We start from the raw sequence: 1,149,937 nt of genomic DNA on the forward strand, positions 1-1,149,937 counted from the left end.
CTGGCTGTAATTGTTATTTTGTTTCCATAACAAAACGTGTTGAATGCTTTGGGAAAACTTTATGAAGATTAGCTATTTAAATATATTTACATAGACAGAGAGTTAGCTACATAGATGTAGAGATAGAGATACGGACTTAGGTGAGGCGATGCAGTTGTAAAAGAAGTGGCAGGGAGAAGAAAATCTAGAATTCTGCCTTCATCCTTATTCACAAGTGTCTCTAAGCTGTTACTCCAGGCTGAAGATCCTGAACCTAGAATTTGCACGTGATACACCCTGGGTGTGGTTTACGCAAGGAAGACCATGCTGAACTCCACTCAGCAAACCTACGCACACAGAAAAAGACACTAAGATTGGTGAGTAAATGTACATTTAGCCATTTTAAGTTAAATTACAATACAGTATAGAAGCATTATTTTTAGTAATTCTCCACTTTCATTGATTTTTTAAATTAATTATTCAGTGATTGGTTTCATTCTTCACATCAGTAAGAGAGCTACAAACCAGCACAAATTATGCTTTATCATCATTATTTTGTATAACAAATTTTTTAAAATGTTAACATGCACAAATATTCCAGTATTTGCTTTTTTATTCTGATAAAAGGTATATAACATAAATTAACCATTATTAAGGGTGCAGTTCAGTGGCATTAAGCAGATTCGTGTTGCTGTACACGACCACCACCATCCGCCCCCAGCACACCGTCACCTTCCCAAACTGAAACTCTGCATCCACTCAACACGCGCTCCCCAATTCCTTCTCTCCCCGCTCCTGGCAACCACCATGCTCCTGTCTGTCTCCATGAATCTGCCTATTCTAAGCACCTCATATAAGTGTAATCAGACAGCATCTGTCCTTTTGTGTCTGGCTTATTTCACTGAGCATAATGGCCTCAAGGCTGTAGAATGTGTCAGAATCCCTTCCTCATTCTAAATAATCTCCCATTATGTGTATACATCACTTCTTGCTTCCATTCATCCTTCAGCGGACACTGGGGTTGTTTCCGCTGCTCGGCTGTTGTGAATAACGCTGCTATACTGGTGGGCCGTGGTCTGAGTCTCTACTTACAGTTCTTTTGGGTGTATACCCAGAAGTGGAATTTCTGGGTCATATGAGAATTCTTTAATTTTTTGAGGCATGCCATACTTCAGTATTTGTTTTAATAAGATTTTATAATTTCAGGGAATCTGTATAGTCCCATCCCACAGGCTCCAGTCACATATACCGTACTGTTTCTTGAGCTCCTTAGAAATTAGTTTTGGATCATTGAGCAACCTGATGCCATGCCGGAAGGGATCCTGGAGGCCGTCTAGGCTGGCCCCCTCATCCCGTGGAGATGAGCAGGGCAGCGCAGAGAGGCGGTGTGACTTGTCTACGCCTCTTGGGAAGACAGCCAGGGCAGAGCCTGGGCCACAGAAGGGGCACCTGAGGAAGCAGGTGTCCAGACCTCTCTAACCACAAGGGACATGCGGCCCCCAAAGAAGGAAGTGTTCTGGACTGAGTCTGCCTCGCCAGCCTGGCTGCAAGGCTAAGGGCCTGCTCCCGGGCACAAGCCAGCTTCCCCGAGGCCTGGCTGCAGGTGCTCTGCTGGCCCCTCAGGCGCCACACCCGCGGCCACCCTCGGATGCCCAGTACCTGTCACCAGTCCACCCCAGGAGGCCAGGCCCAGCACACAACCTGTTTCCTTGCTTCCTCTGGGGAGTCTCCCGCCCTGCCTGCCGGTCTGTGTTACTCTCGTCAGAGGCCCATCCTCTCGCTGAGTCTGAAGTACGCACGCAGGAGCTGGTGGAGGGTTGCTGTTTCCTCATGCCCCGGCTCAGTGGTGGCTGAGCTGGCTCCTGGCAAAACGGGGTGAACTGGAGTTGGCCGGCATTTCCCTTTTAGTTTTCTCCCCTCCCCGCTCAGGCTCTGCAGGTTCCCACGACGGGTCGGAGCCGCAGGACAGGAGGAGCTCGCCGCCGCAGCGCCCGACCTCCGCGGGGCCTCCACGGGCAGCGCCGTCCTCCCCCAAACCCTGCCCCTGGCTGCCGGCGCGCTGCGGTCCCGGGGGGGGGGGGGGCGGGCCCACACGTCTCTTCCAGCAGCAGTGATGGCACTGTCTCGCACGCTGCCAAGTGCGCTTTGCTGTACAAAAGTCAACTTCTCGTCTGCTGTCTCCAGGCATCCCAACCACAATCCTGTAGAAATATGTGGGGAAAAGATGAAAGTCTGCCTTGGTTTGATGAGAACGCTGCTCCTCAGGAGGGTGAGTGCTGTGCCCAGGGGCACACCAGCAGGAGCCCAGCCCTCAGGGGACGTTCCCGCTGTGCCACCGGCTCTAGAAGGGGCAGTGCCAGGCAAGCGGTGAATGGGTGAGTCCTCAAAGGGTGTAAGCATTTCAACACAGGGCTCTTGGGGCTGTGATGATTTGGCAAAGGAGTGACTCTCAAAGCTGGGAGCATGAGGGACTTGAGAAGACTAGTGGGAGCCAAATCCCACCGAGATGGCAGCTGCCTAGGACTCAAGGAGTCAGAGCCCTGCTCCGGGAAAACAGCGTCTCATGGAAGGACTGGGCCCTGAGCAGGTGGACTGCAGGCCCCTGTAACACCTAGACGAGGCGCCCAGGTTGAGGAAGACACAAGACTGCAGGTGCAGAGCCGACCCTCTTGGGCTGAGCGTGTTCCTGCAGGGTGCAGGGCTGTGTGCCTCCCAGCTCGGGGACAGTCCCCTCACCCTGGCCCCCAGTTCCCTCTATGAATGTGCAAAGCACTGGAGGCGAGGCATCGGGTGAGCTGCAAGACCTGGGACAGCTGCACGTCTCAGCAGGAGGGGCCGGTTATCAGAAAGGCACGGCGATGCCCTGGGGAAGGACAGGCAGGGCTTCAGCTTAAAGCTCGGCTCTGCATCTCCCTGGCCGGACGGATCAGAACAAGGACAGCTCTCCCAAAGAACACAGTCAGGGCTGATGGAAGCAGGGCACTGGGGACCTTCCAGAAACACGTCTTTAAGGAGGTTGTTGAGAAGGCTGCCTGATGCCTCGCCTCCATCTCTGTGTTCTGCCGTATCGGGGAGAGGACTTCCTGAGCTGGCGGAGGAGCTGTGACCCTGCCCCTTCGCACTTCCTCGTGGCCACTTCTCCCCTCCACGGTTAACTTCTGACCTAAGGGCTGGGCCATGTACCCGGTCAGTGAATTCTAATGACATTTCAAGCTCCTGGGACAACATTTCCCAAAATGTGTTCATTGGAGTACCAGTTTCAGGAAATTTCAATAGCTGTCTGTTGTGGGTTGAACTGTGTTCCCCAGAAAGATCTGTTGACATCTGTACCCCCGATAACTGTGAATGTGACTATATCTGGAAAGGGAAACTTTGCAGATGTGGTCAAGATGAGGTCCTATTCAGTCAGGGTGGTCAGAACCCAGTCTGACTGGTGTCTGTGCAGCTGTCCTGGGAGAGGAGAGGCCCAGACACACCCCGGGAGACCCCGTGGTGACAGGCGCGGAGGCTGGGTGATGTGCCCACGGGCTGGGGGCGAGGCGTGGACAGACTCAGCCCAGAGCCCTCAGCGGACACGCGGCCCTGCCAGCACCTTGATCTTGAGCTCCCAGCCTCCAGTACCACGAAAACACTAAGTTCTGTTGTTTTTAAGCCGCCCGATTTGTGGCACTTTGTTACAGTTCTGAAAGACTGATACAGTGTCCTTACAAAAAACGATTTGAGGTCAAAAAGGCTGGGAACCCATGAGCACTGTCCCCCTTTTGGAGGTGTTCAGTGCACCCGGGACTAGCAGAGGTTCTGAAGAAGGTGTGCAGAAGAGTACTGGTTCAACCTAGCACGCCCTCCAGTTTACTTAGCGAGAAGACCAGTTTATTTGTGGCACAGCTAAACAATGATGCTTAGTGGAATGCTGAGTGTCCCAGGGGCACAAAAACAACGATCATATGTATCAAGGGGCTGAAAGCCACACAGGGAAGAGTTGAGGAGCATGCCTCCACCAGCCGCAGGATCCCAGCAGCGCAGAACGGACGGACGCTGTAGGGACGAGTTCGCTCAGTCACTCCGTTTTGCACGTAAGGCACCTGAGGCTTTTCGCCAAAATGCAGAAGACGCAGCCCTCTTGTCTGCAGAACTGGGAGGCAAACTTCCTGCCAAATGCTGAAATCTTTCAGCTGGGTACCGTGGGGCCTCCTTCTGAACAAGCCTGTCCCACAGAAAGGCCGGCTCCTACCTCCCTGTCAGCTTGACCGAAGCCCCACTCAGGGAGACGGTATTCAGACTATGCACCGGGCCCGCCAGAGGAGGTACCTGAGGCCACCCATGCTCCAGCATGGAGGAACCCCGAACAGTGACCCTACAGGGGACGTGCAGCGGCCTCCTGGCAGGTAGGCCCTTGGCCTGTGCGCAGGGAGGGCAGCTGAGAGCCCAGCGGTGTGAGAGGCTGTCTGGGAAGTCCTGGGCTCTGGGTGCTTTGCGATGTGACCAGGTGGGCACAGTGTTAAAGGTCAGAGCCTGGGGCCCTTGTTCCAAGCAGTGACTGGTCCAGGGAGCGCCCTTAGGAGAGCTTGGGAGGAAGGGAGGGAGACTAGGAGAAAAAGGGGACAGGTCGGCCCTGAGACCTAAGCTCTGCTCGTGCGTTCGTCCAACTCTAGGGTTTAAGCCACCAAATCACGCTGCGGTCACGCCGTCTGGGCTCGGGAGAGATTATCAAACATCTAGAAGCTTTGCAAACCGGTTATTAAACTACTGGCCACAGTGGGAGTATTTTTACACCACGGCCATCAGCAGATGTGACAAATCAGAGTTGTTCTGCAGCCTTCCCAGAGAGCTGGCCTCCCAGCGCTGCTCGCAGGCGTACAGAAGTCCCTGCTTCCCTCCAGCGGGCGCTGCGCAGCCGGAGCCGGGACTGCGGCCGCTGCCCGGCCGGCTTGCTAACTTTAGCTCGCCGGGTCTGTAATCTTGCTGTGGGAATTCGGGCTCTTTGGCCTGAGCTCTGCCCACGTCGGGGGCAAAGGGAAAACAGAGCCAGAGAAAAGGACAGCGAGACCTTCTGGATGCAGAGCCTTCAAAACACGGCTCCTCCAAAGCCATTTTTGGGCTCCGTGGCTTCGTGCCCTGTCTCAAAAGCACCGTGTAACCAGAAAGGCAGGCTCAGAAAGCCGCCCACTGCTCCCCACCGACGAGGAGGCCGGCGGCGCTGCGCCTGCAGCGCGGCCGCGGCCCCTCTGCCAGCCTGGCCCCGCTGGGAGCCCTTCCACCCCGGGTGGGAGCGTCCTGGTTTCGCTCCAGATGGTGGGAAGCCGGGCCAGGGGTGTGAGTTTGCAGCTTCCGCGGAGCAGGAAGGATGAATGGCTCTAATGTGTGTCTCTTCAGCCACTCGACTCACTGCCCCTTCCTCCATTCCTGACACCCAGCCAAGACACCCTCCTCATTTCCTAATCGTCCCCCTGCAACAGCCTTGGAAATCAGCTGTCTCCCACTCACCAGGACACATGCGAACGGACGCCAGATGAATGGAAAAGAACACTGCCTGAATTCCCTTTCCAGGCAAGATGAGCAGGAACAAGGGGCCGGTCAGACCTGTTGAAATTCTTGCGTGCTGGTCACTTGTGAGTCATCTGTACGTGACCCTGAATCGCCTGGTCCGGGTTTAATTGCAGTTTGGCCGGCTGCCTCTACGGTTGGCTCCGTTTGGTTATGGAGGCCACGAAAATAATGATCTGCTGCCTCGGCAGCTCAGAGAAAGGGGCAGCAGAGTGGAGAGGGAAGCAACCGGCCAAACTGGCCAACAACGCAGCCCCTTTGACGCTACCCGGGAAACGCCGCCTGCAGAAATGTGGGGAGGTTGATTCCTTTGAGACAGGAAATTGTTGATATCTGACTGCTTCAAGCTTTTTTAAAATGGAAGTTTTATATAGTTCAGCCTAATAGGTATCTGCCCTTGATTTTCAAGTAAACACGAATGTGACATCTCAGGACTGCCTGGGTTGGGAGTAGGGGAAGCCCTTCCAGTTAGTAGGAGAAAGAAATTGCCTCTTCACCTCTTGCTAGGGTTTTTACACGTTCTTCTTCTCAAGTATAGTTTAATGGGAAAAGCTCTGGTTTAGGAGTCGGGAGACCCATATTTCAGCCCCCGCTGACTTCCCACATGGCCGCGGACAAGCCATTTCTTCTGTAAGCCTCGTTCTCCCCAACGGAAGCAATACCATAAACATTCTCCTGATGCCCAGATGAGCTGATGGATGGGAACACGGTTTTTTAAAGTGAAAATTACTGCATCAATCCCTTACAAAGGCTGCACACATTAACCTATTGCTACGTGAGCATGTGGACACTCCCTCCAGAGGGAATACATTTTGAATGCAATCCTAACTGATGCCCCTCTGTCCCTGCGTCACTTCTGATCGGAAACAATGTCCAAACAGTAACAAACTGCTGTCGTGTTTTCCATTAGTCACCAGCGTGTAAAGGTTTGATAAATAGCGAGAAAACACGTTGGCTCTTCAGGGTGGGAAATCTGTGTTATTGACAGTAGCAAATTGCATTTCTTTGAAAAAGATGGTGTCACGGTTCTTAGAGATTATTTGCTTGACTGCCGAGACACAAGGAAACTCCAAGGAGCTTCTGAAGGTCTGTGAGACGGACAGCCTGGTGCTCCCACCCAGTCCGCCTGGTTCCCCCACCCAGTCCGCCTGGTTCCAGCATTTGTGCGACACGGCTAGGCAGCTGCCTAGGATGAAAACATTTCCTCCGAGCTCCCTGACCCACCTGGGGGCCTGTGCTGGGGGTGGGGGGGCAGGCGAGGACGTGGAGGGTGGGCTTTTCGAAAGCCGTGCCCCATCCTTGTCTTCGCTTCTCTGCAGCTGCCTCCTGCCCTCCGGCTCCGCGACAGCCCGGGCAGACGTCTCCCTCCGGAGTGGCTGCCAGCCCCACTCCACCGGCAGCTGTTGCCGCAGCCCCGGGGAGCAGCGTGACCACGGGCACATCTGCAGAGCGTCCCCTGCCCCTGGCTCCAGGCCCGCGGGCTCAGCTCCCTGCCGTACACGAGGTTTCCAGCTGGCACCACTTAACATGACCCCTCTTCCTTCACCAGGGAGGCCCTCGGTCCATTTGATTTTTCGCCTCTGAGACGTCCCACTCTGCTACGAGCAATACGGTGTTTTCCAGATACACATTTGTATTTAAAACGTCCAGGCTTAGAGAATCTTTTTAAAATTCTATTGATGATTTTTTCGGAGTTTAAATGGGTTAACCCTTGGATGTTAGGAGGAAATATTATTTTAAAGGTAGAATAAAAGAATACCAATCTTTGAGGACATCATGCTAAGTGAAACAAGCCAGTCACAAAAAGACAACTGCAGTGCGATCCCATCCATTTGAGGCCCCCAGACCCGTCAGACTCGTGGAGACAGAAAGCGGAACGGCGTCTGCAGGGGCTGGGGGGGGGGGCGTGGGGAGTTTCTGCTTTGCAAGAAGTAAGAGTTCTGGAAACTGGTTGCACGGCAAGGTGAGTATAATTGACACTACTGACGCACACACTTAGACATGGTTAATAAGGTCAATTTCACGTGATGCATAATTTGCCACAACAAAATTTTTTTGAAGTTTTAAAGAATACCAAACCTAGAAGTAATGAAGTTCAGAGGCACCTACATCAGAGCGGCTGGAAGTCAGGAGGATTAAAAAGAAAAAAATCCTTCAAATAGACATGTTCACGATCATCCAAAGCAAACAGCCCCATGTTTCACTACCTGGAAGTTCTCTCTAGGAAACCTGCTATTTCTAGTTGCATTTATAAAAACGATTCCAAACACATGAAGTCAGATAGCAGGTAGAGGCTATGGTCCAAACGCTTGTGCTGCCCCAAGGTTCTTGTTGAAATCCCAACCCTCCGAGGTGATGGTGCTGGAAGTGGGGCCTTTGGGAGGTGATGAGGTCATGAGGGTGAAGGCTTCATGGTGGGATCAGTGCCCTTACACAGCAGACCCCACGGGACCCCACTGCCCCTGCACCATGTGAGGACACGAGGGGAGGTCTGTGACCCAGAAGAGGCCCCTCACCGACCCGCTGACGTCCTGGTCTCAGACTGCCAGCCTCCAGGACCGTGAGAAGTGAGCTTCTGATGTGGTGTTCTGTTAGCGCAGCCCAAACAGACTGAGCCTGCAGACTAGCAGGGTTACTGGAACTCCCTAATGGGGAAAGGCAGCCCCTCTCCAGGGCCGCTTCTCCTCCCTCCCAAGGCTCAGACTGACAGATGAGACCCCAACCAGGAGTCTGACTCACAACAGTTGTTCAGTTTGTACCAGGATGTGCCTCCTCGTTCACAGGATGGATGAAAGGGGGACCCTCGCTTTTCATCTGGCTCTGCCTCCCTCCGGATCAAAATGATGGTTCTCCTCACTGCTGGGCCGAGTCCTTTCATCTCCTGTTTTGACCAAAATGGAAACCAGGATCACGAGGATTCCTCGGGGCTAGGGTTGAAAGGAATTTCCCCTGTTCTTGCCAGAGTCTTGGGGGTGGGGTGGGGGGTGGGGCATGCTTCCCTCGGTGAGTAATCGCAGTTCCATGTGGCAGACAAAACAGCATCTCCTTGAAAACAAAACCAAACCAAATCATGGAAGGAACACAACTGAAGAAAGCTGAGCTGAAAGCCAGGCTGGCCTCAGCACCCGCGATGCTGCGCTCGACACCCGGAGCGCCCTCAGAAGCCACTCCAGGGCCAGATTCCCGCGGACGGTAGCAGGTCTCCTTTGGATCCACACTGCAGGAAGTCACCTAAGCAAGACAAACGAAGGCAGACTAAACCCAGCCGAGTGCCAGACCTGCCCCGGCTTCCGCTGGGAACGCACCACCAGGCTAACGTGGGAGCGGGGCAGGGCGAGCCTGGGCCTCGGCGGCTCTACTTGACTGGGCCCCGAGGCTGCCTCTGTGTTCACGGGTTCTTGGTGGGGTGGTCACTTCTCTGCCCCGCTTCTGCTCGTCAGCACCCCTGCAAGTCCCCCTGCACCTCCGTGTTCCTCACTCACCAGCCAACCTCTGGTCCACTGCCAGCGCTGCGCCCTGACTGTGCCTGTCTGTGGAACTGGACAGCCAGACCTCCATGCTGCTCCAGACTCAGTCCTCTCCAGCCCTCCTTTAAGTCCCAGCCGTGCTGGGAAGGACTTGGTCCCAGTTCGACAGACACTAACTTTGAAAAGATGACCACTGCTCATGGTTTCATGTTGCAGAGAGACAAGAAAAGTGGAGCGAGTGGAGCGAGACAGGGGCGCTATGACCACATTTGTCCCAAACTCATAGTTGAGCTAGAAGGTTCTACATGCAAACACAGACACAGGGGTCAACCGAGTAGCTCCAGAGAATGAGCATCAGCAACTAACCGCGCCCACTCGTGCTGCCCCCGCGGGAAGTATCACCCTCTGGGTTCTCAAAGAACACTGCGCATCACCTCGCCCCGCCACTGTCCCACAGTCGCTGGTCTGTGGTATGACTCTGCAGTCCTTCAGAACGAGCACCGTCTGTCGGCATGTCCCAGCACCTCCACAGGAGGTGACACGGAAGAGCCACTACTCATCCACTGGTGCCGTGGGGGACCACGGGCCCAGGACCACCAGTGCCCAGCCACTTCCGTCAAAGCAAGGCCTGCGGAGTCCTGTCTTCCCAGACCACGAGGCACAGGCCTCCAGCAGGTCTCCATGGCTGTCACTTCCCAGGAAATGGACTGAGTGCTCACTTCCCCTGCCCCTCCTCCAATCTTACCCACCCCTCACCCCCAGGAGAGCAGTCATGCCGTGTGTACACCGTGCTAAATAAAGTGGGCCGCTGGTAAAGCTGGATGATTGTCCGAGCACAGAAGCAGATTCCTGGGCATGTTACTGTGACGAGTGTAGTTCATGAAATGCTCTTTGGGCCAAACTGTCCAATGAAAGGAGACCCTCAGCTGCCAGACCGGGCTGTTCAGACCCCGAACAGATGCTCCTCACTCAGCCCCAGATAGAGAGCCGCGCTGCTGGAGGGCCTCCGCGGAAGGAGGCCGCCAGAGCGCGGCCTGGGGTGGTAAGAAGTGTGGGGCCAAGGGACCCTTTCAACTTCCCTGTTCTTTCGATTGTTAACACTTGTTTTAGGAAGTTCTGTTCATCCAGATGGGCCTTTTGGAGGCGGCGTGCCCCGCCGTCCACTTCAGAGCCTCTTACAGAGGACTGAGCGCTCTGGAAGGACTGCTCTGGGGCAGGAGGCTCAGATGCTGCCACGGGAGGAAAACGCTCCCCGTCCTTCGGAAGGAGCTGCCGGGGGAAGAGGGCTCGGAAAAGGAGCCTTGACCTCCTCGTGCCAACACCTGCAGGTCGGCACTCCAGAGGGCAGGGAGAGGACACAGAGCCCTTCACAGCAAGCACTTGGAGGAGCCTGTGTGTGAGCTTCAGCAGCATTTGCAGTGGCCCTGAGACCCTCCCGCGATGCGGCGCACGAATCTGTCAGCACGGCAGTAAATATGGCCTCACCATCCAAGCTCGTTCTGCAGACTCGTCGCCTAAGTGAGGCAACCAGCTAGAACACACTGCTGCAGCACAAGCGTCCATTCCAAACCTCCGCACGGCGTTGCTCACGGGGAGATCCAACTGTGAGTCAGAAAGACGCGTGCGCTCCAAGGACCTGGGGCTGGCGGCGCCTCTGTCGTCCCGGAGTGGAGCTGGCTGCCCAGAGGACAGCAGTGCAGCAAGCGCTCGGCCCACAGCTGGGCCGGAGAGCCGCCCTTCCTGCGTGACGTCTTGGCATGACCTCAAGTTCCCCTCACCTTCTTCCCCCTTCACCCAAACCATGGCCAAACAGCATTCTCATTTTTCCTGTGGCTGCTCCTGGAATTCTGATGCTCGAATCCAAGGAGAGTGAGGCAGCTGCCGGGCAGACCTCACCCCATGACTGCAGCCTTTCCATGTTCTCCCAGAGCTGGTCTGTCTGGGGGACCTCCTCCCACCTACTAACCCCTTGTCGGCACATCTTCTCAGCAATGTGCTCTTCTGCCCGGGCATCCCCAGAAAGCTAACCCTACCCTCAGCGTGGGATCGGAGAACCCAGAGCCAGACAGCTCCACATTCAAATTCTGGCTCTGTTCTGGTGTGACTTTGGGCAACTTAACGCACCTCCCTGACCCCTCCTGATCCCTCTGTGATCCCTGACAGGCACCTCCCAATGGCGTCCAGCCCAGTATCTGCTCGTCACGGCCATGCTGGTCACCTGCCGTCTGCTCCCAGCTGCATCCACGTGCTTTCTCTCCTTTTCTCTTCTTGGGCTGTCTTGTGAGTGGCTTCCCGGGAGTCTGGGCCAGAAAAGGGCTCTAGGGATGAAGAGGGGCCAGGGTCCTTCTCCCTCTTGCCTCAGGAGAGACTCCATCTCCCACCAGGAGCCCCTCCCTCCACCATCCCAGCTCCCACTCACCAGGCCTGGACTGGTTCCCACCTCCACCCTGTGCCCCAGCTTCTGGGCTCTCAAGTGAACACACCTGATGCCACGGCTGGTAGAAGCTTCTCACTCTGTTAACATTTAACTTGCCTCACCATCTCCTGTGTGGCTTCTCAGCTCTTCTCATGTAATAAATTCTTTGCATTAAATTCTCTCTGTTGAAAACTCTGTTTGGATGCCTTTTTTTTCTGACTGGACCATGAGTGATGGAGTGGTCCCCTCCCTTCACCCCCATCTATGAATCCAGCTCACTGGATGCTCCCAACCTCTGAGAACACTTCGCACCTGAGTGTGATCCCCACCGTATCTTCCTTCTGCTGTTCCAGACCCCCACCCCCTTCCACATATCCAGTTCCCCTCTCCCCATGATAAACACTACCCCTGTACAGCTGCCTGGCTCCCCACCAGCCCCTCTCAGCCTTCCCTGGCTAAGGAAGCCTTAAACATTTTCCCACCAGGGGAGAACAGCCAACTCTGGCAATGTAGGCAAACACAGCTGCCATCGCGCTAAATCTTCAAAAGTAAACAGCCACGTGCACTCCCTGTTGGCAGGGGCTCGGTGGGTTGGATGTCATGGCAGCTCAGAATTCTGGCTGGAAAGGGGTCAGGACAGAGAACTAACCACCCAGATCTGAGCTGATGCTCTTTCCTTGGATAAGGAAGCATCACCCATCCTGGAGAATCCGAGTTTCACAGGGCAAACTCCTTCCACCCCACAGCTTCAGTCCACCTGACAATATAACTCTCATTGAGACAAGGGCAAGCTAACAGCAGTGACCCCAGCAAAGCCGGGGGTTTCCAGGAGATGCATAAGAAGGATGTGTTCTTCCCTAATCAGCCCAGCCGCCTGTTCCACCTCCGTGCCTACACTTCCCTTGTCAAGGGGCCTGGTACCAGCCTAACTAGTTGCTTGAAACTGTCTTCAGTACACACTCCATAATATTTGCAAGGATTGGAATGGCTCCGTACCTGGTCTGGCCACATTATTTCTCCATGCACCTCTCCTTTAGAAATATCCTTTTTCATCAAAGAAAGAAACAATGTCTTAAACTCAGCTCTAACCATGACAAAATCCTGTTAAGGGGCAGCCGGAGACATAAGCCTACAGAAAGCCTCTCCTACATCTGTGGCATGATGCGTTTCCAACTCTGCTCCAGCCGTCTCCAGAGAGGTCCTCACTGGTTGGATACAGACAGATGGTGGGCAGACTGAAGCCTGCCCTGGCCACTGGGGACTGGGGCATTTGGGTGGTGGCTTTCCTGACTGCAGGCTGGACTGAGACGGGGGGGGGGGCAAGCCTAAACTATCTTGGCACTGTCAACAAGAGGGCACCGCAGGGGAGCTCAGGGACAAACACTCAGGAAGCCACCACATGCAAATGCTTGTTTTTAAGAGGATATCCTGCAGGTCACAGCAGGTGTCCAGCAACGTGTAGCCCGAAGCCCAGTCGCGCAGGGGGGTTCTGAGCTGTGGTTGTTGGTTCCACGGCTTTAAGGAGTGGCACTGCGGAGACACCAAGCCTCGCTGACATTTTGACCATGAAAGTCTAATTCTGTGATATTTCCCCCTGTATCTTAGAATTTTCTGGAAATGGAGTCCTCACTTGATTGACACAGGGATGAAGACAGTCTTCAGGGAGGGCCGTTCTGTGTGCAGAAAGCATCAAATAGTGCTGAAATCCCTATCAATCTGCTGAGGCCCCATGACAAAGCACCACAGATTGGGCGGCGTAAACAAGAGAGACGTCATCGACTCACAGTTCTGGAGGCTCGAAGTCTGGATCAAGGTGCTGGCAGCAGTGCTTTCTCCTGAGGGCTGCAGGGGAAGATCTGCTCTGTGCCTCTCTGCTAGCTCCCAGGGCTGCTGGCAGCCTTCGGCATTCCGTGGTCTGTAGACACATCCCTGCAGCCTCCCCGCATCTTCACGTGGTGCTCGCTGTGTGTGTCTGCGTCCAAACTCCTCCCTTTTATAGGAGCACGTCATGTTGGATTAGCGCCCACCCTGCTCCAGGATGAACTCGTCTTAACTGATTCTATCTGCAACGACTCTGTTTCCAAACAAGGTCACATTCTAAGGCTCCAGGGGTTAGGACTTCATCATATGAATTTGGAAGAGACACAACCAACAGTCTACCCTCTGGACTGTCAGTGCACGTCCTTCTCACGTGCAAAATATATTCACTTCATTCCAACATCCCCAACATCCCAGCATCAACCGTAAGTCCAAACTCTCACCCCAGTCCCATCTAAATCAGGTACGGGTGAGCCTTGGGGTATGATTCATCCTGGAGCAAGGTTCGTCTTCATCTGTCAACCTATGAAACGAGGCAAGGCACCTACTTCCAGAACACAGCAGTGAGACAGGCACAGGGTAGACACTCCCACTCCGCAAGGGGAAACTGGAAAGGAAAAGCAGACCATGGGTCCCAAGGAAGTCTAAAACCTAGCAGGGTAAATTCCATTCAGTTTTAAGGCTTGAGTATAATCCCCTTTGGCTCGATACTCTGTGGCTGATCCCCGTACTGGCAAGGCCAGTTCCCCAGTGACACGCTCTGTTAAACCCATCAGGAAAAGCACGGATTTTCCAAGCATCTATGGATCCTTCACCGGCCACGCTTCAGGGTCTCAACATACAGCCAATGTTTTCAGTGCCCGTCCAGAGACACTCTTTCTTTCACCTCCAGAACAGGGCGGGAAACGCAGCCCTTTGGAGGAAGCAGGTTACTATTCTGAACAGTGTGGAGAAGACCTGTGCTCAGCTTCTTAAATCCACATGCAAAGATTTCAGGGCCTCTTTGGGATGAGATGGACGCATTTCCTCTGCCACAACAGACAAAAAGGAAGCATCGAGCCAGCCCGATAATGGCAATTCAAGAGCAGCTGAACGTCCCGACCACACAGGGGCAAGAGGACGAGGCAAGCAAGCAGCCCGCACTGGGACAGGGCAGCTCAGCACAGGGACCCTCCAGGCACGTTCTACAAACCACCTGCAGCGGACTCACCTGAGTGGAATTTGGAAAACGCCTATTCCTGCCCCCGACCCCCAGACCTATTAAAGCAGAATCTCTAGTTAGTGCCCATTTTGAACTAGCCCCAGTGACGGGTGAGCCTTAGAGGTAACTAAGCTTGAGAACTGGTCTTTTAAGAGTCCAGCCTTTGGTACCAAACCAACTAAGGCCACAGAATCAGCTCTGCCTGTAACGAACTATTAGAGAAAATATTTAACATCTCTGAGCTTCAAGTATTTTTTTCAGCTGAAAAGCAGGAATGATGATATACTGCTCAGCATACTTGAGACAGTTAAGTCAGATAATGCAGGCGAATGATCAAGAAAACAGATGTAAGGGCATCCGGGATTCATCAGACAAGTTTTCACAGACTCTCTGTCGTAGGCCTGTTCCCAGCAAAGGAGAAGGCATGTGAAGAGCTCTCTGGTTGGAAGGATGGAGTCACGGAGAGCCCATCTCGGAGGACTATTCTGAGAAGCGAGTGAGACACAGGGGGTGCAGAGCCCTCTTGGCACAACACACTCAGGCGTCAACCCACGTCAGCCGGCAGTCCTCCAGCCACCAGCGCTGAGACGCCGCGGGGCGCAGCCAGCGGTGCGCGCCGTGGGAGGCGGCGGCAGGCCCAGAGCGGGGGGCGGCCTTGGGTCCCAGGCTAGGCTCTGTCACTCATCGTGAGTGTGCTAGCCATCCACTGACGTTTTCTGGGCATGAAATGAGATTAATCCAGCAGGAGTTGGGGGGAGGATTATATGAGGGAAAACCCAGAGGCAGAAGAGCTAGGTTAGGAGATGGCTGTATGAGCCAGAAAAAAATCTGAACTAAGCAGGAGTCAGTCAAGGCACAGCTGGCCCACAAGGCACCCACGTATGAACCAGAAAAAGACGCCCCTCCAGGTGACACCGTCCACACGGGGCACAGGACTTGGGGAGCAGAGCAGAGACAAGCGCCTGCCCACTTGCCCCACCAGCCAGGACCCCAGCGCAGTGAGCAGCAAACACGACCAGACGCAGCGGTTTCGATGTCAGTCGGAACAGAAAGGCTAAAACGTTTGTCTTCGTGCTAGTACATAAGCCATCCACTCTCATATTACCTGGGGCTATCACATTGTCTTAAGTCTCATCTTTGGCTCCAGCACGTTGACATTCAAACCCTGATATTTTAAATAACCGGACATTGTCCTCTGGGCAAATATGCACGTACTAACTCCTTCTCAAGGAGCTTGACACACTGCGGGGACACTTCCTTAGCTTAAGGTGAAGTTAGCCAGTCTACAAACACTGTATGTCCCCCATATTAAGTAACCCTCAGTTACAGCATGCACCAGGAAATATAAGTGAAGCTTCACCATGGATTTCGTGCTCCAGTCCCTAGAAATTCACTGCGGGTGGGAGGGGGCAGCCCGTGAACAGAAGCACCAGGAAGCGCAGAAGCGCAGGAGGCAGGCAGGCCTCCGGGAGGAGAGGCGCCGCCGGCAGCGGCAGCAGAGACAGCACAGCCGGCCGTCAGAGCCAAAGACGTTCACTCCCGGGCCCCTGACAGGAAAAGTCTGCCCTCCCTGATTTCTCCAAGTCAGTTTTCTTGGAGAAAGTTGGTAACTAATTGGCCATCTCTCTTCCACGTGCTTTCTAGGTAGACAAGAAACTTAGCCAGAGGAACAGTCAGGAAAGTTGACTTTTTAAAAATGAGTTTGTGAAAGCAAAACGCAGTGTACGCACACAATGGAATATTATTCATCCCTAAGAAGGAAGGGAATCTCGTCACACGCTACAGCATGGATGGACTTGGAGGACATTAAGCTGAGTGAAGTAAGTCGATCACAAAAAGATACATGTTGTCCGAGTCCAATTATCTGCAGTGCCTAAAACGGTCAACTTCACAGAGACAGGAAGCAAAACGGGGGTCCCCGGGGGCTGGGGGCGGGGAACACCGGGGGCTGTTTGATGGGAATAGTTTCGGTTTTGCAAGACGAGCAAGCTCGGGAGATCTGCTGCACAACACGTGAATGTACTTACTGATGTACACTTAAAACGGCTAAGATGCTCATCTGTTTCAAATTATTTCAGCAAGACCAAAATCAGGTATGATGATGTAGCAAAAAAAAAAAAAAAAAAGGCAGTGGACTGTAGACTGATCAAGGGATTCTGTTTCTAGTCTTGGCTTTGCCACTTATTTGCTGGAAATGAGGGTGGTCTGCTGAGGTCTGGGACTACACCAGGGGTAGGACTGGGGCAACTGACCTCGTTAGATCACATGAGCACCTCCCTTTCTCACCTCTCCTGGGCTGTATCGTGCAGAGTCAGGGAAGTCAGTGCTACCACTCTCCAGAATATCTGATCAGTGAGGCCCCCGTGAGAACCATCCCTACATCAGTTATCGACCTTGTTTCAGGATGGGTTCTTCCCTGTTGCCATCTCCACAGCAGCTGAGCAAAGTTGTGGTCAGCTGCCTGGTAGATAAATGTTAGGGTATGTGTTTTTTTAACCACAATTTAAAAATCTTTTTAAATTTAAATAAACTTCTGGAACCTGGAGATATGATACTAAAACACTTAGGTTTGTTTACTGTTTCATATGAAGTGTCAAGCTGAGTTTGACAGTTTCTAATCTTTCTGGATAATTTATCATGAAAATTGGATTGAGAAACAGTAATTCGATCTCTCTGTGCTCTTGCCAGAGATGTGCACAGTTTCCACAAAGCTGCATTAGCAATCATGATCTTCATTAGCAAACAACCGCTTGGTGTGACAAGCTCACAGTGGAGCAGACCAGCAGCACACTTCCCAGACCTCTCCCCAGAGGACTCCCCTCTGAAGCGCCCACCTCCCGTCCTGGGCCCCCGTGACTGCTGCTTCCTCAGTTCCACCTGCTGCTTCAGCAGGGCGCTCTCAGCCTCCTTTCATCATTTGTGGTTCTCAAACCCGGACATTAGCTGAGTGGACTCCTGAGACTCCTGGTCGACCCCAGACCACTCCTCCTCCCAGGCTCTCCTCTCTCCCTCTGGACAGTCTCCTCCACTCACAGCTTTCCTCATTCCTACATTGTAAGAATTCTCAAACTCATACCTCTTTTCCGGACTTTTCCTCTGAACCCCAGGTTCATGCATCCAAATGCCTACCTGACATCTCCCCTTGGACACTGTATGAGGGGAGACACAGACCCCAAAATGCAACACCTTCACAGAGGTAGAAGTGTGGCTCCCTCTCAAGTCAGTCTAGCAATAAGCAGGCTTGGCCTGATAGAGGGTCTGCCATCCTCCGTATGGGGCCCCCAGCTCTGGGTCCAGGATAGTCATTCCATCCCCATCAGCACATCTACACTCCCATCGCCACATCTGCTTCCCCATCACCACATCTGCATCCCCATCACATCTGCACCCCCATCGCCACATCTGCACCATCGCCACATCTGCACCCCCATCGCCACATCTGCATCCCCATTGCCACATCTGCATCTCCATCACATCTGCATCCCCATCACCACATCTGCACCCCCATCACCACATCTGCATCCCAGGCAGCAGGAGGGGGAGAAGGGGAGGGGAGCACAAGTGGACTCCTCTTAAGGGCATGATTGTACACATCACTTCCACTGGCCAGAAGCTAGATTTATGGATACACCTAGGTGCAAGGAGGGTTGGGAAATATCTTCTCTACTGGGGCAGCCCTTTGCCCAGTGAAATTCCGGAGGGCTTCTTATTAAAAGAATAAGGGGGAAATGGCTGTGGGCAGAGTATTAGCCGTTTCTGGTACAGGTTTCTCAAAAGTACTTCAAGCTTGACGTATCCAAAACCAAGTCACCATCACCTGCCTCCCCAGTCTGGACGTCTGACGGCGTGTCACCGGGGTGAACAGCACTGCCATCCACCCTGCTATGCTCCCCAGAAACCTCAGCACCTGTTTCTCTCACCCCTGGATGCAGCGCATCACGAAGCCATGCTGCTTCTTAATTACGAATCCTCCCTTTGCCCATCTTTCCTGCCATCCTAACACGAGGGACCACGACCTCTCACCCAGGTGCCACGCAGCCTCCTGACAGGGCTCCTCACGCTCAGCCTGGTGGCCTCCCCTCCACTGCTGATGCTGCCGCCGGGGTGGTCTCCCTGGTGCCAGTCAGTGTTCCAGTCTCCCCATTAAAACTACCCACCAATATCAGTGTTCTTAACACAACCCGCAAAGCCCTGCACGTGGGCCTCACCCCGTGATGCACCCCCTCCACCTCCCCGCCTCGTCTCTCTCTGCTCTGAGTCACTCTCAACTTCTTTCCACTCTGACTGTGGCCTGTTTCTTCCAGCACAGTCCCTCTGGCTGGAATCCATCCCCATTGTCGCTAGTTAACTCCCAGCCTCCCTCAGCCCACAGCGCAGCGATCACTCTGAGGGAAGCCTTCCCTCGCCTTCCCAGTTGGGCCAACTTCCTCTGCGAGGTTCTTGTCAAGCCGCATGGCCGTTCATTCGCTGTGGCATTTACCCTGTGGCAGGTTTGTGCTTTGCTATGGTCCTTTGATGCCTGTCACCCCCACAGGACTTTTAGCCACATGAGACCAGGCACTGTCTTTCTCTCTCTCTTTTTTTCTTACCATTATATCCCCATACACGCAGCACCGTACTTTGCAAAAACATATGTTTTCAAAAATACTGGATGAATGAATGCAGGAATTCAGAACAACGGGAAGAAAGTGAGTCTGAGTAACGTAACCTGAATGGACAGCATCATATGTGTGCGAAGAACCACACGCATCTCATTTGATGACACAGGGCTGGGTGCACCTTCTTCTCTGTGCTCAGCGTCACTACAACCCCGAAGACGAGGAGTGGGACAGAAAGGATGTAAGACACGGTCCCTGTCCCTGCCAGCTCCAGATACACGTAGCACAAAGGCTAGTGAAGTCCAGGCGCAAGAAAGGTCAGCCCAGCCCAGAGGCTCTGGAGAGGTCTGTGATCAAGGTCCCACCTGCACCAGACCGTGAGGGGCAGGGAGAGACGGCCCGGTGTGAGGGAGCAGGAGGCCCTCGGCGGGAGCAGGTCGGGCACACCTGGGAGAGGACAGCGGCCTTCGCCTGCAAGGGCACAGTGGGAGCTGGGCTGGGTACCAGGATAAAAAGTCCCTGGAAGTGCATTTGCACTTCATCCAGAGGATAGTAGGAAACTGCTAACAGCTTGGGAGGGAGGTGGCTTAAGAGAAAGAGGTTTAGAAAGATTGGTCTGGAAGGGTGTGCAGAGCGGACTGGAGGTTGTCGCCCATGGTTCATAGCTGAGAGCTACCACCCCAGCATGGAGGCCTTGTGCCAGGCTGGCCCCCTTCGCCGGGCCGTGTATCCAGGGGCAGGGAGACTGCAGACGCTACGCTAGGACCCGCTCCCTGGCCGCGGAGGGAGGGGGCCTGTCTCCCCATGGAGGGAGGGGTTGTGCATGCTGCACCTGTCTGGCTTCCGAGTGCTGAACCGGGCAGCTGAGCCTGGGCACCAGGACCTGAGGCTGCCTGGGCGGACAGTCAAGGGACAGGGAGAGACCTCCCCTCCTTCTCCCAAGGACAGGGCTGTGGGGCCTAATCCTGGGAGCGCTCAACGCACAAAACATTCCAAACTCCAGCCCTTCCATCTTCCAGTCTTGGGACGCAGCTGCACCTCACTGGGATTTTTACAGGTGGACAGTTCTGGAGAAAGAAGCTGCCCGGTTCTGTAATGAGCTGGAGTAGTTTTCGTGAAGAAATTGCCCCTATTGATGAAGCTTCAGGGGCCTGCCACTCTCCAGCTCAAACATGGAAAAGGATAAACTGGGGTTTGGAGTTACAGAAGCACAAGAAGTGTTTGGTATAAATAACTGAGACTTTAGTCCGTTGCTAATGAACAGGGTGTCTTCCCAGGCACGCAGGAGTGACACTGATCCAGCACTAGGGGCACGTGGTAATGTCCTCTCAGCTTTTCATTTCTAAAAGAAGCCAACAAACTATACTTAAGCCACTACACTACTGAATACAACTGCATTTGATTTTTTTATAACCATGTTTGTGTATTTTCATCTTTAGGCGAAGGCATATCTGAATCATCAGAAGTTTCTGTAAAGTCAAAAAGTGAGAACTTCTATTTGGATGACTCTACAGTTTATAGATTTCCATGGGACTTTACTTACAAAGGGTGCTAGGCCTCAGCGGTTATTTCAGAGAAGTTCATTTAGTGACTACCCTGTGTTCCTTAAATTATCAGAAAGACGAAAAAGGTGACAAAAATAGTTTTCCAATAACCAAATAAGCAATACACAAAAACTATGATAAGGCATTTGATACGATAATTAAATATTTAAAGAGAAAACCAAAATTAAATATTTAAAGAGAAAAATAACCCTATAGAAAATTTGGCAAAGGATGTGAATAGGCAGTTTACAGAAGATAAAACTTCAGTATCCCTTGAGAAAGAACAGAGCTGGAGGAATCACGGTCCCTGACTTCAGACTACAGTACGAAGCTACAGTCATCAAAACAGTGTGGTACTGGCACAAAATTTAGTTTATTTGAAAACGAAAAATAAACAAAGAAAAGGATGGTCATCACCTATATTACCAAGAGAAATGCAAGGTAAAATGAGATACAATTTTTCACTGCACACATGGCAAAATGAGTGACAATATTCAGAGCTGGTGATGATGCAGTAAATAGGTGTTCTCACCCACTGCTGGCAAAAGCATCTCTCCGTTAGAGAAAGTACTTGACAATATCTATGAAAACTGTAAATGCCCCTAGCCCCTTAAACCAGCAGTGCCGACTTCGAAAACTCACCCTTTCAGAAATTAAAGCCCTCGAGTGTAAGAACAGACACAGAAAGACGTTTACAGGCACCACATTTGTCAAGAAGAAAAAAGGAAACATTCTAAATGTCCATCAAAAAGAACTTACCCAGATCGTGAAATATTATGCATTTTTTAAAAACGGGCTAGATCTCTGTGTATTGACCCAGAGCAATGTCCATGATACATTGTTAAGCGAAAAAGAAAAAAAGCAGGATCACATGTGTAGCATGCTCTCATTCACACACACACGTGCACGCGCGCACACACACACAGAGTTTATTATCTTTAAAGTCCTAAGGACATATGTGTTATTTCTAAACACGTTTTTTGCACACTTGCCATGGGCAGGCAGCTGGCTCCTGGGCCAGGCACACCGTACTGGGCACTGGGGTGTAGAGATGGACCTGGCATGACCGGTCCTTAGGGACACACTGAACTGGGGAGAGAGGCTGGAACGCATCACAGTCTGCTTGAGCTGCAGTAAGGAAGTACCGCAGACCGGGTGGCTTAAAAAACAATCCAGTTCTCACAGTTCTGGAGCCTGGGGAGTCCGGAATGAAGGTGCGGACAATTCTGTTCTCAGTGAGGGTCCACTTCCTGTCTTGCAGATGGCCCCCTGCCCATGCATCCTCTCACGGCGGACAGAGGGTGAGAGGAAGCTCTGGGGTCTCTTCCTCTGCACAAGGGCACCAGTTCCATCACGGGGGCTCTGCCCTCATGACCTCATCCAACCCTAGTTACCGCCTAAAGGCCTCGTCTCCTAATACTATCATGCTGGGGGTTAGGGCTCCAACACACGGATTTGAGGGGGACCCAAAAATTCGGTCCACGATCAGCTGTAATCACTAGTTAATGAATGGATACAGGTGGTCCAGAGAACTCAGATAAATTGTTTGTATTTACAGAGCACTTCTCAAATACTCAAGCGTGCTTGGAAATAGTTTCCTTAATTATTTCAGCACTCTTCCCAGGCCTTATTTACTCTATTAATTTATTTCACAAACCCTTTCTTAGCAAATAACGCAAACAAATCCAGTGGGACTGAGCAAGAATAAGTGGAGTCTAAATTAAAGTGAGCTTCCTGCATTGATTTTTATTTCCACTTTTTCAGATGAGGCAACAGAGTCATCCGGCTGCAAGTGTGTCTGTGAGTACAGAACAACTCAGGAGCTAACTATCCCTGACTGTCTCGAAAAAAATTATGGAAATGTCTCCAGTTGTGGAGAATAAGTTAGGATCCTCAGAAGAAAAAAATCAACAAGAAAATTAACACTGATCGTGGGTTTAATACGTGCCAGACGCTATGCTAAGATAGGCTTCATACATTATCTCATTTAATCATCACAAAATCCCTGAGGTTTTATTACACGGCCCACTTTACATATGAGGACACCAAGGCTCAGAGAGGTTAAGTAACTTGCCCAAGGTCACCCAGCTAATAAATGGAAGAGTAAAGACTGGAACTCAGGTCTGCCCTACATGAAAGCTCATGCACTTAACTGAATAAATCAAGAATAAGAATATAAACATAACTATCACTTATTGAGTGCTTACTGTATGCCAGGAGCTATGCTAAGAATCTCTTAACACACAAGTCATATTCTTCAAAGTTCTCTGACATTAACTCACCTGAGCTTCTCAATCAAATCTGAGGAAGACAGCATAAGAGAGTGAGTGTATGAGAACAAGGAAAATGTGTAGAAATAGATCATTGATTTGATTTGGTTACAGGACCCGGGGTAATTCTTGTCTGAGTTGTTATTTTAATTATGCACCTTTCCATTAAGCCACATTATGTTACAGGAAAGAGTAGGAGTTTCATCCCACAAACCATTAGATGAATGATCGTGACAAAAAGCCCCTGCCCTCTCTGAGCCTCAGCTTCCTCCTCTGTAAAATGGAACAACAGACACACCGCTGCCACCTCCCTCTCGGAGGTATTGTAAAAATCAAGTCAGATGATGTCTGCAAAAGCACTTTATACGTTTATTTTGAAAACCATATGTTTAGGCCTAAGGCCAAAACTGGCTTACTGGTCCTGTGACATTTACGTGAGTTTGATCATTCAGACGCTGTAAACATCATGTAAAAGACGAGGCATCAGTAATGGAAACGGCTCAGTGCCGGCACGTGGACCACAGACGGAGGACAAGAGGGACTAGAAACCCATGTGTGGGAATCTGGTGTCCGATGGAGCGGAATTTCAAATCACAGGGGGCATGAGATATCTCAGAGTACTTCAGAACAACTGGGCAGCCAAATGGAAAAACTCCTAAGTTTGATGCCTACTTTATCACTTATCCCAACAAAATCTCCAGATGTTTCAAAGATTCAAACACAAAAATCATCAAACTGTAAATTCCTAGGAGATAACACAAGAGAATTTATTTATTTATTTTTAGAAATGAACAGTTTTTCAAATGAGACACACAGGCACAAAAAAAAACCATAAAAGAAAAGATTCCTGAATTTGACTATATAAAAGTTAAAAACTCCTGCAAGGGGAAAAAAAAATACCACAAAGTCAAAAGGCAAATGACAATCTGGAAGAGAATTCAGCGACACACATGACAGACAGGTGACTAAATCCCTTAGTAATTAATTAATTAACTGACAAATATTTAATGAGAAACTATTACGTGCCAAGCACCAGTCTAAGATTTTGGGGATTCAAACCAATTAAAATTCCTGCCTCTTGGCGCTCATACTCTGTTGGGAAGGCCATAAAGGGACCTTGGCTGTTAGTAGAAAAACAATAAAAAATGAGCAAAGGACATAAACAGTTTGCACAGCTGATGACACAAATGGTGCTTAAACGCATGGAAAAGTGTTCGCTCTTCCTCATAACAAATGAAATGCCAGTTAAATTTCAAAAGGATACCATTGCCATCCATCAACTTTTCCTAGCATCAGAAGTGTGATAATAAACCACGTTGACAAAGGTATAGAGAAACAGGCACTCTCTTGCATTTTAGGTGGGAGTGTAGATTGACCCAAGTTCTCTGAAAAGCCATTTGTCATCATCGATCACAGTTACAAAGGCACGCATCTTCAGCCCAACCATTCTGCTTCTCAGAATTTAGGCTACAGACGCGTATATATATGCACGTGATGGCATGTACATGCGAATGTTCACTGACGCATTGCTTCTAATCAGGAGAGGCTTACCACCAGCAGAGACCCCCATCAGTGGGACAGTGGCTAAACAATCACGGAACGCATCCAAAACAGTTCACGTTGTTGAAAAGAACATAGTTCCCGAAAAGAACAAGGAGGCTGCAGATTCTTCAAAACACACTGTGAATAAAAGTAAGGTTCTGAACAGGTATGTGCAACGCTGAGCTGACGAACTGTAATTGTTAACAAAAACCTGTAAGTATGTGTTTATCACACAACCTAATTCTCAATTTTACTAATACAAAGGGTTATAATGCATATTTGCAAATAATAAAATACACAATATTGTTCATTGTAAATTCTGTCCTATAACATCAGGTGTGACTTGCTATTTCCTACAAAATCCAGCGTGAGTTTTATAATTCTATCACCAACAATCATGTCACAAAATCGGACCATGAATAAAGCCTGATTACTATTCAGTCAGCAAAGAAGTCACTCACATCACTGATGATGAGTGTGTTCAAACATGAAGATCGACTGACTGTCCATTTTTATTCGTGAGTAAAATGGATGGGAGACAAGTATGCACGTTGGAACGTCACTGTTTATCAGTGACGGGGCTGCTGAACCCCATCGGGCCGTGGGATTTTGAATACTGAGGAATCTTCCCTCACCTGTCTGTGCTCTTCACAACGTAACGGAGTCAGACACAACACTCCTATGTTGAATCTGTGTTATTACCATTTCCCCCACCACTTTCTTAAGTCTAGAACAGGAGTCAGCAAACGGCAGCCCCTGAGCCAGCTCTGGCCAGCCGTCGGGTTTGTAAATGCAGTCTGGGGCACAGTCACGTCCATTCGTCTACGGATTATCTGGGGCTGCTCTGTGCTCCGACGGCAGGACTGAGTAGTCCTAACAGAGGCTGCCGAGTGGCAGACCCTCAGATGTTCACTGTCTGGCCCTTTACAGAGAAAGTCTGCAGACCCCTGGTCTAGCTAATCAGCAGAACGATAAATCACACTCTGATCTGCAGTGTCTGCTCATTTCTAAGATGTCAATATTCCCACCACGACCAGCCCCAAGCCACCACCTCATCCTCACCGAACTCAGAGCTGGGAGGGAAGCAAACAGCACAGCCTCGCAGGACACAGAGAATGGCCACTCTACAGATGCGACAGGTGCAAACCACCTCAGGCGCATGGACGACTGTTACATGCACTGAAATAATTAGGAAGCCGTGAGGTTTCAGTATTTGTTTTAATATAATTTATTTAATTATAAGGTCATATAATTTAACTTTTAATAACGGCCGTGTTTAACAACCAGCTCACCAAATTCCTGACAACTGAACAGTGGTCTCCTATGAGCCGGCAGGCCGGTTCCAGCACAGCACCGGACAGGGTGTACTGCCAAACATGTGAAGACTTGCAAACAAGGGCACGGCCTCACCTCCATATACGCTTCTGAGTGCATGGAAGTATCTCTGAAGAGGCATGAGAAACTGGGGACAGTCACTGGGGGACAACTGGTCTAGGCGCTGGGATGAGATGGAGATTTATTTGTTACCATACCATTTTTTGTACAGAGTTTGAATTTTTTATCGTATGTCTGTAACACTTAAAAACCCAATTTATCATTGTTTTTAGGTGGGCTCTGAAATCACTCTTTCCTGAGTCTCCCTTTCGCTCTGGAGAGTCTGGCACAGCCCCACCCCTGGCTGGCCCAGGAGGGCACACCTCCTGAGGTCCAAGCACATCAGGGAGAGGAGACCCGGAGGCTGAGTGACAGCCTGTGAACCAGCACTCCTCCCAGATGACTCCTCTGGCCAGAAAGCAACCCCACGGGCTCGGACCCCACTGCAGTGCCTGGACTTCTCTTCCTTCCTCCGTCTCTGTTTGTTAATCTCTCCTGGAAAAGTTAAGCAAGCTTTTCCGCCTCACCACTTTCCCTGGCGTTTTGCAGGGCAGGCCACGCACCCTGCCAGCCAGCTGCTTCCCACACGCCAGGTCAGCCTGAGTATGTTTACCTCGGTGCTCCAGCGCTCACAGGCCAGCCAGTGAAGGGGCTGCCAGCCCAGGTCCAGGCTCCTGGCTGGCAACCCCAGGCATCTGTGCCATGACGACCGGCCTGGTGCGGTGGGGCCACCGCCACAGGGACCACCTAGAAGACGCAAGCTGAGAAGAGGTGCTGCCTCCCCCAGCAAGGCCTCCGGGGCGCACAAGGGCCCCGTGTGCTCTGTCTGCCCAGTCGGCTTCATCAGTTCCTGACTGTCCACCTTGGGCTGTCCCCTGGCAGGGGTTCCTGGTTCTTCTCTGATCTGTAGGTTTATGACCTTCTTTCTGCCCTCGCCTGGTCCTGACCTGGACACCAGCCTCGTGATAGCACCCGTGCCACACGTCCACTCTGGACTGACCATTCCCAGCCCGGTGCCCAGCTCAGCGTTCACCATCCCCTGCCCTGTCCTCTCTTATCAGTCCCAGCTCCTCTCTCCCCCTTGAATCTGTAACCTGATATGCTCACGCCCTCACCACAGACTCCAACTTACTGACTCACGTCCGGGTTCCAACGGCCGAGGATGCACCCAGCATTTGTCTTCTAGGGAACACGTCCTCAGTGACGACGTGGTGTGTCTACGCTGTCCCTCCAAGTTCCTGATGACCCCGTTTCCCAGCCCCAGCTTCCAGGCTAGGTGAGGTGACGGCGTGTCTCAGGCAAGGTTCCCCTGAAGCAGCTCTTGAGACACAAATTAGTATGAAAGGGGTTTAGCGGGATGTGTTCCCCAGAGATACTGGTAGGAGAACAGGAAAGGAAGGAACCCAGGCAAGGATGCAATACTTAGCATTCAGGTTCCCGTTGCTGCGTGACAAGCCGTCCCAACTTAGGGCATAAAGCAACTGCCATTTTCATTATATCCACAGAGTCCATGGCTCAGGGCTTCAGAGAGAGCAAATGGGACGGCCTGTTCTGTCCCATCATGTCTGGGGCCTCAGCTGAACACTCAAAGGCCAGACAGCTCAACGGACAGGGACTGGAACTATCTAGAAGCTTCTTCACATGCAAGGAGAACTGGGCTGGGACAACTCAAAGCTGGGACTGTCAACCACTGGCCTACCAGCGGCCTTCCCTGTGGCTTTGGGCATCAGAGTTCTCACTGATTCCCATTCTTGCCAATACTTGGCATTGTCAGGCTTCCTGAATCATGTGAAATGGCACCTTCCATGGCTCTGTTTAGCGTTCCCTAAATCACCAACAAGGTTGAGGATCTTTTCATTTGTTTTTGAAATGCTTTTTCATTTCTTTTGTCCACTTATCCATGGAGTCGTTAATTTTTTCCACGTTGATTTGTCAAAGCTCTTCCCATGTTGGTCTTGCACACATTTTCCACCAGCCACAGCTTGTCTTTTTGCTTTCTCTTGCCAAATTGCGTAAGTCTTGACTCTTCTTTCGTCCACCTCTTGTTTGTTTCTCTTAGGTCCTGTTCTCTTCTTGTTCTACATACAATCCTTAGTTGATCAGGCCAATGAATAAATTTTTCACCTACAAATGCTCCTGAACCCTGAACTATATTTTCAAAACAGCTCTGCCGAACGTCTTCAAGTTGACTAGACACTCCGTGCTTGTGAGCATCCGCACGTGCTGCCACTCTTGGTGGAATAACATCTCCACCACCCCTTCCTCTTCCCCATACACTTTTTATCACTAATTCCTACAAACTTCAGATCCAGACAGAACTGTTCATGGTCCCCTAAGATTTCATCAAGGACCTCTGTCCCTCCCCAACCTTGACCAAACACGCTGCATCTCCTCTGGAGAGAAACGGGAACTAGGAAGAACTGTCCAACCTGGCCACACCTGGGAAGGTGGGAGCTCTTGACACACCCAAGGAGAAACTAAACAAATCACAAGGATGACAACGCTTCCTGGCCACGTTTCAATGGTGTGTTTTCCCTGAAGTCATTCGCCTGGCATTGCAAACATCCGTAGTGGCAGAAAAGGGTTGCCAATAGGACATTCTGAACGAACAAGCTGAACTCTTCCTTTTACTCCATTCTCTGGTCAAAATGTTGTCAGTGGAACAGATGTGTTGTTTTGTTTTTCTTTCCTCGGAGATAAATCTTTCCAAGCAGCCCTCTCTTAACTGGGTGTTAACCAGCCACTTCTAATTTCCTCTAGTGCAAGGGTTCTCAACCTCAGCACTATTAACATCCTAGTCCAGGTAATTCTTTGTTGTGGAGAGACTGCCCTGTGTCTTGCAGGATGTTTAGCACACGTCCCTGGCCTCTACCCACCAGATGACCTTAGTACCCCCTAAACTGTGACAACCGAAAGTATCTCCAGACCTCGTCTCTGGGAACTAGAATTTGCAGAGATCTTTTGATTTCCTGCCAGTGGCTAAGGCTGCCTTGTCTTTAGCTCCCTTTTCATGTAAGTGGTTAATCAATCAATAAATAATTTTAATAAAGATGAGGCATGAAGCTGTTGTGTTCAATGTTTGGAAATGATTCTCTTCTCACAAATCGAGCCTTGGTTCACACTTATCATTTTACACCCCTACTCTAAGTGGGGAGTGAGTCCCATTCACAGAAAGTTCACATTCCGAAGCCATACATTCAAGGACCCCCCCCCCCCCCACACACACACACAACCTGGATTTGAAAATTTAAAAAGAATTATGCTAAATGGAGAAAGAGGCTGGACTTTCTAGGAGAGAGGAATGGTGATTGGCAAAGGTGGCGATGAAAAGGGGAAAGAAGTTTCCACAGGTGCAAAGACCACTGTGGCTGGAGGAGAGAATTTCTACAATGGAGTGTCCAAAGATACACTTTACCGTGGATCAGCTCACACCACTTTGGGGAACCTTCCTTGATCTCACCGACCCGTGTGATTATGTCTGCCTCTGAATTCCTGCCAACTTGCGTTTCCATGTCCTAATAACTGTAGTTAATTTACACTGCTAATCATTTTTGTATTATGTTCATAATGTATTGTCCCAATCCAACAGTGAATTCCTGAAGGACAGTAACAGTACCTAGGGCAGAAGTGTACACAGAGCAGGTGCTTCAGAAGAATGAATTACACAACTGATTCCTTGGAAAACAGAGAGGGGCTGCCCAAATTAAATATTTGGGTTATGATCACCTCTGGAATGAAAAATCTGCTTCAACTTAGTTGGAAATCACTTTTGCTGATTAACAGTAGAGGAAATAATACAGAGGTTTATCAGCATTGCTCAAAATTTAATTTAAAAACCATTCCATCAATCCAATTATTTTTACAGTCTGGAGTATTTTTCACACTAAGTGAAAAAAAAGTTCTTTTTCCTGTGTAGAAGATAAGACCAGACAAATGCTTGCATGTGGTCGCAATGGGTACCACTGTCTTAATCTAGACCCAGCTCTGGATTGAAACCAGCATCACTTTCTCCAAGTCCCACTCAGTCATCTTCCCACGTCTAACAGCACACGTCTGGACTCGTGATTTTGCAATCTTGCAACGACCTCTGAAATCACCTCTTTGTTATTCGATGACGACTGCTGCGGAGTAAGGAAAGCAGACTGTCAATGCCACATTCAGGGGCACAGGCCAAGTTCATCTTCACCAAAGATCTACCATATTGTTAACAAACATGAAATAACATGTCGCTGCAGGTTGACATTCGAAAGCCAGGAGTGCACCTAAACCCACATCCGTGCAGCACGGCAGGAGGTCCATGAGAGAGGCTCTACCCCACATTAGTAACCCAGGGAATGAATTTATTCCTGCTCCTTTTTCTGAACTCATGACGGCCCTCTCTGGTCTCATCATCTCCGGGTTGAACACCTCCACCTAGAACGTCTCTCTACACGATGAGGGCGCCTCACGACATGTGAAAGTGAGCCAGCCTCCCTTTAGAACATATTAGTGCTTTTTAAAAATAAATGAATATCACTGTTTGCTTTTTCAAACAATTAACCAAAAGTGGCAAAGGTGGGTGAATGAATTTGGATAGAAATAAAGAATGAACAGCGTTTTAAAGAAAACCCAGTGAAAACTTAAGATGGACATTAACTTATTTTTATGCCAAAAAGAGATTTAAGGCATTTTACAATAAATGATATGTGAACTATAAAAATATTAAAAGAAGGTAAATTAAAGAGCAAGACATGAGGCACGAAAAGGGAGTAAAAACTCTACTAAAAAACCTACATAAAAGGAAGTGATCTTAGTCCGTCCGGGTTGCTAAAGCAGAATACCACAGACTGAGTGAAAATTATTTCTCACAGTCCCGGAGGCTGGAAGTCCAAGCTCACGGCACCTGCAGATTCAGCGTCTGCTGAGAAGCCCACGTCCTTCTCACTGTGTCCTCGCCTGGTGCATGGGGCGACAGAGCTATGCGGGGTCTCTTTTATAAGGACACTAGTCCCAACCATGGGGCTCCACCCTCATGGCCTAATCACCTCGCGAAGGCCCTCCTCCTGAAACCACCACACTGGGCGTTAGGAGTCAACATATGAATTGGGGGTGGGGGGGCCACGGACACTCAGTCCACAGCAGGCAGCTACCACTGAGCACAAATCTTCGCTCCATGATGCTGAACAATCAGGGCACACAGGGAAGGCTGAAGAGCCCCATCAGAGGACCCTGACCCTGGCAGTGCCCCGGATTCACAGAGGGAGGGAGCGCTTTAAAAGCAGTTATCTGACCCTATCCAAACTCACCGAATCAGTCTCCAGGCCTTAAGCCCAGATGTCTGTCTAATAAAAAGAAACATCAAGAGAGAGAACTTTATTCTTAGCTCTGAAACAAACTCATGACACACGGTGTCTATAAAGGCCGCCGGACAACACAACGCACCGTATTCCCTAACGATGCTCGCCACACGGTTGCGGTGTTTCTCACGCTGCCCTGCAGCAGAGGCTGAGGACCCAAGCCTGCCTCCCAGCCGGTGAGAGGCTTCTGCTCTGGGGGCAGCCCTGGCGTCTCAGCCCGCCCGGCCGGGCGCCGGGGCGAAGCGCGCCCCGCAGGTGGCGGCGGCCGTGCACACAGCAGGCGCCCGGCGAGTGTCCGCGCTGGGACCACCGCTATTCAGGGATCGCTGTTCCTCCTGGACTCGGGCAGGGGCTGTAGATCCATAGGCCTAACAAGCTACAACAAAAACCACCCCGCTGCCACTGCACCCGCCATGGCGCAGTCACCAGGGGCCCATTAACAGTTCCCAGGAAATGAAAAAAATAGAGCCTAACCTTTTCTCTCCTCCTCCTCCACCTCCATGCTCGCTGCAGCCTCACCGGCTCAGGGGTGCAGAGGCCTCACACCCGGCCCATCGGCCCATCAGCCCGCAGCTCCTGCGGCAAAGTGGCGGTGCCGCGTCTCCGCTCCGTGTGCAGAAGCCCCGCCCACCACACGCAATCCAAGATGGCGCCGCGCTGGGCCGTGTGCAGAGACAGGCGGGAGCCCCGCCCCCTCAGCCCCGCGCAGGGAGCCCCCGCGCTCCAGAGCCCGAGCTCGCGCCTCGCCGCCTCCGACCAGAGAGCACGCTTTCCTTTCCTTCTGACCTGAACTCGGTCTCGTGCCATTGGCTCGAACAACACCAGGCAGGAAAATAGGTGTTGGGGTCTGACCCAGGAGGGTTTGGCACCCCGGACAAATTCTGGAGCCCGCTACACAACGGACTATGGCCTGCTCCCCTGCACCCGCCAGCAGGGTGCGGGGTCAGCCCAGCGGCCGCAGGAGGTCCACGTGAGGGTCGCTGCCGGGGCCAGTTCACGCTGCCCGGCAGAACCACCCAGGCTCCGGGGGAATTCAGAGCAACTCTGCCCAGCAACCCCATAGCCGGGTGTGGTGGGCACACAGCCCGGCTCCTAGAGTCATCTGGACTGGCCCCCTTGAGGGGATACTACTGTCGCACCGCTGGGGATCAGAGACGGATCAGAGACTCCTGTGTGTCTGCCCGCCACCTCTTGGCGGGCTTCCTGCAGTGCTGGGCGCCGAGGACGTGGGGCCCCATGGAAGAGGGGCAGCCACGCAGCCTTGTCTGCTGTCTCGCCAGCAGTGAGGTCCTCTTGACCCCCTACAAGGCAGCAGCGGTCACACCAGGGCCTTCTGCCCTCCTCGCTGACCTCTAGGGGTCAACAGTAGCATCCTCTATGATCACTTTCAGTTTGGTAAAGGACAGTGGCCAGCCCTGTGGCCAAGACTAAGACCAGGAAAAGAACGGGCATTCACAGAGACATTCGGATGTAAAATGAACACTCACTCACACATTCCTTCCTGTGGATCCCGAACGCCCTGCCAGGAAGAGCTATCTTACAAAAATTGGGAGCTGCTATCCACCTAACAGGAGACAAGCTAGAGATGGGATCCCCTTAGACCGAGACCTCCAGATGATCGTATTAATGACTGAGGAGAAACCTCCCTGGACAGAGCAAGTCGACTGGAGTAAATCCTGAGGTCTGGGCCCAGGGACAGGTGGGATGAGCTGTAGGAGCCAGACCCAGGATAGTTCATCTAAAACCGGGCTGTACGTGGCCCAGTGGAGGACAGTCCCCTCTCTGTCAGGAGGTCTCGTTGAGCACTGCCCCGTTAACAGGGCCTAACTGACCAACATCTTACTGGACCAGACCAATCAGCCTGTGATACTCCAATTCTCCCCTTAAAGAAACCCAGTGGGGAAGACCAGATGGTACACGACCTCAGGGCAGCCAACAAAGCCACCGAGGATACACGTCAGTGGCCCCTAATCCCTACACCCTGCTGGCCACTCTCCCATCACCAGGACCTGGGATCTGTAACAGGTTTAAAAGATGCTGTTTTCTTTATTCTATTAGCCCCAAAGTCACAAGAAATTTTTGCTTTTGAATGGCAGGACCCAGACATACAACAAAAACAGCAACACTGCTGGACAGTCCTGCCCCAAGGGTTCAAATATTCCCCTGCTATCGTTGGGGAAACTTTAGCCAAAGACCTAAAAGATCTACATGTGTAGAATAGGACCCTCTCCCAGGATGCAGACAGTATTCTGATCACCAGCCCTACGAAGGAGGCCTCTGGCAAAAGCAGTGTAACCACTCTGAATCATCCAGCCTGTAAAAGATATAAGGTGTCCAAGAAAGAGGCTCAAATGCCACCAACTAGGGTGACCTCCCTGGGCTTCATTCTCACAGAAGGTCAGAGACGCCCACCGCAGGAGAGGGAAGCAGTGCAGCCTCACTGCTCCTAGAAGACAGCTTAGGGGCTCCTGGGTGTGGCTGGGTTTTGCCGCCTCAGAGCCCTAACTATGGTCTAACAGCTCGGCCTCCATATGAAAAGTTGAAAAGGAAGGACGATGAGGCTTTTGAATGGAACTCAGAATGTGAAGGGGCCTTTCAAGAACTGAAAAAACCGTCTAGGCCCCCTGCCCGCACCCACCCCACCAGAGGTAACTAAACCCTTCGACCTTTGCGTTCAGGAGAGAAGGGGAGTCGCCCTGGGGCATTAGCTCAGGAACGGGGACCCTGTACTCAGGTGGTTGCTTATTTCTCTAAACAGTCAGACCAAACTGCTAAGGGACAGCCTCCTCACCCGTGGGCAGCGGCAGCTGCTACAACCCTGCTGAAGGAGGTCAGCCAGTCACTGTATGGTCCCCACTGCAGGTTCTGGCTTTGGTCAGTTCTCAGGGAACAGAATGGCTGTCCCCCAGAAGATCAACTCAAGTTTAGGCTATGCTTTTAGAAAACCCAGTGGCCACCATAAAAACCTGTCACATGCTAAATCCTGCCACAGAAGTGCGGCCCCGGAGCCTGGCTGTACAGAAACCACAGACACAGTCTAGTCCAGGCGCCCAGATCCTGGGAAGTGAGCCTCTCCTAAACCCTGAAGAGGAGTGGTTCACAGACAGGAGCAGTTTTATGAGAGAGAGAAGAAGGCTGACGGGAAACTCAGTGACCGCCCAGACCCGAGTCATAGAAACAAGAAGCCTGCTACCTGCCAGGACTTCAACCCAAAGGCAGAGCTAATAGCCCCCACCTGAGTCTTGAGCGCAGGACCGGGCAGATCTTAAACGTGTACACAGACTCCCAGCACGAATACACACATGGGGCTATTCGGAAGGAAAGAGGGTTGCTTAGAGCAGGGAATAAAGAGGTGAAACACGGATAAGGAGACGAAGCTCTTAGAAGCAGTACAGCTGCCCAAAAAGGTGGCAGTGATTCACTGTAGGGGTCACCAAAAGGGGACACAGAGGTAGTAAGGGGAACAACAAGGTGGTCACAACTGCCAAAGGGTGGCCCTAGAACCAGCAACTTGGCAACACGCTCTTGCCTCGAGGGCCAGATGCATCTACACAAAGGAAGAATTAGAGCTTGAAAATGGGGCTTCAGCAGAGATCTAGGAGGCCTTGGGTGGCTGGTTGATGAACACAGGCCATACTTCTTCCCCGAGACTGCACCTTGTCCAGCCATCAGGGAGGCACACCAAGGAACTCACTGGAGGAGGGAAGCCCTGCATAACTGGTTAGTTGGTCATGGCAACTCCTGGCAAGCCAAGTATAATCAGTCAGAGAGTTGAGACATGCCCTACCTGCACAATGAACACCCCCACCTCAGACCCCCAGAGGCCCCGGGATAAAGCCCACTCAGACCAGAGGGACGTGTCCTGGGAAAGACTGGCAGATTAATTTTTCCATCGTGCCAAGAGTACAGGCAATTTCAGGTACGTCTTGGTGCTAGTGGACACGTTTTCTGGGGGGATAGAAGGCTTCCCTGCTAGAACCAACATGGCAGCCGAAGTGGCTCAGGGCTGCTAGGAGACCCCTAGGTTTGGGCTCCCAGGATCCCTACAAAGTGAGCATGGTCCAGCATTCATGTCTCAAGTGATGAAGAGGATAACTTGTGCTCTGGACATAAAATGGACCTTGCACTCAGCCTGGAGACCCCATCATCAGAGAAAGTAGACAGCTCCAATCAGACCTTCAAACCAGTCTTGATCAAGCTAGTTCAGGACACTCAAGGAAACTGGATTAAGTTGCTTCTAATTGCCCTGCTCTGTATGTTCAGTTAAGAGCATTTGAACTTCTGGATGGACCTACTCCCCAAACCCCAGAGAAGGGACACTTTCGCCGCCTCAAAATCGAACAACCCAAGTGTGCCCTCCAGGTGGGAGATACCAGGAAGGCTCTCATGGAGGTTGGTGACCGCGCGGCCTGCCCCGTCCATCTGGCCCTGCACCCCTTCCGCCCAGAGCCCAGGCACTGAAAACCCTGGGGAACTGGGACCTGCAGGCCTAGCTCCCTCCTAAGAGGATGGACCCCACTCGGCGACCCTCACCTCCCGCTCCGCCCGGAAGCCGCAGGGGTCACTCCAGCGGGATGTCGCTCTGGAAGGAAGAGGCCCCTCTAGCCCCAATCTCTGCACAGACAACCTGGCAACGGCCCCAAACACTCATGGGGGCCTCTCTGACCTGAAGCTCCTTTTCCAAGAAACAACCGGAGAGTGAGCAGGGCATCCAGGCCCAGCAGCCAGCCTCACATCAGGGCGCACTCGCCTCCAGGCCCAAGACCTCCAGACCTGCATTTTCAGGAAAAACTTGACATGTGACCGTGATTCAATTGCTATTACTGAGCCGTGGATCTTAAATTGTCCGGTGTCTTTGGTCTCCAAGAGGTTAGCCAAGTTGGGGACACTCAGGGAGGTCGACGATCAGGGCTGAGGCCTAGTGGCCGACCACACACACCTAGCGGGGCCGCCGAAGGGCAGCTGCGCTCTCCGCTCGTACTCAACAGGAGGGGTCGCAGCAGCTGGACGCGCCCTCAGCGCCCTGGACCGGAGGCGCAGGACAGAAGGCAGAGGAGGGACCCATCACCCGCAAAGCTCGTTAACAATTCCGAGTAAAAACAGAATCTGGCAATAAAGCCTAACCTTTTTTTTCCTTTTCCTTTGTGCTTCATCTAGCTTCACTGGGCACAGGGGCTGCGCGCAGAGGTATCGCACAGCGCCCTTCAGATCACGGGTCCTGGTGAGAAATGGCCAGGGGCGGACACCGTAGGTCCAGCCGCAGGCCATGTGCAGAGACCCCGCCCCCTGCGATCTGCAGCTTGAGCAGCGTGGCCACGCCCACCCCACCAGAGCCCTGCCCCCTGCCCAGACCCTATAAAGCAGCCCCTGCCCCACCCTGGCGGGAGAGCCTTGTGTCCTGGAGACGGTCAGCAAGCTGTCTCTGATCAGAAAAGAGCGCTTTCCTCTGCTTCTGAAGGCAACTGGGTCTCATTCTGTTGGTGCCAGCAGCACAGAAGGATCGTGTTGGGAACCAACTTGGGAGGGTAGGTAACAGTACCACTCACAGCACAGAAGGAGGTCTCCAATGCTCAATAGACCCGATTCCACTCAACTTCACAACTACTTTGTGGGAGGTACCATTATTACACCCACTTCATAGATGGGAAGACTGAGGAACCAACAGGTTACTGTCATCAGTGGCATAAGGCAGACGGAATGTCCACCTCCAGGCTGTCTGGCTCCAGATAATATGCTCTTACTGAGCCGGCTTCACGCCTCTGCCCGCTGGTAAGGACTCAGGCTGCTGGTTCAGAAGATGAGCATATGCTCCAGGTCCCTGGAGGGAGATGGCCAAGTGACAGCTTTGTTATAAAGATTAAAGTGTTAGTCACATCACATCTCATCACCAGAGTCCCTGTACATGGGGGCCACCCTTCTCAAAAGCAACTATGAATGGGGTCAAATGCCAAACACACACACACACACACACACACACACACACACACACACACACACGACTTACTCTGATCTTGCCCTGGAAGATTTTGGGAACAGGATTGTCACCATGCACATCTATAAGGCATAACCCATCAGGAACACTCAGCTAATCCCCCAGAATCTGAGTCATCGGATAATCCCATCAACTTTCCCTTTGTTCAAAACGAGGCCAGTGACATCCTCTTTGGAACTTTTCTCAACTCTTTCAAAAGGAGGGTCATCCCAGAAGTCACTTCTTTTAGTTTCACATTCACGCCAGGATAAAGGTTGAGAATGAAATACTGTGTGGATGTTGTAAACTTGAATCCAGACAGTAAGTGTTCATAAGCTCCCGGTGACACCAGCTCCCAGAGGGGATCAGCGCTTGGCCCCCAGAGCACAGCCATCTCCTGGTCTTTCCTGAACCACCAAACGCCAAACACGCGCGCAAGGGGCGGTGGTGTTGCTGTAAGGAGCGAGTCACCTTGAGAGGAGCGGGTGCCTAGATCACTTTCATTTACATTCGCAAGGGCCAGTCAGTTACAGAGGGAGCATCCAGACAGAGCTGACATTCCCTAGACATCCTCCCGGATAGAGAGCCTGTCAACTTGGAGAACTGAGGACATTTTGAAGACCGTAATAAAGTGAGATCCGAAAGCATCTGAAACTCTGGGACCCCCCTGGCAGCTGCTGGACTCCAAACGCAGAGCGCCCTCGGAAGAAGCAAGCAGCCCGGGACGAAGGAAGCAAGCTGCTCCTGCAGCTGTCGACGCCAAAGCCGGCCTCTCCCCACCCCCTCTCAGCTCCGGGAAGAAGCAGGAGCTCCGGAAAGAACGGGAACCGGGAAAACGTGGCGAGACGGAGCTGAGGAAGGGAGCCGCGGATAGACCGGGGTGGGCCAGCAAGGGACAGAAAGGTTAAAATTGAGTGCAGCGTGGGTTTCAGAAATAGCTTTAGCAGTAATTGAAGAGCAAAGCTCAAATGCCATCTTGGGGTGTGAGATAACAGCCCGGGTCCCTTTGAATTTCTATGTATAAATACGTTTAATTAAGCCAGTTTTGACACAATAATGTCCTCAGGAGGCTGTATTCGTGGCTGGAAAGACTAGCAGCGAAATCTCTCCTTTAAAATGAGCACATTTTCTCTTACCCTAAAATGTTTTGACTCCCAGGCCTGGGGAGAACCAAGGAACACACCAGCTATATGGAAACCAGATGCAAATTCTAAGGCACAAGTTGTTCGCTGGTTCTTACGGAATTTCCAGAACTAGACACCTCTCAGCTGATGTCAACCGTGACGGAGGTTTCAGAGCATTTAGGAAGAATGGTCGTGAGGAGCCACCATGGGGAGCACGCCATGTCAAACTTTTCTGATTTTTTTTTAAGTTAAAAAAAAATTTTTTTCATATAATTATTTTAAAATTATACTCTTTTTCAGATGATAAAAGTAGTATCTTCTCATTATTTTTTTAAAGCACTAAACATGTAAATAAATGGGTGAATGTCTCCCACCACCATCCCAGACCTCAGAGATGACCATCATGAACTGTCTGATTTATCCACATTATTCTCCGTATTTATCCTATTTTACAAAGACAGAATTTACACAGGTGTAGCCTGATTCTCAGGGACTCACATGACTGGAAAGATGATCTCCAAAAGAAAATTCATTTTTAAAGTGGTTTCAGTTTAACTTTGAATGCATGCTTCATTCTTTGAAACTGAGCAGTCCACTAGGAAAACTTAATGTCGTCATTTTGATAGTGAGTCAATACTGCTGTTCTCATATACGAGAAGGTGGAAAGCATGAATCACTAAATGATCTCTCAGTTATTTGAATCGTTAACACAAATAATCATGCTACTAAGTAATTGAGTCCATCCAAACATCCGGGTGCTGTCATAAGCATTTTATATATGTTACCTCTGAAGAACAGCCCCATGGAGAAGGTAGTACTATTCTGTTTCAGGTGGAGAAAATGAGGCTCAGATAAATTAATGTTCCCAAGCTCATGCAGCAAGTAATTGTGATACCTTCTATATTCAAACCGAAGACAGGACCTGTGCTATCCCGGTGCCTACCATTCAAGTAACCAGGTTATGGTTGTGAATATTTGCAGCTAAATAGATCAACATGCTTAAATTGTTTTGTGATGCGATCAGGCATACTATGGAATTATTAGCAGAAGTGGTGAGTTTGGAATCCACCCTCTGACACTTATCACCAGTGTGACCTTGAGCAAATGTTTCATCCTGAACTTAGTGAATCCTACTAAGTGAAGATCCTATCCTTGGTACCACTGGGCTTGTAGGGCTAGCAGGCACATTGAATACAGCAGCGCAGACGGAAATTCTCTTTGTAGGCTGTCAAGAACTATAATACTATTATGTCACGAATATACTGACTGGCACACACAAGTTAGATCACGATAGGTTTTATAACTCCACCTTTATAACAATTCCATCAGAATAGAAGCAAATGCAGAATTTTTTCTTAACTAAATGGAAGTCAAAGGCATCTTTTATCCATATGCAAAGCCGGGGGCATACCCCCTGAGGACAGGTCCCTAGACTCACTCACTCTTTTCTCCCCTCCACCTAGGATGCCGCCATCAAGAGCAGTGACCTCTCCAACCTTGTTATTTCCCAGCCATGTTTTTTCCTGCTCTGATATTAACATAATAAATCAATTTTTATTTTATCAATATAATACATGTATATGTTTTAGAAGTCAGACTCAACTTAAAAGAAAAAAAAAACTTCCTATGAGAAATGCCAGTCTCCTAACTCCCCAGTTTCATTTCCTGAATACTACCATTTTCAACTCCTTTCGCTCTTTCTTCCTATATTTACTCTCACATTTCAAAATGAGAGTATTCAAACATAGGAATAAAATGAACCAAGGAAATGAAAGATTTATATACCAAAAACTGTAGGACATTGAGGAAATTGAAGAAGACACAAATAAATGAATAAATGCTTATTTTGCAATTTGTTGATTAATTTGTTTTAGTTTATTATAAAGTTCCTGTTATAAAGATTAAAATACAGTTTCATAAACTATCTTTCTTTCTCCACTTTCTTCATCTTCCAAATAGGGCTACATAAAAAATTTTAGGAGCTTGTTTTTGAGTCAGTATCAACATTATTATGACTATTTAATATTTTGCCCTGCTGAGACAAAGGGTAAACTATGACTACTATTTCTCTCTTGTGAAAAGAAATAGAAATGGAAAATAATAGAGAAAACCAATGAAACCAAAAGGTGGTTCTTTGAGAAGATCAATGAAATGAATAAGGCTCTAACTAGACTAACCAAGAAATCACAAATTACCAATATCAGGAATGAAAGGAAACAGCACCATAGATTCTACAAATATTAAACGAATAATAAGGAAAAAGTATGAACAAGTTTATGTCAATAAATTTAACAAGTTAGATAAATAGTCACATTCTTAAAAGATATAGATTACTAAACTAGCATGAGAAAAAATAAAAAAGTATGAATAGGCCTTTCCATTGAAGAAATGAAATTGTAATTAAAAACCTTCGCACAAATAAATATCCAGGTCTAGAGGGCTTCTCTGACAAATTCTATCAAATATATAGAGAAGAAATAATACAAATCCTACGTAAATACTTTCAGAAAATGGAGGAGGAGGGAAATTTCCAACTCATTTTATGAGGTCAGCATTACCCTGGTACCAAACTAAATAAAGTGAAATAAAATTATGGCTAATATTCTTCATGAACTTAAAGGCAAAAATTCTTAACAAAATATTGACAAAACAAAACAAAAATTTAAAGTGTAATTTTAAGTGTAATTCATCATGTTCTAGTGAGATTTACATAGGAATTAAAAGTTAGTTTGATATTTGAAAATCAATCAGTGTAATTCACCACACTAACCAAATAAAAGATAAACCATATGATCATCTCAATAGATACAAAAAAAAATTTGACAAAATTTAACATTCATGATAAAAAAAAAAAAAGTCTCAGCAAGAGAGAAATTCTTCAATCTGATAAAGATTATCTACAAAAACTTAAGAGTTAACATCATACTTCATAGTGAAAGAGTGTTTTCCCTCTAAGATCAGGAACACAGAAAGGATATTCACTGTTTTTCAACATTGAACTAGAAGCCATAACCAATGCAGTAAGGCAAATATATATATATATATCTCATACAGATTAGAAAAGAAGAAAAAGTTAATTTGCAGACATGATTGATTAGCTAGAAAATCCTAAGGAAAATATGAAAAAACTACTAGAGTTATAAGTTGCAAAGTTGCAGAACACAGAGTCAGTATTTAAAAATCAATAGTATTACTAACAGTGACCTATCTGAAATCTATTGTATCTATCAAATACAATAAAATGCTTAGGGATAAACTTAACTGAGAAAGTGAAATATCTCTATGCCAAAAACTATAAGACATTGAGGGAAAGAAATGGAAGAAGACACAAATGTATGGCAAGATACCCCATGTTCATAAATTGAAAAAGTTAATATTAGTAAAAATATCCATGCTACCCAAGGCCATCTAGATTTAGTATACACTAGATTTAGTATAATCCCTGTAAAAATTCCAAAAGCAATTTTTTCACAGAAATAGAAAAAAAAATCCTAAAATGTATATGGAACACCAAAAGATCACAAGTGGATAAAGTAATCTTGAGAAAGAATAAAGCTGGAGGCCTCTTACTTCCTGATTTTAAACTGTATTACAAAGCTACAGTAATCAAAACAGCATGGCACTGGCATAAAAACAGACATATAGACATATGGAACAGAATAGAGAGCCCAGAAATGAACCAGAACTAAACACATGTTTTATAATATTTTGCAAAGATTTGGTCTAATATTTGACAGGGGAGCCAAGAATACTCACTGGGGAAAGGAGGGTCTATTCAATAAATGGTGCTGGGAGAACTGAATATCCATGCAAAGAATGAAATTGGACACCTATCCAGCACTATTCACAAAAATTAACTTGAAATGGTTAAGAATTTAAACATAAGACCTAAAACCATAAAACTCCTAGAAGAAAACATAGGGGGAAAGCTCCTTGACAGTGATTTTTTTGATGACACCAAAAGCAAATATCCACAAATGGGACTACTTCAAACTCAAATGCGTCTACACAGCAAAAGAAACAGCCAGCAAAATAAAAAAGCAACCTACAGAATGGAAAAAATATTTTCAGACTGTATATCTGATAAGATTATATATTTGGGTAAATTAATATCCAAAACATATAAGGAAGTTAAACAACTCAAAAGTAGAAAAGAAAAAGTCCTATTTGAAAATGGGCAGAGGACTTGAATAGACATTTTTCCAAAGAAGAGATACAAATGGTCAATAGGTACAGGAAAAGATGCTCAACATCACTAATCATCAGGGAAATGCAAATCGAAATCACAGTGAGACATTACCTCACACCTTTTAGGATGGCTATTTTAAAGAGACAAGAGGAGAAAAAAATGCTAACATTTGGATGTGGAGGAAAGGGAACCCTGGTGCACTGTTGGTGGGAATGTAAATTCATACAGGCACTATGGAAAACAGGATGGAGGTTCCTTCAAAAAGTGAAAATAGAACTACTGTATGATCCAGCAATTCCACACCTGGGTACATATCGAAGAAGAGGAAATCACTATCTCAAAGAGATATCTACACTTCCATGTTCATTGCAGCATTATTTAAAATAGCCAAGACATGGAAACAATTTAAGTGTCCACTGATGGATGAATGGATGAAGAACATGTGAGATGTATTTACACATATAATATACACACATATACAATGGAATATTATTTAACCATAAAAAAGAAGGAAATCTTGCCATTTGCAGCAACATGGATGGGCAGATCTGAGGGCATTGTGCTGAGTGAAGTAAGTCAGAGAAAAACAAACACAGCATGATCTATGTGGAATCTAAAAACATCCTAGAAATAGAGAGCAGAATGGTAGTTGTCAGGGGCTGTTCTGCGCATTCCTGGATGTTTAGCAGAATCCCTGGCCTCCGTCTCACTTGGTGTCAGTAGCACTCCCCCCATCCCTCAAGTGGTAACAAACAAAGATGTCTTCAGACATTGCCAAATATCTCCTGGAGGATAAAACTGTCTCTGGTTGAGAACCACTAGTCAAAACTCACTAAATAGTCAAGTTAAAATTAGCAAATTCTGTTGTACATAAATTACAACTCAATAAAGCAGATTTTAAAAATGTGGGAGGCAGTTTGGGACTACATGCCTTACATTCAGGAGGTAGGATTTCACATCTATTTTACACATCCTTCAGTATAATCATCTGAGCTCTACATTTACTGAAATAATTTTTCTGCAGATTTTTGAATTATAATTCTATTTTTATCTAATATTCAATATTGCTACTGAAAAATCAGATGCGATCTTATTCCTGATCCTTTGTGACCTTTTCTATCGCTCTAAAAATTTTTACCCACTGTTTTTCAGTTATTATGCTAGATACTTATGGGCATATTCAAATTGGAAAATTATGCCCTTCAGTTCTAGGAATTTTTCTAGCAGGATGTATTTTTAAATCCCTTCAGGCTCCTTTCTCTATTTGCTTTTCGTAGAACTCCAGGGAGATGGACTTCCCAAGCACAGCCTTTGATTTTTCCATCTTTTCTCCCAGTGGTTCATCTTTTTGTTTTTTTATTACTTTCTAAGAGATTCTCTTTCTCTTGCAAATCCCACTGGAAATTTTGTCTCAGTTTTCATATTTTTTAATTGCAAAGAGATCCTTCCTGTTCTCAGACTGTTCCTCTGTTCTGACGACATCATTGTAGTTCAGCTCAGCTTTCATCTGATCTTTGCATGTGTGTCCCCTCTAGAGACAGCGCTCCACTGGTTTCAGTCCCTCATAGTAAAGGCTGTCCTCAAAGGTGCGGTGACCCTTAGCTGTGGGTCCATAGTCACTGGAAACAGAAGTCTTAAAACTGAGCATTCGCTCTGTGTGCAAGTGTGGCGCTTGTTACTGGTAGACTTCAGGAAGTAATCAAGCAGTAGAAAGCTGACTTTTCTTTTCAGAAAATGTCAATGTCTGAAGATACATTCTCTGGGGACTAGAAGGGTGAACTTCCTTACCCAAGGGTAGAAGAAACATCCTTGGCTTCCAATATTCTAGGCAGAGGGCAAGGGAAGTAGGCTGATGGGGGTCTCATGAGCACTTTTTCAAACACTCATTTAATGTTCCTATTTTAAGCCCGAATCTCATCACTGGCTTCCACTGTGTCCTGTTTGTCTGAGTCTGAAACCCCTCAAATCCACATTCTGAAGAAAACGGTTCTTCCTCTGAAACAGAATAATGGGAATGAGATTGCCCCCTGAGTGAGCAGAGTGGAGACAGGCATTGGGGGGAGGGGTTCTGTCAAATTCTCTTTACAGATGAATCATTCTGTTCCCCAGTCCCCTTTATCTCTGTCTTCTGTTGAGTAGAAATTTGGGTCAAGTTGGGATAAATCAGATAAAGAATTGCTGTGATTTGGGAAAAACTCCCTAAGATAAGTGAGTTGAGTGAAATGTGATTTTCCAGGATAAAGGAAAAGCTAAGGCTGAACAAACAGATAAACGAAAATAAGTGGAGCCAAGCAAGGGGAAAGCCCAAAGCTTAGAGCCCGAAGGTGCAGGGCGGAGGCCCTTAGAAGGCCAGCTGAGCCAGAACGAGGTGCACGAGGCAGAACACGGGCAGCATTCGACACAGGGAAAGCGGCTCATGCTCATGCGATGGGCATCAGGAGCCCGTCAGCTCAGATACAGGCTCTTTCCACCAACGTAAGCCCAGAATCACCGCAGGACACGTGCCGAGGCCCTGGGACGAACAGAGGTGCTCTATGCGCTTGTGTGTCTGGAGGAGAAGGTGGCTTTTGCTTGGAGCAAGAACAGCTGTAAAAAGATAAAACGGAAAAGGAGCGGTAGGGGCTCTTCTCCTGCCCCCAAACTCCGGTCCATTTGTCCTCAGGAGTAAAATCAGGCCTTGCAGAAGTTCACTATGGGCGAGGAGCTGAAAGTATCCATAGCTCGAGGCTAAAAATCCTCAGACAGTTGCTTCCTCATCCCCCCTCCTCCGGTCGCCCCCCCCCCCCCCCCCCGGGGCTGAGGATCATGGTTTAGAGCATCTCCCCCTAGTGCTGCTGCTCTCTGGAGGCAACAGCAAAGCCCTGGCTTCAGGATTGTTTTTCAGAGTGAGGAGCTCTGCCCCTCAGGGCACATTCCCCGCTTTTTCCCTGAGCTCCCGGGAACTGACACAGGCTGGCTCTGTTTCATCCCTGGAGGAAAAACTGACACCCTCTGGGAAAACGCTCTCAGAGGCCAAGTCCACAAGACAACAGAAGAACACAACCTTGTCAAGAGATAAACAACACTCAGGGTTAGAGATTCCACCAGATAAGGACACAGAGGCAAGAATTTAACCTAATATGCACACCTATTTAAAAAGATAAAAAACACTAGCAACATGAAACAGAAAAGAAAGCACACAAAAGCATCAGAATATAAATAATAGGTGAAACAAAAGAAGCCTCTAGGTAACGCAGAAAGCAAAACAGAAACAGCCAAGGAACAAAGCAACAACTCATAAGACCAAGTTGACCAATTCTCACAGGAGGAAGGAGGAAGAAGGAAAGTCACAAAAAAACAGAAAATATAGGAGAAAAGTGAGATGATATGGAAGTTAGAAGTAGAAATGATAACATACAAATAATAAAAATCCCAGAAGTAAAAAATAATAAAAATGGAGAGGAGAAATAACTTCAAAAAATAATAGACTAAATTCCCTCAAATTGAAAAAGATTAAAAGCCTGAAATTTAAAGACCTCTGAGCTGGCCAAAAAACAATTTTTAAGATATAAGGTAAAACCCACACCCAGACCTGTTACTATAAAAAGTAAGAATTCCAAAAAGATGCTTTTAAATATTTCCAGGGAAAAAAAGAAGAGCAGATTCAGATTGAAACCGTATTTTCCAACAAGAACGATGCATGCAATAACTCAACAGAATTATGTTTTTCAAGTATTGAAGGAAAAGAATTTTAAATCTGAAATTTTGTAACCAACTGAACTGCCATCCAAACAGACAGGCATGATTTTTTTTTTTTAATTTTTCAGGCATACAAGCCCTCAGTATTTCACCACAAGACTCATCAAAATGGTTTTACATAAAATCCTTGAAAAAGAAGAAAGGTACATGCAAGTGATGGTGCAAGAGTTCTCTAAGGCAGAAGGGACTGAGCAACTCGGAAGAGCCTACGTTGTCTTAAACAGCTAAGACTAAAGAAAAAGAGAGAAAAAACAGTAATAGCACAGATTAAGAGTATAGGTAATAACTGCATGATAGGGGTTGGCAGAGGTGGGGAGAGACCAAGGAAGAAAGTTCTCATCTCACTGGGAGGGACGTTAATATAACTTTTTTTCAAAAGCAAGAAAAGATTTAGCAGAAATATAGAGAACTTGAGACAAAGATGGTAGAACTGGGTCCAAATACATCAATAATAAAAATAAACATATTTGGATGAAACTCACCACCACTCACATTGTTAAAAGACTGAATATTTTAAACGTAAGTATGTGTTATTTGTAAGAGACACTCATTAAGTATAAGGACACGCAAAGTTTGTACATTTTTTTTAAAGGATGGAAAATGGCAGGTTAGGCAAATATGAACCGAAAGAAAGCTATGTGGAATACCAGCATCATTGCACTAGACCCGAAGACAACAAGCACTGTAAGGGGTTGAGAGGCTTACCGCAAAATAATAAAAGTTTTAATTCACCAAGCAGAGAGCAACTTTAAATATAAATGCACATAAAATAGCCTCAAATACATTAGGTAAAATTTTATAGAACAAGGGTGAATTTAGCAAGCCTTTCTCAGTTACTGACAGATCGAAGTGAAAAAAAAATCAGCAAGGATATAGAGAACATGCACCACTCAGTTGCAGGTTATGGCCCACTTAAATAACATCCAACTTGGAATTCCTCCAAATAATAGAGAATATGCATTTTTCTCAAGCACACCTGGAATCTATGCAAAAATTTGGTTATGTACTAGGCCGTTAAGAAAGTCTCAATGAATTTCAAACTTAAGTATAAAGCAGACTAGGAACTCTGACCACAATGAAATTGAATCAGAAGTTAAAAATATAAATTAAAAATGCCCATATATTTAGCAGTGCTGCTAAATAACTCATGGATTAAAGCGAAAATATCAAAATAAAAATTTTTTTTAAATTTAAATATCTGAAACTGAATGGCAATAAAAACACCGTGTATTAAAACTTCTAGGATGCAACCAATGTGTACTTTGAGGGAAATTTATAGCTAAGTACTTATATTAGAATGGAAGAAAATCTCAAAATTAGTGAGCTAAGTGTTCTTAAGAGACTCAGGGGAAAAAAACAAAACAAACTCAAAGACATTAGAATAAGTCAGAAGATAAAAATAGGAGCAGAAATCAACAAAATAAAAAATAAAAATGCAACAGAGAAGAACAAAAAGGCTAAGGTTGGTTCTTTGCTAAAACTAACAATACAGATAAATTTCTCAGGATTTATCAACATACTCAGATAAAAGTTAAAATAAGCAATATTTTGAATGGAAGGGAGCTATATAACCACACATAAAGTGTATGTAATAAATAATAAGAGAATATACCAAAAAATGATGGGCCAACAATTTTGAAAAATTAGACAAATTCTTACAAAAATATAACTTATTAAAACTGATTCAAACAAAAACGTTTTGAGTAGCAGCTGTAATTATTAAAGAAACTGGCACACGGGTTAAAATTATTCCCCCCACACAAAATAAGCACCTGGCCCAGACAGATTTACAAATGGGGTCAAACTTTCAAGGAACAAGTTGACACAAATTCTTCCAGACAACAGAAAAAGGGAGATTTCTCCCCAGCTCGTTTTACAAGGGGAGATGCTGGAGGAGAATGAGCGATGAGTAAAAGGATGGAAAAGCCCTGCTCTCATGGAACTTACTTTCTATGGTGGGCGTGGGGGGAACACACAATAAATGGGTCAAATCTGCAGTATGTTGGATGGTGTTAACTGCTGAAGAGGAAAACACAACATGGAAGGCCAGCCGGAAATGGCTTGCACTGTTTTCAGTGGGGCAGTCGGGTAGGCCTCCTGTGTGAGGAAGGCCTGAAGGAGGAAAGAGGAAGAGATCCGTGGCTGATGGGGGAGGCACAGGGCCATCAGAAGATGTGCAAAGGCCCTGCGGTGGGAGCACATTGGCTGTGCTCAAGAAATGGATGGAAGACTGCGGCCAGGACTGGGTGGCCAAGGGGGTGGAGAAGAGAAAATGAGGGGCCAACCTAGACTTTGACTCAGAGTGCTGCGGGGGAGAGAGGCAGAGGGGGAGTGAGAGAGAGAGTCTGCCACACCCCTCTTATTAAAGCAGGCTTCACCACCATCCCAAAGTCAGCCATGAGGCAAGCCCGGGTGGCAGCTGGAGGTGACACAGAAGCAGCGCTGCTCAGATGGAATGATGCAGAGACAGGAGACCAGTTTGCAGAAAGCACAGCAGAGGTTGTGCACATAACCAGAAAGAAAGGAAGCAGAGTTTACAGCATCTCTGTTCTGACATTGCTTACAAAGGTGGACTTACAGCACCTCAATGAGGCTGGCCGTGCAGGGATGATCAGGCTAACTTACAGATGGGAAAAATGAGGCTCAGAGAGGTTACGTGACTGGCCCGAGCTCACACAGCTGGTAAGTGACAGAGCTGGGACAAAGCCCAGACCTTCTGACCCCGCGGCCAGGGCTGCACCCACTCCGCTGTGCTTCCTGGCTCAGAGTCTGTGGGACGCAGCCCTCAGACCACACCTTATTTCTTCCTGTAAGTCATTATTCTCCCTCCTTTTTTTGTTTTTCCTCTTTGCATTTGTTCTCATCAGCCACTTGTTTCAAGGCTGCTTCTGCCAGCAGCCTGAGGTAACCTCCACAGCTATGATTTCATTGACAATAAAACAGCTTTACTTCATGGGTCTCTTTCAGCTCTGTGAACATATCTCCGTTCAAAATAACGTCTTCAGCACATGGGGAAAAAAAGCAAACTCCACTCCCGCCCCAACCCCCACCCCACTCAATCCTCCTAACACGAAATAAACCACAGCCACCAATTACCGATTACCGTGGTATGTGAGAGTCAGCTTTTAGGACTGGCTGTCTCTCCTGGCAGCAATGCGGGCGGCGAGCCCTGCCCGGCATCCTGAGGCTTCCCTCCCCAGGGCCCTGGGGCCGCATCCTGGGAGGAAGGGAGCCCCCACGAACTGAAAGCTCTGTGCCAACTTTATAAATAGCCCTTCAGAGAAACAGGCTCTCAGATTAAGTGCCTGCCAACTCCCTCTTGGTGGCCTTATTTTATTTTATTTTATTTTTTTAGTCTATATATAATGTTTTATTACTTTTTTTGAATTGAAATATATACATAGTCAGTTACAAAGTGTCAGTTTCCGGTGCACAGCATAATGTCTCAGTCATGCATGTACATACATATGTTCATTTTCATATTCCTTTTCATTAAAGGTTATTACAAGATATTGAATATAGTTCCCTGTGCTAAACAGAAGAAATTTGTTTTTTATCTATTTTTATATATAGTGGTTAACATTTGCAAATCCAAACAACCAAATTTATCCCTTCCCACCCCCTTTCCCCTGGTAACCATAAGATTGCTTACTATGTCTGTGAGTCTGTTTCTGTTTTGTAGATGAGTTCATTAGTGTCCTCTTTTTCCTTTTTTTTTTTTTTTTTTTTTGATTCCACATATGAGTGATATCGTATGGTATTTTTCTTTCTCTTTCTGGGTTACTTCCTTTAGAATGACAATCGCCAGGTCCATCCATGTTGCTACAAACGGCCACCTTGCAGCAACCCCACCCCACCAAAACACACACACACACACACACACACACAAAACCTGTGTGGGAGTCACAGCCCTGCAGCCCGCCTGCCATCCACCCCCAGGCACTCCCCATCTTTACTCAGGTGAGAACTGGTTGAAGGGCCTCTCTGGGAGGAACGGGGATGCTGACCCAAGAGAGTCAGGAGGAAGGCCCTTGCAGGGGGTACGTGGAGGCGGCGCCCAGCCCCTCCAGTCCTCCTTTCTCCCCTCTCCAAGCAGCTCAGCCTCAACAGGCAGGACCTGATCTCCTCCCCACCCCACACCCAACACCTGCTCTTAGAAGAGGAGGGAATGTGATTTCTACAAGTAAAAGTAACTCCCACGTTGTAATCCTCACACTTATACAGCACTGTGCAGCTTCCACGGGGAGCCTCCTGCACCCCTGGGACAAGCCAGGTGGCCATACCCGGCTCACCAGGGCCCCTGCAGGTCAGTCTTCCTCCCAAACTTTGGCCAGACCCCCACCAAGACGTCTTGTGATGGACCCCACTGCAGCCCAATTCATCTGCAGACAGCTCTTGCTGCCAGGAAGTTCTTTCTGCAAAGCTGAATCCTACCTCCTCAGACCACAGCTGGACCCCACCAGGGACTTCTGCCCGAGCCTGAAGCTCCCCAGCCCGGCCCTGGCCACCTCCGGGTATCAGAGGAGGACCGGCAGGCACGCAGTTTGCACCACCCACTCCACCTGTGTCCGGTTCTGAGCCTCGCACTGCACGCTCGCAGCTCTCTCATGGCTGCTTGGCACAGAGTGAGATCCCTTCTGATCAGTCCCATCACCAGCCCCAGCCCATGGGTGTCTCCTGTGCAGGACACTGAGCTTGTGCTTGCCAGGTTCACCTGCACAGGTGAGGGGCTCCGCACCTTCCCAGCCAGCCGCGGAGGTGGAGGAAGCGTCAAAGAGAGCCAGGCAGCCTGACTGCAGAGCCAGCGCCCGGCACCAAGAAAGTGCTGAGGACGTGAAATGCTTCTGGCAGGGCGGGCAAGTGCCAGCAGATACAAAAGAGGAACCCCGAGCTCCAAGTTCATAACTGGTTGAGGCTGTCAAAGAGAGGACGGCAAGGAGCACCACCGGAGGCAGATTAAAGGATGCCTTGGATTCCAAGTGGGTCAGACGGGTTGGGGAAGAGAGGTGTTCCAGAAAAAGGAAACAGAACAAGCTAAGGCACGTGGGGTGTGACCTGGGAAGATCGGCCATTTGGACAAAAATGCAGGAAAAGGAAAAACTGGGAGACTGGGCTGGACGGAGGGTCCCTTAACACATCCCTGCAGAAGTCTTGCTGGTTCCTCCCAGGGGCAGCTGGAGAAAGAAGGCCAGCGAGCAGACCACAGCTGCTTCCACGTGGACTCGCCCATCCTTCCTCCCCACCCCTCTGAGCTTGGCTTCTGGGGGAGGATGTGGTGCTGGCAGCCTGGAGGGGGGTCTCCCGCCCCAGCCTACTCCCCTGGGAACTGAGCTGGGAGCAGCCCAGCCTACTGCCCTGGAGGGCGCTGCTTGGGCACCAGTTCATACCTTTTATTTGCTCCTTCTCGCTTCTGCTCAGATTGATTCCAATAAAATCTCAGCCATGAATGGAATAGATACACACAAACGTTTTTACTGTTAGAACAACGTCTTGCTTATATTAACATTCATCACTGAGGGTCAAACAGAAGCAATAAGCCGACTGGAAGCACCGTCCCTGGTTGACTTGTTGACAAAATAATTCGCAGACAGTCAGTCCTTAGGGCCCTCGACCAAGGAGCGGTAAACTAGCTTCCAGTTGCCGGATGAACCATAGCAGACACCAAATGAAGCTGCTCATCTTGAATCATCTTGGGACCCTGGAGGGCCATCTAAGCACCAAGGTTCAAATGGTCACGTGCTGGCGCAAAACGCCGACCCTCAAACACCGCCTCCAGGCTCTGCTTACTCCTGTGCTTTCTCAGGGAGGTGTCCAGGCACACCATCTGACTGAGCACCTTGGAATGCCGGTGGGTGTGTTGGGTCCACCAGGGCCCCAGGAAATGTCTCCAGCCAGCTCTGCTGTGGTGTGACAAGTCCCCAAGTTCCTCTCTCTTGCTTTGTGTGTGACCAAGTGACCACAGCGAATCCACCCCATCCCCGACCAGCAGTAACCAGCGGGTCCTATTATGTCCCCGGGACCCTTCCCTGGAACTTCTGGAAGAATGTCACCATCTAGCACTTCAGCCGGTCGATCACAGAACACACATCCTGATCTGGGACGGCAGAACCTACAGTTTCTGTAGGTTTAGAGTGAGCAAAAACACCTCTGTGTTCACCCTGCCCCACACAAGTTTGCAGCCTGCAGCTAGGAAGGACAGAGGAACGTGTGTAACTGTTAGAACTTGAACGCGAGCAGGAGATGGAGTGATGGGGTCTGAGGCAGACTGCAAAAGGAGGGAAGCGTTGCATCTCCGAAGGGCTCCATGGAAGAGGCGGCCTGTCCCTGTAGCTGGCAGCATGAGTGGGACTCCAAGGAGTAGGGAGGGGCTGGGAGAAGAGTGTTCTTGCTGGAGAGGGAGACGGGAACGTGCAAGGCACAGGCGAGGAACAGTAGGTAATGCACCCTGGGCCTCGCAGTGGGGTCAGACTCCGGGCAGACGGGACGGGGAAAGTGGGCTGGGTCCGATGCTGAGAGTTCTCCATTGCCCTGACCTGAGACTGGCCACGTTTCTCCTTCCCGCGGCGGCTCAGCTAGACTGCATTCCCCAGCCTTTCTCAATGCTGTGGCCCGCCCCATGACTCAGCTCCAGCCGACAGAACGTGGTAGCAGTGAGGTCCTGTGCACGCGTCCAGGCCTGGCCTGAGTCCCACCTCTCCAGGCCGCATCTGGGCCTCCATCCAGGGGCTCGTGCTCGCTCTGCTGGTTTGGGCGGCGGCACCCACGGCCAGCATGGAGCCTCACCATGGACACGGCTGGACCTGTGCCACTGCCCCCGATGGGCTGTGGGACGCAGAGCACGGCACCCCTCCCACCTCCTGCTGCCAAAGGGGCTTCCCCCGAGCGAGCGGTTCACACGTGCAGTGCTGGCCACCGAGCCCACTGTGTGAGCTCTGCCGTCAGCATCTCTCCAGCTAAGGCGCCAGGCCCAGGGCTGCGCGCTCTTCCTTGGGCCCCCAGGAGCCGTGCTTTGGGAAGGTAAGCTGGTGGCATGTGTGGACGCTGGTGTGGACATGGGAAGAAGACAGTGGCAGACGCTTGATCGAAACTACTGAGAGGCTCGTGAGGGAGGAGGTGTGAGCAACGGCAGTGTCCGTGGGAGGAGGGACGCCTCGTCGTCTGTCCACTCACTCATTCCTGTTCAACACTTATGCCCCATTTATTGACACAAATTTCTCTGCCGTCACCACTGAGGTCCTCGTGTCCATTCAGGATTCTTGCTTCACTCGCACTTGGCACTGTTAACCCTCACTGTCCGCCCCTGCTAACTGCCCCTCTCCGCCTCCCCAGGCCCCCACCTCAGAACCCTCTTTCTCTCTCTCTACCTGCCCACTCTTCTTTTTCCACCAGGCCCTCAACATCAGTCCCCCTGAAGCTTCTGGCTTGGAACCTACTCTTCTCTTTTTAGCTGCGTGGACTCCCCAGGGGTCTCATTCCCCATCGGGTCACAGCCTTCCTAATCACGACCCCAGAGCTGCTTCACCAGGCCTGGCTTCTCTCCTGAGCTCGGGATCAAAAGGTTCCAGTCGCCATCTGAGCAGCCCTGCCCCGCGGCCCTGCGGGCACCTCGATGCCCCCTGCCCCAGACAGAGCCCACTCTCTGTGACTGCCCTCTCTCCCCTCGCCACCCTCCAGGCAGCGCTCCTCCTCCGTCTCCAGTCGTCTGAGACCAGAGGTGCGGCGGCCAGCACGTCACGAGAAGCATGGACATCTCTCCAAAATCAAGGCATGGACCCCTCCCCCCGAAGGGTCTAAGCCTGCCACCTGGAATCCCAACAGCACCTGGAGAAGCTGACCTGACACTTGCGTCACCCTGATCCCTGCTAGAGCATGTCAGCCTGCGTGTGCTGTGTCACGGGCTGTAGGGCGAGGGCTGCCTTGGGTCCAGAAGGCACCCTTCCCTTGCTGGTGAGTTGATTCACACAGGTGCTGGGTGTAACAGGTTGAAGCAAAGTCACTGGGTGGCCTTAAATTATTTTTGCCTGTGAAAATCATTAATAAAGCCTGAGAGCTGGCAGGCCTCTGGGTGCCTGGGGTGGCGGCTCCGACGGAGGCACGGGAGGGAGCAGCCGCGTGATGTCCGGAGGAGCGGCCCATCCAGCCCGGCTCCGGCTCCTCCACTGACCAGACAGTGACGCTGGGCAAGACGCCAGGCTGCCCGGCCTCAGTGTCTTTATCTCTGAAATGGGGATAATTCTGTCTGCCGTGCACAGTTCTCATCAGGATCAAAGAGAATGTTTATGAAGTGTCTTCTGCCACGGAGGGGACAGCGATGACCCTCGGAAAGCAAGTCATTGAGACTTGATTTGTTGAGAGTTTGGGATTTGCAGACACTAACTACTATATATAAAACAGATAAACAACAAGTTTCTACTGTCTAGCACCGGGAACTGTATTCAATACCTTGGAGTAACCTGTAATGAAAATGAATATGAACACAAATATATGTCTGTACATGTATGACTGAAACGTGATGCTGTGCAGCAGAAGCTGACACACATTGTAAACTGACTGCTTCAATTAAAACAAAAAAAAGACCAGATTTGTAAATTATTTTCTGTCAAAGGGCTCGTGCAGGTGACGGGCCTCTCCCCCGTAGAGGTCGGGCACTGGGGGAGGACGCTAAGAAGGAGCCGCTGGCGAGGCGGCAGGAAGACCAGAAGAGTGGAATGGAATGGGCACTCAGAGAAATGCTTCCGCAAGGAAGACGTGGTCAGCCTTGCCTGATGCATAAAGACGCAGAACAAGGAGGCCAGCCATGGACACAGGTCTCTGCCAACCATGGTGACAACAGTCCCAGCGGTACAGCGGGGCTGGAAGCCCGGCTCTGGAGAGAAGGAAAGACGGACAAGTGAAGACAGTGTGGTGCCCTCTTCCCGGGAAGGAGAGCAGAGGCACGAATGGATAACGAGACCTGCGGGGAGATCGAAGAGGAGTCAAGGACGTTTCAGCGTGCCCTGGGGGAGGGGGAAGGAAGACACCGATGGTTCTGGACAGAAAGGTCATCTTTGTCTAAGTCCTCATTTTGTTAATTCTGTGCGTGCGTGTGTGTGCGCGCGCGCATGTGTTTATTTATACTGTTTGTTTCATTTAAGGATTATTTTTTAGCTTAGGGGGACTTTATTTCTCTGGTTACTAACACAGTACCAGAGATACATTAAACAGTTACACTTTTTAATAGGAAGAATATCTAATCCACCATTTGTGAGAATTTGCCCCAAAGGACTGGTTTAATTGGATATATGAGATCCTTACACATGGAAATTCCCACAGCCTTAAAATGACTCACGTCCGATGCTCCCTGCGCTCGGCAGGTAACACGGTCACTTATGACCCAGCTCCCAACACACTGGTTACGCACAGCTCCCCAGGGGCCGCCTCGTTCCAGGCTGCTGTACCTCGTGCCCTCCCCGCCCCCCACGGCGTGTCTACCCCGGGAACCCCCTCCTCTCACGCTCCCGAAGCAGCTCCTCCCCACGGGTCTGCACTAACCTCCATAGGCCTCTTCTGCTTGTTTTTCTTTTTGTGACAGTAACCTGGGTCCCAAGAGAGAGTGGTGAACCAAGAGTTGCAATTAAGCCAACGCCACGAAGCAGAGGTCCATTTATTGAAAGCAACAAGAATGATTTTTCAAAAAGGAATACTGTGTCTGCTTGTAAAACCACAGCAAGGAATCAGGAAGAAACAAAGATTCAACTAAGATCACACCCTCAGAAACAGCCACCACGACCGTCTTGCTCAGTGTCCTCCGGACCCCGTAAGCCTGCATTTTCCTGCATGGAAGAGGCCTGTCCCAGGGCAGCAGAAAGGCTCCTGTGCAGATCCGTCCCGGGCTTCCTGACGGGGCTACCACACGGGGCTCGCCCCAGTTTCTTTCCTATTCCCAGGGCTTAGCGCAAACCCCGGCACTGCAGAGCACACACACACGTGTGTGGAACTCATGAGTAAGAGCATATCCAGCTGCAAAACAGCAGCAGCGAGAAGCATGCAGTTCCCTGGCACCACTGACGGCTGAAGAAGTGAGAGAAATCTCAACTCACCTGTGCCGAAGGGGGAGCATGGGGTACTGAAAGGCTCGTGGTCTGTGCTCTGAAACAGATCCAAGCAAAAGGGGCGTTTCAAATCAATGTGGAAGATCCATTTTAGATAAATACTGCTGAGATAATTGGTAAATAATACAAGGAAAAAAACTAAAGTTAGAGCCTTTTTCATGCCTTATGGAGCCATGTAAGAGCTAGAAGACCATGAAGGTAAGCACAGCCTGGGGGTAGGAGCAGAAAAACAAAGACATAGATTTAAAGGAAACAATCAACTGCTTAACAGCACAACATAAAAAAGACCTTCAGAAACTGAAAGGCAAATGGAAAATTATTCTGAAGTACTGTTCTTCGACATAAGTGCTCACGCTCACAAGCATGTCACAACCCTTTGAGGCAGGGAAGCATACAAGACTCGCCCTGCTTAACCGACGAGGAATGCGTCCCAGAGATGTAAGCCGCCAGCCCAAGAGCTCTCAGCTACGAGATGCTGGGCAGAGAGCTCAGACATGTCTCTGACCCCAAGCGAGCGCTGGTCTCTCCACGAAGCTGGTGGCCTCCGGCATCCATAGAAACCCAAGGACCCAACCTGACACCAGCTCTTCAGAGAACAGGAGGAAGAGGCTTCGCAGACCCAGTGAATGAGCTATTGCAAGCCTGGGATAAAAACTCAGGCAGGGACAGTACTGGAGAGGAAAACTGGAGATCCACCCCATTCACAAACATGAAAGCAAAAATCCTGAGCAAAAATGTTAGCAAACTGAATCCAGAAATTTTTAAAAATGAAAAGTTATAGCCAAGTTGGGTTTATTCCAGGGATAGAAGGTTGGGTCAACATTAGAACACGTATCAATGCAACTTACACCGTTAGTAGCGTAAAAACTATCTTGTGATCTGATAAGGGATAAGCGTCTGATAAAATTCGAAAGACAATTCATAAGACAAAAAGCAAAAGCAAAAAAGAAAAGGTGTTTAATTCCTTTACAACCTAGGAAGAAAAGGGAACGTCCTTAGTATGATAAAGGGTGTCTTCAAACTAATAAGAGCAAATCTGGTTCTCAGTTTTGAAATAGTAACGTGTGCTCTTCAAAATCAGGGATCATAACAGGTTACACACCATCCCCACGTCTGCACAGCACTGCGCTGGACTCCTAGCCTGTGTGCAAAGGCAAGAGCAAGTTAAGAAATACGGATTCAAAAAAAGGAGAAAACCATCGGCCATTATTGCAGGTGTTTGTTCTCCATAGAAAACGTCCAATCATCTACAGACTATTAGAATTAACAAGAGTTTAGTAACTTTTCTAGGCAGAACATCAACATATGAGTCAGCTGCACTTCTACACACAACAACAAAAAAGAAGTTAGGGGAATGCAGTCGGTAGCTGTATCATTTGCAGTATCAACAACAAAAAAAGGTGCCAGGGAATAAGTCTAACAAAATATATACAAGACATTTTTGGGGAACATTGTAAAACTTTGGTGAGAGATATTAAATAAGACCAAAGTTAACAGAATGACCAAGTTTTTCTACGCATAGGAAGATGGAATATCTTAAAGATCTCATTTATCTCCAAACTGTTCTATAGATTCAATGACATTCTGGTAAAAATCCCAAGAAGATATTTTGTGGAAATTTGCAACCTAATGCTAAAAATGGTATAGAACAGCCAAGGGCCAAGAACAGCTGACACGGGGGAAAGCTTCAGCCATCAGGTTTGTGTGTTCCCAATGCAAGGATGAAAAACAGACCAACGGAAAAAAAAGAGCTCAGAAACTGATCCGTGGCTAAATCAAAACACGATACTTGATCGACCTGAAATTGTCATACTAAGTGAAGTAAGCCAGAAAAAGAAAGAAAAATGCCATACAATATCACTTATATGTGGAAACTTTAAAAAAAAAATCACAAATGAACTTACTTACAAAACAGAAACAGACTCACAGATATAAAAAACGAACTTACAGTTGCCCCGGGGGAAAGGGAAAGGGGGAGGGATAAATTAGGAGCTTGGGATTTCAGATGCTAACTACTATATATAAAATAAAGAACAAGTCCTCCTGTACAGCACAGGGAACTATATTCAATACCCTGTAATAGCCTGTAATGAAAAGGAATATACACATGTATATGTGACTCACTATGCTGTACACCAGAAACTAACGCAACACTGTAAACCAACTATAGTTTAATCTAATCAAGCCTTTAGTTCTAATTTCCAGATACAGGAAATATAGGGGACAGAGGAACCGGCTGAGCAGGACCATAAGGAAACCATCAGAGAAACCCAGGCCACGGACATTCTTAAGAGAAGTGGTCCAATCACTTCAGCAAGTCAGTATACTTGGGAGAAGGGGAGGAGAAGGAACAATTGTCCTAGGGAAAGAGGGATGTTCTTGATTGGATCCTGTTCTGAGTAAACCAGATATACAAGATACTTGGGCGACAACTGAGGAAATTTAAGTGTAGGCTGTGGAATCGTTAGCTTGGTTCCGTGTGATGTTGGTGTTGTGGTTATTATGTAAGAGGACGCCGTTTTACGAGAGGTGCCCTGAAACTCACAGACACAGAACATGAACATGTGGTTGCCAAGGGGGAAGGGTGGGAAGGGACAGGCTGGGAGTTCAAAATTTGTAGATACTGACAGGCATAATGTAGAGCAGATAAACAAGATTATACTGTACAGCACAGGGAAATACATACAAGATCTGGTGGTAGCTCACAGCAAAAAGTATGCAACAAGGAATATATGTATGTTCATGTATAACTGAAAAATTGTGCTCTACGCTGGAATTTGACACCACATTGTAAACTGACTATAACCTAATTAAAAAAAAAGAGAGGTGTGCTGAATGAAGTATTTCGAGGTGAAGCTTCCGGGTGTATGTAATTTAACTTTTAAATGGTTTAGAAACATATATATATGTGCCTATATAATGATTACATATAAAACAAATATGGCAAAATGTTAAAAATTGTTCAAGCTAGGTGTATATTATGTGTGCTCATTGTGCTCTTTCTGTATTTGAAAATTTTTGTAGTAAAAAGGTAAAATAAAGGAAGGATAAGAATCCAAAAAAATAATAAAAGTGCTAAATATTATCCTTGTTCAACATAATACAGTTGTAACAATATTACAATTGTTCAGTTTAGCAAATATTTGACACATACATGTATACAATTTTTTCCACGTGTCCTGGAAAGAAGGTTCTTTGCATAGATGTAGGCACTAAGAAAAGAAAGAAAAAAAGACCAAGGCATCGATAGTTAGAAAGTGCCATCAACCCTGAACACACCTGTGTTCATGTTCCTGTCACCAAAGCAACTCACTCGGAGTCCCTCCTTTCAAGCCCCCCTAGGTCTCTCGGGGGGACCGACCAGATTCTGAGCTCCCTGGAGGTCTTCCTTCTCTTGCCAACAAGCAAACTTCAAAAGAGGTGGTACTTTGAAGGCACCTGTTAAAAGGTTCAGAAGGGAATTCCTCCCAGAGATTTAGCAATGAAGGGTTCTGAACCTCAACTACATGAAAAGGTTGAAAAATCTCTTCTTCGAGGTAAATTTTTACCTCCCCCCAAAAAAAGGAGTTAAATCTCTCCTTTGAAAGACTTCAACCCTCAGAATCACCCATAATGATCAGTGTTTCTGGGTTTAATTCATCTTAGCTGAGTAATTAGATTCCTTCAAAAATCCTATTTCCTTTATAAAACAAGAGTAAGAATGTGGTCAGGAGGCTTAAAGATGGAAATTATCTCTATGGAGTCCCTGGAGGGAAAAGGTTGGAAACCACTGCTCTGGACCGAATATTCCCCAGATCAGCTCAGCCCGAGGGAGTGCTTGCCCCCAAGGCTGGTCCCCAAGGCCTGTCTTGGGCTGGGTTTGTTGTGAAGCCGTCAGCCTCTTGAAGGCTCTGCACATGCTGCAGAGGTGTGGAGAGGATGTGGACGTTACATCACAGAGGGGGCCTTTTATGAGCCCGCATACCTGCCTGATGCGGAGACAGCCAGGGAGGGGCAGAATAGAGGCCCCGCGGAGGCACACGTGCCCTGGGCCCAGTGAGCCACTTGTTCCTTGAGGACACCTGTTTCTACCTAGGAGCGTTCCTGGAAGGCGATGAATTTCAAGCAACTGTCTGGAGAGACTCCTCATCTCACGGGGCGAAGCAGGTAGGGGCGGGAAGGACACGGTGAGCGGAGAGAGGGCAGCAGTCCCCGTCCCCGCTTCCACCCAAGCTCCGCTTTTACACGCTTTACTTGCACGGTCGCCATGTTTTGTCTTCTGTTGTTGTTGTGTTGTGATTTTTTTTAATGGAGACTGGGGATGGAGATTGGACCCAGGACTTCGTGCCTGCTAAAAGTGCAAAATACTCCACCACTGAGCTACACCTGCTCCTCTCCGAGGTGCCATGCTTCTGGACAGAAGATTCCACTGGAACAAGGGTTCTGTAACTTTAAAAGAGTTTTAAAATTACTATTATAGGGGAGCAGAGAGTGACAAAGTAGATGGAAGACAGAGTGCAGAAGGCCTTGATTCCAAACCCAGGAGTTCAGCTGTCCACTTCAGGCCGATGGGGAATCACCGCAAGCTTCTGCAGAAGGAAGAGCGTGACGCACGTGCTGTGCGCTGCCTCATAGACACTAACGCTTTGTTACAGTGCCCCGAACGGGGACCAGAACCGGGAGGTAGGGTTTGAGCGTCAGTCCCCAGGTGTTATACGTAGCAGTGGCCTGCACTAGAATACAAAGAAAGGGAAAGATGCAAGAAACATTGCAAAAGGAGAAAATTCTAGACTTTGTGACTAATTAGATTTGGGGACAGAAGAAAAGTAGAAGTCCAAAATTGTGTCCAGGTTTTCCATCAAGGGGCTGGAAAATCACTGTCATGGCAGACCAGCACAGACCGGGCGGCTTGAGCAGCAGACGTTCATTTCTCACGGCTCTGGAGGCTGGAACCCTGAGGTTGAGGCGCTGGCAGATTTGGTGTCCGGTGTGAGCTCACCTGCTGGCTCACAGGCCGCGTCCTCCCACGGTGGCAGGCCTGCGGGAGGTCCCTGGGGTCGCTCGCTCTCTTTTTTTTTCAATTGATGTATATTTGATTTACAATGTTGTGTTAGTTCCAGATGTGCAGCACAGTGACGCAGCTCTGCGTGCACAAACTCTTTTCATTCTGTGTTATTAGAGGGTATTGAATACAGCTCCCCGTGCTGTACGGTAGGGCCTTGTTGTTATTTTGTATGTAGTAGTTAGTGTCTGTTAATCCCAAGCCCCTGATTTATCCATCCTCGCCCTTTCCCCTCCCTGGTGTCTCTTTTATAAGGGCATTAACCCCATTCATGAGGGCTCCACCTCATGAACTAATGGCCTCCCAAAGACCCCACCGCCTAACCCCACCACACTGGGCAGTGGGTTTCAACATATGGACTCGGGGGGACACACACATTCATCTCTAGGAAGCCAGAGACAAGGCGAGGCCTTCCATTTCAGGCCTCCAGTCTGTGGAGCTGAGCCCACCCCAGGGCACAAGGGCCACCATCTGCAGGCAGTCTGTCCTGACTTCCATCGTCATTTCTTCTTTTTTACTGACGTGTAGTTGATTTACAGTGTTGTGTTCGTTTCTGGTGTCCAGCACGGTGATTCAGTTATGCATACACACATATATATATTCTTTTTCATCATAGGTTGTTACGAGCTGTTGAATAGAGTTCCCTGTGCTGTGTAGTAGGGCCTTGTTGCTTATCTAGCTGATATACTGCAGTTGCTATCTGCACTTCACCATTTCTATCTCATCACCGAGGACCCTCTGATCTGCTTCCTCAGTCTGTGGTTGGTCTCCATCTTCTGTGCATCACAGAGACCAAGCCACTGCCTTGCTCACCTGAACTCCTGCCAGAGGTCCTCTGGGCCTTCTCCAACCTTGTCTTCACACAGCAGTCACAGGATCTTTTCCAAATGAAAATCTGGTTGAATTCACCTCCTTCTGTATTTGTATGAAGAAGGCGCTCTAGACTAGGAGGTGGCTGTGGGTCCCCGACCAGAAGGTCCAACAGGGAAGGTAAAGCCGGCCAGCTCTTCCCCAGCCACTGCCCCCAAGGAGCACTGTGCTGACCTGTACCCCCGGGCAACCAGGAGCCCCTAAACGTTCCTGAACTGCGCCCCCAGCACCCCCACGGGGTCAGCCAGGAGACAGGGACAGAGGCCACAGGAAGCACTTTCTCCAGAAAGGGCCCCTTAACCCAGCCCACCCCTCCTGCAGGCAAGGAAGCGAGGCAACAGGAAGATGAGGTGACTCAGAGCAGGCGGCACCCCTGGGAACCGCAGAGCAGACTGAAAGGGCCCGAGTCTGCTGAGCCCCCAGCCCTCGCCCTCTGGGTGCCGAATCGTGGCGGGCTGTTCTGCTCTCTCCTCTGATTTCCCCCGAAGTCACCTCCCTGACTTGGCTTTGTGAGCTGCGTCCTTCTAGGTGACAGGTTACTCCTTGGTATATTTGGTGACAGAGCCCAGAGAACAGCCCAGAATCACAGCACTCAGGGTGATCCAGACACGGGCTATTTTCTGAAAATGCTCCCTGAATGATCACTCTTTGTGTGGATGCAAGCTTGTCTGCTGGGTTGGATGGAGGAAGCCCACGTCCGAATTGGCCAGTGAGAGGCTTTAACTGAGGCTGCAGGGAGGCTGGCCATCCCTGCATTATGAAAATAATCATGATCATCACAAGAGACGTTGAGTAGGAGCAGGCCCTACCGCCACCACCTTGGGGGATCCAGGCGCAGAGATCATGCCACGAGAGTCAGAATGCCACAGTCGTGACCCTGTTACCCCAAGTCGTCGGCAGACACTGAAGTAACTTCCATCCCTGCGGGGTGGGCGCATGCCAGAAATGCCCCTGGGTGTCTTCCTGGGGAAGGTCGTGGGCAGGGTCTCCAGTGAAGGTAGACGTGGAGACACTGACGCGGGGAATGAAGGAGACAGAAAGGGTGGCTGCTGTCCCCACGCCCAGCAGTTGGTGGCTTTGATTAGAGGCCCAGGACAGCCGTGGGCGGGTGGGCCACCCTCTCGGGCACAGCTGCAGGGCACTTGTGACCGGGACAGCTGCCGACAGTGACCGGGACAGCTGCCGACAGTGGGTTCTCTCAGGCCTTGTGTCCCATCACTCCGGGAGCCTCCAAGTCAGGGCGGAAAGAGGCTTTTCTCCCTCCGTTCAGACACGTATCCATGCCGGGGGCAGCTCTGCTCGCCCCCAGAGGGAGGAGACTCGCAGCAGTGGAAACAGAGAATCTGGGAGTTTAAAACAGCTCCTGTTTATGAGAAACTGGATGAGAGAGCAAAGAAATGCACTCCCAGCGGGTGTGCTACAGACATCCACGCCGCAGGGACCAGGGCGGGGGTCCTTCCAGCCTCAGCCCCACCGCTTCCTCACGACCTGCCCTTGGGCAGCTCCCCCAGGTGGGTGTGGTGCGTCCCGTCCACGGCTCTCCGGGGGTGGGGGGGTTGAGGGAAAGAGCCCCTGAAAACGGCCTGATGATCCCGTTGACAAAAATCATCAATAAACAATCAATCATAAGAATAGAAAAGAGTTTTATTTAAGCCAAACTGAGGACCAGCCCCGAAGCCGCTTCCCGGATGACTCTGAGAAACTGCTCCGGAAAAGCAGGGCTTCCAGCACAGTTTAATGTCCTGTCAGAACAAAGAATGTTAACGAGTCAGGGGCACACTTCTTCAAGGTCTCAAAAAAACAGACCAGCATGTCCAGCACGTCCAGCACGTGGACGTCCAGCACGCCCAGTGTGGCCTTGGCACCTGGGAAGGGGGTCTTGTCAGCAGACGAGGACCAGCACGGGCGTCCCAGGAAGAGGGGCGTTTAATCTTTATTTTTAACATGGACACTCTTCACTTCTGGCCAGTGCACCCTTTTCTCTAATAATTAAAGCAGATGCACAATGTATATTTGATGGACCACAGGCTGTGCTGGTGAGCATCAAACTCAAGTTAACTTATATATAATCCAGAATGACTTCCCCAGACCTCAGTGCGTGAACATTTGTTATATCAATTCTCTAGCTTCGAACCCTTGTTTACAATCAGGAAGTGAGGGCTGGAACCCGCCTCTTCAACCCTGGTGCTTCCCTGTCCACCAGGCACCTCCATTCCCAGCCGTGCTTGTAACAGGAAGAGCCAAGGCAAGATCCTTGAACTGTGAGGTCAGAGGAAAACCAGCTCCCAAGACAGTGGCCTGCATGACATCACTGCTTGATGCCAAGACGGGACCTCTCCGCCCCTGTACAGAATGGACAGTGAGTCGGATTCCACCCTGTGGATGATTAAAGGCAACTCGACTATCTGTATTATTTGAGCTTCTTACAATGAAGTAGGTTTTTGCACATTACTTAATTAAAAAATGAGTGCAGATTCTTAAAAAGTCGACCATTAGATTCATTTCTGTTGGCTGACGTACTGTTTGGTGAAACACAAACCTCCCAGGGTGGAGAAGGCACACGAAGCTCCTTGCGGAGAACAGCCACGGCTCACGTTTGCGGGGAGCGCACCCCGAGCCAGGGCGGCTGTGTGCATATCCGTTCACTCTACACTTAGGCCCATCGCTGAGGTCTGTGCGGGCGTTGGCAGCATCTTACAGATGTAGACCCTGAAGGCGGGAGAGTTAGGGCATCTGTCTGGCCGCACGGGGAAGGTGTGGATGGGTCAGTGCCCGAACTCCAGTCAGACTGACCCCACGGTCCCCGTCCCTAACGCCTACCCAACACGGCCTCTCCGGGAATGTCTGTGCCTGATCTCCAGACATCTCTACGGTCTTTTCTGATACCAGGTTTCCCCAGAGGAAGGAAGATAAGAGAGTCCCTGGGTTCAAGTCCCAGCCTCAGCGCCCACAGAGTTACTTCAGGGACGTTAACTTCTGTGAACTTCCGGCCTCATCTATTGAACAAGAATTATAGATTCTGGCCCACAGATTAAACTAGAGCACACAGGCACCATGTTCAGTGTGATGCCCGGTGCAAAACGAACTCCCAATAAATGTAAGACGTTGCCATGATGGTTCAGGAGGTCAAGGACCAACCTGGCCCCTTGACCGCGTTGCTGCTGGTCAGCCCCCGGCTAGCGTGGTCGGGCTCTCCCAGCCACTAACTTCTCCCTTGTCAGTGGCCCTGAACCTCCCCTGCCTTAAAGCAGAAAAGCAGCTTCCAAAAAGGGCACATTTGGTCTCAAATTAAACGATGACATTAAAGATCGGCCACCACTCCTTTGAAGCCCAGGGAGGACGCGTGGACGAGTTGCGGGTGGTATCAGCCCTCTGGGGGCTCCCACGTTCCCCAGCAACCCTCCATGCCCGGCAGGAGCGCGGGCAGGGCTGACTCCTGCCAAAGGCCACGCGTGTCCTGATGGGTTTCGAGAGACCTCGGTCGTCCCGGTGCCCCGTGTTGGCCGCAGGGGCTGGGGGTACCCTCTGAGCTAGGGTTCTGCTTAGCAGCATAGGACATGAGTTAAAACAGTTTTCAAGATAAATATCTTGAAACCCAAGGGGAATGACCTCAATTATTTTCTTTCTGATTTATCCAAAAACAAATTCCAAAAGGGATAGATAGCTTTTCCGGCATCATCGCTGACTGTGTTTCTGTAAACCCTCTGCCATCCACGCCCCGCACGGAAGACACACCGCGCGCGCCACACCTCCGCGCCTCCGCTGCTGCTCCCCCGGCCTCGGAGTGAGCCCTCCCTTGTCTCCATCTGAACATCTCGCCACGGCTTCCTCGCTGTCAGGGCTTTTGTATGAGACGTTACGCGTGTGTCTCTACTAGAGTGTAGGTCACTTGAGAACAAGGACTATCTCCTTGTCATCTCGACGTGTCCCGGTCTATTATTAGAAAACAAAGAGAGGAGTGGAGATGGTCCTGAAGGCTCGACGCAGGCACACTCTCACGATCACACATGGCAGCGTCCGCCCTCCTGATGAAGATGGGCCCCTGGCTCGCTTACTCCTTAATCTATCATAAGACGACGTTGCATGTTGCAGGTCAGCTGTTGTGGAGAAGGAGAGCAGGTTTGACAACTTTAAAAATTGTCCTTTAGTGGGGAGGGTACAGAGGCTCTCAGTGGTAGAGCGTGTGCTTAGCATGGCTTCAGTCCCCAGGACCTTCATTAAAAAATAAAGAAACAAATAAATAAACCTAACTACTTCCCCCAACCAAAATAAATATATACATAAATTATCTTGTATTCTTTATGATCTAGAATGCGACGCTCCCTGTGATGCAGTGTTCAGTGGTGTTTGTTGCTTCCTCTGCACAAGCTGAGCCCTGGCTCCCTGTCGAACGCCATCCAGACCCTGGGGAAGTGGTTAAATACCATGAGACTTCATTTTTCCATTTACTTTAGTAAATTTGTAATTGCAGGTGGTGATCAGAGAGCACAGAGACCCCAGAAGAGTTTTACGGCACGGCAGACAGGACACAGCCCAGCCTGGAAGAAGAGCAGGAATCAGACCTGGCAATACAGGGAGGGGCGTCGGGGAGCGACTTCTGAGGAGAGACAATGGTAAGACCTTCGTGGAGCGGAACTGGTCCTGATGCAGGAGGGCAGATGCCTTTTATTTGAAAGCGATGATTTTACTGGTCTGAGTTCAGACGTTGTTCAACCAGAGCGTTCTGGTGCCCACGGTCGGCATTCGGCACCTGTCCGACAGCACCTTCTCTCTCGCAAGCTCTCCTCTCCTTCTGTTCTCTTTACATCTTCTCCCACCTGGCATCTCTAAATACTTTTGTAGCCAGAGCTTGCATTGTATTGCAGTGGTTACTTTCGTGTCTCTTATTGCTGTCTTTAATAACCTTTAACGACCTAAGAAACAGTTGTCTGGGTTCCACTTTCCAGTTCCCCCAAGTCAAGTGACGGTACCTCCCACATCCTGTGTGTACAGGTAACAGAGACGGCAGCACTGGTTCCTCCTGCCTTACCTTCACTACGGCATGCCGGGACTCTTGACAGGGCAGCACAGAATGGAAAAGTGGTGTTCTCCACCGCTGAGAAATAACAAGCAAGTTCAGATGTTGTGAGAGCTCGTGACCTACAGAAGTCATCTGTCCGTTCTTTTATTTATTTCCTGTGTGTATTTTTGGGTACCTCCCATAAGAGAAGCGTGGGGCTAGGTGCCCCAGGGTGAGAGCCATGAGTAAGATGAAGACACTACCTCAAGGAGATTTCATTCTGCAAGGGGACAGGTGCTCAGATCAGTACGACACGCAGGTAGCAGGAGGCAGGAAGCGCCATGGAAGATCAAATGAGGGAGAGATTGCATCCCATCAGGAAAGACGTGCCGGAGGTCCCCGTCAGCTCTGGGCAGGATGAGTCTGAAGTCAGCGGAGCACTCAAGGGCAAGCCACGGCAGACACAGGGATGTGGGCCAGGAATCAGGGAGAGAGGGGCGGCTGGGAATAAAGAGCCCAACACCGCGTCTGAAAGAGCTGTTCTCAGTTCCCCAGCTTCTGGTTTGAGCCCTGGGATGCCTTCCCTGCCACAGCTTCCAGGGCTGATGTGCCGCTGGGGCTGTTAACCTCCTGGGGCTGAGGGATCGAGGACTTCTGCTTAAGCAAAGGTGCATTTCAGCTTTTAAAATGCAAGGTTTTTTTGTGTATTCTTCCTTTTTTTTTTCCCCTAATTTGTAAGGTCATATCTGCACAGTTTCTTTTTAATCTTAAAAGTATGAAATTTCTTTTAAAAAGCCATCTATATTCCCACTACCCTGAGATAATATAGTTCATAGGACCAAACTTCTCTATTTAATTGATGCGATTAATTCAAATTAATATTTGCATATTGATTTTTTACTTGCATATTAAAAAACAATTGGACAGTGGTAGACATAACTTTTGGTATTTTTTCTCTTTAATTAAATAATACATCATGGTCTCCTTTGACATACACATCTACATCGTCATTTTGGTTTTCTGTAGAGTATTCCATGCCATTACTGACAGATACTCAGGTTATTTCCACTTTTATACTGCTTTTAGATAATACTGTGATAAACATCTTTGTATGTACACCCTTATGTGTGTATCTGGGTGTTTTTCTTCAATATAAATTTTTAGAAGTGGAATTACAGGGTCCAACAGAACATAGGTCTGTTTCATCTGTATCAAACAGATGTGTTTAATACAATTAAACACACCCTTAACTATGGGAATTAAAACAATTAAGGGAATTAAATGTATTAATATACACTGTCCTTAGATAGAATTTAACATCAAGTGGTTTAGACTTTGGCCTCATCTTACCTCCCTTTTAAATACTTCTCACCCATCAGGTGGTACCCGCCGCCCCATCCACACACCTGTCTTGATGCCTGTTCTTGCAAGCCTAGCTGACTATTGGCTAATCTCTTTAATCAAGGCATTCACTTTTCATAGCTTTTTAGGGACTCATTTTCATGAACGTTAACATGACTTCTGGAGCCACGGGAAAAAAGCCATAATGGAGAAAACAGTGAGAGGAACTGTGTTTGTGATCCGTGACTGCCAAACCTCAAAGCAGCCCGTCACTACCCAGGATGGAGCATTCTGAGTTAAGATCATCCATCTGCCACGCGAAACTTTCTTGATCTTTCATCAGCACCATCTCTTGCCTGTATCGGTCACCAGAGTTTTCATTTTGAAGATCTCTCACCACTTGCCCCAGGAAACCTCCTGTTGCCATTGCAGAGAAGAACACGGTCTGTGCCACCAAAGGAAACAGATTTGGATCAAATTCTGCCCACTGCGTTCAACCAAGTCACAGGTCCTGTGGCCTCGGTGTTCCCTTCTGTAGTTCATTTCAATGGTTATAGCAACTCAGGACTGTGACCCTCAAATTACTAAATTCGTTAAACTTAAACTCTTACATTATCAGCCACAAATATCACATACTAACCGAGGAAAGTCCGTCTGCGGGTGAGCTGCAGAAGTCGGGGGGGATTTACTCTGGGATCCCGGGACCTTATTTCATGGCCTCGCAGTTTACCGAAGGGGAAAAAAATGTTACTTTCAAACATTGAGTCAAATTCTTACAAATTTCACGAGGGTACAAAAGAAAAGGGGACTTTAGTCTTGAAAATTCAGTCTAAAAAGAATATATGTGAATATATGTAATTTTTTAAAACCTAACCAAAATGAGTGAATACTGAATTTTTTTTCTTTCCAATGGTTTATGCTTGAATTAGTACCTTCCCAGTGGGAAATCTGATTTTCTATTATCCTCTTATACATAGTAGGTGTTCAATAAATGTTTATTACAGTGAAGTAAATTTAATACACTTAGGTCAATATCTTTCATACATTCCTTATAATAGTTTATAGTTGGAAAACAATATTAACAAGGACCATTTCAGGGTAGAGATAATACCGAAGGGAGCTATCCTGAGATACCGGAAGTGAGTTATTAAATTCTAATTTTACCACAATCAGTATTACCAATTTGTTTTAAATAACCTGTCCACCTCTTAGAAGGCAACAATGATTTGGCAGCAGAAGTAGATCAAGAAAATTGATATTAAGTGGAGGAGTAAAGAGATACATATTTGAAATTCTGGCTTCCTACCGCGAACAGTCAAAAGCTCTCCTACCACAAAATAGTATCTTGAATGGAGAAGCATTCGGACCATAGTAAATTTCTAACTCAGTTAAGTTCCCTCTCCCCAGGCAGCCTATTTACTAGAACAGTGTGATAGCTGTTAATACTGTCAGCTAATAAACATATCTCTCATGGAGAAAGATGAAATAAACTGGAGTCCAAGATGTAAATAAAGATTTCTTCTCAAAATGTTAGCTTTGTTTGCAGTTGCTGCATTTTTTTTCCCCGCAACTGATCTGTTAGGAATTAAAATACACCAATAAATAGAACTAGTAATACAAAGAAATAAAGTACGCTCTTCATAACATGTAAATACCTTCCTATGTTCTCAGGATAACAGCACATTGGAAGGACAGGGGAACAAGAAACCATCAATTCAAATGCCTGAAAGTGTCTTTTAAATCAGGAACCACATTCAAGCAGCCCTGATTTTCCCTGTGGTGCACATGGACACTCTGTTCGTTCCAAGCTTCCTCAGGGGCACTTATACCCCCTCCCCTCTCCTTGATGTCTTCCTAGTTTGTGGGGTGACTTCCCCTGGAGAGTGACCGGACTTAAACAGACAAAATACAATCATCTATGTTCACATTACAACAATTTGCCTTTAAGAAAAGCGTTTCAGACAGATTTTCTCACAAGTGGGAAATCTATTATTATTTAGTAAAACAACTTTAGCTTAGCCACGCTCATAGAGATCTTTTGAAAGATAAGGTGATGTTCCTCAAAAACCATTTAAAAATTTTTAAGAGTGCATGCTACAGTGACCACCTCATCTGGTTTGCCCAGAACTGTCCCAATGTGAAAACGGAAAGGGTCCCACATCCTGGGAACGCCCCTCAGGCCCAAACAAACAGGGACAACTGGTCACCCTGCTCTCAGCAGTCTTTGAATGACAGTGTCAGGAAAGTCAGATCACTCCAGTTTAATTAAATCAAACGTTCTTTACTGAATACCCTGCTATGTATGAAGCGGGGCGCTGAATAGGAATCAGTCAGGGCCCAGGCAGGAGACAGATGGCGCAGCCAAACTGGGGAATTTGAGGAGAGTTTCATTAAAAGGCTGTCTGCGAAGGTGCGAGCAGAGTCAGGGAGACCACGGAGAGGCTGCGGAGCGTCCTGGACCAGCAGCACCAGGGGAGGGAGCGATGCTACGACCTGGAGAAGGCAGCTGGCCAGTGAGGGCTACCACTGCCCCGCAGGTGGGGAGCCCACACCTCTCTCCTCCCACCCTCGCGTGGGTTGACCCTGCAGTGTCCGTGCCTCCCATTGGCTGGATCCAACTAGAAGGCAGAGAAAGGGGGCTGTGGAGGGGATCAGCACCCTGGGCCCCAGAGCAGAGTGGAGAGTGGGTCTGGAGGGGCCCACAGAGGCTTAGCAATTTAAAAAATAGGAGAAATTTTAAAGCATTATTTTAGGCACATACATAACCTTTCCCTGAGACAACTTGTCAGTGCCCTAGACTAAGCGTTCAGCTCCAATTAGTCCTTGCAGAAGTGCAGAGAATCAAGTCATGCGTTCTTCGTGCTTCTTGACCTGGTTACCTTTAGTTAACTTACACTGAAGGCACCAGTTTCATGATTGACCCTTAGTTTGACCCTGCATCTGTTCGCTCCCTTTATAATTCCAGCAGAACAACTTGAGGGCATTTTGGGGAGGCAAGAAGGTGTTGTGTTGTTGGGTTCACCCTGCGGTGTTCTGCTCTTCCTCAAGGTGGGCCTCTTCACGATTTTCCAAAGCGTGTCCATCCTTGTCAAAGTGAAAAACAAAGGCACGAATCGCCCAGCGATGCAAGTAACTGTCTTTATGTCCTGTTTACAACTTCCTGATTGACTGAGCGGCAACTTACGTTTACAGAAGAAACATTACAAAAAATCACCACCTGTGTGATTCCCCAAAATAGTTCCCTCGGGTTGTCCCCTGCCACCGCGAGTCCAGTCTAAGAGGCTAACACCCCAATGAATGTGTCACAGAGTTAGGTTTCATTCCGATAGCATTCACAGTGCCGGAATTCCTCTCCCAGTCACGGCACCATAGGCAGCTAACGTCTGCTGAAAAGATCCCAAGTTTTCATATGAAAGTGATTTTTTTAAAGTTAATTTATTGTATTTTTTAGTCAAAGTGCAGGAGAAAGTGATTTTGAATGAGTTACCCTGAGGCTGCCTTCCTGCCTTTGTAAAATGAGGGAAAGGATGGATAACTCGTTGATTGTTATAAGTTATGTAATCAAACTATGCGATTCAAAAAGCACTCACCTGGCACCAAGCCCTAAATGAATGTTGTTTTCCAGCCACGTACTTGCTACCTCACCACTGTGTACGTACACTTAGAGACAGTTGTTTTAGCAACTTATGTCACGGAATCTCCAAATGTGTCTGCTCATCTCTGCTCCTTGACACTGAGTCGCCTTCTGCAAACACGTGGGCGGAGATGAGACAAAGACGGCACCCTCTCAACAGAGGATCTCCAGAGAAGAGGATGATCCGCTGTCTCAAAGTCTAGCGTCTCTTCGCTCCTTCCCTCGCTCCACTCCACCCTTCTCCCCCAACCCCACCAAAAGAAATTAAACTTTTCGAGTGCCTCCATTGGATATCGTGTTTAACGGGAGCCCTGAGTGGTCACGGATTCTCTCGCTTGAATTTTCACTGACAAACTGCTTCCAGCTGCCCTCGGGGGTGGGACGCCACCACAATCAAATGCAGTGTTTGCTGAGGATTTGAGCTGCCACCTGGGGCTCAGGGTTCTCAATGAAGGCTATTTAGCGAGGCTGGTGGTGAAATGGTGACAAATGGTATGTCGGCTTTTTTCTGGGGGCTGTGGTTTAGAGCTAGTTGGTTTCCGTCTTGCTGACTCTCTCTTTCTGTGTTAGCAATCTTTTCCACATTTAAAGTCGGTGACTGCCCCTCCTACAGGGTTCTGGCAACCAGCTTTGTGCTGTTGACAGAAGCCATTTGTTGGTTAGAAGGTTCATGTTTTAGACAACCGGCAAGTACTGATTTTTATCTTAGTCCGTGTTTCAGAATCTCTGTGTATTTCTTTAAGTATTTTTTTCAACTAGCAAAATAATTTGTCTTCGTTATGTTGTTGTTATCACTTCACTCACACGAAAGGACCTAGACAGTTGCTTCCTTTATCTTTCGTCACACCCGGTCATATGAGGCTTGTTTGCATATGATTAGCCAGAGGCTGGTCCTCATCTGAGCCACGTTTATTCTCCCAACATCCCCGCTGGCTTCCGTGGGAGGGGGACTTAGCCTCAGGCTCGGCTGCTAACAGTGACCGTCCCACCCCCCACCCCATCCCCATCACTTCCCAGCAGCCCTCAGCTCTGAGCACCCCTCTCTCTTCCTCTCCCTGCACATCCTTCCTCTTCCACCCCTCTTGGTTCTAGAACACTTCCAGTCACCTCCTGAGCTGATTATTGGCTGAACTAAAAATGGACTAGTGAGGGGAGCTGGGCAGAGAGGCCATTTACCTAAGCTGTCCAAAGGTCCTGAGAAAGGACAGTCGCCCCTCCGCTCCTGAGGGGGGTCTTGGACTCTTGCTTATTAACAGGGAAGGAGGGAAAGGCCACTGGAGACTTGTCAAGGAATTCTAGCAAGCCCTGGGACGGAAGGCTGCGGGGCTGGGGTCGCTTTCCACTCCCAGCCGTGGGGAGATCTGAGCGCGTTTCTCCCAAAAGCTGTCGTGGGTTCGGGGCCCTTTCCGTGCACCTGGGTCTGGTCCACATCAGTACAACAAGGGCAGGTATAAGCAACAGGCAGCTTTAACTATTTGCACAGTTCCGCGCTTTTCCATCCACTTAGTACAAACGCACACACTCAGGCCGTGACCCCGTCTCAGCTCTGTTCCCCAAGCCCGGTCCCAGCAGCGTGCCTCCTTTCCCCCGAGGGCCCGGTCTCCCTCTTACTATCAGATCAACTCACAGTAAACTTTGTCGGATGTCTGTGGTGCGGCGCCTCAGTCCGGCACGGCAGTCAGCCTGCGCGCTCTTACGGCCCAGAGTGATCAGGACCGCCGGAGAAGCGGGGCCAAGTGCCCTCTTTTCCAAACACGTGAACCCCACCTCTCTCACTTTTTCACCCCTGGAATCTCTCCAAACCAGACTCTCCTGCTGGCACACAGCCTAGACCTCAGGCCAAAAAGCCCCTGCTGCCTCTTCTTGCTTGGGCCTCCAAGTCTTGTTTGAATCTACTTCCTCTGAAACCTCACTTTGCACACACACGCACGCACGCACGCACGCACGCACACACGCACGCGCTAGCCTCAGTGAGCCATGCCCAGGCTACAGAACCCACATCCAGACCTTTTACCCGCTCAGACCTCTTGTATGTCTAAAGCCCAGGCAGGGGCAATCACATTACAGTATATAAATGTGTCAAATCAACACATAGCACACCTTAACTTTACAGTGTTGTATGTCAAATACTTTTCAATTAAAAAATAAAAATGAAGCCCAGACGACCTGGGGTTACCGTCAAGTTGTTCACTGTCTCAGGGGAGGAAACAGTTGCCACACCTGCTGTGGGTCTGACAAGAGTGCTCTCACGTCTACGTGCAAAAGGCTCAGTCCTCACGTAACTAGGAATCATCGAGAAAAGTGAGCGACCCAATCACCTTTGACTGTTAGAATCACAGGGTAGAGACAGTGAAACATCAAAAATCTGCAAGCTTTTCTGTTCTGAAAGCATCAGGCTACTTTTTTCCAATAAATATACTTTTCTGATGTTGTCTAATTGAGATGTTATTAGAGCAAGTGTCCACAACCCCAATGAGTCTGGAAAAAGGTCAGTGTGGATCTGGGTGACAAAGGGAAGCCCACCCGAGAGTAAACGCGTCTGGTGGAGGTAAACTGCAGAACTGACCGCGCAGACCTGAGACCCTGGGACCAGATAATGTAAATCGGATGCTCTCTGGTGAGGGAAGGGAATTCTCAGGGAGACAAAACTTAATGGCTTCAGTACCGGCACCAAATGTCTTCTCGCTCAGCAAGTCAGTTTTGGAGTCTTGCTCGTGAGCTGAGCTGGACTGGCAAAAAAGTGAGGCATCAGGGAGACACGTGGGTTATGTTTCCTACAGGCAGTCGTCAGCCGTCGTGCTTTTCCAGGCTGTCTGTCCTGAGACAGCAGGAAAAAGCAGCTCGGGCTCTCTGACCTCAAGGAGCTTCATGTGTAGCAGGTGTGTCGATCCAGCACCTTCACTAAAGACAGACGTTCAGAAGAGGGCAGAGGAAGAGGGATCAGCTGAGCCAGAAGACTCCGGCAAGGAAGGCACCACAGAGGCGGCAGCAGGTGAATTCAATGTTGAAGAATGAAAAAAAAAAAACTCACTAGAGATAAAAGGCGAGGGAGGTCTTCTAGCCACAGAGCACTGTAAGCGCCAAGAACCAGGGAGCTCCCGCTCTCGGGGCGGGAGCAAAGCGGGCTCTGAGACTGGGCCCCTGTGTGCTTGAGGTGTCACTGTCGCTGAATCCAGGCTGGCTGAAATCGGACTCCAGGTCAAGCAGGACTTTTAACGCCAGGCTAAGAAGTGTGATTGTCATCCTGAAGACGGTGAAGCCAATGCCTGGGTTTTAGGAGGACAGGATGTGGTTCAGTCTGTGCTTCAGGAGGACCCTGGTGACCCTGTTTGGATGGACGGGGATGGTAGGAGCCCACGCAGGAAACTGGAAAACCCAGTGAGTGTCAGCACACAGCTCCTTCCGGCGTCCGCTCTGCTGGCCCCCCGCTCCCCACCCCCTGCAGACCCCACACGGTCTTCTCTGGAAGCGCCCTGGAGCTGGGCTCCCCAACCTGAAAGCCCTGCCTACTGCTGAAGGCAAGCCCCTCACTCCCCGCCCCATCCCGGTCGCCTTCCTCTGTGCACACTCTGCGTTGCCCCCCTTTTAATTTTTAGCTCCTAGTTGGCAAACATACTGGAAGGGTATTTCCCCCAAAACGTGACGTGACTGCGTGGAACGGTGCAACTACCAGCGACAGCATCGTTTTCTTCTCCATTGTGTTTCCCAGGCGTGGGCATGGACCACGTGTGCCTTTGGTCATCTCATCAGGATGCTTGACGTGGCTCAAGCGTGGGAACAGCATTGCTGGTGTCACCTGTGTTTGGACCATGACCCTTCTGGGCAGCCAGTCTAATTGTGCTCCATCTTGTCCAAAGGCACTTAACGCTTTTGGCTTCCAAAAATCTTGTAGTTAACTAAAGCTCCCAGGTCTTTTTACACGAAGTGTTACCAAAGCATGCCTCGCCCTTCCTAGCATCATCTTTATGAGTAGTTAAGATATAAATCCTTCCTGCAGGAGTGAAGCATGCCCGCAGGGGAGGTGAGCGCACCTTGGAAAGGGAGCGTTATGGTCTAATTCAGATGGTGAGAACCCAGGGACTTGGGCCTCGGTCTAAGGTTCACGATTTGTGAACACAAACGGCATTTTGGGTTTTCTTGGTTGTCTGTTGAAGTACAGTTGATTTATGATATTGTATTAGTTTCAGGTGTACAGCAAAATGATTCAGTTACACATACGCTTTTTCAGATTTTATTATAAGGAATTGAATATTGTTCCCTGTGTTATATAGTGAATCCTCGTTGCTTATCTATTGTATATACAGTCGTGTGTATCTGTTAATCTTACACTCCTAATTTATCCCTCCCTCTCCCTTTCCCCTTGAGTAACCATAAGTTTGTTTTCTGTCTGTGAGTCTATTTGTTTTGTATGTAGATTTATTTGTTTTGTTTTTTAGATTCCACATATAAGTGATATCATATATTTGTCTTTCTCTGATTTACTTCATTAAGTACAATATTGTCCAGGTCCTTCCATATTCCTGCAAATGGCAATATTTCATTCATTTTTATGGCTGAGTAGTATTCCATTGTATATATCACATCTTCTTTTTTTTTTTTTTTTTTTTTTTTTTTTTGGTACAGAAACCCGGGATCAAATATACCACATCTTCTTAATTCAATCATCTGTTGATGGGCACTTGAGTGGTTTCCGTATCTTGGCTATTGTTAATTTGTGCTGCTATGAATGTTGGGGTGCAAGTATCTTTTGAATTAGAGGTTTTTGTCTTTTCCAGAAACAAGCTCAGGAGTGGGATCACTGGAAATGGTAGCTCTATTCTAGTTTTATGAGGAAATGCCATACAGTTTCCCATAGCAGCTGTATCAAGTTACATTCCCACCAACAATGAGGAGGGTTCCCAGGAGGGGCCTTTTGAATGTGGCTCCCTCTACCTCCCTCCCTTCCATCACAGATCCACAAAATATTCCTTGGACTATCACCTCCTGCAAAAATTAATTCAAAGTAGTGATAACCTGTGACTGAGGCAGGAGGGCGATGGTGATGCCTGTTTCTTTGGGGTATCAAATACAAGAGGGTCATCTTATTTCCTATCCTCTAGTATATATGAAGTACTACATGATAAAAATTTTAAACATGTAATAATTTAAAAAGTAATATGTAAGGTTGGTTTAAAGTGGGAAGAAAATTCTCAGTATCCCCTGAGTTCTGAGTAAACAAACAAAAAAAGGTAAAGGAGAAAAATGCAGAGAGGGGAGGCATTAAGAAAGCAAAAGGAAAGGATAGAAAGAAGATTTCAGAGAGAAGGAAAATGAAAGAAGAATGAAAGCGAGTCTACATGTTTAAAAAAAAAAAAAGAATGAAAGTAAGAAAAAAGATACAGGCTGGGAACAGAGGAGCTGGATGGAGGGTTTAGCCAACGGGGGAGCCCCGAGGGGGCTGGAGCCTGGGCCTGTGAGGGCGGTGAGGCCCCCAGCCCTGCAGGGCAGGGGGAGATGATGGGGGGGGCAGCCTCACACCCCCCGAAAGTCTCAGCAGATTCCCTTGCTTGGCCATTGGCCTCAGCCTTCTAGGAGAACCCCTCCCGCCATTGTCCAGACCAGGGCTTGTGGCCAGGAGGTCCCGCCAGACCTTCACTTGCAGCTCCAGTAAGAGTCTCCACGAACATTGGGTGTCCCCTGTGACTCAGCCCCCTGTCCCCCTTCCTCCCCCAGGGCCTCAGCAGCAGCCTGCCTAGCTGTGACCCACATGAGCCCGCCGAGCCTCCGAAGGAAAGGAGACACCTCCCCGAGGACTCCTGTGAGGTAGGTGTGCGGTGACTGTCCAGGCCTTTCCTGGCCACACTGGGACTTCTGACTTTCGGGGAAAGGTGATGCTGGCCGTGCTCTGCCCCCGGCTCCGCCAGACACACACACACACACACACACACACACACACACACACACACACAGTATGGCAAATTTCTCTCGTGTTAATGAGTGACTTTTTTTTTTTAATTCAAGTATAGTTGATTTACAATATTGTGTTAGTTTCTGGTGTACAGAAAAATGACTCAGTTATACACATAGATATATATTTTTTCATATTCTTTTTCATTATAGGCTATTATAAGCTATTGAATATAGTTCCCTGTGCTGTACAGTAGGACCTTTTTGTTTATTTTAAATTAGGAGTTTGGGATTAGCAGATATGAACTACTATATATAAAAGAGTGACATGTTTTTAAAAATTAAATGGTAAAAATATATGTGACTCAGATAAGGAAAGTTAAAAATATGAGTTTGTTTGTTTTTTTAAAGAGCAAATAGATAAACAAATACAGAAGGCCGGAACAATGGGCAGTCTAAATGGGTGGCTTTATAAAAGAAAAGGCTTTTTTTTCCCAACCTCTGCCTTCAAATCTTCCTTTCCAATCTCTTCTCAACTCCTTGGGCTGAGCATACAGCTCTCCCGTCCCTCAGTTTTAAGAGCAGCCTCATTTTGGTCATTAAGATTCTAATTCAGGTGCCAAAACGTCAGGCCAGGCTGAGTCAAAGGTTAATTTCATGTCCATTCAAAGACGGTTCCCCTCTGTCCATCTCAGGTGGGGCTTGTGGTCCAAGCGTCCATCTAGGGAGGAGCACGTGTTACTTCTGCGTGGTGCTCCTCCCCCAACACGACCCCTCCGCGCTTCTAACCCTTGGGGCTTTGGGGAAAGGAGGGTGAAAGAACACAACAAAGGCCTTTTGCTTAAGTCCCTCAGCATCTTTCTTTGTGCCTTTGTGCCTGGAGGGCCCACGTGAGGGGGTTCCTCCGGAGACCTGCCGGGGTGTCACTGCTGCACTGGCATCTCACCCAGGAGATGCACTGGGGTGATCTCTTCTCACAGCCCCGCCCCAGCTCACAGCCCCGCCTGCCTATGCCCAGCACAGCCTGAGGGTCGGGCCTGGGGGTTCCTCGCCCACCAGCCACCGTGGGTGGGCACCAGCCAGCTGGCAAGACTCTACTTAAGATAACCTTGGAGCCCCTTACGTGGCTGTGAGGGGCCAGTGGGTTAAGCACCCCAAACCACACACTCCTTCCTGAGAGCTGTCCTGTGCGTGGACCCCTCTGGCAGTCCAGTGAAGCCTCTGCACCCCTTCTCAGAATAATGTTTATAACTAAGTCAAGTAGGTGGTGTGGCAAAACATTTTAAAACCTTGCTCTCTGATACGTGTGCCACTGTATTAACACCTTATACAACAAGTTCTAGCTGAAATGGCATCGTAGTGCTGGGTCTAAATGACGTTTTGAGGTCTCTGCAACAACCGTGCGTGATATGGAAAGACCTGCGGTTTCTGTTGGTGACAAAGTTACAGTTGTCACTAATACTACCATGGTTTGCTGTCCACATTCACAATGAAAGGAAGTGCGAAGTTTCTGCTGGAAGGTAGTAAAACAAAGATGGGTTGCATGCACATTCATGGATCCCCTGAATTCCACCCCCAAACCCCTGAGGGCTCTGGATCAAGAACTCTTGCCCTAGACGGAGAACTCCTTGCTCCAGGGAACCCTCCTCCCTCAGCCTTCCTGCCTCTTATACAGGTCAGCGAAGGAAGAGGGAGGTGGCTGCCTGGCCGGTTTGGTGGCCTCTTAATGAAGCTTGCAGCTTCCTTAAGACTGGAGCAAACTAAAACCAACAGTCCTCAGCTTGGGCCGCACAACTCTGAGATGACAGAAAAAGTCCTGCAGCCTCGGATTCATTTTCTCTTCTACATTCATGAAGATACACTGAAATTGACACTCAAGAAACTGCTACCGGCGACTGTGTCTGGGGAGTGAAGATGGAGGCTGGGGACAGGGGAGGGGAATTACTATTCATGTGAAAATGAGTTTGTACTATCTGAAAAAAATTAACAAGAAAATATTTTGTCTATATAATGAAAATAAATTTTAAAGAAAAGTCTGAAAGATTTTCTAAAGGAAACTGTGATTTGAACTGACCTAAGGTGAGCAAGGGCTTTCTAAGCATAAAGAGAATCTAAGAAATGATGAGGAAGATTGATTGATTCAGTTACACAAAAAATTATGTGAAAGCATTGTATCACAGACAAAACTAACAGAGAAAAATAACAAACACAAAGAAATATTTGCAACAAAAGTTACAGAAAAGGAGCTAACAGTCCTCTGTTATGAAGCAACCGTATAAATCACTGAGGCAAACAGTAACATGCTTCAAACGGCTGATTTGGACTCTTCAGTCCCCCTTTCTTCTTTCTGCCCTCCTTCCACCATGTCCACCTCCAGACAACAACTGGGCAGCAAAGGAGAGAGGGAGACAGAATCCTAAATACACAGATGGAATCCCAGGAATCGGGGATGGCGGAGGCCACTTCCACTTCATTTTTATTCCCAGTTCAGTCCAAGGTTTGGTTACTGACCATTGGTGCTTCTGGCCAGATAAGGCTTAGAGGATCTTGAGCCAAAATGGACCAGAACTTCTACATTGGAAGGAAAATGAGTTAACCTCAGAATCTCCATTCTAGGATATCCTTGGTGATGGGTGATACCCTCACAGTGAGGACATAAGAAATGTTCTTGAAAAATAAAATAGTAGGCTCATTTGCACCTGGCCTTCTGGAACAGCATCAGGCCACACAGGAAACAGCACTGACTTTGGAGACCAGACAAGCTTGCATTCAAGTTCTGGCTCTGCTGCCTTTAACTGTCTGTGAAACTTGGGCAAATCACTAATCTAAATCTTGGTTTTTCAATCTGTAAAATGGGACTCATGCCTACCTCACAAAGTTGTCATGAGGTTAAGAGATATCACATGAGATCCTTACCTCACACCATACACACAAAAAGACTCCAAGAGTTTCCAAAAAATAAAAAATATATAAACGTTTAAATAAAACACTAAAACTTTCAGAAATATAGGATAATATCTTTATGATCTTGGATAGGAAAGGATTTCTTAAGGCCCAAAAGGGACAAAAGATAAAAGAAAAAATTTATAAATTAGACTACATCAAAGTTTAAAACTTCAACACCATAACAGACATCTTAACAAAGCAAAGACAAAAACCAAGAAGGAGATATTTGTAACATATAAAATAAATGAAGCATTACTATGGAACACACTAAAATTCTTTAACATATTTTAGTGAAAACCCAATAGAAACACAAGCCAAGGATGTGAACAACAATTCACAGAAGAAACCACTGTAGCCAACAAACAGAACAAGACAGGCAGCTTCACCAAAAACGTGGAAATGCAAATAAATCCAGGGCGAGGTATTTCACTCCCATAAGATTAACTTTAAAATTTCAGTTAAACCAAGTACTGGAGAGGATCGTGGGGAGTCAGAGATTCTCACGCACGGCTCATGGGAATGTACATTTATTCAGTCACTTTGGAGAACAATTTGGCATCATCCAGGGAAGTTAAAAACAGGCACGGATTCTGATCCAGCAATGCTACTTGCGAGGAAGTCCTCGCGTGTGGGTGCAGAGAGACATGCAGAGACGCTTACTGTAGCATCACTTCATAAGAGGGGCTGACCGGAGCCAGCCCAACGTGAGTCCGCAGAAGAATGGATAAATAAAAGCAAAGCCCGTTTATACAATAAGCATCCCACACAAATCAAAACAAATGAGCCAGGTTTTTATGTTGCAACAGGGAGAAATCACCAAAATACATAATTTTGAGTAAAAAAACAAATGTAGCAGATACCTTCATACAATAGGGCACCGTTTATGTAACGACCCTTAAGCACCCAAAGCAACCGCTGCGTGTCGTTTCCAGACTCATGTCTTTGTAGTAACGGTACAGCGTCGAGGCCTGGATACGCACGAAGGCCTGAAGGGAAGGGACATAGGAGAACCGTCACTGTACTTTCAGGTACTTTCCAAACCTTTCCCGAACAGTAGTCGCTGTGCAGGGCTAAGGAGCGTAGGGAGCGGGCGCGGCCTTCACCGGGTCCCGGTTAAATTACAGCTGCCGTCCAAGCGTTCCGTCACGTGCACGGAAGTAAAGCGTGTTTCAGTCCTGCACAGCGCGTCGGTTCACTGCAGGCTCTGTATGTAGTAAAACAACATGAAATCAGGGTTGGACATCGTGTGAGGAGGCCAAGGGGTCCTGTAACTGGGGGACGACTTTGATCCCCAGGGGACACTTGCCAACATCTGGAGACGGCTGTCACCGCTGGAGTCGGGGGCACTGCAGTAAGTGTGGGGGCCGAGCCAAGGCTGCTGCCGACTGCCCCACGGCGCACAGGGCAGCGCCACGGCAGAGAGTGATCTGGCAGAAACTGTCCGCAGTGCGGAGGCTGAGAGACCGTGTGTGAAGCCCACAGAAAGCGAGTTATCATCGAGCTGAACTTAATACATTGAATTTGGCTACTTTCTAATGAGTCCTTCTTCTGAACCACCAGACATGTGAAGCCACCTGTTCTGGCTAAATGCTGGACACCGGGGCTGGATCAAAGAGTTCTCCCCTCCGTCTCCGCAGCAGGCAGGATGCCATCTGCCAGGCGGGGCGCACACTCTGTAATCACTTTAATCAGGCAAAACACGATGCAGTTTTTTCCAGTCCTGAAAATGCATCAGGCTTGCATCCTAATTCAGGCTAACCCCGACTGTTTCCAGAGCTAAAGGAAGCAACCCAGGTAATTCTTTTCAACCTCCCGTTAAATCATTCAGCTGATCGGTGGAGCTGACTTCAAATCCACACCAATAAGTCAACAGCTCCACTTTCTTAAAGTTCAGTTGGCCAGATCACACAGTCTATCAACTGCTATTAGATTCAGCTTCCTACCACAAAACCCCCAAATGCCATGGCTTAAATTAGGCAGAACTTTATTTCTGTCTCAGTTCAAAGAAATCCAGAGGTGGGCGAGCCAGGGCAGACCCGTGACACCATCATGCCTCCTGGGCTCGCTGTGGCCCTCGTTCTCAGGGTCCAAGATGGTGACAGAGGTTCCAACCAGAACATCCATGTTCAAATCAGCAGGATGGAAGTTTCCCTTTAAAGGAAACTTCCAGGAAGTTCCTTGCAACACCACTGCTTTTTAATCTCATTGGCCAGTACTTAATTACCTGGTCATACCTAAATTTCAAGGGAGGCAGGGAAATAAAATTTCTCGCTGGGCATCAATGCACCTGGTTAAAAAAATCAGGATGCTTTCATTAAAGAGGAAGAGAAGAGTGGGTGTTGGAAGTCAGCTAGCACTTCCTGCTCTAGTCTGCCCTGGGGGCTCCCCAAATATCCAAGGATATGCTTTCCCTCCTACGTAGACCCATGCGTTTTCCTCTGCAAGGAGATGACCCCAAAGTGTCACCCAATCATTGCATCTTACTCAAAGTCCAGGATCTCTAGATGATGGGACGTCATCTCCATTACATTCGGATGTAGCTCCTCACAGTCTGGTAATCAAAAGAAAAAAAAAAAGTTCCCTGCAGTCACATGCAACATAAATGCTGAAGTAGGAACAGAGTAACCATGATTAAAAAACAAAACAATAAAAACTCTTGTCAATGGGAGGAAAGGGAAATCTGCAGGTATGGTCAACAGCGCTGACCAAGTCCTGCAGGAGTATGGGAGGGGCAGACTCCCTTCCCTGGCAGGGGGTACATTCCTTGACTGGCCCTCTGGCAGCTGCTGCCTTGGGGGAACTCCCTCGTCCACGGCTCCCTTGACCTTTGGCTTTGCCCTCTAGAAGTCTCTTCCTTGTCCGTGTTCCTCCGTGGCTGTGTCTGGGCGCTGGAGGATGCCGTCCTCTTTGGAGCTGTGGTTTCCACAGCCGACTACACGCTTGTGCAGGTGCAGAGACCCAGGGAGCCACTTGAGAGCTAAATAATCATAAGGTTTTGCAGGCCAAGCTGGAGCTTTCCATCCAAATATGGAGGCCACCGACCTACCTGCTTCTAGTCAGTTCCCAGCGTGAGTTACCTCAGCCTAAAACGATGTCTAGAAATGTTCTTTAGGCCTGAAGTCTCTGATCTTTTATTTTATTTAGAGCTCTGTATGCTCTGCCCATCCTTCCTTCTCGAGTTGATGCTGGTTCTCCTTAAGACCATTTGAAAAGGAGAAAGAAGAAGCTGAGTGGGATGGAGACACCTTTGATTTGCAGGGCTGGGCTTGTTTCCACTGTCTGGCAGTGAACGCTGAACACCCACGCGGAAGACCCCTGAGCGGGGCTTGGGGCCGCCGTCTCACTTCCTGCCAGGCTGAGTGGGCTCGCCGCCTTTTACTCCTGCTTCAGTCTGGGCAAAGAAGCACTGTTAGCCCTTCGTATCCGCAGGTTCCAAATCATGGATTCAACCAACATCGGATGGAAAATATATATATTTTTAAATTCCAGAAAGTAAAGCCACACTCGGGCAACTATTTACATAGTATTTACATTGTATTGATTGTCGTGAGTAATTTGGAGTTGATTCAAAGTGTACGGGAGGACATGTGTAGGTTACATGCAAATACTACCATGTTATACAAGGAACTTGCGCATCTGCAGGTTTTGGTGTCTGTAGAGGAGCCTGGAACCAGAACCTGCGAGGGCACCTAGGGACAATGTGGTTGGATTTCTCACTCTTGCAAGACTCCCAGCAATAGGACTCAGTCAATTTAGGTCACAAGACAGAGACCTCCCTCAGCAGAGGTGTCTTCCCATCCATCTGTGCCGGCGGGAGGGATGGCTCCAGCCCAAATTCACAACCTGGCTAAAAGTCACAAGCAGCAACTAATACAAACCAAAATTTTACATGTGCTATCTCTTCTCCTGGCTGCTCCCTCAGATGGCACGTTTCCTTCGCCTGCTTCAGCAGGTGACAGTAGGATTAAATGTTTTGTAACTTCCCAAAGAAGAACACCTGTTTCATCACTCATCAGTTCCCAGCTTTCTCCACTAAGGCAGTATCACTCTTGGGTTTTATTGCCTGTATCACTCAACTCCCAGGTGTCAAATTTCCTATTGATTAGGGTGAGGTTTAGCAGCATAGAATATGAACACACAAAATAATAATGGTTTAAATGTGGAGCAAGGTGTGAAACCCAAAGACGTGACCAGTCAGATACAGACTGTGATAAGAAGCACACACGTGTTCATCAGTTACAACGGTTCCTGGTAATAACATAAACCTGGGAGTTTGTGACTTAGAACACCCAGGAGCGACTGCGATAACAGCGCCTTTTCTCGTATAAGACTTTTCTCAAGTCGGAACAGGAGCTCAGGTGATATTTCTCATGAGAAGAACTCCAAGGTCTCATGATCATGTGGACTGATTCCTGAATCAGGGGAACTTCAGAAGAATTAAATTCTTAATGACCCCGTAGTGTCACCACTTTACAGATAAGGCAACTAAGGCTTTAAAAGGTCAGATAATTTTTCCAAGGTCACAGCAAACGGAAGCGCTGAGGCCTGAACTCAGGTCAGGCCTCTCAGAGACCAAAGCTCATGTCTTAACCACTGTGGTGTATTGTGTGTGGCGACAGGTTCCTGGCTTCTGTTTCTCCCCCAGAGGAGGAGTGCTCAGTGCTAGACAAGCGTCTGGTTCATTGGGGAAAAGTCACTCCCGCGCTAAGTCATTCACTGGTGTTTTTAAACCACGTATGATGGTGTTATTGCTCAGAAAGGGGGCGGGGGAGAGGAGGAGGTTAGCGTTTGGGAAAACGAGTCAGTAGAACAAGTATGATCTGAAGGCCTTTCATCCTCCTCTCAGAAACCCCTTTCCTTCCCTCGCTCCCGCCTTCATCTAACACGGAGCGTCGGCTCTGCGCCGGTCACTGCACTTAGGACTGGAGGACACGCAGGACCCCGGCCAGCCCTGCACGGTCAGGGCGCTGCTGCTGGTGGGGTCAGGCCAGTGCTGTGGGAGGCATGTCACACCCCGCCTGGTGGGGACACGTGCGGACAGAAGGCTCCCTTTAGCGGAGGCCGAGAAGGATCCACAGAAGTTAGCCAAGCGCAGGCCGGCGGGAAGGCCGCGCAGCGGAGGACGCAGCTCGGGCAGGAGCGCGGAAACGAGAGCAAGCGTCCTTTCGGGGCGCTGCTGGGTGGAGCTAGCAGCGGGGGGCAGGGGTAGGGGGTGACGAGAGCCGGTCTGAAGGCTCGGTTCAAACCCTGAAGGTCCCGGTGTCACACCTTAAGCAGTCTGGAGTTCATCCTGAGGCTGATTCAGAGGGACGCCTCGGATCTGTGCCTGGAGAGCGCGCCCGGCTCCAGGGCGGAGCTGGCTGCGAGGCTGGCTCTCCCCTCTAATTAGGCAGTTCCCGATCAACCTTCTGAAAAGTAGCAAGCATGAATAATAAGTATTAAACGGCTGCGAAAAGTGTGTGTAAATGATAAAGGCTAGAGAAGTCATTTTAAAAACATTCTGTACACGCTTTAAGTTCTAAGAGATGAGTTTGCTATCTTACACACACACACAGACATTTCTTTCTAGAGTTTTTAATTAACTTAATTAATTTGGCTTTGAGCAAAATGCCCCTCTTAATGATCTGATGAGGGTAATCTAGAATTTATTTTTAAATGATAGAAATGTTGCAGGGACCAGAAGTATCAGCATCTCCTGAGAACGTGTTACACGTGCGGACTCTCGGGCCCCCCTGCGGACCCACAGGTCAGAACCCGCCTGCTCACGAGGCCCTCGGGTGGTTGGTGGGCACAGGAAAGTTTGGGGAGCACCGTTCCCTACCACGTTAAATCTTCCAAAAGAGTAACATTTATTTAAACTCTTAAAAAGTACATTTATATACGTTTCCTATTTAGCTTCTTCTCCCCTTTGTAAAATGTATTCGAAGCACGCTTCCTTTTGCTTTTAAGCCCTTTCAGTGTCTAGAACTTTAACTATGACAATGAAGACGACTGTTGTTTACAAAGAGATCAGTAAAAATGGGGATGGACACCCCCACCCCATTCCCACAAACGCACTCTCCACTCCCAGGTAAGGAGAGAAAATAAACTCAAATTCACATGCTAAGCGGCTCCTTTCTGGTAGAGACCAGCTCTAGCCAACCAATTTTGGTTTTAAAACTTCTCCCAGCGGGAGAAAAGAAAATGATAGAAGAAATCACACTTGGAAATGCAAACTAATCCAGGAACTCCACTTTCACTCCTTGTAAACGCTGAACAAAAGGCTTTATCTCTTAGGAGTTGAAGGATTGTTAACATGCGTTGGGGGGAGAGGGGGTGCCCTTCTCAGCTCTCCTGAGGCGACGGTATTGCTGACACAAATTTGGTAACACCAGGCAAGGCCACAGCCGCAAGCCGGCCCCACCTGGCACCTCCTTTTCTACGGCCATGAAATAGCTTCTCCAGGCTTCAGCACGTGTCGCTGCCCATGTGACCCGACAAATCCTCTGCAGCATGAAGCACATAATGTGCGGGACCATTAGCACGGGGCCCCTCGTGTTAATATTCGCGTTGTATCCTGGGCAGGGGGGCCCCCTGAGAATTCCACTGACGCCCCATCGCTGCCCCTGAGGCTGGGAACCGCGAGGACAGACATCCACTAACGTCACCCTTCCCGAGGTGAACGTCGTGACCAGCCATGCGTGGTTGCTGGTACCTCCAAACGCAGGTCTTCGCGGCTCTTTAGGTCCGTAAGTCATTCAGTCGGTCTCTTTTGCCCGCTGGTACGACAACTTCAAAAATTTACTTTTCTGAGCAAGAGGCTTTCACCCTAACCTGGGGGAGGAAGCATCAGAAGCAGGCAGGTTTGAGTGTGATCTGCGGGCTGAGATCAGGATAACACAACGAAGCATCTTCGTGGTGCTCTGGGAGCAGACCTGGCAACCCTGCCTCCTACGAGTTCCTGTTTCGAGACGCACAGGTGACAATCGAAGCTGTGATCCTGAAAGACCAGAGAGATGAGGTGTTTCATAGTGCAAATCGTGGAATCTTAGCGCTCAGAGAGCCCTGAAGGCGTGCCCTCTTCCTTGTTTGGCTGTTGTCTGTGAAATGAGGGTTATACTTGCCCTGTCTCGTCATGTTGCAGTGAGGACCAGGTCAGACAAGGTGAGAGACTGTATTTGAAACCCGTTACCTGCCTGCAAACCAAAAGAATGTATATTTTAATGACCTTTATTATTTCAAATGGAGGAACCAGGTTCAGTGGAGTCAGATGGTGACTTGTGCAGGGTCACTAGACCGCGAGCCCCCTCAGCCGTGCTGCCCGCGTGTGAGCTCCGCTGGACTTGATCACCTACACAGGACAACCTGGTCCTTCCCATTGGTCTGCCCATGGCCTCCTGACTCACCGGAGAACCCAACCTTGAACGCTCTGCCGTCCAGTCCCCTAGCAAATACTGATCTTTTGAGAAATGTTTGTGAGAATGCCCTAAAGGGTGTGTGAATTATCCATTCTGCTGAGCATCCTAAAATTTACCCTTGGATCAAATCTGGACATCAGAGCACTGTGTGTTTAGGCCACAGGCATTTGCCTCCTTGTAGAAGGGACTTGACTAAGTTGTACCTGCAGAGAGGGTGCTGTGAGACCCCACCCTAGGAAACGGCACGATATTCAACTTAGGGGATTTATGGATAGCCCAATCTGCTGTGCGGCTGCATGCCTCTTTATGAGGACCCACGGGAGAATTTCCCCTGGGGTTGCAGGAGAACCGTGGCTTTCACTAAACCACCTTTTGATCTTCTGAACAACGGCGCGCACTTCCTAACGGGGAGGGCTTTCCTCTTTGCTCTTGCCGCTAGGACACCTGAGCCAAATTTGTTTGGCCAACACAATCTATTACTCCAGGATAATAATCCAATCCTTGCTTTATTTTTTTACGCACTTTCCCCTCTGACAATTCCTTCTATCTCTTTGCATTGCCTATATCTTGTAAACCAACTCGTTTTTACAAACCAATTACAGTAACTTCATAAATTTCAGTTGAATTGAACGGAGTCATTCTTTGCTGGTTGAGCCTCTACCCAAAGGCTTTATGTCAAGTACTTGCGGTAGCTGGGCCGGGGGGCACTCAGCTAAGATTTTTCGGAGACATGTAAGTCATGAATGTAAACCCAACATATTTCCAAGTCCATGAAGCTGGCCAATTTTCATTTCAGAAGGTGTATTTAGCTCCATAAGATCTCTTAAATTTATAGACAGATATCGAAGGGTAGAGGAGGCACTCGATCCTTGACATTTAGTTCTTGGACTCATCAGCCTGCAAAATAGTAAAATCTCAATCAGTCAAACTGTATCAGTTGACATTTGTGACAATTCGGATAAAGAATGGTTGGGTGGGTGAGAGTGTAGCTCAGTGGTAGAAAGCATGCTTAGCACACATGAGGTCCTGGCTTCAACCCCTAGTCCCTCCATTAAAAAAAAAAAAAAAAAAGAATGGTTGAAGTTTACTCTTTATTCTCTGGGTATATTAAACAAATGAAGAGTGTACTTTGTAAGGAAGAGAAGTTGAATGTAAAAGAGCCATTTCCCAACAATTTGTATTCTTACGTGTACATTAAAATGTCATTAGGTTATCTTCATACACAGCACTGCTCTGGCTAGTTCTTTAATACACTGACTATAAACCCTTCCTATTGGTTAAATCCATATTTGATTACTCTATTTAGAAAGTCTACCCTTGAAGGTGATAAGTATGTACTCTTGAAAAATGTCCAATCAGTCAAATCACTTGCAACATGTATGCTCTTGACAGTGAAGCCGATTCTGGAAATTGCTCTAGAATTTAAGAAACACCTGGTACTGGCCTTTTCTGCCACACTTGGAAATGCTCGCTCCTCCTTTGTTGAGGTCACTGCTCTCTTGAATTCTGCGACACTGCATCCTCTTTCTTCTCTTGCTCCCCGTCTGATTAAGCTTCTGTCTTGCCAAACGTTCTCTCTCCCTCCTCACAGCCTCTGACTCGGGCATTTCCCGAGTTCAGCACTCAGCCTGGCCACTTCTGCTTTCATGCTTGCTAGAATAACGAATCCTTCTTAAAGCATCAACTAGCTCTTTTTCGGATGACTCTCCAGTCTGGATACGCATTTAGTTCCAACCTCTCCGCTCAGGTTAGCTACTGGATACTTCCACTGACACATCAAATTCATCGTGTCAGCCATTAATAATTACCGTCAACTTTATTTGTTGGGACTATAATAAGGCTTAGCAATAACTTAAAAAAAAAAAAAAGTCATCGTATTGATTGTATACACCCCGTGCTACACCAGGCGCTTTGACAGCAAATCTCCGTCAGCCCTCTGGGCCAGCCTGGAGGGGGCTTCCATCGCCTTCGCTTCGCCTGTTAGGAAACTGGGAATGAGAGGCACGGAAACTTGCCCTGATTTCAGGAGGGTTTTTCCAACATGACGAAAATAAAATTTGAACTCACGTCTGTCATCTTAAGCTGCCTCTCCAAACTTATACCTAAAATTAAATTTCCTTTATTTTCTCCCAAACTTCTGCTCTGTCTCTATTTTTGCCTATGGTACCATAATTCTCCTACTAAATATGGAAGCTTAAAGCTCTGGGCTCTTATTTGGTCCATCCTCTTCCTTATTACCCCCATGAAATCCATCAACAGGTCCTGCAACGTCGCTTCCTTCTAATTTCCCTTTCTTCCTTTCTCCCTTCCTCAAGTGCACGCGCTCACATGCTGGTGTCTCCAGTAAACTCCCTGCCTCCAGCTCCTGCGCACGCCCTCCTCGCCTGAGTCTCCGCCGGCGCACCTTCCAGAGGGCACCAGCTGCCCTGTTGTTTAGCTGATCAGAAGCCTTCAGCTGGCGCCGTGTCCTCAGGTCCTGAGCCCAACAGTCTAGGCTCTCACGGTTTGAGCCCAACCTCTGTTCCATCGGCCACTGCAGCCCAGCACTCTTCTGCTCTTTCTGTGTTCCCTGGAAGAGGCATCTTATCCTCCTTCTGAACTTTGGCTCAGTCTTTCCTTGCTTGAAATAAACATTCTTCTCTCACCTCCTGCCCTCGAAAAGCCCAACTCAAGCTTCTGATTTGGTTCTGTGACTTTTACCTTCTTCCGAAGTTCGCCTACTGTATTTATTATTTGTGTTACTCATTCAGCACAATGTATGTTGCATTTGTAAGGAAAATTCCCGTGTGTGTGTGTGTGTGTGTGTGTGTGTATGTCTTGCCTTCTTGACCAGATTTGAATTCCTAGAGGGCAAGGATGGATGTCAAACATCTCCTATATCCCTCAGAGGTTTGGAATGAGTTGTTACTAAATCATCTACAAACAATATAATAGTCAAAGAAAGCAAATTACTTTGATAGAGGAAATGAGAAGAACGTGGATTTTGGAATTAAGAGTACCTGGTTTCCAGTCCAATCAACTGTGCGAATTCACTTTCAAAGTCTTCCATCACATGGAGTTACTTTCGTCTGCCTCACAGCTCATTGCGCTTGGCAGTGAAGTATAGAGCATGTAGGCCAACTTGCGGCATCAGTGGGTCCTGAAAATTAAAACCACGACGCTTATGTGATCACTGAAGAGAGTCGCCATCTTTGTAAACTCTACATGAGCATAAATGACTGGTTTGGACCAGCGTGGTATGCGTGACTGAGCGACACGAATAAACGTATTGACTATCGGCTCAGGCTATTTCAGTGTGTCACGTATTCCTATATATAGAATCACACAGTCTGAGAGTTGAAATGGTCCTCATCTAAACCAAAGACTCCCAAACACGGCTCTGCAAGAAAATGAGAAAAACGTTTTTATAACAATTTTTTGTAAAACTAAATAGTACAAGGTAAAGAATTACCCTCTATTTTGCAATTCTGACTGACTTTGTGTGTATGTTAAAATTCAGCTGTTTTATGAAGCGATGATGATAATATGTGGCAGAGGATAGTGGTTGTGGGTTTTGCTGTTGCTCTAGTCACAACGTAATAAAACAGAAGGGTGACAAACCGATATCGATTTCCACAACATTTTTGAAAATGTTACAGGACCGTGTTACCCCAAATGCTTGGAAACCCTAACCCAGCTCAAGTTCTTTGTTTCTGAATTGAAAATTATTTGACTTACAGAAGTTAAATTACTTGTCCAAAGTCACATGACTACTGCAGACCCACCAGGAGAACTCAATCCTCTTAACTCTCAGAATATGCCTCATTCATTAAGTAAAAAATTATCTTTTCTATTAATGGAAAGAGGAATCTATTTTCCATATGGCTTTTGAAGAAAAAGTATTGTATATAAATTTTATTCGTTTATAATAAACTTATTAAAATCCTCCCAAAGGATGATTTTTATCTCTAAGCAGAAAAAAGTTTGATTATATATAAGCTGTAAATCTTTAAAGGATTTTTAAAATAGGTTTTCTACAAGTACAATTTTCCTATTTTCCATTTATTTTCGAATAAAATTTATTTTCATTAAAAATAACCTTGCTGACTTACATAAAAACTCTGGAAAATACAGAAATAAAAACTGCACAACTCCAGAGATCATCATATCGATATTTTAGCCTAGTTCCTGCTGGGTATTTCTCTGTGTCTGTGTTTGCATAGTTGAAGTTCTACTGCATATACTGAAGTTTGTATGTCCTGGTTCTTCATTCTATTTATTTATTTAAATTTTTAAGAAAAAAGCAACATATTCACGTAATTTAAAGCTCAGAAGGTACAAATGGACATAGAATGAAGAGTCTTCTCTGATCTCTGTTCACCCAGTTCTCCTCCCTAACAAAAATTAATATTTCCAGTTTTAAAAATCTTTAATGTGTATATACTTGCAGGGATATTTTATGCATTATGTTCAGATTCTTTTGCTTAATATTAAGACAGATGCATTTCCCCATCTTTTTAAAACCCTTATTTTTAAGGGCTACATAATATTTTATTATGTAGATATACTGCAACTTCATCAGGCTTATGTGTTAGACATTAAAATTGTTTTAAATTTTCTATTGTTAGTAACTTTGCATGTCCTAGTGCTTAAGCTGTAAGAATCCACTGACCTTTTTCTTTCAGAAAGTGTAAACCTGTGACAATAACTTTCCTTGAACAGGTTAGTTTCATTTTACTTCTTTTCCCAAAAGCAAGTCTGTTGTTTCTTTTGCTGAAGCTAGTCAGCCTGGGGTTGAAAGAATCTTTTATCCGTATGAACTGACCTCCACTGGATAGTCATAGCCTCTATACTCCAGAAAGAACACCCCTGCTCAGTGCTCCATAGAAATTTATTGTAAGAGCGCACTGGTGGGACAAACCTTCCACTGTAAGATGAGTAAGATATGTGCAGATCTAACGTGAAACATGGGGACTGTAGTTCCTAACTCTGCATTCTGTGGTCGAAATTGATAAGACAGTAGAACTCAACAGGGTCTCACCAAAAGAAGAAGAACAAGAAGAAAGATATGTGAAGGGATGGCTATGTTAATTAACTAAGAGAATGGAATCCTTTCATAGTGTATATGTATACTGAATCACCATGATGTATACTTTAAATATCTTACAATTTTATTTGTCAATTATACCTCAGTAAAGCTGCAATTAAAAAAAAAAAAAAAAAAACGGAGAAAGAATGTACTAGTAGAGTTGACGGCATTTTGACCTCACCATCATCTCTGAACCCTCTGCGCTAGGAGCCCGTGGGTTCACGGCGCTGTCAGCTACAACTCCTTTTGGAGCTCTCTCTCTAAAGCAGAGAGGGGAGATGCATCACACATGCACAAGGACAAAGACAGAAAAAAAATAAAGCAGCATGGCAATGAAAAGAGAAAAGATGACGATCCAAGTAGTAAACACACCCAAGAATAAATGTTTATGTGGCTTTTGGAGGACTGCGCAGTGTTGGTGGGCTTAGTGCTAAATGTGACAGTATTGGTTCCTTATGAGTTGGTCAGAAAAAAACTTCTTTCATTTAGAGGAACATTCATGGATTTGGCAATTAACTGAGAAAGGAGAGGAAGCCTCAGCGAAGCAGGGGACAGGCCTCCTCTTTCCAGCATAGAGGAAGGTATATGTGAAACTGGGCTGTTCACAGTGAGAAATTTGAACCTAAAGGGACCAAGAAGAAGCCTGGCAGGAAAGGAAAACACTTGGTTGAAGGATTTATAGTAAAGAGGAAGAAACATGGGCTCAATGTAGATGGAACTGTCAAATATATAAGCCTAACTTTTAGAGAAACAGATAAATCAGTGAGGCTTCGTATTATGATTTTTCCATAATTCTCTCCTAACCAACCCAACTCCCAGCCCCGTCCTACCCCTAATAAATAAAGCCCTTTGGCTGTGCCCCATATTCCTCGATACGGAAATTTAAAATGTTGTCAACTCGGTGCAAAGAGTTAGGCAGTGGCAGGGGCTAGCCCACCATGCTGGCTAAATGCTCGCTATAACACTAAGCTTAAACTCTCTTTTATGGAGACGTTAAAAGTTACCTTAGGAAAAATGGTAATTCAGACGTGATCGCACCCAGAAGCTCCGCCGCCGCCGAGCTGCAGCTCGGGTGCGAACTGGCTCAATCCATGAAACCTGGTTTTAAGCGACCGTTGAGTGTTTAAGCACCTAAGTGGCTGGCAGAAGCAAACATAAATCTTCTTGGGAGAAAAGATAGCGTTATCCCAGACTTCAAACATTTCTACAATTTTGCACATAAAATATCTGGCAAATAATAAAAAATAATTATAGACACATAAGGAGTAAAATAACATGAACCAAATTCAATAGAAATAGCAGACAAGAGAGACAGACCCCCAGAGGCTACAAATATTAGTTTGAGATACCAACTTCAAAATAACTGTATTATTAAGGTCAAAGAGATTTTTGAAAACCAAACAAGATTGAGGATTTCCACCAAGAACAAAGAAACTAATAAATCAAATGGATAGTCTGGATTCAGTAACACAACCAAGTTTAAGAGCAGATCAGACACAACTGAAGAGACTTAGTAAATGAAAAGGTAAGTCAGAAGGACGTGCCTAGAATGAAATGAAAAAACAAAAGAATAGACGAATTGGAAAAAAATAACAGGACAAGTAGAACCACAGTGAAAAGCTCTAACATATGTTCATTGGCTCTCAAGAAAAGAAGAGGAGACTGGGGCAGCAGGAACATTAAGAGATAATGATGTAGAAAATTTCCCAAACTGGTGGAAGATATCAATGCGTAGATTCAGCAAGTCCTGTGAACCCCAAGCAAGATAAATATATGAACACTTAGACATACTGTGGTAAAGCTGCTAAAAACCAGAGACAAAGACAAAATCTTAAAAATAGCAAGAGAAGACAGATTACCCTCAAATGAGCAAAAAATACAGCAGGATTTTCAATGGAAACAGTTAAATCAAAAGATAGTAAATATGTTTTAAAACTACCTAGAGGAAATAAGAAAAACAACCCCTCAAACAACCAGTCCGGGAAGCCTCGTGGTTTCACAGCATTTGTCAGAAGAGTCAGAATCTGGACTGCCAGGCCGCTGGCTTTTGACCCACACTTCTAACTCAGGAACAACCAGAAAAAAACATGCTCCCAAACCTATCTCCTAAGGTGCCCTGCTTCTTGTTAGCCTGTTTCCAGCGTCCCCATGCCAGCAACCTCCAATCTGAGCACATCTGACTGCTTCTCTTCTCTCTATAAGCTTTCACAGTCTTATCACTGCCTTTGAGTCTCTTTCCAACACAAGTGGTTGTGACTGACACCCTTGCTATAGCAAGCTCTGAAGTGCTCTCATTTGTGGGGTCTTTCAATTTATTCACATACTTCTAAAAAGAAAGCCCCCAAACAGCCTGAGGGTTTTTTTGTTAATTGGGATCCAATTAATCAAGTTCTTACTATAATACATCCTTTAGTCACTCAAAAGGAACCATTTAAGACAATTGATATACTAATTACACATTCTAATATGTCCAATAAATTAGGTCTCCTAAAGAGCTCAATATATAACAATAGTTACACCAGTTTATGTTTGTATATTCTTAGTACTGAATACACATGAATTACAGTCATTAGGCTTATACATGCCTCATACATGTGATTTATGAACCTCATCTATTACTGGCCAAATGTTTGTACTCTTTTCAAACAAAACTGGGACTTCACCAGAACAAATTAATCTTAATGACTTAAACTTCCAGTAATAAGATGAGTAAGTTCTGGGGATCTAATATACGTCATGGTGAGTATAGTTAACAGTGCTTTTATTACTATATACCTTAAAGTTGCTAGATATAGATCTTAAAAGTTCTAATCACAAAAAAATTTGCATTTATAAGAGGTGATGGAGGTGTCAACTAACCTTATGGGGGTAATCACTTTGCGATATGTATGTATCAAATCATCATGTGTGCACCTTACTTCTACACAGAGTCATATGTCAATTACATCTTAATAAATGTAAGGGGGGGAAGCTTGATGATTTAATTTTTTAGAAAGAAAAAGAAACTAGCTAACCTAGAATTCTATACCAAGTGACAAAGCCTTCCATAAAAGGGTAAAATAGACATTTCGGACAAACAAAAACAAGAGAATTCATCATCAGCAATCTGCCATAAGGTAAATATTAGCTTTTCTTCAAGCAGAAGGAAAATGACTCCAGACAGAAGATTGGAAATGTAGTGAAAAAAAAAAAAAAAGGTAATAAAAAGAGTTAAATACATGAATGAATCTAAATAAATATTGGCTATATATAAACCAATAATTATACTGGCTTTTGGCTTTTAAAACAGAGAATTAAGATACAGAACAACAATAAGGATGGACAGGGATTAAGCAATATTGGGACATGGCTCAGTAGGTCATGGAATAAATGGTAAAGTGTTCTTAGGTTACTGTGTTGTGCAAAAAAAGGATAAAAGTATTAATGTTATACTTAGTTATACGAAAGAAGTGGGTTATAATTTCTAGGGTTATCACTATATAAATTGCAAAAGAACATATGACTTTCAAGATAAGAAGGAGAAAAAGATGGAATAATTATATTTAAAGTTCTGAAACTGAAACAAATTGATGAAGAAAAAAAGAAACAGAACATGCAGGATAAATAGAAAAACTAAATAATATGGTAGAATCAAAACTATACACATCAGTAATTATCTTAAATGTAAGTGGACTAAATATCCCCCATTGAAAGACAAAGATTGTTTAAAGATTGGATTTCAAAACAAAATTGCTGTTTATAAGGGACATATCTAAAACATAAAGATCCAGAAAGTTTAAAAAGACAAAAATGGAGAAAGATATATTTATCACACAAACATAAATCAAAAGAAAGTTGGTTACATGTATCTTAATATCAGACAATGTAGACTTAAAGTCAAAAGCATTATTAGTGCCTTTATAATGACAAGATGCTTCATTTAGCAGGTAGATGTAACAGTTTAAACTTGTATGAACCTAATAAATAGCTTCAAAATATACAAAGCAAAAAATAACTGGCCTAAAAAGACATAGATTCAAAATCATACTGGGAGATTTTAACATACCTGTCTTGAGGATTTGAACAACATAGACAGTGAACTTGAATATATATGAATATATATCATATATAAAAGTATGTTATATTTAATATGTATTCACATATAAATATGTTATTACAACATACATTAATATATTCAAATTTATTATTTATGATTAATAAGTCATATAATATAAATTCATGTATAAATAACTGCATATAACTGCAAAATACACAATCTTCTGAAGTGCCATATAGAATATTTATAAAATTTGAGCATATTTGGGGCATAAGTCTCAACAAATTTCGAAGGGCTGAAATTGTACAGATTATGTTCTTTGACTACAATGCCATTTAACCAGAAATCAAACAACAAGAAGCTATAAAATGTCTATATTTTGGGATTGAAAAACATACTTCTAATAATCTGCAAGTCAGAGAAGAAACCACAATGGAAATGAAAATCTATTTGGAACTAACTGATAGTGAAAATGTAAAATGCCAAGACCTGGGGGATGCAGAGGAATGTGTAGGTTTAAATATATACATTTGAAAAGAAAGACTAAAAGTCAGTGAACAAAGTCATTCAAATAAATCAGAAAAGTAACCACAAATTAAGCCGAAAGTAAAAAGCGGTCAGACCATAATGAAACAGAACAGACATGTCCAAACAGAGAATCAAAAAATTCCAAAATTGGTATTTTCAAAAGATTAACAAATTAATAAATCACTGGCAAGAGTGATAAAAGGAAAGAAATCACACAAAATTTGAAAATTGAAAAATGATACATTCCTATAGCCCTTACTAGTATTAAAATTTTCTGAATGATTTTATACCATTGTATTTGAAAATTTAGATAAAATGGGTAAATTGACATTGGAAGAAATAGAAAACCTGAATATTCCTTCATTAATAAGCTTGAAACTATAATTTAAAATCTTCCAATAATAAAGCCTTCCAGTAGTCATCTGCTCCAGGATCAGATGACTTTACAATCAAATGCATACAGACAATAAAGGAACAAATAATGGCATTTATACACAAACTAGAAACTGGAAAAGAGGTAGTGTATGCCAACTCCTTTTATGAGACTTGCGTAACTCTGGTATCAAAACTAGGGGAAATGTATAGGTCAGTGATAGAGTGTGTGCTTAGCATGCATGAGGTCATGGGTTCAATCCCCAGTACCTCTCCATTAAAAAAAAACCTAACTAGTAATAAATAAATAAATAGACTTAATTAATTCTCCCCAAACAACCCACTAAGGACATATGAAAGGACAATTTCAGGCCAATGTTCCTCATGAACATAGATTCAAAATCCTAAACACATTATTAGCATAACAAATTTAGCAATTTATAAAAAGCGTAATGCACGAGAACCAAAATTTTGGGTTATTCCAGAAAGAGAAAATTGATTTAAAATTAAAAATAACGTAAGCCAACTTGTTTGCAAAATGAAGGAATAAAATCATACCATTTCAATAGATGACAGAATTCAATATTCGTTCCTAATTTAATTTTTAAAACTTAGAAAATTGGTATTAGAAAGAAACTTCCTTAATCTGATTAAAGATGCCTACAAAATTTCTCTAGCAAATATTATCCTTAATAGTGGAAGTTTTTCCCTTTGTAATTAAACTCAAGAAAAGATCTCGGCTCCCAGCACTTCTATTCAGTGCTGCATTGGAGGGCCTATAGGTGCCATCCGTCACCTCATGGGCATGCTCATTATGTGCTTGGCATCAGCAAGGCAGTCACCACAAATTTATGTCAAGTAATTTGATATCTAAAAAATAAGCATCAAAGTTAATGCAATAATTCCCTAACTACACTGCCCCAACCACCTTTCTAAAAATACAGGTCAGATTATTGCTCAAGAACCCAGGGTGTTGTCATGACCCACCAGACTTGCCTGTCTCCTGATCCCATTTGATGTCGCTATTCCTGCCTCTGCATTCCAGCCCCACCAAGCTCCTTTCAGAGTCTCGAAGATGTGCTCCTTCCTCATCTAGGCCTCTGCACAGGTTCTTCCCTCAGCCTGGGACCATCTCCACCACCCTCTTACCTAGTTCACCCTTGAGACTTTAGCTCACTGGTTTAGGGATGACCTAATCAGAAACCAAAGATGTCCCAGCAGCCACGAGCACATCCAGCACTCAGCCCTTGCTCTCTAAGTGATTCTTCAGTAAGAGGAAGCAGAGCTACTTGGAGAAACGGCTGGTTCTAGAACTGGGGCCAAACACATAGAGGTGAGCCTGGAGCGTCTAATAGTGTGGGGAAGTCCAGCAGTGCTCACACACACAGAACGCCCACAGCGCTCGGGGATGTCAAAGTGTGGAGGAGCCAAAGCTGGAACAGAGTAACACAATAAGTAGAGAAGTATGGATTATAATCCAAAGGATACGGTAAGTACCTGTGAGTTCACGTTAATACAAAGGATTGAATAGGTTAATAAGTATGGAAGAAGAGACAGATCTGTGCAGAATTACCAATGAGTTTTGTAGGTACTCTGTCCTCAAGGAGGAGGGGGCTAGGTCCCCACTCCATAAGTGTGTTTGGCCCACTGTAACTCCTTCCCAAACAGTATAGAACAGAGAGGGGGGTGTGGGGAGGGAAACTCTACGGTGCAGAAGCCGGCCAGGCCCTGCTTTAGCCAGGCGGTCGAGGTCAACACCAGCAGTGATGCCATGTGGACAGCACGTACCTTTGATGCGATGTGGTGAGGAAGGCATTTTCCCTCTGTGGTCTTCCTCCCCAAAACACACACCCTCGGTCTAACTGTGAGAAACCATCAGACAAACCCCATTTGAGGGACATCCTTCAAAACACTCAACCAACACTCTTCAAAACTGCCAAGGTCATCAAAAACAAGGAAAATCTGAGAAACTGTCACAACCGGGAGAAGCTTAGGGGGATACAATTACTAAACATAATGCAATGTCCTGAATGAGATCCTGGAACAGAAGATGGACGTTAGGGAAAAACTAAGGAAATCTAAACTAAGGACTTCAGTTAGTGATAATGTGTCATTGTTAGCTCATTAATTGTGACGAATGTACCATGCTGATGCAAGGTATTGATGACAGAGGAAGTGCTGTGGGGGGCATATGGGAATCTCTATACTATCTTTGCAAATTTTCTGTAACTCTAAATTCATTATAAACATTATTTAAAAAAAAAAACAACAACTAAATAAGCCTTAAATATTAACAGAATATGTTATACTCCCCGCCTTCCATAGATTATTCCAAAGTCTTTAAGTACGGGCTAGAACACGGAAATATTCTTAAGCTGGGGAGCGAGTACACAGGTTTTTGTTTTATTATTCTTTATGTCATTTAAAATGTCTAATATTTCATTTTTAAGTGTAAACTATAAAGCAATTGCATGGAAGTCAAAATGTTGATTTCTCCCGTGATGGCTACTCTGATGCTTTATTTTTTTAGGTATCAAATTATTTGAAAATAATTTTTCAATAATCCTACTCTGCTGGTGCCCAAGTGTGTCTAGAGTGTCTGTGGGTGATGGACACTGTCTCTGGGGAAGCGACCAGACTCGTGGCCAGGTCATATGGGCTCACAGCTGCCTACAGCTTTCCTTGATTTACAATCATGGCTGTTTCCCTGGCAATTTAATGCCTGTCTATTGCAAAAGAGTATTAGCTGCCTGAGAGCAGGGATGATTGTGTATACATTGATTAGCAAGGGGCCTGGAACACCATATGTGGTCAATGAATATTTATTGAATGAATGAATGAAGGACTGTAACTTAGTGGTTCAGAGCTCAGACCCTACAGTTACCTGGACTTGAGTATAAATTTTTTTGCTTCCCCACTTACTAAAAATGGAGACAATCATTCTTTTATTCCAAAAGGTGACCTATGGGTAGATGGGCTTACTTAGGGTTCTGTGTAAATGTTAGCTATTATTTTTATTAGGTGCTGTTGAATTAGAGAGGTCAGTAATTGTAAAGTGCTTACAACAGTTCCCGGCACTGGGCAAGCGTTTCTTGTTTGTGTTTGTTTTTTTTTAATGTTGCTGTTTATCAAATTAAAATGCATTCACTTCACGCAGTCTGTTAGGGATACTCTTTGGAAATGCTTTTACATTCTTTGGAAAGAAAAGGCCTAAAATATATACTATAAATCCTCATTAGTTCAAAATATATTACTTCAGAATGTGTGGTAATTCAGAAAGGAGCCTGGTCTGAACACCTTTGTAGCATTTATGGAGAAATAATTTGTACCGCAAAAAAGGAATCATTAAGCTATTTAAGAAAATGGGTTTTAAAACACTTTGGCGATACCATTCAAATATAATTAGAAATCCAACTTCACAGGGGTTTGCTACCCATCTCCCAAACAGTGCTGTTCAGATTTTTTTGGTCCTGACCAAAACGTAGGAAACGCCTTTTACATTATGACCTAATATATATAAAAGTGTGTGTATTTCATGGAAACAATAGTCCCACCCCAATGGAGTGATGCATGCACTCTGATTCTTTTCCCAAGTCCGTTCCATTCTATTCATTCTATCCTGTCTCACTTAAAAAATGCTACTCAAGATCTACTAAAATAACCCAAAGATCTGCTACTGGTTTGAAATCTGTAGCTTGATAAAAACAAACAAACAAACAAACCAACCACAAAGAAACAAAACCGCTGCTTCTCAAACTTCAGCAGGCAGCAGAATCACCTGGAGAATGTATTAAGCAGATTACTGGGTGCCAGCAGGTGGGTGGAGGCAATAGAGAATTTGTACTTCTGATAAGTTTCAAGGTGAATCTGTTGCTACTGGTCTGGGGACCACAGTTTGAGCTCTGCCCAAGGCAATACTAGTGATTCAAAAACAAAAAACAAAAAACAACAAAAAAAAACCAAGCGCCAGTACAAGTTTCCATGTGCTACTGTGGCCCCAGCTTTGTGTTCAAACATATTTACTCTTTGCTTTAGATTTCAACCCCCGCCTGCGCTGGTCCTGGGCACATCCCCGGTTCCACCGCTTCTGGTGCGTCTGGTGTTCCAGTTTTCCCTACCGGCCGGAATGTCTCCCCTCATCTCCTGCCTACTTGCTGTCTGATTGATAATCTCTTTCTCTCTAGAAAAGGTCAGAAGGTAAATGAGGTTACTGGGATGGTCTTGCTTGGGTGACAAACATAATGACCATCACAATAATTCAAGGGATGTTTACATTTGATGTTTTTTTCAGGAATCCAAAATGAATTAGTAACCGCCCTGGTATAAAGTCCACCGGAATGTCATGGCAGTGCCTCTAGGCTGTTCACTCTTTACGAATTCTGGGTATTTTCTCCTTCCGAAAGGGGGAACAATGTGTAAAGGTATGAATGAAAAACTTCGTCAGTCTTTATCAATTACGTCAATCAAAAGAAGGTTCAACAAACACATATTACAAAGATTCTTTTGGTGGAATCACCATTAGCTAAAGAGAAAAAGGAATTGAAGTTAAACACTAAATCTAGTTGAGAAAGAAGACAATCCTTGATTGTAAACTGATGAGACTTGGTCAATGGTGGAACCTTGGTCTAAGAGGAAATTGGTGAAATCAGTCACAGGACTCACACCTCTAGGGGCAAAGAGATTAAACAGTCCTGGCGCTGGCCAGCAAACAGCAGTGTGGCAGCTGGGTTAGGCACTCACGTCCATACAGAATAGAGAAAAATGCCTGGGACCTGGACGGATGCAGGCAGGGGGAGGTGGCCAGGTGAGATGGGGAAACTGATGACTTGGCCAGGGAAGGCAGCAGCCGCTGAAACCAGGAACCAGAGGTTACTGGTTATCTAGCAAAGAAAGGGCAGTGGTACCCAATTCAACCTTTCAGGGGAGGAAGAGCTGCTTGGCTCCCAGTCCAGAGAAGGGCCTAGCATCTGAATTCATTTTATGATTGGCTTTCTGTGCTGCTCTCCTTGGCTTTGTCAGGCCTGAAATGTTACTTTCTTTTGGGTAAGTGATTGAGACAGGAATTTCCCCACGTTTTATGGAGTGGGTTCTGTATAACAAGAATGGTATTTAACTTCTCTTTGGTCACAGTGTGCACAATTAATTTTAGGTCACTTCTTGATTTAAAAAACCTGCAGTTAAATTTTAGGTTTCGGTGGAGGTAGCCAAGACAGGTTATACTTCTGGGGTGAAAAACTGACGAAGGGGATCATTATTCGCCCTCTTCCACAGCCACCAACCTTAAAATGCCTTTGGCTCTTAGAATAGAAGTTGCTAGATTTTGGTTTCTTTTGTCTTTCCCCTCCCCTCCCCCATCTCCTCTTGGGAGCCTGGGGATTCAAATGTAGATGAAATGTAGATTATTGGGAGAATTGAAGACGGTGATCTGTTGGGCTGTTGAGTAGGAAAAGGGAAGAACGAAAGAACCTCTAATTTAAGATATTAGTCATTGTTCTGCCGGGACGGGGAATGGCTTTGACTCCAGATCTGAAGAGTCTTATCTTGAGCGGTACTGATGGTCGATTACCAATCGTTCGGATAAATGTGGAAAAGGAGTAAACTGGTTTACGTCGGTCTCCACTACGAACTCACATCAGGTAAGAACTGAAGCTTAGAACCAGTAGAGGTGTATTTTAATCACACGTGCACCTCATCTTGCTTCTTGACCATTTCTATAATCTTTAGGACTTGTATGTTTCACTAGTGCACACTGTTGTGCTGCATGTATTTTTGGTACCTTGCAGATATCTTCCTTGATGTGTTTATGGGATGTGACGCACTTTTATTCTCAATTCACCGAGAAAGTACTTTCACAGCACCCACACACGTGGTCATGGTAACTACTGCAAAACTTCACTATTTCATAAAAGGTAGTATAAATTCAAAGCTGTTAAATGATCTCCGACATACCTGCTTCTGTTATGAGTACTGATAAAACGTCTATATTTTTAAAAAGTGCAAGAGGAGAGTAGATTTGCTTAAAAGTAAGACAAATTGACATAATGAGGTGAAATACATCCATAAGCAAAACAGCATTCAGTAAACCAGTGGGTGTTTTAGGTGGAGAGAGGAATGAGAGGAACAAAGTGGACAGCTGACCTCAATTTCTCAGACCCTGGTTGGGTACTTTAGTACCGATCTCCTCTGCCAGGTTCTTAATTAAGATGGAAACTGACCAGTCGTTGGAGGAGAGAGGTACCTGGGGCTGAGCTTAGGAGACTGGCTTACTCTTGTTTAGTTACAGAGGTGCCTTCTAACCCCTGGTTACTGCACGTTGATGACTAATCACAACAGCACAAATAATCCAGGTCACCAGGATTAAAGGTCTGTGTACATCAACTTTTTGGAGTTACCTTTTTTTTTTTTTTTAACGCCACAATCCACCCCACCTTTTTCCTCATGAGGGAGGTCTCCTTACGCTAGGATTGTATATATACCATATGTAACTAGCTCAGTATCTGTGTATGGTTGTGGTGGATGTCTTTAGACCCTCCTGTCTTCCTCCCCTGGGTAATAACGGTGGTATGGGGGACTTCAGAGACCACATATTTAATACTTCAGACCATTAAGCATGTGGTGGAACAACTTGTGAATGGGATAGCAAGTTCTGTTCTGGTGGTGGCGATAATTCGGGTGATGGCCATGAGTAAAAGAGGTGTTTACATGTATATCGGTCTATGATTGTACGTAGGTTTCTAGGTGAGGTGTGTCTGTTCAATTTACACAGAGAATCCCTTTTTTGGACAATTCATGTTTTATTGTGCTTGTGTGATTTTGAACCACCTCCTGCAAGTCCGTGAGCACTTGCAGTGCTGAGCAATCATTGCTCAGACTTTGAGGATATGCAGTTTTAGTCCTCGCCTTCAAGGGGCGTACAACTTAGGGGGACGAGTTTGAGTGCCTAGAGAGACCATAAGCAAGTGCGGCAAATACTGTGTTACGTGAGAGGAAAGAGGCGCTAATGTTTGGAGGAGGGAGAGAGAATTGGCTGGGCCGTCTGGGAGAGCGCCTGGACGGGGAGAGGAGGTGAGGACTTTAATTTGTGATTCTGTTGTCAAAGCATTTGGTAGCGGACATTGGGATTCCAATTTGCTGAATTTAAAACCTTATTTTGTACGTAGAGAATGGTGCGAGGGGCTGGAAAGTCAAGTTTGAAGATGAGATCTGGGAGAAGGTCATCGCTACAAACAGGGGGGCGGGGAGAAGGAAGAGTGGGCAGAAGAGAGTACACGGAGGGAGGCGCCGCCATGGAGCACGCTTGAGTGGCTGGGGAGGGAGTGACTCATTTTGCCCTGGAAGTCAGAAGGCTTTGCTTTGGAGGTGACGTCGGAGCAGGAGTTTCAGGTTGAAAGGGGGCATTCCAGGCAGAGGGAATTGCAGGCAGAAGCGTCGGCGTGAAAAGAATGGTGGTTCGACTTGAAGTGACTTAAGGGCAAGCGTTGCGCTTGTTTGTGGGCGTGAGGGCAGGAAACTCAGCGGGGCCAGTGAAAAGCCTTGTGGTTGCTCAGCTGTGTACACGGGGCACAATCGAATTGGGTTTGGGGAAGAAAACTGGTGGGAGGGGCCTGGTCTCTAAGAGGTCGGTTGGGAACTGGAGCTAGATAGAGCACCAGGAACGCGGTGGCAGGAGAGGATGCACTGGAAGAAATGAAAATTTGGTGGTGGCTTCCAGGCGTAGGGGGTGGGGGACAACATGACACAGTGTCTGTGCAGCGCCCCGTGGAGAAGTTCCGCTCCGTTCGCAGGAAGGTTGGGAGTTGCCAGCTATTTGAGGCAGTCGGGCCAAGCAGCCCCTTCCTCTTCCCACACGGATGGGGAAATGTCCAGTGTCCCGGCAGGTGTGCCCTGGGAGCTAGCCATGCGGGCCGGCACCACTTTGCCCCTCTCCCCTGCACAGGGGAGGAAGGGCCAGCCCATCGCTGGGGTCCCGGAGGGCTGGTCGCCTAATTGTCCACGCCGTTGCCCCCAGGAGAACCACCACTGGCAACTTCGTTCGATTGGAACCCAGACCTCCCCGGAGCCCAGATTCCGGCCCCTCCTCCCAGCTCCCCTTCGGAGGAGGCGGACGCTCCAAGAGGAACAGGGAGGCCCGGCGTGGGGGAAGCTGCGGGCCGAGCGGAGGCGGCCGCGCCCTCGCGCCGCCCTCGACTGCGCCGGGCTCCCGCCCCGGCCCCCACCCCGGGCCTGGCGCCCGGCGAGCGTGCCGGGCGCGCCGGGCCCCACGAGGGCGCGCGCTCCGGCTCCGGGTCTTGGCGGCGGCCGCGGGGGAGGCGGGCACGTGTTGGGGCGGGGGCTCCACCTGGCCACGCCGCGGGCCCTCAGTGGGCTGGCCCGGCCCGGATGGGCTACGCGACGGGCGCCCGGGGCGTGGGCCCCGCGCACGCTCCGGAGGAAGGCGGTGCGTTGCTGCCGTCGGGGCGGCGGGCTCCAGACACGGGCCGGCTTGCCCCCGCGGCTCCCTGCCCAACTTCGGGCCCGCCGGTGCCTGCCCCCGTGCGCGCGACCGCCCTCCGCCCGCCTGCCCCGGGCCCGGCTCCCACGTCGAGGTGGGCGGGCGGAGGGCGGCGCTGCGGCCCGGGCCGACCTCCGCGAGGGCACTTGGGCGAGTCGGGCCCCGCCCCCGCCTCGCCGCGGCCCCGCCCCCCGCCCAGGCTCCTCCCCTTCCTGCCGGCCGGCTCCCCGCGGCCGCCCGCCCGCCCGGCGCGCCCGAAGCGAAGCCCGCTGCTCCCCTTGGCCGCCCCGCCCCGCCGGCCGCCCCGCCCCTCCCGCGCGGGCGGCCCGAAAACCCGGAGCGCGGGAGCGCGGCTCGGCCGGGCCGGGCGGCCGCACTGGGCATGCTCAGTAGCCGGGGCAGGTTTTTTGGTCGCAAGTAGGAAGCTTTTTGCACTACACCGGAGAGGGGGAGCCGCGGAGCAGCGCGCCGCCGTGCACCGCCGCCGCGCCCGCCCCAGCCCGGCCCGGCCCCGCGGCGGCGCGATGAGCCCGACCCCGAGCCGGCCCGCCGGGGAGTGAGCGCGGCGCGGAGGGCGCGTTGCGCAGCTGCTCCTGCGCACAACCCGGCCGGCGGCCCGCACCGGCAGGAGTGAGCGGCCGGTCCGCGCTGCGCCCGGCGCCGGAGCCGAGCGGGAGCAGGAAGCGCAGGCCACGCAGGGACCCAACTGAAACAAAGTGTCGGCCGCCGGCGGCGCGGCGCCTCGCCCGGCCCGGCCCCGCGCCCCCCGCCCCGCCGCCCACCATGGCCTCCGAGGAGCTGTACGAGGTACCTCCCCTCCCCCCGGCCCGCGCCCCGCGCGGCCCCCGCCCGACGGCCGGCCCGCCGCCCCCTCCCCCGCGGGCCGCAGTTTGCTGGACGGAAGCGCGTGCGCCCGGGCCCGGCGGCGGGCGCCCGAGTTGTGGGGCCGGGGGTCCCGGCCGCGGGGAAGGAGCGCGGGCGCCGGCGACTTGCTCGGACGGCGCCCGAAGTGCCCGCGGCGAGGCGGTGGGTGCGGAGCCCCCGGCACCGCCCGGCGGGGGCTGTGGGCGGCGCGGGGGTGCTGCCCTGGCCGTTCGGCGGAGCGCTCTGGGCAGGGTTTGCCTCCGGTTCTGGGGGGCCGAGAGGAAGAGTGCAACTGTCTCCCGACTCCGCTGCGGGCCGAAGCGAGGCAGGATATCGCCCCGAAAAGGCTGCGCGCTGACCACATGCTTTAATTAGGTTAGCCTTGTGGCCAGAGCCAGGAAATTTAAATTGAACGCTGATACACCGTCATTCATTTGCGCCGCGGCCGTGCGAGTGAGAAAGGGCACGATCAGGACTATAAGTTGTGGGCGATGGGCTTGCCAGCTTCGGCTTCAAGTTGTGCACTTACCAGTTTGGATCTTGAGACATATTTCGTACGCCTCGATGTAACTTCTTGACGTATTGCAAAGTAGACTTCCTGGGAGTACGGAAGCGTGGAAGGCTTTCTGTTCTCTTGGATAAGTGAGTCTTCGGTTGCACGTGCATACTGACACATCCATCTTCTTAGGAGACTGAAAACTTCTGGATACTCTCCGGATCCACCTCTTTGACGCGTTTAGGAACCTGGGCCTTTAGGGACTTAAGGAAGCCTCTGTAGCAAGTAGAGCCCCTTGGCCCTCGTGAACCCTTCGTAGGTTCCCAGTGAGCCTTCCTGAGGCGTCTTCTCTTGTGGGCGTGTTATGCCGCTGGCACAGAATGGAGCTCTGCTGCCAACAACGATAGCCTTCTAGCAACTTTCTGTTGCTTTTTGAAAGCAAGTGTTTGCAGAAGTTCAGAAGGAGGCTGCCTTCTGTAGATTTAATGGCGAGGTGGTGGCCTCCCCGTACGTTGTACGTGATCAGTGTGCCTTAGCTGGCACTGAAAATGTTCCGTTCTGTCCATTTCACACATTAGCTGTGCCCTACTGTAGTCAAGGTACGATCTTGGGTCCTCTGGGGATGTAAAGAGAAAAAAAATCTCCCTGTTCTCAAGAAGCTTTCCTTCTAGGAAGGCCAGTTTTGTTTGGGGAAGGCCCAGACATGGGGGTTAAGAACTGCAGTTGGGAAAGTACATTGCATGAGGGTGTGAGGAATTTTGGTTTCTACATTTTTTTTTTTTTTTTTGATAGTTCAAGCTTGAGTATTCACTCTTCACTCATTTTTGTGATTATAAATACACAGTCAGTTAACCCATTCCATTAGTGTTTCGGTGAGGGTAGCACCTTATACATAAGTTGTACCTTACATGTATAGGTATTTTTTGAAGCAGCACATTTACCGCTAGTGCGTTATGAACTAAATTTAGTTTTTTCTTTGCTTATTAGCTTCAGGTTTCCTTCGCACTGCTTTCCTGGCAGAATTCATTTAGAAGTTCCATTTTGTACAGAGGTTGCGTTCATTCAGCACGTTTGTTGAATGCTTGCCCTGCAGAGGGTCAGGAACGGGTGAAGGATGAAAACGGGTCCTTCCCTCAAAGGGCATCTGTTGGGGAAGAAATTAGTACGTTGCAAAGAAGTGACCCAGCTATGCAGCTGAACTTTTGACTCTGAGTTTTAGTTTTGGAAAAAAGTGTTACAGGTGTGTAGTTAGTTGAGGTGATAGTAAAGAAGGTAGTGGGTATCTTTGATGGTAAATTTCCTAAGCTCTCCTTCCAGAAGTTCAGAAGGAGGCTGCCTTCTGTAGATTTAATGGTGAGGTGGTTGACTATGTTATGATTGGAAGTTGATCTTTGAAAGTTCTGCTGAGTGGTTGAGAGCCTGGACCTGGAGTCAGAAATCCTGGTTGTTGAAATCCAGCCCTGTCACCTTGAGTAAATTAACCTTGAAAGCTCAGTGTCCTCATCTGTAAAATTGGGATCAAAGCTTACCTCAGAGCTGTGAGGTTTAAGTGAAAAAATATGTAAGCATACCCGCATTCCCAGGGAGAGCGCTCGGTAAGTGATGGTTATTGTTGTGTTTTAACTGATCTGACGTGCCTCCCCGAGGCCTGGTTTTGTTTCTAAAGCTGTAGCATTGGACTGTTTTAATCAAGGCAGTATTACTTGTGAGGCAGAAATGGTAGCAGTTGTCAGGAAGCAACTGACTGGCTGTTGGATGGGCTGGGGAGAGCGCCAAGATGTCTTAGTGGCCAGGTCCTGGGGCATCGCCTGCCGCGTTTTCTCCAGTTCTGCTGCCCAAATCGAAGTACAAGTTTCATGTTTGGCCTCCAGCTCCACAATTCTACAGGGATATAGTCACCGAGGAGGAAGTTCAGAGTCTTGCTTTTTGCGGTAAATTCGTGTGGTGAGAGCAGGGATCTTCACCCCCAGTCCCTGAATGTGGAGGGTGGTACCTGATTGCCCAGCCTTGGTTTTATCACCGACCCTGAGCATGGTTCCCGGGAGGTGGTGGTAGGTCCTTGGTGAATATTTAAGTGGTTACTGTAACTATGCCTTGTGAATAAAAAATAAGGAAACAGAACCGAGACAAGATGGGATGGAAGGGTCAGCCTTCCTGAGCTGGAGGAGCTACTGTTAGTTGAAGGACAGAGTTCATTTACCCTCTGTATCTCCAGCAGCTCCAATCGGGGAAGAGCCTAGAGGTTTTTTATTTACTCATGCTACGAACTTTATAGTTTTCAGAAAAAAGGCAAGCGTTCTTTAGACCAGGGTCCGTGAAGTTAATGTAAAGGACCAGAGGGCTGTTAAAACTTTAGCCCCCGCAGGCTGCGCGGTCTGATGCAACAGCCACGGACCAGGCCTGCAGGAGTGAGCGCTGAGCGCCAAGAAAACTGTCCATGGACAGCAAAATTCACATTTCATAGAGTTTTTACATGTCGTGCAGTGTTCTTTCTTTCTTTTGTTGTTGTTGTTGTTGTTTTTAATCACTTAAAAATGTACAAAGCAGTCAGCCCGTGGGTTCTACAGAAACTGGCCGTAGGCGGGATTTGTCCTGCAGGTCTCAGTTTGCTCACCTCTGCTTTAGGTGAGGAGCTGTTCTGGAGCCGAGGTCTAGCCTGGGGTTGGGGTGGATGGAGGGTGGGATGCCCAGTGATGAAGGGCTTTCGAGCTCCAATCCCAGCTCTAGACTTGGAGCCAGCAGCTCTGGGCTCCACTCCTCCCTTCTCTGTAGGAAAGGGAACGGCTGAGTTCCTCCCTCTCCTGAACGTCCACATCTGTGAAATGGGAGTGATGATAACTGCTCCAAAGAATTACGAACACTAAATAACGTTAGCACCTAAAAGCAATTCCGACTTGATAAAATGCTGTACCCCAGGGGCCAGTGGTTCCAGTGTCTTACGAAACATCTTTATCTTCTTCCATTCTTAAACAGAAACAAAACCTCCCAACACTCAAACCCTGAAACCAAGCCTTTTTTTCCTTGGAGCTTTCAGAGTGTCAGGTAAATTGATTATATCACCAAAGAAAACTGTGAGATCCAGAGGGTCTTAATTTATCTAGTGGTCAAATAATCACCATAAGATTTGGTTCACATGGGACTGAGTAAGGAATCCAGTCTAATATAATGGAAGCAGCTGTTTTGTTTGTGTGTCTTAGTCATTCCTTTTTCTCAGTGGATGTGGGGTTTTTTTCCCTGAGAACTACTGTAATAGCGAATTTAAATTTCAGTATGATCTTAGCAATCTAGTCTCGGCCTTCTGAGAAAAATATTTATCCAACACGTGCATGTTTCAAGTGTGGAAGTAAGCTTTTAAGAATGAAATTATACTTGGCTTATAAAACATGTCTTAAAGTTGATTAGTTTCGAAGAATACTCAGGATTTGGGGGAAAGTCGGGTCTTTTGAGTCTCTCCTTACTTTGGGATAAGATTGCTCCTTTCTCCTGTACACCACAAGAATTTTGTGTGCACTGACCAAAAGCACAGTTATAAATAAAATCTGCAGGTGTGGTTCAAATGGAGGTCACAGAGGTCAAGAGATCTTCCATGGATTTTGGTCAAGACAAACCAGCATCTGTTGTGTGCAGTTAGCTGGCTCTTAAGATCGAGATCCCCAAAATAGGAAAAGAGAAAGTGACTTGACTGCTGGACTTGATCGTGGGGTAGCGGGGGCGAACGTGTGTGTGTTTTGAAAATTAACACACTCTCTTAAGTGAATTGCTGCGGATATTTATGTGTTTGTCTCAACAGGAGTGTGGAGGCATCTCAGGTGCTTTTCCTTTGAATTTTCTTCCAGTTCCCGTGTACTCGAATAAGTTTTCCTGTGACCCTTAAGAATCGTTGATTTTTTCCCCCTTATGCTCTATTATGATTTTAACCATCGAACATATTTCCACGGTTTATAGGAACTACTTTATTTTCAGTGTTCTGATTCCCAGCTTTGAGTATCTTGAACTGCACAAAGCCAGTCTGAGTCAAGTTTTTGTGAACAAGGAGTCAGCATTTTTATATTGTGTGTGTCTGTAGGTGCAACAGCCTCATCGAGGGTCCTGTTAAGATACAGATTCTTGGGCCCTAACTATGAGATTATAGTTTTCAGTGTTTGGATGGAGACAGGAATCTGTTTCCAAAAGCTTCCTTCTGGGAGGCAGGTGGAGTTAGAGCCTGTGGCTTGCACTGGCCTGTTTCCGACTCAGGCTACAAGCTGAGGTTAGGGAAGTGGGGCTGGGGTCTGCCTTTGTGGAAGTCTGGCTCCAGATGGACCAGATGAGTCCTTTTTGCAGGGTCTTTAACCATTACGGGTGGTTAACTGAATCATTCCAGGAAGGGAGCATTAAAAACACTCGGTAGGTAGGTAGGGGCGGATTCTGGAATGTCTGTTTTTTGTCCTCCTTGTGCAGCATGCTTGTCCACCAGATTGTCAGGTTGGTGTGCACAGTCCTTAAAACTAGGAATTTCTTTCTGGTCGTTATTTCCCACGGTTCAGATTCTGCAGTGGTTGCATACTTGCTGAATTACACTTCAGCGAGAAGGGGTGAGTTACAGGAACGACCCTATCTCCGGATTCCCTCTCCCCAAAACGGTATGCCCCCTTCTGTTCCTTTCACCCTTAGTTCCTCATCTGAATCTGCTTTTAACTCTAGAATGGGGAGAACTTCTGACTTTGCTGTTTCCCACACAGACTTCATTCTCTCCAGCTTAAGCTGGGGAAGGTCTTCTGCACTGGTCTGAAAATCCATTCAAGTACATGAGAGCGTTTTTCTGGGGGAGAGGATTGACAGTTTTCATCTGTTTCTATGCCCTCCCGGAAGTATTGAAATTGTTCTTGAGACCTTTGAGTTCAGACCTTTGAGTTTCACTGCCCTTCATCGACTGTTTTGACATTATTTTCGCCAGACCCAGCTCTGCCGCAGCCGTGTCCATATTCAGCTTCACGTGGAGCCACAGAGCTGATGTGAAACCCTGTTAAAACCTCACTGACTGGGTTTGGAAGTTGTATGCTATTTCCAGGCTTGAAGTGGCTGTTCTTAAAACTATACCTACATAAAACCTAAAGTTAACCACAGTTTTAGTTCCACTTCTGACAGCAGGGACTTTAGAATCCTTTACCTCTGATCCACCCCCGAACTTACATGCTGTTATTTTCCAGTGTTAATTACTGTCCATGAAAAAAAAAAAAAAAAAAAAAGCCCAGGAAGTAGAGCATGATGACTGCGCACGGACGGTCCTGGCATAGTTTTACTGGTGCCTTTACCAGATCCTTTGACCATCAGTCTTCTATCTCAGAACTGTCTTCTGGGATTTTTTTCCCCCTTGTCTCAAATACATCCTTTAGAGATTTCTTTAGTGAAGGGTTATTGGTGTAAAGTCTTAAGTCTTTTGATCACCTGGAAATGTCTTTATTTTCCCTTCATTTTTGAAAGATAGAATTGATTCTGGATAAGCCGGTTAATGGGTTCTTTTCTCTCCGCGTTTTGAAGCTCTTCTCCCATCGTCCTCTGGCCGCTGTTGTCCTTGAGGTGGTGGGTCTGGACGGTTCCCTCGCAGGATGTCTGTCTGCTGCCTCTGGCTGCTCTGGGATCCTCTCTTTGACTTTGGTGTCCTTACTCTTGACAGTGTAGCCCCCTGTGACTTTCCTTTTGTTAATCTCAGTAGATGTGCTTCTTCGTGGACTTGCCGCTCGCTCGCTCTGGAAGGTTGCTGGCCGTCTTACCAGGTGCTGCTGCCTTAGGTGCCCTTCTCTGGAGTCCAGGGAGGCACTTGTTACATCTTCTGTCTCCTCCCTCTCCCTTCCAGCTCCTTGTTTTTGTGTCATTTGCATTCTGGGTACATTTCCTTGAGTCTGACTTTCCTTGAGTCTAAACAGGAGCTGAGTCTAATCTGCTATTTAACTCATCTATTGAGTTTTAATCTTCAACAATTACATTTTTCACTTCTAAATACTCTGGGCACCCCCCAGTCTGTCGGTGTGTGGCTAGCTGGCTTCATCTTTGGTGGGTCTCTTCTTGCCTGATTGACTCGTTCTTTGTGGTTGGGTTGGAGGGTGTTACTGGGCACGTGCATGTTTCCCTTGTGTCCTGCAGGGTCAGTGAAGTAGTAAGAGTTACATTTTCTGAAGATCTAGCTGTTTGTAGTGAGAGTGCCCTTTGGAACCTTGTTCGCTTTTTTTTTGCCAGAAACCATATCGATTTGGAATTTGTGGGATCGTGAATAGGGAGGGAGGGTTTAAGCCAACACTTGAGATCTTCCTAAAGATACTGAGCATGCAAATAAAGTATCAGCTAGATTTCAAGGGCACGGTTCCTGAAAATGGAGATCACAGTTACAGCAAATGCTTCTGAAGCAAAATGTTCAGCATCTTTGTTCTGCCTGCTTTGGTTTGTAAGCATATCTTGTCTAACTTTCCTTTACCTGAGGTTGGCTGTTGAGCTGGTCTGAGCCCAAGAAGCCATGGTTGTTGGCTCCCTGGGTCCACACCTGCACACCCCAGCCCTTCCCCGTACCTCTGTGTTGCCATGTCTTCAGTAAGTGGTGGGTCCCCCGCTCGCCAGCCCTCGTGGAAGTCCTTACGCAGGAGCAGGAAGCCTCCCTTTCGAATTCCGTGTGACTAATTCACCTTTTGTTTTGCTCTGTTAATAATTTGTACTTGCTTATGCGTTACTTCCTCTGGGTATTAAGCTCTGTTTTCTCCCGGAGAGGCCAGCTACCTGTCTCTCTTTTGGTTTCTTGCTACTCCTGATCTGAGGATGTGAGTGTGAGTCAGTCATTGCTGACTTTTAGCTAAAATACAAATATTACAGTGACTGGAATTGCATTATTTGAAATTATACCATATATGTGAGAGTTGTGCATTTAGGTACCTTGTTTGAAAAGCCATATGGTGTTTTGGAGGAAAGTTATTTCTAAACTTGATACAAATAATTTAGAGGAAAATTATGTTCCTGGAAAGTCTGTTTGAAATGTTGGCCACAGCATTTATATTTACCCCCCCCACACTGAAAATGGGGGGGCTGTCTAACAATAGTGCTCCCTAGTTGGAGAAGTTAGCTGCAGTGTATTTAGGAAATGTCCTTGCTCTTTGTCTCCTTCCATTTGTAATGGTCTCTGTCTTATGTTTTCAAGACGTTGGTAGTTGCCAGTGTTTGCTGATGCAACCCCACAGTGTTGATTGCAGGTCATGAGTATCTTTGGTTAAAATGTTAAAATTTTTCATCAGTAGTTGACTGTTTAGGGTTGCAGAGCATCACAGAGCTGCGTGCAGAAGCATTTCTTATCTTAGCCTGTAACTGATCTGGAAGCCTCAGCTGTTCAGAATATGTGAGAACCAAGACAGAAAAAGGCCTCTTGGCTGTAAAAAGTTGTCGCACCCCGTACACATTGAACACTCTGGGTCTCTCCTTTATTTTCAGCATGGCATGCTTGGACTTAGCTGGCTTCCTTAGCACGTTAGAACCAGATCATTGGTAAGGGAAGGGAGCTGCCAGAGGCAGGTGCGTTGACATGAGTAAGTTTACTCGTGAGGTGCTTGAGGTGGGTCGGGCGCCTCCAGGTCATGGATCACAGGACTCCTGAACCCCATGGAGCAGGTGGGGAGCACATCACAGAGTGAAAAGCCATGTGTTGGAAAGAGCTATCAAAGGTGATTTTTAGAAAGTTTGGGGATATAAGTGACAAAGCAAAGTTTAACTTCATGGTATGTTTTCCAGAGTTTGCACCCAAGTAGTCCTAATGGTGGGAGATAGAGAGCAGGTGTCCTCGTAGGGGTGGAGTGGGGGTGGAGGAGTGCCGGCTGGCCTGTTGTTGAATTCTCATTCTCCTGTTGTCCTGAACCTGACAGTGTGTGCTGCACGGAGTGGCTGGGGCTTGACATCATGCGCTTTAAGGGTAACTGCCATTAGCTCTTCTCCGTAAATCTTTGGGTCGGGTTGATGCTTCAGGAAGATGAGCTGTGAGTTGGTGACTTTGACTCTGTATCCCCTGCTGTGTACACGTGTGTCCCTCCGCCCCCCGGGGTGTGAGCAGGGAACTGCCGGGCCATCCTCCATGATGACACTTGGTAAAGGAAGAATCAGCTGATGTGGTGAGGTGTAGACGAGAGCACGTGATTGAGTTATCGGTAAAAGGTTAAAAAAAAATCTTGTTTCTGAATAGTTTTTACCGTTGAAGTTTAAAGAGATTTGTCCTTTATCTGAAGTTGTGTTACTGCCGGGTGCTCAGGTCTGCCTGCTGATTCTCCGCTTGGAGGAGCAATGGTGCCATTCTTTGGAGTGTCCTGGGAGCATCTGTGGGGTCCCCGCCCGCTTTGTAATTCCTCCCCACCCCCGGGCTGGGCCAGAGCCCCCTTAGAAAACTGTCTTCTCAGGCGTCTCTGTCCGTCATCCCTCTCTCCCTCCTGGATTTTCTTGCCCCGTGTCCAGCTCTGGAACCTGCAACCTGATTTCCATCCCCCAGCCAGGTCCCCTTTGACTCGAGGCTTCATTCATCCTGTGTGGACCATGGACATGGCTTCTGCACTTGCTTGTTGCCCGGGGAAGTACCTTGCTTTCTATCCGTGCAGTTCAGGGAGCAGCCCCCACCAGCCTTACGCCTCAGGCCCCTCCTAGATGCAGATGCGCTTTTGAGCTTAAAGCAACAGGTAGATGATTACTTCAGTATCCTTTTCAGGGACGGAGAGGGGTGTGTGTGTAGTGGTGGGGGTGCTCCCGGGAAAAGGATCTGTAGGGCTCTTTCCTTGGCACATACGGGTGAGAGGAATTTCCCCCGGAATCATTTTACATGCCATTATTCGACACCACTAGCTTCAGCTCATACACGAGCTTTTTGAAAATGTGTTGATTAAATTGACAGGTACAGAGCTAAAAGGGTTCTCCCAGGGGAAGCAGTCTGTCCTGACTAGGTCCAGGCCGGAACTGATAAAAGTGATGGAATTGCAGTGATGACGTAGAAAGAGTGCAGAGGATTGCAGGCATGCGATCCTGCTGAAGCGCGTGTGCCCCTGGGCGGGAGAAGCGTGGAGGCCAGGCGCGCCCTGCTGACCCAGGAACCTGGTTCAGGTCCACAGATGAGAGACTGTGGTCCTGAGTGGGCAGTGCCACCCGGCGCCACACCGCAGCTCTGCCAAGAAGGTGGTCTTGGAGAGGAAAAGGCCAAAACCACCTAGTGAAGGGGGGCAGGGTTGCTCTGAATCCCAGGTTCTTGCTGGCATCATCCCACCAAAAGGAGAACTGACCCCTCGGGCCTTTCTCTTGCCTGGTTTCTGCTGCAGTCGAGGGGCCTGCCCCAGAGTCTGGTGAATGACTTAAGAAGCTTTTTCTTAAGTGGAGCTCCCTTTGGGGAAGAGGGCTCCCTTGAGCGTTTGAGGAGGAAGCCCTGGTGGAGAGAGCTGGGAAGTCCGAGGGGCCCTGAGAACTGCCGCCCGGCTCAGGCCAAAGACCAAACATCCTTGAACCCCTTGCCCTCCTGGGTGGTGCTGGGGAACCAGGCCTGAGATGGAAGTTCCCGTCCCTCCCATGTTTCCACCCCCTCCTGCCTCTCTGGGATTTGGAACCGTCCCACGCCCGCCTCAGGGGACCACAGCCCAGGGCCACGCTCCACTGAGTCTGGAGAACCTGCCCCCCGCCGGGCACCATGCCCCCCTCCCCGGGGACCGGAGGCCAGCTCCAGCCCTGGGTGCTCTCTGAAGCTGGCAGGGGGCCCAGCAGAGGTGAGGGCTGCCTTCTCTCCTGTTCCTGATGCAGCGGGCATCACTGCTTGTCAGAAGCTCTTGGTTTTCAGTGAGGCTTCTGTGCTTCGTAGCATCACCCATCGGGGCGGATGCAGGAGTCAGACCTGGCCGGGCCCGTGGTCGGCCCTCCCTGCAGCCTGTGCGTGCTTCCCGGACCTGGCAAGCCCCCGGCCCCCCTGCACCTCTGAATTCCTGTGGGCAGGGTCCCCAGAGACTCGCACTAACACACCTGCTGCCAGGGAGGAGGGACTGGAAAGCCGCACGAGGGCTGCTTGGGGGACCTGTGCAGCCCGGGCCCCTGGGCCTGCAGATCGCTGCGGGGTCTGTTACTGGACTAAGACTCTGGGCGGGGGGGTTTCCTCAGCTCTCTTGCATTTTTGGTGGTTTCTCACTCTGGGTGGAGGGCAATGAGGTAAGGTGTTGCTGGCCTGTCCGCCCGCGTGCTGGCCTCCCCGCCTCTCCTCCCAGCCAGTGGGCGAGCCCGACCCCCTCCCCCATCACATAACATGGACTTGAACTGTTTACAGAAGTTTAATGAAAAAACCCAGCGAACAATAGTACCCTTCCATCTTCCCCAAACAAATCAACCTTCAGACTAAACGAAGCTACCCTTGTATTTGTGCTCCGTCTCGTTTTCCCTGTAGCTGGTTTGTCCTTAGTAGAAAACGGGTTTCTCACTCCTGCTGGACGTCATTATCCATTCAGGACCCGTCATCCGGGCAGGTTTTTGCTGGTCTGTTACGTGTGAGACGTTAGAATGATGCAAAGAGCAGCAGATGTGGAGGGGACTGACCGCTCCCTCCGTCTCTTTGGGACACATGTGAGCAGCAGTTAGCAGGAGCTGTTTAGTAAACATCCTTAAATGATTTGTGTGTTTTTTAAAAATGGCGTTTGAAAATGTTCTTGAAGAGACTTTATGACGATACCCTTTAAATGTGAAGATTGCTTAAATCTTAAAGTTTTGATGTGCAGTTAACACTGACTTGACGATGCTGTGTTTACGCGTACGCGGGCGATCTTCCGCGTGCTTTATGAAAGTTTCTCAGAGTTTGAGAGGTAGTGCCTTGGTGGTTTAGGGTTTACGTTGAGGTATTTGGAGATACTGTTGTTCTGGCACATAGTAACATCTTAACCAAAAAAAGAAAAGGAAAGAAAAAAAAACAACCCACTCATTGTTCTTGCTATGAGGACTGGAGTTATAAGGGTTTCTTAAACTCTTTGTAGTACCAGAGTTAACAGAGGATGGTACTTCAGTCACAAAAAACAAACAGGATCTTAACGTCCTAATCTGCCTTTTCTTCCGTGTTCACCACACGGGGATCACTCAGCAGATGTAGAGAAGAGGTGACTAAAACAATGACATTTGCTAGTGTAGCTTGTGGAAGCTCACAATAATTACCTGTAATTTTAAGGTAGCCAGTAGGTTTCCTGTGCACAGCAGCATGGAAAGCTTTTGTATGGACCTAAAAAGGAGTGACTAATTATAGGGTAGAAAATGAATAAGCTTTGTACAAGATGAAGCAGATTTGCAAGGAGCATGAACTTAACACACCAACGTGGGTGACAGCCTTTGACTGTCACCCAAGAGTTTGAGTTCAGCAGGTGTCTATAACGAAGCACAGAACATCAGTGGAAACGGAGGCAAGGCCAGAGATTCCACTTCTCCAGAAATTGGTCCGAAAGATCATTTGAAAGTTTCTACAAAGATGATGAATGAACATGATGATTTGACGTTTACTATCACTTTTAGTTTGTTCTCTTTCTTTAAAAGAAAAAAAAGACGTGTTTGGAGACCACATGAAAGGAGAAGACAGGCCAGTAGAGACCTTAAAGGGCTCCTGCGCAGCCACAGGCAGTCACACCCTCAAGAACCAGGAAGCTCCAATGTCCGAGAAACCAGCATGTGATTTTTGTCACCAGTAGCGTCATTCCTGGTACAGCCGAGTCCTCGGAGTCAAGTAGATTTAGCAAGTGGGAAATCAGACGTTTGAGACCCGGTGGGACGCAGCGGGGGCAGGCCTGAGGCCGTGGGGGCCCTTTACCGGGACACTTCGCTGTGTCTGTGGGAAGCCGCGTCACATTTACAGCGCGTCGTCACCTCAGCTCACCAGCCTTCCTGGTTTTGAGTTACTCTGGTTCATTCCCAGATTCATTTCTGTGGATTTTGGGCACCACGGGGGACATTCCAGAGACGGCGTCCGAGGGCAGCCCTGGACGGGGAGACAGCTCTGAGACTTCTGTGTCACCAGCAGCCTCTTTGAAATAAGAGTTCGCCCCGTTAAGGTCGCTCCTTGAACCGGCTGACACGCACTTGGCAGGCAGGTGCTTTGCATTTCGTAGTCACGCCACCTTGCTCGCGGTTTGTACGTAGAGGCCCCGTGCGTGTTTATTGAGAAAAGAAAGTGGAAATGAAAAAAGAAAAAAGTCGCCCCCGGCTCCGGCACCCAGACTGAGCACCGCAGCCGGTAGAGGACCTCGTTCAGGACGGCTCCGTGCGGGCGGCGACGGAGAGGGGGCGGAAGGTCACCGTGAGCGCGAGAACGGAGCTGTATCCGTGCTGTCTCACAGACGCGCCACTAGGCGCTACTGCTGCAGGAATTGTGGGACGTCCTGTGGAAACCTTTCAATGTTACCGGTCCGTTCTTCTTTTGCGTTTTTCTTGATTTCCTGGAGTTCTTTGTAATCGATGCTCATCTTTGTTATTTATGGTGCAAGTATCTTCTCATCTGTGCTGTGTCTTCCCTCTTCGTTAAAGGCTTTTAAACCTGAAACATAATTAACATATTTCACCCACCAAATTGATGCGATTTTATATTTCGGTGCAGTCAGATCTGTGTTTCTCATGTTGTTTCTTGTTTAGGGAGTCCTTCCTCCCCCAGGATCATTGTGTTCTATCTTTCTGTCCAAAAGTTTTGCTTCTCACAGTAGCAAACGCCCGCAGTTTTATGTTTTATGGAAGTACAGTTGGTTTGCATGCAGGTTGTTTTCTGGACGGTATGAAGTTGGGATCTGATTTGGTTTTAACTGTGGGTAATCCGTTGTCTCTGTTTATTGAATGAGTCCATCTCTCCCCCACTGACTTGCCCCCTCCACCGTATATGAGGTCTCGTTTATGTGTGGGTCCCTTCCTCCTGTTCACCTGGCGATTTTTCTTGGTGACACCAGACCATTGTAATTAATGTGGATTTGTAGTGAGTCTTGGAAACTTGCCCTCCTGGATATCTTCATCTTGTTCTCTTTCTGAAAAGCATCTCAGGCGCTTCTTGGATGCGTTTGTCCGCTTCCATGGTGGGATCGTCTTGGTGACACAGGAAACCACGCAGGGCTGGGGTGGGCTTGATGCTGCGTTGTGCCTTCGGGTCCCTGCAGCACTGGAGAGACAGCAGTGGACCCGACAGATCAGTCCTGTCAAGGAGCTGACATGCTAGTGGTGGCCGCAGGTTCAGTGGGATGCGGCTGGTGGCTTGGGGTGTGGGTTAGTTTTATGCAGATTGTCAGAGAAAGCCTCATTGATAAGGTGACTTCGGGGACTTGAAAGCCAAGGAATGCCCCCTGAGGCTAGCGTGTTCTTGGCCAGTTTAAGTAGCAGCAAGGAGGCCTTTGTGTCTGGAGGCTGAGAGGGATGGTATGTGAGGTCAGGGGGCTGGTGGGATCCAGGTGGGCCCTTGGTAGATGCGCTGAATACTTTGTTTTATTTTTACTGAGAAGGAAAGCCCCTGGAGGAGTGAGGTAATCAAATTAGAAATAGTAAATGGTCATGTTGGATGCCAGACAGAGACCAAACCGTAGTAGGACTAGGAGGGACTCAGGGAGGCTGATCAGGAGGCTGGCAGAGAATTCAGGCAGAAGATGACGGTGTGTGGAAGCCGAGTGGCAGGCTGAAAGTGATGAAATGGGAAGAGTGGGAAGAACTCAGGCTTCTCAGGCTTGAGCAGCTGGAAGCGTGGGCTCGGCCAGTTCCTCAGGCAAGTGTCCCTGCCTAGGGCTTGGCTGGGGTGTTGCCGCGCGAGGGCTGATAGGTGATAAGCAGGAGGTGGGTTTTAGGCTGTTGAGCTCAGGATGGCCTTTGTACATCCGGGCGTAGGTGTGGGCAGCAACAGGCTCTGCAAGTTGAGAGCTCAGGGCATGTGCTCAGGCAGGGGATCATTTGGAAGATGTCAGTGTATGCATGTGGGTTTTTAACCCATAGAGGGACCGAATCATCCAGGGAGTAAATGTTGGGAGAGAAGAGATGTGAAGGTTGGGTCTTGGAGACTTTGTTATCTAGAGTTTGGGGGCAGCTAGAGATGCAGTGAAGGATGGAGAAGAAAGTGGCCAGGAAAGCAGGAGAAAAGAGCAGAGCCCCGGAAGCCAGGTGGAGACAGCTCCCAGAAGGAGGGGATGGCCCACTGTGTTTTGCGCTGCTGAGGAGCTAGACGGGACTGTTAGATTGGGCACCGGCTGTTCTAGGGAGCCCAGGGACATAGACCTGGCATGGGCTCATGAGAAAACCGGAAAAGAGGAATTGGAGGTGATGATTATAGGCAGTTCTCAGGACCAGTTTTTCAAAAAGGGAACTGGGCGGCAAGGTAGGCTCCAGAGTTTGTTTGCTTTGAGATAGAGAAGTGATCGGATGTTGTGTGATGCTGGGAAAGAGCTAATAGAGGGGACATTAAGGGATCAGGGAGGGAGGGCGAGCAGTAGCTTTACCTGGGTTGGCAAGAGGAACCTCACTTGCTCTCCTCTTCCCACCTTTTTGTCCTCCAGTAACGTTTTGTTACGCACTTTTAAAAAGTTTTGCACACCTTTTCTTAGCTTCATTCCTAAAAACTATAGTTTTTGTTGCTCTTATTAGTGGGACCTCTTTAAAGTTGCATTTTCTAACTAGTTAGTACTTGTGCATAAGAAGGCTGTTTATGCCTGATCTTTAAATCTAGTCCTTGTTGAACTTAATAGATTCTTTTGGATTTATATGTAGATAATCGTGTCTTGTGCAAATAGGGATGGTTGTATTTCTTTCTCTTCAAACTCATACCTGTTACTTTTTATTTTATTTCTTTGGCTGGGACCATTTGGTACAATGTTGAATATAAGTTGTAACAACAAGCATTTGTGTTTTATTTCTAATTCTGAAAATTCTGTAAAAACTTTATTATTAAGTAAAAGCTGTAGATGGTTGCTAGATGCCTTTTTAAAGTCTGGTTAAAGTTCTCTTATTTCTAGCATGTGAGGAGTTCTTAATCACGAATGGTTAATAAGTTGCATGGACTGTGCTTTCTGCATTTATTAGAAATTGTCATTTTACCCCCTCTTTCCTGTTAATATTTTAATGTTGTGTATTAATATATTTGGTGTTAAGCCATCCTTGCATTTCTGGGATAAACCTTGCTTAGTCAGTGTATTATTTTATATACCTTATTAAATTCTTTTCATAATCAGTGTTAATAATAGTCACTTAAAGGAAAGGAAACCGACTTGATATTTTTTTCTATTCTGAAACAGCTGCAGAATCCTTGGATCTTCTGGGGGTTTTTTTATTTTCTGTTTTTGAAGATTTTGTTTTACCTGCATTTAAAATCATCTGGACCTCTGTTTCCTTTTAAGATAGGAGAGGGACTGTTTGTTCATTGGAGTTATCTTGTATTGATTTATTGGTGCTTTCTATTTCTTAACTCAGTTGTGGCCTAAAGCTTTTTATATTAGAATATTTTAGGATATTTAAAAATCTATACTGGATTATATGCCTTTATATGATTATATACCTTATATGATTATATACCTCTATGATTATATACCTTTAGCATGCCTTATTTTTTTATGCCTTTTTCCTTACAGATATTTTTGTCTTATTTGATTCTTTTTAAGAATTAAGTTTTTTATCTTATTGATTCGTTCTATTGTTCTTTCTTTCTTGCTCTTTATTTTCTTCTGCCTTCTTTAAGTTATCTGGTTCTTTTACTGGCTTACTGAGTTGAACATTTTGCTCATCTTGTTCTTTCATGAAGGCTATAAGATTACCTTGTAAATACAGCCTTAGCCGCATCATACAAGTTTGGTTATTTTCATACAAGTTTGATTTATTTTTTAAATCTCAAGTATCTTTAGCATTTTCTTTGTTTATTTAAAACAAATTCACTTACTTTTTTATTAAGATATTTATTCATATGTTTTAAAATTCAAAAAGTATAAAAAATTTACAACCACAAGGACTTTGTTTTTGAGTACTTACATGTACTTAAATTTAGATATTTTTAAAGTGAAAATCTTTTTCTTTACTAGCTGTTTTCTAACTGAATTACATCATGGTCAGAGAATGGTCTTTATGATCCTTATTTCATGGGAGTTTCCTTTTTTGATCTTGTAAAATGGTTTATTTGGGGATTAGAGTTCAAGATTTGTTTGGTTTAGAGTTCAGATATATACATAGGCATCAAATAGATATTTATGGAATAGTGACTGTACTTTCAATATGTAGGGCTCCTGTTAATGAAATTTTCCCTTAAAATTTGTTTTCATATGTTGCTACACTAACTTATTTTGGGTATTATTTGCTAGTCATATCTTTTTCCTTTTTAATTTAAAAAAGTCTGTGGTTTTATTTAGAAGTGTCTATTGCAAGCAACATATAGTGAGATTCGCAGGCTTCAGTGTGATGTCTTTTATGAGTTTAATGTATTATGCTTTCTGAAATATCTGAAATATTTGGACTTACTAATGTTTGGTGTTATCCTTCTTTCCTTTTTTTTAGTTGTCTGTTGGTTTGAGAGATTTTTCTCTGTGGGTTGAGTATTCTTTTGCTAGTCGGAAGATACAGATTCTTTGCCTGACCTTGTGGTTTCCCATTAATTTCTTTAGATTCTGCTTAACTGTTAAACTGAATGATCAAATTGTTCAGTGATTTCTACTAAAATGTGACATAGTTTTTTTTTTTTTACCTTTTGAGTGTATCTGCTCTCCCTGTCTTATGCTCATTGAGAATGTTTCTATTTTTAATATAATGAGATATGCATTTAATAGTTAATTTTTATCTGTCTTCCTTGAGGACACAGCAAGGGCACAGCTCACTAGTAACTCTTCATTGAAATCTCCAACCTCACCTCCACTAGATTAAGATTATTGTCTAGTACATGTTCTATCTTTTAAAAATAAACCAACAATTTTTTAAAAATCACAGGTTATTTAAAATTTCTAGCTTTACATTTGAATGCTTGCTTCATTTATCCCTTCTTTTCTGTCTGGACTGACTTTTGTTCCTGAATTGCACCTTACTTACTTTCTTTTTCTGTTTCTTTTTCTTTTTTAAGATATAATTTGGATACCATAGAATTCCTCCTTTTAAAGCATACAGTTCAGTGGTTTTTCGTATATTCACAAAGTTGTACTTACACCGTTACCTGATTTCAGAACATTTCGTCACTTCAGAAAGGAACTCCGTACCCATCAGCTGTCGGTCCCTACCCCACACCCCTGCACCCCTGGGGAGCACTAGTCCACTTTCTGTCTCTGAATTTGTCTGTAGTGGACATTTCATATATATGGAGTCATACAATATGTGGGCTTTTGTGTCTGACTTTTATAGTATGCTAATAATTTAACACCTGTTTTCATGAATCATTCATGTCGTAGGATATATCAGTTCATTATTTCTCTTATGGCTGAATAATATTCCATTTGAGGGCTAGACCACATTTTGATTATTCATTCACCAATTCATGGATATTTGGAGTTGTGTCTATGTTATGAGTAATGCTGTAATGAACATTTATGCAGAGGTTTTTATGTGGAACATTTATGTAGAGGTTTTTCACTTCTCTTCAGCATATATTGAGGAGTAGACTGAATTTACATCTTTTGGTGATTATTTTGGTAAAGATTTGGGATAGTAAATTCTTGATATTTGTACATCTAAAGATAATATTACTATTATGTAATGGCTTTCTAGCTGGGTATAAATTTTATAGGTTGACAATTAAGATTTATTAGCTTTGCAGCTGATGAAACATCTCCCCCTCTTTCCTTTGTAAGCATCTGAGTCTCTGGTAGTTCACGATTGCTTACCCTTGAGAGTTCTGCAGTTTTATTACTGTGGGTCTAAGAGTGGATATGACATACTTTTGATCTGAATATGAATGCGTCTGAGGATGTTTGGTCCTTCTGATCTGTGTTAATGCCTTAAGGAATTGTTGTGTCTGTGTTCATAAAGTTTATGGGTCTGTAATTTTCTCTCCTTGTTTCATGTCAAAGTTACGCTGGTCTCGTAAAGAAAGTTAAGGAGCATTCCCTTATTTTCTGAAATCGGTTGTGTTGTTCTCTGAAATTGGTTTTAATTCTTTCATGAATATTTACTAGAATTCACCAGTGCAGCCATCTGGTACTGAAATTTTCATTGTGGTACATTAAATTATGAATGCTATCTTTAATAAATATAAAGCTACTCAGAACTTGTATTTCTTCTTGAGTTTTAGTGTTATGTCTTTAAAGGAATTTACTTTATCTAAAAGTATTGGTGAGGAGGTTATAGCTCAGTGGCAGAGTGCCTGCTTAGTATTAACAAGGTCCTGGGTTCAATCCCCACTACTGCCATGAAAATAAGTAAGGAAGTAATGCTAATGACCCCACCAGTACCAGAAAAAGAAAAGTAAAAGTATTGGATTCACTGGCAGATAATTGCTTCTCTATTACTCATCTTTCACTTTTGGTTTAATTTGGTTTTCTTTTCAGTTTTATAAGGTGGAAGTTTAGGTCATTGGTTTAAGGGGTTTCTCGTTTTCTAATATGAACATTTAACGCTGTAAGTTTCCTTCAAGCCCTGCTGTAGTGTGTCTTGCAGAATTTGATGTGCTTTCATTTTAGTCTAGTTCAAAACAGGTTCTAATTTCCCTTGTGATTTCTTTGACCCATGGGTTGTTTAGAGTTAGGTTGCTTAATTTTCATATTCTGGTTTTGATTTTTTTAAAAATTCCATTGTAGTCAGAACATTTTCTCTTAAGATTTTTAATTTTTTTGTAATCTATTTTGGCTTGTTTTATGGCACAGTATTTGACTGTTCTGTGTGCGCTTAACAAGGTTATATAACTCTTCGGTTATCAGTGGAGTGTTTCATAAATATCATGTAAATTAAGGTTGATGCTGTTATTTGGATCTCCTATATCTGTACCATTTTTTAAAAATTGGTTTTATCAATTTTTGACAAGTGCGTTAGAATCTCCAACTATGAAAATGCATTTGTCTCCTTTTACTTCTGTTTTTGCTTCGCATATTTTGATGCTCTGTCATTACATATGTATATGTTTATAATATTGGTATGAGTATACCAATGTACTATTCTGTTGACCTTTTAAAATCATTATGAAATGACCTTTTTTGTCTGTACTAATACTTAAAGTCTATTTTGTTTTATATTAATAAAGCCATTCTAGCTTTGATATATATTTGTTCAGCCTTTTAGTTTGTTTCTGTCTTTATAAAGTGCTTCTTTTGAAGCTAGAATGTAATTGGTTCTTACTTTTAAAGAAATCTACCAATCTGCCTTTTGATGAGAACATTTAGTCCATTTACATTTAAAGTAATTATTGGTATGGCTGTATTTCAGGCCTACCATTTTCTACTTTTTTAGGGAAAGATTTTTGTCTGTCTTATGCCTGCTCTTTTGGTTTTTGTGTTAGTCAAAGTTAAATTTCTTTTTAATTTTTTTCTGTTGGTTTTTTAGCCATATTTCTTTGCTTGAGTTGTGGTGGCGGCAGGGAGGGGGGCACGTGTTTGCTCTCTAGGGATTACAAGATGCATTTTAGCTTTATCCCAGTCTGCTTAGCATTGGTATTGAATCTCCTCGGGTAAAATGCAGAAATTCTTCAATAATATATTTCAATTTTTCCCTTCTTAGTAATTATTGTTATATATATATTACATCTAAATACTTTGTCCTATAATGTATTTCTACTTCCTCCTCTTACTCTCAGTGTTGTCATGTGTTACATTTATATGCCTTGTAAACTCGCCAGTAGTATTGTAATTTTTGCTTTAAGCTGTCATCTTTTATAGAAACTAAGGTAAGAAATTTATACATTTCATATTCAGTCGTCCCTCAGTATCCACAGAGCACTGGTTCCAGGGCCCCCCTGTGGATACCAAAATCTGCATATGCTCAAGTTTCTTAACGTAAAATGGTGTAGTACTTAACATATAACCTGAGCACATCCTCTCATATACTTTAAATCATCTCTAGATTACTCATAATATGTAATACAATGTAAATATTATCTAAATAGTTGTCAGTGTGGCAAATTCAAGTTTTGCTATTTGGAACTTTCTGGAATTTTTTTCCTCCAAATATTTTCAATCCACGATTGGTTGAATCCATGGATGTGGGACCCACAGATACAAAGGGCCTACCACACACAAGTAATCACTGTTTCTGGTGTTCTTTATTTTTCCCTGTACATTTTAAGTTGCCGTCTAGTGTGATTTCCGTTCAGACCAGAGAACTTTATTTAGCATCTCTTGTAGTGCAGATCTGCTGGTGATAAATTGTTTTCTACTTGAAAATGTCTTTGTTTCACCTTCACTTTTAAAGGATAGTTTTGCTGGATAAAGAATTCTTGGTTGACAGATTTTTTTTCCCCCTTCATCAGCAATTTGAACGTTTGGTCCCAGTGTCTTCAGACTTTCTACTTTCTTAATGAGAAACCAGTTTATGTTCTTACTGTCTTTGTTTTCGTGTATAAAGATGTCATTTTTCTTTGGCCGATTTCAAGATTTTATCTTTGGCTTTCAGCAGGATGACTGAGGTACGTCTTAGTGGTTTTATTTGTCTTGATTCTGCGTGAGGTGTGCTGAGCTTTGGGGAGATTTTTCAGATGTTATGTCTTCAGAAAATTATTTTCCTTTCTCTTGTGGGATTCCAGTTAACATGCTGCTTCCTGTTGTCACACGTGTCTTTGAAGTCTGCGCATTTTTTGTCCATCTCTTTTTCTTTTCTTCCAATTCTTCTCTATTCAGCTTTATTACAGATGTTAGATGAAAGCATCCATTTGTTTAGCGAATCTGCTGAGTTTGTTTTACTCATTGTTTTGTTCATTGTTTCTGTGTTGATATTGCTCTATCTGTTCACTCATTGATAGCATATTTTCCTTCAATTCTTTGAGCATATTTTCCAAATTCTTTGACCTGTTTGTTAGCTGCTTTGAAGTCTGTTAAATCCAACATCTGGGCTCACCTGGAGTCAGCTTCTTCTGACTGTCTTTTTACTTGCATGCGGGTCACAATTTTCTGTGTTGTTTTGCTTTTCTAGTTGAAAATTGGATGTGTGGTGACCCTGGGCTCTTGTGTTCTCCTGAGGATCACTGGGGTTTTGCTGTAGCAGTTAAATTGCTTGGGGTCAAACTGAGTTTTGTTTTTCCTGGGACGGGTGCTTCCTTATACCCCTGCTCTGTTCTTCTGTCTTTCCACTGGTGTTTTTTTTGCTCTAGGGCCCCTTGCCTCTCCCTGGTGCCTGCAGGGCCTGGAAGCTGGCTTAGCATCGGGTAGAAGTGGGCTTGCTCTGAGGGCCCCCGGGTTCCAGCTGCCGTGCCAGCATGGCTTTGTGTTCTGAGGTTCCAAGCCTTTCGCAGCCCGAGCTGAGCACAGTTGAGAAAGAGCATCGCATTCACAGGTTTGGGTCCACATTACCCTTTCAGAAGATTTCTTCCTGGTCCCTGACTGCTTTTTCCCGAGGCCACTCCTGGTTTCCTTTGAGCATCCACAGTTCGGCCGTCAGCCCGGGATTTCAGCATTTGATGCTCTGAATTTGAGTGTCACCCCTTCTGTAGTTCTTGTGCTTTCTGAAAGCTCTGAATTTCTAGCTGCTTCCCCAGCTCTGAACTCTGCTGCCTGGCACCTTTAGCTGGTCCGCCTCTGTCTTTCCCAGCCCCTGTCTCTGCAGCCCTCACTTTGTGGGTTGGGCAGTGCCCTCAAGCCAAGAAGCCACGTACTCTCAGTTCTTACCCCGTAAGTTTGTAGTTTTTGAGATTTAACCCTCTCACTGCCTGGTAAACACCATTTTTAGGTAGGTTTTTTCTTCCCATTCATTTTTTAATAAATGTTATCTGTGTGTGTTCTCTTGACCTCTTTGGTCTTCCTGCTGTTACAGAGAATTGACTCTTGGTTTGTTTTGAAACATTAGGGGACAGTTTATCTGTTTCGAGAACAATGTCTTCCTGCGTGCTTTCATTGTTTATAGGGTCATTTTGTTCATTCTTTTTTTCTTGTCATATGTTTGAATAAGATTCAACCAGCCTTCTTTTTCTATTGTTCATTTTTATTTGAGATTAGTCTCTGCGTTTTAGGAAAGGGGGCAGGTCAGGACAGGTTTTCTGAAGTCACAGCTCCAGAGCTCCCTCTTCTGTCACTTTGAAAATGTGGCCTGGTCCCTCCTGAGTCCTGGCTCTGTTCTGCCATCCTCACCCGTCACCCAGACCTCCTCTGACCAAACCTGTAGTCCCTGACACCTGCCTCCTCCTCTCCCAGGGTGAAATGACAGCTCAAGCTGTTGGGTGTGCTCCGATTTTTAGTTAAACGGTTTCTCCATGATTAAATTAGCAATACTCTCTCCCCACCCCTTTGAACAGCATAACAGCCCTCCCTCTGGTCTTTCTCTAGCATGTGTCTCAGACTTGACTAACACAGAAGTGGCTGTTAAGGGGTAAACTCTTTTGCTAAACACATTCCCCACCCACACCACTTAGACATTGCTAGTCCTTTGAGGAGACATCTCTCAGTGACAAATTAACCTTGAAGAAGAGTAATTAGACTTAATGTTTGGGTTTTTTTTTTTTTAGTTCATCACTTAAATGAGAACATAAAATCAGAAGATTCTGTAGACCTATCGGCCCGTTCAGCGTAAGTGTCTGTCACATTTCTGTGCCTTTATCTCACGTGTTCCAGGTTTCTCTTCCTACTGGTGTTTTTTCTACTTTTTTTCCTTGTTTCCTTTTAGGAAGGAGATTATACAGAGATTTCCCTCGACTATTCTGCAGTTAGTTTTTGCACATCTGACATGGTTTTGCACATTGAGTTTAGTTACGTTTGTTTTGAATGTGATAAAAGGAGGAGAAACTGTTCATAGTAGCTCCATGGTGTTAACAGTGATTTTAGCTAGAATGAAGGTTTCAATTAAATTTTCAAACTAGATAAAAAATTAGACAAAACTGGACGGTGCTTTTGAGTGGGAATAATCCATATGAGCCCAGGTCTAACTCAGGACACTAAACCTATTACTGTGCTAATCACTAAGTGAATTAGCTTTTCTCTCTAAACTTATGCATAAATTTTGCTTTACTTTTAGAGGTTTCCAAGACGAATATGGTAACTCCTGTTAGTCTAGCCCTCTTGGCAGTGAAGATGGGTGGTTGGTTACGGAAGAGGATTGGGATCGGTGTAAACAGCAGGAAGGTGGTGCCAGGACTCGCCTCGGGCTCCGTCCGTCCACAGGCGACAGCACCGCTGGTTAAGGGGGCACCTCACGTCCAGGGTTATTAGGCTGCAGGAGCCGGCGAGACTGGCGCACACAGAAGCGGCAGCTGCAGAAGGCTTGTCGCGCCCCGGCGGCTGGGCAGGGGGCTGCGCGGCCTCGCACACCGCCTGCCGGGGACCCGCCGGGCCGCTGCGGGAGGGGCGCCCCGGGCGCCGGCCCCCCGCACCCTCTGCGGGCGGAGGGGGCCGCGGCGTCAGCTCCAGGGCCACCAGCAGGGCGAGAGGGTTCGTTTGTAACTGAGAGACTGTCTGTGTTGTGCCCAGGGTGAGCTTTCTAAAATTTAAAACTGCCCAGACAGGGAGGGTACAGCTGGCAGTGGGTACAGCTCAGGGTGGGTACAGCCCGGCAGTGGGTACAGCTCAGGGTGGGTACAGCCTAGCGGTGGGCACAGCCCTGGGAGGGTACAGCCCGGTGGGTGGGTACAGCCCGGCGGGTGGGTACAGCCCAGGGTGGGTACAGCCCGGTGGTGAGTACAGCTCAGGGTGGGTACAGCCTGGCAGTGTGTACAGCTCAGGGTGGGTACAGCCCGGCAGTGGGTACAGCTCCTAGTCAGAGAGTTTGGGCTCTTTCCAACACCCTCATTTTAACTTAATTACTCTTTAAAGGCCTTCTTCCCAGGTAGTTACTTTCTGAGATGTTGGGGGTTAGCACTTTGAGTTTTGGGGGACACAGTTTGGCCCATAACACCTTCACGCATCACACCAGGAGGAGGAAGGGTACTTGACATTGTCTCACTGCTGCTGGTCCTAACCTCAGTCGCTTGGGTAAGGTGGTGTCTGCCATGCTCCCCACCTTGTGGTTAACACATGTCTCGGGGGAGGGAACTCTGAGACTCGCAGATCCATTCTTTCTCCCTGAACTTTTCCCGGTCCCTTTAGCGTTCCGTTGGCGAGTCTTGTCTGCAGTAGGCACATCTGTGGGGTTTACCTGCTGCTGACTTTCTATTTCCCTTGCTTCTCCTTTCTTTTCCATTTATTAATTGGAGTTTTTCTGTAAAGGAGGAGCTGTCTCTTCTCTGTATATTCATTCATTCAGTGATTTATATCTTTATGGAATCACGGTTTTTGAAAACTCAATGAGTATAACCCGATGCCCTTACTTTGCTAGTCAGATGGCTCTAGTTCTGGCCCCTGGAAGCTCCCGTGGCCTTTTGGCAGCTCCCGCCCTCTCCTTTCTGGAGCCCGTCCTCATTTTCAGCCATGCCAGATGCTTGGGGCTCACCTTGAAATTTCCTTGCACAGCCCTGGAATTAGCCACCTCCTCAAAGAGCCCTGCTGGTGTCATTGGAGAACGGCATTTAGAAACCCCGATCTGGCCACGGGCTGTGCTCGCTGCCACTGAGGTGTCATTGCATCTGGACCCTCCCCATGGGTGGAGCTGTGGAAACGTCCGTGTGTCCGTATCCGTGCCCACACAAACCTGCACATCTTCGTTGGTTCTGCGTCTGTACTGACACCACCAGGGTTCAGGCTGTGACCACCTCCGTTTCCAACCCAGCAGCACAGTATTCTTGCTAATAATTCTCCTTACCTTATTTGCAGCTTCTTTCTCCACCAGTGAGAAGTCTGGTCACTGTTCAGTATATGTTTGCTCAAGTCTCGTCTGCACATATGAGCAGTTTCAGAATTGCTAACTGGGACCTTGTGAGAAATAGCCTTCCTCACGAGACCAGGCGTCAGTGGACTGTGGCCCGTGGACAAGCCTAGTCCACCTCCTGTTTTTGTAAATGAAGTTTTACTGGAATGCACCTGCCCGTTTGTTTCTGTTGTCTGGGGCCCCTCCTCACTCCAGTGGCAGAGTCCAGTCATTGTAATGAGGCGGGAAGCCCCATAAAAAAGACCGGCAGGACCCAGGAGCAGGGTCACTACTCTCCTGCCAGCACCATCCGGTTCCCTGGCCCAGAGGCTCTATCTCACTTTTTGCCTCTGAAACGGCTTACTTGCCCCTAAAATTCTATTGGTTCCCTAAGCTCACTTCTGATTGGTTATTTCCTTCACTCCTGATTGGGTATTACTTCCACTTCTGATTGGTCCATTTGTAGTACTTTATTTGCATGGAGCTCACTCCTGATTGGTTATTTCTCTCACTCCTGATTGGTCCATTTCTACAAAGCTTGTTCCTGGTTGCTCAACTTCTGTTATACTCTATTTGCATATGATGTTGCAAAGTAAAACTGGCAGCCTATAAAAGCCTGTGTAAACCTACAGCTGGGGTCCGGAGCTTGGAGTGTTAAGTTCTCTGAGCCAGCTGGTGTAATAAACCTGAGTTCTTCTATTCTCCAACTGCTGCTTGGTCTCTTGCCGGGATCCAGGTTACTGTCACAACTGAGCTGTTACACCGAGCTGTAACACGTTTTTCGCAACGTTTTCAGAGACCAGGCTGCAGAGCGAAGCTACTTACTGTCTGGCTGTTTATGAGGAAGTTTGCTGCCTCCTGAACTCCGGAGTGTGTGTTTTGTGTTCAGTTCTTGTCTTCCGACCCGGGGCCTGCCTGCGCCTCCCCGTGGGTGCCCAGTGTGTCTTTCATGTGTGGTTCCTTCACAAACCAGATGCCTATGCGCTTTCTTGCATCTTCTTTCTTCCAACAGAAGTAGCGTGTTCTCCACGCTGTTCTGTGCTTTGCTTTGCGTTTTTCACTTCGCCGTCAGTCTAGGGACTAGAGAGTCAGTCCAAATCAGTGTATGCAGATCATCCCCATCTTAAAAATAGCCGCATAGGAATTGCATTTATAAAGTATAAACCAGAATTTGTAAAACCACTCCCTTGTGCATGGCATAACTGGTATTTCGCAGTTGTAGACAGTGTTGCAGTGAATAACCTTCTGCACATGTAGTTATATGATGCTGGGAGGGTCTGTCTTCAGTATAGGTTCCTCCAGGTGGGGATGCTGGGTCCGAAGGTACGTGCAGGTGTGGTTTTGTGAGCTCTGGCCCAGTTCTCCACAAGACCTCGTCCCAGCTTGTATCCCCAGGATCACTGTGAGAGTATGCGTTCTCCACATCCTCGCCAGCAGAATGGACGTGTTGTCATACTTTGCCCTGGCTTGAAAGGTGCTCAGTGTTTTTGACTTGAATTTCTCTAATTGTGAGTCTCAATATTTCTTCATATGTTATGTATTTTTTTGTGACATTTTAATATGTACATTAATATTTTTATATCTTTTTAATTGCTTGTTCACATGTTTTCCCCATTCTTCTATCAGATTTTGGCTCTGTGTCCTTCAAGTTTTAAGAGTGTGAGTGTATGGTAGGGATGTCATCCGTTGGTGCTATCTGTTGCCTGCCCCACCGCATTGGCCTTTGACTTTGATTGTGGCGTCTGTTTCTGCCTTCGTGACTCCCTCTGGTCCCTGGGGTGAAGCCCTCATTCTTAAACACACACACACACACACACACACAGCTCACCCTTTGCTGTGCTGTTTGTAGTGAACACTTCCCAGCACTGCTCAGCAAGACTCAACTCAGGGGTCAGTTCCCAGCTGATTTCTCAGGAAGGTATCTTCGGCCTTTCGGAGGGTGCTGGGCTTTTTAAAGTGGTTTGAGCCTCGTAGTGCCTTTAGTGACTGTGATTATGTGAAGAGGACCGCTTGACTAAGCCAGAGTTCCTTTCAGATTTCATCATCACCATGTCTGTGTGGAATGATTCACCACTAGAGTCGAGACCTTTTCCCCAGTTAATTGTCTAGGATTTCACGAGTGCATTTCCACCAGGATCTCTGCCCTAGGATAGGATGAAACGTATGAGTCCCAGTGTTAGCCTGAGTGGCCATTTCTGTACATCTGGTTACTGCAGAGGACTCCTTCAGCGAATAGTGGGACATCTGCCCAGCACACAGTGGGACATCCACTCAGCACATAGTGGGACATCTGCCCGGCACACAGTGGGACATCTGCCCAGCACACAGTGCGATGGCTGCAAGGCACCCGGACTTAGTGGGGCTTCAGGTTCAGGCCCCCTCACTTGTAAGGGCCGGGCCTGGAGACTTTCTACTAGTTGTCATTAAAGAAGGGACCTTTCTGTGTACTCATTAATTCTTCCGTCATTAAGAAGAATTTCCTCTGGAAGGATTAAATAGCAGGAGTATTACGCAGAGATGAAGCCTAGTGGGCCATGTGAAAAACTCTGGAATTATGTTGCACAGGTATTACTCCCGATAGAAATAACCGTTATTTATTTTCAATAAACTTAACTAGACTTAAAAAGATTTCAATAAAAATAGAACACCTAACTTAAAATAGTGCTTGTAAAAGTACCTGTGCCGTGGTGATGACGGGCTGGCACCACTGCTACCGACAGACTTTCTCCCCTGCTTCCTCTTCCGGCCAGTTACTGAGCAGTATTGAGGAGCAGAGCCAGCCCATGCTACTTGACCCTCCCGGTGTCCCTGCTGCTGTGAGATTCCTGCAGTTCAGTAACTGTGCACTCAGAAAGGGTCTGGGTGGGTTTTTAAAAAACTGGCTCTTAATTGCATGGTACTTAACTACATTGTTCTTATGAAATAAATGAAGACATTGTAAGTCAGGCTGAAGCCTCCTTTTACTCCTGGGACCCTCACCCCCTTCCCACCTCAGTCACCCGGGCACCAGTCTCCTCAGGAGCCTTTAGAGCAACTGTGGTCCTCGCCCCACCCGGGGGTCCCTCTCGTGGAGGCGGGGGTGGAGGTGGTTAGAAGCGCAGAGGCCTGGCACGCTGTAGACCGACTGAGCCAGAAGCTGCCTTTCAGCAGGACCCTTAGGTTTTCATACCACGTGATTTTGTTTACATCTAACGACGTGTAGAAAACGCTGCCAGTGTGTGTTTAAAATTCGCACAAATGGTCTGGTGCTGTAACTTTTCCCCATCGACAAGAGGCCCTAGAAGCTTCTGCAGGTCTCCCCACGCTGGTGTCCGCTGGGCCTGTCTCTTTCCTTGCTGCTCCCCCGCCTGCCCTCCCTCTGCTCCGTTGGGAGACCCGTCATTTTGTCATTTCCCCATCGAAGGATGGCCAGCGTGTTTGCCACCCTTTGTTTTTCCTAGACATCAGCGTTGCAGTGAACTCTCCGGGGTCCTGTATCTTGTGTGCGTGCACCAGGGAAATAACTCGGCTTTAATTTAAAATGAACCCTCCAAAGGGGCTGTATCAGTTTGACCCTCATTTTGTTTTGGTGACCACTTTGCATGTTCCTCATTCTTAATGGCATTGTTTGAATTACTGCAACTTTTATGTCTTCTTGTCAGGTTTCATATCAAGACCCGTCTTTCGTGTAATTCAGAATTATAATGGCTTTTAAAGAAATTTCACATTTGTCTTCTGTAGGAAATTTAAAGTAAGCTCACCAAGTTCTGTGAAACATTTCATGGCGGGAAACTGCACTGAATTTCTAGATGAATTTGAATGAGAAGGTGGAGCCTTCTGGTAGGCGCTGCTGGGCGTGGTGTTTCTGTTTATTTCAGCCTGAGTGGACAGTGAAGCTTCGTAGTTGGTGGTGGGTGTGTACATGCATCTGTGTCTCTGTGGGTTGTGTAATGTAGTTTTGTTTACGCTCTGCGAGATTTATTCTTAGGTGATCTCTCTAGGTATTGTGAAGGGGATTTCTTAAAAGATCAGTTTTTAATTGATGGCCAGCCAGCAGGAAAATCACAGGGGTTCTTTCGTATGTTAATCTTGTCCCTGGTTCTTTTGCTAGACACTAATAGATTTAATTATCAGTTAGATCACCATGGTTTTCTGAGTAATTATGTCTTAGACTTTTCCGTTAGTATTTATACATCGATTTCATTCTCTCATCTAACATGGGCTGAGTGCTTCCTGCGTAGAACTAGCACGACAGATAACATTGCTATCGCCCTCGGCTCCTGGGGAGTGCTTCTAATGTGTCACCGTTAGCGTGTGACAGTTTCTGAAAACATCTCTCACAGAGCTCTTCTTCTGTGCAGATGTTTTGGCTAAGAGGGCTTCAAGACTTGTTTAAGTCGCGAGTGGCTTTAAGTCGCTGGTCTGCTTTTCCAGCATCTGCCGACACTGTTCCGCGTCTCCTGCACCGGATGGCAGTGACCGTGGCCTTGTGCGGACTTCTGCTGATCCTGGGTCTCACCCCACCGGGTCACCATTTTTTTTTTTTTTTTTTTTTTTTTTGCCCCAGTGGAGTCAGTTTGCTCACTTATTTGTTCAGGAAGTTTAATTCTGCTCTAAGTCAGGTTGTCCCCACGTTGTTCTTCCTTTGTGCTGTTCTAGTTTGGTTTGGGTAGTCAGCTGTTGTTAGAATGTACTTACTTGTTTCTTGATGTTTTCGTGGAATTTGTCTTAAAGTTTCCACCTCAGACTCGTAAACAGAATGATTGGCGCTGTGATGTGTTTTTTATTTCTAACAATGAGCAGGAACCTCTGGCAGGTCTGTGCGGTGCTCATAATATTTTCATTTCCACTTTTAGTTAAAATTATTCTTAGCAAACTTTGTGGGACAAAACATATTTTCTGAAAATGTTAGAGCAGTAAGTTTTCTTAAACTTTGTGTAAACTGCTCTTTTTATGTTTAGTAAATTACTTGAGTCAAAATTATGAGGGAAGAGAACCTGTAAGTAAAGACTTGCACCTTCTAGGAAATGAAACTGAGCAGAGAGTTTACCATTCTTGTGCGCAGCCAACGGGGGAAGTCAGAGGAGCTCAGAATTCAAGGAGGCTCTGCTTCAGGTGACTGAGGATTTACAGCAGTAAGAGCAGAGCTGACGACAATTTTGGGGTTGCAAGTCCATCCTACGAGTCGGCCCTGTAGGACTACTGTCCACTTGCGGGGCTGTTGACATGAATGCATTTGGGGAAGAGACCCAGCCAGAGTGAGATGACATCGCAGGGCCAGCCAGTCTCCGCCCCACGCGTCACAGACATCCCCAGTGTTCCCTGTCCGGGACGGTTACTTTGTCCTCCCTCCAGTCTCAGAGTCAGATTTGTAACCTCTCGGTAGGAACGCGGGCTTTAACAGTGCATGCTGAGATCCCAGTAAAAACAAGTAACTGCAGGTGGAAAGGGCGGGCAGTGGGCTTTCTCAGCCTCCCCCCTCACCTTCCAGAGCATGCACGTGTGTCTGTATACTGGAGAGAGAGGACTTTTAAAATATTCGCTAGAAGTTCATATAAATACAGCTGTGTGGCTTTTTCTTCTTGAATTTCATAATGCTTTACATTACAAAACAGGAACAGACTCACAGACAGAAAACAAACTTACTGTTATGGCAGTGGGGAGAAGGGGATGGAAAAGAAATTGGGAGTTTGAGATTTGCATATACTAACTAATATACATAAAGTAAACAACAAGTTTATACTGTATAGCACAAGGAACTATATTCAATATCTTGTAGTAACTTATGGTGAAAAATATGAAAATGAATATATGTATATTCATGTATGACTGAAGCACTGTGCTGTGCCCCAGAAATAGACACAATATTGTAAACTGACTACACTTCAATAAAAAAAATCAAAATAATAATAATAACAATAACAATAACAATGTTTTATGTCTGGTTACATGGTCATTTGGTACACAGCCACTTGCCCTGCCTCTTTTGAGAGCCTTGTGGATTTTATTCCCTTACTGTGGATATACTATAATTTATTAAGCCATTTCTTTGTTGACATTTAGATTATTTACAGTTTTTCAAGTAGACTCCTGAGTCAAAAAGTTTACACATTTAAATATTCTGTGTCACTAGATGGCCTTCCAAATAGTCTGCTTGTTCACATTTGAATGGAATGTCTTTTCCTGTTTTTGTATCACCTTTGTTTATCAGCGGCATTTACGTTTTGCTAATCGAATGGACAGAGATGGGTATATGAATGTCCTAATAGTGAGAGTTAAGGTATTTTTCTTTGGTCATTTTAATTAGTTTTCTTTTCCAAGGCATGCTCGCGTTAATGTTCCTATCAGTCCGTAGGCACTCTTCATGCTGTAAATAACAGTCCTGTGCTGACGGTGCTGTTCCTAGTCTGCCGCTGGTCCTAACTTTTCAAAATGCATGTCTTTTGCTCTACAGAATGTTTTTATTTTGATAGTCAGCCCTGTCTTTTTCTCGGTGCTGCTGACTTCTGTGTCTTGGAGACAGCATAGATTTGCGATGGACCGTCCGTGGTTCAGCCTCACTCCCGCCGTGCACACGCCCACTTCACGTACGCCCGTAGTTAATGTGGTTGACATTACAGATTTGTGTCCTGCTTTTTACAAATCATGAGCATAGTGCTACATGAAAAAATGTCACATATGAGTTATGAAGCATAACAATAGTAGGAGTCCCTGGGAACCACCTAATTTCAAGCCTTTTTTAAAAAATTGAAGTGTAGTTGATTTATGATACTGTGTTAGTTTCAGCTGTACTGCAAAGTGATTCAGTTACATAAATATATTTTTGTGTATATCTGTATTCTCCTTTTTTTCAGTTTTTTTTTTTTTCCATTACAGGTTATTATTACAAGATAGGAGCCTTTCTGATACCCAAGCATGGAACTCTGGGTTCTTTCTCTAAAGACATTCAGTTACTGTTACACATTTATGGTAATACCGTGGCCCACTCTGATCACCCGGCCCCTATTAAGAGGGTGTTTGAAATTGTTTAAATCTGGTGAAAAGACTGGATCAGAAGCCATAATGTTTAGCTTTTTTTTTTTTTTTTTGAAGCCAAATGTTCACTCTCACTGGGGTCATCCCAGTGGTCCCTTCCCTGAATTGGAATCACAGATAAATAAAAAAAAGTAGCTCACTGATAGAAAAGAGTTATCTTTTCATTTGCATTTCTTAGCTAAGTGGCTCAGAAATATTAGCCCTTTTGTAGTTAGATTTTTTTAAAAGTCACTCTTTTTTAAGCTTTTTATATTAAAGATATTCACTCTTTGTGGCAAATATATTTTCTCAGTTTATTTTCTTTGTACTTCTGTGCTTTTTTATTCATCTGAGTTTTACCTTTTAATACGTTGGCACGTCCATTGGTCTTTCTCTTTACAATTCGAACTTGAATAGTGCATTCCCAAGTGCAAAGTTAGTATCTTTATCCTTTGAAACCTTTAAATGTATAATTTATCCATCAAGAATTATTTTGCCCTGTGTTTTTTCCTGACAGGCTGAATCTCACAATCAGCTAGGCGGTATTTCCAGCATCGTTTATGACTCATCACGCCCATTTCCTGAAGTTTAAACTTCTGTGTCTTGGGGTCTCTTTTGGACTGGTGTGCAGATCCAAGTGTGGAATTTATCCACATCGTCCCATTTCTTGGGACAAAGCTTTCCTCCAAAGGACCTTTGAAAGAATACCTTTTTTTTGCATATTAAAAATGTTTATTTCAGTATTGGTAGCTCAGAGGCTACGCACAACGTTCCGTTTTCTCAGCCTTGTAGTTTAGTAGCTAACGAGTGACGAACGTTTAAAATAGAAAACACCAAGGACAGGAGTGGGTGATGAGAATGATCTCAAGAAACCCTTCCTGGGGAGGGTGGTTTGTTCCTAGCACTGGAGGGATTTCTGAAGCCTTTGAAGGAGGCGTGGAGTATTCAGACGTGGAGGGGGTTCCGCTAGCCTCTCACTGCTGCCGTCTGGTGCGGGCAGTGAAGCCCTTGCTTCACACCTTTCGGGGTCTCTTGATAATGTACGGAGTATTTCCAGTGAATCCTTTAAATGCTGTCTGCATCATGCACATAACAAAAGGACTCCCATATACGTGACCAATGTGTAGCCCCAAAGCTCCACTTTTGTGCTCAGGAGGGAGTTTGTTTCATCCTGCGTGTGGAACATTACACGACAAGGATAAATCTGGGTGGCTTGCACTGCGCCAGCGCCTTTGCAGGATTCGGAGACTCATGAAGCTATTGCGGACTGTGCCTTTGCCCCTGGATGTCTCTGTTCATGTGGTCGGAAGCACTTCCTGCAGGGAGTGTGACAGCCTAGGCTTTGGAGTTTCAGGGTTAAGTGGCAGTTGGGATCTTGCCCCATCTCTGCAGACGGTGGGGACAGGACGATTCAGCATCGTTCCTTAATAAAGGTTAACATTTTGAGTTTGCCTCTCTGTAAACAGGGAGTAGATTTCATAGGTTCCCACTAGTGTTCGTATCTCTGTGATGACCTTTACCTTAAGACTCTTAATCGCACAATCTTTCCATGGTAGGTTTAACAGAAAGAACAAATATTCAGAGAACAGTCCCAATTCCATTTCCCAATTATGTACCTGTACATAGTGCATGTAATAAAATACTGCCAGATTCTGGGGTAACCTTTGGTCTGTCACTGCTGAGGACGTGTGGGTACTTCAGGGATCCCGTGTTCAGGAATCTTGATTGGACTTTGGGCGTCATACCCAATCTGTCTGTACTTTTCCCCTTTATACTGATAAAATGTATAGAACATAAAATTTGCTATTATAGTCATTTTAAGTGTGCAGCTCAGCAGGATTGATTCGGTGTTGTGAAACCATCACCACTATCTGTTCCCAGAACTTTCCATTCCCCCACACAGAAACTCTGTGACTGTTAAGTAGTAACTGCATTGTCTTCTTCCCCTGGCCCCAGGAAACCTCTGTGCTACCATTTGTCTCCGTGAATTTGCCCATTCTGGGTATTTTACGTAAGTGGAATCATAATGTTTGTCCTTTGTGTCTGACTTCCTTCGCTTAGCATACTATTTGCAAGGTTTATCCACATTGTAGCATGCATAAACACTGTGTTCCTTTTTATGGCTGAATAATATTCCACTGTTTATGTGTATATACACACCACATTTCATTCATCCATTCATTTGTTAGGGGACTTGGGGGTGGTTATTTCCACATTCAGACTTTTGTAAATAATGCCGCAGTGAACATTAACATACAAGTATCTGTTTGTGTCCCTGGTTTCAATTATTAGGGATTTACAGCTATTCTCCCACTTTTCAGAGTTTGCTTTACATTACTCTTCACTTTTAGAAAAGACCTACATCAGTACCTATTTTCACTAACAGTGCAGAATCGGAAGAGGATTTTTGCTTTCCTGAAGAAGGCTGAAAAGCAGAAGTAATGAACAGCGTGGGGTTTGCAGCGAGCCGGCGCAGAGGCCGCGGGCGGCCCGGCGATGAGAGGGCGCCACCAGGCTCCTTCCCCGGGAACTGCGTGCGGCGCTCAGCGTTAAGCCGCCATGGCGGTGAGCCGTGTCTGTGAGCATCTGTGCTTTATCTCTGTTCATTTTGTGTGCCTGTTAGCAGGGCAGTTGCTTCTTCACATCTCACCATTTTGGATTATGAAAGGTTTCCTGGAAACACTCTAGTTTCAGATGGCGGGAGCAACCTGTGTGCTAGGGTTGGGCCCCACGGGCTGTCGGGTGAATCGTTGCTGGGTCACGTGCTCATTCTGTGTTTCACTTTTCAAGGAACCACCAAGCTGTTTTATAGAGCAGTTGCTCCATTTGACGTTCCCATTGGCTACAAACACCAGCACTCAATTTCCCCTTTTGGGGGGACAGTCGTCCTAGTAGGTGGGAAGTGGTATCTCGTGGTTTCGATTTACATTTTCCTAGTGACTAATGGTGCTGAGCACCTTGTCGTGTATTTGTCTGTCTTTGCCCAGTTCTTTTCGCTGGGTGGCCTGTGTTGGTGAGCTGTCGGAGGTCTTCGTGGATTCTGGGCATTAAGCCCTTCTCATACATGTGGTTTGCAGGTATTCTCTCCTGTTCTGTAGGCTGTTTTTTCATTTTCTTGATAATGTCCTTTGAAACACGGACGTTTTAAAGTTGAAGTCCAGTTTATCTATTTTTTCTTTTGTTGTGTGTGCTTTTGGTGTCATAGCTAAGAATCCATTGCTGACTTCAGTGTCATGAAGATTTGTTCCTAGGTTTCCTTTTAAAAGTTTTATGATTTTTTTGCTCTTATATTAGTATTGATATTAAAATCCATTTTGAGTTGAGTTTTGCATATGGTGTGAGGTGGGGTTCCAACTGCATTCTTTTACCTGTGAATGTCTTGTTGTCCCAGAACCATTTGTTCGAGAGACTTTTCTTTCCCACTGAGTCGACTTTGGCATCTGTGTTTGTCTTGTGTCCTGAAACTTTGTTGAATGTGTTTGCTTTAGTGGCTTTTTAATGAATTCTTCATGTGTAATTTCAATATACAAGATTACGTCATCTGTGAATAGTGACAGCTTTACTAATTCCACTTTAACTTGAGTGCTTTTTATTTTTCTTGCGTAATTGCTCTGGCTAGAACTTGCAGCACGCTGTTGAGTAGCAGTGGTGAGTGTGGGGCATCCCTGTCTTGTTCCTGAAAGCTCCACTTCAGTCGTTCACCCCTGAGCATGATGTTCGCTGGGGCTTCTTCATAAATGCTTTTTATCATGTTGAGGAAGTTCTCCTCTGTTCTTGGTTTGCTGAAAGTTTATCGTGAAAGGGTGTTGGATTTTGGCAGTGACTTTTCTGCATTGGTTGAGATGGTCTTGTGTTTTCTCTTTGTTTTACAAGTATGACATATTACATTGGTTTTCTTACGTTGAACCACCCTTGCATTTCTGGGGCAAATCACATCTGGTCTTGATCCGTAATCCCCTTAATACGCTGTTGGCTTCAGTTTGGTAATACAGCTGATCCTCGTTTGTGGATTCCATATGTGTGAATTCTCCTACATGCTAAAATTCATTTGTAGCCCCCAGATGAATAGTGTGGTGCTTTCATGGTTACTCGGGGCATGCACAGAGTGCTGAAAAACTGAAATCGCGTGACACGCACCTCCCCAGCTGAAGGTGACCGGAGAGATACTAAGCTTTCTTGGTTCAGCTCTCACGCAGAGGTGACCAGAGGATGCGGACAGTAGGGGGCAGTGCAACACAGCGCAAGAAGCTGTGGCTCTGGGGCCAGCTGACCAAGTTGGATGCGCAGCTCTGGTGTTTGTGGTGGGGGGCAGTCTCGGGAAAGTCACTTACCACTTCTGAACCTCACTTTCTGTTTTATGATGTAAAGAAGAACAAGTCCATCGGGGTAAGTCGTTCTTAGGATTGAAGATGGTGATCTACGCAAGGGGTGTGTGTGTACACATGTACTTCACAGTAGGCGCAGCGGTCCAACGTTCACTAATTCAGTATTTATGGCAGCTTTACAAGACATAACTACTGTGAGTATTGCGAAGCCACTGTATTCTGTTAAGGATTTTTGCTTCTGTATTCATAAGTATGCATAGTTTGGTTTTCTTGTGACCTCTTTATCTGGCTTTGATAGAAGATAACGCAGGCCTCATAGGATGAATTAGGAAGTATTCCTCTTCTGCTTGGGGAAGAATTTGAGAAGGCTGATGATGTTGATGGAATTCACCAGTGGGAAGGGTCTGGAGAGTAGGTGGTTTGCTGCTGGTTGGCTTTCGGATTTAACCACAGGTTAAAACAAGAACTCTGTTCACTACACGTGTGTCTTGCACACGACTAGTGAGACCATGGCAGAAGCAAGACACACAAAGCAGAGGCTGGAGAAGCTGCTGCTGGCTTCTTGTAGTGTGAGGGCAAACCGCAGGGCTTACTTAAAAATGAAGAAGGACACGTGTGAGGCCAGGTGGACACTGAGGCAGCAGGTGTAAGTCAGGGCTGTCCTAGGCCAACCAGCACATGCGGTGGTTCTTCTAAGTCCGTGAAGCTAGCTTTCCGGGACTCCCTTTCCATTTCCCAGCTTGGAGCCAGAGCAGCTTCCCAGGGGGTTTCAGCCACGGCCTCACATCCACTGGGCTGCTCTCCTCACCTCCAGTGCACTCGCTGCTTTTACACGCCCTGCCTTGCTGGCTGTAAGACCCAAGTCTGATCACGTCCACCCCACGCCTGAACCCAGCACCGACCACCTGAGAACCACTGATGGTCCCCCAGTGACCACGTGCACCAGTGTCCTCGGGGTGTGAGGGCAGTGGCAGGTTTCTGGTTCCCGGCCCAGAGTGGAGGCACGTGGAAATGGCTGTCTCATTAGTCCTTTACCTCCCCCGATCCCCCGACCCCAGTGTCACAGTGGGATGCCACCCAGCTGTGGCAGTCCCCAGCGTCCTGCCGAGTGGACCCGGATGTCTTTTTTCCACATACTTCCATCAGCCAAGGGGCTGTTACCGCCGGAGCATCTCGAGATAGAGCGGTCTAGGTCTCCGATCACTTCTGTTCTGCGCCTGGCGCCGGAAGCTCACGGCGACAGCCCGGTGGTGCTCACAGGGCGGACGTTCACGGTAAGGCTCCTTCTTCGTGCTGTTGCTCTTGTCCCGAACTGGAGACGCTGAATGAGGGCGGGGCTTGTGCGGTCACTCCCTGAGGCTCGTTCTGCCGGTGGCTGGCTAAGACTGACCGGGGCTTGTGGCTTAGCCTTCGGGCCGCAGGCACTGTCCCCTCACTGACTCAAACAGATGCAGCTGTTCTGTGGGGAGGTCGCTTGGTGGGGACAGTGACGACACCCACTTTGGTGGGCGCGGCTCCTCCAGGGTGACTCATTCACATGGAAGCAGAGGGCGTCCTGCCTGGTGGAGGGCGACTTGGGTCCACGCCCAGCGAGCTCTGTTGCTAATTCCGTAACCTTGGGCAGGCCACTCAGTTCTGGGCACCTTTGGTTTTCTCACCTGTAAAGGGGTGTCCCAGGATCCTGGGGCTCCTGTGAGGCGATTCGTGAAGATCCCGCCCAGCGCTTGGCACGCTGACGGCTGAAGTGCTTGGTCCCAGTTAGCTGTCCTCACTGTGAGCTCACTGAAGTGTCCCAGGTCTCATCTCACCTAAATCCCCAGTCCTGCAGGCGTCCCTGCTCTCGGGAGGTCTGGTTCTCCCAAGACCTCCAGTGCTGTGGGCGCAGGGAGCAGAGTCTGGGGTCGTCTGTGGTTGCAGGTCTTTGAGATGGGAGAAGCACGCGTGCACGTGCACACACCAGGACCGAGCAGGGAACAGTGAGTCCATGTGTCTCTTCCCTGTCTTCACAGATTCGTGCACCCCGTGTCTTGGTAAAAGTCCCCCTGGGCGGTCACTGATCTCCACGGGCCCCGGCATGTGGCTTCTCAGCCTTGTCTCGGTGCAAGCATGTCGCTCACTCTTCATTCTTCACCGCGAGAGCCAAACCATCAGGTCAGGGGCTAACCTGCTTCCGGGCAGACGGCCCCAGACTACCAGCCAGCAGCTGGAGGGAGGTCAGACGTCAGCAGTGGCGATGAGGACGCTGGTGAACACCACGTGCCGTGTGATTCCCTGTCCTGGAAAGCCTCCTGCTTTACTCATCTTACTTTGATTTTTTGAAGTGGCTGGGCCGGTCTCTTGTTGTTTCCTTGCCCCTCCTGGGAGTTGGAAGTTTGGGCTGAAGGCCGGCTGCTCGGTCTCACACCCCCTCCCCGGGCCCGGGGTCAGGTGGTCCCGCTGGTGGGAGCTGAGCGGGGCGGGGCGCCTTCCCTCCTCTTAGGAGGGCACCCGGGGGCAGCGCTCGAACCCGGGCGGGAATCCCGTTTCCACCCATGTTTCGTCGTGTGAATCTAGCATCCACTGGTGGTCCGCGCTGAGTCTTGGCTGGTGTTGCAGGGTGGTGATTTCTGTCATTTCTTCCGGGTTGAGGAAGCAGAATTATGCTGTAAAGAAGGGCCTGCTTGTTGTCATCAGCAAGGGAGAACTGCCTTTCCCCCAGAAACGCAGGCGTAATGCTTTTTACCAGTTTTAACAGTTGTGGTTTGGTATAAAAGTCACTCTCATTGATAAGTGAGGGTTTTACATTTGTGTGTGTGTCATCGGGCTTTTGATTTTTCCTCAACAATTCCAGTGCAGTCATTCTTTTTGTTTGCATTGTCCAAGTTTTAGCCCGCGGGAGCGTTTTCTCGTGGGCTCCTTTGTTCTTCTCACATCTGCCTACACCCCTGTCAGACGTCGTGCGCTCTGCGTTTGGGCTCAGCGAGGTGGCCCAGGCCCGCCCCCGCCCCCCGTGCAGCTGACGATGTAACGGGTGGGTGGGCAGGCCTGCGCGCCCCCTGGATGTCAGGCTCCGGCTCGCACTTCTGAAGTGTTCACATCATCCTGTGTGTGCGAATTCCCACAGTTTGACGCTCAGTGCTGACCCGCCAGGTCTCAGTGTGAACGTGCCCCTGGTGAGCTGTGTTGGCGGATGCAGCAGTGGAGGGGGTGCCCTCCACCCGCTGGACTTGCCTGCAGGCGCTGTCATTTTAGGAGGAGTGTCTGTGGAGACAGGACACGCATCTCCTAACGTGGTCAGGGTTCTCCGCTGGTGAGAGGCCAGGCTGCGGGGACACAGTGCCACCCAGTCTCGTGGCCATTTGTGAAGAGAAGCGTGGTTCCAAGGCCGGCAGGTGGGAGCTGGTCCCCTTCGGTGTTTACAGACGGGAGTTCTGCCCTGTCGGTGGCGGCATGAGGAAGACTCGGTTCCAGGCGGCTGGCAGCCTCCAAGTCCACGTCCCTGGGGTGTCGGTCACGGGGAGGTCTCTGTGCCTGAAGCTCCCCTGCACTGACTCACATCTGGCCTATACTCTCCTGGGCACTTGTGCTCAAAGCTGGCGAAGGTTAAGGGAAGGGCAGGTCCAGCGCGGCCGAGAGTCCGAGCCTGGGTGTCGGGACAGGTTGGAATTTGACCAGATCTGGTTGCAGTCATGAAATATGCAGGGAGAGTAAACAAGAGCTTATTTACCGAATGCTGGGATCCTGGGCCTGCTGTGTGTCCAGATAGGGTTGGTTTAGGAGTAAATGAAAGGAAATAATTATTTCACGCGTGGCAGCTTTAGGATTTCAGATCGACGCTACAGCTAGATGGAAGAATGGTTTATTTACATTAGTTGATTCATGACGGATCCCCTAGGAAGCGCCCGTGAAAGCACAGTATCTAACCCTGTAAGTGAAGGAGAACTGGCCTTTTCCTCTGCTCATCCCCTCTTATCGCAGCGATTTTTAACCTCTGTGAGCCCCAGATCCCTCCGGAATCTGCCAAAAAGCCACAGACTGTCCAGCGAGAGAATTACGCACGCAGCACCCCAGAATTTCTCCTCGTAGCTTCTCCCCTTGGGGAGTAGGGCCAGGGGAGTCACAGATCCTTCTGACAGTTCTTTGTGGCCCCTTTTCCTCAGAACTTTTCTTGACCGTAACCCACAGTTAGAAATACATTTTATATCACAGCCTCCTTACCATATGTAAGTGTATGAAGTGTAAAGGTTCACAGGACATCACCCTGCCGTACGCAGCATCCTCTGCTCTGCTTCATTTTATTAAAGGTCATCCATGGAATTGATTTTATGACAACAGCAATGAGCCTCCACCTGCACTGATTTCTTCTGTATCTCAGTAAAATCTGTCCTTGGATTCGGGAACCTTCTTTCTTTCAGCCTGCTTCTCAGAAGGTCCTGTTGAACTGAGGCTTGTCCCGCCCTTTCCTCTGACTTCGCGGGGGTCTGATGCTTGCTGCTTCTCCTCCAGCTCTCTCGGGGGGACTCAGCCGGCTTCTGCTGGGATTTCCTTCCCACCCTGCCCGTTGAGAAGAAAGACCACGCCTCGTGTTCGGATGCAGATCTGTATCCCTGCCCTGGAGGCTCGGCTCCTTCATGAGTTGCTTGTCCTCGTGCGCTGCACCAGCTCAGGGTCCCTGCGTCCTTCCCTGTCTCTCCGGCCCGTCTAAGCTGTGCTGATTCTTAATGCAGACTTTCAGTTAGGACCCTCACTCAGTCACTCTCTTCCCTGACTCCTGTTATCTCAAAATATGCTTCTGATCCCAGGGGAGACCTTACTCCTCCCGCCCTCCAACAAGAACAGCTTTGATTTTTGTATGTGGGAGACTTAGTTACACAGGAGATTCACGCAGCCAGTAAGTCACATCAGGGACGGGGGAGCGCGGGGGGGGGGGTCTGACATCAGACCCAGAGCACTGGCACGCCCCCCACCCTTCTTCCTGGTCTCGCCTCCTGTTCTGTGTAGTAGCAGGAATCTGGTCTCAGTAGGTGGCGGCCCTGGCGTGCTTTCCCCAGGTGCATCAGCTCCCTCCCACAGCCGCCATCTGGGGCAGGTGCCCCCGTGACCCACGGCCCCGCAGAGAACGGGGCGTGGAGCCTGAGGCCTGGGGGCGAGCACCTCCGTCTGGGGCCCCCCTCCTTTGCTGGGGTGTGTCGGCGTCGTAAATGCCTTCCTGTGGCCTGCCCTTTTTTTTTTTTTTTAATTCAAGGACAGATTAGAATTACAGGCTTAAAACTTAACAGCCGTCAGCATGAAGGTGGAGGGTTTAGACCCCAGAATCAGGCTGTCTGGGTTTGAGCTGGGACTGCGTACTTTTCTGTCAAAAGGGGCGCTAGACTCGGTTTACCTTGTAGGGTTCGGGAAGAATTAAATGAAAGCACGTAAATGGCGCAGAAGCACTGGGCAGACGCTGGAAGCCAGACGGGCTCTGCTGATGGTGTGTGCAGTGCAGTTACCTCCTGTGCCCCCGGGTCACTCCCGGCGTGTTTGCCAGTCATCTGTCGGAGGGCCTTCAGAGCGGTCCCGGAGCTCAAGTTCCCCTGGGCACACGTCGCAGATAGACTGTTTTTCTAAGGGTTGTTCATGGTCAGGTTTTTGGTTTGGTGGCTGGGCTGTGCCTTCTTATGCTTTCCTTGATGATTTCTATTTTGTGATGTTTTCAGAAAGACACACAACCAAAGTCCTCGTAGAAATGTGTTCAGTGGAATAAACCTGTTCTTGTTTTTTTAATTGAAGGATAGTCAGTTTACAGTGTTGCACCCATTTCTGGTGGACAGCACACTGTCTCAGTCATACACATACCCATTTTCATATTGTCTTGCATTATAGCTTACTGCAAGATATTGAATACAGTTCCTTGTTGCTGCAAATGGCACTTTCTTTGTGTGGCTGAGTAGCTTTCCATTGTGTGCATACGCCGCAGCTCCTGTATGAGGTCATCTGCCGTTGGGCAGTTAGGTTGTTCCCCCGTCTTGGCTGCTGTGCACAGTGCTGCTGCGAACACTGGGCAGCAAACCCGTTCCTGGGTTAGGATGTCAGAGTAGTGTCACTGCGGTTGGGAGCTCGGCCCTATGAGCCGGGTGCTTCTCCTGTAGCCCTTGCCGTCGTGTGCGGCGGGCCTGCGGGCTCTGGGAGCCTCGCTCGGTGCGTTTGGCCTCGGCCCCTCGGGCGCGTTGCACACGAGGACCCGGTGGGGCCGCGCGCCCGCCGTGGTCCTGCCCCCAGCTCATGCTCTTTGTGAGGGAAGCTTGGCTTGATGGTGGCGGCCTTTTCGGGGGCTATTATTACATAAAAGGACATTTCTGCTGTCAACTTTGCTCTTGGAGAATCAGATGGCTTTGACGAGCGCTAGTTCTGCAGGCCTGTGTTTTAGGGCCCCTCCGCCTTGTTTAGGGGAGAGTTCTGTTCGCTGCCCCCACTTACAGAGAGCTTTTAAAAATGTGAGCTGGGTGTGTGCTGAATGAAGGGGTTTGTGTTTGCCGGCACCACCTCTTCTTTCTCCTGGCCTCCCGGCTTCCCGCTTCCCCTCAGCGCCTCCCGCTCCGACTGCAGGGGGCAAACTGGCGGTCCGGGTGGCTGGCTCGGGGCCAGGCTGGCACGAGAACGCCTGCGGATGCAGATACAACGTACGAGAAGCTTAGGAACAAGTTCAGGCTTCTGTGTTTTCTTCTGAACCACAGGCTTCGTGTTTTATTACACACGTGTGATGTCCGGGATGTTACGGATCATCAGGAGGGTGCAGAGAGGGGCTAATTCATTAGCAGCAGTTGCTCGCTTCTCTAGCACAGAGCACTGAAAACACAAGACAAAGCGTGTGGGTGCCGGTGGGACATGCGGCGCAACAAGCAGAACGTTCTGGTACCACGTGCGTGTTCCTTCTAGTTCTGTTTGCGGCTCATCCAGTGATGCTTTGATCCTCACCGGCCCGAGGGGCAGAGGGGCAGAGGGGTTGGCCTGCTGTCGTCGCCTCAGGGCCAGGCCGGATGGCACTGTCTGCGTAGGAACCACAGAAACCATGAGTTCAGTTAAGGTTGAACACAAGACAAACAAGTAATCAACTGTGTTCCTGTAGGCAGAGTACCAAGTTGCTTATATACTTTTACAAGATTTACGATAGCAAAAACACTATAACCACAAACCTGTAAATCAAATAAAATACGCAGAAAGCATTGTAAAGCTTTACTGAAGGAAATTAAAGAACCGAATGGAGCGGTTTCATGCTCGTGGACGGGGAAGGCTTGTTTCTGTAATGTCTGTTTCTCCCGAGTAAACCATCAAGTCGGAATTTTCTCTATAAGTCCCCAAATAAAGTGTGTATTCGTTTTCATTTTGCCTACCCCCCACCGCCCCTGTTGAGTTATTGTTACACGACACACGTTGACCTTGTAACACGTTGGGAAATGTTGTGCCAAGAGTAGCCAAGATAGTTTGTAAACAGAACAGGGTGCTTATTATGTGGCATTACGGACAGCGTGGTGCTGATGTTGGGAGCAAACAGAACAGAAGGGTGAGTCGTGGGTAGACGCTTGGTAAGTGACAAAGATGAGGTTACAGACTAGTATGGAAAGGACTGTCTCTTCAGGCCATGGTGCTGGGATATTCCACCATCCGTGTGAGAAAGAAACAAAATTAGATCCCCTATATATATGGCCGAGTCGGCAAAGTGTGAACAGGGACTCACGGGGAAGGAAATCAGGATGGGAAATAAAGTTTTGTAAGAATTCTCTTCTCGTCCATTGTCAGGAAAGTGCAAAAACAGAAGCTACCACTGCACACCAACCGAACTTTTAAGATGTTACTGTGTTGACGAGGCTGTGAAGAAATTGCTGCTGATTGAAGTGTAAACAGTTAATCTAACCTCTTCTGGCAGCAGTTTGGTAATAGTCTGGTTACGTTCTGGGCGCTTGTACCACCAAGTTTAGGAGTTTTTCTCCCAGGTGCATGTACCTTACGGAAGTAGCCATGTGCATGAGGAGTTGTTGACAAGGATACCTGCAGCATTATTGTTTGCAGTAGACAAAAACGGGAAGCAACTCAAACGTCCATCAGCATGAGGATGGGTAAATGGATGGGTGTATTGCTCACACTGTGGAATACTACGCAGCCTTTAAGATGAGTGAGCTAGGTCTGCATGTATGAAAATGGATTAATTTCAGAAACACTGGTGAGAATTAGAGAAGTAGATAGAGTTTAAAACCATGTGAAGTGCTACTTACTGTGTGTTAGATACACACACGTAAGTAGTACACTTTTCCAGAGACATGTGAGAGTGATAAACATCACGTTCGGAACAGTAGTTACCCCCGAGGAGCTGGGGTGCTCAGCGGGTTACAACTGTATCATACTGTGTTTTTATTTTGAAACACCCGAATCAGTTATCGCAGAGTGTTAGGGTTGATTAGTTAGGTGGGCAATCAGGATATAGATAATTCTCTTCCCCCCACTTTCTTATATTATCAGAATGTTTCTTTTGGGGAGACCCGAGGAAAGCATTGCTGTCACATGAAGTAAGGGTAATCTGTCTGGTAGGAAGTTCTCCTCATGAAATACAGGCTTAAAAACATTATTAAAAAGCAGGCGCTGGGAGATTGAGCAAGCAGAGTGTTAGTTACGTCGGCACATCCTTGGCACTAGAGCCAGGGGGGCGGTCAAGGTGAAGCAGGGTTCCGTGTCAGGAACTGTTCCGGGACACAAGCAGCAGTGAAGGTGCTCATGCTTCCTTGTCGCCCCCCACACAGTATACTCCCTGGGCTGCTCATTAGAGCAAGAGCCAGTGTTAGGATGTGGTTGGCTTTGGTCCTGCAGATGGGCAAAAACTAAGCAGAATCAGATGAATTCGCCTCAAAGAGGAAGTTTAAGGCTGATGAATGGACCAGTCTTGGGCCTGCGTCAACATGCTGGTTTTATAAATTCAGATGATGTTATTCTCTGGGTTTAATGCCAGACTTGTATGGTTAAGGCCATTAGTGCTGATGGCGGGTGTTCCTCTGCCCCAGAGTGTCACGGCGGCTGTGATCCACGAGAAGAGAGCTGGAAACCAAGGGTCTGAAGAAATGTGTCAGGGACACAGAGCACTGTGGCTGCTTCTCCAGAATCAGCAACGCTGCTTTTAGTGGCTGGTCACAAATCCCAAGCACCATCACGACCCCGTACCACACTGTACGTGCAGATAAAGCATTCGCGAGTCTTCCATTTCACCCTGGTCCTCAACCTCCAGCTCCTCTCCCAGCTTCCACTCTGTGAAGGCACCCTGAGTACTGGCTGCCGGGCACGGTGGGGCCCACCACTGTACAGAGCATTTATTTAGATCATCTTTAATTTCTTCCAGTAACATTTTGAAGTTCTCGGAGTCAAATTCTTGAACTTTTATTAAACTGATTCTTAAGTATTTTATCCTTTTCAATATATTGAATGGGATTGCTTTCATATTTTCACTTCTGGATCATCCTTTGCTGTAATATAGAAATACAGCAAATATGGAAAAGCAGTTGACTTTTACACATTGATCTTGTAGCCTTCAGCCTGTTAGTTCTCATAGTTACTTTGTAGATTCCTCAGGTTTTTTCGCCTGCATACCAGATCATGTCCTTTGCAAGTATAGATAATTTTACTTCTTTCTTTCCATTCTACTTGTGTTTGCCTTTTGGGCTGCATAGAACCCATAGCGTGAGGGTCAGCAGGAGCGCTGAGAACTCACATCTTGCTTGTAGTTTCTAGGATGTTTAGGGGAATATCTTCAGCCTTTCACGTTAAGTTCACAATATTAGCTGTAGAGTTTTTGTGGCGTTCCTTATCCAGTTGAGAAAGTTTCTGTTTCTAGTTTGTTAAGAGTTTTGGTCATGAATTTTTATTTCGTCAGATGCTTTACCGGTGCCCATTGAGATGATCGTGTAGCTTTTACCCTATATTCTGTTAATACAGTGTATGACATTAGTTGATTTCAGATGTGAAATTGACCTTGTATTTTGGGGATAAATCCTACTTGGGCATGGTGTGTAATCCTGTTTCTGTGTTGGTGAATTTGGTTTGGGATTTTTGTGTCTGTGTTTTTTGGAAATAGTATTCTGTAGGGGTTTTTGTTTGTTTTTATTGAGTTTTGCTTTTGTGATGTCCTCGTTTGGCTTTGCTGTCAGGGTAATACTGGCCTTAGAGAACGAGATGGGACGTGGTCTTTCCTGTCCTCTGACTGTTTGTATGGGATTTTTTTTCTTCATTAGATATTTTGTACAGTTCACAGACGAAGACATGTGAGCCCGCACTTTGTGGGAAGACTTTAAATTACTAACTGTATATTCGTTCACTTGTAAATCTGTATAGATTCTGTTTCTTTCAGGGTCTGTTGTGCTAATTTATATTTTCCTAGGCATTTCTGCATTTCACCAAAGTCGCCTCATTTGTCAGCACAGAGTCACATTACGTGCTGTTTCCTTGTGGTCCTTTAAATTCCTGCCACGTAGATAGTGATGTCCCCTCTTCCATGTCTGCTATTGGTAATTTGTGTTCTCTTCTTTTTTAGGTCATTCTAGGTAAAGCTGTATCAGTTTTGTTGATCTTGTCAAAGAACCAGCTTTGGGCTTTAATATTTTTCTAGGTGGTGGTTTTTGCTGTTACACTGATTTCTGCTCAGATGTGTATCACCTGCTACCTCCCCCTTGCTGTAGACTTCATTTGCTCTTCTGTTCCTGTTTCCCCAGGTGGAAAGCTTAGATGATTGATTTTTAAACTTTTGTCCTTCTTTTCTGAATAGGTGTTTTAAAGCTATACAGTTCCCTCTAAGCACTGAAGTTATGCTGTTTTCATTTACTTCCAAATGCCTTCTCACTTCCCCTGTACTTTTTTCTGGAAAATTTCCAAAACTGTTGGTTTCTAATTTAATTCCTTGTGGTCAGTGAACAAGATTTTCTCTTTGTCTTTAGCTTCTGATAGTTTCGGGGTGGTGTGTCTAGGTCAGGGTCTCTGTCTTGAATCCTCTGAAGTTTATTGAAATTTGTTTTAGGGCCTAGAACATGGTCTGTTGTGGTACATGTTCGGTGTACACTTGAAAAGAGTGCGTATTCTGCTGTTACGGGACGGCGTGTTCTGTAAGTGTCAAGCAGAGTGAGGTGATAGATAGCATTCAGGTTTTCTGTATCATTACTGACTTTCTGTTTTATTCTGTCAGTTGTTGATAAGTAGGATATTGAAGTCTTCAACTCTAAATGTAGAGTTGTCTGTTTCTTTCATTTCTGTTAGGTTTTTCTTCCTATAACTCTTTTAGGTATATGCATGCATTCATGGTCATTTTACCTTCCTGAAATGCTGACCTTTTTTTATCATGATGATCATGAAGTGTTCCTCTCTGTCTCTAGGAGTATTTCTTGGCTAAAAGTCTGTTTTGTCTAATGTGAATATAATCACCCTCAAATGGCTACTCTGAGCACAGCATATCTTTCTGTCCTTTTACTTTATTTTTACTTCTGAATCTAAAGTCGAGTCTTTTGTGGAGCACATAGTTGCTTTGTTCAATCTGTCAACCTCTGCTCTTTGTTGAGAGTCTTTAGTTTTCCTATTTCATGTAATTATTGGAACGATTAGATTTAGTGTGTCACTGTGCTAGTTTCCTATTTATGTCATTGTTTCTTCTTTCCTGCTTTCTTTTATGTTAAACACTTTTTGCCTTCACCATATTAATTTCTGTGATTTTTTAAAAAATGATATATTTGAATTATTTTCTTAGTGATTGCTCTGAGGATTATAATATGCATTTTATTACAGTCTACTTCAGGTTCATACTACCTTAATTCCAGTCAGTATATCATCCTAACTCAAACACGTCTCCCATTTCCCCGCTCCCTTTGCGCTGTTACATACATTATACCACGTAAAGTTACATACACTACAGCCAGTGTATCAGGTGTGTACAGTGTTGTAATGTTTGCTTTATACAGTCTGGCCTCATTTAAGAAATTGACTAGAAGGAAGACACAGTATTCAGCCAGTCTTGTGTATTCCCCCACCTGTTTGCTGTCCCCCGCCGCTTCCTGTCTTCCCCTGCCTTTGCATTACTGTCTGCAGTCTTTCTCTTTTAACCTGTAGAACTTCCTTTGGTGTTTTTTGTCGGGCAGCTCTGCTGGTGGTGGCTTTTCTCAGTGTCACTTATTTGGGAATGTCTTTATTTTGCCTTCATTTGGAAGGGTAGTTAAGCTGAATATAGAATTCTTGGGGCCTTTTTTTGTGTGTGTGTGTGTGCTTTGAATACGTCATTGCCCTGGTTTCTGCTTGTCCATTGTTTCTGATGAAAAGTCAAGCATTAATTGTATTGTTGTTCCCTTATGCATGTTACCTTGTTATTTTCCCACTGGTTTTAAGATTTTTCTCTGTCTTAGCTTCCAGAGTTTCAACAACTGTATCTCTAAGGGTCTCCTTGTATTGACATTAGTTGGGCTTTATCAAGCTTCTTAAATGTATAAATAATTACTTTTCATCTTACTTGGAATGTTTTCAGCCATTATTTCTTAAACATCTCTTTTTTTTCCCTCCCCCTCTCTCTTTCCTCTTAATCTTTTTGCTCTGTTCTTCACTTTGGATAAAGTCTGTTGATCTCCCAAAAATTCACTGATTCTTTCTTCTCCCCTCTCAAATCTGCTGTTGTTCACCTAGTGAATTTTTCGTTTCACTTTGTTTTGCAGCTCTAGAGTGTTTGCTCTATGTTGGTAGGCTCTATTTCTTTGTTATTCCCCATTCTAATTGGCATCATGTTTTCCTTGAGTTCTTTAAACATGTTTTTTAAATGTACTTATAAAGGTTGATTTGAAGTCTTTTTCTGCTACATCCAAATTATGAGTGAACTGAGAGATGGTTTTCATTGACTATTTTAATTCCTGAGTGTGACTCATACTTTCTGGGTGTGTGTGTGTGTTTCAGAATTTTAATTTTTTCCCTGAATTTATTGAGGTTGTTTTGCGAGTGTGTGTGTGTATGTTTTAAGTCACTTGCCTGAATGCCATCCAGGGAACTATGGCCACGGATTTCTCTGCTCAGCTCCCTCCATCCCAGTTCTTACCTTGATTTGTGGCCTGACTTTCTAGGGGTCACTCTTGCGTCTGCATAGATTGTGAGTCCGGTTTTGGTCAGAGGCTGTGGTCAGATGCCTCGAGCCCGTAGGCTTCCACCCTCTGCACTGGGTTTGGGTTGGGTTGGGAGTGCACTCAGAGCTCAGGCGGCCCCCAGGCCTGCCGGGTTTCACTCTGTGCCGGCCCCCTCGAGGGCCTCCTGGACACGTGGCAGGTGGGCTGCTCCTCAGGCCCCGGGGGCCGCCTCACTTCCAGGCTCCCCCTTCACATCTCTGCCTGTCCCGCCATTGTCGCTCGCTGCTGCTGGACTTCAGCCCGGGCCGGAGGGCCGCCGCCTCTTCTGCCTTCTGCTTCACGTCGTGCCAGTCCCCCTGCCCGCTAAGCTTCAGGCTTTCCAGGCCAGCCCCGCGCTGGGGGGGCCCCTCGCTGCCGGAGCTGGGGGGCAGCAGGCGCGGGCAGCACGGCCACCGGCCTCCGCCGGGGGCACTCAGCTCAGCGGTTCTCATGAGTACCTGCTTCTCAACCTGATGGTTGCCTCTGGATTCCTAGGGCCCTGAGATAGCTGTTTTGGACAACTTTGCCAAGTTTTATGGTTGTTTTTTCAGTGGAAAGGGTTTGTCAATCTCTTCTTTCCCCTCTTGTGGGCCTGATTTCTTCTACTGAGGTCATCAGACGTGACTGACTGACCCCGCTTCAAAACACTTGGCTTCTGGACCCACGTCTTAGTCCCCCTCCAGTGCCGCTCCTCGCTCTTCCTGCAAGTCCCTGCCGGCTTCTCCTGTCCGGTCTGCCTTCTGCGTGGCTGAGTGTCTCAGGGCCTGGTCCTGGAACTCCTTTCCATCCTCACCCACACTTCGCTCCCTGCCTGGTCTCACGGGTTTAATGACTTGTGATGCCTGCGAATCGCAGGCTTCTGTCTCTAGCCCGCAGTCCCCATGTCTGAGTCAAATGACCTCCTCCCTATCTCCACTTCACGTGTTTAAAACTGAGTTCTTGTATCTCCTCGCATCCCAGTGAACGTCAGCTCTGTCCTTCCAGTTACTCAGGCCAAGTGTCTTGCTTGGCCAGCGTTCTTCACTTTCCCGCACAGCTTGTATTCGGCCCATCGGGGGGTCTTATTAACACTTCTTTGAAAGTAGATCCCAGATCCAGCTGCTGCTCACCGTCTCTCTTCCATCACTGCTGAGTCCAAGTACCACTTCTCTCTCTAGGATGATCACGGCACCTGCTGGTCCTCGTTAATTCCACAAAGTGGCTGGTGTTGTAATTCTGAAATTACTTGCTTCTGCCCAGGACCTTTCTGTGGCTTCCATCTTGCCGAGAGCAAACCCCAAGCAGAGCTGGGCTGCAGGGCACTGAATGGAGCCCTCCCCCTGCCCCCAGCCTCCCTGGCCTGGTCGACCCCATTTTCCCCGTTACCCCCACCCACCTGAGCCTCTGTGGCCTTCTCGCTGCTCCTCACACACTCCAGGCACACCCTGCCTTGTGTGGGGTTCACGTCGGCGTCCCCCGGCTGCATGTTCTCGGTGACCACTGGCTCACCCCCTCCTGAGCCACCTCTCCATCTCCCTGTCCTCTCCCTGTGGTTTTTTCATCTAAACGATTATATGTACTTAATGCAGTTCCCATTTATTAATGTGCCTGACCCCTTTCACTTGCATGTAACTGCCAAGATAGAAGGCAAGACCGTTTTTGTTTCCTACTGTATCCTCGGTAAAAGCAGGGTTGTAGGGACTTTGTACCTGTTGGTGGACTTGGTGGTTGGATTGACTCCAGGCAGCAGAACTGGACTTTAAAACCCATCGGGTGCCAGGGCCTCCCGCCAGGCCAGCAGCACCTCGAGACCAGAACCTCTTCCTTGGCAGACTCCGAGTCTCCCATCCCACGATCACCTCTAGGTTGTTGGGTTTTGTGTAAACATTGTATGTGCCCCCTCCACCCCAGCAGTCTCCCTAAATGGGCTTTGGGGGAAACAGAAAGGGACCCTTCCCCACAAAAACTGCTCATCACCCCTGGTCCAGGACACACCGTCCCTGATACTCATGTTACTGGGGAAGAAACTAGACTTTCAGTCCCTCTTCTGCGCCAACCCCTAGTGTCCCTCCCTGGCGTTACATCAGATGTGGCGTCACAAGGCGGCTTCCGTAATAACATCAGGCTGGGATCTCTGTGAAGGAGTCGAGACTTGGGTTTCTGGCCAGAGCAATTATGTTCTGGCTCCTAAATGATGCACTTGTTTGCTGCTGGTCTGTGTGCAGGTGTATCCGTGTGTGGTGTTGCAGTCTCCCCTGAGCTGCCTTCGTCCCGGAGCGGGCTTTTCCCTCTGGTGGGTGTGCTCATTCCTGTTAGTGGGGCACTTGGGAGGTTTCCAGCGCAGAGCTGTCCTCTCTGTGAGTCAGCTGGTCATTCCTGAGAAAAGTTTTCACCAAACTGCATCCGTGAAATCAGTCACAAACGTTACCTCTGCTGAGCACTAAGTGTGCGCCTGGGGTCTTCGTACTTGACCTCATCTTGCTGTGTCTTGGCATTTAGGCTTGGCTTTCTTTGTAGCACATTTAGATTTTAAAATGAGTACTTTGGCAAAGTTTTTTATAGTTTAAGATATATGGATGTTTGCCTGTAGGGCTGTAGTTTCTAACTTTGCTATTTTGTTATGAGAATATAATGAAAGAGGAAAGTCTCCAACTCAGAAATCCTTGCTTATCTGTTCTCACTTCCTGAACAGTTTGGTCTTTGTCTCTATCCGTTTAATAAAGCCAGACAGCAAAGCACAGATCCCAGCATTCCGACTCAGGACAGGAATTTCTTTATTATTAATCAAGCTCTCTATTTAAAATAGCTTTTTTGGTTTGTGTTGTCAGTGAAAAATAACAAATGCTTTATTCTATTTTGAGGTATCTGAAGAATGATACAGTTGCTATGAAATATGCTTTTGTAGGTTTTCAGTTGTAGCAGCTGTGGGGGAAGTTGTGATTCACCCTTGTTTACACAAGAGACACACATAGATTCAATCCACTTGGTGGTTTGTTTGTCAAGTGTGCCAGAAGCAAGTGGCTTCATTTGTACCAGACACCGTCCCACTCTTACTCAGAACAAAATGCCAGAACTGTGACTTACTGGTAAAATTTCTAAATGGCTTAACCTTAAAAAAAAAAAAAACAAACAAACCCTGAATCCATTTTCACTTGTGTAAGGCATGTAAGTAAAAGCGGATAGACACGGTGGGAGGAGGACGCAGGTCCCTGAGGGCCTGTCTGCCGGGAGCATTTCTTTCACTCCGGGTTCCTCCAGCCTGAGAGCTGCTGGGCGTTTTCCCGTTAAGTTTGTTAAGTGAGGAGTGACCGGTTCGGTAGGTACCTGGATCGCAAGTGTGCGGTGGTTCTGACAGATGTCGCACGCGTGTGACCGCCGTCCTGACGGAGGAAGAACGTGCCCCGCTCTGCTCCCCCAGCCACGGACACCCCCGCTGCGATCCTCACCACGGGCGGCCGTGCCTCCCGCGGGCCCTCGAGCAGGTGGAGTCACGCACGTGTGCGCCCCGTGTCTCGCTTCAAGGACTCAGCGTGACGGGGCTGGACTCCCCCGCGTTGGTGCCGGGTCGGCGGTGCAGCGGTCGTGCTGCGGGCCGCGTGCGCGGTGGGTGCGCTTTCGTTCTGCCCATCCCTCCGCCGTCCAGTTGATGGTCCCTGGGCCGGCTCCGTCTCTGGCTGCTGGATGAAGCTGCCGGGAACGTTCTCCTGCAGGCCTTTGTGTGGACGTGTGTTCCCGAGTCTCTTGGGCAGATGCCTGGGAGTGGAGGGGCTCGGGTGCGTGTGTGTCCCAGGATCCGCCGCGCGACTTTCCACGCTCACCCGTGCTGACGTGAAAAGAAGCCGACCGCCAGGTGTCGTCCAGCAGAGCCCGGCTTATTTGGGATCAGCAAAGCAGCGCATTTCAGGGTCTCCGCCAGACAGGCCGCGGGTGAGTCCCCGCCTGCGACGGAAGGAGAAGCTTTTATAGAGGAGACGGGGGTGGGCGGGCTCAGCATACAGCCCCTGGCTTCTCATTGGCCGAGTCCTCCCGGGAAAGAAGAGTCTTCTCCTGTTGGCTCCGCTGTCGTCACAGGGGTAAGAGCTCCCCCTGCTGGTCTCCCGACCCTATTAACAGAGCTTTCTGGTGATTAATGTTTCTTACCAGCGGTGAATGAGAGTTCCAGTTGTCCTGCGTCCTCATCAGCATTTACAATTGTCGTCTTAATTTAGCCATTATAGCAAGTCTTAAATTTAGGTAACACAGCCCTCCAACTTTGTGCTTCTTTCAAGGTTGTTTTGTCTTTTCTACATTCCTACCTTTGACATATAAAATTTTAGACTTTTGTCAACTTACGTTAAAAACCTCTAGGATTTTTGATCAGGATTTTGTTGCATCTCTGTATCAATTTAAGAAAAATTGGCAACTAAATAATATTGAGACTCTCAATTTATAAACGTAGTGTATCTTTCAGTTTATGGGTATTCTTTAATATCTCTAAGCTATGTTTTGTCGTTTTCAGCAGACATTTTAGACATTTTTATTTATTCCTGATATTTTGCTCTTTGATTATATTGTAAATGGAGAGTTAAAACTTTTCATTTTTAGTTGTTTAATACCACTATTTATAAAAAAACACTTGACTTCCTAAAAATTTTGACATTCACTCAATTTTTCAAAATTTAACCCTGTGGCTTAATTGAGCTTGCTTATTTTTCCTAGTAATTATTGTAGATTCCTTTGTTTCTGAGTTCTTAAAATCCGGAATGAATATTGACTTTCCTCAACGATTCTTTAGTTATTAAGAAAATTAAAACAGTTCACCTGCCCACTACACAGCCTTTGGTGAACGTTGTTCGGCTTGCCACCCTGCTGTCCGTCCATCAGTCCATCTTATTTGTTGACACGTTTTAAAGTACGTGCTGACATCCATGCATTTCCCCCTAAAGAACTTCGTTTAGCACACATTTCATTAACCTGAATTCCGTATTTGTAGTTTTTTCTTGTGATGTAAAATTTCCTAGTAGTGCAGGGCACTTAAATACTGTATGAGTCGCTGAGCTTAACAAAGGCGTCTGCCAGTGCCCCCCAAGGCTGGAGTCAGGGAGCCGTCTCCCCGGAAGGTTCGTGGCTCCCCTGTCCTAGTCAGCTCCCTACCAACCTTTGTTTTTGCTTTTTTTCAGTAATAGTTGTTTGGGGGTTTTGTTTTTGTTTTGGGGGGCTTGTTTAAGACTTTTCACTTAAGTAGAAGCATACAGTGAGTATTCTTTTGAGTAAGGGTTTTGGTTCAGCATAATATTTTGAGACCCACTCAAGTGTCTGCACGTCTCACTAGTTAAGTTCTTGCTGAGATTATTGTACTGGCATATAACAGGTGGTCCAGTTATGTGGACTGTTTCTAGTTTGGGTCCATCGTGAACAGAGTTGCTATAAATAGTTTTTGTGCAAGTCTTTCTGGAGATGTATGCTTTCATTCCTTTTGGGTAGGTAATTAAGATTGGAACTGCTTCCTGGGTCATAGGGCAGGTATTTGTTTAGCTTTATAAAATGCTGTCAGGCCTTTTTCCAGAATGGCTGGACCGTTTTTAAATCCTGCCATCGGCGTATGAATGTGCCAGCTGCATGTCCCTGGTGTTTTTCCATTGTAGCCACTCTGATGGGTATTTTGTAGCATCTCTTTGTCTTTTTAACTTGCATTTCCTCACAGATGATGACATTCATCACTTTTTAATGTGTTTACTGGTCATGCACGAATCTGTTGGTCGGCGTGTCAGCAGCCTCCCTCCCAAGAGCCCCGGTGTGGTGTCACCACCAGCACGGGCGGCCAGTTCACCCCAACAAACCGAGGGGCCTTCTTGCCGTGGAAAGGTTTGCAGGACTGTGTGGGCAGTAGCTTCTGTCTGTTCAGCCCCAACAGGAAAAAGGAGGCCCGGCCCCTTCCTGGGCTCTGGGGACTGGCGGCGGTCTGGCCTCACTTGGGCGTTGTCCTCCTCAGCCCTTGAGCCAGGCCGACTCCCACATCTGTGTCCTTTGAGGCCAGACCTAGCAGACTGGGGTCGGGTCAGTCCCGGGTGCTGTTGATGCACACTGGAGCGGGCAGCCCCTTCTGAAAAGTGGCTGCTGTTGGTTGGCTGTTGCTGCCAGGCCCTCTTCCGCCTGTCCCAGGGAGGTCTGTGACTCTCAGACCTGGCGCCCCCTTTACAGACCGGTCAGTTTGAAATCGGTTCCTAACACAACAGGAAGGGCCCAGTGCACTCGGTTGTTAAGTGGAGACGCCGCGTTGAAAACTAGACACTTCGGCATCTTGGCTTCATGTGAAAAGCTTCAGGAATCCATATCTCCCACTCTTCCCTAAATAAGCACAGCCACTGACTCGGGGGGACCGCTGACCCCCAGGATTCCCCCAACGTGCCCGGGGCTGGTTCTCCATGGTTCAGGGAAGCCGGGGCCCGATGCTCTCTGCTCAGATGCTCCGCTCGTTGGGCAGAGCCCCTGGAGTCTTCCTCGGGGATGGCAAAGCCCTGTTTAATTACATGTTGGATGAAACAGGTTGAAGTGACGTCTTCGCAGGGGACTAAAATGTCACTCTGGGACCTGCCAAGCAGCGCGGGGTGGCTCCAGCTCCCGCACCTGCCACACAGAACATCTGTTAACGCCCCCCTCCCCACAGCTGTTACCGTCATTCCGCAGTGCAGACGAATGCCACCGGGCTGGCTGGGTGGGCGCACTGGATGGGCTGGACTGCCTGCTGTCAGGCACTGCCTCCAAAAACAAGGGCAAGGCCGCTACTGGGACTGTGCCAGCCGGAGAGCCGCGGTCGAGCGCCCGCGTGGGGGCCTGGCCGCCGTGATCAAGGCGTTCCCACGCCGGCATGCGCGCCGCGGGACTGAGCTCGCAGGTGGGATGCATGTCCCTCCCGCAGACACGGTGACCCGGAGACCTTGACGTGTTCCAGGAAAGTCAAGCAGTAGGTCCCGCCGCCCTCCGAAGACTGGGGTTCTCTCCAGAGTGAGGCTGCGCCGGGTTACTCAGGGCGGGTCCCTGGACGGCTGCTGGGCTTACTGTGTGTGCCTCCCGCAGGCCAGAGCAGAGAAAACGTGGTAGGAAGTTTGTCCCCGTGAAGACACGTCAGCCCTGGAGGGGTCCCCGCCGCGGGCCAGGACAGATCCACGCCGTCACTGATGCGTCCTGCGTGCCTGAGTGCGTGCCCGGAGCAAGAGGGAAAATGAGTTCAGGAGCTGAGGAGCCGCCTGGTTCCCTGAGATGGCCCTGGTGGCTTGTGGGGTTTGCTCAGCCCGCTGCTGCAGGGCCTGGGAGGACCGCTGAAGGACAGGGTTGCAGTGCTTCTCCCTGATGGTAGAGTCACGCTGGTAGTCGCTTTACTTACGAGCTGAATGATACAGGTTGGATGGACGTGGTCCCAGCCTGGGCTGGTCGGAGTGGCTGACGGAGTGGTATACACAGAGGGCAATTTCCCAGAAGCCACGCAGTGTGGAAACCAGGGGTGGACACTGTCGGGAGACAGTTCTCGAGGGATCCCTTGCATCTCTGTGTGTCTTGGGAGCCGAGACTCTGACCGCATTTGCTCTGGACTTGGTATCTGTGTAGCAAACAGTTGGAGACAAAGCTGGTGTCTCCCTTCAGGCCTCCGCCTAGGTTTGCCTACAGCTCTGGGTGGCAGAGAGAGGACAGGCGTGCTCACCGGCCATTGGGAAGTTTCTGGTTCCTCTCCTGTAACCCCCCGCACGAGCTGCTGTCTGCCTCCTGGCCCTCCTTCTGTTGCCCTGCAGAAATGGGGCCCAGGTAGCTGGTACAAGCGGAGGCTGATACTCTGACAGTTGCTCTTGCTGTGAGTAATTTTTTTTTTCTCTCTGATGAGGAGTCTTCTAAAAACCAGCATCCATGAAAATGTCAGCTTGCAATAGCTAACTTGCTAGATGGCAAATAGGTGAAATTTCAGACCCTTCATGGCTCTTGAAGGTCGGCTGCCGGAACTTCCTTCAGCTCTTGTTCCTCTAAAAATATCTTTATTTCATCTCTGCCTTTCTTTAAACAGCTTTTTTTTTTTTAAAAGAAAAGATGAATGCACATACCAGACAGATCACCCATTTAAATTGCTCAGTTCAGTGGCTGTTTATACAGCATTGCATCCGTCAGCACAGTCAGTTTTAGAACAATTTCATCACCTCAGAAAGGCATCCAAATCCATTAACTCTCACCCGCCTCTTCTGCCTTCCCTCCCCACCAGTACCCTGCCCCCAGCCCTAAGCAACCACTGATTTGTTTTCTGTCTCTAAAATCACCTGTTCTGGGCGTTTCTTACAGATGGAATCCTGTGTGGACTTTTGTGACTGGCTTCTTTTGCTTAGCATAATGTTTTCAAGGTTCATCCACGTCGTAGTAACTGTCAGTACTTCGTTCCTTTTCATGGCCGAATAATATTCCCTCACAGAGCCGTGCTATTTTGTTTACCTGTTCATTGGCTAATAGACATTTGGATTGTTTCCACTTTTTGACTGTTACGAATAATGCTGATATAAACATTCATATACAAGTTTTGGTGAGGACACAAGTTTTCTTTCTCTTGAGAAGACTCCTAAAAGTGAACTTGCTGGGCCATGGGGTAACTACCTGTAACTGTTGGAGGGGCTGCCGCACGGGTTTCAGAAGCGGCTGCGCCATTTTACATCCTCACCAGCAGCGTGTGAGGGTTCCAGTTCCTCCACATACTTGTCAGCACTTACCTGTCTTACTTTAGCCATCCTGCTGATTTCTTCTTTGGCCCATTGATTATTTAATATGGGTTGTCTAGTTTCCACATTTGTGAATCTCTCAAATTTTTCTATAAATAGTTTTCAATTTCACCCAGTTTTATTGAAGGTAAGACTTTGTATGATTTCAATGTCTTTAAATTTATCAAGGTTTGTTGTGTGAGATAGCATGTGGTGTGGTCTCTGCTGGGGAACAGTCCATGTGCGCTTGGAAGGAGCGTGTTCTGCTGTTGTTGGGTGGACGGCCCATGGATGTCTGAGGTCTGGTTTGGGTTTGGTCTTATTCGGGTCTTCTGTTTCCTTGTTCGTCGTCTGTTTGCTCTGTCCACTACTGAACGTGGGCCTTGAAGTCTTCAACTATTATTGTTGAATTGTCATTTCCCCCGTTGCTTTGATCGGTTTTAGTTTCACGTGTTCTGTGTACACACGCTTATCACTGTTTTATGTTACATTTCTGTATGTTAGAGATCCAGCAGTAAAGTCACATACATACTATTTTATACAGTTGCTTGTTAAATAAGAAGAATGCAGAAAAACAGGCATTTTAAACTTTTAGAATTACATAAGTCCCTTTACTAGTCTTGATTTTTGTTTTTTTGTGTGAATTCTGATTGGCCAGCTTCCAGCCTGAATATCCTTAGTATTTCTTGTAAACAGTTCTGCCAACAACAAATTCTGTTTTCGTTTATCTGAGAATGTCTATGCTGTGTTCTCATTTTGAGGGGCAGGGGTCGTCTGCAGGCTTTTTAGAGCAGTTTTACGACTCACAGCTAGTGGAGCAGAGAGTTCCCCTCTGCTCCCTGTCCGCCCGCACGTGAACAGCCTCTCCCACCATCAGCACCCCAACCACAGTAAGACACTGGTTGCTAGGATCGGTGAACCTACGTTGACAAGTCAGTATTGCACACAGTCCATAGTTCACATTAGGGTTCACCCCTGATGTTGTACACTCTGTGGGTTCTGACACATCCATAATGACATAGATCCACAGTCGCACAGAATAGTTCCACTGCCCTAAAAATCCTGTGCTGTACGTACTCGTCCCCTCTCGCATCCCAGCCTTGATGAACACTGATGTTTTCACTGTCTGCATGATTTTTCCTTTTTCAGAATGTCATAGTTGGAACCATACAGTAGATAGTCTTTCCTGTTTCCATTTTTTGAAAGATAGGATTGCTGGATATAAGATTCTTAACTGACAGTTTTTTGGTTTTAATACTTTGAATATGTCATCCCACTGCCTTCCGCCTGCACTGTTTCTGATGAGAAGTTAGCCATTCATCTTCCTAGAATTTCCTTGTACGCGAGGGGCTGTCTTCCTCTTGCTGCTTCCAGATTGTCTCTTTCCTGGTGACTTTCAGTAGTTTGACTGTGCTGTGTGTTTGTGGCTCTCTCTCTGAATGTGTCCTCTTTGGTTTGTTGAGTTTCCTAGACGTGTAGATTATTGTTTTCGAGTAAACATGGAAAGTGTTTATGTCAATAAATGCGGAAGCCATTATTTTTTGGGTCTTTCTCGGCTCCTTCCTCTCCCGTCCTCCTTGTACTCCCACTACACGTATATTGCTCTGCTTGAAGGTGTCTCCCATTTTTCTTCGGTTCTGTTTATTTTCGTTCTATTTTCTTTCGTTTGTTTGGATTGCATAATCTCTACCCACCCTTTTTTTCCAGGTTGATTGGTTTTTCTGCCAATTCAGATCTACTGTTGAGAACCTCTAATTCGTTTTTCCTTTTAGTTGTCCATTTCAACTCCAGAATTTCCATTCGGTTCTTTTTGCAATTTCTGTCTCATTAATGATATTCTTTGTTTAATGTGATACTGTATTTACACCTTTCTTTAATTCTTTGACTTATTTGAAGTCTTGTTTCCACTACTGTGTGAAGCCTTGATGTGCCCCCCAGGGGTCACGGCCGTGGACAGCACGTGGCCGCCCGGGAGGGACAGCAGTTCCATCTCTGACTCTCCCCCTGGTCTCTCTAAGCTGCTGCTTTGTTTGGTGTCACACCTGGCCTGTTGGCCTCCCCTGATCACTGGCTGGTCACTGGGCTATTTTCGACACACCCAGGTGCGTAATTGCTCGTCAGTCTGATTCAGTAGATTGGGGCAGGGTGGCATTGAGGCCAGTCTTTGAGGTTGGTTTTTACCCCAGGCACGCTCTTCGCCATCTCTCTTTCTGATTCTCCATGGTGAACTAGGTGAGCGGTGGTTTAGCTTGTTGCTCTTAATTTATCATTTTCAAGAGCATCCTTAGGTTTAAAACTTCCCACGCTCTGTCTCAAACAAAGTTCTTGTAGGGAGCAGCTCTCTTGTCTTACAGGTTTTCTCCCCAGGCAGTCTCTGAGCCACTCTTCTGGGTGCTGGGTGTGGTGTAGCCGCTGGTCTTCTCGGCTTGCCTCTCCCAGCATGGAACCTGTACCCCAGTATGACTTGGGGCAAGAGCTGTCAGAGTTCCTGCATCCTGGCCCTGCTACCACGGGGGAAGGGCCTCTAATGGGTCCCGGGCCAGGCAGAGAAAGGAGCTCCTGGTCCCCGCGGCAAGCCTGGCTTGGGGGCAGAGCGGCGGGGGTGCCTGTGTTCTTGGCCGAGCCCACCCCAGGTGAGCCCCTGCCACACTGAGCTGGGGCGGGGGGAGGGAGGAAGTGGGTCGGGACTCAAATGTCAAGACTTTCTCTGTGCTTGTCGACTGTTAGTAAACTTTCTTGAGTAATGTTTCTTCATTTGCTCTGTGGCCTTAGGGCCATTTTCAGACGCTTAGGCTGGTGTGGTTTTGAGGGGACGGGGTCTGTTTCAGTTGGTTGTGGGGTGTCTGCAGAGCTCCTGATGACACCGACCTGGAGGTGGGGTCTGCCTTGCTCTTGAAGCCTGGTTTCCCCTGGAATTCTGAGCTGACAGTCCCTTCCTTCGGTGGAGGTGCGTTTCCTTGTCTCCTGGCCTCCGTGGTTGTGGCCCTGTGTGTGTCTTTTCACAGCCTCACTCCACCAGCCGGTTTGTGTTTTTCTTATCTTGGTTTTTTTAGGCTTGACTGTGATGTTATTAGCGTGATTTATGCTGACCACCTGCTTTCCTTCTAAAACTCTGGGGTTTTGATACATGCTGGGCCGAGAGGGTGTGAGCAGCCTCCAGTGCAATCCTGGGTGCTGAGGCTCTGAGGAGATTGTCTGGTGACAGCTCGCTGCTGGAGGAACAAAGCGTGTCCTGGGTGTCCTGGGTGACCCCCCTGGCGGCTTGCGCTTGGCTCCCCCGGACCTCACCCCACACCCTTTCCCTTTGCTGGTTTCCTCTGGGGCCATCCTCCCGCAGTGAATCACAGCCACAGGCGGGACTGTGTGCTGGGGCCTGGGGCGGGCTCGGTGCCTCCAGCACGCCAGCTGCTGCGTTCCCGGCCTGCTGCCATTCCTGGCCTGCTCAGCTTTCGAAGGGGTTGTCTGTTGTTTCAGGGGCTTTCCCTTCCATGCGGCCCTCATGCCCGGGGTCCCCTCCCCTCCACTCCTGCTTCCATCCCCTGAGCCCGTAACACTGTGCTTTCTGCCGAGTTCTAGGGGTGCAGGAACCACTGGGTCCCCTCGTTTCAGGGGCCCACCTCCACCCCCGGTTTCCATAGGCCTTTGGTTTCTTTCCAGTGTCGTCAGATAGCTAGGTGAATATCATTCCTGTTTCTTGAAGTGGGAGGATGTATCTGCCTGTGCTTTTCAATAGTTAACAACTGCTGTTAGTAGCGACGGCAACTTGTCCTTTTAGGCGTCAACACAACCTTCTCATGGCTGGTGGGAGCCTCTTCCTCATCTAAAGGGCTGTTGCTTTTCCGGGGCCCACCAGCATTCTCTGACGTGAGCAGGGTTCTTACTGGTTCTTTTTTCCCTAGTGACGCTCTGTTGTTCCCGGTTAACTGGGCACTGGCGTCAGACTTAAACCTGAGAAAAGCTTTCTGTGTTGCCTCTGTTTCAGAGTCATCCTGGGAGCTGCACCCTCTGTTCTGGGAGGGACCAGAGCACGGCCGGTTACCGATGACGGTGCAGGCGTCAGGCTTCGCCTCTTGCAGCTCCTTTGCAACTTTGGTCTTTTTCTTGTGAGCGTGTATATTTGCATGCCTTGCCCTGATCTAACTTCTCAGGCCGTTTGGTATTTTAACTGCAGCAATAGCTTTGTCCCTCGTCTTCCTGAGCTCTTTAACCAGGGTGGGGTTCTCTGCGGGGCTTTGCTCATAGGGTAGTGACCTGCATCCATCCTTTTCTGTGTCCTGTGCAGCCCCCAGCACATCCCAGCCCACCCCTGCGCCCCGAGACTGCAGGGCGGGGGGGCGTTCAGAACGAACCTTTCGGATTCATCTCACTGCTCCGTAAACCTTCAGAGGACTTCATACTGTTACAGAAGCCTGGTTCTGCTGCTTTGACATTGCAATTTTTTTTTTAGATTGAGTTTTAGAAGGAAATCCTAACAAAAAGAACTTTTGTCTGCAATTCTGTGCTTTCATGAAGAATTTGTTTTATAAAATTCTTTGCATTGAAATTCTGTAATTAGAAGTGGATGCCTGCATACACATTGAGAAAGAGTTCATGGTTACTGGTTTTCAGAACCATGTTATTAGTGGGGCGGGGCAGGGGTGGTGCTGGAACCGAAGGGGGAGGAGCTGAAGACCCACGGAGAGATTTACTTATGTGTTGTCTTGTGAGCAAAGCTTCCTCTCGCACCATCCACAGAAGTGCTCTGGAAGTCGTTTTCTGCTTAATACTCTAGTAAAACCTTGTTGAATCCAGGTGATGTGCCTCTTTGTGGGAGATGAATTTATTTTAGCCACACGGACTAGGAATCAGCACGGCTTCACTTTTAAGCTTTCACAGTGGGGAGGACATTTGTCCTTGAATTGGGGAGGGGGTCCCCGTTTAGTGTGAAGTTGGTACAAGGGGCCTGTGGTGGTTGTGGCCTGAACCTCTCGCCCCGTGTCCAGTGCCTGGCATGGCTCTTGTAGACCAGCCACTTCATGTGTGTGTCCGTGGGTTCAGCCATCTGTGTTGTCAGATTGAAGCCACGTCCCCCCGCAGGGCGGCCGAGCAGCATAGGGGGCCCCGAGTGCCCAATGTTCCTCCCCCGTCCAGCACTGGGGCCCACAGGCCGAGTCCAGGAGTGGTTGCCACAGTTTTCAAGTAGTTGAAGAAAGTCAGAAGTATAATATTTTCAGACATGTGAAAATGACGGAATCCTGACTTTAGTGTGCATAGATGGTTGTTTTCAGTGCCATCTCGTTTACGTGGCATCTGTGGCTGCCGTGGCAGGGTGGTGTGGTTGGGGGACCACGTGGTCCCTTACATAACATTTGTCACGCCACAGGCTCCCATGTGCCTCTTCCTGCCACCGAGGACACACAAAGCCCGTGTACGCCCCACGGCAGCTGCAGGGCCTTCCTGGGGGTGAGGCAGGGCCGTGGGGGGCTGGCCAGGGGTGGTTCTGGGGGAACACGGGCCTGGAGAGAGCACACAGACACAAGGAGAGGCGGGGAGGAACCTGTCCTCCCTGACCAGACCCTTGCTCCCGCTTCAGGGAAACTCATTCAAGCCAACTTAACGCTTCTGCGGTGGAAATTTATTTAGAAAGAAAATACGTATTTAAACAACACGGTTTGCTCTTAAGAGATAATCTCTTTACCCCTTGCATTTAGAACTTTCCAGTTATTTCTGCTGTGGAATTGATTTGCGTGGAATTTCCCAGAAATATGTGTCTTACTTAAATTGAAGTGCTCACGCCCCTAAACGTAACTCGTCACAAGCGGAGGAGTGAGGGGATCACTTCCAGAGCTCCCCGAGCTGCACGGGGGACCATGTGGCCCCCAGTGCAGGTCTGACGCCAGTGTCCCCCCTCGAGACCTGCTGGGCGTGAGGCCCGCCTCCTGCTGAAACAAGGCCTTTCTTTGCCTTTGACCCTTTTTGCACTGAAGCAGTAACGTGTATTTGACTGGAGACTTTCCTGGAGTTAAGGGCTTAAATTCTGTATACCCCAGGTGGATGTATTGGAGAGTTTAAGGAGGGTTTTGAGAGCAGGGGAAATGTTGGGGTGGGGTGGCGTGTATCTCCCATTATAAGCGTCTGCAGCTGGACTCGGTGGGCCTCTGCTGTTTTGCAATGTTGGAGAACTCGATACGTCGTCGTGTCACCTGACCTCACCTGTAACTTTGCCAGAGCTGTGTTGATGACCTTGACAACGGATGGACTTAGACCTTGCATCCTTAATTGAAGAGCTGCTTGCCGTGTGGCTGCAGGCTGCCACCTGCAAGGTGCGAGGCACGTGCTGCCTCCCGGGAACCAGGCTGTGGGTTTTGTGTTGCCTGGAGGGGTGCCAGCAGATTCCAAGTGTTTGTCCAGTAACGTGGGGGGCAGTATGTCAATATACTTTGTTCACACGAGTCATAGGCGATCTCCATTTACGCTTAGGATGTCGAGGTAGTAGAATTTGTCACAGTAATAACTGTGTCATGACAAGTCTGTGTGAATTCATAAAGGTGGTGTGGGGCGTGTTGATCATCAGATTCAAAGATTAACAGCATCTCCCTTTAAAGAGGACAGCGTAAAACTAGTTAAAACCTAGGTTTGAAGGTAAATAACCTGACTGATCTGTACCATTTTAGTACCAGTAGAGCAGTAAGTCCTCTGCTGAGCTTTTTAAGTTTAACCGAGTGCTTCTAAGTGACACTTGCAGTACGGACCACGTTTCCTGGGTGGGCGGGTCCGGGTCCCCCGCTCAGAGCTCTGCAGGCACCAGTGGCCGCGCTGTTTCTTGCGTGCTTGCTGTCGGTAGTCCTGAGGACGACCGGGCAGAAGGCTGGAGATCGACTGGTTCTGTTCCAGTTGCAACTGTGAAAACCAGCTCAGACTGTCAGTGTTCAGTGTAAAAGATAAAAGCCCCCTTTGAAGCACCTAAAAAAATAAGCTACCTAACGCACACCCATATATTCCGAGGATTTTGTTTGACCAAATTTCAAGGAAACTGCTGGAATCCCAAACACCGCGTTCCTCTTCTGTTTTCAGGCTTTCATGTCTGGGAGGCGGTCACCGTTGGCATCGCCTGTTGTGGTTTTTATGGTTTCTGCTGCTCCGCTGGCACTTTCTTCCCCAGATGACTTGTTTACACGCTTCTCTTCTCCTCTGCACACAGGTGGAAAGGATCGTCGACAAGAGGAAAAACAAGAAGGGGAAGACGGAGTACCTGGTTCGGTGGAAAGGCTACGGCAGCGAGGACGACACGTGGGAGCCGGAGCAGCACCTGGAGAACTGCGAGGAGTACATCCGCGACTTCCAGCGGCGCCACAGCGAGAGGCAGAGGGAGGGCGCGCTGCCCAGGGCCCCCCGGACCTCGCCCAACAGCGCGCGGAAGCAGGTCTCCAGGTCCACCAACAGCAGCTTCTCCAAGGCCTCCCCGAAGCCCCTCGTGATCGGCAAGGACCCCGAGTCCAGAAGCAGCGCCTTGTTTGCGGCCAGCCAGAAGTTCAGGAAGAACACGGCCCCGTCCCTGTCCACCCGCAAGAACATGGACCTCGCCAAGTCAGGGATAAAGATCCTGGTGCCCAAGAGCCCCATCAAGAGCAGGACCACGGTGGACGGCTTTCAGAGCGAGAGCCCCGAGAAACTGGACCCGGTCGAGCAGGCTCAGGAGGACACGGTGGCGCCGGAGGCGGCGGCCGAGAAGCCAGTGGGAGCTCTGCTGGGCCCCGGCGCCGAGCGGGCGCGGATGGGGAGCCGGCCCCGGATACACCCGCTGGTGCCTCCAGGGTCCGGCCCCGTGACTGCGGCCATGGCCTCGGGCTTAGCCGTGAACGGGAAAGGTGAGTGCCGGGGCAGCTCGAGGCCCGCCCGGGGATGCTCCCGGGTGGGGGCGCCCCCCCCCCCCCGGGGGCTGCTGCGGGCTCTGCTCTCGGCAGGTGCCGTCCACGGGGGCCTGGGGGCTTTCGCCAGCCTGCCCCTTCTTTACTTGGAGGCTTCGGCCTTGGCCTCTGAAGTCAGCCTGGGCTGTCTGTCTCATAACCGTCCACCCCTGCACCAGCACGTTGACTTGATTTAAACAGTGTCTCACTCTCAGTCATTTACGGGTTTTTTTACCGCTGGTTTCGTTCTGAAGCCACCTACATCAAGGCGTCTCTCAGGCCCCGGCTCTCATGCTCGGAGCCCGTCTGGCTTTTCTGAGTGTGACCAGTATTGATCATAGTCACGATCCTTGTTTTGCTGACCCCTCTCGATGACCAGAAATGCCTTTCACTGAGGGTCTCGTTGCTGAATGCAGCCTCGGGGACCTGGGCTTGTCTCTGAAACAGTCGACTGTTGGGATCTCTTTTTCAGAGGAGTCCATCAGCATGTTGGTGTTTTCTGTTTTATTTTCCCTGTTCCTGCCCCTGGGGGTCTGGTGGCCTCCCTGACCCTGAGACAGCACAGCTGGGACCAGCACGGGCGGCCTCCCTCCCTGCGCTTTGCTTTCCCCGTGCCGGGCTAGCCCCCCTGATTCTAGAAATCTGTCACACTGTCTCATGTGAACCATCCACAGCTTTCTAATTGGTCTCCCTGCTTCCTGCCTTTTGACAGTTCCATCCATTTTCTGTAATTCTTGGCCAGGAGGGGGGGTCCCCAGTCACCAGGCTGGTTGTACCACCATCCCCTTGGTCAGCAGCTGTGCCCAGCCCTGCCCTGCCCGCCCAGCTCCCTCTCCCCACGTCAGTGCCCCCTCCCCTCCGCCAGGACCTCTGTCCCCCTCCCTCCCTCACCTCGGGAGCTCCGCTGCTTCCTTCTGGTTCAAGGCCATCTGCTCTGTGTCCTCAGTCTCCCGGGCCCCGCCCTCCGCACTGCAGGGCTGTGGTCCTCTGCACCTGTGTGCATCTCCCTCAGCCCCCACTTAGCAGGATAATAGGAGGCAAGGCTGGGTGATGTCGGCTTGTGGGGGCTCTCTTCCTCCAGTGAGATGTGCCCCTGAGACGCCGCTCTGGCTCTCCTGCTGTGCTGCCTCCACAGACTTGGTCTTGGGCCCGTGTCGCACTGAGGGGGATGGTTCCTGAAGTTTGGGTTTCCCTTTGCACGGCCCTGGCCCCCCTGCCAATGTCCCCAGTTGTCACTTTGCCCGGACACTGCTGTTCATCGCGGCTCCTGGCCTTCACCTGCAGCTCATGCGAGCAGACTTAGCACGTGGCCCACCTGCTCTGGGCACAGCTCCCTCTGACCTTATCCCAGGAAGGCCCATGGAGGCTCAGGAGAGACTTGACCGTCGTCTAATAGCAGGCTCTGTTTCACAGCCAGGGAAGTTGAGTGCAGGGAGGCCGTGATGTTTCTCACTTCTCACTGTTGCTGGCCGCCTCCAGTAGGTAGAGAAATACCTTCTTTAGGGATAACTGCGGGCCAGGCCCCTGGGGGCCCTGGTGCTGCAAACAGACTGCAGCCCGCAGGCCAACCCTGTGTGGCCTGTTTCCAAGTGGCCCGTAAGCTAAGGATGGTTTGCACGTTTCCGAAGTTTGAAAAAAATCAAGAGGGGTACTACTCCGTGACACGTGGAAATATAAGACATTCAGATTTCTGTTCCGTAAAGAAAGTGTTATTGGAACCCGGTCTCCTTTGTTGGTTCACGTACGGCCTGTGGCTGCTTTCCAGCCGCTGGGACAGAGTTGGGTCACCGTGACAGAGGGCTGTAGCCTGCAGAGCTGAAGATTGACAGTTGGCTCTTAGCAGAAAAAGTTTGCCAACCCCTGCTCTAGGAAGCCACAGTCCTGGGGCAGGACTGGAGGGGGCGGTAAGGGGTACAGAAGGCCCTGTGGTTCCCCTCTGTCCACAAAGCTTGTCGGTGCTCATGATCTTCAAAACTCTGACCCGTGAGTTTCCACGTCTGCACTTAGCACAGCTCCGCAGGGCTGGCTGCCCTCGGCAAAAGCCTTCCGTTTTATATATAAGGAAGGTCAAGGCTTCTATTTAAATAAGGAGTTGGTGACTTTCTTTTTTATGACTCTTACCATTTCAAAAAGTCTTTGGTGTCTCTAAGGGTGACTGTGGGGAGGACCACGAGGGACATTAAGGGTAAAGTCTTTAATGATTCTCTCTCGTTCTGTGGACTTCAGTGGGCTAGGGTGGCGGTAACAGATTTCCAGCCCCTGTGACCGCCCTTCTCTCCTGGCCCCGAGTCCAGGGTTGAGAATCTGCTCCCCACTCAGATGAGGGGACGACCGGCAGCCCCCAGGAGTGTTTTTAGGGCAGTGGTGGGGACATCCCCACGGCTTGCAGATTAAGAGAAGAACCAGCACGTCCTCTCTGAACGCAGGGCCGTGGCGGACGCAGTGGTGCCCGGACAGCTCGGCACCGCAGACGCCCAGCCAGATCAGCGGGCACCTTTGCTTCCCTCCCCCACCCTGTAGAGGACGCTTTTGTTCTTCCCCCACTGGAGTGTGGTCTTGCGGCGCCCGGAGCAGGGCCTTTGTGTGGCGGGGGCTCCGAGGCTGCTGGTGCTGGGATGCAGGTACACGGATGCTCGATGCTCGGTGCTCGCTGGAGAGGAGGCCGTAACGCACCCTCTGTGGCCTGCTCACTGGGCCACACTACATGGGCAGGAAGGGGCAGGAAGGGGCAGGGCTTGCTACTGAACTGACAGCGCACAAGGGCCACAGGAATGCTCCAGGAAGCCCCCTGGTCACCCTCAGCCTTCTCCTCCTGAGCAGAGCGGGGCTGAGGCCCTGCTGGCTGGTCGGTCCAGGTGCATTTCTGCCTCTCACGTTCACTTTAGAGCCACACGGATTTGTTTTTCTAAAATGAATTGAAGCAGCTCCTTGGGGCGTCACCGGGAAATGAACCGTCATCTCCTGTTCAAAACATTAATCGTGTTGGGATATTTTTGCCACCAAGTGCAACAAATATTTAATGTCTGTTACCCAGAAGAGTGAATGTTTCTGGAGAATTTTCTCGCGCGCGCGCGCACGCACGCACGCACGCACGCACACACACACAGTGACTTTTACAGAATAACCATATGTGTGTGTTGGTGTTTAACTGTTTTCAGTAGGAAACAGAGATTGGAAAAATGACTATATGTTCAGAAATATTAAAAATTTTAAATTCAGGCAATGCAGCTGCCTGCTCTTTTTATTAATAAGTAAATGATAATGTTTTCGTGCTCTTTTAATCGCCTGATAAATTAATCCCACCAAAGAAGCAATTGCTTTTAAAAGTTGAATTATCATTACTTTGTTCTTTCCTGAATTCAAATATATAATTGATCACCATTCCACACGTATGACATTTGAGAAAATGCTATTAGCGAACTTTTTCCTTTTTCTTTTTTTTTTGAAGTGTGGTTGATTTATAGTATGTTTCTGGTGTACAGCATAATGATTCAGTTATGTGTGTACATGTATATTCCTTTTCCTTATAGGTTATTATAAGATATTGGATCTTTAATCCACAACTAAATTGTATTTGTTATTTTTTTAGGTTCTTATCGTTAAATAGATTTAGTTCCTATGCTTTCCTGACATTTTGATTTAAAATTGTCTTTAGGCATCTGTAAATTATTTTTAATAAATATTATAATTAAAAATTTTAAATCACCAGAAACATAAAATAATTAAAACATCTCGAAGGAAAAAGGAAGAATAAAAGCCCCCACCCCGCCCCACCTCCTCTGCTAACAGCTTTTTCCTTCCAGAAGTTGTAACAAACATGCGCATCTTCTGAATATGTCGGTGGGCTCGCAGTTGTCGTGTGGTCCCACCACTTAGGTCTCTGGTCTTATTTGGGAGTACTTTCGCATCCACAGGAATGGCCCCGCTCTGTTTAACAGGTGCGGCTGGCGTCTCACCCCACCTGCTGCTGGTGATTCCGTGTCAGTGCTTCTCAGCAGGGGCGCCGTGGCGTTTGGGCCTGACGCGCCCCTGGTTTGGCATCCCGGGCCCCGCCCTCAGGGTGCTAGAGTGGCCTCAGGCTGGCGACCTGTCACAGCGTCTCTGGTTCCCGTCCGCCTGCACACCCGCGTCTCTGCAGGCGCCCGGGTCTGAGAGCATCCTTTGGGTGAGCACCGCAGCTGCAGACAGTGTGAGTATTTTCCTTGTAAATGAATATGTTTCACTGATGTTAACGGAAGTAATAATGTGCCTCCTGTCGTAAGCACAAGTAATCTGTAAATACTGTGAGTTTCTACACAGGTAATTTAGAAGTACGTTGAGCAAAATAGGGAAGGTGACCATTACCTCCTCCCCTCGGTACTGTTTACGTCCCCAGACGGGACATGAATGGTCTGTCATTGCAGGCTTCTTTCTGTGTGTTCATACTCTTCGATACGGGACCATACCACATAAATCTTCTTGGATTTGTCTTTTCATTTGACATCAGATCCTGGAGAACTTTCTAAGACTCTCCCATCTCTGCCTCACTCCTTTGGAAGCTGTAAGCTTGATTTTTGTATTTTTGACAATGATTTCAGACGTACGGAGAAGTTGAAAGACCAGAACAAGAAACCCCTACATCCACTTCTCCCACGTCCACCGATTATCTGTATTTTTCCCCATTTACTGCCCCCCGCCCTCCCTCCCCCGCGTGTGGGACCACACTCGTCTCTGGGTGTCTGAGCTCCTGTGAGCGCACGTGCGAAGCCCTCGCCGATTCCTGGTTCTCCTGGCCCCCGCGCAGGGGCTGGGACTTCCATGCCACGGGTTAGAGTGAAGGGGCTGTCTGGTCTCTGCCTTAAGGGGTTTTACAACAGTGTAATGAGAAAGCCTCAAATTAATTTCCATCAATTTTATGGTCCCTGCTCAGTTTTGAAACAAAGTGTATTATTAACTTGGAGTTTTATAATTTAAAAAGAACGCAGGTTCCTTAGGTCATATGTTAGAAAAGCATCTTTCCGACTACAGCTCCTGCTCCTCCTGCACTTTGTAACTGACTGGTACCAGGGCCGAAGAGGAAGCATCACATGTGCAGGTGAAATCCTTCTGTAAAGTGTTCGCTCTTGTCAGTGCCAACCGGTGGGAGCAGAACACCTGTCACGCGTCCCCCTCATCTTCTGCATCCCCTGTTTGTTGCTGTCACCTGCGGCAGGGTACCAGTCTTCCAGAATATTCCTCCAGGGACATCCTGGACCTCAGGGATGAGAGCAGCTCTGTATGGACAGAGCACAGCCATCCAGGCTCACCTCCAAGCCTGCTGTCACGTTGTCTCTTCTGTCCCGAGTTCTCCGAGGTGCTCCTTCCTCCGTCAGGGCCTGCGTGTGTTAAGGGCGAGGCTGGTTGTGAAGGGAAGGCGATTTGGTGAAAGCCACTCAGCAGACCTGGGGGGACAGTCGGGTCCACATTAGAACCTACTCGTGACTCCTGTTTAGTTCTTCCGTGTCCCACTCTATTGAAAATTAATAGAAAATTGTTGTATCTGCAAAACCGAGCTAAAGAATGCATTCGGCATCGGCAGACAGGCGGCGGTGACAGCGCTCCCTGCAGAGGTGCTGGGCGCGGCGGGAGAAGCCTCCGGGTCCTGTCCCCCTGGGAGGCGGTTCGGGGGCTGGGCTCGCCTTGCCTCGCCTCGCCCGTTCTCTGTGGCTGGGCCCCCAGACCTGGAGCCGGGTGTGCTGGGGTCACTGCCCTTGGCTTCGGGCACGGTGTTTGGCTCCTGATGATCTGTCCTTGGTGACCTCTGAGTTTCTGAAGTGGATTTTCCTCTGGTCTGAAGGCATGTTGTAAACCGTGCCTTTAGTTTCTGATTGAATACATTCCCTGCTGACGGTCAGCTGCCGCCGCTCAGGAGAGACGGAAGCTCGGTGCCTCCTCGTCACGTGCCCAGTGAGCACCTCCTGTGTGCCAGGCTCCGTGCTGGGAGCTGAGAACTCGGAGCTGGATGACACACAGCCCGAGACTGCTGGGCGCCGGGGAGGAGCTCTCTTGTCTGACCCCAGGGCCCCGGTGAGTGGTTGGCCGGGTCCAGGGTGTGTGGAGCCAGACCGCGGCGCGGGGCTCAGCCCTGGGCTCCCAGGCCGCGCTCCCTACGGCGGGCGCCGTCTGCCAGACCATCAAGGAGGTTACAATCAACTCGTCCTTGTGCAGACTCACTCTCGCTGGAATGATGGCTTCTAATGAGAGAAACTCATAAAACATACAATTCTCATACAGTAAGTACCCGCCTCGCCTAGTGATAAGAATCTGACTTGATCGCCTCTCAGTCCCGGACCGTGAATGGAATCTGCCGAGACATGCAGAAGAAGAAATGCGAAGAAAGCAGTTAACGTCTCAACCTCCAACGAACCTTCTCTTCTGGGTGTTTTCCGAGCGCCGCGCTGGCTCCTCAGGGCGGTGGGTTTGCTGCTTGCGCTTCATTCACCAGGCCGCCACCACCCGCCTCTGGGCAGAGGGCGCTCTGTAGTCAGGTTTGTTCATGGTAACACCTGGTCTGCCCTCCCTGCTTCATTATTTAAGAGTTGTTTGTGCTTAAAAATGCTTTTTCAGTGGGAACATACTAAGTTCTCAAAACGATGGAAGACTGCCCCCTTCCCGCCCGGTCATCTCAATCCCGGTCACCTCTAACTCCTGTCCGCAGGAGCGGTTTACTTAGGAGCGGTTAGCAGGCGGAGAGGCATGTGCGGTCAGGAGGAAGGACGGGAATGACTTAGTGTCTCCTCACACGGCTGCAGGTGGTACCTAGGACCGTCCCGGCCACTGGGGATGCAGCCGTGGGCTCGGTGTGGCTCCCCCCGCCTGCCCGCCCCATAGTCCACACGGTAGAATAGAGACATTTTGTCACCAGCAGACCACCTCAGTCCCCGTGTCATTGACGGCACCACGGCATCAGTGCTCCTGTCCTCGGGTGCAGCCTTTGGGGTAACCACCATCCTCGCCAGACCAAGATGTACCCCACCTACCCCCAGTGCTACCTGGAGGGCGGTTCCAGAAATGACTGTGCACCCCAGTCTTACTGGCGCTGAGTTTACGTGAGTTTGTGTGGTGGGTTCTGTCCTCTCCAGCCCCGACGCTGGGTGAGGAATGTTAAGCCCACCGAGGAGTCCTGGCTGATCGAAGGCACTGTCCCCCGTGGCGAGGTCAGTCCCAGCTGAGTACTCGGGATCCAGTGTGAGTGTGGGTGCTGCCTCTCCCCAGCCCCTAAGACAGGCCTGGTTTGCCCCCAAGGAGGGTAGTGTCTCAGTGCCTCTTCTGCGGTGACGTGCTTGGTCCTGGGGACGGGTGTGGTTGGGGGCAGTCTGTATGGGGGTGAATCCCTGCATTACTTGTAGGTAATCACAGGGAGTTATACCGTTTGCTTTTGAGAACTGAATCAGTGACGCCTTCGGCTCCGTCTGGGTGGGGAGTGACGGCTGTGGAGCCCTGAGCCTCGTTTCACGTCCGCAGGCCCCTCACTTCCCCAGGGCTGGCTTCTGAGGTGCTGGACACCTAATGGTGGAGAACTTGCATCAGCTCACGGGGCCATTTCTAGTGTTAACTGCCATTGTCACAATTCCTGTGACTCTACAAGGATTAGAGCTTTTAAAAAAAAAAAAAAAATTGCTGGTTCTAGTTAAATCGTAAGTCACACAGTGAGATGCGGTGCGTGGGGAGGTGTGCCCCGTCTTCACTGAGCTGCGTGTCGGTCCTGGAGGGCGGCTTTGCATCTCACCCAGTAAGTGCCACACAGGTGTGCGACGTGACTGGTACTAACTGTGACGCACGTTGTTACCTGGAGCCCTGAGTGGACAGGGGTGATTCTTCATCTTGCTGATCCGGTTGTAAATTGCGTATCCCTCTTAGCCCCTTATTGTCGCGTTTTCTTCCTTGGATGACGCTCTCAGCCGAGCCTGGCGGCTTTTTCCTGTACTACTGAGAGTTAAATGGCCCTGGCTTTGTGGGAACACTGTGCAGCATACGTGAACGTTGTCAGCGTTATTTCGGAAGCTCGTGCTGTTTCATTACCGTGTCGCCGGAGCTGTGACCAGGCCGTCCGCACACCACCTCCGGTCTCACAGGCCGCAGCACAGGTGTGGGGCCATGGGTCGCAGGACCGGCCTTGGAACGTGGGATGTCTTATCCGGAGTGTGACTTCAGCTGCAGCATTTCCAGGGCCTGGCATTCAGGCTGTCTTAGGGGCTTGAGAGGGAGAAAGGGAAGCAATCTCCCTTTCCGTCAGAAGTTTGATCCTGTGCTGTGGCCTTGCAGACTAACCTCACTCAATGGGGTAAAACGTCTCGGTCTGCTTTCTGCTTTGTTTCGCCTTGTGTGGGGAATGGGGTTGTGCTTGCAAATTTCCCACCTGTGATGAAGCAGCCTGCTTTTCCCGGGGGGTTTCTCGTGTGTGTTGGGTGAGCAGGTTGACCTTGGGGTTCTTGCGTCCACACCCGCCTGGGGAGGGGCCACTGCTGTCTGCAGAGCTGCATTCGTCATCACGGATCAGATCCACGTTAGAAACTGGGGCTGAGTGGTCGGGTCATCCCTGAGCGCTGGGATGTCACCACGGTGTGCTGCTCCAGAGTGGGCCGTCGGAGCAGGCAGGAAGCGCCACGGCAGCCGTGTCTGTGACCCTGATTTGTCGGCGAGCTGGAAGAAGAGCCCCCATACAGCTCTGCTCTCACTGCTCAAACCGGATTTTAAAATCACTGTTACTTTTCACGTGGTATTTAGGTCCCTTAGCAAGTGTGGCTTTCGAGGTTTTGCTTTACATTTTGAGGGTCCGTGCCGAGGTCCATTTTCTGTCTCAGCCTCTGAGCAGCTCTTGTCCTCATCTGTGAAATGACGTGTTGGATTAAATGCTCTCTTTCTTCAGCATGTGATTCTGGTCTTTGTGAGGTGGGCGGCAGGTCTGTGGACGGCAGGTCTGTGGACGGCTCTGCCCTGAGCTCTGTGCTCCCCGCCCCTCCCCGGTGTCCGTGGTGGACAGGCGCGCCCCGCCCGCACGCGGGGAGCACCGTGAGCAGACGCTGCCGCGAGTCCCGCGGGTCTCAGCCCCGCCGCACGCTGTGCACACCTGGGCCCTGGCAGAGGGGGGCGCGGGCCTGCCTCATGATCGTGTGGAAACCAGTTCAGAATCGCAGCCTCGGGGGATCCTTGGTGACAGCCTGACTCTGCCCAGTGGGAAGGGGCACGCCACCGGCCCTGTGGGTGGTCACAGGGTGAAAGCAGACATTTCCCCTTGCCTCTCCCCTCACAGACTGCATAGTGCGGCCTTGGGCCCCAGTTTGAGAAACACTCGTCCGGACCAAAGCTGGATGCTCGTGTCAGCAGTCGGCTCTGGGGGACGCGGTTTGCTCAGCCTGCCACTCTGCAGACCAAGCTGGCTGCCCAGCAACGGCAGACCGGCCCCGGGCTCCCAGCCGCTGTCCCCGTGTGGCCCAGCTCCGCCTGGTTTCAGGGCATCTCTCCCTGAGGTGGCCTGTGAACAGCAGGCTGGAGGGACGGGTCAGCTGGCCTCCGGCCTTGCCTCTCCAAGGACCTGGGCCCAGTGTTCTTAAGCTTAAAACCTTCTGCTGCTTTGAAGTCCTATAAGGACAGTGCCCGGCCTGTGAGGTTGCCCCTGTCTGTCTTTTTCTCCCCTCCATCCTTGAAAGAATGAAACTTTAATTCCCATCGGGGCCGCCAGGTGGTCCTTAGACGTCTTGAGTCACTAAACCCTCCGGCAGGCAGCGTTTCACACCCACATGGAGGTGTGCTGTGCGCCCTTAACTACCCCGGCGACGCGTACTCACTGGGGGGTCACCCTTCCTTTCCTTTCTTTCTTTTCAGCACTGACATTGTGTGGTAATGTGCCCCCTACACCTGCCTTCCCGAGGAGGGAAGCCCACCCCCGCACTTAACTGTAGGTGCCTGGATTTTCAGGCCAGCACGCACAGTGCCAGCCCCGCCCTCTGAGGAGCTCGTGCTATATTTTAACCCTCCTGGCACTGGCATTCACGAGATCGTGAAGGAGCAGTGACGGGGGAAGCGGGTGGGAGTGAGGTGCACCTTTATTTTCCTGTCTCCAAGCTCTTAGCACCATACCTGACTCCTCTCACCGCAGAGAATTAAGCGCTGTGTGTCAGACCTGACAATGACATAGATACAAACACGCATCTCAGCGTTGTTGATGTGTACTTTCACTTACAGTTGACCCTTGAACACCACGGGGGCAGGAGCACCAGCCCTCTGCATGGCTGGAAATCCATGTAGGACTTACGCTCGGCCCTGGGTCCCCGGTTCCTCCACGTCGCATTTACTGCTGAGAAAATCTGCGTCTTAGTGGCCCAGAGCAGCTCAGACCGTGTTGTTCAAGGGTCAGCTCTATTTACTTTTTAGTTTAAATTTATTGAATTTAATAATTTAATACGATCTCTGTACAATACTCGGCTCCCCTGTTGAGCCTGGAAGTTGTCGCCGACAGTAGGGAACAGTGTAGCTGGGTCCAATCTGGATTTGGTCCATGGTCGCTGGTTTGCAGACCCCTGGACTAGCCTGTTGGCTGGTCATCATGTTCTCTCCTTCCATGTCCTCCCCACCCCTGCACCTTTGGGGGCACAATTTGGCGTCCCAGAGTGAGGGCCCTGACCTCTGACCTTGGAAGTGCCCTAGACTCCCCTTCACTGCAGTCCCCTGCCTGCACAAACAAGCCGTGCTGATACTCCAGGGGCGGCTTCTCAGTGATCTGAGATACTCTCTCTGTGTTCTGAGCCCCCAGGCCCTGCGTACTCTGTGCACTGTCCTCGGTGCCATCTCTTTGTTGGGGGTGTTGTACGGGCCTTTCCCAGCCTGTGGTTGATTTTTTATTCTCTGACGGTCTTCTGGTGAACACAAGTTCTTCATTTAATGTACTCCAACGGATCCATATTTTCCTTCTTTTGCTTTTTGGGCCCTTTAAGCGAATTTCTTAAATCTCCAAAGTGCTCTCGCACGTTCCCTCCTAGAAGCTCTCCCACGAACATCTCTCGTTTGCCTTGGCCAGTGCGTAACCGGCAAGTTTTATACCACTTGGGCGCTGCTGCCCACCTGCGGTGTAAACCCGGGGGGAGGACGTCCCCCACCAGTCAAGCCTTCAAGATACTGCAGTTAAGACAGCGTGGGACCCGCAGGCCAGGATGTGGAAGCAACCCGAGTGCCCCTCAGCAGACGACTGGACAGAGCCGACAAGAGGTACACTCACGCATGTGCACACGCACATGCACGCACACGCACGCACACTGGAGTACTAAGCCAGAGAAAAGAACCAAGTCTCGCCCCTTGAGGCGGCATGAGTAGACCTGGGGGGTATTGTGCTAAGTGAAGTAAGTCAGACGGAGAAAGACAAATACTGTATGATTTTACTCATTTATGAAATATTTAAAAATATATAAACTAATGGACAAAACAGAAACACACAGTGAAAACAGATTGGGGGGTTCCCAGAGGGCAGGGGGTGGGGGGGTAAAGGGGGGTAACTGTGGTCACAGATGGAGGCTGTGGACCTTGGTGGCGAGCACGCTGCCGTGTGTGCAGAAGTCACACTGATGCTGCACTCGTGAGACTTACATAACATCATAAACTAATGTTACCTCAATTTAAAAAAATACCTTAGGGCTCTTTTTAAATTACTCTTTGTTTCTAATTCTAGAGTTATAAATGATAGACGTATTTGTTCCTGAAACTCTGTCTTTTTAAACATCCCCCTTCAGCGATGATGTCCGGTGAGGCGCATTCTCGTGCTTTGCTTTAGTTCTTCTGACATTCTTTCCTTTAATTCTTGACCATGTTTGAACCAGCCGGTCACAGTCCGCGGTGCAGTCCAGCGTCTGGCCCCTCGGTGACGGTTCGTGTTGATGGCTCTTTCCCCGCATCGGGGGGTTGTTCCTTCTTGTGTCTTTGTGTGTCCTCTGAGTTGTTGTTGAAAACGAGACTTTTAAAATAATGTGGCAACTCTGGAAATCAGATTCTCCCCTCTCCCAGGGGTTTGTTGCTGTTTCTAGCTTGAACAGTTGACTTTTCTTACAGTTTCTGGTCTTTGCTGCAGACCCTGTCACGTGCACCGCGGTTACTGTGATGTCCCTGCGTGCAAGGACGGCTGTTGGGTCGTCTCCGAGTCTGGTTCTGCTGCTGGCCTTGTTTCTTGACAATGAGTTGTACCTTTTCCTCGATCTTGGTGTGTTTCATAATGACTGGGTGGTGTTCCACCGTGTACACACACCACAGCTTCTTTATCCAGCCATCTACACACGGACACTGAGCTTGCTTCCGTGTCTTGGCTGTTGTAAATAGTGCTGCTGTGAACATTGGGGTGCAGGTGTCTTTCCGAATTAGAACTCCCTCCGGATATATGCCCAGGGTCGGGATTGCTGGACCACAGGGTAACTCCATTTTTAGTTTTTAAAGGAATCTCCATACTGAAAAACTGGTTGGTTCTTAAAGTCAAGATAAACATGAAGAAAAGTACTGAGAGAATTCAGTCCTGTGTCAAATAAGATAGAGTCACTTCTGCAGGAAATAAAGCCTTTGTAGATATGATTACATAGCAAGTTCCACCGCTGAAGGAGCATGCCCCGCGGGGGTTACTGGTAGCCTTCTGTTCTTGTTTTTCTGGTTAATCCATCCTAGTCTCGGCACTAAAGGAGGGTGTGAGTCTGATTATTTTCTGTTCCTTTTTTGGATGACCTAGGCTGAAGATTTTTGCTGTTGTTTTCCTTACCAATATTCAAAGCTACTGATAAGGGAGATAAAAGGCACTGAATTTGAACTTCCACCTGTCTTGCTGGATTTACTTTAGGAACTTACCCTGTTGAGACTGATAGGATTTTTGATGCTAGTGATTTCTTTAAGTTTGTCATAAGTAAAACTAAACTTAATAGCTTGAATTTGTATCTATAATGAAAGCGATCGTGCTTGAATAAAGTTTCCCATTAACTTCGTGAAATAATACACTTCGTTTGTAAGGATTTCCATTTCCTCGGCATTCTTGACTTTCCTTCTGAAATGCTGGTGCCAGTAGCTTTGTAACTGCGTTTCTGCCATTCGTGTTGAAGAACTGAGTCCTTTGGCCCCCCAGGGACCCGTGCTTCTCGGGGTCTAGGAATCCAGCTTCCCTCGGGGATGGTGCTCTGTGAGGAGCCAGCTCAGCTCAAAGTGGAGACTGAAGCTGACAGAGGCTCTAACACGTACAGCAGGGCTGCAGAGGACTGACCTCTATGCCCGGAAACTCCAGAACCCAGCCAAGGACTCCTGATGGTCTCTGGTCGCGCCCTGAACTGACGGTAGCTGTTTGTGTAGTTGACAGTGACATTGCTAATCAGAGTGCTTTTATTTCAAGAGAACAAAAATCCTCAGTTCTTTTTACTCTCCTCTTGTCAAAAATGTCATTCAGCAGACTCGCTGAGCGTCCTTAAAAGCAAAGCTGGTGCTCAGGACCAAAGGCACGAGCGCAGCAGGACGGGGTCCTCCCCTCCGGGAAACGTGCGCACCGCTGGCCGGGAGAGCGAGATTCCTGGCCGTAAAGAGAGAAACAGATCTTGTATTTTGAGGCTTTTGCCTCTAGACTAAGAGCCTCAGAATTGGCTACAAGTCTTTGTGTGATTTTCCTTTGGTTGTATTAACCCCTCTCCAGCAGTTAAATAAAGCATTTTCCATCCTTGTCTCCTCTGCTTCCCCGTCCCAAGAAAACCAAAGAAATTTAGCAAAGAGATGGAAGTGACCACGGTCCACCCCGTGATTTGGATCTTCTCCAAGAATTTGATTGTAATTGCTAATTAGACACCTTCTAGCTAGTTTAAGAAAATATTAAATATAACTTTTTAAAAAATCAAACATAGAATTACCATATGTTCCACTTCCGTATCAACAGATAGAGACATTTCTGTATAATCTGTGTAATTACCAGTCCCACTTCCAGGTATGCATCCAGGGAACTCAAAGTGGGGATTCGGGTATTTGTACACGCGTGTGAGTACGTGTGCACGTGTGGCATCATTCACAAAAGCCGAAGGTGGAAACTGCCCAAAGTCCACTGATGAATGAACGGATAAACAAAATGTGGTCTTTGGGAAATACTGGAGAGGAATATTATTCAGCCTTAGAGAAGAATGAGTTCTGACGCCCGCTGCGTGGGCGCACCTCGGAGATGGGGCGCGACCTGAGACGAGCTAGGCACGGCAGGACGGGTGTCGTGTGCTGCTGCTACTGTGAGGGACCTAGAACACTCAGATTCACAGACACAGAGTAGAGTGATGGATGCCAGGAGAATGAGGAGTCAGTGTTCGGTGGGTTCAGAGCTGCAGCTGGGGAGGTGGGACGTTTTGGAGACGGTGGTGGTGGTGGTTGCACAACCGTGTGAGTGTACCTAGTGTCACTGAACTGTACACTTAAAGATGGTTAAAATGGTAAATTTTATGTGTATTTTACCACTGTTTCAAAATTATGTTTGCTAATACCCTCTTTAGGGCTTTTGCGAAAAAAAAAAAAGTATGTACCATGTATAGACACTCATTGTTACATACGCGTGCGTGCATACGAAGCCAGGGTTGCCTGTGAGGTGCGGGAGCGCCCTTCCCCGCGCCGGGCTGGGTGGCAGGAGTTACCGGCGGCGAGGATGGTGTGGTATCGTGACGCCACGAGTCATGAGTCACGTCTTGTGTGGTTCTGATTTGTGTCGTCTGTGTCAAGTTCTGACGTCAGAGTTAAGTTATCTTCACGAAGTGGATTTGGGTAGATTTCCCTCTTTTCTGGGTGCTCTGAGACCGTTAACTTCTATTGCTAGCCTAGCCCCAGGATGGTTTTCAGAGGTAATTTTTAGTAACTTTATTTCTGTCTTTCCTTGGTCATTTTTCTTTTTGTTTCTACTGTGTCAGGGGGGTCAGTCTTGAGAATTGATATTTTTCTAGAAAGTTGTCCGTTTCTTGATATTCTGGTGTATTTGCATGGTGCGCACAAAGTGGTGGTTGTCCGTGCTGTCAGGATGGTTGGAAAGCAAGGGAGGGGTTTTTCTGTGGTCCGGCCCCTCGGCTGATACTTCCCACCTCCCGTTAAGCTCCACGTGCAGCCCGCGCGGCGCGTTCCGCTCACGTTCCCCCGCCTTCCTCTGTGCGCATCCAGGCTGCTGCCCGACGGGTTCTGGCTCAGGGGCCCCCTTTAGCGTTTCGTCCAGTGCAGGCCTGCTGGCCGCAGACTCGCTCAGCTCTTGTGTGGGGAGGTTCTTATTTCTCCTTTGTTCCCGAAGGACATTTTTGCTGCGTGTTTGCTGTGTCCGAGCTGACTTTTTCCCCTCGGTCTATGCACTGTAAAGGTGCCTTTCCTTTCCTTCTGTCTTGTGTACTTTGAAAGATAAACATACGGTGTTCTCACGTTGTTCCGTCTGTTGTCTTTTCTCTCTCCCCTTCCCTGCTTTTGAAGATCTTCGTGTGTCGCCAGCTTGCAGCGGATGGTGATGGTGTGCCTTGGTTTGGTTTTCTGTGTTTACCCTGAGAGGTGCTTGTAAGCTTTGGTCTGCAGGCTTCGGATTCTCATCAGATACAGAAAACATCCAGCCTCTGTTTCTGCAGGTGTTTTTCACACACACACACACACCCCTTCTCGGACTCAGATCAGCCGTGTGCCCGACACGCCCCCTCCCTGCCTCGGCTCCCTCCTCTCTGCTTCATTTGGCATCTCCTGCTGTGTCTCCAAGTCCTCTGATCTTCCCTGTGTCGCACCTAATCTGTGAAACACATCCAGTGACATCCTTACCTCTAACCTCCCATTTCCTCGTACGTTCCTGTTGTCCCTTAAGTAAACCCTCGAGCACCTCGGGGTGATGTGTAACAGCTTTGGGAAACGTCCTTTTCTATTAATTCCGCCACCTCTCACTTTTAGATCTCTGTTAACTGATGTGATCTTGACCGCGGGTCCCGTTTTCCTACATCTGTGTGCATCTGGTGATTTGGGGTCCCTGCACCTTGTGACGTGTACATTTTGGGGCGGGGCACTGGGTTCCGTTGTCTGCTTTCTGCAAGCGCTGCGTTTGTTCTGACAACCCGTTGTTACTAACACGTGAGTCTGAGCCTTTCCAGGCTTACTTTTAAGCTTTGTCGGTGAGTTCTCGAGGATCCTTTGCTCTAGAGCTAAATTCGTTCCACTCTAGGTACGTGCCTGTTCTGGGCTCTCTACCCAGGGCCCGGGAGCTCAGGGAAGTCTCCCCACCAGCTGGTGCGGACCCCCAGCCTAAGGTGAACTCTGGCGGCCCACTCAGCTCGCAGGTCATCGCACTTTGCCCAGAAGTTGCTCTCTGCCCAGCCTCATGGATTTCGCCCTGCACGTGCCCAGAGTGGTGTTCAGCAGGGACTCAGAGGCTCCCTGGGCAGTCCTGGAACTTTCTCTGTAGCTCTCTCCTTTCCGCTACCTGCCCCACCAACCACAGCCTCCTGGGCCTCCTCGCCTCCAGTCTCTGTTCCTCCCCAGGTCAGCATTTTGCCCGCTGTGTCTGGTTCCCCTCCCTGCGCCCATAGCAAGGAAGCCGCCGCCTCCAGGCAGGAGGCCAGGTGGGTCTTTGGGCTCACGCTGTCTGCCCCCTTCACCATGGTGACGTGGTCCTGCGCTGCCTTGCTGTCCGGTGTCTGAAACGGCCGTGCAGGTCGTGCAGAGCCAGTGCAGAAATCCAGACCCTGTTCCTCTCTCATGCTTGGAAGCAGAAGGCATGTTTTGTTTTGGGGACATGCTTTCTGAACAGTGAATTTTAACAGGTGAACACAACCGAGGGTATCTTTTTTGCTCTCAGCATGTTTTAAAAGAAAACTGTTTTCAGGAAAGACACTAAAACGGGTTTTCTCCTAGCTGAGTTCTACGCCAGCACCCCCGGAAAGGCACGCAATTGTCCCGGCGCCCGCCTCCTGTGTTCAGGAGCCATCAGCTCACAAGGCAGCGTTTGCTCCTGTGTTTCCATCAGAGCTGCTGGCCTGAGTCACACTGAGTGCCACGTGCCTTCCGTCCGGGAGATGCTTTCTCCTGAATGTCAGTGTTAACCTTTCACTTGAGTCGTTAGCGGTTGCTTCTTCTCTGAAATGCAGCGGTCCTGCCCCTGACCAGCACGAGGCTGGGCTGAAGGCGCCTCAGGGTCCGCTCCCTTCATCTGTTTAGTCAGGGGTTGGTGGCTGAGTGTTCCGAGCACCAGGATGCGTTCGTGACGAGACAGACAGGGACCCTGCTCTCAGGAGCTCGGTGGCGTTGGTGCAGCTCAGTCTGAGGTGGCACTGGAGCTGCCGTTCAGATGAGCAGAGACCAGCCGTTGGAAGCTCCAGGTCAAGGACGATGAGGCAGAGGGAGGGGACGGGACAGAGGCCCCAGGGGAGGCAGACCTGCGGCAGGAGAGCGTCGTGAGGAGGGACGAGCCCAGTGCTGGCCCCGTGAGTCCAGGCTCAGTCCTGTTGTGCGCACTTCTGCAGCTAAGTAGGGCACAGTCAGGTGTCACGAGGCCCCTGAGGTGGGCCCCAGAGGGTCCTTCGGGGGTGGGGGTAGTGGTTGAGCCACTACAAGATTACAGGGTCTGCAGTCAGCAGGAGCCGTGATAGCACCAGAGAGCCAGTGAAGCTGGACAGGGAGACAAAAGCCAGATTCCACCGTCCTGGTCAGCACGAGCCGCCGAGAATCCATGTCTAAGTTTGCAGAACCACGGAGAGCTCCAGAGGACCTGCTCCCTCAGAGATGCTGCGCTTTTTCCGAAGGCCCCGTGGACCTCAGCCTAGAGATCCTGCTTTTGTGGAAGGAAGGCTCGAGGAGAAGTCTCGGGAGCTGAGGAGCATGTGACTTTAAATAGGGAGCGAAGAGTCACGGAGAAGCGGGAGCCGCTCAGGGTGGGAGGGCTGCCCCGAGGCCAGGGGGCTCTGTCCAGCGGACAGCAGGCACCTAGCACCCTCGGGCCTCCCCGTGTCGCCAGGGCCCTTCTCACCGCTCTGGCCCCGCACCAGCTGACAGCTCAGGCCAGGGCTGGTAACCCTGAGACCCAAGCAGCTCTCGATGTTAGCTCACTGGCAGGTGCCGCCCACTGTGACCCAGCATCTGGAGAGAGCCAGAGCCTCCGGCCCACGCCCACTGGCCCTGTTACCCGGGGTCATGTGGCAGGAGAGAGCGCCATCTTCAGCTGTCTGACAGTGTAGTAGAATTAGGACCGGTGGACAGAGGTTATAAGTAGCCAGGGCCCAGGCATCAGAGGGAGGACCCCCCCGGAGTCTGGAGCAGCCGGGGAGGGGGCTCTGCAGCCATGGCCCCCAGACTGCACCGTGTGTCTGCCGAGTGGGTCTTCACTCCAAGGAGTACACCTCGGCTCGATGGCAGGCAGCCTCAGCTCTCATAATGAAGCAGTAAGATGGTGATTTCTTTGAAACTCGGTGTCCTTTTTTCTTTCCACTTCTCGAGCCTGGGATGGCACCCTCCATGAGACCCATTCTCTTTCAATTCCAGTCTTCAATTATTGCAATTTTTATTGCAAATAGGAAGAAGCAAAATATTGTCGCTTCTTTTGGGCCAGTTCTTGTCCGTCTTTATCTTACGAGGCAAGATCAGCACGAGGGCGAGTCCATTGTCAGACTCGGAAGGAAACCAGATGCCTTTAAAAGCTGACCTTCCCAGGGTTCTGCTTCTAAACGCGCCTGCCTGAGCACCCCAAACCCTGGCTCCGTAACTCAAAGGCGACCCTGGGGAGCGAGTCAGTAGCGGGGAACTCTCAGACCTCTGTGGTTTCCACTCCCGCAGGTACCTCTCCGTTCATGGATGCGCTGACAGCCAACGGGACGACCAGCATCCAGGCGTCGGTCACAGGGCGTGACAGCCGGGAAGAGGAAGTTCATTGACGACCGGAGAGACCAGCCTTTCGACAAGCGGCTGCGGTTCAGCGTGAGGCAGACGGAGAGCGCCTACAGATACAGAGACATCGTCGTCAGGAAGCAGGACGGCTTCACCCACATCTTGTTGTCCACCAAGTCGTCAGAGAATAACTCACTGAATCCGGAGGTGAGCGCTGTTTCTCGGGCTGGTTTGTGCCTCCCCCGTGCCCGGCCCTCGCTGGGTCTCCCTGGGACTCGTGTGGATGGTCTGCGTGTGGACACCCAGCCACCTTCTCCAGGGTGTGGGCTGCGAATGGGGGCTGGCAGGGGTTCCTCTGTGCTCACCTCCAGGGCAGGAGCCTCGGGCCCCCTGGAGCCACCTACCAAGTGTGTGCACCTGCTGTCCCTCAGCTGTCACCAGACTTTGTTCAGACGAGACTCAGGTGCCCCGAGTTCCGCCCCACGGGGTATTTTACCACCATCCCCGGCCCGAGTTCAGTGTTACCTGGGGAGGAACTCACGGTGACAGTGGTTTCAGCATGCCCGTTGCTGATCAAACCTGGTAAATGTCGCTTCCAGGGATCTCGCGAGGCTGGTGCTTGCAGAGGTGTGAAAACTTAGTTCTCTGAAGTATCAAAAATCAGAAGTATCTGAACCTCACTCTATCATGTGTAGAATTTTAAGTTCTGGTAGTTGTTTTCCACGTGTGAACACCTGGGTCAGGCTTTTTCCAGACAAGAAAACCAAACTGCAGGAGGCTGGTGTGTCAGGTCAGGGTCACGGGACAGAGCAGTTCAGGGCTGGTCCCAGAACCTTGTTGGACTGCAGGGTCCCTTCCCTTCATTTAATTATCTAAGTGCTTTACGTCCTTTAAAATGACCCCACGCTGGTGTGCTTGTTCTTCACGTATGCACCAAACTTGGGGTTTCTGTCCCAAGCATGGTATGCTGATGTCAAAAAAAAGGGCAAAACAAGGAACCGAGAGCGTCTCTGAGCTGTCTGCCTGTGCCACCTGCCGCCCAGCCTGCAGAAATGCCCGGTAGGTGTCCTTGGGGCTCCCCTCCCGGGGCCTCAAGGACTGGCCACTGAGGTGCCTTAGTTGCTCCCCATCCATAGTTGCTCAGCTGATGCTCCTCTGTCCCCATTATTCCCAGTGTCTGGTCTCAGAAAATAAGAAATCTGTGAATTAATTTTTTTTAACTTTTTTTCCCTTAATGGAGGCACTGGGGATCGAACCCAGGACCCCGTGCATCCTAAGCACACGCTCTGCCCGTGAGCTGCTCCCTCCCCCTGCGGATTTCCCTGTCCCTGGTGGCAGATACAGGGAACAGCTGCGGGCTGCAGATGCACTTTCTCCAGATCCAGATGATCCGCTAGAGAAGTGCTTCTGGGACGCTCTTTAGGGAAGACCCTGTGCCCCCCGTAACTCCTGGTGACTTGCAGGTGATGAAGGAGGTGCAGAGCGCGCTGAGCACGGCTGCAGCCGATGACAGCAAGCTGGTGCTGCTCAGCGCCGTGGGCAGCGTCTTCTGCTGCGGCCTGGACTTCATCTACTTCATTCGGCGCTTAACCGACGACAGGAAGCGGGAGAGCACGAAGATGGCCGAGGCCATCAGGTACGCACGCCTGTCCGCCGTGGGCCGGGGTTTGACCCAGGCCCTGAGAGGCCAGGCCTGAGCAACCGGTGAATGAAGTGTACGTCTCCCCACTGAGACCTGGTAGCAGAATGAATCAAACCCTCTGTCTCCTCTGAGCCAGCAGAGAGTCCCACTGGCCTTGAGCAAATAACTAATTTCAAGGCCAGTGCGTGTGCAGACGTGCCCTGGTGGTCCGAGCACGCAGCGCACGCGGCCGCAGCCCCAGCCCCAGCCCTTGTGCTGCGCGTGGGTCCTGGCCTCAGCCCTTGAGTAAAGATGCATTCTCTTTCACGTAGTAACTCACCATTTGCTCAACCCTGAAGTAAGCTGGCTAGGCTTCACGACAACATAGTTCCATAACGTCCCGTGAGAAGGGTTTTTAGTACCAGCAGGACAGTCAGGTTCATCCCGAGTCCCAGCCACACGGAAAGCCGTCTAGTACAGGTGAAAGCTAAAAGTTCCCTTTCCCTCACCCCCAAGGCATCCACTGCTCATTTGTATGTCCTGAACCTTTTTTGAGCATTTTCAGAAGAGTATTGCACACACACACACACACACACACACACACACACACACAACACACATGTCTTTTAGTTCTGTCAAATAAGTGGAATCACACTTTTTTTGTTTTGCAACTTCTTCCATTTAGCAGAGTGACTGTGGATGTTTGTCTCTCCTGTCGTGGGAGCCGCCTCTCTGTGTCGTAATGTGGCACAGCCTTCCCTGGAAGCCCGTGACGCTGCACCAGCACGTGCGGGTCTGTGCTTAGTTACGTCCCGCGCCGCTCATGCCCGTCGCTGTGCGTGTAATGAAAAAGTCTGATTGCTCAGAGGCTACTTTTATTGAAGTGACTGAAACCCGGTCACCAGCCAGACTGACTGTTGTACTGCCCGCCCCCCACACCACCTCCCTAAACTGTCGTGTCTCTAAGTGACGCTGAAGAACCCTCGTGTGTCTTTGTAGTTTACAGGATGGACACGTTTGGAGAGACGCAGGCCTCCAGAGTGGCAGTAAAGTTGGCTGGATCTCCTCCAAAATCCACAGATTTCTGGAGAGCTGAAGTTGGGCTGCTTTTGCTAGTTACTGGGCCCCAAGTGGCTGAGACTCCAAGCACTGATGTTGGAGGCACTGGGCTTCCTGGTCCCCTAAACTGCTTGAGGGGTGCCCATCAGGAGGGTGGAACCCTTTTCCTGCCTCGGTTTGGAGCGGACGGGGCATCACTCTCGGACATCTCTCCAGGTGTTCTGACGGGCACGGGTCCAGACAGCCCATCAGAGGAGCCCTGAAGCCACCCATCTTGGGGCTACGGGCGTTGCCTCGGCCTTTATAACATTTTCAGTGATTCTCAAAGTTAGTACGTTTTCCCACGCTGCAAGCACACGCGTGTGCGGTTAGTTCCTTCTTTTCGAACGTTGCCGTTGCTTAGCCTTTCGTACAGTCGCTCTTCTTTCAAATATAGTTTGAAATTTAAAAATCTGATTTCACTAAGCATTGTTTCTGGCCCCCTAAATAATTTCAAAGTGGCAGTGTCCTAAATAGGACCACCTGGTTACTCAGTTTCAAACTGAACTGCTTGATCAGGGCAGGGAGTTCCTTGACAAACCATCAGTAACTTGAGGGCAGCTGGTAGACGCTCCTCATTATTAACCCATCCCTTCCTTCCAGGGGGAGTTACAGTAACTGAATTTTCTGTATTTAATTGAAGTATCGTTGACTTTCAGTGTTGTGTTTCTGGCGCGCAGCACAGTGACTCAGCTATACACACACAATCTTTTTCATATTCTTTTTCATTATAGGTAACTACTACGTACTGAATGTCATCCCCTGTGCTCTGCAGTAGGACCTGGTTTATTTTATATATAGTAGTTAGTATCTGCAAATCCCAGATTCCTAATTCATCCCTCCCAGGAATTTAATTTTCATTTTTTAAATACAGACTCGAAAGCCTCAGAGGGTGGTGACTGTATTTTCCATAAGGTCGCACTGACTTTCCACGCACTCGTGTGACCTGGGGGCTCTGCTGGATAAGGAAAGAGGATTTGTCCACCTCGGTTCTGGCCCCCGAGGGCCCCCTGAGCCCCTCTGCTGACCTTCACTGTGCTCCAACCCCAGTCCAGCCCTCTCTCCTCCAGGGTGGAGTTGCCCGGGACCGCAGCAAAGGCTGGTGCTGTCGGGGTCAGGACAGACAGGCGGGGAGAGCTCCTCTGTCGAGCTCTGGGTGGCTTCCAGTGTGTAGTTTCTTGAGCTGCCCGCTCCATTCCTGGAACTCCAGACTCTCCTCCCTCCCCGCGAAAATCTGAATCGGCATTCTAGGGAAAAGCCAAATTCTGCTCTAGGAAAAGTCCTCTTGGTTCTTCTTTAAATGAATATATTTTTGGCAGGAATCCAAAAAAAGAGTCGGTTACACCAGATTCCCTGAACCTTCCCTCTGGCTCACTTGCATCGAAGTTCATTTTTACGTGACTGTGGTTGGCTTATCCACCTAAAGCTATGAGTATGTGTATTCTTTGTTTCTGTGTGTCTTGTCTTGAATTCTATACACCTTTGGGGCAAAGAATGTCATCGCACTGAGTTTTCTAAGCAAAGTGGGAACAGGAAGGTCAGACTTAAACATTAGATCATCACGTGTCTGTGGCGGCTTATCCGTGGTTGGGACTGGTGGTGGTGACCAGTCTGCAGGTCAGTTGCCGTAAGACAATCCCGCACATTCGTGATGGAAACAGAGTCATCACAAGTCAGCTTACAACGTGAGGCTTTGAAGTCGGAGAAACCAGCAGCTGACACTTCGTGTCTGAAGGACCAGGAGCCTCCCCTCCCAGAGGGGCTGTGGAGCGAGTGGAGCCGGCGAGGCGGCGGCCCCCGGGCTAGACCTGCTCCCGGTCAGTCCTGCCCCAGAGGTCTGGTGCCGGGACAGCGCGGCTGGGAGGTGGCGGTGAGCTGGCCATTAGTGCGTCAGACCCTGGTGGCCTCGTTTCCCCAAATAATTCCTAGGCTCTCATTTTAGGAGATTTTCTGGCTTCTTGGTGATGTCTGTAGAGTAGTAAATGTTCTTCAAAAGAATGGGAAGAATTTCGATTTTGTTTAATTTTAAGTCCTTTTTAACTAATTTTGTGGCAAGTATCATCCTTCCTTCCCTGCTGTTCCCAACACGGCCTTTCACTCAGTTCACAGGTAATTCAGAGGAAACTGACATTTATGCTCAGTACATTGCACTGAGCACATTTGAACATTCATGTGTTTTAAGTTTTAAAATGCACTTGCTTGCAGCCACATGGCTCAGCCTCTGTGACTCTGGGAGGTCTCTGCTGAACTGGAAAGCAGTGCTGGGGACTTCTCTGTTGGTTTCTGGGGAGCGTTGTGAGTTTTAACACAAAAGGAATTTCTCCGGCCCACATCCACTTTGGTGTCTCAGAGCTCAGCAGACTGGCCCGGCAGCGTCCACTCAGAAGCGGAGACGGTCCTCGCCCCCGAGTGAGCTGGCTAGTTCACTCTCCTCCTGGAAACAGCCTCGGGCTTTAGATTAAGTGATCGTTCCAAGCAAAAATAAAAATAAAATCATCTTCTTAGGAGGAAAATTCTCAGTTCCAAACAGGTTTTTCTCCAGCCTGTTAAAATGCAGGCTTTGATTCTGCAATACTATTTTGGAAGCAGATTTTTTTTTCCGCTTATACAAACATGTAACATGAGAAGGAACGGCGCTACGTGGAATAATTAATTCCTTTTACCATTTCTCTGTAGAGCCCCTTTGTTGCTACCCTGTCTTGATCAACTCTTTCATTTTAATCTGCCCTGCCGTCCGTGGTTTCCAGATGTCGGCCCTGGAACAGCTTCTCCTTTGCCCCTGTTCACGAGCTACTCTGGGGAGAACGTCTGCTTTAAATCATGGAGACAAGTCAGCCGTTACCTTCCTCAGACTCGTCGGTAACTGAGCATAGAAAACGCATTTTCATCATGAGTCATTGACCCCAGGTCCTCAAAATGTAGCAGAGCTGAAGTAGCTTCATGTAGATGGTCCAGGGTTACTTCAGGGACCTGTCTGGCAGGCTGTCTGGTTTTCTGTGTCGTTAAAGCCCAGTGTGGTCTTATGATGGGGCCTCGGGCCCATTGAGAAGGTCTCTGCCACTTGTTCATTTCAGAGAGTTAATTCTTCTCATAAGTGCCCCCAAGCCTTCGGGGACCCTGGGTGGGCTGAGGTCTGCACTGCCTGCAGGGGCCTTCGAGAACAGTCCCCAAAGGCTTGCAGGCTGCCAGACTCAGGGGTTCCCCCCTCTCTGTTCACACACACTGCCCTCCACGCCCCCCCAATCCTGCCATCCAAAAAATATATGACCCCTCGTGGTGGCATCTGGGGAGAAGGAGAGATTATCTGAGATGCTAAGTCCTGATTTTCAGAGACGATTTGAACAGATTTGCTCGACTGTTAAACTGCGGAATTGTAGGGCACTTCCAGACTGTTGTTTTGGGTACTGAAGATGGGGGTGGGGTTTAGAATTGGAATTCTGTGCTTAGATCTAGAACTTGGACTAGCTTAAAGGACTTGTCCTGTATTCATTCTGGGTGTGTTTTTCCTTTTCTTCCCCGTGTTAAGTCTTCACAAGAAGCAACCTCTGAACACAGAATGAGCTTCCAGTGGCGAGAAGGAGGGCACAGCCCCAGTGTGGTGCGGCACCTGCTGGCCCTAACTAGGAAGTGCCCACCTTTCCGCCTGTTCCTAAAACAGCTCCCAAGATGGCGTTGGACGGGCCGTGAGCGAACCCACGGCCTCCGTGGAGGCAGCCCTGGCCTGGCCTCGCTGTCCTGAGGGCTGCTCGGCTCTTGCCCAGCGCTCGGGGGGAGACTCTGTGCGGGCGAGCGTCCCAGGGTGATGATGGTCTTGGTGGGCCTTGCATCTGAAACCAGCCCGTGAGCCTCTTGTCTCTACGTCCCCCAAATCGTTCCGTCTGGTTCTGTATAAACTCAGAAAATACCAGTTTTCCAAATAACCAGTGAGCTGTCTGCTGAACTCACACAGCCAAGTCCAACCCCAGTGCACTTGTCTCTGCTGAACAGCAGGGGGCCCCAGTCGCCCCGTGACACGTCCCTCCGGGACACCTGCTACACTGGTCCTCTGAAGCCCAGAGCGTTTACTGGGCTCCTCATGTCTTCAGGGGAAGGTGCGCTGGGGAGAAGTGTGTGCTGGTCCTGCAGCCCGAGCCCAGCGCGGCCCTCGGCGGTGCCGTGCCCCCGTCTTCGCACGGGTCCTGTGGCAGCAGCCGCCCCGGCCCAGCCCCCAGGGCGCCGGGGGGCCTCAGCAGCACACGGTGGGTGGACCCAAGGCCCTGGGAGGACGCCTTCAGCGTACCTCAGCCCGTGGGGAGGTGCACAGAGCTCACCTGCTGGTGTAACTGCTACTTGAATTCCTCAGGAGTAGTCGATTCTGTCTTGCACTGTCTCCAGCCTGCACTGTCTTGAGTAATCTGTCCCATTTATTTTTCATTTTAGAAACTTTGTGAATACTTTCATTCAGTTTAAGAAGCCGATCATTGTAGCTGTGAACGGCCCAGCCATCGGCCTGGGCGCGTCCATTCTGCCGCTCTGTGACGTGGTCTGGGCCAACGAGAAGGCCTGGTTTCAGACGCCCTACACCACCTTCGGACAGAGCCCCGATGGCTGCTCCACCGTCATGTTCCCCAAGATCATGGGAGGAGCATCTGTGAGTACCTCTTTTTAAATAATTCTGGAAAACTTCCTGAAGTCTAGTTTGGTTACTGGTTTTCTCAGTGTATACAAGGTGTCATTCTTTGAGGACGTTCCGTCAAATGCACTTGTAATTCAGCCCTAGTTCATAAAGTGAACTACTTAATTCATGAAATCCGGGGAGGTTTTCCTGTTTGGGTTCATGGAATGTTGACTGATGCTGTTGAAGTTTCGCCAGGGAAGGCCCTCACCCCCGAGGAGCCCCTGGGTGATGAACGCTGCTCTCACGACAGAGTGGTACACACCCGCTCTGTAACCAGACACCAGAGCTTGCAGTCGGAAGGTTCTTGACCTAATAACCTAAAGCTGCGCTTTTAAGGAAAAGCGTGAGGAACAGAGTTGCTTGGGATCAGGGGGGTTTCCCCACAGAATTGTGGGGTTTTGCTCGTCTAGCCATTTCATCCACCCATAACAGGAGTTTGTGCTGTAGCTTGAGATTTATTCAGGTTACATGTGTCGCATCCGTGTTTCCTGCGAGGGCAGAGGCGGTGTCACAGGTTGGAGTGCAGGAGCAGATGCTCAGGAGAGTGACAGGTGGGAGAAATCTTGGCCCGTACGGAAGGGACAGGGCGGGCCCGGCTGGACCCAGAGAGGTGGTGCTGTGAGGCGGGCCCCCCAAAGCCTCCCCAGCTCTTGGGGCATGAGGAGCTGAGGGGCATGTGTGGCCTGTCACAGAGTCCAGGGAGGGAGGGAGCACGGTGCCCCCGTGGGTCCTCCGGGCGGATGGCTGCGGCCCTGCCTGCCTCCACCCCTCCTTCCCAGGCCTCGGTACCACACCCTCACAGGGCTCGCTGCATGCGGGGCTCCTCCGGTGCTGGGCCCAGCTGGCAGCCCCTCACGTGTTGGGTGGGACTTGGCCACGGAACCCTGTGGCCCGAGCTGGGCAGGGACCTGTTCTGGTGCCACCTGCAGACCTGCAGGCAGGAAGCCGTCCCAGGCCCCACCGTGTGGCAACCGGCTAGTCTCCTCAGGCCTCGCGCCAGGCAGGATCTGGAAGCCGGCCGCTCAGCATCACAGTGGCTGAGCATGGTGGACGTCACATGTCCACCCGCCTCTCCCCCGACTTCCTGGTCCCCAACCCTCCAGGCCCTGACCGGCCAGCCTGGCCATCACCCTTGCCCTGGGTCACTGCCTTCCCACCTCCATCCACTTCACACAGGCGGGTGACCCAGAGTATCCCCCTCACCACTGTCTTTTTGAGCCCCTGCTGGGAGCAGCTCCAGGGGCTGCTGTCCGCATGTCGCTGACTCAGGGGAGCCCCATTCAGCTGTGGTTGGCAGCAGAGGCCAGGTGCTGGGGCGGGGGGAGCAGGCGGCCTGTGCCCTCTGGTGTCCTGTGTTGCATTTTAGGGTAAATTTGGAAATGCCCATAGTTGCTCTGCACATCCAGCCATCTGGAGTGGGAGAGACTCTGCTGTGACAGCAGGTGTGGGGTTGGCCCAGCTCCGAGGGAGAAAGGCCAGCGGCCAGAACAGCTTGAGACTGGAGGGGAGGGGAGTCCTGCCTGGCTCTCAGCCCGCCTGCCACCCCAAGGCCTGAGAGTCCAGAAGAGGGAAGGAGACAGGATAGAGGTGAGCGGTGGTCAGGCTGTAACTGACCTCCACGTGGCAAAAAATGACATTCAGGGAAGTGACCAGGAAGGACAGAGATGGCCTGAGGGAGGGGCCAAAGGATGCGTGCCCCTCATCCACCACCCCCTAGACAGCACAGGGCCCGGCCACATCTGCGTCCATCACTTGAGCCACAACCCTGTGGTTCAAGTTGGTCTTTTTTTTTTTTTTTTTTTTTTTTTGAGTTATAGTCAGTTTATGATGTGTCAGTTTCTGGTGTACAGCACAATGCTTCAGTCATACATGAATATGCATATATTCATTTTCATACTCTTTTTCACCATAAGCTTATAAGATACTGAATTTATTTCTGTGCTATACAGTATAAACTTATCTATTTTATATATACCAGTCAGTATCTGCAAATCTCGAACTCCCAGTTTATCTCTTCCCCCCTGGCAACCACCAGTCTGTATTGTCTGAGTCTGTTTCTGTTTTATATATTTTTTTTAAGATTCCACATATGAGTGATATCATATGGTATTTTTCTTTCTCTTTCTGGCTTACTTCACTTAGAATGACATTCTCCAGGTCCATCCATGTTGCTGCAAATAGCATTATTTTATCATTTTTTATGGCTAAGTAGTTTTCCATTGTATAAATATACCACAGCTTCTTTATCCAGTCATCTGTTGATGGACAGTTAAGTTGTTTCCATGTCTTGGCTGTTGTAAATAGTGCTGCTATGAATATTAGGGTGCAGGTGTCTTTTTGAATTAAGGTTCCCTCTGGATATATGCCCAGGAGCAGGATTAGTGGGTCATATGGTAAGCTTGTTTAGTCTTTTGAGGAATCTCCATAGTGTTTTCCACAGTGGCTGCACCAAACTGCATTCCCACCGGCAGTGTAGGAGGGTTCCCTTTTCTCCACAACCTCTCCAGCGTTTCTCTTTGTGGACCTTTGAATGATGGCCATTCTGACTGGTGTGAGGTGATACTTCATTGTAGTTTTGATTTGCATTTCTCTGATAATTAGTGATATTGAGCATTTTTTCATGTGCCTATTGGCCATTCAAATGTCTTCATTGGAGAATTGCTTGTTTAGGACTTCTGCCCATTTTTGGATTGGGTTGTTTTTTTCTTTAAGTCATATGAGCTATTTATATATTCTGGAAATCAAGCCCTTGTCTCAGCTTTTGCAACTATTTTCTCCCATTCTATAGGTTGTCATTTTGTTTTGCTTATGGTTTCCTTTGCTGTGCAAAAGCTTGTAAGTTTAATTAGGTCCCATTTGTTTATTTTTGCTTTATTTCTATTGCTTGGGTAGACTGCCCTAGGAGAATGTTGCCAAATGTATGTGAGATAATGTTTTGCCTGTTTTCTTCTAGGAGATTTATTGTGTCTTATGTTTAAGTCTTTGATCCATTTTGAGTTTATTTTTGTGTATGGTGTAAGGGAGTGTTCCAGCTTCATTGTTTTACATGCTGCTGTCCAGTTTTCCCAGCACAATTTGCTGAGGAGACTGTCTTTATTCCATTGTATATTCTTGCCTCCTTTGTTGAAGATGAGTTCACCAAAAGTTTGTGGGTTCATTTCTGGGCTCTCTATTCTGTTGCATTGATCCATATGTCTGTTTTTGTACCAATACCATGCTGTCTTGATGACTGTAGCTCTGTAGTATTGTCTGAATTCTGGGAGAGTTATTCCTCCAGCCTCTTTCTTTTTCTTCAGTAATGCTTTGGCAATTCTAGGTCTTTGATGGTTCCATATAAATTTTATTATGATTTGTTCTAGTTCTGTGAAATATGTCCTGGGTAATTTGATAGGGTTTGCATTAAGTCTGTAGATTGCCAATCCAGGAGCGTGGGATATCCATTTTTTTTAAGTCTTCTTTAATTTCCTTCATCAGTGTTTTATAGTTTCCAGTGTATAAGTCTTTCACCTCCTTGGTTAGATTTATTCCCAGGTATTTTATTACTTTAGATGCTATTTTAAAAGGGATTGTTTCTTTCCTTTCTTTTCCTGTTGATTCATTGTTAGTATAAAAAAAATGCAACTGATTTTTGTACATTAATCTTGTATCCTGCTACCTTGCTGAATTCTTTGATTAGTTCTAGTAGTTTCTGTGTGGAGCTTTTAGGGTTTTCTATATATAGTATCACGTCATCAGCATATAATGACAGTTTTATCTCCTTTTCCAATTTGGATCCCTTTTATTTCTCCCTCTTGCCTGATTGCTGTGGCCAGGACTTCCAAGACCATGTTGAATAGGAGTGGTGATAGTGGGCAGCCTCGTCTTGTCCCAGATCTTAGTGGGAAGCTTTTCAGTTTTCCACCATTGAGTCCTATGCTGGCTGTAGGTCTGTCATATATAGCTTTTATTATGTTGAGATATGTTCCCTCTATACCCACTTTGGCGAGAGTTTTTATCGTAATGGGTGTTGAATTTTATCAGACGCTTTTTCTGCATCTATTGAGATGATCATGTGGTTTTTGTCCTTTCTCTCGTTGATGTGATGTATTACATTGATTTGCGTATGTTGAACCAGCCTTGTGTCCCTGGGATGAACCCAACTTGATGATGGTGTATAATCTTTATGTGCTGTTGGAGTCTGTTTGTTTGCTAATATTTTGTTGAGGATTTTGCATCTATGTTCATCAGTGATACTGGTCTGTCATTTTCTTTTTTGGTGGTGTCTTTGTCTGGCTTTGGTGTCAGTGATGGTGGCTTCATGGAATGAGTTTGGGGGTACTCCCTCCTTTTCAATCTTCTGGAAGAGTTTGAGAAGGACCGTTATGAGTTCTCTGTACCTTTGGTAGAATTCCCCAGCCATCGGGTCCTGGACTTTGGTTTGTAAGGAAGTTTTTTTTTTTTTTATTGCTAATTCAATTTCATTTCTAGTGATTGATGTGCTCAAGTGGTCAGTTTCTTCTTGACTCAGTCTTGGTGGGCTGTATGTTTCTAGAAGCGTGTCCATTTCTTCTAGGTTGTCCACTTTGTTTCCATATACTTGTTCCAAGTTGGTCTTGAGAACACACTTCAGCCCTTAGCGATGGGGTAACGGTCTTGTCTCACTGCATGTTGGGAGTGAGAGGAACACAAGCTAGGAGAGGAGAGCTCTGGTCCCCCGGGGCACTTCCCCCTCCCCCGGTCATTCTGTCCCCCTTTCTCGCCACGTTTGACTCTAAGTCCATCGTTGGTTTTAGACCTCCCTTTGCTGAGCAGCACTTCGTAGAACGCCTCTAGACTCAACGCTCACACCTCTGCCCAAGCCTGAGCTCAGACGGCAGGCTCCACCTGGGGTGGGAATTGAGACGCTGGCGAGTCCTCCTCGCGGGGACCGGGGACCAGTGCCCGGCCGGCACCTGCTCTCCCGTTCCCTGTGGCTCCCCGAAGTGCACAGGTGTGGCGGCTGAGAGACGGCTCAGCGACCGCGGGGCCTTTCATGACAAGGACTTTACCTCTTGGAAAAAAGTGTGTCTTACCTGAACCCCAGAAGCTCATGCAGGTCTTCTTCACGACCATCAGTCTTCAGGTGGGTTAACCTGCAGGACAGAGTACAGGGAGGAAATGGTCACAGCACAGCAGTTTGTTTGTTTTAACATATACAAACGTGAGCTTCCATCGAGTCACCGAAGTAACTGTGCAGACGAACAGTGGTCACCCAGGGCCTGGCTAGTTTTATTTTCACATCCCAGCAGTGAAGCGTGGCTTCCGGTGACCCTGCGGCAGACACATCACTGCCCAGAGAGCGTCGCGTCGGCCTCTCTGACAGAACATCGTGTAGCAGCTCTGTGCCCCGTGCACATCCCCGAAATCAGAAATTGCTGTGAGCCTTCCTGACGGCTCAGCTGCCCAGGAAACTGGCTTGTGTCCTGAGTCCACATGTGGAAGCTGACACTGGTGGGGAGGCAGGCAGGGCGGGACACACCAGCGACTTCAGGTCTACAGCAAACAGACCTTTCCTGACTGAGTTCTTGGTTACATCGCCCTCTATAGTCTCCTTGAAACATCGCCGGCCGGTTTGTCACCCCCTCTGCCTCGTCGATGTGCCTCCCGGGCTGGCCCTTGGCGGGGTGAGTTTTCGGGCGGGTCTCCCCCACCTCTCATGCCGCCGTCCCCTCTTCTTCCCTCCAGGCCAACGAGATGCTGCTGAGCGGGCGGAAGCTGACGGCGCAGGAGGCGTGCGGCAAAGGCCTGGTCTCCCAGGTGTTCTGGCCCGGGACCTTCACCCAGGAGGTCATGGTTCGCATTAAGGAGCTCGCCTCCTGTAACCCGGTTGTACGTCCAGTTCCTTCTTCCTTTTTTTTTTTTCCAACCATGACATCTCCCTGCAGGGAGCTCACAGCAGTGAAGGCATCTCCTGCATCCTGCACGAGCCTCTGCTCACCCGGCCCTCCCCTTGCAAACACCCCAGAGCCAAGAGAATGCATTTGAAGCTGAGATTAGTAACCTAAAAATGCTCTGTGAAAGTATACAAAAAAGCAACATTTCTAAAGCTCTTGAGGGTTTCCAAAGCCCTTTCATGGGTAACCAGACTTTTTTTTCACCCCTCAGTGGACACAGTTTTTTGTTTCATGAACATACAGGGTAATTAGTCCTCTGACAGAACTGCAGGTGGCCAATGACAGGATGAAATGTTGTTTAATATTAATGGACCCAACGCCTATCTAAGCTCTCCTAGGCGTCTGAACTGCTCAGTACCGAAATTAAATTGAGGCTAGAAAACCCCTCGGCAGGCACTCCCAGTCCCTGGTGAGCGTCACCAGCGTGCGGGTGGGGGTGGGGGGCCTGGATGCGGGGCAGGACCAGGGCGGGGAGGGCACTGCTCTTGGGAACAGCTTAGCAGCCGAGTGAAATGGAGCGTGTGTCCGACCTCCGCCTGCCGGGCCTGGGGAGGAGGGCCAGGTGGGCCTCGGGTCGATGGTGCCCCCATCACTAACCTGCTGCCTGTGGCCTGGCCAGGTGCTCGAGGAGTCCAAGGCCCTGGTGCGCTGCAACATGAAGGCGGAGCTGGAGCAGGCCAACGAGAGGGAGTGCGAGGTGCTGAAGCGCATCTGGGGCTCAGCCCAGGGCATGGACTCCATGCTCAAGTACCTGCAGAGAAAGATCGACGAGTTCTGACGCCGGGCGCCCCCCGACCCCGGACCCCGGAGCGCGGCGCGGACGGCGGGGCTGGGTGCCCTCCCGGCCGACACACGGTCACCGGAGCTCACGCTTGGGACTGGAAACATCCAAGCTATTTATTACCAAGGAGTTTTTAAGTACTGTAACTTTAAAATAAATAACTACAAAGCTCCTTTGTCCCAACGTCATTATTTTATGCTGAATATACACTCAAGTGTAAACATATAACGGTGAGCTCCGACGTTCATGACCTTTGGCTAGTGCCGTATACAACATGTGCTTCCCTGGTTTGGGTGGCAGAACAAGTCCGGAATAATGTTTTCCTTATCTCTTCCTTCTAGAAAACAGAATCTAAAGAGGTGTTAGCCAGCCTCACCTCCCCTGCCCCAAATAGAAACATGGAAAGATCTGAGGCGTGGCCTTGACTCCAAGAAGGTACAAACCCTCAGAGCTGGAAAATTCTAAATCGTTACTTATCTTTTAGGATAAGTATTTCTGATGACCGTAACCTCTAAGCTAAAACACGCTTAGGATTCATGCTGAGAAATCAGTTGATTCTTCTTTCTTAAATGTGTCCAATTCTTACCCAGTTAACATGAAGAAACCACTCTCTCTCTGGGGGAAAAGCTTGTTTTGCAGTATTAGTGAATCACTGACTAGCTTAAGTATGATATCTAAGTTCTAAGTTAATCTTAGTGGGTTTATAATTAGTTTTTCAGACCCTTTTGAAAAAATAACTACATACGTGCTTCTTGTTGCTGGGTGAGAAATACTACTTTATATACAGTTTTGGGTTTCTATTTGCAGGTATGATTGATGTATTACACCAAAAATAAAAGTATTTTTATGTTTATAAAGTGTAATTTTTAGGTTCACTTAGAATATATTTTATTTAATAAGTTAAAATTCTTTTGGCACACTATTAAATGCAGAAAAACTCCTTTTTAAGAGAAAGAACTGCCTTCTATTCGACGTTTAATGTTCTTGGCCTCTGCTCTCGTGGCTACACAATACACCAAGTGCAGGATGCGGTCCGAGAGTGCCCTGTGTAAATAGCCGCCCCCCGCCCGCCGGGAGGGGGGACCGACTCCTGATTCCAGACGCCTGTCATTAGGTAGGCTTCTGAGCTTGCAATCATATTGAATGTATGAAGAATGAAATAAAATCAAAACCTTATTTTTGTACAGTTTTGAAGTTTATACTTAGAACCGACCGCCTCCCGGCCTTGGGGAGAGCTGTACAGCGTGTAAATTGGCCTTTACCTTGGATTGGTTGGTGCAGTATTTTTGCATCTGTGGGACCTACTTTTTCGTTCAGTAGTTTGAACTATATATAAACTGTACAATCTGTAAAGTTTTTATAGAATAAATATTCAGCTGTGAAAACTGGTTAAATAAAACTAATATTTCTTAACACATTTGAAACGTTCCTCTGATCATTCTTCTGCAGTTTCTCATGGGATACTCACTCTTTCTGGGAAACATACACACGGGCGTCCACGATTGTGCGCTTTACGGGAAATCCACGCCCACGATGTAGACAGAAGGGCGGGGAGAGTAGCTGGCTAGGCCTCCGCACTGTTCGTCTTGGTCACAGGGTGACGAGGGTGAAGCCTGTGGGCGGACCAGGGGCCAGGGGCTGCCTCCTCTGACTGCATCACAGACACTCCAGCCCGCTCGTTCATGACTTCCCTTACACCAGTGCAAACAAACATCTACATCTACATAACATGTACAACCAGTGCAAAGGAAGGAAGCTCTGTGTTACAGGAGAACTGGCATCTACCAGATAGTGACATGCGTCACAAGAGGGACAGCCAGGGCACAGGGCTCTGTCTGCTGGGTCTGTCGCTGCCCTCAGGGAAGCTCAGTCTCATCCAGTCAGCCCCTCTGGTGGCCTCTGATCACTGACCTTTCCATCCCTCCAATGGGCAGCTTTCCCAGCCACACCCTTCCTGTCCCCGAGTGTTCTGGGGGCCTCCAGAACATGCCAGGGCAGCCCTGCCCCTCCACAGGCAGGGAGAGACCCCGGGCAGCTGAAACAGTCCTCCGAGTAGGCCCTAGAGTAGAGCCCAGAACATGAGTGACATGGTGAATCTGACCTTCCACACACCTGTTTAGCTTTACACACGAGGAAGCTGAGGTCCAGAGGATCAGGGGATCCGCTTATCACCCTCAGCCTGTACGTGGCCTGGCGTCCAGGAGTAGCCAGTGCTCCCCACTCCTCCGCGGGCCTGCCTTCCTCAACACCTTTACCTGCCACAATCAAATGGAGATGAAAACGCGATGGCTAGTGTGGAGCAGAGGTTGCCCAACTTCAGTGCCTCTTTGGAGCACCTGGAGAGCTTTGACAACTCACGATGCCCTGGCCGCCCACGAAACCAATTAAACCACCACCTCTAGGCTGAGAGCCAAGCATCTGGGGTACCTGGCCCAGGGCAAGTAGCGTGGCTTGTCTGTGTCTGGAGTGGGGAGGGGCAGGAGAGGGGGCTGGGGAATCCAACCCACTCTGGCATCCTGCAGTCTGGGAGAGGAAGTGGTGGACGGCGAGGGTTTTATGAAGATGCTTGGTGGCTCAGGATTTAGGGCTTTCTCACATGGAGGCTGGACTTGCCCCAGAAATTTGACGGTCTGCAAACTATCCTACCTCTGGAGGAGCTGGACCAGTCTACCAGTACTAACTTAGAAATGAGCAGCCTCATGGAGCTCACCCAGGACGGCAGAGTAGGAAGACCCCAAGCTCGCCGCCTCTTGGGGGCGCCGCAACCACAACCGTCTGCAGGAACACCATCAGTGAAAGAGACTGGAACTTACCGATAACATCTACAACCAAGGATACAAAAAGGAAACGGCCCCAGTGAGAGGGGCAGAGTCAACACACAGTCAAGTCCCACACCGCAGCCCACAGACAGGAGGATGGTGACAACTGGCAGAGTTCTCCCACAGGAGCGAGGGGTCGGCCCCACGTCAGGCTCCCCAGTCCAGGTGTCCTATGCCAGGAAGACGAGCCCCAGAACACTTGAAGGGCTTATCTTTCAGAGTCCCAGAGGGCTGGGGGAGATGGCAACTCCAGTAGTAAAGGACGTACACAAAATCTCACACACTCCGGGACCCTGGTCAGAAGCGGTCATTTGAAAAGAATCTGGATCGGACCTACGTTCTGGCCCTGGAGAGCCTCTGGGAGAGGCAGGAGGCAACTGGGGCTCACCCTGGGGACACAGACACTGGCTGCAGCCGTTTGGGGAGCTCATTGTACCACGTGGACACTGGTGGCCGACAAATGCCATTCTGACATATTCCCTCCGGCCCATCGGCATCAGGACCCAGCCCCTCTCCTGCCCACCAACCTCTAGTCCCCAGTACTGGGGCTCCTCAGGCCACACAACTAACTGGTGAGGGGGCAGCCCCACCCACCAGCACACATGTGCCTTAAGACCCCCTGAGCGCACAGCCACCCCTGGACACAGCCCTGCCCACTAGAGCCCACACACCCGTGCCCAGACCGGAGACCCAGGACCCCCAGGGCCCTGCAGCCAGAGACCCCAAGACCCATCTCCACCCACCAGCGGGCAGAGAGCAGCCACAGGGCATCCGCAGCTCCGCAGCCTGTGGGCCCAGCCCGCTCACCAACAGGCCAGTACCTCTCCTGGGAACCAGCTAGGCCCTGGTGCCACGCATGAGCAGGCCAACACAGACTCCACCGCCAGCTGGATCAGGAGCCAGCCTCCCCTCCAGCAGTCTGCCACGAGCCCTGCAGCCAGACCCAGACCCCAGGACTTGGCTTCACCCACCAGTGGGCAGGCACCAAGCTCCAGGGTCTCCTGGACCCCAACTTCACCCACCAGCAAGCCAGCTGTAGCTCCAGGGCCCCCTGGGGACTCTGCAACCAGCCACCTCATGACCCAGCCCCAACTACTGGTGGCCAGCAGCCTCCACCCAAGGCCGGGCCTGACCACCACCAAGACCAGGGCCGGCAAAGCCTATCAGGCCGCCCACACAGTGAGCCCACCACAGCGGAAGGACCCGCACAGCCCACGCTGGGGGCACCCCTGGAGCATACAGCTCTGGTGATGAGAGGGGAGAGCACTGCTGGGGCGCAGAGAACGTCCCCTACAGAAAGCCACTTCTCAGAACATGATGCTGTGCACCAGAAATTAACACAACGTTGTAAACTGGCTATACTTCAATAATTTTAAAAAAGCCACTTCTCCAAGGTCAGGAAATGTAATCAACCTACCAGACATATAGAAATAAACACAGCAAACTAGGCAAAATGAGGAGACAGAGGAGCACGTTCCAAACAAAGGAACAAGACAAAACTCCCGAACAACTAAGTGGAGTGGAGACAGGCAACCTACCCGACAGGGTCAGAGTAACTCGGAGAACCGGCTCCTTGAAAAGAAACAAAGTTGATGAACCTTTAACCAGACTCACCAAGAAAAAAGTGACAAGGCCTCAAAAACCAATAAAATCAGAAATGAAAAAGGAGAAGTTACAACTGACACCATAGAAATATAAAGGAACCTAGGAGGCTACTGTGAACAACTAATGCCAATAAAATGGACAACCTAGAAGTGGACAGTTTCTTAGGAAGATGCAAGCTCCCACGACTGAAGGAAGAGAAGGAAAATATGAGCAGACCAACTGCCAGGAATGTAATTGAATCAGTAATTTTAAAAGTCCTAACAAACAAAAGTCCAGAACCAGATGGTTTCACAGATGAATTCTACCAAACATTTAGGGAAGAGTTAACACCTATCCTTCTGAAATTATTCCAAAAAAACAAAACTCAGAGGAAGGAACACTGCCAAACTCACTCTATGAGTCCAGCATCACCCTGTTACCGAAACCAGACAGAGATATTACAGACCAGTATCACTGATGAACGCAGATGCAAAAACCTAGCAAACCGAATTCAACAATACATTAGAAGGATCACACACCACGATCAAGTGGGATTCATCCTGGGGATGCAAGCACTTTTCAGTATCTGTAAATCCGTGTGATGCACCACATTCACAAATTAAAGAATAAAAACCATATGAACATCTCAGTAGATGCAGAAAAAGCTTTTGACAAAATTCAACATCCATTTATGATTTAAAAAAAAAAAAAAAAAAAAACTCCAGAAAGTGGGCACAGAGGGAACACACCTCAACAAAGTAAAGGCCATACATGACAAACCCACAGCTCACACCACACTCAGTAGTGGAAAGCTGAGAGCACTTCCTCTAAGGTCAGGATCAAGACAAGGATGCCCACTCTTGCCATTGTTATTCACTATAGTTTTGGAAGTCCCAGCCACAGCAATCAGGGAAAAAAATCAAAGGAATCCAAACTGGAAAAGAAGTAAAACCATCACTGTTTGCAGATGACATGATACTAGACACAGAATATCCTAAAGATGCCACCAGAGAACTGCTAAAGCTCAATGAACTTGGTAAAGTTGCAAGATATAAAATATACAGAAATCTGCTGCATTTCTATGCACTAACAACAAACTATCAGAAGGAGAAATTAAGAAAACAATCCCATTTACATCCAAAAAACATAATACTTAGGAGTAAACCTACCTGAGGAAGTTAAAGACTTGCACTCAGAAAACTATAAAGCAGAAAACTAAAAAAACACTGATAAAGAATCTGAAGACAACACAGATGGAAATACATTCTGTGTTCATAGATTCGAAGATAGGGTTTTAAATTACCATGTTACCCAAGGCAAACTACAGATTAAATGCAATCCCTATTAAAATACAAATGGCATTTTTCACAGAACTAGAACAAATAATTTTAAAATCTGTATGGAAGCACAAAGGACCCTCAATAGCCAAAACAAACTTGAGAAAGAACAGAGCTGGAGGAATCACACGCCTTGATTTCAGACTATACTGCAAAGCTACAGAAATCAAAACAATATGGTACTGGCACCAAAAAAGGCACATAGCTCAATGGAACAGGATAGAAAGCCCAGAAATACACCTACACATTTATGGCCAATTCATCTGTGACACAGGAGGCAAGAACAGACAATGGAGAAGAGACAGTCTCTTCAATAAGTGGTACTGGGAAACTGGACAGCTACCTGTAAAAGGCAGAAATCAGAAAATTTCCTAACACCATAAACAAACTCAAAATGGAGTAAAGACCTAAATGTAAGACTAGAGACCATAAAACTCTTAAAAGAAAATATAGGCAGAACATTCAGACAGAAATCTTCTCAGTACTTTTTTGGGGATCTGTCTCCTAAGGCAAAAGAAACAAAAGCAAAAATAAACAGATGGGACCTACGTAAACTTAAAAGCTTTTGCACAGCAAAGGAAACCACAGTCGAGATGAAAAGGCAGGCAACCTAAAAAGATGAAAGAATGGGAGAAACATTTGCAAGCGATACAACCAATAAGGGGATTACAGCCAGAATAAACAGTTCCCACAACTCAGCATCAAAAAAAACAAAACCAAAAAACTGAGTAAATAATGGGCAGAAGAACTGAATAGACATTTTTCCAAAGAAGATATACAGCTGGCCAATAGGCACATTGAAACAATGCTCAACATTGCTAATCAGAAAAATGCAAATCGAAACCCCAGTGAGATATCACCTCACGCCTGTCAGAATAGCCATCATCAAAAAGACCACAAATAACAAATGTTGGTGAGGACGTGGAGAAAAGGGAACCCTTGTACACTGCTGGCAGGACCGTAAATTGGTGCAGCCACTGTGGGAAAAAATTATGGAGGTTCCTCAAAAAACTAAAAATAGAACCGCCATATGATCCAGTAATTCCACTCCTGGGTATATAGCCAAAGAAAACGAAAACGCTAATTTGAAAAGATACCTGCACCCCCAACGTTCATAGCAGCATTGTTTACAATAGCCTAGATATGGAAGCAACCTGAGTGTCCTTCAGCAGATGACTGGACAAAGAAGTTGTGGTATCTATATACCGTGGAATACTACTCAGCCATAAAAAAGGAAACATTGCCATTTACAACAACATGGATGGACTTGAAGGCTATTAAGCTTGGTGAAACGAGTCAGACAAGAAAGACGGATACTGTAGGATATTACTTATATGTGGAATCTAAAAAATAAAACAAACTAGTGAATATAGCAAAAAAAAAAAACAAAAACAGATTTAGAGATACAGAGAACAAACTAGTAGTTACCACTGGGGAGAGGGAAGTCGAGAGGGGCAAGATATGGGTAGAGGATTAAGAGGTACAAACTACTATGTATAAAATAAGTATCACAAGGATATACTGCACAGCACAGGGAATACAGTCATATTTTATAATAACTATAAATGGAGTATAACCTTTAAAATTTGTGAATCACTATGTTGTACACCTAAAACTTATATAATACTGTGAATTTACTATACTTCAAACAAAAAATAAAAATGAGTAAAAATAGTACCCTTCTGTAAAAAAAAAAATAATAATAAATAAAAATAAACAGCCTCACTGCTTGGCAACAGGGGAAAGGCTGACAATATTCCAGGAAACTCCTCCCTGTCCCTGAGGAACATTACAATGGTGTCTCTGAAGATGCTGACAAATACCTGCTTGGTGACAATAGCACTGCACAATTTTAACACTGGTTTAAAAGTTACTTTTTTGGTGGGAGAGAAAACTTTGGTATTTCAAAGGTAAAAGTTGAATTTATGATCTTAGAGCCATACTATGTCCTTAGGTGACTAATAGATTGGTTAGCACAGGCATTTTGTAAACATAAAGGCTAAGGTCTAATGATTTTTAACATTAATTTATATTTTCCTAAATTTTATGTGGTATTCTAAAACTGAATTTAAAAAGACTAAAATCATACAATCTATGTCCTTCAACCACAATGGAGTAAAATTAGGTATTAACAAATTTAAGACATTAAAAATGCGTGGAAAGTAAAGATCACATTCCTAAACAGAGACAAAACTCCTATAAGAGAGATTAGAAGATATCTGGAGATAAGTGAAAATGAAAACGAAAACATGAGTATTTGAATAAATTATACAATAACAAAACACCTATATTAAAAAGTAGAAAAGAAAACAGATATTAAGTCAATAACATTCCACCTTAAGTAACTAGAAAAAAGAGCAAACTTAACACACAGCAAGCAGAACGAAGGAAATAAGATTAGAGCAAAAGTAAGTAAAACGACGAATATAGAAATGGGAGAGAAAAATCAAGGAAACCCAAAGTTAGTTCTGTGAAAAAAATTAGACTGATTTAGGAAAAAAGCATATTCAAAGTACTAATCTCAGGAGTGAGAGAGGAGACGTACCACCAACCCTATAGAAATAAAAAGAATTAAGGGAACGCTATAAGCACCTGTATGCTGACAAATTAGGTAAGCAACACGAGATGGGCTAATTCCTAGAAAGAAACAGACAACTGTGAATACACCTGTAACAGGAGACTGAATCAGTAACCAAAAATCTTCCCACAAAGAAAAGCCCAGGACCAAATGGTTTCACTCATCAATCCTATCAAATGTTTACGAAGGAATCAGTACCAATCCTTCATAAATGTTTCCAAAAGATAGACAGAACGCTTTCTAACTTCTTCTATGAGGCCAGTATTGCCCTAATATCAAAACCACACAAAGATGTCACAAGAATATTGTAGATCAATATTCCTCAGAAATGCAAAAATTCTTAACAAAATAATCTGGCACCATATAAAAATTATACACCATGACCAAGTGGGATTTATGGCAAGAATGCAAGGTTGATTCAGCACACAAAAGAAATCAATGTAATAACAATATTGTTAAAATAAAGGATAGGACCATATGATCTCAATAAATGCAGGAAAAGCACCTGAAAAATCTGAGCCATCATAATAGACACACTCCACCAGTCTAGGAACAGAAAGGACTTCCTCAACTTGCTAAAGGGCGTCTATGAAAAACCCACAACTAACATGATACTTAATAGTGTGAAAACTTTCACTTTAAAATCAGAAACAAGAGAAAGATGTTTGCTCTTGGCACTTCTATTCAGCATTGTGTTGAAGGGTGTGACAATTACACAAGGAAAAGAAATAAATAATCAAATATTAAAAACCACTAATTTGAAAAGATAATGCACCCCAATGTTCACAGCAGCACTATTTACAATAGCCAAGCTACGGAATCAACCTAGGTGTCCGTTGGCAGATGACTGGATAAAGACGACGTGGTGTCCATATACAACGGACTACTACCTAGCCGTGAAAAATAATGAAATCTTGCCGTTTGTGACAACACGGAGAGACCTTGGGAGCGTTATGCTAAGTGAGGTAAGTCAGAAAGAGACAAACACCATATGATCTCATTATATGTGGAATTCAAAACAAGAACACCAAGCTCACAGACACAGAAGACAGACTGGTGGCTGTCAGAGGTAGGGGTGGGACGGGTGGGTGAAATGGATGACGGGGGCCAAGATGCATAAACTTGCGGTTATAAAATGAGTCAGTCATGAGGCTGTGATGTACAGCACAGCAACTATAGTTAATACTGTGTATGTGAAAACTGCTCAGAGAGTAGGTATTAAAAGTTCCCATTACAAGGAAAAAAAATTGTAACTGTGTGCTGACAGATATTTACTAGACTTACTGTAGTGATGATTTTGCAATACACACAAATACTGAATCACTATGTTGTACACCTGAAACTAATATACCATTATGTCAATTATACTTCAATTTAAAAAAAGAAATAGAAGGCTTCCAGACTGTAAAGGTAAAAATATCTATCTATAGACACGATCTTATACAGAGAGAATGCTAAAGAATCCACACATCAAAAACAAGAAAACCCCCCAAACCCAACCTGTTAGAACTAGTAAGTTCAATAAGTTTGTACAATACACAAAAACCAATTGTATTTCTAAACACTAGCAATAAACAATCTGAAAATGAAATCAAGTAAGCAGTTTCATTGATAGTAGAATCAAAAAGAATAAAATTCTTGGGAATAAATTAACCAAAGAAGTGCAAGACTTGTGTACTGGAAACTACAAAACATTGCTGAAAGAAATTAAAGACGACCTAAATAAATGGAAAGATACTCACATGGATTGGAGGACTTAACATCATGAAACTGGCAAAATTTGCCTACAGATTCAACGAGGTCGCTATTAAAATTCCAACTGTCTTTCTTGCAGAAATGGACAAATGAGTCCTAAAATTCATCTGAAAACGCAAGAGGTCCAGAATAGCCAGTTCAATTCTGAGAAAGGGAAGACAAAGTTGGAGGTCTCACACGTCCCAATTTCAAAACTTACTACAGAGCCATAGCAAGCAAGGCAGTGTGTGCTGGCGAGGAGAGACATACAGATTGATGGACTAGAACTGAGAGTCCAGAAATAAACCCTTTCTTCTATAAGCAACTGAGTTTGAACAAGGACGCCAAAACCATTCAATGATGAAAGAACAGTCTTTTTAACAAATGGTTCCTGGACAGCTGGACATCCACCTGTGAAAGCACCAAGTTGGACTCACCAAAAACCAAACTCAAAACGGATCAAAACCTAAATCGAAGAACTAAAAACATAACACTTTCAGAAGAAATCACAGGTGTAACTCTTTGTGATCTTGGATTAGGCAATGATTTTCTTTTTAGATATAACACTAAAAGCACAACCAAAGGAAAAAATAAACTGAACTTCATCAAGTAACATTTTTTAAACTTGTACTTCAAAGAACACCCAAGAAAGTTAAAAGCCAACTCACCGAATGGAGAAGGTATCTTCAAATTATGTATGTGATAAGGGTCTACTGTCCAGAATATATAAAGAACTCTTAATTCAACAAGAGGCGACCCAATTTAAAAACAGGCAAAGGATCTGAGTAGACATTTCTCCAAAGATACACAAACGGCCAATAAACACATGAAAAGATGTTCAATATATCATTAATCATTAGGGAAATGCACATCACAGCCATAATGACAGATCACTTGACAACACTAGGATGGCTATAATGAAAAAAGTGGAAAATAACACATGTTGATGAAAATGTGAAAAAACTGGAAGTCTTCTACACTGTCAGTAGGAATATAAATTGGTACAACCATAGTGGAAAACAGCTTGGCACGTCCACAAAATGTTAAACACAGAGTTACTACATGATTCTGCATTTCCATTCCTAAGAGAACTGAAAACAAGTACTCAAATGCTTGTACACAAATGTTCACAGCGTCATTGCTCACCACAGAGGATAAATAGCCCTGATGTCCATCAATGGATGACAAATATCATTTGTTCTTATATGTGGACTATTAAAAAAAAAGCTACAAATTTTATTTACAAACAAGAAATAGACTCACATAGAAAACAAACTGTGGTTACCCAGGGGGAAAGGGGGTGGATAGATGAGGAGTTTGGGATTAACAGACACACACTACTATATATAAAATATATAAACAACAAGGATCTGCTGTACAGCACAGGGAACTATATTCAATTTCTTGTAATGAGCCATAATGGGAAAGAAACTGAAAAAAATATATATGTATATAACTGAATTGCACCTGGAACTAACATTGTAAATTGACTACACTTCAATAAAATTTTTTTAACTTTTTAAAGTGTTCTGGAATGAGTGGTGATTTTGCACAGCTTTGGAAATATACTAAAACCCACTGAATATTACACTTTAAAGGTTAATTTTACAGTATTTGGACTAGCTCTTAATTTTTAAGCATGTATATATGCTCTCAACTAACACAGGGAAGAAGTGGGAAAAATACGTAATTGATTCAGAACAAGGGATGAAAAATTTTAGCAAATAGAATCCAACAACACATAAAAAAGATTATACATCATGACCAAGTGGGGTTCATCCCAGGGACACAAGGCTGGTTCAACATACACAAGTCAATCGATGTAATACATCACATCAACAAGAGAAAGGACAAAAACCACATGATCATCTCAATAGATGCAGAAAAAGCATTTGATAAAATTCAACACTCATTTATGATAAAAACTCTCGCCAAAGTGGGTATAGAGGGAACATATCTCAACATAATAAAAGCTATATATGACAAACCTACAGCCAGCATAGCACTCAACGGTGAAAAACTCAAAAGCTTCCCACTAAAATCTGGGACAAGACAAGGCTGCCCACTATCACCACTCCTATTCAACATAGTCCTGGAAGTCCTAGCCACAGCAATCAGGCAAGAGAAAGAAATAAAAGGGATCCAAATTGGAAAAGAAGAGGTAAAAGTGTCACTATATGCTGACGACATGTTACTATATATAGAAAACCCTAAAAGGTCCACACAAAAGCTACTAGAGCTGATTGAAGAATTCAGCAAGGTAGCAGGTTACAAAATTAACGTTCAAAAATCAGTTGCATTTCTTTACACTAACGATGAATCAACAGAAAAAGAAAGTAAAGAAACAATCCCCTCTAAAATAGCACCCAAAGTAATAAAATATCTGGGAATAAATCTAACCAAGGAGGTGAAAGAATTATACACAGAAAACTATAAAGCATTGATGAAGGAAATTAAAGAAGACTTTAAAACATGGAAAGATATTCCATGCTCTTGGATTGGAAGAATTAATATTGTTAAAATGGTCACACTGCCCAAGGCAATCTACAGATTTAATGCAATCCCTATCAAATTACCCAGGACATATTTCACAGAACTAGAACAAATCATAACAAAATTTATATGGAACCATCAAAGACTTAGAATTGCCAAAGCATTACTGAAGAGAAAGAAAGAGGCTGGAGGAATAACTCTCCCAGACTTCAGACAATACTATAGAGCTACAGTCATCAAGACAGCATGGTATTGGTACCAAAACAGACATATAGACCAATGGAACAGAATAGAGAGCCCAGAAATGAACCCATAAGCTTTTGGTCAACTAATCTTCGACAAAGGAGGCAAGAATACACATGGAATAAAGACAGTCTCTTCAGCAAATGGTGTTGGGAAAACTGGACAGCAGCATGTAAAACAATGAAGCTAGAACACTCCCTTACACCATATACAAAAATCAACTCAAAATGGATCGAAGACTTAAACATAAGACAAGATACAATAAACCTCCTAGAGGAAAACATAGGCAAAACATTATCTGACATACATTTCAAAAATTTTCTCCTAGAAGAAATAAAAGCAAGAATAAACAAATGGGACCTAATGAAACTTATAAGCGTCTGCACAGCAAAGGAAACCAGAAGCAAAACAAGAAGAAAACCTACGGAATGGGAGAAAATTTTTGCAAGTGAAACCGACAAAGGCTTGATCTCCAGAATATATAAGCAGCTCATACAACTCAATAAGAAAAAAATAAACAACCCAATCCAAAAATGGGCAGAAGACCTAAACAAGCAATTCTCCAAGGAAGACACACAAATGATCAAAAGGCACATGAAAAAAAGCTCAATATCACTAATTATCAGAGAAATGCAAATGAAAACTACTATGAGGTATCACCTCACACCAGTCAGAATGGCCGTCATTCAAAAATCCACAAATGACGAATGCTGGAGAGGCTGTGGAGAAAGGGGAACCCTCCTACACTGCTGGTGGGAATGCAGTTTAGTGCAGCCACTGTGGAAAACAGTGTGGAGAGTCCTCAAAAGACTAGGAATAGACTTACCATATGACCCAGGAATCCCACTCCTGGGCTTGTATCCAGAAGGAACTCTACTTCAGGATGACACCTGCGCCCCAATGTTCATAGCAGCACTATTTACAATAGCCAAAACATGGAAACAGCCTAAATGTCCATCAACAGGTGACTGGATAAAGAAGATGTGGTATATTTATACAATGGAATACTACTCAGCCATAAAAACCGACAACATAATGCCATTTGCAGCAACATGGATGCTCCTGGAGAATGTCATTCTAAGTGAAGTAAGCCAGAAAGAGAAAGAAAAATACCATATGAGATCGCTCATATGTGGAATCTAAAAAACAAAAACAAAAACAAAGCGTAAATACAGGACAGAAATAGACTCATAGACAGAGAATACAGACTTGTGGTTGCCAGGGGGGTGGAGGGTGGGAAGGGATAGACTGGGATTTCAAAATTGTAGAATAGATAAACAAGATTACACTGTATAGCACAGGGAAATATACACAAAATGTTATGATAACTCACAGAGAAAAAAATGTGACAATGAGTGTGTATATGTCCATGAATGACTGAAAAATTGTGCCGAACACTGGAATTTGACACAACATTGTAAAGTGATTATAAATCAATAAAAAATGTTAAAAAAAAAAAAAAAAAGAACAAGGGACGAAAAAGGACAAATGGCAAACACATAGCTGACACGGATTTTAGCTCAAAGTATTAATACGTTAAGTGAAAACTGACTACACGCTTGTGTGAGAGTATCTAGCTATACATGTATGCTTACAAAAAAAAAAACACATCTAAAACTAAAAACTTTAAAGTGAAAGGTAGAAGATATGAGTTATACAAATACGAACAACAAAAAACTGGCGTAGCCATATCAGCATCAAAGTATCTATTAAAGCAAAAAGAATGTTAGAAAAAACTTCATCATGACAGCAGAAAGAGTTCTACTGAAAGATAAAGACAATTCCAAACTCACGTGTGCCTAATCGCTTACCCTCAAAACACATGAAGCGGAAGTTGATGTCGCGGCTATAGCAAATACAGAAAAGTGCAAAACCGTTAAAAGGGGGCTTTGGGCCCAAGGCAGTAAGTGACAGCATCTGACCTCTTACACCCTCAACAGCAATGGGATGTTCAAGAGTCATGTAATTGGTTTTGTGTTTTACTTTTGCACGTTTCCAAGTGAGTACAGAGGCTCCTAAATTTCCTCCCAATGACCCCACCTCCGGGGATTCGCACATGGTGTAATCCCCTCCTCTCCGTGGGGCCTGGGCCCAGCGACTTGTTTAAAACAGACAGAAAATGGCCAGAGTGATGGGCTGTCACTGCTGAGCTCAGGCTGTGGGCCTGTGACACTTGCTCCTTCTGCCTCGTCCTGCTCCCTCTGGGGAAGCCAGCTGCCCCCCTGTGGGCACCTAAGGAGGCACCAGGGGCCAAGGAACTGGGGGCCGTTTCCATCAGAGCCAGAGAGGAACTGAGGCCCTCAGGCCAACCACCCATGAGGAGCTGAGTCCTGCCAGGGCACCCCCGGAGGAAACCCCCCTACCAGAGGACCCAGAGAAGCTACAGCTGGAGTTGTGGTCCACCAGCTAGGAGAGAACTGATGTCGTAAGATGACCCGTCTCCCAGGGCACTCTGGTACTTGACAGATACACAGGTGTCTGCATGTAAGGCGGGAGATGATAATTTTGGCTGAGACCCTATCTCGTTTTGCTTTTTAAACATCCTGTTCATTCTTTGCATTTAAGCATTGCTTTATAAGGGACTGGACACATACATGAGTTTATGTCTGTACAATGGATTCCTGTGCGACTCTTAAGGATGTGTTATCAATGATGTATATGTTCATATAATGAATATGTTCATATAATGAATGTTTACTGCCCTGAGTGTAATTCTAGTGAGATAATTGCTAATCTACTGCAACTTTCAGGTGAGAAGACAAATTCAGGGAGGTTACATAATTTCCCTAAGGCCACCCCCGGTAAAGGGTTGGAACAAGTATTTGACAGCAATCAAATCACATCCTGGAACAGCGTTCTGTCCCGCCTTGTGCCCAGGGCTCCACAGACCCCCGGGGCCCAGGGAAGGAGCCCAAGCGCCCGGTCGTTCACAGCCTCTGCAAGGGAGCAGCGGAGCCCAGACTGGACTCACGTAGAAACGGGAGCGAACACGCCGCCGATCGCCTCTTGCAGTTAAGCCTCTGTACACCTGTGACATGCATGTCGCTACAGGTACCCTTGCTCTCTAAGCTCTTACTATCGGGCTTAAGAGTCAAATGAAGTCAGTTTTTAGATCTGTTCTGGGAACTCTTGCTACTACTTTAAACTCAGGAACCGAACTCCGCGGGACTTGTATCGGCCCCCCGACTCAAGCTTGCTGTCTGACTTCCATCACCCAACCCAGGAACCAGACAGATCCGGGAGGTGAGGGATAGTTACAAATACACAGAAAATACAAACTTCTGGCTTGGCAGTCACTGGTTATTTTGAGTGGGTGCCAATATGAGAAACTTAGTTTTCAAGTATATCAGTGCTAAGTGGTCTTAATTTTTACAAGAATATTTACATAATTTTTAAAAAGAAAATACACCTGTCGGTGGAATGCCCCTTTTGGGGAACCCTGCCCATCTCGAGAACCCTCACCCAGATTCCCAGAGGGGGCCTCACCCGAATATTTGGAAGCCGACGCCCTCGGGGATACGAGGGCCAGCCTCGTCCCCGCTCAGGGATCTCGGCCCCAGCGGGTCCTTCCGCAGCGTGGCCTCCGGGCTGCTACGCTGGACGCCCCTGTGTTGAAGCAGCAGCCACTCACGTACCACGTGAGCGTCCCAGATATACTGCAAAGCAAGCAGTTCACCCCTCGAGCCCTTGCCACCCAGGGCCCATGGCTGGGACTGCGGGGGTGACGGGAAACCTTTCTGGCGTCTTGGGGCTCAGCAAGCTCTCTCCTTCTGCCCTGGAGCTGCCGCTCAGATGGCTGAGGGCTGTGCTAACAAGGGGTGAGTCTTGGCCTGGGGACCTGTCTGCCAGCCTCTGATCCTTTTCCCAAGACCTGGGCTGGCTGCCTGGTGGCAACTCTTAATCAAAAGGCCAAGAGAGCAGCTTAAATGACCATGGCCACCTCGGGGCTCCTGGGGAGGCTGTGAACCCTCCCCCCACCCCCCGGCAGCAGGGCAACATGTCCATAATCCTCCAAAGTGCCTCTTCCTAGACCTGCACCTCTTCCTGAACCCAAGGCACTGCTTGGGTAAAATGAAAAACCGGTTGACTTACACCTTACTTATACCTTGCCTATAAATTTGTAGCAGCAGCCTGCCAGCTGTGACAGTTCCCACTTTCGCTTCCTTTGTTATCCGAAAGCGTTATTGCCTGATTACTTTTTACCAGCCTCCTGGGGGAAGAAATGGCCCAGCAGCCCCGTGCTTGGAGAGGAATGACCTGAGAGTCTCGCTCACGCCTGGTGTGTGGTCGTCAGGACAGCACCAGCCCTCAGCTGCGTTTCGTCCTCAGCTGCGTTTCACACCCAACCTGCCTTCTCAATTTCCAGCTGCCCCACGAAGGAGGAGGGAGAGACACACAGCACCCCCCCCACCTCCCCGCCGCAGCCCGTCACCTGTGGGAGGACAGGGACGCCTGCCGAGTGCCCTGCAGAGGTGAAAGTTCAGCTCACCGGCAGGCTGCAGCATGTGCAGCAGTCACGGGGACTAGCAGATTGGGGACTTGGGCCCTTCCCACCCCGTCCGCCCAGCAGGTCCTCTCCTCGGCTTGGACGTCCCTTCACGGGATCCTGGGACATGGAGAGTCGTGTCAGCAGCCACAGTGATGCCCCCGGAACCAGCCTCTCAGTGCTGGGCTCTCCTGTGACCAGGACACTTAGAAGAACCGTGGCTCCTGTCAGTGACCAGGTTTGGAGAGAGACGCGTGCACCCAAGTGATCAGAGCGTAACCCGAACCACTTCACTGCCAACCATACGTGTGTGTGTGTTAAGCATCCTAACAGCTTCATCAGCCGGTGACAGACATGCTGTAACTGCACACATTTAAAGGACGCGACTTGATTCGTGTTGACGTGTGTACGCTGGCATAAGCAGAGAGAACACTTGCATCACCCCAGCCTCCTTGAGCCTCCTTGTGATCCCTCCTGCCCTCCCCCAAGCAGCCACTGGTCTGCTTTTTGTCACAAATAAGCAGATTTGCAACTACTTATCACACCAGCTCAGGGCCCAGCAGGCAAACACGCACTTTCTTTCTGTAGGTTGAGCCTTTTGTTGTGCGTTTAAAAGTCTCAATTCCCAGAGAGCCAGAGAAACAGACACAGATGAAAGGCTGGTCTCGGGCCTCCTCCCGGGAGTCCTGCCCGAACAACAGCCTTGCCTGCTGGGAGGCAACCCTCACCACCCTTCCCAGCAGGCTCAGGACGGCATGAGACTCCTGGCCAGTTCTGGACCCGAACAAGGAAACCCAGAAAGAGGACACAGGAAGCCAGCCGCTGCCACCTGGCCCCTCAGCCCACGCCACCCAGCTGCTCAGTGGAGCAACCTCCAGGCCTCCCTCCTTCCCTGGAGCACTACCCTTTCAGCTCTTTCCTCCGCCTGCTTCTGTCACTGAACCAGGTCCGTTTTGCAGGATGCCCAGCAAACCAGAAAGCTGAGACGCCGGGTCCACAGCAAAGACGGGCAGCCCAGCCAGGAGATGGCTGAACAAACCTCAACGCCACCCCTGGAGAGCAAGGGGCTGGGGTATTTACGGGATGAGGACTAAGACGCAGGGCGATCAGAGGCGCAGGCGCATGGGGAGAGGTGATGGGGAAAAGGTGCGTGATCGCCGTTCTGCGCAGGCGTTAACTAAGCTACCGGCCTCTGAACCCTGGAAAGTCACGGAGCGCACGCTGGCGCATGCCCACCTGGAGGGTCATGGTCCCATCCAGCCTTAACCAGCTCAGCTCGACCTGGACGCAGGTGTCTCCAAGTTTTGGAAAACAACTTGGGGCCAACATCTTATTAGTTTGGGCTCCGTGCCGCGTGGAGGACAGGCAAGTCTTCAAACCACCTCGATTAGCGAAGGCAGGTGAAATGGATTCGACTCAGCACCACGTGTCACTCCCTTCCCCCTCCCCGCAGCCCCCGCGGCCCCAGGTCAAAGTCAACAGCTTCTTCTCTACCCTCAACCTGTTTGCAGAATGAGGCCTCCGACTCGGCTCCGCCCCGAGGACATCGTGCCTTCTCCCACAGGGCCCCACACCGACGGGATGCAAGTGCAGCTGGAAACGGGCGCCCGCCTGGCTCCCGCAGCCGTGTCCAGGCTCACCCTCTTACCACAGAGGAAGGATGTCCAGGCGTTGTGTAGCCCTGGAAATCGTCCAGCTTACAACGTTCTGTCCCGGTTTGAACAAACGATGATGAAGATACTGTTTTCCCACAAAACAGGCAGTCACACCTGTGAAAGTGCCTAGTTCATTTCTGACAAAACAAGCATCAGAAAAGTAGGGTTTAGTAGGGATGTGTGGATTTTAAAAACTCCTTCGGGGACAGGTAAGGATCTCTTCAACAGGACACAAAAAGGACTAACCCAAAAGGAAAAGATCAATACACTGGGCAACAGTAAAATTAAGAATTTCTTGGGGGTGGGGACTAGAGCTCAGTGGTAGAGCACGTGGTTGGCACGCATGAGGTCCTGGGTTCAATCCCCAGTGCCTCCACTAAGGGGGAAAGAGAGAAAAACTAATTTCTTTTTTCTCTCAGTTTTGTTGAGATATGATTGAGATTGTGTAAGCATAAGGGGTACAACATAATGACTTGATACATGCATACACTGGGACATGATCACCACCTTAAGTTCAGTTAACAACCATTGCCACACAGTTACAACTTTTTTCCTTGTGATGAGAATTTTAAAGATCTACTCTCTTAGCAACTTTCAAATATGCGATGCAGTGTTGTTAACTACAGTCACTGTGCTTATGTCACATCCCCAGGACTTGTTTATTTTATGCTGGAAACTTACACCTTCTAACCCCCTTTACCCATTTTGGCCAACTCCCGCAACCACCAATCTGTTCTTCGTAACTATGAGCTTAGTTTTGTTTTTGTTTAGATTCCACATATAAATGAGATCATACAGTGTCTGTCTTTCTTAGTCTGACTTATTTCACTTAGCATAACGCCTTCAAGGTCAGACACAGGTTGTTTCCATAGCTTGGCAATTGTAAATAATGCTGCGAGGAACACGGGGGTGCAGATGGATTTTCCAGCTAGTGTTTTTAAGAAGAATTCCTGGATCATATGGTAATTCTGTTTTTAATTTTCTGAGGAACCTCCATACTGTTTTCCATAGTGTCTGCACCAATTTACATTCCCACCAACAGTTCATAAGTTCCCTTTTCTCCACACCCTCACCCACACTTGTTATCTCTTGTCTTTTGAGAATAGCGTCCTAACAGTGTGACGGGTGGCTCACTGCGGGTTTCAATTTGCATTTCCTGACGAGGATGAACTCCACCCCCCACAGCCGGCGGCACTGGGGGTTGAACCCGGGACCTCAGTGCAGGCTAGCACGGGATCCACCGCTGTGTATCTTCTTTGAAAAAAATACCTGTTCAGATTCTCTGCCCATTTTTTAATAGAATTATTTATTTCTTTTACTGCTGAGTTGTATGAGCTCCTTACATATTTTGGATATTAACGCCTTATCAGATGTGTGGTTTGCAAATATTTTCTCCCATTCCACAGGCTGCCTTTTCATTTTGTTGATCATTCCTTTTGCTGTGCAGAAACGTTTTAATTGGGAAATTAGGAATTCTTTTCATCCATCCCCTGAAGAGACCCTCCTGACTCTCCCTTGGTGCCTGGGGTGTCCTTCCAATCTAGGCAAGCAGACCCGGCTCCCCGATATCCTCACCTCAGAGGTCCCAGTGCCCTTCCAGCCTGAAGACAAAAAACACAAACCGACTGGCGGCTGCCCCTGGAATTCCAGAAGACTCTGAATGAAAACAGCAGTCACAAAAGGGAATGGCTTTGCAAACTGCAGCTGATTATTCATGGCCTGTCCTGGGTTTTAGCAGGACTGAAATATGCTGCCCAAGGATGCAAAGGGAGCCTTAGAAAGTGAAGGGGAAGCCCTGGGGACAAGTGGCTGGACCACCCCCACCCCACCGCACCCCTGCTCTCGGGCGCCGCACCCCCAACCCCCTCTGGGCCCTATTTGGCTGCGGAGGAAGCTCGGGCCCCAAAGCAGGGGTCGAGGAGGTGAGGGGGAGGAAAGCGGCTCCAGTTTCAGCTGAACTTGGCTGAACATCACCCTGGGACCAGACCGGGACCCTGATGTCTCATCTTCCCAGCCAGCTTCGCCTTTGGCTCTGGGGTCCTGGGGAGCCCAGGTGTCCTCTCAGGCACCAGAAATGGCTGTGTGATTTCTCAGATGGGTCAGCAGGCTGTTGTGAGCGCCAGGCCTTCGATGGAATGGATTTTGGACGCCAGTCAAATATTTAAATGGGTGTTTTCCCTCTCTGGCAGGGCCCTTCCAGCCAGGGTCCTGTGATTCATGCTCCTTTAAATGTGCATTTTTTTTTTCCTTCTTGAAAGTGCCTGAGGCGGGCCCCAGGCTGCGGGCCAGGCCCTGGGGGAGGCGGGGAGCAGGCCCCTCAGCTCAGCCAGCAGCTGAAAGGAAGCACACCTGTGAAGACGCCAGCCCCCTGGCCTGCTGGCTCCCGGGTCTACGCTGCCAGTCACAGGACTGACGGTTTATGGCAAGAGGCAGCTTGCTGTCTGCTATCTTCCAGGGAGGAACGAGCAGAGCGAGTCAACCCCCTTCCGTCCCTTTTTCAGTTTCCTGGGCGAAATGAACTCCAGGAGGAGTCTGCGAACTTCAAAGTAGGGTAACAGCGCCCACCGCGGGGTAGCAGCCACTCTGCTCCCTCTCCCAAAACAGCGTCTTGTCACAGAAAACAAACTCATGGTTGGGGGGCTGGGTATACATTGGGAGTTCGAGGTTTGCAGAGACTAACACTATATATAAAATAGATAAACAACAAGGTCCTACCGTAGAGCACAGGGAACTATATTCACTACCTTGTAGTCACCTATAATGAAAAACTGTATGAAGAATAGACACGTATAACTGAACCACTACGCTGTTCACCAGAGACTAACACAACATTATAACCAACTATATGTCAACTAAAACAAAGGTAAAAAAAAAACCCCACAGCGTCTTGTGAAATAAATTTTTAGCCGTAAACCCACCTCAGGTATCTTCAGTATTTCAGACGGCTCCCCTCCCGCCCCCACTTCACTCACAGTGGGTCGAGAAGTGTGAAGCCGCTTCCTCCCGCAGCCCGCCCGGGCACCTGGGCCCGGACCACGCCCCCGCATCAGGAAGGCAGCACCGAGGTGCACCCCTGCCCGGTGAGCAAGAGGGCCTGGGAATGAAACTAGAGACTCTCCATGATGCACAGACTTGCTGAACCGGGCCCCATTCCTGCCCCTACTCGTGGGGTTGCTGGGGACCAAGGGAGCGATGCCCGCAGGTGCTCGGCGCTGCTGGCCGGTGACCCACTGGTCTTAAATCTCCTTCCCTGCAGGCACTGGTCAGAACTCCATCCTTAGGTATCACATGTGGACCCGTGCAAAAGTGACGCCATGTTGGGTCTTGCAGCCGACTCCGCGACAGGGGAAACGGAAGGCCTCCTGGACAGCGGGCGGCGTCATGAGAAGTTACCCACTGTTGTTATTTGAAGCCACTAGGTTTGGGGGGTGATATGTTACCTCACAATGGATACCTGAAACAATTCCTTTTTTGTCCTCCTAATTTCAAAGATGGATAAAAGGGAGCTTGTTTAAAATCTCCAGCTGCCCAAACTTAATTTGTAATTTTGATTTCACTGCTTCGTGGCCTTGGGAAGATAAATTACCTCTAGCCTTATTTGCAAAACATGAGTGACACCTGCTTCCAGCGTTACGGAGTGGATCCTGGACGCTCAGGCCGCCTGAACACACAGGTGGTGCTTCGGGAACGACGGCCATTGTGATGGAATCAACTATATTGCCCGGCACTTTTATTCTGAGAACTTTGAATGGATTCAAAATGAAACCGGGGCCGCGTTCACCGGGCGAGGCCCAGAGACAAGTTTGGGAAGCTGAGACGGCATTTTGTGCCCACGACTTTCCCGCGGGAGCAAAGAGGCTGAGGCCCGGCCGCGGCGAGCAGCAGCAGGACCGATTCTGCCTGCGGGGCCGGGGGCCGCCCCGCGTTCTCCGGGTCTTCGCCGGGTCTCTCGCCCGCAGACGCCCCGTCAGGCCGTTCGGCCTGGAAGCGAGGGACCCGCCAAGGCTTACACAGCGCGCTGCCTGGAGACTGGCCCGTCACCTGAGGGAGGCCGGTGTGAGCGCCCCATAACCGACAGGGAAGGCTCCGACTTACCTCGTTAGTTGAGGGAAACAAAGAAAGCCTGCGGGAATACACGCTTTCTCGGTGCCAGCTTTTCCCTCAGGGAGAGCTCACAGACGCCAACAGGGTGGCAGCCTCTCGCCGAGGCCCCCCTGCTGACGGCGCTCCGGTGAAGGCGCGGGATTCGCACAGCTCCCGACACCCAGCTGGCCGCTGTTAAACCAGCAAGAGGAAATCAGGTAAGCAGCAACGTCCTGCTGTAGAGCAGGGAGCTACGCTCGATGGCTTGTGATAACCTGTAAAGGAAAAGAACGCATACGTGCAAGCTGACCCAGTCGGGGAGCGTGTAGCTCAGGGGCAGAGCACGTGCTTAGCACGCACGAGGTCCTGGGTTCAGTCCCCAGCCCCTCCATTAAAATAAATAACTAACTAAATAAACCTAATTACCTCCCCTCCCCCCCCAAAAAAGTAAAAACAAAACCAGCAATGTATAATTGTATCACTACACTGTATGCCAGAACACATTATGAATCAACTATCCTTCAATTAAAAAAGTAAATATATAATTTTCTTTTTTAAAAAAAGGGAAAGAAAAACCGGTCCTACCCAGGTCTAGCCACCTTGTCCCGGGAGTCTTCCACGTCCTGCAGTGAGAGTCGCTCTACCGAAGCAACGCACGGACTGCTGTTCTGTACGTGGGGCTCAGGGCTCTGTTTATGAAAATGGTTGTTTCTACGCAGTAAGGCCTCCTCCTGAGAAACGTTTCCTCTCACCGTTAGAGAAAAAAGGCGCGTATGGAGTTCTTCCCAACGAGAGCTGCTGGCCTGACGGGCAGTGGCTGCCCGAACTGGCCAGTGGGGGCCCAGCAGGTGAGGGAGAGAGCAGCTTGTTTATTGAAAAAAAAACCCTGCACAACGTAAAAGTTGAGAAGTATGTTTTATTTGGCGGACTTTCTGAGGACTCAAGCCCGGGGGTTAACCCTTCTCTGACAGCTCTGCGGGACTGCTCCAAAGAGGTAGGGGAGGAGCCAGGACTTTTGCAATAAAAAAACCAGAGTCAGAACATCAAAAGAGCACTGTTAATTAAAGAAGTCCAGACATCTCACATTAGTGAATTCAGCACTTTATTATACACGGGGAGACGGAAGAGTCTGGGCTCACTGAATCCTTCCTTTGATGGGCACCGGAGCCATCTAGAGCCAGCGTCCTGTCCTTTCCAGTCCTGAGTCCCCACGGGGGCACCACTTGGGGCACCGCTGGGGTCGCCGGGGTAGCTGAGGGCTGGTCTCCATCCTGAGCTCCCTCGGGGCTCACCACAGGGGCGTGGCAGTGGCTGAGGGCTGAGGCCCGCAGCATCCTCCGCTCGCTGACATGGTAGGTGACATTCTTCATTCTCAAACTCCAACACCTGGATGTTCCTAGCAGGCTTTCCTCCCAGGGGAAGGTCCTGGCCGACCCCAGCCTCCCTCCCCTCAGGACCCTCATCCAGCCCGTGGGCTGTAACCGTTACCACATCAGCTCGAGCCGACCGCTAGGGAGGTTAGGGCAGACCCAGCCCCCGACACGTCTTTTCCTCTGAAGGAGGCGTGTCATCAGTTTGCTCTGTTCTCACGGCCCCACCGGTGAGTTAAAGCAGGAGCTGTTGACATTACAGCAGACTCATGAGGGAGAGTGACGGCCAATTTTACGTGCCAGCTAGGCTGGACCACAGGGGATCCAGACACTTGACTCACTAATATTTCGGGGAGAGTCTGGGAGGCGGTTTCTGGATGAGATCAGCCCTCGTCAGTGGACCCAGCAGGGCCCCCGTCAGTGTGGGTGGGCTCATCTGGCCCTCGAGGGCCCGAGCAGAACAGAAAGGCTGAGAAAGGAACAAGTCACACTCGCCACCTGGCCGTGGAGCTGGGACCTCGGATGGGACTGACACCATCGGGTCTCCTGGGCCTCGGGAACCTTGGGTGGAATGCCACCGGCTCTCCTGGGTCTACAGCTTCTAGGCGGAAGATTTCGCAGCACTTCTCAGCCTCCGTAATTTCATAAGCCTCTTCGTCATGGTAAGCGAAGATGGTCCCCCTGATGGTCTGACTTAGGATTTTCAACTTCACAGCGGCGTGGAAGCGGTGCACATTTGGTAGAAACCGTACTTTGAATTTTGATCTTTTCCAGGGCTAGTGAGTGACGTGCAGTAGGGTACCACCACCCTGCGGCGCTGGGCGGTCCCCCTCAGACAGGCCGCCACCAGGTGAACAGCTGACACTCTGACAGCCGTTCTGGACCCAGCTGGCCATCCTGTTTCCCAATTTCAGTACAAGAGTCAGTAAGTTACCCAAGATTCTCAACACTTAATTATAAAATAGGCTTTGTATTAGATGATTTTGCCCAACTGTAGGCTTATAAGTGTCCTAAGCACGTTTAAGGTGGGCTAGGCCAAGCTATGTTTGGCAGGTGTTATTAAATGCATTTTCAACTTGACATATTTTCAAATTATAAGGGGTTTATCAGGCTGTAACCCATCGTTAAGTCAAGAAGATCTGTATTTATAATATATATGATGGATATATTTATTATATGTATAAAATAAATATATTCATTGTATATAATATACATATTTATACATTATACAATAAATACTATACATGAATATATACCCATATATGCATCTTATACACACATATGTATATCTATCTTCGATTGGTTCTGTCTCTCTGGAGGATCCAGGGAGCTTTGTAGTGAAAATGGCAGGTGGAAGGGGGAGGGAACAGCTCAGTGGTAGAGCGTGTGCTTAGCACACACTAGGTCCTGGGTTCAGTCCCCAGTACCTCCACTAAAAATAAATAAACCTAATTACCCCCATCTCCTCCAAATTGGCACATGGGTTTAGAGGCAACATGCCAGGAGGAAGAAAACCCCAACCTTGGGAAACAGGAAAACGAGGCAAATAGTTCAATTATGAGAGAGAAAAATAATAATCTTTCATGTCTGGTCATTTCTTCTGAAATGGGTGTCACACCTGGCTTCCTGCTAACTAATCTAGTTTGATTTATTAAGATGAATATAGCAGTAACTTTGCACCCAAAGGGTAACACTTTCTCCTACTCTAGATTCTGAAGAACACGCCTGCAGTGGTCCTTCCGGCCCCCAAGTCCCAGCAAACTACACTGAAAGGGTCTGAGCACAATCTCAGCTCCTTAAAAGAGATGCTTCTGGCACAGCCGTTTTGGCCGTGTTACCATTTCCCCTGCTTCTAACTTAAGAAAACTGCCTTGGTAATCTAAGGTAGGTCTTTCTCGTTTTCCAGGAACCTCCTGACAATCGTTCCTTAAAGTCTAATTTCCTATTCATATAAATTCCTCGACTCAGTCTTTTAAAATTCCTCCTGTAGACCAGATTTTAATTTTAATTTTACATGGAACATAGTTGAACATAGTATTAACCAGCAGCTGTAATTTGAAAAAACTAGTCAACCCTGGATTATGCCAAAGAATGAACAGCAATAAATCTGACTCCCAACTTCAACCGGCACCTCCTAACTAAGTTTCTCATTACAAACACTTCCTCTCAGCCGTCAGGCCCCTTTACAGACAGATCACAAGGAGGACTTTCTTTTTTTTGGTCCAACTATTTTATCTTACTTACTTGGTTTTTTGTTTTTTTTTTTTTTTTTTTTTTTGAGGGGCAGGTAATTAGGTTGGTTGGTTGGTTTAAATGAAGGTACTGGGGATTGAACCCAGGACCTCGTGCATGCTAAGCAGGCACTCCACCACTGAGCTGCACCCTCCCCTCATAAGGAGGACATTCTGAAAAACACCTCCTGACGTCCTGCTGGGGCTGGGTGGACACCATGTCCAGGGACAAAGAACGGAGCAGCTGGTGGCTTTCGGTGCTCTCTCGTCAAGTTCTGCAGCAGCCCAGGAGCCTACCCCAGGCCCTCTGCACGTCCACAAACACTTGAGAATCAGCTTACGTGCACACATACAGAAAACAGCTACTGGGATTACACTGAATGCACAGCAAACCTGTACTTTGGAATGACAGCTTAACAACACTGAGTCTCCTGACCATGAACAATATCCCTGTCTATTTAGGTCTTCTTTAATAGTTTTCAGTGTACAGGTCTTTCACATTTTTTGCCATTTATTCCCAACTATATTTTGATGCTGTTGTAAACACTGATTTTTATTTCAATTTCTAATTGTTCATGGCTAGCATATAGAAGTACAGTTGATTTTCTGCACATTGTTTTATATCCTGCAATCTCGAAAAACTCACTTTTTAGTTCTAACATCTTGTTTGTAGGTTCCACTGAATTTCCTACATAGATGATCACGTCATCTATGGGAAAAAAAAAAAAAGACAATTTATTTTTCTCCATTTGGGATGTTCTTGATTCCCTGCCTGATCGCACAGTCTAGAATTGCAAGGACAATGAACAGACATCCCTGTGCTCCTGACGTCAGGGGGAACGTAGTCAGCCTTCCACAACTAAGTCTGATGTCAGCAGGCAGGGTTTTGCAGATACCGTTTAATCAGGCTGAGTAAGTTCCCTTTATTCCTAGTTTGCCTGGGTTTTTATCAGAAATAGATGGTGGACTTTGTCAAATGCATTTCCAGTGTTAACTGAAATGCCTGTGTGAATGCTAACTCCACCCTGCACCCCCAGGATAGACCCCAGACCATATGTTACCTGTTTATTATACCATAGGTTTCAACTGACTAAATTTTTGCTTAGAATTTTTGCACCTGAGTTCATGAGAAATATTGTTTTGTCGTTTTCTCATAATGTCTGGCTAAGACACCTGGGTAATTTCGGTACTGGGGTTAACGTTGACCCCCTAGAATGAGTGGGGAAGTATTCCCTCCTGTTTTGAGTTTCTGGGTGAATTTGCGTAGAATTGGCAGTATTTCCTCAGTTTGGTAAAACTCACCACTGAAGCCATCTGGATCGTAGGAAGGCTTTACCCGCTTCTTCTTGAGTGAGCTCTGGTACTTGTGTATTTCAAGGAACTTATCTCTGTTCTTGAATTTATTGGCATAAATGTGTTCCTAACATTCCCTATTGTTTTAGTACGTGTAGGATCTTTAGTGATGGTACCTCTTATTCCTTACACTGGTGATCCATCTTCTTCCCTCACCAATCTGGCTGGAGATTTATCAATTTTATTGATTTTTCCCAAAGGACAAACTTTTGGATTACTTTTTCTGTTTTTGTTTTTTGTTTCACTGATTGCCACTCTGACCTTTATTATTCCTTTTCTTCTGCCTGCTTCAAATTTAATTTGCTCGTTTTTCTAGTTTCTTCAAGCGGAAACAGGTGACCAATTTGAGCCCTTTCTTCCTTTCTAATACAGATCTTTAAAGCTTCACTTTCCCTCAAAGTACTGCTTTGGCAGCAACTCACATATCCCAGGTTTGGTTTTTTTTTTTCCATTCATTTCAAATTACTTTCTGATTTCTCTTGAGACTTGCTCTTTGACTTGTGAATTATATTTCCAAATGTTTGGGGATTTTCAAGGGTCTTTGTTACTGATTTCTAATTCAGTCCCATGTTGCCAAATAAAAATTTATTTAAGCTGCTCAGAATTCTTATGGTTCACTGAGACATTAAAAAAAAAAAAAAAAAAGGTTCTTGATAGGTATTCCAGAAGTTTTAGCTGTTTTTTACCTGGTCCTTATCAGCCATGCTGCTGGCAAAAAAAGTATTCAACTTGTTCCTTAACAACATACAGTATCCAGAAGCCCCTGGTGACCCAGGAGCAGCCGGTGAGCACACACACTCAGGAGCCAGCTGGCCGGGATCCAGTCTCAGACCCATAAGCAGCGTGACCTTGGGGGCTCATGTAGGCTCCCCGCCTGTTCCCTCCCAGGACTGACGTGAGGATTAAACAGCACCAACCGCAGGAACTGGCTCTGGTAAGTATGATGTGAGGACTTCTTTCTACTATTGTGTGAAAGGTTGTAATCATGTGCCTGAGTCACAGCACACATCTTACCAGTGGTCCCACAACCCCTGGTCCCCGGCTATCCCGGCCCAGGGCACCACACAGTGACTCCCTCCCCTGGGCTCATACTGACAAGGAGGAATCAACTATGAGCTTCCACTGGACGGCGGGCCCAGGTGCAGTCACAGGATGGGCCCGAGGCCAGAGCAGATGCCAACGGATGCTGATCTAAGAAATGTCATCACCATCCAGGTTGCAGTGAACACAGTCCTTCTACTGACGAGAAGTCTGAAAACTGGCATAAACATAAACAAATGTGACTTTAATCCTGCGCGTGTCATGGCGGACAGTCATCACATGTCCTGCACGTATCACAGCAGACAGTCATCACCTGTCCTGCGTGTGTCACGGGGGGCAGTCATCATCTGCCCCGACAGCCATCTGAAGCCAGTAGTCCTGATTACTAAAAATCACAAAGTTGTATAAATGCTCTCCTCCTTTTCCAAAACTGTGCTCGTTTTCTCTCCAGGAAACAGGGCTGTCTGCGAAGCCTTGAACCGACAAGGTCACCCACGAGGCCAGCTTTGGTTCGTCAAAGTAGTGACTGGAAAAGAAAGGTAACTCTTAACCAACACGGGAGAGCTAGGAACGGTCACATTTCTTTCTTTACTTATTCAGGATGAGAGGTATTTCTGATGTTCCCATGAAGCTTAGGCCTTAGTTTTATTTCTAAGAATTAGGAGATGCAAATTAAATCCCTGGTGCTATACTGGGAAGTCAGTAAAGGTTCACCAGTATACACGCACAGGAAAACTTTAGCTGTTCCCACCCTTACTGTGGAAGACCATGTAAGACTGAAAGAACAAAAGTGTATGAGCATCGTCCCCCTCCCTGGGGCAGGGCTGCTTCTGGGGTCTCTGTAAACTGAACACTGCAGAATAATTTGTCCAATTCATTTCTTTTAACTGAGTGAATCTTTAAAACTTCAATCTTCTTATTGAGGAAAATCAAAGTACTAAGCTAATGATGTTGGGTTTAAAAAGGAAAACCCTGCACCCTTAAATCTTCACTTTCAAAGTGAAGACGGAGTAGGCACTGTGCTCCCTTGACAGTCCTGTCAGCGTGGGACTCGAGTCTCCTGCCACTGACCCAGGACCTCCCAGAGTGAACAGCCCAACACTGCCTGTCAGCATCCTCGGCCCGGCACCAATACCCAGTGGACGTCAGAGCTGGAACAGATCTCAGAGCTCATCTGGACTGAGTCGGTCAACTCCTCCCCGCCCATGTCAGAATGAAGTGTTCTGCGGGGCTCCAATATTTACAACCGATTAGCCTGTGCTCCGCAGAGCATTGCTGGTTTCTGAGGCGATATTATCACTTCAACGGCACCACAACGCTCTTGGGGAGCAGAACAAGAAAAGTGAGCCATTTGTTCCGAAGACGCAGTTAAGCTCTGCTCTTTGTCTTTTTTTTCCCTTTCAGTGCAGCTGATTTGCAGTGTTGTGTTAGTTTCAGGTGTACAGCACAGTGATTCAGTTATACATAGACACACATACAAATATATATATATACTCTTTTTCATTATAGGTTATTACAAGTTACTGAATACAGTTCCCTGTGCTGTACAGTAGGTCCTTGCTGTTCATCTGTTTTATATGTAGTGATGTGTGCCTGTTAATCCCAAACTCCTAATTTATCCCTCCCCCACTCTGTCTTTTCATAAGGACAAGTATGTGACAGTATCACCAAGGATAATTACGTCACTTAAGATGGTCATGTTACTGAACACGAGCCCAAGCAAGGAAGGGGACACAGCGTGAGAGGACCCTGGAATGCGGACCATGAGCGCTAGCCCCTAACACATCAGAGCAGGACGTGAAAGGCAGAGAGCGTTCTCACCGCAGCTGCTCCAACAGGAGGTGTATCTTCTCCGGAAGTATGAAGCCCGTGATGGTGCACAGGTAGGCTTTTGCCACCACTGTGCTTGGCTGGGGACAGCAGTAGGTGGATATGAAATTATTTGGCTCATTATTTCTGTAACAGAAAAATAAAAAGAAAACATCCTTCTATCTAGCACACGATCACTTCCAAGTACCAAGCCCCTGTGAAAACCGGAGGCCAGCCCGAGACCCCCAGCCCGCATACGCACAGCTCGGCGTGGCTGAAGACGGCGCCCAGCCAGTCCAGTAGCTCCCGGGCGCCGCACGCCGCCCCAGGCTCGCCCCCGAGCTGGCCGCTCTGCAGCACCGGGCACCGCAGCTCCGCCACCATGCCCAGCACCACGTCAGGCTGACGCTCCTGAATTCCGTAATCGGAAAAGTGTGACATCATCGCCGATTCTTCTGCACCTGGAGACACACCAAATAAGGCCACCTGAGGCGTGCAGATGAATCCACCCCTTCCCACTGCAGAGCTCCGGGCAGCAGGCAGGACAGCGGTGAGACCAAAGGGAGTTGTACGAAACCTTATTCAAATCAAGTCAAAATCATTGACGTTGGCTTCTGTGCCCTGCGCCAAGTTCTGTAAACATTCCGATCTTCTGTTACGTCTCTCAGAAACTCATCATACGTTCAGATCTGACCCATACTTGTTTCATCATTTGCTCTAAGAAACTTTTGATTTAATAAAACCCAAAGCATTATCTATGTTTAAATAAAATTAGGGACCACTACAGAGAAAGGACCGTATCTGCACATGCTCTAAAAAGGAAACAGAAGAGGAATGGAAAGACAGAATCTCAGTCAGGCTTGTTTTTAAAACTGAGCGAGATCCAGTGTATCCTGAAGGATTTTCTAACAGCCTTGGACCTTTCACAGGTCTTGACGAGCCCTTAAATTCCTAAGAAGTCTTAGGAACATGGAGCTCTCCAGAACCCAACGCATAGGAGGTCCTCAACAAAGACTTCGTGCAACTGAGATGTCGGCCTGTGTCTGTCCTCACACAGAGGAAGCACTGAAGTGTGACAGACCCAGGGCTCATGTGAGCAACCCTGCAGCGTCCAGGGACCAGGAACTCCCCAGGGGCAGCAGACAAATGGGACCATTTCCCAAATGGACCCCTGTGCTTCCCGATTCTCCAAACAAGAGAACCACACCACTGTAACTGTGACGATCTGATTCATTATAACCTTGTTTGGGGCCAGAGGTACACTTCTAAAAGGAGCGAGGCACACAGCCTTTGCAAGCAGATTAAAATGTTCGGCGAATGTCAAACTTGGAACTAAACGTTCTAATCAATTAAAAGTTTCAACAGATTAAGTCTGACACTTAATGACATGCCCGATTATCACCCTACAGTGATGAACAAGCAGTTTGTATGGATCACTGTAACGGGTGGTCATTTTAAGACAGTCCAGTCAAGGCTGTGGGAGGTAAGCTGGAGGAAGGAAGGGAAGAAACAGGTGAAGGTCAGCTGCTCTGAGACCACTCTTGGGAGTTCTGGACATAAAACCCAAGGAGATGGAGGCGGACGGCTGCACACCTCGCTGATCCTGGCCGCGCTCTTGGGGTGTCAGAGGGGCCACAGCAGCTTCCTTAATAATGTTTGCAGGTCGCTCCCGCCATCCGAAAGCAAAGCGTTCCTACGAAGCCCCTCGTTAAGTTGAAATGGCGAAAGCTAAGAAGCGATTACCTTAGGACGCATCTTGCTGACAGACGCGCAAAGTAAATTGAGGTCAAGCACAGATGCTCACGGACACAGATCAAAGCTCTGCCAGCTAGAGGCTGAGATGCTGGGGGTGGTCCTGGGGGAGGCAGCTTAGCGGTGCCTCTCACTGCTGGGGCGTGCACTGCCTCTGTAACACCTCGCTGCAAAACTCACGCTGAACACTATCTTCACTTCCCTCTCTTTTTGTAAAAGTAAAGTAGCATTAAGAGAACTTTTGACAAGCGGGGGGTACCTGTATCCATCCAGGTACACGATATTCCCTGACTGCTGGGATGGATCGCCCTTCCACCCTCCATGACTCCCCTTCACTTAACACTGAGATTTCAAAATCACTGTAGCATTACCTGTTTGATGCCAAGCCAAAAGGAAATCAAATTTCAATGGCTTCTTTTCTTTGAAGGACCAAGATACTCTTCCATATTTCTTAGAGTCCAGGTTAGAGGCTAAATCCATCAAGTCAATGGAAACAACTTAAAAAATGGAAAGAGGGATAAACAGTTTATTAGCATGTACAGAGCTTGCACTGTGCGAAACGTAATGGGTTAAAAACATCTGAAGTTTCAGAAGCTTTATGGATTAAAGAAAGTTATTTTGTCCTTCTTGCCTCCCTTTGGTTCACCAAATCAAAACTCTGCCTTTCATGGGCATTTGTGGCACCAAGAGCTAATCACAACAGACCTTTTCAGCCCACACTCTTCCTAGTCGAGACCAAGGGCAGAGGCCCTGGAAGGTCACCTCTTACCCCGCCTGTGGAGGAGGCGGCCTGAACCACCGATGTCCAAGCCGGGTATTACGAGCAGAACTGCAGCTCTTCACTCGCGGCTGAACGTCTACCATCACAGAGCTTGGGAAAATTAAAGGAAACTCCTTATTAAGAATAAGTTGGGTTCATCACTTTGAAATCTGGACCCAAAACCTATGTATCTATCGGACCACAACCAAGTCTGTGATCTTTGTGAGACGCAGCCGACAGCCGCAGACAGACAGGAGCAACAGCAGTATCTCATCCTCCTTCCGGGCCAAGGGGCCCTGGAATCAGAAGTTTTAAAGGCAAGAAAAAGCCATCCTTTTTCGGAACAAAGAGAACAGAGGCGATTCAAACATTTACATTTAAATTGCTACAAAGACCACTGCCTTGTTAGAAACTGACAGAGCGAGTGTAACACTTACTAAATTTCATGACTTTCCTGCCGGAATACTGGGATGGACGGCCCTGAAGTCCAGTTTCTTCATAAGTGTCTTTATCCAGTGATAAAATTAGCTTCCCTACAAATCAAATCATAATTCCCATAAAAGAGATGTTAAAAATGTTAAATGTTCTCAGACTAAGAGAAAGCAAGGCAAATTGAGCAGTTAAGTATCAGTGCATACAGGGACCTGATTTACAACACAAGGGTGTCAATCAGATGACATACATCGTATTTCTAATACAAGGGTATTATTTATATATTATACATACAAAGATTATTTATTATAGTGAAACTAGAAATCATCTAAATTTCTACTAAAGAAGGAATAAAATTATGGTACTCTTGTTTTTTTTTTGAAGGGGATGTAATTAGGTTTTTATTTATTTATTTAAATGGAGATACTGGGGATTGAACCCAGGACCTCATGCATGCTAAGCACACGCTCTACCACCGAGCTATACCCACCCCCATGGTACACCTCTTCTTCAAAATGTTTTCAAGACATTAAAAACAGTAAGTTAGAACTATAGGAACTGATATGGAAAGATGTCTATAATACTTAGCTTGGGAAAAAAGCCAATTGAGAAAAAATGGAATATATGTTTTATAAAAAAAAGAACCTGTATGTGTGTTTATAAACTCACAGAAAATGTCTAGAAGAATAAACACCTGCCTGCTCACAACAGTTCCTTCTAAGAACGGCAGGGAGTCTGGAGAGACGGGGATGAAAGGGGAGACTTTCACTTTATATACATCTGTATAATTCGACGTTTCCTTTTTTACAGTATGTATTTCCTTTATACTTAAAGAAAAAAAGCACGTGGTTACCATTTGGCAGCAGTGCGACCGTATTATCCTCATCGATATTTGTGTTGTACGTCAGCGCGTAGCATGAACCTGTAAGAGGAAGAAGCCCAGAGAAGTGAAGACAAGAAAAAAAAAATCACACCTGCAGAAAGTCAGTGGATTATTTTCACATGATAAATCTCCGAGGTCACTGCTCCCGCTCACTCAGCAACCCCAAAACCTGCGCAGGCTCAGCTGGAGGACACGGGAGGCCGAGCACAGCCAGTTCCTGGCCCCGCCCAGGGCCTGTTGTGCAAGCCGACTACTGTCCAGCAGAAAATGGACTCAGGATGGAGCGTGTGCCTTCGGGGAGGCCGGCCGAGATCCCAAAGTGGAAGACTAGGTTAAGTGTACACACATGAGAGGCAGAATTCCAGGTTAAGATTCAAAATGTGCCAAGAACTTGTGTGAAGTCAAAAAAGCCATGCAATTTCTCTGAGCCTCAATTTCCTCCTACAATTTCCCCAACTGTGAAGTGGGGATCAAGGGCTTATTTCATAGTTTTGTTGCAAAGGTTAAATCAGGTAAGCTATGTGAAAGTGCCAGCATCCACACCGTTAACAAAACATCAAACTTCAAAATAGACAAAAGGAGTAATGTCAAAGGCAAGATGTAAGTGGCTCTTGTGCAGTGACTTATGTAGTGAGGGTGGAATCCCCAAAGACACTCTGAAATCATTGCATACAAGTGGCTCCCAGGAAGCAACTGGAACAATCAACCCATGGGAATGGGGTGGGCGGAGGAGGGCGAGAGCCTCAAGTCTAAGCGGAAGACGCCGAACGACAGTCAGCACCTGGCTCCATGGACAGCTGCAGCGGCCGCATCAGGGCACCGACCTTCAGTCTGCCATGGGGGCTGCGGGGAGCACAGAGGTGTCTGCAGCCACATCCCTGATGGCAGTGCACCTGAACACAGCGATCCAAGGGCTTCCCCCCGCCCCCCCGTTAACCCTCACGGCACAACAGCCCCACGCAACGCCTGTGCAAGTGTAACTAGAAACCACCACCCAACGTGGGCACAGAGAGTAGGACGAGGGACGGAGGGACGGAGGGAGTGACACATGACTTGAGCACACAGACTATCTCCACAAGCCCTCTTCAAACCCGGGGAAGAACCCTAGTATAGGGATGTGAGCGACCTCTGCCTCCTCATCTCACCGCGTTCACAGACATGACGCGGGTTTTCTTACCTTTCTTTACGAAAGTATTGATGAATTCGTGAGTGATTAACTCATGGAGAGGTAAATCCTTCACAAAGTAATAGGGTCCAGTTTTCATGACCAGTTCTTTCAGTTCTTTTGATAGTATCCCACATTCAGGAATCAGAAGTGAAACCTATTGGAACGTGTAATACAAACAAGCCTTACTTCCATGTAGATCAACCCCAGGCTTTCAGGGATGATGCAACATCATGAAGGCTGCTGACTGTTCCTCCACGGGTTTCAAGAGGACTCTTAAATTTACTTACCAAACTCAGGAAAAGAGAAATTTGACAATTCAAGCTTTTCATTTCTGAATTCAAGTGTAAAGCTGAATGAGCAAAACAATTTTAACGGAAAGCACTTGCATTTTATCTTTTGCAAATGAGCAATGTGTTTTCTGTCCTATTCCTTTTACTACTTCAATTAACTTTTAGAGAAATACAGCGCAACTGAATATCCCTAGATCTGTTTATCCTGGTATCATGCTGGTCCCTTAGGGCGTAAGGAATTTAGAGGAACCAATTAAGAGGTTACATGGACGCAGAAGTCTGCTGGAGGATTCCACTTTGCAGATAGAAAAACTCTACAGATCAGACCGGGGGTGATAAGGCACACATCCCTGACTGCTCTCTGTGATGCGCTTTCCATCCAAAGCAGAGATATTAAAGGTGACAGGTTTCAAATGTCGCCCAAGTGCTCCCCACCTTGAAAATCCATTCTCCCAAAGCAGGAACACCAGCCTGTTCCACTTGTGTCTGAGAAAACTGGCCAGTCCGGCCTGAGCTGAGGTTAGGCTGATCCGTTTAAACTGTAAAAGGCTTAAATCATTTTCATTTTAAGGTTTTTTCTGAAGCTCTCTCGACTTCCATGGGTGGGTGAAACCGGCCCACCAGACACCTGCCTGGAAATTGGGGATGTTCTCTTCTACCCTCAGCAGATCCTGGAGAAACCGGTAACTAACCTCACTGACGCCGCAACCGCCACGCCCGCGAAAAAGGCGCCCCGTGAGGGTGACATTTTCACGAAGCAACAGCGAATGTTGCTCTAACGTTGTGCCTGCGGCCAGGGCCACCTGGCGAATTTCCGCCAGACGCTGCGAAGTGGTGACTCCGACTGGACAACGCAGACGGAGCAAGCAAGGAGGGAAGTTCCTCAGATTTCAAACCAGAGCCCGAGAGCGCTTCAGAAGAGCAAGAGGCCTCCTGGGCCGGCTGGGCACGCCGCTCAGGAAAGACCGGCGGGCGGGCGCGCAGGGCCTCGCCTCACACCTCCCCATCGCCCCTCCCGGGCGGCTCCCGACCTGGGGCGGGGCGGGGCGGGGCGGGGCGGGGCGGGCCCGGCGGGAGAAAGCGGCCAGGCGCACACCTCCCAGCCCTCCCTCTGACGGCAGGACTCCGCCCCGCGCCAGCGCACCCTGGGAGTTGTAGTCCCGCAGTGCCGCGGGCTGCCAGCCCAGAGCGGCTGAGAGACTACAACTCCCAGCATGCCTGGCGAGGGCCCCGCCGCCCGCGCGCTCCCGAGGAGCTGAGCGCGGCTTTCCCTGAGCCTCTTCCGCACGCGGGATGGAGCGTAGTCCTCGAGCCCAGGGCGGGACTCACCCTGTAATTGTGATAGTGCGTCTCCACGAGATGCCGGTGGCGCGACTTGTCGTGGCCGAAGTTGGACTTCTCGCACACCAGCAAGTGCCTGGGCACCTCCCGCAGCCTGCGCAGCGTGGCCATGCTCTCCCCGCGCAGGCGCTGCCGGGGCTCGGCTCGCCCCGCCCCTTCCCCGCCCCGCGGGCATGCGCAATGTCAGCAGGCCGCACGTGTTGTGGCAGCCCGGGGTGGGGGTGGGGGGTGGGGGCGGACCAAGACGTCTTCGGAGCCGGTGCAGGCTCGCTAATGGGTGCCTGGAGGGTGTGCTGCCTGGAGTGAACTCTCCTACCTGAATCTTTCCTCTAGGGCCCGGGTTGCTCATCCCAAAATGTTAAAGAAGTTTGTGTCGGAAGGAAATGCACAATTTTTGCTTTTCGCCCTACAGTAAGACTCCTTAGGACTCTTTTAGAACCACTTTTAAGGTCTCTTTTTAAATATCCTTTGGAACCGCTTTTAATGATTTGTTGCTATGGGAGGTTATAGTGCTAATTAATTTTCCATTTGATTTTTCTTACCAACTCCAAGTACTATACTAGTACACCCTTCTCAAACGAGCACGCACAGCCCCAGTGCTATGCAGAGGGGATGCAAAACAGAATGTTTGTGGTGCAACTCTCTGGAGCACCAATTTCACTATGATATTTGGAAGAAGAGAAGTTAAGTAATTTAGAAGGTAAGTATTTACAAATCCAAAACTAAGACTGGAAAGTCCTCTCCCATTAATAAGCAATCTGTCCCTGAAATCTTAGATTATCTCTGAGAATACTCTAAGGAAAACCTATTTTTCATATTTTAAATAGGAAAAATTCTGAGGAAAGGCAAGTCAACCGAAAAACTACCAATCACAATTTGGCTCCTAGATGTAACTTATAACTATCGCATTCCAATGTAAAATGCGTAAAGGAGAGGACTTGAATCTCCGAAGTTCTCCCAGTCAGGGCTCAGGGCCAGACTGCTCCATCCCCTCTCTCTGCGGCTGGTCTCCCTCTGACAGGTTGGAAATAGGGGAAGAACACAAACATTAAAAATGGCAACTATGTGGGGGATATGTGAAATGTGTCAATATGTGGACCTGTACAAATGAAGGAGTATTTTAAAATCAGAACACTACACAGTGCTGTCTGTTACATCTCAGCAAAGCTGGGGAAAAAGCCGAACCCAAATGTCCCAGTCTAGGTGGGAGCGTGTAGCTCGGTGGTAGAGCACATACTTAGCGTGCACAAGGTCCCAGGTTCATTCCCCAGTCCCTACGTTAAATAAATAAATAAAATAAAACTACTTGCCCCCCTCTCCCCCCCAAATTTTTAAAAAATATATAAAACTTTTTAAGAAACGTTACAGTCTGATTTACAGGCTTATAAACAAATTTGGCAGAGTATTTGGAAATGGTTGAAATTTTTTATAACACTCATTTTTAGTTGGCTTAAACTTAAAAATATGTTTAGAAGTAAATTGGTATGTAAAAAATTTAAATCGTAGCTGTCAAGAAACTTCAAATATCTAGGAGGCATTTCTGCATAACTTGGATTTTACCAGTTTGAAAACTGTTCATCCATAATGCAGTTGATGAAATCATACATTCACAGAAAAAGGGGTCGCTATGATACTGATGCAATTATTAATAATTATGTAATGATACTGTGTGTAGTATTACATGTCACATTGACACCGATGATGAATAAGGCGTTGCACTAGACATGTTATATTCATCACCCACGAGATTCCTCTCTGAGGTAGGTTTTAGTGTCTTCAACTTAGAGGCTAATTAGTGAACAATACATGGCAAATAAACTCTGAAATGAGAACGGCTCTCAAAAAATACAATGTTGAATGAGAATCCGAGTTACATAGGTAGACATAGCACATACATTTATAGAAAGTTTAAAAACTTAGACAAAGTTAAACAATATATTATTCAGAGAGACACACCTAGTAACTGTAATGAAAGTCAAATGAACATTTTTTAAAACTGCAGATGAAGGTTTCTTCTGGGAGGGGGGCAAAGTATTGTGTTTGGGGAGGGCCATGTAGATGGCTTCCAAGGTGGTGGCATAGTTTTATTCACTAAGCAGAGGACAGGTAAGGGCTGTTAATTTTATCTTTCTGTATACCATATATTATTTTGAATGTATAAAATAGTGCATCATAATTTTTAAAGTTTTTAAACAGTTTCATTCAGATACAATTCATATACCATACAACTCACTCATGTAAAGTGTACAACTGAATGGTTTTTAGTACATTCACAGATATGTGCAACCAACACCATGGTCAATGTTAGAACATTTTCATCACTTCAGAAAGAAACACCCTTTGGCTATCACCCTCCTGTCTTCCTCGCCCTTCTCCCTCGGCCCTAAGCAGCCACTAATCTACTTTCTGTCTCTATAGATTTCTTTTCTGCATGGTTCATATAAATGGAATCATATAATACTTTGACTTTGATGACTGACTTCTTTTACTCGGCATGTTTTTAAGGTTCATCCAAGTTGTAGCATGGCTTAGTCCTTCATTCCTTTTTATGGCTGGCATAATAATTTAAATTTTTTTTTTAATCTTGAATGTTGATATTTGAGGGGAAATAGCTTAATTAGAAGGAAATGAAAAATATTAAGTACATATTAGTCTCTGAAGGTGGTGAGGTAAGAACACCAGGTGAGCTAAATCCCTGAATTCTCCAGAAGCTGGAGCGGGGAGCTAGCTCCCAGGCAGGGGTGGGTGGACAGGTGGCGCCAAGTACATCCATCCACAGAGCACGCGTGGAACCTCCGTGTACTTCACCTTCATGCCCATTGGAAGGATTCATTTATTCAATCAATAACCTCTTAAGTGCCTGTTATATGTTTAATTTATTTCTTAATTGAAGTATAGTTGATTTACACCAGAAATTAACACAATATTGTAAACCGATTATACTTCAATTAAAAGAGAGAGAAAGAAGAATCACTGCTGTTTGTGCAATCAGTATCATGATGCTTTCTCTTGAAGATGAGTTCGTATAACTGTTCCAAGTCCAGTAACTTGTCCAAAGCCCCATAGCTACTTAGCGGCTGGGCTGAGACTCAGAATCAGCTCTGCCTGCCGTCGGAGCCACCCGCCACCTCCCTGGTCATCCCACGTTCTGGAGCCACTTCTGCAGCAGGAGCAGCCTCCTTCGAGGCTTCAGTCTGTCTAATACTCCTCACCATTGGAAACAATCCCCTTGAGAGAATGCTGAAGTCTCCTGGAAAGACTTGAAATAACTTGGGGAGATGGCTGAGTTGAGGAAATCAAGCCTCCAGCAGTAGAATTTTCATTTCTAATCACAGGAGGAATTTGAAAACATACATAACGCACTCCACGTTTGCAAATTCTTTTCCTCTTTTTTTGGTACTTGTAGGCTACGTATGATTTTCAGCACGGACTAAACCAAACTACCGCATCTGAAACAGCCCCTTAGTCTGAAAGCAAGTGACATAAAGGTGGGGTCTGCTGAGAAGACATTTCCCCCTGCTGCAGTTTAGCCAAACGGCTGTGCAAGAAGTTATCCTTTGCTTTTAACAAGGCAAAGCTGTTCCTGGAGACCCCGTGGCGCACACAGAAGTCACTTGCAGCCAGTCCCTGGGCCAGTGGTTCTCCCCACTGGCTACACATTACAATCACTGGATGGGGGGCCTTTTAAAAATTCTCTTAAGTTGTGAATTGCAACAGACCAATTAAATCAGAATCCCTGGAGTGGGGCCCAGGCATCGGTATTTCTGATGGCTCTCCAGGTGACTACAGTGCCCAGCCAAGGCTGAAAACCATCACTTTAAACCAACGTCTTTTGGTGAACGAGTTGCAAACGGTTTATCAAGCAGATGTCAGAGCGTTGGCTGCTGGGTCTTAGCCTTTCAGCCTCTCCTGCGCTGCCTCCTTGCCATCCTGGGCACGAACGGACCCTTTCTCCCGATTCAACCCAGTTCTGCGGGTTCTGAGTGCACGCTGTGCACAGGGCGCTGTGCTACGAGCTGTGGTCCTGGTGTGTGCACCACATGGGGAAGACGTTTCTGGAGAAAGTATCGCATCATTAAAAAATAAAAACCACGCCACCTACCAAATTAAAGCAAAAATTGAAAAGGTCTAAGGGGTTAGGACGCTAATACTTTGGAATTTTAAAATCCATCTGATGATACAATGAATGAACCTGTCCCACGTCAAAAGAAAACAAAACAAAATTCTGCTGTTACATATTGAGTCAGGATTTTTGTGTAAATATTGTAACATTTAAATTTTTATTGACGTATATATAACATGCATACAGAAATACATGCTGGAATCACTCAGGATGTATTACTGCGGAGCGAACACACCTGTGTAGCCAAGAGCTACACCAGCTTCGTGTGGGCCACCCCACCCCCCCAGACATCACTTTCTTCCTGCATCCTCCACAAGGCAACCAGCATCTCTCTGGCTGACACTGTGGACCAAGTTTGTCTTTTCATAAAAGCATTTTATTACAGAAAATCGTAAGCATTTACAAAATAACAAAATGCTATCACAGGTCTGTCACCCAGCTTCTGGGACTACTAACTATCTGCCATTTTTGTTTCACTGATACTGCCAGCGACGACCCACCCCTCGCTTTTCTTTTTCAGTTTTTTTTTTTTTTTCAGGTTATTGGTACACACATTGAAAGGCACCAAGGCTGTGAGAAGTACACACACCCGTGCGTACCTCGCCCCTTTGAAGAACAGAGTGTGTCCATCACCTCCAGAACATCCCCCCAGGCTCATTCCCAGGCAGTTCCCTCCTCCCCCACCGGCCACCGTTCCTGTGCGTCCTCCAGCCCGGCTTCGAGGCGCCGGTCGTCCCGCCTCACTGGGCGGCGCGGGCGTGAGGTCCACCCGGGACGCGGGCGCCCGCAGTGCGCGCCTCTGTATTCCGGCTTGTGTTCTGTTGCATAAATACGCCACCGTTTGTTCATCCATTTTCCTATCGACAGATATTTGAGTTATTTTCTGGTTTTGGCTGCTCTGGCTAACGGGGTCTATGAACTTCTTACACAAATACTTTTTGTGTTCCGTTCAATCCCTTTATCAGCATTTAAGCCACACCTCTTTGCCTTGTTTGAGCGGTCACTCCAGGGATTACAGTGAGCACCGATCACGTGCCTAGGTCTGCTTGGGGCTGAGAGCAGACTCTCTGAGTACATGTGCACAACAAGCACCTTGTTACAGAGCAGCCCCATTGCCCTCTTTCTATCCTGTGAGCTACTGTCATCACACATCTTACATCTCCATGCTATAAACCCTGCAAAACAATGTTAACATTTTTGCTTGAAATACTCAGAAATCTTTAATGAAAAAGAATATGAAGATGAATATATGTATATATATGCATGACTGGGACATTTTGCTGTACACTGACACATTGTAACTGATTATACTTCAATAAAAATTACAAAAAAATACTCATAGGTCTGTCAAAGTAAGAGAAACAAGTTATTAATAAGTATTTGAAGGGAGATAGTTGAGGCTATGCAATATATTGTGTCTCCTTTAAGTTTCACTCACAGTTTTTGCATTTAGAACTGAATCTTGCCTACGGTGATTCTCACTGGAGCGCCCTATGATGATTCTATCCTCTGGGTAATAATCCAGGGCTATCACTACTTACTTTGTTGCTCGCATTCTTCCAGCTTGAGCCCTGGGAGCTCTTTCAGATCAGCTCTTTCTGATGTGGTCCATACTTTTTTGTTTTTAAAGCACGTTTTTTCTTTCTGGCACTATGAGATACCCCAGGCTCACCCTGTGCCTTCCACCTCAGCCCCAGAATTAGCCTTTTCTCAAAAAAGCCCTGGCTCCTTTTCTTGGAGAATGGTACAGCAGTCCCCCCTTAGCTGAGGTTTCCCCTTCTGCGGTTTCAGTTACCCGTGGCAAACCTATGGCCCAAAAATAGTAAATGAAAAATCCCAGAAATAGCAAATTCATAAGTTTTAAACTGTGGGCCACTCTGGGTAACGTGATGAAATCTCCCCTGTCCTGCTCTGTCCCGCTGGGTCCCCCAAATGTCAACATTGTCTACTCCTGACATCCAGCCATCGACTTCACCGTGGGTGACAATCTGCGGTCACCCAGGCAGGTGGTCCTCCTTCCAGCATCTGCTCAGAAGGTCTGTAGTAGCCCAATGCCACATCACAATGCCTACGTCACTCACCTGTCATCTCATCACACAGACACTGTATCATCCCACATCATCATAAGACGAAGGGTGAGTGCAGTACGATAAAATATGTTGAGAGAGTCCACAGCCACGTAATTTATTATAGTCTATTGTTATAATTGTTCTATTTTATTGTTATTGTTGTTAATCTATTACTGTGCCACATTTAAAAATTGAACTTTATCATAGGTATGTATGTATAGGAAAAAGCACAGTATATACAGGGTTCAGTACTGTCTGCAGTTTCAGGCCAGCTCAGAGCTGCAGCACAGTGGTGCAGGTTGTGCACTGCAAACACTATGAGCAGACTTTATAATCAGCATGACTCTTCCTGTGTGTTCTCATCACCAGCCAACTACACAAACCAGATTTTCATATTAAATAATAGACAAAAAAGCGAACCGACTGCAGGACCAGCACAGTGCCTGGTAGATGAAAGGCAGTAAAGAAATGGTGGTTTCCTTTCCTTCCTTGATTTTCCAGGGTGGGTTAGAAAGGCACAGTTTCCCTAGAGAGTGACTGAGATTTCGCTCCAGCACAAGAAACCGGGGCTGAGGAGCAGCTCCTGGTGGCTGCCATTGTGACAGCTTGAGCTGGTTTACTGTTATGTTTTTACATAGAATAGTGCAGTGTGGCTGCACCTAATAGCTGAATTCCTAGGAGAGTATTTGGAGTGAGCTGTCAGAGGCAGATATGTAAATCAATGCAAAGTATGTAAATAAGTTTCCTCTTCCAAATGCTGCCTCTTGAAAACACACTCCACACCGCAATCCTTGGGCGCTGCCCACGCTCACCATTCACCACTCTGAGCACCTGACGGCGCTGCCTGTGGAGACACAGTCACGGCAACAGAGCAGACACCGCCACCAGGGGGCACACACGGGGTCTCCTACGTGGCCCAGGTTCCTAAAGGGAGTTGGGTGACAGGCTGCCATCCCTGGAACTCAAAGCTTTAACACAGGTGGTAAAGGAGTGAGAACAGGAGGACCCTGGCTGTGTCCTCACGGCCCCAGGCCCAGCCGGTCTCTAGCCCCCGCTGGTGCCAGCAGGGTGGGGAAACAGGACTGTCCTGGGTAAGGACCTGCAGCAGGACCTCAAAGCCCATTTGAGCCCCGGGGAGGGAGCCACGCATGCGAGGCTTCATCTGCAGGGTTGCCGGGACGACCCTGTGCAGATGCTCACGATTTGATGGACAGGAATGAACAGTGTTCCTCCTGACAACGTGTCAGTGTCCCTGCTCTAAGATCTGTGATTGTTCTGTCCAGAACAAATGTCCTCTCAGTCACCAGCACAGTAACTTGGGCTTCCCCTGGGGCTAAGTGTAAACCCTGAGTCCAGTGAGTTACAGCTCAGAGGGACCGGGCAGAGCAAGCTCCCCACTGATGGCCACAGGAACTAAATGCTGCCATGCTGAGCCATCCTGGACGAAACTCCTGTCATGTCAAAAAAGCGTGTGTCTTCTAAGCTGTCACGATATATTGGCAAGTAGCCCTACAAAAATATACCTGTGAATATTTCCACTGATGGTAAGAAGGCACATTTCCAGCCTTCCCTGATGCTAAGTGTTCTGAGTTTTTTCATCTCTGCCAATCTGATGCTTTAAAAGGTATGCTTTTATATGTATTTCTTATTAGTGATGTTCAAAATCTTTTCATATTTTAATTAGATTTTAAAATTTCTTTTTTAAAAAAAAATGACTATTCTTGATATATTCATATTAGAGTATTGATTGTTCTCTTACCAATTTGTCCATCACACATATTGCAAATATTGGAAATATCTGGTCACTTCTCTTTTCACCCTTGCTCATAGTGCTCGATAATCAAGAAAGGCAATCATTTAAAAAAATTTATCACAAAGCATAAATCATGGCACCTTCCTAAGCAAGTGGACGTTTTTTTATGATTATAGTCTAAAAATGTATGCAAAACAGTTCTCCCTGACACTAAATTGTTTCTTAGAACCTGTTTCTTGAGCTGTAAGGAGGTCCCTCTCCTACGATAAGTCAGCAGAGATGCTTGTGGCTCCTGCTCTTCAGCAGCTGAGTGCTCCTTGTGCTCCTGGAGCTGGGAGCGTGGACACAGCAGAGAGCAGCCCCTGCCGGGGAGGTAGGCAGAGCAGCTGAGGGTCCCGCAAGTCCCCAGGAGACCCTGTGTCCTGCTGGACAGCGAAGGAGGCAGCACTTGGCAGACCCAGCAGGGGCACTTGGTATCAGGGGGCAAAATTAACAACGCTTCATTCTGGCAATTGCCTTAGTTGAGGTATTAAAGCTGGAAGCAGATTTGCTTCAAGTGCTCTGGCACACAGAATGTCAGCAATTCCTCTGCCCTTTGACGGAGGGGAAAAAAAAAAAAACAGATTTTAAAACATTTACCAGAGAGGGTGGCCAAGATGGCTGAGTAGGAAGACCCTGAACTCACCTCCTCCATGGACACACCCAAATTTCACCTGCTTACAGAGCAACTGTCTGTGAGAATGACCTGAAAGCTAACAGACGAGATCTTCCACAACTAATGAACCACGGTCAGATGGATAGTAGGAGTGGAGACACAGTATAGTCAGCCCCATGCCCGCAGTTCAGTGACCCACAAATGGGAGGCTAATCATGACTGTAGAGAGTTTCCCCAAGGAGTGAGGGGTCCAAGGCCCATATCAGGATTCCCAGCCTGGGGTTCCTACATGGGGAAGATGATCCCCCAGAACATCTGGTCTTGATAACCAGTGGGGCTTATGTTCAGGAGAGTGAGCTGGCTGTAGGAAACAGAGACCCCCCTCTTAAAGAGTATGTGCAAAATCTTACATGCTCCAAATCCTAGTGCAGAGGCAGTAATCTGAAAGCAGCGTGGGTCAGACTCACTTGCCTTCTTGGAGAGCCCCCTGGAGAGGCAGGAGGCAACTGGGATTCCCCCAGGGAGCAGACTCCTCCTAAAGCTGTAACCCCAGGGGCCCACGTGTGTGCCCAAGGCCTGCAAGGCACCTTCCCTCAGGCTGAACAGCCCACTTCCATCCACGCCCAGCATTTCCAGCACTCTGGACAGCTCCATCTTTCTTTCATGTCTTCGAGGTAGAATTGTGCTCAGGACTGTGTCCTGCTTGCACAGAGGATTTCAGGGGGCTGCAGACAAGTTAATTCACAAGCAGCTCGGAAAAGTCCTGCACAATGTGGCCAGTTGTCTCATCTCTCCCACGACTGAACGGTCCACTTAAGAGACACAGAGTCACAAACTCAAACCAGGACTCCTGAGGCCACAGACCTGAGCCTCAGGAGGCTGCAGAGCTGAGGTTTAGAGCACAAGCTCACGGGATGGGGCAGGACCGGAGCTGAGGGTGGGGTCGGCCGAGGGCAGGGGCTTCGCGGTGACGGTGCAGCCCTCCCGCTGGGCTGTCCCGTGGCCCGGGAGCCCACGGGTGGCCATCACTTCGTCATGTGATGACCCATCAGCGAGTCCTGGACATCTTGCCACTTGCAGCCCAAGCACAGCACTGTCTCAGTCCACCAGGTGCTTGTGGTCGGGGGGTGTCTCCATGTAAGGTCTCCCCTCAGACCCCCCTGTTTATCCACGGGTCCCTGTGATTTCCTCTAACGTGCCTCTCTCACTGGGGTGCAGGGTCAGGAAGTTTTTAATGTTATTTTTTTAAATTTCGTCTTTATTGAGGTATAATGAACATAAAAAGTTGTAAGAGATTTAAAGTGTACAGTGTGATGATTTGATAGATGCACACATTGTAAAAGGACTCCCCCATCTAGTTAATACATCCGTCACAGGAATTTCTCAAGTAGGTTTTTCACATTCCACAGGCAGATAAATGGGAATACGGCCTGTTCTTCTCAGTATCCACTGTCGCAGCCTTTGAAGTTTTGTCCATTACAAGGCAGGGACCCGCTGACCACTGTATAGAGGGGGGCACCTTCACACATCCCTCATGGGGTCACCCGACTTTTGGCTCTGGACTGGTCAGGCAGCACAGGGGGGCTGCCATAGAAGGTGTCTAGCCGGTTGCCATAGTGAACCCATGTCTGAAACCAGAGTCTGCAACCTTGACATTCCGGTCAACATCCTAAAGCAGGTCCTCTGGCTTTAGGTCCTGTGGACAACGCCCTCCTGGTGGCTGCACACCCGTCCTGCACAGCAGATGCCACCTGGAGGAATCTGCCAAAGCTTCCTTCTCTTCCAGATGGCTGTGGTCCAGCAGGCAGTCAGACATCTCTCCTGCACTGGCATATTCCACGACCAGGAAGAGCATTTCCTGGGTCTCAGTCACCTTGAATAGTTTCAGGATATTGGCGTGATTCAAGGCCTCATGCTCTGAACTTCAAGGCATAGCCTCTGGAGACTGGAGGATCTCTGCTGATCTTGTTAATGACCTTCACGGCCACCTGTCCCATCAGGACGTGCTGGGCCAACTATGCCTCTGTGAAGCTGCCCTGGCCAATAGTCGGGGGAGCTAGTCATTGTCAATATGGGTCTCCTGGTCAGCAGAGTGGCCATGAGGCCCTGCAGCATGGTGACCTGCTAACTACATGGACAATACTAATAATGCTAAGTGATGATACTAATAATAAGAAGAAACAATACTAACTATTCTAACAGGTTAAAAAAGGAAAAATGAGAAGAAGAAAAAGGAAAATAAAAAGTGAGGCAAAGAGGGTATATTGTACAACACAGGGAATATAGCCAACATTTTATAATAAATATAAATGGAACATAAACTTTACAAATTGTAAATCATTATGTTGTACAGCTGAAACCTATGTAGTATTGTACATCAACTATACTTCAATTAAAAAAAGAGACAAAGAATAAAAAAAGATTGGGGAATTTAAAAATTGAGAAAAACACACAAAAAAGAAAAATGAGATAATGAAAATAAAAGGATAGCTTACACACAGAGAATTATAAAACACTGATTAAGGAAATTAAGGATGATGTAAAGAAATGGAAAGATATCCCATGCTCTTGGATGACAAGAGTTAATAAATTAAAACAGCTATACTACACAAAGCAACCTGCTGATGTAATGCAATGCCTAACAAAAATAAAGGAATAAAGAAAAAATAAGTAGAACAAAGGAAAATGAGAAAGATAAAAAGAAAGAAGGAATAAACTCCAAAAATTTCAAAAAAGAGAATAAGAAAAAAGTAGAGGAGAAAAAAACAAGAAACACAATAGACAAAAGCCAAAGGGGAAAGACGGACGCTAACTGTGGCCCAAGTCCCTCGGGTCACCATCAGCTTCCTGGGTTAAAGGGCCAAGAGCCCAGGTCCAGCCAGGGGCTCACACAGGTGCCTGGTCCCTCCCAGCGGCTCCTGATGAGGTCACAGCAGGAGAGCACCGATCACGGCTGGGGATAACCCACAGTCTCCTCACTTTTTGGTCTCAAGAAGCCTTTATTCTTTCTCTTTAAAGGGAGGGGGACCCCAAAGGGGCTTTGCTTGTGTGGGTGATAGCAATCAATATTTCCCTTACTAAAAGTTAAAACATACAGGAGTGGTCAGTGGGCTTTTCATTTCTAGTTTAAAAAGCTATAATTTGGAGCTTTTAAAGAATTCAATGTCTACCCAATGTATTGAATTCTTTCTTCTTGAAGCTCTGAGTGATTGGTCTCAAAATGATGCCACAACTTAATGGCCAGAGGATTATGTAAGAAAATGTTCTGTTGGGTAAGTCACAATTAGTCACAGTTACTTAAGCCCATAAAGCCGAGGGGGAGGCGGCCTTCACAATATTTTCATTTCTTCATGTATTTTTTTTTGAGTTATAGTCAGTTTACAATGTAGTGTCAGTTTCCAGTTGTAGAACACAATTTTTCTGTTATACATAAACATACATATGTTCATTGTTGCATACTTTTTCACCGTGAGCTACCACAAGATCTTGTATATATTTCCCTGTGCTGTACAGTATAATCTTGTTTATCTATTCTATATATACCTGTCAGTATCTACAAATTTTGAACTCCTAGTCTGCCCTTCCCACCCGCCTCCCCCCTTGGCAACCACAAGTTTGTATTCTATGTCTATGGGTCTGTTTCTGTTTTGTATTTATGTTCATTTTTTCTTTTTTTAGATTCCATATATGAGCGATCTCATATGGTATTTTTCTTTCTCTTTCTGGCTTACTTCACTTAGAATGACATTCTCCAGGGACTTCCATGTTGCTGCAAATGGCGTTATGTTGTTGTTTTTTATGGCTGTATTTTCATTTCTTATTTGCAGTTTTTCCCCGAGTCTTTGGAGGAGACTCCTCCCTTCCAGGAGCCAGAGAACTCGCCCTGTCCGTCCCAGTTACATTTCAACGCAGAGGCTGCAGCTGGGGGCTGAGAAAGCGACTCTTCCTTTTCTGAGCCAGCATCGCAGTTCTTCTTGTCTGCTGTTCAGCGTGGGTGGGGGCATGGGTGCTGGGCGTGGTGACAGCCCTCAGGGGAGGGAGCGGGGAAGCCCCTCCGTCTACTCCGCCTCCCATATGCCTCCAATCTCCATGTAGATCCCAGTCTCTGACCTGCATCACCTTCTCTTAAGAGCTTTTAACACTTCCATCCGGGCAGTTGTGCTGCTGACAAACCCCCTCCCTCAATTTTTGTCTAAGAGTCTATTTCTCTTTCACTTTTAAAGAGTACTTTCGCTGGATACAGAATTCTAGGTTGGTGAGCTTTTCTTTCTGGCTCAGGTGATTACTAAGAAATCAGATGGGGTTCTATCCTTGTCTCTCCACAGCTAAGGTATTTTCTCCTCTGGCTTTCTTCACAATTTTCTCTGTCTTTGGCTTTTCTGTCATTACAATATGATACGTCTTATGGTAGATTCTCTTGGTATTTGCCTGCATAGTGTTCTCTGAGCTTCCTGGATTTGTGGTTTGGTGTTTATCATTAATTTTCGGAAATTCTCAGCCATTATTACCTCAAATATTTCTTCTGTTCCTTTAATTTCTTTCTTCTCCTTCTGGTACTCCCATTATGTATATGTTACATCTTTTTAAATTGCCTCACAATTCACAGTCTGTTCTGTTTCTTTCATTCTTCTTTCTCTTTGATTTTCAATCTGTGACTTTGCTGTTGACATTTCTTCAGGCTCATTGATTCTCTCCTCAGCCATTTAGGCTATGATGAATCCATCAAAGGCATTCTTCATTTCTGTTACACTGTTTTTGATTTCTAGCATTTCCTTTGGATTCGTTCTTAGCTATACTTACATTACCCATCTGCTCTTTTATGTTATCTACCTTTTCCATTAAATCCATTAGCATATTAATCCTAGGCACTTTAAATTCCTGGTACCATAATTCCAAAATTTCTGCCACATTCAAGTGTTGTTCTGATGCTTGCCTTGTCTCTTCAAGTTGTGTGTTTTTGCCTTGTCGCATGCTTTGTAACTTTTTGTTGAAAGATGGACATGATGTTCTGGGTAGAAGTAAAGGTGCCTTCAGTGTGAGGTTTTGCTTATCTGGCTAGGAGTTGGGAGGTGTTTGCTCTGCTGTTGCAGTGGGTGTTAGAGGCAAAAATCTCCTCTGTGTCCTTGGTTTTTTTCCTCCCCTGTGCTCTCTGGGTTTTCCGGGAGTCCTCTTCAAAACAGTCTGAGGCTTGCATTTCCTTCTGTTGTGAACTTATTTTATGGTACAGGAGCCCTTCTGTGTGGTAATGAGGTGTCTACAAGACCTTGTTTTTTAATGAGCAGGTGCCTGGGGCTGTGACCTTCACAAGTGTCTCTCAAACAACCACCTCACTCCCTGTCCCCACTTAGGTGACACAGGAGGGCTAGAGGGGGCAGGAGTTGGGTATTTCCCACCCCTCAGGGCCGTGAGGTTTGGTAAATCCCAAAGGGGTTAGGCTCTGGTGAAGCAGTTTCCTGGAGGACAGGCTTTTGTTAAGAACAGGATGCTCTGGGCATATTTCAGAGGGGCTACTTCTCCCCTTCCCTATGGAAAGCAGGTGAGTTTTTCTCCCATGTTAACCCTGAGTACCCAGTGGAGCTCCCAGAGGCTGGCTCACAAAAGTGTGAAGCCCCTTAGGTAAGACTGGGCCCTCCTCAATTTTTCCTACGCAAGCTTGTGCACACTGAGCCTCCAGCAATTTGCCAGCTCAAATTTTCTCCCCCATGACTGCCTCTGGTGGTGGCTTCTGCTCCAGGGAAGCTGTGATTCCTGGTAGTCACCTGTCTCTCCAATTTTAGAGGGAGTGGTTTGCCCTGAACTTCAGTTCTCTGAGGAATCTAAGAAAAATGATTGGTTTTCAGCTTGTTTGGCTCCTTTCCTTGTTAGGAGGACAAGAGTGACAGTTCAGCCTGGAAACCAGAAGTCTCATTTCGTTGTTTGTTTTTTTTTCCTATGGCAAATGATGCTGCTACATTGTTACACGTGTCTTCTGAGGGACATGTGCTGCATTTCTGTTACCCCAGGAAGGGAAGCACCTGGTCCTGGGAGGCGCTGACTTTTAAATCTGCTCTAGGGTGCCACGCACAGCAGACCCCTCCAGCTGTCAGTGAGACTCCCGTCACTCCGCAGTCTCACCGACACTCACCGTTGCCAGTCTAACAGTAGCTATTCTGGAAGATGTGTATAAAATCTCAGTGTGAGTTTAATTTGAATTTGCATGGTGATCAAGGAAGTTGAAGACCATTCGGATAGCTTCTTTTGTAAGTGACACAGTCAGGTCTTCTACCCATTTTCCTATTTTTAAGTTTTTAAAATTGAAGTATTAGTAGATTTACAAAGCCGTGTTAGTTTCTGGTGTACAGCATAGTGACTCATTTATACATATATATTTCTTTCATATTCTTTTCCATTATAGGCCATTACAAGGTATTGAATATAGTTCCCTGAGCTACACAGCAGGACCTTGTTGTTCATCCATTTTTCTTTTACTTATTGAGTTATGAGCGTTCATTACATGTTCTGGACGGGAGTCTTTTGTCAGTTACACGTGTTGCCTCTATACACTCCCACTTGGTGACTGCCTCCTCACTCTCTTAATGGTATCTTTTAATAAGACAAATTCTTAATAAGACAAATTCTTAATTTGAATGTAGTCTAATTTCCCATTCTATTCCCAGATAGCTGCTGGGTTTTGTGACCTAAGAATTCTTTCCCTACTTCAAGATCATAAAAATGATTGATACTATCTTATAAAAGTTTATTTTTTAACATTCATATTTCAAGCTACATTCTTTCTGGAATTGATTTTTGTTGATAAGATCGGTTTCAAGACTGGCTTTTTTAGTCCATAAATGATAAGTGCTGGAGAGTCTGTGGAGAAAAGGGAACCCTTCGACATTGTTAGGGGGAATGCTGTTTGGTGCAGCCATTGTGGACAACAGTATGGAGATTCCTCAAAAGATTGAAAACAGACTTACATATGACCCAGCAATCCCACTCCTGGGCATATATCCAGAGGGAATCCTAATTCAAAAAGACACCTGCACCCCAATGTTCATAGCAGCACTATTTACAATAGCCAAGACATGGAAACAACCTAAATGTCCATCGACAGCTGACTGGATAAAGAAGCTGTGGTATATTTATACACTGGAATACTACTCAGCCATAAAAATTATAAAATAATGCCATTTGCAGCAACATGGATGGCCCTGGAGAACGTCATTCTAAGTGAAGTAATCCAGAAGGAGAAAGAAAAATATCATATAATATCACTCATATGTGGAATCTAAAAAAAAAAAAGAAAAGACAAATGAACATCTATAAAACAGAAACAGACTCACAGACATAGAATACAGACTTGTGGTTGCCAGGGGGAGGCGGGGTGGGAAAGGATAAATTTGTGAGTTTGAGATTTGCAAATGTTAGCCACTACATATAAAAATAGATAAGAAACAAATTTCTTCTGTAGAGCATGGGGAGCTATATTCAATATCTTGTAATAACCTTTAATGCAAAATAATATAAAAATGAATATGTATGTATATACATGAGTGGGACACCGGAAATTGACACATTGTAACTGACTATACGTCAATTAAAAAAAATAAAAAGCAGAGCAAATAAAAAGTTTAGCTGTTTAAACTAATGAGTAATTATTTTCTAAGTTATTTTGCATACAAAGATCCAAGGGACAGAACTATTTGAAGATTTGGAACTTGATCCTCCTTACAGCTTGGAGGAAACCACGATGCCTCCTCCTGTCTTGCTTTGCGTCACCATGAAACAGGAATACCATCTTCCAAGACCGCTTGTTCATGGCTCATGAATATATGTGAAATTCTTGATTCAAAGGATTAAACACTTGAGTAATATTGTCTGGTGACTGTTATCTAACAACATTTATAAATAACAGCACGTTTACAGTCGAGTTGGAGTGACAAATTAGAGCCCATTTGAAAGTATATACAAATCTATGTGTGTATATACCAGTAGGGGGAAAAGCCACAATTATCAGTGAGTAAAGAGAGAACGTATCTTTTTCACTTAAGAGTATTTTGATTGATCAATATAATAAAAAATTTTTGCAACTGATCTATTTCACTTGATCGTTTAATGTCATTTGGGCTCTGCCTAGCTCATATAAAATTGAATAGGATGTAAACAGCAGGAAATTATAACCACAGCTGGCTTTTTTCTAGCAACAAAGAGAACCAAATGATGAAACTGCCCTGAAGATGAGCCATGGCACTTATCCAAAAGCCACTTCTGCTTCAGGAATCCAGGAGCATGCAGTGACAGAGCTTCACATTTCTGGAGTCAACTCTAAGTCACATATATATAAAAGATACATTCTATTATATAGTATTATACATTATAATATTATATGTAATTATACATTGTATTATTATATATTCATATTACATATTGTATACATTATATATTACACAAGTATAAGTCACATATATTGTACACATACTGTAAGTCGCTCTAGGTCAGGCTTCTCAGCCTCAGCACTACTGAGATTTGGGGCAGCTGGATCCTTCTTTGCTGTGGGTACAGCCCCGTGCCCTGTAGGATGCTTGCAGCATCCCTGGCCTCTGCTCACTGGAAGACAGTAGCACCCCCTCCCCCGATCTGCAACAACAAAAGCGTCTCTACACGCTACCAAACGCCCCCTGGGGTGAGCCACTCCCACAGCAGCATTTCTGGGCTAGGGCAGGCCCACTTTTACACGTCCTGGGGACACAGGTCCACACACCTGTGCCTAAGACACAAAGGACCAAACAGATGGCAGTCCAGGTGAGTTCCATGACTCCCTGGCTTCAGTTCCACTCACCTGCTACCAGCACCCAGATCGACATCTCAGGGCGGATGCTGTCCCTGCCCAATGGCCCCCCGACTCAGAAGTCCCACCTCAAGGCAGCACGTCCAGTGGGTCCTTTCTGCACATGCACCCTCTTCCACCAGACAGCTCCCATTCAATCTGCTTCTTATTCTCTATACCCGCCTTGCTCGATGGAAATCCTGTCCACACAGGCTAACCCTTCTGGGGTCCTAAGAACCAGCCTCCCCTCCTCTGTCTCTCATACCCAAGAGTCAACCTGTCAGCAAACTCTATTCTTTTTCTTTTCTGCTTTGTAGCAGGGGGGCTGATCCCTGAGAGTGTGGCTCCAGTGTCAGGACTGGGAGAGATTTACCCTCAGTCTGGAGAAATGTTTCTTCAAGCCAATTAAGAGGGAGGGTTGCAACAGCAGAGACTAGGAAGGTTTGGGTTCCATTAGGGGTCTTTGTTTGCTGGCGTTGTAGATTAAGAGTTTTGGCGGTCTTCCTTTAAGGCGACTCATTAGACTGGGGGAGAGCTCGTTTGCCAGATTAACTAAATCTGGGTGGATGCAGTTTCCCATTCCATGCTGGTACTTATTTACTAGAAGGAAAAGATCCTGGCCATTAATAGAGTTAAAAGCAACACAGGTGGAATCAGCCTCTGAAGACCAGACTTTTCTTTTAAAGTAATTGGAAGTTATTACAATAGTCACGAACCAGTTCATCAGATTGTTCTGTACAAGCCTGAATTGTGTTCCAACCAACAGGGTCTGGAAAAGCCCTGGGAACTGCCTGATGCAGTCGCTGAGTGACTGTCTAAGGCTGACCACACAGTAAGTTAGCAGGCTGGTCTCCTGGCTGGAACTCTAGCGACCTTTCAGGGATTTCCCCAGTTAGTGGTTTTCATCCGATGCCGGGCCTGGCTTCACTGACAAGCATATGAACTCGCTGATAGAAGCGTAGGAACCCAGTTGAGAGGTTTCAATGACCGTGTTAAATTCCTCAGCAAAGCTGTGAGGAGCTTCAGTTACTTTGGGAAAAACTTTGACTGTGGCTCACAGTTCAGCTTTAGTCCAGGGCGTTTAAGAAATTAAAGGTTTGGCCTCTGGATTCTCAGCAGTTTAATTTTAAAGGGGCAGGTTCTGAAAAGTTTAGAGGGAAAGGGAGTATGGAGTTTCAGATAAAAAGAAAAGTTGGCAAGAGAATGAGTGTGGGGGAAGCTGAGAGTGTGTGAAGGGAAGGAAGAAGGGGGCACCTCAAAATGTTTAACAGGGAGCCCATTTCTCAGAGGTATTTTGTCTGTTTGCTTGGGTTTTGTATTGGTGGTGGGGGAAGTCAGCTCAAACAGCTCAAACAGCCTGCAGGCTTAATGTCAGCCAGTTCTAAGGGGGCAGGCTGGTCCCAGAGGAGCCAGGCGAAGGCTGCTCAGCCTGGATCCCTAGAACAGACCCTGTTCCAAAGAACAGCCCAGAGGTGAGCCAGCTCCCACCCGAACAGCTTGACTTCAAATCAGACCGAAGTGCCAAACAAGTACCCGCGTACAGAACAAGGCCTTCACCAGAAAGAACAAAACTAAAACACCTCCTGAATGAAGCCTGGAGAGTTTCAAAACAAAGAAGCTGCGGCCCAGGAGAAAGACGTACCTTCAAAGCCCAGGGTCGGCAGGAAAAGCAGGGAGCGCCATGAGCTCAGTGTGGGTGCCGCCTGTTTGCTCACCAGCCCGGAGCCGTCGGGGGTCTTCTCTGGTCCCCGGATGGGCCACCAGCATGTCGGCCTAAAGCAAAAAGACTGCCAGGTACTTCTCCGCAGAGACTCTCAATCATTGCGGGCCACGGGCAAGTCCCGGCCCGTAGGCCTGGAGAAGCTTTTTATAGAGGGGAGAGGACGGTGGGCGGGCTCAGCAGACAGCCCTTGGCTTTTCATTGGCTGAGTCCTCGGAAAAGAAGACTAGGCTTTCTTCTTCCTGTTGGGCTGGCCTGGGTGAGAGCTCCTCCTGCTGGTCTCCGATTCTAATAACTGCAGTTTCTAAGGATTACTTTTTACCACATGGATTGTCCCTTATTTCCTATATCCATTGGTCTGTTGGTGGACATTCGTGTTGTTTCCACTTTTTGGCTGCTATGAAGAGTGCTGCTGTGGACATTCCTGAGCAGGTTTTTGTGTGAACACGAGGTTTCACTTCTGGGTATCCTGTCACCTCTCAATACATAAACTAGTGAATAAACTAAGAAATTTGTAGTTTTCCCTGCCATCAGGCTTATCTGCTCAATCCACTCTCCAACCTAATGCTAGAGTCTCATAAACACATAAATCTTTTAAGTGTGTAAATCAGATCATGCATTTGCAATCTTTTAATAACTTTCTATCCCACTGGAGAAAAAATGCAAAACCCTTATTAACACGGCCTAGCTCTTTGACTGCATGGCCCAGAGTGGGCCGGTGTGGTTGCAAAAGCCCATCTGTTTTCTCAACTCAATTTGAGGTAAAGTGAGGTTACAGGTTCTGGGCCACCAAGTCGCCACTGGTGCGTATATTTGTCCCTAACGCTCTGCCCCAGGCCCTCAGACAACCTGGAGGGGAGAGGCTGTCCCAGGGTAGAGCCTCCCTCCTCTCCTGGGGTCCCTCCTGAAAAGCCCAGCCAGAAGACCCCTGACTGTTTGAGCTGAAAGGAGCCTCAAGGAGAGTCCAGTCTGGTGATTTCTGAGCTGTGCTCTGCAGAGCCCCCAGGGAGAGGGGGTCAGCTGGGGATGGAGGTGTGAAGCTGAGTGGACAGGGCTCTGTAGGGTGTGTTTCCTGCCAGTTTTTGCTTGAAAAAAAAAAACCGCTGGAAGAAAAAAGGAGTTTGAGAACAAACAGATTGAATCCAACCTTCTTCACTTCACAGACAAGGAAACCCAGGCTAAGGCAAGCCCAGCTCTTACTTCGTGCAGCCGGAGTCAGGAAGTTGCTCCCACAGTGAGTGGCCCCAGGGTCCCTGCTTCCTCCCCCAAGGACACCTGGCGTCAGCCTGGTCATCAGCATACTCAACAAACACCGAGGCAGAAAGGGAGCCCTTAAAGAACAGAATGACAGATGCTCCAGAGAAAGTAAGACACACGCTTTCCATCAAAGGGAACAGTGGAAGAGGGCCGCCTGGGGGGCCACCGGGGGGGGGGGCAGGAAGAGGCGTCTCTCCCTGAGGAACTCCCCCCCACCCAGGCACAGGCAGGGAATGCTGCCTCCAGAAATGTCAGCAGGGAGGATGAGACGAGGCTCTGTCACATGACCAGGCTTTGAGGAAGGTTTGGGGGAGGGGGTCCCAGAAACAAACTCGAGGGGGAGGGAACAGAAAGGCGATGCGAGAGTAACCCGAGGGCTCTGGCCGGCCAAGCTGTCATCCTCCTCCCCGCTCCTGAGCCAGACCGAGAGCAGCAGCTGCTGGGATCCAGCTGCCATTTTTCAAACCAATTAAGGAGCCAGGTTGCAGCCCGGGGTTGGGGTGGGGGTGTCTCCCCCTCCTGCGTCAGCAGCTCAGCCCTGCGACCTCTGGGGACCCGGTCTGCAGGCCCCCCTCAGAGTTAAGAATAAAAAATAGCGAGCGGCCACTCTTATGATTTTGCACTGCTGCAGGGGCGTGTCTCTCCACAGAGGCTTTCCATCAGAGGTGCCCAGAGGGGGCCGCCGGCCTCGCCATTTCGGCGGCAGCACATTTTTCTTTTCCTTTGCTCCGTCTCCTGCACGGGCCTCCTGCCCTGGAGTCATCAATTCGCCGTCCCCTTTGCCAGGACTAGGTGACATTTGGCGTGACACGCTTGCTTTCCAAAACAAAGAAGCCCTAATCGCCCCAGCTGGGAAAAAGCTGCAGAGCCTCGGGGCTCCGGCTTCGGTCCGAAACTAGTCACCCAGTTAAGTCAACCGAGGGAAGAGAAAACTGGGGAATAACACAGAGAGGGGGGCCAAACCATCCCTCTGGTCAGTCTGCAGTCCGCGGACCAAACTGCCCTTCTGTTGACTGTTTACTTTTCCTCTGGTTTTTTGTTTTGGCACTGTGTAGACGGTTCCTCAGAAGGAAATCCTGATTTACCTCTGAGAAAGCCTGAGGTCGGAGTCGGGAGGTGGGGAAGTTGAGATCACAGCGTCCCTGGCCTCAGGAGCCAAGCCCAGACTTCTCCCTCTCCCAGAACATGAGAGCCAGGAACACTTTTTCTGCTTTTCTATAAAAATCGGACAGCAGCAATATCATCACTGAACAATTCAGTGCAAGCCATATAAACACGGACCCCACTGTGGCCCAGGCCTGGCATGGTGGCATCTTCCAAGAAATAACAGTCTGACATAAAAGTAGGGCTGAAAGCAATCCAAACCTGGAGGGCAATTTAAAGAGGAAGCTCTTTTTTTCTTAAAACACAGTAAGCCATCTATAAAAGATTACACAGGGAACCATAGTCAGTGTCTTGTAGTAACCTATAATGAAAAAGAATATGAAAACAAACATATGTATGTAGATGCAGGAGTGAACTGTCAGACTGTACACAAGAAACTGACACAATACTGTAAACTGATTATATTTCAATACAGAAACATTATATTTCTTCATCTCTCCCCTCAACCCCCATAGCTCTCATCAGAGCCTCCCAAAGACCTTACCTCTGATTTGCTCAACCATGGGATACCCAACCCACAGGCCCCCGGTCCCCACGTTCTGTTGGCTCCTCTCTGCCTCTCCTGTGGACAGTGGTGATGGTTGCCCAACAGTGTGAATATACTTAATGCCACTGAACTGCACACTTAAAATGGCATTAAGATGGTAAATTTAATGTAAGTTTCATTTACCCACTTTTTTTAAGAAAACATTTTGAACACGTTTATGTAAATAAATGCTACCTCAATAAAAAATTTTAAACAAAAAAGCACTGATGAAAAGTGAACAGAGCCTAAGGGACGTGTGGGACACCAACAAGTGGACAATATACACATTGTGGGAGTCCCAGAAGGAGGAGAGAGAGAGAAAGGCGTGGAGAGATTATTTGAAGAAATAATAAAACACATGAAAATAATCATCCAAGAAGCTTGATGAACTCCAAGTAAGGAAAATTCAAAAGACACCTACACTAAGGCACATTAGAATCAAAGTGTCAAAGACAAAGAGAGAATCTTGAAAAAGTCCAAGAAAAAAAGTGTCTCATCACACATAAGAGGGGTCACCAATGAGATTACACGCAGATTTTAAATCAGAAATCTTGGCGGCAAGAAGGCAGTGGTTTGATATATTCAGAGCACAGAAGGAAAATAAAAAAACCAAACCTGTCAACCAAGAATCCTATTGGCATAACTGTCCTGCAAAACTGAGGAAGAATCAAGACCTTACCAGATAAACAAAAGCTGAGGGATTTTGTTTGCACTAGCTCTGCCCTGGAAGAAATTCTGCAGGGAGTCCTCCAGGTGGAAATGTGAGGACACCAGATGGCAACTCGAAGCCACAGGAAGAAATAAAGAACTCTGGAAAAGGTAAATATGTGGACAGTTATAAAATAGTACCCCTGTAACTCTGGTTTGTAATTCCACTTTTTGTTTTCTACATAATTTGAGACTAATGTGTAAAAACAATTATTATTCTATATTTTTGTCTCCTGTGCATAAAATGTAATTTTGTGGCATCAATAATTGAAAGGAATGGACCTAGGGATGATCAAATTAAGTGAAGTAAGTCAGAGAAAGACAAATATCATAGAACATCACTTATATATGTGGAAAATCTTTTAAAAAATGATACAAATGGACATATTTACAAACTTAAAATAGACTCACAGACATAGAAAACAAACCATGGTTACCAAAGGGGAAAAGGTGTTGGGGAGGGATAAATCAGGAGTTCGGGATTAGCGGATACACATTACTATATATAAAATAGATGAACAACAAGGTCCTGCTGTAGAGCGCAGGGAACTGCATTCAATGCCTTGCAGCAGCCTGTCATGAAAAAGAACATGGAAAGGAATACATAGGCACGTATAACTGAATCACTGCTGCACTCCAGAAGCTAACAGAACGTTGTACGCCAACTAGACTTCAATAAAAATAACTAACTAAATAAAAATCATTGAAAGGAGGTAGTGAGGGCGCTTTAAGGAGCCGAATCTCTGTATGCTCTTGAAGTTAAGCTGGCATAAATTCAAATCGTGGTGTTGTAACTTTAGAACATTCAGTTTTGCAGGATGAAAAAACATTCTGGAGATGGATGGAGGTGAGAGCTCACAGCAATGTGAATGTACTTACTGTCACTGGACTGTACACTTAACATGGCAAAAATGGTGAATTTTATGTTATGTTTTAAAATTTTCAAAAAGACATAATATTTTTAAATTAAAAGAAATGCATAGAGGCGTCCTGTGTTCTCCAAGAAGCTTTTTCCCACCTCCTCTCTCTCTCCTCTCTCCTGCCCTACCTCACTGCTGGGAAGGAGAGTGTCCATTCGTTTTTGGACTTGCTCCCATCAGCTGCTTCCTCTCAGTAGAAAGGAGTGCTTTCCCCCTTTCTCTCTGTCATCTCTAGTGAAGAGACACTCTGCCAGCTGCTGCCTCTTGACCTGACAGAGCCAGGTGAACTGAGAGCCACTTTATGATTATGTGCCCTGCACAGACGGCGAGGTGCGTCTGTTACTTGGTGCTTACAGAGTCCTCGCTGTTTGGGATGTGATGTGGGTAAGCAGGCATCTTTTGGAGCCACTGCAGAGCACAGGGGTGGGCAGGTTTTCAGGGTATGAAACAGGAAATATCAGGAGGACCCTGTTTCTGACAGAACACGTTCCCCTTTTCAGCTCCTACCCCAAATCAGGAATTTTTTTTTTTTTTACTACCAAAGAGTGAGTTAGATAAACGATTTCCTCCAAGGCACCCAGTATGGGTTCCACAGCGCAGGGGATAAGGACACCGGAGCAGCTGGTTACAGGGTAAAGCCCCGGACTTCAGCCTCAGGGCCAGTAATGCAGAGGAGGGGCATGAGGGGCGAGGGATGGAAGGACAGAGAGAGACGGAGACAGAGGGAGTGGAGAAGAGAGAGAGAGAGAGAGAGAGGAGGGGAGAGGAGTGGACAGAGGGAGGGAGGGAGGGAAGGAGTGAGAAGAGAGACTGAGGCAGAAAGCAAGGAGAGCGAGCCACTCACTGAGGAATAAGTAGCAACAGACCTTCAGCAGAAACAGAAGCAGCAGATTTCTCTAGAACATTGCGGGTGAGGACTCTGTTCTTAAATCAGGGGCAGTCACCTACGCAGAGCCGGGAGCTTCCTGCAAACCTTGGGAAGTGCTCTGACACAATAAAGCAGCATTCATTAAGAAATCAGATATCCATTGATAGATGACTGGATAAAGCTGTGGTATATTTATACAATGGAATACTATTCAGCCATGAAAAAGAATAAAATAATGTCATTTGCAGCAACACAGATGGACCTGGAGATCATTATTCTAAGTGAAGTAAGCCAGAAAGAAAGAAAAATACCCTATGGTATCACTCATATGTGGAATCTAAAAAAAAAGACAAACTTATTTACAAAACAGAAAGGGACTCATAAACATAGAAAACAAACTTATGGTTATCAGGAGGGGAAGTGGGTGGGAAGGGATAAATTGAGAGTTTGAGAGTTTGAGATTTACAGATACTAACTACTATATATAAAATAGACAAACAACAAGTTTATACTGTATAGCACAGGGAACTATATTCAATATCTTGTAGCAACTTATGGTGAAAAAGAATATGAAAATGGATATATGTATGTTCCTATATGACTGTAGTATTGCACTATATGCCAGAAATTGACACAACATTGTAAACTGATTATATTCAATTAAAAAAAAAAAGAAATCAGACACTGAAACCAGAATCCCTGGGAAGTATAATCAGAAACCTCCTGTGTCAGTTACTTCTCAACTTAAATGAGGGACTTCAGGTAAATTATAGCTCTAGTATTTTTCAAGTAATAACCCTTTTTTCTTTTAAAAAAGTTGACATATAGTTGAGTTACACTATTGTGTTAGTTTCATGTATACAGCAAAGTGATTCAGTTATAAATACATATATATACATTCTTTTTTCAGATTCTTTTCCATTATAGGTTATTAAAAGATATTGAATATAGTTCCCTGTGCTGTACAGTCAATCCTTGTTTATCTGTTTTATATACAGTGGCCCAGACATGATTTTGTAACATGATATCTTGGTTGTTTGGGAAACATAGATCTGTTGAGAAATGCAGATCTTCCAGCTGCTGCTACCTTTCATCATCCACTGTCTAAAATCACATTTGCTTCATCGCTGGTCTCATCGGAGAAGTCTGTGAGTGCTGGGAGGCTGTCAATCCCATGGTAGATGCTAGTATTTCAAATTACAATTTTTCCTTTAAAGTTCAGATTTCAGAATTGGCAACACGTGCTCTCTGTTGTTTTCCTTGAAGTCAGAGACTCGCATCAGTGATTTGCAAGAACAGGTCGACTGCATGCCCCAGTATGGATGCTCATGGCTTACCCGTCACTCTTTTAAGTAAAGCTGGCTTTTCATGAATACAAGCAGGTGGTCCAACTCATACCAGTCCCCCAAGTGCTCCTCCCCGGGGCCGTCATCACACTTCGGGAGGAGAAGTGTTTCAGGCTTCTTTCCCATTCTGCCACTTAGAACATTGAAAGCCAGGTACTCAGTGTTGAGATTGAATACAGTCCATAATTTTTACTGGTTTATCTAGGATGACGCTGGCCTGGTTTTACCCATCACTGCTTTTGTGTAGCACAGATGTCTGCAAAGTGGAAAAGGCAAGTACTGCCTTAATATTGCTATGAAAATAGTTTTGACTTCACCCCTCCACCCATTCCCCCTGGCGTCTCAGAATCCACCCCCCCACCTTGGTCGGGGACACTGCTGTCCAGCCGGCCCCGCAGTAACTGAGAGGCTGGCACGTGCTTTCACCTAAAGGGGGCGCTCAAGACCTTCCCAGGCTCCCCCCACCCCCCTCAGGACTATAGGGGGCCGTGTGGGAGACCCAGGGGCTCTAGCTGTAGACTCCACGCCCTCCCTCACTTCGTGATTTTGGGGGGACTCAATCCTCCACATTAGGCTCCAATGCAGTTACGGCTCCCTTATAACGGCTCCCTTATTACCGTTCCAATCCCCCACGATGCATTTCTTTCTATTTTCCTTTTTTCGGGGGGTGGCAGGGAAGATAATCAGGTTTATTTATTTTAATGGAGGTACCGAGGATTGAGCTCAGGACCTCGTGCATGCTAGGGACGCGATCTGCCACTGAGCTACACCATTCCCTAGAATTCTTATATTTTTTACATGGAAGTACTGGGGATTGAACCTAGGACTTCGCGCATCCGAGGCACACGCTCTGCCCCTGAGCTACGCCCTCCCCCTGCGAGACCTGGGTCTGCGCGAGTGGCGCCCCCCTCCACCTGGAAAGAGGAGAAGGCGGGAGTCCAGCGAGACCCCGGGGGCCACACGGGCTCCCTGCTGAAACAGGTCCCGCACGCGGGACTGTGGACGCTGCCAGCTCTCTGCCCAGACGGCGACCCGCGACCTGCCCAGGCCCCCTCTCCCCGTGGGACGGGCTCTGGGGCCGCGCGGCCTTCAGTGCACACGCTGCACTCGGCCGCCCTCCCAGCCTCGGTGCCGGCCCGGGGAGCGCGGGCCCGGGGAGCCGCGCCCAGCCTGACGCCCTCCGGCCTCGCGCCCTTTTCTGTTTCCCGGCCTCCCCTCGCTCTGTGCGGCTCGGCCTCAGGCATCCTGGGGGGGGGGGGGCTAGTGGGCACCCCGTGTCCTCGCTGCGGGCTTCGCAGGGGACCGTGCGCCTCGGCGGCCTCTGGCTGGTACCTCTTCCCTCACCGTCCTGGTCCCTGTCCTGGTCCCTGCTGTTACTCCTGGCTCATCAGGGTCACATTTGGTTTTACAGCCCCGTATCTCCACGCTATTTGAGATTATCAAATCGCTTTCATGTCTGCTGTTTGCTTTCTATTTTTTCTACTTTAATTCCCTTTACAGTTAAGGTAAAAATTTCCTGCTTCCATCTTGTTTTCCTTGATTTTTAAATTAACTGCTTTTAACTGGGAAAGTAATAAAAGCCCATGATGAAAATGGACCGTGATAAGAGGGTGTGCAATGACTCTGGTCTCCGAACCCCTGTGTGCAGAGGAAACGGCATTACCTGCCTCTTGCGTTTCCTTCTAGAAACCGTCTGTGCATGTAGCCAGCATGCTCCTCCCCTTTCACTGAACCAAGAGAAGCTTGCTGTTCACACAGTTCTGGTCTTGTTTGTTTTCTTCTTAACCCTATTTCTTGGAGCTTGTTTCATCTGAGTGCTGAAGGAGCTATCTGAGTGGTGGGGGAGCGTCTAGCTCAGTGGTAGAGCGTGTGCTTAGCATGCACGAGGTCCTGGGGATCCTCCCTTAAAAAATAAATGAATAATAAATAAACCTAATTACCTCCTCCCCCAAAAGATAAAAAAACAAAAACAAGAAATAAATGAGGAATTTCAGATTAATAGATACACATTACTGTATATAAAATAGATAATCAACAGGGCCCTGCTGTACAGCACAGGGAACTACATTCAGGTTCTTGTAATGAGCTATAATGGAAAAGAATCTGAAAAAATATGTATGTGTGTGTATGTATAACTGAACCACTTTGCTGTACACATGAAACTAACATTGTAAATCAACTACACTTCAATAAAAAAAAGAATTAAAAACAAAAACAAACATGCACCCTTAACCAATCACAGAAGACATCCTGCCCCTATTGGCTCCCCTGCAACTTCATGCTAACAGCCTCCCATTGGGACACACACGCCTGAGATCTTCCCTTAAAAATAAAAGAGCTACCCCAAATTTGTAAGGGCTGCACCGATTATGTAACTTGTGGATATACGTAATTTATTGTATGTTGAATCTGTGCCCTTTTCTACAACACGTAAGACATTTCTGGCCTTCTCCTACCACAGACGGCACTTCAGCAAAATACGCATGTACACATGAGAGTTTGGGATCAAGTTCCAGGGGTAGAACCATGAGGTTCCAGACAAAACTTATGCATCTGTGGACATTTATATATTTGTATTATATTTACATAACATTTACGTACATAGAATGCATTAACTATTTGCTGTGTAAGAAAATTACTTCGAATTTAGTACTGTAAACATGATTTTACACTTTGAGTGCGGGGAACGGGGCAGTGGTTTTGTTAGGTGGTCCTGACTTATGTCTCATGAGGTTGCCAGGGCCACAGTCATCTGAAGGCTTAGACCCACGTGACTGGTGAGCGGATGCTGTTTGCTCCGCAAGGCTGCTTGTGTTCTCATGACATGGCAACTGGCTTCCCGAAGCAAGTGATTCAGGAGAGAGCAAGGGGAATGCTCAATGTCTTTTTTGTTGTTGTTGTTAGTGGAAGTACTGGGGATTGAACCCAGGACCTCAGGGCCTTGTGCATGCTAAGCATGCGCTCTACCACTGAGCTATTTACCCAACCCTCCTCAGCGTCTTATGGAGACAGGAGGGAAGGGAGCAGGGCATAACCATTAAAAGAATGGCACAGCCATTGAGGATACAACATGAACTGGTTAGAACCAACCTGGCCCAAGATGGCAGAAGGTTTGACTTCCAGTAGACCTTGGGCCTCATTATACGCTCACTGTAATACATTAGCTGCTGAGTGACAGTCCCACAGGCGCCATGACAACTCCCTGGCTGAGTAAAAAAATTAGCATATGAAATTACTCAGCCCAGAAGGACTCAGCATCTCTGCACCCTGAGGCAGCTCTCCCTCCTGAGAGAGATGACCACTTTCTGTCTGTGGAGTGTGTCTCTCTCTCAATAAACTCGCTTTCACCTGACTATGGCGCTCGCTTGAATTCTTTCCCGAGCGCGACAAGAACCTGTTCTGTGGCAACGCTGTGAGCGAGACTCGGAAGTCACACATTGTCACCTCCACAGCCTCCTGTTGGAGGAGGTCGTGGGGGGGCTGTGAACACCAGGAGGCAGGGGTCACTGGGGACTGTTTTGGAGCCTGACTTCTGTATAGAGCAACTTGTGGATCTGTCTTGTGGAAAAAGGAAACATTACACATTTGAATCAGTTTAAGGTACACTGAGACACACAAAGGAAACAGTATTTATACAAATTCAGTGCCAGTTTGCAGCCAATGATTTGTGTCGAGGAACTTCAACCACCAAAATAGTGGAATAATATCCTTAAATATTAATAAATAGTATGAAGGTTTAACATTTATTTGAATGAATATGTCAACGCTTGGCTATGGGAGGATTGCTGGAACAAATCAACTTTGGCATGTGTGACATCTCCCAAGAACCCTACACTGATCGTGGTGCAAGTTAACGCTCTAAGTTTCCTTTTTCCCTTTAAGAAAGATCCCAGGTCCCCACACTCTGATTTGCTCTAGGCGTGGGCTCACATTCTGACCCCAGGCCTTTGGTCTCCTGCTTATAGACAAGCAGGTGTCTGTTGGCCCCACACTGCGGGAGGTCCCGGTTGTGGCTGTAGGACATCGGAGGGAGCAGAGGAAAGGTAAACACGCGGAAGTTCCTGCAGCCCAAACATGGAGACAGGCACACAGGGACATAAACACTCTCCAGCCAGGGCCTCGTGACCCCTCACCCCACGCAGCTCCCAGCCCGCTGTTTACTGTCCTGACTTCACAGAGCAGCGACAATCGATCAATCTGGGAGGAGCACAAACGTAGGAGAACAACAGTGTGGTCATTGGAGAGAAAAGCACGTCAAAACACCTGCTGGTGTCTCCCGATGTCGCAGGTCAGATGTCGCATGACCTCTGGGCTCTGTTCTTGGGGCGGCCGCCCCCTCTGATCATATGTCCGGGGCCACTGCATGACGTCTACACCGCCCATCCTGAGAGCTTAGGTCCCACATGATTCAATCACATTGGAAAGGAGCTCTTGGGACAGAGAGAAAGTGGGGGATGGGAGGGTAAGCAAAGGAAAACGACTCAGTCAACACGTCTACCAGGTCCCCACCAATACATCCGTACCTGCCACGTGCAAAGCTCTACACTGCCCACGGCAGGTATGATGATCAGGGATGCTGTATGTTCTACAGATGTGTTTGTGTGTTGCTTGCATCCCACCCAGACACTAGGATGTGAGCTCCTGGAAGGCAAGGACTTGCATTTTGTTGATGGCAGTGTCCCCAGCACCTAGGAGAGTGGCTGGCACATGGCAGGCCTGTGATAAATACATGGTGAATTAATGGTTGAAGGCACTGTGCTAGTAGGTAATAAACGAAAACAATTTCTGTGCACCCACATGGTGAGCTCTGTGCAAAGCATTTTGCAAGGGTTTTCCTCTTTACGTGGGCATGCACATGGTCCCATTTTACAGATGAGGAAACTGAAGCTCAGAGAGGTCACATCCCAGTAGAGATGGGGGCACTGAGGCTTCAACTCAGCTATTCTATCTACTGGGTCTTCAGTTCAGACCAAGCCTCCTATCCCACACTCTGGGAAAGTAACAAAGACCAGTTAGACAAGAGTCCCTGTTCTTCAAGCAGAGATAAGCCAATTGGAGATAAGATTTAGAAACAAGCCAGAACTGCCCAGGGCAGTAATGCTATGGGCATTACATTAAAGCAGGCAATAATGCTACGAGTTTGCAGAAGCGAGAACTGGGCAGCTAGGAAGAGATACTTAACTAACAAGATGATTATTGCTGGGTGATGGAATCATGAATGGTTTCACTTTCACACCTTATCGTATTGTCGAATTTTCCCATGATGAGTAAGTATTGCTTTTGTAATAAGAAAAAATATATGTATTTTTCTTAAGAAATTTTCCCTTAAAAATTTAAAAATATATGTTCTAAGGCAAGTTTCTAAGGCAAGCTTCCTGCCTGTCACTCCCTTTGCCCTCCCCCAAAGCATATTCTATTATTAGTTTTTAAAATAGCTTTTCAAATATACTCTGTGCATATATAAGCATATGCTATATATATATATATATTTTTTTTTTCAAAACCACATTAAGTGTGGGGGTTAGTATAGCTCAGTGGCAGAGTGCATGCTCAGCACCCATGGAGGTCCTGGGTTCAATCCCCAGTACCTTTGCTTAAAAACAGAAAACTACACTAAGTTAAATTTTAACCCAAGGAGTCAGGAGGGGCTGCGGAGGAAGAAAGTGTATCTCAGCTCACTCATCAAATATGTGCACTAAACAGTGCCGGGAGACCGCAGGGGCGAGTGAGGCACCTGCTTCAGACACAAATTTAAAGGGCATCAAACACCTGAGCAATCAAGATAAGTCATATTTTTTCAGTGCAGCCACTATGGAAAACAGTATGGAGGTTCCTTAAAAAACTGAAAATAGAGTGACCCTATGATCCAGCAGTCCCACTCCTGGGCATAGATCTGGAAGAAACTCTAATTCAGAAAGACACATGCACCCCAATGTTCATAGCAGCACTATTTACAGCGGCGAAGACATGGAAACAGCCTAAGTGTCCATTGACAGATGACTGGATAAAGAAGCTGTGGTGTACACACACACACACACACACACACACTGGAATATTACTCAGCGGTAAAAAAAAGAATGAAATAATGCCATTTGCAGCAACATGATGGACCTGGAGATGATCATACTAAGTGAAGTAAGTCAAAGACAAATATCATGATATCCACTTATATGTGGAATCTAAAAAAAAAGTCACAAATGAACTTACTGACAAACCAGAAACAGACTCACAGACAGAGAAAACGAACTTATAATTACTAAAGGGTAAGGGGGACGGGGAGGGATAAATCCGGAGTTTGGGATTTGCAGGTACTAATTTCTATACATAAAATAAATAAACACCAGGGTCCTACTGTATAGCACAGGGAACTGTATTCAATATCCTGTAAAAACCTGTTATGAAAAAGAATATATATGTATAACTGAATCACTATGCTGGATACCAGAGACTAACACAACATTGTAAACTGACAATACTCCAATAAAAAAGATAAATGTTGTAATTCAATATTTAAAGAATCTAAATTAATGCAAGGAATCCATGAGAAACAAAACGTCAAAATTTTGAATGAAAATAGAACCAGAAGGAAAAGAAGGGCAGATCCTGCTTCTCTACGACTGAAACTTACACAGCTGTGGAGTAGGGAGGAAGGAGGCTTCTTTAAGAAAAAGACAGCAAAATGACAGGTAAACATTAGGCAAGAAAATTAATGCTCAGAATGAGGAAATAAATAACAGCAAAGCATACATTTTAAAACCCTGACCTACACCATAGACACACCAACTCCAGAGGACATCAGCTTCCTATTAACTGCCTGAAATGCTTTGGTGATGCCTTTCCCCCTATATTTTTGTAGGAACATTTTGGAAAGTCCCCATCAAAGTTCTTTCATATAGCAGCTGTAAAACATGTGCTACAGGTTTCTGCTCGCAAACACGGGAATCTGATCGATTCTGTTTCCCATGGAAACCAAATGTTGCTTTCCGCACCAGCCTTTCCACCAGCCTCTCACAAGGCTTCTTCAGCGTCAGCAAGAGACCTAATCACATCCTGGCAGGATTCAGGAGGAAGGGGTTCCTGGGCCCTGCCCACGGTCGAGGGGGGGAGGTACTCCGAATGCGGAAGGGCATCAGAATAAACCACCGCAAAATATGCCACTTTGGCATAAGGGTTCTGAGCTGAGGAACATTAGGAATCAGTAGTCAGAGCAATGGGTGGAGCGGAGGGTGGAGCCCAGTGGTAGAACGTCTGCTCAGCACAGACAAGGTCCCAGGTTCACTCCCCAGGACCTCCATTGAAATAAATAAATAAACCTAATTACACTCCCCACCGCCAAAGAAACAACTCTTGGACTCAGCCACTGGAGGTGAAGCTAGGCTCTTCTCAGCCCAGAGGAATCTCCCTAACAAACCTCACAAGACAGCTCTTACCTTCCCTGAGTTTCCCCCGCATAGTTACTTCCCCAAGTTTACCACTCCTCAAACTGTATACCTCCTTTCCTTGTCTTGTCTCTTCTCTACAAATGTATTGTTCTTTGTTAAGATGGTACTGTCGACAAAAACATTAATTAATACTCAATCTAATAAAGAAATGGAAAACTTTATTCAAGGCCAACCTGAGGACTATAACCTGGGAGACAGTCTTTCAGAAAGCTCTGACAACTGTCAAAGCAGGATTATGTGAGTTTTTGAGACAGAGAGTTATTATGTCAAATGACGTGTTATTGACAGTTCATACAACCCAGATTTGTAGTGTGTCGCCCTGACTCTACAAGATTAAGAAGGAAGGTGCCCTCCTAAGGAAGTTGGGTCAATGCAGATGCATGACACCCTCTAAAGGGGAGGGAGGAGGCCCCAAATAAGCAGAGAAAATTTTTGTTTAAATTTTGTCTTGCCATAAAATAGGAATTTTATTTTTATCACATGACTATGTGAACACATCAGAAGGGGTCCAGGAACAACACTTCAGTTTCACCATAAATCTGCCTCTGAGCAAAAGTCATCATTACTAACTGGGTGGTCCCAGGTCACAAAGGAGGTAAAATTTGGAAATTGCCTTAAAGACCAGGTAATTTCAGCAAGTGGAGGTGGGGTCACTCCAGGCAATGAAGGGGGGGGGCACAAGTACTTTTAAGGGGAGAGTTTGGAGGAGGGCTCTCCTGAGCACTGGTTTACACGATGGGGAGGAGGACGATGGTGATGCTGATTTGCTGTGGATTTCTTTGTTCAAACAAAATCGTGGGGAGTCCCAACGGTGGAACAGGTGACATGGCCGTTTCTCAGGTAGGTTCGGGGCCCTGCTGCCTCACTCACGCCAGCCCAGGGGGCTTGGAGGGGAGCTGGGCAGAAAGTGACATCTGAAGGGGAGCAGAGAGAGAGGAGGGTGCAGAAGTGGTGGGAGTCAGATGATGTCAGGGTGGAGTCTGGACCAGACCTGGCAGACGGATAAAGCTGGTGCCGAAGCAGGGCAAGAGTCCTCCGTCAGGACTGTGCACAAGACGAAGAATTCAAACAGCACGAAGGGCTCTCGCGGGAGAAGGAAGTTTCCCGCCCACCTCTCACCCGCAGCCCCGCAGCTCGGCTCCCCAGAGGCACTCCTCTGTCAACAGGACCTTTCCAGAAATACCCCACGCATAGACAACCAGAAACGTGTTTTGTGCATATCAAGGGCTTTGCATATCAAGGGTTTCTTCCACATACGTATCCTGTCCTTTGTTTTTTGTTTGTTCATTTTTCCCCCCACAGAACAAACCAACTAGGTTTGTTTTTATGGGGGAAGTTGGTGGGAAGGAGAAAACTCCAAACAGTGAAGTTCAGAGTCGCCTCCGTGTGACCGGAGGGAGAGCAGGCGGGGAGGAGGCGCGGGAGCTCCCCCTGAACGGGACCGCTTGCCCACCTCCTCTTGGGGAGCCCTGGACTCATCCCTCTGGGAGGCTCAGCTGATTCCTCCTTTCAGAATTATCGTAATGCTGCCTTCCTGTTAGGAAACCGGTCTGCAAGCAGCAGAAAGCTCAATCGTGCTGACTGAACCAGAAAGCTGTATTTATTTTTTTCAGCCCTCTTGGTAGGAGGTCCAAAGACTGAGCTCCATGGTTCTCCTACCACCCCCTTAGCTGGGATGTTTGCAAACGGGGGTAGGGGGTCCTCAGTCGTCAGGATTCCTGGGGCTGCTAGCAGCATCTTGAGGGGAGGGCTCTCAGACGTTAAAGATCTTAGAAATGTTTGCTGCAGGCGGTCACAACAGGGAGTTATCCTGCTCCAAAGGGCAGTAGACTTCACACTGAGAAACATCACCTCAGCTGCTCGAGCCCATGTCACCTTGAGGGCCCTCCATCTCCCACGCTCAGGAATCGCGTCACCTCTGACACAGCAAGGTGGCTGTGACTGTCTTGGGCGCTACAGTAACGCGGCATCTTCTCATGGGAAAAAGGGAGCTCCCCGTGTCACCTCACTGGCTGGGTCACTTGCTCGGTCCTGAACTCCCTGGGCAGGGAGGGGGTTCCTCCTCCATTGGATGGAAGCTGTGCTGGAGGAGAGTGGGGTTGGCCTGCTCTGAGACGGAGGCTGCTAGGGGGGAGGCGTGGGACACCAGTGACAAAGGGAGAAGGGAACCCGTGTGCTGGCCCGGCTAGCCCCAGGCCAACTACAATAGTCAGAGGCTGCCTTAGGGATCATGGAAGGAGGTGCCACGTGCTCCCCACACTTGCACGCCCCTCCACCTCCCCAAGACCTCTGTGTGGCGGAAACGTTCCTCCCGGCAGCCCCACAGTTAACTCCCACTCCTTCCCAGAGGCTTTCCCGGCCTCCTCGACCAGGCTGGAGCTGCCTTCTTGGCACCTGCCTCAGGAGCTGACTGTCTTGTACGGCTCTCTGGTTAATCTTGGTCTCCTCCAACATATTTCGCGTGCCACGGGGGTGGGGACTTCTAACGATTCCATCAAAGAGAAGAGAGTGGAACAGCGCTGGGCCCACGCCACCACAGGACCTGCTCCCTGGGCCCGTCTCCGCCCTGGAGTGGACACAGGTCCTCATAAGGCTGGAGCCCAGGAGGTCATCACGACCTCAAAACCTTTGTGAAATCCTATTTTATATTTAAAGTAGTTTGCAAATTTTGGATTTCACTCCATAATATGTCACTATTTACTTAACTGTAAAGTGTCTCCTTCCCCCAAATCTTGGAGTTGTTCCAAGAGGAAGACAGGCCAGGTGTGTCTGGTGCCTCCTTACAAGTCCGCAAGTTGAGATGCAATTACGGCGTTCCTCACTGGCCTGGGGAGGGCCCGAAAGACCCCAGGCGGTAGATCCAGCATCAGCAGGCCCTTGCTACAAATACTTCGGGCCGCACCCCAGACCTACTGAGTCCGAAACTCCGGGGTGGGGCCCAGCACTGAGTGAGCACAGCCTCTCCAAGGGACGCTGACGCGCGCTGAAGTTGAAGAACCTCCGACTTAGAGGCGGGCACAGTTAGCCTTCAAAACGAAACAAAACAAAAACATCCAGAAAGCACTTTCAGCCGCCCCCCCCCCCCCAGTCCCCCGGTTCGCATCCCCGGGAGGGCCGGGGGCGAGCGGCGGGTCCCAGCTCCCGGGGCGGGTGCGCGCGGGCCCCTGTGCGGCGGCCGGGGCTCCGAGCGCGGCGGGCGGGACGAGGGGAGGAGCGGGGACGTGCTCCCGGGCCCCGCGCGAATGGCCTCCGGCCGCGCTCGGCTCGCGGCGGTGCCCGGGCTCCGCGCCCCCACCGGAGCCCACCCTGCGCCGCCCCTGCGCGGGTCGGGACCGCCGCTCGGGCTCGCGGCCTTGGGAAGCGCCAGGGGGCGAGGGCGCCGGCTCGGGGCCCGTTTCCGAGGGCCCTGAATTTGAGGAGGAAGGAAGAGAGGGTCCGCGCGGCCCGCCGCCTCCCCGCAGGCGAGTTTTCCGCACTTACCTGCCCGCTCCGGGACCTCCTTGGCCGACGCCACAGACGGGAGGAGCCCGCTCTGCGACCCTCCGGAGGGCAGGCCCGTCGGGACCCACAGAGCCAACTAAATGGGCAGGAGGACGACGGAAGCTGAGCGCGAGTTCACCCCTGAGCTCCGGAGGCGGGACGGGCGCGGGCCTGCTGGGCAGGAGAGGGTGAACTGGAGCCTCGACTTCCAACGCCGGCTCTGCGCTCCGCGGGGCACTCGGACCCCGCCCGCCCGGGCCCCGCGCCGCTCCCGCAGCCGCGCCTCCCGGCGCCGGGCCCTCCCCCGCTGCGAGAAGGCTCATCTCCGAGCGGCCGCGCCAGGCCCGCCCGACACGGCCCGCATCCTCCTCCCACTCCGACCCGGGCAGCCCGGCTAAAACCCGAAGCCTCCCAAGTGGAACTGTCTTCTCTCGATCCCCGGGCAGGCGCTGCGCGCTTTCTACCACCCAAGGCGGTCAGTCTCCAGAGGGTAAGTCCCGGGGCCAGACGGCGTCATGGAACCCCAGGGGGCGCAGCTTCTAAGTTTGGAGCCGCCGGGACCGGCACCCCTTGAAGATCCCCCAGCAGCCGAGGAGCCGCCTGCCCCAGAGGTCAACTGCACTGAGAGTGGCGCGGACGGCGGCGGCACGTCGGAGGCCTCGAGCCCGGACGCCGAGCCTCTGTCCACCCAGGAAGGGGCTGCCCTCCGGCAGCAAGAGGAGCTGCTGGAAAGTCGCCGCCGCCGCCGCGCGCGCTCCTTCTCCCTGCCCGCCGACCCGATCCTGCGGGCGGCCAAGTTCCTGCAGCAGTGGCCGCTGCCTGCCGCCGGGCCGGGCGCAGAGGGCGGCGAGGGCGCGCCGCACAGCCCCGGCGACTGCTGCGCCAAGTGCAAGAAGCGGGTGCAGTTCGCGGACGCGCTGGGGCTGAGCCTGGCCAGCGTGAAGCACTTCAGCGAGGCCGAGGAGCCGCAGGTGCCGCCCGCCGTGCTCTCCCGCCTCCGCAGCTTCCCGGCGAGCGCCGAGGACCTGGAGCAGCTGCCGGGCCTGCTGGCCGCGGCGGCCGCACCCCTCCCCGCGCCGCCTTCCCGGCTGCGGCCTCTCTTTGAGCTCCCCGGGCCGAGCGCCGCGGCCGAGCGCCTGCGACGGCAGCGCGTGTGCCTGGAGCGCGTGCAGTGCTCGGCGCCCTGGGGCGGGGAGGTGACCGGCTCCGGTCGGGTGCTGGGCTGCCCCGGGCCGCGGGCCGTGGCCGTGCGCTACACCTTCACGGAGTGGCGCTCCTTCCTGGACGTGCCGGCCGAGCTGTGCCCCGAGCCTGGGGCGCCGTCGGGGGACCCCGGGCCCGGATCGACCCAAGAGGAACCCGGCGCCGAGCGCTTCTACTTCGCGCTGTGCCTGCCCCCGGGCCTGCAGCCCCAGGAAGGGGAGAACGCGGACGCGCCTGGCGTCGCCGTCCACTTCGCCGTCTGCTACCGCTGCGCCCAGGGCGAGTACTGGGACAACAACGCGGGGGCCAACTACACGCTGCGCTACATGCGTCCGGCCGACGCGCTCTGAGCCCGCCGCCCGCGCCCCGCAGCGCTCCCCGGGACCGCGGGAAGGGGCCGACAGGCGCGCGGAGCTCGGGCAGCCGCGACGCTTTGCCCAGAGTCGTCCCCTGGAGAGAGGCAGGCGCTCACCGCAAGCTCGCACCCCACACAGACCCCGCCAGCAAGCAGGGCCCGTGCGAAGCACCCACCCTTTCCAACCGCTTTCCCGTCGCTTAGGCCCCCGGAATTCTCGCCCCGCGTTGGGATGGAAAGACATCCTCAAGACCCCCGCCGTAGCTTTCTCCAAGAAGGCTCCTGACTCCTGAGCGAGGCTGCAAAGCCTTGGGATTTTTGCTTTCAACTGTAGACGTCGTGTTCCAGCCCTTGCAGCCTGCAGGAGAGCCCTCGGCTCGCAGGGAGAGGCCTCGAGCCGCTTCGCGCCGAGGGGAGGCGTGGAAGCCTTCACACTGTGGCCCGTTTCTCGAGAAAACCAGGGCCCAGGCTGTCCTTTCTTCTTCAGCTGGGATCTGGGAATTGTTTGCCCAGAATCGTGCGTTTGCTGACAAATGTCCTTTAGAAAAGGGAAGGCCACGTGTGCGTCGCTTACTTTGTATCTCAGCTCCCGGCAGTTGGCAAGGCCCCGGCCGGCGGGCCATCGTCCTCAGCGGATGCTGCTGCACCTGACAGTAATCAAGCAACAGTATTTTCACATTTCCCTTCTTCCATCCCTCCTTTCGGATTGTGGAAAGGCCCAGATTTCCCATCGTGGGCTGGAGTGTTATAAAAAATGTTTTCTAGAAGTCGTTCTTACCCCCGGCAAAGTAAGATGCTTGGTGAGCTGAAATGCCAGAGTGATCGGTTGATTTTGGCTGTGAGCCTCCGGAGCGGGTCCCCAGCCCCGGGCCCCCTTTGTGGAGGCAAAGCACGTCATAGACTTCTGGGCCGTTAGCAGTCAGAGAAGCTGGACCCTGGGTGGCTGGACTCCAAGCCAGGAGATGAGGCATGGAAAGGTGGCTTTTTGTCTCTCTTGGAGCCACAGTAGGGAGTGGTGTCTTGAATGTTGAAGCACGCTGAGCAAATCAATCCTGCTCCAGACCCACTGGGCACCCTGCACAGGCCGGGACTGTGGGCACCAGTCAGGTTGGCCTTCTTCGTCCAGTGCTGATGGCTGTGGATGCCAGGACAAGGGGCCGTGCGTGCCCGGGGCCCGTGAGCCTCCTGAGGACGTGAGCCCTTCACACCGTGGGCATCCCACGGCGATCTGTCTTTCCTTGATTTTCATATGATCAAGCACATGGCTAGTGCAATTGATTCACATTGTAATGGTAATCTTTAAGGAGGGGATGGCCTCACTGTGGCTGAGCAGGAATCAGGTCTGTGTCCTACAGCCTGCAGGGCCAAATTCAGCCTGAAGCCTGTTCTTGCAGGGCCTGAGAACTAACAAGATTTTGTTTTTTTTTTTATGTTTTTAAATAGTTTTAAAAAATTCAAAAGAAGAGTACTTTTTTTGTGACACATGAGAACTATATGAAATTCAAATTTCAGTGTCCATATATAAAGTTTTATAGGAACACAGACATGCACATTCATTTACATACTAATCAGGACTGCCTCCCTGCTACAAGAGCAGGGCTGAGTAGATGCAACAGAGACCAGATGGCAAAGCTGAAAATATTTACTATCTGGCCCTTTACAGAAAGTCTGCCAACCCCTACTCTAGGGAAGTAGTATTTTTTTAAACTGTATGTTGAGAGTTACACTTAATAAAGCAGTTACACTTATAGTAAAATTTGCCACTTGAAATAAACCTCCTTTGGGTAAAGGTAAAACTGGTTACATTAGTCTCAGCAACCTTGGTTACAATAAACCCTAAGACACTAAGTGTGCAATTATTACTGTACTGGGGGAGCGGAACCCACCTGCTGCCTTCTTACATCTAAGAAGTAATACAAAGTCAGGGCAACTGAGATACAGCGCCCACCTGAATTAACATCAGGCTACCAAAAACTACCAGATATTTCTATGCCTCAAAATGGGGTGGCTTAAGCTATAGAAACATTTAGTTTGAACTCTGGTTTGCAGACATCCTTTTGGACTACAGCAGTGTTTGCCAAAGGTAATTTGATCATGGAAAAAATGTTAAATACTAATATATTATTGGAAAGCCATCAGAAGTCAATGAATTATAATTTTCACTTGGAGTAGGGCAGACTAAAAAGATGGTCATGTCGATGAAACACGTGTTCTTATAAAAAACTTTGTGACAACAACAGGTAATTCTTAGAATTACATAACTTTTCTGCTACTGGACTATCACTTCCTTTTTAAAAGTGCCTTATTGCATAATTACAACACCTAGATAAATACTTTTTATATTTTTCTTATGTATTTGTGAATACATTTTAGTTGAGAAGTATTGATAGTGTATATGGCCTATAATTCAGCTTGAAATGCTAAGTTATATGATAGAAATGCATTATTTTGGATTGTTTAAAATTAAATTAGGAGCACAACATAATGATAAAAATAGAGACCCTCTTGTCTGGTGTCTTTTAAAATGGTAACCCAGTAAATGTAAACCAAAATATGTAAGAAATGGATTTTTAAGAAGTATGTACAGCAAAATTTTAATTTTTATGAAAACTATGATTTTCAAAAGTATACTTTGGAATCCAAACAATTAATTTTAAAAGTACTTATTTCATAGTATAAGAACTTCAAATATGCTTGTTAGGAAAGAAAATCTGGCTTTGCTCTCCCATAAATTTTGGAGAATAGCTCGTCTAAGGTTCAGAAATGTGTAAAATATTGTGAACAGCCCAGTCTTTCTGCACGTGGTTTTAGCCTTTCAAGGTCTTAGAACTGGCAATCTTCTCAATGTCAATTTTATTTTATAAAGTGCCAACTTTTCATTGTAGACTGAAAGCAAACACTTTGTAAAGAAACATAAGGACGTTAAAATAGGCCTTCTGTTTTTGAAACGTTAGTTGCAAAGGAAGGGGCCAGTGCTGACGAGAGTGGGGAAGTACTTCAGAGAGTATTTCCTGAATGGAATGAACACACACACACTCATCCCAAAAGCAAAGTGCTCACAGTGCAACTGTGGCTTTTTGGAGTCATATTTATCACAACTTGGTAAGTGAGGGTCTTCTGCTTGCAAATGGAACAGCCGCAACATGTCGCCCAACTTTAGCGATCAAAACCTCAGCTCTGCTCAGCCCCATTAATGACCTTGACCTCCACCAGAGACACTGGTTTCTTCCCTACAGGCCAGTGGGTCCGTGAATCACTGGGCCGGGGACGTTGAATCTAGTGTGTCCCTATCTAAAGAGTGTCAGAAGTGGTGGCTGGAAATGTCGCCTTCTGTATGGAACAAATGTCCCCTGAAAAACCCCAGGTTTATGAAGCAAGGTGACCAGTTGGTCCCAAGACCTAACTGGGGAGGGAGGCCAGGATCCTACCCCAGGGCATAGGCACTGGACCCTGGGAGCCGGCTGAGCTCTGGGGTACCAAGCATCTCTGTCCACAGGTGGCAGGGCCACAGCCATCCTGCAGCTCTGAGGATGGGCAGCTGTCGTCTAGAACCTGGGCTGTAACGGGAGGGTAGCTGTCTCCCGTCAGGTGCATGGTTTTCCGGCTGGCTGGCCCTCACCCGTGGGGCCCCTCCTGCTGCCCTGACCAGGAGGTGGGCTTCCCGGTGATGCTGTGGTTCTTGAGCAAAGCAGAGCCTTCTGCTTATTTCACTTTTGGAGATCTGTGTTGGAATCTTGCTGCATCATTTTACGAGTTTTCCATATTTCTGCTTTCCAGCACCGCAGTTTTTGTATATTTCTGTGTGCTGAGTTTTCTCCTTTCCTGACTCAGACGCTCGTTTCTTAGGAGCGTGGGGCTCAGGGCCACTTGGGATATTGTGATGTGTCTCGTGTACTGTGCCAGCAGTGCAAGGAACAGTGCTCGGGAGGCGGCAGGAGGTTTTGCTCTTGTGTGATGTCATGGAACTGACAAACGCGCACCTTTGGCTCACACCACAGGACATGGGTTTGCAGGTTAAAAGAGGGCACTGTGGCACGTGGCCGCCCTGACAAACAGTCCAGCTCTGCTGGGCCAGTGTCGTGATGCCAGGCCTGGACGGTCTTCCCGGGATGGGGACGTGCTTCTTGCAGTCAGAGAAGCAAGGGGCCGGGAGCAGGGCAGAACCTGACAACCGGCCCAGGCCCGTGACCCCGCCTTTCTTCCCACAGGGCCAGCCTGGCCTTATCGTCGACAAGGGGGCCGGTGCCTAGAAGCCCCCTGGAGAGGCTGGCCGTGGCTTCTCCTCAGGACTAGCGATGGACACGTCCCACTAGGTGACCAGCTATGTTTCCACATTCCTCTCGGGACTCCCTTCTGCTGATTGGGGAGTCCTTGGGGCCGCAGCTCTAAACGGCCCTTTAACCCTCCAAGGACTGGTTGCTGGAGTCCTAAACACTATGACTTCAGGCTCATTAAGACTTAAACACCTTCGAGTCATTTTGGTAGGTGCTATATTTGCATCTCGTGGAGTTTGAGTCTTTGGCTCTGCCGTCTGTGAGCAGACACATTTTGGCAAGGAAAGAACTGAGTCACATTTGGGCTGAATGGAGATTTTTGAGCTGGTGAAGATCAAGGGCTTGCTTTTTAGATGTGTTAGTGAGATCTGCCTGGCGAATCTAATAGAATAGCAGAAGTCTACTTAAGTCATGAGTTCAGAGCCAATTCAACCCAGAAATCTTTAGACACATAAACATCTCTGGTAAAGCCAAGATATTTTAGAGACGCTTACAGACATTTAAAGAAATGAGACCAGTAGAATTACTCACCCCATTCAAACCGGGGGCATTGTTCGGGTTCTTTGAAACTTGTCCACCCAAGTCTCGGCCAAGGAGAGCCGACAGCATCCTAATGTATCCCAACATGGGAAACTCGGTCTGGAAATCTGAACTGAATGAAGACCGAAAGCAGGTGGGTTTTGTGAACTCAGCTTGAAACATTTAATCTCCAAGCTGAAACGTTCCTGAGCACATCCTGCAGAAGGCCTTTCTACAAACAGCCACGTGCATGTGTCGAGGAAGTATCAGCTCCAGTGGATGAGAAGTTTATGGACCTGGGAAACTTGTGGTCAGGCTCTCTAGAGAGTCTGTGTTTCCAGCACCTCCCCTGACAGCTTTGGGCGAAGAACCCTTGTTATCAGGAGGCTGTTCTATCGCAGTTAAAGTGGCATCTTTTATACCCTGAGTCGGAGAAAGAGGTTACTGTTTCTCGGAGGGAGTTAGGTTTTGTCTAATTTTTACATTATTTAAAAAGAAGTGTGAATTTATATCCAGAACCACTTTCAATGGTCTAGAAAATTCCATTTCAGTCTGGTTAAGGAGAAGTTGGGTTTTTATGCACAGACTTCAGGCTTGTGGTTTATAAAATTATATTCGTTCAGCCAGAAAACCCCAAAGCCTGTGTGTCATTCATGTCACAATGAAGTGCAGACCCCCAAATTAGTGAGGACTGTTTGTTTTATTAAGATTGTAAGTGTGTAAACTGAATTGAGTTTGAAGGTCCCTGGGATAGCTAAAAATGGATATTAAATGGATAATTGCAGATATAAATGGATACTAAGTTGCAGGCACGTGCTTACAAGGAAATACACAATATGTTATTTTGGGGGAAAAAAATAACAGTCCACATTTAGAACCGGTCTGTGAGCCCCCCGCCCAGTTCCCCGCCCCCATAAATCTGAGCTGGAGGATTGCTTCTGTTACCAGATGCTGAGTGATTTGGAATTTTGCTGTTTACCAGAAAGTCAGTAAAAATGAATTTGCGTGTTGGTGCGACTGCCCTGAAACACTAGTTTTTCTGGACCCATCAGCACCACCTCTGCAGGTGCTGGCCCAGGGGCCCTGCAGAGCCTGGCATGAGTGACCCCGGTGCACGTCACAGTGGAGGCTGCAGCCGTGGGGCAGCGAGACCCAGCCTCCACGCAGGGGCTCCCTCTGTGAGTGGCTGTCTGACTCTGGCGGGTGAGCCCAGAGCCCGGTGTTGCCGAGGCTGAGGGCCACTGCGGTGTCACTAAACACCCACGTCATTCCTCAGGGGTCTGAAAATGCAACACAGCTTACCCACATGTGTGTCCGGAACCCCTGAGCTCTCCAGAGACTGCCTGTCACGGCTCTGACGTGACAGAGGATGTCGCTGAGACCCCCAGCCCTGGTCAGAGATGACCACGGACTGTGGGTGGCAGGGTCTGCCTTCCCGAGCAGGGGGCCCAGGGCTCCTGCATCAGCCATGCAGCAGCGGCGAGAGTGGGCTGCTCTTCAGACAGGATATTTTTATGTGATGCTGTGGATTCTGTACGGTTTCTTGTGATAATGTGAGTGAAAACAACCTCAGTGACCTCCGTTTTAAGATTTGCCTGAGAAATGTGCCCGGTGGAGTGTCTGGCATGAGTAACAGGTTTCTGTGAATGTGATTTTTGATACCATTTATGGAAACTGAGAACTACTGTAGTAAAAACCCTGCCCTCGTGTTTCTCCTCAATTTTTAAAAGGACAGTTACATCTTTGTGGTTTGAAAAATGTCTTTTCCATGCTAAGGATTTTGGAGGAAACTCTGTTTGCTGCTCTGTGATATGGTGATTTTTCTGTGTGTATTACACCTAAAAAATGCTGAACCCAAAGTCCTAATCTGAATAAAGAATGTAAAGCAATTTGGGGCTCTGAAAGCTATCACTGAGTCTGCGATCACATTTGGCGGTCACACCTTGGGTGGGGAGGCCTCCGGCACCTCGTGGGTAGAGACTGGGATGCTGCTAAAATCCTCCAGCACCCAGGACGGCCCTCAGCAAAGAATCGTCTGGCCTGAAGCCTCAGTGAAGAGGCTGCAAAACCCTGAATCAATAGTGTTGTCCCAGCTCTGATCTCCTGGTTTGGACAACGTATTAAGTTTGCAGAAGACATCATCACAGGGGAAAGCTATGCGGCGAGGTGTACGCGGAACGCTCTGTGCTGTTTCTGCGACTTCTTGTGAATTTCAAATCATTTCAAATAAAATGTTACAATAATAATAAAAATAACAACATTAAATTAAGACTTAAAAAAAAAAAAACCACCTGCCATCGAGGCGCGCACACAGCGTCGTCGGGCTCTGTGCTGGTGGGGAAGGACACTGAGCAGCTGGGGAGGTGGCCCCCGTGGCTCCGGGTGAGCCGGGCCCGCAGCGGACACTGCTGGGCCTGGACTGGCCGTGTGCTTTCAAACAAGCCCTACTGAGTGTGAGTTTTCACATTTCCCAGAAGGGGCCAATGATTCTTGCCTAACTGGATGGTCGTGAGCAAATCATTTGTGAAGTGCCAGGCACACACTCGGTCCTCAACGTCGCCCTCTCCCCGCGCTGGCCCCTGCCAGCTGCTTTCTGGTGATTCCACTCCGAGGATAAACACTGTCTGACTTCATCTGGACGTGGGAAGAATGAGTGAATCTTCTAACTTGGGGGACAGTTACAGCGCCCCCCAAACGTGTGAAGCCGACAGACTTCCTGTCCCCTGCCGCTGGTTCCTGCTGCTCACAGGACGCGTGTCTGTCACCTGCACCTGTTGCCGGGACTAACACACACAACGTCTGTGTGCTCTTCCGACTTGGTTACATCTTTGCATCTCCCTGCGACGCTTCTTCAGAGACTTTCCGCCCTGTGGTGAGAAGCCGCGCTTGGGGGCCTCCTGTGTTTTGACTGCACTTTGATACCGGTGAACACCCATTCCCTGCGGCCTGTTTGGTTCTGTGACCCCCTCTCCTGGCTCGCTCCCTTCCCCGAAAGCTGCTCCTTGTCAGCCTCTAGCAGGGGTGATTTTCCTCTGTCTGTCACCCTGTCCTCCAGAAAAATCTCTCAACTCTCCATTCTCATATAAAGACGCTGCACATTCCATGGGGTGGGGCAGGGGCAGGGAGGAGACTGTGTCTAATTCCTTTTGCACCCCTGGCAGCTCATGGGAATAACCGAGTGTCAGTGGAGCACCGCCCTCGTGGCAGGCACGGCTTTGGCTCTGGGACATGTGGGGATTAAGATGGTCGGGGGCGTGGCCGTCACAGAGTTAGCATCTAGGACGGTCAGACTTTACGTGGAAAACTCCAGAGCTGCATCTGTACTCACGCTTCCCCCTTCCTTCCTTCTCCAGACCCCAGTCAACTGGCTCCACACATGTAAGGAAATGGCACTTTCCCGATAAAGCTGACACTCGGCAGCCCTGGGGCTGGCACCACGGGAATCTCTGCTGCGGGAAGGCTCGCAGTGGCGGGCTCTGCCTCTGCGTCCCTCAGACGGGCGTCCTCGTGTGCAGGGCGGGGGGGCGTCCCCTCCAGCCTCTGTCCCACGGCAGAGAGCCTTCTCAGCCTAGAGCCTGGTCTGTCCATCCACTGCGTTACATCAGGCCCGTTGCACGTGCACATGCGCCTCGAGGTCCACGGAGCGGGGCTGTCACACTGAAGCATGCTGGGCAGCAACCCCCGAAGCTGACCACACACAAAGCCCCCTGACCGGAGATTCCACAGGCCTAGCGGCCGCCAGGCCACTCTCGCAGGATCAAAGCATCTGAGTCACTTTGCTTCACTCCCATGTTTCACTCTGTGTCTCCAGCCTTTCACCGAGTCTGTCGTCTGGAAACACCTCCTGCATTCACTCTCTCCTCCACATCCAGTCCACGCCGCCGCCGCCCTCCGCCAGGCCACAGCCCCCCGCGTCTCCGTTCCCACGGCAGTGTCCCGCGGGCCCCGCTCACGGCTTTCTCCGCATCACTGCCCGGGGACTCTGCCGCACAGCCCCGTCCCCCCGCTTCACCGCTCCCTTTTCCACCAGAGGAGACTCTGACTGCTCAGCCTAGAACTTAGGCTCAGGCAGAAGCAAGTTCCCCTTCTTCTGTATCTCACCCACTACCCGCTTCTAGCCTGACCGTGTCTGTGACTCTCCCAGGTAACTTATCCCTAGACCGTTAAGCTACTTACACGCGCGTCTTCAGTGCTGCGCTAAGTGTGCTGTACAGAAGGGGAGAATCCACATCTGGTCCACACCCCCCCCCCCCAAGGTGTCTGATGCAGTTTCTAAATGAACGATGAAGCAGCTAAGTTACCGCTGGCTTACTCTGTATCAAACAAGGCAGAAGACCTTCATGTGCGTTACCCGCAGTTACGGTCCTTACAGTGTCCCTGTGAGGCAGGGGTGTGGTGAGCTCCGTCTCACAGAGGAGGAAACAAGCTGAGAGAAGCCATCAGGAGGAGGCAGAGGTGGGAGATGAAGGAACGGCTTTCTGGGATGTCTCGAGCTTTCCCTGCTTTGAACAAGCTTCTGTTTACAGGTCCAGCAGGACCTGTCCCAACTTTCCCCACAGGAAGCTCTGAGAAAGCAGGATCTGCTCCGTGGTCCAGAGCTCCCTGCCTCCCACAGTGCTCCCACGGACACGCCCTCCATCCTCCTGCCCCAGCACCCCAGCCCCCCTGAGGCTTCTTGCAGCCCGGGGAGCTCTGTGAGCTCTCTCCAGTCCACACTGCTCTCTCGCTCTCACAGCCAGGCCAGTACTTGGTCATCTTCTGGTCGTTCTACACAAGTTTAGCCGGGCTCCCCAACGATGAAGTCAGATTCTCGGGGGCAGGAAGACCTGGCCCACACTGGCCCACGACGTGCCTCCCCCCCAAGCTGCTCACGCGTCTCTGAGTGCATCCAGAACGTTCTTTGTGGACCGTGTGTCTGTCGGGAAGGCAGGCAAGGGAGAAGTCGCTGCTGGGTGAGCAGGAGGTGGAGGGCCCTCTCCAGCGGGGCCCCAGTTCTGCTTTTGAAACTGCAGAAGCCAGGGAGAGAGCATGTCCAGCTCAGAAAAAGCTAGAAACACACTTGTTGGGTCTGACACTGGACTGGGGCCTGGTGAGGATTCTGAGGGGCCGAGGGCCCCTCCATGAGTTCTCTGTCCCTTTGCAGAGGGCCCAGGCAATCCCCAGTCCAGATTCTCACTGCCCCTGGGCTCCGGCCCACCCCAGGCAGCACCAAGACGGGTGGGGATGGGTCTTGAAGATTTCCCGCTGACTGTGCCCCAAACTCACATTCAGATGGTCTCAAGGAGGGTTTCTTTCCTTTTGATTCAACTGGAATTGCAGGCATTTAGAGCTAGAAAGTTCGCTGGGGTCTGGGATCTGTCTACCCACGCTGCCCAGAAGGAGCAGGGGCCCCGAGCTGGGGGACTCGGGCGGCATCCTGGGCAGTTACGGCCCGGCCGGCACCGGAGCCGGAGCCCTCGAGAAGAAAGAGACCCCAGGTCTCGGGCTGCCCCGCCCCGGCGGCGGCTTTGTGTCCACCACCCGCATGCCTCACACCAGTCTTGCCTTCCAATCTGTTTTAAAAGAAATGTTTATTTTTGCATTCTGAGATACTGGTATATCGTTTCCCCTCTTTAAACAAGCCTCTGTTTATAGGGTCCCACAAGGAAGTGTAAGGTTGTGTTTTTAAAGTGAAAGTACATGCTAAAATTTGGCAGATTAAGAATCCTAAATGTGTCACATGTTGGAAGCATGAGTGGAAGAGGATATTTGGCAAATCTTGTCGAGACACTTAGCACGAATAGCGCGGTCCTTGATCATATACCCTATACATGCTGGGTGTATCACATGCACGCGCCTCAATGAGATACTCCTTTAAAAACTCAGAACCAGGTAGACTGCTATTAAACTGTCTCTGTATTAAGACAGATGAAGTCACATGAATTCACTTAGTAACGGATGGGAAGCTGCACTGAAGCACTTTAACAATGGTTGACATTTAGGTGATGCTCTCCAAGTAAATAAAATAACTTTCCTGCTGATGAGAGGAAAAGCTTTCTACTTCATGCCATTGAACTTTCTAAGGAATCATCACTTTAGTAGGAAAAGGATGCAGATCATTTACAGGAAGCCGTTATCCTGCTGAGCCAGCTGGTCCCTGGAAGTCCAGCCCCTCCGGGAGGGGCGGCCAGCACGACTAGTGACTGACAAGCCCTCCGGTCATGCAGTTCCAGCTCCACTGGTGTCCTCACTTGCTTGTGGTCGAATTTCAAGACAACAGACACCAACTTTGATCGCTGTCACCATTGTGGTGTCAGTGGTCCCTCCAGGTGGAGACACAGTCAGATTCATCTCTGAGCATCCACTGGGTTCTCTCTTCAGAGTCTTTGGACTTAAAGCTTTGCCCTTGAGCAAAAACATCTGTCTTTCTCCCCAAACAGATCTCAACCTGAGAAGCCTTCTTCATGGATGGCTTCTCAGTCTGCTGCAGACAACCATGCGGACAGTTTGGAGAACATTTTAAAAGCTCTGCCTGTTCAGTTGTGCAGTGGCCACTGTGTGTCTCAGAAGCCATGGGAAGTGGCCCCACCATCTGCGTCAGGGGGATGGACACGGCTGTGAGGTCAGCAGACAAAGGCAGGGACCCTCTGCTGATGCCCCTTCTTACGAGCGAAGGGGACGGCCCACAAGGACTGACCCCCAGTTCTCTGTAGAACAAAAACCCTCCTCTCTAGCTGACCTAAGAAGGGCCGCAGACAAACTGGAAAGGGGAGATCCCATTTGTTCTCAGAGGTGAGGTGAGCCACTGTCCACAGAGATCCTGGGCAAACAGTCGGAGAAAAAGTCGGCTGTATCTTAAGTTTGCTTTCTCTAGCAAGTTCCAGCTTTGTTCCAGATCCTCCTGTAACACGGCAAACCCGAGATGAGCTCCCGGGATGTGTGGAGCACAAGTCCTCGTGGGCTGTTCCCTTCGCCCCGGGGTCCCGGCCTCCCTGCCCATCCCTGTCGCCAGCCACCCTGGGCTTCCTTTGGTGCCTTGCGTTTTTTCCCCAGTTCAGGGCTTGACATGCGCTGTTCCTCCTGCCTGCAGAGCTCCCCTCCCTGCCCTCTGCCCAGACTGTTCCCTGTTTAATCCTAAATCTCCCTTCCTAGGGAGGTGGCCCCTGACCCGCCCCCTCCGCTCCTAGCGTGCCTGTTTCACCCTCTGTCACACTCAGCAGATCTGTCACTTTCTCATCTTTTCTTCCTTCGAGATGTCAGGCTGTGAAGGCAGGGCTGGGCCCTGCTCACCGAACAAATGAGGAGATGAGTGATGGGTGGAGGGGAGGGGCCTGCACCTGCAGACGCCCGGAGAGGCTCAGGGTCTGTCTTCACACCTGCAGATTCGAGGGTGGGAGCAGGCGAGCTCCACAGACCCCCGGCTCTGACACTTTGCCATCTTTGTGACTCCTGCCCAGCCCCCCCGCCCCCTTTGCTCCTGGATGTCGGGCTGCACACTGTTTGTGTTCAGGGACTGAGATGCTGGTGAGGCTACAGATGAAGGGAGGTGAACGTGACTGCTGCTCGGTGGCAGCGGAATAGAGGAAAAGCAGGCTACGTCAGCTGCACGACGGTCATCCAGTTCCAGCCCGAGAAAAACAGCCACACACTTGGCCATACAAGGTCTCCTGGGATTAAAGCCTCACAGCCAGACCGGCCGAATGTCATCTCTGAAGGTCTAGAAAACCGCTATGCTGGGTTTCGTCTCAGGAGAAGTGAACTTACAGTGTGGTGTTTCTCATTTTCTCAGTGTCGACACTGCAAAGCAATGTCTAGACCTCGGCCTGAACCCCGCCCTTGGAACAGTCACGTGCGAGTCTGTGAGGCTGGCCGACGGGGGGACATCTCCTCGTGGGCTTCCTCGTGGGCTCCCTCGTCCCAAGTCCCTCGGCTGGGCCTCGTCAGGCACGTGGAATGCTTTCCGACAGACCACAAGCCACCGCCCCCAGGCACATCACTTCTGTCAACGCTCTGGAGTCACCTTTGGGTCCTCTGAAGTGGGGACACCCCTGCAAGGCTCTGCCTGCCGAATGCCCTGGGAATTTGGGGACCTGCTCGTGGCTTTTACGTCACAGAATTCCCCTTCATGACTTTCCAGATTCCAAATGCATCATTAATTTTATCCAAGTTGCAAAAATTAGCTGTTTATTAAGGCTTTGGGCATGTTCAGACCCATCCACGTGGTTTAATGAACATAAAAGCCGCCCGCTGTCTAAGGCCTGCAGAACGAGGTCAGGATGCCCGCTCCTCTGCCTCTGTGACTAAAACCTGGAGGGAGAGCCCCCCGTGGAGCTGTTAGTCTGCTGGCGATGCGACACTTTGCAGGAAGAGGGTTGACTCTGGACTGCAGCTTCCGAGTAGCAGCTGCTGTAGTAATTAAGTACAAATCAGAGGTGAGGCCCACTGGCTGGTACCGTTGTCAGGCGTAGCAGCTCCAGAAGGACCACATGCCATACTGAGGTTAGTGGGACGCACCCCAGAGCCGCACACCTGGGCTGAGACGCTGCCCGTGAGTCAGCTGGGGGGCATCCGCTCACCCGCTCACCGTCTGCTGAACCGTATCCTCACACTGCAGCCCTGACCTACGCAAGGACCAGGGGTGACAGATCTGGACCCACCAACAAACCACACCAGCCTCACAGGCACTCAAGACTGTGTCTACGGGCACCAGCATCCTGAGTCGCGACGTGAACCACTACGAGTTTCGCCTGTTCTGGACGCACTGTCACAACAAAGTCTACAATCTGTGGAGGGATGGGCAGACGTGGTCTTAACACGGGAGTGAGGACGAGGACCCGGGCCCTCACGCTCAGTCACATGACTGTGAGAATTAAAGTGACGGGGGAGAGGTTCAGCGGCAGGGCGGTGACAGTCACAGCTATTTTCGGACCCGTAACTATGTATGTGAGTCTGCTCCCAACCCAACACGGGAGCATGAATTCACGCGGTATTGTTTATGAAGGTAAACAAGAAATCGCCCAGTGTGTGGGTCCCTCACATGGTCCCCAGAGGCCACGCCAGCTATTTAACACCTTCCTCCCATGTTTTGCACTGATGTGTTTCCGAGGATAAATGCACACAAATATCCTTTTTGACTTGCAGCATACTCAAAGTTCAGAGCTTCCCAAACTGGCTAAATGTTAAAAAAGAAACATCAGGAGAGCTTTACAAACGCATTTATGAATCATCACGCCACGCTTCTCACCACGTCAGGATGCGCAGCGCTGAGCAAGGTCTTTCTAAAAACGCTCAAACTCTCCAGGTGGCTGCGACTCAGTGAGTGAGCCTGGGGAAGCACTTCTCAAAGCTCGGTGTGCACTGGAGTCAGCTGGGGGAAGATTCTGATTCAACAGGTTTGGGGAGGGGCCCAAGATTCTGCATTTCCAACAAGCTCCCCAGTGGAGCGGAGGCTGCTGATCCTGAGACCGCGCTCAGCAGCAGGTGATAGGCACCTGCCCCCAGGTGTGCGCCCACACGCGGCCACCTCTGTGGCTGCATGGTGCCCAGGCCTCCACCGCAGGGCGCGCCCTCTACCTCTTCAGTCCTGCCCTACTCCCTGCTGCCCCCAAATCTCTACAGGTGCCTGGACCTGCCTTTGCAAAACGGGTTGGACCGTCCCTGCCGGCCCCCCCCACCGCCCTGTCCTGGCCCAGCAGCAGCAGGAAATGAAAGTGCATTTATCACACCGAATGTGTCTGGCGTAGAAGGCTTTTCAGGAGATAATTCTGTTTATTGTCAAGGACCAAGAAACAAGGTCTGGAAACGCTCTCTACAAGGGCTGAGGAGCTGCGAGAGGGGCGGGTGGAGGAGACACAATCATACACAGCGTTCTTCTGAGGAGCCCAGCTCTTCCTCTCGACACTGGACCCATGGAGAGACGGCTGCCCCTTGCACTCTGGCTGTGGAAGAATGGAAGCCTCGCTCAGTCTGTCAGATCCCAGAGGGCGGGCAGAGCCAGGGGCTATTTAGAGCTGATGCAGGAGGCCACATGTGGTCTGCGCGGAGCCCCCGAGCCAAGCAGGATGGATGCTGAAGGGTGGTCCACGGCGGCGGGTCCCACTCCCTAGGTCCTGGGCTTCTCTTGATTCTCAATGATAAGCTTGTCAGTTGAATACAGTTGGCCAATGTGGACCTGGAGGCAAAGAGAAGACACGGATCAGGAACCAGGGACTCCGTCAGCTGCAAAAGCTCAGCAAGCCACTTCCAGCATCTCGGTGTGGACGGGCGCTGCTGCAGGCCATCCTGGGAACTGCACCGAGGGGCAGGGTGCAGACGCCAGACTGCGCTGGCTAATTCCCGGCACCATCTACCCCACTCTCCTCGCTGTGAGGACAGGGGAGATGCCCACTCACTCCTGTTCGCCGTCCTGAGCTGGTGAGACTGCCCACCAGGTCCCCGAGCCACCCAGATGTGTGCACAGCCACCCTTCCCCCAGCAGGATGTCCCGCCTTAAGGGCCGTTTCTTCCGTCAGGACGGGCTCTCACCATGAGGCATCAACGAGCTCTGCCCCCTTGTGGGCGGGAGAGGCATCGCACCACGGGCTACACAAGCAGCCCCGTGGACGGCACTGTTCACTCCCTCCCCGCCCCTCTCCCCCACCCTTTCCTTTCTCAGGGTCCTTCTTGAGGACGTCTGTGTCAGCGCCCAAAAGTTCTCCCACTGTCCTGGGGGATGCTGGAGCCACAACCTGGCCCCTCCTTTGCAACAAAGGGTCCTCTGTCATAATTTTTCCTCCAAACGCACTTCCTGGGTGACACTTTCTTAGGACCAGGAAGAAGAGGTGAAGAAAGCATTTCAGAGCAGTTGGCCACTCACTATGGGTAATTTGGGGTGACTGTTCTTTAAGCAAACGAGGGAATCGCCCAGAGGCTAGAGAAGCCACCCAGCATGGCTGGGGGTCAGCGTCGAGACCCTCGCTGGTTCTCCCTCCTGCCTTGATGCTCTGCTTTAGACTGGCGGCCTGGGAAAGGGGGTTATGTCGACACCACCAAGGTCCCGGGACACTCTTTCACTGACAGCCCCAGGAGGCCATCCCTGTGCCGTTTGCTGGGTCTCCCGGGTCCCACCTGCAGCGAGTGCCCTGGTGGCCGGGAGCACCGGTAACTCACAAGCACTGAGGTGGGGCCGGGGGGAGGGGAGAGGTGGGAGCAGACGCGTCATCTAGAAAGGAAGCGGACAGACAGAGTGGAGATGAGGGGAGTGAGGAGGTTCACGCAGGTACTGTTAACTGCAAGTGAATCCCTTAATTAAAGAGATGAAAAGCCCCAGCACCATTCATTCCTACAAGAGTTGGAGCCACGAGCTTTGCTCCCGTGACCTCGGTCTTCCTTCCTCCCACCAGCGTAAGAACACACGTGGCTTCTGATACACGTGGACGGGGTGGGCGTGGATGCTGTGCACCACACTGAATAGTCGCAAACCGCCTCCAGCTTACGGATGGGGCCTCTAAGGGCCCGTGACAATTACGAGGGGCAAGCACAGGGGCTCGTCAGCCTGACGACCTGAGAAGCTGCTGGGTGCGCTGAGGCCGAGACTACTGACCACGGAGAAGAGGACGGTGAGCGGTGTCCTCCACGCTGGGTATCACGTGGCGTTATTGTCACATACCGACTCCACAGACAAATGGACCACTGTCACTGACTTTCAGGTTAAAATACCAACGATTTTAAAAGAAAAAGGAATCATTATTTTGATTTTTTTTAAAACAATGCTATGGATCTCATTTATTTAAAACTGTATTTCTCACCCTCATATTAAAGTAGTTAATAAAGATAATTTTATATAACAGCTCAAATGGTCAGTTCCCTGATGGGAGCTGGTTTTATATTTAACTGGTCTCGGAGGTTCATCAGGAACCGCTCTCAGAAGTGTCTGAAATTCCATGTTCTGGGAGGGCCCGCCTGGGTTCATCGTTTTCTCCTGGCTCCGGGGGCAAGTGGGGGGTCAGGAGGGCTCCGGGCTGTTCAGAGATGGATGGGAAAGCTGTGAGGAGAGGCAGTGCGGGTGGGGACAGAGGTGGGGCCAGACGGGCTCCTTCCAAAGCTCAGCTTCTGGGACTAAGACGCTTGTCCTGGACGTAGGACCCGCCCAGTCTCCGACAGCTCTGGTCCCAGCCGTGTCCCTGAATGGCCCAGCGTCGACCCATGTGTTCCTTATGTTCTGACACGTGGGAAGAGAAGGTGGTGCCCTGAAAGGGCCCAGTGTGGGAGGCAGGACCCCCTGGCTGTAGCCCTGGCTCTGCCGCTCACCCGTGACACCGCCCACCCCCCCACCTGGCCTCAGCGCCCTCACCTGGAGCACAAGCGCCCTGGCTGCTCCTAGCTGGGCTTCACGGTCCCTTGCTGCTCCAACGGTCTTTGGACCCTCAACAAAGTTGGCAGACGTCAGAAGAAAGACGCGTGAGGTCCCTGAGCCAGTGTGGCACCTACGTGGGACAAGAGGCAGCTGGGGAACCCGGCCAGGGGACATCACTGCGGACAGAGCCAAGAATGGATGTGCCGCAGTGATGGGAGATATAACGGGCTTCCTGACGCCTCCAGGGGGGCCAGCTCCCTTCCTCCTAATGTGTCCTGCCAGCTCCCAGCAGCCGGGAGGGATCTCGTGAAGCCGGCCGTCCCCTCTCCCTGCAACCTGCCTGGACCACCTGGGTGGTCTGTGCAAGGGGCCTGTGGGAGGTGATGTGCTCAATTCGTGTCTGCCTGTCCCATCTCTGTCCCTCTGCTCTGGGAGACCCTCAACAGCAGGGCAGGCGACCCACGCACACTGTTTCCCTGGGTCCCACAGTCCTGGCTGACAGCAGATCTGCTGTCAGGTGGACGAGAGAAGGAATCGGAGCAAAGAGAGCGGAGAGGAAAGGCCTCTCCCCACTTTTCCTCCTTTCTGCCTGGAATATACACCTGAAGGATGGCTGGAACGTCAGCAGCCATCTAGCACTGCGAGGTTAAGTTTGATGTGGGAGCCACACACTGAGGATGAGAGGCAGGAAGGAGGTGCCTGGGTTCTGGATGACCATGGGGCCACCATACGGGCCAAACGGCTAGCTTACTGCCAACTTTCTTTTTTTTTTTTTTTTTACATGAGAGAAAAGTAAACCTCCACGTTTTTAAAGCTACAGTCATTTGGGTTTCTTGTTATACACAACGAAACCAAACCCTGACTGATATGAATGCATGTTGTGAATTTTAATTGTAGACTATATGACTCACGATGAAAAGGTCACTGCAGACAAGGAGGTGAGCTGTGTCCTAGGATCAGTGGAAACAATGTTCCTATCACCTGGGGAGGTGCCACTGACAGATAGTCTGGAAGTTTCTAAAGTTTAAACAAAACTACAGGGGACTTACAAAGATCTCTCCCTCAATGTTTGCTGTAGAGTATGGGGCTACTAATCTTTCAGCATTTTTTTTCCTGTCTAGTCTTTTAATTCACTTACAGATTTAAAATGTATGTGTGTATATAGACAAACAGAATATTTAAATTTGGAATCATATCATAACTTGCTTTTTTTTAAACTTAACTTTATATCCTTATGACATTAAATACTCCTTGAAAGGATATTTTTAATTACTGCATAAAGTTCCATTGTATAGAGGTACCATAATTTACTTAATCATTCTCATATAATGAACATTTACAGAATTTCCACGTATGGTAATGCGATTACCATTCTTACGTGTAAGTCTTTTATAGCATCTCTGATCTTTTTTTCTCATAAAAGGCTTCTAGACATGGAATTCTTGGGTACACAGGTATGAATATTTTTATCGTTCTTGATCTTGCAAAACTACTTTCCAAAAATGTGCATTTCCCTGACAACCAACACTGCCTTTGATGGGCTGCTGGAAGGCTCGGCAGTGTGTTCACCACGCCGCAGAAGGAACGCATGTCCTCCCCTCACTCAGCAGGGACACTGAGTCACAGGGCACTCTACTGCCACCCCATGCCTGTGTCTGGCTCCTCAGCATGAACGTCAGTGACCGACGGGGAGCAGGAGGAAGGAGGGTCCACGTTCTGTCCGGCTCGGCTGCCTTCACGGACCGGGCGCAGTGAGAACCCGACAACTAGAAATACCAGCGTCTGCTACCCCTGGTTATGAGGCTCCACTAGTTCTAACCCCTGACCTCCAAGTGACCACGCGGCGCTTTGGGGGTGAGCTACGGGTGGAGATGTGCGACTGATGAAGGCAGGTCAGTAAAGAAAGCGAGAAGACCACTGGCTGCAACAGGAACGCTCGCTCATGGATAAGCAAAATCAAGTGACTTAAATTCAGCCCAGCAGAGGGTTTAAAGCTATAACCCAAGGGCTATAAGGGATCACCCCTGAGCAATTACAGAAGAGGTAAGGGCAATATTCAGTTCACACAGGGAGGAAATATTAAAAAGTTATCTCGAGGGCTATTGAGATGAGGCCATGAATGTTTGTGTAACAGTTCTGTCGCATTTATTTGGGCTGTAAAATTGTCAGCTGACCTCGGAGGGCTGGCCTGGGACGGACGCTGCGATGCTAATGGCAGAACCGTCACTCTAAGCTGCAGGTGGAGGACGTGGTCAGGGGAGGTAAGGAACTGCAATTAGTGGCTTCAGTTTACAGTCGCTCTGGGGCCCCGAACTGGCCACACCAGAAAATGACCATGAGTAAATTGGCCATTAAAGCTGGCCACACTTTCACCCTATCAACTTTGGGAGTTGGCATCAGATTCCATTAGAAAAATACACAGATTACTCAACTGCAAGTATACAGGATGACTGGATGGCTCAGAGACACTGACGAGCTCTGGGACTCATTAGACAAAAATCCTGCTGGGGAGGAAGGAGCAGAGTGGGACGCAGGGAAATGAAACGTGGCCCCAGTTTCAGGTCTTCGCTGCTGCCCTCATCTGAAGCGACGCACGTCTCCTCGGAACGCATCTCAGCCTGACTCAGACGCAGCGCATCTGGGCGCAGTCGCCAGGGTGTGGGCGGTGGGGAGGCAGCGGTGGGGCTGCATCCTGACCGTTACATGGTGGCGCTGTGGGAATCAGCTGAGATACGAGACTTGAAGAAAAAGTACCGACTGCCCCAGATACTTCCTAGGGCCCAAATCTTTCAGCCGTCTTCACGCTGCTGGGAGGATTCAATGAGAATAGTACTTGGCATGCGGGCAGAGCTCGTTAAATGTGACTCACGTGCGCGGCCCATCTGCTGTCAAGTTCAATGCCACAGGTCTCAGATCCTGACCTCGAGGTCTTGAAGGCCCCTCACCCTCAGCTGTAAGCAGCGACGATTCTTTAGTTATTAAACCCACGCACACTGTGGAGAGGGTGCCAGGGGTGCCTGAGACCTCCAGCTGCTGCTGAGCTTAGCTTTCTGGGCAGGACTCGGGCGCTCTCGGGTGCAGAGAGCCCTGCTTCCGTCCAGGGGGCCCGTGATGCTGCCAGCAGCTCAGAGCAGCCTGGAGCCAGAAGGATGTGCCCCGGGCACTGGAAAGTTGCGGACAGACGGGGACAGATGGGGACATCCGGCTTCGCTGGTGAAGCCGAGGGGTGGACTGTCCCTGCTCTCTTCCCTGAGGACGGCAAACCCCCAAGGCAGGGAGGAGTCCCTGCCCGAAGGGGGACAGCGGCTATCCATGCCTCTGCCACTGTGGTGATCATGCTGATACTCGTAATCATGATAACGCTATGACTACTAAACATCGATGATCATGATGAAAGCAACAGGGACATGTAATGAGCACCTGCTGTATACCAGGTGCTCTTCTAAGCACCCAACCAATTAAATCAATTAACTGGAAGTATTTAATTCTTTTACTCTCACAACAACCTTGTGAAGAAGATAAGATCAGCATTAGTTCTCTGGCTTTCACAGGTGCTTCATTTCTGTATTTGGAAGGGCTGTAATTGCTCAAATGGACGTGCCCTTCCATTTCACAGGTAAGAGGCCAGCATCTCAGTGGATCACACTGGAAATGTAACAAGAAGACAGTAACAATGGTCACAACAACAAAAATAACACGCCTGCTATAACCTTAATAGGGAATGCGTGTGATTTTTAAAAAGACTGCAAAACTTAGAAATACAAAATAAGTTTGAATAAAATGATATATATATACCCTGTTCATGGAAAGACTGAGTCATATAAAAATGTCAGTCTTTTGCCAAATTATATTTAACACAATGATAATAAAAATCCCAACAGGATTTTTTGGAGATACTTGAGAAAATGACTTTAATGCTTATTTAACTGAATATGAAGTCAAGAATAAGAAAGAACATATAGAGAAAAGGAAGATATTAAAGCATTTTGGGGATACAATTAAAAGAGAGAAATGAACAGAATAGAAGAGAGTTAGAAACCAGGCTCTGCTGTCCAGAAGCAGTGTTTCCTTCACAAACTCATGCCCGTGGGGCTGGGGCTTAGCCCGGGGCTGCCGTGACTGGAACACCTCTTTGCAGTCTCCTGCTGATCCTCATGTAACTGACGTATTCTGCTCTATAACATATTTTTTTTACGCTCATTTTAGTATAAAAATGTTTCCTCAAGTTGCCCAGTGACTCAGGCCCTTCAGGAAGATACACGGTATTTGTCCTGGGCCTTAGGGTGCCGCCCAACGCCCCAGCTTGTGAGGCATGCCTTAGCGTTATCACTCTTCCCTGGACGGCCACACCTGACAGGCCACCAGGGCGGTGAAGCTTTGTCCCCTGCAGGTTCTGCCCCTGCCACATGCCTGCCTGTGCCGTGGAAGGTGAGCAGGATCGTCTGTGCCCCTCCTCCGCCCTGCAATGGCTACAGCAACGTCAGACAACGTCCCACACTGCCTGCCACCCACACGGTAACGCCTCTGCTGAGATCCCAGAGCCGAGTCCCTGTCACAGCCCAGCCATAGGCCAGTCACTTGCCATGACCAACACTTTTCAGACAGACCATTTTTACCACACTTCACGTGTCCTAATAATTTTTAAAGAAGCAAAGTGAGAAAGAGATTCATGAAATTATATATAATTTCCCCCAGTTTTTCTGTTTGGCAACAAGCTATAGTATGAAACCCAAACTTAACGAGACAGGTCACATGGTCTTCCTCTAAAAATAGCTCTCGAGGCACATGCGTCTTTCCTTTGTTGGCTTCAGAGCCTGAGCTGTTCTTCACAATGTTCACGTGTAGTAACGTAACAGTGCTCCTTGTAATTCTGCCATCATTTTGTGCAAGGGGAGAATGCCCGAGGCACTCAGATGGGATTTGTGGAAACAGTCCACGGCTAAAAAGGTCAGTTTAAGAACCCAGGGAAGGGTCTCTTTGTGCTCCCCTGCCCGCGTGCCCCATCTCCACTCAGCTCTGTGAGCCCTGAATTCCAGACACTGGCTATTCCCGGTGTGGACGGCGGTTGGGGGGTGGGGGCTGACCTCTGTCTCCCCTGTGATGCTCCTGGCAGAGTGAAGAACAAATTCAGATGGCCCCCTAAATCTTGCGTCCCCGTGAACAGTCACTGTGTTCCATCCTCGCCTGTAGGGACGGGGAGAAGCCGGGTGCAAGCGTGTGTGCTCTCATCGGCGAGACCACACGTGCAGCTCCCGCCCCGGGTCCCAGCGTGACTGCTAACAGGGCCTCCTCTCCTCAAGGTCCCGGTTCAGATGATGAATTACATGGTTGCCCTTTTATCCACCGTTGTCAGATTTCTGGACCATTCCGTAGTTTTTCTGCATGCCTGAAGTTTGGTTAAAAAAAAAAGCCCATAATGTGATGGCTTCTTTCTTTCATTTCCCAGGCCATGAGAGTAAAGGAAATGGAATTTCAATGGCCCTCAGAGAGCTGTGGGCCCCTCTGCCCCACACACGTGGCAACGGCCCGCAGCACAGGGCCCGCTTCCTGGACACACGTGGCCCGGCCCCCCGGACCCTCTCACTAGGGACGTGGGGGGACGTGGGGTGACATCCTCACTCTCCTGCCTCTGCTTCCCTGATCTCAGGGGGTTCAGGGAGGGTGTTTATTATTACTATTAAACAGCTGTCAGTTTTTCCCCCAGGGAGTGAATACTTCTCCCGGAACAGAACCCAGGGCTAATGCCTTCCACCTGGACAGAGCCCTTCCCGAAGGCAGAGCAGGGACTGGACGACCAGGTGGGGAGGGGGCATCGCCACGCCTTACAGCGCTGCTCTGAATGCCACACTGCTACCGCAGGCCAGCATGTGTCCTCCTGTCCCCGCACACCTATTCTCTGGAGGTGAGGGTGCTCGTGGATGACTTCTGCCTGCTGGTTTGGATGCTGCTCGGGGGAGCAGTGGGTCAGCCATCAGGAGACAGGTGCTAGCTGTCCCCCCGCCACACTCACCCATTGCCCTCCTCCCTGGGGATGGGCGCAGAGCTGGCCACATTGGGGCCTTGGGCACAGAGTCTGCCAGCCGGTGGCCTGAATCCCCGGGGTTGGTGGTAAAAACTGCGTAAACAAGGCCCTGTGAGATGACAGCGACCACGTGGCAGGTCAGCACCAGCAACTCAGGACCCAAGCCCTTCCTGGACCCAGGCGTCACGTCAGAGTCAAACCTGGCACATCCCCGGGGCCTTGACAACAAGAGCCCAAGCAGACCGCCGGGGAGCATGTCCGTCAAAGGTCACGCTCCTGCCGGGGCTCAGCTGCCCCTCAGCCCTGCCCGTGGTGCTTTGGGTCCCCACAGCCCGGGGCCAGGCTGGGGCCCCGGCACCGCTGTGATCAGCTCCATGTGAGGCCTCGGCCAAGGCTGCACATCCTCGGGTGCTGCCGTGACCAGCAAGTTCCTGACCATGTGCCACCTGCTCGGGGACTGTTGCTGACAGACCTCACGTGATCAGGCTGCTTTGTGCTGGTTGTCCCTTCAAGGACACTTTCTTCAGGGTCGGAGTGAACTAGCTCTGATTTAAATAGCTGCTTTAGGCAAAGGTAACTGAGAAGGTAAACGCAGCAAAAAAGCTCCGAGGAGGAGACGGGTGCTGCGTTAGGTGACCCACTGCTTCGGACAGCTTGCTTCTGGAGACCTGCGGGTTGATGGTCCTTTGCTGGGTTTTGCTTCGTCGCTCATCGGAGGATGAGTGACAGCACAGAGCGCGGTCACCACGCTGCTGTTTGATTTGACATGTTCCTGTCTCTGTGGAGTTCAAGGTGGGAGGAGCCTTAGCTCAGACGGCCGTCACTGTAACAGATCCACAATCTCCAGAGCAGCGGACCCAGCAGACCCTGAGTTGGGGTCCCAGCACCAAAGAGGTGACACCCAACACTGAAGCGTTTCCAGAGTGTGAACCAGGAGACGCACTTGTAATTTTGTAAAACTCAGGCCTGTGAAATGTGATTTACCGGTCTCTTTAAAAACCTCCCAGGCTGAGTCTGACACTTTCTGGTGTGAAGTCTAGAAGGAGCAAGTGCCCCCAGGGGAAGCAAGCAGCTTCCCGCTCCGCCCGCCCCCCACCCCCCACCCCCGTCCACGGCCCCGGGACCCGGGCACTCCAGAACACTCTCCCCAGCCGCCCCCCGCCCCGCAGCTTCCGGCTGGCGCCGCACCTGGGGGCGGCCGCGTGCACGACGTCGGGGCAGACGACAGAAACACACACACGGGAAGCCAGCGCACACACTCCCCCACAAGCTGCTTTTGCAAGCCCAGCGCCTTCCCACGCCAGGCCACGCAGGGCCACTTCTCACTTTCGCACGGCCGCCTGGGGTGCCTTTGCTCCCACCCCGATGCGACCTGAGGACAGACGGCTGGCAGCACGTCACCTTCCCAGGGCGTGGGAGCCCTCTGGAGATGACCAGCAACCTTAAACAATGGCAGGGTCAACGGACACCAGCACGTCTGATCCCCGGGCCCCCTTCTGCCTCCCCACGCTGAAGGCACATTGGAAAGAGCACCAAGGCGGACACCGAGAGAAAACCACCACCACAAACCAGAGCGCCTGGCGGGGCCTCGGAGGGGGAGGCGCGCCCAGGCGCTGGGGAGCTCTGCTGTGCACCCAGGGGAGGCTCCAACTCGGAAAGACACATGCCCCCCGATGTTCACAGCAGCGCTACTTACAACAGCCAAGACGTGGAAGCACCCTAAATGTCACTGACAGGTGACTGGACGAAGAAGATGCGGTATATTTATACAAAGGAATACTACTTGGACATAAAAAAGAATGAAATAATGCCACTTGCAGCAACGTGGATGGACCTGGAGATCGTCATTCTAAGTGAAGTAAGCCAGAGAAAGAAAAATTTCACATGATATCACTTATATGTGGAATCTAAAAAAAGGACACAAACAAACGTATTTATAGAACAGAAACAGACTCACAGACATAGAAAACAAACTTATGGTTGCCGGGGGGAAAGGGCGCGAGGGATAAATGAGGAGTTTGGGATTAGCAGGTACACACCACTATATACAAAACAGATAAATATCTAAGTCCTGCTGTACAGCACAGGGAACTATATTCAATACCTTATAACAACCTGTAATGAAAAAGAGTATGAAAACGAATGTACACATATAAATGTGTAACTGAATCATGGTGCTGTACACCAGAAACTAATACCACATTGTAAACTGACTAGACTTAAAAGAAAAAAAATGGAGCTCTACCCTACCCTGAGAAGCCCAGGAGCTCCTGGAGGGCGTCTGAAGAGCTGGCCGCGCAGGTGGGAGGGAGTTGGGGCAACGGACTGAGCAGTGTCAGGCAGTAAGGTCATGCCCCTGCTCAACGTGAGTCCCCGCCACATCTCCTAATCCTGACCCCCCCACAGGCTCCCAAGCTGGAAGGGCCTAGGAGACACCTGAGGATCTGTGTAAGGACTCTTGGGGATTCTCAGGAATGTCTGGCCAGAGGACAGGGTAAGGCTGACGATCAGCCGGTAGGTGCCACACTTGTCCAGCGTGGCACTCCTTCCACACTTGGTAAACCACCGGTGCTCCCACCCTCCCCCCTTCCCCTTTGCCACGCTGCCTCCTCCTCCAGGAGGCCTGGGCCCACCCAGGGGTCCTCATCTGCGTTGGTGGGCTGTGGTCCTGCTCCAGCTCAGCCAGCTTTTGCTCTGATCGGTCGTGCCCACGCCACATTGGTGGTTAAACACTTGAATATCGCTCTGGGGTAGGGACTTCGGGGAGTGAGTGTGGGCTATGCTGACGAGGGCGGCAGTTTGCAGGGACAGGCTCACGTTTTCTTATTTCTTTCCAGGATTCTGCAGAGGACATGGGAGGACAGCTGGACAGAGTGGCCCGCACTTCCGGTCTGAGGAGACAATCAGCGGGGCTGGCTCTCCCGGGGGCCAGCTCAGTGTGGCGGCTGCGGTGCTCCTCAGTGCTCACAGGGTCAGGGAGCCCTCTGCCCAGACCCTGCGCTCTTGTAGGACGTGACGGTTCACCGTACGCAGCCTCAGCGCTGTCCCTGGAGCCCAGTTACTGAACACACCCTCCAATCGACACCCAGAAAGCAAAGGCCTGAAGCCAGAGGACAGCTGGCTGCTCTGTCCGCTACTGGTCTCCACCACATAATGGACAGCACAGACCTTTGAGACCCGCCACGAGGTGGACGCTGCCCTGGCGGGTGGAGTAACTGGTCCTTAACCTGCTGTGGGCATTGGCATCGGGAAGCCAAGTGCCAACTGGCTCCAAGACAGGGGACGGAACCAGGCCTCGGAGTCACAAGTGGCAGACGCCCCGCCAGCTCGGCAGTGGCTAGGACACGTGGCCCTCCGCCCCTGGGCCTGCTTCCTCTTGCCCTGCAGCAGGACAGGCAGCAGCAGTGGGTGACACGTGCCTGGCAGGTAACCTGGGGACGTCTGTACGGGACCACCGTTCGTCTACCTCTGAGGCCCTCCTGGCTCCCCAGGGAGGAGGAAGCCCGGAGGAGCTCGTGCAGCAGCGGCAGCCTCCTGCCACCCCCTCAAGGAAATGGCCACTCTCGCAGGCGCCACGTGCAAATTACGGCTTTTCTCTGAAGCACAGGGACCGTCTTTAAATGCGCGCATCTTAACTGTGAAGGGGAAAGTGAAGGAAGTGAGTCTTCCTGCCCCCGCTTTCTGCCACGGCTGATTTCACAAAGAGCCCATGACCATTCTGCTCTGTTACAGGCACCCGCAGTCCAGCAGATGGGCCGTCTTCACTACACTGCTTCCGTGAGATCGGACTACGGTCATTTCACTAAGACTAGGACAACTTCATACTTCCATGTGTGATAATGATAACTAAAGTCTGCCTAGCATTTACAGGTTACAGGGTTTTGTGCACTTTATTGGAGCACCCGATTCTGACAAGGAACACAGGGCAGGTACCACAGTCATTGTGTCTGTCTGACAGTTAGAGACATCAGGGTCTAGGAGGTAAAGTTAATTTATCCAATAGCACAGGGTTAATGCTTACTGCTCTGACTTGAAGCAAATCTCTAAATTCTAATCCTTTCAGTCTCAGCTAATTCTGTGAATACAGGGTGGTTTTTAAACCCAGCATTAAAATAAATTAAAAAAAAAAAACCACCATAATCTCACCACCCTAAATCAACTTTATCTCTGCGTCCTAATTCGGTGACGCTTAGACGTGAAAAGCTAGAAGCCACTGCTTACAAACAGTCATGTGCATTACTGCTCGGTGTTCCTAACCCAGAATCCTTGTACCACACACACTTCCCTGGCAAACTTTCCCATGGAGCGTATCCTAAACATGCAATCATTAAAAATGCTGTAGAAGAATATTTAATGACCTGGAAAATATAATTTAAGAAGAAAAGAAAAAGCAGGACACAAGTCATAGTTGAGGGGGCAATCGTCACCTGCCTGGATCTCATAGCTCCGCCCCCACCTTACATCCCTTAAGCCCCGCCGCTCTGGGACGCAGGCTGAGGGCCAAGCGCTTCACCTGCTCACGGGGCGGGGACCAGGCTGGCAGCTTCACTACCTAGTTTCTCACTTAATTTTTCCAAATATCCTGTCAAATACATAATACATACATCTTACACATGAACAAACAGAATCTGAGAAGCTCCGTGCCCTGTCTACATTTTGACAACTGGCACACGGATTATGGGCTGGCGTAACCCATTCCAGGTCTCCTGACTCCAAGATTCATCACGTTTCCAAGAACCATATACACATAGCCACAAGCACGCTCTGCTAGTTGATCAGAGCTCAGCAAGCGCTTCGGGTCAGGGCTCAGACTGCAGGACACAGCAGCTCCTGGGCTGCAGTCGGACCGACAAAGGTCGTTGGGGAGGGAACCTGGGGGAGACCAAAGCCTGCCATCTTTTTACTACAACACACTTCCTCTGAACAAGTGTTTCTCCTCTTCCTAATTAATATTTTAAGTGGAAACCCTACATTATTCAAATGGAAGAGTCCTCTGGCCACTTAGGCTGGGCTGCAAGAACTGAGGAAGGTGGAGCGGTGACTCCAGAGTTGAATCCACAACTTGGCCACAGGCACCTTCAGACACGGGAGTTTGGGACATTAAGTGGTCAGTGCTGAGCAGAGAGAACGGCGGGCGCCCGCCCTGGGTCTGCTGCCCGCCCTGGGTCTCGTGGAGAACTCTGCTTTGTGAGGTGCCGCGGCTGTGAGTCTATTCAGATTTTGCCAGAAGAGGAAGCCAGCTGAGCGGAGGGGACTGAACTCCCCACTCACATTTCAGCCACTTGTGCCTCTGCCAAGGACGCTGCGATCCGAGCCCGGGGGAGGGGATCCTGCTAAGGAAACGGCATTTTCCTTCCTGAAAACAGGAAGCAAGCAGGCCTGCCGAGCCTCCGCAGGACTGAGGGCAGCACGAGCCACCAGGCCAAGGAAGGTCCCTTCCCACCCCGAGGGTCAGTCCGGAGCGCGAGGTGGCCCTGGCCCCAGGTTTTCTGGAGGAGTGGCCGGGACACAGCCGGGCTCTGGCAGGGCCGTGCGCACGCGCGTGCACACGTGGGAGGGCCTGACGGGCCACCCGTCCCCCGGCTGCCACCTCACAGGCTGTGCTGCTGCTCCACGCACCTGGATGGCAGTTAGCAACGGAGGCCCTTTCGTCTCACGTTAAAGCCACAATCAGGTCAGTGCAAGACGACCTTCTCCAGCTTTCTAGAATGTTGTCTTCAGAGATGAGAGAGAACCCCCGGTGTGACTCGAGGCAGCTGATTGCTGGCAGCATCTGTCAGACGGGAGCTGAGAAACACGGCTCTTCCCCAGAGCAGAGGCCGGCCGGCCCCAGGTAAGTGCCACCAGCAGCACCGCCCAGAAGGGAGCCCCGAGACCCCGGCTCCGTCCAGCACCCCGAGTCCTGGTGCTGCTGGCATCGCCGGGACACGGACGCGCGGGTCCTGCCTCCCCTGAGAGGCTGTGGTCTACTTGGTCGTGTGCTTACTTGTCACAGTTTGTGGTAAAACCCAGCACGTGAACTTCCCACTTAGACCACTTTAAAGTGTCCGCGATCCAGCGGCATTAAGGACACTTAGCGCTGTAGTACTGTGACATCACCACAGGCTGGCTCCAGGGCTCCTCAGCCCCCGAGAGGAAACCCGCGCTCACTCACCATCCTCCCCGGCCCCTGGCCACCTCTCACCCACTTCACGTCTCTCTGCACGTCCCCATTCTGGTCGTTTCCTATAAATGCAGCCGTGTGGTACGTGGCCTCTGTGCTGGGGGCTCCCTTCACTTAGCGTCATGTTTTCAAGGCTCATCGGGCTAAAGTGTGTATTGGGAATTCTTTTATTTTAAGGCTGAATTCCATTGCGTATTCTTCAGGGAAGGACATCTTGGTTTCTGTACCTTTGGTTACTGTGAATAGTGCTGCTATGGACGCAGTGTACAAGTTTTTGTTTAAACACCTGTGTCTATTTTTTTGGAGGGGATTTGCTGGGTGATAAGATAATTTTATGTTTAAGTTACTTAGAAACTGTGAAACTGTTTCCACACACATCAGGGTTTTAAAGCTCCCCAGGGCAGTCTAACAGCCAGCCAAGCGTAAGATCCCAGCTGGTGAAGACCCCACTATCAATTCTCACACAAGGTAAGTGACAGAATCAGGATGAAACCAGCAAAATCCAGACGCAAGAGCTTACTTCTTCAGCAAATGAATTACAAGTTAAAACAAGAGTGAGGGGGGAGATAAGGGTGAAGCCACAGGTTAAAAGAAACCTAGGAGGCGTATCATGCAGAGCCTTATTTGGATCCTAAGCCAAACACATAGACACACAGAGTTAAAAAAATTGTATTTGTGAGATAATTTGAAATTTAAACCCTGTACACTTGATATTATGGAATTACTGTTAATTTGTTAGTTATAATAATGGTGTTGCAGTTATATTTTTAAAAAAGAATCGATCTTTTCAAGTATGTACTCGTTTTATGTAAACAATAAACTTGCTCCAACAGTACAGGAGGGCCTGGGTGGGCCCAGAGGGAAACGCCACTGGCCACGAATATGCAGTTATGACCGGGGGTGGGGCTGACGGACGCGGGGGGGGGGGGGGGGGGGGGAGGTAGGGGCTGACGGACGGGGGGGGGAGGTAGGGGCTGACGGACGCGGGGGGGGGGAGGTAGGGGCTGACGGACGCGGGGGGGGGGGAGGTAGGGGCTGACGGACGCCACTTTCACGTCTGTTCCTGTTTTTCCAGAATAAAGCTAAAAGATAAATCGGTGCAGGTATTGTGAAGATCAGTATGGAGGCTCCAAAAAGTTAAAAATAGAACTACTGTATGACCCAGCAGCCCACTTCTGGGTGTATATTCAAAGGAAATGAACCAGTACCATGTTCAGTGCGGCATTACTCGTGAGAGCCCAGGTACAGAGCCACCGCGGTGTCTGCCCGCAGGTGAACGGATAAAGACAAGTTACGTATACACGTGTGTGCGTGCGCACGCACACACGCACACACAGGAACACCATTCAACCGCAAAGAGAAGGAAATCCCGCCACTTGTGAACACGTGGATGACCCGGGAGGTCATTACGCTAAGTGAAACAAGCCAGACATAAAAGACGAATATTGCATGGTTCACTTACATGTAGAATTAAAAAAAACCCCAAACTCATAGTAATAGAGCAGAATGAATGGTTGTTGCCAGGTAGAGGAGGGAGGTGGATGTCGATCAAACGGCACAAACTATGACTGAAAAGATAAGTAAGTTCTGAGCCTGAAGGTGCTCCATCTAATGGTGACTACAGTTCCTAATAGTATATGGTTTACCTGAAATTTGCTGAGAGTGACCCTTAAGGGTTCTCCCCACACACACGAAGGTGACTGTAAGAGGGTGGGCATTTCAATCAGCGTGACTGTGAATGGATAAAGACAACGTTATGTACACACGTGCGTGTGTATCAGCGCACAGGGCACATGTATATCGAAACACCATGTTGCGCACTTCAATATACACAATTTTTATTTGCAAATCAAACCTCAGTAAAGCTGGGGGTGGGGGGGAGTCAAAAAACAAAAAGTCACAGCCATGGCCAACGAACACAGAGGGAAGATGAAAGCAGATGTCTGTCTGTCTGAGAAACCTCAGCCCACCCCCTCCCCGGGCTAGCAGCCCTCCGCGGGGCTGTGAACGGGCACAGAGGGACTAGGGCGCTCCTCACCACGCTGCAGTCAGCTCCCTACGTGGCGTTCACGCTGGATGCCTCGGGCCTTGTCTCCTTCAAAGACAAGGGTTTTCTTTTAAGTTTTCCTGCTGAATCCATTCAGAAAAGCTCCCAGCTCTAGAATTGGAAAGGAAGCCATGCTGTTTTTTTTTTTTTTTTCTTTTAGGGGAAGAGAGAACTAGGTTTATTTGTCTACTTATTTTTTAAGCTGAGGCACTGGGGACTGACCCCGAACCTTGTGCCTGCTACGCAGGCACTCTTACCACTGAGCTCTCTCTTCACCCTGTTTTTTTTAATGTGGTTAAATATACACAACATAAAATTTGCCATTTGAGCCACTTTTAAGTGTCCACTTCTGTGGATTAAATACAGTCACACTTCTATGCAACCATCACCACCACCCACCTCAACGTTTTCATCTTCCCAAAGTGAAACTCTGTCCCCACTAAACACTAGCTCCTCACTCCCCCCCCCCCCCCAAGCCCCAGGCAACCACCACACTGCTTTCTGCCTGTGGACTTGGCCACTCTGGGAACGCCACACAAGCGGGACCATTCAGTGCTCACCCGCCTGTGACCCGCTTATGTCACTGACATCATGTCGAGGTCATCCATGTTGGGGCATGTGTCAGAATTTCCTTCCTTTTTAAGGCTGAACAGCACTCCACTGTATGTATGGACTGCATTTTGTTTGTCCACGGACACTTCGCTGTTGTGAATAATGCTATGGATGCTGTATCTGTGTGAGAGGCTGCTTTCAGTCCTGCTGGGTATACACCCAGAAAGCATACGGTAATTCTAGTCAATACTTTTTAAACCAAGTCTTCCAGAGTGGCTGGGCTGGGAGTGGAGAAGTGGGAAGGCAGGACAATCTACCTGGGCCTCGTCCGAGGACACACCTGGCTCTGCCATTCGCCAGCTCTGACAGCTCCACCTCTTACTTCCAGAGTTTGGAACTCCGCCGCCTAAAAAGCGCACGGCCGTCTGCAATCGCGGCCCAGCTCCTGCCCTGCACGCCGCGGTGCTGGCCTGCAGCCTTGCGCCACCCCAGCCACCTGGCGGCTGCATTCCAGATGTTTTCTGTCCACCATCCGTGAAACTTCACAGAGCTTCAGAGTTTTTGAAACGCGTGTTGTTTCAGAGCTGGTGAGGCCTCTGGACCACAGGTGGGCTCACAGGGGACACTGACAGCTCACCTGAGAAGGTCAAGTGAGTCTGCCGATGCTCCAAACCAGGGCTGCACAGAGCATCCTCACCCTGGGGCTTTGTTGGCGCACCTGGTCATTCAGGGACCACAGCCATTTTGACTTGACATCAAAAAGTTTCCCAGTAATTTTCAACTACGTCTTATGCAGGTGATGAAATGACTCCCCTGGGGGAAGGTTTCTCTCCTGGAAACCATGTGAGCTCATGCAGATTTCTGGGCAGGTTTTACTGGTGACACTAATTCCTATTTCTTTGATGCATGGTTTGGTGACCGTGACGCAGGCAGTGACAAGTGGGCAGCTATGATAACAGGACCATGTTATTCTAGAGAACTGAGCACTGAGCACCGAGTCCTCGGCCTGGAGACGCGGCCAGCTCAGGCCTGGTTTGAGGGCCTGGAGATGCACACAGACCTGCTAAAGGCCAAGTGAAGAAACCGGCTTTGCCATCTGTGTCCGTCCTGCTTGCTCTGTCCCGACAGGCTGCTCAAGGTGCGACTCTTCTCTTTCGCAGTCCTCAGACACAGGCTTTTCAGTCTGGTGGGGCAAATGTGCACCTAGGAAAACCTGAGTGCCAAAGGATACACAGGCGAGACTAACAGTGTAATAAAACATTCCACCAGCAGGTGGCAACAGAGGACTTTGCAGCAGTTCTGGCAGCCGGTTCAGAAATGCTGGAAGGTAGCTTTTAACGACTATTGTACAAGTGATTTATGTGTTTGGATTCCGCTCAATGTTATATATGCATTGCTGAATAAAACATCCACAGCGTATTTTCCATCAGCAGCTGAGCTCCAGTTCCAAGCTTCTAATTCCCAAGGTTCCCAGGAGCCCCTGACATTAAATTTCTTTCCTCCCAGAACAGCCGTTTCAGACTCCAGGAAAGAAAGTACTTAGAAGGGGGTGAGAGGTCTGGCTAACCAGATGCCTGTCCTGCGGGCAGACTGGCCGGGGCCTCCTGGGCCGCGCCTGGGTCGCTGCTTCTCCTGTCTCACGCTGCCCAACCTTTCGTATCCTGGGCCCTGCAGTCTGTCCCCTAAAATAACCCCTTCCCCACCTGCCCCTTACACACCTCACTCACTGCCCCATCCCAGAGAAGACGTCTGTGACTGGTGTCCCTGGTCACCCTCTCAGGCAGAAGTCCTCAGCAGCATCCACTGCTGCTATGACACACTCATCTGTGGCCTGTCGACGGTCTGCCCCCAGACTGGGTGCCCCCGAGAGCAGGCCCCGCCGTCTGTGCCGTTCACCCCTCGTGCCTCACGCTACGCTGAGCTGGCGCGGAGGAGACGCCAAGGCCTCTGCAAGCGCAAGGCCCTCAGACACCTGCAGCTCAGCAGGGGTGGCGTCCCAGCGCTGTCCGAGCCCGAGTTAGGGCTGACTTCAACCCTGCCTCACTCACAGGTGAGAGCGGCCCTGACAGGTCCCTGTGCCGGCTGAGCGTTCTCAAGTACAAAAGGGGGATGAAAGAAAAGGAGAACTAATTAGTTTTAGAGAGAAAAATTTTCACATTAGCTGACAGGTAAGAGCCTTTACCCAGTGGGGAGATAGACAAGCACACATTCACGTGCGCGCACACACACACAGGTACGCACACACGTACACTCATTCTCACACACGTGCACTCACAGGCACGCACACTCACATACACTCACACACACACACTCTTTACAGCAACCAGGAAATCAAGTCTCCCAACAATCATTACTGAAAATGACAGCCTCTTATTTGAAATCATTTTCCATTATATGGAAGTATATTATGAAATCACTGCTAATTAAACCTGTACATATAAAGATTATCTGCTCATTTATAACATGCTTCCAACTATAAAATTAAATGTGAGTTTTGGATTTTTTTTTCAGAGCTCAAGTTTCTTGTTTTTTTATCATCTAGGATAGCTCCTTTAACAAAATTTCATTTTTTGACACAATGCTTGCTTGGTACAACGAAACTGTACTTGAAGCTTGAAATTTTGTATTATTACACTTTTTAGAGGCGCAGGATGACACTGTATTTCAGATACACAATCAGGTGAGTACTTATGTGGCCAGTTTAGCTTTCTGTTGGATGTACAGCCCTGAGTGCTCATTAACAATTCAGTGAAGCTTCATTAACATGCATGATATTTTTAGGTTTTCAAAAGTGTAAAAGAAACAGGTACTAACATGGTGATGTTAAAGGCACATATCAAATGAGGACTTGAAAGAAACTGGACTGTGTGGGAACACCACGCTCACAGAGCAGCACTCGACTGCAAGCTTTCCCACAAGAGGCCCTTCAGCCCAAGACTCCCACAGCATCTCACGGCCACCAGCTCACTAATTCTCCCAGGCCCCGAGGACACAGGGATCAGCACAGTGTGTGGCTCGTCATCTCAGACACGGAAACGGAGGCGAGCGAACATCAGGTCCTAACCGAGGTCACACAGATGTCACAACAGCTTTCTTAGATGCTGGGTTCCAAGTCATAGCTCAAACCACTGGCTGGTCCTTGTTGCCTTCCTGGACATTCTCCAAATGTTCTTCGTGGCGGCAGGGAGGAAAGAGCCAGAAACCGCAAAGTAACCCTCGGCTGCCCCTCATCTCTTGGCTATTGAATATGCTGGGATTAGAAGACACACTAAGGTTGGTGGGAAGAGTAGTCTAAAGCTCTTAATGTGTTTTATGGGAAGAAAATGTTGCCTCAAATCTTTCCTTGCTGGAGAGATCAGGGTATCAAAGGGCTTCTTGTATCTTAAAATAAGTCTGGGTGAGTGGTCAGAGCTTCAAACAAGCTTCTCCCTGAGCTATGACTGAAATAATGAAACTATGGGATAATCGCAACTTTGGAGCCAATGTTCCCCTAAAATTCAACATAAATATTTGTAAATGTAAAAACTGGATAAATCATACACGTGCATGTGCGAGCATTTGCACGTGTACACGTAACACACACAGCGTACAGCTCATTTCAAGGGTATCTCACAGCTCATCACAGGACTGGTCACTCCTGTAAATGACATTCTACAGGTACCACGTTCATCACTTAAAAATAACGCCAACAACTCTACGATAAATGTGAAATAGAGCAAACCGGTTCCCCAGTTCCCCGCCCACCCCGCCCGCACAGAGCCTCCCTGGGTCCCTGCGGACTCAGACTCTGGGCCTTCCCGGCTGCGGCAGGACACGCACGAGGGGCAGGGCTGTGCCGAGCCCGCCTGTGCCCCCAGCGCGGCCGGAAGAGCTCCGCGGGCACGAGGCGCGGGTGTCGCTGACGGCGTGGGCCCGCACGCCCCGGCCGTCCCCACTCTCCACTTTTCTCTCCGCATTTCTCCGTGAGGCGAACAGCGCACAGAGCCATCAGCCACACCCGCCCTCCTGGCAGCTGACTTGGAGCCTGATGCTCCCTGACAGCTGCACTTCTTTCTCTCCTGTTTAACGCGTCAGGGGATCTGAAGGCCATCGGACCTGGGCCCAGCGCTGCCACCTCCTAGCTGGTCCAGTGGCTGCCTCCGCTCGGCCCGTGGGCAAGGCGGAGATGACGGTGACACCCCCCCCCCCCCCCCCCGCGTAGGAGCGTGAAGCCCGAGCGCAGCCCTGGTCCCAGCCAGCACGCCGTACCCGACAGCGCAGGCAGGGAGAGCCCTGCTCTGCCGTCCCTCCCTCGGCATCGCCCAGAGCCCTGAGCTGCCAGAGGCGCCGGCGCTCTGTGCACCACGCAGACGGCTCGCCCCGACTCCCAGCGCCCCCCGCCCCCCACCCCAAGCACGACTCCGGCGCGCCTGGCCTCTGGGACCCCCGCGAAAGGAATCCGCGCGGCCTAGCTGCACCGAGATCCGCATCTCTCCAGCCAGTTCCTCTTCTTGGTTTGGCTCTCGATAACACGACCTTGGTGAGAAGGCGCAGCCGTCTCTGCAGGCCCCCCTCCCCTCCCCATTTTGACCTTACATTTAAGGCTGTCTGCCTCCTTCCCGCAATCCTGCAGCAGCTCCTCAGCCCACGCGTGCCCACCGCCAGCCGGATGTGACTCTGCTTATCTAAGCTCCCACCCAGATCCTGGGTGACTCCAAAACGCTTTTCAACAACTCTTGAACTTCCGCCTGGGCCGCCGGCCTTTTTAACCTGGTCCCCCACCTCTCCTTCGGCGGGGCTGCTCCTGGGCAGAGAGCGCATGAGCGCCCCCCCCCCCCCCGCCGCCTTCTCCCTGCAGTGTCCTTGCTGCAGACATTCTCCCGAGATCACACGGGCCGATTCCACCCATTTTTAAGTCCTTGAGCAAATGACGCTGCCACTAGAAAGTGCTTCTCTTGCCCCAAGTGGCACAAACCATCTCCTGTTAATAATTCTCGCAGCACTGGACCAGGGAGCAGCGTGATCTAACAGGGAAAGGCGCATGCTCTGCAATCAGGAAGGCTTGTGCCTAAGTCCTGGCCCAGTATTCCAGCTGCACAACGCCCCACCCTTCATCTATAAAACGGGGCAGTAACGCCCACCTTACAGGACTGTGGTGACGGTGAACCTAAACGTACACAAAGCACAAGCAGAGCCCCCAGGGCACACAGAGGGGCCGAGTGACACGGGCTCACTTCCCCTTGGCCTTCTCAACTGGCATTTCCTCTCCCTTTCTGGGAGAGTTAACAGCCCGGCTGTCTCCTCTCCCTGGCGGGGCGGGGGGCTCAGCCCCTGGACTCAGAAAGCGCTACACGCGCGTCTGATGACTGAATAGAGTCTGATTATGACATTCTTGCCAACAGCAATCACTGGACTCACCGAGTATGAGAATTATAGAGGACCCGAGAAATAAACCACCAACTCAGCTTCATTTTATAGACGAGGCCCCAGACCCCGGGGGAGGCAGTGACTGCCCGTGGTCAGCACGCAAGTGAACACGGACTCGCCCAGCCACGTGCCGCCCCCGCTCCACCTCACTGCTTCTCTGACCGACGGGGCCTTGCTGGGAGGTACAGGGCCAAAAGCATTTCTTCCAAAACTGTTACTGCCCGCACATACATCTTACGCCTCTCGGGAAACAGACACAGGAGATGAACGACTCATCATTTGACAACACGTCGGTGGAATCTCAGTGCCTGGCCTGACAGACTGAATTAGACAAGGAACTGGAGTGCTTTCAAACATCTTTCATCCTTCTAATCTAGAAAAAGTATATCCCACTGTATCCTCTTTGGTGAAAAGAAATAGAGATGCAAAAGGAAGACGCTGATAACACAAAAGGAAACAGAGAGCTCGCCCCGGAGGAGAGCCTCCCAGACAGAGATGCTGGGCTCCCACCTCCGCAGGGCCTGACAGCGCCCATCCGGGGCCGCAGGGGACACTCTGCCTCCAAACTGCTGCCTCGCCCTTAGATCACGCACAGAAAACTACCTGGTAACTGTTATCATAAATGCTGGGCTATAATTTTTACCTAAGTCCTAGAATAATCCATGAAAAAAATCCTGTAAATTAGGTATTCTAAGTCTTCAAGCCACTAATTTTAATCAATATCAGTCTGGAATTGTTAAACGATTCTCTGCTGTACTTTCCCACCCCCACCAAGTAATTATCAGAAATATTGATTTCACTCCATACATTCAATCTTACAGGTTCATAAAATATTAGCCTATTAAGTTAACATAAAAAATGCAGTTGAGTGGAATTAGCCAGCAGAGGGACTTTCATATAACACCCGCAAGCTGGGGCTATGTGAGGAAGAATTTTAATATATCCTGACCCCCTCCCCAGCCCCCCAGCCCTGGCTGGATGGGAAAGGAGGTTACAAAGGGGGTGGCATAGCAGAGAGTGGTGTCTAGGACCTAAGATCATGCAGCACGTAGATGAGACACTAGAAAACAAAGCCCCAGCACCTCATTCTACAGATTTAAGAAATCTGACTCACAAATGTACAGTAACTTAACCCAAAGTACATACTGAGTGTCAAGGTATCATGATTCAGGTCCCTTCACCCCAGGTCGGGGACTTTTCACAGACAACGTCACTCTAAGAGGATGGTCGGCTGAGTGGCTGAACGGATGGTTGGAAAGAATAAGGATACAGAAGCCCCTCCTTCTGTCCAGATACACGGAACCCCCCAGCACTGCCCGTTGCTAGACTGACTGCTAACAGGACTAGAGAAACACCGGACAGGTTTTCAGACCCGTCTTTATTAGGCTAATAATTAATTTCTTGGCTACCAAGACCACATACACAGAAGAAATTGTTGATGCTGGTGAATTCTGTCATTTCTAATAACTCAGTTTCCACTGCTCTGTGTGTGTGTGTGTGCTGTTGGGGAGCCACACACACACATATCGTTTAGTGATCAGCAACGTTTGTATCAGGATGTTTGGAATCTCCCAGGAAATGGGAATTCCAATACTGGTTTGGCCATGACCTTGCTGTGCAGTGCTAGGCCTGTTTTCTCAGCAGCAAAAGCTAAGTAATGGCCTCTCCTCGCCACGCTGAGATTAAAATGATAACGCACGGGGAGCACTTAGAAAAGCGGAAGCGTTAAGCAAAGATCTTTGTTTTGGGGTAGCTCTCGGACGTGTGTGTCCCAGGTATCAGCAGCTGACTTCCGTGGCCGGGAGAAGGGCAGAGAGGGAAGTCATGAGAGGTCTCTGGAGTCAGGCTGGGCCAACCGGACGTTCTCTGGAGGCAGCCACAGAGATTCTAATCTTGGTCACGCAACAGTGAAGTCTTCCGCGGGACTGTACCGTCTCTCTCCTAGAGTGCCTGCCAAAATGGAGGCAAAGGTGGACAGCAAATAGCCCTGTTCACTCCAAGGTAACAAGGCACACGGCTACCAGCTCTGAAGAGGACGATGGTCTCAGAGGTGCAGCCTCATTTCGAGAGGAAATGCAGCTGACCACAAGCCGAGGCCCGGGCGGAGCTGGGCACCTGGGACAAGTGCCCAGAGCCCAGGCGCCTGCTAACTGCGGGGCCAGGAGCAGGAACCCTGCCCATGGGGGCGGGCGGGGGCGTCCCAAACTGAAGGAATCTAAGCAATGATCTGAAACAGAGAGTCAGTTAGCCCACTGTTGGCAGAAAGATTAAGCGGGGGGACATCAAGGAGATGGGAAAGGGGAACTAGGGAGGGGTCGCTACATCCTAAAAGGCTTCCAGTCTCGGTGAGGCCAGGACCCGCGGGGTGCTCAGGGCTGGGACGCCCTATCCCAGATCTGTTCCATGCAACCCAGCCTCTGAACCTCTTCCTACCTGTTTCACGCACACAGAAAGGGCTCAACACAAGGAGGCATTCGGGCCCCCTCGGGGAGAGAAATCTTGACAGCTGAAGCAGCCCTGACTTCCCTGAAGCAGTCTGCAAACCTGTGTCTCAAATCACAGCAAACATCACAGTAATATCACAAGACTTCTCCCCAACCTCCCATCCAGCCTGACTGCATCTTTTTGAAAGAAAGGGGAAAAAAAAAGCACCCTTCCAGCATTTTGAATTTTGCGTGATTAATAAAAGTAAGGCAATGCTAAGTACACCTTCAGAACTTTCCCCTTAAACTCCGATAAATAGCACAGAACTACAGGTTCAGAGTCTGTGACCCTCACAAAACAGAGAAGGCATTCCTCCATCCTCCTAAAATCATATGGATATTTGCTCATTTATAAACAAAACGCTGAACAAAAATCTACAACATGGGTATTTCCCCATGAATCATCAAGAATAAACGAGTGTGGCCAAAGTTACCATTTAACGCCTACATTTTATTTTATGGCTGATAGTTCCACTTAAAAACAAGTATCTGAGTGAACAAGCACTTAGGGGCCTGCTCGGGCCGGCGGGGCAGCGCCCTGGTCACGGGCGCTTTGTCGCCACAGGCCGCGCTGTCTCTGCCTGGCGCAGGTAGACCCGCGGCGGCTATTTCTCGCTCCATTAGACACTCACAGCCAGCTGACATTATGAAGCGTTCTTGGTATGAGCTCTGCAAACAGCAAGCGACTAAACAGTGTTTATAGGTTTTTACAAAAGGAATCCTGAAGTTTTAGATTTACGACCGTGTGCTTTAACTACAGAAGAAACCCTGCAGGTAACTTTAGGACAGAAACAACACAGCCGAATTCCCAGAGGTGGCGCTGGTGGTGAGACTGGCTTTTCATCCCCCGGCTCTCTAATGAAAACACAAGGGAGGGCCCCCCCTGCCCCCCGTTTGCTCCAAGGTCAACATATTAATCCATTTAAACAAATGCCACAGGAGGCTGTGCCTACTTTTCTTTAGAAGAGAGATTTGGTTTGTTCTTGTTTAAAATTGAACGCATCTCTCCATTTTAACAGTGCTCGAGCCAGAGTAGGGTAATGTGAGCTGGATTATTTTAAATCAAGCCTGTGGGCAAAGGCGGCAGTGAGAGCCTCCGAGTCGGCAGGCCCGCTGCCGCCCGTGACGTCTGATGAAAACGGGGTGCAGGTCTTTGAAAAGGGGGTCAGCTCTAAACTCCAAGTCAGCCACCACACAGGGCAGGCCCCACTCTGTCTATTACTGGGACAGACTCAGAGAGAAAGGGAAAAGGGAAGGAATAAAAATCAGTCTCCACCCCCCCCAAGTTTCTATGTTGTATCTGTCCACCTATCCATCAATCTGTGTGTATGCATGCATGCACACGTGCGTATTTACGCATGTACATACGCACACGCATGTGCATGTGTTCAGATGGAAGATTAACTGATCAGTATTTCAGCGTGTGTCAAGAAGCCAAGGCACTCTGGCCACGCACACTTAGCCTGAACATAACGTCACAAGCCAGTACCAGTAACTGTTCTTTTCCGGAGCCCTTGCCAGAGTGCGATCAACTGGCTGAATGCAGCTTCTCTTGTCTTGTCTTTGAGACGAGCACACAGTCTCCGTTACTGCCTCTGCCAGGTTGGCTGAGGGTCAAGTCTGGAAGGAAGGAAGATTTCTGGAGGCAGCATGTCCATCGGCTGGGGTGGTGGTTAGTGAGATGTGGGTGGGAAGACGACCCCAGCATCTCCCCGGGCTGGCAGATTGGGAATGGGACCTGGGGAGGTGGGGGCAGAGGAGTTCTGAGGCCACCGCACGGGGAGTCACGGTGCCCGCGTCTGGGCGGGGGACGACGGGCATCTCTCACGGGCGGAGGCAGCAGTATGAAGGCAGGTCGGTGCGGGCTGGAGGGGGCGCGGGCGGGAGGGCGGGCAGAGGCCCAGGCTGTGGGGATGCGGACCAGGGGACAGCGGAGAAAGGAGCCCACAATGGGGACCAGGAATGGTGAACTGGGCCAGGAAAGGGAGGCCATCTTAAAAACCACAGCAAGAGTTTTCAGGAAAAATAGGTCAACATGCAGTCAAAAGCCGAGTGAGATCGTGTGAGGTAAGGGGTGGAAATTATTTATTATTTTACTCTAATTTAGTCTTTGTATTTATAGTGAAGACGTCGCTGGGGACGTTGGTGGGGGAGCCTTGGAAACAGGACCCTTCTGCGGTTCTCCACCGCCCACCACCCAAACCGCCCTGAGGCCTCTCTGGAGCAGAGGCGGCCCGCGCCATCAGCAGGCCCGCGTGCCATCTCCTCTGACGCCCTGCTCAAGGATGTTCCTTAGATTTTTACCCTCTGTACACCCACCTCAAAGCTTCCTCTGCTGGGAAGCTCCACGGGCCCCCGGGTGCACAGCTCTACTTCCCCCGCACTTACTCCCTGGCCCGGGGCCCTCTGGGACACAGCCCCGCTTGGCCGGCACGGGCGCACGTCTTGGAATCTCCTTCTCCCCGGCTCCTCTGCTCCCCACATCCTCGCTCCCCTCCTCTGCGGCCCTCGTTCCAAGCCATCCTCTCTTCCTGGAATCTTTTGTTTTCCTTTTCTTCCTCCTGAAATCCCCTCTCTCTTTGAACTCCAGGTTTGGCCGATCTTTTCAAGGAAGCAGCAGTCCTGCTGAGCAGCCGCCAGGGCGCTGGCTTTGTCCCTGGGCTCCCTCAGCTGAGTGATGCTGCTTCTGCAGCTCACAGCCGTTAGCGGCACTTTAACTTCAGGTGTGTCCATCTGTGCGTGTGACTCTCTCCTTCCCAGCCAGCTTCTCGGCTCCTGGAGAAGCAGCAGCCTGTAGGAATCTCAGTGTCTGACAGACCTGGGGTCCGCTCTCCTGGACCCGGCACCAGCTTCTCTGAAGCTCCATTTTCTCGGCTGAAAATTGGAAGCCAGAATGTGACTTTGCAGCGGGTGGCTCCTAACCAAGCTGAGGGATGAGTGGCATCCGCGTGATGCTCGCCTATCAGACACTTTCCTTCTCTCCTCCCTTTCCTTCCTCTGCCTCCACACCACCTGGGTCAGACATTCAGAGATGAAAACCCTCCAAAAGCAGAGAGCATTTAGAGATTTAGATCAGAAAACGGCATTCCAGCAATGGCTGTGTCCTGTGTTTACAACACAGAAGAGGCACAGAAAGTCTGACCTCGCCGGACTCCAGGTTTTCCGTCCAGCACACACAGAGGGGGCGTTACGGCTGGCCTGACCCGCTCTGCTGGGAGTGGTGGGAATCTGCACGGGGCAGCACACAGTCTGTCTAAAGCCAGAAGAAATCACTGACTCACGGAGTAACCAGAACATTTCAAATTATGGTTAACGGTATATAAATTCAGATCTTTTATTAAATAATGGTATTTTGCTCTAGTGAGTGAAAAACTATGTTAAGATAAGAATGAGGCTAGGGACTGTAGATTAAAATTTATTTCCCATTTTCCTTTGGTTGGCAAAAGAGACGAGTGAAAGAACAGAAGAAATATAAGGTATGAAAAAATCCATTAGCTACATGATCAATCAGTAGGATTTACCTTTAAAAGTTTTCCTTTATTTGCTCTTATTTAGAGTTTCCTATGGCATTATCTTCAAACTGTTGTATATAACCTTCCCCCCCAACATATAATAACCTTAAATAGATTATTAGAAGAGCCTAAGATAACCTTAGTGGTCAGCATTTGGAGTAACTTAAGAAATTAAAGCAGTATAAACATACTAAAACAGAGCTCATCAGTTATTTTCAGTTACCGAAGAGGAAAGTCAGTAAGATACTAGTCACTGCAGAAAGCAGTTACAAAAGGCTGCCTGAGTAATGCAGAAACTGCAGTGATGCATTTTCATTAGAGGACTGTTGTCTTCACCACGGGATTTTAGAAATAAAAATTGAGAGAGCCACCAGCACTGTGCTTCTCTTCGGAGGAAGCAGCCAGGGCTTCGAGCTTTGGCAGCACCGACAGCTCCGCTACCACCACGACCCCTTCAGCAGTGTGATGGGGGCGGGGAGGACGGCCGGGCGCTCCGACGCAGGAGCAACCAGGCCCTTCTCGCCAACAGCTTCTCTGCTGAGTGAGCTCTGCTCACGGGGTAATTAGGGAGGGAGGGAAATCCTTCTCTTTAGAAAATCTGTGAGCACCTTCTTGAAAAGATAGGTTTACCACCCCCTGTTGGTCATTCCCAGGACTCACAGTCCCTGGAGAGGAATGGCAGAAAGAATAATTTACCCCCCTCCCCAGTCCAGCCAAAACCCAGTCAAGGAAGTTCAGTCAGTTTAAGGGCCCTGACCCAAGTGCCGGCAGGGACCCAGCCTCGCCTGCACCCACGGAGCTTCCGGGACCCCAGGCCGCACTGGACCCCAGGGGTCAGCAAGTCTGTGGAGCTCTCCAGATGATTCTAACTCACCAGCATGGATTAGAGCAGAATGCTGTAACTTGGTCTTGGATCAAGGTCAAACCTATTTCCTTTACCTAAAGAACAAACTGTTAAATCTTCAGCTTTAAACAGTTTCCAAGCAGAACACACAACAGGCTCCTACTTCATCCACGCTGCCTTTTATTTCATTATTTCCCTGAAGATGACAGGAGTGACCAGCAACCACGAGCCTGCTGCAGCTCCAGGTAGGGGATGAGATGCCACAGCGCAGAGACTGGAGGGGGAGAGAGAGAGAGAGAGAGAGGGAGAGAGAGAGAGAGAGCGAGCGAGCGAGCTAGCGGGTGTGTGTGTGCGTGTGTGCGTGTGTGCGTGTGTGCGTGGTGGGGCGAGGGTGAGAGGGTGAGAGCTGGAGCAGGCGGCTGGGCGATCTGTTTGCTCACATTTCATGCTAACAGAAAAGCTAATTTTTCTTCAGGGTCATAAGCACGTGTGAGGCCGTCTGGTGTCTCCTGCTGTTGCATCCTTTAGATGCTGCGTGTTTGTATGTCCACGACATCAAACCACCGTGGGCCTAGAACGGCAATCCTTAAAGGGCATTGTGCTCTAGTGTAACCACACACGTTACTGATGTCTCATAAGCACACTGCTGTAGACTGCCAGTGGTAAAGAAATATCTGAATATGTGAACGACACACATATTCTCTTACTAAAAGTAGAGAGAACCCCCCACCCACAAAGAGGAATCTTCTCATGTTAACAGGCCGTTTGGATTCTCACCTTTCATGAAGTGAATGTTCAAATTTTTTACCCATTTTTAAAAGTCAGTTTAAGTCTTTTCAGCAACTGATTTGTAGTTCTTTACATATTCTGCAAGCAAATCTTTTTTCAGGTATTTTGTCCCATTCTGCTGTTTTAGTCTCTTAATGCTGCTTCTGATGCCATAATTTTAATATAGTCCAATGTATTTTTTTCTTAATTTATGGTTAACACTTTTTGTGTCCTGTTTAAGAACTCTTTGCCTACTCCAAAGCAATAAAGATGTTTTCTTTTGTTTTCCTCTGTTAAAAACAAAACAGGCCCAAAATGGAGTCACTTATGCAAAGCCACACATCACCAGACTGCAACTTAATTATAGTTTCGGCCTTTCCCAGAGACGGAACCCTAAACTAGCCAGTCAGGAATCACCAACCAGCACTCACTGGGCCGTCTGTCCGACACACCCCTTGGTCCCCTGGAGGGATGTGACCGCGCCTTTCTATCTGCGACACTGCTGCCTGATTCGCGAGTTGTACGATAAACGCAACGAGATCTTTAACACTTACTCAGTTGCATTTTGTTTTTTAACACCTCTAAACTACCTTTTCCCTTTCTCATTTAAACCTACAGCACATTTTATGTACGGAATGAGAAAGCACAACTTGCTTTCCCCTCCAAACAGCTACTCAAGACGGAACAGCATTTACTGAAAAGGCCGCCCCTTTCCCCGGGCACTGTGGTCACATCTGTGTCACCATCAGGGGACTGTACAGAAGAGGGTCTCCTCCCGGACTCTGCTGCACTTGCACTGACGCCACACGACCTTAATTAAGAGAGCTGCAGGAGAGGTTTTCTATGTGGCAGTGGAAATAGTCCAGCCATCTTCTTTTTCTTTATGTATGCCTTGTCCTTGGTCTTTTGCATTTCCATGTGAGTTTTTTCAAATGAACTTCTCAGTTTCTGCAAAGAAACACTGCTAGCAGTACGACTGGGGCTGCGTCACCTCTACACCTGCATCTGGAGAGCACTGACAGTGCTGCGTATTCTGATCTGTAACGTGAAACACCCTTCCCTGGGCAAATCCACGAGGAAGTGCTCATCTCCACGAGTCATCAGAGAAATTAAAGCTAAACCCACCATATCCAGTAGACTACTTAAAATGAAAAAACACAAAATACCAAGTACTGGGTGGAATGACCACTGGAATACACATTGCTGACTGACGGGGACGCCATGTGGTGCATCCACTGTGGATGCCTGACAGTATCTCCCGACGCTGAGCACACGCAGAACCGATGACCCAGCAGTTCCATTCCTAGTGACTGTTCACTGACAGACAAGTCCCAGAACGTTCATAACAGCACTATTCAAAACAGCCCCAAACTGCAAACTACCCAAGTGCCCATCAGCGGTAGAAAGAATAAATACATTCTGTGGTGTCTTCACAAATGAAAAAATATACAGCCCTGAGGGGGACCATCCACACCAGAATGCAATAACATGAACGAGTCTCAAACAATATTGAGCAAGAGCAGCTAGACTGCGTTATAGAAAGGATACCAACAGGAAAGCCAGCCCACGTGAGGAGTCAGGATAGCGGTTGTCCTCGGGGGGACACGGGGCCTGCAAGGAAACATGAGGGGCTTCTGAAGTGCTGATAACATTCTCTTTGTTGACTTGGGCTCTGAGTACGCAATGTCTTCCGCTGATAAAAAAACAATGAGCTGTACTCTTATGATATTGCACTGTTCGTACATATATATACACATATACAAATTTTAGCAAAAATTATGTCATTTATTTATTTTATCTGGGAGGAGGTAATCAGGTTTTTATTTATCTTTTTAATGGAGGCACTGGGGATTGAAGCCAGGACCTCGTGCATGCTAGGCACGCACTCTATCACTGAGCTATACCCTGCCCCCTCAAAAGTTATTTTTAAAGGAACACATAACTGGGCTTTCCATTTAAAAACTGAGTCACTTTCAAATCATTCCCTCTCCCTGTTTGCCCCTCCCCCCTCCCAGGGCGTTTATATGACCAATGACCTAAAGGAAGTTCCTTTTTAGCTGAAATCCAGCTCACATGCGGCACTGTGCTAGTTTCAGGTGTGCTGCTCAGTCATTCCACACTTGTGTGCGTTGTGAAATGATCTCCATGGTAAGTCTAGTAGCCATCTGTCCCCAAACAAAGTTATTAAAAATTATTCAGCATATTCCTTACGCTGTGTATCATATCCCATGGCTTATTTATTTTATAACTGGACGTTTGTACCTCTTAATCCCCTTCACCTGAAAAGAAATACACTAGAACAAAAGAGTGGAAACTGAAACTGTATGCTCCACAGAAGCTTTTAAAACTGGAAAGTTTAAATGAAGTACTTTTGGGCATTTTTAATCTTTCGACCAAGCATACTGAACTCTTTGTAAGCATCTAGTTAGAAGCACTTTCTTTACCTTTGTTTCAGATGACAAAATGGAGAAATGAAAGACACGAGATGAGGCATTACCTGTTTCAACGAGTTTGTCTTAACTTCCCACTCAAATCATCCTTATTAGTGCCATCTGATTCGGCAACAGCTTTACCACAGACACAAGTGTATGTCTGTTTATTTTTCAAAGAAATGTAATATCATGAAAATGAACAGCGTCTTTAAGGATCCTTTTAGCCGTCACTTTACAGATTACTTATGTTAACATCTGGTTGTCCTCACTTGTTTTTCTCTAGTTTTGTGTCAATACCAAACTAATCAGTGGACGCAAGTACAGAATTCCAGGAGCTTTGTTTTTAGATGCGAAATAATAAAATTTCCTAAAAACTTGCAACAAATGCTAGCTTGTTTCCTTCCAGTCTGTTCTATCCAGAAAATACGCTACTGTGATTGAGGCTCACATTTCGACAACCCACTAAAGGGAAATTTAAAATGAAACTGAGAATTATGGGAAAGGCTGAGATTGCCTAACAACAGGAGGAAGCTGAAAGGCTAGAGGGATAATTTTAGTTTTTTTAATTATAAAATTATAGTACAATTACAATTCAAGTTTCAGGAAAAATAACAACATTCCTCGTAGTGGAAGTGAATTCCCACACGCTAGAGTCTCAGTCAAGTGCTGTGAAAAAGCCACCGAGGAGCATTTTGTCCACCTTTGGTCACACGATAAAAAACAGAATTTTAAGGGGATACACCACAACCACCGTCGCCACGCAGAGGTCTGTGATAATGCTGAAAACTGTCTGTGGAGAAAACTTTTAAGCCACATTAAATATTTCAAGATTTCATTTACAAGCACAGAAGTTCCTCAGTCTAATCAAACTGTGATCTAAGCAGCATGGGGCTGAGACAGGTCACAGTTTTTTTTTTCTTTTTCTAATATATATATATATATTTTAATTGAAGTCTAGTCAGTTTACAATGTTGTGTTAATTTCTGGTGTACAGCACAACGGTCGGTCACACGTGAACATAAGTCACAGTTTTTAAAAAAAGCCGTGTCGTGATTTTCTGGCCCAGTTTTTAAGCTGAACTTATCATGCGGTTATCCCTCATTTTTCCCCAAGGCGTTCTATTGCCTCTGTTGATTTTGGGGCGGGGTAGGTAGCGGGGCAGAGAATGCTATTCCTAAGCCATTTTCTATTTGCCTTCTCTGTTCCAGGGTGTCTGCCAGACAGAAGCAGGGAGAAAGCCAAGTTCTTTTACCCAGAAATAACCCCTGGTGGGGCCCCCGCCAGCACCACGTCTGAAGCACAGGTAAAGCAAGTGCTGGCTGAGTTTCACAGCTTATTTTAGGACACAGGAGGAAACTGACAAATAAGTAGCTTAAAATGAGGGGAAATAGAATATTCATTTTAAAACCTCACTTGGATGAATGAATTATTGAAAACTGGGACCATTTGCATTTGAGTGAACAGAAGTCAGATTTATTTTGAGAGTGTGATAACGTTTCTCGGATATAATGTGTTATATGCAAGGGAGGCAAAAACAACAACAAAAAGCAGAAACCCACAAAACCCCCCAAACCCATCCAAACCAAACCAAGTCAAAAATGCCTGTAGCTGGACACTGTTGGGGAGGAGGGCAGGGGTCATGCATTTGCAGAGCCTCCTACACACAGGCCCCTCTCTGGTCTTACTTGTGCATAAAAGACCACAGTGCAGTCTGAGGAATGAGTGGACTCGATCGCTGAAAGCAGCCCAGTGTGTAAGCACAAAACCGATTAACCCCCAAACTTCACTCCACTGCGGCATCCTGTCCCCAGATGCTACACCACTGGAATTTACCAAGAGGCACCATTTACCCCGGGGAAGTGGTTATTTCAAGAAGGTGCCATAAGAAGACATATGATCGTTGGCATTTAAACCTTTGTGTTAATTTAAAAAAATGGTGGTGGTAAAGCCAGAGAAGCCACGGTTTGAGGAATGCAATTTCAGAAATGGTTGATCAAAACAAATTGTTCAGAGTCCATAAACATGCAGGGACATGTGACTTATTCAAAAGAGATCACAATGATTCCACTTTAAAAAATATAAATCCAAATGCATTTTTAAAAAAGTAGAAATAATGAAGATTGATTTAAAAAAACCATATAGTGACTCTTTCTTGAATAAAGGCAAGGAAGCCTTTGGTGTGTGCGCAAATTATTTTCCATTGCGTTCATCCTCTTAAAGCATGTCCCCTCTCACGGCCTTCCAGGAGTCCACCATCGTCTGGAAGACTGACTCAGACTCTACTCACTACCCGTGCCGGGGCTTGGGGAGTCTTATTCAGCTGCTGGAGCCCCCGCCTTCCCATCAATTCAAACATTTCTAATATGAAAACCCTTAAGTTTGTCTTTCTATCGTAAGGGTGATATGAGCACAGACGGGCATAAAACGAAGGGTCTCATTTCCTCCTCCCTCGCCCTCCCGGCCCCTCCCCACAGGGAATCAGTTAGCAGCTCCTCGGGTCAGAAGCACCTGCACCCGGCCCGGCCGCAGTAACAGAAACAGCCATCCCCTCAGGGGCCCCTCACTCTGCACTCCTTCGGACAGACTCCCCTAGATTCTGCCCCTCGCTGCCTTTCCCCTGTTCATTCCTGTGACGTTGATACGTACACTGTCGGGTACTGGCTTGTTTCTCTCTCTCAACCAGTCTCACCTCCTTTGACGTGGACAGGAGCGCTAGCGTGGTGCTGGCACACAGCGGACCCCGCGAGGCCGCTGCGGGTGGGTGTTCCACGCCTGAGTTCTAAGGACAACTCACCCGCCCTTCTCTGCTGCCTTAGAAAGGGCTTTGGACACACAAACGATGCCGAGTCAGATACTTCTTAATGGCCTTCTCTTCCCTGAGAGGAAGTGCCTGTGTATCTGGGTTATTAGCAGCTGGGCTTTGATCCAGAATCCATTTCTGGAGAAATACATCGCATTTTATTTTTAGCTATGAATGGGGCATACATTTTTTTCTTTGCTTTTTAACAGTAGTTGGCTCTCCTGATAAAACAGACCTGCGGAGAGAAGATAATAGATAATTGTGTCATAGTATTGGGAAGAAACGAAGAAAGAACCTCCTTGTGTCAGAGAGCAAGGCAGCACTCAGAGACTAACAGGGTCCCATTGGAGGGACGAGGACCTGGGTGGAAAGGGCTCTCGATGGCAAGTGTGGGACAATGTGAGCATCCACAGGAGCAGTGATGGCAATGGATTACAATGGTTAGAATAAAAAAGGATAAAACTACAGGGACACCCAGAAGAGTAGGGGAGAAGAGGGAAGGAGGGGGAAAGAGAAAGTGCGTCTTTGTAGGACGCCAGCCAGTCGGAAAATCACCTGGGCAACCACTCACGCGATACTCAGATCAGGCAGGGTCCCACCTGGGAAGGCTAAAGCCCAGACGAAAAGTTGCTACGGAACAGGAAACCACCCCCTGGGCCCCAAACACCCCTTCCTAATTACAAGGAGAAGGGCACATCTCAGCTGGCGATCAGACCGAGCCCCCCAGCAGCAGGACAAGCCCACAGCGTGTGCCTCCCAAGGTGGATGTGAAAGCACACAGCATAGCTCAGTGGTCCTCTTGCCAGAAACGACTCCCTTGAACCCAAGCAAGAGGACAGGGAGACAAGTCCAGATTGCAGGACATGATCCAAGACAACTGGGTTGGCTTCTTCAAAATGGAAATGTCACAGAAGCCAAAAAAGAAAAAAAAAAAAAAAAAAAAAAGACTGGGGAGAGGGCAAGGGGTGATAGGGTCCAGATTGAAGGAGACAAAGAAACTGGGTGGACAGGAGGTGGAGCCTGGACTGGATCCTGGATGGGAGGGGAGGAAGGAGCACGAGGAGGGAGCACGGAGAAACCTGTGTGGGGCTGTATTCACGCCAATGGGTGACATCACTGCATCTCTGATAAATGGCTTGGATGCGATGGTGGCACCGAGCATACGGAGGAGAATGTGCTCAGTCTTAGGAGACAAATTCTGAAAAATGTAGGGGCAAAGCGTCACTGTGTGTGCCGCATACTTTCAAATGGTTTAGGAAAAAATACACAGAGAGCGACAGTAACAGTCCCGGGGGGGGGGGGGGCGTGCAAGAGTGGGAACGAGCACCGCGCGCTGTGACAAGTGGTCAACCCCGGGGAAGGCGCGGGCGTCTTCACTATGCTATCTTATCACATTCTCTCGGTATTAAACTTTTTTTCCAGGTAAAAGCCAACATCATATCCTCTTCATGTGAAACCAAGAGTTTCCATTTGCTCCTCTGGAAAGCCTGATGTTGAAATAGCACACAGACCCACAACAAGGCGGAACAGCAGAGTCGAACCACCGACTTCTTCGCTTTCAGCCGGAGTCCCACCAGCCGTGGCGCTGACACACACCGGGTCTCACAGCGCTCCCGGAACTGGAGGCGTGCAGCTGCGGGCGGCGGCCAGGGGCTCTGCGCTCGCAGTTCCCGGACTGGCACCCAGCCGCTGCTGTGCAATACTGTAGCCCTGGGCTGGTTTCCCCATCACAGTGGGAATGGAACAGTATCTGCCTTATAGAAAGGTAATTTCTATAAACACAGTTATTTATGTTAATTAAAAAACGATGTAAGTAAGGTAAATTATATACAGGCCAGAATATTACCTGGTATACGGCAAACAATAAATGCTACTTTATAATCAACAACAACAGATGTTTTGATTAATAAAAGTGGCAAAGCAGCTGGCGTGGTCCTCTCAGAACCTGGGATTCACTGGAGAAAGTAGTAGGACGGGTCCTGGTGGGAGAACTACCTGGTAGCGGCAAGGGCACCAGCTGGGAGCTCACCGAGACAGCCCTGCATGCAGACCAGACTCTGCACTCGGCAGGCGGAGCTGCAGGTGGGAAGAAGGGGAGAGGTACGGACACCAGGTGGGAAAACCAAGCAGGGCTTGGGGACCAATTAAGGAGGAGGAATGTTGCGTGTGACGGTTAATTTTACGTGTCTATTTGATTGTGCAACAGGATGTCCGTATATCTGGTCAGATAGTATTCTGGGCGTCTCTGTGAGGGTGTCTTTGGATGACATTAACATTTTTTTTTTTAAAGAATTTGTTTTTCCCTGTGGTGAGAACTCTTAGGCTCTACTCCCTTAACAACTGTCCTAAGTGTCCTACGGCAGGGTTAGCTGTAGCTGCCATGCTGTACGTTACAGCCCTCGTTCCTGCTTATCTCGGCGCTGGAAGTGTGTACCTTTTGTCCACTTTCCTCCAATTCTCCCTCCCCCACTTCTGGAAACCGCAAATCTGATTTATCTATCTACGAGTTTGTCTTATAAAGCAGCAGATTCTGCATGTAAGTGGGAGAGATCATGTAGAATTTCTCTCTCTCTGCCTGACTTACTTCACTTAGTGTAATGCCCAGCGGGTCCATCCATGTTGTTGCAGATGGCATTACTCCCTCATTTTTTATGGCTAAATTATGTATTCATCCACCCCACATTTTCTTTACCCAGTCAAGTGTCAACGGACACTTAGGCTGTTTCCGGGTCTTGGCTGTTGTAAATGATGGTGCTATGAACATGGGGGTGCAGCTCTCTTTCCGAGTTAGTGTTTCTGTTTCCTTTGGATATATTCCTGGAAGTGAAACTGCTGGATCATATGGTAGTTCTATTTTTAATTTTTTGAAGATTGTTAATTTTAATTTTTGAGTAGCATTGGTTTTCCTACTTTTGTGAAAAATGCCACTGGAATCTTGATAGGGATCACACTGACTCTACAGATGGCTTTCGGTAGTACTGACACTTACAACAATGTTAATTCTTCTAGTCCATGAACATGAGATACCTTTCTACTTATTTCTGTCTTCTTTGATTTCTTTTATGTGTCTTGTAGTTTTCAGAGTAGAGATCTTTCACCTCCTTGGTTAATTTTATTCCTAAGTATTTTATAATTTTTTTGATGCTATTACAAATGGGATCATTGTAATTTTTTTCAGATAACTTGTTGTTGGTGTTTAGAAATGCTACTTACTGAGTTTTACATGTTGATTTTGCATCCTGCAACTTTGCTGAATTCACTGATCAGATCTAACAGCTCTTTGGTGGAGTCCACAGGATGTTCCATATATAAAATCTGGAGATTTTATTTCTTCCTTTCCAATTGTGATGCCTTTTGTTTTTTTCTTGTCTGATTGCAGTGGCAAAGACTTCCACCACTTTGTTGAATAGAAGTGCTGAGAGTGGCCATCCTTGTCTTGCTCCTGATCGTAGAGGAGAAACTTTCAAACTTTCACCACTGAGTATGATTGATGTTAGCTGTGAGCTTACCATATATGGCTTTTATTATGTTGAAGTATGTTCATTCTATACCTAATTTGTTAAAACTTTATCATGAACAGATGCAGAATTTTGTCAAGTGCTTTTTCTGCATCTTTTGAAATGATCATATGATTTTGTCTTTCATTCTATTAAAGTCATGTACCACATTGACTGACTTCCGTACGTGAAGCCATCCTTGCATCTCAGGTATAAACCGCTTGACCGTGGTGAAGGAGCCTTTAACGTGCTGCTGAATTCAGTGTGCTAGTGTTCTACTGAGAATTCCTGCCTTTATATTCGTCAGGGATATGGGTCTGTAGTTTTCTTTTCCCTTTTTATAATATCCTCATCTGGCTTCAGTATCAGGGTGATACTGGTCTTATAAAATGAGTTTGCAAGTGTTCTGTCTTCTTCAATTTTGGGGAAGAGTTTGAGAAGGACTGGTGTTAATTCTTCTTTAAATGTTTGGTAAAATTCACCAGAAAAGCCATCTGTCCTGAGCTTTTCTTCGTTGGGAGGTTGTTTTTTTTTTTTTTTTTGATAACTGTATTTATTTGACATCTGGATTCAATCTCACATATATTTACATGAGTAATTAAAATTTATCTCTAATGATTAACTGTTCACAGCTGAATGGAAGTTACGCTGACTGCACTTTCATTCTTCACTTAGAACACCACGCTCACTCTGCTGCAGCGACAGAAAGAAGAAAGCTACGGGTCCTTCCCCTGCAGTGACCTGGGGATCTGTGCACAGAGCGAGCGTCGGGCAGGCTCTCCTGACGTCGTCATTTGCATGGCGACATTTGGCTTGGTAAACAGAAAGAAAAGGCTGAGAACACAGAAGAGGGCTTCATCATAAAAGGAATGTGACTACACTGCATTGCCCTACGGGGTTTAAGCTGCCGAGTCAAGTAACCTTGTGTGTCGCCTGCCTGCTAGCTGCCTAGTGTCAGTGTCTAGGATCTGAGTGTGAGGGCCAACCTCAGGCACTGCTGGTCCAGCCTCTTCCATCTGCAACGAAGGTCCAGGTTGTAACTATGATGAGGGCAATTTTGATCCGCCACCCGACTGAAGCCTGGCATGCTCACTTCAGGAGTTGAGTCTGGGGTGAGTATGTCAGCAGGGCTTCATGAATTGTCATTTATTTTTCATGTCACTTCTCTTTTCACCTACAGCTTACACAACTACCTGTTTTCAAATTTATTAGGTCAATGACTCTTGATTTATTTTTAAGAGATTATACCAAAGATAGCATAAGGCCAGAGTGAAATGGTGCGGTTCTAACAAGTCAATCTGGAAGGAACTTTTTTCCCATATTATATAGAGAAATCTATTATTAATAGACACTTAGAAGTAGGCTTTGGTGTTAAGCATTTAAAAATGGGCAGAAGAAGGTTAATGTGCTGGTCACCAAGGAGCTTCAACAGCTTCCTCAGCTTCAAAATTAAAAACAATTTTCTCGGATAAATGGAAAGATTAATACCATAAGAATAATCCGTGCTGAATATTTCACATTAGCTTGCCAACTGAACACAATGGAGCTTATTTACTTTCTTAAAAATAATGATTCCCCATTTCCCCCCACCCCCACTGTAAAACTGAGATCTGTCATTTATAATGTTACCTGGATTTCCTAAACATTAACATTTTTAAAACCAGTGGGTTTTCCATGGAGAGGTTTAGAATTCTGTAAACTAAGGCGAACCGTCCTTACTGAGCAGTAAGTCATGGCTAACGAGGCAGAGGCCCAGCTGCGACTGCTGGCTGATGGGCCAGTTCTGATGAGACAACAGTCTGTTTACAGTCACACCGCCAGATCCACCGCAGGTATTGGAAGTACTGACCCGTGTTCCAAAACCTGATTTGTAAGGTTCCACTTTAGGCCGGCTGTATCCTGATTGCAAGGCTGTCCAACAGAAATACTGCCACACCAATCACCTTCCCTTCCAGTGTCTACATGAAATTTGTGCTTTCCTGGTTGGAGCAGGTAGACGAGAGATTCCTGCTGGATTATAATAACCGGCAAAGGAATGATGTGAGTTGTTTGGGACAAAGTGCTCGCAGATGCCACAATCTGCTCTAACGCCCAGCAAGTCCTCCCCTGCCACAATCACAGCTGCCTGTAGGTCTTCTGTCTTCTTTGGGAGCACGTCAGGGAACCTGCTAAAGTCAGTACGTCTTGATCTGCAGCTGAAATAAGCTCGCATTCCTTTACAGTGCAGTACTCTCTACTTTCAGGCCTAACAGAATCAAAGCCTCCAATTACGAGTTCAAGGAAAAAGCTTTCCGTCTCTCCTCAGCGAACATCATATAAGCAGTTGGTACCTCTGTCAGCACAGGCTCTTAAAGAGCTTTACTCCACAGATGAAGACATTTGTCCAGAGGCTGACTCAGAATCACAAGGTGGTACTGCAGATTCCCAGTGCGAAGCAGAGGTTCCAGCGGCATCAAGGCCCACTCCAGGTGGGCCTACTGGTCTACACTGAAGGGCGGAGCCACCAGCCAGTGAAGCACAGGCTGGGGGAGCAAGGGCAATGGACCTAACAGGGTCTAACCTTGACTATGTATTTAACACGACCAGTGAGTTTTACACTGCCTGCTTATGTTTTTATGATGTTGACTAGTGTCCATTTATTTCCAAAGAACTCCCTTCAGTATTTCTTGTGAGGCAGGTCTAGTGATGATGAATCCCCTTAGATTTCTTTGTTTGGGAAGGTCTCTAACCCTCCATTTCTGGAGGACAGCTTCACTGGGTAAAGTATTCTCAGTTGATCCTTTTTTTTTTTCTTTCAATATTTTGAGTATGTCACCCATTCTCCTCTAGCCTTAAGTTTCTGTTGAGAAATCCACCGACAGTCGTGGGGGTCCCCATGTATATAACTTCTCTTTTGTCCTCTTCCTGCCTTAAAGTTCTTTCTGTCTTTGCTTTCTGACAATTTAATGGTAACATGTCTCCGAGTAGCCCCACTTGGGTGAGACTTACTTGGGGTCCTTTGGTCTGCCTGGATCTGGATGTCTGTTTCCGCCCCCAGGTTTGAGAAGTTTTTAGCTATGATTGCTTTAAATATACTTTCTGTCCTTTTCTTTTTCTCTTCTCTTCCTAGAATTCTCATAATGTGAATATTGTTTCTTTTCACCATGTCCCATAAGTCCTGTAGGCTTTCTTTACTCTTTTCTGATCTTTTTACTTTTTACTCCTCTGGCTGGATAATTTCTGTTACCTTATCCTCCAGGTCATTGATTCTGCATGATCAAGTCTGGTTCTGAAGTGCTCTGTTAAATTCTTCAGTTATGATATTTTTCAGCTCTAGGATTTCTGTTTGTGTGTGTTTTAGATGTTTTGTTTCTTTATGAAAATTTTCCTTTTGTTTATATATTGTTTTCCCAATTGTGTTTAGTTGTCTATGTGTTCCTGTAGTTTACTAACTTGATTTAAGAGAATCACCCTGAGTTCTCTGTCTGGCAGTTCAGCGGAGGCCACAGGTCTTGCCCTGTGGACAGGGCGCGCCGTGGGCTGCGCCCTGTTTCCAGGCCGCCGTGAAAGTGGTACTTGTCAGACGGGCTGTGCAGTTTCCCCTGCACCCTGGCCAGGCTCCCCAGGTGGGAGGGTGGGAGCCTGTATTCTGCAATGAGTGGGGCTACAGACCAGTTGTCCAGCCTCGGCACAGTGGGAAAAGCAGCTCCAAGGCCACTGAGGTGCTTTGATTGTGGTCTTGACTCAAGCCGAGCAGGATTATCCATGTAATAATAAAAGGAATACTTCCCATGAACCAACCCTCCCAATGCCAACAAAACCCCTAATCATTCATCAACATCACACCCTTCTCTAGCTCCTACCCTCTCTCCTTGTCCAGCAAAACACTCAAATGCTGCTTCTCCCCTGCCCCATCCCCTGTGCTTTTATCAAACGTGGCCAATTTATACAGCATGTTTACATTATTTAATAATAATAATTTTTAGATTAAAGGGATAAGAGTTATGAATGGGGGGAAACCTACTCAGAAGTGCCCCGCTTCTAGTCCAGGACACATAAATCACCACTCCACTGGAACAGAGTCCACAAGTCTACCCGCGAGGCCCACCCACCCGTGCAGGGATGTCAGCACCGCTGTGTGCCTTTGTTGCGTGCTGCAGAAAAAGCACTCCTGGTCCACACACCGTGAGCTCAGCTGCATGAAGGAGCCCTTGCCCACTCCCCAGAGGGGCTCTGGAGACCCACCAACTACGTGGTTACAGGCCTACCTGGAAGCCGTAGGCTGGCAGCTGAGATAAAAGGAGACAAGTGAGAATGTGTGCTGCAAACCCAGGCCCTCCCTCGCGCCGGGAGAGCACGCTGGAGCTTGGGCTGCTCCCGCGCCGAAGAGCGGGGTCTGGAGGACGGCGGACAGCAGGAAGCCCGGGCAAAGGGAGGCCAAGGGGGGAGCGTCTGCAGACACTCTGAGCGAGAGGAGGCCCGCGACTCTCAGGAACAATGATTCCAGCTCCATGAACACCTCCGTTCCTTTGACTTCGCTGCTGGACTTGTTCCTCTGCCCCATCCTGTTCTGCAATGGGAGACGCCCTAAGGGGAGCATCATCCCGCAGACACTGATCATCTTGTGACGCTGACACCCTGGACCTGCAGGGCTGCAGGTTCCGCTCTGCAGAGTGGGGACCGCACCATGGCTGTACCTGGCCTAAAGGGCTCCCCGCCGCCTTACAGATATGCTGTATGTGACTCAGACATGACACAGACCCCAAAATCATTCTCACGCTCACAAGGTCAAATGCTGACGTTTGTGTTCATCTTAAAGGACATGTTTAAGCATTGGGAGGTTCAAATTATCCATTCATAGTTCACACATTGGTTAGTTATCTCTGGCTTTCAAAATGGGCTTTTGATGATTTTCAGAAATAAAAATTCGACCTGTTCCCTGTCTCCGCAGAATATACCACTGAAACAATCTGGTGCGTCTCAGTGCCCTTCAGGGCCAGCCCTGGGACGTTCCGCTCCTTGGTGTGAGCGGACGAAACAATCACCTCCCCGAGGACGTGGAGCTGAGCTGCACAGCAGCTCCTTTACTGCCGATAAATCTGTTTTCTAATTACATAAGAAGACATGTTTGTCTCTGGCCCTGATGACATTAAAAATACCAGAAGCATCATTGCTTTAATGTGCATTACAGAAACATGACTCCCCAAGTGAATCTGATCCATTAATAACATCTCTTTAACTACCGTCTAATGATTTTTGCAGACATGTCAGAGAATATTTTATGGCTGTTTTCAACCATCTGTTCTTTCTTTCAACATGAATTTGCCAGAGATGTAATGAAATTTCTCGTGCTGTGTGCCATCACACGTTTTTAATACCGACACAGCAATTAGACATATCAACACTGTCACACACTCCACGCGCTGCTCAAGGAACTGGAACCTTCTGTCTGCAAGACCCTCCCTGCACTGACCCAAGGCTCTAACCTGGCAGCAGCACGTTCAGGAAGGTACCTGAGATGTGTACGGCTGAAGCATCGTGCGTCTGAACCAGTCACAGAGCAAGGAGTAGCTGCACTTCACAGAGTTACATGTGATGTTTAAAACTGCTGTCCTTCCCTTCAATAATGTGTCATGTCATATTTTAAGCGTTTTTCATTTATAAATTACTCTTTACTGAGTGCCTGTTATGGTCTAGTCACCCTCTATGGCCAATTTTTCTGAGTGGAGGGCTCATGTTGAAACACGTACACAAAAGAGAAGTTCATTTGGGAGAGTTGTATCTTTAAGCAAGGAAACAGCTTTTAAGGCACAGTGACCTGCTTCCAGAGTGCGTTCCACACGGAGTTGTCCTAGGGGGGCGGGCAGGTTCCTGGCAGGCCAGCTGCTGTGAGGTAAGGAGTCCCGGGAGGGGATACAAGCAGCTGTAGACTGAAGGCTCTACTCCGAGGTCGGGGTCAGGGGGGTCAAGGAGGAAGGCTCTGGTGGCCCCGTCCAGGGCCCTGTGACTCAGACGCAACCTGCAGGAAGGGCCTCCTCTGCCGCTCTCTATTGTCAGACTTGATGTTTTCCACCGCAGATTCTCTAGAAATTTTCCTGATTTCTCTTTTTTTTTCTTTAATAAAAGATAGGGTAAAGGAGGAATAAAATCTCCCAAAAGCAGTGGCCTGCGTTTAGACCTCACAATGCGTTTTTACGTTGATCCATGAAACGAACAACAAAAGCTCTACAGAGCATTGAAAAAATCATTAGAATTTCACCACCCAGAGAAAAACAACTAATCTCACTCTGTCTGAGGCATAAGCCGTGGTGCTAAGGCCAGTGTCACCTCTGCAATCAACTGTGGTTAAAACGAGGTGGATATCCGTCCCTCCCCACTCCTGGCTCCCCCAGAGGCGATAATGAATAGAACTCGAGGGATGGACACCGCGCTGGGAAGTCTGCACCAAGACCTAAGCTACAACAAAGAAAATGAAGCTTATTCAGTGCGCTCCATCCCATCTGGGGTCACGAGGACATTTCTTCTCAGTGGGAGGGAGTCATTTATAAACTCAGTGATTAGTTCGAGGAGGGCGGGAAGAAAAACAAAGCTTAGATTCCTTAAGTCTTTTCCTGGTCTTTCTGTTTTCCTATACTTTTTTTGTCTTTATAGTTATAATTGGTAATTTTAAGTCCCAAATACTAAATTGAGGTACATATATATTTTTCCTCCCTCTATTTCAAACAGACATATGCTTAGGACAAGTTTAAATTTTAATAAACACTGAGAGGAGTTGAGAATATAAAATATAAGCCAATCCTTCTTCAGTTTCATCTGGCTAATCATTAAAGGTCTGCTCCTTGGCCAGTGGGCTTTTTATCCATCACCCACATAATTAACGCACTAAGATGCTACCACTTCCTGCTGACTGTAGAGGGAGGAAGGATGCCTTCCACTTACTGAGAAGAACCTCGATTCTCAGCTAGAGTTTTTGCAACTATTATTTAAAGTATGCAGTATTTGAAGGAGGGGCATTCCAGATCCCAGTGTGGAGACTTCTGTGTGTAACTGTGAATGTGCAGTCTTAAATGTTGCCTTGTTCAATGAGTTTTGGGCCTTTACGAGAGGGGTTCGGAGCCAGCGCACAGACGGCAGCATAAGCCCAGACCCCAGGAGGATCCAGAGGTCGAAAACGAGGTGCAGCCAGCAAGTGTGTTTGGCTGGCTCACAACAAGTGCTTAATAAAACAACGCAGGCCAACGCTTGAAAATCCACTTTCACATTAAAATGGGAAGATCTGAAAACACAGACTTCATTCCCACCTTCAGTGGGAAATAAGCGCTGTGCCTTAGATGCACAAGCTTTCAGTCAAGCCACGGCCACCTGAGTGTTCACATTCGCCCTGGTCTCCCTCTCCCTCCTGCCTGACCTGGTGATCTGAGAGGAAATGAGATGTAGGTGGAGCCCCGGGGGCCTTGCTTCTTGAACTGGATGGCAGGGAACACAGTGAGAGAACATAATTAGAGTACAGTAAGAGAATTGTAATAGGATTCTTCTGAAAATTCCAGGACAAACGGCTGTTGCAATACTAAGGTGAAGCGGCCTGTGGCTGTTTTAGAATACGATCACCAATTCTGTGCCACCCTCCACTGAGAACCGGGGGGGTTCTGGGATCCCACCCCTCAAATCTGAACTTGTGACTCCTCTGACCAATGGAATCTGGTGGCAGCGATGCCATGTGACTTTCAAGGTGAGGTCCTGAGAAGCCACGCTGCTGTGTCCCATGCTCTGGGAGCGTCCCCTGCAGCTCTGAGAGCAGCCTGTGAAGATGAGTCTGTGACGGTATCGGGGAGCCCTGGCCATGTGAAGAGGCCACATGCAGACATTCTGTCCAACGGTCGTGGCTTGTCCCTGCCCAGGCACCAGACCTGCTGGGAGGAAGCCTCTGGGTGACTCTAACTCCAGCCAATGGTGTCAACCCCCGCAGCTGTCTTCCCAGTCTAGACTGACACCACGGCTCACACAAGCCACTTCCAGGGCACACCACCAGGAGTCCTGGTGCACAGGGTGCAGGCGCATAATCACAAGGGTGGTTGTCCTGCACTGTGACGTTCTGGTGGTAGGAGCAGACGGCCGGAACGGGGCCTGTGGATACTAAGAAAATCTCTGAAATGGCTTCTTCCGTGCGACAAATGCTCCTGTCTGCTAGCCCCTGCTGGGTTCTAAGCCTTCTCCAAGATTTTCAAATTGAATACTCAGCAGTCTGCAGTCTGCTCCTCTCCTCCTCAGGAACCGACGGAAGGAGGTGACCTGGGCAGTTTTCACAGCCTCCACTCCAAGCGGTGCGGCTGAGGAATCCTTCTTGGCTGTTCTGTGCCTGTGGGCTAAAGCACCAGAAGTTTGCTGATGTTCTGATCTGACGATCTTCCTTTGGAAACGCGTTTTCCATCTTCATCTTGAAAACGAGGATGGTGACAGCTGATTACCTGTTTCACAGGGGTTCAAGGTTTTGGTGAATATGGACCTCAGATTGCTCAGAGTGGGAGAATACGATTTTACCCACGGCGGCGCGGAGTCAGGACAACGTCTAACCCCCCAGCACGTGGTCACACACAAGCAGCGCCGCGCACAGGAATGTGCCTCTTCACCGCTGCAAGCGGCTCATCTTGGCAGCGCTCATTTTGTTTAGGGTTGCTGGCTCTTTGAAAATATCTTAAACACCCCCTGCTGTGTAAATGCTGTGAATGTGTGTCACACTCGTGAACGGCAAGAGGAAGGAGAGACATGGACAAGTGCTAATTCAGTAACTGAAGGAGGACCCCCAAGATCTCCATTTCTTTGTGTGTTTAAGAGAGCTGGGCTCTGGACAGGTGTGACCACTAAAGAAATGTTTATTTCATTTCATTTCATTTCATTGTATGTATGTATGTATGTATGTATGTATGTATGTATGTAAAGGTAGATTTATTTAGAGAGATACATACTGCATAGGTGTAAGGCAAGAGAAAGGCAAGGAAAGCGCTGTGGGAGTTGGGTGATCAGGTTAAGGTAGAAGTAGGTACACACTCCACAGACAGAGTGTGGGCCGTCTCCAAAGGGGAGGGAGCGAAAAGGGCCTGGAAATGTTCCTTAGAGCAGAAAAAAAAAATCACAGATGATTTAAGCAAATTTTAGCTTTACATTTCTCTGCGGGTTAATACACTCTCTGATGGCTTCCCTTATATGGCACAGGTGATGTATTCTTAAGGAGCTCAGGGAGAAGTTTTCCTAGTAAAGCATGTCTTTACTTGGAACTAAATCACCTCCAAAAACCTCTTGCCTTCTTCTCCAGGGTGATTTCTTTTCAAGCACCGCCTGCCGCTTTAAGAGCGTGATGCAGGGAGACCCGAGCTCTCTGGTGCCAACACAGTCGCCATCCGAGCGGAGGAGGCCCGTCTGACTGCCCTCCGGATCCAGCTCCCACACTGTCGTGCTACGACCTGCTGTCCCTGTCCTGCTCTTCTGACTCGAGGAATATTTTATTTAAGCCTTTTCTTCAATCATTTTGGCCATGGCTGTCAAATATGTCCTTACGGCACTATGGTTATTTCAACGACTAACAAAAATACAAAATCCAACGGGAGCCAAAGATGCTGTAATTTATCTTGACTAGTCTGTGGGGCTGAGGGACAGGCGGTCACACCACAGCGGTGTCTTTTCCTGGTACTGCAAGCAGGCCAGGTTGACTGTATTTGTAGAGAGACGAGGGATTTGTGGGAAATGAAGACAGTTTTCAAGACATACACTAGACCTCACACTCACTCTGGGAGACGACAATGCCTGCTGGGATGGTGTCTCTGTTCAAAACGTTCCCGAGAACCACTCCGCACCCTGGGCCTCGGCTGCACCCACACTGCCACCACTGTTCACTGCGCATTTCACTGCGAGAATGTCTGTCTTCCCCTAAGATTCCCAGCAGCTTAACAGTGAGGACTGAAACTGTTTACTCATCTTACATCCCTAGTGTCTAGCAGAATACTTGGCAACAGGAGATGCTCAATATTTATTGAATGAATAACTCTACACTCTTTTGCATGTTGTCTGTGTCAGCAAAGTTTCATCCTTCGAGGGCAGATTTACCTTTTAGAAACAGTTAAAAGTGATTCAGAGTCAAGTATAAAGAAGGGCCAAGATATTACTCAATTTTTGTATGTGCATTGGACACTCAAACTGAACGCAATTCTGAAAAGGAAGCTTATTGGCGCGAACAGGCCCCTCAAGGTGAATAATTTGAAAAGCAACACTTGGATGTAGAAATCCTCATGTGGTTCTTTAAAAACTCACTGTCGTGATTCCTAAGCATGACTTCTTAAAATAAAAAATAAAGCCTCTAAATGTAAATTCTTTGTTTCCTGCAGTGTGTGGGGGCATAAAAAATACAAAAATTATTTCTATGGATGTTTCTTAAACAGACATTTAAATGTGGACAGATTTGGTATTTCAGCAATCCATGGTGTTGTAAAAGGGACTGGAAATACTTAGCTTTTCCATCTTGGCTTCCTGTTTCACAGCCCTGCTACTTCCCTGCACCTCAGTCTGATGCAAAGCACCAGCGTGGGCAATGCAAGAAGGACACAACCTTGCTCTTTGCCTGGCTCACGTCTTCCTGTCGCAGTAATCATGGGTACTGGTGCAAAGCGTCTTTTCCCCAATGCCTAGAGGATGCAGGACTGGGAGAAATGTAGCGATGGGACAGCATTAGAGACAACCTGAATCAGGGAGGAAAGGAGCAGTGCTGGCCCAGGGCCGGGCGTCAGAGGTGCCGGGACAGGCACCGCTGTGAGTGAGCCGGGAGCAGATCGCCGGGCCTTGTGGGGAGCCCGGAGTCCCCTCAGAGCTGCAGCCTGGCCTTCCTCCCACAGCCAGCATCCTTTACTGAATGTGCTACATTTAACTGATTTCAATGCTAACTTTTAATCCAAAGCTGGCCTACCGGGAATTCTTTCTTTTTTAAAAACCTGATGTGTAACAGTCACAGGAAAGTACACATGTCATTAGTGACTCAAATTATCTCCGTAATGGCTGGAATGAATTAATTCCCTTCTCTGACGATTTCCAAAGGGGAAGAAGTAAATGAATGAATTCACTATCCACATTACTATTCATCGCTTCAGAATGAGAAGAAAAACCTAAACAAATGTAACCCCCAACGTTATTTTCAGTAAAGTCCAAACAAACTGAAAATAGGAAAAAAAGTTGTTTTTTTTTTTTTTAAAGGTCATGTACAGGAGATATTTTATGTAGCTCCTGTGAAATGACAGAGATGGAAAAAATCAACACTGGGCTTCCCAACACAAGCTGCATTCCACATTCAGTCACGTGGTCCTGCCCGTGAACTCCACGGCCCATCTGGGCACCAGGTCTGCCTCTGCCTCTTCACTGCCACAGACACTCTCAGTCCACGGGGCTGCTTCTCAACAAGATACCTGTTTCTCATGGTTCTGGAGGCTGGAAGCCCGAGGCCAGGGGCCAGCAGAGCGGGGTTCTGGTGAGACCCCGCTCTGTGTCCTGACTCTGTCGTGGGACTCCTATAAGGGCACTAATCACACTCACGAGGGCTCCACCCACACACCTCATCTAATCCTAATCACCTCCAAAGACCCCACCTAATATTGTCATACAGGCGTTAGGGTTTCCATATATGAATTTGGGGGGGCACAAGCATTCAGCCCACAGTAGACATGGAGTACCATTTACACTCCCATGAGGACAGTCAGCGATCCGCTCCAGGGTCTAACGGCACCAAAGAGGCTACAGACATCATCTGCACTCAGACTTCCTGCTGCAGGCAGACGCCCTGCCCAGGGCCGCCTGTCTCCTGCGCCCTCAGCACCTGCACTTCTGCTTCCTCGGCTTTCGCTGATGGTGCCCACGTGACCCTCCTGGAACACAGAGGCTCTGGCACATTCTGTTAGGACGCGTGCATCAGATACACACGAAAGTTTGTCCCTGTGCCCTCAGGGGCGCACGTTTTCTGAAAGCTGGGCTGGAATTCTCTCCCTTCCTACAGCACACAACCCAAACATCCCCAGACAAGTAAATCAGGGCTTGCTGCATGTGACCCTTCAACCGACTGCAGATTCAGCTGAAATTTAGACCAATAACTGCTTCCTTCCACCCCTCACCTTTCCCTGGAATGCTGAGTGCAACATGAAGTAGTAACACATGTTGCTGTCACTCAGGAAACGTGGCCAAGACTCTAACAGAGGAGTAGACAGGTTACAGAGGGGACCAAATGTGCACGCAGGCAGGGCTGGGGAAACAGGTGGTTTGGGTGGCAGAGAGGAGCCCTGGGTCCGCCAGCCCATCACGCCTACTTCACGGCCCCCAAAGGAAAAGCCTCTCCCTGGACCGTGCAGTGTTGTGGCAAAGCGACAAGAGAAGCGGAGGCGGGGAGCTAAGTCTCTGCAGAGTCCTGAGGGAGGCGCCAAAGCCTGGCGGCCCTGTTCCCAGGACACAGAGGGATGCGGCTCTGACCCCAGCGACACAGGGAGTCTAAGATCCAGAGCAGGAAAAGGGGAAAAGGTTATCAAAGTGGTTAACAGGTGACAGTTTAAACGAAGATTTCCTTTTCAAAGTTTTTTCCTGAATAGTGGGAAGGATGAGGGTCCTGTGTCACCATCTAGGGGGCGTCAGGCCTGGATGCGGAGGGGAGGCTGGAGGCGGGCGCCCACCCTTTGGTGCTTTTCATTTACAGAGAGCGTCACGGCTTTGAAAGACTTTCACACACACTACCTTTTCTGACCCAGAGAAAAAAGGAGAAGAAACGAATAAAATGGGTGGGATTGAAAGCGTTTTCTCTGGCTTCCCTCCCTGCTGCAAAAGGGTTAAAGTAAGGCAAGTTCCTTTTAAGGAAGGGTGCTTACTAGCAGCTCTGATTGGCCTTTCGGAAGCAGGAGAAAGCATGCATTTACCTTTATGGACACACATGTGTGTGTATCGTCATAAACTCCTGTAAAGATTAGAAAATGATACAGAGATCTTGCTTTTCTTGATCTTTTTCTCACTGAGGATTAAACGCACAATTGAAAACAGAAAAGGAGGAAAAATCCCTCACTAACCTGAAGTCAGAGTCAAAGCTGGTTTTCCCCTCATTGCAATAAAACATACGTAAAATAAAATGCATCACTGACACCATTTGTTTAGAATTTATTATATTTTTATAAAATTGTCTTATGCATAAAATTTATCACTTAAACACTAAGTGTACAGTTCAGTGGCATTATGCACCCTCACGGTGTGGTGCAACCATCACCCCATATGTCCCCAGAACCCTTCCCGTCCTCCCAAATTGAAACAGCAACTCCCCACTCTCCTAGCAAACATCACTGTACCTTTTGTGTCTACAAGTGTGACTACTCTAGATGTGTCATATAAGTGGAATCATAAGAGAGTTGTTGTCCTTTTGTGACTGGCTTATTTTATTCAGAGAATGTCTTCAAGGTTCACCTTGTGCCAGTACGCATCAGAATGTCATTCCTTTCGAAAGCTGAATACTTTTCCACTGCATACACCACATTTGTTTATCCGTTTATCCATCCGTCGACATTTAGGTTGTTTCCACCTTTTGGCTGTTGTGAATAACGCTGCTATGAACACAGGTGCCCAGATACCTCCCTGAGACTCTGCTTTCCATTCTTCCGGGCATCCAATGAGAAGCGGCACTGCCGGGTCATATGGTGGTTCTATGTTTCAATTTTGCGAAGACTCGCCCTACAGGCTGAATTCTGTAAGACCTTGCCCTACCGGGCTCACAAGACGCTCTGGCTACGGCCCTGCTGGCCGCGAGTGTCTGGCTGTGCTTAATCACTGAAGATGTGACTACGCCAGGTGGAGTCTCATTATAGCAGCCACACAGGCTAATGAGGCATCTTTGCCACTGGCCACACATCAGGTTCTTGGGTAGAAACAAACAAGCAAAGTGTCAACACAAAACCACAAGTGATGATTTAGCTCAGTAAGCACATTTGCTCACTGGGCTGAGCTGAGAGCCAGTGTCTTCCAGGAGGCGGTTCTGATGAGCCGGAAGGGCCCGGAACCCCAGAGGCCCCTGTGGAAACTCAGATCTGTCTAAAGTTCACCCCGCCGGCTCACTCCACCTCCATGTGGCCCCCGTGGGTGGCGGAGCAGCTGTACACGGTGGCTGTCCTGACTTCCCAAACTTGTAGCTGCTGTGTGCCGATGGCCTTCCTTTGCTGTCGGTGGACCCAGCTCAGTCTTCCTGTCCACTCATTCCTCTGGCAGCAACTGGAGGGTTTCCGGCATCTGTGCTGATGGACTTTTCACACCCGCTGGCTCATCCACATCATCCTCATATCTAGCGACGCACTGTCTCCCTGCCCCTAGGACCTCACTTACGTATCCAAGCCCCAGACCCAGATCTCCATCCTTCCGCTCTTCCCAGCCTGTTGGCCCTGAGCTTGCTTCTCCTCCTCATGCAGGCTATCGTCCAGCTGTCCCTCCCACTCTCCAAGCCCAGCTGCCCCTCCCGCTTCAGGGCTGCTCTGCCCAGATGGAGCCTGGTGACCAGTCATGGCAGGGATGCTGGCGTGGGTACCCTGCTCCACCTGACTTCCACGCTGCATTCTCCTCGCCAAGCCCGGCCTGGGAATGACGGCACCAACCTCTTTCCCTTTCTGCTCCTGAAGTACATTATTTGCCTTTAAACTTGCCGTCTCTGGTGCACGGAGATGGCCGTGCCCACGTGGGACGAGGCCTCAGCTCTCCACAGCCGCGGCTGCAGGGCCCTGCCAGCGTCCTCAGACACCCGCGGCCTCTCAGACCTGTGAGCCAAGCTGTGTGCAGGGAGTTTTGCTCTGTAGATTTCTTGAAAGAACTGGATGAATTCTCATGATGAACGATGAATGAATTTTCATGTCAAGAAATATAAAATTATAAAAAATTGTTGATATATGTCATTACATAACTAAGTTTTTTATAGCCCCAAACACAAACCAGGTTGAAAGATGAATGACCAAGTGGGAAAAGAGAAAGGTGAGCTTCTTCAGCAGCCCCTCCGTCGTCTCAGGACGGTCCTGACGTCTTTTCATCTACTGTCCCCCCGCCCACCCCCAACAGCACCTGAGGCTCCTTTAGGAAAACGCACTTTCCCTATCTGCTCGCAGAGGCTGCTCCGTTAAGCTCTCCCTCCTCTTCAGCGTGTGTTCAGTGACTCCTTCTGCGCTGGCTCCTTCTTCTTAGTGAACAAACATAAGGAAACCTTCATACCCTTACAAAAACAAAACGGCCCAATGCACACGCCTACCTGGCCCCCGATTCTCCAACAGCTGCCTGTTCTCTCCTGCTCGTTACCGCCCACCTTCTCTTCTGCGTTCGGTGCCTGTGCCTCTGGGCCCCGAGCTTGCTCTGTGGAGTCTGTTCTCTCCAGCAAAGTTGCTCTGGGATTACGAGCGGCCCCCGCCCACCTCCTCCAGAAGGCTTTCTGCTGAGCTCCAAGTCCCGGGACACAGGCATCTTCTAGCCTCTCTTCTCTCTGCCCCCTCCCTCCAGGCAACTCGGCCCAGTCTCAGGGTTTCATCTCTTATCAGAAGACTTCCAAACTCAGGCCTGCTGCCCTAAGGAGCCTCTGAACTCCAGGTCTGCATTTTCACCCATCTGCTGGACGTGCCTAGAAGATACGATGCTGGAGTGTCAAGAGAACATTTCTTTCTTCATGTGAGTCCTCCTTGCTCCCTGCTGATAACAGCATTCCTACTGAACAAAGCAACACACACAAAGTTGCACTGACACAACAGGTGAACTTCGCCCACAGCAAGGCAGCTCAGGTTAGTGGCCAGTGCCCTGACCGGGAGTCAGGTCCTGTAACCAACCTCGGGTATACTTTTCATTATTAAAACTGGGACAAGTATTAATCAATTAATGTGACAGTTCTGAACCCCTAGGATGCTGTGTAGAAATAACAAAGACGAATTAAACCAAAAGCATTGACGAGGTTTAGAATAGGTTTATGTGTGAGTGCTGTAATTGGTTTTGTAATGACTATTTTTGTGTTATTTTAGCTATTTTCTAAGGTGTCTGGAGAGCTTAAAAGCAGCAGCTATATGAGTTGAGGAACTGCTTTTTACATTGGTTAAGAAAATATAATTTAGCTTTTAACCAATGCTTACATGTTTAGCAAAAATCCATTTTCAAGCTTTATTTACTGGATGTGTAAGCTGGATACAGTGATTATTAAATTGAGAATAAACTTAGCCACGGCCATCAGCCCCTGGATACGAAAAGGCAGCCAAGGCCGCAGAGGCACGCCGCGTGCGTCTCCTTTGTCGTCAGCGGTCTGGGGTCACGGCTCTGCCAGGAGCCTCTGGGTGCTCAGGACGACAAGCCTGAGCACGTGCGTCTGAGATGTGACCTCGGCTTTGGCTCTTCTTTCGGTCGGTGTGCAGAGGACAGTAACCTGTGTGGCCGCGTAGCACCTTAAATCACCAGCCAGACTGGACCTTGTTTGGCGCTGATGGCGTTGAGGGACCTTCTATGTTCTTTAGTTGAAATGTATCCATTTTTAAGGCGGCCATAACCCACGAGGGGGGAATATTTTATGTTATACAGAGATTTTATTGTCAAAAGACTTAGTCTGCACGTATGTTTTATTTTTATAATTAGCATTTGCCACACACAGTTGTAGAAACTGCCATGAAAATGTAAATCTTAGAGCTGAAGGGTGAGTGCCTGGGACGCACGTTAGCTCAATACTGAAGGCTTCTCTCCCTTTCTGCCTTCCTCCTCGGCTCAGTCTCCGCGTGGAGAAAGATAACCTACAGCCCGTGCGCAGATTTAGAAGGGCATCTGGGAACTGGGTCTCTGGCTGGTAATCCAGGGCTAATGGCTCCAGGAAGGAAGAAATGAACTCCGCTGCCCTGCGGTCCCCGCCCTTTCCTGTGATGCATGAACCAGAGGCTGCCTGTGCTTCCCGCCCCCCGCACGGGTCCTCATCTCCGCTGGGCACTGACCTAGACTCGCGTGAGGGGGCTGCATCACTCCTTTCCAACCTCAGTCAGGGAAAGCAGGCGATCCTGTGCCTGGCACATAAGAAACAGAACACGTGGGCGCCATTCTTATTGTTGTTGTTGTTTTTGTAATTATTATTACATTTGGAACTGTTATATAGCAAAGAAAGGCTTCCCATCAAAAGGGATCAACGTGTACTAATATGAAAATTCTAAGCGACCCCGGAGGTTGCAGTTTCTGGAGCGCACGCCTGCCTCTGCAGCGCTGCGCAGCCAGCACAACGCCCTGCTCCGAGTTTCCCACCAGACCGCACTTCTCTCTCCTCCCGCGCCCTCCCTCCCTGTTCAGAGTCGCTACATCAAGTCTGTGGGTGGAAGTGGTCATCTCTCTTCTTCTGACTGTGCGAGAGGAAAGGAATAAAACAGGCAGAAAGACGAATCTGACAACTAAATAAGAAAGCCTGGATCTCATTTAAAGCTCCGCTTGAATGTTAAGAATAATAAGAACCAGAAGTCTTACTTCCTTTTCTTGTGCATCAGAAGCTTTTCTAGAAGGGACTAAGGGGGTAATCTAGTCCACCTTCTTGTTTTCAGACTGGCCCGAATTGAAGATGTATGATTTTTCATGTATGTTCTTAAATGTCCACATTGTAGGTGCTGAGTATTAAACAAATTCCAAAAATCCAAGCAGGATACAAGTGGGGACCAGCGTGGCATTTCACAGTAAAGGGGTCAAATTATAACGGGATTGTCTCCCCTCTTTCCTCTTCTCTTTAAAGGAAGAAATAATTTTATTTTTATTTTTCCCGTTTAAAAGGCAATAGGTATTAAACAAGCTAGTGTTTATGCTTCTGTGAAAGCTTGATTTTACTCTGTGGAGAAGCTGTAAAAACCCTACAAAAACAAAAAGGACTTGCTTATATTTTATAAAGATCAAACTTATTAACATTTTAATAAACTAATTCAAGCCATCTGGTGTTTGGAAAATGGATTGGGTTCCCTAAAGAAAATGAACAAGATATAAATAACTCCAGTTCATGCTTTTTTTTCCGAAGGACAAGGAGAAGGACTAGGACTTTGCTCACAGTCCCTGCGTCCCAACCTGCCGGGCGTCCGCAGGGACCAGGCCCGGCTGAAGCTCCCGTGGGGAAGGAACAGACAATGACCGTGGATTCAGCAGAAGGGCGGGGCATCACGCGAGCACCGCTGAAGACCTATGATGCTGTCCCAGCCCCAGTGAGAGCCCCCAGGGCTCCCTCAGGACACGGCCCGGGGCGCACTGCGACTTCACACGGGCCTCGGGCGCGGGCTCACCTGGAGCACGTCTCTGCCCTCAGCATCGGCACCCCTGCCTTCACCTGGCAGCTCTTTCTTGCTCCTTGGCTGGTGCTTCTGGAAGCCCTGCCTCAAAATGCCCCTCTCCTGCCCTCCGTCACTACCCCTCAACATGTCCTGGCCAGGTGCTTATTCTGCCTCATGACCAGTCTCCTCCCCTGGCTCCCAGAGGGCTGAGTCTGTCTCTTCACCTGAGTTCCCAAGGCTGCGGTGAGAGTCTGGTATGAAGCGTGAGTGCTGTCTGGTGACCAGATGACAGGGTGACAGAGTGAAGGAGGAAGAGGCACTGCATCCGCTTGGTGCTCGGGGTGGGGGCGTGGAGCCGGCCCGCTGTGGGGAAAGGCACTGACAAGGGCTGCACACGGGGGGGGGGGGTCCTCCTAGAACACAGCCTGCCTTCCAGGCAGTCTAAGCCTCTAGAGACCGGCCAACACACACTGGGAAGGCATGGGTTTTGGCTTCAAATAGCTCTTGGCCAAAATAAAAAGTGAACACAAGCACACAGCACTTTGTCAGAGATAAGCGATATAAAGTCCGCCATACAACACCAGGCACAGAGGGAGCCCGCGGCAAGGCAAAGTCCAAGCTAACACAGAAACAGAACGTGACTATATAAGAATTAAACCTTCTGTATAAAAACTGGTAAACAAGGCCAAAAAGTAAATGACAAATGGGGAAAATGTGTTTGTGACAAATATGACAAGAAACAATGAAACAATGATTAGTACAGAAAACAAACACATGGCTAATATGCATAAAATATCTTTAACTTGAGCCATAACTAAACAGATAGCATCTTTGACATGGAAACAACCTAAGTGTCCACCAGCAGGTGAGTGGATAAAGAGGACATGGTGTCTATATACAACGGCACACTACGCAGCCATAAAATAGAATGAAATTCTGCCGTTTGCAGCACCATGGATGGACATGGAGGGCATTATGCTAAGTGAAATAAGTCAGACAGAGAAAGATAAATACTGTATTATATCGTTTATATGTGGAATCTAAAAAACCCAACAAACCAGTGAATATAACATAAAAGCAGCCGACTCACAGATATGGAGGTTACTGGTGTGCGGGAGGGAAGGGGAGATACAGGGGTGGGGGAGGGGAGCACAAACTGCTGGGTGTAAGACAGGCTCAAGGATGTACGTACAGCACGAGGAATACAGTCAATACTTTGTAATAACTATATATGGAAAGTAACCTTTAAAAATTGCACGAAAATAAAAGATACCATTTTCACAAACTGGAATGATAAAGAGGAAAATGTTTGATATTCTCAGGGCTGAAGGGAGTGGGTGAAGTCAGGACTGCTGGGACACTGAGCTGCCGGGCAGTGTGGGGATGTCCACCTACATTTTCAGTGTCCACACCATCTGACTCAGTTCTGTGCATTTATCCTAAACAAGACACAGGAGTCAGCATGTCTACTCCTGCGTGCCTCATGATGGCAAAGGGCTGAGGTCCACGGAGATGCCCACCATTAAGGGATCAGTTAGTTAAATCGCAACATATCCATACCGTGGAATACTAGTCAGTTGCTCAAAAGAAAAATACCTTCTGACTTATGAGAATGTATAAGGCATACTGTGTTAGGTGGGAAAAAAGAGACTATAAAAGAGTGTTTATAAGTCTATTTCTGTTTTGTATTTATGCTTTGTTTGTTTGGTTTTTTTTTTTAGATTCCATATATGAGCGATCTCATACGGTATTTTTCTTTCTCTTTCTGGCTTACTTCACTTAGAATGGCATTCTCCAGGAGCATCCATGTTGTTGCAAATGGTGTTATGCTGTCGGTTTTTATGGCTGAGTAGTATAGAATACAAACTTGTGGTTGCCAAGGGGGCGGAGGGTGGGAAGGAACAGACTGGGATTTCAAAATGTAGAACAGATAAACAAGATTATACTGTACAGCACAGGGAAATATACACAAGATCTTATGGCAGCTCACAGAGCAAAAAATGTGACCATGAATATACATATATGTTCATGTATAACTGAAAAATTGTGCTCTACACTGGAATTTGACACATTGTAAAATGATTATAAATCAATAAAAAATGTTTAAAAAAAAGAGTACTTATAGTGTAATGGCAGTCCACATACATCCATATACTATCTCCAGCTGCACTGGAAATTTCTGGAAGGATACATAAGAATCTTAATCTGGAAAGTGAGATTTAGAGTCAGGAGAGGAGGGTGAGTACAACTTTCTTCTTGCCTTTTAAGTCTTTTATCTTGAGAATGTATTATCTTGATAAAAAAATTACAAGCAAATAAACGTAAATTAAAAAAATCAAGTTATCTAACTCGTAAGTCACAGGGGGTTCTTGGTTGTGTTTTCCGACCCCCTTCATTTTAACACACGATAACGATATCATATCAAGTGACGCTTAAGGGCTGGGCTCTCAGCCGATGTGCATCCTGCCCCTCTCACTTACTAGGGTGACAGTGGGTTAGTTCACTGCTCTAAACTTTAGTTTCCTCATCTCACAGTATTGGTTGTAAGATTAAATGAGATGGTGCATGTCAGTCATTTAGCACAGAGCTTGGTGCAACGCGAGGGCTCACTAAACGTGGTTTATTACCACTGTCAGAACTCTTTCATGCCAATTTTCCGTGCCCTGTTACCTGGAATTATCACTTGACTCTTGCTTTTAGATCATAAAACATTATTATCCTATCTTAGTCTCAACAGCCCCATTTTTACTGAGTTTCAGAGAAATTAAGTTAAAATTAATTTCAGAGAAATTAGCTTAAGATCACAACCTAGGATCTGAAAGCAGATCTGATATGAAGAGTCTCTCCCTATCTACCATGGCTGTGCAAGGACCAACGAGTCTCTATATTCTGACATCGATTCATGTCGACTGCGAACCCCTAGGCATTAGGTAGCACGGAGCGCTACATTACTCCGTATGGTACCTCGGACAGAGCAAACCAAAGCGCTGCTTATAACTCAACTCTGTTGATGATCACCGCTTTCCTTAAAAAGACTTTAAATTTGTCTACAACTGTTAGTGGTTATAGCATAAAGAGCTCAAAAAGTACAAAAATGAAAAGAACCATAAAAGTGGCTAAATCACCTAAGACATCAATACATGCTTCACTTAATCTATGAATCTAATCACTGTTGTCCCCAAATTGAGACATTTTCATTAGACTGCTACTGTGCTGAATAATTCTTTACACAGCAGAAGTTTACTTGACCCAAAGAATGTTCTTCCTGGGCTAGAAAAGTAGACTGATGTTGGCATTGCCACTTACTAGACAGAAGCAAAGAGTTCACAAAATTTTCCCAAGGTCCTTGGTGAGTTAATGGCAGAACCAGATGTGAGTTCAGGCTCCTGCTTTCTAACTTGCCTCAGATTCCACACAGAGGGGTCACACTCTTCCTTGCTTTAACTTTTTCAGAGGATTTTCCTGGAATCAGTTCTGAGTTTACACTGGAATTAGGAGCAATACACTAAAGCACACGGAGTAAGCAGTACTGGAGTTGAGGTAAATTCCTTAATAAACACTGAGTAATTGATTTCCTTGAGTTTAAAAAAAAATAATTTGGCTCAAACTAAGACTGCTCAACATTTTAAATTAACTGTCACTTTAAATGCTTTCCTTACACATAGATGTATTTTAGCACAATGTAACTCTGCTTAAGAAAAGTTCATTTGGAAGAAAATTCAATTGGTATCTGTAGTAGCTCCATCTCTGTTCGGATCTTTTTTTTTTTTTTTAAGTTGATATACAATGTGGCGTTAGTTTCTGGTGTGCAGCACAGTGATTCAGATATATATATATATATATTCTTTTTTCATATTCGATTGCATGATAGGTTATTAGAATACACTGAATATAGTTTCCTGTGCTACTAAATATAACAGATACACAACAAGGTCCTTCTGAACTATTTTAATGAACAATCAGTTGCATGGGATGGCTCTCACAGTCTCTGACACTGAAAATTTAATAGAATGTTATTTATTTAATTAAAGTCACCCCACCCCCCCAATATACACATGCAAACATACGCATGCACCTACTCATAGTATGATCACTTGACAACCTCTCATTTGACTGAAAACGTCTAATTCCAGAAAACATCATTTTATGTCAGTCACCTTCCTCTGACATCTTTGGAAGCAGTTTGGGTCAGACTCTACCCTAGGACATAATGCAGTAAAAAAAAAAGTCCCTCTGCCATGTCTCAGCTTCCCCAAAATGAGTACTTGGAGGAAATGACGCAGACGGTGAAAGGTAAAACTCTTGTGTCTTAATGGTGAGGCAAAAGGACAGCTGTTGATTTAAGTGACCTCAAAATCCCAATCTTTCCTCAGTAAAGGCTCCTAAGAATTTACTGGCAATTCATCCCAGCTGAAAGAAAGGTTAAAAGAAAAAATGTCTGGGTTGCCATCCTCACTGTGGGATGCTCCTGGGTTGGAGTCCCAAGAGTAACATCTAGGGTCCCTTGTCAAGGTATAAATGGAAAAGAGATGTCAGAGCCGTGGCTTGTTCAGTCACAGGTTCTAAAATCAGTTCTCCAAATTACAAATAAGTTAAATTAGAGCAACTGAATCTCTGACCAGGGAAAATTCAAACCCCAAATGCAATTCTAAAATCGGCCATGACCCTACAGTTACTAGCGTTTTATTTCTGGAGCACAAACGTGAATTATGGTTACGAGAGGTGAAGGGTTCACTGTGTACTGAGACACACAAGAGAAGTTCTAGGAGCTGATTATAAGTGCAAAATAAAAATATTCCAACGCTAGTTCTTGAGAAATGAAAATCTAAGATGCAATCATAAACATTTCTATCAACAAACAATGGAAGAGCTCCTAATACTCTCACAACTGCTTACTAGAATTAAAGCTGTGTCTGAAACTGCAGACGGGGGTGATCAGGGTAAGCCTGAGAATGCTGTTTCGAGCATGTGGTCTTGGATAATTTTCAGATTTCAATTTTGCAAACTGAAGTTTCTGAACCTGAGTCCATGGCTTCATGAAACCCAGATACCTTAAGTAAAACTGTGTGTACAGGTAGACACATTTCTGGGGAGAGAGTGCTATCAGATATAAGGCATTGTGTTAAAACTTGCCTCATACACTTAAAAAACAATCATATTCTTTGACCCAGTAATTCTAATTTTAGGAATTTGTCTGAAGAAAATAGGAATGTACATGTCTGTAATAGGAGAGAAAAAAAAGGAAACCAAGTAATTTTCAACATCTGGGGATAAAATAAATAATTCATGGTAAGCTCTAAAATCAAATAATGGAAGCCATAAAAAAAATCATGAGGCACCAGAGAACTGAGCCACATGAGAAATGGTCACCATGCACTGAGCGAAGAGAGGCTCCAAGCCCAGGGGGAGGCTGCTGTCCCCAATGTAGCTACAAAGGGGAACCGGAGCCTCCATTTCACTCGTGCCGATGGTCCAGGGAGGGGGAATGACTGTTGACAGGCAGTTCACAGAAGCACTCTGAGTCCTTCTGGTATCAGACTGACCCCCAAGCCTCTACTGGAAACAGCAGAGCCCAGCGACACTGGGTAGGACATAACTCTGTGATAAAAACCTCAGAGCGGGGAGCAGGGGATATTCTCACTGAGTGCCGGGCTAAGATTACGAGTTTGTTAAACTGGGAGAACTAGGACAGATGAGCAAGAAATGTACCTGACTGTAATTCAGGGTTATCGTCATTAAAAAGGGCCCCGAATGACGTGTAGAAGCCGACAAGGTGATAAGAGAATTAGAAAAAGCAGCATTTTGCAGCCACCACGTAGGTGACTGATCCAGGCAAGGTGCGTCACTGTGTCTGAAAACCATGGGGTGAAAGGCCGCAGGTGGACAGATTATTTATTAATCACAGAGAGAAATGAGGTGTTTGGAATAGAAATGCCACTCCTCCACTTCAACAAAGGACTAAACTGGGCACAAACTAATAAAGCAAAATCGACATCACTGACTAGTGATGAGACACAAAGGAGGACACCTGACTCCCCAGGCAGGGGTCCTGCTGCCGGGTCTCCTCTGAGTGTGGCAACAGAGACGCGCTCCGACAGCTTCAGACTGGGGAACCGTCTACACTACGTCAGTATCACGGAAGTCAAACAGAAAGGCAGAGGAACTCTTCTACGGTAAAGGAGACTTAATAAGAGACATGACTGCGAAATTCAGCGCTTGATCTTGGCCCCGTGGGCTCTGGATTAGAAACAATTAGTGAAGGTGGGGTAGCTGGAGCGCGTGAACGGGGGCCACGTGTTGCATAGCAGGCACTGATGCTCGGTTCTGAGCGGGGAGAACGGCACTGTGACAAGGCAGAAGCATGTCACTGTTCTGAGAAGCCATCCCCTGACGTCTACAGAGGCGGTGTTACGCCTGCAACTTAATGTCAACGTTGGTGAAATCAAGTAAAGTGTTGATATTCATCCTTTCACAAAAGCTGCTTAAGTTCGAGTGAGATAATTGTTTAAAAGGAGAAAATCATCCGCAGCAGGATAGGCTACTTTTAATTCAGACAGAACATGCCTGGACGACCAGCCGTGACGTCGGCCCCTGAGCTGTCTCGGGCTCCTATCAAGGCGCCGAGTGGAGCACACATTTAGACGGGCGAATAACGAACTTCTTCAAAGTGAAACTGCAAACCTCACCAATACTGTCAGTAAACATCACGGGCGACAGGAAACGAAGATGAGATTTACACGCAGAAAAGTGTTGGTGTCCCCCACAACGCTAATAAACCAAGAAATCACTTCAGTCAAAATGCAGAGCTAACGGAAGCCTGAGATTTACCAAGGCGACACACGAGCTTACAATCCACCTCTTCAGAGGCATGAGGTCTATTTCCTTTGCTGAGCATCTTGGGGTTTGCCTCCTATAGGCCTTTAAATGAGTGACATGTCAAGAGCTGTCACTTCTACCTGAAAATGACTAGGGTTGGGTGGAGCCCACGCAGGGAGGGAGCCCCAAGGGCTGTGTCTGGCCCTTCGGATGATCACATTCTCAGGCATTTTGTAACACTTACGGTGGTAGACCTTAAGCGCTCTAAACTGTTTACCTCATTAGCAAAATATGTTTATATTTATTTGTAAATTATCCACATGTGCTCCTGTGTTACCAAATTATGCAATTATGAAATATATACAAAAGTATATATTTTAAAAGATGAGATAAAAAAATGTAAGCAGAAGCTCTGTCCCTTTCTCTTGTACCTCACAGGGTTGGCCTGCATAATTCCCGAGGGACACCCAGCTCACCCGGGCCAGCCAGAGGATGACGGATAGTATTACAGTAGAGCGATGTTCATGTCGGTGTTTTAATCACCGGTTGCTTTAAGTTACCCTTCTTTTGCAGAGGGGCTGGGAACACTCTAAGAGCCACCGTAGGAAGCCCCTCGCACAAGGACCTCAGTCAGCCTCCGCCTGGACACCTTCAATGACATCAGGGAAAGGGCTGGGGGCTCATAATCCCAGAAGTGGCTTGTTTACATGCTGAACGGCTGTTTTATGGATTCACATGGTAGTTTTAGAGTCTAGAACAGTGCCTGGCCCATAAAGACGGCAGAAATATTTGCAGAAATCACGGGCAAAAGCTGAATGACTCTTTAGAGGACGCTCGCTCACACCTGGTCTGACTTTGCGCTGAGATGGCAGCAAGTCCCTGGTGTCACACTCACTCTGCATCAGGCACTGTCACGAGCACTTTTTGTACATTAACTCACTGACTCCTCTTGACGACCTTGGGAGGTAGGTGCTGCCAACACTCCCATCTTCGCTGAGGAAACTGGGACAGGCAGTGGCCAAGCGACTTGCCCAGGGACGGCAGCGAGTGAGTGGCTGAGCCAGGATCTGCTGGGGACGGAGTGGCTCCTGGGTCCACGCCTGTAACTGCTCCACCATGCAGCCTCTCGCCAGCTCAGAGGACTGGCCTCACCTCTGCCATCTGGATGCACAGACACCGTGTGTAACCCCCCTTCACCTGAGAGGAGGTCAGAGCTGGGAGCCTTCTACATTCATCTCTTCCAAGCCAGACATTCTAGACCCACCCACTGCTTAACACACAATGTGGACTCAGCCCTTTGACACCTGGGTCTCCCTCTCTTTGCGTCTGGTCAAGTTTGTTCCTGAAAGGTGAAGAGTCCAGCCATGGACTCCAGCAGCCCTGGGTTTGACCCAGCCTTGCAAGCTTACTGTTTGACTTGAACAAGTTTCCTCTTCTGAAAAATGAGTTGCTAACAGTTCCTTCTCTATCGGAATGTTTGCTCTCCTTTGGTCCAAGGAGTCCCGGCCCAGCACACCACTCTCAGGGGAGACCCATTAGCATCCATTTGGACAGTGACGCTGGACTTTATGGGAATGAACTGCACCGGCCTGGGAAATAGCTTTCTTCTATTTTCACTGGAATGATTTGGCTCTATAACTTAATTTTATATGGTGACACTGACTCAATTCTGCCGCATAGGAAAAAAAAAATCCTCATAAAGACAATTTATAGCACATCAAAATATTGACAGAACCTTAAGCCCTAATGTCTGAAGGTATCTGTGGCCATGATTTACGACAGAAGCTCCACTGTTATAACCTGGAAGTATTGATAAACGCAGACAACGTTATTGATGTCAATTAAGGAAGCACAAGATTGATGAGCCTCCAAGGTGCAAAGACACAGGCAGCTAGAGTCACGCCAGGCGAGTCACATCTCACCAGCACAGCGCCGAGGGAAACCAGGCTGCCAGGAAACAAAGGGCGCTTCCGCATTCAAAGGGAGACTATTTAAACAGATGGGCATCTGGTCAGGAATATCTAACAGAACCTCAGGTAAAGTCCTACAGAAAAAAGATGCCAACTGCTGTTTCATGAGAAGGTAGGCAAGGGACGTATCCGGGAGGAGCCAGAGGACAGACGCACTGACTTAGCTCAAGGGTGGGCCAGCGCCGGCTGGGCTGGGCCTGACTGTGTAAGTGAGCAGTGTACGCCAAGCCAGAGCCCTCAGGGAGAGGCAAGTTTTAGGGCAGTATGAGATTTGCAAATGTTAGCCACCATATATATAAAAACTGATTAAAAAACCCAAATTTCTTCTGTATAGCACAGAAACTATGTTCAATATCTTGTAATAACCTTTAGTAGAAAAGAATATGAAAATGAATATATGTATGTATATGTATGACTGGGGCATTATGCTGTGCACCAGAAATTGACACATTGTAACTAACTATAGTTCAATCAAAAAAAATTAAAATTTAAAAAATAGAATATATTTTAACACTCCCAGGTATCCTGTTTTGCAGGACCTGAGAGAGTCTTGGGTTTATTCTCAGTGGATGACATAAACAATCAAGGTTTCGTTCTCTCTGCACAGGGCAGAGAGAGCACCTGAGCCTGAGCTTACTGAGAGAATGGAGGCACTGGGAACCGGTGAGGAAAATCAGTTTAAGAGGAAGAGAGAACTAGTCAAGGTTTGGTCGTGATGGGTTTTAAGTGCTGGTAAGACACCAAATGCAAACACCTACTAGGCACAGAGGCCAAGAGTCTGAAGGAGAAGGGAGGACCAAATACAAAGTCTCAAGGAGGAGGTAGGGTGGACCGCCTCCGAGAAAGAATCAGGATATAAAAGAGACTGACTTAGTGGTAAGGAGGGCTATGCTTCTGAGACAGCAGTTGCATTTTTTGAAGGGAAAAAGAGTTAGAAAAAAGCAATAAACCGTCACCAACGGTGCAAGGACACGACGGGGCCCTAGTAAGGGAACACACCACCCTCGACCATCTGGGAAGCTCGTTCTCTTCAGCCCAAGCCTGGGAGGCCACGAGGAGCACCGAACGACAGGGATTCTCACCCCGAGCTTTGGATCATCTGAATCACGCCTGGCTACTCAAATCACACCACAACACCAAACCCACCTCTTCTAAGCACCGTAGAGTCAGTGAGGGCTTAAACTGTCCTCAATCCACTGAGAACTGGAGTTCAGTTAGAGAGGACTGGCCTGAGGTTCATGTGCACGAAATTAATAAATGAAAAATGTTAAAAGTCTTAACCTTCCTTAGAATATTCCAAAAGCAACTAGGTCAAAGTTAGCCTTCCAACTGAAATCTAGTTGTTTTTATATACAAAAGATACACAGTATAGCACTTCCCACCCACTGGGCTAGCCATCATCAAAACAGCAAATAAGAACAAGTGTTTATAAGAATGTGACAAAATTAGAAGCTTCTACGCTGCTGGTGGTGATCAACAATGGGGCAGCCCCACTGGAAAACAGGTAAACATCCGGTTCCTCAAAAAGTTGAACACAGAGGTACCCTCTGGCTCAGGAGTCCACTCCTAGGCATACACTCAAGAGAAATGAAAACATTTATGTCCACATAAAAACGTGTACATGAACGTTCATAGCAGCATCACTCATAACAGCAAAAAATTGGAAACAACCCAAATGTTCATCTGATGAACGGATAAATACAGTATGTATATCCATACAACAGGGTATCATTTGGCATTGAAAAGAATGGAGTGTCAGTACGTGCTACAACATGAATGAAACCTGCAAACATTACGCTAAATGAAGGAAGGCAGTCCCAGTCACACATTCCACTTATGTGAGTGTCCGAGTAGGTAGATCCAGAGACAAAAAGGAGACTGGGGGTGCCAAGGGGTAGGGGGAGTGGGTTGGGAGAAGTGGTAACAATTATGCAGGCTGAATTTCCCTTTTGCCCCCAGTTCTTTTTGGCGGATATACTTTCATTGGCACGTGAAAAATACTTCATAAAGAGACTGCCTCTTGGAATTCAGCCTTCGTGGTTCTACTCGAGCCACTGAGAAGTGTTTGGGAGGGTCTGGTCTGTGTCACAACGAGTTGCACAGGCCAAAAGCAAAGGCTTTGGGTTCAGCACGGGGTGGCTGGACAACAGAGCTGCCTCGGGAGTGGACCAGCTATCGCCCCTCCTGCCATCCGGGGTCTGAAGCCAAACTGGACCCGACCCCGCTGTTCTGGTGCCAGAGATTTTTGTCTCCCATGGGCCGGACACTGCGCTGTGTGCTTTGCACACTTTCGCTTGGTCTTCTCACCCCAAACAGAGGGGGACACTTGCGCCTATTTGACAGCACAGTTCATAAGCTGAGGAGGCGGCCACCAGGACCTGACAGCTCTCCCGCCTGACCCCCTGCCCCGGCCTCGCATATCCCCCAGGGCAGGGTGAGAAAGAACGAGGGAGAGTTCAACAGCCTCCGTCTCCAACTGCCTCTTGCCTTCAGCATCTTCTGGGGGAGCCAGCACATTCACTTCCAGAAGGGGCTCCCGGCCGCCTCCTGCTAAGGGACCTTGGCTGGGGGGCTGGTCAGCGAGGGCTCTGTCCTCATGGGTGAGTGGTGCCCGCACAGCCGTGCTCCCTCCCTCTGTACCCGAGAGGCTAAGAGGTTCCGGGGCGGGGGTCCTGACCACCCCAGGACTTCTCAGAGAGGCTGGGCCTGCTGCTCATGCTGCTGGGCAGGGGCAGAGGCCGGGCAGGAATCAGGCCTCCTGAGTCAGCTTAAAACTCTGCCTTCCGTTTCTGCCTCCCAGCTCTCTGGTCTTGGCTAAGCATCCACGGAGCACTGACTACTCCGCAGGCCCCAGGGGCACCGTGGTGAACACAAGGCCACTGCTGGCCTGCAGACCGGAAGGGCCGGCCCTCGAGCATCCTGCCCTCCCCCAACGAGGCTGAGCTGCCTCCAGCCACGAAGCCACCATGAGGCTGCAGAGGCCAGAAGTGAAGATGCCTGTGAGGCACAGACACACACCGCGAGGGGCCACGCCGCTTCCGAACTGCCTTCCTGACTTCACTCCATGGCCCAGGACCGAAAAAGGGCGGTCACTGTCCTGAAGGAAAAAAATGGGCTCCGCTTGAAAAATATTTCCAGTAAGAAAAACACTTAATATTATGAAAAACAAGGACAGCTATTCAGCCAGCTGCACACTTTAAATAAGAGCTGAGAGTCACTGAGAAAACAAAGCGCTCAGTTTGGCCTGGCTAAGACAGAACCTAGCTCAAAGCAAGAGGAAAATTTACTTCTGCTCTTTCTTCCAGTCCCCCTTTCCTCACCCTACTCCATGGGAGGTCTGCTAAGTCCTAGTAAAGCAAACCTCACTGGTAACGAGGCATCCACGACCTGCCACCTGCGTGAAAGGGCGGCTTCTGTCACAGTTCACAGGTCCTCCGAAGCCGCCGTGATCCACGCCACAGCCCTGCCATCGCTGGGTGTTAAAGGCTTTTACAAAGTGTAGCTGAGGGCTTTTCTGGAATTGGCCCCGGCTGAGGCTGACAGCGGAGAGCCAGCATTACATAATTCAGTGTTACGTAACCCAGTCACTCCCCAGGCTCAACAAAACATACTGTCTGTGCGAGCCCGGCAGACACGCTTTTCTTTTCCAGTCATTTCAGTAAATACAGAGGGTCAGTGACACAGCTCACCCTTGGTCAAAACCCAACATTCAGAGGTATGCTTCTGGGATCTAACAATCATTATCAATTATTTTCAGCATCAGATAATGCCAGGTGTGAGAGGGGCCTCAGAGAGCCATGGGGCGCCCCCTCCCATCCACAGAGGAAGCTGGCGTACGTGACCGCCTGCCAGTGCTCAGCGACAGGGTGTGCGCCGGGCTCCTGCGGCGCGCCCACGGCTGCGCGGCGGATCTGGACTGCACTCATCAGCTGGATCGAGGAACCTGATGAAAGAAGCCCCAGATCCAACCTCAACCAGGCAGGTAAACAGCTTTGCTAAATGTAGCAGACTCACAAAAAGAATTCTTGCGCTATTAGGCTCTTGGAAAGCAACACACCCAATTCCTTACTTTTTACGGATGCAGCCTGTCGGGTCATGGACGAAATTTCTGAGGATGCTATCTTGAATATATGATGGACTGTGATGGGGAGTCCATGTGACCTCAGGTTGGCGCTGCGTTTACATTAAGGAGGTAAGACTGGGGAGTGGGGAGAGAAGTACTTGTTAGGCTGTGTGACGCGGAAAGGCCTGAAGAAAAGGAGTATGTGGAAACTACTGATTTAATTGTGCACCGGCACGACTTAATAAGGCTAAGATTGTTACAGTACCACATCTTTGAGAATTTTTAGGGCCTTTTGATTATTTATAACCAACCAATCGATGAAATGACAGCCTTAATTATCAGACTGGGAAAGAGAGAACATTTCTGACACATCATTTGGCTCTGGTATTTCAACAACGGAGCAAGTACTACAGTAGCCTTAACTTATGAATGGCATTCCTTCGGCTTCAGCAGACAAACCGAATGATGACAATGTTTGAAGAGAGACTGAATATCATGACCAAGGATACAGTTACCAAATAAGGCTTAGGATTTAAATTTAGGTGTTTCTTGCTCAAAGCCTCTTCTCTTCCCTACCGCTCCTCTACTCCCTAGTACACCTCTGAATAAAACCAGAGCAGTTTTTCAGACACACAGATCAGGAAAAACCTTTCCGACGGGCCACACGGTGACACCGCCCTTCATGTATGTGCAGGAAGAACCCGTCAAATTTGAAAAGCTCCAACAGCAGAGATCCAGGGCTCAGGAACAGAGTGCGAGTTCTCACACACACCGGGGCTGGGGCTCAGCACCTCCCCGCCCCCTCTGAGGACCTGGGACAGAAACACAAACAGACATAAACGGGGGACCCCTTCTGCTGCCCCTCCCAGAAGACGTGGCCTGTTTCTCTGTCAGCCTGGGAGGAGGCCTTTCTGCACAAGCAGAGCTGGAACGGACTCTGATTACTGGGAAGGACACGCGGGCGGGTGGCAGGGAAAGGTCTCCAGCGACGGGCACTGCCAGGACCGCCTGGTGGTGGGAGCACGGTCAGCACTGCGGCCTCAGATCCACAGGGAAACCGGAGCCAGCACTTCTTAAATAAGGTGACTGAACTCGACCATTTTCAGACTGTGGCCTTTGTAGTTTGTTTTCCTTTGAAGGCAGAGAGGGTGAGAGAATTTCTGAGGAATGATAACGGAGCCCAGGTCCTGGGGGTAAACTATTTATGAGCCTACAGAGGGGACCCACGACCTTCTAATGAGTCTGAAATGACAACTAGGAAGAGGAACACACATTGCGCCCTCTTCTCTCATCACCAGCATGTGACCTTTGGTGGAGATAAGGCCACGGGGTGGGACCCCTTCTCTGAGAACTGGCTAAAGAGCGGGAACAGGTGTGGGCCCATCGCCCTCCCAGATGTGCGTCCTTGAGAGAACTATTCAAACACGCCGGGTCTGAATCTCCTCATCTAACCGTGAGGACAAAAGCGCCCTCCTCACAAGGCTGCTGGGAGAAGCTGCTGGGAGAGAAGGCGTTCAAAGCGCTCGTGCAGGACACAGTGCCGGTGCGCAGAGAGGGCGCGACAACCAACACTGATGACCAGCTCCCCACCCCCCACCATCATAAAATCACCCCTTGACCGCCGTGGTGAATAAGGCAAACACGCACCCTGCCCAAGACCACACAGTAAGCTCCCGTGGCAGCGGAGATCAGGACGGCTCTCGAGCTGGCGACGTCACTGGACTCAGCTGTTCATGTCTGCTCCCACTTCAGGTGCTTCACAAAGGAAGAGCTCTTCAAGGAATTCAAGACAGAACAGCTCTGGGAGACTGCACTAGTAGACTGATCTCCTAGACTAGATGTGAGAAGGGCAGACAACACCACAAAAATTCCCAAATGCAACTCAGGAAAAGCTTTCTAGAAGCAGCAATTCTGTGTAAGCTCTTCTGAACACAAGAGCACACAGAAGAACTATTATTGCGTATGAAATGTGCGGAGGGAGACGGGCTTCTTCTGGAAAGGAAGTGGAGTCTTGTTTGGTCATGTCAGTCTTGGGGGATGAAGCAAGGTTACTGGGCGAGCTCCAGCTGAGGGGCGTTCCTTCCATAAGAACGCCAGCTGGGGCATGACCACTGCACCAGACTGGGGGAAATAGTAGGGTTTCTAGAAAAAGCAGAGAGGGAGGAAGTCAGTTTAAATCTTGTATGAAGAAGTCTTTTTAGAGCTGCAGAGGAACTACGTATTGAGCAGGCTGAAAAAGATAACTCACCCGTAGGCCAAGCTATAAACCTAAACCATCCTTCTCCTTGTCCTGCTTTCTTACACTTTCTCAGGAGGCTGGAGAGATTTTTATTGCTGCTGAAAGAATTCATATATCCCAAAGACAGAGGGTTCACTTAGGGGGCAATTCTAGTCATTGCACATAAATGGATGTTGACTTCCCGAGGATGTTTATTCAACTCCAATACAGAGAGCATAAATCTCCTTTGCCTCTGACTGCATTATTCTTATTTTTAAAATATGTAGATTGATCCTTTGATCTAATCTTAGTTAATCTATATAAGCAGAGGGGAAAGTAGGGCTGGGATATGCTTTCAAACTGTACGTTTCTGTTCCATTAAAGGTGGGAACAGATGGGCTCCAGAACGGGGAGCACGGCTTTGTCTCCAAAAGAGTCAGAGTGAGAAGGGACTTCTGTGAGGTTCTGATGGACCGCTTAATTCCATCCCAACTCTGCCTCCAGAAGGCTTATAAAATCAATTCATAATTATACGGCATAGAGCGGGTGCTCGATAAATGGCTAGGGAAAGAAGCTGTAGGTGTGGCACTGCAAAACACACCGTGCGTACGACTTCTCCCACAGATCGTGTTTGACGTCGCTCGGAAGTCAGTCAGGGAGCAAGGAGAAGTCAAATCAAATAAAAACCGGTATTAACATGAAGGTGGAGCCTGGGAAAGCATTTCAGCCCTACTTTCCCCATCAGTCATCACATTATTGCTCTTCAAATCCTATTTCACTTTCTGGGAAAGAAAATGTCCTGCTCAGAGCTATGCTTTAGTTCTGGTGACGTCTCTTCTACCAGAAAGGAAGGCTCATGGCAGAGATGCCAGCAACATTACTAAAAGAGCTGTTCAGTTTTTCCTTTTAGCAGAGAGGTCAGACCAAGAGAAGTTTTCGGAATTTACGACGGCATAAATACATGGCTGGCTTACAGCTTTGCTCACGTACAGCCTAAACTCTGGAGAGTTAAGATCTTGGTGAAAAACGGTCAAGTCAAGGTGAGCATAGAGTAATTTACTCTGGAATGTATCAGCGGTTTCTGCAGATATTCAAGCAGGGGACAGATGTTTTCGTGAAATGCGGAAGCACAGCATTTCAGAACTGGAAGCAGCCTCAGGAACTACCATACAATCCTTGGATTTTACAGGCAGGAAACCGAAGGCTCATAGTCCAAAGCACTCGTTCAAGTTTCCTGCCTTCAAATACCAGTCAGTGTCTGAAGCATTTAATTTTATTTTTCCTAATTAAGAAAAAAAATTGATGACTAGCTATACAATTCTTTTTGGAGGGGGAGGAAGAAATTTTTTTGTGTGTGTGAAAAACAACTCACAAAAAGTTACCATCTTAACCATTTTTAGGCATATAGTTCTGGAGTGTTAAGTACTTCACAATGTTGTAAGACGGATCTCTAGAACTTTTCACCCTGAAAAACTGAAACTGTACCCACGAGACATGAACTCCCCTCCCCTCTCCCCAACACCTGGCAGCAAACCTACCACTTTCCATCTCTGTGAGTCTGACTCCTTTAGGTACTTGGTGTAGGCGGCGTCATTCGGTACTGGTCCTCTTGTGTCTGGCTTAGTTCACTGAGCATAAAGTCCTCTAGGTCTGTCCATGTTGTAGCACGTGTGAGAATTCCCTTCCTCGTGAGGGCTGAGTAATATCCCATTGTACATAAATGCCACCTTTTGTTTATCCATTCATGTCGGTGGAAATTTGGGATGCCGCCACCTCTTGGATACTGTGAATAACGTCTAATTCTTCTCATGGATTTTAAATGCCCCCAGTGGAGGGACTGACTTTCTTTTACTCCATCAAAACAACTGCCAAGGAGAGAGTCCCTGAAATTGGCAAGACTGTTCTTCAGCTGACAGTGTACGTGAGGACAGGCAGAGCACTGTCACTCCCCCACAAGACCTAAAGATGGGACACTGTCACCTTTCCACGGCTGCCCCGAAGGATGACCTCACTTCAGCTCATCTGACTGCCACGTGGGCGCCAGCACAGCCGCTGCAGGGACTGTAAAGGGGGAGCCTGTCAATGGCCACTAGCTTCTCAGCTCACGACAGGCACATTCGAAAGTTAGCAGGGGACATTTCCTTTGAACGGTCATTTAAACACTAAACCATCAAACAGCAAATGAAAATAAAAAATTTGGTTTCAGAGACTCTCATTTGTTACCACTCTAAATGCCAATAAATTGGACAAACTACTTTGCTTTTAGTATTCTACAAAAATGATAATTAAGTGTAAGCTAAACACTGCAAACGCTTCATCTTACACACACACTCAGGTTAACAAAAAGTCGGCTCCCCGTGATAGCTACCCCTTTGTAGTACCTTTAGGGGTTGTCCATTGTGTGCTCTTAATGGCTTACAACAGCAGCTTCACAGTCCTGGGTCTGACACAGCCACTATTTGAACTGCTTCATTGAGAAAAAAAAAAAAAAAAGCAACAGACTAGCTTAGGGACAATCAATGTGGTATGGAATCTTGTCACCACTAAAGAGCTGCTGGTAAAACTGGCACAACTATCACTCTAGCACCTTGCTGTTACCCAGGATTAGAGGATGTAATGCCCAGTTTATCTTCTCACTGTGTAATTACAGCTACAGCAACGATGTATTTCTTCATCCAGATAACTTAGCTACAGGTGACCTTGTTTTGCTGGATGCAGTCCTTTGACACGGGTATACTCCATCACTGGCAGAGTAAACACACATTATTTGGATGTAAATTTAGTGCTCAAAGCATTAGCCTACATAAATCCGTGGCGGGGAACTGTTACCCAGGTTTGCTGCTTTGTGAGAACCAAGAAGAGGATGCACAGTAACGAACACTGACAGCACCACGCAGCTGTAAACCTACCCAAACTTCGCACAGGTATTTCAGTCTTCACCAGGCTTAAAGAAAAAGCTGCTACCCCATTTAAGATTCAGCTGAATATTCCTGAAGTCAGAATCTTAATTCATGTATTCAAGGAGCTCTTCTCACAGTATAGAAACACAGGCCTGAAACTGCTCTGTTCCTGCAGCTGTAGAGTGTTCCGTCCCCACCATCTCTTCCATTTCTCCCTCTCCCCCAGACACGTGGCTGTTAGGCTCGGTATGTAACTCTGTTTCTGAATGATTAGAACTGTATTTCAAAGTGCTTGGGAAGTGTCTTCTCTGATGAACACAATCTCTGGGCGACCCGTGGCTCCAGAGCCTGAGTCTGTTTTGTGTGGATTCACCAGGGATGTTTGATGAGAGCCAGTCTATCCCCTGACCCCCCCCCTTTTTTTTTAGCATTTCAAACCAAGAAGGGACACAGACAATTACATAACAGGAGAAATGGCGGCACAGATTACTTCCAGGTCCCTTTTCTAAGCTGTTTCTACTCTAAGCAACTTTACACTAAAAGATAAAACCAGTCTGTTTTGGAGGTGCCTGCCAGCGTCTGCATGGGAAAGTGCCAAAGAATTGACTCTTTCTGAGTTTATGCAAAATAAGGACGCAGGCTGCTTGTTTTCCCAAGTCCCAGTGCTAAAGGAGCCCATAAAATTCAACCACTGATGCCTGGAAAATGCCATCATTCTGGAGGTTTTAAAATGGCAACTCATTTATCCGCCACCATCAACACATATATGCAAATGTGCAGACCAGTTTCTTTTTCTAACTATCCTATTATTATCTTTTCATGCTCTTAGTTAAGACCATTTCCTAGGCTTGTCTGAATGTGGTAAAGCTATTCCACTGCTAGATAACTCAAGGAGGCTGACCAGTCTGAAATGTTATTCTGGAAGGGACTGTTTCATGATGTAGGCAAAATAACAAGACTGCCAACCTCGACGTAAAAGGAAAGCTCGTTTTTAATATTACTTCTTTTTTAAATTGTTTGGAGTGAAGCATGAAGAAGGGGTCAGGGGTATAAACGTACATCCGGGACACACAGGTCACACATTCTGACACGACACAGTGACAGCCATGCTGGCGTCTGCCGACGACGCTGAAGGAGCCCTTTCCAGAAGCCTGGCGGACTCAGGACAGCGGCAGGGTTCCCTCCGCGCCTCCCAGCCCTGCTCCAAGTCAGAGAGGAAAATGAATGGAGACAGAAATGGAGCTTATGCTGTGACTGTTGCTAAATCAAAGAAAAACAGTGAAAAGGAAGGTTTTTCAGAGGGTGGAAATCAGCCGACAGCAGGCTCCGCGGCCCGTGGCTCTGCTCAGCTGTGCGGAGCCCGCGCGCCCCACACCGCCCACGAGGCCGCGCCGAGCGCGCGCAGGGGGGCACAAGCCGCGGCGGGCCCGGGGCGCCGGAACCCCAGCAGCGGCGCTCCCCCACCCGCGCCTCAGACACACCTGCCGCGCGGCAACAGAACTCAGGCTCATCACCAAGAACCGCGTCTTCAAGAAAAGGGTAACGTTACCTTGAATTATGATTTGAAAACACCAAGAAAAGCAGAATGTACTTACATTCTTTGACATACGTCCACACGTCAGTGTGTAATCTAACAAGGGACAACAGTTTTTGAAAGTTTTCCATACTTAAAGCATCAACGTCTAGTAAACTGTGGGAACTCGGCCTCCCGGAAGGATGCATTCCCTGGGAATTCTGGAGAGCTGGAATTTCCTTTATGTACTCTTTGATTCAGTAATATAACAGGTCATCTTTCTTTGTCTACTTGAATAAGAGGAAGAGAGTTTCATGTTCCTGTGGTGTAAATCATAAACACCAGAAGCCACGCTGTCCAGTCAAGGGGGACATGTCAAAGCTTACAGCTCTTAATGAAAACAGCGTATCACCGAAGCAGCTTACCTGTCGGCGGATTATCTCAAGGTCTCTTTTGGCTTTATTCACTAGGGCTTGGATTTCTACAGGATCCTTTACATTCTTATTTTCTCTGAAGGCATCTCTTATCCTCCTGATGGCGTAGGTTCTAAACGAATTCAGGGGGAGAAAAAGGTGTCAGTGTCTGAAGCGATGCTGAATAAACTCGAACACGTTTCCTGAGGAATCGACTGTCTGCTACCCCCCTGTGGATAATCAACCCCGCTCCTGGCTCTTGAGACAGGCCCATCCACTACTAGCCTGGGGTGGCCAAGCAAACAGGTCTGGGGAAATAAACCTACTCCCAGCAAGACACACGTAAATGGCAAAGCGCTACTGAAACGCTGCTTAGATTCCTGGTTCTTCAGAGTTACTCTCGGGCTGGTTTCCCCCAGTTACCACGATAACTGCACCGTCAACGCAGAGACAAAGCGACCAGCGGGAGGGCAGCGAAGCACCACACGTGCAGGCACCGAGGCATGACCAAGGCCACATTCGGTCAGGTCTCCCACCAGACCGTCCTCGGCCCCTCTTGTGTAACACGACACGCAGGGATCCCACCACAGATGAGAGTGGAGATCACACCAAGATGCTGCGCCCCATCTTTAAAGTGCACACCTGTGCAGGTGCATAACACCCCCCCCTCCAGCATACAGTACATGTGGTTCAGGATGGCGGCTTATGAGGGTGCCTTCCAAATCAGACGGACCTGGGTTTGAACTCACTTTCCAGGTCCTGCTGTTTGTGAGAACTTGGGTGGCCTTCTTAACACAAGCCTGCTTCCTCCTCTGTCAAACAGGCATCATAACACCCACCTTTCAGGGCTGGGGGAGGAGAAAGCTTCACACGCGCGTCTGGAGTCTGGTGCGGAAGTGGTCTGTCTGGGGAGAAACTCACACCTGACAGCCACGTGCTCTCCTTGCTGATCTCCTAATGCAGTGAGCACGCCCCTCCCTCACGTCACAGACCCCTCCTGCGGCCTGCACCCCCAGGGTCACACACACCTGTGTGAAGTGTGGATAAGCCGACACAGCAGACGGTTCAGAAGTCCGTAACCTACGCACTCCCAGACTCGGAGAGGGGTGGCCTTAAGCCCCACGCCCCCCGCCCCCCGCATCTTCACCAGATTCAAGCAAGGACTAAGGAGACACCGTTCAAGTCAGACACACTGTGGTGATCTGCAGTCTTTTTATGATCTCAGATCGCTCTGCATTTTCCTTTAAATACCAGCTGAAGAATCCATGGGAAACTATTAGGTAGTTCCATTTAGAAACAGGAGAATGGAAAGAGAAGCAAAGAAATGCGGGGAGGAGAGGGCCATTTCCTTGGGAGTTGGGGGAGGCGGGGACATCTCACTGAGAAATCTTACCTTAGGGGGCTAACTCTGCTTTAGATAAGCCTTTCTAAAGTAAAAAGAAAATTTTAATTCGAAATTCAAATATCAGGTCCCTTTGCATTGAAAAGCAAGAGTGAAATGGAATCTTGTAACATGAAGAACCAGAAAGGAGGGAAGAAGACAGCTGGGGCAGCTGCACGTGCAGGATGTAAGCTGTGGGGGAGACCCTCATCCTGACCCCGCGGGGACCAACCGCAGCATCTAGATGTGCAGTATCTACTCAGGGCCACGACGCTTGGACATGAACACATATGCAGATTTACACAGGTTTTCCTCACGTGCAGCTGCTACCCTGACGAGAGCTCAGGCAGCGTCTGACGCACGTCCCTGCACGGCGAGCCCGCTTTTCACGCGGCACAGCATCACAGCTCTTCCTCACACCCACACACTCCTCCAGCAGTCTCTCTTTTCGGTGGTGATGGGAACAGAGAAGGGAACAAAATAACTTAACTCTAATAGTTTGCTCCATTTGTGGAATTGCTTTTCTAACAGGAATTTGCCTCAGGGAATCATCCGTTGTTTTAATTCTTCATTCGGGATGCTGCATGGACTTTTTGGAAAAGTCAAATGGGCCACAGCAGTCATTACTGAATTCCTTTTTCTGAAAGCTAGCAACCAGCCTAGAATAGCTTGGAAAAAAGGAAGTATGTCTTAGACTGCAGAGACCCAAGTTCTCCCAAAGTGCAAGGAAATCAGAAACAGCTGCAGACGCTCGACAGCTCACATCAGCTGAGCTCAAGGTCAGGGTTCCAGATGTTCTGCTGTGCACTCGTCTCCCCAGATGTCCGAAGTCTATGCCTAAATGAATGAAGCACTCCACCTTCCAGGTAAATGAGTCAACAGCAACCAGAAGCTGTCAGTCAGATGCCGGCTGCACCGTGGACGTGAGCGACGCAACGCTCCCCGCCTCCCCTGCTTGCTCGTCCTCCTCCTCCACCGTCTAGAACACAAGGTGCTTCCCTTGCCCCAAGAGACGACAGCATCCGGGCGCAGAGCAACAAACTGCTACTGCATGAACAGTTTTCAGTTACATGATGCTTGTTCCAGCTGATCATAATTTTGTGAAGGTCATCACAAATTGGGCTGAATCTGCACATTTTGTAAGAAAGGGCTAACCACCAATGATTTCAGTCCTGCCTGTCCTGGCTTTTACCATTTGCATTTTTTTCACCGCTGCCAAGGTAAACCATTTATCCTCCAACACATTCTTGCTATCAGCCTCTTGACTGTATCACTGAGTAAGAACATTTCAGAGAAAAATGAGCAGGTGCTGCCAGGAGGATGCAGCCAGCTGCTCCCCAAGGCCTCAGATGAGTCAGATGTGTTTGAAATATGACAAAACATTAACACATCAAGGGCAGCAGAACTGCAACAGGTCCCGCCGATGAGAAAAGCCGGCGTCCGCAGAGATAGGCGGCGATGCTGCTCCCACAGCCCCTGCCCACTCTGCCCTCCTGAAGCTCTGCGGTTTTGCAGTGCTTCTGTGTGCGGGAGAGCCGTGCGGCTTCTCTTCTCCGCCCCGCCTTTGCCCTCCAGTCCACCAACAGACCTCCAGGGGACACAGCTCTCCTACTGGCTCTCCTCTCACCACTGCAAAGACCAAACTCCTTTGCGAGATTCTTCCAGCCATTCCGGTGCCCCTGGTGCAAAGCAGGAAAGCTCCGTGGTACCTGAGGTCCTCCTTCACCTTCCTTCTTCCCAGAACCACTGTCAGCCAAATGCAGGCCGGAAAGGTCACAGCCGCCCAGCACCTGGAGGCTCACGTGGGCTCTGCTGTGCACAAGGCGTGACCCCGACACCGGCTGAGGTGATACCCCTCACTGCTGCCATCCTTCATCACCACCCCACGTGCTGGTTCCTCTGCTTACACATCCTCTAAAACACCTGTGCTTCCTCCTCCTTCCCCCCATCCCAAGTCAAGTGTCCCAACAGCAAAACACTCAGCCTGCTCTGCTGGCCTTTTAGGGCCACCTCCTTCAACTGCTGGGAAGGATGTCCTCCGTCTACTCAGAGCTGCCTGCCCCGGAAGACGTGCTTCCTTTGCAGCCTTTAGGAGGAAGCTGCCTCGTTCTGCCTCCAGGTTTCTCAGGGCCGAGGGGAGCGTGTCCTGGGGTCCTGTTCTGCACCATCTGTTCACCCTTACGCATCTTTGAGGCCCTGCGACCTAATGGAACCATGTCACGTGCCTCCAAGACCCTGCTCACTTCTTGCGGTCAAGTCTCAAGATTCATCAAGCCTTAACATATAAAGGGCACTCTGCACACAAGGCCACCACCTTTAGGTAACAACAAATTATCATAATTTTTAGTAAAATAAGATCTTTGAAGTCCATAATTTTTATAATGAGGTGATGACCATGTTTGCAAACTTTTGCTGCGGTATCCACATTTGCTTCAGGGGTGCCGAGTTCTGCAGCTGGCTGGTTTCTCCTTATTCTTTAGATCTCCTAACCACTTCTTCCTCATCTTCCTCGTGGGCTTGTCTTACTCTGCCACCTCTTATCGCTTATGTTCTCTCGGGCTCCTTATCGGACCTCTTTCCTTTTTAATAAAGTGTCCCCCAATAACTGCATCTGGCTCAAGGTTTCAACTATGATATACATACAGACAGACACACAAACACACACACACACACACACACACACACACACACACACACACACACACACACACACACACACACACACATATGCCATTGGCTCCCAAACCTTTCTCTAGCTCTCACCTCCTTTCTGAGTTCCGAATCCATATAACCCAACTGCCTTTCAGACTTGCCAACAAAAGGCACCCCATGTACCCACTACAGATTCTCCCGCCAAACACTTTCAAATCTGAAGTTACCATCTCTCCTTCCCTTCCCCTCCACGGCCAGTACTTTCTTCCCAGGTAGGAGCCTCCTCAGACAGCCAACTGCCAGACACAGGGGGATTCATCCCAAATTCTGTCCTTTCCTGTAATTCCTTCTATTCAAACAAGCACAAAGTCTTAGTCTTTCAACCTTCCACGTCCTTCTGAATCATCTTCCGCTTTTTCAAACCCTCAGCCCCAATCTTGTCCAGGGTCTTATCTCAGACTAACGCAAGAGCCTTGGGCCCGTGGTGGGTGTTGGCGTGCAGTGTATAATAAAGTGGATAGGAACACCAAAGGAGAAGCAGCTCAAGGACCACTTGAAGGTCAGAAGGACTCTGGGTAGACGGAGTGAGGAACAGCAGAGAGCTTCCTTCTTAGGAAGGTAAGCTCCCACTAGAATGGAAGCCCAGCACTGGAAGGGCTTCCACCTTTCCAGTTTGCCACTGGATCTGAAGTGCCTGGCTCACAGAGGAGCTCAACAAACACTTTCTGACTAAATGAATTTATCAAAATACACCAGAGACCTTCCAGAAAAGGAAAACATAACAGAGTGAGACACTGAGAAAGACATAGAATGGAAAGGGTTTGCAGCACAAAGACTGAATTAACCTCCAAAAGGGAATGACTACAAATTCACAGTAAGAATTCACTGAAGAAATATGCATGGAGTATCGGTCACCTAAGCACAGTGCAAGGTGGAGGTCCGCAAGGTGACTGGCCTCGGGGGCCGCTGGAGGACGAAGCTGCACCTGAAGAGGCGGGAGGGGAAGCAGAAGACCAATGAGAAGGGAATGGAGTGAGGAGGTAAAGTTACTGTCCGAACACCCACTCTGGAAACCAAAGCATCTCAGTTTTGGGGGCGGCGGTACATAAAACCTATTACATGCTTCCCTGCTGAAAATTCCTAGTGGTTTTCTGTTATCTTCAGGATAAGGTCAAAGGCATCAGCATGGATGGTTGGTTACTCCTGTTCATCATCCCACCCAGTCAAGCACCACTTCCAGCAGGAACTACCAGCTCCAGCCCTGCGGGCAGACTTGGGAGTTCTCCTACAGGCAGGCCTGCTATTTCTCCACACGTGGGGGTCCTTCTCCAGCCTGGTTTCCTGGGTAACTCCTACTCGTCCTTAAAGCCCCAACCCAGTTAGAAACAAATATGACAAAAGATTAATATCCTTAGCATATAAAGCAGGCAGAAGGACACAAGGACCACAGCAAACAGATGAGCAAGAGGCAGGGGCCAATAATGACAAGCGAGCACAGAGTGCCCACATGTGGAAAGACAGGTGGTATAAATGTACGACTGTTCAGCCTCAGTCATAGTCCAAGAAGTGTGTACGTAACCAGGTATAATTTTCTGTCCATCAAATTAGTAGGGTTTCTAAAAAGTAAAGGGCACGAACAGCCTGCTGGTGGGATAGAAAATGTACTTTCTGTGGGGAAAGTACCATCATAATGTATAATAATGTTCACAATCTTTCATTCACTAATTCTATTTAGTGACCCTATAAGAACAACCTAAAATATGTACTTAGATGTATTCAGAAAGATATTCGTTACAGATTGTTTATAAGCATTAAAAATAGAACCTTAAATGCTCAACAATGGAGGAGTGGCTAAGTAAATTACGACATTATGCAGCTTTTAAGAGAGATGCTTCAAAAACCTCAGAGGTCGCAGGTCCTAAAGTCAGAGGTATAGACTGCAAGGAGAACTACCGGTCTCCTTCCCGCTCCAGACCCTCTGCTCTCTCGATCCAGCCTGCAGTTGGCACTTCCCTGGGTAGCCTCCCAGAGATACAAGGTTCACATTAAAATGTTATGCACGTACTTCTCAAGTCCCGAGTTCTGAACACACTGTGCACCTCTGAGTCTTGAATTAAAATACAGCTAAGCAGTCATTTCCCGTCAGTACAAATGACCTGACCCACGGCTGTGCGGTGTCCCACCAAACTGCACAAATTAGAGTCCTTTCAGTGGGTCCCTTATTAGTGGGTATTTAGGTTGTTTCCAATCTTGCTGTTACAACCAATATCCTTGTTTACCGTAGCCTCACGTGCATGTGTGTCCGTGGGATCAGTGCGTAGAAGCAGAACTGGTGGGGCAAAGGATATGTGTACTTGTGCTTTTGGTAAAATACTGCCTGAGTTCTCTCTGCAGAGGGACCAGTCTACACTTCCACCAGCAACATATAAGTTGCTTGTGTTCAACACCACTGCTAACACGTGTCATCAAACTTCCTGGTCTTTGCAAAACTGACAGATGCAAAACAGCCTCTCATTTCACTTTTTTTTTTTTTACATTTTTAAATTCAGTAATAGTCATTTTACAATGTTGTATCAAATTCTAGTGTAGAGCACAATTTTTCAGTTATACATGAACATATATATATTCATTGTCACATTTTTTTTTTTGCTATGAGCTACCACAAGATCTTGTATATATTTCCCTGTGCTATATACAGTATAATCTTGTTTATCTATTCTGCATTTTAAACTCCCAGTCTGTCCTTTCCCACCCCCCGGGGCCCCCTTGGCAACCACAAGTTTGTATTCTAAGTCTATGAGTCTGTTTCTGTTTTGTATTTATTTATTTATTTATTTTAGATTCTTCATATGAGCGATCTCATATGGTATTTTTCTTTCTCTTTCTGGCTTACTTCACTTAGAATGACATTCTCCAGGAACATCCATGTTGCTGCAAATGGCGTTGTTGTCGGTTTTTGTGGCTGAATAGTAATCCATTGTATAAATACACCACATCATCTTTATTCAGTCATCTGTTGATGGACATTTAGGATGTTTCCATGTCTTGGCTATTGTAAATAGTGCGGCTATGAACATTGGGGTGCAGGTGTCATTTTGAAGTAGGGTTCCTTCTGGATATATGCCCAGGAGCGGGATTCCTGGGTCATATGGTAAGTCTATTCCTAGTCTTTTGAGGAATCTCTATACTGCTTTCCACAGTGGCTTTCCTTGCTTCCCTCTCCCACACTTAATGATTTAGATGTCTTCTTTTACAATTTTGTGTTTATTCTTTTTGTAATTTATGAGTTATCTCCTTTCCAGTTATGAGTTTCTCATTTTTGTAGCATCCTGCTTCTTTTCTATTTAGAGTAGACCTGTCAATATATCTTTTAGCATGGGTTCAGTGTTGCTAAACTCTTTTAGTTTTTGCTTGTCTGTGAAGTTCTTTATCTCTCCTTCTATTCTAAAGGATAGCCTTACTGGATAGAGTATCCTAGGCTGTATCTTTTTTTTCATTCAGGACTTTGAATATATCTTGCCACTCCCTTCTGGCCTGTAGTGTTTGTGTAGAGAAATCAGCTGAGAGCGTTATGGGGGTTCCCTTGTAACTCACTCTTTGTTTTTCTCTTGCTGTCTTTAGGATCATTTCTTTATCCTTGACTCTGGCCATCTTGATTATGATATGTCTTGGTGTGGGTCTGTTTGGGTTCTTCCTGTTTGGGACCCTCTGAGCCTCCTGTACTTGGATATCTGATTCCTTTAGGTTTGGGAAGTTTTCAGTCATGATTTCTTCCAATATCTTTTCAGTCCCCTTTGTTCTTTCGTCCCTTTCTAGAACCCCTATTATGCATAGATTGGCACACTTTATATTATCCCATAGGTCCCTTAGATTGTTTTGTTTTTTATTTGTTTTTCTCTCAGCTGTTCTGATTGGGTGCTTTCTGTTGTCCTGTCTTCTAGGTCACTTATTTCGTTCCTCTGCATTATCTAGCCTGCTTTGTACAGCCTTTAAGTCAGCTCTCATCTCAGCAAATGAGTTTACTAATTCTACTTGGTTCTTATTTATAGCTTCTATTTCATTTTTGACATATTTTATATCTCTAAACACTGTTTCTTCTAGTTCCTTCAGTACTTTGATCACTCCTTTTTTGAAATCTTGATCTAGTAGGCCATCAATGTCTATGTCCTTGATCATGCTTTCAGGGGATTTCTCTCGATCTTTTAACTGGGAGTGGTTCCTCTGCTCCTTCATCTTGCTCATATCTCTCTGGCACTGTGGCTTAAGGAGTATCAGTTATCTAGTTCTCCTGGAGATGGTGTGCTCTTAATGATTTTATCAAGGTCTTTGTGTCTTCACCCTATTTCGCAAACTCAGCTTGCTGTTTCCAGAGGCCCTCCATTGGCGCCCTCGTCTGTGCTGCTCCCAGTGGCTGTTGGCTAGCAGATGGCGCCCCCTCCCAACACTGGGTCAGGTGCTGAGCTCTTACTGGGTGGGTCAGTCCCCCTCCTGATGCTGCAGTCAGATGCTGCGCTCTGGCGAGGCAGGTGGGCGGATCGAGCCCCGTCTCAGCACTATGTTTGTCTTGGCACCAAGGCAGAAAGATCCTGTCTGCTTCGGTCTGTAAACAAGTCTCAGTCCTGCCCAGGAGGCCGTGGAGCCCCCGTGCAGATTCAGGGCTCGGCCTCGCCCCCGCCCCGGCGCTGCCCACAGGAGGAGATGGCAGCTGTGGCCGCGCCCCGCCTCTCTTCTCGCGAGAAGCGCCAGTAATGGCAGCGCGGGTCTGAGGAGACAAAGGCTATGGCGTCACTCCCCACAGGGCACACCAGCCGTGTTGCTTTGCTTTTTTCGCAATTTATAGGGGACCGAGGTTGTTCTGCTCTGTATACCTTCCCAGCCACGGCGCGCCGCCCCCTGCAGTCCCCCTGGGCCGCCTCAGTGCAGCCACCCCCGCCCTCCGCCCGGCTCAGGTGGCCTGCGCCGGCCCCAGCTGCCGGCTCGCGTCTCCGGCTGGGTGTCGTGGGGACCCTCTGTGCCCGTTTAACTCAATCTGTCGGTCAGGGGGTGCTCGGGGCAGATCTGAGCCTCGGAGGCTCCCCCTCCGTCCCGCTGGCCTCTCCGTTGGAGGGGGGAGACCCAGTGAACGAGCGCCAGTCCTCCTTTGCTGCTCCCTCCCTGAGGGATCGGTTCCGCACTGTTTTGCCTTTTCTTCTTCTTTTTTCCTTTTCTCCTACCAGATTTTTGGCGTCTTTGTCTTTCGAAGAGGGCGATGTTCTGTTGGAGTTCGGCAGGTGCTCTGGTTGGCTGAGTGGGTCCGCAGATGTCAGTTTTGGTGTATTTGTGGGAGAGGGTGAGCTTCAAGCGTCCTTCTACTCCGCCATCTTGCTTCTCTCCTCTCATTTCACTTTTAATTACAGTTCTCTTGTTATGAGTGCTGCTGACCACCTTTTCACAAGTTTAAAGCCACCTGTGTCTCTGTTAATACCCTCTGCCATTTCTTAATTGAGTGATCTGTCTTTTTGATTGATTTCCCCAAGACCTATTTAAGAAGGTGTTGAGGAAATCATCCCTTTGGGATGAGTTGCAGTGTTCCCCCTGGATTGTCATTTGACTTTATGATGTTTGTGTGTTTTGTCACGTGGAGATGTTCAGTTTTTTTATGCAGTCCAGTGTATCACTTTATGTTATGGCTTCTGGTTATATATCATATGTATGAAAGTCTTCTCTACTGTGAGATCACAAAAAATATTCACCCATATGTATTCCTGAGAACTTCTGTGATTTATCTTTTTATGTTTAGCTCTTTGATCTTTCTGGAATTAATTTTAGTTGAAGGTGTTTAATATGAATTTAACTTTATTCTCTAATGTTGTTTTCTGAAATGAAGGATATAACTATATTCAGGATGATCTCAATTATGTAAAACATAAGCACAGAAAAACTACAAGGAAATAGCATGTTAACAATATGTACTTTTGATTATTGGCATTTATGCTTTCTAAATTATTACAAGTCATTATTAATAATTTTAAAGTGCCCAGTGACACAATAAACTCATTTACTATAATAAAGGAAAACCAACAGCAGGGAAGGTTCCATCTGTGGGAGAAGAGATCAGGGGAGAAAATATACATACAGCCCGGAGAGACGGCCAATAGTGGTTAAATTACAGCAATGCCCTGGGGAGAAAGGAGGGGACGGACTGAGAAATATTTGGTAGCAACAGGTTCTGCAAGTTTATTCTGAGGCAATAATAGGATAACAAGGTAGATATGTCTAGCTGGCTACCAGAAACATGGTTCTGGATTTTCGGTGAGAAGGTCCCAGCTGGCAATAAACCTGACACTCACCGACAAGGGAGAATGAGGCAAAAACATGGGGGTGGATGAGTTTGCTCCGAGGAAAGAAGCAGAAGGGGAGAGAGCTGGCCCGGCAGAGCCCTGGAGCCCTGGAGAGCACAGCCAGTATTTAAGAGCAGGCAGAGGAGCAGAGGCAGGAAAGACAGAAGACGAAGAGGAGGCACACTTTACAAGCAGAGCGGACACAAGAGTGTCACGGGACCCAGAAAGGCTAAGACAGAGGCTGAGAAGAGCCCCACGGAATCGGCAGCTGGAACGCCATTAGCAACTCCGGCAAGATCAACATGGGCATGCACTTCATGACCACAATGCAGTAAATGTATAAAGAAAAAACTCCCAAGTTCTTGGAAATACACTCATAAATGAAAATTGGGCACAGGAAAAAAATTCATTACATAATAAGGAAATATTTTAAAACAATGAAAAAGATAATGCACAAAATCTTTGGAATGCACAAAATCTTGGAACGTAGTCAAAGTCATACTTAGATGAAAATTAATGGCTTCATGGCTTTGTCAGTAATAAAATAAAAGCAGAGTTTAATAAATTAGAAGTACTTCTTAACATTTTAGAAAGGCAATAGTATCCCGAAAGAAAATAAGAAACAAAGTATTTTAAAAATGTGTCAAATTAAAAAAGAAAAAAAAATTAGTGGAATTAGCTAAGACAGTAACTGAGTTTGTTCTTTTACGTTATGGCTTCTGGGGTATACATCAAAAAACAAAATTATAAGGAAAATAAGAGTGACAAGGATTGGAAATTTGAGAAGAAGGGTTTAAAACAATTATTTCAGAAACAAAGAGCATACTCCAGAACTTGCCACGCAGTGAGAAGGGCCAGTTGAGGCTGGGAACAATCAGTGTGGCACCTATTTGCCAAATTGGGTGATTTTTCTCCAGCTGTGTTCAGTTGCCCAGGTGTAGTTACGGAAAAGACAGCTGTCAGAGTAAACCCACAGGTGCAGTTTTGACAATGAGTGTAAGAGAAGGGCAAAGAGAAAATTTCCTTTGCACCTTCCCAGGGTGCAAAGGAGGTGGTGCTACAGGAATCCTTCCCTCACGGCCATGAACTTCTGAAAGCCCCACTCCTCAGAACCTGGGCCAACCCCGTACTCTGCCCCCTTTGTGGGACGCGAATCCTAATCTAAATGTCCAGTAAAAACAGTTAAAGAAATTATGGTAAATTAATGGTCTGTATGTATTAAAATAATAAATATGGAAATTATGTGTACACAAGAAAAAGTATATTCAGAACACTATGACCTAAAAACCAATTTCATATAACTGCTAATTTTAGGTACAGTTCTATGCGGATTTTTAAAAAGTTACAGTCTCTTAAAAGAAAACAAACTAATAAAACAATGGAAAGAAAGAAAAGTAGCGCCATCTTGCAGTGGACGCTCCACTCAGGCCCCAGAGGAAGCGCCTGGTGCTTACACACATTTAAGACTTTTAGCCTAGAATTCATCACAATTAAACTTCTAATTACCACTTGGATCTATCCTCATTGCCACTGACATTTTGTTGCAAACAAGATTTTTCAAAATGTAAACCAATTTATCAAAGTAAAGGCCACCAACAAAGCGCTGTCCGGCTCTGCGGCGGTGAGACGCACGGGCCAAGCGGTAGTCAGCTCCCGGCTCCTGTGTCTTGGTCTTCGTTCCGTGGCTGTTCAGACGCCGCCGTGCCCTGCATAGCCTCTTCTTATGGAATTGGCCACGTTTCTTTTAAAGTATCACCGTGACATACAGGCTCCATGCTCAGGGAAGGGATTTTCTGGCTCCTCCCCCCACCCCGCCCCCATCTACCAGAAATGAGCTTGATCTAGTACCAAAAAGCAAGTTCAAGCTTTCATCAGGTAATAAGGGTTAGAAGTTACACTATAGAACATAATTCTTAAAATTTTATTTTAAAATTATAGTGTGAACCTTGCCAATGAAGACATGACTTTTACTTCATTTTGTTCCTTTGGGGAGGAAGTAATTAGGTTTATTTATTTATTATTGTTTTTTAATTTAACAGAGGTACTGGGGACTGAACCCATGACCACGTGCATGCTAAGCACACACACGCTCTACCACTGAGCTATACTCTCCCCGTTATGACCTTTAAAAATGCTTTAAATTTTAAGGAGAATATCTATGGTAGAGCAGTCAATTAATTCTGGACTTTCCACATTATGGGGGAAAATAAAACATGAACAATAGACAATCCTCTTGGTTATTAAACTCAAATGTCTTCATTAAAACTTCCTATCAGTGCTGCTAAAAAGAAGCCAAATAAAACTCCTTTAAAAAAAAATCCTCTGCTCCTGCCATTAGTCACCAGCAAGAATAAATGAGCTGGAAGGAAAGAGAACGGGGGACACAGATAAGTCACCTCACTTGTGCTCAGCACATTATCGAGGGTAAGTCACATAGAGAAAACATGCAGAGCGGGTCTCCCCCCTTTCCTGGAACGGGGGAAGCAGCAGAACACTTGCTGGATTATTCAGAAGGAAAAAAATCTACCTCAAAATATTTCAGGTACATGGTAACCTTATCTGCAAGAAAATCAGAAACCAGGAGGTAAATGAAAAAAGTCTCAGGACCCAGAACTCATGGCTGCGAAGGAAGGTCAAATTCTTGGTGAGGTTCCCTGAGAAGCCTGGCTCTGGAAGCACAGCCGGGGACCAGCCGGGTCTCTGCCCCCTCACCCCTGCATACTGGACTGGATCCCACGTAAGGGAGGCCCAGAGCTAACTTGAGTTTGTCTGCTTAGAGTTAAAGGGCTCTGACCTCTATCTATAAATTTATGCAAAGGAGCACTTTAATCATATCCCTCTATTTACTGACAAAACCTGGTAGCCCCTACCCCCTTTGGAGGGCTTTAATTTTGCTTTTCATAGAGAAGAGGCATCTCTAACATCTTGTCTGGTCTAAAATTCTATGAATTAAAAAATGCAATTAACCTCTGAATCTCCTGGGACGTCACAGGCTGTGAGACGTGGAAAACCCTGCACTGTAATACAGGGATGGTTCTTCTGACGTGGGTGCAGGCCTGCTGCGACACAGCTTGCTGGCCCGGCCACCGGGAATACCAATACCTTGCTATTGCGTCTTTCTTCCAAGTAGGTCACAATATTTCCATGAGTTACGTAATTTATTTCCGTAACATCTCTGTGCATCATGCAGTAGGTGTTTGTGTGTTAAGATTTAATTTTGTTTTAAAGAACTTGAAGACAGAAGAAAACTGAGCAAACATTTGCATTTACAAATTGTTCCTGTTTATTATACTACTTTTTCATATTAATGCTAATATTAGAATGAGGCTTGGTATATATCTACCAAAACAAACAAACAAAAAACTATACATAATTGGTCAAACCAAAATTGCAGATGAAAAATAAGCCCTGACAATGAATATAAACCTAACCCTCCTCGTTCTGCCCTGGAGTGAGGGGAGTCCTCCCCTGCAGGCACACTCACCACTGCTCTCCTTCAGGCCATGGTGTGGCTGAAGGGCCCTGGCCACGGGCTGTCCCTGTAACTGACCAGGGCTGAGGTCACTTCCTAGAGCTCCTGTGCCAAAAGTGTCCACTTGACCAGAGAGCTGAGCCTTTGGAAATTCTCTTGGGATACAGATGATTCTCCAAGGTGGTGACTCTTTTTGGACACTTAAGAGCATCCTTGGTTAGGAGACATGGAAGAAAGAAACACAAGCAATGCTGGAGACGAAGGTGCTGCACTGCTGATAAACCCTTCACTGTATCTCACTGGGTTTTTTCCTCCAACATTCCATACTCTGATTCTAACTGCATAGGTCCAAGGTCCCGGCAACTATTGCTCTCTGGATGCTGACCGCAACTGTGCAGATACCAGGTTTAACTGGTAAAATACAAAGGGTCTGCTCGCACCACTGAGATTTCAGCCTTAAGAACCTCAGGGACCAGAAATCTGCAACACACTCATTTTGAGTTGGATGAAACTTTTATCACTCGGCTTAAATCCAAGGCCAACTTTTCAATGTACACAGACACTCAGAGCAAGAAGATATTTGGCCTCATAATTGTCTGTAATTCCTCAATCCAACAGCCCCATTCAGAATCAACAAACAGCATGCTCTCTGTGGGTATTTGGCAAGCATTTTAATGTAAGGCAGGCTAAGTTAAATGAGTTCTACCTTCTTTAACCACCTACTAAAAATTTAAAATTGTCCACCTTGCATTAAAAGCCACACAAGTGCAATAAACTGCATTTACCAAAATACTTAAAGGAACTGTTGTCGATGGATCAACACAAAGAGCCCCATCCTCTCCGCCCACATTCAGTACACTGAGGTGCAGTCGGGAAGCTCTCCTCGCTGCCTTCTTTTGCAGAATGTATGTTTTCTAGAAATAAGGGGGTCTCATGAGAATGATCAACAACGGCAGCAGGAAATGGGTGACGTGGCAGATTTGGGGAGGCCCTCCAACTGCCTAGGTGTGTGAATTTCAAGAGCCTAAAGCAGGTGAAAGTCAGACTTGACACACGGACCAGCATTTCCAACAAGCACTAAGTGCAAGTACCAGTAATCTCTCAGGAAGAGCCTCAAAGAGTATTTGCACATCAAAGCAGTGAGGAGACCTGGAAACATGAGGAGGCAAAGTTAGGCACCTGGATTCCCTCACAGAACCTCTTTCCACCTCCAGTAACACCCATTACATTTTGGGAAATGCTGATCTGGACAAAACTTCTGCCCAGGCAACTCCTTCAAGGTTCAGAGCCTGGAGGCTGAAAGGGCAGGTCCCAGGGGCTGTGACAACAGCTCCCACAGGCAAGTCCTGCTCATTCCGTAAAGGCTGTTTGCAGACCCCTCCTCTCCCAGCAGCCACCGGATCCAGGAGGCCTGGCGCTCACCAGCGCGGCTGTACCTGAGTCTCCTCCCCCTCTGACCTTTCAACAACACAGTCTAAGGGGCACATCAGTTGACCTCAGGTGTGTGAGTTCCACTAGTTACAGCAGAGGTCGTCAATATATTCCCTGCCCCTTCTCCCCAAAGGTCCCTGCCGTACAGATCCCACAGCCAAGCCCAAAGTCAAATCATGATAAGGAAGGGGATCAGAACATCCCATACCCCAAATATGCTGCTCTGGCATTTGGCCATTTCAAGCTGAAGCAGCAGCAGCTGCAGGAAGGGCTCTCTGCCCTCCTCCTTTCCGCCAAAAGCAGGGCATAAATTTTCCATGGGAATGGTGTCTTCCCGGTACCAGGAAGGAGAGGACACTCTTATCTCCAGATACGGGGAGTCCAGGCTGAGATGAGTGCACAAATCGTACTGAAATAACCCTTGTCTTCCCTTAGTTTCCCCGTAACACTGCCCAGTCAATCCCCAACAATACCCCTCCCCTTGGTCTGGTTGCTGCTCTGCAGCTTATCGCCTTTTGTTAAATGGTATATAAGCCTCCAGTCTGACTGACCTTCAGGGTTTTCACTTTTCTATGAAGTGCTTTCCACACCATGTAAAAATATTAACATGAAATAAAATTCGTACATGTTCTCTCCTGTTAATCTTTTGACAGCTTAATTTGCAGGCTCCAGGCATAGTGCACAAGGGAGTAGAGTAAGCTTCCCCTCTCCTACAGTGGTCTCAGCCTTCGTGCTCAGGCTTGTGGGCAGTTCTGGCTCTGAGAAATGCTGGCCTGTGGATGTGGAACCTAGTTGTACCCAAGAGTCCTGTGTCAGGCTGCTTTCTGCAGATCCTTCCTCAGCTTGTCCCTTCACTCCACTGCCATAACTCACCATCTTACTTTGCATAAAGAAGGGTGGTCAAAAATTTCACTCTAATTTCAAGCCATACTTCTTAAAATAGCCTGTACCATATATTTTCTATCATGATATTAAAAAAAAGAACCCCTCAAAAAGAAACTCTCATTATTTAAGAAGACTAAATTAGGCTGCTCTATATTTGAAATGTTAATTTTGAGGGAATCGTCACCATTATTTAAAAATGTTCTTTCTGTTTGTATCGAATATCCCTGAGATGCAGAGAAAGGAACACTTGTGCGAGATGCACTTACTGCTCAGAGGAAGGCCTTTGCTTGTGAGCTCAACACTCATCCGTGAGGCACCAGATGCAGCGTGAAGTGCTAAGATGCAAGCGGAGACCAGCCACGGTTTCACATAGCTCCTGGACTGGGACACACTGCCTCACTGCACGTGCAGTGCTCCGAGAACAGTGAGGAAGGGGGCGAAACAGCCTGGGCCCTGGAGAGTCTTTCTAGGGAGGCTGACATCTTTGAAGGTTGAAAAGAATTTCACCAGAGTGAACCATCTGCAAAGGGAGGCCAATGATAAAATTTGAATTCAAAGTCCTGTCTTTCTGATGACTGGGAAGACATATAGGAAAGGAAAGAAAAACAGAAGAAGAAATACAGAGTTTTGGAGGAAGGAGCGAGGCAAAGGGGAAGACTACTTTCTTTAAAACATGAGGATCTCAACACAGGATGGAATTCTCTGGTAACATTTAGTCGCAAGATTAAGGAGGAAGGAAACTATTCAGGGTGAGGTTGCAGTGTTAGCATCACAGCCTGCGAGCAGAACTTACTTCTCATGTCTTGTGCGCACCACCCCACCCCACCCCCGCCCCCGCCCCCGCCCCCGCCCCAGGCCATCCCCCTCCCTGAGGCGCTTTGCGGTGCTGGGGCCCCGCCCCCAGCCACCGTGCTGCCTGGGACACAGCGACTCACAGCGCGTCTCTGGGTTCTTCATCCACCCCCTCCCCTGACAGAGCCCAGACCCCAGTCCATTGCTGCGTTCCCCACAGACCATACTACGCTTTGCACAGTAGGTGCTGTATAACTACTGAATTGAAAATTTTGACTTAGTTAGAAAACAAGGAATAATAAACTCCCACAAGAACCCGTGACCCAGTGATAGATATAAGATTTCTCTTCCAACAGGAAAAAGAATTCCATTAAATTTAGCCAGAGAGTGATCCAAACAGACTGAAGTGACAGTTGTGAATTGTTTTAGTCTAACAAGCAATTTTAGATATGATTTTAATCCTTCACCTACTAACTACATGTTTATGTCCTTTCTTTACTATTCATTTAATAAACACAATGGCAGATTATTAATACTAGACCAGAAATAATTTACACATATCTCCAGTTACTAGCCTTATGCATGTCGACGTTTGCTATATTAGGCAGGTTAAGTGTTTGAATACACAATTGATCATGACAATTACACTCCTTTGGACACTAAATACATGCAGGTAACTTACTTTTGAATACTTTAGACAGAAAAATAATCTGGTTGTGTTAGTCTTACAGACGCAGGTCAAGGCCTAGTCTTTTGCCTCTGTGTCTAAGCTTACTGGGTTGCAAAGCAGTTTGATCAGAAAGAATTATGTTTACTGACAGACTGCCACAGAAAAAACCTGAACATGTAAAATGTTCTCACTAGCTCTGAGATTACGCATATATGTATGTTTGCTCGGAATGAGGAGAAATGGTATCACTATGCTCAATGCTAAACTCTTCCTTCCTGGGGGAGACTGTGTCACCAAAACTACGACCATTCGAGAAGAGCAAAGTGTAGTGGAATCTCTCTGAGCAGAGGGAAAGTCACTGCACACGGACATCAAGGTTTTAACAAACAAGAGTGGTCTTAACTGATAACAGCTCTGAGCTCAAGATATCATTTGAAAATTAGCTTTGGATAAAAATGTTCTGAAACCAAAGTCTTAATTTTGAGCACATGTTAAGGGGCTCATAGCTCAAAGTGACCCTACAGAAAAAACCAATTTAGTTACATAGAGATTCATTTTACAACTAATTTACTTGAGTGTCTCATCTGAAAGTTACTCTGTTTAAACAGATCGTCCATCATTAATAGTCCTTTAAAAAACCTGTAAGGTACAGACCTGGAGGGTTCTGAACTGGAGTGGGTCCAGGGTTCTCAGGGACCTCTGGCTCTGGCCATGGTGCATCTCTCAAGGGAGAGGCAAAGCTTTCGCTTTCTGCTCGGTCTAGGTCTCACCTGGGAGCACAGCTTCACGTGCGCTGCTGTTCAAAATAGATCAAAACCTGGAGGTAAATATTGTGGATGCAGGATGTGCTCCTCTGGATACTCTCCACCAGGGACCTGCGACCTAGGTCCCTTGCAGCGCTGCTCTAGTCACTGTGGGCTTGTGCAATTAGCCAACGTTATGTGATGCCAGAAGAAACTGCCCTTTGAAATTGGTTTTATGAAATTTATGCCAAGAATGTGGCCATTCGTACAAAGAGCCACGAGACACACTTCTTGGGTTTTAGTACCAGGAAGACTTGTACTTCTAAGCATGTGGCTGCTTTTATACCAGGATACTGTGACTCAGTAACTCTCGGGATCCCTTTTGCATAGGCTACTGGGAAGCTCGGCACACCTGAAGTTGTATGCCTGGCTGCCAAATGTTCAGTCTTCCAAGCACTCACTTTGCTTGCTAACCTCATTCCAGGTCTCATTTTGGTTTTCATATCCTTATTTTCCTAATTTTATCACTTAAAACACATATGTAATCCTGATTCATTAAGAACATTAAAATGAATTAAGAATAAAATTCAATGTAGCTTGTTTAAAGTTTGAGAAAGGATGGGGTTCCAAAATATCTTATTTATTGACTGAGAATTTGGAACAACAATGCTAAAAGATGGTAAGGTCCCCAGGCCAATTAAATGAAATTTAATTTAACTACAATAGCAAAATGATAGTGTTAAGAGAAGCTACTGTTATTCAAGACAAGCTCTGTAGGGTAATTCCATATTCATATTAAAAAAGAAATTTTTCTTACTAGAGGATCTGTATGTAAAAAGACATCATTGATTACCCAAACTTACGCAGGCATAAGATACATAAGTCAGCCAACACATTCATATGCCTTTAAATAAGATAAAGTCCAAGAGCCTTGTAAATGATCCATATTTTATTCAGTCAAGTTGACTTGCTCTTTTTTCCTTATATAAACAAATAACTAAAGGTAATTTATTCAGTGAGAGTAGCGAGGTGAGAACAGACCTCTGAAGAACAACAGAATGCTAATTTTATGATCCTATTTATTTTGCTAAAGCTTCAACAAGATAGGAAGCAAATGCAAATTTTGACTCGGGGTCAATTCTTAATATTTCCAGCAGCAGAAAACTAATCTATTTGAATACCGGAATTTTACAAGCAAATTTAACATATTTCATGCAGAGAAACATAATAATGTCCTGGACATAGTTATTCATAGTCCTAGAGTGTGGCTTATATTTACCTGGCTCTTGTTCAGCATTTATTCATTTGAGTTCTACTTAGTCAAAATTTCTGGACAGATCTGCTTCTAAAGGGAGAATTCTGCTTCTGTTAACCTTTTGCGCTACTTTTAAACACATGACGTCAGAGAGTGTTGCAATCACATTTGCAATTTAGAAAAACATTCCAAGGCAAAATGCAGGCTGCCTGGCAAAACTAGGAACAGGAGGCAGAGACCAGGAGAAGGCTGTTATAAAACCCAACAAAAGCCGAGGACGGCAGCAAAGGCCACCACTATGGGGAGGGCGGCTTCCGGCTTGAGAGCTGAGCATCCAGAGGATGGGAGGGAGTGTGGGTGGCCGGGCCTGCCGGGAGGGCCCGGATCAGTCAGGGCGGGATGCCGATTTATAGTTTAGACCCACTTGGTTTGGTAGCACAGCCAGGGAATGAAGGAGGCCCTGGGGAAGAAGGGTTTGCAGGAGGAAAGGAGGAACCGAGAGGCAGATCATCAGAGCTCAGGGGTTGAAGCGACGAATGATGGGCGTGTCTAGGGGGTGTGAGCAGGTAGGGATGCACACAGGGGCCTCTCGTCTGGAAGGAAGACAGAGGCAGTGTCAGCAAATGGGGGGACACCAGGGGTAGGGGGGTCCAGCAGGCCAGGAAGGGAAAGGGGGGAGAAGACGATCATGGCAAATGCTGAACACATGCCAATGGGACAGAGCTGGCAAACCAGACAGGGAGGACTGAGGGGCAAGCTGGAGCAGGCAGTGGAGAGGGTGGGGACCGTTCCTGCCATGAGCAGGCTGTCGGGGACCCGGCACACCCCAAACAGCACGAACAAGCGGTCTCTTCTCCAGGGTCACAGGCTTCTGCCCGTGGAAGTGATTTCTGGTGAGAACAACATTGCTCTCGGGGATCAGGTGTAGGGGAGGGAAAATTATACAGGGAAAGCGTGTGTGCTTATTCTCAAAACGTGGGCAGGCAGAAAGAAATATATGAAGGCACTCAATGAATAATTATGCTACAGAGTAATATTTGCAATTACGATAAATTGATCATATAAGCAACTTTGAATAAACTAAGACAAAAGGGGAGTGGTATTAAATCGACTCAAGAAACTACCCAGGAACAAAAGAATAAATATAAAGCTATTAATTATGCATTAATGACATCCAATGAGAGTAGTAGCCAACTAGTAAATAAAACAAGTAATTACTCTGAGAACAGATACAGTCAACTCACTGAACACTGATGATTAACTGACAAATTAATAACAGTAATAGATGAAGGATACATACACCAAACCCTGCAGATTGAGATGCTTCCCAATCGAGCCTGAAATGCCCAGATCCTCTGTGAAGTGACATCACTGCACCAGAGGTGCCCACGGAGGTCTTCCTCACACCCGGAAGCACTGTCCCTGCCATGCGATGTTTCATGTGGAACGACTTCTTCTTCCAACTATATTCTCCTGACCCAAGGTCAGGTCATTTCCTCTAATCCAACGTACTCAACCGACCTCTAAGACCGGCTCATTCTCTTTCTCAGTGGATCTCAGAGCCACCCCTTCCCTCCACTGCCATGACCACTCCTGCAGCCAGGCCTTCACCATCATTTTGATAAACCCAACTAGTGCAATCAACTCGAACTGGCCTTCATGTCTTTAGTCTCTTCTCTGCGTGAGGTGATCTGGCTAAAAGGAATTATCCATAGTCTTGCTTAAAATGCTCACGAGGCTTCCCACTGCGGAGACCACGTCTGGCACTTGGGCACGGCACACAAGGCTGTCTCTGTGGCCCCACCTACCTCATCCCTCACCCTCACCTGCTCCCATCGTCCCACAGCAGGGAAACCAAACTGCTGGTAGCTCCTTACACAAAACACCAACTACACTGTTTTTTGCACCTGTCCCTCTGCCTCCGGTTACCAGGAAATCTCTACTGAAACTTTACAGGTCAGCCACCACCGCTTTCTTAGCCCAATTCCCTTCCAGGGCAGGCTGGGCTGCCCCTCCCATCTGCTCCCACAAGACGTTGTTCAATTCATGGCCCCCGGGTCTCTGTAAAACCCTCAGTGAGAGTATTAGTCTGTGCACTGAACCACAAACCTCTCTTGGGAAAAGATCATGTTGTTTGTCTGTTTCCAGCAAGGAGCACACGGCAAGTACCTAGTCAATGTTTGCTGAGTGAAGACTCAAACCAACCTCATCTATCAAAACCACATCTTACAGTGACAGAGTTCTTTGGATCGCTAATAAACACCTGGTACAGAATGTGGTTCAACAAGTGTAACCAAGTCGATTAAATGACTACTAGCTTCTACGAATTTCAAAGATTTGGCACTTGGTCTACCAGCATAAGAGATAACTGTGTTCTAAGTAATTTCCCTGTATCTGTGGAGGGGATCTTGGAGTACCAGAAAGTTCTGCAACTCTAGCATTGTCTGTTTACGGATGATGTACCAGGAGTAAATGCACCAGGGTCACAGAGCTGACAGCTGGCTGACCTCAAACTTGGACCAAGGTTTCCTGATTCAAAGGCCAGGAATCTTTCCTAATCAAGATCGCCTGGCTGACGCTTCTCGTTCATAATACTGAAAACAACACTTAAAGCAATTCCTTCAGGGATTACACCGGCAGGGAAAGAAATAAGGGGGAAAAGAAAACAAGGGGCAGGTTCTAGCATCAGGTCATGTGACTTTCTTTTATCCATTATTTGTCAAGAAAGATCATTTCTGTGAGCTGTCTGCTTTTAATCCCTAAATATCTGAGGTAAAAAAAAGCATTATTCTTCCCAATATAACGCCAGTAAATGAGTTGCTATGAAGCCAAAGAGATAATCAAAATGTCACAGTGATATATTATTATGTCTCAATGTTGACAATTTAAAATCTGCTTCTTAAAAACAGGGGTGGCAGAGATCAGGTGAAGGAACCCTATTCAACGCATTCCTCTCATTAATCCAGACAAAAGACAAGAGGACCCACCTTAATTTAGCTGACTCTTGCTAAATCTGGGAATTCACATCTTGGTTCACGTAATTTATCTAATTTTATCACAATTTGGTTTCTAAAGGTTAGAATTTTCCTCAATTGGCTAGGTACGAGTTAACTGAGAAAATTAATGCCAAGACACCTGTAAAAGTCTACCACCTGATGAAGTGGGATTCGGAGTGTCAGGAAAGGGGTCATAGAGGAGAAGTAACAGGATGTGAAGGACCTTTCATCCACAACAAAGCAGGCACACAGCTACTGATGTGAAACCGTAAGAGGCAGTCAATTTCCTATAATGCTCATTACAGCAATTTCCTAACAATGTTTTCTAAGTACATTTCGCATTAAAAAAAAAAGTATTACCCGACCGCAATACAGAATAATTTAAAGCTACTTTAAGGAAACCCTACTGGCTCGTAATTACATTTTGTGCTCTAACTTTACTCCTCGCTTTGTTATATTCTCTACCTTTATTTTCCCTTTGCCCTGATTCTCTCATTTATTATTTTTAAATTATAACAATTATTTCATTTTATTGCATTTTATTGTATGCGTTCTTATAAGTTTTAAAAATGCTGTAGGGGCCAAAGTGAAGTATCAACAGAATAAGTGCAGTTTGGAAACACTACAAAGGAAACTCAATAAATCAGTAATGACATTGATCTAGTACTTTTTCTAACAATTTAAACTTAGGCTGCTGAATATCTTATGTGATCTTCTCTAAGTTAATCATACAATTTTTACTTGTTTTTCAAAACCATTATCACTCAACATGGCAGAACTTAGCAACCATAAGAGGAAAAATAACTGAGGGGGTAGGGAATTCCCAGCATAATGAATGATATGAACAACCCATCTTTCAGCAGTCTAAGAAACTTTTTCTTCAGCACAAGTGAACTGCCTCCAGTTGTGGGGCCTGCAGAAGGGAGGGGTCAGGCAACAGCGGTCCTCTGACAGTCCCACAGGCCATCTGTGAGCCCCCTGGTATAAATGCAGAGCGTATTTAAGACTTAAATTGGGAAGAACTTAGAAAATTTAACAGTCATCCTTTTCTATTCCTCCCCTCCTTCTCTGTGTTCTTGCATGGCCTGTAATAGAAAAGTTAAAACAGTTTTCACGGAGAGGTATGATTTGTTCCACATTTCATCATGGGCAAATCTCTTATTTGGTTTCTTATTATAGAATTTTATGGTTTCTCTGTATCCCTACAATGTATATAGGCAATTCATGACTTAAAAAGAGGAAGAACTTTTCACTGGGGGAAAAAATCCTAATCATCTTGTTGTGAATGCTAGGGAGCAGAACGCAACATTTTATGCTCACCAGCCTGACAGCTGTTCCAGGTGACACGTATGCGCAGCTCGGAATTGAGTCAAGGGATAAAAGGTGAGAAAGAACAAGAGGATGGAATGTCTCACACATCAGCAACTTCTGATTAAAGGCAGGTTTTAGTCTGGGAACAAAGCAAAGATTTTCCTGGTAGGGAGGCTGGAGTTACATTTATTAAAGTGAAGAACATATTTAAGGATTTTAAGTTTCTAAAGGAAAAGAGATGTAAAAAGTTAAAACTGAAGTGGAAGTTAGGCCTAGAGGAAGGAAACCATCATCACCATGTCACTTCTGTAAGATCTCCGCGATACTACATGTGACTGACAAATCATGACAAGTGTCTCTCCTGCCATGACATTCGACAAATCCGCAGTGTTTGGCATCACGTCAACCCACATGTTTCCTCTGTGAGTTTCAGCAGCTGAGCTCGTATGAACATTTCACGCGCCCAGTCACACGGGTCTTACAGCAGCAGGGCCGTCTCCCACCTGGGTTCCGCCGACCCAGGCCCTAGTGCAGTGACACACTTGCTCTCGGTTTTCAAGAAACAGCAGGCACAGACTGATCGTTTGTTTGTTCTAGGTGAAGCAATGCTCGGCACTTAGGTGTCCAGTGCAGCTGTCCTGTTCTAGAAAGGGGAGGGGGCTTGGCATTAACACTGTCCACACTGGGCTGGACTATTCACCTGAGCATTCTTAAATCAATCAGGGGCACACGGGGCAAAAGAGGGAGCCAACGTGAAAAGATCTGCAACAGCAAACACAGAAATATGTGAAGGAAACACTCCATCCAGGTCCTGAATCCTCCTCAAGCTCATGGTTCCATGTCCTCAGCTTCCAGTTCAGAAAGAGAACAGACTTCTAAATGGAGCCGCTGTTCAGTCCATTCATTAGGCAGCAATCAGAGACTCCAACAGGGCTGCGCTCAGCTGTGCAGTGCCCAGGAACTCAGAGCCGACAGCTATCAACAGTCAGGAATTTTACCCGCCATGAAACCAGGGAGACTTCATTGGACTTAATAGGCTGCTGCAGCCAGAAAAAAAAAAAAAAAAAGAAGAAGAAGAAAACTGTGGAAATAAATATCTCGGCGTTGATGTTTGTAAAACCTCTGGAGCCCAAGCCAGACGATGCATGTGGTGGAAGAAGTTTCTACCGAAGCGTGTGGAGCTGTGGAAAAGCTTTCTAGTTCCCACCGCCGCCGCCGGCCGGTTGTGAGGCCTTGGTCCTCCGCGCACCCTTTCTACGCGTCACCTCTCGGGCCCGTCTGACTGCCAGCTGGCTGTTTCGCCCCGCACGAGCGAGGTCATCGGGGACGGAGCTCCAACCCAAGGCTCTGCCACAGTTTCCTGCTCTGGTTCCCACGTCCCCAGGGCCTTGCGGTGTGCACCTCCACGCGCGTCAGACGCCAAGTGCTGGCTGACCCAGCAGTCTTTCCGGGGCTTTTCTCTTTGTCACCCTCCCTGCAGAGGCTGGGTGAGCCACACCCTAACTCCCCAGCCCTGGCTCAGCTGGTGGCAGACATGTAACAGCTTCCCGACCACGCGCGCTGTGACCAGCGGTCTGCATGAAAGCTTCCAGGCGAGCGCCGTACCCTGTCCCCAGGAAAAGAAGGCCCACCCGGCCCGGCTGGGGCTGCTCTTCTTTTCCTGACCTTGAATAAGGGCATGATATTTGGAGCTTTAACAGCGTTTGCGGCCATCAGGCATAGGTACCCCAACGTCACCTAGCTGCTTCGTGCCTCTGGGCCTTTTCCCTGAGAGAAGAATGACCCCTACACTTAGGCCCCCTGTGCAGGTTTCCTGTTCCTTGTAGCCAAAAGCATTCCTAAGGAGATCCACCCTCAAGGCAGCTCGGGAGGCCAGCGCCGCCTGCAGCCCTCCCCCCCTGCACTTGGCGCACCACTGCGGTGGGGCTCCCCACTCTGCAGTGAGGTCGGCTCCTTCTGATCTGCAGCTCCCAATACAACGCTCAGTGGACAACAAGTGTCATAAAGACTCAACCATCTAATGAGGAATTAAGGAGTTCTGACACTCAATTGGGTAAATATTTGGGCATTATTTTTGCCTTTTATCCCATTTTATGACAATATATTTTTAATCAGTAGGCGGGAATGGCTGACAAAAATTACCTCTGAATTCAGTTTCTTTATGCTTTTCAACAACAAATACTTCTAAGCATGTAGTAGGCAGGTTCTGTGCTAAGCACTAGGAATGCAGATAAAGACAGAATGTCCACCTTCAAGGACCAAAAGGCAGAGACACAAGTAAACCAACAACTAACAGTGTGAGTCGTGCAATAAACACAAAAACACTCAACGTTCTCTTCTCTCCCACGTTATCCAGAAACAGACAGTCAGGCATCGCCAGTCTCCTGGCCTTCCTCTTCCGTCTTACACATTCCAACTCGTCTTCACCTCCTTCACTGATGGGGAGGGGCGTGTCCTCCCCCCGTGGCGACCAAGCCGACAAGCAGTGCTCACAGCGCAGGGTTCTCACTCCTCCCCTGCCCTGCTCCGGGGTACCCACAGTTCCGTCTGTCACCCAGACTCTTCAGCTAATTCCTCTTCAGCGAATTCCTCAAAATTTGATATTCTTTAGGGGAGTGTCCTAGGCTCACTAACTTTCTCACCATAAACTAGGATTTCTCAGTCCCGGCATGACTGACATTTTGGCCAGTTGGTCCTTTCTATGGGGGACCGTCCTGGGCTTTGCACTCTCCCTGGCCTCTAATTTCTAGATGCCAGTGGCATCCTCCCCTCCAAGTTGTGGCAACCAAAAATGTCTCCAGACTTTGTCAGATAAAATTGCCCATGGCTGAGAACCACTGCCCTAAATACTTTTCTTGGAAATTTTACCTAATATTAAGATTTTAACTCCTCTTATGATAATAATTCTACTTACCTGAGTGCCTACTCTGCCAGGCACAATTCTAAGCACTTGATATGTATTAACTCACTTAAACCTCATTACTGTGAGATAAATCACTACCTCCATTTTATACATTAAGGAACTGAAGAACAGAGAGGTGAAGTGACTTGCCCAGGGTCACGCGGCAAGTGTGGTGATGACAGTTCCACCCTGAACACTCCCCTGAGCTTCAGATTCCTTGAATAACTGCCTTTGCCGGGGCTCCCAGGTGACATTCATTCAAGATGCTCCAAAAATGAACTCAAAAGTCTTCTCTCCATAAGCTGAGCTATTTCTCTATTTCTTAAGTCAGTTAATGGTACAACTTTTACACTTGACCTCTGTGCCTCGTTTACCTATTAACCTGGATGTCATTCTAAACTCTGCTTGGATTCTCATTTTCTTTATTCCTGAACCCAATTATTTGTCAAGGTCTGGCAATTTTACCTTCTAGTTAGTAATCAAATATACCTTTTTTCTCTGTCTTCCACTATTCCTGCCCTAATGTCTCCTCAGCATTGTTGTAACCAGCTCTGCATCTGGTGTCCTTGTATCCAGACCTCACCATCACCTTCCACATCACTTGTTGCCAGACTGATCTCCCTAAAATGCAAATCTGGCCATGCCACTCAATGGCTTAAAGCTCTTTATTGGCTGCCCATCAGCTAAGAATAAAGTCCAGGTTCCTTAGCACGGCCTTAGGTGGCCCTTTCCAATCTCATCTTGCTTTCTGTCCCCCTGAGCCACAATGAACTCTCCAGCAGGACTGTACCCCTTGGCGTGACCTGAGCAGACTGCTCTGCTTCATGCCTTTGGTCCAGTGCACACCCTATGCCTGCCGGGCCCAGCTCTTTCACAGTGTGTGAAAACGATTTCCATAACTGTGTCCCACATAAGTCTGTAAAAACCCACTGATTGCAGATGCCTCGCTGAGCCCAAAGCTCTCATCTTTCTGTGGGCAGGGTCTGCTATGGCACTGGGCACAGAGGTTTGGGAAGCACTGGAGAAAAACAACACACAGTAGTAACAGGACCTTCTGCATGGGGGTGGGGACGCAAAATGAAGAGAATCAGGAACACCTTCTTCCCAAAGTCAGACTGAGATGAATCTCAAAGGAAGCAGAGAAACTCAAGACAAGGGTGATTAAAGGGCATGCCAGAGAGAGAGGTTCCGGGGTGTGTGTGTGGGGGGTGTGGGTATCTTTGAAGTCCACATGACATAGCCTGGATAAAAAGGACATATTTTACAACAAGTTTATTACCTATTTTAGGAGAGAATACTAGTGGGAATCTCAGGCTTTAGGTCCATGATTTCAGGAAACAGTGTACAATGATTACTTGATTACTTTGGATAACGTATTTGTGTGTGCGAAGTAAATCTAGCTCAGAAGGATTACTCAAAGTATAATATAAACCATTATTTTCTAAGTATGTTGCCATGTAATTTCCACTTCCTGCCAACTAGGTACAGCCCCGAGTGGCTTTCCTGCAGTCTACCACTGCCTCTGGCCCCCAATAACCCCCCGGCCCCTTGGGAGGTTTAGTGTCTGACAATCAACCTAGCAATGGATCTACCACCCTATGGCCTGCCAGCTCATTCACCCAGTGTGGAGGCAGCTACCCAACCAGCTCTATTCCATGGTAACAGACTGCTCCCAGGAAACTCAATCCACAGGCTGGTCAATCATGGAAGGTGAGACCTGGTGTAGAGATGATCTGGCCTTTTCAGATTCTTGCTTTGGGAATATGGCTCAAACTCAGAGGATTCGGTAGCTAGTAGAAGACACCAAATCTACAAGGATGCAGAGAGAAAAATCATAAGGCACATAATTCATGAGCAGAAATTATACAGAAGCAGAAAAGAAAGCAGCCGCTCCGAAGTAGGCAAAAGATACATAGAGTAGGAATAACGGACTCAGCAAACAGGAGAAGGGGGCAGGCCTGGAAAAGCTGGTGCCACATTAAGGATGTGAAAGTTTAGACTCTCATTCTCCTGCTGCTAAGATAATAAAAGCGGGATTCCCATCTGGTGAGGCCAGGATAAACGTCTCAGCTCCTGGAAACTTGCGGGACCGTTTCACCTTTACCGCTACCCGAGTGTCCTCCTCACAAACCCCGCCCCATCGCCAATGCCCCGGGGAGAACGGATCTTTGCAACCAAGGAAGCTGATGAAGACACCTTGGCAATGAAAGGGACGGACAGGGCCTTCAGTCGTGGAGAAGTGCTCCCGACCGGTCACCTCCACTGTCAAATCCTCCAGTTCTCCGGGAAAAAGTTCTTATTATTATGTGAAACAAACCGGTCCTGGCCAGAGCGCCTGCAACCTTCACGTCTAACCGAAAGACAGCACTGACCGCGCTCGCCGAGCCGAGTGTCCGACCGCGGGAAACGTCACCGGACCCGACGTCTCCTCCCACCCGGCGAAGGGCGAGCCCCCCAGCCAGCCCCCCGGCCGACCCTCGAGCCGCGCGCGGGCCACGCCGGCCGGGACCTTCCGCTCAGGGCGCCCAGGAGGCTCCCGCACCCCGACCACGCCCGCAGCCCGCGCCCCCACCTCCCGGGCCCGCCGGCCGGTCACCTGTAGTTGTAGGCGCTGAAGTGCTTGCTCTCCCTCAGCATCGCCCGGTACAGGTCCAGCACCTGTGCGCGGCTGGAGGCTGCCATCTTGGAACGAAAAAAACCCAGTGGGTCCTCTTCGCCGAGGGCCCGCGTTTAACTCAACCCGCGAAACTTCAGCCTCCGCGGGAAGCGCGAGCCAGACGAACGCGGGGCGCCGCCCAGATAGCGGCCTGCGCCCGGGCCCAAGCCAGGGGGGCTCCGGCCCGGGTGGGCTGCGCCTCAGGTGAGCTGCAGCCGCGCGCGGCGGCGCAGGCGGGCTGCGGGCAGCTAAGGGGGCGGCGCCGGCGGGAGGCGTGCTCGCCGGCCGCCACGCTGCGGAAGCCCCGCGGGCAGCAGCCGTCGGCGCGAGCGGGGCCGCCTCGGGCCGGGTCGCGGGCTGGGAGTCTGGGCTTCCTCCGGGCGGAGGGCGGCGGCGTCGCGGGTCGCGTGGCCGGGCCGGGGCGAAGGGTCTGGGGCGCCGGGTCGCACCGCGTTGCCAGGTTACCGAGCGCGCGCCTCCGCTTCCGCCTCTCCGCTTGGGCTGCCCTCGGCGCCGCCTGAACGGCCTTGCGGGCTGCTCCGGGCGCCGGTTCCGCCGTCGTCCCGGCCGTGGTCTGCCTGCGGGAGGCTCGCCTCGTGGGGACGGGGCGCGGGGGCGCGGGGGCGCGGGGGCGCGGGGGCGCGGGGCGCGGGCCTGGGTCTCCCCGGCGCTCCGGCTCCTCTCAGGGCGACCGCCGAGGGTCCTTCGGCGCGAGGCCCTCTTTCTGGTCAAGATGGCCCCGCCCGTGCGGCTCTGAGGGCATCGCCGAGTTGGGCTGAGCGCCGCGCTCAGGATTGGAACTCCGGGCTGGTCTCCGGTGTCCCGGGCGAGCGGTTGGTGAGTGCGGCGCGGCCGCGCGTCCTGGGCCGTCGGGCCCCATCGTGGGGTCGTTGTCTCTTTGTACCTTTGAGCCGTGCGTGCCGCAGACTTGTGACGGGGCTTCAGAGGCTGGGGTGGCCTGGGCTGGAGGCGAGGGTGATTGATCTGGGGAACTTTAGGATTTAAGGACTCTGGTGGCATCTTTTCAGACCCCAGGCAAAACATTGGAAAGTTTTCTCCTCAAGTTCTTCCTGGCTGCGTTTTCTTCCCTGGCCCTCCTCTGAAGACGCCTGCTTTTCAGAACCCCTTGTTACCGGCGTAGGTAAAGTTGGTGGTTCTGGTCCTGGGACGTGGGACCCAGGCGCGGGGAATCCTAAACTAATTCTAGTTACTGTGTTTGCAAAGCACTTGCCTGGTTTGGGGAATGTTTGTGTATATAACCAACATTAGGAAGAGCCACAGCTTCCACGGTTTTTTTTCTCGAACACAGGAGGGCTAACTTTATACGTAAGAAACAAGTTTGCCTTCACATCCGTCTTTCTCCAGCCACTGAGTTCTGGTTGTGTTTCATTTAAGTTCATCTCGTTTTTAAATGATAACTTGCTTTATATTGAAGCAGCCTCGTATTCTTCAGGAACTTTAAGGGCTGGAGACGCTTCTCTGACCTTACTGCATGTTAGTGTTCTTGTAACCTGGGGTCCTTGTATCCACATACACTAGTTATACTTGTTATGTTACCCGTTATAATGCAATGACATTTTTAGAAAGTCTTGGAAGAGAAAATGCTTTTATTAAAATCCTTGTACGCTTCCTTTTCGATTTGTGTTAATGTCTCATACATATGTGAGTCTCAAAATAAGGCTTTTTAGAGAGCAGCCATACTTCTGTTACTCTTGCAGAGCCATTAGGTCATTGGGCAAATTTTGCTTCAGGTTTATTGAAAATGCTTTTAATGTTTTGAATTTATCTTTTGGCAGTAGTCAAAGGATTCAAGACCAAGGGACTTTTGCATTATGATAGAAAAAGAGCCAGAGCTGTTTTCTCTTAATGTGATACACTGTTGAGTGCTGATGGTATAGATTAGGTGTGTGGCACTCGGGAAAACTACAGCATTAATGCAAATTATAGACAGAGAAAGCTGTCAAAGCTAGAAGGAAAAACATGAATGTTATTTTGGCTTGTTTAAAAACAGCGGGGACCGCATTATTTTATTGTATCTTGCTTTTATCTAGAAAATGAAGTTGGAATAATTATTACGCTATACAGTTTTGTCTAATTATCAAGCATTTTAATCATTGATATATACAATTAACATACCTAAATGATTTTAACTTTGTTGTAATCAAATAAAACTTTCCGAGTAAATAAATAAAGTGTAGCGTATGTAGGTAGCCTCGTCGCCTGTTGGTACAAGGAGCAGCTGGAGTAGGTCAGTGTTAGCTTCCCAGTTGATTCTGAGTCCTCACAAAAAATACTTGTATTATTTTATTTGAAATAATTTACCACTGGGTTGGATATCATTGCCTTAAAAGACAAATAAAATCACATTCCAAAGCTTAATCTCCGCTTTGGTACCCCTTCTTTGTAGCAATGACTGTTTTTAATAAAAGCTCTATTTGAGGGTGAAACTGGAATTGGGCCAGAGCTGAGGATGGACCTTGCTCATAGGTCCTTCAATAAGCGTTCTCTTCTGGGCAGAGTATTCTCCTAGGTAATGACTATAAGTTAGGGGGTACCCACCTATCACAATTTAGGCCTCAAAATGCAAAAATTTCTTTAATAGTCATCTATCCATAGTTATGAAGTTCCCACAGTTCTTTATATAAAATCATGCATTACCATGTATTAAAATTAGGATTGCTAATGAGCACTTAATGCTTTTTGGAGAGATTTCTTCAACCATAACAAGCAGTATAACAGCAATTTATTGTCTTTAGGCTTAAATATTAGAATTCTGTGTAAAGAAAATCTTGCATAAATGAGCAACTTGTGATGTTACAGTTTAGAAGTTATTCTCCAAATGTGGACCTAAGTTGTTGTTATACATAGTTGTCATTTGTTTTTATCCACTCTTCACACTGACAGAATATGAAGCTGGAAGAGACCTTGGACATTAGCTCACTCATTTTCACAGATGAACAAACTGAAGACCTTTTCCTCATTCATTCATTCATTCATTCAGCACTCGCTGAACACTTCCTAAGTGCCGTACAGTATGCAGCATGATGGAGTTACAATGATAGGAGTGAGCTAGATAAACAAAGTACTGATTTATCTTTTTTTAAAATTTTAAAAGATTTATTTATTTTATTGAAGTGTAATTGATTTACAGTGTTGTGTTACAGCATCGAAGTAATGATTTATTTTTGGCAGGTGCTGTGATAGGGCTGATATTACCAAGTGTTAGGGAAGCCTAGAAGAGGGACATTGAACTAGGACTTTGACCTTCAGGGGAAGCTTTTCATCATAGAAGCTATTTCCACAATGAGTAGTAAGAGCCAGATGGAGAACGTGGTGAGTTAGAGGTAGTAGCGTGCATTCAAGGCATGGGGGCTGGAGGGAGCGCTGTCTGTCCAGGGAACCCTGAGTGGGGAGGGAGGGACCATCTATGAGACACAGACATGATTAGCCCTGTGCCTGCTTTATTTTAATGATGTTTCCTCTATTTTGGGGATAAGTCATATTTTCTTTGATACATTCATATAAGTTCATGTAAGTCAAGTGGAACTGAACATCTGAGCTACAGACATGCCAGTTTTTCAGGTTTGGTAGACTTTTGTTTCAAACCATATTTTTGGATGCTCTACTTTAGGAGTACTGGAATCCTATTTCTTTGCCTCTGCATTCAACAAATAGTTGACCAGCCTTACTAGTTGAAGTCCCAGTTCTTGTGATGACTTGAGGGCTACACATCAAATACTGATCCTGTTCCAAGAGTTAGTAGTTTAAATACAGTTTGTCTGTCATTAAAATATACACCAAAAAGGACAGAATGCTGCAGGGAAGTTCGGATGATGGGCCCAAGGGTCTCAGCTCGAAGAGGTCTCTTCTGTGGCTGAGGCCTGGGCCGCACCTCGCAGAGCCAGCCTGGCTGAGACCCAGCCTCCAGGGAATGAAAAAACAAGTTCCTCAGGTGATTGGATGCAGCCAGGGTAGAGAAAGAGTGATCTGTGGGAGGCAGGGGCTTATGGAGGAGGCAGGGACTGTGTTGGGCTTGAGAGGATTTAGGTTTGAGCTGGGCCCTGAAGGGGAGACAGAATTGGGATGTGTGGGTGTGGTGGTCACTGCAGGAGGAGGGCTTGCCGTCGTGGAGGGTAAAGGGGAGAGCGCCTGAGTGAGGTCAAGGGAAAGCAGTCACTGCCTGGAGAAGACGTGGGGGGCCTTGTCTAGAGGGGAGAGGGTGCGTGGGGTGAGGAGGGCAGAGACGGCAGGGAAGGTCACCTCTCCGCTCTCCTGGAAGGGAGGAACCAGCCGAGCCCTCTGAGATCTCTCAGTCCTTTGGACACCTGATGAGACAGCTGTTACGCAGCTGAGGAAGGGGGCTGAGAGGCTGGGTGATGCAGCCGGGTCGCACAGCTGGGGAGTGGCGGGCCAGCGTCAGAACATGCTCTGTCCCGCGGGGAGGCCGGCTGTGGTCGGCACTGCTGCACAGAAGGTCTCCAGAGCCTGCTCCAGGAATTGAAAGTTTATTAGCTTTTCTTGGATAACATGGCTAAATTGTAGTCACATTTGAATTTTAATTTAGTTGGGTTCTCACTTATTTGCAAAGCTAACAACTTTATATGAGAAATATTACAAATATTCAGACACTCAAATGTTGATTTTCATACGAGCTTTTTAGCATTTTAAGATAAATTTACATTTTTTTTTCTATTAGCATCTCTTGGAAAAGACTTAGTGCCTTTTTTAGGTTGTCTATTCATGCATGTGTGAGAGACGTTACCCTTTGGGGAATTTTCTGAGACTCACATTTCTGTAGAAGCTCTTTTCAGATATACTTAAAATCTGTTCTCTTGAGAATTTTGGAAAGCAACCAGGTAGTCTAGCTTCATTCATTGGAGACTAAGCTTTGCCTTACTTGTGGGCAGCAACTGTAAAACTGACAATCGATTTAGTATAAAGTGTATCATGTCACTTGTAGAGGAATCTGTTTTTAAAGATTTTCTCATCACCACAGTCATCTTGCTTTCTTTTATAAAATTCAAATTAGAAGTTGTTTGGTTTTTCTTGGTGGGGGGGCAGGTAATAAGGTTTATTTATTATTTAAATGGTGGTACTGGGGATTGAACCCAGGACCTTGTGCACACACTCTACCACTGAGCTATGCCTTTTTTTTGTTTTTAACAGACTAATTCTTTGCCTTCTAAAGGAAACAAACCACCTTTCCTACGACAAATCCTACAAAATGCCCTGTGAAACATGGGAATTCTCTGGTAGTGTAATTTATGGTAATACTCTGTGACAGATCACCTTCATTCTGTTTCTTACCAGTTATGAGGGATAACTTTCAGGAATGAAGCTGTCGTGTTGTCTGGATGTTTTAGGATGATCTGTTGAACTAGCTTCATGGAGTGATAGTGAGAGCTCTTGTTTATTTGGAGTTTATTTACTTTTCCAGGAGCTTTGCTGGGCACTTGACAAACATCTCATTTCAGTAATTCTCCTAAAGACAAATTTGAAGTTCCAACTGACTTCTTTGAATGGGGAGTTAGAGCTGCCATCTCTTGTTTGTCCAGATCAGTGGGTTGCTTATAGAAAACACAGGATTTGCAATGTGATATGATGTCTGTCTGAAGCCTTGAGAAACTAAAACATAATTTACATTGAGTTCTTATTTTCTGTAATTAGCATTGCAAGTTACTGGTTTCATGTTGGTTTCTCCCACCGGAAGTCAGTTCCACCAGGGAGGGACCCTGTCAGTTCTGTTCATCGTTGTGGGCGAAGTGCCTACTTACTGGGTGCTCCTTAAACGTTTGTCGGGTGACTGAGTGAAAAACAACAAGACTGAACTCCTCTTCCGTCTTCCTGCCCTGTCACCATCAACAGTTTTAGGTAACATGAGATGTTCAGCCACGGCACAGAGTCTGTTTCATTTGTTCAGATGACATGTTCCCTGCTGGTCAGAGTCGAGGTTTAGATTTTACGAGGGGGATGGAAGTAGTGTGGCCCCTTAACATACTGAGCAAATATCTTGTCAGCCTCTTGAGAAGAGTGGTGTATGTTTTGGACACTTTTCTTGTTTTATGATTTACTTTCCCAGAATTTTGCATTATCTTGGAACAAGCTTCACTGGCGCTTTTTTTCTCATTTGAAGTGAAGACCCTCTGGTAGATGTTTTTATTTTATGTTCTGAATAACCCCGGAAGCAGGGAAGTCATCCTCACTCCAGCAGATTGCTGTGCTTGGTTACTAGGCACGTTATTTAAAGTCATGTTTAGAATCTATATTCTCTTTCTGAAAGAGTAGTCTCAGGAGAGGCCATATGAATTACTGACACAAGTTACTGACTTACAGTGGGGATGCTTTTAAATAAAATTTTTTAGTTTCAGCAGGCTGTAATCGTAGACTGTTGGTAATAGTTTTTACTGTTTAGGGAGATTTATTGCATTTCTGAAATGACTGTGAACGCTGCATGGGTGTGATAGGAAGGAAGACGTCTGGACTAGGATTTTGTTGATTTGGTTACGTTTCCCACTTGTCTCAGAGCGTTTCCATATGATTTTAGGTAAGTCACTAACATCTGGATAATCATGTGATCTATTTCCTCGATCAGGACGCTTGAGATCAGTGAAAGTGGGTGCTGTTAAGTAATGACGGTGGACAGCAGATGTAGCCCTGATGTGTGGGCAGCCTGCTTGGTGCTAGTCTGAGATGTCGGTGTCAAAGTGCACACTCTTGTGTCTGAGGCCCTTCCAAAATCGGGAGTCCTTCCTCTCTCCGGACAAGACCATAGACTGTGTTGTTTACAAAGAGATAGAAACTGCAAGAACCAAGCTTCTCATCAAAGGCCTGGCCTCCCTTTTATTCCCTACTTGGTCCCTGCGTCCTGCCGCCCCCTGCCCGGAGGTGGGGTTCTTCTGTTGTCTGGGTTGTTCTGATTCCAAGTCTGCCGTGGCTCCGTCGCAGTGGGAGGTGGGGGGGTGGCGCTGTGGCAGAAGGGTTTGCTGTGCTTCAGGGCTGAATCTGCAGGGCCAGTTGGCTGCAGGGAGGTGTGGGAGGAAGGGAAGTGCTCTACTTGCTTTTTCTGTCGCACTTAGTACGTGAAACTGGGCTCATGGTCATGTCTTATTTTATGTTGTTTGAGCTTCTGAAAGCAAGCTTCTGAGTATTAGTAGGAACGTGAGGATGCAGCCGGGGTCCAGAGCAGGAGGTTGGCAGGCTGCTCGGGCAGCTTCCCTGTTGCAGCTCCACAGCCCGTCCTTTGGGTGGGGCCGCAGCCTGCAGGACCTGGGTCAGGACAGCCATGGTCTGGTCCCTCGGCTTGCCCCCCACCCCCGCCCCAGACGGAAGAACGACCCCCTGTCGGGGGGTGCGGCGCTGAGCCTTGTGTGACAGGTGCTCCTGAGGGTCACAGGCAGCACTGAGGGGCCTCTTCCTTTCCAGGTGTCTTCTAATCCGTGGTCAGGCGCTGCGAGACGTATGTCTTATGTTCTTTCTTGGTCCTCACACTAACTGAGTGAAGTCAACATTATTACCCAGGTTTTACCCCAAACAGAACAAAACCCCTGCAACTAGAGAACTTGAACAAGTGGTCCTGGTTCACGTGGCAGATGGATGTTTGAACTGAGGGCCACTTGTTTCCAAAATGCTTGTATTTTCCAGATTTCATGGTGCCTTGTTTGATTTGGTGATATGATGTCTGTCTGAAGCCTTGAGAAACTAAAGCATAATTTACATGGAGTTCTTATTTTCTGTAACTAGCATCCTCTCACAGTGAACCTCGTTTACTCTTGGTAAGCATTCTTTTCAAGCCCAGGTTTTTTTTTTGTTTTTTGGCCCATCAATGACAGTGGTTTGTAAATTGATCCCACATGTCAGCTTTTGTATCATTTACTTGCAAACGTGTTTAAGACAGATTTCCTGCTTGAATCTCGTGATTGGCGAGACTTGTCGCTGCTTTATCGGCTTGTGTGTCATCGTGCTTCCCTTTGAGGCCTGGTCAGGTGGTGGCAACCCTGGGATCTGAAAGGCTGCTACAGCACACTAGACAGGAGAGAGTGCGAAGTACGTCTGCGCCCTGGCAGTTCTCCCTCTTTTCCCTCAGTATGTTTGTAATAGTTTTGAGGTTTAGACGTTGAGAATATCGCATAGGATTTGAAGTCAGTATTCAGAGAAAACAGATAATCTGCACCTCAATCCACATCCTGCCCTCTTCTTCTCTAGGAGAACTGGAAAGTTCTACCACTTCCAGAAAGAACCACTATCCAGACGATTCCTTCCTGGTGTCTTTCAGTTGGGATGTCTGTGAGTTTCTCCACTGGGTTTGAGAGTCGTTTGATTCATAAAGAGGAAGTATTTCAGAGGCATAATTTATCAGACGCTTTATGACCAGAGAGCAGAACATAGGCCGGGCAAGGGGAATGAAACCTGACGTGCTGAACGTGCACGTTGTGCTCTGCACCTGACCGCCCGCATCCCCACTTTAGTTTCCTCGAGAACTTCCAGAAAGGTGGCACTGCCCCCATCCGAGAGGTGAAGGGACTGAAGCGCGGAGGGTGTGACTTCTGGAAGCAGTGAGACAGGAATCTGCACCTGAGCCGTGGGCCTCTGAAAGCTGCAGGTGTGTGTGTGCTCGGGTCTGGATTCCTTCTTTGCCCTCTGCTGAGCGACGATCTTCCCGGCAGGCGGGGCTGAAGCTGTGAGCTCTTCTTCCCTCACATTCAGATTCGTCAGTTCTGTCTTTGTTAGAGTGAGGCATGGCTGGCAGCTGTGTTTCACAGCTAAGCCATGATTTTCTCCACAAGCTGGCCGTAAGAGACTTTTGTTACTGGCCTCGGAAAGAGGGAGGTTGTCACGCAGCTACGGGACTTGGAGAAATCATGTATCAGCTGTGTCCTGCGTGTGCAGAGGTGTGTTCCTTTGTACCGCCTGTGGCTTGGCGGACCCCCAGGCTGACACAGCTCTCAGTCTTGATTACCTGCTGGACTGGTGGCTTTATGTCTCATTCATATTAATCTTGGTAGAACCCTGACGAGGTAAAGTTTTATACCTGGGGAAGCTGAGGCTGCAGAAACTCTCACAAGGGGGCCAAGGACACACAGCTGGTTGGCGGTGAACAGGGACGTGAACTCTCACCTGCCTGTCTGGAAGCTGGAGCTCTTCTCTCCCCCGCAGCCCTCCCTCCCTCCTAGCTCTGCGTAGGAGAGGGCCAGGCTCAGACGTCCTGTCTGCGTCCATCTGAACTTGCGTCCCTGTAGCTGTTGCCAGGTTGTGGTAGCTGGCAGATGGGAGGGTTTGGTTTCCGTAGCCTGCTGGTTCTCTACCCTGGCCTCACATCACACACCAGAGAACCTTTCAGAAATACCTGTATTCCAGTTCTGCCCACATCTAGGTAGTCATGGGCTCTGGTCCTGGGGCCCATGGTGATGTCTTTGAAAAGCATCAGGGGCTTCATGGCGCCACCAGGACGGAGGCCCACTGCCGTCGGCCCACGTCTGATGGGCCCCTCCACGTTTCGGTGCCCATGCAGGTGGCCCATTGCCAGTTCGTACCCGCACTGCCGTGGGGAAGCCCTGAATTAGCACGGTGATGCAAATACCTTGAGGAAGAATGGTTGTCCCTTCCCGTCCCCACGTCCCAGATCCTGGACCACCTCAGATGACTCTGGGCGGGTGTGTTCAGAGGTCCCTTCGCCAGCCCCTTTACAGGAGGGAGAACCTAGTCTTAAGTGAGAATAAATCCTGTACTTGAACTTTTCCTACCTGAAGCAAGTTTTGGAACTGATCCTGTCCATAATCTTGAAATACAAGGCAGCTAATGTCACAGTAAGATGTCTCGCTGCCCCATCTAACCTTTCTACTTGAGACACGTGTGCCTTATTCTTTCAGACTCTAACAGCTAACATCTAATTTTGCATATATAAAGGCCTGAATTCATGTCTTATCAGAACTGGTCTTAGCAGAACTTTGTGTGGGAGGTGTGAAGATAAAATTTCAGGAGTCTTTGAAAACGGTATTTCTTCTTTTTTTTTTCAAAATAATATTTTTATTAAATAACATTTTGAATGATGATTTTGAATAAAAAATAACACTTTGTACTTAAGAAGGAGATGTTCATAAGAAGAAGTATTTGTAATAAAAGTGATGTTGGGGAGGAAATCGAGATCATTTTTAAAATGATCACTTAAAGGTGCTTATAGCTTCCCCTGGGTTAGTGCCGGGTGAAGTTCTGATGACACGAGTCGTCTTTTGGAGCATAAGCCAAAAAAAAAAAAAAAGGTAAAGAAAAAAACACGGGTAGACACTAGCGATTTCGTGAAATTCGAGGCCCAGTTCAACAACCCTGGCAGTTGGAGAAGCGGTTTGAGAACTCGGCGTCAGCAGGGCAGGAATTTGTGAGCTGTCAGTCCAGAGCAGAGGCTCTCCATCCAGGCTGAACGTCAGACTCATGACCCATGTCAGGGTACCCCGCACAGCGGTCAGATAAAACCATCTGAGGAGCTTCCCAGGTAATTGTAACGTTCAGCCAAGGTTGAGAACCACTGGCCTCTCAGCTGCCACCAGGGTGAGTGACTGATACGGGGGCAGATGTGCCCATCAGTCATTTTGGAGTCCCGCAAGGCTGGCCTTCTGCGGTCCTGGAGGGCAGAGGCTGGCTCTGACCCTTTTCTGTCCCCCAGCACCTCTGCCAGGTGCACAGTGAGCATTTGCAAGTCAGTTTCATTTCTTTTAAAGTATTCCAGAACTGAAGCTGCTCCTCAGATCAAACTGGTTTTATCCCCCAGATGAGCACAGTCCTAGGCACGCAGGCAGTAAAGCGAAGGCACACGGGAAACAGGACAGGCTGTTTTCCAGAGTGTGGAGCAGGGCAGGCAGGCCCAGCGTGGCGGGAGTGACTTTGTAAAGGTGGAGGGGAAAGCATTTCTGATCAGCAGGAGGAGGGATCCGTTTGTCTGGAAGCCCTGTGGGACAGGGAGCGCCCAGAAGCATTTCTCTGCCTGTTCTGTCTGGATCTTCCAGCAGCCCAGGAACAAAGGCATGTTATTGTTGTACCTTCAAATGAAGTTACCCCTGCTTCCCAGGTGCAGGCTCAGGGTCCTCCCGAGTCCCCTTCGGATGCCGTGGGGAAAGGACAGAGCCGGGAGCCTGGGCTTTTCAGTTACATTTTTGAGGAAAAGAACTAAATACCAATTTCAAATGGGCGGCTCTAAGTACTGTTTAGTTACAACAAAAATGATTTTATTTACCAGAAAGGAACTAGCTGAGAAGCAAAGAAAATGCAGTGAAACTTGCTAAAGTTAAGGAACACCGTCTTCCACACGCTTTCAACGTGTGTTCTTGAAGTCAGATAATTTCCCTGATAATCTCTTTAGGGTGTGAAGGCTGCTGGCAATACTGATGCTAACATTTTTTTTCCATAATGGCATATTATCAGAAATTCCATGTTTAGAAATGAATGTGTTTAAGATTTGAAAGATTATGGACTTCTAAAAATTAAATCATTTTCATAATTTATTCATAATATGGAAGAACATTGGTGTTTCCCCCTTGCTCAGCATTATTTAAATATTTTTTTCAGTAACACCCCGGCATCGCATTGTCAGTTTTCTCTCCTCGTTTCACAGCCTTCTGTGCCTCTGTGCGCATCATGAACGAGGAAGTCGACAGAGCGGGTCCTTGTGAGCTGACATCTTGTATCTGCTCTGTTTGGACTAGAACCCTAATCTTCAAAAGCATTTTCTCCCTGAAGTTATACTTTATCTGTAATTAATCTAAATTTTAACTTAAAATAAGGCAGCCATCTATTATTGACATTTTTTAAACTGTTAAACCCTCTGATCCTGAAATGGGTGAAGTAGAGAACGTAGCATTGGAAGCTCAGAGTTCAGTGGGGCTCTGCCCCAGGTGTGTGACCTGCGACCAGGTGACCTTTTCCGACGTAACTCCCCTTTTCAGTCCCAAATGGAGCTGGAATAAGCTGTGCTCTCCTTACCTCTGGAGACATTGCCAAGATTAAGAACATGTTCTCATTACTTTGTGCCGTACCCTGAGTGGTTGTGGCTCACCCCCCATCTCCCACGCCCCCAGCTCTAGTAACTGTGTTGAGATCCTGACCTCCCATGTGATGGTATTGGAAGGTGGGCCTTTGGAAAGTGATGAGGTCATGAGAGGGAGCCCAGTGACGGGATTAGTGCCCTTATCAACGAGACCCCAGGGAGCTCCCTCGCCCCCCATCATGTGAGGATGCAGCCTGCCATCCTGGTGCCTTATCTGGCACCAGGTCTGCTGGCGCCGTGATCTCAGACTTCCCGGCCTCCAGAACTGCAAGATAAGTGTTTGTTGCTTGTAAGCGACCAGGTTTGTGGTGTTTTTCTTATGGCAGCTCGAACTGGGACAATCTGCCCTGGTTTTCTGAAAAAAGAGGCTCTGCAGGGCGGGGTGGTGGTGTTGCCGTGAGTAACTGGGTCTGACAGGTACGGAGGTCACAGTGGTTTTGCTTTTGTTCCCTTTTGTGTGTGAGATTCACGAGGTGCTGTAACATCAGAAGCTTATGCTTTCTACAAAAGTTAGTAAAATCAAGTGTTTGTACAAGGTTTTACCCACAGTGATAATGGAATGCTTTATTTGAAAGAAGCTTAATTTTAAATACGGAAATGTGTTGGGGCCTGAGTTTCTCTGCCCACGTGTTATGGCGTGTGTGGATTCCTTAACACTGTCTTCAGTGACCTTTGACCTCACTGGGTTTTTCTGTTTAGTTAGCATTGGGCTTTTCTTCGTTAAGACTGAAAAATCAAGACCTGGGTGATAGGTGTAATTTCCACATTTGCCTCCTAATTAACTGGGTACGAGAAGGCAGCCTTTTTTCTGACAGCTGCCTCACGTGGAAACTGCCTGCCCTGTGATGGCAATGCCTCCCCTGCCTGTGTTACTCGCGGCAAGAAGAGCCCGGCTGGTTAAGATTCACAGTGACTCAGAAACCTCACTTAAGCCCATGTGTCTGCTGCTAAGAAGTAACAAAATTAATTGCTCTCTCTGTACCTGTCTGCTCAGAAGTTGGTCCTTCAGGAAATGAGATGACAGAAAGGCAGGTGATTGAGAGGGAGCAGGGGGCCGAGGATGACGTGTGGACTGTTGTCCAGTAGATTTGGGTGTCAGGGAAGGGCTTTGCTCGGTGTTTCAGGTTTAATGAGACAGCTGCAGAATGTCTCGTCAGTTTCTGGAACAGGCTGAGCCCTTCCCACCTGATCACGTGGGTGCTCCCTTCCCTCTGTTTGGAAACGGTTCCTGTCCTTTTGAATGGCTTGTCTTTCTCATCTTGGCTTAAATGTTACTTCCTCAGACCAGCCTTCCTGGACTGCTCTTCTTTATCTAAAAATCAGGTCTGCTTTCCTATTTTATAGGTTTCTATTTCTCTCCTACCTAAATTCTCCGCATTACTCACTGACTCAGCAGATGTGTTGAGTGAATGAAGAAAATGCTGGATCGCGTCAGGAAAGGGGCATGAGGTACCAGGAGCAGCTCTGCCCAGGATGCTCTCTGGGCTGATGGTGGTGTCGACACCCGCTTTGTCCAGTGTGGCAGCCACCACCCCACCCCGTCTTGAGCACTTGAAATGTGGCTTGTGCAACTGAGAAACTGAACTTTTTACTCTGTTTAATTAATTCAAATTTAAGTAGCCACAAGTGACTAGTGGCTACTGTATTAGACAGCACAGATCTAGAGGATGTGAGTTTGTTAGCTTCCAACATTTAAAAATATTACCATAAGAGGGGATGGTATAGCTCAGTGGTAGAGTGCATGCTTAGCATACACAAGGTCCTGGGTTCAATCCCCAGTACCTCTGAAAATAAACAAACATAATTACCTCCCCCACCAAAAAAAAAATTAAAAAAAAATTAAAGTATTACCATAGAGTACGAAACCCATTAATCACAGGTAATTTCTGTGGCCGAAAAGGCCTTCTAGAAGCAGTACCACATGTACAGCTCATGTTACAGCGTGTGACAGGTGTGTGACGGTCTCCTTGAGAAGCAGAGGAAGGTCCTACGTCCTCAGTGACATTCTGTGATTTAGGATTGTCATTGCATTTTCCTTCCATTCTTTATTTTTTACTTTTTTATTATTTTAATTGCATTAGCTCAATAGGCTGGAGCCCTGCTGGATTTTCGTTTGCGGGAGGAAGCATCCGGGAGCAAAGGCTGGGCTTCTCTGCATCCCAGCCGCCTGCAGGCTCCTGTGCTCTGCTGCCCACAGTCAGCGGGTCCCGACGCGGTGGCTGCCTTGTGACTGCCCTGTGTGGATCTGATTTTGGAGGCCAGAAGCTTTTCAAGTGAAGAATAAGATTAAAAAGAAGAAGAATTAGCAGATTAAACTTTAATAATATGTTAGTACTTTCTAAGTGAAGGTAGGATTAAGAAAAGAATGATCAGGATAAGCTTTAGTAATGACTGTATTAGAGCCATCAGATTTAAACTGCTGACGTCTTGTCTATGTTGTCTTAGTCAGGTGTTAAAATTAGAAATAAAAAGAACCAGTAGTTGCATCTTTTACTGTATTAAAAGTAAAATGTTTAAAAGTCACGTTTTGAACATGAGAGTTTTAAAAATTGTGTTAAAATATATATAATACAATTGACCGTTTTAACCACTTGAGAGTGTGAGGCTCGGTGGCATTCGTGCAATTACATCATTGCATCGCTGCCGCCGTCCCATCCCTTCTCTAGAGCTTCTCCATCTTCCAGACTCGCTCACTGAACACTGCTCCCCACCTCCCCACCGACCGGCCCCTGTAACCACCATCTCTGTGAATTTGATGATGAATTTTAAAATTCTTTTATGTATTCATTGTCCAGGGTAGTATGTAATACTGGTATCTATGTGCCTACAGGAATCGTCTCTTTTAAAATGACCCTGACCTAACTAAATGCATGATTGCCTTTCTTTGGGAAGCGTAGACACGTCTCGTTAAGGACCGGAAATCATCCGATTTAGTCGCTGCTCCCAGCCATCGCTAACCTTCCACACTCACCCTGAGAAAGATCGTTTCTCTCATTTTAAAAGACAATAACTCTAGAAAATCACTTATAAGTGCCAGGTGCTAAGATGGCATTTGTGTGTGTGTTATATGCTTGGGATTCCAGTCTTTTTACCAGTCTCCGTGGGGAAAGGCAAAACGAATCAGAAACAGTCACTTAATGTTCTTAATCCCAAACTAGTAAGTTGGACTTCCATGGAATGCTTATAGTGGTTCCTCAAGTCCTGCTTCTGGAGTTTTGGTGGACATGTAGGGTCATGTTAAGACAACAGTCATCTATTCCTATTTTAAGAATTTGTGTTGATGAAGAAGGAACGGTGAATTTTGTCAGACGTCTTCAGAGCCGCTGGGGGGCTGATCATGGTTGCTTCTTCTCTGATCGGGGGTCCGTTAGAGGACCGGGCCTCCTCCCGTGATTCATCCTTGCGTTCTCCACGTGGCCTTGGGGTGGTCTTCCCTCAGTGGTTTCGCGGTCCTGTTTGTCATGTTTTACTTGCAATTCTTGCAGATAGTTGTAAGTATGCGTCTTATTCATCACAGAAACAGCTTCTCAAAGATCGAGAACTTTTTAGTGATTGTTACCCATCAGCTCATTTGCAGTTTTGAATCCTCTTCAGTTGAGCTGTGGCATCTCACCTCCTGACCAGTGTTTTCACTCTCCTTCTTGAAATGCTGCTCTTTCTCAGCTTCTGTGATGCTTGGAGCTGAGCTCCCCGCTCCCTGATGGGTTCTTTCCTCGTGGGGCCTCTGTCTGTCTCCCTGGAGCCTCCCTCCTTGACCTGTTCCTCCCTAGTGTGACATCAGTGCGGAGGCCGTCGCCGAGGACGTCCATCCACACCTCCCGGCAGCATGGGCAACACAGTGCGTCTAAGAGAATCTCAGTCCTCACCCCCACCCTGAGTCAGCGCCTCCCCTGCGTGTGCCTGCTCTGACGCTTCCCTGCTGATCCCGGCTGCACCCTGCGTTGAGCACCTGCTGCGTGCCAGGCCCGGAGCAGCCAGGTACCAAGGAGGGCGAGTGGGGGCAAGGAAGGCAGGCAGCAAGAGCAGATGCCCTTTTCCAGAGGGAGAGATGGGCACCAGTGCAAGAAGGAGTGAATGTGTCGTAGGAAGGAGGTGGGAGAGTTGCAGGGTTATTACTTGGACATTACATCTCTGCATGAAGAAGAGTTATTTAAAAGCAAAAGCGAGCCATGTGATTTTTGTAACAGAGAGACCAGATTCACTGCATCGGAACTTGGATGATTTATAAGTCTTTAAACCCCGGCGGAGGAAGAGTTATTACTTAATAATATCATAGATACTCACTTTTATTTAAAGAATCTTGGGAGAAGATGAATTAGAAACTTCAGGTACTGTGTTTTCTTCTGCCAGAGGGTTTGGTCAGATTACATTTCTGTCATTGGCGTTTTGAAGCTGAGGACAACAGAACTGTTAGAACATGAATTTTTAGAGCCAATTTTGGCCACGGTGGAGTGACTGAGGCTGAAGGTCAACAGTGTGATTGATCGGCTGATTAGAATTCCTTTTAAAACAAATTGGAGGTGGCAGATGTGCCCCCGGCAAAAAGTCCTGCGAGGAAATGAATCTCATCAGCATAGAAAACTTCTTGGATCATCAGAAAACGGTTTAATGTTTAAAATATAAATGCGCGCACACAGAGACGTGACCTGCATGGGAATTCCTGTTTGTGCTATTTTACAATGTAGTGTCTAGTCTGATCTTCCTGTTAAATTATACACAGGCACTAGGTTGGGTATGTGTTTTATTTCTGCTTTAGTGGCTGGTACCCTAAACGTTAAATGTATTTATCAGTTCGATTTGTCCACTTTCTGTATTTCTCTGTATTATATTTGGGGTCTTCTCGGTGATTTGGATTTGTGATGAGTGAGGTGTTTGTGTTTGGGATCCCTGGCTTAGAGGGAGGCAGAGGGGCCAGGGAGGAAGCAGGGACCAGTGTTTAGGAAGGGAAGGGAGGAGTAAGGCACAAACAATGGAGAAGGATGTGTATATGTTTGGGGGGGATTGGGGAGCATCTGTTGTCCTGGAAAGAAGGGCGAGGCGGTGGTCCATGGAGAACTAAAATTTCTCAGGAACTTAATACATGTCAGACACCAAGCTATGCACTTTTGTGTGTATTACATCCTCATGATGACCTTGGCATGGTAGATACTGAAATTATTCGTAGTTTCAGAGGAAAAAAGGAAAGCAGGTGAGAAGATACCCAAAAAGAACTTCTGAAAGAAAAGAAAAGAAAAGTTGTGGTGACGATGGTGACGGTTGTGAGAAGCGAGATTGCTTCAACGTGGCTGCGTGTTTTTATTCCAGTGTTTTGCGGGGAGGATGTTGGGTCTTAGGTAAGAGTCACAGGTTAAAGCTGGTTATTAAGCTGGGGACATGGGGGCTAGTTGAATCTCTACTTTTGTGTATGCTTAGAAATTTTCATAAAAAGAGGATTTTTAAATGACAAAGCAAAGAAGTAAAATAGTCTTGGTTGTGCTAAAAGGTGAAAGACTGTTTATGGACAGCGGGGGACTTTCCTGTCTCCCCACCATCAGGCCGATGGAACAGCATTACCCTAGGAACCTGTTTTTGAGGTAGATTTACTAACAAACCATTTATGATTGTAAATCAACTATACTTCTGTAAACACACACACATACACAAAATCCAAAGCATTTAGAACGTAGGCAATGTAAATTTTTTTTTTTAATGTGGTCTCAGTTTGTGTGTGAAGACTGCAGAAATTAGCTGGTTTCTTCATCTGCATCCAGTTGCAGTGAATTGCAGTGGAAGTTTTGTCCCAATAAAAGAACGCTGATGCTAGAAGGAAGCCCAGGGCTGGAACCATCTCACTGCAGGAGGTATACAACTCCGAAAGGGACCAGCATCTAGTCAGTGAACATCTGTTTCTGCAGAGCATGGTAGTGGGGTCCGGAGGGAGGGCCAGAGGCAGGCAGCTAAGATAGTAGCTGGCATGTACGTGGAGGGTGTTCGCTGTGCCGGGCACTCTGAACACTTCGCATGTATTCAGTCCTACAGCAGCCCTAGGAGGCAGGGGCTGTTCTTTCTTTTTTTTAATTTTTTTATTGTGATAAAATGCACAAGACATTAAAGTTGCTGACTAAACCATTTTTAATCGTGCAGCTCAGTGACATTAAGTACATTCACATTGTTGTGGAAGCCATCACTACCACCCATCTTCCCAGACTGAAACTCTGTCCCCAGTAAACATGCCACACCCCCCCTGCCCCCAGCCCCTGGTGCCCACCTCGCTCTCTGTCTCTGGGTCTGAGTACCTCACATACATGAAAGCACACAGAATTTTCTTTTCATAACTGGCGTATTTCATTTGACAAAGTATCTTCAAGGTTCATCTACGTTGTGTTGTGTGACAGAATTTCCTTGCTTTTTAAGCCTGACTCAGATTTCATTGTCTGGTTGTTCCACATTTTATTCGTTGTTCTTTGGGTGGACACTTGGGTGGCCTCCACCTTTCGGCTGTTGTGAATATGTTGCCATGAACATGAGTGTGCAAATGTCTCTTCTAGGGTTTATTCTCAGTTCTTTGAGGTTTATTCCCAGAGTGGAACTGCTGGATCTCATGGTAACTCTGTTTAATACTTTTAGGAGCCGCCAGACAGTTTTCTACAGCACCTGCTTCATTTTACGTTCCCATCGGCCGTGCACCAGGGTTCCAGTTTCTCCAGACTGGAGGTAGGTCCTGTTCTTGTTTCAGTGTCACTGAGGAAGGAGGTGCAGGGAGGTGAAATGAGCTCAGCGCTCATGTGCAGACTTGAATTTGAGGCCCGCAGTCCGACTGCAGAACCTCTGAGGCTCAGAGAGGCTCAGAGACAAGGTTAGGGCACTGTCCGTGGGCTCAAATCCAGCCGCCTGTCTTCAGAGTTCACGTTGTTACGCATCCGATTCAGTGGTTGGTTTTTCTTTTTTCTTTCTTTTTTGGACAAAAGTGCCCTTTATGAATATTCCAAATTTTGTAGAAAGGTATTATATTTTGGATATACATGTTTTTTCCCTGCCTTTCTAAATTTATGCTTTAAAATGTTCTGTTATTTGAAATACCTTTTAAGATGTATGCAATATGTTTGATTTTCCTTTTATTTAAATGTTTGGTTCAAATTTTACCTTTAAATGTTTTGAATAAATATGAATTGATTTCTGCTGGAGTTTTGTATATATCTCTACTCTACCTGTTTCTGCCAAAATTTTGCTTTTGAGTAAAACCAAGCAAAACTGTCTGAGCCAGATTTAAATTGGGGGAAACTTGGAGGGTGTCAGCCATAAACTTTGTGGACCTTTCTCTGTTCAGATGGAGTGAATTTTCCGTCTTATCAGTAGAGGAGCAGCACCTAGGAAGTGTGGCATCTTTCACCCCGTGTGTGTTTTGCCCACAGGGTTTGCATTCTCCCTCGGAGAGTGGGCGTGGGGGACTTGGTGGTGTTCTGAAAATTGTGCCACCCCCAGTGGCTCAGCTGGGCCCAGGTGTCAGCTCGTGTCACAGCCTGTCTCCAGAGCCCCTCCCATTGCTGCCAGGGAAGTGCCCCCCTGTGAATGCAGACTGAGGGTCTCCTTGACCCTGCTCATCTGGGCAGGCCCTCTGGGTGGGTGACCTCTGCTGCATTTTAAGGATTGGTGAGGGGGGTGCCTGTGTGTCGTGGCCCCGAGCCCCTCCCAGGTTGGGGGTGAGTGGTTTGTACGTATGCGATCATAGCTGGGTGTGAGGTTTGGACAAAGGTCCCAGCGTATCCAGGACCCACAGTCATGTTCAGGTGGGCTCTCTGAGCTGGACGGTATCTTCAGAAGACTCTCTGATTCAGTGGTTCCCAGCCTTGACCATGCGCTGCCTCCACCTGCCGAGATTCTGAGGTAAGTGGCCTGGTGTGTGCACTGGCCGGTGGGAGTTTTAAAAAGCTTCACAGAGGGTTCTCAATGCATGGTCTAGGTCTGGGATAGTTGCTCTAATTCCTCTTGAATACCTTATTCTTCGGCCTCTAGTTAAGATCTTTTGCACTGCAAAAGATCCAGAAATCTCTTTTCTCAGGGTGTCCTTTCTAACAGGGATTGCTGGAAAATATTCCTCACACACACAGAGACTCTCTTCTATTTTGTTTATTTGTGTTGGAAGGTGATTTTCATATCCTTACGGCCACGTCTGTGCATTCAGCGCTGGTCACCGTAGAGAACGGGTCTCGCTCCCTCTGCGGGGCCTTGAGCCCAGGACTGTGGGGCAGGGACAGCACTCTGTGGGCCTGGATTTCACTGCCAGTTCCTGGCACTGCGTTCTGAGGGCGCTTACAGCCCATAAACTGAAGATTGTGCTGGGTTTGGGCCGACGCTTCTGCAGTTCCTGAAGGTTCTCATTCCGAGCCTCCCTGCCTCTGCGTTTAAGCACTCAGCATGCCACCACTGCGGGAGCCCTGGCCGTGTCTCTGAGTGAACCGCGTGCGCACCGGGGTTCCCACCGGGGGTCCCTCAGGTTAGCGGGATGCTTTGTCTTAGACTCTCCTGGGCCCTCAGGGTTTGTTTAAAAAGACAGAGACGGGCCTGGCATCATCCTCCCTGCGTGACTGCAGCTTTAAGAGTATTTGGTTGAAAGTTCATTGAAATTTAGAGATGAGGTTTGGGGTTTGGGGTTTGGGGAAACAAATGTTCTCCTTGCTCTGGTTTTGTCTGAAAAATGAGTGTTTAGATGTAAAATTTGAACACTGTCATTGTTTGCATTCTGTGTTTCTGTGTGAGCTCTGTCAGCAGTTGCAGCGGAAAGGCCGTGTGGTCCACTGCAGCTTCTCTGCTGTGTTTCTTAGAGACTCACCCAAGAGCAGAAGGTGACGGGCTTAACCCCACTTGTTGAGGACAAGGACCTCCTTACCCATCCCAGACCCTTTTCAGATACAGGCAGAGCAGAGACGTGCATGCCTGTGTGTGCGCGTGTCCACGTATGCAGTGTCGGCGTGAGCAGGCGGCCCTCTGTTTGTAGGCGTATTAGCTGCTGCTTGAGCCTGGCGGCACAGCAGTTCTCTTAGAGACCTGCCTGTTGGGCCTCCTTGTGTTTTTGAAGAGAGCACATTTGGGTTTGACATGACTTCACCTGTAGGTAATTTCAGGATAGTTGTGGGCACTGGAGTGGGAAGGTAGCTTTTTTCTCATGTTTGTGTGAATTTCTCTCATTAGTCATTTGCCTTGGCGACAGGCGTGCGTGGAGGTGGGCAATGGAGCGAGGGTCCTGCTGGACGAGGGGGACTGATTGCTTAGATCAGAAGCGAGGGCATCTGGTCATTTCTGTTGTCTTGGAAAATGGAGGCGGGACTGATGAACACAGAAGAGTCTGCGGCTGAGAAGGCCGGGGCGCAGGGAGCTCACTGGAAGTTCTGAGAGGGCAGGGCTGTGTGTTACTCACCCGGGTTTTTCCAACAGAGGATGCCTGGCAAAAACGAGGAGATTCACTGTAATCGTCTGTCTCCTGTTCAACAAAACTGGAATAACACTTGTTAGTTTTAGAAAAACATACCTGTTTCACAGTTGTATTAGTAGCCCCTCCAGCTCTCCACCCTAATAGAGTATTTGATTCTACACGTCCTGAATGAAGGTGACACAAACTGTCACTAATAGAAGGGAACCATTTCTAAATTTTTTTTCTCTCAGAGATGATGCTGGCTTTGAAAGACCCAGGAGGTGGGGGGTGAGGGCAGGGTGAGTGTGGAGGAGGGGCTGACAGAACTTCCTACAAAACAGGGGGCTACAGCTTTAAAGAGAAATTGCCAGTACCTTGCTGACTTCTTTATGTCAAACATCCAGCACATTAAAAACTAAGGTAAGGCAACAGAAGAGTAAGCTACCCATTGCCGTAACCCCTGACCTTTTCTTAGTGATACGTGGCTCTCATCAGTCCCTGGAGGTCAACAACCAGGGGCTCGTCAGAGGGAAGGAAGTCGCAGGGAGAACAGATGGGAGGAGAGACCAGAAAAACCATCCCAACTGCCCTGCATGTCCTTCCCTCCCGGGCGGGGCGGGTGGAGCCCAGGTGTGTGATTCAGCGGCAGGAGGGCTTAGCAGAGGTGTGGGTCCTGCCGTCCCCGGGCTCAGGGGACAGGATTAGAGGAGGAAGGAGACAGGCAGGGTGCCAGTGGCTGAGGAACAGGAGGGCACATGGAGCAGACGTTGACTAATAAGCACCGCAAAGCATCAGATACTGGGGTTTATGCCCCTTATCTTACTTTCTTTTAATCGATGTACAGTCAGCTTGCAATGTTGTGTCAGTTTCTGGTGCACAGCGTCATGTTTCAGTCATGCACATGCATATATATTCCTTTTCATGTTCTTTTTCATTATAGGATACTGCAAGATATTGCATATAGTTCCCTGTGCTGTGCAGTGGGACCTTGTTGTTTGTTTATTTTACATATAATAGTTAGTATCTGCTACAGCTCTTATTTCATTTAAACCTTACAGCGACATTATGGCGGGTACAGATTTTATAAGAAGCTGAGGTTTAGCCAGATTAAGAAATTTTCCCAAGGTCAACAGAGAGGAGAGTAGCGTAATTTGAATTTGAGTCCGTTTTGTTGGATTCCAAGTCTGTTTCGGAGACTTCTTTGCTGAATCCCTGGGCAGGGAGACTGGACATGGAGCGATGAGAGCTTTGGCCGCAAGGATGAGCATAAGAACACGGGAACAGCAAAGCAGAGACCCTGCAAGACCCGCACCGCGCTGGCCATTTAAAAGCGGCCTGGAGCTCCCTACACCTCCCTGCGAGGGTTGGCCCCAGCTTGCCCCTCGGTGAATGTGCCTGTGGGGTGAGGTGGCCCCACGTTGAAATCAGTGTCCTCCTGATGGTGAGTGTTTGTTGCACAGGCGTGCTCTCCCTGACCTGTGTCCTCCGTCAGCCCTGCAGAGGCCAGTCCCACCTCCCCTGGACGCCTGGGTCTTGTACACGTGTGTGCACACCACCGAAGGGGCCACGTCCCCTGCTTCACCAGAAGTGACAGGTGGTTTGACAGATATATGTGTTGAAAACTTTAAAACTCTCAGGGATATGATAAAAGAGTTAAGAAATGGGAAAAGGAGGGATTTGGGATGGAAGTCTCAATATTGGAAGGGGTCAATTCTCTATAAATTAGCCTTCACAGTTCAAAGAGCAACCGGAGTCTTCTTGTTGCTGAGGGAGGGACTAGTAAAGCTGTAAGAAAGCACTAGTGGTTTGCTTGTAGTTCTGGATGGTGAAGCCCTTTCTCTAAGCAGCACGTAAATCTCAAAAATCATAGTCAATGATTGATTTCATTATATAAAATTTGTTTCTTTACATAACAGCAAACCCTACAAAGGTACCCACAAACTGGTGATCATTTGTGATACACACGACCAAGAAAGGGCTGCCAGTAACAATCTTAATTTTAGAAGAATTTGTGGATGTAAGTAATGAAAAAACTACCCAGTAATTTCTGTGTATGAGACAGTTGACAACTTAAGAAAAATTATACAAATTCTGCTAAAAAAGTAAATGAAAGTGTACAGTCTTATTGACCATCAATGGAAGGTATGTCCATGAGATATTATTTTGGGCCAGTTTGGCAAAAAAAATTTTCTCAGAGCTCATGAGGGTTTGTGCAAACAGAAACATTCACCACTAAAACAGAACGTCCACAGACAATATCAAAATAGAATGCACATGTCCTTTCCCCTAGAAGTCCCACCCGCCTGTACTTAACAGAGGTTTGCTAAAATATGTGGGCAAGGATCTTATTTCAGCATCATCTAACCTGGGGGCAAAGCGCCCGAGTGAGGCACTGGTTAAATAAACCCTGGCACATCCAAACTGTAGTGTGATTTGTAGCCGTCCAAAGAGTGAGGAGGATGCATCTGGGCCGACGGAGAAATAATTCTAATGCATGTTGTCATTAAATGAAAGCAAGATGTGGTATTTGACCCTGTTGGTGGAAAGAATCAAAAAGAATATGTGTTATAGATTGAGTGAGTGCTAAGGGGCCCCCCACGCGTTCGGAAGGGCACAGCAAACGTTAACTGTTGCGGGGAGCAGAGTGGCCCAGGCGGGGCTCCGGGAGGGGCCCTGTTTGAATCTGTGTGTGTATGTGGTCTGTCTATTATTATTTCTACCACCGCAGGGGTTTTCTGTATGCGAGACTGCTGGGCTTTCTTTCTGTTTTAACTTCTCCGTGTTAACACTTACACACATCCATGCAACTCTGATAAATGTTACTAAGAAAAAAAAACTTAAGAGTTTTCTTTATTTGTACATTGTTGTATTGGACTCAGATCAACTTACCCTATTTATCCCGTCCTCTTCAGGCCTATGAAACTCTCAGATTGAGACCTCTCCAGGTTTTGCCCTTGGTGGCTTAATTTGCTGAGACCGTGAGCCTCTTTTTTATGCCTGGAGGGTGAGTGAGAGCTTCAGGGTTTGGAGGTGATGGGCTCACGGGGCTTGTGGTGGAATCTAGCTGTTTGAGAAGGAGAGAGCCACCACAGGCGCTTTCTCCCTTGACTGCAGGGCGTGTCTGATCCGTCTTGACATCATACATCCACGGTGGCTCTGGGTGATTTACCCACTGTAGATTTGTTTGGGGTAAAAGTTAGTTTAAATAACTTTCCATGCCTTATAGGATCTTCTGAAAGTTTATGGGTTTTATGCAGTACACATAAATATTCGTCCACAAACCAAATTTAGGTATTTAAAACTCTTTGACTTGTAATGAGCTTTTTAGATGTGTGCGGTGTCTGAAACTTGTAGACAATTCAGAAGCAAGCAAATGGCTTGGAATGATCTCCTGGAAGCATTTCAGATCGTGAGCGAAGCCGCAGTCCTTCCACGTGTGCCGTTCGAGTGAAAACACAGCAGTTTCGTTCTGAGTATTCATTTACCCCGGAAAGCAAAGTATAAGACTTTCCATACGTATTTCTTCTGGGCTTCTGCTTCCTATTAATCTACAATAAGCCTCATAACTTAACTTTGTGTAGTAGTTATGTGTGTGTGTGTGTTTCAGAAGACTTTTTAAACACATTCTCGCTTAGGTTCCTTGCCGGCCCTGGGAAGCAGTAGACTGGGGGTGGTCTTTATTGTCTGAGGACTTACTGTTGGACGTTTGAGGACAGTGGTGCCACCTTACAGGAGATGTCAACAGTGGTGCAGAACACTGGAGGGGACAGCAGGAAGGAAGGACCAAGGGGACATGAGGACTTAAAGGTGGAGCGCATATCTGTAGCTGCTGGGGATGTGCTCGCTGCGGAGGGTTTTGAAGAGTAGGGTTAATCCCATGATGTGCGGGAAGGTGTGGGGCTCTTTCTTCAGCACCTGCCCTGGGCTCTTGCTTCCCGAAGAGCCATCTCTTGGAGTTTCAAGAGCACAGGGCCACCTACTGACTTGTCAAATTTTAAGCAGTCCAACCTGGACTTGGAGAAAAAATTGAGTGCCCAGTAAGTGCTGGAAACCAGGGTGGGACAGTGAAATCACGGCCCCTTTCCTTAGGAGCTGTCTGCCGGGGCTGCATGGTCACCAAGGAGGACACGTCCCTGCTCCCAGAGCCTTGGTGTTTAGCGGGGGAAACCGAAGGTCAGTAGCAGACCCAACCCCTGGTCTTCAGGGCTGTAGCAGGGGAAGTACCAGCTGCCCGGGTTACGGCCGCTCACCCAGACGTGAGGACTCTGGGTGGGAGAGTGTGAGTGTGAGTATCACGTGGAAGGTGGTGAAAGTGCAAAGTTACCAGCAAAATACAAACAACCAACACCCCGAAAACAAACCTCAGATGATGGTTTATTAAAGATCATTGGATTCCGTGTTGGAAGTTGACCCTCCTACTGTCTGGACAAGACAGATCCCTGGCTGGAATATGCCCTAGGGTCCTTCGCTCAGGTCCCAGGTTGCCTGTCTGCCGAGAGCTGCCTGCAGGTTAGACCTTCATAGCTGTGCACACCCAGAGACTTCCGTCTGCTCCTTCTGCTTCCCCAGTCACTTCCTAAATTACTGCTAGTTCTATACTTCCCTTTTAGGCAGAGTATAAAAATTTATTGGCTAAAGGCCAATCTTGATCATCTTGGCCAGTTCCCAGCTGCACATCACACAACGATTACGGCACAACTCTGCACGCACCTTGTGTAATAGGTGTTTTCCTGGTTGGTGACTGATTGGGTGGCCCTTGGGAGGTAACTTCTGTTAGAGGAGTCTTTAGGAACTCTGCTGTAAGTCACAGCGAGCTCTTTTCTGGGAAGAGATGTGCACAAGCCTTAGGTTGGGGAAGAGTGTTCAGAGGAACAGCCTCCGCCAAGCCCCAGATGCAAGAAAGCTGAGAAGGTGCTGACCACCCAGAACATGGTTCCGGCAGGCTGGTTCATGACCTGGAGTCGGGAGTGGTGAGAGGTGAGTTGAAAGAGGTGAGCAGCGGCTGGTTCAGTGTTCCCAGAACTTTGCTAGCTTTGGAATCACCTGGGAGTTAAAAAATTTAAATATATGGATGACTGGCTCTTACCCCAGACATTGTAACTCCATTGGTACGAGATGTGCTGGAGCATTGGGAATTGTAAAGCTTCCCAGAGTCCAACGTACAGCAAAACTTGGCAGCTTCTAGGTCTTATAATTGCGTGGAGGAACATGGATTTTATGTTTTTGCTGTTTGAGAGCCACTGAATGACTTTAACTAGTAGAGTGACTTGATAGGACCTATAAATTGCAAAGATGGTGCTGCTGGTTTGGGGAGGATGGGTTGGGAAGGCTAAGACTGGGGCAGTGGAACCAGCTAAGGGGCTCCTGTAGATGGGGCTGGCCTGCTGGAGGGAGTGGCAGCAGAGACGGGAAGAGGTAGATGGATCCCTGAGATGCTGAAGAGGTGGGTTCAGCAGGACTTGTGACGGGTGGGGTGGGGGGTGTGGGGCGGAGGATAGAGACCGGCTGGCCTAGCGGGGTGGGAGTGGGGAGAGGGGGAGCGATGTGGGGAAGGGTGGGCTGTCTCCACGTTTCAGCGGGGATCACCAGCCCTGCTGGTTTCTCCCTCTAAGAAGTAGCTCAGGAAGTCCGTCAGCGCTCTGCTGAGCGCTGGCTGCATCTAGTGAATGGCCTGTAGTCTGATTTCTCCTCCGGTGGAGCCTGTCTCTTGGTCCACCTTGGTCTGAGCGGCAGATGCTTTGTCTCTCGTGATCACTCCTCTTGCACATCTCATTTGCATGAGGGAGCCGTTTCAGGGGTTCTCCCCGCACTTGTGTCCCTGGGAGTCCTGGTGGCTCCGGGCTCACCCGTGGCTCGGTGGCACCTGAAGATCTGCAGCTCCCTCTTGTCGAGAACGAGAGAGAGTTGGGGAGGTAGTCACTGCTCTTTCATATCGTTGAGCTGCAGATTCATATTACTTTTATCTGAAAAGTTTTTGAACAATTTGGAAATTTTGTATAGCAATTTGGAGTTTTTTGAGAAAGAAATAAAATCTATGTAACGAAAGTTCAGTTGTGCTTTATTTTAAGAAAACCCAGTACACAAAAGTCTTAAGGGACAAAAGGCACATTCTGGGTAGAGATAATTGGTGGTCGATGATTTTGTGTGAAGTTGTTCCATCTCTTTCCTTGTATGCAGCACCTACAGAACCCCATGGTGAGGTCACTGTGTGTGACATTTTGGCCTGTTGACATAAATATGATTCTAAAGTCATAAATCATATGTAATGAAATAGATTTATCTGGGTCAAAGTGTAAGTGTTGAAGCCAAAAATCACAGAGTTAGATGGGAAAGTCATTTGAGTGACACAAAGGGACAAAGAGACATGATCAAAATACAATCTGAAAAAAGAACCCACATCCGAAAAATACTAAGACCTTCACATTAAGTGTTTGCAGTGAAGTAATATCTCTCCCCAGTCTTTGAAAGGAAGAATAATCTACCAGCAATAAAACATGTATTTTCCAAAGCATCAGTATCTTCTGTCGGCTACATGTTATTTTGAAATGAATTTGTTTGTTTTATTTCTGAAGAGTAAACTGGTTTTTAAAGAAGAGGGGAACCGAGGGCAGCAGAACACTTAACACGTTTGTGATGGATGGTTACATAGCACGTTCAGAGGAAGTGACTGTAATAAACTGCCGTGCAGGAACCTGCTTCATTTAAATGAAGTCATTTGCCCCCTGCCACCTCGCATGGCATCAACAGATGAGTCGTGCCCAAAAAGCAATGCAGCATGACTGGCGGAGCTCGCTCTCATCTCGCGAGGGCTTCGCTGTGGAGAGGGATGCTGGATGCTGGCGGCTGCAGACGCCCACCTGGCAGCCGTAACCGACTAATGGAGCCGTCGTCTTGTTGGCTGACATCTGCTTTTAGAAGTTGTTTAGAAGGAAAAGATCACTGTAATCAAAACAGCCGGAGGTATTTTCAGGTGTGCTAGGGAGAACGGCAGTGTGGGAGGTTTTAGCGCCTTCTCTAAACGCTTGTGTGTGCTGAGTCTGTGATTCCCATGGGTAAATAGTACTTTTGAATAGCATGTTAAAGGCAAAATGTCTGAAACACACATAGACTTCTGAAGTTTTGAATATTGTAAATATTACTATGAAACTACCAAAACAACACATTGAGACCCAAAAAAGTTGATAGGACAACACGTGAAAAGAGTAGAAGTCCACACTCCTCTCCTTGCAGTAAGAAAAGCAAGCTCAACAGACTGAAAGTCAACAGCTCTTCTCAGGTCTGTCAGAGAATGGAAGTCATGGGGTAAACGGCTGCCCTGAGGAATGGAGAAGTGGGTACCAAGAATCACAGTTTACCAGAAGCAGAAGTCCAAGAGCAGAACCCTTACTCCCTGCCCAACGCCCCAGGGCTGGTAGGAACAGTTAAACCATGACAGGTGAATGGCTGGCGGCTTGGTGTGCCCAAACTTGAGAGTTAAAGACTCCTAGAGCCCAGAACTGGGTGGGGCCGGGGTTGAGGGTAGGGGGATTCTGTGCTTTCATGAATTAAGAAAAAAAAGAAAAAAAGAAACCAGTTATGGGGATGGGGGAGGGTGTAGCTCATTGGTAGAGCGTGTGCCTAGCATGCACAAGGTCCTAGGTTCAATCCGCAGTACCTCCATCAAGGATAAACCGAATCCCCCCCCCAAATAGATTAAAAAATTAAAAAATCAGTAGCTTCCACTGTTACTATGTGCAGAGCACTGTCCCTACCTCGATTTGTTAGGACGGTCAATAATGAGATTTCTTGCTACTGTGAGGCTTCAGTGTGTGTGGACAAACATACAAATAAATCGATGGGGGAAGAAAAAACCTCCTAGGGCCCAGAACTAGGTGGGGCCAGGGTTGGTAGGGGTGCTCTGTGCCCACCAAAATCTCAGAAAAGTCCTCTTCTGTTTCTGGCAGTGGGAAGGGAAAAGTAACTATTCTGAAATATGTCCAGAGCATTCTGTTCTCCTTAACAAAAGGCTGTCTTGGAAAGAAATTGTTTTACCAAAGCTTAACAGGCTGTGGTTTACTAGCACCTAACTGATTTGGGGGGTGGGAAATAGACAGTTCCATTCCCTTCTAGACTTTTGGTCTTACCTAATGGGGTGGTGGGAGCCCCTTGTAAAAGTCGTGTTCCGGTGGGGCACAGGCTCAGGAAAGACAGATCTGATCAGAGCATCCCGTGGGGCTTCCCCGCCCCCAGCACCTTTCTACTCTGTCAACCAGGCTTCTTGATCGTAACAAGGAATTGCAGCTAAAAGAGCAGCAAGGCTCCCCTGTTTAAGGGGAAGCCGAAGGCAACAGGGAAGACAGAAACAAGGACACTGGAGGAACGCTTTGTCTCTGACACCTGCAGCCACAGCCAGCAGTAAACCCAGCCCGTCCTAGCCGGATAAACAAAAGCTCACACTGAAGGCCTGTTTGCCTCAGTTCCTTTACACCATAAACACATCCTGTCTGGCTTTCAGCAAAAAATTATAAGGTATGCTAAAAGGCAAAACACAGTTTGAAGAGCCAAAGAGAGTCAGAGTCAGATATTGTAACTGACCTGGGCCCTTGGCTCATTATTTTTCAATAGTAATTGATAAGAGGCCAGGTGAGAAATTCAGGCAAGGCGTTACTGGGGCTCCCGCTGCAGCTTAAGGGAGTGAAAACAAGAAACAGGTGCCCTTGCTTGCTTCCTGGATTGTGGGAGAGGTCAAGCCATTCCCTTAAATGTGGTGAGGGCAGGGGCGGATCCATGGGTCAGGCAGAAGGCGTGTAGCTTGGGTGATCTGCCCACCCCCTCGGTGGTGCCGTGTGCGGGGATCACAGGCAGTACCTGCTTTTGCTCCCAGCATGTCAGAAATGGCATTTGGTTTGAGGCCTTTTTATATCCTGTTGTTAATAATTGCCACCACTGCACATGCATGCAGTTATTTTTAATCACTCATAGTTTCTTCGTATTTAGTTGCTCAAGGAGTTAGTTCAGATGCAGGCACCGCAGGAGAGGGTCGCAGATCCCCAGCTTGTCTCAGCATGGCGGAGAATTTTGAGTTACCAGACTAGGAATTTAAATAGATTTGGTTAATATGCTAAGGGCTCTAATGGAAAAGGTGGACAAAATTCAAGAACAGATGGGTGTAAGCAGAGACAGAAACTCTGGAAATGCTAGCAATCACAAACCAGTACAGAAATGAAGAATGCCTTTTGGCTTATTACTAGACTGATCTGGGCCAAGGAAGCAGTCTGTGAACTTGCAGATACATCAGTAGAAACTTCCCAAAATGTAAAGTAAAGGAAAAAAGGAATAACAAATACCAGAACAGAATACCTGTGAACTGGGGGACATTTACAAAAGATGTAGCTCATGTGTGATGGGAATCAAAAGGAGAAGAAAGAGGAAAAGAAGAAACATTTGCAGTAATAATGCCTGAAAAGTTTCCCAGAATTGATGACAGACATCCAACCACCAATCTGGGAAGCTCAAAGAACATCAATGCAGGCAAATTCCAGAAAATCTACACTTAGACCTATTATAGTTAAACTGCAGAAAATCAAGACAGAAAATCTTGAGGAAAGCTGGAGGAAATAAACACCTCACCTGTAGAGGGACAGGGCTAAAAACTGAATCTGGTTTCTCATGAATCATAAAAGCAAGAAGGAAAAAACTCATGAACCTAGAATTGTGTATCTAGTGAAACTATTCTTCAAAAGTGAAGGAGAAATAGATTTGCAACAAAAATTGAGGGAGGGGATTTGTCAGCAGCACAACTGCCTGGATGGAAGTGTTAAACGCTCTTAAGAGAAAATGTTGCAGGTCAGACTGGGATGTACATGAAGAGTGGAGGCGTGTGGGAGGAGGAATAGACGGAGGGGCTTCCCCGCTCCCTCCCCTGAGGGCTGTCACCACTCCCAGCACCCATGCCCCCACCCACGCTGAACAGCAGACACGAAGAACTGCGATGCTGGCTCAGAAAAGGAAGAGTCGCTTTCTCAGCCCCCAGCTGCAGCCTCTGCGTTGAAATGTAACTGGGACGGACAGGGCAGTTCTCTGGCTCGTGGAAGGGAGGAATCTCCAAAGACTGGGAAAAAAATTGCAAGTGAGAAATGAAAATATTGTGAAGGCCGCCTCCCCCTCGGCTTTATGGGCTTAAGAAATTGTGACTAATTGTGACTTACCCAACAGAACATTTTCTTACATAATCCTCTGGCCATTAAGTTGTGGTATCATTTTGAGACCAATCACTCAGAGCTTCAAGAAGAAAGAATTCAATACATTGGGTAGACATTGAATTCTTTAAAAGCTCCAAATTATAGCTTTTTAAACTAGAAATGAAAAGCCCACTGACCACTCCTGTATGTTTTAACTTTTAGTAAGGGAAATATTGATTGCTATCACCCACACAAGCAAAGCCCCTTTGGGGTCCCCCTCCCTTTAAAAAGAAAGAATAAAGGCTTCTTGAGACCAAAAAGTGAGGAGACTGTGGATTATCCCCAGCCGTGATCGGTGCTCTCCTGCTGTGACCTCATCAGGAGCCGCTGGGAGGGACCAGGCACCTGTGTGAGCCCCTGGCTGGACCTGGGCTCTTGGCCCTTTAACCCAGGAAGCTGTTGGTGACCCGAGAGACTTGGGCCACAGTTAACGTCCATCTTTCCTCTTTGGCTTTTTGTCTGTTTTTTCCTCCTTTGTTTTTTTTTTTTTTTTCTCTTTACCTCTTCAAAATTTTTCCCTTTTTCTTCATTTTTTAACTTTTTAATTAACAAGAGTCCACAGAGCTCCTCCTGCCTCGAGAGACTATTCCTGAAAGTCCAGACCCTGAGACCTTGAATCACCCCAATACCCTCTTTCTGGTCATGGGGTACATTACTGGAGGGGAGATGTCCAACTGCCTGCTGGACCACAGCCACCTGGAAGAGAAAGAAGCTTTCACAAATTCGTCCAGGTGGCGTCCTCTGTGCAGGACGGGTGTGCAGCCACCAGGAGGGCGTTGTCCACGGGACCTAAAGCCAGAGGACCTGCTTTAGGATGTTGACCCGAATAATAAGTGTGGCAGACTGTGGCTTCAGCAACGCGTTCCCCTCTTCAGCAAGCTGAATACCTTCTTTTCTCTTTATTCCAGGTATATTCTTTTTTGTACAACATGAACAAAACCACATTTTCAGTTTTCTCTTCATGCTCTGTTAATTCTGCAGCATTTCTAACCAGAGATGACAATGACTGTTTTCCTAATAGGATCAGAGATACAAGACATAGAAAACAGACATAGAAAACAAACTTAGGGTTTCCAGGGGGAAAAGTGGGGGTGGAGGGATAAATCAGGAGTTTGGGATTAGCAGATACACACTGCTTTATATAAAATAGATGAACAGCAAGTTTCTGCTATATTCAATATCTTATAATAACCTATAATGAAAAAGCATATGAAAAGGAATATGTGTATATGGATGACTGAAACGTTACGCTGTGCACCAGAAATTGACACAGCACTGCAAATTGACTATACTTTAATAAAAGAAAATTTTTGAAAAAGAAAGTAATAAAAACATACTACTGGGAAGGATCTTAGAGAGTCCTCCTTTTTATAGACTCACAGAAGTTACATTACTTGCCCAAAGCCACAGCTAGTTGGTGAAGGAATTGGGATTCAGTCTTGAGGCAAGCTGAGCGCCCTCTGTGGCTTCCTTTTACTGTTCCTGGAGCCCCTCCGAAGACACAGTTATGATGACCCCTCAGTGGGAGTGTGCAGCCTTGGTGTCATCTTTTTTATGATAGTCACCTGGTCCCAGCCTTTTGAGGGAAGGAATTCAAAGGGCTGCATGAGCAAGTATTGGGTGGAATGACTTTTTTCTTTGTATTCATAGAGAATGAAAACCTGCTTAATACATTTCAGACCCTGAACCCCAGCGAGGGGCACATTAGAGGAAATCTAGAGGGACCTGCCAATAGATGGGCTCTGAGACTGGGGCTGAAACTTTTCAGGGAGACCCCCCCCAACCCAACTATGAGGACCCCAGCAGACTGAGTCAGTGCTGTGCTTGGGCTGCAAGTGGGAAGATGTCCAGGACTCGCTGATGGGTCATCACATGACGAAGTGATGGCCACCTGTGGGCTCCCGGGCTACGGGACAGCCCAGCATGAGGGCTGCACCATCACCACGAAACCCCTGCCCTCTGCCGACCCTACCCCAATCTGCAGTCCTGCCCCATCCTGTGAGCTTGTGCTTTAAACCTGGGCTCTGCAGCCTCCCGGGGCTCAGGTGTGTGGCTCTGGAATCCTAGTTTGAGTTTGGTGACACTGTGCCTCTTAAGTGGACAGTTCAGTCGTGGGAGAGATGAGACAACCAACCACGTTGTGCAGGACTTTTCCGAGCTCCTTGTGAATTAACTTGCCTGCAGCCCCCTAAAGTCCTCTGCATAAGCAAGACAGTCCTGAGCACAATTCTACTTGGAAGACATGAAAGAAAAATGGAGCTGTCCAGAGTGCTGGAAATGCTGAGCATGGATGGAACCCGTGTTCAGCCTGAGGGAAGGTTCCTTGCAGGCCTTGGGCACACATGTGGGCCCCAGGGTGGTTACAGCTTTTGGAGAGCCTGGTCCAGATCTAAACAGGAGGGCAGTGGCTCACGGTGGCCTCCCTGCTCCCCTCCTTTCCTTACAAGCTAGAGAGCGTATGTGGAGTGATGCCTTCCAGGCGGAACATCTGCTGTGTATTTAAAATTCACTTGTTAAATTGGAAGAGCCCCTTTCCCCTGGCCAATCCTTTCCCATTTTGCACAAATTAATTTATCCAAGTAGTTAATATTTTGACTCCCGAGGAGATGTTGGGAGCTGAGTATGTATCCAGTATGGATAATAAGTATTTGTCAAGCAGACCTATCTATTGGGCAGCTACTATGAGCCTGAATAGTGCTAGAGTTAGACAGGTGAGCAAAGTATATATACTACTTGTCCTCCAGGAGCAATCACTGGTTGGAGATTCATTCACAAGTATTTATTACGTGCCCAGCACCCAGGAAGTAATGAAGAAGGATGTCTTTACTTTAGTTGCTGAATGGTGCAGACAGGTATCAAGATGGAGCACTGAGCCCAGCCTGGGGAGGAGGGAGTGGGGCAGGTGAGGCTTCCTAAAGGAGGAGGAGTGAGTGGGTAGATGGGTGGGAGTGAGCTGACTGGAGAAGGTGGTGGCAGCATGGGCCTTCAGAGCCCTGCCCTGACAGAACAGAACGTCCATTTCAGAAGTGCCTTTAGCAGTGAGCCATTTGTGTAGTGAAACAGCATTCTTTTCACCTGGAGAGGCTGGATTTCGGAAGAGGTAAGTTCTGGGCTGCTGGCGGCTGGCAGAGGCAGACAACTCGCTCCACCTGCTTTCCTGGGTTGCCCGGATCATAGACACTAATTGAGAAGATTTCAGATGCACAAAGTCAATGCTTTCCAGAAGATGTTCTGTAGGACACAGGGTACTTGGATATTAATAAATGCTGCATGATAAATAGGTCCCAGGGTCAAACTGGTTCAGAAAATATAGGAGATCAGAGTCCACTCTGTACCCCATTGTCTGTGCTTGTCCGAGCAAATATATATTTACCAAACATGTGCTTTTCTATCTGCACATCAATTACCTGTCTCCTCTTTGAAGTCCCAAACCACTAACCCCACATCGTCTTTTGTCTTTGTCTGAAGGTGGTGTTTAAGGGGAGGGCTTCAGCCATTAGGGGAGTCACTCAGTTTCCCTGCGTCTCTCCCGTGGTACGTGTCATTAAACTTCTGTTTGATTTTTTTCCCCTGTTAATCTATTTCACGTCTATTTAATTTTTATACTGGCCACGAGAACCTAGAAGGGTAGAGGAAAATTTCTTCACAGCACGGATATAATTAGAATTTAACAGTGACCAAAACAAGCAAAAGGGTTTGCAATCTGGTGAGTCACATAACTGTTCATCAAATAATTATGTAAATAGATATAAATTTAATTGGAATGTGAATTGTTAAAAAGTTAAAGATAAACATCAAACGTTTTTCTCTGCCTCTTTGGGCCTTCTCCCTCCCGTCTAGCACACACTTGCATCTGCATCACCCATTAACCAGACCCTTGGCCCCTAGGGGAGAAATGCCTGCTCAACCATAAAGATAAGCTTTTTTTTGTGCCAGCCATGCAATTCCTTAGAAGATGATGTTCCTTCCTCAGTCCTGCAAGGGATCCCCAGGAGTCACACTCATCTTGGATGAGCAGATGCCTTTGGTGAGCTTGCTGTACCGTGCCCTTGAATGTATCATTTCCCTTCACAATAGCAATTGGTACAGCACGCCCGGCTCAGCCTGCCTGGGATGTACTGGGCAGCGCCTAATGGAAGTTCTTAGCTTTAAAAACTTGCTTGTGATCTTATTAGTGTCATTAGTCGTGTTACTTGTATTCTGCTGATTTTGCAAGATTATTGCTCTTTTTAAAAATCTATTTTTGTTTATTTTGGGGGGGAAGATAATTAGATTTATTTGTTTATTTTTAATGGAGGGACTGGGGATTGAACCCTGGACTTGGTTCATGCCAAGCACACGCTCTACCACTGAGCTGGGCCCTCCCTCACAAGATTATTGCTTTCTGCATTATCAGATGTGTGTCTTTGTCTCCCATAAAAATAATGGTCCCTAGGTGACTTGAAACAACTCGCCAAACATACGTAGTTCTGTAAGATCAGTGACTGTGCTCGTGTGGCTCTAGCAATGGGAAGAAGCAACCGTTTCTTGGACCGTGACAGACGAGTAAGACAGGCGGTCCGGAGGCCTGTGGCTGCTGATCACAGGGCTCGTCAGTAACAGCACACGGAGGGGCCTGTGGGCGAAATCCTCGCCTGACCCGGGAGGGAGCATTCCTAGCCCTGTCCGACAGATTGCTCGTGAAACACTTCCATCATGGCTGAATAAACCCCAAAGGGAGGGGAATGTAAAAAAGTGTTCCCCACCATCCAGTTCTACAAGAGTGAAGTCATTAGCCACTGCAGTCGCTGGCCCACACTGCACCTGAAAGGAAGTCGGGTAGACCAGGATGAGACATTTTGTGCTCTGGAAAGCTGGCAGATCCAGACCTCGGATAGTTAGGTATTTTTAGGAGAACATTTTATGAACCCAGTTTCCTGCATCTTCTATGTATCAGACAGGCACTAAAACCACGAAGTAAGATACCTGTTCCTGGCAAATAGCAACAGCCTCCTACCAAGATGTGTGCTTGATTGCAGGTACCCTTCCCCAAATCACATCTACACTGGCCTCCCGGCTGACCTCTTCCGAGCAGTCCTCAGGGCTTTCTGAAAGACTACCTCCCGGGTTACAGTCCTCAGGTTGGCTCAAATAAAGTTCTCTATTTGTTTCTGAGAGTGACTGTTAATTAATTTTTCATCAATAGACCTAAATGTTCAGTAAAATTGGGGAAATGAATTGTGACATGTTCTTTTGATTTAATATGTATGCCATTAAACTTGTTTAAAAAATTCTCAAATGATTGTAGTAACACTGGGTATGCTAAAGAGGGCGTGTGAAAGCATAGATTGTAATCTCTGTTTTATGAGAACAAATGCGTGGTTCCCTCTGCACAGGAAGGTTGGTCGCAGCACCCTGGGCCGCGCTCCTCCCTGGTGAGGAGGCTGTGAAGCTCACGCTGTGTTCTCGTTAAAGATGCTGGTTTGGCCAGGAGGCAAGAACACTGGCTTTTCCTTTGTTTGCATTTACAGTTAGCTGCCTTGCGTGCTTTAAATGAGGAACTACAGCCTTAACCTGTATTCTGTCTTTCTCGGTCTTCTCCTTTGTGTTTTGATGGGGAGGGAAGTGAGCTAAACGTCCCCCAGGCCTCTCCTCGCCGAGCGGGGCCCTGGCGGTCTGGTGGAAGCCCGCATCCATGGGCTTCTACAGATGTGGCCGTGGGCGCCCGTCCCCTCTCAGTGCTGCCCGAGCAGTTCTTCCTCCTTTGCTCTTTGTGTGGGTTGGTTCTTCCTTGTCTGCTGGTTTTGAAGAGGACAGCTCGTGTCCAGAGGGCAAGTTACAGACGGGCTTCCAGGGACACTGATGGGACACTGATAACTGAGTGAGCCTCCCTGGGCATCCGATTGAACTCCTTTGTTATTAATCAGCATTTGGATTGTGCTGGGTTAGTTCCATCCTTCAGAGGGATAGCCCCCATTTCCTACCCTCCTGACCGAAAGTGAGTGTTTTGTTTGAAAGCTTTTCCTCTCGGAAGCCACTGCAGTGTTACTATTTTTTTTAGCTGAAGACAACAGTAATTCTGTATTTCCAAGAGCTTTTTTTTTTTCCTGTCCTTTTTGGAGATGGAAATTGAAAGTACAGTTGGCCATCTTTATCCACCAGTTTTGCATCCATGGATTCCACCAACAGTGGATTAGGAAAAAAATATATTCCAGAAAGTTCCCCAAAGCAAAACTTGAATTTGCTAAGGGCTGGTAACCATCTATATAGGATTTATGTTGTATTTATCACTATTTGCTTAGCCTTTATGTTGTATTATGTATTATAAGAAATCTAGAGTTGATTTAAAGTGTAGGTTAGGATGTGCTTAGGTTAAATGCAAATACTATGCCATTTTATATGAGACTGGAGCATCTGAGGGTTTTGATACCCATGGGGGTCCTGGAACCCATCCCCAGCAGATACTGAAGGACGACATTATTTACTATGGAGGTACCTATGAGATACCTAGAAGGACAGAATAGGGCATATAATTGTCATAAGATATGAAAGTCCTAGAAGTTTTTCCTCCTAGCTGTAATATTTTCCCTCTCAAGAAAGATTTTTTCCCTTTAAGTCCTATTACTTATTTAAAGACCCACTGGGTGATTTAAATGGATCCAGTTCTCACAGACAGGATGATGTTGGAATTGCCTTGCTTTGCACAAGAGACACCAAGGTTTGGCCTTATGAAGATGGGGCTGTTTTTCCACTATTATTTAAGATGCTCAAAAGGCTGCCTGCTGCTTTCCCTGTACCTCAGATTATACAAGTAGCAAGTTATACTTTTGAATCATATATTTCTTATCATAAGTTTGTTATCATATGAATATCTAGGGTAGAAAGAGCTGTCATCCAGAATCTGACCGGGGTTTCCTGCCAGCCACCTGGGAGGAAGGAGCAGGATGGCCAGGTGGGTGAGGGCCTTAGGGAAGAGCTGGAGGAAGCTGGCCTCACCAAGGGCTTCCCACGGCTGCCCTGGTTCTGCAGTGACAGCAGCTCCTATTGAACAGGGCTGCAAATTAACGCAGAAGAGGGCGAGGATTATGCTGGAAACTGGTTGGCAGTTTACCTCTGGGATTTATTTTCTCTACCAATTAACTTATAGTCTGTTCTACCTTTCTTTCCCTTACCTGCCACTCACTGCACTTTTCAGGGATAATTGCAGGAAAGTGACTGTGATTTTCTACCAAGGTGTGTGTTACAATTCCATTCTATTACGTGAACACGTGGGTCCTCCCACCTCTCAGCCCTCATCACCTCTCTTTCAGTTCTTGTTCTGCTTCTTGTAAGTTTTTTGAACATGTCAGTGAGTGAAGGAGCACCTCAAATCACTTTGGTGCAATGAATTTCCATTTGCCAGCATTTGAAGAGCATACATTCCTGGACCCAAAACATAGCTATGTGGTCATCTGTGTACAAACAGTGGTCAAGAAAGTATAGCTGTTTACTTAACACTTGGATGGAATGAGTGACGGAGTCTAGGCTTCCCTCTGCCTTCCGGGGCTTGGCTGGCAGGCCCCTGAGATGCGGCTCCCTGTCTGGGAAGATGTGCATCATGGTTACTGTGCTCAGTTGAAGGAGCGTCAGGCCAGCTCCACCAAGAACGCATCACCTGTTCCCTTGTCACGTCCCTGCCTCCTTAGCTCGTGTGTTGAGAGTCAGGCTGTCTTGCTGCAGGAAGGTGTCTGTTAGCAAGCACCGTAGACACCAGGTCCTCGTCTTTCCCGTGCAGCTCCCGGGTGCAGAGCTCCGGAAGTTCGAGCATTTACCAAGGGTGGCTTGCACCTTTCATAATACCCTTTTTAGTTTGGTTATTCTTTTTAGATTAATAAAGAATGTTTCTGGGTTGTTTGGCTGCTTCTTAGATCCATTAGCATGTCAGGTCATCCCCAGGTAACCTGGCAGCCCTGGTGGATGTTTTAAAAATCTGATTTTTTTCCCTCTATCAAAAGGAAGAAGAATTGCTGACATTCTCTGTGCCGGAGCCCGTGAAGCAAATCTACTCCAGCTTTAATACTGCAGCTAAGGAAACTGCCATACAAACTGCTGGGTACAGAGCAGATAAACAACAATGTCCTGGTGTGGAGCACAGGCTACAGTTCAGTGTATTCAATGGCTTGTCATGACCTGCAATGGAAAAGAATATGTGTATATATGTGTGTATGTATAACTGAGTCACTGTGCTGTACACCAGAAACTAATACAACATTGTAAATCAACTATACTTCAATTTAAAAAAGTAGGAAAAAAAAGATTTGAAGGAGACCATGTGAATCTCCTAGTATACTAACTTATCTATTGAAAGATTCAATTAACATTTTCTTTTGACAATTTCTCCTTAATTAAATGATATAAAGAAATCTGGAAAAAAAAAAAAAAGAGTAAATTGCCAGATTGATGTGTTGTTAATTTTGCTCCCTGATGCTAAGTGCCTCTGGCGGGTCTGCTGTCCAGCAGGGCACAGGGACTCGAAGGACCCCCACTGCTCTGCCTGCGTCCCCAGCAGGGGCTGCTCTCAGCTGTGTCCATGCTCCCAGCTCCAGGAGCACAAGGAGCACTCGGCTGCTGAAGAGCAGGAGCCATAAGCATCTCTGCTGATTTACCTTAGGAGAGGGACCTACCTACAGCTCAAGGAACAGGTTCTGAACAAGCATCAGGTGGAACTATTTTGCACACATTTTCAGGTGAACTATGAAAAAAGTCTTGTTTAGGAAGGTGCCTATCATGATTGATGCTTTGTGATAAAATACTCCACATGATTATTCTTCTTATAAGCACCGTGAGAAAGTTGAAAGGCAGATGACCAGGCATTTCTAATATATGCGATATATGTGATGGACGAATTGGGAAGAAAACAATCAATAGCCCAACACAAAGCAAGAACAGGCAGTTTTTAAAAAGATACATGGAATAAGAATTTTAAACATCACTAATAAGAAATGAATATAAAAGGATACATTTTAAGTCATCAGGTTGGCAGAGATGAAAACACAGTATTCAGTGTCAAGCAGGAACTGGAAATGTGACTTCTGTCTCACCATAGGTGGGAGCATTCATTGACATGTTTTTGTAAGTGTTGGTGGTTTGCTGGTGTATTGTGACAAGTTAGAGACGGCAAGCACTTTTTTGACACGACAGTTGCCCTCGTCCAGCATGGCTGGTACAGCAGTATTTCATGTGGCCATCATGTAACTCACATTCAGGGCTTACACTTAGCCCCAGGGGAAGCTCGGGTTACTGTGCTGGTGACTGAGAGGACACTTCCTCTGGACAGTGATCGCGGACCCTAGAGCAGGCGCCCTGACCTGTTGCCCCGAGGATCACTTTCCGTTTCCCTCCATCACATCACGAGCATTTGCCCGGGGCCATCCCGACAAACCAACCCGGAAACAAGCTGACAGAATGTAATTCCTTCGTAATTAAACCACCTGGTGCAATACCAGTTTCCAAAGTCAGTCACGTACTGTATCTTACTCAGTTTGTCCCAACATTAGAGTGATGTTTCAAGATTATGGCTATGAGTGAAGTCTTGAATGAACTCACCAGTGTCTCTTAATTGACTATACTGTCGTCCTGCCATGGTTGAGGTGCCTCTTAGCTGTCTTGACTCGTAACATTTTTGATACCAAATGCGTTTGTTTGTTTGTTTTTTCTTCCAAATCTCTGGACACCAGCTGGGTGTCCTGCAGTTAAGTTGTGTACTGACTATCCAGAGTTATCTCAAACCCCGTAGGTAAGGGGCTTGGTCCCCCCAGCCTTTCCCTTACTTCAGATGCTAGTCACCATCCCAGGTCTCCCCGTGTACTTTTCACCAACCACCTATAAATCTTTGGTTTCTGTCACCCCCTCCTCGGGTTCAATAATTTGCCAAATTGGCTCATGGAACTCAGAAAGTACGTTGCTTAGTATTACAGGTTTTATGATAAAAGATGTAACTTAGGAACAGCCAAGTGGAGGAGCTGCATAGGAGAACGAGTGGGGAGGAGGCAGGACGACGGGGCGGGGCCTCTCAGGACGCGCCACTCTCCCTGCACCGCGACACGTTCACCACCTGAACACTCTCTGAACCCCATCGTTTAGGGACCTTCGTGGAGGTTTTACTATGTGGGCATGCTCACAAGTACAGGGGTATTGCGGATTAGAAGGAAAATTCAGAAATGTGGGCATCAAGGAAATGTCATGTTCATTAACACACCCCTTTGGATTATGCCTGCAGGCTCCCCCAGAAGTGTATTCATTCGTTTATTGTGATGGCTTGTTGGCTTTGAGTCGTAAGAACATGTGAGCACATGAACACACATGCTCTGTAACTTCTAAAAGATTGCACAGATGTTAGCGTTATTAGAGCAGACGTTAGGTCAGTGCTTGGTGGTGGATAGTCTTGTTAAAGACTGTCAGATATTTTTTGGATCATCATTTCTTATGGACTGTGAAGCTTTCAGGTAGTCTTTGGATGAAGGGTTTAATTCTTTCTCTTTTATTGTTTGGTTGAATGAATCATGGTCTTCATTCAAAGTGTGCTTATTAGACTGATGAGTTGTGGTTTTAAAGTGCTTTCTGTTTAGATGCTCATAGTGAGAAATTAACCAGCACCGTGTTTCACATCTGGGAGCGTTTAAACGTCCCTGTTTCCCCCAGGTCCAGCCTGCCCTGTTGTCCCTGTTTGACACCTTAGGATTCCTGAGCCACAGAGAAAGGCTCAAAAAATAGCGTTCTGTTGGTGGCTGGGGTCTCCTCTTTTCTGACCCTGAAGATGAACTTTATCGACATTGCTGTCTGTGTTACTTTGGAATGTTAGGACCTGCAGTGGAATGCCAGAGGTCAGAGACAAGGACATGTATAAGGCAGAGCTGGGGGTTAGTGGGCCTAGAACTCACATTAGTTGTGACTGGGTCATAGTGGGGTTGGGTCTAAAGGAAGTGTGAGGTCAATACTGGATCACAAAAAAAGCTGTGGGGAATATTCCAGAATGGTCCAGGTGAATTCCAGAGAACATTTGCTGCTTCTCGGCCTGGTACTGCCCCAGTCTGTTTACTGGTCTTAAGAGGGGATTACTGGGAACCCACTGTCTTACTTTACCTGTATGAGTGATGGTCCCAGAGCTTGTGTGAGGATGTGTGCGTGGTTCAGAGAAAACCGTCTACACTTTTTTCAGCCCTCAGGTGCCAGCCACTCTGCTAATGACTTTAAATATGTTGTTTCTCTAGTTTTCATGAAATCTCTGTGAATTGGGTATTCTTTATCCCCATTTTTCAGAAAGAAACTAAAGTCCTGAGACGTGACGTGATTCGTCAGATTAGACATGGACCGTACTGGAGCCAATAGTCAAACCCAAGACTGTGGCCCTCTGGGGATGGGGACAGACCCTGAGCACCTCCTGCCTGGTGGGCCCTGGAAAGGCACCAAAAAACTAAACTACCCCCACCTCCAGGCAGGTGGCACGTCATCCTCATTGGAATGCTGAGGAGGTTCCAGAATGACTTAATTAAAAGCGCTGCATAAATGCATGACATTCTCTTAGGCTGGCAGTGGTTTCCTGCCAATGTATGAAGTGCTGAGAATCAATAGGAAGAAGTATATGGTTATAAAACAAGTCAGCAGAGCAGAGAAAGTCTAATTGAAAGCAGTAGAATGTTAGAAACGTGCAGATTTATTTATGTGAATTTGGGAAGATGCTACTCCAGCAGTTTCTGGCTGCTGTGGATGATTGATGATACCTAAGATACCTAAGGCGGCTGAATCCTCGGCTTAACTCACGGTGCTGTATTGACAAGCTCGCTGTCACAGAGAACCTTACTTTCAGGGCACCTGAAGGCGTACACCTGTGTTTCATTGGGTGTAAAAAGCTCTAGATCAGAGAGGAAATGGAAGAAAACCCAGGCACTGTTACGTGGTTTCAGCACTATTTGTCAGTGTCCTGCCTGAGGGATGGTGCCCAGGCTCCTGGGATAAAGTGTGAAGGGCGGGGAGGGTCAGTGCGTACGTGGAAAGAGGGTTGCAATCAGGACCAGGGCTGAAGAACGCGGTGGCTCTGCATTGAGGACTATGGGAGAGCAGACACTGGAAATTTGCTTTTATTCAGCAACATGAGTTCCTCTAAGTTGACTCAGTCCTTAGGTTTGTAGATCAAATCAAGAATGTTATACTAAATGAGTACACGTGTGTACATGCCTGACTGGGATGTTGTGCTGTACGCAAGAAATTGACACGTTGTAACTGACAGTAGTTCAATAAAATTTTTTTTTTTTTTTAAAAAGAAAAGAATGTCATACTGGCCCTCGCTCCCTCGTCTTCCAAGATGGCCTGCACTATCTATGGATGATCAATCTCTCTGAATGAATCTTTTACTCAAAAAAAAAAAAAAAAAGACTGTTATACTAATATTGAGTTCCTTATATGATTTCCTGAATTGAATCCAAAATTCTTGTTTTTTATTGGTAACTTCTAAAATATACCATCCTACTTTTTGAATCGTCAAGGCGTTTTCTTTCACCAAGTGCTTTTTTTGGACTGTCCTGGTGGACTTCTGTCAGCCAAATGAGAGAGAACTGAACGATGTTCTTGGGAACAGTCAATGTTTAAGTGATTCTGTGCATTTGGATTCGACTTGAGCTAGGTGGGGAGGGAGGAGAAAGCAGTTTCCGTGTGGAACTGACCCACTGTGTGCCAGGCACCCTCCCAGGTGCCTTGTATGTGTGTATATGTATGTAAAACGTTATCTCGTTTCCCGTGCATACCGTTCGTAACCATTTTGCAGAGAAGGAAGCTGTGGTTTCAAGAGATTAAATGACTTACTAGTTTAGATGCTTGTTTAGATGGGTTTAGAATTTGAATCCAGGACCTTTTCTTTCAAAGCCCTTGTTTTTCTTGGTGTTTGCTGCTATCTCCGGTTTGTAAAGACCTAATTACAGTTATTGGCAAGATGACAGAACCCAGAGTGGTGAAGTTATAGTGGGTTTTGATCTACTTATTTTGAGCACCACAATCATAGTAGATTAGGAAGATGTTTTCAAGAGAGTCCTAGAGTGAGCGTAGAAAATGTGTGAGGAGAATCCTGCCTGGCTAGGTTTTGAGCCTTTTAAAAAGGATATCATCACCTAAAGCAGAGGAGGGTGCCTTTCTGAGTCACCAGTCTCTGCTTGTAATTGATTTTTAGAAATTTTTATTGGCAGCTGTTACTTGTGAAACTGCCATTTGGTGGCTGTTTTGTTTCACTATCTGGCCTCTTGGTATTTTGAGAGGCATAAATGTAGTTGAACCGTTAATTTCCAGGTTTTTTTTCCTATTGTGTTTTATTTTTATTGCCAACTAAAAATTGTCGCTTGCCATCTGGCTCTGTAAGAATAAAGTCACCAGCCACTGCAGTCACTGATTTTCAGCACACCCTGAAAGGAGGTCAAGGTGGAGACCAGGAGTGAGGTGCTCTGTGCTCGGGAAAAAACGGCAGGACAGGCCTTTGGGTAGTTAGGTATCTGCAGGAGACTTTATGAGCCTAACTTCTTGCATCTTCTCATATCTAGAAAAGCACTAAAGTCATTAAATGAGACACCTGCCCCTCGTGACTAGAAGTAACCTTCTCGTGATTAGCAGCAAGCCTCCGCCAAAATGTGTGCCTCACTGCACGTACCCCCTGCACCAAAATCACATACATACTCGCCTCCCCCCTTACCTCTTCAGAGCAGCTCCTCAGAGCTGAGAGGCTGTTTCCCAGGCTCTAGTCCTCATTTTGCCCCAAATAAAACTTTGCACAACTCTCACATTATGCTTTTTTTTTTTCCAGTCAGGTTGTTTTTTGGTAAGAAAGCTTGCAGTGGAGGAAAAAAAAAAATCAGTTCTAAATGTATGATTCTGGAGATAAAATACGATGGGTTCTTTATCTGGAAGAACAAAGACTTGGCAGTCTGATGGTTTTTAAAAGTCTCAGAGACTTTATTTCATACCCATGTAAGTGGAAGCTGGGAGTCTTTTCAAAGTGTTTCTAAAACCAAAGATATTTCTTCACATATATGGCATCATAAATCTGTGGGTAAATAAAGTATTTTCAAAAGCCCAGATTTGTTTTTGAAATAAAATAGATGCTTGTGTTTCCCACTTCTGTCTTTAAAATGATGCGAAGAACTATTTATATGGTGTTGGATGTTGAAAAGACCATCAGCATTTCAAAGAGCTGGCATTCTGTCCCAGAGCTCAAGTAAACAGTGACGGACTCTGTCATTCAGTGCAGACATTTTTCCCAATTTCTTTTTTAACCTTTCAAATTTTTTGATGTTTGTAAACATCAAAAGTCTTAAATTTTTATGGAGTCATGTATATGTATCTTCTATTTATTTTATTTACTTGTTAAATAGTCATTCCTCACCCCAGGTGAGTTGAAGAATTACCCATATATGTATTTTTTCTTCTCTTACTTTTAAACATAACAGAACTAGCTACAGTCCATGTTGGCACGTGGGATGAAGTGAAGATCAGATTGTTCTTCTCCCAAATACTTAGTTTCTTAACACTGTTCCTTACATTAGCTATTTTTACATTCTTTAATGAGAGCATCTCAGAATCCATTCGCTGTGTCACACAGTGGGAACTTGTTTTTTCTCACAGCGTTTCTATCGATGTTATGTTGATGCTTCTGGTCCTGGGACTACACTTTGAGAACCACCGTCCTGCATGACATTATTTTAAGTGTTGTTTAAAATAGTAAGTTTAAATTTCCTGTAAACATTTACTTACATGTAAAGCTCATGGCTTACTACATAATTCTTTCCAGAATATCTTCATTTTGTATCGTCCTCCGCGTCACCCCCTCCTTTGCTGGGAAGTGAGAGACTAAGGTCACGGGACTGTTCTGCTTTCAAATGCATGATTGTCTGTGCCGTCCCCTCTTCTGAGAGTCTGCTGTCGGGTTCTTCAGTGCAGAGAAACTCCAAATATTTGTGACTTTTCCAGTTTTGAATTCATTTGTTTCTACTTTTATTCTTCCTTATTCTTAATTTTATTTGGTTAATTTTTTTTTTTTACTATTGGAACCCAAAACTTATTTTTACCATTTTTAAGATTATTAATATAATTTTTTTAGATTATTAATATACTCAGTGCTGTTTTCTCTGAGCATAGGTCATAAACTTCTGTGTCACGCACACACTGCAGAATTCAAAAGGCTATAGTGTTATATAGAAAGAAACCTAGTTTCTCCCCTCCCCCGTCTCCCTGCAGCCGCCCAGGTCCTGGCCTTGGAGGCATCTGCTGTTAGTCGTCCCTTGACATACATGCAATCTCTGCCATTCACCGATTTTGTATTTGTGAATTTGCCTAATTGCTAAAGCTTATTTACAGCCTCAAAGTCAGTGCTCCCAGGGCTTCCGTGGTCATTTGTGGACATGCGCAGAGCCATCAGCAGAGGTGCTTCCCCGACCTGCCCGTTCCCGCTGAGGTTGGACCGGGAGATGCTCTGCCTTCTCCTTTCAGCTTCTACTGTAAACAGGTGTCTGTTCTCACCATCTATTCAGTGCCATGCGTTTTGTGCTTTTTGTGCTTTGTGTGGGTGACTTCGCTGTTCACATGGCCCCCACGTTGTAGTGCTGAAGTGCCGTCCAGTGTCCCTACGAGCAGGAAGGCTGGGACGTGCCTTATGGGGAAGGGACGCATGTGAGATGAGCTTCATCCAGGCGTGGGCTGCCGTGCGGTCAGCTGTGAGTTCAGTGCTGATGAATCAACTGTACATATGACCGAAGGTGTCTTTAAAGAGAAAGGCGCGTGAAACAAGGTTACGTGGTGTCGATTAGTTGACAAAAATGCGACCGGAGGCTCGCAAGAAACTGACTCTGCATCTTCCCGAGGGCAGTGGTTCAGTATTTACTGACTCGGCGTTCTCAGACGTTCCAGCTCATGACTACCACGGGCGATGAGAACCGACTGCGTGTATTATTTTCAATGCCTGTGTATTTTGTAATTTCAATTAAATACTTTCATGTGCTAGCTAATCCTTAAAGCTTACAAAGCTTGTAGGGACATGCAGAACTGTATTTCTCTGCAGGGGAATTTTAGCAGAGAGCTCAATGTAGGCAGGACTGGCTGGGGCCGATCACGGCTGATGGGATTGTGGGCTTAAATTGCACTCTTCTGCTGTCTTGCCACTGTGTTCTGAAGGTGATTTAGCAAGGACATGGCAGCCTTCTCTGAATTAAAGATTAAAGAGTGTTATTTGATTTCCATCCTTCTTTTTAAAAATTAAAAAAATTTTTTATCCCCACCCCCCTGACTTCCATCCTTGTGAACGACTTGCTCCGTGAACGTCAGTGCTGTTTTGGTTTTTCAACTGGTAGTTTATCATTATTTCTGCTGTGGGGAGAGGATGGAGCAGTTGAAATGTCACTGTGAGTTAAATGAATAGTGTCCTTTCTCAGTGAAACACTGGTGCAGAAATTGATAACGTGGATATTCTTAAGGGGACTATTGCTTTTGACTTGGGAACCATTCTTTTTTAAGGACAAAAACCTTGTCCCTGTCCTCCGGTAGCTCAAGATCTAACAGGTGGACTGATTACGGTTCAGCGAGCGTTTCATGTGCTTTTGGGGGAGAAAGAAGAGACAGCTCAGTTCTACCTGAGGAGGGTATGAAGGATGAGACCTGGGTTCATAGAGGTAAAACATCTCTGGAATTACCTGTTACGTGAATGGTAAGATACGTTTTGGTTTAAAAAGAAAATTCACGAGGAACTTATCAGAATGGTACCTATTGAGAAAAGCAAAGCCAACTGGTGTTTATCAAGAGAGGATGAGCAATGGAAGTGGCAGGGGACCAGCAGGAAGTAGACGGCCTGGACTTGAACCCTGATGCTGCCTTCAGTACCTCCAGTCGCTGGCGTCACTCTTAGATTATGTCTGTCACAGTGTTGTCAAGAGGAGTGGATGAAAGAAATAAGAAGAATAAAGGAAAGGCGTCAGAGAGAAGGCGATGCCACATCACCGTTTGCAGGTAGAGAAACGTTTCAGGCTGTTGGCATCTGCTTGATAATTACGGAGGTGAGGGCGGCCAGAGCCGTTGTGCTAGAATTACTCTTTCCTCCACTGTGGTTGAGACTCTGGGGTTTATACGCAGCGACTTTATTCGGAGGATTTTACATCAAGTCAGTTTATTTAGAATATTTAGGAGAGAAGAATTTTTAACCTGGAGGCTATTTCTTCTGTGTAGCAGTAATATTTGTAATTGCCTAAAATAGTTTTTAATATGCAGTTTAGTGAGTTGATTTAGAACAAGTTTTAATTTTACTTGCCGTGGTCATTCTGCTTGCTAAATTATTTCTGGGTGAACACTTTATTCTTTTTCATTAGCTAAATACTTTTTGTTTTAAGACTGTTGCATGCACGTACATTAGGAGAATTACTATACATTATTTTGTAATGCTGAATTTACTGGGTAATTAATTATGCTGTTATTTTCCAAATGTGCAGCGTGTAGAGCTACAGTAAATACCTTTCGCTGAAACCAAAAGTAAATGATGACTAGTAAGCTGATCTAAGTTAAGATTAACTAGCAATTCTGATGCCTCACTTGACTTTGATGAGATGCTCGAGTACTAAGGGTGAGGCTGTGTATTTGTTTTATAGTCTGTGTGTGTGTGATTTTTTATGCATTGAGAGGAATTTTTTCCCTGGCATATTTAGCAAAGTATGCATTCATACTAATGGTTATGGGTACATGAACTTGATTTTAACTGATGATATATATATAAATTTTTGAAGTGGTAGTTGATTTATGATATTACTTTCAGGTGTACAGCAAAGCAATTCAGTTATACATATATGTACATATATTTTTTTTTCAGATTCTTTTCCACTATATGTTATTACAAGAAATTGAATATGGTTCCCTGTGCTGTACAGTAGGTCCTTGTTGTTTATCTACTTTCTGTATAGTAATGTGTGTTTGTTAATCCCAAACTCCTAATTTATGCCTCCCCTAACCTTTCCCCTTCGGTAATCAGTTTGTTTTCTATGTCTGTGAATCTGTTTTTGGTTTGTAAATAACATTTGTATGATGGCATTTCTCTTAAGTGAAAAATTGTGAAAGAATGGTTGGGAGTCCAACCATAATTCCAAATATGGTGGCATCTTTAGATACTTATTAACCAGCCTTCAAATTAATTTTGCAAGGTCTTTGATCTACAGTCATTCCCTCATGCATTATTTAATTACAGGTTTTAACCTTTTGACAGCAAAAATGATTTCTCTTGGAACTGAGTGCACTGATTTGTGTTTTCAAAAACCTTTAAAAAGTTGTATTTTTCCATTTGTTTTTGTCTCCAGCACAAGATACTTTTTTTGATTACTCCTCTATTCTTGAATAATTAAGAAGTTTTCAGCGTGTCAAAATACTTTGAAGTCTCTCACTCTTGAAAACATGGCATTTGTTAGCAAAAATGGTATTAGAGTCATTTTTCAGCTGAATTATACTGATGAAAAGACATCTCTCCTAAATGGGAGCATGGCATTGTATGCTCAGATAATGATCGTGTTTAGAATTGCTTTCTCTGCTCCTTTTTCCCCCTCAGACTTAATTTTAATAAAAGGTTTTATCTACACGAGAGGTGCTTATTACCACAGCGACCGCAGTGCCCAGGGGTTTCTCGGCCTGTGTGACGCTTGCTCTGGCTCTGGCTCCCGTCGGGCCTGCCCTCTGCGCGGAGCTGCCAGGTTCTTGTGTAACTGTCTTGACAGGCGGCGTGCTCATTAATACAGCAGCTGGGCCTCTGCCCGCTGGTGGAAGCCATGTGCCCCAGGCAGCAAGGTCCAGTGCTAGGTTCTTGCTGGTGGCTTTAGGCCATGCCTTGAATACGTTGTTGAAACCAGTGGTGAACAGTCACTTGAGGTAAGAATTGCGTTCATCCATTCAAGCCGGGTCGGAGCTTCGCGAGTGGTCGGGCTGCAGTGTTCTGAGCTGAGACCCCTTCGTGTACGGGGGCCCCGACTCTCTGCCTGGGGGCTTCCCTCTGTCACTTCTATGCTTGGAAACCAATCAGAACCTCACAGGTTGGTTGGTAAATCCAGGAGGAAAGAGTTTATTCACTTTATTCTATTTGGTGCTGTTCAAGGACCCAAAGTAGACAGGCAAGATTGTTGTTCTCAGTGCCTACAAGCGTATCTAGGACTTAGGCACATCAGATGCTGTGAAAAGTAAGAAGTGTATCTGGATGGACAAAGCTCAAGGGAAGAGCGTGGGGCGCTGCCGTCCAGCTGTGTGTTGAACGTTCTCCGAGGCATTTCACGTTACTGCAGGTTCATGATTTCAAAACACAGTGTCCATGCGACCCTATGTTGGTTACTTTCTAGTGGGAGAGATGTACCCGCCCACAGAGAATTACTGCCGGCTTCATTTGGCGTGAAAAGTGTGAACATGTCTGTTTTAAACATCTGGGCTATTTATACTGGTTTCAGCCAAGCCAGCAGGAGGTAAGTTTTCCTGGTGCTTGGTTAGCGCCAGAATTTGTAGCAACAGTATCTTCTGATCTTTCTGCACACCCACGCTGGACTCTCGGTGGTCTTACTCTTTGCGTGTTGCACAAAGCCCCTCCCAGAGCAACCCCCTGGGTATTCTCCAGGGTGGAGCTGTCCAGGTACCGTGTGGCCTTGTCTCTGATGACTGACTTCCTCTGCCTGTGGCCTTTTTCCTCACAGTCCCACTCTCAGGAGGACAGAACTCTGGCGGGGTCGCCAGGACCAGACCTGGACTTGTAAGACCTTTGCCCTCTTTGTACAGGTTTCAGCTGTGTTCTTGGCTCCTCAGACTCCCTTGGCTTAGGTAAACATTCTGTAGCCGAATCCTTTTTCTCTACAATTTTGATACAGATTTTCTTGAATTCAGAGCAGGCTTCTACTAACATATTTTACTTCTCCAATATATTAAATTACACTTCCCTTCTGATTAATGAGTTAGGAGTGGGGAAAACACTTTAATTGAACCCAATTAATGTTTTGCCTTCTAATTAAAATTCCAGTTAGCCTATTAATATGCCTAAATTAATATATCAGAATGGAAGAAAATGCTGTTTATGGAAGGACTCAAAATCCTAGGGTCATTCCCTAACACGTAGGTGCCTGAGAAGTGAACCATGGGGTGTGTTCTGGGAAGGAAGCCAAGGGGAGGCAGGCGGGGTGGCTGGGGACTGGGCTGTGAAGTAATCTGGACTTACTGTTGTGTAGTGCTCAGGGTTTTCCAGCAGGGCCCGGCACGGTCACATCCGTACTTGAGAGGGGCCTCCTTGGATGCCCAGTGTGGTTGGTTGGAGGGGAAGCTAGGAAAGCTGAGGGAGGGGGCCAGGTTGGGGGCCAGCTGAGGCGAAATGGTAGAATTAGGACCAAGTGAAAGCTGGGCCCACAGTCTCTTGTTTGCAATTCTAAAAGCTGAAAAAACTGAAAGCTAACCGTTTGAAGGTCTGTCTGTGAAACCTCTTACACACGTGGGACCCCACCATGTATAACCGAAAGAACCAGAAAGGCGAGGTGTGGACTTCTGAGAGGGACCTTGATGACCAAGGACTGGAGACACGTATGAGAACATTACATGGCCAAAAACGTGCAGATATGGACTGTGCATTAATAGACAGGATTGAACAGCAAAGAACTGAAAGCGTGGCTTATTGGTTAGGAAGTAACTTAGAATATACTGTAGAAAGCTGACTGTCAGAGGTGAGTATAAATATTCAGAGACTGGCTGCAGACATTTTAGAAAGTTCACGGTGTGAAGTGTGGAAAGCTTTGCTCATTGGGAGCTAGTCTGAAAATCACACCGATGGATTTTCTAAGAGAACAGTCGCTGAAAGCCTTAGTCCTGAGTAGACTTGCGGTGTCGGTGACACAGAGTCGTACTGGGACTGGGTTCCTAGAAGCCATTCAGGATGACCAGTGCGAAAGCACCAGCTGGCTTCAGATGCTAACCACTGGGGGGCTCCTCTTGGATATGCGGGTCCCGCAGACACACAGGATTGTGTTGGTAGAGAATGGGGAAAAAAAACAAACCTACTCAAGGTGTTTGAAAGGTACACTCGGTTTATTTACACTCATAAGAAGGCAGAGGTAGCCAGAGAAACATTTTCTGACCAGTTGATTGCTACTTTGTTCCAGCAGCACAAATTCAGTAAAGCTAAGCTGGACAGCAAGAAAAGCAGATTTTTGTTGTTCCCAGACAACTGTTCCACGCAGCCTTACTTGTCAATGTCCTGTGAAAAGTAGTGTTTTTGGCTTTTGCCGACCCAAGAATATGTCCCCTGAAGACCAGCTGTGTAGTCATTACACAGTACAGCAAACCCGCTTGCTGGAGTTAACAGATTCCTCAGGTTCTGAGACCTGAAAGAACTCAGCCTTCAAAATGCTATTTCTGCAGTGGCCAGTGTTTGGAATGAAGCTGGTAAGTCAACACCAAGAAATGCTTGGCGCTGCCTCTGAACCACAGTGTTTGACAGTGAACCTGTGGAGAAGGCATTGAAGGCTTCCGTGTCGCTAATGCAGAGATGCCCCCACGTTTCTCCTCTTCCAGAAGTTGATCAGCCAGCACAGTGATTAAGTTGAACAGATGCTGAATTTGATACTCACACCTCTCGTGCATTCCTTGAACGATGGGGAAATTGCTGAATGGTGTTCAATTCAGACAGGCTTGAGGAGAGCAGGGATGATGATGACGTGACGTCATGAACGCAGGTGTGATAATGCAACTTATAGTGAGAAATATGTTTGGTCTTCTTCCTTGTTCCTAGCACATGGCCCCTAAAACCCTTCTGATTGTAATTTGTCACCGCGGGGGAAATCTTTTGTTACAATACTCAGGTTTGTTCTCAGTTCTTTAAAGAGCTCCAGGGCCACGGAGGTGAAATGGGTGTCTATTTGTTATTCATAGAACAAGCCCTTTTCCACCACACCTGAGTTTGTGTTAGTGAGCTGTTTCTGGCAAGCCCCTAGGTAACCTGAGGATGGGGGCTGATTGCCAGGGAGACCAGCCAGACCTCTGGGGAGGTGGGTTTGTGTGGGACATAGATCTCAGTGCTTATGACAGTGGCCAGTGATTTTGTGAGTCATGCTTTGGTACTGAAGCCTCCCTAAAACCCCAGAAGGATGTGGTTCAGAGAGCTTCTGGGCTGGTGGCCATGCAGAGGTTCTGGGAGGGTGGTGTGCCTGCAGGGCGTGGAAACTCTGTGACCTTTCCCCTGCACCTGGCCCTGTGCGTTTCTCCCATCTAGCTGCTCCTGAGTCATGTCTTTTTATAATAAACTACTAATATAGTAGTCAGCTCTTTCCCTGAGTTCTGGGAGCCACCCCATCAAAGTAATTGAACCCAAGGAGGGGAACCTCTGACTTGCAGTCTGCTTGATCTCCTGGACTTGAGCTTGGCATCTTAAGTGGGGAGAGACAGCAGTCATGTGGGACCTTCACCCGTGGGATCTAATGCTACGTCTAGGTAGATACTGTCAGAATTGAGTTAAATTGTAGGACACCCAGCTGGTGTCTGCAGACAGTCGGAGAATTGCCTGGTGTTGGAACACACACATCAGAGTGGGTGAACAGTCCCCATAAGCAGTAGTGCAGGATGGGTCATCAGTTAACCCCTGGCCTTGAACAGTGAGTGCGCAGTGATAGCGATGAGCGAGGGGGCTCAGCTGAGGGGAGCCTGCTTGGGTAGAAGCCCACGTGAAAGCGGCAGGAGGCTGGGACCGGCCATGTGTCAGGGCTGGCCCATCATTTGAGAATGACATTGCCGGTCCACCATCAGAAGTCCAGTTGAGGCTTACAGTTGCCAGTGAGAGCAACACGGAGAGCCCCAGACAGTAATACAGCCTAGGTGTTAGCCTAGTTTGAACTACGTTTTAGTGAATATTTTCCGTAGAAATTAGAAGTATTTTTTCTTACTAAAATACATCATTTTAGCTTTAACATGTATTACAGACTTCGTTAATGGGTATATTTGAGAAACATTTCCTTGGTATAAGAGCCCCATATTACCAATTTCTTAGGAAATCTGAGTGTCTTGGGAAAAATGGCATTGAGTGCTTGGCGTTGTGCTTAGTGACAGTTGATTTGTAGCTAGGGGAAGAAGTTTGGAAAGGCAGAGAAGGGTTTTACGTGCCAAGCGTTTCATCTGTGTAACACGAAGCATGCGTGTTGTCCACATCCTGTTCTGCAAGAATCACGTCACGAGCGCCCGCAGCTGCTGACCTGCAGTAACTCTGAAAGGAACTCGGGGTGGGGATCAGGATGAGACGCTCAGTGTGGTGGAAAACAGGCAAGAGGCCTTTAGGTTGTTGGAAGTATTTTAGGAGAAATTTCTTATGAGCTGTATTCTTGCATCTCGGCATGCTTAGGAAAGCACCAGAATCATTAACTGAGGTATCTGTTCCTTGTGGCTCACGGTAACCTAGTGAGACGTGTGCTTGACTGCACGTACCCCTTCTCCAAAGTCACATGTGTACTACACTGGCCTCTCCCTCTGCCTCTTACAAGCAGTTTCTCAGAGCGATGTAACAGGCCGTCTCCTGGACTATAGTCCTCAGTAAGTCCCCAAATAAAGCTGAAACTCACAGCTCTCATGTTGGGCGTGTTTATTCCAAGTCAACACCTGTGTTGTTATAAAAACTAATCTCTTAGCTGGTCACTGAATGCAATTAATCCACCTATGGCAGTGTTATGTTTATACTGGCATTTATTCTTTTTTTTTAATTAAAAAAATTAAAAAAATTTTTATTTTGGGGGGAGTTATTTTAATTAATTAATTAATTAATAGGTACGGGGGTTTGAAGCCGGGACCTTGTATATGCTAATTAAGCATGTGCTCTACAACTAAGCTATACCCTCCCCCCATACTGGCATTTATTCTTCATATAATTATAAGTGGGCTTAATACAGCCTGTTAAAATGGCCAGAGCTCAACTTGCCATATTTTTAAATAACTTTTTTCTTACAAGTCGATTATTTCCAAATAACAGTTTTAATAAAAATGTAATAGATGTCTATTTAGAAAGTTTAGAAATATGAAAATAGAAAATAAGGACCAGGGATAATAGCTATTGGATCTTCCATGGTTTCTAAATATAATATGCATGTATTTATAGATACATATATACAGAGTTAAGATCACATTATACATACAATTTTATATCCTGTTTATCCCTTTATAAGTATGTAGTTAAGCCATTGACTACATACTTTACAACTGTTATAATTTAAGATTGCACAATGTTTCACTGTGTAGTTCTATTATAATTTACTTAATCACTCGCTCTGGGGGAACTTTATGTTGTTTGTAATTTTTTCCTATTATAAATCATACTGTTATGAAAATTCTTTGTGTTTCATGTGTGCCTTCGTTTACATTATTTCTTGTGATAAATTCCTAGAAGGGTAATTACCCTGTCAAAGGGTGTGAACAGTTTTCAGTCTCTGGGTGGAGCTGAACTGCTCCCCAGAAAGGCTGCACCAGTAACACTCCCACCAGTAATATAGGGAACTGCCTTTTTACAGACATTTTCTTTGTATTTAAACTACTCAGCAGGAACAGAAACATACTCCTGCCTTGCACTTTTATGAGTAAAAGTTGGTGGAAGTTGGCCATTTCCCCAGCATTACTTAGTGGGGTAAAATGTGTAAACTGTACATTGACTGAGGCAAGCTTTGTTTTTCTGGGTAGACGCTGTCAAAGCCCTGGGTCTGCAGGTGAATGGAATGTGCCTGATGTCTTTGTGTGGCTGTGACCAGAGGTGGTCGTGCCTGCTCACCGCGGCCCTTTCCACTAAGCTCATTGTGCTTCAGAGAAATTACAGTCCGGGAGATTCCCTGCACTGCTTAGTCTCCCCTTTACGCACGAGACTGAGGGCGATTGAAAGACTGTGTAAACAGCTACAAATCCATCCTTTCTAACAACAGACGTTTGTGTGTTTTACTGCTTCTTGACGCTGCTGGACTCATCGTGGTAAAGAAAGTTTACAGCGTTCTCAGCGTGGCCTTTTGGACACCCAGGAGAAGCCAGGTGTAATCCATTAACAGGTAATAGGATGCCTCAGATACCTTTATGTTTTTATTGATTCATTAATTTACTTAATTTAGCTTAATTTTTAAATAAAAATGTATACATGTAAAGTAAACAAGATGATGATTTGACACATGTGCACCTAATGAAATGATTTCCACAGTCAAGCTAACATTATCATCTTGTCCGGTAGAGTTACCCTTCTTTTGTGTCTAATAAGAGAGCCTGAGATCCATCCCCTTAGTGCATTTCCAGGCTTCCGTGCAGCACGGTTAACTCTAGTCTTCCTGCTGTACATTGATTGGCTCTCACAACGTCTTCATCCCGCAGACTGCAACTTTGTGCCCTTTGACGCACTCCTGCCCACTTCCCCCACCTCCCACCCCTGGTAACCACCTTGCTACTCTTTGCTTCTGTGTATTCCAATGTTTTGGATTCCACGTTGAAGTGAGATCTTAACTGGAATTAACCAGTAGACTGAACGTTTACCTGGGAATCAGGCCGCTGGTTCTGTTATCACCTCCGACTACTTGATTGGCTGCAGATGGAGGAGTACAGCCAGTCTGTGACTTGTTTTCCTTTTTTACAAAATGTGAGCTCTGGACTCAGTAACCTACTCAGTGACCTCTGTAGGCCTTCCTAGTTTCTAATTTTTAAAAAATGTGTTCTGCTCGAGAGTGAATATCTCCTTCTATTTACATAAAACTGAAATCCACTGATTATTTTGGAAGCTAGTTTGTATATTAAGATACAGCCTCAGGGATCAGTTCTCATTCTCTTGGGTATAGAATTCCCATTTTTCTTACGTGAGGGTCCAGATCTGCTCTAATATGGTAGCTACCCGTCACAGGTGGCAATTTAAATTAAAATTAAGTAAAATTAAATAAAATTAAAAATTGAGTCCCTCAGGTGCCACATGTGGTTGGTGTCCCCTGTATTTAATGGTGCAGATATGGACGTTTCCATCGCTGCAGAAAGGTCTTCAGGGCGATGTTCAGAACGAGCTCCGTGTTAGTAAGAGTAACATTTGCAACGGAAGAGGCTGGGGAGGGGGCCTGGTGTGAAGTGTGCTGCTGAGACACCTTGTTGCCCGCATTCAATTCCGCTGCCAGTTCTTCAGGAAGCCTTTTCTGTCCTAGTTGGGACATAGAACTAAGTACATGGCTTTTGACACTTTTAGAAAGTGGACTTGAACTTCAACCTCGCTTACATGAGGATTTCACAGTGTTAAAACTTCACTGTAGAATTTTGCTTTTAAAACTGTTTGCCTGGAGTTTCAGTTGGGGATGATAAAGAGAGGTCCAGAGACGGGCGGTGGTGACGTTGTACAGTATCGTGAAAGTGATAATAAAGGACACTGAGCTGTGCACTTAAAAATGATGAATTGTATGTTATGTCTGTTTTAACCACACACACACACACACACACACACACACACACACACACACACACACACACACACACACACACACACACACACACACACACACACACACACACTGTCCTGATCAGTGGGAAGAAGAGCGTCAGGGTGGCAGTGAAGCTGTGTTTTAGGAGGAAGAACAGAGCACCCTGCTCTGTCGCAGTCTCAGGAGGCCAATTCCGGGATGAAGATCAGCTCTCAGGGCACTTCTTAACTGTGTGGTGTTGAACTTGGCAGTGGGACGGGCAGGTGGGCAGAGGGAGGCACAGCGCTGCAGCAGTCCCAGTGAAGGTCCCGGCCGGCTGCCTGGGGCCCCTCCGCCACCTTGTCCCGGATGGTTCCCCCGCAGTGGTGACGGATACAGGCTGCCGGGAAGCAGGCAGGGTTTTGGAGAAGGCACTTTTCTTCTGGTGAGGCTGTCCTCCAAGGAGGCTGAGAGGACCAGCCCTGGGCGAGTGAGCCGTCCATCCCCGAGGGCATGTTTGGGCGGTACACGTCAGTTACCCACACCCGTGATCTGTCTCCAGTGTGTTTTCCAATAACCCGCATTCCTGAGCTGTGTGAACAGAGGACCAGAAAAGTGGGAGAAACAGGGCTTTCTCTCGTGGGGTCAGCTGATTCCAACAGCTACTAACGCGAACGTGAGAAAGAGCAGGCTCCTTTCAGGTTTTTTGTTATTTTTCAGGTTATTTATTTGTAATTCTTTATCTTTTCCTGTAAATGTGAAGTTACATAATAACCATCAGTAAAATGCCGTCTAGAGTGCAGTAATAATTTATATCCTCTGACCTTTAATTAGTCAGAGTCATTTAAAATGCTGTCTGTTGGCATAATTTGGAAGAAGAAGGAAGGAAGATGTCAGGGAGTGAATCAGCCCACAGTGTACAGACCGAGAAACTACTCCTGTGTTCCCTGTTTTCGTCAACAACCGGCAACCGCAGTGAGCACTTTTTATGGAGCTCCAAGACCCGCACTCTGAGAGCCTGGAGGATGAGTTTGCCTCCTTCAGACTTTTATGGGAAAATATACTGAGAAAAAAGGTCAGCATGAATTTACCTAAGTAGCCTTTTAAAAAGTTTTGACCCACCGCGACCTCTCAAGATGTCCTTGTAAATTATAAGGAAGAGAGGTTCCTCACGTGTTTCGGTACTGCCGACTCTATCCAGCATATTATTCTTAAGTCCTGATGGAGTGAGAGGTACGGAGTTCCTTGTATGCTTAATGCACGACATTTTTATATTCGTTTTATAGGACTAACACATTCTACCAACGACTAGCGGGACGCTTGCTTATACCTTTGTTTTCATGCTTTTATTGACTCTGTCTTTCTTTTTTTTTTTTTCAGAGGTTTAGAGCAAAGATCATGGGATTTTAAGGTTAGGAGATTAGGATCTGAGCCCCATAGTCACTGCTTTTATCCATGGGAATTGAGTTATGTTGTTTATGAACCAGTATTCTTTATCTGCGAATTGTGACTAATAAATCGTGTGTACCTCAGGAGGTATTACGGGCATCAGCAAGTAGCAAAGTACATGTGAATTTGTTTGATAAAACATAGAGCATTCTTGTTATTACGACTGTTCTTCAAAAGCTGCCGTTAACTTCTTGATCAGGAGCTGTACTGTTTTCTTCCTGTAGGAAGAACTGACTTGGAGACGATTGGTTGATCTAAAGATGGGCCTAGCATCCAGTGAAGACGGCTCTGTTAGGCAAAAATTGAGGGTGGGCGGGGAAGGTAGACTGTCTGGTACTAAAGAGAAGTGGTCAGAGCAATACACTTATCTCACAGCCACCAGAACCCTTGGTTGGTGACTTCTTGGATTCCTCCCAGAATGTGTAGTAACTTTTATTTTTTCTTTTTAATCACTGTCCTTCGAGTTTATCTAGAAAAGTTTCCAAGTGACTGTTCTCTGCTCTTACTTCCTTACTGAATGACAAAATTATATTTACTTGGTAAACGTTGAGATTATCCAGATTCTTTTTCTTCATGAATATAAAGATTTCCTTGGGAGACCAGGGCCATCTATAGGATGTTCCCTAAACTTTCCTTCCTTTGGTTCCAGAAGCTTTTAATACGTGTATCCACTCTCGGATTGGTACCCTCCTTCATTTTTACATGGTCCATTCATGTGACCCCATTGTGACCCAACTTCTGTCCTCACCCAGCCATCAGTCATTTTGTCAAATAGCTCTTTTCTTTGCCCCCTGCCTAAGCTCTGCGCTGCAGTGGATCCTGTTGACCAATTTTCCTTCCATCCTTTTCTGTTTCTCCTCTTTCCCTTCCTCCTTCCTCCTGCACCCGGCTTCAGGTGTAATGCTGGACTCCGGATATGCAAACATTTACGTAAGAGAGGCTGTGTGTGTTCTGTTATCAGGAACCATGTAATCTAACAGGGAGACAGACAAATAGCAATAATACGGCATGTTAAGAATTACATACAGTGGTGTTTGGTTCAGAAATAACAGAGGTTTCCTTCTGGAGCCTCTGTGCCCCAGGCTTCTGTGAGAACCCTTGGGTTCTCTTACTCTTTCCATCCCTTCCCTTAAATAGGATAATTTCCCAGGGCTCTGTCTTTTGCCCAGTTCTGTTTTCACTCTCACCTTCCCACGGGTTCTTACTCGTCTTTACAACATTAATTCTTACCTCTACGTGAGTAACCGCCAAGGCCTGCCTTGCTAGCACAGATCTCTTACCGTATTTCCATGCCCTCGCCTCAGGCTGAGTCCCAGGAATGATCGGATGGCCGTCTCACCCAGACTGAACTCAGCAGGTTGTTCCCTCCCCACCACAAACACCCATGTGAAAAGCATTTGAACAGACACAAAAGTCATCATGTGTTCTCCATCTGCTTCAGCGAATGACTGTCCTGCTCTGTTACTGGACCTAGAAGCCTCTGGACCACTTTTAACTTTTAAGTTGACTTATCCTGTGTGTTTGATACCGGGGGCAATGAGTTAAGTACATTATGAACAGGACGTAGCTTAATCCCTTCCGTATGAGGTAGGTCTTGCCTTCTGCATCTTCTGCACAGGAGCTTGAGGGCCGATAAGGTCAAGGACTGTGTCCAAGGCTGATACACAGAGGGCCTATGTGGCCCACCTGGGGTCCCCCCCATGGGTGTCTCTGCTCAGTGTGGCCTTTCGCCCGGGGTGTCGCCCTGACCCTCCCCACCATTGGTCTCTTCTGTTCCCGGGTTAGCGCGTTTAATGCTCACATCTGTACTCTTGTTACTTTCAGTGGCTCTGTCACCTATGTTTATTTGTGACTAGGAAGATATTCTGAGTAGTGTGGAAGAACTTCTCAGTGAGTTAAGCTGGAACTTCTCCTGTAAAGGACAAGGTAATGAGTATTTTAGGCCTGGCGGGCTGCACGGTCTGCGTGGGAGCTCCTCAGCTCTGCCTTTGGAGTGGAAGAGCCACCACGATGGGAAACAAGTGGGCGTCGCGGGGTATCCTCAAACACCATTTGCAAAAACAGGAGCTGGGCACGTCTGGTCCTCAGATCCTGAGCTGAGTGGCATTTCTTTTCCACCATGGAAGCTGCTGTGTTTTCTTTGATTCATTCATCCCTGTATTTAAAATGCACTGAGGTTTAATCTAAATTGGTCAGATAAGATAGAAGTTAAGATCAGTAACTAAAGAGATGTCATTTGAATGTAACAGTCTTGGTTTGATTGAGAAGTACTTGAATTGCTCAGAGTTCTGAACTTTGTCTGGGGGTAGACGCATGAGTTTTTGCAAGTTGCACAATCTCTTTGAAGCCTAGTTTCTTTGTAAAATAATGAGCATCGCCCTTGCCTCCCCGAGTTGCTGGAAGGAGGAAGCCCACTGTACCACAGAGGTGGGACTGGCGCCGACTTGGTCTTCCTGGGTTCCTGTTTTTTCCAGATGAATTCCTTCGCATTAGAGAAACTTGACGGGGGAGAAAGGCACTTACTTCTCAGATGGGAGTGGGAAGTCTGGCATAGTCACGCTCCCTCTGTAAGAGATGGTAATAGAAAAAAACAACAAACAAATTGTTTTGGGTGGGGAGAGGTGACAGATGGGGCGGAGCAGATAGAGAGAAAGTCTGAAAGCAAGGGCAGGAAAACCTTTCCTTAGCAAGCCCGGGGTGGCGTGAGGATGCGGCGTCTCTGTAGCATCAGAGCCTAGAAGTGGGTCTGGGGTCTGGGGAGCTGGGAACCGAGGGGCGAGGAGGGTGAGCGACCCGTGAATTGCAGCCTCAGAAGCACCTTCCCCAGGAGAGTCCTGAGCCCGGTGACAGCACTCGCCTCCGGCAGGAGAGGTGCTTTCTCGTGTCTGGCCAAGGGCGCTAGGACCTGGCGCTGGCAGCCTCCCAGCGTGACTGCGCTGTGATGCGGAAGGCGGCCTGTGAGTATTTAAAGTCTGCATCTACCGCAGTGACAGCAGCGAACGCTGCGGAGGGAAGACTGATTTCTGCTGAAAGTCAGCCAGAAACGCTTTTCACTACAACTCTGCCAAAACGGTGCCACACGTGCATAAATCCAGTGCCTCTGAGAACTTCTCAGACAGACGAGCTCCACACAGGCTTCTCACGAGCGGTGTCACCCGCGCGGTCATCCCACTCGGAGCGGGTTCTCAGCTCCACGCTCCGGGTGACCCGTGCTGGCTGGGGGCGTTCTCGCTATGCTTTTGATGGTCGCTCGGAGCAGTTTAACTCCCCCGATGCAACATCATATCGCAAAGTCACGTGTTTTCTCACTGTGATTGTAGGGTCCTTGAAGTAAAGCAGCCACAGGGTCCTATACCTTAAAGTGCCCCAGTGGGTAGAAACGGAAAGTTTTAGAAGATGGACTTGGCTCCTTTAAGGTCATGGTAAATTTTTTATGAACATAGGAGTATGACATCTAAAGGTGTTCGTTGCTAAGCTCCTTGAGTCAACTTAAACTTGCTTCTGGGCCGGGGCAGAGAGCCCTCGTCAGTGGTCCAGAATCCTCCATTGCTACCTCAGCTCTCCCAGTGCTTGGGGTTCGGTCAGCTGTGCCTGGTCTTGGTCACCTCATTTCTGACGTGAACAGCCAGTGCTTGGTGACTACCGCAGCGACTTTCAGCTGGGAAGTCCAGTGTTGTTCTTATTAAATTCTGGGTATTAAAAAAAAAAGTCTGGTCAGTACTCTGACTCTGGCTGCTCTGAATCACTTCCCAAGTCACTGTTCCTGGCTTCCTGTGGGTGCGTAGTAGAGAGTTGCCTGTTTACAAAACCAGCATGTCATTGATGGGATTCTGCAATGGTATTCTGTTTCAGTGACATGACCAGATGTGAGGATAAAAAAGGTTTGCATCTGTGAGAATAATTTCTGCTGTCCGTTGGTATAGTCTCTCACTCAGTGTCAGCTTTCCTTAAATTTTTTATTTTTATTTTTAAAAGTCTAACATAGAAAAAGCACTCCTGAAAGTGGTGTATTTTATTGGAAACATCCAACAAAAAACCCCCAACGTGTTGTTCATGTCATTTTGTAAGATGGTCAATGAATCCAGACGTCACGCGTGGTCAGAAGTGGGCAGAACTTTGTGGCTGTGAGGACGAGAGGTGGAAATGGGCGCACGTTGCTCACACTCTCCTTCCACCCTTCAGAGGCCGGCACGTCACCACGTGCTTCCTTTAACTGGTGAGACTCTGCTGGGGTCCAGCCAGCTCCTGCTTTAGGTGATTCCTCTCAGGCTTTTGGTTCTGGAATGTAGTCAGAATGAAAGGAAGGTGTCACATTTAAGGTTTTATTCAGTGTGAGGGGTTCAGGACATGACATGATAAAGGAAATTTTCTTTGAACTCATGGATATAAATGTTAAGAAAGGACAGCTAGAGGTAGGGGATCTAAAGCGACAGTCCTGATTCTTCTGATTCAGAGCCTCTGCTGGCAGATTCCCTCAACTGGACCTTCTGTCTGTGTGGAGGCGGGGGTGGGGAAGACACAGCTGTCAGGACGGCGGTGGGGGGCTGGCAGGAGACAGAGGACATGCTCATTTGCCACAGAGTGCAATGTAACTGGTGCTTCGCGTGTGTGCTCTTTCCAGAACCCGTGAGAGAAGCTGCTACCATGGTTTGCTCGGCTCTCAGGAGGCTCGTCCAGGTGCACGTCTCCCTGGCGAGGAAGGCCAGTGGTGTCTGTCGGGGCCACGAGCATCGGCCTGCCGCCCCAGGGGCCCCGGGTGGCGTGGTGGAGCTGCTGGGGAAGTCTTACCCGCAGGACGGCTATAGCAACCTGTCCCGGAAGGTGCTGTCCAAGGTGGGCCGGAACCTGCACAACCAGCAGCATCACCCCCTCTGGCTGGTCAAGGAGAGGGTGAAGGCGCACTTCTACCAGCGCTTCAGGGGCCGCTCGGGGACGCCGCTGTTCTCCGTCTACGACGACCTGTCCCCGGTGGTCACCACCTGGCAGAACTTCGACAGCCTGCTCATCCCGGCCGACCACCCGAGCCGGAAGAAGGGGGACAACTACTACCTGAACGAGACGCACATGCTGCGGGCGCACACGTCGGCGCACCAGTGGGACCTGCTGCGCGCGGGGCTGGACGCCTTCCTGGTGGTGGGCGACGTCTACAGGCGCGACCAGATCGACGCCCAGCACTACCCCGTGTTCCACCAGCTGGAGGCCGTGCGGCTCTTCTCCCGGCACCAGGTGAGTCGGAGCCCCTCCCGCCTGGGGCTTGGTGGGTTGCCTGGCGGAGGCCACGAAAGTCCATCCCAGTGAAGCCAGCGCTGCTGGCCTTGATCTGGGTGCGTTGCCTTGGTGAATCACCCTCCTCGATGGCTCACACATACCCTTCATCCAAGATGGCTCGGGGTACAGCGCTGAGGCCTGCGGTCAGGTTACCCCAGGTCTCAGTCAGCGGGGGTTACTGATGTATTCGTGCTGTGAGACTGGAGTGGATTTCTCAGATGGTGCAGGGGACTGGGGGCTGGCTGGCTGAGACTGTAAGCTGTGTGCTCATCCCCAGACCCTCCCCTGCCTTCCCCTGTGTTACACTTTGGGCGCTTTGCATTTTTCCATTGGGAGGCTTTGTAATTATTGCTCTTTTCCAGGTATGTGTTTGGCGGCGCAGAGCGTTTTAGGTCCGGAAGCCTGACATTCTGTCCAGTCTCCAAAGCGCCCGCTCCTGGCAGCTGTTAGCTGACATCCTAATATGTTGTAGGCATCTTTTTTTTTTTTGTGGGCAGACGATGACAATTCCTTAAAGCTTGAGTCTGTTTCCTAAAAAAGCGCAAAACCACTTGTTTTTCATTCATTTCTAAACTGTCTCTGTTTTTATGTAAGAAACAAATGGAATCAATGAGACACAGAAAATATCTGACTTGCATCCCTTAGTACTTCTTCCAGACATGTTCATTGAAACAGGATGGGTAATTAGCATCACAAAACTCCCTCCTGCGGAACTCCAGGAAATGGGCTGTCCGTATGAACAGGAAAGGGATAGTGTCCTTAGGCTGAGGAGTAACCATCATTTGTTGTGTTAGATAAGTCACGTTGTCGGAGGAGACGGTTTGCCTGGGACGCACTATCTTCCTGTGAGTCTGCGGTCGTACAGAAGTCAGTTACCTTTACAGGCGTGGCCCCCCCCAGCTCGACCCCAGCGCTGCTAGATGAGCGCTTCTGCCACTTGGAACAGCTGGCTGTTTCCTAAGTTGGGAGTGATAATAAGGACACAAGAAGGAAGTGGACAAAGACAGGTCAGAGTCTGGGGCATATGGCCAGGTGATGGAAAGTCACCTACAATTAATGAGCCAGAGGAGATGTGACGCCCGAGACGGGGACCAGGTCATGGCAGTGGCAGGTGCTCAACCCCACTGATCTCATAAAAATGAGAAGGAGAAGCGCCCACGGAGTGGTAGCCCTGTGAGCTGTGGCCGTGGAGCTGTGAGCCTCATGCTGGCGGTTTTTATTCGGGGGGCGGGCAGGCAATTAGGTTTATTTATTTATTTTAATGGAGGTGCTGGGGATTGAACCCAGGACCTCATGCGTGCTAAGCATGCACTCTACCACTAAGCTATACCCTCCCCTCTGAAAACTGAAAATGTAAGAGCAATGTAGAAAGTCTTATAAAGGTATATTTATTCACTTTAAAAGACTCTCCCTTGTCCTGAGGTGACTTCCTTGTTACTTTCTTTCATAAAGTGATGGTGATAATTAAAAATTGGCCTATATTTGGCCAAATAAATCATTGCCAACCTCTTCTTTGTCCCTTGAATTTTTTGGAATTTTTACTGGTCTATGAAATACAAAACTTAAGGTCTTAATAACTGAAGATGTAGTTATATTACAGAGAAGCTGTAAATATTTTATAATGAATGCATAATTCATGAATATTCACACAGAAATAAAAGGGCATGTTTTGGTAGATGAGATGGGTGAAGGTGTACGGAGGGGTAAGCTTTTGATACAATCTTGACCACAGCAGTTACTAAAATACTGCGTCATCACGATGTCTGTGTCAAGTTCATCTCCCATCCTGCTCCTCTTTGAAAGTAATCACGTTGCTCCCCGTTTTCTCCTGTGGGTTGGGGCTCCGCTGTAGGCTGTGCACTTGCCTGTAAAGACTCGGTCCTGGTGGAGTGGACATCCTTCATTTCAAATGACCCCTTTGGCATCCATTGTGGTTCAGCTGTGTTAGAAAGCCACTCTCATTTATCGTTAGAAAATTTCGTTTCTCTCCCTTTGGTACTCTCTCCCACTTTGCAGATGGTTTGTTAGAACCCCGCCGTTCGCGGCTGCTTCCCCTCCGCGCCCCCATGGTGCTCTCGCTGTGCGCCCAGGGTGGTCTCTTTCTTCTTGCTTTCTGCCCCAAATCGCTTTCCCGTCTTTCAGTGAATGACAGGTTTTATTCTCCACCGTGTGGTTTTTGGGTTTCCTTAATAGCCTCACGCGCAGCGGCTTTATTGAAGGCGTCTTTGTTTAGCCTTGATAGGTTACAGTCATCATGTCTCCCTAATCTCTTCTTCAGAAGCTTTTAGGGAGAATGCCCCCTGTCAAAAACACACTTCAGCTGAAATGGCCTTTCTCTTTTAAAATTCTTTTTCTCTACTCAAATGTGCACTTAGGTTTGTCTCCTGACAGGGAGGCAAAAGGCATCAGGTCACAGCCGGGACCCACGATCCACTGGGTTGGAGGTCCAGCCCGCTACGGGGGAATGGGGAGCGCTTTGGAGACCCATTTCAAGAGAGTCCAGTCTCTGTTTTTTGTGGCTCAGGGCTTTTGCAGATAGTTAGTTCTTGCCTCTGACAAGGTAGAAATGAATGGCCTCAGCTTCAGGCCCCATCACTGACCCACGTATTGCCTGTGACCTCGTGGAGCCGTCGGCGCCCACCGCCTCCAGCTGCGGGTTTGGGCACCTCGTTCTCCAGTTGGTGAGTCAGTTCCTGCAGGGCGCCGCTCTGGCTTCCCTGTGCCTCGTCCCGTCTCCACCCTGGATCCTGCACAGAGTAGAGGTGGGGAACGTGCACTCGGTGCCTCCCTGGTTCTGCCCACGTCCACCTGGTGAGAGGTGGCAGCTCCCGGCACCAACCGCGCAGCGGTTCCTCTGTGGCTCCTCTGGCCGGGCAGCTGCTCTCAGGGCCGCATCTCGTGCTCCGGCCCTCCCAGGAGCCGGCGCGTCGGTCAGGGCTGGATTGCAAAGCAGAAGCCGCCCGTGACTCCATCGGGGAGAGCTTCACCTACAGATTTATTAAGAATAACACTTGTACGTAATGATTGGGCGATGACGGGGTGGCGAGTGAGAAGAGAGCTTGAGAGAGCACAGAATGAAGATTCAGGAGCAGCTGCCGCCCCCAAACCGAAGCTGAGCCCCCGAGAGAGCCCTCTGCCCCCAGGGGTGGCTCGTGGAGTGGCACTGAGGTGGCTGGTGGTTTCGAGGTGGTGGAACTGCTGGAGAGCCACGTTCTAGAATTTGCTGGAAATCTGCTTTCCGAGGTGCAGGAGAAGCTGTCCGGGGGGAGGCTCTTGCAGGAAGTGCTGTGCTGGGAAGCTGCCTCAGGGGGTGGTGGCGCAGGGGGCAGGGCGCACGGGTCCTGCATGCAGCATCTCTCCAGCCAGCCCTGCTGCCTGAGCTTAACACCAGGCCAGCTGGCAGAGGACAGGTACTCAGAGGGCTCAACTCCATTTTCACGGAGCCATCAGTGAAGGGTGGATTTGTGGCCAAGAGGGGATGGACTGATGCTGGCACAGCCAGCTTGCTCCCTTTCCTGATACCTGGAAGGCTTCAGGGAGCTGGGCTGTTACTCACCCAGTGAGTGAATGGCCAGGGAAAGCCACGTTTAAGGAGGCACAAGCATTTACTCTTGATTCTAATTCAGTGTTTCTGATCTAATTTCTGTGATAGAGAAGCCATCTAGTTATTGGTTCTTAGTACAGGGATCGGGAGGGTAAAGGCCCCGAACCAGCACAGCACCGAGAGGAAAACAGGCGAGTGTCTTCTGCGTCTCACGTCTCGTTCTTCCTGGATCTCGAGGACGTCGTCACCATGTACGTTCTCCCTTTGCTCCTGGAGGCCAAGAGGGCCTTGTTAGGTTTTCCTGAATCCGCATGATTACAGTAATGGCATTTCTTGTGCCAGCTCCAGTGCGGTCTGGAAGCAGCAGAAGAGTTTTCATGGCGACGTTCCGCTCCTTCACGGTGGACGTCACACCTTGCTAGGGCCCACGTCTCCCGGCCTGGGGCTCGCTCCTGGAAGCTCTTGTGTGGAGGGGGTGTGATTGCACGTCTTCGGCCTGCTCAGTGCAGGTGGCGTGGTGGTGCCAGCCTCTACCAGCCAGCCTCGGCCGGGCCAGCGGCCTGTGACACAGCCCAGTGAGCTGTCCGTTCAGATTCCCGAGGCTGCGCGTAGATGTAAACGGTTACCCCAGCTCTTTAGCCAACAGCGTGCCCTTCGGCAGGTACTTTAAATGGCCTCCTTCTGGGGCTTTGCTCCGGACTCTGTTGTCTGATGTCATCCTCCAGCCTTGTCTGGGGTAGGTCTCGGTGAAGTTGTCAGCTTGTTAGTATGAGTGAATTTGAAAGATAAAACAGGCTTTTCTTAATCTAGACACATCCTCTAAACACAGGGCCTGTTTTAGCTGTATACGGACTGTATGTAATGTGTATGACATCACAGCATTTCATCATAGCAGTGATTTCTAACCTTTTACCATTTGAGAATCGGATGAGAGATTTAGACACGAACGAACACACACACACGCTCTCTCTCTCTCTTTGCATGTAGTTTAAGGGGTATGATGGGCACCTGGACTAGATGGTGAGCTCACCAGTCAGCGTCAGGGAGCAAGTTCAGGCGTCACGTGGCTCATCCCCAGCCTCAGTCTGGAGTACATTGGAAAACCCTGCTCTTATCCTGTGTCGGTTCCCTCTTCCCACTTCTGCTGTTTCTGTGTCGTGTCTTGGATCCTGTTGCCAAGCTGGGATTGCGCTTGCTAGGTGATTTGAGCTGTTGGGTTGAGGTCAGGAGTTAAGAGTCAGAGGCTGTCTGGAACAGGAGGGTGAGTTGTTCGTATCTGGGGAAGCCAAGGGAACAATCTCTGTGTAAGTCTGAAGGGCCTCTCTCCTGGGGCAGGGAACGTTCCTACGTAGTGGTCATTCCCGATCCAAAAGTGGCAGTGGTTGATCTGTGTTTAGAAAGCTTGGAAAGCAGAGAGCTACCTGGAGGTCAGACGCAGGCACAGAGCCAAGGGGCTGGGTCTTGTGGGAAACAGATCTTACCACACGTCCGACCAAGAGGTGACTCTTGGAGGCCTGGTATGTGTTGGGATTCAGATAATTTGTTGTATGTATCGTTTAAGGTTTATGACTGAGGGTCAAAGCAGGGAAGGATTTACGTCAGATGAATGGAAAGAAGAACTTTCTCAGCATAAGGACCTTGAGTGAGAGACCGATTTTCAAAGGGGATTTGGGCGCCACCTCCAGGGTGATATTTCTCACTACCCTCAGATGAGGTGACAGACCCCTCAGCTGAGCTGCCCCGCCACTCATCTTTTCAGTGCGCAAAGTACTCTGACAGCAATCGTGTGTCAGGCTGCAGAGAATTTGGCGGTGGGACCACGCGGAGTACGGATCCGTCTGCTTTGGCAGTAGTGGAATGAATGGTTCTTATTTGAATTACAGGGTTTTACGTATAATATTAACACCCAGTTGTTAGATGTTGAGTCCGTCAGGCCTGAACACGTTCTAAGTGTTTAACAAATAGCCCACAATAGATCCACAATGGTACAGCTAAGAACCATTGACGGCTGAGGGCTCTACCAGCATCAAACCTACAACCACCCCACGGCACCATGCAAGGGGCAGCGATAGTTTCCTTCCTGTGAACTGTGGTGATTCCAACTTTTCAAACGTGTTCCAGGCCTGTGGGGCCTTTTTAGTGTTGCCCATTTATATTAGCCAGGATTCTGTAGAGAAGCAGAACTTCCAGGGGGCTGTGTGTGTGGGCAGGGGAGAGGAGATGATTTATATAAAGAGATTTATTGTAAGGAGATGGCTCCCCTGCTTGTGGAGACTGGGAAGTCTCGGCCACGGGGAGCTGGTGGTGGTTTTACCCTGAAGCCGGGTCTGACAGCAGAAGACAAGTGTCCCAGCTCAGGAGATAGTCAGGCAGAGGGAAAGAATTCTTTCTTAGTCTTTCTTCTCTTGTGGTCTTCAGCAGACGGGTGAAGCCCACCCACATGGGGGAGGGCAGTCCGCTCAGTCCACTGATTCAGATTTTTTTTTAATTGAAGTACGGTCAGTTACAATGTGTCAATTGCTGGTGTGCAGCACAATATCCCAGTCAGGCATATGCATACATATATTCGCTTTCATATTCTTTTTCATTAAAGGTTATTATAAGATATTGAATATAGTTCCCTGTGTTATACAGAAGAAATCTGCTTTTTTAAAATCTATTTTTATACATAGTGGCTAACATTTGCAAATCTCAAATGTTAATCTCATTTAGAAACACTCTCAGAGACACATCCAGAAATAAAGTTTAATCAAGTATCTGGGGACCCCATGGCCCAGTTAAGCGGATACACAGAATTAACCATCGCAGTCCTGGGCAGCCTGACTCTGTAGTGGAACACGCAGCGTCCCCGTCATTTCTGAGGACACCTCAGTTTTGCTCTGTGGATGCCACATTCTAGAAACACTTAGCCAGTTTCTAGTAAATCACCTTTATTTATACATGACAGTTGGAAAGTATGGAATTGTGCACTCTTTGCCCATCAGGACTGAATGAAGGACTTGAACTTCTGGCTTCTTGGCTCTTGGAGTCCATCTGTGGGTCGTGGCATCATGTGTGGAAAATGTTCCTCTTAGCAGTGTCTGTCATTCTGGAAATGACACCAGCGTTGGGGAGTCAGATCCTGGCTCTGCAGCTCACTCTCTGATGGCCGTAGATGGGTCCTTTAACCTCCCTGAGCCTCAGTTTCCTTAATTAAAACAAGGATAACTATTTTTTCTTTCTTTTTTTTTTTATTGAGATATAGTCAGTTTACAGTGTTGTGTCAGTTTCTGGTGTACAGCACAATGCTTCAGTCATACGTGAATATACACGTTCATTTTTCTGTTTTCCACCATGAGCTACTACAAGATATTGAGTATATTTCCCTGTGTTATATGGTGTAAACTTGTTTATCTGTTTTATGTATACCAGTCAGTATCTGCAAATCTCGAACTCCCAGTTTATAAACAAGGACCACTCCTGAGTGTGGCCGGGGAACCCGGCAGGGTGTCTGATGAGTGGGAGGCGATCGGCAAGTGTCAGCACCCCCGGCCCCCACCGTTTACCTTGAAATAGATGTCTGGCCTTTCCGTGCTGGGTAAGCGTACATCCACCTGCGTATCATCCACGTGAATCGCTTATCTCATGGGTCCTACTTTTTTAGGTCTGATCTACTTCTTTTTGTTTTTCTTTTTTTTAAGCCACTGCTGTCTTTTCTGTGGCTGGTTAGTCATATGTCTTCTGTCATCTCCCTTGAGGGTAGGCGACAGTGTAGCCAGAGTCTTGCTGGGTCCTGCTGCTTTTCACCCACTGACATCACAAATGAGCCGACTGGCCCTCTGAGGAGGAAAACGCACTCTCTCTCTCGTCTGTCATCGTGGTCTAGGAGGAGGAGGACCAGACACCACGATTTTCTTGTCGACAGCTGAGTGGGCGAAATTCTCTCCAGTTCGTGCCAGGACGGGGTCTTTTTGTTGTTGCCCTGTTGGTTTTTGCCTCCACACGTGCAGGTGTCTAATCGTTCAGGTTGTTTGTGTGCAGCTTCCTGACACTTTCTTGCTTTGAAGTTTCTGATGTTTCCTCTGTGTAGGCCAGAGCTTGGCGGAATGTTAATCTCCATCCTTCTCCCACTGGTACCCTTTGGAGAACTGTAAGAGAAGGAAAGTACTGAAGAATATACTTTTCATGATGTGTCGGAGTTAATTAAAGCCAAATAACCAGCTGGATTTCCCGAGTACCCAGGAGGCAGAGGTCACCGCTGGCCCTCACGACGCTGCTGACCCCCGCGGGCTAGGGGGTCCGCTGCGTGGAGGTTTGGGTGCTCACTTCCTGCCCCCAGCATCTTCCTGACCCTGGCTCCTTGGGAGCATGCATTCTCAAGGACCTGAACAGCCTCTATGATATATTCAACCTGAGTTGTCGCTCCTGGAGGCTTGAGATTTTGACCGACTGGGTTGGGCCAGTGGAGAACCTGTTTTGAGTCTGCAGGTCAAGGTCTGGCGTGGGGGCTTCCCGAAAAGGCTCAGCTGGAAACCCCTGGAACGTGTCCACTTGGAACTTGAGCTTCATGTCGGGTGTAGCACCCTCGACAGCCAGTGCTTTGTTCAGCTGCCTGGCAGAAGGAGCTTTTCAGCCACCAGGATGTTTCTTTCGCCACATCTTTCGTCACAGAAGTTGACGGTTGCAGATCTGTTCCCATTACTGCCCTGGCACAGGTCTCACGGCAAGGAGAGGAAATGCGACAGGCAGCCAGAGACAATCCCGTGTGCCCTCCGCAGTGCACAGATTCAGTGCACCCTCCTCTGTGCTAATCTCTGTAACTTGATTAATTGGCGTGTGGCGCGTTCCCAGAAATCCAGGCAGCCACAGAACTGATTCAGTCTCAATTAGCTACAACAGATCAGACTTCCCACAGAGACCCCAGGACAGAGCTGCGTTTAGCTGGGCCCTTTCAAACATGAGTCCTCCCAAATAAGAAGCAGGAGAAGATCTCACTGAGGGCCCAGTTGTTTAAAGAAATGAAAACCCGTGGAAATTAGCAGCTGAAATCCACTTGGATGAGTTGGCTATCCCTTTAATATGTCTGTCTGTTCATCTCACTAAGACATCCCAATCCTTCTTCCAAAGTGATTTGAATACTTAGTATTTGCTGAAATGCTCTGGTTGGATTTGAATAACGTAATTGAATTTTCTTGCTGCATCCAGGGCAGCAGAAGTCTTGGGAGTTCCTGTGCGAAGATATGTGAACTTGCTTATTTTTAGAAGTGATTCTTACTTATTTCTCTGCCTGTGAACCAAGAATTAATAAGTGGTGGGCCTGCCAAGTAGAATAGGCTGCATCCGTCAGAGTTTCAGGCTGTGTCTGTCACCCTCGAGGCGAATGGCGTGTCCCCGGGGCTCAGAGGTGATCGGCGCAGTGACTGGCTTTGGCTGAGCTGAACTGGGCAGAGAGTGGATGCCAGACGTTGTTAGGAACCTCATCCTAAGCGGGCTTGTTGTAGAGTAACACCCTGACTCAGTGCCGCTCCTCTGGTGCACGGCCGAGTGAGAAAGGCAGAGAGACTGGAACGTCTGCACAACACAGTCGGCAGCGTGAAGGGAAGAGGCCGAGGCCCAGAAGGAGGAGATCTTTATCCCAGGGGTAACGATGGGAGGCTGGCCAGAGGCTCTTCAAGAGGAATTTGAAGTTCTGCAGGCAGAGATGGGGTGCTGGGTTCCAGGCGGTGGGAGGTGCGGACTTGAAGGTGTGAAGTCAAGGGTGGACGGCGCCGCGGGGCGTGTGTCCTGGAGCGGCCGGAGCTCGGCGGGGTGACCGGAAGTGATGTCAGAGAGAGACGTGAACTCTTCCTTCTCTGTAAATTCTTGGTGTTGGAGCTCTAGTTCCAAAAGAATGAGGAGCCTTTGTAATTTTTAAGCAGAAGAGGGTGCCGTAGGGTTGGCATTTAAGAGGAATCTGCAGGGTAGCCCGGGGGATGGCGCCGTGGAGGGCAGGGTCGGTCGTCTGAGGACCGATGTAGACCAAGCGGAAGAAATGGCAGCGATGACAGGTCTGCGAGGCGGGGCTGGAGGGGCGTCAGGGAGGGGATTGGCTGGATTTGATGGCGGCAGGTGGGGAAGGGAGGGCGGGGGAAGCAGGTGAGAGGTGGCTTGCCTTCTTGGTGCTGCTCCCAGAGTTCGGGCTCACGGGAGGAGAAGCGTGTTGGGGTGGGGTCAGGAGAGCCAGTGGACTTCAGGGCAGGTTTACGTGGCGGCTCTGCTAGGAGACACGTCCAGTGGGGTGGGTCTGTGTGTCTGGGAGGGAGATGGAGATTGACATTCCATCAGTATCTGGGGGGTGGAGGCAGCTGCGAGTTTCACTGCCTTCCCCTCAGGGACAGTCAGCAGACTAAGAGATGTGCCCGGGTTTCATTCTGAGTCTGTTACCACCCACTTTCTGGTAGGCAGTTAATCTTCATTTCTGATTCATCATTGCTGTGATATTTGTTTATTTTTGTTTTCTACAAATGAGCAGATCTGTGTATATTTTATTATTTCCCCTTATTTCTGACATGAAAAGTACTGGATTAAGGTTTTTAAAAGTAGTATATAATATATGCCACTTTTTTCACATAGCAGTATATCTTGGGAATCATTACATATCATTTCCGAGAGATACTCCGCATTCTTTATTACGTCCCTAAGTACTCTGTTGTAGGGGGTGGACCGTGGTTTATTCAGGTTCTCTCTTTTGTACAGACATTTCTTTGTGTCCAATACTTCGCAGTTACAAACAATGCTGCAGTGTACAGCAAGATGATTTAATTATACATGTATATATATTCTTTTTAAGATTCTTTTCCATTATAGTTTATTACAAAGTATTGAACATAGTTCCCTGTGGTATACAGTAGGTCCTTGTTTATCTGTTTTATTTGTAGTTTATATCTGCTAATCCCCACCCCCTAATTTACCCCTCCCCCCTTCTGCTCTTTGGTAAACATAAGTTTGTTTTCTATGACTGTGTGTCTATTTCTATTTTGTAAACAACTTTATTTGTATCTTTATTTTAGATTCCACATATGAGTGATATCATATAGTATTTGTCTTTCTCTTTCTGGCTTACTTCACTTAGTATGACAATATCTAGGTCCATCCATGTTGCTGCAAATGGCATTATTTTATTCTTTTTATGACTGAATAGTATTCCATTGTATGTATATACCACAACTTCTTTACCCATTTATCTGTTCATGGACATTTAGGTTGTTAATATGTCTTGGCTATTGTATATAGTGCTGCTATGAACATTGGGGTGCGTGTGTCTTTTCAAATTAGCTTTCTCTGGATATATGCCCAGGAGTGAGGTTGCTGGATCACATGGTAATTCTATTTTTAGTTTTTTAAGGAACCTCCATATTGTTCTCCATAGTGGCTGCACCAATTTACATTCCTCTGGTGGTGATTTGAGGTCAGCCTAGTTTCTCACTGATTCCCCTCTCCCCTCTTCACCTCAGTTTTTCTCAGCTTGTCCTTGTTTACCTCAAAGGGTGGGGGCGCAGTAGCTTTCTACCCCTCTCCCTCCGTCTCTCTCGGTCTCTGTGGCAGCTGGCTTTCCTTCCTTCCTTCCCTCCTTCTTTTCCACATACAGTTACTTTGAAGTTGAGGCGCTCTTTGTTTCCTGCTGAGGGCATGGCATTTAGTAGTTACATTTTCTCTTTTTCTTGTTCTAAGTTATTTTTAGAGGAAATATTGAAGGACACAGACATGGCAGTTGCCCTATCTTTAGTTCTTACAGGAATAATTTGAGACTTGGATAGTAGAGCCTTTTTCTGAACCGATTTGTGCTCGATTTTGCTGGGCACTTCGAGGAGCCAGCACTCTGGGGTTGCCCTAGTGCGTTCCACGGCCTAACGTTCTCTCTGTTGCCAGGTGAGGTGACACCTGGCTGGGAGTCTGTACAAGAACTGGGCACTTCTTTGTTTGTTCTTCCCCCGAGTACCCTCATCACCCTTTAGTCCCAACCTGTTCGGACACGTGAGCTTCCACTTTGGCCTGACTTGCATGATAAGCTGTCACGACCGGTGTTCCATGTCCACTTAAAACCTCGGCTGGGCAGACAGTCTCGTGTTTCTCCCTGGCTTTGTGCTGTGCTTTTTTTCTGGCTGCGTGCTTCCCCACAGAGTTTTGTTTGGTAAATCCTCTCTATTGTGTTACTTCTTCAGTGCTTTTTAGAATTTTTGTACTTTTTAGTAGATTTATCAGGAGATTTGGTTCCAATTATCCAGCCCAGTATTACTTTGAAACAGCAATTGATTCAGTCTTTTATTAAAACTTTTTTTTTTTAATGTTTGATTTCATGGGACTTTGGGTGGAAAGAATGGTAGATTGATTTGGTCAGCTCTCCATCCTGAGTTGGTCTCCTGACACATAAGGACCTGCTTTGTTGTTCTAGATGGGGACACTGTAACAACAGCCTCTGGGGGGAAGGTGCAGCTCAGGGGTAGAGCGCCTGCTTAGCATGCGTGGGGTCGTGGGTTCAATCCCCAGCACCTCCAATCAGTCAGTCAATCAATCAATCAATCAATCAGTAAACCTACCCCTTCCTCCCCAAAAAACCCACAGCAGCCTCTGACTTACAACACCTGTGATTAGTAATGACAGTTGTGACAACAATGAGGAAAATGTATTTTGCCACCACGATGAGCCAGGTACTCCATGCTTTTCATGTACTGTTTTATTTAACGATCATAAAGTCTGTTAATTTATTGTCATTATTCCCCCTTTACACACTGTTTCCCAAGGCTTAGCTCCCACATCACTTTTTGGGGTTTATTGGATAATAAGTACAGGGACACGTTTCGGCCTTGTCTGGCCTTTGGAATTCCAGGGCGGCCGAGGCCTAGGAGGACTTTGTTCCTAGACTGTCCCTCCTTCCCTAGTCTAGGGTCACACTGCAAGGAACTGGAAACCTGATTCACTGATATTTCCGCTAGCATGGAGGATAATGTCTCTTGTGAGGAAGTGACTGCAGGTAGATTAGTGCCAAAGGAAAACAGAGGGACAGCAAAGATGAGAATGGTGTCTTTTAATTTCCTGAAGGTTCCCCACTGCTTGTAGCATAGTGCTTTGTTCAAAGTAGGTACCAAATGCGTCTTAATTTCAGTAGGTTTGCTGACTGTAAGATTCACTGAGTTTTATTTCCGTATTATGTTTTTTGATATAGACTGGTCAGGATACTATTTTAATTTATTTATCTCATTCTTCTTGGTTTACAGTTATTTGCTGGCGTGAAGGATGGAGAAAGCCTGCAGCTCTTTGAACAAAGTTCTCGCTCTGCCCATAAACAAGAGACGCACACCATGGAGGCCACGAAGCTTGTTGAGTTTGATCTTAAGCAGACACTTACTGGGCTCATGACCCGTCTTTTTGGAGATGGTAGGTACTGAATGCCTTTGTCTTCCGGGGCTTCCGTATTCAACAGTTACCACCTTCCTAAAGTCATTAAGCCTACTTGTGTCTAGATTTTTGGTCTAAGTTGTGGCTTCATGGTTTCGGTCCTCAGTGCAGTAGAACTTAGGGATTTCCTGGTTCATTCGATTTGAAGAGATGGAGGCTATGAAAATGGAATTAGCTAGAGAAGGAAAAATGATTACAACCTTTGATAAGAATGATAATGGACTGAGGTCAGTATCATCAATGGGAAGAAAGTGTGCAGGCTGGTCAGAGTGGGAGTGTTACTGTATTATCATTAGGTCAGACAGGTCCATGGGGCAAGATTTGTCACCGTGGGAGGGGGCCTGGTGTAAGGTTTTACATATTAACACGCTGATTACTACTGCCAACAGCAAAATCTTAGCAGCCCATCTCCTGGAGGAAAAGCAATCATTTGAAGACCTGGGTTCTCACGTTAGTCACTTGTCCTCCATTATTGCTCCAAGAAGTTTTTTTGTCTGTAATGTCCCCCTCCAACTATTTCTAACTTGCTTAAGACACTGCTTTGTTTTTAGAAAGATGTAAAAAGAAAGTAAAGAGGTTTTCCTTAATTGTGGCCTAGATTTTAAAAATGCTTGGAAGACAGAAGCCCTGGGTGGTTAGGGTTATCTTTTATTCTCTTATTCTTGTGAGTTTTTTTTTTTGAAAGAACCACTTTATTGAGGTATAATTGACATCAAACTACATATTTGAAGTGTACAGTCTACTGAATTGACATGCAGTAAGCAACACGTTTACACAAATTTGGAAGTTTTGACACAGAGCACACGCGTGAAACCACTAGCGGCGTCAAGCTAATAAACTTGTCCATCACCCCACAAAGCTCCCCCCGTGCCTTGTAAGCTCTCCTTGCTCCTCCCTGCGCCTGCTCACCTCAGGCCCCAGTGACCTGCTTTCTGTCACTGTTGTTTACTTTGCCTTCTAGATGTATATAAATGAGATCCTATAATGTGTGCTCTTTTTTTTTCCCCAGCTTACTTCACTTAATATAATTTTTCTAAGGTCCATCCACGTTGCAGTGTATATCAGTAATTCATTCCTTTTTAGCAGCATCCAGGTCATAGTTTGTCTGTCCATCCATCCAGAGATCGCCATTTGGGTTGTCTCCAGTTCCTTGATGTTACAGGTAAAACTTCTGTGCATATTCGTGGACAAGTCATCATACGGACGTACGCTTTCATTTCTCTTTGGTCAATGCCTAGGAATGCATTGGCTAAATTGTATGGCAGGTGAATTTTAGCTTGCTAAGAAATAGCGGAACTGTTTCCTGAAGTGTTTGTCCCATTGTACATTCCGTCCAGCGGTGTATGAAAATTCCACGTGCTCCTCATCTTCTCCCACGTGTAGCGTGGCCAGCCGTCTTAATTTCAGCCCTTCTGACAGGAGAGCAGTGCTATGTCATAAGCACTGATGTGTAAAGAGCTCCCGCAAGTAAACAAGCAGAAACCCACCTGCGAGAGAGATGGGTGCACACGGAGGGGACGGATGATGTAGCTGGCCTGACTCAAGAATGCGTGAAAAGATGCTCGCCCTCATTATTAATCAGGGAAAGCAAACAGAAACCGTCTGAGCCATCCTTTGTCACTCTTCATGCGTGAAGAAATGTAAAAAGCTAACATTTGTTAAGTGTTGACAAAGAAAAACAGGATGTAGTACACGGTGTTGGCCTGACGTCGAGTCTCAGTCCTGTCCTCACTTATCCCTCATTCGCCTCCGCCTTCTCACCCCTCTAGATTTCGCCTGCTTAGGTGCGAACTCAAACGTGTGTTCGAAAGGATTCTCATTCCAGTCTTTGAGCCTCAGCTTCCCCGTTTCAGTGAGGTTTGTTAGATGATCTTGACTGCTGTGCTGTCAAACGCACAGTTCATGTAATATTTAAGAAACCGCTGAATGATTACATATGTTCTTTATATACATACAGTTTTAGAAAGAGCACCTCAACCTCATGCCAGTATCTTTTTCTAGGAGGCAGAGAATGGTGTTAGGGAGGAGGTACGAACCAGGCTTTCAAGTGTTCGTAGTGATCTACTAAACCAAGGAAGATAGGAAGTTAAATATGACAAAATGTTGTGATTTGATAAAACTGAATAGTGGGCGCATGGATGTTGGCTGTTTCCTATTTCTGTCTCTTGGTTTGGAATATTTCATATTAAAATGGTATAATGTAATCGTGAAACAGGTTTCAGATGGAGATGGCTGATGGGAAAATCCTATTATAGCCAGCCTCTCTTTACTTTCGTGATAAAAGAAAGGAATTGGGATCTTTTTAGTGGTGATAATCCGGTTAACACGGGCACGGGGAGATGGACGGTGCTGTTCAGGCCATTTTCGAGGCAGGTGAGGGTAGAGGGGTTCTGTATCTGAGGGAGACAGTGTTCCTCTTCACAGAGAGATTCAGGCTTTCTGCATTTTCCCATTGTCGAAACGTGAAGGAGGTTGCTTTAGAGCCCTTCTTAGTTATGTCTTGCTGCACATTTTATCATCAGATGGTTTACTGCTCGGAGAACACGTCTTGTTCCTATGCACTGAAGTCTTGTATGTGAAAAAAGCCTTGTATTTTTTCTTTCCTTCCAGCGGTGAGATCGTTTTTCACCCCATTCACACAGTAGCCAAATGTCCCCCGAATCTTCAAAGACGCCTTAGCCACGCAGTCTTGCCCAGCCATGTGCGCCTGAGCTGCACGTACTGCTAAGGAAGCTGTCGCTGGGAGGGGCGTTTGCACGTTTGTTTCATCTGCTAAGATGCTTCTCAGGGGAGGTGCAGGCAGGGTCGGGAGGTGCCCCAACCAGGCCCCTTTTGGGAACATCAAGGGTGAGGGGCTGTGTTGTAGGAAACGAGCTGAGTGCTGTCCCCGTGCCCACGCTGAGTCTTCACCGCGCCCTCAGACTCGGCTGTTTCTTCCTCACTCTAAGGGGCAGGGCCCTGCTCCTACGTTGGGCGTTTCAGAGGGTCACTTAATTGTTGCATTTGACTGGGGGAGGGGAGGTGCTAGTTGCTGAAAGATGTCTCAGTCAGCCTGTCTGGGTACCAGCAATCTGGATGTCCCTTAGAGTGACAGTAGCCACTGCAGTGATAGTGATAGTGAGAGGAAGTAACGGTGTCAGAGGCTGCTCTGAGCAGGCTGTCAGGATTCGCTGTTCCTGTTCTGACCTGCGTCTGCGAGATACGGTTATTAGAATCTTCATTTTTAGTTGAAGGAACCATGTGACCATCACACGCAGGGAGCATTTGAGGCCTGGTTTCAGCCCTGTCGGTTTGACTTCCAAGCCCAGGTTAGCGCTTCCAAAAGGAGAGAAGTCATTTTAATAATATTTCAGGGGCTGTGAGGCCCACAAAAGCTGTGGTGGTAAAAGGGGTCTCTCACTAGGTGGGCCCCCTCGACTCTCCCTGTCGCCAGCTCAGGGCAGAGCCCTGCCCGCTGCATCATAGTTACTTGCACCTTATTTATTTTTTAATTTTTTTGGTGGGGAGATAATTAGGTTTATTTATTTACTTATTTAGCAGAGGTACCTGGGATTGAACCCAGGGCCTCGCGCATGCTAAGCAGGTGCTCGGCCACTGAACTGTACCCTCCACCTCATTTACATGTTAGGTACCAAAGCTCACTTAGAAACTTCAAATTCAGGCTTTCTTTAATTAGCTAATGAATAGGAGCTGCCTCAGAATTATTCCGCAACTCTTTTTATGTTTGTTTTTATGGTCTGAGCTTTTTGCTCTTTTAAATGATTAGTGTTGTATTCCTTTGTTCTTGAAAAGCAAAATTAAAAATTAGAACACACTGTTTCCTCGTGGCAATTTGTTGTTATTACAGCTGCTTTAGTTTCAGGGTTGTCTGGTTTTTTTCCTCTTCCCCTCTCCAAAGCAGTTTATTATTTCCTGCTAACATTTCAATTGCACTAGCACCCTAAGGCTGTTAGAAGAGAGGTTATCAGTTTAGAATTGGAAAGAAATAAAATCACATTTAGAGAGTTTTTGTGCTTGTGGAATTTCACTGTCATTTTTTTATCATTTCTTGATTGGTTTCCCTTCAATTTTGGGGCCGTATTTGGCAGATCATTTCTTTCAGGGCAACTCAGGTGGGGCTTCGGATTTCTTGCATTTTAGTTTTACTTTCTGTCCTTCGGGGTTTACAGCTGTCTTTAGTACCATCTCCTTGGTGAACGTTGGGATTTCTGTTTAGAAAGCGTTGGCTTCGTTGCACAGTTCAGGAGAACAAGTCTGAAGGAGAAACAGATTTTGATTTTCTCCTGCTGTCCAGATATGGTGCTGTGGGCAAGTCGTGTCCCTTCTCTTCTGTTTACAAGCAGAACAGTCTCGTGGGTGTCACTGAGATGCGCTCCGAGCGTCCCTCCCGGGACCGGGCTGTCGGGAGTGCAGGTGGCTGCAGCCATCAGCTCCCTTGGGACGGCCTCCGCTGTGGGCAGCCTCCTTGGCCAAGGACATGCCCTTCCTAGGGCTGCCCACATCCCAGGACTGGTGGTGACAGGAATATCAAGGTCCAGCATTTCGGCCCACGGCTCACCCCCGACTGCCCCTCACCCTGCCCCACTCTCCCCCACCCTCCGTGGGACAGTCCTGATGGGCTGTGTGAGCTCCAGAGCTCCAGTGAGTTAAGGTTTTTTGGGTCTAATTGCAGTTGGTTGACCTCCCTCTGGCCCAACCTCTTCCTTCCACAGGTGTTGATTCTCCCCAAATAACTTGTCAACCCCACCTCCACAGGGACCTGCGTGTGGCCCTTACCTTGCAGGGCTCTGTAGCGTGACTGTCATTCTGGTCGGGAGTGAGGTCACTGGGTAATGAGGATCTCGTGTCTTCCATTTCTTTTGATGTATTCCTCTGCCCACAAATCCCTATTAATATAAATGAAGTGAAAGAGATTGAGAATTGAGTTTAGAGTGGTTAGTTCTCCTTTGGTCCTAAAATTGAATCAGATTTAAAAAGTGTTTAGGCACGATACTGTAATAATCTTTAAATCCGCTCTTTTGGGCTGTCTAGCGTTGTCTGATTTGACCTAAGAGATTTTTTTCCCTATCTGTGAAGTGGGCTGACAGAGGCATAGTAAATGCTCAATAAATGGAAGCAATATTTGTTGTTGTTTTTATTCATTTCACATTCTGATTTCCACAAGTTTTTTTTTTTTCTTTTTTTTGGCTGTGGGGAAGTAATTAGGTTGGTTTGTTTGTTTATAACAGAGGTACCGGGGACTGAACCCAGGACCTTGTGCGTGCTAAGCACACACTCTACCTCTGAGCTATACCCTCCCACAACAAGATGTAAAATGCAGATAGACATGGGTGAGAAAATGATATTTTAAACCCACAGGGGCATGTTACCATGGAGAAAGGGAGTCAGGAGTGTTCCCTGACAGAAGAGAAAGATAGTTACACAAGTGGAAGGAAGGTGGGGAGGGACCGTGGATGGCTTGCCCAGTGCCCACTCTTTGGGTGCTCCTCACAGTGGGCATCTGGCTACTGGGTGACCTTCTAATCTCGCTTCGCTTCTTTTAGTGACCTCTGCTCTTTGCAGGCTTTAGTTGTTTTGAATTTGTTAGTCTTTTCGTTTGTTAAGTAACAACATCATTGTTCACAAGTGCCATGTTTATGATTGCTCACTGACAAGTACATCCTGTTTACCGTGTCCTTTTTTTGTTTGTCTTGGTTGTAAGTATACCGATCATTTATCTGCAGGAAAAATGTTTTGACTTCTTAAATGTATTGCTTAAATTTAGCTGATCTTATTTTATTTAACTTTTTACTAGCTCTTAAAAACTTAATAAAAATTAATATATCTGTTTATGGAAGTGAAAGTTAGTAAGTTGATCTTAAATTAGTCATAATGTTGAAATGTAAGTTTGAAGGACAATATAGTAAAAATAGTTCTTTAACTCTAAAAAGATGTCACTTTCACTTACAGAAACTGGCAGAATTACCTGCTTGCCCATGATCTTGACCTAATTTTTTCCTCTGCCAGGTGGTTGCAGGGATTTGACAGGTGATTGATTTGGTTTCAGAGGGTCCTGGAACTGCACGAAGTGTTTTTCTTATTGGAAAAGACGTGCCCAGTTTTTCACACGTTTTAAGATTTATTGCCTCCCTCTAAAGTGTTGCAAATTAATTTGTTTGCTATTTATTTGACTCAGAATATAGTAATTGGTGTCATTAGCCAAAGGGCAGATTTGATCACGGGGAAGGGAAGACTGCCTCTGACTCTCTGTGTTGTTTTTCTCTGGCGCATCTGCAGGACTGGACATTAGATGGGTGGACTGCTACTTTCCTTTCACTCATCCTTCCTTCGAGATGGAGATCAACTTCCGCGGAGAATGGCTAGAAGTTCTTGGCTGTGGGGTGATGGAGCAACAACTGGTAAATTCAGGTAGAAAAGAATCCAGCATTTATTTGCAGGCTCCCTGAAAGAGCACTCTCTTCCCAGTTGATGTTATTTGCATACTAATTTGCATACACATTTACATACCCCTGGAAGTCCCTCACAGGCTCTCTCTCCTTGCATTGCCCTGCAGACTTTTCCCTGGCTCCTTGCTCTGGGAGAACACAGTCTCTCCCATCTCATCTTGCAAAGGCTTCTTGGTTTTGGAGGGCTTCCTTGTCAGCACTAGGGTTGGGTTTGTACTTGGTGATTTGGTACCTGTCGATCTGTGGCTTTGTAACTGTCCACAGGTGTTTGATGCCTGTCCCAGGAGAGCAGTTTGTCTTCCAAACTCTTTAAGAACGAAGCCAGCGTGTAATCCTTTTCTGTTCTTAGTGTGTTTGGAACAGTGCCCCTGATTCAGCAGAAAAATTCATAAATACGCCAAAAACACAATTGAGAAATGCTTAGGCCTGTGGTGTTTGGGTGTTTGCCGTGCTCAGTGTTGGCAGTGCCGCGGGACTGGGATGAGTCAGAAAATGGGGTCCCTGATTGAATCTACCGGTACTGATAGGTACTTAAGGAAGATCTTTCCAGCTCTTCTTTGCAGGACCGTGGCTTAATTAAAATGATTATTTCTAAACTTGATTTCAGAGCTGTGAGGTTTTTTTTTTTAACAAAAGTCTCTCTGAATTTAATTTTAAACATACTTGTTCACAGTTTACATCCTCCATGGGAGGCCGGTTGCGATGCGGTGTTTGAGCAGGGGCTCGCTGCGGCAGCAGTAAGCGCAGGGCAACTGATGGGGTTGTGCTCGCGCCGCCCCCCTTCCCCGCTCCCCCCGCCCCGCCTCTTGTAGAAGGTCGTGCTCTGGGCCTAGGAGGGCGCTGGCTCTGGCCTCGTCCGGCACAGTGGAGAAGAGCTGTTGCTCTTGGGGACTAAGAGATGTGGATGGACCACGGGTGAGGTCACGGGGTCGGAGAAGGAGGGAGTGGTGAGACCCGAGCCGCGGCGGCTGTGCGATGCGGGAGTCCGTACTGCCCGGGCTGGGCGGGCGGAGGCCTGGCCTCCCTTCTTCCTCTTCGGGGGCCTCCGTCCGTCCGCGGGGCTGGACGCAGTCGGCGCACAGATTCCTCTCTGCTCTGCCGAGCAAGCCCTGGGCCTGTGAGTCGAAGCCGGGAGGCCCGGGCCGAGCGCCCGGAGCGCCGGGTGTCCTGCGGGATGACGGCTGTGTCTTCAGGCCGGCTGTCTAACGCCCGCGCGGCGCGGTCCTCCCGTGGCGGAGATGAGCACAGCTGCGCCTCCCTCAGAATTTCTTCACGAGGATTAGCTGAGGTGTCTTTGACGCATGGAGCGCGCTTATCAATAAGCACAAGGTCTGACACTTAATAAACATTCAGTAAAAATTAATCTCTAATGTTATTAAAAAAAATTTTTTTTTCAAATGGTTAGAACCATTTATTAACAGAGAGACTTAATCGGAGAGACTTAAACAGAGGGTGCCCTGCGTGTCACAGAAACCGTTTCTAACCACTGGGAACTGCATTACTTCTTTGATGTTCGTCATCTTAGTACCTATGGTTCTGGATTGATTTTAGAGGAGGAAGGAAAATTAAGAGTCGTAAGAAACAGGAAAATCAGCCTAAGAGATGTATATGCTCTTAATAGGAAACACAAAATCCTGGGAGCAATTATGTGAGATTTCATGTCTTCTTGGATGGGCGCTAACTCCAGCTATGTCTGTGGTTTTTGTTTTTTAGACAAAAGATTTGAAGGAATCCAAGCCTTCCTCCCAGGAGCTGTGGTGTGAGGGGCTAGACTCAGAAAGCAGATGGGGGAGGATCAGTTACGTGTCAATTGTTGCTCGGAATTGTGCTTCCTTGTACATTTCCAGTGTCCTTGACGGGTTTTTATGAGGTTTGTTCGCACAGTAATTGGCTGAATGTAGTTATCTGAAACAGGTTTCCGAGTCATTATTGCACGTTAATGAGACTGCTGTTCCACTGTTGGATCAGCCATGTCAGGTATTCTTGGAGGAAATGGCAAAGTGGGAAAAAGAAAAAGAAGGAAAAAAAAGAAGACGTCTAAGATGCAAATATTTCTGGGAGATTCACCGTGGTGGTAGGACGTGCTTTCGTTTGTTGGGAAATGGTACCTAGAAAATTTAAATTAAATACCTTGCAAGAGAGAGAGACCAAAGAAAAGAAAGAAGAGATGGTTTTATAAGAGAAAATCTGTGTGGGCTTTGCTGTTTGAACTTGAAGTTATTATGACAGAGTTTTGCTTCGTGTTCTCAGGCTCGAGTGCGTTTTGACATCTGTAGTTAAAATTCTTAAACTGTGTGCCTGGCAGTCACTAAACACAGACACGATTTGCAAGTACAGCTCAGTTTCTGTTTTCCGAGGTCCCGCGGCATGGAGGAAGGCTGGCTGTGTGCGCTCGGTCCCTCCGGGTCAGTTTGCCATTCTTGCTGTCTTTCCTCCCTCGTTTTCTCCCCTCCCTTCCTCTGCCTTTTTAAATAGAGCTTCCAAGAAATGGTAAAACTGGTGGTTGTAGAGCCTCCATCTTTATGGTTCTTGCAGAAGTGCAGGGAAATGCTGAAATTGCTGGCGGCTGGAGAGGCTGATAGAGCATGAGTGACGCTAGCTGAGCCCTGACTGTGTGTCAGCATCTCACTGAGTGTTCTGGATGCTTTTCTTGTTGAGCCCTGATGACAGGGCTCTGGGTGACGCTGCTATTATCCCCGTGTGACACAGCCTCAGGAAGGTGGTCAGGATCCAATGGCTGGCAGTGCGACTTCGCCCACATCTTTCCAATAAGTCAACAACTATGTCCTGCTAGTAATTATAGTAAATTGCATGATTTTAAAATGCAATTTTAAAATGGCTAGAAATTCCTGACAAATAAGTTTTTCTGCCTAACAAAGAACGAAGAACTGGCACCAAACGCAACAACAGCAAACAGAATTTATTTGTGGTGGTGGTATTTGTTCCCTGCAGAAGGGCTCTGCCCCCGTAAGTGTCATCTCATTGACAGAGTGCACTCAACTGAAAGCATGAGATGAGACTGCTAATTTGCACAGGCCGTGGAAATGCTTTTTCACACGTTTAAGTTGACTAAGGCGTATGTGTGCGTCTGTGCACAGTTCAGGGTGAGGCTCTTGGACAGCTTCTAGAATTTTGCTGTATTTCTTCTTCCTTCAGTTGTAGTGCCTTCACCAGGGCTTTCAGACGCCTTGCATTTAGTAATTGTGATGTGGATGGTGACTGTCGTCATGACGATTGGATTGGCTTTTCCTTGAGGAGGTGTTCTGAGAGCAGCACTGAGTCGTGTCTCTGAACGCGACACACTTATTTCCCACTGGGCTGACTCAGGCTGCCCAGTTCTTCCCAGGTTGTCCGCAGAGTGTGCACGTCTCTCCCTGGGGTGACTGTGGGTGTCGTCGTGCCAGGAAGGAATGTACCATTTATTGAGCCCCTGTGAAATTTAGAAGATTGTTCAGAGGCCAGGGAGCAGAAAGACTCCACAGTGGAAAATAACTTTGAAAATGGAACCGGCTTCCTTTACCTCGTCATTAAAATTAAAAACTTGCCTCTTTAGGGAAAACTTTATAGATATGTACATGAGCAGTTTCTAGTTTTAAATAATCATTTTTGTTGTTGTTCATTCGTTTGCCAAATATTTCTTCAGTTCCTTCTAAGCCTATAGAGAAACGAATAAGCATTGTCCTTGCCTTTGAAAATAGCACAGCACACACAAGGCTAAAAATAAATGATTGCCGTGCCATGTGGCGAGTGTTTCTAACAGAGGTATGGTGGGCAGAACGGGAAGGAGGCAGGGATTGGAGAGGATCGTGCCAAGCCCTTGTCCTGGTTACACCCGGGATGGAATATGGGTGGTATGGGTATCTGCAGTGTGCATCGCAGAATAAGTTAGGTTCCTGTTTGCAAGGGGTTATGCACTTTATCTTTGCTTGGATGCCCAGCTGGCGTACCTTATGCTGCTTCTCTTGTCTAAGTGTAAATTTGTTTCCAGTCTCTTCCTCTCTTTGGTAGCCAGTCTCTGCAGCCTCTGCCCGCACTTACATCATTCAGTGTGATTGATCTAAGATGGACCAAGACTGTACCAGTGCCGTGTTATCAGGTGGACATGCCATGCATATACTTAGCATCATTTCTGCATAAGGCATGGTGCTAGACAGAGGAAGACAGAATGATAAGATCTGACTTCTCCCTGTAAAACTTGGAGTGTCGTATGGAAGACAAGACTATAAGAGCATGGTAGCTCTGGTGCCATTCGTGAGATGCAGCCTTGGGATACGGGAAGAGGCAACTCGGTCCATCGTTGAGCCCAGTGGAGGCATCAGAGAGGATCCTCGTGGCATTTGAACTGGGTCTTAAACAGTGGTTCTCAGATGTGTGCCTAGTAATTTTCTGGAGAGCTTATTTAAAATGCAGCTCATAGGGCATCAGATTCTGTAGGTGTGGAATGGGGACCGAGATGTATATTTTAAACAAATACTCTGGATAATTCTTGTGAATGACCTGTACTCAGTCCATGCTTCAAAAACTCTATCCTTAGGATAGGCTGAATATTTTCCCCAATTTTGGGGGGTGGGTATAATTAAAGTAAGTGAGTTGTATGTATTTAAAGTGTACAGTGTGATTCATTTTTGACAGGTGAATATACCCACAAAACTGTCATTATAATCAAGATAAACATTTTCATCACAAACCAATGTTTCCATGTGCTCTTTTAATAATGTCTCCCCCCCTCCCACTTTCCAGGCAACCACTGATCTACTCTATCATGATAGCTTAGTTTGGATTCTCTAGAATTTCATATAAGTGGAATCATACAGTCTATATTCTTTATACTTTGCTTCCTTCCCTTCCTTGGCGTAGTGGTTTTGAGATTTGTTGTGTGTGTCAACCAAAGTTGAATGTATCAATTTATCCTTTTTATGCTGAGGTTTGTCTCATTGTGTAGGTATGCCCCAGTTTGTTTATCTGTTCACTTATTGATGGACATTTAGATTGTTCCCAGGTTTTGACTATTCTAAATAAGGCTGCTATGAATATTTGTATGAAAGTCTTTGTGTGCACATGTTTCCATTTCTCTGGAGAAGAAACCTGGGAGCAGAGTGTTCTATAAATGCGAAATAGGTCAATGTAACTGAATAGTGTTCAGCTGGTTTTCTGTGTCTACTGATTTTCTTGGTCTTAGTGTTCTGTCAGTTTCTCAGAAGAGAGTGTTAAAATTTTAGACTATGAATGTGGACTTGTCTATTTCGCTTTTTTTGTTCTATTAAATTTTCTTTGTGATTTTTGAAGCTATACTATTATAGATTTTACATTATATATATTATACATACATGCATCATAGATGCAGGCACTTTTATAGCTGTTATGTCTTCTGCATGAATTTCCTCTTTATTGTGAAATATCCAGCCTTATCTCTGGTAATTCTCTTTTTCTCAAAGTCTGTTTTATTTACACTGAAGTACCTATTCTAGCCTTGCTTACCCCCCTTCTCAGTTACCTTTATGTTCTTGTAATTATATGTATTATGTCTACATACATTGAAAACAGCATCATTCAGTGTTAACTTTTTTGCTTTAAATGGTCGTATGCATTCTAAAGGACTTAAGAGGAAAAGAGTCTTCTTTTGTATTTAACTGGCCGTTTATCATTTCTCTTGCTCTTTCGTTCCTGAGGATCCAAGATCCCTTCTGGTACTTTTCCCCTTCAATGTGGAAGACTTCTGCTATCATTTCTGGCAGAACGTGTCTGCTGGTGATGAGTTTTGTAGTGTTCCTTTATCTAAGGACGTCTATTTGCACTTTATCATGAAGGATAGTTTTAGTGAGTACATAATTCTGGATTGATAGATTTTTTTCTCAACAATTTATTGTCTTCTGCCTCTGTGGTTTCTGTAGAACTATGTCAGTCATTGTTCACCTGTATGTAATAGTGTTCTCTTTCTCCAGCTACTTTCAAGATTTCTTTCTTTATCTTTGGTCTTCAGCAGTGTGATTTTGATGTGTCTGATTTTGGTGTGTTGTTTTTTTTTTTTAATTTATCTGTTTTTAGGTTCACTGAGCTTGACTATAAATTGATGTCTTTCACCAATTTGGGGAAGTTTGTGGTCATTATTTCTTCAGGTAACTTTTCTGTCTCAGCCACTTCCTCCTCCACTTCTGAAACTCAAATTACATCCATGTTACAGCTTTTGATTTTATCCCAGAAGACCCCAAAGCCCTGCTCACTTTTTCTGTCCCTTCTCTCTGTTTTTCATGCTGGATAATTTCTTTTGATCCATCTCCATGCTCCCTGCTTCTTTCCTCTATCTTATTCACCCTGCTACTTTGGGTGTCAAATATATTTTTTATTTTGGACTTTTTTTTTTAGTATCAAAATTTGTATTTGGTTCTTAATTTTTTCTTGTTTTTTTTTTTCCCCGGAGAATTCCTTAATTTTCATCCCTACCGAGTATGTTTTTTGTTAGTCACTTGTATATCATCTTTGGAAAAGTGTCTGTTCAAGCCCTTTGTCCATTTAAAAAGTTGGATTGTTTGTCTTTTTGTTGTCATACTGTAAGAGGTCTTTGTATATTCTGGATACTAGACCCTCCTCAGATGTATGATTTGTAAACATTTTTTCCAGTTGTGTTGATTTTCTTTTCATTTCCTTGATAATGTTCTTTGATGCACAACATTTTTTAATTATGATGAAGTCTACTATATCTGTTCTTTTTCTTCTCTTGCACCTGCTTTTGGTGTCATATCTAAGACTCTATTGCCAAATCCAAGGTCAAGAAGACTTACCCCTATGTTTTCTTCTGAGAGTTTTGAGGTTTTATACTAAGGTCATTGATCCATTTTGTGGTAATTTTTGTGTATAGTGTGAGGTAGGGTTCCAGCTTCATTCTTCTGCATGTGGACATCCCATTGTTCTAGGACCATTTGTTGAAGAAGCTATTCCTCCCCCATTGAAAGATCTTGGCACCCACGTCGAAAATTGGTTGACCATCAATGTTTGGGTTTATTTCTGGACTCTTGATTCTGTTGCATTGTTCTGTGTTCCTGTCCTCATGTCCACAGTCTTTTAAATCCTGTAGCTCCGTAGTTAAGGCTTGAAATTGGGATGTGTGAGTCCTCCAACTTTGTTCCTCCTCTCTTCAGTCTTTACTCTTTGCCATAGACATGCTTAAGTCTCCCTAATTAAAAATTTTTTTTCTTAAAATTTTTCTTCATTGAAATTCTTTATTCTGATACTTTAACTGCCCACCTCTGTCTCTGTCTCTGTCTCTCTTTCAGTCCTTTATTCCAGGATCCACCACCCAGCTTAGGAGTTAGGACATTATACAGGGCAAGTCCCCTGTGTGTCCCTCCTGTTAGCGTCTTCCCTTTTCCCCTCCCTCCCGTGAGCAATCACTACTCTGAATTTTGTGTTGTTACCTTGATTTTCATTTAGTTCCGCTATGTGTATTGTAAAACTTTTTGTGCTTTAAGAAATGGAATCACACTGTCCCTCCTCTCCTGACTTCCCATGCAGTGCTGTGACGTCCATCTCTGTTGTCATGTGTAGAGCTTTAGTTCATTCATTTTTCACTGCTTAAATTCTGCTGGGTGAAGATGCCGTAGTTTGTTCATCCATTCTTTCCCGGACGTTTGACTGTTTACAATTTTTTTTTGACTGCTACAAATGCTACTCCTGCACATCTTTGTGCATCTCGTATGTAGAGGGGGAGGGTTTCTCTGCGATATGTTTTCTTTAGCTGTGGAATTGCTGAGTCAGCACTTCTGAGGATCTTCAGCTTTATTAGATGTCACCAGATTGTTAGATGTCACCAGGTCAAAGCGGCTGGGCCAGTTTACACGGCCTGAGTCTTTGTGTGCAAGTTCTTGTTGCTCCACATGCTCTTCAGTGCTGTCTTTGTTCAATTTATTCTGCCAGTCTGGTGAGTTGAGAAGAGTGCCTGACTGAGCTCTCCTTTGCCTTTAGCAGCCTGCTGTTGAGGTTGGTCAGATTTCTATATATTTATTTGACACATATGGCTTTTCTTTTGCTCATTTTGAGGTGGGGCTCAGTTTTTTGTTTGTCTTTTAATAATGGATTGGTAGGAATTCAACATTTATTTGAAAACTTCTCATCTGTCATTTTTATCTGTTAAAATTGTATTCTCTGGGTTTGTGGCTTTTCTTCTTTTTTTTTTTTTTTAAGTTGCTTTTTCATGAATGGAATATATATATTTCTAACTTGAGTAGCTTTAGGTTTCTTTACATAACATCCTTCTCCCAAAAAGTCACTTCGTCAGGAAATGTGAGTGGGTGTAAGTTGACAAGTTCTGTGAAGATAACCTTCTGCTTGTCAGGCTCGATTCTAGCAGTTTAAGTCTCTGATGTCACTGCTGTATCATCCATATTTTCAGCGTGGGGCATTCGGAACATTTAATGACTTTCCGACATCTCCCCTCTCCGTCCCCGTGCGCTGTCAGGTCTGGTCTTGCCCTCTGCAACAGCTCCTGGTGCCGGGAAGGCATGGTCTGGGGTGCTCCTGTTTGACGCGAAGAGGGAGCTCAGAGCCTGCCTGGGGACTCCAGTTACCCTGTTTGCACAGAATCTGATTCGTTTCCTGGTATATTTTTTAGTTCTTTCTCATCCTGCTTAGAATCCAGGCCATCCCCTCCAGTATTTCTGTCACTGTAGTAAGAGCTGAGGTTTTGGTAACTTGACTCAAGCTGTTGTATGTGCATGTATTTCTGATGTCTTTGCAGCTGTCGTAGTGAGTGTCACGTACTGTCTCGTGGCATCATCTCTATACACAGGAGACTTCTGGGAAGCAGAGATTCTGTCCTGTGTCTTATTTTCATCATCTAAACTCTTGGATATTTAGCAAACATAAAGCAATATATGTAAAACAGTGAAGAAATTTTCTTTGCCCTGTCGATGTGGCTTAATTTTCCATTTCAGCTGTTTTCCTTTTTCCTGTTGTCTCCGCATTCCTGAAACAGTGACCCCAGTGATGATGATGATGATGATGATGATGATTAATAATAATACAGCCCAAACATTAGCTTTTGACCTTGTGAGCCTGGAGTGGCTTGTGAGCTTCCAAATAAAAGGTGTGGATTAGAGAGAAATGGAAGCTTGGCACGTTTGGGCTGCTGCAAGTGACCGTTTCTTCATCAGAGCCCATCATTGTTCCCAGGCCGTCCGCTCACCCTGTGTCCTCACACTATGGCCCTGACTTTGAAGCACTTTTTGCCTTTTCACTGCGGGAGGAGGAGGGTACTTCTGTGCCCATTTGAATTTTGGCTTGGCCACCTGCCCGCTCTGGCTAAAGGGATATTAGCAGATGAAGGAAAAGAGGCTGCAGAGTCCTTGGCAGTTGGTCGTACCCTCTTTTGCCTCTGCCTCTGTTAGGGGATGAGCGCGCACAGCCTGCTTGTTCTAGAACAGGAAGAAGCATGTGGAGGGGACCTGAACCAACCCTGCAGCCCAGAGCCCAGCCCAGTCTGGACCAGCCAGGCCCCCGGCCCGCAGACCATGGCTGGGCTGCAGACCCTGAGGCTTGGGGCGGTGTGTCCGTCCGCGGTAGCCGGCTGGTGGAACGCACGCTGTGGTCGTCTTACACGGTCTTTCTCAGCTGACCCGGGCCCCCGAGTGTGCTAAAGCATCTCTCCTCCAGTGGCATCGCACAGAATTCACTTCTTTCTGTTCCTCACCGTCTCCCTTTCTAGCTTAGTGAGAAGGATGATTTAAACAGAGCCTGACTGCATCTGCTTCCCTCCCTCCCTGGAGAAGCCGCTGTAAGAGGCTCCCAGGGCTTGGCGGGCGTGGTGCTTGTTTCCCGAGCCAGACAGGGATCAGGGGTGGGATTTATCTGAGAAGTCCTCCTTGTGAGGACTTTTCTGAGACGCTCCTGACCTCCGGAAGACCACGTGTGTGTGTGTGTGTGCGTGTGTGTGTGCACGTGCGATCACATTCTCAGTATATCCTTTGTAAAGTTTTAGTTCCAGGTGTCTGTCTTTAATCGGTCTCAGGTAGAAAGCTCTGGAATCACTAGAATATAAGCTTCTTGAGAGCAGGCACTGTGTTGGTTCTGATCGCTGTTGTATTCCCAGTTCCTAGAACAATGCCTGGCACATGGTAGACACTCAGTACACATATTATAAATGAGTGACAGGCACACGAGTGAGTGGACCCCTGCTTCCTCGTCCCGCTGTGCACTGTTCTTTCTTCAGGCTCCTTGAAGCAGTAAATGTGGAGGGAAAGCACTCTGGTTCCCCAGGCTGACCCCTGGCCTGTGTGCCCCCAGCTGCTCAGTGCCTAAACACGCCAGAGAGGTTTAATGTTAGTACCATCCACAGGGGGTTGTGCCTTGTTTTATAGCATCACGTGGAAAATTGCGTAACCGCTGAACTTTGCACGTATGGCTGGTTAATCAGGTTTCTTCCCCGTACCCCTTAAATAAACTCTCAGGAACTATGAAAAAAATAAAAAAGGATGCTCATACAATTGAATTTTCTTTAAACTGTTTATGACGCTCTTGCTTCACAGGATCACTGCAGCCTTGCAGGCGGCTAGTGATGAGCTGCTCAGTGGCTCAGTTTCATTTTCTCCCTTGCAAAACGGCTCTTCAGGAGTTTAGGAATTATTTATGGTTCTGTGGGGATAAACACGATCTGCTGAGTTATTTTTCTCAGGGTTCGTTTCTGTATTTTAGGCCGGAAGCAAGGTCTTTGTGAAATGGCCGTGTTGTTTTGTCCGTGGATAAAGTGAAGTAACATCATTAGGCCAAAGTTTACCAGATTCTCACACGGTGTTTTTTAACTGACATTATTCAGGAGCTGGCCACAGACAGCATTTCTCACAGGGTGTGACCTAGAACCCTGGGTACTCCTAGGTGCTTCCCAGGAAAAAGAAGATGTGATCTTCTGCTGAGTGTGGAAACTGGTGAGTTGGAAGAGTCCTGTGTCTCTCTTTACCGGAGAGCATCTCTGAGCTCCAGGGCGCCTGGGCCAGGCGCAGAGTGAGCAAGTCCCCCAGACCCACGGGACACAGGATTCCTTTATGAGAAGAGCCATGTCCCTTGGCTGCTGGGGGGGACCGTAAACTGGGAGACAAAAGGAGTGTATTTGCGGCGATAATGACGAAGCATAGTGAGATATCCTTTTTAAATTTTACCCCTAGGGGTGCCTTCAGCGTGAAGGGAAGCAGCTGATATCAGCATACGTAGTTTAGAACATTCATGTAATATTGTAGACTGTTTGTCTACAGAGCCCTGGAGACTGAGGGTTTGTGGGCTTTGAAGGCGCTAGGAAGGGAAAGCTCTCAAAATCCATTACTTGATTCTTCCATTTACTAAATCAGCCTTTCCTCTCTCCGTCCCTTCCTTCAACGAACATTTAAGGAGGAGCTGCGTGGCAGGCGCCATGCGGGGTGCGCAGGTACAGAGGCCACCTCTGCCTGGCCGGGTCGTGAGCCCAGTGGTGGAGCCTGGCAGGCCACGTGCTGTGTCCCGGGTGCAGGGACACAGCTGAAGGGTCACGGTTCCTGGAGAGACAGGGCAAGGCTTCAGGTTCCACGACAGGTGGAGTGAAGGGAGGGCTCTTCCAGACAAGGAGAGCGCTTGTTTCCTGCTCTAGGAACAGCCCTCATAGCCCCGCTCACTTTGTTCCCAGTTGAGACTTTTAAGTGGAGAAATCATGCGATCAGATTTAGTTTTTGTTTTTGTTTTGTTTTGTCAGAGAATTCCAGAGCAGTGAAGAACTGGTGCTGGGAAGACAGGATAGAAGCTGTTAATCCAGATGAGAAGGTGATGCCTGACTTTGAGCAGTGGTAACGGGGAGCGCAGGCGAAGGGAAGGTGGGCTCCAGGGGTGTTCCTGGGGCGACGTGGCCAGCTCTGAAGTGGGGGTCGGGTGGGGCTGAGAGGTGGGCCGGAGGGAGGATTTCAGTGTGATCTCGGCCCAGGGTGCGGCCGAGTGCAGCTTGTGTGACTCGTGACACCACTTCACCGGCTGGAGCGGAGGAGGGTGGAGGTTGCCCCCGGGCCTGGGCCTCTTAGGTCTGAAGTGCCTGTAAAGCACCAGCTAGAGATACCTAGGAGGTGGTTGGAAATACAAGACTGGAAAGTGTGAGAGAGCTTCATACGAGAATTTGGAGTCATCTGTGTTGTTCAAAGTCACGAAATTGAGATGATGTCAAGAGATTATCATGGAGGAGGAAGAGAAAGACCAAGGAATACCAGGTTTCAGAAAAGGACACATCCTCTGGGGTCCCTTCTTCACTGAACTCACTCGTATTTGTTGGCCTAGGGGGAGGTCTCACGTGGTTCAGCTTTCCATTCATTCATTCGTCATTCATTCCTTCACTCACTCAGTATTTGCTGAGCACCCGGTACCACCACGTGGCGATGGAGGTGTGAAGCCGGAGGCGGTCCCTCCCTGGCGGAGCTCGCAGTCCGTGTGCAGTGACCACGTGGCGCTGTGCCTGCCCTGCAGATGGAGCCCGTGGCGCTGCGCGAGCAACAGGATGGGGCTTCAAGTGCCACGTCGGGGGCGGGGGAGTCTTCAGGAAGACCCCCTCATCTGGGGCTCGAAGAAGGAGTGAGAGCCAGCGGTGAAGGGAGTGGGGAAGGGGAAGCCGGTGCTGGGCCAGGAGCTGGCAAACCTGTTCTGGAAGGACCAGATGGTGCACATGTCAGGGTTGGCCGGCCATCTGGTCCCTGCTGCCGTGACTCAAATCTGCTGTTGTTGCGCGGGAACAGCCGCAGACCTCAGCAAACAAACGGTGTGGCCGCGGTCCAGTGAAACTTTACTGATGGCCGCTGAACATCACATGTAATTTTCATGTGTCATGAAACGGTATTCCTCCTTTGATGCTTCTCAACCACTTCAAAATGTAAAATGCAGCCTTAGCCTGCAGGCCAGGCACACACAAGGGGAGTGGGGCCGGACTTGCCTGCAGACGGTCGGGCCAACTCCTGTTCTGGATGAGAGGAACCGCTTGTTCAGAGATCGAGAGGTCAGAGACGGTCCCTGGCTCTTGGAGCATCCTTTTCTGAGCTGATCTCCTTGCATCCAGGATCTCCGGTCCACCCTACAGGCAATTACTGAGGGGGTCTTCCTGGACTGCCTGTCTCATTACGTCTGTGCTTTTTGGAGAAACTTCCAGTGATTCTGCATGAAGGTGGCTGAGATTGTCCCCTCACTTGTCTGCTTTGTTCGCCTCAGCTCCCCTCCAGGGGGGATGTGGGAGAAGTTTTATTCCACTGACACTAACATCGTGTTTTAGATGTGATCGGAGGTGTTGTCAACGCTTCGGGGCTTTCCAGGTCACTCCTCGTGCCTCTGCATGATGAGTTTGCTTTCCTTCTTAGCTTTTTGCCTATTTCCTGGAAAAGTTACTTTTGGATTAATTTACATATAAAAGTCCAATATTTTTCATCTCGTTTTTATCCTGCCACTTCAGGTAGAGGGAAATAAATGAAAGTCTTCAAATGTTGACTTCTAAGGCTTTATTACCACAGACAGCTTCATTATGTCTGTGGCGATCCAGTGTGCTCTGAAGGAATTAATCCAGCCTCACTTGCAATCTGTATATGTTTACATAGAATGAACAAACATTGCATCGCGTTTCATGAAAATTCAGTTACTCCTGTCTCCAGGAAGTATGTTCTTCTTAGCGTTTAATTCTCAAGTGAGTCAGTATGATGCTCTTTGAACTGTCGTAAGAATTTGGGATTCGGGGCTCACTGCTGCTGTTTATAATCGGGAGAAACGCCTGGTGAAGTCTTCACCCCTGCAGCCCCGATGTTGTATTTGGGGTTGGGGGCAGCATGTGTCTCCGTGGTATCGGGCTGATATGGGCTACTATTCTCGCTAGATTTTTCTTAGAATTAAGTAAAGTGAAGGCTAATGCTGCACATGATTTATATTTTTACCTTGGAATCTACTATATAGAGAATCTATTTGAAATCTCCATGACGGTTATCAACTTGTCAGTTTCTTTCGCAAGACCCTAACCTCCTTGAGGGTAGGAACCCTAGTCAATTCCTCCTTGTCAGCAGCTGCGACATTAAAAACTACTGGAGAAATGCTGAGTGGGGCTTCTGGCGGGCGGAGGTGGGTGCGGGGACGGTGACAGTCTGATTTGGGCTGAGGGCCTGGTTGCTTGGCGTCTCTGAGGAACAGGTGGACTGGGGGTGGCTCAGGATTGGGAGCTGGGACGGGGTCGGGAAGGGAGGGTGCGCATAGGTCAGGGAGCACAGGTTGGGACTGGGGAACCGCTGAGGCTTCTCAACAGTCGTGTTGCGGTCAGGGTGGCACGTGGGTCCGTGCTGACCCGGCCTCTGCCCACCCCCCAGCTCCTGCTCCTGCTGGAGCTCCTCCTGCCCCCAGGGGCTCCCGAGGGCACGTGCGCCCTCCCCAGCACCCCTGCGCTCGCTTGCCAGCCGTGCTGCCGTTTGTTCGTGGCTCGGCCTCCGCTGTGTCGGGGTTTATTTCTCCGTCACCCGCTTCACATACGCCTCCCCTTTAGTATGCGCTCAGTAGAGATTCGTTAGATGCGTGAATGAGTGAATGCAATCTGGCACAAAACCTCCACCTCTGGACTGAAAGGTGGATGGAGGGAGCAGAGACGGGAGGCAGTGAGTCGGCTAGGAGGGTCATGCAGTAGCCTAGAAGAGAAATGTGGGGGCTTGAATTACATCTGCGGCAGCAGAAATTCCAGGGAGGGAATCACTTCTGGAGACTCGAGGAGGTAGAACTGACAGGCCCTGGAGATCAACCGATAAAACGGGTGCTGTGAAGACCCCAGGGACGCAGAAAAGCAAGAACGCACTTGGTCCGCACCTGATCATGTCGCTCCCTGGATGGTTCAGTGGGTGGCGGGGAAGCCATTCTGTGTAGGTTTGATTGAAAATCAGCTTAACTAAGGGTTAACTGTCTTGGTTTGAAAACTTCTATTATAGAAGGTTGGACAACAGAGTAAATCATGGGGCACTTTTTACTTAATTGTTTGATTATTTAGATTTATTCATAACCCAGTCCTACAAAGGCTGCGAGATAGCAACATCTATATAGATACAGATTTATCTGGATGAAACAAAAATCTGGGGAGAAAAGGGAAATGACAAAGCTGGGTGAAGCTTGCAGCAAAGGAATACACATCTATCTGTGTCGCTGGAAGGGGACATACGTTTGGCTCCAGCTGCCCAACGGTAAAGGAAAGAGGGAAGCACGGTTAGTTAATACACTCTACAGTATCTGCAAGGTCTAGGCACGCCCCGCTTTTTCCCCAGAGAAAGCACGATGTTCTTGGCAACGAGGGCTGAGAGAAAATCCTCTCTCCCCCGTGAGGCCCTGTCTTCAACACAATGGGATTTCACAGTGTGTTTCTTACGTCCCTTAGTCTCTTCTTACTAGTGCGATAGGATTTGATTTGCTCTGCTTGACACGCAGCGAAGTTAACTGTGGAAGATCTCAGATCGGCAGATCATTTCCAAATCCCCTTTTCTGTCCTTTGCTCACCGCTCACTTGGTAAGCCCCACCTGCAGCCCCCATTGCAGCCCCCACGTGTGCGGCGTGTCACCAGGTGCCCCGGGGGGTCCCAGAGTGTGTCGGAATTGAGTCCGGAGCTCACCGTCCTGGCGAGCAGTCTGGGTGCAAACCCACGGGCGGTGTGTTAAACGCAGTGGGCGGAGACATGAGGTGAGGTCTCTGAGTTGAGCGGGTGGAGAGGGGCCAGTGCAGGCTGGAGGGGCCGAGGCAGGTTTGAGAAGAAGGAATGACTTGTTTATGATAGCCTCGATAGTTTTATTATTCAGTTTATGCAACCAATTGGAAATTGAGTCATTAGTTGATTCCTTCAACAAGTTGTGAATTTTCGTCAGAAACATTATGTTCCCCCATTTTTGTTGCTGCTGTTGTTGTTGTTGTTTCGTAGAAGTGTGCCTGGCGGTTTTGTGAGTGCCATTTGGGTCACTGAATATGCCGTCCTCCGCTCCACGGACGCCTGGGCGTGATCCTGCTGTCACTCCTCAGCGCTGTGCCAACAGCCTTCCGGCCTAGTTTACATCCTTTTGTTTGAAGTGGTTCATACTGTTCTGAGACATAAACACTTGTTTTGCAAAGGGTGACCTTTTAACAGTCAAGTCTCTGTCGTTACGATCCCTGTATAATCTTTGGCTCCTTGATGCTCTGAGGGTCAAGTCCAAACCCTCCACTGATGCACCTTGCAGGTGGTGCCTGCTGGGCTCTGGTCCTGGCCACCTCTCCGGCCCCACCAAGCCGGTAGCCCGGGCCCTTGGCCTTCCTGCCACAGGCCTCTCAGGTCTTCCTTCCTGCTCCGGCCCTGCACATGCCCTTCCTTCTGCTGGAACCAGCCCAGCCTGGCTGAGGGTCCCATAGGACACACCTGTGCCACCTGCATACGCGTCCATGTACGCGTCCCCACGGCGATGGTGATTGTGTCCCTGATTCCAGCCCCCTGGCCAGACTGTTAAGTGCCGTGAGGACGAAGCGCAGCGTCTCCCAGCCTCTGGTGCAGAGCTGGTGGTCACAGACACTTACTCTGGAGCAGCGGTGTCATTGTGAGTTCCCTTCTCCGGTCTTCATTTAAAACTGTCGTGGTTATCTCCCGTGTGTTGTTTTGTTCCTTACCCTGCAGATGGTTATTTACCAAACAGCTTTTTTGATTTTAAACCTTTGCAGAAGATTCCAAAAAGCCACTCCAAAGAGGACACCAGCCTCTGTTTGTTGCCTTTCAAAATATGTACACTTTTAGTGCCAGGGGAAGGTTTTGAAGCTTGCTGGTCTCTGGGGAGCCGGCGGGGAAGGCCCGACGGGGGGAGTGTTAGTCGAGTAAACGTCTGATGTGGTTTACTGAGCAATTTCAAAGCAGAGTAACGGAGGTAATCTCAGAAGTTCTAAGCGGCGGTGCTATAAACTCACAGAGAGCAGTTGCTTTCACTCCACTGACCCGAATCAGGGTGTTTCCTGCCTCCTGCTCCCAGCTGGGTTTTTATTACCTTAATATTTTGTGTCACTGAGGTTCTGAACATTTTCAAAATAAAATTCTTTGGAGATCTATAATCTGCTGGTTTCTGATTTCATTGCTTTTAATTATAGGGCATTGAAAATGCAAAAAACTGGGAGGAACGTGGGACAGTGCAAAGTTTATCCTCCGCACCTGGAGGCCCGAGTAAGCGTTGTGGTTACTGCTCTTTCTCGGCTGACTGTGTGACGCTGGGGGCTCCTTTGACGCCTCCAGGCCTCCGTCTCCTCGTCTGTAACAGGAAGAGATGAAAGATACATTTAAGATTGCTTGTGGTCTCAGCTTTGTTTGTTCATGTAACATATTTATTGCATGCCTACTGTGTGCTCGAGACACAGCCGAGCGCAGACAGGTGTGCTTTCCGGCCCTGCTGCGGCCCGTGTTTAGGGGCGTTGGAAGGTTTAAGCAGGTTTCACCAGGACCGGTTCATTACGGTTCCGTGTGATTAAATGGCCTGGCTAGGGAGTGTGGTCTGAGAGCAGAGAGGCGCTGGGCAGCGGGACCGGAAAGCCAGCTCCATCCCGCCTTGGCTGGTGGACCCCCCTACCCGCCCCACTGGACATTTCTCACAGTGCGGGAAGGAAGGGCCACCAGGGAGGAGCGGATGTTCCTCGTCCCTGTCCCTGTCCCTCCCTGGATGTTCTCCCTCACGGCAGCAGAGTGGGATGGCTGCGGGTGGCTCGCTGGCCTTGGCCTGGGCCCGAGTCTTTCCCGCTGTTGATTCAAATTCCAGACGTGGGGCTCCCAGCGCTCTGGGATGCTCCACTCTCTGCAGGACAAACTACAAAGGCCAGCTTTTCCAGCAAGGCTTCCCTACCCTTCCAGTTACCAAGTCCAAATATTCTGCTCTCCACACAACAGGCCAATAAATTGGGAGGCGGCTTGCTGGGACAAGGAATAATGACTTGAGCCAGCAGACCAAGAGATGGGGGACTAATGTCGTGGAGAACCATCTTCCTCAAGTCAGAATTCAGGCTCCTTTTATAGTAAAAAGGGGAGGGGGTGGGGTTGGTTGTTGCAAACTTCTTGGTGTCAGAATCCTTTGTTCTTGCAGCTGTGCACGTGGGTCAGGTCACGGTGTCCCTGAAAACCAACAGCAGGACAAATGCCGTTTTCTATTCTGCCGCTCTTTATCTCTCTGTGTATGGGACAGTGCTAATACCCTTAAAGGTCAGAGCCTGGAGAACGGGCTGTCCTGTACATTTCAGGCTCTAGGCAACATTCTTTTACAAAAGGCGCAGAACCAGCAGGACCGAGCCCAGGGTTCGAGCTAAAGAAACAGATCCAGCATGGAGCCAGCTTTGTTCTTCCCCGTTACATTCCCACCCCATGCCCGGGCAGCCCCATCACTGGGCTGTGGTGAGGCTTTCTCACTCATAGCTCCACTTCTCCATCTCCGCCGGCCAGTATCATCCGCCTCCAGGCATGCCGTGTTGTCACATCCTGCGCAACTCCTCCCATGGGACCCCTGGGGACCAGAGCCCCTCCCTCCCTCCCTGAACGCCCAGCCCCCGCTGCACTGTCGTCCCATGGAGGGCAGGGCTGGCTGACGTCTGTTGATCTTCCGCGTCTGACACAGCGCCCCGCGTGTTTCAGACCCACAGAAGTGTCTGTCGAGTGGACTGTTGACTTAGCCTCCTGCGATATTTACCAGAGTTTACCTTCTGCTATTATTTGAGGATTTTTTTTTTAACCTTCTATGTCTGAGCTCCTTGACAGCAGGGCCTGTGTTTGTTTTATTTATTTATTTTTAAATCCCTTGAAGCACCTGGTTCCTGGACTCCATGAATATTTCATGATCCGAAATCGACAGAATTGAATTCTTGGATAGCTGGATTTGAGGGGTGGGGATAAGCATGTGGTTTCCATTCCTGCCTCTCTGGGGAGAAACTGAGTCAAAGAAAAATAGATAGCTGATGAGTTGATTTTTCAGCCAAGGCTGGAAACTGGAGGGTGTAGCTGAGAGCTCAGAAATTAAGCAGAAAAAGAGCATTATGATTTTAAAAGCTTCCAGATCTCTCCCTTACTGTGGAAGTGTTTCCTGCCTTTGCACTCAGACCTGCTACGCAAACTGTGCTTCACTGGCTGAAAAGCTCCCTGATGCTGAATTGGCTTTGCTGTGGCATCAGCGGAGTCCGTGAGTTACAGTGGAGGGGACACAGGGATCGCTCTGCCGTGGCTTCCTTGTGGCTGTTGTGGGTCCCCTGCCCGCGACTCCCCTGTGGGGGCCGCAGCCAGTTCCAGGCACGGCTTGTGCGTCTGCCTCCGCGGCCGAGGCCGCAGGCTCCCTGCCCCTTGGCCCTGGTTTGGCCTGACTCAGCCTTCTGCTCCTGAGGTCTATCTAGGTCCTATGCTTTGTAATCATATCAAGTGAAGGCTGCCCACAGCTGAAGAGGGGTTTGGGCAGGAAGCCCCTGAACCGTGTCTAAAACACTTGTGGCCCTGCCGTGGAGGGAGGCGGGCAGCTGGGCAGGCAGAGCTTCCTCCCGGGGCCTTGAGCACTGCTCTCCGGGTCGGGGAGACTCTCAACTGCTCGGCCGGCCAGACCCGGGCCCACCGAGGTCTACAATGGCACACGAACTCACAAATGCAAAAACCTGGGTGTGACCTGGTTTCCCTGTCTCCCAAATAACCACTAATAATAATGAATCATTAATAGCCTAAAGTCAGGATCTCGTTTTCCAGGTGGAGATGAGGCCCAGCGGCCCTGGACAGTTCGGTAACCCGCCCCGTACCCGCGGGGACACGGAGGCTGCCACCTCCCCCTAGAGCCTGCCGGGGAGGGCACTCGCACCGTTCCCTCCACCCAGTCGAAACGTCGCTTGCTTCTTATTCCTAAGGATGGCAGGGAGTAAAGGATTATTGGTTTCCCTTGATATTTTTCATCTTAACAGTCAACATGGGCAGATTTATAGTGTTCACAAACATGCTGGTGGCAATCTGACTACAGGAAGAATGAAATTTCGCTCAGGCAAGTGCAGATCCATCTGTGGTGCTGAGCAGGGTCTTGCCTGTGTAAGGGGTTCGGCTCTGCCCTGAAGATAGATTTGAGTAGACGATGGGAGTGGTTTTTCTTCTTCTTTTGTTCTCTCAGATGCATTAGATTGAAAATTTAAAAGAATGAAATATATTAACTTGACTGAATGGAGCCTTTGAGCTGGATGTGTTGCTTTGTAAAACTTTTGCGTTGACTCCATCACCCATAACGCTTAACAGAACTGCTAGAAGCCGGTCCGTGAGGACTGCGTATGGAGGGAAATACAACTCCTGAGAGCAGTCAACGGCGCTGCTCCTTGGACCAACACTGCTTCCAAGGAAAACAAATCAGTTTGACATATTTCTGGAAACCATGACTCTTGGATACCTTCAGAAGCAAATTGGAATGTAGGCAATCTAATTAACCTTTAGCTCAAAATGTTGGTGTTTTCACAGCTGTTTTGAGACAGAGACTGTTAGTTATTAGTGCTTGCCTCAAACTTACTTAGATACTTTCTGAAAACCAATTTACGATTTTTTATTTGACCCACTGTAGACTAAAATGTTGCTTTTATATCCGATCTTTTTCTCTCACTGGAGTTAACGTTTTATTTGAGCTGTTTTCCTCTTTTGTGCCCTTGGCCTTTCCTGTTGGGAGTGGCCGTGGGAGGCGCCCAGGTGCTGCCCCTGTGGCTGTGCCCAGAGCAGGCTGTCCCCAGGGCCCGGGGTGGAGGGATGTCCCCCAGATGTGCCCAGAGGGCCCCAGCCTCCGAGTGACAGGGGCAGTCTGTACCACTTCCTTTTTTCTTCCTTTCTTCTTTCGTTTTATTCAAGTTTATTCACTGCACAGTGTAGGGGTCAGAGAGTTCTGCTAGGTTGAGTACAAGCCCCAGCAGTCCCTGGTGCCTCTGCCCCTCCCCATGGCCCTCCCGTTCCCTCCCCCAGAGGCATCTGGGTCCAGCGCTTAGCGCTGGCTCTGAAGTGGCCCTCTGCCTCTAAGTGACCTGCCCATGTTGCTGCTTCCTGATTTCTTTCCATTTGAAACTCTCTTTTGACTATGCGATATGAAATGTAACGACAGCCATTTCTTCTCCACCCAAACAGGTCCCCTGCCAGCCTCCCAAACTCCTCCATAGTCACAGCATAGTTTGGAATATATATATATATATATATACGTATTTTATTGAAGTGTAGTCAGTTTACAATGCTGTGTTGGTTTCTGGTGTACAGCACAGTGCTCCAGTCATACATGCACATACGTATATTCGCTCTCGTATTCTTTTTCACTGTAAGTTACTACGAGATATTGAATATAGTTCCCTGCACTCTACAGTATGAACTTGTTGTTTGTTCTATATGTATAATTAGGGTAGGCTGGTGCTCTATGTTAGGTTGTTTTGACTGGCGCAGCGCCATCCACAGGTGAAATATTTAGTAAACTCTGGTTATCTTTTCTCTCCTGCACAGCTTTGTATTTAGTCTTTTCGTTTGCTTACTTTTCTGTATCCTTTTCACTCATGCAAAATCACATCCTGCAAGTTATCTGAACCTACTTTCAATACGTTCCCATCCATCAGGTTCTTTATCTGTTTCATCTTTCCACACTTTCTCCCCAGAGCCTCAGACCAGCTCCTGTCCTCCCATCCGGGCAGGTGTTTCCTACACCTGCTGCTCTGCAGGTGTCTTGCTGTCTGACTCCGTGGTACTCCTGGAAATGTCCTTTGCCTGTTGTTCGTATGGGCTGTACTTACTGCTTCCTGTGTCTTCCTCGTTTGTCGTATTATCTGGGGGTTCAGTTGGAGGAGACCAAAATGACACTAGATATTTTAAACAGAAAGGAATTTCAAATAGAGACGAGGTGCCTTCCAGTTTTTTGGAAGTGGTGGAGGTGTGGGCTGGGGGACGGGCGTCTGGGAATGCCTGGAGCCACACGGCTGCCCTGATCTGTCAGGAAGGCCTCGTCTTCTGCCACATTAGGATGGGACGGACTCGGAGGCCACCCCGGGGGCTGCCCGTTTCAAGGACCTTCTGCAGTAGCTGCCGTCCAAGGATTAGACCCTGTTGCAGCTGCTGTCTCTCGATACCCTGTGAAGCTGATGGCAGCTGGACACTGACCGCTTGTAGAAAAACCCGTTGGTCCCCATGCAGTGCTGACCAGCAGAGAGAGCCAAGCTGCACACAGACGGCCTCCAGCTCCACATCCCAGATCTTAGCTGAGTGTGTCTAGTTGGAGGAGCCTAATGTACTCAAAGAACCCCGTCACCAGGAAGGCTGGGAGGTCGTGGCTGGCTTCCCAGCCTCTGCTGGGCAGAAGGGTACACGGACACGGGCGTGAATGCTGAGTGCCCGCTCACACGCCGCTGCACCGGGGCTCTGGGCGTGTGTGTGTTACTATCTTGTCCCGAAGCACCTTAGGACCCCACGCCTTTCTGAGAGAGGATACCTTGGGTCCCTGCGAGTCAGTTACTCTGTCCTCAGCAGTTACACAGTCAGTCAGGATGTAACTTTTTTTGTGAAAATCTTTTCCTTTTAGGATGTTGAACATGGTTTGATAGATTCCAGCGTTCCACTTTCTTGTTTTCATTTTCAGGTTATTTGTTGCTGGTAAACAGAAATACAACTGGGTTTTGTTCTTTCACCTTGCTGAGCTTGTTATTGTCACAGAAGGCTTCTTGGGCTCCCAGGGCTTTTCAGGAACCTCTTTTTCTCGCTATATTCTGAAACTTCACATTGTATGCCTTGGTCTGGGTCCATCTGATCCATCTTGTTGAGGTGACTTTCCTGTCACCTGTAACAAAACGGACAGAGGAACCCCTGTCTTGAGTTTAGAGGGTTCATTTTGTTGCTTGTCTCTGTAAGGAAAAGTAAAACAGCGCAGGTGTGTTATTACATCTCCGCTGAAAACACCACGGGGAGATTTACAATGGTAATGGATTTGGTGAGACTTTAATAACACAGATCATCTATAGATTCCTTCCTTGTGCCCGTGGCGTAAATACGTAAACAGCATTTGCAAAGGATGGTTGCTTAGGTGTGTGCTATTTTTATGAGCAGATTTGATTTCTTAGAAAACGCTGGATTAAGGCGCACCACACATGCCACTTTTTGTGGCTTCTGTGCACAAAAACTGCTTTACTGATTCCACGTGTTAGAATCGCTCAAGAGCACGTCTCAGCCCCAGACTGCTTCCGTTTTTCACTTGGTTTCCGTTATGGCTCTCCTCCTTCCCCTCCCCCCAGTAATCTCCAGTTGAAGAAGGCCTTGTTAAATGGAAGGAACAGAGAAGTCTTCACTGAGGAACGCCATCATGGTGACGTATTGAGGTGAAGGAGGTTTTGTCAGGCGGCCCCTGGCGGGGATTCCTAGGACCCGGGAAGTGGTCCAGGATTCAGTCTCTGACCTTCAGCATCCACACCCGGTGGCTGTTCTCCGTCTTTCTCTGAAGGCTTGTGATAGTAGACCAGGCTGGACGTGTCTCTTGGAGGCTGATTTTAGTGACCATTATTCCTCTGTGCATTCATCAGTTTATTAACCAGTTTAATAATTGATTCAGTGACACTTCCTGAGGACCTGCGGTGCTGTTTCGTAGAGACGTGAAGAAACGCGAGCCCCGCTCGGGGCAGAACTCCACCTGGGAGGAGACAGAAGCGGTTCTTGCGCGGCCGCCCCGCCGAGCTTGAGAAGGGGCTGTGGCCCAGCGGAGCAGCGGCGCCGTGTGTGCAGGCCCCTCCCCCTGCGGACGCGGTCAAGACCTTGCCCGTTTCTCAGGCCCATGGCTTCAAGTCCACTGGGGCAGTCTGCGTGGAGTCCCCGGGCGTCTCAGACTGACTGCCAGCTCAGCCCAGAATCTTTCTCATCATCTGAGGTGGATTGGGGTAGAAACGGCCTCCTCTGTCAGGCTTTCTAGACCCCCCCCCCCCCCAGATTGTCTGGTCACTTAGTCCCTTCTCCATTTCCACCCCCCATCCTTTATTTAATTGTCATTGATGAGAACATTCCTTAATGGCACTCGGCGCGTCCTCAACCTACCGGAGGTCTGCTTCCCTCTGTGATTCACAAGCTCTTACAGTCCCGGGGCCAGATCAGGATTGTCAAGTCGCCGTGAAACCAGAAGCAGGGCCAGCCCATCCCTTAGCTTCTTACAGTGTTGAAAATTTTCAAAAACTACAGCCACCCCAAGTCAAAGAAAAATACCTCTTAACGTAGACAAAACAAAACAACAGAACCCCCGACACCCTCCCCGAACCCCCACAACGAGGTTTTAGAGGCGTCGGTGACCTCATCGTGTGTCTACACGATTGAGTCTGAGGAAACCGAGGAAAACCGAGTGGCCGTCTTTCCGTGAAGAAGACGCCACATCCTGTCCGGAGTCCTCGAGGGCACAGGAGGAGGAGCCACGCAGACTGCGGCACGCGGCGTGGGCCAGGCGCGGGGGCGGCCGGGCCCGCGGGGAGCAGCGGGGGCCGAGCTGCGTCCCTGCGCGGGAGTGAGCAGACGGCCTTGTCCTGGGGGCCCTGTTTTAAACGTAGCCGTCCTGAAAGGAACGGTCTTTGGAACATCTTCTGGCAAGACAGTTGTAACCCCAGGTATCTCTCAACTCTGTTTATTTAAAAGCAAAAAGAGGTGGAAAAAAATCCAGATTTTACGACTTAACATTTTGGAAGCTGTGTTAGGATGGAAATTGGACATAAGTTCTTCATCTTCCGTGACTGTTGGTTAGATCTCTGCCGTGCTGGCTCCAGACTCCATCCCTGTGACCTTATGAGCTTTTTAAAGCCCTGTGGTCTTTCCACTTTGTGTTTCATTCGCATGAACTCCGCACAGATAGACACACCTCTGCTTCTCCAGCCAGTGGGACCTTCTAGAGCCATTCCAGCAGAAATGCTCCTGTGAAAACCAGTCCATCAGTCTTTTGCATTTTTTGGAAGTTATTTGACAAGCACTCGGAGATACCTCTTTTCTCTCATATTGGAAGTTTTTTGGTATAAGCATCATTAACATTTTTACTTTTTCAGTTCTAACTTAAATGTCATAAAGACCAGACCTCTCACAGTCAGTCTTCAGTGACGTATTCTTTGGTGATCTGCTGTCTCAGTCTCCTTTGCTTGAGCCTCTTCCTTTGCCAACTGTTTAAAGTGTAGGTTTCCGGTCCTGACAGGCTTATTTTTTGCCCCACGTTTTTTGCTACCTATGCTAGCTGAGCAATCTGATTTTTTCTGGTAGCTTCCACCTTCCCCTCTGGAGGCATCTAGCAAATCACTTAACCTCTTCGTGGCTGGGTCTTCCCCTCTTAAGATGGTGAGAGCGAGAACTGCCGCCTGCCTGTGTTTCGGTTGCTCAGCAGTCCATGGTGGTTTTGTTGTGCTGGTGGAGGAGGCGAGCTCCAGGTGCCTCCCCACTGTCTTGACAGCATCTCCCGGGATCTGGTTTCTGATTAACTGCATGCCCGTCTTCTCTACTTTTATTATTTTAATTTATTTTTTTAAATAAACATTTTTGTCCCTAGTTTTTTTTTTAAACTTTTTAATTCTTTTTTTTTAATTTGTTTTGCTTTATGGGGGAGGGGTAATTAGGTTTATTTTATCTATTTGTAGAGGAGGTGCTGGGGATTGAACCCAGGAACTCGTGCCTGCTAAGCATGTGCTCCACCGCTTCTCCTTCTACTTCGGAGGCTATGAATATCACGTGCTATTTTGGGCTCTTCCAAGGAGGTAGCATAGAAGAAGAAAAAGGTTTCTTTGTTGTATGTAAGAGAGCAGCTATCAAATAAATATAGTTTTGCCTTTCTGCCTCCTGCCTGCTCAGCGCGCACCACCACACGGCCCCCAGGTGAGTCGCTTCACGAGAGCCTTGGTGGCCGCGGAGCCCAGAGGTTCTCGGGGAGACCTGCTAGCAGAGCTTCTGTTGGGTTTCAGCGTGTGCTTCTGTGTCGAGTCAGCACCCATCCTTGGAGCACGTGCTGGCTGCCTGCTCCCCTGCACATCCTTGGGCGGCTTCTGCTTAGCGCCTCGTCCAGGGGCCCGTGTCTGCATCTCTTAGGTGCCTCTAAGTACCTGGCACAGATGGGCCCAAAACTGTGGGCGTGGTAGTCCTGAAATGCGCAGTCTTACCTTCTTTAATTCCATGAGTTGAACTGTAAGGACTTGGACAGTTTGTGTGGAAAGGTGTGGTTTCCCATGGCTTTGTGGGGTTAAGAGCAGGGCTGTGGGATTAAACTGCTAGGTCCCAGCCTTTGCTCTGTCCTTGCTCCGTTCTTGCTGTCTGGATGAACTTGGACATGTTATTAACCTCTCTGTGCCTCAGTTTCCTTATTTGTCAAAGCAGGGATGATAATACTAATGTTTATCTCTTAGATTTCTTAAAAAGATTAAAGAAGATGGTATGTGGAAAACACTTAGAGCAGTTTGACACATAATTGCCTTTTGGTAGACGTTAGTTTAAAACTGCTGGTGTTTTTATTAGTGTTATTGTTATTAGTGTATTTCCTCAGAGTTTTCTGTTTCCTCCTCCGTAAGATAAATAATAAATAAAATAAATGAGGTTGCACTGAAAGATTACGTCTAAGATTCCTTATGCCTTTACCATTTTTATAGTTCTGAGATTTTTAGATAAGCACTTTGATAGTTGTAAGTGTTCACTGCCTTAAAGTTATCAGAAGGGAATGATAAGTCATGTTTCAAAACATATATTTTCTTAATAGTGTGACTTACTTTAGAATTCTATTAAATAGAATGTACACCGGTGCAATGTTTAGCATCCGTTTTCCTTATCGAGAGACCGAGACCAGCCGTAAAAACCTACAGTCACCAAACATCAGGGTTGGAAGTGACCTGAAGGAGTGTCTTGTCCATCCTTGGCAGAAAGCCAGAGGTAGTCTCAGCCCCAGATTTCTGGTGACATTAAACACATAAAGATAAACTCCTTAAAGAGCTACAGTGTCATGGAAACCCGAGGGTCAGCCGCATCAAAGCCGGTGATTTTATAAGTGGTATTTCTCATCCTGTAATGCTTGCGAAATAAAATTCTTAAACTGTGAGAGACTGCACGTCTGTGGTACCCAGGTTAGCTTAATATTTCAAAGCATGCCGATTAGATGTTTTTTCCCTGGTTGGTAATAGGAAAAAAATTAGCCATATTAATGAAAGGAGAATTTGTGTGATGGTAAAGTAACATTGTATCTTATTCTAGTAACTGAATTCCTTTTCCTATTGTCCTCAAGCATTTCCTGTTTAGAGAGAACTATTTAAGGGTAATCCATAATACTATAGAAAGAATACTCATTTTTTAAAATACAGTTTGACCAGAAATCTTTACATCTGTCTCAGAGGGGCCACTTCACTCTTAAAACATGTGACGTAATTTTGAGTACTCGAGTTCGATCTTTCAGCTTCTTCCTGTGTTCACGGAAGAGATGACAGATTCCCCGCACGATCCGTAAACCATTTCATTTCCTCACAATTAGCGAGTCATTCACACTTTATACAAGAATGGGAGGCCTGGGATGCTGCGTTCAGTTCCTGTTCTTAGACGAATTGATTGGGAAATAGTAGTGAGAGGAGACTGGAAAGACAGTTCCATCCGGCTCTGTAGGGTCAGGTGTGGGAGATGTCCCTGTGTGGTCATAGCCCTTCCCGAAGGGGGAAGGTTAAGGATTTCTGTATCTGGAATTTGTATCTGTGGATACACATGTCGATGGGTATTCAGCGTGGTGTCTTTTAACCCCATTTTCCAGCTATTGTGTGACGGAAAATCTGAAAACATGTCTTCCTGACTGTCTCAGTTGGCTGGATTCTGGTCATTTCTAGTCTGATGGGATTTGGGTCCTTGAAAAGGGCCAGAGACTGATGGGGACCCCTGACGCAGAGGTCAGCTCTTGCTCCCTCCACTCTGACCACCCCCTGGGGTGCGCAGTGGCAGCCCCGCGATCAGCTGCCCACCGGGCGGCTGTCTTGTTTTCCCGCCTGGCTCCTCGCCGCCCTCTGGCCCCCGAGGCTCTTCCTGGCAGAGCTGGGCCCCTTCCGAGCAGCCAGCAGACCCGCTCCTGCTCCCTGGCCCTGCAGGCCCCACGTACACATCAGACCCCTGCTCTGTGTGTCTCCTGGCATCTGCTGGAGAGACTCGGGGCAGGAGTGATGGGCCAGTAATCCCGCCACCGGATACCTTCTTGTCCTTCTCCCTAGACAACTGCTTAGGGCCCAGCGACCCCTTGTCCCCATGCAGAGGTCAGAACCAGCACTGGCTGTCCACTGCTGTTGAGCAACCCACCATCTACTGGCTTGGGACCCGTGTTCCGATCACCAGCCCTGGTGTTCCTCACTGGAGCGTGATTCTGTCAGGGACACTGACTCAGGTCAAGGGCAAACTGATGATGTCCCATGAGAAAATGAAAGGTCAGGGGAAAATATGTGGTCTTTGCTTCTAACAAGACGAGGTTTGAGTTTGGGGGAGGAAATAGATAAGATTAACAGAGTGTTCATGAGTTTGGTTTTTCTTTCTTGGAACTAGATTCCATGATGAACAGCTCGGGTCCAGGCTCCTCAGAATTTGGTTCTGCTGTGTTCTTCAGCATAGTTCAATGGTTAACCATGTGTGCTGAGGACTTAGGTGGCCTGGATTGGAATTCTGGCTTTGTCATTTGTCAGTGGTGTGACAATATCCTTGACAAAATACTTATTCTGTGTATCTCATTGGTCTAACTCAGAAGTGGCACTGGCACTGAACTTGAAGAGTTATAAAAATTAAAGAATGTTGCATGTAGAGTGCTTAGAACAGTTTCTGACCCAGAAAAAGTTCAGCGAATTTTAGGCTTGGTTTTTATTTGGTGTGTTGTTATTACTACTCGTATTATTATCAGCGCCTTTCCACAGGGAGTCAGTTTTTCATAAAGAAGCAGAATTTCTGCTGTGTGCTATCCAACCTCAGCTGCGAGCTGGACTTGCATTTGCAGTTGTTTAAGGGGCGTCATTTACATAAGGGAGAAAAGGATAAAAGTCATGTCAAATTCTCCCCTTTTTTCATCTGCACAGTTTTCTGTTCATGATGATAACTGGTGAGAACCCCTAGGCTGAGAAGTGGGTCTGTTTGTACCGTGTTATGGAGCACGGATCTGGGTTTCTTCAAGCTAAACTCAGAAGCGAAGTCGGGTGCTAACCAGTGCTGTGTTTACATGTCCAGGGAAAACGAGGCTTTCTGTTTCCCCTGACTTCTCTAGAAAATGGATCAATCAGTGAGATCCTGCTGTTACCCTGGTTGTTTTGCTCTCCTTGTCTTGAAAGACTGTGAGCAGAAAGTAAGAGACTCCCTTTTCTTTACCCTTTAACATTTGTTCGTGATGCAGATTGGAGCACTGTGAATTTTCCCAGACCAGTCCTCACCTGCTCACAGTGGCCGTAGGTACTTTTGAGTCGTCTTGGTGCGAGGATGTTCCATCTTTAACAGTCAGCCTGTTGTCTGTTTCCTCTTCCTCTTCCCTTGCACCTTTCTTCCTGCTCCTACTGGTAAATACCTTCCAAGCCAGAGTGTAGGAATACTTGCTGACAGTTAGGAGCCCCAGCCATGGGGATGGCGTTTCAGACGCTGAGGCTGACCCAGAAGCAACAGTAGAGGGCGCTCCGCCTCTCGTTTGCTGGTCCCGCAGCCGCACTGGACATCTCCCGTTTGAGGAGCTTTCTGAAAATGAATTGCACATACTAATTAAGTCTTGCAGAGACCTTGTTCAGTGATCCACTGCTAAGTGCCTAAAATACGGAGATCTTATTTTAATCTTGGGGAAACTAGGTACAAGAGGGAATTTCGTTGGGGAGAGTCAGAATTTCAGTGATCACCCAGGAATCTTTCTCCTGCCTTTCCTCGCTCTGACCAGTATCCCAGTGTTCCTTCAGGAAGAACCAAAGGGAGGACCCTCAGGAGTTTTAATTTCCTCTCGAGTAGTTCCTTTAATGCCAGGTATATGAGATGTATGCCCTAAATAAACCAGTTACCTGCAGCACCATACCCCTGTTTCATTTTATTTTGTGTATTTTTTCATATCAGCTACTTAAGATTTTTGTAACACAGCTATTCCAGTGGCTCTTCGCTTTTAACAAAGGCCCTTAGAAAAAGGAAAAGGAAAAATAAATTGCATTCCTGGAATCCGTGCAGACAGATCATTTTCCGCGAGAGCTTGTTCGCTCACATTATGTGGTGATTAGAGCAGGGCTTCAATCAGCGCGGGGATTCCCCAAGGCAGGGTCTGGCCCCACCAGTGCACGGGGCGCGCCCCGTCCGACACCAGGGCGGCTGGAGAATTGAGCCCCGGGAGCCGCAGTGCGGTGCAGCAGATGCGCACCGGAGGTTGCCATGGAGACCGCTAATACCGCCGCAACTCCGAGAAAGGGCACTTGCCGCAGCTCAGGGGCCCGCCCGAAGATGAACGGGGAACAAGCAGAATTCAGAACAGGCTCTCAGCTCCTTGTCCCACGTGGAGTTTTAATTTCCTTTTCTTTCCTCTTCCTCTTCCCTTTTCAAAGAATAGATCGAAAACATGGCTGTGTTATAAAGCATCCTCGGGGACCCCCTACCCCGCCCCCCGACCTCACTGCAACCTGACATGTCCTTGGAATAGATGTATATTAATGATGATGCATGACTAATAGGATTGGGGGTGGGGGCCGGGGCCGGGCGTGTGCGGCCCTTCTGGAGCCCGGTGTCGCTTGTCACTGGGGTTTAGTAGGCACCTTGGGATTTGTCTGCAGCATATGTGCGGCTGTTAATGATTGAAAAATTACCACAACAATTAGTCACGGATCGCTAAAGGCAGGGCCCCCAAATGTGATGGACAATGTGATTAAATCCATGTATGTGACAATTAACTCTCCTGCAGGTTTATCCACCAAGGCGGATGCCCTCGGGGTGAGAGCAGAGGGGAATGAGAAGGAGGAAAAAGAGGGTAACAGAAAGGCGCTGGAGAGAATGACACTGCAGGATGGCCCGATACAGCTGGCACCAGTGGGTTTAATCTGATCCTGAATTAATCACAGTTTGATTAATCCTGGTTTATTGCACCTTCCTATTGCCCATTTATTTATTTCTCCCGTAATTTTATGGAGGCATGACTGATTAAATTCTGCCCATTCCATGTTTTTTTAAATTTTAAAATTGGGTCTTGGTATTTAATGTGATGTTCTAGGTGGTCCAAGGTGCAATTATCTCATAAAAGCTAAGCAGGCACCAGACAGAGCCTGTCAGGAACCCCCTTATGTATCACAGCTGAGTAACCCAGAATAAATATTTGTTTGCTCAATATTCTGCCTAAGCAAAAAAAAAAAAAAAGGAAGCCTGGGGATGTCAACCTGCTTGCTTATTTGGGTGGAAGAAATAAGAAACAGACACTCACGTTTCTGTTGAGTAAGAGGAGCCCAAATACAGGTGGGTCACGTATAAAATTTTGTGCACAAGAAAAAACCACCGTTAACATTTGGATGACCTGTCTGCCAATATATATTCACAGCATAAAAGGGTAATGCTTGTAGTCCACAGATCCATTCAGTGTGGGATCCTTTTTAACCAGTATGTACTATGCTGTTTCGTTCTGGGTTTAGATGTTATGTTTGGTGTTACTCATATTTGTGTACACACCACTGCAGTTATGTAATGCCAGGGAGGCGGAGACACAAACCAGCGCAAGCAGAGCCTCCTGTTTGTAACTCACATGCTTGTGCATGTGTGTAAACTAAGAATGCCCCGTGCCGGATTCATGACAGGGCACCGAAAGCTCTAGAAAATGTCAATTACGTACACAGACATGGTTTTTATTCTTTCAGTGCTCCTTAGGGTTATTCCATTGCTTGTTTAAAATGAATTTTGTAGAAGACTCAGTTTTTTGTTTTTGCTTTTGTTTTTGTTTTTTTAAATGGAGGCACTGGGGATTGAACCTAGGACCTCCTGCACGCTAAGCATGCATGCGCCCTACCACTGAGCTGTACCCCTGCCCCCAAGACTCAGTTTTTAAATTTGGAGACTAAAGCAGATTACCTTTGTTACTCACCTCCCCAGGCCTGCAAGGTCAGAGCGCCTGTCTGTGGCGGGGGGGGGGGGGGTAGCACAGCAGAGCTTCCTGCACTGCACACACAGCACAGGTGCCCCTAGAACTTGTCTCCCTAATTGCTCATCTCACCACAGTTTAGAGCACCAACCAAGAAACCCAGTCTGGCTGCGGATGATTTGGGAACCTCAGGGTCCCCCCGTCGCCAAATCTGTGCTCTCCGTGTCAGCCTCCTGATAGACCTTCAGTTCTGCCAGGAATTAACTGTAAAGGCAGGAAAGCACCCCGTACATGCCAGACTGACGTCACCACGCGCTTCCCTGCGCCACTGTCTCGTTTCTGTAATCCTACTCCAGAAAATCACATGCAAGGTAGAACTTGGCAGGTGCCACGAGAGGAAAACTAAAGTGATGTGACGGCTGGCAGATGGGAGAAATGACTTCTCCCCGGGCCTTGGAAGGTTTTGTGGCCTCTAAAGAGGTTCCCAGCGCTCTCATAGTCCATGGCCAAAAGACTAGCTTTCTTAGACAGTCCCTGAAAAGCACTGAGGTGGTGCGCAGGCTTGACGAGACGGATGTTCTAGGCGTGTGCAAGCATATGTTTGTAGTGTGGCTTAGGACATTAACAAGAGAAGAGAGTTGAATCTGTGCGACGTGGAAACAGTTGTCGGAGCCGGGTCGTGGAGGACCTCAGATGCTCAGCCAAGGGGTTTGCACTTCGTATTCTAGTCCATGAGTTGAGTCAGAGGAAAAGAGAATGAGAGAGTGTTTCATGGAGCATGTGTGTTTCCGACCAGGTCATCCTCCCGACCGCACCCTCCGAGCCTCTCGTGAAGCTGCGGGCGGATGGACGCATCCGGCCCAAGGCCTCCGAGCCCCGCGCTTCCAGCCCCTGCCCGTCGCCCCACTCCCTCAGCGCCCCCTCCTTCGCCCACTGCGCTGTGCTCACACAGTCTGTTGTCTGAGCAGGCAGACCTTGTCTTTGCCCGAGTCTCTCCTCTTCCTGATCTCGTTTCTCAGACACTCTCCCGGGCTTTGCTGGTCCTCCTCTTCCCCATCCTTGAAGTCACAGCGCAGTGTTTACCCATTTCTCAACTCGCCTCTCTCCACCTCAGCCCCAAGTGGCTTGCTGTCGCGGACACTGGCCCTTGCTCTTTCTTCTTATTCTCTGCCCTGATTTTGCTCAGGTAGCCACGTTGGCCCCAGCTCACCAGTGGAAGGGGCTTCCATCCCTCCTCCAGGGAGAGGCTCTTCTGCCTGTGACCGGTTTGGTCCCTGGCACGTGGCCCAGTGCCGGATGAAAGAGATATGAGGGGCAGCGGACCAGGGGCTTCTGGGGGAAGTGTCCTCCTGCGCAGGAGGTGTCACGGGATGATGTGGTCTCTTCTTCCTCCCCTGGGGCTTGACCATCAGACGGCACAGTGTGGGTCTGCTGTCTGAGGGTAAAGCCAACACCCGGACAGAGGCAGCGCCTCAAGGGGAATCCTGACGGAGCATGCCCAGAGCCCTCCACGTCGGGACTTCTCGCTTCCTGAGATGTTGTTCTTGCTCACGACCCCTTGCGTCAGGTTTTCGATCCCCCGGGTGCACAGCGTTCTCGTCAATGTGCTTGCTTTGCTGTGCTTTCTTCATGGCATCCGTTACTCTGTGGATCATCCTGCTTATTTACTTAAATGTTCATTGTCTGTCTTTCTCACCAGAATTTAAGCCTCATTTGGGTCGGTACCTCTCTGTCTTACGACTGTTGAGCCCACAATTCCTACAGCAGTGAGCGGCGTATCAGCGGCTGGTCTGTGGGTATTCACTGGCTGCATGAATGCAGTGCAGGAGTGAGGTTAATGTGGCCTCGTATAAAATATCACGGAGGGGGTTTGGACAAGGCTGGTGGAAAGCTATTGCTATTGCAGAGAAGTTCATAAAAGAGGCAGGGAGAGCCTGCCCCTTGGTTGTGGCATCATAACGGAGGCAGGGCCAGACCAGAAGGACGCAACAGACCTAACAGGGCTTAGCGACTGACTGCGGGGAGTGGGATTTTCTCTCGTAACGGGTACCCACGGTTGTTGAAAGGAATAAGGGATGTAGGAGTCAGAGTCAGCTAGGCCCACTCAAGTTAGAGTTTGAATCTTATCTTACTAGCTGGGTGACCTTAGGCAAATTACTTAACCTCTCTGAGCTTCAATTTACTAAATATTATAAATAAATTAATTTTTCTGTGTATTGTGTATTATATACATACATAATTTTATATATTAAACATCATTTATATATAAGCTACATATATATACAGGTTATATATTTATATACACATGCAAAATTAGTATCTTTTGAGAATTAAATGAATTAATCCATATATTTTGACAGTGCTTGGCCCATATATAAAGTGCTATGTCAGTATTAACCTGGCACATGGGGGCACTCAATAAATAAGCGTGGGCCACAGATAACATAATCAGTGGGGAAAAACTGAAAACTTACCCTCTAAGATATTGTACAGGGCAAGGATGCCCACCTTTGCCACTTTTATTCAACACAGTACTGATTGCCAAAGCAATCAGATAGAAAAAGAAATTTCCAATTGGAAGGAAGAAGTAAAATTATCTCTGTTTGCAGATGACATAATCGTATACTTAGAAAGCCCTGAAGACTCAGCGAGAGGACTGTTAGAACTAATAGGAGAGTTCAGCAAAGTTGCAGGACACAAAATCAGCGTACAAAAATCAGGCACATTTCCATACACAAACAGTGAGGTATTGGAAAAGGAAGTGGAGACAGTCCCGTTGCAATAGCAATAAAAAGTGAAACACTTAGGAATAGTCCTAACCAAAGAGTTCGTGAAAGACTTACACTGAAAATTATAAAAAATTGATGAAGAAAATTAAAGAAGACACAGATAACTGGAAAGACATTCTTTGTTCGTGGATTGGAAGAATGAATATTGTTAAAGTGTCCACATTACTTACAGTGAACTACAGATTCAGTGCAATCTCTATCAAAATCTCACTGGCATTTTTTACAGAAATAGAGAAATCCTAAATTTCAAGTGAACCACGAAAGTCACAGCAATTTTGAGCAAGAAGAACAAAGCTGAAGGCAGCATACTTGCTGATTTCAGACTTTATTATAAAGCAGCAGTGACTACAACGGTATGTCCCTGGTATAAAAACAGCCGTATGAATTGGAGAGAAACAGAACAGGGGGCCCAGGAATGAATCCACACGTTATGGTCGATTGATCTGCAACAAGGGCACCAAGAACACCCAGTGTGGAAGGGATGATCTCTTTAATAACTGGTGCTGGGAAAAGTGGGCATGCACGTGCAGCGGCACGCCATTGGATCTTTATCTCACACCATGTACGAACGTCAGTTCAAAATGGATTCAAGACTTAAATGTGGAAACTGGTAAACCATTAGAGGAAACACAGGGAAGAAGCCCCGGGACGGTGCTCCGGGCGACAGCTTCCCGGGTGTGACGCCAAAGGCACAGGCAGCGAAAGCAGGGACCGGCAAGCGGGGCTGTACCAGAGCAGGAAGCTCCTGCACAGCAGAGGGGACCATCCTCAGAGTGAAAGGCAGCTCCTGGGCTGGTAAAAACAGTTTGCAAACCACGTGTCTGATAAGGGGTTAATTACCCATCCGATTCAAAGTCCGTTATCGTCTATGCCAGCAGATAGCACCGCGAGGAGGGCAGGATGCGGGTCAGGAGTCCGGACAGGGAGTTGTCCTTAGTGTCGCCATTAGTCAGTGTCTCCTTAAACCCAGACACGGGAGGCTCTCCTGATACTCGTCCAGTTTTGTCCCCCAGCAGGATAAAACCATTTCTAGAATGTAGTAGTTTATCTTTTAAATTTTATTCACTTCTCTGATTCCCAACTTCAACTTTTGCATAATATATCTATAAAATTTATCACCTCTTGTAACAAATGCCGTTACATTTCAAGTCTCTGCATAATAAAACAATTGCCAAAGCCCTCGGCAGTGACCCGGTTCAGGTGGTATCGTTTATATAAAATTCCAGAATAGTTTTTCCTTTTTTTTTTTTTTTTTAGCATTCTGGTTTCAGCTAATAGCATTGACTACCTTGCAACTTAAAGCTTGACTAACAACTTTAAAGCAATTAAGCCAAAACTTACAGAGCTACACATGAGTATACTAATCTCTGGTAGACAGCAGTGAGCCATCTCAGCGCACCTGCCTTAGCGCAGCCCTCTGCTCCCGAGGAGGGACGGATGGGAGGATTAGGGACCAGGAGTCTGTTCTCTCCATCTGTGTATGTGGCTCCCCCACCTCCCCACGGTGGTGAGCAGGCATACACCGATGCAAGGTGCACACACACTTGCACACACAGACACATGGACACACACAGATACACATGCACACACAGACACACGGACACACATGAGCACACACACAAATAGCCACACGGACACATGTGTAGACACATGGACACACGTGTGCACATGTGAACACATGGACACACATGGACTCACACACAGCCACATGGACTCAAACACAGCCACATGGACAGACACACACACACTGTATGGAGTTTTCTTGTCTCTAGCAGGTTAGGTCTCAAGTCCCACTCCTAACAGTGGGACTAGGCTGAATACAGGCAGGAAATGGTTTGTGCAAAATGAAGGTCCCAGGCAGCTCCCTCTGTTCACAGGAAAGTGGGTGAATCGTCTGGAAGACAGACGACTGGACCAGGGGCAGGTCTTCCGAGACCCGGCTCAGTGCCCATCCAGTAGAGCACCTCCAGCACGTGGTGAAACAGACATTGCCAAGGGCTCGGATTTTAGGCTTTTGCTGTTGGAGGCAGGTTTTTTTTTTTTTTTTTAAGTTCAGGTTCTGCATTTAATTTGTTTTATTTCTGTGGGTTTAACCTTAGGTTTTTAACTCACCTATGCAAAATTCTAGTAAATGGAGTGTTGAGCCATCAGATTGTCATTCCCTGATGTGGAGAGGATGAAGCTCCGGGAAACAGGAGGTGACAGGTATGAACTGAGGCTTGGGTTGCGGATGCCTCGTTAGGTGTGACCAGCCTGTCAAGGCTGCCAGGACTTGGCTGGAAACTCCTCCCTTCTTGCTGCGGACCATAGTACCTGCATGTGTCTAACAGCAGGTGGAGCCCACATAGATTACTGTGAGTCTGGATATCCACGGGGCATTTGGTGAATTATCCGCAGCAGAACCTTGTGAATCACACGGAGAAACATGGAATGCTGCATTTACTTGGATTTGTATTTATTTGGACAGATCTTTCCAGGTGTGGGTTATCGGCTTAATGAGAACCTGCAGGCATACTTACAGGGGAGCCAGGCTAGCTCTGCCTTCAGACTTGTCTTGCTCACAGTTTTTATCAGTGACTTTGATGAAGACCTGTTTATCAAATTGGCAGTTGACTCGAGGCTGGGAGGGACAGCTAGTATGATTGGTGACTTGATCTGGAGTCAAGAAAATCTTGATCATCTAAAATGCCATGTCAAAAATAACAGGGTGAAAAAGAGTAAAGACAAATATAATGTCTTTAAAATAGGTTTTAAAAAATGAATTGCACAACTCCAGCACGGGGAGAAGGGGAGGATGTAATTTGTCACAAACTCGATGTGAGTTAACTTACGAAAAGGCAGCTGAAAAACACAGACGACAAGGCAGAAGCAGAGTGTGTAGTTCAAGAAAAGCTTTAACGCTGAGAGACCATCTGGATGGTGGTATCGGATCCCTGAGATCTCCTGGAACTCAAAGATGACCCAGTTGTGTGTCCCTTTTAATGAGTTAAGTGAAAATACTCAATTGCAATCTGAGATCTATAACTGTTGGATAAACGGTTTGATATGGAGGAATGGCTACTTCAAAGGACATCTTGGGAAATTGTTAAAAACCTAGAAAAAGCCCTGCCCTTTGCTCTCTTTTTCTGGGCTCTTCCAAATCAGTGTCTTCTTTATTGAATGAAATCTTTATTCCTTATACAGATTTAACTGCATGGTGAATTTAAAGGTTTTTTTTTTCTTTTCTTTTTTTAAATGGTTCTATCTGTAGAATAGACTTCGGCAGCCTCTATGGAGGATTTAAAAAATAAAAACAGCATTGTGCGTGTGCCTGCCTGTGCCAGTCTGTTGGTTGAATCCATTTGGCAAAATTAAAAATGAAAGCACTCTTAAAAAAATTCTCTTTAGCAGTTAGCCTGCCGCATGGTGTTTCCTGGCAGCAGGAAAAGGCAGTCAGTCCTTTATGCATGTCTTACACCTCCCTTTCAGCCCCTTGTCTTTGCCCTGGAAAGAAAAATGTTCTGGCAGGAGCATCTTCCAGTCGCCTCTGTTTAGATCGGGTACCACCTGCCCCCAGAGCCCAGGGGAGCCCTGCATGTGGCTGCCCAGGCCACCACATGGCGATGGGGACCCGGTGCCAGGCCTGCTTGCTAATGGGCCCGGGAAGGGGAGGGTCGGGGTTGGTGGGGGGGGGGAAGGGAAGCACCGAGTTTACAGATCTCCTGCCCCAGCCCTCTTTATTAGCTTGTTAAAGCTGCCTGTGGTGTTATGAGGGGGAATAAAAGGACCGGGCACGTTGCAAGCTGTCAGTTGGATGCAGGGTGCGAATTGTAATTACAACCATAGTTTCTTTTCCTTCTTCCTCTTCTTTGAGCCACCCTGCACTCACGATTGTTAGGCTCAGGGATGGGGACAGAGACTCTAACCTTTGATCATCAATGGTCCAGGATGTGTACACATTAAGTTGACTCTTCAACAGAAAACAAAACCGTGATGTAATCTCTTACCACCCTTCCCACTGCCATGCACAGCACTGCAAAAAGAACTTCCTTCTGCATTTCTCACTGGTTATTTCAGCTTCTGCATTCATCTTTCCCTAGGAACTTGGAGTGTCTGTGTTAGTACACAGTGTGACGGGCGGCCGGCGGGGCAGGCTCTTTTGAAAACACTGCCCTGCTTCCAAACACTCCCCCCGGTTGGCTTTGTGGTCCTGGGGACCGGTGACGTGCCCTGCTTCCCTGTTCCAGGCATAAGGAGAGGCAGGGCCTGTGACTGTCCCCGGAGAACTTTCCTTCTAAGTTCCTTCTCAGCATGAATGAGGTCATCGAAAGCTTTCTTGAGCAGAGGTCTTGCCAGAGTGAGGAGTGAGCCTCGTGAAGTGGAGTGGGAGGAGTGCCAAGGGACCACGGACTGTCTTCCCTGAATCCTCGATATTTTTTAATTGGTAAAATGCTAATAATAGTATCTGTCTCAAAGGATTGCCAACTGAAATCTTTTTTGGAACCATATGTGAGGTAAATATCACATTTTCCAAAATTCCAGGAAGTAGAGGTTTTTTTCCCCCCACATTTTTGTTCTTCTGAAGTCAGTATTTGTCTTATACCCAGCCTTTTGATTATTTTGGCAGTATTTCCTAATGGTAAATAAAATAATGCAGCATCGAATAATCAGCGGTGTCTCAGGTTGGTGAAGGCCTACCTGACCAGGGCTGCTGGCGGATTAAATGAAGTGACATGAAAGGCAGAGCTATACAAAGGCCTGTGCGATTTGTCAGGACCAAGCCCTTTCTCTTGTGAGCCGAGAGCACGTACGTGGGTGGGGACTGGAACCCTTCCTCCCTGCGTGGTGTCTGCACATGCTGGCTTCTCCTTTCCTGCTTCTGTCCCCTGGGCGCCCAGGCCCTGAGACCCGTGCACCTTGCTGAGTGCTGGGAACGGAACTCCTAGAGGTGAAGGGCAGCTTTGCTTGCAGGGAGCTCGGAGTCTAGCGGAGAGAGGCCGTCTGTGAACACACACTTGTTCGTGATCGTGACGAGTGTTGCAGGGTGTCGGGAGCCGGAAAAGCTTCACAGAGGAAACCGCCCAGGCTGAGTCCTGCGGGATGATGAGGGGTTGGCAGGGAAGGTCCTGGGTGGCACTTGTGAGAAACTACAGTAGGACAAGTCATGCTGGTTCTCATTTGCAGAGATGCCTGCCTTGGGGAGCTGCCTCTCCACCGCTCCGCCCAAATCTGGGTCCAGCCCCACACACTTTTTGCCTGGAGGTGTCTCCGGTGCTGTGGGCACTTGCCAGGCCCCACCCGAAAGCTTCCTTGGAGTGCAGCCTGGGGCCGCGGGAGCGGGAGGGCCCCGGCTCGCAGGTCTTGCTGCTCCCGGGAGCGATCTCCGCACAGCCCCAGTGTCAGCTCTTCTTCTCGCGTCACTCTCCCTGCATCCTCACTCCATCTTCCCAGGACCACTTCCTCTAAAGACCTACCTGCAACAGAGCCCTGTCTGAGGCTCTGCTTTAAGCCACCCGAGCTAATTCACCCCTAATTACTTCCACCGTCATTACCCAGAGCTGGTGTTGAGGAGGTTGGAGCATCTGCTGTCAAACAGGCCAGCAAAGTGGGCCCGAGAGGTGCAGAGGAGGGTGGGTGGGTCCCAGCAGGCTGTTGGGCCAAGCCAACCAGGAGCTCACTAGACGGAAGATAAATACACATGTGGCTGTTGAGCTGGAGGTGCACCTGTGTGTAACTGAGGAACTAGATTTCTAGTCTGATTTAGTTTTAAATAGCTTAAATGGGAGTAGACACATGTGGCTCTTGGCTGCCTCAGTGGATGGTGCCGTATAGAGTGTTAAAAAGGACACGGAACTCTGACAGCGCGTGTGTCACCTCCAGGGATGTCGGGGGACGGTCAGTGGGCCCAGGGCAGACAAGTGCAGAGCACCACCTGAGGCCCAGGGAGACGGGGCAGAGCTTCGCAGACCCTGGGGGGCCTGGACTCCTGGGGCTGCGTTCCTGTTGAATTTTAGGACCCTCTGCGAGAAAGCCACCCTGTCTTCAGAGACGAAGGAAGCAGCCAGGGAGGAGATCTGTGTGCCACGCCCGCTGCCCCCACGCCTGGGGGAAGAGCAGAGGCTGTTTCCCCTCGGAGGGAGGCCAGCCCCTGCCTCACGCCTCTGAGTGGACCAGCATGGATCAACGTGGAGCGGTGGGCATCAGGGGCGTGGATCGGCATGGACCGGCATGGACCGATGTGGATTGATGTGGACTGACTGGATCACAGGTGTGGACCGCATGGACCAGCATGGACTGGCGGTCGTCACGACTCTCAGATGCTCGCCTCTTCTTCAGCTTCTCTGGGAGCTTGGAGTTACCACTTCTTCGATGCAGCGCTGAGCCCCATCGTGTCCCCATTTTCTCCCTTATAAGCGGCCTCCTTGCCCCTCGAGCTGTTTTCAATAAGATACGAGACATGGAGGCAAAAGCAGCTTGTCAGAGCGAGCTGTTAGTCGGGGGCTGACTGCACAGAACTTAATTAGGCCAGGCCTCGGTCAGCACTTTCTGCCTGTGCTCCGGCTCCGATCGCTTAACCGCTAGGATGGAAGATAGGAAAAGGCTCATACACCATGATTTTTAATGTCATCCTCACACTAAGAGTGAAACTGGGGAACTGGCTGGGACTCTCCCCTCCCAGGGGCAGCGATCACGGTTGGGAGGACAGCCCCCGGGCCAGGGCCCCCTGACTGTCTCTGTCAAGGGCCAGGTCGTGAATATTTTAGGTTTTGGGGTCATATGCTGTCTCTATTGCTGCTGCTGCTTTTCTAAAAATCCTTTTAAAAATATAAAGGACATTCTTAGCTTGTGGTCTTACAGAAGCAGGCCGTGGTCAGAGGCCTCTGGTGTCACAACCCCTGCTCCAGAGCTGCTCTGTCCAGTCCAGTGTGGCGGCCACTGGCCTCCCAGGGCTGCGTACACTTGAACTAATCGAAATTCAGTTACCTTTCACATTAGCCACATTCCAGGTGCCTCGTCGCCGCGGTGCCCGGTGGCTGCTGCCTGGGCGGCGCAGACGCGGTATTGCCAGCACTCGGCAGGCTCCGTCCTGGAGCTCGCTGGAAGCTAAAGCTCGGTCGCTCACTAGCCTGGGGCACCGAGACTGCTGCTTCCCTCTTTCTGAGCCTCTGTTCCGGAAACTGTAAGAGGGACGTGAGGGCGCGGCCTCTCTCAAGGATGCGGTCACGAGTTCTCGCACGTGGAGTCCGCAGCCCCGGGCCCGGCCACTCTCCGTCCGCGTGAGCTGCTGATATCATAGACGCAGACACAGTTGTTTACTGTTAATTCTAATAAGCTTCACTTTTAAAAATTCTGTTTGGAAGGAGGGACCATCATCCTTTCTACAAGACATTCCTCACGTATGAGGGGGACGACGTTTGGTTTGGGTGTTAACATTGCCCCGTGAAGAAGTTCTCCAGGTCCCCAACTGTGGTGCCACGCAGGGCAGGGGCCTTCGGTCTGTCACCCCTAGGACTTGTTTTCAACTGAACCCTCTGTTCCAATTAGTGATCATCCGATGGTAATTTTGTGAAAAATCAAAGATAAATATTTGCTCAGCTCAGGGGTGGGGTAGAGATGAGGGCTGGCTCCCAGGAGACAGTGCCCCGAAATCAGAATTGCAGAGTAAATGATTGCTTTCCTTTTGCTTGTGAAGGAGCTCCAGGCAGGGCCGCGTTGACTAGCCTCGCTGGTGCTTGTCTGTGACTTGTTGCTGAGCAACGAGACCTCTTCCATCTGCTGGACCGAGTCCGGTGTGATGTCGGGAGGCCAGCCTCTGGGCTCGGGGCTCCTGGTGCTGCTTCCTGTCCTTCCCCGTGGGCAGCCGTCCGCCATGTTTGCACCCTGTGAACGTATGACGGAAGGGACCGCGCAGAGCCCGCCCTTTCCAGGCAGAGTGATCCACCTCTGTCCTTGCTCAAGAGAGATCGTGGTCTTTACCTGCTAACGGCAGCAGCTGACGATGGTAATACTATTAGTCATCCCAAGTGATCGGCCGAGTTGCATGACTTACAACCCAGGCTTGTGTGTGCGCGTCCTGTGCACGGGACGCTGGGAGCGTCCCAGAGGGTCCCCATCATTACCAGAAAGGAAGGGGCTGATGTTGGTTGTTCACATCCTGGGATATTGGTGATTCTTTCAAAGAAGTTCCAAGGTGCCATTCACTTAGAAAGACCGTCCTCAGCTGAAGTAACCGTGCGCACGCAGAGAAGGTGTTTCAGTTGTTTGTTTTTCAATTTGCACATCGAGGTGACTTGATTCCCCTCGGAGATGTGCAGTCCTGTGTGTGTGCCTGGGCTTCTGGGTTCACCACGTGGACGGACTCCTTTTCAGGGCAAGCAGGCTGCTGGCGGGACCGAGGGGGGCCCTGCCGGGAACTCCTGACCTCGGGGGTCAGCAGCTGATGGTCTCGCCTTGTGAGTGTGGGGCGGAGAGGTTCCAATTGGTGACGGGTGAGAGCCAGAAAGTGGGGCCTCCAGCGTAGGGTACGTGAGCAGTTAGGGACCAGCACTGAGGCAGAGCGCTGAAATTTCAGGAACCAAGGGATCTAGACTGAAGGCTCATGCAGCGAGTTAAACACAGTAAATCCTGGAATGGAGTTTATGAGGATCCATCCCTAATACCCGTTGGATGAAACAGAATCCGGGTGGCAGCAGCACCAGCCAGCCGTAGAACTGCCAGCACTCTGTGCCGGGTACCACGGCAGGAGCGCACCTCAGTCACCTCTGGTATTTACAGCAGCCCCTCGGGCCCCGATGACCAGGGAGCTGGAAAAGGCAGCCTGGCCCAGGTGGCACATTTAACCCAGGAGAGCTGGGTGAGGCCCAGGTGGTCTCTCCTCCCCGTTCCTGCACTGCCTGCCTGTGCCGTCCGAGCGGGTCACCGCTCTGGGCCTCGTCTCCTCGTCTGGGGACTGAGCAGCTGGACTAGACTGTTCTGGTCCTTTTGGTGGTTGGCAGGCTGTGATTTTGTAAAACCCCAGAATCGTCTGTCTCCCCTCAACATCCATACTCCTTTCCATGGGCTGAGCCCGTGATGAGACTTGGGACATAGTGACCAGGTGACTGAAACTCTGTCCTGCTCCCAGTGCCAGGGGTCCGGGAGTCGCCCGAGGGACAGTGCTTGTTCCGGAGAATATTCTCCCCTCGAGGCAGCATCTGCTTGAGGACAATTTCCTCCAGGCTTTTTTTCCACTGGGTCAGCTGTGTCGGGACAAATGTGTTTCTCCCTGTGCCCTGGACTCAGTCTCTAGTTTCTGTGTCAGGCCCTGACCTCTCCTTTAGCGGTTCCTCTGAATCCTGCCCGCATTTCCCCTCCACCTCCCCCCAGACCACTGTGGGTGAGATGCTCGGGCTTCAAAAATTTGTGGTGCTGTCCACAAGGCTGGCTGCAGTCGGCTGTGATTCTGTTCTTGTGGAGGACCCTTTCCCTGGATAATTTGTTACACAGCAGTAAATAACACCACGAGTTCTAGTTTCTCCACATCCTGAGCAACTGTCAGTCTTTTTAACTGGGGATTCCAGCAGGTGTGTGTGCTGTCTCATGGGGTTTTTAATTTGCGTTTCTCTGGTGACTAATGCTGTTGGGCATCCTTCATCTTTCTAATTGCCATCGTGAAGTGTCTCTTCCTACTTTTGTCCATTTTAAAAATAGGCTTGTCTGCATTTAAAAAAAAAATCATCCTGTCCTGCAAATCTATTGCACTATCTCCACAGGAGATGAGACACCTTACCAGTTGTGGTCTCTGTCATTTTTTGCTGAGCAGAACTGAGTAGGCCTTGCAGTAATTTTTTTTAAGCAGCATTTGACCATGCTTAGCCTTCAGTTCTCAGTCTCTGGCTTTCCCTGGAGTGACACTGAGTTAGCAGTCAGGCACCACTGACGCTCATTGTCTAGCCCCCGCTCAGAATCTTCGCCCTGTCTCTTGCCAGTTCCCGAGAGCTGCGTAGATGTGGCAGTTTTTCTGTGTGGCACAATTCCTTCCCTGCCTTTAGAATTTTTTCCCCTAGCATCTGCTTTACTCCACACACAGGTGCAACATGCATCATTCTATTGCCTGATTAGTATTTTATAACCATCTCTAATCTTTGTCTCCATCGTGATCTTGCCTTCTTCCTGACTGGTCCTGTTAGCGCTCGCTGCTCTTGTGTTTCCCAGATGTCAGGAGACTCATGGGATTCGCCTCACACCTCAAAATTAAGTAAAAAATCTTAGGCAATTCTAGTAGAATGGTCTTCAGTCGGATTAGCAGAATTTTTAAAGCACCCCCCTCATGAAGTTGTTGTGAAGATTGAATATGGCAGCATATCTCTTGACTTTTCCATCTTAAGAGATGCATTGAAGGATAGACTCCAAAAAGTAACATGTTTTGTGCAAACATTAGTACAGTATTGCTGTTCACTGCTGGTGCCAAAAATACTTTAAAAAAAATCTTCTATTTATTTCTTCTGAGGCTTGTTTTGAGACCCAAGGTTCTAATGTATCATTTTCCTTCTCCCTCAGAAAACTTAAGGGTTTAAATGGGCATCTCCTCACAGCTTTATGTTAAGCACAGATTTTAAATTCTACCAGCAATGGAATCATGTCAGCAAATATTTATTAAGTATCTGCTAGGTGTGCAGCACTGTGCTGGGCCTAGAAGTGCCTGGCATCTCTTCTAGGAATTTTAATTTATTTGCTATTGGGCAGGTATTCATCCAGTCCGCGTTCTGGGCAGAGGGTTAGGCAGCACACACGTGGAAGTAAATAAGCCGTGAAGCCTGCAGTCCGGGAGCTCGCGGTTGGAGCGGCGGGCGCACCGGGCAGCGCCCCCCCCCCGCCCCCGGCCCCGGGGCGGGGGGGCGGGGGGGTGGGGGGGTGGGCAGGGCTGACGCAGCGGGACTTGCCTCTGCGGAGCCGCAAGCCCGAGGCAGCTCCCCGGGGCGCGAGGCCACTTCTGCCTGCGTTTGCCGGGAAAGGTTTCCCTATGAGTAACGCTGGGACAGAATTTTGAAGGGCCGGTAGGAGTTCGCCAGGTGAGGGGAGCAAGGAAAGGACGCGCCGGGGCGTGCAGGGCGGAGTGCGGGACGAGGAGGCCCGCAGAGGCCCTGGGCGCGGAGTGCGGCCGGTCCCGCGTGGGCTTCCGGCCTCGCCCGGCGGCGTCCGGGTCAAACGGGGCGGCTTCCGAGGGACGCGGCGGAGCTGGTGCTCTTCTGTTTTATTCTGTGACCCATTTACTCTTTATTTCAGCATCGACCCGCGTGATTTATGCTACCTTTATTAGTGCGCTTGCTGCTTCTTTTTTGGTGATTATTAAGTGCTATGTACTTTGATTGTTTCAGTGCCTTTGTTATCTATTTGGAACCCAAATTAATGTAGCTTTAAGTGAGACTTTTAGAGGGAAGGGGATAGCCCGGTGGTAGAGTGCGTGCTTAGCAGGTTCCATCCCCAGTACCTCCGTTAAAACAAACAAACAAACACATTTAAAAAATTAAAAAATAAACTTAATTACCACCCCTTCCCAAAAAAACGACTTTATTCTCACTTGATAAATTCGGTGTTGCTAAACCAGTGTGATGTTTCTCCCTGCAGCCTCTGCCTGTGTGATTTGCTCAGGGACTGCCACCAGGTGGCGCTGCGTCAGACTCAGCAAACCGGGCTCCTGTCCTGTCCATCCTGTCCTTCAGGGGTTTCAAGGACAGGAAGTCCTATCCTGCCCCGTCCTGTCCTGTCCTGTCCCTTAAGGGTTCAAAACGTGCCTCTTTGTGGAAGAAGTCCAGCGTTTGCCTGTGACCCTGTCAGCATGGTCTCAGTGGTGCACAGAGCCACCCCAGGCGCTTTTCTTTGGCCTTTGCTCCTCTGGACCAGTGTTCTGTGCCGTCCTCACTGAGAAACGAGCCACATGCCGCTCTGCCCTGCTCTCACGGAATTCAGCTGTTGCATAATTCTCATTTCTTTCATTTGTTCCTTATATTTCCAGTAAGATTTTAATATTCCTGAAAGCTGGGGTTGTCCCAGCCCTTAGCAGAGTGCTCAGTAGAGAACAGTGTTTAAGAAGAACCTTTTTCCATGAAGGAGGGCTCTGACAAATGGTGAGAGAGTACATGCCTTTAGCTGTGCGACTCAGGTCTGGGTTAGGCTGGCCTAGGAGGGGGTCGCATTCTCCACGGGCGACTGCACTTCTCCACCAGGTCACCAGGCCTTGGGGCTCTGACCTCCAGCTGAATTGCTAACTGGCTTTGCAGCCTTGGAGAGGTCACGCGGAGTCTCCCAGCCTCTGTTTCCTCCTCTGTAAGGCGTGGGCAGTCATAGGACTCGATCACAGTGTTGCTTTTTGGATGCAGGGAAGCGATGCCCAGAAAGCACTGGAGTTGAGCACCTCTCACGTAACACTTAAAAGGTTGTTTCACAACACTTTTGTTATGAAGCGCTAGAGGTGCAATAATAATTCAATTACTTTGTAAAGTACAAAGTGTTACAGAATCATTTTACTGCCATTGGTTTTATTTTGGCTGTGGCATTCACAGTGATCCCTCTATATTATGGAAACGGTTTTAATTGGAAGACAGTGGGTAGTGCCGTGGGTAGCAGTGACAGCGAGACTGTCGTTGGCGTGTCTGGCCATGGGTGTTGGTTGTTGGAAGTCACGTCCAAAGCTGACCTTGGTCCCCTGCTGGAGTCGCTGCAATACCCCTTGTACTGCTTTTCTCTGGTTCTACTTTTCTGTTTCTCTTTTTTTTCTGTGATACCAAGTCGTCTTTGTGGGGATGGTTTAAAGTTTGGTTTGTGTACTCTAAGTTTCAGTAATTGGTGACTACTGTTTGAGTCAGATTTGGTTTTCAGAAGTACAATTTTGGAGGGAAGTCCTGGGAACCATCCAGTCCAACCACTCCCCATCTTATGAGCGAGGCTCAGCAGGGCCAGGACACCTGCCCGAGGTGGCACAGCCCCGGGATGGGAATGGCTATGTTCCGGGGCCGTCTGTCCTGCCTCCTCCGCGTCCAGGGGAGCATCACTGTTGACGCCCCTGCTGTGTCTCGGTCATGTATCCTGGTCCCTTGTCACGTCCTCACCCCAGTGTCTTCCCATTACCAGCAGGAGCAGAGTAGAAACGCATCCCCCGTGTTGGGGATGGTGGCCCCTGGTGGGTGGGCAAACCGTGGTCAGATTCCCGCTCCCTTCCTCCTCCCTCTTCCCACTGCCTGTCCTTCCAGCGTCCGGCGTCCCCTCTCTTGTCCCTTTTGTGTTCCATCCTTCGTTACTCGCCCCATGTCTCCTAGCTGTATCACCGGCCCGAGTTCACGTGTTTGATGAATGAAATTTCAAACATCGTCTATACTGAGAGGTTCTATCATTTCCTTCTCTCTCCCCTCCCCCTTCCCCCTAGAGCTTAAGTGCTCAAGGGTCCTCCTGGTCTGAAATGTCAAAAGAAGACTAGTGAGGAAAAAGCAACAGAAAGTAACTCTACTACATGCTTCCTCACAGTGCAGGGTCATCTCTTCCTTCCTTTTGACTCTTGTAGACAGACAGACATGCTGGCCCATCTCAGGGGTAATTACTCTTCTCTCGGGAACACTCTTCCTGAAATGCCTCGCTCTGGGAGCCTTTGTGTTCCAGGGACAGAGGTTGGCAGGAGTGGGGATCTTGGTTGTTTGCCCTCCCTGCCTCTCATCACCTTGGTTTTCTACCCTCTCGGAAAATAAAGTCTTTTTCCAGATATGGAAACCACAGGGTCAACAGTGTGACCGAGACGAAGCCCCGTGACGGCTGCAGCCAGCTTCCACTGTGGTGCAGTTTTTAGCGTTTGATCCAAGGTGGGGTGCCAGCTGGAGGATGCAAATTGGCCACCATTTTCTGCCCGTGTTTCATCTTTTCCCTCCTTTTCTGCATTGGCATAATTCTCTAACTTTATTATATTTTCCCCTGTTTCTCTCTCTCTTGGTAAACCTTTGTGTTCCCAGAGGAACCAGAAGAAATTGGACATGAGGTTTTGATATCTTGCCAACTCTTTTCTATAATTGAAAGTGCATTGGAAATGTGAACCCTGCCTCTGTTCTGCCGATGCTTCTGGGGTCTAATAGAAAAAAAGTGCAAAGGAAGAATCTGGAGGGAGGAAGGGAAAATGGAATGCTATTCAGGCTAAAGGTTCCTAATGGAACATAAACCCTTAAACCTTTGGGTTGCCTATTTCAAACTTGCTCTTTTATTTGGGTCGGAAGAGCACCTGTTAAGTTGTAGCCACAAATAAACGTGTAATACTGAGGTACTAGTTCATGGCTTCAGGATTGGCTTGATCCACATTAGTTGTCTTCTCAAGTGAAGTAATCCAGAGCAGAAACCTACACAGAACTGTTTGGAACCCTGGAGAACTTTCTACTTAAATTCCCATGCTCCGAGCAGGAACAGGAACCAGAGTGCAACCCACGTGTCAGTCCCAGTTGACTGGCCGCCCGGAGTACAGGACTAGACGGATTGCAAGGACTAGACTGGTTAAGATGTTGCAGCCTGGTTAGGCCCCATCTAGGCAGCTAACCAGCCCTTCACCTTGACATCACTTTTCCTTAAATTCTCACTGTTGCCTTGCATACCAGTTAGACTTGAAGCTCTGTGGAGACAAGGAACTCGTCTTTCATTGCACCTTTGGAGCCTAGATCTGTGCCTGGCACACGGTCAGCTCTCAGTAGGTATTCGATGAATGAATGAATGAAAGAAATGGGAATCTTTTAAAGGTTTCAATTTTAATTGGCGAGTTCTGTAGTTAGGTATGTGGTCTACCTATCCAATACATGTCTGTATTGAGGTAGGCTGGACATAGAGGTGATTCGGCAGGAAAACCACTGGACACTGACCTGCCAGAGGAAGAGCCAGGGGCTCAGGAAGAAATGACACCAACAGTTGTGTGACCAACAGCATCTCGGTCATCCTATAGTAGCTTTAAAGTTTTTTTACTTTTTTTTTTTTTTGAGCTATCTTATTGATTTTGTATATTTTTATTTAATTCTTTTTTGTTTGTTTTAGGGAGGTGATTAGGTTTATAATTTATTTGTTTATTTATTTTTTAATGGCGGTACTGGGGACTGAACCCGGGACCTCGTGCACGCTAAGCACGCGCTCTACCCCTGAGCTACACCCCCCACCTCTAGTAACTTTTTTAAATCACAAGAATTGTAGGTAGATTTTCAGGTAAACAGTTGAAAGAGATGACCTCTAAAGTCTTTTCCTTGTGTTTTACCAGTAATTTCACCTCTTCGGTGTCCTGTCTACTTGTAAGTAGATAATGTGGCACAGCAAAGTAGCCTCAAAAATTCAGTGAAGGAGGAAAAAGAAACAGTTTTCTTGTTTCATGAACCATCAACTAGACTGAAAATGCACGTGATGAGGAGGCTTATCCATCGGGCTTCCTGTGACACGTGGGGAGGCTGCCAGGGTACTTAGTTCTTTCACGGACAGCCTGCCCTTCATTTGTTTGTTTAATTTAGCGTCATGATATTTAGCACAGAGATGTCTGTGTTTCTCTCAAGATCCTGTCTTTCCTGCAAAAAGGAAGGTTTTGTTCTTAAATGTCAGCAAAACATTTTTTGGCCGAATATTCAGTTCCTTTCCCTCGCGTCTCCATGTGGGAGAAAACTCATTTTCTCAATCATCGGTGACCTCCCCCTCCCCAAATTCCTGGCTTGTCCTCCAGGATTTTCCCTCCCGCGCCAGCTGTCCCTCTGCTGACTTCCTTCCCAGTCACTGTGGCCACCGCACATAAAACTATGTTTCTCGTCTTCCTTCTCTCCTTCTTGGAGAGGTTGTTCATTTCGCTCTGCTGCTCGCTGTTGGAATGTGCCACCTGCTTTTCCAGGTCCTTGGTAGCAGAGCATGTGGCCCAGGTGGGTCATTTGTCACTCAGATGTTTTTAGATGATGACTCTACTGTTGGTCTTATGGGAGTTGGTCTAAGACTATTAAAAGTGGGACTGCATGAGATAGTTGGCATTCAGAACATTTTGTCCACGAAACAAGGAGGAGTTTTGAGAAACTGGCGAGTTTGCTCTCCTGCAAGCTGGAATCTGTGTGCAGCATCCAGGCGGTGGGGTTGTGTTAGTGTGCTGCAGCTGCTGTAACAAAAGTCCTGCAGGCAGGGGGTAGGAGGCTCAAACAGCGGGAATTTCACTTCTTCGCAGCTGTGGAGGCTGGACGTCCAAGATCAAGGCGTTAACAGGGTTGCTTTCTCTTGAGCCCCCTCTCCTTGGCTGGTAGATGCCTCCTTCTCCCTATGTCCTCACAGGGCCATCCCTCTGGGCACGTCTGTGTCCCGATCTCGCCTTCTTTCGAGGACACCCATCCTGTTGATTCAACATCCACCTCAATGACCTCATTTTACTTCACTACTTCTGTGAATACCCTCCCTCCAAATTCAGTCACACTCTGAGGTCCTGGGGTCAGGACATTGGGACTTAAGCGTATGAATTGGGGAGGATGCAGTTCAGCCCCTAATGGAGTGAGACCTAATCCCATGTCAATGGGATTCAATGGAAACTTGCAACCAAGAATAACTCCCTTATAGGTTGGGACTAAGGATTAAATGAAATTGCGTGTGTGGAGATTTTTGAAAACTCCAAACCCCTGCTAATAAGAATGGAGTGTCATTAGCATTGTTACATAACATATAACAGAGAGTGATTATTATAATATAAAATGATAATGCTATTTGAAATGGCCAAATCCACATGAGAACTGAAAGTGTTTGAACTGGTGATACCTTTTCCTGGAGCCCCAGGGAAACGTGTGCGCGCGAGGAGGCCATGGAGATGCCAGGACGGCGCGGGCAGCCAGCATCTTCACGTCTGTCCGGTTTTGAGCATCTCTAAGGAGGGGATCTTTTCCCTGAGAATGAAGTTTTTAATGCCAGATAAAGAACAAACTAAACAGTATCTGAAATGATGGACTGTCGTGGATTAAATGTTAGAAAAATGAGTGAAAGGAACATTGTGCTCTTTGCTTAATAAGAGAAATCAGCACGTTTTACCAAACATCTCACCTTCAGTTATATGCCTGTTGTAACTATCACCGTGATAAGTAAGGTACTAACACTGGAAAAGAACTTCTTAGAGTTTCCTAAATATACTTGAAATGTTTTCCTCGATGTTGTTCTGATCACGAGCTGTAGATGTGGGGGATTCTGTTTCTCCTGGTTTCGTTATCAGTAGAATTTTAGAAAATGTCTGCTTTAAAAATTCAATCCCTTAATTTAGTCTCCTCTACTCCAAACAAGTCATTCATTAACCTTTCATTGTAACAAGAGCTGGTGCATCTGAAGCCAATTAAATGTTTTACATTATTGCTCATTGTGAATAAACAGACAGTTTCCAGCCCTCCTTTCCCCAAACTGCTATAATTTAGGCATCGTGTAGCTAATTACACAGCTCTCGAGCCAGTGTTGAGGAGGATAAAAATCTTCCAAACACATCTGCTGTGGCCGCCTGTGCTGGGGACCCCGGGTGGAAAGGGGTCCCTCTGGGGGTGTTTGGGACTTGGATACTTGCTGAGTTAGGCAACTTGAAGCTGCTCGTAGCTTCCCTGAATGGAATCTGGGACGCGTCTTAAAGGATAAGGAGTGGTAAACATTCTTTTTTCCTGTTTCAGAGTTCTACACGGGAAATACAGCCGCCTCTGACAGCAGTGTAGTCAGTTCTAGATTATCTGCGAAGACAGGTTTATTGGGTGGTAGTGTTCAGGCTCTGTATTTTCTCCCTCTTGCCCTCAGCATCAGGCTTTTGGCTATTTCATTTTTCCAGTCATCGCTCCGGAGTGCCCACAGGGGACAGAAATGCCAGGGTGAAAATCAGATCAGCCAAGTTAGCCACTTGACAGCGAGAAGTGTGACGGAGCTTACGTCGCTCATCATCAGGCTGAGGGCGTTGCGGCCCAGGTGTGTGTCTTCTCTGGGTTTCAGATTGCCTGAGGGAGGTCTCTGTTCACCTCTGCGTCCCCAGCAGCCGAGGGGCCCACTTACACTGGTCATCCGATCCGTGTCGTCTGAGTTGATGATTGAACTGGGTTTATGATCGATGGAATTTTTTTGTTTTCCGTTTCCGCAAAAAATAAAGTCGGCTTTGTCTTGCCTGGCAACTCCTCAAAGCGGCTCCTGCTCCAGCTAGCACCAGCTCACAGCCACTTGTCAGGGTGAATCCCTGACTTTCTGCAGCAGGGGAGCAGCATCGAGACAAGGCTACGATGGCTGCGTTGAGGAGAGCGGCTTCTCTGTGAACCTGGGATAACCAGGAACACCACTGAGCCAGGATGCCGAAGTCTGAACGCGGCGGTCACATCACAGCTGCACCCTGCCCTTCACTGGCTGTCCTCTAACCCGATTCCGGCCAGAGTGAAAACCAAGGAACCAGGGAGGCTGGAGCAAACACCTTTTTTCAGAGTCAGGCATCTCGGGAGCAGAAAGAGGTGAGGCAGGTCAGGCCAGGCAGTGCTTCCCAGTGGCTTTACGAGGGAGGTGCGGCCACGTCGTTACTTCAGGAGATGCAAGCTGTGCCTGGGAGTGTGACTGAGGGCGGTGTGCGGGAAGGGAAGCGTGGCTGAGAGTGGAATTAGGGGGGCGGGTGCAGCTCAGGGGTAGAGCCAGTGCTCAGCATGCCCGAGGTCCTGGGTTCCATCCCCAGCACCTCCATTAGCCAATAAAAGGGGGGTGGAATTAGAAGGTTGATTTCTCATCGCTGCTCTACCACCGGTCAGGTACGTGACCTCGGAGCAGGCGTTTCCTCTCACCCTCCACCTGCGCGGCCCTTAGGTGGGTGAGGTACACAGTTTGGTGGCTGATGATCGCTGCTCTTGAATTCTAAGCATCTGGAAAACTCGCAGCCCCAGGCTCCTCACAGTGTTCCCAGTGTCTGCTGCACTCTCAGCTGTGGGATCTTCCTCCCTGTTTGGTTCCCTCCGGTGCGGGGACGTCATCTTTCGCAGATTTAGAAAACTGATCCAGGCCGCTTACCTATGTCCGTGTGCGCCAGAATATCCTCGGTGAGGCCGTACGTTGCTCTTTTACTTTTGAAAACCGAGTCTGACTTGGGTCGCAGCACCACCTGCGTGGACGTCGGATGTGGCCGTGCCTGCATTTCCTGTGCATTTGTGCTGGTTTCCAGCCTTCTGCCCTCCCTTCCCTCTGCGTGGACGATGATCCGGGGCGTCGGGGATTCTGGCAGAAGCAAACGCCAGCTGGCCAAGCTGAGGTGGCGCTTCTGGGGCCCTAGTCCCTTGCAGTGTGTTGTTCCGTGAAGGTGTGATTTCACACGACCCTTCGCGTCCACAGCTGTGCCGCCCGCCGTCGTCCCAGAAGCCATAGGGATGTGTGGTCGGGTTCTCTGCCACTCGGCTGTGCTGCCCCCACACCCCCTCCTCGCCTCCGGGAGGCTGTTCCCCCCGGCCTGGGAGAGCGTGTGGAGCGGGGACACGTTCGGCCGCATTTCCTCCTGCAGCTTGAGAAAGAGGCCGGCAGTGGAGGCTGGAGGAGGCTTCAGAGGAATGCCGCTTTCTCAGGGCGGCCGAGAGCCGCCTGTGATCTTGCGGAGGCAGAACTGGAGGAGGGAGGCAGCACATTGTAAACCGTCTTTCCCAGACACGCCAGGGGACGTCGAGGCCACCGCTCCAGCCCAGAGCAGGGCAGAGCCGGCGCTCGAGGTGGAGGCCTCCCGAGGACAGGTCTGCGCCAGTGCCCTCCAGTCTCTTCCCATCGCGGCCTGGCCAAGAGCAGGCCTGTCCGGCACCAGGTGGGGACTCGGGAAGGTACCCGCTACCGCGGTCAAGGGCACGGACTCTAGACAGGCCTGGAGCTCATTTCTGAGGAGGCAGGGCACTTCTGTTATGAGCCGTAGGAGCTGTTACTGGCTAGCTGAAAATTTTAAAAGGGAGCTGGAATGTATTAAAAGGACACATTAGTTCATGGAACCGGCGAGGCTCAGAAGCGGCGGGAACCAGGGTAGCTCTGCTTTCCAGAACAGCATCTCCATGATGCTGCGACTAAAATGACGTGAAGTGAAGCGTTTTCTGTGCTTGTGACATTTCAGCCTAGTCCCTGAGGAAGAGAGGTGAGTGGTCTGGCCTTGCACTTCCTGGGGGGTGAGTGGGGCCGGGGTGTGGTGATTAGCATACACAAGGTTGGTTCACCCAAGAAAATTGGGCTCCCCTCATGGAAGGAAGGGGTTGGGGCGTTGGGGAGACCCAGCCGACTTGTGTGTATGAGACAGATGAATGCCACCAGGCAGGCTCCCAGCGTCTGAATCTGCAGGAAAACCTCGCAGACTTGGGGAAGGCCTCGAGGACCCCAGCTCTTGTTAAGAAACCTAAAGGAAGTAGTCCACTGAAGAAATCGCCCCCATTTCTGGGGACATTAAGAAAGGTAACGCCAACATGGATGGACTTGGGGGGCATTACGCTAAATGAAAGAAGTCAGACAGAGAAAGACAAATTCCGTACGATCTCACTTATATGTGGGATCTAGAAAATACACCTGACTAGTGAATGTGACAAAAAGAAGTGAACTCACCGACAGAGAACAAGCTCGTGGTTCCCAGGGGGGAGGTGGGGAGGGGCAACACTGGACGGGGTAGTAAGAGGTACAAACTATTAGATACAAAATAAGCTACAAGGATGTCCTGTGCAGTATGGGGAACATGGCCAGTGTTTTACAGTAACTGTAAATGGAGCATAACCTTTACAAGTTGTGAGTCACTGTGTTGCACACCTGTAACGTATAATACAGTACAGCAACTGTACTTCAGTTAAAAACATGTACGTATACACACGAGGAGGGGGAGAAAGGTGACGCCTGTGAGGCTATTAGCATGAGCCTGCGGGCAGCAAGTTCTCCTGATTTTCAGCTATTTAGTCCTGTTTTCTTAGCAGAGCCGTCATCCATGGGGTGGCCCTAACACATGTCAGTTTGCTCAGGATGGCCCCAGTTGCTGCCTTCATACCTTCCAAATTCACCCTGTCTCTGATTTCTCATTTTTAAAATCAAATATCATCATTATTGTTTGCATTAAAATAAGCCAGGCTGGGCTCGGCAGGCCTTGTCCTGTACTTGCGGCCCTGGCCCGATGTCCCCAGTGGTGTGTGAGTGCAGGGCCAGTGGGCAGAGTGCCTGAGGGGCTTGGAACCTGACTGCCAGTGCCCTGCCCTCCTCCCCATCCCTCTGGACATGCAGCCTCACCAGTAGCTTCAAGAGTGGCAGGCGAGGGGCTCCGCTGGGTACTCAGGGTCTGGTCTGCCTCGGCTGCTGTGCCCACCAGCCCCACCCCCGCCGCCGGAATTGTTTCGCTCCCCTCCATCCTAGACAGCAGACGGGCATGGCCCGCGACCCCAGCTGGACAATCACAATTTTTGCACAGAAATTTTGGGTTTAAGACAATAAGTCGTACAGACCTTTTCAGTGCCTGAAGCTATAGGATGTGAAACCGGGAACATTTGGTGGCCGTGTGTCTCGTACGTGGGACTTGAGAGTCAGCACACAGACAAGATAGAAAGAAGGAGGCAAATGCAGACTGAAGGGCAGGGTAACGTTTCATCTCCTGGGTGGAGTTTTTCCTGAGGCTCCCCCTTGGGTTCTACCAGCCACCTGAATATTTTTACAATAAATTAACCTTTTGCTGTTGTAAATTCGAGTTTAATTGCTGTCAGTTACCACCAGAAGAGCCTTATTCTACCTCCTGAGCTTAAAGCAGATTAAGAATAAGACAGCGAAGCCGATGCAGGCAACAGGGCGCCAGCTTGGTTTCTCCTAAGGTGGTTGGACTACCTGACTTGACGTCCCCATCCAAGAGGGCTGTTGTCACCCGCCCCCCCCAGCTCCTCCCCTCCCCCCCAGCTCCCTCTCCCCCAGCTCCTCCCCACCCCCCACCTCTTCGCCTCCCCCCCAGCTCACCTGAGGGACCTGCGGGGTGGCTAACAGCAGGCATTCTCCAGCTGAGGTGGAAGCAGAGGAAAAAGCAAACTCCCAGTGTTTGAGGTCTTTTCAGAGATTAGCTCTGCCTCATCCAGAAATAAGGACCAGTCAGGAAATGACGCCCTCCAGAGGGACTTAGCTGTGGGCAGAGTGCGAGGTCAGAAGAGTTGCTCTACTGGGAATTTCTCTACAGATGGAAACACAGGACTGGCTGAACAGAGGGCACCTGGCACAAGTCTGAACTAAAGCCTGAATTGCAACTCTGGAGATGAATGGCCGCCAGGATTCAGATGGTCGCCTGGAGCGCCCAGGCCTGGGGTAGGGCTGGGACAAACAGTCCCGCTGGTCCCTGGGGTGCCCGCTGTCCTGACGGCCATGCCGGTTCCTGTTTGTCATCCTCTGAGTGCCCTCCCTGTGTTCTTGCTGGGATCAGTGAACACGCGTCCCTGGCTTGTCCCTTCACCTCCCACCACTGCCTGAAGATCCCCAGTGTGTCCCGTCTGCCTAAGACCAGCCCCTCCAGATGGCGGGTGGCACCGTTAATGCTTGCCGGTCACCTCTCTGACGAGGCTCAGGACCTGGGAAGGGTCTGCCCTGGGGGACAGTGCAGATTTAGGCCACAGACGTGGTTCCAGTGAGAACAGCTGTCTGTTGTAGTGGTTGGTCATTTAGGCAGTTGTGAAAGCAGCTGGTGAGAAAACACTCTGAAAGCCGGTGGACAATAGGCTAGCGGGGGAATCTGACTGTTCACCATCCGTCTTTGGTGTTGCTCTGGGCATTCCAGAGTTTTCCACAGAGAGAGGCTAAAAGGCTAACTGTGTATTTGAGGACCACCCCCCTGTCCTGGATGTGTGTCTGCTGTCAATGGCTTTGATTTTTCAACCCAGGATCACTTCTTTCCAGTTTTGCAACATTTGGGTGTACACACTGCTGTTTTGGGTTTCAGATCTTCCTGAAAACTGATGCCTGCAGACGCCTAACCTCTCTGAGCCCTTTCTGCCGCCTACCTTCTCTGTGAATACAGTGCTCACAGCCTTTCAGAGACAGAGCTTTCGGAATTTGGCAGCAAAAACTTGATGGCACCCAGCACACTAGGGGTTACCTCCCGCAGCCGTGCCCAAGTCACGTTCCCCTGGTTGAGTGTGGTCAGGCCACCACCTTCGACCTAGAAGCTGGATGCACGACTCAAATGTTTACGTCCAGGACCCTCTTGGGGTCTGAGGTATCATCTCCCACGTATATTGTACTGAGTCATAAAAAAGAAACTTTTTTTTTTTTAAAGACTATCCTTGGCTCTTTCTGACTTGTAAGGGCTGAAAATGAGTCTGAAGTGTGTTCCTTTTCATCTCTTCTTCTAGGTAATCATTTTGCAAAAGCGGTTAGACGTGCAGGTTCCCAGAAAAGAAGGCATAATTGGCGGGCTGAGGTGGAAGACGAGGGCTGAGGTGGAAGACGAGGACGAGGGTGATGTTTTTAAGAGAATAATGACCTTAGCTTTCGAGGGAGGCAGAAACGATCATTGGAGCTTACTTGTTCAATTACGGTCATTTTGCAGTGGCCGTGCTCGGCGGTCACTGGTCTCTGGGATTGTAGGTCCAATCCCGAGGGGTGATGCTGGCATCTCATGAAGAAACAAGGAGAGGGGACCAGGGAGATCGCAGAGGAACAAAGCCGGGGAGAAAATGTCCTGGCCTCTCTTAGGAATTTTATAGCAAGGTTTTGTTATTTCCTTGAAAGTGCGTTAGCCCCAGAACAGAATATCGATAAACACTGAGTCTGTGGAGACCAACCATCCACGTGGGTGTCCGAGGCCGGAGCGCTGACCCCCGCTGGAGGAGTTTCCCTCTTCCTCCCAAACTCATAGTATCTGGTCAGCGCGTGAAGACTTCCGGGTTTCACCGTAGTTATGGAGAGTCAGCACGCCACTGGGTTTTCTTAAAGCAGGGCCTACTTCTGTCTCACGATCAGTTAACTTTTTTCAGTTTCTCTACTTGTTACCTATCGCTGCGACATTATCCCGTATCCCAGGGGGGCTTCTAAACTCTCGGAGGAGGTACAAGGCAAAAGTGTGAAATCCCTGGAAAAGAGCTAAATACGTGTTAAGTAAGCACGCAAGTCTCAGGGCCGTGTGTGCTCCCACAGGAGGAGTTTTGCCGAGAGTGTAGGTGGGACCGCGTGGCATTTTGGAAGCCGCCCCTCATAGAGGCTCGTCCCCCAGAGGACTCCCTCTGAGCAGACTCTCTGGTCCTAAGTTGTTTTTTGTCACCGATGGAATCTGTGAGGTGAGCAGGTAACTCAGCAGGAAGCCAGGTGGGAGTCAGTGAGTTCTTGGCTGCACAAATTGGACCAGGGGGCCGAATGGCGATCAGCCTCCGGGGCCCAGGAGGAGATCCCAGGTGGGAGATGGGAGCAGCGTGGGGTCTGGGCAGGGCAGAGGAAGCCAGTGCTGGGAGGAATGCCTGGGCGTGTGAGCAGCGGGGAGCGCACCAGCCCAGGGGGCCTGGGAGCGAGGGGCACGCCTGACCTGGGGGCCCTGGAACGAGGAATTAGGAAGCTGGCTTTGGTGACAGCAGAAAGCACGTGAGTCCTTGGGTGTGGGTTTGAGAGGAGTCAGTGGGGGTCAGAAGATCGGTGGAGCCATCCGTGGAAGTGAGGGAGTATAATTAAATTGAGAAATTCGATAATGAGAAATTGAAGGAAGAAATGGCAGGATTTAGTGATACCTGTCAGGTAGGAGCCAGCTAACCTTTTCTGTAAAGGGCCAGACGGTAAATACTTTCATCTCTGTGGGCCGGTTTCCAGCTGGTCTCTGTCACTACCCTGCACTGTCACTGTCGTGGGAGAGCAGCTCGGACAGGACAGACAGGAGTGGGCGTGGCTAGATCTGGCCCAAGAGCCACAGTTTGCCAGCCCGTGACAGAGGGCCGAAAAAGAAAGACAATAAAACAGTTCGAGCCCTAGGAGGAGAAATAGGCACTGGCATAGGCTGGTTACCTCCTGACCGAGATTTCATTTCACACAAACAAAATGGTGACGGACACATTCTTCTGAGACGCTAAACGGCCAGCATTGCCCAGTTCTGCTCCAGGTTGACCTCTGCTTCCACGGGGCCTCTGCCTGATAAACAGTTCCTAGCTGACGTTACGCAGCTGATGAAAATGTCACAGAGCAGTTTCAGCAAGCGTGTTGGCAAAGCGGACTGATGGCGGCAGAACAAGCTCAGCCCAGCTGTGTGCAGTCCACGTGGAGCTCAGGAAACGAGGGCCAGCCCCGGGGCGCAGGGGCCAGGAAAGTGCGTTCCTCCGGATAAGGAGAGGGGTGCTGGTAACTTGCGAGGGACCGACTTTCCAGGGAGGTGCCGGTGAGTGCGAGAAGGACGTGTCAGAGGGCGGGGAGCCAAGCCTGGCGCTGGGGCTGGAAGGCAGTGGGACAGGAGGAGGTGGGCGGGGCCTTTATGTGGGTGGCGGCTGCAGGTTTCCAGAAAGCAGGTTACCGGGGACAGCACCGCCCACAACGCGGGGTCTGTGTGCTCCGGCCCAGAGCATGTGTCTGCTTCCCTGGGTGTCTGTACACACGCACGGTTTCTGGTTTACTTTCCTTTTACTCAAAATACATTCTGTCTCCTGACTTTGTTTTCTGATGCTACACAGAGCTCTGTCTGGCGGCGTTGACTCTAATTTTCACTTTACACTTTGCGAGGCCTGCCCGAGTGGGGCTGCGGACTCCAGGGGCCGTCTCCTGGGGAGACGGCCAGGAGCGGCGGTGAGCCCGGGGGGTGAGAGGGGAGGCAGAGGGCGGGTGGGTGGGTTGGTTTTTCTCTTTCCTTTTTAGGCAAAGATTTTTGCCTCATTTCCATTTTTTTTTTTTTTTAAATTTGGTGGTTCGGTGGTTATCTGAAGGGTGAAAGTTTTACTGCTCTGTTTTCCGTGAGGGCAGCTGTGTTAGGTGTTACCCGGGGAGGATCACGCTTGGTCCCTACCCCCTCCCTGTGTGACACCGGCCCGCCAGCTTCCTCGTGTGCACCCCTCGCACAGCCGTGGTGCCAGAGCGGCCCCTTCTGCTCACACCTCCGTGCACTCACTCTGAACCCGTTTTTGGCCGCAGCAGCAGCCTGCTTTCCTCCTCGTGTTGAAGGTCTCGGGGGCCCCAAAGCAGTGGGTACAGAGCTCTGCACTTCGTCATGTTTGTGGGGAGAACGGAAGAATCTGAGCTGTTGGAGCATCAAGCCTGTGTCTCCTTCATCTTTGTGATCCCCATGCTGAGGAGAGAGCCCAGACGTCACCCAGGTTTGCTGAGTGAGTCCGTGGGTGCGTAGACGATGGGACAGAGCCACGAGCCTGACCTTGTGGGGCTGAATGGGTTCTGAACTCTGGTCCCAAGTCCTGCCACCATCCCCGTGTCCTTGTGGGGATTCACTGCCAGGGAGGCTGAACTCACAAAACGAATATCCAGGTGATCAATGAGCTGCCGTCTGTTGATGGCCGGGCGAAGGTCCAGGAACCCCTCCATCTGTGCAGGGCTTTTTCATGGACGCCGACATGAGTTCTCCTGCTCCCGCTGCTCATCAGGGCTGGTGGGGGCAGGAGGGGCTGAGCCTAAGTTATCCTTGCCCCTGGCGCTGAGCTCGGAGAGGACTGGCGGGGCCGTTCACGCTGAGGACACACTGGGTGCGCTTCACGAAGGTGGAAATGTTCCCCGTGCCCACCCCGCACTGGCTGGACTCGCTGGTCAAAGCCGGGAAAGAAGGGGAAAAGCAGAGGGATGGGAACGATAACCAGAAAGAACAGTGGAAGCCGAGATACAGTTTGTCCGCACGGGAGGGGGTTTAAGAAATCTTGGGATTTTCTTGCCAATGAAAATGACGAGAATGAGGCAGCTGGGCTGCTGAGGGAAAAAAAAAACCCATAAATTACATTTAAATAACTTTCTACATACATATAAATCATGAAGTTACATAAAATCATTTTAATTTCATTGTGTCAACGTTAATAAAGTTTAATTTTCAGGTGCATATGCCTTAAGGCCTCAAGGCTCTCAAACACAAAACAATCAGAAAGCTAATTAATCACAAATGGGCAACTTTCCCAAATGACTCAAAGAACAGTTACAATTAAGAAATAATACCCTCTCTACAAAGTAGAATAAAAATGTACAAATAGACAAGAAACGTAATTACCAGCCATAGAAACCAGAAAGGAAAAACGGGAGAGGCTCATTTTCTAGGCTAGGTAGTGTCTCCAAACGTACTGGGGGGAAAACTGAGGCTCAGGGTCACTTCGCAGACCTGGGCCCTTCGTGGCCTTCTCTCTGTCTTCCTTGTCAGACTCACCTGCCTTTAGGCCACCACAGCTCGACTCGGACCTCTGTTGTGTTAACTGTGTCTTCCAGCCTTGAGAGACCTAGACGTCTGGTGAGCGTGCCTTTCGTTCCTCCCCCCGCCTGCTGAGAGCCCCAGGTAGAGAAGGGCGCGGCGTCAGGCTCGCAGGCGATGCGGGGGACCGCTCCCCGTGCCTGCGTGTCGGCGCATCAGAGCCTTCTGCGTGTTGGTTCAGCAAGTTTCAGATCCCTCTCAGTGAACGGTGCAGCCCTGCTCTCTTTCGTGGGGCGTCTTAAGAGACTTCAGCCAAGTGCTTTGCTGTCATCCAATATGCTTTATCTGTGGCAGCTTTTGGCTGACCCACACAGTAATGCCACCACCAGGGACACTGAGAGTGGGGTATCAGTCAGCACTCTTAGTTTCAAGAGTCAGAAACCCGACTAGAGCAGAAACAGGGCTTTCGCGTGCTTATGTGAATAGGAGGCCCGTGGGGGTGGGCTGGCCTCTCATCCAGCTGGGTCCAGGTCGCATGGCAGGCGGGAGGCAGAGCTAGGGCCAAAATCTCCTTCTGGTCCCCCGACTCCCGGGCCCCTCTGCTTCCGTTACGGGTGCTACCTTCATGGCACGAGGAGACAGGAAGGGCACGTCCTCCCTGGCGTCGCTGGAAGGTTGTTCTCACCCCCTTCTCAAGGCCTGCACACTCGCGTCCCTGAGGGACACCAGCAAAGGCACTGGCTTCTCACGAAGGAGGAACCGTTGCTCTGGACTCGCTTCATTCCACGCTGTGTCCTAAGCTTAGGTAGGCGATTTGTCCAGCAGTCGTGTGTCCCTCCGTTTATTCTGCAGATGACCTCTAGCGTTTCCTAGGTCACAGATGCTGTGCTGGGCATCTGGGATGCAAACGTGCTGAAGATACTGACAGTTGCAGATGAAGGACCTTCAAGCAGAAGGCTTGGGAAGTGTGCAAATATGATCACCTTCATTTGTTCAGTCTTTTAATCAACACATATGTATTAAGCATGTGGCAGGTGCCAGGGACCGTGTTAGGTGTCCCTGGTGGGCATGAAAGAGAACACAAGTGCGAAATTGCACATAGCTCAGTGTGGCAGACGTATAGGGTACACCACGGGGGGGATGGAACCAAGGGCCGTCACCAGTGTCGAGTCTTCAGATGCGACGGGGACCCCAGACAGGTTTGCCACAAGAGAGCATCGTGGTGCGACTTGCATTCCAGGAGCTGCAGTTGGAGGCGTGTGTTGGGTCGGAGAGGGTGGGGACCAGAGGCTGTGGGAGTTGTTCCTGAGTGAGAGGACAGGCTGCTGCACCAGGCGGCAGGCGTTGGGATGGAGAGAAGCTAGATTCCGGACAGCATCCCCAGCAACCAGCCTTGGTGTCTCCTCAGATGTGGGGAGGGAGGGAGGGAGCGGTCAGGACGGAGTCTGAGCGTCTGGGTGACCAGTGAGGTCACGGTGAGGTTTGGAGCTCTGGGCAGAGGAGCAGAATCTTGTTCATGTCGTGTTCATATTACCTAGAGCAGTGCCTGGCACACAGCCAGGGCTCACGTGCACTTTTTGAGTGAACACCTGAATAAAACAGAGAGGACAATGTGGAGTTTTGTGGAGGAACTGGACGGCCATAGAAGGCCTCCCTGCAGGGGTGGCATTTAACCCACAGCGGCAGACGCGCGGGAGTGGGACACTATGTTTGCGTGTGACTCTGGAGCTCCATTCGGGGTGGCGTCTCAGCTCCCCCCCGCCCTGCCCCCAACTCCCGCCTTCGCCGCGAGCGCCTCTGGTCTGTCCGGGAGGCAGTGGGTTGAGAATGAAGCGAGGAGAATGGTGGTGACTGTCGCGGTACCTCCCGCTTGTGAAGCAGTTGGGTGGCACCAGTCTGCCTCAGTGGCCACTTAGGCCCAGTAGGGGTCCCTCCAGGTCCCCAGGCTGGGGAAGGCTTTATAGACCATTACCAGCTCTGAGAATCAAGAAGAAATGATTCTATGTGGTGTAATTTTGGTTCTTAAAAATCTGTTGCCAGGTCATATGTGGTATTTTACCCTTTCGTGTGGTTGTCTCTCTTCTCCCGTGTTTCAGGCGCGAGGGTGCGCACAGGAAAACACATCACACAGCGAAATAGCAAAGAATAAAGATGAAAATGAAAATCAGGGGTAGGGAAAGACGTAAGCTGCAGTGGATCTGGGAGTGTCCCGGGTGTGTTCTGACTTCTGAGAATTCTGTGTCTTGCAGTCACAAACGTTCAGCCAAACTCTTCAGTGCAGCGCAAGTAACCTGCCAACCGTCTAGTTAAAACAACTTGTGTGAATTGTAAGGAAATTCTTTCCAGCAAAGTACACATTTTTAATGGAAGGAAATAACTTCAGAGGAGCATTGAACAGACGCAAATCCTGACGGTCTCGGAGATGCGGGAAGCCGGGCTCGCGTGGTGAGTCCGTGATAGTAATTGGGAACGACCTAGTTCAGTCCATTATTTAGAAAGGGTTGGTAGCACTTTAAAGTCTAAACATCTATGAAAACCTGTTCTAAATGTCTGAAAGTTTTTCTGCATGAATTTAAAATTCAGACATTCAGGGCATTCACCCTACAACTGGCCGAAACTATCCTGGCTGAAACATGAGGTAATCGTGCTTTCAGTTTGCAAAATAACCAAGTGTTGCTGTGAGCAGCTCTTCCTGGTGGAGAGTGTTTTCTGTAAAGCTGATGCCAATTCTAAACTCTTCCCAAATGTTTCGATACAGTCTTCCACTGACATCCCTGTATGTACAGTCAGGAGGCTCAAACTGCACATTATTAATCCTCCCCCAAAGCCTCCTTGAAGTTCCAGGGGACATTTGTCAGTAGGAATTCCTCATCGGTGACTCCCGTGTGTGAAGGAAGCCCCAGGTCCCGGTCTCAGGCAGAGACCCTGACTGGGGAAGCCGTTTCATGAGGATAGCGCCAGGTTTGGAAAAAGTGATCGGTGCTGAAATCCTGCCTCACCATTCGGTTTATCCTCTGTGTTCTCTACGTGGATGCTTTTATGTCCTTAACCATGCTTTACACCTGATACATCTTAAATTTAATGGATCATTTATTATATCATTTGAAAATAAAAATAGTAGCAGAAAACACTTCAGAGCAGATTTATATTTAGTGATTTCCAGTAATATTCATTACGTTTGCTACAGTACTGGATTTCCAGGTACAGGTTCTTAGGTGTGTAATTTAGTTTTCTGTCGGTTATTGTTCTGGGTAATTAAGCATGAGCTTGCGGCCCCTGAAATACAACCTCAGAATCCCCATGATTCAGCACGAGCAAAGTCGGTTTCTTACCCTCGTGGGGGCCGACCCCTCCATGCGGTGACTCGGCACAGCAGGCCCCTTCCAGCCTGCGACAGTGCCGTCCCCGTGCTGGTTCGAGGGTCAGGGAGAGGAGTACCGAGGTGGCACATCCTGTCTTAAATGCCTCACCCCAGAGGTGCCACGTGCCACCTGCACGCATGCCCTGCTGGCTGGAACTAGTCCCGTGGCCCCGTGACCTGTAGCGGGACCAGGAGCAGCAGCACAAGGGATGTTCGCCAAGTGCTGCATTCTCTGCCCGCCATCTTAGGAGGAATTGACAGCAATGATAACACACAACTCCATTTTCAGTTGTACAAGTTTTGCCTGATTTTAAATGCATTTTAATGACAAATTTTGGTTAATGTGAACAGTTGACACGGCCACACATGCTGAGCGTAGGATGGAAAACTTCAGGGGCCCGGGTACGTTGTCGCGGTGCTGGTTCTGCGGGAGCTACTCGTGTGAGTTTGCATTTGCCACTCAGGTTCTTTCACCTGTTTCCTCCTCGTGTGCAAATTAACTGGATCACGCTGTGATCCCTCGTAACCTCAACCTTTAAATGTTATTCTGCTCATGTGATCGGTCCCACAGGTGTGATGTTTTCATAAGTAGGCTCTGCATTGAAAGAGAATCTGTAAAAGGACTGAGTCTGTTTGCAGTCTGTCCTTGCATCCTTTTTGTTAACCAAGGATATAAAATGTTCACTCAGGAACCCAGAATTGAAACGTGCGGACAACCCTGATTTCCGCGGTGCACGCGCTCCTCTGAATCTTTCTATTTCTTTCTATTTTGACGAAGATTTAGTTGTCGCTACTATGTATCAGCATTTTGCAGGCTGCCTGGGGTATAAAAATAAGTACATGTGGTTGGATTTTGCTCTGGAGGATGAGTGTTCTAGCATCGGAGACAGACGTGTAGATAGATGGATTCACGCGCTCTTTGGGAAGTGCTGGGAAGGTGGGGCGCACAAGGAATAATGGACTATGATGCTAGTTGGCATAGCTTGGGAAGGAGGAAGGGTTGTCTGAGCTACGTCTCCAAAAGTGAAAATGAGTAAGTTTGGAAAAAAGAACAAAGGCATAAAAGAGCGTGGTGTATGGGGAAATGCGTCAAGCGTCTTGGTGATGGCGCTGTACCGTCCAGCATGGTGGCCATTGGAGTGGAGCTCGCTCAAACTGAGATGTGTTTAAGTGTGACACACAAGGTTTCAAGTACTTAGTTCAATGAAGGAATGTCAACTATCTCATTAATACTTTTTAAAAATATTGATTACATGGTGAAATGAACATCTTAGATATATTGGTTAAGTAAAGTGTGTTAATATAATTAATTCCACCTGTTTCTTTTCCCTTTTTTAACGTGACTTCTAGAAAAATTTAAAACTACCTGTGTGGCTTTCCATTGGATGAGGCTGTTCCAGAGCATCACTCATGAAGGAAGGTGTGCGGGAGCTGATGTTGCAGTGGGTGGTGGGGGCAGGCGTCAGGGCGAGGAGAGTCCTATTCTCGCGCAGCCTCGTCTGTCACTCTCTAAAGTGGAGAACTTTGCACAGCGGAGTCACAGTCGTGTTTGCATGTGCGTTAGCTCTGAGCTCTGTGCGGTTCTGTGCCAGGCTCTTGAGTGGAGTCTGGGAGTCTGGCCAGAGGCTGTTGCCATATCCAGGGGGCCAAAGGCGAGGGTTGCAGGGCAGTGGCCGTAACTATGGAGACTGGGAGTCAGAGCTTTGGAACAGGCATCAGGAGTGACTTGGGTGTCTCAGGTGACCGGTGGGCATTTGTGCCACCAACTGAGTTCTCAGTGTTGGAGAGGCAGACGGTGCATCGGGGAGGAAACCGTGAATGCAGTTTTGGAAATGTGGACCTGGCTTGGTTGTGACACATCTGAAGGGTGTTTGGGTAGATGAATCTGAAACTCTGGCAAGAGGTCGGGGCGAGAGAAAGAGACGTGAGCGTGGTCAGGTGGCGAAAACAACGGAATTCCGTGTGTGATTACCTAGAGGAACGTAGGGTGAGAAAGACACGAGGCAGAGATGGTTTCCTGAGAACGGCAGCATCTAAGGATGGGCCAGAGGAAACTACGTGAATGAATAGGGCTGTAACTGACTGCTTAATGTATAGAAGTCTGTGCCCGTAACTGATCCCGTAAAGGATCACTCATTTTTATTACAATTAGTGTTACAGTATAGCGTTTCTGTTAATAGTAACATGACTGTCGGCATCATGCAAGAAATGTAGATTTTTGGTAATCATTTGATAATAATTTTTATTTGTATGTGCTATTTATAACTAGTAATTCCTAATAAATTCGTTTTTAGTTTTGTAAACGTTAGCAATAAAACTAATTCCTAGGAAAATATAAAACTTTCTGAAACAAAGAAGAGCTTTGTAGCGGTCGCCATGTCAGTGTTTGCGGTTTCGCTGCACGTTTGGGTTTTCCAGCGAACCTGAACTGACCCAACACTTGTGATGTCGTAAGGAACCATTTTTGCACAAAGTAAGAATGATTATTCTACAGTAAAAATTTCCCTATAAAATGTCGACATGGTAACACTTGGTGTAGCGCGTAACGTGCAGATCTCTGCGTCCAGTGAGAAGCATCATGGGAAGTTGGTCTCAGCTGTGAGGATGGTGCCCGGGCTCTGGCCGTGAGGAGGCAGGAGGCTTGCCAGCACAGCCACGTCGGGTGTGCGAGCGAGGGCTCGTCCCGACGGAACCTCAGGAAGCACCCATCACGTGGGGTGACGTGCAGCCCTTCAGGAAGGAGGGCGTCCGTGTCGGAAGCGGCGCGCTTGCTGTGAGGGCGCTGTCACGGATGGAGTGTTTGTTTTCTCCAAATCCATGTGTTGAGACCCTGGTGCCCAAGGTGATGGTGTTAGGTAGGGGGTGTGGCCTTTGGGAGACGATTAGGCTCCACCCTCACGAGCGGCATTAGTGCCCCAGCAGAGGCCCGGGAGAACTCCCTTCCCCTTCTGCTGCGTGGGGGCGCGTGCACAACAGGCCGTCTGTGCAGCAGGAGGCAGGCCCTCCCCAGAGACTGAACGTGCTGGTGCCTTGACCTTGCACTTCCCGGCTTCCAGATCTGTGAGAAGTGAGTTTTTGTTGTTTATAAACCACCTAGTTTTTGGTATTTTTTTATAGCAGCCTGAACAGACAGGCGGCCAGCCCTGGGAGGCGGCGTTGACTTTGCTGGATGGGGCTCTTGTCCACGTTCGCAAACGTCATCTTAATGGGCTGGTGTGGTGGAAGCCAGATTGCAGCTGAACTTGACTGTATGGAGGAGGCGATGGGGGCTGAAGGTTGGAAGCAGTGAGTGTAGACTGCCTTTTCCAGAAGCTTGCCCAGGAGCGAGGAGCAGCGTACAGCAGCAGCAGGGCAGGGAGCGTTTTGAAGGGAGAGCTTTAAACGTCGATTGGTTGAAGAAAGGGGTCATGATTTGGGATGCTGGTTGCTGGGTGAGGCTTGGGCGCGGAACAGACACAGTTCTATTGATCTCTCCATCGACCCTACACCCCCCACAAGGCCCAATGAGGAGATGTCTCTGATGCAGGAGCTGCTCTGTAAGCCAAGTATCCTTTTTCCCTATACTCTTAAAGCCCCTGTGGCTCTGAGCCCAGTCCCCTGTGCAACTTTAAAAAATAATGAAATAAAGTAAGAGTCCCACTGTGCTATCAGATTTAGTTGTGTGGCTGTTGATGCCATCGCAGTGTTTATTCCATTCTGTCTCACTGGGTGCATCCGGGTGTGTTCTTAATGCTGAGCTACGTTGAGAAAGTGGATGATTTGTCTATTCATAGTTTTCTTATGTTGCTTTGAATAAATGCGATTAGAAGAGAGAATTCAAGCTCAGAAGCCTTAGCCATAACCCTACGTGACTTCCTCAAAGTTCAGTTTTGTTTCCCGTCAAGTGGAGTGACTGAGATTGTGGTCTTCCTGACGAATAGTCCTGGCCAATTGTCCACAATGCCATTCTGTCAGTAGTGTTCAGGGAGGTGGATGACAGTTTTTTTGACCAAAGACAGAAATATGCACACCGCTAACTATTAGAGAAATGCAGATCAGAACTACAATGAGGTATCACTTCACACCAGTGAGAATGACCATCATTAAAAAGTCTACAAACAATAAACACTGGAGAGGGTGTGGAGAAAAGGGAACCCTCCTACATTGTTGGATGGAATGTAATTTGGTGCAGGCGTTATGGAGGACAGTATGGAGGTTTCTTAGAAAACTAAAAATAGACTTACCATATGACCCAGCAATCCCACTCCTGGGCATATATCTAGAAGGAACTCTAACTTGAAAGGATACATGTACCCCAGTCTTCTTAGCACTAATTACAATAGCCAAGACATGGAAGCAACCTAAATGTCCATCGACAGATGAGTGGATAAAGTTGTGGTCTATATACACAATGGAATACTACTCAGCCATAAAAAATAATGGTGTTTGCAGTAACATGGATGGACCTAGAGATTATCATACTAAGTGAAGTAAGTCAGAGAAAGACAAATGTCATATGATATCCCTTATATGTGGAACCTTCAGAGATGATACAAACGGACTTATTTACAAACCAGAAATAGACTCACAGACATAAAAAACAAACTATGGTTACCAAAGGGGAAAGGAAGATTAGAGTTTGGGATTTGCAGATACGCTACTATATGTAAAATAGATAAACAACAAGCACCTACCATAAAACAAGAATGAGGAACTAGATTCAATATCTTATAATAACCTATAATGGAAAAGAAGCTGAAGAAAGAAAATATATATGTATGTATGTGTACAATTGAATCACTTTGTTGTACACCTGAAACTAACACACACAACATTATAAATCGACTATACTTCAATTAAAAAAAACTCCAAATTTCTAAAAATTTCAAACTGTATTTGAAGAATGTGTTTGAGGACCCTGCTGCACCCAAGGCTAGTGAAGCCTGAGCATTGTAAAGTCGATTCGGAGATGAAACATCTTGCTGGACTGGTGGTGGTGGTTATTATTTAAGACTGTGTCTCTCTCAGGTTTCTAAGGCCCAGATGCAGGCATCTCAGAAGAGGCTGTGTTTGTAGCTGGTGTCCATATAGTCACACTTCCTGTCTAGGTTCTGGCTCCTGCTGGGGACAGCCACCTCCAGTTCACAGCTGCCTTGCTAGGAAAGTACTTATGTCTCTTGCTTTCTTAGACTAAACCTGCGCAGTTATTTCTTTGTGTTTGGCAGTATATGAAGGAAGTGCCCTGTTCTGTCCCTGTCCTTGCAGGGAACATTTTAAAAATTATTGTTAAGAAAAATTTCAAGCATTCTACAAAGTATAGAGAATAAATCAGTAGATACGCTGTTCACATCACCAGCTCCTGAAATAAGACGTCGTGGGTGCAGCTGAAGCCCCTGGCAGCAGTGTGCACTCGCTGTTTGTCCACAGTCCTGCCAGCATCTCTCATTGTCCCACTGCAGTGTTTGCCAGTTTGATGAGTGAAAAATGATGAGGCCCTATTTTTCAAATTATCTTTGGAGTTCCTGAGAGGAGGTAACATGTGGAGGATAAGTACAGCAAGAAATACAGCCCCCAAAGGAAGTAAAATATTGATTAAAATTCATGAGGAATTTATTAAAACTGAAAATGAGGGAATATCGACAGGTATGTATGTTAGCGTGTCAGAGTGCTTTGAACGCACTGTTGGGTTTTGATGGGTCACTGAGTGATGGATGTGGCTGCTGCCCCCAAGGAGGTCGGGGGAGGCTGACTTTCGACAGGTGCTATTTAGCAAGGAGAGTGATAGCACTGGACCTGCTTCTGTCCTGACGGAATCACCCCAAAGATGAGCTCCGGTTCTTAGGAGGTTTCTAAAAAAAAATTGTTGCCTACTTTTAGGAGTTCTTAGAAACCCTCTCTTTCCCTATGTAATTATCTTTGTATTTCTATTCTGTTTGCCTCTCTCTCTTTTTCACTTTTAAATTGGAAATTCTGAAATTACTGGAACCTGGAGGCTTGGAGAGGATCTCGATGGTTTCTTTTCGGCTTTTACCTAAGGACTGGGTTTGGATGATGGCAGGCGGTGGGAAATTTTCTGTGCGTCAACGTCCAGTAACATCCAGCTTTCAGAAAACGGTTGACAGTTGACACTGAACTTGAGAAGCAGTGTTCAACATCAGAGGTTGATCTTGTCCTGCCCAAAATATGTGAGGAGACCGTGTGAAGCCAGTTGGCTGAGAACCTGTAACAGAAGAGGCCGGGCCTCCTCCTTTCCCCGTCCTGCCCCGGGTAGTCCCTGCGCTGTGGACACGCCCACAGGTGGCGCCCACCAAGGAGCTGCTGGCATCAGAGGCCCCTTTATTTTCTTCCTATAATAGAAAGTCTGTGCTTAAACAAAGAATTATAAAGCTGGGAAAGCTCTCCTGGGAATTCTGACCAAGACCGAGCTCTGGCAAGGCAAGGGACTGACTAAAATTCTGATGCAGGCAGGACTGGGTGATCGCCAGTCTTAATTGTAGAGGCTTCCAGAACTCGTGATAGCACGACCTCTCTGGGTGACCTGTTTTCAGGCCTAGTTCCTCAGACTCTCAAGGATTTTGTCTTATATTTAAGCTTAATTCTTGCTTTCTGAACTTTTGCACAGTGTAGGAACATCATTTTCTTGATCACAGTTCACAAGTGGCTGACTGGCTACAGATCCCCTCCAGGGTTTATGTGAGATGTTTATGCTGAGTTAGCAAAATTGTTTTTACAAGACAAGGGGAAGTGGCATTGATCTCAAGAGTTTGGTACCAATCAGAGGTTCTGCGGTGCTTCAGTGAGTCCGATCCCGCCATCATGTCAGAATGCTAGGACTGACTAGCAGCTAGGAGAGCCTACGGCGTGCTGTGCTGACAGATGTGAGAGTGTGTTTCTCAGGCAGAGAGAGCCCACTGTGGAGTCCTCCGTCCGCGTTACAACCTCTGCAACATGCGGCTGCCAAGGTCCCCGCAGCAGGGGAAGAGAGCGGGAGGGTCCCCAAGGGCCAGCCCTAGGAGGGCGGGGCTCCTGCCTGCTCAGACTCCATTGGCTGGGGCAGGGTCACATGACTCCCAGGTTCTGCAAGGAGGGTCGGGACAGACGCTCATGTCCAAGACGCTGAGAAGGAAGCAGGCTTTGGTGTTCACGTAGCACTTCCCCCCGCGTGGACCGTCCTCACTGGCCTCGGTGTGACTTGGCAGAGTTCGCTGATGAGAGGGACAGTCTGTCTCATTGGGCCACCTCTGCCGATGTGGTCTGTCTGAGGAACACATTATGTTATAGACGTTTCATGTGCTTTGTGTTTTTAGCTTTGCCAACTGCTGTCTTATTTTTATCCACCTCTGTTCCAGTGTCTGTCTGAGTCCCCTTCCATCTGTTTTGTCTCTTCTGCTCCGTCGCCATGGCTAAAAACGCACTGGGTTCCTTGGGAAGGAGTGGAGATGTTGCTCACGTTTAATCCCCATTCTTCTGTTCCCTTGTGCTCTTCCCCATCATTTCTGTTCGGTTTAACACTATATGCTACTCGAATTCAGGTCAGGAGTAAACAGTTTAAATACTGAGTATTTCTTTGTTACCTGTGGGCATAGCAGGTGTGGGACATTGGGAAGCACCGAGGGAGAGAGAACTGATGAGGGGAGGGGGGTAAAGTAAAACATGCTTACTGCATTCAATGTGCTAGACTCAGGAGACGTAAACTTCTAGAACAGTTTTATTTTTCACACCACTGCCTTCAACAGGTTCTGTCTGATCACCCTTCCTCATCCAGAGTGAAATTTCAAGCAGCTCCCAGAGCTTTCCTAGTCATTTTCCAGTCCAGTCCAGTCTCATGGCTAAGCTTCCATCTTCCATCCAACTTAAAGCTTTCCCCTCCCTTCGCTCCGAACAGGGTACAGGTGTGGAAGCTGGATGAGGGGTGATGGGGGAGCAGGGAGCAAGGGGTGAAGAGGGTTGGGTGGGGAGGAGAGAAGCGGGCAAGGGCCAGCAGAGGGCTTCTTTTGCTGTACAGCTGGGGCCTGGCATTGGTGACTTCAGGGAGTGACCAGTACCTTGATGCTGACTTTTTTCTCCTGGGGTGCTTGGTGGATCCCTTAATGTGATTCCCGACTCATGTGGACTGGAGGCCTCAAGAATGGGTTATGTCATCTCTGGCTGATGAGTGAGTGCCACCCCGGGTCTCTATTCAGTGGTGTGTTTGCAGGCTCTTGCTGCTGAGGTCAGCTCATCCACCACAGGACACCGGTGGGTGGGGTGCTTTCGAAGGTGGCTCACACGCAGCCAGCTGCTCGCTGCTCGGGTGCCCATCCAGGCTGCAGGACACCCGCCGTTCTCCTGTGCCTTGCACATACCTGTCTTCCCGCTCACTGCTCCGGCTGTTTCCATTCCATCTTCAGCCGTTAGAGTTTTTCAGGTGTGCATTAAGGGGTAGTCTCTGGGTCCCCCAGATCCAAGGAGACACATGCCAAGTTCTCTAGTCCCCACCCCCACTTCCTTCAGGGAGAGTCACCCCGTTTTCCCTGGGAGGGAGGGAAACGCATCCGTCCTGCGGCAACTCTCCAGAGAGCCCATTTCTCCAGCACAGTGAACTCTGAGCTGTTCCTAGCAGAGCGTGGAGGTGGGAGGTGGGAGGTGGGTGGCGAGTGGACCCGTCCCACTGTCCCGGGGCACTTCCAGCTTCTATCTTTCTTAGCCTTTGGAACGTCTGCCGACCATGGGGATATTCCTTCCGACGTGTGACATGCTGTTTTGCGTTCACATCTCCTGAAACGGCGGTGATGCCTCTGTGAGCAGGAGAGGGTTTGTTCACCTCTCACCGGAGTTGCCTGCTTACAGCAAAGGGTCCCCGTGGAGCATTCTGTCGGCTGCTTTCTGGGTTTGCGTCTCCGCAGACCGTGATGGTGACTGTCACGGGCATCCGCTGGGCCCGTCCTTTGCTCCAGGCCCCTTCTGAGTGGTGGCTGAGTAAGAACTCAGGGATGCCTCAGGATGGCTGCGTGAGGTGGGTTCTGTTGACTATCCTCACTTTACAGGTGGGGACGTGGAGTAGGGTCGCCCGGCCGGTCAGTGGTGCAGCCAGGGTGAGCGGGGGTCCAGCGTCCTTGCTCTGAGCCCACCGGCTCTCCGGGTTAACGGTGTGTGACCAGGTAACTGCAGAGGAAGAACCTTGCTGAGGGCCCAGTGTTCCTCTGAGGGGGACGAGGGCCGCTGGCCGTCAGCAGCAGCTCTCGGGGGCTCCCTGCTCTCCGGACGGGCAGGAGCCCCAGGGTGGGGAAGGTGGCCTGTCACCAGGCCTTTGTGGGACACAGACAGGCTGGCTTCCTTCCCCTCTCACACACATTTTCCTGGGGAATTTCTAGAAAAGGAGCAGCTGTCCTCCACTCACTGAGAGATGCCTCTCTCCTCAGCGTCCACATTCTCCCCAGCGACCAGATCCCGCACAGGGGAACTCCCTCGTCTGCCGGTCCGCAGGCTGCCCTGACCCTGAAAGGAGTCTGTCTCCTGCCCAGCGCTCGTCTCCAGCAGGTTCTGAGAGCCCAGAAATGTCCAGAAAGGGGAAGGGGCTGGGCTGAGAGCAGAGTCCCCGAGGGGACTCCGATTTACAGGGTAGGGGGGCTGAAAGAGGCCTCATGTGGGGAGCCACGCAGTCCTGCTGCTCAAGTTCAAAATGCACCGTTACTGATGGTGCATCTTGCTATAGAGGCAATAGGTGGCCGAGACCCGAGCAGGTTAATGGGAAAGGGGGAAGGGGAGACTGGGTAAAGGCTGAGAGGGGAAGGGGTTACAGTGTGGGGCACCGACATCCCCCGCCAGGTGTGTCCAGCGGCCTCCCTTGACCTGTCAGAACCATAGACAGCCTTATTAGGAAGGGTTTACCAGATGACCACGGGCTGGGGGTGGGGCTGGGGCAGGACGTTGCCTTTCACAAACGTGTAGAGCTGTGCTTGCTGTTTGTTTTTTTAATTGAAAATTTTCAGAATAACAGTAGATTCATTTGCAGTTGTAAGAAGAGAGAAATCCCGTGTACACTTTATCCCGTTTGCTCCGATGGTGACATTTTCCTAAACCGTAGTACCGTCGCATCAGGTTATGGACAGGGACACAATCCTTTGATCTTAGGCACCTTTCCCTCTTTTACTTGGCTTCATCTGTTTGTGTGTTTAGTTCTATACAGTTTTATCCTGTGTAGATTCGTAGATTCACCGCTGAAGTCAAGATACAAAACAGCTCTGTCACCACGAGGGTCCTTCACGCTGTGTTTCTATAGCTGAATCCCCCCCATCCTTCTCTGCCGCCCCGCATCCTTAGCCATCACTGATCCGTTCTCCATTTCTAAAATTTTGTTTTTTAAAATGTTAGAGAAATGGGATCATACAGTATCAAACCTTTTGGGTTGGTGTTTTCCACTGGACGTAACTCCCTGCAGACCCATGCGGTTTGCTGCGTCTGTCCCTGCGAAGTCCAGGCCTTTGTGCTGTGTGGACCAGTGTCCTGTGGTGTGGATGTCCCACTGTCTGTGCGGCCCCTCCCCTGAGGAAGGACGTCTGGTGTGCTCACTTTTCACCTCTTGGGTCATAGGCTGATTCGCCTTCTACTGGCTGTTTTGACTTTATCTCACTCTTTTTCACTGTATCCACACACCAGCAACTTCTGGATCGATGTGTATCTTATGTTGATAGAAAACAAAAGCCATTTAGTGTATTTTAAACCCAATTAGAGGCTTATTATTGTTACAATTGGATTATTTCTACATCGCTGGCTCTCCTACAGTGGGAAAACAGTAGGTGGCCGTGTGTAAGGTTGCTGGCTGTGTGCACATCCCCTTACAGAGTGAGTAAGTGTGTCCCTCTGGAGTTGAGTTAGGACCTGACATGTGTTGTGTCCGGCTTGTTGTGAGTGCTGCCCGCAGCCGAGCCAGTCGGACCCAGAGCAGCTCCAGGCTGGACACTGGTCCCTGCCTCCAGTCAGCCCCTGATGACTTTGGTTTCGAAAGGGAGGTGCAAACACTCTGTCAGAGAGTGACGTCCCATAAAGAAAGCTGTGGGAGTGCCCGTGAGGGGGACAGAGAACCGGCGGAAAAAACAAGGAGGAAAAAGTGATTCAAGTAGTTTGCCAAGAGAATTTTGGTTAATTTGTCCTTAAGCTATTTGGGAATAGATTGTAGCAAGGAGTTTAGCTTTCGCTCAGAGATCTTCTCTTGCGTATTGATAATTAGCTTGGCTTGGGCCAGGATTCCTAAAGGCCCCTGAACCGTGCACTTGGGCCAACATTAAAGGCCGGCTTTTCTCTTGGCGTAGGCAGTCGCTAAGGTAGATGGATTTAGACAGCTGAAAACAGCAAAGACCATAAAGGTGTAACTCAGAGACTCTGGGCCGCTGGAGCAACCCGGGAAAGAGAGCAGACGTCTTCCGAAGATTCCCCTATTGTTTGTTTTCTTTTTGGAAAAGTCAGAAAACATGTGACGCAGTGCGATCAGTATCTGCCCAGCAGCAGCCAGCGAGCACCGCCCGGCTGTCCGTGCGCTGGCGGGCGAGACTGGCGCCCGGGCAGGAGGGGCCGGGGAGACGAGTTCCCCTGGGCGCTGCTGGCCGCTCTCGGGGGGTGAGGGGTTGCTTCTCAGTCGCTTTTCCTCTGTGGGGGTGGGGGTGGGGGTGGGGTGCAGTTTGGTTGTTACTTTGTTTTAAATGTCGTCTTTTAATTATATTTTGGATAATGATGAAGAGAGAAGCAATTTGGTTATGAGAGTAAATCTTAAAAGGCTCCGTGGCTCCTTTATCTACTGCTGAAAACGACTCCCACGAGGAAGAGTATTTCATTAATTGTCGTTACTTGGGAATTACGGAGTCAGAACGGCTGACGTTTCCCTTATCAGTCATACGTGCAAGGGACAGTGGCCTTACTTACTCTAAATTAAGTTCCTTCCATGGTTAAAAAAGTAAGACTATGACAAGAAATAGATCACTATTACCTTTTATTTTGGAAAGCAGTTTTTCTCACGGAGACGTGAAAGTACACTTTTTCCAACCACGAGGCAGGAAGTGTCATTCCTTGGTTCTGTAACAGGCAGGAATAGATGAGTACATCCAGCTTAATGCTTCAGCGTCTCAGTGATGGGACGAAGCCTGTAACAGGCCCCTTCCCCGGGGAGGAGAACGTCCTGCCTGCCTCACTCGCGCACTGCAGCCCCGGCGCTTCCCCTCTCGTGGGAGGGCCTCTCAGGTGGGAGCTGCCCCCGGAGTCTGTGTTTCGTGGTCAGAGGGATCCAAGCAGGAAATGCTGGTGGTGTCGGTCGGCAGGACTGTGTTGACCTGCCACCCAAAGGCCTGTCCCTGAGGGTCTCAGCAGTCCTGTCGTTCGGGCTCAGGGTTTCACTTTCCATTCCTGCTCCTTCCTTCCTGAAGGACTTCTCAATTCTAGTTCGCCTTTTGCTTGTGACCAAGTTTTGTTTTTTTTTTAAATTGAAGTCTAGGTGATTCACAGTGTTGTAGGAGCAAACTCACTGAGCAGTGGCGGGGGCTAGTTTCAGGCGTACCGCAAAGTGATTCAGTTACACATATGCATGTGTGTGTATATACATTCTACAGAAGAACGAAATCTAGGCCCCAGAAAGAAAAGGGGATGTTCCAGAGTGAGTTTTCTAAGGTGGGTGTCAAAGGTTTTATTGTTAATGGAATGCAGCCCAGCTCAGACCGTGTTAAGGACCTCCGTGTTGCCGGCCTGTGGAATCTGATCACAGTATGTCCCCTCACATGGAAAGGTTCTTTTTGAAGGTCCCGCCTTTGGCTCGTGTGAAGGACACACTGACAGAAGTACCTACCACTAGGGCAAGTTTTCAGGCGGGAGATCGATCTCTGGGCATAGCTCGGAAAGTCGATCATCCAGTGACAAGTCTCTGAGGAAACAGTTCAAGAATTGTAGCTGGATAGTGGGGGATCAAGGACTAAGTCCGCGGTGGGAAGGGAAGCCATCAGAATTTATGTAGCCCTTCTGGCCTTTCCAGGCCTGCCTCTGGATGGGCGGGGTCGCCCTGGGCTGCGGGGGGTGGGGGGTGCTTTTACTCCTGCGTGGCTGTCATTGTGACTAACAGGAGATGGAAGCTTTGGTCGAATAACCAGTGCTAAACCCTAGCCCCGTCAGCTCTCTTGGCAGGTCTCTGTGGAGATCTATGAGATCCAGGGTGAAGGGCATGTTCAGGGTGACGAAGCCCCCCCTTCAGAAAAGCCTACCCGTGTATTTAAGCAGCTACTTAATGCAAACCGTTTTACTAGCTTCCCTGGAATGAAGACGACCTTCATCAGGAAGCTGGCAGTTACGAGCAGAGAGCGTACAGACAGAGAGGGAACTTCCTGATGCTTTGAAATGCTTTGAGCAGAGCCCCTGAGTTACTGTGTGAGTGTGAATCTGGGGAAACGTGCATTGACCGTAAGCTGGAAGTGACAAAACCCACGGGCTTGAGCTCCTTTGTCCGTGTGCTCTTGCTGAAATGGTGTTTGTTTTTTAAGCAGAGCTAATGATACCAGTCTGACATCCGCTATAGGGTCACTGTGAGGATCAGAATCAAGATAATGCAGGTGAAGTGCCTTCTAACTGGTGAAGTTGTGGAGAAGACCTGGATGTTAACTGCTGGGTTGTTTCAGCGTCTCTCGTCACAGTTATGCTGGGACAGTGTCAGTTCACTGAGTCACGGCGTTCCTAGAGATCAGCCTCTGTTGACTGGGGAGAAAAAGTACACTAAATAAATCAATAACTTTTTTTTCCATATGTAGTAAAGTTTTAATTTGACCCTTGGCTTTGCACAAAGCAGCCTGTGAGAGGAGACCTCAGGGTGCAGGGGCCTGTTTCTGTTTCAACAGTTGGGTCACGGGGGGAGAAAATTAACCAGGACGAGGGAGATGGAGGCAGAAGCCCAGGCCCCAGGGAGCAGGCTCGGGGGGCACCGGTGAGGTAGGTGAGGGGCAGAGTGTTCATCCTTTTCCCCTGTTATTTCTCTGTTTGTGTTCCAAGCTCTCCTTCCTGAGAAGTCTTGTCAGAAATGGCATCTCTAATATCACCTCATAATACAGTAGATAAAATCTCTCACAGATAGAATGTGAAAGTCACTGCCTGTATTAACAACTTCATTTTACAGCATGAAATTCATCCTGATACAACCCATTGAAATAGAGCCGGTGAATTAAAAAGTGGAAAAAGCGCGAAACCTTGCCCTCCCGCCCCTCGGTCCTTTCCTCGCGATGCCCGAGCCCTTGTCCCAGCCGGACACTGTTCCAGCCCCTCCAGGCGTGTTAGCCATGGGAACTGGCCCACATCCTGGCCCCTTGGCTCCTTCCCCAGCAGCAGAGTCTGACAGTAAACAGTAAAAAAAATACATAAATATGAAAAGTTACGGTGTCTCAGAAGGTGACACTGTCAGAAGACAACGGGGCAGAGTGGATTGGGAGTGTAGCTGGTGGAGACTCTCAGAGTTTTAAAGTGGATTGTAGGGGTGGGGAGGGTACAGCCCAGTGATAGAGCGTGTGCTTAGCGTGCACAAGGTCCTGGGTTCAATCCCCAGTCCCTCCATTAAAACAAATAAATAAACCTAATTACCACTCCATCCCCCCCCCAATAAAGCAGATGTCAGGGAGGCCTCCTTGAGAAGGTGATTTTGAGCAGAGAGCTGAACGCAGGTGGAGGGGAGGCCACGCCTTCTTTGCCCTCCCCGCCTTCTAGCATTCCCTGACAGAAGTACAGCCCTGTAAAGGAGCCTTTTCGCTGTGACTCGGGGTCATTGCACACTTGAGATGCGGGCGTGTGGCCTCACCTTCTTTGGCCCAGCCCCAGTCCCGGCTTGCTCGTGTGGAGACCTGTTTCATGGTCAGCAGCTGCCCGTTCTCAGCCTTTTCCCAGGTCTTGTGAAGTGGCCTTTTGTGCACGGCCCGGTGAGTTTTCTAAGGACTTCAGGATGGAGGTTTGAAAAGTGTCTCCCTGCCCCAGTGCCTTCCACAGACAGCACGGGTGCCCTGTGCCCTCAAAGGCGCCATCTGTCCCCAGTGCTCACTGCTCCCCGGCAACCCGTGTCCACCCACGTGCAGGCCCCCACTGTCCCTCTGAGCGGCCCTGTGCCCGCGGGGCCTCCGGCGCTGCAGACCAGGGCTGCACGCAGAGCGCTGTGGCCTCTCCCTGGCGGGCGCTGCTCTCTGTGGCCGCGGGGCAGAGCCCGGAGGACCACGTCCTGTCGGAGGGGCGGCTTGTGCGCTGAGATGGTTTCAGGCTCCAAGATCAACTTAGTTTCTCTACTTTCATTCTCCTGATTTCTTGCTGTCCTTTTTCCTGTCGCCATCCCCTCCCCCACCTTCCCCCGCCCTCTCCCCCTCCTCCGCCTCTTCTTTTCATGCTTCCCCATCTCTGGACTCTTACCGCACATTATTTTGCTTTTACATATAGGCTGGCCTTCTTAGAAGGATTTTTCAGCCACAATAACAAAAACAAATCTTTTTCATGCATGAGATGCTCAATCCAGTACAAAATTACATTAATCCAGATACCGACTTGCTCGCATCTTGAATGTGCTTGTTTACCTGTGGATGTTTCTTTACAGTCAGTTTTCTGCTCCAGGGATTCTCGCTTACTGGAACCCTCCAGTATTGGAATAGAGAAAAAAATACAGCCTTAAAACCCTGTCAGCCCATGAGCACCCGGCAACAAATTGCAGCCGAGGACTGCCAAAGACCTGGAAATTAGACCTGCCTGGGCTGACAATACCTTTAAGTGTCTAGTTATTTATGGCTCACTTTCCTCCATAAAGAATTTGAAGTGCTGAATAAAAGTACATACAAGAGGATAAAATAAGTAGTTGAGATAATCAGGACAAAGAGGATATAAGGATAAGAAAATAAAACTCGGACAAGAGTCACACAGAGAAATGTACCGTGGTAGAGGTGACCTATGGATGGCTCTAAGCTTCCACGAGGTCAGAGTCAGGAGTGAATTAGGATCAATCATGTTAAGTCAGGGTATCCTTAAAATGAAAGCAGTCCAGTTGTTTAGGAGAAGGAAGTTTTTTCTGTTCCCATGTTCTTAGATCTGAGATCAGTTTATTTCCTGAAGACTCATAGGAAAAACTAAGTAATGTATTGATCAGCATCCTTGGCAAGGAGTTCCTGGCATCTTAAGAATGTAATAGGCTGATAACCCAACACAGGGTGCAGTTCAGAAGAAGTAATTCTAGATGGTACCAAAATGAGGTGTTGGGACAGCTCAGCAAAGAGATGCCCTTTCTTGTGGCCCTCCGTGGTAGTCGGCCATCACAAGCAGGCTTTTCGATAAGCATGATGGTGAGAAACAGAGGCTGTGGGCGGTGGCAGGGAGCTGGAGGCCAGCCTAGTCCTTATGCTTCTACACACAAGGTGGTTGGGATTTCAGGTGCTGATGGGACGGCCCCCTCGCTGGCCTGAGCATGGGGTCCCCCCCAGGCCTGTCTTCACGGACAGCCAGGTGGGACTGGGGACCCCCGAGTCACACACACCACGGGCTTCTGTATATTGTGATCTTCCTAAATTCACATATATATTGGTTACCTTTGAAATACATTTCTGAAGAATTTTTATGTAGACAATCATGCCATCTCCAAATAAAGGCAGTTTTACTCTCTCGTTTCCATTCTATTAAGCTGGTTTTGTTTTTCCTTTACCTTTTCCCCCTAGCTAGGAGGTCAGGTTAATAGAGACAGAAATAGAACTGCTGAGAACAGATATCCTTGTCTTCAACGTGACCCTGAGGGCCAAGCAACCAGCCTTTCACCACTGAGTGTAACATTAGCTGTTGGTTTCTTATTGTGTCTTTTATCAGATTGGAGAAGTTCCCTGTGTTCCTCGTATGCTGAGAGTCTTTATAATAAATGGATGCTCAATTTTGCCAGTTGCTTTTTCTGCATCTATTAAGATGGTCATGTTTTCTTTTTTAATCTGTTTATTGAATAAATCACACTGATGGATATTCATATGTTGAGCTAACCTTGCATTCCTGGGATAAATCCAGTCATGATGTAATGTCCTTTCACGGATTGCTGGATTCCATTTGTTAATATTTTGTTACCATTTGTTTTTCTCTGTTCAGGATGCACATGGAATCCTCTTGAATCTGCCTCACTCATGTGCCTGCTGAGGGGACCAGGGTGACGAGAAAGCTGGGTTCACCTAGGACTGTCCTTGGAGTGCGTCCACATGGCCTCTCCATGTTACTGTGTCTCAGAGCTCAGCAGCTGGGTTCCAGGAGGGAACATTCTGGAGGGAGAATCAGAAGAGAGTGTCTGGAGAATGAGCATCCCAGAACCCAGGGGTTGCCATGTGGCCTTTTTCTAATGCAGCCTCGGAATTCACAGAGCATCACCTCCCCCAGACGCTAGTGCTCACAGCAGTCACAGCCCGCTGAGATTCAAGGGAAGCATATTCAGGAATTTGTGGTTGTTTTTTGAAACCCACACAGTTAATGACACTGATTTTCCGGGCTTAGAAATGCATTGGCTCTCACAGAAAGAGAGAGACCGACGCAGGCTGTGAGGGGGACGTAGAGGTCTGTTTTCACTGACCATGTGATTTTCCTGAAAGTCTGGTACTAGGGTGACAAAACAGGAGCACTTTGTTCTTATAACCTCTCAAAATAAATGGAAAAGAAAGGACTGTATTTTATCCAGCCATGAAACTTTTTTATCTGCAGTATTTCTTTTCACCTCTTTACGTAAAAGGCGTGTGATGTAAAGTCTCCCCGTTGTCTTCCATTTCCCCAGTTCTCTCCCACCCACCCCCCGAAAAGACAGACAGCTGCTGCTTTTAGTTTCTGAAATCTGTCTTTGAATCTTTCCTATGAGTCTTCAGGAAATAAACTGATCTCAGATCTATTTAAGCAAACAATAACTCTCCAATTTAAGGGCATAGCAGTGTTTACTTAACCAGCTACCTATTCATGGACATTTGGGTTGTTTACAGTCTTTTATTTTGTCTTAAGCAATGCTCCAGTAAATAGCCTTAGACGTTCGTAATTTCCCCTAAGTAGGAAGCATCGTCGTAGCTGCAGCAGCAGGCTGGCGTGGGCGCTGGAACTCCGCGAGCAGGGCTGTGGGCGCCCCCTCAGGCCCCTGGGTTACCGGCCCTCACGTGCTCCCGCCTGGCGGGAAGGGAGGGCTGGGCTCCCCTCAGCTTTGCTTTCACGTGTGCAGTGAAACGTTTTCATTTTTACCAATCCGATAAGTAAAAAATGGTACCTGGGTGCATTTTTATCTTGCGTTTTTCTTAAGTTAGCTTTTCGTTTGCTTAAGGACCGTTTTCTTTCCTTTTCGGTGAATGTCTTCCTATTCCTCACCCATTGGAAAAATTAGATTGTTGCTCTTTTTCTTACCTAGTTTTAGGGACTCTGGGTTTTTCTTGTTTTGCTTTAGGGAAGTTTCAGGGAATGAGGAAGAAAGTGAGGGCTGTGGATGAAAGTAGTAAAAGCTAAGACGCTAAAAATTGCTGGATGTGAAATAAAGTCAAAAACCCCAAATCTACTGCTCGTTCAGTTATAGGTACTGGGCTCTCGTGCTTGGTTTAATCTAAAAATTTCATAATAAAGGCCTAAAAGATTTAATAATTAAGGAAGAGCCTAACTCACAAAGCAACATTAACATTCTCACCTATTTTTACTGTTTTTTTATTTGAAAAGATGTTTCAGAAACATGTTTTAAAACTGTTATCATTATAATCTTTGAAGATCAGATTTTGTTTTTATTTTTTTACATTACCATCCTCATTTATACCTATTTTAAATAGTGTCATAGTACATACTCATTTTATCATAACTATCTTTCATAATTTCTTTTAGGCTGTCACTGAATAGACATTTATTTGTAGAATTATTATTTTTAATGACTATATTAAAATGTACCATAGTTTTTAAGGCCTTCCCTAATTTGGGGTATTTAGGTTATTTTCATGTTTTTGCTCTTATAAGGAATACAGCTTTGAGTTCCTTCCTTCATTTATCTTTTTTCTTCTGTCGAATTATTTCCTTAGGCTAAATTCCTGACTGGAATCACAGGGATAAAGAGCTGGAGCGTGTTAACGGAGCTTCGCATGTATTGCCGTGCTGTTTTCCCAATTGCTACAAGAACATACAGTGTGACCAGGGATCACTGAGGGTCCTGGGTCCCCATGACACCGGCGGTGCGGGAACCACATCGCCAGGACTGGACAGTGTCATTTAAAGAAAAATTATTCTTTTAGTCCACAAAAAACAGTCTATCACACTTACATTAATTTTCATATTCTTAATTAGTCATCAGCCCTCTCTTCTATGGTTTTCAAGCATCGGGATGAATTCCTCTAAATAGCTAGCCTACCCTTCCGTGCTCCCCTGGGCTGCTGGTCACGTGGTCAGCGCTGCGCACAGCCCCTCGCGGCCCATGGTCTGTGGCTCAGTGCCCCCTCTGTCCTCCTCATGAGTTCCTCTCACTCAGGACCCCAGTGCCCTCCGCATGAGCCCAGTGCCGCGCTTTCCTCCCGTGGGTCTTCCCTCCCACCATTGCGCCATCCCCTCCCCCTGCCTTTTCCTGTTTGTGATCTCATTTTGAATGCTTTTTATCCATTCATCTTTTCACCAGATCATTCGATGAGGGTCCTGCTTCTTCGTGGCTTCCATTGTTACACATTTGTCCTCGGGGTTTCATTTATAAATGATGGTGGTGGCAGCCCCTGGCCAGAGTCAGCTGCCACTCCGTTGTGTCTCACCTGCCCCTAGCCTGCCCCATCCGTGTTTCTAGAATCCACTCCCAAACCCGCCTCCACGCACTTGCCTCCAAGACGTCTGTCTGGAACTCCCTCTCACTTCTCTCCACATTTTGGATCAGGATTAGTTTCCTTTGCTGGGTAACAGACAAACCTCATACTTAGTGGCTTAAAACCACACACATTTATTATGTTACGATCTCCCCACATCTCTGGCACAGATGGGCTGGGTCCCCTGCTGCCCAGGGTCTCAGCAGATTGAAATCCAGGTGTCCCTGGGCTGCATTCTCATCTGGAGCTCGGGGTCCTGTCTTCCCTCCTTCAGGCAATTGGGAGAATCTGTTTGCTATGGGAGTGAGCTAGCCATTTTCTTGCTGCCGGCCAAGCCCTCCCTCGGCCCCGGAGGCCCCCTCCGGTCCTGGCCATGCCCTGGGCCTCCTCACTGTCCATCAGCTCACCTCTCCTGAGCCGGCAGGAGGATCTCTCGAGTTTGCTGGGGCGGACCCGTGTAAAGCAGCCTTACCACACCAGGGAGGCTGCTCCAGACCCGCCGGCTCACAGGGGGCCCACCAGGTGTGTGCGCCGGGCGGCATCTCGGCCTGCCGGGTCCTGCTCATCCTGTGGCCTCCAATTCAAATGATGCTCTTTCCTGAGCTCTTTTCCCTGTAATGGCTCCCTTGCCTTCTTTGTCCTGTAGTTTCCATCTTCTATCTCCCTCTGCTTCCTGTAAACACACCCGGGAGCCCATGGCGTCGCTCTGGTCTGAACCACACACTGGCCTCGGAGGGGGTGCGACCAGGCGTGCGTTTCGCCTGCGTGGGCTTGCTCCCTGGTGCTACCGGGGTGGCTCTTACTAAGAGTAAGAGTTGTGTTCTAATGGAATCGAGGGCTCCCAGAGGCCTGACACACACTTTCTGAATATTGACAGTCCATGTTTTAAGCAAACCTGCCCATGTAGGAAGCCCCTGGGGGACAGAGACTCTCCCTTCTGTCCTCTGTAACCTGGACCTAGTGGGCTCAGTGTTTGAAGAAGGGCAAGCAAGGATTATGGGAAATAGTACCTCACTGAGCCCAGGAGTTAATCAGAAATGACAGGCGGGGGAGGGAACAGCTCAGTGGTAGAGCACCTGCTTAGCACGCACAAGGTCCTGGGTTCAGTCCCCAGCCCCTCCATTAAATAAATAAATAACCCTGATTACCCCCTCCCCCAAAATGATAAGAGAAATGAAAGACAATACTGGAGAAGTGTGACTCCAGACCGCCCCAGGGCCGGAAGCAAGGAATGTGAGACTGGGGTCCCCAGGATGCCCCCCTGCCCCTCCCCTGCGCCTTGCCTCCGGTGGACCCTCACTCACAGCGCTGGTTGGGTGTCGGGGCGGGGTGGGGGAAGGTGCCCGAAGCGCCTCGTGCTTTCTAACCTGTTGCTTGGTCTCTCCTCGCTGTAGCTGGTGCTCAGGACCGGGTGGGCTGGGCCTGCGGCCTCGGGCTGGAGCGCCTGGCCATGATCCTCTACGACATCCCCGACATCCGCCTGTTCTGGAGCGAGGACGAACGCTTCCTGGGGCAGTTCCGCGTGGGGGACATCGAGCAGAGCGTGCGCTTCCAGGTACGCGGTGGGAAAACCAGCCTTCAGGAACTGAGGGGGTCGTGTACTTGAAAAGATAATTACTGCACTGAAAGGTAATGTGACTTTGAAAAGAGGCTTAACGAGAGATTCATAAACCCCAGAGGAGATCGTAAACCTTCAGGAATTACATGCGGAGAAAAGGGATTTATCAGGCCTGTTAGTCCAAGCAGAGAACCAACCTTGGGCTTTGTTCACGGCCATTTTATCATGAAATACTCATCTTTTCACTGATGAGACTTTCACAGTTTCGTTTTTCTCATTTAATATAAACACACTTGGCTTTCTTATGATGACTGTTTTTCAAATATATATTTTTTTCATCATTTCATTTTCACTCTATATCTTTATATCAAAAGTGTGTCTCTTATAAACAGGGTCTTTTTGTAAACCCAGATGTAATTGGAGTGTTGAACACATCTTACATTTAATGTAATTACATGGGATATTCTTGGGTTTCATTTTATCATCTCTTTAGTTCTTACCTGTTCTCTCCTTTTAAAAATGCATTTGGAAATTGAGGATTTTGTGGGGTTTTTGGTTTTTTTGTTTTTTTTAACTCCGCTTTATTAGCCCTGTTGCTATTTGGTTTCATAATCTTTGTATGATTTTAAGTGGTTCTTCTAGATCACAGTGTGCGTAGTTAGTTCATCACCCTTTACCATGAGTAACTACTACGACTTCATGAAACATTTGAAGACCTTGCAGTGATGTGATTCTGTTTCCTGCTCCTGTTTCTTGTATCATTATTGTCGTGTTTTACTTCTCTCTGTGTTATAATCCCGCAGAAATTGTTCTTTCTCTTCGCTTCAAATAGCCGATTGTCTTTTAAAGAAATTTAAAACTATGTTGTTTTTTATTTCCCTCAGTATTTACCCCAGTGATTACCGTTCCCTTCTGCCCGTCTTGAGTTTTCCATGTGACCATCTCCCTGACGTCTGAAGAACCTCCTTTACTCTTTGTTACAGCGCAGCATGAATCTTCCCAGCCTTTGTTTGTCTGGAAATGCCTTTGTTTCACCATTATTTTTTAGGAATATTTTCCATGGATATCGGTGTCTAGGTTGCCAGTGTTTGTTCGGTTTTTTTTTTTTTTTTCTTCTTGAAATGTGTCATTTAATTTATCTTTTTACTCTGGTTTTTAGCAGGTTGGCTATGTATGATTTTCTGTGTGATTTATCCTGGTTGGGGTCGCACGGTGCTGGATTAGTGTCTTTTTGACTGTCTTGCAAATGCTCATCATATCTCTTCCAACAGTTCGACTCCCTTCCTCCTTTGCTTTGCAGACTGCGACTGCATGTAGGTCAACCATTTGGAATTATGCTGTAAACTCTGGTGCCCAGCGTTTGTTTTTTATTATTGATTTTATTTTTCACTCTGTGCTTTATTTTGGGTAGTTTTCGTTGTCTTATCTTTGGGTTTACCAGTCTTTTCTATTGTGTCCGGTTAACCACTAAGCCCCTCAGTGAGTTAACCATTCCAGATCCTGTGCTCGTCTGTTCTACAGATTTCTATCTGCTTCCTTCGTAGAGTTTTTATTACTCTGATGAAATTCTGCATCTTCCCACCCATCTTGTTTCCCTTCAATTCTTTAGCATGTTCACAATCATGATTTTTAAGTCCTGGTCTGTTATTTCCAGCGTTTATTTCCCTGCTGTTCTCCTGTTAGTCTCCCCTTTCTTCTTAGTTACAGGTCACCTTTCTCCTGCTGCTTCTCTTGTCTTACTTTTTGAGTTGTGTTTAAAAGAACACAGGAGCGGAAGTGAGCGATGCATCCTCAGGAAGCCTTCCCCTTTCCCCGGTCAGGTGGCGAAGGTGATGCGGCTAGCTTTCTCTGTTGTAACCAGGAGTGGGGACCGGATGCCTTGCTGGTGAGACCCGGCCGTGTGGCAGAGCTGGGGTCTGCGAGTGCGGCCGCGAGAGCTCTCTCTGCTTTCCACCCGGTTGCCGGTTTCTTCCACCACTAGCGCTTGCTAAGCAAAGCTGTCCTGAAGGCGAATTGGCTGGCAGTGAGGGCAGGCTGTCCCCGCGTTTTCCAGTCTGCCACACCAGCCAGACTTGGTGATAAAAATTTGGCTCATTTCTCCTAATTCCAGCAGAATTTCTTCCTTAACAGCAGGCAGGCCTTCTGCCCACCCTGCCGAGGGGTGGGGGCAGCCTCTGGGGTCTGCTGCCCGCCGGGCCCCCCTCTCTCCAGGATTTCTTTCCTGCCCACGGGCATCCAGGTCTCTCCAGTATCTTTCATGGCAGGAGAGTTCTAAATTTATTGTTTTCTTATTGTTACAGTGGGATCGATGGGTTTTTTGTGACATTTTGTGTTCTAACCAAAAGTGATACCTCCTGTCATTTATTTAATTTTCTGGTTTCCATCTTTAATGGCCTTAAAAAATCCTATTCAAAAGAAATAAGCAATTAATTTTTATTCTAGCACCAGGTCCTTCTAGGTTGATTTGGAATAAAGCACCATCTAAATGATCAAAAGGATTGGCTATGGATCTAAGTCTTTCTCATTCACTTTTTCATCTATTCGGTCGCTTATTAAATTGGCAGACGTGGATGGAACACTAACCGGCATTGTACAGAGCAGTGGGCTTGACACCGCGGAGGGGCGAGCACAGGTGAATGACACTGTTGCTACCGCAAGTTAGTGGCTTAAGTCCAGTTTTAAGTGTGCTCACAACTGTCTTCTCTTAGGAGACAGAGATACCCGGAGTAGACTATGGCCCTCTTGTATTAAACATCATTTAAAAACATCTTTCCTGCCGTCAAAGCGTAAAACCAGCATCTGCATACCTGCACTGTTACATAACTACGTGGTTGCCTTGTGTAACAAACTTAGGAACTTCAGGTCGGTAGTTAGGGTTTGATGGCTGGAAAAGCACATGTCTGTAAACTGCTTTGTAGAGGATAGATCACAGAGCTGTTTCCTAATTATTCACTTATAATTAGAACCTATCGATCAGGTTCTGCGTGAGTTTCCTATTGCCCGTGTAACAAAGTGCCACAGACCTGGCAGCTGAAAACAGTATGTCTTTATTACTTTACGGTCCTGGGGGTCAGAAATTCACGGTCAGTCGGGGGGCTGGCGCTCAGGGGGCCACAGGGCTGGCCCCTCGGGAGGCCCCGGGGAGAACCCCTCTCCTGCCCTTGTGAGTTTGCCTGTGTGTCACATTGTCTTCTCCCTGAATCTTCGTCCCCTTCTTACAAGGGCCTTTGCGACAAGATAATCTCCATACATCAAGGTCTTTTTGTAATCATATCTGTCAAGTTTTTTTGGATGTAAGGTAGCGTGTTTGCGAGTCCCAGTGTCTAGGACGTGGACATCTTTGAGGGTCAGTATTCAGCCTTGTCTGTTCCATTTTCATCACAGCATACTGCTTGCTGCAGGCCGAGCAGAGCAGACTTTGTCGCTGGGCATCCGCGATACAGATCGGGCGAAAGTGTTAGCAGTTTTAACTCTGTGTGTGGAAGAGCTGTGGTTCTCTGGATGAGGGATTAAGAGGCCCCTTCTTCCATTTCATGTTGTTGGACTGTCTTAAGAAGAGTATTTCACATGACCGCAGTGCTGTGCAGGACCCTCCCGCAGCGGAGAGCGCGGGGCACGTGCGGGAAAGGGCTGCCGGCTCTGAGCTCAGGCTTCCCTGGCCCAGAAACCCCGGGGCCACCTGGGAGCCGTATGGTGCGGGGCTGGTGGGGGGCAGGGCTCCTTTCCCCCACCTTCTCCCTCCAGGCCCTCCTGGGCTCTGCTTCAGGCTCTCCTGCCTTCCCTGGCCTCTTCTCCACGTCGTCTCCACGTCTCAGAACCCGTCCGTCCAGCCGTGACCGCACTCCAGCAGGTGCCGGCGCAGTCGGGTTTCTGCCCCCGGGGCTCACTGGGCCTGCCCTTCCTGAGCGCCTTGAGAACCGTCGTTGATTCTAGTGAGTAGGACACTCAGGCTCTAATGTGACTTAGATTTCGGTTTTCATTCTCCGTGTTTTGTGTCTCTCTTTGCTCAGCCTGGGAACTCAGCTGTGGTAACTCTCCTAGTGAGGGACAGAGCTGGGGCTTTCCCTAAAGCTGACTCCGGAGAGCCCCTGACATTGAACTGTGGCCTCCGCTGGGGCACTGTTCTGGGGTCAGTGCGGTGACATGGACAGTTCCGGACTTCAAGTTGTTTCCAGTCTAGAAGAGGAGATGGATTTCAGATCAGGAGATAATCATCAAATAATACAAAGTACACTGATGGGGCCACACATAGGTGAAGGTAGAATTTTCCTGGTACTGACCAGTCCGTGTGGAGGTCAAAATTTTCCTTTTTTTTTTTAATCCTGTTTTGCTACTTAATTCTCTAAATCCTTCCGCATCTCCCCAGAATTGTACTAGGACTTGAGCCTGTGATTACTTGCTAATCTCCAGGGCTTAGAATAGCCCCTAGATCTGGTTTCGCTGTCATTCCCAGAAGTGTTTTCTGATAGAGACTTAACGCAGGATTGTGCAGTGTCTCCACATTCTGTTCCCAGATAAATCCGGCTGGGAGAATCCCATCAGCTCCACTCTGCTGCAGTGAAATTGGTGGCTCTCAAATGTTTTCACTACTTCCATGAGCATTTTTCCCATCTCAAAAAGAAAAAGGCACATAAATATTTGTCTTTTTCTGGAAAGGGGATGTTGATCCCAGAAGAAAGTAGCAGAGGAAGAAGCAGGGAAGATGACCAGATGCGGGACTTTTGCACGTGCCCTGGGGTCACTGGTGACCGCCAGGTGCGGAGAGGTGCAGTGGGTGAGAGGGGACCCGCTGGTCGCGGGCGTCACCGCAGCGCTGAGGTGTAAAGCGGTCACAGCAGAGCCTGTCGTCAGTGAGCTCTGTGCCCACGTCAGCCGCTGCCTCTGTTTCCGCCACCGCCGCGACCGCCGTGACCGCCGTGACCGCCGCCAGCCTAGGCCGCCCTGAGCACAGCGGCCGCAGTCCTGGTGTTCCTGGTCCGTGTGCCGCGGGTTCCATCCTCAGCCTTGGCAGCATCGACATCACATCCCAGCCTTCGGATGCGAGGACATTTCATTGAGCCGCAGTCCACTGAGTCCTCTGGATTGTGGCCCCGTCTTCAGACTGGGGCCTCTGCCATCAGAGGCCTGTGGATTTGTGATTACTTTTTATTTTTGTGAACGGTGGGTCTGGTGGTACATTTGCATATTTTGAGAATCGCCACCACAAATGTCTTTCTTGTTTACGGCACTTGGGAAAAAATAACAATGAGTCCTCGGCATCTCCTCCCGCAGCTGGTTGCGCTGTGGATCGGAAGGGTGTATTACGCCACCTTTGTGTGGACACACACCCAGTCTCCGTCTTACAGCTTCTTGGCCATTAACCTGATGCAAATGTGCAAGGACTTCCTGTTCTTCAGCAACGCGTTAAACCTTAGATCCTGCCGACGCCTATGAAAGTTGACCCATTAGGTGCAGTGTGTTTAGGAGAAGGTCTGAGGAGAGGAGGTGTTTGGTATTTCTAGCTCCGGAACCACTGGGGTAAGTTTATAGTGCACGGGATCATTTAAATCAGATCCTAGTAGCTGATGGATCACAAGTTAAAACTTAATTATCTTTCATACCGTATGTGTATGTCTAACTATCACCTTAAAATCTATACAGTTCTGATTTGTCAGTTACACCGCCATAAAGCTGAGGGGAAAGTTGCAGTTTAAAAGGAGATCCTCGGAATAGAGACCTGCTGCCGCGGGGAGAAGGAACTCGTCGATCAGGCGGTGGCGGGGGGGCCGGTGGGCTTTCCCGGGTGTGGAGGGGGAGGGACTGTTGCAGGACAGCCGTCCGGATGCTTTGCTTCAGCCAAGGAAGGCCCTGCTCACGTGGTTTACGTGAGAGGCTCAGAGCAGGAGGCCTTCAGCGACGCCAGGGCTCTAGATCGTGGAGTGTGTTTTCTCTCCAGCTTGAGCGGCAGCAGCAGGAGCGTTAACCAGGACCTCATACCACAAGGTGCAGAGGCAGGAAACAGAACCCCCTTGTTTCCTTTCTAAGCGTGAAGAAGAGGAGGCTTGTCACATCTCCTTTTCGAGGGAGTTGGATTGGTCTGTGACGTTAGCCTGCTGTTTTTTGGCGTTTCTCCTGAGCTCTTAGAGTAAGGCTTCTGCTCTTGCGTTATTTCACCACCAGGCCATGCCCAATGTGGACGACGGGCCCTTTCGGCAGGGCCCTCTCTTGCTCCTGCAGGCATCAGTATGAGGACACAGTCACCCAGGAAACGGGCTGATGGGCCGCTGGGAAAGCTGTCTCAGCCTCGCGTCTTTTACCTTCCGCTTCCCAGTGCTTGACATCATCCCTTAGACTTTGCTTCCTTTAATCTAACGGCTGTGGGTATTTTTTTCTCTGCTTGAAACTGAGCACAGAAATCAGGGATCCTCATGGCACATCCAACTAAATTAACTATATTGGCCAGATGTTAACCTCTAGGGGACTCAGCCTGGGACTGAGAACCTCGGAGTTAGCGAAGAATAGCCAGTGTTGATCAGAGCCGTTTCAAATGGAAAATTCATGGTTTTTAATGAATGTTCTGGGGACCAAATAAAATCAAAATAATTTACCCTACTAAATTATCAGTCAGGAAAGGTAAGTGTGGTTGTTCTGTGTCTCTGATTTGCCTCATCCGGTACTGAAGGAAAAGCAAATCTCTTCCTTTTTTGATTAGGGATGTGCTCTGCGTCTGTACTCGGAGGATGAGAGGAGCAGTTGGGTTCATATGAAACTTAACGTTGGCCTGTGTGTAGACAGAGAAATGAGAACTGCTTCGTGATGACATCATCGCACAGCCTTTCAGACTGTGCATTTCAGTTGGCATTTTTTGTGTATGATCTGGTGATCTTGAAAGTGAAGAATGGTTAAATAAGCAGTAATTTATACTGGTGGATAGCTTAATTATTCTTTCTATCACTTGGCTGAGTAATGAATCCAATGTTTTCTTTTATTCTGAGGGAAGAATTTATCTTCTCAAGGGCCTCCCTGTGAGATTTGTAAATTATAATTATAGGCTGTAATTCGCGGCCAAGGAGAGTGGATTATAAATAAATGACCCTTGTAGCATCCATTCAGCAGAGTTTGAACTCCTGGTTAACTGCTGTTTGAGAACCAAGTAGATGTTCTGTATTTATTTTTATTCATTTTTAAAATGATGAAATAGTCGGAACATACAAGCATATATCTCCTGATTGGGTTTGCTAATAACACAGAACTGTGCACCCTCCACCCAGCGACCACGCTGGGATTTGCCGCAGAGCCTCGTAAAGAAGAAAAGCATTCAAAATGCACTTGACACACCGTGCTTCCCTGAGGACCCCTTCCCGCTTCCCCCTCCCGGAGGTGACTGCTGACTTCATTTGGAGGTTCGCCGTCCTCGTGTGATTTCCGCATTTACGTTTGTCCAAAAACAGTTTGTAGATTTGCTTCCAAATGTACATTAAATGGCAGCAGTAGTTAAAAAACAGCGGTTCAGAGAGGTTTTATGAGTCATTTGATGAGCATGTTCTGAAGTTTATATGGAGATGCAGAGAGCCAGGCATGGCCAGATAACCACGTTGAAGCGTCTGCTTGTTTGATGTCAGGTCTCCCTTGAAAGCTGCAGTCACTGTGGCAGTGAGCTGATGCCGTGTGGACACCGGGGCCCAGGGAAGGCAGCCGGGAGCCCGGAAACACACCTCTGTGTGATTTCTGGGCTGTGGGGCAGGTGGGAGGAGGAGACGTCTGCGCAATGGAAGCCGGGATAATTGAGTATCCACAAGGAAAAGATGAAACTTGACCCCGTACCCCTCATTATTCAAAAATGAATTCCAGGGGGTTTGCAGATCTAAGTGGGAAGGCAATTTATTAGCTGCTGACTTTGAAAAAGTTGTTTTACCGTGAGTGATTCTTTGATTCTTGTTGGAGTAAATTGAACTGGGGAGATTGAACTAAATGAACTATGGTAATGTAAAATTAAAACCTAATTAAGTGTCTGATCTTGAAAGTTTTGAAATAAGTATTTATTTAAAGTGGTTGCTGTAGTTTTTTTGTGAAAAGCCTTCTATCAGATTAGGGATGTTTCCTTCTATTTCCAGTTTGCGTAAGAATTTTTATCATAAATGGCTATTAAAATTGATCAAACCCTTTCTTATAGTTTGAGGTGATCTCATGACTTTTTGGCTTTATTCAGTTAATGGAGCGACATATAGTGATAGTGTTTTGGATGTTAAAACAACCTTCTGTTCCTGAAATATAATTTGGTTGGGATATATTATCATTTTTATATATTTCTGGATTTGATTTGTGAAGATTTGATTCGGATTTTTAAATCTGTATTCAGGGGTGAGAGAGGTCTGTAATTTTCTGTGTTTCTTATGCCCTTAATAGGTTTTGATGTTAAGATTATGCTCTCCTCACAAAAACTAATTTGGAAGTATTTCCTTTTTTGGTTCTCTGGGTTTTAAAGATTGACATTATTTCTTTCTGAAGTGTTTTATCATATTTACGAGTGAAGTCTTCTGGGCCTGGCTTTTTCTTGTGGGAAATTTTAAACCGCAGATTAAATTTCTTTGTGGTTATCAGGCTGTTCAGATTTTTTTATTTTGTGTTGGTTTGATAAACTTTTTCCCCTAGGAATTTGCGTATTTCCTCTAACTTTAAAATGTATTGGCATAAAATTGTAATATTCTGTTATTATCCTGAAATTTTAAAAAAGCTTTTTTAAAAAAAATTAGTCAAGAGTTGAGTACATTACTAACATTTTTATCAAATTCTGTGTTCACCTTTTTTTCCCCGCAGAGCCTTCTCTTAGGGTTTGTTTTTCTTCTTAATGATGTACATCCTTTGAATATTTTTCCTGTGAAGAATTACAAGAGGTAAACTCTTGTGGTCTCTGTATATCGGAAAATGTCTTCACGTTGCCTCATTCTTGAGTGTTGACGTAGCGGGGCCTGAAGTTCCGGGAGGGCAGTCGTTCCCCTGTGGCGCCTTGAAGACACCGCTTCTGACCTCCGTTCTGCGAAGTCTCCCGGTGACCGCAGTGCTATTTCTTTGCAGACGATGATTGTCTTGGGTTGTGCTTAAGCCTCCCTCTTCACACTTGTCACCCTCCCGTTTTACTCGGATGCATCTTGGCATGGACTTGTCGTTATTTATCCCACTTGGTGCCTGAAGGTTTCTTTCCTTCCACCCTCGGAGCGTCTGCGTTGTTGTTGCAGAGTGGTTCCCCTCAGTCCGCTCCCTCCCTCCCCCTTTTCTGGGTCTCCTGGTGTCTGTGGGAGCATCTTCATTATCAGCCATATGTTGTAACTATTCTTCGGTATTTTTTATTTATTTGTCCTCCTGTTTTAGTGAATTTTTTAGTATTTTCTACCAATTCAATCATTTTCTCCAAGTTTTTTTTAATTTAATAACTTCTTATTTCTAAGATCACTAATTTGTTCCTTTTCCTCTCTACCTTTGTGTTTCATTTCTGTCTGGTTTTGTTTCCTAACTCCTTGTGTTTTTAAATGGTTGTTACTACGCTGAGAAATCTGAATATCTTCATTTTGCTTATTTTAAAGTCTTCAGCTATTTTATGATGTTAATTTTATCTAAAGTGAGTCCATATTATGATTGTCGATTTAGTTGGCTGTGTTTCTGGGTATTATAAGTTTTCAGTGTTTCAAAAATCTGGCTTTGCAAGCTCACCTTGAACAACGTTCATTTTCCCCCCATTTTGAAAAATCGTGGCTGCTCTGCTCATCCCTCCTTGTCCACCAGCCTGTGTGGCCTCCGTGCGCCCCAGGTGACAACTGGTCTTTTAATGGTGGGAGTTTGGATTCAAAAGACTGTATCGTCTTCCTTCTGTTTCCCTGGCCCACAGCTTCCTAGCAGCAACGGGGTGATTCAAAGCCTGAACCAGAGCAGCTTCATGACAGGAAGTTGAAACGAGACCACGGAGCAATAATTTTCTTAACATTCAGGTCTTTGGATGAGTCTCCTTGTTCACCAGAAACCTGGTGATGAGGCCTGTGTCTGTGTGGGTTACTGGCAGCCATTTCCCTGCCCTGATGTTTGTTGACACAACTCACTTCCCCACATCCATCCAGGCTTCTGAACTGTGAGTAGCTCTGCCTTCCTTCTACGAAACCCACAAAGCAGACTTTTATGTGAGTGAGTCAAATTGATATTCTTAAAGCGACATCTTGACTCCACTCTAAATATATTATACATATTATAAGTAATTTTAGGTAATATAGAAATTTGTGTTCTATATAAATTATTATAGAAAATGTATCTATATAATATTTTAAATTTGGGTAAAATAATATGAAATTTGCCATATAATAATTTTAGATTAAGCGGCAATAAGTACCCTCATGTTCTTGTGCGACCATCACCACCATCCGTCTCTAGAACTTCTCACCATCCCAGACTGAACTCTGCACCCGTGATGTAATTATTCCCCAGCCCCCTATCTCATGGCCCCTGGAACCCACCACTTCACTCTCTGGCTCTGTGAATCATAAAGGGACCCCATACACATGCGTCTTTTTGTGACACATTTTATTTATCCATTCATCTGTCGATGGATACTTGAGTTGCTCCCACCTTTTGGCTGTTGTGGAATAATGCTACTGTGAACCTAGATACGTGAGTATCTCTTCAAGGCTCTGCTTCTAATTCTTTCGGGGAATATTTCCTATATACCCAGAAGTGGAGTAGGTGGATCATAAAACAATTCTGTTTTTAACATTTTTTGTCGAACTGTCATACTGTTTCCCACCACGGCTGCGGCATTGTGTGTCCCACCAACAGAGCAGCGGAGTGTGTTTCACTTTCCCCACATCCCTGCCAGTATTTTCTCTCGTGTTTGAACGATGGCCGTCCTCGTGGATGTGAAGTTGCATCTCACTGTGGTTTGGGTTTTCGTCTCCCTAATGATTTGTGATGCTGAGCATCTTTTCTTGCGCTTACTGACCGTTTGTGTATCTTCTTTGGAGAAGCGTCTATTCTAGTCCATTTTTCAGTCAGGTTGTTCGGGGTTTTTTTGTTGTTTTTATATATTGTAAAAAGTAAATCTTTTGCAGATTTGGCCATCATGGTGCTGGCAACACGTTAGTGGCATTACAGACCACGGTCGTCAAACAGCATGGTTGAAAATTCAGTGTGCCACACCGAAGCCATCCCTGACTGCAAGGTCACTGGTCCTATTTGCGTGTGCTTTTCTCAGTCCATTCTTTGTTGTCTCTCTGTATTTTTCTAGGCACATCTGTGTTTTGAGGGCAGCCCGATGCCATGGCTTTCGGTAGGTCTCGTATATCAAGTTTCCTACAGTTCAGACAGCAGGTGGAAGAGGAGTTCTGTTCTCGCCGTCTTTGCGAATCGTGCATGCAGTTTCTGACACACCGGTCACATGAGCCCCCAGCATCGCGTCTGAGTGTGTGTTTGGAGCGAGTTGATCTGGGATTCAGAAGCCTTGGGCCGCAGGACTGGCAGGCAGGCACTAGGCTTCTTTGCCTTGGGCTGCCCACCTCAGCGCGGAGTCACTGGGTCTCTGCGCTGGTGAAGTAAGTCCAGCCCGGGACTCCCAGGCCGTTCCACGGTCTGTGATGCCAAGAAAGCGAGGAGGATTTCTGTGTCTCCTCCGCCCACCCCAGATGCACTGCTGCTCCTGGCAGTCACTTGGACTTCATTTTGCCAGTTGAAAAAAAATTGCTGGTCATGGAAAGAGGTTATAACTGTTCCTGGGCCCTTATCCCTCAGAAAAGTCCTGTCAGAAATACCTCAATATTAACTACTATATAAAAAAATAGATAAAACCCAAATTTCTCCTATTTAGCTTGCTGTTTTTTTCTTTGTGACACTTTCTCTCACTCCGTCCCTCTTTTAATATGTGGTTCGGATCCAGGTTAGGATGTCAACATAGCAAGAGGGAACTGGTCCCAGGCTGTGTGGAATCCACAAAGGGAGTTCTTCCCCTGCTGGTTATTGAGACCCTAGTCCATGTGTATGAAATGTGGCAGGATTTTCTCAAACACAAGAGCATTATCAGCTATTCACTCATAAACCTCTGAGCATCTGCTCTGTGCCAGGCGCTGTACCGGCCACTGTAGATGCAGGGATGGTCCCTGCCCTCGGGTAGCTCATGCACTAGCGGAGGAGACGTTGCCATGGTGACGTGCTCCGATGAAGGTCCCCGGAGTCTGGACTGAGTGGGAGGCCTGGAGGCACGACCCACCCGTCGTCTGGGGCTGTGCTCAGTGTTTTTATAGGGAGTGCTCTGAGACCAAAGAGGGTGTGGACAAGGGCGGGCTCTAGGGTGTGAGGACTGGGGTGTGGATTTTCTCTGGAAGGCAGTGAGCAAGGTACCAGATGTCTTCATCATCAGGTCTCCATTTTAGATGATCCCAGTTCTGAAAATAGGAAGGGTGGGCCGGGGCCACAAAGCGAGGACTTTGCTCCAGGCCTAGTGCGGTGACGCGGGAAGAAGTGATGTGAGATCGCAGAGGGCATCGGTGGAGAGACTAGAAGGCAGGGTTTGGGCTCGAGACATTTTAGGAGACACACCTGGAAGGCCTTGGGTCCTGGTGTGTGCAGACGCCGCGACCATGTAGTTTGTCACGTAAGTTGAGACTTGCCCCCTGTGACAGTTGAGGAGGTCTGCTCGTAACTGCACTTGTGCAGACTCGTGCTGACCTGGGCAGGCTGGGTGTTTAAACACCTTAGGTAAAGGTGTGTGAGAAAGAGGAGGAGTCTTCGGGTTCTGGCTTTGGGGGCTGGGTTGATGGGAAACAGGAGGGAAAAGCAGAATCCGATCTGGAGCATTTACCTGAGAGGAGACATTTAAACCCGATTCGCCAGCCTCGCCTGCACTGCACACTCGCTTTCTGTTGTGGCTGTCTCTGCCAGTGCTGCTCTGTTTGTCTTCGTTGGCACAGACGGTCCTCGGTGCGGGCGTGGCTGCAGGTGTGTCCGTGCCCGCGTGACCGCTCAGGCCGAGGCAGAAGTTAGACATTGGAGCAGGGCCGTCTGCTGTGGAAGGTGAGCCGGAGCTGCGTTCTGCAGGGCGGGCCAGCATCCCAGGCGGCCCAGGGCGGGGTGAGACGGATGTGGGCGTGTCGCTACCCAGCGAGACACAGTTGGTGAGTGAGTCCAGTGTTGGTGCTGGGGAGTCGTTCAAAAGAAGACAGTGTGTGAGGGCCAAGCAGCGAGATCCGGATGACCAGAGGACCACGTTAAGAGGGGGCGGGGATGGAAGGCGGCAGAGGCACCGGCCTTCAGTGGTGCCCGCTCAGCCGGGTGCACTGCTGACGTCACTGTCTGAAGATGCTCTCAGCTCTTGAACTTTGTTTGAGGACAGTTACATAAACGCCAGTCGTCATTGAAGGCTAGCGACCAATTACTACGGGGGGGGGGGGGCAGAGAATGGGAAGGACGGTGGTTTTAAGGTTTGGAGATCTCTTCCAGAACAATTCTGTATGTTAAGTGGAACATATTTTTTCCTTGACCAAGACTGAAAAGTGGAAGCAAAAAACAAATCAAAACCAAATATTCTGGTAAAATCTATCCACGTCTGAATGTTCGGAAGCTCTTCCCAGGGTGTATTTTGTTGGAGACGTGAGGACACGAGCAGAAAAGGTGGCAATGAAGATTGGTTGCATTGTTTGTCTAAAGCTTCGGCAGCCTCGAATATTACAGCGTGCCCTCTGCATCCCCGGGGATGACTAAAAGCCGTAGCATCTCCTTTTCTCGCTCTTAGTCTTGTATTACCATAAATTTCGCATCTTCGGAAGGTGATTCAGTTGCCCTCTTCCCAGACACTGCAGATTTCTAGTGTTAGAGGATTCCTCCTTCTCCCCCAGGTTCCCAATTATCACCTTGTTAGCTGCACACCTGCTTCACAGAAAATTGCGCGGTGCCATTTAACCTTTGAAAAGAAAAAAAAGAGAGAGTGGAAAACACACCTCGTTAATCAGTGAATTCAACCTCAAAGAAAGTGATGTCTCTGGGTGTGGGCCTTGAGCGGCTGCTGAAGGGAGATCCAAATTATGTTAATAGATTCTAGAACCAGCACGAGAAAGATGACTGGCAGGCCCCCGGCATCGGGGCGCGCGTCTGCCCTGTCCCAACTGCTGGCGTTTTCAGCTCCAGACCAGAGGTCAGGCCTGGCGAGCAGACTGCTCTTCCTGTCCATCTCTGCACACCTCTTTCTGGAGGAGGCAGCTCCTCCGCTGTGTCATTCTGAAATCATTCTCTAATCGCCTCATCTCTGCTTAGCTGTATTTCCCAGCGTAGAAGGAATGCACAGAGTCGCCGGCTGTTTCATTTTCAGATTTCCCCCGAAGATGTGGTAACTTAACACCTAAATGGTTATTTATTTATGATAAATAAGTGGTTATTTATTTATGATACACTTACGCCGCATCTAATAAAGGCAGACATGCCTCCGTTAGTATGCGAGGTGAAGCAGAATGGGCGTCCGCTGGAGCTGTCCACGGTGTTCCACGATCAGGCTCTGACTGCGCCTTTCTTGCAGGGCTGCCATGGAAGTGCTGCCTCGGCCTCCCCGTTGTGTTGTAGCAGGACCATCAGGTCCATTTGCCCCCCGTGTTGAGGGCAACAGCTTTGATCACTAGGTTGACATAATGTCCGCCATATTTCTCTACCAGGAAGAGCTGTTCCTTCTCCCCGACTTATTTATTTATTCATTCAGTTGTTCACATAGGATAGACTTAGGGCTTCTTATTTTAGTCAATGAATTTTACTCCATTATTATCATTTTTTATTGTGAACCTCTCATTTCCCCAAATTTGGCTGGTGAGAGCCCCTTCGGGCTGGCTCCTAAGCCCTTTTGACGTGTCTCTGTGAGTCTTAGACAACTTTTGTGTTATCTGGGCTGATTGGAATGTTCTGTATCTTCATGGCTGGGTTCCAAGAGTGTATCACCTCCATCGCGACCCATGAAAATGTGCAGTTACGATCTGTGCATTTCACATACCTATATGTTACCCCCAGAACAGACTGAAAAAATACTGCCCTCTAGTCACTAGGGTCTCCTTTAACAATGGTGTGGGTGAGTAATTCTGAACCCATCTTCTGTTTGTTCTTGCTTGAGCAAAAGGGTAGGTAATACTGAGGGTTATGCGAGTCTTGCTTCTCACTATTGAAGAAAAGAGTTACAGACACAGAGAAGGAAAGGCAAGAACGCTAGACTGGAATCAGACGAACTGTATTTTTTTAGGTAGAAAATACAAATGTGTGTGTGTGTTCTTCTCCCCTCCCCAGCTCTGCCCACTCTGCGGGCCCAGAAGCAGTGATAGACGGCATCGGTGAGCACCCCGGTGCCCGGGTCTTGGTTTTTAAGCACCATCCTCCACTAAAAGGAGGCAGCGTTCCTCGTGGAAAAGACCGAATCTGCGGCCAGAGCAGGGGAACTGTACGTACACGAGCCTGGAAGGTGGTGTTAAACTTGGCGTGATTCTGTCGTATTTTTTCTCTGTGGTCATTGCTGAAGTATAGAATTGCATTCGCTTCTTCCATTCAGCTGCTTGCTAAGTCTGTAGGGACGCAAGCCCGTGGAGCCTTTGTGGGAGCAGAGACCCGGAGAGCAGGAGATGCTGATATCAAGGGGTGCTTTGGAAGAAAAGGCAGTTTGATGGCCATTGTATGTCTTGTCGTTCCCTCTTGAAGCTGTTCGTCTTTTTTTATTAATTGAAGTGTAGTTGATTTACAGTGTTGTGTCAGTTTCTGGTGTGCAGCATAGTGACTCAGTTACACGTACATATTCTTTCTCATTATAGGTTGTTATGAGATATGGACTAAGGTTCCGTGTGCTGTACGGTAGGACTTTGTTGTTGCTGTTTTATATATAGCGGTCAGTATCTGCAGTCTGGTCACACTCCTCTCCTTTGGAGGAGAATGAATAGTGGACAGGTCGTCTGGTGGCTGCCTGGCCTGGCATCTCTGCCCTCAGCACGTTTGGTGTCCAAGAGCCATTCCCGGCCAGCGTCCCAGCACCCCTGCTCCCCGACCCGCCTGGCAGCTCGGGCCATGGCCTGTTCCCACTGGGTGGGGCCACCACCTGCGGAGGCGCCCTGGACTCTGGTGGGATTCTGCTCAGACACCTTCGCAACCCCCAGGCTGCCTTCTGCTCCTCCAGCAAATGACCACGCAGAAACCCACGTGCAAGGCAGGGTGTGGGGGGACGGTGGACTTCATTACCTCTCGGGTCAAAGAGAGATTCAAAGCTAAACTAAAAATACTGTTAGGGCACGACCTCTGGAGCCAGACCACCTGCATAAGCCCCGGCCGTCCTGCGTACAAGCTGTAGGGTTTCTCTGGACTCGTTTTCTCACCTGTAAACGGGCAGTAATATTAACTCCTACTCGCAGGAGAGCATTGCTGTGAGGAGCACGCCGTTTAACTGTACGTAGTATTTTTAGCACAGTGCCTGATATAGACCAGTGTTACGTCGGTCTTGACTATTCTGTCAGTAAATGTCAGTGTATTCATGTATTTAAATGAACATAGTAAGTTCTGTGTATACACCCTTCTCCTGCCACGTGAGAAGCTGCTAAATTTACTTTAAGGTAAAGGTACTCCCCAATTTTTAGAGCTCTTACTTTTTGTCAGCATGACTTTGCCCACAAGAAGGAAAAATCATGAGGTTTTAGTGCCTTTTCTCCGGGTTCAGCCGGAGGACCAGGCTGTTTTTCCCCCAAGCCAGTGTTCTTTTGCTTGTTTCAACATCCTTCCCTCCTTAGTGGAGGGCATGTGCGCTGAGCATCTGTGAGCGGCGCTGGATGTCGTGTTGAAGCACTGTTGATTTCTCTGTGGTTATTTCTTTCCTATAAACACGTAAATAATCACCAGGCAACACTATCACTCACTGGTGACACAAATAAGACTTAATATACCTGCAAGTCTATTCAGAAACAAAATTGCATTTAAAAAAATACTGTCCTCTCGCTGGGACTCAAATCTTCATCCTCTTCTTTGCCTTTTTTTTTTCCTGCCTTTGATTTCATCTACTTTTTCTCTGTCATAAGTTAGTACTCATAGGACGAAAGGGTGGAGTTCGTTCAAGACAATTTGTTTTTCTGGGTTATGTTACCTTCATTTCTTGTTTGAAGAAACCGAGGCCCCAAGGTGTGTCTACTGTACTGAATAGTCCAGTCAAACAGGAAGGCCACCCCCAGAAACCGGGTAGCCCTGTGCTGAAACCTGCACTCACCCAAAGCCCAGACCCCCAGATGGCCAGCAGCATTGTCCCCCTGTGGTGCTACAGCCAGAGGTTTATTCTTTCTAAACCTCAGTTTCCTCTCCTGTAAAATGGGTATAATATCCCCCAGACTCGCATGGCAGGAGTAACTGAGACCTTGCATGTGGAAATCACTTTGCGTGCAGGGCTAGGACTGGACAGTGCTCTCAGATGTGAGTCACCACTGTGCTCCTGGAGACCACCATTCACGCTGTGAAAGCTGAGAAAGCCCTTCGGGTCCAGGTAGCCCTTTCACTTCCAAACGGAGTGCTGGTTCCATCTCCGCTAAGATGCACAGACATATGAAGTATCTATCAACACGTGCAATTAGTGGAGAACTTGGGTGGCCAGACCCACTCTCGTTTAGTATAAAGGATACACAGAGCCATTGGGACAGTGGTCCACTCATTGGTTCTGGAAAGTTATCCCTCAACGTGCATGGAATTATTAAGCCAAGTATTTGGAATCCTAGCAGCGTGGCCGAGTTGACAGAAGTCAAAAAAGGACACGGTTGTTTGGAAGGTCTGCAGCCTCTGAGTGTGCAGGGTGACGAAGAAGAGAGGCCATCATCAGGGCTGGCTCTGCTATTCTCCATCTGTGTACTGGGGGTCGGGTTCGTGTCCAGTGCTGGGAGGGCTCCTGCCTTGGGGAGCACTGGCACCCCCGGGGAGAGAGAGGCTTCCAGAACGTGACCAGGACTGCCAAAGAAGTTAAAACAAAACACACAACACAACAAACAAAACCAAGGAGAAGAGAGGGAGCCCTTTAGATGGTCTACATTTTGCTTTTTATTTGAAAAAACAGTCACCTGTCTCGCCTGCCAGCACTGCTGCTGGAGTCACAACCAGTGTTGTTGACAGGGTCCCGCAGGGCACCGCGCGGGCATCTCGCAGGCGGGCTGCCAGCCAGGGGTGCGTGAGGAAGCTGGGCTTCTCTGCTCTGCGCTCTGGAACCCTCCTCTGGCTGGCAGCTGCTTTGTGAGAACTGCGGCTGCTCTCAGTGCCAGAGAGGGAGAGAGATGGCGGCGGCAGGGCCATGTGCCCTGCTGGGCACGCAGGCTCTCGCTCCCCAGGGCACTCTTCCAGGACCACAGTGAGATGCTCCCCGTCCCGGTTTCTTCCTGGAAGTTGGCATCAGAACCAGATGCGAGCATCGTTGCTGCACGTAATGAGTCCCTTTATTCAGGACTGATGTTCCCACAGTGACAGTGCCAAGTACTGTCCACACATTTCTACCATCTCTATGACAACACAGAGAATGGACTCAGGATATCCCCGTTTTATGGATGAGGAAACTGAGATTTAGAGAATGCAGAAATCTGCCCTAAGTTATCCAACTGTCAGGATGAACCATGTGAAACTGCTTTTGGGGGTGGGAGTCAGAACAGCCAGCCACACCAGTTTCCTGTGAGTGGTTCCATCTGACCATCTGGCCGGGCCTTGGTTACCGGACGGCTCCAGGCTTGTGCACGTGGACTGATGTAAAGCTGTCCATGGCCAGGCTGCCTCTAATCAGACTCCATCCACTGGAGAAAAGACCTTTACCAAAAGTAGAAAAAACTTTGGGGGGGACAATCTTGTAACAAAACAGGGTGGTCCTTTATGTTAAAATGTGAGGCTTCTGATGTCATTCTGACCCGAGAGCACTCAACCTTGCAGGCTCTCTGGTGTGATGTGTTATATGTTCTGTAACATATACATGTTACATGTTAGTTAGCGTCTGATTCCTGGAGTGTTTTCAGAGCAGGGTGACCAGTGATGGGCACTTAGAGATGTTTGAGGCCTGTGACAGCAGTGCTTAGTAAGGCCCTGGTCCATCCATCGCTGGACCAGTGACACTCAAAACAAACATCTTACCAATGAAAGAGTGTTCCCTGGGCCCAAAACATGATCCCCGCACTCAAAAAAAAAAAAAAAAAAAAAAAGTCACTGTGAAAACAAAGTGGTGAAGTGTTTCGGCGTGCTGAATCCATCACTGTTCTTCCATAGTGATTAGAATCTGTAAAAGGAATGAAATTAAAATAAAGGACACTTCTGGCAAGGTTATGTTCCCAGTTAAGTCTCAGGCCTCAGGAGGGTCAGTTCAGGCCCCAGTGTTTATGGAGCTCCCGTGGTGCGTGCAGCTGGATGAGGCCATGTGGAAGAAATACATATGCCTCTGTGTGCCCTCCAGTGCCTCAGTTTCCCCATCTGTAAAATGGATGAAGATGAAGACGGCTTTACTTCTAAGCGATTTCATTTGTACAACAGTTTAAACTCTTCCAGTGAAATGGGGATGCCAGTTAAATTACTAATAAATCAAATTGTTCCATAACAGAAGCCAGCCCACTCACTCTCTCCTTTATTTATAGACTTGTTTGTTTGTCCTTATCGCACGCCTCCAGGCACTGTTCTAAGCACTTTACATAAACCCTATGAAATGGATACTATTAATATCCCCATCTTACAGAGGAGGAAACCAAGACCCAGAAAGGACCCACCATGGGCCCCGGGCCCTCGCTCTGAGAGTAGACACTGGAGCCAGGTCTGAATGCAGGCTTTCGGGTTCCTGCCGCCAGTGAGCACGTGACAGCCCTGCCGTCCGATCTGGGCCCAGGCAGGTGGCCGTTGTCACTGGGGAAGCCTGCGTTGGCGGGTTCTCTTTTGTGTCCCTAAATGTGAGGCCTTCTGAGGAAATTACTGCTTCTGCCTCAGGGTTCAATAGCTTTTCCATCCAATTTGTGGTGCAGTTCAGAAGCAGAAAGGTGGATTTTTCCAGGAGATGTCTCTGTTTCTGTTGGGAACAGCACCAGCTTGGCCCTGCTTCCTTGGCTGCCCCTCCCCCTCCCCCTGCGTGTGCAGGCGAGGGTCCCCGGGAAGAAGTGGGAGGCAGGGTCCGCCCGCTCCCGTCCACTGTGGATGCCACCCCGCACCAGAATTCCACTCCCCCCCCCCCTTCCTTTTACTTTCATGAGCCCGTTCATCCAAGCTGTAAGGCGGACATAGCAGAGTTCAGCAGGCTCTCTGGCAGAGCTGAGCATCACATGCGCCGTCAAGGCAGACAGGCAGCCGTCCATTCCCATCTGCATCCTCAAGTGCTTATTACCCTCTGCATAGGAATGGCATGTATTTTCAAAGAGGTTTTAAACGTCTTTTTGTAATGAATTTCTCCTTCCTCCCCGATGCGTGTGAGCACGTGCACGTGTGTGTGTGTGTGTGTGTGTGTGTGTTTCCAGTGTGTCCTTTGCAGAAAGATCGTCTTAGGTTCTGCAGTGACACATTTCCTTGATGGTTATTTTATCAGCATGGTCTTTTTTCTCAACCTTCCATAGATATGTATCTGCCTCCAAATAGCATTTAATGAAGAGGTGTTTGAAATAAATCTCTGAAAACAAAAGCTCCTTTATCCATCATCTGCGCGGAGAGCAACCAGGGATGCTCATCTGTAAAATGCATAATTAGAACCCGAGGACCATGTGTGTGCACAGGCCCGAGCGTGGGTAGATATCGATGGTGTTAATAAAATCCTGGTTTCGGTTCCTTCTCCTCTGATCAGAATAAGAATTAGGTTACATGGAAACCAAATGATGAGAGGCAGCAGACGGAAGAGAAATGCATTATTTTTGTTACTGTAATAGCCTCCTTCCAATACTCTTTCTCATTCCAAAACATGGCGCCAGGGGTCTTTAGGAATAACTACATGTGAAAAGAAAGCAGAGTTTTGTGGGAGAAATAAACATTTACTTTTTTGTAGAATAAAAATAAAAGCCTGTATCTTTTTTAAGGCTGTTGGTCCTTAGGATTGGCTCCTTGATGTATTCAAGTCCTAGTAATCACAATAAAACTAAGCCATGTTATTCAGAAGCCTCGTTATGATACCTTCTCTGTAAACCACCACAGTTGAGGAATTGGGTCAATCAAGAGTGTGGTTATCCGGGAGCTGTATGACTTAGCTGGAGGACCCATCCTACAATGACTCTGTGTGTTGGATTCATCTGGTGCCTTTGCTTTAGAGCTCCTTGCTCTCCTGCCTGGGCTCTCACATCCTCGTTCCCCTCCCATCTCCGCTGTCTCCCTCATCTCCCTGCCAGAGTCCGAGAAAGGGTGAGGCCGGCACGGCCTCCCTGAGCGCCCCGGGCCCTGTCACGGTCCTGGTTCGTTGGCAGTGGGCGGAATGAGCGGGGAGGGGCAGGCGGCAGGTCACGAGTGTATCGGCTCAGGGCAAGTTCAGGGTTCTCCAGCAGCTCACTCCCCTGCCCGTTCTCCCGGGAGGCTCACCACTCCAGCACCTCCCTGTCGCCCTCCCCAGCCTCTGCCTGACCAGCTGATGCAGGTGCGAGAAGAGATGTGGCCAAGAAACACAGCCCTCCAACTGGACGGGGGAGTCAGTCTTCTTCCCTTCATCCTCACCCTTTTCTGCCTCCCTCGCCAAGCAATAAACAAATAAATAAGAGATTCAGGGCCTTGGAGAGCGCTGCCAAGCAGCTGGTTTGTCCAGTTGCGGTTCCTCACACTTTCCGTGGGAGCGAAGACGGGGTCTCCAGGGAGGCCCTGCAAACCAGTCCAACCCGCAGGTGACTGGGAAGGAGGTGACTGGAAAATAGCTCCTAGGAAAATGTTTGATGCCATTTTATTCAGGCTCAGGCTTAAATTCCTTATGACCTTGCAGGGCGGAGGGGAACAGGGCGGAGGGGAAGCCCTGGGGGGCAGGACGGAGGAAGCGTCCTGTGCTGATTGATGAGAGCAGGGGGAGGTTGTCTGAATCGGTGCTGTTTATCCCGCAGTTAATACCAGCCCCTCGGGGCAGCAGCTGGCTGGACTCCGGTGGTGCCACCCTGGCTGAGGGTGGTGGTGGGGGGTCTCGGCCACATGGCAGCCTCCTCGGTGCGTCCTCCAGCCAGTGCATCCTCCCTGAAGCACCAGCCCCTCCTGGTGCTCCTCACACATCCTTTCCCTTTCTCGGGGCTCTATCAATAAAACCACTGAGTTTTGTTATTGTTTTTGTTTTTGTTTTTGTTTTGATAAAGGAATAGAAACTTGAAGGATCCTAGTCTGGTATTTTCTTCCTTGCAGGGATGGAGGTACTTTAGTTGAGGGTGTAGCCCTCGGAGAGCTTTCTTGCTGAGTATTGAAGAGACGGAGACGGGGGGTAGGGGTGGGAGGTTGCGGAGGGGAGCCAGTCCCTTCTCCCTCCTCCCGTCTGCAGCCACCCTCCTCCCGTCTGCAGCCTCCCTCCTCCCGTCTGCAGCCTCCCTCCAGAGAACCACTGGCAGAACAGAAATGCCCTTTGCTGAGCCCAGCCCAGCCTCACACAGATTGAGCAGAAGCAGGTTTGGAGCCGAAGCAGGTGATTAGTAACTGGCCCACAAGGTCAGCTGCTGTGCCAGCCTGAGAGGAAACCCGAGGGCTTTCCCCCAACCTCGTGCTCAGCCTGGGGCACCCTGTGCTGGTTCCCCCGTCTCCGGCTCCACAGTCGACCTTGCAGCCCTCAGAACAAAGTCTAAGGCGGCCCTCAGCATGTCCACGTTTCCTGTCCATCATCCCTTCATCCCCTCGGCCAAAAGGATCTGTCCTTTAATCCTCTGAAGTATGTACCTAAGGGATAAGGCCGCCCCAGCGCCGTGGAAGTGAGAATGCGGTCCTCTTCTGGCCTCTGGGAGGAAGGGTGGCACGGCTCGGATGACCAGTGGGTCAGAACAGTTGGGTCGCACTTGGTCCTTGTAGTTTAAATTTTAGGAAGCCCCGGCCTGAGGAGGAGGAAGGGCCATTCCCCTGCCAGCACTTCTCAGGTGCACTTGACAAGATGGCCTTTGTGACGTCGTGGGGGACAGTTTTGATCAGACGACAGTGTGAGGTGCTAAGTGCTTTCTTGCAGAGGTGGAGACTTGGGCTCAGAGAGAAGCCGAACCCGGGGACTCTGTGCGGTGGGCGTCCTGTGACGGCAGCGTCTTCCCGTAAAGTGATCACTCACCGCCTTGCCCTCCTTGTCGGGGGGTTCTGGCCCGACAGAAGGCCGGGGTGTGTGCACTCCATGTTTTCTTCTTGTGTTGAGTTTCTCTTACTGAGACTTCTACCTGCTTCGTGGAAGGTGTGACTTCCCCAGGAAAGGGCCGTAATCTAGTGACCCCATTCAGGCTTTGAGCCATGTTTACAAAGATGGCGGTGTCTGCCCCTCTGCCCCAGGGCACGTACCACTTCTCACGACCTCCTTCCCTCTGGCCTGTGAGCTTTTCGGTGGCAGGGATGGTCTGAGGAGCCAGGGGAGCCGGCACAGGCAAGACCCAGAGCAGGGACTGGTGGGTGCTGGCTGTCTTGTTCCCAGGCTCCAGTTCAAGCCCCTCTTTCTGCCATCTGTCACCTGAGTCAGGGGCGGGGCTCTCTCCATCAGGACCCCGAGTTCGCGGTCCAGTTTACCTTTACCTAAGGCGTCAGTCCCACCTGCCCTCTGTGAACTGTGTCGTAAACTTTGTTGGACTCGTGTGGATTTGGAGCAGAAGAAAATCCTGCTTCATGTTTCTCCCTGACGTGAGGAAGCTGAACTCTTTGTTATTGAAACAGAATCTAATATCAACAGATGGAATTTTATCTTAAATATAGAAAAAGAACAGTTTCTTTTTAAAATGTGACTCACCAGCTGTGGCCATTGTTTCCCTCTGTTATATAATTTCTCTGGGCAAATGACTAAAAATTGATATCACTTTTTCTTTAATTTTCATTTGATCTAATATTTGGAAACTAAAATGTTTGTTAGAAAGTATAATAATACAGTGGATGCCTGTACAGCCACCACCCACCTGATCACCAGCGTCTTGCGTATCCTGGGATTTCCTCCCATCCCGTCCCACCCCACCCCCTGCTCCTCCCTCTCCCTACGAGGTTTTCTCAAAAACAGGTCATCACAGTTAGCTTTGTGTTCCATATCCATTTCTCCCCTATGACTGAGGGTTGATTTAGACTATTTTCTTGAAAAACCAAATCAGTAAATGTTTTCAGAAGTAGTTTGCCCGATGCCCCTCCCCTGGGCATTTCTGGCTCCAAACAGGACAGAGCACAAAGCTTTAGACACAGATACAGGGGGAGGTCGGCCCCCGGGGGCTAATTCTTATACACTGTGGGGTCAGGAAGAGATACCAACCCATAGTATCAAGGGATCTGGCCTAAAAGGAGCAGCAGACGAGTGGAGGGGGAAGAGGATGGGGTGAGGAGGGAATGAAGAAGGTCGGGTCCAAGGGAGTCCATTCTATAAGAGGCCTAAAGTTTGATCTTTTCTCCAGTTTTGAACAAGCCACTGGAAATCAGATGTCTGAAGTTCTTCAGGTTAATTTTGGTTTTGCTCCTTTTCCTCTGAACACTGGAAGAGTCAGAAGGCCCGCTCTGCATGAATGCAGGCAAGTCCAAGTTCCTGGCTCTCCCTCACGGCACATCCCGTCCCTGTGAGGACGGGGACTTGCCGAGACTGAGATGATGTGAAATGAAACAGAATCCGCGAGCACCTCAAAGAGGCCCTGCTCGGAGCTTCTGCCGTTTCCAGCTTCTGCCGTTTCCAGGTTACTTGGGGTTGGGGGTTAGCAGACCTGGCTGCCCGTGATGTATTCTCTCCTCTAGGACCTCCGTTCACGGACCTGAGGCACACGGAAGGGAGAAGGGTAGATCCCGGTAAACACGGTTAACTGGGAAAGCTTGTACTCACAAAACTCTAGGTGATGGCACTTGAAATACAGTGATTGTATAAGGCTGTGAAGATACAGGCACGAAATTTAATGGAAGATGTAAATGGTTGTGCAAAACTTCTCCAAGTATTTTACCTCTGGGAAGAAAAGCTAGGTAATGCTGGCCCTGAAGTCTCCATCTTTTAACCTGAAAAAATGAATTTAAGAAATGAAGCCTGTGGTAAGTTCTGAAGGTGACATACAGAGACCGAGTAGAAGACGGAAGTTTTCCATTCTAGAGACCCGTATTTCTTCCTTGAGACATTTATTTACTCATTTATTGTTTTCATCACAGTTTTGTTAAGATGTAATCCATGTCCTCGACAATTCACCCGTGAAACTTGTGCGACTCAGTGGCCTTCGGCAGGCTCACAGAAGTGTGCGACCTTCTCCACAGTCCATCTCAGGACATGCTCGTCACGCCTAAAAGATATTCTTTGACTTTTGGCATCTGTGTTCTGTGCGAATGCTCGGCCCGTGCTCTAAGGCAGCAGTCTGCGCTGCAGGCCTCACCCCGCTGCGGTGCCTTCTTTAACCCTCAGAGGCACGGGTGAAATTTTACTTGAACAAGGATTGCTGAGGCTTACTTTTTTCGTTGTTTCTTAAGTTCAAAACCATGACATTCGGGCAGGGCTCTTAAACTGTGCTCCGGACCCCTCCGCCCTACAGAGCCCGTGGGGCCATGTGCGCTGGTGGCCTTTCCCACTTTCCTAACTGAGGTCTTAGGAGCCACCCTTGTTTTCCTTGCGCCTGGTCATATCTGATTTGCTTTAAATAAAGAATTCTTGAGCTTTAAAGGAAATTTGAGATTGCTACCAAGTCCAAACTCGTTCTGCTCGCCGCATGACAGGCTAGTAAATCAGGAGGAGGGGTGTTGGGGCAAAGAAGAACAATTTTAGCCAGCAGACCAAGCCGGGGGACTAAAGTCCTGGGAAACCATCTTCCTCAAGTCAGAATTCAGGCTCCTTTTATACTAAAAAGGGGAAGGGGAGGTGATTGTTGCAAACCTCTTCGTGTCGGAATCCTTTGTTCTTACAGCTGTCCACATGGGTCAGGTCAGGGTGTCCCTGTAAACCTCCAACAAGACAAGTGTTCTTTCGTTTCTTTTCTTTTCTTTTCTTTAACTTTTTATTGAAGTATAGTCAGTTAGAGTGTATCAATTTCTGGTGTACAGCAGAATGTCCCAGGCATACATATACATACACACACATATTGGTTTTTATATTCTTTTTCATTAAAGGTTATAATAAGAAATTGAATATAGTTCCCATTGCTGTACAAAAGAAATTTTTTTTTAATCTAAACAAATGTCATTTTCTATTCTGCAACTTTTTATCTCTGTATGAATGGGAAAATGTTATAACCTTAAAGGTCAGAACCTTGAGAATGGGCTCTCCTATGTGTTTCAAGCTCTAGGCAACATTCTTTTACAGAATGTGCAGAACCAGCACGGCTAAGCCCAGGAAACAGAGCCCAGGGTTAGAGCCAAAGGAACAGATCAAATATGGAGTCAGGTTTGTTCTTCCCTGTTACAAGAGGATTCAGTAAGATTTGAAATTCTGTTTCTGTTCTTAAGAACTTCAGTAGATAGTTGGGGGCCGTACTAGGGAAACAGGAAGTTAACTCCATACAAAGTTGCCAGAATGATTGTTCCGCGTGATCTCATTGTGGAAATTCTTTGTTTTCTGTGGATCTTCAAACAGAACTGAAATTCTGTCAAAAGATAAGAACAAATATGGGAAACTTCCTGAAAGTTTGGAAGACTGCTTAGAACTTGGTGTGGGTCTCCTGTGGTTTCTTGATGAAGTAACGGAACAAAGGTTTCCCGAGCGGGCTCTGTGCCTCCTTCTGACCAGCACGCTGTGCTCCTGGCGCTCGGTGAAAATAAGTAAGAGGAAAACAAAATGTTGGAACAAAGGGAGGAAATCTGTAAACATCAAGACAGCATGAAGCCTTGAGTTAGAACAACCTGAATTTGTCAAGTACCAAACCTGCCAGCCAAGTCTGAGAAGCAGTTTTTTTATTACAAAACAATTGGATAGGATTAAAGTAAGGGCTCTCATTTGGACGTAAAGCCAAGTCATGGGTGGTGCACACTATTTTTATAGGTAACACTGATTTTTAAGTTAATTTAGAGAAGAACATGATCACATAGACGGTAAACAGACTGTAAGTGCTTACCAATCAAGATAATTAACCTAAAAGCTAAATGAGTCAGTGAGAAAGGAAATGTCGCGGAAGGCACCCTGGGGATAAACGTTAGATTTGGCCTCATTTACAGTTGCTAATTGGGCTGCAGGGGCCACGTGAGGGAACAGGGTTAGAAGCTGAGCTGGTTCCGTTGTTGCAGAAAAAATGTGTTATAGCTCGGTTGTGACAGCAACCTGGATCCAGGAGAGAGACCAAGCGGCACTCGCAGAGTTGGAGAAGTCAAGTTCATTACACCAGCGAGCCCAGAGGAGTTAACACTCCAAGCTTTGGACCCCATCTGTACGTTTACACAGGCTTTTATAGGCTGCCAGTTTACACTTTGCAACATCATATGCAAATAAGGTATAATGAAAGTTGACTAATTAGGAATAAGCTTTGTAGAAATGGACCAATCAGGAGGGAGAGAAATAACCAATCAGAAGTGAGCTCCATGCAAATGAAGTACTACAAATGGACCAATCAGAAGTTAGGGAAATGAACCAATCAGGAGTGGAGGAAATAACCAATCAGGAGTGGAGGAAACAACCAATCAGGAGTGAGCTCAGGGAACCAATAGAATTTTAGGGGTAAGTAAGCCGTTTCAGAGGCAAAACGTGAGAGAGAGGCTCTGGGCCAGGGAGCTGGATGGTGCTGGCGGGAGGGTAGTGGCGGTGCCTGGGGGCCCTGCCTCACCGTGAGCCCTTTGTTTTAAAGGGGAGGCCTTAAAGCGGAGGGGTTAAGAGCCCGGCCTGGCCCAGCATTGGGTCGTGGCTCTGCTGCTTCATGGCTGGTTGACCGTGGAGCGTTTTCACCTCACAGGGTCCATGGCGACATCAGGAGGGGCGAGTCCGGAGCAAGGAGCCAGCTAGGACGGAAGCGTCCCGTTAAACCCCAGCCTCACTTCCCGATAAGCCCCGTGTCCCGCCCCAGGCACTGTGGCGTCCTGGTGAGTTGCCGCCGGGTCTTGGGCAGCTGTCAGACTGTGTGTCCGTTGAACTGTCCGAGTCCGAGTTTTGGTTAGAAAACGATGAAGGATGTGCTATAGGGATGTTATTTCATGTCCTCCTCCCTGCGGTCTGCTCAGCAGACACTGTCTCTGTTTTATATACGTTTTCCTCAGGGGTGTGAACACCGGCAAGGCCGAGGCCGCCGCCTGACTGGTCGCCGCCTTTGATCTGACAGCTGTCCTTCCCTGGTGTGGAGCAGGGAGTAGCCAGGGCCAGCTCCCCGTGGTCCTCCTCCAGGCCCAGGAGGACGCCTGCCCCCAGAGGGGCTGGGCTGTTTCCCGGGGCCGCCGTGGCGAGCACCACCCTGGGGGCCTCAGACACCTGTTCTCCGCAGACCTGGAGGGCCTGTCCCCAGCCTCCCCTAGCTTTGCAGACTTTGGTGTCCCTTGTCCTGCAGACCCATCACCCCAGCCTCCGGCTTTTTCCCACGTGGCACCTCCCTGGGTGCACATCTCTGGGCTCAAATTTCCCTTTTTATAAGGACACCAGTCATTTTCGAGTAGGGGCCTCATTTTTAACTTGAGTCCCTCTGTCAAGACTTCTCCAGGTTGAGTCACATTCTCAGTTATTGGGGGTGCCTTAACCTTGTTACCGTTTGTTCGCTTGAAGCAGGTTTGCAATACAATAGTCTGGGTTTTTCTCCGTGATTTTAAAAACTGTCTCTGCCATAATGTCTACTGTATGTTGTTATTTGACGTCTGGGGGGCCCCGTATTCCGTTGACTGCGTTGTCCCCTTGACTTGCTCGTGGGTTCCTGACGCCAGCGCTCACCGCGGTTGGGCTCCTCCTCCCATGTCTGTCACTGAAGAGGAGATTTCATGCTAATTCTTGGCAATCTCTGCCTCTAATCTAATCTCCCTAAATTTCCATGTTCCTTAAGTGGCCAAAGGGTCCTGTCAAAGGGAAAGCACCGCGTAACCATCCAACTCCCGCATCTCTTGTTGCTACACTGCCCCGCGGATTATTTATCACAGCGTCTTAACTCTTAAGAAAGGATGTTTCTTGGGAGCTGTGGTGTTTTGTCAGGAGCGCCTGGATGAGAGCTTTATTATGTTCACTTGAAATGTGTGTTCCGAACCCATGCTTTGGTTTGACAGCTTTATTGATATTTCAGTTTGAATAATCATTTATGTTTGAATATTTGGTTCTTCAGAGGTTTTGCCATTTAAAAAGTTGTGTACTTTTTCTAATCAGTGATTCACCAAGGGCTTTATCAGGCTTGGTGTCAGTGAACTTATAAACTTGTTCTTCTAACACACTTACAGTTGTGGCAGATATTCCCTTGGCTGGAAGGTTTCATAATTACATAGTGAAACGTTTAATGAAATGTTTTTTTGCTGTGGTGGTAACGTATAGACATACACCACCACAACCATCTGTTCATAAGTGTGCATATGTGATACATATATACATATTGGTGAGGTACGTGTGTAAGCCATGTAAACAAATGTGCTAACTTCTAAAAGTATCTCATTTTAAATGTAAATTTTATATAGTGAACTCATTAGTGAGCCCTAATAAACTGGAAAAGTGGGGTAAAATGGGAGAATGGCTCCATTTGTGTTTATCACATCCTTAGGGGCCTAAGTTATTAATGATTAGGAGCACTCCCTTAATAATTAGAAATACTAACACAAATAATGACATTTCTAATTGAAATACCAATTTTGACAAGCCCTTACTTATTTCCCTATTAAAACGGCTTCCTGAAAGTATCGCAGGAAGTTAATGAATTGCTTGTTAATTAATTGTGAACTTTTCTCCTCTAGTATCCAAGTGGAAAAAAACTGAAATATGATGTATTCAAATTACTCTGTACTAAACTGAACATTAGTGATAATGTAAGTATAATATATAGTAATGTCACACATAAGTGTGATAAGAATCTGTAACAGTCATAATGGAATTTGCTAATTTTGAATACTGACTTACTTTTTAAGTTCATTTTGTTCCTGAAAATTCAACTACTGAAATAATGTCTTGCCAGCAGTTTCTAACTAACCCAAGTGAAACTTTCCATGAAAACCTTAAACATTGTCAACCAACTAACCAATCAGCCTGTCTTTCCTTCTCTCATTTTGTAGCCTCTCAGCAAGTACCCTGCTGTGATGAACGACATCTCCTTCTGGCTACCTCCTGAGAATTACACCGAGAACGATTTCTACGACTTGGTCCGAACAATTGGAGGAGATTTGGTGGAAAAGGTTGATCTCATAGACAAGTTTGAACATCCAAAGTGAGTAAAAAAAACTTTCTGATTTTATCCCCTTTTGTCTCGACGTGGCAAATGGCATATGGAAATATATATAATACAGTTTTGCTGAAACCCAGTGCACAGGAGACAAATGTCTTCTGAATTTATAGTGAAGATACAGCGTATCAGAAAACTCTTTCTATATCGGTACTTTCTGAAAGTCTTTCTAAAGTGCATTTTTAATCTTTCCTGCCTTGTAAACAAAGTACGTAAAGCAGAAGGTTTTAAAGACCTTGGAGTTTCTCAGTATTGTTTTGGGAAGTGATTTCTTGCCGTGTCACATTCCAGGCACCAAGGAAATGAAGCAGAAAGAGCAGTGTGTGGAGGAAAAGCTGTTTTATTAGTCTCTCAGTGAATATTTATTAAGTGCTTACCACTTGCTGAGGCCTGTTTTACGTCCCAGGAATTAAGTGTGTTCCAAACAAACTTGGCTCTGCCTTCTCTGAGGGTTTACAGTCTTGTGGGAGAAGCAAATATGAAGTAAATAACTGCACAGATTTTTGGTGAGTGCTGTGAGGGGAAAAAACATGGGTCATAATCAAAACACTGAGTTTGGTCAAGGAGTCAGGGGAAAACCTCTTTGAGAAAGTGAGGGAAGGGGAAGGAGCATTCTAGAACGTGCATGTGAACCCTGGGGGGCGTGTCATATGTGACTTCAGGAGGGGCAGAGAACACGGCAGCTCAAGGAGCTGGGGCAGTGGGTGAGAGGCGGTGGGAAGAGACGTGGATGCGGGGTCAGGCAAGAACCAGGGCTTGCAACGTCTAAGACTGGGAACGGTACCCTGATTGCAGTCAGAACAGGGGACCATCGTGCGCCCCGACCATCTGGAAGCTTGCTCAAGGACTTAGGGAAACAATATTCCCTGAGCTCTTGCATGTGCAAAGCTGTTTATCTGTTTATACTTAAATGACAGTGTTCTTGGGTATAAAATCCTTGGCTTGCCCATTTTTTTAGTAAGGATCTTGTAAGTGTTGCTCAATTGTCTTCTCAGGTTTAACTTGAAATAAAGAAATCTGAGGCCAGACTCCACCTTTTTCCTTTTCTCCCTAAAAGATTCTTTATCTTAACAATTTAATGACTGTGTCAGCATCCATCTCAGTGTTGACTGGTCTCCCTGGTGAGTGTATTGTTGCCTCTCACCAGATTTGGCTCTGCCTGGGTCTTAGGGAAGTTTTCTTGAATCATATCTGTTAGGATTTCTTCTGAACCCTCCTTCAGGGATCCAGACATGCATGACCAGCACCTCCTTTGATCCTCTCTGCCTGCTGTTTTCTCTCTCGTGTTTTAAACTCTTTCTCTCCACTTCGTTCTGAGGGTTTTCCTGGTCAGTACCGTCTCTGTCCCCCCAGGTCCTCTGTGGTCGCTTCTGACGCCTGTCCCATTTCCATCTTCAGTTACTTTGCTTTTCCCCCTTTTCTGAGTTCTTCAGGCTCACGTTTCAGTTCTCCTGTTTTCTCCCTGCCTCTTCCTGGAGTCATTTCTGCTTTGTGATTTTTCCTTCTTAGAGGAATCGCTTCATTTGGTTTTTAAAAGTCACTGCAGAATATTTGGCTAGAAATTTCACATGATCAATGGCAGGATTTTTCTGTGACTTCCCTGTTAGTAAGTTTTTCTGCCACTTTCCATATTTTTTTCCCTGTATTTTAGTAGCTGCATCAGTGGTGTATATATAGATGCCTTTCTGTCACTCGTATTTGAAGGCATTGCGTTTTCTGAATCAGCGTTTGCACAAGGCCGAGGGCCGAGGTCGGGGCTGGCGTGGTGGGAGGGGCCAGGCAGTCATTCAGGCTAGTTGTTTTCACAACTGTAAGGCGTTTTTCCCTCCACTGCCGAAAACCGATCTTCCTTTAAGTACGGCTCATTCATCTCTTGGATTCTTTGCGTGGGTCTGCCTCCCCCCCAGACCTGCCCTTGTTACACACAGATTTACCTCTGTGCAGGCCCATTTCAACGCTTGGCGGTGACGCAGGCTTTGCACCTGAGAGTGTAAGCCCGGCTGCGGGGAAGACATTCGTGCTCGTGCTTGCTGAGCTCCGCCGCTCTGTTCCTACTTTTCACTCCCTCCCGTTTGGCTTCTACTTGACTTCAGCTGCTTTGGCAGATTTTAAATATATTTTGGAGCTTACAGACAGTATTTGTCTGCTGACGTTACAGAAAATAGACTATATCATTTGCCGGGGTCCCTGGCACGGGGGAGGTCCTGCCTGGAGCGTGGACCTGTCTTCCTAGGAGGCAGGGATTGCCGTAAGGTTCCTGTGGCAGAGATTGCTAGTCATCACTCAATATACAACCTCCCACTGTAAAAATAAAATAGTCTTGTTTTTATCTCAGTAACTTACCAACCAACTAAGAGTGTACACTTCTGAGCTTCCAGAGCAGCAAAGTGTATCTCTGTGGCCAAGTTTAGCCAGTGATTTATAAGCAGACATTTTTAGTGGTATTTCCAGAAGTTTCCTTAAAAGCTGGACTGAGGCTGTCCTTTTCCCTTTTTGCTGCCTGGAAGTGGATGTAGTGGCTGGTGCCTGGGCAGCCATTCTGGACCACGGTGTGACCTTGGCAATGGAAGCTGTGTGGTGGGAGCAACAGCATCAGAGTTGCCTGAGTCTCTTAACACTAGGGTCGATTCAGTCCTGGACTTTGATGTGAGAAGGAAGTATCTTGTTTAAGCTGATATTTTTCAGATTCTTATCAGTACAAACCTTGCTTTTATAGGCCTGAGGAAAGGACCTAGTTGAGGGAAAGAATGCGTTATTTAGTAAACATGGCCCTCTGTGTACTGGCTCTCGGGGAACAGCTAGGGCGGGGTGGCAGGCTTTTTCTGTTGGGATCAGATGGCGAATATTTTTGACTTTGTGGCCCCCATGGTCTTGGTCACATCTCCCCAGTTCTGCCGTGATGGATGCAGCCACAGACGAAGCAAAACTGAGTGAGTGTGGCTGTGTTCTAGTTGTGCGTTACTCACAGAAACAGGTGGCGGGCTGGATTTGGCCCATGGTTTGCGGGCCCGTGATATTGGTGGGAGCAGGGAGATACAGGTAATTTTTTAAAGGACCCCCTCTCACAGACTGTGAACCCCCCCCCCCGGGAGGTCTTTCCAGGAGCACCCTGTGTCCTCCTGTTCTCCTGTTAAGAGCCCCTGCCTCAGTGGAGAGGGTGTCGCTCAGTGGGTAGAGCGCGTGTGTGCCCGGTGTGCACGAGGTCCTGCGTTTAGTCTGCAGTACCTCCATTTTAAAAAAAAAAAAAGAGCCCCTGACTCAAGTGGTGGCAAGGGACCCTGTGCTCGTCAGTGCAAACCTCAACCTCAAGATTTATTTCCTTCTCTGAACATGTAAGTCAGGTATTTCCGGGTAGTCCAGAAGGGCTCTGCCCCCTTCTTTGCCTCACATCAGAAACTGTGAAAAATACTGGGACAGAGTGAAGGACAGAGGCTTGTCTCTGAATAAACAAGTTGTTGGACAAATGAGGTGTTATTTTTTGAACGAGAACAGATCCCAAGATGTTTCAGGGGGAAACTGCTGAGCAGAAGCCTAATTTCAAAATGTTAGACGAGTGAGCAGTTTTTTTTCTTGATTACAAGTAGCAGTTTGAGTCCTGAAGGAGGATCGGTGTTTCAGGTTTGAAGAAGGTGATGTTTTGTTCCAGTTCATCCCCCAGAACCTTCTCCCAGGGGCAACCTTTTCCACTTTATGTGCACCAGTATTTTTAGAGTCCTGAAATTTCATGTCACAGAAAATGTAACAGTGATTGCCTCTGGGGAGAGGAGAGCTGGCGTCACAGGGTGTGCTCTGATACCTTTGGAATATTGCACCACATGCATGTACTGAATAATGAGAAAACTTCAGAAAATAAATTACGTAAGTCAACATGAGAACCTGGTGGGAAGAGTGTAGCCCAGTGGTGGAGTGCGTGCTTAGTGTGCACAGGTCCTCGGTTCAATCCCCAGTACCTCCAGTATGAAAAAAAGTAAGGAAGGAAGGGAGGAAGGAAGGAAGAAACCTAATTACTTCCCTCCCCCCCAAAAAAACCCCCAAATTTTTTTAAAAAGAACCTAGACATCATTTTTTGATACATTCATGAGTACGCTGATCACTTTAGTCTCTAAGTCTGTGCAACTTCAGGAATTGTGGTGTGCGCTGTTTATCGCCTCCTCTAGAGCAGTTGCTCACGCTGGTTCTCAGCCCTGGGTTGGAGAAAGAGCAGAGCCGAGGGAGAGGAAGCCGTGGTCTTCACCTGCCCCCCCTTCGTCGGGGGTGCTGCTCAGCTATTCCTGAGCCGTGGAGATGGGCTCTGACGTGCCCTGGACTTGGGTGGAACCAGCTTGGCTTGAGCCGAGGGCAGAGCTTCTGGAAAGTTAGAGTGCAGGGATTTAAGAGAAGTATTTGATTGCAAAGAAGAAGGGGTCGGTGGTGAGAAATGTCTCAGGTGTCTGCGGCAGGGGCTGGCTGGAGATGTCCCCAGGTGTCCTCTAGTTGTCCCCAGACCAGTTTTGCTTCGGGATTCACACCATGGTCCCAGGGCCACCGCTCGCTCTGCCACGTCCTGTGGTGCAGTCATGGACCCGGTTTCCTGAGCCTGTGGGCGGTGGGTCAGGGTCTGGTGGGGGAGGGCTGAGGGGAGCAGGCCGAGCTCCGGACACCAGCCCCAAGTCTCCGCCCTCTGCCGCCCTTTATCTTCCTAGCAGCTGGTTCTTTGTGGTAATTTTTAAAAATTCAGCAGAAGTTGTGCTAGAGCACTTGCCATCATTTGTAACAGAATTCTGAGAGGGGCCGCAGCATGAGGGCCTGGCCCTGCCTCTGAGTGGGTGCGGGGCGCACGTCACGCGCTCACAGCTCCTCCCGGACCAGTGGGGGCACAGTGCGGATGCGGCAGTTCGGGTCTTGTCCTCCCCCCATCCCTCCAGCCTTTCCTGGCCTTCCTTCTTTTCCTGGGGTGTTGATATGGCCTTGCTGTGTCAAATTGCATCCAGCAACAGTGCCAACACGTAGAACATCTGAAGTAGGAAAGGGTGGAGGTGCGCCCGGCATCTCATCTCCCGAACACGACAGCTCTGACTGTCATCACATTTTCCCCCAAGCTCGGCTTCTTCCACGTGTGCATCAGGTGGCACCTCCTGCATGCAGAGGCTGGTAGACGCTCTGTGTATCACCCCCTTGGCCTAGGGCAGGGCTTTCCAACTTCTGCTCTACTGATGTTTGGGGCCAGGTAATTCTTTGCTCTGGGAACTGTCCTGGGCACAAGATGCTTAGCAGCTCAGCTTACTGGGTACCAGTAGCATGTCCGGCCCCACCCCCTTATGACAGCAAGAATGTCTGAAGACACAGTCAAACGCCTGTTAGTTGGCCAAATTGGCCCTAGTCGAGAACCACTGGGACATGGGTTAATGGAGAATGTTTTCTTATGAAAAAAGCTTCTTAAAATGGTGCTTGATTTCTGTGTTACGACCAGTGAGGTGAAGAGAGAGAACCTCACACGGGGGGAGGGGTTTGCTCCACCGGAGCTCCTGGCGGTTCCACGGATCACACCTGCTGAAGCGCGGGAAAGCCGGGCGGGCCGGACAGGCTGCAGGGGGACGAGGAGCGCGGCGGCTCTGACCTCTCTGTCCCCGTCGCTCTGTGTCTACCCAGTCGCGACTTCTCTGTTCCATTTTGTTTCTCACACTCTCTCTGCCCACCGTCCCACCAGGTAGTGTCTGTGATTCCTGTATCTTGCAGAGTTCCGAATGCCCTGCCCAGCCCGGGGTCTGCGCAGCCCTCAGACTCCAGCTCGAGCACCGGCTGCAAGCCCCCCGCCCAGTTCTGACCCCCTCCACAGAGGAGTCTGGTCAGTTCAGCTCAGCTGCTCTCGCCCAAGCGGAGATCACTGAGCAGCCGGCCAACCGGCTCCCTGGAGTCGGACGCCCACCCACAGTCTGATTAGCCGCATGGGCCAGGTGGACAGGCCTCTCACCTTGCTTCACAAGGGAGGAGGGTTACTGTGTACACAGAGCTTTATGTTTTCTTTAACCTGGACTCAGTAGCTTCTGACTCAGGCACCACCATTTCTAGACTTCCTTGAACCTCACACAAGGGGCAGGCTGTAAAGAAATTTACCAATTAATTCTTGAGTGCCTGTGTTACAGGAAACATTGGCTTAATTGGGGGCACAAGGGAAGATCCCAGTTTTTATGGAGCCAAGAAACACAGGAAGAGTGAACTTAGCAATAAAAGGCACGAGGTGACAATACGCTTGGTCAAGCCTAATGAAGGCTGCCTGGTTTCTTGCACGTAATTGATGCTCAGTAAACTGTCATTGACCCAGAATGAGAGGCATGTGTCTAGGGCTGTAGATTCAGAGGAAAGAGGCCATCGGCCTGGAGAGATTCACCAGGGAGACAGGATGGCAGGCTCTGTGTGTCCGCCTCCCTCCTGACACCCTGTGACTGGCACATACCCTAGTCTTGATTCTAAGTGACGTGAGTGAGCCCTCTTTCGTAGAAACCCTCAGTTTCTGTAAAAACAACTCTGGGTTGTTGGACTCTTGTTGTCAGGACAGAGTCACAGTGGTCGCTTCAAGACAAAGGGGATGTATGTCAGGAAACACCTGAATGAGAGCTGGAAAGCCCCTCGGAACTGAGGCAGGTCCAAGGCCGTCTGCATCTGGGGGCCTCTGGCTCTGTCCCCCTCCTCGGTCCTCCAGCCAGTGCCCCCCCCCCCCAGTTACACACACGTTCACGTCTCTGCCCCTTTCTGCCTTGACTGCAGTGTTCTCCTGCCAGTCTCTCCGTTGTCCCAGGACAGATTCTGGAAGGAACCAGCCTAACTGGCCGAGCGAACTGTCGTCACCCAGGATGGGCAGAGCCCTTGGCACCAGGCCACTTCCTGGGGTTCTAGGGGGTCTGGAAGAGCCACTGTTGGTTCAGGAACTCAGTGCTGGCCAGTCAGGGGCCACCGTAGACAGCCCGGCCCGCCCTCCTGGCAAGAAGCCAGAGGCTGAACATCTTCAGCCAAGTGGGCCCACTGGGCAGTTTTCAGAACAAACGTGAGCGCCGCCTTCCTGGTCCCCATCCTCGTGTCAGGCCCTGTACCTCCTCCTGCCCGTGGGCTCAGTCCTGTCTTTTATTCTCCATTTGCACTTAAACCTCTCCAGGCTGCTCCACTTGATGGAACTCACTGGGGGGTCCAGTGCACGGTGGCGCCCCTCCACCTTCCCTCAGTGCCTTAATTGGATGCTTAGTTAATCCTCTTTCATTCCTTAGAGGCACTGTTTTCAGACGGCTGGAAATAGCTTACGGCATTGGAGGGAGAGGCAGTGTAGTCCAGCAGGAAGAGCTCGGGGTTCAGAGCCAGAAGCCATGGGTCGATTCCTGACTCTCCACGTCCTGGGTGTCTGGTGTTGGGGTACTCTGAGCCTCCGTTTCCTCAGCTGCCATCTCTACCACTGTTATCTTTAAGTGGCAGCTGCAAAAATAAGATGGGCCTGTATATGTGAAACGCTTTGAAAATCACAGAATTCTAAAAAAAAAAATTGCTTGGTATTAGAGGATGAATCAATAACTCTCACAGTCAGCCTATCTTGGTTTTTGTTTCTGTTTTTGTTTTTTTAAATAAAGAATGACCTCAGTGTAGCTAGTAGTCTTGGGTTTGGCAGTCAAATGCAGTGACGAGGGAGCCCTGATCCTAGGTGGAAACAGAATGAGACCACACAGAAAACTGTCACTCTGAGGTATAGTCCGTCACAATGTGTCCATCTCTGGTGTCCGGTGCAATCATGCATATACATATATACTTACGTTCATTTTCATGTTCTTTTTCATTAAAGGGTCCACATTATGACTGACTGTACTTCAGCTTAAAAATTTAAAAAATAAATATAAATAAAATAAGCTGTCACTCTGAAATGACACACAGTCTCCCTACAACTTGAGGAGGCAATTTTTAATCAAGACAGAAAATTAAAATACTTTTTCCCGTGGGGTGGATGCTGGCCAGCAGGGCTCCGTAGTCAGGGCGACCATGCTCTGGGTTGTCTGCTGGCAAAGTGCAGTGAGCAGTGGCAGGTGGCCTGGTGCCACTGGTTTGCAGATCACTCCCTGGTCTTGTTTTTGAGCCAGAGCCAAGTTAAGTGCAGTTAGCGGAACTTAGAGACTGGCCAGCCAGGAAGAGCCAGCTTCAGCTGGTCTTCAGAGGTGATGTCCCCTTGAAATTGACAGCTCACAGTACCAAGGAGACGGCCGGAGGCGGCGGGGCCGGCTTAGAACTCTCCTGGCTTCTTGCCCTTCCTTCACTTTTACTGCAGCAATGGTGGCAGGAGTGTAAGAACGTCTACTGTCGCGGCTCAGACAGCCCAGAAAGCAGTTCTAAGATAGCTATTTTTAACCTAATATTTCTTTTCCCTGTTCCTTCGCTCCTCTTCTCCTTAAAGCCTTCTTTTTAAAGCAGCCCACGAGGGGTACATTTTATCGCTAACACAGAGCAGCCCCGCCGGCCAGCAGCGTGAGACACATTAAAACACAATTAGTTCCGTCCCTGACCTCCCCGTCCCCTCCCTGTCCCCCATCACTATGTACTGAGGGATTCTACTGGATTACCTTCAGCAGGGCCCCAAGGAGCAGGTCTGTGCAGAACAGGGAGGCAGCAGGCGCTGCTGGGTGAGGCGAGGCTGGGCGGGGGGCCGGGCACTCCGTGGGCTGCGTCCCTGTGACCTGCTGCGTCCCAGCCCACCTTTGTGGAACTGAAAACCAGCCAGGAAGCTGCTCTCTCCCCATTCATTCTCGAGTAGCAGTTCTCAGGGGGTTCTCTGGCTGTGTCTCCGCTTGGCATCCTGGGCACCTTTCTGTGATGTGGAGACGGAATGCTCTTTCCAAGATGCAAGGTGGGAGAACTTCACAACCCTCAGTGTCACCCTGTCCCACCCCCAGCAGCACTGATCAGAGTAAAGCAAGTGACAGTGTGCCCCAAGGGCGGCCCATCAGGGGCAGCAAGTCTCAGATTTGTTGGCAGAAATGGGATGGGGAGGGGCAGCCCCACCCCATCATTTGGGACAATTATGAGAAAGGCTTTCAATCATTTGGGGTCTTTAAAGTTGTTATCTGTGTTCACAAGACCACTTCTTAACACTGGCTGCCACCCATATAGATGCCCAGAGCCAGCGGGGAGAGGCAGCCTTCCCCCACCCACCCCACTGCCCGTCCCCTCATCTGTCACCTCATGCTTCACACCCCAAAGAGGCTTTGCCCCAAATGTACCACGCCCCTCACGGTCAGTGATGCTGTCGTGGTGACCAAGAGACTCACAAATCCAAATATGGCCCTGACACTGCACGACCGCAAAACTGTACATAGCATCACCACACAGTTGTCCTCATGGGCGGTTTTGGAGCTGGGTCTCTAAAATGGGCCTTCTAAGGAAGTCCCAGGTGCGGACAGGTCAGACTGTATGGTCACTCTTCAAAAATTCAGATTTCTGAGCAGAGACGCCCTGGCGCTGTGAGCGTCCGTCAAGCCCTGGGCCTTGAGCTTTCTACTGTATTTGGATTATAGAACATAGTAGCTACTCGATTAAAAATGTTTATGCATGAATGGTAAAGAGCAAGAAAGAACGTCCATTCTGTCATGTTTCCCAGGATATAACCAACATCCCTTTTCTGTGTAGACCAAAAAGACACCCCAGTTGGTAGCATTTTCTGGTTGAGTGACCAGAACTCTTTCCTGTCGATATGATGGTTTCTTACGGGAGAGAAAAGCAGGGTGAGGACTGCTACTCAGGAACAGGAGTCAGGTTGCAGTGAGCTGGGTTCTGAGTGAACTGCTGGTTTAAAAATAGTGTGGGTTGGACCAAATGTTCAGACAGAGAAAAGGAAGGAAAGAAAAAGAGGGGAAAGTGCTTTTCAGAAGGTTGGTCGTATCCTATATAAAATGTGTTTTAAAGCTCTGAGTTCCCAGGATCAGGAACCTGGGGGGTCGGAAGGAAGCAAATTACTCATGGTTTCCTAGGAAACCCTTTTCTGATTGGAAGAGGAGCGATCACAAGGCTGGATAGAAATTCAGGCAGTCACATGTGATGTGTTTATGTGGATGCTTGTTTGCCACAAGATGAGGAGCTAGGGAAGTTACAGGAGGAAGGTAACGTAAGCGGAAGGAGATTGCTGTCTGCAGACGGAAGGCAGAGAAACTTCAGATCTCCTGATCGTGGAGTTTGCAGACCGCTGTGCACTGAAGCCGTCCTGTCGAGAGGAACAGGCGTGGGGGACCCGACGTGGCTGTCGGCCCCGCTTTCTGGAGGCAGCTTTGGCTGGGCTGCACACACAGGGCTGATGGGGGAGCGTCCACACTGGTCCATTGGGTCTTGCCCCTCCGCCCCGTTGGTTGGCCCAGGGTGAGCACCTAACAAAGCTGGGCTAATTGGCCTCTTCTTGGTAATATTTGGGTGAAAAACACAAGAGCTTAAGCTCTAAGTGAGCTTCCTGGGACCCACCCCTGGCCATGTTTCCCACGGTGGGGAGGACGGGGGAGCAGAGAGAGAAGCAAGCGGCAGAGTGGAGTGAGAGATGGAGAGAGTGCTGGGGGTTGCGTACCCCCCCCCACCGCCCTGTGCGGGCTCCGCTGCGCTGGCCCCTCCCACAGTCCTTCCCCGACTCCCCCCACCAGTGTTAATTCCCCTGTCGTCTCAGCTCTTCACGTGGGTTTCCATCACTTAGAGACCAGATGGGTTCCAGTGACTCTGGGCAGTGGAAGAGGGCAAAGAGGGAGAGGAAACAGGCTGAAGCCATCAGCTTCCTTGTCCAAGAACTTGGAGCAGCCCACAGGTGTGCTGCGGCTGGCCCTGGGGCTCCAGAGGTTTCTATTCAGTGCAGGTTTTAAATGGAGCCAGAGTAGCTAAAAATTAATGCTCTCAGTGTGATGCATCCATCCCAGTGAACACGCATTGAGCGCTTGATGCGGGGGAGGTCCTGGGCTGTCTGTGGTATTCGTGGTCAGGAGGTATAACGACGACTGTTAAAAATGAGCTCTCGTCCTCAAGGAGCCCCCAGTCTTGACAGGAGGTTGGTGCGCGGAGATACCTGCTATCGCTGGGCAAAGGGCCTTAGACGAGAGAGGCCCCGCCATGGTGTCAAAGAGGGGCAGTCTCTTGCTTTGCCTTAAATGCTCAAGAAACTTTTCCAGATCACAGTCCAGCTGAATCTTGAAAGGCAGACAGGAGTTAGATAGGGACAGGGCAAGGCAGAGCAGGCAGCCTGCACGGAGGCAGGAGGACAGAGATGGGAGAGGAGTTCAGTGCAGTGAGCCTGGTGGTGGGTGGGGGTGGGACAAGCCGAGAGTCTGAAAGGGGCCAGATCGTACAGGTCTCATGTTCCCTTCCAAAAACATGGGCTCACCTGTAGAGCACATGGGGCATCATCGAGCTGCTTCACCTGTTGGCAGTTTATGAATGATGCTCTGTCTTGCCCGTGGAGACCAGGAGTAAGGTTGGCAGCAGGAAAGGATGTCTGCTTGGTCCAAGTGAGAGGAGGTGAGTCTGCACCCAGACGTGGCAGGAAGGAGCCTTGATGGAGAAGATATGTAGGGATTAAGATCCATGGGAAAGGTGCGGGAGAGAGGCTGGAGGAATGACAACTCCAGAGCCTGCATGTGGTGACGGAGAGGACGGCGTGGATACAGAGGTAGGGAGGGGGCAGGGAGAGCAGCGCTTCGGCAGGGGTCACTTGATGACTTTGCACTTCTTGAGCTCAGGTGGGGCGCACAGGAAAGTCGACCTGAGAGCTCATGAGATGGGGGCGGGGATTAGAACACGTATTTGGCAGCTGGAGCACCAGACGTGCCCGAGACCCCAGTAAGTGTCCAGAACGGGAGAAGAGGCAGATGTGGAGAGGGCCCCAGGGAAGACTCAGGGAACAGAAGAGACAGTGAGTTGAAGGGACTCAGCAGGGTGACCCAAGACGCCGAGGTCTGGGCGCAGCGGCTGGGATAGAAGCCGCAGGAGGGCCAGCCTCGCCGAGGCGCCGCGATGGAGCCCGGTCGCTGGTGCGCCGCGGCCACGTGGGTTTGGCCCTTGGAAGGTCTTCAATAGCAAGTTCAGTTGTAGAAGATATTTTGGATAATCAATTTCTTCACCTTCCACTGCCCCTGTCCAACTTTCACTTATATTTATTCCACAAATGTTAGTAATTAGAGGATACATGAATTATGGACAGATAGCTAGGGCTGAGTTGTTCTGGAGCAAACAGAACGTCCCGACTCTGGCAACCAGGCAGACTTGCCTCTTGGGGGCCGTGTGACTGGTGATCTTCCCTCCGAGTAAACGCTGTAGGGAGGCTGCGCCTTTCCGCCACTTCCCTGTTTTTGTGTTCCCTCCTGTATAGTCAAGGGGTGGAACAAGGCAGCTGAAGGAGCTCGCCCAGGCCCCCTGTGCGGAGCAGGAGTTGTGCAGACGTGGTGCTGAGAGAGCAGCTCCCTGCTGCGGGGGCCCCCTTAGGACGAGCCTCACTGGGTCCGCCTCCTAGGGCGGAGCCAGTGCATTCAGCTCAAGAAAGGATGTGGCCTAATAATTAAGACCTGGAAATATGAGTAGAATTTAAAATTTGAACAATACTTTGATCAGCATTTCTTAAAACAGCACGTGGAGAAAAATCTCCTTAAGATCACACACGCATCCCGCTGGTTTTGTGTGGCTACCAGGGCAGGGTCACCTCCTCCAGAGCCCGAGACCCCTGGGAACGGAGCGCAATACCGGACAGTGAACGCGCAGGTCTTGAAATCGGACCTGACCTCCACTCACCTCTCAGCCCAGAAACAGGCTTCCCAGAGCGTGAGGAAGAGCGCCAGGAAGGAAGTGTGAGGGACACGTTGCAGGGAAAGCAGAGGAGAGTCGATTATATTTAGAACGTTGTTTTTTAACCTCGATTGAATCAGTGAATACCTGCCCATTGAGCGTCTCCGTTTCAGGATTCCTGCTGCAAGGGAGCCTGCTTAAATATGAGTCCCCAGTGCTGGTATCTCATGTCTGGTACAGGAACGTACCCGGCAATATTACACAGATCAGACTCTGGAGAAGCCTCGGCTGAACAGAAGCTATTCTTAGCGTTGTTTAAGTAAAGGAGATCAACACAGCTATTCAAGATGGAAAAATCCTAATAGCACGACATCAAAATTCAAGGACCCTCCAACCTTCAAAGCAGAGCTGTTTCAAGTGTTTCTCAGGAAGCGAAACAAATGTGTCTTAGAGATTTCAGCGGGGCCCCCAGGCTACTGGTACCCACTCCTCCACACCCTACGCCCTGGGTGGAGCCCCCCCCCCACCTCTGCATCACCTGAGGTCTTGGATGCCGCGCTGCCCTGCAGGTGCCTTTGCTTGGCCACTGGCTGGACCAAGTGCAGGTTGAAATTGGCCTCTATAACAGGACCCAACTTGGACATCTATGTATCGAAATCATGCTATTTGACGATTTTAAATTAGACTTTGACTTGGTTTCCTGTGTAGCGCAGTACAGCTCATGCTGTAAAGTAAAAACGGCAGGGCAGTTACTGTTCTCGTAACTGCAAATTTGTTTAATTAAAATTACATTCGATCGTGCTGACACACTTCTAAGTAATTGTGAAAAAGAGCTCTGATGGTACGCAGCCTTGAGTGGCTAATAATTGTACTTAAAAGGAGGTTTTAGTTCCATGTTGTCAGTAAACGTGAACGTTAAAGTTTGAGTAAAACAATATCAATAATTTTAAACCTTTGTATTTGTTTATCACTTGGGCCTTTGCATTGTTTTTTTCTTTGTTTTACTTTTTTTATTGAGTTATAGTCATTTTACAATGTGTCAAATTCCAGTGTAGAGCACAATTTTTCAGTTATACATGAACATACATATATTCATTGTCACATTTTTTTCACTATGAGCTACCGCAAGATCTTGTATATATTTCCCTGTGCTCTACAGTATAGTCTTGTTTATCTATTCTACATTTTGCATTGTTTTTAAAACCAGTTTCTCACCCGATCTCCCAATGAAAACAGGGAAATGATATTTGTTAAAATGTCCGATGGGAGTGTTCCATGGAAAAACAGATGTAAACAATCCACAGCAGGTGTGAGGGGTCCCGGCCTCACGGGCATTACTGCATCTCAACTCTGAATCCGGAGACTTTCAGACTCAGGGATGAATGACAAAGTTGGAAGGCCCTCTCCCAACTTGTATTTTTTACTGCGGTGAGATTCACCCGATAAAGTTAGCCATTTTCCAATGAGCAATTCAGTGGCATTTAGTAGATTCGCAGTCTTGTGCAGCCATCATCTCTGTCGAGTTACCTAGTTCCAAGACATTTTCATCACCCCAAAGAAACCCCGAACCCATTACACAGTTCCCTCCCATTCACATCTCGAGCCCCAGCCCCTGGCGGCCACCAGTCTGCATCCCGTCTCTAGGGATGTCCCTATTCTGGACACTTCAGACACTGTGTGACCTGTTGTATCTGGCTTCTTTCACTTAGCATAATGTTCCTGAGTTTTATCTACATTTTAGCGTGTGTCGATCCTTTATGGCCCTTTATGGCTTGTTCTCTGTTGTATGTGACACTACGGTTGCTTATTCATTCATCCTTCAGTAGACACAAGTTGCGTCCACCTTGCGGCTACTGTGAATAATGCCGCTGGGAGCATGTGTGTAGAAGTATTTATTCGAGTCCCTGTTCTCAGTTCTTTTGGGTGCACACCTAGAGTTAGAATTGCAGCGTCGTTTGGTGATTCTGTGTTTACCTTTCTGAGGACCTGCCATACCGTTTTCCACGATGGCTACATCAGTTCTCACTCCCAGCAGCAGCGTGTGAGGGTTTCAGTTTCCCTACATCCTTTCCAGCGCTCCTCCCTCCCTTCCTCCCCCTCTCCCTCCCTCCCTCCCTCCTTCCTTCCTTCCTCCGGGTTTCGATTTGTTTTTCCTTAGTGACTAAACGATCTTTTCATGTACTTCTTGGCCATCTGTAAATCTTCTTTGGAAAAATATATATTCAAGTCCTTTGACAGCTATTTAATTGGATTGTTTGATTTTTTTTTTTTTTGGTGTTGAGCTGTAAGAGTTCTTTATATATTCTGGTTTCTAGACCCTTTTTGCTGCAAACTTTTTATTGCCTCCAAACCTTTTGAAGCTTAAAAATTATTTCCTTCTTTCCTTTCTTCCTTCTTTTCTTTTTTTACATAGTGAAAGTACTGGATTTTGATTTTGAAAGTAATGGATCTTTATTTTAGGAAAGGAATGCTTAGGGAAGAGAATTTAAATTCCCCACAGTTCTTCCACTCAGAGATAAGCATTCTTCTGTCCTTTTTTCCACTCTTTTTTAAAAATATGTAGGATAAGCATGCATATGTTTGTATTCAGAGAATTCTGCTTTCATCATGTATTCCTTTAAGTTTTAATGCTTTTTTTGACATAGAAAAGTCACATTTATTTACATATACCTACCAGAGCATGTTGTTTCACTAATTAGTGAAAGGCATCTTTCCATATATTTGTTAATCTTTTGTGTTTCTCTCTTAATGTTCAAATGCTTGCTTTGCCTACTTTTTCTATTGGGGTTTTATAAAGGATAAAATATCTGGTTATCAGCTTTTATTAATCTATTTATATACCAGGAATACTAGTCCATTTTCTGTTAAAGTTGTTACAAATTCTTTTCCAATTTTTACCTGCCCTCTATTATTCTGTTTGGAACATAGAGATGTTATTATCTTTTTTTTTTCTTTTTGGTATTGTTACATGAAACATTTTTTTATTCTTTTCATATAAAAAGTCCTTATCCATCAAAGGATCATATAAATATTTACTTACATCTTTTTTCCTAGGTTGTTTATTAAAATTTTTATTCCTTGTTCCCTCTGGAATGTGTCATGTGTTGTGAGATGAGAGAATCAAACTTTTTTTTTTTCCCTGAGCAGATAACCATCTTTCCTGACGTCATTTATAAGTTTGGTAATTTGCAGTAAATGAGTCTGTCACCAAAGACATGAAACCAGTAATTTTAAAAGACACTTTAAACACTGGCTTGTATATGAACTGGATCATCTGTGGCTTAGTTTTCGGGGGTCCCATTCTCACTGAGAGTAGTCCCGCGGTCCTTTCAGACCAGAGTGGCCCACGAGGTGGTCCCAGGTCCCTTCACCAGAGGCTGCCGTGTGGCAGAGGGAAGTGGGAAGGCCAGGCCCCGCATGCCTCCCTCCAGGCAGGCACTGCCTGTTCTGTTCTGTTTTGTTTCGTTTTTATTTTTGTTTTCTGGTCATTTTTTTCTTATTGTTTTATAAAAACTCTTTATATATTATAGATATTAGTTCTTAAACATGTTACAAATATCTTTATTAGCCTGTCATTCCTTGAGTGTCTTTTCCTCTATACAAAGGTTTTTCCTTTTCAGTTGGGCCGAGTCTGTTGATCTTTCCTCTTAGAGCTTCAGTTTTCTGTCTTATGTGGAAAAGTGCCAGGTGCCAGACGGTCCTTACATGGTCAGATTGATCCATCTCCTGAGATTGGGCCGTGGTTCCTGGAGCTCGGTTCACCTGCAGAGGCTGCGTGATATGGTTTTGTCATATCCTGGCTGATGTGTTACTGTGTCCTGGGAGGATGGAATGTGCCATCCCTGGGGCGGGGAGGCCTTCGCAGACTCGCAGCTCCAGCATTGGCCCTGGGCTCAGGTCCTGGCTTTGCCACCTGGCGACTGTGGGACTTCGAGCAAGTCGCTTTCTTTCTCTAAGTTTCTTTGACTTTAAAATGGACTTAGCATTAGACTCTATCTTAAAAGGTTATTTTGCAGTGCCTGGCACGTACGTATACAGTAAGTGTTAACTGCTGTTGGTGGTGACGGTAAGACCCTAGTGGTGAGTTTCTTCTGGAAGAAACTAATTGTAACAGAATGTTGGCGCTGACCACACGCCAGGAACAGCAGTTCCCAGTCAGAAAGCTTTGTGCATCCTGTTTACCGTAGTTACGCTCATTGTTGTTTCCTCAAGGTCTAACCGTTTTGGATAGAAGGGGAGAAAAGAAGGCTGAGGATGTGGTGAAGGAAGAAAAGTGTGATGGGGTTTAAGACCCGAGAAAGGAATTGTTTCCACACCTTAAGGAAAGGTTGCGATATACTTTTTTTTTTTTTTGAGCACAGTGAGTGCTTTAGGACGTAGTGGCCCGATATTGCTGATGGAGGAAGTGGGAAGAAATGACAGGACTGGAATTTGCAGCCGGAACACCGGTTTGCAGGGCAGTGTTGGATGAGGCCTCCGTTCTGGGCAGGACTTGCATCCTTGTTTTCAAGGTTTTGATTCCAGCCAGACGTCTCCCCTGTAGGGTCTAAATTCCCCCAGGGACCCTGCAGCAGACAGCCGGTACTTTGTATTCCGATTTGGGATTCAGTGAGCAGCTGATCTGATGCTGTGCTCGAATACCAAAGAGCTGCTGTCAGTGTTCGTGAAATGAGGGGTATCTGTCATTTTTAAGATATGACACTCTTTTGCCATCATCTGTTGGTGTTTTCAAACCTATCTTATGGTAAAATAATTTCCGAAGAGGACCTCTTTTAAAATAGCACTGTTACACTCATTTGCAAAAAGCAATTGGGTTTCTTTTTGTGTTTTAAAGAAGTGTGATGGGTTTCTTTGTTTTTTCATTCATTTTCATCAGCATGTCTGTTTGGAGATGTCTAACGAGCATTCCAAAGTTCAAAATCATATGTGAAATGGTAACACTGGATGCAGCTGAGAAAGTGGCAACACTTAGAAGTAAGTCCAGAAATAAACAGCTCTGCTAGGAAGTGTCATTCATATGAGAGTGGGTTTGAGTTTGACTGTAGAGCCCCGAGCTTCTGCATCTAAGGCTTGAGCACATGACAGTGACCTTTTGGGGTGTCTCTCTGGCTCCCTGTGAGTTCCCCTTCTCTGAGAACTGCTCCTGTCTCCCAGTTCAGAGTGGTGAGCCCTGGCAGCCATCCCCACCCCCACTGCCAGCGGGCTGACGTGGATGGACGCTTGACCCACAGAGGGAATTCACAGTTGTGATAGAGGCCCCTTCCTTCCTGTGTGCCTTGAGAAGCAGAGGGGCAGAGCATGGCCGTCTGCAGAGGAGGGTTGGTGATGTTAAGAGGGAAACCGGGATGGAGCCCGGGGGCCGTCAGGTCCCTTACTCCTGTGCTTTCTTGGGCTGGAAGGCCTGCCTTGCCCTGGGACCCTCAAACCAGTTCCCCTTCCTGACTCTCTGACATAGGAGCTGCTGGTGCCAGGGCAGTGGGTCAGTGAGGTTCATAAACGTACATCCAAATATTTTTTTTAAGCGGAGCGATTGGATTTTTAAGTTTAACATGTGTTCTTCAGCCCCTGTGCAGCCACCGCCGAACCCCAGCGCCCAGTGTTTCACGGGGGTTATCCTGTACCCAGAAGCCGCGCCGTTCTTGGTGGTGGTTTGGAATTTGCGTATGAAATGTGATCACAGTTGTGCTGTGTGTTCCCGGAGACCTGGGCTCATCTGGGAATCAGCTCAGGTATATTCACAATATCTTCGGGGATTTTCAGGAGTGAAAATAGATTGATTCTTCTTGCTTTGGGTGGAGTGGACTGGGTCAGAGTTCATTGGACCATATGCACAAATAGCCCATAGGAGAGTCGTGGGAGCCTGGGAAAGTTCGCACTTAGCTGTAAGTCTGGAAACCAGACCTACCTTCCTCTCTTCTTTAAAAGACATTTGGTTCTTTATTTGCAAATCGAGGATGAAAGGGAGGCCAGTGTCAGTGAGGCCCTCGCAGTGTGGGGCTTTGCTAAAGCGTGCGTGCGTGTGGGGATTCCGCCGACTCACAAGTGGGTCCTTGAGAACCGGCGCATCACTCACGTGGTCGGCACCGCCCGCCGCTGCCTCGGGTGCAGGTGTCTGGTTAGGACAGGAGGTCTCTGAAGTCTCACCTGCTTCTTCCTCCTGTTTCTGAGCACAGCGCCCGAGGGCCACATACTTCTCTAAGGTAAGTTGTCTCTAGTCAACTCCAACCGTCTGGTGGGTTTCCAAATAATCCTTTTTTATTTAAAAAATCACACTCTGTTTTGCTGCTGTCTGCTTCACTTCTGGACTAAGTTTTTAAAGGTTATATCCTCAAGATAGTATTTAACTTTTTTGTGAGTGTACGTCTTTCAAGGGTCTTCTTCCTGTAATCCTACGGGGGCAGTTTAATGCATGTGTGTGAGTGTGTGTGTGTGTGTGTGTGCGCGTGTGTGTGTTCGCGCGCAGTCGCACGGGCTGGTACACCTGTTCTGTATGAGGTACTATAATGTGTACTGGTGCAGTGGGAGGACTGAGGCTCAGAGAGTCCAAGTCACTAGCCTGAGGTCACACAGCTGTTAAGTGGTCCGGGCAGGACGTAAAGGAGGCATGGAAGCTCTCACTTTGCTTCATGTCATGCAGAACAACCGAATCAAATCTGGGCGTCGGCGGTCGCCCCCAGTTGGAGCACCTGAAATTCTGTTTTTCCAGGTCAGTGTAATAGACTGAAGTCCTGGCGCGCTCACGTGGTAATTCACATCAGAGGTTTTGTGACCAGTGCGCCTGGAGACAGGCCAGCTTCTCTTCCTGTTGGGAGGAGCACCGTTAGGAGGATAAACAGCTCTTTCAGGAGATTGTCCTGGTTTTCAAAGCCCCATTCACTCCCCTTGGTGAGCCTCTCACTCAGGGCGGTGTGTCAGCCCAGCATCCAGAGCGGGAGGCACGCTAGCTGACTCTGTCCCCCAGGTGTCCCTGTAACCAGCTGTCTGCTGTATTTTACATGTCAACGGTCCAAGGACCGCACACCCCCAGGCTTTGTCCCCTGGATGCCTCGTGCAGGGAAGGAGACGTGGGACTGGTGGTGGCCCGGGAGCTGATGCAGGAGCTGCCACGTCTCCAGCATGGTTGTCCGTGAGCCACCACACACACCAGGCATGGGTTCCCCGGGGGCGGAGGGCTCACATCCGAAGGCCAGCCAGCCAGCACCTCCACGATGCAGCTCACATGGTTGTCCGTGAGCTACCACGCACACCAGGCGTGGGTTCCCCGGGGGCAGCGGGTTCACACCTGGAGGCCTCCCAGCCAGCACCTCCACGATGCAGCTCAGGGTTTAGGAAGCCTTCCAGGATGCCCCTCTGAGGAGAGTTGGTCACCTGTGCTGTGCACTGTACCTGCTGTCCGTCCATCCAAAAGCCACTGACATCTTACCGCACTTCGTGTTCTCGTGTCCCTCTCACTAGACTATACGCTCGAGGGTCGGAATTTCGACTTACTGATCTGTTATCCTCAGTGCTTACCATAATGATTGGACAATTAGTGCATAGTCACTGAATGAATAGAATCCCCCTAGCAAAACTCTTGTGCTAATAACACATACACACCTATATGTGTAAATGCGTGTGGTAAGGATTTTAATGTGCATAAATATAATACATATTTTAGACACCTGTAGCTTATCGTTTTGGGGGGACAAGTTTATTACTCTAGAAAACTATGAATGTCGAACAGTGGAGGCTGAAAGTTGAGCAATGACTGATTGAGGACAACCCGTGTATAACGAGCTTTTGAATAATGTAAATCCCCGATGTGACTTCAGTCACTCATCCACTGTGTAAGCTTTCTGCTTGTTCAGATTAAGGACTAGTGATGGTTTACTCCAAGATAAAACTGTTACTTTGAAAAAAACGTACCAAGTTAAAAGCCTTTTGGAATATCTGAAGTCACTCTTTCCCCATCGATGCAGTAACTGAGAGTTAACATTATACTACGTCTTGCCTTTGCCCCATGCGTGGAGTCTAACCTAGCGCCACGAGAAGGAGACTGGAAGAGGATTTTTTAAATTTTCAAAAAAAGGAGGAGGGGAAGGTATAGCTCAGTGATAGAGTGAGTGCTTAGCATACCAGAAGTCCTGGGTTCAATCCCCAGCACCTCCGTTAAAAAAAAAAATTTTAATTAAATAATAAATAAACCTAATTACCTCCCCCATCTAAAAAAAAAAAACTGGAGTTTGGAATTAACAGATACATATTACGATATATAAAATTGGTAAACAACAAAGGCCCATTGTATAGCATGGAGAAATATATTCAGTTTCTTGTAGTGAGCCGTAATGGAAAAGAAACTGAAAAAATACATATGTATGTATGTATGTATGTCTATGTATAACTGAATTACTTTGCTGTACATCTGAAACTAACATTGTAAGTGGACTACACATCAATGAAAAATTAGAATGAAAAAACAAACAAAAAGTCTAAAAAAAAAATAGAACTTCCTCCTGTGCACCTCCCTCCAGCCTCTGCGGTGGGCCTTGGGTGCCTGCTCTCCAGGATCAGACAGGAGAGTAATTTGCACTGCCGTAAACAGCTTAAAAGGATGGCTGTGGAGTGCATTGTGCTGGGTGGGTGCTCATCGTGTAAGCGTCCACTGTCGGGGAGGGCAGGCACAGGGAGAAGGGACCCATGAGCACCCTCACTGGCTACATTGAACCCTCCAGAGCCCAGTTCACATCTTCAGAGATCTCTGTGTGTCCTCGTGGTACTCCCACGCCCGGCAGCCTTGATGGGCGCATTGACTCTGGCTCTGGTCGGGTCTGGTCTTGCGGTACACAGCATCTCGGAGGCATAGCTCCATCCCAGAGGGACGGGATGGAAGGAAATAACATTGAGGGCTCAGAACGTGAGCTTTGGGAAAAAAGCTTGATTAGTGGCTTCTTAAAGAAGTATTTATTTTAGGCTAATTAAAGAAATAAATAGCTCCACTCTGAGAAAATCTCTTCACTCCCTTACAATCTATCTTCACACACACACACAAATTTTCTTCCAGGAGGAGGGAGCCAGTGTACGTGGGTGAGACAAAGAACTGAAATAATAATCCAGCTTTGATCAAAACGCCTTGTTATGGTGTTCCCTCTGAAAATGATTTCTAATCAGTGAGCGTTACCACAGCACGCAGAGGAGTAATTTACCTTACATGTGTTTCACTCTGAGCTGTGATTAGAAACAAGATGTGAGATCAGAGGGGCGTAAAACGAAGATAAGAAGGAAAAAACCTCAGATAGGAGCTGAAGTGCACAGGCCGTGGGCTGCCGACGAGGAGCTGCCGACGAGGAGCGGGGGCCGCTCTGGGGGGGGAGGTCGGCTTCGCCCGCCCCCTCCGTAAACACCCCACTGCCCTGGGCAGCTGGCGGCAGCCGTAGTGCGCAGGTCACTTCCCCGGCGGCTCTCATTAAAGCCCGAGCTTGGAGCTCGCGTTCGGAGGTGTTCCTGTAGCAGAGCCGGACTTGGGCTGCTCGGGCCCCTCCCGCCGGTTCCCCAGGGGTTGAGGGGCAGCTCTCGGCACAGACCGCTTCGTGCTCAGCCTCCAGCCTGAGCAGCCGTTGAACCTGGGCTTTATTCATCCAAGAGGAGACACGGGGGCTGGGAAAGGGAGGACACGCCTTGGAATCGTCCTACCGGTGACAGGGAGACCTGAGAAGGGGCGGGGCCCGTGGGCGGCGGGTGGTTGAGAAGGTGAAGACCACGTGGTGCCCGTCCAGGAGACGGGAGGCCTGTGGCCCCTGTGCCTGCTGGATGCGAAGGCGTTCCCAAACCTTTAAGGTACACGATGGTAATGAAAACACGTGCACGCTGAGAAGCAGGATGTTTATGGTGACTGTTGAACTGCCGGGCAACCCCCGATCCGAGACGGTTGTCCTCCCTTATCAGGGAGACTGATCCCTCTGCCACACGGTCACTGGCACAGCCTCTTCCTTGCCTTGGGGGACGCCAGGCAGGCGCACTGGTTTCGCTTGGCCCTTGTCTCAGGTAGCCGTGAGGATGGCAGCAGGTTTACCCGCGTGATCCCAAACGCCCCTCAGCGCGCGTGGCCACGTGAGCCCCTTGGGGGCACTCTCGCTGGGTGGTGCTCTCTGCTGAGGAAGGCCTGGGGGCTCCAGGCTTGGATCTGCCAGTTTTAAACGCAGTGCCAGTGGTTTGCTTTTGTGAGGGCATTTCTGCACTCCTGCTCCCACTAGGTAATAACACAATGTTTAAAATTCTTACCCTCTGCAAAAGGATTGAAAGAAGCTAAAATGAGTGGCAGGCTTATTTTAGTGATCGTTCTCTGAATATGTTTACAAACAAGAGGGCTACAAACTCTAAATGTAATGCAGGAAAGAGACTAAACTCTTAGTTGACTCAGATCTTAGGATTCTGAAGAGGTGATGCTTAGCCACAGAGTAGTGCCTCACTGAACGTCTTTGCATCAAAAACCAGCCAACTTGGTTAAGCTAGCCTCCCGCCCTCAAAGACGCTTACGTTCTTCCCAGACTATCGTGCAGACCTTTCACCCATCAGTAAGTATTAGCAGCCTCTGAAACAGCGAGTCACGGTCCTTCTGCATCTGCTGAAAACACCGGGGCCTGACCAGGGTGCCCTTACCTGCTGGCAGAGTTAGAACAGCCAGAAGGGGCTTTCAGTATCGAAGGAGGAATCAGGCCAAGGCTCTGGGCCAGTGCGTCTGTTGTTTTAGTTATTCAATTAGTCACCAGCAAAGGAACCTGAGCTGCGTGGCTGATTTGAGTGTGACGTGGAGGAGACTGGAAAGAGATGAACAGACCCTCGGCAGGGAGGGGGGCCAGGCCCTCCCTCCATCTGGCGCTCAGGCAGATCCATCCCCGCGGGACCAGAGGCACAGCCCAAGAGCAGGCGCGCCTTTGGGGCACGGCCTCCTGGTCACTTTCCTGCTTCACATCCTCTGAAACCTCCTCCGTGGGTGTGAGCAGCGGCAACAGTGAAGCTGGCATGTGTGGAGGCCTTCAGGCTGAAGGGGGCCTGAGAGCCAGGGGGACTGGTTCCCATCGAATTAGGCCTACGTCTGGCACAGTCAGCTGTGTTGCATCAACCTGCTGCTGAAAAAAAAAAATCGGTGCATGTGCAATATTACAGTTAATTGCTGAGCCTCATATGTTCCTGTAGGCTGAAGGATAAATAAACCACGCATTTCCACAAAGAAAATTTACAGCGCTCCGGTTTTTAGTGCCACGTCGCAATTGGCTGTCTCACGCTTCATTCAGAGAGTGAGACAGCTTCATGTTTTTCACTCACAAGTTAGTAGGGGGACGCGAATAGGACGTTGCAAGGACACCAGCCTGTTTCCAGGAGCCAGCTGGTGTCCTGAGACATGAGTCTCATGGTTGGGGGCGTCGGGGTGATGGTGTTTTTCTGTGGAGCAGCAGTGGGAGACGCAAGATGAGAAGGGTCAGGTTTTCTTGGGGTTACTTTGTGCCCTTAATTATGCCATTTTAACGTCATCCTTACCCCCACGGCCTCTCCCTGTTCTCAGAACGAGGCTGACGCTGCCCTTCACGTCGGAGCTCCAGAGGTACGACGGGAATCAGGTGAGGGGGGAGCTCATCTGGGCTGCGGTGGCCCTGCCACCAGCTAGCTGTGTGACCTTGGACCCACCTTCTAGCTGCGAAAGGAGGGGCTGGTCTCCCCATCCACGCAGCCCTGCCAGGGCTCCTCTGCTTTGATAAAGAGGAAGCGGTTCAGGAAGAAAGCCCAACAGGGCTTGGATGGTGAATCTGCTGAAACCAGTATGTCAGCATCCTCGGAACTGTCTTCAGCGGAGACTCGAGAGGGGCGAGAAGGCCTCCTGTCCCCTTCCTCGTGGCCAGCACTGGCTGGCTGGAGATGTGGGAGCAACACGAGAACAGAGGCCCAGCCGGACGTTTGGTTCGGTTTTGGTCTCTGTGTCCTTCACCCAGTTAGGGTCCAGTCGCTCTCTGCTGCAAGCTTCTCTCCCCCCAGGGAGGGTCTTCGCTCATCCCATCCAAGCCACGAGCTCAACTTCGGTCCTGCCCCTTCCTGCCTCCTCTTCCCTTCCTTCCTACTCATCCTTGTACCCTCAGTGTAGTGTGTGATGCACAGCAGGTAATCAGTATATTGATTGACTGCCTTGGTTCAAAGTAAGCCAAGAGGCTGAGAAGGAATATTTGAAATTAAAATCGAAAGTTGATATAATCGACTCAAACACGATGCTGTACACCAGAAGTTGACACAACATTGCAAACTGCCTATATTTCAACAACCAAAAAAATGGAAATAAAATAAATGCCAAGCTGGTGTTGCCCACCATCGTGAAAACGTATTTGCTGAGTTAGGTTAATAGGAGGTAATCTACTTACCGGTCTTCTGCGCTGGCTTATGTCTTAAATGATTACGGAAATGGTCAGTGGGCTTCCATTTATGCCCCTGCCCCAAGTTGCACAAAAGTCAACGTTCCGAAGTATAAAACAACAGCTAAAATTAAAAATATCAAAGTAAAAAAAAAATTTTTTTAAGTTAACATAACCATGTTCTCAAAATAAAATGGAATTAACGTTACAAGCATGGGAGGGTGGAGCGTCAGCCACTTCCCAGCCAGCCCTGCACGAGTGTTGGATGGGGGGGCATGAGTGTTGGATGGGGGGACACGAGCTGTTGGACGGGGGGGCACGAGTGTTGGACGGGGGGGCACGAGCGTTGGACGGGGGGGCACGAGCGTTGGACGGGGGGGCACGAGCGTTGGACGGGGGGACACGAGTGTTGGACGGGGGGACACGAGTGTTGGATGGGGGACACGAGTGTTGGACGGGGGGACCTGCCAAGTTCTTGTGCTTGTTCGGTGGCCTCTGATTTCCGTGTCTCTGTGGAAGATGTGTCGCTTACTTGGTCAAACCCACCCCCACCACCTTCTTCATTCAGAAAGCCGGAGAAGCTTGTCCCTGACACATGAAGCACCTCACGTGAGCCCCGTTTCATGATGGAGCCCGATGTTCACCCACGGAAGGGGCAGGTGGTGAGATGCCCGGAGTTGAATTCAAGTGGAACAAGCATGTGCATTGACTTTCACAGACTAACCAAGGATGATCCTACCACACAGTCCCAACAGCCGTGTGGCCCAAACGAACTTCTAGAGCGACTCCCTCCCACGACACGTGCAGTCAGCTTGGGACCTCGTGGCTGGGACCTTGCAGTCTGGAGCCCGCCCGCCTGGGCGTCACTCACAGCTGGGCACTCGGCCTGCTGGTACTTCAGTCTCTCTGTGCCTCTGTCTCCTGATCTGTGAAGTGGAGGTTATAATCGTAACAACTACGTTTAAATTGTGAGAAGCAAACGCACGCATCTGTGTAAAATGCTCCCTCGATCTCAACGACAGTTACTTTTCTCATCTTAAACAAATGTCCTGTTGTTTGGTTTATAGATAGTCTGGGAGAAATAGAATAATTTCAAAGAAATTCCCTTCAGGAATGTCATATGTCCCAAACCAGAAGTAGCTTCTCCAAATTAGATGCCAAACGAGACCCCTCCCGGCAGCAGCCAAGGCCCTTAACATCAGTGCCTCTCAGGCCGGAAATGGGACTGGTCCCCTAAGGCGCCCTCGGCCCCTGCTCCGCCCCGCCCCTGCTCGGCTCGCGGTCCCCAGACCCCCCATCCCAAGTCGGCCAGGCCCTCCTGAGCGTGCTCTCTCCTCCCCGGGAGCTGGCTTGGCGCTCCAGCGCCCTCTGCCTGTGGGGGGGACCGCTCACAGGAGGCTGAGGAGGGAGGGAGCCGGCGGGGCTCCGCAGGTGAACTTCCTCGGCCCCCGCTGTGTGTGTGCAAGGGCTCCTTAACCTCCTGCCTGGTGCGTCTCTTCTTCATCTTTGTCTTCCCCCTTTTCTCTCTTTTTCTTTTCTCTCTCTCTCTCCCCTTTCGAGAATTCAAATCCTTTAGGCTAGCCTCTCTATTTGAAGTGTATCATTTAAGTCCACTACCCTTTTAAAAGTTTCTTTATGGCATTTTTTAGTTATATAAAAATATTACTTATCAGCATGTTTAGAGTCTACCAGCAAACCTGGGGATGAGAACTTGGTGTCGCCCTGCTGTCCCCAGGCCCAGGCCGGCCCTGGCACTCAGTGGGAACTCAGTCGTTGCTAAAAGAGTGAGTGCTGTGTAGAATAACGTGCTCCCGAGGACTTATCACGTCTGTGAGCTAACAGTCAAGGCTGGGCGTTAGAAGCGCCTCATTTTTCTGTTCCAACAGTCTTATTACAAAATGTCTTAAGAAATCACCTAAACTCACCATGTCCCAATTTGCCAGAGGGTTGATTTCTGTAATTCCGATGGTGCTTGGCAAAAAATCTCTTTGAATTAATGTCTTGCAGGGTTCTGGCTGATGTGAAAAGGTATATAGTTAGCATCGGTTTGTTCTGTGCATAGATCTCTCATCCATGCTGTATGTATATTTTAAGGAACATTTCTTCGGGTGCTGTGTTTTTTTCTATTTATGTCTTCAGCATAAAAATATAAATAGATCGTTTTATCTCCGGTGTCCTTCAAGTAGCTTGCATCATTTGAGCTTTTACATAACCAAAATTTCTGCCCCCAGTACCCATTTGGGGGGAGTTGTGAGTGGTTGGAAACAGCCCTAGAAACACAGAGGCTGGCGTCCAGAGACCCCGACTCTCACTGCAGGGCCCGAGCTGCGCCGCTGGCCATCGGGCCCCCTTCCTGGTGACACCATACAGGACACCTGCTCTGGGTGCCCTGCCTGGCACCCGGCCACAAACCACTTACAGGTAGAGCTGATTTTCGTTCATCCTTGTATCCCCCCCAACATATAACACAACTCTCTAAACAGAGTCGATGCTTTAATAAATCTTCAGTGAATTTGTAACATAAACATTTCTTTTTTATTGAGGTAAAATTGACATACAACGTTGTATTAGTTTCAGGTGTAACAACATAATGTTTGGGTATTTATATAATTGTGCAGCGATCACCATGATAAATCTAGTTAACATCTGTCACTGTACGTAGTTACAATCTTTCCTTGTGCATAAACATTTCTTGAATGTGGTAATAGCAAGGAAAATAAAATATTAGCTAGTCTTTATCAGCTGTGCGCTGCTAAGTATTACACTTAATGTGTGGCTCATAATTCTTATTTAAACCGATGGCAACTCAACAAAGTCAATGCCGCGACTGTTACCATTTTATAGATGAGAAAACAAGGCTTAGAGAACGTGCACAACTTGCCCCGAGGCCATGCATGGGGTAAGTGACAGAGCTGAGACCTGCCCCCAGCCTGTGTGATGCTCACCCACTCGCCGCACAGAAGAGACTGACCTGATCAGGACCCACAGGGCAAGGTTCATGTGGGGTCTGGGACTGATCACGAGATGACAGCCGTGACAGTTGGCGAGGGAGACCTACAAGTATTCTTCTCATTGCCTTTTGGGCAAAAAGAACCCAGACATTTTCTGAGAAGGCGTTTCTTTGATTTCACAGAAATACTTTGATCACTGGACAAGGTAACGGTGTGATTCTTACTAGGCCAGGGCCCCGCTGTTAGGGCCATTCCCTTCCCTGTTAGGGGCCCTTTCAAACTAAGGCCCCGGGGCCGAGCCTGGGCTTTTGGTAGGATCCGTGGAATGCAGCAGGTGTGGAATGGGGTGTGGGCACAGCAGAGGCTGAGAGTCCCCTGAATCTTCCAGGGCTAATGGTATCTATGCTGGTACAGATCTCGGGGCACCGATCTCTAACAGATGACTCTGAAACGAGATCCCCTGCTGCTCTGGGGAGGTTGCGAGCGCTCGTGGAAGGAGCTGGCTTTCAGGATCAGACCTGAGTTCAGGTTCTTATTTCATTTCTTACTGGTTTCTTGAGCCTCAACAAATTACTGACCCTCTCCTGGTACCTCAGTTACCTTCCCCAGGAAGTAAGGTTGATAGACTTTTGATTAAAGATGGCAGGTTGAACAGGCGTTAACCTTGGTTACTTCTCAAGCACTTACAAAGCAGGACGGAACCAAAAACAAGAAATGCAGGTTGAAGGAAGCGTAGACCATGGAGGGAGAAGAAAACATGAGAAAGAGAACTTGCCTTTAACATCTTCAGGGAAGTAAGAGATGATCACGCACTTAGCAAGAACAGAGAAGATTCATTATGCAACGGGATATTCAGAGCGAAAAGGAGCACTTGAAAATTAGAAATGTGATAGCAGAAATGTGAAGATCGCAGAACGGTTGAAAGCTAAAGTTGAATTCAAGAAAGAAAAAGAAAATTTCAGAGAAAACATAAGAAAATTAGAGCACAATGCAGGAAGTCCAACATCCAGCTAAAAAGAGTTCTGGAAAAGGAGAGGAAGAGCTTCTTGAAGAGACAATGAAGGAACATCTCCCGGAACCCAGGGCGTGGGCCTGTGCCGTGGCCGCACTCGCCGAGCACCCAGCGTGGGGAGGAAGACCAGAGCCGCACCGTGATTCTCGGGGCCTGGCTGGGCGCTGGCGGCAGAGTGAAGAGCCTGGAGCTGAGCGGGGAGAAGGCGAGTCAGGAGCGAGGATGGCTTCACAGGTCCTGCCACTGGAAGAGCGGTGCTTTTAAAAGCTTGAAGAAAAATAATCTGTAATCTAGAATCCGATGCTCAGCCAGGCTGTCCATCAAACCTGCGGGCAGAGGAACAGCACTTTGAGGACACCAGAGGACGTGCCCGCCACAGTGAGAAGTAAGACGAGAAGAATGCTTGAAGCAGGAGCTCCAACACCAGGGAAAGACACTGAGCACCCCGTCCCCGGGAGGATGGAGAATGGCTGTCCCAGAGCCCCCGCCGTGCGGCGGTCCTCCCGAGGGGCCCGTTTGACTGGAGCCGAGCAGGAGGCCCCAGGGAGTCTTCAGCAGGAAGTCACAACCAGGTGCCTGGCAGTCGTCACCTCCACTTACCTGTGCTGAGAACTCACTGTGTGTCAGACACAGCCCTCAGCACACATGTATTCACAGGTAAAGCCCAGCAGCCCCCTGTCCAACAGGTCATCGTGATTATCTTCCTTGTGCAAATGAGGGAATCGAGGCGCTCCGTGCTCAAATAATTTGTCACATAGCTGGTCAGCGGCAGGACAGAGATTTGCACCCAGGCGGTGCCCCGCACCGTCCGCGTCCCTCACCGCAGGGGGACCTCACCACATCCCTCAACACGTCCCTCAACACGTCCCTCAACACATCCCTCACCACGTCCTCACCGTGGGGAAGCACACGCTGCAAAGTCAATGCAATGAGAAGTCACTACAGTTACGAAAGCAGGGAAAACAAAGCTGCACAGGAAAGGAAAACTGACCACTGTGTGCGCCACACGGCAGTGCGAGCCCTGACCAGCTCCCGGGGACATGGGGGGACAGGTGTGTGCAGAGTGGTGGGTGGGGGCAGGGCTAGGAGAGCTCAGGCTCTTCCTCTCCAGCTGGGCGGAGTGTAGCAATGCTCCAGACAAAAGACGAAACCTCAACAGGTAGCGATGAAAACATCTTATTTATTTGTTTTTAATTCTTATTTTTTATTGAAGTGTAGTCGGTTTACAATGTTAGTTTCAGGTGCACAGCAAAGCGATTCAGTTACGCACATACATGCATACATTATATATATTTAGATTCTTCTCCATTATGGCTCATTACAAGAAATTGAATATAGTTCCCTGTGCTATACAGTAGGTCCTAGTTGTTTACCTATGTTTAAAATTTGTTTTTATTTTAATTAATTTGTTAAATTTTTAAATTTTTGTGGGGGTAATTAGGTACATTTGTTTATTTATTTACTTTTAATTGTTTAATGGAGGTACTGGGGATTGAACCCAAGACCTCGTGCATGCTAAGCACATGCTCTGCCACTGAGCTGTGCCCTCCCCCATCATTTCATACATACAAGTGGGTATCTGTTAATCCCAAACCCCTAATTTGTCCCTCCTCGCACTTTCCCCCTGGTAACCACAGTTTTTTTTTTTCTATGTCTGTGAGTCTATTTCTGGTTAAAAGCATCTTATTTAAAGATCTGGAGATGAATACCGAAAGAATCACCCAGAAGGGCTGGAAACAGGGTCCCCCTGGGGGGCCGATGGAGGAGTGGGGCTGGGGCTGCTGTCTTTCAGAACAAGCCCTAGAATTATTTGGCTCTTCAAATACGTGCGGATAGAACTTTGATAAAAATAAAAACTAAATTTCAGAAGGAAGACGGTGCAAGACTATTATAAAATAAAGCCTTTTCATCTTCCCAGGAGCTCCGTAAATGTGAGCGTCTCCCCTTCCTGTCTCTTCTGAGGCACCACGTCCCCCTGACACACAATCAAAGATGGGCACGCGGCCGGCTCACCGACCACTTTCCTCTCAATTGCTCGGCTCCCCTTCAGCTCTCTCATTTTTTGTTCCTGACGTCCGGTGAAAAGAGAAAAGCAAGGAGTTCTGTGGACAGAGACTTCTGATCAGGGCTCGTTAGCGTCTGCAGGCCTTGCTGGGCGCCTGGGTGGAGGCCAGATGTCAGGTGCAGCCGTGTGGTTAGAGAAACCTCCGGCCTCGATGGAAGGGCATTGAAAGCATCCCCCCGCGCGGGTGCGGGTGCGTCCAGCGCGTTTCCTGACCGAGGGGGTGGACGAGCTCTCCCCCAGATGGCCGATGAGGAAACGGCGGTGTCGGAGGTCCTGGCGGTTTCTGTTTGGGCCCCTCCCACTAGGGCCAGAGGCCAGCATCTCGAAAGGCAGAGTTTGGGGTTTGTGTGTGTGAAGGAGAGAGAGACAAAGTGTGTATTTTTATAAAGCATGCCATATGCCGTTCGTTCAGTGCAATATGCATTTTATTTTTGTCTCTTCTTACTTCAAAGATAGGGACAGCCTGTCAGTAACCCTAGTCATCTATATGTGTGTCTGTCCATATATATCTGTGTTAATGTCAAGGTTGATGTATTGATAAATCGATTTCAAAATGCTTTTCCCTTCTGGATATTGGTGAATCTGCATCCTCATAGTGGGAGATTACTCCTTCTTTTATAGGAGTTCTTTCTATTACAGGTTAATTATGAGTTTGAAAAAAAACAGTACATTGATTTGCTATGATCTTCTCATCAGTAATCCAAGTGACATTTAGATGCAGACCCTCTCTCTCCAAAATAATTGGAGAAAAGATGCCTTCCTGATTCAAATCTTCTGGTATTTATTGACGGCACTGGGTTGGATGCGATGGATATAATGACAGATCAGGTGGGCTCAACCCTTGGCCTTTTACAGTTTATTCTGGAGAAGAAATTCATGCGAATGAAGTGACAGCAACACAAATCTGAAAAGAGTAGCATCTGAGAGGAATAAACAGGCCCTTCCTGGGGGCTCAGCGGGGAAGATCTCTTTTGGAGAATCAGGGAGACAGAATACGAGTTAAGTCCAGGGGTTTGCCGTATTGGAGCCATACTGTAAACACAGCTCCAGCCTCCTTTCACTCATGCATTCACTCGTTACACAGATGTGAGGGCCCTCTGGCACTGCGGATGCGTCAGTGAACAGGCCCCCTTGATGGAGAGCTCAGTCCCACTGGAACAGCCTCCATCGGTGATGCTCAGACGAGAGATGCAACAGGGAGGGCTGCACCGCCTCTGTTCCGGCTCCAGCTCGTGCCCGTGCCCTTTTGCAGGTTCCCTGTGTGATGCTCACGTGACATCAACCTTCAGCAAGGCTTGGCGGTCCTTGGCGGTCCTCGTTGGTCTCAGGGTCTGGCTGACATAGATGCTGTGTGTAAATGCTGTATCAGTGACACCCTGGGTTCCCTGACAGCCTCCGCGACGTCACCGGTGGAATGAGCAATGCCCGTCAGAGGGCAGAAGCTCCTGGCCTGGCCCTTTGGCCTGCGAGTCAGAGTCCAGTGGGGGTCAGGCCTCCTGGGAGAGGCAGGAGCAGGCCAGTGCTGAAGGCCAGGCTGCCGCCCGCCCCCCGCTGGGCCGTAGGAGGGCAGGACCTGCTTTGAGGGTTCACGACATCCGTTTCTGCACCTCCCTGCCGCCACGCCCGTGTGCCCCTTCTGGCAGATCGTGGGTCAGCCAGCCCTCTCCCAGCCCTTTCTTCTGCAGTAGCTGTCGTTTCAGAGCGACGAGGTCAGAATTTCGCCACGTTTCCCCCAGAGCCGCAAGTCACGATATTTGCCCTTCAGAGACAGACGCTGTCAGACTCGCGTCGCTTGGTCTGCGTCAGCTGCTTGGGGGTGAACTGAAGGTTTGGTGAGGAGAATCATGAGACCAGTAAGCTTTTAAGACTTGAAATTAAAGACCTGAAGCCCTGCGAGGGGCCGCCAGCCGTTGTGGACTGTGCGCGCTGGAAGGCGTTGACTTCCTCCCTGGCTCACTCCACAGGCCGGCCGGCCTGCCGCCCCCGCCTCGCCCCGCCATCCCGGAGGCCAGTTGCTGGGCACGTCTCGGCCATCATTCTGGTTCTGTGCTGTGGCTTTCTAGCCACACTCAGTCTTCCATAAACCCAGCAGAGCTTGACCTCCCCGTACGTGATCTGAGCAAGCCCTCTTTTCCTACAGTTCGAGCCATGCTCCTTTCCTACTTGATTTATTATTTCATTCATTCGTGTGCCCACTCACGTGAGGACCGCCCGCTGTAAAGGAGGTGTGTTTGTCTCCTACAGCCGCCCTCACAGGTTAGCGCAGGCTTTGTGGTGCATGACAACACGGATCTGTCAGCTTACAGCTGCGGAGCACGGGAGCCGGAGACCATTTCACTGGACCAAGAGGAGCTGTTGGCAGGCTGGGTCCCTCCGAGGCTCTCGAGGGGAGTCCACCCCCTCCCCTTCCCCGGCTGCTGGGGACCAGCTGACTCCGTGGCTCCACGCCCCTCCCAACATCACTCTGACTTTGCTTCTGCCATCACACCTCCTCTCTGACCCTGACCTCCTGCCTCCCTCTTTTAGGGTTCTTGTCGCATCGGGCCTGCCTGACTGGTGCTCGGCTTGCCCTCTCTAGACCCCTAACCAGCTGCAAGTCCATTTTGCCGAGTCAGGTAACTGGTTCCCGGGATCTGGTGGGAGACCATTCTTTTAGCAGAAGCTAATTTTAAAACCTTTAAAATCAGCTGATTGTTTCTTTTCCCGTTCTCCGGCCCTAAATACTTATGGGCCAGGCTTTCAAAATGCATAATGTACTTTCCAGTCATAATTTAGGAGCTTTGAGAAATTTTCTGTTAGTTCTTTAAAATAGTTAAGAAACAGATCAGCTCTCTGTACGCTGACTGGGAGTTACCCCTTGGAAACTTGACCTCCCACATGCATTGGATGTAATCCTGGGGAATCAGTCTTCGACTCTCTAGAAAGACCACCATCTCTGTTTTCTTGGAAACTTGCCTTTTGTCTCCCAGTGAAATGGAGAGCAAGGCGGGTTGTTCCCGCCACTGTCACCATCGTGGTGTCGGGGCTTCTTGGGGTCTCCGCAGCCCAGTGTGGAGCCCCCGTTCCTGCCTGGGGTCCCACTGCTCTTCCCTGGAGAAGTCTCAGCTCTCACACACACACTCCCTGCCCTGTCTCCAGGCTTCCGTCTGCCACCCGATTCTAATCAGGCGTGAGCTCATCCGAGGGTTTGCAAATGAGAGGAAGCAGGCTGGGCGGGCCACAGGCTCGAGCTCAAGTGTGCCATCCGCCTTCTTTTCTTTCCAGGGCTCACCCGCCTTCCAGAGCAGTGAGCCCCGAGCAAGCCCCAGACAGCAGCATGTTAACCTTGCTCCCTGCTCCGGCCGCCTTAAGCCCCCATGGGGTGTGTCCCGGTGCAAACGAGGATGGCCAGCCGGGCTTGGGTGCGTTTTGTTTTGGTGATCCAGTGAATGTTGCCCAATTGACTTTTGACCAATACTTTAATATTACACAGATACATTATAAATACTAAAACATTGCATACTTTACACGTTATTCTGGAATACATACACATATTGTGTGTACACATTATAGATGTATTTCACATGCGTTATATGTAACATGTAAAATATATAATAACACGTAAAATATACCATAATATGTAAAATTCTTGAAAGTTACTTTTAATTGTTATCCCCTAATTCTTTTTTCATGGTATGTATATATATATATATATATATATATATTTAAACATGATAGAAAGTGCCCTTCACTGTTCAGCCACCAGCACCCCCTCTGCTTAGAAGGCTGATAATCCCTGTGTCTTCTTAGGTGGAGCCTTTCTCTATAGAGGGTCCAAGAGCTTGAGTCCCCCTGGCTGAACACAGATTAAGAGTCACTTGGTGCATGAAGGCATATTTCCACTTTGCTGCACTGATCAGATTGCCCAGTCGAGCTTAGAACAGGAAATGGCGTGGACTATCAGACGTGGGAAATCACTGCAGTATGTGCCCTCCTGTCAGAAGAGCACTGAAGTCCACTCGCCGTGGGACCCAGAGGTGTCCGCCGTTAAGATGCAGGGAGGTGGCAGCCGTCAGAATGGCCCTGGTGGTTGTCGTTCTAAAGCCCTTTGTCCTTGTGAGTGAGGGTCTGGCTTCAGAGGGGCTTTGGCTTATTAATATCCATCCAGATTGACATGCATTTAGCTACAGGAATTGCATTAACGATTTGTAAAAGCAGAGAATACTGAACGGGAACACAGTCACTTTCAAAAACCAATGTTCAAAGTTGTAACTCAGTTTTCAGTAAAAGTTTACATTATGAACTTATAAAGTAGCTTATAAAGGCATACGATCGAGTCGTGGTTGAGAGTGTGGGCTTGGAGGCAGGCTGCCAGGTTTCAGATCTTGGCATCACCATGTACTTGCCGTGATGCCTTAGGCACGTTACTTAATTTCCTTGTGCCTCAGTTTCCACACCTGTGAGATGAGGTAGGACAACAAATAGTGCCCTCCTCAGAGCTGTCATGGAGATTGTGTGAGTTAACGCACAAAATCACGCAGGATGGTGCCTGGCACAAAATAAGCACTCAGTAAATAAACACTGGTGGTTAGTCCTGTCACTGAGTTATTATTGTTACTACTCTGCAGAGATTGGAAGCATTGACATGTCTTTCTAAGATTTTCATCCCAAGTAGTTAAAACCAAAAGCACATGTGGAAGCTCCAAGCGAAGGAGCACAGAGCTCTGCAGATGTGTCCCTCTGGGGCAGCCGTTTAACTGCATTGCGCTACACAGTTGCCGACTTGCACACGTGCTTCTGTGAGCAACACGTATCACACAGCAGTGCGTTGTCCTGGGCATGGTGCCGTTTACATTGCATAAACTGGAGGGAAGTTGCCAAGAATTTTCCATTAAAGAACTCAGTTTTTCCAGATTGTGATAGATACGTTGTTAGCAAAATATATGACTGGAATTTCTGCCAGAAATTTTCAGAGAGATGAGTTTTGGGAGAAATCAAGCATTTTTCTCTCCTAAGATAAAAACCAAGCTATTAGATAATTTTAAATTCATGTCAAATTGCTTTTTCCGTACATACTGATTATAGTAATATTTTATGCATGCTTATATCCCATTTGAGATTTGGGGATTTTTTTGGATTCTGTTTTTTTTTGTTCTTTTTCCATCTTTTTTTTTTAATTGAAGTATAGTCAATTTACAATGTTGTGTCAGTTTCTGGTGTACAGCATAGTGACTCAGTTATACATATATATATTCCTTTTCATATTATTTTCCGCTATAGGCTGTTACAGGATATTGCATATAGTTCCCTGTGCTCTACAGTTGGACCTTGTTGTTCATCTGTTTTAGATATAGTAGTTAGTATCTGCAAATTAGATTCGGGTTATTTTTTATTTATATTTATTTTGAGCTACTGCCTCCTGACCTGCCAGGCTACTCGGCACTGATACTCATCCATGTGTTATAATTGTTCCCGATAATGGTTTGCAATATATTGAGAGGCTTCCATGCAAACTGCCCATACTGGGCTACAGTTGTTCCCTGACCACGATCCTTCTTAGCAGTGCCCGATAGGATTAGCAATATGCAAGGTTTTTCTTTAAAGTCACACGTGATTCATTGCGATCAGTACAATTGCTTAGGCCCTGGCTGTCCCCAGCTTTTCTCGCTTCTTTGGATGGTCAATTACAGATTCATCAAATGCTAGAACCGAGAAAAGATCCTGTAGATTGTGCAGCTCCTACCTCATTTCACTGTCAAGATATTAAAGCCAGAAAGATGAGACTTTTCCATCCAACACTTACCTTGCTAGTTAGTGTAAAAGCTGTGACTAGACTTGGATTCGTTTGGTAACTCAGTTACGGGGATTGAGATTACCGACACCTTCTCAGCACAGAGACAAACAAAGAGGCCTGCCGTCCTTGGGGAGCTCGCGGTTCAGGGAGGTGGCAGTCAGGTGAGCAGATAATTACGGTGCTGTCCTCCGACTCCCAGCCCAGCGTTCATTCCCTCCTCTCAGGTGCCTCGTGTCAAGGTCATACAGTTATCTGGTAGACACCGTTTCAGTCTGTGGACACAGTTGTAAAGTAGGCAGCTTTGTATTTGAAGCCTAGCTTTCCACTTCTCCAATTATTTATTTTCCCATCTGTGAAGTCATTCATCAGAGAACAGTTGTGGGTGCCTGAGCGGTGCTGGACACCAGAGTCACTTCAGTGCTCCTCGCCGGGGAAGGAAGCTCAGGGTCCCTGCCTTCGAGTAATTTATACTCTGGTTGTGGGAGACGAGCATGTAAAGAAACAGTGCAAAGATGTGTCCGAGGAGCTGTGATACAAATAAATACGGCGGGGTACGCTGGAGACGCAGTTTCATTCCTGCTAAATCCTGTAGGTTTTCACAGACATCTTGCGTGCTAGTTAACGGAATGAACTTTAACGCGGACCTTCTTGGGGGCATTTACACGTTCAGGTAGGTTGGAAATCCTGCTGTGGTGTCTTCTCTCCTCTGCTTCGTTCCCTTTCCTTCCTCTTGGGTTGTGGGCTTGTCTGGAATGCGTCATTTCTGGAGGAGGGCCTGCTGGTCGACCCAGCCCTTTGCTGCAGAACAGAGCAGCCACCTCCCATCCGAACCCCACTCTGGAGGGAGAGTGCACCGGCGGCTTCTCAGTCTGGTTACTCCCTTCACCCGTTAGTTTATTCACTGCTTTGCGTCTTCAGCTACATGCCTGCTGTGTGCATGTGCAGCAGGTGTGGTGAGAAGCGGACAGACCTGGCTGGTGTTCCCCAAGAGCTTAGAGTCCAGACCAGCTGGAGAAACTAACTTTAATCAAATAATCACACATGTAAATGTGAAATGCCTACTGGGAGACGAGTTGTCAACACGGTGCTTTAACTGCAGCTGGACGCGGGAATGGAAGTTGAGTGCTGGTGGGGGAGGCGGGGAGAGAACGGCCAGCGCTGAGCAGCAGCACGGGCAGGGCTCGGGCAGGAAGAATGGGTGCGTCAGGGACCCATGAGACGGCCAGTGTGGCCATCAGATACCCCATGAGATGGCCAGTGTGGCTGGACAGGTGGGACGTGATAACGAGGCTGAGGCGGTGAGGCCAGACCTCACCAAGCCTTACAGGCCGTGGAAGGGTCTCTCACTTCATCCAAGAGCGGCAGGAAGCCCCTACGACGTGTTGAAGAAGCAAAGCACGTTGCATGGTCAGAAGGATGCACCAGGGCTCCCCAAGGAGAAGGGACGAGGGGGTGCCCTGGGCCAGGGGGAGGTGATTGCAGCGGCCACACAGGTGGTGACGGAGGCCGGGACCAAGCTCCTGGCCCAGGGGATAAGGGAAGTGAACGTTCCAAGATGAACAGGAACTGAAATCTCCAGAACTTGCTGCCTGGTTGCGTCTGAAGTCCTGAGGGGCGGTGCCGAGTGTCTGACTTTGGTCAAAGGACAGGGCTGGCTGAGGTGGTGAAGTTTGAGTCCACTGACCACTGACCTTGAGGTTTACCTGAGATGCTGAGACAGGCGATTTGCACAGGCCTGGGCGTGTGTGGAGTGGTCTGGAGTTTACAAGAGATGTGGGGACTGGAGTGTGAATCTGTGAGGAAGCTTCATTTAGGGTGTATTTGAAACCGAGGGTGTGAAGATCGACCAGAAGTACCGAGTGAGAGGACGAGGGACACGGGGCGAGTCTGGAAGAGCAGGGCACCTGGTGGCCGGGTAGTGGACAATGGTCCTGAGGGGGACGGGGGCGCTGGGGACGGGAGAGCCAGGGCGTGGCAGTGTCAGAGGCCAGGGGGTCTGCAGGTTTCCAGATAATGAGAGGAGCCACCATATCCCAAGGTATCAAAAGGCTCATGCTTTGACAGTGGCTGACAAAGAGCCACTGTATTTAGCTCCGGGGGATCGCTGGTGCCCTTCGTGAGTGATGGTGACTTTGAGGGGCAGGAGCCAGGTTGGATTACCTGCTCTGACCTTAGGGGATGGAGACAGCAAGTAGAGACACCTAAAGGGGAGGGGAGAGACAAGGTGGTACTTAGAGGGTCAAGGGAAGCTCTGTAGAAATGCAGGGAACTTCAGCATGTTCACAAGTCGAAGGAAGAGCTCTGAGAGTGAACCCTGATGTGAGCTGTGGACCCTGCGGGACGGTGTGCGGCTGTGGGTCCATGGACGCTAACAGGTGCGTCCTCTGGTGGGGGTGCTGTTGGTGGAGGCTGTGGGGGCAGAGCGCGCGTGGAAAGTCTCTGTGCCTTCCTCCCAGTTCTGCTGTGAACCCACAACTGCTCTAAGAAATAAAATCTGTTTTTTAAAAAGTCAAAGGAAGGATCCAGCAGAGAGGAGATGCTGACTATGTGGGGTGTGGTGGGTGGGGGAAGCAGTGTCCCTGAGAGAAGGCAGGACGTCGTGGGCCGGCAGAGCTGACCCTGGGAAGGAGGAGAGACGGGGAACTGGGTGAGTGTGGGCACCGCCGGCTTCTCAGCTCAGCGACTGGAGTTCCCACCCGAGGGGGCTTTTCTCTGCTCTGTGACGCAGGTGGTTTGAGGACAGTGCAGAACATCTGAGGGCGGGTGGCGGGTGGGGGGCAGGACAGCCACGTAGTTAAAGGCCTGCGAGGGGTGGGCGCTGGTGAGCAAGGGGGACCGTCCTCCTGCGGTCAGCTCCGGGCCCAGGTCCTTCCCAGGCGTCTCCCGAAGCCAAATGCGTTCCTGTCTGCATCCTTCCTTGGGAAACCTCTTATGAACTAAGCTCTTGAGAAGTTAGTATGTTCAACTGGACAAAAAGGTATTTTACATTGAATGAAAAAGGAAAGGAGAAACGTTCTTTATTGTTCTGCTTCCATTTCCTGCCCGGATTCATCTCTGACAGGGGTCTGGGCCACTGGGGTTTTGTTGACTTCTTACTGGGGGTCACCCCGCCTCAACGTGTTTTTAAATTGGCAACTTTTTTTTTTAATCTTCTTTTCTTCTCTTTATTGCGGACTGTATTTTTCATGGGTTATATTTTCCCCGGCCTTATGATGTGTTGCTTGCAATGTTATTCCTGCTGTTCTGTGTGCATATTATTACTTTAGTTTTGCAGGGACTTCCCTGTTGATAGCAGAATGTAATTTATGAAATACGATGGTCACTCTCCTAACACCTCTGTACTGTATGTTCAAGTCACTCAGCAGTGATGTGGGCGTGGGTAGCTGCCCAGACCACCAGCTTCATGTCGCCTCTTGCGTTTAGAAGGCCCCTCCCAGATCCTCCCCAGGATGGAGCATGCTGCCCGCCCACCCCCATCTCTGGAATTTGCCAGCTGAACTAACTCAGGAACTGGTGTCTCTAGATTCATGCAAGTGTGTGTAAAGACACACAATTCTACTTTAAGTTATTAATCACTTGTAATATTTAAGAAAGTGATGTTAAGTAGTCATTTTTCGGGTCCTTTCGTGAGAAGCTAGCGACATATGGTTGGCGTGTGCAGCGGTCAGGAGGGAGACGGCCGGGGCGTGACCGCTGGAGCTGCCCTCTGCTGGCCCCGTGTGACCTTGGGCAGGTCATAGTTTTTTTGTGCCCCAGTTTACTTCTCTATAAAACAGACTTAATGCTACTCATCACATGTGATTATTGTCAGGGTTAAAAGAATTAGTTCACATAATGCTCTTAGAACAGTGCCTGGCGCAGGATCAGTACTCGGCAAATTCTAGCTGTTATCAGATTATGTTCGATCCTGTGATTTTGTGCTGCCTCCACATGTTGGTAGTTTCATTTAGCAAACAGTTTTCACCATATGCAGCTCAAAAAGTAAGTTCTTGTGAGTCTGATTTTTCACGTCTGAATTTATACGCTCCACAGTAATAAGATTTTATATGATACGAATATTGATTTCTCTCCTCCCATATATGTAATAAGCAATATGTATTCACTTTGCATTAAAAATAGCCCCCTCCTGCCAGGACTCCGTGGCTCTTAGACACAGGGAAATGTCTTCCGCCAGCTTGGTACAGATAAAAACATCCTTTTCCAGCCCTTTTAAACAGAGAAATCAGATGATTGAACTTTCAAGAGAACGTCCCTCCTAAGTCTGGATGGAATCATTTGCTGTAAAGATCCAGTGTCATTCAGAGCCGCTCTGTGCTCCCTTAATTGAAGAGCCTTGACATTGCTGTTGAAGAGGGATTGCCTCTGGGGCCCCCGGTGGACAGCTTTCTTTACCATCCTGTATGGTTAATGACTCAGAGAATGTTTTCCAATGAGATCAGAAACGGTCCACTAAAGAAAAAGTGAAGAGGACTTGAGAGCTTAGGAGAGTGGAGAGGAGGGATGTGAGAAAACCTAAAAAAAGACCAAAGTTGGTTTGGAAGAAGGGGTGGGGCTGGCTTTCATCCCAGCCCAGCTACTCAGAATCTTTTCTCGAGTGGGAAGAGATGAGAAGAAATCCTGCCTCAACCAACAGTGAAGATGCCTTTGAAATGATGTGAGGGAAGCCGGAGACAGACGTGGAGTGGGGCTGGACCAGGTCCTGCCCCGCGGCTCTCGAGGAAAGATGCACCTAGCATTGCTGTTCGCCCCGGGCCGTAGACGTGTCCGCTGGAGGCGTGGAGGACGGACCGTCCCTGCTGCCGAGCGCCCTGCCCTGCAAGTGCTCCGCTGTCCCCAGGGTGGGCGGCTCTGCTCACAGCCCCCGCTGCCGTCTTCCTCAGCAGTGCAGGTGCAGTGTGAACACTGAAATCAAGTGGCCGTCTTGGGGTTTAAAGAAAAAGGAAAACTTTTTCATTTTAGAAATGAAAAATGTAATGTCTCCCGTGTCAGTTCACTGTACGTCCCCCGAAATGGTTTCATCTCTATGCTAATTTTATGCTGAAAACAGAAACTCTCCTGATTTGGAAGAGGAGAGAAAGGACTAGAAATCATAGACTCTCTGGGTGGCTGAGAGCCAAGCGCACCCCTCGATTCAGTCCCACTTAGAGAATGTCCTCTGGGTTGGCCTGGCCCTCAGCATAGCCGGCCTTGCACGGAGGGCTGTTGGGGGAACCCAGGGCTTCCCTCCCCGCCCAGGAAGCCAGTTCGCAGGCCAGGGGAGAGGCTGTATGTTTCTCCTCGCTCTTAAACACCAGTGGGTCCCTCATTTGTCCGGGTCCCCAAAAGTGACTTCTTGGGATTTCCTCCCTTCTGTTTTAAATGAAGAATTCATTCTTAAAAAGGATCATCCCAAAAGCACAAAGTAACCCATAATTCCATGCTCGTAAGTTCTTCAAATAAGTAGACATCGTATTATGTTCAGTGTCTGATGTATCTGCTTCTCTTGGTAGAACCTGAGATGCTGAGATGGGAACCCCACCTCTGTCCCCTTAGCGCTAACGTGGAACCTTCCTCATGGCCCATCCTTTCTATACGCTTGTTGAACTTTGTAACCGTGGTCTCTGGAGAGTCCTATCCATCTGTCCCTGGAGCAGTTCCAGGGCAGTTAGACCAAGAAGAGACTGGAAGGGTCTCCTCGTCACTGCCCTTCAGCTGGCTTCCCAAAGACGCTGCTCCATCAGTCGGATCCTGCCAGTTCTCTTCCCCGAGTTTCCGCGTGTGTCCCTCCACACACGATGATGCTGGCTTTTTGTCTATTCGTGTTGTTGTAGAGACAATTCATGATGAAAAGGGAGTACACTTGTTGTTCAGGGGCAGGACCAAGACCAGTGGGAGAGTCATAAAGCAGTGATGGCAGCTCCATTCAGAGGGCTTTCTAATGATGGGGACTGTTTGTGACAGAGCAAGTCCCCCGTCACAGAACGAGTTTGAGCAGAAGCCAGGTGGTCACGTACACTGTTGTCCTCAGGGTGCTGGCCCCAAGGTGCCGCTGGCCGAGGTGCTGACCGACAGCTAACCTTGGACACCGTCTCAGCTCTGACATCTGGAGCCTCGGCTGACAAAGGGAGTGGAGGAGATGTCATGGGTGAATATGGGGCCGGGGTTCCATAGCCTTCTCTAGGGGCGGGGGGGGTGGCTGGCAGCCCACCGAGTGGCTTGAGCCCATGGTGCGCCCCTACGAGGCGGCACAGAGAGTGCTGACTGGGCAGGCATGCTGGGACGGGCGGCAATGTGGCTTGTCTTCCAAACAGAAAGAAATTCTTAGAAACTTGTACTCACACACTCCTGAGGGATCTGAGATGAGAACATCCAGGAGACTGGGAGGTGTGGGTGTGCACGGATGGGGCGGTTTCTGTCTCCTTGATGACAAGGCTGTAAGCTTGGTGTGTCCGGTGTATTCGTCTCCCCACACATTAGGGTGTCTTCACCAGAAACACTGCGCAGGGCAGGCACCTTGGTGACCTGGGAGAGAGAGAGCACATTACAGACGGTTTCTGGAAACAGAAGGGGCCAGAATGCATTTAGCCATTTGGAAAAATAATGGAAATTGCGCCTCCTCCTTTCTTTCAATGATTTCCTTTCAGGCTTAACTATATAGTATTGCCTTTTTAGTTCTTTCACAGAACAGACCCTGGCAGAACTCAGATGGGTAAAGGACAAGCTAGTCACAAACCAACTCAGCCTCCTGCTTGTTTTCTGTGGCAGCTCCACTCCTCCGGGTGGGAGTGGTTGGTGACACAGCACAGTGTCTCGAGGGATTTGGAGCTGAGGTGGCTGGGGTTGTAGAAGCCCAGGGAGTGAGGCGCATCCGGCCCCATGGCAGGAGGAGAGGGGGGCTCATGGCCACAGAAGGTCTGGGGCGCTGCACTCCAGAAGCCTATGATGGTTACTGATTCGTTGAATTTAACTGATTGTCAAAATACTGGGTACCTCCTGTGTGTGACGCCCTGTGATAGAAATAGTGTGCTAGACAAAGAAGGACCCAGTCATTCTGTCAACTAACTCAGGACGTTTTTTCCTTACCGAAAAGGGACAGAACTAAGAGCCACCGATTTTTTCCCAGTTTTACTAAGAAGTAATTAACATACGTCTCTGTGCAAGTGTAAAGCAAACAGCATGATGATTCGACGTTTATGTTTTGAAATGATGACCACAGCAGGTTCAGCTAACATCTATCTTCTCATTTAGATACAAGAAAAAGAAAAGAAAGAAGAAAAGAATAAAGGGGAAAAATGATACTTGTGATGAGAACTCTTAGGATCTATTCTCTTAACGGCTGTCTTCCGTGTTGTAGGGCGGTGTTAGCGGTAGTCCTCCTGTTGAAGGTTACATCCTAGTGCTTATGCATCTGACGACTGCAAGTTTGTATCTTTTAACCGCTTTCGTCCAATCCTCTCTCCCCCAGCCCCCACGTTTGATACCCACAGGTCTGAGCTGTTTTTTCTGAGTTTGGCTTGCTTTTTTTGTTTGTTTGGGAGGATTTTGTTTTCGTTTTTGTTTTTAATTCCACTTAAGTTAGAATATACAGTATTTGCCTTTCACAGTCTGACTTACTTCACTTAGCACATAGTGCCTTCAAGGTCCATCCCTGTTGTTGCAAATGGTAGGATCTCCTCATGTTTTATGGCTGAGGAATATGTCATTTTATATCAATAGATACACAGATACGTACACACACATACACATACCACAACTACTTGTTTATCCATTCAGCCATCAGCGGGCACCTAGGCTGTTTCCATGTCTTGACTTATTATAAATAACGCTGCAGTGAACATGGGGGTGCAGATATCTTTTTCAGTTAGTGTTTTCATTGCATTTGGAAATCTTCCCAGAAGTGGAATTGCTGGATCATATGGTAGTTCTAATTTTAATTTTTCAGGAGCCTCCATACTGTTTTCCGTAGCAGCTGCACCAATTTACATCCCCATCCACACTGCACAGGGTCCCTTTTCTCCACACCCGTGCCAGCATCTCTTATCTCTTGTCTTTCTGATGATGGTCATTCTCATCCGTGTGAGGCACCACTTTGCTGTGGGGTTAATTTGTGTTTCCCTGATGACTAGTGATGCTGAGCATCTTTTCACATGCCTGTGGTATGTCTTCTTTGGAGAATTGTCTGATCAGCTTCTTTGCATATTTTCCAATTGGGTTATTTGTTTTTTTGCTGTTGAATTGTATGTTGTTTGTGTTGTGGATATTAACTCCTTGTCAGATATATATATATGGTTTGCAAATATTTTTGCTTGTTATACAGAGCGAGATACACTCATGTGCTTGGTTAACTGTAGCTAGTGAGTAGCCATGCAGGTCCCAAGATGTGTGTTGAGTTAGAAGAAACGTTTCTAGATGCCCCTTGTGTGACTCTGCATCCCAGGAGAGCAGCCAGCCTGGCTGTGCACGAACAGTGCTGAGTTCTCTCCTGCTCAGTGCCAGGAGCTCCAGGACACTTGCCAGTTGAAAGGAGAGAGAGAAATTTAATCAGTATTCAGTGTGTGATGCAGATTTGCCATGTACCAGGCATATGCAAAGCTAGACCCTGGAGACACAAAGATAGACTGAGAAACAAAATAATTAAATGTGATCAAGATCATGCCCAGCAAAACCAGATTTGGAGGGAGGAAAAAGACGTACCATTTGACATTAAAGACAGCCCTTTAAAAACAAACCACCGATGCCAGTTGTAGAGCCAGCAGCTGAATCCACTAGGAAATCTCGGAGCTAGACGAGCCCACATAACAATCTCTCCCAATCTGTTTCACGGAAGGGGGCATGGGGACCCAGTTAAGGGAGGGGAGGTGTGGGCCACGTTGGCTGGCGTCTCTTTCTGGCTGCGTTTGCAGTGGGTGCAGGCACCTTGACTTCAGTGGGTTCCTGAAGGCAGATGCTCTCATTATGCTCTCATTGTAAAGTATTTTGGCTGCTGGCAACTAACTCTTAGAGCAAGAGAAGCACTGGTGGGACTGCTTACACCTGTGCTGCGGGAGCTCCCTCCGCTGCAGGGCTTTCTCAGCACTCTGCCCCTCCCCAACTTTATTGTTTTATGGCAACATTCCTTTAATGCCCACATCGTCAGAGAGTTTCTCTCTGCTCAGCTCTGCTCCCTCAGAAGCCTCTGTACACGGACAAAAAATAGTAAGGCTGCAAAGACGAGAGGTTTTTAAATTTGGCTCTTCCCGCCCCCCCACCCCCCACCCAGGGATGAGACAGAGTTATTAGGAGCTTAGGTTATGTTGAATTTACTTATGAGTGTTGAGCACTTATGCATCATGTGAGTTTTATTTTCTGTTTTATATGTATTTTACATGCAGCCCCATAAGGAAATATTTAACTTGCTTTTACTCTTGAGCTGTTGGCAGCAGCTGTTCACACGTGTGTTGTTTAGATTCAAGCCTGGGACTGCCTGAGAGAAGGCTCGGTAGACACCCAGCACACCGTGGGGTTATCCCGATGTGTGCACGGCGCCGAAGTCGCTGGTCGGCTGGTCGTTTCAGCCAGTCAGAGGAGCCCCAGGGAAAAGCACCCCTAAAACTTACTTAAATAAATGAATTGCTTTTTAGATGGTTTTTGCAGCTGCTTCAGGCAAAACATTTCGTCAGTAGTTTTTTACGTAGAAACAGCTGAAACAAAAATGTGCAGCGTTGAAGACAAACCCGAGTTTGAGTTCCGGCTTTGACGTTCCCCCCAGTTGCTGTGTCCCTTGAGCAAGTTACTGAACTTCTCTGGGCCTCAGTGTGTTCACTTGCGAAAGTGGGGGTGGTGGTACTTACTGCACAGTGTTTTCAAGAGGGCTGTGTTTTAGTAATAAACATAGGTACTTAGCGCAGCCCCCGAGAAAACAAATGTTAAGTCCGCCTCCTCCTAGGAAGGAGAGTTCTTGCGTGGATAACTGGGCGTCCCCTCCCAGCACCGGGCAGACCGTGTTATTCTAGCCTCTCCCACCGTTGCCTCCGCTGAGAGGTCCGCCAGTGGTAACTATTCAGCATCCGTCCCTGCTCGTAAGAACAGCCGTGGGCACTCAAGTCACTGCACGTCCAGCGGGGAGATTGCTGAGAATCTGGCCCACTGAATCCCTCCCTCAGCGCTCCTCTGTAAAACCTTCTGTGAGGAATGTCTCGAGAATTAACTGCCAGGAGAAACGTAGCTTGTCTCAAGGCGCAGGTGAATTTGATCTGAAGGATTTTGGAAGTCACCCTGGAGCCGACTTGAAGCTCAGCTGATTCTCTGCAGAAGCTTCAAGCTTGCGACTTGTGTTGCCCTCGTCCCGATCTCACAGTCCTGCTCTTGTTATTGGCCCCCCTTCCCTGAAAGCCATGTTAGGAGAGATGTTTTGATGTGGTTGGTTAGAGGGCATTTCAGCCACAACTCAATAGCTGCCAAATCCTGCCCCCCGTGTCGCTTGCCCATCGCGGCCCCTGGCACCAAGCAGAAGGAGTGCCCGGGGGACACCTGGCTGGGCAAAGGCACCCGGCTCCCCTGTGGAAAGCAGCGAAGGAGGGGAGGGGCTCCCACTCACCTGACCCGCACCCTCAGGTCTCCGTACTGCTGGCGTGGCTCCTGTGAAGGGGATTGAGGGGTGGGCAGAAGTGAGTCCGGCCTGGACGGCATGTCGGCAGCCTCCCACCCTGCAGGTGGATCCTTTATTTTCACTCACATCCCAACGTTGTTGTGTCATTTCTTTCATAAACCTCTTTGAATCCTTCGTAGAACGAGGCAAGATGTAAAAGCATGAAGCTTCAGAGATGCTACATGCAGGTCAGATGGGTCATGCCACTGACACACGTGCCTGCACGTGGGAGATGGAGCCCGCGCACATGTGTGCCTAGGGCATCCGAGGGCCCGACAGCCCTACGCAGTCCGGCCACTGGTCCAGTCCTAGTTAGGCTTCTCTCCTCAGATCACACAGACCAGAGCCGACCAACGACTGTATTTGGAGGCAGCAGCCCTGCCCAGTCACCGCGGACGCGGCGCTGCAGGACGTCGCCCGTTGCCGCGTGGAGAGCAGAGACCACGCCGTGTGCGCCTTGTACCCTCAGCACTGGGCCCCCAGCTGCTGCCTCCTCAGCGGATCAGGCGCGAGTGGACCAGTGAGGCTTTCTCAAGTGGGGGAGTTACTCAGAATAGGTGAAGTGGCGTTTTGGACGAGTTGTTATTACTTGTAGGGACTTTCAGAGACACAAACTGTTCCCCTAACCAAATGCTGCTAAGATCCTGCTTTAATGGATGGATAAACATGATTTCTCATTAGCATGCCCAGCACTGAAACCCAATCACTTTTTTTTAATAAACACACTTTTTAGGTGTTTCCATGGTGCTTAGTCTCTGAGAAAGCTTCCTGTCTGATTGACATTGCTCACCTCCTTCGTTGCCCTGTTCTGACAGTCCGAAAGTTCCACAGGAATCGTTCACAATTATTACGCATTTTCTGTAATCGATGCAAAGTCAGTTTACAGTGTTGCATCAGTTTCTGGTGTACAGCGTAACATTTCAGTCATCAGCTATTACTAATTCTTCGTGACAACCGGAATCAGGCGGCTTCACTGAATTATGTGCCTGAAATATCTTTTTTCCCTGTCCTTTCTGTGCCCACCCACGACACATACTCAGCAGCCGCTGTCTGATGTTATAGAAGATTTGAAGGTTCACACCCGGTCATAAATAAGGAGCATCAGTGAGCTCATTACGGTAAACCCTTCGGTAATTACTTTCTGCCTTAGTGAGGGACTTCTGGTAGCAGAAGCTAAAATTATTCCATCTCGAGACAGACCCCGAGGTGGCTGCTAGAGTTAAATACAATTCATTTGCAGCATGTCTGTTATGGTTAAATTTGACTCATTTGGGGCCTGTTGCCGGCCAGCCGCTGAGGAGGAGGAGGTTCCCGTGCCCACGGGCTCCTGGGGAAGGAGAACAAGCTTCCTGAACACGACTTGAGAGCTGCTCCCGCTCTGTCCCCGCCCTTCCTGTCCCTGGAGCTGGACGGCTTGGTGGCTGAGAGTGTCTGGCTACCGGGTGCTTCTGGCCGCGGGTTAGCTTGGGGCAGCGGGAGGAAGTCGCTGCGCTGCGCTGGGCATCTGTCCGGCTCTCGGTTGGATGCAGGGCTTCCCGAGGGACAGGAGGAACCCTTCCCTCCAGGGTGGCCATGAGCCAGCGCTCTCTGCGGTGTCCTAGGCCTCTCCTCTCCCACCCGCTTCCTCTCAGATTCTTAGGGCCTGTTCTGGCATGGTTTCTCCCTCGGCCTCTCAGCCTGGAAGAGTGTTGGAAAAAAAAATTGTAAATGAAGGACTTGTTCAAAGAACCGAGCGTGTGTTTACAGAGGATGGTTTCACCATTTACAGTGTTCTGCGGGGTGATCCCTGTTTGGAATAGTGTTTACCTCCTGAGAGGTCTCCCAGCTCCATGTCTCCCTCTACTAGAGATGGCACGGGGACCCTGTGGCAGAAACCACTCCAGTGTCAAGGGGGTGACTTGACCTGAGAGCCATCAGCCTTTATCCAAGAACAGAAGTTAGGAGTCACTGTAGGACGGGGGAGGGTAAGGGTACAGCTCAGTTGGTAGAGTGCTTGCTTAGCATGCATGAGGTCCTGGGTTCAATCCCCAGGACCTCCATTAAAAATAATAAATAAGTGGATAAATAAAAAAACCTAATTACTTTCCCCCCAAAATAATTTTGTATAAAAGATAAAATACCCAAGAAAAGAGGAAGAATCACCATAGGTGGCCCGTCCCCTGCAGACAGGGACCTGGCCAGGAAAGGAGGCGAAATTCTGACCATCACGAGGAAAACATAGTCCTACTTTCCCACCAAAACATCACGTATCTGAAAACACGTGCGCCATCCTGACAGCTTAAGGGAAGGTAGCCGTTGTTAGGAATTCAGAGACGTGTGAGGAAATGGATGGACAGGGGCGGCCCAGGGGCTGTGGGATGGTTAGAGTAGCGGGCCCCCTCCCTGGAGGGCTGGGGGTAAGCAGACTGCATCCAAGTCTGTGGGGCCCAGCACAGGTGCGTGGAGGTCAGGACGGTTTCCTTCACCAAGTCCAAGTGCACAGCTAGCAGGGCCGGCGCGCCCAGCGAGCCCAGCGGCCCAGCCTCACCCACCTGGGCACGTCCCAGCTCTTCAGTCCCAGGCACTCAGCCGACACAGCCAAGCTCTGACCCTCGAGCTGGTGTTCCTTCCCCCGCCGCCCAGCTGCTTCCCTTGGGCCCAGGCTCTGAAAACTCCGCTTCCCCCTTCTGCTCCAGCAGATTCTCACCATGGCAATGGTTTGTGACTGTAATGGGTGAGCTGTGATATAAAAAGTAAACTGGATAGGTTACATAATCTCAGAAGCAGGTTTACTTTCCCAAATGATACCCAAGTGGAGATTTAGTTTAAGCTGTTAAAATTCAAGAAAAAAATAATGAAGCCTTTCTGTGTCTCCTTCCTCCCTCTACTCCCCCCCTAAAAATAGCATCCGAAGTCCGTCGTAGCTGAGTCACTGCTTGGTGTGATCAGGGCCAGGCTGCAAGCAGACCTGCCAGAATGAGGCCACGGCGATGCACGGTGGAGGCTGTTTGGTCGCCACCGACAGCACGTGTTGCTTTCTGTCCTTTCCCTGGAGTTTGGCAACACCATATTTTGCCTGTGGGGTTGAAACACCTTTGCATGGTGATCATCATGGCATGAGATGGGCCTCCCGCAGTGACACACAGAGCTCCCAGCCATTTATTAGAGGGAAGAATGTGTAGTGTGACCAAAGACCTATGGAGAAAATACAGCTGGGCAGGAAAGGTACCTCGCCTACCATTGCAGCTCAGATCGAGCCAGTCTGCCAGCCAGGTGTCCTGGCAACCTCTCTGAGCCCCAGGCGGTGCTCCCCCAACTCCCGGAGAGAGACAAGATTGAGGAGAGGCCGTCCCGTCCCGACCCCGAAGGAACCTGGGGAGACACAAACTGACGAAGCAGCAGCCCGCACTTCCTGTGTTGATTGAAATCCCACGTGTCTGCTTCTAGTCAGTTTCCTTGAAAGCAGAAGCCACGTCCTGTGCTCACGCACGACGCCTGCCGTGTCTTTGAGGGGTCGGTGAGTTTGTGGAACTGAAGGGGCTGGTACAGCCTGCAATGCCTGTTTATCCCCGTCTGCCATCGGGACTCGGTCCCCACACCATTCCTTCCTGTCCCTTCTGGGGTGCACGTCTGGGCCTGTGCGCCCTGTGCAGAGGTCTGGGGAAGGGAGGGGAGATCTGTGTCAGCAAAGACGCGGACTGTGGTTTTATTCTACATGTGGGCCTTGGGCAGTAGGAGCTCTCTGCTCCCCCGTTTGTGCGGCATTCGGCTACACTGACGTCAGCTGGACTTGTGCCCGCTCTTTGAAAGTAGGGGGCAGATCTGAGAAGCCTGGGTACTTTTCAAGAAACAAAACTGCTTCACAGCAATGCTGGTGGTGCTTGTTTCAGATAAACTCAGATTTATCAGAAGCGTAGAGCAGAGCTTCCCAAATAGGGTGTCTCTGCTTACAGGTGTCCACAGGTGTAGAAGGGCCAACATGACAGTGTCCTGAGCAGTCTGGACTCTAGATATGCCTGGAGTGTGGGATGGATTTTATATGGATATCATTGTGGATAGACATACACATACACTTTCCAGAAGAGTAGAAGGATTCACGTGCTCACCTCTGGATGGGAGGATTATGGTGTCCTTTAACTTTTATTTGCTCATTTATTTATTTTCATTTTTTAATCATTTATATGAATTAATCATGTAATTTTTTAATTCAACCAAATACAAAGGAGAGTGTTGGAGTAAGACTTACCAAGGCTCGGTGGTCCAGCCAGAGACTTAACTGTGTGTTGTTTTCCAGCACTGACTTAGAAGCCATTTGTCCTGAGCATAAGTCCTTTTTTGTTTTTTTGTCAGTTTAAAAATGACTATTTGCAGCCAGTGCATACTCTTCAAAAAAAAAAGAAAAGAAACAAAATAGGAAAGCAGAATCACAAATCAGAGAAATTGTTCCATGTCGGTCGATTCACACCATGTATTTTTTTGCATCCAAACCTAGCATTGGTAACAACCCGGATTCTCTCCATTTGTAGATGTTCTCATAAAGTTCACCTCCTATGCTAGATATGCTGGTCAGGCATATGAAGAGAAAAGCCTGTTGGTCAGAGGTTGCTTTTCATTGGCCAGACCACAGAGGATGCTAGTGACCCCGGAGGGTGTGGAAACGCGCGGAGACCAGAGGTGGGGAATCTTGTTTCCATTCTCCTCCCCCACTTACCCGGCGACCGTGGCCAAGGAGTGACGATTGGACACTTGTGTTTTATGCCGTGCTACGTGTGCAGGCTGTTTACGGTCGTCCAAGCCTGTTTTCTTCACGACAGTTCTGTGGATGCCTGGCTTTTACCCAGATTCTTAAGTGCGGGTTAGAGGGTGTGACAGGCCCTCCCCGGCGTTCCTCCTTCTCACAGCGGGATGCCTTGGCCCTGAAGGAGGTCGGCGTCGTCAGGTTCTTCTGGGGGAACGACTCCTTTCCCTAGTTTCCAACGTTGTAAAATATCTCCCATATTTGGAACTGTGGCATTTTGGACTCAGAGGGATTTTTAAAAAGCGGTTGTCTGGTTCAGTTCCTTCGTTGTACAAGAGAGAAAGCTGAGACCGACACAGTCAGAGGGCAATGCCCGAAGCCCCGAGAAGCAGTTGGTGGCAGGGCTGCGGCCAGAGCCTGGTTCTCTTTTTACTGCTTCTAATACTCAGTGCTTCTTACCCCAAATTTCCAATTATTATTTAGAATTAAAGCAATGTTTTCTACCCTGCATTTTTCAGAGGGGAAAGAAATGAAAAACGTTTGCTGGAGACAACATAAGTAGTCAGGAAGCACTTGATGAAGAAGGTATTTCATAAACTTGCATATATTCACCTACTGAGTCAATAAAAAGCATAGCTCATTTGCATATACACACAGAGATGGGTGAGTGGATGGATGGGTGGATAATGGGTCCTAGTAGTCAGTAGTAGTAAGTAGCTGGTAATACTGACGTGGGTGCTCTCAGTCAGCCCAAGAATCAAGTTATCAGGTGTTCCCAGTCTACATGGCTCTCTTCAAAGGAAGATGCCCTGGAGAGCAATGGCAGAGAATTTTAGAAGACAGAGGAAATGTACCCCTTTTCAGTGAAAACCTAATAGGAGTGCTTTTAGGTTAGAAAGCCACGCACACCTGTGTACCTGTGCTTTGACACGAGTGTAGTATTGTCCACAGTAACTCTGCTAAGTCAAAGTTACCAGCCACTCCACGGGTACCAAATGGTGTTAAAGAGACCTGTGAAGTTAGGATACATCACAGAGCAAGTCTAGGAAGAACGTTACCCGGTAATTATACAATGTATCTTTGTTTTGGGTTTGTGTTTCCAAGTTTCTCATATTTAGTTTGGAAAGAGTAACTTAGAAAACCTTTAAAGAAGAACTAACCTTCAACAAAATAGAGAAGTCTAGAGTTAAAGAAAGTAACCTGGACTAATTCATAAACACCCTACAGGAGGTACATTGTTTTCATCATGTCTTCTGCTGGCTAACGTACCCAACGGGAAGGTAAATGTCTCATTTTCTTTTCCATATCACAGCATGTGTCTTCCCAATCACCTTGTCCACATAATGAACAGCATCTTGGTCATAACTATAGCATATGTTACATTGAAGTGATGGTGGAATCATTGTTTCTCCCACCTAAGGGAAATTGCATTTTTTTTTATTGAATGAAGGAGGCATTTAAAGTATAAATTAAAATAATGATAACTCATATTGGTTTGATTCATATAAAAAATAATAAAATAACAGTCAAAATTCCCTCACCCAAGTTTGCTACCAAAAAGGTTTAATTTAATACAATCCATTTAAGTATACAAGAAGGTTTTCTTAATGGTACGTGAAGATGTCAGCTTTGGTTATCAAGGAAACTCGTCTGAATGGAGCGTGAGATGAGGGAAGGGTCTCTGGACGAGTCTGCTGTTGGTGATTTCTTTTATTTGATTCTTCTTTCTCTCTCCTCCATTCTCACGTTGGTACCTTATGCCTTCAGTTGGATTTTGCATTTATTAAATACAAGCAACATCGTGCATGTTAGACTGGATACACGTGCAGAAATACGCGTTTATGTAATCGTCCCTTTTTAATTCTTGAGACTACCAGTGTATTTTATTGCACATGCCTCTGGTGTCCTAGTTTGGGACTGCTTAAATTCTCAATAGCATCATAGCAGAACTATCGTGGAGAGCAGAGCTATCCACCAGGACCTTTACAATGTCACACTGAGGTAGCATGTAGGTCGTGTGCCTTGTAATAATATAGTAAATGATTGCCAATAGGATTTTATATAGAAAAGGTTCAAAGCAGTTTAAAAATTTCTGTGTGGAGCCATATTTTTGAATGTGAAAGTCTCATTTTGTTTAATTATTATTAAATGCTCCCAAGCTTCGTAAACCTCAAGCTTCTGTGCTTTTTTTCTAGATTAGTGAGGGAAACCCTTACAGTCAGTCTTGCGTGTCTGCCGCATCTTGCCTTGGCGATCCCGGCTGCAGGGTTCCCTCCCTCCCTCTCGTGTTGTCCAGGATGTTTGCTGCTTCCTGAAGTCGATAGAGACAGACTTGAGCCGCCTTAAACGCTGTCTCGATATTTACCTAGTGCAGAGACAATTCCATTCGCGAAAACCACCAAGTATGATCATTCCTGGAACAACGAAGAGATGGTTATTACTATTGGAAAGAATTATTTTGCCTGCTTTGCTTGAAGAGTGACCAAACAAGTTTTTTAAAAACCCATCTCAGATTTGGAGCACTGGTCTATTTTAAGTGCCCACGTATCTAAGATTGTTCTTGATTAGCTTCATGAACTATTACTCTTTTAATTAAAACTTTTTGAAAGGTGGTATCTTTGTAAAGCTTTTATATGGATTTGTGAATCAAACCATGGGTTCTGCTTTCTTTTCATACGGGGTGGTGTAACTGCTGAGAATCGGTGCAGACATAGTTGGAAAGGACCAGTCCGTGAGAGCCCCGAGGAGGGGGCGCCGTCTGTGTCCTGCTTTCCTTCATTCTCATCTCAACTCCTTCGACGAGCCCCTTTTCCCCACCTCACTCTGCCTTGCCCCTTGGCACCTTAATATCTGTTCAAAATTCAGCAATGAGCCAACATAAGAAAATAAAATTCTGTTTGCCAGACTTCTGTGACAACAGAGCATTTAGGATGCTCTGTCCCAGACACTTTCTAGTAACTGGAGCCTTGGCACAGAGACCCAGGCAGCCGCCTTCAGTAACCAGCCCAGCTGTGTGGGAGGAGGTCCTGCAGGTGCTGAGTGGGCTGCTCCTGGGGACGGTGGCCTCGCAGCGCTGCCTGGGGAAATTAACCTGCTTCAGTGAGGAGGACAGAGAGGAGTGGGCACCGCCCCAGACGGAGACCAGCAAGGGACGGCTGCCGAGTCCAGGGCGATTGTCCCTGCGCCTGTGTGCTCGTGTAGTAGTGTGTGTGTGTGTGTTTCCAGCACTTCTGCTTTTGCCTTGCGCTTGTTTGAAGTGATTGTTTCCGTGTCTTGTGGAATTCCCAGGGGCAGGAGTGTGTCTCACGCCTGGCACAGAGCGGGTGCGCAGTGAATGGGTGTAGAGTGACCGAGTGAGTGAATCAGCCCGTCAGACAGTGAGTTCAGCCAGACAGCAACGGTGAGGGTCTGGGTTCAGGTGAGGACAGCGAAGGTGGCAAACATGGACGGACATGAATTCCAGGGAGGTGGGACTGAGAGAAAAATGACGAAGGTACCAGGGAGTCGATGCCTCCAGGTTCTGAGCTGAGCCCAGGGGGACCTCGGCGGTGGAGATGGGGGTGGGGACTCGCCCAGAGAAATTTCTTGAGGGACGTGGACGAACACACTTTCAGCCAAACTGAATGAATGTTGAGCAACTGTGTCCAAAACCTTTTTCTCAAAGAAGCAGTATCTAAAACATGCCTCCCTTCTCACCCTGGACCTCCCCCCCCCTTACCGCTCCCAAACCGGTCTCCTGGGATCTGTGTTGGGACAGATTGCCTTCTAGCAGGAAAAAAAGCCTTTTATAGACCCAGCAGACATACGAGTTTTCAAGAACATTTCCCTCAGTTCCTGACAGTCACCATCCTTCGTGGACTTGGGAGGCGAGAACGCAGGACACTGAGGCCGGGGCGTCAAGGAAGAGGCTTCCCAGCCTGAGGCGGGGGCAGCCCCTCGGCCTTGCAGGCCCCCCCTTACCACAGTCGGGCGCGAAGTCTGCGCCCCAGGCCACGGCGTGTGTGCCCTCGTAACTTCTAAGTAAGCAACGTCTCGGGGAGGAGAGGCACCTTGCCGCGCCCCAGCCACCCTTTGTACCACGGGGACCGCCTTGTCACTCTTCCCACTGTCTTGGGCCCCTGGGGCCTCAACCACACTGTTCCCACAGCCCTTAGGGACACCGAGGACGATCTGCTTTGCTGAATGGGACATAATCAAAGGGGAGAGCCCGTCGTGAGCGCCTTAGGGTCCGGGAGCCGTGAAGAGGATGACGTGAATAGTTCGTTTTCAGCTTCCAGCCCCTTGCTCCTCACCAGTGTGCAGTCCGCTCCCTGACGCCCCTGGGTGGGTGGGTGGCGGGGTACGGGGGTCTGCAGCTGCACCAAATGCAGGATGCCGGGCGCTCCCGAGTCCCTGTCCGCTGTCTGTCTGCGTCCCGGTGAATTCGGCTGCAGTCTCGTCTTGACCCAGAGCTGTGCCCCTCGGCTCAGAGGACTGTCTGACACGCACTGATCTGTGGCTGGAAGAGCCAGCTGGGCTCCAGCAACATCCTGCCAGGGGCCTGTCCTTAGGAAACGGTCTCGCAGATTTTTTTGCTGGTGGAGAAACGACTCACTGCAGCTGGCCTTCTGTTGGAGCCAGAAAACAGGAGACAAAGCAGCCCTTTTCTTGCTGATACTTCCTTCAGGCTCTGCTTTTTGAGGGGTGAGATTCTCTCTCCTGAGAGACGGTACCTGAAAGACGTTGAAACTCTTGAACCTCGACTCGAGTGATCACCGGCCTGGGGAGTAGGACTGTCACCAGAGGTGGCCTCGGGTCACCAGCCTTCTCTCCCCCTTTCCTTTAAAATCTAGATGCTATGAAGCCCTGCTGAGTGGCTTTGCAGGTTTGCTGGGGTGTTTGGGTCCTGCTGTCTCCTCTGGCTCCAGACCCCGGTGTCTGGACCCCTCTGCCACTCCCGCCATCCTGCCCACACTGCAGGCTGCTGGTTCCCCGCACCCGCCGCTGTCCCCTTTCCACTCCCCAGGATGCCCTGAGCAGCGCAATGATGTGCCAAAGATTGGAAATACTGGAGGGGAAGTAAATGCTGAATTTGTGCACTGCACTGGGGAGGACGGTTCGCTCACGGCCACTCTTGTCTGGCCCCTGGGGTAACACCAGGAGCAGCGGTCTCTTTGAAGGACACCTGCTCTCATCTCCCGGCTTCCCCTGAGGGCCTCTCCTTCCCCCACAAATCGCCTCCTTCATAAGGGGCCCCACGCCGATCCTCGTCAGCACCAACAGCGGGCGTGGAAGATGCCTTGTCCTTCCCTGTCTGCGCTGCTGCCCTGGGAAGGCGCAGCAGGCGCTCCGGGGCCTGCTGCCTGGGCCCTGGCTCGTGGCTAGCGCTCCTGTGTGCTTCCTTCTCGTCTTGCGGCGCTGCGTGTTCTTCCCTTTGGCAAAGTTGCATTTTAAATATGTATAGATTGTTTTACCTTTCACACACTAATATTATAGTGGCTCAAGCAATCCATGAAAAAAAGTCTTGTTTTAATAGAAAAACGGATAGTTCAATAGAAAATAGTTCACTAAACAGTTTATGTAAACTTACAGCCAGAAAACAAATTTGGAAATTTCAGTCTCACCAGTAATCAGAGAAATGCAATTTAAAATACTGGTTTCATTTTTCATCCACAGTTAAAATAAATAAAAACAACAATGATGTTACCGGCCTGGTGCAGGGCCGGGTTGAGCGTAGACTCCAGGAAGGAGTGCATTTTGGCTGTGACTTAACCCTCAGGGGTCCACACCCCGACGCAGTGACTCTCGTTTGTGAAGTCTGTGCTAAGGGACTTATCTGAGAAGAGTGCGAAGACTTCTGCATTGTAATTTATAAGAGTGAAAATTTGGAAACAACCTAAATATTAACCCATTGAGAAAAAAATAAGTTATACTTGACTCATCTGAACAATGAACTATTTGTCACGTATTTAAAAGCATTTTAAGGAATCGTTCGGTTATTGACCAAAAGGTCCGCGGTAGAGCAGTAGGCTTACAGGGAAGGAGAGGCGTGTGTGACCCCTCATTGTATGAACCTGGGTGGATGCATCCACAGGGGATGGTGGGACAGAGACAGCGGCAGCCACGGTTATCCCAGGCTCACCGGACTGCAGGTGACTTTCCCTTTCCTCTGTATACGCTCCCAAATTATTTTCAGTGAACGAGTGTTTTACTCGTATATAGGGGAGAAGAAGTTATCTATGGGGAAAAAGGAAAACCACACTCCTTCACAGCAGCTTACCAAGCGTTTTAACAATGCATGATGGGAAAATCCCAGGACGCACAGGCGCATGCTCCCCCTCTGACTTTGGCTGATCCATCTGCTAAGAAACTGCTGACTGCTTTCTCAAGAGATCAAAGAAATGAGACCGGCTCTGGCCGGCACCTTTATTAAAGTCTTTTCAGGTCGCTTACAGCTGTCACATTGCCCCCTCCTCTCCCTCCTCCGGCCCCCGCCCCCCTCCCTCCGTCGGTGCTTTTTCTTGAGGCTGGTTACGTCTGGCCAGTGGTGGAGGTCATCCTTTCATAAATGAATTGTGAAGTGACTTGGGGTTTTCTGATGACAACCTCTGGTGCGGCCTAGGAAACTAGTGCGATACGGAGTTGGAACTAAGGCCACTCGGTGACAGGCCGTCAGACCATCTTACCCTGCCCTGGTCAGTGTGGTCTTGGTTCTGTTGAAGGGACACCCCTAATACTACCTTGATTTAGAGAAGACTATTACATGGTTATGGAACACCACCAAGGCTAGGTTACAACATCAAAAAGTGTTATAAAAGAAAGTCAGAAAACAAATTAATACCTGTATATGGTTACAACAATGTAAAACTATATACTTGTGTTGAAAGTAAATAGGGGAAGCATGGAAAAATGAAAATGCTTAATCTGATGGCAAATGATAGAATTATTTTCTTAATTCTGCAGTGAATGTTTATTCACCATAAGCCAGACACTGTGCTGGGCCCATGTATTTATTTATTTTTAACATACAGTTATATAATATGTTAAGTTCTAAAGAAATATTAAGTAGAAGTGATAGGATTCATCTTCAAAGATGTACTGCAGGCAGTGTTGGCTGTATCTGAGGCAGTGTTGGCTGTATCTGAAGGGGACCCTTCATGCACAATTCTTTCCCAGACTGGATCTGTGTAGAACTCGCCCTGCTCTACTCTGGTCCTCAGTGACAAAATGTGGTTTCTCCCCTCCATTGAACATTCCTCTTTCCCACGTGCCCACAACAGACGGGGAGCCCTGCTGTGTGCCAGACGGTCCAGCTGTGGTCAGTACACAGGGTCCAGAACAGCAGAGCTCTGTCCTCATGGGGCTTCCCAGGCTGCTGGGAAGGACAGATACTAACAAGTTCATTGGCAGCATGATTTCCAGTGGCGACACCTTCAGTGAAGAGAAGCAGCGATGCCAAGAGAGAGAGGGAAGTGAAGAGCGGGAGCTCATCTTAAGGAGAGTCAGGGAAGAGCCCCCGAGAAAGCTGGGAGGGGGAGGGGCAACCACAGTAGTCTAGGGAGGTGCAGGATGAGCACGTGCAAAGGCCCTGTGGCAGGAACAAGTTTGGTGTGTTTGTGAGATGAAAGGGGTTCAGAGAAGTGGGCAGTGGCTGGGGAAGGTAGGGCTGCACGGGCTGCGGTGAGGGACCCATTCTCAGTGTGAGGGCAGGTCTCACGGAGTGAGCAGATGCACTACCTCTATGCAGAGAAGGGGAGGAGAAACAGGGCTCACTAGGGGTTCAACCGCCCAGGTGAAAGGTTGGAAGTTGAAGGCCGCTGGGCCTGGGAGGGCAGGCACAGGCGTGGGTCAGGGTCTGTTCTGAAAGCAGAGCACTTGGAACATGCCGACGATGGGTGTGGGGGAGCCAAGGGTCGTTCCTGGGACTCAGTCACCAGGCGGATGGTTATGGCATTTTCCGGGAGGGAGAAGAAACGGGTTTCACTACTTCTCGGTGTAAAGGTTACCTGCCTCTGAGCTGCGTGTGCTGGGTCAGGGTGGCAGCTGCAGCTGGAGGGGAGGAAGAGGCTCTCCTGGGGCAGTGGCGAGAACCCCCACCCGTCCACCTGAGAGCCGGGACGCTTGGGTCTGTCCACGTCTGCTACAGACGGCACATCGTTTTGCCTCTCAGAGTTGCAGTTTGCTGCGTCTCTGCCTGGCCTGCCTTTTAGAGCTTGGTGTGCCACTTACCGTTGAATCCAGACACGCAAAGGTGCCCCCACTGTTACCTGCCCTCCTGTGCAGTGAGCCTTCCTGCCTAGAATCGGAGCATGTGTGAAGGCACAGTCATCAGAAGGTCGCCCCGGCTCCACCGCAAATCCCCGGGCTCGCCAAGCCCCGGCCCCGCCCTCGCTGCTCACCCGTCACGAGCCACGCCGCTCACTGCTGCTCAGAGCAAATGGCTTACAAGATCCCCTTCGAGAGCGGAATAAGGCGTGTTCTGATGAATCCCTGGGTATCCAGAATTAAATTTGCACTCCGTTCTCCGAGGATCCCTGCCAGCTGGGGCCCTGGCTTGTGTTCAGTCCCCGGCCCTCGTGCTAGCAACGCTGAGCTTTGTTTCCAGGGGCGTTTCCATCAGCCTAACCCAGACAGCCAACTGTCTAAGTGAGAAACCACAGCAAGACACTGACTTCTCCCCTCCAAACACTGCTTAATAGTCCTGGTGGGCAGACTTCTTCCTTTTCTCCCTCTTAAATGCCATCTGCAAGAGTCCCAGGACCCATCACCTAAAGGACACATCTCACATGTCGAATGGAATTTGAAAGGACAATTAGGGAACTAATCTATACCATCAGATGTTTGTCTTGCTCGCAGGAGTCTAATTCGATTACGCCTGCGAAAGGACTCTGTGAAAGCGGTTCCTTTGGCTCCTGGAACTGGATTTAAACTTCCAGTCATTCAAATCGCCAGCTCGCATGCTGGAGAAAAGTGGCAGTCTTTCCCCATAGCAATTTTAAAAAAATTAAGTGAAGCCTTTTATGATTTTTCTTCTTGAAGCAAAGAAACTCAGAATCCTTCCCCCAGAACCCCGTGGGCTCCACAGAGGCTCACGTTCATGAGAAGGCGCTCACCCCTGCAGGCGTGCCTGTGCCGAGGCCCGCGGCCTGGCCGCGTGGAAGCAGAGCCAGCCCCGGGGCGGGGCAGATCGCCCCCGCAGGCAGCCGAAGGCACCGGGGGAGCGGTCCTGTTTCGGGACAGAACCAATCGATAGCTTCTTCATCTCTGCCACTTTAGGGAAAGAATTTTTTTCCTCGTATATGTAATTGCTTTTGCATGAAAGATTCACGCTTGTGAGCCAGGTTCAGGAGCTGAGGCCTCCCCCTCAGTTTCCTGCCCGCCTCTCCCTCTCTCTTGCCCAGACCCATGTACCGAACCGATTTGGGCTACAGATCCAGTGGCTGACTCCACACGGTCCTGTCTGGCCCTCCCACCCGGCCAGACTGCACCCGCTGAGACGAACCGGCCTGGTGGTGACATCCCGCAGGTCCCTGCTGGGACGGGCGGCTTTAAACCCGGGGCGGGGGGGACCTCGACGTGGGAGTGGTGGGAGTGCCGTGTGAAGAAAGCCTCTCCCAGGGGCCTGTTGGACTCTGCAGTGAGTGGGAAGAACTTAGTTCAAGGACCAGGTTTAGCTGGAGAGACTCTGGACTGGAGGGCTCACTGTAGACTTGCCCCGAAGTGGAGAAAGTGTCCGAGGTTCTGGCCGCAGGTCCGAGGGCGGACGAGGGGAGTAGGCCGCGCCCTCTCTGGGACTGGCCGCCCCGGGCCAGGGCGAGGTTGCGTCCGGAGGCTGCCTGGAAGAGCCTCATTGTGGGTCTCTTACTGTTCAAGTCAGTTGCCTTAACAATATTTTCCCAGTTAGTGTGGGGATAAGAAAACCTTCCTAACCTAGCCAGAGGATGGGGACTGGCACTGATAAAGGGTGTTATCTAGGGCGAGGAATATGGGTCCCGTGGTGCCGCTGGGTAGACTCCCAGATCGCTTCCCACTCCCTGCAGGTTCCCACGGAAAGCGGTGAAAACAACATTGGGACAGCCGCTGGTGACGGCAGTCTTGGTTTCCACGAACCTCTTACTCTGGTTAGAATCGGTCACAGCTTCAGCTTGTAGGCTGGTACCTCGCCATCGTGTCTCTCTGGCCACGCCACCTGGCCTCGGCTTCCCTTTCCCAGCCATGAAAGTTGTTAGTTGAGTGCTCACTCGGCCTCCCACCCTGACAGGCCCTGTGAGGTCATGTTCACAATTTCCTTGGATGATGATATTTTTGAAAACCTTAGGGGGAAGTAACACACCTGTCGAAGCCAACAGGCTTAAAATGTCACACTCGATGGTTAGGAGTTTACTCTGTTGACTGCTCACCCACCAGCTTTAGGCAGCGGAATGCTAAATTGTTTTTATAAGGTGCCCCCAAAAGTCTGCCATAATCGATGCTGACATGGAAGTGTGGGACGCCACCCTACGGAACCTGTGCCACGTGAGCCTGTGGGGTATGACGTGGGTGTGGTTCTTTTGCGTCACTACCTTGTTCGGGGTGGTCCACAAAGACCAAGTCGGCGGTACCGTCCTCAGGCCCCCAGCTGGCTGCCGACCGCCCCAGGCACCGGGGGGAGCTCCAGCTCTTTATTCCGTGCTCTTCACTGTTTTGCCACCAGAAACGAGGGTCCCTGGAAACGCAGGTTAATCAATACTCTGTTGCCCGTTGCCCATCTGGAGTTTTACATTAGACCTCATATCAGAGAGTTTGCATTTCATCTGTTTTGCAAAATAAATATTAACAGAAAGTTTTCATCGCGCTCTTTGGGCAAAACGCCCTAGTAGCTGACTCCTCCACACGTCGGTCCGGCCTGCGTTCGTCTTTGCTGTTCTCAGAATGAATGGTTTTAAGCTCTAAGAGCTGCAGAGACACCTGTCAAATGCTGTCGGCTGGAACCAGTGAAAGAAAAAAAAAAATGCAGCCTCTGAAGAGCGACTTGCAAGATGATGTAAACATTTTATTTTCTTTTTGAAAGCACCAGACTTGCCCCTTCACCACTAATCTCTGAGCAGCCTGAGGATTTGGGGGATCCATAGTTTGGCTTTTCTGTGGGGAGTCAGAGCCAGACCCTGGCTCCCCGGGGTGTGGCTGTGAAGTGGGAAACTCATGGACAGCATGGCTTCCCTGTTGGCATTGTTCCTGTGGGAGTTCTGCGGGGTGGGGAGTCATTTATCCTGGGTGGTGGCAAGGCAGCCTGTTTCCTAATCAACCTAGAATAAGCACCCAGGTACCTGTTGCCGTGCAGCAAAGTGCCGCCTATGTTGTGACTCAGTGCGCCGGCTGCGATCCGCTTGTTTGCACAGCCTTGTCTGTTCTGCAGTGTCGGGGCCTGGGCTGGGAAGCTGCAGTGGCCAGCGAGGAGGAGGGAAGTGGAGTGGAGCGTCCTCCCTCCTGAGTCTGGAGGAGGCGCTCGCTGGGACTTGTTGGGGTCTGGGCTGGAGAGCACATGGCCTCTCCGTGCGGCCCGAGCCCCCCCCCCCCCCCCCCCCCGCCGGGGGCCTCAGACCTTTAAACTCTTTACGTGGCAGCTAGTTGCTGCAAGAGTGAGTGTCCCTGGGAGCATCTGGGGCTGGACCGTTTTGTGCCCCAGCCTCGGGAGTCGCGTAGCATCACTTCCGCTCCCCACCCATCAGCGAGTGCAGGTGTAAAACCCCATCTGTTCTCAGGAGGGCAGGACGCGGCCTGCACCCTCTGGGGGAGAATTGTCAAGGTCTCACTGAAGAAGATCGCATAGGATAGAATGTATCGTCGCTGCCACTTTTGGAATCATGCTGCGATCCGGGGGGAGATTCCTGTAGGAAACGAGGGAGTTGGGTTCTCTGGCTAAAACACATCTAATAATGTGTTTATGGGAATATGACTAACCTCATAGTTTTTACTGCAGGTGCAATGTCAACGTGTGCTGGGCCTGGTACCTGCAGGTAGATCTGAGCGCTGAGTTAACTGTGGTAACCAATACCAGTGGTGTCTAGGTACTTAAAATTAAAATTTCACCAGAAAATCTACTGCTGCTCTGAACAGTCACAACATGCCCTTTAGATGTAGGCTAGCTTTTTTCTTGAATTGTAGTGATGTTACAGTGGTTAGAATGTATGGGAAAAGCAGATTCCTTCATATAAAAATTGCTTAAGATTTGACTCCATACTCTGTTAAAGTAAGAAGTGTTTTAAATAATTGAGTTATTTGAAGAAATTCCTATATTTCGTTTTCGTGACGTGTTTAGCCATGACAAATAAAACCAGACGAGAGTGAAACCTTCCACAAGACGCAGGGCCGCATGTCCTCCATCATGCCGGGGGCTGCCAATGTGTGTGGTGTTGACGATTCCTCAGTTAACAGAGGGGACCGTGTGGCACGCCATGCACACGGTGACACTTTGCATTTCTTGTTGCAATTCTGTTCTTTGCTCTGGAGCAATTTCTCCTTTACATGCTCGTGAAAGTTAAGGTAAAGACCTTGCACTTTCCCAGAAGCTGTGGCCATCCCTGGCATTTGTCCTGAGCCTCTTCGGTGATCCCAGATCCCAAAATGAGCTCTTAGATCCCAAGGTGCTCTAAGGACCGTGCCAAGGGTTTGGCCTGCATCGTGGGAAATCGCACAGCATGGACACGCGTGCAGTAGCCCAGCAAGCCAGGGATGGGGCTGGAGGGGGGGGCTGTGACCCCCAGCCCTGTCTCTGCCTCCAGGGAGACGCGAGCTCACTGCGGGACTATGACTCATTCGCTGGAGCTGCTCAGGGCGGGTGATGTCTAAGTTCAGGGGAACAGAGCTACCATTTATTGAACACTTCCCCTGTGCCGTGTTTTCGTCGTAACTACATTACTTTATTTGGTCTTTGCAATAATCCTTGGAGGTAACTCTTATTATCCTAACTTTACTGATGACGAAATTGAAGTTCTAGGAGAATGAGTAACTTGTAGAAGGTCACACTGTGTGTGAGTCATGGAGCCAGCCTCACCAACTACGTTCAGCGGTTTATAGAGATTATATTAAAAGCAGCTCTTCTTTTCTTGGAAAAATAAACATAATAGAAAACTCAGAAGTCATCTAGGAAAAGAGTGTTGAGTTTCTCCACGTAACAACTTAAAGCTTCTGCTCAAAAAAATGTACCCCAAATTTGGATGAAGGACATATAACAAACTGGAGGAAGATGATAAAAGATGATATCCAGGCTGTGATATAAAGACCTGGAGATTTTCTTAGAAAAGATAGAATTTTCTTATCTTAGAAAGATAAAATTATCTTTTTTTAAAAAAAATTTTGGGAGGGGTAATTAGATTTACTCATTTTTATTTATTTATTTTAATGGAGGTGCTGGGGATTGAACCCAGGACCTTATGCATGCTAAGCACACGCTCTACCACTGACCATTATGAAGGATTACCTTCACCATTAAGAAAAGATGACCAGGATCTATGGAAAGAACCAAGTCGTACAATATTCTATAGATTATTATCCCATTTTCTGTTCTCGTAAACATGTAGATTTTCTTGTGCATAGAAAATTTCTAAAAAGATACACAGGAAATTGTTAACTGTTGCTCTCTCTGCAACAGGGGACTGGAGTGGGGGGTACCTTCTGTTCTCCTGTTCAGACCCCCTTCTGAATAATTTAAATTTTTTACTATGAGCATGTATTATTTTTATAGTAAAACAATAATTTTTAAAGCCTGGTGTGGAAGACATTCATTTATTAGGGCTCCATGTGTAAGAAGCAGCTGTAAAGTGAATCCTCCCCTGTTGACAGAACTTACCCAGCCGTCGAGAAAAGGTATCAATGACTTAAGACACAATAAAGGTAATAAAAAGTTTAGGGAAGCCGACTGGAATCTCTTGGGGGGCGAGTCTCTGGCTAGATGAGTTTTTCAGCCCAGTAGAAAATAGGGAAAGATATTTTAGGGGAAGGATGCTTTCTGAGACGTCCTCCATTATCATCCATTTTAAATATCTTCTTTTCCTATTTACCAAAGTGACATGCTCGTTGTCAAAATTTGGAAAATACCAGTAAGTTCAAAGGAAAACAATTTGTCTCACACAGGCATTATTTTTAACGGGCTATAATTCTAGACACGGGTGACAATTGCATCTAAACAAAGAGGCGAACCGAGGATAGCTTAGAGTGAAGTGCGAGCTTTTTTGAACTGTTTTATGTGAGAAGTAAAGGAAACCAACTGGTGGGGGGGGGGGGTGGAATTGGAGGCTGTTCAATAAGAGTCTGAAGGAAGAACTGAAAGCATCTTCGAGAAGTACTCCCGTTTCCAGTCAGGGCAGGTTCACACCCGCTGTGGGAGGGAGTGCAGAGCAGCCCTGCAGAAACTCTGGAGCTGAAAGGGCATCCATCTGCACCCTGCAAATGAGAAGCTGGGGCCCCGTCATTCATCAGTTTAATTTTAAAGTGTGCATCGAGCGCCCAGTGCGGTGCTGTTTCCACTTCCTAGTGCTGTCTTCGGCAAGAATATTTTCCTAGTGCCTTCCTTATTCACTCGAGAAACAGATATGACTTTCAATAAACAAAGACAAAACCAGGGGCTACGGGGAAAGTTGATGATTGGCCTTTGAAGTGGTTCCAGGCCATTATTTTCATACTGGGTTCGCTTAGAACCTGTTTTACATTCATTTGCAACCTTCAGATATCTGATTTCGGGTGAAGTGGGGCTGAGTGGCTTTGGTGCCCTCTGAACTGTCTTTGGCTGGGTGTGAATGAGAGGTCGGAGAAGAATCTCAAACTACATCTCAACTTAAAAGCAACACCTATTTTTTTAATTAAAAAAGCATCTGATATCATTTGAATCTTCTTAGCCATAGATTTGTGTCATGCTCTTAGTTAAAAGTCTGGATATTGAAAAGTGGCTTTGAAGGAGTCTGCACTGAGCAGGAGCAGAGGGGGCAGCTGGATAACAGTGTCTGGTCCTCTCCCGCCATGATGTGGGGGCCGAGGGAGGGAAGACACGCCCCAGCCAAGCATCCCTGCTTCAGAGAGACCTCGTTTATAAGGAGAGCTTCCAGGGCCGAGGAAAGCCTTCTGAGACGTGGACCTGGTGAAGTGGCCCCCAGTGGCCCCGTGGGTCTTGCGAGTCCTTAGGACCAGGGTCCTGAAGCAGTACCCCGGCCTCACTGGGATTGGGGCAGTACACCAGTGGGCCTGCCCGGCCACCAGGGACGTCAGATCACCTCTGCCAGATTCCTGGGACTGGCCCAGGGGAGTGTAGCCGCCGGGTCGGTGTATCCATTGGGTTTTCAGTAACAGATAAGCTGAGAGTCTCCGCCGCTTAACCCAACAGAAGTGTATTGCTCGTTCTGTCTACCTGTCCGCCTGTCTGCCTGACTGCATCATTCTCATCCCGGGAGCTGGGCTCTGGCCTCTCTGTTCTCCCTGGAGCAGCCGGGTGGCAGGGCGGGAAGGGTGAGGAGCCCGCGTCATCTCTCAGGACCAGTTACCCGGCCTCCCAACAGCAGGGGGGCAGGCCCGCTGCCCCCCGTGTGCCCAGAAGGAGCGGGAAGAGGTGGGGGCCACACAGTCTTGTCCACAAGGGTCAAAGGCGCTGGCTCTCCCGCCCTCGCCCTGCTTTTCAATTACTTAGACTCTGGGAGAGACCAGACTCTAAAGTCAACTCATTTTATCGAGTCTTCCCCTGCTGAGCAGAGCTTTCTACCAGCCCGCTGCATAGCAGCAGCCCCTGGGGGTGGCACTGAGTACACTGGGGTTACTTGTCTTCAGGGTTCCCGCAGGCTTGTCAGCACTTGTCCCCCAGTGCTTCCCTCCTGGTCTCCTGTCTCACTCCCTCCCCTTTAAACTGACTTACGCTAACGGGTATTTGGTCCATCTTTGCGAAGCCCAGCCTTGATGACACCGCCCCTCACACAGAAGTTTCTGGTGGTTTCCCATTTTCTGTGGTTTTGCGACGGAAACTAATCCACAGGCCACCAGTGGCATCACCGGGTCTTGTTAAAATGCAGCTTCCCGGGCCCCACCCCAGACCTGCCGATGCGGAATCCGCATCCTGACGAGTTTCCGGGAGGTTCCTGGGCTCATTGAAGTTTGGAAAGCACTCGTCCGTGGCACTGGTGCTCGAATTTGGCAGCTCCTCCGAATTACTCGGAGAGCTTCGGAAAATCTGCCAACACCCAGCGTCCAAGTCTGGAGGGAGGCCTCGCACCAAGACTTTAAAGCTCCGGATAGGTGACCCTGTCCTGCAGCAGAGTCTGCTGTGTGGGAACCCAGGTGCCCATCCCAGCCACCTCGGTGCCCCCCATCCTGCTCGGTGCCATTTCCACTCTAACTTTATCAGACGACCTCCAGTCCCCAAGTGCACACGATGCTTCTAGAGAAAGTGAAGTTTTCACCTGTTCCCAGAAACCACTGGGCATTCTGTGTCCCTGTCGTGATGGGGGTTGAGGGGCTGGGCACCATGTGTGAATTTCACTTTGAAGATGCCGTGACTGCAAGTCGTGGAGGTACAAATACAGCCACTTACTAAATTGTGCGCTTAAAGTATTCTTCTGATTAATAGAATTTAAAACTCAACTCCCCGGATGACAGCATAAAGGTGCCCTCACCGTGTTGCCATGTTTCCTTTTTGGTTCTAACCTTTACTGGACGTCAGATGTGTAGTAGGTTGTGGAGAAAATGTGCTTGGATTCATTTAGTTAACTTTGGAGTTACAAATGGAGGGGGCTTTTTAAAAATATATGTCCGAGGAGGGACAGGGTACAACCCAGTGGTAGAGTGCCTGCTTAGCATGCACAAGGTCCTGGGTTCAATCCCCGGGACCTCTATTAAAAAAAAAAAAAAGGTTAAAATAAGAAAATATATATTAAAAAAAAGAAAAAAATGCATATGTCTCACAGGAGCCGTGGGAATCTGCTCTGGCGATTTTCCCTGCTCCAGCTCAGGGGGCTTGTGTTTGGTGACACATGCTGGAGGGACACTTAGCTTTGGGGACAGTGCAGTGAAGCTTCTCGGCCTCATTGGCACCTTTTCTAAATGAGGCGTCGGACACTCAGACACCTGCATGCTCACTGCAGGGGGCACCGGCATTAACACTTGCTCCAGGAGGGTTGTTTTCCTCCCCAAATGGCCTCGGAAGAAGATAAACACTTTTCCTCCGTGCTTTCTCTTGAGCAAGGTGTTATTTTCCGAGAAGACTTTTATGGGCCCAGCAAGCAGCAGTTACTCTTTCCTGTGAACGTTAAATAAGATTCAGGGTCTGGAGAGCCTGCGGCGAGGGCTGGGAGGCCCCGTGGGGTTTGGTGGCCGAGGCAGACAAGCAGGCGGCCAGCCTGGGCCGAGCGTGCAGTGCGGGGGGGCTGGCACTCTGATTCATCGCAATTACCTGGCGCTGGCCCTGGCCCGGCAGCCCTTGGGGACTCTGAGCCCTGCCTGTGCCTGGCTCTGGAAAGGCCCGGGCTCAGCCCGGGTCAGTGAGCGTCACCTCTCCCTCAGAGCCGTGCTCTGCGCAGCCTCCCCCTGTGAATTCAGAGTGTGACCTTGAACATGGACCATGCGCTTGTGCTGGGCTCCCCGGGACCAGGCCCTGTGCGCATCGCAGCACCTGGGGCGGGCACTGGGCAGAGGTGTCTGGACCCTTCGGGAACTAGAATGAGGGGTTCTCTGTCACAGGTTTTTTTTTCAACCTATAACATTTTTAAAAATTTAAGTTCACATTTTTAATTGATGTGTAGTTGACGTAACATTTTATTTTCTTTATTTTGTATTGACCTGTAGTTAATTTACAATGTTGTGTTAGTTTCAAGTGTACAGCAAAGTGATTCGGTTGTGTATATACATACATATTCTTTTTCAGATTCTTTTCCATTATAGGTTATTAGAAGATATTACCAAAGGGGAAAGGGGTGGGGGGAAGGGATAAATTAGGAGTTTGGTGGAGGGTGGGCAGTATGGTTCAGTGTTAGAGCAGGTGCTTCATGTGCATGAGGCCCTGGGTTCAATCCCCAGGGCCTCCTCTTTATAAATAAATAAGTAAACCTAATTACCCCCCCAAAAAATAATAAAAATTTTAAAAGTAATATTTAAAAATCTTCCATTAAAAAAGTAATAATAATAACGTATCAATATCGTTTCATCAGTTGTGGCAAATGTACCAGACGAGTGAAAGATGTTAATGGAGAGACCGGTGTATGGGGTACACAGAAACTCTGTGCTATGTTTACAATTTTTCTGCAGATCACTTCTAAAATAAAGTTTATTAAAACAAAATCATTTAAACTTACAATTAAAGAACATATTTAAAATAGTGGCATATGCAAGAAAATGTTAATATTGCCTTGACAAGGCTGTTTTGAATGTTAACAAGGAATGCAGCGCCTTGCGGTGCGGTGGGAGCAGTGGCCTCTCTCCTCCCTCCTGTACTTTCTATGACAGCCGTTCCTGGCATCGCAAGAGATGCTAGTGGGTCCACAGAGTTCAGTCTAATAAATTTAGGTTTAAAAACCTGAATTACTTAATTACAGAAATAAATCAAGTTGACCAGTGCTGTAAGCTTGAGTTCTCCCTTGAGGTAAACAGTCAGCCTCTCGGAATCCTTCTGATTTGCTGGCCTCGGGGTCCCTGGGACAGGTGCGGGGACAGTGTCCAGAGGAGGCGAGAGGGGCTGGGGCCCAGCTGCTGAGTGGTTCCCCGGGAACCCCATGGGCTCCACCCAGTCCTGCTGCCGCCTCCTTCAGACCAGGGCTGCCCCACGAGGCATCCGCTCTTTGCTTTCATCTGTAACCCCGGTCGGTGGGTTGGCGGGGCCTGGGGAGCACCCGCAGTCCTGCCAAACCGCTGCTCCACAGCTGCCTGCTCATGGGACACGTCACCAGGGATGCACTAAAGAAGCCGGGACTGGGTGTTAACGGTGGCGCTGTTGAGCTGTGATTTTTTTTTTTTTAACTCTTATCCTCTTTATCTTTTTTTATTATTATTATTATTAAAAAAGGACTAAACTTTACTGACAAAGTGTTGCACTAGATCCACAGCTTGACCTCTGCAAGAACCTCCTCCTTTGGAGGGGAAGACAGGTGATGAACCCAGATGCCGTTGATGCTGTGTTATTCTGCTTGGAATAAAACAGTAACGCTGGGCAGTGTCACTGAGCGCTGTGTTAAGTTGGATGGTCGTGAAAGGCTTCTCAGAGAAGGTGGCTTTCAGAGAAGGAAACTTCAGGCCGGTGGCGTGGAACAGGTAGTTCAGCCGCTATGGCAGGAGAGTTGGAGGAACGGAAGGAGGGCCATGTTGCTAAGCATAGTGAGAGAGGCAGTCAAGATGCCTCACTGGACGGGGCCTTAGAACCAATGTCAGGTTTTATCCTGCATTCAGGGAGGACTTGGAGGCGATGAGCCCCAGAGAAGGGGGGTGGCCACCTTGTACCGCCCCCGGGAGGGTGTCCTCACCCCCCGCCCCCTTTCTTCTCGATGACCACAGCTGTATTTGAAGTCCTGCTCCCTGGCTGTAAAAGTTGTGACCACAAGTGGAAAAAGTCCCAAAAGATTACGTATAGCATGATCCTCCTTCTAAAAAGGAAAAACAGCTTCTAAAAATATTACAGTTGTGAGAAGGCTGCCTGAAAAGGAAGCCGGGAGACCATAGACAGACCCTCAGCAGAGTGATGGCCTCAGCTCGGGTGTCAGGAGGACCCGCAGGGGAAGCCGTCCCCGAGGGCGGGTCCACGTCGGAGTTCCGGTCCTGATGCCGAGTGGTGCTGTCCTGGGTGTTTATTGCTTCGTCTCATTAAGCACAGCTGAATAAGAGACAGCAGGCAGCCTGTGGGTGGGCCGTCAGAAATGCTGTCAGAGCCACGATCGTGGCTGACCCAGGTGTGTGCAGCTGGGGTTTAATATAAAAAGAAAAGAGAAGTGGAGAAGAAACAAATCTGACATCTCTTTATTTCTTCAAAAAGCAAAAGGCAGCTGCTTCTCATTCTGACCATAGCTGTGCGGATACCAACAGCAGCATCGGGTTAAGAGCCCGGGTCCTGGGATCAGACTGCGTGGATTCAAGTTGTTGCTCTGTGCACCGCCAGCTGTGCACCCTCGGACACGTGCTGACCCCTCCAGGCCTCAGTGTCTTCATCTGTAATGTGGGGCAGTAGCAGAAGCCCGTGGTAGAGCTGCTGAGAATAATAGAGTAATTAATAGGATGATGCCTAAATGCTTGTTGCAGGGTTTCTTGGTCACCTGTGCAGGGCGAGTGAAAATTTTCTTTCCTTTAAATATTCCCTGATCTTTCCCCTTTTTTTAATTTCTTTATGTAACTGGGGGAAACCAAGAATGAAGCAGATCTGTTTTTTTGTTTGTTTGTGAGGAGAATGTTGTTGAATCTATTCTTAAGAATGTTTGAATTAAGTTCTTTTCGCCTGAGGATGGTATTTTTATCTTCTGTGATTGTTCCTTAAACAAGCAGGGAAAAAAAAGAAAATGAAATTGGGAGGCTCCACGCTTTCTTCCTGAAAAGAGGCTTCAGGGCTTTGGGCCAAAATGTGGCTTGAAATGAATTTTAGAAGCAGCCGCAGCAGCAGGCAGCCCCAGTGGTGAGGGGCCCTGCTGGTGACAGGCACATTCCCCCAGGACAGTGGGCGCCCTGCATAGCCCTCGCCAGGGTGGGTTACCCGGGAGACCACGTGCTGCATTTCAGGGCTGCTCTCCCGCACTGCGGCGCCTCCGTTCTCTTACAGGTGCTGGGAATCTGCCAGATGGGGCGGCTTCCGCAGCTTAGACCCTCTCCTAAGGAAGGGCTTGATGGGCACAGGGCTGTCAGCCACCGGAGACCCCAAGCGGCCCCTCCCAGAGCCTCCCGGCGCAGGCGGTTCCGAGGGGACAGTTCCATCACACTGCACAGTCGGGGAGGCTTCTGGCGCTGAGGGTGGATAGGAATGGGGGGCTAGGGCGGAGCTTAGGGGGCTGCGGAGGGGAGGGTGATTTGAGAACAAGAGGCAGGTGGGAGAATGGTCAGAGTCTGGAGTGAACAAAACAAGAACTTTGGGGAACTCCAGTGGGCAGAGTCCATGCCGACAGAGCAGGGCTGAGGTGACTGAATGAAAGCCTGCTCTACGGGTGGACCAAGGCCAAGGCAGGGAGTGGGTTTGTTCCTCAAGTCTCCAGGGAACTTGCAATTTTCTTTAACTTCCTTATCTTTTTCTATTTTAAAATCAAGGTATGTTTACACACAGTGAAAATCACCCTCTTGTGGAGAGTTCTGTGAATCTTGACAAACACATATCATCGTACAGAACGGTCCCCCTGCCCCCCCCCAGTGCCCTCCCCCTTGGGTCCCTTTAGCTGGCCTGCCTCCCGCTCTCAGCCCGCAGCATCCGTGGACCCGATTTCTAACTCCGTACTTTGGCCTTTGCCGGAAAGTCATATCCATGGAATCATATGAAATCATAACTTTTTGAGCCCCATTTTTTCCATTTATGTGATGCCTTTGGGACTCGTTCATGTCAGGTATCAGGAACGTGTTCCTCTCCTGCTGAGCACTGTTCTGTTGTGTGGATGAGACAGTGTGTTCACCCCTTTCCCATGTGAGGTCCTTTTGTCAAATGCACATAAAGCATTTGACGTTCACACGCAGGTGTCTGTGTGGAAGTGAGGTTTCAGTTCACTGGGGTGACGGCTCCAGAGTGGGATTGCGGGTCACATGGTAGGTGTGTGTGTAACTTTCTAAGGAACCACCGAGCTGTTTTCCAAAGTGGCTGCACCGTTCACCTTCCCACCAATGGTGTGTGGGGGTCCCCGATGCTCAGTGTCCTCGCCAGCGCTTGGTGTCGCCAGACTTTTTTGTGTGTTGGTGTGTTTGTTTTGTGGATAGTCTGATAGATGCAGTGGTAAGTTATTGTGCTTTCAATGTGCACTTTGCTAAGATCCGACTTGTTAAGTATCTTTTCATGGGCTTATTTGCCATCTGTACGTCTTTGGTGGACTGCCTGTTCCTGTCTTTCGTCCATTTTTTAAATCAAGTTGTTTTCTTTCTATTAAGGTCCAGGTGATCAATTTTTGTCTTTTATGGACCATGTTTGGTGTCATATCTAAGAAATTTTTACCTAGTCCAGGATCGTGAAGATTTTCTTCCAAATGTTCTATAGTTTTAGTTGGAAATAATTTTTGTAGAGGTCTTGTGCACAGCGTGAGGCAGGGTTCCTTTTTTCACTGTTTCTGATTGTGGATTTCCAGTTGTTCCCGCACCCTGCTGAATGGACTCTCCTTTCACCACTGAGTAAAATGAAATTTTATTACTTTTTTGCCTGTTTCAGAAATCAATTGGCCATACGTGTGTGGGTCTGTTTTGGATTTCCCGTTCTGTTCATTTTATCTCTGTCTATTCTTCCTCTAGTATTACCCTGACCTGATTACTGTTGCTTCATAGTAAATCTTGAAATGAAGCAGTGCAAGCTCTCCAACTTTCTTCTTTTCTGAAATTGTTGTAGACATCCCTTCACTTTTGTATAAAAAATGTTGAATTCAGCCTGATTTGTACAAAAACTTCCGCTGAGATTTTGATTGGATCTGCACTGTCTTTAGATTAGTCTGGGAAGAGGAGCTGACATCAAACTACTCTTGAGTCTGTCAGTCCACGACCGTGGTGTGTCTCGCCGTGTAGTCAGATCTTCTTTGACTTAATCAGTGTTTATACTTTCAACATACATATTCGGCACTTATTGTCTAAGATTTATTCTTATGTATTTCATATTTTTGATGCTATTGCAAATGGTACAGTTTTTATTATTTCTGTTTCCAATTGTCCATTGCTAATTATAGTTATATAATTGATTTTTTAATATTGCCCTTGTATTTTGCAACCTTCAAAGTTTAGTAGCCTTTTTATAGATTCTTTGGGGTTTTCTATGAGGCAAATCGTCTCATCTGTGAATAAGAGAATTTTATTTCTTCCTTTCCAATCCATATGCCTTTTATTTCTTTTTCTTGCCTTATTATACTGGCTAAGACCTCTAATATGATGTTTATTATTATTTATTATTAATTTATTTCTTTAAGGGTTTATCATATTGGTCCTTTTGGAAAAAGTTATTTATTCATTCATCAAAAAGTGTATTGAATGTCCATCAAATGGCAGGGTTTATAAAGGCACTGTGGGAGACGTAAAGAAAAATAGAATGTTAAGCCAACCTCTCAGAAGCTTAGGATCATGTAGAAAATATAAAGTATTTTCCCAAATGAGGATAACACCAGGTGAAAAGCACAGGGCATGCCACCGCCCCTTGGGTGTAAGAAATGCGACACAGGCGCACTTCCGTGTTCAGGTGGGGAGAGCATGAGCACCTGGTTTTCCTTTAACGTTTCTGCAATGTTTTTACAATATGTAGAAAGTAGGACAAAATAAGGAGGGAGCCTGAGATTTCCAGCTCCTCAGAGACCCCTCTGTAGGGCTTCCCAAGACACACTGGGACACAGTCCCAGAGTACGTCGCCTTCTCTGCTGTTGGAAATTCCTAGCCAGTGGCTCCAGCACCAGCTCTCAGCAGCAGACGGCACTCCCCTGGGGCTCTGCCCCTGCAGAGGGGGCCTCCTGGGTAACCGGACGTGGGGTGAACGGCTCAGTGATGGTCTCAGTTAAACAAACACAGTTCACTCCCCAGCTGTGCCACTACCACGTGCAGAAGCCGTGACCTTGGGTGGGACACTCAGCCTCCTTGAGCCTCCCTTTTACCACCGGGAAAGTGGGATTATTAATACCTTTGTCAGTGGGCTGCTACGAGTAGGGAAAGGGTGACTACATGCGCGGCCCCCAGGAAGTTGCTCGGAAACGCAGTGGCTGCTGCAGCTGCAGTGGTGGAGGGGGCGGGGTTGTGTCCCCGTCACTCGGAGAGGACCGCCACTCAGCACCAGCTCACGGGGCGCCGCCTCTCGGGGGTCAGACGCCGTTCCCCTGCCGGGAGCTTTCCTCTCCCTCCCCTGGCCTCCTGGAACATCTTGTTTGTACCTGTTTCCCAGCGTCTGCTGCTTTCTCCGTGACAGTGGCATCATTTATACCTGTTATCACTTTACAGAGGAAACGGCATAGTGCTGAGGGGCCAGAACGACGGAAGGACCAGGTCAGGGTCTTTCTGTCCAAGCCGAGACCAGAAGTGCTACCTTGGGGGTGGGGGCAGGTAATTGTGAGGAAAGCGCACTCAGGGACCTTCTGGAGTCAGGCTTTGTGACCTGGATGCATCTCAGTCTAGAGCAGGCAGTGAGGGGGCGTCATTTGAAACCAGGAGGGCCATTCCATGTCTCTCCCAGCATCCTTCCTCCGTGGTCCCTGGCTCCACTTAGGTGACGGTGGGCCCACGTCGGCGTGATCAGAACTTGGCTCTGAACTCTGAGCAGTGCTCAGCCCTTCACTGCGTCCCTCTCACTGTTTGTACATGAGATGGTGCTGGTAACACTGCAGACACTCAGTAAATATTTGATCAATGGCTGGATTAACGAATTAAGGCCAGATAAAGTGGGTCTGAAGAATTCACAGACTGAGGTCCCACCAGGACCTCTTTTTCAGGGGCGTTTCCCTCCAGTGCGCTGGGACAACCTGGAAACCCCCCCAGAGCATCGCACCAGGCTCACTGCCCTCAGCACTTAGGGGTGTAATGCAGGGGTGCCCAGGGAGAGCGATTTCTAGAGGAGCTTCCTGCCTTACGGCCAAGGTCAACGAGCCTGTGCAGAGAGGCGGCCACCAGGTGCGTGGAGCTGTTAGGGGGACGTACTGTGGGCAAAATGTTGCTCGAAGCTTAACTTACTGTGGGCGCTTAATGGATGCTAAATAATTGAAAGAATAAAGTGGAGGGGGCAGCACTGCACCGATGGACCCTGATGAGCTAAAGGGGTCCTGGAACACCTGCAAATTGGTCATTAATGTTTCGTCGACGTGTCTGCATCCGCGGTTGGTGCTGAATGGTAGCAGGAGTTTCCAATCACAGTGAGAGATTCCTACGACTCTTAAATAGGAGAATCACACCGGGCCTGCGTCCTACCCAGTCATGTGGGTTTGCCTGCGTCGTCCAAGGGCTGGGGCCGGTTTAGCACGTCCTGCTGTTGTGCCTAAAGGGGCTTGGCGCTTTCACATTGTGACACTTGGAGGGAGCTTACGGATTTTAGAGCGTTACAGCTTTACTGGCTTTTTTCTTTTCTTTTCTTTTCTTTTCTTTTTTTTTTTGCTTTGCCTATTTTTGAAGCAAGGTTTGCTGAAGCCGAAATGCCTGTTTATTCATGACAGGGAGGGAGCGAGGAGGTATAGGAAGAATAATTTTACTCCTCTGGAAGGAACGCCTTCTTCAGAATGATTTTTGCTGTTGGCAAAGCTGAGAAGGCGCTCGCCTGGTTCTGTCCCTGCAGTAAGTGACAGGAGAAACACAGCGTGCGGCCTGGCTCGCTCTAACTGGCAGCGAGGTGGTTGAAATCAGAAAGCCGGCCTCGGCACACACCGCTCGCTGAACTTGAGCTCGGGTGCGAGGCTGGAGTGGGCCCCCTGTGGTTGGGTTTCCCCAGGAAGTCGCCAGGTACTTGCCCCACGTGAGCTGTGCTTCTTGATAAAATTTTCCACTCTCTGTGGCCACCCTCGACCCTCCATCCCGGGACCCTGCGTTGTAGGGGTGGCCGAGCCAGCTGTGGCAAAGGTGTCCCACCTGAAACCACCCAAACCTGCCTGGGTCGGTGGCCTCCTTCCACGGACTTTTGAAGGGGGTGCAGAGAGTCCCTTGTCCGTAGCCCCGGGCAGCACGCATTTGACAGTGGCCCACCTGCAACCTGTCAGAGCGGCACTCCCCGGGGAGCTGGCGGTAGCTTGCTGTGGCATCTATGGGGCTCACTCCGACTGCAGGTGGCTGTGATTTCCATTTTTCACAACTCAACTGCAAAGGACACTTAAGCAAAACAGGCATCACGTCCCAGGCAGAATCAATCTTCCTGCGGCAGGAAAACCAGGCCCCGTGCAGCCAGTGTTGGAGTTGGTTTTAAGCGCATGTGGACCCAGCCTCCTCTCTTGGTAGCAGAAATAAATGGCTTGTGCTAATGAATGAGATGTGCCTGGAGCCCCGTCCATCTCAGGCCACCCCTGGTTAGGGCCCTTGTCTGTCCTGGGCCCTCCGAGGGCAGAGCAGAGGGCCAGGCGCCCTGAGGCTGTGTCCAGCCCACGTTCCAGCCCGGCCAGAGGGGCCTCAGAGCCCGGCCCCAGGGCTGGGCCTGGACTTCGCAGAGGACGAGGATGAGGAGATTGGAACAGGAGAATCAAAGGCGATGCGGGGGAGGAGGCAGGGGGAGGCATAGTCTTAGAGGAGAGAAGGTTTTTCAGAAAACGCGACATGCATCCAACTGTTTGTACTTTTCCAAGATGACGTGTGTGCTCGTTTTATTTTTCTCTTCGGAAAGTTTCAGGCTGTGGCGCAGCGCTCTGTGTTCCTGTGAATTCAGGGTTCTGCTTCCTCCCTCTTGAGGGATGGGAGTCTCTGTCACTCACTCTTTTAAGCCCAAGGCTTCCTTGCTTTGTGTTTGTTTTCTATTTTCTTGGTTTTGAAGCACAGCTTTCCACGTCTAAAATTACTCACTATATTCCTTCACTTACCCTCAGAAAGCCTGCCTGTTTCCCACGGGATTGACCTGCATCACCTAAAGCCCAGCTTCCCAACCTCGGCGCTCCTGCCATTTTGCACCAGATCATTCTCTGTTGTGGGGCCGTCTTGCTCTGTAGGGTGTTCACAGCATCCCTGGCCTCTACGCACGAGGTGCCAGGAGCAACCCACCCCCGCCCCACCCCCAGTTGTGACAATCAGAAGTGTCTCCAGACATTGCCATGTGTCCTCTGACGAGCAAAATTTCCCCATTGAGGAACCACTGGTCTACAGGAATCATGCCAAGCTCTAAACCCATTTGAAACGTGCCAGCCCACGTGGCAGGATGTGTGGTTCTGTTATTCAGATTTGTTTATTATTGGTTCATTCATTTACCTGCCTGTTGATCCATTGATCCATCCGTCCGTCCCCCCAGCGAACCCACCAACAGTCCATCCGGGGAATTAGTGCCTTTGGAGCGGGACACACTGGAATTTGAACTCTGACTCTACTACTTTCTGACCACGTGACCCTAGATTTAACTCCCCCGAGCCTCCTAGTTTTGGTGGCTCCGCTCCCTCCAGCGACTTCCCTGACTTCCAGCACAGGGCGGGTGTACTTGGGGTTCAGGAAGGCTCCTGAATTAAAATAAATGAATGCATGTTGGGCCCAGCGAGAGAGAATTAGAGAAGTTGGGGAGAAGAGCAGGCATTTCTGGAGGGGCTCTGGGGGAGGGCAGTCTGGGGAGAAGAGACGGGGTCCCACGGGCACACCCACCTTTCCTCCCGGGAGCAGCCACGCTCCTCCAGCCGGGTCACTGGTCCCCTGATGGCCCCTAGTGGGTCTCCCCATTGCATCGCTCTATTTTTGTCCAGAAATAGGACCTTTTCATATGCCTAACTTTGAAATCAGGAATATTTCAAAGCCTATTCCTCCATTCACTCTCCCTTCAATTCATTTCACTTCTGCAGCCATTTATGGGTTGGTTGAAGTAGAAGGACTTATGGGGTCCTTCCTATGTGCCAGATACTGTGCTGAGCTCTGAAAATACGGCCGAGGACGGGGACCCCTGCCCTGCCTCCGGATCGCAGGCTGGTGAGACACACAAGGGACCCGCAGGGCATGGGCGCCCGGCCCGCCTGCGCTCCACACCTGCTCACAAGGAGGCAGGTAGCGCGCAGGTCATGCTCGGATTCCCTTTTCCCAGGATGGGGTTTTGTGTGATTTTAACTTATTTGCAGATAATTAACCCTCGGGTCAAAAAATCATACCCTTCTGCCTCTGCGGAGACTGAAATCAGATTTTTGAAGAAAGGCAATTGATGTAGAGAATTAAAAGCTTCGTGATGAATGATGCTGTCATTACATAGGGAGGAAATTACAGTAGTACTTTCTGCTCTGTAATTAAAAAACCAAAAAAGCAGAGATGAATGAAATACCCACAGGTGAAAATGGGATTTGGATTGCACCAGAGGGAACTGCAGCTGCGGCGGTCACATGGTTTCCGTCTCCCGGTCTCAGCGGAGTGTGTCCTGACTCGTTTCAGATCGAAGCAGGGGATTTCGTGGCCCTCTTCTTGAACAACGTGGCCCAGGAAAGGGGGATTTTTACTCTAAAAATACTATGTTTTTTCCATCCACTGACTTTCTAAAATACCACAAACATTTCATAGACCCAGGTGGTTCATAACCTGTTTAGCTTTCCCTCCTCCCCACTGCCACGCCCTGGCCTTAGGAGTCCTCAAGCACCTTTGTCCAAAAACGTACAAAGGTTAGTAGTCAGAGCTGGACTTGCTGTCACAGCCCGACTTGTGGCCCCCATCTGGCTTTTCCTCAGTGTTGTGAGATCAGAGCTCCTGCCCCGTGAAGTCCCCGCGGCAGGCGTGCTGGCGTCAGAGGCCTGCGTCCTGGTCCAGCCTGGTGACTCGCTGCGCGTGTAACCCGTGAGATCAGTAACTCCTCTGAGCGTTGCTTTGTGCGTGCACAGACTGGGGACTGGAGCAGCCTCTCAGCAGAGCTGTGAGGCTTCGATGAATTGACTGTGAGTGTCTAGTGCCCAGTAAGGGCCACAAGAAACGCCGGCAGGTGTTGGAAATAATCGTGGGACCCAGGAGTGCGCGGTCGGTGGTGTAGCCGAGGGCCTTGGGCTTCCGACCCCATTCTCCCTGGGATTCCGGAAGGCTGGGCTGGAGCAGGCGGCCTGTCCTGGAGGCCTGGGAGACCCCTTCCTGCTGCCCAAACCAAGTCTCAGGGTTGTGCTGTTGGAGGACAAGAAACTAAAGGTCCTGAACACACGTTCTCCTGAGAAAAGAAGAAAAAGGAGACTAGGCGGGAAAAAGAGTGGTCCAAGTTCATGGAAGCAGGAAGCAGGCCCCGCACCCTGCAGCTTCATTCACTCCTCGGAGGGAGCGTGGGGCGGAGGGGGGCAGGGGGGCAGCAGTGAGCACTTAGATGTATAACCTTGATGACCTGACAACATTATAAAGGCTTTATGTGAATTTTCCCACTTGGTCATAATGACCCTTTGAGATGGGCTTTTATGTTGTGCTCATCTCACACACAGGGAAATTGACATAAAATGAGGGTAAGTAATTAGAGCCAGGAGAGTGCCTCTGTAAAGTGAAAAGTAAGTGGATGAGTGGATGGGTGGGTGGGTGAGTGGATGGATGGATGGGTGGCTAAATACTGTATCTGTAGTTTGGGGTACTGTCTCTATGTACAGATACATCGTATTCTCCTCCTCCTCCTCACAACTGTTGCCTTTAAAATGACCAACCCAGTAAAGTAAGTAGCCTTTCAGAAGATCAAGTCCACATGTATTCCAAGACCTGTCACCTGGTGATTTTGCAGATTGTGTTAACATGGAAAAAGTGTTACTAGTTACTGGTTTTAAAACAAAAACTAGAACCGTATTTTCAGTTTGGCATCAAGGGATTTTGTTGTTGTTGTTGTTGTATGTACCTCTGGTTATTTATTATAGAACATTATCTGTCTATCTGTGAACGACTCAGAGATGTTAAGTAACTTACTCAAGTTCACAGAGCTAGTAAGTAGCAGAACTCTGATCTGGCTCCCAATCCTCTGATTCTGTCAGCTGCCATTTCCATGTCTCACGTGACCCTACACATCCTGTGGGTAGTTCACCATTTCAGGTCAATGGGCTGAGCCAGGGAAAACATGGGTACTTACTTCAGTGATCAAAGGCGTGGGGCTTTGGAGTGAGGGAGCTCCCCGCCCAGCTCCTGGTCCCATCAGTCCTGTAGCCCTCCACTTACTTCTCCCCACTGGGCGTCTGTTTGTCCCGGGCTGTCGTGAAGATTGGTTGGGGTAATGATGTAAAGCATCAGGACATCGGAGGTCCTCGTGGTTAGAATTAATAGTGCACCTTATGCCCCTGGCTTTTTTCTCGGGAATTCTTCTTCTGCCTGCTGGTAGGGCAGTGCGAAGTCTACAAGGCCAGGGAAGCCTCTGACTGTTATTACTACTAACAACCGCAGTGGGTGCCCTAGACCTTCATCTTCTGCGCGCCACCCTGCCTCCACCCCTGCCTGTGCACTCATGCCGGGACTGGCCCCAGCTCCCGGCTCTTCCCGCAGTGGAGAGTGGCAGCTGGTGTCGGTTGGATGAGGCTACCCTCATCCACAGCCCTCTCGCGTTCTTGGCCTAGCGGTGGCCTTCGCAACCCAGTTCTGACCAAAAAGAACAAGCAGAAGTCGACAGATGCAGTTTCTAGAAGGCTTTTTGCCTGGCACGCCCCCTTTGGCCTTTTAACCATGCGACCCTTCTTCCGTCTGTCTGTCGCAATACTGATGTGAGGCCTGGAGACGGAGCAGCCGTCTTGCCACCCGTAGGAAGCACACATGACGATGGCGGCCTGCTTGCTAAGGACGGTGGAGCAGAGGACGAGAGGGTCCGGTCCCTCCAGCATCCCTGCCACTGCTCGGTCTGCGCCTCTGAAAGTTGTTGGCGTGCAGGAGCCAGCGCGGCGTCTGGTGCTGCGCGCCGCCGAGCTCATCAGAACCGACGCACAGTGGGGCTCCGAGCTCTGAAGAGACAGAAGATGCTGCTCTGTTGCAAACAGTCAAAGGGAATGGAATCCTATAAGCGCAAGAACAGGACAGGACCCTCGAATGTCCATTCCTGCAATCTCGAGACTGGTCGATGAATCAGACCCTCAGAAATGTCTCAGGACGGACGGCACCGTGGAGGACGTCATTTTTACTGAGAAGTGGGGGCAGAGTTTTTCCTGTTTACCAGATACTAAGTTATCTACACAATTATAGGGAGTGTGTTTTATTGCCAGAAACCTTTAACTTTTTTCAAAGTTTAAAGCAATTTTTTTATCATTATTTCTGCAAAATGTTTTTATTAAAGGAAACACCATATGGCAACAGCAAGAAGAGCTAGTCACAAGTCACGAAGCTAGTCACAGATTTCTTCCCAACAGTGAAATTCAAAACACTCATTGCAGGCCCTGCATTTAGAAAAAAAAGATTGCAGGTTTCAAGACTCCTAAAAGTATAAAACTTTCGTCAAAGAGTTATGCCTTTGGTTTGCTTTTTGTTTTCTGTTTTCATTCTCTAGAAGAGAAAATAAAGGCTTGTCAGACCTGGGAGTTAGAGTCTATATATTTAACAGCCAGTCCGGCCTGGACACCGATCGAACAGCCATCAGCCGCAGTCCCGGGGTGGGGGGTTTGGTGCACGGGCTCAGGACGCCAGCCCTCGGGAAACCTCTGGGGAGGGGGGGACCCTGTATGTGTGATGCTGAAACTTGTTTCCATCGTCCACACCCTATGTGGTGAGCACTGACAGCCTAGGAGCCCCTGAACTGGCCGAAGCTAACACACCTGGTGGCGGACTGGCTTGTGTGGCTTCTCTCTCTGCACTGGTTTGGATTTTAAAACGCTCTAGTGCCCCGAGTTTAGGTACAATCCAAGGTGGCCTCACCCCACCCCCAAAAGAGCAACCTCAACCAAAAAAGAATTCTAACCTCTAACTCAGTGGCTTCTAGCTTTGAAGAAGTTAACACTCTCCTGTTTTTTGACAAGATACAGCATGATTGTTCTGAGAAGCCAGCAGTGGGGGTGTGTGTGTGTACACGTGTGGGTGTTCGTGGGTGTGCACGTGGGTTGTGCATGTGGGTGCACACGTGGGGGTGTACACGTGGGGGTGCATGGGTGTACACATGTGGGGTGTGCATGTGTATGTACACGTGGGTGTGTGTACACGTGGGTGTGTGTGCACACGGGGTGCGTGGGTGTACACATGTGGGGTGTGCATGTGTATGTACACGTGGGTGTGTGTACATGTGTGTGTGTGCACACGTGGGGGTGCGTGGGTGTACACATGTGGGGTGTGCATGTGCACACGTGTGGGTGTGTACACATGTGGATGTGTGTGCAGATTGGCACCAGCACTGTCGCCTGCTCACACGGAGCGATTCCATCATGAAAACCTTTGTAGTCACACCCTCCCCACCCCCAGCCTCTAGCAACCACTCATCGCTATAATTTTGTCATTTTCCATCTCTGTAATTTGGTCATTTTGAGAATGTTGTATGAATGGAATCATTCAGTGTGTGACCCTTTGAGCCTGGCTTTTTTCACTCTGCACGATGCCCTTGAGATCCATGCAAGAATCAAAAACAAACAAGAATCCTAACTTCCAGCTCAGCCACTTCCAACCCTGGCCGAGTTGGGACTCAGGCCTGTGGTTTGACGGATCCCTCCTTCCTGGGGGAGGCAGGAGTGAAAACCAAAGCGCTGGGTTGTTTTCGACACTGAGAGGGAATTACGAGTGAATTACAAATTGCTTTGGAGGAGGAACTGTGGCCTCTGGCCCTTGGGGTCCCTGAGAGCCTGTGTGGGAAGGGGGACCAGCCTGAATGAACATCTACAAGGCAGACCCACATTTCTGGGCTCACTGACCACTTACTCCTCGCAGCAAAATTCTAGAATGTGAGTCAAAAACAATCTCCCTTCTAGGTCGTCTTCTATAATCCTTGCTCTGGGCCCAGGCCGGCAGGGGATGTGCTCCTCCCCAGACAGCGGGTCCCGGCAGGAGGGCTCCACGAGCTGCCACGTGTTCACACAGCATCTTAGAGCAAGGCAGGGGAGGGGAGCTGGGTCTGGGCCTCCATCTCCAGGTCCCCGCTACCCCCACAGGATGTGTTACTTGCAGGATTCTATTTCATCCTCTCAACGACTGTACAGGATAGATACTGTGACCCCATTTTACATGTGAAGGAGTTGAGGCTTAGAAAAATAATTAACTCCCCCCCCCCAGGGTCATAGAGCCAACCCAGGACTGAACTGAGGTTTAAAGGACCCCAGAGTCCTTGATCTGCACCACCGAATTATTTTAGTCCAGGGTGAAAAGCAGGCCAGCCCCCGCCTGCACCAGCTTCTGCCACCTGTGGGTGGTCCAGAGCACATGGCGGTCGAAGTCTTGAGGTCCCCCTAAGTCGAGACCTTTTCATCTAAGGCGTGATCAAATACACATGCGAGCGTTTACACTGTTCCTTCAGAGCAGGGAACCTTGAGAATGAAGATTTGCGGGGAGGAGCTGCGTGGGAGAGTTTTGAGACACCTGGGATTTTTGAAGACATTTTGATTCCTCCCAATGAGATAAGTAAGCGGCAGAGATGTCTTAAGTCTGTAGGAGCTAAAGCCAGGTTTTCTGTGATCAAAATTGAGTACCCGTCGAGTTTGTCTCTCCTTTAAAAATTAGTGGCTACAACATGAAGCAAAGCATTAAAAAAAATTGTCTTAATCTTTCTGTCTCCTCTGTTCTCTACCACTTGCTTTTTTTGAAAAAAAACAAAATTCTTTAGCTGAGTTTAAGCAACCCCAGGAGGATGTTTATAAAACCTCCCCCCACCCAAGTGTCGTCACCGAGCCACAGAGGACTCCCATCTCCAGACGCCCAGGTGCTGTCTTCCGGCGTCTCACCACTGACCCACGTACCTGTGGCAGAAAGGGCAGCACCTTGCGCCAGGGGAGCCCTGTGGACACTTGTCCTGTATCCCCGCTGAGCATACATGTGCCTGATCGGGAAGTTACAGGAGATGGAATGAGTCCTTGGTCCCTCACCTGCTGAAGCTGGCCTGCCAGGACTCATGCTGCACTGAGTTCCCCGTCTCCTTGGTGCTTGTTCTCCTGACCAGGAGCCTCCCTGCGGCAGATCATGCACCACAACCTCCTGGATCAGTAAAGAGAAAGCAGACCAACTTCTGACCACCACACCTTTCCATCAGGATGGCCCTCGGGAAACAGCCGCCTTCCTCCCCCCACCAGCCTCTAGAGCCTCCCAAGAGCGTCAGCCCACGTGTTCCTCACTCTCTAAGGACAAAGGTCACTCTGAGTTGAGGAGGAAGAGTTTAACCGAGTTCCAATAAGACCTCATTCCCACTTAAAGCTTCTCCCCTGCCGACTCGCTCTGTGCACTGGGCCCGCCGCCGCACGGGCAGGTGCGTGTGCTGACCGCGCATGTCCCCTGGTCTCCCCCCGATGCTTCCTGCTCTGCACAGGATGTAATGCCCAGCAGCTGGGGGGCGTCTTGCCAGGTTCGCTGGGGTCAGACCGTCAGCGTTCCCAACACCATCCAGCGATGTCTTTGGTGCCCCCCCACTCCCTTCCGCACCTGCCCTTCCCCTCCCAGACCGCAGCCCTGCTGACTGACTTCTCCTTGGTCACAGGTGCCTCCGTGTTCAGCGGGCCCCCGGGGCATCCCCCAGGTGTCTGCTTCTGAACTCAGCCTTGGCCATCACGGTGTTACTCTTGAGACAGGCAGTTTCTGTGTCCGTTTGGCCTTGGGACAGACAACCCTAGCTCTTAAAACTCTACAGTGAACGAGCACCTCGGAGCCAGCTTTCTCCCAGAATGTGCTCGGAACTCCAGGTCTCCCGGCTCCTAAACCTCCTTGTATCATTTGTCCCCGAGGTGCGCTGGGAGCAGCGGGGCTCGTGGGGAGGCCATGGGGCCTCCTTTCCCACAGACCCCGCTGGGGCACCTCTGTCCCCCCACACTCTGCTTTTAGTCGTCGCTCATCTCCGGCCTTGTTGCTTCTTCCAGCCTCGCTGTCCTTCCCAGACTTTGCGTCCCTTTGATTCTAAACATAGTTTCTAACAAAGAACCAAGTCAGTTATTCTGAGGGGTGAGGGTGGGGAAATGGATGACAAGCCTCAAAAAATGCAGCAGGTTTACTCAGTTGAGTTTCCTTTTTCCCGTTGCACGTACAGCCCTCTGGCGTGACGCGCAGTGGGCACTTTGCTGGTAGGAAGCCTTTAGGAGACGTGCAGGCTTTCTTGTTTGTGCGACGTTTCCTCTTGTTTCTCATCCAGCAGAATTTTCCTTCTATTGTTTTGTTTTGTTTTCCGGCTTGTTTGGCTGGTTGGCTGCTTTTTCTTCCCTTCCCATGACCCTGACTGCTTCCTCTCCTTCCCTCATACATGTAGTTGTTTCGAATCTTATTGCCAGATTCCTCTTCCTGATTTGCAGCACCCTCAAACACACCTTCCCTTGCAGACACTTGCCTGTGCAGGGAGTAGAGGTGTGAGGACTGTGAAGAAGGCGCCCCAGTTGCGATCTATCTGTGTTTGGTGATTAAATGCTGGAGGCAGAGAACAGAGTTGCCATCGTCCCGGTCTTTCTCCCCAGCCTCGTCGCATCATTAACTTTATCTGTACCATTTGGCAGTCTCGAGGAAAAGCAGTGGTGTTTATGATCTGTAACATTTACGCTGTAATTAACACCCACAAATAGACCCGCAAAATGGCATCCTAAAAAAGAGCCATTAAAAAAATAACACAGAGTTCTGAATCAGGGCTAGCGCGGTGAGGAAGTTATTATTAGCCCTGCTCCACTTTCAGGCTCTCACGATGCCCATTTATCAGGGAAGATGGCCTCTCACGAGATTTCCTGGAGATCCCGAGCTGCGGAGTGGGTCCCGGGGCCGTTGGGGCGAGGGGATGACTGCCCCCCACCCACGGCCTCGCCTTCCGCTCCTTTTCCTTCCTTTGGGAAGTAACGAGCCCTTCGTCTGAGAGCCGGGACGTACCCACGGCCGTGGTGGGAGAGCCTCAGTACACACACTTCACTGTGTGGGCCAGTGGTCTAATGACCCTTTTGTTTTCCAGCAGATACCCTGCACAGATGAATACCAGTTTCTACTTGTGTGTGTCCCTTGTAATTGATTCTTTATTAGCTTTTTTCGGTAGGAAAAATGGTCTGTTTGAAGAAAGCACAGAATGTTCACTGCTGCAAATAGGAGCATAAATTAATCAATGGGTCTTTTACACCAAAGGGAGCCCCGTGTGACCCTGTGGGCTGGGGTCAGAGGAGAACACTGGGAACGGCTCACCCCGAGAGGAACCCCAGAGGCCTGGGATGTGGAACCAGCCTCCATCCTGCCTGCCTTATAATCAGGAGGCCGACTGATCAGGACACGCCTCTCCAATTTGTATTTTAACCCTTGTTTAGACTCTCCAATGTAAAAAGACAAAAAAATACGTTTCAGGCCTGATGCCCCCTTGCCTGGCTTTAATTACCAGAGTAATCTGTTTGATACCTTAAGTCCCCTGGCAGCCAGCAGAGAATTACGTGTTTGCACTGCCGAGAGCAGCCCAAAGCCGGGCAGGCTTCCTGCTAGAAGTCAGAGCCCCACTTGCGAACCAGGACGGTGGTCCTGAGATGCCGAGTGGGGAGGATGCGCGTGCGCACAGCTTCCACACTGCTGGTCCCCGACTCGCGCGCCTGCGCGTGCGATCCCGTGTGCTGCTGCTTATCCCGTGTGCTTATCCCGAGGGTAATCCAGACGGTGGGTGGCTCTCTGTGCCCCTTATCAGTGAGCTCCCACCATTCAGAGTCCCTGGCCAAGTAGGGTGGATGGTGCTGTTAGGTTTTTCAAACCAAAGTTCTTGGCAAACAGCCCCTTCTTAGGCCTGGGCTTCAGTGAAGTGGCCCGGCCTCTCCCTAGATTTAGCCGGGGAGGCCCGGGGCGTGATCGGGAGGAAGCCAGGCAGGGAGCTGCTGCGGGGGGAGGTGGGGAGCATCCTAAGGCAGGATGAGGTCGTATTCACCTTTGTCCCCTTGTTACTGACCCAAACTTGGGTCCAGCTCGTCTGAGCGCAGTAAAGCCAATTCCACAGGCTGGAATGAAGGAAAGTGCAATGTTTATCGCAGGGCACCAAGGGAGTTCGGGTCAGTGCCCCAAACAGTGCGTGTGGCTTGCTAACAATCGGCACCAGCATCAGCTAATGTGTACTACGCACCTACTGTTCGCCTTTTCAGAAACCAAATCAGTGCCCAAAATTAAAGAGAATGCACTGTCTGCATACCGCTTATGTTCTGCTGGGGAGAGTCAGATACCAGGCATTGTAAGAAATAGTCAGAAATAACGGGGCGCCAGGTCACAGGGTCTTGTGGGCCATTGAAAGGCACTGGCTTTTACTCTGAATGAAGCGGGAAAATCTTAGGAGGTTGGGCCCAGGTTATGTGCTGTGACTTGTGTTTTAACAGCATCACTTTGGCTGCTCCGTGGAGGCAGGAGTGGGAGCAGGAGACCAGCTAGACTCTCGCGATGGTCCAGACAAGAGACGGCGGTGGTTCAGGTGGCGGTGGTGGAGGTGGTGGAAGTGGTCAGGTTCTGGATACGTGTGGAAGCCAGAGCTGGTGGGATTTGCTTTGAGGTCAGACGTGGGGTCTCAAAGTAGGTGGCACGCTGTCACGTACGCCATGTTCTTTTGTCAGACAGGCCAGCTCTGGTGTGATGTGGGGAGCCACACACGGACACAGACACCAGTGGTGGGGACCACTGGGACCATCAGGGGCTGGATACCACCATGCGGGAGATGGGAGGGGTGCTGGAGAGGCACCCACCCTGCCCTGCAGCAAGGCTCAGGTGCTGTGCAGGCGACTCGAGAGTCAGGGGACAGTGGCCTACAGTCACCCAGCAGCCCTTATTCTGTCACCAAATAATCTTTTCTCATTGATGACTGAATATATTGGGTTCTCAATCCAAGTTAGATTTCTAAGGTGCCTCTCTTTTTTCAATTATTGAACTTAGAGACTGATTGTTCTTAAAATCTTTATCTAAAGCCTCCATTTTCTCCAATTTTAAGCTCACTCCTTTCTTTAATATTCTTTGCTTTATCCTGTGCCATTTCTTAAGACCAAGACTTTATCCGAAATGGCTTTAACAAATAGTCTCTTTCAAAAATCTGCCTACAAGCCAGTTCCGTCCCCACCCCTCCCCTAAATGAAACTCCCATGAGACCCCTCCCTCCCTCCCCCCTCGTCCCCTCTACCCACCCGGCCTTCTGCCTTCTATCACCACCCCTAGCGTGGGAGCAGGCAGATGTGCCACCCAGAGCTCTGGTCCTGTCCCTTCTGTGTCCCGCCGACGTCCTGGAACCTTTGCTCACAGCCGACCAAGAGAGCAAGTGCTACCCCCCAGTGCTGAGCAAGAGAGAGAAGTGAGTGTGTCTCAGGGCTCGTTTCCAGCGGAAAGGATGGTTTGTTTGGTACCAAGGGCGCAGCCAGCTTAAATGTGGGGACTGTGGAGAGAAAATGCCCTGGAGAGCTTTGGGGTTCTCAGACCTCACTCCTGATGTGCTGGGAGAACTTGACTCTTTTCCCACCAAGAAAGGTGAGGGCCAGGCAGAGCCGGGCACCCACCCTCCCGGCCACAGGCAAGAATCGGGGGTGGGGAGTAGAACTGAAAATAGAAAGAAAGCACCTTGATTATGAACGTGTGTCTGACGAGGCGTTAAGTGTACCACATGCAGTGGGTCAGCTTGTCTTTTTTTTTTTTTTTTTTTCATTTTTTTTGAAGTGTAGTTTATATTACAATGTTAGTTTCAGATGTACAGCAAAGCGATTCAGTTATGCATATACATACATACATGTTATTGCAATAAATTGAGTATGGTTCCCTGTGCTCTACAGCAGGTGCTTAGTGTTTTTCTTTTTCTATTTTATATATAATAATATGTGTCTGTTAATCCCAAACTCTTGATTTATCCCTCCCCTCACTTTCCCCTTTAGTAACCATAGTTTGTTTTCTATGTCCATGAATCTATTTTTGGTTTGTAAATAAGACTTGTATCATTTCTTTTTTAGGTTCTACATATAAGTGATGTCGTGTGGTATCTGTCTTTCTCTATCTGGCTTACTTCATTTAGTGTGATCACCTCTGGGTGCATCCATGTTGCTGCAAGTGGCATTACTTCATTCTTTTTATGGCTGAGTAGTATTCCATTGTGTATATATAGTAGGTCATCTTATCTTAATACCTTGACTGAGGCTCAGGGAGGCTAACTTCCAAGACACCCTCCTGGTCCCTGGCAGCCTGGAGCGGTGACCAGGAGTCAGTCCCTTCAGCTGCTGCCCCAGTACTGAGTGCCTCTCCTTCAGCAGGTGCCAGGCGGGTGCTGCCTGTGGGAGAACGTGGTGGGTCCTGGCTACTCTGCTTTTGACCTTGCATGTGCTTGGCCTGGAACAGGGACTGATTGGGTTTGTGATGTTTTGAGGAGAACCAGTAAAATGGCATTTTTCTCCCTCACTGGGTTCCAATGCAATTAAGAAACAGATATAGGACTCAGACAGGTGACGATCAAATACAGTTTAAATATTGATGCGGTGAAATGAGGGGCTACAGCTCAATTTACAGCTACAGTGTACCTTCTGTGGGGGGGCGCACATGCAGAGGGGCCCTGACGGGGTGAGTCCCACGGTACCTGTTCCTCCAACTTAACCCTCTTCAGACTAGCCCCTCCCCTAGGGAAGCGTCCCAGACAGCGGGCAGCATGTGTGCCTTGAGGAGGAGGAAGGTCATGTGTTCCACCTGCACTGGGTGGGGGGCGGTGAGGAGAGTGAAGTGGGCGGGGCCAGACCTGCAGGACCTTCATCCCAAGAGCTGGGCGCTGTGACTGCGCGTGGTACGCATAGCACCCATCCAGTTTGTGTGCTTAAGAGATCGCACGGGCTGCAGCGGGGACAATGGGTTGGAGGAGGGGCACCAGAAACAGTGACAGGACGGACTCAGAGGTACTGGTGACCCCCCCCCCCCGCCCCGCACCCCGCCCTGGCCTCCCGCTGTCAGCTCCCGGCTCAGGGCTCAGGAGGAGGCTGGGCCCTACCGGACCCTGGAGAAGACTGGCCCGGCTGTGCCCACCCTCAGGCCATGGTGAAAGGAGCTTTCAAGCTTCACTCCCAGTGTGAAAACTTGTTCCTCCCAGTATTTTTTTTACAGTTTTTGAAGCCAAAAGTCCGTAAGGAGATGTGTTCTCCCGCTCTCAAAGTTGTAGCTGAGGCGCAGCTCCTGGCAGGCCCTTTCCCCCGCCCTGGGGAAGAGGGGATTGTTGCTGATGAGGGACCCGGAGACCTGAGTCCACACTTGCACGTGGACCCCACCTGATGTAAACGGGGAACAGTTCTTGGGAGGCTGAGGGTCCTGGGTGTGGGGGGGTTTGCTGTTTGCCCAGCTCGCTCCCCAGCAGGCCTTCCGCCTGTAAGGAAGTCTGCTCTCCTGCCATCTGGCTCGCACCTCCTGAGCCACTCCAGTGACCCACACATCGTGCTGGTGCCGTCCTGCCTGCCCAGAGTTAGTGGGGGCTGGGGGCAGGCACAGACAAGCGATGGACGTCACAGCCCAGCAGTGCAGGGCAAGGGAGAATTAATTATTTATTTGACTTAATATGCAATCTTGAGTAAGCTACTTGCATTGTCATTTTTCTGAATATTGTTTTCAAGTCATTTCAGGGGGTAGAAAGGAAGGTGGAGTGATGTAAAGTGGAGTAAAACTAAAATTTAGTTAATGTAGATTTACAGTAATTTTAAGTTTAGTCAAACACCTAAAATTCAAATAAGAAAAGTATCTAATTTGGCGGGGGGCATAGCTCAGTGGCCGAGCGCACGCCTGACACGTACAAGGAGGACTCACAGGAGCAGCTTCAGGGCCAAGACCTGCGGGATGAGTGACAAGCTGTGTGACGGAAGGTTAGGGGTCGCGGGTGTGTGGGAGGAAGGAGACGGGCCTTCTCCGCAGCCCTCCAAGTGCCCTCAGAGGAGCTGGCGGCCAGGCGCCCCTCTCCTGGGGCGCAGCCCGAGCCCCCCACATGGTGAACAGGGCGAGCTGGACTTCCGCCCCTCCTCACCCTCCGACCAGACACAACTCAGTGGGCCGGAAAGCAAGGGGGCAAGGGGACCTGGAGGCAGCGAGGTAGACGTTTGCAGGAAGCTTGGATGTGATGGGGAGGCCGGAGTTCACACGGTAACCAAAGCTGAGGCCCAAGGGAGCATGTCTTTAAGATGGACTAGACCTCGGCTTGTGTAAATACAGGTGGGAGAGCGGGGAAGGGCCCAGAGAGGTGGAGCACTGCAGACACAGGGGAGAGATGGCATCGCTGGTAGACAAGGTCCCAGTTGAAGGCAGTGGAACACAGATCGCTGTGCTGGGGCTCCGGCGGGCGGAGGGATGGATGAGAAAGGGGGGAGGAGGGGTGTGAGTGCTGGCGGAGTCGCGGGTTTGGGGACAGGCAGTTGGAGGTGACTTCTTATTCCTGCCTGGGGAGGAAGGCAAGGTCAGTTAAAGATGACCATTCACAGGCTCTTTTTCAACTTTCCAATTCATCTCCCGCCTCTGTCTCGGCCACCCATCCTTAGAGGATTTCCAAGTCTTCTCGCCGTTTCAGGGATTGCTTAGCTAAAGCCCCCTTTAAGTCAGCCTAGAAGTTTTTGCTTCATCTTTTCATGCTAAGATGAACTTCATAAACATAGTAAGTCAGGTGTGTTTTGAGAGACTGGGCTGGAATCCTAACAGCACGTACAACATTGCTTCTGGGTTGGACCATGCATTCTAGGTACAAACTCACTGTCTTATAAATGGTATTTCGGAACATAACTCTCCATAAAGGACTCTCCCTCCATGATTTTTAACTATTTCAGGAAATCGTGAAGTTAACCCTCCTTGGTATGTCAGTCCAGGAAGCAAAGCCACAAGCAGCTGATGACGTGACTTAAGCCAGTAAGATTGGACTTTTCAGTGTCCACTTTAGCTTATTGGCAAGTGGTGCCGTCCAGCCTGGGATCAGGTGCTGCTGTCCTGGGCACTTGGTAGTTGATGGATAATAAAAATGCAGCAGTTCCCAGCATGCAACCGGCAGCGTTCTCGTGGTGAGCAGAGCAGGGTTCAGGGTGACCCACCGTGTGAGCTCTGCGCTCAGCAGCACCCGGTCCGGTGAGAAGTCCTTTAAGAGAGTTCATCAGTCTAGTTCCAACGATGGCTCCTCCTGAAGCTTCGACAGTGCGGTGCCCCCTCCACGCCGACTCCAGACAATGAGGTAGATGAGTAAGTGCTCCCCTCCTGTCTGTGTCTGGCTCTGGGGGGGGGGGGGAGGCTGGTAGGACCTGGAGCACCAGGCAGTGTGTACCTCAAAGACCCTCAGTCCCCGCCCTTGCTCCATGGCCTGATTTCCACCCGGGAGCACGGACTTGCCAAGCACTAAGTTGCTGCTTATCTGTAATAAGCCATTGACATCAGGAGAAAGGATGCTCAGTCCATTTCCTCCATTTACAGTTTACTCCCTGCCCCTCTGCCATTTGTGCCTGATGCCCTAGCAGACGTCTCTGTTTATGGCCTAACGGAACCCATACCTAACGGTACCCATACCTAATGGTGTGGCCCACTTCCCACCCTGTCGATGCTGGAAGAGTAAAAAGCGTCTGCCACCAGCTCTGCCCAGGCTCCGCTTTGCCGGGCACCCTTCCTGTGCCCAGAGGTGGTTGTGTGAAGGGCTGGGCTTGCCCGATGCCTGTGCTGTGCGGGGCAGCGGTCCCGGGGAGGGAGGGAGGGGCCAAGGACTTGCACGAGGCACGTGAGCTGCTCTTTTCCACCCTCTTCCTCTGACGTCGCCAGCAGCGCATCAGCCTCCAGCCTGTGTTTCTCCGCCGTCCGCATCGAAATCTGCATGCAGTTAAAGCAAATCCTGGGGCGTGTTTAATTAAAAGACAAATGGAAAATAAGGTCATGGTGGGTGCTTTCTGACTGTGGTCGGTTGGGTTTTAATTACCCGTCGGGAACTGTGAGAGCTGCTCCCAGGCTCTCTGGGTGCCAGGTCTCTTTCATCACAGGGATGATGTTTTCAGCTGCTGACAGGACGGGCCTCCCCGTCTGTGCAGAGCGACTTGATCTTGGCTGACAGTGGCTCAGCAACGTGCCGAATCCAATTAGCAGCTTTGTAGCTACTTACTCAGAGCGTCTATAGTAAAGCCTGGCTCCAGACGCCTCAGACAGCCCGATCTCCCGGCCCACGATCTGCTTGTTTGTCATCAGCAGTTACCGTGTCCGGAGCGCACGGGGACGCACGGTGGGGGCCCTGGCGAGTTAGAAGCGTGCTTTCCCCGGGGTCCCTGCGTCTCTCTGTCCTTACCTGTGATTAATACATGAGCTGGGGCGCTCATGGTCAGAGCAGCCGGAGATCCCAGTGACCACCCAGGCCCCGTGAAGGACCAGAAGACGAATCGTGAGGGATTCAAGAAGGGTCATGAGGCCCAGAGACGAGAGATGCGTGTTTGGGGTTACTCAGGGGGTTAGGGAAAGGCTACCCTGCAGGGACCGAGCCTCCCGACAACTCCACGTGTTCCCCACCCCGCGCCCCCCATGTCTTAGCCAGAGCTGCGTCTTAGGAAGTGGGTAGAGGGTGTCCTGGAGAGGCCCCTGCAGACCCTCCCTGCCCAGCAAGCAGGGCAGGTGAGGTGGGCGGGTCACGCAGCCCCTCTGGGTCTCAGTCCCCTTGCCGTTACTGTGGAGTGATGCTGTGCAAGAGAGTTTTGAAAAGTACAGAAGAGTTTTAATGAAAGTGCCCAAATCAGAGTAGCTACTCAGCACCTGGAAGTCCCTTCCTCCTTGATTGGGGGGCATCGAGGCAGAGGGGAGACCAGGGAAAAGGAGAGAGAGAAAACCATGTTTGTGCGGAAAACGTTCTGAAATGGCAAACACTGGGAAAAGCAGGTGGCCAGCAGGGCCCCGCTTTGGGCGTCGACGTCTGTGGCTGGTGGCAAGGAGGGAGGGGCCTCTCTGCCATTATGCTCGAGGGCCCAGGACAAAACTGGTGCCTCCGTTCCAGCTCCAGAGCTCTGCCCGCATCTGCCGACAGACCCTAGACCCCTCCGCAGCTCTTCTGCTTACACACTGGCCCGTGTTCTGTGAGTTGCTATTTTTGTTATTGGGATGGACCTGTATGTATACCTGGAGGCTAAGTGAGTGAGCATATTTGAATGAATTGTAAAGTGACCAGCCCGGGCACAGAGCCACGAGTGACCTGGGCATCACCTCCCCATGTTGACACGCATAGAAATTTCATGGCTTTGTCCTCTCTGCTGAAAAGGGCACAGCAGACCTGTCTTTTCTCTCTGCTCTATTTTGATTTCCTGTGTTCAGAGATAACTGCAGAGAGTGATTTAAAAAAAAAAAAAAAGAAAACCAACTGGGATGTAGTTTCCAAATCAAGGACAGTCAGTGCGGTGTTTCAGAGGGAGACTCGCCAGCCACTTCCCTAGAGTTTGTATAGAGTCGCGGAGTCCAGCCTGCACCAGCGCCATGGTGGTGCCAGCAGAGGGGCTGCTCAGATGTCCCGCAGGTGGGTGTGCGCGGGCCAGGGCCAGGGTGAGGATGAATGGACAGCGCCTGGCACCCTGCGCCCAATAATACACCACAAGCAGCGTGAATGCTTTCGTTTGTTTTCTTCTTTTTAAGTAAATTTGAGGACCTGTAACTTTCTATTAATCTAAATATCTTAATATTGGCACTGCTCATTAAACAAATTAACAAAGTTGACAGTGCTAGTGTGAATTGTAGTAAGCGCTATCTTTTACTGAGTTTTAATTTTGTGCCAGGCGTTGTGTGAGAACCTTATCTCATATATCTAGAAAGTATGTTTTATTGGCCCTGCTTAAAGGTGTCAGAAAGTAGGCTTGGAGAGAGTCAGTAACGTGCCAGGAGGAAGCCACGCCTGGTGTGTGTGGAGAGCAGGTCTGCGTGACTCCAGAGCTGGGCTCTCAGTCCTCCTGCTGACCTGCCTCACGGTGTGTTTCCACGAGTAGCTAGGTTCTGTGGGACGCCTGGGGCTGCTGGTAATGACCAGGACAGGGGCTCAGCTTTCCTGAGCTACTGACTCCGACTTAGGGCATCTGGTATACCATCCAAGATGGAGCCTCTCCCTGGGAAACCGGGACATCTGAAGCCTGAGCTTTAGAACAGCTCGGATGGAGGGTGACCTTGGCTTCTGCTCCGTCATGATCTAAGCTGTCATCCTATCGTCCGGGGCTTCTAACACCCACTTCTTTTTCAGTTTCGTTTTCTTCTCGAACTATTCTTGTCAAAGGGCTTTCATGGCATGTGTTGAGTGGTAAACGTTCTCATTTTTGCCTCACTTTGTCTGAACATGTTCTCATTTTGTCATTATTCCAGAACAACAGCTCAGCTGAGTATGACTAACACAGGGTGACGTTTTGTTGGTGTCATTCCATCACCTCTGGACCCCTGTGTGGTTTCTGAGAAGTCCCCTGGGATTTTAATTGTTCCTCTGTCAGGTCTCTGGTTTTCTCTCTAGTTTTGTCCAGGTCGTCTCTTGGTCTTGTTATTCTGCAGTTGCACTATGATGTGCTCAGGGCAGACTTTTTTTTTTTTTTTTAATCCCATTCAGAACTTATTGTGCTTCCAGAGTCTGAGGACTTCACTGATTCTGGAAATTTCTCAGCCATTGTGTTTTTAAATATTGCTTCTCTCTTCCTCTGTGCTTCTTCCAATGCTCAGTGTGTCCTGTGTGTCTTGACCCTCTCTCACATCTTCATTTCTGTTCCTCTCTCTGCATTCTGAGCAGTTCCTCAGATCTGCCTTCCAGTGTACTAATTCTCCATTCAGCTGTATCTAGTCTGTTGTTTAACCCTTCCACTGATTTTTAAATGATAACTATATTTTTATTTGTATACATTTTCTATATAGGTCTTTTTTGGACCCATTGTTCTTTTCTCATAATGTTCTTTCATATCTTTGATGTCTTGAAGTGTTTTAAGCACTTTTAAGTGTCTAACTTTTAATCATTTTAAACACTCTTGGATTAGTCTTGTATTTGAAATTGGGGGGGGGGGACTAATGCTTCTGTGTTTTTTATCTAGTGACTCTGGCACATAGTGGGTGGCTTCCTCACATGTTCTGTGTGTTTTGACTGTGAGCTTACGTTCACCAAGGTCTTTCCTGAAGTGACTCCATGGGCTGAGCCTCTTCTCCAGGGCTGGTCTGCCTTTTCTCCTGCCAGGTGTCCTGGCTATCCTAGGCTTCACACCGTTCCAGGACCAGTTTTGTGTTGACTTCTCAGCGTGGGGATCTGAGGCATTTCTTAATCTACTGTCACATCAAGGACACAGCCCTTTACAGTTCCAGCTTTGTGTGAGAATCTTCGTGCCAACGTCTTGCTTCACGTGGACCCAGGCCTTCATCTTCCGTTCTCAGGTGGACATCGGAATCCAAACTGAAGGTTACGGTAACTGACACTGCTCCCTGCTCTAGACAGCTGAACATCAGGCACTTACCCTGTGGGTTTTTTCTTAATTTTTTGCACCCAGAGATTTTCCCTTTCTTTCACAAGCTACTCAACTATCCACTTTTTTTTTTAAAAAAGCCACTGTTCTTACATGTTACTCAGCACATCTGGGAGCATGGAACCGCAGGATCTTCGTCACAGTCTGCCATCATCCTGCAGTCTTCCCGGCTCTCCTCTCTCCTCTTCCGAGCTAATTGCTGTACCTAGAACAGACTGTGACAGGGCAAGAGACAGATTCTGTGATCACCTGTCCTGGCAGTCTGTCCAGAGCGCATACTGTGCCCAGCTCTGCACTCATTCCTCTGCCTGGGGAAGACGCGGCATCAAGTGTGGGAGCCTGAAGGTGCTGGCCCGCACACACGGTTTCTCCAGGGCGTGGCAGCGTCACGCTGGCCCGCAAGCCCACCCCTGAGGTGTCTTGTTGACGCTCTGCCTTTGAAATCAGCTCATGGGCAGTCTTACTGAATCTCGCCTAAGCGTTTATAACAGACAGAATTCAGCTTCAGAAACTTGATTATGTTTTTCTCCAGTACATCAGAAATGTAAGCCTGATGCCTTTTTTTTTTTTTTTGAAGTAAGAAAATAACCAGAAAAGGGCTGCTTTTTTTCTTTAAGTTTGAAAATGTACAACCACAACTCAGTCATACTGTGACATGGTTTATTGACTTGGCTTTTCTTCCAAGCTGCTGACAACACTTTGCTCACGTGACTCCAGTATTTCCTAACTGAGGGACTAGTTACGGACAAATAACATGGCTTCTGTTTTACTGAGACCTGGAGAGGTCAGTAGGTTATCCAAGTAACAGAGATAGCCAGGCCACCAAAAAGGCTGTGTGCTTGAACTTGCCCACCTCCCTGGCTCCAAACAAAATTGCTTTTTCACGAAAGTACATTTTAGAGCTTTTCCCTCAAGTTTCATCCAGGGAACAACTTTATGAAACCCACGACTGCCTTGAGATAGAGCTATGGTTGAGGCGCTGGCCACTAAGTCAGACGGCACCCCCGGCCCAGCACTCAGCATAGCTTTGGAGGCAGCTGGACGCCTAAGTTGGAATCCCACCTGTGTTACCTTCCACTTGAGTGGCTGGGAAGACACTTTTAACCTCTCGGAGCTTTAGTTTTCTCACCTGCGAAACAGGGTAAGTAAACCCCGTGGTGACGGGGCTGTGATGAGGATTAAATGCGAGGCTGCATCTGGGCGCACCAGGGGAGCAGCAGTCACGGTCACTGCTCATCAAGGCCTCCGCCTGCACACCCCTCTTCGCCGGCAACCCCGGGGTGGGGTTCCTTCCCTGAAGAACTGTGACCGTTCCTCCTCTCGGACAGTGGGAGCCTTGGAATTGATCAGGCGTCTTTCACCGCGGCTGCAAGTTCTAAACCAGGCTTTTCTCTTCAGTTCCTACCTGCACGTCCGTGTTCTGTGTGTTCTGGGTCTGACTTTGCCTTCATCAACCTGATGTTTCCCCTCATTCTGGCTCCCCCCGCAACAACCCCGTATTTTCTACTACTAATAAGGATAAGATGAAACATTCAAGTGCCTGGCACTTAATACGTAATAGATCTTTCTTCCCTTTAAAGTCTTTTTTTCTTTCTTCTTCTGCCCTTTCTTTCTTTATACTCCCACGGTTTCTCTGCTAAGTCGTACTGACTAGTGAATTCGTATTCCACTTTTTATGGTACAGTCCTACTCATGTAGGAAGGGTGTCACGTGGGAGAGAGACTGGGGTTCTAATGCTTTAAAACAAGAAGCCCCTAGGCCATGAGGCCCTCAGGTGATGGTGCTCTCGTGATGACCCAAGGCTGAGCTCACAAAGGCTTCCCCCGCCTGACCTGCAGAACCGTCGTGGAAGCCAGCACCTGGAGAAGGTAGCAGACTGACCACCATCACGGGGCTCAGGAGAGGGGAAACTGAGATTTGAACTCGGATCTCTGCTATGTGCCAGTCCCTCTACCTGGACTCCTGCCAGGGGGTGGAACCACCCGCCCCCCTCCTCCCTCCGCCCAGTAAGCCCCTCCCCGCCATGGGGCCTCAGCCCACTGGCACGAGCACAGGAACTTTCTCAGACCCTCATCTAAGACCGTTGCCCTTCTGTGTCGCCTCGTGGCTCCGTGTGCCTCTCCTTCTAGCCCTTCAGCGTAACTGCAGTTCTCCTGACTTTGTAATTCTTCGATTACTAGGGACATGCTGTCAGCTTTGTGAGATCAGGTCTGGCTTGTTTTGTTTTGTGCCACCATTGGTCCTCAGTACCCAGTAGAACACATGCCATATAGTGGATGTTCACTTTATTTGATGAATGAATGAATGAATGGAGTGGATGGACAGGCAGACAGACAGATGTCCAGCCTCCCAGGCAGTGATGTTAAACATGACGTGTGCTGCCCCCAAGGTCCCCTCCCACTCTGGCCACCAGTGGTCCTGGAAGTTCCCACCAGGGCCATCAGGCTGCTGACTATGAGCTGAAGAGTCTGCGGGGCTGTCCTGGGGCAGGGTGGGGGGAGAACTGGGGTGAGTCCAGGACCGAGCAGGAGAGACACAGGAAGCCGTTACCAGGAAGCCGTTACCTTACAGGGAGCACCCTCTCTGCCTGGGCTGTGGGAGCCCGTGTGGGCTGCCCAGAAGCAATCCAGTGTCGGGCTTTGCAGAGAGAACTCAGGCATGGACCAGGAAGTCTGTGGTTCCTGACCTTGGGTTCTGTGATGCCTTAAAATGTGCTGCTCGGATGCTGAGCACTTACTGAAGCCATCGCTGCTGTGGCCCAGCCTAGAATGGTATGTGTAGGGGAAGTTCGTCCTCCCATCCACGTCCCAGCCTCGCCTTTCTCTCCCTCAGTCCCTCACTCACTGTTTGTTGAGAGGTGATGCTTTAATGAGACCTGGAGAGTCCCTTCTGAAAAGCATGTGCAAAATAACCATAAATCACTGGAATTGTGTATAAACTTTTCTTTACTGATATGACTTCCTTCACGGGTAACTGGACACTGAGTCTCTCCTGGAGTAATTAGCCCGTTCCGTCCGTTGCTCGCTCCACGGCGTGACACTCGTGGGTAATTCTGCTCCTGAGTAACGCGGTGGAGGGCGGCCTACAGCATGCTCTTGGCCGGCTGGTCCTAAAACCACATGGGCGACATGGTGTACACCGCGGTAGCTCGGTGACCCTCTGTTGCTTGGGGGCGTGAGATCTGGGCTTAGCTCAGGGCCTGTCTCTAGGAGCAGTGAAACTGCCCAGAGCAAGGTCCTGCCAGCCTTTCACGGGATTCCGTGGGGACCTGATCCTCGACTCTGGTTTGGCTTGATTGCCTCGTGATGGATTTTCAGCTGAGGCTTCTCAGCTGGGAAACTCAGGCCCTCCTCTGTAGCCCTCAGCCACCCCCCAGTCCCCTGCCCCCCACTTCTGTGCCTTGTACCCGCAACGAGCCACTGAGCTTCCCTTCCACCTGTCCCTGCGAGCTCACGATTCTGTCTGTAACTTTGCAGGAGTGGCCTTTCCCTTCACCACTTCTCCGTGTGCCAGTCTCATACCTCCAGGCCCTGTCCCATGGGCTCTTGCCTGTGAGACTGCTACACATGTCACAACCAGAGCCAGCTTCTTGCTGTCACTGGACCCGACCCTCTCCCCGCAAATCCAGGCATCCTCCAGACGGCTCTTCGCTGGACCACTTGTACCTGGAACATACACTCAGCAACCCCCACCAGAGCCGTGTGTGTCACCCGCTGCCTCGAATATGCTCCTTGCCCTTCGCCTGCCCAAACCCTCCCCACCTGTAAGGTCTGGATCGAACCCCACCTCCCGTGCCCGCCTTGTCTAACCCCCAAGTTATTTAACACTCAGCGCTCACAGCTTTGTCCTGTTCCTTATCTTTTGGGGCATCAGTGTCAACCCCCAAAGAGATGGATGTTTAGCCTGATCCTTCCTGTCTTATTTGGGGATATTTCTTCCCCCTCACGCTGCCATGAATATTTATGTATTGATTGAGCAATTCATATCCCTGTTTTGAATTTCCTGCAGTGTTTGCCTCAGCACAGAATAACTAATCGCGGATCAGTTGATTGAGTTGAAAATGTAGCACTTGGCTTCCCCCAAATCTTGTGTTTTGTGACCTTACTCAGCCACCGGGTGCCAGCGCGTTCAGGAGGCTGCCGCGCCCCAGCGCAGAGCTCACGTTAGCTCTGTTGACTTGGGCTGGGCCAACCCAGCCAGGGAGAAAAATAAAACCTCTTCTAAATTTTCCACACAGCCGAAAAGCGCAGAGCTCTGGAAATCTGTGCAACAGGAGACGTTCCTTCAGGTTTGTCAGGAGCGTAGGAGGGTGGCTTGGAAGACAATGGAATCGTCGAAGAGGATTTTTCACATATGGGAAGCCCTGTTTAGCATTTTGAGCCGATGGTCCTAAAACCCGTTTGTAGGAAGCGCAGGGCAGCCTGGTTACTAACTTAATGAAGTCGAGGGGATGAGCGAGCCATCTGGGGAGTGGGAGCGAACCGCACTGCCACTCGTGACAGTCCTGCCGCACGCAGTGGTCTGGTGGGGTTTTTATTATTGTTTTTTGTTTGTTAATTTTTAACGTACATGTGGATTCCCAGCTTCCGTTTCCAGTAATAGTCAACTGGGTTGTTTGGGCCAACTCTCCTCCTCAAAAAAAATTTTTATTGTGATAAAATATGCATGACATGAAGTTTACCGTTTTCATCTTTCTCAAGTGTACATTTCGGCGGCATTAAAGTACTTACCCGTGGTTGTGCGACCGTCACAGCCGTCCACCTCCAGAGCTTTTGCATCTTGCTTGGCTGGGACCCTGTCCCTCTTAGGCACTGACTCTGCCCTCCACCCGCCCAGACCCGGCGACCACCGTTCTCCTTTCCAACCCTGTGAACCTGCAGCTCCACGGGCCTCGTGTCAGTGGAGCTGGGCAACGTTGGGCCCTCTGCGTCTGCCCCATCTCACCTAACACGGCGTCTCCAAGGCCCCTCCGTTTGCAGCCTGTGTCGTGCTGGGGTCCCTGTATGCAGAGGAGGAGGCTGGGGCTCAGGTGACTTGTCTTAACGCCAGGGCCCTTCTGCGCGGCCCGAACTGAGGCTCTGGGACCCTCGGCTGCAGAAGTAGTGATAACCAGTTGTTCATGGAGGCCTGAGCTCTGCTAAGCACTTTACATAGCCCTGTGGTCCCTTGTCTGTGTCTCAAAATGAGAGCCCGGGTCAGCGATTACGAACTGGCCCCAGGTCCTGTGTCTGGGAAGCGGTGGCGCTCGGCGAGGCTGCGTCTCCCGCATCCACAAAGACTCGATGGGAAATTTCCCCGAGGCGGTTATTTTCACGTGCATGGGGAGACGGGGCGCACTGGCCCCACCCTCCAGGAGGCGAGGGCAAGAACTTCCTGCCTGCCTGGCCGGGCCTGAGACCCCCCTTGGAAGGGCGAGGAGAGTCACAGGGACTGATGGAAGTAAGACGGGGGAGGGGAACTTCCCCACAGACCTGCCGTGTGTGGATGTGAAGAGGCGTGTCTGGCCTACACAGCGCAGCGTGTATCTCCTAGGACCCCTTCGGGGCCAGTGCGGGAGGGGCAGGCTGGAAAGCAGGTTTCTCTTTCCCGGCCCCGCCCCCCCCACCCCATCAGGGCCTGGACTGGAGTTGTCCTTCCCAAGGCAGTGACTGTCAGAGGAGCCATCTGGTCCGGTTTCTTCTGACTGACTCCAAGGAACAGAAACCCCTCTGGGGAAAAATCACAGCAGCACCACAGAGTGGCGAGAGGCAGTGATGTCCGCGCGCTGCCGGGCGGGGAGGTGCCCTGGAGCGGCCCCCTTGGGAGTGGCATGCCTGAGACGGCCGCGCAGTCTGACAGGGAGAACAAACCTCTTAGTTGCAGAGTGTGCGATAGGGGAGGGGCGGGAGAAGGCAGATGAGGGGGGCAGGGCAAGAAGGTGTCCAGAGGGCCTGTTACCACCCGAGACCCGCCTCCTCCAGGACATCCTCCTTGGACGCCCACCCCCATGATGCCAGCCCACGCCCCCTGGTTTCACCACGAGTACCGCAAAGGGAGCTGCATCCCTTTGTCAGCCTGTCTAGAAGTCCCCCCAGATCACCCCTTCCCTGCACCCTGCGGGCTCTGCGGGAGCTCTGACCAGCTCACTCCCTCCAGAATCTCCTCTGTCTTCCGGCCAGCACCCCCCCCCCCATTGCAGACCCCAGAGGAACCCGGCCAGCCCTCGGTTTCACCACCTGACTGGTCTCAGGGCTGTGGCTGGGCCTGGGCGGGGCTCAGGCGGGGTCTGGGTTCTTTCCTGCATTGAGCCAAGGAGGCCTCTGTCCTGGAAAACCCCGGAGCAGTTCGTGAGGAGGGGCCAGAGTCTTTGGACCCTCAGTCTTAGTTATCAGGCTTTCACTTTCTTCTCTCGCTTTGGTCTTGTTTTTTTAATGTAGGGAAAGTAGAGGGGGGACCTGATTTGCTTAGTTTCCAGAGCACTTTTTAAAATAGTGCCCAGTTCTGAGCAGTCACTCGTCTCTCTCCCTGACTCCCACTCCTCACCCCTTTCCCAGCCAGAGCCCCCCCATGTGCTCATGCCCCACCCCTCCCACGGCGTCCCTCCCCTGCCCTGCAGCCCCGGTGCCGGGGTCTCCATCAGCCTTAACTGGCACACACCCCGCATCAGTCAGCACCAGCCTGGGAAGCAGGTGTCATCCTCAGGTCGCACAGACAGCAAAGGACGGAGGAGGGGGTGGAACCCAGGGCTCCAGGCGCAAGATCTGGCTTCTCCCCTACCCCACACCCCGTGTCCTCTGTAGCCAGCTGGCTTCTGATCCCCTTCCCATCCCACTGTCCCCTCTCTGGAGTCAGGCCTCCCACGAGAGCACCTGCACCTACCGGGGCACAGCCAGCTGGGCATCAGACAGTTTCGGCATCCCACGGGCAAAAGCGGATGTGGGGTCCCACTGCCCATTACTCTGAAAACAGAACCTGCCCCGGGACAGTTGGAGGAAGCCCTGCCTGGTGGGTGGCCTCTGCAGGGACAGTGGGCACAGTGACCCATTCTGGGAGGTGCCCCGTGTACCACCCCCACCAGGGAACGCGAAGGAGCTGCTCTGGTCACCGAGGGAAACGCAGACATCTCAGGCGTTGCAGGAGCTGGGTGTCGGCTGCGTCTGGGGAGGGTGTGATCTCAAGTCTGGAGCCCGTGTGCCAGCCAGGGTCAGCCACTGTGGCCGGATGTGGAGGCGGGGTGCCACGGCCTCGCCAGCGCTCTGACCTGCTGTTCCTTCTCTCCAGGGATGCCTGATGGCCCCCGTCCCTTCAGAAGGTCTGTCACAGGTACACTGCTGCCTGGGGAGCAGCAATGGGCTTCACGGTGCTTCTTCATCATCGACGTACAGTTGACGTACAAGGTGGTGCTAGTTCCAGGTGCACGACACAGCTCAGTGCTTTTTGTGGGTTGCACTCCACACAGGGTGAGCAGAGAGGAGTGGCTGCACTCCCTGCGCGGTGCGCTGCGTCCTTACAGCTCGCTTGTTTCACGCCTCGTGGTTTGCACCTCTTAGTCCCTCCCACCCACTTTGCCCCTCCCCCACCTCCTCCCCTCCGACCCCCTCTGTGAGTCTGTTTCTGTTTTGTTACATTTGTTCATTTGTTTTATTTTTTAAATTCCACATAGAAGTGATAACAGAGTATTTGTGTTTCTCTGTCCGACCCACTTCACTAAGAATAATACCCTCCAGGCCCATGCACGTCGCGAACGGCAGTGTCTCGTTCCTTCTCACAGCCGACTGAAGCTCCGTTGTGTGTAAACACGTCTTCTCTAGCCAGTCACCTGTCCGTGGACGCCTAGGCTGCTTCCACATCTTGTCTCTGGTAGCTAATGCTGCCGTGCACGTCAGGGTGCAGGTGTCTTTTCACGTGAGTGTTTCTGTTCCCTTGGCCCTGGCCTCCACCGGTCTGCTGGCCGTCTGTACCAGTTCCCCTGCTCGGACACTTCACGGACGTGGAACCACACCAGGTGTCGTCTGTTGTGTCTGGCTCCTGTCAGCGTGTTTGAGGTGCATCCGTGATGCACCCTGTATAAGTACCTCACTTCTTTTAATGACTGAATAACACTCCATTGTTCCTCTCCGTGCTGTGTTTATCCGTTAACCCACAGAAGGACATGCCCATCTCCAGCTGTTGTGAGTACGCTGCTGTGAAAATTCTTGCTCGAGTTTTTGTTTGAACACCTGCTTCCAGTTATTGTGGGCCCGCCCCCCGGAGCGGGATTGCCGGGTCCTGCGGTAACTCGGCTTAGGTCCTGGAGGGACCACCGGGCTGCTCTCCGCGGCGGCTGCGCTGTTGCGCGTCCCCACCAGGCTGCTGGCTTCAGATCCGGCCCTGCCGCTTGTTAGCTGTGCGAACGCGGCCAAGTGCCTTCTGCTCTCTCTGCCTGGTTTCCTCGTGTGTGTGCCAGGAAGGTGGTGCTGTCTGCCCAGCAGGGCTGGGCTGCTTAAATGGGTTCACGTGCGTGCAGGACCCGAACAGCGCGCAGTGTGGACGGGCGCGGCGTGCGTGTTCACTGCTGTTTCTCAGACAGCGGGGCCCGTGGCAGAGGGAAGACTGAGAAGCTTCTGGGCTAAAAAAGGCCAAGTTGGAGGGTATAAAAGAATCAAAAGGGCCCTGACCCAGACACTTGGGGTTGCCGTCCGTTAGAGGGACCCATCGCCTCACCTGTTCCACCATCAGCTGCAAAAGCCTCAGCCCCGGGCTTCCTGCGGCTGGACCACTCCTCAGGGTGAGAGGCTTGGTCCTCTGCTCAGACCGTGCTCAGCTCCACGGCTTCTGGTCCCCGACTGCAAAAGGAGGACAGGGGTACGTCCCCCGTCAGAAAGCTCCAAACAGAAGTTTCTAGAAAACAAACAAAAGGAAACCCCCTGCGCGCTCTCACCAGCGGCAGTGGGAAAAGGCAGACCTGGTTGATTTTCAGTTGAATCACTGAATCACCGCCATGTGTTCTGCCAAATACTGTTTCTCTCAATTTTTCAAATTAATCCATATGTTTGTGATTCACTGGCACCCAACTCATCACAGTGTTTTGTAAAAACTGTTTGAATCCCAGGAACCCTTAGAGCGGCCTTCCGCGCAGCCCTCAGAAACAAGGGGCTGCGCGCTTCCCTTCACCTCTGGGAGGCCTCCACCTGCAGAGGGGCCGGGCCGTGTCACCTGCTTCTCAGCTCGGAGAGGCCTGGGGGAGCCGCCGAGAAACACAGAGTGAGACTGTCCTCAGCACACTGTCACCTCACGCAGCCCACTGTGGTTCAGAGCCCCTCCACCTTCTGAATGTGTCTCCATAGCAGTTGGGAAAGGCCGATGGGGTCAGTTACCTCTTTCAGTGGGGAGGAAACTGAGAATCGGGACCTGTGTCGTGGCCTGGAAGCGCGGAGCCCGGGCGGGCGAGGACGCTGTCCCCGCTGCCCTCAGGCCCTGCGTGCGTCAGGGGGAGGGAGCTAGGAGGGCGCACTCCCGCCGGGCTGGGGGGCGGCACCTCCCCTGCAGGAAGCCACCCTCATAGCCTTGCTCAGTCACCACCTGCAGGCCGCCCAGGCCCCGAGACCCTGTCTAGTGGATGTTTGCGTCACCATCAAGCCACCTTCAGCCCCTCCCCCCTTTTTCTTGCTCCTGAACTAATTTCTCATCCCCTGGAGTCCTCCGTCTCTCGGACCCCGGGGTGTTGGCAGCGTCCGTCCTTGATGGAGCCGCAAGGGAGAGGCCCTTCCTCCGCGCCAGGGCCTCCCGCCACCGCGAGAGGCCAGAGCAGCAGGGCCCGGCGGGGCTCCACCTCTGCAGGGGACACTGTTCCCACAGGACCCCAGCACGCCCAGGAGCCTGTCTGGTCTGCCTGAAGCACATGGGCATACCTGCTGGGGAAGCACCTTAAGGCACGGACGCAGCCTGTGCATCGGGCACGGTGCCCTGTCCCCGGGGGCCTGGGCTCTGCGGGAGGCTTCACTCCCGGGAACCGAAGCACGGCCTGGGCTGCCAGCTCGCTGCTGCTCCCGCGGGTTCCCCGCTCACCTCATTTAGACCCACAGGGGGAGGGCATACTCGGTGGTAGAGCGCGTGCTTAGCACGCACCGGTCCTGGGGTCAGCCCCCAGTGCCTCCATTAAAACACACGCACACGCACAGGAAGAGGCCCCGCTTTCCGAGCTCTCACGGTGCACCAGGCTCTAGGCCACGCGCTCTGTGTGCTTCACCCTCTGGTTCTGCTTTGAGCCATCCTCTGTGGTAGACATGACTCTTAGCCACCTTCTTGTAGGTGAGGGAACTGAAGCTCCATGCTGCAACCAGCCAGGGCTGCCCCGAGAGGAAACCGCTGGGTGTGGACTGGATCACTGGCCCTAGGGCCTGCCCTGTGGCTTCTGTGCTGTCCCTTGGCTGTGGGAGGGGATGAGGCTCATGTTGGCTGAGGGCTTGGGGCGCCCTGGTGTTTACTGCCCGCTGCTCGCCTCTGCTGTGTCCTCGCTGATTGCATCTGGCTCCATCACTGTCACAGGCGGGGGCGAGAGGAGAAGAGAAGAGCACGGCTGAACATGGGCAGGGGCCGCAGTAACCCGGCAGGGCTGTGCGAGGCTGGCCAGCCTCTGCGAGGCCTGAAAGCAGGTTCCCACCCAGGGGTTCGGTGATCGTGTTAGCACTGGTTCAGTGGTTTTTATGCAGCACCTGCTGTATACTAGACGTTGCCCTGGGCACGAGAAGAGCAAAGTGGAATAACATGGGCTGGCCCAGGATTTCAGGTCTGGGAGAAGCTTCTGTCCCAGGGACGTGGATGCAGCCAGTCCACGGAGACCTCGATTATGCAGCCTCGATTAGTCTAGTTGGCTTCTGCCTCCCCCACCCCAAGTCTGTGAGGAACACACGCAGGACCGTGCTGTCTCTGTAGTGCCACGTCGGTGGTCTGTTCTGGGCTCTCACGGGTGGCACACCTGTCCCTCACTCACCTGCCTTTCTCTCCCGTCCTCCAGGACACACAGGACCAGCCACTGCTACCGCATCACCTACCGCCACATGGAGCGCACCCTGTCCCAGAGAGAGGTCGGGCGCATCCACCAGGCCGTGCAGGAGGCGGCCGTGCGGCTGCTGGGCGTGGAGGGCAGGTTTTGACGTCCCTGCCTCCTCCAGCCCCGGTCCTCCCGGGGCTCCGGAATTGCCGAATGAAAGAGGAAAACATATTGTTTGTGGGTGGAGGCATCAGTCATCTTGTGATAAATGGGTCAGTTTTAGGACTTTCAGAAAATAAAGAATTGCTCTTGAGAAACTGTTGACATAGCATTTGTCTTTTATTTGGAAAAAGCGAGGGAAAAGGAACAGTAATACAAGAGTTACCTTCTAGTCCTTTCAGAAGGGCTTTGCCCGTTGGCGCTCTGTGCCTAATTGGTCCCTGGGCTCCATAAAAGTATAAACACTGGGCATGATTTCTCACCTGACAGGCTCCTCCACCTGTGTAACGAGCAAAGCCACACAGAGGGACATCGGAAACTCCAGATCCTAGAAGCTTTTTCCAAATCAACTTCCATTTCTTTCTCCTTGCCTCCTCTTTTTCTGTTGTGCAAGGGGCAGGCTGTGTACAGGGCACAGATGGTGGAGGGAGTCACATCTCTGAGCGGGCGGCGCCTGTCGGCTTTTCACCAGCCGGGGCTTGGAGCCAGGCCTCCGGCCCCGGGGCCTGGGCGCAGCTGCCTTCTGCCCCCAGAGAGGAGGGAGAGGCAGGGAGGCTGGGGCCAGGTCCCTGAAGCCCGGGAGGGTCTTGTGTCCTAACGGGAGGCCTCTGCTTTCCGAGGCGACCTTTAAGGAGGAAGAGGGGCTTTGATGTTCCCCTTTTCCCATCCCGGGTGCTCTGTAGTCTGCCGCTTCACTCCTGGCCCGTTGTCACGATCAGATCCCGTCCCCGGTGTGACGCTGGTGGCTGGTGGAGGACCGTGAGTGACGGGGTGAACGTTCGACGAGGGCGGCCATGAGCAGCCAGCGGCGCGGGGGTGCACAGCTGCTCCAGCGGGAAGGGATGGCTTCAGTGTCGTTTCACCCTGTTCCCCACCAGGACTTTTCCCTTGGATTTTCAGGGGAGTTGAGGCCGCACCACCGCCCGGCCGAGTCGCTGTCCCGGGTCCTGGGGCCATGGGTGCTGCTCCTCAGGAGGCTGGATCTGACCTGGCGGACACAGTGATGAGTCATCTCCGCTCCAGGAGTGTTTGCTAGCAGAGGGTTCCTGAACCAGCCTTGACCTGCATTTCCAGAGGTCCCTTTTATCTCCAGGACCAGGTAGGCACTCACAGGCATCCTCTCACCGGATGAGCCGGGCGTGGGTGACACCCAGAAGACCAAGGCACGGCCCCTCGGCTCAGAACCCCAGCGGACACGGCCAGGGCTGGGCTTGTGCGGGCGCTCTGCCGGGCCCGGGGGGGCTGCCATTCCGAGGGCTGCCCCCCGAGCGCTCCTCTCAACGCCCTGTGAGGTGTGATCAGCCGTCCTCTAAACCGAGGCCTGGAGGGGTCATGGGCCTTGACCAGGAGCACAGCCAGGAGCCTGCTGCCTCCGAATTAGTCATTTCTGGCTAAACGGGCGGCGGCAGGTGGCCAGGTCCGCGCCTCCCTCCTGCTCCCCGGGCCTCTATTCTGTTTCCGTGAGAACCAGCGGCCACGCCGGGTGGCGGCACCTGTGCCAAAGGGGAGCCTGCCTACCAGGCAGCCCAGGGAACACCCCGCCCTGGACTGTTTCATGGGTTTCCCGCAGGAGGATAAAGAGTGAAAAAAAGGAAGGAAAGGTGATTTAATCCCTCAGATGAAGAGCACTCTGCAGCTCAGCGAGGGTGACCCCCTCTGAAGCGGAGTGTGGTGACTCACACCAGGGCCCTCGCCGCCGCCCTCGGGAGGCCCCGTCCCCTCCTCTGAGGAGCGGGGACAGCGATCTGCCTGCCGCAGAGGGTGGTCGTGGGGCGGGAGTGGGACGTCACACGCGCTGCTCTCAGCAAACCTGGAACCTGAGAAGCCGCCAGTAAGTGGCCCTTGCTGTGACCACGGACGGGAGTCAGGCTGGAAGGGACGTCAGGACTGCAGCAGGTCCTGGGCAGCAGCCAGCCTGCACGTGAGGACACGAGCCCAGAGGGCCGAAGTGACTTCCCCAGGGACAGAGCTGTGGGCTATGGAGCTGGGCCTGGGACCAGGCGTCACCCCGCCTCTCGGGTCATATGCCCCAAATGTCTTGGTGGAGGGTGTGGAGGCGGCAGGCTGAGGGTGCAGCCGGGCCCTGGAGCTGAGGATCCAGCGTCCCCCCAGCACAGCATCATCGACCCTGACCCTCTGTGGCCAGGCCTCTCAAGATGCCAGCCAGACTGAGGTCAGCGGGCACTGGCTGCTCTGAATGTCGTGGCAGGAAATTCTGTGACTAACCACAGCCTCAGGGTGGGGCGAGCGCCGTGGGGTTCAGCAGCCTTTGTGCCTTTGTCCCCTCCCTGCCACCCGCTTCCTGCCAGGTGGGAACCCGCTGAGCAGACTCCCCGCGCTGGGCCCTGGGGCTCGGAGGTCCTGGAGCCGGTCAGGGCGGCTCGACGGTGGCCCAGTGTCCCTGGCTCCGGTGGAGAGGGGGCAGGCAGTCAGGATGTAAGGACGGAAACCCTCCACACTGTTTTTCATCTAGAAGAGATGAGTGAACTCAATCAGTGGAGCCTCTAAATGCCCGCCCATCGGCTCTACCTCCCCTGACATCCAGGGGCCTCTGCCCCGTCAGTTGTCCAGTCTCCATGCTGACCACTGCCACTCGGGTCCACAGCTCCCAGACAGGGCTGTCCATCCCCACCCATCCGCAGGGGCCGATGCTCAAAGTGGCCAGTAGATTGACACCTGCAACCTTGGCTGCTTCCAGACGGCAGGTCAGATGGAGAGCCACAGTCAGAGCGGGAAACGGCAGCTCCAGAGGGACAGCCAAGTCCAAAACTGAGCAGTCTAGAGCCCCAGAGGCCACCGCATGGCCCTAGGAGGGCAGGTGGGACAGCAGGGTGGGAGGAAGTGTTACCCCCTCGCTCAGAGGTGGTTTGCTCCAGGTCCCGCTGGCTCTACTTTTCTAGGTGACTTTTACAAAAGTAAACAACAGACAAACAAAAAGATGCCCCGTTTGAAGGCCGGGGCCACAGGCACGTCCAGCGACACTGATGGGAACACCCTGCTCGGGCCCTTTTCTTGCCCATTCCTGCGCCCGGGGCGGGTCTCAGGCTAGTGGAGCAGGGGCCTCGGGAGCGCTGGGCCACGCCTGGGGCTGAGCCGAGCAGGGTCTAAACCCATCTCCGCCCTGACAAGTCACTTGGCGGCCCTGAGGCTGAATGTTCTGCACTGTGACAGGAGGAGGTGGTGACCCCTGCCCTCCCTACGGGGAGTGAGTGTGAATGGCTCAGCAAGCGGTAAGAAAGTCGTGTGTAAAACTCTTAAGCATCTCCTTTTAGCCTCACAAAAAATCTGAAAGTTAACCACGGTACGTCCACTTAGGAGCTAAGAACATGAAACCAAGGACTGCCAGGCCCAGGGTCTTCCGGTCAGCGGGTAACAGAGCTGGAACTTAAGGCCCCCTCTCTGCAAGATCAAAGCCCGCCGTCTTCCCGCCGTGCCCTGTGTCTGCCAGGAGTGGACCACAGATGAGAACACGGTGAGAGCGCATCGCCCCGCAGCCTCAGGTATAAAATGGGGCACGCCCTCCAGGGCCTTCCCTTCCAAGTACCGGCCGGCAGGTGCACGTGTGTTAGCTCTGGGCGCAAGCCTCAAAGGGGGCTTGGCGTTCTCATGCTTCAGGAGGATGTGGGGAGACCGGGCCGCACCGAGTTCAACAGGAGACATCAGGGAGGGTGCTTGAGCCTGGTTAAACTTAAATTTCCATGTGAGCAGGAAATCAGTGGGTTACACTGTAAAGCAGCACCTCCCAGCCGCGTCCCCTGCCACTCCCCGGGCCGTGGGAAGCCTGCGGGCAGGACGGGCCCGCCCAGGGCTGCGCGCAGAGCACCGCTGACCGGTTGTGTGGAACGGCGGCGTCCTTTCCTCCCAGACGAGAGGGGGTAGCAGCATGCAGGTGTGCGTGTCTGACCTTATTATAGAGGGAACTTTGAAATCTGTATTTAACAGCATCCAATCTAGTGAGTGAATCCTTTGAAGTCATCTACACTTTCTTATTAATAAGAAACAAGAAAAAGACGCCAAAGCAATCCAATGGAGAAAGGAAAGTCTTTCCAGCCAGTGGTGCTGGAACAACTGGTGATCCAGAAAAGAGAAGAAAGAAAAGACTCCCCACCCTGATCCCACACTTCACACAAAGTCAACGCAGGATGGAGCACAGAGCTAAGTATGCAAGCCGAAAACTTCTAATCAGGCTTAAAAAAGCAAACACAAGGGACCTCTGTGGCCTAGGCTAGGCAGTGATTTAGAGAGGACACCGAAGGACCCAGTAGAGGAAAAAATGATACACTGGACTCAGTCAAGATTTAAGACCTCCATCCTTGGAAACACATCATTAAGAAAACATAAGCAAAGGGCAGATTGGGAGAAAGTATTTGTGACACACGTATTTGGCAAAGGATTTATATCCAGAACATACAAAGAATTCCTACAATTCAATTAGAATTTTTAATTAAAAAAAAACTTGAAAAATGAGCAAAGAGTTCCTGCAATTCAATAATATGTTTTTCTAAAACCCTTTTTTAAATAATGAACACTTCACACACAAAAAAGATTAAAAAATAAGAGGAAAAGATGCTCGGCATGATTGGTCGTCAGGGAAACGCGTTTATGAAGTTGCAGAGCAGACAAAACTCCTCAGCAGTGGCCAGAAAGCAGCCCAGAGGCTGCCCGGGGCTGGGAGGAGGCCGGCAGAAGGGAGCACGTGGGGACTTCCTGGGGGGTGGACGCCTGCCGTGTGTGGGCCTTAGAACTTGAAAAGTGCTGTTGGATGGGATGGCTTAAAGCACATTGTCAAGAAAACACAGGCGGTTTAGCAAAATGGCTAAAAAGTTGGGCTTTGGAGTCAGGCAGAGGCAAGTTCAAATCTGGGGGTCTTACGAACACCTCTTAAGCTCACGGAGAACGTCTGCAGGAAGGGATACTTGGGGTTGTAAGGACAGCGTGACGCAGTGTGTAGGGAAACTGCTTCATTGCGCCGGGCAAGCAGACGAAAGAAAGAAGGAAAATCTGGTTGTGGTTCAGAGAGGGCCACACACCCAGCTAAAGGGATTGTGAGTTCTGGGACACGTCTGGAGAGATGTGGCGTGTGGTGTTATCCCAGAAGGTCTGGACTCAAAGGAACCTTAGAGATCGTTTGTCCAATGGCCCCATTTTAGAGATGAATTGCTAAGACTCAGAGAAGTAACATGACTTGCTGTCTTACTTGGATATATAACCAATCTCAATTGGCTTAGACAGCAATCTCACAGAGCAGTAAGTCTGGACAAGACAGGCTGGGGTTCAGTGGTCCAGTGCTGTCACTGAGACCCCAGGCTCTTCTTCTGCTTTGCCAGCTGCAGCAGATGGGTGATGTCTTTCCCTCATGGTTGCAATATGGCTGCAAGAGCCTCATCAACATATCTCCACACAACCCCCTACAGCAGGAATGGGGAGAGTCTTTTGAAAATTTCTTTTTATCATAGAGAAGACATTTCTCAGCCTTCCTTTCAAGTCTGACTGGCCAGGATTGGTTCACAGGCCCACACCCTAGCTTCAAGACCTGGGGAAGGAAGTGTTTATCATTTCCAGCCTCTCTTGTGGGATAAAGAGGCTCTACCAAAAAAATTAAGGGGAGTTGGCATGCTGTTTCATAGGAAACCAACAGTGGCTCCCAGACCAGCTCAAAGGCGTCCAGCTACTCCGCCAGCCAGACACCGCAGGGCCTAGACTAGAACCACTTCTCTTGGCTCCAGGCCCAGCATTGCTTCTAGATCTCATCTCCTGTATTTTGCTGCCTTCTTGCTGAGCAAGAGCTTCAGAAATGACATGGAGTGAAGGGCCAGGTGAAGGGCACCTGGTCCCTGGCCAGAGGACTGGTTAAGCTGGAACTCAGAGTCCAAAACGAACAGGCTGCTTGGAGGCCAGGCCGGGGAGGCAGTGGGAGCTGCCCTGTGTGCCCGCGGGGCAGTCGCTCAGCTGAAAGCCCCCCCAGGCTTCCCTCTGGGCTCGCCCTCAAGACCTGGGACGTTTGTCAAAGAGGGTGGCGACATCCGTTGGATTAATCAGACAAAGACTGTGGTGTTCTGGGTGGGAGAGTCTACTCTCCGGAGGGGGCGTGTCTCCTCAGTGCTGGCGCCTGTCCTTCTAGTGTTTTTACGTCCTTTACAAATGTTCATTTATTTGTGTCACTAACTCGTTGTTCAGTAGATGGCAGATCCGCTTTCCAGTGTTGAGACTGTCACCACCTGGGCCGGGGAGGGACTGGTTCAAAATTCACACAGAAACCCGACGTTCTGGTTCACCAAGACTCATTACGTTTGTTGTCAGGGACACTCTGTGTCACCAGGAATCAAAATGCTAAGCCCTTGGTCACTTTTTCAAGCTAAATGTCAAGAAAGCAATTATGGAAGACCTGAAGGTTTGGAGATGGAGAACAGCCAGCTCCCCGCTTCCCAGGGGTGCTGCACGGGGCTCGGTCCAGGTTTTAAGAAGGATGGCATGGGATGTGCCAGAAAGGGCAGGAATCGTGGCTGCTTTAGATGCCAAGGAGGGACGTGGCCGCAGCTCTGCAGGCAAAGAGCAGAAGAACGTATCCACGTTCTGAGAAGGCGGCCGGGGAGCAGCGGGGAGCGGGCAGGAGGAGCCCGGCAGGTGGTCCCTGTGGGAGCCAGCTGTGGGGTGGAGAGCGCGATGCAGAGGGTCGGCCGGGAAGAGAGAGGAAGCATCTGGGGCCCGGACCAGCGGATGACGGCGGTGAGCGGCTGGCATCCGTCTCCAGGATGGAGGGCACACGGGAGAGGAGTCTGGAGGGGTGGTGTGGTCCTGTGTCTTCCCCGTTTGCAGGGTCTCTCGTCACTGATCACGCTGAGGTCCTGGCGGGGGCCAGACTGCACTACAGCCTCGGGAGAAACATCTCTCACCTTCCCCCATCGTGGGTCTGAATCAGGGGCCAGGGCAGCCAGTCGTCCTCCCTGGGGAGGAGGCAGGGACTGAGGTCCGAAAAAAAAAATTTCATGGTTTTTTTTTACCACCAAGAAACTCGTTGGTGATTTTCCTCTCCAAAGACCCCATGTTTTGAGAGTCTCATCTACCAAACAGCTACATTTACCAAGCAATGATTTATCCATTTTCTCATTTTTAAAATTAATCAAAGATACACATAGCTGCCAGCCAGCGTCTCTGGTCAGCAAGAGATAACCCTCAGTACCACCCGGGGGTGATTTAAGTCCTGCCAAAAACAAAGACACTTGACATTTTAGATAGCCTGAGCACCTCGCTCGGGGGGAGGTTGAAGGGTTTCCATCATACTCTGAAATGCTCGAAACAGCACCCAGACCCCCATCACTGATTCATGGAGCCTTGGCCTCCAGGGACCCCTCCTGGGACCCAGTGCACCGTTTCAGCAGGAAATAAGACATGAAGGGAACCTCACCGTCCCAGAGACTTGCCACTAAACTGTGGATGGGTTTGTAGCCTAGAACAGCCCCGCTGGCTAGGAGCCTAGAGCAAACCGCTCTCTCTCCCTGAGCCTCAGTTTTCCCATCAGGAAGATGGGAATGAGATATTCATCAGGGTCCTTAGATGCCCATTTAAGCACAAAAGAATGTATTAAAAGGATGCTGGGGGAAGAAGCAGTCTGGCTGTTCCTCAAGAAGTTAACATGAAATTACCACATGACTCAGCAACTCGACTCCTGGGTCTGGACCCAGAACTGAAAGCAGGTGTTCAAACAAAACCTTGGACACATATTCACAGCAGCTCTAATCACAGTAGCCCCAAGTTGGGAACAACCCATATGTCCGTCAATGGATGAATGGTTACACAGAATGCATTGTATCCATGCAATAGAATATTATTCAGCCCTGAAAAGGAATGAAGTTCTGATAACACATAACAGCAGGGGTGCCTCTGGAAAACTATGCCAATTGAGAGAAGCCAGACACAAGACCACAGAATGTGTGATTCCATCTATATGAAATGTCCAGAACAGGCAAATCCACAGAGAAAGAATGCAGGTTAGTGGTTTTCAGGGGCTGGGGCTGGTGTGGGGCAGGGAAGGAGTGGAAAGTGATTGATACCTGGACACAGCTTTCCATCTGAGGTAATAAAAAACATTCTAGAACTAGTAGCAGTGATGGTTGTACAGCCTTGAGAAAGTGCTGAATGCCACTGCATTTACCTTTGAAAGTGGTGAAAATAGTAAATTCTATGTTATGTGTATTTTATCACAATATAAATAGTGTACATACAGAGAATTCCAAAAAAAAAAAGTTACTGGCTAAGTTGCAGGGCGGTGGGATGAGCTGGGATTCTCAGTCCTGTAGCCTCAGCGTGAGGACAACATCACAGCCACACTGGCCACCTGCCCTGCTGGCCCAGGGTCTCCATCTCCTGCAGCCACTCTGGCCTCAAGGTCCTGGGACCCTGCACAGTTGTAGTGGGTGGAGGGAGGCTGGGTCACATCCCCCGGGTGCTGCAAGGAAGGCTGAGTAGGACAGTCTTGGTCTCGATCATCTATTGCGGGAGTCGGGCCAGGGAGACCCAGCAGGCGAGACTCCCCCAGACGTGGGGAGGCAGATCACAATGACAGCTGTGTCCACTGCAGAGACAGGAGAGGGCGCGTGGGAAGGACCCGACCTCGGGGGATGCGATGCGATGCTCTGCCCTTCCTCCTGCGAGGTACCAGGATGGAAACAGGTCCCGCAGGACACACTGCTCTTTAAAGGGTTCCTGCTGGGAGGCAACCCCTTTCAGAACACCCCCCTCCACGCCCCGTTCATGCTGCAGAGACCACCCCTCCCTCACCCTTCCCACCCAGGCCTCTCTCCCTCTGGACAAGGCGACAGCCACCACTGGCCATTTATCCAGTGGATGCTCCCCTTCCCTTTGGTTTTCTGTGATTCAGTTTGCAGCTTAACACAGGGGCCTGGCCACTTAGAAGCCAGATGGCAGGTGGTACCCAGGTTGGATTGGAGCTGTGGAGCAGGTCTGCCCTCTGTGCTAGTGACAAAACGCCTGCCTGCCATTTGTCCCCACCTGGCTGTTACTGGAGGAAAAGGCCAACTGGCGCTGGTGGCTGTCACTCTAACCTCAGGACCACAAACCTCAACCGCCCCTTAGTACCGCCAAGAGGACCTACCACGTTTGTGGGTCAGCCCACTTCTCCCTCCTTAAACCTCCATATCCCCCACTCCCTGGTTCTCAGGAGCTGACCCCAGTTCTCAGTGCCCGGGACAGGAGGCCATCAGAAGGGAGTGTCCTCGGCTCCCGGCACCCTGTCCACCCATGCCCCCCACCTGCCTCTCCTCCTGTTCTGCAGACTACTTGTCCCCGCGTCTCCCTGTGTCCCCCGCGGTCTGATTTTCTGAGCCTGCAGTGGTGTGGGAATGGCCGTGACTGACCCAGTACCAATAAGAGGGGCAACTGGAGAATAGTTACCTGGAGACCCAGAGGTTGCGCGGGAGGCGGTGTAAAACAAATAGAAACAAAAAAATGAGCATTTTGCCCAAAGAAATGAAGATAAGGGTAGGAAGAAGAGCAATTTTAGTGTTTTCGTGAAAAGAGGTCTTTTTCCAAATCTGAAGAAGTTCAACTTTTAATCTTTCTTAACTCACTTGGCCCCATACATAACAGGTTTAGTTAAAAAAATTTTTTTAAACTGGTAAGAAACCTTTCTAAATAATTACGATGTTGGTTTAGATTTTAAGAAGTTAAGGATGCTATTCATTTTATTAACTAGAAAAGCAGGGGACAGCTAACGGTATTTTATATGTCCCTTCTAGCCCTCGGTCCTGTGCGTGTATGTTTTACCTGCTATATGTATAATTTTGTATTCTTTTAAGACTTAACATTGTGAGATGTGTTTTTCTCTGTTGCCATGTAGTGTTAGAGTTTTGTTGACTGCGTCATCATATATTTTTTGTATATACTACAAGTTACATCATCCCCCCCTACGATTTTATATGCATATTGCTGTCCATCTGTCACCAGGATAAAAAACACTGCTGTGAACATCTTCAGGACCACAGCCTTTTCTGTCTTGTGCATTACTAGTTCATTCGGCTGGATTCCCAGGAGGGAATTTCTGGGTCAGAGGGCACTGTTTTATTTCAAAGATTGTTTCTGATGACATAAACAGAGACTTAAGGATAAAATATGGGGAAGGCAGATCTGCGACAGACACTCAGAGCAGATTTAGAAGTCCCAAGGGAGAAGCAGGGGCAGTGTCACCAGACGGAGACGGTCCTGGGAGCACAGGGGCATTGGTGCTGTCTCTCATGCTCCATCGGTGCCTCCAGGGCAGGATGCTGAGAACTCAGCACAGGGCAACTCAGGGACGCTTGGCTCAGATCCGCCAGGCAGCGGGCTGCAGCCGCTCAAAGATGCCTGTTACCAAGGCGACCTTCACTTTCCCCCTCTTTTCCAGGTTAATGGTTCTGATTCTGTGCTGGATGGTTGGATAGAATCAGTTCAGAAAGGGGAGGCATAAAGAAAATGGCTCTAAAAGAAAACTGAACGGTTAACCTGACGTATCGGCCCCAAGCACAACGCAGCGAACCTTCCGGTTCATTCCTTTCTCTGCAGGACTTTTGGGTTGATCTCTTCTCAGAGGTGAATATATTTCCATTTTCCTTTAATAAAACAGCACCACCAGCGTGTTCTGCTGCGCCTGATTGCATGAAGCCTGTGGAGTGCCAAGCACGCCCGTCCCAACGGGAAGGGCAGCGCGGCGTAATAGGGTGCCAGTTGTGGCTGGGGAGGAAGCAGGGACGTGCGGCCTCAACGCACGCGCCCAGGCGCGGCACCGCAGGTGTGTCTCCGCGGGGCTTCTCGAGACCTGGGAACATGGGACCCCCTGCTGATGGCAGGCGGCTCCTGGGTCTCCACCGTCCTTCTCCCAGCTGACCTTTTGCAGCCTTAAAAGCCAGCCTCACGGAGCCTGGTGGGTCACTGCTGCTCCCCGGGCACGCGGGTGTGAGTCAGGCATCGGGGACGCTGCGGTTTGCAGCCACAACCCAGGAACAGCCTGAGCGGCGGTTTTGGGCTAAGGAGACAAAGACGGCAGAGCTCACCCCTTCCCGAGATGTGACACGTGTGCCCCGTGGACCACAGACTGAATGATTCGCCAAGTCACACCTTCCATGATGCATTTGCTGACTCTGACCTTCCACGCAGGCAGGTGGCGCGCGTGACCAGGCTCATCCGCAGGGCTTCTCCTCTCGAGCCCCCAGGGTTTGACAAAGTGCTGGTCTATGGGGCATCGGTCTGGTCGTTGGGTAACCGCACACCCAGGCAGCTGCTGAGAGGCCCGTGGGGGCATCAGGGACCTGCCAGGCCGGACGCCCCCTGCGGCCCCTTCCTCCGGGATTCATCCTCTCTGAGAGGCAGGCCTGGGTTGCTAGACGGCAGAAAGCGCTGGGCACCTCTTTTAAGCCTGTATTGAGATTCATTTGTAATAAATATGAAACATGAATGTGACGTTGTATCCTATGTAGAAATGCACGTGTGCACAGTAGCTGTGGAGAACAAAGCAAGGCGGTTATAAGGTCGGATCCCACGGTAGTGCTTACCCGTTCGTGGGGGAGGACAGTACACTTGGCAGCCTGGAGCTGATACCGTGGGGTTTTCAGATGTATGGGCAATGTTTTATTTCTTTAACTGGATGGTGGATACACTGTAGTTCATGGAATTATTCTATATACATTATGTACAGCTTAAATATTTCAAAATATTTATTTGAATTATCTTCAAATAAATTTTGAATTAGCTATAAAAGGAAAAAGCAGAACGGGGAAGCAGTCACGGGGACTACTGTCTGGACTAATTTTTGATCTGCGAAGAAGAGTCCGTAAGAATCTCGGGAGAAAGGAAATTGCCATTTGAGGACTTGCCGTGCTGGACACGTGCGCACCTCCTCGGGACTTCGGGGGGAGCTTAAAGAGAAAAGAACGTGTGAAAATGACCATAGCAGAGAACTAAGTTTAAACTCTGGGTATTGAAGTCAAAGGCAAGAAAAAGCCAGTGGCCAGCCCCCAAGTAGTCCCTCCCAAAGTCACTGTCCTCTGAAGTTGTCCCGACTGAGCCAGGCCCTGGGCTGAGTTCAGACTTTACAGGGCCCTTTGCAGGAGACAGAGGCAGTGGGGATGACAAGAGAAGTAAGAGAGAAGCGGGGACCTATGAAATGAGCGTCAGGAAGGCTGACCCCCAGAGGGAGGTGATGTTCGCCAAAGGCTTGTAGACCCAGACGTCCCTGCAGAGCAGCTGGGCACAGGGAGGCCCCAGGCACCTGCTCACAGAGTCCGAGGGTCGCCTTGCTTCTGGGAGCGAGTCCAGCAGGAGAGGGAGCAGAGACACCCAGAGGCCTTCGCAGCTGGCCTTAGGGAGCTGCTTTCTGGGGATCTAGATTCACAGGACTGAATCAGAGGCAGGGATCACAGACCGTGTGCTACCTGGGGGCCAAAAGGCGGGCTAGGAAACTGGTGGCTGCCAAGAGTCACTGAGTTTCAAAAAAGGGGAAAAAGGGATTTCAGAAGCTTGGTTTCAGCTCCCTGCAGGACCCTCCCTCCCTCCCAACCTCCCTGCTTTCCCTTTCTTCTTTCATTCAATAGACTTAAATTTTTTAGAGCAGTCTTAGGTTCACAGGAAAGTTGAGATTTCGCGCATACCCCCGCCCCCTCCACGTGCACAGCCTCCCCCACCATCAGCACCCCCCACGCGTGCATTTGTTACAGTGGATGAGCCCACAGTGACATGTCATCATCACCCAGAGTCCGTAGCTCACCTCAGCTTCACTCTGGGTGTTGTACATCCTGTGGGTCTGGACAAGTGTGTAATGACGTGTCCCCACTGTGACAGTATCACACAGAGCAGTTTCGCTGCCCTCAGCGTCCCCTGTGCTCTGCCTGCTCACCACCCCCCCCCAACCCCTGGCAACCACTTATCCTTTTACTGCCTCCAGTTTCGCCTTTTCCAGGATGTCACACAGTTGGAATCATTCAGGAAATGTAGCCTTTCCTGAATGGCTTCTTTCTCTTAGTTGTATGTGTTGAGCTTTTCCCCATGTCTTCTCATGGCGTGGTAGCTCATCTGTTTTCAGTGCTGAATAATGTTCCCTTTTCTACATGGACCATAGTTCATTTATCCATTCACGAACTGATGTCTCCAGCTTTGCTAGTTATGAATAAATCAGCTCTGAACACCTGTGGGCTGGTGCTGGTGTGGACCTTGGCATTCAGCTCCTTTGGGTGAGAGGCTGCGTCTCTTGCCAGGTGCCACCACCAGGGAGTGTCAGTCATGTCACAGGTCAGGTCCCTCCAGGGAGGGGCAGACTGGGCTCCATGACAGGCCCACGAGTAGGGATTTCACCCTGCAAGGAAAGCACCACGGACTGCAGGCAAGAGCATGACATTTCAGGACAGAAGGATTGGCCATGTGGACGGAAGGCGGGAGGGAGGGAGACACCACAGGGCAGTTGCAGAAATTTCATCCCGCGATGGAGCCCACAGTCAGGCAGGCGCGGCGGGAGGAGAGCTGGGCAAGGACTCAGGAGCCATTCGGGAGGTGGAATCCGCAGGGCTGGGAGGCTGAGCAACGTGGATTAAGGGCGAGAGGTATGACGTCTGGGTCCGTGCTTGGGTGACTGGGTAGAGGAAGGGAAGGTATGGAGGCCAGTTCTGGACATACGAAGTTCTAAGAGCCCGTGGGACATTTGGAGTGTGAAGGCTCGTGTTACGTGTAGGGTGCCCAGATCTTTGGTCAAATGTTATTCTGAGTGTGTCTGTGCTGGCGTTTCGGGTGAGATTAGCACTTGAACTGGTAGATTGAGTAAAGTAGATTATCTCCCCAGTGTGGGTGGGCCTCGTCCAATCAGTCGACGGCCTGAATAGCACAAAAGCTGAGTATGTGGGGCTTTGGCTGCCTGCCTGCCTGAGCTGGGACGTCAGGCTCCTGCCCTCAGATGGGAACCATAGCATGGGCTCTCCTGGGTCTCCAGGTCGCCAGCTGCAGATTTGGGCCTTCTCGTTCTCAAACATTGTAGTGCCGGGGTTCAGTCGTGAAGGCTGTGGGGGAGGGAGGAAGTTCTCATATTTCTGCTCCCTTGAGTCAGGCCACACGCTCACCCGGAAACCTGGCCCTCACCTGGGCGAGGCTGCTGGCCCTACCTCTTAGCACGTGCACACACCTGGGTTTGCGTGAACGGGCAGAAGAGGGAAGAGCTGGGCCGCTGGTCCACAGCCACAGGCCGGTGGTGAGTGTGCACCGAGGGGAGCCGGAGGAGGCTCGAACCGTGCGTTGTGGATCTGAGCTGGAAGGAGACGGAGGCACCGCTGCCTCCCAGGCTCTAAGTGAGCAAATGTTTGGGAATGAGGGTGCCAGAGCAAAGCTGCCGGTGCTGTTGTCCCAGCCCCTCTGCAGCTCAAGTCACACATGTGCTAAGAGGCTTTTGGCTGCAGGCGGCTGGTAGACATCGGCTGACAGATTTGGGATCTGATAAGAGACTGTGGATTTCATCCGTGTGTGCGATGTCGGAGATGGATTTTAACAGTTAAAGTGGGGAAAGGGAAAACAGAGCCCCACAGCGTTGCCAGGTTTGCCACACTGGCTGTTTCTTCAAATGGTTTTCTTGAAACTGTTAGCTCCTCAAGTTCAAGGAGCCTGTGGATAAATTGCTGGCGCGCCCCGGCCGGGGAAGCTGTCTTGGGGAGCGGTGGCCCCTGGGAACTGTGAGCATCTATCTTTCCCTGCACACCGGCGGTCCCTGGGCGGCCTGGGGCTGTCGGAGTGTGCAGGGGTCTCTCCCAAGGGTTCTTCTTGTAGAACCCAGGATTTTAAAAATAAATTGTCCTCTGCAAAAAGAGACACCAAAACCAAAGCTCCCTTTCCCAGGGAACTCAGATGAGAAATTTGAAAGTATATATATATTTAAATGTAACGTCGAAGGGTTGGTCATTTTGGAAGCCACTAAGACGCCCCTCAGACAACCCAGAAGAATTGCATCTGTGACGTGAGGGGTGGGCACAGAGGGCCTCCACTACAAGCAGGCCTGTGTCTTGACTTCTTTGCAAGCTGCGTTTGGTTGAACACTGACCCCCTGCCCCCTATTAGAGGGCCAGGGGCAGGTCAGGCAGGTAACGATGCCTTGAGTCCAGAACACTATGCGGTTTCTTCACTGACACCATCCCGCCTGCTCTCTGCTCTGGTTCCCCGCCGCACTCAGAAGCCTCACCATTTCCAGCCCTCCTGGCCTTGTCCCTCTTCCCTGAACTCTTTCCTGGGACTTCATGTCAGGATTCGGTCTTCCTGCTTTTCTGTCCTCGGTCCTTCCAGGCCGTGGCCTCTGGGTCCGTCGCATGCATCCGCCTGGGCCTTGGGCCCTTGAGGGTGGCATGGAGGAAGGCAGGCCTTCGGGAGAGATGTTCAGGATTGCCTGTGACACGTGGCTTCCCGGGCGTCACCCCACTTCCCTGCCGACTGGGGGGAGCCTAGGAAGAGGGGGCCGCCCTTACGCAGAGCAGGTGCGGGCAGTGGCATTTGAAGGGTGCTGGCCGTCTGGTCAAAGCTGGAGGCTGCACCGGCTGGGGCGGGTGGCGAGTGACAGGCCGGGCTGCTATTCCTGCGGGAGGCAGAAGGGAGACAAGTCCGGAGCCCCCGTCACCTTCAGACAGTGCCCGACAGCTCAGTGTCCACGGGCCAGGAAGCTGCCCTTCTCCCCTGGGCCTGTGAAGGGCCCCACTGGGCCTGCCCTGGCCGTGGAGCTCACACTGCCGCCGTCCAGTGAGTCGGGAGGAGCCAGCTCTTCTTCTAAAGTTAAGAAAACACATGGATGCAATTTCATCCAGATAAAAACAGGAAATCTGAAAACAGACCAGCGCCAGCAGCCACCAGCACCGACACCTGAGCACCTCCAGGGGGCGGCACGGGCGGGGGCCTCACCGTCTCTCCCGCGAGGCAGGTGGCATCTCCGCTTAACGGTAGGGAACTGACGCTCGGCCGGCTCACGGCAGGGCCAGAATCCCAGGGCCCAGGTGCGCCCAGGGCGCCCGCAGATGGAAGACAGAGGTGGCAGGGCCTCGGCTGCCGGGTGCTGCACGGGGAACTCAGGGACCGTGAGGAAGGAAGACGGGACCCAGGACGAAGATGCGGGACCCGCAAACCGAGGGGGGTGCGCAGGAAAGGCGCCCTTCTAGATATGGGGCGTAGAGAGCGACAGGGCAGGTAAGTGGAGACCAGGAGGAAGGAGGAGAAGTCGAAGCTGCTCTCCTGCAGGACAGCGGGAACTTGGCTGTCAGGCTCTGCCTTGTCCGCGGTGATGAAACGCAGCAGCCGGTGGTGATGAAATATTTATGAATGGGGAGAAGATGCCGCATTCTGCAGTGCAGCGCGGGGGAAGGCGAAGTTTCAAGAACACTGTAATAGCGAAACCCTCCATTAATTATCGGAAGCAGGCTGTAACGCCAGTTCCTATGGCAACGGGTCCCCAATGGATTTTGTGCTTTTTTTTTTTTTTAAAGCTGCTCCCATTTACTGTGGTACATGCATTTGTTTTCCACCAGAGGTTTCAGCTTGTCCTCTGCAAATGAATTCCTCCTGTCCTCCCAGTGGCTGGAGCAGAGCCGGCGGGGGAGGGAGAGCTTATGCAACTTTGCGCTAAACGCTCTGGAAGGAGGGCGATGGGGGCTAGGAGCCCTTCTCTTCTGGGCGTGGGGTTGGGTGGGCGGGGGGGCCGGGCAAGTGGCACCGCAGGTGACTAGCAGGGAGCAGGGGCAACAAGGTCTCTGCAATCCGGGCTTTGACCCGGGAGGTGTCCTGGAAGCCGGCGGGGCACTCCGTCAGCGTGCCTTCTGCAGCCGCAGTGGGATCTAATCTTGCACACGAAGCTCCGACGCAGAATGTCCTGGGGCAGGGATGTTTGACAGAACAGAGCTCCGGGTCCCGGGCACTGAGCTGACCCCCCAGGAAGAAGCAGTGTCGCCGCCCCGCCTGTGGCTGCTTCTCCCGTATCCCGTACCCACCACCACACACCACTGCCCTCCCAGCTGAAACGTGGGTTTGATTTGGTGGTGGTCTGGAAGCAGCTTTTCCGGGGAGGCCGTCCTGTGACTGCCTGGCCCTGCTCTTCGGTCCTGAAATGCTCTGTCCCAGGCCGTGAGGTCCCCGTGCATGACACGTGGGGTCAGAGCCTCAGCAGGGCTTTGTGCCTCCAGCCCGGCTGGTGAGCAGCCCTGACCCCACTGCTCCTTGGGGAGGACGGGGCGGCCTCGCAGGAGGGAGAGCGAGCTCTGCCCCCTCGGGGCCGCAGCCTGCGGCCAAGGAGCTGTCCCGTCCCTCTGGTGGGGCGTGAGCCTGGTGTGGGTCATGCAGAATGGCCTGGACTCGGAGGGAGGGCACGTCTCACGTCCACGGGGCTGTGCAGGCCCCAGATAAATGTCTGCTGCTCTCGCGTCGTCTTTCTGGCTCTAGTCTGCTTTCCGAGTTGTCAAGGGGACTTGCAGGCACTTGAGTAAAACGGGGAAGATGCCAAAAGAAGGGTTAAACCAAAATGACGTGTGTGTGTGTGTTTCTGCTGGAGGAGTTTGACCCAGAGTGATGCCTGCCACTTCCCCGTGGGAGACCCACCTCCCTGGTGGGGGCGAGTGCCCCGAGCCAAGGGGGCCTGGGGGCCTTGGCTCCTGCGCCATCTCCTCCCCATTTAGACTCATCCTCAGAACTGACCTTCAGACACCCAGGCCACTTACGTGCCTCCCCAGCTCGGTGGGTCAGAGCTCGGAGCGCCCACTGTGAGCCTCGCGCACACCGTGCCCTCCCCGTGGGCATCGCCTCATCACCTCTGCGTGGAGGCCTGGCTGTCTCCCTTGTCTTAGGGAGGGGACGGAGGTTCTGAGGAGGGAGGTCACTCCCTGGGCACGTGGCTCTGCAGAGGCAGAGCTGGGCTCAGAAACTGCTTCCATGCGGGGGTAAAGCATCAGGAATCGAGTTGGAGTCAGTGCTCCCCCTTAGAGCTCCGGCCTTTGTGTCTGCCTCGTGACGCTCTCGTTAGCTCTGGAGCACATTTATGGAATGTATAAATCATGCCGGGGTGCATGCTTGAAATTAGTTTACCGATACTGGGCGTGACTGAAGAGAATGACCAGGGTCCCCCCCGGGGCCTCTCAGGGCCGCAGGCCGAGAGAGTCTGGTTCCCATCCTCGGAGCTCGGCTGTGTGACCCCGGGGGACGTGACTGAACCTCCGGGCCTCAGCCCTTCCTCTGCACGCAGGGCTGTGGTGGTCCCACACACGGTCGCCGAGAAGACGGGATGGAATCGAGCCTGGAGTGGGGGGGGGCGTGTGTGTCACGTACTGACGGGCTCCCCGCACTCAGCTCTTACTTCTAATCATAATAATTGGAGGCTCTGAAAGACCAAGCAGCCCAGGGCGGAGGGTGTCACAGATAGCTGCGGCCGGGAGGGTGGCTGACGGCTGAGAGCCGGCCCGCGGTTGTAGAAGCAGCGGGCGGGTTTGTGGCTGGGAGGCAGCGAGGGATTGGCGGTCAGGCTTTGGGAAGCCAGGGAGGAACAAGACCACCTTCTCGAGCCTCTGATTTTGCCGTAAGCAGCCTGGAGCCTTCACTGAGGCGGGAAGGAGGCAGCTAGACCCCCATCCCAATTTGGAGAGAAAGACTTGTGACCCAGAGGACCCTGGGGGGCCTTCCAGGGTCAGACCCCTCCCCGTATCCCCTGCTGCAGCTCTTCTCTGAAGCACCCAGATAATAGTGTCTCATACATATTTCCTAAGTTTTTCAGATGCTGAAAACCACCACCAAAGGGAAGGAATGCACTATTTGATGATGGAGGGCATGTGGCCCCCAGACCCTCCGGCGCCCAGGGGCTGACAGTGTTGACCGCTCTGTTATCTCAACATGAACCTGTCAGAGGACTGTGCACAAGCCGATCCCGGGCCCTGCAGTCCCCACCCCCCTCATCTGCCTTTCACTATGCTTTGCTGAAACCTTTCAGGGAGTTCGGGGTGGTGGGCCACCGGGCGTGGGCCACCCGGTCCTCCTTGCTCGGCCCTGCAGTGAGACTTTCTCTGCTCCAAACTCGGATGTTTTGGTTTTGGCCTCATGGTGCCACGGGCACACAAACTCGCCTTCGGTAACAGACACACCACCAGTTTTTCAAGTCAACCAGCACGTCTGTCAGTGTCTGTCACTTGTCACCACATCTGACCTGCCGACCACAGCTTCCCCGGGGGAGGGCCTTGGAAGGCGTGTCCTCTTCCAGACCTTTGTCGTGTGGAAGCCCAGGGAACCTAAGAGGCCTTCCTGACGCAGCCACGTCCCACCGTCAAGGGGGGCCTCCGGAGAGCCCGCCTGTGTGCCCACTGGTCCCCCAGCCCTGAGAGCTGCTAAGGCGATTAGCCACCTGCTCTGCGCTCCCGAGACCCCGTCTGTCTGTCGGGGAGCCCCTCCAGCCTGGTTGCCTCGGAGTGAGCAGCCTGCCTCGAGGCTGCTTATTAGCCAAGCAGAACCACTTATCCACCCAGGGCGTACTTTCAGGACAGGAGGTGCAGTTATAATGCGCTGCTGGGAGGCGGGTGGTTAGAGGTGGAGAAGGGGTGGGGGCAGGGGGAGCAGGACCGCCCGAGGTTCCGGCTCCACAGCGCTTGATGGGAAAATGAGATCTTTTCCCTGGCAATTGCTTTTAAGTGACGATTGAAATTAATGCCTCATTCCAGCCTCACATCATTGTTAGAGCACTTGCCTCTCAGAGGGAGCAAAAAAAAGAAAAATAAATTAATTAATTAAAAACCGGAAAAGAGTTCAGTGTAGCTGCTGAGATGGCTGAGGGTGGGGCTGAGCTGCAGGGCGCTGGGCGGCGAAGCAGGCTCTAGGGTGACTCCAAGGGCTTGTGGTGACAGGGGCCTGGGTCGGGGGGGACTCCCTGCTGGGGCCCATCTAGCCCCGCCCCCCAGCGATGATGGGAAGCTGAGTGACAGGGCCAGTCGGGACACACAATGGGGCCTGCAGTGACGTCTGCTCGACTGTCAGACCCCCGTCATCCGAGCCTCGGCCGGGGCGCTCTGGTCCAAACGTGGCCTCTCTGGTTTGGTGGCCACAGTCACAGTCCCCAGTTTCCCCACGTGTGGGTTCACTGAGATGTCTGGGCCCTGTGGTCATCATAACAGCTGATTTTTGAGCACATCTTAGGTGCCAGGCACAGTCCCGGGAGAGGGGACACTGGCCGGAGGCCCTGGATCCAGGGCTGACACCGAGGAGGGCACCATCAGCCCCCGTTTGAAGGGTGTGACCGGCTCCCGAGTTTATCGTGGGAATTCCTCTGAGCTGGTTCACGTGCCTGGCTTCACTTGAGGCCTGAAAATACTTGTTTCCCAAAACGGGATTGGACCCTAAACACCCTCCGCATGGTCACAAGCAACCCCAGCCCCCTCCCTCTTCGACCAGCTTTGAGCTTTCTCCCAAGTTTGCTGCCCACTTGCCTCCCTGCCCCGGGGCCGGGACGTGGCAAGGAGCCGCTGACTGGGGGCTGGTGAACAAGGGGGAAGGCCAGGTGCCTGTGCACACGCGCTCCCTCCCCCGGGGCTCCGCCGGGGCTCGTGCTCTGCAGATGCCTAGACGCTGTGCCCTGTCCCGCCCTGGCACCCGGAGCTGGAGTCGGGGGTGAAGTCAGCACGGCTGCTGCAGCCGTGGGTGAGGGCGGCTGGCTGTGCTCTGGCCCCACGGAGGGGAGGGGGGAAGGTCAGGCTTTGCTCACTGCAGGGACAGCTTCCTGGGCTCCTCGTCCCTGCGGTTTGGATGATCCCTCACAGGGCTGTGTGCCATCCCGGAAGACCTGAGTCCCTGGTCCTCCCTGCTCTGTTGGTGGCCCTCTCTCCCTAACTGCAGGCCTACTGGGTGGAGTTGACTGGTAGGCCTGTTTTCCTGAGCAGAGCAGCAGCCACTGGACAACCAGAGCTGTGTGGGCAACAGGGACAAAGCCTGACTGGGGCAGCCTGCAGCAGGCAGGGCTCCTGGGGGCCTCCTGTCCCCGGCGGGTCCTGGACTTCAAGGGCCTGAGCTCCCTCTCCAGAACCTGTGAGTGGGCGAGTCAGGATATCTGAGATCAAACCCTAGGCCATCAGAAGGGGCAGCACCTCAGGGCACGGAGCTGTGGGTGGGGAGAAAATAGGCTGTGTGACCCCGGGTTGTCACTTAACCTCTCTGGACCTTAACTTGTTCACCTATAAGGTAAACCATTAGAGCAAACTCAGGAATGTCGGACACAGGTTTTTCTTCTGGAATTCCTCCGTGCAGTCAGGACAACGTGAGCAATGAGAAGTCCTCACTCTGTATCTTCCAAACTCAACAAAGAAGAGTTGGGGACACCACGCTGTATACAGGATGCCAAGGAGGCAGCCCCGGGGGGGAGGGTCCATGGTGGGGTCCACGGTTCCCATCGTGCTTGGTCTAAACACCACCCTGACTCTACATGTTGCAGCAAAATGTGTTACATGCAGCTCAGTATTATGGCTCAGTGGTGGCAGCAGCCTGGATCTGGGCGAGAGACCAAGCAGCACTCGGAGAGTTGGAGAACTCAGGTTTATTACGCCAGCAGGCCCAGAAGACTTAACACTTTAAGCTCTGAACCCCGTCTGTAGGTTTACACAGGCCTTTTATAGGCTGCCAGTTTTACACTTTGCAACATCATATGCAAATAAAGTACAACAGAAGTTGACCAACCAGGAACAAGCTTTGTAGAAATAGACCAATCAGGAGTGAGGGAAATGGACCAATCAGGAGTGAGGGAAATGGACCAATCAGGAGTGAGGGAAATGGACCAATCAGGAGTTAGCTCGGGGAACCAATAGACTCGTAGGGGTAAGTTCCGCTTTCCTAGAAGTAAGCCTTTAAAAAGCAAAATAATGACGCTGGGCCAGGGAACTGAATGGAGCTGGCAGGAGGTTAGTGGTCCTGCCTGGGGGTCCTGCTGTCTTTTTCACGGGGTTTCCCACCTCATACACACTGGCTTGGGCTCCCCGTTTTGCGTCTGTCATTTTGACGCTAGAAGGTGCCTCACGTGCTTCACCGGAGTGGGACGGGCGTGGACACTTGTTCCGTCTGCTGCGGCCGCGCTGGGCCAAGCACCTCCTGGGCTTCAGCTCCCTCTGGCCGTCAGACGAGCCATGAGGTTGGCATCGTTATCGCCCCCAGTAAGCCAAGGACACAGGACTGGGAGACGGGCAGTGACGATGAGGCTCAGGCCATTCTGCCCAATTCAGAGCATGAACGTAACAGAACGAGGACATTTGAAAATAGTAGCGCCATCCTCCCGGGAGGCACGATTACTCTTGCTTAAAAAGACCTGGGGCCTCAGATGTGGAAACAGAGGCCAGAGAGGCAAGGCCTGGCCAGGGCACGTGGGTGGCCGTTCTGGGATGGCATCTGAGAGGGCGAACTACGAGAAACTCCTCTCACCCCATTATTGCCCTACATACTGGCTGACTCACCTTGCAGGCAGGTCCCTGGGAAGTCCGATGCGGAGGGAGAGGAGGAAAAGCTGAGACTGGAGCAGCAGGGGGTCCCCTGGGCTGCCAGAGGGCAGGCGAGGCCCTAGGGCGTATTCAGGAAGGGGACTGTGATGCTGAGGAGCAGGTGCAGACTTACCAAACCGGGAACCCTCAACCCCATACCTGCCCCGCCGGGTCCCTCTTCCCGCTGCCTCGCAGGGAAGCCCCCAGACACCAAGGGCTCTTTGCTGCAGGCCCAGCTTGACGTTGTGGTTGAAAAGAAACCCGTTTTCTGCCTCCAAAAGAGTCCTCATAGTGAGAAACTGTGGAGAACAGAGAGATGACGGCCGAGGACAATGGTCTGTGGGCCCTGTGCGGGGCCGACGTGGGGAGAGCAGGGACTGCAGAGGCACCAGCTTGGACTCAGCCATCGAGCCGGGGGCGGCCCCAATCTGGCCATCCTTGAATATTGGAAGTGACCACGGAGGCTGCACGGTGCCCCCTCACCCACTCATCTGATGCCTGCCTTTTCTGCCTCTGTGTCCTGTGTGCCGAGCCTCCAGGAGGGTGATGGACTTTGGGTTTCAAGTGATGCGGGAACTACCCTCATGGCGCAGCCCTGGGTGTCAGAGTGGCCCAGGAGCTGCATTTCCTGCCCTCCTGAGAAAAACTGGAGAGCTGGATCCTGAGGGCAGCCGGCCACTGACTTCGGTGCCGCTCTGCAGGACACGGTTCAGAAGTGCTCCCTCCTGCTGCCCAGCAGAAGCTGGGTTTCTGCCTGTGTCTTGGGTGCCACCTGAGCCCTGGGGCCGGCTCTCCTTTGGAGCCACCATCGCTGGTGAGTCCCTCGCAAATCTCCCTAGTCTCCCAATGGAAAGAGAGCAACTCCAGACATTCCTGAAGCAGCCACCTGAACCCACGTGGGGCTAGAGGGGTCCCTTCCTTTCGGAGAAACCAGCCTGGAGTGCCCTGTGTGGGGTCATCGAATCTGGAGGCCTGCATTCTCTTCAAACCCCTTCCACCCCATGGCTGTGTGACCTCGGGCACGTTGCTGAGCTTCTCTGGGCTTCTTTCCTCACTGGTTAAAAAGAACAGTAGATGGTCTCTATGGTGCTGGCTGTCTGAACTGAGACTCTGTGACCCCTGCTGGGATCCCACAGTAGTTTCTTTCCCAAGGATGAGGCTGACATGAAGTGCAGAAAATGGTCACGGGAGGCTGGCCAAAGGCCGGAGCCAGGAGACCCTGGGCACAGAGATTGTGGGTGTCCGAGTGCTCCCCAGACATGCTGATTTAGCTCGAGGCTGTCTTTACTATTTCCAGGACTCCTGGAACTCCTGGGCACTGAAGGGAGGTCAGTTTGCTGCCCCTGGTTCTGGACTGAGCAGATCTGGGGAAAATTCCAACTTGAGGCCAAAGAAAAGGCTGTGGGCTGAGCTCAGGGCCAGCAGCTCATTTCTCAAAGCTGAGCTGTGATCATATCACCGAGTAGCACTGTGCCTTCTCCAGCACATGGCAGAGCGGCTTCACGTCTGCAGAGGTAAGCTGGTGTGATCAGGAGTGGCTGTGTCTGAACAGCTGGGCTGCGATGTAAGGGATGCAGTCAGGCTGCCTGGGGGGAATTTGGGCGGCCAGTCATTGTCTGTAAATGGGGCAGCCTGACAGCATCTGCGGGGGCCGGGCACCCGGAGCAGACGCTCCCCAGGTACTGATCAGGAATGGCTTCCATGCTCCGCCTGCCGCAGAGAAGCTGGCAAAGCTCTGGGGCTTCCTCTGTCTCATGCAGAGAGAGAACAGGCAGGCTCAGAGTCTGCTGACACTCTCTCGGGCCCCACTGGGATCTGGGGAGAGCCAGAGCCTCTAGCAGGTGATAGATTGTCCCCAGGCCCTGAGATGGAGGAGGTGACAGCAGAGCTCCCCACTGATGGCGGGTCAGGGATGGCTGATCAGAAGGAAGGCAGCCACTCAGGGAAAGTTAAAGTTGCCGAGCGAAGCTTCTCTGGGAAACACCAGGCAGGATGGTGCAGTGACAGAGGCCAGCTGGACCCTGGCGCCAGCTCATCACTTCCCAGGGATGCAGCCTTCTGGGTGATGTTTCTCAGTTTCATCCTCTGTGAAATGGGCATAAATTAGGGAGTAGATGGATTTGCAAGTAATAGACGCTCCCTCCCTAAAGGACAGGCACCCAGACTCAAGAGCTCGTCCCACGGCTGAGCTACAGGAGTAAGGAGTCCTCGGCAGCCCAGCGCTGTGTCCTCTGAAGAATCCTCTGGCCCGTTGGGCATTGAGGGAGCGGTGGAGTGGAGAGGAAGGAGAATGTAAAACTCAGTTGAGGACGTGGCTGTGGGGCAGCTGGAGGAAAACACCAGACACACACGATCCGGGGCCACCCGGGGAGACGTGCCCCTACATCCTAGCTCAGTTCCCTGTCCTTGCAGATTGTGAACAAGTAAAGATAGGGTGGGAGAGAAAATACTCGAACCCAGTTAAACATAGGGGGTGCATTTCACTCCGGATGGCAAATATGTTTCTAGAAAGTTCCATGTGGCATGGGAATCTTACACATTGAATCATACTCAAAACAAGTTTTTTATTAAAGTATAATGCACATCCTGAAAAGTGCACGAATCACAAACTGAGCACACCTAGGCAGCCCCCTCCCCACGGCCCCTCTGGTCACCTACCCCCTCAGGACAGCCACTATCCTGACTTCTAAGACAACTGGTTAATTTTGCCAGCTTTTTCTTTCTTTAGAGGGAATTCATATAGCATATGCTCTTTTGTGTCTGTCTTCTTTTGCTTAACCTTGTGTTGGTACGTTTCGTCCATGTTGTTGCGTGTGGTTGTGGGTTCGTTCTCATTGCTGCAGAGAATCCCTTTATGTGGATGTGTCACTGTTCATCCATTCAGCCGTTGACTGTTGTTTGTATAATGACCAGGTTTCTTTTACAGCAAATGGTGCCGAGAGGCACATCCCAGGAAATGCACGTCGGTGGATGCGTACGTGCTTTTCTAGTGGGTAGAATCTCTGAGTCAGAGGTTATGCGTACGGTCAGCTTCTATAAATACTGCCAAACAGATGGCTGTAGTGGTCGTACCAGTCCTCCTGCTCACTAGTGAGTGGGAGTTCTGGTTGCTCCATGTCCTTGCCAACACTTACTATTTTCTGTGTTTTTCACTTAAGCTGTGCTAGTGGGTACCTGCTGGTAGTAGATTATGGTTTTAATCTGTATTTGCATGATGACTGATGACATTGGGCATATTTTTCTATGTTGTTGGCCATTTAGATCAACGTTTAAAGGAAATGCTTGATCAAACCTTTTGTTCATTTTTCTGTTTGGTTATCAGTTTTATTCTTATCGATTTGTAGGATTGCTAAGAGGACAATTCCTTTGAAAACAGAAGCATCCTATTGTGGTACAAATAGTGTTTGACTCTACCTTTTGGAATCTGAATATTGGATTTTTTTAGAAATCAGTCACACAAGCACTTACAAATTTCAACAGGGAGGCCAATCTAAGCAAGGAGAGTTTCAGCCTCAGCCTTTCCCAGCTATGAAGCCTCCTCTTGAAAACTGAGAAGACTGTTGCTTTTCCCTTTAATTCATTTCATGCTGGTTTGCCATGTGGGGTCAGGCATGATCATTTTACAGAGGGGTTGGCACGAGGACAGTGAGTTAAACGGCTGGCGGGCAGTGAGGAAGGACACAGTAGGGCAGCCAAGGAGGGTGTGTCATCCCTCAACGGGACTTGTCGTGTATCTGGGACATCGACATGCTTAGCAAGATCTTGTGGGATGACATTCCGTCCGCTGGGCTTGTCGAGAAGTGAAGGAGGAGTGCTGGAGGGTTAGATGGACAGAGATCCAAAGAGTCAGTGTCAGCCCAGCCAAAAAACATGCTTTTGCTTAATTTGGGAACCATCTGAAAGGCCAAAACACAGGAGCAAACTGTCTCTGGCAGCCCCCAGATAAGCCAGATGCGCCACCGGGCCCGCGTTAAGACCCTGTTACTATATTCCTAGGCATGTTCCCGCAAGTGTCCTAAGTCCACATTTCAGAGAATGGCCACCAGCTGTGTCCCACCAGGCCACTGCACGTGTGCAGCAGACCCTGCAGCCCTTTGATACTGCTATGGTAGGGCTTTCCTTTTTCATTTTCATTTTACGCAAGGCAAGATAGACATATTCGTCCTTTGTTGAATTAAAGTAAAGCCCAGGAAAAATGTTCTTGGCTTTCATTCATTCATACACTTACACTGAGCTGTATGCCGGGTGTCCTGCCAGAAGGCACAGAAGTACGGGGGAGAGTGCAGCTCCAGTGGTTGAGCACGTGCTTAGCATCACAAGGTCCTGGGTTCAATCCCCAGCACCTCCTCTAAAAACTCAGTAAAACCCAGTTACTTCCCCAACCACACCAAAATAAAATAGTTAAATAATACAATAATAGAAATAAATAACACAAGGTTTTACCCTCAAACGTCTCACAAGATTGTGGAGGAAATAAAAAAGTAAACAATGTGAAGAGAATGTGGCGATTGTGAGACAGAGGTCTGCAGAGTGTTCACAGGGGGGGAATCCTCACCAGCGACTGCGGAGGGGACCCTCAGGCAAGGGGTCTTGGGAAAGGCTTCCTGGAGGAGTTAACAGCTTTCAAGCCTATTTCTTCTCATCACCTGCAAAGGGGATATGTTTGAGAAAAGCTAGGAATTCACAAAACCCCGCCATGCATCAGAACAGAAGAAAAACATTTCTAATTTTCTATCCTGTTTAAATACCCCATGCTGTTATACCTGGGGTCCTCATGGCTTATGTTAATAAATCCTTTTTTCCATTTTGAACATGAACTCAATGAAAGTTAATTAAAAATGATGTAAAATGTGACCTCGTGTGAATTAATCATTGTTAGGAAAAAATGAGCTTATTTCCTTTTCCTTCCTGTTACTCACATATGGGAACCCAAGGACACATCCACCAGCCCTTTACGGAGCACTGTCAGGACTTGTGGTTCTCAGCATCTTTCTCCTGCTTGCAACCACAGGGATGGGCAGCTGGGTACCCCGAGGATTTGTTGTGCTGCAATCCAGCGGAGACGCCCTCTAGCAGGCTGGGGGCTGGACGAGCGGAATGATGAGTGACAGCAATGGGAAGGAGTTCATTACAGACCGGGGTGGAGGGTGTAAGCTAAGAGTCTAGCCCCAAAGTCAACGGAGCCACTAAGCAAGGGGCTGAGGGAGCCTGAAGCTCATCTGTGCTCTTCTGGATGGAACCTGCAACACAATATCAGCTGACTCTGTTGAGATGCATCTGGTTGCAAGTAACAGAAACCCTAATTCACCATGATCCAAACAACTGAGTGGTTTATTATCACGGAGGGACGGCAACTCCAGGGCTGGTTAATTCACCAGCTCACCGATGTCTCAAAGACCCACGTTATTTCCAACTTTCTACTCTGCCATCCTAAATGTACTGGCTTTTCCTCATCGACTGCTCACCTAATGGACCCAAGATGATTGCTTTGGTTTTACGAACAATACACAGACTCCAAGTCCAAAAGCCTCATCAGCAGATTTCCTGCTTAGGTCCATTGGCCAAAATCGTACCCCACGCCCAAGCCTAAACCAGTCACTTGCGGGCCCAGATCATTCCATCACGTTCAGCCCAGGCCATGAACTCTTGCCTCTGACTGGGGCAATAGCCTAGATTTCCCCACAAAGGACTTGGTAACTTGGATGAGGATGAGCAAAATCAGATTCTATTTGTAAGGACATGGGTGGATGGCAGAACAGAAGGCAACCAGGATGTCCCAGCTAAACAAGAGATCCCTGCTTCCTCTGCTTGGAGTTGAGGGGCACAGCCTTGGGGGTTTGGGGTTGGCCTCTTTGGTCATCTCTTTTCTTCTCTTCAGTAACAACTAGTCACTGGAATCACATGAGACAGACGAGCACAGTAGTGGACAATCTAGGCATCGTGACCCAATACGGCAACGCTGAAGAGCCACTGGGTCTCCCAAGCCTCCCCTGGGGTTGGCCAAGGCTGCCACTGGGTTTGGCTCATTTTCTCTCTCAGTCCGCTCCTCCCTCCTCCCTTCCTTTCCCCAGGTGCTGACTCCTTAATCAACGTTCTGCACGAACCACTACATCTCAGAGCCTGACTTCAAGGGCACCCAGCTTGCAACAGTCACGTTTCTCTCCCTCAACAGCCAGGACCCTCCCTGAGGGCACCAGGGATGACCAGCATGATGGCCACAATCCGGGCTGGATGCAGGTCCCGCCAGATGTTTTCAAGCCCTCTGGGTCAAGGGCATGCAGAAGAGAAAGCCTCAGAAGGTGCATTTAGGAGACGGTGCAGTGGCCGTGGTCTCCTCATCTTCATGCTCACAGAGGGCAAGGGGGCTTTTGTGCAGGGGAGAGGGTTTGCAGTCTCGGAGCGTTCTCCACTCAGAGCAGTTCCACGTTTCTTCTAGACATCCCTGCAGGCCCCCTCTCCTTCATCGTCACGTCCAAGCCCCTGGCAAGTTAGAAAGTCCTGCAGGCTCTACATCACAGCACATTTTGAATCTATCTGCCCCTCCTGCTCCCCTCTGTCTCCGCGCTCATCTCTTACCTGGAATGGTTGCATCTTGCCTCCTCGCGTTCATTCTCCACGCCATAGTCGGCGTGAGTTTTGAATAATCGTACTTTTCGTTTCTGAGCTCTCTCATTGGTTCTTTTCGTAATTGCCAGCTCTTGGTCATGACCATCTTTTTCTGTTTGATACACAGATACCTTCCCTTTAGTATCTCTCTGAAGATACTACATAGACGGCTTGAAAACGTTCTGTTCTGCTGACACGCGTAGCTCAGTTTCCTCCATGATGTGTTCTGTCTCTTGTTGAATTTGTCGCTGCTCTTTTCCGGGGTCGGCCGTCTCCAAGTGGCCCAGGCGCATAGACTGCGCACTTGCGCTGTACTCGCTGCGTCTCAGTAAACTACGCGCTGGTTTTCGGCAGCTCAGCGGGGGCGCGGGCGGGAGCTGATGCCTCAGCTTGTGCCGTGGGGAAGGTCGGCACCTGCCGGCAGGCAGGGGTCTCCCTTCCCATCTGTACGCGGGGCTGCGCGTCCTCCTGACGTCCCCGAGGGCCCTGCCCGGCCCTGTGCCCTGCCTGCACACCGGCAGGTCCCAGATGGAGGCAGGCGCACCCTGTCCCGGGAACTCCTTCCTGACGACTCATCCTGAGGGCAGCCCTGCCTTCTTCCCCTTTATTGCATTGGTCACTGTGATTCGTTAAATACTTGTTTGGTTACGGTCGGCCTCACTCACTCAGCCAAGCTCTGTGCCAGCAGAGAACAGGTTGACCTGGGCCGTCAGTGGGTACCCAGGTCTCAACGCCGCACTTAATACACATTCATCCCAAGAAATGATTTTTTAATTTTTGTTAATTGATCATTTCCATTTTTATTAATCGGGGAACTATAAGGTAGTCATTTAAATTAAAAAGAACTGTGTTTGGTGGACAACACACTTAACCAGCCTAGATGCCTTCTTCAGTGAAATACTTATTTCATCCTGTTATCAGATTGTTTTTGTTGTTGGGACGTAAAACATTTTTTTAATGGAAGTATAGTTGATTTACAATGTTGTGTTGGTTTCAGGTGTGCGGCAAAGTCCGAGAAATAATTATTGGATAATGTGTTGTTTACTGCTTCTACATAAGAGTGCATTTCGAGAAAGGATGCTGAGAACAGCTGCAGGGGAAGGCACCACATCAGATGAGGAGCAGGGATGATGCTGACGCTTCCATTTGGGTTCTGTGGGGCGGAGGAGCGAGCTGGGTGTCCTCTGCACAGACCCGCACAGGCCCCTGCCTGGGGGACTGCAGCCCGCCCGAGAGCAGGGAGCCTGCTGCCCGCAGCGAGGGGGCCTGCCGCTGCAGGACTGGTGTGGGCGTCGGAGGAGACGGTTATGTTAGTCTCTGGGTCGGGGGCTCAGTAGGGGGGAGGGGGAGGGAGGGAGGGAGGCAGGGCTGAGGCACGTTGGAGTCACCCCCCTGCCCCCCATCAGCACCACCTGCCATCTGCGCCGTCGTCCCACCCCGGTCACAGCAGCATCGGCTGCAGCTGGCGAGGGACCTTCCAGGGAAGAGAATGGTGTGACACATGAGGAGGAGGGGGCCTCAGGACCACTACTCTTCCCACCTGCTCTCGTAGACCCACGAGCCGGCCCAGAGCAGAGACGACCGCCGGAGGTCACGCAGGCGGTGGGGCATCTGGGGCCGGGACGCAGACGCCTGACCCCGGGCACGGGCGCTGCGCCAGCCGCCCTCTCTCTTTCTCCTCCTCTCTCGCCCCCTTCTACCTTGTCTCTGCTCCGTCGTGTACCCCGCCTTTTCTTATCACTTCAGCCCCGACCACAGCTGCAGGGACACTCACCAGGCCACCAGCGACTGCCTCCCTCCTCCCTAGTATGCTCAACCCTGCTTGGGGCCGAGGGGCTTGTGGCCTCTGACCACAGGACCATTGCCTGCCTGAGGCTCGCTCTGTGGCACCAGGCAGAACTTGGGAGCTTCAGCAGGGAGGCCAGGAGCAGGCTGGGCAGAGCACATACCAGCCCAGGCCCGCTGGCCCTCCACACAGGCACTGGGCATTATTAACTCCTGGGGCCCCAGCGAGGCTGGCCGGGGTCCCCTGAGCCCGACTCTCAGATTCCAGACCTGCTTCCCAGGGGTGGGAACACTGTGGAGGCCCCGGACTGTGTGCGTGTGGGTTTCATTTGACAAGCTCAGGGCTGACTTCTGTCTTTAGCTTAAACCTATGGCTTTCGTCCCTGGTGCCACACCTCCTCCCACCTTCCCCTCCAGGGCAAAGTCCTCACTCCCTTCTTTCGAGCTGCTGCTGTCCCGCGTAGGACCTCTACTCCTGTACCCAGCACGCTGTGTTGCAGTGTTTCTTGTCCTTTCACCGGAGACAACTTGAGGGCAAAATCTGAGTCCCGTGCCCAAGGATGCTGGTGCTGACAAAGCCCTTGGTCACTGTTGGCTGGATGGCATCCTGGGCACCTGGGACCCAAACCTGGGCACAAAGGGGAGGATGGGAGGCAGAGCTAGGCTGCCCCAGCCCCAAACTTCTCACCTCCACATCCCCCTGCCCCCAGCTGGGGCCATGGGGGACCAGGGCAGCTGCTGGTGCTCTGTTATGTCACAACCCTCAACTAACCAGAGCCTGGCAAGGGCAGACCTCAAGGTGTGTGTGAATGCATGAGAACTGCCGAGCAGCGGGGCCCTGAGCACGACCAGTCCTGGTAGGAGCGTTTCTAGAGCGTGTCTGTGGAATGCTGGGTCCCCGACATGCCCTGGGAATAAGGGGGTCTGAGGTCATCCAGGTGTGAGGTCATCCAGGTGCTCACGTACAGGCATCTCCCTGTTGAGGGTTCACAGCACCCTTTAATGTAGTTAAAGCTCGGAGCCACGCTAGGGTAAGAAATGAGAACTGTAAAACTGTAAAAACAAAAACCAAATATTAGGGGAGAAATCCCACCACAGACCCAGAAGTTTAGCGGGAGCCTGGGGGAAGAACCCGGCCTCCCGGGCCTGTTGGAGTTTTAGAAGCCTCTGTCCACCCATCTGGCAGTCAGCCTCTCTCCTCTGTGTTTTGTTTATGCCTACTTGCAGTTTCTAAAAAGCCAAATACATAGTTTGAGCCCAGAAAGAGAGCTGGCCAATGAAACGCTGAGCTGGAGCATTACAGCATCAGCGAGATCGCCCATTGGCTGGCTTGCCCTGAGGAGATGGCTGCATCTCCTCGCCCCTCCCCTCAGCCCCAGCTTCCCCCGCCCCCCGGCTTCAGTGAGGACCAGGGGTGCTGGAAAGGTCGCGATGCCCTTGGCCGTGGGCCCCCTTATCCTGTCAGCCTGTCCATCCGAGGCTGGCAGCTGCTGCCTGCCAGCCTGCTGGGGCACAAGCCTGCCTTCCCTGGGGGCCCTGCTGGTTCCCGGGCTGAGACCCCAGTGTCAAGCTGCTGTCACAGTGGTGTTTATGCTCACCCTGGAGCAAGGGTGCTGGGATGCCCTCCTGCTTGAGCAGATTAACCCTTCCCTCAACGTTAGCCCAGGTCTGCTTTCCACTATGTCGCCCTCTCTGCCTGCCCCTGATGACATTAATCGCCTCTTAATTTCTCAACAACTCATTCGTTGTTGGCATCCATCATTTGGTACTTGTTGTAAATGTTACTTGTTGCAAATGTTGTATTTGGTGCCATGCCACATCCATTCCTCCTTCTACCATTGTATAAAATCTTTCGGCTTTAACTGGGCACATATGTTCTGGAATAAAGCCTGCATTCCCAGTTCCCTTACAGCCGGATGTGACTAAGCTCTGGCCAATGGGAAGTTCACATCCAGCTTCAAGAAGGTGCTCCTAAAGGGAGGAGGTGTGCCCTCTTATGCACCTTCCACTCTCTTGCTGGCTGGAATGGAGACTTGATACCTGGAGCTCAGACAGCCTGATTGCACTATGAGGTAGCACACTAAGGAGCAGCAAGACGGAAATAGCCTGGTCCCTGATGATTTTTTAAACAACCTATCAGCCCTGGACTGCCCACCTCTGGACATACACTTTTATCTTTGGGGGTATGTAGTGTAGAACCAGTAAGGTATATGTATATCTGTAAAGAGAGGTTTATTTTAAGGACTTGGCTCACACGATTGTGAGGGCTGAAAAGTCCGAAATATGCAGACCCACAGAAGAGTTGATGTTGCAGCTGGAGTCCAAAGCCAGTGTGGAGGCAGAATGCCCTCTTTTTCAGGGAACCTCACTCCGTCTTTTCTCTTAAGGTCTTCAATTGATTAGATGAGGCCCACCCACACAGTGGAGGCTCATATGCTTTACTCAGAGTCTACTGATTTAAATTTTAATTACATCTGAAAAATAACTTAACAGCAACATCTAGACTGGTGCTTGACCCCAAACTGGGTACTATGGCTGTTATGGGCTGAACGGTGTCCGTTCCAAATTCGTACGTATGTGGAAGTCAGCCCCCTGTGTGTTTGGAATGTGATTGTATTTGATGACAGGACCTTTAAAGAGGTAATTAAGGTAAAACGGGCCTTCTAAGGGGCACCCTAATCCTGTCTGACTGATGTCCTTCAAAGAAGAGGAGATCAGGACTCACAGAGGGACAGCAGGGGTGCACATGAGCAGAGAGGCACACGTGTGGGGAACGCAGCGAGAAGGCGGCTGTCTGCTCACCGAGGAGAGAGGCCTCAGGGAAAGCCAGCTCTGCTGGCACCTGGACCTGGACATCCGGCCTCCAGAGCTGCAAGGGAATACTTCTGTTGTTTTAGCCCCCCAGTTTCTGGTATTTTGCACAGCAGCCTGAGCAACTGAACACACCTGACCTAGCCAAGTGGACGATAGAATCGACCCTCGCCGTGGTGTTTCTTTCCCGAGATGGTAAGGACTCGGGAGGCAGGCTTGATTCATTCATCTCTGGGGCCCGAGCACGTTCTTATACCTTGCAAGGAGCCTGAGCTCTGGATTCCTCAATGCTGGTGGGTGATGGACAGTGGCGCGCAGGGGAGTGTCATGGACAGATCTGGATTTGAGAGAGAGCTCTCGGGAACCACTGATGAGACTGCAATCAGGGAGACCGGCTGAGAAGTCAGCACCTAAGAATGGAGAGCGATGCCAAGGGGCAGTGCCGGTGCTGAGATGACCACATAGCACCCGGCTGACCTGCTAAAGCAGGGACTGGGAGGGCCTAGGAGGAATCCCAAGTGTCCAGCTGGAGGGGCTGGGTGGATGATGACGCTGCCAACCGGAAGGGGGCCTGCAGGGGCACTCTCCCCAGCGGTGGGCGCGGGTGGGTGCAGCGGCCGCTGGCTCGGTGGGTTTTAGGCCCGCTGAGGTGTGTGCCTGTGGGACGCCTCGGAGGGATCCCGGGAGCAGTGTCGTGTGCTCGTCTGAAACTCCAGGGGGAGTCTGGTTGGAAACCCGATTCCTATGTCCGTTTCTATCCAGCAGTTAAACTTCTAGGAGCAGAGAGCCTTCCCACCATACGTGGATGTCTCAGAATTTCCCAAACCTGCGTGGCTCTGGTTTTTCTTTTTTCTCTTCTTTTTCACTGTCATTATAATAAGGTAAATTTCAGAGAAAAAGCAGGTACTTTGAGGACCCCTGCCACCTGAGAAAAGCCCAATTACATAACAAACGTAACTCACATGTCACCAGCCTGGAGTCTTTCTCTTTTCTAAATTTCGGAGTCTTTGGCTCTCCAGCCCCAGTATGTGAGACGACCTTGGTGTTCGGAGGGATCCGCCCGTGGGCTGCAGGGAGAAGCCTGGCTGCTCTTCTACAGGCAGGTTTCCCTAAGAAAACGCTTTCTTCCCTCCCACCTGGAGCTTTCCCCCAGGAGCCAGAGCCCATCCCTGTTGCCAACCCCCTGGTCTCCTGCCGGGAGCAAGGAAGCAGAGAGGGCCGAGTGGGGGCAGCTGGGGCCGGCACCGTTAGGACCTGCGTTTGGATCTCTGCTGCTGGCTGCGACCCGGGCAGGCCCTATCAGTCTCTCACTACTGAGCGCCTGTGCCGGGGCCCAGCTCTCTGGCTACCCCTGGGTCTCAGCACCCTCATTTAACAAAAGGTGTAAACATGCCTGCCTCGCTGGGGTTACTGTGATGCATACAGTGAAACAGTCAACGTGGAAAGGCCTCGCAGCGTGCGTGCCTCGGAGCAGAAAGTCCGCAAGTGCCGCGGCCTTCTGCGGCTGAAAACCTCGCCTCCATGACTCCCTTTCCCTTCCCAGTTAAACACACTGGTGGCGGCGGTGGCAGCAACAGAATGCAGTCCCAGATACCTGTGTCTAACCGTTTCCTGCTGGAGGAGCGCCTGCCCCCTCGGTGGGTCAGGGATGACGTGCTGCTGGACCTCGTGGGAAGCCCCGAGCTGCCCGGGTACTTTGTTCCCATCCCTGCACCTGGTTCTCAAGGCTTCTCATCTCAGGAATTCAGGCGCTAATGCAATGTTGTCTCACCGGGAGTCTAGAAGGAGCGACAGCCACTCCACCTGGCTCGAAATGAAATAGAGACCTGGGTTAACTCTTTGTTGCCCAGCAGGGACTTCTAGCCCCCAAAGACCTGGGGAGTCTGCCCTGCAGGGCGGCGGGCTCCTTGTGGGGAGCCTTCGTTCCTTCCGGCTTCCCAGGGAAAATGCGGACCTCTCGGGGAGCCGCCACTGGGCCCCGTCTGCCCTGCTCCGGGGACCAGGTTCCTCCTCCGTGTTCTACCACGTGACAGAGCAGCCTCCTCAGGCCCCTCTACCTGCTGGCGCCAGGCCTCCAGCGAGGACGCTGCCGTCTGGGTATCTCTCTGCAAACACAGATGACATCCTGAGCGTCACCGCGGAGTAAACCCTCCCCCGTGGTGGCCAAAGCGCCCCCTCCGCTTTGGTGGAGCCACGTGGGCCCGTTCCTGAGCGTTTTTCCATACGACCCTCAGGATGACCGCGGTGGTGATGGTGCTGACGATGATGGTACAGCCTGCAGGAGCTCCATTTATTGCCCTGTTTGGCTTAAGATTTGACAAATCACCAACACCTCTCTCTCTCTCTTTACTGACTATGGGCCAGAGGCTAAGGGCCTCGCGTGCACTGTAACACTGACTTTCCCCACCGTCCAGCCACTGTCATCATCCCACTTGGGAAACAAGGAGTTCAAAGGGGAGAAGTCGCCCACGGCCATACGGCCAGCAGCGGCAGAGCCAGGCTGGTCCCCAGGTCCGCCCGCGGGAAGCCGGCACTTGGAACCCACGCGCCGTGGTGCCTCGCCCGTGGGACGTGCCCCCTGCGGTGGGACCGTCCTTGTTGGCGGTGGGGCAGCCTGGGGACCCTGGGCTCCGGTGGAAGCAGGGTTTGTCCTGCCAGGGCTCCGTGGGCAGAGAGGGAGGAGGGGATGCCGGCTCAGCTCTGCTGGTGGGGAGGACAGAGCCGGGAGGCGGGTTGTCTATTGATTGAGTGAAATTGGATTTGTTGACACAAACTGCCAGCATTTCACAGTGATGAAAGGATTGCCCACCAGCCTCATAACAAGCCGAGATTTCCCTGAGGGCTGCTGGAGCCGCTGGTGTGGTTCTTTGTCAGGAGAAGAAAGCAATTAGGAAGACGGGGGGAGGTTATTAGGCCTTATTGCTTCCCTCAGCTCCTGCGTCCACCGCACGCGGGGCGCGGGATGGTGGGCTCCCCAGGCTGCGTGCCGTGTGTCCTGTTTCTGCCGCATCCACTGAGCAGTCGGCCCGGGGACAAACAGCCCGTGGACCCTGACCCCAGAGCAGGCGGAGAAGGCACCTGCAGATTCGGGCCACCGAAGGAAACCGGCAGGTGGAAGCAGCCCCTGCCAACATTAAAAATCACATCGTTGGATTATGAACACCAGTCTGTGTCTGCACGACACACACACCTCTCCGCCTTGCTTTCTCCATCCCTTTTCACATTTGGCCACGTTAAAAATGTTCAGACTGGTCTACTTAAAAAGACGTATTCAGGTAAGATCCTCCGCTGTCCACGTCTGCAGAGGGGCAGGTGGAGGAGGATGTACTTCCGCGGAGAGACTCACTGTGCTGCGTGAGTGACAGTTACTGGGGCCCGGGGGACGCCCAGGAGGAGGGGCGAGCGGATGGGGGCAAGGTAACAGCCTTCCAGGAGTAGCGCCATCCTGCATTTGCGTGAACGTTACAGCTGACAGAGCACGTTTGCTGACATTGCTCTGTGTTTTTGTTGTTGTGATAAAACAGACATAGCGTTTTCCACCTAAACATTTCTAAGCACACATTTCTGTTACATTAAGTACATTCACGCTGTTCTGCAGCCGTCACCACCATCTATCCTCAGATATTTGCCATCCTCCCAAACTGAAACGCTGTCCCCGTTAATCACTAATTCCCGTTTCCCCCCATCCCAGCCCCTGGACACCCCCATCCTTTCTGTCTCTGTGCCCTTGACTGCCCTAGGAAACTCGCACAGGATTTGTCTTTCAGTGACTGGCTTATTTCACTGAGCACGGTGTCCTCAGGTTTCATCCACTTTGTAGCATGTTCCAGAATTTGCTTCTTTTGTTAAACCTGAACAATACACCATTGTATGCATAGACCACGTTTTGTTTATCCATTACCCATCAATGGGCACTTGGGTTGTTTCCACCTGTTGGCTATTGTGAATAATGCCACTGTAAACATGAGTGTGCAAGTATCAGTGCAAGTCACAGCGCTCACTTCCTTTGGGCGTGTGTCCCCAGAAGAGCATCTGCTGGGTCATATGCTAATTCTGTTTTAATTTGTTGAGGAAGTGTCATACTATTTTCCACAGCGACTGCACCATTTCACATTCCTACCAGCAGTACACAAGGGTTCCAGTTTCTCCACATCCTTGCCAACACTTGTTGTTTTCTGTCTTTTTAAATAACAGCCATCCTACCAGAAGTAAAGTGGTCTCTCGTTGTGATTTTGATTTGCATTTTCCTAATGAGAAGTCATGTTGAACATCTTTTCATATGCTTGCTGGTTATTTTTATATCTTCTTTGGAGAACTGTCTTTTCGGGTATTCAAGTCCTTTGCCCATTTTTAAATTGAGTTGTTTGTTTTTGTTGTTACGTTGCTTTTTATTTTGATTCTTCCAATGTGTGGAGCCAGAGTTATGGATAGATCCCGTCTCACAGGGAAGAAAAGGAGAATCACGGATGTCTGGGAACTTGCCTGAGGTTTCCCAGGCGGCGGGGGGTGGGAGGACGGCCTTTTGGCTCTCGCTCTGCGCCCGCCGGCTCTGCCGAGCTGTCTCCCCGAGCGGGTGAGACGTGGTCCACGTCCTTCTGGGCTTCACATTTCACTTAGGTGTGACTGTGGGAGGTTGCATGTCAAGAAGGGCTGACGTTGCCGATGGAATTAGGGTGCTGTTGAGCTGCCCTGAGATGGGGAGGTTTTCCTGGATTACCCAGGTGGGCCCAAGGAAGTCACAGGGGGAGGACCCAAGCAGGAGACACAGAGGATATGTGATGACAGACTCAGAGGGTGAGAAAAACGTGATCTGAGAAAGACTCAACCCGCAGTTGTCATTGGATTTGAAGATGGAGGAAGGGGCCACAAGCCAAGAAATGTGGGTGCTCTCCAGGGGCTGACAAGGGAAGAGAACCAACTCTAGGGTCCCCAGAAGAAACGTCGCCCTGCTGACACCTTGATTTTAACCTGGTGAGACCAGTTTTGGACATCTGCTCTCTAGAGCTGTCACATAAAAAAATCTGTGTTGTTCTCAGCCATGACACTTAAGTCTGTGATAATTTGTTGCCGCAGAAATAGAAAACTAATAGAAATAGCCGGGACTTGGTTAACTGGAGAATCAAGGTGTAAGTTATGAGGACGGCATGGTCGCAGGCAGGAGGTAAGTCTCCCCAGAGCAAGGGCTCCCCCTGGGAGGGAGGAATTGCTGACACGCCGGAGAGCTGGCCTCGTCTGCACCTGGGATAAGCATGTGCGCATGTGTGTTCAAGAATCCTGTGAGGTGGGTACCGTTTGATCCCCGTTTGCAGGTGAGGAGGTCACCGCAGTGGTCCCTGACGAGGCGGGGAGGGGTGGCATTCAGGTGCTGAGTGTCAAGGCCCCTCCTCGCTGGTGAGGATGGCGCTGGCCACCTCTCAGCTGGAGGACGGCTCCCTCCGCTGGGCTGGCTGCCCCCCGACCCCGGGCATGTCGCAGGCCCTGGCATCTGGTCTCCTTGTCGCCTCATTGATAGTAAACCAAAGTGACAGAATCACCACCATTTCCCCAAACCCTGAACCTGGGCTGGACTCGTGTCCAGCTTAGCTCACTCTCAGTTGTACGTGTGGCCTCTGGTTCCAAAGCCCTCGTCCTGACCACGTGACCTGAGGTCTTTCTAGACCTTACGGTGTTATTGATTTGGGAGATAACACGCTTCCTATAGAATCTTCTCAAGCCAGTTCTTAATCTTTATATTTTTAAAACAAAGTCCATGGCACTCAGTTGTATTTCTGGTTGCTCTAAGCAGGTGTTATTTGGTAATGCACTACCAGTAGGATGAGTGGATACGTTTAGGTAAATACCATATTGGGTTAAAGAGTGCTTTCAAAAAGAAAACCAATAAGACAACCACAACCACCACAGGCCTGAAAAGCGTGACACAGGGCAGTGCGGGTGCTGGCGCTGCAGACGCGCAGCCTGGGAGCAGGCGCGGCAGGGCCTTGGAAGGCACGGTAAGCTCTTTCCCGATACATGTCTCCTCCCGCCTCTCGAGTATTCGCCGTCTTGAATTTTGTTTTAGTTAATTCGTGCTTTTCACTGTAGTTTTACCATATACGTGTATATGTATCTGCAAGCAACAAATGGTTTATGTTTGCCTTTTTTTGCACACTGCATGCGTTCTTTTTGCCTTGTTCTTTCATTCCCGTCTCACTTCTGAGATTAACCCATTCTGATGTGCATAGCTGTGGCTCATGCATTTTCACAGCTGAGCAGTATTTCATGGAATAATTATGCCGTAATATCTATTCTACTGTTAATGAGTATTTGATGTTGATGGACAGTTGTTACTGGTGGACGTTGTTTGTGAATTTTGCTGTTACAGTGCTGTGAAGATTTCTGTATATGTATTTTGGTGTGCATGAAAAAGTATTTCTCTGTGATATGTTCTTAAGAATGGAACTGGTGCGTCTTAGAGTGTGCATGTGTCTGCATGTATGCAAGTGTCTCAGTAGCTAATGTTACGTTTCTGCAGTGGTTCCAGCACTCTACACTTCCATCAGAGGCTTCTGAGAGGGTTAGAAAGGTTCCCCGAAAAGTCCTTTCATCTTTGCCGTATTTATTCCTAGGTCCTTTGCATTTTTGTTGCTTTTATAAATTGCAATTCTTTATTTTGTATTTTTTTTTTTACTGTTCATTGCTGGTGTATAGATATCCGATTGACTTTGCGTATTGATTTTATATCCAGAAACCTGACTAAACCCGGATTCATTTGGGTTTTCTGGGGCAGACAGTCATATCTGGAAATGTTGCCAATTTTGCTTTTTACTCTGCAGCCCTTAAACTTTTTATTTCTTTTTCTTATTTTATTTCACAATGTAGAACTTCAGTAAAATTAGTTTACTAGAAATGGCCGTGGCAAGCCTCCTGGTCTGTTTGATTTTAAAGGAAATGCTTTTAATATTTCACCACTTAGTATAATGTATGCTATATAGTTTTATAGATTAAAAATCATTTTAAGGAAATTTTCTATTTTGAGTTTGCTTAAGAGTATTTTAAAAAATCATGAGCGATGGTTGCTAATCAATTTCTGACTTGCGTCCGCTTTAAAAGTTTCAAAAGATTATCTGGATTCTTCCCCTTGTCTTTTGTCCTTGAAGCCTGCACTGTTGTTTTCATACTGAGCTAAGCCAATGTTCACATTCATTTATTCATTCATTCACCCATCAAAACTTTATGGGATGTCTACAAACTGGGAGGTGCTGAGGGGGCATTAAAAGATCTACCAAGTAAGGGAAGAAATATATCAGTAATGAACAGAGATTTCCCATTGGCACTTCACGATTCCTTCAGGTTTTGGCAATGCTCTTCAGAGCCAAGGAGCCAGGGAACAAGGAGCCAGCCAAAGAGATAATATTCCAAGTGGTCCTGAGATCACAGAGGATGAAAAGTGTCACTGCCTCGTGGAGCGGTCTCTAGCAAACATCACGGAACAATGAAACTGGGAGCCAAGACTTCATTCCTAGAGGCATCAGCACTTAGATCTAGAAGGCGCTCAGTGCCGTTGGGTGGAGCCAAATGGTACCCCTCTGGATGGCTGTGCAGTCACTGCTTACGTAACTCCAGCCAAGCATGGGAAGTTCCAAGGTCATCCTGACCGCACTTGGTCTGCTGTAATTTTTAGAACGATTTCTCTTAGGTTGAGGTGAACTTTCTTTCCTGGTGCTCTTTTTCCAATTATCTCACCACGCCCTGTGCAAACACGAAAAGACTTCTGCCTCCCTCTCTGCTGGTCCTCCGCAGAGTAGAATGCAGGTGTGATGTCCTCTCAAGACTTCTCCAGTTCAGACTCACCAACCCTAGTCCCTTCCACCCTAGTTCCTGGCTGCTCGTGAAGATTCTTTCCTACCTGCCCACCTTTCTCCCTTTGGACACACTGCATTCATCCCCGCCTCTCCTCAAACTTAGTGCTGGAGTCATGTGAAATTCTCAAGCGAGCAGATCATGGTCAGTGTCTGGGGAAACTGACATCTTCCATCCTCCTCACCTCTACCTGTTCCCCCCTCCTTCCCCACCTTTATTCTCTGAATCAGTTCTGGCTTTTCCTGTCAAAACCTGGGCGCCTTGGAGAGGCATGTAGGTGTCATCAGGGTCAAGATGGCAGGGAAGAGCATACATCCTTTTCTCCAGAGGAACACTGAGCAGTGTGTCTAAGGAACCACCCCCCTCAGCCCTGCAGTGCTCAGGAGAACAGTTTTTTATGTGCTAAGACATGAAGAGTTTTCCCTCCACAGTCTCAGACAAGAAGACGCTGCATGGTCCATGAATAATATACAAAATAAATCTTTCTAGTAAATAGAATAATGAATTTCTGTTTGTTGGAACATTCACCATGGCTGGTGAAAATGTATGCATCAAATATGCATCGTGTCAAAATGTGGTACCGGAGTTGCAGTGGGGTATTGGCTGAACCACCCAGATTCTCCCTTCCTCGGTTTCCTCTTCAACTCTGAGTAGGCTTGGCAGTAACAGTCACTTGCAAATCAGCCTCCCAGGGAGAGAGGCCCATGATGGACCTTTGCAGACTGTGACCTGCAGTAGAAATGCAGGCACCGTTGCCACGGCGAGCGTGGTTTTGGTGGATGGCAAGAGAATGTTGTTGCAACAACAGAACCCATTCTTAAATTGCTCCAAGTGATGTACACTTTTTAGATGCAGAATTTTTAGCTGCAGAATGCTCTAGAGACCGTGACGACTCAGAGCATGCCTCACTGCTCTTCATCAAGTGTGGTCACCTTAGGGCCTCCCGGGAGCGCATATCCAGGTCCCTGCTTGGAAATGAACTTTATTTGCATCAATTCCTCCGTTAGCTGCTCATCTCCCTGCTCATGGCTTGTCCCTGTCTAGATGTGAACACTCTGACCTTCCAGGCAGCAGAAACCCCCCAAAACCAGGGCTCTGCCCTGAGGTCCCAGTTCCTCTGATCTCTGGTCCCCACCGCCTCCTACTTTGGGTTCTCTGCCTCAGCCCTTTTCAGTTTCCGGTAGCACAAGGTGAATGAAAGGTACACAGACAGCCAAGGGAGACAGTAATTTACTAACGTGGACCAATGCAAAACGGGCTATAAAAGGAACAGCCTAGCCCTTTGAGGGTCGTAAATAATGAAGATAATTTTCCCAGGTTTTATGCAAGTACAAGTTTTGGTGGCAAACAGTCAGATGATATATGTGTATATTTCCCATCCAAAACTGTATGCAATTAGCATTTGGAAGATTGTAATTATAGCCTGGTTGGGCTTTTTGTAGGTGCTAAAATTGATTTCTTGGCTGAATTATTTTGCAATAGACTTAAACCACTAATTGTACACCTAAACGAAATTGAGTGTGAACAAATCGAATACCTTTTATTTTACCTTGGATGATAATTTATTGATGCAAATAAAACTCCTTAATTAAATCTGGCAGAGCCAGGCCTGTAGAGGCCCACATAATGGCGTTCTGTCACCCAGCTTTAGTGATTATTTTAATTTTAGAATAACACCCTGCTATTCTTGGGGAGAATTGTGTATCTGTTGAGGACCGTGCAGGCAGTGAGTTGTCAGAGTTCAGTACCTCCTTGAACCCCAGAGAGGTTTAGGATAGGCCTTTTGGGGAGCAGTGCCACTGATTTACGAATTATAATTAAATACATCCAAAATTGAAACTTGCATCACTAGTCCTGAAAACAGCCTCTTAATGCAGAAGCTGCCAACGTCTCTCAAAAAGGGAGGAGATGGGTGAATGGTGGAGACGCACTTTGCTCCTGATCAATACATGTGAGGTACTTGATCAAAGGGAAACCATTTATGTGAGTCCATTTGTTTCCTGGGGCCACCACAGCAAAGCACCACAGACTGGGTGGCTTAAAACAACAGAAATTCCAGTTCTGGAGGCTGGAAGGCTGAAACCAGTGTGTCCGCAGGTCGTGCCCTCTCTGCACGCTGTCGGGGATCCTTCCTTGCTTCCGCCAGCTTCTTTGGCGTTCTGGGTCTACAGGTGCATAACTTGAATCTTTGCCTCCATCATCACAGGCCTTCTCCCTGTGTGTGTCTCTGTCTTCTCGTGGGACACGAGGACACCAGTCAGACTGGAGTAGGTCCCACTGTACTTCAGAAGGACCTCATCTTAGCTGATCATATCTGTAAGGGCCATGTTTCCAAATAGTCGGATTCCGCAGTACTAGGGGTTAAGACTCAGACATGTAATTTTTGGAGGGGCCACAATTTAACTTTCCATAATAAGGAAAAATTATTGTAGCTCTAGTTCTATATATCTGCACAGGGAGGCGAACACGCATTTAATGAACAGCTCACTGCAAATAAGAATTGCTTGGTACATGCATTCTCAGCATCCTTTAATTCCTATTAATCACAGCGCGATCCAATATAAAAACTATTACCTACCTTGAGGGATGTAAAAGGATGGCGTAAAATGATGGCGACTTCTCACTGTTTCCACTGAGATTAGGACAAGGAGAATGAGGATTCAGCTGCCGTGGGAAGGCGTTAAAGCCGTGTCCGTCTGGGTCAGGATGGCACAGCACCGCCAGACCTTCCCCAGTACTCTGCTCTGGGATGTTTTAGCAAAGTGGAGGGTCTCTCTCGGTGCTAGAGACGGATGAGTGGAGACATGTCTAGAAGAAAGGGGTGGGTTGGTTCAAGTTTTCAAACTGTGTTTCACAGAACCTTGGGGCCACACAAGGCATGTCTGTGGTTCTTGAAAGTGTGGGCAGCAGTAGGCACGATTACGACGTGCAAATGCCCTGCGTCTGTAGGTGGAAAGGGCTGACCCTGCCCTGCGACCCTCCCTCCGGTCGCCAGCTGCGTTTAAGCTCAGCAGGCTGTTTATTCCCTGCGGAGGCTTTTTTCTCTCTAGCCTTTGGCTCATGACTAGGTGTGTCCCATTGGTGATGCCTTGATAAGGATATTGTGTTTGTGGCCCACAGAGCCGCCGGGGTCCCCTGTGCGGCTATAGTAATTTTTTTCTTATAGTCCTGTGTGTGTTGTGTGTGTGTGTGTGTGTGTGTGTGTTGTGTGGCTGCACCAAAACAATGCAAGCATGTGTTCCCAAACCACAGGGGAAAGACAGGCGTGTCCTCCCGATGCCTTTCCAAACTTCCGTGTGCCGTGCTCGCACTGTCAGGGCCCGAAGCCTGGGGTCGTCGTGCTCGGCGAGGTCAGCCAGGAGAAGAAAGAAGATACCACATGACATCGATTGTACGTGGAATCTAAATAAGGGACCCGCATGAACTTACAAAACAGAGACAGACTCACAGACGCAGGAAACAAACTTACGGTTACTGGGCGGGACGGCGGTGAAGAGGGATAGAAAAATAAAAATAAAAACATAAAACCCTACGTTGGACGCGGGCCTGTTGAATGAGCTGGACATGGTGGGACTGAAGTTACAAAGCAGCCCCCCGAGCCGCCCCCCCGCCCCCCCCCCCAGCCCAGTGCCTTTTCCGGATTATGCCCCCCTGGCCTGGGTGCAGGCTCGCTTCCCCGGCTGGTGCCGGGTGTGCATCGGTGGTTCCTTTTGGCCGGATGCAGCTGTTGCCTTAGTCTGGGAAGCGCTGGAAGCGGAGCCGGGGACACGGCCTGGGAGCGGTTACCTCAGACGGGAGGTGAACCGGGAGCAGGGAGGGTGAGAGCGGGAGGGAGGAGGCTCGAGAACAACGCGTGTCCCTGAAGGCGCTGCCGTGAGCCGCGGGGACTGCGTCTTGCGGGCCCCCGGGACGTGCGGCAGCTGCTTCTCGGTGTGGCCCGTGCGAGCGCGGGACGTGGGCGCGTTGATCCGCGGGCGCCGGTTCCTCGCGGGCGAGGGCTGCCCGCTGCGGTTACCGCCCTGCGCTGCGGGCTGCGCCGTGCACGGGCTGGCCGGGCCCGGGGCTTTCAGGGAAAGCCCTGATGGGGACAGCAGATCGGCCGGAGAGCGAGCCTGCGCGGAGCGCCCCCGTGCCCCGCGGCCGCGCAGGGGCGGGCAGAGGGACGTGATGCAGGGGAATGAGAGCGTCCTCCGGAGCCCACCTTTCGCACCACTTGGATGCACTCACGCCCCACGTTACGTCTACTCTGTCATTAAGTCTTCAACGTGATGGCGGGCTACGCGCTCTTAAAAGTCTGTGCCCCACGCTGAAGTACCAACTTGGGCATCGGGCTCTGAGGCCATGACTAAAAGTCCCCATCTCTTCTCCCATCGCCCATTTTAGAGCTCCCTTACCCTTCGTGCTGCCTAAGCCGATGTAGGCTGTTTACCTCGTGGGGTAGCCCAGGAACTCGGTGAGTTCTTTGATGTGTTGCCGTTGTTGGTCCATGGTTGTGCACATCATCCCTGAGTGTGGAAACCCGAGAGAGGCCCCGGTGAGTGCCCTGTGTCACACACCAACTCGATCCCTCCCCCACGGTGTCGCAGTGACACCAGCTCCTCACGACCGGCAGGGGCGAGTGTTCTGCCAGCATGGTGCCCCCTTTCCTCGCCCGCTGGTCTGTGAGAAGAGCCCCCAGTGAGCTGGGGACAGTCCTCACTTTAGGGACAGTGGAACCCTTGCCGTGTTCTCTCGTGGAAGCCTTTCTTCTCCGGGAAACAAGACCTTCATCTCACAGTCAGGAACTGCAGGCAGGGAAGAGAAGTGCAAATTTTCAAAGTGGGTGACTCAGAGTGACAGTGAGACGGGTTACTCCCGCCTCCACCGCCTGGTTCACAGGTGCGTGTATGCCAACCACTGGGGACAGAGCGCTGTGCCGTGATCACTAGTTCAGTACCTACATTGCATCTGGGAGAACAAGACCCCAGCCCTGCAGAGTGCTGTCCGTCAGGCGGCTTTGCTGGGCCTTTAAGACCATTCAAGCGTTCAGTTAGGCGGCCTTTTACAAGGGATGCGATGCGTGGCAGGACAGTGGGTCCTGTGGCCACACACTCGCTGTGACACCCCCTTGACTGTAAAATGGTTCCGTGGACTGAGGGGATATTCTGCAGGGGCCCATGGAGTCAGCCAGGCCCCCTGACATCCTTGGATAATGATGTTCTCAGAGTCACTGCAGCAGAGAAGCAAGGCAGACTCAGCGTGGATGTCGGTTCTGGTGAAGATGGGTCTCTGCCCCCTCTAGGTGGAAGGGGCCTGATGTAACAGACTGGCCTCCGAGTGGCGGGCGCGCCTCCCCGAGGGCGGCGCCGTGTAAAGCACTCAGCGTCAGCGTGAGTGCGGGGAGCCGTGAGGAGGGGCCCCGGCGGTCCCGCCAGGCTGGCAGGTGGGACCCCAGCGGCAAGAGCGAGTGAGAAACAGACCAACCTCTGGGGCTGAAACCATGTTCCCGACCAGCTCAGTCACAGGTTAGGGTCAGGGGCTCTGCTCCAATTCCGTTTTCCAGAAGCACAAAGGAACACTTCCGGGAGGAAGAGACACCATTCAGAGCCTTTCCGATTCCTCATACACAGCCCTGGCATCCAACCCAAAGGGAAAAGCACGCAACAGAAAGGACGCGCTGCTCGCAGGGGAGTTGATCCGATACAGATTTGAAATAACTGTGATTAATGGTGGGAAAAGGGCTGGAAATCTAACGAGATGAACCAACTATTGCTAAGCACTGCAATGTCACTGAAATTAAAAAGCCAGACACAAAAGCATCGTACAGGTCCTCTCTAGTCATATAAATTTAAAAAACCACCCTCTGGTGTTCAAGGCCAGCTGCCTTTGGGGGCAAAGGGGGTGGTGACCAAGAGGGAGACACAAGAGGCTTCTGAGAGTCTCATTTGGGTGGTAAGTGTGTTCATTTTATGAATATTTGTCAAGCTGTACACCGAGAATTTACGCACTTTCCAATAAAAGTTAACAAAAAAGACAGAGAAGCAGCAGCAGTGGCTGCAGGACTGAAGATGGAAATAATTGGTATGTTGGCAAATTCAATGGCTTTTTCCACTTCAATTGCTCCCCGTCTATTTCAAGCCACCCTCCTCTCTTGTCTGGGTTAATGTGCAGCCTCCGACCTGATGTCCCCGCTCCAGCCTCTGTCCCCTGGAGTTTACGTTCAGCACAGCCGCACAGGATTCTTTTGTGACTAAGGTTTATGGGGTCGCAGCTCTTCTGATCCCTCCAGTGGCTTCCCGCCTGTCCCCAAATTCAGGCAGAGTCCTTCCCTGCAGCATCTGGCCCTGTTCCCTTTCCGACCCATCTCTCACTGCTGTCCCCTGGAGCACCGTGTGACAGCCACACTGGCCTCCTCCATCATCACATGTGCCAGGCACACTTCAAGCCTTTGTCTGGGCGGACCCTCCGCCGGGCTCACTCCTGCACGTCCTTCCAGGCTGGGTCCACTCACTCCGTGTGCTTCTCCACAGACTCCTCCTGGCTCTCTTGGCCCCTTACCCTGCGAGCGTTCTTCCCTCCACAGTCACCGCTTTCTGACATAATATCTAATGTACTTTTCCTTGCATTTGTAGCTTGTTATCTCTCTCCCCCGCAACATTAAAAACTTCGTGAGGACAGAATGGATTTTTGGTCACTGCTGTATCCTTCACATAGAACGGTGCTCGACACAAAATAGGTGCTCAGTAAATATTTGTTTAATACATTTTGCTGATGCAGAAGCCATCGGGGAAGCAGTCGAGGATAAATGGGGAGCTACAAAGAGAACCTGGGCCACATCTTAGATGTTTGTCTCTAAGCTGCTGGTGTTTACAAGCTGTAGTTAAATGTACATGTTTATATCAATAAATCTATGTGTTCTCAATGGTCTGTTTCCAAATTCCACTGTAAACAGTCCTGTTCAGTTTAGCATAATTGTGGGGGGGTGGTTGGCACTAGTCAGAGCTGAGTTTGCACCCTCTCTCCCCTGGACAGCCCTCACAGGCCCCGAGGAAGCTGTTGAACCCTTTGTGTCTCAGTTTCCTTGTCTGTCAAATGGGAATAAAAAGGCCCATTGTGTAGGATTGAGTGACGTGACATGTAAACCCACAGACCCCTCATGCAGTCCGAAATTAATTATTGAGAACCTGTGTGTTCTGGGTGCTCTCCTGGGCGCTGGGGGACACGCCATTCATTCTGCATTACGTGTTTATTGAGTGCCACTCTCTGTGCTAGTAACGGGGATGCTACACTGCACAGAACAGTGCAAACCCCTGCCCCAGGGCTCGCCCTGTCGAGGAGGGAGACAGCCGCTGAGCAGACACAATAAGCAGTTCATAGCAGCGCTGTTTACAGCAGCCAAGACGTGGAAGCAACCTAAATGTCCATCCACAGATGACTGGATAAAGACGATACACACACACACACACACACACACACACACACACACGCACACACACACACAATGGAATCCTACACAGCCATAAGAAAGAATAAAATAATGCCATTTGTAGCAACATGAATGGACCTGAAAATTGTCATTCTAAATGAAATAAGCCAGAAAGAGAAAGAAAAATACCATATGATATCACTCATATGGGGAATCTAAAAAAAAGAAACACAAATGAACTTATTTACAAAACAGGAACAGACTCACAGACATAGAAAACAAGCTCATGGTTACAGAGGGAGGAAAGAGGGTAGGAAGGGATAAATTGGGAGTTTGGGATCTGCAGATACTAACTACTATATACAACTAGATACACAATGAGTTTCTACTGCCTAGCACAGGGAACTATATGCAATATCTTGTAGTAACCTATAATGAAAAAGAATATGAAAAGGCATATGTATGTATGTACATGTGTGACTGAAACATGATGCTGTGCACCAGAAATTGATGCAACATTGTAAACTGTATTTCAATTTTAAAAAAGACACAGTAAGCAAACACTTGGTAAGTTAGATGGTGACAGGTGCTTTGGAAAAAATTCAGAGGAGGGAAGGGGGCTGGAGAGATGCGTGCAGAGGGGTGGGGTGGGGAAGGCGGGGTGGGAATGTTGCAACCTTCCCACCACAGAATCTTGACCTTGGTGGCGAGTCACAGCACCTGCCCTCCAGGAGCGCACGTCAGAGCGGGTTCTCCAGGACACGCAGGCACCGCGTGGCGCTCCACGAGTTACCTCTGCTGTGGCTGCAGAGGATGCTTTGCCAGGAAGGGAGAAGCATCTCACCTCGATGCCCTGTGAGCCTGTGTCACCATGCAGGCTCGCGGGGGTGCTGGGTCTTCCTGTCCTGCACCAGCAGGTCATTTCCTTCCCTGCGAAGGCACTGACAAAGGCTGGACACTGACAGGACGGGAGAGAATTACCCTCGTGCCTATTGCTAAATCTGCACAATTTGAGAGCTGGAGTAGACCCAGGTCCAGAGAGTATAAAACGCTCATTTTGTGACTGTCATAGAAGAACAGACTTTCTAGAAAAGGAAAGAAATCCATTATCTTCCCTCATGGCTGTTATAAGAAGTTTCTACTAAATATTGCATAAAATAAACTTAAAACAATTCTCCGTGCTAAGTTTATAATGCAGTCTACAGCTCCCAAAAGAGGATGAATGATGATGGAGAGAGAAATATTTACCAAAACCAAAAGTGGGAGCTGTTTCTTTAGTCATTAACTGTGAGACTGGCAGTGTTACAATGATTGGGCGGAAGAAACTCATTTCTTACACACATAAATAGCATCATCATGCCATTTAGTGGTTTCAGTCTTAACTGTCCATTTGAAAGAAGGAAAGGATTAGTTAAATAACCCTAACTCAAATAAGGTTTTATTTTAGGGAGAGAGGAAAACCTCCCCGGACAAAGGGACTGGGTGAACAGCCCCCCTGCACCAGAAGAAACAGGACTTTACATGAAGAGGAGAATTGAGGAGAGGAGGGTGTAGCTCAGGGGTAGAGCACGTGCTTAGCATGCACGAGGTCCTGGGTTCCATCCCCAGTACCTCCATTAAAAATAAATAAGTAAACCTAATAGTCTTCCCCCAAAAAAGGAGAGCTGGATGTTCCTAAGGGGGGTTCTCCAGAGAAGCGGTCATCACTGACTGAATAACTGTGAACATACCAAGCCCTTTACTTAATCTGGACCTTTCTTTTCTCCCCCGCGCCCCCCTCCATCCTTCCCTCTCCTCAGGACTGAGGTGAGCTTCCTGGCAGGGCGGTCGTCCCCCTGCCCCCCGCTCACTGTAACGCCTACAGTCTGAGCACACAACGTGTTTCCTCACTTTTCACACTCGCTGCACAAGAGACAGACCCTCACCAGCAAGAAAGAGCCGTGCCTCCAATAGGTGTCCCCAGTCCCTCTTCATACCAGTCTGGGCACTTCGTTCATGTTAAACCATTTGATGTGAATTGAAAGCTCAAACAGGACTCTATACTATGTTTTGCCACTAAAACTTTCCCAAGCATCTGCTTCCTCTGAGTTCACGCGGCGCAGACGCCCTTCTGCCTGCGACTGCTTCTGGGAAATTAAGCAAAGATATCTGAGCCTTTACAGTCCTCTCCCTTTGGAGCTGTAACGTCTTTAGCAGCTATACTTACCATCAGGAAAACAGAAAGCCATGAAGTGGCCTGGAGGAGGGTTCTGTATGGACAGACCCAGGGTCAGGAGGATGGGAAGCAGCATTGAATTTAAACGACTTGCTTTAGCAGGGGAGGGTATAGCTCAGTGATGGAGCACATGCTCTGCATGCAGGAGGTCTTGGGTTTGATTCCCAGCACCTCCATTAGAAAACAGCCAAACCATAAATGACTTGTTTTATTTTTCCTGGTTAAAAGCTATGCATATTCATCTTGGGAAAAGTAGAAATTAAAAATAGGCAAAAGAAAAAATAAGAAAATAATCTTTCTCCAGAGGTCATCACTGTTCACAGTTCAGTGGACATCCTCCAAGACTTTTCATATTTATACACACGAGTCTTTTCCTTTCCAAAAATGGAATCGTTTTGAACACACTGATTGATAGCACGCCTTTCGCTTAGAAATACACTCTATATGAAAATGAATGTATGTATGTGTGCTGTGTGAACCAGGAGGTGGGACACTGTGCTGCACACCAGAAACTGACACATTGTAACTGACTGTAGTTCAAAAAAAGAAAAAGAAAGAAAGAAAGACGTTCTGAATGTTTCCCCATGTCGTTGCATTTTCTCCTGCACATCGTTTGGAACAACTGATCCTCCTTGATTTCTGTCCTGTCACAGCCTGGGTCCAATGTGGTGGCAAATCCTGTCAGGCCCCCCATTCACAATAGACCCAGAGCTTTGCCGCTACTGCAGCCCTGGTCCTCTTGTCTCACGTGTGGAATATTGCGGTAGCTTCCTGACAGATCTCCGCTTCCTGGCCTTGTTCCCCTCAGTCTGTCCTCAACACAGCAGCCAGAGTGGGCATGTGAAAAGCGGACTCAGAGCACGCGGTTCCTCTGCCCTGCGCCCTCCGTGGCACCTCCCTCTGCAGAGGGGACGTCCAAGCTCTCACTGCGGCCGCAACTGCCTGCCTCCCCTCCCCTCTCTCTGCCTCAGGACAGCGGCCTCCTTGCTGCTCCTTGAACGAGCTCCAGCCGGGCCATGCATTTGCTGTTGCTTCCTTCTAGAACGCTCTAGGGCTTTCTCTCCCCTGCCCTGTACATTCACAGCTTGCTCCTCTGCCTCCTTCAGGTTTTCACTTGAACATCATTTTCTCAACAAGCCCCTTCCCGACTCCCCTTTGAATGTATTTTCTAATTCCTCCCCAAGCCCCTCCCCACTGCCTTCTCCACCCTCCTGCCCAGCTCCGTTTCCTCCACAGCCCAGTATCACCCTCCAACACACCATGTGTTGTGCTTTTATGAAAAAATGTATTGTGTCTGTTGCTTACAGCCATTTTTTAGCCCTACCCCCAATCTACACGGAGGCTCCACGGGCCAGGCCTTCTCCCTGTGCTGTTCGCTGCATTTCTCTGACCTCTGAGCAGTGCCTGGCCCAGAGGAGGCATTTGATAAACACTTGTCTGATGGAGGAGTAGCACCCCACCTCTGGGTAGGTCCTAGGATGCTTAGCCACCTCGGCTGTTGGACATCTGGTGGTGTCTCACATTTCTTTACTTGCATCGATAATGCTGTGGTGATCCCCATCCAGAAAACTAAACCACGTCGTCCACACACAGCTTCTTTCTTTAAGACAGAGTCTCAGGACTGGGGAGACATTTAATTACGGCGTTCAGTACACAGTGCCGATTCACTTTCCCAGATGCTTGCGTCCGGGGACTCCTGCAGCAGCAGCAGAAGCCCGTGTGCCCACCACACCCATGTCAACTTGGAGTCATAACAGTTCATCAGGAAAAATGATGAGAAGTTTACGTACTTTAGACACTTGAGGTGAAAGGAACTCACTGAGCCAATACTTTCCTAAGAGGCTGGACCACCAGGGAGCAGACGAGGTGGGAACAGAAGAGGAGGCTCATGAGAAGGGGGAGGTCCTGAGCCCACACGTGAGGCTGGAGCATTTCCGCCAGCAATGAAGGAGAGTGTCTGTTGCTTACAGCCATTTTTTAAAACAGTCACACTTCACAAAAAACACGAGGCTTGAAGAAGACCTTGAGCTGTGGACCAACGAGACTCAGAAGTGGACAGAGGGTGGGAGAAGAGATTCTAGGTCGAGAATCATGTTCGGGGAAACTGTGCCGTCCAGAAAGGACCTAGGTGTGAGGGGCAGAAATGGACAATCCTGTGACCTGCCGCATGGGGACAGGATTGCTCCCCCTCCAACTTCTGGAACACTGCTGGCAGGACCCCTCTGCCCCCAGCAAAGCCCCCGGCAGAGCTACCGGGGTCTCCTTCCCCTGACGTAGTGAGGGACTCGGCCTCGCACAAGGAGACCTGACGCCCACCTCTGGCTCCTGGGAGGTGGCCTCCCTGAGTGACAGGAGACTCTCTGCTGCTCACGCCAAGCTCCTTGCATCGCTCCTGAGAGTTTCTGTTAATGGAGACTCGCGGCCCTCGGGCCATCTGGTATCGGCCTGAGCTCAGCAGAGAGGGGAGCTGCAGCCGAGTTCAACCGCGTGGGCCTCAGCCGGCCGGCCAGGCCTCGGTAAAGGAGCCCAGCGGCAGGTCTGGACGCTGCAGCCTGGGCGAGCCTTCCCGGGTGGGATCGCCCCAGGCAAACTGCCGCACACGGATGCCGGGAGGGTGGTGAGTCCTGAGGGTGATGGAGGTCCTGTGTTTGGAACCAACGCCCCCGACCTCCCCCCAGACCACCCCAGCTCTGCCCTGCGCGTGTCTTCCTTCGTCTGGTTCCAGTCCCTCCCCTGTAGTGGATTGCCGCCGTGAGTAGGACAGTTGTCAGTGAGCTCTGTGAGTCCTTCCAGCGGACTTGAAACTAGGGGTGGTTTGGGAAAGCTGAGCTTGCGGGTGGTGTCAGCAGCAAGGGCAGCTTGGGGGCTGTTCCCTCAGACATTGCAGCTTGACTGGCTCTGGGCGGGGCCCTCTCTGCCCCTGCCCCTCCTCTAGGCAGCAGACATCCCGCTGTCCTCCAGGCCCCTGCCACACAGCCTTGTCGCTTATCACAGACAGCAAAGGTGTTCCTCGGAGGAAATGACAGCGTTCTTGTCTTTAGCTGGGCACCTCCCGGTTCATATAGCATCGTGATAAAGACTGTGCACTTAGGTATCTGGCCACGGGCCTGGGGGGGCGTCAGCTGCCGTCCGTGTGGTGCGCGGAGGATCCTGCTTTCTAGAAAAGTCTCTCTCGTGCTTTCCATGTGGCAAGGCCATCGCTGCTCATCAGATGGAGTATTCACAGAATAAAGCCAAACTCTTCTACCTGCGCTTACTCCGGCCTTCCAGATGGAACAGATCCTCAGCTGGCGAAGGGCCTGACGAGCGTTCAGTACTAATTAATCCCTGGAAGCCTCTGGGGAGAAGGTAAGTGTTCTTGGGAACCGACAGAACGGGTTGTTCCACCAGGCAGGTGACCGTGCGCCCGGAGGCCCGAGCCGCTCCCGCCTGCGGGGACCGCTGCCCGGGGCTGGCCGGCGCCCCGAGCCCCCCAGGCGGGAAGGCCGGGCTGGGCGCGGGCTCAGCGGGCCCTGCGTTTGTCTCCTCTCTCTCCCTCTCACTGACAGCCTCACTCCAGCCGTTTCAAATTCCAGCTTTTCCCTTATTTTTAGGCAATGAATTTGACTATGGTTTCCCGCAAAAGTTAGAAGTGGAGGATGGAAAGGAAGGCCCCCAGGACCCGTGGCTGACACAGGGCGCACTTTGCTTGGGCTGAATGTCTGTCCTTTGTAACCTACAGTTTCCCAGGTCATTGTTTTATTATTGTTTTTAAAATGTGCCAGCAGGCTGGTTTGCTTTCTTCTCCTCCGTCCTTCTCCCTTCGTCCCTTAAGGGCTCACGTTCCTCAACCTGGACGGAGGCTGGAGGCACTGATGGGCGGGGATGGAGAATTTGCCGGACTCCGGGTCACCTGAACTAAACTGCCGCGCAATGTGTCTGTAGTTAGAACACTCACCCTGAGAGCCTTGCCATGTCATCTCTGGTTTTTTTTAAACTGAAATATAGTCAGTTTACAGTGTTGTGTCTGTTTCTGGCGCACAGCATCCTGTCTCAGTCGTACAGGTACACACAGATTCCTTTCCATGTTCTTTTTCATTACAGGTCACTGCAAGGCATTGAATATAGTTCCCTGTGCCAGACAGCAGAACTTGTTGCTTATCTACGTTTGGGCTTTTATCTCGCGTAGAAGTGAGTATAGAGTTTTCGGCTTAAGAGCCCTAGACCCCGCTCACCTGTCACGTTGCCTTACGCCTGGTGTTCGTGCAGAGTGTCCGTTCCGCCCACCACCAGGCAGAGGCCTCCGTTTGGGCACTTCCTTCTCCTGAGTAGGGCTTTGCACATCACAAATGCTCCTTGGGGTAGACAGTGCTCAGATCCACCGATATTCAGTTCCTTCTAACTTTGCATTACAATCGTCAACATGCTTGAATTCAGGCGTGGCCAGGTGATGAGTTCCAGACCAAGATGTGAGAGCAGAAATGCTGCGTGTCCCTCCTGGGTTCAGGCCAGAGCTCTCCTCGCTGCCCTCCCTCTCCTGCCATGGGCGGCACTGAAGCCCCCCCCCCCATGGGGATGGCAGTGCTGTGAGATGGGGTAGGATGCCTTTGGAGCAAAGCCCCTCCACCACCGGTCCATGCTGGACATGCAGCATGAGAGGAAATAGCCCTTCAGTGTGCTCGGCCTCCGAGACTTCGGTGGTGTTTGTTATGGGAGCCCAGCCTAGCTCATGGATTAGCACACTACTGCCTGGGGACCAAATCTGGCCCTTCACTTGTGTTTGTCAATAAAGTTTTATTGAAACGCAGCCTCACTCATTCCTGTACACCCAACACATCTATATACAGCTGCTTTTGTGCCGCAGGGACAGAGGTGAATGGTCCTACCAGAGGCCACATGGCCTGGAAACAGAAATATTTGCTGTTTGGCCCTTTGGAGAGAAGGTTAGCTGATGTCTGCCCATCCTGACCAATATACTCGATGAAAACCTCTTGAATGATTAAATCGACAGCATAAAAGATGGAAGCCCAGAGCTGATTCTAAAACAGAACGCCTTCAGGTTATTCTGCGTGATGAGCAATGCAGCTTATTTGGCAAGTGCTCATCAAATGTCATGATGTCAGGGCCGGGGAGCACGCTCCTCCCTGGGCACGTCCGGGCTCCGGGGTCGGGGGAGGTGTTCCCTTCCTTTGTAAGTTTGGGGAGGAAAGACTCAACGTGGGAGGGAGGCAGAGACAAGAGAATAAAAAGTCCAGGGACTCTGCATGGGCCGAGGGATTTCTCATTCTCACCACAATGTCCATTAAAATAAATTTGTTCATTCATTCATTCATTCATCCATCAAGTATGTCACAAGCTGCTGTCATTTGCTAAGTCCGGAGCTGAATAGAAGGCCCTCAAAAGTCCCTAGGCGATGACACTGCAGTGTGACGAGGGTTAGCCCCGGGGAGCACAGAACGCAGGGGAGCGTCCCCCCGGTGCTTACCCGACCACGATCTCACCGAGGTGGTAGCTGGTGTAATTCCCCGAGACGGAAGCCAGGCAAGGTCTGAGAATCGCTGATTCACCACCTACTGGAAAACTTGGGAATTTTCTTCCCTCTGAAGTATGACCTGGAACACGTCTTCACACGTGGCTTCGCGTGGCAGTTCCTAGATCATTGCTCTGGGCAGGACCCCATCGTTGAGGCTCATAACACAGAAGAGCTTTGCCCAAGTACGTCTGCCTTCAGCTCTTTCCACTTGATCCTCCCCTAACAGGCAGCACGGAGTGATCATGACAGCACAATGGGGACTTAGGTTTCCTTTGTTGGGTGGGGCGGGGGTCTGGGGTTGGGAGGAAGGGGCTGGGGAAGCCCGGTGGGAGGTCAATGAGAGGCAGGCACACACAAGCTGAAATGATGGTAAATTGGACACTGCAGTCTGCGGTTTTATGTGAAGTTTGCCTTCCCCACATTTGTACCTCCAGCAAATTGATTTGGTACCCAGTTCCAGCCATCATCTGATTTTAAGTTCGGTTACCTAGGAAACAGAGGGCACACTGCTGGGACAGTCTGCCTGTGTCCTGTGCCGACCGAGGCTATTAGAGCCCATCAACTCGGCCTCCGAGCAAGCTCTGAACACGATGGTTTCAACTTCCAGCCAGGTTCTTATTTATTTATTTTACTGCCTCGGCAGCAGAATGAGTTATTGAACTGTTCAGTCCATTGATTGGGGCAGCTTTCCCCTACATCCCTCAGATGCCCGAAGCTCTCTGGAGCTGATGGCAGCCCAGAGGCCTTTTGTTGATGGTGGGACCTCAGCAAGGAAGCCAGGTGGCATTCGCCCTCGACCCATGGAGACAGGGGTTCAGGCTGAGGTGCACACGGCCCCTCCACCCTGGAGATCTTACAGAGCCTTTGAACACGTGAAGAATGGTACATACGTGTTGGCCTCCTCACAGGAAATCACACAGGCACACAGAACTTTGAATATAATTTACTGGAGGAACTAGATTTCCAGGCTAAATACTTTTGATCTAAGTTTGTTCTGCTTGGGATGAATGTCTTAGTTTTAAAGAAAAGTAAATACATTTGTGTTCAGGATTCAACAGTCGACTGTCCTAGGGACTATCTGCCCCAAAGGAGAGACTGCACGTCACTGCGCCTCCTGGGGACTCTCACAGTCCTCTCAGCCCGCTCTGAAAGTGACGAACTTGATGGAGACAATATTGCAGTGTCTCCAGCCTGCCGTCTGGTTTTGTACAGCCTGTGAACTACGAATGGTTTTGACATTCTTAAGTGTAAAATGTGAAAAAGACCATTAGCCTTTTGGGAGAACCGCTTGCGTGAGGAGTTGGGGAAATTGCTTCTTGGCCCCAAAGCCTGAAATGTTTACTGCCCGGCCTTTTATAGAAACAGTCTGCCCCCTGCCTTCCCCACAGGCCTGGCTGGTGAAGGGGCAGTGATGTCAGAGACACCACTTGGCGTTTTCCACCGTGAGAGCTCTTAGCCCATAGGACAAGGGCCCAGTGTGGGTGCTGTGATGGCCTCCCAGTACGCCCACGCCAGTTAGACATTCAGGGACCAGGGAAATGAGCACCAGGGGGCGGTCTGTGGCCACAAGGGGCCCCCTGAGAGCTGGGCCTCGGCCAGGACTCCGTTTATTATGTTCCTGATGAAGGCAGGTGGACATGACATTGCTTTGTGGCTCCACAGTGTCCAAAGAGCTGTTTAGAGTGTTGCTGTGTGTGTGGATGGTGTGAAATTAGATGGGACAGAGAGCCACGGCCACCGGATGAACGGATACCTGTGTTCGCTGTGGCTTTGTGTTAGCCTTTTTTAGTAATTAAAAAACTAAGAAAGCCAGGAAACTAATATAGTATTTATTTACCTTTGCTTTCCGGAAAAAAATACTTCTTTCTATGAAACAGGTGACTCTCTCTGAGTTCTCCACGTTAGAAGGCATACGAGTCCCGTGGGGAGGGTGCGGCTCGGGGTAGAGCGCGTACTTGGCAGGCACAAGGTCCTGGGTTCAATCCCCAGCACCTCTCCATTAAAAACAAACAAATAAGTAATATACCATTAAAAAGAAGAAAGAAAAGAAAAAGACAGACGAGTCCTAAGTACAATGAACGGCTCTCACCATCCTGCTTGACTCTCACAAAGACACTTAATAAATCACGCTGTGTTCAGGGCCCTCACTCACGCACTGCATCCACACTGGGATATTTTCACAGCATCTGGCCCCTTCTGCTTCCGCCTGGTTATCCTTTCCCAGAGAAGAGGTGCCAATGGGCACCCCTTCCCCATTTTCTTTCCCACGTCTTGCAGCTCGCTGTCACCCTGCAAGAACCGCCTGCCTTACTTCCTCTCTGCAGAGCCCTCTGTGGCCTCCCAAGCAGAGGTCCCCCTCCTCCTGCACCGTCTCTCTGCTAAATGGCCCCATGGCTTCTAAAAACCACAAAGGCACAAACGTCTCTGTTGCTGAGACGAGCTCCCAGCTCAGCTACCTTCTCCTGGTCAACTGAACCGGGCGACAGAATGGAGAGTGAATTGTGGTGATGGTGGCGGGGAGGGAGAAGGGGCTGCTGGTCCTGACAGAAGGTTGAGACGCTCTCTCTGAAGAAGCCATATTCAGACACTGAGCTCGTTAATAAGGAGGGAGCCTTGCAAACATCTGGGGGAAGGGGATTCGGTGCATGGCTGGCGAGTAGGAAAGGTGGACACAGACTGGGAGGATGGCGAGCAGGTGAGGGGAGGAGCGGAAGCTGGGGCCGCTTGGAGGGGTCAGATCAGAGACGGCAAGGAGGTCCGAGTGTCAGGGACGTGCTAGGAAAAAAGCATGGGTTAGGGCAAGCGTTCAACACAAGGTGCCTTCTTTGTTTTGCATTTTTTAAAAATAACCAGCTGTGAGAGGGGAAGGACAGGGTGTTGTTCTGGGCTGAGGGAACAAATCTGGGGAGAAAAATCAAGCTGCTGTATCCATCAGAGTTCAGCCAGGAGACAGACGTCCTACCACTTGTTTGAACAGAGAGAGTTTAAAGAAACCTAAAAACAACACAAACGACCTTTCTATTTCCTCACACCTTCCGTTTTGGGGCCTCCTCTTCTTTCGTTGTGTGGGTGCAGGTTTCCACCTGGCATCATCCGTCTTCACCCTGAAAACCCTCCTCCTCTCGTAGTGACAGCGAGACTTCCTTTGACATTCCTCAGAGCGGAGGTCCTCTGGTGACAGTTGCTCAGGTTTTTTGTTAGTTTGTCTGAAAAATCTTTACTCTGTCTTTATTTTTGGAAAATGTGTTCAGTGGATATAAAATTCTAGCCTGACAGATTTTTTTTTTCAGAACCTGGAAGAGGCCGTTCCGCTGTCTTTGGATTTGCATGGCCTCTGACGAAACGTCGGTTTGAATTCATGTCTTCATTACATTTTCTAAAAATGGCTTTTTCCGTTGGCCGTCTTTTAAAACTCTCTTTTTCACTGTTTTTCAGAGCCTTGATTCTGATCGGCTTTGGTGTAGTTTTCTTTGTGTTTTCTTGATTGGAGTTTCCTGTGCTTCTTGGATCTCTGAGTTTATTGTTGCCATGAAACAGACAAAGACGTCACTGTCATTTCTTCAGGTATTTGTTCCGGCCCCTCCCCTCCCTTCCTCCTCTGGGGCCCCAATTATACACGTGTTAGGCCACTTGATATTGTCTCTTTTAGGTCACAGGGCCGTTGTTCACTTCTTTCCAGTCTTTCTTTCCTTCATTCAGGGTCAGACTTCATTGTGGTTCGATGGCTCTCCCAGGCTTATCTGACTCTTTCCCCCTTTTCTTGCACACAGATCTCTTCCCTAATAAAATCCTTGCCCATTTAGTCTCATTTTGACACCAGCTTCTTGGATAAGCTAGAGTAACATGGTTTCTACCAACTGTTTTTGCTCCTGTTTTTGCTCTTCTTTTAAAGAACGCTGGTGTTCATTCTGCAAGCAGTGAAGTTACTTGCAGGTCAGTTTGATCATCTCCAGGCTTATTTTTAAGCTTTTTATGGGTACATCTAAAGTCGCCTTTACTCTAGGGATAATTTAACCCTGTCATTGAAGTGTGACCTTTCTGGTGCCTCCATTGAAGAGCCCAGGTATCAGCTAATTCTGTCCACGGAGGCTGGGGACTCACACATCTCTGGCCTTGAGAACTGTCATCATGCAGTGCTCTGATGGCCGTTCTCCGCCTGGCCTCCCAGAGCTTCACCCTGGGCACGCCCGGATCAGTCTGCACCCGGAGACGGAAGGGGCTATATTGGAGATTTGTGAGTTCTCTCTCTGTGTAGCCCCCTCCTCTCTGATGCTCTGCTCTGCAAATGCCAGTTGCTTCAGGATCTCCAAGCATCTGTCTCTGTCCTCTCAACCTGGAAAGAGCACTGGGCTCTGCTTGGATCCCTCCTCTCTGGGCCCTGGAGTAGGAATTACCAATACGCAGAAAGCTGGGATGACGATAGGGTCCCTCATATCTCTGTCTTCTCTGGGACCACATCCTGCTTGTCCAATAGGCGCCTCCCAGACGAGCTATCCCTCTTGCTGGTGGACTTCCTATCCGGGCTCAGCTCCCTTTTAACTAGAGAGCTTGGCTAATTCACTTTGCTTCTGTGCCTCCGTTTCCTTGTCTCAAACATGAGAAAAATAAGCATGTTCCTCACAGAACTGGAAGAATAAGATAACACTCATCGTTCTCACATAGTAAATGCTCAGTAAATAACAGCCATCATTATAACACAAGTGGCCAAGTAAGCTGCAGTCTGCACTCTTCTCCCCAAGACACTGGAAAAGAAATGAGCTAAGGATGTAGTGCCCAGCGATTAGAATCGAGGTGATCAGACCTCTCAAACCTTGTTATGCCTAAAATAACTAGATAATTAAACAAAAGTTTTCTTTGGCTTTGATGTCATCGTGCCCAATTTTCCTTTCTGCTAAGAATTCAGAAACGGTCCTAAGTAAAGCTGGAGGTTAAAGTGTCTGGCAGCTATACAATGTAGCTCAAAAGAATACCCGTTCTGCCAGTTCCGATGAATGATATTATTTGGAAAACAGATACAGACACAAAAGTGACACAGAACCGCATGGTCCTCAGAAGCATTTAACAGCCAGTAAGCCTGCTACCCGTGTTAACTGTGACCGCCGGCACCACCAGCACCTTCATCACCACCGTCGTCACGTCCCCAGAAGCTCGGTTCCCTAAATGAGCACTGCAGACTTTGGCTAACGGAGGAAGGCACCGTGTTGAAAGTTGTTTTTATTATCACTTCAGTTTCTATTAATTGAGAAAAATGTCTATCAGTAAAAATTAAAGTGTATTCACAGTGAAAATAGTGTGATCTAGGAACTTCAACTTTTCTCTCTTTTATAAATGAAGTGCTTGGATTAATAGGAAAAGAAATGCCATGTCCACAGGAATCCGAATTGCACAGACCTTTTAGAAGTCTCGCAGGAAGGAAGACAGGAAGGAAGGTGTGGGTAAGGGACCCCGACCTGGTGACCAGGGTCCGACCCTGACAAGCGCATCACATTGGGAGAACACCACCCAGGCCTCACCGGTCGGTTTTCAGGACTAGAGAGTTCTGTTGAACTGGCAGCCACCTTAAGACCAGCAGCATTACATTCTCAGTATTTCTTTTTCTACCACCTTTGAATTCTACTAATTTGAGTTAACAAGGGAATTTTTCTGTGATGCTTCGTGTGTAAACTGTTAGGCTTTGGAACTGTCATCTTTATTCTTCTTAATGCTTTAGGAGAATTCCAGATCCCGGACGGCGCGTGACGCCGGGAAAGCCCGCCAGCCGTGCGCGGCTGGTCCGTCGTCAGTGGGCTCAGAGGCTCAGAGGATCTTGGTCCAGACGCGGGTCGCGCAGAAGGTTTCTTGACGAATACAGAATTGGAGCAAAGGGAAGCGGGTGGCTGAGGGGGGCTTCCTTTCAGTCAAGCCATGTGTAAATCTGAGGGGCTTTTCCTGCCTTTTAATGAAGGCAGCCACTCCGGCAGCTCTGATACTCCGCCCGAGAGCGCAACCCTGCCTGCCCTGGGCCCTGATGGGCGCGCACCTCCAGCCACACCGTCACTGGGTTCTCCGGTGGAGACTCCACGCGGGCCGCCGCCGTCGGCGTAGACAGTCTGCCTGCAGCCCTGGCTGCTGAGCTGGTCAGGCTACCGCTTTCCTTTTGGTCAGTTCCATTCCGGGCAGAAGATGCCCCCGGTCCTCCAGTGAGGTGTGAGAGTGCTCCAGGCCTCCCCAGTCACACGTTCACAGCCCTCTTTCAGGCCGCGTCTCCCTGCAGAGCAGTGACTCCCCTCCGTCCTACGTGAGCCCTCACTGGTTCGCGGCAGGGCTTGGGGGCCCCCGGTCCAGTCCCCTCCGTGGAGACCGCGGTGACCAGGAACAGTCTCTGCAGAGCCACGCGGTCTCAGCTCGGGCGGAGCAGGAGGATTTTCGAGGGCGTGAAAGCGGGCCCTCTGAGAATAAGTGCTCCCGAGCCCTTAGAATCTGGGCGTTAACAAGCTTCGTATCTGTTACCTGCTCTCCTCTCACCCTTTCCCGCTGCTCAGAGGGCAGACCCTCCTCGCACATGGGGCCGCTGAAGTCCTGCTCGGCAGCAGCCTGCGTCTTCGGGGGAGGAGGGCGGACTCTCAGGCACACGAGTCCGGCCGGAGAGGAGCCCGGCGCCCTCCTCTGCGCGACCCAGAGGCGGAGCCCGGACAGCCCCCGGAGAGCGCTGCCCCCCCCCGCCCCCCCCCCACCCCCCCGGCCGCTCGTCGGCGTTAACCGGGCCGCGTTCATCACGGCGACGGGACCGCCGGCCCAGGGCAGCCCGAGTTCCGCCTGTTGTCCTGGAGTAACTATCGTTCATGCCCTTGTTCACTCTCAGAAGTGTCCCTCCTTGGATGAATAATTATATGGTCACCCTTACTGGGTGGCTTCTTAGCTCTAAGAGTGGGCCGGGTGTCCACAAGAGGAGTGTGAAGACAGCTGATCGAGGAGTGATGTGCTGGGGAGGCCGGGGAGAGGGGACCCTGTTAAGCCTTAACTTGAGCTTGGGCTCGGTCTTCTGAAACTCCTCAGAGATGAAAGTTGTTAGAAACTACGTTTAGGAAAAATGCACCTTCAGTAAAGGGACAGAGGGAGCTCGTGTTCCTAAGCAGGGCTTCTTATGAGCTGTCTGAGCGAGGTCTGCTTGTCTGTCCACTTCCTTCCTGTCGGTCTGTGTGGGGTGAACTAGTCAAAAGCCATCCTCTTCCAAACAGCAATTTTTCAGCTTATAGGTTCGCCTCCTACAAGAGTTGATGGAGCCTGGCCGCAGGTAGAGCTGCAGAGCGGAAGGCGCAATGTCCCCTTCCATCACCTGTTCCATCGTGCACGGCGTCTCTCCCGCCATGGTCCCATGAGGCAAAGACAGGGCGTCAGCTCAGAGGCTCCTGACCAGAGTGAGGTCAGTAGACTCGGAATCACAAGAGGGCAAAGGCCGTTTCCTTTTCTGTAAAATGAGAAAAAGTAGCTGTTGTACCCGCCTCGAAGCACTGACTGACTGTGAGATATGCAGGGAGTGGAGCAGGCGGTGCGCCTCCTGCTGGGAACAGTTTTCTCCGTTCCGGCCCGTCACTGGCTGGGACTGGCCCCCACCAACACGCCAGGGCCGTGCCTCTCACTGGTACTTTGGGGCTCCTGCAGGGCCTGTCCTGCCTCTTCAGATCAAGTTTTATGTTTCCCTCTGCTGTTTCTGTTAAAACACAAACGCTTATAAATGTAACCTCCACACAGATCGTTTTTATAACAGCGAATTTATATAATTTAGGGAAGAGCTTTTTCTGACGGCCCTCGCCGTTTTCCCTTGACAAAGGGAACGCTTTTCCAGTGACTTTTCCAGGCGGACTTGGCCATGCTTTTCTCGGGTGAGTGGTGAGACGTTTAGTGGAGGGTTCAGACTGGAGAGACTGGTGAGTCCCCTGCAGCATAACACGCAGCTCTCAGCCTGGAAAGACTTCACCCCGCAGGCATCTGTGGGATCCCACCGTGCTCTAAGGGCCCGCCCGGGTGCGACTTCTCCCTTGATAGGCACAGATTTGGGCAGTACTGCCCCCTGCCACCGGGAAGACCCTGGTGCTGCCGCTGCGGGCTGTGAGAGCCCCGGCGAGCCAGAGGCGGCAGCTGAGGGGCTGGCCGGGCAGCCCTTCCACGTGGCGCTCTCCTGCCCAGGAGCCCCTCCCCACGCCGGTCTGCTGGCGGCAGAACTCACGTCCCCGCGGCTGTGTCCCGGGGGGCCTGCCTCTTGCCGGCTGTTGGTAGAGGCCGCTCTCAGTCCCGGAGGTCGTCCACGCGCCTTGCCACGTGGGCATCTCCATCATAAGCCAGTTTCTTCATGAAGCCCACACGGACTCTCTCTGCTCAGAGAGGCTGGTGCCTCTTTCAAGGGCATTGACCTGATTAAGTCAGGCTCACCCTTTTGGTTAAGTCAAAATCAGCTGGTTTGGGACCTTAATTATACCTCAGCATCCCTTGACTGTTGCTCAAAGTGAGCCACAATCCCCTCCCACGCACCAGGGGAGGGGGTTCCACAGGCAGGGGTCCTGGGGCCACCTGGGGCCTGTCTTCCCTGGTCCAGAAGGGGGATCTCAGTGGTTCGCTGTATATTCATTATAATAACTCAGACTATAAAATTTGGTAAACAAGATTCTCCCACACCAGGTGATGTTAGGCTTTAGACACAGCTTTAACTCTTTGGGACAAAGAGTTTTTGTTTGTTTTTTTTTTTTTTAAATTAGCAAGAAGTCACGCGGATGGTCTTTAGAAGTTACTGGGGTTCTTTTATTTTACAGAATGGGACATGGAGGCTGGGTGTGTGCGTGCGTGTGTGCGAGAGTGTGTGACTCGTCCGGATCACCCACTCACTGAGTCAACAGATATGTATCAGGACTGGAGCCGGCCCCCTTGCAGGCTGCGCAGAACGAACCCACAGATGCACGGAGAACGCCAGCACAGCCGTGGGCTTCCTGATGTGGCTTCACGCGTGGCTGAGCTGGGCTGCTCACTGAGGCTCTGACCCTCCCGCTGCCCCGCCTCCACGAGGGGCTTGACTCACTCAACTCCCCTGATTTCTCTTGGGCTGGGAAGTAGCACAGACTTGACTTGGACGCCCCAAATCATTCCTTAAGCTCGGGTGTGTCATTGCCTAGATGGACAGAGACAGATAGAGCAGTGCTCTATTTTTGTGTCAGAGTTCCAAGTAAGGCGGTTTCCTTTGATTTAACCATAATGGTCGGTAACACCCACGCAGCGCTCCCGTGTGCCCAACACTGTTTGAACACTTTGCCAACACTAATTCAGGTAATCCTTCCAGCATCCCAGCTGGTAGCTCACAGGAAAGTTATTAACAGAGAAATGTCCACGAGTGTGTTTGAGCTGCGTTAGCTTTATTTCAGAAAAAGTCCTGGGCTCATGAACTAACGCTTGGAAGAGACAAGTCAAACTTTTTAAAGTTTCCATGAAGCCCTGCGTTTGCGGGTAATTCTCGCTGCCTCTGGGATACAGTCTCTTTCAGGTGTGGGTATTATGTAAAATGCTTGCCTATTCTGAAACATCCGGCACCAGTTACCAAAGGTTTAAAATAGCCCTGGCTCTTCACCTCTCTCCTCTGCCCACCTGATACTCTCTGTTCCCGGACAAGTCTGCGAACGGAAGGAAGGATGGGCGGAAACGCGCGCCTGTCAGATGGAGTTGCCTATTACCAGCTCTGCTGAGGGCCGGGTGGGCGAGGAGCCAGAGACGCGTGGGGCGCCCTGTCCCGGGAAGTTTCCACCCGGCCGTGCCCCGCCCCCGCCACGGAGACCTGGCGCTTCCTGCAAGGTGTCCTGACCCCAAACCTCCAGGCACCAGGACAGCACTGCTTCTCTCACCAGCCTATTTCGGGTTGTGAGCCTTCCCTCTGTTGCCACAAAGGTCCTGGTGAAACACCAATTTAGTCCGGTTCTGCTGACTGACTGAACGCGCTCCGCGTCTGTTCTCCGCTGCGTGTTTGTTCGCTTGTCGCTGTTGTCTGGCCGCCTTCTGTGCTGTGACGCCCCTCTGTGGTAAATCCTGAAAAAGCACATGTCCCAGGTCTCTGCCAGCGAGGAGCGGTGGGAGACAGAAAATAAACGCAAACGGACACAATGAGAAGACGAAGCGCTTTGCTTGTATCTTTTTTTGGTAAATCGTGACACGCGTCTGGATTCCTTCTTGTCTGTTTCATCAAGAACCCCAGCGTGTTAGTTTCCTATGACCTCTGTGACCGGTTACCCGAAGGTAGTGGCTCACAACACAAATGGATTATTTTTCAGATCTGGGGATCAAAATTCCAGAATGAGTCTCAGTGGGCTAAAATATGGGCGTTGGCTGGGCTGCGTTCCTCCTGGTGACTCTGGGAGAGAATCTGTTTTCTTGCCATTTCTGATTTTTAGAGGCTGCCCCCGCTCCTGGGTTCATGGTCCCTCCCACGTTCAAGCCAGCGCCGGCCAGCTGAGCCTTTCTCACGTTTTGCATCACTGTGACACTGTTTCCCGCTTCCTTCTTCCGCTTTTAAAGGACTGTGTGATCACAGTGGGCCACCTGGATATTCCAGGATAACCTCTTGTATTTTAAAGTCAGCTGATTAGCAAACTTCATCCCCTCTGCAACCTTCATTCCCCCTCCCCATGGACCACAGCAGGCTCTGGGCATGAGGGCAGGGGCGTCTTTGGGGGAGGGGCATTATCCTATCACACCCCACTTGGGGATGTTCTTCGCAGAAGGACACCACGTAGGCCAAACGTCGTGCAGACTGACAGAGAACTATGGAAACACTTAAGTGCGAGAAGGGCAGTGAAAAGCCTGTCCTCCTTCAGTGCTCCCTGATTCCAGAACACGGAGCTCGACTCTGGGTTTTGGGTGAGGCCGTTGTGGGCACCGCCACTGTGATTGTAATTCCCTCTGAAAGAGACAGATGAGTTGGGACTCAAAGTGACATGGAAACAAACGCTACTGGTTCTGTGTTAGGTGAGCATTCCGTGCACTTCACTGCTGAATTCTGTGGTGTAGACGGTGTGTGTTTCGAGAATGAACCTCTCTGCCCTTCTGCTCGTCCTGGTGATTCACAGCTGCTGGAGATGGGGAGACGCACCCCGAATCCACGCAGGCATTCAAAGCCACCTGTTCCCTCAGCGTGTGTTTCTGCGGGTCTGGCGACTGTCAGGTGCAGTGCTGGACGCTGGGGGAGTGGTAGGCGAGACCAGCTGTGTTCTTTCTGCTCCTAGAAGTTTTGACCTGTGAGGGTCCACGTGGGGAATCCTGTAAGCCTTACAAGGGAACTAGGGAAGCAGACCTTGAGGCACTAGGAGGATTTAGAGAGGCTGAGAAGAACGGGCAGGACAGTTCGGACAGGCGGTGGGGGAAGCTGAATAGAGCCATCTGCACAGAACGTCCCCGGAGACGGTCTCTGTGTTTCCACCTCTCCTGATTTCTGTCCTTTGTTGGTTCCCACCACATCACTTTCAAGCCCGCAAACTCAAAATCAGGGTGGAAGGCGTAAGGGAAATACATTTTCTGGGCTCAGAGGAAGAGACTCAGAAATCTGACTTTAGGAGAAAGGCAACTGTGTTAAAAGCGAACAAAAGAAAAGCTTTTTGGTGCCCAGTTTGGGAAATGCTGAATGTCAAAGGGCAGCTCGTGGCATTCCGTCAGAAAAGGACACACAGGGCACATATTCCAGACAGCTGACACAGAACAGGGGAGCGTTCAGCTCGAGGACTGGAAACAGACCCAAAGGGGAAAACAAGGAACACGTTCATCCCCTAAGAGGCTAGACATTCTTTCTTAGTTTTACTTGCGTGGCATAGGCTCTGAGTCCAGTTTTTCATTTTGAATAATCAATTACCAAGTTGTTACACTGGCTTGGACTTTTTAAGTTGATTTCCCATTAATAATTACTTGACAAACGCTTTGTCCCTGGCAGATTCATTAAAAATTAAAAACAACAACAACAACAGCAACAAAAACTCCAAAGAGCAGAAGACCGACCCTGGCCTTTGTAAGCTGTGAGGGACTTCGGGAGGTGAGGGAGGAGGAGGCTACCCCAAAGGCTGTGAGCCCGGGCTGTGCGGCCGCGAGGGTTCACGCTGGCTGCTGTGACGGGCACGCCTCCCGTCTCAGTGACTCGGCACAGTAAAAGCTTCCTGCTCGCTTTCATCGCCCTTCAGCGTGGCTGGGGGCTCTGCTCCACGCAGTCAGTCGGGGAGCCAAGCTCCTTCCAGGCTGAGGTCCTGCTGTCCTCAACCTGAGCTTTGTGGAAGCCCTGGCATCAGCTAGCCAGGGGACAAGGGTCAATGCAGAGAGAGACTGAGAAGGCAGCCTGCTCCTCATTGCCCCCGCCTGGCAGGACGAAGCACCTCTGCTCACTTTTTATTGGCAAGACTATGTCACATGGCTCCGTCTAACACTATGGGGTCTGGGAAACGTAGTGTAACTGTGAGCCCAGGAACAGAAAGCAGCTTAGTAACCATTTAGCCAGTCCATACATCAGTGCCCTCCTTAGATTTTCAGTTGTTTGGCAAAAATGTGATCTTTGGGCTGTGATTCCATCTCCTGGGCCAGCAGCATCTTCCCTCTATTTTATTCTTGGTGTTTACATCTAGCCTTGCTGGAGGGAGGGGGTGAGAAAAGGAAATCAGAAGGATCACCTGCGATGTGCATTTCCAGGCAGATACAGGACACTTTCAGGTGGTTCCCACCTGCGTTTTATCTTATACCTTCACTCCTACCTGAAAAGTTTCATCCAGAAGGGGCTAGAGTGAACATGGACACAAGAATCCCTGTGTGTGTTGGTTTGTCATTTCATCCCCCTTAATTTATCATGTCTTCTTTAAAATTAATTTTTGTGTTTGTGGAGGATAATCAGGTTTACTTATTTATCTTAATGGAGGAACTGGGGCTTGAACCCAGGACCTCGTGCACACTAAGCACATGCTCTGCCACTGAGCTACACCCTCCCTCTTCATCCTCTTTAACGTTGTGGTGCCAAGGAGCCACAGATAAACCTGTGTTTGGGGGATCACCAGCACCCTGATCCACTATAATCCCACAGAACTGAGCTCACCAGCCACAGAAGCCAACTTTGAAAGTGGAGATGACACTGCCGTGACGATTATCTGTCTGTACCAGCAACACGGTGAAGCAGCCACGACCTCGTTGTCCCCCTGCCCCCCGCAGGTGGCCAGAGCTCTCACCTGTCCTCCTCGGAAGCAGACTCACAGATCACAACCACTTTCTCCTCTCACGCTTTGCCACCCTGTCTGGTGGGCTAGAGAGACAGGCGTTGGCATCTTTGGGTTAATTTTAGGAACATTCTTTATTCGTTAATTTTAGAAAGCACAAAGCAGCACCTCATCCAGGCAAGAGAGACGGGTGGTCACAGCTCCAGCAGCCCCTCCTCCCTCCCTAGACTCTACCCAGAGGCACCTTAATGGGAATAATGAGGACCCTGGTTATTCTGAAGGGAATCTGGGCCACACGAGACCACAGTTTCCTACTGAGCTCAGAGGAGATGACAAGTGAGGTGGAGAAGTAAACAGCTTGTCCTCTCACCCCCAAATGGTGTTCCCATTAAAACAGACCCAGTGGAGGAGACGTCTCAGGTGTAATTGCCACCAGTAAATCTGTCCCACCACAGACATTTCTCCTGAACTCTAACCCACCAGCATCATTAAACAAGGACAAAGGAGCAAAGTAATTCACGGGGGTCGTCCACGCGGGTCAGGTTTAGACTTCCATCGTCGGCTGGCGTCATTCCTTTTTCGCACGGGACCCCCCTCCTCCACTGCAGCCCTCTAGGCTCAGAGGTGACGCGCTTGCATCTCACAAGCACACGCGCGTCCTACGAGGGACTGTCCCTTGAAAAGTCCTTTTCAAGTAGAGAGATGTAAGTTGGAGGCTGGGCTCTGCATACACGGCTACTGTCTCTGTGACCCAAAGTATTTAACCTCTCTGAGCCTTTGAAATGGGGACTGTCAAGCTCATTTGCCCCACTTTGCCAGGATTAGACAAGCAGAGGACAGCGTGCTCGACAGATGCTCAGTGATCACGGGCCTTTCCTTTCCTCCCTTCCCGTCTCCCCTTTCCCCCCTCTCTCCCCTCTTTCTTTCCAGAGATGCTCAAGAGTCCCATAAGCATGACTCTGACTGAAGAGCTTGCTAGGGGCTGGGCTGCAGCTGCCCGAATGGAGATGCTCTGAGCAGGTGTATGTTCTACATAAAGCTGAATGAAGTTGAGCCGCTGGAAGCAGAATTCCTTGTAAAGGAGGCAACCTTTGAAGACACCTTGGGAATACAAAGGAAGCCACTCTGCGGGGAGGTCCATGGGGACCCAAGTTCCAGAGCCACTAGAGGCCGCATCCCAGTCCCCCCCCCCCCCTCCGCCGTTGGCCTCCGTGAGACCCTCCCCAGGTTCCTCTTCTTCCTCCAGGGGCTTCCTTCAGGCTCCTTTGACAGCTCACCCTCCTCCACCCAACCTCCAAGTCTGCGTTCCTCGAGACACAGCCTGTGACCTCTCCACATGTCACCCACACTTTCCCCCAGGCAGTCACACCCACGTACATCACTTCAGGCACCAGGTACGTTCTGATGACTTTCAAATGTGCTTCTCCCACCTACACGTCCAGCCCACGAGCTCCAGGCCACGCACCCTCCTGCCTCCGTGACGTCTCCTCTTGGGTGTCTCAGCCACCTCGGGTGCAACGTGGCCAAAATTAACCAGTGTTATGCCCACCCAAACCCGACCCTGCTGTGGGGTTTTCTCTGACTCGGTGAGTCGCCCTGCGTCTAGGCAGTTGCCTGGGAGGCGACCTTGACCCCTCCCTCTCACCACCTCCCATCCAGTCAGTCGTGAACCCAGCCACGAACCCCAAAGCCCCCGTGCCCACTGAGCTCTCTCACGGGGCCACTGCCGTGGTCTCTGCCTGACTTTCCCCTCCACTTGGGCCCCACACGGCCCACTCTCCCGATTCTAAGTGGGAGATCTTTTAAATACTTCCTCGAATGCAGCTGCCTCTCACCCTCCGGTATCCACTTCCCGCTGGCTTCGAATTGCTCTTAGGATGAAATTCGACCTCCCAAACTTGACTTGCAAGGCATCGCCAAGTAGGGACAAGCCCTACTATCAGTTAACGTCCCACGTCGTCTCTATGCTGTCGTGGGCACCAGTCTTGCCAATGTTTTTAATTTCTTGGAACGCACCATGCTTTTCCCAGCTCCGAGCCTAGACATGTGCTGTCCCCCGCTCTGAGACACCCCCTCTCCCTCCCTTCTTGGCTCAGCTAGTTCTTGCTTCTCCGTAAGATCTCACCTTAGAAACTGCCGTGTTTTGTTGGTTTGAAAACACATGTTCCACATTTTGACAGCCCTGGAAGTGGGGTGCGTCACACTGGGGTTCATTGGCTTCTGCTGGCAGCAGCTGAAGCCCGGGTGTCCGTCACCTGCATGCGTGCGCACCAGCAGTGCCAGCCTCAAAACCTGCGGCGTGGGGCTAGTGGCTTGGCGGTGGATCCAGGACACAGCCCTGAGTGCTTTTTTAATCCCTAGGAATCCATGGTTGTGGGGTTGGGGTGGGAGAACGGCGGATCAGATCTGCTTGGCAACATCCCCCAGCAGGAGTCAGAAACGCTAGCCTGCATCCTCCCCAAGGCGGCATATGAGCACGGTACCCACAGCCCTCAGTTCTCGCACAGATTCCTTCCAGAAATATCCTTTCGCCAGTGCTCTTGGTGACACAGAGAAGGACAATGGGTGGCCAAGCGGAGACATCAGCCCCGAGCTGAAGGTGATGGGGAAGAGATGGACCCTGAATGGGAAGGCAGCTTAGCCATTCCTTAAGAATCTGTTTTACTGCTGTGTGCTCTCTTAGTTACGCACAAAATCACGTGGAATAAAAGTCTGTGTCCAATTAAAAGCAAAATAAACATCCTAAGTCATGAGAAAGCCTTATGTCACATTTAATGGGAAGCGTGATTCTTCTGTTTTAGTGTAACGGAGGAATGGCGTGTCTTACAGTGGGTGAGAGCTTAGGTTTAATGAAACACAATAGTGCCTAGGAGCCGCCTTCTCTGATGCCCCAAATCAGGCCCTCCCTTTGTGGGCGCTCTCATATTGCAGAACCCCTTTACTTCACTACTAAGAACTGGGGAAACTAGTGAGCTGTCTAATTAACCACTAAAAGTCTGCAAGAGTGTGAGACCTGCAAGACAAACGCTGCGTCTCTCACGGGCCCTGCTTTTCCCTGGAGCTAGAACGCAGTGGTCGCTCAAGACGACTGTGTGTGTGAATGAACTAGTGAGTCTGACAAGGACGGTGTCCTCTTCCTTCAGGTGGCCTGGAAATAGACGGCTGTCCCCCGATGTTTCAGGTCATGGCCTCAGCCCAGAGCTTGGGCCCAGCCTGCGGTGAGGGAGGAGCGAGGCCGTGCGCCCAGAGGCCTTCGCCCCGGGGAGAGGCCACCGTACCTCCTGCCACACCGGGGAGCCCCACACCCCACGGCGGTGACGTCGCCTCTCCCTCCCGGGCCCCCAGCGCCAGTCCGCCGGCCCTCGGGGCACACTCCCGGCTCACCTGGGAACGGCACCGTTCCTGCCGCGGGGAGTGAGGGCCCGAGTGCCAGGAGACGGGGTGAAAATGGGACAAAGCGAAGGCGCACGTAGCCCACTGCGAGCCCCTTCCTAAAACGAAATGCTGAAACAATTTAGCCTAGAAAGAAAAAAATGAACCTGAAAAGAAACGCTGAGGGCAGTAAACCTCTTACTTGCAAAAAGGAATCGCAGGTTATTTTCTACCCTGCCTTGTTCCAGACAGGCTTTTAAAGTAAGCAGAAGCGTCCGCCACGGCCCCCTTCTCACAAGAATGTGGCTCCAGTGAGCCCTGTTTTAGAGACGACTTCCGCTGCAGTGATGGCAGGGCATGCCAGCTGCCCGCTTTCCACGCCCCTTTGGCAAGGCGTTCAGTCACTGTTCGCGTGCAGTTCCGCCGCGGACTCTTCTGACTGCAGCCTGGACCTCGGGGGGCCAGAGACTTACTAGGGGCAGCCCTTTCCACATCCTGCAAAGACTGCAAAGGCCCAGTAACCAGCCATGACCCGATGCCTGGGGACCCAAAGGGTCTACTTGGGCTGTGAGTGTGCAGGAGAGATCCTTGGTTTCTCGTTACTAGGCGGTGGCTCCAAGTACACCCCTGTTTTCTATCTTGATACCTTATTAAAAAGTTGGAAAGTCTCTATCAGGCTGAGAGAGGCAACTTTTACTTGTTCAGTGGGTGGTTTTTAAAAGCCTTAGAGATTCACTCCTAACACGGTCTATTCAAAAGTGTCAAAGGCACTTACTGCTCACCCACACAGCCCGGGAAGGCAGGAGACAGAATACAGAAGGAATTAGACCCTCCAGGGCGAAAGGAGGAATCTTCTCTGTCGGCAGTCAGGAGCCCTTCTCACGCTGCAGGGGGCGATGTCAGGAGAGAGCTGCCGCAGCCCATCTCTCTGCACCCACTCGCGGGGGAGTGAGACACGCCCCGGGCTTTGCAGACGTTCACTTTCTCAACAAAAACCTCCCTTAATTCAACGCACTTACTGTGGCTTATATGAGACACTCACAGTTACTAATTGTTTGCCATCCAAAACCAAGGAGCATAAAGCAGTTGAGTAACTCGGCAGTTCTGCAGAAGGCCCCCGGTCTCCAAGCACCCACTCTGAGTTTCGACACAGGGGACAGACAAGACGTTCAGGTCACGTCGATGACACTGATATCCAGGTACTTGCATTTCCCAGCTCACACGGCGGGGCCCCGGAAGTCGGTCCCTGAAATCCTGGCCTCATGTCTTAACACTGTCAGCGTTGCCGGTGACCCGTTTGGGACGCATCAGTGAGCTCCACATCTCCTGGTAAGCCGGGCGGCCGCCCAGCGTGGCCCTCCCACTGCATCAGCTCCTTGCCACTCAGGATTTGTCCCCGCTTCATTCCCAGAAAACTCAACCCTTGGCTCCAGGCTTCTGACCTCAATCATCTCCCCGCCCTCCTGGCATCTGGACTTTGACGTTCCCCCGCTGCGTACTTTTGCCTAGCTGGCCCTCCAACTCGCAGTATCCCTTGCTACCTTTAAAGGTTGAGGGTTCCCTGCTTTAATTCTGACCCCACAGAAAACAGATTTGACCTTAGACTCCCAGCGCCGGCCCTTGTGAGGGGAGAAGTGCAATGGCCACGTGTGTCCCAGGTAACAGAAGCAGACCCCATCTTTCCTTCTTCCTTCTCTCTCTCTGTTACCCTCAGCTTTTAATTCACTACTTAGACTAATAATAAAATTGACCCGTCTGCACATACCTGAGACCAGTCCTACCACGACTCTGTTACCCTCAGCTTTTAATTCACTACTTAGACTAATAATAAAATTGACCCGTCTGCACATACCTGAGACCAGTCCTACCACGACTCTGGAAATCCCAAGATTCTTTTTATTTTTTTATTTTTTAAAATTTTGTTGAAGTACTACCAGTTACAACGTGTCCATCTCTGGTGTTCAGCCCAGTGTCCCAGTCACACATACACCCACGCAGATTTGTTCTCACATTCTCCCCGAGATTCTAATGTAAGGAATCGCTCGTTTCCTTTACGCCGGGATTGCATCCTGCCAAAAGGGGAAAAAAACAGCCCGGATTTTGTTAAGCTTTCCATACCAATTTACCTTTATGCTGAGGAGAAATTTTATCCCAAAGGGTAATTTATTCAAAAAAACACCAAGTGTCTGGGAAGAGGGCCTTCTAATGAAGGTGCCTTTTTACCCATAACTCTGTCGTGTCCTGACATTTATAATGAAGCCCAGAGCCAGAAATAGATTCTTCCGGAGCACGGGACGTGTCTAAACAGCTCGATTAAGTCTAGTCGGCTTCACCTCTGCCTGGGCCGAGCCTGGGGGCTTCCACGCCAGTGGGGTTCAGGGGGTTTCTGGAACTGCTCACAGGGCTCCCTTGAGGGGGGCAGGGACGGGCACACCCAGACCACGTGCATGCGCAGGCAAACCAGGAAAACCCGGCAAACCAGACGAAAAACAAAACCAAAAACAATTGCCTCCATTGCTACGCAAGGCAGGCGCTCACCCTTCACGGCCGCTCTGCTCGCCCTGGCATTACGCTGGCTCGGTCTCTCACTCCGTGACGGCGCGAGCGTTAGTCAGCGGCTGACAGGCGCAGCTCGCACCTGTCATTCTTGCATCCGCCTTGGAATCCTTGGGTAGAGAGTTGGAGCATTTTGGAAAATTCACTTAAAGACGACAAAAGTTTCACAGACCAGAGAAACCGCAGAGGGCCACAGACCCTTCCTTCCTTCCTCAGTGGGGAGCTCTTTTAGACATTTTCAAGGAGGGGGAATAAAAGCTTGTGAAGTAGGTGTGAAAAAAAATCATCATAGAACTTTGCTTAAAAATTGTGGCTGTTGAGGGGGAGGGTATAGGTCAGTGGGAGAGCACATGCTTAGCATGGAGGGGGTCCTCGGTTCAGCCCCCAGTGCCTCCATTTAATAAATAAATAAATAAATAAACCTGGTTACCCTCCCCCCCAAGTTGTGGTTTTCCAAATGTCTTCTAAAGAAAATAGGGCACTTTAAGAAATTGTTCGCTGCACATTGGAGGCACGAGGGTAGAAAATAACCCTTAGAGACTTCGGTGTTCCATGCAAAACTGAGATTTAGTGACCACGGAGGGTGGGCGGGGCTTGGGTGACGGCCAGGGGGACAGTTTTCTGGTTGAAAAGCGGCCACTACAGGCTTTTATGCTGATGCAGAAGAACAGGCTTCTCACCTTGGAGGATGGATGGGATGAATCGCAGAAAAGACAGAGGGGAGAGGCAGATCAATGTCACTTCTCTTGGCAGAGAGAAGGCTGTGAGCAGGGAAGCATCACGCAGATTAGAGAAGGGCCGTCATTCAGGCACAGGTGGCTGGAGAGTGGGCTGACACCTACAATACCTCCAGGGGCCACGCCGGCTTCAGGAACCCGGGTGACATGTCCGACTGGGGGGTGCGGGCCCAGCCTGTAGGGGGCAGCACTGCTCGGCCCCAGCCAGCCCGCTCTTTCAAGAAAAGCCAGAAACCGGATGTTTTAACCCAAAATCTCACCTCCTTCAAAATGTCAGCAACACACCTAAAACCTCTTTAAAAAACGTGTCCCAAGATTGCCCCTTTGCAGTCACACACAGAAACTTTCACTAAGGCAGTGGCGGAGGGAGCCGTGTTAGGAACACAGAAGACAGAAGGAAACGGCACGTTGCAAGCTAAGGGCAAGGGTTTTGCGGGAAAACTCCCCTGGAGTCTCAGCGTTGGAGCCAAGCTCTGAGGATATTGTGTGTGTCAGAAGGTTACTCACCGCAAGTCTGAAGTTAAAACCAAGGCTCTATTAAACAGTGATTAATACCAGTGGAAGCAGAATATGAAATCTCTTCTACCTGCAAGAGGTTAAAAATTTATGCTGTTATTTGAACCAGAAGTTATACTCTGGTGGAAAATTCACGAATGGCTGAATGTGTTTTCTGTCGGGTCTCTCTGTGACTTGCCTCCTTCAGTCACCATAAATCAGGAACACTGCTCGCCTGGAAGCAGCTAACGTCTGGAAAGAACAAGCCCTTGCAGGGCAGACCCGGCAGCCTCTCACTTATAAAACGACGGGAACTTTCAGCAGGATTGGAACTTCTTTCCACACTGTGTTGAGTTTGAATGTTGCTTCACCTCATGGCTATCTTGCTTGAGATAGCACATTTACCCTCCCCACCCCGCCCCACCCAGCATCACCAGCTCTAATAATGTGCCCTGAAGGTTAAGTAGGGGAGAAAACACTTCTAATTATATCTTTGTGGTGAATCAGATTACTGTCCAGAACTATCCGTTCCTGCCCACCTGCGCCCTTGTGGGCGGAGCACACTTCCCTGACCTGTGGCGTGGGGCGTGGCCTTGGGGTTTGCTTTAATTGCTATCATGTTAAGAGTCGTGATGTGATCAAAAGTGGGAAAGTACTTGACCTCTGTTGACCTTCAGCAGAGCTGCCACTATGGGCTCTATGATGGCATCCAGAGTGAACATGGCATGTGTTTCCCTTTCTCCTAAACAAATTAAATTATTTAAATATATCTTGCCTTTAGAATTGGACGATGTATTGCTGGTTGGAGTCTCAATCTGCACAATCTCTCAATGAAGGTGATTTAGCAATTTTATCAACAGTCAAATGCATGACCTCTTTGAGCCAATAATGCCCAGTTCCAGGAATTCGACCTCCATGTGTACTTGGAAGTGTGAGTGGTGACTGATGTGCAAAATTACTAACTATTATAGCATTGCTTGTAATGGCAAGAGGTTGGAAACAACCTAAATGTCCCTCAAGAGGAAAGAATTTAAATAAATGATGGTACACCTGTACAATCTAATCGAACTGTGGATGTTAAGGAGAACGAGGCATCTTTTTGTACTGAGAGACTGATCTGCAAGATGTATTGTTAATACTACTCAGCCATAAAAACCGACAACATAACGCCATTTGCAGCAACATGGATGCTCCTGGAGAATGTCATTCTAAGTGAAGTAAGCCAGAAAGAGAAAGAAAAATACCATATGAGATCATTCATATGTGGAATCTAAAAAAAAACAAAAACAAAACAAATACAAAACAGAAACAGACTCATAGACATAGAATACAAACTTGTGGTTGCCCAGGGGGCGGGGGATGGGAAGGGATAGACTAGGATTTCAAAATGGAGAATAGATAAACAAGATTATACTGTATTGCACAGGGAAATATATACACGATCTTATGGTAGCTCACAGTGAAAAGAAATGTGACAATGAATGTATGTATGTTCATGTATAACTGAAAAATTGTGCTCTACACTGGAATTTGACACAACATTGTAAAATGATTATAAATCAATAAAAAACGTAAAAAAAAGATGTATTGTTAAGCAAAATATACACTATATAATACAGATTTGTATATATGCAAATACATGTGTATAGATGTATATTTACATTTGTTTATATGTGCGTATTTTACCTCTAGCAGGAGGCCAAGCAATTGCAAGTTGTCTATGGAAAGAGGAAATGGATTACAGAGTCTGAAGGAAAGTTTTTACGACATGCTTTTTATTTTGCAATACTGGAACATGTGAAATGTGTTTCTTATTCAAAAATAAATGAATAAAAACATTAAAAATGGAAGCGCATGGGAACCTGGGCCCACGTCAAGCACACATGTGTGGTGATCAGCACAGACCAGAGGAGGCTGCTCCCGGCGCCGAAACTTGGTTCATTTCTCAGCTAAGATGTCTAGCTGCCCTGAGACTCTCAGACACTGGGTGATTTCGCTTGGCTGTAATCCTCATCAAATATTGTTTAATTATTTACCCCGTGGACCCCTGGTTAGACAGAAAGCATAAGAAACTAATGGAGAAATACAGCCAATTAATGTGGAGGGTAAAGGTGACATTAATTCTGCAAAGCTGCGTCAAGAGGTCTGAGCTCGCATCATCTGATCAAAGCTCTGCAGAGCACATCACGATGGCTCAAAGAACCCCAAATGCCGATATCGAAGGGAAAGCACCTAAGCGATGGTTTTATCCAGTTTGGCTTTTCGCTTGCTGGGGTCTGGCTGGGCTTCCCCCCACTGTACAGCAGAACCTGTACAAGGATTAATTTCTGCAAGGATCTGTAGAATTATTCGTGAAGTAATGAAATTCCTACTCGATCCCTTGTGAGCAGCACTGGGTTCCCCAGGTGAAAAGCAGTTCTGTTCTGAATTCATTTTGGCAATTGGGTCCGCCTGTCCTGTCGATTTGTAATTTGGGGCGCACACCTGAAATCTCTGCTTTTCTGTTGGACCGTTCGGTGCACCCTGATATATACAAGACGTCACTTCTGTGTGACGGTCACCGGACCTCTAACTTGACCTGTTTCCACTGCTCGTGGGAGTGTCTGCCTCTCTCCGTGGACGCTCTTTAGGTGCCCAAATGGCATTTCGTCTGTGCCATACAGCCTGTGTTTTAAGTCATGTTATCCCAGACGTACCCTCTGCTCTTGGTGAAAATCCGCCCAGTTCTTTTCAGTGTGATGGAACAACAGACAAACCAAGCAACACGATTTCCGTTTGTCTGGGCTCTGCCCTCTCTGCTGCAGCGCATTATCTGCAGTGAAGGGCTTATAAATCCTAATCCATAACCCTTTGTAGAAACAGAGCTACAATATTACATAAATGAAACGATTTTGTCTACTTTAACGCTGCAACACAGTTAAATTTCAATATATGTTAGTATACATACAGTCCCCCAAAGCCTCACTGCAGATAATCCTGTAGTTTGTTAATAGTTGCATAATTTGTTTACAAAGGCAGTACAGAAGGTCATCTATTTAATGAGGAAAGAGAGACAATTTTAAACGTAGTAGTTTAAATCACGTGATTCACTCTTTAGTTACTTACAAACATATTTTTGGGTTAAAATCACTTTTTTTATCGTATGGGAAGAAAATGACAAAATGATGTTAAAAGCTCGAAAGGAAGTTTTCTCAAGATTATATTTTTCTCCAAGAAGAAATTATGAGACAGAGGTGTTCAGGGGACGTGCTATCTGAAGGAGAGAGATTTGCCCAGATTTGGGGTGTCCGGCGACATCTCTGCAAAGTGCACGCCCTTTTTCCTTCCCCTCCCTTTCTCTCCACTCTCTGCCTCTCCCATGTCCAGTTCACAGCCAGCAAGACATAAATTCTTCCCTAAAGTAGCTCTTTTAAGTTTGATGCTTTTTAAAGGTTTCATTCATCCTGGCCACTTACCAGCTGAACAGTCAGTATTACTAAGCACGTGCTCTGTGTGAAAACACCGGATGCTCGAGCAATAATATGGATGTCGGCTGTCACCGCCATCACCCTGAGGAACCTCCCCTCTGCTAAACAGAGAAATAAGCAAATGTGTGAGTTAATGAGGGGAGAGCAGAATTCGTGGCAAAAACGAGGCAGCTAGAACACGATCTTCTGGGGATGAGCAGATTCCATCAGAGGGGAAGTGACAGCTGTGAGAGCTTCTCCACCGGACCGGCTCTGAGGAAGGGGCTGGCAGGGGCCCCTGGCTCCTTGGCACACCAGTGTGGGGTCCCCAGCATGCCCGTCTCTGAGCTTGAACATGGGTCTTGGCTTCTGTTCCACCCCCCGCCCCCCATTTCAGAACCTTTCCATAAAATGGTGCTACGTAAATACTGATAAACGTAGACTCGAGCTCTTAGCTGGAACCCTGGCTCACGTTAAGCCCCGCGACTTCGGTGTGAGCTTTTAGGAAGCCACATTTCTCACACTTGTTAGGGGCGGAACTTCCACCTTGCCCCTCGAGGACTCCAAACCATGCACTCTGCTCACTCTCCTCCGTGCACCCTCGGAACTCCAGGCGGCAGGGCTTCTGGTGCTGGGGCAGATCTGTGCATCCACTAAGCAGAGTTAGTTGCTCCTGCTTCTGGGTGAAGAGGGGCCAGGAGGAAGAAATGCATTTTGCAAATTAAAAAAAAAAAAACCTTCAAACTTTCTTTGGGAAATGGCTGTTTGCTAAGTTAATTATTTCAGGTGTGTGTACAGACACAAGACAAAGGGGGAATGTGAGCTAGTCCTTCAGAATTATTAGTCCTAATTCTTTTTTTTTTTTTGGTTATTTGTTATTTGTTTATTTGTCAAGAGAAGCGATTCCTTAACCCAGATACTCATAGTTCGTAGCTTCATAGTTTAGGAACGCAGGTAAGTGACAAACTTCCATGGAATTCAACCCAAAGACATTCCTTGCCTCCCGAAGATCACCTTGTACTGTGAAAGAGACCAGCCTTCCTCATCTCCTCAAAATCTTTTATGGAATCACGATTTCTGTAGAAATCTGCATTTGCCTTCTTTGCTGACTCAGCACCGCACGCTGAGGGCTGTAGCTCCCAGGATGCGACGGCTGCTCCAACAACGTGAAATCGCGGACACTTGGCCACGAGGCCTCGCATCTTTGGTCAAAGAACTGGAAGTCATGGTGGTTACTCTCCTTGACAGCCCAGCAATGTCCTCCTGGACTGATGGAGAGATGGACTCATTAGTGCTGGTTCTGAACACTTAGCAATGATCTCACTTGCTTTTACTGATTTCCTCTAAGCGTGCACGGACCTCAAGACAAAATTCTGCTGAAAGCAACGTGGTATCCGGGAGAAGATTCAGGAGCAGAGAAAGGGGCTGGCTGGTGAAACGAGGGAAATCCAAACAGTCTGACGTTCAGCGAATAGTAACGGGACAAGGTACCGACGTAGCTAACGAGGATGTCGGCATCGGGGAAACCAGGTGAGGGTGCGAGGAGACTGTGCGCACTATCTTTGCAACTTTCCCACAAATCCAAAGTTATCCCAAAATAAAAGGTTTATTTGAAAAAAAAAAAGCTGTAATTCTGGAGGTTGCTTTTCCATTTGAAGTGTCCGGGGAGAGGACCCCTCATTCCTGACAGGGATGGGAGTGAGGTGTTTGGAGGTGCCCACGGCCAGAGGGCACTGAGAAGGCGGACCATTGATTGGAGAGGTTGACTGAGGTGAACAGCTGATCAGATTCACTCAGAATTGGCATTTTGGAAGATCTGGCTTTTTAGATCTCTTTCCCTTCAATTACAGGATTTCGGTTTTCATGATTCGGATCAGGTGCAGCGACCCCGGTTCTGTTAGGCATAGCAGGGGCCACAGGGCTGGCATCCAGTAGGTTATCAAAACCTATTTGCCAGATACGTGTTTGCAGAACACACGAGTGGATGGATTTTTCCTAGGTGGACGTTTGACATATGCTATTTATTTCCCCTCTCTATGTACCTCTTTCAACTCCCTTTGCCTTCATATGTCCGGTCTTTTTTCACTTCTGATTTTCTCTTTACGAGCTTGGCCAGCCCTGGCTCCTGGAGGTGCCCCTGTGGGCTGCAAAGGGCTTGTCTGTGCATGAGGGATGCCTCCGCAGGGCTGGGGACCAGGCTGGTGCCCTGTTGTCACTCACACACGCCATGAAAGCAGACGTTCCCCTCGGATATGAAAGCCTCATTGTGAAGAAGCTGAGAGACCAAAGCGGACAGCCAAACCCGCACGGGGACAATAGAGAGAGAAATTCAGTCCGGTGGCAAAAGGAAATCTGGGTCACCTAAGGCAGGTGACAATGTCTGTCTGTGTCTGGCTGGGAAGATTCAAACCTTGTTCCTCCAAACCACTCACACATCCCGGGGTGCAGCTTGGGATTCGGAAGGTGGCTGTGAGTCTGTCTTACTTCTAGGAGAGGTGGACCGCTTGCAGGGTTTTTTTTCACACTGGGCCGGCAGTGAACGTGGCACTCGGGCTCTCACTCAACACGGGCCTGCGGAGCAAGGGGCGGAAGGCTGGGAGGTGTCCTTTACAGTCATGGTTCTTGGGCCCAGGCCTCCAGGACATGCTTTGGAAGGGGTCGCTGAACATGGGGTAGCAACTGTCGGGGGACAGAGCTGCCCCGCCTCTCCAGGCCTCTGTGGAGTGGTGGCCTCCTTCGTGGGCGGTGCCCTGAGCACACAGCCCTGTCAGCCACTGTGCCTGCAGGGCTGAGCCGTCAGGGAGGCGCGTGGTTAACCAGCCGGACGCTGACCGGGCTCGGGTTGGACTTCTCAGTTCGCGTTTTACCTCTGTCATTGGCAACGTCCAGACTTACGCCCTCACATACCTTATTGCAGGATCTCAGTCTCCTCGGCTGTAAAATGAGACTCACGAAAGCGGCTTACCTTCCATTTCTAATGTTTTACAAATGAATTTGTTGGGTGAGACGAGAAGTTAGGTATCTCGTGTCCATGTCTGAGCTCTCCACCACTAACTTTCCACTTTCTGACTTCACTTGTCCTCCCATAAAAATGAGTTTTTAATCTAAAGAGAGAAAGAGAGAGAGACCATTTTCAGGTTGATTTAACTTTGACCTTCATTTAGGGCAGCAAAAAAAAAAGGTTCATCTTGAAGGAAGGCATACTTCCGTTATTTATTCCTGTTCTTTTTTCCCTCTGTGACGCCGTGTGAAATTGGGGAACTGGCTGCTTTGACAGGTGTGTCCTGAGGATGCTCTACGGTGGACCAACTCACAAAAGCTCCCTGAACGTATTATTCCAGTATTTGAAGTGCTTCCCTGTTTTGACCATACTAGCTTTTTATTTTTTATTGTTTTTGTTTAAGTTGTTTCTTTGTTCTTTTGCTGGTTTTTAGTTGTTTTTTTTTTTAAATTTCCTACTAGCCTTTCAACTATCATATCTTCTTCCCCCCTCCCCACCCTCTCCTGAGGGTCCCCTGGGGTCTGCGGCTCCTCTTGACTTTCTCATGCTTTTCTTTCAGGTTGAAACACCTTCTCTCCTATACTCACCCTGCTCGATTTTTAGCCACCTGGGGAGCTGTCTAAAGCGACTTCTCAGATGTCAGTTCCCAGGTAATCTTTCCTCCACCTTGCCCTGCCCCAGTGCATTAGGAAGATCCAGACCCCCCTTGCCTGTCATCTCTTCCTGTCCCAACGTTGTGGGATGTTTCTGCTGTGTTGCAGCCGGCAGTTCCCAGTGGCCCCTCCTACAGGCTGGCAGTTCCCAGTGGTCCCTCCTACAGGCTGTCGGTCCCTCCAGGCAGGGCCACGTCCAGCCAAGTCGCTTCGAATTACAGGCCAAGCGGACCTAGTCCCTGTTCAATTTGAGAATGTGAAAAGAGGGGTCAGGGAAGGCAGAAGCCCGTCTCCCCACATTGAACAGGGCTCAGTTGTGAGAGTCCCCAAACCAAGCTTTATGAGGTTTGTCTGCTCATCATGTGACCTGTGTTCTTTTTGGTGTTTTTTGGGAGGAACTAGGAAGCCTTAAAGTGGTGCATTGTGGAGCAGATGTGCCCCTTCCAAGCCCCAACATCAGAAGCTAAGACGGAGAGGGGAGGTGCAATGAGTGGTGGGCCGTGCACCTGCTTGCAGTGCGTCCCAGAGAAAGTGTCACCGCGAGGCACACCAGTGACGTGCCTGCCTGTCACATGCCGCCCCGCACGGCATGTACCCAACGACAGGCGCGTGTGTCAAACCACAACAGAAAGTAGCCTGGAAAAGCCTGGGGCAGCTTCTGCAGAGCTGAAGTCAGACATCAAATCAGCCCCGGAAGCTGGGGACGCTGGCCCGCTGCCTCCCGTTTTGCTCCTCGGGAATCAGTGACGGCAGGTCCTGTGTGAGCCTCAGCTGGTCCCTCCATCCACCACAGGTGCCGAGAGAGAGCGAGCCTTTGGGGCTGTGCTCCCGCTGGCCCTGATGAGTGCAAAAGGGTCCACTGGAGCCTGGGGAGGGGTCAGGATGCCGGCTTGACCTCAAACACCCGGCCATCTTATCTGCGGCTCCGGGAGCTGCTGTAAGGGAGAGGTCGTGGAAAAGGGACTGTCTGCTTGGCTGTCACTGTGCTCAAAGCCCCTATACCTTGGAGGGCCCTACTTCATGGCATCTTCCCTTCATAAGAGTAATTGTCATTTCTTTCTTTTTTATTGAAATATAGTTGATTTTCAATATTGTGTTAGTTTCAGGCATACAGCAAAGTGATTCTGTTACAGATATATTATACATTTTTTTTCCAATTATTTTCCATTATAGGTTATAACAAGATACTGAATATTGTTCCCTGTGCTGTACAGTCAATCCTTGTTGCTAACCTATTTTATATACAGTGGTGTGTATCTGTTAATGCCAAACTCATAATTTATCCCTCCTCCCCCTCTCCCCTTCTGTAACTATAAGTTTGTTTTCTATGTCTGAGAATCTGTTTCTGTTTTGTAAATAGATTCATTTGTATTATTTTTTAGATTCCATATATAAGTGGTATCATATAACATTTGTCTTTCTCTGACTTACTTCACTTAGTATTATATTCTTCTAGGTCCATCCACATTGCTGCAAATGGCAATATTCCATTCCTTTTTTATGGCTGAGTAGTATTCCATTGTGTAAATATACCACAACTTCTTTATCCAAACATCTGCTGATGGACACTTACATTGCTTCCACCTCATGGCTATTGTAAACAGTGCTGCTATACACAAGTCACTTCTGTTAGGGCAGCTAACGTTAACAAAGAACGTACTGACTGCCAGGTACTGTACAAACCCCTTATGGGATTAACTGACTTAATTCTCACAACAGTCTCATAGGGTGGGTGCTATTATTATCTCTGTTTTACAGATGAAATGATTATGGTTTAAATTAGTTAAGTAAGCTGTCCATGTTCACTTAACTAATGATATAGGATGGAGGCAGGACTCAGACCCAGTGGTCCTGTGCTCTTAGCCTCACTATACCTTGTCCACCCAAGACCTGGAGAGAGAGTGGGAAGCCGGGCCACATGGGGTCAGATGGGGCCAGGTGGCCCAGGAGCACCTGAGAAAGCCACATCAGAGGCATCTCTTGTTCGTCCTCAACCCAGGCAGTGAGAAACCACCTGGGAAAACCTCTCAACCCACCCACCAGATTGAGCGTTTGGAGTGTGGGACTCACACAGATAAGGTTCTCTTGGTTGCCGAGTGGCCTGACCTAAACTCAAGGAAGGGGCTGTCGCCATGGCAACCGTGATGTACCCTAATCTCTACCCAGAGAAAGAAGAGAGTTTTATCTTAAAAAGTGACTGCCAGAATAATTTCCCATTGACATTCAACCTGGGTAGCAAAAAGCCAGTGGAGAAATTTGGTAGCTGAAATACTGGCCTTCAACCATGCAAGTCCAAAGTTACAGGAAGAGGGGGACTCAGGGGTCAGACAGTTCAGGTCCCCATCCAGGAGCCATCAGTGCTGGGGTCAGGAAGGCTTGGCATCTGTCAGCATCACTCTGTTCACCAAAACCTCGAAGACTCGTCCTGTATCCCGTTGAAAGCAATGATTTCCTTCCTCTTGCACTGGCTCACTCACAATGTTAGTAAGCAATTTAAGAAGCGAATTATACTAATTTTGCTTATCCCTGAAGTGTGAAATTTTAGAAGATGGTGCCAAATGAATGATCATGTATATTTCTCAGTTCGTTCATGGCTTTTTTTTTTTTTAAGTTTGTTCATTCTTAACAGCATGTCTCTGCTGTGTAAATTTCACTGAGCAAAATGGAAGATGAAAACAATTATGAAACTATCTAGAAATACAGGCTTTGAATGCTGATAAAAAGAAGAAAGAGACTTTTGTGGATCTGTAGGTGCATTTTTTTTTTTTTGCCCACATAAATTCTAGGCTAGTTGTTCATTGCGTAAAGACACCAGCTAGGTTAACAGCTACAACAAGTTGGCATAACTTTTGCTTATGAAACAAGACTAAGACAAAGTTGTCACTGAAGGCAGGATGGAGTCTCATCTGGCACCTGCATTTGAGTCTAAAGTCATTACGCTGATGGTGGAAATTGAACGCGGTCAAAGCTAGCCTTGAAAATTCTTAAATTATTCCGTAAGGACCAGGATCTGTGGTTTGATGCGGACAACCTGTACCATGTGGCCTTTGACACAAATTCACTGCACCCCAAACAGCCCCACAGTCTCCATGGAAAACAACAGCAGGCGTTTGGTCGTCCCTCCTGTGCCTGTGGGTTGGTTGTAGCATCTCTGCTCTGCGTGCCTCACGCTGGGGCCCAGGATGGAGAGAGTGCAGCTGCCTAGGGTACATTCTTCCCACACTGCAGGCAGGTGCACGGAAGAATGAGCCTGGCCACATAAGTGCATTTCAAGCCTCTTCTTGTATCAGCATTTGCTAACGTCCCATTGGCCAAAACGCGTTCATATGGCCACGCCCCCAGTCGTGGGAAGGGAAGTACATCTCCAGCAGTAAAAGGCCATGGCCAAATGGGCTCTCTAGGGCTGCCACCAAGGAGTCAAGAAACAGGAAAAATAACTCAAGGGACCGCAAATCATTAAGGAACATTATTGTCAATTATATAAAAGACATGGTTCTCGTTTAGTCAACTGAGCAAGTTACCGGCTGTGTGACCTTGGGCAGGTCATTTAACCTTGCTAAGCCTTTAATGGTAAAGCCAAACATTCTTTACCACACACCGAGCCCAGAGCAAAGCGTAATAAATGTGATCATTGTTGTGATTAAGAGATAAGTCAGTGAAGATATTCAGGCCCACAAACAAAGGCCCCAGCAAACTAAGAGGTAAATGGGCAGAGTGAGTGAGCTCCCTGCAGCAGGGCCGGGAGTCCCGGGCCAGAGGTGAAGACCTCTCCCTGCTCTCCACGTCCTTGTCCTTTGCCAGCCCTCCAGCCTGTTCCAGGCTCCCTCGTCTCACGCTGGGACCTCAGTGGTCTCCTGGCTGCCCCCAACCATTCTTACTCCAATCCATCTCCCTGATGCTACCAGCCAACGTTTCCCATGATGGAAACCTGACCAAGTTGCAAACTCTTAAAAAAGGGTTTTAGCAAGACCCAGCCCAGACTCCCTGGCCCGGCCACCTGCTTCTGTCTGTCTCCTGTCTCACCCGCACCCACAGCACACCGGAAAGTCCTGGATGCCAGAGAAAGGCCAGACACCTGCTGGGGGCAGAGAAAGGGCAGTTACCTCGGCACTTACCCTAGATCAGTTCTCACCCTCACTGCACAGGAGAATCACCTGAGAGTTTATAAAATACCCCTAAGGCTCAGGCTGTACCCCAGGCCAACTGAATCGGAGTCTCCGGTGTGGGACCCAGGCATCAGTGTCTTGAACCTCCCCCGGTCATTCCCACACGTAGCCAGGGTTGTGGCTCGCAGCTGTGCACTCATTCTCATCTTCTAAGGAAGGAGTCTTAAGAAAACAAACTTGTGGTTGCCAGGAGGGAGAGGGGGTGAGGAGGAATAAATTGGGAGTTTGAGATTTGCAGACACTATAAAATAGATAAACAACAAGCTTCTTCTGTCTAGCACAGGGAGCTATATTCAATATCTTGTAGTAACCAGTAATGAAAAAGAATATGAAAAGGAATGTAAGTATGTAAATGCATGACTGAAACATTATGCTGGGCACCAGCTGACACAACATTGTAAACTGACTATACTTTAATTTAAAAAAAGGAAGGAAAATTTAAAAAATGAAGGAGTCTTATCACCTGTTTGAAGTCCAAATACTTCAGCCTCCAATTCTAACATCAGCCACCCGCCGGTCATTGCTGACTTTGGGGATCCACAGGGGTCAGTGTCAGGAGGTGGGAGGTGGGCCAGTCTCCCGCAAGGCCTGTGGGTTTATTTACAAAAACCCTCCTGGATGTCAAGAAGCAGGAGCCCTCGTGGCCTGGGCGGCCCTCGGGGAGCAGAGCAGCCCGGTCCCGTCCAGCTTGGCTCGGCAGGGCCGGCGGCGGGAGGGAGGAGGTGACTCAGGGCTGCCCTCGTCCCCGCGGCGTGACGGGGCTGCAGCCTTCTGTGAAAGGACAGGCAAAGATAGCAGCAGCCCTTGAGTAAGGACTCAGAATTTCCAGTTTCTGGCCCACCCGATTACGTAACCGGCGTAAGAAGGGCGGGTACCGGTGGTGCACCGTCTTGTACGAGTCCCGGGCTGGGGGCTCTGCGGGGGTCTCCTTACCCAGGCCTCACCAGGACCCGGTGAGGCAGCGTGCCACCTCCTTTCCATACATGAAGAGCCAGTGATTGCGAGATGACGGGCAGGCAGCAGAGAGGGGCCCGCTCCCGGCGCCGGCGCGCAGGAGGCATGCTGTGCGTGCCCGCCGGCTGGCTCTCGTCCCCCGCAGGCCCCGCGCGCGGCCCCGCACGGCTCGGCGGTGGCACGGGCTTGGCCGGCTCGCCGGCGCCCCCGCGCTCACGTCGCGATGTGGGGAGCGGAGGGAGCAGGGCCCCGTGCGGGGGCCCCGGGGTGTATCCTGTCCGCAGTGCAAGGGCACTGAAAAGCGTAACACTGGGTTTCAGGGAAACGCAAATCTACCTGTGGTGCCTCCTCACGGGAGCGAGCAGAGCCCAGGGAACAAGCCGGAAGTGTCCACACGTCCTCAGATTGCGGTCCCTGAACGGGCTTCACCATGAAACGGCACCAGGGCTCCTCCGGAAAGGGGCCGCTTCCAGGTCTGGTGCAGGAAACTGAGGCAGAAAGAAAGGAAGCAAAGACCAGACTGCTGGGTCGTGTCAAAAGGACACAGGCATCCATGGAGAGGCTCCCATGGGCTAAAAGCGGGACGATTTGAATAAAAAGGAAAAAGGGCTGAAATGGATCGAAACACACCCAGTACATAAAAATCCGTAAGTTCACCATAACGCACCGCGCCTCCCCGCCACCTGCACGCACCCAAACAGAAGCAAAACCCAGACCAGGGAGTTCAGCGCGTACCGGGGGCGTCCAGTACAACAGGACGGCTACAGTCAGCACGGCTCTGTGGTACATTCGAACGTGAAGAGCGTAAACCCTGCGTTCTCATCCCAGAGGAAAAAAAATGTTTCTCTTTCTTTCTCTGCGTCTCTGTGAGCTGATGGCTGTTACCTGAACTTACTGCAGCTATCATTTCACAACATACGGGAATCAGATCATGGCACTACACACCTTAAACTCACGCAGTGCTGTGTTGTATGTCAACTCTACCTCAATAAAAGTGGAAAAAATAATAAAAGGTAACCTTAAAAGGTAGGAGAATACAGTTCAGGGGTTAACTACGTGCGTAAGATGTCCCTGCTGGGGAAGTGATGAAGGTAATCCCCACTTCCCAGCTCTGTTTCTCCTCCATCCCACCCAGAGCGCAGCTGTAGCGAGAGCGAGGCCCAGGGAAGCACCCAGGCATTCTGCCTTCCCACCCCCCTGCGCCGTGGACAGCCCCACCCCCTCACACTAGATGACAGCCCCCTCTGGAAACCCAAGAACATTATTCCAGAAATTCTTTTGTTGCATCATTATTTTTCCTTCCCTATGAGATCGGTAATACCAGCATAAGACGGGTTTATTACTTTTCTCGTTAAAAGTATCTTTTCTTGAACCCACTTCTCCGCCCATAATCAGCAGCATTTTAGCTTCCTTTTATAGGAAGGGGACAAAAGACTCACCTATTCCTGCTCTATCTTGTTACTCTCTAAAACACCTTCTCCCACCCCATCCTCACCGCCCCCTCTCTTCTGTCCCCAAGGTCAATCCCAGATCTCTCGAATCCCAGACTGTGCTCTGCCCGCCCACTGTCTCTCCTGGGTCTCTAACAAACCTCTCAGATTCTACCTGCGGAAAGCGGGATGTTCGACCTTTCCTACTGGCAACCTTCCCACCTGCAACCTGATGCCAGCTGCATCCTTCCAGTTGTCCAAGCTCAGGAGTCTAGACTCCACTTTCTTTCTCAATCCACATCCAGTTTTCTAAGAAGTTCTGTTGACTCTGCTATCAGCATTTATACTCTTAATGCTTCCACCATGAACTCTGCTTCTTGCCATCATCAGCTCATGTTTAGGTCACTGAAAATCTTCTGTGACAGAGATGGGCCAGCTGTTCTGATTCCTCTTCTTCCGGGCACACCCCTGGACCGCAGTCTCGGGCCACCCTCGCAGATAGGCGTGGCCATTTGACCGAGTTCTAGCCAATGGAATGTGGGTGGGAGGGAGGTGTGCCCCCTCCAGGCCTGGCTGTAAAACCTCCCACCGTCTTGATGCAGATGGGTCTACCTGCTTCAGCCCTAATCTCAATACAGCATCCAGAGTGACCCTTTTAAAAAGACGTCAGATCATGTCACTCTTGAACACTTTCCAGTGCTCCCCACTTCCCCCAGTCAAAGCCAGAGTCCCCCCAGTGGCCCACACGGGGCGAGAGTCCCCTTCCTGTTTGCAGACGGCCTTCCCCCGGCACCCTCTCATGGCTGAGTGGGAGAAAGCATCTTCCTCACGTTCCTCTTTCTAAGAACACTGATCCCACCTGGAGGGCTCTGCTCTCCTAATCTAATTCCTTCCCAAAGACTCCCCCTCCTAATGCCAGCAGCTCGGGAGTGAGGATTTTTAAAAAATTTTTTTTCTTTTTGCGGGGAGAGGTAATTAGGTTTATTTGTTTGTTCATTTTTAGAGGAGGTACTAGGGATTGAACCCAGGACCTCGTGCATGCTAAGCGTGCACTCTGCTACTTGAGCTGTACCATCCCCCAGGAGCTAGGATTTTAACAAATGAACTTTGCAGGAGACACAAACATTCAGTCCACAACAGCTCCCTACTATATGCTCTTTTTAGACGCTTTTATTTCCGTGTTATTTAATGTGCTGATTGACCTCTTCATTGTAAGCCCTGTTAGGACAGCAATATACGTGTTTTCCTAATAACTGAGTTTCTAGCCCTAACGTAGTACATAACACACAGGGGATGCAATCAATATTTGATGAATAAAGGAAATGAAAAAGGATTAAGGAAGGCAAGTGGGAAGGAAGAAACAATCATCTCAACCAAGTTCATTTACTATGGTGAGTTTTGTGAAATACAGAACTATTTTTTATACCAAAGTTTTCCTTCGGTGCTTAACTATGGTCCTAAGTCTGAGTTGCCACAATGCACAATTGACCAGTGTCTGCAGAATATGATCAGTACACACAGCAGGGGTATCATTTAAGCCTAGATTTGTTTTTTAAAAAAGGGAAACATTACATTTAGAAGCTGGGCTTATCCAGACAACTGTGTAACAGATTTGCTAATCAGAGTATTTACAAATGCAGCTACCAACTGCTGAACTCAGATCATTTAATATCTCCTAGTTTGGGCTGGGCAAAGCACTCAAGGGCACAAGGAAAAAAATCCATGGTCGACAAAAACAAATAAAATTATGTTTTCCAGAATCTGTGTTCTTCCTTTCATTCAACAAAAGGCATGAAGTGGTTACACATTTCATGAGCACGCTGAGTGGCTCTCAGGGCATGTTTTGGCATCCAGGCTGTAGACCAAATGGGAATCTATTGTCAGCAGAGCTTCCGTTTAAGAACTTAGTCTTCCCACCAAAAAGGAGTGAAATAGAACTGCTGTGTGGGCAGAAGTCGTGATGCAGAGAGATTCTGAAGCAGGAGCATTCAGACACAAGGTTGTTCAAGGCCCCAAGAACAAGGAGACAAGTCCTAGTTTGTGACCCAGTCAGAGCCAGACGCGGGGCCACCACCCCGACTCTTAGTTGCAACAGCATCGTTTGGTCCACAATTGAGTTTCTCCTGTTTTGAAGGATGCCTTTTACTTCAAGACATCCATATCTTGGTGTGGACACTCCAAGTTTCAGACACAGACGGTCCCTGACTTACGACTGTTCGGCTTTATGACGTTGTGAAAGTGATGTACGTGCAGCAGAAACCGTACTTTGAATTTTGAATCTGGATCTTTTCCCAGGTGGGCGATAGGTGATAAGGTGCACTCCTGTGATGCTGGGCAGCGGTGGCCGCAGCTCCCAGTCAGCCTCGCCCCCATGAGGGTCCACGACCGATGCGCTGCCCACCATCTGTGCTCGGTCAGCTGCTCTCTGTTTTTGCTTTCAGGACAGTATTCAATATATGACATGAGATATTCAACACTTTATATGGAGTAGGCTTCGTGTTAAATGATTGTTCAGGAGATTAAGGGTATTAAATGCTTTTAAAAAAATCCAAGTATAGTTGATTTGCAATGTTATGTTAGTTCCTGGTGTACAGCTTTTAGTTATACACACACACACACACAACATACATATATATATATATATATATATATATATATATATATATATATTTTCATTATAGGTTATTACAAGCTATTGAATATAGTTCCCTGTGCTGTACAGTAGGACCTTTTTGTTTATCTATTTTATATGTAGTATGTGTATCTGCTAATCCCAAACTCCTAATTTATCCCTCTCATACCCTTTCCCCTTTGGTAACTATAAATTTGTTTTCAATGTCTGTGAGTCTGTTTCTGTTTTGTGTCATTTTTTTAGATTCCACATATAAGTGATATCTGATGATATTTGTCTTTCTCTGTCTGACTTACTTCACTTAGTATGATCATCTCTAGGTCCATCCATGTTGCTGCAAATGGCTTTATTTTATTCTTTTTTATGGCTGAGAAATATCCCATTGTATAAATCCACCACATCTTCTTTATCCAGTCATTTGTGGATGGACATTTAGGTTGCTTCCATGCCTTGGCAATTATAAATAGTGCTGCTATGAGCATCGGGGTGCATGTAATTTTTCAAATTGGAGTTTTCTCCCAATATATGCCCAGAAGTGGGATGGCTGGATCAGGTGGCAAGTCTACTTTTAGTTTTTTAAGGACTCTCCATACTGTTTTCTGTAGTGGCTGCACCAAACTGCATTCCCACCAGCAGTGTAGGAGGGTTCCCTTTTCTCCACAGCCTCTCCAGCCTTAAATGCATTTTTGACTTATGATATTTTCAGTATATGGTGGGTTTAGAGGGACATCATCACGTGGTAGGTTGAGAAAGATCTGTGTTTGCTTTCACCTGGGCTGACTTGGCAGAGGACACCTTTGATAAAAGTTGTAGTCACTTTCTATTGCTTCCATGACAAATAACCACAAACTCAGTGCCGCCAACAACATGCGCTTCTTATCTCACAGTGAGAAGTCAGTCAGATCGCGTTCCTTTCCTGATCCCCTGCTCAGTCGGGTTGTTGGCAGAATTCAGTTCCTTGCGCCTGTAAAACTAAGGTCCCTGCTTCCGCTGACTGTCAGCCGAGGGCCACTGCCAGCTTTTAGGGGGCACCGCTGTCCTTGGCTCGTGGCCCCTTCCTCCACCTTCAAATCCTGTAATCCTTTTACACTTTGAAATCTCTCCTCCTTCCCTCTTGTCTCTTTTCAGCAGCTGGGAAATTTTCTTCACTCTGAAGGACATTTTGGGGCCCACATGTGTAATCCAGGCTATTTTGTCCCTCGAGGTCCTTAACTTTGTCTGCGAGTGAGGTGTCCCATTCCGGGGTTGGAGGGAGACATGGCTGAGGGGCCATTATTCTGCCTTCTCAAAAGTGTTCGTTTGATTTAGGTGTGGTGGGTGCTGAAGAGAATTTCTTTAGAACTTTGAGCTTTTCTGTGAACCAAAAATATCCTTGTAAAAGCCTCTAGCCTGCACTTCTGATATTTAAGCCATTTCCTGGAGAACACCTCTGTCTTTGAGCAAACCCTCAAAGAACGTTATTACCCTCCCCCGTGGGCTTACGCAGCGCCTCGGTAGCTTTATTTTATTCCTTGCACCCCCTTTTTCCTTAGCATCATCAACAATAATGTGACTTGCCTTTCCTTTTTGTATACGTTCGTTTTCTTTCTGTGGGGTCTCTGGGAGAGGACCCAGAGGGAAGAGGAAATCTCCAGGCGGGGGAAGCATTTTCTCACCGCTGTCCGCTTTGTTTCCCTGGACTTCTGGATCTCTGTGCGCACTTGCGCCCCGCTCTTCCCGCGAGGACGGTTTTAGCCAGAACTGCCTGCACACTTTCCTTGCGTCTTCACTTCATGTTATGAATATGGCCGAGAGGTTCCGCCTTTAGAAGGCTAGATAGCTGAATGCCAACCATCGTGTCATTTCTGGCATGACCCATAAGCCTGTGCCTGCCTCGGCTGTCACATGTTACCAGCGTCACAACACAAGCAAGATGGATGAGGCACCTTGTGGTTACACGGTCAATACCCGAGCAGTCAGATGGAAGCAAGCGTTCTACAGGCAACGCAGGGTGAAAAGCCTTCTTTGAAGGTTTGTACGTTGAAATGTCATTGTCAGTTGACGTATACATAGATTTTTTTCATTGAAAGAGGAAAATGCTACATGACTAATGATTCCTTTGGAAACTCTTAATTTTATGTACAAACATGAGTACTAAAACCTTCCCACGAGCCCAGGTGCTGCGCCGCGAGAGGACGCGTATCTGAGGCCCGAGGAAGCTGAGGAGACGTGGCAGGCTGGACGCAGACATGACCCCGGAGGACCGGGCTCGGGGCGGGGGTGGCTGTGAGAGATGTTATGGGGACAGTTCAGCCTTCCCATCTGAAGCTGTTGACTTTTTTCTTTGCCAGGGGCCTCCAAGGCGACTGTAATCTCTAATTAGAGACTCTCTAATCATGCAAAGGCTTATCACAGAGAAAAAAATCAGGCTAAATTACTGCCCACAAGAGAGGAATTTGGGAACCACAGGATGGTAACTATGCTTGACACTGATTATCAGTCTGGAAAGGAAGTTTATAAAGTCTTAACAGCTCATTCAAATCAACATGTTATCCACAGGAAAGAACAGGAAAGAGAAGGCTGTCACAAAGCTGTTTTTTCTTTTCTTTTCTTTTTTTTTTTTTTTTGCCGACTCTAAGACATTTGAATCATCAGATTTCCCGTATTACTAACTTACACCACATGAGGCATTCATCCTTCGATGGCAGACCGCCAAAGTGTTCTTAGAAAGTGGTTCAGAAGGGAGAGGAGTGATCGCTTCCTCGGTTTGGGTTTGGAGCTCTGCTAGGAGCCGCTGTCTCTAAGACTCAGTCTCCACTCTTCCCCTGGCTCCCTGGGAGAAGGTTCTGATAAGCAGGACCCAGAGCTACAGCAGCAACGCCCTTCAATGCACCATGAGTTTAAATGTCCTCTAAAGGAGCACAAACGTTTGTTCACTCTTCCCAGTGGGACACAGACAGACTGATACTATCCGTCCGTTCATTCATTCATTCATTCATTCGTATGTATTGATTCGTGAATTCAGCAGTCAGTATTGAGTTTCTTTTCTGTTGAAAGACCTGAGCCAGGTTCTGGAGGTGTGGAAACTTGCACAGGAGATGGGCTCTGCGTGTAAGAGCAACCAGGTGGTCCCCAGCTGCCTGAATTCATGAATTCAGTACATATTGCTTGTCTCTTCTAGATCAGGCAATGTTCTAGAAGTTTATACCCTAAATGGGGTGGATAGTCAGCAGTTAAACAAGTGACAAAGGGTGTTTCTCTTCACGAGGAAAATGAACCTAGTATGTGTGAGCCATGTAGTCATGTTATTTAACCAAGTGGAGCTTAAAATACATTATCTCATGGAGACATTTTCAGCAAAATATTAAAGCCAACCTGTAAAACCTACTTAAGCCACCATGCCTCAGTTACTAAACCAAGTGACCAGAGCATCCAGCAAACCACCAAGTACGTCACTGGGCCACGGCAGGGTTCCTCAGCTTGGGCACGGCTGACCTGCTAGTCAGACAGAGCTTTGTTGCGGGGCCCATCCTGTGCGTTGCAGGATGCTTAGCAACATCTCTGGTCTCTGTGCACTGGATTCGAGTAGCAACCCTTCCCCAGATGTGACAATTAAAACTGTCTCCAGACATGGCCAAGTGTCTCCTGGGAACCTGATGGCCCTTGGCTGAGAAGCACTGATCTACAGGAAGAGTGTCCCAAAGCTCAGGGAGGAACCCTGGAAACACAGATGACCTCATCCAGTCGTCTCAGGGAACGTCTCCTCCTGCCAGTTCCTGCTTGTCCTTCTCTTATCTCTGCCCTGGACCAGGGACTTCTCTTCCCCTCGGCTCCTGCAGGGCAGAGTGCAGGAAGAGAGCGCAGGAGAAGGCGCTTTCCAAGGAGCAAGTCGTCTCCTAGGTGGGAAGCTGGGAGGTGTTGCCTTGGAGACAAACTTTGCCTCCTGCTCCATTCTGCCCAGAACCTGGACGACCCTCTGTCACCCTCCGCACGCAGCCCGGCAGTCACATTTACTTGTGCACCCGTGGGTTGGGGAGCTGGCGGCAGGCCACAGAGAAGGCAGTTTACACCAGTTTACTTTCTGCTCTCCTGGATGGACAATTAGCTGCATTGATTTCATATTTGAAGACAAAGTCCTTTATCGTGCATTTCTTTTGAAGACGGTGGAGTTTTATTGTATTGAATTCTGACATAGTGGCCTGTGGCATGGACCTGGGTTCAGAGGTGGCTTTTCCTGGAAGAGAATGACCAGCCCAAAGTGAAGGAAGTTGCTTCACCAAGCGCACAACTGGGAGTGATCCCCAAGGCTGCTGTGGTCTGTGAAAGGACCGAGAAGAGCTTCGCAGCGTTGGGCTGCTGGGTGTCGGCGGTGGCTTACATTTGGGAAACCGGGGGACGAGCGATCCCAATGAGTGTCTTTGCTGTAGGACTTTTATGAGACTCCAAACTCAAACCAAGTGTTGACTGCAAAGGGGGGAGCAAGTAAGTAGCGTGTCCCAACCTTTTCTGATTATGGAAAGTCCTCTTTTGCTTTAATTTTGACAGAGCTTCTTTCTAGATTACTGTTCCCTTTCAAGCTGCTGCTGCAGGGGACCCAGAGCAGAAGGCGGTCCTCCTGCTCATCCATTTGGATCTCACTCTCTATGTTCGCTTTCCCCAGTTCTTTTGTAGCATCTCTTGCAAAAGGCCTTGTTTTGTCCATGCGGTTTAATGGGAACTGGGAGGAGTGACAGGGCTGGACCTACACGTGTCAGCGAGCGTCAGCCCCGACGCTGGCCTGGATCTCGTGCTGAGCCTGGGACCCGCCCTGCCCCCCGCCTGGCCTTTGGATGGAGTATGGCTGACTGGGATGGGGCCCTGGTCAGGGTGACCTGCACTTTGAAAAATCAAACAGAACGTCTCTCAGGAGACTGGGATACAGTCAAGGTTGAAGCCCCCTGGGTTGGGGATAGGGGCAGTTTGTCAAAGAGGATGCAGGGGTGCCTCCCTGAGGCCAGCCCGGAGGTGGGTGACAGAAACAATCTCCCAGAGACCCTCGAGGGACTAGGGAGTCTCCCGGAAGAGGAGTCAGGTGGATGAGGTCTTCCTCCCATGGAACTCCTCCCTTCATTGCCCACTCTGAGGGCCGGGGTTTGATTTTACTCAGGAAAGTAGCAGTTTGCTACATACATTATATATCATATTACAAAGAAAAAGAGACTCCCTCATTAGAATGAAGTTTGCTTGAAAGTAAACATTTGAGTTATTTCTAAGATAGTATGGTTTCCCAGGAACTGAAAATTGATACAAATAAACACCTTATCCCTGACACGCTGTGTTTTGTGGATGACTCTGGGTCAGGGGCTTTGGACCAGTGATGGATCTGGGCTGTGTACCTTCTACTGTAATCAGATGTAGATTTCTGGGGCTGTTGACTGTGTCCGGGATGCAGTTGATCAGACACCCACCTTTGCCCCAGCTCCAAGCTCATCCAGGAGAGACCAGGCCAGCCCAGCGCTGCTGGTCAGTTGCTACCTGTGCAGGTCACAGGGAAGGGGTCAAGGGGAGGAAGCTCAGGGTCTCTAGGAGAGAGAGCCACACAGAGTGTCTGTCTGCCCAATGCCTGGGCAACAGCTTTGCCTGGTGCATTTAAACTTAGAAGAGGCAACAATGTTGACAGGAATTTATTGAATTGTGCAAGTGGTGAGTGATGTCAAACAACAACAACAACAACAACAACAACAACAACAACAACAACAACAACAACAACAACAACACAGCCAGGCGATGTGATAGAGCCTGTTTGCTGGGGAGGGTTTCAGGAGGGGACTATGATTTCTCAATGAACGGTCAGAGAAGGTATCGCAGAAGTGGTGAGACTGGGGTTGAAACTAGGTGGCAAGAAGGAATCTTCCATGCAAAGACTTTTGGGGAGAGGCAAAGGAAATCATGAGTACAAAAGCATTAGGGCTGATAAGCTTGAGGCATCGGGGGCAGAGAAATTGCTGGAAGGACGTGAGGTCAGAGAAGAAGGCAGATGTCAGGCCAAGCAGGGACGCGCATTTTATAGAAGCAGCGAATGAAGATCCGAGCCCTGATAGGTCCTCCCATCTCCCTGCTGATAGGTCCCCCCATCTCCCTGCTTCCCTTCCCGCAGCAGACTTGCATCTGTGACTTGGTATTTGCACCCGGTTTCATAATGTCACACCTGCTCAGAAGCCACTGTCTGTGTTACCGAGCCCTGGGAGCTCGCCGGCCCAGTGCCAAGTCCTTTCTTTTCATGTTGACAGTGTAACATAAAGGGACCCTAAAGGGAGACAGACAGAACCGACAAAGGCTGCCCTGGCGCACCTACGTGTGAGCTTTGGAGTCACCACCGCCCTGAGCTGGGCGCTCGCAGCAGGGTTTCCAGTCTGCGTGTCCCCGCCACTCCGCCTGGCTGCTGCAAGACGGCTGTTTGGTAGCAGCTCTGTACTTGCAATGAAAGAAACACATATTCTTTAAAACAAGCCATTCATTTGCAGAAAGGCTTTTGTGTGTTAATTCTTCTTTCCATAAACCTTCACTCATAGCCGCACACAGGTACATGGCCATCAAAAAATAGATTCACTTTTCTTTTTACTTTGGGGTACTCTAATTTTCTCCTCTGGCAGAGGAAAACCTGACTGGTTTATGGTGCAAGTCTGTACATGGAACGAGTATGAAACAATTTTTTTTAACAAACTGCATGAAAATCAGTCTTTCCCACTGCAGTCAGAGCTGTGTAATCCTTTATGTTTCCGCCAGTGTTCTCTGTTTCAGATGCCCCTCCTAGAAGTCAGGAGTTGGATCTACTTTCGTTAACCGTGTACCGTGCAACCCAGTACACAGGGATGCTCTCCAGTGCCCGGCGACAGCTCTGGGCAGAGTGGGGCCTGCCCTTCCACCCTCCAGGGGCCATTCACATTAGCTCAGAAGAGGCATTAGTGCTCCTGGTATCAGACTCAGAAGGACTTGGGGACTGTGCGTCTGCCATTGGAAATTATTCAAGAATCCACACATTCCACTACTGCCCTGCTCCTTTTAAAACCTAACAAGTAGGGCCAATGTGTAGTCTCCAAGAAAGAAAGAATCTCCAGAAGATAAAGGTGGTTGGTGGGAGGGTCTGGTGCTATTATGTGTATCCTCTGTCCTCTGTCCTCCTTTCCTGTCAGCCTAGAATCTCTCAGGTATGATGACCACTTCAAGTCACTGAGTGAAGGGGCCGAGCAGTGATGGGGTGTTGGGCAGTGACGGGGGGCTGGGAATTAAGGGGGCTGGGCAGTGAGGAGGGCTGAGCAGTGGGGGGTTGCTGGGCAGTGAGGGAGCTGGGCAGTGAGGGGGTTGGGCAGTGACGGGACTGGGCAGTGATGGGACTGGGCAGTGACGGGGCAGGGCAGTGAGGGGAGGTGGGCAGTGATGGGGCTGGGCATTGAGGGAGCTGGGCAGTGAGGGGACTGGCAGAGCGGGAAGGATCACATGTCACTCACGTGATCTTCCAGCATTACTGCGTGTCTGCCGCGGGCTGGGCAATTCTCCAGAAGCTCAACAGAGAAACGGGTCAGTAGTGGGGGGACAGTAGGTGGATGAGGGAAGAGGGTTGTCTTTTAGGCCACCAGGGATTTGAGTGTGTCTGTGAGCTGAGGGGACGGGGCCCCTGGAGAATGAAACACAAGATGGCAGCGACCATTTATCCAGGAGATCCAGGAGCAAGGGAGAAAGAATGAGGTCAAAGCCCCAAGTGCAGTGTGTGCACGCGTGCTGTGTGTGTGTGAGTCTGCGAGTAGCTCTGTGTGTCTCAGAGAGAATGTGAATTAGAGAGCCTAGGAACTGGAGACGAGGTGATCAGGAGCAGCTAAGGCGTATATGTGATCCACTTTGGATGTGAGTATACACGTCTAGCAGTTCCTGAAAATAAAGGTTTGAGCCATTTTCCTGTGCTCTCTGTAAAAGTGCCAAGGGCTATTCAGAAAGAGGAAAAGGCACACAACACATCCTCTAAACAAAGCGATTGAGGAAATGCCATTTGCCCCCCTCATTCTGTTCAAAAGAGCAGGAAATGGTGCAGAAAGGAGGGCACCTGGTCACCTGGGAAAACCCACCGGCCCGAGGCTGCTCCAGGGAAGGTCTGAGCTGCGCGGGCAGCGGCCGTGACGGCCCCACGCGTGAAGCAGACAGAGCGCCTCGGAGAGGCTGGCCGGCCCCCAGGCGGGGACCGCCGCAGCTCCGGAGCCGGCGCTGATGGATGTGCCTCCCGCACGCCTGAGAGGCTCTTTGCCCCCTTCACCGTTGCCTATTTTGAAGAATTTGTGTTTGGCCAGAGTTAAATGAACCACTTTGCTTGGGATTTCTCTCCCTGCCTAAGGGAGGCACGGTTCAACGTTTCAGGTGACCAGAGGCCTCTGAGGGTCACAGAGCCATTTTTCACGGTCACCCCTAAAGCTCTGCGCCCCCTCCCCTGCCTGAGGCAGCGGGAGGGCTGCGGCGGGCCCAGGTGCGGGACTCTGTGACCCCCGGCTGTCCGTCAGGCTGAGGCTAACTGTCCCCACCTGGCCTCGCCCGCTAGCCTGCCTGCTCAGTCTTGCTTCTTTCTTAATCAAGGAGAGACTCCAGTGGTGTCTTGATGTCAACAAAGCAATCTGTGACTTGATTAGCCCAGATGGACAAGTGTGTCCTTTTTCTCTCCTCCCCTCTTTAGCAGGTTCGGTCTATTTTAAGGAGTTTCTCTCCACGTGGAAGGCGGCGTCTGCCCGTGGCCGGGGCGGCTTTCCTTTTGCCTGTTTCTCTTGCCCACCTCCCTTCCTAGACACCCGGAGCGAGTGTTCCTCCCAGGAATTCTGTGGAGATCGGACCCGCTTCCTTCTGTGCTCTGGGTCATGTACAGTCAGAAATGCCACCGCTATTAAAAATAACCAATGCAACATGTGATTTGTCCACGTGCTAAGGCTTGTAGCTGCTATTAGCTACTGTGATTTATCAAGAGGATAACCTCCCGGTGATACATTTCATGAATGTCCCCTCACACCATCTGTCACTATAGATGGACGTCTCATATCCGAGCAGGCCTGTGGCTGGTACAGAACCAAGCAACTCACCTGCATGTCTATTAAATTCCTGGAGAAAAGGGAAACAAATAGAAGAGTCTTGCAGCTAGAAGGGTCACAAAAAGGGGGGAAAATAATGAAAAAAGTTCCATGCCAATACATTGCAAACCGTCACTGCAACTTTTTGTTTGCTTGTCCTTTGTGGATTTACTCCCTAGTACCTTCTTTCCTTCACATATACTACTGCCCCAGGCTGATTTAAACCTGCTGCCACCCGCTGAACCCCCAAAACTCAAAGAACTCTGAGCAGTTCCCAGAAAACACCGCCTGAACACCTGGATCCCGCAGCTCAAAGTAGGACTTGTATGATTTTTCTGTTTGCAGGTGTAACACATCACTGTAAACCTGGTGCCTTAAACCATGCAAATTTCTTGTCTCACAGTTAGTTCTGTAGGTTAGAAGTCCGCATGGGCTTCCCTGGGCTGCACTCTCTAGGCTGCACGCCTCTCTGAAGACTCTGAGGGAGAATCTGATTCCTTGCCTCTCCCACTTTCCAGAGGCTGCTCAGACTCCTTGGCTTGTGGGCACTTTCCTCCATCCTCAAAGGCGGCAAAGGTGAGTGGAGTCCATCTCCCATCCCGTGGCCTCCCGGGACCTCCCTCTTCCACTTTTAAGAGCCCTTGTGATTGCATTGCACCCTCGGGACAACCCAGGATGACCTCCCTCTTCTAAGGCCAGTGCGCGAGCAATCTGACTCCAGCTGCAGCCTCGGTTCTCTTTGCCACGAGGCTGACGCGCTCGCAGGTCCCAGGGGTCAGGATGTGACACTTTCTGAGGCGGTTATTCTTCCATCCTGGAACTGAAGGGTCTTTGTTGCTGCTGCTTTTTAACTTGGGCTCTGTCTCTCTCTTTCGGCTCAAAATAGTCACAGAACCAGCAAAGTGAAGTCTGAAGGCAGGTTCCTGAAACAGATAAGTGCTCACATTCAGGTCCGCCTGCTGATTTGGGGCAAATTGCTAACCTCTCTCTGCACCTGTTTCTCATCTGTAAAATGAGGATAACACCATCTTCTACAGAAATGAAGACAAAAGTGGGCTGATATTGGCAAAATGCTACCGTGATGCTTGGCGTGTAGTAAGTGCTCAATAAAAGTAAGTTAAATTTTTTTAAAGAAGTGACGCAGAATAAGAGAGAAGAGACAGAGTATGATCGGGGTCTCTGTACCCTGAACCCCCGTCCTCCTGGCTTGCTCCCAGCCAGTCTCGCTGGGTGGAAAAGGGTTCAGCTGTCATCTCTGCGGCTTCCTTCCTTCCTCTCTCTCCACTGCAGACAGGCCAGGGGACCAGCCTTGGCACCACCCACGGAGCCGTGGGGGCGTGGGGGTGGTGGGGAGAGGAGGGTAGTGGCTGAGCTCCCTCTCCACCTGCCCATGGTCACTGGCCAAGTCCGGCAGCTCCGGCATCCTTGACTCCCAGATGTGATTAGAAAAGCGAGAAAGTCAGGTGTTTCCAGGATTAATTACACCTGACTTTGCACAAAAGGCATTGCTTCTGCAGCTCTTGCCACCTCCTGCTGCTGCTCAGGGGAGGGGGATCCAAGGTCTAGCTGGACCTGCCCCCCCAGCTGGGTGGTGGTGCTGGGGACCTCTGGCGGTGATCACAGCGGAGGGGTCCCAGAGCACCCAGTGCAGAGCTGGGAAGTGTGGCCTTCCAGAAAACTGCCAGGTTAAGCCGCCACCTACTGTTTTGACAAAACCAAAAGAGTGTTAACATTCAGTGTTGACCAGGCTGCTGGGAAACGGGCACTCCATGCTCTGGGAAGATAACCCAACATTTTTTAAAAATTAAAAGCACATTACATTAAAAAAAACAACACATACATACCTTCCTGTTCAGCAATCCAAGTTTGGGGGAGTCTAGTCCACTGAAGAAATAAAAACACTGGAACACAGCATTGTATGAACAGGAATATTTATTACAGCAATATCTGTAGGACACACACACAACTGGAAAGACCTAAGTGTCCATCAATGGGTGGAAAATGAGCTGCATTGTAGCAGGGCCATCAAGACATACTGTGTAGCTCTTTAAAAGCAGGGGTTACGTGTTTAGCTATTGATCTTGAGATGTTAGTAGAAGAGAAATACATTTCATAACTTTGTAAAAACATACCAGAAGCCCACCCTCCACATGGCGATACGTCAGCAAGGGGAGGGGTGGGGAGGACACACCTGCCAGTTAACAGGATCGCGGGGGCGAGTAGTAGTCTCTGTCTCGTACTGTGAGGCTGATTACAGTAAGTGAATTACTTTGGGGGGGGTTAATTTTGAGAGAGGAGTTCAATATAAATGGTGCTGGGGGACGCAATGGGGGTGGGAAGCGAAACTGTGGGGGAGGCCCCAGGGGCAAACCCATCAGTACTTTGAGAACCAAAGACTCCAGATTGGGGGTCCAAGGCAGTGGGAGCCAGGGGTCTGGCCTGGGTGGCAGCAGGTGGGGTCAGGTAGCATCTGGAGACACAGACCCTGAGGCTAACTTAATTCAAGGAGCTTACCCAGAGCTTCCCAAGAAGGATGGAGAGGGGAGGAGTGCCGGGTGGCCCTGAGCAAGAGGGACTACGCTGCTAGTCTATAAGGGAAACTGCCCCCAAGTATCAAAGGTCATGATGAGGCTTCTACGCCGGGTTATTCTGAAGAAGTCAGGGAGACCCATGGGGCCAAGCCTGTGTGCAGACAGGAGGAAACAAGAACTGCGAGGGCTATCACTACTGTTACATTACTACACTAGCTGCCATCATCACAGCAAGTAGGTAAGAAGCGTGCAGCGCGAAGGCGCTCTCCCTGTGCCACCACGTTCCACACAAGCACAACCCCATGAGGTGGGTATGATCAGCCCCATTTTACAGAGGAGGAACCTGATGTCTGGATGGGTTAAGGAAGCACCCATGGTTATGCGGCTGGTAACAGAGGTCTTCTGACTCCTGAGTCCTCACTCTGAAGGCCTTTCCAGGGGAAGAATCTGGAGGGGATGTCACACTCCTCCTTACCCCCCCGACCCCCACCCCTGGGGTCTGGAGTGGCTCGAGCGGGTGGGAGGGGAGGTATCCGTTGCCCCAAGGAGCCGGGCTGGGTAGCGCTGGGCCCAGTTTCTTTATTTGAGGGTTTGCCTTTGGCGCCAAGGCTGCCCAGGCCCCAAGCTCAAGGAGGGGCCCTGGGGAGACTGGAACAACTAGGGGGTGCTCTTCTCCTTGGGGGAAAACCACAAACCACAGCTTTACAAAGTTCCCTGACACCCGGCTCGGAAGGAGAGCCGCTAACCTCATTGTGCCCCGCCCCCCCCCCCCATTTCACCCCAGGGGCCGGGGCAGCAGAGCTTTCATTTCCTCGGGAAGGAAGGAGGAGAGAGGCGGTGAGCCTCCCCTCCGGCCCCGTGGGACAGGGCGGTAGGCTGTTCCAGAGAGTGGACCCCTCCGGGGCCACCCGCACGCCCCGCCGGGGGCTGCCAGGGCTCCGCCCCTCGTGTGCGGTGGGGAGTGGGGGAGGGAGAGAAAGTTTGAAGAGCTTCCTGGGAGCAGCTCTGTGGGGATCTGAGGGAGTTTCAGGAAGGGGGAAGGGGGAAGGCTCCGTCTCCCCTGTCCATGGGAGTTCCCACGCTTGGGCTGGGCCTGCCCGGCCCCACTGCGCGCCCACTCCTGTGGCTCAGACCCTCAAGGCTCGGGCCAGAGTGAAAGGAGCTCTGTCTCCACGGAAGAGAATCTGTGTGGCGGTCCTCGTGCAGGCTTGCTTCTCTGAGCGTTCTGAATGAAAGCAAGCCCCAGGTTCATCTCTGTCACCCACGTCCCCCGCCCCAGCTCCGTCATCTCCAGCTCTCACTTTCTCCATCCCCTCCTGCTGTGTTTAGGATGACCACCTCCCTCTCGCTCCTCTGCCCACTCTGCTTCTGTATTGGTCTTCCCCATCTTCCTCCAAGTCCTCTGTTTCCCAGTCCACCTCCTCCTCCTGAAGTCCACCTTCCGAGGGCCCTGGAGTTCTTGGGCTGAGCTTGAGGCCCTGAAGTTGGCCTCTCTGACATATTCGTGAGGATAACCGAACGTTACACTCAAGTGGACTTCTGTGTCTTGAATCTACTTGGTCAGGGGATGGAGTGAAGGAGGGGCCCTTCCCCACCCGCAGCAGGTCCTCAAGGGCTGGCGGCTAGCGCGAGTGGCCCACGTGCCAAGCCGGGCACAGAGCTGGAGACACGCGGTGGAGCAGGTATGATGGTCTCGGTGCCTGATACCCACCCCTCACCTCCCCGCCCGCCGCCCCTCCGTCTCAGCGACGGGGTGGGCTCACCTGGTTGATACCCACCTGAGCTGGATACAGGGCTTACCTCGTTGCTGCTTAAAAACAGTAACACCAGCTAACATGTGGAGGTGTCATCATGATTAAACAGCAAATTGTAGTCGGAGACGGCGCGGCCATAACCAGCAACCTCCATAACCAGGGAAACACCCTCCAAGGGGCCAGGCGAGGAGCCTGCGTTTCTGAGACCCACAGCCCTGCGTTCCCGGGCTCTCTCCGAGTGAGCGTGAGGGTGGGCCCCGGGCCAGGGCGAGCAGCCCCAGCACCGCGCGCAGCGGCTGTCTGGAGGCTCCGCGGGGCGATCTGGGACAAGACTCCCTCGGGGGCGGCCCCGCTGGGGGGCAGCTGGAGCCGCTGAAGGCGGACCGGTTTCCTGGAGGGAAGAGCGGCCGAGCCCGCGCTCCCAGTCCCGCCCCTCTGTCCCCGCGCTCGGCCTCGCCTGCTCGCAGATCTCGGAGGGGCTGATCTCTGGGTCGGAAGCCCGCGCCGCGAGGGGAGGGGCGTCCTCCGGGGGTCGCCGGGTCTCCCGCCCCCGCAAGGCCTGGGGGGGCTACGCCCGCGTTTTCTATCCGCGGGCGGGGGGCCGGGCGTCGCGCGCGGCTCCTCCCCTGCTTTGCGGAGCGAAAGACGCGAATAGGAGGGGCGAGCTATCAAAGCAAGACTGGCCGGAGAAGACCCCCTTTCTCCTCGCTCTCCTCATCATTAAATTGATTCGTATTTAAAGCAGGCTCAGACATTTTGATTTGAATTCCAGGGGCCGAGCTCAGGTTAGAACCGTCCCAGTTAGACTTAGACCGAAAATCACCATTGAAACGAAAACAGTCAAAATCAAACTCTGTTTTCCAAAAACAGCCAGCATTCCCCGGTGGGCGACCACTCCGTGCAGGCAGCAAGGCTGTCCTTTGGTTTGTACTGAGACCAGGGGACCGGCGGCGGCGGCGGCGGCGGCGGCGGCGGCGGGGTGCGGGGCAGCGGGGGAAACATTCCCAGGAGTGGCGGGCGAGGCGCGTGCGTGAACTGGCCGCCGTTATAGCGGATGCCATTAAGAATCCGGGCGGCTTCCAGCGCTCGGGGCGCAGGGACGCATGTGTTGCTGGAATTCAGTCCGTGGAGGGAATGCAGATCGGGCTGAGACCTACTGGGTTTGATTTATGAACTATTACTCCAGCGAGTGTTTACACATTGCATTTCAGGCCCCCGTGCATCCCCCAGGAGCGGCTGGCCGGCTCTCCGGCTCAGGAACCTGCTGCAGCCTCCGTACCGGCCCCGCACCCCCATCCTGCTCCCCCCCCCCCCCAGCCCCCGCAGCTCCCTCCCACCCTCACCTTCTCTGAGAAATCCGATTTCTTCGGCTTGGAGCCCAGAGACCTACATTGGGCTCTCCCTCCCCCAGCCTGCTCCCCTCCTGCAGCCCCAGACCCCCGTCCCCTCTGCTCGCGTTTACTCTGGAATGTTTACTTCTCCGTAAGGCCATGCGGGCCTATAAATAGGAGAGGTGGAAACTGCCCGACTGCCTGCCAGATCGATAGGGCCTGGTCTCCTCGCCATTTCAGCTGAGCTCTCTTATTAATTATGAAAGGATTCACCTGATCCCGGCCAGGGACCACAGCCTCTCGGCCCCTCTTGCTAGAGCCCTTAATGGCGGTTCCTCCGCAAGATGCCTCCTGGCCACCGCAGAGGAAGCGGCCAGTCGCCATCAGGGCTCGGCCCGCAGGGCGATGGCTGTGGCTCCGACCTGTGCGGGGCGGGGGCGCGGCCGGCTGCTGGCATTGGCTCTCCTGGTGAGTTCTCAGCTGCGCGCCAGCCCAGTGCCCCTAAACCTCGCCTAGAAAGAATCTCTGCCTTTTAGTTTATTTACTTGGAAAATAACTTCCTCTTTCTCTTATGTAAACAAAATTTCAGGGAAGTGGCAAAGTGTCCTGGTGGAAGGGGGTCTGACAGTGAGCTATCAAGCGGCTTGTGAACAGGTGAATTTATAGCCTGGCATCCTGAATCCCTCCAGCTCGCCCTGAGAACTCGGCCAGGAAAGCAGGCTTGGGGCAGGAAACAAACGACACCCCCATTTCAAACAATAACTTTTATTTTATACTTCTCTATACTTTGTAGCAAATCTTTTTTTTTTGCTGAATTTAATTTATAATAAATTTTTAAATTACATCTCTCTCTTTTTAAAATCAAGGCTCTTTTATGTCAAAATCTTTTTTAACTATATTTTAGATGAACATTTAACACCCCCCCCTTGTGATCTATACCGTTGGATATTCGGGTATTACTGTATGTGTAACAGCTAAAACAAGAGGGAAAATCAAGGCAGTGGACTTGGAAAGATGCACGAAGAAGAGCAGTAAAGCTTAACCGTTCAGTGACTTGAGCAGTGCTACCGCTGACAGCCTGAGCCTCTAACCCAAGGCTTCCTCAACCCCTTCCCCCTCTCCCTCCTAGCCTTGCAGCACAAGGCCAACAGTCTGTCCTCTCACTTTCCTCGAGAAGAAATGTGTGGTGGAAATGATCAAAACAAGATACTGTGTCGGAAAGACGTGAGCGTGAATTATTCCCCAGATGCTTCTCTCTTCAATTCACCCCCCCCTGGCCTTCGCCTCTCCTCTTTCCTATTAGGAGGAGCACGTCATTTGTCATGTATTAACATGATTAATATAGTAGGTGGCCCAGGGCCGTTCCTGAGATTCTTGTGCCAAAAAATAAAAACTAAATAAATGGGGTGGGTTTGCCGTTTTCATATGTTGGTGTGAAGACGGACTGAAGCTGAGGTCCGATTTTGGCTGTGCTTGCTTGCTCACTGATTGGTAACATTTGGCAAAGAAAACACAAGGGATCAAACGAAATCGAAAAGAGAATCGGGATTTCCCACAATCCTATATGAGTGTTTTCAGCATCACAGAGAATCACAACGTCCCCAAAGAACGAATGAAATCTTCCTCTCGATTTCCGGGAGCATGGCGTGAGTGTGGGTGGGCGCGCGGGGGGAGCCGGCCCCGCGCTCAGAAGGGAAGCCAGGTCGCTAAAGCTGCCGAGAGAGACACCAGGAGCACGGGGAGCGCCGGGAGCAGGGACCCCGCCGCCCCGTTGCCACTGCCGCAGAGTTCGAATAAGCTGCCTTGGATGTTGAGATTTTTGGATTCTTTCCTCAGTTTATCCCACATATCTTTCGCCCCTTCCTGGCAATCCGTAAGGGCTGTGACCGTGCAGCTGTGGAAATCCTCCCAGTATCTGGCGAGGAACAGAACAAAACAGAATCGGGTTCACTTTGGGAGCGGGGAGGGGGGGGGACCCCGGCCTGCGCCCGCGCGCCGCCCCCTCCTGATCGCCTCTCCACCGCGGGACCTCGGCCCACCCCGGAGGCCGCTGTCCAAGGTGGCGGCCGCCCCTTCCCGGTCTGGTTCTGGCGCCCCGGGAGCCTGGCCGCGCCCGCGGCGCCGCGCTGGCACCTCGGCCTGCGCAAACAGATTGCTGGTCCTCCGCGGGCAGAGCTAGGAAAACAGTGCTAAGCCTCGCAAGCTGCCGCCCATTAATGCCTCTTAGCTTGCAAGACGGGTTACTTGCTCCCAGCACGGCCCTCCCCTCCTGGCTCCCCGCTCTCTCCTCCCCCTCGGCCCTTCTGGCTCCCTCCCTCTCCCTCCAAGCTGCTGCACTCTCTCGCCTCGGCCTTCAGTCTCCCCCGCTCCTCCTTTTGTTTCCCGCTCTCTTCTTTTCCCTTTCTTTCCTCTCCCTTTCTTTGTCCTCCTCCTTTTCCCTCCCCTCGGCTTTCTCCACTCGGTTCCTCACATTCTCTTCGTCCTCCTCGCTTGCTTCGGTCCTCCGTGGCCCCTCGCCGCGCACTCCACAACCCCCGGCTCAGATTCGGTCCGGAGACTCCTGCCTGCCTCTCCCCTCCCCAGGGTCGGTGAGTCAGTGCCCCAGCCTCTGGGCCGGCTTCGCAGCCTCCTCCAGCCTCCTCCAACCGCAGAGCTCCCGGCGCGCTGGGTCCCTGCTCTTGTCCCCTTCCAGAGGCTCCTTCGTGGCCTTGGACCCCCGTGGCCTTTGGGGTGCAGTGCCAGCCCCCCAGGCCTGGACTCTGGGGCTGGCGAGGTGCCTACCACTGCCAGCCTTCGCGGTACCCCGCTCCCTGTCCTTCCTTCTGGCCTCTTCCTGGGGCCCCCAGCCTTGCTCAGCCACTTGGTCCTCCTGGGCTCAGCTTCTAGCCCCGCCCCCACAACCTTCGTCCAATCTGTCCCCTTTTTAAAAAACTGTCCCTCTTTCTTCTGAAAACCCAAAATAGATATCCAGACTAAATATAATTCCAACCCATGATCAATTCCCGGGGCTCTGTCTCCTTTCATGGCCAGGTGGATCTGAGCGTCTAGGTAACTCGGGACTGGCTCCCACTTCACCGTGGCCCTTAGCATCTGGTCTCCAGCAACCACTCTCCACAAAATTTGGTTGTTACTTTCTCCTCTCTGTCCCTTCTGCTTGCTATCCTGGACTGTGAGCACCTCGAAGGCAGGCACTAAGTTTGATTTGCCCTTGCTTCCACTCCCACCCCATCTGCTGGCTAATAGTCAAGTTGTAAATGATGCTTGTTGGACTGCCTTGAGCTCTATCTGTTTTCTAAGGAGCTCTATGAGTCTCTGATTTATGAGGACTGGGAGGCCTGTGGCACAGGGCTTCTAGGTTCCTCAATTTGTAATAAATACTGGGATTTAGAGAAACCAAGAGGTGGCAGGACGGCTCTCTGCATAATTACACCTCCCGAAGGATGTCTAAATCTCTCCTTTCTTTATGCATGCCCAGATGGGGACAGGACCTTCCTGGAAGAGAGACAGTGTGGAAAAGGACAGAATCCAGGTGGGATTGAGAGGAGGTGGGCTTCAGTACTACTAGCAGAGTGGCAGCCTTACCCCAGCTGTGGTCTGCCACCTCTGGGAGGGGCCGACCTCATTTCCATTTTTCAGGACCAAAGTCCTGCTTAAAAATTAAAATAGCTTGGAATAACCGAGTTCTGGCAAACCATGGAGGATCTGGGAACTGATCTGTATTGAACCTTCTGTCCATCTTCATAGGTACATTTTCACCTATCATCAGACATTTGGGATTAAAGTAGGTGGCTGTGCATCCCGGACCCAGTCTTTTGTTCCTTTCCTGATAGGAAAGTCCCAGCCACTTCACTGCTAATGTGGCTCCTGGTGGCTATCAGAGTATTTAGTAATGTGTGTAGCAAAATGGATCCTCATGTTAATTACTCATAATTTAAACAAATAACATCCCTAAAGTAGAGAAGGACTTTATAGTATATAAAGGATGGTGCATGAAATGGTCACTACAACCTACGGGAAACAAGGAACACCTCTTGCCTTGGCTTCATTGTAAGGGTCATTATGGGGGCATCGGGAGGGTTACAACAGTTTTTGAAAAATAAAATAAAGTGTGTGTGCATGTGTATTGAAGAAGATGGAGGTATTTCTGAGCTATACAGCAGCTAAAATGTGGCTGGTCCACCACAGTAGGGTTCTGGTATTTGCCAGTGGGAGCTGTGCTTTCCAGCCAAGCTCTGGGAAAACACCATTGGGCCTGGCCCTTAGTTAAGCCCGTAGCTGCGCTGGCTGCGGATACTGTGAAGATGGGGGTGGGATGGGGAGGGAAGCGAGGAGGGTGGCTCCCCTAAAGCTCAGAATTGGCTAAAAACTCAGCTGAGATGGTCACCGGACTCTGGGACACGTTCCTCTTGGGCAAAGTCACTGGCACAAAACAAAATATTCGTTCAGCCTCTCTCCTAGAAAGACGAAGAGGGACCACCCCTCCCTTTGCTGCTGGTGAATTTTCCTGGCCTGCTCCGGAGGGGAGTTTTATTAGACGAAATGGACCAAATACAATACGAAATGGACCTTTCCTTTTAGGCAAACCTAGGACGAACTGCCTAAAACGCCCCTCAAACCAAATCAGCTGTTCTTCGGCAAGTATTCATTCGCGCAGCAGGAGAGGTAGAGGGAGATGAAGATGGCCTCAAAGCAGAGCGAAGAACTGCTGGCAGCAATCCGTGCCCCTCGCCCAGCGTTTCAGCGCGCTAATTGGGCGCATCTCTGCGGGCGGGTCAGGCTGCGGAGGCTGGGACTGGGCCCCTCGGAAAGGATCCTCCTCTGCCACCCCAGGCCACCGGGTCCCCTTGGGCAGGGGAAACCCCGGCTAAGGCCGGAGGCTAAGAGTCAGAGTAATGCGCGCCAAGCCGATTCGCGCTGGCGCCCATTCGTAGCGCAGGCCGGGAGGCTAGGCGCTCTCCCACCTCCGCAGCGCCCCCCAGAGCAGAAGCCTCGCAGGCCAGAGGGGACACTTACGTGCACACGGTCTTGATGTTCGTCTTGTCGTCCAGGCCCTGCGGGTAGTTGGCCATGCTGTCGCCCAGCTTGAGCAAACAGTCCGAAAAGCCCTTAAAGACGGCATCGCACTTGCCCGCTGCTCTCACGGCCTGCACCAGGTATGCTGCGGGGAGAGCGGACACGGGTCAGCAGCGCCGCGACCCCCGCCCTGCAGCCCCACAGCCCGCCCGCCCGCCAGGACTCGCCGCGCTTCGCCCCATCCTGAGGGTCCGCTAGCGCCCAGCCTTCGGCGAGCCGAGGCCAAAGGTGAATGAATGATTTGGCCCAAGAATGAGCGACTTGCACCCAACCACGCGTCTTCTGCAGACTGCCGGTGTGTGAGCGGGTGTGGACGGGGGTAGACGAGTCCATTCCTTTACTGCTCCTCCCTCCCGCATCTCGCTCCACATCTTTTTCTGTTTCCATCGCCCCCTCTTCTCACCTACCCCGTCTCTTTTATTTCTCTTTCTCCTCACTCCCTCCTTCGTTCCCCAGCACTTCCCCAGCAAGCCCCGTCAAGGCTCTCAGTGCGAGCCTCCATTTCTGAGGAGACGGAGGGGGTCTGACAGCAGAGTGCGGGGGCGAGAAGGGGCGGGAGGCGGCGGGGCGTGGGGCCACGCAGCCCAGCCGAGCGCTACATCGGGCGGAAAAGCCTCGGGCCGGCGCTCGGCCCTTGGCAGGCTCTCAGCAAACACTGCTGGAAGAATAAACTAAGAACATCCCTGGAAGCACCAGCAGCCACCGGCCCGGGCTGTGTCACTGTAAGACCGGTTGTCTACCGCTGAGTGTGCGCTCCGAGTGAGGTCCCTTCCCGCACCCTCCCCGTCCCCCTGGAGAGAGAGCAGCCTTGGGGCCCCAAGACTGGGTGGCGTGACGAGTGGTCCGGGGCAGTCAGGGCCCGGCAGGGTCAAGGATGTGTCTGAGTCAGTGACCCCAGGTCACCTCCGCTGAGGCCAAATCCGTGAGCCTGGCCCCTTGCTTCCCCCCGCCTCAATCCACGGCTCAGCATCCCCGGAAAAACCGGCCACCACTCCCGCCAGCGGCAGGGTGAGACCCTTCCTGCACCCAGCCCTCAGGCTGAGGATCCAGGTGGCTGCCGCCAGGGGCTCTCGGCCTTTAGCTCCGGGCTCCCTCCAGAGGGGGCCGGGTTAGGAGCCGGGGCGGTGGGAGGAAGTGGAGATGGAGGTGGTGTGGGAAGAGAAGGAGGAGGAGGAAAAGGAGAAGGAGGAGGAGGAGGAGGAAACTCAGGCCGCACCGAGATCCTCGCTTCTGGCCTCAGGTTGGCCAAACCCCGCGGCGCCCGACCCGAAAGACAGGCTTCAGGAGGCAGGCGCGCTGCCGTGGCCTGTCTCTCCACCCCAAAGCCCACGAACCAGGCCGAAAACTCCAAGGCGAGCGGCAAAAACCCAGGGAGCCAGGACGGCGCGCAAGAAGCGTAGATCTGCGGTGCTGAGGCGAGGGGAGGGGAGAGGAGGGGAGAATCTTCTCAGAATCGAAATCGGCCTGCAGTGCCCCGACCCTTCCGGGCAGTGCTCAGGCCGCCGCGGCTCGAGTGTGAGTGTCTCCGGGGAGGACCATACACCTCACCGCCCCCAGCCTCCGGTCCCCGAGAGCCGGGCCAGAAACGGGAAAGGGGAAGGTGACCGGATCTGCAGCAGCCTCCGGGAGCGCACGGATTGCAAATTGCTGCAGGAAGAGCGGGGCGGGCCTTGCGCTTTCTAATCCGGAACGGGAAGCGCTGGGGAAGGGACTCAGGTTAACTTCGACCTCGGCTCGGGCAGAAACGTAAACCTGTCTAAATCTCCGTCTCCCTGCGAAATAGTAAGAGACCCTGAGAGTGCAGTGTCAGCTAGAACACTGAGATAGAATAAAAGAATAAACGAATCTTTGTTCTAACAGAACGCGATCCCAATGAAATGAACCCTACACGGCGTCCCCTATCATCCATACCAGAAATGCTGCTTTGCAGGGAAGAAACGACATCAAATACAGTTCATCCTCCCTCTCGCCCCACCTCCCAGTCTCTTCTAACCCCTTACCTCCACCCCCAAAACTCGGTGGCGAAAAAGTAGCCCCTAATATGCATAATTTAAAGGGGAATTGGGGTTCCCCCGGGTGGGGAGCGCGAGAAGCGCTCTCGTCACGTTCTCCTTCCAGCCGCTGCTGGAGGAGACCTTCCATATCGCGCATGTGTGTATGCACGCGTGTAAAACAAATCGTGAAAATTTGTTTTTTTTTTCCAACTCCGTCTCCTAGGTCTCTAGTTGGCTCAGAGGCCGAGAGCTTGCGCGCGGGACATGTTCCCTAGGCTCACGCATCCGGGCAGATCTCAGCCGGCGGAACCCTGGCTGTCCTTCTTGAATACTGGTTCAGCGAGGCTTGGGCCGGCGACCCAGGCTACTTCCCTGTCCTCTCCGGTGTCCAAGTCTTGTGCCATTTCCACCCTTTCATTCATTCGTTCGACCTCTCATTCATTCCAAACTTCCTCCCGCCTAGTCTTCCTTTGCCTTCACCACCCTCTCCACCTCCCCGTCCCTGCCCAACCCCCACTTTTCTTGCCAAATGTCAATGATTTGGGACAGCTCCCAGCCATGAATTAATGAAGATCGAGGCCCTGGTGTGGGAAAAGACAGACCTTCGGGAAAAAAATATGCTCAGTTTCAATTCCACAGCCAGCAAATGATCATTTTGGGGCCGAGATTCCTGTGTTCCAGGCGTATTCCGCATGCACAATCGCTATCTTTTTTATCCCTCCAAAGTCAGGTCATTTCCCATCGGGAAAGCAGAGTTCCAAACCTTCGCGGATTACAGCCCCTATATCAAAACTAACTGCTGTCTCTTGCTTTCTCAAAATCTGCAGGCTAACTGCAAAAGCCGTTTCCACTCATTTCCAAGATCTGAGGGGTTTGCTGCAGTCAGAAATGTTCTTTATTTATTGCAGTTCTTTGCACTAATGTCAAAGATTCAAAACAACCAGATTTAAAACATTAAGTCATTTCTTAGAATTAAAGGAGATGCCAATATTCTGCATCCACACACTCTAAAATCCCTACGATGTTCATGCAACATCAGATACTCAAAATCATGTCAAATGCATTAAAAAAAAACCCTCTGCAAAGAAACCATCTTAATGTATAGATAACTCCAAAGCCTGTTTCCTCCACATTTCTCATGAAGAAAAAATGGTATGCATTTTATCTCTTGCCCCAGATCAATTCCCTACCACCCCCCCCCCCAATACTGCAAGGATTTGTCTGTAAGGAATGCTACAGCCTGAAATGACAGGAGGCAACAATTCCCTCGGTCTGCAGAAAACCCGTTTGAAGAGTTTCTATTTTTTCTCCGGTCCATTCTATTAATAATCTGCTTCACTTTCAGTTTTAGGCCACATTAATTGATGCTCTGACCCGCATCAGAGGAGGAGGTTTTCTAGTGCTCCCTCCTGTAACGTCTTCTTCATTTTGGATGGAAAAATGTGAACTTTAAAAAGCTCCAACGGCAGTGTAACTAGGACTCAACATTCCTTAACATAAAATGGGGACTATATGAATCCATCCACAATCAATCCCAAGCAAGCAAAGATAACAAACACCCCACACGACAGACTGCAAACACTTCATACCCCTTTTTATATATAAAATACAGATGCCTATGTGGAAAGGAACAGGCAAATGTTCATAGAAAATTATATCCACATATGTTTAGCTGAACTCAACCTCCTCAATGATAAGCAAATTAAAATACGTTCGCTGGGGTTCCCTGGCACTCTCAATTTGCCCCCCAGCCGGATCTGCGGTGCCCGATGCAAGCGCCGCAGCTAGGATACAGGGGGTGGGGGGAGGCGGGAGAATGACAAAGTTCTAAATGCAGCAGTCTGAGCCCCAGAATATCTTTGCTTTCTGCACATAAACTTTCCAGGTCTAGCTGCCTAGCCATCTTGTGCCTGCATTCACCTTTCGACCCTTCGGAATAATACTTTGCGGTATCGCAGGGGCCAGTGCATGTCCCCAGAGTGCACCAAACCTGGTGGAACCCAAGAGAGAGAAGCAAAAATGGACGTGCGCTTTGGAAAAAGGGGGGAAACCCCTCCTGGAAACGGTCGGCCGCACTCATTTCCTGGAGAACGTTTGGAGTCTCTCTCTTTTTTAGAAAAACCAACCTGGGGCGCACGAGTTCCTAGGAGCCAATGCCCCCATCCCTGGGGGTTTGCCGGCTTTTCCGCACCCCCGGGCGGCCGCGGGCCAGTGGGTCCCTCTGGGCGCCTGGGGCCCGGCCGCCCGCCGCCCTCCCCGAGCCCGGCCGGCCGGCCACTTACCTATTTGCACCGCGAGGATCAGTGAAATATATCTGCCGTTCAACTTAAGTCCCATCCTACGTTTAGTCAAACCATTTGCGACCGCAGACCTTTAAATAGTTAGTTTAGAGAACGCGGGGGAAAGCTGAAACATAGGCATTGCCAACAAGTTCCAAGAGCGACGGAGACTTTATGCACGGGGAAGGCAGAGGGAGGAGAGAAAGAGAGGGAGCGAGGAATAGAGAGAGAAAGAGAGAGAGAGAGAGAGAGAGAGAGAGAGAGAGAGAGAGAGGGGAGAGGGAGAGAGAGAGAGGCTGAGGGAGAGGGGGAAGTGCTGGGAATGGTTCACTCCATTAGGAGGGGGCGGAGGAAGTACAGCCTCACGCCCACTAGCAGGCCTGACGTGGGGGATGACACGGAATGATTTTTTTTTTTTAAATAAAGACACCTTGGTAGAGAATCGCCATTTATAGTCATCAGAAGCTGGAATTAATCAGTTATCTCCAATTAATGTGCGATCCGAACGAATTCTCGCCTCCTGGGGTGACCACTTCCCCAGCCCCGCAGCCACCCCCGCCTCCTCGCTGTTCCCGGGCCCCCAACCCCGCCCCCTCTCTGCGCAGAACGGGGGCTCCCTCTCCCCACCCCGCCTGGAGCCGGGGAGTCCTGGCGCGCCCACTCGATTGTTTCAACCTACTCCCCCTCCTCCACCAGCTCCACGGCCCCCTCCCTACGCTGCAGCGGGGCTTAAAGGAGCGAGAGCCGGAGAGGGAAAAACAGCTCTGCCGGCCCCATCAATTCGACACCCCCTGAGTTGCCTGCCTTCTGCACCGGCCTACCCTCTTTCTCCAACCCTGCAGCTGGGCTCTGGGCGCAGCCTGGAGCTCGTGAGCGCGCGCACACACACACACTCGCGCACACAGACGCGCACTCCCGTGAGCCGAGCTTAGCACCCGGACCCGACTGCACACAGGGCACGGGAGCGCGCGGACATGCCCAGGCCCGAGGGTTTGGTATACATACACGGGCCCACAGAAATATACACTGAGTGCCCTCCGTGAGGCCTGCGCGGGTGAGAGGCCGCCTCCGGAGACAAGGCAGCACCTGTTTTGGGTGCGGGGAGAACAGGGAGGAAGGATCCTCTGCTAAGACGATTGTCAGATACTAGGGATTTACTAACTCCCAGAGCTTTCAGAAATTTCTGAGGTGATCGCTAGTATGCCGGCTTCCTTCTGATCCTGATGCGCCTTTTGAGGTTATTTGCTGGGCCGCACACACACGTACACACATGCACACACGTACATCACGTACGCACACGCACAACTAGACCCACACACACCTGCACTGTCTTTTGATGCTCGGGAGCACACCTTGTGTAGACGCAGCCTTCTCTGCAACGAAGTGCTTCTGCAGCTGCGCTAGTGGTGGTGCGAGGTGCTGTCTCGACAGCGGGAGTCAAGGATGAGAAATGAACAGAGCTCTTTTCTTTCTAAACGCCTTTAGGCTTTGATTCCCTTCTCTTTTTCTGCACCGAAAGAAGCCTAAATCCTAGCTTCTTTAATCAAATGCAGAAGAAGAAATTGGCCAAATTGAAGCCCGTGAAGAGAAAAAACGGTGGAAAAAAGTGAAAATGACCCCCTAAATATTCCAAAATTATGGGAGGAAACATCAAGGTATTGAGTAAGCAATAGATATGCAAATAGTTAAGGTGATGTCGAATCGAATTTGCTTCTCCAAGTACCTTGCCTTTTGCGCGCCCATCCAATTGGAGACGCTCAGAGAAAGGGAGAGAAGGGGGCAAAATAAGGGCGGTGGGACGTGCTGTGGAGGGAGGGTGAGGGGCTGAAGGGGAGAGCGGTGGCACTGACTGCAGCACTTTGTGACGTGGCACGTCGGCACCAGGTGGCCCCTTATCGGAGTCCCCCGGGAGCCGCGCACCCAGAGGTGGGGGCCCGCAAGCCAGGGCCCGGGGCCTGTGGGCGGGGCACATAGTCACCAGGCCGGCGGGCGGGGCTGCAGTGGGGCTCGTCTCCCCCGCGTCCAGGGGCTGTGTGGCAGCCCGAGGTGTTTCCTTTCCCCGCGCTCTGAGGCTCCTGGGGGAGCCGAAAACATGGGCGGGCAGGGGGCGGGGCGGGGGCTGGTGGCGAGAGGGCGGTGTCCCTCAGACCCGCCCCCGACGCCCTCCAATGGCAAGGCGAGAGGTTGGCCCGAGGGGCGGGGCCTCGGGGAGTAGCAGTAGACCCCGCCCACGCCCCTGCCCACGCCCCTGCCCACACCCCCGCCCCACCTCGGATCCTCACGCACGCGGCCAGTGCCGCTTTCCCCTCTCCGCTCAGGGTCGGGGCGCCAGCTCGGCGTTCAGAAGACTGGGGAGCCCTGCGAGGGGCGGTGTAAGGTTTTTTGCCCTTTACGTCCTTGCCTTTCTCCTGCTCAACCACCCACTCACTCCGAGCTTCCAAAACGTGGTTTTCTGAGAGCGCCCTGGGATTTCCCCCATCCCACCTCCTGTCATCCGAACTTGGGGCGTTGGGGGTGTGGGAGCTGGCATCGCTAAAGGACTAAAAAAAACAGTGAAGAGGGGTGCGGGCGGGCAGCAGCCGGCGGGCCGGCGCGTGCGCACAGCTGGCCTCGTCGGGTGGGCAGGTCCAGGCTAGTCTCTCCCCGGGGAGTGGGGGGGGGCGCCACCCACTTGCGGCCCAGCCTCCCCTCGCTGGCTTGGCTGGTTAGAAAGTGAGGACGTGAGAGAGCAGAGTTAATTCTGTACATTAGTGATACTGGGGTGAATGGTTGAAAGCAGATGCTAACAGTGGGTTTTTTTTTTTTTAATTCTTATTTTTGAAAGTACAGGTCTTTCTGCAGTCGGGGCTCCATGAAAGGTTGGTTTTTCCTAGTTCCTTAATTAAAGGGTAATGAAATCCCTGGATGCCAACGCATGCTGGCTCCTGGGGAACACTGGAGGCAGTACCCACGGTTGAACGTGGCCTTGGCGAAGTTTTCCTCCTTCCTTTTTAAAATCTGAAGTGTCCACTCCACGTCATACTTGAGGCAAAAGAGCAGTGGACGGGAGTGGAGCGACGCGGGTCGGGAGCCTTGTGTTGTCCGTAGTATGATGACCTTGGTCATCCGCCAGGCTTCTCTGAGTTGCAGTTTGCTGATGGTGCTACCACGTCACCTCCAAGGCGGTTTTCACCTTTGGAATTTTGGGAACTGGAAGTTCTCTAGAATAAGTGGTTGTGCAGCCCAAGGTGTAAAGTCCATGCCAGGATGCCTGTTGCAGGCATCTTCTTGGGAAGGGCATGGTCCTTTAAAGAACAATTTCCTTTAAAGTCAAAGAAATAAATGCAGTTCAGGGTAGAAAAAAAAAAAACAAAAAAAACAAGCCATCGGTGCTGTTTGGATCTGCATATCAAATTTAGCCAGAGGTACCCCTGAAAGTAGGTCTGTATAATTAAGGCATAAATATGCAAAACTCCTTGTCCCTAAAACTGCCAGAAAGCGATCGTGTCTAATTTTAAGCCTGGTTTGCACCACCTTTTTTTCTCAGTTCACATTTTTGCAGCCCCAGGCTCAGTGAGCAGGTGTGCAGATTTCCACACACATGTGAACACCTGGTGTGGCCCAGGCCCTGCGTGTGTGTTCTTGCGTTGGCAACAGGGCAAAGCACTGAGCCATTCCTTTCCCCAGCTCTCTCTACCAATCCATCATAAGTGGAATTTCCAGAAGCTGCCATCTCAGAAAAACACCCCTTTGAAATTATTTGCAAGAGCAGCTGCCAGGGCCAGCAGGAAATTCCACCTCTTCTTGGTCAGAAAAAATCCACTGCTCTGTTAGAATGAATTGCTCTAAAGAGACATCGCTCTTGTACATTTAGTCTGTCATTTTTTATACCTTCAACTAAAAACTTTACTCAAAATGTGAATATTAATGTATGTAGCTCTCTTATTTAAAATGACGACAACTATACCATTTTTAAATAATGGCATTCATGTGCCTTAAGAGTGGGATGAAATTTTTGTGGCAGTGTGTTGGTAGGGGTCCTAATGAAAATCCACTTTGGGAGGCCTGAATCTCCTTTAGCATCTGCTGTTTGGTAAGGTGATTTGTCACTCTGCTCACTGCTTTGAAATTAGTTGAAATCTCTAAGGCTTAATTATATGGCTGGCCAAAGAAACTTGATTTTAATGCAGAAATCTGGGAGCAAATGCTGTGTTTGAAATGCTTGAGTGTGATCAGCTTTCTATTTAACAATAACTATTTTATTTTAAAAATTGACATTTTTATTATTAAATATACACACAGAACAATGCACAAAACAAAGATGCACAGCTCATTGGTTTATCACAAAGTGAACATCTATGTGGTCTCCATTCATAAGGAAGCAGAACAGACAGGTCTTCTAAAGGCAAACTGTATTCCTAGACCAAAAGGTTCAGAGCAATTACTAAGACAGCAACTTTTGAATTCGGTCAGTGAATTGGACATTAGTTTGTGCTAGTGTTGATTTCCCAGTTGGAGAGTTGTGTGGCGATCCCAGAGAAGAATGTTCTGGTTTGGGGTGGGGGGTGGGACACATATTGGAGTGTTTAGGGGGTGATAAGACATCATATCTGCAGCCTGTTCTCGTAAGGTTCAGAAAAGGAAGAGCAGTAATGGGGATAAATAGATAGACAGCAATTTTAATGCCCAAATTGTCCCCTATTTAGCCAGTGGGAGCCCCTTTAAGCCAATTTTTATGTCCTTTTGGTGTCAATGATTATTCACCTGAGAATTCTTACCATCTGACACAAAAAGACATTCTGGGCTTATCTTGTCCTGACCCAGCCCTGGAATCAGTCGTTTTTCCAAAAGTTCTGCTTCTTTTCAGTTTCCAAACCAAGATCCAGGCCCTCGTCGCACCTGTTGCTGCTGGTCACCCAGTGCTTCTTGGCTCTCCCAGAAGCCAGGGGTGGGAATGCGTGCAAATCCGCACACGCGTGTCTCCTTTCTATCTCTGCACAGTCTGTATAAATCTATTATAAAACTCGGAGTTTATATTGATACTTTCAGGATCAATCCAAGTGCTTAAGGGTTTTTCTAGACTTCCCCCTTTCTGTGTGGGTAAATATGTTGAGAACCTTGACTCCCACTGTCTGCAGAATACTGTTTAGTTGCTCAATTTCCTTATCTGTTCGGTGTAACCGATCTTTGGCCACGGTGGCGGTCTCCTCCCCCCACTGCCCTCATCCTTGGCGGCTCCTCACTGCTCCTCACTGCCCCGCGGTTGCACGTCCCAGCCCAGCTTGCTTCCCCATGGGTCCACGTCCGCATCCTCCGGGCCATGGAACTGCCCCTCCTAGTGGCTCCTCAGCTCCCTCTTCCTGCCCTGTGTTCTTGGCACCACGTAACTCCTCTGTGCTGGGAAGGAAAGGGAAGGGAAGACAGCTGGGTTGATTTTATACGTGGCTTGCGGAAGGGGCCCAGGTTTCATCCTTTTCTGTGTTGTGAATCGCCCCGCGCCCAGCTCGCTGCTACTGACCAGCCCCCCTCCTCTCAGTGGAGTCCCAGACGGTGTCGGCACACACGAGGTCCGTGCACAGAAGGGTCTGGTTCTGGGCTCTTCCAGGGGTCAGTGTGTCTGTTCCTGGGTCAGTGCCTCCCCACTCAATCACTGTTCCTTCATGAGACGTCCTGATACTGGAGAGGACTTTTCTGCCCTTCTTCAGAAGTATCCTGGTTACTTACGCCCATTTTAGAGTATATTAAGTGGATACTTGTTCAGAATTATTGTTTCTTTTTGGTGGATTGAATGTTTTTTGTCATTAGATAACAGTCCTCTCCATATCTCATAAGGCTTTTGCTTAAAGTCTATTTTATGTGGTATTAATACAGTTAGGCCAGCATTTTGTTTTTTTTTTCTTTTTGATGGTTAAATGCCTGATATGTCTTTTCTTCATGCTTTACTTTTAACCTTGGCCTTTCCCTACGCTTTGGTTTGTCTCTTGTAAAATAGCATATAAATAGAATTTTAAAAGCCCAATTTGACGAATATTTATCTATCTTTTAACTGGTGTGTGTAACCCATTTATGTTCATCATAATTATTGACATGTTTAGACTTGATTCTATGTCTTTTTTTTAACATTTTATTTATTTATTATTGTATTATTTAATTATTTTATTTTGGTGCTGGGGGGTGTAATTAGGTCTATTTATTTTTAGAGGAAGTACTGGGGATTGAACCCAGGACCTCATGCATGCTAAGCGTGGTGCCCCATGGCCTTTTCAATCTAAAGTCTTTTTTTTTTTTTTGGTTTTTCAGTTCTGGGAAAATTAATCTCCATTTCTTTCTCTCCACTGAAAATGTTCCTATCTTTTTAGAACTTCTGCTATCTGGCGGTTAGGGGGGTTGTTTTTAGATTTTTGATTTACCAGCTTGGGGATTTGGAGGTGGTCAGGTGGGAAAATGGATACCCTAATGTCCTTGGTCGCTTTGCCCCCGAGTGTTTTTCTCAGCTTCTCACTAGCATGTATTAGCGTTGTTTCCTCCAGACAGGCGGGTCACAACCGACCTGGAGCCACTTTTAAGTAAATTGTGTCCAGAGGGTTTCTGGACAGTCACAGGGGGAGCAAATTCTGGCTGCAAGCTTGCTGCAGTTCTGGCTTGAGGTCCCAGATTCTTCGTGGGTGTTATTTTCTCTTCCATCCAGCCTTCTGTGTGTTTGAATAAACAAAAATATGCCTACGTTGTAAGAAGATGATGATCGACATACGTGTGTTATCATAGGGAGATGTGACATTTGTGCTGATGACACTCGTTCCCCAAGAACTGCAGTTTCTCCGCGTGGACCGTGGATCTGCCCATGGGGCCTAGAGTCCGCGGTCAAGCTTTCCAGGCGCGAGGAGTTAGAATATGGTTGTGCTCCCAGTGCGACCTTTTAATTAGGACTTTATTAAAACATAAAGCATTACACTAATAAAGTAAATATTCATTAAGTGAGAATTATCTTTTTATACATGTGGAATGTGATTTAAGTAGGAAGCATTTAGAATAAGATTTAAAGAAAAAATAACGAGGCAAGTGAGTGGATCGTCTTAAACTCAGATGTAAACAGCCCCTCAGACGGCTCCTTTCCAACGCGCCCCTTGAAGCAGCTGAAAAGTATTCTAGGTTACTTTACGTGCATTTAGAATTGGACAGCGGCTGTCTTTTTGCTTTCAACGAATTGGTCATGAAGATTTCTTAAATATTCCGCAAACGTTGAATGATGAGAATTTAGGCTCCTACGAAGGTATCTCACTTTTACTTCTACTTCATTTATGGGGCTCTCTGGTCCACCACGTCCCGCGCTGCTTCTCGGGTGGGCAGGTAGCGCGCAACGTTGTAAATCGTCGGCGCGGCTTCCTGGCGCGGCGTCCAGCACCGTCTGGCTGCGGGCTGCTGAGCCCGCACCGCGCGGCCGCCCGTCCCTGCGGCGATGAGGTGAGGGCCTGCGGTGTCCACGTTCATCGTTCCTACTTATTCTACCCGCTGCATGAACTTCTTAGCTGTTTTCAGGAACATATTAAATTTGGCAGCTTTTTCTTACTTCTTTCAATGGAATATAGTTTGATTCCATCATTTTCTTGTACACCTAGAAGAAGAGTTAAAAGTGACGTTTATGATGTAGTGCTCGTCGCCAGAGGGTGAAGTTCCACCTGCCCATTGGGGTCCCGTGGCCACAGAGGAAAGAGCAGCCACTGCTCCCAGCAGTACCTACGGGGTGTCATCTTTCCTGTTTTTAAAGGATTCTGTGATTTAAAAAAAACAAGTTCAGCTAATTCATCTGTTTTTTTCCCCCAACTATTTTATTTCCTATTTTTTGGTGGGGGAGTAATTAAGTTTAATTAATTAATTAATTAGTTGTTTTAATAGAGGTGCTGGGGATTGAACCCACTACCTCATGCATGCTAAGCACACTCTCTGCCACTGAGCTATACCCTCCCTGCTAATTTATCTGTTTGAAGTGCCATTTTATCAGATACATATTTTTTCCAACTATAATTTTGAAAAAATATGATTATATCTTCAAGGACGTATGCTGCTCAAACACTGAGACAGTCCTGATATGGAGGCCAGCCAGCCACAAATGTCCTCGGCTGCTTTGTGAATACATCGAGAAATGAGCCTGGCTGACAGCGAGACAGACACTGAGCGGATGTCCTCTCTCCCACCTCCGCCCGGGGCTGAGGCTGGGCTCCAGGACCATCTTTATGAAAACTTTTTGGGTAGGCTTCCTTTCCGCCTGTGGGTATAAAGAGGCTCCCGGTAATAAACTTTTGGAGGTCAGTCCGTCTCGCCCTGGCTACACGGTACATCCAGCCTCGCCGCTTACAGCCGGTAAGTTCCTGATCCTCATGAATCATTTATTAACACAGAATGGAAACGACCACATTCCAGGTCACCCTCAGAGTCAGACAGACAGACGTGGGATTGGGGTTCTGGCTGCCTCCCTGAACTTCTCTACTGTAGAAATATGGTCCAGTTATTTACTTCTTTAGGCTTCAGTTTCCTTATCTCTAAAATGGGCATGAAGACACAGATCGCATGGGAGTTGTTGAGAAGAGAAGGCGTGTATTGTATTTAAAAAGAGCGCTCTTGGGGTGTGGACTTGGGAAGAGAGGAAACCTTCTCCGCCTCCAGGCTGCAGTTTTCGGCCGTTCTCGCCCTGCTTGCTCGGAGGCACTGGAGCAGCCCTGGGGGTCTCTCAGTCTCAATTCCCTCCTGTTTCTTCAGGATCTGATTTTTGGAGTCACTTCTCCCACATGGGTCAGGTCACTGTGCTACTGGTCAGTTCTTATGCTGGGTGGTGGCCTTTGTTTGTTTCCAGGAGCCTCTGGACAGCTGGCTACGTACCTGCACTTGGAATCTGCTCTGCAACCTGCTTATCTCTCCTCTTCTTCCAGAGACAGGTGGATGCAGCACATTGGCCTCAAGATCTCAGTTTGGAGTGGGAAGTGGGAGACCCTCCGTAGGCATCAAGATGAAGCCATCTTCTAGGCTACAAGGACATACTATATGTATACCAGGAACTACAGCTGATATTTTGTAATAACTGTGAATGTAGTGTAACCTGTAAAAATTATATAAACAATTAAGTTAAGAAACAATTTTTAAAGTAATACATGCAGAAAAAAAGATGAAGCCACCTTCTCTGCTCGGGTCTTTGCTGGAGGTTTGCTGTGAGATGCCAAGTGCTCATCAGACTGGCGGTGCTCTTCTGTTTCTGGTCAGTTTCGCATTTATGTGTGTTCTCTGTTCAGAGTCTTGGGCACAGGGGGGAGGGAGTGGCACCCCAACCCCTGACACCTTGCACACAGTCACTGATCAAAGCATGGGTATCGTGAAACACAGAACCCTGGGCGAACCTAGACCCCAAGCTCTTTTTGAGGGAGACTTGAGTAAAGAATTTGAATGAGCTTGAAGGAGCCAAATCTGGATTAGTTGATAGAACACATTTCAAAATGAATAACTCATACTTTGAGAAATAGGTGGATGTTACATGATGGTGTGATTGTCTCGTTGGGGCTATAGGTTATGGGTTGAATTGTGTCCTTCCAAAAAGATACGTGGAAGTCCTCACCCCCTGGACTTCAGGGGGGATGTTATTTGAAAGTAGGGTCTTGGTGGAGGTAGTCAATTGAAATGAGGTCATCAGGGTGGACCCGAATCCAGTATCACCCGCATCCTTTTAAGAAGGAGAAACTTAAACAGGCAGGCATGTATAGAGGGAAGGTGATTTGAAGACAACCATGCCATGATGGAGTCAGGACTGGACATTGAATCTATAAGCCAGGGAATGCCAGAGAGGGCCAGTAATCCACCGAAGCTGGAACAGGTCCTCCCTCTCGGCCCTCAGAAGGAACCAGCCCCGATGACCTTGATCCCAAGCTAACAGCCTCCAGAGCCTTGAGACAGTAAATGCCTGTCCTGTGAGCTGCCCAGTCTGTGGCACTTGGTTATGGCAGCCTCGGGACACTGATCCAGAGGACAGGCGGCCCTGCTGAGGGCGAGGGTGGGGCTTCCCTAAAGGGGGTGGGGTTCTTGGGAGGAGCCAGTCTTGGAGCCGGAAGTGAGGGAGGCCTTCTGCTGAGCTGAAGGAGGGGCTTCCCTACCGCCTCTGTGGCCAGAAGGCAAGACTTAGAGGCCTGGGGAAGCGGGAAGAGCTTCGGCTGGTGGTGGGGGGCCGTAAGCGTCTCTGAGGCAGGAAGCAGGCTGGAGCCAGGCCGGGGGGATGGCTGCGGGCCGGGCTGTGCTTGTGTAATGTTTTCTGTGTTATGTTTCCCTTCCACTGTCCCTGGTCCTCGGGAAGTCTCACCAAGAGCTTGCAGCTGTGTAGTGAACAATGAAGCCCTGCACTGGGGATGAAGTAGACACGAGGTCAACAGAAGGGACCAAGAGAGGCACGAGGGCTGTCCTGGGGCCACGGCAGGCTCGCCTGGCCCTGGTGGTGTTTGAGCAGGGGCGTTTGAGGGCCACGTCCCTGGCCCATTTGAGGTGGCCCTTTGGGAGATGCTCAGAAATACCTGGGGGAATTCTTTGGGAGTCATTAATTGGGTAATTCAGAGCAATAAATCTTGCTACATTTGAAGCGTACGAAGCTGAGACACACTCAGTTAAATGAGGGCCTGCCTTTGCTCAAATGACGTCTAAGGAAGACGCTGTCCTGAGCCACGTGCTTGCTTCTGCAGGTGAAGGAACGCCGCCTTCAGACCCGCAGGTGAGGCAGGCGTGGCCAGTCTAGGGCTGCGGCTCAGAAGCAGGAGTGCGCTGACAGCTGGGAGGAGTGACAGCTGGGTGCACGTGCAGAAGGCACAGTGTCCGCATCTGCAGAACCAGCGGGGCTGGCGGGGCTGCAGAGCTGGGTGATCTCCAGCACTCTTTCCAGCACTGTGATCCCGCGGTTCTGGGAGGACAGCAGATATCAGACCAACAACCTGAGATTGTTCAGTTTGAGGACAAAACACCCAACCCATGAAGAGCCCCAAAGAGCAGGAAGCATTAGCGCCCGCACGTAAAACTAAGAGCGTTTATGGAGCATCTTCTGTAAGACAGGTGAGGTCCAGCTCTATGGGCGGGGGGCTAGCGAAGTGGACCTGGTCTCCAACCTCATGCCTCTTCGGGTCTAGCGGGAGAGACCCAGGGAAACAAACTGGTGAATCACTGCAAACTGTGAAGGGAGCTCACACTTCCCCGTGGTGTGAGAAGGAAGAGCCAGTAGCAAGAGCCCCCTTTACACGGGTGACCGTATCAGTGTCCTCCGGCTGCTGTAACAAGTTACCACAGACTTGGTGGCTTCAAACAACAGAAATTTACTGTCTCATCGTTCTGGAGGCTAGAGGCCTAAAATCAAGGTGTTGCAGGGCCATGGTCCCTCTCAAGCCTTTAGAGAAGCATCCTTCCTCGCCGTCTCCTAGCATCCGGTGGTTCCCGGCGCCCTTGGCATTCCTGAGTTGCTCGTTACCTCCAGGCTCTGCCTCTGCCTTCACACGGCCCTGCTCCCTCTGTATGTGTCTCCGTGTCTTCAAATCTCTCTCTCCTACAAGGACGCCAGTCACTGGGTTTGGCATCCACCCTAATCCTCATGACCTCATCTAAACTTGATCATATCTACAAAGGCCCTATTTCCAGATAAGGTCACATTCATAGGATTCTGGGGTTAGGACTTAAACATCCCTTTTTCCCCTACTACTTTTTAAAAAATTTTATTTTATCAAGACTTTTTTTGGGGAGGGGGATGGGTTTGTTTGTTTATTCATTACTGGAAGTACTGGGGATTGAACCTGGGACCTCGTGCATGCTGAGCACTCGCTCTTCTGCTGAGCGACTCCCTCTCCCCAGAACGTGCCCTTTTGAGGGACATGACGGTGATCGTGGGTGTTTTCTCCAAGGAGCTGGTACTTAAGTTGAGCCCTGAAACAATAAAAGGGACAGATGGGCGAAGAGCCAAGGAAACATAGACCTAAGGTGGGTAGGAGCTTGCATGTGTGAGTCCCAGAGAACCCAGCAGTGAGAGTGGAGTGTGGCGAAGGGGACCGTGGTGCAAGGTGAGTTTGGCCAGAGGTCGGGGCCGTGCAGGCCGCCTTAAGGAATTCGGATTTTATTCTAAGAGCCCTGGGACGCCATGGGGAGCCACTGAAGGGTTTCCAAGGAGGGCGGTGTGTTGTGAGGGTGGGGCCATGACTCGATCTGGTCTGGCCACAGCAGAGAACAGCTCTGTGGGTCATGGTGTGGATGGACCAGGGGGAGGCGGGGAGTCTGGGCAGGGAGCTGTCGAGGTGGCGGATGAGAAAGGATGAAAAGAAGTGGATGGATTCCTGAGATGTCAGGAGAGTGAATCAATGGGACCGATCTGGATCAATTGATTTCTGATACAGATCTTGGTCCAGAGGCACAGAATGAATTTTTAGGGACTTGCATGTAGTGAAACTCAGCTCATCAATTGAACTTGTATGACTTAAGTAGTATCCGCATCAGAGCTGGAATCCAGTGCCTTTTACCAGATGTAAAAAGGTTGGTCCTCAGGCCGAATTTGACCTGAGACAGTTTTTGCATATCCCACATGGCATTTTAGTCACAGGGATATGCCCCATTGCAACCTAGAGTTCCAGTTGCTCTCGCAAAGTCAGGAAAGCTGGCGGCGATGGGCCTGCAGCCTCTCTTGGCCCAGAGAGCTGGAGCAGAGCGCAGTGCCCCGCGCTGGACAGACAGCATGCTCGCCCGTCACCCGCCTGCAGCTGTGTCCTGCTGTACACCCCGCGGATTCCCTCACTGAGCTCAACCTCCCTGCCCCCGTGGGGCTTGGGTTTGTGCCGCGGCCTCATTATAATAAACAGAGTGTTCTTGCTTTATGCGGCCCCTCTGCATTTGTCTCCGGTGGGCTTGTGTGGCAGGGGGTGGGTGCTTAAGTATTTGGGGTTCAGGGTTAACATCTTCCTCTCTAGAAGCGCTGGAAACTTGAACCAGAAGGTGTATGACAAATCCAGAAAGCGACCTGAGCGATTCCTGCGTGAGGGTATTGAATTCAGTAGGTCTCTTGCTTCTTCACATTTCGTCCTTCCCCCCGGAACTGTCTGGAATGGGTCGTGACAGCCTTTCTAATAACCAAGGGCAGCAGTTGATGCACACAATATTCTGTTTAAGAAAGCAGGCAAATGTATAATGCGTTCTCGGGGGGTTTTCACAAACACGATGAAATCCTAAAAAAAGAAAGCTTGCCTTCACTCCGGTTTTCAAGGAGATTAATCTTTGTAGACGATGACATTTCCTAGTATTACTGGGAAGAAGGCCTCTCAGTAATTCTAAGTGCCTTAGAAAATTGATTTAGATATTTTCCCCCATGAACTGATTTCTAAATTATGAAACTATGATCTAAATTATGAAACCACAAGGGATGGAAAATTGCATAAAACTTCAGCTATGGGAACAAATGTTTTCTGAGCAAAGGCTGCCCGAGGTCTTGTGTTTATTTCTTTGGGTTTGTCTAAAGCGAAAGTGAGGCAACCTCCTGCCCAGTCTTTTAGAAGCAGGCCGGCTGCGTCGCTAAGTGGGTTTTATTCACAGGCAAGAGACTAAAAGGAAATTCTTGTTTCCACTCATGAAGAAGAAACTGCCATCTCCAGGAGAGTCACAGAGAGGAAACTCCTGCTTCCACTTGCGTGCTCTCCTCCAGACGACAATAAAATATTTATTAGCAGCAAAATAGAAGGACAGCTTACTCTTCAGGTTCCTGTAACTTTGCTGAGCTTTACCCCTTTGGCTTAATCGCTTGTCACAAAACAGGGTGAAGCGACCACCAAAACCTGGTGACAGATTGTTCCCATCTAGAATCTGCCTTGAACTGAGCCTGAAGTTGAGGTGACAGCTATGGTCTCCATCAATGACGGCATTTTAATGGAAAAGTAGGAAGGTGGTTTCATTAATGTATGTGTTTCACTTCTGGTTCGAAGCAGAAGTCCTTGATAGTATTGGTGTTGGAGAATAGGATCTGTCTTATTGGAGTCCCTTACGTTCCTCGAGGAATTAAGTAGAGAGAAGGTGCAGGTGACACAGCTTGCCCAGGGGTTGACCCAAGCTCCTGCCATTCTTTGGAATCCAATGAATTGTTGATGGTGCTCTTTTAGCCTGACCTTGGTTGTAAGGGAACATTTTTCCTCCCTCCCTGCTCTTCTCCCTTCCTCCCTCCCTCCCTCCCTTCCTTCCTTTCTTTCTTCCTTCCTTCTCTTCCCCTTTCTTCCTTTATTATAATGCTTGAGTCTTATTATAGTAAATGCACACACAGATGAATGAATACATATCAGCCATCAGCAAACTGGTTGTGTCCTAGAAATATGTCTTGAGCAATAGGTCATGCAATTGGGTACCCAAGAAATAATTTATAATGGAGCTGACGAGTCAGCGAAGGTGCCACCTGAGGTTAGGCAGGTGAGAGAACATTCTTGTGCTCGTCAGCAGAAAGTCAATGCTCACTTGTCATTTAAATCAACAGACCCACTCTGGGTGACCACAGGTTCCCTCCCCGGCCTGTGCACCGTTATTTGGGTCCAGGCGTTTATTTACCACAGTGTACTGCGTTGGTCTTTCCCAGCCTTCACCGCCCCATCTCACTCTGAGGGGCCCAAAGAGGTGACAGCAACGTAACCCCCACTGCCAGAGAGTCGCCTGCACCCTCGGGGGGCTGCTACGGCAGTGGTGTCGCGTGGCTTTCCTCTGTCTTGGGTTCTGCATCACAGTGAATTTAACTGAGCAAGAGAGATACCTGTTTTCTCTGGGCCCCTGCCCATTTGTTACAGGATAGCATTTGAAATTCTTTGCTCAAGCCAACTAGTGTAGGAGCAGCATTTTGGGGGTGGAGGGAGGAAAGGGGTGGGAAGTGCAATGAGCATTTTTCTTTTTCAAAGCTGAAGACAAACAGTGTTTACCTCCACCTGGCTTGTGGGTGTATAAATGTGTTGGGCTCTTAAGTGACGTTTCGGGAGATTGGGGAAGCCTGGTAAATGAGACTCAAGTTCACTCTTGTCTCTATTAATCAAAAATAGAAATGTTTGCCTGCTTGTATGAAAGTATTGACATCAGAGTCTTGCCCTGTAACTGAGTGTTCGCTCAGAGGCCATTACAGAATAACTGGAAAATGGGTGTGCGTCTCCCAGTCTAGGGGAGTAAGGTGGCTCAAGCAATATGAATTTATTGTGGCTTTTGGGGGCCTCTTCCACACTTCTCAGCATTGTGAGATGCAGAAGAACAATGCTCTTTTATTTTCTCCTTTTGGTGATGTAAAAGATTGATGATTTACATATTTTTACTCTTTGTGAACACTGGAAAAATTAGCAAATAATGTAAGAAAGGATGTAAGTTAGACGGTACAAACTGTTTAGTTCAGAAAAGAGAAAGTTCACAGTAAGCCCTTGTAGCTGGAGAGACTTTTACTTCTCCAGATGTTTCCTCTTCTCTCTTGCCACTCACTGGATAAGATGCTCGTTCTCTGGGCCCCAAGGACGCTGGGCACCTCTCATCCCCCTACTTGCCTCATTTTATAAGGATTGTAAGAAGGGTGACTGGACACCCCAGTTTCCCCAGTACAATTCTGATTTATGTCTGTTATTCCAGAATAATCATAAAGGGTTCCCCTTTTACTCCCCAAAGTCCCAGTTTAGATTACAAATATAAATAGAACTCAAATATAAACTGAGGACCACATGGCTCAGGCTTGTTTATGCTGTTGCAGGCAAATAAGCACAGTCTAGTAACAAAAGTAATTAAGAATGTTTCTGTGTCTCGAGAAAAACTTGGGAGTTCTGAGTTATAACCGGCAGTGACATCCTTCACTTCTCTCCAGTCTTCCCTCAGTGCCCCAGTCGTGGTGGCTGCTCTGAACGTTTACCTTTCAACCAAGACACCCCTAATGTTTCTGACACCCAACCCACACCTTTTGTCTCTCTTGCTTCTCCCTCTCCCTCTCCCTGTCTGTCTCTGTGGTTTCTCTTTTCTCTATCCCTTCTCTTAATTCTGCTTCAGAAAGCTGCTGGAGGCAGTCTGGCAAAGATAGAGCTCACTTTTCACGAGTTGGGAGGGAAAGATTCTGAACTGGCCAGACAAAATTGTCTTGAGTGGGCTGGAAGTGAGAGTAGGGGAGGAGGGAAGGCTGAGAAGTCTGACTGATGACTAAGTGTTGTCTCTGTCACAAGTTATCCGAGAGCAGGCTGAGTTCTGCATCCTAGTGGGCAGCACAGTGTTTGGCACAGAGAGGTCTTCAAAATGTGAAAGGATTGAAGGAAGTTAAGGAAGAATTCTACCTGGCTTTGAAGGGTGTAGTGTGAGTGGGAGTAGAGGCAGTAGGAGGAATTCCAGGAAAATAAGAATTAGGGTGTATGTAATTGTGCATTTACATGTGTGTGGTGGGATGTGAAGAGACTGGGGAGATGGCATTAGAGCCTCTCGGTGGGGAAGAGTGGAGAAGACTTTGGATGCCAGTGGCTTCCAAAAGTGAAGACAGCTCAAGAAGAGTGCTGGAAGTCTGGCAGGGAGCTGTGCAGTGGAGAGCCAAGTTAGGTTCCTGAAGCAGGGAATGGTGTGGTGGAAGTTATTCATGCAGGTTAAGCTGCCAGCTTTGTTTGGGGTAGTTAGCATGCATGGCACACTGGATAGCATTGTGGTGGGCCGAGAGCAGATAGCACATAGAAGGAACTCAATAAATGATGGCTAACATCACCAGCACCATCATCCTCATCACCGTCAGCAGCATCATCCACCACCATTACCATCTTTGTCATCATCACCATCAACACCCTCCACCTCCTCCACATCACCATCACCATCATCTTTACCATCGTCATCATCACCACCACCATCCTCCTCCTCAACATCACCATTATCTTTACCATCATCATCACCACCACCACCATCCTCCTCCTCAACATCACCATCACCATTATCTTTACCACTGTCATCATCACCACCACCACTGTCCTCCTCCTCAACATCACCATCACCATTATCTTTGCCATCGTCATCACCACCACCACCGTCCTCCTCCTCAACGTCACCATCACCATCATCTTTACCATCGTCATCACCACCACCACCATCCTCCTCCTCAACATCACCATCACCATCACCATCATCTTTACCATCGTCATCAGCACCACCACCGTCCTCCTCCTCAACGTCACCATCACCATCATCTTTACCATCGTCATCATCACCACCACCATCCTCCTCCTCAATGTCACCATCACCATCATCTTTACCATCGTCATCATCACCACCACCATCCTCCTCCTCAACGTCACCATCACCATCATCTTTACCATCGTCATCATCACCACCACCAGCAACAGTATCATCGTCATCATCATCATTTTGAAGACTGGGAAGGTCTTGAGGCAAAGAGATAAACTGGTGGGTTGTGTAAGGGCGGTTTGTGGAAGGGAATAGAGAAGCTCCTCTGGGAAGAAAGGAGCCTCCGTATATTAGAAGGGCTTTGAGGTAGAAGAGGGGGAGACACCTTCTGTAAAGCTCCTTGGGTGAAGCTGGGATGAGAGGCGGGAGGCTTATTTAGACTCAGCATTAATGAACTTTCTCATGTTCAAAATGCCAACCATCAAAAAGAGAGTTTCACGAGGAAGTGAGCTCCCTGATGTTGGAAGAGCCAAGCAGGATCTGGGTGGTCACCTGCCAGGGATGGTACAGATGCTTACTAAACAGGTGGAAGAGAGGATTTATTTCCTCTAACAGGTCCCTTCCAACTGAAATATTCAAGGATTTATAGGCCTTTAGAGCATAGGCCAAGATGGTAGCAATAAAATGGCACAAAAAGTTCTCAGCTGTGGATGGTTTTGCCTCCGAGGAACACTTGGCAACGTCTGGAGATTTGTTTGGTTGTCAAAACTCAGGGGAGGGTGCTGTCGGCATCTAAGGGGTAGAGGTGAGGGACGCTGTTAGACCTACTGCAATGCACAGCAAAGGATTATCTGGCCCCAAATGTTGATATTGGTGAGGCCGAGGACTCCTTGCTTACAAATTCACAAGCCCTTGACTTCTTCTGTTGAAGAGTGAAGAGAGTTCACTGGGTAGTCACATGTTGCCTTACACTCACCAGGTAGTATTTTCTTAAGCAAGCAGCCAGAAATACTGCCGAATATGCCCTTTCTGTTGTGGTTTCCACACACATCTTAAAGGTTCTTCTTTTTTTCTTCAAAGCTTCTTTGAAGTCAGTGAAGCTGGTTAAGACATGCAGTAGGCGACTGTTCGAACTTGGTTGAAACCTAATTCTGTCTGCCCCCCGGGAGCCTGTGTGGAGTGTAAATGACTTCCCTGAAGGCTGAAGATGAATAAAGAAGGTTCGGGTTTCATGGATTTTTCTTGGTAACCTGGCCATTTCCTCATTTTGTACATGGCTCACACAGAGTTCTGGTGACCGTATGTCCGGATTTGCCTGAAACAGTCATGGTTTGCCTATAATGTACTGGGTGATCATTAATAGCACCTCCTTTTACCATCAAATTATCCTAGCTTAGACAATACATTATATGGCCACCTTAATATTAATTGGCCAATAGGTGTTTTGATGATACATTCACATCATTACTTATCTTTAGTGCTATTGGTTTAAAAATAACTCCCCAATATTAGCTCATTTGATTCATTACCACCATCACAATAGATCATTTGAACAACTTGTCCAAAATAGTGGTGATCTCTGTCCTTCAAGCCACATTTTGGCCCATTTCCTCTTGTAATCTACAACCCAAATTCACAACTTGCTTGTGTAGACGGTGGAGATTAAATCTGCGGCCACAGAAAAAAGCAAGTAACTTGCAAAGGACCAGCTGACCTTGCTCTGATCATTGCCCAACCCAGAAACACATGCCTGTAAGACAGACAGCCCTTCTCTAACCTGTTGTGCAAATTCTTTCTAAATAATTACCAATTCTATATTAATTTTTTTTTACGTCTCATTTTGTCTTCTCTACCCACTTCTCAGCTCTGTTTCCTAAACCACTGCCCTTTCTTCAACTTTGATTCCCAAAGAGCTGATTTTGAAACACAGGTTCATTGGTTTCCTGAAGCCCATAAAAATGATAGATTTGATTAGGCTAACCCATATTTTACAAGTACAATGTATAGGATCTCACCACTGAATACTTAGACGGAGAATGATTTCTGTTCTATGACGCTTTCTGGCCATAAAGACCACAAACGGCTTTCTATTTGTCTAGACTATGTTTTTCCTGCATTGTTTTGTCCTGCATCGTACCCTTCTCAGCTCTTTGTGGGAGGGAGAAGTTTGTTCAGCAGGTGCTGTGTATGGTAAATTGCCGAATGCATTTACGCTGCTGTATAAATAATGAACATTGCTGCATTCACAGACACTTTGATAGCCACAGTGATAATATATCTCCCTTATTCAAAGGGAAAAAAATGTGTGTAGGAATTTTACCTTGCTTCAGCAGATAAGACATATCGGGCTGGCACACGACCTTATTTTTCTTCTTCTTCAGAACCGTAGTGTAGCGGTCCATGAGATTGCTCATAAAATATGCCAATCGCTTAGAATGCAGAAAAACATGACATTCACTGTGCTCAATCTCAGAAATCATCCCATTTTCCCTTCCCAGTCGACTCCCCCAGTTTGGGATTTATAGGTTAAATAATCAGGAGATTCTTCTTCTCTCTGCCCTGCCAGCTCTGTGTGTGATAGCACATGTGTAGTTGGAAGCAGGGGCTTGGGAATCCATCATGAATTCGAAAGTCAGACCTACCACTTACCAGCTGTGTGACCTTGGGCACGTCAGCTAATCTCTGTGGGCCTCATTTACTGCATATGCTTTAGGGGGATAAAAAGTGCTCACCTGATAGGGTCATTATGTCAGTTAAATGATAGTGTGTATATATGTCTCGAGCACCTGAAACATAGGAACACACAGAATAAGAGAGCAATTCTTGTAGGCGCTCCCGTAGCTCTGCTAATACGTAACCCGTAAGTCAACTGCCATCATCTGTTCAAACGCCTGTCCTCATCCCTAGGTGGTGAGCATCTCAGGGGCAGGGCAAGGCTTACTCATCTACATAGCTCCAAAGTCTGGCTCAGCAAGTGCTCGGCATTCTGAACACATTTTCTGAATCAATAAACCAATGGAAGAATTCGACAGTTTCCAAGGGTGGCAATTTATTTACTCTCTCTCCCTACGTTAAAAAATTTGCCTCTCAAAATTCCAAACTGTGAAGTGCCCAGGCTCTCCCATGATCTTGAGTACAATGTCTGGTTTGGCTTTGGGGTTAACTGTCCCTCTGTTCCCATAGCACCGGAACTAGCAATGGCTACGTCTTCGGAGTAGACGATGTTGGTGCTCCACCCACATCATCTTTACTGGGCAGGTGCCTCCAGCCCGCCGCTAACAGCACACAGCTGCAGCCTTTTCTGGAGACTTCTCCCCCATTAACATGAGCCCCTTGTCCATAGGTGTAGGGAGGTTATGTCCACCTTTCCTGCCATGTAACCAGCTGCAGCCAATGACTAACTGACACAGGGAATGCAAAAGTCTGGCCCCTTTGGGATCATAATGACACCAAAGTGAAATCAGGTTGATGGTATGGTGGATCTGGTCAGTTAAGAGGCTGTCAGTGTTGGGGTTGTGTGTCTCAGTCTTCAGTCAGCTCACACATAGGGCAAAATCAAAGCCTTTCTTTAGAGTTGTTCTTATAAGGGCCCCATCCTATGCGAGTCTTCAGTTCCATTACAAATTCGGCAGGTCCCTCTCTCCCCCCATCATTTTTTTGGTAATTTGTTCACACTTGTAAAAGATAGGTCATATTTTAATCTTTCAGATTTGAAGTCCATTTGACTTATGAAGATTTACCAGTTTATGTACGGCAAAGAATCAAAATGAGTTTCTTATTAATTTTGGAAAGCTGGGATGTTCTAATTGCATCACTGACAGAAGTACAGGTTAAATTACTTGTGGTAAACCAGCTTTTTTCCAGAATGCTTGGAATATGACATTCTGGTGAGACAGGGAGAGAGATGACAGGACTGATTTTCCGAAGACTGTATTCAAGACTAACAAAACTACAGTGAGTGTATTTTCCCTGTGACAAGCTCAAGATTTTGTAGTGCTTCAAGTTGGAAATTATGAACATCTGTTAACTTAGCATTAGAGATACGTAGCAAAAATTCTAATGATAGAGATTGTTCACTTATTACAGCAGAGAGCGTGGAGCCCATGCGTAAACTGAGTTGACCTGATTGGTCTGCACGACGGCCAGGAGGTTTCCAGAGTGATCCTGCCACCACGCACAACCTCTTCACCCACAAAAAGGTCTGTGTGGGTGGGGCTGGAAGTGACATTAAAGACCATTTCTTTTAATTCATCTGTTTTGCTTTGCAGATGAAGAAACTGAGGACTGGGGAATGGGACCAGAACTACAGCTGGCCCTTGAGCAAGAGGGTTTGAACTGCGAGGGCGCAGGTCTACTCACAGGCAGAAGTTTTCAGTAGCAAACACCGCGGTCCTGCACGCCCGGCTGCTGGCTGGATCTGTGGGTGCCGAGCTTTGGATATGAGGGCTTTCTACAGGTTTTATGCAGATTTCTGACAGCGCGAGGGGCAGCGCCTCTAACCTTCGCATTGTTCAAGGCTCAGCTGTATTCGCTTTTTAAAACATATACCAGCTTGTTTCCCTGCGCTCTTGCCCTGGAAAGGCTGCCGCAGCTCTTGGCCACCCTGCAGTGGCCAGGCTAAGGATGAGCCCGGGGGCCAGCAGTGCGGGAGGGCTGTGCAGGGCGCGTTTTCTCCCGTCCTCGGCAGTTTCAGAGAACAGTTGTCCTGTGAGGTTGTGGCCAAAGAGACGAGATGGGAAGTGAGTTTCGGCTTGGCCGGCTAGCAGGGCAGCACCCTGCCTGCACCCCTGCACCTTGGGATGGTGCTGGGTATTCTGGGATCATCTGAGGCTGATAGTGGTCGCAAGGCCCATACGAGGCTGAGAGTAGCCTGGAGTAGAGGGAGAGATGTGCGTTTTGGGTCATGAACACCTCCGGGAGGGCGTGTTGATGTTAGATTTTTTTTTCCCTTCTTTCAGTCTCAAGGTTGCCTGTTGGATTTCAGAGATGACGAAACATGGAAGGGGTTCAGGATTTGGATTTTTAAGGGTTCACGGGCCAAGAGACTGGGTTATCTTGAGTGGCTCCAAAACAGACTCAAGACTTGACGATGTGGGGACCAAAGCTGGGTGGGATGGGATTCACGGGACCCTGAGAAGAGCACAGGGGCTGGAGCATTGCTGCCCAGAGTTACAGACCCCCGGATGCTGCTCGGACCTGCTCACGCCCAGCTCACCCCAGGGACCAAATTATTGTGGAGCGCTCAGAGCCCTTGGAAATCATTAAAGAAGCTGAGCCAGGCAAGGGCGTGAAGACTGAGGAAAGAAAAATGAAGTCTAGTGTGGTTCTGGGTGTAGACTGAATCCTAAATTTGGGGGCCCCTCGTTTGCCTTTGCTGAGGGGGAGATGCTGAGTGGATTTATCAGTAGATTTGAGATACAGAGGCTGTTCATACAGGAAACACGTGTGTCAAAGGGAGTGAAGAAAGGGCAAAAGAGTAACCAATAAATAACCCTCAAGCAAACAAGTCCCCCAGCATCACTGCTTGAAATGGCCTCATTTTTAAAAACAACAAACATAGAAGTGAAAATACAAAACAAAATATACTCTCCCCATGCCGTTCTCTCCCAGGAGTTTATAAGCAGCTGGAGGAGATGGAAAATAGATTGTGTTGGTAACAAAACAATTGCCCATGACATTTTCGGGAGAAACCGAATATTAGCTGAGAAATGATACAGACAGCTGTGAGAAAACACGACGCTTAACGTCTCACGTTTATTTCATAAAGGTATTTGTAAAACCAGCAGGCAGTTTTCTGGGTTTTTTTTGTTTTGTTTTTTTTTTAATGACTCTGGGTCTTTCCTAAGCTCTCAAGTCACGTTACTGAAGATTTTTGATAATTAGCAACCAGGACAATCACCGACGTCACTGTAGGTGTTTGGACAGGTGGACAAGCGCTGTCAGAATGCGGCACCTGGACTCATCTACGGTGCCTTTCCCACAGCGTCCACAGGGCACGGCTCCATCACCAGGTTTATAATTAAGGTCAGATCAAGGGCCCCTCTCTGGGCGCGACCCTCCCATCTCTCTGTAGGTAACTACCTGACGTGTATTCTTTTTGAGGGTCTTTGAAGTGAGTGTTTTGATGTAGCCATGTTGGCATTATGACCACATTTTGATGGAAGGAAAGAAGCTATCGAATTTTGGCTTTCCGGAAGTCAGCAGCGGAATGGGTACTAAGGTCAAGATGCCAAATGTGTAGCTTTGACCCCGTTTTGTTGGACCAGCAGCGGCTCTAACCCCCTCCCCCTCTTGCTTGTGTACACACGGTGGTGGCGCCGCACACTGCCGTGCATATTTCTGGATTTTGATGATTCCCCACAGAACGTTGCAGGGATTGTAGAGCAAATAACATTACAATTTTTACAGCATTCATAAAATATATTGTATAAGCATGTGAGTAATGAATCAGCCTTTTAGAGATCTCAAAACTTGTCCTTTTCCAAAGAAAATATGGCTTAACGAATTTTGAAAAAAAAAAAAAAGATTGAGTTTCTAAAAAGAGGCTTCGTGCTTCCAGATTGTGACTCCATAAGTAATTTTAACAAGCTAGAATGTGCTGTTAAAGAATGAGAGCAAATAAAACATACTTCATGCAAAAAAATTACATGTGGATTTATTCATTTTCAAAACACTCTTTATTCTACTGTGATTGATAATTTCATTCATGTGATCGTCTTGTCCACCTTTGATTTTGACATGAACAGTTGGCACGTGACTAGCCAGCATGTTCGCTGCATCCGTCTCACCTCTGCACCCTGAAGATACAGATGTACCTGCCAGCAACGTCTCTGTACCTGTGCTCGCATTTCTCCTCATGTCAACAGAAAAATCAAACAGAATTAACTATAAAATCGCAGCTCAGGAGCACAACAAAAATGCATGACCCCCAAATACATTTTTAGATGGAATGAAATGTTTTGTTGTTTTTATTAGGGAACACAGTACATAGTTATTTCATAATCAAAAGACAAAGGATATAATGAAGAAAGTTAACTTCTCCCCTGCGTTAGCACACCCTACAAATAAAACACAATTAACATGAGATTATATATATATATATATATATATATATACGTATATATATATATATACACACACACACACACACATATTAGCTAGCTAGCTACCTATCTATCTATCTATCTATCTATCTAATCTAAATCTTTTTTTCCCCAATGAAATCATCCTGTAACCTACTTTTAAAACTTAACAACACAGCATGAATACGTCTCTATGTCAATATAGACAGAGCTACCACCTCCTTTTAATCACCGCCAAGCAGAGTAGTTTGTTTGAGAAGCAGCCTGGAGGCAGGTGGGGGCCAGCCAGTGTAGGGCCTGGGAGTACACCTGAATTTTCTTTTAAGAGTGATGAGAAGCCATTGGAGGAATTTAATCAGAGGAGGGACAGGATCACATCTGCCTTCCTAAAGCCCACAGGGGCTGCGGTGTGGAATGGATGGAAAGAGGGCAGGAAGGAGTTGGGGGAAGGGACCGGGCTCCTGCTGTTTCCACAGTGGGGACGGATGCTGCCTTAGACCAGGGCGGTGGTGGTGGAGGAGGTGGCAGGAGGCAGATGGATTCAAGGGCTGTTTAGAAGGTGGAGCAGAGATGTTCTGACTCTTGATTGGCCATGGGTTTGGGGAGGAGGCAGGTGTGGAGAATTTCCTGGTGTTTCTGGCAAGCAGAGTTGGCTAAAGGGAGTCCTGTTCGCTGAGCGAGGGGATGTTGGAGGGTCGCACTGGGGGAGGCAGTCAAATCTCAAATCACGAGTTATTTTGACTTGAACTTGCAGTATCTGCGGAGCACCCCAGTGGACACTCACCACTCTGGCGTCCGGAGGAGAGGGCTGGGTATCACGATTCACTGGTGCTGAAGGTTGAGGAGGTAAACCTCCAGCAGAGACACTCAATGAGGGAAGACTTGTGTCTGGAAGAACCCCAGGACTTAAAGGCTGGGTGGAGGCAGGTGAAGGAGGCCGAGAAGAAGCCAGAGGGAGGGGAGAACCTGTGCACCGTCGGGGAGCTCCCCGCCGTCAGGAGCCAGGTTAGTCTGCTCGCTCTTCTATCTCTAGGGCTTAGCTCCATTCCTGGAGTATCGCTGTCATTCCAGCCACAGGCAGAAAGGTGTGGCAGGAAGGACACCTACTGGAAAGCGGTCTTGAATTTAGTGACGTGGAGTCATTGGCAACTTTGGCAGAAGCACCTTGAGCAAGGAGAGTGGTTAGAGTGAGTTACACTGTTCACATCACCACCAGCAACGTGCGTGAGGCGCTGTTTCACCGTGTCCTCACCAACAGTAAGTGTCACCAGTCTTGCAGATTTGCAAGGCGCAGATTCCTGTTATTTGGCTTTGAATTTCTCTAAGGCTTTGAGCATTGTTTGGGTTACTTTTTGGAGAGTAAATTGTTCATATATTGTGCTTGGTTTTTTTTTTTTTTTTTCCTATTCAGGTGTTTATTTTTTTCCTTCTTTAGTTTAAAAGGCTTTATACATATTAAGGAGCTTAACGCTTTGTCACCTGGACGGCAAACATTCTCTCCTCTGTCATTTGTCTACTCTATTTATGATATCTGTTCTGAAATTATTTTTTCACTGTATTTATTTCTTCAACTTTTGAAATGAGCAATACATTCATGTAATTCAAAAAGCTGAAAATAAATAAAAGTGGTACAGTGACAAATCTTTTCCCCACTCCTGGGCTCCCCCTGTCGGTTCCCAGACTCCACAGCTGTGACAGATCCTGTATTGTTAGCACTGGTTGCATCTTTCCAGAGTTTATTTTTGTGTATGGAAACAAATACAAACACCAATAATATAGATGCCTATTTTCCCTCCTTTTATACACAAAAGGCCGAAAATTATACACACTATTCTGTACTTTTTAAATAAATTTAACGGTACATTTTGGAGTTCTTCCCATGCCAGTCTTAATAGGAAAAGCTCTCCATCTTTTAACATTACAAAAATAATTTCTCATGTTTCTTATATTTTCATAGTTTTAATTTTTACATTTATATATTTAATGTCTGGAAATTATTTTCATGAGGTTTGAATTTAGCATTATTTCTCTCTCAAAAAGAGATCCAAATGTCCTGACAGTGCTTATGGAATAATCCGTCCTTTTCCCACTGATTTGAAATGCCATCTTACCCTATAATAAATTCTTACAAATGCCATTGTCTGTTTCCAAAATCTCTGTTCTGTTGCGCTGATTGATTTGTCTGGGCTGGAACAGCACTGCACCGTTCTAACTTCTCCAGTGCTGCAATGTGTTTTGTTAACTGCTGAGGCAAATACCCTTTCTTCTTAAGTATTTTCTAAATTTTTCTCATTATTTTCTTATCTTTTATTTTATAGGGAGACTTCATGACTAATTAGTCAAGTTTAAAAAAATCTTGTTAAAAATTGATTGGAGTTGCATTAAATTTATAGATAAATTTGTGGGAAAATGATATCTTTAAATGTTGACCTTCCACTTGGAGCATCAAATGTCTCTTTCTTGATTAAGCTGTTCTATGTCTTTCAGTCAAGTTTTATAACTTCTTTTTTTCCCCCTTAGAGGTCTTTTCTACTTTTTTAGTTAATTTCTAATATTTTATATATATTTTTATTATTAAGATGTCTGCCTTCTTTTCTCATTATATTACCCAGCTGATTATTTTGTGGGTTAGAATTTGCCACTCATTTTTTTAATAAGTTTATCTATTTTTGTTTTTTTTTTTATAGCTTTTACTCTAGAAATTTCTAAACATACACAGAACTAAAGGTGACATACAATCTTTGTGTTTCCAGCCCCCAGCCCCCGGAAGCATCACCCCACGGCAGTCCCATCCAGCTAGCCCTGCGTGCCTGACCCCCAGCACATCCAGGTTGTTTCAAAGCACTTACCAGGTCTCACACTTCTCTATACATTTCTAAAGGATATGAACTCTTTTTAAAAAATTGTAACCACAATACCATTACATGCCTAAATAATATTAACAACAATCTCTTAATATCATTAACTGCTGTCACTTAAGTGTCTTTTAAACTGTAAGTTTGCCCCATTTTTTTCATTTGTTGTAGTTGTTGATGTATTTGTCCTTTTTTTCCGTACAGCGCTCCACATTCTGAGTTTTTCTGTTTGAATGGCATGGCGTCACTTACCATGCTCCTCTGTTGCCTTCCAACTCGGTCCTCTTGGCCTCTGGAGTCATTTTGGTTGATTGTAGCTCACTCCCCTGGGGATTTCCAGGAAGGGATCATGGGGACACATTCGTGAGTTCTTGCATATCCATGAGTTTCTCTGCAGACCTGTAAAGTTCTTGGTGACTGTGGCATTCTTCTGTTCTGAGACTGACAGACATCAGTGTCTGCATCCTTCTGTTGATGCCACATGGATCTCGTGTCCATTTGCTCCTGATTGAGGCCCTTGGGAATATGGTATTGTCTAGTTTTGTTGTAAACTTATCTGCGGCTTTTTGGTTACATGGTTTAGTTTCTCTTTTTTAATGGGATGGGGAATTCAGGGAGATTAAAGAGCTCTATAACTATCTCTTAACTCAACAACTCACCCAAACGCATGGCTTTAAAAGGTTTTTCCAGCTAGCCCTTATGATTTTTCGAGGTGGAAAATCTTACCATCTGTTTCTTATTTTGTGTTCCCAAGAGTTCTTTCTTATTCTCATGTTGTTCCTCCGCTGATCTTGTTTCATCTTCTCAAACTTCTCAAATCTCACTGAAGGTTCAATCTGGAATATTTTAGAAGTTCTGTCCTTTACTGCTTTACTTCAGTTTTGGTGGAAGCCAGTTGTTTCGATGACTCAGATATTTTATGTTTGTCTTTTTAAAATTAACATCTAGGTTGGTGAGTTTTGGAAGATGGCACGGTCTCTATCAATAGTTATGTGAACGAACGACTGTCTGGCTTCCTGATGGTTTCCTCTTCCTTCCATCTGCTCAGCAGTGGCAGGCGGCTTCTGGAGCCCGCAGGCTGAGTCTCACTCGGATGCAGTGGCTGTGAGAGCAGCTCTGCAGCTGGCCTTCCTTTGGGAGGTACCAGCAAGGAGACGGGAGATGCCCTCAGGAGCAAAACGGGTAACGGGAGGAGCCCACTGGGAAATTCTACTGATGGTATTTACGGTGGGTGCTCACCATCGGTTATACCCAGTTTTGACTCAATAGTTATTTCTCCAGCATCCTCCTTTTTTGTCTTTTTCTCTTCAACAATTCAGAGGAGTATGAATGGGGGCAATAGCATATGGGGGATAACCTTGACTCTGCTCTGACACACACACACACACACACACACACACAAATGGCGATTTATAAATATGGCCAATATAAAAGGCCATTTACTCAAAAACCCAAGTACTTATGAAATGTGGCAAATTATTTGTTATGCATCTCAGAATTGATACTGACAAGCCAGGTGTCTCGAAATCACAGCATCCTGCATGAAAATAAGTGATTTTATGCAACACAGCACACTTCACATAACATATTTTATGTTCTGTGTTGTATTGACATAAGTGCCATCAATTAAAGAAACCTTGAGATTCTTCTGTTGAACCTGGGCCTGGTCAACATTAAGAGTCGGAAGTGGTGTCCTTTATAACTGACTACGTTAACAACTCGTTAGTTGGTTTACTTTGAGTTTGACCGACAGTGACAGTACCAAGTCCTCCTTAGCTGTGCTGTGCGTACAAAGCCGAACTGCGGGAGAGTATCTTTATGACTTTCGTAACATCTTCATGATGTAAGGACTTTTGCGGTGAGGACACTTTGAAGGACAGAGCTCGTTTTGAATAGATATGCTACAGCTGATGCTAGTAAGGTTTATTCACCGTTGAATGAGGAAAGCCTGCGTTAGGGCTGCTGGCTGTGAGCATTCTCTCAGCTTTAACTTGGTAATATATCCTCAAATTATGATCCACCTTATTTAGAGAATTTAGACTCCATGGTGGAAATGGGATCTAAAAATATCTTAGTAGATGTTCTCAAAGCAGAGTAGGAAATTATTTCAGAGACAAAGACAGGAGGGGAGCGTTCCTGTGTTCCTCCCAGATAAACTGATTTTCAGGTGCCACGTGAGGACACATTTTGACCATTATCCATTTTTTTTTTTTCAAATTCTCTTTCTCTGGAAAGCTGATGAAATGAGGGCATTTTATTTGCCTTTGAAGCAGACAGCATGCCAAGTGTCGTTAAAGATGGCTCTGCTCCCGAATCATTAAAGGGCAGGAGAGAAGTGGCCATGAAATACGTCGCTTTTTGACATTCCGAAACATTGCCCTTCACTGCAGCTGCCAACAGCGAGCAGCTGCTTCTCGCATTCCCCTGCCGTCTCCTAGCTCTGCGGAACGAGGTCAGCTCTGCTTTCTCATTACCCATCTTTCCACTAGCTGGACATCTGGATTCGTCGTCCTCTTGCCTCCTAATTCAATATTTTCGTTACTTCATCAATGACATGGTGGACAGACTGGGCAACCTATGGCAAGAAGCATTTTAGGTTTGGCCCCAGTGACTCAGCCCCAGGGATTTAGCCCAAGAAACCCAGCCCTTGTGATGCAAGAATCATTGTACTTTTCCACTGAGCTAAGACCGAGAAGTGCTCCTTGGGACAAAGACAGAAGGGAGGCAAGGAACCAGAGGTCCGCCGCTTGTTCCTGCTTCCCCCGGTTTGCAGACGTTTGATAAAAGTAATTCACCTGCAGGTGAAGAACACACAGGGGCCCTCCTTTCAGTCACAGCGAAGTCTGACTGTTCCACGGCGGTTCGATTTCACGTACAGAGGTTTTTTTTTTCTTCTGATTCCAAGCAGACAACTTGGTAAACATAAGTAAATAAACTCAAGGTTCAAGATTCCCACTTAGATATCGGAGTTAAATAACAGGAATATAATATTCAACAGGGCATGAGATGCCTTCACACAACCAACCCGAGGTGTTGGCCTGGGGTCTGCTCGGACCGTGGCAGCCCAAGGCCAAGCGCTAGCACAGCTCTGGGGGAGAGGCTTCTTCTGGGGTGGGTGTGAGGGGCCCTCGGGCGCTGGAGGGTCTGGGGTAGACCCAGGCACCTGAGACGGACTTCCACGTTGACCCCAGACCACTGCAGGAAAGAGCTTCATGGTTCCAGCTGCTGTCTTCTCACCTCTGGGTGGTGTTTAGAATTCTACCACCAGAGAGCCATCCTCTTAGCCGAGGTTAACAGCTCGTTACGCTGTCGTCATTTACACGTAAATGAGTTAGTCACATTTTTCTCTTGAAAGAATTTGTGTGTGTGTGTGTGTGTGTGGAGAGGATGAGGGATCAGGATGGAGAAGTACTTGATTCAGATGAAGGTGGGAGGTGGGGCTGGGGGGAAGAGATGATGAAGAGGACGGGGAACGAGCACCAGGAAACAGGAAAATTACAGCATGTGAGCAAGTCCAATGCCGTCAGTCAGCCCCTTTGTTATCAGTTTGCTTATGAGTAGCCTTGGTGAGGGTCCAAAATAAGATTTGCCTGAACAATTGCGTGTGACATTGTGATGATCTTTAACCCACATGTGGTTCCAAGAGACACTGGGTGCAAAAGAGATGACTGCACATCTCAGATATTCCAGAATGATTCAACATCTCAATTTTCGGGCTCAGTGTCACTGTCATCAGTGAAATACCTCAGAAACACTGCTGTTTTAGTTTCTGAATACGTTCTAGACCCTTGGTTCTCCAAGTGTGGTCGGTGGACCTGTAGCGTAGGCATCACCTGGACGCTTGTGGGAAATAGACTCAGGTCCCGTACCAGACCCAGTACGTGCAAATGAACAAGATCCCCTGGCGTCCAGGGCACCTCTTAGAACTGGTTGCACAAACACTCTTTGTCAGAGCAGGACCAAGAGACCTTTGTAGGGAGATCTGGAAGAGGCTGGGTTTTCTCATTACCAGAGCCCAACTCCTCCCTGACAAGGCCCTGAGTGGGACCCAGCTAATATGGTTCATTTAGCACACATCTGGTCTCCCTGGTAGAAAGGATTAAGAGCTTCAGAAGGGAAACAACATCACAATATGTCTGCTACTGAGACTCTTTCGTCCTTGGATAAAGATATTTCATTCTAAGTCCTGAGTAAAACCAAATACTTGTTTAATTTGTGATGTTTTCGTGCACGAGTGGAAATATGACCGAGGCCACATGGCAGCTGGAAGGTCCTATGTACCATTCCAGCCCAGGCATGGCTCGCGGCCCCTGCTGCCTGGCCAGCAGAGCTAGGCCCTGGCTCCCCCACGGGCTCCCACGAGGACGTAACATTCGGTGAGTGCCAGCAGGGCCCCAAGACAGAACGTTGAAAAAAGGTTGATCAAACAAGTCCCATTGTGGACGACATCCAATAGCCTATTGAAAGAGGCCCTCCTACCTTTTGAGAAGTTGCTGGTTTTTAAATTGCGGAACTGCCTAGGAGAGCTTTTCTTTGAGAAGAGAGAACTTTGAAGGCATCTGAGTCTTGCCCCCAGGGTAGCTTGGCTGATGGTGTTTAGGTGCTAAAGTGGGTGAAGCCCTTAAGATGAAGACTCTCTCACCAAGGGGAGGAAGACATGAGTCAAGGGACGTAGTCACCCGAGCCAGGACACCCTGTGGTTGGGGCGGTCATCCATCTGGGTTGTCCTGGGCAGCCCAGGCTTATGTCTGCTATCCCGGTGTAATAATTATTAAGCCTGTCTCTTCCTTTCTCCCAACTTGGCTTGGACCTTAAACTTCAGAATTATACAACCGGCAACTTTGCAGGTTGTGAGAGTCTTACACGGTCATTCACACATGGTTTGTGAGATAAATTCCCAGTCAACTATCCAGACCCACGTGGCCCTGTGTGAGCTGGCCCTGCCTACCATCCCATCCAATCCCCAGCCCTCTTCCTGTGGGACTCCTGGGTTCTCAGAACATGCCGTATTTTCTTCCTCTGTGGCGCTGTCTGCAGTTGTTCTCCCCGCTGAAGGGGATTCATTTTCCCCACCGTCTGCTCAGCCAACTGCCCTTTTGCTCCAGGCCCTTCTCACATTCGCTCTAGTGAAACCTCACTCAGAAACCTCCATTCTTTGGTGCTTTTCCAGCACTTCGGTGCACCTGTAGAGGAGGTGTGGGTTGTGTCAAGCCCAGAGTGCCACTCCATACAAGTCTGTGCAGGGAAGAGAGGGCGGGAAGGAAGGAAGGAAGGAGGAATAAAACAGACGTGGTCATTGCGGAGTCAACAGCTGCTAAGAAGAAAAGCTGGATTTTGGGGGCGACTCTCGTAAGACTGTGACGGTTCCCTTTAGTTCTATGTCCGAGTTTATTTTCCCCTCGTCTTTTCCTCCTTGTTGCTTGTCCTAAACCTTCAAGAACATGTGAAATGTGTTGCGCCCTTTGTAAGAGGCAGCGAGGGTGGGGAAAGGCGATGAGACGGCTTATTCTGCAGCCCTGCAGTGAGAAGATGCTGGTCGGAGAGGACAGGTGGAGGCAGGTTTAAGAAAGGAGCAGGAAGCCCAGTTCCTGAAGCTGGGGCCTGAAAGTAAAAGCGCAGCGGGGGGGGGGGGGGGGCGGGGGGCGGGGCTGCTCTGGGACTGAGGAGTGTTGCAAGGTGTCTCCGCTGTCCTGCGTACTGACGTAATGGTGAACCTCAAAGCAATTGCTACATTGATGATAATACAATTTGTGTAAGAACAGAAGTGAGTACAAGGCGCTTTTACTCCACGAGGAGCTCATTGAAAGATGGATGTTCATAGAGAGAAGGTCTTAAGATGTCAGTGCATTTGGCTGAATATATGTTTCTTCACTTCCTCAGACAGTGTTTCTAATGTGCGGTCCCAGGACGACCCGCGTCAGGGTCACCTGGGCTGCTTGCAGAAATGCAGATTCTCGGGCCTTTCTCCAAACTCACTGAAACAGAGTTTCTGGAGGCAGCTGTGGGCTCCGGATTTTCCCCAGGCCCACCAGGGGGTCCCTGTGTTCACTGGAGGGGGAGAACCCCAGCCAAGGGAGGGGTTCATGGCCTCTCCTCACCACTTTTGACCTTGGACAGAAGTGAGCTTCTTAGGAAAGTCAACACTTTCATGTGATGGTGGACGTAGAGCTAAAACACCCAACAGGGCTGCCTGGGCCTCCCCGGGAAACCTGGGCAGGGGAAATCCACCTCCAGTCACGGTTCTTCTTTTGGGTCCAGTCTACACAGCCCTCCTCTGTGTTACTGATAGGACTGGCTAAGAAGCTCGAGAAAATTCCTCTCTCATGTGTCTTTGCAGCTGAGGTTGAAATGGGATTGCTGTCAGCTTGACATCTTCTCTTTAAATCCCCTGCACCAAGGAAGCAGGCATCCACGTTTCCAGCGAGCTTATTTTGGAGGCTGTGAACTTCTGTAACAAGCTCTGTCCAGCTTCTGAAAAATCTGTGGACAGGTAACCTTGTGGATCTTTGCACTTGGGAGCCAAAGAGATGGGATTCAGGTCAGGACAAAGGTCTCCTCCCGAAAAGGAGATGCTGACATTTTCAGTGCCACAGTGGAGAAGACTCTTACAGTGCAATGGTGGCCCCAGTATTTTAAGAATCCCTCTGCTCTCCAGCTGTCCCTCCGTGTTGCACACGCGTTAAGCTGCAGTGCGTGGAGTGTTTGTAACTATTCTCATCATAGAATAACCTTTTCTATTCTTTTTCATCATTGCCCGTAAATTCCTAAGCCCATTATTCCCAGTTTTCAAGAATCCACGTAGGAGATGTGATTAACAGCTTGTTTGGGAGCAGATGTGTCTTTCCATGTGTCTTCCTTTCTGTCTGACTCAAGAACAAATTACTCAGAATGACGATTTCTGTATTATTTAACTTGTCTGTATAATGCTGCTTTTAAGCCATTACTTCTCAATTTGCCTAATGGCTTGAATTGTCCAGCCTTTTGAACATGGATACTGTCTGGTTCTTAGAATTACAGCTGATTAGTTCAAACAGCACATAATAAAGAAAGTTTATATTTAGTCTGGGAATTACAGAGTCTGGATTGTTTGCTTAGATGGCTCAAATTAATCAGTCAAATTTCCCCTTACTTTGTGTTATGCATTGTCCTCCCAACACTGCAGATCATAACACAAGTGCACCTTCAGAGTAAATTTGAGTAACCCTTTTGAACATGAACGATGGAACACAAGGCCCAGTGGGCAAGCATCACGAAGACAGACAGCCCCCAGAAGGTCGTTTTTGCTCGTTGCGAGTGTAAACCAGAGAGGAACCACCAGACATAAAGAATCACCTAACATTAAAGTTTATATTCTGGTGTTGATAGTCACTTGAAGGAAAGTTAAATTAACTATTTCGAGGGAGAGGTTAATTGAGTTGAATTTGATCCAGCAGAGGGCACTGTATCTCTGTTCTTATGTATATACATTTATGTGAACATCATACGCAATTAAATATGCCCATGTTACAACAGTGAGACAATATAGATCATATGTGTCTACTTAACATTCTTTTAAGAACTTTTCTTTCCTCCTCCCCAAAGGATGAGAGGTTGCTTGTTCGTGAAAACATGGCTTGTAGATGAAACATACACGGGAAAGCATTTAAATGAAAAGCAGCCACCACATTGTTGCATATTTACCCACCCGTATCAGCGCACTTCTGGAGTAAGAAAAACAGGGGTTTTCCTTTTTCTTTTCTTTTTAGCATCATTGTTCTTCTTGATTCTGGCTTTTAAAGGAAGGAGTTACTGCATTTTTTCATCTCCAAGGAGAAGGTGGTTAATTTCTTGAAAACGATTTTATGGCTAAAATGCCCGAATAAATACTGAGTTTATTTTTCACTTGTGTCTGACCATAGAGTACCGACGTGCTGTGGGTCGGGACGGCCAGCTTGGGCGCAAGGGCGGGGAGGTCGCCGGCGACGCGCGGCTGCGGCGCTGCCCCGGTCCTGTGCGCAGTGCGCTGCAAGGGCTCGCGCAGGTCCTGCCCCGGTGTCCCCGCGTGCTCCGTTTACGGCCGAGGGCGCCCTGGGAGACAGCACTGCGAGATGCTGCGGTGGGAACAACGCTGCCCCCGCCCCTGCTCACATCATTGTCTTGGTGATTCCTGCTCCCGGCGCCTCCTTTCCAGTCATTCATGTTCAAATGCGCCGGTGCCGAGCAAGTTGAAGCAACCGGAGAATTAAACACAGCCCAGCAGCTGGTTAGAGCTGAGAACCTCAGCTTTTAAACCGTAGCTTGGCAATGCAGGGATCGTTTAGCTGCGGTGAGGATGGAAGGGAAACATCCTTTTTCTCCAGTTAACCTGCAACAGGCATTGCTCGCGTCGTGGCAAACATTATGGCTTCTAGAGAGTAGGATTTAATTGCTGGAGTCTCCTGAATTTTAGCCCCACTGGAAAATGAACGTGTCTTCCTCTGTCTTTATTAAAGGAGAGCTTGCTCTTTAATTCTTCTGGAAGAGTTTACTAGTTCCTGTTAGAGAATCTACTGCAGCTAAGAGGGCTTTAAATTGTGACACTTTCTGAAAGTGTTAACAGGATAAAGGAAAATGTTGGATGTCATAGGTCTCGATAATTATTTAGGAATAATTGGTTTCTAAAGTTTTAGTGGCCAGAGTGCAGTGGCAAAGGCCTGGGAGAAAGAGGAAAGACGCAGCCTGGCCTCCAGGATATTCCAGGTAGTCCACAAAATCTGCAGAAGGATCATTGCCTTCCCGGAAAACTGCTAACTTTTTAAAAGAAGCGTTCCCCCTCATTTCTTCTTACTTTATAAGGAATAAAGATTCAGTTAGCTACTAATACATATTTTTTCTTCCATTTTTATTGACGTGTAATTGACATACAGCACTCTCTAAGTTCAAGGTGCACAGCATAATGATTTGACTTATAAACATCATGAAATGATTATCATGATGTGTTTAGTGAACACCGATCATCTCATGTAGATAGAAAAGAAAAGAAAAAGGAAAAAAAGCTTCTCATGATGAGAACTCTTAGGATTTACTCTCTTGTCTACTTCCATAGATGACATAGAGCAGTGTTACCTGCATTAATCGTGTTGCACATGACATCCCTAGTACTTGTTTATCTGTAACTTTGTGCCTTTTGACCACCTTCCTCCAATTCTGCCTCCCCTATCCCCCTACCTCTTGTACACAAATCTGATCTCTTTTTCTATGAGTTTGTTTGCTTGACTTTTTTTTTGTTATTGAAGTTTAACTACTTGACCCACAACAATATGTTGGTTCCTGGTGCACAACACAGTGGATTGATATTTCTGTGCATTATAAAACGATCACCATGATCAGTCTTCTTGCCATCTGTCACCATGCAAAGAAGTGACATTATTATTGACTATATTTCCCATGCTCTACATTTCATCCTGTGACTCATTCATTTTATAAGCTACTAATATATTTTTAACAGCTAGTGCCATTAATATCCATTGAAATACAGAGCAAATAAATACTCTGGGCAAATAAATATTTGCTAAATGAGTGAATTCTGGCAACACAGACCTAAAGAAGTCAGACTGTTTCCCACCTCTGTGCCTCTGCTGAGGCTGTTTCTGCTGCCTTCAACGACCTCCTCCCTTGACTGGGCCAAGTTAAATCTTATTTATCTTTCTGTACCACACTTGTAAGAATTTTTAAAAAAATTTTTATTTAAAAGACAACCCAGTGTTGGCAAGTGTGTGTATGGTGAAAAGGGCACCGTGTCCGCTACTGGACAGAGAGAACCTGGTGTCACCAGGTTAAAACAAGCAGTATGACTTTAAAACAAGCAGTATGACTGATTTACTGTCAAGGGTTGGCAAGGGCAAATCAGGATTTACCCTTCAATAAACTTATTGTACCAAGGAGCATAGGCAAGTATTCAGGTACCAGTGAATTAACCAAAATGTTGTTTTTATAACAGGTCTTGGCTGGGCTCCATCTAGACTAGGAGCTGAATGCAGCTTGAACTAGGTAAGTAAGTCTTGTCCTGACATCTATTCAGCATCTGATTAAATGGAAACTGAGATATTTCCTGAAGAAGCAGTGGGGATGGAATCAAAGAAGATCACTGAGAAACATTTCAAACACACAGGAATAGAGTAACAGAATAAACTTCCGTATACATATCGCCCAGATTTAACACGTTTCAAAATTTCACAGCGGTTGTGCCTGTCCCTTCATTTTCTTTGCTGAAATATCGTCAAGCAAATCCCATTTATCATGCCATTTCATCCTTGTGTACTTCAGTATGCATCTCTAAAAAAACTAACTTTTCTTATATTCCAAATGCCACTATCACCCCTAACAAAATCAATATTTTCTTGGTGCCATCAAATACTCAGTTCATAACCAAAAAAATTAGTTATTTGGGAGGGAGCGGTCAGGATCCCAACAAGGTCTGTCCATGGCCTTTGACTGTTAGGGATGGACGTTTAATGGTATTTTCATTTGGAGTTCAGATATACACAGACTTCCCAGCTAAGCAAGGGGGGTGAATGGAAATTAGATTGAATGGGAGCGTGGTGAAGCCACTGAGAGAGAACCTGGAATGTTTTCTGTCTTATTTCACAAGTGACTATGGAATCGTGGCACCAAGCACTAGGCTGTCAGTGGAGAAAGCAAAGACCAAGGCAGGGGCCATCAAAGATGGCAGCATGGCGGAGCTCGGAGAGCGCAGCGCCACGGAGGCAGATGAGGCCAGGGAGCTTGTCTGAGAAAGTCTTTATTTTTATCTTCAGTTTTGAAGGATAATTTCACCAGATACTGAATTCTAGATTTGTGGGGGGTTTTTTGTTTGTTTGTTTGTTTCAACACTTTAAATGTTTCACTTCGCTCTCTCCTTGTGTGCGTAGTTTCTGAAGAAAAGTCTGATTTAATTCTTATCCTTGTTTCTCTAAAAGTGAGGTGTTTTCCCCTCTGGCTTCCTTCAAGATTTTCTCTTTGCCTTTGGTTTTCTGCAGTTTGAGTATCACATGCCTAGGTGTAGATTTTTTGGTATTTATTCTGATCCTCCTAGATGTGTGGTTTGGCGTATCTTTTTAACTTTAGAAAATTCTTGGGAATTATTAATTTAAATGTTTTTTTTGCCTTGTCCCTTTCTCTCTTTCGTCTCCTTCTGGTGTTTCCACTACATGTATGTAATATCTTTTTAAGTTGTCTATAGTTCTTGTGTATTCTGTTCTGTGTATTTTTCCCTCTTGGCATTTCAATTTGGGAAGTTTCTATCAAGCTCACTGATTCTTTCTTTGGTTGTGTCCAGTCTACAGATGAGCGCTTCAAAGGCAGTCTTCATTTCTGTTAGAGTTTTTTTTGTTTCTAGTATTTTCTTTTCTTTCTTTTTATTGAAGTACAATCAGTTACAATGTGTCATTTCTGGTGTACAGTGCAATGTCCCAGTCCTGTATATACATACATACATTCATTTTCATAATATTTTCTATTTAAGGTTATTTCAAGATACTGAGCATAGTTCCCTGTGCTATACAAAAGAAACTTAAAAAAAAATCTATTTTTATATATAGTGGCTAACATTTGTAAAATCAAACGCCCAAATTTATCCCCTCCTATCCCCTTTCCCCAGTAACCATAAGATTGTTTACTAAGTCTGAGAGTCTGTTTCTGAGTTTGGTGCAACCATTATGGAAAACAGTATGAAGATTCCTCAGAACACTAAACATAGACTTGCCATATGATCCAGCAGTCCCACTCCTGGGTATATATCTGGAGGGAACTCTAATGCAAAAAGGTACATGCACTCCAATGTTCATAGCAGCACTATTTACAACAGCCAAGGCATGGAAACAACCTCAGTGTCCAACAACAGATGACTGGGTAAAGAAGATGTGGTATATTTATACAATGGAATATTACTCTGCCATAAAAAGAATAAGTTAATGCCATTAGCAGCAACATGGATGGACCTAGTGATCATCATGCTAAGTGAAGTAAGCCAGAAAGAGAAAGAAAAATACCACATGCTAGCTAGCATTTTCTTTTGATTCCTTCTTAGAATCTCAGTCTCTTTGCATTATTGTTTTACCATTTACACTTACTATTCTGCTTTACCTTTCTGTTCTTGCATGTGTCCATTTTTCTATTAGAGCCCTTGGCATATCAATCACAGTTATTTTAAATTCTTAGTCTGATCATTTCGAAATCTCTGTGATATCCAAGCATCTGGTTCTGATGCTGGTGTTTCCTCTTCTGGTTGTGTCTTTGGGCCGTTTACCCTGCCTTATAATGTTTTGTTGAAAGCTGGACATGAGGTATCAGGTAAGAGGTACGTGGGTAAATGGGCCTTTCATGTGAGGTTTTATGTTTATCTGGCCAGGGCTTATGTATTGACTGTATTTGCTGTTTGCTGTATCTGTCAGTGTGAGAGGCTAACATTTCCTCCAGTGTCCTTATTTATGTATCCTCTGTTGCCTTTGAATTTCCCCGGAGACTCCTTCTTAAATAGGGTTAGACAAGGTGAAACAAATACAGTTCTTTCAGCTGTTATTCTATAAGGACTTTATTGATGGGACTTTATTGAAGGGGTGTGTGTGTGTGTGTGTGTGTGTGTGTGTGTGTGTGTAAAGTGTATTATAATCCTACGTCCTTTAGTGGCCCGTGCTCCTGGGTTAGGACAAGGACTCTCAGCTTTCTTCCACTTAAGTGAGATAGGAAGCTAGCAGGGCTGCTGTTCCGTATTTCCCTTCCCCCTAGGCCGTTCGACTCTGCTAACACCGAAGCTGGTTAAGCTCTAGCAAAATAGGTTCTCTTGAGGGCAGGCCTTTGTTGAAAAGAATGCTCTGGGAATACTTAAGGACGGTGACTTTCCCTCTCCCTTTCCAGAAGCAGGAGAGAATTCTCCTTTGCTCTTTGCCCTGAGAGCCCAGCGGGCCTCATGGAGGTAAACCTCACCAAAGGGGGCGGGGCTCTTCCTAATTTGGGCCCCCAGGAGTTTTTACCTCTCAAGCTAGTTCCTGCTCAGTCTCCAGCAGTTAGTCAATTAATCTTTTTTAAATTAATTGAAACATCAGTTGACATATTTAGGTTTAGATACATCCTCTGTGGACATTTTCAACATTTACAGATGTTGAGAAGGTTTAGAAAGAGTTGAATATTATTACTATCTTCATGATCATCAGTTGCAGCAAACATTTAATAAATGCTAAGCTGGGATATAAAAAGCAATGGAGAATGATCCTTGTCTTTGGTGGGCTTTAAGTCTGGGTGGAGAGACAAGACTTATGCATAGGAAGAAAAATAGCCACATGAGAGATGTATGTGTCCAAATGCAATGATGCTGGGATACTGAGAAAGAATTCAGGCTTCAGAATTCTCCTTTGAGATAGAGATTTTAATGCAGAGTTTATGAGACTATCAGGATAAAGTCACATTTTGTGGGGTAGCAACAAAAAGTTTCTTAGGCATTATGCATCTTTATAAACATTAGAATTTTCCCTACATCGTAAGTGGGGCAGTCAATATTTATAAAGGATTAAAAGTCATGCATAAACTTAATGTAGCTCATACACAGTCAAATAAAGTTTCTTCTGCACTGAGAAAATTTTGTTTAAAGTATAAATTTAAAATTGACATTCTGCTTTATATCTTTAAATGAACTGAATCACAAAAATATTTCTGAAATATTTTAGTTTGTGAATTAAAGTCCGAGTATTCTTAAATCGCTTGTAAAATTATCTTGTGCTCATCTGGGAACAATCCATTTTAAACAGTAATTTAAAACACTAGTTTTACACAGTACCTTAGATAATAAGTCCTTTTTTTTTTTTAAGGGTATAGAGTTTTTCTTTAAAATAATCATGATTTCCTTTGGTGAGGGTCTCTCTTTTTTTTTTTTTTCCAGTTAACTATAATTTCTTTTTTTTTTTTTTTAACATTTTTTATTGATTTATAATCATTTTACAATGTTGTGTCAAATTCCAGTGTTCAGCACAATTTTTCAGTCATTCATGGAAATATACACACTCATTGGCACATTTTTTTCTCTGTGAGTTATCATAACATTTTGTGTATATTTCCCTGTGCTATACAGTGTAGGTGAGGGTCTCTTGGTGGTAAACTTTCTCAGTTTTTTTAATTTGAAAAATGTCTTTATACACTCTCACTCTTGAAAGAGAGTTTCACTGGGTATACACTTCCAGGCTTATGCTCTGAATTTTAGGTTGGCTTGTTGAAGATACTAGTCCACTGTGTTCTATCATCCATTAGTCTAACTATCTTTCTTTTTAGCTAAGCTCTCTCTCTGGCTGCTTCTAAGCTCTTCTCTTTGTAGTGTTTTGTAGTTTCATGGTGATGTACTTAGGTGTCCATTCCTTGTTATTTATCTTGCTTGAAGTCATTTAATTATTCTAGATCTGAGCATGGAGTCTTTGAATAGTCGTGAAAAACTCTGTCATAATCTCTTTGAATATTGGTTTTCCAAGTGATGTTACTCTATTATCTCTTTTTGGAATTTCAATTGGGTGTGAAGTAGACCTTCTCACTTAATACTCCATGTTCCCTAATCTCTGTATTACGTATTTCATCTCTTAGCCTCCTTAGAGTGCATTCTGGAAGTGGTTCTTTGGAACTCTCCAGTTCAGTGGTTCTATTTTCAACCTTGCCTATGCTTTTGTTTAAGTTATTCTTGAGTTTGATATTTCTATTGCATATTTTTTAAATCTTTGGGTTTTAAAGTTCTTTTATAAAAAATTGTAATTGACATATAACATTATATTAGTTTCAGGTGTGCAACATAGTGATTTGGTATTTTTGTACAATATGAAATGGTCACCATAATAAGGCCAGTTACCATCTGTCACCATGCAAAGTTGTTACAATATTATTGACCACATTCCTTATGTGTACATTATATCCCCATGACTTATTTATTTTATAGTAATGAGTTTGTAACTCTTAATCTTTTTCACCTGTTTCATCTACCCTTCCCTTTTCCCCAGCAACTACCAGTGTGTTCTCTGTATCTATAAGTCTATTTCTATTTTGCTTGGTTTTTTTTTAGATTCCATACATAAGTGAAATTATAGAGTATTTTTCTCTGTCTGACTTGTTTCACTTAGCATAATGTCCTGCAGGTCTATTCATGTTGTTGCAAATGGCAAGATTTCATTCTTTTTTATGACTAAGTAATATTCAATTGTATATGTGTATACAGATATATCTATATCTATATCTATATATACCTATCTATCTATCTATCTATCTATCTCACATCTTCTTTATCCACTCATCTATCATTGGACACTTACATTGCTTTCATATCTTGGTTTTGTAAGTAGTGCTGCTATGAACATAGAGGGTACATAAATTTTTCCAAGTTAGTGTTTTGTTTTCTTTGGATAAATACCCAGAAGTGGAATTGCTGGATAATATGGTAGTTATAATTTTAAGTTTTTGAGAACCCTCGATATTGTTTTCCACAGCTGGCTGTACCAATTTATATTCCCACCAACCGTGCATGAGGATTCCCTTTCCTCCACATCCTCATCAACGTTTACTGTTTCTTGTCTCTTTGATAGTCACCATTTTGATAGGTGTGATGTGTTACACATCTTGTTGTCTTGACCTACCATTCCCTGATGATTAGCGGTGTCGAGTGACTCTTCATGTGCTTGTGGGCTATCTGTATGTCTTCTTTGGAGAAATGTCTATTCAAGTCCTCTTCCCATATTATAGTTGGGTGATTTGTTTTTTGGGTATTGAGTTGTATGAGTTCTTCATATGTTTTGGATATCAACTCTTTGTCAGGTATATCATTTGCAAATACCTTCTCCCATTCTATAGTTAGCCTTTCATTTTGTTGATGGCTTCCTTCACTTTGCAAAAGCTTTTTAGTTTAATGTAGTTCTATTTGTTTATTATTGCTTTTGTTACCCCTGCCTGAGGAGATATATCCAAAAAATTATTGCTAAGACTGATGTCAAAGAGGTTACTGCTTATGTTTTCTTATAGAAATTTTATGGCTTCAGGTTTTACATTTAAGTATTTAATCCATTTTGAGTTTATTTTAGTATATGGTGTGAAAAAGTGGTCCAGTTTCATCTTTCACATGGAGCTGTCTAGTTTTCCAGCACCATTTACTGAAGAGACTGCCTGTTCCCCATTGTATAGTCTTGCTTCCTTTGTTGTAAATTAATCAACCATATGAGTATTGTTATTTCTGGACTTTTTCCTGTTTCACTGATCTAAGAGTTTTTGTGCTAGTACCATACTGTTTTGATTACTATAGCTTTGTCAGTTTAGTTTAAAGTCTGGGAGCATGGTACCTCTAGTTTTATTCTACTTTTTCAAGATTGCCTTGGCTATTCAGGATCTTTTGTGGTTCCACACAAATTTTAGAATCATTTGTTATAGTTCTGTGAAAAATTTCATTGGTATTTTGATAAAGATTACATTGAATCTGTAGATTGCTTTGGATAGTATGGACATTTTAATGATATTGTATCTTTCAGTTCATGAGCATGGTATATCTTTCCATTCATTTGTGCCATCTTCAATTTCTTTCTTCAATGTCTTATCATTTTCAGAGTACAAGTCTTTCACCTCCTTGGTTAAATTTATTCTTAGGTTCAAGTCTTTTGGTTGTATTAAGGTATTATTTTCTTTGCTCATATTTTTGAATCTCAATTTTATTTTTTGTTACATATTAAACATACTAATTTTATATTCAGAAATATTAGTGGTTCTGAGTTTGCTCCCTATTTTTTTCCCACTGGTTCTCACTCATAGTACTTATCTGTAGGTGTATTTCTGATGGGCTTTGAGCTATGAATTCATTTCCTTGGACTTTAATCTTTTCAAATTCTTTTAGTCTTATGTTGAAGTTATATTTCTTCACAGAAGATTTGCATTTATTTCTGCTAGTTTCCTGAAACACTAATTATCTTAGACTACAGTAAATTAAATTATCTACTTGAGGCCTTTTTTATTGCACAGGCAGTGTGAACTTGGTCCCCAAATTTTGGCAAGAATTAACTTGTTGTTGCAAATTCTTCAGGCAATTTATATAGGTATTTTCTATTTGATTCCTACTTTGGTTGAATCCTAAATTTTATTGCCTGTTTTCCATGATCTAAGTAGCTCTCACAATGGAGGCACAAGATTACGAGAGTTGAAGTTCAACCTCAAGGCAAAAACCAGTTTGGATGTTTTTTAATCAAAGGTTTTCACTTTCACACTGACGTTTTTCCTTTGTAGATTCTTTGCTTTTTTTGCTTTGTTTGGTTTTTGTTTCCTTTTCCTTTTTTTTTTTTTTTTTTGGGAGGCTTAGCTCAGCAATGAATTAATAAGATATTTTTCCTATTTTACTGAGCTTTCATATTATTTACCTTTATATAGCATTATTCTAAACCATTTGCCAGCATCTATCAAAACAAAAATTCATGTGTCCTTTGAACCAGCAGTTCTGCTTCTAGAAACTTCTTTGGCAGAAATACTCAAAAATATATGCAGATCTTTTTGTTCACTGCAGCATTATTTATAATAGTGAAAAAATTAAAAATGTTCATTAATGACTACTCCATGCTGTGGACTAATGCTAAGCAATCATTAAAGAGAATGAGTAGCCTTGTGTGTGCTGGCTTAGGATGATCTCCAAGATTTACAGTTAGATGGAAAAAAGCAAAGGAAAAAGAGCTTCTTAGCTCTTCAATGCACCTTCAGATTTTCAGATTTTATTTTCGATGCCTCAAAGCATTTTTAATAGAAGTGGTAGTATCAACATTATATGCCAAAAATAATAAAAAATAATAATTTGCTCTGCTGGAAGCCTTTCATCTCTAGATTTCAAAGAGCATACATTATCATACCATTGAAGCATGAATAGACTAAACATTTATTATATGCATAAAAGATAAGATCATTTAAAAATTTCAAAATAGGATATTAATTTTATAAAGGACTTTTCAAAGCAAAAACAATCTAATCTTTTAGAATTTTTTGAGAGGTAGATAATTTCATCCACTACAATGTTTTTGCTTATAGCACCCAGAGACAAGTTACTTTTTACAAAGGACTTTTATTTTGCCTAACTTTATGAGTAACTTTTAAGTGAGTAGAATAGAGTTATTTCTTCTGCTAGACATTTTAAGATTATTAGTATAGTGAAGTCCTAATGCCGTATTTCACCAACTAGGAGTAAATGCTATTCCAGTTAGGCGAATGACATTGTGGAAGAAGGCAATCTCTGTTCTCTCAGCAATTGAGCTGAGTAAGTTACCACAAAGTACATAGGACATTTTATGAAACAGTTTGATTCAGAAGAGAGAAAGAAATGGAAAAAGACGATAATCATAATTACTCATCCTTGAATAGATGTAGCTGAATATTTTAAATAGACACTAAGAACTTTTGAAAATAAGAAAGAAAAAAGGCCCCACTGGATTTCTACTCTTATAGACGAGGAGCCATAATTTTTTTGGAATGAGTATAAATTTGAACCACTTGTTCCTTCAGCGAAAGCCATACTTTAACAGTCTCCTTCTTCAATGTGCCGCGAGCGCACTCTTAACCTGCAGAGTGTAGGATCTTACTGAGAGCTAAGTTTATACCTGAGTAGTACTCAGTCCTCAAGAATGAGAGCCAGGTTATTAGAAAGAGTTAAGAAGCACTCAGCCTGGTAGATAAAATAGGATTATGAGATAATAAACCTGTGACATTTTTGTGAGTAATTTGTGTAAATAATAGTGACAGCACATAGATCAGGAGGATAGAGTAAGGAAACAGTTCATATTCAAAGTTTACTTTCATAGCTTCTTGAGTCTCCTGCTTTTGGAACCATTTGGGTTCTCCCCTTCCTCCTTGTCAATGCTCTGAAGCTGCTTATATAATTGGGGAATTTCATTCCTGAGAAGTTTGAGAAACTTAATTGTAAAGCATCCTTAACCTGGAGTCTTTTGAGGAGATACTTCATTTTCCTGGATATTTCCAAAGTTACTATTCTATCCCAGTCTCCATTTCTTCATGAGTCATTTGGCAGCTTTCATTTTTAAGCAAAGTGGTCTATTTTGTTGTGATTTTAGTTTTTTAAACAAAATTTTTACACTGTGCTCTAATATACTTTTCAAATCTCTTCTATTTCTTTGTTTTGTGTTTACATGTTTATAATTTTGTGGTTTTTTTTTTTTAACAGTTTCACAGACTTTTTATTTAAATGTAAGTAAAGGATAGGACATACATCTGGAAAGACAGAAACCCAAACATTCAAAGCAGATATCCCTCGGTTGTTTGATTATAAGTGATTTATTCCTTTATTAATATTTTCAATACATTGCGATGGCATTAACTTTTTAATTAGGGAAAGTGTAAATTTTTAATGTCTTTATTTTATTCACACAATTTAGTGTTGTTTCTCTGGGTGTAGAATTTTAGGTTAACCTTTATTTTCCCTCACCCTTTTGAACATATTATTCCATTGACTTCATGCTTCTGTCGTTCCTGTTGAAAAGTCTGTTGACAGTCTGCAATTGTTCTTTTGTAGATAACTTTCTCTGGTTGCTTTAAGATTTTCCTCTTTGATTTTAGTACTATAGAATTCCCTACAATGTTTCTATATGTGAATTCATTTTTATTTATCCTGCATGAGACTCAGAATTTCTTCAGTCTGAGACTTATTGTTCTTCAATTCCGGTAAAGTTTCTAACATTTTTACATGGTATGTCCCATTCTATTTATTCTTTTCTTCTAGAATTCCTATTAACACACCATATCTCCTTTCTTTCTCGATGTCTGTTAACTTTGCCATCATGTCTTCCATCTTTTTCTCTTTTTGTTGCATTCTGAGGAATTAAAAAATATTATACATTTCATTAATTCTGTCTTCATAATAGTCATAATTATTATTTAACACACACAAAGCATTTTATATTACATGACTGTATCTTTCAGTTCTAGAACTTGAATTAATATCTTTGCAAATCTACTTGTTCTCTTCTAGACTCTTTTTTTCTTAGAGCACCAATAGATTTTTATGTCTCATATTATTTTAAACATACTTAATTTGTATTCTTTCTTAGGTAATCTACTATCTTACATTCTTGACAGTTCTAAACCTACTGTGTATATATGCTGATTCTTGTCCATGGTGCATTATTTCTTCATCAGTTTTGTAATTTTTACTGTGGACTCATTTTAATTTGGACTTTTTTCCCTGTGGAACACCTTGTGATCTGGGCGATGGATGCAAGCTTCTAGAGTGATCTTGGGTTTGTTCTGACACAACCCCAAGGGTATCAACATCTCAAGATGAATTCCATTTTAATATTTCTTAGTTTAGCTTGAGATTCTGACCACAAAAGCAGTGACATTGGAATCTCAAACTTGTGTGATGTTCAAGATTGGGGTTTAGAAATCTCAGATCTATTTTTTTTCTCACTCAGAGCCCCTGGGATACAAACAAGCTTTATGTTCCTGTTCTGATTCACCCTTTAGGTGAGGATGCAACCCTTCAAAAGTTCTAATTCAGGGGAAAAAAGTGGAATCCAATAGTTAGGAGTGGTATACAGGAGCGAAGATAAATAAATGGAAAACATGGAGTTAAACAGACCCCCTCTCCACTACAACGGCAACAAAAGCAGTGACAACACTGACGTGACTATTTAGGGGAATACAAATAAGATGCAGCTAGAAGTATAAACAATAATAGAGAAGATGGAAGGGTGTAATCAAAATCAGAGTTAAGGTGATCTAAAAATCTTTGCAGTGTTTGAGTGGAAGGCAGAAATTTTAACTCTAGTTTCCCCTTGTTTGAACATTTACATAGTTAAAATGAAACCACTAAAGTATTAAAAATAGAATCTATAACTTCTAACTTGGTAGAGGGAGAAAATAGGGAATTAAAAGGCAATTAAAATGAAAAAGAAGAATAGAAGAGAAGAATAAGCAATAGAAGCACGTTAAGCAGAAAACAAAATAAGATAATAGAATAAGTTAAAACTTAATAAAAAATATAAAATGCAGAACTAAAACATAGTTATTAAAACTAGACATTTTTAGATTAGATTAAGAAAATCCCACCAAATCCAGCTATACACTCTATACAAGATACACACGAAACTTAATGATTAAGAAATGTTGAAAAATGAAGAGTAGAAAAATACCTCGGACGAATGCTAACCAAAACAAAACTGCTTCAGCAATATATATATTTTTTAATTTCTTTTTTTAAGCCAGCATTTTATTTCATTTCATTTTATTTTTTTGTTTGTTTTTGGTGTGTGTATGGGGAGGTAATTTGGTTTATTTATTTTTAGAGGAGGTCCTGGGGCATGAACCCACGGTTCAGCAGTATTATCAGACAAAATGAAGTTTCAGGCAAAAGGCATTATTTGAGAAAGAGAGCCATTTTTCAAAGACAAAAGAATAACTCACCAGAAAGCAGAAAAAGTCTGAACTTGTTATGCAACTAACGAAATACCAGCGACATATACAAACAAGCAATAATACAATTACAGGAGGATATAAACACATCCACATACTTGTGGAAGCTTCTAATGTTGTCTTTTAGGAACTGGTGGGTCAAGTATAAACTGGATAAATATCTGAAAGATTTGAATTGCATACACAGAACCATGTATCCGATATTTAGAGAATTTACACTCTCTAAGCACAAGTGAAGCATTTCCAGTAAAACTGGGTGTTTAATCAGCTGTAAAACAAGGCTTAAATCTGCTAAGAAGTTGATGTTGTATGGATATCAGTAATAGCCACATTCTGTCATCTCAATGGAATAAAATTAGAAGTTGACAAAGAAAGATGCTAACCGTTCTATGGATTTAGAAAATTAAAACCACACCTCTAAATAATATAAGTCAAGTAGAAGTCACCATGAAAATTTAAAAATCTTTAGAAATAAGTGATTACAACATAATCTCTACACATCAAAACTGTGAGATTATAAGGTAGTACTTACAGAAAAAATCATATTCTTAAACATACATAATTGAAAAGACAGAGAATAGAAAAATCCATGAGGTAAGCATACAACTCAAGGATTTAGAAAAATAAAGGAGTGTATCCAAAGAATGAACTAATGAAGGTAATGAAGATATAGAAAATTAATAATGGAGAAGACCAACCCTATCAAAAATTATTCCTTTGAAGGAAAAATAAACCTTAATAAAAAAGACATAGCTTTATTAGTGGAGGCATAAACATGACATTAGAAATAGGAAAGGACCTCTAACTGCAGGGACTTCACAGGCTTAAAAAAAATCACAGGATGATCTGTGTCAATAAATTGAAAGCTTCATTGAAATAGTCAATTTCCTAGAAAAATATATTTCTCCAAAACTTCCTCAAGGAGACAGAAAATCTCTGTATTCCTATGACTTTTTTTTAAATTCCTATGACTTTTAAAAAGTTGAATGGAAAAACAATTTCCCCCTAAAAACACCAGCCCAAAGTATTTCATTAGTTATTTCTATCAAGTATTAAGGAACGAATAATTCTTGTCTTCTACAACATGTTCCCTGACAATAAAAAAAGAAGGAAAGCTCCCATTTTCTTTTATGAGGTTGCTCTAATCTTGTTGCAAAAAATCTGTCAAGGGCATTATGAGCAAGGAAAATTATATGCAGTCTTTACTCATCAACACAGAAGGAAAAATCCTAAAGAAAACCTTAGCTCTTCAACTCAAGGAGTGGACAAGTAACCTGTCAGGGTAAGTCTGGGCATGTAACACACCACATGAGTAGATTCAAAAAGAAAGTACATGATCATCTCAAAAGATGTGGGGAAAACGCTTGTTAAAAATCAATAGCCATCCAAGATAAAAACTTTTCATCAATGAGGAATAAAAGGGAACTTACTTCGGGGGACACATTAGAGTTGGTTGGTGGCAAGATATGGCTGTCTGCTCTCCGTGTGTCCACTAGATGTTGGCTGAAGGTCATCCCCAGGGCAGCAAGGCCGGGACGCTGGAATACAACATGTAAGGGCTGGAAAGGAAGGGAAAAACTGTCTCTGTGTCTCTATAAAAAATTCAAGAAACTGCAGGTAAACTGTGGGAACCAAGAATATTCAGCAAAGCTGTTAGATAGAGATGGATAATACAGAAGTCAATAGCGTCCTTAAACAGCAGTACAGAACGACGGACAATGGGATTTTAAGAAAGACAACATTTACAGTCTTATCCCAAACTGTACGATTATCGAATACAGCCACAAAAAATATGACAGCTTCATGGAGAAAATTAAAAACATTTACTGTAAGACATAAAGGAAGATGTAAACGAATGTTGAAGCCTACCACATTCCTGGATGAGGAGACAATATTGCAGGGGTTTTAATTCTCCCCAAACAATTTATAAATGCAGTGCAAGTCCAATAAAAGTCTCACTTATCAATAGTAAAATCCTCGTATCATTTTTCATGCAACTCAATATGCTTTTCCTAAAATTCACATGAAACAGCAAAGGGCCAAGAACAGTAAAAAATTTTTATTGAAAAGCAGTCGCGTCGGCGGTAAACATGCAGTAGAAGCGAGAGAAGCTGAGAGAGGAGAGGGGCAGACGGTACGTCGCTGTGGTAAGCAGAATGGGCAGCCACGTCAGGGCCTGGCGTGGCGTAAACGAATAAGGAGACAAATCAAGACTCTAGAAACTGGCTCACAGGTATCTGGTAACTTAAATGACAGAGAGGGTATTACAAATTATTGGGGACAGGATGGATTCCTTAAGAAATGGTATAGCTACGATGGATTATTTATATGGCAAAAGATGCCATTAGATCTCAGCCACTTACCATGCAGAAACATCACCCAGAAAAAAAATCCCTCGTGGGTTAAAGGCCTGTTGTGAAAAATCAGCTGCAAGCATTTTAGCAATAAACCCCAGATGTCTGTTATTTTTAGCACTTTTCTATATGCTTAAAATATTTCATAGTTAAAAAGTATTTAAGAAAAAAGAAAGTGAATCAGATTATACTACTTTGGGGGGGGCAGTTTCAGAAGATCTAAGGTGCAAAATATTTATGACGATCATCAAATAGGCATTTTCCAGTTTCCCGTGGTTTAAACCGCACTGAAGGCCAAAACTGAGTATCCTGGGCCGCTGAAGAGTATCACTTGGCTTCACTAACTCCCTATAAAAATGAGGAAAATAAAACTCACTTCATAATGTTGTGCCTTTTATGTCTTTTGTGATCTTTATGGTCAGGTTTTTTACGGTAAGGGGACAGGAACCCAACTTAAATTTGCTTCAGCAAAGGTAGGAAGTTCGGCGCGTGGAACTGGGAAGTCCAGGGGCGGTAACGGTAAACCGGCAGGGCCCGGCACCGGTCTCAGGGCGTCACGCCCGCCCACCCACCCAAGCCCAAAACAGCCCTAGGGAGCTGGGTTCTGTTTCACTCTCATCTTGCAGATGAGCAAAGGGATGCGGTGGGGTAAGCAGAGCACCAAGAGGTGAGCCCCTTGTGTCTTCCTGTCCGTGGCCAAGAGAGGACTTAGAGATCTGCAGGGGACACCTCTGCTTCCGGTCGGGCTTGCTCAGGGGCGCGCCGGGTGAGCTCCTGCTCCACATCTCCTGTGCGACCTTCAAGGGCTGCACTGCTCACTGATGCCTTGGGAGGTCTGGTTTACTTGGAGAAACCCCCCCAAAGAAGGGCTGAGCTCTTAATCTCGTTGGATACGGAGCAAACATAGAGGCAACGCATGAAAGGAAGAACCGAAGGGCTCCACTAAGTGGTCTGGAACCTACTCTGGGATTAGGGAGCCCTAGGGAAGTTTTTGAGCAAGGCTGATATGACGAAAACAGCATTCTGGGTGTTTTAAGTGATGTGCACAGGAAATGAAAGGTGGAAAACTCAAAGGCTGGGAGACCCGTTAGAAGACTGCTCGTGTTTGTATAACACTAGAAAAATTTAAATTAATGTGGAGACATAGGGTTGTGGCCATACAAAAGTCAAGAAGAGATGAACGATGAAGGCATCACCACAGAAAATTCAGCAGCACCTGATGACCGAGTACACATCTGTAGAGGTGGGGGAGTTAAAGAGAACTCCGAAGTGACAGTCTGGGTGATTGAGAGAATGATGTCATTGGAAAGAAAAGTTACAATAAATAACAAGTTTTAGCGGGAAAAAAAGCAGAATTGGATTTTAGGCAAGTTGAATTTGAGATGATGGATAGAAACTGTATCAGTTAGGAATCTCAGTTGGAAGCAACCAAAACCAATTCTGTTTTAAGTGGCAAAAGGAACTTTTCAAAGTGAGTTTGGGTAGTTTGCAGAGTTTTCAGGAGATCTACTGAAACAGGCTTAGAGGTACCCAGCCTGGGATGATGCCCCAAATCATGAGGTCACCCCTGGCACTGCCTCTGAGCCCTGGGCACTGCAGACTGGCTGACACTGGACCTGCTCTCCTCAGCCTCTTGGCCACTGCTTCAGCCACCAGTGCTGCCTGGCTTCTCCGTCCCTGCTTCCCAACATCACAGCTCCTGATTCAAGGGCAAGTGCAACTGATGGCCATAGACAACAAGCAATGCCTCGCTGCAAGAGAAGCTGCGAGAGTGACTGGGTTATTCAGCTTTATAATGGGGTGCAGCCTCTGTCTCCTGTCTAAGCTCACTAGGTCTTGGTCCAGAGTAGGAGAGGGGGTCATATGCCAGGCAGCCAAAAGAGCATTCAAGGACAAGTCCCTATTGGTTCATATAGTTTGGACTGGAGCTCAGGGGAGAGGCTGGGGTTGGCTGTAGCTCTGGGATGTTCCCCAAAGTAGAGGACCCGGCACGCGATGTAGAGAGAAGATGGCTGAGAGCTGGAATTCGGAAGAAAACAGTATTCAGGTGGCTGAGGGAGTGAAAGAAGGAGCCGTCAGACAAACTGGAAGATTCAGCAAGAGAAGGGAGAGCTTCTGTGGAGCGGAGTGGGGTGAGCAAGGGTGGGATGGGACTGTAAGCCCTGGGAAATTATCAGGATTTCTACAGAGGTCAGAGTTGGCCATCCCATCATTCAAACCAGTTACAGGGAAGTAGTGAGTGGATGGTAAAAATGGCAGGCAGGCGGTGTGGTCATCCCATTTGTGAGCATTAGCGAGAGAACACAGTGTACAAGCGGAGGCAGTCACTTGTGCTGTAAAATTCTTCCACGCTCCATTATGTGCCCCTGATGGAGAGCCCTGCTCTGGAGAGCTGCTCAGCAATTAGCTTTATGCATTTTCCTGAATACTTAATGGTTTGTTTTTGGCCAGAGCCTGGGCAGTGAGGGGGCAACCTCTATCAATATTTGAAATCTCTGGTTAAGTATGGAAGCTCTGCTTGAGTTTCTGCTGATGTCTGCTTGATGGTAGATCACGGTCATGGCACATCAGAGGTTGGTTTACGGGGGAGACACCTGACGTGCAGATGGGAAGATGAAATTCAGGATCCACAGAGCTAGGTCCAGAAACCAGTTCTCCTGAATGCTGGTTGATTCAGACATTTCATGGGAACTTAATCAGTACGAGGCAATTAGCTGTGTTCTCTGGGACGGGCCAGGAAGGGAGTGCGGTCTCAGGGCGCAGACTTAAATCCCCCAGGGGTTTTCTGTTCCTCAGGAGTGTAGGATCTGTCTGGGTCTTGGGGTTTGGGATTGAAGGTCAGAGTGTTGCAGACAGCCCTTGGGCCAGGAGTGGTCAGCTCCCAATTGGGGACCACAATGTGACTTCATTAATTTATTCCATTTTCTGCAGTAAAAACTCAGAGACCATAGCAACATTAAAATATAGTCAGGAGCGACTGCTGCATAACTATCAATGCAGACCCCCCAGATGGATGGCTTTTCGGTTGGTGTGTGTTTTAAGAGGGCCTCAAATAGAGCTCTGGGTAAATTCTGAGTTTTGAGAAGTGTTAAAAAAAAAAAAAAGGTAGGTGAGGTAGCAGATGTGGGGTTGTCAGAGAAGACAGGGAGGGGAGGGGAGGGGCTGGGTGGTTGTGTAACACAGTGACCCATTGGAGTGAGCTGTCTTGGGGGGTTATTGTTGAAGTTTTGTAAGGTAAGCCTTTTCAGATGAATCTGAACAAACCCTGTGTTGTTATGAAGAGTTGTTAGTGGCTCCCTGATGCCCCCAGGTCCAAGTGATCTTTCTCAAAGTTCTAACCTCTAGTCATTTCTCTTTGTTTCGTATGGATCCTATGAAAGCTGTCATAACATCATTTCCATTAAAAGGTTTCCATTAAATCTGTCACATGTCTTATCACACCAAGGGCACTTCACTAACTGGGAAACACCATATAAATACTAGTTATGTGTGTAGCATAAAAGGGATGTCAACACTGAACAGTCTCAATTTCTGAGATCCCGCAAGCCTAGATGCCAACCAAGCACACATTTCAAAGTGAGGCATGAGAATGCCCGCGTGCTCACCCATCGCTCTCCTTCCAGGCTGTAGAACTTGGAAGCTAAGAATTTAGGGAAAGAGGTTAGAAATGAGCCAGTGGGTTCCTTCAGAGTTGTTGGGAGGCTGTGGCACTTTCCTTCCCTCCAGCTACGAGAGAAGGGCTTCAAGAGGAACCAGGAACAGATGAAGGAGACCTTTGACTTCTGGAGTACGTAGGGCCCAGAGATCGATAACTAGTCCTACCTCTGGAAGGTGGAAGGCGTGCTGGACTCTGTTAGCCTGGTGAGGGAATGAAGGAAGATGACTAATTTGGACATGAACATCACTCCCAGAGATGGCAGACCAAAGGTGCATGCTTGCCCTGGGGACTAACAGTGGACGGTGCCCATCTAGGGGTGGTACCAGGGTACCATCCAATAGAACTGCCTGCATGAGTGAGGCTGGCTCCAGAAGAGGGCAGTCTTCAGAGGCTGGTGAAAAAGCACAGGTTGCCAGGCAGCGCTCCGATAAAGGAGGTTAAAGTTGGAGGGTTCCCGGGGGATGTCTGATCACTTCTATCCCGGTTGAGTAAGACCTCTCTTACTCCTTGCCTGTCCTCCTTCCCCACCCCTTCCCAACCCAGTGCCGTGGAAGAGCTTGGTGACGAGGGTAGGAGGGACAGGAGAACTTGGCTGGCAAATAAAGAGGAAGGTGAGTTTGCCCACCCTTCCTTACCTGCTTCCGCTTTGAAGTAGAGGACAGTGTGTGATGTTATGTGACTTTGACACTGAACCAGAGATTGGAATTAATGAAATCAGCCTATTCCTAAAACCAAAATGGACCAGAACCTTTCTGTTATCCAAGAGGGCCTGGAGAGACGATGGGTCCTGTAGGAGACTCCGTCCGGGGGGCGAGAACACACTGAACCACAGTTGAATTTGAGCTCCCCTTAAAGGGGCATCAGGAGAGAAGACTAAAGTTTTCAGATTGGACCCTGTGAGTGCCACTGGTTCAAAGAAATGGTTGCAACAGACTCCTTGAAGGCAGAGAATACCCCAGGGTCACCGTTCTGCCCCTGCAGTAGTGAGAACGGACAGTGCTTGTGTGGTACTTTTCCTTGTTCAGACCTGGGGCTTTGCCCCAAGCGGAGGCTCTCAGACTTGCCGGGGGGGGGGGGGGGGGGCGGGCGGGGCTGGTAGCACACGCCCACACCCAGAGCTGCTGACCCTGTTGCGCTGTTGAGCTTTGTGGGGAGGAGCCTTTTCTAACGGACACGTTCCCAGGTGAGGCCGACTTTGCTGGTCAGGGGACCACACTGTGAAAGTCCTGGCCTCGAAACTAGACCAGGGAGCGCAGGGCTGCTGGTCAGTGAACTCATCCATCCATCTGTGCAGCAAGCCTTTGGCGCGGGCCTGTTGTGTGCTCTGTGCAGGGCCCGTCGGGCCTGGGACCACCCAGGGACCTCATTTGCTGGGTGAGGCCGCAGCGGCCCCACCAGCCAGGGGGGGCCGAGCCAGCTCAGCTCCGAAGCACCCGGCTCTCAGGCGCACATCAGCCTCACACGGAGGCTTCGGCTTCCCCGCGTGGCCTAGTTCTGGCTGGAACTGAAACCCTGCTTCATATTTAATGGCGGCTTTTCTTTTCCCTTCACACGGTATTGATTCTTATAATTGGGCCTTTTTGCTTTTTCCCAAACAACATTACCCACATTAACAGCTAGCTTAAAATGCCATTATGAAACCATGCGGGTCTTAGTGGAAGAGCAAAAGAGGAAACGAACTTCTCCGGGCGCCTTCTCTTCCAGTAAGGCGTCCCTGGCTGGGGAAGCGGCGTTTGCGCTTCTGCTCCGCGCTGGCCGCCGTCCCCCCGGGGCGCGGGCCGCCGCCAGCCGCTCCCTCGGCGCCGCCATGGAGGTTGTGAGAACGGGGAGAGGGGGGTCTTCTGCGTTCCTACGCCTCCCTTTGCTGATGAGCCCCCCAGCCTGCGAGCCTGCGTGGACGTTTGGGAACCGTCGTGCGCTTTGGCTTGTTGCACTGGAAAGTCGCGAGGGCTACACAGCCCTGTGGGGACGTCCATGCGCTCAGGCGCAGACCCCGCTTCAGGGCTTGCTTGTTAGCTGTCTCCTGGCGCTTACTTGGCCAAGGGCGTTTTTGGTCATTTCAGTGCTCCCGCCTTGTGCTTTTTGGCACTTTCATCAGTACGAGGAGGTTTTGAATGTGGGTAACTGCTGTTATTGGAGGGTTTCCCCCTCATCCTTCACCCCCTGCCGGCAGGTGCGGTGAGGAGAGAGGACGAAGCTTCACCGGCGAGGGCGGTCCTGCAGAGGGACAGCGACCCACGGGTCTGGCCAGGGGGACAGAGCACTTGCTTCCCAGGAAACGGGAAACTTCTTTACTTCAGTTTGACTCTCTTCCCCTCAAACCCTGATTATGCCTCGTGAAGCAGCGAAGTGGAGCGCGAGCGTCTTCTGCCCCTTCTCCGCGGCCCGTGCTGGTGGCCGGCCACCTTCTGCTACTTAACGTTTCTGGCCAAGCCCTGCGATGCCCCCAAGGCAGGTTTCTGAGCTGCCCTTGGTGCGGGTGCTAAGCCGCAGGCGAGTTCCTCCTCCCCGAGTAACGCAAGGAAGGTTGCTGGGACTGCCTTCTTGGCAGCTCTTCTGATGAGCAGTCACCACCCCGGCTGCAGGAGCCCTTGTGATGATCTGACAGCGCTAGGGACGTCTCTTCAGCGTGGGTCAAGTTACCTGCGATAAATGAGCGGTTTCTCTCCTAGAGACTTCTGCGCGCACTTCTCCTTGCTCATTTTGTATAAAATCGCAGTGATGGGGCTGCAGGGTACCCGCGGTGCTTTAATTTCCCAAACTTCAAGACGCCAACCAAACACGAAGGGCCCGAAGCAGGCGTAATGTTGCGCTTGACTCGCTTCCAGCAGTTTTGTACCTTCCTTTCCTTGTAGCTAATGCATCCGCGCTTCCCACAAAGCCCGGCTTCTCTAGGGTCAGCTTCCTAATGGAATCCAGTCACAGGATTTCCTTTCACCCTTCTGCCGCGTTCTGGGAACATCTTTCCTATTTTACGACTCACTTGGCTAACTCCCTTTGGTCCTTTCGGGGAAACTTTTTTTCCTTCTGAATCTGTGGATCGATAGAACACCATGGAGTCCCGCCAAGTCACCAAGTCATCCCTGCTCCTTAACATCAGTCACGTCTAAAGACAAACGTGCTGCCAGTTTAGAGGGATGTGTGATGTTTGCCTAAAAAGAGAGAGAAATTGATATGTTGATATTCTGACCCCCCGAGTGATGGTATCTGGAAGGTGATTAGGTCATGGGGGTGCGGCCCTCACGAATGAGATTAGTGCCCCAGACAGCTCTCTTACCCCTTCCACCGTGTGAAGACACAACAAAAGAGTCTGCGACCCGGAACAGGTTCCCCCCACTGTGCTGACACCCTGATTGTGGACTTCCAGCTTCCAGAACTGTGAGGATTAAATTCCTGTTGTTTATAAGCTCCTTGGTCTGTGGTTTTTGCTGGAGCAGCCCAAACACACAGATAAGCTTTCTGCCTCAGAACAAAGCAAAGCCCCTGGGATGGCTCCCAGGCCCTGTGCGGTCAGGTCGAGGCTCACCTTTTGACCTCAGCGCCTAGACCCTCTCCCTTTCCCTGCTCCAGCCGCCCGATTCCCTTGCTGTTCCCTGTGCAGATCCTCTCCTATGTCAGAGCTTTGCCCTTGATACTCCCTCTGGTTGGAAGGAATTTACCCAAGGGATGTGCTTGGCTTCATGTACTTACCTCTTTACTGGCGGCCTTCCTTGGCTGTTCCGCCTAAAATGGCCATGTCCACCCCACCCCCAGCCACTGACCCTCCCTCTCCCCTTCTCTGCTTTATCTTTCACCTTAGCATGCACTTCCAACATAATGTCCATTTTATCTAATGGATGACCTATCCATTGTTGAAAGTGGGGGGTCCCCTACTATTATTGTATCATTGTCTATTTCTTCCTTCAGATCTGTTAGGATTTGCTTAATATATTTAGGTGCTCTGATTTTGGGTGCATAACTGCTTATAATTGTTATATCCTCTTGATCCTTTTATCATTACTTAATCACCTTCTTTGTCTTTTGTTAGAGTTTTTGACATAAAGTCTATTTAAGGTAGTTCTGTTTTATTTGAGTACAACCTTCTTTCACTAAAACCTGAAAAGGACTTCCAGGCAGAAAGCTGAAGAGATAACAAGGCTCATTGTGTTGTTTCCCTTCTCATAATGCTCACAGTTCTGCGCTGCCTGATAGTCAACGTCTTGAAACTGTACATTTGGTCTAGATGAGAAGCTAGCCTAGTACCACTCTTCCATCATCATCAGAAGTTGAAGTCCCTTACTATTGCTTTAGAAAAGAACCTTTGTTCTCACCACTCACAAACCTTCATTGTTGACAGATCACACATGTTGTTTGGTGGCAAATTATAATTCTCCAGAACTTGTTTTAGTTTATTTAATAAATTCACAGACAGATGGCTTGCAGTTAGCAAAAACATTAAAGATCATTCATAGCATATTATATTAGAATATGCATGCAGAATAATCCCCAGTTAAACAGCATTTGTCACAAATACTGTAGACTCTTCCATAACAGAGTAGGTTTATGAATTAACTTTGTACACATTTCCCCCATTATTTCAAATAATTCTTTGTGAAATATTTTGGATAAATTAGGTTTTTACTTACATCTTTCTAAGTGGTCATGAATAGTGGATAAAGTTTAGCAATTAACTTGACAATTCTAATCCTATTTCTTCTACTTGAAGAATGCTATTTTTCACCATGACCTGTATGAGTAAACCTCTTTATATAAAAAAATGTAGTAGCTACACCTCTCTGATAGCTCGTCAACACAATGTTCTTCCTTGTCTGTTTCTTTAACAGATTGGCTCTACACATTTAGATTTTATTTAAATGTAATCCGTCCAAGCAGATCCTTGTACTTTGCGTAATCTTTCTGATTCTTGAGAGATTTTTAATATATTTATCCAATCCGCAAATCCACCTGATCTAAGAAGTTTTTGCTTTGCTGAAAGTAGCTTACCAACAAAGTGAATAAACCAAAGACAAAACAATAGTAAAACTTTTGGTTTTGTGATAGGCTACTCTGGGTCTCAGAATAGTTTGAATATTTAACTTTTATTACTAAAATATCTTTCTGAGAAAAACCTTTTAGAATTCATTGTGTATTCTGATTGATCCTGTGTTAACATTTCTGAGTCACATGATTTTAAAAATCAAATGGTCTTTTACTAAAGAAGGTCTTATGAAGTTAGTAACAGGTTATTTGGAAAGATCACGGTACAAGTAAAAATCAACACATTTATCAAATGGAGCTGCTGCTGCCTTCCATACGTGCTCTGTTGACTATAAAATCACGTGTATTATTAACTGTTACTATCATCTTCCTTCTGATTTTTATTTATTTTTATTTTAGAATGTTTGTTTCCTAGTTGAGAGTGTACTGGTTCTCATAATATTCTTTGTTTCTTCTGTTGTTATTTTTATGATCTATATTTCTTGACTATCCTGATTCTTTTCCTTATGTTTCTGATCTTAGCTATCACAGGTTTTAGTTTCCATTATAATAACATGAGAGAGATTTTTGACATTCTTATTTTTCTTTTGTCATAATTTCCAACTTAAAGAAAAGTTGGAAGTACGATGCAAAGACTTTCCCCTCAACCATCCTACTGTAATTTGCTGACAGGATATCCTATCACTGGACTGAGCACTTTCAAGTACGTTTCCTTCAAAGGCACTCATCTACAAAACTACAACGGAACTGTCAATATCAGAAAACTAATATTGTTATATTATTACACTTCTTGCTTCCAGTCATGCTTGAATTTTAGTATGATGAATTTGGAGAATGTCTGAAAATTTCTCTGGTAGTAATGCATGAACAAGAGCAATCTGAATGCATCTTAAAATGACTGCTACGTTACTCCTAGCTGTGTAATTTGTGTGGTCAGGTCATTGTCACGGCGTGCCTTTGACTCGTTGGTGAGCACGTGTAAGAGGTTGTCACTGGGATGCTTGTTTCTTCAGCCTATTTCACTGCGTCTGTGGGCATTTTCACAATGTTTCATCTGATACCACCAGAATCTATTAGGATTAGGTAAATCAAACCTGCTGGGGTGGGGTCTCAATCTTGGGGACGCGTGAAACATGTGAGTCTGCATGCTGACATAATTGCTATAAATGCTATTTGATAGTATTCCCATTAAAACAGACATAGAGTGTGTCTAAAATGATACGTGCTGCGTTATTTGGCACATACCTGACAGAAGAGTTCTTTCGTTTTGATTTGGTATTGATAAGACCCGAATCCGTAGTTTACAAGCGTACACAGACTAGCCTCCAGCTCTCTACGTGTTAAAGCTCGTTTCTCCTGCAAGCTTCCAGGGAGAAGAACCCAACGGCACATTCATATCGTGGTAGGTTCCTGCTCCCTGCACCCTTTGTAAGAGGCAGTGTTCTTAGCAATGACTTCGTACACACGAGAGGCACAATGAACCACGTAAATGCATCCAACTAAACCCAAAGTGAATCTATTCCCAGTTCATCCTTCCCTTATCTGGGTCCCCAAAACGCCTGTGGGTGGGCTAAGGCCGCCTGACACAAAGGGCAGTGTGACGGGGGGGAGCTACTAGTTCAACTGATGGTGGTTAAAATACCTTCCTTCTGCAAAATTTACAAGTATTTATGACAGTTCCTCCTCCAGGGTTTTGGAAAGATGCTCTGCAGGCGAGGGGCCAGGAAGCACAAGATTTGTTAGCTTCCCGGTTAATCTGCCTGGGTGGGGGCAGCAGAGGGGTCTCTGTTCTGTACACGTCTTTGGAACCTTGGAATGCCTTTATCCTTCATCATGTATTTCCTGGGTGCTGTCATTTTGTGATGCTATGAGAATCTGACCTTAAGTGATTTTTACTCTCAGTAAGTCCAAGGCATTTGGGAGGAACACAGAGAAATATTAAGAATAAAAAAGTATTTTAGTTCGGTGTGAAAAAAGAGTTTAAGTGGTCTTTTGCACGTGGATTATGAACCTCTCCAATAAGTGAAGATGGATGAAATTCAACTTACATTTAATTGAGAACTTACTTCATGGAAAGCATTACATGATGACGTGGACAACACAGAAGTTAGACGAGGCATAAAAATTAACCTTAGCTAGATGGCCTTACAAAATGGCTAATTACACTTGACTTAGGTGGTTCAATAAGAAAGATAATTGACTTTGCGAATCAGGACATACAGTTTTGCCCCTGTAAGCTTTAGCGTGTAGTGGCTCTCTCCTTGAGATGAACACTTACCAAAGAGTAGATAATGAATTGGCCTTTGGAGACTAAAATAATACTGCATTCCAACAACTAACATGGAATGAAACCATCACTGCTGGCTCATAGACTGCTAGACCCCCAAGAGACCATCAAAAAGCATACTTTGATCATTTAACTTTGAAATCGCTTTTCACTCATCTTTTTCGTGTCTTTTCTTTCGCTTCATATATAAGAAACAGCACTAAATGTAAATGTAACAGAATTAAAAGGAAATTATCATGAAAGTCGATGAAATTAGGTCCTGCCAAGAGTGACTGCATCTCTAAAGAGAAAGTCTCTTGTCTTTCTCTTAAGCTTCCTTAATACCCAAATCTAGAATCCTTTCGGTGAGCTCTGTAGTTGGTACTGCTTTTGTGCTCAGCACTGCCCGCATTTTCATTTGTATCCATTTAAGGGCCAGCTACAGTGGGACCATGCATCTGCCTTCATCATCCTTTCCTAGAATTTCAAATGCTAATGGTTTTCATATGCCATGTAAATGAGCCAAAGTAGAGAGGGGATGCAAAGGGCAGGCAAAGATGCTGAGAACCCTCCCCGAGGGCTAAGGGAGCGCGAGGGGAGAGAGCCACAGCGGATCTGAGATGAAGTCTGTGAGTCAGCTGTGTCAGTTCCCAGGCTGCTCAGCCCTTCCTGCCCTTTCTTAGGATTTAGTGCCAATGCATCTTCTCTCAGGAGACTTGGTGTCAGCACTGGTCCACTGAGACATAAGACGCTTCCTTTCTCTCTTGCATCATTTCTTTTCATTCAGATTTCTCGGAGGGCATAGTTTTCATACATTTAAAGTCCTAAGAATTTGGAAATAATCGATCTCTATATTGCATTCTAAACAGGACATCTGTATATCTGGAATCACAGGCTTTTTGTTTCCTAGAAAATTACTTCAGGGGAAGCAGAGAGACAGACACAAGAATGGAATTTGCACATCACTCTTTGTTGTCCAGGGCTAGTGTGTTTTCTGTGCCGTGTTAAGATGAAGGACACAGAAACGGCTAATTATATCATTAGCCCTAATGCCTTATTCTTTACAGAGCAGACAATTTCAACTTTCTATGACCTTTAGTAGGGTTATAGATGGTAGGGACTAAACCTTCAGACTAAGAGCCCAGCTCAGCTCTGAACGATAGGAGACTCTTTACTGACCCCTGGTGGATGGAGTAAGAGAAACACGGTTCCCAAAGAGCAAGACCAGAGAACCAACAAATCGGTTAGTTCCCCCCCGGGGAGGAGGTGAGGCCAGGGAAGAGGGGGGCGCCATATTGGGTGGATGCGGAGCTGTGATGGGGGGATGGTTTGGTGCCTCCCTTATTCAAATGCCCCATCTCCCTGTTTTGTGGTGTCCGCTGTTGGGCCCTTCATGACTGTGGTGGCTCTGTGCTACCGCTCGGGCCTACCCTTCCTATCCAGGGCCCCCTAACACTCCCCATGTGAAATGAGGCGCCTCTCTCCCAGCGACTTTAGCTGGGGGACGAGCGTCACCTCTCATGCACTGCCCAGCCGTCGTGCTCCTGACGGCATTTCTTCCCAGACACGTCTCCTCATTCCAGCCATCTCGCAGCCTCTCCACGTCCTGGGCGGTGGTCAGCCAGGAAGGGGTCTGTGCAACTCGGAGGACCACATGTTTTCCATGAATTTATGTCACCGTATAGATGCAGTGTTTCTTGAAAATCTGACCTCTCCTGACCCGTTAATATAATTAACAGTCACGTTTGGAGCCTGCACTATTGTTGGTTGTTTAATCCTTCATATGTCTTTGCTTCCGCACGTTTACTTACCTGCTTTTTGACACCCCCGGCCGTTGAGTGGAAGGCAATAGTCATCAACAACTGGGCCTTTGGCACTGGGAAAACAGCCTCGGAATCCAGCTGATAAATTGACACGTTTCTCTCTTTTTTGTTAATTTTGCCATCTTCATTTACTGATAGTTCAAGAGCATATTGTCTTTATCTGATAAAAAACGGTCAGCTCGGAGGGCGTACCTCTGAGGCTCGAGTTAGGAGTGAAGAGAGAAGTAGCAAAGCGTTTAATCTGTGGACACCCGGTGAACGCAGTCCGTAATGACCACCGAGGTCGCAGGAAGGCCTGGGTGACACAGTGAGTATTTCAGCAGCAGACCGTTGACAGGGAAATGCCAGGCGCTCTGTCAAATAAAGATCTTATAACAATACATTTTTAGACTTGGAAGTGACTTTAGAAATTCTTTCCCCTAGTTTAGAGCCCCATGAAACGATTCCCAGTGGTCGGGCTGGGTGCCCAGCCTCCACGTGGACACCTTCCCGCTTGAGGACTCGCTGCCTCGAGTGGGTGCTTGGTCTGTGGTGGGAAACTGTACTTGTGGTAAGGTCAGCACATGGTGCCTCATTTTGAGATAGAAAACGAAAGATCAGCTTTTCTCCCTTTTGTAACCTTCATCTCTGCATTCCCTAACCCAGCCTCATTCTGAACCCCAAACCCGTCAACAGAATGGTGACCGATGTTTTCTGCAGAGCTGCCTAAAATCACTTTGGCAGTACTATGAGGAGAGAAAAGGGCTGTTTCTGACTCTCTGGTTGTTGTCTTGAGGGTGCTTGTGCGTGGAAAAATGGGAGACAGGTTTCTGGAAAAACTTGGTTAGGATAACTCAGGTTACAATGCTTCAGGATGTCGCATTTCCAGGGCGGAGCAGACGGACAGTGGGCCAAGTTTAAATGAGCTGCATTCAACGGCTGATTCTCACCCAAAACTGACCCCTGTTCCCTTTGGTATTATTTGGGCTTTAGTGCTTCGGTCAACCCTGAGATTGTAAAAAGAAAATGAACAGCTTGGAGACAAATCACTTTGGGATTTTAGTGGCATGAAAAATGCTTGAATGGGAGTAACTGAGATGACAGAAGCACCCCCCTCCCTACTCTGTTAGGTGGCCATTGTGAAGATGCATTCACTCAACAATGCTTATTGACAGATTATTCTGCACCAGGTACACAGCGATGTATGTACCCGAACCACAGAGCTCTTTATATAAGTTGAAAAGTGGAGGCTCACCTAAATGGAATCTATTTTAATCATTTGACACTGTTAGTCGTTTTTGGCAAAGGAAATCTGTCGTGATGGGTCAGCCAGATACTACAACTTCTTTCAACACTTGGTAGAAATTGTCAGGGAAGCCGTGCCAAGGCACAACAGAGAGAAAGAGAAAACCCACCTGACGCTTTCCCCACGTGTTAACACATGGTCCTCCACGCAATCTCTGTTGTGTTTGCTGGCTTTTGTGTGCAGTGGTGTGAACCCCACTTGAGGTGGCCCAGATCTGAACTGTGAAGGGTGCTGGCTTCCCAGGTTCTTTCCACTTGCATCTATAATGTGATTTTGAAGTGGAAATGGCAACTCCTCCCGGGCGTCCAGACTTTGCCTCCTTAGCTAGAGAAGTGGACCAGCACGCAGGTCAAAGATGCTCACTGGGGTGCGGTCAGATGGTGGTCTGCCAAGAATAAATCCAGAAGCATTATGTCTTCTGCTAAGCAGGAAAAGGCCCTAAGAAATGGAATTAAAACTCAGTAAGTATCCATGGACAACTTCTTAGGTCAAGGAAAAAGGACAACATGAAACCGAAAGAATTCTTGTGTAGCCAGAACTTGTGACTTCACTTGGCAGTTCTAAGAGTTTTTTTTTTTAATGTAAATTTTACTGAGACACAACTAAGATATCCCCAGTGATCCCTGCCTCCTAACATTCATGCTCTGTGTGATTCCCTCCCTCTGACCTTGGGCTGAACTCAGTGACTCAATTTTAACAGATATGACAAAAATGATGGGGTGTCACTTCTGAGGTTAGGTTACAAAAAGGTTTTTGGCTTCCATCTTGTTCTCTCTTGCTTTCTCACTGTGGTGGAAGCCAGGTGGCAAGTTGTGAATGGCCCTACGGAGAGGCTGGTATGATGAGGAACTTAGAGAGGGCTTAGCCCACAGCCAGCAAGGAACTGAGGTCCTCAGGCCACCTGTCTGTGAGGAGCCCACAAATGAGCTTGAAAGCATAGCCTGTCCCAGTCAAGCCTTCAGATGAGACCACAGCCCTGGCTAACTTTAATTGCAGATTTGTGAGCAATCTTGAGCCAAAGCATCCAGCTAGGTCATACCTGGATTCCTGAAAACTTTCTGGGTTATTTTGAATGCTATGGATGCTCTTATCTTTTGGCGCATCTATGCATCATATTTCCATTGGATGTGTACCTAGGAATGGAGCTGCTGGGCTGCAGCATGTATTCAGATCCCACAGATACTGCCACGTAGCTTCCCAAGGGGACAGTACCGATCCATACTCTCACCAGCGGTGCCCACATCCAAGCTCTTACCTCACTATTTTGGCAGGACTCTGCTGCTTCTCAATTCAGCACAGGACCAGGTATGCGATGGGACTTTAATGGCATATTGTATTAGTAATAATGCTGATAAGAAGAATAATCCATAATAAGATATAATAATAAGAATAATATTAATGTTAAGAATAATAATACATCCGAGGCTATCTTTTGCATGCCCAACTACCTGATGCTTTAATTTTCAAAAAGCAATATGTAGCCAGGACTTCACAGTGTTATTATTATTTTATGTGTGTGGAGCACTGAGTGAACAAAACGTTGAGCGCTAATGAGAACATATAGGTATCATGGCTGCCCCTAAATTGGATTTCTTAGGAGATACCAAAGGTTAAAGAAAAGAAATGGCTGAGGTGGAAAGCTTTTGTAGTATATGTCCAATATTTAGGTTAGTTAGGCGATCACAGGCTTTTGTTTTGGCTTAAATTTCCCAGATAATGATCTTCATTTTCTGCTTGATGTTGCTATTGAAGCCGTCACCGAGGCCTATTGTTTTTCATCGGAGAGAGTGTTTTTATTGTATTATACCTGTTTTTCAGTTTTACGCCGGTAATTACATTTTGTTGATCTATATGGGTTTTTGGCAGTTGTGTACTCAACAAAGCTAATTGGGATACTGTTGAAGATCCCAGCATTTCTTTTAATGACCCACATAAACGGCAGATTTCTTTATTAGAGTCATATTTTTTGAATTCATGGTTATGGCCAAGACAAACGAGTAATCCTCACGAGCTCGGCCTTATGTCCACAATAAAAGCAGTCTACGAAAAAACTCAAGTTTGGCAGAAGCAAGCCAGCACCATGGGCACCTCGTCCTGGTCTGGGTAGGGAAACCCTTGGTGGGAGCGTGAACTTGTCACTGGAAACCCCTGGAAGATACAGAATTCCAAACTTGAAATGTGGGCAATGTTAGCCACCAGGAACTCGCCCCAGACACAGTACTGGAAAAGCAAGTGATCAAACATCATTAAAATTAGGGGAATAAAGATGCCATCACAGCAGGAAAACATTCAAAACCCACATTAAGTGCCACGGCTCATGATCCAAGGGCGTGCTCGAAGGTGTTCAGCACTCGTTTGCGGGGAGAGGTGTAGAATGGCAAAGCTGATGCCCTTCTGCCTCCTGGGGAAGTCGTGGGTGCAGCACCAGGGAGCAGAGACACTAGCTCCCAGCGCGTCCTGCCTGGGACCTCGAGGAGTCCCCTGGCTGTGGGCCTTCTGCGGGGTTTGGATGGTGCTTTGATGAAAGACTCTGCACACAAACGTGGGCCCAGCTGCGGCACAAAGGCCCTGGTGGATGAGTGTGGACGGGGGGTGTGGGGGTGGTACCCATGATGCCCCCTGGCGGGCACTGAGGACACACTTTTAGAGAACAAGACTGTTCTAGGACCACTGCCAGCAACTGTGGCTAAAGGGTGACATTCCCTACGTCCATGGCTAGTTTCTGACTCATCTTTAACCAGAAACTCCAAGGTTTAGGCCATTTCTGGGCTTACCCGTAACAGTGGCCACAAATTTTGGGTTTAGGTATAGCTAACATACAAATGAGTCACATAGTTAGAGGTAAATCAGTGTAGCCCTGTGTGCAAATCAAGGCATTTCTGAATGTTCGGGGGGAAAAAATGGCATTTACGTTCACGACCAGACTGTTTGGCGGTCCCCCAGGACCTCAGCTCATGGGGATGCTGGGTTTGCGATGGCACCGGGGGAGCTGGCATCTCTTCGAGGCTCTCAGTGGAATGGTCCTATTTCCCAAGCTTTTGTGGAAGAGCAGTGCCACCCTCTGTGAATGTGTCTTCTCTTCCAACTTCCAGTTATCTCTAACGGCATCTGACCAAGTATCAGTGGGGAGGAGGGTAAGGAAGGACCTGGAAGATCATAGCTCAAAAGGAAGAGGTAAAGGAACTGCCAACATTGAAGCTAATATTAGACTTTTAGACTCGGGAGGACACGTGTTAAATCGCTTCAAATGTGTGCGGCTGTTGAGTGACAGCAAACTCTGCATCTCTATCCTTTTTGGGGTCAAAAAGATGAAGTTCAAAACACTGAGCATTTCCTTAGAGCAGGAGGAGCATTAGTCAGTAAACCTCTCTCCTTTCTGGGACTTTTGGGCTCAATGCTCTGGTTCTAGCTTACCGCCCCACAGATGCCCTCCAACCTGGTGACTTCAAACAACAGCCGAAGAGAGAAGGACCGTATCTCATGATGCGGTGGGTTAGGAATTTGGACAAGGATTGCTCCACGTGGCACTGACTGAGGTCACTTGGTGGTGTTCAGCTGGAGGGTGGGCTGGTCTGGAGGGCCCCGGATGGCTTTGCCGTCATGTCTGGTACCTTGGTGGAGGTAGCGGAAGGCTGAGCTCAGCTGGGACGGTTGACCAGAGAGAGCACCTGCATGTCGCTTCTCCAGTAGGGCAGTCTCAGAGAAGCTGAGCCTTTACACGGACGCTCAAGACTTCCATGACAGGGTTTCGAGAGACAAGAAGTGAGAGCCACCCTTCTCCCAAAGCCTGGGCGTGAGAACTGTCAGCACTGCTTCTGTCACATTCCATCAGTCAAAGTGGCCAGAGTCACGGGGGAGGCGAGTGACTGCGATCTTTATGCTTCTTCGTCATCTACCACCTTCAGAAAACAAATTCAAGCCTGACTGTAATTTTTCCCCTGCTTTCTAAACTTACTCAAACCAGAAAGAAGAGGAAAGAGCTCTCTTTGGTGCCAAAGGCACCTGCTCTCACTACCAGGAAGTCCTCATTAGGACTCCTTGTGGTTGAATTAGTTTCCGAGCAGTGAAACATTGCTCAGGTAATTACTTACGTCTTAGAACCATGATTAGTGTGAAAATTAATGGGAGCTCATGAACTGTATTAACAGCAAGCTTACCAAGCATCCTTTAAAAATGCCTATTGTCCTTGGAGCTTAAAAATGCTCCCAAACTCCCAGCAGGCGAGGTGAGCACAACTTCCTAGGAACTTTTCTTGCTGCAACAGAGGCGCTTTTTCCCTTCTTCTCATTTGCTTATGCGTTTGTTTGCATAGAGTGATTTCTGACAGACACATTCAAAAGATGCTGTGATCTTCCTGCTTTCATTCTTCTGGCTTGTGAAGACTCATGAAGGTAAAGCTGAGTCTACATCAGTTGAGGTGCTGAGGACTGAAGGAGACGCTTGTCCCAAGGTGGAAGGAAGGTCTCTAGGAGCAGGGGGCTCTCTGGGGCACTGAGTTGGAGAGCGCTGCCTTGAAGACAGAAATGAGCGTGGTCCTAGGAACAGGACCCTGGGTCTTCAGCAGTCCCTGCCCACGGCAGTTACTGGCTGCTCAAATTTATCTTCTAGGAATCTTGTCTGTCACACATGTCTATCAGGTTTTGAAACGGACAGCCCCCTGACGGGCTTGCTCTCCCACTTATCCACCTGGGCTTTAGTCACTTTCCATCCCTGAACCCAAATGTAGCCACACCCCAGTCGCATCCAGTTCTCCCCGGCCTTACTTAAGCGTCCCACCCCACACTCTCTTGGTCTGGTCCTTCCTTGATGCATTTGTGCTTTTTAATTCTGCACCCAGTGTTTTATTAGCAGCCTCCTTTACCTTCCTCCACCACACAGCCTGGAAGGAACACATTCTTGTTCCTGGAAGTGCTCCAACTCTCACATCTGCACGTCTGTGCTAAAATCTCTACTTTCTGATGAGTGATCTCACGAGTCATCACCTTGGTGACTACCGGGGGCCCTGCCTCTTCCTGCTGGATGCTCACCGCTCCAGGGGAACCGCGGGTCCGTGGAAGGGCCACCTCCTCTCTCCTCTGGGCTGTTACCTGAGCTCTTCCCTGTCAATGTTCTCCAACTTACCTCCTGTTCTTTCTTTCTTTTTTTTTCCAACCAGAATATGTTTAATGACCCTTACGAAATTATAGACCATCAGTCCATATGCAGGGAAAACATTTTGAGTTAATTTAGGCATTTAATTAATTATTCCCAATTTATAGGTTCTCTCAGCTCATAGTCCAATGGAAAATATAAAACTTACAATTATCAAATGTTTTTTGTCCTATTCTGTTTTCCCCCAAGATTCAACTTAAATCTTTTCTCCATTATTCTTGGCAATATTAGGGGGAGCTTTTTTTGGCATCTTTTTCTCTTTATTCCTGTGGCCTCTGCATACCTGTCCCCATCAATTATAGATTTACAGATACATGCTCTCTGTATACTTTATCTATTTAAGTATCTGGCTCCCCATCTGGCTTGTGAACGCTCTCTGGGTAGGGACCATGGACTGTTCATCTTTGAATCCCCAGGCTCTAGAATGGTGCTTAATGTTCAATAAATACTTGTTGAATTCATGCTTGCATACGATAATTAACGACTGGTGGAACAGGGGACAGGTAGGCGGCTGGAAGGCTGGCTGGCTAGTGGGCTGGTGGGAAGATGGCCACTGGCTGGGAGAAAAGATGAATGAATAGATGATTGGGTTGACTATTAATTTTATAATAACGTTGGAATGATGTTCACACGGGATGACCTTACACCTGGAATTTTATGACTTTTGAGTCCCGGTGAGACTGGCACCACCTCCGTTTCCTCCACATTCCTATTAGAAACTTGCACATGGATTCATTTGTTATTCCACTACAGCTCTAACAAAAAAGAGTCTTGAGTTAATTTTAATTCAGCATTCTTAAAACTCTGGGAGACAAAATGAGATTTACAGAATGTACAGTAAATAAGAGGTTAATTTTCCTGCTGAGGCTTGCTTGATATGCCCCTAGAAGAACCTCGTGGAGTGTTACTTCTCTTAAGTCATCGAGGCCATAAACACAAATAAAGATTTGTTCAGAAGCAGAGAAGCACAGGTGAAAACTGGAAGTTAGAGTCTTGGCTGCTGTCTTAGGTGCACTGCTTGTCACCATCACTAAAATGTGATTTTTAGAGACACAGCATTAGGACACAGTGTAGGGTCCCAGCTGTCAAAGGGGAGGCTGGCTCTAAGGTAGGCATGGAGAATGGGTTTTATCTTGAGTGCCAACTCCGTATCAGCTGGAAATAGCTGCCTGGAGCACAGTGTTGAGAAGGATTCTGAGGCCCTATATAGGATGCAGTTCTTCAGCGATATCTGCCGTGAGTAGGGAGTCACTTATACGTATCTGTCATATACTCGCCTTCTCTGTTCTAAGACCACAAAAGGTGTTCATTATGACAGGTGTTCACGCTGGCTTGTCCACTGATTCTCCCTAATGATTCATAAGATTGTTCATGAAAACGTATCTTCAGAGATTTTGCAGTTCCTGGAAGCAGACTTTTGGACCAAATTTGCTCCTTTGGTGAATGTGGTTAATAAAATGTAGAGGGAGTGATGAGGAAAGCTCGCCGTGACATCAGTACCCCTTAGAGTCATTTTCTCTGAAGCAGAAAAGCTTGTTTCACTGTCCAGGGCAGGTTATCTACTGCTGAGAAAGGGTGGTTTCTTGAGCAGTTGTGGTCAGTAGCATGTTGTGTCGAAAGTGAAAAGCATTCACTTCTGCACAGATGCAAATACAATCAGATTAACTTTATTTTAAGCTTTGATTACATTCTAGTTAATAAGAATATACTATGTTAAGCCAGTCTAACAGTCTAGCAAAATGCATTTCCTTTTAAAATTGAGTACTGGAAGGCTTGGCAAATGCTGGGAGATTACTTAACAGAGTTAGGTGCGGTGAGCCTTTAGAGGGGACCCATTAACTCTCATGGATTCCGGATGCCGAAGGATCAGAAACAGTCTCAAAGGCTTAGAATCACAATCTACTGACCTGAATCACACTCTAGGCATATCAGTAGGTAATTTTGACAATAAATCAGCCCTGCAGATAACTACCAGATAGCCTTGTGTGTCGGAACCTCGGCGCCTGACACAGATGGTGCCGGCGTCCTCAGCCATCGGGTGTGCAGTGGTGCTAGCTGTTTGCAAGCTGGAGGCCATACTACCTTTTAGCGCCTGCGTGCTGAGCTGAGGTCTCAAGGTGGACGAGGCCAAGGACAGGAGAATTAGTGGCTGCCCATCCTTCCATGTGTCTGGTCACTACATCTGCCAGCTTCTCCAACTTGTTGGGTTTATTCTGTCTCTAAAACTGGTCCCAGACCTGTGTCATTGGGCCAAAGAGATGAGCCCAGAGAGACAGGTGAAGCATAATCGTTAATTAAAAACTAATTCCTCATCCTTTCTGTCCCAAGTCAGCCTCATTACATCTTAACACTGCAGTCCCCAAAGGGTTAAAGTAAGGGCCATTCGCTCTTGCTGATCAGGCCACAGTGTGACACCGCCTATAAAATGCACCATAAAACCATATAATTTAATAGATCTGAGTATTGCACCTGCTTCCTTATCTCCTCTTAGGTGATTAAGTTTCCCGCAAATGCAATTTGTTAATATGGGGCCACATCTCCCAAGGTAAATCTGTGAAATTTGGCAGGCAGGCGCTTCGCCGCAGGTGCAAGATGAAAGACCTTTCCCGGCTTTGCCGAGAAGAAAAATGATGTTGCACTCAATTCCTGGGAAAAATATTCTGACAGAGGGGTAGAACCTGGTTTCAAGGAGAGGGAATAGAATCGCAGGGCCCACATCAGGTGCTTCCCTTCCTTGTGGGGAGTATGTTGCCCCAAACAGGCCGACGGGGGGGATGAGAAGTCCTGTTTTACGTGAGGCCAGCTAGTGACCAAATCCCCTTGCGAGGAGAAGTCCTCGGATACTCGGAGCTGCAGTCACTTGAGATGATAAATGATAAATTTTACTCTCATGAGCTGTGAGTGCTTAATTAGAGCTTAATTAAAGCTAATGCTCGGACTCCTAGGGAAGGTGGTGGGATGAAAAACTAACTTCCACACTGAACAGCCGCACTGAAAAGCTGCACCGCTCTGGGGCCCCATCCAGTCCGGGCTGGGTCTTCACATCTAAGTAAAAGCAAGAGCTGACTACTTTTGCACTAGAACGCCCTTGGCCAGGACTACAAGAGGCCAAGGGCCTGGGTCCATCTCAGCCCCCGTGTGTCTACACAGAAGATCGTCTCTGGATCTGCAAGTCCAACTCGCCGTACACGTGTCTCAGGGAGTCGCTGCTCATACTGGCTATCAGCTTCCGGGGCCCGGAGACCCAAGGCCGAAGCATCTCTTCCCACTGCACGGTGGCGTTGGGCCGGACTTCCCTGAAAGGATGGGAAAGACAGGGAAGGTTTTACTCCCCAGATAGGCAGGTCCCGTTTCCCACCTTGATCAGGAAGCAGTGAGAACCCTGCCAGAGTCACACGCTCCCTTCCCCTCAGTTCACTGTGGGTGGAAGACTGAAGGGTCTGGCTGGCTGATTTCCCCAGTTACCACCAGAACGAGGCCCCTAGGTGAGACTCAGCCAGCGACAGTCTCGTGAGTCATGGTTCCTTCCACCTGGGTGCATCAGCTGGCCTCCCAGTAGACATGGCCCATCCAGCATGTGGTGGAGCTGGGCTGAGCCCCGACACCGGCCATGAGTCAACACCAGCTTGTACCCCCATCCCCACAGCAGCCTCGTGGACATGACTTATCCAAGTCAGCTCATTTTGGGAATGCTCTAGGACCCTCCTGGGATTATCCAAGATTTCTTCAAAGATCACCAAAGCAACATGGATTTTAGCTGGATGTGGGTGCACCCCCTCTGGGGTGAAATGGGGAAAAGCCCCAAGTCTTAGAAACCGAGACAGATTAATTACATAAGAACTCCCTTTCTCTCTTCTGTCTGTGGCCAGTGAATTGGGAAGTGCGCCTAAGGCTTGGGGACCCCTCTCGGGGGCTGCTCTGGGCATTGGTTTTTGATAGTCTCAGTGTCTCAGTTAATTTGGTATTTGTCAATTCTTACTTTCTGTTCTTCAGAAGTGTGGCTACATAAATTATCTAAATGGTTATGTAAAAGCCAATTTATGCAGGGGCACCCACACAGCCTTAACAGGGGAGTAGTTTTCAAACTCTGCAAGTAGATTTTGTGATTCAAGTTTTGAAAAACTCTGAGCTCACCAGGGGTTTCCTCCCCTATGAAGGGTGGACATTATGAAACACTGACGAGGGTGTGGAGAGGGTGGGGCGAGTTACATTCGTGCTGCACTTAGAGCCACGGCAGGTCATGGTCAGTGCCGAGGGTTGGCTGTGTGTTGCTGGTGATGTTAACCTCACCTTCATCCTCGCCGTTATCCCCATCACCTTTGTGGTCATTGTTTGCGCTGCCTGAACTCTCTGCAAAAAATTCTAGGAAAGTTCTTTCTACCTGCATGCGAGAAACAGTTCTCTAGCCTTCATTTAAATGATCCTTTCAATACAAATAGAGATTTTTTAGAGATTTATTTCTCAATAGCCATGCTGTTTCGACCCTGATCCATTCATTCTCTCTTCCCTGGGTTTGCCCAAGTGATCAGTCAGGAACATGCTGCAAAATGGTTGTCCTGCTTAAGGATCTGGCCTGGGGCCACGCTGTGCAGGTGACTCCCTCACACAGAGACTCTGACCCCTGGGCTTTGCTTCATTAATTGCTCTAAGTCCTAAACTTGTCCCCATGATATTCGTACATGTATCCATGCTTACTCAAGAGTGTCGTCAGAGACACTCATACATGAAGAAACACATGCATGTCTAAGGCTGCATTTGCCTTGAGATAAATGCATACACACAGAACGGAGAAAACCATTCGCCCATCTCGGTAAGTGGAGTAATACTGGAATAATCCTATTTTCCTGGGGATAGGCGTTGTGATAAATGATCTCAGTGATGTGCTGAGCTATCAGGATGCGCCGGCCATTTATCATCCTGAGCGCACGCAGGCACAGGGGATCAGGATTGCCGTAAACTGCAGCGATGTATGGTTTGCCCTCCCTGCGTCCAGCCCTTAGCTTCTGTCCTACTCGAGAGACGCAAAATTTAAAACAAAATTACAAAGTCGGGGAACTTTTAGAATAACTTACTGAACCTGCTCTTTTTTTTCTTTTTTTTTAAAAGAGAAAAATGAATCTGGAAGATGAATTATTTGATGGTCTGGAAGGATCAAGTGCAGAAAGCTGAAAACGGAGGGTCTGCGGGAGCAGCACCTCTGAGCATCCGGAGGAGATGGGGGGAGAGCAGGAAGGTGAACCGTCTCAGAGTGGAGTCGGCTGAGCCCCGAGGGCAGAACGGACATGACACCACCTCACCCCTGGTTCAGTTCCCTGATCTCCAGCTCCCATCTCTGCAGACCCTCTCCTTTGAGCCCCAGACCCCTGCCGCCTAGGGCCCTGGCAGGGGTATGAGTGGGCAGGTGGGATGGAGACTCCCTTGACTGTCCAAGATGTACGTCCGAGAAAGGAATACAGTCTCGTGAGGGACTCTGGTTCTACAGAATTGCACTTTTTAAGGGTCCAAGTTGTTACCCTGAACCTGCCACTCCTGGATCAGGTCTTGGCAGCATCGGGTACCCTGCAGTGTTTCAATTATCGAACAAGATGAGCACGGGCGCTGGCTGGCTCAGGTCTTGGCTGTGAAGGTGCGAGGTGGGATCAGGGGAAACACACAGCAGTGCTTTCTCCAGACTCCCGAGCCCACCCTAGTTCACCAGTATTTTCCACATCAAGCTATTTCCAATTTTTGACAGTCTCTGAGAAATGAAGCTTCCCTTGCTTTGGAGAGACCCGCCCTCTGGATCTGGACCGCCTAAGGGACTGAGGACCTGGCTGTCTGCCTGTTACTCATCTGCATAGACCTATGATTCACCCCCTTTACTCCCGTGTCAGACATTAACAAGAGCAATGTATCTGGACGCTCAACCGCCGTCGAGCCCTCTGCCCCCAGACGGTGGGTCGTCGCTGTGCGAGGGTTCACCTAGTTCGTCTCTCTCTTAATACACAGCTTGCCTCTTTCCACGCATTGGCCTGAGATCAAGGTGGGAGTTTTGCACAGCCCAGGTGTAAAGGTAGCAGGAGTTTCTGGTACCCTCAGATGAAGAGGGTTGTGGGGTTACTGCTGGAGAAGGAACAACTGGATACAGCAGGGTGTCTGATTTGAGGAAGAGACGTGTTTCACATTGCCTGACCGATTCTTGCATCTGATCCGCGTGGGAAGGTGTGAGGACGGCTGAGCGAGCCCGTCGCGTCTGACGACAGCAGGGCTATCCCTGCTGGCCTCTCCCTCCAGCTCGGGTGCGTTTCTAATTTAATTCTTTCTCTTTTTTTTCCTGCAACATTCCTATTAGCACAGGAAGGTTGTTATGCTTTGTGCTTGTATTTTTTTTTAAAGCACTCAAATTATTTTCTCTGTTGTTTATTACATCCACCATAATTAGAAAGAAACACAGAGAGCCCTTAGCGGGCAAATTTTCTTTAAAGGTGCCTCACAAGGGGTGAAGGAGGCTTTGCATGTGTCCCATAGACTTGGGGAGGGGGGTTGCCCACAAAGGGCACTGGGGAGACTCCCCACATATCTGGTCATAAGGCAGTTTCCAAATCCTTCCTCCTCCCTTTTTACACCTTAGAAGGTCATCCCACAGGAAACACGCTGGATTGATGGATGCTGACGGGGACTTATTTGTGGGAGAAATGAAAGTAACAAACCTCAAAGATTGGGATTCATTCTGGGTATCACACTTTAAGAAACTGGAGGGTGTGGGAGAGGGAAGGAGCTGAAACCACACTGGGAGAGAGGGGAATGAGGTCGGGCAGGAACGAGGAGGGCGCAGGAAGAGCGGGCGTCTGTCTGCAAGCACGCGCCAGCTGGTAGGTGGAAGTCCAATGCGCCTTGCTCTGCGCACAGGTCCGGGTGGCAGAATTAGGATCATCTTGGGGATCGAAAGGCAGACTTGTCTTCTCACAATTACGGGCTAACAGCCTGACCATAAGATGGGCTGTCTTGTTGGGTGACACTCTGTCAGTAGACGTCACGGAAGCTGAGAACCGTGAGGCACCATGTGATGGTGCTGGGCGTGGAAGGAGCAGGGTTTCCTTCATGTTACCACAGAGCTTGGGGCGGTCGTTGGTCCCCTGGATGGGGACCCAAGTCTAGAACTCTTTAGTCTCACCTTTATTCTGCTGAAAGCTGCAGTTGTAGAGAGTGCTTGGGTTGGTAAAGTCTTGGAGGTGGGGTTGGAGAAAGGACCCAGGAAAATGGATGCGTGTCAGTGTAACACCTGGCAGGTGTTAGTCACCGGCAGGCACGCCATAGTTATCAGTAGAATTAATAAGGAGGAGGCAGGATGGCAAAATTCTTGACTCTTGGGATCTGGAACCAGCCATCCTATGTCTGAATCGTGGCTTCCTTCTATAAACGGCCCAACTTGGGACAAACCAGTCAACCTCTCAAAGCCTCAAATGCCTCCACCACCGAAGGAAGATGTGATAACAATACTCATCTCTTTAGGGTGGCCTTAAGGATTAAATGACGGAAGTACTGGTCAAGCCAATCCTTTTCTTTTTTTAACCCCAAGCCCCACAAAATTGCCAGTAAGGAGAGGGCAGCTTCTCAGACACATTCATTGGGGATTAGATGTGAGTTTGGAAAAGACGGAGAGAGAAAACTTCCCACAGCCACACATCACTTCCCCACTTCCCCTCCGTGCTTACCGGAACATCTTCCTCATTGGTTTTGTCACTCCAGGACCATCCAGGCGTATCCACACGTTTCGCAGAGTTTCATTTAAAGGATTGGTGAACTCAACAGTCACAACCATGTCCGAGCCAACCATCTGAGCACCACGGACCTAAGAATTGGGTTGGAAGAAAATGAAACTCGTTAGCAGCATGTAAAACCTCTTCCTGCTCCCCTGTGTCCTGAACCATCCTTACTTTTTCTTCTGTTTCACAGAATGGCTATTTTTTTTTTTTTTTTTTTTTTGGCAATGGGACCAGTGTGATGAGGATAGCTTATTGCTTTGACTGGGGGATACCTAGTAAGAAAAAGATGGAAAATTACTAATTAGAATCATACTCCTTTCCTCATTATAGAAACCACCCTAATTAGAGCTCAGGTTAATAGCGGCGGCCACCAGCTGTTCCTGTCGGCAGGAAGTGGAAGGTGCACTTGGTTTAGCAACAGATTTCCATGGTGACGGCAGCCAGGCGATCTCTGCTTCTGGAAAGGGCTCGAGTTTCCTGCCAGGACAGGAGGGATTCCTGAGTTCAAGAGGAAGAAAACGCTCCAGGGGGCCTGTGCCTTCTTACTTTGAGACACTCTAGAAAGACGTCCCAGGAGGGAGTGCTCTCTGCTGAACTGGAAGGAGGGGAATCTGGACGCTAAAACAGACAAAAGGGATTTTTCCTCTGCAGCCACAGCATCAGAGTCCAGGAGAGCGTAAGGCTCTCCGTTGGTGGGTTTATCCATCACAACCATCGGGTATTTGACAGAGTCACCTGAGGTGCCCAGAATTCAAGTTCAATGTCAGCTTCAACACTTACCAGCAGTGGGGCCCCAGGTGACTTTCTCAACCTTTCTGAGACTCAGTTTTCCTGACTCTGAAACAGGATGGACGTCCCTACGGGGTAATCTGCGAAGAGCGCTGTTATTACGAGTTCCCAGGCTGTGTTCACAGCGTGTCACACGTAGAACCATGTGCTTCCCCAGCGCCAACGCAGTGTGCTGGGACACGGCCCAGGAGCTGGAGCGTTTGTATGTTTGTTTAGGGGATTTGTACGCCAAATGGATGGGTCTGCGTGAGCTCTGAGTAACTTGGGAACAAGATGATAATGATTGTTCTTCCCTCAAAGGAAAGGGGTAGGAATGGGTCAGAGACACAGCAGCTGACACAGCGCACAGCACATGACAAGGTCATAGCTCATGCTTTTCGGGATTAGTCATACTCAGGGTAGTTAGTTTTATTCACTTTATTTTAGCCCACTTTCAACTCCAGGATCTGGCCAGTGTCCAGTAAATACTTGTTACATTAGGCTGACTGCTTAAAAATGCAGTTTATTGGTTGGTTGAGTTTCCGATATATCAGTCTAGCCATTAAAATACCTTATTTCTTTAAGTAGTGTATAACGTAGGAAAAATCGTGTGGAAATGAGCCTTTCTGATGAATTAGAGGGAAAGAGGAAAGACATTGCCTAGAGAAGCAGATTCTTGCTTATTGACTTTAAAGTTAAGACTAAAACCTTATGGCTTTACTCTTTAAGACATATTGATGACTAAATTTATGTCTATGGGATTTAAAAAATTCATAAGAAAAATGAAAATTGCAGCCAGTACCCTATGTTTATTACTTTCAAGTCTCCATCTGCTAAGATGGGATGGGTGGAGAGCTGGGATCAGGGGTCAGGGGTGGAGGCAACATTGATCGTGATGATGACAACAGCAGGTGTCACCTACAAAGCACGGATTGTGTGCTAAGCAGCGTGTCCTCAGTGGTCCTCGACCTGGCATGCACAGCAGAACCTGTGGTTGGTTCATTTGTGGATGCTGGACACGTGGGTATGGATTTTGGTATCTGTGGGGGTCCTGGAACCAACCCCCAGTGGTTACCGAGGGCCGGCTGCGTGGAAGCGCATTATTAGAATACTTTACATGGAATCTTGGGTTTCATTCGCAAGCGCATCCAACATATTTTTCCTAAGCTGAAAAAAAAGAAATTTCAGAACACTTTTGGTTTCTAAAAATACAAGATCAAGATAACATTTACAAAAACTGTCTAAGTCGGAGAAAGTGGGGCTGCTTCAGAGACACTCCTGGTGAAAGTGTTTGCTATGATCACTTTGATTTTGGAAGAAAAATATTTTGGAGCCATCTGCCGTCCTCATGGCATGCTTTTGCAATTATGGGGGCAACCCCTTAAAAAATCTGATAATAGCTAGTGGCCCTTCCTCCCGCAGACACACACGGTGGCAAACACAGGATACATATGCTCCTTGAATGGAGTTTTGGGGGGATCATCACAGACCCGTGATGTCTGCCCATGGCCCTCGAGGGGCTCGGGGGCTCCACGTTAGGGACCCTTTATGTACGAGCAGGCTGGCCCTCCAGGAAGTTACCTGTGCTGTGGGAAGCAAAGTGGGCCCTTTCTGGTCACTGATGCCAGAGACGGGGGAAGCCTAGTTTTTGAAAAGCTGGTCCAGGGTCTGGGACATAGGCCTTCCTATACAGGCCTTAGACCTGAATATGGTCAAGCCTCCTCGGGTAATTTCGTGTGCCATGCCTCACCAGTCTGCTTCCGGATACCAGCCGTGTAATTAGCCGTCGGCATGGGTACATAAACACCGCCCAGCCTGCCCCGATGCTGGAGCAGGGAGACGGCGAGAGGAAAGGAGGGCCCTCCTCAGGTCGTGGAGTGTTTCTTCCACAGCTGACAAAGACTCAGTGTCCTCGTTTTGATATCTGCCTCCTGCACCCAGAATTTAAATGCTGCTCACCTGACTGCCGGGATGACCATGAACCTCGGAACTCAGACCAAACCACATACAAAAGCCTGCCCAACACTCAACACTGTGTTTCCTGCTCAGGGAATTTAAGCGGAGCTGTTTCCTCCCCCTTTTGAGGAAAATGGGGCCTACACAGAGGATTTGCACGCTGTGCGTTGATTTGCGTGCTGTGCCGGGCTGGGGAGCCTCTGACCACTCGTCCTGTGTGCTGACCTTAGGGACGAGGGGTCATTACTGGTGACATCAAACGCTTTTGTGACCTGATTTTTCCCCCCATATTCCACTTAAAATATTTGTTTTTTAAAAAATTAACATAAAATATGCCGTTTCCTCAAGCTTAACACCATTCACCAATACTGACATCCTGAGTTCTTGGTTTTCATACTATTTCATGATAATGAGCAACCGTTCTGAGTCTCTGGTAAACAAGAAAGTTAGTACCACACACGAGCTCTGGGGAAGAAATTCCTTCCTAGGGCATCGCAAGGTCTCTGCCATGGAGTACGTGCTTTACAATGTGCATAAGTGTGTTCAAAACCAAAACTGAAATGAAGGAGAAAGTCAGGAAAGAATGAACCTAGTTGGCAGTTCAGTTCACATGATTTACTAGCTCACCTCCCAGCTCTTACTTCAAATACTGTCAATCACATATTACGTGTGTTACTGGAAGATGACTTTTTCCCGCGTCCCCAGCCTATGGTCGCCGCTGGTGAGCAGCAGTGGCTTGTTTGTAACCCGTGCTCACCAGCACTGCTGTGGCCCCCACCAGCCCACCAGGGTTAGCATTCTACTAAATAATGCAAGTGGCTTTACGATCGTCAGGTCGTGTTCTAAGCCTGCACTGCCCAATGTGGTAGCCTCCAGCCACATGTGGCTGTTTAAATTCAAATAAATTACATTTAAATTAAATAAAAATTCAGTTCCTTGGTCGTACTGGCCACATTCCAAGGACTCAACGTCCACATGTGTCTAGCAGTCATCATACTGGGCAGTGGGGGCTGAGACTTTCCCGGAGGTGTAGGAAGTCCTATCTGACGGGGCCGCTGGGCAGTTTGCTAACACTAGCTCACTGAGGCCTCACAGCCCAGGTGAGGCAGATGCGAGGAGGGAAGGGGGGCACAGAGGAGTAAAGTGACTTGTTCAGGTTCACACAGATAGCAAGCTGGGGAAGTGAGATGTGAGGGCTTAACCACGCGTCTACACTGCGTCTGACCGGTGGCAGCGGTGACAGCGACTCACGTGGCTTTTGGTGATTGCTGAGACACGCGGCACTCTGCTCACCATTCTCCTGGCACTATCTGGCTGGTCCTCTCTGGACTTGGGGGCGGGCAGCAACGTTATCCTCATTGCATTGACGTGAAACTCAAACTTAGACGATAAACAGAGCCCCCGAGTTACAGGGCCTGTAAGTTGGCAGAACCCACACATGAATCTAGGGCTTTCTGACTCCAGAACATTCGTCTTTAAACACTACATACCCTGTCATCTCTGACAGCAGAGAGGCAAAAATAGTAACTTTTTTTTTTTGTGCTGAAAATAGCTTCTTTATTTCCTGAAATGCACTGAAGAATCATTTGCTGTATCACCTTCTGCTCTCACTAAACCACCGGTTGAGCACGATGATTATAACTTGACCCCGAACTGAGAAACAACCCAACTCTTTCTTTCTGACTTTATGGGGAAAGAATCGAATTTCTATGCAGAGCACAATGTGACAAGGCAGCCTTGGGGCCTTGCTACAGTGTGTTACACAGTCACGCTGAAGAGAGAGGCGGTGGGACCGGAGCTGTTTTAAATGGCACTTGGAGCGTTCCTTTTCCAGATACGGAGAGGAGTTTCCTCCAGGGACCACGTGAGCCCCCTTCTGTCTCCCCTGAGTCTTACGCCAGGCTCTCCAGGCCCGGCCTCCCTCTCAGGAGGCTTCCACAGGGACCGGGGCCCGTGCTCAACACCCAGGAACCAGTGCCGCCAGGTGAGCGGTACCTTCACTTCGGGCCGGAGGGCCACTGCTGCCCTGCCCAGCTCTCAGGGATGTGACCGCAGGTCCCAGGCCTGGAGAGGACCAGGTGGGGAGGGAGGGAACATTTGGCAGCACGTACTAGGGCCTGGTGGGGGATAAGCATTCTCAAATGGGACTTATTTAACCCACAGCAACTTTGTGTTTTATGTATGAGTGTAACTGAAAATGGGAATAGTATTATAATGCTTTTGCAAAAGGGGACACTGAAGTTCAGAGAGAGAGGATGTGAGAGAGAGAGGTGTGGGGGCGAACTAGGTGGTGGCTTCACCTGACTGATGGATTCTGGTCTTCATCACATCCTGACTGTGGTCACTGTACCACGCTTAGCTGTTTATAAGAATTATTTCTATTATCCCTTCCAGCAGCCCAATGAAGTCAGTAATATTACTGGACCCATTTTACATATGAGGTCATCGAGGAATTAGCCCAAAGCAACCCAGGTAGGATTATGAACCAGGAGGTCCGAGTCCAGCCATCCTAGCCCCTGTGCTGTGAGGCCTCCCTACAAAAGGTGCCCCTCTGCCCTGCACCCTCTCGTTGACTTGGGCGAGACAGGAAACCGCCCCCGGGAGTGGGAGATGCGCACCAGAACGCAGTCCTGACGCCACACACCGCGACGCCCGCAGACCAGTCCCAGCCTGCAGACCAGCCCAGCTCCCCCGCTCCTCCCGTCCTCTCCCCAAAATAGCCATTCGTCACAAATCAAAGTGCTGAAGAATCTTTTCCTGACTTAAAGCATCTTACAAAAATCAACACATGGGAAGGCAGAGAAAAATTCTAAGTCTGATCTTATTAAAATATATTTTTCTCATCAAAATATTTTGATAGCTTGGAAAAGAGATGTGAGCTCATTAAAGTTTAATGAATGTCTCTCCCTGCCATGCTCTGTACGAGGACTGCACGCTCTGACTCATGCATGGTGGGGGCCGGGACTAGGCAGTTCACTGGGAGCACAGTTTAACCCAGTTCTGATCTCTGTCGTCACAGGGACGCAGTGCAATCCAAGACGGGGTCGCTTAGGACGTAGGTACGCGCCCGCTGGCCTAGCTGCTTTGGCTGACAGCGATGTGGACTCAGACTGTGGGTCCCATACTGTCCCAGGTTGGTCTCCATTTGCTCTGGAGCCGGAACTGGGTGAGGACAGCTGTCAACTAGCCCGCTGGCAGCTCCAGTCCCAGGGCCGAGCTGGGACTCCCGGAGGACAGTGCCTGGGGCAAAGGCTTTGAAGGGAAAGGAGAAAAGAAAGAGGCTCTGACTTCTGGGAGGTCAGATGACACAATGTCACCTTCATGCTCTAGGATCTCCACAGAAGCCCCTTTGTTCACGGAATCAGGTGCGGAGCTGTCATGCAGAACTTGTAGCCTCCCTTCAAAGTGGCCCCCGGCTGCCTCGAGACGACTGTCTTCACTCGTGCCTGCTCCCAGACTGCACGCCGGCCAAGGCGGGCCTCTGCCTGCTCCCACACCTGCCGTCTCCCTCCCTCCTTGCCTTTGCCTGTCTGCGTTTTTTCTAGAATCTGGAGTGTTCTCTCCGCCCACCTCTACCGGCTGAATGTCATCTCTTCCGAGTCCGAAAGCCCTGGGTTAGAAGACTCACTTCTCCCCGCGTCAGGCAGGCGATCGCAGGCAGCACCAACAGTGACAACAAACCCCGAGCAGCGCAGACGGGGGTCTGCCGTGAGCTGCGCGCTGGGTGTGCATTAGCTCGTCGGATGCTCAGGGCAGCTCTGTAGAGTAAGACCTGCCACTGCCCCTCCGACAGCTGGGGACAGACGCCGAGAGGCAGGAAGTGAGGGGCCCAGCGTCACCCAGCTCGGACGCTGAGGAAACAGGCTTTGAGCTCAGCTGCTTTGGTCTCAGAGCCCGTGTCGGGACCGCTGTGCGGCAGGGCACTGCCCTCCCTGGGCCTCTCAGATGTCTCACCCTTGAAGGGGGCACAGTGACCCCCGCCTCGCAGGGTGGAAACGAGGATTGAACAAGGGCGGGCAGGAGGCACGTAATAACCTAGAGCTCATCCCTCACGGCTCCGCGTGCCCGTCTCATCACCCCTGCCGGCAGCATGGGTCCTGTCTCTCACACCCTCTCTCCCTGCGCCTGGCCCCTTCCTTACCGTGACCTTGGGAGGGTCTGTAAGCTGTGGGCCCCTCCCAGGCACAGAGATGGACCAAGGGTTCTAGCATTTCCCTAGAACTTGAGGCTATGTGTCCAGGGGACCTGGACCCCTGCGCCATGGTCCTTTTGTGCTTTCACTGCATTTAGCTCCCTCTCCAGCTCCTGGTTTATGCAGTTTATGTGACCCCCCTCCTTGAGGACTGCTGGGTAATATTTCAATGTAGACTTTCTATCTCCTCTCCCCCCCTCCCCTCCCTCTTCCCCTCCCCCTCCCCTCCCCCCTCTCCCTTCCCTTTCTCTGGGTCCTCTCTAACTCCCACAGTCGCTCTCAGGATGACTGCCACCTGGACACTGTGGTTCTGCATCCCACGACTCCAGCAGGCTAAGCAGAGCCCCAGCCGTCCCCCAGCCCATGAGCCAGTTTCTGGGACCAGGGTTTCTCACAGCTCAGGGACAGCTGGCTGGCTTCTGGTGTGTGAGGGGACTTACCAGGGACACCTCTTCCCCTGCCTGGATTCAGTTTGTCCTTGGGGTTAATACGGCCAGTGGGGTCAGTGGTTAAGGGACCCTTGCGTGAGAATGCTTCCTGCCTCCTTTGCTGAACGTGCCTGGGACCGGCCAGAGGCCAGAATTTCCATCTCTCTCTCCTCCTGGAGTCCCAGTCCAATGCCCTTCCTCGAAATCAATTTCCTCTAAGAACAGCATCCCTAACATCTTTATGGAAATCAAAATTATAACAAAAACAAAAAACCTGCAGGTGTTTTTTTTGGAAGTACACGCCCCGGCTCGTGTCACCTGAGCTGTGAGAGGAGCTGATTTGGGTTCTGCCCCTGGGGAATGAAACTGCTCTTTAAGTAAACTTGGGAGGTAACTCACAAACACTCCTTCAATGAGTAACGTTCAAAAGCTGCAAGGTCCCGGCCTCCTTTATAGATCGCACTGACCACCCACAGCTCTGCTCTGCCTTACACTGTGGCCTGAGCACTCGGCAGCCTGGAGGGGCTCTCTCCCCCGAGCCCTTCACAGGGACAAGCTGGCGGTTCAGAGCTAGGTGAGCGTGCGGGTCTTGCCTCTGGTGGGAAAGGCCCTGAGGTTGAGTTCCTGAGCCAGAGCGGGGAAGGAGGCCTCCCTGGGCTGCTGGGAGAGGCCGGTGGGGCCCCCGTGTCCCCAGGAGAGCCCACCACGGGGGCAGCGCCCTGGTCCCCGCACCAGCGCTTTGTGCTCCTGAGTTCACGTTCTCAGGGGACTGACGGCGGCTTGGGGGGAACCCCTGTACCACTTCTCTGTCTTGCCTGTGTCGTACTCCGCCTGCAGACCCTGCACCCCTCATTCTGTTGTCTCTGAAGGCCTCTGGTATAGATGGCGCTGTGATGGGCCCGTGGGAGGTCACTGGGGAGAAAGAACCAAGGACATGCGGTGATTCAAGACCTTCTAGAAATGGAGGGCCTGGGGTTCTCTTCCTCGAGGGTGCACACTTCCTACGTGTCATCCTAATGTGACTCCCTCAAGTGCCACCCCCACGGCACTGCACCCAAGGAAAGCCGCCATTTTGAATGCCACACATTAGCTATTAGCTTTACAGATCATTCACAGCAAATGATTCATAAGACACAAGGCAGACCTCCCCTCCCCGCCCACTGCCCCTCCCCTACCCCCCACTAAAACTTTGATTAATCCATCACTTTAGAGGAATGCAGCTTAGGATCTGTGCCAAGCACTTTTAATCACGTGGGAGGGGCTCTGAGCCCCAGGTAAGGCTGACAGAAGGGGTCACACCCCAAGGACCCTGCTGGGGGCCTGGGCTTCTGCTTCTAGGGCAGGAGGTGTCTCAGGGATGTGACTACGGGTGCGGCCAGTGTCCCGAGAAGTGGGAGCAAATGGGCTGCCATCTCTGTCTTCCCTTCCCACCCATCCTCAGCCTCCTCTGCCAAGCTCCTTTGAGCTGTGTGGGCAAAGATTTCCGGTGGTAAATGGAGAGAAGACATTAAAACTACTAGCCAATCAGGCAAAAAAGACCCTATGGTCATAGGAGTCAGGAAAGTGGTCAACCCGGGGACGGGGGCGGGGGTGCTTGGCTGGAAACGGTGTGCGGGAACTTTCTGGGCTGTTGGATGTAGGAAATCCTCTGCGCCGGCATCTGGCCGGTGGTTGCCAGGTGTGCCCATACAGGTCACCGTCATGAGCTGACCTCGCACTTGGCGCAGTCTACTGCGTCCAGCTCCGGGCTCTCTAGTACCGTCCAAAGAGCAGGCGGGAGGGGGTGCGGGTGGCTTCCGCTTGCTGCCACGCCTGGCCCACTTTGCACTGAGTTCTGAGCATCTGCGTCCTTACACACCTTTGTCCTCCTCCACAAGTGTGTTCACACTCACAGGTTGTGTTTGTGTCTGCAGCCACAGCTGCATATTTAAATCTGGAGAGGGGAGAAGAGTGCTCTCTGTGCAGGTCTATATATAGGGTGGTTTACTTCTTTCAGAAAAACAGGAGGAGCCTGGTTTCTTTTTTTTTTTTTTTCCTTTGAGCAGGACCCACATTCACACACACACACACACACACACACACACACACACACACACTCACAAACAGTACACCTGGCTGTCCATCAACAACCCAGCCTTTGCCCTTCATCCGAGATGCTAAAACTGACCTTGATGATGACCTTGGGGATCGTCAGCACAATGGACTTCTGCTTGGCCAGAACGTCGTTGGTCTCGTTGACCCGAGCCGTGACAAAGAAGTGCAGGAACGCCTGCTCCAGCAGCTGGCCCATGTACTCGCCCGCTCTGATCTGCACCTCCTCCCTCGTGACTGGCAGGGGGAGAACAAACAGGCGGCATCAAGACCGGGGGTGGGACCTGCGTCCCTCTTCCCCGAGGGCCCCGGCTCTCCCGCCTGAGCACAGCCTCCACAGGGGACGCGCAGGTGAGGCGGACAGAGCGGGGTCAGTCAGGGACAGGACGCACTCCCGCTTCTTGGGTCAAGAGCGGATGTGCTGGAAACTGAACATTCAGGAAAGTCTTTCTAGAGGCAAACGTGTCAAATTTTCCAAACAGTGCTTTTGCTGCTGTAAAATGCAACCTGACGAAGAGGTTTAAAATCAAGGACCCAGGGCTTTTAGCTGCTCTTGGATTTGGGCAGAAACAGTCCCAAGACGGCAGCTGTGGGGCGGTGATGTCCTCGCCACCGTGCTGTGTCCCCTCCTGCGATGAGAAAACACGTCCTGCAGGCCATGGCCATGCTTGAGCAAAGCTATCGACCTCCTTAACCTTTGCCTTGTCTCCTTTGCTCCACACTTTCTTTCCAGCTCTTACTGTACCAATCTGACATGGCTGTTTCTATTTAAGAGAAAGAAGTGGTTGAAGCTGGTTTTCACCGTAGACATTCAGCTCTTCCGCACCCTCTATCCTGTTTGCTACTTAAAGAGCCTCTGTGCCAAACGCTTGTTTCCCCAGGTCACTGATGTTGGCTCGTAGGTGTTGGGGACAGGCCAGTGAGGATGACATTCGGAAGGAGGGGGTGGTCGTGGCTCCCCTCCATCCACCAGCGGGGCTGAGGATGGGGCCCCTGTCCTGTGGCTCTGACCGCAGCAGGGAGGGCTGCTTGCAGCGCCCGCTCTCTCGCTTTCGCCTCCCACAGCGCAGGAGCGCAGAGAGCAGAGGGCAGCTCTTCTGCAGACGGAGCCTGGGTCGCAGGGCAGCGCCTGGTGCTACCCGCTCAGAGCCACGTGCCAGCGGCAGGCTTGGCAGGGAGACTCACCCCTCCGCCCCCATCCACGGAACCGCACGTCTCCGCCACGGCTCTGCCCAGTGTCTGCCTTTGGCCAAAATTTCCTCCTCCTATGGAGGTTATTGGAGGAAATGATCCCCACGGGCGATAGCCTAAAGCACAGAGGGGAGTCCGTTTGAGCCCTCCGTCCCTGGCCGCCATCCTGTGCTGGGCACGGAAGGCCGTGTGGGGTGAGCACCAGGGCGCAGGGCGGCCCCCTGCCTTGGGGGCTCCCAGGCCACAGTGCGTCAGGTCGCCCTTACCTGCTTCAAGGTCTCTGTGCGGATGAGCCGGTGCTGTGACCGCCTCTGGTCCTCGGACTGAAGCTTTCTCCGTCTTGGCTCCACCTCACAATCACTTGAGGGCATTTAAGAACTTCCCCAGCTGGATCTCACCCCAGACCAATTAACTCAGAACCTTGGAGGTTAGGGCCCAGGCCTTGATTCAAAAATTCCACAGCTGACTCTTACGTGCAGCGGGGCTGAGAAGCACCGGTCAACAACCAGGGGGACCCCCTCCCCAGAATCAGCCCTGTGAGAGCCTTAGTCCAAGCAGAAGGCACGGCCTGGTGCTGCTCCAGGGTGGTCGGCAGCCCAGCACCACCACCACCCGCGGGCTGGTTAGAGACGCGGCCTCTCAGCCCCCCAGCCCCGCCTAGGGAATCAGGACCTGCGTCGGGCTGGGATGCTCAGGTGATGGATATTCAAGCTTGAGCGGTCCTAGGGGGAGGTGGGGTGCGTTAGAGCAGAACTGGGTGGACTTAGGATGGTCTCAGGTTTGAAACGGAATGCACTCCATTCTGGCAAAATGGAAAGGGTGGTCACCCTAGATCAGTGGTTGCCAGCTGGGTGCAGTTTTGCCCTTCCATGCCACCGCCCCCACCCAGGGGTGCCTGGAGATGGTTTTGGCTGTCACAGCTGCAGGTGCTACTGGTGGCTAGTAGGTAGACGCCAGGGATGCTGTTAAACAGCATACAACGCACAGGACGGGCCCCCACGACAATCATCCAGCCTGAAACGTCCGTGGTGCCGGGGCTGAGAGATGGCCGCCGGACACACAGAGTTATTAGAATGTCTCGGTCCACCCTGGACAAGCAGTAAACAACTCAGGGGGCTTCCTGGGGCAGCCCCATTCCACTGAGAGCCAGCCTTTTGAATCCATGACCTTGCCTTGACCTTGACTCTCGAATTCTGCCTTTTTGAATGACCCACTCATATCACCTTCTTTGGGTCTGAGCCTGGACCCGCTTCCCCCAAGGCCTCCCTAGCAGTGGCTTGTCTAGAAGAGCAAGACTCCATCCCTTGACTGGATGCAACGCCAGAGCAGCGCACGGGGCCTGGTTTTCACTTCGCCAGAGGGGGCGGCAAAATGACAGGCCTGGAAGAACATGCCTTTGGCCTCTGGCTGCCACCGGTAATGATGAAAAAATGGACACCCTCTGGCTATTTCTAGAGGACTGTGACCGCTGGGCTCTGCTCTGCAGGCTGGTGAGATGTGTGTGACGTCTTTCCACCGGCCTTTCCAGAGGCGTTCGCTACCTTGATCCTGTCGGCCTCAGGACTCTTTATTCTCTGAGGCGGAGCATCCTCTCAGTCTTGGCACTAAAGAAACTGGGCTGTGTTTCTGAGCCCAGGAGAACAGTGCTCCTGAAATAGTACATTATATAAGTGCTGTGCTTTGCCGCTGCACAAGAAATTGTTCTAGATAAAGTTTATTAAATGTGGCAAGAGAAAGAAGAATGGATTTTCATTCTGTGAGTGGTGGGGCTGGGATCCTGCCAGTGCCATTTACGGCGTCTGGGGAAAGCCAGGGGAGACACAGACAGGAGCTGCCTCATCTCTTTCCCCAAATGCAAGGAGAACTAAACAGGGCCAAGTGGAAATGGTAGCACCTTTGAAGGTACTGGAAGGCTTAAGTTATTCAAATCCTCTGGGCTGATTCCAGCCCACACTCTCCCTTTAATCATCAGTCTGGAAAATACGCCTCTTGTTCTACTTGGAAAACCTTTGCAATAAACCCTCCCAGGGATGTGCTCAGACCTACTGGGTCCAGGTCTAGAATCCTGTGGCTTTTTGCAATATATTGCAATTTATTTTAGGTTGTGATATGCAATTTATTGCACACAGTTAATGCCACCCACCTGCAGGTTAAAGCAAGAAACAGTCTTCAATCCCCTTCAAATTATTCAGGACAAGCGTTGGGGTGGGCTGAGCAGGTGGGCGCTGTGCTAATTCTGAGTCAGGCTTCGGTTTGGTCAGCTGTTCCTACATCGATGACTGCGTTGGCTAATATACCACGCCGCCCTAGCCTGCTAACTCATATAAGCTTATTTTCAAAATCAGATTAGAGACAGGAGGGGAAGGAGCGTGAGAGAAGGGGCTCTTGTCAGAAAAGGATGGTGTAGGGTTTCTCGTCCAGGGGAGTCAAGGGCAGCTGGACCCCCCGAGGAAGGGAACTGGCCCACTTAGGGCCCAAGGGGACAAGGCATTGGCCCACTGTCCCTGACTGAATGGGGCCTGGCTTCTAGTACCTCCTGCTTTGCCTCTGATTGCTGTGTGTGGCCTTGAACACATCAACAGATTGCTAGTCTCAGTTTCCCAAAGCTCAAACATGTTGGGAGTTAACGTTTACTGAGAACTTACAGGTGGGAAGCCGCTCACGGGTATTACCTCCCTTAGTCTCCTCCCCGGCCTCCTCCCCTCCCACCACGCACCCCTCTGTCTGCCTGCGGCGGGCCCCGCCTTCAGGGCGTACCAGGCCCGGCTGGCTCTCACCGGCTCCCCCGCCGCCACCGCCACCACCACCGCCGCCACCGCTGTCCTAACTAGTCTCTGAGCTTCAGCTCCGCTCCCCCTGCGGTCTGGTCTGGGCACAGCAGCCAGAGCGATCTCTTGGAACCCAGGTTGGACTGTGGCGCACATCTGCTCCGAGCCCTGACGGCGCCACCGCGCACTCGGAGTCAAAGCCAAGTCCTTCCCAGGGCCCACGGGCCCTTCCCTGGTCTGCGCCCACCGCCTCCCCTTGGCGCCTTTGCTCCTGGCTCTGGCCGCCTTGTTGCCCCCTGAATGCGCCTTGAGCCCGCTGGCCTCAGGGCCTGTGCACTTGCAGGCATTGCCCCCTAGCAGGAGAGCTTCCGCCTTCCTTCCTGGCAGGTTTCTGTTTCAAAAAACAAAAAACACAAAAAAACCACAGTGATGTCTTAATTGTCGGCTCCACCGCTGGAGCCAGGGGATTTGCTTCCTTCGAGTCTGAGTAAGTTTCTTGCAATTAGGAGTTTTAGGGATTGTTTCCCTTTTCTCTGCTAACATCTTTGCGAAGCGTCCCTGTGGTCTGGGACAGACACCGAATCCAGGAAGCCTGAAAGTGCCTGAGCTGTCTGGCCTGGTCACCCCAGGGGGCGCCACAGTCTTGCCGGCCTCTGCTTTAGGAAGATTATTATTCATATAAATTTTAAAATTTCTTTCCACAGGTCAGGTGGACGGATCCGGCGCCCTGAAGTGTTGGCTCTTTCCAACCTGCCCCATCTAACTCGCCGTGCTCGGCCTGGAGGTCAGGCTCTTCTGATGGGCTCATTTTGCTGGTTGAGTGACCAACGTTGTGTGCATGAAAAACTAGTACCCCGGGAAATGCGACTGGCCGAAACTGCAATCCCCAGTGCACACTACAGCATCAACCCCAGTCCTGCTTGAAATACTCTGAATTTTTATAGTGAAGAAGATGCTTTGGGAGGGCAGGTAGGCAAGGGAGGCTGGAAGGGATCCTGGTGAGACAGAGGCCCCCCCCCCCCAAGGAGACGGCTGCCCGGCAGAGCCCTTCCGAGTCCCCAGTCTCCTCTCTCAGGGGTTCCTCTTGACCCTGCACACCAGACAGGTCACCCTGCAGAGCTCAGACCTCCCTGCCCCCTAAATGGTACAGCAAAACACGCCATTCTTGCTGGGCAGCCCCCCAAAAGCCATTTCTAACTTGGGAGGCAGGCACCACCAGTGGACCTACTTTCTGAGACATGAGCTTCACCAACTTTCCTGTGCACATGAGTCCCCTTGGAATCTTGTTAAAATGCAAACTCACGGACATAGAAAACAAACTCTGGCTACCAAAGGGGAAAGGAGGAGGGAGGGATAAATCTGGAATCTGGGATCAACACGTACACACTACTACTTATAAAATAGATAAACAACAAGGGCCTACTGTAGAGCCCAGGGAACTGTATTCAATACCTTGTAATAACCTATCGTGAAAAAGAATGGACACGCATGAAAGTAATGGAGTCACTTTGTTGTGCACCTGAAACTAACACAACATTGTAAATCAACTCCATGTCAACAAAATTTGAAAAAACGCAGATCCTGATTCCATGGGTCTGGGGTGGGTACCGAGAGCCTGCGTCTCCGACCCGCTCCCAGGGGGTACTGAGGCTTCAGGTCCCCGGCCCACCCTGTAAGTAGCAGGAGGTTAAGTGACATTTAATGTTCACAACTCCTGGGGCTCTAGGCTTTGAAAACCAGTGTTCACTTCTGTGCATGAACCATGAAGACACGGGTTGAGGCCTCCTGAGGAATGGGTTCTCCTGAGCTCAGGGCCAGAACTTAAGCTTTGGCAGGAAGTTATTAGGGGGCGTCCACACCGAGCCAGACAGGGAAGCGGGTAACATGTCCTGGAGAGACTGGTCCCCCCCTCGGTAACTTACAAGATGAGGGCTCCACTGTCACGTTGAACGTCTCGTTCTTGAATTCCTCCTTGGCGACCCCGGTGTAGAAGGTGATGCTGCCGGAGAGGTAGGCTGTGATGGTATAGCGGGCATGGCTGTTGTTCCGGAAGGTGACGATGACCTTGAAGTCTCTTCCCAGCACAGCATTCTCCACTTCAAAGTTCATGTGAACGTCAGACTTTGACTTGACGACGCCCTCTGTGCTGAGGGGCTTTTTTGCCCCATACATCAGGGCAGTTTCCAGGGCCAGCCTCTCTTCTTCTTGACCTAGGAAAGGTGCAGAGATAAGGACAAAGGAGTGCCATCCATGCGAGCGAAGGCTGTGAGCATCCAGGCGGCAGCAGCTGACCCAGGGCTCCCCACAGGGAACTTGGCCTCAGAGCCTTGTGCGCTGGAAGGCTTGCTAACAGTGTGCTAGATGTGAGTGTACGCAGAGGGGTGCTGCTTGGGAAAGGTGGTCTGTGCCCCCTGCTGGGGGTGAACGGCAGCAGAGGAAGGTGTGGGGGACAGGGCAGCAGCAAGTGGGACAGGCCCATGTGGAAAGAGACATGAGGAAGCAGGTAGCCCGACCGTGGGGAGGCTTGCTAACTTTAAAACCAGGTTTCCCATACTCATCTGACACAGAACACATTTTTTTTTGAAGGACACCCTTTTGGCCTCTGATGATGTAGTTTGAGATACGTGTGCTATTTTTAGAAAAATGTCTTCTGTAGGGTTTCCCAAGGTGGTGGTGGTGGTGGTGGAGATGAGGAGAGGAAAGCGAGATCTGGGAGAATCAGAAAGGAGCTCTGTGATACATGCACCCCAGTGTTCACAGCCATGCTGTTACAACAGCCAAGACATGGAAGCAACTAAATGTCCATTGACAGATGACTGGATAAAGAAGATGTGGTGAATATATGCAACGGAATACTACACAGTCATAAAAAAGAATAAAATAATCCCATTTGCACACCATGGATGGACCTGGAGATCATCATTCTAAGTGAAGTAAGCCAGAAAGAGAAAGAAAAATACCATATTATCATATGTGGAATCTAAAAAAAATAAATAAATAAAAGAGAAAACACAAATGAACTCATCTACAAAACAGAAAGAGACTCGCAGACATAGTAAACAATCTTATGGTTACTTGGGGGAAAGGGGGTGGGAAGGAATAAATTTGGGAGTTTGAGATTTGCAAATGTTAACTACTGTATATGTAAAAATACATAAAAAACAAATTTCTTCTGTATAGCTCAGGGAACTATATTTAATATCTTGTAATAACCTTTAATGAAAATATGAAAATGAATATATGTATGAATATATTTATGTGTATGCATGACTGGGACATCGTGCTGTACACCAGAAATTGACACCTTGTAACAGACTGTACTTCAATTAAAAAAAAAGTAGCTTTGTGCAGGTGAGCAGTTGAGAAATACAGGTACAAGTCGGGGCTCAGAGCTTGCTGCTGGTGACTCCAGTTTGGATTCCTCAACAGTACCTACTACCCAGAATCCACCTGGTACATTTCTGTGCATCGTGGAAGACGGAGAGGTAAGTTCTTTGGCTTGTGAAAACTAGTCCCGTGAGTGGGTAGTGAAGACAGAATCACTGAGAAATAAACATGCTGGCTTTCGTAGTTACATGAATTTTTATCATGTTATCTTCCACTTTACTTAGTTAATAATAAAATGCAGTGAGACGAGGAGGTGAGTTAATAATGACGACAAGCCTCCCTGAGAGCTGACTCTGTGACAGGTGTCGTGGGAGGTGCGCACTGTGCACAGGCGCGTCGAGTCCTCGGACGTCTCTCCAAGGCAGGCACTACGATTACCATCAGTTCCCTTGTTTGCAAAGTAAGGGCAACTACACAGGAGGGCTTGGTAGGTGGTTTAGAGGGTGTACGTGCAGAAGAATTGGCAGCTACGGGGACTTTGCAGAGACAGAAAACTGCCGACAGGTGTTGCAAGCAACGTGATTGTGTATTTCTGTGTGTGTGTATTAATAATTTCTGTCATTGTCAAGGCTGCAAGAATGTGCCAGAAACAAATGGTCCAGGACAAGCGTTGGCTGGAGCACGTGTTTACAATCGATAAGCAGGAGCTATTACTAAGGGGAGGGAGGGGCTGTGACGAGGAAAGGGCAGTGAGGTAGTTTAGCAGGAAGCATCTGGCAAATAGCTCGCCGAGAAAGCGAGCATTAATGGTTATCGCTCTGGATGCGCTTCAGAGATGCAATTAGGCGACATCTCAGGAGGTGAGCACCAGCAGTGGGACCGTGGTGGGAGAGCTGCGTCCCCGGGCAGGGGATGAGGGCTGAGCTGGTGGAGACGGCGGAGGGGCCGTGGGAGCTCCCGGCGCTGGAGCCACTTTGCTGCGTGTCGTAGGTGCGGGAACCTCCAGCTGCCCTCTGGGACCAGCCCGTCCCTGCGAGCGGGAACGGCAGGGCTTCCCGGGCCGGGCGGACTCCCCGCTCCCTGCGGTCTTGCCGGGTGCTCTGCTGTCTCACCCAATCCCGGGGCGTGAATTTAGCGCTCAGAGGGAGTGCCCTAAAGCCAGGTCACATTTTCCGAGGCTCCTCTGGGGCCTCCAGGAGCAAGGTCAAAGCCCCCTCTCCAGTCACTGGGTGAAGTGAGGGTGATGCAGTTGCCTTTCAGGTCGGATGAAGCCTCTTCTCCTTGTTTGTGTCTTAGCTCAAGCGTCACCTTCTCAGTGCCCCACCCCCCTCCCATTGCCAGTGTAAGGTGTCCCCAGCCCCGGTCCCCTCGTCTCTCACTAACACGTTACCTGGTCTTCTTCCCTCTTCCCAGTACTTGTGGCTGTGGCATCACTTCCCCCATGAGAACATAAGCTCTGTATCCCCAGGACCGGGGGCCCAGCCGGGTGCAGAGGGGGCTCTGGAGGATGGAGGTCTGGGGAAGCACTTGGCTGTCACCCAGAGACGAAGCTTTCGTCTTTATAACAGACACTAAATAGTCCAGGTTGGGACAGACGACGCCCAGCGAAGCTCGCCTGTGGAAGTGCACCTGCACTTCTGTTCCTTTGATCGTCTCACGCCAGAGGAGCCCCTGTGCTGTCCAGGCACTGCGCCAGGACTCAGACGAAAGGCACAGCCCTCCTCGCACGGGTCTAAGGGGACAAGCGAAGAGGGACCACCACGCACGCGCCCATCACAGACGCTGGCTCAGCCCTTTGCGTGCGGAGCGGGGAACGCGGGGGAGAGCACCACCTGGGGGCAGGGGTGGGAACTACATTTCTGGAAAAGAGTTTTATAACAAATTTTTTTTTAACACAGGCGACGTGGGAAGGAGAGGTGAAACTACAAGCGACAGAGGGAATAACTGACGGAGCAGAGAGGGAACAGGACCCAGACGCCACCATAAAAGAAGCCCTGTTGTCGCAGGAGAAGTTTTAAGAACTCTGGTTTTCAAAATTTTATAGTTTTCATCATCTTATGTTTTAAAGCCAGGTATAAAATTCCCATTAGGCTTTAGTTCCTCATAGTGAAAAACGATCTTTCCACTGTCTCATTAATTAAAATAGTAAATTCCTAAATCTGGTCATAATTTTTTTCCTTATGTTTTCACTCCTCCTAACATGTTAGCGGCCACACTCAGCACATGTGGATGGAGAAATTATACACGGGATTCAGTAAGGAGAGTCAGGGTGGCAGAGGATGCTGGCAGACTTTCCTAGGTGCCCGTGGAGGGCATCAGTACCCATCCCCTCTTTCCCAGCATATTCAGAGGCAAGCCCAACATCCTTCTCAAATGGCACTGACTCGTCATTCCCCACGTCAGAAAACGCCATCCTTGATTAAGAGGCTGACGCACACCTGGCAAATTCCAGCCCAGGTGCAGGATGGGGTGTCTCCTAAAACCATGCGGATTTCGGGGCTCTTCCTTGGACCTGACCCCCACACTGCCTGCCTCTCTGAGCCCTGCCTTCTTGCCGGACTCCAGAGGCTTGGACCTCAGATGTCTTCCTCACTCAGAGCCGGGACGTTTTATTTGTTTTGATGCAGGGCTCTCGCTTGGCCCAGCTCCCGACTCCTCTTTCACGGAGGTTTGGGTCCTGCCTCTCTCGACATCTGAGCCTGATCTGGCTTCCACATCCACCTCCGAGGCTGACGGTGGAAGGCGTCCTGCTGCGTGGTTTGGATGAGATAACGGGTCACTCAGATGGCTTCCTGGAGGCCCGCTCTTGTTCTACACACTGTCTGCTCAGGACTTCGTCCACACGCAGAGAGTTTATCCACAGTCCCTGTCCTGCTGCCTTTTCCTGGAGACTTTCCATGGGGAAAGTGTCATCGCCGTGTTTCCGTTTACCCTTTAGATGCAGGGCGCCCACCCAGGGGCCCTGAGCATCTGCCCACCCACCCCTGCTCTGGGCAGCTGTCACACAGCCTGGGGAGGGCTTGCTTCCTGCCCGTCTCCCCAGCTAGACGGGAAGGCAGGGCTGTGCGCGTCTCCGTCCCTACACGGAGTCTGGAATATGGCGGGCAGTTAACGGCAAGTTATTGAGAGGATGGCTGTTGCAGCCAGTTCCCTTCACTCCTGCTGCGGACTTCCCTTCTTCCTCTCCAAACCTTTCGCCTCTAACTCTAACCAGAGGGCACTGCTTCTTTGTTTTGTTTTATTGTACTTATGGTTTTAAAAACTCTCTTTTTAGGAAAAATCCAAAAAGGAAAAAAAAAGATCTTTTGTATCTACCTTGCACAGTGGGTGATAACCAACAGGAGAGAAGAAATACCCATTTCAGAAACACAGCAAAAATTCACTAGTTCAGATGACAGAAATCCTGAATTTCTAATGCCATGCGCAAGAGTTCTCATTTCAGCAAATTTCTCTTTGTAGTGCAAATTGCTTTTATAAATAAGAGCATAGAGAAGATCTAAAATATTTAAAACAAATTCTGCACTCAGCATTTCAGGAATACTGATGAATATTTACGCATATGCTAATTACTCTCCATTTTTATCCATTCACTAAAACAAATGCCATTCCTCAGAAGCTCTGTTGGTGAAACATTTGTAAAATACATTCTACATCCCCATCGAGACATCCAAGGTCCTCCACCTCCTGTCCACTACTGACCCCAGGGAGCTTTGACTCCAGCTGCCAGGCGCTCTGAGCTGACAGCTTCTGTAATGCCTGCAGGGCCCTAAACACACCAGCTGCTTTTGGTCGTGTTCCCGCCTCCCATCTTCCTTTAACTGTGGCCTGTGTCTTCTCTTACTGGGCTTTGCTTTTTCTGAATCCCCTGGTTGGACTGTGTCCCTCTTCTTTGTTGTCAAAGCCCCCTCAGCATCCTGAACCCATCACTCGGCCAGGGACGCAGACCGAACCCTGCTCCCTGCGGCGGTCCCCAGCACCAAACTCAGTTCCAGGCTTAGAGCAGGCACTCAGCACGGCGTGAGACGGGCTTGAACTCGGCAGCTCCGTTCGAAACGTTCCACGCACTAAATGTTAACAAGACCACCTTAACATTGTTTTATGATTGAAACAGGACTGCAGACTAACGCGCCCGAATCCAGTGAGACTGCAGTGTCCCGCCACTGCCGCGCGGCCAGCCCCACGGGCGCGCCACGCTACTTCAGCGGGACGACGCACGTGGCAGCAGTCTGGGAGGCGCTAGGCAAGTGTGGACGGTTATTCACGTTTCTGTTATTGAACTAAATTACACTTGTTATGTCATGTTTTCTAATGGGATTATCTAAAATTAAGGTCCTTTCATATTTTTATGAACAAGAACACGTTCCACATTCTGTTCAAATAGATGTGATTTTAAACCAACCATCTTCACAAGCCACGTGAAGGGGAATTCTGCTCAAAGCCAGCTAACAGGTGAAATGAAAATGAAATGAAAAATTGCTTCACAAAAGCTTAGACGTCTGTCCTAACTCCCCAGTGCTGCACATGCCCCTGTCCTGTCTGGAACACATTTCATGGTGACAGTGACTGTCACTCCCAAAGCACCAAGAGGACTTGGGCAGAGAAATCTTCATTCAGCAGCAGAAACTCACCTTCCTGGAATTTGTAGGTATCAGTAATATCCTTTATGCCATCGCCTCCAATCTGTTTGGTCACGATTAATTTCCCAATGTGGGTGGTATCAACGTTTTCCACCACGTGAGTGCCGTCTTTCTTGGCTGTGATGTAAACGAGATCACCGTTGACCTAGAAACAGGAGAGGAGAAAACTGAGCGCCATCAGATGTCCTTGTCACCCAAACCTCTAACTCTCGATAGTGTAGTCACCTCGGGTCCCTCAAGCGGACACGTTCCTCTCCCAAAATGTCATTCACCGTGAGAAACTTGTTTTAAACCTGTTCTGGAGACGCCAGCTTAGATTAATAGTCAGGTATTTTAAATTAAGGACGGCTGGGGCTGGGACTGTTAGCTGGCTGAGCACCAGCCCTTTCTTTCTCACCTTTGACTTGCTGGTAAATTCTACCTCCCAAGGCGGAGCTGAAAGCACCCTGTCTGTTACTCTCTTTTCCAGGCTTCTTTTAAGCTGACGGTGACGGTGTGACCTACTTCCATGAAGAAGAGGAAGTGCTGGGTGATTTCTGGGAAAGATTTTTGTACTAGCCTGGAAACAGGTAGGAAACCCAGAGTGCGCTGCTGTACCAGGTGCTCCAGCTGAAGATAGTCACTGAGGCATTTATAAATGTTTTCCAAGCCCCTCTCCAAGCTTCCATTTCCTCCTCTTTTAAATAGGGTAATGATAGCTGTTTCCTTAGGATGGTGGGCATATGAGCCAAAATAAATATACAGCACTTACTTATCTTAGTGCTTGGTGTAGAGCAAACACTCAAGAAAGGTTATCAATAATAATAATAATTTAATAGTCTTGCCAGATATTGTTTAAGGTGCTGGAGTCCTAATGATGTCCAGAGAGACTTGGACACTGCCTGTGTAGGGGTGACACTCTAGCAAGGGAGATTCTGTGCATCAGACTCACAGGGGGGACTTTTAAAACTATGCTGATCAAGGAAGTCTTGGGTGAGACTGAAAATCTCTTCTTATTTTGAAAAGGTCTCAGATAATTCTGTTGGACACCCAGGCCTGAGAACCCTGCAGTAGAGGACAATGAGTCTGTTGCAGGGGACTGTCCAAGACGCCATGAGGGCACGTGGTGGAGGTGGTGGCAGGGGCGTGGGAGGGGACAACGAGTTGAAACCTGGAGGGTTCAGAGGAGCTAGTGAACTAAAGGGTCTCATGTCAAGTGTTGCTGCCAGAAAAAAACAAACAAAGTGAAAAGCAAAAGAGCGCAGGGCATTTTGGGGAAGTGATGGGGTGTGAACTGCCTTCGCTGGGGTGAGGGCGTCACAGGTACATGCATGTGTGCAAACTCATCGAGGCGTGTGCATTGATGTGTGCCTTTTAATACCACTTATACATACCCCGTTAAAGCTTGAAATAGTTAAAGCCAAAAAAAACGGAGAAAAAGAGGCTGTGACAGGCAGAGGGACCAGCAGCTTCAGGGACTTGAGAGACGCACTGGATTAGCGGCAAGAAACGTGGGCTCTGATCGTGGATGTGCGCTTTTAGGAAGTTACCTTATCCTGTCTGAACTTCAGTCCCTGCTTCTACAAAATGAAAATGAGGCTCGTTCTGCCCATTTCCTGGGAACCCTTTGGGACTGAGTGAGGTAGCATCTAGGTGAGCATGACTTGTAAAACTTCAAAACTGAGCGAAACTGCGACGGTCATCACTAGGTGACGGGAAGATGTGATGGTAGATCCCTAACTTCTAACGATGAGGTTTAAGGGAGCGAATTTCTCTACTTCCTCACAAAGTATTCTTCCTGAATTCACATAAGACCTGATCTCTACTAAGGGGAAGTAAGTAGTCGACATTGACGGACCCATAATGCCCCAGGGACATTTAAAAATGATTTCATTTAAACTCCACAGCAACAGTCCCGTGAGTGGGTAGAATTACCCTGTTCTACAGGTGAGGTTCTGAGTCAGAGGGTCCACAGAGTGTCTGTGGTCTCCTGGCTGGGAGCTGACGGACAGGAAGTACAAAGATGGGCAGACCCGCAGCACGCTCCCTGACCTTCACCCTGGACTGGCCCACAGTACACGCCCTGACCTTCACTCTGGCCAGCTAGCTCACAGCACATTCCCTGACCTTCACCCTGGCCAGCTAGCTCACAGCACATTCCCTGACCTTCACCCTGGACTGGCCCATAGGGCATCCCTGACTCACCCTGGGTAGCCCATACATGTTTCCTCCCTCGGGTTTCCCAGCACACTGCCTCTCCCACATCGCTCTGCAGGACCGAGGCACCACAGGAGGTGGGGAACTGGTTCCAGGCCTCGGGCCTGGTGTTTCTATGTTGCTCAGATTTCTGAGGGGTGACGATGGTGGCCCTGCCCTTCATCAGAGTATCCAGGGCTGGGCGGTGCTAGCCAGTGTGAAAGGCTGAAATGTGAAATCAGGAATCAGGACAGGAAATGACACAGCAGACACCTAAGGAATATTTCTCACTTTGGAAAAAAAAAAGGTAAGGAAACGTTAACTGAGCTTCCTGAGAATCTCCACTCTCGCTCCCTCCGAGGAGGCCCTGCAGCACTGACAGCTCCCTCCCCACTTGCAAATTACAGCAACAATGATGATAAATATCCTCTTAATAAACAATCCTGACTGAAGCTTAGGGTTTTCCAGGGAGAGGAGGCTAAATATGCAAGTGTCTAAATCCTCATTCCCCCTGGAGCACGGCTCAGGAAATGGATGGGGGCTGAAATCTCAGGCCAGCCCAGCTTCACTGTCCCTTGAGGGGAGAGGGGAGGAGAGACACACACGTGAACTGGCTTTTGCATACGTACCTTGGGGCTGGGGGTGGAGGGAAAGGATTCTTTCCAAGCAACAGCTGCAACTTTTCGTTTTGGTTTTAGCCACTAGTGTGGTCGGGTCTGCATCCTGACTGCACATTAGAGTCACCAAGGGGCTTAAAAGCACCTGTGATGGGCCCCCACCCAAGACCACTTGGCTGTCTATGGTAGAACAGTCGTAAGTGGAAGGAATATTGGACGTAGGCTGTGTGGCTTTGGGCAAGTTACCGAACGCCCCTGAGCCTGGGTTTAATAAAATCTTCTTTGCAAGGCTAGCAGGTAGCTCAGCACCACCTGTGAAAGTCCCATGTTTAATTTCTTCTGAGTGAAAAGGGGTCTCAGTGACCACCTAGTCCCACCTATACATTTGAAGGGGCTACGGTCACGAAGACTCTGGGCATCCTGACATGAAATATGACTATTTTCAGCACGTCACACCCTTGCTTCTTGGCCAGACACAGGCACTTCCAAAGTGGGGTGGACGGTGGGGCGGGGGGAGCTTTCCTAGTAGAGGAACAGTATGTGGAAAGACTGATGCAAGAGCATGTTGGGTGTTCCAGAGTCCTGGGGACTCACCCAGGTGGGCCTGGGCCGCAGGCTAGAGGGCAGACTTCTCTGCAAACTTCTGCTTGTGCCCATGGAACGTGAACGTGTGTCCACAGCTGGCAGAAGCCACGCTTCTCCCCACGGGGATGGAGACTCCTGTTTCAGGACCCAGGACAGAGTTTGTTTTGTTCCTTGGTTCCCAAGTGGAGATGACTGCACTGCAGGCTGTGCAGGGAAGGTGGTTACCCCCCTGAGGGCTCACGAGGGAGGCAGGGGATGCCTGCCTGGTTCAGGAGGCTTCCTGGCACACCTGCTGGATGTGCCCCTGGTGCCTGCCATCCCTTCAGCCGGTAGGGGCTGGCTAGGCTGCTGCCCTCTGCTGCGGCATCTGTGAGCCTCCCCTCCCACAGCACTGCCAGCGCTTGAAGGTGCCATCTGGCAACTGTATCTCTGAGGTACTGTTCTCAGCAGTGTGCTCTGCACCCGCTTTTGTTTGCTTTGTTCACTCATGTATGTATTGGTGGCTGGGATGTGCCAGACCCCGCTCTCTGCAATGAGGGTCCAGCAGATCCTACCTTAATGGGGCTTGTCTTCTAGGAGAGAGAGTAATAGTGGCCCTGAGTCAGGGTGGAAGGACAGACAACAGGGCAGGTGGTGGCGCTTTAGGTGGGAGGTGGGTGCACCTTTGAGGAGGGAGCTGAGCAGAGACCCGGATGCGATGAGGGAGAGCTTTCATAGCCAGAGGAGCAGTATGTGCAGAGACGCTGACAAAAGAGCGTGTTTGGATGTTTCCAGAGGAGCAAGCGGGTCAGTGTGGCTGGAGGAAATGTGCAAGGAATGGGGACCGAGGGGCAGCCAGAGGCCAGATGACAGCGAATCCTGTAAAGATTTCTGCTGAATTGTATCGTTAAGGTGTTGGGAATCCATTAGAAGGTTTGGGGCAGAGGAGTGAGATGTTTTTTACATTTTAAAGGGTAATTCTGCTGATTCGTGGAGAATAAACGGGAAAGGGGCAGGAGAGGAGGAGAGGGGTGAGCTAGGAGGCAACGTCCCCGAGCTTGGGGCTGTTCAGAGCTCAGAGGGCGAGGGTGGAGGTCACAGTGTGGTAGGATTCGTGACCTTTTTTGAAGATATTTCTGGCAAGATGCCTGGGGAAGGTTAGGCAGAGAAGCCAAAATGATGCTACAGTTTTACATGTTATTTGAATGAATGGATGAATTATTTTAGATCAGAATAGGAGCTGCCAAAAAATGGGCTGCATCTAATAAGTGGTAGCAGAACAGACGACCTTGAGTTGAGGAAGAAGAATCTGCAGAGGAGCGTCTGCACAGTTTGCGTGCAGAGGCCGCGGGCCCGGAGCAACGGAAGGCGTGGCTCCTGGAGCAACAGGGTGGTGACCGTGGCCCCGAGGAGCCTGTCACTGCTGCCAAAATCAGGTCGGGTGCCGGGGAGGGGAGGGGAGGCAGGAGTGTGTGCGTGCTTGCGTGTGCGTGAGTTTGGGATGGGGTGGCGTGAAGGGGACAGCAGGCCCAGTCAGAAGAGGCTGAGACAGAGCAGAGGGAGCAACTCCTGAGCGCTCGGTGGACGCGGGAATTGGGAAAGCGACCCCAGACGCGGGGGACCTTCCTGATGTCCTCAGGGGCGCGAGGCCGCCCCGAGTCGGGGAGGGCAGGAGGACCAGCCTCCAGATCTGAGCAAGCGACCACCAGGATGAGGGCAGGAGAAGGGAGGAGGGCACTGAAATAAGCCGCAGTCCCTGGAGGAAATCTGGAAATGGGCAGGGCGCCCTTCCAGACGGAGGAGGAGAGGAAAGGGGACAGAGGTGGGATGCGCTCCGTGCAGCCCCCTCGTATTCCGGGTCCTGCTTTCACGAAGGGAGCCCTGAGAAGACCCACAAGAGTCAGCAAACATGACACTTGCTTCTACCAGGAAATGAGTAAGGAATGACCAAGAAAGTCAGCGCGCTGGGAGGCAAGAAAAGCCGGATTCCGATGGGCGCAGCTGCCGCCGTGAGAGGCACGCTCACGCGGCGAGGGGGCGGGAAGGCGAGAGGATGCGGGCCCAGGCCTGAGTCATGGAGCCGCTCACTGAAGTTGCACACGACGCCCCTCACCGAGCCCTGCCCCGGGCACCCCCGGGAAAGGGGTCCTCGCGCTCAGCCCCGCAGCCCAGCCCTGGCCAGAGCGACAAATCGCGCAGCCGGCAGACGCGGCGGCGGCGGCGGCTGAGGGAGGAGTGATTACAACCTGCAAGTCCGCATGACGTTCCTGGCACCCTGATCTGTATTTAATGGCAGCAAAAGGTGCCCCCATGAACAGCAAGGGGCAAGCTGCTCCTGGGGGGAGGCGCGTCTGCTTCCCTTTGCAGCAACAAAGCATAACGAGAGTGCAAAGCAAGGCTTGGTCAGTTCTGGAGGGATTTCCCAGTAAGAAGAAGCCCTAATAGCACCAGAAACCATCAGCTGGCAGCTGGGAGGTGCGGATAAATCTTTAAGTCCCAGAGTGAACCTGAGCAGGTGAAATTCCTAACTCGGTCCGCCCGCTCCCCCACGGCTTCTAGAAACTGAAGAGGTGGAAAGTCCCAAGGCTTCCAGAAGCTGTGAAGGTAGCAGGGACGTTGTTCGCTTTGTGTGCTCCACATTCCTGCTTTTGCCGCCTAGACATTTACGCTGATTTTATTTCCCAGTTCTGCCTCCTCCGTCTCCACCTATTTTCCTCTGTCTGTTCCGGGGGTGGAGTCTCCGCGCCAGCGCCTCCCACCGGGCGGCCTTCCCCTCGAGGCTGCGCGCACGGGCCCCGCCCCTTCCCTGTGCCCAGCCTCTCATTTCCAGGAGGCGGTGTCCCCGTCTCAGGGCAGAACGTGCCATGTCTAGCTCCGCCATCACTGGATGCCTCCCGACACATCACTTTTCACGAGCCTGCGTTGTTTTTCGCTGTGTACACACACCACTCGAGGCTCAAGGTTTCTCCTCTGCCTCAAATGGCTTCTTTCCTACAACCCTTGCCTGAATACTTGCTAATCATCCCTCAAGACTCAGTCCAGGCTCTGGCCCCTCCCGGGAGCGTCCCCGGCCCTCCTTCCACGCGCCCCCGCGACGGCTCCGCTCATCCTGCACCTACCACTCAGGTGTCCTGCCTGTTCCCAGGTCACCCTCTCCCCCTAGAGGGGCCCTGTGACCTCCGCTGTCCTACCTCAGTTCCCAGCCCGTGTTTCTCAATGATCACATCTGTATGTACAAACGCAGGTCAGTTATCACCCACATTGCTCTTCTGACCATTGGCTTCACAGCATCACTTGCGTTATTGTTATTTAAATGTTGATGTGTTTACATGCCCCCACCCCCCATCAAGAATCAAGCTTCTCAAGGACACAGGCGTCCGAATTCCCACAGTGCCTGACACGCATGAATAACAGGCATTTACTCAGTCTAGGACAGCGGCAGCGGGTGGCGGTGACCAGCGGGGGCTCGGGCGCCTGCCTGGCTTGCAGTCTTAGCGCTACTGTTTACTGGTTAGATGACTGTGGACAGGTGATTTAACCACTCTTTGCCTCACTTTTTTCCCCTGTAAAATGGGAAGAATGATAATACTGATTTTAAAGGGTCACTAAGAGCATCAAAGGGCAGGTCAAGTGATTCCACAGTAAGAACTCAACAAATGCGGGACAGTGTTTCATTGTGTTTACTGGTAAAACTATACTCTGGGGAAGCTCTGCTCTCAGCCTCTGGTATTTCTCTGCTCCTCACCCCCACCCTCGCCGCCTCCCAGCCTTCCGCTTTGCCTGATACCTCTTCCATTTAATTTGATTCTCGGGGCTCTCTTTGGAGCGCCCCTTATCTGCCTTCTCTGCTTCCAGCCCTGGCTCAGTTCTTCTGGAATTTCAGACCCTTCCCCAAAGGGTCCCCCTCCGTGCATTCAGGGCCTCGGGTTCTGGCCCTTTCCCTCCCCTCCTCAGTCTGGGAGCTCGGCTCTGGTCCCCGCGGGTGGAGGGTGGCCTGGAACGGCAGGAAATGGATTGCTGTCCCCAGACTAAGACCACAGTTGTGGTGTGTTTGGGTTTTGTTTTCCGTGAGTCGCTGGGCTAGTCTCAGAGTGAAGCGCTGCACTCTGGAATTTCAGTTTGAGGACCGTCCCCACCAACTTGTAGTTGCATGATTCATTTAGTCACTTAATTTCTTGAGAACAGTTGATACCTACTTCATGGGTGCAGAGAACAAAGCTAAGGTTAATAAAGCCACTGCTTTCAGGTGGGGAAATCTCCAGATATCAAGGAAAGAAAAATATTAAGAACTGCACTTAGCATTCAGCACCTGGAGGTTCGAATGATGCCTTTGCAAACACGAGGCGTACACAATGCACCTGGGAAATTCGGAAGGAACAGCCCAGCACCCCTTCCTCTGACGTGTTGGGAGGCTGGAGGGGAAAGCAGCGGCCCCCCCCCCCCCCCGCTTCCCATTTACCTCTGCGAAGACGAAGGGCGCGTCGTACTGGAAGCAAACGTGACCGTGCTTAATGGCTTGAACTGAGGCTGGGCCGCACCGGTACATCCCTGCAGCACACAGAGGAGGGAGAACATGAGTCTGTAGTCTTCAGTCCTGCCCAGATACAGAACTGGTCTGGACAGAGGTCGCAGCCCCGAAGCCTTCCTCAGGTTCGTCAGTGATGTCGCCCCGAGTGCTTTCCACGGCAGAGCGGGCGACTCACCCGTGTGCCATGCATCCCGTCAAGAGGGGTTTGTGGGAAACGCTTCTGCAAACCAAACTTTGAAGCCAAGAAAAGAATACAGGGCAGTACTCATCCTGCACCTGCAATTCCAGCTACAAACACACTCAGGTGTGTCGGTGCCAAGCCCCTGGCTTACGTACGCTGTTGCAACCGGTGTCTAGAACGCTGGAAACGGTGATGTGTCCTCAGCACCCGTGTTGTTTGTTTCCATTTTTGTTTTTCGTTTTTGGACATCATGGACATGTGTCAAGTTTAACTAGAGAATCTGGACGTTGGCCACGCACATGGACCAATGCCCCACGTGCTTTCAGAAAGTCAGCAGCCCAGACTGGCTTTTATACAATCCTTTGAATTTTAGCCAGCTAGCTCTTGTTGATAAGAAATTAGCTGCTGTTAGTCACCCAGATATCTCATCATGATGTATAACCGAGAACACCAGAAAGCACTGAACTTTCTCTCTTAAAATCCAGTACCGCAAGGATTTTAAACGTGTATGATGAGTGTTTGTGTACATACACATACACATACATCACTGTCTAATATCAACACCTGGGGAAGTGAAAACAACATCCCAGACCACTGTTTTTTGTCATCATTTTAAAGGGAAATGGAGGCCTATGATGTGATTTTATAAAAATCTGGGTCAAGTAGGGGGGGTCACAGCTGCCACTAAATAAATTAGCATAATTTACCAATCAGAAGACAAGGACCCACATCCTCAAGTTTGGAAAGAAGTCACATAACATAAAAAGAAATCAGGTTCTGGAGAAACAACAATTTAAAGGATGATCTGCAATTATTTTTGGAGTTCTTTATTTTTTCTACTGCCTTATAACTTATTACCGTGTATCAGGGAGGGCTGGAGTCTGTTTTATAGCCTAGGAAAAGCGCTTACACAGCGACTTCTTCTCTTGTCTTTAAAACTGCTTATCAAAGCAAGAGTTGATGAAATATATATGTTAAGTTTTATGCTTTGCATCCCCCGCTAAACGTTATAAAGTAATCAGAGTAAAGCCGACCATTGAAATGAAATTAAACCTGACCGGCAGGTAGTTAATACTGTCTATGTGCCCAGAAAGCACACTGCGGATGCCGGCTCCCACTGGGAGGGAGTGTTTCCCACACACCGGGCGCAGTCATGAGTGCAAACAAAACCCCAGCAGTGCGACAGCTTCCCCGCGGGAGGATGTGGTTTTACCATCGCTGTTTTCCTGGGGGGTGCTGTCCACGACTTGCCAGCCTCCGAATCCCACGGGAAGATCGGGCCTCGTCATCCAGGCTTCATTCCAGCAGTGGTAGTTCCTGAGAAAACACCACCCCGGTGGGATTAAGCTTCCCACCGCGTGCAGTGCTCCAAGAAATCAAAAAGTGGCGATGCTATCTCTGAATTACTGAAACAGGTTAAGCTAAATTGAAACCTCCTGGAGACACACCAGGGCCCTAGTACTTCAGTTTTCTTGGCACCCCTGGCGGGGCACTCACGTGGCTGGACGTTACTCTCCCCCCACTAAAATCAGCTTCCCAGGCCACCCAGAGATATTCTGATCTATGCGTTAAACAATTTTGATCTTAACCATTGTCTGCTGCCTAATGAAACAGAATTTACTATGGGTTCAAGGAATCTGGCAGGGAAGAAAAGTTAATTAAAGCCAAAGTACATATATTTTTGATTTCCTTTTATATTTGTATTCATACCAGATTTATAAAAAGCATATCCCTTGGTAACAATTAAACAAGGAAATGCTTGTGTTTTAGGGCTTAGACCATTGCCATAGAAACCCTAACATTAACTCCTGACTTTCATCGCCTGTGATTTGTGTCAAATTTCCATTGGGTGTCCAACAAGAAGAAAGGGTTGTCAGGGTGAGTGTCTCTTTACCCTTTGCCAAAGGTGGGCTGAGGGTCATGCAAAACTTTTCAGACTTAGCATATGACCCCTGAAGCAAGAGCATGGGATAAAATATCATTATGAATTGTAACACTGCATCCTTGGAAAGACCTGAAATTATATGACATTACAGAAACAAATGACAGCACATTAACCTGTCCGCACTGTAGACAATATTCATGTAGCAATAACGATTTAATGGTGGCGTGAGGGCGTTACAGCAGGCTTTGTTTATTGTGCTGATGAATTTTGGGTCCAGCTTCCTCAATCCTTTCCCTCAGCGTCCTTCAAAGTCAGTAGTTTGTGTGTGTTCCATCTCTCTCTGAGCTCAGCTCATCTCTGGGTGGCTCAGTTAGGTGTCTGTTTAATGATGAGCCCATTATGCACCGAGACATAGGCTCTTGCCCATAAAGAGCCCCACAGGCAAAGAGGAACGCCGAACACACAGACCAACTGTTAAAACATTCCAAGCGTCTGCCGTGAGGCTCGAACGAGATAACAGAAGTAAATCGCTTAGAACAAGCTCAAACATGGCAACTCTGACTTCTAGAAATAACTGACGTGATATTCAATTGATTGATCGAATGACCCCAATCAAATTGATTGATTGAATGAAGTGACCCCAAAATTCATTTAGGGCGCAGCAGGGTCTCAGCGGGGAAGCCCTCAGGGCAGGAGGCAAGACTTCACAGCAGACGTGGTATTTGAGCCGAGTCCTGAAAAGTAAATGGGAGCTTCCCGGGTCAACAGAAGGAGTGAGAACAAACTTGTGGAGACAAGAAATAGCCAGTATGGGGTGTGTGGCGCATGCTGTTTGTCGGGGCTGGGGGGTCGCACGTTTGCATATTTGTGTGCGTGGGACAAGAGGGTTGGCAGGTGAGCTCGGGCAGGGAAACCTCCAGGCTGACAGACAGCACAGCACTTGCTGCGTGCCCGGCTCTACGGCCCTCCTGCGCGCGCACACACCTGGTACTCCCAGCGCCCCGTGGGAAAGGCGCTGTTGTTACTACTCCCCATTCTCAAGGGAGGAAACCGAAGCACAGAGAGGTTAAGAGTCTTGCCTGAGGTCACACGGCTAGTGATGGAGCGTCATGCTTTTAAATGCTGAGTTATGCTTTTGGTAAGGACGAGATCGCGAGATTTTTATCCCAAGTTAAATATCTGGGCTTTATCCTTGGGCAAGTGTGCGAATCTGTATTTGTGGAAGATGGGTGATGATGGGAGACTGAGCTTGGAAGAAGGGCCCTGAGCATCAGATAGGACCGCAGTCCCAGCTACCACTTTGCCTGCCATCATTTGGGACCCTAAGCAGAGGACCCAGTGAACCTGTGCCCAAACTCTTCACCTACAGAGACTATTTGATAATAAATTTGTGTTGTTTTAACAAAATGTTGAAAATGCTCTGTGTACCTTAGGAAGTCTTATTTTTATGCTTTTTTCCTGCAGTGTCTGAAGTTTATATAATAAACACACACTAATTTATCCTCCCCGTCCCTAAACATTAAGAGGACTGTTTTTCATTAAAGAAGGAAGAGCATAGTTCCTAATCTCCCCTGTTCTAACAGCTGGCTAAGGTCACATCCAGAGGCAAGAGACCACGGGATGGTGGGCAAGTGGGCAGAGAACACAGCTGAGACCAAGATGGGCTTCAGGGCTCTGTGTGCTACACGTTTAAAGAAAACAGCATGGGTAGTTTAGTCAAGGAGCCCTTTACTGCCTTTAGTTTGGCGAACTGCCTTCACATTCCACAAGACCATCTCATCTACAGTCTATCCAGACAGGTTTTCTTCTCTAAAAGGGAAGAAAGAAGCATGGGGTTGTAAATTTTGTTTCTGCAGCTCTGTTAGGGCTCAAGGGAGAGCACAAAGAAAACTGAGAGAAAGCCCTGGAAGAGAAGTCTTGGGCCAACTTCAAGTGTCAGCCAAGTATTTGAATTCTTTTATTTAAAAAAAAGGCAGGGGTGGGAGGAAGGCACTCGTCTATCTTGCAGACTATTTGTGTTTGTAGCAGATGGACGCAGCCCTATTTCTATGTCCCTGCTGACACACGCCTAATACAGGCAATGATCTTGGTGACAAAAATGACAGCACACCCTGGAATTGTTGAGCTTTGAGGATTCCAATAATGACGGGGATTGGATGGGGTGGGAGTTGTGAGAAAGTAGCAGGGACAAGTTGATGGACCCTGAGGTTTGTCTGGTAAGACTTTCCAAAGTGGAAAGGAAAGCTTGGACCAAGAGAAACCTTGTCAGTTAGGAAAAGTGATGAAGCAAGAACATAGAAAGGAATTATTCAGAGGAAGGGAGGCATGCTGGAGGAATCTTTCATGGAGCTGGGAGCTGGGGCACCACACTACTTCAGAATGCAGCTGCTCATTGTTAGGGGCTGTTGGAGTGCTGAAACCAGGAAGGGGCATTTCGAGTTTCTCTGGGGTCACGTCAGGCAAAGGCCAGAGGTCCAATCAGGTGGAGACCACGCCAGTCCTCCCTGCAGAAATCAACACGCATCAAGAAAAAAGAGAAGTAATTGTTCTGTGCAGGGAAGGGATCCTGTGATGTTCATTGAGAAGTCACAGTTGAAGCAGCCGGACGCAGCCTGAGAGGCCCCTTTAAAGGGGTTGAAGATGGCATGGGCTTGGGGGTACGCTGTAACTCCCCAAATGAAACTATAAATGAGGTGCATTTATAGTAGGAGTGATAATTAAAGTAATTAATAACTGCTCAGAGACAGATATAAACCAACTGGAAGCTGCAACCCATCAGAATGCTGGTGCAGTCTAAATGCTGGTACGGTCCTACCAGGCCAGCCTGGACACATACCAGCCCAGCTGTGCTCAGGTACATGGACAGTGTGCCAACACCTAACAAGTTTGATTCTGTTTACAGTGTTTTCTGGGAGTGTGTTTCCCTAAGTCCTGCAGGGACACCCTTTCCCTCTCTCTTAAGGTTCTAGATACCGATTTCTTGAATATTTGTGAAGGTAATTTTACAGCAGTTTTATTAACAATGACTTTTAGAAAATTAGGGGATAATCATGTAAATTTATTTCTTCTCCTCTTTTGATAGCTTCCCTTCTTTTGATTATCTTTTTTTTTTTTTTAAATTGTGGTGAAAGAAAATGAAAGAGACCAAAATGGAACCTCCGAAATGTTCAGGAAGTGGATGCCACCCACCCATATGGGCCACGTTTGACATCACTGCTTAGCAGAAGACCCTCTGTAACTCTGCTGGGTTCCTTCTGCTTTGAATTTGGATTTACTTTGAAAATAGGACCCCGAACTCCTTCACCTCCCTCTCTGGCACAGCAAACTATCAATTGGTATTCTTGCTAAAAATGAAGAAAAGATTGGATTTTGAGAATAACTCTAATGTATAAAAAGCTTTCTATAATAAATTCTGGCCCAGTTTATCCATAAATATTGAAGGGAGTTAAAAAAAAATGCAACCAGGAGTCTCAGTAGGTGCCAAAATTACTATTTTGTGTTATAAATCTGTTTATGAGTAAAATATTCTAAAAGCTCTTATCTATATAAAGTTTGTCTAGAGGTCTTATTAATCATCAAAAGAAGTTAAGTTACATTCAGTATAGATTAGTTGGTACATATTTTATTAGTTTTTAATTTTTTGAAAACTGGTAACCTTTGATCAGTATATAGATGACTCTCTTAAGCTAAATGTATGATTAACCCAAACACGACATTTTTCTTATTGTGAAAAATACCTCAGTGTTTTCTATGTGGCTTATCAGATGGTTTCCACTTTCTTTTTCATTCTAATTTCCTGAGAGGTATTTGTAATGGCCTGTGATTTTTTCTCTCCCAAACTCCCTCTTTGTTCGCTCTTAAATGGGACTGGAGCGGCACAGGGACTGGAGCGGCACAGGGGCTGCGGGCACCCTTTGGAGACATTACAGCTGCAGGACGAGGGTAGGTGTACAGAAGGAATGAGAGGAGAGTGCGGTGCTGTGACCATCAACCTTCAAGAAGTAATGTCCCTTCCTAGTTTCAAAACAAACGTTTTGTAATCCCCCTTTACTATACTGATATGAAGTCCATGGATTTCTAGACACAATTCCTAAAAGATCAATATAATGCCCTGGAATGTACAGAAGAAATAAGGAAATAAAAAAAAAATACTTGCAATAATATATATTTCAGCATATATAGGTCAGGAAGATAATATTAAATACCAAAATATTCCTACAAGGTGTAAAACCCTCAAGGGCTTTAGTAGGCCCCCAATTTGGAACCACTTGTATAGTGGTTAAAAGTGTGCTCTGGAGAAACCCTTCCAGAATGTCAGAGTAAGGACCTCCAAAAACCTGCTCCTTCATAAAAATAATGAGAATACTAACTCTCATTTCTAGAACTCTGGAAATGAACCAAAGATTTGCAACAACATAAAGAGGATTTAATCAACAAAAACAAAAGAATCTCAGTAAGCACTATGAACTTTGTGACATTCTAATTTGCCTTATTTCCATCCCTCTCTCCACAGCTCCGTGGTAGTCTTGGAAGCAGACGGCCTCACAACTATGATAGCTATAAAAACCCTGCAGCCTAGCAGACAACAAAGGGGAGAAAATGGGTTTGGAACTGACCTAAAAGCCCATCTGCAAAGAACTGTCACTATTAACCTGTCTGGCAGCTCTCTGAAAATTTGCATTTCTTAGAGCTTATTTTTATTTGCTCTGATTCAGAGCTTACTATATGCAAATAGTCCTGTCCATAGGATGTTTTTCAAAACCAATTAGAAGCAACTGTTTGACATTATAGTTGCCTAAAGGGGTGAGACCAGCTGGGGATAATAAAAGGCTGCCCTCAAAAAACTTAAAAGGAAAACCTAGGAACTGAGATGTCCTTAGGAGACTTTGAACATCCTGACACACTCCTGAGCATCTAGATGGCCACACACATGTGCAAGTTGATAAGCATGGCCAGGAAAGCCCCAAGAAGGTTCTAAACTCTCACCTCTGGCTAAACTTAAGGCTCTATGCAAGCAGGAAGTGAAAGCTACAGCAGAATTGTAAATTTCCTGCTGAAACATTGAAGACATTCCCCAACACACAGACAGAGCTCCTTGGTAAGCCTGGACACTTGCTGGTTGACAGTATCTAAGGAAACATCTGTCTAATTGTTAGCTGATAAGCTAACCCAGCAGAGACTTCAGTAGCCACACACAATAAAGAATACAGACTTTACAGAATTAGTCCAGGAAAGTCACTAAACAAACAACAGTAACAACAGTGACAACAACCACCAGCTACAAGAGGCTCTGGGGAGAAGGGTATCTGATTCACAGAATTACCACACTGTGTCAGTCAAAATGTCCAGGTTTTAACAAAATTACAAAACACAAAGAAACAGAAAAGTATGGCTCATACACAGGAAAAAAAAAAAACAGTCAAGAGAAACTGTCACTAAGGAAGCCAAGACATTGAGCTTGCTAGACAAAGATTTTAAACCAGCTACTGTAAACATGTTCAAAGAACTAAAGGAAACCATGAGACCAATGTCTGATCAAATAGAGAATATCAATGAAAATGTAGAAATTATGGAAAAGAATCAAACAGAAATTCTGGAGCTGAAAAGCATAATAGAATAAAAATGTCAAAATTCACTAGAAGGTCTCAAAAGCAGATCGGAGCAGGCAGAAAGAATAAAGAGTGAGCTTGAAGACAAGTCAATCGAAATGATCTAGCCTGAACAACAGAAGAAGGAAAACAAAAAGAGCCCTGAGGCATGTGGAGCATTACCATCATGGGCCTCCCTGAGGGAAGAAAAGAGAGCAAGACATAGAAGGAATACTTGAAGAAATAATAGATGAAAACTTTCCAAATTTGATGACAGATATTAATATACACATCTGAGAAGTCAAAGGGCTCCAAAGAGGATGAACTCAAAGAGAATATGCACCTAAACACACGCCGCAGTCAAACTGCCAAAAGCGGAAGACAGAGAATCTTGAGAACAGCATGAAAAAAGTGGTTTATTACGCACAAGGGATCATCAATAGGACTAAAAGTGACTTCCTATCAGAAACCATGGAAGTCACAAGGCTGGTGACCATGGTGAAGTTACTGTGCCTGAGTTCCATCATCTACAACTGAGAACAATAATAGTAATTTCCTTAACAGTTGTTAAAAGGATTAAATGAGTTCATACCTGTCACCCACCTAGATTAGGACCTGGCACAAAGACAGCATTCCATAAGTATGTGCTATTTTGATTCTTGGAGGTGGCAAATAACTTTTTCAGTCCTTCCTTCAAGACGCTGGTGTGAATTCACAGCAAACATTCTTAGTTCTCTAATGACAGCTCTTGAGATCTAGCTCCAGGTGATTTTCTCAAAAACAATTTGGCTGACAGTAATGTGGTTAATGAGATAATTTATTTGAAAATAAATATCTTTGGTAGCGGTTCAGAACTGGTAACTTGGATGCATCACAGGATAATTTTATAAATCCATAAGCATCTTAAACAGTTTGGTCTATATTCAGAAAAAAATTTTCTTTTTTTTTTTAATTTGGAATTCATTTTTAGATAATTCTTTTTTTCACATACAGTGATTAAAACTTAGGGTAATATCACTAAATGAATGTCCAAAGTTGGAACATACTGAGCATCTAAAACAACGTACAAGGTGAATCAGTTTAAATTTCGGAAATGCACCTGAAATGTGCAAACCAGCACGCCAAGCGCAGAGACCGCAGTGAGAATTGGGACTGGTGGCTGTGTCGCAGGCACGGCTGGCTCCCGGGGGTGGAAGCTGCTTAATTTCTGCTCTAAAACTTGCTTTGAAAGAGCTTTGTTTATAGATTCAATACTACTCACTGCGGCACAGAGTTTTTTGCATTTGGAGTGAAAAACAAAACAGAATAATACAGCAACTGTACCCTTTCCAAAAAGTATTGAAGGAAATTGGGATTTTTTTTTTCAAAGAACCAGATGCACTGAGGCCAGCCAAAGAATTACAGACATTTTCTGTGGCATGTTTGCCTTCTTCCTGCAGAGCTGACGCGAAGCCAGTTTGCAGGGTAGCCACCTGTATGTGAGTGAGTGGATCAGAGTCCAGCCCTGCACAGGTGAACAGGCCTTCACACAAAGCACGTGGCAGAGCCTGCTGACTGTGGGAGGACAGGCCTGGCTGGAAGAACAGTGACATTTATTTTAAAAATGATAATTTTGGAGCTGGAGGTGACCCTATACCTCATTAAGGCCAAAGTCGTATGAGAAAATTAAGGCGCAGAGAAATCAAGCAACTTGCCCAAAGTCACTCAGCTAATTAGCCGCAGAGCTAATCACATTGCCTCGGGCCATGGAGAGAGAGCAGGAGGCGAAAACATTACAGGAACAGTTTGACTTGATTTGGTGTTTTCCCATGGTTCCCTGAGGAAAAACAAGCTAAAACTGCAATCTCCTTCCACCAGGATCACTCATTTTTAGATTGTCCCAACTTTGAGCTGAAACTGATAAATATAAATTTGCTAATTCATAATTATTTTAAAAATTAAAGTGAGAAAGTCACTTTAATCAAAACAACTGAATTTCAAATGAAAAGGCAATAAAGGAGAGAAAGACTCTGGCTGACTGTTTCAGCACTCGTTGCTCTTCCAATTATCTTTAATATCATAGGAGATGCTTAACTCTCTAAGATAGGCGATTCTCTGCACCTGCCAACTGACCAATCAGCTGGACTCTGAGAGGCAGGTGGGCCCACTGTTGGGCTTTGGTGTGCTCACAGGTGCACAGCCGCCTTCTCTTCACATCCTGTGGGCACAGACAGAACATGCTTCCACCCGCCCCACCTGCAGCTGCACTGTCCGGAGATGGACAGCTCCCTCTGGGAGTGTGAGCACGATGGAAACGGTCCCATGCGGGAGGGGCTGAGACGATGGACCAGAAGGACCCACGGGGTCTAGGAAGCTGTTGGCTCCAAGAGGAGCTCTGAAACACTGTTGACTGTTGGATGCTCTAAAATTAAGACTGAGGAGGGGCTTTGTCATCAAGGAGGCAGCACCTGGCACTGGACAGCGCCCGGCAGGTAGAGAAGCCAGAGGGGCGGGGACAGATGGTAATAGTGCCCCCCCAACCCCAAACAGTATCAACTCCATCTGCCTCTTGTGAATGAACAGCCCTGAGGGCATTAACCCCAACTATAGGCAGAGTAATACAGGATAACTCTGCCTGAAATTCCAGTCCTTCCTGCCTGGTCCTCACAGCACACTGACCTCTGGATGTCTCCTCTCAGCCCTTTAGACTTTTAGATGCATCCCTGAGTTTCATCTGTGGGCAAAGGTCATTTCCTGGGCATTCCATCTCAGACCAGCACAGCCAGAGGATTGCAGCGGGGGGGAGAAGGGCTTTGAGTCCTTGGTCACTGCCCACTTGGACAGCCTTCCTCCTTGCTCCCCTGGGTTTAGGACGGAGGCCTCTTTGCCTTGTCTCCATGACTCCAGCCCACCTTACATTTTTACAGCATCTACTGTACGTGATTGTCTCACCCACAAACACTGAAGGGCAGCCACCTGATTAATTTCTCTCTGAATCCTTAGCATCTGGTATTTGGACGTATTAATGTACAACAGCATTTGCTGCATGAATTAAATGCTACCTATCAGTCAAATGAGCGTTTAAAATTCTTTCCAACCCATTCCATTTCTCAAGTCCTTGCTCCAAGCCCTGCACCCTGTTCTGTGCTGGTAAAACAAAAATAAAATAGATCAGATGTGGCTCCTCCCACGGGGGTTGCACTCTGGCGGAGGCAAGTCGGGAGAGGGGCACCGATCTTTCACCCACAACAGCCAGATCTGACCACGTCCTCTCCAGCAGTTGGACACAGGATAGCACTTTCACTCAGAAGGAGAGGAGCCTTTTACCGAACACCTTTCATGACCGCCACCATCCCTTTCTTCTAAAAGTGTATCCATTTCCACTGTGAACATTGTTTGATGAGGTGACCAAGCTGAGCTCTTTCAGGATGGGGACAAATGGTCACTTTACCCCTGCCCATCGGCTGAGCCGCCCTCTCCCTCCTGAGCGAGCCCTGTACCCCTATTCACTGGACTGCAGCTAGACATTACACACGCATCTCCGTTAGACTGTCCACGGTGATTCATGGATGCCTTCCCCCAGAGGTTACACATAATTCCAAACCCATCAGCACACTGGGGACAGGAGGCTTAAATTGCTCCTTCCAGGATTTGTTACCTTGCGTTAGCCCTCTTGGAATTTCATTTGCTAACCTGAGGTCCAATTACTCTGCCCAGCTGTGCCCGTCTAAGGCTCCTCGGCCCCTCCCTCTCCTGAATTGCTAAGAAACCAACTCTTCCCTCTGTTGGTATCAGCGGCGCGTCCACTCTGTGCAAAACTGCTGCCCCTGCGAGGCGAGGCTCCCTCGAGGGGAAATCCACATGCAGGGGCCTAAGGTGGCAGACCAGGAAGCAGGCAGGTGAGCGGTCGGTGCTTGCTGGTCTGAGATCCAGACTTTGCCCCTCTTGGCTCTGGGTCACACCGAGGACAGCACACCTTTGCACACACTCGAGCTCTCCCTCTGAACCCTGGTCCTGGCTTATTTCTGCTTTGGGCACAAGGGACCTGGCTGAGTCATGGAGAAGGGGATGTCCTGGGTCATTGAGACCCAACTGGACATATGAGTTCACCACACACGCACCACCAGCACCTCAGTGTTGATGGTGGAGGCAGAAGAGCGGACCAAGAAATCATCTCACAGTTTCCTTTAGAAGGAAGTGGGGCAGGAGCCACCTACAAACTAGGAGGGAGTGGAAGCGAGTTTGTCTGGCTGGAGCCTGGGGAGGGAGGTGAGGCTGGGGACTTGAGTGAGGCAACAGCTCCTGAGACCCCTGCTAGGAAACTCTTTAGGCCACGTGGTGCCAGCCACGCTGCACCGGCCTCATGACGGTCAGCTGATGCCTACCAGACCCCCCTCTCCTCGCCTCGGCCTCTGGCAGCCTCTGCCCCCAGCCCCCCCTTGCTCTGCAGCTCAGGCGGCCCCCGCTTCTCACCAGGGGACACAACTAACCCAGTGAGCAGGCGCCAGCTGAACGCCCCTCTCCGGATCGAGCACCGTGGGAATGTCTTTACCTCAATTACATCATTACTCTGCCATTTAATTGGTATTTACTAAGTTTAATCCTCATCCTGCTGATGAGGAAACTGAAACTCAGAGAGGCAAAGCCATCCTCTCAAGGTCACACAGCCAATGCCTGCCCAAGCCACAGCTTGACGTGGGGTGGCTGTGGTTACCATGCTCTGGTGGACGTGTCCAGGGGCAGCCCCCGCCGACCTCCTCCATCAAGGAGGGTCTTAGATATACTTCTGGTTTGGGGGACATCTGTAACTTCTGGGTTCACTGGAGTTTGCTCTGAGGAGGCACAAGTTTCTGCTTTTGTTTTCAAAATATCCCAATGTGATGGAAATAGCCTAGTCACCTTCGGGCACTGGGCCCCCTCGTTTTCTGAATGCCTCCGTGTGCTCAGGTTGATGGCAGCATATGCCTGCGAGCAATTGCAGCTGTGTGACCGGTGATGCAGGCAGCAACACAGCTAGCGTTCATTAGGCACCTGTTAGGCTCGGAAATGTTGTCATCTCCACTTTAGAGGACAAGAGGGAGGCACAGAGAGGTTGTGCCTTGCCCAAGGTCACACAGCGGCTCAGTGCGTGACCCAGACCTGACCGAGCCCTTTGATCCCTGTGCTCCTGGGTCTGGCGTGTCCCCAGCTGGGGTAACACCAGCCCCCCAGTCAGACAGCCGGCCAACATCTATGAGCCCCGCAGGGGAGGGATGAGGAGCCCCGGACAGCAGGCTGGCCACAGAGGTGGCGGTGGAGGGCGCTGGACTAGGAAATGTGGTCCTGGGGTGATGGGGTATTTGGGGCAGACAATGAAGGAGCAAGGCTGATAAATTACGGAAAGGGATTCAGAGCAGAGAGCTGAAAGAGGAAAGGGTTACCAAGTTCAAGATCTATCAGCTTCATGCTTTTCTGCCAATTTAGCAAAGGGCCTCGTGGGGTTATTTGCTGGTGTGCCCCGTGGGGATTTATAATGGGAGAAACTTGGATCAAGGAATTGGGAGGAATAATTTTGAGCGGCAGTTGGCTCAAACTGCACGTGTGTGTGCGCAGGAAGAGGTAGGCAGTGCAGAACGCCAGACGCTCCCCACTTGGCCGTTCCGACTGTCGCAGCCGGCTCTGGGGCTGGCTGTTGTGGTCTGTTTTTGTCATTCCTTCCACACGCGGGGCTGCCCTACCGTACTTCCAAGGGCTTCAATGGTGCCTTAGACGCCGTTCAGTTTACAGGGGTGAGGGCTCCTCTCGCCTGTGCCCTCCAGCCCGTCGCTGCTCAGCCCACGCCCTTCAAACGAACTGCCCCATTGTTTAGTCACAGCAGCACTCTGCCACCGGTTCAGCGACTTCCCTCTTCCTACGTTTTCAAATGGGCGCTTACCGGGACTGAGGCATTCACGCCGCTCCTACAACGGGCATCCATCCCTGAGATGCAGGGGAGTGAAGTCACCTCTTTTAACCTCTCTTCAGATGTGCTTATAACCGCCTCCCCGCCCCATCTGGATGCGTCTACAGCTTATTCCTTGCAAAGAACAACTGCAGGAGACACCTTTTGGGTTGGAAATTCCACTTAGTTCAGTGGCTGGCCATTGCCTCCCACGCGGACCTTCGTAAACATCCTTTCCACGTGGACCCTTGGGCCTTTTCCTCCCTCTTTTCAGAATGTTATTTTGGACTGAATGGGTCACATGGGCAAAGGGCATGGCTTTGGGACCCTAAGCTCGCTGCAGCGTCTGTGATGCAGCCACTCAGCACAGCGAAAACACTGTGTGGTTGGTACTTGGTAGTAATTTCAACTCTGCTTCCATTTCTCTCTCTCAGTGAAGGATGAGGCCACTGATTAGGGAGAACCACGTCTCTACGTTCACAGAACTATCCTATACTGCAGAGGCAAAAAAAAAATATGTTGCAGTTAAGGGTCAGATGTTCTTGGGTTTTATTCTCAGCTTACAAGATGCATGACCTTGAGAAAATGACTTTAACCTCTCGGGGCCTCAGTTTCCTCATCTGTAAATGGAATATTGATAAGCACCCACCTGATAAAAAAATGTTAAAAGGATTAGATGAGATCCTGCGCACACAGAGACTGGCACGCCCAGTAAGTGCTTAGTGAACGCGAGCCACGTTACTCGGAGTGGAGGACGCTTGGCCCCGCATCTCTGCCACTCGCCGTAGGTTCGCGCCCTAAGCCGGAGGGGGTTCAGTACAGGCTCTGGCCGCTGGAGCTGTGGCCTTTTCCAGTGGTTGCTGTCGTAATGGGGTGATTGGGCTTTATTACGAGACACCCAAACTGCCTGTTCAGGAACATTTCTCATTCATTAGCTAAACACAGTCTCTGACAATCAGACATTTCTGCCTGTGGGATCGAATTGCCCTTAAAACAGAAGGGAAACAAACACTAGACTGACTGATTCTGCCTTGTGGTAAACGTGTAATGTCACTTCAATCTGCTATCAGCAAATGCCCTTGTAAATCAAACTCACCACACCGAGTCCTTGGTGAGTTTGGAGTCCACGTTCCCACCTTCCTCCAGGAAGATGTCCAGCTGCAAATTGGCGTCGTTATCGTGGGCTGAGAAATAATTGGTAACGATTCTTGCCGGTATCCCGAGGCATCGCAAAACTGCAGCAAAGAGGGAGGGACCACAGCGAAACCGTCAGCAAGATTCAACAAATACGGGGCGAACAATCCCTTCTCATGAGGGGCTTCCTTCTTTGCCACCATGAAAGCCCCTTTGCACATGTCGTCCCCACGCGGTCCACGCCCAGGAAGGGGGCCTGTCACCAGGCTTCGGGGCTGCAGAGGATCTTTGCCGCGTGACCGTGCACAACTGCAGTTGGCCCCAAGTGAAGCCAGCGGGAATGGAATTCCAGGAACAAGGTTCCAATTGTTTATTTGCTAATCACACGGTCATCAAAGTAGGCTTGTTTTAGTCCAGCTCATGGGCCTATGTTCCTGAAAATGAAACTTTAAAAAATCCAGCTAATAGGAAGTTAGGGATTCACGAAGCAGGCCCCCAGTGCAGTTTGCTCTCCTGGTTGGAACTTGCTCTTGTGACACTTGGTGGAGGGTGACACCACAGATCCATTTTAATTGTTAGATAATAAATTACCTGGATGCATCCCTTGCCATATGTACCTATTGATTAAACTTAATCCAAATGCCCTCCCTGGCTCCCAGGACGCCAGCCATCAGGGCTCATTGAAAATAATTCAGCTGACAATTTTAAGATTAATGACTTGCTTTGCCTTTTTTTTTTTTTTTTTTTTTTTAGCTCTCAGAATTATTTAGCATTTTTAACCAAAGACTATTCACCTCCTTCAGTAGAACAACCTTGGGAATCCAAACTTGAGTCTGGTAGAGACTCAAGGGCCCTCGTTAAATGATTTATTCTTAACACCCCAAACTATGGCAGTGGCAGCCACCACCTGCCTCCCCCTTCCATCTTCCCCTGGTGACTTGCAGCCCCTGTTCACAGCTTCCCCCCAGAAATGATCGCCACTCTAAGTCTGTTTCTAGCTTAACGCTAATTCACGTGATCACAGAATGGGACGCGTTCCAGAGTCTGCTGAACTTGTAACTTTAAGGCAAGTAAAGTTTGACGTGGGGGCCCCAGTCCCTCCTTCCCTCCCACCTCCCTTTTCAGGTTTATTCTTACAGTGACTTCCCCACATTGGGCTTCTGCCTTTTCTTAACTTAGCATCACAGTGTGTTTTCAGGAATAGATCTGATGACTCTTTTATACAAAAGGCGTACGTGGATGGAAGGTGTCTACCATTTTACCCGATTCTAAACCTGAAGGAATGACTCACGAGGGAGGGAGCCACCTCCAGCTGTTAGCCCTTGGTGACGTGCAGGCTTCTATGTAACTTCAGAGACCGGCCCTTAAGATACCAACTCATTGGCTACATTGCCTTTTCTGCTCCCAGGAAACACCCCTTTAGCCCATGGGTATACACAAATGGCTAAGAAAGTAATCTTATTCTGATCCCACAACACAAAACTCCTAATTTCTTCCCAATTGGATCACTGAATAATTCTTAGAAGGTTACAGCTTTGAGCTGAAACTGACAAGCTTCATAATCATTTATAAGAAACAGCCCCATCCTGGCTTCCGGCCTCCAGCCTCACCTTGATTTTTCTGATTAAAAAAAAATGCTAACTAGGTAAAACTGTCTTTATTAACAAACGCATAGAAAGGACACTCTGACTTGAGCTTAATGTTTTTTTAAAAGGGCATGTGAATGAAAGTCATTACCAATCATGAAGACACACTGAAATAAATGTATTTTTAAAAACATTCACTGAATTAACAATAACGAAGTCTGGGCCCAGACAGACAAGCACCATGTTGAAAAATGATTCATGAGTCTGAAGAGGACGATTCTGTTCCCATGGGTTTCCTGCCACGGATTGGACGCTGGGTAGATTAAAAGCAAGAAGGGAAGCTGGGGAATAAAGACCGCTCATTAAGTTCTGGTACCTAATTACTCAGGGGCACTGGAACTCATGTGTGAGAACAGAGATGAGCCCACCTGCCACAGTCTGGTCCACAGCTAGGGTCAAAACTAAGTGGACTGACTTACCAAACTCCTCAGTGATAGACAACAAGCAGAGAAGCATATCTACAAAACCTCTGAACAACAATAGTGTATACCTTATTATTTATTATTTTAGACTTTGCTCATTTAACCTTTTTAAAATGTGGGGAGGTTATGGAGAAGGAAATGGGGTATCCTTTCCTTCATATTGTGACTTGGCCCCCGCGACTCTCCCTTTCTCTGGGTGTTGGATGATGGATTGTGTAGGAAATAGTTCATCAGTCTTTCTATTAAGGTTCTGCAGTCACAGAGAAACCATGGACGTACTTGGCCCAGGATAATTGAATTATGCATTAACTACGTCCCAGAATAGCCACCCATAAATTCTATAGATCCAACAGAGCTTGCTAGGTCCCTTTGCCAGCTTATAGATAAAATGTCTTGAGGTGAAATTTCCTTTACATTAAAAATAATTTTACTCAATTGGATACTTACACGTGTTGAAGACACCAGCAAAAACCCAGCACTGCCCATACCGGACTGGGTTCTCAGAGCTCTTGTATTCCAGCAGAATGTCCACGCTCCCCGTCCAGGCTGACGGGGGGATGCCATAAGCATAGATATTGTCCCAGGATCCAACGATGACGCCTTCATCGTCTTTGGCATTGACCTAAATGAGACCGTGAGTGGTGAGAAGAAGGAAAGATCGTTTAGAAGAATCCTTTCCAGACCCTGGCCCTGGGCAAGCCCAGGCTTCCCGTGCCTTCCAGGTTCCTGCATGATGAAAAGTGTCCCACTTCCGTTTGGTTCACAGTTATTTGTCAAGGAAAGTGATGTGATGACTAAGTGTGTGAGGGGAAACCAAGTAACCAAAACTGCCTCTTAAAGAGCATGTGATTGTAGTAGGCTGGTGTTGAACAGTAGGTAGGAAGAATCTCACGTGCTCAGGAGAAGACAGACCCAGGGCCTGCGGTCTGGCTGGAGAGGTGCTGGAGAAGGTTGTGAGGCAGAGAGGAAGAAGGTCTCCACGAGAAGACAGCTCAAGTAGGGATCTTGTCTTGGTAGAAAGAGAATTAAAAATTGGCAGATGACAAAAGATGTTTGAGTGGGGGCCCAATGCCTCTGGTCTAACGAGCTTTGACTTTGATGAGTGGCAGGCTCTAATAAATTGAAAAAGCAAACAGAGGCTGTCATAGGCACCATTGAGAATTAATAAGAAGTTAGATTCCCATGGGCACCTTACAGAGTGTTTTTTTAAAGTTTCATTAAAGAAGTATTTTCTTTATGATTGTTTAAGGTGATTAATGTTCTATAGTTTTGTTAAAAGATATTTCCTGTTACATAAAGGGCCTGGGGTATTACAGTTTGAATACAGGGGAGACTTAAGCAAGGCACGGCAATCTAGAATATTTGGGAAAACCTGGCTACCCATTCAGACCACAGGCATTTGGCAGCAGCAGACCCCAAGTGCAGAAACAGAGAACTTTTGTGTTTAGACAGTAAAACAGGGGTCAGGAAGTAGCAAGTTCAAGGCATCCTGTCAGGTTTTTTGGAGGTTACTGGCTGAATCTCACCTCTCTTGGTGTAACTTTCAGCATGTTTAATTACAGTCAGGAGAATGTCTAGGTGGGGAGCAGCGGGAGTTCTTCTAAAACCTGATGCCACCTCAACAACGTTCGTATGTCGACAAGGCAACGGTTTACAGCCTTGCTCTGCAAAGTGTGGTCCGTGGACCAGCAGCGGTGGTGCACCCGGGAGCTTGTTAGAAATGCAGAATCTCAGGTCCCTCCCCAAACCTACTGAATCAGAACCTGCATTTTAACAAGACCCCCAGGTGATGTGTGTGCACATCAGTTTGAGAAGCATAGGTTCGGACGATGCTGAAAAGACAGTAGTAAGCAATGTGATGGAAGCAGGTGTGCTTGGGTTATGAAAGTCACAGAAGAGGTATTAAAATACGGCGAGTTTTTATGTGTTCATGATCTTGCCAATTAGCAGCTCAGCCTGAGCACCCTCTTAGGCTTGCTGTGTTTGGCTGTGAGTCTATCGTCCCCAGTGGGTCATGAGTACATTGAGAACAGAGATAAAAATCTGCGCCTTTCTGACTTCCACCAAGTACTGGCAAGAGCAGGTGCTCAACAGTTGTTCAATAATCCGTCGTATATTCAATGAGCATATAGGCATTGCACGTCTGAATAAGAGCAAAATCTTCTCCGTGGAAGGAGATGGACAAGGAACCCATCAAGTGGAAGGGAAGGGTACCCAGTAAGACAGAAAGATGTACAGGGCCAATGGGGTCCCAACAGAAGAGTGATTGGTTTTATTAGCTTGTTGTAGACTAAGTAGAGAAAATGACATGAATACTAGATCTTGAGGGGCTGAGGCCCAGAAAGGATTATCTACGTGGAAGAAATAGTTTGAATAATTGCTTGGTGTCATGAAGAAAAATGGCAAGTTCGGCGACCTGCTACGAGTGCTGCGTGGGTATCATGTAACTAAGTAGAAAATACTAGAAGAAAACACTTAAATGTGCAAGCACTTCTACTGTTTTTCCCCTTTGACTCTGTCCAGTCAGCTTAAAGGTAAGGTAACTACCCAGTTAATTTGTTTAATGTAGAAAAAAATTAATTCTTGGGAGATTTCTGAAGGACCTTATTCAACGAACTGCAAATGCATGCCTTTGATGTAAACTTTGACTTTATCCTGTAAACTCCATGAAATGACTGGAGCACAGCAGGCTTTAGCCAACAATTTTGGCTCCATTCATGATCAATAATCCTCCTTGCAGTTGAACTGATTATTTAAATCTCTGTCTGTTATAATGGAGCCTGAAGAGTGCCTTCGTAGGCTATGATGTGGTTTGATGTTTATGAATAGGCAGATGCAGCTTTGATTCACATGACCAGTTTCTCCCTTATCCTTATCATTGAGAAATAGAATGAAATTGATGAATGTCAAGGGTAAAGTTCCTAAACTCTGGTTCTGATGGAGTGGATTTCAAATGGATAGCCATTAATTAGAAGGGTTATTTATAGGCTACAGTGAACCCGATCAGCTAAGGGAAAGAGTAAGGACAAAAAAGAGCTCTCTCCTCTATAGACCTTTTAATTGTTAATGCTGAGCTGTTCCTCTATTGCTAGATAAATCACAACTCTCATTTATTAGCATTTGGTCAGATTAGCTACTGTTTTCTAATTAGAACATTGATTTCTGGGCAGCCTAGAATGTGAAAGAAATAAGTCTTTAGTGACAGAAGTAAAGGGTTAAAGTAATATCCCCCTCCCTGGACAACAAAATGTTTGGGGGATAATTCAAGGCCGTGCTGGTCCCGTTTCATGCCACAGTTGACTGTTCACATGCTTTCATGAGCTCAGTCAGAGTTTGACCAGTGACAGAATGAAATGCCTTGGTCTGGCATCACTAATGGCCAAGGAGACAATATGGGACTGGGACTTTGGACAAGGGAGTGTTATTCAACTTCCTTAGGGTTTCATTAAATTGTCCTCCCATAATACCTACAATATTAGAAGAAAAAAAAAAAAAGCCCCTCCAAAAGTCACCATCAGCAGCTTCTGTGGCATAACATAGTTCAGTAAACTTCAAAACTAAGGAAAGCTGAGGATTTTGGAGCGGAGCAGGGAGGCAGCATGGCTCAGCTCCTAACCCTGACCACCAGGATGTCAGAAGCCCTACTGTCAAGCCAACAAAATCCTGAGCTTCCTCATTTGTATTTCAAAATCTGGAAAGAAACACACTGAATTAAAATGCTGATCTTTTCCTTGTTCTTACCAGAATCATGGAAACAACTACTGTGGAGAAATGGGCAAAAAAAGGTCTGCATCCCTAAAAAGGTAGAGGTTCAGGGACTTCAGTGGGGAAATGATACGAAGACTGAGAGTTATCCCCACCTGAGGATGAGATCTGTCTCCAGTTAGGTGGAGTGGATTCTGGGATGAGAAATTTAACAGAATCCTGAAAGAACAGGAACAGCCCAAAGATTCTAACCAAGATTGCCATCGCCTTAGCTGCACTCCCTTCCCTGTTCCAGTCTGCCTCAGGGTACAAAAGCGTAGCTGCAATGAAATACATTGGCCTCAGGCTGTAGTTCAGAGGTGAGACCAAGCTAATCTTAGATTGGAAGGAGTAGAGATTTTATCTATGGTATATTACAGCAAATAAAACACTTGGGTGAGTTATGCAAGTAAGAGAATGAATAAAAAGAAAAACAGAGGAAAGAGAGAGGATGGAAAAATTACACAGAAGAAAACAAAATTAAGGAACATAAAGGACTTTCTCACAGTCTCCTAAGGGGATCACAGACCTCAAGGAACAAATTGAGGACCAACACACATCGTGGAACTAAAAATAAATGATAAACTGTAAGAAATAGAATAGATCATGGCAAAAATAAAATCAAGACATAGAAGAAAAGCTTGAGAGCAACCAAATACTAATGAAAAAGATATAGAGATGAAGTTAGAGAGAAGCTAATAGTTACAGGAGACAAGGATGATACAACATAAGGATAATTAGTACCCTTAAAATGGAGACCCTAACAAGTGACACAGGAGATGTATTCATGGCACAATATAGGCAAATGTTACCTAATGGTGGGAAAGTTGAATCTATACATTAAAAGATCAATCTGAGCTACAGGGTAATTTGATGCAGAATGCTCGTTACCTAGGAACTTTAATTACTGAAACCAGTTGAACTTAAGCATAAAGAAACAATTGTTCAGTCATACAGATAGAAAACTCAGATTAACAACAACATAAGAGTGGGGTTGTCTTCAGACTTCTCCAGAGCACCAGTCGATGGCAAAACACATGGTCCATATTTACACAGTCCTGAGAGAAAATATTATGCACAGCTAAGACGTCCTGCCAGTACAAAGACACCAACACACACCATGAAGGATCTCAGGGGATATGGTACCCACCATAACCAAACTACTTGGAAAGTGATAATTAAGGTAATTAAAGAATTAAGTACACAGAGATGCAAGGAAAGAGACTCTGGTGAAAGGGCCAGTGAAGAGAAAAATCCATAGGCATTTAAAAATCTTTGGGAACTATAGTACCTGAATGAATATGAATTTTAAAACCTGATAATGCAAAAACACTAATAATCCTAAGAAAAAATTAGACATGAGGGAGGAAAGTGGGAGGAGAATGGAAAGGCTGATGTTTTAATGTGTGGATCTCTCTTAGTTAACTGACACCATCCAAAATTAACACATAATTTAAAAACATATAATTGCTTTATTCTTTCAGTGGTTTTCATAATTTTCTAAGAACCTTAGAGGGGGTCTGTTAGGAAATAATATTTCTTGTAGTGAAGAAACATTTATTTGAAGTTTAATAATTTCTTCTGTTGTAAATATCTATGTATCTAGTTGAAATTATGTACCTAAAATATTAATAATAGTTATTTCTTGGTGGTAAAATTTGAAGTGATTTTTTTGAGGAAAGTTTTTTTTTTTTAACTTTTATCTTTAAATTTTTCTGGATTGTCTTAAATCTTTTTTAGAGAGAATTATAATTTTTAACCAAAAAAAAAAAAAACACAAAACAAAAACAAAAAGACTTTTCATTAAAAAGACTGGAAGCAGATATGCCAAGATGCTGTGTTCAATTCTTGCAGCAAGAATATATAATAATTATTATTTTCTTCTTCAAACTTTTAAAAATGTTTAGAATTTTCTCAAATATTCATCCTAGGGGACAGAACAGTTAAAACTCCTTTTGTGCCCAGTAGGGTGGGCTGCCTCTCTGAATGCAAGGCTTTGGGCCATTATGTTTTGCATAATAAGTATTTTTTTCTGCTTCTTTTTGAATATGTAAAGGTATTTGTCTTATCTTGTGTGCACATTTTGTAAGACCATGATAAAATGATTTTTCTCTGCTATAAACCTAGTATATGCTGTTAAATTTCATTGTTAAAAGTTATGTTCTCATTAAGGCTAGGATTTCTGTCATTTTTGCAAAATACAGTTTATCCCTAATCCTATCTATAATAGTTTCCTCAAAGACCCCTAGATATACATTTTGGGTAACATGATCTAGTTTCAAAGGTGGAGAGTGAAATTTGGGAAGGAGAAGAATGATTCCTTTCTAGGTTTTGTGACCCTCAAACCCCCAGGTACAGTCTGAAGGTGCTCAGTCTTGATTGTAGGTGGAAGTTGAACAGAGGATGTCAAACTGTGTCCATGACATTCTAGGGCTCCAGTCACTTTGGAAAACTGTCAGATGCTTATAAAGTTAAACATACACATGCTCTATGATTCAGACATGCCATCTTTAACTACTTCCCTCAGAAATATGAAAATGCATGTATACAAACTGACTTGTACAAGAGTGTTCATAATAGCTCGATTCATAATAGGTCTGAGATGGAAACATCTCAAATGTCCATCAGCAGATGAATGGATAGATAAATTGGGGTATGGAATATAAGGAAACACTGCTCAGCGATGCAAAGGAACAACTTAAAGACCTGTGAGAGAACTGACTGATTAAAAGACGCCAGCCCCAAACAGTACATACTGTGTGAATCCAGGCATGTGAATGAAGTTAAGAACAGGCAATCTGACCTACTGTAAGAAATCAGAATTGTGGTGGCCTAGGGTGATGTGCATGGACTAAAATGAGCACGAGGGAAGTTTCTGGGCTGGTGGTACTGTCTACATTTTGGCTGGGGTAGTGAGTAACCCCATCAAAACTCATTGAATTTTTCATTTAATATCCATGTATTTCATTGTGTGTTAATTTTACTTCAAAAACAACCCTGCCCCTGCCGCCATGAGCTAATAACCCTAACCTATCGTGTGAAGCACGCAACCACAAATGTGCAATGTTCTGCAAATGTGCTTCGGTTTATATACCCGACCCAGGCTCTGACAAGGAGTGGGTCATTAGGTTCATTCTTCATGAAAATCATTGCAACGAGAGATTGTTAACCTTGTCTCCCTTAGTAACTTGAGGATTCTTATTTGGCCAAAACATGTTTTACTAATTGATAATCATGAAACAAAGAACCAAATGTGGACTGAGAGAGTGAAAGAGAGACTGAGATTTTTCAGCTTTTCCAGCACTGTCTGCTTTTTCCACTGCTATCCCACTGCTGCATGGTCCAGGGCTGGTATAGACCAGACCTCCGAAAATATGTGAATGAAAGGATGGATGGATGGACGGACAGATGGATGGATGGATGGATTGACGGGAAGGGAAAAGAGCAGAGCAAGAAGAGGAAAGGAAAGGATGTCAAGGGAGAGGAGAGGGGAGGAGAGGACGAGAAGGGATGCAGTGTGGACGGACCTGCGAGTTCACTTCCTAAAGGGCTTAGCTGCATTTCTATTCGCCCGCCCGTCCTGGGGATGTCAGCCCCAGGGGACCAGAGCAGCCCCGACTGCATAGCTTGGAAGGAGCACAGGGAAGCACCCCTGTGTTTCAGAAATAGCCGATGTGATTACAAAATAGATGCAGCGTGGAAACCTCATTCCAGGAAGCAATTCAGGGGAAGCAGACATTCAGATTGACTATGATTATCACATTTGAGAGATGGCTTGTAATAAATGTCTGTTTTTCTCCAAAAATATGGGGAGGACAGGCATAAGAAATGTGGCCTGAATAATTGAGAAACCAGGCTGTTTGCCCACAAATGGAAACCTCATTACACTGCCGGCTTTTGCCGTAAGAGAAATATGATGTCTGAACAGTTCATTGTCCCCTCGACCCCCCTCCACACCCCCACTGATAAGAGAAGGATTGAATAAGACAGGGCTTGTAAAAGACATTGCATTTGTACCCAAGGGGCTCATGTGATATGGAGAGAGGACAGGCAGAGGACAAACCTGGGGGAAACATAACACTGGGTGTGGAACAGTGGGGTCAGGCAACTTGAGATCCTCTTCCACGTCTACCCATGACCTTGGATAAGTCATTTAACTTCCTGACACCTCTGTCTCTTCATCTGCATGTTGGTTATTTATGAAATGAATACAATTTCTCAAAATTGGCTATGAAAACAACTTCCATTAGGTAAATTCTATTTTTCTCCTGGCTTCCAATATATTTGCCAATTGTTAAAAATTCTTCAATAAACAGAAACGAAAGTCCCTAGTGAGCAGGGTGCCCTCATGGTGTGATGTTTAGTTTGAAAGGCACTAGAGATCGTCCTGACTCTGTGCCTCCCACTCTTCACTGGGTTCCCTTGGTCTTTCCTGAACCACAGCGGTGCCTCCTGTGCTCGTGGGTACCTGGACCCCAACTTTAAAAGGTAAAAAAGTCTTTTTAGAATTAGTGTTTTAGATTTTACCGAGTTGGACTACAATAATATTTTTCACTAACCCTAACTAGTGGATTCTCCAAAGTTGCCACCCGCGGGACCTCCCCCTGACGGAGATGTGTCCCCACGGGGGAGGTCGTTAAGAGCAGCAGAGGCCTCTAGCTTTCCCTGCGATCCCCAAGTGAGGAGTGTCGTTCCTGACATCCCTGGACATGAATCACGGGGAGAGAAAACAGCAATTTGAAATAAGAAAGCAGATAGAGTCGGAGCTCCAGAAATGCTGGACGGGAGCCAAAATCCACGAAGGAGCCTACATCTGGTAGTGGTCTCCAGCCTGCAAACTTTAACTCTAAGGCATCTGCAATGACATGCGTGTGTGTGAGTCACTGCCGCTCTTCCAAACCGCAAAAGGAAGCTGTACCTTTGCCTTCACAAGGGGGCACCGAGTCCTATTTGGTGTGCTCGCACTGAATGTCTGGTGGTTATCAGCACCACCACTCCCGTCAGAAGTTCTGTTTGGCAATTAGGTAAATCTCTGATGCAAGAATCAGGAAACAAATTATTATTATATAATCATGCTTTTTTGATAGAGGAAATTCTCCCCAAAATAAGATCCACACGGGGAAATGTGAAGAGGTCCTCGATGGTGAGGTGGTTGGGGACAATGGCCCTCGAACACTTGAGTCCTCAGATTTCTCCAGGACAGTTTGCTCCAAAAAAGTAGTGTTTTTAGCTGCTTATAAGCCAAAGGAGTAGTTCTGCAGTGCTTTAATTTTTTAATTTTTAAAAATAAAATTGTTAGGGTGCTGTACTGTGATTGGTCTGTATGACCAGGGAATAGACTTCATGTTATAATGTTAGAAATAACCATTTATTTCTGATTCTAAAGTTCATTTGGTCTAACCGAGGGGTGGGATTTCCTAACCCAGGTGAATTTTAAAATGTAATCTGAATAGTTGAAATAGTTTGTTGCATGAAAATGTTTGCTGAATGTGAAGCTTCCCGTGGGATGCCCAAATGAACAGGTGGGGGAAAATTAAAAAAAAAAAAAAAACCACTTGGTTTATTAGTAAGCCTCCTGTGGAGCTGCTTGGCAAAATATCAAAGGAGTGATGTCATGTTTTTTTTTTCATACTTGGAAAGGAAAAAAAAGTGCTGCCTAGATACTGGGACAAGGAGAAGGAGGAGAAACATGGACAAAGTGAAAAGTAACTTTATTTTCAGTGTTCTCTGTGAGATCGTATCTGCTTGGGGATGAGCATCTCTGAAGCCCATTTTGCCTCCAAGACCTAAGTCATTCATCTTGCATTGGGCGCTAGGAGACTCCAGGACAGACCACCACTTCTGGTCAGTCTGATTTACTAGCTGGAGTTCAAGACTTTTTTTTTTTTTTAATATATAACACTAAAGAGTGCACTGAACATCGATTGATTTAAAGAAACGTTCAATCTTGAGTTAGTTCCCAAATGGCACAGTTAGAATAGAGTATTAATGGGGATTAATGAGGGCATGGTGGTTCGATATTAGCAAAAGACCAGGGTTAGAAATAAATGTGCACATCTCAAGGGAAGCAGGAAAGTCCAGGCTGGCAACAGTGTAAAGACTGGAATTTTAAAATATGTAACTAGTATATTGACATTTTTTCTTCTCCCCGTCCTTCCAAATTTCCCCCAAATGTCACCTTATTTATTCCTTTTAAAGTTATGATCGAATCAGCTAAGTCCCCAGAGGAGCACACTTCCCCTGCTTGCATTTTCCTGCCGTGGTTTTGATGACTGGCTATTTGGGTTTAACTTCCACCGTGGAGAAAGGGTTTCCATGCATAACAACATGGTTCATTATTGCTCTGGGCCCTTGCCAGCTAGTCCTCTACCTTTTCGTCCAATATCCCAACACTTGTCAGGACACTGCTTTGTCCTCGGAAAACTCTGAGCAAAGCCTGACAGGTTCGCCTTCTCACGCGATCCTTTGCTTATTTCATCAGAGACTTTGCCAAAACTGTGCTGAAATGCTCTGCTTACCAGCCTGTCTTCTCCATTGGACTGTCAGCTCTGTGAAGGCAGACACTGTGTTTTTGTTTACAACTGTACCCCAGTACCTAGACTGGAGAGTCTCAGTAAATACTTGTTGAATGAATGAGTTAACACTGAGTGTTTTACTACCATCGGCATCATTACAGCAATCACTACCACCATCGCCAGTACCACCATCAAACCATATCACCACCACCACCATCCTCACTGCTATCGCCGTCACCACCATCACAGCCACCAGTACCACCATCAAGCCATATTTGGTACCTAGTCTTCTTTGGGAACTCTTTCCCCAATGCCTCTGGCTATTTAGAATTCTCCGATTTACACCTTTCTTCACTTATTCCCCTATATCAAAATTCACCTGTTCTGGAACCTGTCCCCTTGGGTCCTTTTCTGCTGGGAGAAGCTGCTTAGTTTGGTGCTGTAATTGTGTCATCGGTCCTAATGTGTTGGTAGTGGCCCTCTAAGGTAATCTGACCTGAGAGCAAGGACAGTATCTGGTTCCAGCCCAGCCACTTATTTGCGGTGCGAGCTGGAGCGACGTCATTCCCGAGGGCTTCCACCTCTTTACCTTGAAGGCCCTGGAGAGGCTTCCAGGTCTCACGTGCTGGCTCTGTGCGCATATCAACACAGCTCTCCTGCTGGTAAATTGCAATTCAAAGGAGCAACCATGCACCGAGGTGGGACGTCAGGGCTTCTACAGTGAGTGCGTGAGCAGTGTCTGCAGGGCGGCTGTGCGCCTCCCTGGAGAACTTTTCCGCCCACAGTTGCTGCCATATCCAATCTGCTATGGGGCAGAAACAAGCAGGGACCAGCAACCACCCGACAGTAAAGCCAGGCTGTTGTCACCGCCTGTCCTTTCCCTGGGACCGTGCTGTTCTTGTCACCTGGCACAGAACACCTATTCTGATAGTCTGGCCAGGGCTCAGAGTCCACGTCGGGTTACTTCACAGGCGTTAGGGCCAGTGATGGGATGCGCTATTAGTGCCCTGTGAGTGAAATACGTTTTCAGATGGCACCAAGCATCCTTCTCAGATTTTCCCGACAATTGTCCTGTTGGGGACTGTCGTGTCAGAGATGAGGTGGCAAGCAAACAGCAGTCAAGCAACGTAACTTAAAGAAGGCAGTATAACTGGGCTGGTTCCTTCTTTTTTCTTATTTCCTCTTTTTAAACATTTTCTCTCTTCAATCAACCTGCAGTGTAGCTTAGGTAAAATGCACCACCGTCTTTAGGAGAGCCTCAATAAAGAAAGTTCGCTTATGTAAGGTTCTAGCATCTCAGGACCAGCCCCCAGACAATGAGATTACAGGGTTTTTAGACTTTCTTTCTCCTGGGAAAGCCCAGTAGCCCAAGGCTGTCCAGATTGTCATAAACTTTTCCGATTTTTACATCAAAGTGAAGTAGTAGCAACTCAAAATAAGAATTAAATAAGATACTGAATTTATAAAGGGGGAAAAAATAGAAGAAAGAATGTTGTTTTGAAGAAGAAAAGGTTATTCTTGCTGCTACTGGGAATGACAATTGTGATCTGAGTATAAAGACAAAATTTCATTTTAAAGATGAGGTGAGGCAGGAGAGGCTGAGTGACTTGTCCCGGGTCACACAGGAAGTTAGTGGAGGAGTCAGAACCCAGAGGTCCGATGTGACCTAGGCCAGGGCCCTTCCCACATGACACTGCCTCCACTCTCTCTTCAACAGAGGAATGAAAACCAGCAGGTTTCGAATGAGGTAAGAAGACAGATCCTCCTTGTGGGCAAGAAGAGAGGGTGATGTCCATTGCACGGGCCAGGAAACTGAGTCACAGAGTGGTTTAGTGCTGTGGTCCTCACTGGGGGTGGTTTTGAGCCCCAGGGGACATTTGGAAATATCTGAGGCATTCCTGGTTGTCACAACTGGAGGGGGAGGTGCTACTGGCATCTCTTGGGTAGAAACCAGGGATGCAGCTAAATATCCTCAAACATCCTCTCGTGTGCAGGACAGCCGCCATGACCAAGAGCTCTCCGAGGTCATAAACACTGGGTACAAAGACGTTTATCTGGGAACTGTGTAGACCAATTTCTATCTGGGGACTGCAAAGCCAAATTTCCATGATTATTGTCATCATTGGAATGATTGGAATTTAGCAGAACCTGAGTTATTTATTACCTGTGTTCATATAGCATCATGCACCCACCCGCTCTCTGCAAACTCCTTGCCTATCTTCAGTGCTGGACTTGGCCGTGACCGCAGCAAGCAAATTTGTCTATGGGGCCCCGGTTGTCTGTTTCAGCCTCTTGCCCCCAGGGCTAAGCTGTTCATCCCCACTCCTTCCCGCTAGCTATTTGCTCCAGGAAATTTCTGCCTTCCATGCCTCATCTCAGCATGGACTGAAGTCTGTGAGTTACCCATCCCAGGTGACTTGCATGTCGATGTATCCTGCTCCAGCATTTGTATCCTCTGAAAGGAGCTTCCAGCCTCTGTGATCAGGCTGGGGAGAGATTTGAGAAGAGCCTTCAAACGACAACGCAGGCTCCCTGCTCTTCCAGCGGGTGGACCAGCCCCCTGAGAAAACACACTGCTCGGAGCCAGGGTTCTGGCCAGTCACACACAACTTCAGAACATTTTCTTTCCAGGCTCCCTAAAAACATCTCCTATTCTAAGGTAAATCTTTAACTGAGAAGTTTGAGGGTTTTTTTCTTCTTCCAGTATTTACTTAACTTCTCTCAGCAATTTCATGATAGATTTTCAGGATTTGTGAACAGGAGAGAACCTCCCTGGGTGACCAGAGAACAATTGATTTTGGGGGAAAGTTTCATCTCTTTGATTGATTTTTGGAGGATCAATGTTTAATTTCTAAAATCATTATGACTGAATAGATTTGGGAAAGATTCACAGAGCCCTTTTAAAGACTGAAGGAGAAAATAGATGTAAAAAGCTTTTGAAAACTGTCTAACGTACATTGTGTGTGTGTGTGAACGACGGTGGTGGTGGAAATAGAGACGTTCCCCAGGGTGGGGCCTCTCCCCTGACCCCCAAAATAAAACTAAACCAACAAAACTACCCCCTCCAAACAGTTTCTGTCTAGTGCTAAGTCTTGAAAGTGGCTTACAGATTTTCAAAATTAGAACTTCAGAGGCTTTTTATGTCAATAAAATGTCAAGGCAATTTGCATTAGGACTATGTGCTTAATTCAAAACTTAGCAGCTTCCACTTGGCCAGATGCCACCAAAGAAAGTACTGGGTTAGCTTCTTGGGGTTCGCCTCCCTCTTGCTTGGGCTTGTGCTCGGCAGTGGTTCCTGGATTCGTGAGAATGCGCACAACGTGTGAGCGAGCTCGGACTGCTGAGCGTGCCAGTTCAGAACGCTGCAGGAGGAATTAACTCACATCCAGCCACTGAGAGCTGCTGCTCCCCTCCTCCCTGCAAAGCCGTCATGATAACTTCAAAGGAGAAGAAGAAAGGGAACCTTGTCTGTGAAACCGGGGAAGCAGTGATTGTCGGTCCAAAGGATGCTGTTATAAATAGTTACCATCAAGAAATCCCCCAATTCTTTAGAATTCATTTTCTTTTCAGTATGCAACGTAGACTAACACGTGAAAACAAAACTGCCTTTAGATGTTAGTTTTTAGCCCTCTTTTTAAGCTCCACTTCTCTTAAATTTACATGTAGCCTAGTTATTAATAAAATAAAACAATCTTTTTTCTTAAGAGCTAACCAGAAATGACATTTCATATCATTCTCAGCTGAATATTTCTATATGAAAAACATTTGATTTCACTTAACTCAACCCAAACTCAAAGACAACATTCTTACAGACAGATTTCTTAAAAATAAACCTTAAGGAAATTGGTAATGAAAGGAATATTTTTTGCTCAGTCTTTGATTGAATGAAGTAGCACCTAGCTCCACGTTCCACCATCTCCTGTGGAGACCAGCACGGAAGGTAGAAAACGTCTAGGTTTGGGGTCAGCAGACCTGGGTTCTAGCTGGGGCTGTGTCCCTGACAAACTGGCACCACACCGCTTCCTACCTCGTAAACTGGCGTGAGACATGCACCCCTCCTCCCCACGTCTCTCAGGTGGCCGCTGTGAAGGATCGATACCCGTTTCATAAACTACAGCACCCTACGGGGAGGTCTCATTGTGATGGAGGCGAGGATTAGTAATTCTTTACTCTCTTGCTATGGGTGTGAAGGTGGAGAAAAGCTATGTCATGTGGGTTTTTGCTTTTTTTTTTTTTGGCCCTCCTTGATGTTTGATTGATCGATTGCTGATTGATTGATTATGGTGCTGGCATTCTGTTGCGGTCATGCCTCGATCCCTAGGCAAGAGGTTTCTTAAGAACAAGTGATCTATACTATGATGCCATCTATCAGCCTTTGTCTGAAGCCAAAGCCACATGAAGCACAGAGATGAGAATGTTGTTTCATGGCACCTGACAAGTTCAGGGAATTACAGGCTATTCCAAATAAAAGTTTATTAAGTGTACGCCACCATATCAACAACGCTTAATGAACTGACATCTACGCTGCAGTGAATGACAGGTGTAATTGATTTTAGTAATCGGGGTTGCTCTTACCATGGCAGACCCAACGCGGCTGACTTTGATGGGATTCCCTCTGCCGGAGAGGTCCATCTTTGCTCTGTCCATCACATACAGGCAGGCGTCGAGGATGCCATCCTCAAACTATGTAGGGAAAAAACGGGAGACTACTTAATGTCCACACTGCAAGCAAGATAGCCTCTGCCAAAAGGTAAAATGAAACCACAACCTAATACCTAGAAATGCGTATTTCCTATACGGTCATCACCCATAATCCTTAGTGTGAAATATGACGGTGGGAGGAAGGGGACATCCTCTTTTATTTTTCAGTAAGATGAGTAAGAATGTAAAAGCTAGCTGGAAATACACACGGAACTACTAGAGCGCTGACGTACTCAGATCATGACCTGACTTGAAGTTCCTCAGAAAATCATGCAGGTTAATTCAGAGGCTCTCCCCACCCCACTGGCTCCAGTGCCCACGGCAATGAAGTGAACCAGTTACGAAAAGTCAGGCCAAAGTCTTGAGACCTCAAAAGTAACATGAGTCCTTGTGCATCTCGAAAGTGAAGGGCTCTCGGGCACGTCTCAGACGGCGCGGCCCGTCGGTGCCGCCCGCGCCGGGAGCCGTGGGCGACCTCGGGCAGTGAGTGTCTGTCTAAGGGTGCTGCTCTTCGGAGACAAAGTGGATCCCAGGGTCAAAGAGGGGACAGGAGGGCTCAGAGAAAGGAGATCGTATTGTCAAGGGAAGAGTCAGCTAGTCAGTTCAGTTTCCCTAGAAAGAACCTCCAGCCACACACACCACCAGAATTTTCTTAAAAAAGGAAAAAAGACAAAATAGTACTAAAATGACAAAATCAGAAGATTACACCTACACTGTGCCTCCTTGTACAGGAGGTTTCTCTGCGTACAGAAACCTTGCATGTTCCCCACCCGAGGACTTATGACAGAAACCACAGCCTTAACGGCTCAGTGCCGTGTGCTTCCTTGTTAAAATCCAGTCGGAATGCCAGCTGTGCCTGCGCCCTCAGCTGGCGTGATGCTGCGGCGACGAGTCACCCCCAGCCCTTCAGGGCACAGAGGACTCACGATCCTGGTTCTTCCCAGGCATTGTCCCTCAGCTGTGCCTGCGGGGCAGGACAGCCGTGAGCTGGAGAGGCAAAGACGTAGTGGAACCGGCTGTTTTCCTGCCCCACTGCAAACTACTGGCTTGGCTGCTTGTTTGGACCAAAGTACCCAAATGAGGCGACTCTGGGTGACAGTAGAGACAGGCAGTGGCTGTGCTCAAAGTGTCTATCCAAAGGCATGCTGGCGGGAGGGCGCCCCGATCATGCTTGGGACCCTTTCGCAGTCCTCCTTGCTGCCCACGCAGATGGCACTGTTCCGTATTAGCTCTCCCTCTCATCACACAGGGGAAACAGGATCACAACTAAAGGTTAGGAGTAGGGGACCCGATGCAAGGGCACAAGACAATAAGCAGTAGTCGCAGGTTGTACATCACTCAGGAAGGAAGGGGCTTGGAACCGGGGAGCCAGGCGGGGGTCCAGAAACAGGGAAAGAGCACACACATCCTTGGCCTGGCCGGATGTCAGGGATGCAGGCGGGCAAGCCTGGGTGCCGGGCTTGTGGCTCTGAGGGGTCGGCGTGAAGGAGCAGGACACAAAGCTGGGTGGACAAGACAAGAGCTAGTGGTGATAGGGGTCCCAGTGATCAGGCTGGAGCAGGTGGAGAGTTGCAGCGAGAGCCCATGTGGAAGTTTAAACAAGGATCAGAAGCCAGGAAAGTATTGTGTGATTCTGTGAGGCAGTTTCTGTGAAATCTCCCCCTCCAGATACCCAGAACGATGGTGCACAACTCCAACCATCTCAGTCAAAACACTGTGAAATGACACATTTACCTGCTCTTCTGCTGCTAGTGAAAGTCATTTCTGAGTCACAGGACATGCATCCATTTGTGGACACATGGTAAAAAAAAAATATTCATTTCTCCATTGTTAAAGACACCAAGCTGAAACAGTTTGAATTACTGAATATCGTAAACGAAGTACCATTTGCTACCTTATATCCAGACAGTAAATCGAGGCTGCAGCTGATCACATGCCTTGATGTGGAAGCCCAGACCGCCCCCCTTGATGCAATGGCAACACTCTCTTCTCATTAGCAGTATCTTTTCACCAACACTTTAAAGAAGTTATTTCTTTGAGTTGGGCACTTGCCTTGCTGTATCCTTTGCATCATTATCAAAACACCTTTCCTTATAAGAAAAGAAAAATGCGGGTTCACTCCACGCTGAAGAGCAAAGCCTGAGCTCATGAGATTTCAGTGTGCTCAGCTGTCAAAGCCCTTCTCCCTGGAATGCCACGGCACCCATGCAACCTCCCATCTTTGTAACACTGATAACGGAAAATACGTGGTTTCAGCGATAAATTATGCAGGTTCCTTTCTAAGTCTCTATTCCCAGGCCACCCAGGAGTCTCAGATCCTGAAAAGCAGGGAATCATGCTTGTCTAATATCGAGACATATCACCCTGCCGTGACACTTGGGACAAAAATATTAAGTAAAAATGTCCTTGACCATGACCGATTTTAAATGGCTCACCTGCCCATAGCTCCAGCTTCTACTCTTGATGTCGTTGAAGTCTCCGTAAAAAATGACCCCAATGTCATTCAGGACGTACTCTTCTCTTTCTTTGTCATTTTCCAGGTACACAGCATCCTCTGCATCGGAATTTAAACACAGTGACTATTACGAAACCAGAATGCTTTCACACATCTGCAAGTTGGTTTTGGTCCTAAACTGCAATTACTCAGCTAGATGGGAAAAAAAGTCTTTTCTTTCACCAAAAGTAGTTCATTTCACAGTATATAATTTTAAGAACGGTGAACTTAATGAGTAGCCAAGATCAGCCTGTAAATGGTGACATGCGTCAGCCAAATGCTGACAAACTCTGGCTCCTTAAGTTCCAAGTAGTGCAATTAAGCTGACAAGTCTCATTGGACACGTTAGCATTCCAGTGCATCAGTAGTTCCAGAATCAGAATTCTATGATACAGACACAAAACTGTAATACAGATCAAAAATGATTTCCAAACCATTAACATTAACAGAGTTGAAAACGGCTTTGAAAGAAGTCTGGGGCACATGAGAAGCTGGCGCATCATCGGCCATGCCTGGTTGGTGGCCCATCAGACCGGAGGAGGGAGGCTGGGGCGTGTCTCCTTCTGAGGAGCAATCCTCGTGCGTGTGTTGGTCGGTGCCCAGCAAGCCTCCGCGGTCATCTCCCTCCATTGCAAGGATTTTCCTTCCTTGTGGCTACGATCTCAGGAAAACCTCGCTCCCCATCTGCCTACTCAGTGATCAGTCTGGAGCTAATCCCCAGGCCAGGCGTGAGAGCCGTGAAGGCATCTTTAGCACAGGCAGGAGCACGCAGATGTGAGTTGTACTCAGGTCAGTTTGCAGGCTTGGAAATAGTAAATTTGGTTCTGACTGGGGACTCGGTTCATCACATTTCTTTGGCCCAGGTCATACCTGCCATCCTGTTACCTTCTCAGGGTTCTTTCCTCCTCATTCCCTGATCAGTCTTTAGCTGTCTCTCTGGCCTAGAAGTTGTTAAACTTGGCTACACATTACAGTCATTGGGGTAGATTTAAAGACTCCTGATTCCTGGGTTGAACTCCAGAGCAGTTGCATCGGAATCTCTGGGGAGTAGGGATAGACTAGCCTACAGATGGTCTAGAAATAGATGTTACTGTATGCATCTATCTATGAGATTAATATATGACAAAGGAATTGTAAGTCAAAGAGGATAAAATGCCACGTCTGTTAATCCCCAGCCTCTAATTTATCCCTCCCCACACTTTCCCTTTTGGTAACCAGAGTTTGTTTTCTATGTCTGTGAGTCTTTTGGGTTTATAAATAGAATTTGTATCACTTTTTTTTTTAGATTCCACATGTACGTGATAACATGTGATATTTGTCTTTCTCTGTCTGACTTACTTCATTCAATATGATGATCTCCAGGTCCGTCCATGTTGCTGCAAATGGCATTATTTTATTCCTTTTTATGGCTGAGTAGTATTTCATTGTGTGTGTGTGTGTGTGTGTGTGTGTGTGTGTGTGTGTGTGTGTGTGTATCTCACATCTTCTTTATCTGGTCATCTGTTGATGGGTATATAGGTTGCTCCCATGTCTTGGCTGTTGTAAATAGTGCTGCTATGAACACTGGGGTGCATGTGTCTATTTGAATTAGAGTTCCCTCTGGATATATACCCAGGAGTGCGATTGCTGGGTCATATGGTAAGTCTACTTTTAGTGTTTTAAGGAACCTCCATACTGACCTCCATATGTGCTTATATTTTAAAGTGTAGAGATAAGCTCCAATTTAACAACATTATCACCTGAGGTATTAGGGAGGGTTGGAAGTTAAACATTCCTCTCTGAAGTATCTTTGTTTTGTAAGTTTGACTTTGGAATCATGGAAATGGTTTGTAAAGTTACAAGACAAAACTATCTTAAAATAAAAGACAAAGCAATTTCTAAATAAATATAACCAAAATGAAAGAAAACATGACTGTGTAAGAGATTGGCTACCTAAACCCAGAGACCCATTTCAAGTTACTTTAAGGCAGAGTAATTGCATTGTACGTCCCCAGTAGAATATAACATAAGGACAAGAAAAACTGCAAAATAAACAAACAAAAAGAAAAAAATGATGGACCATCTTAATAATCCTATTGCTAGTAATAATATTGCTATTGCTATTTTGAAACTAATGTAACAGAAGCAAACATGTTAATGGTGTTAGAAACCAAGATTTTCAGGGTAAGAGAAAAGGGTGTATAAACCAAAAATCAAAGAAATGAAAACTTCAACCTCGTGCTCTAACATCAAGCCATTTGTTACATAAGATTCCTTTGCAAATCATTTTATGCTTAAGGTTATTTTTCCTAAACTTTTTAATTAAATTTTTCTTTTTATCTAAAAGGGAAAGGCATTCTTCTATTTTCCTTTTTTTAGTGACTTGCAGGCAGGATATGCTACTTCGCATTGCAGCTGCTGGAAGCTTGTGCCCTAACCCCTGCTACTGCAGACCAGTAGCTGGACTGGCTGTGAGTCGGAATGAAAACATTAAAGGGCTGGACAACAAAATGAAGTTTTTCTTCAAAATCTTTGTTAAATGGCTCTAAGAAAATCGACCCTTATCTTTGAAGAGCATCATTCCGGGTGAAGGTCACACGACTGCCGACCCTCCCCAGTCCCTCCCCACCTGTTTCTTTAAGTTGTTAGTGTGCTTAACTTCCTCTCTTGATCAATTATATGTAAGATCGTTTCTTTTCCTCTTTCTGACTCAAGAGAAAGAAACACTTACTGAATAAAGAAGGTGAATAAATAAAATGTATTAACTGATTCTTTAAATAGTGTAATTTGCTCATTTAGAGCACGCCAAGGTAAATTAAACGAACTTTCATCTTAGAATGCTGCATAGAACCTATTGTGTAAATGTAGCTATTTTGTAAAATAACCTTGAAACTGTAAACTGACGCATGTATGGTCAGATTGTGTCAAGTTTAATTTGTTTTGTTTTCTATTTCTTTTTTCATTTAAAACGACTTTAGCGATAATTAATTCCATAATTACCCCATTCTGCCATTAAGGGATATATGTTGGTACCGTAACACCGCAGAAATCTTGAAAGGGTCTGGACTCATTCTATCCAGCCTTGTCAGCTAAGGTGTTTGTTTCTTGACAAATAAACCCTTTGATACTTTCAGCCAGAAATTAGTCTCATAAACCTATTTCTGAGTATAGTTTGTATGAAATAAAAATGTTTAGCTTCAGTAATAACTTTCCCAAGCTGAATTCCCTCCAGCAAGATACCTTTTTAGTGTTTTTATTTTGTTAGACTGCACATTTCCTGAAATATATTTGTAACACTTTTTTTTTTGTACTTTTGCCATTTGAAAAGGTTGTGATGTAGTTGGTCTGTAATTAACTTGCCAACTTAAAACCACTGTTAGCTTTGTAAGTCAAAATAGAGGTGACATTGTCCTGGTATATGGTCATTTCACCTGCTGGAGCTGGACCCTACTGATCTCGTCCCTACCATTCATTTCTTCCCAGTTCACAGATGAAGAATGTGAAATTCAGTGAATGCGGTTACAAACCCTCTCAGGAGAGGAATCTCATTTCAGCAGAATTAACTTCTGTTTTCGCACTGAACAGATAAGACAAGTTGAGGATACATCACTGTGAAACTGGAAGACCTCCCAACTTAAGGCTCCCAAGTGGCTTCCTTAGCTGGCCTCTGGGTTACTGCTCATTATTTTGCTCCTCCGTTAGGGTGAAGGGTGATGACCATTCTAACTACTGTGGAATATCTCAGTTTGGGGAAGATATAACAGGAAAATACAAAAAGAACATATATGGAAGGAGAGCCTGGTTCTCTCTTCCCATATTGTGCTTTTGCTCTTATGACTGACAAATGGGTTTTTTGAGGTTTGCATTCACCATGATTTTTCACCAACAAATATTGTTATTAAGACACTTTCGTATTTCTCCTAGTCTGTGCACTACCGTGAAGTGTTTCAATCAGAGCTTATCAGAGTAATAATCAGAAACTTAATTGCATTATAATAAAATATCCAATAAAAGAATTTTAGCAAAAAATTAAATTGAACATATCAATAATAACTCAGGATGCAGTTTCTCTTTAAAAATCACACTTTCTAGTTCTTTCCATGGAAAAGAACTAGAGAAAAACAACCAAGGTAACAGCAACAAGTGCCCTTGAGCCCAGGTTCTGTTCTCTAAGCACCGTGCCTCCTCCTCGTCCCTCCCCATAAAAGGCACCTGGGCTCCTCAACAAAAATGACTCACTGCACGTCTGGGTCTGGAAATGTACAAGACTAGCCTGAAATATTTCTTCCTACCAGAAAACAGGGAGGTTATTTAAAGATTCTAGGACTCATGACAAAGGAATCAGAAGCGCCACCTGGCTAAGAGTGTGACGATTCAAATATCAAAAATTGCAGGGGTGGGTATAGCACAGTGGTGGAGTGTGTGCTTAGCATGCTCGAGATCCTGGGCTCAATCCCCAACACCTCCGTTAAAAAATTAAATTAAAATAAATTAAATTAAAAATAAATTACCCTCCCCCCAAATGACAGTCACTGCAAAGGATTAGAACACATGAAATATTTCAACATGTATAAATGCATAGTAGTTTAAAAAGTTCATTGGTTACCTTTGTAGCGTGCTAGGGAGTCAACTCCTCATTCTAAAAACTTAGAAATAAGGAAAGAACGGAGCATCTAGACCTTCTCACAGGAATAGTACCTCAAGGCACCAAAATAATTGATGGTAATAAATGCAGAAAGAATGGTAGATTAGGCTACCACTGTTTTGCAATTCCTAATGAAATGATGGATCTAGGCTAAAATCATTTGTTAAAAGGCTAATGGGGAATTTCATAATGGATGGATGAGACTGATAAAACCTGATCCTACTGATAGATTTCAGCATCGCAAAAAGAGAGGCAATCAGACATGATGCGTCTCCTGATGGGATGAATGCCCCAGGAAGCACACAGCATTTGGCTTAAGAAGTATTCTTGCCTTCTCTGCTCCACTTAATTAAAATGAAAAAAGAGATAAATGAAAAAGATTCACTTACAGATGAATCTGATTGAGTCTCCAGATAGAACTAACTGCTTAACAGAAAATACAGCGGCTAGAGAAACATTACATGGCAGCAGGGGATGGAATCAGCAAGGTCCACAACACGGAAAGTTCTACATGACAAGTGACTCAACTTTAGCATCAAGGTTGTGGCATGAAAGAAACAGATGGAAAGGATTGCTCTTAAAGTAAAAGATTTAAGAGATATGCCAACCAAGTTAATTTACAGACATTGATTCAAAGTGTAAAAAAGACATTTTTTAGATATTTGAGGAAGTTTAATAAAGGATCGATCATTGGATACTACAAAGGAACTCGTTGATTTCAGTAGCCTTAATAATAGAGTATTGTGTGCATATACACACATATGCATATATGTGTAAGTGAACACACATATATCACACATACACATTTATGTCTACTTTTTAAAGATGCATGCTAAGATGGGTAAGGGTAAAATAACCCAATGCCTGGAATCTGCTTGAAAACACAAATGCAAAAAACAAGGTGAAAAAGGACAGATAAAGTGCCAATGAGCGTATAAAGAAATGGATACTCTCATGTGGTGTGGCTGTGTTGTAAACTACACTGCATCCTTTTTAAAAAAAGAATTTGGAAGTATCTATGCCAATCTAAGATGTGAATTCACTTTGACCAGGCAATAATATTTCTAGGTATCTGTTCTACAGAAAGACGTGTACACAGAGTGTATGTGAAAATGGGAAGCAGTCTAAATATTTGTAGATAAAAGACTGAATCAATTATGGTAAAACCATACCAAACAGTCATTAAAAAGAATATGTTTGTACTGATACAGAAAACTCTCCAAGATACATTGTGCAAGAAAGTAAAGTATAGAGTAACATTCATGATACACCCCCCATTGGTGGTTAATAAAATCCAAATTCTATAGATGTGTATATGCACAATGTGTAAAATCATAGCAAAGTACCTGGAGTGACATTACGCAGTTAAAGCTGGTTTTCTCTGGATACGCGCCAGGACTGGAGGTAAAAGGGAGGGCCAGCTTCTCACTGTTTATGTGTGTGCTGGTGTGTGTATTTGAAAGGGACAATGCAGTCAACTAATTGTCAATTAAAAATTAAAACCGTTCAAAAATACATTAAATGGATTGAAGTACATCAGAATGGTAACAGTGGCTTGTAGATCTCTGAGTTCTTCTTATGCTTTCATTGCTTTTTATTTCTATAATTAGACTTTCAACATTGGAAAAACAGTTGTTTTTTTTAAATGTGGTTGCATTGACATGAAACTACCTACATTTAATAAGAGGTTAACAAGTTCAACGTTCTGGCATTGATTTGTCTTCAAGAGCCACCTGGTGCGCTCTTTGTTTATGGTCGATGTCCTTGTTCAGTGTCTTCACATCGTCACCGCTTTCCCTCCTTCTCTGAGTCTCCCTGTGCTGTTGTCTTTCCGGCATAGGCTGGATTAAGCCTCGTTCCGTGGTGGCCTACGGACACTGCGGTGACACTCATCCCGCTCTGTATTGTTCTGTGATTGAGTTATTTCTCAAACAAGCATGTGTGTAGTATCTACTACATGCCAGGACCTAAGTGTGGTACGGAAATGAACAAACTCATTAAAACTCATAACATTTCTAAGAGGAAGGCGTATTTGCCCCATCTCATACATAAGGAAACTGAGGAAGAGAGGGGTGAAGTATCTTTCCCAAGGTCACATTGCTAGTAAGAGGGGAGGCCAGGATTTGAACATGAAGCTGTGTCCCAGGTCGACGGGTCAGGCCACTGTCCACCCCAGCGCCCAGCACATACACAGTGCCTGGGGACACAGCACAGGAGACGCCTACTGCGAGAATGAGGGGTGGGGGTGGATGTCTGGGGCTTGGAGAGTGAGCGAGAAGTCCAAGAAAATGAAGGATTTACTTTTGGGCTTTGGGTTATTATTGATGGGAAGTTATAAATTTAGGTGGCAAACTATGACTGGCGAGGAGTTCGAGAGCCCAGAACGGGACCACCCTTTCCCTTCCAGCAGCTGAATTAAATCTTGCCTCAAAGCGGACGGGGCATAATCATGAATCCACAACAAGGGAAGGAAATCAAATGGGGAGCCTTGATTTTAATTTTAAATTTATTTATGATTTTAAAAGAAGATTGAGGGCAGAGAGCAGTGCTTTCTTTCCCTCGTTTTTATTCAGATCTGTCACTTTAAAATACAGTTGTCCAAAGTGAGGTTTAAAAAAAAAAAGGCTTCACCATGGTGACTTCAAAAACCTGCGATAGGCTGATGAAAACAGGAAAACCTACTCATTTACTGCTTGAGATTTCTGTTGTTGGGTTTGTTTGGGTTTTTTTTTTGGTGTTGCTTTTGGTTTTTTTGGTAAATTTTTTTGTTAGTATTAGAGGTGCAGTGAGGTTCTTCTAGATCCAGAGGGGGAAACTGGGTTCTCCACTTTGTGAACTGGAGGACACTCCTCCACTGCTAAAAGGCACAGCAAGCTGACGAGTAACTTAGTGTTCCAGTCCCCCAACAATCCCAACTGTGAGCAGGCAGGGGTGTGTGTGTGTGTGTGTGTGTGTGTGTGTGTGTGTGTGTGTGTGTACGTGTGGGGGCGGGGAGCTACTCCTCTCACGGGAGAGCGGACAGGGGACGCTGGGTCTCCCGAGCTCGTGGAGTTGAAGTGACAGCTCCATGGACCGACTGACAACTTCTTGATCCTAAGAAGCCTCCGGGAAACCACCACCACGATAAAAGTCAAGAGGAAAACAGCCCACACAGCGCCCTTGATGAGTGTGGCTAACGGCCCCGCCCGCCCTACCCAGCTCCTCTGCCCCCGGACGCGCCTTCGACACGCCTTGTAAACAGCCACCCGTCCAGGGTGACTAACGGGAGGCCAGGAATAAAGCAGAATGGCCCCATTGATTTTACAATTCCTGTGGTGGGAGGAGTGGGCAGTTGAAAAAAGAAAATTGTGGGCTGAGAAATGTTGGGACTCCCTTGTAGGGCTGATTCCTGGCACCCCTGGAATTTACCACTTGCCTCTCCACCCAGAGGAAGTAAGAACTTACAACAAACATGTACAAATGAATGCTGAGCCTATTGGTCTGATTATGTGCATGAGCCCGTGGGGAGAAGGAGGGCTGTTTAGCACCACCTGGGCTGCAGCTTTCCTTTTGCTTATTTACATGATATTTTAAAGGTAAAGCAAGTCCCATTGCTAAGGTCGTTAAAGTCAAGCCCAGCAAAGGGATCAAAGAAAACTGTGGAGCTGGGGATGCTATCATAATGTTTTATCCCTAAAGAGACTGCAAAGAAGTTTAAATCAGAGTCAGATTCTGTTTCTGCTCCTTTAGAAGAGATCATGGCTTGGCCCCTTCCGAAAGGCAACATGTCTCACCTCTTTGGTGAAGGGAGAAATGGTGAGTGGGGGATGAGGAACCCCTTCTCCTTGCCTCCCTTTCATATAAAAGCTGAGCAGTGCTGAAGGAGGAGGGAAGACGTGCTGTGGGGATTAATCAGTCCTGGAGGGAGTGGCTGCATGCGCAGAGGAAGAGTGACTCCGGACTGGTGTCGCCATGATGTGTGTCTCCATCTCGGAGTAAATCAGGAGGGGTGGTGAACCCCAGCAGGCTGTGTGCGCTGGGGACACACTGTTCCCACCGACAGGAACTGGGAGACGCTGAGGTGCACGAAGGAGCGGTATTCCCAGTCCGCGCTTTTTTTTCCCCGGAAGGGGCCAGAGCCACTGTCTTCCTAAAATGATTTAATACAGCCTCTCTAGAGGCCTGCCTTTGTCCCTGTGAACTCTGGGGTGGAATGAACCCAGAAAACACAGGCAAGTGACTCCTCCACTCTGGGGTCCACGTCCGGTCCCTGAAAACAGGCTGATTACATCACCGCTCAGGCCGGCTTGGGAAGTTGATCTGATTTGTGCTTTTTTGCCAGTTTTGCTGGTTAAGGACTTTTTAGTGTACTTAAACGTCTTCAGAAGAGATGATTATTCATGAAGCAAATTCTACAAAGAAAATGTCAGATATTCTCAAAGGGAGCCTGTGCCCTTGTTGGCATGCTTAATTTTTCTTTCTTTCTTTTCTTTTTTGCGATGAAAACTTTCGTTTGATCTTGTAGCTATCAACCTGGTTTTATTTATTTTTATTTATTTATTTATTTATTTATTTATTTATTTATTTATTTATTTATTTATTTATTTATTTATAAAGGCCGGATTTTCCAGCGTTGATTAGAATATCAGAGACGCTTCCCGGCCGGTTGTTACTTTTATTACACAAATACAGGATGCCAATGGTTCTGGCTCCAAAAATGAGAGAACGGACCCTGACCAAATCAGGATATCCAGGTTTTAGCCCCAGCCTGTTCCCTGATGTTCTATATGACCTTGAGCATTTTAGGTAACACCACAAGATCTGTTTTGTCTCTTGAAATACGGGGCTGATAATGCTGTCCTGGCCTCTCGGAGAGGTGGTTATCAATTCAATTCAGCGAACATTTATGGGCATTAGCGCTGGGCCTGGCACCCTGTTAGGCTGAGTGGGAGAAGGACCCTGCTTTCTGAAACACAGGATGCAGGAAGATACTGGCTTTGAGCATCCTTTGAAGATCTGAAACACACTGCCCACGTAAGGAAGTATGGACCACGTGAGTCGGGCAGGTGAATTCTCATTAGAATTTCCAGCCCTGCTCCTTCCAGGAACAGCTTTGGACCCTGAATCTGGAGTCTTCTATATGCCACTGAAAATGACGTTTCCTGTGAGCTCTCTGGGCTCCCTTCTGATTGTAATGTCACGCCAAACACCGCTCACTTGGTCTGAGAAAGATGAATGGGCCTCCAGTGATTTGGACACTTGCGAGAGGGGGATATGCTATTGCGTTTAATAGACGCTTTGAATAAATAAGGGCTTAAAACTTTCACAGAAGCTTTGCTAAAATGTCACAAAAATTCAGTTAACCAGCTCTCCGAGTGCTGCTGTGCACAAGCACTGCTCGAGGGGCTGGACACCTGTCGCCCCCGCTCCCCGGCTCTGTCAGAGCCCCCGTTACGTCCTCCTGCTGTGCCGTGACTTATCTCAGCGCGTTTCAGGGTGTGACTCACTAGTAGCTCATTTGTGAAACCTTTACTAGCTGCCCTTTGAGGACAAAGACTGCCTTTTTCACTCCCACATTCCCAGTGCCTGCTTCAGCACCGACCCTTCATGTGTGTGAATGAATAAACAATATCGTGGCATCACCCATGGGTAATTATGTTGTCAAGGGCGTTGGGGGAGAGGTACTATTAATATCTGTGGACTGATGGATGAACGGCTCTGGCCTGAGGATGCAAATTCTGGTCTGGGCTCAAGGGTCTCTGAGAGGAAGGGGTGTTGGTTAGTGTCGCCCCCAGAACACCAGGCCTGGTGTGTTACTGCATTCTGTACTGAAGGGTCCACAAGACCACGTATCATTACAAAGCAAAGAGTAAGGACGAATGTCATAATAAAATACAAGTTGGTCACATTTATTTACTGTCTATTAAAAGCATCCAGATATGGGAAATTTATTGATTTCTTTACACCAAACTTAATTGACTCCTTTGTTTAAAGGAAAAAGCAAGAATCACATCGAATAAAAAGTCAGAAATACCAGATGCTTACTTAACATCAGATGCTAAAAGAGAGACATCTACACAGGGGTGTCCCCACAGACGGGGGTGTCCCCACAGACGGGGTGTCCCCACGGACAGGGGTGTCCCCACAGACGGGGTGTCCCCACAGACCGGGGTATCCCCACAGACAGGGGGTCCCCACAGATGGGGTGTCCCCACAGACGGGGGTGTCCCCAAAGACGGGGTGTCCCCACAGACGGGAGTGTCCCCACAGACGGGGTGTCCCCACAGACAGGTCCCACACACTCCACATGTCACTGACTTTTCTCAAGGTGGTAAGGTGTGAGAGGACACTTACGGCTTACCTGTGATGATCGGTGCCGTGAACCTGGAAAGCATTTACTTGGAATTATTAAATCAATGCCACAGACATTTATTAAACATTCCATATGTACCAGGCATGGTGCTCGGCGCTAGGGTGCCTGGCTGAATGAGACAAGAGAACATCAGAGATGGGGAAGGAGGTGGGGAACTAGTGATTAAGAAAAAACGAATCCATATGATCTGGCAATCCCACTCCTACACATGTATCCAGAGAAAACTCTAATTCGAAAAGACACCTGCACCCCAGTGTTCATAGCAGCACTGTTTACAACAGCCAAGATGTGGGAGAAACCTAAATGTCCATCAACAGATGACTAGATAAGGAAGATGTGGTGTGTACACACACACACAATGGAATATTACTCAGCCATAAAAAGAATGAAATAATGCCATTTTCAGCAACATGGATGGACCTAGAGATTATCATACTACATGAAGTCAGACAGAGAAAGACAAATATACTGACATCACTTATATGTGGTATCTTAAAAAAATGATACAAATTACATTTACATACCAAAAACTGACTCACGGACGTAGAAAACAAACTCTGGTTACCAAAGGGGAAAGGGCAGGGAGGGATAAATTAGGGGTTGGGGGCTAACAGACACACATCACTATATATAAAATAGATAAACAGCAAGGACCTATGCTATAGCACAGGGTTTCTCATAATAACATGTCATGGAAAAGAATCTGAAAAGAAAAAATGTCTATGTACGTATATGTATAACTGAATCACTTTGCTGTACCCCTGAAACTAACATTGTAAATCAGCTACATTTTAATAAAAAGTTTAAAAATTAAAAAAAAAAAGACGAATCCCAGGAAGATCACTGACGCCCAAGCAAACAGAACAGGCGGCTGCCACCCCGGGTACCGAGCACGGGGCAGGACCAAACACAACAGGCGGCTACGGCCCCGGTACCGAGCACGGGGCGGAACATCGGAAACCTCCAGAACACACTGTCTGGCAGATGCTAGACTACCAATCTGGAACCGTTTTGAATTTAAACAGGGGAATACATCCAAAGATTCAGAGTTCTGAGTGGACAGAAAAATAAGATGACTTCACGATAAATGCCCAGCTCCCTGGTGCTGCTGCCTTTGTGGGAACACCTGTCTCTCCAGCACCCGGAGGAGCGCCCTCCCGGGACGGATCTGAAGCCTGGCAGCCCTATTAAATGAAAGGGCTAACGGATAATTCTCCCGTATCCACCCCCTTCGGTCACGTGGTCTTGTTATTGATCCCCATAATGATTTAGTGATTATGGAGGATAAATTGCCTATGAGTGCAGAGCAGGCTGAAGGCCCCCAGGAACACAGCTGAACACTCCCTGTCGATCAGCGCTGTGCTGGCCCGCAGGGTTTTCAGCCCCGTGTCTGCAGCCTCCTTGGACGTCACCTCCGCACGGAGAGTGTGGTGCTGCCAGCACCTCGCTCACTTCGCTCTGTTTTGGCAGCTTCTGACTCTCCCTTCTATTATCTTTCCCACTTGGGCCATGGTGCCTCCTTTTATCTCCTTTCCAATTGCCAGACTGTCTCCTTCTGAGTCCCTTGTAAAGGACTAGCAGGTGCGAGGCCAAAGCTGGGTGATTGTCTGGCTGCAGTGTGTGTGGTTGTGTGTGGGGTGCATCACCCAGACCCCGCTGTTGGGTTACACTTCGGCTTCCAGGCTGGGAAAACCACAGGGTGGGAGAAATGAGATGACCTCTTTCTCTCATTTCATTAACCTTCTCTGGGAGATCTCAGTGAGTACTAATGTAAAAATGTAAAAGGTATTAGCTTAAAAGCTGGCGCCAGAATTTTTCTGGAGAGAACAGCTTTGGAAAAGTGTGTAGTACCAAAGGTGTGTGGTCTGACTATTGGAGAGCCCAAAGAACACAAGTTAAGAAGCCGGCTGAAGTGCTGTGCACGAGAGAATAACAGAGTTACTGCGGAGAGAGGATGGGAGAGGAGAGTTTGAAGAACAAGGCAAAATAAGAGCGGGCAGAGAAGAGGCAGTGAGGTGCAGAGACTGGGCTTAGCTGTAGGGAGGACTCAGTGGAATTTTAAGAAGGGTAAATACAGTCTCCGGTGTTTTGCAATTATTATTTTGTGACTATTATGCAAACCAGTGGTTCCGTGAGTGCGGTCCCTGGCCCGAAGCTTAGCATCCCCTGGGGACTGGCTAGAAATGCAAGTTCCCAGGCTCCGCCCAGACCTACCCAGCGCGAGGCTGCTGCACGGGAGCGGAGTTTCAGCAGGCCCTGCCAGGGCTTCTGACGGGCCCATGTCCTGAACCACAGCTCTGCGGGTCCTCCGCTCCCGCGGGTTCCGCACACGCGGATTCGGCCAAATACACATCCTACGCTGTGCTTCCCACCCGCCTTTGGCTGAATCTGCGGGGTATGCAGAGCACAAAGGGCAAATACAGAACATGGGTGCCCGCGGACTTTGGTGTCCATGGTGGCCCTGGGACCATGTCCCGCCCCCTCTCCCCGGGATACTGAGAGGTGACTGTAAGCCTCTCCTCCTCTCACCCTCCACACCGCGCTGCGATTAACGTCTAAACATTCACAGATGTTTTGTGCAGCTGTTTTTAATGGTTCTGAGGCAGCTCAGGTACCAGCACTGGGGGAAGTAGGATTCCTACTGGCGGAGATGACCGTAACCACGTCCCCAAGAAATCAGCAGAAACGCTTGGACCTTCCCAGGTCAAGGGCCTGGGGCACTGGGGCAGTTTTCCCCGTGTTCTGGGAGCAGGGCAGACCCGCCCGCGTGTCCCTGTGGTCAGCCTGCTTCCCACGTGCCAGCTCCCACGTCCTCTCCGACTGGCCCCCAGCACCCCCTCCTCACTTCTGGTTCTCAACAGATGACTTTGCATTACACTTTGTTGAGAAAAAGAGAATCACAAGATGGGAGCAACCTCATTCTCCTCCCACTGGGTCTAGAAAACCTGCCTCTTCACCCACAGCCACTCGCTCCTGTCATAGCACAGGATGGGCAGTCTCACCTACACAGGGCTCTTCCCCTGTCCCCTGGATCCCGCCTACTCGAGGACTTCCCTCCCTGAGTTAGTGACTCTCAGCGGCGTCTTGCAGAATCACGTGCAGAGCTTTTTAAAAAGCCCAGGCTGGACTCCAGACTGGTCAGAATGTTTGGATGGGGAGCCTGCAGCCTCCACAGCCAGCCCCCCCAGGGTGCAGCCAAGCTCGTGAACCACTGCCTTCTCTCTGGGCAGAAACCTCTCTTTTCCCTGGTTGGTCTCCATCACCAGAAAATTACGCCCACTCTGTCCTGTCTTTAAGAACTTCTCCTTTGACCTTCACATCACCATCTGTGTTTCACAGAAAGTCTTCCGGAAGGAGACGGCCATACCCGCTACCGTCACTTTCTCACCCCCATCGCGCTGCAGCCCCCACCCACAGCTCTGGTTTCTGTCCCCATTGCTCTAGTAAAACAATCTTTCTAATTTTCCAGTGACGTCTGTATTTCACAGGGTATGACCACTTTCTTTTCTTACCCTAGTCAACAAGTCAGCAGCATCCCAAATGGCTCATCGCTGTCTTCCTGAGTCAGTTCTCTGCCCCTGCACCAGGCCACTCCCCTGGCTTCCTTTGGCCTGCTGGCTGCTCCTTCCCAGTCTCCTTGTCCTTTGTTTAGACTCTAATAGCCGATGATACTAACTCCATTTTGGTCCCACCTTTGCTCTTACCCAGCAGCCCCTGAGGGCGCTCACACTTACAGCTCTAACTCAGCCACCACCTTTGATCTCTAGACTCACTTATTCAAGTGCCTACTGGACATTTTCCCTCAGGTATCTCACAGATGTCACCAAATTAACATTTCTAAATGTAACTATTCCTTTCGCCCTTAGATCTTCCCCTTCACCTCCCCCTGTCTTCCCAGCTCTGCGAATGGCACCAACATCCACCCTACAGGTCAAGCCAGTCACCTAGTTATTCTTGACTCCTCCCCCTGCTTTGCCTCCCACGTTCAGTCCCTCTGTGATTTCTGTTCTAAATCCAATGCTGTCCAATCCATCCCCTCCTCCTCATCTCCACTGCCACCACTGTAGTCCAGCCCATCATCATCTTCATCCTGGGCCACAGCTTCCCAACTTATCTCTCTGGCTTTATTGCCACCTTCCTCCCATCAGTGATGCCCAGGGGAGGTCCCTGTGCCCCTTCTCTGGAACACAGCATGGCGCGCCGGGGCCATGCCTTCCCTAGGTCTAGGTGACTCTGAACGGAAGGACCTGGCAGGTGCTCACTCAGGTAGTTGAAGGTTATTAGGTCATCCGCCTCCTGAATGGTCCTCCTGTAACATCAATACGTCAGACTGACCCTTTCCCCTCGAGAAGAGTGGCCCCAGAAGTGGAAATGCACGTAGACATACACCTCATCTCACACAGACAGGGTCATCCAGAAAAGCCGTGAACAAACCAAAGTTTGGGGAAATCACACCATCCTTTAAATACCTTCGGGTACTGAGCGGTTATACAAAGCTGTATGCCTGTCTTTTTGTAATGCAAACAAAATCAATAGCAAACTCTTGGTTTACTAATTTCATAAGAATGGCTTTTTTGAGTACAAGTTTCTTACAACAGGCCGCTTCCTACATACTCGCCCGTCTCAGTCTCCTCTGCTAATTCCTTCTCTGTTAGACCCCTAAGTGCTGACCTCCTGAGGCTTGACACTACACCTTCTTCCCTTCTTTATCTGTGTTTTCTCCAAAGATGCAGACAACACCCAGATTTATATTTCTGATCCTCACGTCCAGATTCATGTATCGGGATATCTCCCTGCCATTTCTGCTTGGGTATCTGCAGTTATCTCCAACCAGACATGTTCAAAGTCTTAGTTTGTCTCTACACCTCCACTCCACTCAGTCTTCTCCACCTCTGTGAATAGCACTCCGTCCGCTCAATCGCACAGCGCCTTGTGTCTGGTTGACCAGGTTGCCGTTAACAGGAACGGACCTCTGAAGTGCACGTGGCCCACTTAGCATCTCCTGTTACCATCAGCCTTGAACATCCGTCTCATAGATAGGATGATTGGGCACAAGATGATGGGGATTTCAAAGAAAAGGTCAGTAGGGTCCAGGTTTCTGTTACATGTGAGCAGAAAATACTGTTGTTCACTTAGCATCTGTGTGTAAGTTTGGATCAACGCTGATTCAAATGCAGCTCTCACGTTCAAAATCAGCACCAGCGTAGACTGATTTGGGAGGATACTGGAGAGCATGCGGTGCAAGGTGATGTGAGAATCTTTGACCCCGTGTCAGCTTTTATGTGCTTCATTACCTATTTCTTAAGACCTAAAAGTGGACCCTCTTCTCACAATTTGCTACAGCATCTGCCTCTGGAACTTAAAATTAGCCTTGTGCCAAGTATGGAAGCAGAGGGCAGATACGGAAGGGCAGGGATGGGAGAGAGGAAAACACCAGTGTGACTGAGTTTTTAAATGGGATTGGTAGAAAAATCCTTGGACTTGACTGAGTTTATTTGAATATAGATGAAGCTTCTGCTGCAGCCAGAAAGGAAGACTCAGAATAGCAGTAGAGATTAAGTTGTATTATGTTACAACAAAGCTACATGTTTGCATATCCAGAGCCACGGTTTGTAAACCTTGCACCCACTATGCATATAAACAAATTTATGGAATCCTTTAGACATTCAGTCTTTCTGTTCTTGAATTAGTGACATAGAGAAGTTAGTCCCACTGTGGACAGGATCCACCTGACTCTGGTTATCTGAGCCGGGTTATGACTCCAGTAGTTTTGCAAGTCAAGTTAAATAAGCCCATTTTGTCTACAGAGCAATAACATGCGCAGAGGCGATGGTATCAACATACAGCTCCGCAGTTAGCTAACTGTGCAACTTTGCACAACCTTCAGTCATCTCCTGGAGTAAATGTACAGCAGCATTACCTTCATATATATTGAGGACAAATTTTGTGTCTTTTTCTGACTTTTAATCATGGCAGACAGTATATGGGAAAGGGACACGTCTTCTAGAACAACTCTGCTATCCCTCAAAAAGAGATGCATTAGAAACACATGGACTGTTTTTCTAATGAGAAAAATAAATGCCTGGCCCTTACCTTCACACCAAGGGTTGAAGAGAATGTACGTGTCCGTCTCTGGGTTCCGGCTGGTGCGGATGATGCCATAGGGGGTCCAGACAGCGACGTACATGCGGAATTTTCCCACAATGCAGTTTGGAGAAGACTGGATGGACAGCCGGACCGACCGGTCCTCTCTCATGATGACTTTGGCCCCCCACTTGCCACTCTGCAGCTCGGAGACAATGGGGACTGGGATGTAGGTTCCCTTGTTCTCCTGAGGGTAGCGGCCTGGGAGGAGAAAGAAGAAACGCTGCGTTGGGGACATTTCCTTGTTCTCAGTCTGTCACCTTTGTAGCTGAAGGTGGGAAATCATTCATTAGACTTGAAATCATAAGTCTTGGGTTGAATATCACTTTTGCTACCAACTTGCATGCTGGTCGTCAATTTTCTTAACTTTTTTTAAGGTCTGATTTGTCATGTCTAGGTTAAAAGAAGAACAATAATACTTACAGAGATTTTTATCAGTTGGTTAGTCAATGAATTCAAATAAGATGCAGAAATACTAACGTGGACGTTAAAACAGAAGCAGAGCTTACAGGTTCCTGTGAAGTCACCATTCCCTGACAGCCCACCCTCTAAAAAGGTAAAATTGCTCTTTGAGGGTCCTAAGGCAAAGGTTTGTATTTATTCTGAAATCAATTTATTTGTCCTACTACTTGTAATAGAATTACATTTTTAGTTGTCCACGTGTAACTATTTTCATATTTAACTGAAGCATGTTTACTGCCAAGCTCATTAGTAATTTAGGCTTCTGTCCTGGGCAAGAATTCAGGCCCCGGAGGCAAATTATCCAGGTTTGAATCTTGGCTCTGCTGCTTCCTTCCCCCAGCAACCTCTGGCAGCTACTTGACCTTCACAAATCTCTATTTTCCTCTCTTTTTCTTTATCAGCAAATGAGACTAATGTGCCTACCTAACGATGAAATAAAATAATACATGTAAGATGCTTTGCACATGATTTCTCACGCATAACAAATTTTTACCTGTTATTTCAATAGAACATTAAACGTCAGAGCACTTTACCGTATGTCCAGGCTCTTCATGCTTTATACATAAGCTCTCGCAGGCTAACTCTTATCTCTCTTTATTGCTGTCATTTTGGAACAAATTCTGATTTCATGGTGTTGACCTCAAAACTGAATTTTACTAATGGATCCCTGAAAAGTCAGTCTTCACTGTGTATCGAAAGTCAACCTCACAGCGTTCTTTAACTCTTTGGCTTATGGTTTAATTTATAGTTTACTTTACAGGATAGTCAAATACACACACACACACACACACACACACACACACACACACACACACACACGCATGTATATTTTAAGCAGGAACAAATCTTTCACTCACAAAATTTTCCAAAATGTATTAGATGGTCAGTTCTTCTTGGCTTAATGAAAATCACAAATCAGATGAATACATCTACAAATTGTTTGGATTGTAAGCAGAAAAACCTTTCAGGGTAAAACTTACTCACGTCAATTGTTTTACATGAACCATGTGGAGGATTCTGCATCGTAACAAACCAAAACGCTGCTTCGTGTTGGCCCCTCCAATTACTGAGGTCTTTAAAGACCTTTCTGGCGGGCATGTTGTTGAAGGCAGAGCGTCCTAAGGAGGCATCAGCTCCCACTGTGTGATTCGGCAAGGTGCTTAATCTTAATGAAAATAACAATTCATACAATGCAAGGCAGGGAGAAAGATTAGAGCCCCGTGCATCGCTATTGTTAGGGGTATATGTTTATCAACACTCAGAATGAATATTATCATAAATCCAATAAAGCCTTGAAAATGATTTTCTACCAAGTTGTGACAGTGTCTTGGTGGTGTTCTTGGGAATACACGGGGCTCAGCCTCCGAGAAGCCTGGACATAAGCCCAACTGCAGGAGCCGTCAGCTCCAGAGGCACCACCATCCCCCAACTTCCTGAATATGCTCCTCGTGTACATGTACAGACTGGGGCCTGAGGTTGCCCTTTCTCCGGACGCGTCATGGCTCTCTGGAGCCCCCATTAGTGCCGAAGCGTAGACATCCAAAGCAATCTCGCCAGCTAAATGGGACCATAATTCACTTATTACAGGGACTTGTGGCAGCTGTTGCCACTAAACACTGACTGAGATTGAGAGCGCACGGTATTCAATATGACATGAGCTTGGTAAAAATAAACTCTCAGAGACAAAAATCTATGTGGTAATGACAGCATTAGAGTTTTTAAAAAGGATGAAAGGAATTTTAAAATGAATTACATAAGCAAGCTCCTTTAAGCAAGGCATTAGGAGGGTGTGTCTGAAGCTCCGTGCTAGGAACCTCAGCTCCACGTCTGTGCTAACATCCACCATCCCTGGGAGCATCAAATTACTAAGACAATCACTGGTTTCCATGGCTACACGTCAAGGTTTGATTTCAAGAACTCCAATTTTACCTAGCAAATTCAAGTTATGCCCAAAAAAGGAAACAAAAGGGAAAGCCATGTTTATTCATGCTGGCTTTGAACCCGGTCACGGCTCATTCTAGAGGCTGGTTTGTTTGACGCTTTCCCTTCGTGCAACAATATTGTCTGTTGTGTGCTGGGCATCATTCTCAGTGCTAGAGACACCACAGCAAGCAAAGCAGCCTCCTTGCCCACAGAGCTCATGGTCCACGGACAGAGCCCAGCCTGTGCTGACCCTGATGAGCCTGTTCCTGCTTTAACCCTCGTAACAAACTGTGAGAGGGAAATTGCCATCATCACCCTAATTTGACAAATCGGGAAACTGAGGCACGGGGTCATTAAGCAGCTTGTCCAGGGTGACGCAACTAGTAAGCAGTGGGGCTGAGATCTGAACCCAGGCGGTCTGGCTCTAGAGCCTGGGAGCTTAACCTCTCGACTGTACGGCAGTCGTAGGTGCGGAAAACGCTACGGCGCTGGTGAGAACCGCGGTGCAATTCTGACCGCGCAGTTAACTTGCGGGGCTCCCCTGGGCAGATTCCTTCATTGTCGGGAGTTCCATTTCCTTGTCCCTTTGCAGTTCTGGAAACTGGTAGAAAATAGATTTTATAATAGAATGAAGGCTCTATGCACGGCACACAGTAGGAGTTAAGTCAGGAGACAGTTATTGTTTGTGTTTTAAACTAATAGTTGCTTGGATGCAAAGCCAGAAGGGAGAAGAGTGATTTTTCCTTCTCTCTGGTTCTAAACCCGCACAAAGGTGGGAGTCCCAGGGAAAGCTGGCTACGTTTGTGGAGGGAGGTGTCGCGCCCCAGGGGAAAGCACTCAGATGGCTCTGACACTTACTGTGTGATCCTGGCAAAGGGCACACCCTCTCTCCACTGCAACTTCACGTACTCTGTCAAATGGGGATACAATGCGCAGTAGGCAGTGATGAAGAAGGTGGCTCAGTAAATGCAAGTTACCCTTATTGCTATTCCTCATTTTCTCAGGCTTCCTGATTCCTCTAAGCAGTCCTTTCTCTGCTCCAGGAGTGGGAAGCCAGGATGGGTTCGCCGACGGGAAGCCAGGATGGGTTCGCCGACAGCCAGCCTACACGACCCAAGTTCCCTTCCAGGAACCTTGTGCCACCTCAGCTCTGCGCTGCCCACCCCACCCCCAGCCCCACACGAGAAAGTGATGGCATTCCTCATTCACCCCAAAGCCGTAGTAATTCCAGAATTACCCTAGAAGAATCACCTAAGTCACATCTGATTTTCTGAATCACTGGTCACTGTTATCTCCATTCATGCCTTAGAGTAGAAGCTGGCACACTTTGGGCCAAATGTAGCTTGTAAATAAAGTTTTATTAGAACACACGCATCTGGGCCTGACTGCGCTACTGCAGCAGAGGCGAGGGGCTGTGGCAGAGAACAGCAGGTCTGCAGCGCCTGAAATATTTACTATTTGGCCATTACAGTAAAAGTTTGCCAACTTCTGCCTTAGAGAATTTCACATTTTATTTATTGAAGGGGTGATTTATTACAGAACCTCAGTGTCTAAGACTTGAAAATACCATCACCTAGTTTTTCCTTCAAAGAGAAATATGTTAGTAAGCTAGTAACAAACATCTGTGTCGCTATTAGGTCAATGTTTAGCTTCCTTAAAGCCTCTTCGTTAAGTTCCTCGCAGTCTCAGAGGATGCTGAAGACAGAGGACGCTGGTTGTAACTTTGTATTGATTTCAGTAGACGCAGCTAAAGCGTTCCGTTTTATTGCTGTAAAAGTTGTTTAGAGTTGCCAAGACAGTTCATATGGACAGAGATGGAAATAAAGTGACAGGAGCGAAGGTTTGTTTCCTGGGGTCGCTGCGAGGGAATTTTTACAGACAGGAAACTGAGGTTCTGTGAGGTTGTCACATGCAAGACAGCCGTGTAACTGGGCAGAGGCAGAGATGGGACACAGACCACGACCTCTGCCCTGGGAAGCCCGCTCTCCTGGCTCTGCATCATGCTGTCTCCATAGAGATGGTGGTCGGAGGATGCTGGAGGGATCACAAAGATGAAGGATGCCAAGAGAAGAATGAAGCTGGACGCTCTGAGGGCATATCTGCCAAAGGGACAGTTAGGGGATGCGTGGTGAGGGGTAGGAGATGTGCGGGAAAGAAGGATGAATCCAAGGGCTTAATAACTGATGGTGAGAAAGAGAACCTGGTAGAGAGGGGCTTCCAAAGAGGGTCTCAGGGCTACAATGGCTCCAAGTTGGGAAGGTTTCTAAGGTGATGTCAGTGACTGCAGGGAGGAGGGAAATGGGGGGGAGCATCACTGCTGACACGGCCAGGCTGTGTGGCCCCAGACCAGCGAATCAGAGCAGGCAGTGATGACACTGACTGCAGAGGGAGAAAAGAGAACCCAGATTTACAGGCCTTTTCATATGCACTGTTTGGAAAAGCTGATTATTAATGTGAGACCTGACCTGTCAATAGCACCTCGGGGTCTTGTCGGCTGCTCTGTTACACCATGTTTAATTCTGAATGTAATGATTCCAATGACAGCGCTGGGCAAGAATTTTCCATGATTGAATTGTGAGTGAGGAAGCTGTGACAGAGTAGTATTTCATCCCGCTAAATGGCCCTCTCACCTCCAGGAGGTAGCGTGTTTAAGAGACCACAATCAGCCTACATTCCAGAATGACCATCCATCAACTTCCACGACCGCCCAACAGCTGTCCTCGGCCAAATCTGGGTGTGGAACTCGGCCCCCCGCAGGTGACCACCGTGCACACGTTGGCTGAAAGTGAATAATGCCTGCATACATGTTTTGTTTTATTTTTTCCTCCCAAATTGTGTAATTTTGAGTTTAAAAAAAGCCCAAGCAAGAAAAATAGAAGCAGGAAATATAATATCCCAGAAAGGATTCTCATTTTGTTTTTAATAATGTAGCCTTTGAAATTGGACTACTAACCACGAAAAAAAACATCATTACCAATTGCATTCTTTCACACTTAACTAAAATTGGAGCTATCTTCCCAAGTGATGTAGAAATTAACAGATGCTCCTAGTTTAAATGTCCATTTTCATCTGTAAATTATTTTTTGAGGCCACACAAATACAATTTGTAAGGCAAAATTCGCTTAGACCATACACCTATATTCAAACGCCCCCCGCCATCTTTAAACTCACTGCTCTCCTTACACATATAGTTGTGAGGACCGAGGGGAGCACCTGCCTTAGCCCCTCACCGCTCGGAACCAGGAGGAAGGGGATGAAAATATTTAATTCCTTTAAGATTTTATTCTTTACCAACCTTGCCCCAGTGGGCCTGAGTTTTTGCGTGGCTTCTTCCTATTTATGCCATTCCCGTGGTGGGCAAGAGAAACCTACCTCCAGTTTACACTCAGCCCGACATGGCCTGGGGACAATTTGCTCTCAATCATTCATTTTACGGACCTAAGAACCCACTGCATGCAAAGCCCTGCATAGGTCTTACCCCGCAGAGGAATGTGTTACATTTAAAAAATTCATGTTCTAGTAAGTTGATGGCTTGGAGAATTTTTTTTTTAAATTAAAAACGCAATGTGCTCTGTGGTGATTAGGTTCCCAGGAAGTCCAGGCAGGCCACTAATTAGCATACGGTGCTGGTCGGTGTCGTTGAAAACCGTTGCTAATAGAATCATGCCGACCTCACCTGGCTCGTACCTAGAACCTTGGAGAGCACAGCACAGAGGAGGAGGCGGCGCCTGTCAGTCACCTCCCCCTGGTGCTCTGGAGTGAACAAACGTGGACCTCAGGACGCCCCTATTTTTCATCTCTCGGACACGTCGGCTGTAAGGCAAGTGCTTGTCGTCTGTGCGTCACCTGTGCTGTGCTTAGCACTGCTGGTCGTGAGAGTCTTAATTACCTGGAAACCCCAAAGAAAGCTTTGCCTTCTTAGTGACTTAGATACCTATTTTTCTTATTAAGAATGAAAGATACTGTTTTATCGTCTTTATGGCCTCACAGGCTGTCTCAATGCCTTAAACCGAGCAGGTGCCCTGTGAATGTCCAAGGACTGCACTGAGCTTTTTGCAGACACTGAGTCCCATTAAGAACATCACACAGACTTTTTAGAAGCCCTGAGATGCCTGTAGCAACCAGCTGTCAACTGCAAGCACCCTTCACAAGACATAAAAATTTCTAACTGGAGACTTTTTCCTTTAAGGTGTATCTTCCATTCACGGATAAATACATTTAAAGCTGAGCTCTGACACCACCTACCTGCAGACTTTCTTTAACAGTAAATTCTTATAAGAGGATCATCTCTAAGGGACTCGTGAAAATATACCATGTCTCCAGCTGGGAAGGTAAATTGCATGATGTTAATTCATTTTTCCATTTGACCCTTTGGTTTTTCTCAAGACGCAGCTTTCATGTTCAAAATATTCAATCTATTTCCACACAGGCCCTGGAAGCGTTCCTGGGACAGCGTGATGCATTTGGCAGAGCTGGAGGCGTGGATACAGGAGCCTTGTAAAGGGAAGCAAAGCTTGTTTTAACAGTCTCGGGGTGGAATGGGGGTGCACAGGGACCAGGCTGGAGTACGTCCCTGAATAACTTTTAGAAACACCAGGTTACCAGCTATAAAAAACCAAGCCCACCACCACCAAAAGAGAAACAATGATGACAAGAGGAGAGAAACATAAACGTTCAAAAGCAAATCATTTCATCAAAGAGCTCCAGAACCTACGCTGGCTGTTTCATACCTTGTCGGGGGGATGTATCTATGTACCTAGACATGTACATATACATACAATTTATCAATCGATACGTATTCGCATGTTTCCTAAAGGAAGAAAGCTTCACATTTATTCTGTGACTCCCTCAAACTAGAGAAGGAGGGGAGGTCCTTGAGGACAGGGGCTGGGCTTTGTTTGACTTCGTGTATCCGGTGGCTTGCGCCGCCTTGGAACAGACTAGGCTGCATAAACGTTTGGTAAATTGAATATAATGTATCTTCAAGGTGTCTTGCCTATGTTAACTTTATTTCACTTTCAATCCTTCCGAAGTCTCTTAAAATATTTCTTGGAGCAAGCTGTAATTCTGTGAAACGTCTATGAAACCAGCGCTGGGCGAGGCTCGCCGAGGGGCTCGGGAAGTCACGAGGCTGCGCCTGCCGAGGCCCCGGCGTGAGGAGGGCGCGCCTCACAGCGCCGCCCAGGCTGCAGTCTGGACGGGAGGGGACTCGGGCCTGGCCCCGGGGGCGGGGGGTGGGGGGCGCCAGCAGCGCGAGAGGAAGAGAAGGGCGTGAGGTAAAACCCCGGGGAAACGCCAACTACGCGGAGATAAGATAACCCCTTCATCTGTGAAGTACGACTGTGGGTCTCCTCCAACAAAGCTGACCCCAGCACGCCAGACTTCAGCTGGGACTACCGGCCACCAGGAGGACGGTGTGGCGGGGGCTTCCAGAAATCAAGTCATCGCAGCTGTTGGGCGCTGCGGAAACCCAGAGGAGGAAGCAGGTAAAGGTGCAACAAGGTGGGAGAGGGTCCCTCACAGGTGGCCCTGGGATCTCATCTTAAAGGTGGACAAGGCGGGGAGGAGCCTTCCCAGCAGAGAGAGCAGGAAAGCGTGGACCATTGGGGACCATGAGATGTCTGCAGCTGACCTGGGCAGGGGGAGAACCAAAGGGAGCTTTGACGCCATGCAAAAGCGTTTAGGCTGTGTCCCAGGAAGGGCTGAGGATGGGGCAGAGCCATGAGAAGCTTCAGGTGCCTGATGAGATCTGCACTGCAGGAAGTTCACTCTGGCTTCAGGATGGAGGATGGTTTGCGGGGGGACAAGAGTGGAGGGAAGCCAGTCAGAGAGCCGTTGAAGATGCTGGGTTTGACATGACGGTGTCCCTAGAGTGTGCTGATGGGCTCTGAGAGAAGTTAGGTGGAAGGAAGCAATAAAAAACCAACACAAGCACAAATGACACTGTTGTCAGGTTGTGAAGATTCATTAAACGTCATTTTCTGAGTGATGTTATTACCTGCCCTCCATCCACACTCACTCAAGTCTCCCTGGGTGTGCGTTGGGAGAAACCTCAAGGATGAGAAAAGAGGTCAGGGGTGAGGGTCACCATGGGCATGACATGGAAGCAAAAGCAATGATAAGTGAGAGAAAGGGAGGTAAGACTGGGAAATGCTGGAAGGAGGTGAAGCAACAACGAGCACGGATAGTACTCAGACCCCGATGTGCAAACACGACCTCCTACCAACGGGAGGCAGAGCCACCTGGAGACACGGCAGACTCCAAGGCTGGGGCAGGGAAAGTACAAGATGAGCCGGAAACACCTTTTTGTGCCAGAAAACAAGGAAGTGAGGATGCCGAGGCCAGTTGGAAAAGTTTCCAACTGGCAAAATCTAGGCCATCAAATTAATTACAATAGTAACAGGTTTAAGTAACCCATTTAATTAAAAGAGGAAATCATGAGTTCATATTGATGTCAGTCCATCACTCTATCAATACAGATTTTGGTGATGAATACAACCATTTCATAGTCTCAAGGTAGTTTTTTGTAAACTGCTTACTAATTACAAAGGGAGCAAAGAGTAAGTTTGCAGTGGAGAACCCTGACAGGTACCACTGCACTGGCGTCTGTGATGTGCTGCCCAGCGCCCCTTCCAAGAAGGGCTGATTTATCCATGGCAGCTGGGAGTGACAGCAGAAAATGGTCCTTGGTGGCTCAGCCCTCTTTGGGAATTACCAAAGCTGAAGAAAACTGCCTCGTCTGAGGCCACATCTCATTCAGGGGCAGCTCAGATCCAATGGATGATCAACACGGGGGTCCAGCGGTCCAGCCCAGGGGCTCCCATGGCTCCTCATCGGGTCAGCTGTGACGTTTGAGACTGCTTCAGCTCAGCCTCTCCCTCCGTCCGATTCTGCTCCCTTCCACAGAGGTTACTCCCAAGAGCGCGCCTTAATTGACTCTCGCATGCTAATTTCAGAATCTAGTTCCGGGGGATCCCACCGGCTACAGGCTGAGTGTTTGCATCCACCCCGCCTTCCTGGGCTCCCCCATTGCGGGCACAAAACCTTCACTTACACGCACTGCTAGAACACGGTGCTGAACGCAGCCTCACGGTAGCTTGCAGACACACCGGAATGACAGCACTGTGAACACCTCACCGCAGGCCCCAGCCATTTGGAGCTGGGGCCCTCGCCCTTTCCTCCTTGCGAGGACACAGTGAGAACCAGCAGGTAGGTCCTCAGCACACACGAGGTCTGTCAGCACCTTGGTTTTGGACTCCCCGGCCTCCAGAACTGCTAAGAAATAATTGTTTATAAGCACCTCGTCTATGGTATTTTGTAAAAGCCGCCAGGATGGATTAAGACGTTGACCCATAACTCTGCCCTAATCAAATAATCAAAATTAATGCAATCAGTAAAGAGAGCTACCCAAAATTCAACGTGCAACCAGACAGGATCCACCGAGAAGAACACAGCCCCACTTCTGTGCCGCAACTGCCAAAGACACATTACCTGATTGTGATCACCAGGAAACAGCAGACAAACCCAGATCGGGAGGCTTTGTATGAAATTACTGCCTTATAATCTTCAAAGGGGTCAAGTAACGAAAGCCAAAGGAAGACTCTGAACGTGTTCCAAATGGAAAACTAGAGATAGGACATGACCACAAGGCGTGACGTGTGACTCTGGACTGGATCCTCTTGCTATAAAGGACGTTGTTGGGACAACTGGTGAGACCCAAATGGGGTATGAAGATTAGACAGTCATAAGGCACCAGCTGTAATTTCCTGACTTTGGTGGCTGTATGGGAGAGCGTCTTTGCTCACAGGAAACACACACCCAAGTACTTAAAGCATTCAGTGGTGGTGGGACAGCAGGTTGACAACCCTCTAATGGTTCTGGAAGAAAAACGTAAGTTCTTTGTGGAGTTTGTTTCAAAATTTTGAAGAACTTTTTCAACAACAAACAACAGAACAACACGTGTAGCCACTGTTTGTATAATTATCCTGTATGTCTGTGTTCTCCTCTTTCTTTTTTTTTAAACCCTCAGTGATGTAGATCTTTAAGTTTCTTAAGACAAGCAATGCTTTCTGAGCTTTCTGTCTTTGGAAACACCAGTTTCGGTCCTTCAAAGGCATGTGCTACAGGGGACGGCCTCCTGGTGGCCCTGTGCTAGGCAACATCCTAACTGCCCAAGGGACGAGATGTGGCCGCCCCTCAAGAAGCATCAGCTCTAAGAGACTACGGGACCGGCAAGGAGCCAAGTGTCAAGGAAGAGCCCGTTCAGGGACGCAAGCCGGAGCCAAGGCTGGAGAAGTCAGTACACAAGCGGCCACTTAGTAAATCACCGTGGCAGGGATGATGGAGGCCCCCCAGGCCAGGTTCACTGCGCCATATAAATCCAGGGGGAAATCAGGCAGAGAGCAGAAGGAGATTTCTTTCTTACTTCAGAAGGTGATTACTTTGTACATGCGCCCTAAATAACCAGGACTGGGATTTTTCCCCTTGGGATTTTATCTTGCTGGTTCTAAACACAAGCACTGTCTTTATGAATCATCTTTATTTTTAAAATTTGGCTAACACTCCGCTCAAGTGTCTCTGACAATGTTTAAAGCAATTTGTTTCACAAATACGAAAGTTAGAAACGCCTGAGATGATGGAAATGAAGCAATAGAGACAGTGTGTCATCTTCTATCACTTAGAAATATGTTGCACAAATAAAAGGGTTTTGATGGAAAATGCCATGCTAGCTGTCTCCACTGCGTCCTTTCCGTCATTTTAATCATAGAAACACTGTTTTTGTCTCTGTAAAATTAATTGCTTCACAATACTGAGGGCTCTTGTCTCCCCTGTGCACTAATTTTCCAGGGAACTTAACAGCATTTTTGTCACCCTAACCTTGAGATGCTGGACCACAAATACGCTTGTCCCTTTGGGAGCCAGTTATGGGGTTGAGGGGGAAAGCTAGTTTGTCTTTGTGCTTTGCCAGTCAAGGAAACAGGGCTTGAAATAGTGTTAGTGATTATACGTCCACATGGAAAGCACGACCCTTTGTTGGAAGAGCTGACAGCATCACGCTGACAGGTTTCCAAAAAAAATACCGCACGTGTCACATGACAGCGCAAAGTGCTGCGCACGCTTTGTAAGCTGCGGGACCGCAGGACATGTCCGGGCCCAAAGAACCTCATTCTGCGATGTCTGTCTTCACCTGCCGGGGCTGCTAAAACAAAACGCCCAAACCAGGCGGCTTACACACCAGACACTCGTTTCTCACGTTCTGAGGCTGGGAGGCCCCAGCTCAGGGCGCAGGCAGGTCTGGCTTGTGGTGAGGCCCCTCTCCCTGGCTTGCAGACCATGTGTGTGTCCACGTGCTGGTCTTGCTTCTTCTTCTTGAAAGGATGCAAATCCCATCATGGGCCAGTTCCCTCGTGACCTCATCTAAACGCTAGCTGAGTCTCCCTCCCTCGCCGTGACTCATTCTGAACAGACATCTCTGCTCGACCTCACCTGCGCTGGAAGAACTCACCATCCCCGGGCGGCACTCCCAGAGCCAGATCAACACCACATCCCGCTCAGGCCAGTGCTCGTGGCTCCGTATGTCTTCCCTTGAAGCGTATTTCTGTGCACTGTTTGAACACTTACTCTAGTCACCAGCATCATGAGATGCCATGCCCCTGCCACATTCCTCACATTTTCAGCAGCTCCCTCTTAGCTCAGCTCTGATCTGACAGTCACTCATCCAAGCTTTCCCAGCTTATGCTTGTTTTCCTAGGATCCCATCTACTGAGTCACTCCTTCCCTCCCAAAAGTGTTTGGAGGTTAAACTATAGGGTTACCCTAGCGGTGACCCACCGAGCTGTAGCAGGCCCTGGGCCGACTTGGGCGAGAGCATACTTGAACCCTCTGTTGGGCAAGGATAGTTTCTGGGTCTGTAAAACAAGTGGGCGAAGTGATGGCTCGGATTTCTTCCAGCTCCCTAACATTTATATTCTGTCGTTCTGTGAAGTGCGCCGAGCTGTGGATTGCTTCACAACGAGCACACAGTAAAACTCTTACAAAGGCGGATTTCTCCCGGGCAGCCAGTCCTAACTGGATGCTGGGCGGTTGCTCCCGGGAACGTCTCCTCTGCAGCTCCCTGTTTCTGCCTTGAATCCAAACTCGACCCTCGGCATCTTGGTACCTACTCTCCTGCCTCTGTCCGTGCCTGACTCCCCAGGCTCTTCACCTTTTCTCTCAAAACTCATTCCTGGACTATCTCATTTCCTTGGGACACTGCTCTCTGCAGAGGGTCAGAGAGTTATTTTGCAAAGCCAATGTGTGCAAGTTTACAAACGGGTCAGCTGGATGGCATCAGCTACTCTCACGGAGCATTTCCACGCTGTTAGGGGGGCTTCAGCTGTTCCATACTAACGCGGAGGAGTAACTGCAGTGGGGGCATCCAGCACGCTGCTGCGGATTGCCTGTCACGTCTCCCCACATGGAGAGCTGCCTCTCTACCTGGATATAAACTTGGCAGATGGCAATCAGATATTTATTAAAGACAGTTGGAGAACATAATGTGAGAATGAGTGAATGAGATTGAAAATTTGTTTTTATTATAGTTCAGCTTATTAACAGTCCACACATTTCTCCCCCAAAGCCTGTATTTTTAAAGTATATTTGGTTTCACAATTCAAAGTGTGCGAATCTGATCATCTCCAGATGAGCAAGAAGGCAGGGACAACAGATCTCTTCTGTCTCTTCTCCCCACGGGCACATTTGGTGAATAAGTGAATGGGGTGGATATCACTCAAGTCTCTCTTGATCTCCCACGTGCAAACAGACCCACACCATTTACTGAGCCCCCTTTCAACTGTTCTTGAAAACTAATGGTGACTTAATTGCATTTGATCATGTTAATGAGATTCTGATCTTTGACAAAAGATAGCTTTTCAGGGTTCCTGTGTCAATCTGACATGACGAAATGGATTCTTCAGGAAGGATGATGATTCTGCTGTGTGGAGACTCCAGATGCCACAGCTCACCTCCACTAAGCAGGAAACTTGAGCTTGGACTTCTAGTTAGTGCCAAGATTTGCTAAGCAAACAGTCACTGGGGACTGGTTCCATAAGGTGGGTACATCCCTTATGGGCCAGAGTGGGTCCCCCATATCACCAAAGTTCCACAAAGCTCCCAGAGTCTGAAGAGTGAGCCGTGCCCCACCCCCAAATAGAAGTGTGAGAGTTGATTCCACTAAGGGTTCCTTTTTCATTAGAACTATGTGTACCTCAGCAGGACAGGAAGCTGTAGGACTTCCAGGAGCGCCTTCCTCCCAGCCTGCAGGGCACACGTTCCCAACCCCTCCTGTGGCACTCCCAATTCCTTAAGATCCTCTCAAGACCTACTTGCCTTGTCCCAAGACCTTCCCTTTTAACTGTAGCCGAGGTCCCTCCTGACCGCCCAGAGCAGCGCCTGCCTGCTGTGTTCTACATTTCCGGTAGACGGCTGCGCCAGCCCAGCCCTTGATTATACGCGGTATGTTGTCTTCATCAATTGTTGATGGAAGTCTTCTCACTCCAACTATATTAAGCTCTTTAAAGACAGGAATAGCGTCTTACATCCCCCATGGCACCCCACACAGTGTAAGACCCAGCAGAGGCTTCTGCATCAGAAATTCACCGGACTGGGCGTGAGATGAGATGGTGGGGAGGCCCTTCGGCAGAAACGGGAAGGAGGTGGATGGGGAAACTGAAGAAGCCACGTCAAGACTCCTTGAAGAACCTCCAACAACAGGGCAACGGAACCTCCAAAAGGCTAAGCCAGGCTTTAGCCAGAGTCGGGCTGGTGCATTTAAGGCATCCAACCCAGCTTCCTGAAGGCTGAAGAAACGCCTCTGAACAGATACAAAAATCGCTAGCCCCATCTCCTGAGGGTGCCTCCTCTCGCTCTCCTGACTGTGACTGATGGGGAAATAACCAAAACACTCATCCACAGGACGGTGTGCATGTCTGTACAAGAGAGAGAAAAGACAGAACAACAAAAGAGAGAAAAGGAGAGACAGAAATGGAAATAAGAGAAATTATAGGAAAGGGTAGAAAAGGTCAGAAGGACTGAGATAACGAGAAGAAAGAAAAGTCAAAAAGGAAGCGCAAAGAGAGACCCAGCTGTGTCCGGCTTGCCTCATGGCATCGAATGCCTGTCTGGCGCTGGCTGCTGTTAGAATGATGCCTTATGGAGGCTCTGCTTCTTTAAGGAACACTACAAAGATGTAGCTTTTCTATACAGTTGCAATATTCAAAATAAGGCTGGTAACTGGGCCACCTTACTAGCAAGCAACCATCGCTAAGGCGTTCCGAGAGCTTGCCGGTTATTCCCGCGTCAGTTCTCACACCAGGCTCGCGGGGTGACGTGAGGGCACAGATTATGAATAATTACTCCACTCCCATCCTTTCTTCGGTGGGTTTTAATTCCATTCGTTTGTGGTCTCTCTCTTCACAGACTGGAGACTTGAGAGCAAGGTACAGCGGTGGGCACATTAGTTTTCATTAAATGTTGTTTTCACCCTCTTTTGTTACCCCTGACTTCACCTACTGCAGGCATTTCTCAGGACTGATGCGAAAGGGTCAAAGGATGCCCACACCGTGTACTCCCTGAGTTCAGATCATGAGTTCTGGTGGAGCAGAGTTTCAACTGTGTGCGTGCTAATTAGCCAAGGTTATGAATTCCCATAAATGAAAGTCAGTATAAGACACAAGTATGGAGACAGAAGGGAGAGGGGAGAGAGGGTGAAGGCAAATCAGGGGAATAGAAGAGAGAGGGAGGATGGAGGGGGGAAGTCGGGCATCCGTGCAAGAATTCTCACTCCAGGATCCATGGTCCTTCCCAAGTGCTCCGTGGAGAACACTGAACGTGGCGAGCCACGCCGGCAGCTCTGTGACACTCAGGACACTAAGCTCCACTGAGAAACTCCAGCTGTGTGGGATGGGACGTGGTCCCCCCGCAGGACCGAGGGGGCTCCCTGCAGGTCTCTGGCGCTAGAATATGGGTAGTGAGCCCTCCTACTTTGAGACCAAACAGCCTCTGCCACTTCGGCTAGGACTGTGGGCAGATGGTTCTGGGCAGAACGTGGTCTGCGGTTTGTCAGGGTGCCTATTGGACCAATTAAGCTGTCAGCAGGGATGCTGCAGACACTGGGGCTGTTTGTTTGGAGGTTTAGCGACTGTTATCTTTTCTTTGCTCCCAGGAGAGAAGAGACAGAGCAGAGGCCTCCTCTTGGCCTTTTTGACAGTCTTATTTAGTAACAACCCATTGGAGAACCTCTCCCAGCGCCACCGGTGCTGAGATTGCTAAGGGTTCGCCCTGAAGGAGGTGGGTGGGAACCCCGTCTCTCATCGCCCTCCCCCAGGACCCAGGATGGGGTGGGGCAGTTCAGGGGGCACACTTGGTAACGGAGAACTCGACCCCTGGGGAGCCGCTGGGAGAGTCAGGCCAGGCTGGTGCCTCAGCAAAGTCCACACTTGCAGGTGGACAGTCAGGGAGGTCAACCCCCCTAATGACATAACCAGGATTGATTTTCTCTTTCCTTGCAAGCTGGGTGCTTGACAGCGTATCTGTCCTCTTTTAGAGCCCAAGGTGGACAGGCCACTGGGCTGAGACTCTGATGGTCTGTGGGGAAGTAGGGGTCACGGGGCCACCCCCACACCCCCCGCACTAGCCTGGGTAAAGCACTCATGCCCTGTGAACGCTGGTTTCCAGATTTTCAATGAGGTTTATCCCTACCCTCCTGCTTCCCAGTGCTGTTGTGGGAATGAAAAGGTGCCTTCATGCGTTGTCCCCTGCACTCCACGAACGACTGTTTGAAGTTCTGTAGCCCCTGTCTTCGGGTGAGGGGACAGTACCGGGGGGCTGAGTGAGTCCGTGGAACTAAGCAGTGGAACTAGGTCTGACCGGGGGCTGCCCGACTCCAGGCCTTCCCCCTGACCGTCCCCTCCACCGTGCTGCCTCCCAGCCCTTGTATCAAATGACCGTCATGCCTGAAATGACTCCCCAGGGCCAGTCACTGGGGCACACTGAGCCCTCAGACCACAGCGCGCTACTTCACCGCAGGCGCATCTTGCTTGACTGTGCAAACCAAACAGGACACACCAGCTTTACGGGAGGAGCCACCAGCCAGAGCGAAGCGCTGCGCGCTGACCTCGTCGCCCTGTGAGTAAGACCCCCCCCCCCCCGCCTCGCACCTACGCCCCTGACAGTACCCTCAGCCCTCCGGTTTGTCTTCCACTCTCTGCCACGGTAATCGCAGAAGTAAAAACCTGCATCTTTTTAACACTCTGCTTAAAACGCTTCCATAGAGGCTTCCACAGATGTTATTTATAGAATAACATCTCAGCTTCTTATCCAGGTGTCCAAGATTGTTAGTACTCTTCCAAGTCATCTTTCTCCACTGACCTTCCTTTTTTTCCCCCTGGAATATATACGTGTTCTGTTCCACTGGGTCAACTCCTATGCATCCTTTGAAACCCGGATCAAACAGCACTTCCCGGGGGGCTCCTCTGACTGGCCGCATGGTCGATCTCTCTCTCTCCAAGGTGCTTTGCAGGCATTTTGCCCAAGAGGCTGGCATGGACCTCAACCTCCAGCATTCAGCCTGTCCTGTCTGGATTCTCTAAGGGCAAAGGATGAGCATAGCTTCCCACTGTAATCCCACTGCAGTGCTTTGTACGTGCAGAGTTATCAATAACCGCCCAATAAGCACATTCGAAAGGAAAATTAAACTGGTTTCAAGGTAAAAGAAGCCAAAGAAAAATCTGGAAAGTAAATATCTAAATATAAAAAAGGGAAGTCATCATTTCTGAAAAGAGAAGTTACTGAACACGAATGCCAAATTGATAGCTATTCTAATGCAGGCACAACAACTGAAGTGTCAAAAAGAAAAAAAACATAGATATTATGTTAAGTTACCACAGCACATTGACTACAAATCCCCTCAGATTCTATCATCTACCTTTCTTCAGCGTTCTGCAGGATAAAGGTAATTCGCAACTGTAGTTTGGCATTTCCTAGAGTGAGTCCTGCATTTTACTAAAAGATATCATAAAAATAATAACATAGTAGAGCAGTGTTTACAGTAAAACAATTTTGGGAAATGTTAGGCTGAAGACGTTTCTTTTTTGACTTTGCCCCTCCTCAGAGTCTTCGATACACTAACGCGCGCTGGAACTCTCCAAGAAGAGGCACGGAACACAGCACGACCCAAATGCGTTTGACCACGGAACTTCTTTCCAAGGAACATCTCACATGACAGGTATTCATGGAGAGCACTCTCTGGGCAACACTGACCTAGATTCTCAGATGCCATTATCAGTCACTTTCACAGAGGCTGCTCGTCGGCGCAGAAACACACAGCGGCAAAAACTGGAAATGACTTCCTGCATCAACATCGCTTCCAAATGATGAAACAGGTAGCCCGTTTGCATCAGAACGCAGCAGGAAATAGTGGAAAGAAGCTAGGAAATATTTCTCTGCGTCTTACCAGCTGTATGATTTGGGCCAAGAGATTTCTCAGCCGAGAAATTGTGCCACGTCTGTGACAGTCACGGGTGGTGATTTTACCTGGACTTTCTGAACCAAAAATCCACGAAGACACCTGGTCTTAAAGGATTTGGGTGATGCTCTCAGATATAAGAAATGGTTCTTTGCGTCCCTAAGCGCCTGCAGCACCTGCTCAGGTCATCAGGCATGGTAATCAGTTTGTGTCTCTCTACCTACCACGTGAACCCTCCCCAGACCTCGTTCCCAGCATCCTCAGAAGACGAGGGATCCTTCTGCCGCGTCAACCCCGCATCGATGTCACTTCAAGCTCTACTTCCACTTCCTGTAGCACTCTCCTGAGTCTTCAGGAGTCTTCCTCTGCCGGCTCCCCTTTCCCTCTGCCTCCTTACAAGCTGAAGTACCTCCAACCCTAAAACAGACACCAAGACAAAAATACCCCACCTCTCACCCACATTCTTCTCTAGAGACTCTAAATTGTCGTAGCTTCTCCTCCCAAAAGATTAAACACCTTCTTCTTTAAACATCCAGTTCTCTTGGATTTAGTGACACTGCACTTCCCTGATGTCCCTTCTTCTTACCTGACCATGTGGTCTTTGTCTCCTTCAGCTCCTGGACTGACTCCTTAAAAGTTGTTTTTCCCCAGGATGGGAGCCTCAGTCCACTTCTCACTTGATTTCCTTTTTTTCTTTTTGGAATGATCTTACCCACCTAACATGTGTATAATACCCAAATTTCCAGGTATCTGACCCAAACCTCTTCCCTAAGCTTCAGATCCATGTGTGGGGCCATCTATCGGACGGATTTACCTGGAAGTCCCTCTAGCACGTCAGACTCAGCCGACTCAAGAAGAACCTCATTTCTGCCTCTACTGCAAGTCACTTAACCACTCCAAGCCCGTCTCATCTGGAAGACGGAGATGCCCATAGTCCAGCGCGCGGAGGGGTGAGTGGGGACTTGAATGGGTAGCCGTGCAGCGCCCCTGCTCAGTCCCCCGCGCCAGTGAGCAAGGCATCAGTGGGAGCCACCGCCACCAGTATCGCCTCCCACCATCAGCCTTTCTGTCCTGAATTCCCTCCTCGCTTTGTCTCATCTGGAAGTGCTGTCGGCAGCGGCACACAAGCCAGCATCTGACTCCCGCCTCCCTCCCTCCACGTGCGGAGTAGCAGCCACAAGTCCTGTAGACTTCTGTCTCCTAAATATTTCTCAGATGCCACCTTTCCTCTCCATCTCTACAACGACTGCCCGAACCCAGGCTCTCACCGTCTCTCCTCTGAGCCCCTTCTCTCCAGCCTTGAACCCCCTGTATAAGAACCCTTCCTGTCACTCCCAGCCTGAACACACACCACAGCCTGAAACTCCAGCTGGCTGTAGACACGCAGGCGGTACTTCCATACTCAAGACATGAGTGGAAAAGAAATATTGACATGTTAGGGATACTTCAGTGTTTTAATGGGGCCAACAATGCAGAATATGTGCAATTGATATGTTCCTATAAATGCTCGGGCACGCGATGACCGTGCCAGTGAGTGACCGACCCCACTGTGCTCTGTAAAGGCTGCACTTCTAGACCACAGGGTTTGCCCAGCTGGAGGGGGCTTCTGGCACACACCGCTGGGTGTCCACCAGCATCCATGCACAGCTCTTCTTTGTCCTCTGAAGAGTCCAGGAAAATGAAACACTGTCACAGCTCCCCCTACAGGTAAGGGTGGTAAATGAGACAGAAATAGCTCGCTGGGGCACTGGGAAAGCTCTGCTCTTCTGATAAGAGGGGGAGGCTTTGCCGGCACCATCCTTCCCCTCTGTTTTCTGTCTTACCCAGAAATATAAAGCCTGCAGCTGTTGTGGGTACCACCCAGGGACCGAGGAAAAGGTCAAGAGGATGTCTGAGGTGCTGGCCTCCGCGTTCCCTGGGCTCCTGCGCCTGGACTCCAGGGAGAGAGACACTTGCCCGAGGCCCCTGCAGCCACTCTGGGGGGCTCACTGGGGAGGGTACCATCTGCTGTTTGGCGGAGGGAGAGCTGGTAAGGAATATGGCTGAGAATTCTTTCCTCGGGATGACTCTGCCTCAAAGAAGCATCAAACAAGCAGGGGTCTCGTGCTAAAGTAACAGCAAATTAACACCACAAGCTGTTCCCGGGTTTTCACAGCTCCAGCTCCAGGCTAACGAAACCTGTAATTAACGCCCTGCCCCACACCTTCCGTGATTTGTCACGGCTGCAGGCTGGGGTGGGAAGAGAGAAAAGGCCCTGCAGTCTACCAGCCACACTTCCAGCCACACCCACCTCCTCAAAATCATTAACACCTCCCACCTAACCCACAGAGAAGACTGAGCCCCGCCAGCATCCAACCAGCGCAGCTGTCGGACTGGTGAAGCCCCGGACGGGGAAGGAGGTCGATCCCTGCTCACCTTCTCTGTGGAGAGCCCAGCCCGCGAAGGGTTAAATCCGGGACTATCCAAGCGAGGCTATGTGCTTAAATATTTAGAAAGAAAGAAATTTGATTTGAAGGCAGAATCACTTGTGAATAAATCCCATGACCCTGGGTTCTGAGGACAGCAATAAAAGGAAACTCCAGCATATTAAGACGTCCCAGCTCATCTTATAAAGCCACAGGGAGAGACAAAGGCACGATGACAAAGCACTGGGTGCAAACTGGAAGCAATTAAGTGTGGTTATTTTCTCTGTGTTTTTAATACAATAGGTCGCTCAACGCAATAGTTATGTTCTTTTAAAGTAGTGCAGAGATTGATCTTTGTTGATAAATCTCATTATATTATAAACATCTTAAAATAAACATTTGAAAAGACCCCTACGTGTCCTTTAGTTTTTACAAAGTGTTCTCTTTTCTGCCTTTTAAATCACTGCTCCCATATTCTAGGTTTCTGGAAATTGAGGTGCACCCTGCCTATACAAACCCTTGCCCTGAATTTCATTTCCAGTTCACATTCGATACTTATTTCTTAACAGCAATTACATTTTTTAAAAAATTGGAGTTGATTTATGATACTGTGTTAGTTTCAGGTGTGATTCAATATTTGACTCAATATTTTTGCAGATCATATTCCATTATAGATTATTATAAGATAATGGGTATAATTCCATGTGCTGTACACTAAATCCTTGTTGCCTACCTGTATTATCTATAGTAGTTTGTATCTGTTAATCCCTAGTTTGTCTCCCCCACCTTCCCCCTTCCCTTTGGAGATGAGGAGTTTTCGTTTCCACGTCTGTGAGTCTATTTCTGCTTTGTGTATACACTCATTTATATTATTGTTTAGATTCTACATATAAGTGACATCATATAGCATTTGTCTTTCTCTGTCTGACTTATTTCACTAAACACAATATTCTCTAGGGCCAGCCATGTTGCTGCAAAAAGCAGTATTTCATTCTTTTTTTTATGGCTGAGTAATCTTCTACTATATATTTATGTGTGTGTGTCTGTGTGTGTGTGTGTCTGTGTGTGTCTGTGTGTGTCTGTGTGTCTGTGTCTGTGTGTGTGTCTGTGTATGTGTGTCTATGTGTGTGTGTGTCTGTATCTATGTGTGTGTGTCTGTGTATGTGTGTGTGTGTGTCTGTGTATGTGTGTGTCTCTGTGTGTGTGTGTATGTGCGTCTGTGTGTGTGTGTATGTGTGTCTGTGTGTGTGTGTCTGTGTGTGTGTGTGTCTGTGTGTGTGTCTGTGTATGTGTGTGTGTGTATGTGTGTCTGTATCTATGTGTGTGTGTGTGTGTGTCTGTGTATGTGTGTGTCTCTGTGTGTGTGTGTATGTGCGTCTGTGTGTGTGTGTATGTGTGTCTGTGTGTGTGTGTCTGTGTGTGTGTGTGTCTGTGTGTGTGTCTGTGTGTGTGTGTCTGTGTATGTGTGTCTATGTGTGTGTGTGTCTGTGTGTGTGTGTATGTGTGTCTGTATCTATGTGTGTGTGTGTGTCTGTGTATGTGTGTGTCTCTGTGTGTGTGTGTATGTGCGTCTGTGTGTGTGTGTATGTGTGTCTATGTGTGTGTGTGTCTGTGTGTGTGTGTGTCTGTGTGTGTGTCTGTGTATGTGTGTCTATGTGTGTGTGTGTCTGTGTGTGTGTGTGTCTGTGTATGTGTGTGTGTGTATGTGTGTCTGTATCTATGTGTGTGTGTGTGTGTGTGTCTGTGTATGTGTGAGTCTCTGTGTGTGTGTGTATGTGCGTCTGTGTGTGTGTGTATGTGTGTCTATGTGTGTGTGTGTCTGTGTGTGTGTGTGTCTGTGTGTGTGTCTGTGTGTGCGTGTTTCACATCTTCTTTATCCAATTATCTGTTGATGGGCATTTGGGCTGCTTCCATGTCTTGGCTGTTGTAAATAGAGCTGCTATGAGCCTTGTTGTATATATCTTCTCAAATTAATGTTTTGGGGTTTTTTCTGGATATATACTCAGGAGTAGAATTGCTGGATCATGAGGTAGTTCTATTTTTAAGTTTTTTTTAAAGAAATCTCCATGCTATTTTCCATAATGGCTGCCCCAGTTTCCACTCCCACCAACAGTGTATGAGGATTCCCTTTTCTCCATATCCTCTCCAGCATTTGTTACTTGCAGTTTTTCAAAACTGAAGTATAATTGATTTACACTGTTGTGTTGATTTCTTGTGTACAGCACACTGCTGGCCGTTCTAACAGGTGTGAGGGAACACCTCACTGTGGTTTTGGTTTGCATTTCTCTAATGATGAGCAGTGTTGAGCATGTTTCATGGGCCTTTTAGCCATCAGTAATGTCTTCTTTGGAAAAATGTCTACTCAAGTCTTCTGCCCATTTTTGATTGAATTGTTGGTTTGTTTGTTTTTTATATTGAGTTGTATGAGACACTTTTTTTTTAAATATGTAGATTTTTATCCCAAAGGCAAATTTGCTATGCCCCACCCCCACCTTTTTTACGGAAGGAACAAAAGTAGTACTATGTCTTTTGCAAAAAAGAGAAGACTTCAAATGCTCACTGTAGTGGATGCTGTGGTCTTCCTGTTCAGGATGGAGGCATCCTCCGCCCTGAGGCTGGGAGCACTGGCAGCTCAAAGCTCTCACTCAGCTGCTCTCAGGGGTTTGCCCTCAACCACAGAGACCCAGCTACACTGATGACCGCCTCCTTGGGGACAGCCTGTAGCCAAGGACCAGTCAGTGCTGGAGCAGAAGAGCCCGCGCTCTTGCCACAAGACTCAGAAAATCCAGTCCAGCTCCAGAGCTCACCATGCGATCCTCTGGGGCCTTTGTTCATTGGAGTTCAAGCCTTCCCTCTGCCCAGCATGGCTCCCTCCGCCCCCACATGGATGCTGGTCCCAAGAACACTCGCCCAAAATTCCTTCCACACAAATCTCCTTCTCAAAGTTTGTTTCCTGGAAACTCAATCTAACACACTCATCTTATTCTTCCTAAGACTTTCATTATAATTATTTTCTGAATGGTTGTGGGAGAAGATCTCAGAGCTCAGACAAGGCCAATTCAGGGACAAAGCTTCCCTGTCCTCTTCTCACCGCCCTAGATATTTCTATACACCTTTTTATTCACCTTTAAATATGAAGGTAAAAATTCCTATGAAGGTGGACCAAAACTGTGGACAGAGCTTCCAATGAGTACTGGTTGCCATGCATGAAGTGATCACTGTATTCTAAATGTGTCAGGGAGGTTTTAATCAAACCTTGTCCAAACAAGTCTGCACACGTGCACACAAAAACGAAAAGCTAAATGAACTTAGGAGAAGAAATAAAAATAAATTTTCATCATATTTTAAAATACTGCTTAAAAAATTAGCTGCGGATTCCTCTCTCACCTGAAGTGCCCATTATTAAAAAATATTAACAATAAGAGCCTGCTTCCTAAATGTAATTAAACTGTGGTTGTTTCATTTTGCCTATCACACAGGAACAGTGATTTAGTTTGCCCTTTTCTTACCGCACAATTGGGTAACAAACAATTCTACGTAGAACCCAAGCATCACGCTGATGTTGACCCTGACTCAGGGATGTCTCTTCTTCCCTCCCACTTCTATTCTGTCTTCAATTAATTCCCACATTTATATACGAATTTGTACCATAAATCCAAGAAAGTACAAACCATATTCCTCAAGCGGTCAGCAGTCACAGATTTTTTAGTGTCTGCATGTGTTTACTTGTTACTCTTATAATTCCTCAAGAAATAATTACCACCAAAATGAGTCAAATGTTAACAGCTGTATCTTAATAAAGATTTCCATGATCAAATTAATTGGGAAGCACTGGACCAAACAAAGAAATGGAACTTGCTAGAACTTTTCATGTGCATGTGCATGATCAACCTACAAGAGGAGCTCAGAGTACGAGGTGTTTAGTGAACTTTATTCGACTATCCATTTCTCATGAATCCCCCATGGGACTAGATTAGAGCAGAACAATTCTGGGAAATGTTCATATGGAGATTGTATATGAAAGATTTGCAAATACTTTCAGCACATGAGACCAATTCAATCATGAGGGCAGAGGTGATAAGCTGAAAGTCACAATCACAGGATGCCAAAACCACTTGAGGAAAAATAACTTAATTAACATTTTGTACCAGCTGTTCTCACTTTTGTTTATATCAGATTTTGCCTGACTCGGCCCAAATTATTGATGTTTGGCATTGTATCAGACCCATCTCAGAGTGCGGGGTGGTCCAGGGGCTGAACGCAATCCCAGCTCCAGCCAACTGCTGAAGTATGATTCTAGGAACTAACGCAACTACTCCTGTACCGGCCCTCTATTCTGGCCCGAGGTACCGAGGGCTTGCCCGTGGTACTCACCAATGACATACTCCACCCTGAAGAGGTCCCTTGTGGGGTGATATGGACGGTTGAAGTCAATCTGGATGTAGAAGGCCTGTCCTCTGCGCACAATCAGCTTGCTGTTGTCGTACTTGTCCGTGTGGTGGTCCACTTTGTTGGTGTCCCATCTCTCCTTGAACAGGTGAACATCCGTGACATTCAGGTAGTCTAAACACGAAGACAAGAATCAAGGGAAGCCGTTGAGTAACTTTGGTTTCGACACAAACTCAAAAACAAAGATTATTTTCCCTGAGGAAGCAAGGTAGTCAGGTCTATTGGATAAAACTCCGTACGGGGTTGGTAGATTTGAGAGTCATTCTCTTGTGACAGCCTTACTTGCAAAGAAGATTTTTAAAAAGCTCTGTCTCCTTCTGATCTCATTTCAGACCACGTGGCACTCACTTCGGGATAACAGAGCCCAGTGTTTACAATCCCTGTCAGATAGGTCCAGTTACAGAGAAGCTGGGACTAGAGTTCATGCCTTCACATCTGAGTCTCTTGTTGGTTTCCATTACATCGGGTGCTTCCCACAATGACTAGAGGCTCCCTTTGTTGGGATGAGCAGGGAATAGCACTGCAAAGTTTCTTACTGTTAAAAAGGGAGGAATCAAATCTGACAAAGCCTCCAAGGGATGGTCTAAGGACAAAGGTGAACATCAATCCAAAATTCTCCTCTTGCTTCAGGAAGAGTCAACCCTTCCCAGCCGTAATTCTAAAAGAGCATATTGTCCTTCAAAGGCAGGAGGCAGAGCGAACAGGTGTGGGAAAAGGATACTAACATTCCTTTGGGGTAGGTAGGGTTGTCTCCACTTTGCACATGAAGAAACAAGCCTCACCCATCCCTGGGGACTGAATGACCCTCTGGTGCGATGCCAAAGTCTATAGGGCTTTCCTCTGATGTTCGGAATCAGGAGCGTCAGTTATATGTTTACCTGAGACGTGATAGCACTGGATGAAAGTTGGATCTCCTCCTGCTTTTTTCCCTTTCCTTCTGCAAATGCTCACTGAATGTAAAGGTAACTCTAATTATCTGTCTACACTGCAGTTTAGAAGAGCTAATCTAAAGACAGATTTCCGTGTATGCATTTGGAGTCCTAAAGAGGCCCTGGGGAGAGAAGGCGGGTGGGACGCGCGCTGGCCTCTTGCCTTCCCGTCCTTTCCCTGCCCCTTCCCGCGGCATGGTTTGTCCGCATGGCTGCCAACTCATGTGCGCAGAGAGCTGGGGCATCGCCCTGCAAGACTCCAGTGACTTCCTTTGCTTTTACACAAGAATCCTGTGCAGGGTGCCTGGTCCCCTCTGGCCTCATTTTTTCCCCACAGGCAAAATGGAGAAATTTGGCTCAGTAAGACACTCCGCTGTTCTAAAGTCCAGGAGTCCCCGAAACACCCTCGATTAATTCAAAGCCCAGGTAATCCTGAGTTTGAAACTCAGGTCTTATAATTACTTAGGCGAGGGATGTTGCCTCTCAGAAGCTGAGTTTTCTCACCCTTAAAACGAAGATACTAATATTTTGAGAATTTCTACGAAGATTCAGTGACCTAGCAGTGCAGCGGGCCCTGCGTGATGCCTGGCACACGGTGGGGCCGCAGGCTTGCTCGTAGCTTGCCGAATGTGAACTGCGATGGAGCCGCTTTATACTTTTCATGGTGCAGTGCTCGTGGGCCGTCCTGGCTGCAGCATCGTAGCAAACAAAGTGCAAGATGTGGTTTTATTTTTGCCTCATCGCAGAACCCTGCTACGGCACATGGTTCCCTGAAGGGCACTTTCCTTCCATTATGCTGTGGGCTGAAGATGTTTATTTCTCTCTCTCTCTCTCTTCCAAGCTGCCTCCTTCCTAAGTTCTCTGGCCTCATTAAGGCCAGCAATCCCCAGTGTTAACCCGGCTTCAGAAAGAGCTGGAGAATCATAAAGGTCCCACCTGAAAAGCACCTTAGTGATCAACTCACCTGGCTGTCTCCTTAGTACCATGACTTTTAATGTTTTGTTTTGCTTTGCTTTCTAAATGTCTAAAAACCTAATTCCTCAGAAGAGGGTTTAACTCTCCGTTCGTCAGCACCAATGGAAGGAATATGTTGCCTGTCACAGCCTCACAGAATTGCAGGGGTAAAAGGTAACTTCTAAACCATCTGGTAGACCTGCCTTGTCCTGCACGAAACATCTCCATGAAAATTCTAGTACTCAGGCTTCTAGCCTGCATCTGAACAGGGAATCCACTATCTCATAAGGCAAACAGTCCATTTCTAAACAACACTAATTATTTGAAAAATCCTTATTAGATGAACTGACATCTGCTTCCCTGTAGTTTTTCTAACCATAGGTCGTGGTTCTAGCCTCTGCGTAAATATAGAATACATTGTGTTCACTTCATCTGGTGCTCTTAGGCACATAAAGATGACTGTTAGCGTTCCTCTAATAAAACATCCTCCATATATTCAACTGTTCTTTAAGAAACTATTTCCAGACCTTTGATTCATTATGTTGTTTTAAAATATATATACTCCATTTTATGAATTTCTCTCTTATAGTGCTTTCCTAGAATGAAGTATGTTATTCTGGTTATGGTTTTTCTAATGAAAAACAATGAGACCTCCACATCTTTCAAAATAAACAGTGCATTTCTATGACTTCAGTCCAAGATCTCAGTGTTTTGAATACTGTTCTTGTTGACTTACACAAGCATGTGGTGAAGGAAAACCCTTAAAAATGCAGTCTGAAGTCACTTCCACCAGCAGTGGATTAAAACTCAGTCCAGACCCTACAAGTCACTTACACAGGATGCCATTCAGCCATTTCTCTCAATGCATTTATTTTTCTTTTTAGCTCAATTTTAAGGCTAAATATATATTCATATTAAAAGTCATATTAAATTTTTTATTGTGTTTGGTTAATTGTTCTGAAATTTTTCAGGTAATATTAGACCCTAAGCATATATCCGATACACTTACTATCCTCCTGGCTTCCTGCCCCCCAGGAGTGTAACATGTGTTATTTTTTGTTGCCATGCAGGACAGGGATGTAGACGCTGATCAGGTGACATAGATACAAGCCAAATAGACACAAGCTTGGTCAGGGCGCAGCGACAGATGCTAAGAAGTGAACGGGTAGTTATGATACAGCATCATGAGCGCTCTGCTGAAGGAAGTACAGGTCCTGGGGGAGGCAGGGGTTCTGGTCAAGCGCTCTTATCCCAGATGAGGGGGGATTAAGGGCGCTTTCTGGAGGAAGGGAGGCATAAGCAGTGGTCAGAAAGTTAAGCAAATTATCCAGGTAGAAAGAGAGGTGGGAAGAAGGTTTCAGGGAGAGAAGGGGACAAATGAAGACTGAGGCAAGAGAGTGCATGTTTGACTCAACACTGACAGACAACTGGTTGGCTGGAGTGTAGCAGTGGGACCACGACGGAAGAGGCAGGAGCTGCTCCTGCAAGACTTACAGACCACGTTAAGGAGCTTGGACTCCAATTGCATTGGGGAGCCAATGAAGAATCTGAAATACCAAATGGACATGATTGGATTTATGCTGCTTCTTCTGGTGACAGAGAGGAAAGGACTGGATGGTGGCAGTGCTGGGGGCAGGAACGTCAGCTGGGAGGCTGTCAGCATTCCAGGTGAGGGGTGGGGACAGTCTGGTCTGTCTGCAGGGAATGAACGCAGTCCCGGGGCCCTGCCAGGACCTGCCTCAGTTCTCCCCACCCCCACCCCATGATAATGTGCCTCCGAAAATGAGTATATTAACTTTATGCCTCCACTGCCCAGTCAGTTGGGCCTACACGGAAAAATAAAGCTGGAGGGAGAAATGCAAGTCTTTCTCTGATATCTAGTTCTCACTGGTTCTCGTTCTCATTGCAAATGAAAACCCTGGCTTTCCAGGTTTACACCCCAGTCTTGAAGCTGGGCAATGTCTAGTGGGTCTGTGTAAAGTCAGTCCACCCTTGAGGCAGCGGAGCGCAGTGGATGTGGATTCTGTAGGATGTGGATGGGTATTGGAAGAATAAGAGTTCCGTGGTTAAAGCAGACTGGGAAATACTGGTTTAACCAAAGCTAATCAAGATTCTTGCAGAGTTTACAGGTGACTGGAATATGCTGACATGCACTGCAAATCCGCAGGTGCAACGTCTTCCAAACTTAAATGACCATGGAAATTTTGTGTGTGTGTGTGGTGTATTTTGAAGAGTATGTTTTGGGAGATGCTTCACTGTTTACTAACTGTGCAACCTCAGAAAAGTTATTTAGTCTCTCTCAGCCTAGTTTCCTGATTTTTAGAAAGGCAATGAAATCCTTACCTCATAGGGTTGGTGAAGTATTAAATGGAAAAAAATGCATGCAATGTGCTTTAGCACAGTGTCTGGCACCTAGAATTCTCAAAATTATTATTATTATGTTATTACTGTTATTACTGGGAGAAATAGAACAGCACAGCGGGTAAGAGCATGGCTTCTGGAGCCAGACGGCCTGGGCCCACATCCCACTTCTGACACTTAACATCTTCGTGACTTTGGACAAGTTACATAAACTTGCGCCTCACTTTTTTCATCTGCAAGGTGGTGGCAGCCTGGAGATTAAACGAGAAAATGCTGCATCGCCTGTTTTTTCAGCAAACAGGCCGGCTTTTCTTTTCCTGAATTTCTATAGGTGGGTGGATTCATTTTCTCCTGTTGATTCCCAAAATACACTTTTCTTTAAAAAAAAAAAAAAAGTCTATTATCATTAGCCATTTAGTATTATCTTTTTATCCAGTGGACTGTAAGCACCGTGAGGACCAGACCACGGCTTAATCATTAGCCTGGGGCAATGTGAAAAATGTCACGGCAAATACGCCACTTTTCACTTTAAACAAATTTAATACCTGAAAATCGGGAGCTAGGAGTCGGTTATGCATTTTAAATAGGTTATTTCATGTTACTTCATTCACCATAGGGTTACTCACAGGAGCCCTTTACATGTCATTTATCAGACAATTTCATTCTCAAAATAGGCCAGTTTCAGGATTGTGTATTTATACTGTTGAAGATAACGTGCAGGGTTTTAGAACATGAAGCCTCCGGACCAGCAGTTTTATTTCAAATTGGAATAAAAATGCCGTGTCTTCACAGCTCACTTAGACCGCTTATAACAAAGGGTAAAAGAAAATGCTAATGAATTCCTTTGAGTATGTAGAACCTCAGCCCCACCCCCAAAAATCATAGTTTTATAGATTTTTTTCCTAGTGAAAACAAATATATGTACTAAATATATATGAAGTTTCTTTTCAAATAATGTAGTCTACATTGTTATACATTTGACAACATTCGATTCAAAATATGTAATTAAAAATTTTTTTCTAAGTACTCTTCATCTTTTCTATTGCAATATCACTCCACATCAATGATTTCTGGAAGAAAGAAAAAAAAAAATCACAGGCGATCGCAGTGGTACCCTAAGTGGAGAAAAATCTAAGTCAATGATACATAAAATTTCCCTAAATAATCTCTTAGTCCATATTACAATAACCTAAACTGGGAGAAATGTTTCACTTAAAAAACAAAACTTGACTAAGCTATGGATGATTAGAAGCTACACTGAAAGGTCGAGAGTTTAAAGAAATAATGTGGTTTATTCATTAGAAGGAGAAGGAGATGGTGGCCATGTGACCCTCTCTCCAGTGTGAGCTCCTAATAGATTTATGGCTCCCCTGGGGGTTGCCCCAAGTCTTGGGGAGTGAGGTGAGGTCCCCAACACTACTGATTAAACACCCTTTCTTTCGTTGCTCATGGACAGTCACCCGCAGGTCAAGTATTTGGTTCCTATAATACCTGCTCGTAGCAAGGACTCTACAGGTGGCTGTCACATAGAGCATAGAAATAAAAACATCATAGTTCTTTCTCTTGTCCCCTTGACTTAGGACTGAGGACCACTCCTCCCCACGTAGCAGGCACTCAGTAAGCATCTGTTAAGCTGGCATCCTGATTTTTGCTGTTCATTGGCTTAACAAGACATAGTTTAGATTGAAAGAGATTTCTCATCACCCAGGCTCCATTCGCCAGGAACAGGAAATGAATTTGCTTCTCCCTGTCCAAACCCAGTTCCTGGCAGAACAGAACAGCTCATTGCTAAGCTATTTTTTTGTTTGTTTGTTTTTTAGAGAGATATTGTAGCCGGAAACTTGGCAGCTTGCTCTTTCAAAGTGACAGCTTTCAAAAAGTCTACCTAACACAATTTAGCCTAATTCCAAACACATCAGAAAATGGGCTGCTAAAAAAACTCTCTTCTCATGAGCCAGCTGCCTCCTCCTGCCTCTCCCCTAATAAGAAAAAAAGTGAATTATTTTCTCCTTAGATTGTAAAAATATTCTTCAGAGAATGATTATACCTGTCACAGATGGAATCTTGGAATAAGTTAAATGTTTCGGTTCATACCCTAGGAATTCCCTAGTGAACTGAGTTCTCCACATAATCTTTGGTAATATTATTACCAAACTATAGGTGTAAATTGTAAATCCATGAGGAGGTAGGTCTGTTTATTGTGAAAACAACAGGATAAAGATTCTCATATTTCTCTTGGATACACAGAATTTTAAAGCATCGTGAATTAGAATCATTAAAAATGTTTTTAAGGCAACTTATTATTTTAAATGTTGCTGTTAAAATGTTCTCTACTCTCAGATGTATGAGACACTCAGCAGAAGCTAGGATGAGAGAAATGGGACCTACACCTCCTCCAGGGACTAAGATCCTTCTGGCCTGTTTCTCCTCTAACCTAAAGTGTCTCAACAGCCTCCAAAGACAGCTCTCCCCATTTTCTCCTCACTGTTAGCCTTATCTTTATAAGACACAACTCTGATTATGCCTTTTTGCTATTTAGAATCCTTTGCAAGTCCCTTGTGTCTGCAGAAGGAAAGGTAAGGTCTTCAAGGTCTGTTACAATGGGATCTCTGCTTACTTTTCCCAGGCTCATCTCCCTTTCCTTGCCCTCACTACTTGACATATACTGTTCCCTCTGCCAGAAATGCCCTTCCATGCACCTGTCTGCCTGGAACACTTCCACTCACTTCTAAGACCTCACTCAGGTGTCCCTTTATCACAAAGCCTTCCTCGCCCTCTTGCCCACTCCACCGACACCACTGGTCCTTCCTTTTGTTTGTTTATTTCATCTACTAGATGGATGGTTGCTCGAGGCCAGGGAAGGACCGACTCATCTCTGTGTCCCGAGAGAGCTTGGCGTAGCTCCTGACACTTGGGTGGCGATCATTAAACATTTTCCCACAAACCGAGTGGAAAGGATGAACTGATTCTACGCAACATCACTTAATCAGACGTTGGATGCCCTTCTTGTTCTCTCAATACCTTTGAGTCTCAAGAGATTCACTCTGCACAAAGAGGAGACTGATGCCTAATTAGTTAATTTAGTTCTGATGTGGAATTGTGGGGGGGAGGAGATGATCAGAAAAGCACAGACCCTACTAGCTCGAAAAATACAAGCTGCTGCCTGCATTTGATTTTTAAAATAGATCTAGGCTTGCTCTCCAGTTTGAATTCAAATTGCTTAGATCCGTCAAACGAGTATTACAATTACTGCTGCAAATGGTCGCCGATTGCTAAGAACGCAGAGGCAAACCAGCCCAAGAATATAAGGTTATCTTCCGGACCATTACATTTCCTGCTAAAACAACCTTTGAGACAAGGAAGGCTGTAGAGAGATTTTCAGAAACACCAAATGAGCATGCAGAACAGTCTATTAGAAATAGATGCAAATCCAAAAACTCTTCCACCTGTTTTTCTCAGCTATAATTGAGTTCCAAGGGAGTTGGGGGCATCAAGGGTCTCTAAAAATGCAGAAGCCCCTCAAACACCACCACGGACTGGCAGGTCCCATCTCTGGGGTTCCAGTGTCACCTCAAATACCTCAGTGTTTCTTAAATATCGGGCTGCTGCATGGGAGGAGCCTTATGTAAGTTTGTGCCTTTTGAAAATACAGGCTAAAATAATTCTTAAGCAAATGCTCACTGAAGTTGTGAAGTTGCAAATTAAGGGCACCACACACACTCAGCCTGTAGTGTACGGACCGACTGCCGCAGGGCTGTGCCACAGAAAAACATCTGGCGTTTCCCGGCTCAGCCTCCTCCTGCCTCTCTGCCCTTCTCAGTCAGTTTCACAAGATCAGCTTGCCAAAGCGACACTCTGCAAAGCTGCCATGAAACAAATGAGGGGAGGGAGCTGGGCTCAGGGCTCTGTTATACTGGAGAGCGTCATCCCCCAAGGAGATCGGGGAGACCCAAGGCCACCTTGAGTGGCCACTGAAGAGCGAGCCAGGAGATGGCACCTCAGCCCCGGTGACAGGTCTCAGCAGGGAAGACTTGGGGAGAACTTGATATACTCAGTGCCAGAAAACCAGCTTTTCGCCCAATTAAACAGAGACGGGAGATGAGAAGGCTGCCTGGGCGCGGCACCTCCTCCAGCGGACGGTCTGTGCGCTGGCGTTTTCTTCCCTTTTCTCCTCACTTTGGACTTAGCGCTGCGCGGCCTGGGCCCACGGGCCCTGCCCTCAGGGCACGGAGCACTTAGCACATCAGGGGGAGAGCCACTAAATGGACACGTGCGTATGGCATCAGGAACCTGTTATTAATGATGAGGTTACAATGACTGTCGGGCTGATGAATCATTCAGTTCTCCGGGGGCTGAATGTTCACTGGACACACAGTCCTATGCCAGCGCCTGCAACAAGCATCCCAGAAGGTCACTTGGATTGCAGACACATATGCCTGCCAAGCAAATAGTGACTGATTTTTCAAAATAATTCAGTTCAAAATAACTCCCCACTCCAGCCTCCAAAAATGAATAAGCAAAAAACTGTAATCCTGGTTTTTTTTTTAATTGAAGTACCTTCTCGAGTTCTCTGGCAGTTTTCCTACTGGCAATATTTTGTTCCATTTTAAATACACAGGGGCTGCAGGTGCATAGTCCCTTTAGACTCAAGGTCCCCATGCATGGGTCCCTAACCCTGCAGGAGAGCGACAATCTGCACATTCTGAATCAGCAAGCACGCATTGAACGGGTGCTCTCACAGGCTCTGGTCATCCGAGCCTCGTGACAGTTGAGAAGTAGGTATTGCTCCCATTTTGCTGATGGGGAAACTGAGGCTCAGGCACTTACATGACTTGCCTGGGGTCCCAGGGTAAGCAAGTGGCAGGTGTGGGACAGGACCTGGTGTCTTTTGAGTCCTGGACCAGGGGACTCTGTGCTATAACCCGCTGCCTCTGCAGAGCGACCCATCCCCGTTAGGCCCCCTTCTCCTGCTCTCCTGCTCGCTTCTCCCAGCACTTTGCCCCCCCCCCCCCCCCCCCCCCCCCCCCCCCGGTCTCAGGGGCTTCTCTACCAGAGGGGAATTTTGCTAGGAAACTGAATACACAAAGGTAACTTGCTTGGTAATTTGATATCTGCATGCTTTCTAATTGTATAGGAAGGAAGGAAGGAAGGGAGAAAGGAGGGAGGGAGGGAGGTAGAGAGGGAGGGAAGGACTTCTAGACTGAGCAGTGAAGGAGTGAACATCATTTGCTTGCTTTGGTCTCAGTCTCTTAACCTCTAACATGGGGGTTTAGATGAATTGCTTCAAGTCCTTTTAAACTCCGTTCTGCAGCTCTAACAGTGGCGTTTTCGAGGGCTCAGAACTCCAGGTTTACACCTTGTCTTGGCCTCTCCTCTCAACTGAAGATGCCCTTCAGCTCTGCGAGGCCCCCCACTCCAAATGTGGACAGTGCCTCACGGGTGGTACTGGACGTCTCTCTGGCTTCACAATTGGCTGTCAGATCTTCTAGACAGGATGCTAACATAGCCCAGCCTACCCACCGCACCTGGGCTGCTCTCCCACTTGCTAGGTTTGTCTATAACCGGCATCGTCCTCTCCCTCTGCTTAACCGCTGGTCCCTGTTGGACACACAGTACAGGTGACCGTGGGCACCCACCCCTGCAGGTGGGTGTCTATGCCCCAGGGAAACCTAGCACAGAGCCCTCTCGGGAGCAGAAGTGGGTTTGGGTGCATGTGTGCTGCAGACAGAAAGTGCTCCCGCTGGACGCCATTCAGGGGCGTGAGTCTGAATGTCCCTGCCACGGCCCAAGGGAATGGCATCTGAGTCACCCAGCCATGTCTGGTACCTGGGCCCCGTCACAGCTGACAGGGCCGAGCGGAGGTCAGCAGCCGACCCCAGAGCAGGCCCCTGGGGCCCAACAGAGGTGATCGCGGGGGAAGCTGTCCTGGAGACAGACAGGCCTTCCACCTCCGTTACCGTCAGCGCCTGGCACCTCTCAGCAGCCCTGAGAGTCACAGAGACGCATGGGGGGAGACGGGGAAGGAGGTGAGGGCCGGACAGTCTAAACAGCCACAGTGTCTTGGAAGTGGAAACTTCCAGCTGGAGAACATTCTTAAAAAAGGGGCAGTAGGTAGTATCTGCAAACCCAGACCCTGCGGTTTATCCGTGCCCGCCCCCTTTTACCCCCCTGGGAAACACTAAGTTTGTTTTCTACATCTGTGGGTCTGTTTCTGTTTTGTAATTAAGTTCATTTGTGTCTGGTTTTTTCTTTTTGGTTCCACATATAAGTGATAGCATATGGTAATTTTTTTCCTCTTTCTGGCTTACTTCATTTAGTATGATAATCTCTAGGACCATATAAAATAGGTAAACAACAAGGTCCTACTGTCTAGCACAAGGAACTCTATTCAACGGCTTGTAATAATCTATATTGAAAAAGAGTATGAAAAGGAATATATATATATATATATATATATAACTGAATCACTAAGCTGTGCACCAGAACCCAACACAGTTATTTTGTGTCGACTGCACTTCAATTAAAAACAAAACAAGACAAACAAAACCAGAGCAGAAGACCTGGAAGCGGCCCCGGCTGTGCCAGGGCCCTCATTTGTCAGAAGCGACTCCCCCAGGGTTGCAGCGAACTGGGACCAGAATCCTGGTCTCGAGAGCCTTTCCCACACAGAAGAGGGCCTTGCAGGCCTCTCCGTGGAAGCAGACACCGGCAGGGCGCAGCTTCTGTGGGCGCGCGGCGGGGGCAGGGGCGGGCCCGAGCCCTGGGGGGGGGGGGCGCCCCTACCTTGCAGGCGGAAGCTCCGGGGCAGGACGCCCTGCAGCTCCATCGTCGGGGGGTCGTTCTCCGCCGCATTGGACGCGTTGCGGGGGACGGCTCTCCTGCCTCCAAAGGCGGTCCCAGAGGGCTCTGACATCCTCCGCTCCACAGGCTCCTTCAGGGGAGGAAAGGAAACCCCGAGAAGGAACGTGAAGCCAGTTTCATTTGGGACAAGAATTCAAAACTAGAGACACAGACACGGCTGTGTGGGAACATTCTCAAGCAACACATTTTGAGTTTCGCATAAATAAACCCCGGGACGTGTCAGGGAGGGTTAGTGTGATGGTGGAGCCAGCTCCCCCGGGATCTCAGAGAGCGTTCTGTTTGTCAGAAAGTATGGAAGGCAGAAGACAGAGGGCTTATTTGGGGAAATGTAAAATGTAACAGCTGTGGGAGAGCAGGGGGTTTCTCATTACCCCCGAAGGCAACCTCCTGAAGGAAGCGTTTACCGGCCCGCGTCCGCGTGGCCGCCCACTGCACATAGGCTTAGGTGCGCGTCGCTGTAAGGCTAAACTCACACAGCCGGGTGCAGACAGGTGGCGCCCCTTTAGTGTTCATGCTGGCGGTTTAATGCAGCCAGTGCTTGTGGAGGGTCCCCTGAGCGCCAGGCTGTGGCCTGGGACCTTGGGATACACCGGGGGACAAAACCGAGGGAGGCTTGCCCTGGAGAGCTCCCGGTCGAGCGGGGTTAAGGGCGCCCGGCCAGGTTCAGAAGTAACCTGGTAGGTAGGAGAGGGCGGTCCTGCCTTAGAGCCAGGACGACCACGTGGAGCAGGACGGAGACTGAGAGTTTGGGGAGGTGGGAGGGAGGCACACGGCAGTTTTAAGCAGGGCTATAAATAGCCCCTCTCCCAGCTGCCTTGGTCAGTGGTGCTAACGCCGCCCTCGCTCCCAGCCTGCTCCCCTCCCTTTGGAGTCCGTGCAGGCAAACAAGCAGGTTAAACACCACACACCTCACTGTCGGGGCCCCATCAGGACTTGTTGACCAACTGACCAAATGAAGGGAGACCTTGTTTCTGGCCCAGTGAAGCCTTCCCCTGGGGCACCTGGCTCCTGGGCGCTGGGCTGCTTTCGGAACGCAGGCACGCCCTCAGAGGATGCAGAACAGCCTTTATGGAGGGAACAGGGGTCGGTGTCCCCGAAACGCGCTGAACAAAGGCAGCACAGCCGCGGGCAAGGGAGCCACTTCCCGGGGCTCGGGGTCTCGGAGGCGGGCAGCAGTGTGTGGGAATATAAAGTCGGAATGGGTTTCCATCAACACCTGCACTCATATTTACAGCCGCCAGTGGACTAAGGGGTGGGGGAGGAGAGAGGGTCAATGATGGAGGGAGAGCAGGGAAAGCCTTCCTCCCGTGGGGACTGGCAGGGGTGGGCTGCAGGGCCGCTGGGGGAGGGCAGGGTCTGGGGAGAGCAGGGCAGAGCCGGCTGGGAGGGAACCGTTGAAGGGGAGAACCGGGGAGCCCCAGGTGCTTGCCAGGTAAGAGAGGCCCACGCAGACAGGGCAGGTGAGTGCAGGTGGGCAGGCACGGCCTCCTTCTTGCCAGGTCTGGGTGGGGGAGGCGCTCAAGTTTGGCTCCTGAAAGGTGGAGGAGGGGGGTGCCCGAGATGGAGAGCCAAGCTGGATGGATCAGACGGCAGCTCCAGCCAAGCAGGTGTTCTTACCTGGCCCTCCTCCTCCCTCCAACCTTTTGCACCCCTCCTCCACAGCCTGCTGCCCTGAGGAAAGGGGGGCCTGTCCCCTCTGGGGGCATCTCAGTTGCCCCATTCTCATTTGTGGCCTTCCTTAGCAGGCAGCACCTCAGGAAAGCCTTGCTGGGTGCTTGCGTGAAGTCCCCACTGTCTAGATAGGTACTGAATTCGCAGCGAGAAGGAAGGGAAGTGGCCAAGTGCGACTGCCTCTGCCCTCTGCCCCCCTGCACCCCAGGTTCCACGGGGTGCCCAGGGGAAGGGCTGCGGGGAAGCCCAGGGAAGCCCAGGCGCAGGGCTGCGGGGCGCCGGCCAGGAGGGGCGGCTGCTTACCTGCGGTCCCTCCCGAGGTGCCCGGCGCTGGCTGGCTCTGTGCGGTTCTGGGATCCTTCCTCAAAAGGACGCAGGGAAGGAAATCAACAAGAAAGTTGGCTCTCAAATAACTTCCTAAGAGCCCCCCCCCCGCCCCCGTCCCACGGGGTTGTCTCCTCCCCTTCTTGACAGCTGGCGTCAGCAGCAGCTTCCAGGGCTTTCAATCGGCCTCTGCCATCCTGCTCTTATTCTGGCTTGAGCCTCAGCGCCCCCTTGCTCCCGATTTCCCAGCCCCGCTTCTCCTCAGCAGCCCCACCGCCAGTTCAGCCACCCCCGCCTCGCCTGGCGGCTGCGGGCACCCCTGAGAACCTGCAGCCCAGGCAGACGGGCAGGCGCTGCCCCCTCCCTCGGTCTGAGGGTGAGGAAGAAGGGGCTCCCTCACACGGGGCCGGTCCCCCTGCCCTCCAGGGTTCCGGGGCTGGCTGCTGCGGCCCGGCAGACGGGAGGGTCTGCCCTCCCACAGGCAGGTCACAGACAGTTGTGACGACGCACAGAGCAAGAGCAACGTGTCCCTCTTGTGTAAATAAGGCTGAGGGGCATGGGCTAAATTCTCGAACGGTCCACAGCGCCCCGGCCACCACCCAACCGCAAGGTTTCCTGCGGGGGATGGAATGCCCAGCCCAGCCCAGGGGAAGGATGAGTAAAGTCCTTCAAGAGGGCCACAAAAATTAGAAAATAACACTTTGTTCCTTTTCTGAAAACCATTCTGGTTTCTTTTCAAATAACTGAAGACAAAGAAAAGACAGTTTTCCTTCGAAAGTTTTCCACATATTTTTTCTCCTCTGAGGCTGTATTTCTAAATGCGCCTATTTTCAGCCGTGGCTATTTCTAACTGTCTCCTTTACTGCCTTCAAATTTCTGGCCCCACCACTCAATCTAATTTAATAGGGAAAAAGATGCCATTGGTTACGCGCTCTATCAATTTTCTGCTACCAAATCTACAAACTCGCCTGCAAACGAACCCACCTCTTCCCTGTTTCTTCCTGCCCCTGCAGTTGAAAGGTTCCTGCCACCCTCCCGTCCACGGCCAAGGGCACCGTCCCCACGTTGCCTGTGTCCCTGTCGCCTACTTCAGGGCTCTGCTGCAGCACTGCTCCCCTCTTTCTCCTGCACCTCTGAGCTCCCCGGCACCATGCTTCCCATCAGCATGTACACAAGTTCAATTCTCTCCAGTATTTTAAAAAAAACCCACCCTCAACCCACAGCCGCTACAGTTACCTGGGATTACGTGGCAGAGACCGGGACCGCGTGGGGTCCAGCCTTTACCAGAAACGCTGCCCGAGGCCCAGGGGCAGGGGAGGACTAGCCTGTCTCTTCCTTCCTCCTCCACTCTCCCCACATTGTCTCTCATTTCCGAGCTCAGCCAAAATCAGCCCGTAAAGGTGGTGCCACCACAGCTGTGCTGGGGGGAGGGTCCCCAAACCACCCCCGCTTCAATGGATCACAAGGTGGACCCAGCAGACGGTCATCCTCGCAGCTGGATTTATTACAGTGAGAGGACACAACTCCAGCTCAGCAGAGGGAAAAAGCACAAGGGGAAAAGGCCGAAGGAAGGCAGGTGCTAAGTGACCACGGGCCTCCCCCAGCACACCACACACCCCCGACCGCCCACCTGCCAGTGGGGACCACAGGGCTCTGCCAGGGAGACGGTCGGAGACCCCGCGCCCAGGGCTTTTGTTGGAGCTGGTCACGTGGGCCCCCTCTGCCCAGCATGGACCAGACTCGAGGCTCTTAGAAGCAGGCGCTCGGCATGGACCACCCTGACCGCACAGCAGAGGTCCCGTGAGTCATGCTTGTTGGTCAAGGAATGGCGGGACAACTCCTGAAATCCTCATGCAGCCAGGCCACCTCACAAGGGGGTCTTTCTGAGGAGAGCGGGCAGGTCTGCTGAGCCGACTCCCTTCTGCACAGCCTCCCCCACCTCCATCCAGGCAGAGCAGAGCTGATGCAAGGTGATCTCAAGGCAAACAGTTCCAGGGCTGGTGCATCCAACAGTGCACCTCTCATCACGGTGTGGCCAGTCCCTCCCTCTCCCTTCCCAGCACTGCAGTGGGGCCACAATGATGGCCTGGAGAAAGAGGAGAGGTCCCTGGGGAGATGCATGTTCCCTGGCCTCCAGGCTCCCTGGGATCTTGAGGAGATGTGCATTCTTCCTGCGCGCAAAAGCCCTGACACATCTTCTTGCTTCTCTGCAACTAAAGGGGCCACGATCCCAATGTCCTGCTGATTGAACCTTGAAGAAAGCTGCAATTGACACCTCACTGGCTACTCAAGGGGCAGAGCGAGAAAGCCTGGACACCCCCCAGGCAGCCTGGCTCCCGTCAGAAATACGCTGCAGCCTTTAGGAACTGTCAGTAAATGGAAGGTGCACAGATGGAGGGATTCCAAGCTCCCTTGATCTGACTCTTTGATTCTGAGTTTTCATTTATATGATATGGACACTCTTCCCTCCAAATAAATTTCCATCTTTCTTCTACTTGGCAATATCCAGGAAGCAGACTGTTTGCTCAGGGGATGACTTTTCTGGCAAACTCCATTTGATTTACATGCAAAACTTCACATCCCAAACAAACAACTCAGTCATGTCCGCTGTTTTTTTTCCAGCAGAAACAGGACCTGGATTTCATTGGTTACATACGTAGTTGCAGATGGAGGGGCATGGGTACCGGTAACAATGAGCCTACAAGGGTGCCTAACCCTCCAACACCAGTGACGAGAGTCCATCTCTTGGGGGGAGTTCTCCTCCAGTGCCCTTGAGCCTTAGGAGCTGGGGGGAATCTTTCCTCTCCAGAAGGAGGTGGGGCTAGGGGAAGGATGGGAGGGAGGCTGAAGAAAGAGTTAATCATCACCGTTGTGAGCAGCTGGTGAGGGAGTGGTCCTCTGCCTCCATTCATGTCTTTCTAGGAGCCTCAGGGGAGCCTTCACAAAGTCTGGCAAAGACATCTGAAGACCCAAGGAGGAATTTACAAAGCACCATTGTAGCCGAGTCACAACAGAGCTTGGGTTTGAGAAAGGACCGTTCCTCCGACAGCTCTTTTCTATTTTCTTTGGGAGAGATGTAATCCACGCCTGTGGAAGCTCCAGATGGCAGAGATTTCTCCGGCTTCAGCTTTCCTGGGTGTGGCCCTCTCTCACCTGCGCTCTGCTTCCCCCTTAATCTACCTCCCCGACGGGCAGCAGCTGCCGGGCTGTCCCCACGGCGGGGCCGGCCAGGAGGACAGAGGCAGCAAAGTTGTCTCCTCCTTCGGGATGCAGGACTGAGCTGGCGCCCTTGTGCGCTCACCACTAGCGTGAATATCCCTGTGGTTACTAGGATGGTTATTTTTAATTGTGGTGAAACACACATAATGTAACATTTACAGTCTTCAGTATTCTTCAGTGAATGATTCACTGTAGTGGCAAGTATCACGCTGTTGTGCAACCAATCTATAGGATTTCTTCATCTTGCAAAACTGAAACTCTGTATCCATTAAACAACTGATAGGAGAGAGACAGAGAGAGTGTGTGTGTGTGTAAGGGCATTTGTGAATGTGTGTCTGGATGTGAGCGTGTGCATGTCTGTGTGAGTAGGTGTGTCTGAGTGTGTACAAGGGTATTTGTAAGTGCGTGCCTGTACATGGGGGTCACTGTCTAAGCCAATGTGTATGTCTGACTGTATCTGTGAGTGTGTGATGTGAGTGTGTGTCCAGGGGCAATGAGAGGACTGCAGAGCCACCCAAAAGATGTTTCAGCCCTGGGTCGGCTTCCTCGTGCCTCCAGGGTTCTGGCTGGACTTAAGGGGACTCCAAGAGGTATTTTAAACTTTAAAAGACTTTATAAATTATGAGAAAAGTCAACCAGAACTGGATCTTTTATGGATGAAGCCTTCCAAGTTTGACGGGAGGAGACCGTCCTGTAAAATGTTGATTACTTAGAGACAACAGGAGTGGAGAGGGGTGTCCTTACGAAGCTGTAGCCAGCCTCACCCGCGTGCGGCGCAGACACAGGGCAAAGGCTGCTTGGTTGATGCGACTCCTCTCCTTACTCTGGTGGTGCCCAGACTCCGCTGACCACAGAAAGCAAAGACGAGACCCCACATCCACCTTTCCCACTTGTCTCACTTTGCCGGATAAAAAGCATTCAGCGATAACAAAGCATTGTGGGGGAAAACAGCAATTAAAATGGTAATGTAGCAATGCGTATGAACAAAATGATCAATAGGAGTGAAACCTACCAGTAATTCCACAGATTTATCACAAGTGTTCACTGAAAGAATAGTAGCAATTGAAAACCACATCTCGCACCGGGTAACAGGGATGTGCTACAAACGAGGCTTGCTTCATTCAAATTGCCAGAAGGCCAGCTACCTGTGTGTGTTCATGTGTGCAGGTTTGTGTGCACATGCGTGTGCTCCTGTGTGCGCTCCAGCTCAGGAAGGGCTTTGCAGTGTGCCCCGGGGGGTAGGACAGTCGAAGCTGGAACCTAGGCTTCCTCACCTGCTACCTGGGTGACTTTGGGTCAACTTCTTACTGTCTCTGCACCTGTTTCCTCACCTGTAGAGGGGTGATCATAATCAAGCCAACCTCAAGATCAAAGAGGAGGACACATATAAAACACTGTGTGCAGCCCCAGCACAAGGCTAACACTAAATATTGCCAATAATGGCAAGTGTGAACTGAACAACCCCAACTCACGAATATTTTGCCTTTTTCTAAAAATTGATATCATCTTTACTTTCTCATTATCTGGGAAGTGAACATTTAACTTGCTAATAATTTCAGGTATTTTCGTGTGTGCGGGGTCATCATCCGCACTTGTAGCGTTTTTCAGTCCAGTAGCTCTACAGGTGCTACCTCTGTAATTCACTCTTGTCCACGGGGGATTCAACTGATAATCAGCTGGTTGCAGATGTGTACGTGAGGACACATAAGGGTCTCTTTCTAACTGAAGCAAATGAAAAACCTTCCAATACAAGGAAGATTTCAGGGGAGTGGATCAGAGAAGAATTTTAGATGAAGTATGACAAGTGAATGGACCAGCCTTGTGTGGTTGTCTGCTCTCTTTGGAAGCCCACATCCAGGTAGGTGGAAGGGCAGACCTTCTGGGGCATCTCACTAAAGTCCTGTAACAAGGCCCAGGGGTGCCAGCCAGTGTGCCCCAGTTTACAGCAGTCACTTGTCCAAGGGCCCTGCTGCCCCTCGTCGTAGATGTTGTTGACATCACACAACATCTTCTTACTGATGCCGTGAAGCACAAGCACCAGATCTGAAGGACTGTTCTAAAGGGGAACTGCAAAAGCAGAGGCAAACTAAACTTGGAGACTGGAAGAGGAGCTTCTAATGAGGTCAGGCCGGAAATGGAGGGGACATGATGTTATGCAGGGTCTTCCCAGCAACAGAGCTTCTGGATAAGCTCTATGTATTTCTAAAGTGAGCCAAAGGCCATTGCATAATCATATGTGTGGGCGCTGCGATGCACCCAAAGAATGGGGCAAGTTCTCGTTTCTTTGATGCTCACTCAGCAATTTCTGCAGGGAGGTCTGTGGACAATGTGCCAGAGTCCTTCCTGTGCATGTGTTTCTTCTTGGCGCGTTTTTCCTATCTCGACGGTAACTGAATGTTGTTAAAGTAGCCCCTGTAATACCAGCTGTACCGTACAGACGTACACCATGATCCACCAAAAATATCTTCCACAACTCATTTTTAACTTAAATAAAAGCATAAAATTCATTTCCAATAAATGAATTAGCATCAATAGAATACCTCTGATTGATGAGAGCAATATGGGTTGCTGACAAAAATGAGGAAGTAAAGGCTTGCAGTGACTTGTGCAGGGAGAGCCAGCTTTGTTTTCACGCTCACCCTAAACAGTCAGCCACTCTCGTAGAACATTGGTTAGCAAATCTGAGAGCCACATAAGAAAAAGCACCAAATATTTGCAAGGGTAGCTACTGATTTATGCTTCCTGAAACGCTTTCTTCATCAATAGTAATCCTTACTTAAGTAAAAGGTGCCCAACCTCCCCACCGCAAATAGTAACCAGTTATCCACGTCCATTCTAATCCACAGGGTTTCTCTTTCCTCCATGCTTTCTTTGGGCCACTTGTCCCATGGCTTTTATGTGCATCGGGTCAAAGTTATTCTAATCATGGAGGGAGTGCAGAAGGAAGCAGGGGGAGTCTTATACCGCCAGACCCGGGGACCGTCATGCATACCTTGTTGACAATCATCCTTCCCCGATCTGAGGACAGACATGGAAGGTACCACACACCTTCCAGAGGCAGAGAAACTTGGTGCCCATGAATGTGGGTGAATCTATTTGATGCCTGAGCCACTCCCACCAACCTCTTCTCTCTCCACTTTCATTGCTTCCAACTGTATAAACTTGGAACCTTCAGGCAAGATCTCATTTTGAGAGGGAGAAAGTGCTACGGGGAAAGAAAAATAAAATCTGTCATAGATGAGCACGATGAAGTTAATTCAATGAGCTTGAGACTAACATGGCTTGATTTCTTTCAGTCTCCAGTCCCCTGAGACGACTAACTTAATTTGCCACAGTACTAGGTTCTTCCTCTCCCTCCCTCCCTCTCTCTATTATATACATACATGTAAAATTATATAGGTAATTTATTATCACAACCTATTTTAATTTTCATATGGGTATAATTGTTTTACCATACAGGAATTCTATGATATACATGTATGTATATTTACAAGTATATAAAGTGTATACATTTATACATACGTAAAGCATAAACATGTATTTATGTATGTGCATAATGGGTTTCACAGAACTGAGCAGCCTAGAGGAAGATACGGAAATCAGAAGGATTTTCATTTGATTTTTAACATTTGCCTTCAAAATGCTTTCATCCAAAAAGGCAGTCGTGTCTCCCATCACTCCTTACCTCAGGACTGATTCGAGAAAACACAGTTGTGATCTGCTGTGCAGTATTAGGACCTCGTAGCTGCTGAGCAACTCACACCATGCAAAGCACTTAGATGAGGGCTGTTTAATTCTCTCAACAACCCTCTGCAACACCTCCGCACACAAGCATGGAAACCGAGGCCTAAGGACACAAGGGGACTTGCGTATAATCACACAGCTGGTAAGTTACACAACTGGGACTTGCACTGAAGTTTTTTTTTTTAATCAAATTCAATGTTTCAGCTAAAATACACTCTCACCAAGCCATCACCTCTCTCTTGCTCAAATATTCCCTGACCCTAACCCTAACCCATTCCCTTTAAGCCTACATGGTCAAAGGTCCGTCTAGAGGGAGACCTTTACTGCTCCTGGAAGATAATGATTGCCTCGATCCAAATCCTCTGAATGGTGATAGGCAAACAGGCACCTGCCCAGGGCTTTTTAAGTGCAGCAAGTAGGAGACGGTAAGTGAGGTGGCTCGCCCGTTCCTGGTGGAGGCCATCCCCGTGGTGCTGGGGCGCCTCTATCCACCCTTGTCAGTCAACAAACTAGTTCTTAGTGGACCTCTGCAGGGGCCAGAGATTCTGCTCAGTGCTGCAGGGAATTCAGCAGGGAGCAAGACAGAGATTGTCTTTTTCCTCAAAAGTTTACCATCAGTCCCTAAGCTCATCGCTGAAGGGAAAGATGAACACTTACCGTGCGTCTGGGACCCTTTAACCTGGATACGCCCGCCCACCCCCAAGAACTCTTTCTGATGGCTCAATCTTGTGGAATTTTGTCCTTTTCTGCTCATATTCTGAATCCCCTTGGTGACCCAGAGCAGGTGAGAATGACCCCTTAATCTGAGTATACCAGCCACCCACCATCCTCACTCCACCCCACACTTCCCATCCTTTCTCCAACCTAAAAACGCCTTTCAGCACAGGCAGGAAATACGACAGGAGAACGTTCCAGTCTAAAAATGAGAACAGAAAATACTCTTTGCTGCTGGGCCTTGGCGATCAAAGTGCACCACACGTGTTCGCCAGCTGTAGCTCAGATGGTTCCTATTTCACCCTGTGTTAATTTTTTATGAAACCCCCTGCGGCCCAGGGGACCCATAATTGGCTTTTAGTTCTTTATTCCATGCTGTCGTCTCTAATCGCTCAGAAGAGCCCACGGTAAGACTGACATGTTAAGGCAGCTCTCCTCTGTACGTACGTGTGCACCAGCCTTCCCGCCTGCAGGCAGCCTCACTTCTTCGTGTGGAATGTCAGTTATGTTTTCCCTTTGGAGGGGAGATGAAGGACGTACTGGGCTATTAATGTATTTGTGCTTTTTAAAATCAGTTTTCCACATCACTGGTGTGATACACAGAGCACAGCCGATAACAAGCCTCAGACGCTCTCCCCCGATTTCAGGCTGATTCTTCAGAGGAGCATGGAGTCCGTGCAGCAGAGACATTTACAACGAAGTCTGCTCTTGGAGTTAAGCATGCACCTGTGGGCAGGTATGACTGTGTGTCAGGTTGTCTCTGGGTCCTTTAGTGCAATCAGCTATTGGCTCTCACAGTCTGTCCCTGGACCCCCTTTGCTGTCCCCGCCCCGATGCACCCCATGGACCATTCAGGAAACACTATGGTGTAGAAAGGGGCGGGGCTTGCTGAGCTGCTGGCTGTCAGGGGTCCGCCTGCAAGACCAGTGCTACAATCTGTCTCTCTAATTTCAGATATCCTTTTCCTTACCGACTTCATATGCTTTTTGAAAAATAAGGGGAAAGAAAACCCTGGTCATCTGGCCTTACTTCCTTAAAGTGAAGCTAACAGAGGCAGACAAGGATCTGCCTGCGAAGCTGATTTTCTGCTAATAGTGGTGGCGCCTTCATACTCTGCACGGACCGCATGTGAGGTTCCGCTGAAAGAGAATTTCACGTCCTTGCCGTCTTCGACAGGTTTCGATGGCTTACAGAGTCCAGGTTTTGCGTAAGTAGCTAGGTTTGGAGAGGAAGATGTCATTTGGGGCAGTTTTGCCTTGACAGCAATATTCCTGTTTACCTGACTGCTCCCTGGGGGTCAGGGAGACACCCCCTCTCGCACGGTGTGACAGCTCGAAGGTACAGAGACGCATTCCCTCCAGTGTGTGGCTTTTGACCCAGCCTCTGGGGAGGACGCCCTCTCCACGGTCACGAGCCCCCTCTCTCCTGCCAGCAGCCTCGGCCCTACTGTCACGTCCACGTCTGCTAGTGTTTCACTCACTCATCACAGACCATAAGAGCCCCAGGGTCTCACAGTCTGTCAAGTGCGTGAAGGCAGGACGTGGGGGAGGATCTGCCCTCGATTGTGTGTCTTACCCCGTGTTCTCTGGGCAAGGATGTAGTCTTCAGTTGCCTTTGTTCTGCCCTTGAAGACGAAAGGCGGTGCTGCTGTTTGAAGCTTTGGTTCATTCAGAAGGAAGCGATCGATTCAATTCTGCAAGTGCGCGCTGCACGCTTCCTGTGACCCAAGAGCAACGCCAGACGCTGCAGGGCTGAGCCTCTCCAGGTGCGTGTGGGCGACCGTCACCTGGAGAGCCTCTGATCAGAGACGCGGGCAGGGTCCCGTTAGCCTGCGTGTCTCACAAGTTCCCAGGGCTGTGCCGCTGTCTGCGGACCCACTCTGAGGAGCGCTGCCACGAGAGCCCTTTAATGAATATGCCGGGTTCTGTGGGAAGACACTCAAACACGTCCGAATTAGAGAACAAGACAGCCAATAACACGGAACCCAATAATGCAGGTCCCCAGGCACGCTCTAGCAGAGGGGAGTGCCCCGGGCCTTCAGGAGGCAATGAGAAAAATGTGGACCGAAGCTATCAGAGTGCTTGCCACCAGTCTGCGGTGAGGACTCGGAGGAGGCAGGGTTCTGAAGAAAGGGCACGAGGTGGATCAGGGGAGAACACAGAGGCAGGCTTTCCAGGAGGGGAGACTAGAAGTGGTATTTAATGATAATTCAGGCGGTTATGTAACAGGGAGCTGGCACTGAGAGCTGACGGGGTTAGTTCCGCAGGGTGCGCAGCTTCTGCGGAAACAAACGGAGACCAACCAGGTGAGAACAGGACGAGGCCCTTCCCTCCGAGCTTGCTGCACGGCCGGGGCGTCAGCCACCGTCACCGGGGGCCTGGCGGAGACGCCAAGGCAGGCGGAGGCGTGAGAAAGCTCCGAGGTGGAGGAAAGGGGGGCTTCGGGTCTGGCCCACCGGAGGCTGCTGGCAGGGGAAGCCGCAGGCGGCGGCATTCCAGGTGATCTGTTCGGGACGCTTGCGTGTCTCTGTTTGCTCCTAATTTGGAAGTGGGGACGGGATCTAGAGAAGCTGCCTTTACTAAGTCCTGGCCATTGGGGGCTGATGTTGCGGCAGCCGCCGTCTGGCTTCCTGGGTTGCTCCTGGAGATGGGAATCAGGCTTCCTGCAAGGCCGGCTTCCGGGGCTGGTCACCGGAGATAAGGGGGCGGTTTCCGGGGCTGGCCGCTGCCGGCTGGGGGTCGGGGCTCCGTTTCTGTGTCCGGTCCGGCCATCGTCTGTCTGCGTGTTCAGTCTCTCCCTTCTGTTCTGGAAGCTGTAGGGTTTGGGGGATTGTCCTGATGGCCCCCGTCCCTTCACTTGTTTTTTCTGTTCATAGTTTGAGAATAAGGGCTTGTATCTTCAGTTCACTTACATGGTGGCTGTTGAGTGGCCCCTGCCTTTTTTCCTGAGTGCCCCGGGGGCCCCTTTTGTGTCCTGCTCCTCTATGATCCCGCAGTTTGATTGCCCCTGAGTAAAGCCCAGTCCTTGGGCTGCCGTGCTCCTCACAGGGAGGAGGCAACGGCTCGTCCCACTGCAGAGATGCCTGGGCTGCTTGGCCGGCATCCAGGACGAAAGGTCGCGGTTCTCCCCGTGACCTCACGTGAAAGGACTGTTCACTGCTTTCTGCAGAAGCTCCGAATCTCCAGATGCAGGGGAGTCCACAGATCGCAGTGCCCCTACTGATGGCAGAAATGGGAACCCTGCAGGAGGGGTCATCTGTTGCCCAAGCCAACATCCTACAGGCCTGCAGGCCCCAAGCAACCGGGCGAGGCCACCTCTCTTCCTGGCAACCACAGCAGCGCTCCCTCGACGCCACACTGAGGCTTTGCGGGGTTACCCACTGCTCTCACCACCCGTCGGCAGCTGCTCTGACCAATTTATACCTTCCAGTAGAGATGTCCTTCCTCCAGGCTCCTTGACTAGCTGTTTGATGACGGTACGTGACATATTAGCCGCCTCCCAACCTCTGCAGGTGGCTCCACCTGTTTATTTATCCCATTTCCTTTCATCTGGAAAACTCCTCTGGGTGGGACCCCAGGATGCGCAGTGGGCTCCCAGCGCGTCAGTTCTCTAAGTGAAGCTCACGGTGGCCCGTCCTTTCTTTCCCTCTGAATTGCTTGTTTGCGGCACTTAAACCCATTTTCATGGGAAAATTCAACAGGTAACTCCGTCTTGTGTTAGATTAATACAGTGAACAAAAACAGCCATAGGCACTCAACATAAAACACTTCAGCATTCAGAAAATCCATAGCTTATCCAAGCGATAGAAAATCCATCCAAGAAATTCATTGATTATTTACTATAAACATCTATATTATCAAAATAAATAATACATCTGGAATCTAGAACTTTTTCAGCTTTGACTTTAGACATGTTGAGTATGTTTGAGCTTTTTTCTAGGGAAAAACTCAAATATTTGTGTGTTTGTTGCACAAGAGATGACAAGTTAAGTTACAGAAATAATTATTCTCTTACATGTACTGAGAAAGAGAGGTCCCTAACTATCCCTCAATAGCTGGTTTCCCTTCCTTTCACAGTAATTGGATTTTTAGCCGAAGAATCCTATTCCCTAACTTCTCTCATAGCTTACTGGGGCCAAGGGACTGAACCCTGGGCCACGGGAGATACGTGGAGATGTGTGTGAAATTTCTGGTGTGAGTCCTTAAAGATGGGGTGTGTCCTTTCTTACTCTAGCTTCCTTCTTGCTGGGTGGAATGTGAACATGTTGGCTGGAGCTGAAGCAGCCTCATGGATCAAAAGGTGGAAGCCTTAAGGATGGGATGAAGCAGCAAATTGGAAAGAGCTTGAGCTCTGGTGGCTTCTACTCCAGCCCCGGACCACCTAGTCGAACACTTAGGTAAGAGTAAAATGAACAGGTGTCCAGTTTAAGACACTTATTTTTTTTTTAATCACTTGCAACCAAATCTAATCCTAGTAAATATATACATCCAAGTAATCAAAGAGCAAGGAGTAAATTTGCATTGTTCTTAGACGGATGGGAGGGGCGTTTATGCTATGTTGTTCTAACTCTCACCTTTGTTGTTCTGAATCAACCTGGGAACACATTCGCTGGAGTCACAAACAGGAACTCATCACAGTCGCAGGCTTCAGTGTGTTACAGCTGCTTGTGCCCACAGGACGATACAGACACTTGCCTGTGTGTTATCACCAAGAATAAAGTAATGTCATATTAGATACGTAAGCAGTGCACCAGGAAAGCCTCAGGTTAGAAATGATGGAAGAACGAGTCCTCTTTAAAACACACACACACACACACACACACACACACACACACACACACACGCCATGACAACGACCAGAAAGACCAGAACAGGCTTAACATAAAAAACTTGGATGGTAACAGCCAGGCTTCACAATCTCAATCTCAGGTACCTTCAAGGACAAGCAGGCAATGTAAGCGTGGTGTGACTTAAGACTTCTGAGTGACAGAAACTCATACTCAAAGCCTGAGATTTCTTGCTCTGCCTGGAGGCACTCAGGTTTTTCTAAAATGTGCTTCTGGCCAAATAAAACACTTCTGTGGGCTGGTCCCGTGTCTAAGCCATCAGTCTGTGCCCCTGGTAAATTTTGATCACCGTTTGCCTTGGGTTCTGGTAGGTTCCATTCTTGGGGGAAGACGTGATCACAGCCTTTACGAAGTTTGTAATCAAGGGGAAGAAAGCGGATCAGCACAACTTCTGTTTGTACGATGACCTTTAGAGCCTGAATTGCCTCCCTAGGGTCAGGAGTCACAGTCTGGGAAGCTTATCGTCGAGCTTGGTCTCAGATATGTGACTCAGGTCAGAAACCCAATCTAAGTACCAGACAGACGAAAGAAAGATGTGCACAGCCAGGGTCGGGACCAAGAGATACCTAACTGCAGAACTCAGGTCTCAAATCCAAACAGTACGCAATCAGTTGTTTTTTTTTTTTTTTTCCTTTTCAGCTCTACTGAGATTATAATTGACACAGAACATTGCATAAGTTTAAGGTCTACATGGTGATAAGCCATCAGTCTTTGAAGCATATGGCAAGAAGTAACCTGAATAAAGATGTCAAATTTAGATTTTTTAAAAATGAAACAAAATAAAATTGATGTCTGGTGTGTTATATACCAAAATCAGGGTTAAGTTCAGGGAGGATATATGTACATGATACAGACTGACAGGCTGATAGTCAGTCCTCCCATCTACCCATTCAGAAATACAAGGCTCAAAATAATCCCATAAAATCAGGATTTATAATAAAGCCTCAAGTAAAATGACCTACTTGGTTCAAGGCCCCTTTAATTTAAATAGGTGATATGATCTTGGAAATTACTCGCAATACATCTGTTCCCTTCAATCTCATTTAATTGTTGGCAAGTGAACAACATTACTGCATAGACTGCTGTTAGGCGACACTGGTCCCAGTCCTCATGTGACAAAATTGACCATTCAGAAAATTAAAGCACATTTTCCTATAACATCATTCTTTTTTTCCCAGTCACAGCATTGTACCCCAATTAACATTACCTAGCTAGAAAAAAATAGATGATTTCCTTTGGGATATAAAAGGGACTAGAACATGGGAAGATACTATGAGAAACCACAGACTTCAAAGGGGAGTGAATCACAGATCTTAGCCTTACCCTTATGTGTACTTTTCACTTGTGATCTGTCTTCACTCAAGCGAAGGGAGACAGCATGAACGAGAAACTGCCAAAGCAGCTCAGTGTACAGGAATCAACATACTGATTGAAAAGGAGGAGAGCACGGCTCAGGAGCCTCAGTCTGCTGCCTCACATCTACACTGAGGGACAGATGGAGAAGCAAGCAGACATCCAAAAGGTCACCGATTTGGATATTCCTGGGACAGACGTGCTCCCAGCTGGGAATAAATCCACGAGTCGCTGAAGTGTGGAAGGCTAATCCTTTGCCTTCATCAAATATTTAGAGATGGCACAGTACTCACTGGAAAAAACCGAGAGGGGAAGAAAGGGATTTTTAGCTTCTGTGGTTGAAACAAGCTAGACGCTTTATTAAAACATCAGAGTTAATTTTTCTATGAAAACAAGAATTTCTTAGTGAGATTTGAGAAAGAGTGTTGATGAGACTGTACGTCCAAAAGGGATCACCAGTTTTACATACGTCTTTATGCAGTGACACTAAAATCCCTCTTAAACGTGTCACAGAATCGAAGAGGCCGAGGGGTTACAAGCCAGCGGGAAACGCTTGGTCTGCTGGACCAGTGACTGACTTTTTTACGTTCAGGATTTGACATTAAAGACTTCTTTCAAGGTTTGGTTGCTGGCCTTAAACAATACAGGGAGGCTCCCCTCACGAATTTCTTCCTCCCATGAAACTGTGTCAGAGACAAGGGGGGAAAAAAAGAAAGATCACTAACCTGTATGTGGCTATTTTTAGAAAAATTAAGTATAAAGCTTTCAATATGTAAAGTTGATCACTAGAATAATAGCTATCCTGAGATCCCCTCCCAATATGATGAAATAATCCAGTAAGCAAAAAAACCCAGTAAGAAACTTCTTTCTAATCATGTAAAGATTCTGCACAACTAGACAATGAACCCTAAGAGTGCAGCCACAGTAAAATTGGGCTCACTAAGACACAGAGGGCTGTGATCGAAAATAGCAGTCATCACCAATTAATACCGTCCTGCTGCCCCAGAACTGTAGTTCTTTTTCAGAACATGGGATGCCCTTTTAAAATTTTATTGGTAAGGGACAAAATAACGACACAAGACGGGAGTGTTGAAAGGTAATCCACACCTTCAGAGAAAACCAGAGGCTGTTGTGGACAATGATACCACACACACTGCACTTACCTCTCTCCTCACTGCGAGCTACGTTACCTGCCAGCTGCTGGAACCCCTAAGCAATAGAAAAACAACAATTATGTGCTTTGCTTTGGGTTTATTAGTTCAGATTAAAAAAAAAAAAAAAGGCTGGTGTTGAAAGCACAACCGATTTGCAATAATAACGCTTAACTTAAAGCCACTGAGTGGCCACCTGAGGCTGGGCGACTCCGGGGAGTTCACCTAATCATCTTGTTGTCTTGCATTTCTTTTCTCTAGACTGAGGCATTTGAATGATCATCTCTAAAAGCTTTTCAAGATCCAAGCTTTAGAAAGTTATACGTGGCTGTTCCTTCCTTGAGGAGCCCTGGGCGGTTTTGCTGTCACTGTCCCACAACCCCTGTTGGGGACACCATTGCTTTCTCCTTCAGGATCTTTCCTATGAGACCCCCAGGCTTGAGGGCAACCGCTTAGATGACACCTTCCTGATCTGCGCGCCCAGCGCAGGGAGACCAGTCTGCTCTGTGGTTGGCGTAGCGTTCTCCGTCCACTCATGGGTTTATGAAGGCATATATATTTAACAACATTTTTATGAAAATTAAGACAAATTAGTGAACAAAATGGTGAGGTGCAATCACAAAATTCTATGCCATGGCTTCAGACTGCGCCCGTGACTTTTCCACCCAAATCACAAATTCAGGGAGTACTGAGCATGGGATGCAGGAAACTTGCAGCAGAACGTCCACCCCTAATGGGAGGGAAAAAGCAGACGTATGTCTTATTTCACGCGAGTCATTAAAGGAAGGTGGGAGAGTTGAGTTTCATTTGGAGATCGCGAAAACGAAGAGGACAGAGAACTTAAAATAAAGCTCAGGGGATATTAAAGGTCAATTTGGAATTTAGCTCTTTCTGTCATGAGACGCTGGAGTTCTGCACAAATTTTTTTTGTTTGTTTTCACAAACTGAAAGAAACCTCTTTCAATTCTTCAGTGATGATGGACATGATACCACTTCTGTTCTGAGCCTTTGACCTTGAGTTTGCTTCTGCTTCAGAAATTAGGAGACTTGTGACTCATCTGCACTTTGCCAACAAAGAGGGAAATTAGCTTGTCCTACATGCAACCATACTTGTTAAGAGGGAAGGGGGACAATATGGAACAAATGTTAATGGAATTGAAAGCCACCTGCTATTTGTGTAGATGTAAGTTTAGATAATTATCAATTAAGGATTTTTACATTCACTTGGAGGGTCTTATCTCTTAACAGAGACCTTTCCAAATAAGCGCGTTGGGTTGAACATCAGTTGACTTATATATAAATCAAGTACTAAATAGTTGAAAGCATCTTCCTTTTTCACTGTGACTCTTAGTTACCAAGGGCTTCGCTAGATCACTCTGAACGCCTCTCCATGGTCACCCCTGACGTCTTCTGACACGCTTCCCAGAATTCAGGACCAAGTAACATCTGGCGCCACATTTATGATTTATCATTACATAAACCAAGAGTGCCCACATGAAGGAAGCATGCTGCAAACACATTTAGCTCCAATAATAAGCACTATTTGATTTCTGCTGTTGACTTTTCATAGAACTTCCACAAATAGAAAATATAAAATCACATTGAAGCAGTGGATGACCGTATCTGTCTCGTTAATCCTTAGGCTGCATCTCGTGTCCAGTAATTATAAGAAATGAATATAATAATTTTTAAAATGGTCCTGATGTTGAAAAGACAGTAAAGTAATGAAGTACACCCTGGGCAACTTAGTATATCTTTTCAAAACTACTGACCAAGAGATTACGTTGATTTTGCAAGATTATTCCAGAGAAGTACATTTTTGATGGTGGGAGATAAGTACATTCTCAAAGTGGCTCAAAATTTACCTCCTTCTAACACAAAGTGCACTTGAACAATCACTGTTCTTACCTGCTTATTGCCATGCTGGGAAGACACAACTCTGTGTTTCCGACAATGTGTTCTTTGCGTTTGCATCACTTAGGTTTATGAAACTGGTGAGTTTCATATTTACTGGACTTTTAATGTCTCATCTTCAAGTGACTGGCTCGGCCAAGCGTTGCTGCAGAAACGTTCTGTGCGGTGCTGTGCTGGGGGAGCTCTGCTCGACACACTTGCCAGATCTACCCCTGCTCCACCACAGGAGTCAAACCTGCTGGATTATAAATGGAACAGTAGTATTTCTCACTTGCTTCCATCTCTACCCTGGCTTAGATGAAGACTGTAAAAACAAAAATACCTTCTGGGCACTGCTTTCTGCATGGGCTCTGCTCATCTTAATCACAGCAGCCACCCATTTTCTAGAACTCTAGGGCTGCATTCCTATGGGCCCTTTCACCCTCATGAGGCTTGGGTCTTAAAAGCTTCAGAGGGGACCGGGACAGAATTTTAAAAGCAGTAATTTATTACTGGACATAGTATTAATCCTTAAGCATCTCTGCACCCTCTTGTCCTCCAGGCAAACTCCCCCATCCGGTACCTCACTGGTGGTTAAAAGACCCTATAAGCTGAGGAAGTGAACACAGTGCATTAGCCATTCCGACCCTTTGACTTACCAGAGCTTCTCTTCTATTCCTACGCATTGTGTTGCATTCAGGCAGTATACGGCTAGCTCAGAGCAGTTTTTTTTTTTTTTAATAAAGAGTTGTTCAGTGAGAGTCTGTTGGCTCCTTGCTTGGTTTATTACTGCCAGCACAGCATTAAAAAGGACCATTTGATAGAGCGGTCAAGGACTTCAAGCGATTTAAGGATTTCAGTGATTGCTCAACCAGCGGATCAAAATGATCTAACATCATCCTGTGAGCTTCGCAAAGCAAATTATCCTTGCTTTTTGTTGCCATTACCTGTTGGTCATTAAACAAGGAACAGCTGCATAGGCAAGCCCCCAAGGGCAGCGTCTGTAAAATAAAAGTAGAAAAACAAGAGCTTTATGATGGAGAAAGCCCCCGTAATCAAGGGATCGAAGTGAGTCCAGTAGCGGAACAAATCAGCATCCACGCCCCCTGACCCGATGCACCTTTGACGTATTGCTGCCCCAAACGCACAGCCCGAATCTCATTGGAACAAAACATGAAACGAACTCAAACTGAAGGACATTCTACAGAATATCTGGCCCGTGCGTCAAAAATGTCAAGGTCATAAAAATCAAGCAAAGACTAAGGAACAACCATCCCAGATTAAAGGAGACTGAAAAGACAGACAGTTACATGCAATATGTGATTCAGGAGTTTGCCTACCAACAGGACAAGGGGCAGAATCGGAATGTGGTCTGCAGGACAGATGAGAGAATTGTGTGAAGGTTGATTTCCTGATCTGAGTATTTGCACAGCAATTATGTAAAAGAATGCCATTGTTTTACCCATACAGAATCATCTGGCCATTCCCAGCTACAAGGGAAACTGGGAAGTTCAGTGTATGTGCTGAGCACAGGGGGCTGGTTAAGATTCAGAGTGCTACAAGCCAAGAAGAGGGAGAAATAGGTCCTAGGGTTAAACTAGCGGTCTTCCCGTGGAGTCGTGGGAGAGCTGGTGAAAAGACAAGGTCACGTAAGACAAAGGCTAAGTTTAAAGCTATAATGGGTGGTTGCATGGCATGAAACTCTTCCCTGGCCTCGCATGGGCTGGAATGGAAAGACCAGGGAGGGAGCCTCCTCTACCACGGTCTCCCCGGGCCCGTACGTTCTCCTTCACCCCCACTTTGCTTTGTCTGACTCTCACCAGTCCCCTGTACCTACCTGCCCCACCTATGACCTCGAATGGCTGGCCCAGTTCCCAAGCCTGGATTCCACAGCAGGACCAGCTTCCACCTTCCACTACCTGTGCTCCTTACATCTCAGCTCACTTCTGGCTGTTCCCACTCACACGTTTGTGAAAGGACTTCAGTGGACCACCACATGCAGAGAAGTGCTTTAGGACAGCTGTCCACCCCTGGCCTAAACACATGTGGCCTAAGAGAGAAGAGGCAGTCACATGTTCTCCTGGACTCTCCTGGCTACAGTCTGAGATGCTCCAGGAAGAATAAATACAGTGAGAAATGACTGTGATCTCTAATACAGTGCCTTCGACAGGCTGCAGATTCTTCAGAACGCTTTTCACTTGGAAGAAAATGCCAAAATGTAGATGAAGTGGCCCATTCATTTCCAGAAGTAAAAAGCTGCTAGGATTCATCCCGAGAGCAACAAATCTAGCAGCCAAAGTGGAAAGGTGCAGTAAAGATAATGAAATAAAATTACTCCCTATAAAATACAATACAAAACATGGTCGACCTTTGTTCAAAGCCCTTTCCCTAAGGGCATGTGTACAGAAACAGATGGGACATGGGTGGGGCAACGGCAGTCGGTCCAGGCAATCTGCAGTTAAATTAAAAGAGAACCGAAACTTGTGGGGTTCCCCCCTCCTGAGTAAGCTTTCTGCCTTTCCTTGAGTCTTTTTTCTAGGCTCAGAAGGTCTTGGTAAATCTGGCAGCTGTCACAAAATACCATCTGTCCTAAGAAAATGGGTGCAGAGGTGGCTGTGACCCAGGGGATTTTCCCAAATGCTGTCAGCATCATTTCCACCCGTAGAGGAACATGATCAAGTCCCTGACAGGAAGGTGAAAACCCTACAAAGCAAAACCCCAAACGCTCTTCATGGGAACAGGTGCAGGTTCGGGTAGAGGACTGGGTGGTGGCTACTCACCTGTAAGAGAGGGGAGGTGAGGAGGAGCCCACAAGGACACACGGACAGGAGAGAAAAGAAGGGAGAGGCAGGTGGGCCATAGAAAGTGGGCAGAGTTGGTCGTGCGAAAATCCACCCACATCTGGTTATGTGTCGGGGCTGGTCAGTACTGCGGTAACTGGTCTACCAGCTCAGAGCCACTCCTGACCTGGGCCAGGTTGACATGTAAATGCTGTTAAGCCCTCAGTCTAGTTAAGTGACAGATTAAAACCTGTCCTCATGAGCCCTCTTTAAGGAAGTCAGCCAAGCAGTTGAGAGGAAGCCCTTTTAGCCTCGTTCTGCCGTCACTGATAAGAGGTTTTCTCCAAGTCGCAGAGGAAGCTGTGTACCTACACTCAGGCTGAATCTTCCGGGTGGGCAGGCAAAACGTGATTCTGGTGCCTCAACTTGGCAGGTCAGAGCACTGCGATTACTTACTGTCTCCCTGCAAAGCTGTGGCTGTGAGGCCTGTTTCCTTTGAGATCACCCCAGCTCTTTTTTAACTAAGATTCTGGATGTAGTTCAGAGCCGGAAAACAGCAGGCTTGGCGAATAATTCCAAGCCTGCTGTCTTTGTTGTGGAAGCGCCCCAAACATGCGGAAACAGCCCCCCGATTCCACCAGATGTTTCAGAGGAACTTGGGAGATGCCTCTAAAAGTGAAAACCTCAGCTGGGCAAGGCCAACTGCACACAACTGAGAGAGCCCAGAAATACGTGCAAAGAAAACACACACACACACACACACACACACACACACACACGTACACTGTACACACCCCAGACCACATTCACATACATCCCCCACACACACCACACACATACACACACCACACACACACACGCGCGCACCATACACATCCCAGACCATTTACATACATCCCCACGCACACACCACACACACCGTTTTCAATTCCACAGAAAACCCAGGACGCAGCAGCACTTCATGAATCACGTTTCGGGAAGGGTGGCTGAGCCGTGGCGGACGGTGTCAGTCACAGGGCCAAGCTGCAGGGAAGGGGCTGCTGTGGCCGAGCCTGTCCCCCCGCCGGGGGAGACGGCCAGCCCGGCGCCCGCCTGGGGCCGGACACCGAGACCAGCACGTGCTGCCTGGGCAGGGACGGCGGCGCCCGGCTGGCGCAAACGCACGTGTCCTCCCCGTTTGAAGCCTTGAGGCCACGCGCTCAGGCGGGTGCTTGGCCCCCGCGCTCCCGGGGCGCAGAGGCTGATTCCCGGCAGCGGCAGTCGGGGGGGGGCTGGGGGGTGCGTCTGCCCCTCCTGACGCTCCCGATTCAGCTTGACGGAGCCCTGGGCTCTGCAGAGTTACAGCGGGCACACCTGCTAGTGTCGACTGAAGTAAGGTGCACGATGGAAAAGCTGAGCGTTAGGTCTCATTCGGTGGACATTTCTGAGGACTGAGCCCGGGATGACAGCCTCTCAGATCTCTCAGAGGGACCGCTCCGAAGAGGTAGGGGAGGAGCCAGGATGCACAGGAGTTTTCAAAACAAAGACCAGGTAGTCAGAACATCAAAAGATTACTGTTAAGTAAAAAACCCCAGATGTATCTCAAGGTAAGGCATGTAGCGCTTTTCTTTGTATGGGGAGGCACAAAGATTTGGGCTCATTGAAATCATTCATTTGCTATGCACCTTAGCTCTCTGGGGTCCTGTCTGTTTTTCCATATCCTGAGCTCCCTGGGGGGCACCCTGGGGCGCTTCAGAGGCCAGGCTGCCTGCTGGTCGCCATCCTGAGCTGGTGGCGGTGGCTGATGACTTGGTGGCCACAGCATTCTTTGTTTACCGATACGGCTTGCAGTTGTTTTCATTCACATTAATACTGCAAAGAAATGTTCATTGTGGTACAGCTCATACTAAAGGGTGTGAAAAGTCAAAGGAAATCAACTTTCACAAGATTTCGTGTAAGATTTTCACAAGATTTCATCTACATTTATTTACCTTGGGTGAAAAAAGAAATGGTCTAAATCTAGTTTGTTTTTTTTTAATGTAACCAAAGCATGCAAAAGGCACACAAAAAAATCTATTGTAAGTGTGAATGTCTCCTTACTCACCTATGAGAAAAATCCAGGCCTTCATCCTGTTAACTGGCTGTTCCTGAGGAACAAGTGACCACTGCGACCACCTCGACTGTGATGAGTTAATTCAGTTCAAGCTGTGAAGTTCGCTGGCTTGCGAACTGAAACACTGCAGCCTAGAGCAGGCGGCCTCCTTCCCAGCTAACCAGATACATGTCAAAGGAAGTGAAATCTTCACAGGCCACAGATGAGGACACGTTTCCGTACAAAATAAAGGTGTAGGTCAACATTCACTGAAGCCACAGGCTGAAACATGCAAACGGCCGCCCGGCGTGGCGCATGGCTGTCCCCGTGAACACTCTTGGCGTTGGGAGACTTGCATTTGAGGACGAGCTCTGCCATGTGTACAGTGCGGTCTAGAGCCTTTTAACCTCTCTGAACCTCAGTTTTGTTATTTATACAAAAAACTAATAACTTTCTATCTCATTCAGGCCATCATGAGGACTAAGTGAGGCTTACAGACATACATGCCCCTTTGGGGAATATGACACAACTTAAATGCAGTTGTTAATTCTTATCAGCCCATGTTGTTCTCACGATACCCTAACTGAAATAAGAGTGAACTCCTCGAAAAACACCCTGAAGTGTCAAAATCATGGCATTCTTTCTGTCATCTAGTTGCCACAGAGATTTTTTTTTTTGACTGCATACCTCTCTGAAATAAAATTGCCCCTGCTTTCTTTCAACTAAAATTCCAAATATTGGGAAGAATTATTTGTAATTTAGTTTAGCAGTTTGGAAGGATGTCAAATATTTACAATGTTGTCTTTTTTTTTTCTCCTGAGGATGCGGGATCCTCAAGGTGATTTTTGGGTACGCAGATCCCCTCTAACAACTCAGCCTCTCCATCTTTCCCACGCAAACTTGTCAACAGTGCTGACAAATGAGAATTACAGTGCAGTTCAGACCAAGAGGTGTGATAAGTCAGAGGAAACCTGCTTTGGCAAGAATCACTTAGTGGAGGCGATAAAGACAGCTCTGAGCTACAAATGTCACTCCCGCCCACGTGGAGGTCTCAGCGGAGCAGGCGGGGGTCCTCCTTACCGTGAACCGCTGGGTGGCCGGGAGCCTGACCGGCATTTATCATTCATGAGAAATGGAGCCAGCGCATCCCAGACCTTCGCAGAGCCTCGCGGTCCTTAACGCGGTGGGGGAAGCGGTCTGTTCCCCGGTGCCCCCCGCCGTGTTTATTTGAACGTGTGATCATCAGAGGACACCAATCTCTCCCTGGGGCTCGGTGCCCGGAGTGCGTTATGCCCTAGAGAACGTGAAAAGACTTTAATTAACAACAGGAGTGGGCAGGCCTGCTGGGCTCCTTCTGCCCCGTCTTCGGGGCCTGGAAAGTCAGCACTCTGTCTGCACCCCCCCCCCATTTTCACTACCAACATAAAAGAAAACACTAAGCAAATTTCATTTAAAATTGATTTGGAAAGACCACCAAATATAAGATATTTCTTCCCATTCCTTCCTCTGGCGCAGCTCTGTTAGTAATCAACATCACACCAACACAAACACGCATCCGCTAGCGCGCACATGGGTGCACACACGCACGAGACATAAACGTGATGTTCCTCTATTTCCATGTGCTCTGCAGACAGCACTAGTCCTCGGGGGTGTACAGACGGGTGACACGCCAAATTGGCTTGGAATATGCATCCGTTTGAATGTGCACATTTATTTAGTCAATTACTCCATCCGATCAATGATTCGGTTTGTTAATTTAGATAAAATGCTGGCAAATTCCTGGCACACCGTCCAGCGGGGAGCGATGTGCTTTCGTCGTTTGCTTGCTTGTTTTCGGATGTTGAGTCAGTGATTTCCGCCTGAACTGGTTGTGTTGCAGACGATGTCGCTCCCATCCAAAACGTGCTGCTCTGTCCCCGTCAGAAGGCAAGCTCTCACTGCTGAATCCTCCCCCCGTGTCCAGGACGGATGTGTTTCCACGCATGCACGTGAGTGTGAGCAGAGCCGGCTGCGTGCACACTTGCAGGCTGACCCTCTGTGGTGCCCCCACGGCTTGGTCTGCAGGCTGGCTTCTTGGAAAATAGTTATTCTATGGCAGGAACTCTGGTATGACCAGAATTCAGAATTCACTTAACAAAGACTTAATTATCACATCACTCCATCAATTAGTAAGTACTGAGCATCCACTGGTGTCCCTCGTGGACGCAGGCTCTGAGAGCAGTGGGCAGCCCAGACGGAGAGAGAAGACCAGTATCTGAGACACATTTGGAGAAAATCAAATTTTTTAAAAAGCATTTTCTTTTCTTTTCTTTTTTTTTTTTTTTTGATGGGCAGAGAATAACCAGATTTACTTATTTATATAATGGAAGTACTGGGGATTGAACCCAGGACCTCATGCATGCTAAGCACATGCTCCACCACTGAGCTATATTCTCCACCAAGAAAATCAAATGTTGACGTTGAGGTTGGAACTGTAGCCTTCTTGAAAGCAGGCTGTTCTTCCAGGCATACTGGGGGAGTTTAATTTTTGCTTTTTAGGGTAGCTGGTGGGAGTGGAATCAATGGCAGTCTAAGGAGCCTTTTTTTAAAAAAAATAAACTTACTATTTTAGAACAACTTCAGGTTTACAGAAAAAGTGTGAAAGTACAGAGAACCCCCACATACATCACATCTAGTTTCCTGTGTTATTAACGTCTTACACTAGTACAGTACATTGTTACAATGAATGAATCAATATTGATACATTATTATTAATTAAAATCTATACGTTATTTGAATTCCCTTAGTTTTTGCCTCAGGTCCTTCTTCTGTTCCTAGGATCCTTTCCCCAAAATATCACATTACATTTAGTCGTCACGTCTGCTTAGGCTCCTCTGGGCTGTGACAATTCCTCAGACTTTGCTTATTTTTGATGAGTTTGAGGAATACTGATCAGGTATTTTGTAAACTTATGTTGGGATTTGTCTGATGTTCTTCTCATGATGAGACAGGGGTCATGGGTTTAGGGGAGGAAGACCATGGAGATATAAAGTGTCATCTTAATTGCATGACGTTGCTAACTAAAAACTGGCACTTGCCATCTGCCTCTACAAGGAGTGGATCACGTTGGCGCTTGCCATCTCCCTCTGCTTGGACTAAATCACGAGCCACTGCAGCCGCTGACCTGCAACACCCCCTGAAAGCAGTTCAGGGCGGAGGTCAGGAACGAGGCGCTCTGCACTCCGGGGAAACTGGCAGCACAGGCCTTCAGACAGTTAAGATATTTTCAGGAGAAGACTTTATGACCCCAATTCTTGCGTCTCCTCATAGATAGAAAAGCACTAAAATCATTAACGGTGCCATCTGCTCCTCGTGGCTCGCTCCTCTGCCTGTGTGTGTGCTTGGCTGCACGTGCCCCCGTCACTGAAATCGGATCTAATACTGAGATTTCCCGCTGCCTCTTTGGACCAGCTTCTCACAGCTCTCTGGGAGGCTGTCTCCCGGGCTATAGTCCTCATTCTGCCCTAGATAGAACTTAACTCACGACTCTCATGTGATGTGATTTTATCTCAGTTGACAATGTCAAGACCACCTCCCATCAGCACGACCTCTCACAGGCACTACGTTTTCCTCACCAGTAGACCATTGCCTGAAAATACTTGCGACTCTTCCTGCAAAAGCAGATGACAGGAGTCACCCCATGACCCACCTCCTGAGCCATGGCCGGCCTCTTGTTTCACTTAAATTGTTTACAGGTTCTAATATTTATCCTGCAGCTTGCTTTTCCCCTAGTAAACATCATTTCAAATACAAACATTCAACATTTAAGATGCACAGGGGTTGTTAACTCTCATTCAGAGAATATAGTTTCAACCTCATTCTAGAAAATCAAGTAAATCTTGGTATACTGGCATGGGAGGAGTTTTGGCGTTTGAGTGCTGGGAGGAAAAGCTGAACTTTTACATTGGCCTTGTTCTGATCTTTCATTTCAGATGTTTCTGTCACTGCTTAGTAGTCACAGGTATCACTTTTCTTTAACAGAACTCTTGGGGTTGGGAACACAAATATCTCCTGAGCATCTACTCTGCATATTGCACTTAATTTGATTATCACAGTGGCCCTACAGGTCAGGTATAATTATGTGCATTTTACAGAGGAGGGAGTGGTTCTGGGACACCAGGTCACAGGACTGATAAATGATGAGGCAGAAGGTCTGAAGGACTCAGGTTATTTCTATGATGTGCCCACTCCTGCTGGAATCAGTACTGGTGTGTAATGGGAGGTAACGCTGTCATCAGAGGTGCAAGACTTTTGGCCTCAGAGACTTTCCAGGCTTCAAGAATCTTCTAGAAAAATGCAAGTTGTTATTTTTGCAGATATTATTCACATCTTTTGCATGCTTGATTAAAAAAAAAAACCTTTACACTCAATCTATATTTAGACATGTTCCTTGCTTCTTTTTGATAATCATGTTAGAATAAATGTCTTTATTATAATTTCTCACAAAAATTTACAGGACGTTCCCAGAAAGCCAAATGAGGGTGACTTTGATAATTGAGTGAAATAGAAAAATACTCCAATAATTGATCAATATGAGAATCGTTACAACCATGTGACAAAGTAGAGTTTCTCTCTGTAACATAAAGGAACTCAAAGAACTTACTGAGAAAAAGAGCAATCCAACGGAATTGTGAGCAAAGCTCATGAACAGGCAGTTCTCAAATGAAGAGGTAAAAATGGCTAGTAAATATATGAAAAGATATTCAGCCTCTTTACTAATCAAATAAATGCAAATTTAAACAACAGTATGGTTTTGACACATCAAATTGGCAAAGATTTAAAATGCTAATACCAGAGTTGGCAAGAACGTGGAAAGGAACGACTTCTGAGCAATACCTATTATAGCTTTAATGTATGTTTTCTTGGAGCCAAAAATTCCAGTTATAGGAATTTATCCTATAGAAATACTTGTCTAAGTATGCAAAGATACATTTCCTAGGAGGTTGAATATCGCTGTTTATGAATTACAAAAAAAGAGGAAACAATTCAGTTTGTTGAAATAAATTACAGCACACACAGAAAGCAATCAATAGAAAACATAAGATGGAGTTCTGTATATGCACATTATGTTTTGAGTCAAAAAAATTAGATTGCTGAAGAGTTTGTATTTTTTGCACCCCATTTATGTCAACATATATATATGGCTTTACCTATATATTTCCACACCGCTTTGGAATGTAGCAGTGATGGGACTTCATAAGAAAGAGAATCCTAAGCTCAGCATGCTCTTAGTCCTTGCATGGGACTGTGTATTCATCTGCAAACAGACCAGCAATTTAAGACAATATTTGTAAGCAGAATCAGGATGTCACAAGCAGAAAGCTCAGAAATTCATTGAAAACACACTGGATTGAAGTCCTTCTGTGTTATTAACCGTCCATGGTGACTCCAGGAAATACCAAATGCGGAGAAGTCATATAAAAGCATTCTTTAAACACAGAGGTTATATTAATTGAATCATCCCACAATTGTTCCATTTTTTTCTCTGATTTCTTTATCACATACTGAATCTCATAGAATAAAAAACACCCATGAATAGTATATAAAATGTTCCTATATTATTCAACTTTAAATAATTGCTTTTCAACTCTAATGGATCCATTGAAAAAAATGTTAGTCTGAAATGTCTCCTCAGGCTTTGTCCCTACTTAGTCAAGGCTCGTTTAAAGAGGGGCTTATCACAGCCGTGGCCAAATAATTTCGTCCTCTGGAAATATTTTAGTTTCTGTCACACCAATGAAGGCAATGAGCTGAGTGCAATAACTGCTCTCAGCCTAAGAGGGAACCACGTTACGTGGAAAAGCACCAGTTGATAAGAAGTAGGAATCCACCCTGCCACACGCAGAGCAAACCCACTGCGGGGGGCGGGCAGGATTTCAGCAGAAAATGAGGCTCCTGGGGGCCATGATGGAGGCTACCCGCTCAGCGTCTACACCGCCTGGACACCCTTGCCACTGCCTGGTATCTTTGGAACTAAACCTGGAGCAATAAGACCCCCGTGAATTTTCTCGCGTGGGTCTAGGGCTTTACCTGTATCTCATGTCTTACTGATGCTCAGTCCAATTTTGGTTCAGAAAATAGTGACTCCACCCACTTCTAACGTGGAATGGTAAGACTGGCTCACAGTCACACAGGTCTGGAGGGCTGTCAGCAGGACACCTGACCATCGTCACAAATGCTGTGATTCAGAGTAGAAAACACGGGCACAAAAAACGCTTTAACAGAGAAGCACAGAAACGCCCCCTCAACAACAGCCAGTAAAGAGAAAAGAACAATGAAAGAGGCTGCTGTCGGGAATAAATCAGGGATGTGTGGCAGCCTGGTTACACCCAAGGAGAGCTTCGAATAGCAGCCAGCTCTGGAAATAGCAGCGGAATTTAGCCCCGTCACACGTACAGTCTGGCCTGTGGGCTGCTGCCCACGCAGGGTGGTCTTTAGGTAACCTCTACTCACAAAGGTGGGGCTCAGTGGGACAAGCCACAGTCACTCCATCTTTCAATCCGGCGTTCATTTTCAAACTGTTGCAAAATAGTTATGTAGAATGAGCCATCCCAAGTTTTAAATGGTAACAAGCAAACCTCAAAGGCACCAGGACTTGGAGGGGCCTTCAAAAGTCCAGCTCATCCGTTGAGTGAATCATGATCGCTTTGATCTAACATCTGGACGGCAACCCCTTCAAGGATCTTATTCCCTATTCGTTCATTTCTCTTCCTCACACCCTGAGATCCAGCCTTAGACAGACAGGCCAAAACCAGGGGAAAATTTCAGAGGTTAAACTAAAATGACAATTTGTATTTTTTTTCCCCCAAGCATCATAATTCAGCCCTTTGTTTTTATTTAGCCAAAGAAAAACAAAAACTGTTTTTAACAAATTAGACATCTTTTATCACGGTAGTCCCAAAGTATCACACAGTGCTTGGGACATGGTTGACAATAAATAGCTAAGGAAGGAGTAAGGGAACAGGGGAAGGAGTTTATTTGAGAGACTTGGGGGCACTTAGTTATCTGTTCATATCTCCAAATTTCAGATTTCCTGTAGCATGAGTCAACTACCAGCCCGGTGAACCCAGAAATTTCACAATGTTTAAAGAAAGGAAGTGGGGCAGTCTGATTTCAACTGCCAGCAAAACTCAGGTTTGGTGACAGCAGAGAAAGGACTAGAACACAATTTCAAGGCTAAGAGCAACCAGTGTAATGAGCTAGAACCCCCTAGCTTCTTTTTCTAACATATATATTCCTTTCCATATTCTTTTTCAAGATAGGTTATTACAAGACATTGAATATAGTTCCCTGTGCTAAACAGTAGGACCTTGTTGTTTATTTTATATATAGTAGTTAGTATCTGAAATCCTGAACTCCCAATTTATCCCTTCCACCTCCTCCTTTTTTCCACCTTGGTAACCATAATTTGTTTTCTGTGTCTGTGAGTCTGTGTTTTGTAAATAAATTCATTTGTCTCATTTTTTTTTAGATTCCACATATAAGGGGTATTATATATTTCTCTTTCTCTGTCTGACTTACTTCACTTAGTGTGATCATCTCCAGGTCCATCCATGTTGTTACAGATGGCATTATTTTATTCTTTTTATGGCTGAGTAATATTTCATTGTGTGTGTGAGGAGGAAATGAGATCGGGGATTAAAGGAGCCAGATTACAAAGGGTCTTGCAGGCCTTGGGAGAGATTCTGTACTTTTTTCCAAGTTAGATAAGAATCCATCATGGGGCATTGAACAGATGAGTGACACGATTTGACTTAAGTCTTAGAATCATACACTCTGGCTGGGGTGCAGCAAACAGACAGAAGAGAGCCAAGAGTGAAAGTGGGGGGGCCACCTGGGGGTTACTGACATAATGCAGGTGGAAGGTGAAGGTAACCCTGGATCAGGGGGGCCGCAGAGGGGTTGGAGAACATGACTGGACTCAGAATTTGCTGCCACACTGGATGTGAGGTGGAAGGGAAAAAGAAAGAAGGATGACTCCAGGTTTTTAGCCTGAGTAACCCGAGGAATGGAGTTAGTTGTCTTTGGTTGAGATGGAGAAGTCTGAGGGAGAAGCAGGCTGGTGGGGTAAGATCAAAACTTTGATTATGGACGTGTCGGTTTCAAGACGCCTGTTAAGCAAACAGTGCAGGTTTTGATCAGGCAGCTGAAAACATGAGATTAGAGCACAGGAAGAGATCTGAACTGGTGATTTAAAATTGGCCATCTTCATCATACAAATCAACAGGTCTAAGAAAGATCAAATGGGCACGAAGCGTTCATAAATAAGAGGAAATGTCTGAAGACTTCTTCTGAAGGATCCTGGAGACCTACCACATCTAGAACTAAGGAAAGGAAGAGGGTGTGGCAGGAGAAAATTTGCAGGAGCAGCCAGTGAGAGTGGTACCCCGAAGACTCTGTGTAGAAGGTGAGAGAGAAGGGAGTGATCAGCTTCATCAAATACTGTTGACACACTGAGCAAAATGGGTCTGAGGACTGGCTGGGAATCAAAGACTAAGATTGTCAATGTTGAGGTCGTTGGTAGGATGAACATTTGTTTCCCAATGGGGACACTTTTGAGAATAAAAGAGGATGTGTATTTGTAATCTATTGCTGTGTAACAAATTATCCCCCAAACTTAGTGGCTTAACAAAACAACAAACATTTATTATCTTGTCTAGTTTATGTGGGTCTAGAATTTGGGAGCGGTTTTGCTGGGCAGTTCTGTCCCAGGACCTCTCATGAGATGGGAGTCAGATACTGGCCAGGGCTAGTCATCTGAAGGCTTGACTAGGGCTGTAAGATCTGCTCCCAAGGTGGCTCATTCACATGGCAAGTTAGTGCTAGTTGATGGTGGTACTTCCCTAGCACAGGCAGATTGAGTGTTCTGACAGTATGGAAGCTGACTTCCTCCAGAGCAGATGATTCAAGAGGGCAAGGCCGACATCATCACGTAGGTCAGCCCTGCTCAACCTGGGAGGGGGTCGCCAAGGGTGTGAACAATTGGGGGCTGGGGTAATTGGGGACCAATCTAGAGAAAGGCTTCAGCAGGGTGTTATTAATAATAAAGAGTGGTACAGATGAGAACCAGGCTAGTGAAATTCAATCCCAAAACTTTTGCTCAAATACTGGATGAAAAATGAGCTTTTTCCCCGTCTCTTCCCACTAGGCTTGAAGCTGGTAGAATTGTGAATATGACTGATAGATACTTTGCCGTTAACTTGGGGTCAAACGCTAAAGCCAACAGAGAATCTCGCGTCCACAGTGGAAATTCCCGACGGTAACATTGTTTGAGCACTTGGATCCAATCAAGCCTAAACTCATGTTAACTCGGAACATCATCACATTCTCCTCCACGCCCTTGAAAAAACTTAAGTTAGATCTCTCAAATTTACAACCCAAATAACCCAGATCAATGTCTCCCTTATTTAAGTGGATCCTTGTGGACCGCAATCCACTAGTCTCCTGGACACACCAGGGAACGTCTGAGTGCAGGACAAATGTAGCTTAACTTCAGCCTGGTCTCCCTGCTGCGCAGGAAGACTGTTCCGGTCAACTCCTTTAAGAACGTTTACTTACACTAGCATTGTAATTGGTGGCTAGGATCATATGATGGATTTTATATGTAAGAATATATATTGACAATGCATCGGTATTGATATTTGACCAACCCATGAAAGTCAGTCTTCAAGATGATCAACACCACAGGTGCTTCTTTAGAACCAGCTTCACTCTATGAAAAACAGAGGGGTCTTTCTGAAATCAAGCCAGCAACAAAAGACTTGCCTGGAAAAGTGCTGTCAGCAGAACAGCTGGAGCATCCATCAAGAACCAAACTCAAGCCCATCCCTGTAAAGGGAAAGAAAATATCAGGTTTTAAGTTCCCTGCTAGCTGCTTTCTCTTCTCTTCCTTGCTAACTTCCCTTCAAGATCTTGTTTCCTTGAGTCATCTGGCAAGAACAGAATTGGATTTTCACATAGACTCTCGGGAGTTATTCTACTTAGAGTGAACCTATTTTAAATTTGAAAAACAAAATTCTATGGGTAGAGGGGCAGAGAAGAGAGGCTAGAGGTGAACAGGAAAAGATGGCAGTGATTGAAATCGCCTGTGGGCTCTCTCTTGCAAAAGGCGTGTCCCGGACTGGAATCCCCTAGACCAGGGTCTCTTTGGCATGCACACCGAGGCAGGAGCAGAGCTGAGCTGCGCGTGCAGAAAATTGAATGCGCCCATTGATCCAGCAGGTCTGAATAAATTCTCATGCTTGTTAGCATAGCAATTAGTCCTTACGGCCACTGGAGCGTTGAAATGAGGCACTTTGGATGCCACTCGCCTGGCTCTTCCGTATTACCCAAACGTGAAACACATCCAAATTGGGGCAGAACAAACCTCCTTAACGTTCAGTGACCACCTGCTTCAATTTAGGAAACAGGCTGAGGAGAGGAAGCAGCGTGGAGGTGACTTTTAATCTCAAGATCTCCCCACGGCTGCCACTCAGCGTTAGCTTGCTTCTCCCAAAGAGCACACGTTTCCTGAGCATCTACTGCACCTGAGTAGATGCTTTCTTGTACATGACCTTATTTAAACCTCAGGTCGGATTTACAGCAGCCGTCGTGAAGAGGCACAGCTTACATGGAACACATGCATGTGCTAGGCACACTGACAATGGGCGACACGTGCTACTGGGTTGCGTCTGGACCCAAGAATCAGCAGAGCCAGCGCATGCCCCCAGGTCTACCACTGCCCTTGAGATGTGGCCTCAGCAACACTGTCTACACCTCAGTTTCTCTTGAAATGCAACATACAAGGCTGAGGGAAGCAGAGGAGCGGTGTTACATGCTAGCTGTAGCGCTCTCGGTGCTGCTTTAAAGACAGTGTTTCAAAATGCCCAGCCTGCCAACTATTGAGTACACAGGCGCTTCACGCTCAGACTAACCCAGTAGGGGTGTGGAGGACGATGTAAACTGATCCCACTGCTCTCCCCATGTAGTTCAGTGTTTCCAGTTGGTGCATTCAGTTAGTTTATCTCAGTATCTAAAATGAAATCTATTGAGTAACGATAGCTCACTTTAATAGCGTGCACTCCATCAACACGCTGCTCCTAACAGCACCATTCCTCTTCCACAGCCCCTGGCATGGGGCCTGCCGTGACTTCTCCTGCCAGACTCACACAGAGGAAAAGACAGTGTGGTTTCCTCTGTTGACTGTCAGGTTCTCCCCTTTGAACAGGGTCTCCCAGCCTTGGCCCCACTGACACGTGGAGCTGGACAGTCCTTTATCGTCGGCACTTCCCCACTCCCTGAAGGCTGTTTACCGGCATTCCTGGTCTCCACCCTCTAGATGCCACAGCAACCACTTTCCAAGCTGTGACAACCAGAAGTGTCTCCAGACATTGCCAGCTGTCTCCTGGGAGCAGAATCACTGCCTTAGAGGGTGGACAGTTACAGCTGAGTTATAACGTCTAGAGAGCGGAGTGAACATTTATGCAAACATCCACGTCAAAGATGAAGAACCTGAAGCCGGAGAGCTTCGGTGACATTCTTCAGGTAACAGAGGTAAACAGCACGGCCAGCATCAGGAGCCGGGCCTTCTGACCGGCCCTTGGTTGCCTTGTCTAGTCCTTGGGAGTGGTAAAGGAATTACATTCTGATCTACACGGTCATATTAAGAAAGAGGAAATGAATTTCCTTCAAAGGGAGACCGTTAAACCTAGAAGGACATTTTCTAGAACTACAGGCATTAGTCTAGGCCATTAAATTATCTTAATGGTAATTTAATTTAGGCCATTAAATTATTATAAGCCTAATCAAAGTTCCTCTGAGATCATGCTGACTTCGGCAAAACAACGCTTTGCCGATTCAACTTCCCCCTCCCTCCCTTCTGTCCCTCCTGGGCCTGGAGACATAGCACTTTTCCCAGTTTCCTTTGTCCCCCTTCCACACCCACCCTGCTGAGGGCGAGGTTTCCCGTGCCTGCCCCACGCACACACCCCACTGCTCCCTTCACCGCCACCCCCACGCACACGTCTACGCTGAGAGGCCTGGGCAGCGGCAGCAGAAGGGCTGGGTGCGGGAGAAACAGGACCCCCACCTTCAAAGAGCTTAAAGTATAGTGAGGACCACAGGAGAGTGGACAAGTAAGACGACGTGGTCATGAACGGGCAGAGCCCACAGGGCAGACTGCTGACCCTGTCTGGGGCACCGCGCTCCAAGGAACCTTCCTAAAGACAACGGCGTCTAATTGAAATTTCAGCATGAGTGATCCGGGCAGAGAGGTGGCGGGAACGGGTTCCCCGCAGAGGTCCGAGTAACGGAGGATGTTAGGAAGCTCAGGAAGGGCAACCAGCCCCTTCCGACTCAACGCTTTCTGAGTATCAGCAGCAGGTTAAAATGAGCTCGCCCTCAGACAAGGCTTCAGGACAACATGCTTTCAGGGCAAAAAGAGAGTCCCCTGAGGTCCCCACAAATCCTCCTATCTGCTGCACAGTGCCTACAACAAACTGGGAAGACGAATGTTCCATACTCTGAGTAGAAATAAAATGTCTTAGGAGAGATAATGTCTTAAGGTTTATAAATCTGGGGCCAAAGAATACAAACAATGATGTCAGAGCTTTTTTAATTTCCTAAGGGCAGTGGTTCTTAAAAATCAAAGAGCAGAGGAGTTACCAGGGCAGCCTATTTAAAAGTCAGGTTCAGACACTCACACACTCGTATATACGGTGGCGTGATTCACTGTGGCCGAAAGGTGGAAGCAACCCGAGTGTCACCGACAGATGAACAGCTAAACCAGATGAATTATGCACACACAGTGGAATAGTATTCAGCCTTAAAAAGGACACTCTGACACAGGCTACAACATGAATGAAACTTGAGGCCATCATGCAAAGAAATAAGCCAGTCACAAAAAAACAAACTATGATTCCATTGACGTGAGTTCTCCAGAGCAGTCAAACTCACAGAGACAGAAAGTTGGGTGGTGGTGGCCAGGGGCTGCGGGAGGGAGGGTGGGGAGTTTAATGGGGACAGAGTTTCAGCTGGGGAAGATGAAGAAGTTCTGGAGATGGATGGTGGTGAAGGTACTTAATGCCACTAAACTGTACAATTATGTATATTTTACCACGATTAAAAATAATAATAAAAAGGAAACAAAAAAGCAGGTTCTTGGGTCCTGCTGTCAGAAAGTCTGATTTTGTAGGCATGTCTGCTACGGTCTCATCAGAAGACAGAATTCGACCCAGATGGCTCGAATGAAGGGACTAAGATGAGGGACTACTCACTTAGGTGTGGACGGGGATGTTGAGGCTCCCAGACACCAGTGGTGGCAGAAGGATATCACTGCTCCAAGGGCTGAAGAGGCAGAGGATGGAGACAGTGTTACCCACGCCTGGCATGAGCTGGAGCCACGATGAGGACTGCCCATCAGGAGCAGCCATCTGTGAGGATGCCGGCACTGCAGAGCTGTGAGGGCAACGCAGGGAGGGAGCTGCAGAGGGGTGCTGGCACCCCTCCCCTCCTGGTCTCTCTCCTCTCCTCCCACTGGGACCTCCCATTCACTGCACCTAGCTAGAAGCCAGACAGCAGACTAGGAGCCAGGGACACAGTTAGCAAGGGCCAGTCTGGCAGGGCACCCAGCAGGCAGAGAAAAAGGGGAATAGATCTAGGAAAGGCAAACAGAATAACCAGCACAGCAAATTTGGGTGGGACTCTGGAATCTACGTTTACAACAGGGGTTTAGTAAATCTTTTCGCTGATTCTCCCACAGTCACCCAGCGCCTGCCCCATTCCAACCCGACACATCTGAAGGACATGGTCTTGAGGGAGGGGCCAGAATGCGAGAAAGCACTGAGCATCCAGGATTGTTGATAAAGATGGAAGGAGGGGAGACTGAGTTGACAGAAAGGGCGTAAGAAACAACATCGCGGCTGTGGTCCACAGTCTGGGCCTGCTGCTCCCCTTCAGTTTCCAAACTGAGCCTGTGCATAAAGACAACTTCCCGCACCGTGCACTGCACGCGCCAGCGGGCTCCGCACCTGCGATGCGTACAGCTGTGGTTTCTGTGGGCAAGCGGGCGCCTGCCCTGGACTTACCTGTCTCGGCAGGCTCGCTCTCCTCTCAACGCACACAACTGTAAGCGTCGTTCTTCTAAAGACGGCATCGACTTTTAAATAAACTCTCAGATCAAATAATAAACCAGCATATTTCTCAGAAAGCCAGATGCAACAAAAAGAAACTTTGTAATGGGTATAAAGACAAAAGTTGCTAACTGTGGGCAATTAAGAAGTGGCTATTTCAAGGAATCCTAAATTCTGTAGAAGTTAAGTTTGAGGCTTCTAATATGCAGTAAGCATCAACCACACGATTCATTCTCATTTATCTACTTACTTAACGAACATTTACCGAACCCCTGTAACGCGCCTGGAACTAACCTAGACACCAGGATGACCTGCTGAACAAAAGAGATGAGACCCCGGCCCTTGCGCAACTAAGGGCACTGAAGATTTGGCAAACTGGATTTTACATTCTGGTTTTCAGAGGTGTCAAGACTTAATTGGTCTTCGTGGGACTTCAGTAAAGGTGTTGATGGTCTCCTAAGAGCTGTGAAGTTCTAGGCTGAGCCCCGTAAACACTGTCTCCCACAGCTTGGCACCCCAATTCCTTTCTTTTTTTCTTACTCTTCCCCCTCCCCACCAAATCATACCTAAACTGTTATGTTAGTTGTGTTTTTAAAATTAGTACTTCAATATGCAGTCCCATCCAAATGGTTCTGGAATACAACTTTAAAGAAAACCCAAAAGCTCAAGGAAATTGAAGTCAAAAAACACCTGGAATTGTTCAGTTAACTGCCTTGTGTGTGCCCCACAAGCAGAGGGAGACGGCATGCTTCTAAGATACTTCTATCACATTGCTGCTTGGTCATAGTTTGGTTGTCACTGCCACCCCGGCTCTAACCAGGGTGATAGCTCTTGCCAGCTTTCATATGTACAACTCTAGTGTCTCTGGAAACTCCTCAGTTCCCGGAAAACTGAAACAGTTGGTCATTCTTCCAATAACAGAAAAGTACCTACAAGGGTTTTTTAAAAATTATTAAAGTATAGTTGATTTACAATATTGTGTTAGTTTCAGTTTTTTTGTTTGTTTGTTTTTTGGGGTTTTTTGCAGATTCTATTCCATTATAAGTTATTACAAGATATTAGGTATAGTTCCCTGTGTTATACAGTAGGTCCTTGTGGCTTACCTATTTTATATATAGTAGTTTGTATCTGTTAATAACAAACTCATAATTTATCCCTCCTCCCCTTTGGTAACCATAAGTTTGTTTTCTATGTCTGTGAGTCTGTTTCTGTTTTGTATGTACAGTCATCTGCGTTATTTTTTAGATTCCACATCTAAGTGATATCATGTAGTATTTGTCTCTCTGTCTGACTTATTTCACTAAAGCATAATATTCTCTAGGTCCATACACGTTGCTACAAATGGCAACATTTCATTCTTTTTTATGGCTGAGTAATATTCCACTGTGTGTGTGTACATGTAACATCTTCTTAAGTCAATCCTCTATTAATGGCACTTGGGTTGCTTCCATGCCTTGGCTATCAGAAATAGTGCTGCAGCTAATATACATTTTGTGTATAAATAAATGAAGAAATGACCTAACTTTAAAAATTTGCAATACAACCCTCACACTCTCCCAATTCTGTTCTCTCCAAGACATTTCCTCATGTAAACCCAGAAAAATGAGACTTTCACACACATGGCTATTTCTACTTCTGATCATTAAAAATCAGATGTTTTGGGTATGAATCTTAAAATACTTAAAAGCCGCACATAAACTCAGTCAGTATGCAATGTGTACTTGCAGATTCCCGGAGAAAAACGTCACAGGATTTATTCCTGGGATGCTCGGTGACTCTCATTTGGTTAAACCTAAGTGGAGTGACCAAATGGATTTTGGAAAAGAGATTTTGAAAAGCTGACTTTTAAAAGGCGATCAGATGGCTCTGGGGCAATATACACCTGAGAGCAGGGCTCTCTTCAAGGTTGAAGCAAGAAGGCGTGTATAGACGCTGCTGATCTGCCTCCCCCCACCCCCACCCCCTACAAATGGCCAAAAAGAGCCGCGTTGCATATGGAACATCCCCGCCACATAAGCCGTAGAACCCAAACAAGTCCACTGTGCTCCATCACAGGGGCAGCCCCCGGCCCCTGACCTTCCGCTCACTGAGCCTTCACAGCTCCAGTGACGCTCGTCACACACGGGTCCTTCCCAGTCCCCGGCGTCGCTGCAGGAGCGCCAGCTGCGGGCTCCGCCCCTCCCACCCCAGAGCTCCGTTCGCCCTTATCCTCCGTGGCTTCAAGGTGAGATCTCGGCAGGCAGTAAAAACTGCTCACTCCCCACCGAGTCTCCCATTCGCAGGCACATGTATTTCCCTGATGGAAGAGGAATCGCAGGTGTACATGCCGCCTACGCGGCTATTGCCCTACAGGGGCCCCCGCCTGCAAAACGAGTATTTTATCCACGGCATACGTTTCCTGTGGTTTAAACCGAGTCAAAAGAGAAACAGCCACACGTTTACTTTCTTGTTTCTTTCTGTCTTCCTTCTATTTTTTTTCTCATTTGTTAAATATTTTAAAATTTAAGTTGGCTGTTATGGAACCCTATGTTAACTTCTTTTTTTCCACCTGTATTTAGTTATAATCCACAAGCAAAATTGTAATATATTTAAAGTTTGCAATTTGCTATCTGATATATGTGTACGTTACGAAAGGGAGGTTGGAAGCTTGAGATCAAGGTGTCAGCAGGGTCGGTTCCTCCTGAGGCTTCTCTCTGTGGCCTGGAGATGGTCATCGCCCCCCGTGTCCTCACGTGGGCTTCCCTCTGTGTGTGTCCCTGCCCTAATCTTCCCTTCTTATAAGGACATCGGTCCGGTTGGATTAGAGCCACCCTAATGACCTCTCTATAACATAGTCTCCACTTTAAAGGCTCTTTTTTTTTTTTTTTTTTTTGAAGTATAGTCAGTTTGCAATGTTGTGTCAGTTTCTGGTGCACAGCATCATGTTTCAGTCATCCATACACATACCTATATGCCTTTTCATATTCTTTTTCACTCTAGCTCACTACAAGACATTGAATGTAGCTCCCTGTGCTGTACAGTAGAAACTTGCTGTTTATCTATTTTATATATAGTAGTTAGTGCCTGCAAATCTCCAACTCCCAATTTATCCCCTCCCACCCCCTTAAAGTCTCTGTTTCTAAAGGTGGTTCCATTTAAGGCACTAGGGGGGGTGGGACTTCAATATACGAATTTTGGGTGGGGGGTGGACACAGCTCAGCACAGAGCAGAGAGAATCTTCCAATTTAGGCTGAGGGAGTTTGTGTTTTGTTCTGTATGTGATGGGGAGACAGCCAAGGTTTTTGAGCAGAGAGAAACATTACCAGAGTCATTATTTTTCAGCATACTAGCCCCCTGTTGGTGCTGTGCGGGATGGATTGGCAGCAGGGAGACCCGAGAGTGAGCCCTGTTTTAGTGTAGGCAAGAGCTGGTGATGGTCTGAGGTAGGACAGAAGCAACAGAAATGCGAACAGGAGAAAATGGGGCAGGGGGCAAAGTCAGGAGATACGATGAGGGTAGAGTCACTGGGATTTGGTGACTAGTGTGATGGAGGGGTGAGGACAAGGGGGAGGGGGAGGCAATCCTGAGTTTGTCGAGGCCAGATGATGAGATGAGCACAGAGAAGGAGAAGCAGATGGGGTGACATGGAGGAGAGTCAGCTCAATTATAGGACGCACGGTGATGCTGAGATGCGTGTCTGACACCAGAATGGAGCCCTTGTGGAAGAAGCTGAAACACCGGTCCAGACCTTGGGCATCGGCAGGAGTCGTGTTTCAACAGCAGGGCTGGCCAAGGGCAAACCTGAGAAGGAAAGTTTGTCCCTGAGGCCTTCCCCCTCCTGCCACGTCATCTCCCTTAACCCCCAGGTCCTAGGCCCATGGCCTCCCAAATTGCCTCTCCCCGTGCTCCCAAGCGCAGGCACCTGTCCACTCAGTCGGGCTCTGTGGGTTCTGAGTCACGTAGGAGGGAGAGAAAGGTGGTCTCCCAGGGGAATGCTAGTCGGTCCTGAGATGCCCCTCCTGACGCCGTTTAGGCAGTGTCAAGGTGCAGAGAGGAATCCCAGCCCCTGCCTGGGGAGTATTTTGACTAAAGACGGCCCCCCCAGCGCCTGAAATCACACAGCACCTCTCAGCCATCTCAGAGGACTCAGCGCAGACACTGCGATCTGCCTTTGGCTGCTTCTGACAAAATTCTTTAAGCCCTGTAATCCGCATCTGGGAATCAGGAATGGCATACCGTGGATTTGAATCTGTAAAATGGGTTTGTGTAATTCCTGGAAACTTGGCTTTCCTGAAGCAGGAGACTGAGCCTTTGTCCTGGGGAAGACCTTCAGTACCACCCTCCCCCAGCCTCCTCCAGTGTCTAAAGTTAGCTGCCTGTGTGCCACTGAAGAGTTCCCTAGAATGCCCTTCTCGGTGGGATCAGCTGTGGGTCCATGTCTGTCAAGTTTTAGGCTGCCCAAAACCACCGTGAGGAAACAGACACCTTTCCATTTCAAGCCGGCCACGTCCTGTACTTTGGGGGAAGAAATGGACACATCCCCCCAAAATGGTAGTCACCTCTCCCCACCAAGCGCCTCCTCCCCCCCAAGCGCCCCCTCCCCCTCAGAGGGCCTCTACGGCCTGCAGGTGGTTAGTGTCACACAGATCAGCCCCTGGGCTGCCCACTCAGCTCCTGGACCCGCCCCTGATGCTGTGACAGTGGCCCTGCGGCTTCAAGTTCTCTCATGATTGGCGCCTGTTGTGACACACAGGTGTATACACGGGCCTGTTGGCTCCTCAAGAAATGAGTTTGGTTGAGATCAGCCTACCGTGTCCAGGACATAGCTCGGAGCTTGGCCAGAGAGAAACGCTTCTGTTCCGTAGACAGAAGGGGAAGGGAGTGAAAAAGGAGCCCTGAGCCCAGAGCCAGAGGCGACGGCAGAGGCCTCACTGGTAACTGAAACGGCTTCCACGGCCGTGCCTGCCTTCAGCACCGGGAGGACAAGACAGGACACGCCACCCGGGTGCGCAGGGCCACCCAGAGATGACTGCGGGGGACGCCTGAGGAAGAGACAGCAGCCGGAAGGCGCTCTGCCTCCCTCTGACGAACTGCGTTTCTGGCAGCCTTCACTCCAAAACCAGTGGGAGTGACAGCGTCTATTCCTCACTCCGCGGTCTGGCCCTCTGGCTAAGATCTGAATCTGCAAGTTCACCCCTTTTCAAGCTGTGGCTCCTTCGCAATGAAGTGAGACCAATTACCTGCTGAATTCTGGATGGTGTCTCCACCTGTCTCCCAGGACCCTCCTCTCTCTAACAAGCCAGCTCAGTGTCTTAATTCCCTTTTTTTCAGGTTTCAGATGATGTTTGAATAGCTTCCCCCTTTCCTGCTCAGGTTCGGGTTGGGCACTCAAGTGCAGGCGGCCCCACCTCTCTCCGCTGGAATGAGAAGACCCTGCGGCTGTCAGGCTCAGGTTTGGTGCTCAATTAATTCACCAAGCTTTGTCGTTATGGTAGTCGTTAAATGGACAGCACGGTTCTGGAAGAAGATGGCTGCATTCTCAGTCTCTGCGTAGCCCAGTACAATGGCAGTTAGTCTCATGTGATAATGTAAATTCAAATTAATTGAAAAGGGGGAAAGGTGGGGGGCATAAATTAGGACTTTGGGATTAGCAGATACAAACTACTGCATATAAAATAAACAAATAACAAGGTCCTACTGAACAGCACAGGGAACTATATTCAAGATCTTGTAATCACCTATAACGAGAAAGAATACAAAAAAGAATGTGTGTGTGTGTGTGTGTGTGTGTGTGTGTGTGTGTGTGCGCGCGCGCGCATAACTGAGTCACTATGCTGTACACCAGAAACTAACACAGCATTGTAGACCAGCTAGACTTCAATTTAAAAAGTTAGTGAAATTACAATTCAGTTCCCCGGTCACACGAGCCACATTTCAGCCACATGCGGTTAGTGGTCACCACGTGGAGCCGGCACGGACAGAACTTTTCCAGCTTAATTCAAGATTCTGTTAGGTCCATTCTAAATCAGCACTGCTTCAACTGTTCCACCTCTGACTGTGATGGTGAAACGTCACTGCTGCTTTTCCCTGGGGCCCTCCTGCCCCACACTTGGATTTGGTCTAATGATGGAAGGTCACCGGTGACAGGACACGTTTCATTTGTATTATCATCTTAGTTCCTGTTATGTTGATTCACAAAATAATACACCTACTAGGTTTTTGACTGATCATTTATTATTTCACCAATACAGTTTGCTCAGGTGGTTATTAGAACTTATCTCTAAGCTATATTCTCCTTCCAACAGCTTCCCTGTTCTTTTTTTTTTTTTTACTTTTTTTATTGAGTTAGTCATTTTACAATGTTGTGTCAGTTTCCAGTGTAGAGCACAGTTTTTCAGTTATGCATGAACATACGTATATTCATTGTTGCATTCTTTTTCACTGTGAGCTACCACAAGATCTTATGTATAGTTCCCTGTACTACACAGTATAATCTCGTTTATTTTTTTCCCTATTCTTGACATTCATCCATTGACTCTTCTTTTCCCCCATGAAATGCACAAAAAGAATTTAATAAGGTAGTCTATTTCAGACTCTTATGCTTATGACTCTGTTACAATATAATTGCTTTTTTAAAAATACATTTAATGAATCCATCATTGCATTTAATACTGCTCATGTAATTGTACCGATAGTTGAAAGAGATGCTTGCACTGGATGCAGTAGAGCTCAGGATCAATGCGCTCTAAGAGCGCGGGATGGCATCCCGCTGCCCATGCCCCTTGGGATTGTTATTAGGACATTCACTCTTCCTTCGTTCACCAGACACTTACCAAGGTGTGTTCTCCATGCTTAGAGGGTGCGATGTGTGAGGTACAGACAAATAGAACATTATGATGAAGACCTGGGGCTCTGGTGTCCTCTGCCTGGCTTTGTCGCTTTCCAGCTCTGTCCCTGATTTTCTCATCTGTAAAACAAGAATATTAATATGGACTTCATGGGGTTATGAAAATCCAGTGAGCTGAAACATGAGCATTCTTAACACAGAGGCTACCATGTGCTAACCCGTCAAAAGTGGTCTTATTTTAATAATCAACCTGTTCACTTTCATTATTGTCCTTGAGGGGTGGTATGTAAGGTCCACAAATACGAAAGAATTTGTGTCTGACTTTATTCTCAGAGTTGGCTCTGTTTTTCTGGCCTCTCATTCCACGAAGGAAGTGGAGAGGCCGGACGGGGCGTGCGGTTTGTGTGGACGTGCAGTTTCTCACTCGGACAACCATATTGACGGTTTCTGCCATGTGGTGAAATTTCCTGTTTTTTGTTTCACTGCTTTTCCTCCATGGTTAGAAACTGTGAGTAAGCTGAGTGGTAGCAAGAAAGCAAAGAAGAATATACATCCTGACAATGCTTGCTTTTCTTTTACAAAAGAACAGAGCCCATCCTAACACCCCCGGGATGAAGGTAATGGAGTTTACCTTGTCCCTCTGTCTCATTCCCTTCTTCTTAAAGTGGCTTACCTGTAATAAGAACAAAATTGGTTAACTTTGCATGTTTGAGATTTGCAAAGGTTAACCACTGTGTATAAAAATAGATTTAAAAAAATGAATTTCTTCTGTCTAGCACAGGGAACTATACTCAATATCTTATAATAACCTTTAATGAAAACAAATCTACGTATGTGTATGCATGACTGGGACATTGTGCTGTACGACAGAAACCGACATATTGTAACTGATTGGACTTCAATTAAAAAATATAAATTAAAAAAAAGAATGAAAGTGGTGATGAAAAATAACACCATCTTCGTTATCCAGGAGCCCTTTGGATTTAGTAGAAACTCTTTCAAAGAATTCCAAGTACTTGTAGAACTAGCTTCCTTCTAAAGCCTATGCTGGTGTGTGGCCAGAAGTCAGGGTTAATGGGGTGGGTTCTCATTTAAGGAATGCTGGTGCATTCAGGCGACCTTCACTCTTCTTTACCTGTTCTTGGCTTCTGCTCCACCCTTCTTGATGAAAGTCCTCTTTGGACCTTCCCAGGAATGTTACAGTTTGACTTCCCTGCCTCCTTCATCATCGGTAACCACCTTGCTCCTTCCTCAAAATGTATCCCGGCCTCCACAGCCTTGTTTCTGCTCCTGGCCCCTAGGACTCACTAGACTGGGTTCCACAGGGACGCTGTCCTATTAAAACTCCATCGTCTCTCAGCTACTACTAGTGTGCTGGTAGCGTGCTGTTCCTATTGTTGGATGCTACGAAGCTGAGAAAGGTACCTAAGGTGGCAAAGACAATGAGAAATGAACAGATTGGAACAATGAACCAGTTGCAAAATCCTCATCTTCCGTGTCTCCAAAACAACGCTCAGATTGAGGGCAGGGAAGAAGAGAAGTGGGTAAGGGTGATGAAAGACAGTTGTAAGCGTAATGAAGAAGACGTGTGAGGGAGGTTGGGGGCATGCTGAGACACGTCTGGGATACAGGACAAGCGAGCCTGGCTCTCCTCTCTGATTCACGAGGTAATGACTGGCTTACCGGCTGTGAAGCTCCTAGCGGCGGGCACGCCTGGCACGCACCTTGGCCTCAGCGCCGGGCCGCCGTCTTCCTTTCCTCCCTGGCCATTTGTGAGCTCCTCTGAGCGTGCACTTGAAGAGGGACGTTGACATAAAGAGCTCTCAGAGGGAAGCAGCCCGACAGTGAGGATACAAGACTCCGCAGCATTGCAGTGCGTGGGGCATGGTGTCTGTCCTCGTATCTCCAAGCGCTGTCAAAGGACTTCCCGATTCAGCGTCTCCCCAGCATGGGAAGGACCGCTGTCCATCCTGGGGGGGCGGGCTGGAGCTGCGCTACCACAGAAGGTAAGATTAAGGTTGAGATGGGTGGCCGTTGGGCTGTCTTCCACCCCCGGCACGCCCTGCTCTTTGATATTTTCACCAAGTGCAGACTGTAAGTTTCAGGAGAACAGAGGCTGTTACTGTCTCTCACACCCCGAGTCCCGTGTCTCACACAGCACCTGGCATGTAGTGAGCACTCACGTAATGACGTGTTGAGTGGACTGGAGGGCTATTTCTCCCCATAAACGTGTGTGTCCCTAGGGTTAAGCTCTGGACCGTTTGAACTTCTCTCTCACCACCCTCTCCCTCTGATTCCTCATTCACTCGCATGGTCTCAGCCTTCGCTTCTCTCCGGGGTAGGTGCACGCGGACTGAAGCTTCATGCCAGGCCTGTGTTTCCAATTCCATGCTGGGTCATTCTAATTGGAAATTTGAGCATCTCTTCAGTCGCAAAATCGTTAAGCCCAAGCTCCTCATCTCGCCCTCCAGTCCAGCCTTCCCTCCAACTTCCCTGTTTCAGGGCTGCTACAACCAGCTCTCCAGTCACTCAGCTTCTCAATGACAATGTATAAGCTGGCACTCAGGGTTCTGAACAAGAAATGGACAGTGTAAACTGGGATCAGCCAGAATGGGGCCAATTCAAGACGGTCAGTGAGGCTCAAAAAGACCCAATGCCTGGCATGGTGTGTGCGCCCCACAGATGAGGGAGAAGCAAATTTTGGTCAAATGCAAATTTCTAAGTCCATTTAATGAATAGATTCATGATTATTACCTTATCCTCATCAACAACAAAGAAATGAGATAAAGAAATGAGATAAAGAAATGCCAGCTCGCTCCATCCAGTGTGGGTTTTTACCCTCCTCCCCGCCCCCGCCCCAATCATTAAGAGATTCTTAAATCCTAGCTTAGCTGTTGGCTGTTGAAGAGCTTAGTTTGGAGCCTAAATATCAGAGATGCTTAATAAATCCATGTTGACTAAATGGAGAGAAGTCTATGCAGGGAGAATGAAACAACATTAGTCATCCATTCCCACTTCTCTTCTGGTTTAGGGCTGCGGCTTTCTGAGTGCTTGCAACATGGCTCATTTGAACTGAGATGTGCTCTGAGTATAAAACACACATTGGACTTTAAAGGCATAGAATATAAACTGTTTCATTAATAGTTTTTAAATTGAATACTGACTACATGTTGAAAGGATGCTATTTTGGATGTATTGACTTCATCATAGACATTGTTAAAATTAACTTCACCTGTTTCTCTTATTTTTAATGTGGCTTCTAGAAATTTTAAAGTTAGACACCTATCTCACAGTGTATTTCTATTGCACAGCACTGCTATAGACCTTCAGTAGTAGTCAGGGTTCTCCAGAGAAACCGAACCAATAGGAGTAGCTGTAGGTAGGTAGGTAGGTAGGTAGACAGACAGACAGACAGACAGACAGGCAGGCAGACAGACAGACAAGCAGGCAGACAGACAGAGAGGAATGTTTATTATAAGGAATTGGCTCATGGGATTACAGAAGCTGAGAAGTCCCGTATCTGTAATCAGTGACCTGGAAACCTAGAAGAGCCAATGGCTGGTTCCAGTCTGAGAGCAAGTGCCTGAGAACCAGGAGAGCTGAGAGTGTGAGCTGCAGTTGGAGGGCAGGGGAAGATTGGTGTCTCAGCTTGAAGGCAGTCAGGAAGGAGAAATTCTCTCTTACTCAGGGGGAGGTCAATCCTTTTGTTCGATTCAGGCCTTCAACTGATTAGATGTGGCCCACCCCCACTGGGGAGAGCAATCGGCTTTACTCAGTCTACTGAATCAAGTGTTAATCTCATCCAGAAATGCCCTCACAGACACACCCAGAATAAGGTTTGACCAAGTATCTGGGCACCAAGGCTCTGCCAAGTTGACACATAAAATTAATCGTCACACCTTTTATGGGTGACCTTTAGCCCCTGTCTACAATTTGGTAATGAATCAGAATTCTTTGTCCCATGGGGTAGTAGCCTATTTAACAGGATATTAAGCCTAAATATTTCTATCATTTTCGACCATCACTCTCAGGCAAGCCCTCCACCCCAGGTACTTCGCTGGCCCAGAGGCAGCTGGACTGGATGATCCTGAGGCCTGTCCTTACCTGACCACCTGGGAGCCCTTGTTCCCACCCTGCTGCCCTTTCTTTATGACAGACATGCAAATCCCTGCAGGCAGCCCCCGGAGCTCCTCTCAGCTTCTTCACCAGCTTTTTTCAGCTCCTTGGCACCTCCAAGAGTTTTGCAAAGTGTTCCTTTCACAGCATAGTCATAAAATATCTAGCTGCAGCCAGTCTGAGGCGGAGGCAGCTCACGAGGCTCCGGGAGAAGGCAGATGCTGCACCCGGCTTTGGGACACGCCTGCACCACCGCCTGCACAAGGGAGTCCCCAGGAGGGGCTCCTGGGATGGCTGCCCTCACTTCACCACAGAGAGAATGCACTGTCACAGAAAAGAGGTGCACCTATGGCTACAAAGAGGGGAAATAAGCATCTTGTTCCAACATTTTCCGTAGCCAGAGTCCCTGGCTACCTTACCTGAGCAGCCCCTTTGGCAGAATGACTTCAGAGGATATTTCCCACCTAAAATGTCAAGCATACGGCTTATAATTACACCACCACGGCTTCGTTCTTTGGCTTCTAAAGACTTTTTTCCTTCAATTTTTTTGTGGGATCTTTATAAAAGATATCCCTTAAAGGAATCATACTGTAAGCCAATGTCACAGTCAATGTCAGTGAATGCCTTAAATTTCAGAGTGCTGCTTTTCTAGGAGTTAGCTGGTGCTCAGCTTGGCAGCACTGCATGTGCTGGGCTGAACGCACAAGGACATTTATCTACTCTTGGTGGGTTCTAGTCCAATGAAAGACAGCATTTACTTACTTTCCAATCACTTAAGAAAAATTACAGCTCCCAAAGACCAGTTGTTTGTAAACCTATTCAATTGGTATAGATGATCTAATCCAGGACCCCTGTGATGCTCTGTGAAGTCGGGGACCATGTGTCTACTCCTCTGAGTCTTCAACGTCAAGAATTCGCCAATATGTGTTTGTTGAAGCAAGCAGAATCAATAATATGAACCCAGACTCTTCTGTTCCGTCTGAGCCAGGGATAAAATTCAGCATGATCTGCGTTCTTTCTTGGCAATTAGTTTAATATTTACTTGCCCACAACATGCCAACTGTTGGCGTTGGAGAGCTTGAGATATAAAGACAAGTGACAGGCAGTCATAACACTGCACGATGCGGGCTGTGTTGGGGCTGCGTTGTGTGCAAGGTTCCCAGTACCCCTGCCCCATCAAAGCTAGTCCAGCTGTTTATAGCTCAGGTTCATTCTGACTGGCCAGAAGAGAAGCCAGCGTAGCTGGTGGGGAGAGGGCAGGCGCCCTGTGGGCCAACAGGAGTAATGAACCCAAACCTTCAGCACTGGAGTTAAAGCTACACAGCCTTGCCACTTCCACATTTTGGTTGACCCTCTGACCTCTCAGACCGTGGGTCCATCCCTGCCTTCTTTCTCCTGCTACTGCCAGCCTCCTTACCAGGCCCTCCAAGCTTGTCCTCCACCACCTGTCTCAGCTTCTCCTGCCCAGCAGCCGCACATACCCAGCTTAGCATCTTTTTTCAGAAGGCTGGATCTTCTTGGCAGGCTTGCATTCCAGTTGGAGGGAGGCCACGTGGTATAGAGAAAGGGCCCTGGAGTGGGGAGATGAGATGTGAATCACAGCCCCACCTATCAGAGCTGTGGGAACATGGGAAGTTCATGCAGCATCTTCACCTAGAAAATGAGGGTGAGAATGTCTGTCTCAAAAGGGACAAAATGAGATGATGGTGTGAAAATATATTGTAAGCAGTAATAATCTGACCCTGAAGTAAGGGTCCCACCTCAGCCCTTAGGGGGACCCGTGTGGACTGAAGCACTTCACCTGGGCAGTGGTCCTATTCCAATTCTGCTCATCAAATGACTGAAAGATTTTGAAACTGGAAAACTGATGCCTACTGGACGTCTTCAAGGGGATGCCCCACAGACATGTCTTGAACCTCTCTGGTTTGCCGCTGCCTGTTCCTTAAGACCCCACTGAAGCGCTGACTTCTCTTGGAAGCACCTCCTGATAGGCACCCCTCCCTTTTCCTAGATTCCAGCTGAATTCCACGCTCCTTTTGGTATGCTGATGGTGCCCAGAGCATGCCCGCTTAAAGCCCACGTGTGACACAGACCGGCGGGCCCCCTCTACGAGTCCCTTGCTGGTGGAGGCCATGTCTTGCATTTCTAGATCTTCAGTCCACTGGTCCTCAATAAATATTTCTTGAACGAATGAGTGAATGGACTCATCTCTAACAGAAACATTTTTCTGCTTTCTCTGAACAGCCTACCAACACGATACGACCATAATAATTCTCTTTCCCCAGTGGAACTGCACATTCCAAAGCTGGATGCTGACCTGACGATGGCACAATACAAGATGACTCAGGGAAGGAATCCTGGCACCGGTGGTTTCCCAGCCAGACTCCTTTACTACAATATTCCTTTATCACACGCTTGGCGTCTGTGTTCAGAGATGCAATCAAACGGACAGCCTGAACAAAACTCATGGATAAATAGGTGATGTTTCTACCTTAAAGAACCCATTTTGGAATGATTGGAGTGTCCAGACCTCGCAGGATGTAATGCAATGTAGTGATTAAATGTCCAGACTTCGGAGTCCAATAGACATGGCTCAAAGTTCAGCTCTGCTTCTCATTAACTATGGGGTCTTAGGCGATTTTCGTAAGCTTGTTGGCCTCATTTTCCTCATCTTCAGTAAGCTTTGTGCTCCTCACATATCTGTTCTGAGAGTTAAAAGAGGTAACGCTGATGCGCAGGTGAGCGCAGCCCCCGGCACCTCGGAACCGCCCCGCCTGGGTCAGCTCTCGTGTGGTTGTTGCTGATTCATCACCATCAGGAAGCCAGCCCTCTCTGTCTTGCTGGCGTCTGCCCATCTCACCCAGCTCTAACAAACTTAAAGGCAGCCTGCTCCAAAGGAATTCAAGTACCTCTGATAGATTTTGTAGGTTTGTGTCTGTTTGTGGATGGAGAGAGTTGCAAAACACATCAAAGTCCTTGACCCCTCATGAAACCAAGTGCTTCTTCAAACAGTCAGTCACATCTCAGTGTCTTACGCACAAAACAACTTTAGACATTTCTTCCTTTCCTCTCCCTGGTGTCCAGCCGCCTGGCTGGTGTCCTGACCCCCCCCCCCCACCCAGCAACAGGGACCTACAGGAGAGCCACATTCTCCTCATCTAGGTAGCTGCTAGGCGTGTCTCTTGCCTTTCTGATCAGGTTCGCTTCCATGGAAACAGGAGCATTTACTCCCTCCTCCTCACTTCCTACTGCCGCGAGGCGCGTGTGGGTCTGGGGAAGGAATTCCTAGCTCACTTCTTCTGGGTGAGACTGAGCAGCCAGGCTGGGCTACATTACCAAAGCTAAGAAGTTCCCTGTATCTGTCTCCACAACAAATCCATTCATGGATGTGGGCCACATCTTGGTCTCTCTCTCAGCCTAGAGCCAACTCTATACCCTGAAGGTGCTGAGAAATGTACGGGGAGTTCATGGCTGAGTGAATAAGTGAACAATTAAGAAAGCCAGCTGAGTGAGTTGCATTAACCATGGGCTGCACCAGTGCCAGACATCAGGGAAGGAACGCTTAGGCTCTGCTGGAAGAACACCCTTTATTCTCTATCAGAACAAGAGGAAGGAGGTGGAGAAGAAGGGGGAGGAGAAAGAAGGACGGAGACAGTTAAAAAGTGAATGCAATTCCATTTATGTGCATATTATTTTACAAATTGCAAGGTATCTATTTGTTCATTTAGGACTCAATATATTTTTATCAAACAACTCCATAATGTGCCTGCGGTTTCTGCCCTCACTTCACATAATCCTGAAAAGTATAAAGGACATAATATTACCCCCCATGTAACGATGAGCAAACTGAAGCTTGCTTAGAAAGGAAGATTACTTGTCCAAGAGCACACGGCTGTTCCCTTGCGGGGGGACTGGGACTCGAATCCCAGGTTGTGGTCACCGTCTATACCAAGCTACCACCCCCGTGCTTTGATTAGACAAGCGATATTCAAGCTACTTGTGAACCATAACAAATGCCCCAAAATATACATACTGGGCAAAAAAGACTTTATGCTTTTTCAGGAGCTCAAATTATGTGACCCTTGCTTTCCTAATACAGTTTATGCCCAGAATTTAAAAAGGGAAGATCCGATGACATTTATAATCCACATCTAGGCAGTCAAGAATTAACAACATTCATCTCCAGGGTGCAATAAACACTGATAGCAAGCTTTTTGGCTACCACATGAGCAAGCAAGCCAATTTCAGTGCTAATATTTAGGTTTGAACTATGAACCCTGCTCAGATTAAAAAGTAGCATTTTGCTGAATCTTGAAATGAGAGCCAATACCGATGACTACACCAGAATCAGAAGCTAGCGTCCAAGGACCCACCAGTGAACCATTTCAAACCTGAATGAAATTGGAAAATACCGGACTTGAAAATCAAAATAACGTCCAGGAATAAATGTCAGCCATTCCAACACTGCCTTCAGTCTGGCCCCTTGAAATTGACTAGCCAGGAGGGGCCCCTGCCCACATGCTAATAATAAGCCTGGGCCAACGCCGCAGCCAAGTCCACCAAAGCCAACACAGTTGACCTGGTTATTTGGAAACCAATATGGATTATGGGGAAAAAAAGTAGAAAACAAAAATTTTCATTATTCAGTGGGAGCCATTTCGCAGGGAACAGTGGTAACAGCAAATTTCACAGTTCACTCTTGCGATCCCAGGGAACTGAGCGTGCTGCTCTTCCACGCCTGTTTTTGTGCTGTCACCCGCCCGCAGGGACACAGGCAAGCTCGCCAGAGGACAGACTGGCGCTTCTTTTGTAGCGCGAGCCCTGAGACCCGGGCACTCGGATTGCTGCGGAGGAAAGCTAACGCGCATGGTAACCAGAAAAAGGAACCAGAGGCAATCAACCGATCGATTGATCAGGTTACTGAATTCATTTCCACTTCTGTTGGAATTTGAACTGTTTGTTGAGGTGATGGTGGGGAGAGTTAGGAACTGGAACAAGAAACAGGAGGAATTTGAGATGGAAGGCAACAGTGGACGGGGTTAATGGAGTGACCTGCTGTATTTGTTGGCCAAATCCCTCTGGTCATTTCCTTTCTCCCACTTCAAACAGGCTTCTGTCGCCACCATTCCACTGAAATTGCTTTTGCCAAGATCCCAGCTTGCAAAGCTAAATTTCCTACTTACAAGAAGTGACTGACCCTGCAGTGCACATCTAACCTTGATTCACCACCACTGAGGCACAAGGTGTGGGCCCTCCTAACAGGCAGGGACCAAGGCTCAGAGACTTGAACCTGTTACAGATCTTGAGACAAGGAATTGACTGTAAGCTCTGAATCTGAGAGGTGGTTCTAAGGAGCATCAGCAGAGGAGTGGAGCGGGGAGACAGGGGAGGGGAGCCTAGGCAGGGTGTGTTCACGAGAAGGGTCTCACTCTGGGAAACTGAGTTTGGCCCCACTGGAGGCTTCTGGGAGGCTGTACAGGGCTGTGTCAGAGTCACCACACAGGAGGCATTCATGCACCTGCCCCAGCTGTCACTGGCTGAGGGCTGCTCCTGGAGGCGCTGACACCCCAGGACTTCCAGCCTTCCTCTGGGTGGTCGTTACGCGTCTCTGCTTGCTCTATTGGGATCTCATGTCTGCTGTGTTAAACAGCTCAGGCTGGTCTGCAGAATGTTGAGTTAGCATGTGAGCCAGAGTAAGCCATTTACGTCCTCATATGTGAGACAGCTTAGCCAAGGTCAGCGAAGCAATCTGCAATTGACACGTTGCTGACCACAGACAAACACAGTAGCCCAGCCCCCAACCAAAAGAACCATCCCACATAACCATGGGCTAAAAAATGTTACTTTTTAAAGCCACTGAGTTTTGGGGTGATTCATAATGCAGCAAAAGCTAGCCGTTACACCAGCCTAAATCAGCGGGCACTGGAAGTGGTCTTAGGAAAAAGAATCATCAGGGTGAGATTCTAGAACTGGCTCACTTATGGACCAGAAGACTGCAAGCACCCCACTTCCGGAGGTAAATGTGGAGGTGGTAACCCCTGGCACGCAGCATCCCGGGGACTGAAGCCCTCACCTTTGGTGCACTGGGTGGGGCAGCGGTGCAGAGGAGCACCCGGCTCCTGCTGGAGCCCCAGCACTGGTGTCCTTAAAGGCCACGGGGATGAGGACTGTGGAACTGCTTGCCAGTTATGAAGGATCACAGATGCCCTGAAAGAGGAAAACGACAGCCATCAACTCCAAGTTCTGGTATAAAAGCGGAAGCCTGCACGGGAGTGTGTGAAGGGGAGGTCGTCTCCCCTACCCAGAAGACAGGCTGCGCCGAATAATCAGGCCCAGTATTTACTGTAAATGTGGTAGAGACAGAAGTCACCCACGTGGAAGCCGGGGCTCTGATCCAGAAGGAGTGGGACGTTCAGACTGGGGGTGGGGAACTTCAGGTAGATACCCTGGAGAACCTTAAGTCTCTCAGAGTAACTTGAGTAAGCACGTGGGTCTACACGCCCCTTGTTAGAAGAGAGAAATCTCAGTGTCTGGAGAGCATACACATGCCTCACTTGAGATGAGTGTCTTGCAAGATGACATCGACTCTTTTCAAATCTGGTCCCACCTCCCCTCATTGCTTCTAGACCAATAACCAAGGTCGTTTCATGCAAGGCACACGTGGGAAGTACTGACCCTCCTCTGGGAAGAAAGATGCTAATCACAAAAGAACTGTAGGCTCTGGCGAAAACGGGAGAGCAGAAACCAGAAGACTGCGAACCGGGGAGCGCATGCTGAGGTTGCTGGTCCGGGGCCCGACTGTGGAGCAGCAGGAGGTGACATGACCAGAGACATCTGTCGTGAGTAGGGGTTCATCGCAGCCAACAAATCAGAGGATCGGTCAGGCTCAGCAGCGACCTGTTACCCAGTGAAAGCCGTACGTTTGGGATGGGACCTGGGCAGGTCTGGAAAGCACAAGCGAGTTACAGGAACAGGGCGTCTAGACCCCACTGCCATGCATCCCACTGCACGAACGCCTTTCCCTCACTTCACAGCTATGTGAGCCGAAAAACGGATTCCTTACAACCCACAGCCCTACTCAGGAGTGTCCCTGATACAGAGTGAAGAGGAGAGCCCACCCCCCCACCCCCCCCGCGGGCGGAGCTGCTGCGTGCAGCGCGGCTGCCCACCACGTTTGTGCGGGAAGAGGAGCTGTACCGAGGGCACGTGACTCCCCGGACGTTAACCAATGGCTTGGCGAGGCCAGAGGTCCCGGCGCACCGGTTCACGAGGTCAGAGACAAGGAGGTCTGGACAAGGACGTGTTAGAAGGGCTTGTGGGAACGGGCACAGCGTGCGGGTCTCTGGGTCAGAGCCATCAGCCCAGCCACGCAAAGCAGCAAAGCAGGTGTGACGCGGGGCCCAAGACTGCGGGATCCAGACAGAGGACGGGCGCCGGCCGGGCGTCCGCGGGGACGCTGCCTTACGTCCGGCTCACTCTCCCGCTGAGGCTGAGGGACCCCGGGGGTCCCAGCTGCCACGGTTCGCGGGGGAGCGTCAGACTTTCCACCTCGGGTGGCTCTGGACTTTGACTCTTTGTTTACCTGGCCCTGGGATTCCGCTAAAACCTCAGTTTAGTTTTTCCTTCTGCTTTCTCGGTATCAACAAATGTCCTCACAGCAAAATTTTTAAAGATTTTCTCCCCTGTTTCATCTAGCTTTTTCACTTGCTCTCAGTGGGAGGGTTTGTTCACATCGTCTTACCGTTACCGAAAGCAGGAGATCCCAACTGAAAATGTCTCAGGTCCCCGATTTCAGTATTTATTTCATCAGTAAAAATGGTACTACTACTACTAAAATAATAATAATAATAACATAAACTACTCTTTTCTTATAAATAGTAAGCAGAATAAAGATTGCAAATTACACACTTTCCTGTAAAAGGTTCGTCACTGTCATTTCTTTCACCATAGTAGCATTTAAGCTGTTTTTCAGAAACAGACCCTAAATTGAAAGCACTGGAAAGTCTCCAACAAAAACCACAGATAATACGCTCAGGCTCTCCTCTTCTGTTTACCCAAGGATTTGCTCTGTTTCAGACTTCTCAAATAGCGAGAAATGCTTTCTTGACAAAAGAATTCAATTTTATTACCATAAATATATAAACTAAACAGAAAGGACTTCCAAGTGATAATGAAACATACGCTTCCCTCAGGATAGGAGTAAGTTTTCATTCTGTTTATGAGGGTGGCTCGAACATCGTTTAACTTTAATTTTGTCTTCGTTGAAAATAAAAACAAGTCCAGTGGAATGCCAGAGTAGCAGAAATACCCTAAAATCTTCAAATGACTCCAAAAGATGCCAGGTCCATGAAAGTAAGTTCAGCTCTGAAAACTGAAGGGTTCAGTTTTTTCCCTCGGCCTGTTTAGGGAGGAAGCAAGAGCTGGGTCTGTTTAATTTCAAGTTAAAAAACAATACCCAGGTTTATTGAGTTTATTACACCACTAGGCTGCAGACTGGGAAGGGGTGGATAGTCAAAATAAAACTACAAATCATGATTTGCACCTAATCCAAAGTAGATGACATTTTTTCCAAATATCTCAGCTACCCAGCTAGAGGATGGTAACTGGAGACCAGTGGAGACTCTCTCCATACCCAAAGAGAGCGGTGACTTTGTATCCAAGCAACAGTGATTTCCAAGAAATGTATAACTTGGTTCCACGCTCAGCATTTTTCACCTGCATCAAAGTACCTATTTTATGCGTTTAGGTTGCAGGTTTTAGATTCATTCTGAATTTTCATGATACTGTATTCACTGTTGCTAAAAGGTTGTGTCATCATTTGTTGTGAACAGTTAGAGACCAAAAGTTCTCGAGGCAAGACTTTGCAAATGCAGAGGAGCTTCTAAGAGATCTTGACCCATTTACAACGTCAAAACAAAACCAAAAACACAAAACAAAATAAAATAAAATGCCATTTGCAGCAACGTGGCTGGACCTGGAGATTGTCATTCTAAGTGAAGTAAGCCAGACAGAGAAAGAAAGAAAAAATGCCTTATGATACCACTCATATGTGGAATCAGCAGAACTTAGAAGAAATGGAAGGGGCCCTCGGTCGAGAAAAGGAAAGTGCCTCATGGGCTCAGCAGAGGCCCCCTGGATTAGGAACCTTTGGGGAGGGGGCGCAAAATGAGGCCATGGAAAGGTTTCTTGCTCAAAAACATGCATTTTTAATGAGACTGCGGTACCGGCAAGCCCTTCTCACCCAAGGGCCTCCTCTCCCGGCCCCTCACGACTTGCCCCGCCTTTTCCCACCCCTGCCACTTTCCAGCTGGTTGATCAGCACTGACCCTTGTGGAAGAAGCAGCTGCAAAATACCCCCCCCCCGCCGCCAAGATCGTGTTAATCACTCGGGTGGTCCCTCAGAATCCCAGGGGGAGTCAGAGTCCTCCGTGCACGAAGTGCCTCTGCAGAGTGTAATAGTAGGATTTTTTTAGGTGGGATAAAAAGCCTTCTTTCTGAGATCTGACATGCTCGGTCTGAAGAGCTCTTGTAAAGAATGTTTTCATGCACAGGGAACTACATTTCCTGCCCAACATTCTTTGGGTTCCACTGGTTTAGATTTGGGATCTTTTAGGTACAGAGGAAAGAGTTACTGAGGGTCACTTTAAAGTAGATGTTCTTAATTTAGGGCTTATGAGTAAACTGGGATGAGACAGGAGGGGAAAACACGACCTCCATGAAATTGTAGGCGTACTTTAATGTGCTAGTCCATTTTTTGTAGCGAAGGATGATAACATATATTAATTAGATGCTCAAAGCAGTTCATGGCTCCAAAAACGAGTCTCACTATTGGGCTGGTGACTTGACCATGAAGCTAATCTCTAAACTGGGTTGGCTGAACTGCTGACAGTGAACCTTTCTCATGGCAGACGAGCAACATTAGAATTTCAAGGAGGAGACAGCGTCGTGTCTGCCTCTATTCTCTGCTGTTACTGTGAAACTTTTCCTGTGGTGACCCTAGATGTTTTACACTAGGAAGCAGAGCATATTATCTACAGAACTTCCAGAGAAACCTGGCCGTTGCCCTTCACCGCGGAGATCCTGTTACTAAACGTTTACCAACATATCACTGATGGGCACTCTTTGGTGACAGTGCACAGAAAGTGGCTGTCTGGGGGCCACGCCTGTGGACTGGATGGAGACCTTTAGGGACCCTGCCTATGGAAAATATGATAAAGTTCCTCTCCATAAATAATTACAAAATAAAAGCCAATCTGAATTATAAAACAGAAACACACATACAGCAAATTGAAAAGGCTTTTTAAAAATTACGTTGAATGCAAAATACAGGTTTATGGAAATAGGATTTTTCACAACTATCTGCTGCCCCTGTGCTGATGGTTCTTTAAGCTCATGCTTCGTCTGTGTGTGGAGTGTCCTGCACAGCTGTGGACACAGATGGAATTTTACTTTGCTTTCTTGAACAAGCAGCATATTTTTTACTGGGCCGATGACCACAGTCTTACATTTTTCAAGGTTTCTCAAACAAGGTGGGTTTTTGTTGTTGTTGTTGTTTGTTTTTTTGCAACTGTCAGGAGCTCCTAGCAGGTCAGGTTGCCAAACAGTGGCAACACGGCTTGGCTAATAAAACCTGGACCACACCTTGGCTAAACTCTGGAAGAGCCAGACTCCCAGTCTGGAAGCAGTTATGTGCTAATGTCTCCTGCTGGGACTACAGTTGCCCTAGAAAATAGAGGGAAAAACCCAGTGAGAAGAAACCAGACTTCACTCTGCTTGACCTCATCAGCTCACCCAGGTCTCCAGGCTTCCGGAACAGCCCAGAGGCTAGCAGACGTCAGGAGGAATGAGACACATGAACCTCCAAGCTCATGCCGGTTACACCCCCAAACACAGCTCGGATTTGTAACCAAACATCTCCTTGTTCCTGGTCATGTTAATTTGTGTCCACTGAGAAGCAAATGCCGGGATGGGATTAGAGGGCCAAGAGGTTTATTGAGAGAGGCATCCAGAGAAGTCAGACAGCGTCTTCAGGCCACACTGCAGGTGGCAAATGTGTGTGTGGGGTGGGGGGGGGGTGACTCGGGCAGGAGGAGTTCTGGGCGGCAACACAGCTCCAGGTCCGGGTCGGCCGGGCTGATGGTGAGGCCTCTAGCCATCCCACCAGCGTGGGCCTGCCTCGGGCCCATCGCCAGTGCTCAGGCTGACGGAGGGCAGCCCACGGGAGCACGGCCTCAGGTGAGCCTGACAGGTCCCGAGGGCAGTGGCTGGGCTGTGGGTCCCCTGTGCTCCCACAGCAGAGCTGAGCGGTGCGTTCTCCTGGCCACCACACTGGTCATTCAGCCTTACGTGGATGGGTGGCCACTGAACTTGCTTCTTCTTCTCAACAGAAGGGCCTGCGGGGGAGATAAGGGGCTGCACGCGGAAGCATGAAAAGGAGGAGGACTGTTCGGTCGTCGTGAGCACCGCCAAGGGCCCACGAGTCCCTGGGGCGAGGCCACACCTCAGACCAGAAATAAGAGCTAGGTAGGGGGTCCTCTAAGGCTATCTCTTTGCTGACTTTGACTTGGACTCAAAATGTGCAAAGCGTCTAAGACATGATCTACAGCGCCAGGAAACTGTGGGGATGTGAGGAGCTGGGAAGCCGGGAGTGTGGGCAAAGTGTTCATGCATCCTTGGGGTGAAGAACGTGTACCTCCCCGCTCACGCCGGCGGAGAACAGGTAGGGACGGATGACGGCCTTGCCCCTCAGAACCCTGTGCTCTGTATTGACATGTCCTTGTAAGATACTCCCCCTGGCAGTAAGTAAAGCCCTTTAGAAAATTCTAGTCCTCAAAATGCATGAACTTAGAAAGGTGATTTTTGTTTACTCTGGGGATGGACTTTTAGGAAGGAAGCCAGTGCAGTGGTGGCCATGGTGATGAAAGAGAGCGAGCCCTCGGGGTAGATGAAATTCAAGAAGAATAGAGGGAGACGCGCTTGGCCCAAATACCTTGCCTTACCTGTGCAGTCCCCCAGGAGGAGCAAAACTTTGGAGAGTCTGCATTTTGTTTTAATAAGGGAGTTCAACACCCTTAGATAGATTATAAAAACATATGCGTAGCAGTGGATGAAAGGTTCGTTATGCAATGCTTTCTCAGCAGCAGAAAGGTTTCTGCATAACCACTCATGGATTCAGGAACTCGGCAAACCATTAACCCTTCCAGGAACTCTTGTGGAGGTTACCTGGGACACCGCCAGCATCCCAGCCCCACAGTCCCTTGAAGGCGGCAACTGCAGTCTGAGAGCAGAGGTCTGGGCCATGTTGGGAGCTAATGAGACCCAGATATCTCCTAGGTACTTACATCAACCCACCTTGTTCTACAATAGGACTTAAAGAGAAGATTCTGTTGGTTTGATCTTCAAAAGAATTAGAAGGTCAGGAGAATAGTTCGTCTGTCTGTCTGTCTGTCTGTCTGTCTGTCTCATCTACCAAGAAATAAAGGTTGAATGAATGAACAAGTGGAGGTGAGAACTTGGACCAACTTCAACCTTAACTTCTAACATCCTATATACTCAATCACACAAAGGACCAAACGCCCGCCTCCGGCACTGGGCAGAGGGGCCCCGGCACCTCTTCTCAAGCCCGTTCCAGGAAGCAGGGAACATCGCAAGAGTGTGTAACTCCTCCCACTCATCTGGGACTGAGCTCTCATCCCGCTAAAAGATGAACGAGAATTCCTTATGTCTGTTTAGTGTTTCAGAGCTTTCAAAGCAACTTCACAAATGTCATCTGAGGCTCATAACAGACTTGGAAAGGAGGAACTACACATATTATCTTCATTTTCCTGAAGAGGAAACTAAAGTGCAGAGAAATCAATTAATTTGTTCAAAGTTCATCAGGCGGAGAGCTTTGGAGCTGGAATAATGATTAAGTGACAGAGTAGCAACCACCTGTGGAGTGTTTATTTCGTACTAAATACTAAGCACCTTACATAGATTACTTCTAATTATTAGAAGAATCCTGTGAGGAAAGGCTTCCTGTGTTCATTTTGCTTCCCAAGGAAAAGGCAAAGTGCTTTTAGTACATAGACCGACGAGGAACATGAGTAGATTGACTTACTAGAAAGAGGTAATAGATGGTCTTTTGGCTGAGTCCAAATCCATTACACTTTTAGGAAGTGATTCAGAATTTTAAAGGATTGTAGGTGAGCAGCAGACAGAAAAGGCAGGGAACATTAATCTAATTCAGGAATATCAGTTCTCTAGTGTCCTGAGCTATTGTATTCAAGTATAAATTTTTGCCTTTGTTTTTTCACTTTTGATTAAATCCCTCTCCGTCAAAATTGGCCTCATCTTCAGGTGGAGTCAGATACGCCATGGTTTATACTCTGTAGGACCCCCAAAGGCTCAAAGACCTTCCCAGACAATCATCCTGTAACTGAAATCCCACAATTTAGCCACCATGTTTATAGCCTGAGAACTATCTAATTAAAATAGAAAAGTATTTAAAAGTGATTCTCATTTGACCCACCACCTATTGTTTACACCCAAGTGTGGATCAATATTTTGAGCACAGGGCTTGATTAAGGAGGCGAGCAGGAAAAAATGAAGTCATCTGAGATGGGATGGGAGGAAGAGGGGTGTAAACACAGGAAGGAGCAGAGTCAATCCACGCCCTCAGCTGAGCCTCCCTTATTGACTAGGGGCAAGTTAGCGCTCAGTCAGCCTTCTGGTCATTTCACTCATCACTCCTCAACTGCCTCACCCACTTCTCATCCCTTCTGCTGACATCGCCCAACCGCTGCTCACTCACACTCATGCACACGCACACCCACGCACAGAGCTGAAAAACAAATGTCCCAACTCACTCCCAGGATGTGATCCAGACACTAGGGCAAGTCTGTCTCCAGCACGATTCCCTCTACAATTTAACAAAGGAAAGAAACAGCAGGTGGGATAGTAGCAGTGAAGCAAAACCCACCAGCGATGCAGGGAAACTAAGAGAGAAAAATACTCTCACTGGAAAGACATTTTATCGCTAAAATGGTTCAGTGACGTCCCTGCTGGTGTTTCTTTTCTTGGAGGTCTTAACTGGTCTAGTCAACTAAATACTGGGATGATTTAGGGAGAGATACAACCACTGGGAGAAGGGCAGAGGGCAGAGGTCACTTGAGATGCTCTTCTGGCTCTAAAACCAGAAAGGCTGTAGTTGAAAAGAAAGTAAGCCAGTGTATGGGTGCACCTGTGTCGTGGGCTGACGGCGTGGCTCTGTGCTCCAGAGCGTGACCCCAGGAGCCCTTTCCCACTCTTCTTCAAACCTCACCCTTCAAAACAGAGTTCAACTCAGCCATAAAAAAGAATAAAATAATGCCATTTACAGCCACATGGATGGACCTGGAGATCGCCATCCCAAGTGAAGTAAGCCAGAAAGAGAAAGAAAAATACCATGTGATATCACTCATGTGTGGAATCAAGAAAAAAGAAAGACAGACAGACAGACAGACAGACATAGTAAATAAACTTATGGTTACCAGAGGGGAAGGGATAAGTTGAGAGCCTGAGATTTGCAAATATTAACTACTATATATAAAATATGTAAAAAACAAATTTCTTCTACATAGCACAGGGAACTATATTCAGTATCTTGTCGTAACCTATAATGAAAACGAATATGAAAATGAATATACGTATATGTATGATTGAAACATTATGCTGTGTGCCAGAAAGTGACACGTTGTAACTGACTGTACTTAAACAAAACAAAACAAGAGTGTAGTCTCTTGCTCTCAGAAAGCCTCCCTGGGTCCCCCAAACCCAGACCCCTCCCTTCTCAGAAACCCGAGCGCTCAATCTGGCCCGTAGACTGCCCCAGAGCCACGGCGGCCAGGTGTGGCTGCTGCTCAGCGAGCCCCTGGTGAGGCTGTTCTGCTTCCCGGGGCCCGGTCAACGACACGGGGTAGGCTTGGCTACATTTTGTTTTGCTTTGGTTTTGAATTTTTTTAATTTTATGTATTTTTTAATTGAGGTATAGTTGATTTACAATATTACATTAGTTTCAGGTATACTGAATAATGATTCAAAAGTTTTACAGGTTAACTCTATTTAAAGTTGTTACAAAATCTGCAGTCTGTGTGCTTAGCTACATTTTAAGGCCTCTCGGCCCCATCACTGGGGGACCTGATATTTGGAGCAGCCTTCCCTGAAGGCTTACATCCAGCCCAGGTAAGCGCAGCCCGTTGGTTCAGCAAAAAAGAAATGTCCAGGAAACACAGACTTATTGATAAAGGGGCCTGGGAACCTGGGAGCCCAGGCTGAGTACTGTCAGCGTCCCAGTTAATCCATCTGCCTCCTCCCATGACCAAAAGGGATTCAGCCATAAAACAAAACAGGTGTTGTGGCAACGCCCGGATGCTGGGGATCGCAGCTGACCAGACTCTTGGCAGATCTCACCTAGGAAAGCGAATCGGCTCCTGGGGTGGATAAATCACCAACAGATAAATCACCAACCTTCTTGGTTTGCCTAGGGCTGAAGGGGTTGCAGGTTGTGGGGGGTTCAGGTTTTAAAACCAAGATAATCTTGATCAAAACATGTAAGCCAGTTCGCCCCAGCCAAGGAGGACCAGGGTAGAGTAGAACCCCAGAGTGAGTCTTGGTGGGTGAAGAGCAGCCAGTCAGTACGGAGCTGGGTCAGGGCCGTGGTCAGAGGGAAGTTCGCTGAGCTGTGGAAGTGTCCTCCAAAAGGACGGGGTCCCTGGACTAGACGCTTCCTCCAGCTGGCGCAGAAGGACTCTGCAGCGTCAGCTCCTGACCGTGGAATGCTTTCTGTGCACGATTCCACATCAGGAAGCGCAAGAGAATGTGACAGGAAGAGGGCCCAAGTCCCCGGATCAGAGGGACCTAAAAACCATTATTGCGGCTCAGCAGAGAACCGTGCGGCCCGACACCAGGCTCCCACCAGCTGAGAGGGCCCCTGCTTTTAGCAGGGACACCCCTGCAGAGTAGGGCTAAGGACTGCACGCAAGGCCCCTGCTGTAGACGCTAGGTGTGCCCCCCACCAACTCACATGCTGAAGTCCTTGTCTCCGTAAGGGTGGGGCCCTCATGGAAGAGACCCCGTCAGCTTCCTCGCGCCTTCCACAACGTGAGGGCACGAGATCACCAGTGCCAGCACGCGGGTCCTCCCAGAGCCTGGCCCCCCGGCCCCCGGAGCTGTGAGAAAGGAGTGTGTGTTGTTTGCAGGCCACCTTGTCGTTAGAGCAGCCTGAAGGGACTGAGACAATTCGTAATGAGCATCTCTCACCCTGGGGGACCCTGCCGATCACGTGCTCATAGGTTGTGGCCGGATTTCTTTCTTAATAAGGCTTCACTTGAGGCCACAGGGTCTTGGTTGCTGCCAGTGGGGACGGTGGGACAGCCGAGGGAGAGATGTTCGCGGGCTTCATCCTCTTTGAAGACTGACAGCTCCAGTTGGCAACCAAAGGCCCTTGGGCTTTGAGCAGCCACAGCACAGGCCTCGCTCCCGAGTTAGAATCCCCAGCAGACCCGCGGCTGCAAGTCAGCTCACAAAGGCTCTCAGGCAGAATGTGAGCCACCTGTCATCTTGCTCTTCCCCAAACTGGGAAAAGGCCTGGTCACAGGACGATCGGACCGTAGCTCCCCTACAACAGGAGGCTTTCGGGAGGTGGGAGGGACAAGTCTCACGACCTCCTTGCCCTCCTGGAGCCCCCAGACTGGGAAGTCCTTTCCCAGTTTGCTGCTGAGTCTCCCCCATGCTGGGAAGTCGCCCGCTTGCCCAAGGCAGGGCCCACCTGCCTCTAACTTCAGTCGCCACCAGGACAAGGCTAACTGTCAGGTGCGCTGCATCCTGGTGTCCAGCTGATGGGTCCTGCCAGCAACATGCTTCTTAAAAAGTCTGGACTTCCACATACACGCTCTGAAGAAAAGAATCTTTTTGGGATTTTTCACTTCAAGTCGGTGACATCTCTGATGGTGCTGGGTAATTGGAAAAGGGATTTAAATAGGTCTGGAGGCTTTCCAGCCCTGTAGAATTTGCAAACACTGTACAGAGCCCATAAGCAAACAGAATTCACCAAGAAACTCTCCCTCCGGAATTATTCAGGGATCCAATTTGAAGAGATTTGAGTTTATTTTGAGGTAATGCCAGGAGGCCTTGAAAATAAGAACAAAGCAGAGTGGAGGGGGCGTGGAGGGAAGTCGCTTTCTGGGAGAGGAAGGAAAAAAAAAGTCTAGCATGACCATCCATCTGTGACGGTGGGGGTGCGGGGGGCAGAGCTCTGCAGAGGCGGTTTAAAGGCAAAACTCTAGGGACACAGGGATGTGTCCCAGCCCTTCTGGGCACCTCTTCTCAGGAGTTCTGGGCTTTGCCTGGAGGACAGAGGGGAGTCTGAGCAGCAGGGCTGCCCCAGGTCATTTCTGAGCGTGTGTGTGCGCGCGCGCACGCATGCGTGGATTCTCGTTCACGCTGAGAGGCAGGGCAAAGAGCCCGGCTTGAACTCAGCTGCTGGGTCCCCCCGCACAGCAGCCGTTACTAGCACGCAGAGCCTGCACACCTGTGCACGAGCGCGACGCGCGCGCCTCCCGCTGGAGGTGCACATGCTTTCTTTCCTTTTTTAAAATTTTATTAATAGACTTTATTTTTTAGAGCCGTTTCAGGTTCACAGCAGAATTGAGCAGAAAATATAGAGTTCCCACACAGCCCTCCCCACCCACACATATATCCTCCCCTCCCCCAACATCCCTCACCCGTGCGGCGTGTTTGGTACAATCGGTGAACCAGCATGGGCACGTTAGTATCAACCAAAGTCCATAGTCTACATTCGGGCTCACTCTTGGCATTGTACATTCTATGGGTTTTGACAAATGCATAATGACCTGTAGCCACCACTATGGTATCCTACAGAATAATTTCACTGCCCTAAAAATCCCTTGTGTGGAGGTGCAGATTCTTAGATGCGCTGAGCAACGGCAGCCGTCACTCTCAGCCTCCTCCATTCACAGCCACTTAGCACCCGGAGACGCACCTCTGCCTGCTCCAGGGTGCTGCCCTTCACTCGGACCTCTCTAAAATAAGGAATTTTATTTCAGAATAATTTTAGATTTATGAAATAATTGGGAAGGTAGTACAGAGAGTTCCGCTACTCATTACACACCCAATTTTCCCCTATTACTAACCTCTTACACTGATATGAATTCATGTGTCACAATTAGTGAACCAATGTGGATAGATTATTATTAACTAAAGTCCATTCTTTCTTTTGATTCCCTCAGTTTTCACCTAATGTCCTCCCTACGTTCCAGGAGTCCATCTAGGGCATCACGTGGCATTTAGTCGCCGTGTCTCTGGGCTTCCCTTGGCCGGGCCTGCTTCTCTGACATTCCCTGTTTCTGATGAGCTTGGAGGTTTTGAGGATCCAGGTCAGATATTTTGTATACTGTCCCTCAGCTGAGGCTCAGCGGATGTTTATCTCCTGGCTAGACTGGGTTACAGGTTTGGGGAGGAAGACCCCAGAGACAAAGTGTCTACTGTCATCACATCTCATCAAGCGCACACTCTATCCGTGCGACATCACCATTGGTGCTGACCGTTATCACCAGGCTGAGGTCTGTCCACTGTAAAGTGACTCTGATTCCTCTGTCCCTTCTGTGCTCTTTGGAAGGAAATGTCTCTCTGCAGCCCACACTCCAAGAGTGGGGAGTTTACTCCACCTGCTAGAAGGCAGAGTATCTGCTTAAATTACTAAGAATTATTCTGCATACAATATGGGTCCATTTTCCTCCATTCATTTATTTATTCAATCATTTATTTATACCAGTGTGGACCCGTTGACATTTGCTTTATATTTCGGGTTATAATTCAGTATTACTTGATTAACTATGTTGTTCAAATTGTTCCAGCTTTGGCTACTGGGAGCCTTTTCCGTTGACTCCTGTGTCCCTTGGATCTCCTACCCCACAATATTGTGGCTTAAAAAAAAAAAAAAAAGAAACTTCCTTATTTTCTGGAACTACAGGATGTTCCATATTTCCTGCTTCAGTCTTAGAATCAGCTATTTCTCTAAGGACCCCTGGTTTCTCTGATTGGAGGATGCTGTTAGAAACCAAAATCTGGGCATGTCGGTGTGCTTGCTGCTGCTGGGGTGCCACTGTGTCAGGCCCTCACAGCTGACAGCAAAGAAATACATGGCTGTATACTAATCCTGGTAGGTGCACATAGCTATACAATTTCCTCATGTGACGACCTTGACCTGTACTACGCTGAATATGAGTTCATACCGATGTCTGCAAGATTTTAAAGCATGGAAATTTGTTGCTTAGAAATCTGATCTATTTCTGAGAAAGAACATTTCAGTAGCCTATTGGATGAAAGGAAGACAGAGTATAACTTTCTGCATAAATGATCCTTTTACGGTCTCCACAGTTTTGCCTTTCCCAGCATATTATATGTTGGAATCATACAGTATGTAACCTTTTCAGGTTGGCTCTTTTCATTTATTCTTCTAAGTGAATAAGATTGGCTTATTTCACTTCATTGTCTTTTCGTGGGTTGATAGCTCATTTCTTTTTGCTGCTGAACATTATTTCACTGTCTGGATATACCACAGTATATTTATCCATTCACACACTGAGGGACATCTTGGTTACTTCCAAGTTTTGGCAATAATAAATAAGGCTGCTATAAACGTCTGTGTGTAGGATTTAGCGTGGGCATAAGTTTTAAATTCCTTTGCGTAAAAATACCAAGGAGTGTGATTGCAAATCATATGGTAAGAGTATGTTTTGTTTTGTCAGAAACTGACAAAATGTCTTCCAAAGTGTCGGTACCATTTTGCATATCAGCAATGAGTGAGTTTTCCTTTTGCCCCACACCTTGAGCAGCATTAGGTGTTGCCAATGTTTTTGGATTTGGGCCATTCTAATAGGTATGTAGTGATGTCTTGCTTCAGTTTGAAATTCCTTGGTTGCATATGATGTTGAACGTCTTTTCATGTGTTTATTTGCCATTTGTACATCTTCTTTGGTGAGATGCTCATTCAGGTTTTTTCTTACTTTTATTTGTTTGTTTTCTTACTGTTGAGTTTTAAGTGATCTTTGTATATACTGGGTAACAGTCCTGATCAGATGTGTCTTTTGCACATATTTTCTCCCAATCTGTTCTTATCTTCTCATTCTCTTGATGTGGTTTTTTGTAGAGCAGAAGTGTTTAATTTTAATGAAATCCAGCGTATTAATTATTTCTTTCATAGATAGTGCCTACAAAGTCATCACCATACCCAGAAACTTACAGCAAATGAGTCAAACCTTTTGTTCTGGAAACATTTTAAACACATCTGTAAGTCTTAAAACGGTAAATGGAATGTCTTCGTTATTTCTCTAGAATGTCTTGTTTCTGCAGAAGGTGGCATTGAGGCTGCTATGGGAAAACACTGAGACGGTCACTAGCCATCTCACAAGCATTGTTAGAGGCCGGTACTTGGGTGGAAACTCAAAACGCAACCCCCGAGAAACCGAAGACGCCTCTCCTGGCTGGCTAGGGAGAAACAAGGAGGTCCCGCTTTTAGGATATAAAGGACCCCTCCCCAGGCTACTTTTGCTCCTTCAGTCTTCCATGAGGTGTCCAAGATTAGAGGAAAAATGATTTGAGTTATTTCCTATATAAATACAAAAAGAGTTGCAGCTTTGACCAGCACAGGGACCAGGGAGACTACATAGCACAAAAACTGGCTCTGCTCCTCCCTGCTCGGAGCCGAGACAGTATCTGCCTGTGATTTCTAGTCTGAAGGCCACACAGCTGGGCCAGGCAGCTGGCGGAACGCTCTGGGGTCACTTTGAGGGGGTAAGACAAACAAAGGGAATTCCAAATGTCAAAGGCTTCAAGCACAGAGAAATTTCTCTTTAAGACTAAGAACAAATAAACATTCCCTATCGCTGTCAGTGTTACAATATGGTATTGGTTAATTTTATTGGGAAAGAAAAGGAAATAGTTTTAAAGACTGGGAAGAAAGAAATAAAATTGCCATTGTTTAAAGATATTATTACTATCTATTTAGGAAAAATAAATTGAATCAACAAACTTCTTAATAGAAAACCATTAAAAGTAAAAAGAGAGTGTAGCAAGTTATCTGGGTAGAGGATCAATATAGAAAATCAATAGTATTTCTTCATTCTAGTAGAGAATGACTCAAAATAAAATTTTAAATGATATTTTACAAAATAACAAATATTATAAAGGATCCAGGAATTAACTAAATCAAGAATGCATGAGAATTCTGTGGAGAAAAATGTTAAACTTTAATGAAGAACATAAAAAAAATTTATTTGAATAAATGAAGACGTGCCATGCTGTTAAATGAGCTGGCTTGATACTATAAAAGTATCAATTTTCCCTAATTGATCTAAAAAAATCAATGAAACTCAATCAAAAGAGTAATTGGATATTTATAAGGAATTTATTAAACTTAACCTGGAATTTATGTAGCAGAAGAAATGTGTATAAATCAATTTTACAAACAAAAAATAAAACAAAGAGAGGGAACTTGGAGAACTTGCCCCATCAGATATTAAAACATACTGTTAGGAGCAATCATATGAAATTACCACTTCTGTAGGTCAAAATGATTAAATATTAGCAATTTATTATCATTTAAAGTATAAAAATCATTATGATTAAAAAATACTGTCATTAATGAACAGACAAGCAGATAAATAAAGCAATGAAATAGGATGGAGAACTGCAGAAACTGACCTGTGCCCATCTGGGAACACAATACTTGGTGAGGAGGGTGTTATAAATTGATGGAGAAAGGACAATTTGACTCATAGATAAAGTAGGGAAAATTATGTGAAGAAAATACATGGAAAAATATTTCTCTCATTATATGGAGAAAAACCAGTTTCTTCCTAACAACATTACATAGAAAGGTGGATGGAAGATGGGTTGAAAACTTCAATAAGAAAAGTAGAACAATGATATTCATAGAATAAAATGTAGAAGAACCATCATTGTGAACTAAGGCAGAGAAAGACTAATTAGAATAAAACAATGTAATGATAGGTTAAAACATTGTCTAATTTAAATATATCAAAATTAAGAACCTTGTGCTTAATGAAAAACTCCTTGGACAAACTTAATAAATACATGACAGAGTAGGAGAATAAACAATGTCTAGAAAACAGTGACTAATTCCCAGAATATCAAATTCAATCCCGAACAAAAACAAAAACTTACAGCAACTCAAAACTTAAAATAGGCAAAAGATATGAACAGGGAAATTTTAACACAGAAGGCTCAAAAAGTCAATAACCATAGAAGAAAATACTCAAAATAAGAAATCAGAAAAAGACAAATCACCTCCGTTTATATAAGACTGCACACAGAAGGAACCTTGTATGATAATGCTAAGCTTTGGTAAAAGATTGCTGAGCTCTAGAATCCTCATACGTTGCTGGTAAAAGTGTAAACCAGTATAGCCATTCCACAGAGCAATCTGGTTTCACTTACACTACTGAGTCAAATTAAAAACACACAAATTCGAATACATGGAGATCCAGCACTTCCATTCCCGGATATATGTGCCAAAACTAGTTTCACACAGACTCATGAAAGGACGTGAGCAAAAATATGACGACAGCTGTATTTAGGCATGGAGAGCTGCACAAAACCTGGGTGGCCACCCCGGGAGACAATGTAAGATGACGTGTAGCCACATTAGTGAGGTATAATGCGGCAGTTGGAAGAAACATATGGCTCTGAAAAACATGACTGCCCACCTATTATCCTAGCTACTGTTAAAAAAAAAAAACTGAAAATAGCAAACATTGGTCAGGATATGGATAAACTGGGATTCCTTACAGTTGATAGGAATGTAAAATGATGCGGCTGCTGTGGAAAACAGTATGGTGATTGCTTAAAAATTAAACACAGAATTACCATATGATCCAGCAGTCCTGCTTCTGCAACAGACACTCAAAAGAATTGAAAGCAGGAACTCAAACAGGTATTTAGACACCCATGTTCATAGCAGAATTAGTCACAATAGCAAAAACAACCCAAGTGTCCATCAGTGGGTGAATGGATAGACGAAATGTGATATATTCGTACGATAAAACATTATTCAGCCTTCAAAAAGAGGGGAATTATGACACATGGATGTGCCTGGCGGATATTATGCTACGTGCAAGAAGTCAGTCAGACTTAACGGGTATCTAGAGTAGGCAAGTTCAGAGACAGAAAGTAGAATGGTTGTTGCCAGGGTCTGTGGGAGTTGTTATTTAATGGTACAGAGTTTCAGTTTTGCAAGATGAAGAGCTCTGGGAATGGATGGTGGTGATGTTAGTTCGAAAATTTGTATACAGTGAATGCCATTGAACTGGACACTAAAACATGGTTAAGATGGTACATGTCATGTTATGTGTATTTTACTACAATTTAAAAAAGCATAATGGTTGGTGAAAAAGTAAGAAATGAAAATTTAGATAGATAGGTAGATAGACAGACAGACAGGTAGATAGATGATAGACAGACAGACAGACAGATACCACTTGCATGAATTTCAAAATACATTCATTCAAGGCGGCATCATGCAAGGTGGCGGAGTAGGAAGATCCAGGAACTGCTCCTCTTACAAAGCAGCCCTTGAACTGGGAAAAAGAAAACATTTAGAATCAACCATTTCAGAACTCTGGAAGCCAACTGGAACTTAGAACAACTAAGGGAGTTCTGGATGAAGGCTTCTATTCTCAGATAAGAGAGTGGGACACATGAATTCGCCACCATTCCCCATTTGCCAGCCCCCCCCGTGACTGTGGGGATGGCCTCCCTGTTCTCGAGGAAGTATGCTCGGGAACTAGCAGAGATGCTTGCCTGGGTCTCAGCCCTCTGCTGCGGCAACTATCCCTGGTGACATCTAGCAGAAAGATGTGAAGACCCAGTACCCTTTTATTTTCTTTTATCTTCTCAGAGCCAGACATTTAAGAAAAATTTTGTTGGGTCACTAGCTGACAACAGAGATAACAGGACAGAAATATCAGTGACCACGTACTTTTCAAAGGTGTCATCCACGTCTTCTGGTTTACCTAGTTCCTGGGACGAAGCCAGTTATCATTCTTGCTGCTGTTCTCCTGTATGTAATTTATCTTTCTCTATGGCTGTCTTTTACCCACTGATTTAAAATCCAGATAATCCTGTGCTTACATATATTTCATCTTGCTGAGTAACCATCAGAACACCCAACTCCCTTCCATCATAAAGTCTAATAGTCCCCCCTTGAGGACCACTCACCCCCGTGGTATATGTTGTTCACTAGCCCTGGGGGTTTGCTCATCCCAACGGGAGGAATGGTCCTTTTCTAATACCAGACACAGAGGACTGTAGCATCTCATCCGACCACTGTTACTATTTTTTTAAAATCATTTTTACCCAGTGTTGGCTTTAAAGCTTAGGGCTGCATAATGCCTTGGTGGTGTGTATTTTGTAGCTTGCAAGTCCAGCTTTCCATACAGACCCAACATTTGATTGAGAAAGAATAATTCCACATCTTCATCATTAAACTGAGTCAAAGATGCTTCACACCTCAACATCACAGCTCTTCTTGTTCAGAATCCGCTCCTCTTGTTCATATACACAGTTACTTCTCAAAGTACAAACTGGTCCTCGAAAGACTGGTGCAGGCTCTCATTTCCACATTCAGAGTCCCACGGATCCAGGGCCACTGGCCCCATAAGTAGAGTCATATTTTTTCCTTAGGACAATTAAAGCTAGTTCTCCCCCTGTGTGTGTGCACACATCCACGTGAATCTGTGTGTGCGTGCGCGTGCGCGCACACACACCCACACACACACACACAGCTACGCCTTTGATGCAGGCTACCCTGAGGACCCCAAAGTAATTTTCTGACCCCATCTGAACTATCGCTGTAGCTGTGGTAGCTGACAACTTGCCATTGATCAAAAAATTAGTATCAGCCACATTAAAAACACAAACACCCCTAAATTTTGTTGTAATAAAACAATGCTTTTTAGAACTCATAGCTCTTCTCATTCTAAGCTCCCAATAACCTACAAATATTCTAAAATTTAATATTATATATTTAAATATTAAGAGCCTGTTCTTTAATTCTCCATGAAAAATCATTAACTCCTTGTCAAAGAAGCTGAGAAAAGAGACATTTGAAGCTCATGCTTCAGAACCACTGTTGACTGAAGATCGATCAGGGAGAAGAACAAATCTCAAAAATATTACATCTGTGAAAGGCTGTGTTTTCATTTACTACCCGTATATTCGGCCATGCAGGCACACAGCTTTGCAGAAAAGGTACACCATCCATCATCACAACTGTCTCTCACTTTCAGGGGCTGGAGAAAGGAGGTGTTAATGTAGGGTCAAGGCACAAAGTGGTGAAGCAAGAGGATGTGGCAAATGTCCACCCATTTTCACCAGCGAGCAGTGTGCACCTGTCTGACCTCGCTGCCGCCGGCTCTCTGGCGCCTCTGCCTTTGCCCCTGCCCTCCCCTGGAGCACCCTACCTCCTGGCACAGCCCTCAGGAACACAATCTCAGTTCCTCCCTCTGCCAGGAGGACTTGGCCCATCTATGGCATATTGATTGGAACTCAAGTGGAAACTTTTGAGTCATTTTTTTAGAGAAAGAAAAACACCCAGACACAACTGAAAAAAAAAAAAAAAACCCTCAAATTCTGTTCAGTTATCTGGGTTTGTGCCACATTGGAGGGAACAACTTGCAAATTCTTCTTCAAAAGCTGTCAGAATATTTGCCTCAAGTTTGCTCTGACTCAGCTCTCTGCAAGAAAGACATGTTTACAGCTGATTCATCGATAGATAGCTGACTCTTGCTCAAGAGCAGTCACGAGTCACCTTTGATTCTACTTGACCCAGTTCAGGAAGGGGTGCTTGTGGTCAGAATGGAAGCCCGCTTCGCTGCCACACAATCAGTGTACGTTGACTTGCTCAGAGCACGGCAACAGGACTTCTCTTCACTCCTGGGGACGGGCTCACCCCGAAGGCTTTGAACAGAAACAAGTGTTTGGGGTAGAAGGCACAATTTAGAAAATATCAAAGCAGGTGCTTCTTTTGTCATGATGAGTTAACACACAGGTTTTTTTAAAAGATGTCATCGGTACTAGTCCAAAGCATACTCTATACGAAGTAAAAACATAAAGGTAGTCCTCAATTTTTAAGAAGAGTTTATAGTTTTTTATAAATTGTTCTTTTAAAACATTAACAGTCACCTTTTATTCCCAGTGCTGGAAGAATAGGCCTATATGAATATAAACATGTCTGTATCCGTGCACTTAACTGTGTGGATCATATGCACTCGATGTACATAATGTTCAGTAGCAAGCTGCTGCTGTCTGTCAAGAACTCCAAGCTTCCTCTTTGCATTTGCATTTGAATCTATCAGTTCACAGTTTATGCTATGCAGTATGGCTGGAAAAAAAATTGATCCCAGGGTCTGTGGTTTTTCCTGATTACCAGAAGAGTTTATATAAATTACGTAGTGATCGTCACAATACTGATAAATTCACTTACAAACTTAATGAACAAATTCTGAATCTTACAAAAAATATAATGTGCTGATGAAATAAAGAATAGAATGTCTTACAGCTTCTCTGTTGGAGGTTATGCATCAGGAACCTTAAGTAAGAATTTTGCACTTCATAGTGACCAGACAAGTAGACAAATCTTGTAGTCCTGTTGGAGAGCTTGGGCAATATCAGGACGGGCACAAATAAAGCTAAGGTTTTTCCCCCTTTCATCCACGTGTTGTTTGTGCTCCTGTCTGAGCTCTGTATTACAGCTACTCTTAGTTTACAGGAAGAGAGCTTTAAAATTCAAAATACTTGACACTCATTCTGATTCTTTCTGAAAGCTTACTATATGAATCTTTTTAATTTTATCCAAAATGGAATCATATTTGTTTCTTTGTTTGTTTAGTTTCATAATTTCTATTTCTAACCAGTGAAGAGGTACAAATACTAATAAATCAGTGAGACTTTTGCGAAGCGGTGGGAGTTCTGGAATGGCAGCGTGAGGGCTGATGTCAATCTGCTTCTCTATAAAAGCAACAAAACAAAGGCAAAAATCATCAAAATTAACTTTGTGAGGACTTTGTGTAAAAATTAGTGAAAGGCTTGCAATGATTTGAGGAGATATATTTAAAAAAACTGGTGAACCTCAGTAAGAGCAAGGGCTTTGTCATCTTTTAACTTGTTCTGCTGCCACTGAACTCTCCCAAGCTCCCTAAGAGCCTTGAAAACCAGCAGCCTTGCAGCCACCAGAAAGAACAGACTTGATTTTGAAAACATCTCAAAAACTCCCATCTCCAGGTCAATGTCACTATCTTTTTGTTTGTTTGTTTCATAGTTTATAATTTCTTTTTTTTTTTAAACATTTTTTATTGAGTTACAGTCATTTTACAATGTTGTGTCAAATTCCAGCGTAGAGCACAATTTTTCAGGTATACATGAACACATATATATTCCATTGTCACATTTTTTTTCGCTGTGAGCTACCGTAAGATCTTGTATATATTTCCCTGTGCTATGCAGTATAGTCTTGTTTGTCTGTTCTACATTGACTTGCAGCCTCCTGGAACAGCCACATTGGCAGCCTTCATTCTACCTGACTTGAAGCTTGCTCTGCCAGAAAAGCACTAGTCCCAGAGCATTTGTTGAAAACAACCAACGGCAATTGTTTAGCAGTGCAGCAGCCTGAGGTGAGAAAGGTGACTGGATCAAAGAAGCACTTGGCCAAAACCTTAAAAGGATGATCTGGAAAATGAGACGTACGCAGAGGGCTTTGTAAAGCTGGCACATATTCCTAGGGATAAAGAAGGCCATACACGTGTGCAGGGCTGTGTGCATTTCCCAAAACGTCTGAGATGACCCCAGTCTCCCAAGTCTGGCTGACCTTTAGGTCTTGTACAAGAGTAAGTGAAGGCGAAGACAGCCTGAGCATTGAAAGCACTTCCCAACTCACACACACAGAGCCCTTCAGCAAAGGGTGGAAGAATTATTGGCTGAACACAGGTAAGGAAATCCCTAACCAATCATTAGTTGACCACTAACCTAACTAAGCAAAGACTTTGGTGACTTAAAAATGCAGGGAATGCAGACTTTACAGAATTACTCAAGGAGTGTCATTCAACAAACAGCAGTAACAACAACACAGCAGCAGAAACAAACACTGGGGAATGAGGTAAAATCTGATATTCAGTTTCCACATTGTATTATCTAAAAATGCCCAATTTGGTACAAAAAATAGAAAGATATGCAAAGAAACAGAAAATTCAAATGAATACAAAGGAAAAAAGCAGGTCAAAAGAAGTTGTTCCTAAGGAGGCACAAAATTGTGAACTTGTTAAACAAATATTTCAAATCAACTATTGTAAATTTAGACCATTTTGCTACAAATCACATATCAACAAAGGAAACTTATGCCTAAAAATCTTAAAGTTGGTTTAACATCTGAAAATCAATCAATGTAATATACTATATTAACAGAATAAAGAACAAAAACCACACGGTAGTCTCAATAGATACATAAAAGACATATGACAAAATCTAACACTTCTTGACCAAAACCAATCAACAAATTATGGAGGAAACTTCCTTAACATGATAAAAAGGAATCCGTTAAAGAAATCTGCAGCTGACATCATCCTTGATAGTGAAAGACAGAAGGCTTTCCCCCTTCAATCAAGAACAACAGTGTCCACTCTTGCCACATCTATTCAGTATCGTGCTGGATATTCTAACCATAGCAATTAGGCAAGAAAAAGAAATAAAAGGCCTCCAGATTGGAAAAGAAGAAACAAAAAATCTCTATTTGCAGATGACATTATATTTGATATAGAAAATCCTAAGGAATCCACTAAAATTTTTTTAGAATTATCAAATGAGTTCAGAAAGACTACAGGATAAAAGATGAATTAAAAATAAAGTATATATTTATACAAAGAACTACCCCAAAACAAAGAAAATAATTCCTTTTACAATAGCATCAAAAAGAATCAAATACTTACATGTAAATTTAACAAAAGAAATATGAGACTTGTACACTGAAAACTACAAAACCCTGTTGAGTGAAATTAAAGAATACCTCAATACATGGAAAAATATCCTAGGTTATGGGTCAGAAGACTTAATATTGTTAAAATGGCAATTTTCCCTAAATTAATCTACAGATTAATACAATCTCTAATAAGTCCCAGCTGGCTTTTTGGCAGAAATTGACAAAATGGTCTTAAAATTTATAAAAGTTCAAGGAACCCAGAAGAGCCAACACAGTTTTAAAAAGAAAAACAAAGTTGAAAAACTCATACTTCCCAATTTCAAAGCTTACCACAAAGGTACAGTGATCAAGATAGCGCAGAACTGGCACACATGTAAATGAATGGAATAAGATTAAGAGTACAGAAATAAATCTTCACCCTTATGGTTAGCTGATTTTTGACAAGAGTCTCAAGAAAATGTAATGGGGAAAGAATAGTCTTTTCAACGAATGATGCTGGGATGACTAGATATCCTTATGCCAAAGAATGAAGTTGTGCTTCTATATCATAACATACACACATGCACACACACACACACACGCACACACCTACACGCACACACTCTCAAGATGGATCACAGATCTAAGAGCTAAAACTATAAAACTCTTAGAAGAAAACATAGGAGGAACTCTTTATGACCTTAGTCTTGGCAATAGTTTCTTTTTGATGTGATATCAAAAAATAAGATTGACAAAAAACAAATAGATAAATTGGACCACATCAAAATTTAGACAGTTTTGCTACAAATCACATATCAACAAGGTGAAAAGACAGCCCATAGAATGGGAGAAAATAATTGCAAATCATACATCTGATAAGGGACATTTATTCAGAACATGCAAAGAAGACTTACAACTCAACAACGAAAAGATTAATAATCCAATTACAAATTACTAAAAGATTTGAATAGACTTTTTCCCCAAAAGATATAAGAATGGCTAATAAGCACTTAAAAAGGTGGTCAACATCATTATCCATTAGAGACATGCAAAGTAAAACCACAGAGACATATCACTTCACCCCTACCAGGATGGCTGTAATCAAAAAGACAGCGACAAGCGTTGGTGAGGATGTGGAGAAGTTGGAACCCTCATACTTTGCTGGCGGGAATTTAAAATGGTGCAGCCACTTTTGAAAACAGTTTGACAGTTTCTCAAAATGTTAGCTAGTTACCATCCCAGCAATTCCATTCTTAGACAGATACCTGCTTATATGTTAGATGTTTACCTGTAGGAAACGGAATAGCGGTTCCTCAAAGATGTCCACCTCCTCATCCCTGGAACCAGGAACTTTGCACCTGCAATTAAGCTAAGGGGTGGAGATTATCCCAGATTCTGTGAAGTCCAGTGTAGTCACAAGGGGCCTTACAAGATGAAGGCAGGATGATCAGTGTCAGAGAAGGTCATGTGACGATGGAAGCAGAGAGAGTTAGAGATGTGTCAGCAGGAGAGAGAGAAAAAGAGACAAGATGATAAAAATGGGAGTACAAGTGATGCCGTGGCTGGCAGGAGACAAGGGATGCTGGTGACCTCTGGGAGCCCTCGAGCCTTCAGAAGGGTAACAGCCCTGCCAACACCTTCACTTCAGCCCCGTGAAACTGACTCACAGCCAGGACTGCAAGTTAATAAATGTATGCTGTTTTAAGCCACTTAGACTAAAACAGTGTCAGACAAAAAGAAAAAAATGAATTCAAGGTATATTTAGGATAGAGAATCAATGGGACTTGGTTACTGATTATTGTAGGGAGTGGAGGGGAGGGAGGTGTTAAGAATGACTTCAAGTCTTTCTAAGATGAGCAATGGGTGGGTTGAGGTGCTATTTCCTGAAATGGGAAACACTGGAGGAAGAAAACTCTTCAGGGAAAGATCAAGAGTTTAATTTTGGACTGAGAAAACCTAAAACGGCTGAGGCTATGGTAAATTTGCAATTGGAAATGAAGAAACGGGGATCAGAAGATAGGTTTAGGTTGGATTCGAAAATTCGTGTTATGGAATGCCGTCAACGAAAATTTAAATTTGAGGGGATTTTGGCTATTGCTGCTCCTTCTGTAACCTAGTATTATGATCCCTTATTGGTTCACAAAAATCTTTTTCTGCTTCATTGGCTTTATTTCATAAAATAAGAGAATTTTTAAATGGTGACGTACCATTGAGCATATAAGTTTAATTCAAATAAAACCTGTGTTCCCATTTTTATGAATGTGTATGTAAACATCTCTACATACCTATGTGTGAACACACATAGACTAACGTGGGTGGACAGCTGTACACGTGGGTGAACAGATAAACACGTGGCTGGACAGATACACATGGAAGCTCCTTGGGAAGACACTGCTGTCTGTTTTGGCCACTAATGTATGTTTATTGCCTCGAATGGCATCTTATGGTGGGCAGTTACTAAGAATTAACTGAATGGATAAATATGTGGGCATGTGTGTAAATGTCCATTCACTGAGTTGTGATGTAAAATTTATTTTTTATTATATTTAATTTGACATAAGTTCGAATTTAAAGAAAGTTTGCAGGAAAAGTCAAAGTTAACACTTTGCTGCATTCGCTTCCTCCCTCCCCATCACCACTCAGGCTCTTTCTCTCTCTTTTTCTGTGTATGTATAATATTTTTTGAACCATTCAAAAATTGCAGACATAATGCCCCTTTACCTCAAATCAGTATTTATGTCTTAAAAGGAGAAATAATCTTATAAACCACAATATAATGATCAAAACCGGGCAGTTAACATTGAAACGGTACTATTATCTAACCTACAGATCACGTTGAGATTTTGAATAATTGTCCCAATAATGTCCTTTGCTGGCAAAGATACAAGATCATGTATTACATTCATCTGTTGTGTGTCTCTCAGTCTCTTTTAATCTAGAACGGTTCCTAAATCTTTCTTTTTATAAAATATGTCATCCACTGTGGGTCTTGATAAAAACAGTTTTTCTGACAGTTGCTGTTCTGGTGAGTGGAGCCTGCCCTCAGAAAAGTCACCCGAAGGACAGTCTCTCGCTCGAAGTGATGGAGCGTGGCTTCCGACCAGGCCAGGACTCAGTGCCGGGGGGAGCAGAACGAGGTTATAAACTTCCGTCGCAGCCAAAATTGGTCTATTTTCCTAATCCCCCAAAATAGTCCTTTATATTTTTTGACTTTGCCCTTTAACTGAAATTATTTGTCCCACAGAAGTCCTGAATCCTCCCGCCTCGCCTTAAATCTTCCCAGTCTTCAAAGACAAGCTCAAATACTGCTTCTCCCAGGATATTTACTGCAGCAGAAGAGGTGGTTCTTCCTCTGAATTCTTATTGGGCCTCTCGTTTGCACCAACCTTACAGCTCCTTCAAAATGTCGTTGAAGTGATCGTGCACTTGCACTGCTGATCTCTCTGAAGCCGTGTGCCTTTGCGGATGGGGATCACTACTCAGGGATCTCTATATCATATGTAACCTTGTCGTGGTGACTTGGGGCAAAACAGTGGAAGAGAACCAGCATTTATTTATGTCACTACTGGACCAAGAACCGTATACGTATTGACTACTTGTAACAGCCTTACGGAGGTCCATGTAATTACTCTCGTGTTGCAGGTGTGCAAAGTACAACAGAGAGCTAAGAACATAATAATTATTAATACATACTAAGTGGTAAAGATTCATGCCCAACGTGTCTTGATTGTCGAATGTGTGATTTTCCATACCAAAAGTCATCTGATCGCATGTGGTACTTGCTCAATGAATATTGATGAACACGTGGCACGTGACTGCGGCAGACAGTCAGGGCTCATCAAGCATCCACGCCCTCGTCGGCGTTCTCCAGCCCCGCCTGCAGTGAGTCTGGGGCCGTGTGACTGGGCTCCGGCCAGTGGGATCCTGCCTCACTCTTTCCCACCCGAGGGGAAGATGGGAGTCACGTGTGTCAGGCAGGTACGAGGTGGAGGAACACTCTCTAGCAGAATCAATCAGGGGAAATAAACGTTTACTGGCCAAGTTAGTGAGATATAAAGATTTGTCTGTTGTTAATTACTCTGAATAACAAGGTGATGAGCCAGTGAGCGCAATTAGGAGGGTGAGATGCAATTCCAAGAGGGCCTCTCACACTTGTTCAGGTGTCCATTTACTTGTTCCTTGTGACCTTATTGCCGTTTTAGAAGGATCGGTCAAGGCCACTGCTGTTAGAGTAGATCCCAGTGAACCCTTAATCCTCTCGCCTGTGCACTGAACACTCCGACTTCAAGACACATACCTACAGGCTTTTGTATACACATTTCCAGAATTCCGAGGGAAAACGAGCATGACTCTTGAACTGTACTCCATCCCCTTGTGTTCATTTAGTGGGGTTAGTCTTTCTTCCTTTGACCCTGGATACAGACTTGGGCAGGGCATGACCTTTCTGGTTACTTTTACAAAATGAAAATTCTTACCGTCGTTTGAAGACGCAGAAAAGAGTCTCAATTTAGTACTAACGTAATATGCATCTAATCATCAACACTCCAAACTCGATTTAAGTGTGAGTCTCTTCCCTCTCCCCTAGCCGGGGTCTGCGGCAGGCGGGAGTCACCCCCTTAGCTCCGGGCCCTGCAGGGTGATAGCCTGGGAAGGAAAGGCAGAGCGAGAAGGTCCTCACGCGGCTGACACCGTGGTCAGCTGATGCAGAGCTCCCTCGTCTCAACAAAGGATTAACCTGAGTTTTCTCTCCAGTGGACACTTTCATGTGTTCCTCAGAGACCCCTTCACCTGCTCTGGGGAAATTGTGTCTATACTTCCATCCCTCTGTTCCTGCTCGTCATCTGAGCTCCTTCCTCGGCCTCTGGGGTCTGGACATTCACCTCTGACCTCTTCCCGCTGACTGGCACCTGTAACTGAACTGGACTTGACCCCACGTGGGTTTTCTCTCCCACGCGGGCCACAGCCTGTCCATGGGAAACACCAGCCCATCCTCAGCCCCTGCAACTCTGGAAGAACAGACCATCCCCAGCCGGCAACAACCTCTCCTTCACTCAGTGCTTTGGGTCAACCAATCTCCCACCTGCTGGATTCTTTTTGGCTGGACTTGAACACTGGCCCAGTAAACCCCTATACTTCAGGGGTACGTAAAGCTCTAAGTGGTCTCTTTAAAACCTCCATGCGGATGTAAGGTCAAAAGGAAAGCATCCTTACTCTGGAGGGGGAACGCACAATATCCCAACAGCAGTCTCCAAAACTTTCTCCCCAGATCTCCTGGTTTAACTCCAAAACCACGGACCCTTTGCAGAATGTGAAGAAGAGGTGTACGCGTTGTGTGACTGCTACCTGGCCACGCCTTCGGACGGGCTGTCCCCTCCCTCTGCACTCTCCTACCTCTGCCCCAAATAACCATTTCCATTTCAATGTTCGGTTAAATACACAGACTGTTGTTGAGGTCAAGGAAGTGGCATTTGAGGAGTGGGGATTAATTTTTTACTTTTGTACTGTTTGATTTTTAACACGCTTAATGGTTTCTGCCATAATAATTATTTAATAAAAATTACCCTGGGGAAAAAATGTAATCGCTGCATGTTGCAGTTTCTAAGCCCTGCCAAGAATGTTTACTCACATTTTCTTACCAAATAATTAAATTTTAGTATTTTTAAGGCAGACTTTCCTACAAGAAATTGTCAAGAAATAAGAGTTATTGAAAAGGCACAACGAGCAACAGCTCCCAAAAAATCGTGATTCACTGCAGTTTTTCTGCAACCAGGCTAAGAAGGAAGCAGCTGACCGCTGACTTGGAGATCCCCAACACGGTCAGACAGCCTACTTCAAGTATGCAACAATTTAAACAAAAACTCTCAAGTTTTCCAGCTGAGGGTGATTTTTCATGTCACTATTATTTGCAATAAAATAGCTGACTCAAAAATGGCAAGATTAATATATTTTTAAAATACACTATTTTTGCAATATAATTCTCAAAGGGCAAAAAAGTCATGCTAACCTACCCCACCAGCACCAGCACCTGCCCCTACACGACTGGGCCGACGGGAGGTGCCCCGCACATATGCACTGCAGGGCTATTCAAGGCAGAGCCTGGCACCCTCTCTGCCACGTGCCCCCGCATCGTGACGAGATCCAGCCCATAAGCATCTGGGTTTCTGCTCCGTCTCCTCCGTGGGCCCAGCAGCAGAGAGGGTTTTTCCAGCCTGGATTCGCTGGGAACAGTCCTACTGAGGACAAGTAGTCATTACCACCTTCGACTTACTAACTTTGAAAAGGAGAGTTATTTCCTGTCCTCTTTTTATATAAGTGTGACAAGAAATGAATAGACTTAGACACATTTTTCATAGTATTTCAGAACAAGAGAAAAACACCTCCCTCTAAACAAGAATCCTAAGAACTGATTCACCGAGTATGGTGAGCCACAGTGACTTCACAGGGCAATTGCGGGCTCACAAGGAAGCAGGAAGCCCGGCCTTCACCGCCTCCCACAAAATTGTAACGACGCAGGTGCTATTTTATGACACACCCCCTGACTCTAGTGCTAACACCCAGCTTGGGTGGGGTGATACATACCTATTAAACCACAGGGCTGGGAGTGAAGGTGTCCCCCTTCTGCTCCTCAAAGCTTCCAACCCACCCAAGCAACAGTGAGCCCAGCAGACAGTGGTTGATGGGATGGTTGCTAAAACTGAGCCAACTCCCAGACACATCCAGCAACAACTCCCAGCTCTGGAGAAAAACGCCTGACAGGCTTCCAGATGGAGCTGAGCTTCAGCCACGACGACAGAGCCTGGGAGGAGGAGGGAGCCAGTGAGAGCAGAGTCTCCAAGGATGGGGTTGATCTGTGTCAGGACAGATGCTCGTGGGTTCCAGAAGAAGCCAAGTGCTCAGAGAGAAAAGCGTGGGTAGGGGAGAGACTGTATATTAGGAGGATGTTCTCTTTAACTGTAAGGGTTGATGCACACACAGAGTGAACCCTCCCTACTGCTGGGTCACCCCTGAGGATCAACCTATGAAGCACCTCCTCAATGGTCCTTGGAATAATCTAGACTTTTCGAGTGCTGTCTTAGCACAAGATCCCAGAGGCAGGTCTCTAGATGAAGTTTCCTAAGGTTTATTAGGATATATGTTTAGAGGATTTTTTTTTTTAAGTGGAGGTACTGGGGGTTGAACCCAGGACCTCTACTCTACCACTGAGCTATATCCAGTAGAGGCACGTGGAAGTGGAAGAAGGAAGGGGAGGGAGATGTCCCACAGAGGGTAAATTTGGCTCAGTCCTGCAGGGGGAGCTGTAGAGACAGTGCAACCACACCTCAGTTCAGGGGCAAGAGAGCTGGGGTATTGATACTGCTGCACCTGGGGGTTGGGAGAGGAGTGTAAGTTCCCAGGCACGTCCAGTTTTCAGAGTGTGCAGGTGAAACAAAGTTAAAGATGTCCACACCCTGAGCACACCAGAGGTCCTCAGACACCCAAGCTGGATGTCACAACACATCATCAGAATTGATGGTTGCCTTTCTGGGTGCATCTGAAAACCACAGAGACAGCAGGTGTTGGGATGCAGAGCTCACAAGGGCTGGAGGTGGGGCGGACCTGACGGCAGTTGTGTCTCCCGCCCAGCACCGCACCACGGGCGGGAGGCATACCTCTGCCGTCCTGGAAGAGGCAGCTTTTGCAGGACTCACGCACTGTATGATTTCACTGAGCATCTACTTCATGCCAAACCCTGATCTCATCATGGGAGGTGGATTGGGGAGCAAGGCAGGCAAAATCTCTGTCTTCACGGAGCTTTGGTTTTGGAGATGAAACAGTGGAAGGCTCCACAAGCCTCATGGCTTAAATGCTCATGGCTAACTCTGGTCTCCGTGCCTTCTTCATCCACTAATGTCCACACTGAGTAGCAAAGCTGCTACAGGTGTAGGTCAGAATCCCCACTTTCCACTCAATTTTTTTATAGTAAAATATGACACGATAACAACCAACTGAGTGTTTCCTTGAAGAAGCCGGCCGAGGCAGGGCAGACGGTGCACAGGCGTAGAGCCTGAGCACAGCGAGCAGGCGGCACCTGTCTAACGCTGTTCTTACCACTATTACTTGAACAGGTGACGCCCAACGCAGCCGCAGCCGGCTCTCCCGAGGGAGGGCGCGGAGATGTGATGCGGAGCCCGTGACGCCGCGTTCAGGCGCCGCGGCGTCTGACACAGAGGCTGGCAGAGAGCACGCCTTCTGGTGCGGGGTCACGGGGCGCTGCCTTAGGGACAGCTGGCTCTCTGCGGTGACACTGGCTCATCAGATGTGGCAGAGGAGGCCAAAGGCTCCCGGGTGACCCTCGTGCTGGGTCCGTGTAACATTCAGGAAAGTTTTGTGAGGATGCATGTGACACACTGGGAATTTAGGAGAAAGAAAAATTGGGTTTCCTTATGTTTTTTTTTTTTAACTTCTCCTCTAATCAAACAGAAAAGCTGCTGCTTTGTTTGGGGGGATCTGAACGAATCCCCCTGCAGACCCAGCGCGCTCTGGGTGATGGCTGCTGAGCACGCAGTCAGCTGTAAACCGCTGTAACCCCCGGCCGGTCGGGCACTGCACACACCCAGGCAGTCCCGCCGCCGAGGCCCTGCCCCGGGCGCGGGGCTCGTCCTCCTCGCCGTGGAGCATCTCGCTGCTTGCTCACGGCCTCCTGCGTCTGCGGCCTCGTCCGCCCACGCAGCTCGGAGGGGGCAGACGGGTTTGGTTTCATTTGCCTCTGCTGGTCTGACTCACCCCGGCCTCACGCTCCCGCCACCGGCCGTGACTGCACGCCTGACACTTACTCGCGCTTCGTTCACTGGGGCGATCACCGCTGTTCTCTCGTTTTCTCGCTGGCCTGTGTGCCCCTCCTCGTCCGACTCCACCCGGGTCCCAGCGTGGATCCTCGTTTGTCTTATAAATAAGAAATTTGCACCGTATGTCCTGCTTGCATCAGATTTTGCTGCCAGCACTTGTAATTAAGGCATCTCCGATCAGACAAACCTCAAGTCTGTGGCCCCACATCACACACCGTCCCCCACCCCCCAGCTGACTAATGCCACTTTGGCAAAATGCTGGGGAAACAGCAAAATCACATAGAAGATGAGCTGCCTCAGGACCAAGGCTGCATCCAGGGGACAACCCCAGAGAAACGCATGTGCGCTTTTTTTCCCAAGGCCATGCCTAGACACCCACCTTCCCCCAGCCCCCTCAAAAAAATAAAGATCTTACAAAAACCAGATGACTACCATGATTGAAACAACTTGCTGCCTGGCATTCAAAATAGGGAGAAAACTCTCAGGGTTAAAACTCAGAATGATTACCCAAGGCATGAAACCCAATAGTCTAAAAAGCTCAGGGACCCACAAAAACATGTCCGGATTCAACTCAGATGCCTGGAAAAGAACCCCGAGAGGCAGCTGATCTGTCTTGATCCTTCACTCTAGAGGAGTCACCTCATTTTAGGGACCCCCCCCCCCGGTGGAAGGAATTTCACAGGTCCTGACACAGCAGCTTCAAGAGTAACCATCGTATTAAGCGACCTAACACTGACCCGCCACGCCGAGTCTCACCGTCAACCCACTCTCTTCTCCTAGGAGCTGGTCCAGTAGAACTTAGGGAAAGTCACTCAGCAAGCTCTTCCTCTAAATCTCACCTTAACATCGTGTGTTGTTGCGTGACTCACATTTCCTCTTATTTTCCCCAAAGCAGGTGGAACCCATTTCATCACCACGAACGCTGTTTCTTATACCATAAATCATGACACTGGTGTCTCTCCAGCCCTTTCTTCCTTCAGTCTAGCTGCTCAAAGCCCTGGCTCTTTCCTTACGAGCCTCTTCTCAGACCTCATCCCCACCTTCATTTCCTGGCTTCTGTACAACTTCTATGACACTGTTTTGCAGTGACCAGAGGACAACAGAACATTCTGGTAAGTTCTGGCTAATTTAGAAATAACGATCTCTCTTGGGTTGCCAGATTCTTCACTCCTGTTTGTCCCTCCTTGGACACTCCTTGGTTTTTCTCGAAGTTGCACAACACCGCGGGTTCACATTCAGCTGCTCCATGTGCGGACGCCAAGGAGCGTATGACATTTCTGTCGGCTCCACATAAGACATGTGAGCCTCTTTGCAAAACAGTGATAGGGCTGGGGCTTTCCTTCCAGGCTCTGCTGCCAAATGCCAGCTGCCCACCTATTCTCTCCTGACAACACTGACTCTCAAGAAAAGATTCAAAACTCACTCACAAATTCACAGCTTGCTCCTTGAGTAAAGTCCTACTTCAACAGCGTCCAAAGCTTTTAATTAATTCAGTGTTTTCCCACAATGGAAGTATTTGGTGGACAAAAAAGGGCAGGCTTTTCCTCTAAGATAATGCCAGCTTCATCTCCACATCATGCCACCTCTATCCAGGTGTCCGCCCAGTTCCCGCCCCTTTAAGTGAACCAGGTCCAGGCCCACAGACTGCACCGGACCTTGTATGAATTCACCGTGAGTGGCAATGCTTCCTCTGCTCCACGTCTGCTCTTCTCAGCTGGCCTGGTCTCAGGACTGCCCGTGGGTCTTTCTGAATTTCCTGCTCCCAGGAACATCACCTCTAACTGCCTAGAAATCACCAAGGCCAAAACCTAGGGGTCACCCAAGGCCCCTTCCCTCATCCCTTTGAGAACAAGCTCTTCATTTCTCCCCTTATCACCTTTTACAGCCATCCATTGCCCCCTCTCCATCCTCACACCCAGGAGGGCTCTGGCCACCAGCAGTCAGTACCCACACAGCATGTTCTCAACAAATATTTGCCAAGAGACCCTCAAGGATGACTCACATCTCTCTCTGCAAGTAATCGGACCATCACAACAAGCTTGGGAACGTAATTGTTTCTCACCTCCATTGCGTTCTCTCAACAACTTCGGTGAAATCATCTTTTTATTGCCATTGGCTGGTTTTTAATAGTGGGCCACATGAAGAAAAGTCTAAATGTATGCAGGGCTCATTAATTTTTACCGCAAGTAAGAATGAGCTGAGTACATCTGGGTTTGGCGTCAGTGTGATACAGGAATCCAGAGCAAGACAAGTGCACAGGGAAGAGCTGTGATCCATCAGTGACCCTGTCTGACCCTCTGGTTTCATAATCTTTTCACGTTCACCTTAAACAGCTCAGAATCATGTCATTAATGGCATCTAGCTTCACATACACTACCTGCCCCAACCCTGCCCCGGCCACAACCTCACACACACGTGACAGTGATGGCAAAGTGCACGCTGGCCGGAAGAAACTGTTGTTCCAGACAGGTGAGCGGACAGCTGGATGTGAACCACTTCTGCTCCTGACCCTTCAAACCCCCCCATGTGGGTCTGTGACAAGCCAGACTCCAGGAGGAGGTCGTCCGCGTTGGAGGTCCCCTGAATTAGCAGCCGCTCCTCCCTTCTCCGCACAGTGCTCGCTGCCTCTGGCAATCGGGTCCTCACCCTAGAAGCAGGGGTGCAGCCCTTGTTGGGAAACAGACATTGATTTTCCCTAACTGGCTCCATAGGATGCGCTTCAGTCCTGACATGGTGACTTTGTTACACTAAACGTGTGAATGACCTGAGCACTCAGGAAGTGAGGACTGGAGGGCAGTGTCTGAGCAAGCAGGTGGGCAAGGTGGGGACATGTGGCCACGCTGAGGCACGGAGGAAGTTGGAGGAACTCGTGGAGGAAGCTCCAGCCCCAGGCGCTGGGGGTCTTGAAGACCTGCCGTCCCCCATTTCCCCAGGCTCAAGGGTGCGGACTCTTCCTCCCAAGCCTGACCATTTCACAGTGTTGCACAGGTTACTCAACACTCTCACATATATTTTTTTCAATAATCCTCATCATGTTGCAACTTGAGTATAATTATTTTCTCCCCATGCTATGAACGCAGGCAAGATGAAGCTAAGGTAGTAGGCTGCCCAGCGTCACATGATCATAGTAAGAATGCTAACCATCTATTGGTCATTTTCTGCCTTACATTCATTTCCTTCTGGCCTGATAAAAGCCTTGCTAAGTAGGCTGCACTGAAATCCTTTCACTGAGCAGCAAAGAGACCCAGGGAGGTCAAGGTCAAGTGACGTGTCCGAGGTGCAATAGCTAAGGAACGTCAGAGCTCAGATTTGCACCCAAGTCCAGCTGACTCAGCTTGTGCTGGTCTGATGTTAGCTCTCTTCCTCCAAGTTTATTCAGCCCAACCTCCTTTGTGGCCTTTTGGGAACCTGGGAATTTAGGAAAGGGGTTAGAGCTTTATTCCCTCGACCCACACACAGCCGTTCTCTCTTCTCCCTCCAGCGGGAGCCTGCCGCCAACCTTGTCTGCAAGGCCATTGCATTAGTTAAATCCTATCCTGACAGCAGTGTGATGTGCCAAAATATTCTCCATCGGAAGAGCCTGACATCATCAGAGCACCACATCCGGACCTTTTCACCATCATCGCACAAGAACAGCTTTCTCTGGGGTTTTTCCGTTGACGTTAAAGATGTACTTGCAGACAGAAGGCTCTTACCAGCTACACCCCATGCCAGTAGCCCTTTATTTGGAAAATAAAAATTCTCACTCTTTCCCTAGAAGGTTCTGGTTCTTGGCTTATCACTGGTGGCAAAAATTCGAAGCAACAACAGTAAATATTTGTTGAGTACCTGCTAGTCTTTAGTCCTTATGCTAAGCATTTTAATATTCATTGTATTTAATTCGCATAACACCCTGATAAGGTACTGAGTGCTCTTACTTTGCACACTGAGTGAGGAAGCGAAAGTATCTGCCTGTGCTCATACAGCTTCTAAGTGGCCCCTCGGGATTCAAGCTTGGATTTTCTGATTGTGACTTCCAGTTTTCCCTCAGATAGGAAGCCGTGTAATTGGACCATACGTTCTGTGTAAGACTCTTAAAAAGATCACACTCTTTGATCTCAAATTCTCCTTCTAAGTATTTGGTATTAAGGCACAATCAAGGGTAATCTTAAATATATGTGCACAAGTTATCACCCAACAGAGGCATTTGTAATTGCAGACAGTGGGAAACAATGTAAATGTCTAATAACAAAGCTATGTGAGTATCGTCCCAGTCGGCATCGTTTAATATTAAGCAACCATGTTTCTGAAGCTATAACATGACATTTAATGATGTGAGAAAACACCCAAACTACCATCAATAAACAGGAAAGCACAGGACATAAACCTGTACGTGGGCTTCTGTGACGAGGGGAGGTCTGAGGATGCCTGCTTCCCCATAAAGGTCCGTCTCCCCAAGGACAGGTCTCTCGCTGAAATCAAGTTTCTTGAGTGAAAAACATATCTGCAGGGTTCAGAGGAGCCCAGGCACCGCTTGTACAATCTCCCAAGCCCAGAAAGATGAGTTAATTCTTGAAACAACATTGAACTTGCATCAAATTCGGCCACTTTGATTCTGGAAGCAGCACAGTTAGAAACAAGGATATCAGAAAATCTGGGGGATGGTATCTATGTTTCTGAAAAAGGAAGAGTTTAGAAGACTGATGAATAAGATCTCAGAGCTGTCCAGCTACAGAAAGTACAGGGTGCTGGATGGTGCCTGAGACCTATTTGTGATTTTTAAAGGTGCAATTAAAGTCCTCTAATGATCTGGGGTGGGGAGAGGGAGACTATATATATAATATGATCTCGATTTTGTCCGAAATAAAAAATGTGTACATCTGCATTAAAAATTATAAATGAATAAAACATGCTAATTTGTTATCTCTTTGTGAAAGAATTATGGGTAATTTTTCTTTTTTCTTAAATTTTTCTACTGTTTTCTAAGTCTCATCCATGAGCTCCCAACATCACTGTAAAACAGAAACAGCAAATATACTATTTTAAAGGAAAACAATTCCTGCTATCATTTCAAACAAGCAGCGGTCGAGGTGGCTCTGGTCTAAAAGGCACTGGGAAGACCCTTCTCTTTGATAATCACCAACTCAAGGAACAAGGGAGGGAGTTAGAGAGAATCTAGCTGTGTGACCTTGGACAGGTCACATTACCTCTCTGGGCCTCAGCAGGATTTGCTGCAGAATGAGCAGCCTGGACAGATGAGCTCTGCCCCAGGCCTGAGCCCACAGCCTCCCTCAGTGGCCTCTAGATAGAACTGTCTTTGAATATGAAATGAGATCTGACCTCCCCCACTGCCTGGAGAGGGAAGTATTTATGAATTACTCTCTAGTTTAGAAATGGATCTCTGTCTGGAACACAGAATCATAAACCCCACTGGCAAATTAGAGTCCATTATCAGACACCGGAGCAGCCAGGCTCAGCCTGGTGGTAATTGTATCTGCAGTAATAAGGCTGTGACGGCCACTTTAGGCCATTTGCTATGCGAATCAATCATCGTTACGGGCTAGCAGCAGAGTGGACGTGGAAATGAGCCCGTGTTATCAATGGCCGATTAGAGTGAAAATGCATCAAGACGCTCGGGGAGTGGGGGTCGGGGTGTGGGGGAGGACACACAGGTGGTCAGTTCCCTGATGTTACATGTCACCCTGGAAGATCACTCTGAGGCTCTGCCTGCAGTTCTGTTTAGGGCTTAGGGACCTTAAGTAATGCAGATTCTGCTTGGCCATGACCTGTCAATTTCATGGGAATAACTGAGAAACGCCCTGATTGATGATGGGACATCGGAGTTTGCCCTGTGCATTAGTGTTGCAGGGCTGCCGTGACAAAGTCTGGGTGCCTTAAAACAACAGAAATGTATTCTTTTGCGGTTCTAGAGGATAGATTCTGAAGCCAAGGTACCAGCAGGGCCACATCCCCTCTGAAGTCTCCAGAAAGCCTCCTTCCTTGCCTTCTCCTGCACGTGGTGGCCCCAGGTCTTCCCTCAGTTGCAGGAATGTCACCCCAGTTTCTGCCTCCATCCTCACACAGCCTTCTCCTCGGTGTCTCCTTTCTAACAAGGACACCTGCCATTGAATTTGGGTCTACCCTAATCCGGTATGGCCTCGTCTTAACTTGATTACATCTGCAAAGAGACTATGTTCAAAAAGGTCACATTCTGAGGTTCCCAGTGAACATGAAGTTTTGAGAGACACTGCTAAACTCACTGCCCGCTGATACGGAGTGCTGTTTGATTTCCATCGGCCATCTTTCACCTCAGTCTTACCTGTGGCAGTTGAAGGTTGATAACAGCTAAAACTGAAATAGTATTTGCTGCGTGCCAGACATATTCTAATCTCTCTATGTACGTTAGCTCATTTAATTATCACTACAAGCAAGGACTATTTACCTTCTTTCTCCAAATGTAGAATAGAGGCACAGAGAGGTTAAGCAACATGTCTAAGGTCACACAGTAAGAGGCAGAGCGAGCACTTGAACCAAGGCAATGGGTCCTGTGTTCTTAACCATGCATCTTACCCCTTAAGAACTTACGGAATTCTCTTGGGTATACGCCCAGAAATAGAATTACTGGGTCATATGGAGGTTCTAGTTTCAGGCTTTTTGAGGAAATTTCATACTGTTCTCCATAATGCTGCACTTTTTTACATTCCTGTCGACAGTGTACGAGGGTTCCAATATCTTCACATCCTCACCAATATCTATTGTCTCTTTTTTAAATAAAAGCTATCCTGACAGCTATAAAACAATGTCTTATTTTGGTCTTGGTGTACACTTCCCTGATGGTTAGCAATGCTGAGCATCTTTTCATATAGTACCTGTTGGGCCATTAAAATAATGTGAATAGTTTATAATAATAAAAGGGAATGTTAATGGTATGTTTTTATTACTATTCCTTTTTTCATGATTTTTCCTTTTTATTGAAATCTAGTTGACTTACAATGTTATGTTAGTTTCAAGGGTACAACACAGTGATTTGATATTTTTATAGAATACACTCCATACAAAGTTGATATAAAATATTAACTATATTTCCCATGCTGTACGTTACATCCTCTTAACTTATTTATGTTACACATAGTAGTCTGTGCCTCTTTTAAGAGGATTACCCCTTCATCTAGTTTATCCCTCCCCCCTCCCTTCTGATAAGTGCAAGTCTAGATGTAACGTGGTCTATATAATATATTCTCAACTAGGTTTGTAAACAAGAGAAAAAAAGAAGAATTACATCAAAATGTTCACAGCAGCTCTTTTAGAAGAACTGGGTGTTTTTCCTGTCTCTTTTTTCTACCTTCCTGGATACTGCAACTTCTATAATAAGCATAAGTTACTTTTGTCATTGGGAAAAAAGGTAACATGAACATCTAAAAGGCGAACTAGCATTAATGACGATGCAAGCAGTGTTCTTACGGAAGGACTGGTGGGGGAAGAGAAGGCGGTATTAGCCCTGGCCCTCATATTAGAGATTTCCTAGAATCCAAAACAGGATGTGCAATGCACTGGTCTTCTAATCTGCTGAACTCAGGTTTGACACTGGTATGTGCTACACAAATGTCTGCTGAATGAATGAATGGACATCCCACTTAAATGAGCACAGGGCACAAACAAACGGAGAAGTCGATGTACAGGAAAATTAAATAAATGGTTTGAACAGAAAATGTCTTTCTCAGGGAACAGTTTGAAACCCCTCCCCCCTTCCTTCTTTGCTTCCAAGAAATCCCGCTGGGAGTCTGGAGACTTAATGTCATTGGCTCACTTTGCAAGGCTGTACGTTTAGCTTTACATTTTGGCTGTACATGATGGAATCGCAAAAGAAAAAAAAATTCATTAGGCTGAGGCTCAAAGCAACAGAAATTAGATTGACCTCAATAGATGTCCAAAGAAATAGCTTCCCCTCTGCACAAATGCTGAAATAAGAACCTAGTTGATTTAAAGGACAAACTGTCCTTCAGTTCAGAGAATCGGGAAAGTTTCCGTCTATATCCAAAGCTTTGCAATATAACCCCCTTCCTCCCAAGTCCTTCAGTAGGAATTCTTCTTCCTGTGTTTACAACCACATAGCATCAGTTAGCAGCCAGGATGATTTTGGGACTCTGAGTCAGGGCACAGAGCTCAAACTTCAGGACCCATCGAGCTAGTCAGATTGCCTCTGCCATGGGTGCTCTGAAGTTTATTACTGAATGTAAAACAAACATCATCTGACTTCCAGGACTGGCGACCAAAAGTTTACATCCTTTTTCATATGTCTACTCGCCCTCCCAACGACCCAGAGAACAGAGGCCTGACTGGTCCCCACAGCCAGGACAGATGAAGATGCAATTCTGCCTAAGGACTGATGATGCAAAGTCAGCCACTGGTGACCAGGAGCGACTGGCCGGCCCCTAGGGTCCCCAGCTACGGCTGTTTCCCAGATCGACCCTCAGGTGACTCTGCTCAAGGTGCTACATCAGTGCTCCAGGCGCCGGTGGGGCTCAGACCTGGGTCAGCCTTCATGGACAAGCAGCGTGGCTGTCCCATCGCAAGGAAAGGGCCAGTCCCCTTCCTCAGGTGCAAGGCTGGTGAGAGCCACACTTCACTGGCATAGCCACCTGACCAGCTTGGATTTGCCCATCCAGCGGCATTTTGGCAGGGGCTTTACGGAGGCGGCACTGAGTCAGATGCTAAAGACACCAAGACCACAGCGGACTGAGAGAGGGAGAGGCATAAACCAACAGTTACGACAGGCACGTGCTGGACGCGGGCAGGGGCCCGACCCAAACTGGAAAGCCGCTGAGGAAAGCATCTCTGAGGGCAAGGTGGCTCAGCTGCGCTCTGGAACCCAGTGCTCTCCTGGAGCAGAGAGCCGGGAACCCCAGAGAGCATGAGACGTGAGACACACCGCCTGTGTAAGGTAGGGTAGGCACTGCCAGTCTCCCCAGGGCCCTTCGGGTCTCGAGGACCACGGGGCGCACAGGCTGCAGAGAGTAGGCTCTACGGCTCAGAATCAGATCGTTGCTTTTGTGCCACAAAAAGGTGGCACAGACGCCTACGACGCCAGGGCCCTGGGCAGCGTTCGCAGGGACTGCAGCTCACTGCCGGGGGGGAAACAAAGACGCGTAAGCTGGGGAAGCCACGCTTCCCCCGGCCACGTGCCGTGAATGTTTATTGCTCCCCCAGCTAGAAGTCCCCAGGTCCTGTGCCCCCGTCTGTATTTCCACTCACTGGATAAAAGGAATTTGGATTTTTAACTGGCTTGAGAAGCTCCTTTGGCTTGGCCGACCACTCGGGTCTGGGACGGAGGAAAGGGGACCTTCAGACTGCAGAGCTCGCGTCAGAGTGTGTGTTCAGTTCTAAGAAAAGCACTTCTTTGGTTAAACTCGCTATGCCACTCGCATGTGTTACATCACTGAACTAAAACAAGCCCCAAGTCGGCAAGATGTTCGCATTCATTGAAGAAAAAACTCAATATTTGCACGTTATAAAGGTGGGTAGAGGCAAAAATAAGATCTGAGGTGGGTTAGAGGGGATCATAAACTCAGGGTTCTGTGGGGAGTGAAGAAATTAATTCTTCAGCCAAAGGCCTCCCAAAAACGCTCTTATGAAGCGAAGAGTGACAGCGCACCTTGAAGTATTATGCAGAGAGTGCGTTCTGGCAGGAACATCCCATTGGAGACCACATAACCATCTGCCTTTGAAACCTGGCAGATTAATGCCTTAGGTCTAGAAAGAGACCAGAGTCCTCTAAAAGGGCCGAAGAGAACCAAGAGGCTGTCTGGACTTTTTTTTTTTTTAATTTTATTTATTTTTCTTTGCCCCTCAAACTAGCCTATAGTACCCCATGGTTAATTTTAGAGCCCATTTTAAATTCACAGACTCAGAGCCCCAAACCAGACTCACCTCCTTCTGCCACTAGTCAAAATATTTTTCTTAAAAATTTTCTTTTTTCAAAGTCTTTTTGAACAATGATTCTCTGACAAAATGCACTACTTAGAAAGTAGCAATCTTTATGACTTTGGTTCCAATGGAGCAGAAGCTCCGGGATTACGTTTCCTTTCAAAATAAACAGGAGGCAACATTAACTGGGAGAAGGACATGCGTGTTTCATTAAACAGAGTATTCAAAACATGAAAAAGCACCCAAAATGCCGAACCCTGCAAAGTAGACAGATGGAGACGGCTCCCGGGTCTCGGGGGCATTCATCCTAAGGGGACTCTGCAGAGCCCCGAAGCCCAGTCTGCCCACGCGCCGCCCGTCATCGCAGACGGGACACCCAGCGCCCGCGGCGCCCACAGACCCGGAAGACTCGCCGGGCCCGCCGTTTGTGGGACTCTTCCCGGGACCCATTCACGACTCTCAGCGTCTGTGATCAAGGTTGCTGTCAGGAAACCCCATTTTCACACAGTAGAAAACAAAATAAAGGATTCTACCTTTAAAACACTAGCTTCTGAATTTCTCTTTAAATGTCAAAGGAAGAAAACATCAATTATCCAAGGAAATGAACTGGAAGCTGCAGCTCCTCTGTTCCAGGGAGTCAAACTGCCTTCAAAAGACAAGTCAATTTTTTCTCTCCAGCAAAGCAATTACTGTCCCCCCACCCCTCGGTGCCGGGGGTCTCGTCACAGCGGACACGCCAGTGTCATTACCCAGAGAGGAGCGGAGCCGCGGACCCTGACCGCAGGGGCTTCCCGAGCGCGCGGGCGCCTGGCGCCCTGGGGAGACACCCGCGCGGGCGTTAGGAAACGAACCCTTCAGTCAGATGCAACCCCGCCCCTGCAAGTGAGAGAGGACAGGGGAAGACTCGGAGGCCAGCGTCCTCACGAATGTGCTGGAGAAGGACATTCAACGAGAAAGGACGTTTCTGGGGTTCCTGTTCACAGACGCCCCCCCGGGGAAAGTGGGCAGGAAGAACAGCTTTGGGAACGTGGCCACGGGTACGTCAGGGACTGGTCCGGTTTGGTGCTTTTGTTCACATCCCTTCTGCCTGGACTAAGTCAGACCAGCAGCCACGCTGGAGACAGAATAACACATGAACCAGGGAGCCGCCCTACGTGGCAACGGGGGGCACGTAAAAGGTGTTCAGGGGGAAGTCATTTTAGGAAAGTATTCAAAGGCCATCACAACTGTCTTTCTGGTCTAAAATATTTTCCTCAGACTGGCCTGGAGTAGTGAGCTTAAACATCTCCTAGTCTGGTCCCAGGGACAGTCTTTCCAAGATGCCTGGCAAGGGAGACTCAGAATCTCAAAGAAGCAGGTGGGACCCCTGTTCAGGACCTTCCCAGAAGAAGGGCACTGAAAGTCTGGACCACCCCCCAGCTTGCTGTGCTCATGACAAGGGAACGTACCTTCCAGCTTCAGGGGCAGCGGAGTAGTGCTGGGGGGGGGGGGGGGCAGGAGTAGGGGTCTCTGCCAAAGGCAGCAGCACTGGCACAATGAACTCAAAGCACAGCAGGGGACACCAGTGGGGCCCACGGGAGAGGGACGGACGGGCGTAGGTCAGGCTGTAGGCAGCTCAGCATAGAGAGTGTTGAAAAGAGGAGGGTTTGGTGCCACGTTTTTTCACCTTGTCATCTAGGTCTTGATGACATACCATACGTTGCTCACTTTTGTAATAAATTTGCATTTTATGAGATCTGAAACAAAGAATGGTCCTTTCTTTCACTTAAAACAGCCTGAAAAAGAGGACGAAAGCAGCCCTGATACCAGGGATGGGGCTGAAAAGAAGCCTGTGAGCCTGGGACTGTGTGAGGGAAGGGTCAGAATTGCTTTGGAATAAATTAGACTTTGTTAAAGAACTTCAGGAGACGTCACTGTGGGGGCGTGTAAAGGGAAGCCCAGGCCGGGAGAAGACGTGCGCAGTAGAGAAACCCACCAAAAAGCTTGTAACAAGGATGCAGTCTAAAACTCCTTCAAATCAGTAAGAAGAGATAGTCAGGTTTTAAAATATGAACAAGAGACTTGCAACAGCTCTTTACAAAACAAAATACTCAAATGACCAGTCAGCACGTGAGAAGTTTCTCAGCATCATGACTCACATTCAGTGTTTTCTTTATGTTGAAGTGTTTTATCAGGTAAACGGTGTTCTTTGGGGAACATATATAAAAACGGGACATCCATCAGTTTAAAAGTTCAGTTTCTTTTAAGCATTGACATACATATACATACAACGTCTATATTTTAGAGAGAGAGAGAGACAGAGAGACAGTGAGTGTTACCGAACCGTACAGGCAGTGGGGTATAACTGTACCATAAATTCAACTCCCTGAAGAAACTGTTCAAAGTCTAGGCACTCCTGCAAGGTATCTGGGTTGCAAAGTAAAACCAACAAACCAAAAATAAATAAATAGGTAAATAAGTACTTGAGTCAATGAGCAGACCACCTGCAGACACAGCGGATGCGTGTCACGCACAGGGACGTGGCCATCCAGGAAAGTCTAGTTTAGGTGCTCTGACTGGAACATAACAAATGGCTTTTTGGTTTTGCTTTGTCATCCCTTTCTTCCTAATGCAGACAAGAAAAATATTCTTGAAAAGCAGCTGTTAATGGATAGTGACAAGCGGCTTCCTGTGGTCTAAGAAAAAGCCATCAATTACTGCCTTTTACGTTCTTTTAAATTCCAGAGGCAAAGGAAGTTCAATAATGCTGCATTGGCTTCACGGTTATTGAGCAAAGAGGAGGCATCTTAAGATAAAACATTTTTTTTTCCTTTTTGAATGGAGTTGTGAATAATTTCTGCATGAACAGTACAAAACTTCAGGGCATCTCTGAGCTTCAACTTGGCTCCCTAATGTCCCATTGGACAATGCAGAATGATGGGTCAAATGTGAATTTGCCCAGGAGAAGGTCAGTCATCTAGCTCCTCGGAGACCCTGGGCCAGGCGCTGCGACTCCTTATCCTTTCCAGCCCCGTCCCTCCCCCGCTGGGAGCCTCCTGAAAATGCTTTCTGGGCTCCAGACTCTGATTTTAAGCAGATGGGACAGAATCCAGGCACCACAGTGAGCATTTTGGGGAGAATGATCTGGAATTTTAGAAAGTGAAGTTTAGAGATGAGCGTTTCTCTTCTATGGCTTCCAACTTCCAAACTCTTCCCTCTTCTTTGTCCTATCACCGCTCCATCCACCATCATCCATCCCCCAGGACCTCAGGCGCAGCCTCCAACCTCCATCCACACCAGCCTCTGGGTCGTTTCATTCCCCGGAGATGGAAACATCCACAGTAGTTACACATATTGCCCCTCACAGAGGATTTTAATCGTGACAGGGGAAAGCAAAGGCACGTTCTACCTGTGGAATTGAAGGAGAGGGGACAGAGGCTGGGGAGGAGAGGATTCTTGAGGGGAGAAGTGAAAGGCTGAAGGGAAGCCACAGGAGGGGGAAGACTGTGAACAAGGGTCCACGTGCAGGTACAGCCGCCGTCACTCTGGAAGGAGTGAGGCCTCTTCATTCAGGGATGTGCTCACAGGCGCCTCCTAAAGGAACGCACGCCTGTGTGGTCACAGCCTCCCCGCTGCACCCTAAGAGCTCTATTTACTTCATCTGTGTGGCATTTATCACTGCCTGAAATTATTCTCTCCTTTTTTTTTTATCATCTATCTCCCTCACTCTCCATGAGGTAGGGTCATTATCTTACTTACTGCTGACGTCCCAGTGGCTGGACGAATACCTGGTACACAGTAGGTGCTCAGTAAACACACATTGAGCTAATGAGTAAATGATGCAGTAGATGAATCGGTGGAGTTAGGCTTCTGCAAGCCATCTGCCAGTATTCTGGCATGTAGGCAGTACCTACCCAGGCTCAGAGCTGGTACCCAGGCAGCAGCTACCTGAGCTCAGAGCTGGTACCTGGCAGCATCTACCTGGACTCAGAGCTGGTACCCAGGCAGCAGTTACCTGAGCTCAGAGCTGGTACCCAGGCAGCAGCCACCTGAGCTCAGAGCTGGTACCTGGCAGCATCTACCTGGACTCAGAGCTGGTACCCAGGTAGCAGCTACCTGAGCTCAGAGCTGGTACCCAGGCAGCAGCTACCTGGACTCAGAGCTGGTACCCAGGTAGCAGCTACCTGAGCTCAGAGCTGGTACCCAGGCAGCAGCTACCTGAGCTCAGAGCTGGTACCCAGGCAGCATCTACCTGAGCTCAGAGCTGGTACCTGGCAGCAGCTACCTGGACTCAGAGCTCTAGAGCTGCGATAAGCAACGGATCTGGTTTTCCCAGGATGGAGGAGGTTCTTAGGATGCGAGACTTTCAGTGCTAAAGCTGAGATGGTCCTAGGTAAACTGGGACAAGTTGGTCACTCTATCTAGAGCCTTCTAAAAGTCTTCAGTAGCTTACATGAAGTGAGAGTGTAGTCAAGGTATTTTATTATCCTTTCAGGGGTACCTCAGGCTGGCTCCTCCCCAATGGAAGGTCACTGCTCCGTTCAGGCTGGTCTCTGGGATCCACCTCTTCCCCTGCAGTTTCCTGTAATCACTCCCTCTCTTCATCGCCGGCGTTTCAGGATGGTAGCAGTTCTAACGCTTCTGCCCCTGAATATCTTCCATCGCCGTGGTTCTGCCCCACTCCCCAACTCCTTCACGGTGCTTTTGTAAGTTAGCCCTCCTGGAATGACATGAAGTTGAGGGAGCTGCTGTTTCTTTCCCAGGGGGCTCTGACTGACACGAGGGGGAAAGGAAAGTGTAGAAATAAGCATGATGAGAAATCATTAATATGCAGAGATAATTCGCCTCTATAAGCCTCCGTTCCCCATGAATCCGTGAATCCACGGCCACATCTCAGGGCCGGTATAGGAAGTGATTAGGAAAACCTACTTAAGGCTGCTTGTTAGCGTATCGAAAGTGCTCAGCAAATTGCAGCCACTGTCACGGCCATTATTTTTCCTTTATGCTTCTTAACAGGACCAGCCAGGAGGGGGCACCTGGCTGACCGCCCATCTGAGACGGGCTTCAGGATTCTGCCTTCCCAAGCGGCATGAGGTAATGGGCAGAGTTTCTCTAGATTTAAAAATACAAACAGGCACTCATTGCTGGTTTCTTACCATCACGCTTTAGGGCCTGGAAGGCCCTTAATGTTCCATGTGCTCTGAGATTTAGTGGTTAAGGCTGATGTCTGTTTGCGGGGAGGCTGGGAATGTGGGAAGTGGTGGTTACTCCGCAGGTTTGCCGGACCACCCCCCACCCGAGGGAGACACCCCACCTCCTGTCTGGGCCAGGCTGCTGAAATCTATAAGAAATCAATAGGCCACAAAATGGAAACAATTTTTAAACTCAAGAAAAATGTTCTGCTTTTTCCGATTTAATGGTGTGGTAACCTGTCTGCAGACTTCGATGAAAATGGGCCATTGAGAATGTCTCCGGGGGGTTCATAAGCATGGAACCTGAACATTAAGAGCAAGAAAGATTTCTTTTCTCATTAAAAGAAAAAGGTACATTTAGATTTACAGTATCGGGGAAGTGCAAGCAAGGAGATGAAAGTTCCATGATGAAATATGACAGCTTAGGAAAGACGGGGCGGGGTGGGCAGAGCACTCAGCTTATTCCAAAGCACATGAAAACGCACACACCAGGAAGCGCTTTGCACATGACTTTCTAAGAAAATGGGGAACAAAGAAGAACTATTTGGGGAAATAACGAACACTAAAATTCTTAAGAGCCGGGCCAAATTAAATCATACTTTAGTATATTAAATGGTATCTCCCCCAAAATTCATGTCCACTCAGAGCTCCAGAGTGCATCCTTATTTGGAAATAGGGTCTTTGCAGATGTGATCAGTTAAGGGTCTCAAGATGAAATCTTCCTGGGTTTAGGCATCCTTGCAAGAGGAAGGAGAGGGTGGTTTGGACAGAGACACGGAGAGAGACATGCCTCGACACCCGGCACGTGAAGGTGGAGGCAAAGACTGGAGCAACTTCCACAAGACGAGGAGTGCCAGGAGCTCTGAGGAGCTGGAAGAGACGAGGAAGAGTTCTCCTGTAGGACCACTGGAGGCAGCACAGCCCTGCCAACACCTCGATCCTGGCTTTCTAGCCTCCAGAAGAGCAACACTCTTTCCCATTGTTTGAATCCACCCAGTTTGTTGTGATTTGTTACAGCTGCTCTAGTCTAGGAAACGAATAGATGTGTCCAGCTCTTTCCCTAGTTTGTCCGGCAGGAGCTCGGTAAACACCGTTGCCTGACAAGCCGTCCGGGTGGGCGAGCTGCAGCCGAAAATCGCCGGGGCACCACTGTGGTCTTGCCAAAGTGAAGACCCAGCACTTCACGCTTCCTGTTTTAAATTTTGCAAGCAGTGCATTTCACGTAGAGCGAGCATGGAATTCAGCATCGGGAACAATCAGACTGAGACTGACATACCTGCTAATCAAAACTGGCAACTCTGTTTCCAAACTGCTCATTCCAGCAGAAGTCACTGAGCAATCACACCCCACAGGAGACTGGTACCCAGCTCTGCACGGATGTTTCTATTTCCCTCATCCGTCTCAAGCAGGGCCCTGTTAGGACGTGCAGTGACTAATCTTCGCGATGCTGTTGGCACAATCCCAAGCCTCGGGTCATCCATCCATCCAGGGCAGAATCCCAGCACGAGACCCCCTGGCGGTTACATGTCACAGTGAGGGAGGGCTGGCTACGTAAGGAGCAGGGAGGGGACCTATTGAGAATGGGGCACCTCTGCATCCTGGGGGCAAAGAGGAAGCAGAAATAAATGAAGCATGGGTCTTCAAACACCTAGAGCAAACCATAACCTGGGAGTTATCAGTCATCCTTGCTCTGCTACGCAATGGCCGGGAATATTTTTAAGCCCGGTGTATTTAGTGTGGCCACAGTGGCCACCCTCTTCCCCATTTCACTGCTGGGCAAGCTGTGGACTCGGCGTCCAGTTTGCTCTTCTTTCTCACATTCCTAAACTGCGCTCTGCGATCCTGATCTGATTGTAGGTTGGCCTGCACTTGGGGCTGGTAACTGTGCTGTTATGCTCCACGTGCCTCCCCCATCACTCTCTGCCCTTCTCCCGGGCCCCAGGGCGTCCACCCCAATGGGCTGCATCAGCCAAGCTCCCGTGGCCCAGTCTGTGGTCAGGTGGGGGAGGTACTGCAGGAGACAGGAGGGTGGGAGGAGGGAGAGGGCAGGTCAGGGTATCGCCCCTCCCTGAGCTCCCCCTGCCAGGCCTGTCGGGTGGCGTCTCGGTGTGTCTGCAGCCACAGCTCCTGCTGGAGCACCTCCTAAGGGCCAGAGCTCTGTGGGGCCCTCAGCCCTGGGGCTGGAAACTGCTTCCCGCTGGAGCGAGTCCCTGACCACCAGCCTCTGCCGTGTGGGCCCGCCCACTCTGACCCCCCACCTACCAACAGGGCTTCCCTTAAACTCCTTCATACTTAAACACCCAGTGCAGCCCCCAGTGTTAGTCATGATTTGCATATTTAATATTTTGCCTGGCTACACGCTTTGAACACACACGCACGCACACAGAGAGCCCTCCGTGTAGTAGGAAGCCCAGACACCCTAAACAAGCAGTCACGCCGCGGGATTGCTCCGATCGCTCGGGTTATTTAGTCTCTGTGAGTTTCAGTTAATTCAGAGCTGAAATGAACTAACTGGGCACGTTTCTGTGCACCTTTCCCCACCCCCTCATTCAACTTTGTACAAATATTCCAGACCCTGCCTGGCCGTCACCTCTGCGCTGTCTGACCTCTGAGCTGACACCGTCCGGCTGTCTGACCTGCGTCCGTGTGCCGCCATGGGTGTGGCTTCCACTAACTGTGCTGTTTTGAGGCCAGTATTCGGGGGGTCCTGCCCACGTGTCAAAGCACCGTCCCATAAGAATTCACTCAAGCCTCACCACCTTCATGTCAGGTGGGAAGGACATGCGATCTCCAGGGGTGGGTCACTGAGGCAGAGGGATGGGGGAGATGATCTGTCCGCATCTCCCCAAATCCCCGAGGCAGGTGTCTCCTCTCCTGTGCTGGGGCCCTGCTCCCACCCTGCTACCTTCTTTCGCTTGGAAGGGACTCACCCACCATGTGGTTACTAGTTTGCTCGACTGGATATAAGATACATCTGAAATGATGACAATGACAACTCTTTTGTCACCAACCCCCAGCCAGGAGGGGGTAGGCTGGAAAAGGACAGGGGAGGCTGGAAAAGAAACTTTGGAGGAAGTCAGTGTGGGCACAGAACCAGCACCCCCGCACACCCCGTGCCTTGCACGCGAAGACTTGGACGGAAACAGATTCACTTCTCAAATTGATGAACTGGCAGCCGGGCACCCAGCTGCTGGGTGTTCCCAGCTGATTGAAAACCCTGCGTGACACGTCCATGGATGGTAAACCACGGAAACCAGTGCTAAGTAAGACCCTGCCTGTCCCTCCGTCCCCAAGAATCGTGCCTCGGTGGGCACAGCAATGCACAGAGGGTATAATTAGACAGAGGGAAGTCTCGAGCAGGTGCGAAGTTATTTCAGAAGCAAGGGAAAAGTTGCATGTCTCTCCAAAATTTCTGAAAAAAAAAAAGAGAAATTAATTCAGAAAATGTGAACAAAGGCAGAATAGAAGAGGAAAAAGTCTTACTGAGACTTGCTACTGGAGACTTGACTTTTAAGATTCATTTCAAGAAAACAAAAAGGAAGAGAAACATTAATATCGCCTTCATGAACTATATAAAAGCAAACAGATGCAGGAAAGGCGGTTAAAGAAAGAATCCAAATCACTTTTCGCACCAAAGAATCTGTAAGGAAGAAATACATGACTTTTAACAATCCCAAAATATTCAATAAAAGGTTTAGAAAGAGTTGCTACAACTGTTTTGTTTAGAATTTAACTTTCAAATGGAATCTAATTTTTTTAAACTCTGAATTTACAGAAAGCAGATAAAACGGGGAGGAATAAAGGCTACGAATGGTTGTATATCCAGCAAATGAGCCTCCTTAAATCATAACTGCTGCGCACATTCCACGGCCAACCCCGATGGCCGGGGGTCTGTGCTTACGCCGTCATCCAGGCAGATGGTGAAGACAGCGAAGGTGAGCAGATACCCCAAGCCCACTCGTCAGACAACTGTGAAGCTCTGTCCCCTCAATAAAGTCTAATCTTAATTTTTCTCAATTGTAAAAGCAACTCAGGCCCATTGCCATAAACTGAGAAAACAAGCAAAACCACAAAGCAAAGAAAATTAAAATAGTAATTTCACATTCCAGAGGCACTCATTGGGGAATGCCTTTCCATCATTTTTTAGTTACTTTATCAATAAAATTAAGAAATAAGATTTAAATTTAAATAATATGAATCTAAACAAGAAGAAATGCAAATAAGCATAAAGCTCTACAATATGACTGCATTTTATTTCATTACGTCTCCACCATAATTTACCTTATCAGTCTTCTGTTGTTAGTCATGTCAACCTTTTCAAATTTTTCAGTTAGTCAAAAAAAATGCTCCTTCTAATGTTTAAAATAAACTTAGTCTCCTGACCTTAACTGAAACCAAAAATCAAAACATTAAACTACCAAATCCCACACCATGTGTCTACAAACTTTCCATGTTATTTTAGGCCCCAGGACCTTTGCCTGTGCTATGCCTTCATCTGAAATGCTCCCTCCCTTCTGCTCACCTGCCTACGAATCCCTGGCATCTGGTGAAAGGTGCTTAACTGCTCAGTCCCAGCAGGGAGAGGACCTGCACTTCATTCTCAGGAGGGAATCATGTAGGAAGTACAGTTCTGAGTCTCTCTCCTTCCTAGCTCAGTGTTCCCGAGAGGTGTTGTGCAAGAATATGGCATGAATATTGTGAGAAAACTAGGGAGCCCATCTTTCTCCAGTGACTGGAGTTGATGTTAGAGCCTCATGCTGTCCTGTGACTTCCTTCTTCTAGGCTCTTGCTCTTCCTGGACTCGATATGGAAGGAGGCTGGCCGCGGTCACACTCTGGCCAGGTAAATATTTACTCTTCAAACTCAGCCACCCTCTTGCTGTAATCCACACTCTTCACAGGGCGAGCAGAACTGCAAAGCCCAGGGGTTCAAAGCTTCACTCTTTAAACTAGCTTCGTTAGTTATAAAGTCACAAGTGGACACTGACACCTATTTGGTTTCTATACATAGAAATCTAATTATGTCTCAGTGTTCAGCACTGGTTCAGAATGCAAATGCCTTCCCTGGATCCCATCACTCACAACAAAATTAATCTTTTAACATGCACAGTATAGCACTCAACACACTGAATCACAATTATTTATCTCTGTGTGCATATCCCTTTGAGTCTAAGACATCCTTGGGGAAGAGTTCATATCTTCTTTATCTTTTTATTTCCAGCACCCAGCACAGTACCTGGCACATAGGAGCCACTTAGTAAAACTTTGTTAAATAAACGAATGGCAAATTGTCAGCAGTGTCACATATTTTTAAATGATCAGACCAATCTTTATACGTTGGTTCCGTAGAAATATTAGATTATCTGAATGATAAGTCTCTAGAACAATAACTCTCACATTTTAGCATGTTTTGGAATCATCAAGACCATAAAACATTTGGTGGACCACCCCCAGAGTGTCTGATCAGTAGTCTAGGACCCCAGGATTCAGTTCTAACCAGCTCCCGGGTGACAGTGATACTGTTGACCTGGGGACCACACTTTGAGAACTACTATTTCAAACTAACTATTATCAGTATGACCTCCATGTTTGCCAAATTGCCCAAAACCACTGTGTTATTCTGATCAGAAGGGTGAACACAGCAATCAGGCATTTTGTACACGATTCTATTACAGCAAATCCATCTGCAGACAATTGGAATCATTGGACTTGAGCCACATTCTCAAGCAAACTTTGGAATGAGATGTAAAAAAGTAATTTTCTGGCCATTTTGTCTGTGATCCAGCTGAATTATTGAGTAAGTAAAGCAATTTTCTGGAAAAATCTACCCCGAGTTACCTTAGTTGCCCTCTCTCTGATTTTTGGCTAAACTTCACTGTTAAATTTCTGACTTTGTCATACACTGTAGGGCTCTGTTCTTCTGAACTTTCTAATCTGGATACAGAAAACCTCAGAACAGCAATCTCTCAATCAACAAATACTAACTGGGCACCTACTACGTGAAAACCACCACGGCGGCCCCAACAAAGAGAGCAAGAAGTGAAATATTTAGCTGCCATCTAGAAGGAGCTAATCAGATGGTTGGGAAAATAAGAAGTAGAGACTTTTTTTTTTAATCGCCCAAAATTTCAATTAACAACTGATAATTGTCAAAGAATGCAGACAAGTGATGCTAACATAACTTGGGGGAAGAGGAGGACCCAAACCTGGAGATTGAAGAGGTACAGAGAAACCATATGAAGAAGGCACTGCAGAGCTGGATCTAAAGATAGAATTTAGGGAGCAGGATTGTGTCCAGAATAAAGATTCAAAGAGATCTTGAGACTCAAGCCGACTGTGAAAGGGAAGTCCTAGTGGTAGACGTGGGACATCTTGACTTCTCTAAAAACGGCGAGGGTATCTCTGTCAGTCAGCCATTGGCTCTCTCCTGTGGATGACACTGCTCTGGAACAGTGCGGATGATCCCTCAGTGCCATCTGGCATTGTCTGGCTAAGAACAGCTCTTGTGCTGAAATGCAAAAAAATGGTAGCAATTAAAACAGCACAGAGACAAGGGTGGCCGACCCATCTTAGCACATAGGAGAAGGGGTCGGTAACTACTGGGCTTCAGGGAAACCACATTCGTTTTGGTGAGACCCAAGGCTCTGGATTGCCCTTCTCCACTAGGCGATAAAGTTGTTCAGTAGCTGCTGCCTTTGGGAAAAGAAGTTAAAGTAGAAATGAAACAAACCCTGGGCAAAATAAAAGCCCTTGGCTTATCTTGGGATCAGGCACACGTGTGGCCACCTTCACCTTCATTTGCTGGAATAACCCAGCAGCAGTGATCCCATCAAAGTACTCCCTCATTATGGACAACCCTGCGGGAGTCCCCAGGGTAATTCCGAAAGATAATATTCTGTTCACCAGTAAACATGGGACCACATATTGGAATCAGAAATAGAAAATATTGACTAGTTCTAAGGGTAAGGCAGGATGCAATGAGATAAAGTATCATTGCTTTGGTGTCTACAGTAGCGACGTGCAGGATGAGCTGCGGATGAGCACAGCGCTGGAGAGGCTAGTTACTGCCCGGCCGCCTTCGTGCTCTTATAAAACAGTCTGCCCTCACCTGCAGCTTTGGCGAAGGGCTGTGACCTGCCCACTGCGCTTTCGCCAGTAAACTCAGCCTCCAGGAGGCCGCGCCAGGGGCAGGAGTGGACCCAGCTCAACCTTGGTCAGTCAGATTCGCCCTCATAGGAACTGGATTCGGCACACAGAGAGACTGGGTCAGTAACTGTCAGGAACCAAGACAAAGCCAGGGAGGCTTGAGATTGGTGGCCATGTTGAGCCATAGGCAAGCAGAGGACCCAGTCTGTGTGGGGAAAAGGCTGAAGAATGCTGGCCATGCAGACCGACAGAAACGCAGTCCCTGACTTTCCTGTTCCTAGGGGACCCAGCCAACTCCCAGCACTTCGTTTCTCATCGGTGCTCAAGGAGGGAACTGAACGTGGCTGCGGAAAGTCCTGAGCCCTGGTGCAGAAGCTCCCATCCACCCCAGCTGGATTTATGGAGCCCAGTGGGTCCATGTGCTTGGTTTTAGAACCTACTTGATCGGATGTTCATAATCCTCTTCAATGTTTTTCCTCTTGAGCAAAATGAATCTTTATAGCTTTTGAGTGAATAGACATCATTCCTGGATCCACATGGGACCACACTGGCCCCTTCTTAAAATTCAGAGAGAAATCAGCTGTCCTGGAGGAAAGGACATGAATGCTCTGAATGTCTGCAACCATGGACTTTAAAGGGATGTTTTCCCTGCCCTGATAACAACAGAGAAATGTGCACAGAACATGACCATTCCACACGCTCACATAGCCCCAGGGACGTCAGTCGTGGGCTAAGGAATCCTCACGGACGTTGTGCATCACAGCTTGGACCAAACCCTCTGCGAAAGGGGGCATGGTTAATGATGGGTCCGTGGCAGCTGGAGGCCACGGTCACCTTGTACACTGGTTCTTCGAGAGGTGCCGCTGTGACTTCTGCAGAACTGTCTTTGGAAAAACCTCCCTTGTTTGTCTCCCATCGTGCTTTGCTCGATGCTCCCAGCCACAACCCACACTCTGTGCAAACAGCTAGTCCCTTCTGGACTCACTGCCTTAAGGACGGACGGAGGACAGGAATGATCTACTGGCCTAGCCTTTTATTTCCTAAAGCGTCAACCAATGAAGATTACACTGAGACAACTCAACAGAGGAAGTGTGTTAGGGAGAGATGAGAGGCCGACAGGTCTGTCAAGAAAGGGAGGCCCCCTACTACTGCAAGACAAGGCCTCAGGGGGAGACAGGCCCTGCAGCGCCGAAGGGCCTCTCTGGACAAACCCCCCCAGCAGAGACCTGCTGGGCTTCAGGGAAGTAGAGATGCCGGTATCTGTGATGCGGACGGACTGGCTTCTCCCCGTACTCTGGGCTCCGTGATTCTGCTGCAGCCCCAGGAGGGAAGAAGGCCACGGTAGCAAGTGAGATTCAGTTTTCTGCATCCTCATTAAAACAGAGTTTTAGGGGCAGAATTAAGTTCATGGAAAGGAAATAAGGAGAAAATACACGTTTAAAGACTGAATCTTGGTGGGGAGGGTGTAGCTCAAGTGGTAGAGCGCATGCTCAGCACGCACGAGGTCCTGGGTTCAATCCCCAGCACCTCCCTCCAAAAATAAGTAAATAAGTAAACCTAATTACCTCCCCCTACAAAGTAAAATAAATAAGTGATAACTAAAAATTAAAAAAATAAAGCCACAGTTTAAAAAAACCACCACTGAGCTCACACTTGCAGCGTTAGTGACCCGCAGTCTTGCCGTCCAGCAGACCCTAAGGTTAAGTCTGAGCTCTCTGAGGGGACTGGGTTCTCCCGCAGGCGTTCTGGCACCTGCGCTTCCTGCGTGCTGGAGGCCCTGCTGGTCCACGTGTAAAGGACCAGGGTCCTCCTGGGAGATGCTCACTTAATAATATTGTGGCACATGGTTAGGTGGTGGCTGAGACCCTCTCAGCGAGATTCATGATGGAGGCTATTTTTAACTGCCTGTCAACAGTGTCTAAGAGACGGTTTCTTCTGCTGGGTTTTGTCTAAATTTCTTTCATTCGCTTGCTTCCTTTTAACTCTTTCCTTCTCCCTCCTTCCCTCCCTCCTGGCTTCCATCTTTCTTTCTTCCCTTCCTTTTTCTTTCTAAACGCGATTCCTTCCCTTTTCTTTCTAAACAAGATTCTATTCTTGTCTCCAGAAATATCATGTTTAACAGAAGAAATATAAATAAGAGATGAGTAGACTTTCAACAATGACATTTATTTTCAAAAGCACTGCCCTGGGGTGAGGAAGCGTGTGATGTAAGACGGCGGACTGAGCATGTCAGTGCGCCACCCTCCTCGCCAGAGATGCCCCCGAAATGACAGTGCTGGGGCGCAGGAAGGGAAAACCTGCCGCGGTGGAGAAACTGGGAAGGAAGGTCTTCCACAGATGAAAGGCTTCAACACATTGCTTGAATATGAAAGCAGATGGAAACATGTTAATGGATGAAACACAGTAGAGGAAGCCAAAACCCAAATGCGAGCATGGGGACATCGCGGAGGGACTGCCAGCCACCCATGCAGAGCGCCCCGCACATCTGGGGGCAGGGTGAGGGCCTCCCAGTAGGGCAGGCAGCCTTCCACATGGAGCCACCAGGCTTTTACCTCCGGACGAGGGAGGAGAAATAACGGGAGGGTCTTCTCTGAAAGAAGCGAATGAGCTGGCTGAAGAGGGACCTATTTTAGTGGCAGTGCTGGTCTCTGAGCAGAGCTCTCCTTGTTCTGCATTTGGTGGGAGATGAAGCAGAATGACCCCCTGAAGCAGAACCCGCCAGTCAGTCAGCCCTGCGCATCTGTGTGGAGTTCCCTGGCTGCCTGCCCATTCAGGAGAGACGCCTCCCTGAAAGCATGTCACCCCAAATTCAGAAGAAACTACCCATTGGTTGTTATGAAATTAACCCTCACCTGTAACTCTGAGGGGACAAACACGACTGCTGGCCAGTGGAGGGCAGACACCAGGAGGAAATAAAAAGGTCGAAACATACAAAGTCCCGTGGGGACAGAAACAAAAGATATCTTCTAGTTCTGGAATTAAGTATTTAATTAGTAACTTCAAAGTATTTGAGAAGATATTGTCTTCATAAAAGAAGATTTGTATGATTGCAAAGGGAACGAGAGAACAGGAAAAAATTCTTATAAATTAGAAATGTAAAACCTACGATATGAAATTCAATGGAAGGGCTGAGATGTAAAGCCAAAAAAATACCCCCAATGTTTAAAGCAAATGGCAAAGAAATAGCAAATTTGATGGATAAGATTTATAGAGGACTTAGGTAAGAGGTGCAGAAATCCACCAGTTAGCTAAGAGAAACTGCAGGAAAAGGGGACACAGAATATGGATGGAAGATTTTTTTAAAAGAAATAATAAGACATTTCCTTGAACTGGAAAACGGCAAATCCTCACACTTGACAAGTCTACCAAGCAGGGTGGATGAAGACAGCAATACAGCCAGCACATCCTCCTGAAATTTCAGAACAAGCAATGAGAGGGAAAAAAAAAATCATGAAAAAATTCCAAAGGAAAATGCAAGAAACCGCACAATGGTTCATTAGTCACATTCGATTCAGAAGATAATGAATCAATGTTTTCAAAATTCTAAGAGAAAAAAAATTTTTTGAACCCATAATCTTACACCCAGGCAAGCTAGTAATGCAGTGTGAGAGTAAAATAAAAATATTTTCAGACACACAAACACCCAGTTTATATACCATGTTGCCCGTCTCAGGAAGTCTTCTGAGTACGTAGCCCAGTAAACCAGCGAGAAGAGCGAAAAGATGACGTGGAATCCAGGGCTGGTCTGAAAGGCTGGATACACATGAAGACTTAAGATTCTTTTTTAAGTAAGAAAAAGGAATTCCAATTAGAAGTGCCTGGTAAACATAAAGAGAAAAAAAAAAAAAAAGGTCGAAGGTCCAAAATTGAGGGCAAAAAAAACATGGCTTGATTCTGAATGACTGAAAAGGTGTAAAAACAGGAAAACCCACCTGACCTTGAAGCTAGGAACGTTCTGCTTCAAGTGCCCAGGAAGCAGGACCCGAGACCTACAGAGCAGGAAGCGTCATCGCTGGCTCGTTCCCCATCCCCAAAGTCAACACTGATACAGCCTTAATCATCTCCATGCTGCTTGTTAGTTTTCCAGTTTTAGAATCCACCGACAGAGAAAATACAGACTTGATTATAATCATGCAATAGAATTGAAGTGTTATCAACTTTGACAAAGTACAGACACAGAGACAGACAGCTGACAGAAGAGAGGAGGTGAAAGGGTGATAAAAGATGGAAGGAAAGGAAGAGGGGTATGAGCCTGTAAGTGCTGAATCGAGAGAGAAAATTCATAGGCGAGCAGCATGGGGGTCACCAGGGGCTGGGGAGGGGTTGGTCGAAGGGCACAAACTTTCAGCGATAGGGTGAGTTCTGGGCATCTAACGTCCAGCATGGTGGTTAGAGTTAGTCACACTGTATTATATATTTGAAAGTTGCTAAGAGAGCAGATCTTAAATGTTCTCACCACAAAAAAAAAAAAAAAAAAAAAAAAAAAAGAATGGCAATTGTGTGATGTGACGGAGGCGTCAGCAAGCCCTACGGTTACTATCGCTGTTGCAATAGAGAAGTGCTTCAGATCAGCGTGCCACGCGCCTTAAACTTACACGGAGTTACATGTCAGTTACATCTCAATAAAGCAGGGGGGAAATCATAAAGTTTATGGACTAAACAGAGATTTGTTATTAATAGTTATTGTTACAAAGGTAATGAGCAGAAGAATTAAAAATTAAAATATAATCGCCAAAAATTGAAAGGAGGGGAGAAGAGGAGGTAGTGTGTATCCAACACTGAGATAAATCCCCATCTCCTACGGCAGCGGTCCGTATCTGGGCTGAAGGACCAGCAGTCCTTCCCGCAAGCAGCGGAGCTCAGGATGACTGGTGTAAATGGGGAGTCAGTTCCTTGTAGGGCACCGGGTGGCTCAGTCTCCTGGAGGCTCATAGAACGGGTTAAAGTTTCACACCATTCTGAGCCCAGCGACCCTGCAGGAGCGGCACAGGGGTCCTGGCATTAAACCCGCAGAGAAGGAAAAGCGAATGTTTGCCCCTTCAATGGCCCTGCGGCACACAGGCTGCTCTGGGGAAGTCCTCCTTCCTCATCCCACGACACTTAGTCCTGGAGGGCAGAAGTTACGTCGCCGCTGCCCCAGGGGCTGGAAGCACTGCTGTCACACTCAGCAAAGAAAGTGGATTCCCTAATATCGACGCCCGACTCCCCTCCCTCCTAGGGCGCAGCCCGGCGCCCTGCAGGTGGGCCTCGGTGCAGAGCCCACACCACAGTCCTGCTCCTCTCCAGCGAGGGAGGCTGGAGGATGGGTCTGTGTTCCTACTCCGGGGAGGTGGGACCTGCAACGTGGAGAATCTCCCTCTACAGAAAGGTATTCAAAGGACGCCAGGCATCAGACACCTGGCAAGTGCCCATCGCTCGCAGTGTGATAAATCAAGAAATCAAGTAATAATTGTATTTAGGGGCATGGCAGCAATAAGCAAAGCATTTAGAAATATGGCTTTTGTCCACTAGAAAAACATAAAGGAGAGCCAGGGAAGACGGGCGGCCTCTGCACAGAGGACCAGGGGGACAGCGGGAGTGCCAGGAGACTCGAGCGTTCCATGATAACCCAGCATTCCATTTTATTTTACACGTGCGTGTGTTACTTGGATGATGTTCTTAGTTTATAATTAAACGCACCCTTAAACACTTCATCTCTGACATAAATTCAAAAGCACCAAAAACCCCACCAGCACCACCTGCCATACACAAATTCCCCGACTTTCAAAAATGGTAGATTTCTTATATTCAAACACTAGCCAAATGCAAGTTGGTACTGAACTTACTGGCAACCTTTTTTTTCCCCATAAATGCTGATTTTTTTTTTTTTTTAAATTTCAATTCTGTGGTCCTGAAGGAAATATACAGATGAACGTCGAGCATCCTGGCAAATGACGCTGAAGCTGGGAAGATGGCTCTGTTGTGACACAACGGTTTATTGAAGTCGAGTGAGACCCTGAGCTGCCAAGAACGGGGCACAGAGCCCAGCAAGCTCTACTCGGTGGGAAACTGCCTCCTCATTTCAAAAGCGGTACAGATGCTGTGTGTCCTGCCTCCTGGGCCCTCCCTGATGTGTTTCCTGAAAGCGAGCTGATAACTATTTGATTTTTCTTCCCTTTTTTCTGCTTTGTTGTGCATAAGGGCTGTAAGAAGTCATAGCCAGTTTTTTCTTCTATGAGCCCATACTTGCCAGGTAACTTTTCACCGTTTCTTTCTTTTATTCATGTATTTAGCTGAGTGTTACTGAGTGCCTGCTGGGTACCAGGCAGTGTGCTAAGCCCTGGGAATACAGCAATGAGCAATACAGATCGATCCCCTATAAAAACGGTGGTTGTGGAGGAAACACAGTGGTTAAGCCTAAGAGCTTGAGACACAGACACATATGGGTTCAAGTCCCATATCACCAATAAGTAGTTGACTGACTTTTAAACTACCGACCTGACTTCTCCATTCCTCAGCATCCCCGTTCTGAAATGACAATATTACTTATCTCAAGGGGTCGTTGTGAGGATTAAATGCCGTAGATGTAAACACTTGGTGCCCAGTATTCCAGCAAGGGGCAGGCAGCGGCAACGGGCAGTTATGACAGAGTTGTGCGCAATGAGCTCCAGTACAGGCTGTGAAAGGAACCCACGGAGGCCACAGATCCTTGCCAGGGTGAGGCAAAGAAGGCTTCCCAGAGGAAGTCAGAGCTAAGATAAGGATAAATAAATGCGTAGGGGTTATCAGCCAAGAGAGTGTTTTAAACTATGAAACTTGCAGTCACATTCAATGTGGCTGAATGTGTTGCATGAGTCAAAGACAAACCAGAAAGGGAAGTGGGACCCCAATCAGGGATCTGTAGACATTTTTAAAGTTTTCCTCCCTTCTAAGAGCAATGGGAACTGTTAGAGGGCATTCGACAGAGGAGTGTTTTGATCAGATCTGCTTGTAGCAATCTCACTCTGGCTGCAATGCAAGGCATGGATAGGAAAGAGGAGAGGCTTGAAGTAAAGGCTTGTATTGATCTAGGAAAGAAATAATGGCAGGTACAGAATATGGCAGTGGGGACACAGTGATGGAGAAACCACAGATCTGGGCAAGAGATTTAGTGTGAGGGCAAAGGCAGACAAAGTGATGGAGGACGACTCAACTGGACGGATGTGGAGACACTCACGGAGACAGACAACACAGTCAGAGGAGTTTGTTTTGTGGTGAAAGCAATGATTTTAACTTTGCACATATTTGTCTGAGACGCCAGTGGGATGCCCGCGTATCTAGTAGGCACTGAAGGAAGCCCAGAAGAGTTCTGGGCTGGAGACAGGTAGACGCCCCCAACAGCATTTCTTCAGAGATTTTTCTTTTCCTGGTTGAGAACAGTTGCCAGTAACTTCATGGTCCTGCGACAGAGAGAAAATCATCTTAATGCAGATCTTTCCTGTTCAGTGAAGAATATCTTGGTTGGATTCCCCATTAGTTAGATGGGCGTGGACTTCACCTATGACACCTGGAGACTGACTGGGATATGTGTGTGAACCTAAATTGCTCAGTGGAATTTCTAACATGTAGATGATAATTGGTGTCATGGGTATGAGTGGAGCTGAACAGCCAGGGTGTATAGAAGAGGATTCAGGACGGAAATTGAGTACCATCAACTTTCAAATGAGGGGGAGGAAGAAGATAAGACACCAGAGACTGAGAAGTGTCCACCAAGGACACAAGAAGGAAATAATCAAGTGTGGTTCTTGAAAGCCAAGGGGAGAAATGCTTCAAGAAAGTGGAATTGGTTAATGTTCGTAAGAAGTCACCCAGGACAAAGTCAGTGATCTAGTAACAGAGATGGCATTGGCGACCGGGGCAGAGCAATTTCAATGGAAGGATGAGCGTGGGAACCATGTAACAGGACATGGAAAGTAATGGAGCTGAGAGAGGATGGATGGGAAGGTAATTAACATCTATGTATGACCTCAACCATCATATTAACCCTGTAAGCGCTTTTGTTTTCTACACTTCAAAACGTAAGAGAGAGACAGGAAACCAAGGTGGCCTGGCTGGGAGAGAGCAGAGTCGAAATTTAAACACAAGTCCAAGTGGCAGAAGGCAAAGTCCTTTGCACGCACCACTGCCTTCCCGAGCATCCTTGTCACCCATGTGTCCCCAGCCCCACGAGCACATCCCACAGCAAACACTGGAACGGGCTCCTTGTACATCTGACATGAAAACACACTAAGCGACGGGATGGAGGTGCTAGGCACACGCTTGTCTATTAGTCAGAAATGGAGTTTGATGGAACACTGGGGGAAACGCAGCAGCAGATCCCACCTTCCCTTCTTCACAACGTGTGTGTGTGTGTAAGTGTGTGTGTCTGCAGGCCCTGTTCACGGGCTCCGACTGCACATACAGAATTCGTTGAACTCAGATACACTTTGCTGTGCTGCAAAGACGCTGAACTGCCAAAAGCATGTTCCAGGCTGTGCCTCTTTGAAGAACCAGCGTGAACTGATTGTTCCTCAGCTTTTCACATAAATTACAGAACATGAGGCCCACAGCTTTGCCCAAAGTTGTCAACAGGTTTTAATTGTCTCTGCTTTGCCGTACACACAGATGGCTCCGTTAAGCTGCTCGGCAGACCTCTGCTGTCTCCACTGAGAAAAATCAGACACAACAAATGGAAATCCATTTAAAAAGAAGAATTATGATAAAACAAATTCCAAAGGAACCGTTGTTAGTGTTTCTGGAAGATAAATGCTACATAAAGGAAAACTGTGGGAGAGACAGCACAGAGACGGAGGCACCGTAAGAAAACCCCTGGGGAAAGTGTGGCCATTCGGGCACAGGTGCAGAAACTGCTGAGCCGAGGACGGAGGAGCATTTGGAAAGGGCGGGAGACCCTTTTTATTCACGACATTTATAACGGAACCCCTAGTTCACATTTCTGTCTCCAAGGTCGCTCAGAGAAGCTCCAGGTGATTCAGCGATCCCACCCTGTGAGTGAAAGGAGAAAAGTAGAACAAATTGTACTGAAAGGTTTTAAACCCGCGTGGGTGTTTATTTCCATTCCTAAATTTAAGCATCCAAGCACACAGATACATTGATACAGAAATCCAGGGTGCCTGGAGAGACTTCCTGGGGAAGCCATGTTGTGATCACGTCATCTTAGAAGTCCTCCGAAATTGTTACTAACCAGAGGCATTTCACACACACACACACACACACACACACACACACACACACAATTAAAAAAATAAGCAATACACCTGCATGGCACAAAGTTTGAAAGATATCAAAAATAATATCACCAAAGTACAAGCGCCTCCCTCTGGGCTCCTCCAGCCTCCCCGTTTACCTTCCATGAGGCAACCCCCGTAACCAATCTCGTGTGCATCCTTCAGAGGTACTTTGTATGTTGACGTGTGTGTGTGTGCACATACACACATGCACATACACGCATGTACACTCGTGCGCACACATGCACGGACGCGCCTGCACCCACGTGCACACTGTTCACCCCAACAGCAGCCTGCTGTGCTGCGCCTTCTTAAAAGCTCACACTGTGTCTCCCGTGTCAACACGTGAAGACCTGCCCCATCCTCCTCGGTGACCCTGCAGCACTCCCTAATGGGGGCATGACGTATCTTTGTTTACAGTCCTGACAGGATCGTAAGTTGTTTTCAACACACGATGCTCCGGTGGGCACCCCCATACAGAAGCCGTCTCACACACGTGAGTGCATCTGAGACAGACACGTAGATGGTCAAAGGGTACAAGCCCTTTGCGGTTTGAAAGGCATTGCTAAGCTGCGCCCCATAGAGTCTGAGCTCAAATCACATCCCCTCCAGCGACGGATGAGGAAGTCTGTTCCTCTGCCTTCTAGCCAACGCCGCACGTGTTATTCATGTAATAGGTCACAACAAAAAATGATGTGTCCTTACCGTTTTAATTACCGTTTCCCTCCTTACACGTTAGGTTGAGTGCCACTTTGTTTGAGAACTATTTATCTTTCCTTGACTCTAAATTATCCTTTCACATCTTTTGTTCATTTCCCTGCTAGGTTGTTAGTTTTCTTACTGATTTGACTTTATCAATTTATTTAATGATAAAGTTATGCTTTGTTCATTTTTAGGAAGGATTTCCCTGTGTACATTTTTTAAATCTTATGTATTTTTCTAACATTTGTAATTCCTATTCTTAACATCTGGATTTTAATCAACCTATAGATTTCTGTGTATATAATACATAAGATGGGAATCCAGTATTTTCCCCAGATAACTAGCAAGGTGATCCAGAGCCATCTGCTGCATAGTCTCGGTTTTTCCTGCTACGTCCTGTGTGTATTTGTCCTGTATGTACAGATATGCCATGGGACTTCCTGTTCTGTTTTGTTTATCTGCTTTTCTAGCCTTGCACCAACATCACATTGTTTTAATTTTTGTAGCTTTACAATATGTTTTGGTATCCAATAGAAATAGCCCTCTCTCTTTTAATGTTTCTGGCCATTCTTACTTTACTTTTTTCACATGATGCTTACAGTCAATTTGTCTGGTTAAAAGACTGTTAGAATTGCATTACATTTGTGGATTAACTTGAGGAGAATTTTATGAAATTGAGTTATTCTACCCATGAAAAAACCATCTTTTCTGGTAGAATTCTTTACCAAATGAAGGTAAATAAAAATCAGCCTCTGTGCCAGAGGTGTCAGAATCCTAATGCAAAGTTTCATTCAGGACCACTAATTTGATTGACACAAAACCTTGCTTTGCCTTAGATGCTCTGTTTCCTTTTTTTTTTTTTTTTTGGTAGAAAAAGATACTCAGTAACCTAAATAAAACGTCTCTGAATGTCACATTTGCACACCAAGGGCAGAACCAAGACTAAATGAGTCACCCACACGGGGAGTGAATCTATTTAATAATGCATCAATCTCCAAATGCTCTAAAATTAGACTTGCTTGCCCAACCCAAACACAGCCATTCCTTCATCCCAAATATTGCGTGATGCATCGCTCAACAAGAAAACATCTAAAATGCTCTCATTTGGAACCACTTAAGAAAGTAAGTGTTTTCAATTAGCATTTGACAATTAACTCTAAAAGAGAATGAATTTCTTTGACAACTGATGGTCTTAGAAATTTTCATTATTGAATATTCTCATATATAATTGTCACATTATCTGACAATTTAATAGTGTAATTTGTAATCAATGGCCAGCAACTTCCTAGATAAAGGAGACTGCCCACCGATTACTGGGTGATTATTCTAAAGTCACACTGGAAGTCCATCAACGAGCTGAGAGTGAAAGAAGGAACTTACTGCACGATCACAAGGGCGAACTAACTCGGCCAGTGCTGTTCCAGCAGAATGCTGTTCCTGAAACACAGTCTATTAGCTCTGGGCTCGTTTTTAAACAGCTGCTTGTTCATTTACCTCCCTGACACAGTCAGGCCTCTGCATCCGGGGATTCTGCACCCATAGATTCAAGCAACTGCCCATTGAACAGTTTCTGATCCGTGGAACCCGGATTACTGGACACAGAACCTGCAGATCCTGGGGACCAACAGTGCGGGCCTGGAGCATCCGTGGAGGCTGGTATCCACGAGGGGTCCTCAAACCAATACCCCGCGGATACCGAGGGTCGACTGTCCGTAGTTCTAAAGTGAGCCTGAAAGTAACTAATTTAAGCCCAATGATTGTCCTCTTATCTCCCTACTAATCCGCAGTTTGATACGGCAGGGAAAAAAGGGTGGACATGGGTAAACAGTCCATGCGGTCTGACGCCTGCCCCCTGAATTCTTTGACCTTGAACAAGCTATTGAAGTAAGTGTTTCTGACCAGGTGGCTCATGGACGACACGTACCAGTATCTCCTGGGTGTTTGTGCATTTCTGGGCCTCGTCCCTAATGTCCTGAATTAGAAACAGTGGGCTGGTCAAGTCATCGTCATAATGAGTGAGCGTCCCAGGAGATTCCTGTGCAAGCAAATCGCCCCGGTCTTCTTTGCTCATCTATAAAATGGCACACGGCCCACTTCTTCACAGGGCAGCTTTGAGGGTTTCAGATAATTATATTGACAAAGCACCTGGCACGTCCAAGTAGCTCAACGACACTTGCTGCCTTCCTCTCCTCTCCTCTTCACCAAATAATGAGGAGAAGTGGAGACAAATTCAGCATGCTATTTCAAAGTTCTATTTTGTTCTTTGCCAGGAACAGATGAAGCCACTATATTCTTCTTAGAACTAAATACATCTTAGTTACCTAAAACTCCAGCTCAGTTTTCATGAAAAGCATGTAATTGATGTTATCGATCTAAACATACCAGATGGCCACATAATTTTGAAATACTGAGAGGCAGCAATCCTCCTCAACATGCATGCCCGTTCGCAGTCTATTGCGTCCTAGCTCTAAAACCATATTCATTGCCTGCTCCCGGGAAACTGGTGTGTGCCCCGCAAATAGTTTCTCTCCGCCAGATGGCATGATGTTAAGCTTTGTCAGCAGAGGGCATTGGAGAGACATGACAGGAGAAGACGATTTTGCTTCCTGGTCCTGGAGTGCGTGCTTGCCAGGCTGTGCAGTGGGCATGGCTTCCCCAGCCCCCAGATCCTGCAATGTGGTCAGATCCCCCAGCTCCAGATTCCTGCAGCAATCATAGCTTTGCCAGTGTCCAGCACCAGCTGTAATAGAGGCCAGCAGCTTCCCCCACCACTCCCTTTGAGGGGGAATGCAGACTTCTACTTCTGGCCAACAGGGTTAACCGGAACTTGACTGACCCTACCTTAAACAACTGGGAAACCGGACAAAACATATGACACAACAGTTGTCAGTCATTGGACAACAGGCATCCCAGGGCAGTGGTCTCTAAGAGAAGGGAGGCAAATAAGGAGGTGGCCAGTGTACTACTTAGAGGGCCTGCGCAGACCACGGGGCAGGCAGGAGGAGCTCAGAACGCAGGGAACCCCCTGAGCTGGGGTGAAGGTCCATATCTGGTGAGGCCAAGGCTGCTAAACTTCTCAAGGCAGGATACTAGGAAACAGAGAGCTAAACAGAGAGAGAACTTGGGATATCTTCAGAGGATTCTTCCTAGTGCATGACAAAGTGTCAGTGTGCACATGTGTGACATAGGTACTGGTATCAGAGGGGGAGCCATTGGAAAGGAGCAGGTAAGTACAACCCCCCAGGGCCAGAACTTATCTGTGTCCCATCAGCCAGGGTAAAAGACCTCTGAGTACACAGAGCGTTGAGTGGAATCCTCAGCAGGGAACCACCTCCGCAGTGGGGCAGAGAGTGAAGGCCGTTCTGGACCCATGGCCCTGGTCAGCTCAGGCTGCTAGCAAAACTCCATAGACCGGGTGGCTTAAACACAGCCATTCATGTCCCACAGTTCCGCAGGCTGGGAAGTCCAACATCAAGGGGCCTACAGAGCAGTTCCTGGTGAGGAACCTCTTCCTGGCGTGCGGGTGGCGGCTTTCTCCCTGTGTCCTCACACAGTGGAGGGTGAGCTCTGATCTCTCTCCCTCTCATAAGGACACTAATCCCACCATCGGCCCCACCCTCACGACAGCATCTAAGCCTAACTGCTGCCTCCAAATCTCATCACGCTGGGGGACAGAACTTTACCATATGAATTTGAACTTCGAAACATATGAGGACACAAAGACTCAGTCATTAACACTGGCTTAGCTAAGCTTAAAAGCAAGCCGGTCAAGGATAAAGCAGTTTCCAAGTAAATAAATTATCTTCCAGAACAAACTCCAAAAGTACTTAAAAGAACCCCCCCAAACACACACACAAAAAAAACCCCAAACATGAAAGAACATAAAATTCAAAATGTCTAGCGTCCAATACCAAAACATCAGGCATTCAAAGAAGCAAGAAAATATGGACCATAATCTGAAGAAACATCATTCGATAGAAAACGACCCCAAAATGACAAAGATTATAGAATTAGCAGATAAGGACATTAAATCACTATTATAAATGTATTCCATATGTTCCCGAAGGTAAAGGAAAGCATAAGAAGATAAGGAGAAAAGTTAAAAATACAACAAAGACCCAAATTGAACCTCTAGAGATAAAAAAAAAACAAACCACAGTCGGTGGGAATGAGAACAGATTAGACGCCGCAGAAGAAAATATTAGTGAATTTGAATTATCAATAATGAACACAGAAAGAAAAATACCGCCAAAATGATACGTGGACAGAGCTTCAGTGAGATGGGACAATATCAAGCCATCTGTCACACACAATACTGAAATCCCAGTAGGAGATGGGAGAGACAGGGGAACAAATAATCGCCTAAAATTTTCCAAATTTGATGAGAATTATAAACCTACAAACCTAAAAAACTGAACAAAGCTCAAGCAGAGGAAACATGGAGAAAACCACACTAAGAAACTTTTTAATCGAATTGCTAAAACCTCAGGTTAAGAGTGCAAAGCCACTTCTGTGGATAAAGGATGGTCCTTTCAATACACGGTGCTGGAACAACTGGATGTCCTACACCAAAAAACGGACCTTGGCCCACCTCTTGCGCCACAGGCATTAACTGTGGAGTGGACCACAGACCTAAATGTCGAGCCTAAAACAACAAGACTTCTAGAAGAAAATATCTGTGACCTCAGACTGATGAAAACTTCCTTACATAAAATGCCAAAAGCATGAGGCACATCTTTTTAAAGCTGTAC

General features: G+C 48.4%; 9 protein-coding genes, 8 long non-coding RNA genes and 1 pseudogene across 34 annotated transcripts in view; 7 read left to right on the forward strand and 11 right to left on the reverse strand.

The window, feature by feature from the left end:
* Positions 1 to 18,548, reverse strand: part of LOC116658168 — a 19,742-nt gene extending 1,194 nt beyond the window's left edge. The window contains exons 1-3 of the long non-coding RNA XR_004313365.1: positions 18,449 to 18,548; positions 5,464 to 13,831; positions 1 to 2,180 (exon numbers count right to left, since the gene is read on the reverse strand). The exon at positions 1 to 2,180 is cut by the window's left edge and continues 1,194 nt beyond it. This is a non-coding gene — a long non-coding RNA (uncharacterized LOC116658168). The remainder of the gene's footprint in view (positions 2,181 to 5,463; positions 13,832 to 18,448) is intronic.
* An 11,012-nt stretch (positions 18,549 to 29,560) lies between these two features.
* Positions 29,561 to 31,694, reverse strand: LOC116658169. The gene is made up of 2 exons (XR_004313366.1): positions 31,564 to 31,694; positions 29,561 to 29,874 (listed from the first exon to the last, which is right to left on the reverse strand). It is a non-coding gene; the product is annotated as an uncharacterized LOC116658169 (long non-coding RNA).
* Positions 31,695 to 106,217: 74,523 nt separating this feature from the next.
* LOC116658382 (nascent polypeptide-associated complex subunit alpha, muscle-specific form-like) lies at positions 106,218 to 107,232 on the forward strand. The gene is made up of 2 exons (XM_032463508.1): positions 106,218 to 106,961; positions 107,011 to 107,232. Exons 1-2 carry the CDS (start codon positions 106,218 to 106,220, stop codon positions 107,230 to 107,232), a joined length of 966 nt encoding a protein of 321 aa, XP_032319399.1.
* Positions 107,233 to 107,263: 31 nt separating this feature from the next.
* Positions 107,264 to 208,319, forward strand: CDYL (chromodomain Y like). The gene is given in 8 exon segments (XM_032462432.1): positions 107,264 to 107,618; positions 173,306 to 173,972; positions 192,783 to 192,847; positions 192,849 to 193,040; positions 194,297 to 194,469; positions 199,972 to 200,182; positions 205,913 to 206,056; positions 206,741 to 208,319. Coding segments are annotated over 8 exon segments (1,635 nt in total). The 5' UTR covers positions 107,264 to 107,594; the 3' UTR covers positions 206,900 to 208,319.
* Positions 208,320 to 208,370: 51 nt separating this feature from the next.
* LOC116658170 lies at positions 208,371 to 225,242 on the reverse strand. The gene is made up of 3 exons (XR_004313367.1): positions 225,081 to 225,242; positions 209,015 to 209,157; positions 208,371 to 208,515 (listed from the first exon to the last, which is right to left on the reverse strand). It is a non-coding gene; the product is annotated as an uncharacterized LOC116658170 (long non-coding RNA).
* Positions 225,243 to 235,438: 10,196 nt separating this feature from the next.
* RPP40 (ribonuclease P/MRP subunit p40) lies at positions 235,439 to 244,491 on the reverse strand. 2 transcript variants are annotated; one of them, XM_032462433.1, is made up of 8 exons: positions 244,333 to 244,491; positions 242,723 to 242,867; positions 241,516 to 241,584; positions 240,668 to 240,763; positions 239,842 to 239,967; positions 237,981 to 238,179; positions 237,731 to 237,865; positions 235,439 to 236,435 (listed from the first exon to the last, which is right to left on the reverse strand). In XM_032462433.1, the coding sequence occupies exons 1-8, from the start codon at positions 244,453 to 244,455 to the stop codon at positions 236,237 to 236,239; spliced, it is 1,092 nt and encodes a 363-aa protein (XP_032318324.1). In that variant the 5' UTR covers positions 244,456 to 244,491; the 3' UTR covers positions 235,439 to 236,236. The 2 variants fall into 2 exon arrangements, with proteins under 2 accessions (XP_032318324.1, XP_032318325.1); XM_032462434.1 differs by lacking the exon at positions 244,333 to 244,491 and adding an exon at positions 243,696 to 243,964.
* A 4,114-nt stretch (positions 244,492 to 248,605) lies between these two features.
* Positions 248,606 to 281,538, reverse strand: LOC116658172. 3 transcript variants are annotated; one of them, XM_032462436.1, is made up of 3 exons: positions 281,182 to 281,538; positions 263,393 to 263,523; positions 248,606 to 249,324 (listed from the first exon to the last, which is right to left on the reverse strand). In XM_032462436.1, the coding sequence occupies exons 1-3, from the start codon at positions 281,502 to 281,504 to the stop codon at positions 249,122 to 249,124; spliced, it is 657 nt and encodes a 218-aa protein (XP_032318327.1). In that variant the 5' UTR covers positions 281,505 to 281,538; the 3' UTR covers positions 248,606 to 249,121. The 3 variants fall into 3 exon arrangements, with proteins under 3 accessions (XP_032318327.1, XP_032318329.1, XP_032318328.1); XM_032462438.1 differs by lacking the exon at positions 248,606 to 249,324 and adding an exon at positions 260,162 to 260,211; XM_032462437.1 differs by lacking the exon at positions 248,606 to 249,324 and adding an exon at positions 261,290 to 262,350.
* Positions 281,539 to 281,666: 128 nt separating this feature from the next.
* PPP1R3G (protein phosphatase 1 regulatory subunit 3G) lies at positions 281,667 to 289,421 on the forward strand. Its single transcript, XM_032462435.1, has one exon. It carries the CDS (start codon positions 281,697 to 281,699, stop codon positions 282,732 to 282,734), a length of 1,038 nt encoding a protein of 345 aa, XP_032318326.1. The 5' UTR covers positions 281,667 to 281,696; the 3' UTR covers positions 282,735 to 289,421.
* A 7,819-nt stretch (positions 289,422 to 297,240) lies between these two features.
* On the reverse strand, positions 297,241 to 404,060 carry LYRM4 (LYR motif containing 4). The gene is made up of 3 exons (XM_032462448.1): positions 403,934 to 404,060; positions 374,540 to 374,660; positions 297,241 to 297,682 (listed from the first exon to the last, which is right to left on the reverse strand). Exons 1-3 carry the CDS (start codon positions 404,017 to 404,019, stop codon positions 297,614 to 297,616), a joined length of 276 nt encoding a protein of 91 aa, XP_032318339.1. The 5' UTR covers positions 404,020 to 404,060; the 3' UTR covers positions 297,241 to 297,613.
* Positions 311,144 to 316,061, forward strand: LOC116658173. 3 transcript variants are annotated; one of them, XR_004313371.1, is made up of 3 exons: positions 311,144 to 311,700; positions 312,412 to 312,498; positions 313,106 to 316,061. It is a non-coding gene; the product is annotated as an uncharacterized LOC116658173 (long non-coding RNA). The 3 variants fall into 3 exon arrangements; XR_004313372.1 differs by lacking the exon at positions 312,412 to 312,498 and having other exon boundaries at positions 311,146 to 311,700; XR_004313370.1 differs by having other exon boundaries at positions 311,150 to 312,498.
* On the reverse strand, positions 335,737 to 341,887 carry LOC102523575 (annotated as a pseudogene).
* An 8-nt stretch (positions 404,061 to 404,068) lies between the features above and the next one.
* FARS2 (phenylalanyl-tRNA synthetase 2, mitochondrial) lies at positions 404,069 to 714,977 on the forward strand. Of its 11 annotated transcripts, XM_032462444.1 has the most exons (10): positions 404,697 to 404,830; positions 419,798 to 420,005; positions 422,634 to 422,720; positions 460,611 to 460,678; positions 468,120 to 468,724; positions 481,544 to 481,703; positions 488,001 to 488,132; positions 574,732 to 574,892; positions 605,106 to 605,257; positions 714,680 to 714,974. In XM_032462444.1, the coding sequence occupies exons 5-10, from the start codon at positions 468,143 to 468,145 to the stop codon at positions 714,816 to 714,818; spliced, it is 1,326 nt and encodes a 441-aa protein (XP_032318335.1). In that variant the 5' UTR covers positions 404,697 to 404,830; positions 419,798 to 420,005; positions 422,634 to 422,720; positions 460,611 to 460,678; positions 468,120 to 468,142; the 3' UTR covers positions 714,819 to 714,974. The 11 variants fall into 11 exon arrangements, 9 of the variants coding, with proteins under 9 accessions (XP_032318338.1, XP_032318331.1, XP_032318332.1 ...); XM_032462447.1 differs by lacking the exons at positions 404,697 to 404,830; positions 419,798 to 420,005 and adding an exon at positions 404,069 to 404,197 and having other exon boundaries at positions 714,680 to 714,975; XM_032462441.1 differs by lacking the exon at positions 419,798 to 420,005 and having other exon boundaries at positions 404,686 to 404,830.
* Positions 610,313 to 620,146, reverse strand: LOC116658174. Its single transcript, XR_004313373.1, has 3 exons — positions 620,037 to 620,146; positions 617,365 to 617,370; positions 610,313 to 610,323 (listed from the first exon to the last, which is right to left on the reverse strand). It is a non-coding gene; the product is annotated as an uncharacterized LOC116658174 (long non-coding RNA).
* Positions 714,978 to 823,587: 108,610 nt separating the features above from the next.
* Positions 823,588 to 832,486, reverse strand: NRN1 (neuritin 1). The gene is made up of 3 exons (XM_032462449.1): positions 832,188 to 832,486; positions 827,852 to 827,996; positions 823,588 to 824,753 (listed from the first exon to the last, which is right to left on the reverse strand). The coding sequence occupies exons 1-3, from the start codon at positions 832,240 to 832,242 to the stop codon at positions 824,525 to 824,527; spliced, it is 429 nt and encodes a 142-aa protein (XP_032318340.1). The 5' UTR covers positions 832,243 to 832,486; the 3' UTR covers positions 823,588 to 824,524.
* A 1,994-nt stretch (positions 832,487 to 834,480) lies between these two features.
* LOC116658391 lies at positions 834,481 to 841,241 on the forward strand. The gene is made up of 3 exons (XR_004313770.1): positions 834,481 to 834,556; positions 840,215 to 840,521; positions 841,088 to 841,241. It is a non-coding gene; the product is annotated as an uncharacterized LOC116658391 (long non-coding RNA).
* A 62,577-nt stretch (positions 841,242 to 903,818) lies between these two features.
* On the reverse strand, positions 903,819 to 1,028,674 carry F13A1 (coagulation factor XIII A chain). Of its 3 annotated transcripts, XM_032462451.1 has the most exons (16): positions 1,028,658 to 1,028,674; positions 1,028,310 to 1,028,368; positions 1,026,258 to 1,026,405; positions 1,015,156 to 1,015,344; positions 990,439 to 990,690; positions 973,311 to 973,429; positions 970,750 to 970,857; positions 956,363 to 956,537; positions 953,810 to 953,948; positions 940,555 to 940,658; positions 939,092 to 939,180; positions 931,268 to 931,421; positions 925,235 to 925,522; positions 919,430 to 919,590; positions 909,868 to 910,004; positions 905,316 to 905,469 (listed from the first exon to the last, which is right to left on the reverse strand). In XM_032462451.1, the coding sequence occupies exons 3-16, from the start codon at positions 1,026,385 to 1,026,387 to the stop codon at positions 905,316 to 905,318; spliced, it is 2,199 nt and encodes a 732-aa protein (XP_032318342.1). In that variant the 5' UTR covers positions 1,026,388 to 1,026,405; positions 1,028,310 to 1,028,368; positions 1,028,658 to 1,028,674. The 3 variants fall into 3 exon arrangements, with proteins under 3 accessions (XP_006181158.1, XP_032318342.1, XP_032318341.1); XM_006181096.3 differs by lacking the exon at positions 1,028,658 to 1,028,674 and having other exon boundaries at positions 903,819 to 905,469; XM_032462450.1 differs by lacking the exons at positions 1,028,310 to 1,028,368; positions 1,028,658 to 1,028,674 and adding an exon at positions 1,027,765 to 1,027,784.
* Positions 946,387 to 960,640, forward strand: LOC116658175. The gene is made up of 3 exons (XR_004313374.1): positions 946,387 to 946,478; positions 946,710 to 946,714; positions 960,630 to 960,640. It is a non-coding gene; the product is annotated as an uncharacterized LOC116658175 (long non-coding RNA).
* Positions 1,028,675 to 1,102,704: 74,030 nt separating the features above from the next.
* Positions 1,102,705 to 1,116,246, reverse strand: LOC116658176. The gene is made up of 3 exons (XR_004313375.1): positions 1,116,235 to 1,116,246; positions 1,109,451 to 1,109,453; positions 1,102,705 to 1,102,780 (listed from the first exon to the last, which is right to left on the reverse strand). It is a non-coding gene; the product is annotated as an uncharacterized LOC116658176 (long non-coding RNA).
* Positions 1,116,247 to 1,149,937: the final 33,691 nt, after the last annotated feature.

The sequence above is a fragment of the Camelus ferus genome, chromosome 20, assembly GCF_009834535.1.
Source record: "Camelus ferus isolate YT-003-E chromosome 20, BCGSAC_Cfer_1.0, whole genome shotgun sequence".
Lineage (NCBI taxonomy): Eukaryota > Metazoa > Chordata > Mammalia > Artiodactyla > Camelidae > Camelus > Camelus ferus.

Excerpts from the sequence above, each read along its gene's own strand:
- LOC116658382 (XM_032463508.1), top strand. The coding sequence starts at position 106,218 with ATGCGGGCCGGCACCACTTTGCCCCTCTCCCCTGCACAGGGGAGGAAG. Across the intron at positions 106,962-107,010 it reads ACCTCCGCGAGGGCACTTGG|GCTCCTCCCCTTCCTGCCGG; the intron begins GCGAGTCGGGCC and ends CCCCCCGCCCAG.
- RPP40 (XM_032462433.1), bottom strand. The coding sequence starts at position 244,455 with ATGGCCACGCTGCGCAGGCTGCGGGAGGTGCCCAGGCACTTGCTGGTG. Across the intron at positions 241,585-242,722 it reads CAATACTTTCGTAAAGAAAG|GTTCATGCTACGCGCTGACG; the intron begins GTAAGAAAACCC and ends TTCCTCTTACAG. Across the intron at positions 240,764-241,515 it reads GGTCGCACTGCTGCCAAATG|GGAAGCTAATTTTATCACTG; the intron begins GTAACCACGTGC and ends TTTGATTTGTAG.
- LOC116658172 (XM_032462436.1), bottom strand. The coding sequence starts at position 281,504 with ATGAGCCTTCTCGCAGCGGGGGAGGGCCCGGCGCCGGGAGGCGCGGCT. Across the intron at positions 263,524-281,181 it reads GGAGGTCCCGGAGCGGGCAG|GCCGACATGCTGGTGGCCCA; the intron begins GTAAGTGCGGAA and ends TTTTTGCTTTAG. Across the intron at positions 249,325-263,392 it reads GCCGACCCTGGGCTTTGAAG|GAAAATGGATGAACAAACGG; the intron begins GTACGTCTTTCT and ends ATCTGTCGATAG.
- PPP1R3G (XM_032462435.1), top strand. The coding sequence starts at position 281,697 with ATGGAACCCCAGGGGGCGCAGCTTCTAAGTTTGGAGCCGCCGGGACCG.
- LYRM4 (XM_032462448.1), bottom strand. The coding sequence starts at position 404,019 with ATGGCAGCCTCCAGCCGCGCACAGGTGCTGGACCTGTACCGGGCGATG. Across the intron at positions 374,661-403,933 it reads TTCAGCGCCTACAACTACAG|AACCTACGCCATCAGGAGGA; the intron begins GTGACCGGCCGG and ends GAATTCGTTTAG. Across the intron at positions 297,683-374,539 it reads TTGAGATAATCCGCCGACAG|GTCCACATTGGCCAACTGTA; the intron begins GTAAGCTGCTTC and ends CTTTGCCTCCAG.
- FARS2 (XM_032462439.1), top strand. The coding sequence starts at position 467,642 with ATGGGCGCACGTTGCTCACACTCTCCTTCCACCCTTCAGAGGCCGGCA. Across the intron at positions 481,704-488,000 it reads GACCCGTCTTTTTGGAGATG|GACTGGACATTAGATGGGTG; the intron begins GTAGGTACTGAA and ends GCGCATCTGCAG. Across the intron at positions 605,258-714,679 it reads GACAAGTTTGAACATCCAAA|GACACACAGGACCAGCCACT; the intron begins GTGAGTAAAAAA and ends CCCGTCCTCCAG.
- NRN1 (XM_032462449.1), bottom strand. The coding sequence starts at position 832,242 with ATGGGACTTAAGTTGAACGGCAGATATATTTCACTGATCCTCGCGGTG. Across the intron at positions 827,997-832,187 it reads GATCCTCGCGGTGCAAATAG|CATACCTGGTGCAGGCCGTG; the intron begins GTAAGTGGCCGG and ends CTCTCCCCGCAG. Across the intron at positions 824,754-827,851 it reads AACATCAAGACCGTGTGCAC|ATACTGGGAGGATTTCCACA; the intron begins GTAAGTGTCCCC and ends GTTCCTCGCCAG.
- F13A1 (XM_006181096.3), bottom strand. The coding sequence starts at position 1,026,387 with ATGTCAGAGCCCTCTGGGACCGCCTTTGGAGGCAGGAGAGCCGTCCCC. Across the intron at positions 970,858-973,310 it reads GAAGCTGGAGCTATGGGCAG|TTTGAGGATGGCATCCTCGA; the intron begins GTGAGCCATTTA and ends TTCCCTACATAG. Across the intron at positions 905,470-909,867 it reads CCAATGAGGAAGATGTTCCG|GGAAGTCCGGCCCAACGCCA; the intron begins GTAAGCACGGAG and ends CCATCCTTTCAG.